A 1,153,433-nucleotide genomic window follows, 5' to 3' on the forward strand; every position below is an offset into this window, starting at 1 on the left:
TCTAGGCTCTGCTTATACTTTCATAAAAGCAGCTGCCAAGAATTCAGTTAAAAGTCTGGAACAGAGAATCACTTATCAATTTGGACCACCTGGATATATTTCCTCTGACTGCTACCTATGGACAAAAAGGGGCAAATAAAATATTACAGGGACATGACATATTCCTTATCGCCCTCAAAGTAATGACCTCATTAAAAATTGGAACGGGCAATAAACATTTGTTACTTAGAACGATGGGAGATACGGGCATCAAGTGCTGGCAGGCTCAACTGGGCCACTGTGTTCTAAAACAAAATATGAGAGGAAGGAAGAGGGCACTCCGTTGGGAAAGTTTCTAGGAACTGGAGACGGCAGTGAGGTGATGCGATTCACAATTTTATATCTTTCCCACCTCACAAAGCCTTCTCTCATCTTACCAGACCCAGCTGTGCCAAGGCCAGGATAGCAGTGCCAGTAGAGGGAGATACTGCTGCACGAGACATACTACCCATAACACACAATGTGACTGTACATATTCCTAAGGGAACTTTGGAGTAGCTCATGACTTCACCTCATGTAGCTACATCGAGATTAACTGTAAGTGCTGCTTTATTACCAAGCAAGAGACAGTTCTACCATTCTTTACCTGTCGAATCAGACAACGTTTTCCTGGGAACAAACAAAAGCAGAGGTTCTGGCAAGGCTGCTATAACTGTCTGCCGTATGGCCAAATCACAGCATTCCACTGGGGATAAAGTACAGGTTAAAATGGATAATAAATGGAAACAGAAATAAATAGAGGCCAATAGTAAGGACACAGAGAAATGGGCTATGATACAATGAAGAATACTATTATTCTTTTTTTGTGTGTGAGGAGATCAGCCCTGTGCTAACATCTGCCAATCCTCCTCATTTTTTTGCTGAGGAAGACTGGCCCTGGGCTAAGATCTGTGCCCATCTTCCTCCACTTTATATGGGACGCCACCACAGGATGGCCTGACAAGCGGTGCGTTGGTGCGCGCCCGGGATCTGAACCGGCGAACCGTGGGCCGCCACAGCGGAGCGCATGCACTTAACCACTTGTGCCACCGGGCCGGCCCCTATTATTATTTTTCTATGAGAACTTCTCCGAGCAAGAAAACAAGAATGAGTGAGGCTGGGAGAAAGTAATTGACCCATTATCTCTAGAGTATGAAAATTGAACTAATACTAACTTATGACAACTACCTGTAGTGACTGGGAGAAAAGATATCAAAGAAAATCCCCCTTAGTGACTCACCTAAATGGTAGTAAATTAGAACCCTCACTTGAGTCGAATTTCTGTTGGCATGTTTACATTGGTTCCTTTGTAGTGCTTAACAAAGATTCTGCCTTTGAATCAGGTGGGATGAACTCTAATGGGTAGCAGACAATTGGTGTGTTATATTGCTGTCAATCAAGATCACTCCCTCCGGAGAAAATAATTACTGGGGTATGAGGGCAAAAATATTGCTGTAACTTACTGTGTAAAAAGCCTGCTCCTTTGTTCCTCTGGATATAAGACGCATGAATGCAAATGGAACATCATCATGATAGCATTCATGGCATCAGGGTGGCCTCTAAAAGAGTGAATATGATACAATATGGTAGCTACATCTCACTTACAGATTCACCCCTGGATTTCAGAAAAGGGCTACTGTACTAAACCTTGTGGCTTATGCAAACTGAACTTTATCTGAAAGTGAAATACACCTAACTGACTATTTCTTGGGGCATAAAATATATTTGGGTGTGTACATTACATTTAAATCACACTCAGGCCACAAGTATCTGATGCCAACAGGACTTGTGGTGGCTAAGGCAACACTGGCTCCAACAATCAACAAGCAAGTGGGGAGCCTTAGAGATGGACTCGGATTATTGAACTAAGCCCAAATGGAGTTCTGAGAAGCACTTCATCACAATGAAATATACTTGTTACCCCAAACAGGGACACTAGAGGGTGCTCTCTTCCAGAAGACTGGTCAAGACTGGCAGTGGTTTAGAAAGACAAAGCTATACATGAGTGGACTGGATGCCTCACTAAACTAGTAAAACAGCGTACGCCTCAGCTACACTGGAGAAGGCTTACACTCGCACTCAGGAAGGACTACTGAATATTTTAATCACTGTGGAATCTGGCAGTTTTAAGCTGGCCAGGAGATTTTAATCTTTCTGCCATGGTAGTATGATGTAACAATCAGATTGTAGGTTCATTAACAGAATTAAATGAAAATCAAATTTATTTGATCTCCAGGATTAAAACATATTTTGGGAGACTGGGGCTGGCCAGGTGGCATAGTGGTTAAGTTCATGTGCTCCGCTTTGGCGGCCCGGTGTTTGCAGGTTCTACACACTGCTCATCAAGCCATGCTGTGGCAGCATCCCACATACAAAACAGAGGAGGATGGGCACGGATGTTAGCTCAGGGCCAATCTTCCTCAGCAAAAAGAGGAAGGCAACAGACGTTAGCTCAGGGCCAATCTTCGTCACCCCCCAAAAAAAAACAAAAAAAACTTCTCACCAAAAAAATATATATATATTTTGGGAGGCTGATTTAAAGTCCTCAACTGATATGATACTTATGGAAAATGGACAAAAAAGAAGGGAATTTGGCCTTAGAAAAATTACACATGCAAGTAAATGCCTTCATCAGCACATAAAAAAGTACAAGTTATCTTGATGGAGGAAGAAAAGGAACAGTTAAAACGGTAAGAGTATATTAAAAGACTTGTGAAGGGATATAGCTGCAAATACATCTTGTAGAGGAAATTCCCATTTTCCATTGGATGGCTCAAATCCTGGTGATATCAGGATATTAGTGTATTTCCCCTTTTATATAAAAGATCACATACTGTAAGACAAATTATGAAAAGATGACTGAGAAATATGCGGGAAGGAGATATTGATAAGGGACATGTACTAGACTGTGAATGAAAGAGTTAAGTTGACATATAACTTGCTCCCTCCCTCCTAAGGGATGCCTGAGGCAGTTTTGACCTTAATCAGAACTCCTTATAAACCATGATTGATGGAATTTATTAGCTGAAAGATAACTCTTTAATTGGTAACTTTTTTTTAACTGTTTTATTTATTTTCTATGCTAAGTATTATTTGCACTCATGATGTATCTTTAACTATATCATGTATTATGAAAGAGTATACATTAGGTATGCTATACAAGCAACGTATAATTATATGTCAAATTATTACACATCTACTAATGAGTTCAATAAGAATTATATAATTAGGCAATGGTATTTTAAATGTCCTAATATGACAACAACTATATAAGATTATACAGATGGGAAAGAGTATTTTAGTGATATTTGGGGAATATCTGGTTAGGGCTTGTAACACATTATTACTTTTCCCACTTAACACAACAGAACATGGGCTTTCCCACTATCAGAAAATTCACTATTTAATACATTTTCTAGATGGGATTATATTTGCATAATAAAGATTCACTTATTTATTAAACCATAACAAAAATCTCTGTATCTCCTCCATTTTCCGGTCCATTTGCACATTGTTTTATATCTATTCTATATTATAGTATATAGAGAGAGATATAGATACATATAGAGATATATTCTATACCTATTCCAAACGCCTTTTTAAATCTTTATACTGCAAAGTTTCTCTGAACTTCAGAGTTAGAAAGGACTTCAAAAATGATTTAGTAATATTCCGTCTCACAGAGGAAGAAACAACGGTTGAGGAAGATAAAGCAACATCCCCCAAAGTCAGAGAAACAAAGTCAAAGGTACATTAGACCTCTTGACTACAGGGTTAGTACTCTTACTACTATATCAACTACTGGCAAACATATAAGATTCATCTAACACAGTGGTCAGCAAGCTTTTTCTGTAAAGAGTCAGAAAGTAAATGTATTAGGCTTTGTAGGCCATATGGTCTCTGTTGCAACTACTATAAGAAAGTAGCCATAAACAACACATAAATAAATGGGCATGGCTGTGTTACAGTAAAATTTTATTTACAAAAACAGGCAGCAGGCCAGTTTTGGCCATGGGCCATAATATTAACCCAAGACACGGGGCAGATGCGTTCTCTGGCACTGCCCACTCCTCACTTGGAGTGTATCTGACCTTTCCTCTAATAAATCTTTGCTTGCTCGCTGTTGCCGTTGTGTTGGTCTTGAATTCCTCTCTTACACTGACCAGGAACCTGGGCAACCAGACTCTTCAGTCCGGTTACATATGTATTCCAATTAGCTATAAATCGAAGGGAGAGAAAAAAGGAACGACTATTGCCACCATAATGTTGACATCCTCACTGATAATTGCTTAATAACATATCCTTTTACAGAAATTAGATTATTGGGTTTCTTCCTAAATTGCCATAATATTTCTCAAGATCATTTCACAAGAATCTGATTGACAATTAAGAGAAATAAAGAACAAAAAGTTTAAGTCAAAGAACTAATGGTCAGTGGTAAAGTGGAATCCTTTGAAAGAGTTCTATCTTATTTCACAATGTATGTGTATATTAAATCATCCTGGTGTGCATCTTAAAAAATAAACCTTCACCTTGTACAACCTAAATATATACAATTTTTATTACTCAATCATATATCAAAAAAGCTGGGGAAAAAAACAAATAGAATCTACAACATAATAAAGCAAAGCTGAAAAAAAGTTCTACCTTACATAAAAAGTTAATTTGAGTTATTCCCAATAATATGACAAACAGGTTATTTGGACAAACCTTCCTGAAAACAACAATGACAAAAATATTCGATAAAATATAAATAAATAGTCTAGGACCTGAAAAGATAGTAAGTAATTATACAGCCAACAAACAGCGAAAGCAAGAACTCAGAGGAGAAGCTACAGTGGATACTGTGGTATACAACCCAGATCTTTTAGAACCAAGGATATAATTCCCCCAACTGCTGGGAGGGTGACTGCTCATGGCTCTCAGCTAAGTCCTTTACCAGGAGCAGTCCTCAGACAAACAGAGCCACTTCATGCAAGATCATGCCTCCTTTCTCTGAGTAGCCTGCATTTGATGTGGGGTCTCTATTTGGGGGTATAGAAGCCAACCCCCTACCTCAAGATGAGACATCTCTAAAGGGCCATATGGAAAGGAAGCTTCAATATCATCAAGACACCAGTTCTTCCCAACTTGATCTATAGATTCAATGCAATCTCAATTAAAACCCAAGCAACTTTTTTTGTGGATTTTGATGAGCTGATTCTAAAGTTTACATGGAGAGGGAAAAGACCCAGAACAGCCAACACAATATTGAAGGAAAAGAACAAAGTCAGAAGATTGACATTACCCAGCTTCAAGACTTACTATAAAGCTATTGTAATCAAGACAGTCTGGCATTAGTGAAAAAAGAGGCAAACAGGTCAATGGAACAGAACAAAGAGCTCAGGAATAGACCCACACAAAGAGAGTCAAGTAATCTCTGACAAAGGAGCAAAGGCCACCGAATGGTGAAAGCACAGTCTTTTCAATAGACAGTGCTGGAACAACCGGACATCCACATGCAAAAAATAAACCTAGGCATAGACTGTACACCTTTCACAAAAAATTAAAATGGATCATAGACCTAAATGTAAAAACACAAAGTGATAAAAATCCTAGACTATAACATAAGTGAAAACCTAGGTGACCTTGAGTTTGGCAATGACTTTTTAGATACATCATCAAAAGCACAATCCATAAAAGAAAAAATTGGCAAGTTGGACTTGATTAAAATTTAAAACTTCTGCTCTGGGAAGGACTTCTGCTCTGTCAAGAAAATGAAAAGACAAGCCACCAAATGGGAGAAAATATCTGCAAAACACATCTGACAACAAACAGATACCCAAAATATGCAAAGAACTCTTAAATCGAAACAATAAGCAAGCAATCCAATTTAAAAATGGTCAAAAGATATGATTACATACTTCACCAAGAAGATCCACAGATGGAAAATAAGCATATGAAAAGATGCTGAACATCATATGTCAATAGGTAACTGCAAATTAATACAAACATGAGATACCACTACGCACTATTAGAACAGCTAAAATCCAAAATCCTGACAACACGAAATGCTGACAAGGATGTGGAGCAACAGGAAGACTCATTCACTACTGGTGTGAATATAAAATAGTATAGCCACTTGGAAAGTCAGTTTGGAAGTTTCTTACAAAACTAAACATACCCTTATCGTGCTATCCAGCAATCGCACTCCTTGATATTCACCCAAACGAGTTGAAAACATATATCCACACACATACCTATACTTGATTGTTTACAGCAGCTTTATTCATAATTGCCAAAACATGGAACATCAGCATCATGTCAGAGTGAGCTGTTCCCTTAGTCTCTCCCCGCTATGTTACAACCAGACATTCATTAACTGACAGAGGATTCCCTACAAAGCACAATAGGACGTCTGAAAGATCCACACAGCCATACATCTGAAGGTGAGGGTAACTGGATACCCAGGAAGCAGTGGAAGGTTGTGAGTAGATCCCCTGCCCCTCCCCAGTGGCAGTGATCTAAGTCATGGGTCCTCACAAGCACCCAGTGCATGACTGTAAGACGGTGGGGGGGGGGGCGGGGGGGGCACAGGCAGGCCTGTGCACCAATGCTTTCTCTTTCAGAGTTGCAGCACGGCCCGAGGGAATGCTCCACACTGAAGGGGGCGGCTCAGCCACCGCATGGGCTCCCCCACCAAGCACAGCAGCCCAAGAAAACCGCCTGTGAGCGCAAAGCAGGAGGCATGTGAGAAAGTGCCCCTCCTATGCCACCTAGCACACCACCTCAGCTGGTCCCCGGTTAAGGCAGTAGTTCAACACCAGAGCACCTGCACGTGTGTGTGAGACCCGCCAAGCTGCTGCAGCCAGAGGGCAAATGCAGACAAGCCTTATCGGCACAACTTCCAGCAGACAAGGCAGGTCCAGAAAACACAGATCTTGCCCGCCCCCCAGAGGTGGCAGGTGGAATCTGAGACCTGATACTACTACAAATGCCTTGGCAAAGGATGAGTTCATCAAAAACCATGAAAAACTACAGTAACACTTCAGAGCAGAAAGAAAATGACAGGTCTCCAGAACCAATCCTGAAGTCACCAAAGTTTACAATCTAAATGGCAAAGAATTCAAAATACTTGTCATAAAGAAACTGAGTTACAAGAAAACTCAGAAAGACAGTTCAATGAACTAAGGAATAAAATTAATGAGCAGAAGGAATACTTTACCAAAGAGATTTAAACTCTGAAAAAAAAAAAAACACACAGAAATTCTGGAGATGAAGAACAAAATGAATGAGATAAAAAAAACAATCTATAAACCTTAAAAAACAGAGCTGACTTTACAGAGGACAGAATTAGTGATTTGGAGGATAGAAATATAGAAATGCTCCAGGAGGAAAGAGCTAAGACTTCAAAAAATAAAGAAATTCTTCAAGAAATATCCAACTCAATCAAGAAATGAAACATAAGCATTATAGGTATTCCAGAGGGAGAAAGGAACAGAGAGTCTGTTCAAAGAAACAATAGCTGAAAACTTCCCAAACCTAAGGAAAGAACTGGACTTACAAGTACATGAAGTCAACAGAACTCCTAACTACATCAATGCAAAGTGACCATCTCCAGGGAAAATAATATTAAAACTGGCAAAAGTCAATGACAAAGAAAACATATTATGGGCAGCAAGGTAGAAGAGAATAATGTACAAGGGAGTCCCTATCAGGCTTTCAGTGGATTTCTCAGCAGAAACCTTACAGGCTAGGAAAGATTGGAATGATATATTCAAAAAACTGAAAGACAAAAACTTTCAGCCAAGAATACTTTATCCAGTGAAACTACCTTTCAGATACAATGGAGAAATAAAAGCTTTCCCAGATAAACAAAAGCTGAGGGAGTTCATTGTGACTACACCTGCCTTACAAGAAACATGGAAAGGAGCACTCTCATCTGAGACTAAAAAGCAAAGGGTTACAAAACCTTGAGCAAGGAGATAAATAGACAGCTGCAAAGAATACTGCAGCTCTCTATCAGAGCAGGTTAGCAAACACTTAATTATAACACAAAAGATAAAGGGAAGGAAAGTATCAAAAATAACTATAAACACTTCAATTTAGTCACCAACTCACAACATAAAATAGAATAATTTGTGACAACAGTAACTTAAAAGGGGACGAGGAAAGGACGCACAACATAAAATAGAATAACTTGTGACAACAGTAACTTAAAAGGGGACGAGGAAAGGACGGGAACCTGCTTAGGCTAATGGAGATAAGAGGCTATCAGAAAATGGATTACTCATCCATGAGATCTTTTACACAAACCTCATCCATCTTTTATACAAACCACTAAACAAAAAAATCAGAGCAGAGATACAAATCATAAATAAAGAGAAAACTGAGAAAACCAGAAAACTGAAACGGCTGTCAGAAATACAAAGGAAGAGAAACAGTGGAAATACAGAACAACCAGAAACAAAAGATAAAATGGCAGTATTAAGCCCTCATATATCAATAATAACTCTAAATGCAAATGGATTGAATTTTCTAATCAAAAGATACAGAGTGGCTGGATGGATTAAAAAACAAGGCCCAACAATATGCTGCCTCCAGGAAATAGATCTCAGCTCTCAAGACAAACACAGGCTCAGAGTGAAGGGATGGAAGAGGATACTCCAATCAAATGGAAGGAAAGAAAGCAGGTGTTGCAATATCAGGCAAAGCAGACTTCAAGATAAAAAAAAAGGCAATGAGAGACAAACAGGGGCAATATATAATGATAAAAGGCACATTCCACCAAGAGGACATAACACTAATGAATATATGCACCTAACACAGGAGCACCAAAGTATATAAAGCAACTATTAATAGACCTAAATGGAGAAATTAACAGCAACACAATAACAGTAGGGGACCTCAACACCCTAGTTACATCAATGGATAGATCATCCAGACAGAAAGTCAACAAGGAAACAGTGGACTTAAATGAAAAATGAGACCAGATGGACTTAATAGATATATATTGAACATTCCATCCAAAAACAGCAGAATACACATTCTTCTCAAATGCATATGGAACATTATCAAAGACAGACCATATGTTGGGAAACAAGGCAAGCCTCAATGAATTTAAGAAGACAAATTATATTAAGCATCTTTTCCAACCACAAAATGCATATGAAACTAGAAATCAACTACAAGAAAGAAGCTGGGAAAGTGACAAATATGTGGAGACTAAACAACATGCTACTGAACAACCATTGGCTCAATGGAGAAATCAAAGGAGAAATAAAAAATACCTGGAGACAAACAAAAATGAAAATATAACACACCAACTCTTATGGGATGCAGCAAAAGCAGTTCTAAGAGAGAAATTCATAGCAATATAGGCCCGCCTCAACAAACAGGAAAAATCTCAAATAAGTAATCTTAAACTACACCTAACATAACTAAAAAAAGAAGAACAAACAAAGCCCAAAGTCAGCAAAAAGAGAGAAATAACAAAACTTGGAGCAGAAATAAATGAAATAGAGACTAAAGAAACAGTAGAAAGAATCAATGAAACAAAGAGCTGGCTCTTTTAGAAGATAAACAAAATGGACAAACCCTTAGCCAGACTCACTAAGAAAAAAAGAGAGAAGTCTCAAATAAATAAAATTAAAATGAAAGAGAAGAAATTACAATGGATACCACAGAAATACAAAGGATTACAAGAGAATACTATGAAAAACTATATGTCAACAAGTTGGATAACCTAGAAGAAATGGATAAATTCTTAGACTCAAACAACCTCTGAACACTGAATCAAGAAGCAATAGAGAATCTAAATAGACCCATCAAAAGTAAAGAGATTGAAACAGTAATCAAAAACCTCCAAAGAAAGAAAAGTCCAAGATGGCTTCTCTAGAGAATTCTACCAAACATTCAAAGAAGATTTAATTACTATCCTTCTCAAACTATTCCAAAAAATTGAAGAAGATGGAACATTGCTAATTCATTCTATGAGGGCAACATCATCCTGATACCAAAATCAGACAAGGACAACACAAGAAGGAAAATTACAGGTCAATATCGCTGATGAACATAGATGCAAAAATCCTCAACAAAATATTGGCAAACCGAATACAGCAATACATTAAAAGGATCATACACCATGCTCAAGTGGGATTTATACCAGGGAGGCAGGGATGGTTCAACATCTATAAATAAATAAATCAATGTGATAAATCACATTAACAAAATGAGGACTAAAAACCACATGATCATCTCAACAGACACAGAGAAAGCATTTGACAAGATCCAACACCCATTTATGATAAAACTCAATGAAATAGGTATAGAAGGAAAGTACCTCAACATAATAAAGCACATATATGACAAACTCACAGCCAACATCATACTCAACAGGGAAAAACTGAAAGCCATCCCTCTGAGAACAGGAACAAGACAAGGGTGCCCACTCTCGCCACTCCTATTCAACATACTACTGAAGGTTTTCGCCAGAGTAATTAGGCAAGAAAAAGAAATAAAAGGTATCCAAACTGGAAAGGAAGAAGTGAAACTCTCACTGTTTCAAGACGACATGATCCTATATATAGAAAACCCTAAAGGATCCACCAGAAAACTATTAGAAATAATCAAAAACTACAGGAAAGTTGCAGGGTACAGAATCAACTTACAAAAATTAGTTGCATTTCTATACACTAATAACAAACTAGCAGAAAGAAAACTCAAGAATACAATCCCATTTACAATCACAACAAAAAGAATAAAATATCTAGAAACAAATTTAACCAAGGAGGTGAATGACCTATACACTGAAAACTATAAGACATTATTGAAAGAAATCAAAGACGACATAAAGAAATGGAAAGATATTCCATGCACATGGACTGGAAGAATAAACACAGTTAAAATGTCCGTGTTACCTAAAGCAATCTACAGATTCAATGCAATCCCAATCAGAATCCCAATGACGTTCTTCATGGAAGTAGAACAAAGAATCCTAAAATTCATATCAAACAACAAAAGACTCCAAATAGCCAAAGCAATCCTGATAAAAAAGAACAAAGCTGGAGGTATCAGAATCCCTGACTTCAGAATATACTACAAAGCTATAGGAATCAAAATAGCATGGTACTCACACAAAAACAAATACACAGATCAACGGAACAGAATTGAAAGCCCAGAAATAAAATCACACATCTATAGACAGCTAATCTTCAACCAAGGAGTCAAGAACATACAATAGAGAAAGGAAAGTGTCTTCAATAAATGGTACTGGGATAACTGGATAGCCACATGCAAAAGAATGAAAGTAGACCACTATCTCACACCATAGACAAAAATTAACTCAAAATGGATTAAAGACTTGAATATAAGACCTGAAACCATAAAACTCCTAGAAGATAATATAGGCAGTACACTCTTTGACATCGGTCTTAGCAGCATCTTTTCAAATACCATGTCTACTCAGGCAAGGGAAACAAAAGGAAAAATAAACAAATGGGACTACATCAGACTAAAAAGCTTCTTCAAGGAAAAGGAAACCATGAACAAAACGAAAAGACAACTCACCAATTGGGAGAAAATATTTGCAAATCATATATCCAACAAGGGGTTAATTTCCATAATATATAAAGATCTCATACAACTCGATAAAAAAAAATCCGATCAAAAAATGGGCAGAGGACATGAGCAGACATTTTTCCAAAGAAGATACACAGATGGCCAATAGGCACACGAAAAGATGTTCAACATCACTAATCATCAGGAAAATGCACATCGAAACTACAATGAGATATCACTGTACACCAATCAGAATGGCTATAATTAACAAGACCAGAAACAACAAGTGTTGGAGAGGATGTGGAGAGAAGGGAACCCTCATACACTGCTGGTGGGAATGCAAACTGGTGCAACCTCTATGGAAAACAGTATGGAGACTTTTCAAAAAATTAAAAATAGAAATACCATACAACCCAGCTATCCCACTACTGCATATTTATCCAAAGAATTTTAAATCAATAATTTGAAGAGATTTATGCACCCCTATGTTCAGTGCAGCTTTATTCACAACAGCCAAGACATGGAAGCAACCCAAGTTCCCATCAACTGATGAATGGAAAAAGAAGATGTGGTATACGTATACAATGGAATACTACTCAGCCATAAAAAAAGACAAAATTGTCCCATTTGCAACAACATGGATGAACCTTGAGGGTATTATGTTAAGCAAAATAAGCCAGACAGAGAAAGACAAACACTGTATGATTTCACTCCTATGTGGAAGATAAACAAACACACGGATAAAGAAAACAGATTAGTGTTTACCAGAGGGGAAGGGGCTTGAGGGGTGGGCAAAAGGGGTAAAGGGGCACATACATATGGTGATAGATAAAAATTAGACTACTGGCAGTGAGAACGATGCAGTCTATATAGAAACTGATAAATAATAATGTACACCTGAAATTACACAACATTATAAACCATTATGACTTTAATGAAATAATTGAAAAAAATAAAACAAAACAAACAAAAAAACTTGGAAGTAACCAAGATGACCTTCAATAGGTGAATGGATAAACAAATTGTGATACACCCATACAATGGAATGTTATTCAGCAATAAAAAGAAATGATCTATCAAGCCATGAAAAGACACATGGAGGAACCTGAAATACACATCGCTAAGTGAAAGAAGACAATCTGAAAAGGCTACATACTGTAGGATTCCAACCATATGACATTCTGGAAACAGCAAAACTATGGCAAAAATTGCCAACTACAGCAAAAAAAGGCAAAAAGATCAGTGGTTGCCAGAAGTGTGCAGGGGTGGAGTGGGAGGAAAGAGATGAATAAGTAGAGTACAGGAGATTTTTAGGGCAGAAAAACTATTCTCTATGACATGGTAATAGATGTATGTCATGGATATATGTCATTATACATTTTCCAAAACCCACAGAACGTACAATGCAAACACTGAACCCTAATGTAAACTGTCGACTTTAGTTAATAATAATGTATCAATACTGTCTCATCAATTGTGACAAATATACCACACTAACGCAAGATGTTAATAATAGGGGAAGTTGGGGAGGGAGTGAAATCTACACAATAATTTAGAATGTAAAATTAAAAAGAAACTGTCAGACTAGATTTTTCTAAATCTATCTACATGTTTACAATAGACTCATCTAAAACAAAAGGGAACAGAAAAGTTGAACAGAAAAAGGTTATAAAAAGATAAACAATACAAATATTAAGCAAAAAACCTTAAGTTACATTAATATGAGGCAAAATAGACTTTAAGGTAGAAAGAGGGTCACTTCATAATGATAAAAGTTTCAATTCACAAGGAAAATACAAAAATTCTAAATGTACATGAGCCTAATATCATAGTCTCTATATATGTAAAGGAGAAACTGACAGAACTGTGAGGAGAAAGTGGATAAATCCACAATAATGGAACAAGACAAAATACTCAGTTAAGAATATAGAATACAATGTCATTAACAAACTTGACCTAACAAATCTGGACATAAATTAATGCTCTACCCAACATCTAGAATACACACTCTTGCTAAGCACATGCAATATCACAACACTGACCATACTCTGAGACACAAAGCAAGTAGAATCAAACTTCAAAGAATTAAAACTTAATAGAGCATCTTCTCTAACCACAATGTGAAGTGAGAAACCGATAAAAAAAAGAAAATCTTATATGTTCAGAAATTAAAATTCCCATATATTCAGAAATTCATAAAGCTCCCATGTTTAGAAATTAGTAAATAATTCATCAATGAAAAAATCATAATGACATTTAGAAAATATTCTGAACTCTACAATAACAAATTCCACAAAGCAAAACTTGTGACATGCAGCTGAAACACTACTGAGAGGTAAATTTATATCCTTAAATACATATATTAGGAAAGGAGACTGAAAATTACTGAGCTAAGCATCCATCATAAGAAATTAGAACTAAAGCAAAATCAGGCCAAAGAGATCAGAAGAAAAAAATTAAGAGCAGAAATTAATTAAATAGGAAATACACATACCACTGAGAGGATTAACAAAGCCAAAAGTTGGTTCTTTGAAGAGACTAAAAATCTGATAAACTCTGGAAAACTGATCAAGAAGAGAGAAAACACAGATAAACAATATCAAGAATAGTATTAAGAGAATATTATTAACATCTTTATGGCAATATATCTGAAAATTCAGATGTGACAAATTCCCAGAAAAAAATAACTTACCAAAATTGACTCAGTAGATATAGAAAGCTTTCAAAGAAATTAATCAGGAATGGAAAATATTCCCAGTTAGTAGCATATTCCAGAAATTACTATTCTATCAAATTTATGTGGAATTATTCCAATCTTACTTAAAAATTTCCAAAGAGTAGAAGATAACAGCAAAATCTTTATGAGGAGAGCAAAAATGTGAATACCAAACCCATAGAAGAATAGTATAAGAAACAAAACAGGCATATCTCATTAATGAACACAGATGTAAAAATCATAAACAAAATATTAGCAAACAGAAATCAGCAATATAGGAAAAGCAACAATGTATTGTGACTAAGTTGTGTTTATCTCATTGTAGATTTAGTCAATATTTTAAAAGAAATGAATGCATTCATGTACACTAACATTAAGAAAAATAATTAAAGGATAAGCAAAAATCTATATAGAAAGATGAAGTATCTGATAAAATTCAACATGTATGTCTTTAAAAAAAATCTTAGCATTCTAAAAATACAATAATCTGATAACAGGTGTCTTAACACAAACCACCACCAAGAAAAATCCTCTAAGAATGGTGAAACATTAAAAACTGTTCCCTTGATACTGGAACAAATCAAGAATCTTGGCTATTCACACTTCTTTCAACATTTACACTCAAGGTCCTTGCCATTACAACAATGCAAAAGCCCTGGGGAGAAAATAATACAACTTTATTAACAGATACTAAAAAAAACCTAAATAAATGGAGATATTTACCAGGGTCATAAACTGGAAAATTCCAAATTATAAAGTGTCAGTTCTGTTCAAATTGAATGCTGCCAAGTCAATCGGGATTCAGGGGCAGAGTGGGTGGGTAACGGGATCTATGAGGGTCACTGAAGCAGCAGTGGAATAAATCAGATGGACCGTGCCAGTTAACTAAGGTTTCCATACATTTCTCTCTACTTAACCGGAAATTTTTAAACATTCTTCAAAAATACCTACTACACATGTAGCTGCACTCAGTTAAAATTCAGAAAACAATCCATGGCCTTTTTCTGGTGACTTATACTATTATCTAATTTTGAAACTCATAAATATCCTTCTCAAGAAACTCATAAATACGGTTCAGAAGTGAAAAAAAGAACTACAGAAAACTGAAAAATGTTTTGCAAAATCTTTTTCAGAAATGTTTTCTTCAACTAGTGAGAGGAAATTAGTAATTTAATGTTTCTGTATAATAATTTTTGCATCATAAAATCATTTTCTCCCTACCCCCACTAAATAAATGCTTGACCAATATTTCCAGCTTTACAGGGGCTATCCACTTTCTCCGTCTGTACAAACCTCCATCAGAGCACTTGTCACAGTGCGTATTATTTACTTATCTGTCTCTCCCAATTAAGCAATCTGACCGCCAGAGGCTTATATTTCTCATTGTTGTACCTGACTCATAATATTCAAAAAATGTGTTTTGAATTAATAAAAGCTCATTTTATAGATAAAACTCTAAGAAAGGTTAACTGATCAGGTTATAATCTCACAACTAGTAAGTAGCAAAGTTACTCATTCATTTATTCAGCAAATACTTACTGTTCTAGGTCCTAGATTCTAGGACTAAAACCTAGACCTTCTGACTCCTACTACAGTGTTGTTTTCATAAAAGTAGAAAAAAAAAAATCTAACTTTTTTAAGTAATGAAATTGCTCTCACAGGATCACGGTGGGGAAGAAGAAACTCCTATGAGACAAGAACTCACAACTGAACCAAAATTGCCTGTCTTGCTAGTTAAACATGAAGAGGCCAGAGAACACAGGGATCAAATTCCAAATCTTTTGGCTGAAAACAATTCAGCAACAAATCATAAAATCTGGAATAATAAATGGGGCCAGCCCGATGGCGTAGTGGTTAAGTTCATGTGCTCCGCATCGGAAGCCCAGGGTTCGCAGCTTCAGATCCCAGGTGCAGACCTGCACACCACTTATCCAGCCATGCTGTGGCAGGTTTCTCACATATAAAGTAGAGGAAGATGGGCCGGATGTTAGCCCAGGGCCAATATTCCTCAGCAAAAAGAGGAGGATTGGCAACAGATGTTAGCTCAGGGCTAATCTTCCTCACTAAAAAAAAAAAAAAAATCTGGAATAATAAAAATTATTACATTTACTCAAAATCAACACTAAAAAAGCTCTGTGATGTGCTAAACTGTGTATCTGGAGCCTCTGATCAAGCATTAGTTTTATTTTCTCCTCTTTAATTACCTTCTTTATTGTATTAATACTTTTTATTTAGATGTTCTCTAAATAATAATCAATTACAACAACCATATAAAGCTACAGCAAGAGAGTAACATTAAGAGAGAAACAAATTTAAAAAAAAAACTAAGAACTTAAGTAAATTCTTTAACTTGAAAACGTTTCATTCAGGATATTCGGCATTTTCAAGTAAAATTTCCTGGAGACTTGTTTCTCAGTGATAAGCACCAAAATGTGAAACCTGTACATTTGTAAGCACACTGTAAAATAAAAGCACTTTTTGCACAGAACTTACAGAATTCCAAGAACTTTCTGGCCCAGAAAAAAGTGAAAAATCTAGTTATTTTCACAGCTTTCTCACTCACACCTAATTTGATAGTAACTTTTTTTAGCAATTTACCTTGACTGAGTGATCCAAAACATTCACCTTAGTTTTCATAGGAAAAACATTGCTTATAATATTTCCACTAGCTTCTTTAGATTTAATTTAATTACGATCACAGATACAACTGGTATAAACAGTTGTATTTTATATTATGGACAAACATAAGAGACGCTTGGTGAGTATATAAATCAACTGCACTGGGAGGAGCAGAAGCATCTACAAGAGGAGATCGGGCCACTAGCCTGAGCATTAAGCACACTACAGGCATCAGTCATTCTACACCGAAGGGAAGGCACAGCTTTAGTTATTCCAGCAAATCATTAAGTGGAAGCCATTTAAGATCATTTCAACTGTATACTGAAAGTTTTTTTACATTTTTGGCCATGAGGGTACTGACAAAGGAGAAGGATAGACCAACAGAAACGTAACCACCCTCTGAAAGAAATCAACTGTACACATTCCCCACAGATGACTGGGAAATATTTTTATACATACCGGATGAAATTATATTTTATGTATAGTTATACAACCAATAAACCAATTATTTAATTGAATTAACATCTGGGTTACTTAAATTTCACTTTAGTATCATCTCATCAGATACATGCTCATGTATGCCACAGAGCAATAACAGTATATAGCTCCATCTAGTGGAGAAATAGACATTTCCAGAGCTTACGTTTCAGTCCTTTTAATTAATTTCACAGTAAACCTAACAAAACTGACTTTTTAAAAAAATGCCAGTTTTTCACTCATAACAATTACACATTTTTCCTACTCAATACTCTAACCAACATTTTCCATTCGACTAGTGATATTTTTGAATATTCAGGATTTCCTCAACACCTTCTAACAAATTTTTCCATAGGAAAAAGAATAGTGGCAGTTGATTTTGCAAAGAAAAAACTTAATATTCACACTGTTCCTTTAAAGAAGAGGGTGAAAAATATAAAAGTTACTCCACAAGGATACAAGTATGGAGTAATATCCCACAAGCTAATGCCACTGGAAAAGTCTCTTCAAAGTTCCTATGGTCATAACAGCTAGGGAGATACGGACAAAAACACAGGCAAGGTTTCTAAACACTTTGTTGACCTTTCTCCAATAACAAATGACATAATGAAAAATTTTTGTATTTTTAAAAACCGTGATGAAAAAGTTAATGTTAAAGCAGACTTGACTATTAAAAATCCCCTAATAACTATTTTTAAGTACATATTCTTAAAACAACGTAAAAACATTCTAACCATTGATGTAACTAAACTTCAAATCAAACTCAGTTATTTTTGAATCATGATACAAAGTATGGAAATTTAACTTAATAAAAGTTAATTTTTAGTGGTGCCACTAAAATCAGACACTAGCATGAAGAGGTAGACGATCAGTAGTAACGTTAACAGATTCTTCCTCTCAATAATTTTCTTATTTCCACATCTCTGCATAAACTCAATATAGAATTCAAATGTATTTCACTTTAAGTTGATTTAATTAAAATTAATGTTAATTAGCCCACTACTGTGATGTTAATTCATATGAATAATAGAGTTATCATACATTAAAGATGTAATACTGCACTAATTCATATCTCTAGTACCTGTTAAGCACAGTACCTAACAGAAGAATATGTACATTTTAAATGAACAATTCAATGTAAAGACTTTTGATGAAATTGTGGGCTCATTTTGGAAACTTTAACATTTTCAGCCATGTAACTTTTCTTTCCTGGTTAGGGTGCTTATTTTATCAAATCAAATTCTCCTTAATTTTTCTTCCTTTTGGATGCCATAAGAGGCTAAAAATTTGAAGCAATGTACTTGTTTTGATAAACTAGTTTTTAAATTATTTCGGACCTTTGACCTGACCTGAGGGAGGGTGAGGACAGTATCAAGAGTTGGAAGAACGGGAATAAGTCTGCTACAGCAAGAATCATATCCCACACATAACCCAACACCGTCTGCTTGGTCACTGTCAGATTCTCAAAGTTACTGGTTTATCAAAATTACCATCTTATTTAGACTCAAGGAATAAATTGTTTATTCTCTCTATTTATAGGGACAAGAAAAGAAACTGTTTCCTTCTCAGTTAAGATGAGGTTGGAGTTTTTCCTAAGGAAGTTTCATTTAGAAATTAGGAAGCCTTCTGGTTATTCAGAAATTAGGAAGCTTAAGACGGTGAGTGAACTACGAAGATTGCTGGCTCTCTCTCCTAGAATCAACCTAGAAAAACTAGGAAAGTGAGAGGGAATCATGGACCTGTGGAACCAACCAAAAACTTCAAGAAATCCATGTAAGCGTCAGTTGTCTGGAAAGAGGACTGGAGGAGAGGACTACAGCCTCGGGTGAAGAGCAGACACTGGCGATGCGGAAAGAATGGGTGAGAGAACAACACGCGTGGCTCTCACCTCCCCCACACTGCCCAGTACAATTCTAGTCTGACGCACCAACACAGAAATCAGCAGCAATAACCCAAGCTGTAGCTGCCATGGGGTAAGGTCAAGACAGGGTAAAAATCCTACAGGGGAATGAAAAGAGAGGAGATCTGCTTAGTCCATTTGGGCTGCTGTAACAAAAATACCATAGACTGGGTGGCTTACAAACAACAGAAATTTATTTCTCACAGTTCTAGAGGCTGGAAGTCCGAGATCAGGGTAGCGGCATGGCTGAGTTCTGGTAAGAGTCCTCTTCTGGGTTGCAGACTGCCCACTTCTCACTGTATCCTCACACAGCAGAGAGCAGACCGGGGAAGCAAGCTCTCTCACGACTCTTATAAAGGCACTAATCCCACGAGGGCTCTGCCCTCAAGACCTTATCAAATCCTAATTGCCTCCCAAAGGCCCCAGATCCTAATACCATCACACTGGGGGGTAAGGTTTCAACATATGAATTTGGAGGGGGACACAGACATTCAATGCACAACAAGATGTAATCATCATTTACTCTTCTATCTTCTCCCCTTCCAGACTCCAGACTGGTTGGCTTATAACCACAGCAGTTCCTGTTCCTGAACACACAGGAAAACTGCATTTCTTGGCCTTCTTTACATTTGTGTCATGTGACTGAGTTGTACCCAAAGCAGTGTGGGCAGAAGTGAGATAAGCCCATTTCACAACTCACCGTAAAGGCATTCTATGAGATCCTTTAGCCCTCTCTTCCTTTCCTGCAACAACCTTGAACACCACATTTGAGGTGGCGGCATCACAAGACAGAAGGACCCTTGACCTCTAAGCCACACTCTGTATGGGTGAGAAATCTTCTATTAAGCCACAATTTGGGGGCTAGTAGTGCAACATAGCCTCTCCCATCCTAATACACAACTTAGTGACTGCCAGCCTCCTGCCTCCAATTCTGACCAGAGGAGTTCCTTGGTGGAGCAACAACAGATGTCAACGGTGATTCTGTGGTGCCTGAAACCCTCCAACTCCAAGTTCATCCCATCCCCTCTTCTGAAAATACACACGTACTCTCTATCTCTTCCTCTCTCTCTCTCTCTCCCTCCCTCCCTCTCTCTCTCTCTCTCCCTCTCTCTCTCTCTCACACACACACTTCATTTTTTTAGACCTTGGATATACAAGGTCTAAACCCCCTTGGGGGGGTTACAAGGTCTAAACCTACAAACCCCACATATGGGGAAAGACAGTAGACAGTGACTGTGTACTGGTTGAATAAACTAATTAATTAACTACACTGAATAAATTCAGAGAAACGAATACACGAATAAACTATAAAATGTTAACTGGTCATCTCCTTTTAAGTGCACCATCTGATTTGAATAGCAGGTAGCTTCCAGAAGCAGTAAAAGGCAAGAAAACAGCCTCCCTTAGAGACTCTACAAAGGAACACAGTCCTACTCACATCTTCATTTTAGCCCAGCAGGAACCATTTCAGATTTCTGACCTCCAGAACTGTAAGATAATGAATTTGTGTGAACTCACTATATTTGTGGTGATTTGTTACAGCTATTACAGCAGCAATAGGAAACCAACACACACACTTTGTGTGTAGCTCTCATACCACCTACTATGTTCAGAGACATTTTCAGCTTCTCTTATAGAACAAATTTAAAATAGAAGAGGGATCACAGTGATGAATCAACTGGAAACTGAAGTCTTGAATGAACAGGAGCCTGCCAAGAGGCATAACTCCACTCTCACTGGAGCGGTTATTTCTCATACCACCAGGAAGAGAGTCCTACCCCAGCACAGCCATGTGTGAGCTGAAGGTAAAACACTTTCTAAACAGTGCTCCCTCTCACTCAGGCACTCTCTATGACTGTGGAATCATTAAATGAATATCTGGATACAGGAGCTGCCATTTATTAACTCTGTAGCCTCTGGCAAATCATCTATCAAGCAGCTATCAAGGGGATAAGTGGTCACTAAAATTTTAGATTCCACAAACTAATAAAATTTCCAAAAGAAAAATCGCTGGCAGGTTATTTTATAAAGTAAGGACTTAAAAAAACAGAAGCAACTATCTTCTCTGATCATGAAATAAAGAGCATGTTAGCAGAGCATACCTTCAAAAAAGGACAACCCTTTAAATTGAATAACTTGAACTTTGTAAAAAGATAGGAGGATTCTGAGGAGACTGTGGTATAAGTAGCATAGTTTTTGAATCTCCCCAAATACCTCCATAAAAATAGACAGAGTGACCAGGATAGCAAAACCAAACCCATAAAATATCTACCACAAAACTAGGTAAACACCAAAATACAACACCAACAACCATAAGACCCCCATGACCTCCAGAGCCCGTGCAGGAAGGAGAGGGAAACAAGACCAGCCAGGAGAATCCCTACGGCGGCAGCTCCGCTCCCAGCAGGCAAAGAGCGCAGAGGTCTCAGGCAGCTCTCAAGGGCAGGGGCTGGAGCATCAAGGCCTGAGGAACCTTTACAACACTTGACCCTCAGGAGAAACCGGAAATAGGGTCAGTAGGACAGGCACACCAGGGACAGAGGGCAAGGAAAGTTGAGGTGTGAAAGCTGGGAAAGGGAGGGGAGGGGAGGTGACACTGCCAGGGGATCTTGGCAAGAAACTGACCACTTTTTAAAACTTCTGAAAAACAACAGGAAACATTCTTCCAAATACTTAGTTACTTTTCAATCTTTTGACAACTCATTTAGAAGATTTCAAAGGGCTTAAAAATCATTATATTCCTTAAAACAAACAACACTGGTTACACTCTAATTATAATCACTAGAAGTTAAAGCTGATCCAATATTAATGTCAAATGACGCTGAATTCTTGATTTTATAGAAATCACCGACGGTAGAAAAAAAATTAGATACAAATTCAAGGCACTGACCAAATGACCATATCCTATAGAAAACAGTCTGGGAATACACTAAAAAAAATACACTAAAACAAAAGTAGAAAGAAGAAAAAAAGATCACCCCTTGCATTCACCACCAAAATATAAAATACTCTTAAAATCTTAGTGCATTCCCTCTGTCATTTCTGTTTTCCATATTTATATAAGTGTAAGCAATGTCTAGACATACTTGATTTTTTAAAAAATATTATATCATAAGCATTTTTCTTCATATCACTTCAACAGTTAATATTCCATTGGATGGCAATATCATAGTTTTCTGTTTTGAATAGCACTAGAAGAAACATCTTCGTGGCAGCTTTTAAAAATCTCATTAATATTAAATGTGGCAATGTTAAGGAGGAGTCTAAATTTTTATCCACTGGGAGGCAAATAATACAATCTGCTGTTTTTCAAAGTAATTATTAAAATTAAGATTATATTTTAGAAGAAAAACTATTCCAAAAAACTTTACAGAAGAAAATAATTTCTCTTAATTTTTCAGGTGCATTTATATGTAGACCAAACAAGAGCTTCCAGGACCAACCAGTTACTAATCATGTAGCAAAATATTTTAAATGAGATTTTAATTCTAAAATGGCTAACAAACAAAAACATAGGCATTTTAAAGATGTGTATGTAGATTTTAATTTAAACTAAGCTGCAAATTAATCACCAGCATGAAATAAAGACAGTAGGAATTAAGTCGCCGAAATCCTAAGCCAAGTTTCTTACCAGTACAGAATCACAAAGAAACTCAGTGAGTTTTTGTATACGAACTTCCTAAGCTACAGTTCACTTAGCCAAATGAATTAGAATAATCTTGCCCACTGTGCCAGCTCATGCCACTGAATAAAATGTTCTACTTTGGGATATCATAAGCTATATCACACACTATCTGCAGCTCCCATGCTGGTAATAAGCTGTGTGACATAAATTAAGGAAATAGCTTCAATTTACATTAAATTTAAAAGATAATACAAGTATTAAAGTACTAATTAGTTTCCGGACAGGATGCTTAAAAAAGAGGTCTGTCACACTTCAGAAAATACTTCATTAAAAAGAATGAATTTAAATGTTTAAATTTTTTTTCGGTTATATGTATATGGCTGGGTCTTAACACAAAACAGCATTTCAACACCCAAATGCAAATAGTATCTGTAAGAAATTACCACTCAAATTCCAAAAATTTTTCTAATTATCTGATGAACACTCATATGCTTGTACCTTAACATAAAATTACATAACCTTAGGTCATATTTGATAAGATATTACTTCCCAAAATCAAAACATTATTTAAAATAAATAAATACATAAATAATAAAATGCACACTGTAGGGAAGGAAGAACTTTTCCTGGATCCTTTTGGGATTCCTGGCTGGGCCTTTCAGGCAGTATCCTTCCATCTTTGCAGATAAGGATGCTCCTTTCCTCCAGGTATAGGGAGGGCACCTCTCACATGAGGTCTTATGACCTGCTTCAGGGGAGAAGGGGGAAGTCAGAGAGTCCGGCCTGCACCTGATGTTTCTCAAATTCCTTCAGCTTAAAATCTTCAATATGCCAAGGTGCCATATTTTGGGGTAGCGTGTTCTGAACCCCCTCAACACAAAATGAAAACATCCTAGAAATTACCCTTTCCTAAGTATATATTATTTAGGATAACAGAGCACAGTGAACAAATAATGCAAATACTAATCAAAAGAAAGCAGGAGTGGCTATATTAATATCAGACAAAATAAAACAAGAAATATTACCAAGACTTAGTACATTAAAGGGCTGAATTCACTAACAAGGCATAAACAATCCTAAATATGCAAGCACTTCACAACAATGAAAAATCATCAGAAAAATCCATAATTACATATGGATTTCACACACCTTCAGACAACTTCACCACACCTCTCTCAATAATCAGGAGAATAAGCCCTCAGAAAATCAGCAAGGACACAGATCACTCAGTACTATCAACCAACCTGACCTAATTGACATTTACAGAAAACTCCACCCAACAGGGCAGAATACACAATCTTCTCAAGTGCACATGGCACATTTACCAAAAAAGACCCTCTTCTGGTCCATAAGACAAACCTCAACACATTTATAAGAATTGAAAACATAAAAATTATGTTATCTCACCACAACAGAAATAAATTAGAAATCAGTAACAGAAAGATACCTTGAAAATCACCAAACACTTCTAAATAACCCATGGTTCAAAAAGCAAGACTAAAAGGAAATTTTACAATATTTTGAACAATATAAAAACGGAAACACAACATATCAAAATTCATGAGATGTAGCTAGATCAGTGCTTGGAGGGAAATCTATAGAACTGTAACGGTGGGCCCACTTAGAGAGCCAGTTCGAACAGACCCCATCTCTTATCAACTAAGTGATTAAGGATTGTCTTTCAGAAAAACTGCAAAATCATGTAGCCAGGGCATGCACAAAATCGTGACATGAAACGACCCTGGAACCAAAGATTCTCCTTCTAAGGAACCCAAGGACCAGGACGTGAGTGGAACTTGAAAGTCAGACTCTTATCAGAAGGGAGGGGTCCCTCACTCAGGAAGATCTGGTGTTAAAATTCCTTCCCAATCTCATCATAAATGTTTAGAACCTCATCATAAATGTTTAAAACCTTACTGTAAATACCTGAAGCCCACCAATCAAAACCTATCCCACCAGCATTTCCGCAAGCCAACCTGTTCTCCCTAACCTCTTAAATTTTGTCCCAAATCCTGAATCGGGGAGAGAGATCTAAGGGCACATGCCCCCTGTCTCCCTGGAGATGGATCTTGCAGAATAAAGCTGATTTCTCCCCTCAAAGGCTGGTGCCGTAATTAACTGGCTTGGTTATGCACATTGGGCAGAGAACCCCAATTTTGTGCAGTAACAGAACTAAAAAGGAGGAAGGTCTCTCTTTAACACTTAAGCTTCCACCTTTAAAAATATACAAAATTAAGAGAAAATTAAACCCAAAGGAAGGAAATGGTAAAAAGCAAAAATCAATAGACTTGAAAATGTAAAAATATAGAAAATCAATGAAACCAAAAGCTGGTTCTTTGAAAAGATCAATGAAATAGATAAGCCTCTTGCCAGACTGATCAAGATAAAAATAAAGACATAAATTGCTAATATCAGGAAGAAGAGAAGGACATTAAAATGATCCCAAAGACATAAAAAAAGATAAAAAGGGAATATTACAAACAACTTCAAACTTGTTAATTTGACAAACTCCTTGAAACACACAATCTACCAAAGCTAACTCAACAAGAATAGATAACCAGGGGCCGGCCCGGTGGCGTAGCAGTTAAGTTCACACGCTCCGCTCTGGTGGCCCAGGGTTCGCAGGTTCAGATCCCAGGTGCGCACCGACGCACCGCTTGTCAAGCCATACTATGGTGGCGTCCCATATAAAGTAGAGGAAGCTAGGCATCGATGTTAGCCCAGGGCCAGTTTCCTCAGCAAATAAAGGGGAGGATTGGCAATGGATGTTAGCTCAGGGCTAATCTTCCTCACACACACACACAAAAAAATAGATAACCAGAAGAGTCCTTATCTACTAAGGAAACTGAATCCCCAGTTTAAAGAAACTTTCCAACAGAAAAAACCCCAGGCCCAGAAGTTATAAGATCTCTTAAGTCCCTTTTCTTCCCCGGAAACCTCCTTCCAGAGGAGGTTTCTCTCGAATCTGGACCATCTGCTCTCTAGGCCTGCTATACGGCTGTGTCTCCCACAGCATCATTTCACTGTTCTCCTAGGTTGGATTTACTAATTCCTACATTCCAGGTCTTTCTTTCCCTTCTTTATTTTGCTAAAGCATAACTTCTGAGGCTTTCCAGGTCTGAAAATATCTTTGTTCTACTCCCATATTTCATTGGTTGTTGACTAGCCATGAGTTTTTGGGTTGAAAAGTGTATCCTCCAAAACTTTGAAATCATTGTGATATTGTGTTCTAATTAGCAGCTAACACTGCTGGTTAAGAAGACTGATGCTGATGCTGGCATATTCAATTCTTTCTTCTTTTTAGGTAGTCTATTTTTGTTTTCTCTCTGGAAACCTTTCAGGATTTTTTTTTTCATTCTTAGTGTTGTGAAATTTCACAAATACGTGCCTATGGTTAGGCTTTTTGTTGTTGTTGTTCTTAATATTGAGCATTCTTAGGAACAGAAAGAATAGAATGCTGTACGTCTGGTTTTTAATGAAGGTTGTTTTGGTTGGGATGACAGAATTTGGGATAATGTTTTGCTGTCATCTTTTTATTTTTTTATGTTGCCTGAAAGAGTTTATAATGAGCACATATCATTTCTCTAAAAACTATGCCATTAAAAAAATAACAAGAGGGGGCAGCCTGGTGGCATAGTGGTTAAGTTTTCGTGCTCTGCTTTGGTGACTCAGGGTTCACAAGTTCGAATCCTGGGCATGAACTGACGCACTGCTCATCAAGCCATGTTGTGGCGACGTCCCACATACAAAATAGAGGAAGATGGACACAGATGTTAGCTCAGGGCCAATCTTCCTCAGCAAAAAGAGGAAGATTGGCAACAGATGTTAGCCCAGAGCGAGTCTTCCTTACCAGAAAAAAAAAAAAAAAAGAATGCCCCACAACGTCAATTAAAGCTTTCAATGTGCAAACTCAGATTCCACAATTCTACTTCTAGAAATCTATATTCTAGTAAAGGATGCAAACATATACATACAGGAATATAAACTGCAGTGATGTTTATAACATCAAAAAATTAGAAACAGCACAGACATCTACCAGTTAGGGTCTGGTTAAACAAACTATGGTACACACATTAAACACTATGCAGACATATACTGACATAGGAAGATGTACAAAATATTAAATCAAAAGACGTAGTTGTAAAATAATAAAGCATAACCTTTGTTATATTAAGAAAATTAAAAAGCAAACAAGCCGAAACCATATGTTTGGATACCTATACACAGATAAGGAAATGCATAAAGAAAGGTCTCAAAGGATGCACTCTAGGATGCAATAGTCTCCACGATAACCACTAAAAGAATGGTAAAGTATATGTAATTTCCAAAATAAAGAATGAAATAACACAAAATATGAATGGATGAAATGATCCAATTACCAAATGCTCCAACTGTAAGACAAAGATGTCCCACTGGATTTTTAAAAATTAACCAAAAGAAGGCTGACATAGCTGTATCAAAATCAGAAAGAGGTCATAGATGGGAGAAGACTCAGGAAACATGACAACTAAATAATACTGTGATCTGCATTGTGTCCTAGAACAGAAAAAGAACATTAATGGAAGAACTAGTGATATCTGGATTAACTGTATAATTTAGTGAAGAGTACTATAACAATATTAATTTCTTAGTTTTGATAAATGTACTATGATCATGCATTGTGTTAACATTAGAAGTAAGGTGAAGGTTTTACAGGAACTCTGTACTATTTTTGCAACTTTTTGGTAAGTCTAAAATTATTTCAAAATAAAAAGTTTAAAAAACAAACTAGACTTTAAAACAAAAAGCATTACTAGAGGTAAAACGGGATGCTTCTTAATGGAAAAAAAGGCTAAATTCATAGGAAGACAGACCAATTATAAAATTATATGCTTCTAATAACATGACCTCAAAATAAATAAATCAAAAATTGACAGAACTACTAAGGAGAAATAGAATCCACGACGACACAGAGAGATTTAACACAGAGTAAACCGTCAGTAACGGTCAAACACACATACATACACATACACACACAAATCAGTAAGGAAAGAGAAGATTTTAACAAGAACCTTAACAAACTTCACCTCATAGACACACAGAAAGCACTGTACCCATCGACTGCAGAATTCATAATACACACACACAGCATTTTTTTTTAAATAACCAAACACAAAGCAAGTACTTACATGTTTCAATGATTACTGAATTCGAAATATTTTAATGGTAGTTATAGGGGTGTTAATTTTTTATTATTCATTAAACTATCCACATATATTGTATATACTTTTCTTCACATGTATTAAATTTCACAATAAAGTTTTAAAAAAGCTAACTGATCTATACCATTTATCTACGTACTTACTTGTTTTTAGTTTTCAAAACTTGTTCCACAGCAGCAAAACCCTCAAAACGAAACTATGAAGATGGGAAGGTGGTGTTATGAGAGGTTCGGGGATTCGATCGGAGACGTAAAAGACACTTTCCACTCCAAACAAATGGACTGGAGGTATATTTTATTATATAGAGGATAGTAAAGGTGACAGTCTGCAAACAGATCCAAATAGGTCAAATATTAAGAGGGAAAAAAACATCAGCCCGACTGGAAAGGGAAAACACCCACATCGGCTGAAGAGAAATGACACAAATCAACCAGAAGGAGAAACACCAGGTTAACCGAAAAGAGAACACATCAAATCAATTACTTCATATCAAATCAATTACTTCACATCAAATCAGTTACTCACAACATCCACGCCCCACTGCCGGGAGAGCCCTGTCAATCGACGCGGCTGGGCAAGGATCACACGTCCTGGGCAAGGTGTCCCTTCCACAGGTGGAACTCTCACCAGGGCTCAGTTTCCAGCAGTTTTTATACCATCAGTAATTTTTAGAGTAAGCAATTACAGAGTTTGCAGAGCAAGCATTTAGTGTTCCCATGTACAAAATGGTTATCAGTGGCGTACGTGCACTGAGCCCCCTGGCTAACATCCCGGCCCAGTAGTTGTGTACGTGCATTGTTCTCTTTGGTTATCGTCCCAGCCCGGCACAGATGGCCAGTCCATCCCGTGCTACGACGGTCCAAGAGCCTTGAAATGTTACAACTTGCAACTCCCTCCGTGAGAGAAAGGCCGGTTCCCGGGAAAAGGCCAGTTCCCACCACACAGAAAGCAGCTTTTATATTTCTTTTTGTGCTGGTGGCTGTAGGTCAATGGAGCGGCCAAACATGGCTGTACTCATGTCAAGACAGGTGGTATGCTTCAACAGATAATAAAACAAGATTCAGAATTAAGGGTTCCAGTAAAATGATCCCTATTGTATTCTAGCAGCTTCCAAAACTCATAAAACCAGGGATACCAAAGGCAATTCTCAAAATAATATTTATACATAATCAAATCACCCTAAGGCAGAACTATGGACAAATAAGAGTAGACTACCAGGCTATATACATGCCAAACAATAAAATCTAAACTAAAAATGCCTCCAATACAGACAATATCTGATGCCATGCCAAACTCATGCCAACTGCCAAAAGCAGTTCTACGGTAAATCTGTCCGACTCATTATCCACTTTAATGAAACCCCAAACCAAACTAAACTTCACAGTAGTAGTCTCTTTATGTCGCCAGTTTTGAGATAAAACAAATATAGAATTTATAGTTAAATGGTTAATATTCTCTTTTCCAAAAAGTAAAAATAATGTATCTTCAAATATATTTAAGATGATAAAAACAGATTGAAGCTATGTTCACAAAAACTTCAGGATGAACTACTTCTTTTATTAAAAATTTTCTGAAATAAAAAGAGCAGTTTATTAGTTATCTATTGCTGCCTAACAAATTACCCCAAAACTCAGCAGCTTAAAACAACACACATTTGTTATCTCACAGTTTTCTGAGGGTCAGAAATCAGGTGATGCTTAGCTAGGTCCTCTGGCTCAGGGTCTCCTGCAAGGTTGTAATCAAGGTGTCACCCAGGGCTACAGTCTTCTCAAGGTTTAACTGGGACAAGATCTTCCAACTTCACTCAGTGGTTGTTGACAGGATTCAGTTCCCAGGGGGGTCACTGAACTGAGACCCCAGCTCTTCACAGGCTGTTGGCCAAAGGCTGCCCTCAAGTCCTTGACAGGTGGGTCTTTCTATAGGTTAGCTCACAACGTGGCAGCTGGCTTCATCAAAGGGAGCAAGCAAGAGAGCGCAGCAAAAAGGAAGCTGCCGTCTTTTGTGACCTAATCTCAGAAGTGGCATCCCACCACTTTTGCCATAGTCTATAAGAAGTGAGCCTCTAGGTCTAGTCTACCCTCAAGGGGAAAGGACTACACAAGAGTGTGAATACCAGGGTTATCTTAGAAGGTTCCTATCACAAGTAGGAATGGAAAAAGGCACTGGAATAAAAATCAGAATAGGATTCTAGTAACTAGGTGACTAAAGAAATCTCAAGTCCTCAGAGTTTTCGCTGAAAAAACTGAGAAGGCAGCCTAAATGACCACCAGAGTCATGTAAATTCTAAGCTCTAAATTCTGTGCCTCTCTTACTGGATCTTTTGGAAAAGATTACCTACCAAAGATTAGAGATACTTGATCAAAATGCCTCATTTTACAAAAGAAAGCCAAGTTCCAGGAAAGGCTAATACAAACAGGTAGTGAACCACACTTACTCTGCTCTGATGCCCAGTGCTCCTCGCACTATAGTGCATTGCTTTTGCAGTCAATGCCCTAAAACAGCCCTATCCTCTCTTTGTAATAGTCTCAAAATCCAATAAATTCAAAAGAAAGAGAGAATAATAAGACAGTACTAACAAGAGCAGCAGGAACTGATTAATGTTGTGCATTATCTCTTTTTCTTTCATCAACCCTAAAGTTATCTCTATAGGTGGCATGTTTGTATGAAAGTGAGCTATCCTAAGCCCATCCCCAGTCCCTCGTATATGAACATATTAGTGATAAGATTATTTGCTGGAAGTAAAGAATAAAAGCAACAGATAATAGACCATAGCAGAGAAACATAGTCACCTTACAACAAGCAAATAAGATTAAATGAAACCTAAGTGAAGTATCTAAAAATAGAAACTGCAACCAGAAAAGGCAATGTTTGTCCCCATTGGAATCCTGGAAAACAGAGAGTTCCAGCGGTCAACAAAAGCAATGTGATGCAGGCAATATCGAGGGGAGTAGGTCCTCTAGGAAGCTAATGACAACAACTGGACTGACAGATATATCCTTATTAATATAGAAGCATCAGTCAGGGTCTAGTACCACTAAACATCTGTACTACATAAATACCCTATTTGCTTCTATATGAGATGAGGCGCCAACAAGGGGGGTGATCACTTGTCAGAGAATCCCCGCCACCAGCACATACCATTTACCAGCTGTAATAGTTTGTAATGACTCCAATTCTGGTTCAAGAAGAGCAGAGAAAACACTGTATATAAGTACAATTGTTTTGTGTGGGAATTATAAAGCAGGAAGGTATATGTATTAGTCAAAATATGTGTGTACATATACACATGTATATAAATGCATAACTGGATCCGAAATTTCTATATAAGAAAGGCTTAGGGACAGCAGTGGGTTGGTGGTGGAAGCTGGGTCTAGTGGTTTATCTTAAACCTGCATTTGCATAACAATCAAGTAAGACTGAAAAAAACCTCAATTATCCATACCCCAAGTCTCTCATTAGTAGCATATATCTACATACATACCTAAATTCATTTCTATAAACCACCTAAAAATAAGAAAGTATTAGCTAAGAATGTTAACATAGGCTGAAAAAGTATTCAAGGAAAGTTTCTGAGGGTACTGAGTAAAAGGCACAAGGCCCAAAGCAGAGCAGATGAACTGGAGAGTCCAGTGGGGCACTTAAGGAAGAGAGGACTTCCATCCTGGACACAGCTGCCACAGTTGAGTTTCACGGCCCAAGGCATGGTCCAAACTTTATTTCCCATATTCTGAGTATACTCAATCAGATAGATATAAATTTCAATCAAGCCACCCCAAGATGGAACAGCTCAAAAGACAATATCCATTTCAAAGTATTGCAAACGGTATTTTATGCTTCTGTATAATTTTTCACTCAGTGTCCAGAGCTGACTGGATATGCATCCCTCTTTTCTTTTCTCACTTCTTACCTCTCCTTTTTCCCCCAGTTTTAAGGGATGGGAGAAAGCAGGAGCATCAGGGACAGCTCAGAGAAGACTCAAATAGGTCTCTAATTAGTCTTGAGGTAAAGGTGGTAAAAAGCAAAGAAAGTATGTTTAGAGATTTGAAATTTAAACCCAAAACACTAGAGCGCACACTACCTAATACTACTATGTATTTATACTTCTCCATATAGCCCATGTCAGTTAATGATTTCACCACCACCAAAGGGCAAAAGATTGAATAGTCATTTTTGAGCAGTCATTTTTCAACATAGCAGGGGTTAGCAAACTATGAAACAAGGAAGAATGAAAGAAAAGAAAAGGAGAGAAAGAAGGAAGGAGGGAAGAAGAAAAGGAAGGAAAGCAAAGGAAGGGAGGGAGGAAACGAAGGAAGGAAGAAAATATAGTTGGCTCTCCATATCTGCAGGTTCCGTATCCACGGATTCAACCGATACCCAGTGGAAAGGCCTCTGATGGTTGCATCTGTACTGTCATTATTCCCTAAACAACACAGTATAACAACTCTTTACATAGCATTTACACTGTATTAGGTATTATAAGTAATCTAGAAATGATCTAAAGTATATGGTAAGATGTCTGTAGGTTGTATGCAAATACTATGCCATTTTACATAAGGGACTTGAGCATCTGCAGATTTTGGTATCCACAGGAGTCCTGGACCCAATCCCCGCATACCGAGGGAGGACTGTACAAAAGAGACTGTATACAGCCTGCAAAGCCTAAAACACAGGCTTAGCTTCACACAGTACTGTGTTAACTGAAACTCTACAAAGCAAGGAATGCCTATATTTACTATCTGGCCCTTTACAGAAAATTTGGTGACCCCTGCTATAGAGGCCATCCAAATGGCTAATAAACAGATGAACAGGTGTTAAATGTTATTAGTTATTAAGGAAAATTAGGGGAAAAAAACCCAATGCAATATCACTATATACCCACCAGAATGGCTAAAATGAAAAAAACAATGGTAAGTGTTGCAAGCATTTGGAGGAGCCAGAATTCTCAAACACTGCTATTAAGAGTGTTAACTGACACAACTAATTTGAAAAACTTTTTGGTACTGTATACCAGAAATACCTATCTGCATATCCTATAATATAGCCATTTCACTAGTAGATATATATACAACAGAAATGTATACACATGTTCACCAAAATACTTATAAAAATGTTCATAGAAGCCCTATCGGTAATAGCCAAAACCTGGAAGAATACTACGCAGCATGAGAACAAATCACTACTACATAACTCATACATACTACATAACTATAAATCTCACAAACACAGTACTAAGCAAACGTGAGACACGAAAGACTATACACCATATGATTCCATTTATATAAAACCAATAATAGGTAAATTCATAGATCATGTTACAAATAGAGATAGTGGGGCCGGCCCAGTAGCGTAGTGGTTAAGTTTGGGCACTCTGCTTCAGGGGCTGGGGTTCGCAGGTTCCATCTCCGGCTCGGACCATGCTGTGGCGGTGTCCCACATACAAAATAGAGGAAGACTGGCATGGATGTTAGCTCAGGGAGAATCTTCCTCAAGCAAAAAGAGGAAGATTGGCAACAGATGTTAGCTCAGGGCAAATCTTCCTCACAAATAAAAAAAAAAGAAAAAAGAAATGGAGATAGTGGTTACCTTTGGAAAGGGGGCACAAAGTAGGACTTCTAGGATGCAAGCAATGCTTTCTTGATCCAGGGACTGGATACACGGGTACGTACACTTTGTAAAAAATTCAGTGAGCTGTACAATTACAATTCATGCACTTTTCTGTATGTCTATTATACTTTAAAAATTAACACACTAAATAGATTTCTATAAACTCTATGCCTTTTTAGGAAAATTGTGCACATCTGCCGTTCACTTTTCTAATTTGCCATCATTACCCCTCAGCAATGAGATATCTTAATTCTTGTTACCTTATATAGAAAAGTCAGCTTTGTTTTAATTAATTTTCTTGGTATACAATTGCATAGGATATCCAAATGATTATATAACCATCATTTTAGGTTCCACACTCGTTCCCAAGGAGAAACTCCGAAAGGCGAATAACTTGTGATAGTATGTTAAAGTTATCTGGGGAAGAAAAATAAACCCTCCTTGAAATGTAGTTTTGTTTAGGCTTAGCTTTGTCTACTAACACTGTGATTTAATCTGCATAAAATGTTCAAAGGAGCTTTTCAAAAAGCTTGTTCTTGTGGAAAGCTGTTTCTTTCCACCACCCTAATAATGCTGCTATCTTGTGTTTATCCAGTTCCTTCCATCCATGGAGCTTAAAGTACTTCACAAATACTGTTGGGTGGTGTCACCTTCCAGTTAGAAAATTGGCGGCCCTAGACATTGCGAACCAAAAGCATTCTAACAGTATCTTTCTAAAGCACAGCTCAGCGTGCCGCCGAAACTTACAAGGGTGAGAACTGAAATACAAAGCGGTTAAGCGACTCTCAAGGGCACAGAGCCAACCACAGGTTGAGCCTGGACCTGAATCCTCTAACTCACCGCGACTTAAGGGAAAAAGAAACAAAAACCTACAGCCTTGAATAAATGTCCAGCTGCTGAACGCTTGTAGTGGGAAACTGGGGAGTTTGCCGAAATCGTGCCCAGAAAGAGGACTGAGAACCCCACGACGCTGACCTTCGAGGGAGCCCCATCACTCCCGGCCGCACGGGGCCAGTACCCACCGGGCGCAGACTCCGCGCGGCCCTTCTCCTTCTCCAGGGAGGCTGCGGCCGGAAATTCCAGGCCTGGGGTAAGCCCACCCCGACTTTTCTCCGGTCGCCCAAGCCTCCCAGCCTCCCGGTTTACCTGAGACGCGCCGCGCACCGACCCGGCAGCCAACTCTGCGCGCCCGCCCGGAGTTTCTCAGGCCCAACGCGCAGCCCCCACGCCAGCCAATCGCCGCGCGCTCGGAGCCTCCCGGCCGGGCTCGCCAGAGCGAGGAGGTGCGCGCGCCCGCAAACGAGCAGGCGGGCGCGGCGGGGACGCGAGCCAGCCGCACGCCGCGCGCGGGGGCCCACGGGGAACGGAGGCGGAACGGGCGCGGGACGCGGCAGGCGGCGCGCACCGGGCATGCGCGTGCCGCGCCGCCAGGGCCGCGGGGCGGGGCCTCCGGGCGAGGGAGCGAGCTTGGAAGTCGTCGCAGGAGTTTGGGGAAGAAGGGAGGCGGTCTTAGTGTAACGCGGCTGCTCCGGCAGGGCGGAACGCTTGTCTGAAACGAAGGGCGCGTTCTCCGAGAGCAAATGTTGCCCGGACAAAACCCAGTCTGGTTAAAGGAGGGAAAACGCGGTTAAAATGCGTCTTGTGGCTCGACTTGGGCGTTGTCGAGTCTCCACGGAGCTGGGGGAATTGTGGTTTCCCGTCTTGTGTGTGGTTTGGAGTGAGAGGAGGAGTGGGGATGCGACGCCGGGAGAGGACAGCGGCGTGTTGCCAAGTGATGGTTGAATGAAAAGGGCCGAAGTGAACTCCAGTTGGATGAGCAGAAAGCGGTACCTAGCTCCTGGCCAAAGAGCGAGCGTTTCGTACTAAAACTTGCAGGCGGTGACCTCTTTGACTTAAGTACTCGAAAGAGATCTGGATGTTCACTGTATAGATTCTTTAAGACAAGATGTTGAACCTTCCAGAATTAAACAAAAAAAATAAGCCCTCAATTTGTGTACCTCCGTGTTGAAACAAGAACGGAATGGCATAATTGCTAGTAATTTGAATGTGATTTTCTTGTTTCAGAGATCAGTATTGCGTCTATAAATGTCACGTTAACTCCTTCAGATACAAATATTTGTTTAGCACCTACTGTGTGCCAGGTACTCTTCTGGGTGTTGAATAATAAGCAACAATGGTTTTTTACATATCTCCAGAGACTAGGCATAATATGAAGTGTTGACGGTTTCCCAAGTTAATGGTTAAAGTTAATGAAAGGAAGTTACATTTAGTAAGTGTGAAAAAGAGCAGGAAAAAAGACATGAAAAATTGGATGTAGATTAGTTGGAACAAAATAGGTTATAATAGTCACAAACTCTTAGTTATTATATTGTAATGAATGCACAGTGCTCTAAAGAGGTTTGTTATAGATTCAGCTTTGAAATGCATTTTTTTACTTCAGTCAAGGTCTGAATCAGATATTTGTGAATACAAAGTACCATAAAAATATGAGACAAAAAGAGGAGTGGAATACTTTTGTCAGAATAGATGGGAAGGGCAATCCAATCAGGAAGAATGACTTTGGAAAGGTTTAGGGCCAGCTCAACTTCTATGTAAAAGGAGGAAAAATTGCTTTTTCTGGCTAAGGAATAGCAAGAAATAAGGGGGGATGGTGAACACTATATTGAGATAATTCAAACCAAATAATTAATTAATAGGTTAAATTTAGAGAAAGTCATACTATTTTTCTTTGGGTAAAGGTACATTAACCCTAGTTTTTTAAAGCTCATCTGGATGCTGAAAGTCTCCAGGGTAAAGAGAAAATCCATGTTTTCTTTCAGTAACCTGTTTTTTTCTTCCACCTTTTTTATTCAATGAGCTCAAACATTAGGCCTTTTCTCCCTAGTCCTTCCTCCAGCTTTCCTGAGGTAACTCTTTTTTTTTTTTTTAATTTTTTGTTTATTGCAGTAACATTGGTTTATGACATTGTAAAAATTTCAGGTGTACATCATTGTACTTCTATTTCTGCATAGATTACATCATGTTCACCACCAAAATACTAATTACAACCCATCACCACACACATGTACCGAATTATCCCTTTCACCCTCCTCCCTCCCCCCTTCCCCTCTGGTAACCACCAATCCAATCTCTGTCCCTATGTGTTTGTTTATTTTAATGCTGTTTTCCTAAACTTTTCAGACCACAACAGCTAATTTTTTCCCAACCCTCTTCCACCACCACCATCACTCACATATACATTTCTTCATTCTCTGTCCTGCTAACAGTTGCTAGTCTACAAGAAATGAGAGAGACCAATTGGAGCTTTCTTTTCTCTTCTCAAGCTAATTATCAAAGATGTTGTCTGTGCACTCATCCGTCCTATAAGTTGGGCTTTTACAGAAATATGGACGTAGGATGAGAGGAAAAAGAAAATGAATCTCTTTTCATTACAGGGAGCAAAGGAATGCAAGATGTTGAATACTCTTGTGGATACATATGTTATCAGCCTCCCACAATGTGCCAGGCACTACAATGAGTTCTAGAAAATAAAGTAATGAATAAAAATTATGCACATTAGTAGCTGAGAATGCCATGTGTATTAGTTGGGGTTCTCCAGAGAAACAGAAACAACAAGATTTATATATTTATATATAAAGAGAGATTTTTATTCTAAGGGGTATCTCGTTTTAATTTGCAATTCCCTGATGTTACATAATGTTCAGCATCTTTTCATATGCTTATTTGCCATCTATATATCTTCACTGATGTGATGTCTATTCAGATCTTTGCCTATTTTTTATTTTTTGGTCCATAAGTGGGTGGTTTGTGTCCTTATTATTGAGTTTTAAGATTTCTTTGTATGTTTTGGATACATATCTTTTATCAGATATGTGTTTTGCAAATATTATCTCCAAGTCTGTGGCTAGTCCTCATTTTCTTAAGAGTGTCTTTAACAGAGCAGAAATTTTTAATATTAATGAAGACCAACTTCCCAATTTTTTCCTTCATGGATTGTGCTTTTGATGTGTACCTAAAAAGTCATCACCGGCGGCCGGCCCAGTGGCGCAAGTGGTTAAGTGTGCGCACTCCGCTGCGGTGGCCTGGGTTTCGCCGGTTCGGATCCCGGGCGTGCACCAATGCACCACTTGGCAAGCCATGCTGTGGTGGCGTCCCATATAAAGTGGAGGAAGATGGGCACGGATGTTAGCCCAGGGCCAGTCTTCCTCAGCAAAAAAAGAGGGGATTGGCAGATGTTAGCACAGGGCTGATCTCCTCACCAAAAAAAAAAAAAAGTCATCACCAAATCTAAGGTCACCTAGATTTTCACCTATGTTATCTTATAGAAGATTAATCATGTTGCATTTTACATTTAGGTCTATGACCCATTTTGAGTTAATTTTTGTGTAAGATGTACAGTCTGTGCCTAGATTTATTTTGTGCATGTGGATGTCCAGTTGTTCCAGCACCATCTGATGAAAAGACTATCCTTTCTCCATTGAATTGCCTTTACTCCTTTGTCAAAGATCACTTGACTATATTTGTGTAGGTCCATTTCTGGGCTTTTTATTCTATTTATCTCTTCTTTGACCAGTACCACACTGTCTTGATTATTGTAGCTTTATAGTAAGTCTTAAAGTTGGGTAGTGTCAATCCTCTGACTTTGTTCTTCTCCTTCAACATTTTATGGGCTATTTGGTCTTTTGCCTCTCCATATAAACTTTAGAATCAGTATTTCATTATCCACAGAAAAAAACTTGTTTCGATTTTGGTTGGGACTGCATTGAATCTATAGATCAAGTTGGCAAGAATTGATATCTTGACAATATTGAGGCTTATTTTCCATATACATGTAATATCTCTGCATTTATTTAAATCTTCTTTGATATTTTGCATCATAGTTTTGTAATTTTCTTCATATAGCTCTTGTCCACTTTTAGAGTTATACCTAAGTATTGTTTTTGGTCTAATGTAAATGGTATTGTATTTTTAATTTCAAATTTCAATGGTTCATGGCTGGTATATATGAAAGCAATTGACTTTTGTATATTAACTTTGTCTCCTGCAACTTTGCTGTAATCACTTATTAGTTCCAGGAGGAGGTTTTCTTTGCTGATTTTTTTTGGATTTTTCTGTATAGACAATCATGTCATCTGTGAACAAAGACAGTTTTATTTCTTCCTTCTCAATCTGTATACTTTCATGCTTCATTTTCAGTTATCATATATGTAATATTTTAAATATTGAACTCAATTCTCTCCTGATCTCAGTGTCCATTACCCTGTCCTCCACTATTCTCTTTCTTATGCACTTAATAACAGAACTTCAAAATACATAAAGCAAAATGTGTTACAACTGCAGAGAGAAATCCACAATTAATATAAAATTATAGTCAGAGATTTCAAACTGATCTCTCAATAATTGATAGAACAAGCAGACACAAAATCAGTAAAGGTATATAAGACTTAAAAAACACTATCAACCAACTTATCTTATTGACATTTATAGAACACTCTACCTATCAACAGCAGAATACACATTCTTTTCAGATCTGCATGGAATATTTACCAAAACACACCATCATCTAGGCCATAAAACAAATATAAATTCATTTAACAGGATTCAAATCTGGAGTGACATCAGCAATATGGCAGAATAGGCAGCCTCAGATCCTCCTTCTCCCACAGAGACACAAATTTAACAACAATACATGGACCAATTGCCTTTGTGAGAAAAGCTGAAACCAGTTAAGTGGTTCTTGCACCCAAGGCAAGTGTGAAACCAACTTCATCAAAGGCCAGTAGGAAAATTCAAGGCACTCACTTGCAAGTGACCCACTCCCCAGCATGACTTGATTGGGAAGAAACCCTCAACTCCCAGTTTCTCCCTGTGGAGAGAAAGGAGTGGAATGTGTGTCCAGTGTTCTGACTTTTCAAGGGATTGCCTGAGGGACCAGTTTCTATCTTGCCTGAATCTAAGCATTGACAGGAATGGGTGGCCACTTTGGGGGCTGCTGAGAACAAAGGTGATCAGTGTGCACCAGAGTCCACAGTACCACAGACAAAGCTAGGTGGAGGTCTAGTACACAGCTTACTGTGAAACCACAGCAGCCGCAGTGTTGCATACAGATGCCAGGCAGAGATCCTGAGTAGAAACTGGCAAACGTCTTCAATTATTTAATTGCATGCACAAGCCCAAATAGGTCACATCCCTAGATAAGGCTTCAAGAGGTCTCTAGAATCTCTAGCTGGACTGATTAAAGAAGTCCTCCCTGTACAAAACCACACAACAAAAACTGGGAGAGGTGGCTGATTTTTCAAATGCTGAAGTCCCAACAGAAGATAACAAGACATACCAAGAAGTAGGGAAACATGGCCCATTGAAAGGAACATATTAAATCTCCTGATACCTGCCCTAAAGAAATGGAGATATATGAATTACCAAAGAATTCAAAATAATTATCAGATGGATGCTCAATTAACTAAAACAGAGCACAGATATACAACTAACGAAATCAGGAAAAAAATGCATTAACAAATGAGAACGTTAACAAAGAGAAATTATGAAGAAGACCCAAACAGAAATTCTGAAACTGAAGAATACAATAACTGAATTGAAAAATTCACTAGAAGTACTAAATGTCATACTTGACCAGACCAAAGAAAGAATCAGCAAAGTTGAAGACAGGCCTGTCAAAATTACTGAGGCAGAGGACCAAAAAGAAAAAGGAATGAAGAAAACTGAAAGGGGAAACAGACTTATGGGATACCATCATGTGGAACAACATACGCATTATGAGAGTCCCAGAAGGAGAAGAGAAAGAGGGGCAGAGAGCCTACTTGAAGAAATCATGACTACAAACACCAAATCCAAGAAGAGAAATGGACATACAAATTCAAGAAGCTCAAAGAACTCCAACTAGAATAAATGTACAGAGCTACACCAAGACATATCATAATCAAACTATCAAAAGTCACAAAGAGAGGGGGCCAGCGCAGTGGCCTAGTGGTTAAGTTCACATGCTCTGCCTCAGCAGCCCGGGGTTCATGAGTTCAGATCCCAGGTGCAGACCTACACACAGCTCATCAAACAATGCTGTGGCAACATCCCACGTACACAATAGAGGAAGATTGGCACAGATGTTAGCTCAGGGCCAATCCTCCTCACCAAAAAGAAAAAAGGGTCACAAAGAGAGAATCTTGAAAGCAGCAAGAGAAAAGCAACTTGTCATGTGCAAAGGAGCTTCTATTAGATTATCAGCAGATTTCTCAGCTGAAACTGCAGGCGAGAAGGGAGTGGAATGATATTCAAAGTGGCAAAAGAAAAAACTGCCAATCAAGAACTCTATGTTCTGTAAAACTGTCCTTCAATAACAAAGGAAAAATTAAGACTTTCCCAGATAAATAAAAGCTGAAGGAGTTCATCACCACTAGACTTGCCCTACAAGAAATGCTGAAGGGAAGCATTCAAATTGAAGCAAAAGGATGATAAACAGCAACACAAAACCATATGAAAATATAAAGTTCCAGGTAAAGGTAAATATGTAGACAAATATAGAATCCTGTACTATTGTAATATAGCTGCATAAATCACTTTCAAATGTGATATAGAATTAAAAAAACAAAAGCATAAAAAGTAATTACAAATCTATGTTAATGGATATGCAATACAAGAAGAAGTAATTTGTGTCATCAGTAATGTAAAGGGTGGGACAGAGATGTAAAGGAGTAGAGTTTTTATATGTGATTGACGTTAAGTTGTTAGGTTAAAATAGATTATTATAACTTTAAGATGCTTCATATAATTGCAATGGTAACCACAAGGAAAACATATGTAGAATATACACAATAGGGAACAAGAAGGGAATCAAAACATGTCACTATAGAGCCAGCCCTGATGGTCTAGTGGTTAAGGTTCAGCGCTCTCACTGCTTCAGCGGCCTGGGTTTGTTTCCCAGTCGTGGAACCACACCACTTGTCTGTCAGTCACCATGCTGTGGTGGTGGCTCACATACAAGAACTAGAAGGACTTACAACTAGGATATACAACCATACACTGGAGCTTTGGGGAGAAGAAAAAAAATGGAAGATTGGCAACAGATGTTAGCTTATGGTGATGTTAGCCTTGCAAAAAAACCCACCAAAAACATGTCACTATAAAAAATCAATGAATCACAATAAATGGTAACAACAAAGGAAAGGATGGAGGAAAAAGCTATAAGACATATAGAAAGCAATTAACAAAATGGCAATAGTAAATCCTTCCCTATCAGTAATTACTTTAAATGTAAATGCATTAAATGCCCCAATTAAAATACATAGACTGGCTGAATGGATCAGAAAACAAGATTTGACTATATGCTGCCTACAAGAGACTCACTTTAGATCTAAGGAAACACATAGGCTAAAAATGAAAGGATGTGAAAAGATATTCTATGCAAACAGGAACCTAAAGAGAGCAGGGGTAGCCATGCTTATATCAAACAAAATAAACTTTAAGACAAAAACTGTCACAAGAGACAATGAAAGACATTATATAATGATAAAAGGGTCAATTCACCGGATATAACAATTATAAATATGCATGCTTGTAACACTGGAACTCCCAAAAATATATGAAGCAAACATTGACAGAACTAAGGGAGAAACAGAGTGCAATACAATAATAGGAGACTTTAATATCCAACTTTTAATTATGGATAAAACAACAAGACAAGATCAACAAAGAAACAAAAGACTTGAACAACACTATAGACCAATTTTACCTAACAGAACACTACACCCACCAATAGCAGAATACACATTCTTCTCAAGCACACATGGGACATTCTCCAAGATATGTTAGTCCACAAAACAAGGCTTAACAAATGTAAGAAGATTGAAATAATACAAAGTATGTTCTCTGACCACAATGAAATGGAACTAGAAATCAGTAGTAGAAGGAGAACAGGAAAATCTACAAATATGTGGAAATTAAACAACTCATTCTTAAACAACAAATAGGTCAAAGAATAAATCACAAGAGAATTTATAGCATATCTAGAGACAAATGAAAATAAAAACACAACATATCATAACTATGGGATGCAGAAAAAGGAGTATGTTTACAGTGGTAAATACTTATGTTAAAAAGAAAAAAGATCTCATGTCAACAACCTAACTTTACACCTCAAGAAACTAGGAAAAGAAGAACAAATTAAACCCAAAGTTACAAGAAAGGAGGAAATAATAAAGATTAGAGCAGAGATAAATGAAATAGAGAATAGAAAAACAACAGAAAAAAATCAATGAAATCAAAAGTTGATTTTTTAAAAGATCAATAAAATCAACAGACCCTTAGCTAGCCTAAGGAAAAAAAGAAGATCCAAATAATTAAAATTGGAAATGAAAGAGGGGACATTACCACTGATGTCACAGAATTAAAAAGGATCATAAGAGACTAATATGAATAATTATATGCCAACAAATTGGATAACCTAGAAGAAATTGATAAATTCCTAGAAACGTACAACCTACCAAGATTGAATCATGAAGAAATAAAAAATCTGAACAGAACTATAACTAGTAAGGTGATTGAAGCAGTAATCAAAAACCTCCCAACAAAGAAAAGTCCAGGACCAAGTGGCTTCATTGGAGGATTCTACTAAACATTTAAAGAAAAATTAACATCATTCCTCCTCAAACTCTTCCACAGAATTGAAGAGGAAAGACCACTTCCTAACTTATTCTATGAGGTCATCATACTGTGTTACCAAAACCAGACAAAGACACAAAATGAAAAGAAAACTACAGACCAATATCCCTGATGAATATTGATGAAAAAATCCTCAACAGAATACTAGCAAATTGAATTCAACAGCATACTAAAATGATTATACACCATGACCAAGTGGGGTTTTTACCTGGAACTCACAGATTGTTCAGCGTATGAAAATCAATCAATATAACACACCACATAAACAAACCAAAGGATAAAAACCACATGACACTCTCCACTGATACAGAGAAAGCATTTGACAAAACTCAACACTCTTTCGTGATTAAAAAAAACAAAAACAAAAACTCAACAAACTAAGAATAGAAGGAAAGTATCTTAACATAATAAAACCATATATGAAAAGCCCACAGCAAACATCATACTCAGTTATGAAAGACTGAAAGCTTTTCTTCTAAGATCAGGAACAAGGCAAGGATGCCTACTCTCACAATTTCTATTCAACATGGCACTGGAAATCCTAGCCAGACCAATCAGACATAAAAAACTAATAGAGGCATCCAAATTGGAAACAAAGAAATAAAATTATCCCTATTTGCCGATGATATTATCTTATATGTAGAAAATCCTAAAGATTCCAGAAAATCCTAACATTCTTTTTATCTTCCTAAAAGATAAAACCATTACAACTAATAAATGGTTTTAGCAAAGTTGCAGGATGTAAAATCAACACACAGAAATCAGTTCTGTCCGTTTACACTAACAATGACCAATCCAAAAAGGAAATTAAGAAAAGCATTCCATTTATTATAGCATCAAAAATGATAAAATATTTAGCAATAAACTTAATTGAGGAGGTGAAAGACTTGTACACTGAAAACTATAAAACATTGCTAAAAGAAATCAAAGAAGATATAAATAAATGGAGACATCCCATGATTGTGAATTGGAAGACAATATTGTTAAAATGTCCATACTACCCAAAGCAATCTACAGACTCAATGCAACCCCTATCAAAATCCCAATGGCATTTTTTGCAGAAATAGAAAAAAAAAATCCTAAAATTCGTATGGAACCACAAAAGACTCCAAAGAGCCAAAGCAATATTGAGAAAGAAGAACAAAGTGGAGGCCTCATACTTCCTAATTTCAAAACATATTACAAGCCAACAGTAATCAAGTGGTGTTTTCTGTCTGTCTTCACATAGTCTTCCCTCTGTGATGTCTGTCTCTGTGTCCAAATTTTCCCTTTTTATATGGATACAATCACATGGGATTAGGGTAACCCTAATGACCTCATTGTAATTTGATTACTCTGTAAAGACCCTATTTCCAAAGAAGGTCATATGCTGAAGTACTGGGGGCTAGGACTCAAACACATCTTTTTTGGGGGGGGACACAATTCAACTCATAACAATACCTCGAGAAACATGAAAATAAAAACACAACATACCAAAAGTTATGGGGTGCATCAAGATCACTGCTAAGAGTGAAATTCATACCTATAGACGACTCTATTGAAAAATCAACAACTTAACTTTACATCTTAAGGAACCAAAAAGGAAGAGCAAACTAAACCCCAAAGCAGCAGAATGAATGAAATAATAAAGATTATGTCAGAGATAAATGAAATAGAGAATAGGGAAAAAATACAATCAACTACATCAAAAGTTGGTTCGTTGAATATATTAAGAAATTCTCAAAACTTTAGCTAGATTAACCAAGAAAAAAGAGAGATGTAAATAAAATATGAAATGAAAGTGGGTACCTTACTACCAACCTGACAGAAATTAAAAGAATTATAAGAGAATATTATGAACAGTTGTGTGCCAACAAATTAAATAATTTAGATGAAATGGACAAATTCCTAGAAACAAATACATTATCAAAACTTACTCTAGAAGAAATAGAAAATCTCAACAGACCTATAACTAGTAAAGATATTGAATTGTTATTAAAAACATCCCAATAAAAACAAGTCCAGGACCAGATGGCTTCACTGATGAATTCTAACAAACATTTAAAGAAGAATTAACAACAATTCTACTCAAAATTTTTCAAAAAATAGAAGTGGAAGAAATACTTCCTAATATATTCAATGAGAGCAGCATTACCCTGATACCAAAGCCAGACAAAGATACAAGAAAACTACAGACCAATATCCCTTATGATGCAAAAATCCTAAACAGTATACTAGCAAACCAAATTCAAAAGCACATTAAAAGGATTGAACACCATGAACAAGTGAGATTTATCCCGGGAATACAAGGGTGGTTCAACATAAGAGACTCAATCCATGTAATACATCATATTAATATAACAAAGGAAAAATACCTACATGATCATCTCAGATGTAGAAAAAGCATTTGACAAAATTCAACCTCCTTTCATGATAAAAACACTAATCAAAATAGGAATAGAAGGGAACTTCCTTAATATGATAAAAAGCATTTATGAAAAATCCACAGGTAACATCATATTCAATGATGAAAGACTGAAAGCTTTCCCCCTAAGGTCAGGAGCAAGACAAGGATGCCTGATTTCATCACTGCTATTCAGTGTTGTACTGGAAGTTCTAGAGAGAGCAGTTATGCAAGAAAAAGAGATTAAAGGCATCCATATTGGAAAGGAAGAATTAAAACTATACTCATTTGCAATAATATGATTCTACATGGAGAAAATCCCAAAGAATCCACCAAAAAATTAATACATGAATTCAGCAGGGTTGCAGGTTACAATATTAATATACAAAAATCAATTGTGTTTCTATACACCAGCAATGAATACTGCAAAAAGGAAATTAAGAAAGCAATTCATTTACTACAGCATCCAAAAGAATAAAATACCTAGTAATAAATTCAACCAAGGAGGTGAAAAACTTGTACATTAAAAACTACAAAACAATGCTGATAGAAATTAAAGACCTGATTACATGGAAAGGCATTCCCTGTTCATATATGAGAAGACTTAATATTGTTAACATGGCACTACTCTCCAAGGTGATCTACAGATTCAATGCAATCCCTATAAAAATTCCAGTGGCCTTTCTTGCAGAAATCTACAAGCTGATCCTCAAGGTCATACGGAATTACAAGGGGCCCCAAATAGTCAAGACAATATTGTAAAAGAAAAACAAAGCTGGAGGATTCGTGTGTTCTGATTTCAAAACTTACTCAAAGCTACATTAATCAAAGTAGTGAGGTACAGGTGTAAGTGTAGACATAAGGACAATGGAAAGAATAGAGAACCCAGAAAGAAATCCAAATATCTGTGGCCAATTGATTTTTGACGGGGGTGCCAAAACCATTCAATGGGGAAAGAATAGTCTCTTCAACAAATGGTGCTGGGACATCTGGATAACCATATACAAAAGAATGAATTTGTATGCCTACTTCACTGCATATACAAAAATTAACTCAAAATTGATCAACAACCTAAATAAAGAGCTAAAACTATAAAACTATTACAAGAAAATATAGGAGTAAATCTTCATGACCTTGGATTTGGATTCTTAGTTTGACACCAAAAGCATGAGCAACAAAAGAACAGATAGATAAATTAAAAACTTTTGTGCATCAAAAGACATTATCAAGAAAGTAAAGACAACTCACGAAATGGGAGAAACATTTGCAAATCATCTATCTGATAAGAGTTGAACATCCACAATATATAAGGAACTCTTTTTTTTTTAATTTTTGTTTATTGCAGTAACATTGGTTTATGACATTGTAAAAATTTCAGGTGTACATCATTGTACTTCTATTTCTGCATAGATTACATCATGTTCACCACCAAAATACTAATTACAACCCATCACCACACACATGTACCGAATTATCCCTTTCACCCTCCTCCCTCCCCCCTTCCCCTCTGGTAACCACCAATCCAATCTCTGTCCCTATGTGTTTGTTTATTGTTGTTATTATCTACTACTTAATGAAGGAAATCATACGGTATTTGACCTTCTCCCTCTGACTTATTTCACTTTGCATTATACCCTCAATGTCCATCCATGTTGTCACAAATGGCTGGATTTCATCGTTTCTTATGGCTGAGTAGTATTCCATTGTGTATATATACCACAGCTTCTTTATCCATTCGTCCCTTGATGGGCACTTAGGTTGCTTCCAAGTCTTGGCTATTGTGAATAACACTGCAATGAACACAAGGGTGCATGTACCTTTACAAATTGGTGTTTTCAAGTCCTTTGGATAAATACCCAGCAGTGGAATAGCTGGATCATATGGTAGTTCTATGCTTGATTTTTTGAGGAATCTCCATACTGTTTTCCATAGTGGCTGCACCAGTTTGCACTCCCACCAGCAGTGTATGAGAGTTCCCTTCTCTCCACATCCTCTCCAACACATGTTGTTTCTTGTCTTGTTAATTATAGCCATTCTGACGGGCGTGAGGTGATATCTCATTGTAGTTTTGATTTGCATTTCCCTGATAGTGATTTTTGAACATCTTTTCATGTGTCTGTTGGCCATCTGTATATCTTCTTTGGAGAAATGTCTGTTCAGGTCTTTTGCCCATTTTTTAATTGGGTTGGTAGTTTTTTTGTTGTTGAGATGCATGAGTTCTTTATATATTTTGGAGATTAAGCCCTTATCAGATGTATGGTTTGCAAATATCTTCTCCCAATTGTTAGGTTGTCTTTTCGTTTTGTTGATGGTTTCCTTTGCTGTGCAGAAGCTTTTTAGTTTGATGTAGTCCCATTTGTTTATTTTTCCTATTGTTTCTCTTGCCCGGTCAGACGTGGTGTTTGAAAAGATGTTGCTAAGACCAATGTCGAAGAGCGTACTGCCTATGTTTTCTTCTAGAAGTTTCATAGTTTCAGGTCTTACATTCAAGTCTTTAATCCATTTGGAGTTAATTTTTGTGTATGGTGTAAGGTAAGGGTCTATTTTCATTTTTTTGCATATGGCTATCGAGTTTTCCCAACACCATTTGTTGAAGAGACTTTCTTTTCCCCATTGTATGTTCTTGGCTCCTTTGTCAAAGATTAGCTGTCCATAGATGTGTGGGTTTATTTCTGGGCTTTCGATTCTATTTCATTGATCTGTGTGTCTGTTTTTGTGCCAGTACCATGCTGTTTTGGTTACTATAGCTTTGTAGTATATTTTGAAATCAGGAAGTGTGATACCTCCAGCTTTGTTCTTTTTTCTCAGGATTCTTCTACTTATTCGGGGTCTTTTGTTGTTCCATATAAATTTTAGGATTCTTTGTTCTATTTCTGTGAAAAATGTTGTTGGAACTTTGATAGGGATTGCATTGAATCTATAGATGGCTTTAGGAAGTATGGACATCTTAACTGTGTTAATTCTTCCAATTCAAGAGCACGGAATATCTTTCCATTTCTTTGTGTCTTCTTCAATTTCTTTCAGAAATGTTTTATAGTTTTCGGTGTACAGATCTTTCACCTCTTTGGTTAAGTTTATTCCTAGGTATTTTATTCTTTTTGTTGCAATTGTAAATGGGATGGTATTCTTAATTCCTCTTTCTGCTACTTCGTTGTTAGTATACAGAAATGCAACTGATTTTTGTATGTTGATTTTGTATCCTGCAACTTTACCAAATTCGTTTATTACTTCTAAAAGTTTTCTGGTGGATTCTTTAGGGTTTTCGATATATAAAATCATGTAATCTGCAAATAGTGACAGTTTCACTTCTTCCTTTCCAATTTGGATCCCTTTTATTTCTTTCTCTTGCCTGATTGCTCTGGCTAGGACTTCCAGTACTATGTTAAATAGGAGTGGTGACAGTGGGCATCCTTGTCTGGTTCCTGTTCTTAGAGGGATGGCTTTCAGTTTTTCACCATTGAGGATGATATTAGCTGTGGGTTTCTCATATATGGTCTTTATTATGTTGAGATACTTTCCTTCTATACCCATTTTATTCGGAGTTTTTATCATAAATGGATGCTGTATCTTGTCAAATGCTTTCTCTGCATCTATTGAGATGATCATGTGATTTTTATTTTCATTTTATTAATGTGGTGTATTACGTCAATTGATTTTCGAATGTTAAACCATCCCTGCATCCCTGGAGTAAATCCCACTTGATCATGGTGTATAATCTTTTTAACATATTGTTGTATGCGATTTGCTAGTATTTTGTTGAGGATTTTTGCATCGATGTTCATCAGTGATATTGGCCTGTAATTTTGTTTTTTTTGTGTTGTCCTTGTCTGGTTTTGGTATCAGGGTAATGTCAGCTTCGTAGAATGAGTTAGGGAGCTTCCTCCCCTCCTCAATTTTTTGGAAGAGTTTGAGAAGGATAGGTATTAAGTCTTCTTTGTATGTTTGGTAGAATTCACCAGGGAAGCCGTCTGATCCTGGACTTTTATTTTTGGGGAGGTCTGTGATTACTGTTTCGATCTCCTTACTGGTGATTGGTCTATTCAAATTCTCTACTTCTTTTTGATCCAGTTTTGGAAGGTTGTATGATTCTAGGAATTTATCCATTTCTTCCAGATTGTCGAATTGGTTGGCATATAGCTTTTCATAGTATTCTCTTATTATCTTTTGTATTTCCGAGGTGTCTGTTGTAATTTCTCCTCTTTCATTTCTGATTTTACTTATTTGTGCCTTCTCTCTTTTTTTTTTTTGGTGAGTCTAGCTCAAGATTTGTCAATTTTGTTGACCTTTTCAAAGAACCAGCTCTTGGTTTTATTAATTTTTTCTATTTTTTTTTGGTCTCTATTTCATTTATTTCTGCTCTGATTTTTATGATTTCCCTTCTTCTACTGATTTGGGGCTTGGTTTGTTCTTCTTTTTCCAGTTCCTTTAGGTGCATTGTTAGATTGTTTATTTGAGATTTTTCTTGTTTGTTGAGATAGGCCCGTATCGCTATAAACTTCCCTCTTAGAACTGCTTTTGCTGCATCTCATAAATTCTGGCATGTCGTATTTTCATTTTCATTTGTCTCCAGGTATTTTTTGATTTCTTCTTTGATTTCTTCATTAACCCAGGCGTTGTTCAGTAGCATTTTGTTTAATCTCCACGTATTTGTGGCTTTTCTGATTTTCTTCCTGTAGTTGATTTCTAGTTTCATACCGTTGTGGTCAGAAAAGATGCTTGGTATTATTTCAGTCTTCTTAAATTTATGGAGACTTGTTTTGTGGCCTAATATGTGATCAATCCTGGAGAATGTTCCATGTGCATTTGAAAAGAACGTATATTCTTCGGTTTTTGGATGGAATGCTCTGTATATATCTACTAGGTCCATCTGTTCTAGTGTGTCATTTAAGGCCAATGTTTCCTTATTGATCTTCTGTTTGGATGATCTATCCGTTGGTGTAAGTGGAGTGTTAAAGTCCCCTACTATTATTGTGTTACTGTCTATTTCTGTTTTTATGTCTGTTAATAATTGCTTTATATATTTAGGTGCACCTACATTGGGTGCGTAGATATTTACAAGTGTTATATCCTCTTGTTGGATTGTTCCCTTGATCATTATGTAATGCCCTTCTTTGTCTCTTTTTACAGTTTTTGTTTTAAAGTCTATTTTGTCTGACATGAGTACTGCTACCCCAGCTTTCTTTTCATTGCCATTTGCATGGAGTATCTTTTTCCATCCCTTCACTTTCAGTTTGTGAGTGTCTTTAGGTCTGAAGTGTGTCTCTTGTATGCAGCATATATATGGGTCTTGTTTTTTTATCCAGTCAGCCACCCTATGCCTTTTAATTGGAGCATTTAGTCCATTGACGTTTAAAGTAGCTATTGATAAGTATGTACTTACTGCCATTTTTTAACTTTTTTTTTTTTCTCAGTGTTTTAGTAGTCCTTCTCTGTTCCTTTCTTCTTCTATACAGAATTGATGGTCACTTTAGTTTGACCTCTGTCTGAAAGCTGTACTCTTAACTCCCCTCCTCCCTCCTTTTATGTTTTTGATATCATATCTAACCTCTTTTTTTGTGTATTTGTATCCATTACATTCTAATCATGGAAATAGATAATTTTTCCTATTTGTGGTCTTCTCTTTTCCCCTTAAATCAGTCCCTTTAACATTTCTTGTAGCACTGGTTTCTTAGTGACAAACTCCTTTAATTTTTGCTTATCTGGGAAAATTTTGATCTCTCCTTCCATTTTGAATGATAACCTTGCTGGGTAGAGTATTCTTGGCTGTAAGTTTTTTCCTTTTAGCTCTTTAAATATATCGTGCCATTCTCTTCTGGCCTGTAAGGTTTCTGCTGAGAAGTCAGCTGATAGCCTCATGGGGTTTCCTTTGTATGTAACTTGACATTCTCTTGCGGCTTTTAGGATTCTCTCTTTATCTTTAATTCTGGACAGTTTGATTATGATGTGTCTTGGTGTGGGCCTCTTTGGGTTTATCTTGTTTGGGGCTCTCTGTGCTTCCTGTACATGGATGTCTGTTTCCTTCCTTAGGTTAGGGAAGTTTTCATCTATTATTTCTTGAAATAGATTCTCTGCCCCCTTGTCTCGCTCTTCTCCTTCCGGGACACCTATAACACGGATGTTAGTGCGCTTGATGTTGTCCCAGAGGTCCCTTAGACTGTCCTCACTCTTTTTAATTCTTTTCTCTTTTACCTATTCACCTTGGGTAATTTCTTCTAGTCTTTCTTCCAGCTCACAGATCCGTTCTTCTGTATCCTCTACTCTGCTTTTGAGTCCCTCTGATGAATTTTTCATTTCCAGTATTGTATTCTTCATTTCTGATTGGTTCTTTTTTATATCTTCCATTTCTTTGTTGACATTCTCACTGAGTTCATCTATTCTTCTCCCCAGATCAGTGAGCATCCTTAACACTCTTTGTTTGAACTCTCTGTCAGGTAGGTTGCTCATTTCTGTTTCACTTAGTTCCTTTTCTGGGGTTTTGTCCTGTTCCCTTACTTGGAATGTATTCCTTTGCCTCCTCATTTTGCCTCTTTCCCTGTGCTTGTGTCTATGTATTAGGTAGGTCAGCTACGTCTCCTGCTCTTGGATAGGTGACCTTATGTAAGTGATGCCTTAGGAGGCTTCCAGTGTGCTTCCCTCAGTTCTCAATGTTCCAGGGGTGACCCCTATGTGGGCTACGTGTGTCCTTCTGTTGTGGCCTGTTTGCTCTCCCTGTAGGTGCCCAAGGAGGCTGAGTTATGCTCCTGGCCAGCTGTTGTAATGCTCAGCTGCTTGTAGTTGTTGTGGGCCCTTCAGTCTCTTTATCAGGTGTGTGGAACCCCAGCACAGTTGGCTGCAAGTTCTAATACCACATTTGTGTTGCAGTATTTCTTTTAAGTGAGTAGGCCCCCAGCGTGGCAGGTTGTTAGGCTCAGGGCCTTACAATTGCTGTAAGCCTCTAGCCTATTAGGTCTCTTGTCAGCTCTCTGAGGATTGCAGCTGGGTGGGGCTGGCCTCAGGCACAGGAGCACCCAATTGTTTCAGGCTTGGAAGGTGGGGCAAACCTCCTATGTGGGTCTTTGAGAAGCACAAGTCTTCTGCAGCTGACAAACCCTTCTGCCCACAGATCCACACACACAGTCAACACAGTCCTGCCCCGTGTGAGTTCCCCGACCTCCCCAAGCGGACCCAGTCTCTCCACGGCGGGAGCCCCACACACTCTGCCACCGCCCCACACTCTCTACCCGCTCCTTGTGCACACCCTGCCCCGCTCAAGTTGGCTCAGTTGTCAGGCTGCAGAGAATCCAGTCACCAATCTATGCAGGCCCACAAGTTGCCTGAGGGCTTGTTGTTGGGTGGGGCCAGTCTCTAGGATGGGCTGCCTGCCCTGGCTGAGCTGGATTAAATCGGTGCTCTAGTGGGTGGGGCAGACCCTGAGCTAGCAGGCCTCAGGGAGAACTCCAATGGCGTCTGTGTCAGCAGGCCCACACCTGGCCACAACAATGGCTGCCGCCAATGTCCCAGTCCCCGGAGAGGTCTCACCCCTCACCGAGATGCACTCAGGGCCTATTAGGTGAGTCTCTTTTCACCACAGCACTGTGCACCTTTCTTTCTGGTGATTTTAGGATGCTTTCTGAAACGGGTGAGTTTGCGCGCGGGCCCTTTAAGAGCCAGTTTTAGTTTCTTTGTGTACCGGGTTTTCTGGGGGTCCTCCCCAGTGCTTTAGCAGCAGGCACAGTCAGATATTATGCTGCTGGTCTCGGTTGTGCTGGGTCCACAAAATGCCCACAGCCGGGGCACTCCCGGCTCAGGGCCCCGCGCTTCCAGGGAGGCTGCGTACCTGTGGGCTGCTCCTGGGGGCCGTGAAGCTGGCGGCTTGTGACGGTGGCGTTTTTCCTCTCCGGAAGGGGGTCTCTGCCTCTTCCACCTCAGTTAGGATTGTCCGTTGTTGCAGGAGTTCCTCTTATCCAGTTTTCAGTTCTGTCTCAGGGGTAATTTTTCCACGAGTAGTTGTAAATTGGCCGTGTCCACAGGAGGAGGTGAGTTCCGAGTCTGCTTACGCCGCCATCTTCATCAGATCCTATATAAAGAACTCTTACAACTCAATAACAAAAAGACAAACAGCCCAATTAAAAAATGAGCAATGGACTTGAATAGATATTTCTCCAAAGAAGATATACCAATGGCCAAGCAGCACATGAAAAGATGTCCAACTTCATTGGTCATTGAGGAAATGCAAATCAAAGCCACAGTGTTATACCACTTCAAATCCTCACACCAACTGGGATGGCTATAATAAAAAAATGGAAAATATATTTTGGTAGGAATGTGGAGGAGTAGGAGGGCTTGCACATTGCTGTGGAAATGTAAAATGGTACAGCCATTGTGGAAAACAGTTGGTAGTTCCTCAAAAAGTTAAACATAGAATTACTATATGACTCAATAATTCCACTCCTATGTATATACCCAAGAGAAATGAAAATATACGTTCACACAGAAACTCGTACATAAATGTTTATAGCAGCATGATTCCTAATGGCCTAAAGGTGGAAACAATCCAAGTGTCTATCAGCAAATTAATGAATAAACAAATTGTGGAACATACAATGGAATATTATTCAGTGATAAAAAGGAATGAAGTACTGATATATCCTACAACTGAAATTAAAATTAGACCATAAAAACAACATAGCTAATGATTCAGAAAGTGGTCTCCTGGGCCTGCCCAGTGGCGTAGCGTTTAAGTGCATGTGCTCTGCTTCGGCGGCCCCAGATTCACAGTCACAGGTTAAGATCCCAGGTGGGCACCGACTCACCGCTCATCAAGCCATGCTGTGGCGACGTCCCACATAAAGTAGAGGAAGATGGGGCCGGCCCTCGTGGCATAGAGGTTAAGTGCGAGTGCTCCTCTGCCAGCGGCCCAGGTTCAGATCCCAGGTGCGCACCGATGCACCACTTGTCAGGCCATGCTGTGGAGGCATCCCATATAAAGTGGAGGAAGATGGGCACAGATGTTAGCCCAGGGCCAGTCTTCCTCAGCAAAAAGAGGAGGATTGGCAACGGATGTTAGCTCAGGGCTAATCCTCCTCACACACACACAAAAAAAAAAAGAAAAAAGAAAGTGGTCTCCTAAATTATACTTACTTAGGTTGAAATAATACCTCAGTCCAATCTTCAGTGTGACTTCAGGCAAGTTACTTGACGGCTGTGCCCGAGTTTCCTCACTTGTAAGATGAGGATAAGAATATCTTTGTAACAGATATTGTGAATGAGATAATGGGCTACAAAACACTTAGCCTAGTGCCTGGCATAAGGTAAGCGTTAACTGAATGTTGTAATTATTATAATTTGCTAGGTAGGCTTAACATGGCCTGAAGGTTGCAGATTGCTTTTCACTTTTCTAGAACTTTCCTGATTTCCCCCTCCCTTATTCTCTTTTAATTTGTTCTTTCTATTCTGCTGTGAACCAAGGTATTAGCTATCCACGCTACCAAACTTTTTAGAATTGGGTCTAAAATTAGTTCTAAGTGAAGGCCTGGGAAGCTCCCAGGAGGAAAGTGCATGGATTTCTGCATGTTGACTGCTCAGCGACTTAACTCCTAGATTCCTAGCTATGTCCCAAATAACAGAACTGTCATATAAGTGACGTCTAAGTGTTGTTCCTATCATATCACAATAAAATATTGAAAAAAGTTTCCTGAGTACAGATCTTCTCAACATACAATGGGGTTACTTCCTGATAAACCCACAATAAGTTGAAAATATCGTTGTTGAAAATGAATTTAATACACATAACCTACCGAACATCATAGCTTAGCCTAGCCTACCTTAAACGTGCTCAGAACACTTACATTAGCCTACAGTTGGGTGAAATCATCTAACACAAAGCTTATTTTATAGTAAAGTGCTGAATATCTCATGTAATTTATTGAATACTATACTGAAAGTGAAAAACAGAATGGTTGTCAGGGTACAGCATGGTTGTAAGGGTATTGGTTGTTTACCCTCGAGATTGCGTGGCTGACTGGGAGCTGCAGCTCCTTTCTGCTGTCCAGCATCACAAGAGAACATTGTACTGCATATCACTAGCTCCAGAAAACATCAAAAATCAAAAATTGAAATACAGTTTCTACTGAATGCCTATCCCTTTCACACCATCATAAAGTCGAAAACTCGTAAGTTGAACCATCGTAAGTCCAGACCGTCTGTAATTATTTTGTTCACACTGCCCAGTAAAGTCCATTGGAATTTAGAAATGCTCTGTTAGGTGACAGGATATTCTAATGCACCAGAACAAAGATCTGTCCTAAATAATAACACAATGCCTTGGTATCTCTAAGCCACTGAGATCTTAGAGCAGTGATACACAGACTCAGAGATCTTAAAGCACATAAGAGTAATTCAGTTGCAAACAGCATTTCTTTAATACTTATAATACTTCTACATAAGAATATTATAGAATAATAGACCCTTTGAATACTTTGAGTTATAATCTTTTCTATTGGTCAAGATATCTTAATCTGGTGTCCCTAGACCACTCTTTTCAACTTCAACTTCCCACTCTGTTCCATGCATGGGCTCCATGTATGCCAAATTCTGCATTTGTATGTCTGTGTGTGTGTAGAGAGTGTGTTTTGACATCTAAAGAAAAGAGCCTCTGGGCCTACAATGGTTATGTATCTTTCAGTGAATGGTATTTAAAATGTGGTTCCAGTCATAGTACAGTGAGTACCATGGGATTATACCGAATTTTCTAGTTAGACACTGATGAAGATAAACTGTAGACTTGAAGAAAACAAAATCTTTAAAAATGAGCACACACTGTCATTTTAAAGCGTAGTTCTTCATTCCTCAACTTTTCCCCAAGCTGTGGCAGACGCTGCTGGTTGTTTCCCAATGTTTTCCCCTTCTTCCATAATGACTTTTTTTTTTGTTTTGCTGGACACATTTCCACCCTGCAAAATACTACTTTTCTCAACCTCCCTTGTGCCTAGTATAGCCCTTGTGGTCAAGTTCTGACCAATGAGATTTGTATAATTTCCAGGGCTTTCTTTACGCTTCTTACCTTTCTCCCTCTCTGCTGGCTAGAGCCTTATTTGTGGCTTAGAACTGGGATATTACATGAGGGGGATAACACATTTCTATCTGGTTTAAGCCACTATTATTTTGGTCTTGAATAGTAGCTGATCCAATGGCCCAATACAAAAACTGTATTCCAAAAAGACATTGAAGAAATGATCAGATATTTCAGTTCAGTGAATATTTTAAGGTTCTTGAAGGTTTAGTTTCCAGCCACTCTGCAAAGTGATAAATAAATCAACTAATTATGTAGTTCTCAACCAAGATCAGCTAAATAAATCAATAATTTAAAAATATAAGCTTGATACTTGAGCAGTTCTGCTCTAATATCAGGACATTACAGCATTACATAAAATAATAATAGAAAGAGTACTGAGATTGAGTCTAGGGAATCTGAAATAGCAGGTAAAGTGAATTTTACCATTTTTACCCCACTGCTAAACCTTCCAGCATTACAATACTGGCTACATCAAATTTGGCTCCAGATAAGACGTATATTCCATAACCAGAGCTCTTAGCATAGTGGGGGCTTGTTGACTCTGGACTGACACTGGCTGACTCCCAAGCTCCAGAATGTTTTTATACTAGGGCCTATCTCCTCAACTATTCTACAGGTGTAGGACTAGATTAAATGTGATATCCGGCCTTGCTTTTTTTACTCAAAAAAATCTGTTCTAGTCCAGAGAGGTTAAAAAGAGGTGCAATTTTCTAACAGAGTATTTGGAAGGATGTGGGGGAGAGTCTTCTGACTGAATCCATAGTGGTCTTGAGAGACTGAGGTCTTAGTGAGACTACAAACCTGCACCCTCCTCAGGATAACATATTCAGAGACTAAGGTACTCATGGAAATAATGGATGATGTCAAAAGAATGTCTTTAAATCTTGACCTGGGAGTATTATTGTATTTCCTGAAATCATCTAGGAAGGCAAAATTTTACTTACACTGCAAGATGGTAGACTCTCCTCCATTAGATTATACACTCCTCTAGGGATTTTAATAATTTTATTTATTTATTTATTTTTCCCCCAAAGCCTCAGTAGATAGTTGTATATCACAGTTGCACACCCTTCTAGTTGCTGTCTGTGGGATGCGGCCTCAGCATGGTGGGAGAAGCGGTGTGTTGGTGCACACCCGAGATCCAAACCCAGGCCGCCAGCAGCAGAGCGCGTGCACTTAACCACTAAGCCACAGGGCCGGCCCTCCTCTAGGGATTTTAACTGTTACATTGGGATCTGAGAAAGTGCTGATGCTTAGTAAGCTCTCTATGAATGTAGAATTTGGTTCAGTGTGTGCCTTGGGGTTTAACAGTTGTGACAATTCTTTTTAACTTGAAAAAATTCTCTACTTAAATATGAATAAGTGAAATTAATTTTAGGGGGCATTTAATTATTTTAGGTTTCTGTGACAGAATGTAGTTTGGCCTGTGTTTACTAGTTAAATCTACATTCCCATTGCTATTAGAAGGTAGAACGCTGGAATCGAATCCCAGCTATACTATTAACTAGTGGTTTGATCATAGGGAACTCAGTTTCCTCACAGGAAAATTAGGGAAATGTTTTCTATGAGCTCTGAAATTCTGATTTTAGTGCTTAGTATATAATAGGTCCTCAATATTTGTTGAACGACTAAGTGATTCTATATTGCACTCAAGATTTCATATTTAATTAGTAAAAGACTGAAACACTGCTCGAAAGCTCTGGGCTCCAGGAGGGACCTGGAGGAGAAAAGACTCATGGATGGGGTTGGGTTTGCCTACCACCAACTTTACTGAGAAACTTTATGTTTGCATATCTGATCACATAGGCAGCTAGTGTCACCAATTCCTCAAACACTTTACATAATTTTGCCAGTCAGATATCACTATTAACAGCTTTTCATAGCTCAGTCTAAGAAATAAAAACAAAGTATGAAACCAATTATTGTATTTTGTACATTTAATTGGAAATCATATATACTAAGCTGAACCATATTGCATTGCTGTTATTCAACGGTTTTTGACCTTCAAAAATGGCAGTTTTGTATGGTTCAAACTCAATACAGTTAGTATCAAATGCCGTGTTTAAGAAATAATATGACAATAGGGGTTCCAGAGCCTCATTCTCCTTTCACTCCTATCATCTCCTGCCTGTTAAGGGTGTGGCAGGTATTTTTTTTTTTTTTTCATTTCAGAATCTTGTCTCTCTCCTACATATCATTTGAAACTTGTGGCTTAAAAATAGTATAAATTAGTATTTTTGTTTTGCCAACTGTGCTAAAGAGCTAGTATGCATAAGTAAACGTTTTATAGAGAGAATATACTGGTCGTTCCTTAACGTTCCTTATTATTTAGGTCAGTGGTTCACCAACTTGAATGCTCATAACGATCACTGCAGAACTCATGAAAAGCCAGGTTTCTGAGCCCCATCCCGAGCCCCCGCAGTAGGTGGGCGCGGGGCGGTGGATGGGCCTTTCTTACCAACGCCCGCATTCCGCTCACGCTTTACGCCGGGTGCTAAGATCACGCTTTGAGAACTGGAGGTACAGAAGAGACATTTTGTAATAGGGCCCCTTCCTTTTTCTTTTTGGTCTTTCAGTAAATAAAACTCAAGTTGATGAGGTATGAGATACATTCCCTTCAGCAAAACCACTTCTTGGTAAGGTACTACATTAGCTCAACTGTGAGGTAACTGTGGACTGGACTTGCCGACTGCGTGGCTACGGCCCACAGTGTCAGGACGACTAGCTCCGAGGAATGCGTCCCCTGTCGCTTTAGCCCTGCACCGCGCCCGGGCCCGCCAGGAGGGGCAAGGGTCGCCGCGGCGCCGCCGCCGGAGCTCCAGGCCGGTCACCCGCGCCAGGCGTTATCAGGGGCCGCGCGGCCGGCGCACGGGCGGCAGGAGGCTCCCGATAGGGGAGCGCCTGGGCGCCAATCGAGGGCACCAGGCCGGCCCACCCAACCCGGCGGCGGGTCTCTTCTCCCCCAGGTCCCCCCGGGAGCCCGGAGAGCCGCGCGGGGACAGGGGCCGGGAAGACGCGCCGGGCAGGTCGGGCCCGCAGCGATCCCGCGGCCGGTGAGCGCACTGAGCCGCCGCCTCCGAGCAGGCGCCGGACTGCCGCCTCGGGGAGCGCCTGGCCTCTGGCTCCGGGCCCACGGCTTGCCCGCTCCGCCGTTCCCGGTCGCGAAGATGTCGGCCAAGCCCGACGTCGGCTTCGTGAGCGAGGCTTCTCGGCAGATCCTGGCCGGCGGTTCCGCGGGTAAGGCCGCCCCGCCCCTCCCCGCCCCGCCGGGGGCCAGTCGCGTTTCCCGTGGCGGGTCGCGAAGTTTCTCAGACCAGTCTCCCAGCCCAAGCTTTGCCTTCTTCCTCTTCATTCCGCGCCCCCGGGGCGCGAGCAGAGGGGGCCGCGAGCGGGCGGGCGCCGGTGCCCCGGGGAAGGGGCCGCCGCGTCCACGGCGCCGCGCGCCCGGGGTTCCGGCCTTCTCGGTTCCCAGCCTGGGAAGCAGGGCGGGCAGGCCCACGGCCGGCGACTGCGAGGAGGCCTTTCTGCCTAGCTGCCTATTTTACTGGAAAATGGTCCAGTTTCCGTCAGGCTTAGCTTTGCTATCAGTTATACACTCCTTCTCCGAGCCCCTCGGTTCTTACGTAACGGCCGCCGCGCTCACGAGGTAGGGCCTGTCCCTCCGCCCCCACGGGTCCTGCCCGGGCTGGGCGCGCCTGCGCGGGCGGGCCCTGAGCTCGGCGTCCTGAGACTAGGTGCGAGTGTGAACCCGTCTAAACGCCCTCGATGTCACGGGGTCGCGTTCCTTTACGCAGAGTTACGCTGTGGGGAAAAAGGAGGAAAAATCTCGTAACTGATCTTGGAAATAATTACTATGAAATGTGGCTGGAGAGGTGGTAACTCATGGGATTATGTTATGTGCACGTATTTCAAAATATAAATTACAAGTTGGTTTAACATTTAATTTTACAGACTGTGATGCATTTTCGTTGTAAATATATAAAGTAATTACAGTCGTCCTTCGGTATCCGCGGGGAATTTGTTCCAGGACCCCCGCGGATATCCAAATCCGCGGATACGCTGGTCCCTCACACACAATGGCGGAGGATCTGCATGTAACCCGCTCACATCCGCCTGAGTACCTTAAATCATCTAGAAATACTTATGACACCTATTACAATGTCAGTGCTGTGGAGATAGTTGTTATACTGCATTCTTTAGGGAATAAGGGCAAGAAAAAAAAGTCTGTACAAATGCAGTATAGACGCAACCGTTGGAGGCCTTTATATGGTGTGTTGGTTAATCCTCGGATACCCAGGGCTGTCTGTACTCTAGTTTACTCATCATAAAACATTTTTATAAATGTAGATATTCTCTTAATAAAGTATATTATGGTAACTCTAATAAATCGTATTAAGACAATGACTAGATGTCTAATGTTTAACTTTAGTAAAATTTATTTTCAAATTTGGACTTTTTATAAGGGACTACTGTCAATTATGACTAGTTATCATTATGTCATGAACTACTTGCATCTCAGGGGTACTGCAAGCAGCCAGATATATCACTTGCAATCTGTTAACTTTCCTAAGATGATATTTCATTACTATGGTAATCGAGGCGTTCATTTCTTACATATGATTGTGCTATGTCCATCCATTATTCTGCTGTCAGTGGCCCCACTGTCTACTTCTGTAGTTGTTTCCCAGTAGTGATGAAGAATTTGCACCAATTTATTCACCATTTTGGTCAAATTCCACAATGTCCAAGACTCTGCCGGCTGTCCCTGACTTGCTTGATTCAGAGTCTATCACCTTGATCAAAGAAAACTCAGCTGGCCCAATAGGGAAGTGAGGCTAATTGGTGAACAGCCCAGCCTAGGACTAGTGATTCATAAGCATCTGTATATCAGCTTAGATGATCATACTATATGTTGGGGCCCGACTCAAGAGATGTTTAAAGATAAATTAAACAGCATAGTTGAGTTATATATTTAGTACTATGGAATTATTGATAAATGATGAGAATAATTTATACTTTCATCATAATGAAAAAGAGTCCTGTTTCCTTCCACTTGACCAATAACGTTTTCATAAAACTTTACTGGACTTGAATAAATGCAGGCTAATCACATTCCATATACTAGGTCAAGGGCCAAAATGAAATCAATATACTAGAGAGGTAGAATTCTAATAAATACAGAAAATGCGTTTGAATTTCTAGCATTGGCGTTCTGATTACTGACTCTGTCATGAAATGTAACACCTGTGTGTGTGTATTATATGACCTTTTGATGGTAAAGGTTAAAAATACACTCTGGCTTTCTTAAGGGGGGAAAAAAAGGAACCTGGGGCAGTTTATTGGAGAAATACCCGGGTATCTCATGGAATTCAGGGTCTGGGATGCATTCCTGGAAGTGGAATCAGGAGCTGGTGCGCTGAGGGGAACCCAGGAGGTGAACTCTTGCCATCTCATTCCTGGAAGTGGAATCAGGAGCTGGTGCACTGAGGGGAACCCAGGAGGTGAACTCTTGCCATCTCTTACTTGTCTCTTTGTGAAATGGTTAAGCATTCCCAAGGCAGCAGGATGGTGGCTAACAATAGGGTCACAGGTAATGCTGCTACAGCTCTTAGGATGGCTTGCCATACTTCCATAGATTTGCCTGATAAGGAGTAAACATGCCCAGATGGATTCAGACAGCAAAAACAAGTCATTATCGTGTCAGTTTCCTGTGTCTCTTGTTTCACAAGGTCCCAGTTCCACCAAACTGAAGAGGCCAGATGGTAGATGGTGTGAGCGGTGGGTCACTCTGCTGTTGAGGAGCCACCTCAGAACCACAGCCAAGCAGTTTTGTAGACTTAGCTGAAGTCTGCAGGTTTGCCCTGAGTGGGAGTGTGGTGGAAAGTCTTGTGCTCAACTGAAAGCAGGGAGCTCAATGAGGCGTGGGCCTGTAGCATTCTTCCACAAGATAACGGAGAAACTGCTTCTCCGCAGCTCTTCACCAGGCTGCTTATCTTTCCCTGGGCTAGGAGAAATCACAGGGCATTCTGCCAAGACTCGGGCCAGACTGTGGTCAAGCCTTGCCTACATGCCTCCGTGGAGATGTGCAGGGTGGTCAGAGTGCCACGCTGTGGAGCTGGTTCCCTCTGCTCTCCTGTGTCTTCACCAGTCTTCTTTCTCCCAGTTGACTGCTGTTCTCTGCTCTTCAGTCCACACTGCTGAATGTGGTCCCCAATGGCTCCTGAATTTACATGCTCTTGACTTCTGTTCCGTAGAGAGAACAAGAGACTGACCTGCCTTTTTTTCAGTTCTAGTCTAAAATCCTGGGGAAAGACTCAAAATAACCCAGTATTGGTCAGGGGCCCAGCTCTGCATCACTCAGTTATAGCCAATACCCATGTGGATGGGTGGGGTGGGGGAGTGGTGTGGTGATCAGGGGAGACTATTTTCCAGAGAAGCCAGATACAGCATGAGATGGGCAGTAGGTATCTTTTATAGCGATATATGCCTGTCTTTTATTAAAAGATGGTTTGTAATATTTGAATTTAAAAGACCGAAGAGATTGATGCACTGACGGTTGCTTAGACAATACACATCTAAAGACTGGCCTTGAGTTTGTAGTTCTAGCTGTTATATATAGATATTGTTAACAATGGCAACTTTATCTCATATGGTGAAGTCTGTGCTCAAGACAAGTCTACGTGTGCTGGAGTTTTACAGAGCAGCCTTCTAGTCTGCATTCTCAGTTGCATGATCCACAGATGAGCAGCAGGGGCCTGGTAGCACCTGGAAGCTTGTGAAAATGTAGGCTCTCAGCCCTCACTCTAGACCTATCATACAGAATCTACATTTGAGGAAGGTCCCCAAGTCTTTGGTTTGCACTTTCAAGTTTTAGAAGCACTGTATTAGAAGACCTTTGAGAAAACAGATTCCATGAGTGGGAGCCAGATTGCAGAGGGTTGCAAGTTAAATCTTTCTTGCTTTTCATTGCTGACCAGAGGGAGAAAAATGAATTCTGTACGCCTTATTCTTTGCTCTCAATTTAGCTTTCAGGCTTATTTTCCACTCCTCTCCTACACATTCCATTCAGTTTCTGCTAAATAGATCTGCTCACCATGCTTTGAATGTTGCCTGTCCTTTTCCACCTTGATTCCCAATGCCTAGAATATCTTCCCCTTATTTTCTCTACCTATTGATATCCTACATTTTCCAAGGTCCAGCTTGAAAACTGTTTTCTCATAAATGTTTCCCAGATGGCCTCTACAGCCCCATCCATCATTCTCATTAACGTGTGAATGGTGCAAATAATAAAAATAGCTAACATTTATTGAGTAAATACTAAATGCCAGAACTAGTTCTAAGTTTTACTTGTATCGACATTTTTAAACCTCACCCCAACTCCAGGATGAAGAAACTGATGCCCAGAGGGCCTAATTAACTTGCCTGTGGTTGCACAAGCATGCAACCACTTGTACAGGACATCAGGGTAGGAGAGGGACTAGGAGAATAGTACTCTCAATGACAGACATTTTTAGAAGTTGAAGAGATCAGGTCAAGTCTACTACCTCCTATTATCTCTAGATCTCTTAGTATTTTACGTCCTTTAAAAGGACTCATCTACAAATACAATCCTTACAGTCTTTCTGATAAAGAGAATCTTATTCTCTCCAAATAATTTCATGTGTGTAGGCACAAGCTTAGCTTTTATCCAAAAGAAAATTCTCAATCTATCCAGGGCCTCTATGTGCAGTTGGGTGGATAGTGGACTGAAAAAGCATTCTGGCCACTGGAGCAAGTGGGAGCTGGAATCTAGCCCACGCTCCAATTGATGATCTGTGCATCCTAGATCAGAGATGTGTCCACCTCGGGGAGAGGAGATGCCTTTTTCTGTTTCTTACAAAGACACCTAATGGATTGGCAGCAAACCTGACAGCAGCACTGGCAGAATTCCCCCAAACTTGCTAGAGCGCCCAAGGTCCCTGGGCCTCCACACCTCCCGGGTCCCACATCACACACTGTCTGCTCACCAGCGGGGCTCTAGGAGGTTCCCCTTTATGCACAGCTCTTCCTAGGAGCCAGGAGCATGGCTCCACCTCAGACCCTCCCACTCTCCCTAATGACTAGCTCAGGCCCTTCTATGTGTTTCCAAAGCTCATGAGGTTGTTCTTGTTTCCCATGTCATGTATGAGCCTTTCAGGCCCACTTGGGTGAGTATTCTCCCCAAGATCTCCTAGGGCTTTTGCACTCAACTTCAGAATCTCCCAAGGTCTCTGACGAAGTCTCCTTGGGCCCTGAGAGTGCTGCTCTTGCCAGGGCCTGTCAGGCTCCCTTCTGAGGACATGCCTGGGCCCTGTCCACACTGAGTTCCCTTCCACAGTGGCATCTCCAGGACCTTCCTCCTCCTGCCTCCCAGAGTCTTATATTCCTCAAAATCTGCAAGTCCCACTCAGAATGCTAGGGCATTCTGCCTCCATATATCACTTACATGATCACCATACTGGCAAGACACTGATTTATTTTCTAAAATTTCCAGGCTGCTGTTTCCTCCTTTCCACCCCCACCCTAGCCCCCTGTATTTGTAGGCACACACTGCACCACATCTTCTGCAATCACTGTTTTTATTTTGTGCATCTCCCTGGAGATATTTTAGTCAAATTATTTAGTCCGAGTATTCTGGAAATAAGTTTTCCAGTTTTGCACTAGGCACAGTCCACATACTTTAGTTTATCTCATTCATCACCTTCAAGGGCTCAGATGGGAAAGTGAAATGAAAGACCTTTTCAGGAGGAGGGAAACCTGGGATTCACAGATAGTCTTCTGGGAGATTAACTATTGAGAATATATGTAAAATGTGCATTATACTGATGAGAGAGGGTCCAAGGCTTTCAACCTAAAAAGTCACTAAAAACGTACAGGATAATTTAAAATCTTATTTTTTTAAGTTCCTGATCTTATATATGATATGTATCTTCATTTTCACAAGATTTCTACCTTTTCTTACCCTGACCCATAATAGTTAAAATACAGTTAAAAGAAATGCCTTAATAGGCGTGCTGTATACTGGTAGTCCTCCGGATTTCAATTTGGACTAGGTAATAAAAGGGCTGCTGCACCAGGGGGTAATCAAGGTTAAAATTTTGATCAAGGAAAATTCTTTTTCAGAATAGGTGCAAAGGAGACACACATGTGATTTAGATAAATGGCACCTTTGGAAATTCAAGATTTGGGAAACTGCAGTTGTTTGATAATCAATAGCAGGTTGTAGTGAAACAGGTGAGCCTTTGTGACACATCAAAGGGAGGCTGGAATCCATTATCTGGGTAATTAGGGAGGAGAAATTCCCCTTATTTCAATCACATAGGAGGAAGCAACTCTACTGCTCAAATTAATTACAAAATACCTTTAAGGGATGTGTCTTAATTAAAATGTAGTCTTATCTTCCTTAAAGAAAATCTAGTTCTCAAAAATATGAATTTAAGAACAAATAAAATATGAAGTGCATATCCACATTTGAAGGAATTTCTTATTTTACTGTCCTTTGCTGAAAGACGTTTGGAAAGTGTAAGTATCGTGTGTGGGTACGTGATTCAACTGACATAAAAACATAAAACAACTTATACACAGCATTTTAGGAACACCTTGTTAAACGAGCACCCCCCCCCCATCTTGACTACAGCATCTCAGAGCACGGAGAACCTGGTGTTTCAGGTGTGGCACAGCAGGTGCTCAGAAATCTTTGTTGACTATATTAATGAATAAATATCAGCAGTCCAAGCCACAGATTATTACTCTTAGTCCTACTCTGAAGAGAAAAAGTATCCATGGGTTCTAGTCATCAGATAGCTGATGCTTGCAACAATACTTCCATCAGTATTTTCTTTCATTGTAATCATTCAGTAAACAAAATGAAAAAAATTACCTTCAGGTCTAAAATCTCTGCCACATTTTGAGAGGCCCATGGTAATCTTTTTATTTATGTGACATCTTTTGTTCCAAGACCCCACACTGAAAAGAGATGCACAAATCATTTTCAAACATGTTTATGATTTAAGTAGGTGGTATCTTAAAATGGCAATGAATGACATCAGGTTATGGGACTTCTCCAGGGTTCTTTACAATTGTTCTAGATTTTAACTGATTTTTCTTACCAATTGCCTTTTCTTTTTAAACTACTATTTTTGTGTCAATTATTTCCATATTTTGATGTGATCACGGTTTATACACATTGTAAATATTCTATTAGGTCTGTATCTTTTGACTGTTATCCATAGCCCTTGTATTAGTTTGCTAGAGCTGTCTGAACAAGGTACCACAAACTGGGTGGCTTAAAACAACAGGAATTTATTGTCTCACAGTTGTGGAGGCTAGAAGTCTGAAATCGAAGTGTGGGCACGGCTGGTTCCTTCTGGAGGCACTGAGGGGGAGTCTGTTCCTTGGCTCTCTCCTAGCTTCTGGCGGTTGCCAACAATCCTTGTGTTCTCTGGATGTCGTCACATGGCTTTCCCTCCCTATCTGTCTCTGTGTCTGTCCAAACTTCCCTCTTCTTATAAGGATGCCACTCATTGGATTTGGGCCTACTCCAATCCAGTATGACCTCCTCTTGACTTGATTACTTCTGCAAAGACCCTATTTCCAAGTAAGGTCACATTCTCAGGTAGCAGGGTTTCGGACTTGAACATATCTTTTTGGGGGACACAATTCAACCCACAACAGGCATTCAGTTGTGTTTTTCTCTCCATACTGTGTTTCTCAAATTCACATCCCATATCTCAAGCTACGGTCCTATGTTTCTCTTCCTTTCATTGTCAACCGTTGTGAAAATCTCCTCACTCAGTTTTCCACCTACTATCATTGGCATATCATGTCCTTCTTAACCTTTCTGCTGAAACTGTTGACTACTGGTTTTCATTCCCAATTTTGCCTAATCTTTGTGGAATTTCACATCTCTGACCTATTTTTCTCTTTCAAGTTGTCTCTGTTGATTTTCACCCCCTTCTTCATATCTGATCACTCTTTTACTGTCTCCTTTGCTGATTCCTCTTCTTTCTCTTTCCTCAAAAATTGATGTTCTGCAGGGTCCTGAGTTCCCTGCTCCACACACTCTGTTGTCTCCCTGAACAAGCCCATCTGCTCCCTGGCTTCAGGATTATTCATTTACAGGTAACTCCCTGACCTATATTTCCAACTTCTCTGTGCCCGGCAGATTCAAGTTTCTAGCTTATACAGTAAAAATAACACAGAATCAAGAGTCATGTGGGACTCTAATGATTTTCAATAATGTTTCAGAGGTAAATTTTGAGACTGATATTAGACCCTCAAAAACCATTTTCTTTTGTACAGTTGTACTCATCCCTATTTTGAGTTCAGTCTTTCTCATTCATTCTTGTTGTTATCTTAAGAAGTTACAAATGAACTTCTCTGGGTGTTTGTTTGGATTAGGTGGATCCTACCGAATTATCTAGTCAATAATTACGACAAGACAAATAGGAAACCCTAAGATAAATCTTCAGTGCTAACATTTATTTAAATGATTACTATGTGCAAAAGCACCTTTGCTTAACTCATCAATAATGTTAATGTGTAATTTCTTGAGGATGAGGAGAGTGAAGCTCAGAGAAATTAAGTAACTTGCTCAACGTCAGCCACAGAGCCTGGACTCAAACTCTGTTCTCTCTGCTTTGGAAGCTTGTACAATCGGCCCTCGGTATCCGCGGGGAATTGGCTCCAGGACTTCCTGCGGATACCGAAATCCGCGGATGCTCCAGTCCCGTAGTGGGCCCTCGGTATCCGCGGGCTCCGAGGGTCGTGTACCCGCCATGTTTGCAGCAGTACGATGGGAACCCGCGGATTCCGAGGGCCGACTGTACTCCTACCTGCTACCCCACTCTGCCTCGTAGTGTGCGGAACGAGAAATCAGGTTAGCAGCCCCAGACAGAATATTGCCTTCATAAGGCCTCTTTTCTTTCTGGTTGAGTTAAATATTGTAGCTGCTCTGGGAGCTTGAGTATTAATGAACAAACAGAGTTAGCCTTTGGTGCTACTGGCCATTTCTTGTTTTCGCCGGTTCTTTCAATGCCAGCCATAGCTCCAGCGTGAAATTCTCCATATTCCCCAGCAGGGGGTTCTGTCAGCATCAGCGGACCTACCTTTTTCTCCTCGCCTCTACAAGCTATTTATTAGGAATGAGCTGAGCCTCAGTCCTCAGGTAATTGTTAATTGAACGCTTATACAACTAGGTAAGACAGCGGAATGACTCACTGAAGTGCGAGTAACCCCAGAGCAGACTGGACAAGCCGGTCTGTGAAAAAGGAGGGAATTTAAGTTGCATAAAATAGGTTTGTCTTGAGCCTTTTTATTTGCATGAGTCTGGTAACTTTAGGTTAGATGCAAGAGTGAATTTAGTTGAATGTCTGTAAAAACTAGACTGGACTATTGTAGGGTGAAGATACAATTTTGGAGAAAGAATAATGAAATGTATGTTTCAACAGAATTGGATGACACCTAAAATAGAATTGTGGCCAAAAAGAGTTTTACATTATCAGAGAGAGAGAGAGAGAACATGCCAATGTGCTAATATTTCTTGAAAAGTTACCAATACTTATGGGTCATCAAGTGTACCAAAATCAGAGTAATGCAATTGTGGGAGACATTGGCTTTTGTTTTTGTTGCTGTGGCTATTGTTGTTATTATTATCATTATTATTTTGGAGAATGATTGTAGAGATAGACTAAAACACTTTGGAATAAATTGCAGGATGCTCTCCAGAGATTCGAGAATAAGCAGGGTTATTTTGGAGCTCCCTCATAGGGCAGTGTATTTGGTTGGCTACTGTATCACGATGGGCAGTCGCTTCTGAATCGGAGAACACCATTCTGTATTTGTGAGGACCTATAGATGGCGCTGTCTTCCCATAATTTTGGCGATTTGCTTGAAAAAAAGTTTTCTGCAGACAGAGTTGGATGTAGAAATGTGTTAACTTTTAATTAGATTTCACCATTGTAAAACATTTGGAACAGGTGCCTTGCCTAGATCATAGAGGGTTTTACACTCGAAAAATGTAGAGGACTATACTTTTGGAATTAATGTTTCCATTTAATTATGATTCTTAGCTATGTATGGAAAAATAGGTTTATATATATGAATAAGGGAAATGGAAGAAACCATTTCTATTGCTATAATATTTATTTTCTCTGTGGTGGTCTTGCTTTTGGATTTAAAGCAGAGTCCTGGATCAAACAAAAATTCTGTGGTGGTATTGCTTTTGGATTTAAAGCAGAGTCCTGGATCAAACAAATAGCATAAATGTCGTATTAATTGCTTGTAAGTCTTGTGGATTGATTGATAAAAATGAAACTCCTAGATTCCGTGATTTTGTTTCTCTAAATTCTTAGGGTTAGAGTGTGTGTTATGCTAATATTAAACTATAAGCTTCTGTGAGCAGGAGATAGAGTGCCAAATGCGTAGTTGTTTTTAATTATCTATCTCTGGTAGCCACTCAAAATGCCATGTCTTGTTTTCATCTAGTGGCCTTTAACATAAGGAAGTGAGGGAGATGTGTGAATAATATATTTTTGTTAAACATAAGTTCCAAACAGGGAATTTTTTTTAAGATTGGCATATACCGTGTTATGGAGTTAGTTAATGGGAAATACCAGACGTCCTTGCTACCGTAAATGAACTTTCAACCACAAGATGGCAGTATAACTTTCCTATGTGTTGTAAAACATTTTTTTCAGTTAAATGATTAAAACTGAATTATTTCTTCCTCTCTTAATGAGAAATGTATACAGCTATGAAATTTCATGAAAATTATAAAGAAGATGAATATTGAAAGTACTTAATATAAGAACTGCTAAAGACTTTAGTGATTGTTTTTTGATGGAGCAGTTTTTATGTGCACTAAGAAAACATTTATTAAAGTTGATAGTAGGAATGTAATATCAAAAATGTACAGCATATCAGCAACTTTCTTTTACAGAGAAATGTAGTCTTGTGTTTACCTGATCAAGCGTCAAGAAATGATAAGACTTTTTTCTATTTCCTTCATGTTTTCCTGAAGATCTACATTGGCCTATACCTTCTATTCTTTTGAGCACACATATGCTGGAGATTGGAAGGTCAGCAGAGAAGCAAAGAAGGGAGAGAAAAGAGAAAAAAGTAGAGACACTGGTACCTAAGTTTAAAAAAAAACAGTAGTGATGATATGTACGTGACCCTTGTTGGATTTATATATTTCATAGTTACAAAATGTATTGTCTGTCCATTCAATAGTGGGTATTTAAATAGCCATCATCCAGTATTATCTGTATTTATAATGTTTTCATTGGTACGCTTACGTACTATGTAGTATTATGTTTCACTCTACATAGATGCTTTTCACAATTACTTTAGTTTTCTTTGATTTTTTTGTGATTAATTTAAAAGAGTACACTGGATCTATTTCTTGTTTTTTTTAAGTCTGGTGAAGAATGAGCCCCTTTGAGTTAGAGACCAAGTCTTATTTATGTTGTATCTCTAGGCCTAGCACAGTGCTTAGAATATAGTAGCTACTCGATAAATCTGTTTTTATTCAAATAGCATTTGCCACAAAGCAATACAATTCCATTGAGACCTATTTTGCTTATGTGCCCTGGCCTAACCAGGCTTAAATGTGGTAGAGGTAAAGAAAATACCTTCTAATTTAGAAGTCAAATCCATTGAACTCTTTCATAGTATCTTATTTCGCTGATAGTAGAGAGGATGTTCCTTGTAAGAGTGCTAGTTTCTCAGAGCAGCACTGAAAATAAAACTTTTCTTTTTTTGACCTAAGGTGTATCTAAATGAAAATGGTCCTATGCTAAACAGTATGATTTGTTTTCTATAATTGAATATTTGACATATAGTCAATATAAGATGCATAGTTGCTGCTTGTGTGCAACTATACATAGACGTGTTTTATGTTGTACACTCAAAAAGGAAATTTATTACTTTCCATTATTTACATGAGTTAGAAATGGATGGCAAGTTTTTTGTGGGCAAGTTGAAACAGAAAATAAGACTCACAGTTATCATATGTAGGAAAAACATATACGACAAATATATAAGAAAAAAATAAGAAATGCAGTTACCATGTGTGAGAAAAGGTATAGGTTCATGTAATGCCCTAAATGTGTACGTCATGTTCCAAAAATCTGTAGTTTTAGGTTAGTTCTTTGAAATCAGGGTGTGTTTCTCCCAGAATGCCTGTAATTTGGGGCATTTAGGTGTTTTAAGCCCAAATATAGGGTCCTGTGCCCTTCCCTGGAAGTTTCAAGGGCTGTAAGCAATGGGGAATGAGGTTGAGATGCTCATATGTGGCGATAGCCTGGTGGTTTCTCCTTGGCAATGACACAGGAATATGCCAGCAGCCAAGAGGGAAAGCATGCCAGCAGGACCAGGAGGGCCATGTGAATGGGGCCTCACGTTCACAGAGGACCTCCTAAATTTAAACTTTTGAGATTTCTTTCAAACAAAGCTAGACATAAAGTCATTGCCTTTGTCATGACAATTTTATGTGTTAAAAGCATTAATATGTGGAATATAAGCATTTAAAATAAACTACATTTTAATAACTGTTAGTTAGCATTTCTTTACTTTTTAATATACTGAGAGTCTCAAAAAATAGGAGAGTCTTAGGTCTCTCTCAACCTCTGAGAGACTCTGATCCTAAGGGAGAAGGGTAAATGGGTTCCAGAGGTTCTCACTCCAGTGGTTCCTGGTACATATTTGTGCGATCAATAAATGGATGGATGGATGGATGGACGGTGAACACTCAGCAGAGGAGGATGAAAGGGGAAGTGCGAACCAAAGAATGTGATACAGGAGGCATCAAGGTTGGAGAAAATGGGGGTTGCAGTGGTCCTTAGTATTTATAGGTTGTTAGCAAATTAACTATTTCTATATTGGAAAATGTCTGCATTTTTTATGATTTGTGCAGTTTATATGAATTTGTGTATTCTTGCATTTGAATAAACATGAGGGAAGCTACACTTTTAATATATATTTTATTAACATTGCATAGCTGAGAAAATGGCCATATATTAAATTAAAAGAAAATACCCTAGTTTTTATATTTTATAGACCTGTAAGTAACATTGACATGTTTATTTAAATGTAAGAATGCATAATATTAATTGTTAAGTGAACTTGATGTAAAATAGTGGCAGATATTAAAACACACTCTTCTTATTTCTATCAGTAGACCATAAGCTCGTCTAGGGTAGGACCTTGGTCTGTTGGTTCTCTGCTGTATCCCCAGTGTCTAAAACAGAACCTGGCACAGCGTAGGTACTCAGTAAACATTTATTGAATGAATGAATGTCAAATTTGTTTTGGTTCTCAATTCTGAATATTCATTAATTAAAAAAATTCTAAACCTTTCATCAAGATAGTAGAGGACATATTGCTTCCTAAATGATCTGAAGGAGTCGGTGTGGTTCCCCCCATGCCCAATGCCTGTTGTTGGTGGTGAGGAGAATCTTTGCTGCTCCTCTGCCACCAAATTCAGACGTCACCCCAGGAGCCATGCACTGTCTAAGGTGCTCTATTTCATTTTATTCCTAATAGCTGCAAGGGAAGAAAAAGGAAATCCAGAGGGTCCTAGTTTTCCTGCCCTGAGTGCTCTGAGTGCGAGTCAGTCTGGAGGGTCTTTAACCTGAGATGCTAAAAGTCTCATTGATTCTGCAAACCTGGCTATGTGTCTGCCTGGATCTTGGCTGTGCATGGATGTAGACCTGTTTCTTCCCAATACCTGGCTTCCCAGGAATGGTTATAAGAAGTATAGACTATCTGATTGCTGAGTTGCTTACTATTGAGAGGTAGGTTTATTTTCTCCAGCCCAAAGCCGCTCTGTTAGTTGTATTTTTCTCCAATCTTTCTTGTCCCACACTCCCTCAGGAACAGCCAAATCCGTCTTACATGTGCTGCAGACACAGAAAGAAAGCATGTAGTCACATGACACAGGATTTCTTCAGTGGGGTCATAGCAACCTAATCTTAATTTTCCCTTCTAGCCTACTAAGTTCCTACTGTGGTGTCCCAAAGAGTTATTTAGCTCATTCATTTGTGTGTGTGTGTGTGAGTGTGTGTGTATTTGTGTCTTCATATGAAACATATATATATGTGTATATATATATATATGAAAACATTGATCTACCTCATTTTTGTTCTCGGATCTTTGTTTTGGAATTACATAGTTTTCTAATTACATAGTTTCCAAATAGTTACATATGTGCAAACTTTTGAGTACACTATGGGAGCTAAGCAATGAAATAGGTACAACTGAGATCAACGAAAAAAAAGAAAATAGGGCACCCCATCAAGAGGCCTCCGTGTTTTAATAGTGAACTTTTCCTTACAACGACAGTAGAGGTGATATAGGGGATGGTGTCCTGTGGGTTTAGAGGTAATATAGGGAGGTGGTGTCCTAGGAGGATTCTGATGCTTTACTGCCTGGCATTGGATCCCAAATCTGATACTCACTAGCTGTGTTACTTTGGGCAGGCGGTTTAACATTTCTGTGTTTCATCCATAAAATAGAGTACGTTGCAATCTACTTCATAAGGTTGTTGGAAGGATCAGATGGGTTGATACATGTGAAGTGCTTATGATTGTGCCTAACAGTAAGTAAGCACTCAGTAAGTGTTAGTTATTATTAATGGAGAGGGAAAACATAAAAGTATTTAGGCATATTCTAAACTCTTCATAGATAAGTAACACATTCTATGAATATATGCTAACTATAATTCTGTTCTACAATTTATAATGTAAACTGTATTTTTCTGTTTACCTTCTAGAAACCTAATCTTATTTTTGCTTAACTCTACTGATTTGGGGTACTAGAGTTTTGTTTTGTTCTCAAATCTGGATATCATTAACATAATCTTATTTTTAACCAGATGAAGTGGTCTTCTTATTCTCCAAATGGAGTCATTAGGTGGCTTCGGGAAATTTCCTTTTCCATATTCCCTTGTAGGCCTACAGGAGTGATTCACAATTCATATCCCAGTGGTCACCCTGTCAAATAACACTCCCTTCCCCCAAGCCCTACTTTTTTAAAAAAAAGGGCATTGATATTTTTGTAGGTATTCTATCATATTTATCATTTATAACTTTGGGGATGTTAAATTTGCATAGTATTATTTGGAGCAAATTTTATCAAGTGCTATTAATCAAGACAAATAATGAAGACCTATCTATAATGTAGTTATTTCCATATCCCACCCCAGGGATAAAGAGACCACCTGCTTGACAACTACTGATTTATAGATGAACTAGTGTCTGTCAGTGCTTTTCCCAGGATTTGAAGGCAAAATTATTACCCGAGTTTGTAATTAACTGTCTCTTCTTTTCTCACTAGTTTCTGTATTTTTTTCCCAAGCCCTCAACCCCAAGGTTCAGTGCTCCCACTCAGGGTCTGTTCGGGGCTTCCCACCAAGGCACCCCAGGCTTCCCTGACTCTCGTCAGTAGCTGCCTAGTCTGACTTTTTAAAATCCTATTTTTATTCTAGGAAAATTTTATTCTGGTAGCTAAATTGGTAAATTTGATTAACTGCATTTTGTTCCATGGGATAGGCTCCAAACTGTGCCTTTCTCCCAGAAAATGTTTGTTATGGTAGGCCAGTCAGGAAAAAGGTTTTGAGCCACCTACAGAAGCAACTGGCCCTGTCTGCTTCATTGCCCTAAATGTTGGAGAAAGCACAACAGGTATCTTTCCTGGAACCCCAAGTATCTGATCCATGCTGCTAATGGTTATGGAATTATCAGTCAAATGCCTTCTCCTCCTTTCATCCTGGTTTCTCCCAAACAAATAACACACACTCTGGCACACAGAGAGGCACACGCATACACACACACACACACTCACAAGCAAATAAACATACACACCAAAATACTTTCTACCTGGGCTTTAAGCAGCAGTCCTATTATTTACATGCTGACATGATTATGTTACTGTGTATACAATCTGCTTTTCAAAAGTAGTTTTTGAATCAGTTCTCCCCAGTATCCATGAATTCATTCAGAAAACATGTCTTAAGTGTCTTGTATATGCCAGGCCCTGTGATAACAGGTACATGTGGCTGCTCTGATTTTAACCATGAGGAACGTGCAGCATAGAAAGGGTGGTAACAGCTTAGCCTGTTTGCCAGAAGGCGGGTTCTTAGTTCACCAGGCTTCACTAAAATACTGCCAAATTTTGTCGCTTTTTGTCCAAACTTTTTTAGCTTGAAAAAGGAATTTTGGTGTGTAAAACTTTCCATTATAAGGCCACCTGTAAATTTAAAACAGTCAAACTGTTTTTTCAGCTGCCTGCAGCTCTGTTTCTCAAGTGAGTAATGCTGACAGATAAAGATGGCTTTTCCCTCAGAAGAATTGTTTTGTTTGTGGTTATTCTGTCACTACCAGGAGGGACAGCTCCCCTAATCCGTGGGGAATGCAGAGATGCAGTTTACAGACAGAATCATATGCTGACTAGCAACTAAAAAATAATAGTCAAATAGTGATTTCATTGTTCCTTCCTGTGTCCATGACAACCGAGAGGTATGCGGCTAGACCAGGACACTGCCTCGGAGTGTTCTATGCCTCAGATGCTACTATTGGAGAAAGTTTACAATTTATTCCGACAATCAGGCTAAGGAGAAAAATGGTCACCTCCAATATCTTGCTAATTGTAGTGTTTTTATATGCCTGAAAGTAATTCTTCTGTCACTTCTTCTATTCATTAGCATTCTGACTTGCTCCTTTTTAAAAAATCTGGCTTATGGCATAGTTTCTACCGTGATGGTCGTCAGGAATGAAGCGGTCCCCCTCTGAAGTTGGACGGAGTTGTGTTTGAATCCTCTCTCAGCCAATTAACAGAGGGGGGACCTGGGAAGCATTTCTTAATATTTCTAATCTTCATGTCCTTGTTCATAAAATAGGAATACTAACAGAATCTTTCCCCATAAGGTTGTTGTGAGTTAAATGAGATAATGCACGTAAGGTGCTTAGCCCGCTGCTTGGCACAAGCAAGCACCCCATAAATGGCTGGTTTGTTGCTGTTATTAGTAAGCACCCCTACAGGACGGTAAGCTTCCAGAGCAGTGGTTCTCAGCCTTGACTGCATGTTAGAACCACCTGGGTAACTTTAAAAGATCCTGATGCCAGGGCCACACCCCAGGCTGACTAAATCGGAATCTCTGGGGGTTGGACCCAGGACTCAGCATTTTTTAAATTGCTCTAGCCGATTCCAGTGTGCAGCCAAAGTTGAGAAATACTGTCCCTGAAGGTGGGCCTGTATCATATTAAAGCACCCAGACAAATGTGTGTGAAAAACTTGCTAAAGTGGATATTTTGAAAAGTCAAAGTCACTATGATCTAGGGAAAAAGAAAGTGACACACAGTACCTTGCATATTTTGTTGTAGATATTTTGAGTAACTAGATAGGGAAAAGCCACATCAAGTGATTTTTCAAGGGGTCACTTAACTATCAGTATCATAGTAGAGGAAATCTACTAAGAAAGAAATTGAAAAGTATAAAATAGAACCCAAAGTTTGAATGTGAGAAAGTTACACAAATGGAAACTGTACTAAAGCAAAATTATTTTTATATTTTAGTGGTTTTTAAAAAAACTGAGTTAATTAATTGACAGAAGTAATCATAAAGACAAATCTGTGCTATTTTAACACAAAGATCCGTGTACATTCAAACATTTCCCACTTAGGTCATATCTGCACTTAGGTCATATCTATGTTTGTTTAAATCATGGGGAAAAATACTGGCAACACAAGAATACATGCTTTTATATTGGTTATGCTGAATCATCACCTTTAGCCATCTATTATAGTATTAAACCTTTTGGCATGGGAAGGCTAAGATCCGGGATAAACTTAATTGTATTAATTATATAAAAAAGCTTGAATTTCTTTCTGGTAATTCAAAAGACATTAATTATTAAGTTTCTAAGATCTTATAAAGTTAAAAAAATGACACTGTAAGACAACTTTTCCGAGGGGATTTCTTAGCTCCCAGTTCTTTAACTGTGTTTTCAAAAGAGAATTTCTCTGCATTTCAACATAACACCTTATTTTGATAAGCAGATTATTTCAACTTTAAGCTTCTTCAAAAGAATGCTTTTTAAGTAAATACTTCATCTCACATTCAGTATATGTTTCTCTGCACGTGCAATTTTTAGCCTACATGTATTGCTGATAATCGTTCTCATAAGCACACTGGTTTAGTGCTGCTACTCTCCAGTTATTTTTGAGTATATGTTTGTGTTGGGTTCTCACAATACCTCAGTGAGGGGGCAAGTCAAGAATTAGCCTTATTTTATAGGTGGGAAAACTAAGGCAGTCTATAGTAGGCAGTTTCGACAGAACCAGGGCGAAAAGTCTTGGGCTTTAGTCAGATGTTTCTTTCGTTAACTCATTCATGCATTTACCAAGCTTTATCAAGCATCAGATATGTGTCAGATGCAGTTCTAGGCAATGGGCATCTGAGATGAGTAGGACGCAGTTCTTGCTTTTAAGGAGTTCCATACACAGTGCCGTATGCATTTTGAAGTTCTTAGTCTGTATCTACGAAGGCAGGATACATGACCAGAAAGTGACATGGCCAAAGCTATCAACTCTTCTGAGACATGGGCAGGAAGAAGAAAGGAATTGGGATAGTTCAGAAACCCATAACTACCACCTCTACGGTTATATTTTGTGACAACCTACTAGCTGCACGATCAGCATGGACACTAATATTTCTTGCAGCTGGATTTTCTGGTGATTTCTGTGGCATTAGGGAATCCTATGGTGTTATTCGAAGAATGTGTTATTCAGTGATGCTTTGATTTTTTTTTTTCCCTCCAGCTTTTCAACTGCTAATGTTCATTTTAGTTTTGGCAGAAACTGTTTTGAAGATTAAGCATTTTGGTTTATTTTTAGTGCTAATTCATCTCAAGTATTTAGCTGGTTTTTGAAGTAATCCTGTTGCTGAATTAAAATACTGGTACATACTAGACAAATTCTACAATAAGGTGTAGAGTTTAAGTTTAATTAGACTCTCTTTAAAATACATCTACTTTTTGCTGATTATAAATTCTTGGAGTGAAGTTATTGCCTTAACTGTCTTTTGTAATTAGCCCTGCTCATTTTCTTTTAAAGTATAAAGCAGAGTCAATTAAATGGATAGAACTATTTTAGTTCTTGTTAGGGATTCATAGTTGCCCTAAAGGAAGGAAAGTTCAGAAAGAATATTATTAGTTTTTCAGTTACCGAGTGGAAACATTTTATGTCTTGAAAATTTTCCTTGAATATTTTGCAATTGTGAGGAGATAAAGGAATAGAGTATCATGTAGAAAAGTTAAAATATAAGTATCATTAAGCAGCAAATAGATGAAATATATCTCTTACTCTTGTATGAAACTATTTTAACTTAATGTCAATAAAGTTTATTAGTTCAGACTTTTCTTATTAGAATAAATGTTTCCTTTTAAAATGCATGATAATCATAATCAAGACAAAATTTGTCCTGTTATTTATTTTCAAAATGATTGTACATGTTTAGCAGACTTTTGATTTAAATCCCCAGTGATATATTGGAGACAGATGTTTAGATGACCTCATGTTTAAAGTAATGTTATATTTGGACACAATATTAAATTTTCCTTAAAATCTTTCCTTATACGTTAAACTGTATGGTAGTATACAAAAACTAATCAATGATTTGCAGTGGAGTAATGCAATTCCTGTATTTTAAATAAAATTTTCTATCTTTTATGGAATTCCACATAGTACAAAAGAACTGATTATGAAACAGCTGTTTACAAAAGAAAATATTGTTTTTTGCTGGCCAGCTAAATGGGAAACAGATTTGAAAATTTCCATGAATTTGAATGCAAATTTACCATATCATTTATACCGAACCAAAGAACATTGGTAAAAGACTACAACATAGTTTACCAAAAAAATTCAGTTGAAGACTGTTTTCGTAGTATATAGTATAAACATTTAACATAGTTTTTCCTTTTTCAAAAACTAATTTTTTTCTTATGAAAATCAATATAACTATCACATGTAGTTAGTATATTTGGAAGGTTTTTAAGGAGCTCATAAACAATATTTAACATTTCAATGAAGAGATTTTAGCACATGGAGCTATTAGAAATGTATAGACAATTGAGTCGAGTGAAATAGATAAAAGATGAGATGCTGTTCAAAGACAATAACTTAGTGTATACGACCAATGTGTTTAAGGTAGCAGCTATATAGGCATTAGCATATTCTCATTTTCATCAGCAGGTAGAATGTTATACTGGAAATCACATTGCTGTGGAATTTATAATTTAAAAAAAATAGTCTGCAATGAAAACCTTCACATTTTCTCTCAAATTTTAAACTGTTATTAAGAATTATTTATTCTGGAAATTAGTTTATATAAAAATATATGAGAGGGGCTGGCCCGGTGGCGTGGTGGTTAAGCTCGTATGCTCCACTTCAGTGGCCAGGGGTTCACGGGTTTGGATCCCAGGAGCTGACTCATGCACCACTTATCAAGCCATGCTGTGGCAGTGTCCCATATAAAGTAGAGGAAGATGGGCATGGATGTTAGCCCAGGGCCAGTCTTCCTCAGCAAAAAGAGGAGGATTGGCAATCGATGTTAGCTCAGAGCTAATCTTCCTCAAAAAGAAAAAAAATACATAAAATTTAAAGGCCCTATCTTATAAATTTTGAATATGATTCCCTTGAATGCTGAAGTACGTAATTTACTTGAGGTAGTTCATGAGTTAAAACTTCTAGGAGAACCATTGTTTGTTTGTTCCTTTTTCTTTTTCTTTATCTCTTCTATTGTCTTTTGCCTTGTCTGAGTTTTCTGAAAGTGGGATCATGTTTCATCAGTAGCTTTTTAAGAATCATGTGGGGAAGAAATGCCTTTTTGGGATGGAGCATTACATCTGGTTCTGTTGTCACTATAACAGAGGAACTGTGAACTCTCTAAGTGGTTGATGATCACTCAAGAGAGAAGCAAGTGGAATACGGGCAAAATATTTTAAGAAACAAGTTTTAGGGCAAAAGGAAGAGAAAAAGAATCTAGGAATGCAAGCAACATAAGTCAAAGCACTTTAAAATACAATACTATTTCATTGACATTGATGTCTTTAACGGATGATCTACTTTTAGCATACTTGACTTGTTTTCTACATAGTCTATTGAGTGTCAGTGGTTAATGAATACCTGTAAAACTAATGCATTGACATATGGACATGCTAAATGGTAGTAGACTATAAATTTTAAAGAAGGGTTGATACCTCATGGCTCCTTTAATGATGTATCCTTTAGTTTTGAGAATAGCAGTCATAACTGCCACTTCCTCGATGAGGCCGGCTACGTAGTAGTGATGGCTTATACCACATCTTCCCAATCTTTTTGGCTTTCCTTGTGATCCCATAATGTCGTGATATATAAAAATCAGGCAGCTGGCACAAATGAGGATGCAATTGAGAGGCTCTAAAGGAAGTTTTCTTATTTACTTATATTTCAGCCTAATATATTCACATACTTGACATAAACAGTAAGAGAGTTTTAAAGAAAATCAGGTGATGTCTATGCTTCTAACAAGGAACTAAAATTGGGATTTTTGCATATGGGCACAATTAAATTTTGGAAAGAAATGTAATTGACACAAATGAATAAATAATAATACTTAATAATACTTAAGCATAACATTTTAATGCTAGTATTTAGAAATCAGTGCCATACTGATTTTGCCCAGTGGGTAAGGTCATGTAGCCACCATTACAGAATCATACGGAATAGTTTCACTGCCCTAAAAATCCCTGTGCTCCACCTATTCATCTCTCCCCCTCCACCCCTGACAACCACTGATGTTTTTACAGTCTCTATAGTTTTCCCTTTTCCAGAAGGTCATATAGTTGGGATCATGCAGTATGTAGCCTTTTCAGACTGGCTTCTTTCACTAAGCAATATGCATTTAAGGTTCCCCAGTGCGTTTCATAGCTTGATAGCTCCTTATTGCTGAATAACATTCCATTGTATGGGATATACCACAATTTGTTTATCGATTTACCTATTGAAGGACGTCTTGGTTGCATTCAAGTTTTGGTAATTATGAATAAGGCTGCTATAAACATTTGTGTACAGATTTTTGTGTGGCTATAAGTTTTCAATTCATTTGGGTAAATACCTGGAAGTATGCTTTCTGGATCGTTGAAATATTTTTAAATGAACTTCCTTTTAAAAATGATTCTGGTATATAGGGATATTAATAGTTGGAGAGGCAAAAATTTGTTTTCTGGATTCATACAGTTGAATTCTGGATAAACAAATATTCACTTTCTGTTTCTTCCTCTGTGTGTAGTCATACATAGGCATGAAAGGCTTTTCAAACTCATGCTTTTCCATTGTTTATTTTTGATGAGATTTCAAGGTGAGATGAATTCTTAATTTGACAAGACCATTACAATTAATAGCTGAGATGGGCTATCTTAAAGACGATGGAGAACATAGCACATGATAAGACAACTACTGGAGTGTAGTCAGGAGATTGGAGTGTCCCCCTAGGTTACTGAAGGTCTTTTTCTAGGTTAGTTATAATTTAGTTCTGTGCTAGGTATCATTCAACACCTTTGATTAGATGTACATCCTTCTACCTCCCTGAACAATCAATGAATGTACAAGCTAGGACAGATAACATTACTACAGATATTCAAGATGGACTAGTCCCTGAGCTTTCACAACTATAAAAATGATGATAATAATAATTATCATAATGCCTAACATTTATTGAGCCATTTCTATGTGCCAGGTACTGTTCTAAGATTAGAGCAGAACCAGATTTTGTGGGACCTGTCAACAACTTCATTTTAGAAATAAGGAAACTGAAGAAGAGAGAAGTAACTCTCGCTCATGTTGTAAGTGGCAGCACTGGGATTCAATCCCAAATAGACTAGCTCCAGAGCCCTCACTCAAAATCACAAAACTCTATTTCACCTATTAAACTAAATTATTAAATTATGTGCAGAAAGAGTTAGGTATACTTTTCAGATCAATGAAGAGGGTGCCATAGGATTCAAACTTAGAGAAGACTTGCAAGTGGGATGAAGGCCATCCAATAAAAATGACGCTGAGTAAATTTGCGAAGGGACAAAAAGGCAGGAATTGTGGAAAAGACATAGAATATTAACCTCGATTATGAATCTCCCTTTCAAGGAAATTCATCTGGTAACTCCCTGTCTTTAGATAGTTTTTTCTGGAATATTCAGTTTTCAAGTCTAGGACATGAAATCTAATCTAAAGATTTAGTATACTACAGTGGAAAAAGTTCAGAATGTCAGGACACTTGGCTTTTAGTAACAGTTCTGCCATTGAGGGCCTCATGAAAATTATTTTACCTAAGGGCTCTCTTAATTCTAGAATTACTTGAAATTTTTTTCATGTAAATTAAAGTTGAGTTTGGTATAAAAGGACCTGTCACAGAGAATAAATTTTATTTCATCTTCTTAATTCTCTGACACTACCCATGAACCATCAACCTTCAAATTTCCCAAGCACAAAAGCATAGAGTTATTCTGATCCTTACTCTGTTTTGTGTGCATCAAAACTGTCACTAATCTCTCTGGCCTACCTCTTTCTGTTTTGACCACCACTGTTTTGGTTTCTTATAGCTTCTTGACTAGATGACCTCAATAATTATTTAGCTTCCTGGGTCAAGTTTCTCAGTCCTTTGTTTAATAAACATTGAGTGTATTGAGTGTTTACCAGGTGCCAGGTGCTGAGCTTGGGCATGAAAATACAACGTGTAGTAAGGTGGGTCCTGCCTGGGTCTGGAGGAGCCCACCAGTACTGTAAGACCTAGAAGAGGGAGGCAAGAACAATTTTACTGAGGAAATAAATAATTGTGTTGGGTATTGAAGGGTGAGTAGGAGTTTTCTGAATGAACAAGGACATTCTAGGTAAAGGAAGTAGCACTTGAGTGACGTGGAAGCCTGAAAGCTTATGATTAGCTCATAGAAGGGAGAGAAGTTTAGTGTGATTGAAGTTCAGGGTTTGGAGGAGGGGGAAGAGAGGCAGGGAATGATGAGAGATGAAGTTGTAGAGGTGGATTGGGGCAGGCGTTGGTTTATGCTATATGAGATTTTTGCCTTTATCCTATAGGCAACAAGGGGCTGTGAAAGGTGTTTACAAAGGAGAATTCTACTTAGGGAAATAAATTGGGGGTGATGAGGAGGTTGAATTAGAATAAGGGGACTAGTTGGAAGATTGTTGCTGTTGTTCAGAGGAGGGAGGGTGAAAACTTAGGGCAGTAGCAGTGGGAAAGAGAAGGAGGACTAGATTTGGAGAAGAATCAATTGGATTTGGTCGTGGATTGGATTCGGGGAGCTGAGTGAGAAGGAGCCTGACGGTTAGAGACTGGGTGCAGCTGATATCTGATGCCGTTAAGCATCAGGGAATGCTTAACGTAGGGAATATCAGAAGAGGGACTGGGGAATAGTGAGCTACATTTTATGTATGTGAGGTCTGAATTATTCAGTAGGTGGTTGAGGAAATAGGTGGGCTGTCCATGAAGGTTGGAGAGTCATCAGCCTATTTATCAGTGATTCTCAAATTGTATGTGTGTTGGGTGAGGTGTGTGTATCAGGATCACCTGAGGCGATTTGAAAAAATACATCCCTGCCTGAGATACATACACATTCCCGCTCCACACCCCCCACAGCCCTGTAAAGAATCGTAGCCATTAGAGAAGTCAGAAGGGCGGAAGAGGACATTTAGAACCCTGAAAAACACCAGGGTAGGTTGGAGAGGAGGGAGAGGTGGGAGAGGAGGAAGAGGAGGGTCAAGAGGAGAAGAAGCGGGAAGAGGAGGGGGAGGAGGCCTCGGCCGGTGAAAAATGAATCACCAGACAGGTAGATGGGAGAACCAGAAAAGCGTGACCCGAAAGCTAAAGTACAGAGCATTCAAGGGAGTCAGTAGCGTCAAATGCTCCTCCAGTCCATTCAAAAACAGTTGCCTGAAAAAGTCTTTCTTTCACATTTCACCCCATGTACATCTGTCGCCAGCAAGTTAGAATTCCTTGGCCCGGTGGTTAAACCTTTGCGCCGTTAAATCTGTGCCTCCTGCCCATGCCGTGGGTATAGTGGGGTGAAGACAACCGGACTGCTTGTCTTTGAATCCAGCCTTTCCACTTGTTAAGAGGTGACCTTGTCAAGTTCTACTTCACCATACCTCAGTTTCTTGCATTTTGGGATTAAGAAAAGTGTCAATCTCATAGGCTTGCTGTGAAGGTTACATGATTTAATATGAATAATGTGTCTGACTCAATTATTTTTATATGTGGAAACTAACAACGTTGGTAGTACAGTGTTATCCTAAGTACCCTTACCATGTTTCAAAGTACTTCACTAGCAACATAATATCCTTAATATCTCCATTGTTCAAGGTGGGGAAGAGAAAGGGCTATTCCGGAGTAAAGAAATTGTGACTCTCCCCCCAAAAGGCACAGAAGTGAGTCAATCGTAGATACAGATAGCTACAATCAGGATGAATGATGCTGGTCTTTCTAGGCCTAAATGGAGACTCCAAAACAAACAAAAATGAGTTCTTGTTTTTTGTTACCCTGGGGTGGAAACTGCCTGAGACTTTGGGAACCTGATCTAACCCTGATCTCTCACTATGACCCTTTGCCTCTGGTCAAGCATGCTACCTCTTCCTAATCTCAGGACGTTTGTACTCATTCTCATGTTTCTCTTCTTGATGTTGTTCTCATCTGAAATAGCTTTGCAATGGGCTATCAGCCTAAGTCCCAGCCGAAGCAGTGGTTCTCATTCTTGGCTGCACATTAAAATCATCTAGAAAGTTAAAAAAAAAAAAGTCCCATGGCCAGGTCACACCCCAGACTAATTAAATCAGAATCTCTGAAGGTAGAACTCAAGCACTGGTGCTTTTAAAAGCTCCCCAGGTGATTCTGCTGACCACCCAAGGGTAAGACCATTGTTCTAAACTAGTTACCTATTCTTGGAGATCCTCTTTGATTCAAGTAATCTAGATCGTTAGTCATTCTCCCTTTAGCACTTAACAATCTTAGTGTGAATTGTATTATTTTATACTTGCTGATATGTTGCTTATGGAAAAAACCATAAGTCATTTCTGTTTCAGTGTGGGCAGAGTACTTCTCTCACCACACGGGCCAGTACAGACACTGCTGTGTGTCTACGAGGTCCTCTACATATGTCTGCTGGCTGACAACTGCACTGGTTAGGACCAAACAGTCAAACATAAACCATCTTGTTGAGTATGCACCGATGAGCTTGGACTAACACCACACCAGAATGTTCACAAAGGGACCTCGTAAGATGAAATGTCTGACTCAATGACATGCCCTAGTGTTACATTAAACAAATTCCTTTTTGTTGCTTCTTTCATAGAAACCCACAAAGATTCTGAGGTTAGTCTGTACGACTCTCTGTTGAGGAGGGGGTGTTTAACTTCTTTACATTTTTAAAAAATTTAAGTATAACACACATAAAAATACACAAATTTTGAGTGTAGAGCTTGATGAATTACTCAAAGTGTACAAATTTGTGTGCCACCACCCTAGTCAAGAAATAGAATATTACCAGCAACCCAGAAGCCTCTCTTGTTACTCCCTCCGATGATTAACCTTCTCCCTCCACCACAAAGGTAGGGCATTTAACTTTGGCTTTTTCATTTTAGTGGCCGGATCCCCTCAAACTTCTTTTTCAATGAAGTGTATTTTGCTTGCCCGTTAGGAGAACCCTTTTACAGTCTGGCCAAAGCCAGCAGCTCCTTTTCTATGGTTATTTTCCCCATCTGTTTAGAATTCACATCCACATTGTATTGTTGCCTCATCTAATCAAGCAAGGGAATGTCTCAAGAATATGTGCTCCATAAACTACTTAATTTTCTGAAATACTCACTGCCAGGGGATTAATGAGAAACCACCAAATCTTCTTTGGTTGTAAGTCTGTTTCAGGGCCCATGTTTCTGAAAAGATCCATGCCGTGCATACGAGCTGCTGTGAATTTTTAAAAATAATTTCCTTTAATTTTTGCTTAGGTCAGAGTTCCTATCGTATTTGTAGTTGTAGTAATGCACTTTATTATTTTTCTTTAGATTTATGCTTTAAGCATCATAACTTGTTACATATGCTTGTTATAAGTAGAAAAGTTAAAAATAATCAGAGGATAGATCCAGGTTACATGTTAATGCAGAACAGACACATCTTGCTGTTATCTTAAGGGTTTATGTCTTGGTCTCCCTCTGGACTCACATCAGCCATTGCTTTCTCTTCGTGGGGACAATCTATGACAAAATGGATCTAGGCTGCCTTAATAGCAGGACTCAGCTTCATTTTTATTCTTTGTCATTCTTATAAGATACTATGAATACTGAATCCTTGTTTAAAAAAAAGTCATTTAGAGGTTTTTGATAATCCCAAAGACATTGGTCTTGAGAAAATTTATTAAAATAGTTCTCAAATGTATTTGGAGACTTTAATTCAGGCAATAAATAAATATAGATTTCTTAATTATATTTATGAGAACTTTGAAACCCTACAATATAATTAGAAAAGACTCTAACCCTATTTTGAGAGCCATAGGCACACTATGGAATATGGGTTGTCTGCCTTCTGGGTGGACTGTTTTGAGCACTCTGATTTAAAATGTATTTAATACAGTGTTTCTATCTCAATGATAGAATATGGGACCTGGGGAAATGCATAGCTGTCCTCTATCCAGGATCAATCCTTTTATTATCTTGAGGGCTTATTACGGTTTTAAAAGTGCAGGATTGCTGCTGGTATACAGTGTGCTTCGTAGTCACTTAGGAACAATCCCGAAAGGAGCACTGGGTAAGTCTGCTTCCTTGCTGAAGGTGGAGCATCATGTTTTCCATTTTCTCACCCCAGCTGTGTTCTAATCTGGACAAATGGAATTGCACAATTTAACTCTTGGGAACAGAAAGGTCAGGACAATAGCTTCTCCAAACTAGATGCTGACCTGCCACTGTGCATAAGAAACTGCCAGTTGTTAGGTTTCTTTAGGTTGTAAATCCAAGAAAGTGATATTTATGGGACTGTGGCATATAGCTGTCATTATGTGAGTGTTATGAAGTCAGTGTTGGATGAGAAGCTGGGAATTTCTTTAAATAGAAGCAGTGGCTGTAGCAGTGGTTCTCTACTCTCTATCTCATGCTTCTAGACCATCATGTTCCGGTAGATCTTTCTGCATTGATGGAAATGTTCTATATCTGCACTGTCCAGTACAGTAGCTACGAGCCATATGTGGCTGTTGAGCACTTGAAATGTGGCCAGTGAGACTGAGGAAATTAATTTTTAATTTTATTTAATTATAATGAATTTAAATTTAAATAGCCACATGTGGCTAGTAGCTACCGTATTGGACAGCACCATTTAGAGTATGCATTTGTGCAAACTAAGAAATAATATTTAAAATGTAGAATAATGAACCATGTTGACTTGTATACTTACTTTGGAGTGGGGGGATTCTTTTTTATTAACATATCAAAATAATATAATTCAATCCAACTCATGCTTCACTTTAAGAGATAAAATTCTTGCTAAACAACATAATTTTGGGGGGCTTAAAACAACAGAAATTTATCCTCTCACAGTTCTGGAGACTAGAAGTCCAAAATCAATGTGTCGTCAGGGTTGGTTCCTTCTGGAGGCACTGAGGGAACATCTGGTCCATGCCTCTCTCTCCTAGTTTCTGGTGGTTGCTGGTAATGCTAGGCATTCCTTAGCTTAAACAACATAATTGTTTTAAATCATTGTAGTGTGGGTGTTTCTTAAAGATGAATGCTCATTGACCTGAAAGTAAGGAGTTGCAGAATGGGCATTTCTGTTTTTATAGGAATGGCTGTATTTAGCACACAATAGACAAGAAAACTAGCTTCTAGTTGTTAAATATAGATGGTAACATAACTTTTCTCTTAGTAAGTTTGCTTGTTGAATTCTTAGGTCTCTTATCTTACAATTGCACTCTCGTAGGTTTTTGTCTGATACCAAAATATTTGGTTTCTCCTAGTCCTTCAAAATTTCAATAGCCTTTTCTCCTTATGACAACTTGATATGGACTTTACTGAGTGTCAGTGTATCCCATCTTTACCAAAATAATCCCACCACCATTTAAAACTGGAACAAGAAATTATGTTGGTTTCAGTTTACTTCTGGCCTTCTGACCAGATTTTTAGTTCTGAGTTTTCCGTGTGCCAGTGCGTATTATTTGAGACAAGACAGTTGACTGCAGTGGTCAGCTAGAGAACTAGTCTTTGTGCTCTTGAAACTTTACTTTGCATTTGATCAATGAAGATATTGGATTTTAGGTTTATACAAGTAAAAAAGAACAATTTGAGACCCATTCTGACTCTATGCCAACAGTTAGTAATTCCCATACACTCTTTCAAACTTTCTCCGTTGAGGGGAAAAAAGGCAAAAAAGCACGAGAAGTCAAAGATAAGGATCCAGCCGTAAAGGAGGTAAAAACTGAGAGGGTGCTGGAAGTGCATTGTGCAGCATTAAGGTTCAAGTCAAAGAAACTTGTTTTGGCCAAATGGTAGGTAGCCATGTAGGTATCCACAGTGTATCTCTCAACAGAGGCAGCTGATAAGTGGAAATTCCTGGTGTTTGGAGTGAGACGTTCCTGGATAGAATCCTGGCTTTGCCACTCATAGCTGTGTGACCTCAGGCAAATTTCCTCAGCCCTTTGAGCCTCAGTTTCTTCATTTGTAAAACGAGGGTAAAAATGCCCACTTTGCAGGGTTAATAGGATAATGTTTGTAACGTGCTTGGGACTTGGTTGACACTCCATAATGGTAGTTACTATTATTAGTCTTGCCTAACCTGGGGCTGTGTTATTATAACAGATGCTGCCTCTCTCACTCTCTGGTTTTTCTGTTTTGTTTTACCTTAGTGGAACACAGTGTTCTCAGAACCGAGGTGGGTAAGCAGTAGTAGCCTTTTAATATTAGTGTTGTAGAAACTTGTGTTTCAGTAGTTTCCAGTAGACCCTGGCTATTTTCTTTCAAATCAGATCAGTTCCATGGTCCTCTTCCCAAACACAGGCCTGTAGCAAATATATAATTCATTAACTTCCATCAAAACCTCTTTCTGGGAACTCTATTAAAGGAAAAAAAAAAGAAGGAACCATTGATCTTCTAGGATTTTCTTTATAAGGGGGATTAAAATGTCCTTGTAAGCTCCTTGAGGGTAGGGAGGTGATTAACACATCCTGAATGTCCCTTTGTGCTCTGTATCTAGCAGCTGCTTTGTGAATGCTTGTTAAATTGGATCAGACTGACATGTTCATGTAAGCTTTTTGCTGTAATTGAACTATACACAGTAAGTTTGTGAAATCAATGTAGTGATAAATAGCCTCTTATTTTTATGTTGCATTGCATGTGTTGTATAATTCTGCCAAAAATATAAAATTATACACATGTACATTCTTCTTTACCATAAATTCTTTTCAATGACTCGATAACTTGTAATGTGAAATGTGCAGTTACAATGGTAATCTGGCATCACAAACAGAAAGTGAAGGATAAATACTATATGTATAATTAAATAAATTCCAAAAAATGAATTTCCTCCCTTAATTTAGGTGTATAATGATAAGGGCATTGATATCGGTCAAATTCCATCTCAGTGGCTCTGGTAAAGCAGCCGTGCTGTCAACCTTGGCTGATGGTTTTGTACTGGTGTCTTGTTGACCCAGTGTTAGTGAACTGCCACTTCTGTGACAGTCAGCACAACTAATGCTCAGTCCAGTCCTTATTAATGACAAAGCTATTCAACTCCTGATTGTAGTATATGCATAGCACGTGTGCAGGGAGGAAAGTCTTCGGCCAGACCACAGTGGAGCAATACCCTGACTTATGATTAAAATAAAAATGTAGACAGTGTTTTCAACTTATGTTGTGTGTAGGATAAAAAGAGATGTGATGAAAGACTTTAGGACCACATCTTTTTATTTTATCTATATTTTTGAAAATTTATGATATCATTCGTCAGACTATAGGTTGAAAAAAGTAATTGCTTGTAATTTATATGAGCAAAGAATATTTCTTTTGAATTGTTAAGTACCTTGAGTTCCTTTTGATACTTACACAATACAACGAGATCTTGCCACAATATTTGGACAGCCTTCAAAGTAACTGAAATACTGTATATCCCAGTTGACTCCTTCTCACTGTGCTAGACCATGAACACATAATGGATGTTTAATGGGTCCATAGACTTGGAATCTTTTGAAACAAAAAGGCAAAGGATTTCTAAACACTAGCATCCTCCATTGAAGACTGCCTGCTCCTAGTCCGTCCTCATTCAAATAGAACAATGGTAATTATAACTCATAAAGTAAATATTTATTAAGTGCTTTCTAGTTGCCAAAAAGTGCTAGATGGTTCCACCTTCTGGAGCTAATTATTATATGTGAAGTAATAGTCAGCATTTGGATAACTGATTTTCTGCCTCTTAACCTAATCGTGATTGTTCTGCTTTGTTTTTTTTTTTAAATAATTGCTGTCCTGCCATCAACTGGAATGCAGGAATTACTCTCACTTATTTCTCCACCAAATAGCACAGTTAAAGAAAAAGTAACCCAGTGTAAAAACAAGGAAGTCAGAGAATTTCACGTTGATTTCAATCCTTTTTTACTTTGTTTCCTTTTGTCCTCTCTCCACTCATATTTGAATTCTAAATCATAGAATTTAGAGGTAGGATGGAATTTAGAGATCATCTGGTCCACCCACCTTGTTTTATATGGCCTAAGGAGAGCAAATGATTTTCAGAAAATCATACAGCCAGCTAGTGGCAGATCAGGGGCTTTTAGATTAAAGATTCTGGATCCTTGGAGAATCTTTTCATAGCTATTTGCATTAACCTAAGTATCACCCCGTTCCCTATGTGACTCTCCAATAGTTATGCGTTTGCAGCCCTCTTCTCTGTAGAGTCCTTCCTTGGACAGGCAGATTGTCTAATTCTCCACTTTTACACATGTGGAAACTTGACTCTAAGAAGTTGTGCCTTGTCCAAGGTCACACAGCTTTTTAGTAGTGTAACCAGGACTAGAGCCTTGGTGGCCTGACTTTTAGCCAGTGCAGAGCTCTTTCTGTTACATGGCCATCCATCCAGATCCCATTCACAGTTTACCCTACATTTGCACCTAGGTGACATCTGTAACCGAAAGAGGACTTACTGATATTTTCAGCCTTGGAAATCAAACCCTCAAACTTAAGAAAGGAATCATCATAGCACAGCCATAGGCTCAGGAATATATTTTTATGTTTGCTACAGGTAACAATAATGTATTGGGAAAACCGGTTTAGTGTTGTGTATGCCCTGGGATATAACCCTAAGTGTTAATCTCGGCTCTGCAGTCTTTAAACTGGGTCCTCTATTTACAGGACTATTGATAGATGTCTTTGGGCAAAGGCGATATGAAATAGAAAATTCTGTTAATATTCAAGGTCCTAAGTCAGTGCCCCCTGAAGGAAAAATAGAATGAGAAGTGAGTACCTTAAAGAGGATATTATTTTTTCTTTCTTTTAAAACCAATACAACTTAATTTGAGTAATTTGGAAAATATACAAAAGCATAATGAAGAAAATTAAAAACACTAATAATTCCACCACCCAGTGATAATCATGGTTATTTTAATATATTTCCTTCTAGTTTTTAGTTTGTGTGTTTATAACTGTATTTGTAGGATTCTCATGATATATTTTATAAAATTTCTTTCTTTTTTTTTTTGGTGAGGAAGATTGGCCCTGAGCTAGCATCTGTGCCCATCTTCCTCTATTTTGTATGTAGGATGCTGCCATAGCATGGTTTGATGAGTGATGTAGGTCCACACCTGGGATCCAAACCCGCAAACCCAGGCTGCCAAAGCAGAGCGCACTGAACTTAACCACTATGCCACTGGGCCAGCCCCTAAAATTTCATATTTTTAAATTACATTATAAGGATATTTCTATTGTTTTATATTATGAGTTTAAACACCATTTTTAATGAAAATATTCCACAATCTATTTAATCAATCCCCTGTTGTTGGATATATTGTTTTTTCCAGTTTTTCACTATTTACAACAACACATCATTACGTTAAATGGGAAATTTTGAGAACCCAGTCAGAGGGAGTGTCTAGTGGGTCAAAAAGCATTAGGTGGCATGTTGGCTTGCGATGTTTTTTTTTGTTTTCATTTTTTCAGTTTTAAAAATTTCTCCATAACAAGGAAAATCACCTACGTTACTTTCTGTAGACCTGAACATTCTTATCTTGTGTTATACATGCTTGTTTTCATTTAGTTGTTGATGATTAAAGTTGAGGAATTGGAAGGACAACTAGTCCAAAACAGGCTCACCAAGACTGGCTCCATTTCAATGTTACTCTTTTTACCTCCTTCCCCCGAGCCCCCCATATTAAATATGTCTAGGAAGTCACTTAGGGTATTTTGCAATAATCTTGAAGTCTTTTCTTTTTCCAAATGCTGAAGTTTTTCAGATATTAAAATGCTTTAGAAAACAACCAATTTACATTTTTTTAAGTTAATTTTTTTATTATTATTTTTTATATTTTTCTTTTTTTGATTGTGGTAACATTAGTTTATAACATTTGCAGGTGTACATCACTGTATTTCGATTTCTGTATAGATTACATTATGTTCACCACCCAAAGACTAATTACAATCCATCACCACACATATGTGCCTAATTGTCCCTTTCACCCTCGTCCCTCCCCCCTTCCCCTCTGGTAACCACCAATCCAGTCTCTGTCTCTATGTGATTGTTTGTTGTTTTTATCTTCTACTTATGAGTGAGATCATATAGTGTTTGACTTTCTCCCTCTGACTTATTTCGCTCAGCATAATACCCTCAATGTCCATCCACGTTGTCACAAATGGCTGGATTTCATCGTTTCTTATGGCTGAGTAGTATTCCATTGTGTATATATACCACAGCTTCTTCATCCATTCGTCCCTTGGTGGGCACCTAGGTTGCTTCCAAGTCTTGGCTATTGTGAAGAATGCTGCAACGAACACAGGGGTGCATGTATCTTTGTGTGTTGGTGTTTTCATGTTCTTTGGATAAATACTCAGCAGTGGAATAGCTAGATTGTATGGTAGTTTTATTCTTAATTTTTGGGGGAATCTCCATATTATTTTCCATAGTGGCTGCACTAGTTTGCATTCCCACCAGCAGTGTATGAGAGTTCCCTTCTCTCCACACCCTCTCCAACACTTGTTGTTTCCTGTCTTGTTAATTACAGCCATTCTGACAGGAGTGAGGTGATATCTCACTGTAGTTTTGATTTGCATTTCCCTGATAGGTAATGATGTTGAAGGTCTTTTCATGTGCCTGAATGTAAGACCTGAAACCATGACACTTCTAGAAGAAAGCACAGGCAGCACGCTCCTCAACATCAGTCTTAGCAACATATTTTCAAGTACCACATCTGACCGGGGAAGGGAAACAATAGAAAAAGTAAACAAATGGGACTACATCAAACTAAAAAGCTTCTGCACAGCAAAGGAAACCATCAACAAAACGAAGACAGCCTAACAATTGGGAGAAGATATTTGCAAACCATATATCTGATAAGGGGTTAATATCCAAAATATATAAAGAACTCATACATCTCAACAACAAAAAAACCAACAACCCAATTAAAAAATGGGCAAAAGGGGCCAGCCTGGTGGCACAAGCGGTTAAGTGTGTGCGCTCTGCTGCGGCAGCCCAGGGTTCGCTGGTTCGGATCCCGGGCGCGCACCGGTGCACCGCTTGTTAAGCCATGCTGTGGCGGCGTCCCATATAAAGTGGAGGAAGATGGGCACGGATGTTAGCCCAGGGCCAGTTTTCCTAAGCAAAAAAGAGGAGGATTGGCATCAGATGTTAGTTCAGGGCTGGTCTTCCTCACACCAAAAAAAAAAAAAATGGGCAAAAGACCTGAACAGACATTTCCCTAAAGAAGATATACAGATGGCCAACAGGCACATGAAAACAATCAATTTACATTTTTAATATTATTCTCATTGATAATATTATATAAGTAAGTTCCCCATTATCTGTGAATATAGGCCCTAAGAGTTCACAGGGCACATGTTTTACCCCAAAATTATTCTCTAGAGAAGCGACCAATATCTATTTGATATTGGATGTTAAATACTGAAGACATAGTAGCAAATTGTTATCAGGTATATGGATCCATATACATAAGCATTCAAATTGTTTTGTAAAAAGAGCATTTTTGAGCAATTTTGAGGTTAATGATACTTTCACTTATGGTATTTTAGGAAATAAGTTTTCAGTCATTGAGGGACAAGAAAGTCAATAAAACGTTTGGACCGCTATTAGTGATCAGGGCAAAGAGAAGGAAGGTGCAGCCCTTCTTTGGTGAAATCTTCCCTGATGGACTCAAGCGGAATTACGTTTCCTTTTGTATGGAATCTCAACTTTGTTTAGGATTCAAATGTGGTACTTATCCTACTATTATCATACTCATTATATTATAGTTCTCCTCAGACTATCATACTATTGTATTATTTCTTTACATGTCCTCTACGTGAGGCTACTCTGACTGTGCACACAGTGTGCAGTGAGTCATGCCCTGGAGATGTGTGGTGTGTGCCTCTGTCTACATGCCCCACAAAACAATCAGCACCTTGAGGGGAGGAATTGGGTTGTGGCCATTTTTGCCTCAGTCTTAGCACAGAGCCTGCTCATGGTAGCAGTTCATTACTTTCTTTTGCATGAATAAAGAAAAGAATGAGCTACTGTCAACTCACATTCCTCTCTACTCCCCGGACTATATTTAGGTGATTGGTTTCCCCAAGTTAAGAATTTAGTCATGAAAATTCACTCGCATAAGCACCACTGGATAGATTCATAACTGATTAAACAACTGTACTGAAAAAAATTTTAAAGAGTTCTTAATCTAACGCAGCATTTTCCAAAATGTGTTCTGTGGAACACTAGTCCTGCAAGGTACACTTAGAAAAAAGTGTTTCTGGTTAAATAAATTTGGCAAACGTGGCATACTACATCCCTCTGTTGGACATTAGCAATGTGAGTTAGCGTTTTAATGGTTCTCAGAAATTGAGCAGTTACCTGTTTCTTTATACAACTTGAGTTTTCCAAATTTATGTGACTACATATACCTTTTAATTTTCTGTCTGTCTGTCTGTCTACCTACCTAATTTATTTTTAAGAGTGAGCAATATAATGTGAGATTTAAAAGCCTGGGCTTTGGAACCAGAGACACCTGGGCGGAGTCCCAGCTCTGCCATTTACTTGTGTAACTTCTAGCAAATAATTTCTTTAAGCTTCAGTTTCCTCACTTGTAAATTGATGTAATGATAACGTCTACCTTCAAGGATTGTTGTGAGGATTAAATGACCTAACACATAAAAAGTGCATGTACAGTGCCTGGTACTTGCTATATGCTCAATTCACACTAGCTGTTATTAGTTTTGTTTCCTATTTGCTATACACCTTGGAAAAACCCACAGATAGGTGTTTGAGGGGGTCAGAGGATTCTCTGACTTTGGTTTAATCTTATTCAATTCTTTCTCTGATTATTAATTGATGAGTTCTCAAGTCAGATAATTGTTCCTTCCTCTGTGCTTGTGTAGTACTTTGTTATTGTCCTCATTTTAATTTCTCATATATGTCTTTCCTATTTCTGATGGGACGATTTTAAGGATATTGATGAAATGGAAGATATATTTAAATGGATGACAAAGACGGTGAAGAGTCTAGAAGCCGTTTCTCATGGAAGGGTGGTTAGTCTGGAAAATAAAACATAATGAAGAATTGTACCATGAAAGTTAGATTAGATTTCTGGGTAAGTCTGGAATGCATAATTTGGATCTATGAGAAAGAGTTACAAAGTGGTTTAACATAACGAAGGGCTTATAAAGAATTAGAGGAATTCAACAAGAAAAAAAGAATTATTTCTCATTGCAAGAGACATTCTCAGAAATGTCAAGGAGTTTGAAGACCTATTAGGGCAAGGGATCATCCTAGTTGTTCTGGAGGTAATCAAAATGGTTAAGTTCCACACGAAAGAAAAATGTTCTCTTAACAACAAAAAAAAGTTTTCATCACAAGAAAAAAAAATTGTAACTATGTGAGGTGATGAATGTTAATTACACTTATTGTGGTAATAATCATTTCATAATGTATATGTATATCAAATCCTTATGTTGTATACCTTAAACTGATACAATGTTACATGTCAACTATATCTCAATAAAATGGGGAAAAAAGAAAGAAAATATAAGAGAGAACATGATAAGGGGGCTAGAGAGAGACTATTGTCGGTAGAGATCAGAGAGTTTACTTCTGTCTCTGGCGTTAGGGGACACTGATGAAGGAAATGACTTTTGAGCTGATTCTTGAAAGAAATAAAGATTGGAGCATGAGATGAGATGGGATCTAAGGAAGGGAGTTAGTTTCTCCAGCATGAATCCCCCATTTATATTTAATGAAGTCAGCACTTATTTAGTTAAAACAGATTATATGCTGATTATCTGTATACTGCTAAATTATGTGACGCTCTCACTCTTTTTGCATTTCCCTTCTCTCATTTGCATTTATATGCCTTTTTAGTCCCACCCAATAGGTCAGTGAGATTAGGAACATTACATTAATTGAGCTCATGTTCACACAATTTACCCCAGGGGAAAAATCATGCCCCATCATGTCATCAGTCAAAAGAAAGGACCAGATAACTGAAGACAGCTTATTCCAACAGGGTTATCAGGGCTACTCTTTTCAGTAATTTTTGTGAGCTGTTATCATGAGCAAGTGGGGTTGTTAAACTTTGCCCACCAGAAGTGGTCTGGACTTCTGAAAAAGATCGAAAGTCACTTTTAAAGGGTCCCTGGTCTCCGTCAGTATGACCTTTGGGCGTTTCCTGAAGTCACTAAGGTTAAAAGGGCCTTGGCCATGATACTTTTTGCAAAGAAATGTTTGTTTGGCCCTTTTATTAGCTTTGGACTATCCTGTTCTCATTTAACAAGTGACCTTAGTTCTGTAACACCCACAACAGCTCTTTCGGTTTTCCCCTTAGAAGAGGAAATAATAGAAGGATGAGGCTGGCAGTGCTTATACCAGTTAGAACATTTTCACTCTTCAAGATGCAGAGTATATGTTTTCTACTGATTTATATGTGGAGAAACTTCTGTGTAGTGTTCTTTCATTGCTGGGCCTGTCAATGGGAATGCTGCCACTTACTAACACCAAGAAGAGGGCACTAGAGAAAACAGCCCAGCTCTGATTGTTTTCCCTTGACAATTCTTTTCCCCCACAATTGAGCCAACATGCCTGGTAATGAAACTTGCTGAATGGCAGATGTATTGTAGTGTGCAGCGTCATGTCATTTTATTCAAGGGACCAAGGAGAAGTCGTCAGATCTGGTGCTCCTTGTGCTGCGTCAGCGGCCTCATCTATGTCCTCTGCATTGCAGAGCTGGGCAGCTGTTCTGGGTGTCTTTTGTTTCTAACTCTAGGTGAAAGACAGAGAGGGCTTAAATTGGCTTTGCTTTCTCAGAGAACTGAAGGCAGTATGGATGAACATGCAGTAAGTCCCCTTTGGTCATTTAAGAACATTTGTCATTTTTACTTTTTGTAACACATTTTATAATAACTTTTCAAGACATATTCTGTCAAATGACGTTAAATGCATATGAAATATATGCTTCTCATTAAAAGGTCTAAAGCCCAAAAGTTTAAAACACAGACTGATTAAACTTGGAGGTGGTGGGTGAGGAGATAATTTGCTCTTGTGACTTTTATATAAAAATTCCTAGTTATTAGATGAGGGGGAAACTTCTCTTAAGTCTGACTCATTGCATAGTCAGTTTGCTTAAAGAAAAGCTTTCTTAAAGTTTTGAATTATTGAGTTTAGAAAGTATAAAAACATTATATTAATATATTTTTGTGGTTAAATTTTAATATAATTCTAGTAGCTTATACGAAGTGTATTCTTCATTTGATAGATCCACAGAAATGTTTCTTATTTTCTACTTCTAAAGTTTGAACACTGAATCTCCCTCTACCACATGTGTTGTTAGAGCATTGGTCCTTTATAACTAATTCTTCGGTAAGAGTGAGCACATCCTCTTTTTCCCCCTTGGGTCAATGACCCTTCTTGAGTTTGAACCCCACCTTTAAGGATGTGGGTTTTTTGTGTTATCCGCTAGAGCAACAGAGCTGTCCTGTCAGTGAGTAACCTGTCCAAGAGCTAACACAATGGTAACTTCCCTTGTTCCTTCTAGACGCCTCTCATGGATCTCAATATACCAGAGGGAGAAAAGGTGTTTTGCTAAATAAGGTACCTGTGATGGAAGAGTGCCTCCCCCGAGCCTCTGATGCTCTCAGGCTGATTCTGAATGTATTGCTCTTTGCTTTGAACCTGAGACATGGCTGCAGTAGTAGTAATTTATTTAGTTTGGGAATGAGAGATTCCAAATTAGCATTTTTGTTTTTTTGGAAAAGATAAATTGCTCAAGAATTTAGTGATAAAACAAATCTGGTGCTTTAACATATATATTTTAGCTAAATACATTTTTTTACAACTGTCAATTAAGATTGGGTTGCATTTCATACTGCATGGGTTTTGCCCCTTAAGCCCTATAAATGTAATACTTAAATAATCCCCGAGAAGCCCTCTTCCCCTCAGCCTTCCTGTTCTACTTCTTCCTCTCCACCTGCTCTCTTGGGAAGAGGTCTCCTAGTGGCCACAATGGTCTCCTCTCTTATACAAAATCCTACCCTCAAGATGGACCTAAGACTAGGATAATCATATACTTCATCAAGATTGATAAAGCAGAATTTTTAATAATTATTCTGGGATAAGAGGCATCAACTGACACTGTCCAGAAACTTACTGTCACCCTACCAGAGAACAGTATACAATAACATTACAAATTTACCTCTCAGTGAGCTATTGCATAATAGCAAAGCTTTAAGTTATGGAAAATATGCAATATATTTTCAAAATATTGCAAAGCTTTAAGTTAAAAAAAGCATTCTAATGGTGGATGTTCAGGTATCGATTACTAGGTAAGGTAACTATTCGAGTCAGAGAATGAATAGAAGAGCACTAAAATAAAGATAGTTCAGTGAATTACTCTGCCTAAATTGAAGGCTGGCTTTATCGACTACCTTAGTAGTTGTCTCAATCCTTAAATGTGTTCAAAATAAGAAAAATAAGTTGGAGAATGGACAAAACTAGGATGAATAAGTTAGCTGTGTATTTTTCCTTTTTGGGAGGGGGGATTCTACAAAAAAATATTAGTTATTTGTAGTTAAAAATATTTGTTAATTTAATGAAGCATATATTCTATCTTTAGAGACTGGACCTTCCTTCCAAAATGACAAACATAAAAATTATGTGTTGGGTGAATTTTGTGTGTCCAGTGTCTACTGCTTTTTGCTTTGTTATCTTGTGTGTTTATCCTGAGATTGCTCCTTGTATTTCTGCATTTAATAAGGAGATGGCAGTATTGAGCCTCAGCTCTGACTTGACACTTTGAAGGAGCTTAAAATTCTTCATAAAGAAGTATCATTTTCGCTAAATTCAGTTTCATCTCTTGGGATTTCATTTTCTACCCCCACCCCGCTTTGTAATCCCATATGGAGAAGGAAAAAATGCTCTCATATATGTTATATTAGATCTGTCATACAAAGATACTATTAAATTACTTATTCTCATTTCTGCACATCTAAGAACGCCGATTTATGGGACTCTTCGAAACAACTCTCTTCTAAAATAAAATGAGGGCCAGCTCTCAAATGCAGGAGTGTGTTTACGACGTGCCTGTTTTCCTAAGGCTTTGACAGGAAGAATTAACTTTACATTTCCAGAACACAAAACACTTCACTGAGCCACATCTTATGGTAAATAAACTGCTCTCTGGGAAGAAATTTTTCACCATTTCTTTTTTTAGGGCAATAGGCTACTGCTAAGAAAATGACTTTTTCCAGGGCTGATGCCCTGAAAAAAAATTTAGATGATGAGAGGAATTATTTACTTAGTCTCCATTCACATCCACTGTTTTGCCTGCATTCCAAGTTTCAAAAGGATGATTCATGTACCTTTTAGCTATATGCTGAAAAATAAAATGAATAACAGTGCACTTTGTCGATATCAAAAGCAATTTAACGGTGCATTTTTTAGGTTATAAACTATGAGAGAGATAGAATGCTACCACATAAAGCTGTAGTAAGTTGTTTTTAAAAGTATAAGCCAAGATTAGCAAACTAAGCTGCCATGTCAAAGGATCTGAAACGGCAGTTGGAATGGCACCCAATACTACGAGTTATGTTTTGAAAAGCTGTCCTGCCATGCTTAAAATATGTAAAAGCAATATTTTAACATGTGAGATTATGTGGTTTTCTCTGAAATCTGGGCAATTAAATCACATGCAAAAAGATGTGTAATTGTTTAGTTTGATTATCATTGATAGTGGGATTTTCTTTTGTACCTGAATTTTTGTATGTTTAAAATTATTGTTGAAATGTTATGTGACAGATAATTTATGGATTTAACTAAGCCAGCAAGCCTTTTTGGTTTCCATTACAAGTGAAGGACCCAACAACAACATCTTCGTTTCATATTGTTCCGATAAATTTAATGACATTATTTTTTTTTTGAACCAAAAGGAAATTTCTTCTCAGCTGGATTCTTCCACTGTAGGTTTTAATCGCAAACTTTGAAAATGAGAACATAGCTATTATTTTTTATTAAAAGGATATGTTCTGGTTAGTTTGGAAAGGTCTGCCTAGTAAGGGCTTCCAATAGCATGTCTAAGGACTTACAGTGTAATGCTGAAGTTAGAGAGTGTAACAGATGCCTTTAGTACCAGTGTATCTAGTGTGTTGTAAGATGCACACAAGGCGAATGCATGGACATTGTAAGGCAGTTCTTACTACTCTCAAAACTCCAATTAAGAGTAGGCTCCTTAAATATTAGCTACCCTGGGTAGGACATAGGCCTACACATTCAGTACCAAGCTTATCCTGTGAGGCAGGTAGAAGTGAGAGGTTGTATGTTGTGTACTATGATACTTGAAACACAGTGTCTTAGACACAACCAGTGCTCAGTAATGTTTGCTGGCTGATTTAAGTTTTATGACTATCTTTGCTCAATAATTTCAACTTTTTTTTTTAATAGCTCATCCTTTAAAAATTTTTTTGAACTTTTTTATGCTCTGTGTTAAGAGTATGATTGTTCTTCTGGACAAGTTCTATTTTACGTAAATAAGTCTATAATGTGAATTTCTTTAAAATGTATTTTTCTTACATGTATTTTTATATTTTAATTCTTAATGTACTTTTTAAGTAGAAGAAACATTTGAAATCTTTAAATGTTTTAGTTGAAGTGCTAAATAATTACGATTTTAGTTTCTGAAGCATTCATTGGATTTTAGCTCAGTTAGAATGTGCTTTAGATTTGCTAGATATGAAATCTTATACTGGTATAGAAAGAAGCAATTCATTAAACTTGATGTTTCTGCCATGCTTTAGTTGTCTCACCCAGTATTTTAACCTTTTAAATATCTTTGAGGCTGAATGCTGTTATCAGCAGAATGTCCTTAACTCTTTTCTCAGCAGCTTGAATAGGCATGATATCAAATTCAAATACACTACCCTAAGCCTAGATGAATTTTGAGGAGGAACAACTAGTGTTGGTAAAATGCTGCGCACTTGAATTGTTAGTGTTTCTACATAAAGGAAATAAGCCCTGAGGAGAGCCTTTGAGTACTTTGGAGTTATGCAGTAATGAGACTAAAAAATTAGTGTGTTTTCTCTCTTTCCTACCAGTTCTTCCTGTGTTTTCCACACAGGGGCAGGCCTTATATACTTTTGCTAGTGATGTGTGACACTTATGGAAAAAACTTCCTCTTGGTGTTTAGTCATTCAAATGTTCATCAGACTCTTCTACAAACTAGTGATGTGGAGGAGGAGAACTGAAAAGGGCCCTGTCCTGTTTTCAATACTCTGTAGCATCAGTTCTTGGCAAACTTTAGTGGGGCCTTGGCAGTGCTGCCCTCCTGGACCTGTGCTTCATTATGGTGTGTAAAGAGCCACCTCTCTTAGCCAGGCTTGTCAGGATATGGCCCAGGGGAGAAGACGCCAGAGAGTCTAGGACACTTGGTCTTAAAGAAACTCTCCTTGATTGAGTGGTCAGGATACATATGTTTGCCAAAGACTTGATGATATGCTGGTCTCTGGCCATCCCGCATTTGGAGCAGGACATTATTCTGGATAGAAACATCATTATTTCAATCTCTTTGGAGCCAGAACAATTGTTATCTTCAGCTGAAGTGCCTATTGTGTCTAGATATGTACCCAAAAGAACTCACATGACGTAATTTTACCTACATTTTCTCAGAATACCATAGAAACTTGATTTAAATACAAAGGAGAAAGCATCAAGATTCATCTTTTCTGAAAAACAAAAATGAAAACCAATAATATGCCCCCAATAAAATGACATTCTGTCTAAGTTGTCCCACACTTCCTCACAGCTACTTCCTTCCATATGCTGCTAATTAGAATGAAACTCTCGATGATACATTGATAATGTGAAATTAAACAGATTGTTTGCTCACTCTTAAAAATAGCTTGTTTTATTAGAATAATCTCAGAGGGCCATTAAAGAAAATGATTTAAGTATTGCGCAGCAACAAATAATAGTGTCTAGTAAAGTTGAATTTTTTTTACCTTCAAAGTTTCTAATATACTTGCTCTATTTAGAAAACAAATGCATTTAATTGTTTCCATCTCTTAAATATGTCTAGTGAGTTCAGTTTTTAGTTGCTGTACAAATAAATTGGTCCTAGTTGCATTGCTTTCTTTCAAACATCAGTTCAAATTAGGGCTTAATGTGGTTTTAACATTTTGCCAGAATAGTCATCCTACTTTTGTCTGAGGGTGGTTGATTACATCTATCTTTTCCAGCTTACAAATGCCAATATATTTAGAAGAATGCAAACCCAACCCTGAGACCATTTGTCATCACACGTTGATTGTAATTCTATGTTTTATTATGGTACGTAGGAGTAAAAGCAAACAATTAAAGGTCTGAAGAAAAATGGAATGTCAGGACATGCTGAACATTTTTATTACATCACTGTGTTTAATCTATTTTTCTCTACCACTTTTATTGCTTAATTACTTGGATTATTAAAATAAATATAAATACTTTTTCATGTTGGACTCAAAAATAGCTTTCAAATATCTTAGTAGGAAATACACAAGCAAGTATGAAAAATGCTGAATGGAAGAGAGAAGTTTAGCTTTATTATTTCAAAGCATAAGTTTTAATAATTGTATATGGTATTTTCCAAATAACTAGAGAAAAGGCTCTGAGGAAAGAAGGCAATCTCAGTGATAAAAGAAAATATAATTGATTTGTGCCTACATATATACTGTGTACTGTGTCTGTATTTGCACAGTTTGTGTACTTAACCTTTGTAATCCACTCCATCACTCTCTATTTTATTGTCATGAGGAATGGAATTAAAGAGACTAGAAATATTTAATCAATTCCACCCCAAATCCATCCCTCTAAACAAAATGGCAAGGTAGAGGTGTTTGTGTGATAGGAAAAAAAGGCGTATTTTTAAGGTCCATGTAATAGGAAACTAGTAGACAGCCATAGCTAACATATGAGTATGGTGAATGATTTCAGCCTCCTGCTGAAATTTCTTTTGGCCTGTTGAAATCTGACCCACCTGAAGTGTCTATGGAAACCCTCAGAATCACTTTATGAAGCTTTCTTAGTGTGACTTGATACTCTAAGAACTGAGCTAGAGTTAAGACTCCCTGGAGATTTTAGCCCTCATAACATCAAGGCAAAGGCACAGATTGGGTGTTGTCTTTGTGCATCTAGCCATATATTTTTGTTTCCATTTTTTTTTCTTTTGGTGAGGAAGATTGGCCCTAAGCTAACATCTGTTGCCAATCTTCCTCTTTTTGCTGAGGAAGATTAGCCCTGAGCTAACATCTGTGCCCATCTTCCTCTATTTTGTATATGAGATGCCGCCATAGCATGACTTAATGAGCGGTGCATAGGTCTGTGCCTGGGATCCAAACCAGCGAACCGCGGATCGCCGAAGTGGAGCGCGCGAACCCAACCACTATGCCACCAGGCCAGCCCCTTTATTTCCATTTTTTTAATAGTTAATAAGATAGAAGGAACTTATGTTAATTAGAGTATAACCTAAGCTGCTGTAACAAAGAGACCCTAAAATACAGTGACTTAAAAAAGAAAGAAGGCATACAAGAGTGTCTCTTCCAAAGGTCAAAAAATGTTACTTCTATTTTTCCCTGATTTCCCTAGAACATGATCTTCATCTGCATAGTAAAAGCTGGGTGACCACCACTATGTCCTCATCCCAGCCTGAACTGATCGTCGGTGGTCCTAGGTAGGGAAGGGAAGCAACTTCCTTAATAAAGGTATGACCTGAAATTGCTTATATTACTTCCTTTCATATCCCATTGGCTGGAGCTTGGTCATATGGCCACACCTAGCTGCAAAGGACTCTGGCAAGTATAGTTGAGGCAAATATGTGTCCAGCTAAAAGTAAGTGGTCATGGTGGGGTGTTCTATTACCAAAAGGAAGGAAGAGGAGAATGAATATTGGAGGACAATTAGTGAGCTCTGCTAAAGTAGTCTCTGACAATTGCAATCTTCTCTAATTCAAATTTTGGATTTTCCTTATTTCTTCTCCCTTTTCTCTTCTTTGTCCCTCTTCATTCTTACTCTTCTTTGTTTATTGCTTCCTCTCCCTTATTCTATACTATAGTAATGACAATGCTAATATTCAACCTAAATAGCTGGTGTTCACCAGTGACCTATGCCCTACAAATGAGTCTGTAGTATTCCTTTGGGCTTGCAAGCTATAGGTTAACTTTTTTATTCTGTGGAATATATTGCCCTCATCACCTTTAATCTTTTCTGGAACAAGGTGAAGTATAGGAAATGGAGGGAGGGAAGGTGAGAAGGAGAAAGAAAGAGAGAGAGAGAGAAGAAGAAAGAAAGGAAGGAGATAGGGAAAGAAAGAAAGGAAATAAAAAGAGAAAAAGAAAGAAGGAAGGAAAAAGAGAGAGAAAGAGAGGAAGGGAGAAAAGGAGGAAGAAAAGACAGAAAGGAAAGAAAGGAAGGAGGGAGGGAGGAAGGAAGGAAGAAAGAAAAGAAGAAAAAAGAAGGGAGAGATAAAGGAAAAATGAAAGAAAGAAATGAAAGAAGGAAAGAAAAATGAAGGAAATGAAATGAGAATATAAGCTTTATAAAGGCAGGAGTTTTTGTCTGCTTTGTTCACAGCTGTATCTCCAACATCTAGAATATTGCCCAGCTCATTGTTGGTGCTCAAATAATATTTGTTAAATGAATGAATGAATGACTCACTATTTGTCCTCAAGTTTGTTTCAGACTTCCAGCTCCTCTAACGTACTAGCTTTCTATTAGAAAAATCTTTCCTAAATGCAAAATAGTAGGAATCTGCTATCTGAAAATTCAGCTTAGTATTGTCTCAGGCTGCCTCATAATAACACTTAATTTTGTTTTAGTTTGGATTTCATCTTTGAATAAGATTATAATTAGTTGTTTTTCTAAGGGATACTTGATATAGAATTATTGTGTACAAGAGAAAATGTACCAAGCAACCTACACCTTACACAAAATTCAGTTCTCCTTTGAAGAGAGTGAAGTGGTATGGATAAGAAATATGACATGCATGACAAAAAATTATTCTTTCTAATTGACTCTATTATTTGACTGCTTTGGCTTTTCAAACTGGGAGTGAGTGACAGCAATAGAAAAGGAGTTTTCTAAAACAAGGCCTCCAGTAGCCAGAATCTAGAACTACTGAGAGACAGCCATCAATTCCTTCCCTCTTTATCTTTCTCCTAAACTCTCTTCCAGAGCCTCAGACAGCTCACTTATCAGTTTTAAAAACTGACATCTGCTTTATTTATTCTCCTTGTTACCCACATGGAGTCACAGAGGGGACCTGAGAGATTCTAAAGCTTAGTGGTTTGCAGTTGAGTTGGGGGGAGTAGACAGGAAGGTGATTGGTGAAGCTTGGGTTTCCTGCCCTCTTTTCAACCAGAGCAGGTTCGCTCTTATCACTTTAACAAGTTGGGTTCATTAGCAAATTTTGTTGAAGAAAAAGGTTCTTATTCTAATGAAAGTTTAGAAACCTTCCATTGAACCCAACTTCCTTAATTTATAGATGAAAACACTGAGGCTTAGAGAGAAGTAATTTTTCAAAGATTTCAAAGGCAGAGCCAGGTCCAGAATTCGTGTCTCCTCACTTCTGGGCTGGATATCTTCCCACTACACTGTGTGTGCATGCTCTGGCTCCAAAGCATCCTTATATCACTGCTTTGTCATCGTTGTTCAAAAAAGTAGTAGTTTTCTTTTTTGGAATTATGTAGTGAAGTTTGGCATAAAATAGGAAACCAAGTTCTTCCAATAGTTTATAGTCTCTTAAAAGCCAAGTAACATGTATGATAAACGTTAGTTCAAACAGGCTATTGTTCCATGGTGAATATTATATTATCGATTATTGATAAACAGTTGTTTAGGAGTGAAATATTTTCATTGCCATGCATTTAACTGACAATTATTAAGCGCAATATGGTGGAGTCTTTTATGTAACTGAATCAGGGTGCTGGGGAGATTGCGTGGGTGGAGGTGACCCTGACTCAGCGAGGGGACTGGCCTGGAGAGAGATGGATTAGGAGTGACTCCATCCCCCTCTCTCCTGCACTCTTCAACTCAAGCAGGCGGTGCCTTTCTTGTATCTTTATCATAACTTGTGTCTGTACCTGCTGTGTTTTTGATCCTGAAAAATAAAAGATGAAGTTCCTTCATACTTAGAAGAGCCTGTGTATGCCATATTTCAAGTGTATGTACTTAATACTCCAGAATCAAATGATGCTCACCTGTTCTCTGTAAGCCTATTAGGTAATTTTGGTAAATGTGAAAGTTGCCTTCATCCTGCTATTTAGTATCTTATTTTGCGTTTAATAACGAAGCAAGTTCTCTAGGGACTAGTTTTCTGGCTAACTAATTCCTTTGCAAACCAATATAACCTCTTAACATAAAACATAAGTAAGAGAAGTTCGGAGGAAATGAACTCTTGGATTCCCTAGGGCATAGTTAGAAAGTCTGAAGTAGTGCTCACAAACTATTGTTTTACAGCAATTATACAATTTTTTTTCACAAGTATGAAAATGTTCTTCATGGAAAGCACAGGTCAAGTTAAAGTCAGAAGCTCTGGTTCTTGGAATACTATGATGTTATAAAGAATATTCATAAAATATTTTAATAATATTGTAGTAATTTACTTTCATTATATACGTTTAAGCTGTTTTGGTTTTAGACATGCAATATGAGTAATTTTCACATCTCTGTGAGAAATCTAACTGGCAAAATATTCATTAAATTTCTGTTTTTATTTTCTTTCATAAAGACCTCAGATTATCTATAAAAAACAATTAGTCAACTATCTGGCAGCTTTGCAATGTGAAAAAGTTGTGAAGGGCTGAAGATATGATCCCTACTGATATTTCCCATTCTGAGAGATGCTTCAGGAATAATAAGAAACCCAGGCCTATAAAAACCAAGTGACTTGCTTGCTCTTGGGTAGTTAATTAGAAGTAGAGCTAAGGCTAGCACGTGGGTCTCCTGACTGCACACCATTTACTCTCACAACCACTCTTTATGACAGGTAGAGGTAAAAAGATTTTTCAAAAAGCCAAAATTGCCTGTATATATCTTGGCTTTGTATTTCATATTCTAATGACTAGCAGATCAGATTTCACTGGAACAAGAAGTTAAGGGAATGCTATGAATCTGACGCTTATGTTTTTATATACCAAAAGATTTTTTCCCTTCCTCCTATCATCCCTTTCTTCTTTAGTTTTTCCTTCCTTGGTCCGTTCTTTTTATGTTTGACCAGAGATATATTGCTTGACTGAAGCAGAGTTAGTTGATTGGGTGATTTTTTCCCCCCCAAAGCAAGGTAGAATCATTCGCACCATCATAATCTCTATCCTCCTCTCAGTCTGAAGTGTTTATTAAGCTCCTCCCATTTACATGATATACTGTGATCTACAAAGCTTTGAATTTCGTGGGTTCAACGGATTGAAACTTCTCAATTTATAGGTGAGGAAAATGTGGCCCAAACTCTACTTTTGCAAACTCTGCTTTTGGGACAAAATTTAGTAAAAAAATAAATACCATGAATATACTTAGGTTTCTTCCCTTATTTTTAGTCAAAGATAGGAGTAAATTTAATGAGACGATAAAGAGGAGTAAAGGAAGTGATAGCCTGTGATGTGATGGCCAATATGTCAGAAATTGGAGTGTGGGGGAGTGAATGGGTGGAAATCAGGGAACAAAAGTTGAAAACTGAGGAAAGGTACGAAAAGATAAGGATGTAATACCTTTATCCATTTTAGGTGCTCTTCCTTCTTCTATTTATGTGAATTTCCACACCAAAAAACCAGAGTACAAAGGGATTCACACACACACACAACCAGCTACACCCCATGATAGAACTCACACCTGTTAATTCCCAATATGTAGATGATTTCCCTGAATTTCAACTCACTGCTATAGCAGCAAGGTCTCGGTATACTTTTTCTTTGGTAAAATGAATCTATAGCTTTTCTTTCTGATGAATTAATTAACAGTACTAGTCTTTTAGACTGTATTTTTAATAACAAAACAGTTTACTCTCTTTATTCTGCTCATTTTTCTTGCTTATGTGGAAATAATGAGTCAACCGTAAAGTGGATATTATATAATGAAATTAGCGAAGTTTCCTTTTCAAGTTTCTTGACGTGGTTTCTGGTTCAGTAATAATGTTAAGAGTGACTTAATGATTTGTTTGTTTGTACTCTATTCTGACACGAAGGTTTCTAACACAAATGTTTGTTTTGTAAGGATAAAAAAGGCATTATGTACTCATGGGCAATGAGTCCGTTGACAAATGTAAAGCATCCGCCTTCATGGGCTGCTCATGCTTCATGATGGGAGCTCAGCAGCTGTAGAAGTTCCCTATACAGTTCTCTGACATTTGTAACATTCAAAATATCTTACATTTATATTCTTCTGCATAATGCTACAATAGTATCATCTTGGGAGGCAGAAAGAGAGCAAACATTAGCAATCCCATTTTACGTATGACGAAATTATGGATGATAAAGCTTAAGAGCCTCGCTCATGGTAGTAGAATATGGCCTTTCTAACAGGTCAGCTCTATAATTTATAGCCCAAACTTGGACACTATTGAGAGTGACAAGGGATAATATTAATAATTACACTGGGACAATAGGTATAAACTTGGACTGTCCAACTGAGACCTAGAATCCTAGAATTTTGCTAGAATCCACAACTGATTCTCACATGTTTTCGTTTCTCTGTGGTTCTCAGACTTCCCCTGTGTTCTTGCTAAGTATATACAGTTACATATAATACTTGTAGGAGAGGGAATGGCTGGGTTTGAATCCTGGAATCTTCGCTTCTTAGCTGAGAGCTCTTGGGCACATGTCAAGCACCTTAACCTCTCTCTGTTTTGGTTTCTTTCTCAGTGAAATGGGGTGACAATAATAATAATACTTACGTGATAGGGATGTTATGTGGATTGAATGAGTAAAATTCTTGGAATAGTGTCTAGCACTTAGTAGGCACTATATGTACTTGATAAATTAAAATATGAATGTTGACCCTGATAACTACTTTTTTAAGGAAAAGTTAGAAGTGATTTAGCTAAGAACATTCTTGTTATTTCCAGAGTACATTTTCTGAATCAATTCTTAGAAATTGCCACTTTTTGGTGTACTTTAAATATCTATACCTGAAATGACTAATGTATGTGCTGCTGTTGAGTGACATGATCTTATTGTTTAGTAGGTAGCACTGTTAACAGGTTTGTGGTGAGACAGCATTAGCAAGCTAACTCTCATCCTGGAGCATGTTGGATTTGTGATGAAATGAGTCTTCATAATCTACCACTTTTTGAATTCTACTAGTAGAATTCTAATTCTATTCTACTAATAGACCTCTTTATCTTTCTTTATGATAAGTAATCTGCGTTACCCTTGAGATCACTTGGTTTCTTCATTTTAATAACTCAGGATATCTCTTTATTCCTTTTGGAATGGATAGCCTAGATTTATCCCCACACTGACTCTCCTCTTTCTTAAAATTAAAAACAAAAGCACCATCTACGATGGGAAACACATAGGTGGGCATTTCCCCTGCAGTTGCATTGTGGTGATATGGCCCTGAGAAGAAAGACTCACCCCACCAGCCCCACCGCGACACCTGGGCTTCCCTGTTGTGTTCAGGATGGGACACTTCATTTCCTTTAGCCCTTTGGGCTTGCACCTTTTCAGTCAGGCCCCCTCTGACTAAGGTCATCACTGGTTTGAGGTCCAGAACAGCGAGATGTTCATTATCTGTTTTATTTGGTGCCTGAGTGATTCCAAATGTAACTCTTTACTATGCTTCATAGTTTGGCTTCCCTCTCCGTTATTTGGTAAAATGGTGGCATCCAGTTCAAAGTTTTTATTTGACCCCTTTTTATCTCCTGTCTTAAACTACCACCTCCTTAATATTTCCACAGCTTCCCGGTGACAATGCCACAGCCGGGGGAGGGAAAGGAGAGGAAATCCTAGGGAACTAGGCAAAGTCCCAGAAGGAGCCACACAGGTATTATGTATTTTTTATACTTTTTAAACAAACAAAGTAAATTTTCCAGTCCTAGCTTCTGTAATTCATACATATAATAAAGTCATATTGTTTGCCAATAATTTAATATTTAAACATTACTTTTGAAATTTGTCCATTATTTTTATGTCTGTTATCTCATCTGATATGTTATAATACATGTGAAACAGATAATCTCATTGTCCTCATTTCACAGATGAGGAAACTGAAATGTGAGGGAATTCACATAAGGCATCTGACACAGTCAATAAAAGCCAAAACTGATACTGTTAACGATAAAGAAGAAAATATAAATCACTCATAGTTCATTTCATTACCCAAATATAACCACTGCTGACATTTTAGAGCATTGTCTTTTAAATAAATGGGTGTTTGTGTAAACATATTTAAATGCATAACAACATAATTAAATACATTTCTGGATTCTGCTTTTTAAAGTTATCATTATATTGTAATGTCACTTAAAAATCTCTGCAAACAATCATTTAAAATCCATTGCACGACTGTGAAGTTTATTAGACCATTCTCCTATTATTGAACATTTACTTTTTTCAAATTTTCAACAATTAAAAACAACATTGTGCTGAATGACTTTGCCATTGAATAGTTTTCATTTACCTAGCTGTTACATTTTAATAGCTATCCAAGGTTTTTAAAGCATAGGGTAATATCCTCACCCACTGGCATCTCTTGTGGTAAATGATTTTCATTAGTAACATTGGACAAGATTCGGGGTGTATTTGCAGCCATCAGACAAGGAACAATCTGATCTGCACAGGGGGTGAGTTTATGACCTTGGGCTCATCAACATTTATGTGTTCACACAGCATCAGATCAGCAGAGAAGCAATAAGAAAGGAGAACGTTAGAATAAAAATGTAGAGTTTAAGTAGTAGAAGTTTTAGAGGTGGAAAAGAAGAGGTATATCTATGTTGGGAGAAATTACAGAAGTGAGAGAGTATCTGGTCAATTAATAATTGTGCTTTGTTTAAAATTTTCATACCTGCTTGGTCTAGGCATTTTTAGATAGGATTAATACATTACTTTGCAATACACAATAAAAACCTTTCACAAAGATAGTATGTTTGTGAAATAATCATATTAGATCACTTTGATTTTTTCATTTATAATGGCTAATTAAGTTGGCTAGCAGTGAAAGAGGAACAAATGGGCTGAGCAATACAGAGAATGATAAGAATAGCTAATGTTTATTGACCTCTGTGTTTCAGGCACTATTCTAAGTTTCCATGTAATGTCTGCGATATAAATCATGTTCTGCAACCATCCAGTCAGGTAGGGACTTTATTTTCCTCATTCCATTCATGTGGAAACTGAGTTTAAGTAAATTGCCCAAAGTCAGGTGGGCTGACTCCAGAGTCCATTCACTTGACTACTATGTTGTACTGACTCCAGGGTATGGCTGTGCTCCACTGATCTGTGCTCCAAAGAGAACGTACAGGTACAGTCAACAGGGAGTGGGGAAGTAGGCTCTTGTGAGTGGTGGTGGGTGAAGGAGGTGATCTGCTTGCTTTAACTTGCCATATCTCCAGTGCCTGGAATGAATAACGAATCAATGAATGACATTTCCACCTCAATCTTAAGTAAGAGATATCCAATTTGACAGACATCTATTAAGCATCTACTCTGGGTTGGGGTCTGGGGAGATAAAGATGAATAAGACATAACTCTGAATTTAAGAAGCTCAAAGTCTAAAAGGAAAAAGGACATGAAAAATATGATTATATTATAGTGTGATGTGACAAAGAAGGATGTATAAGACAGCAAAGAGTGAAGCCTTCAGAGAGGAAGTGACATTTGAACTGGGGTGGATGAAGGTTGCCAGGCAGACAGGGTGAGAGGGCCCACTAGGACAGCCTAGAGCTGGGGAGCTGGAGCACCACCCGTTGTTTGTTTTTACTTTAATTTAGCACGAGAGCAGGCCGTATTTGGAGTTAGTCACACCTAGGTTCTAATCAGCTGTGTGATTTTAGGCAAATTACCTAATCTCTCAGAGTTTTGCGTTCTGAATCTGCAAAAGTAGGGAAAAAAATTCTGCTTATCTCAGTGTGAAAGTTAAAGAAGATACATGTAAGTTCTTAGTACAGAGCCTGTCATTGTTGATGCCCAGCAAATTGTAATTATTAACACCCTGATTATGTAACTAAAAAAATGTAAAAAGCATCTTAGAACAAAGACTTTCTTACCTAGGGAGTGGGGGAGGGAAAGCCTGTCAAAGTCTACCAAATAAGTCAGGAATAATACGGATAAAGAACTATCCTGGAGTTCAAATTCCATTTATGACTGCTAAACTGAGACGGCTAAGAATAAAAGGCCTTAAAAAGACTCAGGAGGATTCTTGGGACAGCAAATAACTGTTAAAACTGAATATTTTGATGTGTTAAGTGTAAATTACTCAGAAGCATATGGATTAAATTTCCTTTCAGCAATGCTTGGATTTAAACGTTAAGGGGAGAGACGTGAGAACAGGACCCTACTGGGTTAGAAACTCTAATGTTTGCCCCAGGAGGGCTTTAGGTAGACTCACAGAGAAAAAGCTGAGACTTGCTCCCTGGAGAAGGCAGGGAGGAGAAGGCACAGGGAAGGATATCTTACCCTCAGCCCCAACTCCGGGGAAGTCCAAATTATTACAAATCAATGTGGCCTCAACTCCCAAGTGTTGAAAAACATTGTAAGTCCTCTTAGGAGATAGGTAACAGTCATCAGCCCAGAAAATGGTAAATCATTTTTTCTCCATGTGAATGATAAAATTCAAAAGAACTCTTCCTGTTAAAGGAGATAATAGCCTGGAAAACCAAACTTCTTTTGCAGCAAAAATAGACTTGAATAGAAATCATGGTTGAGTTCTCTCATTTTATAAACAAGAGACTTGAAGCCCAGGGAGGTGAAATGACCTGCCTAACATTCCCCAGTGAGTTTGTGACCGAAACCCAGGTTGTCTAAGGAATTTCACACTCAAGGAAATTACTTGACTTGGTCAAGGTCACATCCTGAGTAAAGTGGCCACTGGCAGGATTTCAGCCAAGGTCTGTGTGACTCCAGAGGCTGCACACTTTCTAGAACTCCGCACTGCTGCTTTAGAGTTAATTAGGCATTCTTATTACAGAGGTAGCAAATATTCATGGTAAATTATGACAATATAGAAGGATTTTAAATGAAAGCTAAGAGTGCCCCTCCCTCTCAAGGACCCTATCACCCACCCTCCCCCACAAAAAGCCCTTTATTCCCATTCCCTAGGGGTAACTACTGTGAACATATTTTGTATTTACTTCCAGAAATTGTATGTGTGTGTATATCTTTTTAAAAAGTTTTTATTTGGAAAAAAGCTCAAACTTGCAAAAAAGTTGCAAGAATATAGAAAGAACCTTTTACCCAGATTCACTGCTGTTGACATTTTGCCCCATTTGCTTTATCATGTGTTCTCTATGGCTGTCTATCTGTCTTTCCATCCATCCATCCATTGATTGATGTTATTTTTGTCTGAACCAATTGAAAGTAAATTGCAAACATTGTGGTCCTTTAATTTCTGTCTTAGACCATTGGAGCTGCTATAACAGACTACTATGGACTAGGTGGCTTATAAACAACAGAAATTTATTTCTCACAATTCTGGAGGCTGGGAAGTCCAAGATCAAGGCGCCGGCAGTTTTGGTGTCTGGTGAGGGCCTGCTTGCTGGTACAGAAAGGGTCCTCTGTCTTTGCACTGTGTCCTCACATGGTGAAGGGGTAAGGGAGCTCTCTGGGATCTCTTCTTCAAAGGGCACTAATCCCATTCATGAGAGCTCCATCCTGAGGTCCTAATCATCTCCCAAAGGCCCAAGCTCCCAGTACCATCACACTGGGCCTTAGGGTTTAACAGGAGTTTTGGGGAGATGTAATCATTCAGTCTATAGAAACTCCTAAATATTTCAGTGTGTATTTCCTAAGAATAAGGATATTCATAAGCACCATACAGTTATCAGCTTCAATAAGACTTCAATAAATTTGTCAATGATACTGTACTTTTATACGATTGATCCAACAATGTACTTTACGGTATTTTTTTCTCCTTCAGTACCAGGTCTAGTTTAGGATCATGTATTTCACTTAGTTGTTACATCTCATTAGTCCCTGTTAATCTGGAACAATTTCTTGACTGTTCTTTATTATTGATAACCTTGACAGTTTTGAAGAATTTGATAGAATGTTTCTCATTTTGGGTTTGTCTGATGTTTCTTCATGATTGGCTACCGGCTGTGCATTCTTAGGTGGAACACTACATAAGTGACGTGTGTTCTAGGATATCACAACCAGAGGCAGACATGTTCACATGTGCCTCATTTTAATGCTAATTTTGAACACCTGGTCAAGGCGTTGTTCATAGATATCTTTTTTATTCATGCCCTTTCTTCAATATGTTTTTACTGAACAGCATAGTTATTTCAGTTCAACAATATTAATTGAGTACACATGTTCCAAACACTGTTCTAGACCCTGGTGATGTAGCAGGGGTCAAGACAGACAAAATTCCTGCTCTCATAGAGCATATATTCTATCTTGGATTTATATTTTATATTCCCATATGTAGAACTATTCCGTTTTTTAAAAAACTGGATACTAGTATTCTACTTTGTTACATTTATGTACCTAGTTTATTCAACAGTCACCACTGATGACGTTTAGCTTGTTTCCACTTCTCGTTTTTTACTATTACCAACCATGCTGCAATAAGCACTCTGCAATGCAGTCTATTCATCTAGATGCATGTGTGTGTGTATCTATGTATATCTGTGGATGTTTGGGTATGATTGTATGTATTTGTATGTATGTGTGAAGGTTTGTGTATGTGTGTGTGTGTGTGTGTGGGTACAAACTTGTTTATCTGTAGGATAATTCTCTAGAAGAGAAATTTATGGGTCAAACAAATTTGGTTTTTACATTCTGATAGATGCTACCATTTCCCTCTAATTTTTGTTTTCAGTACAGTGTATTTTGTTCTCAGTACAGTGCTTATATCTCCCCATTCTCACCAAACTGGACACTGTCAAATGTTTTCATCTTTTCCGTCCTAGCAGCCATAGTCTTGGCTGGATGGTAATGGAGAGTCCAGTTTTTTCCAAGTCTGGTGTGTAACATGCCTGTTTTGTTTGATGCTGCAGTGCTGCTAATTGTGTCCTCCAAGGGACCCACCTCTGGTGAGCAGAGAGACTGATCACAGGGTGGCTACTTATACCTCTAGAAAAATTGCCTAATTCTTTTTTTTTCTTCCAGCTTTATTGAGATATAATTGACAAATAAAAATTGTATGTGTTTAAGATGTCCAATGTAATGTTTGATGCTTACATGTATGCATTGTGAAATGGCTACCACAATCAAGCTAATTAACATATCTATCATCACACAGTTACCTTTTTTGGTGTGTAAGAACAATTAAGATCTACTCTCCTAGGAAATTTCAATTGTACAGTACAATATTGTTGATGATAGTCACCATGTTGTACGTTAGATCTCCAGAACTTGTTCATTCTGCGTATCTGAAGCTTTGTACCCTTTGACCAACATTTCCCCATTTCCCCTACCCCGCAGCCCCTAGTAACCACCATTCTATTCTCTGCTTCTAAGAGTTCGACTTTTTTCGATTCCACATATAAGTGAGAACATGCAGTATTTGTCTTTCTGTATCTGGCTTATTTCATTAGCATAATGTCCTCCAGGTTTGTCCATGTTGTTGCAAATGACAAGATTTCCTCTTTTTAAAGGCTGAATAATATTCTATTGTATTTATATGTACATCACATTTTCTTTATCCATTCATTCGTCAGCTAACACTTAGGTTGTTTCCATGTCTTGGCTATTGTGAATAATGCTACAGGGAACATGGGAGTGCAAATATCTCTTTGAGATCCTCATTTCATTTCCTTTGGATATATACCCAGAAATGGGATTGCTGGATTGTATGGTAGTTCTATTTTTAATTTTCTTGAGGAACTTCCATACTGTTTTCCATAGATGCTGTACAATTTTACATTCCCATCCACAGTGTACAAGGGTTCCACTTTCTCCACAGCCTCTCCAACACTTGTTATCTTTTGTTTTTTTGATGATGGCCATCCTAACAAGTGGGAGGTGATATTTCACTGTGGTCTTGATTTGCATTTCCCTGTTGATTAGTGATGTTGAGTACTTTTTCATATACCTCTATATCTTCTTTTGAGAAATGCCTGTTCAGGTCCTGTGACCATTTTTTAATTGGTTTGCTTGTTTTCTTTGCTATTGAATTATTTGAGTTCCTTATATATTTTGGATATTAACCCCTTATCAGATGGTTTGCAAATATTTTCTCCATTCTGTAGGCTGTATTCACTCTGTTGATTGTTTCCTTTGCAGTGCAGAAGGTTTTAGTTTGATGCAGTCCTATTTGTCTATTTTTGCTTTTGTTGCCTGTGTTACCTGTGTTTTTGGGTTCGTATCCAAAAAAATCATTTCCTAGACCAATGTCAAGAAGCTTTTTCCCTATGATTTTTTTTCTAATAGTTTTACATTTTCAGGTCTTACATTTAAGTCTTTAATCAATTTTGAATTGATTTTTGTATATGATGTGAGATAAGGGTTCAATTTCATTCTTCTGTGTGTGGATATTCAGTTTTCTCGACATCATTTATTGAAGAGACTATCCTTTTCCTTTTGTGCGTTCTTGGCACCTTTGTAAAAAATCAGGTGACTATAAATGTGTAGATTTATTTCTCTAGTCTCTACTCTGTTCCATTGATATATATATCTTTTTTTTGTTATGCCAGTACCATACTGTTTTGTTTACTATAGCTTTGTAGCATATTTTGAAATCGGGCAGTGTGATGCCTCCAGCTTTGTTCTTCTTGATCAAGATTGCTTTGGCTACAGAGGGTCTTTTGTGGTCCCATATGAACTTTAGGATTGATTTTTCTATTTTTGTAAAAAATGTCATTGGAATTTTGATAGGGATTGCATTGAATCTGTAGATCACTTTGGGTAGTATGGACATTTTAATGCCTAATTCTCTGTTGAAGTCTGTTATGGAAAGAAATCTTTAAAATCTCAGTTCCACACTTGACCACATTGCTATGATGTGGGAGATTTATCTAGGGCTTAGAGACATTTTAGTAGGAAGGTAATGAAATAGTACAATCACAGATAAATAACTAAAAAAATATACATTTAGACACAACTCTTTAATGCTATTTGCTATATGCTATGAAGAATGGGCTAAAATAGAGTCACCAAAAGTGCTAGAGTATCCCTCAAACAATTCTGAAACATATAATAAACTAAAGAGAAAATATTTGTTGATGGCAGATGACCTTAGAATTATTTAAAATGTTTAGCTAGATGGCCTGATTGCTCTTTAAGGTTTTTACTGAGGTTTTTTGGTGGGGGTTGGTTGGGTAGAATTCCACCACCTTGGAAGACAAATTCAGATTAAATGGTTTGTTTGTTGAAGAAACCATTAATTTTTTCATTTACCCTTATTCCTTCATCCCCTCCCCCTCTTTTTCCTGTGAGTCTTCTCCCCTCCATTCATCCTCCAAAAAGGAGGTGTGGATATTTTGAAAAGGAAGCCTCTTTCTTACACGCAATGAATTTTACCCACAATGGGCTAATTGCCAAAGCAGTTGGCCACCTGTGGGAATAATTAGTCACTTGTCAGTCGCTCTGAGGTTAGTCAGTTGCAGTTGCAATTTATTATACACACAGTTTTGCATCCACAAATATCCATGGCTGTTAAAACCACCCATAGAGAAAGAAGAGGCTGGGCAGAAACTTTAAAAAGTTGGCATATTGCTTTACATTTCTGAATGAGGCTTGGGTGACATTCAGCTCTCTTCATTTTATCCCAATCCAGAGAAACTGAAGAAAAAGTACTCCAAAGTTATCCTACTTACAGGGATGGGCAGGAGACAAGATCATGTTATCTTTATAATTTTACTTGATAAAGTAAAAAATCGTTCTTGATCACTTATATTAAGATTTTAGTCTTCTGTCGTATAGATGTGTATAATGTAAAATGGATCACTCTATATTTAACGTAATCATAACAAGAACTTGGTTCTCGTGGGTGAGCAGCAATATGATAGCAGCCATCTTGATTAACCATTCTGTGGTTAAGGTGGTATACTGTTTGTGATCACATCCATGAAAGATATTCTCCATTCTACTAATTAAATTCAATATATTTATCAGTGGCTGCTATTATCAGTCATGATGCCAGGGAGTAAAGAGTATATAAAAATACGAACGAAAGATAATTCAGGGAATTAATGTTTGTGTGTGTGTGTGTGTGTGTGTGTGTGTGTGTGTGTGTTCGGAGCAGGAGGCTAAAACTAGCATGTAAATATATCAGAATTCTCTCGGATACAAGAAAAACAGAGCCTCACCGAAGTTGCCTTAAACAATGAAGGCTATTTATTAGTTCTTGAATTGAAAAATAAAAAAATAGTGTGAGATAAATGTGAGACTTTTTCCTGTAGCTCAACCATATCACCAAGGACCCAGTTTTTTCATTTTTCTGCTCTGCTTTCCGTAGTGTCTGCTTCATCCTGAGGCTGGTTCCTACCATGGCTTTCACAGAGAGGAACCATTTTTCCCAGAAGTGCTCAGCAAATATCTCCTGGTGTGTCATTAGCCCAGATTGAGTTCTGTGCTCACCCCTAAAGGAATCACTGTGGCTAAGGGGATGGCATGCACTAATTGGCTTAAAGACTAATAGCCTACTAACCTAGAGACAGCCCTACTTAAACAGCATGGGTGGGAAATCTGAGACCAAGGTAAGTAGAGGGAGGGAGGAGATGGATGCTAGCAACAACTATCCACCGCAGCAAATAAAGGTAGTTCAAGTGCTGCAATGAGGTAGAGCTGCAGCACACAGTACTGTGTAGGGCGGGCTGGGTGTGGGTTGATGCTATTACTGCAGTAGTTATAGGCGCCATCTCACGTTTCTAGGTTGCTAAAGAACAAACGTATTTGAAGGGCTTGGTCGCTTACCATGTTACTAGGAAGTCTGTGGCCACACTGACTTTATCAGTTAGCTTGTGAGGGCTTTGCTTACCTTTCAGACTATGACCCTTGCTCCCTGAGAGAAAAACACTCAGAGACCTTCAGTGGGAAATCTAAGGTGAGAAAATATGTATGCATGTATATACAGTTGATCTTCATTATTTACAGATTTAATATTTGAATTTGCCTACTTGCTAAAATTTATTTATAACCTCAAAATCAATACTCGTGGTGCTTTCACAGTCATTTACGGACATGTGCTGAGTTGTGGAAAAATTGAGTCGTCTGAGGTGCACATTCCCAGCTGAGGTTGAACAAGATGATGCTGTGCCTTCCCGTTTCAGCTCTCAGGCTGTAAACAAGTGTCCCTTTCATGGTCTGTTTAGTGCCACGTTTTTCACATTTTCATGCTTTTCTGTTGGTGATTTCACTGTTTAAAATGGCCCCCAAGCATAGTGCTGAAGTGCTGCCCAGTGTTTCTAAAAGCAAGAAGGCTGTGATGTGTGTTCTGAGGAAATACATGGGTTAGATAAGCTTCATTCAGCATGCGTTATAATGCTGTTGGTTGTGAGTTCAATGTTAATAAATCAACAATATATATTAAATAAAGTGTGTTTAAACAGAAACACACATGAAATAAGGTTATGTATTGATTGGTTGTTGAAAAGGTTGTGACCAGAGGCTCACAGGAACTTAGCCTTGTATTTCCCTTAGGAGCAGTGGGCTCAGTATTCACTGATTCAATGTTCATGGTAACTTTATAGAACATAACTACTGCAAATAATGAGAATCAACTATATATATCTGATAGCATTTAAACAAATGAAGAAAATATTATCTTGGTCCAATATCCAGGCAGGGGTTTAACCACAGAGTTCCAGCATGTAAAGGGGTAAACAATTTTTTTATTCTTGTTAGTTAAAAGGAAAGATTTCAGAGTTTCTGAGTAGTTGTTTGAGGGCACATACCCAATCTATGTGCAAGCTACATCCTCTCCATCTGGACCCTTCCAGCTACATCCTCTCCATCTGAAATGATAGGCCCTGCCTTACAGGCTTCACCTGAATATTGAAAGGTAAGCAACATCAGCTTCATAGGAAGTAATAAAAAATAATACATGATGAAGACCGCATTTGTTACCTTCCTCTCCCTATCGCTCCCAAACCAAACACAGCAAACCTTTGAACTGAAACAGGAGATCATAAGGGTTGAGACCCACTAACAACATCGTGTTGCATAGTGTGGGGTGTCTTCTGCTTCTAGGGCTTTGTTTGCATCATTCCATTGGACTTTAGTTTCGCTCAAGCTTGGGGCTGTGTTGCCAACAGCAAGTATGCTGACTGAAAACTGTCACAACAGCGATCATTACAATCCGGGAGTTGAGTTTGACTGGAACATGTGTCTTCAATTTTAATAGCTCAGCTTCCCAGATGCCCTAAAGGAGAATATTGCCTGAGAAGGAGCTTTTCATGTAAGAATAATTTGTGTTAAGTAGCTCAGTGATCTGTTTGTTAGGTTAGAGCTGACAGTTTGTTTATATTTCTAAAGGGGTATGATGAATGGGGGAGAAGTTGATGCTAATTAGCCTAAATTGTTCCTAAGAATGTAGAGGGCTTTGCCAGTTTCATTGTTTCTGTTTCTTTGCACATTTTAAATAATTGAATGGAGCTCAGACCATTCATCATAATTTCAGGCAAGATGGAAATAAATGAATTTAGCACGGGTCTGCATGTGTGATGGAAGATGTCACTTTAAAGTGCAATTAGATAAGACATCAACTTGAGGCTAACGCAAGCTAGTCTAATCATTTGCATAAAAATATCAAACATAAATGCTTTCATTTACTCCATTAATTATCTCTGTCATCATAGGATAATACAGCCCTTCTTTTTGAAAACCCACCTATTCAATTAAAGAAGTAGTGCTGTGGTAGAAAATTTGGGCCCATGGCTTCTGGACAAAATATCTGTGGCCACGCTCTCTAAGAATGTTTCCTCACCTCCCCCTGATGTCATCAAAGGCCTCTAAGAAGCCTGTTGGGATAGCTCAGCGCCTGGCCAGGTAGATAATGAAAAACACAGCAGAGAAAATTTTTGAAGGTTGGGAATCATAGAATGGCGTGAATTCCACAGTAAGAGCTGATGTACCAGTGGGGGTATATTTTAGTTATTTCTCAAGAGTTCTCATATATTTATTTCTCATATACACTGGGTTACATAGTGATATAATGCTAAGCCTACGATATAACTTCCTATCTGAGTCAATCCAGCATTTCCACTAGGTAATAAGGTTAACGTGAATGGATTATTTTATAAGAGTGTAGGAAAATATGTATGTTTTGTTAACACACATATTTGGAGAGTTAAAACAAGAAAAGTGAAACTAAATTTAGAAAGTCTATGATTTTTTTTCAACCTTTTAATCCTCATTGGAGGCCATTCTTTTTTAATTTATGCACATAAAATACCACAGGAAGAGATGGTATAAATTTGTGGACTGTGGAGAATGAGTGAACATTTTTGAATCAGGATCTTTAAAAGGGGTGAAATTTGAGTATGATTAAGTTAGGAAAAAGCCTCGCTTACGGCGGAAGTCGGAGACTCTGTATACATTATGGGCATGTCATGGCTTTTAAAAAGTTATGTTAGACTTCTATACAAATTGTGAAGGAATTTGTATAACCCCAAACAAAATTCTGTGTGGTTCTGAACTTTTCCAAAGTTGAAAAAAGAGAGAGAGAAATAATGCTGGTTAGTATTCCAATCAGGAGCAAACCTTACTGGCGGGTGGGCTGGTTTCTTGCACTGCCTGGGTGTTTTCTTGGTCACCAGTTTTCTCGGAAGGAAAAGATCCTATGGCTTATGCTAGCCACGTTTGTGCATATATGCCCTATAATTGGCATTTATTAAGGAGGCCTTCAGTGTGATGGATGACTGTCAGAGCTGAACCTGCTGGCTTTGAAGAGAGTTGACTTTGCTGAGGTTTTGTTACGTTAACTCATTAGAACTCTGCACTGCTTCAAACTGCTCTTTGTTTACTTTCTTATAATTAAGATTTTGAACAATCGATTTTCAGAGACTTGGCAGGGGCCCATTCCCAACTTGGAGACTTTGCCTGACAGAAAAGTATGCAACAGAACAAATATTCACAATAAGAACCTGTGAGTATTAAAACTAAGGTTTCTGTACTCTCTTTAGTTAGCTGCCCAGTTAATTAATTGCTTTTAAACATAAAATGGTTTATTAATTAACTTTATATCATTAGCTGCCTTATTCATCAACTTTTTAAAAAAAGTGAGTCCTACAAAAGCAATAGCTGTAGAATATTTTTAAATCAGGATATTTAAAATTAGAGCTTGTATGTGTTATAATATATTAGCAACAACGTAAGCAAATAATTAGGAAAATGAAAGACCGTCTGAATCTAAGGATACATTTTCAAGAGAAAAACATGCATTAAATATGCATTTAAACATTTGGTTATGAATAACCAGTAAATCCCAATTGTGTTTTTAATTTTATTATATGAAAATCCTCAAAGTGGTTGTGACACATCTAAAGTTAAAACTGATATTTCACTTTCTCTTTTGAAACTCCAAAGAAAGTGCACAAGAAAATGCTGACAATGAGGATCTTTTCCAATACGCATTGGTGAGATGACCCATATTTTTGTTAGGCTTGAGGTACCTCTCACACACTACCCGGAGAGCACAAAATGTTGACGTTGTGTTTGATGTGTGTGTGTTTTTAAATATTTTTAGTTGATATCTACAAAAACTAAGCACTTAAGGAGAAAGATGTGCTTGTACAAAAAACAAACATGGTTGGAGAGTGTTTGCACTAAGATTACAGACTCACTCATGGTTGTCTCTTTTCTGACTTGTTGTAACTGGTTGACGAGTTGATGATCTGTGAGGTCTATTTACCAAAGATGCTAGCTTGATGAGTGGATGCATTCATCACTCATCACATCATCCCAATATCTAGATGAGGGAGAAAGGAAAATAAGAATGAGTGAGGAAGGAAGCATAAACAGCAACTATTTATGAAAATGAATACTGTGCTGGGTCATAATTTATAGTCAGTGCTCTAAGTAACGAGTTCTTAAAGCAATTTTGTAGGGCGTGCTACTGTAGACCAGTACTAGGTCACTTGACTAGCCTTTCTTTACAAAGGGAAAGAAAACATGAAATGCAGTTGTTTTCAGGTCACAGATAATTCAACTTGCCTTACTCTCTAAAAGGAACTTCAGTTAGCAGAACAATATTTAGACATCTTTACCGGTGAAGACAATCTTTTAAGTTTAGTGATGAAATTGATGTGTTCATATTTGATTCAGATGATGGAAAATACAACTAATTGGCTCCTTATTTGGTCCACGATGCTCAGTTAATGTATTCAAAGTTATTACTAGATTAAAAAAATGAATTCACAGGTCAAAACTTCTTTTATTGTGGAGGAAACTGGCAGTCATCAAAAGGGCCATTAAAAAGCAGTTTAATGAAGAAATATGTGACTGTTTAAGAAAAGCATCTAGTCTAAACTTGGCAGAAGGGCCGTGGGTCCTTTATTCTAGTAGGCTGCAACAGTACAAGAAAAGAATCTTGCATCTTTTAGGCTTCTGCATAAATTTTCATTTCAGAAAGTCATTACTTTAGCTGCACAAGTAAAAGATAATAATACATGGAAAGCCTGAAACTAAAATAAAATCTTCCTACTAATTTTATTTTAAAATATGTGAGATTACATCTTTTTGTTTTTAATTGATATGCATATTAGTGGTAACTAAGACTTTACTTTTAAATGTCCTTTTCCTTTCAACCTCAAAACAGTGGCTACCGAGTATTGATAAAGTGTCCTGTGTAACAAGCACTGTTCTAAGTACTCAATGTGGACTAACTTATTTAACCAACACAACCCCTTGAGGTGGGCACTATTATTATCTTCACTTTAAAGCTTATAAAACTGAGGTATAGAGAGGATGAGTAACTTGTTCAAGGTCCCACAGCTAGTAAATGGTTCATTGGGGATTTGAACATAGGCATTCTGACTCCGGGTCCAAGGCTCTTACCATTCTGCAATGCAGGCTGTAGTTGGTTAAGTAGTTGAGGATCCATACACAAACATCTAAATCTGCCGAATCTATTATTCAAAAGACTTTTGGGAGCAGTATTCCAAAGAGTATTTCATTATGTTTAGAAGCCTTTTCTAGAAGGAATATTATATTAACATACCTATACAAATGGTAATATCCTTTTTTCTTAAGTTTCACATCCCAGCACATGACTAACAAAAGGGTTATAAGCTAATGGTATGGTCAAGTTTATACCAGGTGTGGTTGTCGCATGTTGGGAGGGACAGAATTTGACCTATGGCCTGCCCAAACAGTTCTAATATGGAACCATATTATAACAGAGTTCTGCTTTGTTTAAAAAATACAACTATTATTTTGAAAAGGAGATAAAGCAACAACAGTAAAAAAATCAAGGCTCCAAGAAGTAGTTTCTATAAAAATTTGTCAAGTTTTCAGAAGTAAGTGTTTTGAAGTCTGTTTAACAAAGTCCAGCAATATTTAGATTCAATAAAGGAGGCTGGTTTTTGTCACTAGAATGGAGTAATGAATTCTGGGATAATCTAAGCTGATTAACCTTAAAAAATTATGTTTTTTTTGTAACTTTAAGAAAGAGACATTGTGAAGTTGAGTGAATTACAGCTCATAAACCTCGTTGAAGCTAATGCAAAAGTATAAAATGCCATGCGTGATTTTTTGGATTTTGAACTCCTAAATGAAGGGATTTTGGTTGTCCAAACATCTTTGAAATATATAGCAGAATACAGTGTCCATACAGAAAATACTGTGCTGAGGAGAAGGGTAAGAATCAGTGTTTTCATCTCAACATAAAAAAACAAATTATGCACAAAGACAAAACTATCTTTTTTATCTTTTATGTGAATAAATTTAAGCAGTAAATATAATTTTTAGTGTTTATTTATTCATCAAAAATTAATTGAATATGTACTATGCATTGAGGATACAGGAGTGAGCAAGACAGACACCTCTTTAATGAACTAACATTCTAGTGAAAGAGACAGGAATAAACAAATAAATAATGTAATATCAGATAATTGTAAGAGTTATAAAGAAAATAAAGCTGAGTAAGGGGGTAGAAAGTGATGTCATATTGGGGACATGGAGTGGTGTCTATTTTAAATAGAGTGGTTAGGGAAGGCTTATCTGAGATGCTGACATTTGAGCAAAAATCTAAATAATAATAAGGAGCAACAGGGGCATTTCTAGTATATTTGACACCTAGGATAAATAATTTTTTAACACTGCTCTCCTCTTAAGACAAATTATTTTTAGTAATAATCATGCAATTAAAAGGATGATAATAATGGTCAAAAAACCCCATAGACAATGAAAAACAGTTATTGAACTTCATATATTATCATTCCAGTAACAAAGTTAATTTAAAAATAAAAATAAAATAAACATTACTGTATAAAAAAAGGGAAAAAAGTAATGGATTACTGCTTTTTAATTGCATCACTGTATTTTTTTTATAAAAAGGGAAAAATAACATACCATAATAGTTTATAGTTTGCAGCGTGGTTCACAGTTTTAAATCTTTTTCTCGGGGGAACAGCTTTATTGAGATACACATACCATACAATTCGCCTATTTAAATTGTATAGTTCGATGGCTTTTAGTATACACATGGAGTTATGAAATTATCATCACAATCAATTTTAGAATATTTTCATTACCCCCAAAAGAGAAACTCTACACTCCTTATCAATCACCCATTGTTTTCCCATACCACCACCCCTCCTCCCCAGCCCTAGGAAACCACTAATCTACTTTCTGGGTCTACAGATTTGCTTATTTTGTATGTTTCATATAAATGGAATCATATAATATATTGTCATTTGTGACCCGATTCTTTCACTTAGCATCATGTTTTTAATGTTCATCTATGTTGTAGCATGTATCAATACTTCATTCTTTTTTTTGCTGAATACTATTTTATTGTGCTCGTATTTGCTGTTATGAATAATGCTGCTATGAACATTTCTGTACAAGTTTTTGTTTGGACATATGTTTTCGTTTTGGGCGGTATATACATAGGAGTGGAATTGCAGGGTCATATGACAACTCTATGTTTAATCTTTTGAGAAACTGCCAGACTGTTTTCCAAAGTGGCTGCACCATTTTACATTCCTACCAGCAGTGTATGAAGGTTCTAATTTGTCCACATCTTTGCCAACACTTGTCATTATCTGACTTTTTGATTCTATCCTTCCTAGTAGGTGTGAAGTAGTAGTTTATTGTGACTTTTATTTGTATTTCCCTGATGGTTAATGGTGTTGAGCATCTTTTCATCTTCTTATTGGCCATTTATATATCTTCTTTGCCCATTTTTAATTGTGTTGTCTTTTTATTATTGAGTTGTAAGGATTCTTTATTCTAGATAAAAGTTCCTTATCAGATGTATGATTTGCAAATATTTTCTTACATTCTATGGGTTGTCTTTTCATTTTTTTTTTTTTTTTTTTTTTTGGTGAGGAGATCAGCCCTGAGCTAACATCCGCCAATCCTCCTCCTTTTTTTTGCTGAGGAAGACGGCCCTGGGCTAACATCGGTGCCTATCTTCCTCCACTTTATATGGGACGCCGCCACAGCATGGCCCACCAAGCAGTGCGTCGGTGCGCGCCCGGGATCCGAACCAGCGAACCCCGGGCCGCCGCAGCGGAGCGCGCGCACCTAACCGCTTGCGCCACCGGGCCGGCCCCTGTCTTTTCATTTTTTTTGATGGTGTCCTTTGAAGCATAAAAGTTTTTAATTTTGATGAAGTCCACTTGTTATTTTTCTTTTGTTGTTTGTGCTGTTGGTGTCATATCTGAGAAACTGTGGCCTAATCCAAGGTCACAAATATTTACACCTGTTTTTTCCTAAAAGTTTAATAGTTTTAGCTCTTGCATTTAAGTCTCTGGTCCATTTTGAGTGGATGTGAGATGAGTCCACCTTTATTCTTTTGCATATGGATATCCAGTTGGCCCAGCACCATGTGTTGAAAAGACTTTCCCTCACTGAATAGTTTTGGCACCTTTGTTGAAAATTAATTGATTGTAAATGTGAAGATTTATTTTTAGACTCTCAACTGTATTCCATTGACCTATGTGACTGTCCTTATGCCAGTACCACACTGTCTTGATTACTGTAGCTTTGTGGTAAGTTTTCAACCTGAGAAGTGTGAATCCTCCAGCTTTGTTCTTTTTGAAGACTGTTTTGGCTATTCTGGCTCCCTTGAGTTTCCCTATGTTTTAAATCTTAAATACAAATCAAAATTCCGAGAAGTCAAATAAGATGACAGAATTGAAGTAACTCAAGTTCTACTTCTTCATCTTTTTAATCATGGTGCTACCACAATTTATTTCAAATCTATTGTTTAAACTCAGGAATATGTAGTAAAACAAGGGCTGGAGACACAAACTACCCAAGGTAAGCTATAACTATGCTGAATATATTAGGAATTTACTCTTGAGATGAATGCAAGTATCTATGCCTGTGCTTTTGGGGGCCACCTATATACCTGGGAGTTCTCCACATCAACTTCCATGTAGAAAACAATGTTTATTAAAGGACAAGTAACAAAATGTTTTTCGAGGGGAGCAGTTTTTTCTCACTAACATTGTTTAAAATTGCTGGTGCTGGTGATAAATAAAAAGTAGACTGACTTTAGTTGGTTTTACTATTGTTTTAAAGTTCTCTATTGACAGTACATTTCAAAATTGCCTATACACAGGGCAGACTGCTCCTACCAGCTCACCTTTGGGATGCCACTGAGGAGGAGCAAATCATTCTGATCTAGAGGAAGAGCCTCCCAGGAAGAGGAAGCAGAAGTGTTAAGCCCTTGCATCACTTGAGAATTTTAAGGAACCAAAAGAAGGCCATTACTGTAGCTAGAGCTAAGAAGTAGGGGTGAGTGGTAGGACATGAGGTTGGAGAGACAGGCAGCCGGGGCAAGTAATGCCTTATAGCTAGGGCAACCATATGGTCTGTGATCCAAACTGCGGCACTTCTGAGGGTGAAAGAGGCCATCAGGTTTAATGGGAATGTCCCAGGAGAATTAAGATGAACAGTCACCCTGCTTAAATGATATGGCACAAAGTTGTATTTTAACTACCCATACAATCCAACCTAAAAGTACAACTGTGATGAGGGCTAAAAATTCTTAAATGCAAATGAGCAATAATCTGACCCACACCATTAATAATTTATGAATTAGGGAGAGTGAATAGTATGTATAGTAGTGGTTTAGAGCAGTGCTTATCAGACTTTAGCATGCATAAGAATCACATGGAAGCCTTGTCAGAACACATGGCTGGGCCCCACTCCCCAAAATTATGATTCAGTAGGTTCCGTATTTCTAACAAGCTCCTGGGTGCTGATGATACTGCCGGTCCATGGAGGACTGGACTTTGAGTAGCACTGGTTTAGACTTTAGAGAATAGACTCTAGAGTCATACAGAATTGGTTTGAATTTCAGCTTTCTTGGTGATCAACTGGGTGACCTTGGGCAAGTTAAATATTCTTTCCAGGGCCGGCCCTGTGGTGTAGCGGTTAAGTGCGCACTCTCCGCTGCTGGCAGCCTGGGTTCGGATCCCGGGTGTGCACTGAGGCACTGCTTGTCAGGCCATGCTGTGGAGGCATCCCATATAAAGTAGAGGAAGATGGGCACAGATGTTAGCCCAGGGCCAGTCTTCCTCAGCAAAAAGAGGAGGATTGGCATTGGATGTTAGCTCAGGGCTGATCTTCCTCACAAAAAAAAAAAAAAATTCTTTCCATAGCTCTTTCCTTCATCTAGTAAAATGGGGATTATAATAATCCCTGCCTTATGTAAGTGTTATGAAGAGTAAATGGGATAAAGTACTTAGCATGTGTTGTTATTATTATTATAATTATTACTACTATAGGTAGGAAGAGGAATAATCATGGTGGATAATACTCATTAGATAAAAATATGAACGTGTTTCAGATACTGTGTTGTAAATCAACTCTAGAAGTCCATAGATGCAACTACATATCCCAGAACAGTGTGTCTCAGTGCCTGGCAGCCACACAGCAGGCTCTTAATACTTGTTGACTGACTAAACAAATTTGTGAATTCACTTAATAGTCCTGTGTGGACTGAAAGAATTGATTCCCATTCTATTATACCTCTTTTACTCTCAGAGTATACTTTACCTACTGATGTTCAACATAAACGAGAGCATAAGAAAATCCTGCTTCTCATCTGCGAACAATTTGATGTATTAAGCCAGTTAGGATAGATTTAAATGTGAATTGATGAGACAGTTACATAGAGAGTTTCCTGGTGTTGGGTATACAGTGAACTTTAGACTTATATATTAGCTTCAAACAGAGGTAGAATAATTGTAGAATTATCTACTTTAAAAATTAGTTTTATTCAGGTTGCTGTACTGAATTATAGCTGTGTTAAACAGAAAGTTTAAAAATGCTCCTTCTTTATTATTATAGAAGAAATACTTAAGAAAACAACAACAAACCTAATTTCTATAGGAAAAATAATAATACTGTGAAAAGAGGCCTGCAGAAGGGAACCTGCTAATACCAGATCTGAATAGATCTGAATGGTTTCTCTTTTGTCCTGTGGCTGTGTGACTCTCACATGGTAAAGCAGGTACTTGAGGGTGGTTGGGGAACGGAAGAAGGAAGGGAACTAATATTTTTTGAATACGTACTGTGGGCTAGGTACTTCGCCATGTGCCAGGAGATTTACACGTGCTAACTAATTCAGTGCTCACCGCCATCATATGAGATAGAGATCATCACTCCCTTTTCATTTCTGAGAACTAAAGCTTTCAGGAGACAGAGGGAGAAATAGGTGCAACAAAGTTTCTAATCCAGGTGTCCCTACAAAGCCCACTCTTACTACTACCTTTGGAAAGGGCATTTCTGTAGAGAGTCCCTCTCTGATTTTCCAGCAATGTGGCTGAGTTGCTACATTGTCGTAGTTTCCTATCTTTTACTGAAGACAACTTAGGTATTGAAGACAGTCTAGTGTGGTAACTGAATATGATTTTTCTTGCTGAGCCTTTACGTTTATCCAGAGCTGATCTAATTTATTCCATAATTTTCTCTTCTGTATAGCATCTTACTTGAATTTGAAGCATCAGTAATTGAAGTGCAGGATTAAAGGGAACACTTAAAATGTTTTAATTCCTAATTACTACTATATTTTAGCACCCTAAGCAATATAAAGGAAGAAAATTGTGAAGCCAGTGATGATTTTTGGCTTAATAATGTAGCCATATTTTAGTCGGCCTAAAGCATAAATAAGGCAATGAGAAATTCCTGTTTGATGTAACACTCTTGGGAGACGGTGACCATTTGGAGGTGGTCATATTCTGATGGACAGCAGCAAGAAACAGAACATTATGAGTGAACTGAGTGCTGGTCATGAGGTAAGACCTGCGTGCCTTTTGTTTGAATCATGTCTTGTGATCCAACTTTGATACACATGAGCCATTTTCCACGATGAATGACTAACATTGCGTCTTCTGTCGGTTACAGCTATCTGAAGAGGTTACGTCTAACATCAGGGGGAAACATACCCAAGGGTTAGAGAGAGTTAAAATAGGTCCTTTTTTTTTTAACTGTCTAACCAACTTAGGTGTCATTGTAATGCCATAATAAACTCATGATTTTTCTCACGTTCTCAAATCAAATTGAGAAAGTTCACAAAAGCACTTTACTAACAACATGATCAAGGTCTAAGAGTGTCATTGGTAATAACTATCCTTAGAATTAGATTCAGGGGATGGGTAAAAGATTCCTCCAGCTTAAGAGCATCTGGAATAACCCCCTACTTTTCTCCAAACTAGGTGACAGGATCAAGAAGAATAGATAAGTGTAGTAAATAACCATTTAACAACTTCATTTATTTATTCTACCCACAACTTTTGGATTAGCTAAAGGCAAGGATGTCCTTGGCCTGGCCAAGCTTAGTTGACTCTGTTACCATCCTGTTAACTAGGGAGAATTTGGGGAAAGTGATGCCTATAAATTCTATGAGATGTCTTGATTATGAAGCATCCTGAGTCTTAATTTCTATCTGGGATGGCTCACACTTCCTCTGTGGTGAAGAGCCAGTCACCAATAAGTATACAGGAGATCATGTGGCCTATTGTGCTCATGAAGGAGGAAATATATAAACAATGCATTCATTTGTTCAATCAGTATTTATTAAATACCTACCAAGTACGAGGTGCTGAGTAGTAGTTAATAAGACAAATGTGGTTCCTGCCCTCATGGAGCTTTCAGTAAAGTGAAGGAGGCACAGCACACAATTATAACAGTATGTGATGAGTGATACACTAGAAGTTGGGTGTTTTATAAGCATAGCTGGGACCTTGATCTAGCTTAAGCTAAAGAAAGATATCCCTAAGAAAGTGACATTTGGGTTGGGGACAGGCAGTGAGAACAGCATGTTTCAACTGAAAGTAGGGTGGGTTCTCGAGACTGAAAGATGCTCAGTGTGACTGGAAGGGAAAGTGAAACCTCAGCAGTGGAGAAGTAGCCATAGGCTAGATAGTAAGAGTCTTTTAAGTTAAGGTGTTTAGACTTGATTATAAGAATAATGAGAAATTACTGATGGGTTTTAAGCTGGAGTGTCATGATCAGATTTGTGTTTTATGAGGATCATTTCAGGAAAAATTACTCTGAGGGCTGCCTGGAGGATAAATGGATTGGATAGGAGTAAGATCAGTGCAAGGCGACTGTTTCAGCAAAATTTGTTAAAGATAACGATGACTTAGGGTGACAGTGCAGATGGAGATAAGTGGATATTAAAGTGATATTGAGGGGGCAGATTGCCAGGACTTGGTCATCTATTGGATGAGACAGAAAAGTCAAAGAGATCCTTGGATTAATGATTTGGGCTACGGGTAGACTCTGAAGACAAGGAACTTGGGGGAAAAGCTGGGGTAGGAGGAGAGATAGGGAAGAAGGAGATGAGTTCATTTCCGAACATGATGCATTGGAGGGCTTATGAGATACCAAGTAGGCTCTTGTCCATTAGGCAGTTAGATAAGCGGGTCCAAAGAGCAGCAGATCTCTTGCTGCTAAAATGAGATATAAATGTGAGGGTGACCAGTACATGGATGCTAATTGAAGCTCTGCAAGTCGATGCAGCTACCCCAAGTGCCTAGAATGAGAAAAACAGAAGCCCTATGACTGAGCCCTCAGAGAAACATTGACATTTAAAGGATCTTTTTCAAAGTGATGATTTAAAGATAATATTAGATGAAAACATCTTTAAAATGTTTTTAAGGAAGAGGAAGGCTTGTGAGCCTGAGAGTTTCCTTTCTTTTTCAGAACTGATTTCCCGTTTGCTTCCACCTCAAGTGAAGTCATAGAAATCCCAAATCAGTCTCTTCTGTTGTGGTTAAATTGATTCTTGAACACAAACCATTTTAAAACATGCAATTGAAAAAAATGGAGAATAAAGGAAAATCAAAGCATCAAATTATTCATGGCTAAAGCTTTTTGAATTTAGCGAATAATCGAAACAACCATAAAAGCCAATGGTGCCAGCATTCGATGATGGCCAAACAAGGACCTTGCATCCTTTCCCTCTTTTAGCCACCGACTTCCAATATCTTTCCATTTTTAAAATGCTTTAGAGATATGGATCTCTTTGTGTTCTTGCTCCCATCTTGATCTCACAAGTGTGTGGCCGAAACCAAGAATAAGGACTCCCAACTTGCTCTTTAACTGCTTGTAAAGGACATTTGACTAAATGGCAAAGCCACTCTTCTTTTTTATGTGGACAAACCCATATCCACAAAACCTTGATTTTTGGTATGATTGCAATGGAACTCTTCCTCTGTCTTAAACACATGGTGGCCCTATTCCTTATCCTGACATATCATCCAACCCTGTTTCTGTTTTCCCCTCTGGGGAAGACAATGTGGTTTACATTCTTGTAGAAGTCTTGGACACCAAGAATGTTGAAGTCAGCCCAACTGGGGAAGTGAAGGAAAGAATGTCGGCTAACCCAGCAGTGAAACCTCAGGAGTGTGCTCCATAAAGGCCATTTTTCTCCCTGTTTTTCTTTTTTCCCTTTTGTATATTAACCACAAATAACCCACAGCCTTTAAATCAGCTTCACAAGAAGCCACCAACAAATGTTTAAACCATCTCAACAAGGTTTCCAAGAAAGTCCTGCATAAAGTTATGTTTATATGATGACCAATGTATCAGCTTTCTTTTTTTACCCACTGTCTCTTGTTTATGCAAAATTTACTAAAATCTCAAGTTTTAAGAAATAAGGAAATGTAGCAGAGGGAATGATTGTATTTCTCTAAGGTAACTTATTTTAAATGAAATAAATGAAGGCTTAGTCAGACAGAGAAAGGTCAGAGAATGAGAGACCTACATGCCCTCCAAAGTAATTGGACATTAGTATGTTTTATGGACAACTGTCACTGAGTGTAGAGAAATATCTTTCTTTTAAAAATTTAGAAAACATTTCTAAAATATCTTTGGATTTAAGTCCTTTTGAGAAGAAGGAAAGCAAAAGCCTGATGGAGTAGATTAACATTGAGGATGTTGTTCCCAGCAGATTTTAGTGGCTTTTTTTTTTTAAGGAGGGGGGGAGTCAAAAACTGGGAACTTACTGAATATTATATTAGAACTCTCATTTGGATTTGGGCAAAACGCACAAACATACTCACATATACACACATATGTAAAGGTCCTTTCTTTTCCTTTAGGAAATATTTTTAATGCTTTCTAGCAAAGATTGTGAATGACATGTAAATAACCAATGTTGGATGGTCTGAGAAAGAATGATTCAGAGTTTTGAGTATTTTTATAGAGGGGTCTGCTCCTTACATACCTGGCCTTTCTTTTGAGGCATATTTCCATGTCCTGTGTCACATGTTCTAAAATTCCTTTGTTATTCATGCCATTGAGATTTCCATGGGTTCATAGATTGTGCCTGGGTGTATAACTTAGTGTGAAGATAGTCAAGTAAAGGAATAGACAAAGGGAAAGCAAAGTAATTCACTTGAAATCTGGAGACCTTTACAATGCTGGAAAGTAAGTAAAAGCAGATGTTGTAAAGTTTAGAAAATCAAGACATTATTTTCCTGTTTCCATTGAATTTTTTCTAAACACATTATAAATAACCTTTGAAGTAATACAAAGTCCTCTGTTTGTTTAGCTGATAGCATCTTTGGTAGAAAACTTTATCAATGCTTGTTTAAGTTATAGACTAAATGATATCTCAATTGGTGTATCTGCTGGCAAATACAATGCTACAATGCTGAAATTACTTACAATGTCTGAGTCACTTAGATATCTGTTTGGTTAGATCTCTGAGGTTTAATGTTAAACAGCTCAAATATTTTATGCTATAGGAAAACAAACACGGAACCCCAATATTTCATTATTCACACACTTTACATTTAATTTTATATTTTAAGGAGACTATTTTACTCTGCAATAGAGAGAACCTGCTTTATTACTCTTTGGAATTATTCTGAAGACAGTGGCCTAGGAGTTTGAAAATGAGGCGATCTATGCTGCACTCTTCCCTTCTCCCCATTGTCTAATGCAGACTCATATTAAACTTTTAAAAGTCTTACAATGTGGTCTCTAGATATGAAGGCTATTTACAATGAACTGTCATTGTTTATATTTGCTTCTAAAACTTAATATCTAAAAGAGCCCAGGGGAGAGTTCATTGCCAGAGCAAGGTGTTTGCTAGCTCAGAGAGGCTCCAGGACAGGTGCCCATCCTCACATGCTCCCTCTGGCCCTCATCATTTGGAGTTGCTGAATGTCTTCCAGCTGTTAGAGAATGTCCCAGACGCAAAACAGCATCCCTGCTGAGGATATTTTCAGGGTCTAAGCCAATTCTGGAAATGACTGGCTGCTAAAATATGGAATGAGGGAAATCAGTTCATATCAACGACATAAACCATCATCTGTCTGTTATTACATTCATTCAGCTGGGTTACATATGACTCAATAATCAAATTACCACCCTATATATCTTAAATCTGTATGTTCATTTGACCACCATGTGGTCCTAGGAAAACAAAGATAATCTAAGCTGTCTTCTCCTTATTTTGTTTCTTTTAAATGTATCTTTTTTCTGCATATATAAGTTAAATGCTTGTAGAATTTTGAAAGTTATATAATATAGAAAACTAAAGTCCCCAGTGGTGGCCTCCCTGCCTCCCCATCACTTAATATATATTGTTAACAGTTTGGTGTGTATCAATTACTTCTTAATCATTAATGGAATTTTCTGTTGTTAATACTCTACTAATACAATTATGGCCTTTAAAAAATTAACTTAAGTGAAAAATTAGCTGGATCTATCACTAAAAAATTTCAAAGATAGATAAAATTTAAGTGGGGAAAATAAAGCAGTCTATTTTTTTGTTATTTATGCTTCAACTTCTTTCAAGGAACATTTGAAACAGCTTATAATAAAAAGCAGTGCAAAGGAATATATGGCCAAGAACCCAATCATAAAGTGTAAATGAGAGGAAGAAAGGGGAAATATTCGGAGAAGAGGGGAAATGTTAAGAGGTGCTAGTGGTGGAAAGCTACACCTTTTGATATAAAATGTTGCACAGAGTTTCAAAGTGGTCTTTGCAGTTCTTATTGGGATGCAAAAAGAAACCAGTTCCTTCGAGAAGAATTTGCACAGGAAACCTTCACCTGTAGTCAAAGTACGACCTTCACAGGGTCCACATAATTAACAGTGCTGCTTTCAGGCAGGGACAGTACCTCACGCTACTTTGTATTTCCAAGACCTGGTGCTGTGCTGTCCAATAGCAGGCCCTAAACACATTTGATAGAACAATAAATGAGGGAAGCAGTGAACGAGGCAATGAGAGAGTGACCGGTGTCCGTGTTAGCAGTTTATTTATAATGCACATATTCCATTGGTGATTGTTTCTTATTATTGCCTCATCACCCATTAAATTCAAGAGCATAATGTTCAGTTTGTTCATTTTTTTTAACAAATATTATTTAATGGCACAGTTTTATAGCACAGTTTTAGGTGCTATAAATACTAAGGTCTGTCAGACAGTTTGTGCTCTCGTAGAGCTTATAATCTCGTGGGGCAGATAGATAAGTGAAAAACCAGCTAAACTGTGGAGAGACAAATAGACAAGGTCAGGGCACTGTGAGAGCCTAGAGGAGGAGTAGCTAACACAGACCAAGGAAATGAGAGTTGCAGTCCTTTACAAGCAAAGCAGCTCTGCATGGTGTGTACAGAGCGATACAGTGGAGGTGTGTAGCTTTCCTGTGGTCTGGCCTAAAGCAGAGATGACACTTGGGCTCTTGAAGAGAGAGTGGTTGGCATATATGATCCTCTTGACTGTCAGATGTTTCAGGCAGGATTTGACAGTAGCATAATGGATAAAGTTCTTTTAGTTCTTGAAAATTGAGGTTACTAGCAAGTATCTGAGGAAGAGGTATGCTTAGCTTTGGACTAAAGAAAAGATCCACACTAACCATTGGATAGTAGATATTATCGTCAAATCTGAGGTATCAATCAGATCCCAGGAGGAAACGGCACACTGAGAAGGTATAATTGAAGAGAGATTAATGAAAGAACTGTTGACAAGGTTGGGCAGATTTAAGGAGCCAAGCAGGGAGAGTGCAGCACCCAGGGACTGGCAACAGTGGGAAACAGTACCATCCCTGCCATAGATGAACAGGGGGAGAAGGCTCCTAGGACCTGTGGCCTTAATGAGAGGAAGACAATTCTGCCATGCCTGGAGAGGAGGGAGCTAGGGAAATGAATACTCAACCCCTCTCTCCTGCCTTTGAATTCTTGTAGGTACCTCCCGTTGATGGAACCCAAATGGAAGCCAGAAGTCAAAAGGGAGTACAGTTGACAAAGGCCTTAGAAATCAGCCTCCTGGGAAGAGAGCCAGGTTGAAGGAAGGGTGGATCTGGAGAGGCAAATGAAGGATATCTAGTATAATTGAGGATCCTGATTTCTAATTCCATCAGTGGAGAGCTGTCCCATTTTCATTCAATAATGGATATAAGTTGTGTGTTATGAAATATAGAAAACGTTAAGTTGCAACCCTAGGAAAGAGTACCAAGTCATTAGAAACAACCTTCTTTCTTGTAGGAAAACACAATTTTTCTTGTTACCACATTTAAGGTGTTTTGTTGTTGGCAATGCTACAGAAAGGTTTAAAGATTTATCCATTTGTATTAAGTTGTGTGTATGGAGAAATAGTTCTTTCTCCCTTCTTTATTTTCTAAAGTAAGATGCTACCTGACCAAGTTGGACAGAGATGAACATCATTCCTGGGAAGATGAGGAAACTGGTTCCCAAGAAGATTGAAGGACTGGATTTCTGGGCCTCTTTCTAGAGCTTCTAGGGATTTTGTATCTCAGATGCATGAAGGGATTTTTTTTTTTTTTTTGATGTGGAAGAAAGTCAGGAGGTGATTTGGATGCTATGGATGTGTTCCAAGACACAGAAGTCTGAAGAAATGATTAAGTTCCATGATTAACCAGGGAGCAATGGGATCCCACGAAGGCCACCCTGAGTTATGCCCAAATAAGACAGGTTAGCATTTTATCCTGAACTGATGCCCGAGTGCACAGTGGCAGAGCATTTAACTTGGAGGCTGAAAGAGCCTGCTGGCTTCAGGAATGATGCTAGGAGAGAGCCTGCGTAGGATGGCTGGGCTGTACTGGATGAACCTGGGAACCAAGCTCAAGGGTGACACCTTGTCCCAGGACTAATGTGTCACATAAGTGTATGTGATTTTTATTATTGTTATTATTTTTGGTACTTAGAGATGTTATATCTGATGGTGACTGTGTGATCTACATGTGTGTATGTGGCTGAAAGAGCTACTTTATAAGCAGTGGTTCTTTTAAGCCTGCTAGACAGTTTCCTGATTTCTTGTCTTAAGTGATACTTCCAGAAACTTCTTCTCATGACTCTTTCTCTTTGGTTTGTAGTCAACCAGAAGTCTTACCTCAAATAAAACCCTGCTCGTCCCCTACTTCTGACTAAGAGTGGGAGGCTCCTGACAGTGATGCAATTTCCCAAAATTCACTAATTTGAAGCTGCCTTTAGGACAGCCTGAGAATATGTGGAAATCAGACCATGAGTGCCTGGATGAAGAGTGCTGTCAAAATTTGGGATTGATCTGAGAAAAATATAGTGAGAATGAAAATACTGTATTTCACAGATTTCAAGATACATTTCCCAAACACTTCAGCATCTCTGAAATCAGGGTGTAGTTTACAACTGCTGTAGCCTTACAAATAATTAGCAGAATTTTTCTTCCTTAGTGGCACATAAAAGCCATGGTGCACGTACTGATTGATGGCATCTTAGAGCAGTTAAAAAACCAACGCTTGAAAGGATGTTTGTAAATATAATTTGGGTAGCTCTCTATTTCGAGTGACCAGAATGTATCTCTGGAACTAGAATATAACCCAAGAAAGCTGAAACCTACTTAATTACTAGTTAACCTAGTAATAATTTTGTAATGATTAACAAAAATACTGTGTTAAGAAACATTGTGAAGCTGCATTCTGGCTCAGGGCTTGTTCCATTTATAAGATCTTTAATGGGTAGAGGAATAGAAAAATGGTTACACATGAGCCAGGAATTTATCTTCTTTCCTATAAAGTAATTGAAAAGGAATTGTCTACATGGAGTTTATATGAAAAAGGGAATTGGAAATTGATAACTTGTCACTGTTTATCTAGCATTGCCCAGGTCTCTGAAAAATAGTATCAGATGGACACAAGTTGTCTGATAATGACACTGATGTATTCTGCAGTAGAATTAATTTAGCATGTTTTTTCATTTTCATCAATACCATGTAAACATCTTTGCTTTTATTCTATCTTGCCAAGAAACCTTTTGAATTAGCTTTCCGGGGGATTTATGACCTTGGAGATCTATTGGATGTTTTATAAATGGGTAATCACTTTGGAATGTGGCTTAATATGAGCATAAATGGTCCAGTATCCTAGTCTCTTTCTCCTTTTCCTTTTGCATGGTCACTGTACTTTAGCTTGTCTTGCAAAATTATTTGAAAATTCTCCTTTCAAAGAAACTCTGCTATTTCTAAGCCTTGTGTGAAGAGGCGTTCCCCTGGAAAAACTGATGTGACAGTTTGTCCAGTGAGGAAGGCAGCCCAGGATTAAGAGGAGGCGAACCTGACAAGGGCAGCTTGCTTCTCACCTCTCCACCCTATCTTCACTGACAAGCACCATTTCACCCAAAGCCCTTCTTGATTCCGGTGTATGTGGTGATTCCACAAGTATCTTAATCATTTCCAGGCTTGCTTATAAATTGTTTTAGAATAAACAGTCTCTCTTTGTGCCTCATTATTCACTGCACCAGGAACATGGTGTGCAGTTCTGGTCAGCAACCCTCAACGAAGACATGATTAAAGTGAGAGTGTCCAGGGAAAGTTAACTAACGTGGGTAAAAGAATAGTCTTCTATATCATTTAATTAGCTTAAATTGGTGAATTTGTTCATTAAATTTTTTTGTGAGTATAGCATAACAAGAGGAGAGCTCTATTTACAAAAGAAGAAGGCTGAGAAAGGGGTTATGGTTAAAATCTATAAAATTATGAAAACTATGCTCTCTTATTTATTGAATCCTAGTACACCAAAACTTTGCACTCTCAGAAGCTTAAAAGAGGTCTACAATAAGTAGACATTTGTGGAATGCGTTATCACAGGATGTGGTGCAGATTGAAAAGATAAATAGGTTTATTAAAATAAGTTTAGGCAAGTTCATGAACAACAGATTGGGGGAGCAATAACACTTTGGGGTGTGTCCACAACACTTGAAGGGGATCAGACACGCTCTTCCGTCAGATGTCCTTTGGTGTGCCCGTCAAAGAAGGAATACCATGGTGAATGGGACATGGGTAGGATGTATGTTAGAGTCTGATTAGACAACTGCCAAAATGTGGAAAAAACAGCATGTATTGAATTACCCAGGTTCCAAAGACATGTAAATAAAATAACGGCATGTGAATTCTAGGGCATTGGTGGTGGAAAGCCTCTGTGAAATGGCACCTAGAACACTAGGAGCATCTGATTTTTGTTATCAGAGGAGCATAAAATAACGTGCCTGTGTTGGACACAGGCAGAATTAGGGATCATGTAACCTTCTGTTTCGTAGACCACCGTGTTGTTTGTGTCAAGCCTTTTTTGTGCAGAGAACCAAAGTTTTGTCTGCAATTAATGAGTAATAAATGAGACCCAGCCATATATATAAAAAAAGAAATAAAAGTTTCCTTTAAGCTATATCCTTTAAAAATGTTCCTGGAAAAGGGCCTCTATTCTTTTATTTAAAACAAAACTGGAAATGTGGTAGAAATATTTTTGTAGTAATTTTTTTTTTTACAAATAAATTTTATTGGCATTCTTTGTTGTCTCTCCCAGTATGAATTAGTTCCTTACATGATTTACTTCTGTTTTCAACAAAGAAGGCTGAAACTAATTTAAATTAAAATAGCCTGCCGTTCTATTAGGATGCATGTGGTACTGTTTCTCACCTTCTATCTTCACGGATGACAATATTATATTTTTTCTTTCACCAATTTGCTGGCATATTTTAAAAGGACATCTCCACGTGTGCTCATAAGCACATATTTGTACACACATGAGGGACAGAGGCATATAAAATTATGAGGCCATAATCTATTGTTGTCACAGATAATCTATAATACATCACCCTGAGTTATGCTCTCAGCACTTTATCTCATGAGATGGTGGATTCGGTTGGAAAATCATATCTCTGAATCCCAAAAAGGATCAATTAATATGATCATACACTTAGGTATCATAAATAGTAATATGAGAAGTACCTAAGGTTTTTTTGTTTGTTTTTCCCAAGAAGACTTGAATTGCATTATTTAGTTCCTAATGTTTGGGAATCTCAAGGATTATAAGAAAATATAAGATTGTGCTTACAGATCTTTTTCTGCTGTATTGTTTATTTATGGTCTTCTTATGTCTTTTACATGGGATATATGCGTTAGGTGTTAATAAGTAGTCAATGCCTGTACAATACATTCTTCATCTGAGGACCACCTTTTGTAACTGAACAGGCAAATAGATTACACTGAATGTTAGCATCTGGAAGCATTTTTCCAGGCAAGTGACTAAAATGGGTTTAAATCAATTAACACAATTAAATCACATCTAAAATTTATACTAAATGATTTCAATATAGCTGTGTAATACAATTATACAAGATGTATTAATATCAAAGAATGCAACCAAAACTGAAATAGCAAAACATGTATAACTCTTTCTATTATTCATTTAATGAAAATCTACTGCAAGTAAAATCACCATACCTTAATTTGTTATAGTGCCTTTAGAGTTAAGAAATGCTTTATTACATGTTATTTCATTTGACCCACAAAAGAACTCTGGGTGAATTATCACTCCTGCTTTATAGACAAGGAAACTGGTCTCAGAGAAAGCACTTTAATCAACATCACAAGAAAAATCTAATCGGCCTCCCTTTCCTCAGGCTTCTCTCCTCTATTCTATTTACCACACAGCTGCCAGGCTTCCAGAGTGACCTTTCTCCTGCTTCATCCTTCATGGACTCCCCATTGCCTATGTGTTCATGTCCATGGTGGTGACTTATGAGTCCTTTACCCTCTTGTCCCTCCCCATGTTCAAGTCCAGGGGTTGGCAAACTTTTTCTCTAAGGGACCAGATAGCAAATATTTTAGACTTCATGGGCTATAGATCTCTGCCAGGGCTACGCAACTGTTGCTGTAGCATGACAGCAGTCATAGATAATATGTAAACAAATGAGTGTGACTGTGTTCCAATAGACTTTATTTACAGAAACAGGTGTGAGGCCAGATTTGGCCTGCAGGCCAGTTTGCCAACCCTTGGTTGTACAGTACAATCCCTTAGAATATGGGAATAAAATATCAGAAGTTCTATTTATACTTTGTTTTAAACCCAGTCTTTTGAATTTAAGTTTTTTGTGTATATTTTACAATATACATAATATATTCATTAAAAACCTGCATGTATTTAGACCACATGCTTAATTTTATTTTTTACTGATAAGATTTGTATTTGATAAAATCAAGAGACTAAATCTCTGCTCCACCAACCCACACCCAAGCTGCTGGAAATTCTCTGGACATACCAGACTATTTTCTGCCTCTATGCCTTTATTCATGCTGTCTTTTCATGTATTTAGCACTTTTTTTGCTTGTTATTCCTTCTTGCATCTCAGAATTTCCATCTGGGATCCCATTCCTTCTGCTTGAAGTACATCGTTTTGAAATTCCTTTAGTTAGGGTCTGCTAGAAGAAAAATCTGTTTTTTTCTTTTGCCTGAAAACATCTTCATAATAAAGATACTTTCACTGGGTATAGAATTCTAGGTTGGTGTTTTTCTCTCAGCACATTAAAGATGTAATTCCACTGTCATATGGCTTTCACTATTGTTTTTGTGAAATCAGCTGCTGAAATTAAACTGCTGCTCTTTTGGAGGTATAGTCATGCACCGCATAACAATGTTTTGGTCAGTGATGGACCACATATACAATGGTGGTCCCGTAAGATTAGTACCATTTAGTCTAGGTGTGTAGCAGACTATACCATCTAGATTTGTGCAACTACACTCCGTGATCTTCATACAATGACGAAATCACCTAATGATGCATTTCTCAGAACAAATCCCTGTTGTTAAGTGGTGCATGACAATAATATGCCCTTTTTTCTCTGGCTGCTTTCACTTTGTCTTTTGGTATAATGCAGTTTTACTATGATGCTTCTTCATTTTATTTGCCTGCTTAAGATTCCTTGTGATTCATGAATTTGGATTGGTGTCTTTTATCAATTCTAAAAAATTGTTAATCATTACTTATTCATATTTTGTCCCTGCTCCTCCCTCATTATTTTTTCTCTCTCCTTCTGGAACTCCAGTTAAACATATGTTAGCTCTCATTCCTTTACTCATGTATCCTAACCTCTCTTTGAATGTTTCCAAGTTTTTTCTGCTGTGCTGCATTATGAATAATTTCTTCTGCCATGTTTTCTAGTGTCTTAATTTTTCCCTTATCTATGTCTAGATGGCTGTTGAATCCATTCATTGAGGTTATTTTTTTAACTTTTTATTTTTAAGTAACTTCAAACATTTAAAACTTATAAGTTGCAAAAAAAAAAAAACAATGCAAGAAACACCTATAAACTCTTTGTCCAGATACACCTATTATCAAGATTGTATTCCATTGTTTTATCTTTTGTGCTCTGTCTCTGTCTCTCTATGTATAATTTTATATGTTATATAAAGTATATGTAATAATTTATATATAGATATTCATATTTACATATATATGTATATAATAATTTTTTCTGAAGCATTTGTGGGTAGGTTACGTACATCATGGCCCTTATCCCTGAGTACTTTAGTTTATTTCTGAAGAAGGAGATATTTTCATGTAACTACAGTAAAGTTATCCATTTTAATAAATTTTTACATGGTAAATTTAAATTTGACAATTAGGAAGTATTGGTATAATGCTTTTATCTGATCTACTGCCATATTCCATTTTTTAAGTTGATTCAATGATATCCTTTTATAGCATTTTATTTCCCCTCCAGTGCAGTGTCCAGTCTAGAGTCAGGTATTGCATTCAGTTGTCCTGTCTCTTAAGCCTTTTTAAATCTGGAACATTTCCTTAGCCTGTCTTTGTCTTTGACATTTACATTTTGGGAGACCACAGCCCCCAGGCTCACCTTTTAAAAATAGAATATTCATGATTTGGGGTTTGTCTGATGTTCCCTCATGATTAGATTCAGGTTATGCATTCTTGGCAAAAATATGGCATCAGCACAATCCTCAGGGCCTAGTATTGTGCTTGGCCTATAATCAGTGATACTGTGTCTTTCTCAATGGTGATATTAATTTTGGTCAGTCAGTCAACTTATCCAATTTCTGCACTGTATAATTACTTTTTCCCCCTCTCTCTTGCAACTAATAAGCAGTTTATGTGATAACACTTTAAGATCATAAAAATTTCCTGCTCCTGGGAGGGGAGATGGAGAGTTGCTGTTCAGTTTCAGTTATGCAAGACAAATAAGTTCCAGAGATCTGGTGTACAACATTGTGCCTATAGTTAACAATACTGTCTTGTACACTTAAAGACCTGTTAAGAGGGTAGATCTCATGTTGTGTTCTTACCATAATTAAAAACAAAATAAAGCCTATGTCCGTAGAAGATAATAAAATCAAGTAAATAAATTAGCTGTGCATGCAAAAACAAACAAACAAAGACAGCAAACCCAAATACCCTGTTCCTTATAAAACTCTTGCCCTAGATTTAGCATCCACTGATGATTCTTGCCAGGGCTGATCTTTACTACAATTGTTGCAAAAATCATCTGTTTTAAATTAATTTTATTTTTCAATCCTGAAAGATCTATTCAATTCTTTTTAAATTTGCTAGGGCACATTTTGATATGTTGCTTTTCCTTTCAAATTTTACCCTTTTTTCCCTTTATTTCTTTAAATATAGTAAGAATAAGTGTTTTATAATATATGTCCAATGATTCAAATCCTGAAGTCTTTGAAGATCTGTTTCTGCATTTTTCTGTTTCTGCTGGTTCTTGCTCATGGTACGCTTTTTAAGTGATGTGAATTTGGTCTTCAGACTTACTCAAAGATGTTCTTATGGTTACAACTTCTCAAGGACTTTCCCCCCAATCTGCTCAGTAATAGTCAAATTTCCATAGTCTCCTGGGGTTGGGGATGGGATAGGGTGAGTTTACTTCTAGTTCACCCTTTCCCTGAGGGTGCAGCCCTTTGGGGAAACAGTTTAATGTAGGAATCTCCCCACCTTGCAGGACCTGAGCTTTGATTTCGGTTTCCCCTCACCCCGAGAAGTCTACACATAAGATCTCAAAGTTACCTAACGGACGCACGTCCTGGAGCAGAAGCAGCTCCAGAGCCCTGCTCACCTCTCTGAGCTCCTGCTTCACTTAGATTTTAGCCTGGTTATTCCATTGTTTCTCATCAGCTTTTTAATGGTTTTAAGATGTTTTTATACACAATCCAGTATTGTTTTCAGCAGGAAGACTGGTTTGAATAACCTAGGCTGCTATATTCCCCTACACTATAATCTCTACCTTGAGCGTTTTTCTCCACCTGTTCTGCCTCTCAAACCTCTCCTTAGCTTTCAAATCTCAGTTCGTGTCACATCCTCCATAAAGACTTTTCTGAACGAAGGCCTCTCCCAAGGTATGATAGATTATTCTCTTACTCCAGTTTGCCCCGGCATATATATTCCTTTATTATGTGGTTTGTTTGTTTTGCCTTCCTGTCTCTCTTCCAAATAGACCATAAATTCTTTGAGAGCAGGTACTATATCTTATACATTTTTGTATCCCCAGGGCCTAGTATTGTGCCTGGCATGTAATAGGCCCTTAAAAATGTCAAATGAATGAATGAAAGCAGGTCCAACTTCCCAATGGACTGTACTCTTGGAGAACTGGTGTCTTTTTTGTCTTTGTATCCTCAGTGTTTAGGACAGTGTCTGTCACATTGTAGGTATCTAATAACTATTTGTTGACAGAACTTTTTTGTCAATGTGGAGTTGAGATAGACTAAGAGACAGAATCAATAGTGCAGAATACAGGCCAGGGGACACAAGCAGGTTAATTCATAGAATAGGGTGTTGGTGATGGTGGTAGCAATAGTGGCAGAATTACCCCGTGAGTCCTGAAGGGATACAATCTGCTTTGTCTACCCAAACAGAAGCAAATCTGGAATGTTTGGGAATTTGTAATTTACAGTTGTTCAGAGATCCAGGCTAGGGAGGAGGATCCAGATAGAAGACATGGTTGAACCAACTCCAGAACTAGAAAAGGTGCATAGTGACACTCAACGGCACAAGTGGAGGTGGTTTCAGGAAAAGTCTTTTTTGACTTGCATTCTGGTCTAAAGATTTGATTGTCATGTGGGCCCATTGTGTGTTTTGAGTAACACATGGGCTGCTCCTTAGGGCAAGGCAAACTTCTTCTGGGTTAGCTGTTACTTCGAGGGCTAAATTCCCTGGAGAGAGATTTTACTTCTACCAGGCCTGCTTTTAAGAGTTTAGAATTTGGCTCCTTCTAGGCTGATTCACCTCCTTCTGCTTTCCAATAAGTCCCAGTCAAGCTGAAGTGTCCACAAATCCATAGTAATTGTTGCTCCTGTCCCTCCCTCTACAATGTGTTCCCCAATTTGTACCTTTGCTGTAATGTTTTCCTATTCTGGTATGCCTTTCTCTGTGTGTACTCGGGGTTAGGCCCAACTAAATTCCGCCTCTGCTAAGATACTGTCTCTATTACTTCAGTCCATTGACCAAACTCCTATAGCTTATCTGAACCCTCAACATTCTGCATTTAATTATATTCAGTTTAGTTCTTCTTCTTAATTATTTCCCAAGAGTCACTCCTCTTTCCCAGTCTTGATTGTTGGCTCCTTAAAGACCGTTGTATTCACCTTGGTGGACCATTAATCTAGTTGTGGTACTGGTTATGCACTCAGGAAATACTTGTCAACCTGTTGAGTACAGACAGAGAGCATCCCCACACCTCTCAAGTCATCCTGTCCCATATATGATAAAATCTCAGAGTATCCTAGGAGTTGGATTGAATAGAGGGTCTTTTTTTGTTTTGTTTTACAAGTGTATGAGAGGAGATCACGTGGTTTGCCCAGCTTCAGGCATTTAGAGATTTACGTCTGGGAGTGACACAGCCAGAATTACAATCTAAGCACGATGACTGCAGTTTAGGACTTTTCTCCTTCTCATGACTCTTCTGTAAGAACACAGGCATAGCATCATTTACCCTATAATAGGTAATGAATGTACCATGAGGATGTGGTGTTGTTTTCCTTTCCTGACTTTCAGCGCCTATAGAATTTGGTTTAAATCAACACATTGGTGAAAGTTATACCAACTGGATTTGTTTAATCCATATGTAGTTAAAATTTAAGAATCACTAAAACAAAGTATTTCATTACTTCTGTTCTGTTTACAGGTTCTTTTCAGTGTTTTATTTAGACTGTCACAGCTACTCTGTACATGGCAAAACCTATCAGTGGATTTTTGTACATGGGTTTCTACAGGGGGGCCATGCTGTTCTGACCATTTTCCCAGGGAGAGCTCTGCCAGCCCTTACAGTGCCTTGGTGTTTTAAGTCTCCTTTTGGAGGTGGCCTCCCCTTAGGCGGTCATTCTGAAGAGCCTTTCAAGAACCTGAAATGTTGCCATTGGAGCATTTCCCAGAAGGAAATTGAACCACAATTTTTTGACGTGCAGGGAACTCTCTAGCAGGAGTATGTCATATGTCTAGACATATTCTGATGTGTTTTTCATTACAATAATGCAATAACATGGGCTGCACCAAATGATAGGGTAAATTCATTAAGACTGTTTCTTGTCCACTTGTCTTACAACACACAGTGGAAAGGACACCGTGAACTGTGAACTACCTGTGTGCAGCATCTGCCTTCTTTGTTTCCTCTCCCTTCTAATCTCTTTGTACTTAATTTTTTCTTTCCCTATTCTTTTGTACCTCACTTTCCTCTATGTAGAGTAGAAAAGTAAGAGTTTATCAATTCTGCTATATTTCTCAACTGATTAGAGAGAGAGAGAAAAAAAAATCATCCTAAGCTGACTAATAGAAAGCCAGGGAATTACAAATAAATCAGCAGTTGCATAAGGGAGGGAATGAAGTTTAACTAAGGAAATTGGGATCTCTGCTGCCATGAAGAAAATAAATGAGACAATGTAGAATCATTATAAGAAGACTGGGTGGTCTACAAAGAAAGAGGGCCGATTGTGCAAACTGACATTTGAGGAATCAGCCTGAATGTTGTTGCTTGGGACCAGTGCTGTTCGTTGGTGTCGTAGCAAAATGTGCTTTATTTGTGGAACACTTGAGGAGCCCTGGCAGACAAGGGAGACTCTGAAATATAGGAGGGCTTAACCTCCTTGTCTCTAAGGTGTGCTTCCTATTTAGAATGGAAAGTTCAGCTTTTACTTAAGAATCTCCTGGAATCCCAGCTGGACTCCCCCTCCCCCTCCAGTGAGGGATCAGAGCACACTGCACGGGGAGGGCTTTCTCTTCCAACAACCTGCATTCACTTCCTTGTGCATACTGTGGGTCCAGGGATGGCCACTACCCACTACCAGCTTCAGTTTACATGGAGAAGTAATGGCTCTATTAGGCAGAACATCCCCTGGCTCAAGCTGCTCTCTGTGGTTTGGATTTCTGGTACCATTGTCTTAAACCACTGAACTTCCTGGCTTCTGGGCTGTCTCCTGCTTTTATCTCCAGGATCCCTTTGCTTCTCTTCACCTTGTCTAACTTGCTGAATTCTGCTCTCTGTTTTTATTTCTGACCACAAGTAACCATGTTTGCCCATGTAGTTTTTTCCTGTTTTCTAAATGTTGGGGAACTTGGAGCCTCTATTCCAAGGTGGGCTGTGGGCCATATCTGACCTGCTGTTATGTTTTTGTTTGCCACGTCTAGGGTTTATTTGCATTGTGTGTGTGTGTTAATTGAATCAATCGCTAGTATTTTAAAAATTGGAAGATTTCACAATAAAATCTGAATTTCTGAAGTCCCGTGAAAAATTGAAAGATTTGGCAGCCAATGCCTGGAATGGTGTGTCAGTTTCTCCCTTTGGTTCTCCATAGTTCCCACCATACCCTATTTTTCTCATTTTTTTAAAATATAGTAGAGTTAGGAGAGAAATGAACTATTTCTTTTACCCCAGTCCTTATAAATGGTTTCCTAGAAAGATATCCTTCAATCTTGTTAGCTGCCTGATCCCCTTAAAAGCACTTGAATTTGAGACCAGTACTTAGACCTTGCTAGTATGGAGCTCGCCAGGTGTTGGCCCCAGGTTTGGGTCCAGAACTGTTGCTTGGTGCTCCTCTAGTTCTGACTATACCCACTCTGCCAGTGCCCTCCCATGGCCATCCCAGACTAGCTGATGGCCATACCTTAGGAGGGCATTATTAGAAGACGGCATTTCAGATGCTAGATTCCATGTACCCAGGACCCTATTTATACTTGTCAAGTCTATGAAGACTTCCATTAAAGAAGACGATGCTTTCAGGTGTGCCTTTGTGGTCATTTTCTCCCAGTGGTAAACACCAAAAAATCTATTCCTCATGGTTTATTTTTTTGATTGTTTGCTTGTTTTAGTTAACCTCTCCTAAGTGGAATTATAGCTATTTTTTAAAACATGCTTCTACTTTGTATAACTCCGCATATAGCTCCATAGATCAGCTGGAGGCCCAGCCTATCAACAATATGCTTTATCTCAGAGGGAGGGGAAGAACAATTTGAGTGATGGTATATCACAGTAACATATTGAGAAGTACGGTCACATAATAATTAACCACTACACAATAGTGAATGGTGTAGACTCTGGAGCCAGACTCTTTGGATTCATATTCTTATTCTGTCACTATCTAGCTAAGTGTAACTGTGGACAAGTTACTGAACATTCTGACTCAGTTTCTTCATCTTTAAAATGGTGATGATAACAACAGTGTATACTTCATAGAGTTGGTGTAAGGGTTAAAAGCTGATATTTATTAAGTGCCTGCCACTTAGTAAATACTCTGTAAATGTTGGCTATTACTTTTATTTGAATTTCTCCTATGTGGAAGGCTCCTGTGTTAGATACAAAGATAAACAAGACATGATCCTTACCCTGAAGAAGCTCATGGCTTAATATATGAGAAGATATTTAAATAATGATAATACACTATAAGCGTACCCACAGATGTGTTCAAGTTAGAATAGTGACCAGGGAGGAAGGGAGCCTTATCTGAAGAGGTCATGGAAGACTTCATGAAGACATTTAACTTTTCTTGAGAGAAGAATTCTTGAGAGAAGAATTTGAGGGAGAGGGAAGGGGTGGCCACCAGTTCAGATACCATTCACATTCGTCTGATCCAAGAGTACGAGACCGAGCAAGGCTCTCGGGAGCAGACCAACAATTGGTGCCAGTTTATACCTTCCTCTGAGTAAAAAGGATGGTCTCCCAGACCAACTGTCAGCTTCAGCAAAACTTGACCAAAGATGTGACAGGCGCTCAAAAGATCTTCCTATGACCTTCAAACCCTAATGTCTCAAAATTCAATCAGTATTTCAGATATTATTACAGTGCATATCAGAGCAGCATCTGTCTAGACCAGATAATGTTCCTTCTTACCAATGACAGAACAGAATCCACATACCCTAAAACTAGAAGAGGCCTTAGGCATCATCTGGTCCAATCTCTTCATCTTACAGCTGAGAACATTACAACTCGTGGAGGAAAAGTAACATATAAAATGATTGATTATCATATCTGACAGGCCTGGACCCAAAATAAATATTGAGATTTTTATTATTATTTATTATTTCATAGTATTTTATGGAAGTAATATAAAACAAAGATTGCCACTGAAGGTCTACTTGAACAGTTGCATACACAGGTTGGTCAAATGAGTTGTATCTTTACCAACTTACAGTCTATTAAAAGAGTGAGAATCACCCTAATGGTAGTAGAGATATAAGGGCTTTGTTAAGTAGTGTGGACTGTGGTTTTCATCATTAAATTTCTGGCATTTAATAAATATTTGCCAAATTGATTTCAGCAGATTTGATTGAATCATATGATTATTTTAGTAAGTATGGAGAGTAATTTGCCATTGATATGCTTCATTCATTTTTCAAATTATAATAAAATTTTGAAAGTTTTGGATGAACAGACTGTAGTTCTACTGTGATTTGAGTCTGGGAAAGTTCTGGGTATAGGATCTCACGAACTCATTCCAAATTCAAAATCGCAGGGATATGATCGTTGCCGCTAGGGTAGAAAGTTGTTCATATGCCAAAGATAAAAATACAAACCATTCCAGGCACTATGAGGTTTGGGCTGAAGGTTCATCTGTGCAATCTCTGTGGGTATCTGGATTTTTGAAGTTACTTTGTTAAGGTGTTAGTGTTCTAGATCGTAATATGCCTATGTCGTTAAAATGGAAAATGCACTCAAAATACTGAAGGAAGTATCCACTGACAAGATACAGCTAAAAATCCAGGAATAAAATATTTTATCAAAGGAAAGATTTTCCTTGTGTGAAAACTCAAGTTAACATAACAAAATAAAATGTGACAACAATGTAATTCATCAGTAGAGAAAAAAATGAGAATAAGATTGGGTTTACTTCTAATTGTACATAAACATCCACTGGAATCAGTCAGTGCTGTAAGCCTTTTATTTTTAAAGGGTTGTTATATTTTATCTTGTTGCTAAATGTCTATTGATTTAACTGGGAGAATTTCACAAGATTTTCAGATCCAGTAACTTTTTGGCTGAGGATATGAAAAAGGAGCTAGAAAAATCAAAGGAAATTGCACAGTTCACTATGAAAATCCTCCATTTATAGCAATTTGTCCTTTTTGTAGCTGAACTTGCTGAAATTTTCCTAACTTAAATTTTTCATAAAATTGATTGGCCAGAGGAAAAAAATACTGTATAAAGTACAAGGAACTCAGGACCCACCTGGAATACTGCTTTATAGGTTCCAACTGTCGTCGTATCACAGATGAAAGCAAAACAAAATTGTTTCAAAAAAATGATTGGGGTGAGGAATGTCAAGACTGCAAAAGCTAAAAATAATTACAGAGCCCGTGACTAAAGAGAGGTTATTGTAGCCATGTACACATATTTGAAAGTTTTAAATCCAAAGGGAAGAAAATGGTACTGCATTACTTTAGATATAATGGTAAAAATTTAGAGGAAGATTTACATTAAATCTCAAATAAAAAATAAGAAATTTGTGAAGTCTATCTAAAATGGTCTTTGGCTTTCTCTTGAGACATGGTTAAAAAAAAAAAAATCCAATTCTCAGTGTGTGGAACTTTATTTCAATGCTTCCGGGGCGAGGAATGAGAAGATTTGGAAGTGTTTCTAGTCTTTATGGATCCAGAGTTAAAATCCATACTACAGCTAGATAAAGATTTTAGGAAGTTTGTATGGGAGAAAGAAAAGCCTGAGAGTTTAGAAAGGTGTGATGGATATGGATGAACGCTTCCCCCGGTATGTAGCAATAAATTATCCTTCAGTGTGGACTTGGCTACAGACCCCAAGCCTGTGCTCAGAGGTCAGTGCACAGCAGGGGTGGCCAGAATGTAAGGAAGAAGACTGTGGTGGGCCCTTTTGTGTGGACCTGGTGGGAAGGGTGTGAGTCATTTCACAGACGTGGAGAATGTGTAAATTATGGAGATATGTGTGTGTCATTTTATGGATATACAGATTGATTATGTTATCATGTAGCATTTATAATACTTGTGAAGTTTCATAGTGTCTTAACTTAGGCTGTTACCTAATCTTTTATAGAACAGAATGAGATAGGAATCTTTATCTCCAGTCTACAACTCTGGAAGGTCATGCACGTGTCTGGTGCCTTGATGGGGATGGTTGAAAGACTAGGCTCAGCTAGGAGCCTGCCCCTTGTCTCTCCAGCAGAAAGGTCTCAGAGTAATTGGATTTCCATGTATTGCAGATCAGTTCTACCAGAAAGAATGTTTTGAAACGGCCAGGTGGAAGACTCAAGTCTTCTAAGTCATAAGAAATCCTAAGATGTCACTTCTGTGGCATTCTTTGGTCTAGCAAGCCACTAAAGCCAGCCCCGATTCAAGGAGAAGGAAATGAGGTTCTACCTTTTAATGAGAGGAATAGTGAAGAATTTCTGTCTACATATAATCTACTTCAGGCTGCCTTCTGTATAGAGTATTTACATTCCTACCAAATGCAACATATGGTTATCTCCTTCCCACTTCCCCCAAACTCTCATCTCATTACAGTATCCTCTTGAAGTCTGTTATGGACTGAATGTTTGTGTTCCCCCCCAAATTCATATGTTGAAATGCTAACTGCCAATGCGATGGTATTAGCAGGTGGGGCCTTTGGGAGGTGATTAGGTCATGAGGGTGGAGCCCTCATGAATGGGATTAGTGCCTTTATAAGAAGAGACACTAGAGAGCTTGCTTCCTCTCCCTCTGCTCTCTGCCATGTGATGACACAGCTGGAAGATGCAATCTGCACACCAGGAAGTGGGCTCTCGCCAGAACCAAATCTGCCAGCATCTTGATCTTGGACTTCAACTGTGAGAAATGCATATTTGTTGTTTAAGCCACCCAGTCTATGGTAATTTGTTGTAATAGCCTGAACTAAGACATTATCTAAATCAGATCCGCATGCTAATGAAGTTCCTTGAGGGTGATTTCTCAGGTGTAGCATTCTCCAGCATAGTTGCTTTTGATCTGAAGGTCTGTGAATGAGAGACAAGTTTATGTATACCCCCACCCCCCACCCCATACACCTAACTTACGGTGGTGACAAAGGCATAAAATATCTACAATATACATTTCCATTCACAAAAGGGTAAAACAGGAGGCACATATCCATGAAGGTCTATAGCAATTCTGAATTCCAGCTGGGTGGATATCACTAGTTCCTTGATTGGGGCCCAGTCCTTCTCCCTGGAAATGATTCTCTGTGGCTCTTGCCATTGCCCTCTGGGCTTTTGTTTTCACACTCTGAGTCATTCTTCCTTTTCTTTTCTATGTTTGCAAAGGAATAACCTTCCCAGTCTGATTCCTGCCAAGAGAAGTTTGGGAATCAATTTCCTCTTCCTTTTGGATTGTCTTTGTGCCTTTTAGCCAAAACTGATACAATTTCTTTAAAAAATTTGTGGACTTCCTGTATATCAAACTGTAATCCACTTAATTAGACAAAAGATATATCCCCATTTTATTCCAAAAACTTGCCCTTCTCAATGTTGAGCTGAATGTCTGGGTGCTGTGGGACAATGTCTTTAAAATTCTTAGAAGCTTATCATCTAGTTGAAAAGGTTTATGGAGGCACACCCTTAAGATTCTTGGAGGCTTGATTGTATAGCAGAAAGGGTCTAAGATGCACACTTGTATGATACTTAGAGACTCTACTAGACACACTCTTCAGTGTTTTGGAGGTCTCACCAAAGAGTTGTGGAGCCACACTTGACACCTTTACTCTGAAGTCATGCTTTACCTGTAAGGCTCTGGATTTGATCTTTGCCCTGAAGCCATTTCTAACTTGAGTATTTTGCTGGGAGAGGTTAAAGATGAGAAACAATTTTATTTAACATAGAAAGTCCTAGATCTTTTTTTTCCCTCTGCATTCTTCTAAAAACCGAACAATTCTTTTTTTTAGTTCATCTCTCTTCTGTTTTCTAAATTGTTGAAGGCCACAGTCTTGTCAAACTTTCACCACTGTATAAGGGTCCCCCTTTCTCCAAACTTCATTAGCATTTTTGTCACTGCCCTTCAAGTCCTCACTAACAGTCTCCCCAGGCCCTTTAGCTGTCACTACTAGTCTCTTTGAGGTTATTCCAGCTTCTGCCCACCACCTAGTCCCAAAACCAATGTCACATGTTTTAGGTCTTTATTACAGCAGAACTCTATTTCCAGGTATAAAAATCTGTTACAGTTAGCTATTGATGCATAACAAGCTATTCCAAAACTTAATGGCTTAAAGCAAAAGCCTTTTTATTATATCATGTGATTTTGTAGGTCAGGAATTTGGGCAGGGCTTGGTTGAGTGATTCTTTGGCTCCATGTGGCATCAACTGAGGTCTTTTGGTGGTATTCAGTTTGTAGATGAGCTGGTTTAACAGATCCAAGATGGTGTTACTTACAAGTCTGATGACTTGGTGAGGATGGCTGGGAAGCTAGGCTCAGCTGGGACTGTCAACTAGAACTGTCTTCTAATGACAGCTCAGGTCTCCCAGAGAGAATGTTCTAAGAGGACCAGATGGAAGTTGCAAGACTTATTATGACTTAGGCTTTGAAGTCCCAGAATATTACTTCCACTGCAGTCTATTGCTCAGGCAAGTCCCTAAACCTAGCCCCTATCAAGGGAGGGGAATTAGATTTCATGTCTCAATGAAAAGAATACCAAAGAATTTGTGGTCATCTTTAATCTACCGCACTTATTTTTCTAAGGTGACCTTTTTAAAAAAAGGATCATTATCGATTCATGGATTTAAAAATAGTTGATGTGCTTCAATCCATTGCAGCTATTATTCTTTATTGATGCTCAAATTGTCTTATCTTTGGCTAATATGAGCCTCCTCAAGTGGACTTCTGAATTCTTTTGCCCTGACCTTAATAGCATTTGATAACTTCCTTGTCATCTGGTATGACGAAATGTTTCAGGCTTTATCTTGCACATCTCTTCCCTAAACCTAGAGTCAGCCATTTGTCCAAGAAGTCCTGGTATCTTTAGTGGGAAATAGTATTTTAAGACCACAAATTGGATGTTTGTGAAAATAGTTAAGAAAATTATTTTTGTACGTGCTTGTCTGATTTTCCTCATTTTTAAAAATAATTGTACCGTGTCTACATTGTCAGAGTATATACCCATTACATGCCCTCTAACTTCCCCTTTCAATCCTTATTTGGTCTTAGTTCTAAAAATAACTTTATATTTAATGCCATAGGAGGAGGTGAGTTTAGGAGTCTCTATGTCACCGTCTTGGATGGGAGTTCTCAGAAGTCTTTTATTAAATGTTTATGTTTATTAATGATTTTACTGATTTTTTTTTAGAAATTTGTATAATAAATAGTCTCTGATGAATACTTAAAACAGCACAAAAACAAGCATGGAAAAATAAAAACATTTTTAAAAGACCCAACATATTTAACATTTGAAAGGGAAATTCTAAAACATTAGCTCCAAAATCTGGGTCATAATTCCTCTGCCCTTACCCTGAAGAGTCAGAGTCAGAGGAGTAGAGTGGGTGGATGCTAGAATCTTTAGTTTTAAAACACTCTTCAGGGGATTTTGATGCATTGCCATGTTTAGAACTACTGGCCTAAAGTTCATAGTATCAATTATTCAGTGTTCTAGAACTCCATCTCTGTACCAAGTTATATGATCAAAAACACATTTCTTTAGTTCTTCATTTAAATGCTTTAACAGAACTATACTTCAATGCCAGAAATTCAATTTTTATCATATTAAGGGAAATTTATTAAGTATATAACTTGCCTTTTTGGATGTAGTGGCAACAATTTTATGTTTAAGTAATTCACATAATGATTTGTGAAACATGAAGTGATGTAAAACATGCCTCTGTTTTGCATTTCACAGGGTGTGCTGGGTACCCTTCAGACCCACTCTTCACTGCTCTCCAGCTTGGGGGCTGGCCTCTGGACTGCTCAGTGGGCTCCCTTGTCCTCTGGCTTCCAGTTGAGTTTAGCCAATGGGAGGCCCTGATGGGAGATCAGGCAGGTGGAAGCAGAATGAGGTCAGGGTATTTATCTATCTCCCTCCCTACCTGGTCCCAGTGGTTTGGCCGTGTCCCTGGGACAAAGACCACAGCTCCTATCAGGCAGGCCTTTCCATGCAGCTGTCCTCTCAGGGTCTGGCCCTTCCTCGCCCTTCTACGTTCAGTGGTGGGAATGGTTTTGCTTATCCCAGGGTACTGAAGTATCCATTGTTCATTTCCTTAAACCCTGCCCACATGTTTGTAAATAGTCTCTTTAATAACTCTTTTCAAATTACCCAGTTTTTACTTGCCATCTGTTTCTTACCTATCCTGACTGAATCACAGGTCTTCATGGCCCTGGAGTTAAGTCTAGGCGAATAAGGGAAAGCCTTTTGTAAATGTTAGGCCATTTCTAGTATTGTCTTGTAGCTGGGAAATGAGTTCTCCCTTCTCCTTCCATGGAAGCCAGCACATTCATCAATCACATTTTCTATCCGTAGTTCCCAGAACCAGCCATGCTACTCCAAGTCCCTATGCCATCACACACAGTATTCCTGCTGCCCCATCTTCCTCAGGTGGTCTTTGAACGCAGACATTTGAGATTAAGAACCATGGAATATTTCTTCAAAAAGTTTTAGAGAATATTTATGGAACACCTAGATTTATGGAGTGGAGTAAAGTAGTGAATGATAAACCAAGTTCCTTTCCTCATGGAGCTTATATGCTACTGGAGATCCCCAATATTAAAGAGATGAACAAATATGTGAAGAAGGTAATTAAGATAGTGCTACATCCAATGAATAGAGATAGAATAGGGAAAATTGATAGTAACTGGGGTGTAGAAGGCAGTTATTTTAGATGGAGAAGCCCACAAGTAGATATTCTGTGCTCTTGTCTGAAGTAAGATCAACGTAATTTGAAAACCAGGCACTTAGGTGGCAAACCTGACTTTGTTAGGAAAACTAAAATTCTGATTTGCCTTATGTCCAGAGAGTGGGACATTCAAACTTTTTACTAGTAGAGGCTACAGGTTAATATTTTCGTAGGAAGCTACTTTGGGTCTCAGAACTATTTGGTTGCCACTTCAGTTTTGCATTATTGAGTACAGTCATGTGTCTCTTAACAATGGGGATACGCTCTGGGAAGTACGTCATTAGGCAATTTCACTGTTGTGCCAGCATCACAGAGTGTACTTACACAAAGCTAGGTGGGGTAGCCTACCAGACACCTAGGTTATATGGTACTAATCTTATGGCACCACCGTCATATACGCAGTGTGTCAACCAAAATGTCGTTATGCACCGTGTGACTATATTAGCAAGGAAGAAGTGACTTTAGCTTGGAAGATGAGGAGGATGGGCCAGATTTGTCATCCACTTCTACCCAAATGGATGAATTCTAATAAAGCTGCTTGTGCTTCCAAGACTCAAGACAACCACTATAATATATGGTCCTGTTTTGTTCTATTAGGAAAATGGTGCCCCTCTAGGCTGATGTATTAGAAGAATCCAAGGCACCTCTCCTACTTGGTAGGCAGAGAGAGAGCTGGCTTTCAGCCACTATTTGCCTGCTTTGTTGTGAATCTTTGTGCAGTGCGAAACCTACTCAACTCTATGGGCTACATCCCCAGATAATTACATCCCCTTAGTATACATGTGAATATACATGAAAGATGCCTGATGTCCTAGGAGAAGCAATATTATTAAAGGACATTATTTTTGAATAACTTCATTCAAGGTACACTTTATTTTTCTACCCTTCTTATTATGTATTTTTGCATTAATATTATAAATCATTTTGAACACACTTTACACTATAGGCACAGTAATCTTGCCCAGCAGCCCTTGGAAATACTCATTGACTTTATTATTTCATGTGACAGCCAATTCACATTGCTGTCATACAGGTATAAAAAAATATATTAGCGTAGTGTTTTTAGGCTTTATGAAAGGAATTATATCACATACTGTGTTTACAGCGGCAGGTATGTGTGTTACAGTCTAGAGTTGTGCTGTCCAATATAGTACCCACTGACCACTGGAAATGTTGCTAGTCCAAATTGATCTGTGCTGTAAGTATAAGATAAACATCAGATTTTAAAGACTTCCTACAAAAATAATTTAAAATCTCTTTAATAATTTTATGTTGATTACTTGTTGAAATGATAATATTTTGGATATATTGTGTTAAATAAGATATATTATTAAAATCAATTTCACCTGTTTTTCTTTTTTTTTCTATATGGCTCCTCGAAAATTAGAAATTACACATATGACTCACAATTGTGGCTCATGGTGTGTCTATTGCACAACAGTGGTCTAAAGTGTATACCTTTTAATTATTATTTTAATAATTCTTGGATCTTTTGTGATCTGTGATGGCTGTCAATCTTTTTCATTCATGATCTTTTTTTCTCGGCAAGACTTTACCTACTTGATTTATTCAGTTACTATTGTGTAAACATTGGAATTTCAAGGACATTTGGCAGCTTGTGTTAGTGGTTCTTAACCTTGGTTGTTTTATAGCCTGTGTGGAGATTAAAAATAAAGATTACCTTAACCATACCCCTGCAGTTTCTGATTCAGAAGGTTTTTGGGTGGGTGGGAGGAGTGGTCCAGCATATGTTTTAAAAAACAAAAATAAAAACAAACCCCCTACAAGTGAGTCAGAGTTGAAAATACCTAGTTTATGAGGCTACAACAGGACACACTATTTGAAGTTAGGGCTGCCAGTGTAAAACTAGAAGGTTTAGCTGCTCTGGTCTGAGTGGCTAAACCCAAGGTTCCCCGAGATTCAAGCCTGTAAAAGTTTGAGTGCTCGCCATGCACTAGCTTCTTTGTTCATCTCAAGAACCCTGAGGCAGACATGCCCACTCATGTTTCACAGATGAGGAAGCTGAGACTCAAGAGAGTTTAGATAAGTACTTTCTCACTTAACTGATACCAGAGTGACGTTTTGGACCTTTCTCTGGAGATTTATGATTAGGTGCCTCTCAGCTGTCAGATATCAAAGGCAAGTAGCCAATGACATCTCTGTGGTTATAGACAAGCTTTGCATTTTTGAGTCTATTGAATAATGTAGATCTATTTAGGTGCTGTCACCTTCTCGTTGGAGTGAAGAGCTACACTTTTTCTTTTTTGTTTGCTAGGGAAGTTTCGTCCCGGGCTAACATCTGTTGCCAATCTTCCTCTTTTCACTTGAGGAAGATTTACCCTGAGCTAGTATCTGTGCCAATACTCCTCTATTTTGTATGTGGGTCACCACCACGGCATGGCCACCGATGAGTGGTGTAGGTCTGTGCTCGGGAACCAAACCTGTGAACCTGGGCTGCCGAAGTGGAGCATGCCAAACTCAACCACTAGGCCATGGGGCTGGCCTCCAGAGCTACACTTTTTACTGCAAGACCAAGAAGATGAAGGAATTCAGTACGGCTTCTTTCCCTCCCCCAATCCTGAAGCTTTCCTTAGGTACTAGTTGACTGAGACACATGACTGAGTTTATGATGACAGTGGTTCCTACCTATGTGTTATTAGGTAGTGGTGGTCAGCATATGAAAAATGACATGGCCACTGGGAGAAATATGTATTTGTATGGTCTGCCTTAATCTTGCAAAATCTAAATGTGTTACTGTTCTCATGAGTTCTCAGGAGACAGCATTTTTCCTAAAGGTTTCCTTGGCTTCCTTTCAGATATTATTTTGAGGGAGGAATGGAAGTAGTGGTCATTTTTCAAAAGAGCCTATATATGTACGCAAACATTGTAAACAATGGAAGAACTCTGTGAATGGACCTGATAAGAAGTTTCAAAGGAATAATTTTCTGTCTAAGATATGAAAAGAGTTTTCATTCTTTGGGTAATTATGGTGAGTCCCACATTAATTTTAAAATTTGCTTTTTTTCCTAAAAATGTGGCCAAACCAAAAATATATACGTGTGTGTGTGTGTGTGTGTGTGTGTGTGTATTCCTTTTAGGAATCGTATGAAATCCAACACCTACAATTCTGTGCTATTACTATATTAATATATTCTTATTGTTTTCCCTGATAAGCCCGAAAAAGATAATTTAAAACCTGGCGCAGTGTGGGTGATACGTTGAAAACCACATCTACTTCACATGAAATTCAAAAAAGATTTTGTTTTCTGTCACCACATATGAACATTGATAAAACACTTTTGTTTTCTAAGAGCAAAGCAAATCAAAAGCATGAGATTGCATTTTGGTTTTTAGTCAATGTGAACTTCTTTACTGCCCCATTTCAAAACTCTGCTGGGATTGATTTAATAGTTCATGTTATGTTACGTATTTTCTGTGTTTCTGGAATGATCGTGCTGTTTGATAAATAATTACTCAGCATTCATTCATTTATTTTTGCATTACCATCTGGGTTTGGTAAGACCCAGAGCCTCCTGCTTTTGCCTCTTAGCAAAGTTCCAGCACTGGACCATGGTCTGCTCTTTGCTATGTTGCCACTTTAGGTCATGTTTTCCTTCTTGCTCTCATACTTCTGACTTTCTCCTGGTTTCACAGCAGTTAATTAGTATCAGTTATTCTTGTGTTAATGCACAAAATGTACACTTCAAAACGTGTCTCAGTTGCCTGGATAATGTGTCTTCTTTGCGTATTCCAAGGGTGTGGACTTGACACCCAGGCTTCAGTTCCTCTAGCCTGTAGTGTGCTCCCCTTAATCTCACGTGAATTGATTTCCAGATTGGTTTGGGGTTAATACAACCCCACCAGTGTGTATTTCCTTAGCCTCAATGCCTTTCCAAATCCTTTAACTCTGTGACTTTTAGAAGTTATTGAAGTCTTGGAGGGAAGACTCTAGTTAAATTATTGCATAGTTCCTATACGAGAGATTTCTTTGTGATTAGTGCAAGTCAGTAGTTGCTTAGAGGCTTTTGAACTGTAATGTCTTAAAATAAATCACAATGAGTCCAAATGTTCCGAATACCATTGTCCCAGTTTGGCTGGTATTCAAGACAGATGCAGGGAATCTTTGGGGAGTGGGAACCAGGGGCGTTGCGTGGGGCAGAAATAGTTCAACATTTGCAGCTCCCTTGAACAGCTCAATCCATTTGCAATTGTTTTCTTGTTTCTGCTGGGACCTAAGAATCCCCTCTCCTGTACGATCTGTTGATAGAACTTCTAATTAGTGGGGAGAAAAAAAAGTAAAGGCAGAGCCCAATCATGAATGTATACAGACTTGAAGAAATCAGTCCAACATCTGCTTCATAGAAACTTGATCAGAGAATGCTCTGCAACAGGTTTCACTTTACAGGCTCTCATCTTGTTGGCACTTGGATATTAATTGCAAAGTGTCTCTAACGGAAAGTTCAGGATTTGCTATTATTATTAAAATGATTGTAGGGAGTAATATTTAACAAAATTTTCAAATATTTTTCTGTTCTAAATACATGTGTATTGACAGTTAGTCCAATTCAGTTTAAAATACCATTTCGAAGCCATTTAAGCCTCCCCCTCCCCCAACTACCTGCATCCTACAAAGCGATAACATCCTTCTTGAGGGGAAAAAAATGAAGAAGGCCAGGATATGTCATAGTTTATGATTGTGTGAGAGCAAACCTCGTTAATCTGATGAGACAGGCAATTAAGAGATCCCATACGCTCTAGCCTTCCTATTCACAGCACCAGATCTGGGAAAACCTGACAGCTTCAGTGGAGCAGTGGTACATCCTGATAGAAGAGCAAGGACTCTGGAGCCAGACTGCCACGGTGGAGCTCTGGCTTTGTCGCTTACCAGCTGTGTGACTTTAGGCAAGTTACTCAACTTCTTTACAATTTTGCCGCCTCATTTGCAAGATGAGAGTTATAATATACCTAGCTAATAGAGTTGTTGTGAGGCTTAAGCAAGTTAATTTACGTAAAGCACTTGGAACAGATCCTGGCACGGAATAATCCCTCAGAAAGGTGATAACTGTTGTTGTTTTTAGGTATTGAAACAAAAAACATTGGTAATAAAGTATCATCATAACTATCTTTAGCATATTTCCAAGTACTAGGGGACAACATATCCTTGTAATTCCTCCATCATCCAGAGGGGAAGATCATTTCACAGGTACTCTAGAGTGGAGAAGCTGTGACTCTTCAAAAACCCGGGAGTGAGTCAAGCACGGAATTGGTTGGAGAACCCAGGTTTCCTAATTCCTAGTCAGGTGCTGGACCTCAGTCAGGATGAATGATGTTGAACAATGGCTTTGCTGTTCAGAGCCTGACCTTCCAGGTCCAAATGGAGACTCCAAAACAAACAAACATGAGTTCTTGTTTTTGTTACCCTGGGGTGGAAACTGCTTGGGACATTGGGGAATTAAACTCATTACTTTGAGTCTCTCAATGTCTTGGGGTTTCTTCAAACTGTGTTCCTGTCATTATTTTGTGGTTCTCAATGAAACCTACTCTTTTCACTTTCCAATTTTGAAATATTAGTGAAGTTTTTTCCAGCAGTCTGTCTTTTCATTAAACTATACATGCTCTCACAGACTCCCTTAAATGATGGAAAGTAAGATTAAAAAAAATAATTACAGAAACATTATAGAATCCATTAATTTTATGATAATGATTCCCAGAGATCTCTCCTTCATAACTGTGGTAATTTAAAACACACCTATATTATACCACACACTTTCATATTCCCTAGAAAGTCCCAGTATAGAGATTTCGTTATTTAGCCACCCTTCTCTAGGTAAGTGAATACACAGAAATGTATGTGAATTTTAGAATCATGTAACTTCAGATTTGAAAGGGGTCTTTGGAGATCTCACAGACAAGTGGTTTTAAAGCAATGCTCCATGGAATTCTTGGCAGTTTAGGAGCAGCATGCTGTGGGGCAAAGGGAATAGGGAACAAGAGTGTCTCCCTTTTTAATTTCACCCAACAGAATTTATTATTTTTATGTTTTATATATTGATCATCTCCATAATATTAATTTTAAAGAAAGACAAGTTTTTTTAAGTTGGAATAATATTTGGGAAGCATCGATCTAGACCAATTTTCCCATTTTGCCCAGGAAGAAACAAACAGCAAGTAAATACCTTAATCTTCAGGTTTAGGGATCTTGGCACAAATTTAAAAATGAAAAAAGTTGGAGATCACTCCTTAATTTAAGTCAAGACAGGGTTCGGAGAACATTCTTCATTATGTAGTTTCAAAATTTACTTTTCCTTTCTTCCCAAGCCTGAAGTCTGTCTTGGTTTTTAGTGCCTCAAAATTGTATCCTACCTTAAGAAACCCGAACACTGTACGTAGAAATTCAAGTTTCTATGACTAAAGAGAATGATTAATCATTTTACACAAAGCCAGTGTTCCTATAAATAATGAGGCAAAAGTTCCAGTGGTACATTCAAAATTGATAGTATTTCTAAAATCTGCTTACCTATAATCTTTCAGGGTCTCCTTTATGTTATATATCAGAGTATACTTGCATTGAAGTTTCTGTGAATAGATAAGTATACCTTTAGTTTAAAGTAATAGTCTACTATTAGTTTTCATAAGGAGAAACATACTTAAGTTTGTATTTAAATAAATAAGACAAAGGACATATTTTGTATTTTTGTTTATATTTTTTATATACCGGGAATCTAAGATCATAATGTTATAAAAAAGGAAAGCCAAACACATTAAGAGTTAAAAATATCATTAATAACAAAATGGGAAAAATTGCCTTTAATACTTGGCTCATGTTTCTTTATATACTTTTATTCATTCCTCTAACTGCTGAGTGCCTACTCTGTGCTAGACTATGTTTTTGGTACTGAGGATGTAATAGAAAGAAAGGCAGTCCCTGCCCTCAGGAAGCTTGTGGTCTAGAAGAGGAGACAGGCGAGTGAACAGGCAGTTACCTTAAAGGGTGATAAGTGCTACAGTCTGGGTAGGGACAGGGAGCTTCCAGAACATGTAGGAGGGCTACTGTCTTCTGTAGTCAGGGAAAGCTTCCTGCAAAGATAATATCCTGAAATGAGACATCAAAGGCAAGTAAGCAAAGGCATTGGGAAAGAGTTTAACAGGATCGCAGATTGATCTTAGGCAAAACAGATGAAGTGACAGTGAGGGGGCACACAGGGGACTGCAGGTAGCTCTGCGTGGTTGGAGCTCAGACTGGAATGTGGCGAGGAGTGGAAAGAGGGGTATCTTGAAGAGTCTTTTATGCTGTGCTAAGGAGTTAGGCCTCGTCTTGGGAAATTCTTTCAAAATTTAGGCAGGGATGATTTAAGAGATCATTGGCTGTGATATGGGGAATGGATTAGAGAAGGTACAACTGGATAGCTGGCTGTGCATTTGTGTAGGGGGAATAGAGTAGAGTTGATCTGTACCAAGGTGAAAAGTGGAGAGGGAGAGAAGTGGATGCATTTAAGTAATGTTAAGAAGGTGGAAACAACAGGACTTGAGTTGTATCTGTGATTAAAGGTAGGTAGGATTTGAGAATGTCGCCAGGGTCCTGACTTGACCTGCAGGTGGCTGGTTCAGCAGTTTCCTGAAAGAAGGCATTGGAAGGGAAGCAGGGTTTGGAAGATGGAGTGACGCTGTCAGTCCTGAATGCATTGGATTTGGATTTCCATGGGTTAAACAAGTGGAGATGTCTCATAAGGAGTTTAATATGAGTCTGGAGTGCAGGAAAAATATCTGACCTGGTGATACAGAGTTGGTAGGCTCTGGCATGTTAGGAAGAAATCAGATATGTAAAGGGAAACAGAAGAGAATGATAGCCTGAGTATCATGGACCTATTCTTGTAAAAAAATATTCACGCATGCCTTAGATTACACAATAAATGTTTCCCCAAAGGCTGCGTGAGCAAAACTTTGATAAATTGATTTTTTTAAGTTCACTGAAGAGATTAGTATATTAACAAATCTTGTAATGTGAAGGATGCTTTTTAAATACAATTAATATCCTCCTAATTTATCTTCTGAAGACAGATTTTACATATCAAATTTTCTTCAGTCAAGTTATATCTAAACAACATTTCTGTAAAGAGTTAGGAAATGTACCTAGAACTCAAAATACATTGTTGTTTTCTATTTTAAAAAGAAACTTCAGGGGCCGGCCTGGTGGTGTAGCAGTTAAGTTCGAGCATTCTGCTCTGGCGGCCCAGGGTTCGCCGGTTTGGATCCTGGGCGCGGACCTACTCACCGCTCATCAAGCCATGCTGAGGCGGCGTCCCATATAGAAGAACCATAACTCTACAACTGAGATATACAACTAGGTACTGGGGCTTTGGGGAGAAAAAAGAAAAAGGAGGAAGATTGGCAACAGATGTTAGTGCAGGGCCAATCTTCCTCAAAAAAATAAATAAATAAAATAAAAAGAAACTTCAAAAAAATGGGAGTCTAAGACATATGTCTGAAAATTGTTAGACATTTTTTGGAGATGGTAAAATTAAGTTTGTTGTTTTTATTTCATTTGTAATGTTCTCCACCTAGAAGAAATTGGAGGGTATTTTGGAAACAAGAGTTTGATGATATCAAGAATAAGAATTTTTCTCCCTCAACGTAACTTAATATTTTTGCTGTTCTTGGAAATCAGAATAGACAGTTTGCTATGTCCTGAACTTAGCTTCCAGCTAGCCATGTGGCAGTTAAAGCAAAAAATTTCACATTCTGCACTCTTATTTGCTCGCCAGCTTTAAAAACATATCAACAAACTGAGAGTATCGAATTCACATGTCTGTTTTTCTATGGCAAGTAAAGGTTACCCCTTAATGTATTGGGGGGGGAGAGATCATGGAGGAAAAAGGTGACATGGGAAGCACTTTCCTGAGCAGAAATTGCTTAAATCACAGCTTCTCCACTTGATGTGGTGAGAAAAATGAGGATTGATTCACTGAAGTTTTCCTGACCCCCTTACACTCATTTACCTCAAGTTAATCTAGTTTAAAGACAGAATAATATTTACAATCTTTAGATTTCATTTGGATTAGGAAGGCTTTCCTAGTTTTGGTGGGAGTGCTGTTGAGAGAATTGGGATTCTTAATCATTTAAGCAAAAATGTATCCAAGTGGTCACCTGCGAAATTCTGCTTGATGTGAAAAAAGAAATGGCAAGATTGACGTTCGTATGCTGTCTGAATTTTTGTTTAGCTATATATGTAAGCTTACAACTGGACTTGACTGTCATGGATTCTACTTAAGTCACATTACTGGATTTGAAACTGGAAGCACTTTTCCTTTTTACATATTTAGTTAAATATCAGAAAATTCTGTAACTAGCAATTGTTACTCCTAATCAACAGTAGATCACATCTATGTGGTGGTGATAACTCATGCCCTAGCACTCACAACCAGTTGTTTCAGCATCTTAGTATGCCACATGGATCAATTTCTCAGACACAACTCTTTATAGACTCAGATTGACCATATTTGCAATTTGCAAATATGTAAATAATGAATTCATTTTGAACTCCTTCTCTGTCAGAGGCACTGGGTTACCAAAAAGTTTAAGGCAAAGCCCCCTTCCTTCAGGAATTTATGAACTAATTAAGAAGCAAAAATAAATATAAAAGTACATGAGTTAATTTTCCCCCACAAAGGCAGTGTTTCCAAGAACTGCATTTTAAGCTGTTTGCTCTTTTTCATTCTCAATCCTCTTCCTCCTTTAAGCCTCTAAATATGAGAAAAAAGGATATCTCCATCTCCAAACTCCTGCACAGTCTAAACCCATATTTACATCCATCTAAGTTCTGGACTTCTCCTTTTGAATGTCCCACACAACCTTGAACTCAAAATGTTAAAATGAATTTATCATCTTCCCCAACCCTACTTTGACTTCTTAATCTGTTGTCTATTTACCTAGTTGCTCAAGCCTTACATATGGGAATCTGCTTGATTATTCCCCACACATTTAATCAATCAATGAGTACTTAGAATTCTATTTCCTCTGTCTCTGTCACTTCCTTTTTGATCTGTCCACTTCCCTCAGCCTCCACATCTACCACCGAGAATAAGCCTCCATCCCCTCTCGTCTGGGCTACTTTGATAGCCTCTTGATTGCTCTTCCTATCTCTGGTCTTGTCTTCTTTCAATTCTTTCTAAACAGTAAAAAGTAAATTTAATTGTGTCATTCGATTGCTGTATAAAGCCTTTGTAAGTCTCAAGACATAATTTAAGCTTCTTACCCAGCATAAAAGGTCCTTCTCACTAGCTTCATCTGCCCCCACCCTGCCAGGCATATAGAACTACTTGTAGCTCTTTGACCTCGCCACGTAAAAAATTTCTGCGTATCCACCAAAACCCACCTTAAGCACTAGTTCCTCCAAGAGGCTTTGCTGAACTTCCTTCGGTGTCTGACTTATGTGATCTTTGCTGAGGCTCCAAAAGCCCTGTGTTTACCTCGCTTATAGCGTAGATCAAACTTTACTATAATCGTCAAGTTACTTATCTGTCTCTATATTAGACACCAAATTAGGTCCTTGAGGGCTGGGACCTAGCCTTTAGTGACTGTATATTTCATTGTCTAGCATAGTACCTGCCAACATAGAAGAGCCTCTATAGATGCTTTCCAGACAGGCACATCTGTACAATGGAATACTACTCAGCAATGAAAATAAACATACTAGTGATACATACAGCAACCTGGATGAATCTCCAAATAATTATGCTGAGTGAAAGAAGCCAGACAAAAAAGAGCACATACTATATGATTCCACTTATGTAAAATTCTGGAAAATACAAATTAAGCTATTGTGACAGAAAACAGATCAGTGGTTGTGTGGGGAGGGGCAAGAATGAGAGGGAGGGATAACAAAGCAGGGTGAGGACACTTTTGGGGGTGATTAATATGTTCATTAGTATCTTAAATTGTGGTAATGGTTTCACAGGTGTATACAAATGTCAAAAATTATCAGGTTGTACATTTCAAATATATGCATTTTATTGCATGTCAATTATACCTCATTTAAAAATAACGCCAATAAGACAGAGGATTGAATGTGTCAATGAATGCCTTTAAACTTTATTGGCATATGCTGTCAGGAACTCAGGCAAAGAGGCGAGATCATATCTGCTAATACCTACGGTGCTTTGACGGTGGCATCCCCCACCTTACCGTCATTGTACCTCACCTGATGGCTACTTCGCAACTGTTCCCTGCTTCTTAGGCACGGTCAGATTCAACTGTTTGGGGTATTGGAAGTAACTAAAACTTTGGATCCTGGGATTGTGGATTATATTCTAGAAGAAGCAAAGAGGGGGCTAGTGAAGGGCATACCCCTTGTCCATTGGTGGTGGTGGGGCTGAGGGAGGTGCATGAATGGCAGTGATGCTGGGAGACCCAGGCCAGGTTGGGGGCATAGGACCCCTGGAATCTGTGAATCTTGGGACACAGGATCTTTGTGTTAAGGAAAATGGAAAGGCAGATACTCTACTGGTCTCTCACTAAGAAAAGTACCCCAGACAACTAAAGGACCTTTACTCCACAGTCTGTAAGACCAGAATTAAATGCAGCAAGATTTTAAGGCCAAGGAAAAGACTCTATTTTACACTCTTCTCCCCCTACAACATTCTTCTCACTCCCTGAATATTCTCTACACTCCTCTTTCAGGAGGTACTTTATTCCATAGTAGGAAATGAGGCTTAAAATTGAAAATTCTTAATATAGTGAATATATTTGTGATCATTAATTTCAGTCAAAGTATAAATAATATCATATCTTGCTGTTTTTATTTGAGAAAGTTAGAAATTAAGAAGCCACTGAGTTTGGGAAATAATACCTGAGTTTGGGAGAGGAGAGAGGACTCACAAATGCTGAAGGGGAGGCTAGAGGCAAAAAGACAAAGCTTTCAGATGTGATAATTTTGTCATCTCTATTATTCTTCATTTTTGTACTGACAAAAAGAATGTCACCTCAGAAATTTTGAGTGCAATGGATGTGACTAATACGCCTAGATGATAAGACAGGTCAGTGAATGGTCATTTACGATATGCTTAGTTATCACAGACCAAAGAGCATGACAGCCAGAAAAGCAATTTCAGACTTCAGTTCAGTCAGGTAGCCATAGTTCTTGATTTTCCTCCAATAATATAGTGAGCACTGAACTGAGAACTCCGGAAACACAAAAAAAGTATTTGATTATAGGATCATTTCATACTGACAAGGAGGATTATGTTTAAATAAAGACAAGAAGATATATGCAAATGTAATAACCAAAGAACAGAAGCACAAGAATCATAGGAAAAATATAAACATGTGCAGAATATAGAAACATCTTCTTAAGTGATTTCTGCTGTCATTGTGCAGACAGGGTTGTTGAAGTGATTCGGTTGAGCAGAGCCATCTGGGGTTAGTTTGGGAGATGATTCCTGGCAGCCTTTTGAAGGAGGAGGGACGTGGTTCAACATAGATGATCTGTGAAGACTTCTGGGCTGGGGGAATGTAGACGTAGGAAGAGGAGACTCTAAACTTCTCTTGCAATGTGAAACATGACGAGACTCAGATAATGCTGAAGTGTAAGCTGGAAATGTGTCAGGAGGATAGGGTCAGAATGGAAACAAGAAAAAGAGGAGGAGATAACTAAAGTCATCACTGAAGTTTGGTGAAAAAAATTTAAGTAATAGGACAAAATAAAAAGATGAATGAAGAAGCATGGAATGGGGAGGAAAAAAAAAGAGATAGAACTCTAGTCTTAGTTGATAACGTGTCAAGTAATGGCTTCTTCCATAGGGAAGCAGTGCTGGCTATCTTACGCTTTCCTTGTGTAGAGGATTCAGCTAAAACTCAGAATCAAGTTATCTGCATTTTTTTAAAAGACTGATCATTAGAAGCAAAAGTAGGATCATGGTGATGGTTCAGGGAACTCAGTACTGGACACTAAAGGGGATCTTCTGCAAAGTTAAAGTCTGTTACATTGCAGGAATAGCCAGAACTTAGAAATCCTGCCAAAGAAGGAGACCAGGAAGGGAATGTGTGGCAGGCTAAAGAGAAAAATGACTTATCTCTTGAAAATTTAAAACAATTTTGTTTCACCAAGAACTCTAAAGCAAAGTTCCTCACAGCTCCCCCGACCGCAATACCCTACTCCTCATCCACTCCATCTCTGCTCTGCCTCCCACTGCCCTCGGCTCTGCTTTGAGATTGCCTTTGGCTTCCAACCTGTCATGATGCATGTACCAGGGCACATTGTAAAATAATTTGATGCTCATTTATGGAGAGAGAAAACATTCCCTAAATCTTCTTTCCAGGCCACCTGTAAACCAGTGACAAGGATCGCTAAGTAAACAGGAAAGGCAGCATCCTCTGCTGCAGAAACCAAACACTAGCACAAGGACCGATTCTCTGGGTAGGTGGGTCGGTCAGGTCTGAACATCTGCTTTTCTCAGCCTTTCCTCTCCCTGGATGTGTAAAGTCCTTAACTTTCTTTATTCATGTGAAAAAAATTTTCCCTTTATTAATAATGGATTGTAGGCAGGTTTGGATGACTTGAGCTTTAAAATTTTGGTAAATAAGGGGAAGGAGTAGACAAAGAAACCAACCAGATCCATTGGTTGAAGAGCATGCAAAAGAATACATTATAAACAGATAGGCATTGTGGAATTTTTTTAAACTAAGAAAATCTTTCATCTTGTTGGTAAATGTTGGGTGCATATGATAAAGGAGTTAACAGAGCAGGTGTATTTTAAAACTGCCTGCAGGAACCAGAAAAGAAGGAAGAAATCCACATATCACTGTATGGGAAGAGTCAGCTTGACCCTCTGCATTTACTCCCTATTCCTGATCTGCAGTTACTTTTTGATTATAGCATAGCCTTGGCAGAAGAATCCAACTTGCTAAAAGTGTTCCAAAAAAAAAAATTCTCTGGCATTTCCTGTTGGTTGGAAGCTGTTGGGCTTTCTGCGTTACTATTTAGTGTTATCATTGGCCAAGCACCTTTGCTGGGTAGAAAAATACTGGTGCAAATTTTACTGGCAAAGTGGGAGTAGAAGCCATAAAAATTCTCAGTTTCCCTTTTAAAAACTTAACTCATTTGTCCAAGAGGAATGAATACAGAAGGACGAGAGATTTTAAACTTCCCGTACATCTGGGTACAGCAGTGTATTTTGACTCCAAGCACAATAAAACAACCTTACTTGCTGGTGGTATATGACATAATGACCCAAATATGTTTTTAAAAAATCATTTATTGCTGTACATAAACAGCGAAGTTAGCGCAAGGGATGATAAAATAACACGGGTAATTCTTCCTTTAGCTGGGAACCATTGGCGGCCCATTAGGATTCCAGATGTAGCTGTGTGTGCTTTTCCATTTGTTTTCCAATGTCTAGTGCTTATGCCCTTGGTACCTTGACGGTGCTTGTCAGGCATGTTGGCTTTTCAGCTTGAGGTCTTCCTTGGAGAAACACACTGCTCGGGCCCTGGGCTATAAAGCACACTATTGTCCTGGGCCCCGTTTGTTGAGAATATAAGACCCAGGGCAGCCTCATGCCAAAGGTCAAATACCAGCTTGACCAAAGTTCCCCAAGTCAACACGGGACCTCCCCAGACAAGAGACACTTCAACTCTTCCTGAAGAAAAAGTGTTTTTATGTTTTTAGCACTCTGTAATAACGGAGGTTGTTATAGTACAAATAAGCTGAAATGCATTTTGATAAATTATTTATTATATATAACGTTTCTTGTGAAAAACAGCTCACAGGGCCAGAAGCTTATGTAGGTAAATAAAAAATAAAATGTATTCCAATGTTTTGGGCATTTAAAAAAGAAGCAATCTCCTAGTCCAGGAGACAATCTAATAAGCAGTACTGGAGGGCATAGTTGTAAAATGGTACAGATAGAATCATTGTATTTTAGGCAGAGAAAGAAAGCAGCTAAAAATAGAACCATAGCTAACTTAGCAAGTGCCCTGACTGCCAAAAAATGCATGTCTGAAATCAGGTGGGTGTTTCTTTATGAGTCACTTAGCCAAATGTAAAATTTATAGCTCAGTCTTGTACGGATTCTAGGAAAGATTCAGAGCATCAGTTTATTACAGGGCTACTATTAAGGATGCTTAAAATTCCCCAGCTTTACACTCCTCACCCCAGGGGTCTAGCCTTAGCTAGTTATGATTGGGCCTGGCCCAAATGCTCCTATTAGACAGGGATTTAAGTCTTCAACAATACAGCTAGGCCCTTTCTGTGGAGCTGAATGCTCTTCCTCCTGGGGAGCTCAACTCACCCCTCCTGTGGCCAAGAACAGCAACTTCCCTTTGCTTCTTACCACTTTTCACCTGTGCCCTGGCTTAGCCAATCGAGGGAAATAATGCTTAAAGAAAACAAAATAAATAGCAGATGGCTGAGTGTACTCGGGGAATGAATAAATTACGGCTGTGAAGGGGAAAAGTGAGTCAGTGGATGCACACTGCTGTATTTGTCGCTGACACACAGGATGCTCAGTGCGCTGACCTCAACGTGTACCAGGCCCACCACCATTAATCACTCCACATAATCCAAGCCAGAAATTTAATGAGCCCAAGGGATCAGTGACCCCTTGGAGTGGGAGCTGAGAAAGTGAACTAGAGCAAAATACAAAATACAAAAGTGGCTCCAGATAAGATGGCAGTGGCTTCTCAGTGCCCAAGAAACTCAAGTGATTTTGGATGGACTTTATCCCATGCGGAATCAGATGGAGTACAGTCATCTGAAGAGCGACACCCTCTGCAGTAGGTTCATTCTCTCTAATAAATAATAAAATAATTATCCTCATATGATATCACAGTGCCATTCAGGAAACTTTTCTACATTGCTAAATGGAACACAGTGCTCAGCCTTTTAGAAAGCAAATTGTTTATCAAATTCATCATCAAAACAAACCATGGAATACCTGTAACACCAAGTTTGATGAATTTAGGATTTAAATGTAATTTTTATTAATGAAAAAATTTTTTAATCTGAAAAACTTGGCACTCTCCAAATCTTTATTCGTCCATCCATAGTACCATCTTCTCAGTCAAGCTACATCTCTTAGAGTTATATCCCTAGACTAAGGGAATAAAAATATATTCATATCCGTCAATATCCTCTGAATAGTTCCATCAAGAAAGGCTACCAAAATAAGAGGGGTTAGAAAACAAAAGTAGATAAATAATAAACTTAGTTTCCTATGGACTCAATGACTAATTTCCATTAGGTATGCCCAGTTTCTTGTAGGTCTTGGAGTGATAAATATCAGGTAGATAGACTTTGTTCCAGTTATTGCACATCCGTTCTTTCTCCTTGCTGCTTAGTTGAGTTTTTTTCACAGCATCTTTTATTTCAGTTTCCTCAGAAAATGTATTAAGATGAAGACTTTGAGGTGGAAATAACCCAAATGTCCATCAATGGAGGAATGAACAACAGCAAAAAAATGTAGCATATACATACAATGGAATATTATTTAGCCTTAAAAAGGAAGAAAATCCTGTTACATGCTACAACATGGATGAGCCTTGAGGACATTACATTAAGTGAAATAAACCAGTAACAAAAAGATAAATACTGTATGATTCCACTTACATGAGATATCTAAAGTAGTCAAATTCATAGAAACAGAAAGTAGTGGTTGCCAGGGGCTGAGGGAAGGTGAAATAGGGAGTTGTTGTTTAATGGGTATAGAGTTTTAGTTTTGCAAGATGAAAAAGTTCTGGAGATCCATTGCACAACAATGTGAATATACTTAACACTATTGAGCTGGTCGCTTAAAAACGGTTAAGATGGTTAACTTCATGGTATGTGTTTTTTTTTTTACACAATTAAAAGAAAAGATGAAGACATTGGTTGCATTCTCCTTTACCTTTTTACTGTTGATTAGAACAGTCCAGAGGCATACATTGGGTCTTGCTGTTTAAGTTCTCCCAAAAGGCAGTAAGTACATGGATTGATTTTTTAAATAAACATTATGAAAAATTTCAGATATTCACTGAATAGAATAGTATAATAAACCACGTATATCCATTACCATTTATAATTTTATAACAATTATAATTAAATTATAATTTTGCCAATCTTATTTCATCTATTTCTCAACTTTTTTTTTTTCTGGAGTATTTTAAAACAGTGAATGGATTAGTAGTCTAATTAAATGGATTAATTAGAATAATTAGTTTTAATTATAGACTTGGCACTTATTTCAGAAACTCAGAATGCATTGTTTAAAGATCTTGTCACATAAAAATAATATTTGTGATTTAGATATAATATTTTCTGTGGTACCTTAATTTCTTCAAATATAGAGTTCAGATAGCTATATAGGAAAGAATATGGGGAAAATCTTGATTAAAGGAATAGGAATGTTGAATGGGAACGATCAAACCCTTATGACTGAATTTGGTGTTGCTTAGGAAGTGCTAAAGAGTAGAAGACTAAAATGTCTAATTTTAAGCATTAGGAATTCTTTAAAGAGAACATCTTTCTTCTGGACACGATATGAGGTAAAATCTTTTTAAAAATGTGATTGTTTTCCTGAAGAAGAAAGAGCTAGTCTGGGCTCATCCACCAACCAGCCCTGTGACCTTGGATGATTTGCTTCATCTTTCAGGGCCTTCATATCCTCATATATAGAATGCTGGCTTTGGAAAGGATCGTTACTAAGGTCATTTCCAATTCAAGAATCCTATGATTTGAGAGTGGGGGTGAATATTTTACTACAAAGATTTCCATAGATTAAATTCCTGGCTAAATTTACTCTAGCAAAGGCCAGAGCTTTTGATGTGGTTGCCACCATTCACAGGTTATGAAAGTTGAGACATCATCTCATATCTCAGCCAACATCAAGTGAAGAGTACCTATGATGCAAAGTAACCTCTAAGTTAGTATAGAATAGTTGTGAAAACATCTTTGTAAGGTCTTCTGTTAAAGTTTTATAGAAGTTGATATAATAAACAGTATTTTATATTCTACACCTATTTTATATTCTAAATTTTTAAAACTTAAAGTGAAAATATATGATGAAATAATTTGAACTAAGGAGTTACTTGGTTACTTTGAACCAAGGGCTTTTTAAAGAGAGGAATTTCTTCATTAGAGAATTTAAGAGGAAAAGGAAAAATGTGTGGGAAATACACTTTGAAATGGTTGGCTGCAAGGGTGTAAACTGTGAGTGTAAGAAACACTGTTCACCTTTACAGTGCAAATGTTCTTCAGGGTAGTGTGTGTGTTCCATCCATCTGAGCTCCTCTTGTCTCTATATAAAGTGTCATGCCTTTCTTCAATAAACATGTGCGGAAAGGCTTGCTGCCTTGGAAGGCTCTGGGTTGTTGGAAAGTGGTTCTGTGTTAGAGTCCTAAGGAAAACAGGAAAGAAAGCAAAGGAAGAACTTAAAGAAGGCCAATCTTTGGAAAATCCATTTCCCTTCAACAGTGCCTTGCTCATCCTCAGTACGTGATCAAGGAAACAAAGGAAGTAGAAAAGTGCCATGTGGGGTGGAGTACGCTTCCTAACGGAGAGCTCCCTGGTTGAATAAATTCTTCAAAACAAAGTTGGATCAGATTCCCAATCTCTAGGTACCCATACTGACACGTTGGATGGTTGATTCTGACTACTTTGGGTCTCCTGGTGGCAAGTTTAACCCTTGGGATTTAGAGACCCTTGACCAACCCCAGAAAAATCTAGGACCCTGGCCTATATTCAACTTGACCAACTAGGAGTTTCGTGGCTATAGGAACATTTATCAATAAATATGCACCGAAGATATGAGGCCCTCAGTCTGTCACATCAGTCAACATGGGTGTCCATTTTCTCCCTTCCTGTTCTGTGTCCTTTCTGACATTGTGCACTAGGTCAGAAACATAATCTTCTAAACCAATAAATTCATCATTAATACTAAATCTACTAGATTTACCCCTGGAATTCTGCCAAGAAAAGAAAGGAAAATAGTAATATCTTAGGACACTAATCCAGAAAAAATAGATAAAAAAATATAAATATAGGGCAAGACTTTTTCAGTGTGGATTCAGAAAATATGTGTTCCCAAGATGGAACTCAAGAAGATGTGACAACTGAAGGATTATTCAAGGGGTGATATACCAGGTGGAGGAATATCAGGAGTAACAGAGAGCTAGAGAGAGATCAGGGCTCAAGAGAAGTATTTGAGAGTAAGATAAGTGATTTTCAGAGAGAGAGAGATTCTCCTTTCAGCATAGAGATTCTATCTGGAAGTACTGCTCTGACGCTACTTATTAGAACATGTCTACAGAAAACTGAATAGAATTTGACCTTATACTTCGACTCAGCAATTAAAGATGCACTGTTTAAGTGGCTCCGACAATGCCCCATTTTCTTTATAAATTTGAGTTAATGACATTTGCCTATTCACTAAGATTTATGCAGTAACAACAGCAGGCTTTGTGTTTCTTGAAAGGAAAACACTGACTGTGCAAAGTGGTGGGACCATTCCTCTATGTTACCCTCCTCGGATTGCAGACAGCTAAGAATGTAGACTGGCTTCTTGTGCCCTATCATTTCTGAAGATCTCAGTGAGTAGAATTTACATTAACTGTCTGAAAGGGAAAAATTAAACCTTCCTTTTAAATATTGCTTTTCACTGAGTTCCTCTCTAATCCTTAGGTAAATTGTACACTGTTGATCTAGCTCCACAACACAACTTCTGAATGGAAACTCCAAACGTGGCATATTCTTCTATTTAGGAATATTGACCCAAAGAAGGATCATAATGCGGAAACATTTTGGAGAAATAACACATGTAACTCTGTTGTTTCTGTTATTCTGATAACGCTGGCAAACACTAGTTAGAATAATTGGCAAGGACTAGCAAGAAATACTATTTAGACTTAGGAAAGCTACAAAACTATCCCACTGGAAAGGTAAATATGTCATGTTTTATGTCCAGCAATCATTATAACAAGAACATCTGAGACTTTTCCCTAGGCTTTAAACCACGTAAGTAATTTTCTTCAAAATATTATTTTGATGCAATCTTTTCTCTCTCTCCCTGTACCTCTTTCCTTCTCTCCCTCTTTTTTGTTGGGAACCAAGTTGAATGTACCTAAGGGAATTAAAATGCTCTAAAGGTGTTACTTTATTGAAGAAATGTTATCCTATAATTTAAATAGTTGTTAGTGTTAGAAAATATTTTAATGTTATTGTTTATGCATACATTTAAGTGATATAATGGACATTGACTTAAAAATTAACAGCGGCCAAGACTTTCAGTCTTTGTTTTCTTCAAGAACTTAACATCCTGTATCAGATAATATTTAAAAATATTTTTTTAACCATTTAAAAATTATTACTTGAGTATTATTTAAAAAAACCCACCAACAACCTACCATAATTTGTCCTTTGTTATCATAGGCAAGCTGAAGCAGAAATAAAGTGCTTAAATAAGAGAGAAATAGCACTAATGATGGTGATAGAGGAATGAAAAGCAAAAGTCCACAAACAAACGGGATTTGAAGTGCCTTGAGTAATTTTACTCTGAATAGTGTTAAACACAGAAACTTCTTCCTCAAGAATATTCTTTGCTGTAATTCTTCATTATAATTGTTTTTCTTCTCAACCACTGTTGGTATGCCAAGGTTGAATTAAAAATATATAAGATTTACAATATTAAAATAGACTTGTTTGGGGGCTCTAGAAGAGGCTATTCATTGGCTACTCTTCATAAGAAAATCTCTGTGCAAAAAATCTTTACAGTTATTTGGGAATTGGGATATAATATATCACTTCAGTAAAACTTGAAAAACTTAGCGTTTTAAAGTTAAAATATTTTCTCAGCATGGATACTAAAGGTTATTACTATAATGTAACTAGGTATTGTGTAATTATGTCTTGGAAGATTTAATCAATTGGTATTTGAAAAGGTTTATAGGTAAAGTTTTTAGAAGATTACGTTTCTGGAATTTTTTATACAGTGGAATTTCTGATGCTACAGTAAATTAAAAAGTTGGATGATTTTCATGTGATATCCTATTTCACTAATACAGAACAACCTTGAACCACACTAGAGCAATAATTACTTAACCTAAATCAGAGACCAAGCCAGGCCAAACAGCTGTTTTCATTTTGTTAGGAGATCCATTTGATTTACTCTTTTAGTCAGCTTTCATTACTGTAGAAGACAAAACTTCACTTGAGTTTTTAACCCTGAATTCTCTGCCTTGTTTGCTGCCTGCTATAAAATTGCATGGTTGAGCTGCCACAGCCGCTGAACACGCTCCGGAGCTACTGTGGTATTGTGGGAGCTCCGCTTCAGCTCGGGATGAGAGGAGCTTCATGAAAAGAGATAAAATCTAGGTCCTTCCCACTGTCTTTAACAAAACAAAACTGGTCATCATTATTCTGATTATAAGAAAAGCCTTCTGGGGTGAATATCTGATTGGAGTTCCTATAGTAGCAGAAACAATCATCTAACAGTTGTCATCAGCTGTGTCATAGCTCAGATGTCTTGAAAACTAGGGAAAGGAATGTCAGAGATACAGTGATAGGAAATTTGAATTCAAATATGAGTTACTGGTAGCTAGATACAGATGTATTAGGTATTATTGTCATTACCCCTAAAATTTATCTCTTACATGCTGTAGTCTTCTTTTAAATTGTGAAACCATTTTTCCTAGAATTTTTAGAAATGAGGGTGCACCAATATTTTGTGGTTTCTATCGTGGCTTTTGTATTTCCTTAAACATGTTGTCCCCCCTCTACCCAATGAAAATAAGGTGAAACAGTTTTGGGATCTTGTGATTTCATGGAATAGGTAGCTTAAACCATTTCTTAAGATTGCTATCACTTGGAAAAAAATCCTTGGAATTGTTGGTGCTGATTAAATCTGTTTTTCTCTTCCCTCGAAGCAATCTGTATCTACTCCTTAAATAAACAGAATGTGGCAAGACAAGAGGTTCTCTGTGGCTACACGGATTGGCATAAGAGAATCAACCACACAGAGACAACTATTAGATGGTCATGATGAACTCTCTGAGATATTTCTGCCATATTACAGACCTGTATTTCTTAACCACATCTCTCCTATATTTTTAGAGTTCCCTGAAAAAGAGTTTCATGGTCAAATAAATTTTATAAACACTTTCTTAGAATATCACGTGATAGCATATTGTAGCTCTGGGAAATCCAGCAGCAAAGAAATCTAGAAATTAAACCTACTTTAATTAGTTCAGTGTTTCCTAAACTTATTTGAATATGAAACACTTTTTTATTTTTCACATGACACCATAATTTCCCACAAAATAGTTTTACTTTGGACACTAGTTTGAGTTGGAGCAAATGCTATGTAGATATTATCTAATCTAATTATTTCATCAAATGCAAAAATTAGCAGAATTTAAAGTTGGTGGGGGCAAGGAGCTCTTTTTGGTGCCTATTTTTTTTAATAACAAAATAATTCAGAGGTCTTGCTGCTGCTAGCTAAGAAAGACACTTGGGAAATTACCAGCTAAGCCAAGGTTCTTCATAAGTACTTTTATTAAAGGGTAATCATTTTGACAAAACCCAAGGAACTACAGTGATGCCTTTACCTTTTCCCAGCCAACTCATAATAGTTAGTGTTAGGGAAGAGTCTTATTGAAAATAATTGAGAACTAATGATACGTAGAAAAACAAGGATTATTTCCTGTGGTGCAACAGAATCTTGACAAAGAGCCATGGACTGCATCTTGGATGTTAGCAATCCACAAAGAGGGAAAGCTAGTTGAAGACTGCTTCTTTATTTAGGAAGTCTAGTCTTCAGGAAGATGGCTGGTATCCTCTCAGTGCTCTCCTGTGACCTCAGACGTAGTGGATTATGTTTAGGGCAGCTCCTGACCCCCATGGTGAAGTGTAATTGACTGCACGCCTGGTCTAGGGCTGCTTTCCTTTGTTGCAGGTTCTGGTAATTACCACCCGGTTTTGTTCACACTGATTTGAATTTATGCACTAGTCTCTTTATCTCATCTCATTTTTCTTTCTTTCTCCTTTTGCTTTTCTTTCTTTCTTATTTTTTTATGAAGCTTGAGCAGGACTTGCTAAAACTGCGTCTGAAACAAGCAAATTGAGGAAGCCTAGGGCTGAAAATCTGTCTGAAGTTCACCCTTTTCACAGTCAATTGAATAAAATATGATTGACATTTGCTAGCAAATTTGTCCTACCAGAGTGAAGAGGAAGCCAGATGAGAAAAGGACTCTTTAATTAGAAGAAATATGAGCTATAGTCTTTTTCTGGCAAAGCTGTATAGTATATATGTTTATGAATCTCTATTTAAACTAATATAAGTTGTTTTTCACTAGGTGTTGAAACAAATATTTCAGCCTTGCAGATGGTTGAATTTGAACAAAAATGAACTTGCTGTTATTATAATGGCATTAACCAACAGCAGAGCATTAGCGATGCATCTGATGGCAAACATCAGGCCATTACTGCCGTCACCACCATCAATATCCACATGCCAAAATAATAATAATAATATTGTCTTTGTATTGTATAGCTTTTCGTAGTTGCAAAATTACTTTCATTTGTGTTATCTCATGTTCTTCTCACAACGACCTCAAGAATTAGATAATGGTAGAACTATTATTTCTATTTTAGAAATGAGCAAAGTGAGGTTCAGAAAGGTTCACTGACTTGCCCAATGTCACAAAGTTCACGACCGGTGAAGCTGAGGTTCAAAGTAGGAGTTTTTGATATCCAGGTTCTTTCTACTTCTCTATACGGTCTAAAGTAGTATAGTTCTGACTGTCTCATTGCAATTTTCATTACCTATTTTGTCTGCCACTAATTTTTTAAAAACGTACTCATCCTGCTTTTAAGGCTTTATGGTGTGAAAAAAAATCCTCTAAGTTTGACAGTGTTGATTTAGAATATAGTTATGTATTCAGTGTTGGTTTTTTTTCCAGTTATTTGCAAACTAAATAAGTGCTTATAAATGGAAAGATTTACATTTACAAATGCAAAATGTTTCTAAAAATTATGCTTCCTCATGAAACACAATAAAAACGTTTTTCCCCATTTCTAAAGCTAGACATAGTGTACATAAGGAAATTAATTACAGTTACAGAATGACTAAAGATTAAAAGTCAAGTATTTAAATTTCTAATCTGTTGCTTAGTTGTTTGAGTAACTTTGCTTTTCCTGCTTAGATCCAGTACAAATGAGCCGGAAAAGGAAAGATGCTGACAAATATAGATACTATAAATAACAAAGCTGTTGGTCTGTTTAAAAAGTGACATTATTTTCTTCCTCTAATGATCCTTCAAATCCAGTAAAGATTGATCTTTATCGGAAAGGGTATATGTATCGAGAGACTCACCTTGCTTTTTGTCTAGAGGATTACACAGACTTCATTTGGAGAAACCGTGTGCTAAAAGTTGAATTAGTTATGCAACTTGCTGATTTTGGTATATAATGAAGATAGCAGTGACTCACTATACTAATGGGGTGTGGTCTTGAAAATGTGGGTCCAGTCGTGGTTTTCACAGAACCATCTACACACTGCCCTCAACTGACCCTGCTTGGAACCAATGGCACTCCCATGAGACAGTTGATAGGCATTAGGATGCGATTATTTTCCTGTGCGCAAGAGGTGTAGGATCTGTTCGGCATCAGTATAAAACAGATGACTCGGTTGTAACACAAGGCACAGGAGAGACTAGGACTGCCCCACAGAGGTCAGATTTCCCTGAGCAAAACTAAGCATTGCAATGAAATGATGGATTCACCCAGTTAGGCAAAATCTTGCTTACTCAGTTTGCCCAAATTAGCACATTTTTTGTCCTCAGTGATCTGGATAATTCATTTCACTGCTGTCCTCTGTGTGGAGGCCTGGCCTTAGCAGTAGCTAACGTGGTCTGAATCTCAATTTGTCAGTCCAATTCAATTCAACAAATAAATTTATGGAGTACCTAGTATATGTTAATTACTATGCTGTGTTTTGAAATTCAAAGGTCACTAAAACGTGGTCCCTGTCTCTCAGGAGCTCAGCGACTATGCCAGCAGAGAGGAAGCAAACTCATACCACCACTGTAATACAGTGTGGTAAGTGCTGTATTGGTGATGGGGGAGGAGTGTGCATGGAGCCAGTGTTCTGTGAGAGCACACTGCGGAGAACTATTAATCAGAAATCAAGGAAGTACCGTTTGAGTAAAGAACATTTGGAAAGACGTGCTGGAGTTCAGCATTCATTATTTACGTTTGAGATTATACATGCCAAACACCCAGAGAATGAAAGCTCTTGCATACAAAGGCAAAGATAGTTTTAGAAGAAAGTTAAGCTACTGATGAATGAATAGATGGAGAAAAGAGAGTCCATTGGTTTTAAATTTCTTTGCTATTGCTAAGCTAAGTTAGTGCTCCTTCTAAAAGAGGAAGTAACTATGAACTCTTGACCAAAGGTGCAGGGAAATCGGATCTTTTTAAACATTGATTTTTTTTTTTTAAGGTCCCTCTTGAACTTTAGAGATGGAGCACCAATTTAAAACAAACACACCATTCTTAAAGCAGCACATGGGTGCCCAAGTGTGCCCTCAGGCTTTTTCTTCCATTTAAAAGTTCAGTCTGAAGTTTCCTGGCAGCACAGAAAAGTCCCTACATAATAATCCATGCTAAGGAAAAGGTTAACTTTTGGAACACTTTTGGAATAAAGATTGACAGTGAGATCCCTTCCAGAAAACCAACTGCAGCAAAGATTGTTATAGAATGTCACTCAAGTTGTCACCAGAGGAGCAAATCCATCCTGGAGGTGTGTTCAGCCTGTTGGTAATCACAGTTATCAGGGGCAATGTTTGCGAGTCAGGGTGGTGGCTTGGAGAAGTGATCTCGAAAAGGACCCTATAGGAAATTACCTTAAATTGATAACCATGCCTGCATCAAAGGTTCCATTAGGTTATCTTCTAAAACCTCGTCTAATTTAATAATAATTATATGCTATTGTTTTTATACTGAGAGGGAAATGCTGACTAACAAAATCATTTGCTTTGAGTATTTTGTCCAGAAGAACTGATTTGTCCCAATCCATTCATTTTCTCATTCCTTCACAGACAACGTTAGTTTTCAGAATATTTGGGCATAGTCAAAAGCTGTTCCCTGAGACCTCAGAACTAAGTCAAGGCAAGTATCTCAGATTCCAGATTTTATTAACTCATGATTAGAGTAATGTTTTAGGAGGATTAATTGGAAATGTGTGCATAGGCTGAAGATTTGGGAAAAACTCAAAGCAGAAAGTTTAGACAAAATGAAATAGTGGTAATCTAGGGTAAAGATGATGAGACCTGGTACTAGGACGATGGTAGTAGAAAAAAAGTAAAAAAAAAAAAAAGAAATACAAAAGGAAGGATGGACAAGATTAAGTCGCAATTGAACATAAGTGAAATAAGGTATAGAGTGGAGTTGGAGTGTTGGTCACAGAAACAGCCAAGTGGAAAAGTTACAAAGTGAAAATAATTTGAGGTGAAAATGGGAGAAAACGACGTGTTGGTTTAGGACCAATTGGGACAAGATTTACTAAGCGATTAATGAGAGAGAGAGAGAGAGGGAGAGAGGGGCAGAGAGGCAGAGATCTATCTTAGGTATTGATAATAACAATAGCAGAGTGGTCTGTTAAATCAGGTGACAGGGTCTTGTATGGAATTGACCCTCAGAAACAATTTGGTTTGCAATATTGAACTGCCTTCCCTGTCCCTATTCTTCTCACTGTTCTTCTGTTTCAATAAACACATGGTTCAACTTGAACATAGTGTTCTTTTTTGTATAAGGAACATTTAAAAACACATATGTTGGATTTTTAATGATGGAAATAAGCAAGAGTCTATTTCCTAATGTGATCAGTGTTGGTATAATATGTGTAAAATATTCTTATTACAGAATAAGTTTTTATATAATTAGCTATGCTTTGTATCCTAGTTATCATTATGAACGGTTATTTTAAGTGAGACCTGCAAAATATAGTGAGTGAGACTATACAAAAAATAATGGCAATCTCTCAAAGTCTTTCTACCTCATCAGTGGATTTCTAGAGGAATTTAAATTTTTTGAGTAACAAAGGCATATGAAGCCCTGTAGGAAGATAAATTCCCTATGAACCGTCTAATTCTCAGAGGTTTATTTGAGAAATAATCCCCACCACACCTTTCTCATACAACTTTATCTTTTTAAGGTGCTCTATTCCATTTAGAAACCTGATCTCGAAGGGGGCTTTAGTCCAGCTTACTTTATGCTTCTGATACACTCTGCTGGGCTTGTTAGAATCCCTTGGGAATGTTCTTCTGGGTAGAGAATCTCCTTTGGATGTACTTTTTCAATCCCTGCTGTTTCTGGACCTCCCCTGTTCTGTATCAAGGCACAATAGTTACTGGAGAAACTTAACAAAAACACAAATTGTGTTATAAGCTCTTTTCCTGGAACTTATTCTGGTACCAAACTCTTCTTCCTTCCCCTGCTTCTGGCCCCACCAATTTGCACGTTGTCCCAGCCTTACTGAAGCAGGGATTTAAAATCTGTTAGAGAGCTCAGCCTGTTGATTTACAGAGCTGAAGTCTGCACGGAGGAATCATCTGTAATGAGATTCTTTGCTCCCTGGAGAGACATTACATAGCAGAGCTGTAAATTATTGAAGAAATAGAGGAGGAGGAAGAGGAGAGAGGGGGAGTTTGCTCAGTAAAAATAGGATATACTATCGATAAGAGCAGTTGTTTTTTAACTTTTCATTTTCACCATAAAATTGAGTGGTTGCTTTGAGAAAAAGAGAGTGGATATTTAAGAAATTGAGTGTACTGTATTTGTTGTCTCATTTACTTAGTATAAGATGTTTTGATTTGTTTGGTTTACCAGTTGTCTCATAGTAAATTCTTTTTTTTTCCTCCTGAGATTTGTTTTTAAGGGATTAGTTTTCTTTAAGTTAATGTGGCAGTGTATCTGAATGTGATTTGCAGCCAGGAGCCATCACAATCAGCCCTTTGCCCTCTCTCCATTACCCCTGAATCAAACTACAATATTGGCTTGATCAGGGTAATGTACAAGGTGTAGTAATATAAAGTTCTAAGTGAAAATGTCCTAAATACATTGCCAGTGCAATGAGACTAGCCAACAGAGAAATAGATGACCTCAGGAAATGTCTGGCTTAACAAATGTATATCTTTAAATTGGAAATCTAATTATTTGCCTTAGATTTGCACTGCTGGGAACCTAATGCAAGACCATGTTAAATAAACTTATTATTTCCGTTTTTCATTTAAGCTGTGGGTTGTAGTATGACCAATCTGTTTTATATCCTCAATCAACAGATGATTGTATTTGGTAATAATTTATCAAGAATAAAAATCTGTTTTTGAAACTAATCACCTCATGTTAGGTCTGCCCTTTTTCAAAACCACCATCTGATATTCATTTTGTCTGCAAGACAAACATACTGATGAAAATGCATATACCACAGGATACAGCCAGTGGAATGAAGCATTTCCACTCTTTGTATATATGTAGAACATTTTCTGTTTTCCCAACAGATGGACCAAATTTTAGTATTAAAGAGAAAAATCGATTTTACATAGTATAAACAAATTGAACAAGTACATTGTGTATTTCTAATTGCTTTGTAACAGAATGTCCAGTGGAATTTGGGGTCAAATCAGGTCATATCTAAACTCTGTGATTTGCAAAAGTGACTTTTTCATATTTACTAGGATTTTTTTCCAGATTATTGGATGAATCTCTAAATGGGAAATACTGAGTTTCATGTATTTTCCAAGTCTTCAAAATTGTTTTTCAGTTTAATGACTTTTGTTTATGTATAAGTATCTTGAAATGTTTTTGTTTGTTTTTCTGTAAGTCCAGCAACCTTACTATGTAAGGTTTACCAACGTGATACGTGGATTATAATCCTCAAAATTTTTTTCTTTTATTATTTAGAACAAATAACTCTGCTCCTCTTCCTATAAACTAGTTACATTAACTGACTTTTTTCTAGCACAGTTTTAGCATTGGTTCCTTTGGAAAATTGGCTGACATTTCCAAAACTACATTGTTAAAAAAAAAAGTTAACTTTTAAAAATGTATTTGAGTTTATACTAAATATTTACATCTATTTTTTCTTATATGTTCATCTTTAATTAAAAGCTGTACTTTTTTTTCTCTCTCATGTTGTAGACTGGTATTGCATTTCTTTATTTTATTAATGAGAAGAGTTGGGGCTACAGATTTGTTTTTTAGAAGATAGTCTCTAGTCTTTTCTCCTCTTACTTCATGTAAATTATAAATCTAGTATTTCACTCTCCTTCCTTTAAGCTTTCTGTGGCTCCCTGGTGTTTACAGGACAAGAAAATTCTTCTTAGTCACCATCTGGTTGTACCTACCTTTCCAGCCTCAATGCCTCCCTCTGGCATCGATGACCCCTTCCTCACTTCCCTCCTTAGTCTTTTGGAATTTGACGTCCTCTTACATGCTTTTTTTCCAGCAATTGTCCCCTTGACCTGGAATGACCTTCCTCATTTTCTTTCCTAGCACATTCCCTTAAGTTCAGGACTTAATGTTATATTCTAAGATGTCTGCCTGACTCTGTGGGCATGACTCATAGCTCCCACTACCAATCCCTCTGTTATGGCCGTGTTGCACAGAACTTCCAGAGTATTGGTAAGACAGATGACAAACAAGTAAACAAACAATTTCAACTTGTGTCAAGTGATATAAAGGAAATGAGTACAGTGCAACGAGAAAGAAAAGTAGGAGTAGGTTACTTACTGGTCAAGGAAGGACTCTAAAAATATGACATTTAAGCTGAGACCGAAAATATAAGGAGCCAGCCATATAAAATGTGGAAGGAAAAATGTTTCAGACAGAGAGGCACATACAAAACTCCAAGGTGAAGAAGAGATTGGTATATTTGAGCAACTGAGGAGCGGCCACTTGGCTTAAGTATAGTAATCAAGGGGACAATGGCATGTGATAAGGTTGGAGAGCTAGATAGGGGACCAGATCAGGTCGGTCTACATCGTTGAAGGTTTTTAAGCAAAGGGATGTCATGAATATATTACCTCTCTTGATGCTGTGTGGAGAATAGATGGGAGGGGAGCAAGAATCTCAGGGAAATCAATAAGGAGGCTACTGCACAGGTCTGGGCAGAAAATAACTTTCAAACAGTTGATCCTGGGATAAACCCACTGCTATCTTCAGAGTAATTACTAATAGTTGTATCTTTTAAACAGTTCTTTTGAGACCTAAGTGAAGAAATATTTGACAATATTATTATTGCTGTTACAATAATAATGCCATTGGCGAGAGAAGTAGTCAGTGTTGAGATAATGCAGGTGGTGTAGGCCAAGGAAAGGAGAGTAAATTTTTCTATAAGTGCAAAGTGACACCATGGAGGTTTTTAGGCATGGAGTAGCATGATCCAAATTATGTTTTAAAAAGGAATATAAAAAATGGATTAGAAAATTGCGAGAGTAGAAGATAACAAATAAAATAGGAGACTCCCGTAAAACTCAGGTGAAATATGATGGAGACTTAGAGTAAGGACAATGGAGATAGGAGTAAACAGATTTGAAATGTGTTTAGGATTGGATTGGAGGTGGGGAATATGAAAGAGGAAGATGTCCCTGGTTACTTAAATGAGCAAGTGAGTGGACAGAGGTGTCATTTAGTATGATGGGGACAGTGTTGGGGGAAAGATCAGGGGTTCAGTTTTGGAAACATTAGGTTGAGACATTTGTGCCTAAGTAGAGATTTTTTGAGTAAACAGCTAAATATAGGGATCTGAAAATACATACACATGTATGTGTTTGTAAATTCAAGAACGGTCATGCTATAAATATTATGCTTAGTGGTTAAGTGCGCGAACTCCACTACTGGCGGCCTGGGTTCGGATCCCGGGCGCGCACCGACGCATCGCTTCTCCGGCCATGCTGAGGCCGCGTCCCACATACTAGAAGGATGTGCAACTGTGACATACAACTATCTACTGGGGCTTTGGGGGAAAAAAAAGAGGAGGATTGGCAATAGATGTTAGCTCAGAGCCGGTCTTCCTCAGCAAAGAGAGGAGGATTAGCATGGATGTTAGCTCAGGGCTGATCTTCCTCAGAAAAAAAAAAAAAACATAAGAACAAATTATGGGAATTCTTCCATTCTGTAATATAGATTTACTTCATTATTTTTTAAAGTTGCATGATAGTATAGCTATACCATAATTTAATCAACAATTTCCATTTATGTTCATTATGATGTATATCATTATGCAGTTTTACAAGTATTTCTGTAGGACAGCTTTCAAAAAGTGGAATTGCTGGATCAAAAGGTACGTGCATTTTGAATTCAGATAGAAACTGCCACCCTTGAGAGGAAATGTGCCATTAACTGCGTGTTAGAATGCCAATTTTCCTAACATTGGACTCTATAAGTTTATATTATGTTTTCCAGTCTGAAAGGGGAAAATGTTATCTCAGTGTTATTTTACTTTACTTTCTCCTCATCCATGATGTTGAGCATCTTTTCATATGTTTATTCACCATTCCATTTGTTTATTTTTTGTGAAAAAGATATGAAATGATTCTAGAAATGAAAAAGCAAAATAAAATTCAGATATTTAAGAGGAAGTAAATGAGAAATTAAAAAGTGAAGGAAGAAAAGAAGGAAGGAAGGTAATACAAAAAAATAAAGGAAAGAAATGGCCGCCTACTTACTGTGTTTTTGTTTATTATTGGATGACTTCTGAGAATTTTGGAGAGTGGTTGGTGGGAAAAGGGCTAAATATTTTACAAAAATCACCAGTTATGCTTTTGCTTGTAAAAGTTGTACATTAACAAAATATTAGAGGTAGTTTTCGGGAGGCATTTCAGAAATCAATGTTTTAATGTCCATTTTTGTTACCTGTATATTAAGAGACTTTTGAAAAACAATCTGTAAATGCTCAAGAAACTTGGATGGTTAAAATAGAGAAAGCTACGAAGGAGCCTGATGAAGTATTTGTTCCCTTGGAGCAGCCCAGTGGACTTCACAGAGCAGCTGTATCTTGCAGTCTGCTACGGCAGTCATAGCAAACCTGGGAAGAGGTCGCCCACAGCCATGTGCATCCTGTTCTATTCATAAAGGAAATGTCGACTAGCACACTGGGGATTAGACACAACTAATGTTCTAAAATGCCATTGAGTTGATCTTTATCTGTAAAGCCAGCACAGACATACAAACAGTTAAAACGAGCTCCTTGGGGCCCGCCCGGTGGCGCAAGCGGTTAAGTGCGCGCGCTCCGCTGCGGCGGCCCGGGGATCGCTGGTTCGGATCCGGGCGCGCACCGACGCACTGCTTGGCAAGCCATGCTGTGGCGGCGTCCCATATAAAGTGGAGGAAGATGGGCACGGATGTTAGCCCAGGGCCGTCTTCCTCAGCAAAAAAAAAAAAAAGAGGAGGATTGGCGGATGTTAGCACAGGGCTGATCTCCTCACAAAAAAAAAAAAAAAAAACCGAGCTCCTTGCCTCTCAGATTTCAGTGGGATAAAACCTGGTGTTTTATTTGACACCCACAGAACAGCAGCTCTGAATGGCAAGAAGTCTTTACAAATAGTATTTGTTGAAGCTGTTATTTTCAAATACTACTATAATTGTTAGGCTTCTTGGAATATATACTTTTTAATTAAAAAGCAATTTAACTTTTGTTTTAACTAGAGGCTGAGCTCCGTGTTCCACCACTGTCCCCCCGAGAAGTCTGATACTGTGCTGTTGTAGTTCCAAGTTCATGGTGGTTGGACCAAATTGGCGTGTCCCCAAAGGACACTGGCCTTCTTTGGAGACTATTTGTGATCAAATCAGCTTTGTCATTCCAACAGTGGGAATGACAAGTTAAACACAGCCCAGCACTGTGGATTCTTTGTGGTCACCCTTCTAACTTCAAGAGCTGTTGTTTTACACTGAATGTCCTAAGTGGTTGGTCTATTATAAAAATTGAGTCCTTTGAGCCAAATAACTATTATTAAAATTGGGAAATTTAGCTGTCACACTCATGCAGACACTCTTCTAAAAATGTTCTGTGTATTAAATGATTAAATCATGAAATAATGACTCAGAATTTGATTAAAATTTATCAAAACTCCAGAAAATGTTAAATTTCTTTCAATGCCTTGAAACTGAAGTTAACTTTTCCATGATTATTGAGAGTTATTTACTACTTTTTTCCTGTACAGTTTATACTATTGGTGGCATGTTATACTCAAACATATAATTTGGCTTCTAATTTCCTAATCACTTCATCTTAAGGGTGGTAGAGGCAGAAGTTGCAGTGTTAAATTTTTCTTATAATAGGTTAATTGCAAGTGTGATGAAATATGTGAATTACGTGTAAAAAGTACATGTTTGATGCATCGACATAAAAAAGAAGTTTGATAGCAGTGGCTTTTAAGCTTTATTCCTAAATATTACAGCCATGTTCTCATTATATAGACTATACATCATGCTGTCTTCTAACTTCAGTGATCATGTACAATAACAGATCTTTGGATTTAATATCCTTGATTTCGCTCTTCCTGCTTGGTCCTAAAGTCCTGACAGGTACTAATTTGTCATTTTGCTGAAGCTTGGGTTTGAATTGCTTGTACTGGATGGGAGCAAATCACTGTAGTCAGGGAGGGAGCCCAGCTGACTACTCTGCAAGAACTTCTCAGGGAAGCTTGGTTGTTCCAATCTGGTCGTTGCTATATTTAACTGTAGTGAAGAGTAAAAATTTGGTTTATTTGTGAAAAGTAGTCCAGAGAAGAAAGCTAAGAGCTAACTGGTGAGTATGATATGATGTGAGAATGTAACAGCCTGTGAAAACTGATGTTTATTTCACCATGATGTAGGTGTATGACGTGAACCTATCATATGCTCCACGGAGAAATAAGAAATGGTTTGTAAATCTGTGCTGGGGATGCTCTAGCCAGTGTAAAACTTGCTTGTCAAGTAAGAAGTTTTTAGCAAAATTGAAGAGGTCACTGACTGCTGGTATGAGAACATGTTCATCTTTATTGGGAATAAATGGGTTCCTATCTATTAAGTGCTTGCAGCAGGATTTAGCACGTAAACACTATACAAGTATTAGATGCTATGATGATGGTGATGATGATCATGATGTGATTCTGCATGAAACTGTGGTTTGAGAGAAACCCAAGGACCTCTAGGAGCATTTCCATACACCAAATATCAACGGTCTGCTGTGTCGTCTCCCAATTAATAACAAGTATGTAAAAGTAGAATATTTGATGTGGTTTTATCAATTTATTTCCATCACTGCTTATTCCTGTAGAAGTTCTCATGGATCTCAAAAGACATAACTATCTCTGTTACTTTTATTATCTCAATTAGAGTCACTGGGGAAAAACAGGTACAATTCTGAATGTTTTAATATGGACACATAACCCATATGAATTTAGAATTTAGGCACATTCAAAAAGAGCATTTGAAACATTTAAAAATGTTTTAGAGTTTGGGTATCTTTCTTCAGGTTCTGTCTGAAAATTCTCCCCTCTCTCTCACATCTGGCAGATTCCTTCTCGATCCCTACGCCTGAGTCCAAGTCCTGCTTCTTGCCGAAGCCTCAGCTCCTTCAGGCTCATGCACTCCTCTTCTCTCCCTGCTGCCAGGGTACCACCAGCCTGCCTTGTTGTGGCGGTTACATCTGAATTGTAATTTGCCTTCTCCCCACTGGTAGACTACAAGCCTGTTAAGGAAGAAAGTAGGTCCTCAATAAATACATGAATGAACCTCAAGTCATTTCACGTTATGACAATAGGAGATAAGAGATACCCAGTATTTCAAGCAAAGCAGATGTCAGACAATGGCCAGATCAGAAAGAAGATAAATTTGTTTCTCCTCCAAAAAAGACTTTAAGTTATGAGTTGATAGCACACATCTGCAGTGGAGGAAAGTTGGTTTTTGTAAAATGTTTATTGAGTATTTACTGCATTTCAGGTACTATGCTATTAGATTTCACGTTTCATCTTATTAATTCCTCATGACAATCCCATCATGTATGTACTTGTATTTTCTCAATTTTCAGATGAGAAAATTAAGGCTAAGAGAGGTTGTATGTCCAAGTCACAGGTAATAAATGGCAGAGTAAAATTTGAACCAAATGTTCTGACTCTGAGTGGAGTTTTCTTCCCACCATTCTATTCAAACCAAATTTCTAAGGCTTATTCCAGCTAGACTAGACAATTATTTGAGCTCTAGAGACACTTTTCACACTATGTCAAAGTTTCTTAAGTTGTTGAATCCTACGAAGCTATGATATATCACCTGAGCCCTGTCTCTCGCCACTGTCTGCAATGTGGATTTATAGTTTATTTTGCCTGTCCTATCCTGCCTTGTAAACATTAACGCCTGGACTAGTTGGACCACTGAGAGGATAATGTCAGGACATCAATCTATCTGTAACATTCACTGAGCATTCTGTGGCTAGGCTGTTGCTTTTATTCGGGGAAAGAAGTTGCTTAGAGGGCAACAAGTAAGTCAGAGGATTTTCATTCTATTTAGACACCACACTAACTCAGAGATGTCGCCAATGATGGTGAGATAACATTTAGGGACAAGTGGAAGCCTCCCTCTTTTCTTTCGTATCTTTTCCAGATCTCTCTGAATTAAGATTTTTCTTACAAAAAGACACTATCTAGGTTCTTTATTCCTTAGTTTCCCTTAGTTCCAAGGAAAAACATTAATCTTGTCATTGAGGTAAATGAATATATTGGCTCTGAGCAGCTGATGGAGTGAGATTGAGAAAGAAGAAAGAGGGAAACGAGCAGGGTGCGGGAGGGGAGGAAAGACCTAAGAGAAGGCTTGTGTTTGCCTGCTGTGCTCATGCATTCACCTGGGCCCTGGACTCCTCCCGTGTGTTTTATCCGCATGCACTTCCTTCTGTAAAGAATTGCTCTCCTGGACTAAGATTGTCTTCCATTTCAGTTTGTCATTGGCTGGATTTCTTTGTTCACACAGATGTTGTATTAGAAGCAGTATATTTGCAGCTTTTTGGTATAAATTTTTTTGTTGCTGTAAACAATCCTTTATCTAACTTCATAAAATAATTGGGATGTAAAACTTTGAGGGAAAAACTTTAAAGAAGGAAAAAAAAGTTAGCATTTAGTAAAAGCAACTCTCCCCTCTTCTCCAGCATCATCTCCTAAGTGATGATGTGCTGTACTTCTTTGTAGGGCCATCTCTGCATTACACCAGGTGGGTAAAAGTATGGAATGCTGCTCTAGCAGGTGGATTAGGTGTTTTGTTGTGACTCGTCGTAAGATGTAGTTTAAAAATCAATGGCAGAGGAGGTGCCTCTATGTTGATGTGGTTTCAGTTGCTGCAGGAGACTGTGTGAGCTTTGGGGCACCACACCCTCCATTGCAGTGGCTGGAACGCCCCTCCCCCACCTCCTGTGTCAGGTTCTGTAGGGTCAGAACAGCGTTATGACTATATAGCTAACCTGTAAAATTTTCACAGAAATCTGGATAAAGATAGTTGAGGCACATATCTAGAATTCTGTTCTAGTTATTCAGCAGAATAAACTCTTGTTTTGGAGCAAAGAATACATGCAGTGATATTTGGAACAATGAAAAGCCTTGCAAATTTGTTTGATAGTCTCTTCCAGCTTCTAGGCAGTCTGAAAATCTGTACAATCCTTTTAGCCTGATGGTTTACTTGAGGGTGCTGAGTGAGAAATGATGTTGCAAGTTTGAGTAGCAATCATATAGACAATTTTGTTGTTGTTGTTGTTGTGAGGAGGACTAGCCCTGAGCTAACATCCGATGCCAATCCTCCTCTTTTTTCTTGAGGAAGATTGGCCCTGGGCTAACATCTGTGCCCATCCTCCTCTACTTTATACGGGACGCCACCACAGCATGGCCTAGCAAGTGGTGCACCTGTGCGCGCCCGGGATCCGAACCTGCAAACCCTGGGCTGCCGCAGTGGAGCGCGCACACTTAACCGCTGTGCCACTGGGCCAGCCCCCATATAGACAATTTTTTAAAAATAATCAGAAGTAAATGCAGAATGCTTGAGATGGGAGAGGTTTTAAATGGAATTTCGTATATTTTAAAATATGCCTATCATACTTTTGTTGAAAAGATGAATGAATATATAAATGAATTAACAATTGATAATTTCTTCTCTTAAAGTGTGCCAGTAAAATCAAGACAGATGAAGCAGGTTTTTTTCTTACCAAGAGAAGTAGAATTCTTGGGGAGGTTATCCTAAGTGGCCTGAAGTTTCTGGCTTTTTAATGCCAAAATGAGTTCCAGGCCATCAGAGGTAACTTTTAGCCAAGACTTTTGAGTGAATAGTTTCTGGAAGTGCTGCATGTAGTCTGGCCAAGCTAGTGTAATGGCCAATTCTTGGAATAACAATGTGTCATCTCATAAGACAGTCCCTCTACGAAAGAGAATTCATACTGTCAATTTGGCAACTAGCCTCATTATTTTTTCGGTAAGTTTTTGTCTCTATTATTTATCTTTCTAATCTCTAAATCACTCCCTGGTGTCTTCACATTGGTGATAAGATGACTTGGCATTAGTTGCCATTGTAGGAAAAAAATATGTTCAGAAAAATTGATTGGTTCCAGGATTATGCCATTTTTCTGTTTTAGGACATTTTAAGGGCTCAATTTGGGTAGGGTGAATAGTAACCTTAGCAAGTATTACTGAAAGAAATGGCAAGTTAAAAAGTCCTTAATTTAGAGTTTCCCTTGATGAGTATCACTGATTCGCTATATTCTATGATCCGAAATCTCTATCACTTGTGAGATCTGACATCAATTTACTACAGCTCTTTTTTTAAAGGGGAACTGCCATAAAATGTATGTATTCTTTGTAAGATAATCCCAACTTTAGAAACATCATAATGTGGGAGAAAATAAGAATTAGGGAAATTAAGGAAATAATGTGTTTGTCCGTGGTTCTGGAGTAGCATTTTAGGAAATTAACTGTTGATAAACTTGGACAATATGGAATTTTTCTTTTTCCCAGCTGGTATAGCAGAGAGTTGAATGGCTGTGCTAGAGGTTCCCTTCTTAGCAATCCTGGTTTTGCACAGTTTTGGAAAATATTTTCACAGGGACCTTCTTTTAGCAAGTTTTTTGATAGATACATAATATTTTAATGTTAGGACGTAATTAGAGGTAAAGAGAAAACAGTAGGGCTATTATACTTCAGAATAAAATGCTGAAACTAATATATGAAATTTTTATTTAACATTTGAAAATACTATAAAAAGTTTAGAAAAGGAGGCTGGTGACTGCTCTTTGTCGTTAATGAGACAACAATGGGAAGAGCCCACACTTCACCACTGTGGTCCCATGCTCATGTATTCAGATATTTAAACATAAACATGTTTGAACAATTTACATTGTATTTTGTGTAATGGTGTTTATTTTTTGTTAAATATCTTTGGACTAGTTGTTGGGCTGAAGCCAAGAACACAGTAAATTTACTATTACCTAGCAAACTCTTTTTTAGAAAACTGCATTGTTATTTACTCAACAAGTGGATAATGGGCTTTCTTTTTTAAAAAGGAAAGAGGAAAAACGTATTCCAGGGATACAGTGAACATACACTTTGTTTTACATACGCAAGGTACATGATGTCTGTGTTTCATGCTGTAGTTCTTTTCATTTTGTGTGTAATGTGCTTTAATTCCACATGCATTGATTTTATATGTATAGCTTTGAAAAATCTTAACTTTGAATCACATCATATGTATATATATATATCTACATGAAAGGTGAACAATATATTGATTTATAAGGGAATGTAAATTGCAAAATATACACAAAACAAATCTAATCCATAAGTGCAGTATTTAAAAACTAAAATGTATGATAAACTAGGTAAGTGAACTCAATTCTTAACAAATGCTGTATCATATTTCGTAGTTTGTAACAAACTTCTTTTTTTTTTAAACTTTTGTGTGTTATTATACTATCCAATCATGGGTATTTAATAAAGTATAATGGATGGATATTGACATAGTTCTTAGAGAATAAATAAGAGAAACCAAACAAGATACCACATTGGCTACAGATGGGAACTAAGAACCACAAACAAGAGGTTAATTTTGAAGGGCTGCCTGAGCTTCCTGTGAAAGTAAGACAAATGACATTGAACCTGAAGACTTCTCTGACCTGTGCTGTCTCCAGAATTCTTTTTGTCATGGTGTGTGTCCACGTGTGTGCGTGCAGTACAGATGTGTGAAGGACAGCTACTTAGATGGAATAATTTGGAAGGTACCATTCTGGAGAGCAGTATCCTTAGGGGATTTGGTGATTCCACATAAGTGTGTGTCACCCAGAGCCCTGCCTCCCGTTGAATGGCTGATTGGGACCCATAGCAGGGACCTGAAGAGATGGGTATGGATCATAATGAATTTATTGGCCTTGCCCAGGTTCTTATTCCTCTTTTTAGAAGGAGAGCAATAAAGGTATTTTAAAATTTGGAAACAGTAGAGTGTAATAGTTACAAGATTGGGCCTTGGAATCAGCCAACTTAGTTTGAGTCCTGGCTCTGCCTCACACCAGTTTCTCCACAGCGGGTGCCTCTGACTAAGGAGCTATTTACTGGTTCTCAAGAGTGAGAGGGAGGATGTGACCTCCCAGGGGCTCTGCAGCTGGTCCTTCTTCTCGAGGAGCCCTCAGCAGGCTAATGGCTGCTCATGCCAGAGGCAAGAGCTGGTCAGAGAACGGCTGGGAACAATTCTGGATTTTGTTTTTCTCAAAGGTGTTCACCTGATCATTAGCCATTTGGTGGCACAGAAAATGTTCAATCCATCCATCTTCCTGTCTAGTGGCTTTTTCAGTTACCCCATGAATTACACATTTTCACTGACTTAACACCTAACCTTGGCCCAGGTGCCCTCACATGCAGCGCTAACACGAAATGCACGTGTGGACTCTGCAGCCATTTTTATTTCTGTCTGAAACAAGTTCCAGGTTAGTAGATAAAACACTCTTGACATCTGTAATACCCTTTATAGGGTCTTTTATAAATAATAGTTGTCAGTTGATAGTTTTTTCCCCAAGCGTTGATGACATTTCAGAATAGCATTGGGTGGGTGGCTGCAGGTTGTTTTTGGAAAGTAAAGACGAGCTATTTACTTGCTTTACCATCAAATGCCTCTTTCATTATTTTGCCATTTTAAAAACGTTGTCTTAATGTTCCATAGAACCTGTGGCACCAGTGAGCTAATCATAGTCAAAGAAAAGATTGATTCTAAGAGTGGTTTACAGCAATACTCTCTACTGGCATTTTGCTTACAGAAGGAAAGATTATTAAAGCTTAAATTGGGTGGGTTCTCAGAGTCCTTGGTCTTGGGTGGAGTGACACACAAAGCTAAGAAACAGGTGGCCTGGGTGTTGGGACAGTGAAGAGGACTATAACAGTGTGATGGGGAATGTTTTATTTAAAAATAACATGCATTAAGAAAAGTACGTATCTTAAGTGTACAGTTTGATGAATTTTTACCAACCTGACTAGTGCTCAGAGCAAGAAACAGATATTCCCAGCACCCCAGAAGCCCCCTTGTGACTCTGTGTAATTACTATAACCCCTAAGAAACCACTATCCTAACTTCTAATATCATAGATTAGTCTTGCTGATTTTGACCTTTATTTAGATGCAGTGATAGAGTAATGTACTCTTTTGTGTCTGGCTTCTTTGCTCAACATTGTATCTGTGAAATTCATCCATGTTATTGTATGTACGTTCATTAGAATTGCTGTCTAGTGTCAAGTGAATATACTCCAATTTATGTTGATGAGTATTTGGGTGGTTTCCAGTTTTTACCTATTACAAATAGTGCTGTTATGAATATTCTTATAAATGTCTTTCCGTGAACATATGAACATTTCTGTTGGGTATAATGAGGAGAGGGAATTACTGACAACTATAGAAATGTTTAGCTTTGGTAGATACTGCCAGACAGTTTTTCATATCTATTACCTTTTAAAAATGCAAATAATCACTGAAGCTCTGTTGCTACACCATGGTTTTTGAGGGCACATGGTCACATATAGTATACATTATATTCCCTATATACACTATATTCACTAGCACTGTTATGTACTGTTTGTAATAGTTTTACCTGAGTGTTATTGCATTTTATCTAATTAACTGCTTTCAGTTTTCTTCTTGCTTTTTAGTCATCTTTGTACCCGCAGCACCTATCATGATGCTGTAGATACTCCTATTAACTCCATTTTACAAATGGAGTACAGAGAAGTTAAGTAACTTGCTCAAAGTTATATAGGTAGGAAGCAGGGAAGAATGTGTGCTTGTTCTTTACCTGTAAGTCCTTTGTTGTTAGTGCCATCGAGTGGATTCCAACTTCTGGCGACCTGTGGACAGCTGAGTGGAACCGTGCCTGGTCTTTTTGCGCCGTCCTCTCACCTTCTGATGCTCTGTCAGACAATTCTCAGCTGCTATTTGTAGGGTTTTTGGAAGTGTGTGGCCAGGTCCTTCTTCCTAGTCTGTCTTAGTCTGGAAGCTCTGCTGAAACCTGTCCACCGTGGGTGACCCTGCTGGTATTTGTAATCCCGGTGGCACAGCTTTCAACGTCACAGCAACACGCAGCTCTCACAGGATGACAACAGACAGACGGGTGGTGTGGGTCCCTAACCGGGAAACAACCCGAGCTGCGGCAGTGAGAGCACCAGATCTTAACCACTAGACCACCAGGGCTGGCTGTGTAAGTCATATAAGATCTTTAAACGTCTGACCAGGGTATAATCCTGAAGACCAGACCTGTATGCAGGGAAAGCTCATAGGTTTGGGAAAGCCCTTAACAATTCCACAGAAGACAAAGCATTTGGATAGTTCACATCAAAATACCTAAGATGAGAACTTTCTACCTTATAATATTTACCAGTGCTAAATTCACACAACATCAGTGAGCATGGTAGAGGGGCATGGCTACGAGTGAAGGCCCTGGAGCGGGACTCTCTACATTTAAATCCTATCAGCCTACCCAGAGGATTGAATTCTCTGCAGAAAACACATTAGACCCTGTACTTTCTCTATGATGCCCAAAAGGGGTCTTGCCTTGCAGTTATTTCTTCTGTGTCCCTCTGCCTGACTGTGAACTCACTGAGGCACAGGTGCCATGTCACAGCCATTTTGAATCTTTCATGGGGACTTAGAACTGTGCCTTGATAATAAATATTAATAAGTATTTGTTTAAGGAACAATGAAATACTTAATATTTTATGTCATTTACTATTTATATCACATCTACTTTCCAAAGAGCCAGAAACAACTTGCAAGAAAAAAAATATGGTATTTGCATGTTTTGGGGCAATTGAGATAAGCAGAATACAACATTTAGACAATGACTTTGACTAAAATTTCTTGCAGTTTAATGCAAAGTGGAAAATATATAGAGTAAAATAATTCCTATTTTCTGGAAGAGAAAATAAATACATATCTTGGAATTATTTGTTTATACGTCCGCTTTCTCCTCTACACAGGGCTGCTCTTCGTGAATGGAGAATGTGTCTTATTTAACTTTGTATCCCCAGTGCCAGTCACAGTGCTTAGCACTGTTCGTGGGCCCACGAACAAACAAAAGAACAGAAGGAAGAAAGAGGAAGGAAAGAAGGGAGAAGATATATTTCTGGGAACTGTATGAAGACAAGAATGTTAGAATGACTGATACATGTTCTCCAGAGCAATGTAAGCAGAAGGTAGAGCCCAGAGTTCAGAGCCAGAGTTGGTCTGCTTGGGTTCAAATCCTGACTCCTTTCCTTGCTGGATGTATGCCCTTGAGCAAGTTACTTAACTTCTCTGGGCATCAATTTCTTCATCTATAAAGTGGGTTAATAATACCAACTGCCTCTTAAAGATCACATGAAATAATGCACTTAAAAGTCCTGGCATATAATAAGCACGTGACAAATGTTAGTAATTCATTCATTTAGCACATTTTTATCAGGGGCTACAATGTGCCAGGCACTGTTCTGTGTGCCGAAGCTAGAGCTTAGCAAAACAAAGTCTCTGATCTTTATGGAGCTTGCATTCTAGTGGGGTATGGAGACAGAAAAAAAAACAAATAGCCGTATAAAAATCAGAGTGGCAAGTGCTATGAGAAAGGTAAAAGGCTGGAGTGAGTCGTGGTGGTGAGGCTGCTCTTTTACACAGCATGGTCAGAGAAGGTCTCTTGGGTGAGGTGGGATCTGAGCAGAGACCTGAAGAAAGGAGGGAATGGGGTGTGGATGTCTGAGGGAAGAGAGCCCCGGGTGGCAAGGAGTCCAGTGAGTGAGAGGGAGAGGGGAGCTGAGGCTGGAGAAGAGCCGGGGCTAGAGCATGGCCTTGTAAGGACTTCTGGTTTAATTCTGAGTTGATGGAAAGACACTGGAGGGTTTTGGACATGCGAGTAATGGAACCTGATTTATAACTGAAAAGGATAATTCTGGCTGCTACCTGGAGAAGAGAGGATAGATGAAATGGAAAATAATTAGGAGCCTATTGAAATAGGCCAGATAAGAGCTGATGGTGGTTTAGACTAGGGTGGGAGCAGTGGGCATGGGAAGAAGAGATCAGAATTGGGATAGGTGTGAATGTAGGCTTGATGCCCTTTGCCATTTGATTGGATGAGAGTGTTAGAGAAAGAGGAGTGAAGGTACTCTTCCAGGTTTTTGGCCCGAGGAACTAGGTCAACTAGACTTGTCATTAACTAAGATGGAAAAGGTGGGGAAGATTTGTTGAGGGTGGGTAGGGTGGGAGGGAGGGAGGAGAGATCAAAGATTCTGACTTGAGTATAAGTTTCTTTCATTCATTAACTGTTTATTGATCTCCTACTGTGTGCCAGGCGCTGTTCTAGACTCTTGGCGTAGATCGAAAAAAGGAAAAAAAAATAACAAAAATCTCTGCCCTTTAGAAGTTTTAATTCAAATGGGAGAGGACAATGAATAATAACACATAAGTATTATAAATAATATGTAAGTGAATTTGCCATTGCTACCTACCTCCCCTTGTGAGTTCTGAAGCAATCTACTTCTACAGGCGTTAGACCACAACCTTCTCAGTTGTCTCTGATGATACTTTCTTTCCAGTTTGACTATTTCTCCTCAGGTCTGTTCAGATGTAATAAATAAGCTCTTCTTTGTCACACAATTCACACCAAATGCTCTCTCTAGACGTTAATTATACCTGAATTCTCCATAATGAAGTATACATGCACATACTTATCCAGGCTTAGCATTGCCTAGATATTTATGGAGGTGTGATGGTCTAGTTCAGGCACACCAGCTCCTTTCTGCTTAACAGCAAGTTGTTCTAGGTGGATAATTTATTCCAGAATCATCTTGTCATAATTTTTCTACCTCAAATTTCTATGTCTCTGTCCATACTCAAAACCTGTCTAGCTTTTTCTTGCCTCAGTACATACTGGTGCACCATTTTCATTGTATTCCATATTACTCTAAGTCCAAGAGACAGTCCATAAGAAAAGTGTTGTGTGATCAAATAAGTTTAATAAAAGCCATATTCTATGTCCCCCACTTGGAAATTCACATTGTACATGATCATTTTTAGGGCTCTGAGAAATCTCACAGTAACAAACTCGTTTACCTCTGTTCACCCAGCATGTCCAAGACTTACTTTACGATAAAATAGAAACTGACTAGCAGTCTACAGAACTCGTGTTCCAGAGCTCACACTGTGGGAAAATGCTGAGAGGGCTGACAGCACCATAGGCAAGAATCCAGAGAAATGGGTTCCGGTATTGAAGCTGGCTTTGTTTGTGTAACCTTAGGCAAGGCTGTTAACCTCTCTGTTCCCTAGATTTCTCATTTGTAAAATGGTGATAATAACAGGCTCTCCTAAGGTTGCTTTAGGCTTCGCTCAGTATCTTGAAGTGCCTAAAACTAATGAAAGCACTTTACACAAGTTTAAATAATGTTGTTTTAAATCTTACTTTGTGTCTCTTCAATCAGGTGTTTAATTTCCATTTCATGCATATTCTGAAGTAATATTTATTCTTAATTTACATAGTAATTTTATTGCCAAGTTCAGTTTCACTTACCAACTGTCTAATTTGTACTTGTTATCCATAGCTAAGCATAAACTGTCCCTTCCTACAGGAAGTCCTCCTCAGGTTGGCCTCCTCCCCTCCCTCTTCTCTTTACTCTTTGGCTCACCCATTGAGGAAGGCTGTCTTTCCTCTGGTATGTAGCTCTGCAAAGCTATAGACCACGTCTCAGGGCCTGGCACCTAGCAGGGGTTCAATTAATATTGAGCTGACTCCTATATTGTTCCATTTCTAAGAATTACATCATCCTGTTTTCAATTTTGGTACCCATAGTATTAGGGGAGGGGAGCTCTCCTTCATCTTGAGTGTGTTTATCGTCAGGGTTCCCACAACGTAATCCTTCACTGACTTTGCTTTGGTTCTAGTTCTGAGAACAAATTGTCCTGTGGTTCAGGGCACTGCCTGCTTTCCTACCGAGATCTTGGCGTCTCTTCCCTCTCATTCCTCCCTTTCCCTTAGTGAAGTCATACACTAATCAGTAGAAATAGGAACAACTCAAGGCTCCCTTCTTTCTCCTTTCTTTTGCATTAATTGTTCTTGTTTTGAATATACATTTCATGTACTCTGTATGTATTTGTCATCACATTGTGTGTGATGACACTTTGAGGAGCCAGAGCCCATGGTCTTGTCACTTCACCTGTGAGTCAAGCAAATGCTGACTGCCTGGCTGATGAATTTCTGAGACCACTCTCCCTCTTCGTCCCACTGTTTTCTCCTTTATTCCTTCACCTACACCTAATTGTTTTGGCTTCATTGCTTATAAGTTCTCTGTAAGGCCATCTCCTCAAACAGGCAGCAACCTTAAGGCCTTAGGGAGAGGAGAGTAAACATTCAAACAGTATAAAGAACAAATAGGATTAATCAGTAACTCACATTTGCTGCTCGCAACAATGTATTTTTATCCCTATTTCGAAGATGAGGAAACAGAGTCACAAAAAGGTTAAGTAATTTGCCTAAGCTAGAAAGTAGAGAATCTGGGCTTTGACACCTGGACATCTGGCTCCAGAGGCCCTTCTTCTAACCACTGTTTTATACCATACCAGATGCGGTAGGAAGTCCTTAGGATCTGATGCTGAGCGTCTGTGAGGACCTGATCAAGGCTGGCTAGCCTGACTTCGACATTATGATCAAGTGAATCACAGAGGACTAAGATGATGAAGATTCAGTGGACCAGGAGATGGAAGTTAGCTGAGTAAGAATGGTAGATACAAAGATTTCTGGTATTTTTTTTTTTTTTTTTTTAAGATTTCTGGTATTAATGGAGACATTAACCAAGCGAAGTCACAGGAGTGCGATAGACTGTGAGGGAAGGGAGAATTGAAGCCAGCTTTAGTAATGACAGAAACAAAGAGTAGTCGGAGAGGTAGTGTAGTAGAATGGCTAAGAACTTTGGAGACATGGGTTGGAAACCAGGCTCTGCCAGTTTTAGCTGACTTTGAGGGTGGCTTACCTACAGTAATGCTCAAGATGCAGCAGTTGGCTATTCCAAGATCTGAATAACATGTTGACTCTATATCATATACTGCTTTCTTAAAGATTTTTCCAAGTATTTAAGAGTCTCTGTACAATTTTCTGATAAACTTGGCAAGTTTGGGACAGGATAATTAGCTAATAAAGCATCTTAGTTTCTGAGGAGGAGAAATAAGGTTTGGCACAATTCATAGTGGCTGGCATGGACCCCACATAAAATTAAGTGTCCTGTGTTCCTCTTAGTATTTCTGTCCCAGCCAATGCCAAATAGTCACAAAATCTTATATTTTAAGACTTATTCTTCCTGTAGACTTCAACTCAGTAAATACAAATATTTTAATAATACTGTACATATATGGTTCTAGTTTGCCTTTGGCCTGAGGTTTGTTTTTTTTTTTTTTTTTGTGAGGAAAATTAGCCCTGAGATAACATCTGTTCCCAGTCCTCTCCTTTTTGCTGAGGAAGATTGGCCCTGGGCTAACATCTGTGCCCATCTTCCTCTACTTTGTATGTGGGATGCTTGCCTCAAGCATGACTTGATAAACGGTGCATAGGTCCACGCCCGGGATGCGAACCTGGGAACCCTGGGCCACCAAAGTGGAACGTGCAAACTTAACCACTACACGACGGGTCCTGCCCCTGGCCTGAGTTTTTTAACTCAAAGAGATGTATGAGTTCTTTCCATATCTAAACCTCTGAGATAAATTACAGATAAAGAGAAAAACCTGAAACAGATGTTTTCAAATTTCACAGTGGACTTATGATGTAGGAGCCATCATTTCACCACAACTTGTTGCCTCAAAGTATCAAAAGGAAATGGACTTAAAGGAAAACTTGTTGTATAATATCAAAGCTGGATTAAGAGCGGGGACAGTCGGATAGCTACCCAGGGCACAAACACATTACACAAAGGGTCGCCTCTATGGATGAGTTGCTTCAGGGGGGACCACGAAAGGGAAAGAACAGTAGCAACGGATGATTGCCACAGGGCTTCCAGGGACAGTGGGGCCTGTTTCCTGCAGGCCCTTTGGTGCACAGATGGGGATCTGCTGGTCCTCCTCCCCCAGTGCTTAGTGCACATCAGTGGTAGGTGAAGATTTAAATAGCATCAGTTTGAAGGGGCCAAATTATTAGCCTGCTTGGGGTGCCTGGGGAATCCAATGTTCTGGTCAGAGCTGTGCACTATCTAAGGGAATATAGTAAACTGAAAATGTTAATCTATTAACGTGATATTGCAAAAATGCAAAATCTAACAACTTGGCTCTTTATGATGACAAACTATGAGAGGCAGCATTGCACAGACAAGAAAATATGATAAACAGTCAGGCAACTCAAGTTCCAATTAAAAGCCTGTCCTTAAGCAAAGGGGATTTGGGCAAATCATTTGAACATTCTAGCAACTGCATTTTTCATTTCCATTTTTTTATCTCACTTATAATGCCTTAATTAGTCCTAATGACAGGAGTACTAAGGGACTCAGTTTCTTTGGAAAACCCTGAAAAGGCACACATTTCCAGGTAGAATATATACCGAGGAAGAATATATGATAATGTTATAAAAACTCACAGACTCGACTCAAGCAGATGTTTTTCACGAATTCAAAACATCTTATTGCTAAAAGCGATCTCAGAGTACGTAGGCTCTGATTGCTCAGTATACTCAGGCCACACAGCTTTGCCCTAATATTTAAAATTGCTGAACATTTGGAAAACACTTTCTCAAAAAAAAAATTGCGCTTGGACTTGCAAACGAGAGCAGAGGGACGGAGTTTTAGTCCTTTCCCCCAATAGCTCTTTAGTTGTTCCCAGCTCCTTTTCTTTAAATATGAAATGAAGGAATGAGTTAGTGAGTTTTACTGCCTGAATTTTGCCTTGGTGTTTATTTCAAATAAAATGTTACAATCAAGACTATAATTCTCACTACATATTTTTTTTCCCAATGAGCTTGGCTCAAAAACTGGTACTACTTCTTAAACATTATATATTATTTATTGTAGAAAAGGGAAACCTCAAAACTGAAAAAACTAACTTGAATCAATAAAGTTAATTTTAAAACTGTATCAGAGGCTTGGAAGGGCAGGGCAAAACTCACTGTGACTTCCACTCGATCACAGCCAGGTTTGATGCCCAAAGGAGCTCATTTTAGAGAAACTGCACTAGAATGTTCTCTTCTTCAAGGTCCTCCGAGTGTACGCCAAACTGGGATTAGACATGCCAGGATTTTACCAGGGCCGGCCTCATGGGTGAGCTACCTGTGCAGTTGCACAAGGACCTGTGTTTGGAACACTTGGTTTAATGCTCTGCTATCTGTATTTTGAAATTCATAACGATTTTTGAACCAAGGGCCCCACATTTTAATTTTGTACTCAAATTATGTAGCTGGTCCTGGAGGAAACTCCTGTGGAAGAAAATGGGGAGGGAAGCAAGAGAGGTGGAAGAATTCTGTCTGACCCCTGTGCAAATCTGCCCCTGAGTGAAGGTGAGAGGAAGGGAAGGTGGGGTGGAAGTGTCCTAGACTGCAGTGCAGTCTCAGGAATGTTCGGCACGGCCATCACTAAGTGGAGTCCTCCAGCTAAATCAGCAGTGCGAGGAGCTTGGTGCTCACAGGAACATGCCTGCCTCCGCATTGCTGCCAGCTCGGTCGTGAGCTGGGAGCAGCTGTAGGAGGCATGGTCTCTGCACAAACAAGGAGATGGAGTTCAGACCAGCAGCTGGGGCACTAGGTCCTTTACGCTCCCTGTGGTTTGAGGTCTGTGAGGTGCATCTCATGACTCTACTTAACATTCCCCATACCCCTGCCTCTGCCTGATGACTCGGGAGATTCAAAATTAACATCAGTATCTGTACTAGTTTCCTACTGCTGCTGTAACAAACTGCCACAAACTTGGTGGTTTAAAACACAAATTTTTATCTAATAGTTCTGTAGGTCAGAAGTTCAACATGGGTCTTGCTGGGCCAAATTCAAGGTGTCAGCAAGCCTGTGTTCCTTTCTGGTAGCTCTAGGAAATAATTTGTTTCCTTGTCTTTTTCCAGCTTCTGGAGACCTCCTGCATTCCTCCATCTTCAACGGCAGCAAAGTTACATCTCTCTGTGCCTTAATTCTGTAGTCAGGACTTCCTCTGACCACAGCTGGGAAATGTCCTCTGATTTTAAGGATCTGTGTGATTACACTGGGCCCAGCTAGATGATTCAGGCTACTATCCCCCTCTCAAGGTCCTTAATTTAATCACTTCTGCAAAATTTTTTTTACCATGTAAAGAAATATGTTTACAGGCTTCAGGGGTTAGGATAGGACATCTTTGGGGGCCATTATTTTGCCTACCACACCATTTTTCTCTCCAAACTAGCTTTTCTTCCCAAATTTCTCTCTCATCTTTTTTTTTTGCACGAGGATATTTTATTTGTTTTTGTGACCAGTTAGGTAATGAAAGAGGTGGCATTTTGGGGCCTATACAGTGGACATAAATGATATTGATGTCAGATGAATGAATGACTGGAACATTCTGTTTTACCTCAAACTAATGGTAGGACACTTGAAGGAAAATTCAAGTCCATTAATTGTGCCCATGTGTGTTTGTGCCCCTTCATGCTAAAGCAGTGGTTCTCACCTTTGGACTTACATTAGAATCACCTGCGGAGTGTTTTAAAGTCCTGATACCCAGACACACCACATACCAATTAAATCAGAATCTCTGGAGCTGGTACCCATCAGTGTTTTTAAAGCACTTCCAGATAATTCCAACATGTAGCCAGGGTTATAATGTTTTATAAGCTGTAAACTGTATGACATATTTTTAACTTGGGCAATGACAAGTGAAAAGCTTTTACCATTAGACTTTTCCATAGTAGGTGCTCTTTGTTTTGAACAACTTTGATTTGTAAGATCTTAATAGACTGATGAAAAACTAATAGTTTCATTTATCAGAGGCAAGCCATGATCTATATAGTCAGAGACTTAAAGGCAACAACAATTATTTTGCATTTTTAGAATAATAGAGGATAAGTTATGATTTTGTTCATGTTCTCTCTGCCAAAGCCTTTACTATTATAAAAACCTGAAAAGCATTCACATTATAGGCAAAATAACTAACAGACCAATCAGATATTAAAATTGCACAAAATAGAAAAATAATTCACAAATGGAAAACTTAGAATAAACATATGTAGAATCCGCAATTGTAATTAAGAAACTATGGGATATTTACTTTTTCTGGTGTTAAATTTGTATGATCCCAAGATTTTCCAGCCAGTATTACTCTAAATTGGATAAAACAGCACCACTTTAACCCACTTTGGGAAGTATAATGGGGCAGCATAAAAATAATCCCAAAAGAAGACTCTGGCCAGACGTAAGGGTATCATTTCAGACAAACTTGAGGAACCATTTGACCCAGCATCAGGGAAACTGGAAAGAGAACTTCAGTCATTTGCTTATTTAACTATTTGTAAAGACATAATTAGTTCTATTGAATTATTGCAGTGGAGGAAGGATAGAAATATGAGAACCAGTGCAAAGTAAGAGGGGAAATAAAGGCAATGGTAACTCGACTTGAAAATTTCAAGAGCTAAATAATGTTGAAAACTTAAGGACCATGTTGGCTTAATGGCTTTTTTCCTTATGTTTATTGCTGGGCACTAAGCAGGAGGTTGGTGGGCCTGTGTATGGAAGAGTGTTGGTAGGTTGAGTGGACCTGCCTCTCACGGATCCTCATGCTGCTCGGGGTCAGCTGAGGGCAAGTCTAGATGGATGGGTGATAGCGCTGGTCTCTGTGTTGTTCTCAGATGATGTTCACCCAATACCCCAGGCTCCTGCTCTGCCTGTTGTAAAATGGATTTAATTTAGTTCCTCTCTAGAGTGTCTAAAACTGTTTAGAGAGAGAACAGCGGGGATGAGTCAGCCTACAGACAGAATGTTGAGACTTACTTGTCCTCTTCAGTGAACAGTCACATGAAGAAACAAAATCCATTTTCAAGCCATTTTATTGAATACACTACACAAACTTCCAAGTTCCTGAATAAGCACCGTGAAAGGGAAATGTCTGATTGCCTTATTCTCCTCATTCTTGCAAAGAAATTGACTCCTCTCCTTTTCTCTACATTTTGTCCTTGCCCTCTGCTCCCAAAGGGAATAAACAGAATAGAATGCAGAATCTTTGGGACCACATTTAAGATTCAATGCATTTTCTTTTTCTGGACTTCTTTCCAAACTGTGAAACAGATAACATAACAGATGTGGGGCACATCTCCCCCACCCCCAATGTCTGGCCACCCAGGCTTAATTTATTAATCAGTCGTCACTCAGGGGATACCTGAGATAAGTCAGTTATTAGAAAGTGAAGTGTCTTCTTTGTAGAGGACTCTTATCTCTGAGGTTACTAATACTGTACATGGCTCATTCATCATTACGTGTAAGTGAAAAAAAAGCTCTTCTCTTTACCAACGTAATGCAAAAACTCTCATCTCCTTCCAGTAAATGGAACGTTTTCCTTGTAGACTTATTTTGTTGTTGTTGAGTATAGTCGTTTTCTGGGTTTAAGGTAAACTTAGGTGAAAGATTGTCAAGTGGCCACATTTGGAGGATTGATGAAGTGTTCCTTTCTCTCCTTATAAATTCAGCCTGAAGTACACAAGTTTTCTGGGGATCTTTTTCCATGCAGAGGGCTGTATTAGTCCCATGTTAGTTAACATTTATGATGAAAACAACGATGAAATTTATTGTCTGGGAATGAAAATATCAATCTCTCATACTCAATTTGTCCGTTGTGCTTTGGTACAACCTCAATCAAAATTGAGTTAATCAGGAGTGACCTCATAGGGTCACTAACTCTAAAATTAATTCTGGTTTTAATGATATATGTCTCTAATTTATACCTAAAAAGTGTGGACCACCTGTGTTGTTGACTGGTTGTGATCATCTTGAGACCTAAGGGATTTGTATCAAGAGAAAATCCAGACATGCAGGATACATGTTTCTTTAAAGCGATGCTATAAAAATTATTTTCTCAATTAAATCTGTTATTCACTTTTTATTTTGTAAAGCCATAAAACTCGTGGCTTTGAAATGATTGAATATATGTTTGTGATTTTTTTTCACTAGCCTCTTTCTTTATTACCCTTCTCCAATGACACCATTCATGTAGCATGACCACAAGTCTTTTCAAGCCTATTTGGTAGACAGGGTTACATTTGGCACTGGGCTGTAGCTTTTTACAGTGTTACAATTTCATAGAAAATAGTATTAATTAGATATATTCTGGTGAGCTAGAAGTAAATGTTTATGATTATTGTCTAAAGTCAAACAGGAAAATGTAAAAGCAATAATAAATATGTTCTCTCTCATTCCAATATACCAGCTTAGGCAAATTTTTGGCTGGAAAAGCATAAGTGAGTAATTAGATAATTGCTGCCTTGATTGAGCTTAATAGGAAACATTTCAATTAGGCTAAAACTACACAGAAAGGAAGTGGGTTTTTTATAAAGGGAAACATTCCTTGTCATGCAACTGTCAGCTTGTGCCCACACTAAGAGATGGGATTAAGTGGATCTCTGTAAAGGAAACAAAAAAGCAATGATTGCAGTAATTAGACCTGTACTTAAACATTGTGTCTTCTGATAGAATTTCTTGATGATTCTAGCTTCGATAACATAGCCCCTATAAATGTCTTGCCTGTAACAAATTACTGCCTTAAATCTGTGGCAATACAAGTTCCTGGGAAAAAAAAGTTATAATTTTCTCATACTACAAAAACTAACATTCTAGAATTGCAGTCCTCTTCTCCAAGCCACCTGCATGCTAGCAAATAATCAGAAAAGCCATTTGGGGGTAGTTTGCATGGTTAATAGTTTCTCTTTAGCATACCTTGAGTGTATGTATCCAGTTGCTGAGTCAGGGCTTGAGCCAGATGTAAAAAGGCTCCTTTCTCAGAATAAGTGTCCAAGGAGCAGTGTTATTCTTACTATCCTGGGGGTTGAGGTAGTGATATGACCTCTCTGACCTGACAACATAGGGGTTTTATCCATTGGGGGGGCACATGGTTCCACCTACAGGTGGTTAAGTTCGTGGGGATGATATAATTACTGATGCCATTTCATGGTCCCAGCAAGTTACAAAGTGCCTAGCCCAAGGCCTCACACATATGGACACTTAATAAATCATTACTGTTGTTTTGATATTGCTTTATATGAAAAGAAGAATAGCTTGAGCTCTTGCTAAAGGAGAAATGAAAAAGCCATTGATGGAACACCAAACTACTATATCACCTCTGTAGAAATGTGGTATGTCACAAGGATCTTGTCAAGACAAACGTGGGTGCCATTTAAGGTATGCTAAGTCCAAGGCATTGATGTTACTGAAAAAGACCCAAAACAATTGATTCCTTCTGTCTGTCTTGGGTGGGCATCCTTCTCCCTCAGTGTATCTGCCATACAGGGGAAGCAGAGTGAACAGCCCAGGTGAGGAGAAGAGACCATTGAAGAGCAGTGTTGAAGAGACCATTAACTTCCTTGTGTCATGTAGTGGTTAAGAACATGGACTTTGGAATCAGGTAGGCCTGGTTTTAAATTTGGGCTCTGTGACTAGCTCTGTATCCTCTGGCAAGTTACTTAACTTTTTCAAACCTCAGTTTCTTCATCTGTATAATGAGATTAATAATATTACCTCCCTCATAGGGTTGTTGTGAGGAATTAATGAAGTTATGCTGGTAAGGCCTTAGCACAAGTAAGCACTCAAAAGTTCTTTTTCTTGGCTCCTATTACTTGAGGGTGGGAGTTCTCATAATAGAACACAGTGCCCTAGAAATGCTTTTTGAAGTCAGTTGTGCCAAGGGTTTGCTCCCACGTGTCCTTCGCTAACCAGTAGCCAAGTTCATAAGTTTTGAGTGCCGTATGCCAGGGCCACATCTCGTCTGCTTCAGTGTGGCAGAACTTAAAGCTGGTGTGAAGCTTGAAGAGCCAATACTGAGATGAGCTGAAACCTTGCATCAAGTGGTCCCTGCTAACAGTCCTCCACTTCTGGCCAGTGTTACTCAGCAATCTGGCAGAGGGGCAGTCTCCATTGTGGTCAACAGCTTTGTACAGAAAGCAGCCCTCCTCGCTCATACCGGTGAGGCAGTGTGTGATGTTCTTTCAGTGCTAATGACTAAAAATGCTCCATTTGACTATTTGCATTATTAGGGCTTTAACATAAAACAGGCTTCAGTTGTAGTTAACTTTTTAAAATCCACTTGAAGGGAAAACTGTAAGCTGTTGAATAGAATGATTTGCACTGATTTGTTTCCCAGTGCATGGGGGTGGGAACTCCACGCCTATGACCATAAAGTTAAAGAGCTTGGGACATGGCTGATTTTAGATTCCTAAAATCAGATTCTTACAGATTAGTGCTTTGTAGTTTGTATAGTAGGCATGGTAGTGAAAGTTGTTTGGGGGATAAATTTATAAGCATTTCATGCAACCCATACAGAATTATTTCTATTTCTTTTTTTCTCTCTCCTCGAAGCCAACCATGGTAGGTTAAACAAAAAAGAATTTCAGACTCTCATTTAGTGCATAAAACCTTAGTTTGAGGTGGCCTACTAAATGAGGAAGTGGAAGAGGACCCACAAATCTGTTCCATGAAGAGAGCTGGATACTGTTCCATGGAGAGAGCTGGAGACAGTTCCATGGAGAGAGCTGGGATCGGTTCCATGGAGAGAGCTGGGGACAGTTCCATGGAGAGGGCTGGGGACAGTTCCATGAAGAGAGCTGGGGACAGTTCCATGGAGAGAGCTGGGATCAGTTTCATGGAGAGGGCTGGGATCAGTTCCACGGAGAGGGTCGGGGACAGTTCCATGGAGAGAGCTGGGGACAGTTCCATGGAGAGAGCTGGGATCAGTTCCATGGAGAGAACTTGGGACAGTTTCATGGAGAGAGCTGGGGACAGTTCCATGAAGAGAGCTGGGGACAGTTTCATGGAGAGAGCTGGGATCAGTTCCATGGAGAGGGCTGGGGCCAGTTCCATGGAGAGAGCTGGGGGCACATAGGCAGAGCTGGGGAGAGTGCTGTTGGGGGTGCTGGGAGGGCTTGTGTGGCTTGACAGGCCTTTGCTTTTCAAGAAGAGCTGATAGAGATTTTCACATCCACTGTCCACATTTGTCCTTAGACTGTTTATGAACAATTTTCCTGTGGGGAACTGCAAGCCTGGAATCTCAGGTGGCAGATCCTACTTTTATGGCAAGACTTGGGGGTTGTGTGTGCCTTAAAGGACAGAAAATGCTGGTCTTTTCTATTATCCTCTTTTTTATATGGTTCTACATTCAGTGCTGTGTCCTTTCTCCAGGAGCCCATTCTACTGATAGTTCTACTTTATAACAGCAGCTTGGTTTGCTGCCAGAGAAGCTGGAAATGAGGAATTTTAAGATAAATATCAATGGTGATTTTTTTTCGTGGTCACTCTCTTGCTGTCTCTCTTTTTTAAAAGGAAAGTCATATGCTCATATCCTAACTTGTCCCAATAGAGGGTCAGTTACAACCAGTTGGCTGTAAATCCAATCCAAGAAAAACACTGAGAGGAGGAACTGTAGCACTAGATACCGAGGGTCTCTAGAATCACTATAAATGTTAAGAACGTGTCAGCTGTGAACTAAGGGCCTTTAAGCAATATTTTAGGACCCAGCACTTCCCAACATGGCCCCAAATGAATACAAATTAGCCAGCATTTTTGTATGGTTATGTATTTTTTTCTGGAAACTTTTAAAAGTTCAAACAAAGTTGTAGTTAAGACTTCATAAATAATGTGATTAAAAGTTCATTAGCAGGCTGTCCATAGTCAAAATTAAACTGTAAAAAATTGGTTTGGTTAAGTTCTTTTCCCACTCAAGGTCTATAATACCATCATATCTCTGCCACTGCATACCCAAGCAACTTTCAACAATCACCACCCTCCCCGCAATATCTAAAGAAGAAACAATATATGTTAAGAAAGGGGGTCTTCACAAAGTTCATGGTGATAATAATAATTACATTTTAGAACTTAAAGAGAGTTTTGGAGGTGGCAGCCCTTGGAGAACCTTTTTGAAAACATCTACACCTGGATCACTGTGCATTCAAACAGGTTTGAAAACCAAAAAAGTTAAGAGGATTTAATGTACTGAGGAGAACAAACAAAGGTTCTGCATTACAGTCTCTCACTTCCCGGGGGAGAGCAAATGGCAAAGCCCGCATTTTTTGGCCCCTCATCCAGGTGAGAACTGAGATCCAATTTCTTCATCCTGCGTATACATACAATATGAAATATGATAATTTAAAAACAAGAGCAGTAGAGACCCCTTGCCAAATGGCAGTAATTGCTTTCAAAAAATTGACTTTTGCATTCTATGAGACGTTTGTCTTCTATTTAATGAGATTCTTGAAGACATTCTGGCAATGTGCTAGAATGCTAGGTTTTCATCCTGTTATTAGCAAACTATATGATGTTTAGCAAGTAATTGAACCTCTCTAGGCCTTAGTTCCTAATCTATAAATCAAAGGTGTTTAATTAGAGGTTTAGTTGACCATTTCCAGCTCTTACATTCCAGAATCTATGAACCACGTTATCCATTAAACCTCAACTTTGGCAACGAATCGGAATCAGCTAGGGAGCTTTAAAAATTGCAGATACCTGGATCCCATCTCACAGAGGTTCCAATTCAGTAGGTCTAGGTGAAACTTTTAGAAACTTTTAAAAAGTAGATGTACAACCAGGGGTGAGATTGCAATAAACAGTTAATTCCTTGTCAGGTACTTCTGTGTTCCTAGGTAGAGCGTCCTGATCTAATCAATTGAAACATGATGAAATGTCTTATGAAACCTTCCCATTTTGGCTTCTATATCCTGGATGTCCTTTCCCCTAGGCCAGTCCTTTGAAAGCACCATGCTTTTATGCTGCTACATTACAAACATGTGAGCATCCAATATATTAGGTCCCCGGTCAGTTAAATGTTAGGAGGGTGTGTATACTAACTTGACCTATGGATACTGTGACCTGTGGAAGAAGCATATCCTGTTTTATCTAGGTCATGAAATTGTTTTAAGGGTAGATATTCAAGCTGGGTAGGAAGGACTAGTTAGGGGATAAACAATATCAGACAATTTTACATTTAATCTTTGTAACCAGATAGGCATCTATATTCTACTTTACAGGTAAAAAAAAAATAACCCACAAGGAGGCTTACCTCTCTGACCCAAGATTACACAGGTAATAGGTGGACAGGTATGTCTAATTCCAAAGCCTGTGATCTCCGCACGAGGTCATGTTGCTGCAGGGAAGGGAGGAAGGGCCATTCTGCATAAACAGGGCTTTTCAGGTGCTCCTATGGTCATCCTTACACAAGTCTATCCAGTTGGAGGACTGTCCATGGTATCTCCAGCCTCCACACCGTAATTTAAGAGCCCTTTAAGATGGAATTTTAGGAAAATAATGACAAAGAATACTTGGTGGGGCCGGCCCCGTGGCTCAGCGGTTAAGTGCATGCGCTCTGCTACTGGCGGCCTGGGTTCGGATCCTGGGTGTGCAGCGACGCACTGCTTGTCCAGCCATCCTGAGATGGCGTCCCACATACAGCAACTAGAAGGATGTGCAGCTATGACATACAACTATCTACTGGGGCTTTGGGGAGAAAAAGGGAAAAAAAAGGAAGAGGATTGGCAATAGATGTTAGCTCAGGGCCGGTCTTCCTCAGCAAAAAGAGGAGGATTGGCATGGCTGTTAGCTCAGGGCTCATCTTCCTCACAAAAAAAAAAAAAAAAAAAAAAAAGAATACTTGGGAATGGGCAAATCCATATTGAAGAACCATGGTGAGGACATGATAAGACCAGCTCTCTTAAACCCACTGGAAGTAGCATAAATTGGTACTATCTTTCTGGAAATTAATCTGGCAGTATATATCAGAAATCTTAATTTCATTCACATCCTTTGACCTAGTACATCTACTTCTAGGAATCTGTTTTTAGTAAATAATCATTGGTGTGGGCTAACATTGAATAAAAATCATATTCTTTAGAGCACTTTGTATAATAGGAGAAAAGGGAACAATCTAAGTATTTAGTGAAGGTGAACAGTTCACTATACTTAAGTACATCCATATGATGAAATATTGTGTAGCATCAAAAATAATGCTGATGAAGAGATTTTAATGAGGTGAGGAAATATTAATGATATTATGTGAAAAAAAGATACAAAACTATATGGTATGATCTCAGCTATGAAAATAAAGGATGTAAGCATTAAAAACTCCAAAATGTTAACAGTAGTTATCTCCAGGTAGTAGGATCATAAATAAAGTTTATTTTCTTTATACTTTTATGCATTTAAAATTTTTTTCTAAAATGATTATGTATTATTTTAATAGGTGGGAAACATTAAAATATACTTATGAAAAAAAGAATCAGAGTTTGGTAAGAAAAAGAAGATTGGACAGAAATAAATTAGGGATAGTAGACCAGAGACCTGAGTTCTAAGTAAATTTAAGCAAGCCCACCAAAATGCCGTTTACTTTGGTGGAAATCCTTCCTCTCTGGGTTGCATTTTCCTCATGTGTCAAATTAGGGAACTGGATCAAAGGAATGTTAATGACCTTTTTATCTTCAAGATTAAAAAAAGATTTGTCACAATCCTGCTATAAAGTATTCCTATTTTCTGATAAGGACCCAATAATTTCTCCAGTCTCACTTTTTTTTTCTACCCTGAAACAGCAACCAGGCTGTAGCAGAGATTCCCATGGTGTTTCAAGGGCATTAGTAGTTTTGTGACGTGGGGAAAGATCGATCCAGATAAGCATATAGACACGTAAAGATAAAATATGGTGGATTAGATACTCTGAAGGGCTACACTGCTTAGTACAACTGAATCTGGATAAATTAGAAGCCTAACTTTCAAAGCATTTCTGAGACTGCAAGAAGCCAAAGGAAGTCTTTAAGAGCAAAAACAAAGAAATAAACAAATAACATCCAAACAAACAAAACACAAATACTACAAAAAAATAAAATAACAAAACAGAAAGCAAAGAACACCCTACCCTCCAAAAAATCCCTCCCCAAAACACCAGAGAACTGAAATCATAAAGGAGAGTGGTAAATAATGGGATCAGGAGACTTAGACTGAGGCTTGCTGTAATATGAGATTGCTAACCTAAAACTTCTGGAGTAAAAGAGGATTCCCTAAAATCCTCTGTAGGGAAGTTTACATGATCTCACACTGGTTGTGCCTTAGGCTTCTGGTAGAAGGAAACCCAAATCCTCTCTATAGGAAAACAAACTCATTGTAGGCCTTTAGGATCCCCACAGATTAAGTCCAATTAAATATGAGTTTGTAAGGATCAGCCAAGCAGCCAAGTGGGGTGGAGGCCCAGCAGGGTCAGGACGTTGGTTACTTACAGGGGGATTGAGTAAATAAGTGAATGCATTGAGGAAAATGGAATAAAATTTCTTACTTTTAGAGATGGATGTTGGTAATATGAAAAGGGAGAATATAGAATGTACTCTGCGGCATTGGAATGGAATTGCAAATATTGGTGTGAACTCATGACTTTCAATATCTGGATAGATCTTGAAATAAATATAAATGTAAAAATGTGTGTATATAGATATGTGTGTATGTATATACATGCCTGCATATATTTTGTTGCTCTGTCCACTTGAGAGTGCCTGAGAAATCTCAGTAGTAAAGAGCACACCTAATACCTAGATCTTGGTTTCTAAAGACCATTCTCCACTAACAGGAACTAGGGCTCCATGGAGAAATGGCTGATTTCAGGGTTGGGGCAGGGAGAGCATAAGAGAAGCTTGGAATGTCTTGTACCAGAAAGTAAGGACATACTCAAAGAATGATGGGAACATGTGAAAAGGATATATAAAACTGTTTGAAGGGACTCTTGCTGGCCAAGTCTGGGATAGTTTGAGCATTAAAATAATTATACTAATGGATTCTATCATTGAATAAAATTGGAATCCAGAGTCCTCACTGATATGAATAAATAAGTGAATAAATACATATAGATAAGAGAAAGTTTCTTTTTATAATAGAATGCTGACTATTAAATGTAGAAGAAGTAATGTATTAGAAAATTATAGCAACTATTATAATAATAATTAATTTAGTCAAGAAACATCAATATATGCTATATGCATGTGTCTCCTGATATGTTGCCCTGAAGTAACAACATAATACAATTTTAGAATCTGAATCTTATCACGAAGAAGCATCATAAAAATCCAAATTGAGAAGCATTCTACAATGTAATCTTTAAAAATGATAATATCATGAAGGTCAAGGAAGGACTGAAGAACTATTTGAGATTGAAGGAGACTGAAGAGGCATAAGAACTAAGTGCATTGTGTGATCCTTGATTGTAATCTTTGCTATAAAGTACATAATTGGGACACCTGGAGAAACTCTTTGGATTTCTGGGTGAAGGGTGTAAGGATATTCTTTGTATTATTATTGTAATTCTTCTTTAAGTTTGAATTTATTTCAAAATAAAACATTTAAAAAAATCATCACACAATTTTAAAAAAACACCAAATAAGGAATGAGTCAGTAAAAACAAAAAACAAAAGATTTAAACCTACAAAGGTTTTAGATATTTGAATTAGAAGATATAAAAATTAAAACACTATTATAAAATATTTAAAGAAATAAAAGATGAAATTTAAGAAGTGTACAAGGAACAAGAGACTTTAGAAAACCACTGGGCAGATTAGAAAAAGAACTAAATTTAACTTGTAAAAATGAAAAAAAAATTGATGTTAAAAATTCAATGTATAGGCTAAACAAAGTTCAGAGTTGAAAAGAATATTAGTGAACTGGAAGAAAGAGCTAAAGAAATGATCAGAATGTGGCTGAAAGAGGCAAAGAGGATTGAAACTATAATCGAGAAGTTAAGAGACATGGAGAATGCAATGCAAAATTCCACTCTACATCTCATAGAATGTCCAGATGATATAATAAGGAGAATAGAGGAGCAGCAATATTAAAAAGAAGAAAATCTGATGTTTAAAACAGATGAAATACAGAACTCCACAAATAAAGGTAGCACCAAGCAGAAGTTTTATAAAAGTCTATACATAGATATATCATAATAAAACTGCAGAACACCAAAGAGAAGAACTTAAAAACAGCCGAAGAGGAAAGATAAATCATGTAAAAAGCAATACAAGTTGGATAACAGCAACAATGGAATCCAGGAAACAGTGGAATAACATTTTTACAATGTTGTCAACCTAGAATTTTGTAACCAGCAAAACTATATTTTCATAATGAGAGAGAAATAAAGATATTTTCAGATGAAAACAGAGTTTACCTCTAGTAGTGTTATGGACTGACTTGTGCACTCCAAAAATTCATATGTTGAAGCCCTAACCCCACTATCTCAGAACGTGACTGTATTTGGAGATAGGACTTTTAAAGAAGTAATTCAGTTAAAATGAGGCCAGTAGGGTGGGCTCTAATCCAAAATGTTTGCTGTTTTTATAAGAAGAGGAGATTAAGACATACAAAGAGAAACAAGGGGTGCATATGTGCACAGATGGACAACCACGTGAGGAACAAAACAGCCAGAAAGTGGCCATCTGCAAGCCAAGGAGAGAGGCCTCAGGAGAAATCAACCCTGCTACTACCTTGATCTTGGACTTCCAGCCTCCAGAACTGTGAGAAAATAAATTTATGTTGTTTAAGTCACCCATGCTTGGGCATTTTGTTATGGCAACTCTGGCAAACTAATACAAGTAGGTCTTTCCATTTACCAAAATAACTTTAAGAAACACATTTTATACTTCAAGAAGGAAAATGACCTCATCAGGAAGGTTTGAGATAAAAGAAATGGTGAGCAAAGAATGTGAGCAAAGAAATTGGTAAACATTTAAATGAACATTGTATAAAATAATTGTAGGCATGGATTCTGAACACCTGACCTGGCAAACCATAACTTGAAAACGAGATTATCTAGTTGTTTCTGTTCTATTTCCTTGTCTCTCTGGTCTACCTTTGCTGCAATGCAGAGTATTAAGGATGTATTTCTGAGTCCAACTTTTCTCTGAGTACTAACGGGACTGCAGTAACTCTGTGGCCAGTGTAATGTTGGTAGTGCTATTTAGCAAGTCACTCAAGAGTCAAGACCCTTCAGGGGGACAAGAGTCAGGTGTCTGAGTCAGATGCTCCTCCCCAAGGGAAGAGTCTCTCTTCACTGACAACCTTGGAGGATCTGGGTTTGATTTTCTTGAGTGAATCCACTTTTGCCATTATACTTTTCAACAGTATGTCAACTTTAAATTTGGTCAGCTTTATCTAAAGTTATATTGACACAAGAGCTGATAAACAAACAAATAAAAAATAAGTGATAAAAATATTGTCCTCTTTTCATTTTTTTTTTTCAAGCAATGCCAGGTTTTACTCTTTCTCTCACCTCTGTTAAACTTGACCTATGGGTAAATGGAATCATTTCCACTGGACAACTCCCACCTGGGTACAGGCAAGTGTAGTTTCTTTGAATATATAAGGACTGTTATCCTTGTTTGAACTACATATTCATCACTTGTCTGTGTAGGTGTTAAAATGCCTTGATAACCTCAATAAGAACCCAGAGAGGAAAGGAAATTCTAAAATGCAAAAATACCCCCTTTTTGGGGCACATTATTTCATGCTCTTTCCCTTAGTCTCTGTCTTTCAAACAATATCATAAGCAGTTTCACATAATACCAGAGTCATTGCAAGTCTTTGTTTACAACATTGTCCCTTAAGTAGCCTTGATGGGGCAAATGAAAGAAGAGATGATAGATTATACAGAGTCAAATTGATTTGGCCACTATTCTGGAGTTACTTGAAATGTATTACTCTTAAATATATGGGGTAAGAAAGACAAAGGTAATATAAACCTATGAGGATGGGTTTTTTGTCTGTTTTGTTTCCTGTGTCAATGTCTGGCATGTAGTAGGCACCCAGAAAATATTTGTGAAATAAATAAATGAGAACTATACCAGCCAGACTATGTTTTTTCTTCTCATATCTAATTTTAGATTAAAAGTAAAGGAAAGAAAGACACAAAGCTATGAAAGTGAGCCCAGCAGTATAGACTGTTCACTGAAAATACATTCAATACGTGTACGCTTGCTAGAAGACCTTTATGCTACATTTCAGAGTCTTGTATTCAGGACTCTTGAATGTCACGTGAAGAGTAAAATAACTTTCTTTTTAAAAACTTTATAGATATTAAAGTCTGGGGATATTTATTATCAGATGAAAGGCCAAATGTTTCTTTTGGAGCATTATTCAGCCATACTTTAGGATGGTTATTAGCCATTCCTTTAGCCTATTTTGACAAAAATTCCAAGGGAATTAATGTCTAATGTAGACTTGGAAAAGCGAAGTAGTGTAAACAAGTGTGTTCCTTTAAATAAGGGGAATATTATTTAGTGAAGTGTGTCTGCAGTAGCCAATTAAAAATATCAGTCTACTTAAAAATGTAGTAGAATATTTGATGGTTAAAAATTCTATTATTCATACGTTCCTATGCTTATTTTATATATATATATATATATATATAGTTTGTTCTTTGTTTCATGTATGCAAGCCCAATAGGATGAAAATAAGTTTACTGTGTTGTGATTTTTGGGTAACGTTTTACTGTTTTTGTACACTGCAAGTTTATTCATTAAGAAGTGTTCACATTAAGAATGATACTATGAGTAAAACACAATGAATAATTTTAATTCTTTTTTTTTTTGGTTTTATTTTTTTTTGACTTTTTTTTTAAATTCTTTTTTTATTGTGAAATTTTTATTGTACATTATTGTTTATCAGTCACCGTATAAGTGCATCCCTCCACCCCTTGTGCCCACCCCTACCCCCAGCCCCTGGTAACCACCAAACAGTTCTATCTGTGCGTGTGTTGGTTTATCTTCCACATATGAGTGAAATCATGCCCTGTTTGTCTTTCTCTTTCGGGCTTATTTCACTTAACATAATAACCTCCAGGTCCATCCATGTTGTTGCAAATGGGACGATTTTGTCTTTCTTTATGGCTGAGTAGTATTCTATGGTATGTATATACCACATCTTTATCCATTTATCAGTCGCGGGACACTTGGGTTGCTTCCATGTCTTGACTATAGTGAATAATGCTGCAATGAACATAGGGGTGCATAAGCCTCTTTGGATTGTTGATTTCAGGTTCGTTGGGTAGATACCCAGTAGTGGGATAGCTAGATCATAAAGTATTTTTATTTTTCATTTTATGAGGAATCTCCGTACTGTTTTCCATAGAGGCTGCCCAGTTTGCATTCCCACCAGCAGTGGATTAGGGTTCCATTTCTCCACAGCCTCTCCAGCATTTGTTGCTTTTTGTCTTGGTGATTATAGCCATTCTAACAGGTGTAAGGTGATATCTTAGTGTGGTTTTGATTTGCATTTCCCTGATGACTAGTGATGTTGAACATCTTTTCATGTGCCTATTGGCCATCTGTATATCTTCTTTGGAGAAGTGTCTGTTTATTTTATCTGCTCGTTTTTTGATTGGGTTGTTTGTTTTTCTGTTATTCAGTTGTGTGAGTTCTTTATATATTATGGAGATTAATCCCTTGTCAGATATACGGTTTGCAAATATTTTTTCCCAGCTGGTGGGTTCCCTATTCATTTTGATCCTGGTTTCATTTGCCTTGTAGAAGCTTTTTAATCTGATGAAGTCCCACTTGTTTATTTCTTCTTTTGTTTCCCTTGTCTGAGTAGACATGGAATTCAAGAAGATCCCTTTATGGCTGATGGTGAGTAGTGTATTACCTGTATTTTCCTCTAGGAGTTTTATAGTTTCGGGTCTTACCTTTAGGTCTTTGATCCATTTTGAGTTAATTCTTGTGTATGGTGAAAGAAGGTGGTCTACTTTCATTCTTTTGCAAGTGGCTGTCCAGTTTCCCCAGCACCATTTATTGAAGAGACTTTCCTTTCTCCACTGTATGTCCTTAGCTCCTTTGTCAAAGATTAGCTGCCCATAGATATGAGGTTTTATTTCTGAACTTTCAGTTCTGTTCCATTGATCTGTGTGTCTGTTTTTGTACCAATACCATGCTGTTTTAATTACTATTGCTTTGTAGTATGTTTTGAAGTCAGGGATTGTAATGCCTCCAGCCTTGTTCTTCTTTTTCAGGATTGTTTTAGCTGTACAGGGTCTTTTGTTGCCCCATATGAATGTTAGTATTCTTTGTTCTATTACTGTGAAGAATGTCCTTGGGATTCTGATTGGGATTGCGTTGAATCTGTAGATTGCTTTAGGTTGTATGGACATTTTAGCTATGTTTATTCTTCCAATCCAAGTGCATGGAATATTTGTCCATTTCTTTATGTCATCATTGATTTTGCTCAATAATGTCTTATAGTTTTCATTGTATAGGTCTTTCACTTCCATGGTTAAATTTACTCCTAGATATTTTATTCTTTTTGTTGCACTTGTAAATGGGATTGCCTTCTTGAGTTCTCTTTCTGTTAGTTCATTGTTGGTATATAGAAATGCAACTGATTTCTATAAGTTGATTTTGTACCCTGCCACTTAGCTGTAGTTGTTGATTATTTCTAATAGTTTTCCAGTGGAGTCTTTAGGGTTTTCTATATATAAGATCATGTCCTCTGCAAACAGCAAGAGTTTCACTTCTTTGTTGCCTATTTGGATTCCTTTTATTCCTTTTTCTTGCCTAATTGCTCATGCCAGAACCTCCAGTACTGTGTTGAATAAGAGTGGTGAGAGTGGGCACCCTTGTCTTGTCCCTGTTTTCAGAGGGATGGCTTTCAATTTTTCCTCATTGAGTATGATGTTGGCTGTGGGTTTGTCATATATGGCCTTTGTTATGTTAAGGTACTTTCCTTCTATACCCATTTTGTTGAGAGTTTTTATCATAAATGGATGTTGGATCTTGTCAAAAAGCCTTCTCTGCATCTATTGAGATGATTATATGGTTTTTATTCCTCATTTTGTTAATGTGGTGTATCACATTGATTGATTTGCAGATGCTGAACCATCCCTGTGTCCCTGGTATAAATCCCACTTGATCATGGTGTATGATCTTTTTAATGTATTGCTGTATTCTGTTTGCCAATATTTTGTTGAGGATTTTTGCATCTGTTCATCAGGGATATTAGCGTGTAGTTTTCCTTCTTAGTATTGTCTTTGCCTGGCTTTGGTATCAGGGTGATGTTGGCCTTGTAGAATGTGTTGGGAAGTGTTCCATCTTCCTCTATTTTTTGGAATATTTTGAGAAGGATAGGTATTAAGTCTTCTTTGAATGTTTGGTAAAATTCTCCAGAGAAACCATCTGGTCCTGGACTTTTATTTTTTGGGAGGTTTTTGATTATGTTTCAATCTCTTGTGATTGGTCTATTCAGGTTCTCTATTTCTTCTTGATTCAGTTTTGGAAGGTTGTGTGAGTCTAGAAATTTATCCATTTCTTCTAGACTGTCCAATTTGTTGGCATATAGTTTTTCATAGTATTCTCTTATAATCTTTTGTATTTCTGTGGTATCAGTTGTAATTTCTCCTTTTTCATTTCTAATTTTATTTATTTCAGCCTTCTCTCTTTTTTCCTTGGTGAGTCTGGCTAAAGGTTTGTCAATTTTTTTATCTTCTCAAAGAACCAGCTCTTTGTTTCATTGATCCTTTCTACTGTTTTTTTTAATTTCAATTTCCTTTATTTCTGCTCTTATTTTTATTTCTCTATTCTTATTTATATTTCCTTCCTTCTGCTGACTTTAGGCTTTGTTTGTTCTTCTTTTTCTAATTCTGTTAGGCGTAGTTTGAGGTTGCTTATTTGGGCTTTTTCTTGTTTGTTAAGGTGAGCCTATATTGCTATGAGTTTCCCTCTCAGGACCACTTTTGCTGCATCTCATATGAGTTGCTACAGTGTATTTTCATTTTCATTTGTCTCCAGATATGCTTTGATTTCTCCTTTAATTTCATCAATGATCCATTGTTGGTTTAGTAGCATGTTGTTGAGTCTCCACAGCTTTTTCACTTTCCTGGTTTTTTCCTTGTAGTTGATTTCTAACTTCATGGCATTATGGTCTGAAAAGATGCTTGTTATGATTTCAATCTTCTTAAATTTATTTAAGCATGCCTTGTTTCCCAACATATGGTCTATTCTTGAGAATGTTCCATGCACACTTGAGAAGAATGTGTAATCTGCTGTGTTTGGATGGAGAGCTCTGTATATGTCTGTTAAGTCCATCTCATCTAGTTTTTCATTTAGGTCCATTATTTCCTTATTTATTTTCTGCTGGATGATCTGTCCATTGATGAGAATGGGGTGTTAAGATTCCTCTACTATTATTGTGTTGTTGTTAATATCACCTTTTAGGTTTGTTAATAGTTGCTTTATGTACCTTGGTGCTCCTGTATTGGGTGCATATATATTTAAAAGTGATATGTCTTTTTGGTGGAGTGTCCCTTTTATCGTTATATATAGCCCCTCTTTGTCTCTCATTACCTGTTTTATCTTGAAGTCAACTTTGATATAAGTATGGCAACACCTGCTTTCTTTTGTTTGCCATTAGCTTGGAGTATTGTCTTCCATCCTTTCACTCTGAGCCTGTATTTGTCTTTAGAGCTGAGATGTGTTTCTTGGAGGCAGAATATTGTTCGGTCTTGTTTTTTAATCCATCCCACCACTCTGTGTCTTTTGATTGGAGAGTTCAGTCCATTTACATTTAGGTTAATTATTGATATATGAGGGCTTGTTGTTGTTATTTTATTGCTCTTTTTCCAGTTCTTTTGCCTTTCTTTTGTTTCTCGTCCCATGTGTTTCAGACTACCAATGCAGTTTGGTAGTTCTGTATGGGGGTTCTCTTAGTTTTCTCTTTCTTTATCATGTGTGATTCTGTTCTGATTATTTGGTTAGTGGTTACCATGAGGTTTGTATAAAAAATCTTGTGGATGTGATAGTCCATTTGTTGATGGCCTCTTAGTCCCTTAGACTAAGTCGATTCAATCCCTTTACGCTTCCCCTTCTATGTTATTTTTGTCACATCTTATTCCTTCTTGTGTTGTGAGTTTGTGTTTAATATGATGAGGTTATATTTATGCTTGGTGCTTACCTTCCCTTGATCTTTGTTTTAAAATTAAGTATTTGCTAATCTATTTTGATAGAGGACTGCAATTTTTCTGGTTTTGTCGACCTATTTTCCTCCTCTTTCAAAACTTTGAATCCCCTTTCTCTTTTTTTCCTCAGTGATGAGGGTCTTCTTGAGCACTTCTTGTAGTGGGGGTCTTGTGACAATGAACTCCCTTAGCTTTTGTTTATCTGGGATAGTTATTATTTTTTTCTCCTCATATCTGAAGGATATTTTTGCTGGATAGAGTATTCTTGGCTGAAAATTTTTGTCCTTCAGAATTTTGAATATATAGTTCCACTCTCTTCTAGCCCGTAAAGTTTCTGTCGAGAAATCAGCTGAGAGCCTGATAGGAAATCCTTTGTATGTTATTTTTTTGTCTAGCTGCCCTTAATATTTTTTCTTTGTCATTGACTTTTGCCAGCTTTACTACTATATGCCTTGGAGAGGGTCTTTTCGTGTTGATATATTTAGGAGATCTATTGATTTCATTCACTGGTATTTCCAGCTCCTTCCCCAGGTTTGGGAAGTTCTCAGATATTATTTCTTTGAACAAGTTCTCTGCTCCTTTTTCCCTCTCTTCTCTCTCTGGAATACCTATGATCCTTATGTTGGATTTCCTAATTGAGTCAGATAGTTCTCGGAGAGTTTCTTCATTTCTTTTTAGTCTTAGTTCTCTTTCCTCCTCCATCTGGAGCACTTCTGCATTGCTGTCCTCAGTATTGCTAATTCTTTCCTCCATATTGTCAGCTCTGGTGCTTAAGGCTTCCAGATTTGTCTTTATCTCCTCTATTGTGTTTTTCATCTCTAAGATTTCTGATTGGTTTTTTTTTTATAGTTTCAATCTCTTTTGTGAAGAAACTCCTGATTTCACTGAATTGTCTGTCTGTATTTTCTTGTATTTCATTAAGCTTTTTTATGATGGCTATTTTGAATTCCCTGTCGTTAAGGTTATACATTTCTGTGCATTCCGGGCTGACTTCTGGGTGCTTGTCATTTTCCTTTTGGTCTAGAGATTTAATATATTTTTGCATGGTGCCTGTTGGTGTTGGCTTACCTTTCCTCATAGTGAAAATATATGGTCGCAGCTTCTTCTTGCTGCTGCTGGGTGGGGTCAAGGGCTGTGTATTCTGGCCTACCGCAATCCGTGGGCACTCTTGTCAGCCCCTGGCTGATTTGCAGTGTGGCTGAGTGGAGGCTGCTGGGGGGGAAGCGTGGAAACAGCTGGAGCTGGAGAGCAGCTAGGCGGAAGCAGCTGGGGCTGGGGTGCGGGTGGGTTGAAGCAGCTGCAGCTGAAGTGCCGCTGGGCCAAAGAAGCTGGACCTGGAGCACGCTGGGCCAAAGAAGGAAGAGCTGGAGCGCCGCTGGGCCAAAGAAGCTGGAACTGGAGTGCGCTGGGCCAAAGAAGGAGGAGCTGCAGTGCCGCTGGGCTGAAGAAGCTGGAACTGGAGTGCGCTGGGCCAAAGAAGGGAGAGCTGGAGCACTGCTGGGCCAAAGAAGCTGGAACTGGAGTGCGCTGAGCCAAAGAAGGAGGAGCTGGAGTGCTGCTGGGCCAAAGAAGCCAGAAGTGGAGTGCGCTGGGCCAAAGAAGCCGGAACTGGAGTGCGCTGGGCCAAAGAAGTTGGAACTGGAGCTCCACTGGGCCAAAGAAGCTGGAACTGGAGTGCAGTGGGCCGAAGTCACTGGCGCCAAGTCAGCTGGACCCTCCTTCCACTTACTCTGGAGATTCCAGCACCTCAGTCCTCGGGTATACGGCTGCCTGGGTGCCTCAGATGTCCCCTGTGTTGTGTGAATAACTTCTGTTGGAATATGAATGTCGTTTTTGTTGTGTCTTAGAGGAGGAGAGTTCAATGGGGGAAGCTCACTCCGCTGTGATGCTCAATAATTTTAATTCTTAAATGAGTCACACTTTCTGAGATGGTATATTTTAAAACAACTTCCTCATGGCATACATTCTTTAAAAATGAGTTTAAAAGGTTCTAAAATCAGTTATAAAGTTCAGTTTAGTGCTCAGCTTTTACTGTTGCCTATAAGCACTAAGATCACATAATGTTGACAGTAACAGACATTCTCTATGTTTTATAAGTGCTTTGCAGAATATTTGACTATATAGAATCACTGTAGTCATACTCTAAAGGGCATAAAATCATAGGAATGGCCAATAGAAAACTCGGAGTCTTATTTACATGACACCAAAACAATTATTCAGTTCAGTAAAAATGCAAGGAGTAAAGTCAGTTAATAAATCAGCCTGTTGGGTGTCGAGTGGAGCAAATACCCCATTCAGCGTTTTTTTTTTTTTTTTTTTTGTGAGGAGATCAGCCCTGAGCTAACATCTGCCAATCCTCCTCCTTTTTTGCTGAGGAAGACGGCCCTGGGCTAACATAGGTGCCTATCTTCCTCCACTTTATATGGGACGCCACCACAGCATGGCTTACCAAGCAGTGCGTCGGTGCGCGCCCGGGATCCGAACCAGCGAACCCCGGGCCGCCGCAGCGGAGCGCGCGCACTTAACCGCTTGCGCCACCTGGCCGGCCCCCCCGTTCAGCGTTTTTTAAATAGTTGTTTGTCATTGTATATACCCAGCCTATCTTTAGTAAGTAAATAGAAGGTAAAGAACAACCTCTTCTTCTGTGAAGGTCTCATCCTACAAGCCAGAAAAAGATGTGAGTGACCGTAGGGCTGCTCTATAGATGGCTGCTTGTGGTTAAAGCGCTGGCCTAGGTCTGGGATACACTCAGTGGATACACTGTCCCTGCTCTCCAGGGTTTTATAGGGGCTATTTTTTTTTTTAAGGAAATCTCACTGTTTAATTGAGAAAGAATTAGCTTCCAGGCGGCAGGTCAGGAATTTATGTTTTTTTAAATTTGAGTCTCTGTGGCCATAGAGCTTGCTGACTTATAGGTCTGCAGATCCTTTGCCCTGCACGGGATTCTCCTCTCTCTGTATAGAAAGTCAGAAATGAAGATGTTAGCACCATATTGAATATATACACAAACAATTTAAAATTGGGTTTTGAGGGCCTAGGTTTTTCCCCATGATCTGTTATTTATTTAACCAATTAAAATATTGTTTATTTTTAGACAGTGTAAGCAAGTTTTAAAAAATACTACCTCAGCTGGTTGTTTAGTCTTCTATATTACTTTTTACTGAAATTTTTGGCTGACTTGTTTTCCAATATAGTAATATGAGTTCTGAGGGAGAAGACCCTCTATTCTACTTTGTTTGAGTACCTTGAAGAACCAGGTACTTGGCAAATACTTGGGTTTTGCAAGTACTGGCATCAGGATGTCTACCCTGTTATAGCATGTTGTTGTCTTCTGGGAAACTGTCTTTTAAAGACTAAGTGCTGCTTGATAGCAGTGACCACAGTAAGTTAGTGAGCAATGCAGTGATCCTGGCACTGTGCCTGGTTTACAGTCAATGAATAGCTTAGGCACTGACATCATCTAACTCTCTGGGGAAACGACATTCACTTCCAATCTAGCTGAGAATAACTAAGTCTAAATAGGAAATGATGTACAATATGCAAAGCTCAATCTTCCAGGCCAAATCATTGTGGTATTCTAAAGCATACTAAAAGTATGTTTTAGGTATTATGTTTTATAATTTTATATTATATTAGATTTTATACTCTGAGGCATGAATATCATCAAAATAAAATTTATTTATATATGTGTTTATTTATTTACATGTATATACATTTATATACACATAAGTATTATCCATCAAAATTGCCATCTTAGAATTGTTGCAGAAGTTCCGACACTGCTCAGAAATTTTTGTTATACCCTTAGATCCAGTTTGAATCACAGAAAGAAACTACTAATGACTCATATAGTACTTAATAATCACATCTTGATTTTAATCAAATGGTATCCAGCTTGATCATGTGATTGCTCGTGGTTGACTCCAAATGACATTTGGAAATTTACAAAATTCAAATTAATTCCCAAAAGAAAAGCTTTATGACCGCTGAGAGGAGCATGGGGGAAAGAAAAAAGGAGAGAAACAGGAAAAGCTCTGAGGGCATATCCAAAAGAAGAATTCCTAAAGTGCCGTGTGTAGAGAGAATGCTAATGGTATGCATTTGTCTTAACAAGACCACGACTTTGAAGGAGACAAAATCTGTTTCAGTTTTGAAAATTAAGTAATATCTTTATCTTTGAAATAATATCTTCTCTCCCTCTTTGAGAATGATGTGTGGTATGAATCATAGTGTCATATACTATGCTATATAATTAATAGGATCTAAGAAAACAAACTTTATTAGAAGATCCCACTTGCATCAAAACATATAGAAAGTTATGATGTTGTAACGTTTTCCTCCAAAGGCTGTCTTGCTGTGAGAGAGGAGAGGTATCGACACCCATTCTGTTTCCCCAAGAGTTTGGGACCAGGCAGTGGCAGCTATTACAGAGCTCAAGGTCCCCACCAGTGTTTGTGTTTCATTTTTAGGGAGAATCTATATTATTTCTGGCGGTTTTATGAGGTGGGAGACATATTCAGTAAGACCTCTCCTAAAAATCTTTTTTTATTTATTAAAATGCTTGAGCATTTACTGTGCCCGTTGGTCTGCAAAGCAAAGAAAATAAGATGGCGTCCTCCCTCTCTGATCAATAAAAAATGCCTCATTCACATCAGGAAAACGAAGAAAGCATTCATTTAAAAATGAGCCAAATCTCCTTCCCTCCAAATTACAAAACCAAGACCAAAAGCGTTGAGGACAGATTAGGCAAAGGATCACTAGATCAGAAAAATAAGGTAAAGAAAGAAGATGGAACAAATAATTAAATGAAGTTATTAAGTGCCTTGAAAGCAAACTCCTAAATAGAAAAAGTGTAACATATTTAAGAAGAAATACAGGTCATGTAAACATTTTGTCCTACGTGTGCACAAAGGGAAAACTTAGGATTTTAAAACATTCTGGGTAACATTTATACCTGAAAACATGTGTTCTGGCTGAGAAAAAGACCTGAGAGGCTGGGGTGATGATTAGCTGGTGGGAACTGGTGCCTAAGGACTTGCGTCCAGCAGGGAGTCAGGAAGAGATGACTAGCGCTTTTCACACACGGCTCTCAAAGCAAGAGGATGAACTCACATAGGGTGGCAGGTGTGGCAACAAAGCGATGGGAGCAAATTTTGCCTGAGGTGCAAATCCTAAATGAAACTCGGTTCCTTCTGAGGCCTGCCTGGTGCCTGGCGAGTGAGTCAGCAATTTCCAAGAGCCCTGGCTTGAACTGGCCTCGCCCTAGGGGTGAGGTCCTCCTGGGGCTTGGGGTAGCTAGAGAGGTCAGATGCAATCCTCTCACCATGTCCTGACCGTGCCTCGCACAGGCTCTTTGCATTTGAGTTTTTTTCATCTACAGGCCATGGCTTGTTCTTAAGGAACCGCTAATCATTTAAATTCAGTGATGCCTAAAATATGGGCTAAACAAAATCAAATGATATTATAGGCAACAGAGAGAAGTCTGAGAAGTGAATGTGTAGCTATGAGCCTTGTGAAGATATTTGAAATAGGTTAGGGTTTGCCCACTGAAATTACTCAGGTCCATGGGGAACAACATTGTGACCACCCCTTGCCCAATACTGATCTCATCTTTCTCTGTTCTCATGTGACGTGCACACATGAGGGGGCCCCCACTACATGTTGGGGACCTGCCTACAGTCATTTCATGGGCTCACTGCATGTTCCCTCTCTCCTGTGCCGCGTGATTGGTGGTCTGCTGTACACTGTGCAGATGTTCTCCTGTGCTATTTCATGATTATTTTTCAAGTGGCCTCTTAGTCAAGGGATGGCAGGTCAGCACAGGGAAACATCTGCTCTTACCATTTTTCTAAGCAAACAGCAGATGGCATTGCTGCTGTCCTTTTGATCTGGAGCAAAAATTCCCATGGCTGAGGTGTTGGTTTACATTGACGCTGCCTGGCAAGGGACTGCCTGAGGGTTTGCCTCCCCCAACAGTAGCACTGCTTACAGATGGTTTCTCTGCAACTCTCGTTTTTAGTTTGTTTCTTCCTGTGACTCTACTTCTGCAGGGTGCCTTTGAACTTTGATTCTTCCTCCTGTGACTATTGCTTGATCCCCTCACTGATGTCAACCATGGTCCCCAGTTTTCCTCCCATTTGTCAGCTGTTGAGGTTCTACTAGTGTTGCCAAAGAGGAGACAGGAGCACGGTTTGTCTGGGTCACCTCAGGATTTGGACACTGGATACGTAGGTACCATGGACTAAACAATGTTGTCTGGGAAATAGCTGAACTGCCAAGCTTTTTCTAGATGCTTCCTCAGCCAAACAAGACCATCTTAAAATTACATTTTTAACAGTTGGATTTGTAAAACTTTAATGTATGTGTTCTTTTAAGTTTCTACTTATTAACCAACTGTTATCTTTACAAACAGTGCAAACATAGAAGAGAAATTTCTTTTTCAACTTTGTTTTCTCGATGGAGTATTAGCACATTGGAAGAAAAAATATCTTCCCTATATTGTCCTTGGTTTATAATGCATTTTCAATGTATATTTCATTGTAATGTAACCTTTAGTCATCTGCTGTGCTTCCTCATTCCCCAGCATCTGTTTTTGGTAGGTATTTCTTCTCTGATGTCATCAGTCAATTTCTTTATGTATGTCTTTACTTCCTCTGCCTAGTCTTGTATAGCCTGTCTAGAGTTCCAGGAAGCTTCAATTTCCTGATCAGTAAAATGGGGATAATTAAAGTATTTTTCTTATAGGATTGTTATGAAGATTATAATGTGTGCCTAGGAAGGGCTTTTAAAATGACAGTCACCATCATCATCTTCATCATCATCATCATCATTGTATCATTGGTAGGTCAAGGAGTCAGAGGACCCAACTTGATCATTTCCTTGTTGAAATGTCAGGCACTATTATAATTTCTTCTTTCTCACTGTAGGTCCAAGTTTGATTGCCTTTTATTAGATTATTTGGTTTCTTGTTTTATATAGTCAAGCTCTGTATTAGTTTTTTATATTCTTAGAAAACTATACTCAGATTCAGTTCTTAAACTTTTTTTTTTGTTTTACTTGATATAAATATTGTAGCTTTTTGGCTCAAAAATCCCTAGGTTCATACTTGTAACTTTAACATGGTATAATAATTATCACATTTAAAGATTTATTCTAATCTTTGCCTTTGGTTCTTGGCAAAAGAAAAAAAACACAGCTGTATTGTTAAACCCTCACAGAGAGACTGAAATACATTGAAGCATGCTGCAGAGAGTCCCATGCCTTTCCATATATTCCCAGTTTGCTCACTCTCTCCTCAGAGTTACACCCCCACTGATCTGTACAGCCTGTGATGATACAAAGTGGCAGGCATGCATGCTGGATTGCTTCTTGTGTATCAGATGGCCAGGGTACAGAAGCTCCATTCAATTTGTTTTATGCAACTACTGATGTCTGTTTACTAGATTCTTGTAAAATTAGACTTTAAAATGGTCCAATTTTTCAGGATATGTAATTTTTCATAGCAAAGTATTTGGATGCTCAGGAAATATAAGCTTTCAGAATATTCGGCAGCCGCCTGAAGTGATTAGAAAAAGAGAAATACTACATGTGCCTACTGTTTTTTAAGACAGGCTCTCAAATGTAAAAGCGTTGTCAAAATGAAGGTCTTGTACATGCCACTCTCAGAATTATATTAGCAAATAAAAAGGGAGGAGTGGAGGGGATATTTAAGAGAAAGTGTGACTCATGTTTCTAACAAGAAAAGGCAGTCACTGACTTTGTGTGGAAACAATGCAGGAGTGCATCTGTTAACGTCTAAGTCATTCTAGAAGTTGGGATTACCAAGAGTCAGTAAACTTTAAATACTGGTGATTAGTTTACGTAACACTGGAAAAACAAATCTCCTTCTATCTTTCAAACAAATATTTCTGGTGAGCCCATCCTAGTGTCCTTTTATTTCCCTTCCACTCAACTGTTTTGGAGTTTGTCAAATCCTCTTATTAAAATCTTGCTCTTTTTTCCCCCCTCATAAGTAGCTTTAGGAATAAGGCTGTCTCAGACAGAGTCTTACCCATTCTTAGCTGACTTCTTACTTGAGCACCACATTGTACTTTGTCCTTGCAAATTTTGATTTGAAAATCTGATTTGCCCCACTTCCTTCTCCTTCTGCCCTAGGTGGTCTCCCCATCTTCAGCCTTTAAATGAATTCTCTCAGGCAATTTCCTTTCCACTGTGAGCTTTCAGTTCATTTCTCCGTTTACTTTGTTTCCTTCGATCTTTAAAACTTATTTTACAATCCAAGTGGATCCCTTTAACTACATGTTATAATTATTGTACTTTAACTCTCCTAGTGAAAACCTTTCCTCTTATTAGTTATGTAATATCTTCTGAATCAGTAAATTGGTCAATTTTCAACTCTGGGAGATTGACTCTGAAATTGGCCCTGGCCTCTCTCCTGAACCCAAATCTGTCTTCCTCATCCCCTGCTGAACATCTCTACATCAATGTCCCTCCAGCGCTATAAACTCATCATGTCCCCATCCCATGTTTGCTAATGGAATCACTCAGTCATCCTAGCCTGCAAATTTGGCGTTTACTTCACCTTATGCCTCTTCCTCTTGTTCCACATTCAGTTGGTCACCACATCCCATTAAGTCAGCCTCCAGTGTGTTTCTCACATCGATGTGCTCAGTTCCATATTCGTGTCACTGCACTCATTCAGCCCCTCACCACTTTTCTCTTCCTCCATTGTTCGTGACTTATAACTCATCTCCCTGCCATTACCATCACCCCCACACATGTACCACCCTCAGCTTCCTTGCCTCCTGCTACTTCCAGTCTATCCTACACATGGCTGCCAGATTTTTCTTCTTAAAATGTTTATTTCTGCCTCAAATCTTTCAGTGCCTCTCTACAGTCTACAGAATGCATTTGACTCCTTCCTTGATAGTTAAGATCTTCCACATTTTAGCCCCAACTTATTCTCTCATCCTTCTCTTCCATGCCCTTACTCCAGGCATTTTTGGATTTCTCTGAACTTGCTCTGCCCTTTAGTTTCTCTCTATTGCATTTTCTCATGTTCCTTTTGCTTTGGACTCTCTAAACCTCCCTCCCCAATCACTACCTGCCAGGATACTGGTCATTCATCAAGGCCTGCTCAAATACCACTCCTCCATCAAGCTATCCTTGATTCTGCTATGTTGCCTCCCAAGCCTGCTGACCAGTCTTCACTTTACTTGTTCCTCTTTCCTAGTCTGTCAACCTTTACGTACCCTTATAGCTTGTTGTGTTTATTTCTTTCTTTTTAGCTAGAATTTAAGATCCATGAAGGTGAGGACCATTGTCTTAATTATTCTTGTATTCTCCATTGTGCCCAACAGAATGCCTTATACATGTTTGGTACTTGATAAATATGTATATATTGAAATATATATAATTAAAAATTAACCTCCAATATTCCCATTTGTTTGTTTCCTTTTTTTTTTTAACTCAATATTCCCAGCCACTGTTTCTTTACTTTTATAATACTCCAAGACGTAGGACCTCTCTTTTCCAATGAGGACTTGTACTTTGAGAAAGAAAGTGGGAAAGAGTCCCTCAAAAGTCTGTAATTGTCACTTCTGGATGAAGGGGGAAGTGCTGAAGGAACTTGGAAAGTTCATTTCAGTTGGCCTCGCCTAATGAGCTTACATGTTTACCCGAACTTTAAAAATCTTGAGGAGTTTTACTTGCTTATATATTTATCTCCTCTGCTAGGAAGTCTTTGTGTCCCTATGGGCAGGGACTGATTGAATATATTCAATGTATGAATGTTGAATGTACAAATGAATATATAAATATAGACTGTAAATGTAAAGAAGCTAGAAATTTTAACATAATTTCTTTTAAGATCTCTTCAAAGAGTGACATATTAGTAATCTATCTCACCCACAGTAATCTGTTACTTTTGCTTTTGGTTCAGCACAAGGATAGCTACGTGAAAATACTAGGTTGAGCCATATGAGCCATATGATGATGTTTGAGCATTTTAACAAAAACAGCAATTTCACAAGGCTCAACCTGTGTAGAGGTGGAGTGGGATCAACCTTGAATCTCTAGAACTTGATGTTAAGTGCTAAGGATCTGTGTGCATCTGGTTCTTTCTTCACCCTAAACTAGTTTGTTACTTTATCTTTGACTCAGCCTCTGGAGAAAGAGTGCTAATTAGTAATGCTGTTCCTTAGTCATTACTGGTAATTATTGGCTTAATTCCCTGCTAGTTATTGGTTCATATTAGTTCATAATTAGTTGGGTTTATTATACTAGTAATTAGCTATAAAATTAATTAGTTATTTCCTCTGCTTTGAAGTTGGTCTAAAGGTACATACATGCTGTGTCATGACCCTGACTCAGTAACTTGCATGCTTGTTGGTGAATTATGCTCTTAGACTCATCCATTCACTCACGATTCCATCAGCAAGTGTTTCTTGAGTGCCTGCTCTGGGCACATGGTCTCCAACAACATAGGGTTCCTGACCTCAAGGAGAGAAAGTGTGAAAAGTGCCTGGCCTGTGATCTTTGCTCAACTGATGGGCCCTGTGATAATTAACCATCATTAAGATGATGGTCACAATCCTAACTGATTGTTGGCTATATTTGAAGAATTTCTCTTCATAATAAAAAAAAATCATTGATACATCATGTTTTTTTCCTTCTGAGATTTTTCGTGACTAAGGAGAAAGAAAAGAATTCAAAGGAGATGGCTTCATTAAGTAAATGCTCAACTGTGACAACTTTATAGGAATTTATTTGGACCTTTGCTCAAGGTAAGCAGAGACAGTGGGATCTGGAGCCTGGCCCCTCTTTCTGCTCTTCACCTGTCCTGAGGCTCTAAAGCCCCTGAGGAGCATTTCACCTGTGAGACCGTGGCTCAAAACCAGACCACCAAAACCCTCCTGCTTGCATCAGCCTCTATCGCCTGCTTGGGATGGAAGAATTGAAGTCTGAACTGAGTGTCTAGGGCTTCTTTAGTGTCTAGGGCTTCTTTGGGCCCTAATACCCAGCTCACTTGGCAGTAATAAAAACCACAGTGTGATTTAAGGCCCCCGAGAGTCAAGTAGATTCACTGTGATCGGCCTCTCATTTCACAAAGGTCTGCCACAGCCCGCAGGGGAACCGGACTGTAAGATAGGATAGTAAGAGCTGTTCCCACTCCTGGAGAAGCAGCTCAGCCCACAGCTCTATCAGCAGGGCCTGGAACATCAACCTCGGGCAACTGAGGTCACATATTTATTTACTTAATTAATTTGTGCCTGTTTTGTACATAAGAACATATTTCCCCAAATTTAATTGCAATTGTTATGAAAATTATTCAAAAGAGGAAAAAGCTGGATTTTCAGATTTATTCTCTTAATTTCCATGCTACTTTTTTCTGAAACCCTCCTTTGATTTTTGTCTTTGCAACTTAATTTAAAAAAAAAAATCAAGCTTGAATGAACACTAAAGGGCTTTGTCCTTATTAGACTTATTAATTCTGCTTTATTGAGGAGACTTGACCCCTTGGCTGCATTATCTTGGGATTGAGCTGTATTTCATTGCATTTTCTTTGATATATGTACAGTAAAACAGCAGACCCTAAAATAAAATCCCTTGCTGGGCTCCTTCTCCCTGGGAAAGAATATACTTTATGGCCAGATGGAATGGCATCATGTCTCACTGTGGGGCAGCAGAGGAAAGATAACATCACTGAACGCTTTCCATTCTCCTACGGCGGAGGCTCCTTAGTTTTGTCAGGTGCTGTAACTTGGACCCAACACTGAGCTGCAGCTCAGGAGACAAAACAGTTGGAAAACTTGGGGAAAGGCTCTAAGGGTCAGTGAAATTTACCGTGGGCAGCTGCTGCTTCAAAGCCGCTCTCTGTGCAGAAGCCTATTAAGAAGTAGTAGGTTATGTTCCTGCCGTTTCCCCCAGCATGATGGATGATGCTCTGAAAAGAGAAAAGACTTCCTGTTCCATGGAGGTGGCTTTCCTCTACGCTGCCTCGCTGCCTTTCTCAGGGTCTCTCTGTCCCGTTTCTAACCACTGAATTCACTGCTCCACTACATTTCATAATAACCTGGGTTTGTCAAGAATGACTGACTGTGACTCACCAGTGACTGCTCGTCAATCAGCGGGACCTCCCACTCTCAGATGAGGGGCTTAGCTGTGCTATCGGTGCTGGGAGAAGGCCTGTGAGGGAAAAGAATCAGGTTGCATGTGGACGAACAACAGAAGAAGTGGCTTCAGAGTTTGCTTGACCTTTCTTGCCTTCAGCGACATTTTCACTTTACCTTGTGTTAAGAAATTCTTCCTCTCCGGCCTTCTCTCAGGTCCTGGTGCCTGCCAAGCTCGCTCTACTACAGACCTTTTGTACGCGCTGTTCCCTCGGCTATGCGTGCTCTTCCCTCCTTGCTTTGCCTTTTAAATTGCTGCTCATCTTTCCATTCTCAGTATATGGAGCAGCCCCCCAGCCTCCTTGCTTAGGTCAGCGCTCCCAACTCGAGGTGCTCATAGGACAGTGTCCTTTCCTTGAGAGTGCGGTAACCATTTGATGGATGCCTTTCTCACGCTCTTTGTTATTGAGGACTGTGTCACACAGACACAAACACACACACAATTGCATTATGACTGTCCTTCCTGCCCCAACTGCCAGTTCCTCAAGGGCAGGCAAAATGGCTATCAGGCCTCGTCGTTGTACCTCCAGGGCCTACTATTCAATCCATATTTGTTGCTGCTGGATACAGTTGACATTTCATTTATACATCACTAGGAAAGCAGAAACTTGTTATTATATCCTTTTCACAGGCGTAAATTGATGCACAACATTCATAGTATGAGGTACCTTTGAAGAGCAAGGCCAAGTTTCTTGCTTAGAACAAGCATAGCAACTCCTCTTGTGTATGGGGAGAGGTCGTTCATAATTAATGGACAAAAAAACCTCAATATTTTCAGATCAAATGAATATATGTACTTCAAATAAGGTTCTCTCTTATTGACCCTATCAAACAATGGTTCCCAGGTGCTGGTGTGTGTTTAGGATGTTGTGTAGAGATGACTAACATAGGCAAGATCCCTGCCCTTCTGAAGCTTATCACCTAACTAGGGATCATCAAATAAAGACCAGAGAGGAAGGTGTTCACTTGTGGGAATGTGGGAGAATCACAAATACAAAGGAGAGGAAAGTCTAATTCCTTCCCCTTCTAAGGGGTCAGATCTGTGGAATCATGAAGGATATAAATGTAACTGGCCCTCAGTCAGTGTGATTTATATAGATCTGTAAGCCATAGATCTTGTGATTTCATTCTCAAATTAACCCAATATTCAAAAGGAGTGAAAAAATCAAGATTCTTTACAGGATTTGGGGTGGCAGCAGGTGCATTTTGTAGGGTTTAGACGGAGCTAAGGCGTTAAGTATTTAGGGAAGTAGAAATTCACAAGGTTTCCTCTTGCTGTCTAATTTAGAGGTTTTAAATTCCCTGTGAAATCTCTGAAGGGGCTTCTGAAGGAGATGTCAGGAGAGGAAGAACTCAAGGAATAAAGGTCTGGTCCCCCAGTCCTCCAACCAGAAGGGCTCCGTGTTGAAACCTTTGTTTTAGAATTTTAAAATCTCATTAGAAGAAAGAGTTCTGCTTCCATGATTTGCTAACTTTTATTTAAGCTTCAGAGTTCAAGATTTCTTGCGCAGGGCAGATGACAGTAGTTATTCAATTTGAATGTTGGAGGAGCAGAACCTTAGTAAGCTGGGAGGTGTGAGTATAGTGTGTAGACAGGGAGAGAAGCAGTGACATTTCATATAAGAAAAGGAAGGAATTGATATGATATTGACACTGATCCACTGATCAACTGGAACATTAGATCCGGTTGTGCTGAATCTACTCCAGGACACATGAGGGATCTTCTTTGGGCTACCTGCGTTGAGTAGAAAAAAAGACAAACAATTCCCTTGACCAACTCAGTAATTTCCTCTAGTTTGCCTTCATGTTGCTTGGAGGTCCATTCCCTATGGTGGAAATAGTGGGGAGTTGGCCTGTGTGTGAAGTCATAGATCACTGCCTTGACGGGCAATTCCCCTCCTTTTTTGGACACTTTCTTGAAATGTTTTTTGGGGTAGCAAATGAGGCAGAAGAGCACAGGGAGGACAGAAAGCACCTTGAAAATGGAGATTCAGCTGTTCCTCATGACTTTGACACTTCCAACCCATCCACTTTCTTATGTTCTATATAGTTCTTATCCCAAATCAGAAGTATATTTACAAATTGTTGACAGATGGTTAGGGCTCTCCTATAGACTATGATTTATTTTTTATTTTAAAAATTATATGAAAATATTATATTAACTATTTTGATAAATGAAAATATGATATATTCATAAGAATATGAAAATTATTTATCATAATTTAATGAGAATCTATCAGAATGAGAGAGTAGGGAATAAACCCAGAAGGACAATATTTTTGGTCTAGTGTACTCCAAGAAATGTTGGACTTGCTCCAGAATATTCTACTTTTACTTCTGATAGGAATAAATAGGAAAGCTACAGTTCTTATTTGCAAAGTATGTCTATATATAGTTCGTGTGTATTTATATACCAAAACCAAAATGAGATTATTCAAACATTGGAATGTTAGAGATTATAAAATTCAATGTGAATATCACTATCTCATGGGATCTTTGTTCTTTGTTCAAAATTAAGAAATTTAATTATCTACTGACAATTCTTAAAATAATAAAAATCTGAATCTTAAACTATCAAAAATCATAACCACGATTCACTGATCTGGCTGAGAGGAGATTTATTAAAAACATAATATAGCCTAAGATTTTAAATTTAGTGGAGTGGAAGAGATGGACAATAGCTGTGGAAGTGTGAATTTATTATATTTACATGAGAAGTCGTGGTGATTGTGATACGAAATATGATGTCCTCTGATAAAAACATAATTCTTTCACAGGTCAGGATCAGAAGGGAGCATTGTCAGTTTACCTTCAATTTAATCAATTCTGGGGATTCCAAAAAGGAAGCAAAGCTAACAAATATTTGCAAAAAGAATCAAATTAACACATCTGCCAGCCAATTGATCCATATCCTTTGAAAGTAACCACCAACATTTAAAAATGAACATGGAATAGATAATTGGAAGACAAAGTCAGAGCCCAATTGGAACTATTCCTTTAAGTAACTTAGAAAAGCCTTTTCTCAATTTATGGAAACATCCACATGCATAGAAAAAACAAACTAAACTAATAAAACAAATCGAAACTAAATTGATGAGAGAGAGATAAGAAAATCATTACCCTCCCCATAACAAGCAAGCTTGTAATTCTGATATAGTAATACTGAATAGATATGTGCATGTTGAATAGTTTATCTTCTTGAAATGCATAACTAAATTATAGTTCTGGGTGAGCACACTGAGTGGGATTACGTGATTATACTGCAGGCACCAATTCTACTTCTATTTATGTTCACTTTTGCTTAATACCTAAGCGTATTGTTTGAGTGTTGACAAGGTACCAATAATATTACTTTGCCGTTTTACTGTACCTCTCACGAGAGGATCTTGAAGAGCTTTACTCACATTAGTGTGTTATTCCCAGGATTATGCTTCCTGCTTTATAACTGAGGAAACTGCTTCCCATAGATAAGTAACTTGTTCAAAGGCTGCAAACCCAGTCTCTAATGTGGCTACAAAGCCGCTCCTGATTCCAGGGCTGAACTGTTCCACTCTCGAGATTAACGCTTGACCGAGGCATTCTGTGATGATTGTCACCCAGAGAATGGTCATGTGGACCCCATTAAATAAGAATTTGTGAACATACATGAAGGATCCACTTTGTAGTCATACAGAAAGGGGTTTGCTGAGCAAATGAAATAATACAAATATAGGGAAAAATGGTTAACTTGCTGCATAGAAAGGTTGCCAAGCATTTGTCTGCACTAGCTTACCCTCCATGTGCTGATTATAAACAAGCTATTGATTCACAAATTAGGATGCATAGACGTCGTGACTTTTTTTTGGTATTTGCTTTGAGTCCGTGATAATTAGTATTTATGAGAAAGTAATAAAACTATATTCATTTAAAAATATACTTACCCATTTTGTTTTTTCATGGGTTTAGATTAGGAAATTGTATGTGTGCATAAGAAGTCTTGGAAAATGAAAGTACTAAATAGCCTTTGCAAATATAGCAAAAATGCAATTTCAAAAAGAAGTTTCAAGGGAGAGATGGAGAAGAGTACTGTGGAATTCTGAATACAGCAAGCCTAGTAGACAGGAAAAGCCATTCTTCACCAAGCATTTTGAGTGTCCCTCCACTTCAGTTAGCATCTTTCTTCACAAATGAAAAACAGTGACGTTCTACCTGTGATCCCTTTGGGTTGTGCCATGTAACGAGGGGTCACCAAGTGCTCCTGGCACTCTTCCAGTAGGCTTGTGAAGTTGGAGCGAGCCTGGCCTGGCTGGGAATGAGGGCACTTCTCTGCATGAACCTTTGGCAGCTCGTTTTGCAGACAGGGTTAAGGGTTGTAGCGGCCCCATTTTCCACTTGTGAAGAGTCAAAACATACCTTCTACCAAGAGGATGCAGAATGCAGGTAGAATGGCCTGCATGGCCATGCACGTTGATTCAGCTGTCTATTGTGATCACAACCCTGTGCGTGGCCTTGTATCTCTGTGCGCTGAGGGCAGACAGAGCTATCATGGCCTCTGCATGAATGATCTATTATTTTAAAATATAAATTTTCCCATTACTCTGTCAGCCGTAAATACCTTCTTTGCGAACACGCTGATCAGAATCACCATAATCTGGGGAGGGCCATTTTATGTCCTCTGTTCAAATGATCTAAGCAGCATTTTTGCATGACTTCGGGGAATAAAACAGGAAAAGGGGGTAATTTTAAAAATAGAATAAGCTTAATGGCTTTTTCACTTATCGTTTCTCAAACCACTTTAACGTACTATGGGGGGATATGTACTAACCTTTGGTGGAAAGGGGGGCCTATTTTGTAACCAAAAGAAAGTGGAAAATATTTCTGGAACATTTTGACTTTTTTTTTCAACCTCTTAAATGACTCAAAAAAATGGAATAATAAAATAAAAACTCGAGGGCTGCCAACTCAGGTCTCACAATAACTTTTCTGCCAAAAACTGAAATTACTGCTATTCATATTACCCCACTATCAAAAAGAAAATTTCTGGCTCAGTCAAAACAACTTATCTACTACCTCCACCTCAAATTCTGGAATCAAGGAAAGCAGTAAAATTATAAATTATTAGAAGTGAACTTCATTGCATTTGGTACGTCTAACCCCTAAAAGAAATTGTTATCCTTAGAGGCAAGAAAGGCTAGATGGTTACTTGGTATTCTATTATCTTTAGTCAAACTGCGAATAATTTCTAGATTCTTTTCTGGATACACTATTACTACCTTTTCTGGTTATTTTCCAGATATTTCAGGTACTGATCTAAATTTGATGCTATTTGATTTTGTTTTAAAAACATTACACTTAGGAATAGCGTGGAGCCAGGTAGACAGCAACAGGATGTTAACACTGATAAACAATTTATATGTGAGAAAAATAACTTTAGTAGCCAGCTAGCGAAAGGATGAGTGGTAGGAGAGAGTGGAGGCAGTGAACCACCTTGAAAGTTGCTGTAATTCTCCAGACAAAAGATGAGGAGATCTCAGACCAGGACTGTGGAGATGGACTGGAAATATTTCCAAGAGGTAGCATCGTTCATAGGCTGGCCTGGGGCTCTAATTTTTCTTCTATCATTATGTCTGTGGGAAATTATGTTTTAACATACACGGGAAGGAGGGAATATGTCCCGGAGATGGCTCTCACAACCACCTTGGCATCTGGTGGATTGAAGGAGTTTAGAGTAGGGGTTCAGGGAGTACTTCTTATCTCCCCAACTCCAGGGAGAGGATGTGTCTCTCCACTTCTGATGTAGGATTCCTGTGCAGAGGGCATTTGTAATGCACTGTTTCATCACTCTGGAAGGGCCTGTATTTCCCTTGCTCTTCCTCTGCATAGATCATAGCTTTGGGTGTCAACTGGAGAGCCCAGTTGCCATCTACTTGTCTACACCAGCAATGGAGCATGGATGGCAAGAAAGGGAAGGCCCCCGAGCTTGTGGGACAAGACTGAGGCTGAGGACAGTAAGGGAGTCAGCACCAGGCCTGGGGCCAAAGTGACCATCTTGGGACCATGCTCTCTTAGAAGATCTTCCAGGCCTTATATAGTAGGGGCCACTTTCTTAGCAAAGCCTTAGAGCAATGTTTTCCGAAGTGTGGCCCTTGGACATTCTTTATCAGAAACACCTAAGGAAGGCTTGCTAAAGGTATAAATTCCCAGGTCTTATCCCAAACCTTCAGAATCATACTCTCTGGAGTGGGTTTTTACAAGTTCACTTAGATAATTCTGCACATGAAAGTTGGAGAACCACTGACTTAAACCTCCTCACCTTGTACCAGATTGTGATTAGTTTAAAAACTAGTACAGTGACAACAGCGTTTTTGCTGTCAGAATTCCATATGAGCAGTTAGGCTGTTGTGTTCTATGTGTGTGAACCTTCCTTTTTCTGATGATTGGTAAAAAGCAAGAGTTACACATAATGAGAGTTGCTCCATGCTCAGGGTGGCTTGGAGAGTGGAATCATCAGTGCTGTTTAGATAGGTGTTCCCACGGACTTTCTTGCTTGTTTTGGCTGTAACTGTGTTTGGTGCTGCTGAGCAGGGCTGTGCATATAACTACAACCCATAGCTTTGCATTTCTCACTCTAGAGGGATTTTCTGTAAAGGTACAGGCCAGAAAAGAAACCAGAGAATCATAGTTAGGCCATCTTCAGGGAATGTGGGTCAGAGAAAGGAGGGAAGGAAAGGACTGAGGAGGCAGGTTGGGGCAAGGAGGATAAAGTACAAAAGAAAAGAGATGGCAGGAGGATGACATCAGCACAGAGTCTACATTATAAGATAGGAAATTTATATAAAAAAGGCACTCTTGAGAAATAGAAATAATTATTCATATTATTATGACTTGAAAACCATAAGAAGTTATCTAGTATTATCTCTACCTATCCTCCTCTTCTCTCTCCACTCATCACTAGCCCCAAACATAGAAATCTAGTTCTGTTTTCTGAAAGCAAATTTTCTCAATCCTGGCTTGTTCTCCATTGTTATCCTTGAAATTCCAGCTGGCTTTCTTAGCCACAAACACATGTCTGTGTGTGGTTAAGTGGTCAAACTATTGAAATGAAAAAGGTGTAATTAGATAAGAATAGGATTCACGAGGCTAAGAATAGGGATGACATAAATTGGCCAGTGAAAATAGGTTATGGTTCTATAAACACCTAACCATATTTTGGATTAAACAATTAGGTTCCAATTTGCCCTTCTAAATTAAAAAAACAGAAAAGGCACACCCATGTACCTCCCCACTTTAGGCTTTTGTGGGTTTCATACTCACATCTCATTTGATGCTCAGATAGTCCTGCAGAGAAGCAGGGAGTGTATTGTTGTCCTCATTGGTCAGATGGGGAACCTAATAGACAGAGAGCTTAAGTGACCTGCTGGACATTTTATGATCAGGAAGTGGCAGAAGGATTCTAGCCCATTTCTTCTGGCTCTGAGTTCAGTGATCTTTTCTCCAGCGTGCTGCCTTTTCTCTTGTCTTCATATGCTAGGAGAAGATAGACGTTCAAACTGCTTCTTGGCCACTGATTACATTAGTACTAAATAAATACTGGAACATCCATCATGTGTTGGTCTGTTTATTGGAACCTGACAAAGGAATTGTGGTCTAAATTGTGGAGTCTAGACTCAGGAAATTCAAACAAAGATCTGAAGATGAAAATGAGCAAAACATTGGGTTGCCCTTCCTCCCTTTCATTTTTTTCTATAAGGGTCTCAGGTCAGTTGGTGGCCTATGCCCTTTCTTCTCCATCTCTTTGGCTTTGTGGAGAGTTACGCTTTCTAAGGGCCCTTAGGCCCTGGGAAACGTGGGCAAAGACTGGGCATGCCCAGGTTCAGAGCCCTGATTTCTCAGGTTGTAAAAGCAGGTGAAGCATCATCCCCTCCACCTGCAGTCAGTGGAGGATTATAGGGGATTATAATAGTTAAAGACATTTCTCGGGGTTTGTTTTTAGAAACAGTGGAGAGGAGAATTTCCAGATTTGAGTGAGTAGGATCAGATACAAAGGGCGTGGGATCTAGCAGTCAAACCAGTCACCTCTGCTTGCCTTCACTCCATCACAGGATTCCTGGTGGAGAGGAGGAAGGGAGGAGAGTGGGGGGCAGTGGGAGGAGGAAGCAGTGAGTCAGCTGCCCTCAGTCGGTGTACCATGGAAGACTGGGGCACATTTATTGTAGCAGCAATACCCACTGAAAGCAAAAATGGGCCTTGAAGTCATGCCACACACTCCACACACTCTGGACTCCCTCATAAAGCATTTTCAGCTGATAGTCAAAGCAACCACAAGAAACACATGACGGTGTTTTCCTCACTCCATGTTTGTGTATGGTAGAATCATTTCTTTACTGGGCAACTTAAAGGCTAAGAGTTTGTGGAGCCAATATGCACAGTCCAGCAAGACAGTTTAAACAAACAGGCCTGAAGAAGTGTGTTAATCTCCCAAGAAGCTGGTTACAGAAGACAATTTTGGAGTGAGGTCTTGTTTCTCGAAGCCTCCTTCAGGCAGTTTGGCTCTGTCTACTCTGTTCTGATTCATCTGTATGGCAGCTTTGTGTGCGCTCTTGAAAGCCAAGTGGTCTCACTCAGTGTCCTCCTCACTCTGGCTCCTTTGCACCTGCGCTTGTGTGCAGGGGGTGGGGGGGTGGCCTGCACACGTGTGTGTGAGCCTGACAGTGTAACATAGGAGGAGACTATCAGTCTCCCTTATCTGAGTAAGGCCTCAACACCTGGCGGCACAGCTAGTCTTCACAAGGCACAGTTAATAACTCTTAATATCTCTGTGATGTCAGGGAGCTTCTCTCTGCCCTAGTGCTTGGTGTCCATTGCATAAAGGACCATAATGAAACACATACCTGCAGGAAGACTTCAAAGGAGTTTGATCTGTGAGATTCCTAAAAGGACAATTTCTTAAATGATTTCTTAATCACGAAACTTTGTTCAGATCACTTTACTCTTCTTTGTGTCAAATAAATGTGTGATCTGATTACATAAGGCAAAATATAAAGTTGAATGTTGCTGAGGCTGCAGTTGTCTGTTTCTGAGTGAGTATTGTCTGTCTTAGACAGGAGGGCCCAGGGAGCTGGGCATGTTTACTTGTTTGTGCCTTATGGCACACAGGCAGTTAGGCAATGTGGGATGATGGAGGCAGTAGTAGGCATTTTGCCAGTTTGGCTGTCTAGGCAAACATACGTGGAAATGGCCCTAGTTGAATTCTCCTGGGTAGCTGCTTATGTGTTTAATAAAGGCCTAATGGCTGAGTAACAAAGTGAACCTTAAAAAAGTACTTTCTAACTGGTCGGTTTAAGATGGTGGCATAGAAGGATCCCAAACTCACCTCCTCCCACGGACACAACAAATCTATGACTAAATATGGAATAATTTCCTCTGAAAAAGGCCTGAAAACTGGATGAACAGAGCCTCCATAACAAAGGATAAAAGGGCAGCATTGAGCCCAGTAGGAGACACAAAGACAGTCTCACCCAAGAAACCCCACCGCAGGCTCAGCAATCCACAATTAGGAAGGATCTCAAAAATACGGAACTTTTCCCCCTGAGTAACAAGGTGCTCCACTTCAGATACTCCAAAGCTTATATCCTACAAAGGAGAGATGAGCCCTCAGAATAGTTGGTTTTGAAAACCAATGGGAATTACCTCCAGAAAAACCAAAGAACTGTAGGGAAGGAGAACCCACTCTTAAAGTGCTCATGCACAGACTCACTCACCCAGGGACCCAGCGCAAAAACACCAGTTTGAAAAGCACCTAGACCATGTGTGAAGGAGACACACTTACTAATCTTAAAGCATCTACCCGAGAGTCAGGAAACTGTTGGGACTCTCTCTAGGGATGGAGACACTGGTGGCTGCCATTTTTGCAATCTCATTCTACCTTGTTAATGCCAGTGCTGGTGGGCGCCATTTTGGAACTCTCCCTCTAACCTGCTAGAGCAGTGGGTGTGCCCCAATGAGAGCACCAAGCACACCCATGCCCAATCCCGTGGCCCAACCACAGCAGGCAGACACAAGCAGCCCACACAAGGGATGTCCCATGAGCACCTAGTTCTGGTGGCAAGGGGGGATTGCGCTTCTGGGTGCATGGGATATCTCCTGCACGAGGCCACTCCTTCAAGACTGGAAGAGGTAGTTGATTTGCCTAGTACATAGAAACAAACACAGAGAGTCAGGCAAAATGGGGAGACAGAAGGGTATGTTTCAAGTAAAAGAACAAGACAAAACCTCAGAAAAAGACCTTAATGAAATGGAGATAAGCAAGCTACTTGATAAAGGGTTCAAAGTAATGGTCATAAAGATGCTCACTGAACTCAGGAGAAGAATGGATGAACACAGTGAGATCTTCAACAAAAAGATAGAAAATATAAGAAAGTTCCAAACAGAAGTTACAGAGCTGAAGAATACAATAACTGAACTGGAAAATACACTAGAGGGATTTAATAGAAGACTGGATGAAGCAGAAGAAGTATCAGTGAGCTGGAAGACAATGTAATGGAACTCACCCAGATAGAGCAGCAAAAAGAAAACAGAATTTAAAAAAATGAGGATACCTTAACGGGCCTTTGGAACAACACCAAGCAGAATAGTATTCATGTTTTAGGGGTCCCAGAAGGAGAGGAGAGAGAGAAAAGGCCAGAAAACTTACTTGAAGTAATAATGGCTGAAAACATCTCTAATCCGGGGAAGGAAACAGACATCCAGGTCCAGGAAGCTCAGAGAGTTCCAAACAAGATGAACCCAAGGAGATCCAGTCCAGTTTTCCCACCACCATTTATCGAAGAAATTATCCTTTCTCAATTATATGTTCTTGGCTTATTTATCACAAATTAATTGTCCATCTATGTGGGAGTTTATTTCTGGCCTCTCAATTCTTTCCCACTGATCTGTGTGTATGTTTTTATGTCAATACCGTATTGTTTTGATTACTATAGCTTTGTAGTATAGTTTGAAGTCAGGGAGTATGATACCTCCAGCTTTGTTCTTCTTTCTCAAGATTGCTTTGGCTATTCAGGATCTTTTGTGGTTCCATCCAAAAAATTGAAGGGGAAGGGAAGCTTTCTAACTCATTCTACAAGGCCAGCATTACCCTGATACCAAAACCAGACAAGGACACCACAAAAAAAGAAAATTACAGGCCAATGTCCTTAATGAACATAGATGCAAAAATCCTCAACAAAATATTAGTAAACCAAATTCAACAATACATTAAAAGGATTATACACCATGATCAAGTGGGATTTACTCCAGGGATTCAAGGATGGTTCAACATCCACAAATCAATCAATGTGATATATACCACATTAATAAAATGAAGGATAAAAATCATATGATCACCTCAATAGATGCAGAAAAAGCATTTGACAAAATTCAACATCCATTTATGATAAAAACTCTCAACAAAGTAGGTATAGAGGAAACATACCTCAACATAATAAAGGGCATATATGACAAGCCCATAGTTAACATCATACTCAATGGTGAACAGCTGAAAGCTTTTCCTCTAAGATCAAGAACAAGACAAGCATGCCCACTTTTGCCCCTTAATTCAACATAGTATTGGAAGTCCTAGCCACAGCAAATACGTAAGAAAAAGAAATAAAAGGCATCCAAGTAGGAAAGGAAGAAGTAAAACTGTCACTATTTGCGGATGATGTGATACTATATGTAGAAAACCCTAGAAACTCCACCAAAAACTAGAACTAATAAATGCTAAAACTAATAAATGAATTCAGTAAAATTGCAGGATACAAAATCAATATATAGAAATCTGTGGCATTTCTATACACTAATAGTGAACTACCAGAAAAGTGGACAGCCATATGGAAAAAAATGAAAGTAGACCACCATCATACACCATACACAAAAATTAACTCAAAATGGATTAGAGACTTGAATAAAAGACCTGAAACCATAAAATTCCAAGAAGAAAACATAGACAGTAAGCTCTTTAACATCAGTCTCAACGATGTTTTGTGGATCTAACTCCAAAGGCAAGGGAAACAAAAGTAAAAATATACAAATAGGACTGCATCATACTAAAAAGCTTCTGCACAGCTAAGGACACCATCATCAAAATGAAAAGACAACCTAACAATTGGGAGAAGATATTTGCAAATCATATATCCGACAAGAGGTTAATATCCAAACTTTATAAAGAACTCATGCAACTCAACATCAAAAAAAGCAACTCAATTAAAAAATGACCAGAGGACCTGAGTAGACATTTTTCCAAAGACATACAGATGGCCAACAAGGATATGAAAAGATGTTCAACATCACTAATTATTAGAGAAATGCAAATCAAAACCACAATGAGATATCACCTCACACCTGTTAGAATGCCTGTTATCAAAAAGACAAGAAATAACAAGTGTTGAAGAGGATGTGGAGAAAAGGGAACCCTTGTCCACTATTGGTGGAGATGGAAATTGGTGCAGCCACTATGGAAAACAGTACGAGATTCCTCAAAAAATTAAGAATAGAACCACCTTATGATCCAGCTCTTCCACTTCTGGGTATTTTCCCGAAGAATACAAAAATACTAATTCGAAAAAGATACATGTACCCCTATGTTTATTGCAGCATTATTTACAATAGCCAAGGTATGAAAACAACCTAAGTGTCCATCAAGGGATGAATGGATAAAGAATATGTGGTGTATATATATATAACGTTATACTACTCAGCCATAAAAAAGAATGAAATCTTGCCATTTGTGACAACATGGATGGACCTTGAAGGTATTAAGCTAAGTGAAATAAGTCAGACGGAGAAAGACAAATACTTTATGATTTCACTCATATGTGGAATCTAAAAAAGCAAAACACACAAACAAAACAATAAAACAAACTCATAGATTCAGAGAACAGACTGACGGTTATCAGAGGGAAAGGGGGTTAGGGGGTGGGTGAAATAGAGTCAATTGTATGACGATGGATGGTAACTAGACTTTTGGTGGTGATAACTTTGTAGTATATACAGATGTTGAACTATAATGTGGTACATCTGCAACTCGTATGATGTTATATACCAATTTTACTGTTACCAAACCAGGTTCATTTTTGCGCATCACCCAGAAAGCCAAACACTGAGGTGACGAGATTGCAGCGGAGAGAGGGTTTTAATCACAAGGCAGCCAAGTGAGGAAGCAAGAGAATGAGTCTCAAATCCACTTCCCAAATAATGGGGACTCAGGGATATTTATGGGGTAGGGAGCAAGGCGGTCTGAAATGTGGAGATAGATGATTGGAGGCAAGGAGAGGTGAGGTAATTGATTATTTGCACAAGCGTAGTCAAGCTTCATGCCTCTTCATAGGACACATGTTCACAAAATGGCAGTGAGGGTGGAGTTTTTAACCTCTTGACATCAAACGTTCGCTTATCAGACATCTGCTTGGGACTAGTTGATGAGTTGGAGGTCTCAACCGGCCTGAGGTGGACAAGGGGTTCTAATTCCTGAAAAACAGCTCAAACACCCATTATCATGGTGACCCATGCTCCGGGGAGATGTTATTTATAGGAACCTAGTGTGAGTCAGATAGCATATTGCCTAAACAGCACAGTTAACAATAGGTGGGTAAACAGCTAAAAGCTATACTCAGTAATTGCAAAAAGGAAAAAAAACTTTAGTTCCTAGCTAGTTAATCATCAGTGGCTAACTGTTTGCCGATTTCATTACCTCAATTAAAACAAAGTAATTTCTGTAGACATTCTTCTTTTATTCTCTGCTAACATGTAACCCATCCATGTCCGATGTTATATACATTCAACGCTATATTTTATCACTTCCAATGGAAAGATTAGACTTTTGCCTAGAGTTATCGAGGAGAGAAAGATATATATAACAATAAAACATAAGCAAAAATCTGTATAAATGAATACTATTATAAGAACAAGTTCTATATAATAAAACCATTTTCATGACCTGGCCAGAAGCCTATGCTAATACTAGTTGTTAAGGTGCACATAATGAATTACGTTGAAAAGAAATCATTTAGGAGGCATGTTTTTCTCGTTGGAAATATTGTTGTTTCAATGTGATATTTATGCCAGCAGCTGCATTTGAAATCCTAATCAAGGTTAATTTTTGTTCAGGCAGTGTGATTGGTTTCTCAAATTTGGGGGCTTTATGTCATTTTAGTTGTGGTTGATGAAAGATGTTTTCTGACTGTTGGTTCTTGTCTTGGGGTGGCTTTCAGGTCATAGAACTGTGGAACAGGAAGAACCTATAGAGATTACCTGTGGTACCCTCAGCCCCAACCCCAACCAACTTATGTTATAAATGAGGAAATTAAAATTCAGAGAGGTGGAGTCCATTATCAGGGTCACATAGCACATGAATGAGCAAGCCAGAATGGGGACTCAGGGTTCCAGCTGTGGTCAGCCCGGTTCACGTCTAGATCAGCTTTGAACATTTCCCACTGGCATCCTGGTGAATGCTGAGGAAGGCACCTCTTGCTCCCCAGAACCTCTGTAAGCTGCAGTGCCCCTTCTTTGAGTCTCTCTATCTTTGCCAGCAGCAGCACCTGGCCCAAGAATGAGGGCGGGGGGGGGGGTGCAGGAAGTAAGAGAAGAAGGGGGGATGATAAACCGTGGAAGAGTGCCCTGTGTCTCTAAAATAATGAGGTAGACTTTCTTTTGTTACCTACAAAAGTTCTCTCAAAGCCATTTCAAAGACAAGGTCCAAAAATGCTTTGAGCAGCAGACAGCATCATTTAAATGTGCATTCAGCCTTTCAGTGTGGCACCTTTGAAAAACAATACAAATTTGGATGAAAAACTCGGATTGCATTTCTGTTTATATGCATACAGAGACTTGAACTTGGGGGTGCTTAAGAATTTTGGCCTTTTTTTCATATTATTTGTATATGCTGCTTATGTCACCATGGCCAAGCCACATAATATAATATACAAATGAAGGTATATATTTTCGTCACTCTAAAAAGTAATTGTTACATGATAAGGCATTTAGCACAAAAATTTCATAAAACCAAATTCCAGGGTTTTTTTCTTTCAGCTTTGATGGACATCCCTGTGATTAGGGAGTTATTTCTGCTGAGACCCTTTAGGGAACTCATAATTATTGATAAAAATGATTTGAGTTTCTGTCTATCTAAAAACAGACATAATTTTCCCCCAGCTACATAAAGTAGATATGTGATAAATATTTTATTTATTGAAAGAATAAATGAATGAATGAGTGAATGAGGGAATGCTGGGGAGCTAGAAGTGGCTGACTAAATTGACAGAGATTGGGCTGCTTTAAAAAATAAACATTCAACAACATTAGCCTGATGTTATTTGGGAGACACAGTAAGGTACAGTATGCATTACTAACCTCATTAAGTTCCAAATAAAACTCTATACTTTGCACCATTTCTACAAGAGGTTTTATTAGATTTCCTTAACTGGTGTCATATTTTTCGGCCAGGGCATTTTTAACCAGCTTCACATAAATAAAGTTCTATTTTGTCACCATGTCATAGTAAAATAAACTGCTTGTACTATGCATCCCTGCCAAGGCCAGAGCAGACGGGGAAAGGATATAAATGTGTCAGTATTCGGGGAGAGAAAACACATAAATGCACATGGCGACTCTCTTAACTCCGAGGCTCAGCATGATACTAATTCATTTGGGTGACATTTAGAAAGCTACTCCCAACATAAATAATATGTATATGGTGGGGGGTATCTCTGACAGACACAAAGTTGAAAAAAATGGCCCCAAAGAATGCACATCAGATTTTACAGGTGCTCAGAACATTAATGTACGGTGATGGATGACCTTTTTGCTGAAGGTTGACATAATGTTGAATGGAATGTTTTGTTTATATCTGGTACCAAGTTTATTGACCAGCACCAAAGGGTAGGACCAAGCTGGGATTTGAACAGTCTCTACTTTTTCCTTTTTGTGGAAACCGTTTTCTACGTCCCACCCTTTCACAGGCAACAGTTCTTAAGTTGTTTCACAGACACCATTCCACAAGATGAATTACTCTCTTAAAAAGAAAAAATCTTAGACCTAAGTATTCATTACCAGAGTTGCAATTTTTGATGGGTAAATATGAAAAATTAAGCAGAGAAGGTTTTTACCGCATTTATCATACATCTTTAATCTTGGTCTGTCATCTCTAATGTGTCTGCAGTTAAAATTCCGATGATTAATGGTGAGTTGCTACTGAGAGTGCCTGTAGATAAAATCACAGAATCAGAAATAAAAGAGACCAGCAAGTCAACCAGGCCATCTGAATGACAGCATAGACTTGTCCCCATGGTGCCCTTTCCCATATGGATGGAAACAGAGCTATAATGAAAAATAGGAAAAACTTTTAGCATCAACTCAAGTGATAATTTCCTTTCATCACTAAGTAGGAAACTATCACTATAGAAAAGTAATCCCTTTGGGAAAATTTTCCAAGTACTTAGCATAAATTATTTCTTTCATGGTGTCAGCCATTATACTTAGTTATTATAACCTCTTGAGCAACGCTGTACATGCTTCTTTCTTACACCTTTCAAGTTAATTTTACCGTGTCCATCTTTAGTCACTTTGAGTTCGTTTGCTCACATGTTCATTCTTTCATTTATTCATTCATTCAGTAAGTATTTTTTAAATGCCTACACGGTGCCAGGTTTTGAGGAGGATACAAAAACACATCAGAGAAGGAACTTTCAAGTGCCTTTCAAGTAGTAGAATAAATAAAACAGGTGCAAAAATGCCCCCAATATAATGTAGAATGTGATACATGTCGTGAGAATGTTACAGATAGTGTTGGAAGGTGAAGAGGCAGAAACGATCATTAGTGCTTACTGGAGGGCTCTGGAAAAGCTTCCTAGAAGTGGCAGGATGAGAAGTGGGCCTTAAAGGATGCCTAGAATTTGCACCTCCAGAGAACAGGATGAAGTAGAGGAAAGCCATTGCAGGCACAAGGAGAATGAAGAAAGGCACAGAGGAAGGGAAGGAAGGGAGAAGTGAAAGAATCAGAAACTAATATAAACAGAAGTTGGGGCCAGATCAGCAAGGACCTTGAGAGGCCAAACTGAAGGTTTTGGGGCTCTTCCCTGGTCAGTAGGGAGGAATTGAAAGTCTTTAGCAGAAGCAGACTTGATCAGAACTGTGCTAAGGAAGAGCTCTCCAGGAGAGGTGGAGGATAGAGAGACCAAAGGTGAGGAGGCCAGTTGGGAGGCCTTGATGAGAGGGAGAAGATTCCTGTAAAAGAAGAAAGAGGAGCGAGAGTGGGGCAGTGGAGTGAAAACATAAGGCAGAAGTCACATCAGAGGATCAGAGACATGTTTTATTGCGGATGATGCATCAAGATCAACCTTCAGGTTTCAGCTGAGTGACTGAGAGAGTCAATAAAAATGGGAGCACGTTTAGAAGGGATAATACCAAATTGGGTTCTGGAGACCAGTATGATAATCTGGTTCTACAGAGTCATGTTGTGTACATCTTTGAATCCCCAATTTCTAACAAAGTGTGGATGCTCAATTAATTTGGAATGTTATTTAACAAGCAAATTATCCTGGAGTACCCCTACTCCAGGCAGCAGTTGGAAAATCAAGCAATTCATAATGTATCTTCTCTCTTCACAGTTTGGTACATAGTATACAATTAAGCACATATTAAATATCTAATAAGTTTTATTTCTTAACCATAAGAGTTGTTATGTGTAACATGGTAAACAAAATGCATAAATGGTAAACAGACATTTTTGAATAAATTCTTCTGTTATTGTGATAATTTCTAAAGTGATAGATTTATACCTTATCTTCCCTGTTAGTATGGAACACAATATTTCAAATATATGGTCTTAGGCTGAGAAATTTTTATGCCAAAAAACTTTGTGCCAAAATTACTTTCTGCCAGTAAGGAATACTAACATTCAACCATTTGTTTGCAGTATAAAACAAAGAAAATTATCTAAAAGTTTTTGCCTCTGTTAGTTTTGCCATCTTATTGAAGATTAATTTTACTAAGCATGGACTCACAGTTTTCAGTTTGGAGCCAAGCACTTACAAACTTTTATATACTGTTTTTTTCTGTTTTGACTTTTCCTTTGTGTTCCATATTCCTGACTTTATATATGCTTTGATATTTGTGACTTGATTTTATAAGCTGTTTATGCCATATTCATGTTATGAACAGTGTGAGTCTTAGGAGTTACAAAATAGAAATATTCATACAATCTTTGCTATTTAGCCCAGCCTGCCATTTACACAAAATAGCTGAAAAGTATTGGCTGTATTTATATGAAATTCAAAAGCTGATGATTAAGAAACATTTTAAAGTTCAAGTACATTGCTGATTCGTAATAGCTTATAGTACATCTTATCATTAACCAAATATTTTCTGACATTCAACCCCTGATAACCAAAAGCAGTATTTAGACATGGACCGTGAAACAGGCAATCGATGCGTCAAAACTAAATAGGTAATGGTAGAGATAGAATAGCAAAATGATAAAAATCAAATTCCACAACACTGCTGAAGGATTCAGAGAAAACTGGGTAGGCACAGCTTGATGATAGATGAGTAACCAGATCTAAACGTTCTGTAAATACCCAGTCATTTCGGAGAAGTCTTCTTGAATACCCTGTTCTTCATACCTGAAACATGACATTTTGGAGACCGAGCCCAAACTATGTAGTCTTTTGCCTAAGACCACACTCTTGTGGACTGAAAAAAAAAAAAGGGATTTATTTGTATTGTTACTGTGGAGATTTATTGTTATGATGTTAAGGAATCACTGTTTTTTTTGCTTTGTTTTTACTCTTAATTATTGTAGCACAGAATTTTCAAGAATTGTCAGTTTGAACTCCAAATATCTGAGAAATGGGGGGACTCTTTTATGTCTAGACTTCTTTGGTCCATGATTTGCTTCTAATCCTGATGTCACTTCTGCTTGCTGAAGATGTCAGTTCCCCCATTTATTTAGTGAACATTGGCATGTCATAATACAATAATAAAATTAAGAATTCCACCTCTTAATAAACTTATCCACGGTAATAATAGTCATAGAGACATGTAAATTTAGGAATCTTTAAGAACATCAAATAATAGATGACCCCCTCCACACCAAAATTGATACTCTGTCTCTTGCTTTAATATCTCTACTGCCAAGAAGCCATTGCAGGATTCCCCTGCTTAGGGTGTATGTAACCAGTGAATCATTTGTGGGACTCTGGAATGCAGAGATCTTAGCTGGTGAGATCTCTGGATAACCCAAAAGCCTGTAATCAGAAGCTCTGAATTGATTCTGTGGTTGTGTGTGGAACTGTGCTATATATCCACGATGGCGGATAGAGATTGATCTCTCAGCCATGTACTCTCTTTGTACGAAATATCAGCTCTCTCAGCTGTCTATTTCAACAGTAGGGAAAAACAGGCTAACCAATGGAAATGAGTGAGTGTGTTTGGTGTGCCTGGGTTTCATTCATTTATTTGTTTATTCCTTGACTGAGTTATTCTCTCATTTATTCACTTATTCATTCATAAAAACATATCCAGAATTTATTATGTTAGGCACTGAAGTCAGAAAATGATTAAGATAATCCTTATCCTTGTCTAGTGGGACACATACAAATGAACTACTGTATGATACAATGTGATTACTTCTATAATAGAACTAATATGAACAAAATCTTAAGGAGAATGGAGAGAGAAAAATACCCTGATGGGGTGGCGTTAAGGAAAGTCTTTACAGTGTAAATCGGTGATTCCCAAATGTTGTTCCCTAAACCCGTGCCTCTCTGTAATGAAGTCTCCACTGGTTTGTGTGAAATGAAAATAAAGAATACATCTTTATAAAATTAATTTTAATCCATTTAAAGAACTATCATTTTTAAGATTCTATCCTTCTACTTCTGTACTATTAACAATTCCGTTTCTTTCATGAAATAATGGTGAGAGTAGATCATGGTAATTTGAAAAATTTTCTTGCTTGGCAAAATAAAAAGTTGGCGACTCTATGTTATTCCTCAAAATTAAAAGAAAATTTACTGAAGGGTAAAATCTGTTAGTTTGAGAACCATGTGGATGATATTTAAGATGCCTTTGCTTAAGTGTACCTCTTTTCCAAATCCTGACAACAGCTGGAAACTAGTAAATCCAGGCAGCTTATTTTTTCAAAAGGGAAGACAATCTGAAATATAATTAGGTTTAAAGAGGGTAAAGGGTGTCCTCAGAGACAGTTCTTAAGAGGCAAAGTCATCATCGAATAGGCTTTCGGCAGCTATTCCGTTTCTCGTCGTCTTTATGAGTTCACAGTGGTCAACCATGCTTGATCACAAAATTGGCCCTGGTTCAATATCGGAGACAGAAAATTTTGCTGCATGGACTAACGTCTGCCTCAGTGAGATATATTTCTGTAATAAGTAGGTTTGTCTGTGCTTCCATCCTAATCATAAAAAACTCCAAACTCATCTGCCTCATTGATAAAGACTCGCTGAACTAGATGAGGTTTCCTAACACCACCACACATCTGTAAAGCAAGAGTTTTCCTCACTGTGATCGGCACTCGTGGCAGAACTCTGGAGATGGAACCAGATGGTGACAAGTCTCACATCAAGGGCCCTGGTGTCTGCAGGTAGTGAATGCCCACACAGAAGGGCTGGACCCCCCAGCCCCACTTCCTCTGGGTCCTGGGCATTTCCAGTTAGAACAGGGATTAAGAGCAATAAGTATGTCCTGAATGCAATAATTTTATTCTGTCTGCATTGATACCAAAATGCCGGTTCTTACCCAATCACAAGGTAGAGTATTTTAACACAATGTGAGCATGTACTGTGATATTTAAAAACATATTTAACTATACAAGCACAGACATAGTTAGTTTATTTGTATAAATCTCAGATTCATTCTTTTCAAGAGACTGGCCTTATCTCTATTTCTAGACAGAAAATAGTATCACACAGTTGGCATTGTTTTGCTTTTTTCTTGCTATTTAAATAAAAACCACAGCTCAACTGGATAGTTTTGCCAAGGCTAAAATTTAAGTAGAACTAGCCTATTTTCTTAGTGTATCATGATTTGCCTAAAATTTAGAATTGCAAAATATAAGAGGGAATGGAGTTTTGAAGACAGATTTACAGTTAATTTAAGTTTTAAGAAATAATTTTTTATGCAATTGTGGCATTTTGGGATATCTTAGAGACCCAAATAAACTTTTCCCTTCATTTTGAGTTTGAGGAAACTGAGGCTCAGAGAATGTAATAACTTTTTCAAGAAGACTTAGCCAACTATAGACTATACTGTCTCAATAGTAATTAAATTGTTTTGGTATTACTATATTTTAATTGTTGATGCTTCTGCAAAACAATTCTTTGCAAAAGAATCTGTTTCTTGCACAAATATTTAGACAAAATAAATGACTCTGTTTAACGGGCAAATCTGTGGATAAGGAAAGCCCTATTCTTTTATTTGACCCAGTGACATGGTTAGAGTAATCGATAGGGTCTATGCATTGGTTAGTGGGGAGTTTGGCTTTTGAGAAGCAGGGAGTGGCAATGATTCAGAGGCAGTATTGTGGAAAAAGTAGTAGAAATAATATAATTAATCAGAAGTCCCCAAATTCCCTAAGTTATATTATTTTTGAATGTTCTCACTCTATTTTAAGTTGTTATATTGCTTAAACTCTATTTCTGAACACAATTATTGATTGCTTAAAAGTAGGCTATTTGTTTTGATAATAACTAGCTTTTTTTTTTGTTTTCTAATGGCAAGAGCAAATTATTGCTCTTTCTGTGTAATTTTAAAGGAGGGGGAAATAGTTCACGGTGTGGCTTGGCCATCAAAACATTGTCTCTGAGACAGATAGAGAAGGCTGCCTCTGTAGGCTGTGGTAGATGGGGTTGACTTCAGAGTGCCTCCGTTTTCCTTCTGGAGACTGAAGGGGCAAAAAGTGCTCACAGTGTGGTTTCAGCAACCAGAACAGAGGAAATCTTGGAGTTGGGCTATGGAGGCTTGCATTTGGGCTCCTGGAAAGCTGTTGTGGAGGGGACCATGGAGTGTATGTTCCTCCCTGCCTGGTTGGAGCATCCTTCCACATTCTATGATAAGGGTAAAGAGACTGAGGCTTTGATTCCTGGGATTCCAGGTTTTTTCACAAAATGAGAGAGAAGTAAGAGGTCCAATTGGCCCATTTCTTCAAGTGAGAATTTACAAAACAAATTATTTGATTATCCCCTGCAATGGGAATGTAAATTGGAGGTCAGTCTGTGGGGTAAGTTGTTACTGACCCTAAGTCAAGTAATTGATTGGTGTAACACCAGAAAGTTACTCAGTGTTTCCCATACTGCCCTTGAACGAGAATGCAGACTCCTGGTGACCAGAGACTGTGTCTGTATATTCACCTTTTGCATTGCCTAAAACACGATAGGAGCTATATATTACTCTGCTAGGGTGCCGATAACAAAGTACCACAGACTGGGTGGCTTAAACAACAGAAATTTATTTTCTACAGTTCCAGAGGCCAGAAGTCCAAGATCAAGGTGCTAGCAGGGTTGGTTTCTGGTGGGGCCTCTCTTCCTGGCTTCTAGACAGCTGCCTTCCCGCTGTGACCTCACATGGCCTTTGGAGAGAGCGAGCAATCGCTGGTGTTTCTTCTTCTTAAAGGGATATCAGTCCTCTCAGATCAGAGCCTCACACTATGACCTTATTTAACCTTAATTACCTCTTTAAAGGCCCTCATTGGGGTTAGGGCTTCAAAATGTGAATTTTAGGGGGACACAGTTGAGTCCACAATAGGCTAATGGAGGTTTATTTAATAAAATACTGAGTAAAATAAATGGTATTATTCAGCAATCAAAGGTGAAGGGTGATATGGGATTTTGTAAAGTTATCTTGCAGCAAATTCCATGGTCCAGGGTTTCTCCAGATGTGTCCTGTGCATACTAGACTCTCAAGATGCTCTGCAAGACCAGGATTTACATGGTTAAATGTGTTTGGAGACATCTGCATACTACATCCCACTCTTGGAGAGTCAGATTATACATGTTAGCATATTAAAGTTTCTGAGAGATACTTCAGAAAAGGAAGCTGTTTAACTGTACTTAAGCCAGAGTTTCCTCCCACGTGTTGGATAGAGAAGCTTCCTTCCAGTTTTTTTTCTTTTTGAGTAAACCTATTTGCTGTCTATTTGCCCACTTGGGAAGATGCTTCGACTCCTGCTGAAGGGTAATATCCTCAGGGTTGGGGGTGGGGAGTAGTGGAGATCTCTACTTTATCCTGTTTTCCATTTATCATCTCAACTCAACTCTAGACTCTCAGAAAATAGGAATCTAGAAATGAGCAGTAATATATAAACTTAAACTTGGTATCATGGCAATAACAATAAAAATAAAAAGTAAGAGTTGTTTTTAAAGGAAAAAAATTTATTCCATAGATTTGGAAATGACTATAGAAAAGAGAAGCCCTTGGCATGGGTATGGGGCCTGGAGGTAGAGGGGGGATGGTAGAGGGGGTTGGGGAGAGGTGAAAAATTCCTGAGAAAGAACATAGGAGCTCATGGGAAAGATGACTTAACCTTTATTGTACTTTCAAGACAAACTTAAAGCTTATTTTAAATTGGTTGGTTTACAAACTTGTTCACTTTCTAATTATCTTAGTGCATGACAGGAATTAAAATCTTCATTGAAATACATACAAATAATTTTAGCAGTAGATAGAAGTCATGTCTTGGGGTAAGTTTCTACCACCACAATCGAGAAGAGAATGAAGACAATTGCATAGATGAGTGTAAGTCTAGATCACAGGTTCTTACACTACATCTCAAAAGATGAGAAAAGAGCTTTAAAACTGCCTGCAAGTAGAGTACTTTTGATTGTGGTAATTGAGACAAGTCATTGTCTCTCCTTCATGATACTGTCATGGAAAGAAAGCTGGACTGATAGACACTGACCTCTGAAAGACACTGTGTTTTGAGTGGCACATCTACTGCTAATTCTGGGCTTAACCAGACCTATCACTTTACCTATCTAAGCCTTAATTTCCTTGTTCAAAAAAAAGGGGGGTAGGCGGGGGTTGGGCAATGTGATTTGTAAGTTCTCAACCATTTTTAACCTTCTGCGACTTTATCCTTTAGATCAAATGTTGTCAAACAGATATATATTGCAAACCACATATGTAAGTTCAAATTTTTGAGTAGCCACATCAAAAAAAAAAGTAGAAAGAAACAGGTGAAATTGATTATAGTTTTTATTTAATGCAATTAACTCAAAAATTATCAACATGTAATCAATTAAAAATACTAATGAGATATTTTACATTCTGTTTTTAATACCGAGTCTTTGAAATCTGTGTGTATTTTACATCTACCGCACGTCTCAGTTCAGACTAGTCATATTTGAAGTGGTCACTTGCCACTTACAGCTAGTGGCTGTCATATTTGGCCACACACTTTAGACCTAGAACATTAGAAAGCCAAACTTTTCATCACTAAATCTATACACCAGGTAACTGTAAAAATATATTGTTTTCTGACTTGTATTATCCAGCTAATTAGGGTAGCAAATTTTAAAAATTGGAGGCTTTGACTTTATATACATATTCTGCACACCTAGGTATGTCATACATAAGGCAGTACTTATAGCTGTGTACATAGTTGAATATAGCATGATATAGATTTGAAGTCATAATTGCACATTTAGGAACTGAGATTTCTAAACTAATGTGTCCAAATTTCCATCAGAGTTAATGCTCCTTCTTATTAATACTATATATTTTTCAGTACTCTTATAAAATATTCATACTTTGGAGTAATGATGGTCCCTTCTTAGAGGAAAAATAAATATCTAGTTACTAATCCAACATTCCCTGAGAAGCTTTCACTATTTATTTCCACATACATATCATTTAAAATAAAGTAACGCTTAAAATGTGTTTTGGGTGCAATACTTCTAAGTCTTAAAAATAGTCCCTTCTAAGAAGAAAAATGAATATCAAGTTACTAACCCAATAAAACCTGAGATGCTTTTGCTATATGTGTTCAGATATATATCGTTTAAAATAAAGTACCCCCTAAAATGTGTTTTGAGTGTCATATTTGAGAGGGAAAATGTGTGCAGGTGACCAAAACTCTCTGGTTTTAGTGGCACAAAAGTAAATCAGACCTAAAATATCATCAGATGTGTATGTCGGTATATGAGAGAGACCATTTGGAACAGTCTGTGTCATGCATTTCAGAGCAGACATGGTAAATCATCATAAGCTGAGGACCACCACTGTGTTTGTGGAGCGAAAACCCAGCCTTTCTGTGCTGGATAATAAATGATTGCAGGGCTGGAAAGCAGTCATATGTTTCAGACTGGCCAAAGACAAACTATCTTTGAGCCCAGTCTTCTTAATTCACCTGTACACATCCACATTATTACTCAGGTGCTAAGCAGAAGTGCTTTTTGTCTTCAAGGCTGAAAGACCCTTTAGTTTAAATTGTGAACCTTCTCTGGTTTTCTTTGAGAAAGTAAAATAAATGCTGTAGTGGTTGCTAGTTGTAAAAAGTTGTTAAAATACACAAGTTCTGCCCCATTTCCAGTGAAATGCTGTGACTTAAGAATGCCTGTTTATTGTTACTTGCTGTGCAGCTGAGCTATGCAGGTAGATGTAATTGGATTCTCTTTCTCATTCTTTTATGCATTTCATTATCACTTATGGACTGTTTCAAAAGGCAAGAGTTGCAACAGCCTAAGAGTAAAGTACTAAATAACTTTTAGAAACTTTTGCTGAGCATGTGGGGTCAGGTAAGGAGGGTTGGAGGATATAGAATTAAGTTCTCAGCATTTAAAAAAATCATTACAAAAGAGAAATAGTTTCCAGAACGGAGTTGCTACAAGACGGACTGAAAAAAAGTTGTAATATTATGCCAAATAAATACATATAAAATATTAAAACATAGTCTGAGCACAGGTTGGTTTGTGTTAATAGCTCATTTCCATTATCTGTCAGGTTAGATTTCATGCTCAGGCCATGACGTGTTGACAGCCTAGAGGTATTATTAAGATTACAGGGGTGGCCATCTTTCATTGGACTGCTAGGCTGGACAGTTGTTGAGAAAAACCAACTGTTCCTTGGATTTTAATTAATTGGACATTTGAGAATTGTGACAACACATTTGAAGTAATGATTTATGGAAGAAAAATTTTACCTACTCAGTATTTAGCGGGTCTTTTTATTAACGCTGATTATATCAGGCAGGCAGATGCATGTATAAAGTAGAAATTTAAGGGGGCACGTGTTAATGTCACTGAAAGATTTGAAAACACAAACACTAAGCTTTTGTTGGAATTACTATGCTGTTATTATATATATTTATTGGCATTAATAACTGATAAAATATGAGCTTATTTAAGGTACACTTAATTAAACATAATTATATTTAAAGTAACCACACATACTTTCTTCCTTCTACATTGATAATGGCTAGTGGCTAGTCAATACAGAAATTATTTTTTTATTTTATTTTATTTTTTTGTGAGGAAGATCAGCCCTGAGCTAACATCCATGCTAATCCTCCTGTTTTTTTTTGCTGAGGAGGACCGGCCCTGAGCTAACATCTATTGCCAATCCTCCTCCTTTTTTTCCCTTTTTTCTCCCCAAAGCCCCAGTAGATAGTTGTATGTCATAGTTGCACATCCTTCTAGTTGCTGTATGTGGGACGCAGCCTCAGCATGGCCGGACAAGTGGTGCCTCGGTGCGCGCCCGGGATCTGAACCCCGGGCCGCCAGCAGCGGAGCGTGCGCACTTAATTGCTAAGCCACGGGGCCGGCCCGTCAATACAGAAATTATTTAGAGGCAAGAGGACTTTTTGAATGCACCTATAGTTTGTGAGATCCCAGACACCGTTTAAAGCTTTTAACACTGTATTTTAATAATAAACTTTTTATTCTATTAGTACAGTTGAAGAGAAGTAAATTTGCATTTGCAAACTTGTTTCATATATTTATAATTGGTAACATCATTCTGCTTGTCTTGTTCTACATCTAAGATTATTTTTATATTCACAACATCCGTGAGATATCACTAATTTATCCAGTGCCTTTATCTTGTACTAACAGAAGCATAAGCATCTTTCACATCATAGGTACATCATAGGGCTAGAAGTTATGTTGCTAGCTTGCTTATGTTCATATGTTCAAACTCCTATTCTACATTTTGAATGGTGAAATCTGTTTTTTTCCAACTTTCTTGAATAATATTAGATTTTTTTTGATGTGATAAAATACACTTAACATAAAATTTACCATCTTAACCATGTTTAAGTGTACAGTTCAGTGGCGTTAAGTACATGCACATTGCTTTGCAGTCATCACCACCATCCATCTCCATAACTCTTTTCATTTTGCAACACTGAAACTCTGTACCCATTAAACAATAGCTCTCCATTTCCCTCCCAGCCCCTAACAACCACCATCTGCTTTCTGTGTCTATGAATTTGACTACTCTAGGTACTTCATAGAAGTGGAATCATACAGTATTTGTCCTTTTGTGACTGGCTTCTTTCATTTAGCACAAGGTTCTTAAGGTTCATCTATGTTGTAGCATGTGTCAGAATTTCCTTCCTTTTTAAGGCTGAGTAATATTCCATTGTGTGTATATACCACATTTTTTTTTTATCCATTCACCTGTTGATGAACATTTGGGTTGCTTCCACCTTTTGGCCATTGTGAGTAGCGCTGCTATGAACACGGGTGTGCACACATGCGTCTTTTCATCCCTGCTTTCAGTTCTTTTGGGTGTATGCCCAGAAGTGGATTTGCTGGCCCATATGGTTGAAATTTGTTTTAAATAGGCTGAAAATGAGATATATCTCTTTAGTACATGGCATCGATTCGCATTTCTACCTCCTTTGTAGCAATATTCTTAATTCAATGTCTCACTTTCTTCATGAAATGAAGATAACTCTCCTCATTACTCAGTAGTTTGAAACAATTATGGGAGCATTTTAGAAGGAGAAAGAATAACCACCTCTGCTTACACTCACAGATAGTCCCAAAGAAATAAAAATAATAACCTGGATCAGAGGAAAGAAGGTTTTTTGTTTGGTTGGATTTGGGTTTGGATTGCCCTGAGAAGGTTTACTGGTGAGGACACTCACTCCTAGAGAAATAAGCCTGGAGAAACAAACATGATCTGGCATGTTCTTAGCAACTATTCCAGGGGTATTGTGAAAAGGACAAAATGATGTTAAAGCATACTATATTTCAGTTTGAAAATTAGAATTAATTTGCACAACAAAAATAAACTGCGATGGGATTCTCAGCTGCAGGCAGTGGACCTGATTTTAAGGCACTCAGTCTTGGTTCTCTGTTTTGTTGGTTTGGCTTCTGACGAAATGCTCATTGTACTTGAAAAATGACAGGAGATGGAATGGTCTGGGAAAAAGAGAGAAACATGGAATTTATTATTGCTAATGAGGCCACAGGTAAATTCTTCAGGTCTAGAAATACTTTACAAATGTGCAGTGGTTTTCTTGTGTATTAAACAGGGCAATCATAGTTACTTGTTCATGACAGTGCTGAGCTGGCCGCTTGGAGTCCCACCCTTCTGACGCTGGAGCAGATGTCTGTCTCCTCAGGCTGTCTGGCTGAGGCAGAAAGGAGATCTTGTCACCATCTGCAATGCTTCCTCGCACACAGTTTGCTCTTCTGCCGTCATGGTTTCCCAAGTTCTAACCATCTCTCAAGGCCCAGCTCCCTCCTTCGGGAAGTCTTCCCTGAGGCCATCATCCCCAAATCCCCACCCTGACCTGAAGACAGTTGCCTTCCTCTAAATTCCTGTAACAGTCTATCTGAGGCCCCTGGGGCTATCGCTTTTTTCTGCTACTTGTCCATGTGTTTTTCCCCTCCCACTAATGGCAGGCGCTGGCTCTGGTTCATCTTTGTCCTTGTCCCACAGCATGCTGGGCCAGGGTCCCACATGTGAGCAAGTTTCAGGACACGATCCTGACAACTGGCCTGCTGGGGGCAGAATCCTTTACCTCTGGTCACTCTCCAGCAACGTTACCTGGAAAAGTACAGAGATGGATACAAGACTGTGGCTCTGTGATGTGGGTGGAGTGGGATTAGGGCAGAGGTTGTACTTATGTGAATTTGGAATTTCAGAGAGAATTGGGATGTCCCTTGAAGGAAGCCTTTTCTTGCTAGTAAACTAGGACCCATCAGTTTATTTTTTCCTCTTTTATTTCTTCTCTTACAAATTTAGTAGTGATAATTTCAAACAATATAAAAAGTCTGTTACTATATATTTTCTCAATCAATTAATCAAACTTGTTACTAGGAGGTTTCCTAGCCAGCCAAAGATTCTTGCTAACTGGAAGTATCCTAGCCAAAGGACACTTGCTAACTGGAAGGCATAGTCAGGTGTCTAGGACATGAGTCCTGTCCTATTTCTAAGTTTTGAGGAACTATTCTGACCTGACACGGCAGAGCTTTCAGGTGAGGTACTTTGTAAGCTGTATGGTGCCAAAGAGGTTATGCTGCTATCAACATGAGTTATCCAGCAGTTCCCTGCAGTTTCACAAGAAACAAAGTCACAAGGGGTAGTTGACCGTGTTCTCTCATATTGCAGCAGAGCAGGGAACTAGAGGGGCAGAAACGGCCCTCCAATAGTGTGATACTTGCGATAGTTCATTCATGTGCTCTGAAATAAACTTCTAGATATCTAAAACATGATATGAAACAAACCCAATGATATTACCTAAAAAGTTAGTTTTTAAAGTTGAACGTCAGTCAAGTATATGGGATAAGCACATGATTAGGTGTGAGGTAAGTTAATACAATAGGATGAAAACAGGTTGCTCTCCGTGATTAGAGATGAGGAAAAGGTTATGAGTAGGAAAGAATGTGTATGTGAACCTCTCTCATTGTGTATTAAAAATTAAACCAGGGCCAGCCCCATGGCTTAGCGGTTAAGTGCGGGCGCTCCGCTGCTGGCGGCTCGGGTTCAGATCCCGGGTGCGCACCGACGCACCACTTCTCCGGCCATGCTGAGGCCACTTCTCACATACAGCAACTAGAAGGATGTGCACCTATGACATACAACAATCTACTGGGGCTTTGGGGGAAAGAAAAAAAAAAAGAGGAGGTTTGGCGATAGATGTTAGCTCAGAGCCAGTCTTCCTCAGCAAAAAGAGGAGGATTAGCATGGGTGTTAGCTCAGGGCTGATCTTTCTCACAATAAATAAATAAATAAATAAATAAATAAACTGTTTAAAAATTAAACCAGCTATCTAAACAATGTAGCTGCTTGATAAAGCAAAGCAGACCTAGAGTAAATAATGGGATACTTGCGTTTTAGTAACCTAAGTCAGTATGCATTTATAACTTCTAACTTACCACAAAGTACATCTTGGTTTGACCTTTGTATGATTTGACCCTTCTGTGTCTGCATCATACAATAATTACCTACCATAGATGTAGTCTTTGGAACTCTTACAGGGACAGTGAACTAAAATCCATTTCGTAATGTAGAAAAATATAATAAAACCTTTTCTTTAGGAAATCATAGAATCTCACAGTTGGAAGAGACCATAGAGGTCACTTGGGGAACTTAACTGACATTTGACTCAAGTGGTAGTAATTCCACCTTTGCTTGCTCTCATCAAACTGGGGACTCTGCCTTCTGAGGCAGAAGCTCTCCACCAGAATCACACCTTTCCTCAGTCCCCAAAGATGGGGAGGCAGGGCTCAAATTTAAATTTGTCCTTCTATTAAAAATGCTCTGAAGGAAAAATAACTATACCTCTGCATGTAATATTGACATTGGAAAATTCCAAATGTAATGTTAAGTGGCGTGTGTAAGTAGTGTTTGGTGACTTATGTCCCAAATACAGACAGAACCTCACAAACAGCCTGTCACTTGATTTCATAAAAATTCTTTGCTTTATGGAGAATAGACTAGTGTGACCAGGTTTGGCAGAACATATCACGGGAAAAGAAAATTGCACAACCCTTGTTTTTACTATGTTACATTTTTCACCACAGCTGGTCTCGTTCCTCTCCACTACCCATACCCCTCCAAATTTTCTTTTTGTCTTTGCAGAAAATTAAAATCATAACATTTGGTTGCATACTTAGGATGAATTACCCCCAACACTTTTCATTTATCTTCTTTTCAGATGTGTGTGGTGGAAAGCATAGATTAAAATAATTAAAATGTGTTCTTTTCCCAAAATGCCTCTGAGATCCCAGGGAAATGACTCTTCTACTGCCGTCTCCACTAGGTGCCAGCACAGCTCTGCTCCCTGCTTGTGTTCATTTCTGTAGTCGCTTATTTCAGCTAATCTTCAGCCTCTTTAATAACATGGACTTTGCACGTATGTGTATTTTTGTTTGTTTGGTTGGTTTGGTTTGGTAATTTTGATTAAATTTAACCAAAAATGATTCTCATTAGATTGGCTTTCTAATCGCTAAGAATTTCAGTTTCAAAAACTATTCAAGGTACGATGAATATAGGTCATTACAAATGGCAAGATCTATTTTTAGTCTAAACTCTTGCTTATAAGTTCAGTATTAATTGTGAAAGAATGAATAATAGTCAAAATAATTGGCAATTAAACAACTGTGTAATATAAGTAAATTTAAAGTGGGGCGGTCTATTTCTAAAGTAATAAGAACAAAATTTTAGATGTTTTGTGATTCAAGAATTAGCTTTTCAACTTGATACAGTTATTCCTCCTTCAGTGTTGTATATGTAACTTGATGTATCATTTGTTTTGCTTCATCTAATTATGTTTAAAATTTATTTGAAAATATTCTTATAATTTCAAAATGAAGATAATACTACCATATTTGCACTTTTACTTGTTATAGTAGTCTATGTGTGTAACAATTTTCCAAAATTATGTATTTAGGTACTTTTTTGTTCATCTACTCTTGATGTCATTTTTGTAAATTCATTTTTTAATAAAAACTTTAATTTTTCAATAACTAGCAATTAATATTTTAAATACTAAATAAGAATAGCACATAAAATTATTCTGTGAACAAAAGCATAGTTATATTTAATTTTGAATATCCTAAGCTGTATAAGAAAACACAATAAAAATATTCCATGCTATAATTAAATATATACCAGAGACCTTCTACCTAGAAAATACCATCAAAATGCAAATTAATAGTAAAATACTTTGGTAAATATACTTTTGGTAAAAGTATTTATTTAAATGGTGGGAACTATATGACTCAATATTTATATTCAAATTGTATGAGTTTTTAATTTATTTGATGCGGTTATCTTGATAATGTAAGATAAAGCTACAGTCAGTAGTGTTGTTGCCATCAGTCCTAATTTTTTAAATGTCAAATATATAGTCAAAACATTCTCTACAATTTTGTGCAGTATAATGTTTGAAAATGATGAAAGCCATAAAATGTTGACTGCCTAAACTGTATATTTAGGCTAATGGGATAGCTTGATTTCTAAAAATGTGAGACTATTTCTTTCCTGTGTTTTATGGTCTCTTATGGGATAGGATCGCTGTTGTTCCTGATCACACACATTGTAGAAAAGACCACTGTGTGCTCCCTGAGTTTGGTTTGATACTACTTAGTGTCAATATTTTGAGTAAAGCTTGGATTATTTAAGTTTCAGGAATCTTCTGGACCTTTGTAGATATAATACATATTGCATAATTCTGTTGCTTCCATTCTGATTGTTTCTTTTCATCTGTAGAAGTATTTTTGTGTTAAGAAAGAAAGAAAAAAGAAAGCAATGAAGTGCTGCTTAATCTGAAACAGAGGTTTTTAAGTTTAGTCTCAGAAGCAAGATCAAATGACCTATCCAGTCATTCTATATCTGTAATTCCTTCACAGTACTTCTCTCGAGTTTCTCAGATCAGCCCAAATCCTGGCTGGAATACTGGATTCTGTACTTGGTCCTTTTTCAGTATCAGACAATCATAGTATGGTCAGGGTTCCATCCAACTTCAGAGATGGTCATCTGTAAATCTGAAATTCTTTGTTGCTGTAACGTTCAATAAAAACGATTTCAGTGTTGAATTCAACCCAGACCGCAGAATGATTAAATTCATTGTTTCTGATATGTTGCATGGGAAGATATTATGTAATTGAGTTGCTTGCATCTTTGCAGTTTATTTTCTAGGGGAAAAAAAAAGGTCAGGCTATTAACTCTATATGGCAATTAAAGGAAAGTGCACTGAATGTCCTGGCAACACATCAATTTTTTCTGTGTTTGATTTAGGCCTCTGTAAAAGGACACCACTCATGCCTTTATAGTTAAAATGCTGTCATTTCCACCATAAATTCCTATTTTTAGGAGTTTTGGTTTATAACTCAACCATTTAGAAAAATCCCAACCTACACTCAGATTAGTAAATGTCTCTTTTTAATCTGAGAAAATTTTACTAAAAACTTAAAATCAACATAATTTCATTCCTTTAAATTTGAAAGAAACCAAATGAAAAAAATGTTCAGTGGTTTCAAATGCATTTTTGTTCTTTTTCAACTTCAAACTAGCTTAGTCGTGTGGGAAAAGAACGTTTTAACGTATTAATTCAAAGAGACTGCTGATGGTAGTTTTTAAAGTTGATTGAATGTAAGTATAATTTTGAAACTTTTGCAATAAGCATTTTCAAGTATACATTTTAAAATTTTGTGTTAGATTCCCTTTTTCTAAAGCTGTGTAGGAACGTAGGTGTGGACGCAGCTAGGTGATCTTTCGAGTCTGCCTCAGTACATTACGGAGAGCCAGTGGTGATGCAGATCTCTTTAAAAAAGTTTGAAGTAAAAAAGGACCGTGTGTGTAAAAAAGAAATGCAAAATAATCAGAAACTAAATTTCCTTCTTTTTTACATTTCATCTTCTTACTGACTAAACTTGTCCATGTTTTCTATTCATTCATGTAAGGTTTTTGCTCTTTAAGTGTTGCTAATGGTGCCGATTCTTTCAAGTTCCCCGTGTCTGTCTTCTGAATCCATCTTGTTCCCTTTTGTGAGATTAATAGAACATAAGTAGAACTGTATGTACACAACTTATTTACATATGTATGTAAATATTGAATACTTTCCCTTGAAGAACCCGTTTATCTATTGATATAAAATACATTAAAAAAAAAAAAGAAACTTCTTCACACAGGACAACAAGAGGCAGGTTGTTGTGAAAGTGCGAGAAAGGAGAGAGACTGGATTCTGGAAGATGTGACAAAGCTCCAGGTAACCTGGAGATGGTACGTCGGAAAGATTTAGGTGGACAACAAGAAGGTTATGGGTACTAGGAAGAGGAACATAAGTCATATTTACTAGACTTTAACTTGACTTTGACATTAAACAAAATGCCATCTTAAAAGCAATGCGCGTGAATATATTCTTTTCAATCATATTTCAGTCAAACTCCTCACAAAAGGAACTATGCATGATAGAGTACTCATATTTACATTTTCCCCCTCTGGTTCCAACTTAGTGGATTAGGAAAAAACAAGCTGTCCTCCTTCACTTCTTTTAAATAGAGAAACATGGCTTTCTTGTGTTTTTCCATAAATGAGTCTGACTACAAATTTAGGTTTACTAAAAATTGTTACAAATTATCTGGGAAGCACAGAATTTTGCAACAAAACCTCACTATTAAGCAAAATCTGTTGTATGAAATTCCAGCTCTACACCAGAGACATGTTTGAGGGGAATTCATAATTTAAGTAGTAAATTCTGTTAATGTATTTAAAATAGGATTAGATTTGCAAAAATTTGGTTTATATAAAACTTTTCAGAAACAGAAGCTGAAAGTAGTGAGTGACTCTGTTATCTAAGCACAGGAGAGTTAGATCTGAATATATTACAGTTTGATCTATTTCAATGATGCAATGAGAAAAATAGATTTCGGGTGTGTTTTTTATAAATTTATGTTTTATTCATCATATAAGCCAGACCTATATATATACATCCGGACTTGACTGTTTTTCATCAGGTGCCTGTTTAGAAGTTTATGAGATTAACTGATTGCTGAAGAGCCAAAATTTCTTCATGGTTGATCCTGTTTGGTCATTAAAATGAATAAAATAACCAGATGTGATCTTGGTGATCAAATTGGCCTGGCTGTGCAGTGATCCAATTGATTGTTTGGCAATCGTTTGTTATGATGTATTGAAAAATCAAAATCAATCAAGCAGAAGAAAGCCTGTTTGATCCCTTGTGTAGACAAAAGCCTTGTGGGATGTAGACTTAGAAGGGGTGACCAGAGATGCCAAGGATCCCAACGCTGCTGGGCCTCTAACACTGTCCAGAGCTTGATAGTCTCCAAGAGTACCTTGCCCTGACACACGAACAAGGTGGTCTTTCCCTTTTGAAGGGCTGTGTCATCCGGCATCAAGTAAACGTGCCTAATTAGCATCCTAGATCAGTAGACGCCTGTGGAGTCTCTCTCAGTCACAGCCCTGGGCACAGTCTACTCTGTGCCTGGGGACCTGATTAGTTATCATCCAGGGTCAGTTTAAGTCAACATCTAGGTGTTGCCGGGAGAAGGCTTCTCTAAGAAAGATAAAGTCAGAAAAGGTTCAACAGTGGACCCGTATGTAGGTTAACAACATGCTTTCGGGGGGCATGTTTGAGAAGACAATCTAAATCAAGAGTAAAAATGTGGACCTCTCAGGCCTCTGTCACAGCATTTTCCTGAGCACTCAAAGAACAAAATAAGCCAAATGTTATATTTAGTTCTTGTAAAAAAACAAAAAGAATAATAAAGTGTTCCTCTCTCTCTCCAGAAAATGTCTGAAATATTAGATTGATTTAAAAAGTAAACATATTTAGTTAACCTCTACTGTACTTGTTTATTACATACTTTTGTTTTTTTTATCTCTTAGCTATGCATAGAAATTCAATCATCAAACCAACAACGACAACAAAAACCCTTTTCCTCTGTGCCGAGTTTTTGAGCATTTTCTATTCTTTCTTCCCTCATGGCTGTGCATTTGCTGTGCTCTCCCTGACTGCTCTTCTGGCTCCTTGCATGGCTAGTTCTTTTTCCATCTGACAGAGTATCGGATCTACAATAGCCTCTCCTCTCTCTGCCCCTGTACTCTGTCCTATCATTTTTTTTGTTTCCTTCATGATCCAAAATTATGTTGACATGGTTTCCTTTATTTTTTCCTGCTCGCCACCACTGCGTTTCCTTCATCTTGAGCCATGCCAGGCACATAGTAGGTGTTGAAAGGGAGTCAGATGAGTGAGTGCTGCCCCCTAAAATTTCTATTCACCTGCTTGTTGCCAGTGGGCAGCCATGTCCAAAGGAAACCAATGTCACCTTCTACTTTGCCGCTTCAACAAGTCTGTTCCAGTCATTGGTTTTTGAACATGGTTAAGCAAAAGCATTGTTGTTTTTCCCTTTGTTTTATTTATCTGGTATCCTTTGGAAGGAAAAAGTCAGTCAGGGAACTTAGTCTGGTGTCCTTTGGAAGGAAAAGGTGGGTCAGGAAATACCTGTCCACTCCAAATTAATCCAAGTGAGAACAACACTTCTGGGGCTCTTCATTGCCCATATTCTTTCTAGGAGCCCAGGACAGTGTGGGACAATGTGGGACGATGTGCCTTCAGCATCACTCCAGTTTAGTAGACACAGCAGGGTTTTGTTCAGTGACAGGCAGTCAACCAGCAAAAGAGAACGTAGCAGTGCTCTGAAGGGAAGCAAATATTTAGCACTCTCGTGCCTTTATATTTTCTCTTTGTCTCTCGAGCTGAAATGTAATATCTATCTGTCCTTGTACCACAGAAAGAGTTAAGGCTGTGTCCTTGTCCCTCCAGTTATGTTTTTATAAATGAACATACATGCAGCAGAGTGAAGGGAAAGCATCGTGCTCTGATCTCCCCCTGTATAAGCATTTATTATGTTTCTAAAGGAAAATCCAAGTTCGTAATTCTTCTAGAATACCAAATTAAGAAATTATGTGATTTTCTTCTGGATAATCTAAAAGGAGAAAATGGAAAAAATAAAATTCATTTTAAAACTGTCATACTGAAACCAAAAAAAACCCCTAGTATGTACACCTATATTATTGTTCTTGGTATTCCTGCTGATTAAAAAACAGTGAAATAGATCTTGCCTTACAATTCACACGGCTTTGAACAGATCTGTGGGTGAAATGCTTAGGAAGAGGTTCCCAGAGAGCCTTTGGGATTTCCATTTATTCAGAGAAGTTCTGGTCTGTGATTTAGTTATCCCTTTACCTTGTCAACACTTTTATCACAAATCAGTTGCCAAACATGGAAAAATTGTCAGGGGCTTTGAAAGCTAATGCAGGGTGGTAGTAATCATTTAAGGGGCTTATCTCTCTGCCTTGAGCAACACAGAAACTGAGAAAAGGCAAACAGTGCAAACGGTGGCCAGGCTACGGGAAACAGAGAGGGGATGTGGGAGGGGGGCTCATGAAAAGCATTCCAGTCTGTTTGGGTCCTTCACAAATCCTGCTGAGATAATAGCTCATCCCGTCAAGCTCTCAAGCCCGTTCCTTACCTTCAGGAAGTGCCACACAGGTAAATGAAGAAATTATTTGAAGAGGGATCATGACGGGTGTGGACTGTTTGTGATTCAGCTTGGAAGAAACACAGATTCGAGTTTCTTTAGCCTGACTAGGATTGATTTCCCCTGATGGGGTTCTCTCAACTTGTGCGATTGTTGGCCTGAGGTTTGCAAAACTGATGGTACTGATAGATAAAAACCCAGGCCCAGTAGCTGAAGGAAATGTGGAATAACTTATCCTGGAGTAACCGTTCCGTCACTTAGAAACAGATCGTTTCTTCCTTGACATCCAAACCACGTAGAATTCTGCTCTTTAAACTTTTAGGACTCTATAACATGGCCCTTTTAAAAATAGAGGATCCAAATATATTAAAAATATGTTATTTTACAGACACTCTGAAATTTAAAATAGAGAAGATGAAAAATCTGAGACCGTATGTATTTTTTTTTTTTTGGCAGAATCTCAGAATTAGATATAAACAACGTTTACCACGATAGTACTTGAAGGGTGTCCCCCTTTTCCAGGTTTCTTTGCTAGGTTTGCAAACAGCGTTTATTTTGTTTCAAATATGCTATAGTCTGATATATTCAAGGGGACGGCAGCAAAGAAGACTTGGAGTTAAACCGTCTAGTCAATGAGATGGTTTGAAATAATGTGGATCAATTCCACTACAAAGTCATGATGAATGTAGATATTAGGTGGCTCCCATAGGAACCTGTTTGCTCCCAAAAAATAATTTAATTCTCAGGGCTCACCTAGAAAGAGAATCATAGTGTGCAGTGACGTCATCTTTCACATAGTCCAGATGAGAGAATTCCTTCAAAACAGTTACGATATTAGAGTTGGGGTTGAGGGGCAAGGGGACCTCTCAAGTCAAGCCCTGGGTTGGTCCCCTGCCTGGCCACAGCTTGCTACATGCCAGATAAATTGAAATGGAAAGATGTGAGGGATGAATAAATTTAATTATAATTCAATATTATCCTGTTAGGAGATTTCTGTGGAACATTAAGGGGGTTACCCAGAACAGCATTCTGGTTATTGTGTGGGCAATTAGAAAATCTACACCAGCCCCAGGGTTTAGGATCTTGAACAGTTGTTTGGAGGTGGCAGTGGCAAAATATGGAATTTAGACTGGATTGAGAGCCTTCTAGGATCTCTTGAATTGTCTTCCCCATTTAAAATATGCTGATAAGATTATTGAGAGTCCTGTAACAGCCCTCGGGCGAAAGATGAGGAATCATGAGGTTTTTAGCTGCTGGATATTTACTTATTTACTTATTCATTTATTTACTTATTTGGCAGGAGTCCTGGTGGGTAGGTTGTTTGAAGTATCTTGTGGAGTGAAACTCATAAAAGTGAAAAAGCAAGGCTACTAAGATGGAAATAGTACCTAGAAAACAAAGTAGGTGCTTAAAAAATGTTAATAAATATATCTTGAACCAAGTTTTGAGAATAAAAGACACTAAGTATATAAGAAGTTTCAAAATCTCAGCTTCTGTACTGTGTGTGTGTGTGTGTGTGTGTGTGTAAAATCTAATTAGAGATCAAGAGTGAGAATTTTAACAACTATATTTTATAAACTAAAAGCAGAGTTCTACCACTTTCTTTTCACCCCATAAGTCCTGGAGAATTAGAAGTTAAGTGGAAATAGCATAGGAACCAGGATCATCAATTTCAGTCAGTGGTTGGTGGCTGGTGATTTATAGCTTTAATATAAATGAAGAGCTAATTCCCAAGAGATGACATACTTTTAATTTTTTTATCTCCCAAGATAGATAGATACAGATGTGGTGTAAGGGAGAATTTTAGTCTAAGAATTTTAAGGCCCTAGAATGTGTTGCTCAGAGAGTTGTGTAACTTGACTAGAATTTGTGGGCTTGCTTTTGCTTAAGTACTTGAATTATAGAGATTCACCTTTCTCAAGAGATTTAGTCACCTTTCAAAAAAAGCGTGTGAGGTCCCCTGGATTACAATCCTTTTACTATTGTAAAAGGCACATGCTTTGTCTGAGATTCAGACAGCGGTTCTCTGCTCAAGTCCTAAAAGATTAATAATAATATAATTTCCATTTGTTATCCAAATAAGCCTCTTTTTAAAACAATTTGGGTTTAACCAAATACAGATTTTAAAAACACTCTTATGGAACTTAAAAAATCTAGTTCAAGTTTAGTATTTTTCTAACTAATCTTTTTCCTTTAACTACTCTCCCTGGATGCTAGCTTGTAGTCACAAGCTGTTCCTGAAGATTTGCTTCAGGACGGAGGCTTTATTAGTTTAGCTTCTCTGTTTGGTGTCAGTGTCTGCTTTAGCTTTGAGTATCTTAGCAGGAAAAATTTCGTGAGAAATTATATTCTTCAAGGGCCTGGATATTTTATGACAGAACGTTTGAACAAAACCTAAGGAAAGTTTTTGCACAGAGACAAATGAATTTCATTGCAATTGACCTCTCAAGATTAGCGCTTGGTTGTGCCGTTGAAGGTGACATGCATCAAACACCCTGGTGTGGAAATGTCCCTGGTTTGGCCCTGGAGAGCTGGTGGCGAGGAGGCATGATCCCTGCCAGTTAGGAGCTTCTCTCTAAAAGCTGCAACCAGATGAAGATTCATTTTTAAAAATCAAGAGTTGTCAACCCAGGTGGGGCTCCTGCTCGCTTTCCCAACTTTATAGACACAAACTAGACATCTTGTAAGTTCTGTCCTGTGTGAGGAACCATCTCTCAGTCACGCAGCTAATTCCAGTTTCAATTTTAGTTTCTAACTAGATCTGATTAGGGGTGTGTCCTGATTTTAGCTGTTCAACTCACCGTGCTTTCATTTTGGGATTTAAACTGCCATTAGAGTAACTACAGTAGGCTTTTGACTTTAATGTGATTTCATGTAATGCTACCAAACAACCATACCTAATAGTTATTTAGTGCTTTTTTTTAAAGGTCAAAGTGTTTAATATGCTTTTACTTATTTAATCCTTATAATATACTGTGAGGAATATTAGAAGTAAGCCTTATTCTCTCCCTTTTACACATAAAGAAATGGAGTCACAATGTAGTCAGGGAGTTTGTGAATGTTCTGTGAGTTCCAAGTATACTCATGATGATTTTTCAGTTTTCCTGCTTTCTCTTCTCAAGGGACCTTGTTGCCTTGCTCTATACTATAAATACATTATACAGTGTATAGTTTTACTATTCTCAGGCCCATCAAGTTTAATGGGGTAGCCTGGCATGGTTCCTAGAGGAGCATCATGTACATGATAAATATTACTTTATAAGATGATGTATTTTGGCTTGAAGATGGTTTACAGTTAAAAAATGCAACAAAAGCGAGCATGTGTCATTTAATTTTGTTTCTCCAGCGCCTAATATGGTACCTGGCCCATAGTAGGCACTCAATAAACATTTGTTAAGCAACTGAAAACACCTCTTTAAAAAGTAGCACAATAAAGAACTGAAAACTATTAAGACAAATAAAAGGAAGTACTACTTCACTCAGCAGGAAGTGCTTAAGTAGGACAACCTACCTCCACCATAAATCCCTTGGTTCTTGTTGAGGATCAACCACTGATCTGGGTAGACTGTATCTCCAACCAAGGGTTCTAACTTATGGAGTCATTGATCTTTAGAGCTGAAAGGGCCATTTGAAATCATTTAAGCCTTCTCCTTTTTAAATTTTTCTTAACAGAGAAGGAAATTGAGATTGTATTTCATCTTGCCTTTAGGAAACAGAAACTACCACACAGACAAATTGACTTTTGAATTGCTTCATTGAATTATCTGGGAGGCACGTATTTTTTGTTATTTGTACGGAAGAATTTGCAAGACTGAGGTGAGAAAGTTTAAATGGCTCTTTGGGATCACGCAGAGAATCTATGGCTTAATCTGAAAGAATCATATTTCATAGCGAATGGACACTAGTGTCAGAATCATCTCATGCCCTTTGTATTACAAAATGCCTCTGATTAGTTCAAAATACATGATTAAATTCTCAAAAATTCTTGAAAATTAATTGAACCTTATTTTAATTGCCCATCACCATCCACAAAAGGGTGCAGAGCAAAATTCTGAGAGGCATTCTTGTTGCCCCTCCCTTATATCGAGTCAGTTAACAAATCCTGTCAATTCTAATTCCACATCTTTTGAATTTAACTGAATTACTGTTCCTAACTGTTCCTCTCTGCTTTCCATGCCTCCTTTAATCAATTTTCCACACTTAAGCTTTCTAACATGTAACCCCGGTGTTTCTCTTCTGCTTAAAATCTTTTAATGGCTCCCTATTGCCTACACAATAACATATAGTGTCCTTCTCAGAGCCTCCCATCTTCTGGCTTCTGCCCATCATACCTAGCTTACATTCTGTTCTTCAGAATGTGGAGCATTTGCCACACAGATCTGTTTATGCTTCCTGAACTCTCTCCTTTTTCTCTCATCTCCACACCTTTGCAAAGGCTTCTCTTTAGGAATTGCCTGCTCTCCACTCTGTCTGGCAAGCTGTCCTCATCCTTGCTAAGGTAACCTCCTCTGAGAAGCTTCTCATTTGCCTCTAATTTGAATTGCGTGCCCCTCCTCAGAGAAACAATTTCCTACTCGCAGTTGGAAGTAGTATTTATGATTTTTCACTGCATAAATGAAAATATCATGGCTTTCAATAATCCATTTATTCTTTCAAGGAATATTTATTGAGGGCCTAATATTTGTCAGGCATGATCCCAGCCTCCCTTACTTTAAATAAGGGAGGCAGGAAATTGACTCAAGGTGCACTGAACTAACAAGTGGAAAAGCAAACGAATCCACTGGAACCCAGACGAGAGGTGTCAAAATTAGATGGACCAGTTCAGGAAAGCCTTCCTAGAAGAGGAGATTTTTAGCTTAAATTTGAAAAAGGAATAGGGGTTAAATAGATGAAAAAGCAGAGGGAGGGGTGTTGTAAGCAGAATACAGAGCATTTGGGAAAGCCAATACTGAGGTACCTGACTCGTTCAGATGCTACAAGAAGTTTGATATGGTTAGATGGACATATGGGGAGGAGTATGGTGGGGGATGAGACTTGAGAGGCAGGAGGATGCTAGATTGTGAAGGCCCTTGTGTGTTAGATTGAGAATTTAAACTTCATTATAACAGTTATTGAGAGCCGTTGAAGGATTTTAGGTAGAAAGATGAGAGGCTTGAATTTGCTGTGAAAAGATGATTATAGTAGTAGTGTGAAGAATGTATATGGGATTGGGTTATAGATAATAGAGCAGGGGTTTGAAGGGAGGTGTAGATATCTGAAGAAAGGAATACTAGTTGTGTTATTTAAACAGGAAGTTCACATTTGATATAAGGCAGTGGCAATGTGGATGAGGAGGAGTGGATAGAATCAAATGATATTAAGAATGTAGACTGTGGAGAGCTTGGTTATTGATTGGATGAGGGGACCGAATGAAAGAGGAGAGTTTAATGTGACTCTCCATTTTCTGATATTAGCAACTTGTGAAATAGTGAACATTAGTTAGGTTCCTACCTTGTATTATTCTAAAATCTCACTAGTTTTTAACACGTTCATCAATAGAAGAATGTTAAACATTATTCTGAAAACCTAATGTTGATTTTGTGTGGTGTTCTTTAGCTTGCCAAAACTTAGTTGCTGAAAACAAGAATTTATTAATATGTCTCCTCTTTCTGGTGCTTGATAGGCTCAGCAAGGCAATTCTCACTTGGGGTGCAGCTAGAGGCAGTTGAAGCTAGGGCCATCTGAAGGCTTCTTATCTCTCATGTCTGGTGCCAGACTGTAATGACTGGCTGCACGTTTCTCTCTCAAGAGGCCTCTTCATGTGGCTGTCTTGGGTTCCTCACAGCATGGCATTCTCAGAGTAGCTGGACCTCTTACATGGTGGTTGGCTTCCCCCAGAGTGAGTGTTCCAAGAGACCAGGTGGAAGCTACAAGTCTTCTTATAACCTAATCTTAGAAGTCAAAAAGTGTCATATTCTACTGATTAAAGCAGTTATAGACCAGCCCAGATTCAAAAGCGTGAAAGAATAGACTGCAGCTCTCAGAGGAGGAATGGGTGCACATACACGGAAGGAAAGAATTGATGGTGGCCATCTTGGAGAAAAGCTATATTACAACCTCTTATCACAGTTCTTTTTAAGTGAATCAAGGTGACTTTCACCTTTTCTCCTTAAATATTTTTTTCTGTATTCTAATGGTAAAAGAATTATAGAGCGACTTTTTATTCAAAAACACAGCATTTTTTTTTTTTTTTGTGAGGAAGATCAGCCCTGAGCTAATATCCCTGCCAATCCTCCTCTTTTTGTTGAGGAAGACCGGCCCTGAGCTAACGTCTATTGCCAATCCTCCTCCTTTTTTTTTCCCCCCTTTTCTCCCCAAAGCCCCAGTAGATAGTTGTACATCATAGTTGCACATCCCTCTAGTTGCTGTAACACAGGATGTTTTTTAACATCCGATATTTACATGATGTTTATTCTAACGTTATAGCCAAGCCTGCTACTTCTAAACCCATACAATTCCTATCACTTTTTCATTATCACACTAAAAAGTCTTCTTTTATCTAATATTCTCTAATTGGAAACAGACGTCTTTTAAGAAAAAAAAATAAATACAATCTTTACTTTTCCCATTCTTCCCCAAGTCAGGGATAGCCAATGAACTAAAGCAATGAAAAACACATTAAAAATGTTATTAACCCATATAGAGTATCTCTATAAAAGCCCTGTTAAAAACTACTTAAGGTGGGACACTAATTCTCTACCTTTTTTGTTAGGAACAAAAATCCCATGAACTGTGAGTGGGATATTCCAGTATTCATTTAACAAATATTTATTACAGACCACTGAGTCCCAGGCAGCATGCAACGTAGAGTAGTTTAGTCTTTTCCAGGAACCTCAGTATATGCTTTCTTGTTTAGAGCAGATTTTTTCTTTCAATTTATTTTTTAAGGAGGCCTTGCATGGTGTTAGGTACTAAATTACCATTACTTTGAATTTTCTATAAAACATGATGATATTAATGTAGCTATTCCTTATATGTCAGTAGAGTCATATGAGATTGTTTTATGGTGACTTGAAGTTTTCAAAGAATGCTCCAAAATAATAAATTCGACAGTTCTATTTTCTATGTGTAGTTATTTCTAACAAGCCTGCCATTATGCAGAAGGAGGGAATTCTTTCTTCACTTCCCTTTAAGTGCTATTGATATTTATAGTGTTAGTTTTTCCTGCAAATAAACTCCTTGAACAACTAGGCAAACTGTTCACATTTCTCCAGAATGAGTCTTAGCCAGGAAAACGGGGTGCATTTTAGGAAGAGGATTTTCTTTGCAGGGATTTTGTTCTGATTGAATAACCAGATGGAGAGTCACGGATTTGAAAATGTTTAGCTGAGCAGTTCGGCATTCTCTACTGGGTTCCACAGTAGGATGCCAAATAAAAATCACAATTTAAGCTGTTATGAATTAATGAGAGTCTGCAATACACATACCTACTTATTCTACCCCAGACCCAAGTGTGCGTGCATTGTGGATAAATAAGTCTGAGGATAAACAGAGATCCATAATGTACAACATTAACCTCCCATTAGTTAACCATGGTCAAGTTTGGAAAAGTGCTTCCATTATTTAAAAGAAAAAAAAAACACACTCTACTTAGAAGCTTAATCCTGCCATAAAAATTGATTGAAATCTGGCAAAAAACAAAATAAATAGTAATCAAATTAACCAGATTTTATTTAAAAGCAAAACTATCGCGTTTAACGTTTCTGGCATTATTCCTTAAGTAAATTAGTCCTCTTTGGAATACCTGTTTATTTTTCACATGTGACTATTATAAATTCTTATGCTGTGACTATTGCTGGGACTTATGAATTCTTCTGAGTTTTTTTAAAGATAAGGGTATCAAGTCTATGTTGTCATAATGAGCCAGACTATATCAGGAGGGAAAACCTCTCCCCGGGAAAGATTAGATGCTTTAGGAAGTCAGCATTAATGCTTCTGGGCCTCTGAAGTGTCATTAACAAATCACTGTTTTAGGGCCTAAGCTTCCCTCACCTCAAGTTGCGTGCTTGGTACCAAGAATTCCTAATGAAGGCTGGTTTATACACAATAAAGGGAAAAGGAAGATTTTTTTTCCAAGTAGTTGCTCATACTTTCCTGCAGATTAGCTGTTGGAGCTGTGATTTCAGATGCCACAGAGCAGATATGTCATTATTTGTATTTTGGGGGACCTGTACAAAGCTAGATTCCAGTCAGTGTTGGTTGCTATTTCCGTGCTTGGATTAGGTGAGGGCACCGTGGGGATAATGAATTTGTTTAAAAAGATCAGGTTTCTTGCACATAAACTATATACTGGGCTGGTTCTCCGTATTAGTAGAGCTGCCTATTTCATGATCTTCTGGATAGAGGTAGCATCGGAATCTATGTGAGTAGAATAGGGACACAGTCAAAAATTTCAGATGCATGCTGTTGCTACAGACTCCCAAGAGGAATGCCTGACCCTGCTGTAGGTCTGTCAATACCCTTTGTGTTCGCCAGGAAAACAAAATAGGAGGGAAGCCCCTCTGTCCCTTCACCTTTTCATCTTTAGAACTCCAAGCATAGAGGTGACCCTTGGAAGAGAGAAGAAGTGATAAAGAATAGGTTTCAGGCTATCTCTGGATTGAAAGAGCTAAAGATTTATTGAAAATGTTCAGATGTGTTCAAATGTCTAAAATATCATTTTATGAATTCAATAATTTGACTCATTTTTTTTTTTATCATCAGTGGCATCAGCACAACCTGGGAAATACCTCCAATGTGCCAAAATGAAGAAATGAGACATATTCTACAAGGGCTTGGTTAACTTTTCAGTGATATAGAATTACTATATAAATGCCCTCCTTAGATTTAGTTGGAAACAGAGCAGATAGTTTTCACAATTCATTCTTTAGGGTGGGGGGCAGCATACAAAGATTAAAAATGTATTCCAAAATATTTAATCTACAAGCACCAATGTACACAGTTAAATACCCAAACTAGTGTAGCAGCCAGTGTTCTAAGTAATAATCTCTTCCAAATCCACTGAGTTGGTTCTCACCCACCTGCTCTTTCGTGTACTAATTTTAGTGAGTTTCGTTACCTGTGTTGCCCTTTCCGCTTTCTCTTTTACCTGGCTTCTTAGTTTTGATATTTGGCATCCTCAGATAAATGTCCTTCCACCTGTCTCCTTAGATAGTTCTGAGAGGTTTCCACCTAGCGCTCCACCTACCTCTGCTGACTTACCCTTCTTCTTCCTCTTCCAAGTCTTCTTCCTCTGCTCTCCTGCAAATGTCTTTGTTTAAATTTATCACTTTTTTTTCTTCTATGGTTAGTGCTTTTTGTGTCCTAGCTAAGAAATTGTTGCCTATTCCAAGGTCAAACTTTGATACATTCTGTTTTCATTATCATTCAGCTAAAAATATTTTCTAATTTCTGTTATGATTTCTTCTTTGTGACATGAGTTATTTAGAATTGTGTTCTTTAATTTCCAAATAAGGAATTTTCCAAAATTTTAAATTCCAAATTAGGAATTTTCCAGATATTTATCTGTTATTGATTTTTTAATTTAATGCAGTTATGGTCAGGGAACATACTCCTTCTGATTTCAATTTCATCAAATTTATTAAAACTAGTTTTATGGCCCAACATATGGTCTATTTTGATACATGTTCCATGAACACTTGCAAGAGTGTGCATTCTGCAGTTGTTGAGTGCGGGATTTTTTAAATGTGAGTATGGTCAAGTTGGTTGATGATATTCAACTCTTCTATATTCTTACTGATTTTCTATCTTCAGTTAACTATATTTCTGAGTTTATCTATCTCTGTCTTCAGTTCTGTCTGTTATTGCTTCATGTATTTTGAAACTTTGTCATGAGGTGAACACACATTTAGGATTATTGTGTTTTTTTGATGAATTAACCCTTTTATCATTATAAAATGTCTCTATGATAATATTCTTTATTCTGAAGTCTATATTGTCTAATATTAACATAATCGTTTCTTGTTTTTTGTTAATAATGAGTGTTTGCACAATATATCTTTTTTGTTGTTTTAGACTATCAGTGTTTTTTATTTAAAATGGATTTCTACTAGACAGCATATAATTGGGGCTTACTTTTTTATTTAATCTAATTGGTCAATCTCTGCCATGTGATGGTTTAAACCTTTTAAATTTAATGTAATTATTGATATAGTTGGGTTGAAGATTACTGTTCTGCTGATTGTTTTCTTTTTGGTCCACTTTTATTTGTTCCCTTATTTCTCTATTCTTGCATTGTTTTGGATTTTTTTTTACTATTGCATTTTATCATCTTTATTACCTCATTAGCTATACATCTTTGTTTTATTTTGTATAGCTTTATTCAGTTTTAATTGATATATGAAAAACCACATATTTTATGTATACAATTTGACGAGTTTGGACATGTACATACACCCACGGTACTATTGCCACAGTCAAAGTAATAAACATATCCATCACCTCCAAAAGTTTCCTTGCATCCCTTTGCTTTTGTGTGTGTGTGTGTGTGTGTGTGTGTGTGTGTGTGTGGTAAGAACACTTAACAAGATCTCTACACTCTTAACAAATTGCTAAGTGCACAATACCACATTGTTAATTATAGGCACTATGTTGTACCACAGATCTCTAGGATTTATTCATCTAGCATAACTGAAACTTTATACCCATTGGACAACAACTTCTCATTTCCTCCTCCCCCCATTCCCTAGCAACCACCAATCTATTTTCTGCTTCTATAAGTTTGACTATTTTAGATATCTCATATAGATGGATCATGCAATATTTGTCCTTCTGTGACTGACATTTCACTTAGCATAATGTCTTCCAGGTCCATGCATGTTCTCACAAATGGTAGATTTCCTTTTTTTTGGTGAGGAAGATTGTCCTTGAGCTAACATCTGTGCCAATCTTCCTCTATTTTGTACGTGGGACACTGCCACAGCTTGGCTTGATGAGTGGTGTATAGGTCCGCACCCAGGATCTGAACCCGTGTACCAGTGTAACCACTACGCTACTGGGCTGGCCCCAGAGATTTCCTTCTTTTTTAAGACTGAATAATATTCTGTTGTATGTATATACCATGTTTTCTTTATTAATTTGTCTATTGATGAACATTTCATTTGTTTCCATATCTTGGCTATTGTGAATAATGGTGCAGTGAATATGGGAATGCAGATATTTCTTCAAGGTCTTGATTTCATTTCTTTTGGATAAATACTCAGAAGTGGGATTGCTGGATCATATGATAGTTCTATTTTTAATTTTTTGAGGAACCTCCATACTGTTTTCCATAGCTACTGCATCATTTTAGATTCCCACCAACAGTCTACAAGGGATCTGATTTCTCCACAACCTCAACAACACTTGTTATCTTTTGTGGGTTTTTTTGATAGCCATCCTAACAGATGGGAATTGGTATCTCATTGTGATTTTGATTTGCATTTCCCTGACGATTAGTGATGTCAAGCACGTTTTCAAATACCTGTTGGTTATTTCTATGTCTTCTTTGGAGAAATGTATATTCAAAGTCCTTTGCTCGTTTTTTATTTGGGTTATTTGTTTTTTTTGCTATTGAATTGTAGGAGTTCCTTATATATTTTGGAAATTAACCCCTTATCGGATATATGTTTTACAAATATTTTCTCCCATTCTGCAGGTTGCCTTTTCACTCTGTGGATGTATTCCTTAGTTGTGCAGAAGCTTTTTAGTTAGATGTAGTCCCACTTGTCTATTTTGGCTTTTGTTGCCTGTGCTTTTGGTGTCATATCTGTGAAATCACTGCCAAGACCAATGTCGTGAAGGTTTTCCACTATGGTTTCTTCTAGGAATTTTGTGGTCCCAAGTCTTACATTTAAGTCTTTAATCCATTTGAGTTTATTTTTGTGTATAGTGTAAGATAAGTGTTCTATTCTATTATTTTGCATTTGGATATCCAGTTTTCCCAACACCGTTTGTTGAAGAGACTGTCCTTTCCCCATTGTGTATTCTTGGCTCCCTTGTTGAAAATTAGTTGACCATATATGCATGGGTTTATTTCTGGGCTCTCTTTTCTTTGTTCCATTGGTCAATATATCTATCTTTATGTCAATACCTTACTGTTTTAATTATTATAACTTTGGAATATATTTTGAAACAGAATGTGTGATGCTTCCTACTTTTTTCTTTCTAAAGACCACTTTGGCAATTCTGGGTCTTTTGTTGTTCCATACGAATTTTACTTGTTTTTTCTATTTCTATAAAAAATGCCACAGGGATTTTGATGGGAATAGCATTGAATCTGTAGATCTGTAGATTGCTTTGGTTACTATGGACATTTTAACAATATTAAGTCTTCTAATTCATGAACATGGGATGTCTTTCCATTTATTTGTGTCTTCTTTAAATTCTTTCATCAATCCAAAGCCAAAGACAGTACAACAAAAGAAAATTACAAGCCAGTATTCCTGATGAACATAGATGTAAAAATCCTCAACAAAATACTAACAAAGAAAATTCAACAGCACGTTAAAAGTGTCATACACCATGATCAAGAAGGATTTATCCCTGGGATGCAATGATAGTTCAACATATGCAAATCAATAAATATGATGGGCCACATTAACAGAATAAAGGGTAAAAATCATAGGATCGTCTCAATAGATACAGAAAAAGCATTTGACAAAATTCAATATCCTTTCTTGATAAAAATTTTGAACAAACTAGGTATAGAAGTAATGTCCCATAACATAATAAAGGTCATATATGACAAGCCCACAGCTAACATCATACTCAATGGAGAAAAACTGAAAGCTTTTCCTCTAAATCAGGAACAGGACAAGGATGCCCACTCTGGCCAGTTCTATCCCAGAATAGTACTGGAAATCCTAGGCAGAGAAATTAGGCAAGAAAAGTCATCCAAATCTGAAAGGTAGAAGTAAAATTATCTCTGCTTGCGGTTGACATGATCCTATACGTAGCAAACCCTAAAGATTCCACCAAAAAACTGTTAGAACTAATAAACAAATTCAGTAAAGTTGCAGGACACAAAATCAACACACAAAAATCAGTTGCATTTCTATACATGAACAATGAACTATCTGAAAAGGAAATTAAGAAAACAATTCCACTTACAATAGCATCAAAAACAATAAAATATTTAAAAATAAAGCTTAACCAAGGAAGTGAAAGACTTGCTTGCTGAAAACTGCAATGCATTTATGAAAGAAATTAAAAAGACAAATAAATGGAAAGACATCCTGTGTTCTTGAATTTGCTTTATTTTTTAAGAGCTTGCTTAAGTGTTTACAATATATATTTTTATCTTAATTTAGTCTACCTTCAACTAATATTGTGCCACATTCCATATTATGTAAGACCCTCACCACAGAATATTTCCATTTTTCGCATCTCATCCTTTGTGCTATTGCTATCATGCACCTTGCTTCTATATATGTTATAAACACCACAATACATTATTACTATTTTTTGCTTTAAGAAGCCTATTTTTGTCTAAATAAATTTTAAAATAAGAAAAATTCTTTTATATTTACTCACATATTTATCATTTCTGATATTCTTCGTTTCCTTGTGTAGATCCAAATTTTCATCTGGTATCATTTTCCTTCTGCCTGTAGGACTTCCTTTGATATTTCTTATAGTACAGCGGGGTGCAGGCAATGAATGCTCTCAAATTTTGTGTGGAAGAAAAATCTTTATTTTACTTTTGTTTTTTAAAGATATTTTTCTCTGGATATAGAAATCTAGGTTGTCATGTTTTTTCTATCAGTACCTTAAAGATGTTTGTCTATTGCTTTTGGCTCATAAATTTCTGATAAGAATTCAACCATCATTTTTATCTTTGTTCTTCTCTACATAGTGTCTTCTTTTGGTGGCTGCATTTAAGATTTTCTCTCTATCATTGCTTTACAGCAATTTCAATATAATTTGCCTTTGAATGGTTTTCTTTTTCTTTATTCTACATAGGATATTTTGTGCTTCTTAAATACATGATTTATAGTTTTCCTTTAAACCTTTAATCGTATTTACTATAGCTGCTTTAAAGTCCTGTCTGCTAATTTCATCGTCTCTGTCATTTCTGGGTCTGTTTCTCTGGACTGATTTTTCTCTTTGGGATGAGCCGTGGTTTCCAGCATCTTTGCTATTTTTGATTGGACACTGGACATTGTAAATTACATTGTTGAGTGTCTGAATTTCACTGCTCTCCTTTAAAGTGTTTTTAGTTTGTTTTTCAGGCAGTTAGGTTACTTGTGGATCATCTTGACTCTTTTAAAGCTTGTTTTTAAGTTTTTTGGATGAATCTGGAGTATCTCTTACTCTAGAGCTAGTTTACCCCTGCTACAAAGGTGTGACCCTTCTGGAGTCTCCCCTGAATGCTCCATGTTTTCAGTGACATCTCTCTACTCTGGCTATTTAAAATATATGAACATCTCTTAGCCCTGTGTAAGCTCTGATAATACTTTAGCTCCAATTCCCTCATAGTTCTTTGCCTGGTCTTGTAGAATTTTATTATACATATCCTACACACATAATTTAGCAAAAAACCAAGAGGACCCCCAAGAAGATTTCTGGAGCTTCTTTTCTACATAGCTGATTCCTCTCTGGTATTCTGTTTTCCAAATAAGAGCTGCCTTGGCCTTCCTGAGCTCTAATCTCTGCCTCCCCAATTCAACAAGACCACTGTACTTTGGTTGAGTTTCTCCTTCCTGCCCTGCAGTCTAGAAATTGTTTCCAGGAGGAATGCAGGGATGATCATAGAGATAACTTCATTTGTTTCCTTCTTTTAGAGAAAACAGCCCTGCACTGCTGATTATCCATTTCCTAAAAACAGCTGCTCCATATTTTGTCCAGTTTTCTAGTTGTTTTTGGTGGGAGGGCAAGTTCAGTTGTCTATAGTGGGAGACCAAATCATGGCCAGAATTGGAAGGGTCTATACTGTAATTTTTTAAGTGACTTTTTATCAAAGTATAGCATACATACAGAAAAGCACACAGGTCACAAATGTTCAGCCTAACAAATTTTCACAAAGTGAACACACCTGTCTAGACCAGCATCCCAGAACATAATCAGCATCCTAGAAGTTCCCATTTGTCCCCTTCAAGTTATTACTTCCTCTCCAGGAAGGATAACCACTATCTCAATAGTTATTACCTTAGATTAGTTTTGCCTTCTTTTGAAGTTTATTGAAATGTAATCATATAGTATGTCCTTTTGGGTCTATCTTCTTTAATTCAATGTTATATTTATGAGATTTATCCATTTTGTTTTATGAAGCTGTAGTTCATTCATTTTAATTGTGGCATAGTGTTACAATGTAAACTAATTTATTCATTCTACTTCTGATGGTCTAGTCTGAGGATATTACATTTATGAGCCTTCTTATACATGTCTTTTGTTGAATATATATACCTCTTTCTACTGGGTATATTCCTAGAATGGAACTGTTATGTCAAAAGGTCTGTGTGTATTCAGCTATACCAGATCCTGCCAAACAGTTTTTCAAAGTAGTTTTACCGATTTATAGTCCAACAATATGAGTTTCAGTTGTTCCACATCCTCAGTGACACTTGGCAATTGTGTGTGTGTGTGTGTGTGTGTGTGTGTGTTTTCATTTTGGCTATTCTGATGGATGTATTGTCATATTGTGTTGTGGGTGTAATTTGAATTTTGATGATGGCTAATGAATTGGAGAACTTTTTCATAAGTTCGCTTATATGAAATGACTGTTAAGTCTTCTGCTCTTTCTTTTTCCTGACTTTTTCTTGTTGATTTGTAAGGATCATTTACATGTTTAGACTAGGAGTCAGTTGTCAAGATACATATTGCAAATATCTTCTCCCACCCCGTGGCTTTCCTTTTTAACCTCTTAATTGTTCTTTTGGTGAAAAATTAAAAAATTTTTAATTTAACCTAATTTATCATTTTTTATTTTATGTAGCACTTTCTGTGACCTGTTTAATAAATCTTTGTCTACCCCAAATTTCTGAAGATTGTTTTCTATGGTTTTTCTTTAAATTTTTATTGTTTTATTTTTGATGTTTTGATGTATGATCCATCTGGACTTCATTTTTGTAAGTCGTGTGATATGAAAGTCAAGATTTATTTTTTTCTATATGGATATCCAATTGTCCCAGTACCATTTATTGAAAAGATCTTCCTTTCCTTACTGTTCTTCAGTAGCACGTTAGTAAAAAGTTATGTGATCCTATATGCATAGACTTATTTGTGAGTTTTTCAATTCTATTCCATTGGTCTATTTGTTTATCCTTATGCCAGTATCACATTGTCTTAATTACTATAGCTTTATCATACATCTTGATAGGTGGTAGTGCCAGTCCTCTAACTTTGTTCCTTATCATGATTGCCTTAGCTATTCTTGGCTTTTGCATTTCCATGACAAAAATTAGCCTGTCAATTTCCATAAACATAATATAATTTTTTTCTATTATATTTTAATTTCATTGAGGGTAAAAGACTCTATTTTTGCTTCTCTGGGACCCAGTATGTGCCTTGCATATAGAAACTTCTCTGAATGAACAAATGAAATACTATACTCTTTAAATAATAAAATTCCTAATGGAAAATATAGACAGTACACTCTTTGACATCAGTCTTAGCAGTATTTTTTCAAATACCATGTCTCCTCAGGCAAGGGAAACAAAAGAAAAAATAAACAAATGACACTACATCAGACTAAAAAGCTTCTGCAAGGCAAAGGAAACCATGAACAAACTAAAAAAACAACCCACTAACTGGGAGAAAATATTTGTAAATCATATATCCAGCAAGGAGTTAATTTCCAAAATATATAAAGAACCAATATAACTCAACAACGAAAAAAAAAACAACCCGATCAAAAAATGGGCAGAGGATCTGAATAGACACTTTTCTAAAGAAGATATACAGATGGCACAGGCACATGAAAAAATGTTCAGCATCACTAATTATCACAGAAATACAAATGAAAACTATAGTGAGATTTCACCTTACACCAGTCAGAATGGCTATAATTAACAAGACAAGAAATAACAAATGTTGGAGAGGATGTGGAGACAACGGAACTCTCAACACTGCTGGTGGGAATGCAAACTGGTGCAGCCACTGTGGAAAACACTATGGAGATTTATCAAAAAATTAAAAATAGGAATACCGTACAACCCAGCTATCCCACTATTGGTTGATTTCAAAGAACTGTTTTTAAATCAACAATTCAAAGAGGTTTATGCATCCCTATGTTCATTGCAGCATTATTCACAATAGCCAAGATGTGGAAGCAACCCAAGTGCCCATCAACTGATGAATGGATAAAGAAGATGTGGTATATATACATAATGGAGTACTACTCAGCCATAAAAAAGACAAAATTGTGCCATTTGCAACAACATGGATGGACATTGAGGGTTTCATGCTAAGTGAAATAAGCCAGACAGAGAAAGATAAACGCTGTATGATTTCACTCATATATAGAAGATAAACAAACACATGGATGAGGAGAACAGATTGCTGGTTACCAGAGGGGAAGGGGGTAGGGGGATGGCAAAAGGGGTAAAGGAGCACATATGTATGGTGACAAATAAAAACTAGACTATTGGTGGTGAACACGATGCAGTCTATACAGAAACTGATATATAATAATGTGCACTTGAAATTTACACAATGTTATAAACCAATATGACCTCAATAAAATAATTTTTTTTAAAAAAGGAAATGTACTCTTTAATGGAAAAGTCAGTGGTACTACTGTTATCTCCTTTGAGTATGGTACAGAATATGACTAGCTGAAGTTTGTATGGAAACAACGTCAATTCACTATCACTCTCTGGCAGAATTCGTTGCGCCACAATTTCTCACTTATGTGTTAGGAGAAGAGATTGCTAAACAACTTTAAAAGAGGACTCAATTTTTAAGAATGCATTAGACCTCAAAATCTTTAAGTTATTTTGTGGAACAGTTGAAAGGAAATGGATCCACTTTCCCATATAATTTATTGTAAATCATGAATCAATAATCATCAATGTAACTTGTTTTCCTAGTACATAGGTAGTATGTGACCAATTTTTATTAAACAAAAAATGATGAGTGAATTAACTTTGATTAATTTTAGATTTTCTTTTGGATTAAGTGCCATAACATTTCCCATAAGATCTGTGGAATTGCTAGTGCTCCTCCTTTTCTATTTTTGTGGCTTTATCTACTATGATTATCTGAGAAACCCAAATTGCGAGAATGGAGGTAAAAATAATTAAAATTTTCATTCAGTGTAGCATCACTATACAAAACACATTTGTCTTCCCTGTCTTATGACATTTGCCCCAGAGACACTTAAAGAAGGTGTGATGGAAAATCTCTGCTTGGGAATGGCCCAATTTTTTTTTTTAAGATTCCTGGTAACTTCTCAACATGTAGAGTCTCTCAAATAATATTTACGTGAATTTGTTTAGAGGTTCTGTTAGGGTAACTGTCTTGAACAAAGAGTATTTAACTTGCCATGATTTTAAAATGATGTACATGTAGACATGGTTAAACTGACTTGAATTCATGTTTTAAAAAATTATCTCACTTTCCTGACACCTGTATGTGAACACAGATTTCAAAGGGAGCTTGTTTTATAATTCTAAATTTTCTATGAAAATAAAACTGTAATTGATACCAAGAATTATTTTACCTTTATCAATAGTTTTTTTCACGCATGTGTCTCTGTGATAAGATAAACATGTTTAAAGAACATTTTGCCCTACCATAAATGTAACTAGAAAAAAAGAAGTTCTTAAAATTAACACAGTATCTGGAAGAAATGTTAACTGGTTTACTTCCCCAGTGCAGCAAAACTTCAAAACTTACTTCTTTAGCTACGTTTTGTGTATTTGTGTTTATTTGGCTGATTTCCAGAGTTGAAATTAGCAATCAGAAAAGAAGAGTTTGGAGAACTGACAAAACACAATATCTTCAGGACATCTATACAGAATAAGAGCTTTTATGGTAGTGTAATTTCACTTACAGAGAATGAAATTCATTGGCAAGATCTTTCATTCATCACCATTATTTGTCTTCTTGTCTTTAAATATGTGATATAATAATGTGGTCTGTGGTCTTTAGTAAGGAAACATTTTGATTGCAAATCAAGGGAGTATACATCTCTGATTCAATCAAAATTCCTGCTATCTGTTCTTTGGCCTCCTGAATAATTACCAAAAATTCGGCCTTTGGATATTTCAAGTCTTTGGGCTGATACGTATTTATGTATATAGGTATATATTTCTCCCATTCCATGCAAGAAATATCAAGGAGAAATTTTAAAATTTCAGGAGATAGAGAAATTGCTTTGAACATAGGAAGTGTCCTCGTGCAATCCTGTCTCTGGAGGAATATGTTATCCTAATGTCAGTTTGCTATACTTCTTAGCAGGTGTTCAACAAAGGTTAAAATGCACTTAAAATTACCTCAGTGCTTCTGAAGTTGGATTAGGAGTTTTTACTCAAAAAGATGACTCCATAAACAAATCATTTTCAAACATGAATAAAGAAACCTAATGAAGATATAACCTAATAAGAAATTCCCTAATTTCTAACATGGAAATAGCTGTTTATATCTCACTGTGAAGCAGTTTAAAATAAAGTATTACATCTAATGCCAGAGTGGATTTGGTAAAGAATTTTGGTTTAAAAGGATTTAGAGAGGACTTTAGCATCTCAGGTTCTAAGAATGATAAATTTATCTTATTTATCTTTTTGAGATAAATATTTCAGGAGCAGTGGGAAGAACATGAACTATGTTTCGATCTCTCTGGTTGGACTCTACTTCTTCTCACTGTCTGTTTCCCTCTGTTTTAGTTACTTTCTAGAAGTTCTGACTGATCACATAAAACCTTTTTTCACAGAGGAGGATTGTTAAAAAAAGAGAGAGACAGAAAAATTTATGTGTCTTACACTTAAAAGGTTCTTTTGGGCTTTTCCTTTTACAGCTTCTCTCTTTTTTCCCCCCTTTGGGGCTTTTGTGTGTGTGTGAATGTTTTTCATTAGTTATTTTTAAAGGTAATAAAGATGTGTGACAAAGTTATAGCTTCTGCATTTTTTTTCTACTTTTGCAGTTGTGTTGGTTTCTGATCATTTACAATGAGAAAGTATGAAATTTATTTATATTAAATTGAAGATGATTTCTAAAAATGACTCTAGATTGACACAATTATTGTGGACAGTATTTCCCTGCCCTTGGTGAGATCCCTTTAAAGCCCTCTGTGTTGGGCTTTCTCATCCTGCAATTCTGAAAACAATTCTGATTCAAGTCCAGCCAATTCCCTAGGTCCAGATCGGGAGTCTGTAGTAAATTTTGTTCTTCAGGAAGGATTTAAATCAACTTAAGGATGATAGCCTCTCAGTAAGTTATTTAGGAAACTGGGTATGTTTCAGAAATACTTGCTCATCATGTTGAGTTTGGCATTTTGGAGGAAAACCATGGCATCCCACAATCGTCTCTTGATCTCTGTAAAGACAAGTGATTCTCAGGCCGGTGACCTATGGGTCTGACTCAGTGGAGAAGGCTGGTTGTGGACATCTGGAGCTCAAAGTATGTCTAACATCTGCTATACTGATGTTAAGATTTTTTGCAACTTTTTCAGCTCAATCTTTATAGTAAATCTTATGCAATAAGAAAGCTGGCCTGAGCTAAGGAACTTATGGGGCTTTCTGTTTTATATTCCTTTTTAGAGAGTGTACTTCTGCATTACATCACGTAAGGACTCTTTGTCTCTTTCCCGAGGTCTAATGCCTTGGACACTGTAGATATTTATACATAAAAAGTGATGCTAAACCACACGCTTCAGACCCTGAAAACACTTGAAATCATGAGATGGCAAAAAGTAATTGGCTTATGATGCCAGTTTCGGTTTTTCAGATGAGAACATTTAATTTGCCCTTACTTAGGTTTTAACTGATTGAAGAATAAAATCTACATTTCCTAGAACTTTTTTATCTGTAAATATTTTTAATATTTTCTACTAATGGTACAGTACAAATGTAAGGTACCTCTTGGCTTTTTATATAATTAGCATGATGTTTCCTAGAGACTTGAAATAATATTTCACTAATGTTTGATTAGGAACTATTCAAACCATAGATGCCATCAAGTTGCCTCTATATTTTCTATCTTATTTGTATACCTATGAATCCAAGAATTGAAGCATCTTTCAGTGCTTTATGGGTTCATTTGTTTTTTTTTTTTCTGTTCAACGTTCTAAAATTGCCTCCTATGCATCATGCATTGAGACAGCTACTGAGGACAGAAATATGGACAGCACGTGAATTCTGCTTTTGAGGAGCTCTCAGTTTGGTGGGAAAGGGAATAGATATGTACAAAATCATTATAAGAAACGAGGTATAAATAAGGAGTTGTGGAAAAAGGGCTTCACTCTGTTTGGAGGTGCCCCGGTGGCATTCAGAAGGCAGACCAGAAACACAGAGCATTTTCCCATCCCTGGTTTCCAGAGGGCCAGGGTCAAACAGAACCTGAGGCCAGAAAGCAGGAGGCCCACCCAGGAGAGAGAGAGCTGAAGATGGGAGGGGAAGCCTGGACAAAGAGATGAGCTTTGGTTGAGTCTTTGTCCTATGAGTGATGGGCAACCACCGAGGTAATGGAACAGCAGTATCAGATGGGCATGAAGAGTGAAGAGAAACTTGAAGCAGAAAGAGCCATAGTAGAGGACATTGTTAAAGCCCAGTCATGAAATAATGAAGGCCTGACATTTGATAAGGACAGTAGAAGTGGAGGGAAGAGATTTGAGAGAAATCAAGGAGTTAGAAATCAGGCTTTAGGGACTGCTTGGGTGTGAGGGCTAAGGGCATCTAGGATGAAGTCCAGGTTTCTGATTTGAATGACTGCATGGAGAATGTATGGAGAGAGCCAAAGGAGGAGCAGGTCTAAGGTGGGGCTGGGAAGAGAGAGGAGAGATTCAGGTGGCCGTGAGGCATCCAGGTGGAGCTGTCCAGGAGACAATTTAAAAGCTAGGTCTGGGCATTAGAGAGATCAAATCTAGATATATAGATCTGGAAGTCAACCGTTCAAATGGGTTAGTTGTAAGCTGATTACCTTAATGATTGCTATAATTCTTTCAGGGTCTGTGCCCATTCTTTCAAAACTAATTGAACTTTAAATTTATGTTATTTAAACAAAATCAACAACTTCTGCCATTATGGCCTACGATTAGATAGCATCTTTTTATGTGTTTCAGTAGACCCTAGCAGCATGTTCACGTTATCTACAGTTGTGAAATAGTGGATTTAAATGAAGCCTCATCTAAACTGTATTGGAAGTACATTGTGTTTTGTTTTGTGCTAGAACAGTATGAGTAGCTTTGAATGTATATACACAAGAAAGAATGAGGAATATTTATATTTATTCTCCCTGATGGTGGGGTATAGAATAAATTAATTTTTGAGAGGACAAAGGATAAATAGCCCACATGAGAAGTGATCTCCTCAAGAGACAACATCTGAGCTCTTTTTCATGTCATTTTATGATCCCCAGGATGCTATTAGCATCGTCAGAGGCCACTTGTATTGACGACAGTCCAGATCTTTAGATCTCTGTTCTTTTCTCAGGGAAATTTTCTCATATTTCTGAGAATCCAGGAAATGCTTTAATCAATTTAATCTGACAACCACTTTTTTACTCCTTTGTTTTCTCAAATCTTACCAAAAGTTTTGAACATTTCTTTTTTATTTCCATAGTCTTTCCACAGAAATCCTTATGGATCCACTTATCTGAGAAAGGCTTCAGGTATGTAGGCAGCCGTATCCCTCCAGTGTCTGACTCTCAACTTGACTCTGACAAATTATTTAGAGATGCTGCTTAGGTTACGTGGGCGCCATGACCTTAAGGGGCTTTGCTGATTTGTCCTGTGGTTACTGGTCATTTTTCAAGGTCAACAGACATGGGGCAGTGCTAAGAGAAGCCATCGTATAGTGTGTAACTTGGCTTGAGATAGAATGTTGACCTCTTGTCGTTAAAGGGGACCTGGGGCAGATCACAGCCAACGCTGATGCCTGAAAGTGTGATGACACCTTTAGGATGTCACAGCAGGAACCTCGATAGCTGTTCAATTCAAGTCAGATGTTCCACAGAGTAAGGGACACGGCATGCATCACGGTAAGCTGAAGGGCATGATCCTTGCACTTTGGAGTGATCGAGAGTCTTACGCAGATGGCCATGTGGTTCTTAATTAGAAGAGTTTGTTCTCTGGCAAGATGAATAGTATTATTTTCTAGTTCCATAGTAAAATGTTCCTGGGGGATTTTGTGGGATTCTCCTATCTTTTGGTTATAGAATTGTCTCCAGTATCTCCTCATCCACCCCTTTTGCTGTGCTTCTGCTGTAATTAAGTTTTGAGAGAGAAGAGAGAGTGTGCGAGTTTGCCCTTGTTAAAGACAGGTTAATTCTAGACATGGCTTTACATGTTGACATTTCCCAGTTAGCTCACAGCTCATAGTAGAATTCTGTTGAAATTGTGCCATGATATACTGCCAGCAAGTGGGAGTGGTGAAAAATACTAGGAAGGCTAGTGACGGCTAAAATAACACAAAATAGTACTGCTGTCATCACCTGTTTCAAGAACACAGACCTTACTAAAAGTGCAACAAGAAGACCCCTACATATTTGATAGTATTTTAAGGAGGAATAGTTAGCTTGCATTATTCTGATCATTTTTAGGGTAAAAAAATAATTTTTTTTTTTAAAGGAAACTAAATCTTCTTCTTCTATTAAACAAGCTGGCCACCGGATGATTTACCTACCCCCTTTATTTATTTTTATTTAAAATACTTTGTCTCTATTATTCTCTGCAGTTTGAAATCAACTTTCAGTTTCTTTCCTTCAGGGTAAAGACAATCATTTAGTCCTTTAAAGTACTTGCTTTGTGTAATAGCCAAATTTTAGGGAAATATAAATTAAAACCACTTGCTGCGATTAAATATAAAAGTAACAAATACTTCCATGCATGCAACATAACCACTTTTTTTTTACTGACATGATTATTTGGTGCAAGATACCCTATTTGTAAAATGTTTGCATTTGGCTCATCATGAAAGGTGTTTTCTCTTTTTTTCTCTGAAAAATACCAATTAGCCCTGATTATGTGTTGTCACTCACTTTATGTTCTTTTTCCAACGCAAAGAAAAAATAAACAAAACACAGAAGTCGGTCTTAAATATCAAAGATGAAACAAGATGAAGAAAAAAATCCATTACCCTATGGACTCTTAGAAATTAAAATATGAAAGTCTCCTGAAATAGCACTGCTTTATGTAATGTTGCTGTGAAGCACAGGCAAAAGCCTGTTTATATTAATCATCCTTTCCTGTAGCTTCCATTGGCAATCAACGGCTGCATTTCAGCTGTAAGAGCTTACCTTACCAGCGTTTTCTGTCACTGGGTAGTACTGGAAAATGTTTTCACAAACCTCGAATATGCCAGATGGAGACTATACTGTCTCCTAAAGCACTGACAAATCATTTATTAATTTTCATTGTGGTGATTAAAACCAGTCAGGTATAAGGGAATCTGGAAGCAAATGAAACATGTATTTATTCTAAGCTGGAAGATTTCCTTAAAGTCTTTCTGATTTTTAGAAAGTTTATGTTAATTTTTTCATGTTCACCTTCTGCAGATGTCAGTGTATTTAGTATTTAATTTTAAAAGTATTTTAAGTAGAAGATCTGCCTTACGAAAGTTACTTGTTAAGGGAAACCCTGATATAATTGCAGTTGTACCATATTGTTATGACTTATTATTACGCAACTTAGCAATATTCTGCACAATCACATATTGTAAAAGCCTAATATTTCTTGAAGTCTTTTGATCCTTCTTAGAATATTCCTCAAGGCGTATTTTATTGTGCTAATTCAGAATATCCTGACTTATCTGATTCTGAATTTCCAAGTCTATCAAAGATATACCCATGTGGCACTTTCCACTCATGTTTAAATATTAAAATTGGTATTTAAGATCATTAATACTTAATATTTGCTGTGATTAATTTAATCTGATGACAATTAATTGATCCATAAAAGGTTCTTTTGACAACATATGATTTACTACAGATTAAGAAATCTGTTCAGTCAGACTTCCTAACCCCTGCTTTTCTACCATGTAGAAAGGATTGTAAACATCTACTCAAACAACTCACTCTTATCCTTCAAAACTCAGTTTGGACATCACTACTTCTACCTCTGCTTTAAGGTGTTTTTTCTTTCCAAGATATGCCTTGGATTTTAACTATCTAAATAATATAGAGGCTTCCACAGTAGCCTTTGTGTTAGGAATTTCCCTTTCTTTTTATATCATTTTCTGATCCTTAAACCCATACTTTGTAAGTTAAAAGTTTCATTATTACTTAAAATTACATTATTGCTGCTCTCAGTAGAAGGAACAGATTTTCTCAGCCAGTGGCAGATGGAAGGGTAACCCAAGTGGGTGGCTGCTGAGGAGAGGAAGAAGAATTGTTGGAGGCAAGCCTCTTTCTACATCCAAAGATGCTACAACAACATAGATTTTAAAAAAATATTTCTTGTTCTCAAAGTCCTCTCAGTCCAGTGTAGGTGGGAGAGCATGAAGAGGTGTTTGGTGAATAGAGCATTAGAATTCACTGTGGTACATTATATGAGAGAGAAGATGTGCACCTACCTTGACTGGGATGGTCCAAGTTTGGTCAGTTGCCTGAGGAGGAGAGGATTGAGCTAGTAATTTAAGTATTGACTTTAGCCAGGAAGGGGCTTAAAATCTTTGCAAACTAACATGTGGGCAAACATTTCCCCCCCCCCAAAAATTTATACATTAAACTTTAATTTGTGTTTGTGTATTAATTAAAAAATAATCTGTAGCTTTATCTTAAATTGTAGACTATATGAATTCAAATTGAAACTAGGAATAGGCACTTTTGAATGCCTTTTTAATGAGACTAGATATTCAGTAATCTTTAAGTAATGCTTTCAGTAGGATTCTAGGGCCTTCATTGTAGTAGGATCTGTCCACTAGGATTTGATTAGCCCCTGTTGCTTGTATGGCAGCACCAAGTGTGGCAAAACATGGGGGAAGAGCTGGGACTCTAAAGTTAGACAGACTTAAGCCAGGACTCAAGCTCTGTCACTTACCAGCTGGGACCAGGCACAATTCCTGGTACATCCCCATTCCTTATACAAGCTTGTGGTTGTGAGGAGCAAATATACATAGACTGCTTAGCATGGTTACCGGCACGTAGTATTTGTGCAATAAATGTTAACTATTTGTGGAATGACTGAATAAGTGAGTGAACATTATTGTTATAAATTATTAGCAGGGTTAGTGAAATAGCTCTAACCCTTTGTACAAATTGGTTCTTGTGGTAAAACTGAACTTTCTTGCCAATGGATAGGTAGTTTTTTAGTTTTTAATTCCCAGGATACATTTTGGATTTAAGGTAGAAATTTATAATAATAAGTAATATAGTAGAGCACACAGAGAAGGCAAACTTTATAAATATAGATTTAAAATAGTAAGTAGTTATAATAAGCACACAGTAAACAAATACTCAATAAGTTATATATATTTTTATGGTTATTTAAGAAAGTAACTTCAGCTCAAGATAGCAAAGTGCTTAAGAACATAGACTTTGGAGCCAAATGGATTGGGTTTATTTTGTGTTCTACTGCTGTATAACAAATCACTTCAAAATTGAGTATCTTAAAACAACAACCATTTTAGGGCCAGCCCAGTGGTGTAGTGGTTAAGTTTGCATGTTCCACTTCGGGAGCCCAGGGTTTATGGGTTCAGATACCGGGTGCAGACCTACGAACTGCTCATCAAGCCATGCTGTGGCGGCGTCCCATATATAAAGTAGAGGAAGATTGGCACAGATGTTAGTTCAGTGACAATCTTTCTCAAGCAAAAAGAGGAGGATTGGCAACAGATGTTAGCTCAGGGCCAATCTTCCTCACCAAAAGCAAACAAACAAACAACAACAACAACCATTTTTATCATCTCTCAAAATTCTGTGGGTTGCTTGGACTTACATGGCAGTTCTTCTGTTGGTCTTGATTGGAGTCTTTCATGCGGTTACAATCAGATGGTGGCTAGGGCTGCAATGGCCAAGATGACTCCCTCGCATCACTGGCAGTTGGTGTAGGCAGTTGGCTGGGACTGGAGGGCCTCAGTTCTCCTCCATGTGGCCTCTGCATGTGGTTTGGGCTTTTCAACACACGGCAATTGGGTCCCCCAAAAAAGTGTACCAGCTGAGCAAACACCAATGTGCTAGTGGCTTATCGAGGCTCTGCTTGCATAACACATGCTAATGTCTCATTGTTCAAAACAAGTAATGTGATCAAGCTTGGACAAGGTGAGAGGGCATTCCACCAGGGCAGGAATACCGAGAGGTGTGGTTTATTGGTGACCACCAGAGTAACACTCTGCCACAAGATTGGATCCCAGCTCGGCCTCTTAATAGATGGTAACCTTGGGCAAGTTATTTCTCCTCCCTGTGCCTCAATCTTCTCATTAATAATATAGGGAAAATAGTGGTATTCTCTTCAGAGTGCTGTTGTGAACATTATTAAGTCAGCAATGAGTTAATGAATTAGTACACATAAAATAAGTGCAACAGTTTCTGGTACATAAAAGCACTTAATGAAGTAAGCCAGTTTTAGTAGTGATGGTGAAGTAAGTTATAGTAAGAGTAATGGTAGAATTATTAGCAGTAGCAATAATAGGAATAATAGAAGAAATATCATCTTAGGAATAGAGTAGAGCTTCCTGGCAACTGCTGATTTAGTTTCACTAGAGCTTTTAAAATCTGTGGTATGTTGATTCTTAGAAAAGTATGGGTTGAGTTCAGTTTCCCTTTGATTATATTAAAAACTAAAAAAATTTTCCTGACAGTTGAGGGAATAGAAAATGCACACTGAAAGATGGGTACAATTCATTTAGAGAAGCAAATCAGAATTTACAAAATACAATAAAAGGATCTTTGATTTAAAGAATTAATTTAAAGAGCTCTTCCTTGTTCAGTTAAGAGCTTTACAGATCATTAACTACTTGACAGGGCTGTTCAGTGAAGAAATGACTGTAATTCCAAAAGGAGCCACTAATGAATGCTTAGAACTTCCACAATGCTTCTAGGAGAGTACCATAAATAGAGGCTAAGAAATAATATCTTCAGAGATACCTCCTGGGATCAAAAACATCTACCCAATACCCCCAGGGAATAACCTCAGAATTATTACTTAGTTCCCATATTGACTTCTAAATATCCTTCTGATTAATCCCTTTCTCTCCATCCCCACCATCACTTCCCAATTTCGGGCACTAATCTTTTCTCATTCAAGTTAATGTAAAAGCCTCGTAACTGAGCTCAAGGATCCAGTCTCTCTGCACTCTAATTCTGCTGCTAGTGTTCTCTTTTCAAAAACAGATGAGATCCTGTCACTACCACACCATATCTTGTCTCCCAACACTTTGATCCTTCTTTTTTCATACTCATAAATTCCAAACTGCTCAACATAATGCTCAAAATCCTTTATACTTTGATACTTAGTAAATGCTTAATAAAAGGTTGTTAAATGAAAGAATGACCCAACACAGGATCTATGCATAATCTATTTATGGAGAAATGTCTGTTGGGTTCTTGAAATAAGAATGATCCATAATGCTCCCTAGACTTATACTTGCATTGCCTGCTAGTTTTTATGAATATTTAAGGTGCAATAAGTAAAAGCTCAGTTAATTTATTAGCTATGCTTCCCCAAATAAGAGCATTTGACAGTTTGATACACCAAAATAATTGAGAGTAGCTCCTCCATACCTTGATTGTTTGTATTTTGCTAGGAGAGTTGTATTATACTTCCACTTTTAAAAGTCAGTATATTCCCTTGTTTCGTGATGTGATTTGTTGTTGGTAGTTTATCTGTTGGCTCGCCAGATGTAGGAAGGGCACTGGACATTTGTTTGGTAATCAATTTACAGGAGAGAGAAACACTTGTGGATTGTTTTTTGATGACTGTGTTCTCATTAACTTCTTTTAAAACATGCCTCACTAATATAGTCTCTGTCACCAGTAATTTCATTTTTTTGCATCAGAGTTCACTGTTTTATCTGACATTGTGTCCTGAATGGAAAAAACTGAATTTAGAATAATACTTTTCATATGTCAATGTGTCCCAAAAATGAGGATGGGCTGGGAGAGAATCCCAAATACTTGCCAGTTGAGAGAGAGCTGTTGGGAGCTGAGACTGTGAGCCTGGGGTTTTTATTTAAAAGACAATGAGTGCACATTAACATGGCTTGCTACAACAGGCAAGAATGAATATGAAACTGACTTAAAAGCAGAAGAATCATGTCAGGGTATTGGTGTTCTTCAGGGTGTCCTAGGCCCTCTTCTCACTTTCAGACTTGCCCTGGATGGTCTCCATGGGATCTCCCATGGCTTCAGTGGCCTTCCACATGTACATGGCTCCCAAATTTGTATCATCCCATTTGGATGCCCAGCGAGCCCCTCACACTCAATGTGTCCCTAACTGGACTCGTAATCTCCTCAGACCTGTTCTTCAGTGTATGACACCACCATCTACCATTCTCAAGCCTCAAATATCCATCCCTCTAACTCCCTCATTCCTAACAGCCAATCCGTCCTTTCCTCCGCCTCCCTGGTGTCCCACAAATTCCTCTATTTCTACCCTTTTGGGTCATGACATCTCTTGCCTGGATAAATACCTTTTTCCCTGGCACCTCTGCCTCCAGGTAAACCGTCATCCCAACTCTAATCCATTCCTTTCACTACAGCTTTAGGCCAAAAAGCAAATAAATTGATCATGTTAGTTACTCTCCCTCTTAAATCTTGTCATTGGCTTCTCATGTTCCTTGGGATAAATTTAATCTCTTTACGTAGCTGGAAGATCTTCCAGTATCTAGCTATCTCCTACATAACTCTCCATCCCTATTTCACAGGACCCCCACTCCATGCTCTATCTTGCACTATCCAATATGGTATCTACTACCCATATATGGCTATTTAGATTTACGTTAATTAAAAGTAAATAAAAACAAAATGTCATTTCTTCAGTCATACTTGCCACATTTCATGTGCTCAGTAGCCACATAAGTCTAGTGGCTACCATATTGGACAGCACAGATCCGTCACTGCAGAAAGTTCTGTTGGATGGCACTGTGCATACTGAAATCCTTTCATTTCCTGGAACTTTGCCTTCTTCTCTCATTTATAGTCTTTTATCCTTTGCCTGGAATGCTTTCTAATTCTTTTTTCCTCCCATTCCACATCAATGCCTCGTGCTTTCCCATTATTATTTTTGTTTTTTTAAATAGACTTTATTTTTTAGGGTATAAATGAGGAGAAAGTACAGAGGGTTCCCATATCCCCTCTGCCCCTACGCACACACAATACCTCCCACTATCAACATCCCCCAGCAGAGCAGTACATTTGTTACAGTAAATGAACCTACATTGACACATCATTATCACCCAAAGTCCATAGTTTACATTAGGGTTCACTCTTGGTGATGTACGTTCCGTAGGTTTTGACAAATGTGTAATGACATGTATCCACATTATAGTATAATAAGGAATAGTTTTACTGCCCTAAAAGTCCTCTGTTCCACCATCATTTTTTACACATCATTCCACCTCCCTGAAATTCTCTCTTTGTCTGTTCTCCCAACCATATCTTGTCTATCCTTCAATAACAAATCAAATCTAAATTAGACTGTAAAGCTTCCCCAAGACTCCGTCCTCTGGAGTCCTGTGCAATTACAAAGTGTGAATATAAAGGAACCAGTATTTTTTTGATGAAGAAGAAATCAGAATTTATTCACTCGATTGAATATTGCCCTTTTAACTAACACTTTATTTCAGGGCGTTCCCTTCATCAAAATATTTTTTGGACACCCTCTTGGAATATTCTTCAGAAATAATTTTTCTTATATACAATGATCAATTTCATTATTCCGTGGCCACATTTCTTTTGCTATTTAAGGTGGTATGATCCAGTCTGATCAGCTCCTGTATTCAGCACTCTTGGTTCCATCTGATGCTTGGTTTTTTCCAGAAACTGAAACTATCTTCTAAATTTACATTTTAAAAAATTACTTACCACAGGCTCAAGGGAATACCATAAAGTCAAAAAATATTTTAAACAATGACAATACCTTTTGAATATGTTTGTAGATGGAGAAGATGATGACTTTGAAAAGGATAGCACTCACTTGTGTTGGCTAGTTCTGATACGTTTGCTTAGAAATTAGTAAGCAACTCCTGGGCACTGAGTCTCTAATAAGCTTCCCAGGTAGACAACATTTCACATGTGTTGTCACAGTTTGTTGCTGGAGGAATTAAGTGCATCCTGTGTGACTCCCCTTGGAAGCTCGCGGCTGGTTTCCCCATGTCTTCACCCCGCATGCCTTTTCCTTTGCTAATTTTGCTTTGTACCCTTTTCCTGTGAGGGCAACATTATGCTGAATCCTGTGAGTCCTTCTAGCAAATCGCTGAATACGGACGCCAACACCACTCCCATGGCCTCCTATTTACATCATTTCTTGCCTCTGCTCTCCAACTCATAAAGGCCTTCATAACCTGCCCTCACCATTCCTTCTCCAAGTGGGCCCACCACTTTTGTTAGACCACCATTGGTGCAGTGAAGATGGCAGTTTAGGGGGAGAAAGTTCTCGGCCTGGAGTGAAGAAACCTGGTTTCTGTTCTTAGTTCCCTCTGTTTGTTCTGCTGTTTCCTGTTTAATTCTGAGTAATTCACACAACCTCTCTAGGTCTTAATATCCTTACATATAAAATGTGAAGAAAACTATGGGTACAAAAAAAAAAACACAAAGAAATAAGCAAACCAAAAACCTGTACTGTACTGTATCGGCCCTTCTCAGATTTTTACAGTTAATTTGATCATTACCTGCCACACTGCTTGCATTGTAGAGTTGAACTTATTTTCAAATTTTAATTAACATTCTATTTGTCTATATATTGTACCTCCCGGTACATGATAAAATTCCTTGAATGTAGGTCCTTATTCATTTTGAGTGTCCTCCACAGCACCCCAATTACTGCTAATAATAGTTAATAAATAGTTAATACTTTGCAACTTCCAAAACATTCCTAGAGATATAATCCCCTATTTCCTTGCACAATCCTGGGAAGGAGGCATTTTCCCCGATGATCCTCGGTCTCCAGTCTGGAGGAAGTGGAAGTCGGGGCCTGGAGTGTGCCATTCTGGGCGTACACTGAGTAAGCTACCAGGCAGACACAGAAGCTGTCCAATCGCTTTGGGGATTAGAGACGATGCAGTGGCTTTTCTTCTACCCATGCTGAAGATGCATTCTTAAGGGACCAGTGCAGACCCTGACAGCCGTTTCCCTGGTGCTGGTAGAGCTTAATGACGTGCCAGAACCCAGACCTTTTGCTCCATCATCCATGCTTTGTAGTCATCTTGGCCATCAACAAACATAGGCATCGTGCAACTTCACTGGTATTTTTGGTAGTACATACTCAAAATTTTTCTCTTGATTTAAATATAAATCTTAACAGAGGCTGGTTTTGGGGGAATTTTATTTTCTTCCTTGTGTCTCTCTGGGATTTTTTGAGTATTTAGAATGCACATGTATTGCTTTTAAAGTTACAAAAAGTTATTAATTGTTTTTACTTAAGTGGTTTATTTTAATAACATTTAAAAAAATAGGAACAATTGTAAATTTTTTAAAAATTCAAATAGTGGATTCTTAGTTTATTTTCTTTCATATCATAGCAGAATAAGTATTGCGTTTCACCCCCCAATGTTACCTTTTATAATCTGATTATCTCCTAGCTCTTTATAACAAACCACTTTATTTTCAATGTGGGAGAAAACTCACTGCTTTTCAATGGAGACTCCCCGTGACTTCTGCACGTCCCTGGTCACTCCACTTTCATTACGTTCTTCTTCCACACCACTTCCTCTTTCTTAAGCCACACCCTGAACATTCCTCCCTTTTCCATTCGTATATAACTTGAGACATATCCATTTCTCAGGTTTGGCGACAGTTCAGGAGCAAGGGACAAGGTCACAGAGATTATAGACTGTTGAATGTGTGACAGGGCGGCTCATAAAGAATCTGGTCAGATGTCCTTCATTTGCCTTTAATTAACTACAGCTGCTTTTTATGTTGTGCGCTGATCTTTGATCTGCTTTCCCCTTTTAGACCTCTGTGCACAAGGTAGTTAAAAACAAACTAGGAGGCCAATTTTAAAGTCAAAAACAAAAAAAGAAAGAAAAGAAATCCCTCCGGGGTAATCAAGTGACAGTCGAAGCAGCCATAAGCTGTTAGCTTTATTCATTAGAGAACTTTAAACATGTCAAGGAATAGAATAATGTCCCCGCTGTTAGATCAACCTCAACAATGAAGATTACAACAGCTTTGGGACGCATGAGTGGGCAAACTTCTTGTGAAAACAGGTTTATTGAGGGGCATTTTACTACAGTGGCACAGAATCTAGCTTACACAGTTTCATAGCAGGAATATTGGTTCAATATGCATTGAGAACGTTGGCCCTCTAAGAATGGCAGATTTACAGTTCCACCTCGCTCCAACCCAAATGGCCCCTGCAATTAGGCTTAGAAAAACTTCCTATAGGCTATACTGCGCAAATGGATGGCCTCTGTTACACCACATTGCTTTTGCTGAAGCATTTACTAAAGTACATGATCCAGCATAAATTTCAGTTTGGTAATGACTGTGTAAATCTTGAAATCTTTCACAGGTCTGGGTAATTAGTATAGTCTTCTTTTGAATCAAAATTTCAATGCCAATATCACCAATTTTAAAAAAATAAAGAGTGTTCTTTAGACCAAATAATCTTGGACTAGTGTTTAAGAACCGTTTGGAAGGGAGTCAATTCTGATTATGTCTAAATGGATTTCCTTGTGTCATTTTTTTTCTTTATTATAATCCATAGCAGCCAACTCATTATTTGGAGGCCCTTAATAACATGAGAGAACATTTGATTCAAAATAGAGAAGATCAAGAACATCCCAATCCTTAATTTTTGATCACGCATTTTGAATTTTCATGGTGGCTCTTCCTCCTCGTAAGTTCCAGAGAAAAGTCAGCCATCTGAAATCTCTTGTAACCTATGAAAATTAAAGGAAAGAAACGCCATTCTATGTTTCATAATTTTCTTATCCTTAAAAGTGATATTTTTGCTCAGAACAAAACTAGGAGGCCTTTAGCAACTAGAAGGATGTGCAACTACGACATACAACTATCTACTGGGGCTTTGGGGGGAAAATAAATAAATAAATAAAATTATAAAGAAAAAAACAAAAAACTAGGAGGCCTTTGAGTTGCTGATTCATTTCAAGATCTCTCAAATGATATGTTAGCAGTCCGTTTATTTCTCCATACCTACTGACCTGTGTGCAGGGTCAAATCATGAGTCAGGTCAGGACTTCCCACTGGCTTTCCCCGAGTCACATCACTTGCCTCTTTCTGGGATCTTATCATCGTGTTGTGGGTCTTGCCCATCAATATTCCTGTTAGAGGATGTTCTTTCAAAGGACAAGAATTCTCTAATTGGAAAAGCAATGTATGTGAAAAATATAGATACTTTGTCCTCAATTGCCTGAATGTTTATTCTAACCATTCTATATTTGAAGTTTGAAAGAACTTTCTAAGAACAAAAAGAGGGGGAGGTGACACTTCATTTTACATATTTTCAAAGCAGAGTGATTATACTCAGTTAAGATTTAGAATTAACATCTATAGGCTAGGGACACATATGTGGCAAGTTAGTCAAGGGAGGGAAGCAGGAGAGGCCAGATTCAACTATGGGGGGGGGGGTGGGAGCGGGGAGGGCACAGGTCCCTGTACTCAGCTCCAGCCAGTTGTTGCCTTGCAGGAAGGTGACTCGGGGATGCCAGATATTTCAGTTTTTCAAGTAGCCTGGAAATCTGATTTTTTAAACGTGAGAACTCGTGATTTCTAAATGTTGACATCCAATTCATTTTCAAAAGAACACTATGTGAACTGAACAAAACACATCTGTGGACTATTCTCTGGAGGTAGTGCCTCAATCTTCTTTTCAAGGCTTACTGCTTAAGCAAGCTGTGACGTGGCTTTCAAAAAGTGGATAGAAGATTTTGAGTTCCTTGTGGATGACACTATGTAACCAGAAATGTTCACACAAACTGATACAAAGATGACGGCAGCACGATTAGGAATAGCAAATGCTTGCATGGTGATGGCCTACAGTGCGCTTTCGCACTGGATTTAAATGGGTCCTCAGGACAATCCGGTGAGGCCAGGAGGACTACTATTTTTATCCTCATTTTGTAGAAGAGGAAATTGAAGCTGAATGAGTGGTTCTTGGTCATTATAAGAACACAGAATCTTTGGAGAGATTTTTGAAAGTCTTCTCTTGCCATAAAAATGAACACTGAAAAAAAATAACATATAATTTCTAGGAGTTCATAGACACCTTCCTCTTTCCAGAGTCCCACCACAGGTTCAGAACATCTGGAATAAGTGATCTGTGAAACTCGATAAGAACTCCAACTGAGGTTTTCAGAGCCGTGTGTGTGTGTGTGTATGTGCGCGCACACACGCGTGTCTTTTTCTACTGCATGTTGCTTCCCTCCTTAGAGAAGGGCACAGTTGAGACAGCAGCCACCAGAGTGGCGCCTGCCCAGGCTGAAGAGTCATCTTTAATTCCACCTGTGCCACCACCACTGGGATGGCTGGACTCTGCAATGAGGCTGGAGCTGGGGAGGATGACCTCAGCAGTGCAGCTGAACCCTCATCACCACCACCGTCTCTGGAAAGCTTCTCAGAGTTGTCTGAGAAGTCTCGGAGTCACAGATACTATTAGCAACAATAAGAGTCGCCACTATTTATCCCATGCTTGTAATATGACAGGTACTGTGCTGAGTGCTGAAGTCAGGCCAGTTTTTACCTCCATCACACAGGAAAGGAAACTGCTCAACCAAGATTAGCATCCTGACTTTGGATTTGACACTGTTCTATCATCATTCTTAAGATATACGATGGTACAAAAATTCCTGAAATCAAGTCTGTTGTTTTTCCTTCTAAGACGCAATGATTTTTTTTCAGATACCATGAATTGAAAATAAAAAATACTGTGCATTTAAGAAGGTAAAGGAAAAACCTTAAGCATACCCAGTCTAGTGGGAATTTTCCTATATATAAAATTAGTCATTGCTAAAGCCTTGTTAAGCTTCCGAAATCAGTGATAATCTGTGTAATCTTCCACGTTCCTTAAAGGCCAGTCATACCAAATTCATCTACAACCCGACTGAGTATCCAGTATTTCCAAACATTTGGGAAAATAATCACATTATGGATTGAATTTTTTCACTTTTCATGCATAGTGTTATATGTGTTATATAAAATGAGATACCTGCCAAGTTAAAATGAGCAGGTTGGGGCCGGCCCAGCGGCGTAGTGGTTAAGTTCACGTGCTCTGCTTCGGCGGCTGGGGTTCGAAGGATCGGATCCTGGGCGCAGACCTAATGCACCGCTTATCAAGCCATACTGTGGCGGTGTCCCGTGTAAAGTAGAGGAAGATGGGCACGGATGTTAGCTCAGGGCCAATCTTCCTCAGCAAAAAGAGGAGGATTGGTAACGGATGTTAGCTCAGGGCTAATCTTCCTCACACACACACAAAAAAAGCAGATGGCAAATGTGAATAACTTACACAGGATACAGATTTAATCACTTTTTTATGTGGAAAACTCCAATACTCAAGAGTATATCCCCTTAAAAGAAGGGCATAAATTTGATAAGTCATGTAAACCCCTTGTTAAATGGATTATCTTGGAGTTTACAGAGCTTGAGTAATGTTTGTTACGCACACAGTTATAGAAGACTAATTTGCTATGTGGATGATAACTGAGATAGAAACTTGAGCTTCAAGCGAACATCCAAAATGGAGAATTTGAATTTTTAAAAATATTTTACTGTTATTTAAATGACAAAAAACCTGAGTAAAGAGTCAAACTTTTTATCCCTCTATATTCTTGGGAGTAATTTCCATTTAAAAAAATTTATTTAGGTTTAAAAGCAGGATTTTATATTAGGGATCCAGTGTAAGTACAGCAAACTCTCTCTTGTCATTTATTAAATACAAGCCCTTTTAACTGATACTTCTAGGACTCAAAAATAAAATAAAAATTGATATTTTATGGTTTCTTAAAATCAGGCGAGATTCTAAAAGTGTGTGGTCTAGTTGGTTTGTCTTAGTATTAAATATATTTTATAAAATTCTATTTATTTTTAAATGCACAATTCCTCTATAGTGTTTAGGTTTATGAAGTTAGCTGTCACAGTACATCTCATCCCCTAACCTTTCTAGATAATAGTTTACCATAATTCAGGTTAACTCAAAATACATCATTTTATTGCCTTTTTCCTATATTTTTTGAGATTACTAATCCTGTGTAATTATACCACTACTTTGAAAGTTTGTCAGCCTTCACGTCATACATTTTCAGTTTATTTAACTTCTGCTGCTACTCCTTTTGATCATAAAAAAGATTGTCTTACTCTCAACTTTTTCCAGGGAAAAAGTGTGTGATGTATCTTTAACTTATCACAGATTCATTTCTAAATCTTGCAAATTAACGTGTTTCCTTTCTTATCATTCTTTCCACTTCTCTCTCCTTCTTGCCCTAGTGGTCCCTGCCTCCCAAGTCCTCCTTTGGATTTTCGTCTCATGACCTAATGCCTTTGGTTGGTTTTTTTTTTTTTTTTTTTTTCCATGAGGCAATGTTTGCACACAGCTGTTCTGTAATGTATAGCATATATTGGCTTGAGCATGGAAATTTCACTTCTGTAAAGTGGTTTGGGATACACTTTTGTGCAAGATGCTATGCCAAACTGAATTGTGGATTGTAACACGCAGCCAAAGTTACCTCTGCTTGCCCCTCCAGGAAGCAGTTTACAGTTTTAATAATCATGATGCCATATTGCAATGGCTTCCAGAGTTATTATGTAAACCTTTCAAGCAGGGATTATGTCTTCTCTATTTCTGCACACCTTTCCTGATACAGTAAATACTTTATAAATGACAAGTTTAGGTGAGCCAGAGCCTTATCCACAAGTTAACATAACATCTTATGCAGTATGTGTATGTTTAAAACTTGAGCCATTTCATTTCCTTTCCAAGTTTGCTAACCTCACAGGAATATAGAATAACCAAACTATAAACTAGAGCTCCTTATAAGAAAGTGCTTTTTTGAGATGAAGTGCAATTAATTAGTCCCAGTACCACTGTCATTAGATGGTTAGCAATGTGGAAAAGGAGTCAGTTAATTAGGATTAAAACAATTATTTAGAGAAGGAAGCAGCAAGAGTATTATTTAAATATTCCAAAGCCGGTCTTATTTTCCAAATTATGAAGAAAAAGATGTTACAAAGAGATTTAAAACTCTGAAATTCCTTTCCTGTGGCCCTCTATCCAGGGGTCCTGATGTGACCGAAGCCCTATCAATCAGATGTCCACAACCTCCTGCCCACAGTGATTGGCCCAGGGATTCACATGTGACCAAAGTGAGGCCAATCAAAGCCCTTCCAGGGATTTTTCTGTTGGAGTCATCAGAGAAGAGTCTTGCCTGCCTCTTGAATCTTAAAGATGACAGGTTGGGAATTGGAGGCTCTCTAGGCAGTATACCTCTGTGTTAGGAAAGTTCTGTAGCAGGAGTGAATAAAGACAAGCAGAGACAAGCAGACAAGGGAAGGAGAGAGAAAGTTTTGGAGCCAAGCATCCCTGCCATTTCTGTCATTTCAATTATGAGCCAACAAATTCCCCTTTTGTGTTTAAGCAGATTTGTGTTGAATTTTGTCTCAAACAACCAAAAGAGCCCTGACAAATTATTTTTGTTGGAATTGACTTACCTGCGTGAATGAGAAAGCATTGTTCCTCTCACACAAATTCCTCTGGCTTTTCGCTAGTAAGGTAAACCAGAAAACAAGGAATATGTGTTCACCCTGGAAAACGCCATTTTAAAACACAAATACCTCCTTTTAAGAGTATCTTTCAAGCTATATGAAACAACTACTGAATAAATTACACTCTGCAATGGAAGAAACAGTATTGTTTCAGTTTTTAGACAACGGCATTTTAGACTCTTTGCTCATTTTAATAATTGTATTATGGTCCAACTTGAGCCATATCAAGTTTAAATCTCTTGTTCTTAAATTCAAGTCTCAATTACTAGTGCTCCAAGACCCATTCCAAGACAAGAGAAGCCTTAGGTACAGCTTGAGTGAACCCAGTGTGACCTCACAGCCTGGTCTCGGCACACTTCCTGGTGTCATTCTTCTTCTTTCTGGGAAAGAGGGGAATCCTCTTTCTTCCTTGGTGGTGAGTTGAGTTTAGTTCAGAAAGGTAACATTTGTGAATTCATAATGTAGTTAGCAACTGTGTGATGGCGCTATTTGATTTGAGCTTTGTATGGGCCGGGGTGAAGTTTAACTGCTCTGTCAAAGAGACCCCATGGTACAGTGGCTTAAAGAACAAAAAGTTCGTTTCTCTTTCCTGTAACTATCCTGATGGTAATAGTTCAGTTCAGCCTGGAATCTCAGCTCTCACTCTCACCCTGGGACACAGGTTCCTTCCACCATCCCTTGAGACACTGTCTTGTCATCTGTGAGGTATAATTGAATCCTACCACACTGAAGTTCCAGTTAGTGGGAAGGGGAAATTAAGTGTGAAAGAGGCATGCTCATAGTCTTAGGCTCTCTCTCACATCCCATGGTAAGAACTTAGTCACATGGCCATACACAAGAGATACTGGGAAACACTATCTTTCTGAGGTATCATGGACCATGTAAGAAAGAGAAAATGGATTTTGGTGGAGCTCCAGTGTTGTTCCCAGGATTATGGATACCTTTTTGGTTTCTGCCATTGTTTCACATGCCCCTATATTACTTTAGTGTGTAAGAGAAAAATGAAGAAATTGATCCTTGTAGCATCAAAGCAGCACATGAAGAACTTAGAGTTATAACAGAAATATTGCTCTTCACTTTTTCTTTATCTGAAAATTATCTGATAGCTAAATCTAGCCCTTGAGTGAATATAGAAGTCATGCCTCTCCTATGAAGTCATCCTCAGAGTATTTATAATCTGGTAAATAAATAATATGAATTTATCTTTTTAAAGACTGACAATGCCCTTTATGACATTGTTCATTCGTCTATGTTTTCAGACTTCATAGGCACCCTGTAGAATTCCAGAGTAGATTGTCATAGTTTCAATCTTCATCCATCAAGAGATTCTTCTTGTGAGGACACATTTTAAGTTGCTTGACAAAAAGTTAGGGCTGCCTTCCCTAGAAAAGATGATTAAGTCTTTTAAAATATGCGTTTCATTAATTACTTTCTAACCTTTCCTCAGAATATGAATATGAATGTGTCCATTTATTTTTGAAGACTTAATACTGTAGATTCAAAATCTTTCAAAATGGTTTTGTTATAGTTCTTAAATAACCCATCTTTGGAGGCCTGTATTTGGTTGTATAATTGTTTTATTCGATGTTTCAAATTTTCTACATTTCTGTATGATGTACGTTGGCTATTAAATATATTAATATCTTAAGGTGTACACATTCTGGTCATTATAGGATCTTAGTTAAATATTTGTCAAACCATAAACTCAAAGGAACCTTGAAAACCAAATCAAAACAAGGAGAATATCTGCTGAATCTAGGTCAGAGAGTGTTGAATGTTCTATCCATCAATTTAGCTGTTCTTCACATACTTGGTATTACTCAATTATAGGATCAAAGTTTTGCTCATTCCACACTTTTATTCAGTATATAGATGATATGCCATACCTTGTTCTAGACACTGAGGATACAGAGAAAAAAATCCAAAACCCAATAAAAATGGGACTTAGTCATTATCTCAATGCTAGCTCCATCTCTTATCTTTCCAGCTGTCTCCTCCAGTATCCTGACTCCAACAGGACCAATAAGCCACTGCTCTTACCACCATATTCTCATCCCCATCTGTCCTCACTTCCCTCCTTCCTAGCTTAAGTTCCATGGTCAACCATTATAATCACTTCCTGGCACACATTCTTTCCTTTGCCCTCTCTCACTTCCTCATATTCATCTCTCAAAACTCATCCTGGTTAAATCTTACTCTGCCTACACTCACACAGCTGAATGTGGCTATAGAAAATGACACTTTAAACTCACAACTGCTGGCCTCAAGTGGACCCTCAATGCTACCCAGTAATCTTACTGTGTTTTCCTGGGTCCATTCCTTCCCTCACTTGCACAGATGACTATTTCATACTTTCTCTCTGCTCTCTCCAACACCCTGTCCCTCATCCTCACTCTCAGTTGATTACCTTGATTCCTATTCTCCTGAGAAAATGGAAGCAAGAGAAGAGAACCAGCATTTAGAACTGTGCTTGGAAAACTATGCACACAGTAGGCACTCAAAAAATATTTGGTGAATGAAAACCCTCCTAGATGTGTACTTGTCCAGCACCTAGAAATTGAGATAAAGCACATTTAGTGTTGTACAGTAGCAAAGAAACATCCCACAATCCTCACTGGGATGGAAGCCATGGAGGCAAACATTGTTTCTAGTGCGTTAGTAACTTAAGAATATTAACTGAAATCAAACATTGACTATTATTTAGATAATGTTTCTATAAGTAGTAATATATTCAATGGTATTACAACTAAATGTTTGTGTTATGAAATCTATCTGCCTTTGTGTTTATGTAATGTCTTACATTTTAGTATCCAAATGTTGTTTTTTAGCTGGTACTTATTTTACATGAAGTGCAATCACTTTCATTCTTGCAAGTTTTTTCATGTGGAAATAAAGATTAGCTTAATCCACTCTTCATAGAAATCCTGTGTGATTAAACTGTGTGGATGCCTACATAAGTGAAAGAGGAGTCCCTGAAACAGAGTCGACTTTCTTCTTTTTTCCCCGCACAAACCAGACCTTGATAAAGAACATGGTATATGGGATTTACGTAAAATACTTTACTCAGTAAGCTGGAGTTCACGGGAGCTTGGCACAGAGGCTGGTGTGGAATAAGAGTTCAAAAATAAGAATTTGTGTAGCTATGGTTCTAGGTCATTCAGCAAGTATAAAATTAAGAACTAACACTTAGAGGCAAGTATTTAATCAGTGTGATTAATTAAATGCAGGAAACTTGGCTATATATTAATTAAGGCAGTGTTGGTAAATATTTTAAAATTCATAAGTTTTACTCTATCAAGAATAATAATATAATTGCAAGAAATAATACTAATTAGAACAGGGAGAAAAGCATTATAATTTCATTCTGCTTTTTCTTTGATGGTAATTGGTATTAGTGACTTTATAGAAAAGAAAGAACTAGCTACTTGTGACCTAAAAATCTGAATTCTTCACTTAGCAAGATACCGTATTTGCCTGAGGCCTTCTTCCTGTTTCTGGACTTCTGTCTGATGACTAAGGGTTGCTCTCATTACCAGATCTCCATGTCGTCAAGATAATAGAAGCATCTGCACGACAGCATGGCAAATCATTGGTGTGGTCGGTAGTTTGGTGGGTTCGTTGGTTTTCTTGCTATCTATTCCTAGGATCTCTTAAAAATTCTGATGTAGGATCATAATTCCTCTTTTTTTTTTTTTTTGGTGAGGAAGATTGAGCTAAATCTGGTGCCAGTCTTCCTCTTTTGCTGCAGAAAATTGTCCCTGAGCTAACATCTGTGCCAGTCTTCCTCTATTTTGTATGTGGGACACTGCCACAGCATGGCTTGATGAGCGCTATGCAGGTCCGCACCCTGGATCTGAACCTGTGAACCCCAGGGCACCAAAGCAGAGCACGCGAACTTAACTACTATGCCACCAGGCCAGCCCGGATCATAATTCTTATTATTAGATTGTGGTGAACAGAGAACATAAGCGAAAGATTAACTTTATGGCACCTTGGAAATTTGTGACAAGCAGAGTTAAAGAATGACTGGAAATTGAAAACTCTCCATATACTATACTTTTAAAGTTATTTGAACCTAACAGGCGAGACAGCAGAATTTGTGGTTAGATTTGGGCAGTGTTGTGCTGGAAAATGTTTAACAGTTGGCTCTCTGGAAAGCAAATAAACAAACAAAAACTCTGATTTTTGCCTTTGCCTTTTTCCTTGGTGTAAATACGCCCACCATGGCCAGTTTCAAGCTACCAACATGATGCCATTGAATGCAGAGTTGGGTAGAGAGCCACAGCACCTGGCCAGTGGGAGCCAGCTCCAGTACATAACTGAAGGAGTGGGCAGGGAGAGACTGAGTTCTGTTCCTGACCCTTGTGACAAATAGAGGGCTCCTTCTTTTTAGGCAACTCAATAAAAGAAGAAAGGAAGACTAATACTACAGAAGTTATCAAACTTGCAAAGAGACTAGAACTTAATTTTTCCAACCACTAAAAAGAAAAGATAACTACGTAACATCACAGTGGTGCCAATTATCGCTACAATGGCAATCATATGACAATATTACATAAATGTATGAAATTAACGTGTACACGTTAAATTTACACAACATTATATGTCAAATAGATTTCAGTTTAAAAAAAGGAAAGAAATCCGGAGGAAGAGCAAAATGTTTTTATCTTCCTGGTTGATAGAGAAGCAGAAAGAAAACAGAGCCCCCAGAATCGGGCGAGTCTTCTGCAGAGAGGAGGAGAGATCCTGGTACTCTGCAGGCTGCCCTCCCCGAGGCCGTAGAGTCCCAACCCCTCCTGCAACGGCCCTCTGCAGTTTTGTAAACTTCTGGTGTTGACATGCTGGTCAGCTTGAACATTTTTTTTCACTTTAGATAAACAAAATACAATGCAAACTTTTTCTGAATGTATATATATCATATGCACATATAATCTGCAATACAAGTGATACCTCTATTTTTTATTCACATTTCTGTCTCCTTAAAGACATTTTCTACACTTCTAAAGGTGTTTCACCATCTGCCGACCTAATCTACAGCTTATTTTTCCCCTGGTGTTTCTCCTTGCATTACTGATTGTGTTAAGGCCTATATGGAGCAGTTAACTTTCCGTAAAAGACCAACACATCTGAAAATTGGGCCACTGACCCAAGTGCACTTGGCGCTTGCATGGGGTCTAATATAGAGTTAATAACAAAAAAGAAAAATTAAAGGATAACTTCCATTGAATTAAAACACCAAACAATAATTTTAAAGATATTACATTGAGCTGAAATTGAGTAAAAAGAAATTAATATAAAAACTTTGTTTACAAGTGAGATTTTCATTAGTTTAATAATTTTCAAACTTTCCTGTCTTTGCACTCAAAGTGTGATTTTAAAAACTCACTTATTTTTAAACTCTGCGTCAACTTTTCTTCCTCCCTTGTCCGTGCTCTATCTACCATGATTTCTAGACCATAATGTATGCATACGTTTATACCTCTGAAATAGATTTTCCTAAATTCTTAAGTCAATTAAATAATAAACTCTATGAGGGCAAGGAACATGCACCAAGGAAATGACCGTACATCCTTTAGAAATCTGCTAACAGCCATTGCTTAGTGTTAATTTCTTTAGAAAAATACATGCTAATAGTAAATTTCTATGAATATATTTGCTTCAGATTTTTCAAGGAAAGCTGTGGCTTGCCCCAAAGCGTAACATTTAACAAGATTTTTCAAACCTGCCAAATTGCATTGCCTATTTAGCCAATTCAGCGTGCATAATATTAATTTACTGTGCCACGAAGGTAGTGCGTCTTAACTGTTACTAGGGGAAAGTGTACTATATTTGATTTCCCTTTATGAGTCTCACATTGCTTGTAATTCAGGAGGGCTACCACATTTTCTGGGCAGGCTATCAAATAGGATGTTGTAATGATTTGCTTGACTAGTAGAGTAGATGAAAAAATAGCAGTTCTGTCTGTAGCTGTTCTATTTTTGAATTTCAAATTTGCACAGTTTGAAACCATTTATTCCTCTGTGGTTCTCTTTAAAATATAAAAGAATCTTTTATATTTTAAAGAGTTAAACATGTCACACAAAATCATTTAAGGTAATGGTTAGAACAGCATGAATTTCAGAGAACAAAAGAGAAGGCTTAGATTTAATTTGAAAATGCCAAGGAAGGGGGCTGTCACACAATGCAAACATTTTTGGCTTGATAAAAGGAAAACATAGGTTTTACTTGTAACTGACATCTTGGGGATGCTTGAATGCCTCAATTCTCTGTCTGCACTGCTATCCCTTTGCAGTTCATGGAGATGTTGAGATATTCTCTGCTTCTTAAAATGTTACTAATCAAAATTGCCTTTGGAATAATCTGTTCTGCTTAGAGGATGAGTATGGACTCAGAACCTATCAGTAGGTTTACTTCCTATTTTTAACATTAGCATGGATTCCTTGAATGACTGAGTTTTCCTTCTGTACACTAAATTCTTAAAACTTCGTCTACATACCACTGAAAAGGAATTGCATCATTGCAGCAGGTTTATTCTTTTATATGATTTAGTTTCTTCTTTCAACAAATATTTATTGAGCAACTAGTAGGTGTCAGGCACGTTCTGGGTACTTAGTGCGTATCAAGACCTCTGCCCTGATGAAGCTTATATTCTACTGGGAGAAACAATCAGGAAACCATAAACAAGTAAATAATGTGGTGTGTTAGAAGTTGATAAGTATTATGGGAAAAGGAAAAAGCAGAGCGGCGTGAGGAGGTTTATCCGTGCTGGGGTAAGGAAGGGTAGGCTTCTGTGTTAGAGTGGTCAAAGTTACTCACTGACCATGTGAGGGAAGTTGGTCAAATAGATCTGGGGGGAGAGCATTCCAGGCGGAGGGAATGAAAGCTGAAGTAGTACTGGCAAGTTTGGGAAACAGCAAAGAGGCCGGTGTGGCCGGAGTAGAATGAGGGAGAGGGAAGTAGGAAGAGTTGCTGAGAGAAGTAACGCCGGCCTGGATTACCTGTGGCTTTTCTCAGAGTGAAATGGAGAGCCATTGCTGACCAGAGGAGTGATACGAAATGACGAATATTTTAAACGGTTCACTCAGGACACTGGGTGAGAACAGATGGAGGAGGTCGAAGGTGGATGGAGGGACACCTGTCCATGAGGTGCTGCAGTTAATCAGCTGAGAAGTGATGATCGTGACTTGGACCCGAGGGGCAGTAGAGGCAGTGAGAGGTGGTAGTCATCTGAATATGTTTTGAAGTAGAGCCAGTTGGGATTTCCTGATCGGTTAGAAGAGAGTTTTGAGAGAAAGAGGAGTCCAGGGTGATTCTAAGGTCAAACAGGTTGGTCTTTGTCTTGTTTTTTATTTTGTTTTTTGAGTAAGGAGGAGGGTCAGGAGTCTAGTTTTAGACATGTGAATTTTGAGATGGCTATTACATACCCAACCAGAGATGTCAAATAGGCAATCGGATATTTAAGTCTAGACTTTGAAAGAGAAGTCTGGACTGGGAATGTATATTGGCAAGTTCCTAGCATATAGATGGTAATTCAAACCATGGATTGGACTGAGGTCACGAGGAGAGAGAGTGTAGTAGAGAACTTCTTGAGTGAATTGCAATGTATTTTACCTTATTTACTCAGTAGGCCTATAAAGTTAAATACTCCCTCCTCTCAAAGAACCCATGGTTTGCATTTGACTACATGTTTTCACAAGTCCGAGAGATGCCATTCCCAGAGTACAATGTCTGCAGGTGAATATTTAATGGCCGGCAGGGCTGAGGGAGCCTGTGGAGAAGCAAACAGTTATATATTTCTGTTTGTTACTAACCATAGTATGGTATGATAAATGCTATTCTTGATGTATGTAATGGAATTGTCATGTAATATAATAGGTAATGTAAAACGTAATATATAATTGGTATATGTAATGGAATTATAGAGAAAGGAACCGTGAATTGACTTAGTGATAAGAAGGCAGAATAAATTTAGAATACTCTGTTCTCAAATAATGTATCTTAGAACACATTATGTATAGTAACATTATGTATAGTTAAAATCAGAATTAAGACCTTAACTGAAGGATCGCTCAACATTGTCCTTTAATAATCTATGTTCAAGTCTACTTTTGGTCACCCAGTTTGTCTTCCACATTCCCCCATCCTATTACTAAAAAGGTTTCTAAAGCCCATTGCCTCACTGTTCATGGGTGAAGGCAGAGGTGGACGGGAAGGAAGGCATGGGAATGACAATAGCATTCTAGGTTTCAATACTTAGGGTTCCATCAGGAGTTAGCAGGGGTGGAGTATGTCCCAGAGTCAGTCAGTCCACCAGCGTGGTAGTGCTCTCTCCATTGTCTCTTTTCTGTGGCCCCGGTTGTAAAGGGATGGGTCAAAAATGGGTCTTTTGCTTTATGTTGTAAGCATTTTACGTCTCCAAAATGAAAAGAACCATCCCATCCTTTCTGGGAAGTGATGTGTTTAATATGATTTTCTATTCCCAGCCCTAAGGAAAAAGGATATTGTTGAGTTATGAGATATCTACCAGTGGTCATTGGCAAAGTAGATGAAAATTGTAGAAACTGTCTCCTGGTGAGATACATACATATATGTATATATGTGTGTGTGTATATATATATATATATATATATATATATATATACACATAAATTTAAAAAGTTTTAAATGGTCTTTACCTCATAGAAATCAGCCTTGTGACCTAGGACAAGTAATTTTAAATATAAAGCACACCCAAGCCACAGATGAATTAAAATTTTACTTAAAATTTTTAAAATATTTGTCTATATTTTCTGCCATTCTTTTATGAGAACCGTGACATAGTTCCTTAAAGATGGCTGACAGTTGGGATGAAAAGAAACAGTCATGCAAGACTAGAATTGATGCGGAATATAAACGGTAACATTTCGCACTGTATATAGCAACACGAAATCACTGGGCCTGAAACCCAGTTGTATGCATATTGCTATTCTCTGCTGAGTGTTTTCCCTTTACATGTAAGGCCGTTCTCAGTGTGTCACTTCTGTGCCCACCTTTGAAATCCTTCAGCCTTCCAGGAGCCCTTGATACTGCATCAGGCTGTGTCCCCAGGACCCAGCACAAGACCCTGCACACACACAGCTCTCAGGAATCATTTATCAATCTGTTAGGTGCTGATTGCTTGGCTGCCTTCTCACATTTACATTGCAGCTGAGCATCTAGATACGTGATTAACAATATTGCAATTCTGTATTCAAGTACTTCCTGTGCTTTATTTCATATAACTTTACCAATATTTCTCTGTCCTTACTTGCTTATTTGTATAATGCTCAAACTAATGAAATAAATGTGGAATCAGTAGCTGCCAGTTCAGTTTATCTTGAGATTTAACTGACGTAATGCCATGTTCAGTAACCCTGATCAGCATTAATTTATTTATTCAACGAATTTTGTTGAGCTTACTGAGCACCAGCCATTGTGCAAAGTGTTGGGGATGCAAAGGTGAACGAGGTAGGTGGAGTCTCAGTCCTCACGGAGCTTTTAGACAAGAAAACAGACAGTTGCAGTGCCGTGTAATAATACAAGTTCAGGGTACTGTGGGAGCCCGTATCGGTTAGAATTAGGTTCAGGTACAAGTGGCAGAAAACCCAAATAGCAGTAGTTTAAAGGAAACAGAAGTTTTTCTCCCACATGAATGTCTGGAGGTAGACAGACCAGAACTCCATGATGTCAGGAACGACATCTGTCTTGTTGCTGTGCTATGTGTGGCCTCCATGCCCAGAGTCACCTCGTTGTCCCAGATGGCTGCTCCAGCCCTAGTCCACAATCCACCAGCAGGAAGGAGAAAAATGGAGGAGAGGAGCAGGCTCCCTACCTTTAAAAGACTTCCCAGAAGTTGCTCAAACCACTTTTACTTACATCCCATCGGCCAGAACTTGGTCACATGGTAATGCCTAGCAGCAAGGCATTGAGAGGCTGAGAAAGGCAATGTTTATTCTGGGAAGCCAGGAAGAAGAGGGGCTGAATATGAGGGGACAACTAACAGTCTCTGCCCCAGGATTGCTGGGGAAATGGTTGCTCAAATTCAGATGTGAAGGTAAGTAGGATTCTCAGAAGAAGTGTATGTGTGTGTGTGTGTGTCCTCACAGGAGGACAACATTCCAGAGAAAAGGAAAAGCTCAGGGAATTGAACACGGAGACGAAACTGTTCTTTCACCAATCATGATTAATCTTTGCGTGATAGTGTTTGTACTTTTCTTAGGAAAAGGGGTGTGGCTCAGGTTGTATCAGAGGATGGGGATGGGGTTGATGTTCAGTGCACTTGTATGGTTAAACGAGGCAAGAGACCTTCTCAGAAAAGAGAGAGGCTGGGAGAAGGTTTGCGACAGGGTGGTGGTAATCCTTTCGCAGCAAAGTTGGCTCCGGTGAAGGCATGTACTTGAGCCAGTTCAAAGAAGGGAGCCTTCAGGGGGTATCCCAAGGTGTAGGTTCAGAGGCTAGCCCATGCCTTTCTGTGCCATGATAGTGTCACATTAGCAGTTTCATTTGAATCTCACAGAAATAGTCATGCTCACTGAAGGGGCATGAATCTAGGAACAATGAAAACATTTACAATATGATAAATTCACAGTATCAATCTGCTTTGGGCTTTTTTAGTTTTCATAAGGTCCAGCCTTATAAAATTTGTCGTTTGTATGATTTAAACAAGTCTAATAGCAATTCTTGCTTGCTTGTTATTGTGATAAACAATAGCCTCAAATGAAAATAGCAAATGGAACATTTTGAACTTCCTAATATATAACATTTTTGGGGGGGGAAATGTACTTTTTTAATATGTTTTTCTAATTATTTTCATACTGTATTTGGTTAAGTTTTGATTCTTCTTTTGTCCACAAAATGAATGGAAGAGACAAATAGTCCAACCCATTTAAAAATAAGCATATCTTGAAGACATTTTATCTCTAAAGTGTCTATTGTTCTGGTTTTAAGATCAAAGACCAAATTTAAATTTAAAAACAGCCAGAAAGAGTTTATTAGAAAAGCACTAGTTCAATCTATAATTATTTAGGTTATCATGAATGTTTCTTTCATATTCCTTCTCAAATATAAAGTTTTAACTTTTTTTTTTGAGGAAAATGGTTCTATGGTTGATGGTTGGCAATATAATTTTTGTATAATGCATGGGTAGAGGAGATTAAACCACTTCATTTTGTGTTCATCTGTGGCTCATGAGTTTAATAAATGCCAAGATGGAGAGAGCACAACTTCTCGGTCTTATTTGTCTTGAGATTAATGTGTCTTGAGTTGGCAATTAGGATGAATTATTAAATGGGCTCTGATATTCAAAGTCATCTTCTTTCCTATCTCAGACTTTCAATTTTATGAGAAAAGAGAAATTATTAAAATCTGTGTCAGGCCTGCCCCGTGGCTTAGCAGTTAAGTGCGCGCGCTCCGCTACCAGCGGTCCGGGTTCGCATCCCAGGCGCGCACCGACGCACCACTTGTCCGGCCATGCTGAGGCGGCATCCCACATACAGCAACTAGAAGGATGTGCAACTATGACATACAAGTATCTACTGGGGCTTTGGGGAGAAAAAAGGGCAAAAAAAAAAAGGAAGAGGATTGGCAATAGATGTTAGCTCAGAGCTGATCTTCCTCACAAAAAATAAATAAATAAATGAAATCTGTGTCTTCTAACCCATTATTTAGATTGTGACTTCATTCTAGGTAATAGAATTGCCAAAAAGTACACGGTACAGTTCAGTTTCTTGAGGTCACATCTAGGCCTATGGCGACGTGATTCATCTGATTCTACTTTTATGGTTATCTCCATAAATAATAATCAGAGTCTCACAGTCCTTAATGATCCAGTAGAGGTCAACAAGCGGCTCAGGGTGTTCCCACCCTGGGTGAATCTAGATTTAACTCTGAACTCTGATCTAAAATCAAAATCTGCACATCATTTCCAGCATATCTATTATCTCTGCTTATGTGTATTTTATCGCTAACTTGAATTCTACAAAATTGCTTGTTTTGATTAAAAACAACGATGAATGAATAATCAAGATATCTGGACCAAACACATTACATTTGACTAAGTCACATTTCTTATCGGCCAAGTCACAATTTGGTAGGTAGTTTCGTAGATGGGCATTGACTCCTTCCTTCAGACTTGGGACACCATGTCGTCTATGCTGTGATGAGAAATGGTGCTTTTACTGGTAATCAAAGGGGAGGGGATTGGAGCATCAGTGCTCATGTATTTGCATGTGAATAAATGTGATTTGGAGCAGTGGGAGGATAATGGACAGATGATTAGATTGTTGGGAGAACACAATAACAAGGTTAATATCACTCTTCTGCTTAAAATTTCTCAAAATGTCTTCAATGAACATGGAATACATTAGTAATACGAAAAAACAACCAAGGAGCTATTTTTGAAGATATCGTTCACTGGTTCTTCGTGGCCTATGAGATGAAGTGCAAGTGCTTGAGCATGAACTTGACCCTGACCTATGCACTTCCAGCCTCATCTCTTGCCATGTCCTGCCTCCCACCCTCCGCTACTGCAATGCTCAACTGCTCCTTTCCTCTTTCCTTCTTTTTCTGTGCAGCGTCTGTCCTCCATGCTTTATGCTCATGTCATCTGTCTTCTTTCTGCCTCGAATCCCTTTCCCACCCTCATCCAACCCCAGGCTGGATCAGGGACCTCTGTCTGCTGTGCTCCCATAAACTCTGAGGACTGCACCTCCTCCCATGCATTGCTGTTTGTTTTTGTGTGTCTGTTCCCCTCACTAGACTCCATCCTCAAGGCCAGATGCCTAAAAGATAAGCAGTGTAAGCTTGTTGAATAAAATGAATGTTTCAGTGCATAGTAGAGGTTAGAAAGTAATTTTAAGTAACCAGAAAACTGTAATGATCTGATCTAGTATCTACTTACTACCGGAAATACCCATTAGCACAAAGGAAATTAGATCAATTTTGCAAATAGGCAAATAGGTATATATAAATGTGAACAGAGTCTCCAAGTTCTGCTATTAGTTTTAATAAGCTGTTGGGATTGTTGGTTCTTTTGGTGAACTTTTTTTTTTTTTTTTTGGTGAGGAAGATTAGCCCTAAGCTAACACCTGTTGCCAATCCTCTTTTTGCTGAGGAAGATTGGCCCTGGGCTAACATCCATGCCCATCTTCCTCTGCTTTGTATGTGGGACGCCTGCCACAGCATGGCTTGATAAGCGGTGCATAGGTCCGCGCCCAGGATCTGAACCTGTGAAACCCAGGCCACTGAAGCAGAGCGCGTGAACTTAACCACGACGCCACCATGCCAGCCCCATGGTAAACTTTTTAAGAGAGGTACCAACTAGTGCTATTTGGTGTTTAATATTTTGCTTCTTTTCTAATGCAAGTCAGTGGGAAAAACTTTGCATACTTGCTTTGGTAAACTGATTTTCAGTGTCTTATTCCTTTATGCTCATGAGATGCACAGACATGCACTTAACAGTGCTTGATAAGAATGTTATTTGATGAGTCTGAATTTCCAGGATAAATCTTATTCATAGGATTAGGGCTTTATCTTCTTCTAGCTAATATAATAAAGCTTAAGTTAGAATAAGTAAAAAAATGTATATAAGAATCAGATTCAAGGGGCTGGCCCTGTGGTGTAGTGGTTAAGTGTGCACACTCTGCTGCTGGCAGCCCGGGTTCTGATCCTGGGCGTCAGGCCATGCTGTGGCAGCGTCCCATATGAAGTAGAGGAAGATGGGCACAGATGTTAGCCCAGGGCCAGTCTTCCTCAGCAAAAAGAGGAGGATTGGCATGGATGTTAGCTCAGAGCTATCTTCCTCACACACACAAAAAAAAGAATCAGATTCAAGAACAAAGAAACAGAATATTAGACCTCAAAGGTGCTGTAGCTTTTCCCTTTACAGATAAAGAACTGGTGCCCCCAGGGGTAAATTCTCATTCCCTGAAGGCACCAGGACAAGAACTCTGGTCACCTGATTCTTACTTCAAAGTAAATGTGAATTTTCAAGCAAGAGGAAGTGTATTGAGACCTTACTGGTTGCGAGGAAGAAACCCCCGCACGCAATCTTGAGTGACAGGGCTTATTCACAAAGCTCAGCAGGGCCCAGAGGCTTTGCTGTCGTGCCCAGCAGTCCAGTTGACTCTGCTCTCTTGTGCGTTTCTCCTCCCATCCGTAGGCGGTGAGACTCTGACTGGGTCAGTGACTTGGTTACCAACCACTGAAGAGCATTCCTGCTGGGAAGCCTTTGGCACAGGCATTAAAATTGGGTCCTATTAGTTTTAGCCAAAGTGAGGCAGTTGTTTTGGGTCAATACATGGACTTTGTAAACTATAGGAGGCTTATGCAGGAAGCACTTTCTAAAGCTTCTATGGAAGCAAAGCAGACCTTCAGGTAGGTACAGGCCTTTTGAACTTCCTGGACCTGATCAGCACGGGGAGTAAAAGACGTTTGTGTCTATAAATGTGGGATGGGGCAGATGAACTAAATCACAGCCCAGCTCCCATAGAGTTAGTTTGCAAGTGGAAAGAGGGGTAAGTGCTCTGCCCTTAAGAAGCTGCCCTCAAATACTGTTGTGGGGCTTTTGGGCAATCAGTTAACACCGTCACCCTCAGTTAGCTTCTCTTCGGGTAAAGATGGTCATCCTTGCCTTGCCCAGTAGTTGTGCATACCAGTGATCCTGTATGCTAAATGACCGTCACTATGTGGGGGCTGCAGGCGAGGTAACTGTTAGGACTATTACTCCTACAATACTATAACTACTATACTTCTATAATTATTTTTATTACTACTAGTACCTAAAACTACTTTTACTACTATTGTTACATGCCAGTATTTGTAATTGAACAGTCTTCTCTGCTTAGTTAGACAACAGGAGGGAGGGCTCTACGATTGATTCTCAAGATGCTGTAGAAATTTTTATTCACTGTGCAATGGTTCAGATCATGGTCTTTGTGGCATTAAGACTACTTACTTCCTGGCTGTGAGATCTTAGACAAGTTATTTAACCTTGTCTGCCTCAATTATCTCATCTGTAAAATGGGGATCATAATACCTCCTATCACAAAGAGCTCCTGTGAGGATTAAATGAAATAATCTAAGCATTGCTTAGAACAATACCCAACATACAACAAACACCTAATACATGTTCTCTATTAAGCTAGGAATGTATTAATATGTATTGGATCCTCACAACTACCCAGTGAGATAAGAGGCATCATCATCTTTATTTCATGGATATTGAAATTGAGGCTTATGATTTACCATGTTGGTGAGTGGTGATGGGGAGAGGTGGCTTTCTCTTCCTTCTTTCCTTTCCTCCCTTCCTTCAACATGTATTTATTTATTGGACTGGATTGGAGAACAAGAATTCCTGCCTAGTTGATTGGGATTTAGGACATCTGATCCCTTTTTCATTTTCTTCCACAGCCCCGCCTCCATACTTGTGCCAGAGCACTTAACAAGAAAGCGCTCACTCACATAGCTTGCTCCCATTGAAATAAAATCATACTATCCTTTTGTCTTTTGCTGCTAGCCTCTACTATCAGCTGTCATGGACAAAGTCCCAAGTGTTTTATTTGAATCTTCAGACTTGAGAAATCAATAGGGTCAATGAAATAAGAGCCAGTGTTTACATAAGTGTTTATTGGACTTTTCTTTATCGTCTTCAGGTCTTGTGGAAATCTGCCTGATGCACCCCCTCGATGTGGTGAAAACCAGGTAAGGTTCTGCATGAACAAGTTTTATTGACTTTGGCTGATATCCAAATTAAGATCTGACAGAACACTAAATGCTAGAACTTGTCCTAGGCCGGTAGCTTCTCCCAATAATGGCATTTATATTTACTTCTTAAAGAAAATACTGTTTGACAGATAAAATGTGAACAGTGAAAAGCATTTCTGGATAGAGGTCACCTGAAGGTACATAATATTTTACTGCCTTCACATGACAACCATAAGGTATGATTTGTGGCTAAACTGGTAAGCGAGATAAATTTATCAAAATGATGTAAAAACTACACATCATCCAGTGAATTGTGACAGCAGACTTGCATTTGGCATTGCATATAACAGATTGCTGTTTAAGAGTCAGCATTTTGGTGTGAGACTCCAAAATTTCAAGTAAACTTCTTAAATGGTGCTTAAAGAATTTTTTCCTACAACTGTTTTGCCAATGCAAAATGCCCTGTTTCCAGGAAAATGCATTTGCTCTTAAAGGGAGATACAAACTGGGGCAATGTATTAAATCTATTTACCAAGAGAAAAAAAAAATCTTGTGGGATTTAATATGATCTGGAGCTTTTTAAAAAGTTAAACCTATGACTGAATTACTGAACTCTCCATTTTTTTCAAATTAGAAGCTCTTAGAATGTAGTGAAAGTTTCCACATATTTGTGTTGTGTAAAACCTGAGAACACGATACCTAGGCTGGAGCTTAATACCAAACAGTGCCCTGTAACGAAGGTGGCCGAACAAACCCTTACTGCCACAATTAGGATATACTTGGTGAGCCAGGCTGGTCTTGGGTGGATATGTTCCTTAATTTACCTAAAAAGGCTGCAGAATCTGAGGCTGGTTGCTGAAAGCAAGGGAAGGTGACCGTGATATGCAAATAGTATTACATTTCTAATAGACGTAGAGAAGATGAGAATTTGGCCTCTGTCTTAGCTCAGGCTGCTCTAACAAAATACCGTAGACTGGGTGGCTTATGAAACAGACATTTATTTCTCACGGCTCTGGAGGCTGGGAAGTCCAAGATCAAGGTGCCAGTCCGGTTCTTGGTAAGGGCCCTCTTCCTGACTTGTTGACAGTCACCTTCTTGCCATATCCTCACATGACAGAAAGAGGAAGCTCTGATGTCTCTTCCTGTTCTTATAAGGGCACTAATTCTATCAAGGGGGCTCCACCCTCATGACTTCATCTAAACCTAATTATCTCCCAAAGTTCCCACTTCCAAATACTATCACATTGGAGGTTAGGGCTTCAATATATGAATTTGGGGGGACACAAACATTCAGTCCATAACAGCCTCAAGTCACCGAACTCAAACAGAGAAAGAAGAAAACCACAAATTATGTTCAATGTAAGATGTGTCCACTCCCTGGACCATCTTTTTACAGGGTTTGGAAACAGAAAGCAAAACTCACTGACATTTCCATCTTAGACTCCGTTAACCTTCTTTGAAAAGCCAGACTATGTTGCCAGTCTCACTTAGGAATAAATTATCTTTTTCACTTAAGGATAATTTCCTAAATTAGTGAAGTGTTCAAATGAGCGTCGAGGAGAAATAAGAATGATTTAAAGACATGATATTGAAATTATGGTTACTTATTAATTCACTCCATCCTTCATTCATCCATTTAGCAAACATGTATTGAGTCCCTAGTGTGTGTAGGTTCCAAGCTAGCTCTGCCCTCAAAAGCTCACAATCTGATAAGTTAATAGAAATCTCATCACAATGAATTTCAAAAACTATATCATTTCCTGGTACTGGACTTAAATAGAATATTTCCTGAAATGGATGTGCTAAGTAACTGGGGCTTTATACCTTCTTTGTTATATAGATATTTTCATGAAAATGGCATTCACTGATTGGAATTAGTCACGTGCCCTTGCCTGACTTCAAGGGGGAGGGAAAATACAATCCTTCCAGGTGCCCTGAAGGAGAAGGGAACTGGATACTGGATGGTATTTGACCTGCATAAAAATAAAAAGTATATTGAATAAAGACCCAGAATCGTAGAGCGAACTGAAATCCCAAAACATGTGCCACTGACTTTGCGACAGGAGAATATGCAAGATTGGTACCATTTATCACTGGGCACTAACACACGGGTGATAGAGAGTGGACGGGACAGACCAAACTCTATGGTACAGGAGATGACTACATTTCTAAGTAAGATAAACTGTAAGAGATAATAATGAAACCATGTAGCATTAGTGATTTTAGCAGGTTGCTTTCCTTAAGGACATCCAAGGGCACCGGGTTCTAAGTCGTTGCAGGCTTTGTCAAAATGGGGCATGTGTTACAGCAGGCCAAACCGCACTTGCTTCACAGTGTTTTGTTTTTTGTTTTTTTGTGAGGAGGACTAGCCCTGAGCTAACATCTGATGCCAATCCTCCCCTTTTTTCTTGAGGAAGATTGGCCCTGAGCTAACATCCATGGCCATCTTCCTCTACTTTATATGGGATGCCGCCACAGCATGGCTTAATGAGTGGTGCGTAGGTGCATGCCCGGGGTCTGAAACTGCAAACCCCCGGCCCCCAAAGCGGAGCGCGCGCACTTAACCGCTTGCGCCACCGGGCCTGCCCCATCTTCGCGGCGTTTTTGTGGGCTGTTTTTGGCTCTCCTTGGATATTATTACTTGAAGGGTGGTACACTGAATTAATCTGAGTATGGAAATGGTTCATTTTCCACAATATCTCATGTGCTAAAGTATGGCAAAATAAATGTGTTTATTTCTTGAGGTCTAGTCTTTTCTTTTTTCGTTCTATTTGTGCGTAATACTTTTCTTTGTTGAATAAAAGATAACAGATTTTAAAAATGTATTTCTAAATTCTTCCTTCACAGGGATTTTTTTGTTATTTTTGTCTCTCTGTAAGTGATCGATTCTGTTATCCCAGGCTGGAGGGACATAGGGAGATGGTGGTGTTACCAGGGCCCAGGGGTGGACGCTGGAACCATAGTAGATCTATCTAGTGGTAGCTGGAGTCCCAGAGGAGCCCCAGCCACTGCCAGATGTGCTGCCTGAGGTGGACAGGTAGGGGAGAAATCCTCTGGTTTCTCCCTTCTCCCCACCCTTCAGTCTCCCTCCAGTGCTCCTGTTTGCTGAACCCACGGAAGCCTGGGAAGCCCAACCTTGCAGAGGGCAGTCCCTCTGCGTAACAGAGCAGAGCAGAACAAGGGAAGAGCGAGAAATGGGTGTGAAGAAAAAACAGAACCAGGACTGACACATTGCCATTTTAGTGGGGTTTGGAGAATGAACTGACATAAGCACGCATTTTCTTTTTTTTCATTAAGATATATTTGACATACAACATTTTATTAGTTTCAGGTGTGCAACATAATGATTTGATATTTGTATATATTGCAAAATGATCACCACAATAAGTCTAGTTAACATCCATCACTACACATAGTTACAATTTTTTTCTTGTCATGAGAACTTTTTAAAAAAATTTTTAAATTATTGAGGTCATAATGGTTTATAACATTGCGAAATTTCAGGTGTACGTTATTATTTATCAGTATTCTGTATAGACTGCATCATGCTTACCACCAATAGTCTAATTTTTATCCATCACCATATATATGTGCCCCTTTACCCCATTCGCTCACCCCCCCTCCCCTTCTGGTAACCACTAATCTGTTCTCTTTGTCCACGTGTTTATCTTCTTGTGGTGACAACTTTTAAGATCTACTGTCTTAGCATCTTTCAACTGTACAATACAGTGTTATTAACTGTAGTCACCATGCAGTGCATTACATTCCCAGGACTTATTTATTTTATAACTGGAATTTTGTGCTTTTTGACCCCCTTCACCCATTTTGCCCACCCTCCAGTCCCAGGCTCTGGCAATCACCAGTCTTTTCTCTGTATCTATGAGTTAGGTTGTTTTTGTTGTTGTTGTTGAATTTTGTTTTTTTTAGATTCCACATATAAGTGAGATCACGTGGTATTTGTCTCTCTTTGACTTGTTGCAGTTAGCATAATGCCCTCAAGGTCCATCCATGTTGTCACAAATGGCAAGATTTCCTTCTTTCTTATGGCTGAATAATATTCCATTGTATACATATATACCACATTTTGTTTATCCATTCATCCATCAATGGACATTTAGGTTTCAAGCATACATTTTCAATTCAGCATGTTTAACAGGTACTCACTTTGCTTTTTAAAAGATGATTAGAAGTTATAATAGATAAATCTTTTATGGAGAATTTATAGGCACTGTCACACTTGGCTTTATATAGGAAATAGCTTATTCTGCTCCATGTAAGTGTAGCTCCAGGGATAGACCTAATGTAAGCATAAACTAGGCACGTGACAACTGCCTTGTTCTAAGTGTCCCCACCTGATCTTAGCAGAGGAGATTTGGCTAGGATGCTGTACACATTGCAGTTAGGTAGAATCAAGGTCTCCTTTGAGATTCTCCCCAGAGACATGCATATACAGTGTTTTATAGTTCTGTTTATATACAAAGAACTTTGTGTACAATTGTGGGTGGACCCTCTGGTTAAGAACCCGTAGCTACAAATCACAAAAGACCCTATTCACTTCTATAACTAGAAAGACCAAAGGTAGTTTCTGGCTTTGTATTCCCCAGGGATTCAAATAAAATAATCAGTAATATCTCCTATCTCTCTCATATTGTCTTTCATTCTCTCATATTCTCTCTCTGTCTCTCACTCTCTTTCTTTCTCTCTCTTCTTCCCTCCCTCTTCCCCTTCAGCTTTTTTTTTTTTTTTCTTCATATATGGGCTTCATTTTAGGGTGGCTTCTCTCACTTGGCACCAGATGGCCACTGCAGCTTCAAGCTTACATGGTCCTTAGTGTTTGTACTCTCTCCGAGACAGGATAACCTAGTAGTTAAGAACTCTGGCTCTAGAGTTAGGCTGCTTGGGTTCAAATCCTGCTTTTCTAATTATTATCTGTATAACCTCAGGTAAGTTACTTAACTTCCCTGTGCCTCAGTTTCTTCATCTTTAAATGGGAACAACATTGGTGCCTGCATTATTGTGAGAAATAAATGAGTGTGTGTGTGTGTGTATAAAATATATATGATCATGGTGTTGAATACTGTGTCAGCAAAGGAGAGAGGCCTACAAAGACGAATGGAGTTTATAAGGTAGTCAGGGAAATGTGAGGGTGAATACGAAGTGTGGGAGAGGGAAATGTTTAATATGGAGTCAGGCGGTTTCAAGTTTCCAAACCGGAAGACTTGCATTGTGTCAGCACTGCATTTAAATCCTTTCTCAGAGGGTGTTTGCAGGGAGAGAGTCCTTCTGGGTCTGAGGGCGGGAGAGCATCGGTTTAGTCTCTATGTCCCTGCTGGCATCATTCCACACATCACTTGAGGGCCGTCTGCTGACATCTTAGGGAGCCCCCATGGGTAGCACAGTGCCTGGCCTCCAGGAAGTGCCCAGTGAGTGCTGTTGAATAAATGAGTATTTGGTAACAATCAGAAATAATAGCCCTACAAGTTCTATGGCTAAACTGGAATGTCTAGAAAGTGGATAATATGCAGCTGTGTTGTCTTCATTAAAAAGCATAAGATTTCGTGAAAAAGGTGGGAAGTAAGAATCTGTTGAAATAAAAAGGGAGACGTTACTTGATAGGATGGTGGGCAAAAACATCTCAAGCTTGTAGTGGAGTGTCAGATACTAGACCGAGGAAGAGTGAGGTGAGAGGGTTTCCAGTAGGCGTGCCAAGATGAGAGGTGAGTGGACTGAACCGGCACATGGGATTGGAGGTGTCAAGGGAGCACGTGTGACAGCCTTTGAGATGGAAAGCAATGCTGGGCTTCATCAAGGTCAGCGCTGGCTAATCGAAATAAAATGCATGACATGTATGTCATTTTAAGTTTTCTAAGAGCCACGTTTTAAAGTATAACAAGAAACAGGTAGAACTAATTTTAACAGTATATTGTATTTAACCTCATATATCCAAAACATTGTCATTGCAACATGTTAGTCAATATAAAAATTATTAGAGATATTTTACATTCTTTTTTTAATACCCAATCCTTGAAATCTGGTGCATATTTTGCACTTAGAGTACATCTCAGTACTGGCTCGTCAGTCCCTTTTCAAATACTCAATAGCCGCACGTGGCCAGTGGTTTCAGATTAGACAGCACATGCCTGGAGTGAAATGGAAGAGGGAGGAGAAGTGGTCCAGTGGCTCCTTAGTAAGAAGAATACTCTTGCTTGCAATGGGTTGACAGTTGCAAATAAGCAGGGTCCTAGGTGGGAGGGAACTTGACCACATCTGCATTTGAAGGTTTGTACCTGTGTAAAGAAAGTGGCTTTCAAAAGCCCCACGTACATATCGAAGTCACAGTCTGAGGGGTCTTAGCTTACATCCCTTTCACACTTTTATTCCCAGGAAGGGAAGTAGCTCACTGTGCTTCAGGAAGAGAGAATTACTGAGGTGTTCATTCTGTTTCACCCTCAGTCATTTTTCATCATTTTTGTTTTGTTTCATTTTCGAATGGGGGATAAACCAGATGCAAACTAAATAAATTACTGATCCTGTAAGGACTGGTCTTTTGTAATTGCATCCTGTCAAAGAGCTGCGAGGCACGTTTTCTGGTGGGTGCTGGGGAAGGCGAGGAGAGAGGCGTTCTCCCGTCTCCTCGGAGACGCGGAGGCTGCTGGGGAGTGGACTGGCCGATACACACCTTGGCTTTTATCCTTCCTCCCATCAGGACTTAACTTGCACTGGAAAGTCTTATCATACTTCTCTCAAAACATATTAATCATTGTGTGAATTCTAAGGGCTCACATGGGTTGAAGACTTGGCAACCACATGTTGTTATATATGTGCTCATGGGGCTTTTACTCAAGCTGTTCAGATTGATTTACAGTCCCTATCGGTAGCTCCCAAACTCAGCTCCCAGACCTGCCGGATCCGGGACTCTAGGGGTGGGGCCCACCAGTGTTTATGTTGAACACCCTCCTGGGTGAATCTTAAGCAGCGAGCCCAGACTGGTCACTGGGTCAGCCTTTGGGAACCACTGCTGAATACCCTTTAGGCAGTTTTGTAAAAAGTCTTCATGTAAAGAATTCCTTGTGTGTGTGTGTGTGTGTGTGTGTGTTAAACATCCCATTAACCTGTGATTCTCATTGGTTTCATGTATGTAAACTGCTTTGTTAGCAATGAATGAAAGTGAAGGGCAGAGGTTTCCTTGCAGTGCTCATTCTGCGGTTTGTGAGACTGATCTGGGAATCCATTACCTGCAGCCAGAAAAATCACACTGTCCCAGTGAGTGAGGTTACAGGGGCAAAAATCAGATCCAGGAGATGAGAGAGGAGTGAGCATTGGCTGTTATGGAGGGAAGGTAAATGGCTGTGTTGGGTAAAAATGATTTAGAGGTGTAAGCCCACCACAAACTTTAAAAAGAGAAATCTGAGGACTGGCTATGGTGAGAGGCTGCGTTGTGGGGAGCCCAGCGGAGAGTGAGGAGCAACGGCCGGGGAGCATCCAGAGCCTCCCTTTGCTGGGGGGAGAGTTGGAACAGCCATGAACTTGAGAAGGAACACTTAATTTAGAGGTTGGAAGGGGGACATTGAGCAGCCATTGGGGCCAACAGAGCAGCAGGGTGGAAACCAGGAACAAAGATGTTTTTCCCCAATAGATCCTTTTTTTTAAAAAAAGAAAGGAATCTTTTTTTAAATGGGGAGAAAACAGCAGGAAAAGGTTAGGAGGGAGTATAGAGTTGGAGGCCGTGGAGTCTATAGGATTGAAACAAATTACGGAGCAGCAGAGAGGGTTATTTCCATATGTTAATGATTTGTCGGTGGTATAAAACATTAAGATCACGTCAGGGTTAGACCATGGTTATGCCTGATTTCTCACCATGCATAGAAATTCAGGGCTAGACCACTGTCATGGCTTATTTCTAACCATGGAGAAAATGTGTCTGAAATAAAGCAAGCAAGGAGTAGAACCACGTTTTTATAAACTATACTTTTATTGGGAATTTGTCATGTAGCTACATCATTCAACAGCAACATCTAATGGTATGAAATGGTTACAGTATCCCCAAATACATGTGAGTGTAACTTTCACTTTGCTTTTGAAGTTGCATGATCATGTTAGGGTTTCTCTGGGACTTGTTTTATTTAACTGAAAATTTTTTTGTAGTTATTGAGCCAAAGCAAGGAAGTACTGGGTGGGGGGGCCCCTGCAACCCGGCATTGATTATGTCATTCTTTTCCATGCAGTCATCATTAAAGATTTTATTTATTAACACAAATAAAAATGGTGCACAAGATGGATAATATATTTGGAAGGGATAGAGGCGACAATTAACTATGCTCTGCTTGGCACATCGTAGGGCTGCAGTAAGTATGTGTGAAGTGAATAAATATGTGCTTTAAAGTGCCATTTGCTCCCACCTAAGTGCTTTATTCCAAATAAAATTCATCATTGCCAATGACTACATGGCAGACTTGAAAAGATCCTACATTTGTACCCTGATTTAATTAAAAAGACTGATATAACTTAAGCACGACCCTAAAACTAGGGAAAATAATCCTATTTTATGCACTGTTAAGAATGCTGCATGTCTACATTCTAGATAGGTGTTATTTTCTGGAGAAAGTCCCTTTCTGAAAGAGAGACTTTCTGGAGAAAGAAGACTTCTGGAGAAAGAAAGTAATGAAGAGATTTCATTACTATTGCTTCTGGGATTTTTACTTTGACAACGTTCTGCCTCTCTTTGGGATAACAAGGGTTGTTTCAGAACTGTGGAAAACTCAGAAGGGTCCATAGTAGAAAGTCTTGTCCCTTGCTCACGTTTGGTGGTCCTTCCCACCAAACATAAAGCCAGTCCCTAGGCTGGGTTGGTTACAGTAGTGTCCTTATCCACGGGGAGTGCTCCATGCATGCCAGCCTTTGCTGCTTTGGGCTTTTGTGGCCCAGTAATGATGAGGAGGAGACAGAATGAGAGGACACCTAAAGACCTGTTGCTCTGAGGCACTGAGGGAAAAACTGGTCCCAAAGATCTTATGCAGAATAATCTTGCTGTCCTACCATAGACTAAAATTATTTTTCAGATTTATTAATAAGGAGAAAATCCTTTCTTTTAAAAGAATCCAGTCAGTTCCCCCAACCTAAAACAACAAAGTTCTATTATGTTAAATCAACTGTAACTCACTTTATAATCTTGAACTTTTGTTTCTCATTTTTCCTTTTTTTTTTGTAAATGGGAATTCTTTTTTAAATCACTCCCTAGAGGAGCATGCTATTTTTATGACTCACATTGTAAAACCTTTGCAAAATGTTTAATCTCTCCTTAATTTGTGTTTTTGTCTAAATTTTTAAAATAAAGATTTGGTGTTTGTTTCAAGTACAGTAGCTATTTTCCTCAACTAATTAAATGGACTTAGAAGAGTCTCCCGTAGCTAATAATGTAAGGGGCGTTCTGTTTTGGTCTCTCTCTCTTCCTTCTGCTTAACTGTGAAGGCTTCTCCTCCTGTGACAGCCCCAGTCCAGAGGATGACCAGGAAGAGCGCATGTTCATTCTTCATGCCTGTAATGGGCTTCTCCAGAACATCTTTTTCTTTTAAGCTGAAAGGTAAATAATTCTTAAATGGCTTTCTTATCTTTGTCATGGGAAAGTGGATTACTTCTAAAATCACGATCAGCACAAAGACTATTTCCTCTGTTCCTCCCCTCACCCCATCCCAGGCCCATCTAGAGTTTTATCCCAATTGCTTTTCAGTTTTCAGCAACATCATTAAGATATTTATTTATCCAATGCCCATCACAGCTTCCCCTATAATGAGACATTTTTCCTTAGCCTTGGCTTAGATTCCAATTTTGGCTTTTTAGAATTTAATGTGACTATAAAATGTAAGAATAAAATAAACTGATTTGGGATCATTTTGAATTAAAAACAAATGGGATATTTTTCTAAGTGTTTTTTTAATATACACTCATAAACTTTTCTCAAATAATTTTCTATTTGAAGTAAAGGTTTTGAGGGTGTGGAGAATTTCAGTGGCCATTCAAAGGCTATTTGAGATAAGCTCTAGCTGTAAATTCAAGAAGTAAAGCACAAGTTCAAAATGTTTGCTATTTATTTGGCCTTAGTACTTATTTTATTTTAAGTGATTTCTAGTTAAGCTGTAAGCAATCTGACACCAGTGAAAAGAAAATTGTCTTATGAGGGGTGTTTGCTCCTCGGCTGCCTCTATGAGAAAGAGCAGGTGCTTGTCTCAGAAGTGCTGGAATCTTCCTTAAAAGCCCTGTGCCATGGAGGAAACACTTGAGGATACTTGGCTGGGCTCTTCCTGGAGCATGAGAAAACTTGGAAGTGTTGTGAAAGAAGCTGCTTGGGAAGCAAAAGCCCTCACTGTGAGCTGAACCTTAGAACCCCAGGTCGTGGCCCTGGGAAAGCTGCTGTGCGTTGAGTAGAGTGGGAATCCAGCCTAATGAAATCTGAATTGTTGGGAGTATAGCACAGCTGAAAACTCTGGTTATCATGGATATTCTAGAAGACTGTTTTTCCTTTTTGTGAAGCAAAAATAAAAATCATAAATTTCTTTAGACAAACATACATACAAGGCTGATAATGTAATATCATAACTGTGAACCTTGACCAAAAATTGATAAAAGTGTTTAACATTCCTGGAAAATCGATTAATTCTCAAACTATTCTTGTCGAGATGGCTAAAATAGCCTGTATTGCTTTTGTGTTGCAGTCAGAGCACAGCTGAGATTCAGTTTTGACATGATGAAGAAGTTTGCAGGATGATAAATAGAGCTCTATATTCTCTGGATGCAGCGCTGCGTACTCTGGGCCAAGTTCCTACAGAATAAAATTTTCCCATTTGGGGGTTATTGAATAATATTTTCTCCAGTGAAACTTTTGTGAGTACCTAATAGGTTACATACTTTCCTTTTATAGCAAAAACAATCCAAAATTAAACTGATTTGATCCTCAAATTTTTGGTAATCAAAATCTATCTGGGATGTGCATTTCTCTTTTTTATGAAAAAGCACAACCTATCATGGTAGACATCTCACTATCAGGTCTAATTCAGTACTGCTAAAAACTCAAAGAAAAAAGTGGCTTTAGAATTTAATTTATCCCTGTATTTGTATCCTTTTACATTCTGAAAAGTAACAAGTACACAGAAGAAAACAGTATTGATTGTTTTTAGGTATTCTAAAGTGGGAGCTGGTTAGAATTCAGACTCATTTTCATTCTGAAAGGACAGGTTAGCAGAGATGATCCCTTTGTGGACAGGCTGTCAGTGTCAAGGGAGAATGTGATTAACACACATCGACTCAGAGAGGCAACAGATCAGGCAGGAAGATGAAGCCAGGAGAGCAGCGTCCTAGTTCAACGCTGTCGGCCCCAAGTGTGGGAGCCAGTGGACCTGCTCTGGGCCTTGATTCCTCACCTGGAAATTAAGGGCATACCCCTAAATGATCTTGGAGGCTTCCTCCAATATGATATTCTATGTTTCCATGTTTTCATTGCTTAAAAATGATGTGATCTTGGTACATATCCAGCAGTGGGATTTCTCTATTCCTTGAACACGCCAAGCTCTCTTGTGTCAGGACTGGTGTGCTTGGTATCCCTTCTTCCTGGAATTACTGGCTCCTTCTCAACCTTCATACCTCGGCTCAGTTGTCATCTCCTCTGAGAATCTTTCCTGGCCTCCTCCTCTAAAGTGGCCTCCCCTGTTCCTCTCTTTCTCGTTACCCTCTTTATCTTTGCTCTAGTCTTCTGGTCTCGTCAAGTTGATTTATTTGTGTCCTCGTTAACTGTTTGTCCACTGCCACTGGAATGTAGGCTTCTAAAAAGCAAGGGCCCGCCCATGTCTTGTTCACTGAAGTATGTGTGCAGTATCTAGAAGAGGGTTGGCACAGAGTAGGTGCTCAATAAATAATTATTGACTGAATGTAGTTTCAAAATTAACTCAACATGTATATTTTCAAATTATATATTTGGAAAAATAAAACACAAGCAAAATCACTAAGCCTGTCTTTTGCCCTGATTGTGAGCCGGGCTTCACATAAGGGCAATTCACATAACTTTATGGAATTCACATATTTCTTTGGCTACAGAATCTGGGCATTTCATACAGCATAAGCTATATTTTCTTCAGTGCCTCACTTGTGGTTTATAGTTTCATACCACAGAGAATTAGAAATGATATTCATATAGTCACTCTATGTCGATGAATTTTCCAGAACGTGTGCACCAGCTGCTCCTTTACTAATCCTGACATGGAGAAATCATCTTCTCTCAGTCCTGTCAGTTCTCTTCTGCAAAGGTTCAAGCATCTTTCTTCCAGTCCAACGTATGGATGACCCATCCACTAGACTAGGAAGAGAAGGACTCACTCTCCTGGGTAATACGTGGATTGGTGGGCATGATGCTGGTGACAGTTGGGGCTTTATGAGGCCAACCTGGATGCTCCTTATGGGAATGTTTTCAGTGCATACAATATCTTATTTTTACTTACACAACTCATGAGGCTATTTTTTGCTTTTTTGTTTTTTTAACAAATAATGCCAGATAGAGTAGGCAGAGCCTGTTGCATTTCTCAAGGTACCTCTTTTTGTTAGCTCAGTAATTGGCCTACCTCTTATTGAATTAAAAGGTGTGGAAATCTCTCTTTTAAACCAGGATTTGTTAGGTATCTTAAGCATTTTCTTTTTCAAAGACACCCAGGATTGGTAGAGTAGTCATGTCAAGTAGGGCTCTAACTTTATTTCAAAACAAAAATAATGCATGACTTCCAAAAGTAGTATTTTCTAGTCTCCTCCCCTGGAATCAGAGAGAGAGGGGGAGAGGAAAAGGGAGAAGAATGAGAAAATGTTAATCACTGCTTCTGGAGCAATAACCTTGGAATAATTTTTGGATTTTTGCTGGTATTTGGTCCCAAAGAATTTCAAATTAGCATATCTGTTTCCTTATTACATACTGAAAACTTAAGTAGATTATTTATTTGATTTCTTTTAGTGCTAAAACAGGGAAGCTCTTAGGAAAATATAGAAAAAAGAAAAAGAAATGACCCTGAAATTTATCCTCAGGTTGAAGAACTGGAAAAGAATGACTGTTCTACATTTTGATTTCCCAGAGTGTGAGAAAACTGTCCCTGTGCAGACGCTCGCCAAGTTCTGAGAGAACATTTAAGAGTGTTTTTGGGTAGCACAGGGAGATAGTCAGGGTCTTGTGTGCGGGTGTTCCAGGCTTCAAACTGTAATGAGGGAATGGGAGAAAAGAGAGAAGCATTCCCAAATCAAACATAACTCTCAGGAAATGAGCCAGAACACCTGTGAGAGGTCGGGGGTCAGAAAATACAAACTCAGGTTTCCATATTTTGACGGCGTTACACAAAAGAAAATGGTCATAGATAGTGGGCAGAAGAAAATCTGGAATTTTAAGGAGAAGTTAGGAAGTAAGGATTGTGTCATTCTAAAACTCCTTTCTCCCATGGCTCTGTGATGTTTCAGAAAATATTTTCAGGATTGACACTGAAACTTTCTGGTGGTCTCTTGTTGCCTCAGCATCAGGTTCAGAAGTTATTTATCTCTTTCTCTTAACTCCCAGAGGTTCACTTCTGGGAACCTTCTGAGTCGGATTCTTTGGCCAGTGCTTACAAGACTCTGGGGTGGGGGGTTGTCCAGCAGTCAGAGATGGAGAGACATCACAGCCCTGAATCACGGGCCATTCGCTTCTACGGAGAGAAAAGTGGTTTGCAAACGTTACTTCATGGGACCTCCTAGGGAAAAGGGTGTTTTTTTCCATCTCATTTCCCAGCTCTAAATTCTCTGAAATCTGCTTGATTTTTGCCAGGTGTCAAATTATAACCCTCCTTGTCAACCACAAATGACTAATGATTAACCTAATGACTATGCAAAGTTTGAAACACATTCACATTTTAACTTACTGGCTACATTGTGTTTTCATAAATTGTGAAAAAAAATTTTTCTCAAAAAAGCCAATAAAAACAAAGTTTTAGAGCCTTGATTGCAATGTTCACTTGCAGTTGTTGACCCTGTAGGTGCTCGAGGAGAAACAAAGTGGGAGCTGCAGCCGACCCATCTTCAGGCCTGTGGCCGGCCAGCCCCGCGGATGCCGCCAGTGCCCCTCTCCCGGGGAGAGTTAAGTGATGTCAGCAGCGCTGGGCGGAGCAATAGTTGACCCTTAAACGGCTTCATATCCAAGGCAGCTGTTCGCTTTTCGCCGTTCCCTGAAGGAAGCAGGAGGGCTGCAGTAGCTGATACTCGTTTTCATGCTCCTAGAGAAAGTAAACTTAAAACTTGAATTGAATGATGACCACTTTGCTCACTGGCCGTTTACTGATAGGTCGTCATTCTCAAAAAGCCTCTGTGTAATTTTCTTTTCTTTACATCAAGGAGCAAGGTCTCGGCGAGTTTTCTCCATCTTGCGCCTGGCCCCCCATGTGTGCCTTGAGAGCTCATAAAAACAAATCTGCCTCTCAGCCGGGGAGTCGGTAATGGGAGTCGGTAATGGGATCTGGAGCCTCTCTCGGCGAGGTCACCTGTTTAAATAGAGACTCCCGTGGCGCTGCCTGAAAGGTGTTTCCATCCAAGGGCCTCTCACTCACTGGCTCAGTGTCTTTTAGGAAGTGAGCTTCCAGAGTTGGTCCTGTTCTCCGGAGGAGTCTTTATATTGCCCATCTCCATTGCAGTTGATGATGAGAAATCTGGAGACCCAAACCCAGGCAGAGCCAGACCCCAGGCATGAGACAAAGCATGCCTTAGACTTTAAATGCAAAGAATTTCCTGTAACATTAAAGTAGAACTGTATTCCATTTGGCTACTGGAGTGCATTATAGAGTCATCAAACAGTGGTAAATGCAAAAAGACCCCATGGCAGTATGAGGTAGTATGAGGCTGTAAAAATCATTGTGTAAAAAGATGACTGGAGTTGTTCACAGGAATTAAATATCCTTTTGCACCAGCAGTGAACTTCCTTGGACAACACAGTGGACAAGCCTCCCCCAGGTTACATGAAAAAGAACAAGCCAAAGATTTGTGACTCTCACTTGTTCTTTCCATCTGAGTCTACATTTTCTGTGTGGGACATGCTTCCAGTGCCCAGCTTCCAATCTCCAGAGATCTGTCTCCTTCCTGTCCCTCTAGCCCACAGTGAAGCCCAGTTCCTAGTTCCTTCAGATTCTAGCTGAATTCACTCAATGAATAGCCCTGTGTGCCTGCCTCTGCTGTACCAGCAACGTTCCAGGATCCACGGGCTTCCACATATTGGTCACTCCCCATGTCTGGCACAGCCCTAACTAGCTGCAGATCACTCCGAAGTGGTGCCAGTGGCCCCCTTTCCACTGATCTCTCCCAATTTAAGGAGGGAGGGTATCTTGGCTTCAGCATTTGTGTGAGGTTGTCCCCACAGCGCCCACTACCAGAAGTAGCAGTCTCCAAAATCCCCCCTCTCTTCTTACAAGCCATGTCTGAGCAGCCAGGACTCAAGCCTTAGCTTGAGATCCGGGTCAGGACTGGCCTGACTGCTTTGGAATCAAAGAATGAAGTCAGGGTAGAAACAATATACAGAAGGACAAGCTCAAGAGAAGAAGAGCAAACAAAGCCAGCAGTTCCTGGTTAGGGTCATAAAGCTCCTACTTCCTTCACGGACCAACAATAAACAGAGTCAGTCACCAATCAGTAAACATTCCTCACCACACGAGTGGAGATTTGTGTTCAAAGACACCAGATTGGATGCCGACTTCCCCACCTTGCTTTCCCTTCCCCCAATTATGTAGGGCTCCTAAAGAAACCTCTCTCTTTGTAAGGTTAACTCGAGTTTTTCAGCCCCAGCTCTATTGACACTTTGGGCTGGTTAGTTCTTTCTTGTGGGGGGTCTGTCCTGGGCATTGTAGAATGTTTTAGCAGCATCCGTGGTCTCTACTCATTAGATGCCAGTAGCATCTTCCTCCAAGTGTGACAACCAAAAATGTCTTCAGACATTGCCAAATACCCCCTGGGGACAAAATTACCCTCCACATCCGTTGAGAACCACTGGGTTAAATAAAGGAATGAATCTACTGGCCTCATGTATAATAGGCATGCGTATTGATATGTGATGAATGTCACAAATTACCCAGAGAGGCATCAGAATATGGTATCGTAACCCAGAAGACATAGTACTGTATTTAGGGAGTTGCTCTGCAGATGGGGAGATATGTGATTCTCAAACTTGAGTGTGTGTCAGAATCACCTGGAGAGTTGGTTAAAACACAGATCCTGGGCCCCATCCCAGAGTTATTGATAATTTGCATTTCTGACAAGGTGATGCTGACGTTGGTGTTGCTGAAAATCACTGGGCTGGACCTTTCTGGATTGGCACTTGACCTACCAGTGGTGAGGTAGCTACCCATGAGGAAGCTGTATTGTTTTGAGCCTTCTCTGTGTCTGTATCTTCCTCTTCATAGCTCACCGTCCAGTGTCATTTGGCCTCTTTTTCCCAGGATCTCCTTGACGGTGCCTCCCCCTTTGTCCTGTTCTCCTTGGGAGATGCCCCAAACTTTTCCCAACTCCTTGGGCCCGCTAGAACTTTCTGTTTGGCTGTTTGCTCCTCAGGTCCACTTTCTGCTCCTGAATTAACCCATGCCTAAGTGTCAGGAAGTAGTAATGGGCACCCAGCTTCTGGGTGCTTGTTAATCCTTTTCAGATTTCACAAAACAAACTCCCAAGCCTTGGCATACCGAGGGGGTGGCTTGCCCAGCAGGGAAGAGCAGATTTTATCACTGAGATTGTTCATAATTGCCAGGGCATAGTGATAATAAAAAATAAGCCAAGGTTTATTATTTTTAAAAAACTGTACAGACAGTATACCCCCTTAGTGTCTGCACCTCCAGCAAACTGCTACCATCGCTCCCCCTTGATAAGTTTCCAAGGATGGCAAAATGCCTCCCCTGCCTCGTGCCCTAGAAAAGTACAAAAGACACCAGTTACCATCCTACACTGCAGGTTTCTGTACACTGTAGGTTTCTTAGCAGGTGTTTGATTGAACTCTAGACCACCTGTGGTTCCCTTTAGTTGATGAGATTAAGTTCGGACTCCTTAGCATGACATACGAGGCCTTTCCCAGAGGACTCAACCTAGCTTTTTCAGAATCCACTGTATTGGGCCGGCCCCGTGGCTTAGGGGTTAAGTGCGCGCGCTCCGCTGCTGGCGGCCCCGGTTCGGATCCCGGGTGTGCACTGATGCACCGCTTCTCCAGCTGTGCTGAGGCCGCGTCCCACATACAGCAACTAGAAGGATGTGCAACTATGACATACAACTACCTACTGGGGCTTTGGGGGGGGAAAAAAAAAAAGAACCCACTGTATCTGCTGACTCTGACGCACATACGTGCTATCTGCACTAGTCTATTATTTATTATTTCCCAAACACAACCTGTAACTACACGTAATAGTGATAAAAATCATTAGCAACTCCTTATCAAGCATTTACTGTGTGCTATGTATTGTTCTTTACCAGGTTGTCTATTTTAATCCTTCCAATAAGCCCGTGAAAGTAGCACTATTATCTTCATTTTACAGATGAGGAACCTGGAACTTAGAGAAGTCAAGAAGTGAGTTAAGGAGAGAGCCAGGATTCGAACTGAGGCACCCTGACTCTATACAGTGGACCTTTCTAGATTGGTACTTGACCTACTAATGGTGAGGGAGCTACAGATGGGGAAGCTATATTGCTATATTGTTTTAAGCCTTCTTCCTCCCGTCTTTAATTTTCTGTGTTCAGCACAGTAGACACTATTATTTGCAATGATTACTTTCACCCAGCTTCTCCTTGGGGAACTTCTCTCATCTTTCAAGCCTCAACTCAAATATAACTATGTCTGTGAGTCCTTTTCTACATCTCCAGGCGGAATGAACCCTTCCTTCCTCTGACACTGAATAAAACTGTGTGTGTGTGCACATGCACCTGTGTGTCTATAATGTATATAATATGCATGTTTCACATCATATTATTAGATTTTTGTAGTCTCCTCTGTTAAAATATGAGATTATGTCACATTTATATTTGTACTCCTAGCGTCTAGCACTGTGCCTGGTCCCAGATAGATGTTACATATGTAAGTGCTAACTGAAGTCAGTAAAGGAATGATATGTCCCAACTGTAAATATTGCTCTGAATCTACACAGGCCACATCACACCATACCAGTTGCCAAACTTGAGTTGAAGTGAACACTTAAACATGTACTTCTGGTTTCTATCGTTTAAAAGATTTTCACCCTGCCTACTTTTGTATAAAAGAGGGAAAGAATAAGACAATATATGGACTGTGCTCTCTAATCCAAGTGGAACAAAAGCACTCGATGCATAATGCAGCAGTGTTTGTTGGAGGGTCTCAGAGGACACCTAAGACCTCTGAAAAATAGGGTGTTGGCTGATGAAAGTCCCAGGGATCAGACCATTAAAAAGCTGTGGCATTTGTCACTGGTCCAGCAGAACCAAGAGTAGCCAAGCTGGAGCAACTGCAGCCGTCAACGTGCGTTTCCCTGTATAGCCAATTGTTTAGGGGAGTAAGCGTGTGTTTGCGTGTCCAAATGGGTGGAGGAGGGACTTTCCCAGGAGCCAGATAGCAGCCAGGCCCTGCGCAGGAACTGGGTGCCCATGACCTGGGCTGGGAGCAGGAGTCTTGGCAGGCGAGGGAATCAAGCTGGTCCTGGGGCTGCTTAGAAAATTAGGAAATGATTTCTAGAAGTTAAAATGAATGCTCAGATATGAAAAACAGTGTATCTGTTGTTTGTTTATAAGAGGTTGATCAAATTTTGCAATTGTAGGATTGTCTTTGGGAGATTCCAATGGAGGTAGAGCCCTGCCAAAACATTTGTCTGGAATATGTGATTCATATCTTATCATTACAGTTTTCAAACAAATAATTTAATTATGCTATTTCCCCTTGAACAATTGTTGTTTTGGTTTTAGTGCCAAATTCCTTTGTAATATTCTATTTTGGCTACTGAGACAGTCTTACAGTGTAAGTACTTTGCTGCACTCCTAGTTTTCACAATAAGAATGTCACAATTTATTACCAGGGATATGTGTTCTAACGGATTTACAATTTTCCTTTTTCAGTGAGTGGAAGCAATTTGATCCTATTTCATGTTTATGATATTCATTATGTTCAAATTCAGTATATTTGGTTTCCATGTAAAATTTTAGGAGTGTTTCCTATATGGTTTTTTAATATATATATATTTATATATATATTATATTTTTTAATAATATATATATATGAACATGGTTAGCTGTGTGTTTGTCTTGGAAATATTAGAGCGACAATTTTCTTATCCAAAATTTCAAGTATTATTCTAACACATGATGGTAGACTTCCAAAGAATTCTATGACCTTGCTCTAAACACACAAACAAAAAAGCCAATAGGAATTTGTAAGTTTATGTGAAGGTACACTTCCATTTTTCTAGTTTTTATAATCTTGTGAAAATTACATTTCTCTTGTAATGTATGAATTTTTAGCACTCTAAATGAGTCAAGTTCAGTTACATAATGCTAGGAACTCTAATTGTACATTCAGCTGTTATAGCTACTTAATGCACAGGAATTGCATTGACATTTTAATATGCTGTCACTTTAAGATACACCATGAAGTGTGAACAGAGCGCAGGGCACTTTAAGCAGGTGTGTCTAATTGTTAGGTTTTTGGTTGTGTTTTTTTTTTTTCCCCTAAATAGCAATGGTATAGTTAAGAAAAGATGTAGAATCCAGGAAGTGTTTTGATGCTAAAGCAAACTAAGCAGGTCTCCTTTTGCTGGCTGGTGGGAATAGATTGGACCTTATCATCGTTTTGTTGTTCTGTGTTTAGGTGGTTTTGCTGGGTAGGTCTTTCCTGCTCCATGCAGTAAAGGAAAGGATACATAGCAAGCTCATTTGGATAACAATGAGTGTGTTTCCAGTACTTTTTGGCTTTGAGTTAAAGTCTGCAACTGCAAAAATAATCATAAGGTTGGGGGGAGGTAGGTCTATTTTATTATTAAAAAAATATGTAACTGTTTTCACTAACTCTTCCAAATGTTTAATATGCTTGGTATCCTTCCAGATTACCATGTTCATTATTTAGGAATTAGGGAAACCTCCTTAAAGTAGCTGATCTGTCCCAGGAAAAGACTTTATTTTTGGACGTGGTCATCATGCTGGCAAGCGAGCGAGCAAGCATCAGCATATATAAAGCAACCCTTCCTGGGGTCCTAGGGATTAACAACTCAGAGAAGATCTTAGCTGCTCATTTAGAGAACACGCATTAAAATGTAAGTCTCTTTTTTTTTTTTAATAGGAGACACAACATTCTGAATACCCAGGTATTATGCCATTGAGAGTCATAATTTCCATAATTTTCCTAGTCCCCTTTTTTTTCTAGTTTGTCAGCTTATTTTATAATCAGTCACATTCAACTATTCTCCAGATAAAGCATTTTGTTACCCAGCAAATTATATTTTTCAGAAACAAATAGCCTGCCTTATTCCAAGCTAACAGGTGTCTCTGCTCCTTAAAATGACATGAGAGCTATTGAATATTCCAAGGTGACTTGCCTTTCTGGGTTCTTAAATTCTTGCTGCTTGATTATAGAAATGGTTGGCTATCAACTTGTTAGTCAGGCTCCAGTTAAGGTAAAGGAATTCTGATCAATTTGCTCAGAATTGTCTCCAGCTGTGCAGATTTCCGCCCTTGGTTGAACAGAAGCTGACCAAACTCTCCCTTAATTGCTTGCCTCTTTTTCTTCAGCCCCTGAATTAGGTGTGATTGGGCCCTAACAAATCATGTGACACATATGGCTCCCAGGTTATCTTACATACTTTATTTTGTGCATGGTAAAGACTAAGTTTAATAAACTATTAATGACTCCAGCATCTATTAGCTTGTTTGTAATAAGAATATTTTCCTTTAAATAGAGATAACCAAGCAATTCCCTGCACAGAGCATACACTGCACTTTAAAATATTAAATTGCATCTCTTATTTAAAGAGGACTGTAGAATGTCATAATCTTTAATCACCATTTCCACTACTAACATTTTTAGTAGAGGGAAAGAATAGTAGAAAACAGGATTCTCTGTCACCTGCATGGTCTCTCTGTGTACTACCCGTATTATGCGTTAAGTCTGAATTTCTAGTAGTGAGTGAAGGAGTCCCATGGAGCATAATCAAGACCAAAATATTGCTTCCTAAATAGATGGTGAATCTCTGCTCTCCTTTTTGGCTGGATGGTGCTAAAATCCATTCAGAGACTTTAGGAGGCTTTTGTGCCCTGTGCTACGGCTCTATGAGATGCCTGGAGAGTCCAGGCAACATGGAGAAGTAATATATTCTAACAAAGCAATGAACTATCAGTCAGCTTTCCAAGGCGGTTACAAAGTTCCCTGGTGAACAGCATTTTTTACAGATTGGAAGAAAAGGTAGTCAAATCTGAGTGCTGATTAAGTAGGTTTTTGTGATCATAAGCCTTTTTATTAACAGAGACTGCAGGCAGGACCTTCCTGTTGTCTTCATCTACTGCTTTCTGTGGCTGGCAAGTTAAAGGATAGAAAGAATTTTAGTTTTAGAGCAAGACAGGCCTGGGTTTGAATCCTGACTCTATGACTTAGTAATGGCGTGACTTGACCAATTGCTTAACTGATCCCCAGTTTTCAAATCTGTAAAACTGAGGTCATGATATCCGACTAATGGAGTAGTTATATTAGATGCTATGATATATATAAAATGCTGTGCAATTTCTGCTAGAGTCAGTCATTGGTAGCAGTCATTACTTCTTGGCAGATATGGATTGGTGTGATTGGAAGCATGCATGAATATCTTGTTTGCTTTCTGACCCAGGGAGTCAGGATAACATCTGTTTGGATAAAGTTCAGGCTCCTCTCCTATTTTGGGGGCTCAGATCCCCCTTACGCTCAAGATAAAGCCCACACTCCTCAGCTCTGTTTACAGGGCTGTCACATCTGGCCGTTCTCCCCCCCCGAACTCTGTGCCCCAGACACCACTCTCTTGTTTTGCTCTGCCTTTGCCCATGCTGGTTCCTCTGTCTGGAACACTCTTCTCCCTCCACTTGATTCCTTCCCCCTTCCCCTGGCTAACTCTTCATCCTTTAGGTCTTTGTTTACACATCACTTCCTCTGGAAGGCCTTCTTCCCCTCATATATGAGGGTCAAGTGCCCACCTGCTGCTGTGGGCCCTCCCCTAACTTTCCCTTATCACAGCACTTCATACACAACGTATTGCCAGTTACCTGTTCACTTACCTGTATCCACACAAGACTGAGAATTCAGTGCCTATAGGAGTTATATGTCATTCACATGATGCCCAGAGACTGGCACATGGCTGGAGTACCATAAAGATTTGAACTAATGGGTAGATTAATTAATTAATTAACCAGTGAACTAACAAGTAACTGGAAGTAAGTTACTTCGTTAGACTTTTCAAAATAAGTTCAACTTTTAAAAAAAGTCTAAGCCCTTGATTCTGAAAAATTAACTGAGCATGCTAATAGATCCTAGTGAGTCCATAAGCTCTGGGTAACTGATTTTCGAGATCTACCAAGGATAGAGACAGACTGTCCCAAATATTAGCATAGCCTAGAGCGTTAGAAATGCCATTTCTATCTTATTTCACTTTGTATCACTTAGAGTTATTAGCTGAGTGGTTTGTACATGATAGGCAATCCAGAAACTTTTATTTCATTGAATTGGTATGAAAAGAACCAAGTTCTTACTTCTCCCTTTAGAATGGTATTGGTAAAATAATTTATGTCAACCAGAGTTAGATTGTTTTTAATTATTCTCAGACTAGTAGTGATAGTTTTTGCTGATTATGAAACATAAATATATAAGTCCTTTTCATCAGTGTTATTTCCTTAACATCAGATTAGTTGAATTGGGGTGTCATTTCAAAAATGTGTAATTTGTCTCTCTGCTGTCCAAAAGAGCCACGCTTTAAAAATAGAAGTACTTGAGGGGCCGGCCCGGTGGCGCAAGCGGTTAAGTGCGCGCGCTCCGCTGCGGCGGCCCGGGGTTCGCTGGTTCGGATCCCGGGCGCGCACCGACGCACTGCTTGGCAAGCCATGCTGTGGCGGCGTCCCATATAAAGTGGAGGAAGATGGGCACAGATGTTAGCCCAGGGCCGTCTTCCTCAGCAAAAAAAGAGGAGGATTGGCGGATGTTAGCACAGGGCTGATCTCCTCACAAAAAAAAAAAAAAAAAAAAAAAATAGAAGTACTTGGGGCCGGCCCAGTGGCGCAGCGGTTAAGTGCGCGCACTCTGCTTCAGCGGCCCAGGGTTCGCAGGTTCAGATCCTGGGCGTGCACCGACACACCGCTTGTCAAGCCATGCTGTGGCAGTGTCCCATATAAAGTAGAGGAAGATGGGCACAGATGTTAGCCCAGGGCCAATCTTCCTCAGCAAAAAGAGGAGGATTGACATCGGATGTTAGCTCAGGGCTGGTCTTCCTCATCCAAAATAAATAAATAAATAAATAAAATAAAAGTACTTATTATAGAAGTGTCTCATAAAATGATTCCCCAAAGTCCTCTCCATATCAAATGACAGGGGAACAAATACAGATGGGCAGATGGGGACAGGGAGGAGTAAGAGGAGAACTATCCAAGGATGTACCAGAGTAGTCCATAGCAAACTCAAATTCCCATATTTTATCTTTAGGGTTTATTTTAATGTTACATATACTACACTTCATAATATATCAATTTTGGTATTTATCCCAAGTTGTAGAATAAATTAGAAACTCCAAGAATATTCACCATGTTGATTTTACAACTTCGCAAATCCCCTGCCTTCCTTAGTTGGAAAAGCACAGAATTAAGAGAATATTCTAGGTGGGTTACTATGATCAGCTGAGCCTGATCCAACAGAGAGAGAGATGAAAAGGAAGAATTTGATCAGGTTAAAGAGATAGCCCCTTAAAAAACATGAACTTAGATGAAAAAACAGAGTGGATTTGAGCACATGAGATTCCAGATAGCCTGATTCAGTTCAATTCCACAATTGTTTACTGATCTCTTAATCTGTAAAAAAGAAATGAGGTTCTGCTTGAACCAACCATGTCCTGACCAACTAGTAAGGAAGCCATTACCAAAATAAGAAATGTAATTTGAAATATATAACTGATTTTCTCAGGCAAAGCACTGGTATTAAGTCCATCCACAGGTATCTTTTGTAAGAAAGAGAAATCTGTTGACCATTGGGGGATAAGAATGGTTTTACTACATTTCTACCGAGAGTAGATGAGACCCTGTTTTGAGCCAAGTTCCGTTTTGGGGAATTGCATTCCACAAACCTAAATGCTACAAGGAGTCCCATGGAGATTCTGCATCCTCCCTCTTGTTCTGTCCCCGCTGCAGAGTGCTGCTGACAGCTGTTGGACAGCTGAGGCAATTCACCTCCAGAGTTGCATAATTTGGAAAGTGCTTTGGGATCCATTCAGTTGAAAGGTTGTTAATTATGATGATTTATGACACTGGAAACGAATCTGGGCCTTGAAAATATGGAGAATATACTTAATGTCTAATTCTTTTGCTTGTCTCACTGGAAAGTCCCTAAGTACAAGAAAAAAATCTCTAACCTTATTGTGTATAATGAATAGAGTCCACAGTTGTGTAAAACAGATTATTGCCCTTTTGAGGTAGTGTGATAACTTGAAAAGGAGAACATCTGGGGGTTGATGGATAATATTTAGCAACACTTATGGTTTTCTCAGTTTATGGTGTTTTTCTCTACCTGGTTTTCTCCACCTATCTTCCAGGTTAGACACTCTGACTCTTCCCTCCCCCTCACTGCACACATCAAGTGGTCACTACACCCTTTGGGGTCTGCCTTGGAAACGTCTCTTAAATATTCCCTCCTGGCCCCACTGCCCTTGCCCCAGTTCAGCCTTTATCACCTCTTCCCTCCGGCCTGCCTTCTACAATTAGTCCCTGTTCAAACCTAACCTTCGTACTGCTCCCAGAGTAATCTTCCTAATACAATAAATGACACAAAGCAAAAAGCTGAGTGTTTCGCTCACCCCCATGCCTGAAAACATCCTATAAAAAACATCTAAGCTCCTTTGCAAAGCCACAGACAAGCCTTCTTATGGCTCCAGTATTTTCTACCTCATAGCTATTTACCCCCGCGCGCACCCTTTGCTACCGCCACAGTGACCTTCTCACCTTTTCTGCAAATGCACCATGCCCTTCTCAAATTCTGTGAGCCTTTGAACATAGAAATCCACCTCCTGGAGGGTCCTCTCTCACCTTCTGTGCCTGGCAAACACCCACTCATCTTTCAACGCTCCTCAAATATCACCTCTTCTGCCTAGTTCTCCCAGGCAGAATAGGGTGATTGTGGCATTTATCACAGTGTGTGATATTCTTCTGTTTTCACATCTATTTCCTCTACTAGATTGTACTTTACAAAGACGAGGACTATGCCTTATTCATTTTAGTCTCCTCAGTAGACAGAGTAGGTGCTAATAAATGAACCAGTCAACATTAGGGCTAATAACTACCAAATAACCTGGATTTAGGTTGAAGACATTGCAAATGTATAAATCTACTGATGGCTGAGTATTTCAATGGAATTATCAGATTCACCTGAAAAAAAATAATTCTAAGCGTCTATTTATTCATCCATGCATCTACTCATTCACTTCATGATGTTATGGTATACAGATCTAAATTCCTTAACCAAAACTTTTGTATGCTGTTGGTGGGAATATAAAATGGTGCTGTTTTCCACTATGAAAAACAGTATGGAGGCTCCTCAAAAAATTAAAAATAGGACTACCATAGGATCCACCAATCCCATTGCTCAGTATATATTCAAGAGAATTGAAATCAGGACCTCAAAGAGATATTGGCACTCCCATGTTCATTGCAGCGTTATTCACCGTCACCAAGATATGGAAACAACCCAAGTGTCCACCAACAGATGAATAGATAAAGAAAATGTGGTATATACATTCAAGGGAATATTATTCAGCATTAAAAAAGAAGGAAATCATGCTATTTGCAACAACATGGATGCACCTGAAGAATATTATGCTAAGTTAAATAAGCCAGTTACAGAATGACAAATACTGCATGATTGCACTTACATGAGGTACCTAAAATAGTCAGATTCATAGAAACTGAGAAGACAAGAGTGGTTTCAGGAGTTGTAGGGGAGAGGGAGGAATGGGGAGTTGTTGTTCAACGAGTATAGAGTTTCAGTTATGCTAGATGAATAAGTGCTAGAGATCTGCTGTACAATATGGTGCCTATAGTTAGCAATAACAGTATTGTACATTTCAAAATTTAAGAGGGTAGATCTCTTAAGTGTTCTTACCACAAAAAAAAAGGGACACAAGGAACTCTGGGAGGTAGGATATGTCTATTACCATGATTATTCTGATGGTATCATGGGCGTTTGCATATGTCCAAACTCATCAAATTGTATACATTAAATATGTGCAGTTCTTTGTATATCAATTATACCGCAATAAAACTGTTTAAAAAAAAACTCTTAGGGACAGATATGTTTCAGAATTCAAAAATTTTTGTATTTTATAAAAGTAATACGGTGCGCTTATTTATCATGTGTATTACACACACCCCAGGAGGGTCTGGGGCAGCACTTCGTAATCAAATGCAATAATTCTGCAGCTAAACATATACACATCCACATTAAATGTAATGAAAACTGCAGAGAGCCTCATTTTTTTTCAGGTAAGTTTTTGCCACCAAATGAATTTGCCACAAACTTAGGGGAAAAACATGGTTTTTAGATGTCTTGAGCATTTGGATTTGGGAATTGTGGAAAGAGATTAGGGCTTGTGTATGTATCCGCCTATTTGTTTATTGTTAATCTCCCTCCTGGGAATGTAAACTCCCTGGGGCCACAGACTTTCTCTTCTCACTCGTATGTCACTAGAATTAGAACTGTGCTGACATTTAGTATGTGCTCAATAAATTTTTGTTGAATGACTGGATGGATAGATGGCTACATGAGGTAAACAGAAGCCTGGCTTGAGGTAGAGATAATCCGAATAATGGAGACTATTATGTGTTTATAAGCATTTTTTTTTTTTTCCTGGGCTGTAAGTTCTTACGAGTCAGAGTACTTTGTTTTGATTATATCTTGCTCTCGGATGCTTTCTATAGAGTTAATGCTGTCTACATACAATGAATTATAAATTCCTTTCACAACTAGAAAGTAGTAGTTAGAATTTTTTGAGAAAATTTAAATTCCTTCTAGAAAGTTGCAAAGCAGAGTAATGTGGTTTGGGGATTTAAAAGTAAACACTATCAGTCTCTTTTCATTGGAACCCTGAGTATAAAGGAGCATATAAATATCCTCATCACAATGTTTTAGAAATATATTGCCTTACACTCCATTTTACTATCCACGTCCAGTGCTGAACTATAAACTTTTACTTCCCTCAAACAAACCCCCAAACATTTATCGCATTAAAAATGAATCATCCGTTATGCTCCAACCATAAACTGAATAATAGACAGAGGCAGGAATTATGATCTCTGGAAAACTGGAGAAGCGCCGGTGTGCGATCACAATATTCCACCCCATAAATCTTCAAATCCAGATTTACATTGAATTCCCAGACTTGCCTGTCAAGAGAATGTCTGAAATCCTAGCTAATTGTTTTACAAGAGTAGGTGGAAGCCAATAGCAACTCCTATTTATTGAAAGAGGAGTTTGAGGCAAATATGATAATTTAACCATCAATTGGATCATATTCTTCTACAGAAGTTTTATTTGAAATAGTTCAATTTGAAGCTCTTTTAAAGGTGGGAAAGATCTCTGCATTCCTGAAAATCCCAGTGCCTCTTACATGATTTGGCACATTTTAGACTTCTACTGTGTATAAGCGAGAATGTTTTTAGAGTATGATTTGACTTATGGCATATCTAAGTCCGTGTACTAGGTAACTGGAATATAATTTCTACTATATTTTAAAATGAATCTCACAGATATAAAGTTTGTATCCCTCTGCATGAAAGTAGCATTTGATCTTAACATTTTCCTACATGGCTTTTTCATGCAGTCTGAAAATGATACTTACTTTTTTCAGAAAGCCATCCATTTCTATGTTGCTCTTCTAAGCAATTAGGATAGTCAGATTTTAAAATTAATGTAAAATAAATCCATGCTTGATTCGCTGGGAGATGTGAATTTTTCCAGAGTCAGTTTTAGTTAAATTGTTAGTCTGCCTTACATGCATATGCCCCTAGAAAGATGGAGAAGCTACTTTGCGGGCTGGCTTTATACAATGTTACATGATTGCAATAGGTCAAATCTGACGTGGCGTTGAAAGAAAGTTCCTTTTGCAGATAATTAATGAAATGCAGCACAAAGCATGCCATCACCTAATAAAAACATCAGCTTGTGAGAAATGTTTACTGCCCTTTTCAAAAACTTCCCCTTGGATTTGAGCATATGGAATAGCACATTTCACGTACGACTCCGGCTTCCCGTGCAGCTTTCAAGCACTTGCTGTGTCCCAACTAAAGAAGAGATTCTGTAAGGAAACTATTAGCCTTTGGCCAGTCTTGCAGGCTCATGATTCAAAATGACCAGCATTCATTAAACTTTATGACCAAGCTGCGGGAAGTTTCTTTGGCTTAGGAGACAGCCTGACCCTCTGTCCAGATCTTTGAATGGTGCTGAAGCTTTTCATTAACCTGGAAGCCTTCTATTTACATGGTTCACAGCCTGGGCTCAGCTCACTTGGAGGTAACAAAGGGTGTCGGGACAGAAGGGCAGTGGGGCTCCCGCTTCTCGAAGGCTTCCATCTGACTCTGATCAGGTCAACATTTTAACTCCTGCCTCATTAGGTAAAATAAAATGGAAACGGTTGAGTACTGCAGGATCATATTTCGGATTTGGCTTTGTCTCTTCCTCACACCTTCTCTGGACAGCACAGTTTTATGTGATCGGCTTGCTGGGTTCTTCCCTTGTGTGCTGCTGGCACCTGCACCCAGCTTCTGGCAAGGGCACATGGAAGTGAACAGTGAGTGATACTGTGGCCGCATATTGTCTGGAGCAGGAGCAATTCTCCTTGACTGAAAACTTGTCAGAAATAAGAAAACTCTTATTTCTCTAACAGAAAGGGAATTGTAAATTAGAAAAGATGTGTTCTTAAGGTGTGACAAGAAAATGCATGCTGAGTAAATTGTTGCTAAGCTGATTGCTGCTGGATTGGCATGCTAGTAAGTTAGATGCCTTTGAAATAGCTGATTTCTTTAATACTGTAAAGCACTAAAATCTGGAGCTTTGCCCACCTATAATGGGACAAAGTGACATTGTGTGCCTCCTGATGTGACTTATGAAAAGGACACATCACCTATGTAGTATTTTTCTCCAAAATGTTTATGTTTAACCTAAAAAACTGTAAGGAACCAATCAGTCCACTTCAAATTGTGGGACATTCTACAAACAACTGGTCTATATTCTTCAAAAAGGTCAATGTCTTGAAGGACCAAACAAAAAGTCAGTGAAGTCTCTTAGTTTAAGGGATACTAAAGAGATATGACAATTGAATATAATATCTGGTACTGGACGCAACAAATAAACTTCAAAGGATGTTATTGGGACAATTGGGGAAATTTGCATGTGGTCTGAATATTAGATAATGGTATTGTACCAATGCGAAATTTTGGGAATGAAATGATGGGATGGCATTTGGTTATGTTGGGGAATGTCGTTGTTCTTAGGAGATATATTCTGAAGTATTTGAGGGGGGGAGTGTCATGATGTCTTCAACTTAATATCAAGTGATTCAGCAAAATTTTCATGTTATGTATCTATTTATAGACAAACATATGGAGGTGGGAGAGAAAAAATGTGTGGCAAAATGTTAAAACTGATGACTCTGGATGAGTTTTACCAATGAGATTTATAATATTTACCTTGTAGGATTGTTTTAATAATTAAATAAAAATTATGTAGGGAAAGTGCATAGCACACTGATTAGCAAAATGAGTAGTCTCTGCTGCCACGGCCAGTCGTGTTAACAGTGAAGTCCTGAGAGCCTTGCCTTCCTGAGGTCAGCCGTGGAGTTTCCGTCGTGCAGTATTCTGCCTGCCTAGGATGTGCAGACTGAATTGACAGCTATTATGAATGTCAGTACTTAACATATGATTTTTTTAACTAAGGATTGCTTTATAGTATTAGCCAGGCCCCAACCCATGTGATGCCAAACAAGTCTCCTAGCAATTTCTTTCCTCTTAATATCCTGGGTCAGCCCCTGAGAATAATGGATCCTGCTGCATCGGTCCCCTAACCCCACATCTTCCTGCCTCCCCCAGCCCAAGTTTCTACTTCTGTAGCACCGGGATGAGAGTGCCAAAGACATTGATACATCATGTCTTTCTACTTGTTTTTAAACCTTTCCTACTTTATTCTTTTCCTGCTTATACCAAGAATTGTGATTTTCTCTTCACTTTATGCCACCTTACACCCAAGCCTCTTTCTCCTTTATTGGCACCAATGTTAAGTTAGGAATTGTATTTAGCTGTAGGTAAGAGAGAACCCTCCTTCCCGAATAAATCAGGAGTGTAGTCCTACAGTATCATCTAGGGCCCAAGCTCCTCTGTCTTATGGCTTCTCTGTCCTTTGTCTATGCCTTCCATCCTTTTGCAAAGTCACTGCATGGTGCAAAACGGCTGCCAGAACTCCACCTATATGTCCAGCTTCCAGGCAAAAAGAACATGCTTCCCAGCTGAGTCAGGCACCTTTGAAGTAGTCTCCTGGGGGCCTCACCTAATAATTTCTGCCAGCACCTCGCCAAGTAGCATGGAAGGTTGAGAAATGTAGTCTTTCCCTTGGGCACACTGTTGCCCCAAATAAAATCAGAGAATTTATTCAGAGGAAAAGAGGAGAAAGAACACTGGCTAGGCACCTAACAACTGCTGGTGCTCCAGCAGCTCTTAGTATATCATTGAGTCAGATGTTTGAGTATAGATTCTGGGCTGAGGGGGGTACATAAAAAATAGGACACATCTCCCATACCACCCGATCCCCTAGGAGCCTACAATTTATTTACAGAGGCAAAATATGTGGAGAAATTAGAAGAAAATTTGGTGGACCTCAGAGAAGAGAGAGAGCTTCCACGTCTTCAGGCAAGGTTTCTGGCTTTGCATAAGATTTAGATAAGAGATGTGGTAAGAGAATTTTCCAAGGGGAAGAAGGAGCACAGGGATAGCACAGAGGGAGAAATAGCAGAGCAGTTAAGGGTCAGTACCTTGGCCTCACTTACCTGGACAGAGGGGATGGTTTGGAGAAAAGCAGAAACTAGAATGACAGGTGGGTTGGGGATGGATTATGGAGGATATTGAACCCAAGACACATGTGTTTGGTGCTGATGGACTAGGCAGGTGGGAGCCATCGTAGGTTCTTGAGCAGGGTATTAATTAGGTGAAAGTGGTATTTTAGGAAGACTGTTAGTTGCAAATAGAGGCAAGTAAAGAGGCTGAAGTTAATAAATGAGTACAGTTGTGAGTTAATATAGACCTTGTGTTAAGAAATCAATGGAAATGGAGAGGAAAAGACAAACTCGTAAGATGTTTGAAAGAAAAATTGAGGGAGAATGATGATCAGGGAATTGAAGGAAAGGAAAAACAATATAGTGTGATTCTGAGGTTTCCAGCCTGGGAGACTGGTGGAGGCTTTGGCCAAGGGGAATGGTTGTGAATTCTGGAAGACTTTGTACATTTGAGGAGGAACTGTAAAAATGGATAGAAGAGATATAACGAAAATCATTAAGTAATTCTTATAGAACTGAAAGCCCTAAAGTTATTTCTGCTGAGTTCATTGAGACCTGAACTATTCATTTGTGTTTAGCTCTGTGTATTTTCCAGTTAGAACATACCCGGTAGTTTTTTTGTTTTTTTTTTAAGAAGGGTAATGTCTTCATGAGAGAGACGTCTGATGTTTTTGAAATCCTTATGTACCACATATAGTAGACAAACTAAGGAGATGTTGATACTTTGATTATACTTCAAGAAATTCAAGGCTTACTACGTTAATTCTTCACAAAAAGAGAAAAGGAAATCTCATTGACTCAAAGTTCCTAAAGGGAAAATAATTAACATTTAATTAGTGCCATAATAATAATGAACTAAAATATAAAATAATTAACATTTAACATAGTTCCATACATAATTTCATTTCATCCTCCGACGCTCTTATTTTTAGACTCAGAGCAGGGAAGTGCTGTCCTCAGTTACATAGCTAAGTGGGGGAACTAGCATTCCAACCCCAAAATACTGAAGTCAAAATGGCCGCCCTTTTCCAAGCTATCTCACTCGTCTTCTTTGTTCTTCCTACCTTCTTTCTAACTCAACAGATATCATATCTATTGAAAAATTATTCATCTATGATTTTTGGAAGTCACAGCTTATTGAAACTTAGAAAGACTTTGAGAACCTTGTGTGTTACATAATTCTACTTTATAATATCAAGTGGGAAAACTTTTGGCTAGCAATATTTGGTTGTTCAAAGCCTCATCTAAGGATATCGATGTTATCAAGCCATCTGAAGGACAGTAGACCTCAAGAAAGTTTATACGAGTAAACTCTGTTCAAAACAAACTGCTGCTTCTGCTCTCATTAGTGAGGTTAGCAAGGAATTTGCTCAGGTTACCGATTTGGGAAACTTTTTTTTTTTTTAATGATGTTGAGAACATTGAAATATTTGATAGATAAAAGATAATTCTAAGTAGGGATAGCATAACTGTTGTTTTGCATCAGAAATTCGAAAGATAAAGACAGACAGATATATTTGTGGTTGAAATAAACTCTTCCTGGGGCTGGCCCCATGGCTTGGCAGTTAAGTGCGCGCGCTCCGCCACTGGCGGCCCGGGTTCGGGTCCCCGGCGAGCACCAACGCACTGCTTCTCCGGCCATGCTGAGGCGGCGTCCCACATACAGCAACTAGAAGGATGTGCAACTATGACATACAACTATCTACTGGGGCTTTGGGGGAGAAAAAAGGAGGAGGATTAGACAATGGATGTTAGCTCAGAGCCGGTCTTCCTCAGCAAAAAGAGGAGGATTAGCACGGATGTTAGCTCAGGGCTGATCTTCCTCACAAAAAAAAAAAAAAGAGAGAGAGAGAGAATAATAAACTCTTCCTTTTGTTATTCATTAGAAGTTTCTTGTCTCTAATCACAGAGGATTGAGTCTTGTGGGTTTTCCTCCATGACTTCTTGGATAATAATATTTCTTTAAAAACTCTTGTTTTTATTCTTGACCATGAATTCAGACATGTGACAGTGAAGTCGATCACAGAATGTTCCTGTGGAGATAGCCCTATGGACCCAGTTTCCCTCTGGAAGGTCACCTCTGTGGTGTTGCTGCGGGACAGTCAGGGCTGGAGTCATCTCTTTCCACTCAAGTGCCAGTCCACTTCTCACCCACTTTTGACCATCTTCCAGAAGTGAACTAAATCCTTTGAGTCTCTCCAGCACATTTCCTTTGTGTAGGAGCTTTTTGTCCCAGTTGTATTTGTCAGTGTTTGGCTCCATTCGAGGGCAAATGGGGAGACTTGTTTCAGATATGTCGAATGAACTCTTCAGAGCAAAAGGGTGTCATTTAGTGTTATAGTGTGGCCTTTTACTACACTGGGCTGTAGGAAAGTTAATTTAATTCCCTTTGGCAGGTTCCATTTAAGCCATGGAGATGATCTACTAGACAAAATACAGTCATTATTTAGAAGAAACCGGTTCTTTGCATTCCCAGTTCTCTGTTCCCTGGGAAAAATACCAGCCTCGTAGTAAATACTCAATGCATGCTTATTATATTCCCCCTGGTACATACACATGCTAATCCTGTCTGTTTTTGAAATTTGGTTTGAGAGATGAGTTAATGTGTTAAGACCATGGGGATTTATAATAAAATTTGTCAATATAATTTGAATGAGAGCCTCTCACGGTTGACTGTAAATGTACTTTAATTAAGGCTTATTAACCTTCGTATGGAAAATGGAAAATTATTGTAAGTGATCTTGGATAAACTCCAGTGACTCATTTAAAAGAAACATCAAATAAAAACGTAGTAAGTATATTTTATGTAGTAATTATGTAGATTAAAGAACTTTATTCAGCTGAATGCTTTTTGGCAGATGGTGGAATGCACACTCTATAGCAAGTGAGATGTTGAAAACGGTGCTGTCCTTGTAACAACTTGAAATTTTCATTAAGAGACTAATAGATGTACTGGTGTAATGTACCTAACCAACTAAAATGCTTATTAAAAGGGAAAGATGTGTTTCTTCTGGCAATTACTGACTACTAACAAATGAATAAGCCTTCCCACTCAATAACTGAATACAAGCATCACTGTTTCATGCTACCATGAACAGGAATGCTGGCTAACGTGCCAAATAGTATCTCCCCGATACTGTAGCCTAGAATATCAGTCAGAGTAATGTAAATTGCTTCGAACAATGATCTTTTCCCATCTTCCAGCCTCTCTGAAATTTACTTTTTCCTGTCTCTATAAAATTGATTTTCCACAGACCAGGCCATCTTTCCAGGGTATCAGACTTATGATATCACCTCCTGTTCTCTACGCTCCAGCCACATTACCTCAAGTAGGCTATAGCTCAGTGGGAGGAGACCATGCAGTCATGCTCTGTAGGTCTCTGTTTCAGTCCTGATGTATTTAGCAAAGGCTATGCAATCTTCGTAGAAGCTAGGTGGCCACCAAGGGGGATGCAGATGCAGCGAGCCCCAGTGTGGCTTCCCAAAGACCCCGACAGGGCTGTGCAGCTGCCAGTCCTGGAGTTTGAGAAGGCACTGTTTTGCTGTACTACGGCTCTTTTATAATTTGTGCTTATGTCACTCTTCTGAAAGAAGGTAGGAAATCTTTACGGACATCTGGGCTCCTCTGTTTTCCAGCCGAACTCATCAACAAGTCCACATCCCCACCCAGAGGAGAAAGCAGAGTGAGGGCCCTGGCAATACTGAGTGTTTTGCCCCCCTCTGGCCATCTCCATTTCTTCACAGTCCACCTCTTGACTCTGACCCAATTCCCTCCGTGATTGACCTTGGTGTGTGTGGTACTGGTTTGGTTTGAGGACATGATCATAAAACCACTTGGCTATGTCAACCTTCCTTGGGGAAAGCTGTGGCAGACCTGTATCTATAATCTTTCATTGACTCCTGGGTGGTGACTTGGTTCTCGGTGCTCATTGCTAACGTTGCCCTGGAGGCCATCTGCAGGCCCTGCTGCCCTGGGGCTGGGTGGTGGAGATAATAACGGACACTGGATCACAGGACTGAAGAGCTCCTTCACCAAAAAAATTGGAAGGACAAGACAGCAGCAAGTCATGTTTGAAATCATGATAGTGGGAAGTCTTCCAGTGTGATGAGGTCAAGCTATAGCTATATGGGTGAGTCATGGGAGTGTAGAGTGGAGACAGAGGTCCCCGCAGCTGAGAGAACCAAGGAACTGCAAGGCCACTGTGTCCACTTGCTGCCTCATGCTAGGTCTCCCTAAACTTGCTCCACCTTGCGCTACTGCTCACTAGCCCCATCCACCTTCTCGTCAGACATCTCCTCATCGCTCCCTCTAGCCCTTTGCCTGACTCTCTCTCATACTCCTCACAACCCTCCAGGGAGGCTGCTGCTTGTCCTTTCTCAGTTCACACTAGGGGCTGGCACGTTCCTCACTTGCCTTTGTCATTGTGCTTGACCCTCACTCAACATCTTTCTCTTTCGTCCCTTGGCCATTTGCCAACTGCCTAGACGTGGCCCCACAACCCTCCAGGACTCCAGAGCCTGTTCCCTGTTGGCATCATCAGGCTTTCAACCTCACTGTTATCAAGCATTTAACCTCTTGTCCTCACATTTCCCACAGCCAGCCCTGGGCTTCCTCTCCATGCAGGATGGTGACTGGAAACTCACCTCCCTGATGTCAGATCTGAAATTCCCCCTCTTCTTGCCCTTCCACTAGTCCCGTCTCTTGTGTGCTCTGCACCTCCTCTTCATCTTGTTCAGGACTATTGCCCTTTGACTCTCCCTCCTTCCCCTAGTCCTCCACTCCCTCTGGCTTCGCTGGCTCTCAATATGGATGCTCATAGCCAGCCATGTCAGTCACATGTAGTCCCAGCTCCATGTTCTCTGGTCCCACTGCAACTTGGCAATACTTGTAATTAATTTCTTTAGAGCCCCTGCTTCACTCCCCCAGCAGCCTCTCTAGGTTCCTTCCCGCTCTGCAAGCCTTCAGTCTGGCATCTTCCATCATCTTCTGCAGATCAACTTGCCTGCCTTCCTACTGAGGACTGAAGACATCTGACATGCTTTCCTGCAAAATTCCCCTACTCTGCCTTAAACCTGTGCTGCTCCTCTTGTCTTTCTTTATTCTTGTTTCTCAGGGGGAGTGTAGCTTCACTTCTCTAAGAAAAGTCCCTCCTGAGTCTCCTCCTTTAGGACTAACTCTTCTTTTGCTTCTTCAGTTTTCCCCTCTAACCCAATTTTCCTCTCTAACTACATATATGCTGGTCTCTCCCATCCTTTAAAAAAACCCACCTATTAATTCCTCTAGTTACTGTCATCTCTCTCCTTTTCTTAACCACCAAAGTTTTTGATGAAGGATACTGCATTTACTCTCTACACCCACTTTCTCTGCCACCTGCTTGTTTCCTTCCCCGGGTGCTCTGGTGCCCACCTCCACCATGCTCCTGAAACTGCTTTCTCAAACCCGGGATCACGTCATGCTTCAGTCTGGCAGAGCTCAGAGGTCAAAGCTTAGATCCCTCCATTGTCATTACATAATGCTTCCATGTTAGTATTCAGCACATCTCAAACACATCTGTGCTCTGATTAGTCTGAGAAAATACATGAAATGCAACAATATCATTATAGGCCCAATTCTAAAGCCTTCAAGTTGGCAAAAACCAGTGTGAATTTATAGGAACATTATCTACTGTTCACAGACAATATTGTGAACAGAAGTGCACCAGTACATCATAAGAAAACTATATTGTGCTTTCCCATAAGATTCATGGTTTGAACCAAGTTGGGTTGTAGCAAATACCAATGGATGTTCTTAACATACCACATTTTCTCCTCCTGCTGCTTCTTAGCAAGTTGCAGAAGTAGGGGGTCTCATTTTGGCAGTAGTTGGTCCGTTCAGTAACAGAAAAGCTTCTTAACAAGAGCACCCGTATATAAAACACTCCTAAATTATAACTTCATAGGTAACAGGAACCACATATTCTGGATATCCATTAGATTTTCTTTGCTCCAAACATTGTGCAATGGAATCAGAATATGGTTGAACGTAGAGACTGGTTAGATTCGATTTTGCCAATAGTAGCTGAGTGTCCCCTCTGGGAAGGTATTTGGTCAGACTCTGGAGGGGCTGCAAAGGTAAGTTAAGATGAACTCGGTGCCCTCAGGGAGCTTACAGCCAAGTAGTAGAAACAGAACAAGTACCTGGAGACCACACGTGAGGGAGACAATGATGAGTGCCCTTCAGAGGAGGGAGGGCCCACTCCATAGGAGAGGGCTCCACTCTAACCCCCAGCAGGAGTAGGTGATCCTCTGAGAATGAAGACTGAGAAAAAGCCAACAAATTTGATGTTCATGAATATACCTGTTATTTAAGAAAGGCTCTGTTGAGAAAGGATATTTTCATCTGAAAAATCAGAAATTTCTCTGAACACGTGTTTTAACAAATGCTAAGCCACTATATTCTTATTTAGAAGGTATCAGGTCCTTGTGAGTTTGTCAAAGATGAATTGTGTCATTTGTGTTTTCTGGAGAGTGCCTTTTCTATGGGCTAAATGTTTGTGTTAAGACATCCCTACCTCTCGGCATTGTGTCCATTTGGAGGCTTTATGACCAAAGAAAGGTTTCTGCAGCAGAGGCAGGGGCCCAAGGGAGATAAAATGCCTTGTGTTTCCCTGCAGGAGGTCTAGCTCTCTCGGCCGAGTTTAATAGCCATCCATGCACTGAGAAGATCTTATCTGGTGTCCTATTGGTTCAGGGTCACTTGCTGGCTCACATTATATTGAAATGTGGGCAGAGAGAGGCAGTAATTTGTTAACGTCATGTAGGATGAACTTGGTTAGAAAGGGAAGTGTACCCGCTTTATAATAACACAAGTGTTTCCTTGCTAATCCCTTGGCAGGTTCATTATCTGTGCAGCCCCGGGCAATGGTTAGCCTATCGTGAAGGTGAAATTTAACCCTCAGCATGAAATTAATCCTCAAAGACTTAGGTCTGCTCAGTCTAGAAATAGTACATTCTAAGTGATTTTATAATCCCTGACTCTTTCTTTATGCATAGGTGCTAAATTGTTATCGAGATGTTATAGAGCATGCTAGGAAATAGATTTTTGTTTACTTGAGAAAGCTGGACAAATCTATAAGAACAAAGAGCCTGATTTCCCAGTTCAAGGATGCTGTTGTAAACCTGACGTGGTGGGATGGCTGTTTTTCCCCATTAATAGGGTTACCATTTGTTGGTGATCATACTCACATTTGTGCTGCATTTTGTAGGAATAAAGAATTTTTTTAAAAAATCTCACGTGACAAGGAGACTCTTTCATTCAGCTTGTGGACAATTGACGTGGAAAAACTGGGAAACACCGTGAGAATGCCAAATGAGTGTGAATGGTTCCTCGTAGAGTCAGGAAACCCTCTTAACGAGGGTTTAAGAGTAAAAGGAAGTGAGGCCGTGTCCCTTTTCCTGTTTCACAAGACAGGGCTTTCTTCTTAGCCTTTCGTGTATCTTTTTTTCCAAGGTGTATGGGCAGTTACCGAAAGAGAAGGGAGGAGAAGTTAGGATTTAAAAGGGGTGGAAAGGAGCCAATATTTACTGAGAAATATATGTACCAAGCATTTTACACACATTATCTTATTTAATCCTCACTGCAAATGGCAAGGCAGGGATCATTTTTCCAGACAAAGAAACAGAAAGGTTTAAATTTCCTGTCCACATTCGTGCAGTGGGTAAGTGGCATAGTCGGGGTTTGAACCCAGGTCTGTCTGACTGCAAAGCCTTTTCTATTTCCACTAGATCACAGAACCGGATTCTAAGGAAAGGTAAAGGATTTGAAAAATCAATGAAACCTTGCCTGATTGAAATTCAATCTTTTTTTCCCCGAAAATAGAGAGATCCTGGTAGTTTACCTAGTTGCAGTTTAGACTGTTAATATTCTTCTGTGCTAATCTGTATTTTCTTTTTATGCGATATGATGACTTATTTTTACTATATTCTTAGGTTGCTTGTAGTTCCATATATTGCATTATTACAAAATTAATCCAGGCCTTCCCTCAGAGTACTTTAAAAGATGATTGTAAGATAAATGTACAAAAGACCCAAGAGTGGGCAATAAGTGGACACTAGAATTTACAGAATTCTTTACTCCTAGATATTTCAAAGAAATTGAGGGTCTCCTGAATTTAGGAAATATATCTGATTTGCCATTTTAATCCAGCGAGTGCACATTTGTTAGAAGTCTGCTACTGCTGTTATCTACCTCACACAATTTTAAATGATTTTTGCCTAGGGAGGGTAGACTTTTAAAAGAGTTACAGTTGTACCTGTGTGTATCCTTACCTTGCCAAGCTCCTTATCAAATTTACATTCCAGATTTTGGTTGTCTCATGCCCGGCCTATTTTAACATCCTTTTTTACTATTGCTTCCTGTTGGTTGACATTGCCTGTCACTCTTCTGTGGGAGGAAATTAAATTGGCCTGGCACAATTTTCCCCTAACAGAGCCAAGTTCGTAGAAGCCGATGCCCTTTCCTAAGTGGATACAAATCAACTCTGATAATTTACTCTCGTTTCTGCCTATTGTTTAGGTACTTACTTCTTTTTGACTCTCCATGTACCTTTTTCCTAAATTTCTAGAACATTCCTCCTAAGTTTTCAAAAACCATAAGTTTAGTTCTTAGGGAAAGGTTACCAGCCCTTACTGATGTACACATATCTCCTTTTAAAACTCCCTAACAAGGCTCTTTTCTGTGCTGGTTTAACTTCCCATCCACCCGTGAAAACACTCTGCTCACTGCCCCAGAACCGTCCTTCCTGGATCGCAAGTTAACTGCTTCAAATAAGTTTTCTCCATTTAACTCCATCTATCTCCAATCCATCAACTCAAGTTGTATATCCTATCTCCTCTAAGCGTTTATTTATTTTCTGTGTATGTGTATAAAATTTATTTTAATAGTCTTGTATATTTACTTTGAGTTTTCTTCTGATTGACTCTGATTTTTAAACTTCCTTGTATCTCATCTTTTTTGGTATCTTTATGCCTGGTATACTTTGCTATGCACTTTATAGATAGATTGAAAAGTTAATTTTAATGTGGAAGTTTTACATTTTAGTGAAATTAGTATTTTTTCTAATTTTAAACAAAGTAAAATTATTCAAACACTGGTAAACAATAAGCATTTATTTTAGTAAAGTAAAAACAGATTCTGGTAAAGTGCTCCTTGTTGTTTAATCACACGAAAAGGGTGGCATCCACTTTGTTTTCTGAGATTTGTGTGGTCATTGCAGAGTGCCACAAGACATTCCTTTGAAGTGATGATTTTCACGAGGGTAGAAACAGTCATTTATAGTGTTTTAAAAAAATAATCTTAAAAAGGCATAAAGCTGCAAACAGGCAGTAAAAATTTGTTGCAAAGTAGATTTTTTTGAGTACCCACGAATGCCTTCCTGTTGGCATTTGTTTATAATTTTGTTTGTTCTTCTAAAATTACTTCCAAATTGTTAGCCTGCAGAAAAGCATGAAAAGGTGTGATAATCACACTTCAGATCCGTTAAGTTAATACGGAATATTATGGAAAATTGTTTTAACTCTTGAAAATCCCTCTACTACTATAAAAGTGCAAATGAGATTGTCCCTGCTGTTTTAGCCAGGCCAGTGAGCCTCAAAGCAATAGAATATTTATAAGAAAATTCCAGACATAGCAGTGCTGCCACGATCCATATGACCCAAACTGCCCAGTTTTTGTCTCCTGTCCTGTCTAAGAAAAAACAGAGGCATAAAATTTAAATTGCAAGATCTCAAATCATTGTGATGACTCATTGTAATGAAGATGTGTATATTATTTTACAGAGTCGTTAAATTGATTTGGAAGAAAAAAGCACTTTTTAATTTTCATTACACTGTGTTTTTTTTTAAGTCACTTTCTCTCCATAAACAGCTCCACCTTCTCCCCAGCACTGTCCTGAGAAACTGGCTATTTCTGTTTTCCAGTGAGGGATTTGGTTTTCTTTAAGGCTATGCTGACAATCCATTATGTTTGGAAGATTCTATTTAATTTTTATCAAACTAGCAAAGACACAGGCATGGAAATGACTTGAGCATATCTGTGTATTGATCTTTCTCAGATTTTATACTTGGAAAAGACTACACTGATATCTTCAGTTGCAACTCAAATAGCTTGAAGGAAAAGAACAGTGTGTGTTTAAGAGTCTTTTCAATGTTCCTAATTTGGTTTGGAATTTAATCTAATAGTTTCCATTTTGGATTTCTCAGGAAACATTTTTGCCAGCCTTATAGGCACTGTGGCTTCATTCTAAGGGTTGATGCATCTCAAAAAAGATTGTTCAAGGAACACCAAGGAGGCATTTTCATCTTTGATCAGTTCAACACTGGCATAATAAAATTATCTTGTGGTGGAAACTTATTTTATTTCGAACCTATATAAACAACTGAAGTAATATGGGACTATACAGTAAGTAACTATAAGCTTAAAAGAGGAGAATTGAATTTGAAATTCCGGATATTTTCCTAACTCTTGTACCTACTCTGTGTACTAGAAATGTTTCCCCACAAACTCCGATAATGCTACATATATTAAGGTACAGCTGCACGCAAAAAATACTAGAATTTTAACTTTAAACCTTAGCTTTCAAGCCAGAGATACCCACTAGAAACATAATGTGAGCCATACATATTTTAAGTTTGCTATTAGCCACACTTCAAAAAGTAAAATGTGGGATTCTTACTATAATACATCTTATGGTATGCAATGGTTAAAGTAAAGTGTAGTCCTAGCAAAATCATGAAGTTATGTTTAATGGGAAATTATTATATACTTCTTTAGCTCTTTAATTGAAATCTAAATTAATTAAAATAAAATTAATTCATTCTCTCAGTTGCACTGGCCACATTTCAACTGCTCAATAGCCACATATGACTACTGACTATGATACTGGACTGTGCAGTTTTAAGCCTTTGTGGATTTTACTCAAAGCTCTAGTGCTATTTTAATGGTCTTTTTGTACCTAGTTATTGTTTAGAAGAAACATAATAAACAAAGGTAAATCACTTTCTATAGATCCACTAGAAATCAGCATAAATAAAATGCTTTTGTGCTGGACTGATTTCTAAGCACCCTTATTTCCCATTATTTTTAGCTATGTATGTGTGTATGCTGGGAGGCTTGTAGGGGTCATTTGATCAATCTATGACTTTTAAAACCATGTCCCACTTTGAAGCTATCAGAAGTCCTAGTAAATCTAAGCCTTTGCATATATGCCAAGTCAAGAAATTGATGATGTAGGATATCGAGGAGGGGAAGGTGTGGATTTCCCTGTGTATGGTGAAGGGCAGTGGGAATATTCCTTAAGAATATATTAATTTGTAAAAATAACTATTTTGCAATGTTAACCTTTCTTCAACTTATAAAAAGCATGCAACTTTAAAACTAAGAAGAATGAAAATACATTTTTTTTCCCAGTTTTGTCTTCTCCCAGGGGAAGAATGTGACTGCTCTCTGGTTCCCCTTTTCCTGAAATAAGGCAAAGGAGACAACTGTAGACTTGCTAAGACTTACTAGTATGCTAGGTTAAAATATTTAGAGAAAAATAAACCCTTAAAATGGAATGTTTGGATTCTGTACCTGGATATTCACACAAACAATGTTCATAATACCTTAAGTTAGGCACTTGACTGAAACTGCCTGGCCCCCAGGTGTGAGGCACTTCTCATACTGAATGGAAGTGGTGAGATGTTTGGTATAATAATAATTTCTCATTCAGTTGAGTGCTTATGTAGCATCTTTTGCTGGGAACTAATGGCAGTAAAAGGAATGTGGATGATACGAAAAAGAAAAATATGAAAGAGAAAATTGTGATTAGTTCTTTGTATGCAAATGCTATAAGACATATCCATGGCATATCCAGGTTGGTAAAAAGATATAGCTCAGACAATGCTCCACTGCTATTCATAGGGATTTTCATGGTCAATTTTTTCGGAAGTGAGTGGCCAGGTCCTTCCTCCTAGTCTGTCTTAGTCTGGAAGCTCTGCTGAAACCTGTCCACCATGGGTGACCCTGCTGGTATTTAAAATACTGGTGGCATAGCTTTCAGCATCACAACAACCATGCAGCCACCACAGTATGACAACTGACAGATGGGTGGTGTGGTTCCTTAACCAAGAGGTAAACCCGGGCCACGGTGGTGAGAGCCCTGAATCTTAACCACTAGACCACCGGGGCAGGCTCAGTGAGCACTAAGTTTGTGTCATGTTACACCAAGGCTGGGGTTGCTCTATCAAAGTCAGTGCTGTGGAGGAGCAGGAAGCATGAGTAACTGGAAGGAAGTGATCTACAGAGAGGACATGGAGAGAGACAGACACACAGTACGGTGTTGATCCTTGGATCACTTAAAGCAAATCTAGCTGCAGTAACAAATAAAACCCCTAAATTTCAGTGGTTTACTCCAATAAAGTATACTGATATAATAGTCCAATGTGAGTGTTACCAGATGGTAGGAGGTTTTCCTCAGTGTGTGATTTAGGGATCCAGGCTCCTTCCATCTTGTGGCTCTGCACCCACTGGAGTTTTGACGTCCTCTGCTTCCTTCTTGCTGGTGAGACAGATTTGATGTAAGATGTAGCTAGTCTTTTTTTTTTTTTTCCTGTCTCTATGTGTTTGTTTATTGTTGTTATTATCTACTACTTAATGAAGGAAATCATACGGTATTTGACCTTCTCTCTCTGACTTATTTCACTTTGCATTATACCCTCAATGTCAATCCATGTTGTCACAAATGGCTGGATTTCATCGTTTCTTATGGCTGAGTAGTATTCCATTGTGTATATATACCACATCTTCCTTATCCATTTGTCCCTTGATGGGCACTTAGGTTGCTTCCAAGTCTTGGCTATTGTAAATAACGCTGCAATGAACACAGGGGTGCATGTATCTTTACACATTGGTGTTTTCAAGTTCTTTGGATAAATATCCAGCAGTGGAATAGCTGGATCATATGGTAGTTCTATCCTTGATTTTTTGAGGAATCTCCGTACTGTTTTCCATAGTGGCTGCACCAGTTTGCACCCCCTCCAGCAGTGTATGAGAGTTCCCTTCTCTCCACATCCTCTCCAACACATGTTGTTTCCTGTCTTGTTAATTATAGTCATTCTGACGAGTGTGAGGTGATATCTCATCGTAGTTTTGATTTGCATTTCCCTGATAGTTAATGATTTTGAACATCTTTTCATGTGTCTGTTGGCCATCTGTATATCTTCTTTGGAGAAATGTCTGTTCAGGTCTTTTGCCCATTTTTTAATTGGGTTGTTAGTTTTTTTGTTGTTGAGATGCATGAGTTCTTTATATATTTTGGAGATTAAGCCCTTATCAGAAGTATGGTTTGCAAATATCTTCTCCCAATTGTTAGGTTGTCTTTTCGTTTTGTTGATGGTTTCCTTTGCTGTGCAGAAGCTTTTTAGTTTGATGTAGTCCCATTTGTTTATTTTTTCTATTGTTTCTCTTGCTCGTTCAGACATGGTGCTTGAAAGTATGTTGCTAAGACCGATGTCGAAGAGTGTACTGCCTATGTTTTCTTCTAGAAGTTTCATAGTTTCAGGTCTTACATTCAAGTCTTTAATCCATTTGGAGTTAATTTTTGTGTATGATGTAAGGTAAGGGTCTACTTTCATTTTTTTGCATGTGGCTATCCAGTTTTCCCAACATCATTTGTTGAAGAGACTTTCTTTTCTCCATTGTATGTTCTTGCCTCCTTTGTCGAAGATTAGCTGTCCATAGATGTGTGGATTTATTTCTGGGCTTTCGATTCTATTCCATTGATCTGTGTGTCTGTTTTTGTGCCAGTACCATGCTGTTTTGGTTACTATAGCTTTGTAGTATATTATGAAATCAGGAAGTGTGATACCTCCAGCTTTGTTCTTTTTTCTCAGGATTCCTTTACCTATTCGAGGTCTTTTGTTGTTCCATATAAATTTTAGGATTCTTTGTTCTATTTCTGTGAAAAGTGTTGTTAGAACTTTGATAGGGATTGCATTGAATCTATAGATTTCTTTAGGAAGTATGGACATCTTAACTATGTTAATTCTTCCAATCCAAGAGCACGGAATAAGATGTAGCTAGTCTTGATGTAAGATGTCTCTTGCAAAGCACATCTTGCAGGTGAAACAGGAGAGAGAACGGAGAAGCCCCACTCACATCTTAGAAGCCTCAGTCTGGAGGTGACATGCATCACTTCACTTATCCATTGAAAAGAACTAGTCACATTACCTACACCTGGATGTATAGAGGGCTGGGTATGTACTCGCTATCTGTCCGTGAAGGTACCATCCAGCATCAACTTCACACAATGAAAAAGGGAGCAGGAGGTTTCAGTGGACAGCTTATCACTTCTACTACAGTCCCTGCTGGATTCTTTTGTCCCAGTCCCAGTTCCCGGGAAACCTCATTACACCTCCTTGTCACACGTGTTCTCTGTGATAACCACCTTCCCCTTGATGTGAGTTACCTTGAGACATGTCAGTTTTAGCAACCAAAGCCCTTGGTGAAGCCATGGTCATTTAGGATAGGTATTGCAGTGTAACAAAAAAGTCATCTATTTATGCCTTCAAATTTCTGGAATGTTTACATTTGTGACCTTTAAGAAAATTTTCTTTATCTTCTTTGTGTCTAAAAGTGTGGTATCTTTAATTGTATACTTGTTTATGCATGGTGAATTTTTTCTTGTCATAAAAACTTTCAAAAATTATATAGCTTTTTAATTCTCTTGATAGCTGAAACTCAAACTAACACAAATAATATCACTAAAAGCTACATATATATATATATATATATATATATGTTTATATATTTGAACCAATCTTCTTTGCAGAAAGTTTTCTTGGCATCACATATTTAAAGTTGTGCATATACTGCTTCACCATTGAAAATACACATTTCTCAAGCCAGCCCTGATGGCCTAGCGGTTAAAGTTCAGCATGCTCCGCTTTGGTGGCCCAGGTTCAATTCCTGGGTGTGGAACCCCAACACTTGTCTGTCAGTAGCCGTGCTGTGGTGGCGGCTCACACAGAAGAACCAGAAGAACTTACAACTATACACAACTAGATACTGGAGCTTTGAGGGGGAAAAAGAAGAAAAAAGGAGGAAGATTGACAACAGATGGTAGCTTATGGCAAATCTTCCCCTGCAAAAAAAAAAAAAACCAACTCACTGAATTGTACATTTGAAGCTTGTGAGTTTTAAAAAAAAGAAAAACAATAGAAAATACACATTTCTCCCCTTGCTTTATTCCCAAAGTTGTCTACATTCAAGAGAAAGAAAAAAATAAGGAATACCTGCCAACTATTCTATAAATTATATCAAGATTTTTTAAAAGAGATGTTTCAAAGCATGGAATTGCAGCTGTCCCATGATTTCTGCCAGAATTTGACCTAACACACATGAGTAAGAGTGGGCTTAGCAGTTCCAAAAGTATTTATCCTGGGAAGTAGAATCCTTTGCAGTGGTTCTCTCTCTTTCTCTTTTCTTCCCCAGAAGGGATAGCACAATACCACCAGAGCCAAGAGAAAACCACAATGATTTGGTCAGAATTCTGAAAATATATAGGTTTTTCAAAACGCATTTTCATATTTTTCTCAAATTTTCAAACTAAACATGCATCTATGAGAATCTAAATAACAGACACTTACCACATAATCCATAATACAGGAGTGAAAAACAAACACAAAGAAACATGGAAGGATATTTTATTTGAAGAAACAAACAGAAACAGAATCCACAAAACAAATAGGGGGACAGAATGAAGAACGAGTTTTTACGGCTGATGTCGCTGAGCTTCATCATCATCCTCATCACAAGTTACACGTTAGTTCTTGTTTGGCTTCCAGGGGCGACAGGACTCTTTATTAAGCCCTCAGAGTGGAGGACTCTCGAAGGAATAGGAGCAATGGCAGCAGGACCATCCTCCCACCAGAAGGAAAGACTGCACCTGCCTGAGGTGTCCTATCTGAGCATGACCACAGAGCCTAGGGGAGAGAACACTAGAGGGAAATGGCAGCTGTCTGCCCCTTCCCTCCTCTCAGGACAGTGCATTCTCAGGGAAAGTTCCAACTCAGCCAGAGGCCACTTATCTCAGAACCTCAACTCTGGCACAGAACTCAGAAACAAAACACATGCAAAAATGTTCTCTGAAGAGCCAAAGTCGATGTTGCAAAGGCTAGGCACTGATGTTCATGGACCTGAATTGTAGTATGGCCCCTCAGGCCCTCGTTAAGAGCCATGACCAAGCTGGGTTATCTGGTCCTTAGTTCATTGCTGGTTTTTAGTGGTGAATTAAAGGTCATGGGAGAAATGCAGGAGAGAAAGAGTGGGAGGAGGGGAGGAGAGCAGGGAGAGTGGCTTAGAGGCAGACACACAGATGTGCAAGAAATGATAGCTCATTGCCTAGCAATAAGAGATAGAACAAACCATACAAGGAAAACAGAGAGCTAGAAAAGCACTGTGAGTCCATTAGTGTAGGGACTGTCCTGCCCAAGCCTTGTGGGGCCTGAGGAGATCACTGTGTAACAGCACTGGAGGGTGATTCCCATGCAGAAGGTCCCCACCAACCCCAGGCACTACAAAAATGCTATGTTGGCTTCCCTGTGTACTATTTAAGGAGGCAAGAAATAATATGACAAATCTGGGAAGACTTGCCTGTTATTAATATTTTAGTGCTACACCTTTGTCTCCTATTAGAATGCAAACTTTTGTAAGAGGGTCAATGTCTTAGTTAAGCAGAGTCTTAACACCTGAGTGCCCGGTACAGAGTAGTCACTCAATAAATGTTAGTTGGCTTGAATTCTCTGTAATTTCACTGTTTCAGAGCCCTTTTTATGTATTCACCGTAGGCTTAACTCTTATGTATTCACTGTAGGTATCTTACTTGGGTCTCGTTTTAAATGAAGGTCTTATGATTAGTCTTTAAAATATTACAGAACTTAGGTTAGCCAAGATATCCAATTATCTGGATCTTAATTTGTAGAACAGAGAGTTTTTTTTTTTAAGGTAATTTTTTTAGAATGCAAAGTTACATTTATGTAAAAGCTGCCAGTTGGAATAGATCAGCATTTTATAAAATTAAGTGACTTGAACTGGCTTGTAGTGCTTTGCTACCCGCCAAAGTACCCACCTGTAATTCTGCCAAAAATATTTGCTGTCTTTTATTAAACATTTGGTTTATTAGTGAAGCATAGTTTCCTGTACAAGTTCTGTGGACAAGTTAGGCCTGCTCCTGGGTGGGACTAATTCATGCATCACTTCTCTTGCCAGTGTTCTAAGTGATTTTTAATTATTTTCAGCACATTATTTGATGATGATAATGAAAGCACACCCTTCCACTGGGGCTCTCTAGAGCATGGGTTCATGTCATAATGGAATATTCATTATTAAAAGCATTTAGCTGAGAGAGACAGGGGAAGGGAGGGAAAGAGACAGACAGACGGACAGACAGAGAGAAGTTACAAAGCTCGTTGGTTGATATTGGCCTTGACGATATTCCCCAGTTACACAGTAGGCACTTAAACACTTGGAAATAAATAAACTCCATAGAATAGATGCTAGATAAATATAGAAAGATAAATAAAATTTTTATCCAGAATGTATCAATTCAATTATCTACAATGAGAGAGGTGAAAGGAATCACATGATGTCTTTTGCTCTTCAGATAGGACTGCCTCTAAATTCTTCTACAAAGATGTCCATCTCACCTCCTCCATGAAGAGTTCTCTCTCCATCCACAGTCTATACTCCTGACAGCGAGGAATCAAATTAAATGAACACAATCGATGCATCTCTGAAGTCTGGCTTTCCCCAGCACGGTTGATTCAGGGATGATTTCTTTAGAGTTCCAGAGATAAACCTCAAAGTCAGTTGGGTGATGTGCAAGTAACATTATTCCTTTTTTAACAAATGAAAAAGCTTGGGTTCAGAGAAGAAGTTTTGCTGGTCATTCACTGAACTAGAGACACTTCAGGGAACCCTATTCCATCTAGTCTGAGGCTTTCTAGCTCCAAGCTCATACTTTTTCTTTTTCAAGTGATTTTTTTAACCCTACAAAAGTAAGGAACCGTGAAACTAAGGGGCACCCTGAGATGAGATCATATATGTAAAAATGCTCTCAAAGTTAAAAGTGATTTACAACTAAGCAGTATGGTTACAATTTTTTTGGTCCTGTACATCTATGAAATACTTTTGAAAACTATGTCCTCATTTGGAACTGATAACTGATCCAAATCTTGGTAACATATGAGGTCAATCTTGGTATAAAAATAAAAACTTCCCTTAAAAATTTCCTCAACTGTGATAAGCATAAGCATGTTTTCTTCCTTATTAGCCAAGTTGATTATCTCCATTCCCCAAATGTCTTTCTAGCATAAGCATTTATGCTTATGAATGCAAGGAAACCACTCACTCTTTTAATCTTTCTTTCTTTGACATTACAGAAAAGCATCCTTCTTTATCAGTGTTAAATAAACCATAAAATAGGCGCACTTGATCAGTTAAAATAAAATGGAGTGGTATATTATGTCTCCAGAGACTCTATATCTTTGACATTCTCCCTCACAAGGACCCTGGCTTATGGTCTCTAGTGCATAACTAGTTTCTGTGAAGTGGCTCAGTTCCTAGGGCCAGTCAGAGAGTTCTGGTAGATTTGACTGCATTTGAATTCCCTGTTCTGGAAATCTTTTATGGAGGCCAGAAACCAAGAACTTCAGTCTCATCCTGAACAATGAGCTGAGGTTCACCAGGTAAGAATGATGTTGTGTGGTTCTCTGTTCCCAGGCAGTAGGTGCTTTTGGTGAAAGCTAGGAAAACTGGTGGACCCCAGGAGGTAGGTGGGGAAGATCAGAGAGAGAAAGAACATAGCTAACTTTTTTTGAGAGAGGGGTCAAATTTTTAAAAACTATAATTATTTTGGAAATAAGGGAAAACTATGATATTTGTCACAACTCTGGTAATTTTAATGTTTGATTGCTGAAGTCGATGTAGCCCTGTCTATCCTCATTACCTTGATAATAGGTTTTATTTCCAATCTGTGATCCATCTTTCCCTCATTTCCCAAGTATGAGTTGGTTTTATGCTGATTAAACCTGTATTGTCCAGCCTAGGTCAATGCACTCGGGAAAATGTAGGTAGGTGCATCTGGGTGTGACGTCATTTATAGGCATTAAATATGAAGTTTAATTAAATATATGTATTCATACACACATATGTATATTCAAAGAGCGGCAGCACTATAATCTGATATTAAGCGTGGTTTTATGACATGACGTATTTTATAAAGCGAAATTATTGAAAGTCATGGTAGTCAAGCTTTTGTTTAATTGAGACCAGTTTATGCTTGGAGCATTTTAATTATACAGCTATGTCAATTAGCCTATTTTATTACTTGTGGTTTAACATTATTAGATTTAGGTTGTAATCTCTAATGATCATTTGTCTCTGACTTGTTAACTAACACATTGTCATTAAAATAAATTTTAGAATTATATTGTCAGTAGACTTAGTTATTATCCCATAAGTAATATAAACAACTGGAGGAACTTGTGCCAGATGGTAGAATAAACTCTCTTATCATGATTCATTTTACAATGTCAAATTTTACACACGTTCTAAATACTAAAAATACTGTATGTCTTATAACTGTGTAAGATGTGCAGAAGTAGATCTAGTTCATCACAATAATCAGGGACACCTAGGTAAATGTTTATTGTAATGAAATTTGTGGTTGGCAAAATGATGAACCATGTATAGGATATTTAAGTGTACTGTTAAAGTGTGAATTGTAAAATGTACAGTCACAGAATATCAGACTCTACATCTCCTTGGCTTGTGAAAGGAGCCTGTAATTAGGTGTGTCTAGGATCACAGGAAATTACTTAAAGTATAATCAGGCTATCTGGGTTGATCTGATATTTCAGAGAGATAATATTTTTGAGGCTCTGTTCAAAAACGTGTTCAAAATTACACGGCACAGGAGATTTCCCTTGCTTTTGTGGCCTTGCCAAGATGTTGTTACCTTATCTGTAGTAATTATCTAGGCTGACTGAACACTCCAGGTTACATATTTCTTCAAATTATAAACTGTTTTATAATAACAGAGAGAAATTTATTGGTCTTCTTTACAATATTTTAAACGCTAAGCCAAAGCATAGCCCAGCCCACCTACACCTAGTAAAGACGTTTAGACTTGAAACAGGCAAAGGACATCTTAATTTTTACCAGGTATAGGTCTCTATTTCTGTTATAGAGAGATTCTTTTAGGGACATGACTGAGCAGCAATCAGGAAAAGTATCTTTCCTTTCCCTGAATTTTTAGAATAATTTGATAAGCAGCCAGATATGTATGAGTACAGATTTGAATTTCTGTCAGTGATGGCTGCTCAGGCAGAGCCAAACTGGTGCCCCTTGTGGATTTGTTAGCAGTATTTTAGAGTGTTAATCGATGCCAGGCCTAGACTGTGAACCCAGCAAGCAAGGGCAATGCTGAAGTCGCAGATGAACCAAGTTCCTAGAATCTCTATTTAACGCTTGTATTCTGCCTTATTTTATCATTAATTACTAACATCTCCCTGCCCCCCACCTCTTTGTTCCATTCTAGAAGGCAAGATCTGTGGTTTATTCATCTTTGGGTCCCCAGAACTCTTAACCTTGCCCCTTGTGCAGATGGGGATCTCAGGAAATCTTGAGACAGAAATCTATGTCTAGAATTGTAAACCACACGCTTCCAACGCGATCAGAAGGCTCTTGTGTTCATCATAGCTAAGGCAATGTTGTGTGGATTACTGTTATATTTAATCTCAAGTAAAAAAAAATACCCACAGCCTTTCTTTTTTCAAAAAATTACCATTCACAACCACCAGGTACTTAAAATTGGAACAATAAAGCTATGGACATAGAGAAATGTTAGGAGGAAACAGTTCTCTCCAGCACTTCCTGAAGAAAACTGACAGAATCATCTCTCAAATCAGCAGCCTCATCTCCCCATCATCTGATGTGGTCTTTTTGTGGGATGGCACATGCAGAGGCCCCGTTCCCCCCAAGTGAGGGATTAGCTTTGCATGGGAAGGGGTACTTCTTCTCTTGGGACAGCCTCAGTGGAAGGTGACTTTTCAGAGTACAGGAAACAAATGTACATGGTGGGATTTTTTCTAAAGATATGCTTTCTAGAGCTTTTCCCCAAAGTTTGTAAGGTGGGTGTGTACACCTAAATTTCGAAGTTTCAGACGTGTCTTCGCGTGTTCATTCTGACTTTACCATGCTCAATCAACCAGTCAGAAAGCAAACATACTCTGTAGGAGCAACATCTTATTTCGGTAAGATAGGCTAATTACAGTGAATTAAAATCTTTATTTAATCTTCCTACAGCTATCCTTTTAATGCGTTCTGTAATTGCAAACCTTTAGTCTGTTAATCTCTGATTCATTAGTGGATTTCTTAAGTGTTTATTAAGGAGCACGTGCAACATTCTAGTAATTACTAATAATCTTTGTTCATAGCCCATTTACAAAGATCTCTGTGGGGAGTTTCATTTGGTTCATCACCACTTATTGTCAGAGTACAATTTTTATTAGCAGTCTCCCGCATCTATAAAATGTGGAATTGGGGGCTTTACAGAACAAAAAGAAATGTCTCTTCTCTCTTATGACTGACAAATATGAAGTCTGTGTGTCGCTGTCCCTTCAAAATCAAAGTTGTGTCTAATGTCTGCTGTCCCATTTTACTGCTGGGGAGAAAGGTAAAGAGGGATACATGACAATTCTCTCCAGTTTATACTTTATATCAGTGGCCACACTGGAATCGTAACTGGTGGCACCTAGTCTGTGTCTCAGTCCCTGATGTGCCTCACTTCCTTGAACACAAAGGTGTCATTTTTATGTCACCTAGTGCATTATGGCAGCATAAATTCCACTCAGGAAAAAAGTGCCACATAGGGCTGTCTTTGGTGCTAAAGGGACTCTGTATCCCTACCCGAAACAAACCCAAACCTTCCTACCTCCTCTGGGATAGGTGAAATCCCTTTAACAGGGGACAAGATCTGAGAGACAGTGTATCAAATTAAAAGCCATAATAAGGATAAATAATTGATGTGAATGCTTTTCTGATAGCAGAGTTGAATAGGGGAAGGGAGGAGAAAGCAGAAGAATACTGTTGAACTGGAAAATGATCTGGAGATGGGGCTAGAAATAAACTTCACCTATCTCACAGCTTTGCTTAGCATTAGTGATAGAGCGAAAGGGATGGCTTGGAACTGCTTTTGTCCCCACTCCCAAGTCTCCATCAGTTCCCTACCCTAAAGCACCACGAATAATCATATGATCTAACTCAAAAACAGAGTGTGTGCTATGTAAATATAGCTTCAGGGCAGATCTTATCAGCTACCCCAATCTGACTCTTTGTCCTTCATATAAATATATAAATTTTACATACATATACGTATATATATACATGCGTGTGTGTGTGTGTGTGTCCTGAAGCTTCCACTCCCCAGAACAGATTCTATCAGCCATCAGTAATTTTTAGACGATAGATGTAAAATTGCCTTGGAAATAAAGGAATTGCATGAATTTGAGAGTTTGGAAGTTCCAAACAACCTCATCCTACAGTTTTTAAGGCAGCAAAGCCATTTTGTTTCTTATAGACATATCTCCTCGTGGCCACATCTTAAGAGGTGCTCAGACAATTTGAACACCTCAAGTGGCATTTTTAATGGTGCTGAGGATCAACAACTGACTAGTTTATAATTTGATGTCACTGACTGAGCACACAGTTAAGTCAGTGGGAAAAGCTGCAGTCATGGTTCTTGACGAGTTCAGAGAAAAATATTTTAGTGAGTGAGAACATTCTTTGGCTTTAAAAATAGGCTTGTGCATTTGTTTATGCACTCTGAGCAGCCCTTCCTTGCCCTGGTGGTTACCACAGCATCTCGCTTCATGTTTACCGCGTGGCGGATGGTAAGGGTTCTTCCCTCGCATTTGTAGGCGTGTGCAGGGATACGTTCCCTGGCACCACAGCAGGTAGGATTGCTGGCTCCTGGGCAATGGAGTGTAGGGTTTGAGCCACACTCACCCCCTTGTGTTTCATTCTGACCAGATGTTAGGCACTAGGTAGTTCTCAAGTGTTACCCCATTGTCCAACTTGCCAGTTTGGCAGTAAGTTTTCATTCTAATAAAAGAAGTTACCCAGATGGAGATTCCAGATGTGCCTAAGCTGCTTTTATTAGGACAGTGGAAAGATCCAACCTTGTCTTCTAAATACAATCAGGAGTAGTGTGGCTTTGCCTTTGTAATTTTACAAAGAGTTGTATTACGTAACTGGAAAATTGTGTCCCCGAGCATAGAGAGAATTTGTTAACACAGAATGCAACTTGGAAAATGCTGATGTAAAGCTTCAATCCAAGAGAGAAACCTTTTAAGTTGCTGAAATGTAGTGGAGAGGAGGAAGGAAATTGCTGTTTTACATGATTGACCAAAATTCACTATAATTATATCGACTTGAAACAGATTCCTTAGAAGAACTGATAACTCTGTGATCAGAATAAGTCATGTGTAGTGGAACTAAATACTGCATGTACTTTCTCTGCAAAGTGAAGACACGCTGGATGTGAGATGCACCATAGAAACTTACTTGCCTTACCCTCTCTTGGGACCTCCAGCCACTTTAGCAGAATAAGGAATGGTGGGGAGGCTTTGCCGTGCTTGCCTGTCCTTCTGCATCCCTATACGAAACAGCTTGTGGACTCTCCTCATGTAATGTTATTTTGATGTTGCCGCTCCTGTTTGTAATTAACCCAGCGTCACTCATCAGACAGTCAGCTTCTAAATGGAACGCTCCTCAAGAATTCCACTGACTGTCCTTGTTGCCTGTTCTAAAGTGTGTGGGTAAAGCTGAATCACAGATATTTAGCACAAAGGTATCCTTCCTGTTTTCCCTCTTCCCTCCAATATCTCTGGATAGCACTATTTTCTGTCAGCCACAGTCCACCCATAGATAGGAGATCATGTCGAGTAAGAGTGATACTGGTGCTAATTCAGTGCCAGTAAAACTCACTGGCTGCCATCTGATACTCCGAAGCACTATTCCTAAACATTATTACTTGCATATGGTCATCATCTATGTGCACATCTCCTTCACCTAACTATAAGCTTCTAAAGAGCAGGATTATGTCTTATTTCTTTGTAATCCTCCAAATAGTGGAGTACCCAATACACAGTAAGTGTGCAAGGCCTCTTATTAACTGAATGAATAGCCCATTAGGAGTATTATCTGTGGAATTCTGAAAAAGGAAAGAAATTGCAACTAGTGAGTAAAGTGCCTAGACTTCCAATAGCCAGGTTAGATAACTAGGTAATTATGAAATAGCTGTACTCTGTATTATGTTTGCATAAGCTGACAGGAGAGCCGCCTTGCTATTACGTGAGCATGCAAATGTTATAGACAAAGCTGATGTCTCTAACCCCAGCAGTAAACGAGGGGCTAAGGTCAGTTTTCTAGGCATTGGGATTTTCTAGGCATTCAGCTGAGGAGCAGAAAAAAGTCAAATGCTGTATAGTAAGCTTTGACTTTATCACATAAATACCGTCCTCTAACGCGCTCAGGGCTGCACCCACCCTGAGCAGCTGAAGGCTGCCGGCAGAGTGCTGGGACATCTATCTGTCCTGAGAGAAACGTGGAACAGGTTGCTGCGGTGGGGATCTTTCCCCTCGCTTCTCTTGAAACAGCAGCTTTCCCTCATGGCCTTTATTTCTCTCATTTCCCCACCTGGAATGCTTCCTTCTGGCTGATTCTTTTTGCCCCTCTGAATCCTACGAGGACCAGCTAAATCCCTTCTCTTTCCTGAAGTCCTTCCTGACCTGTGAAAGCAGTAATTGCTCCCCGCGATGAACACCTGGGCAACTTGGTGCTGACGCTACTTTACATTTTGGATATTTTTTCTTGTATAGTTAATTATTTTTTCTCATTTGTTTATTTGTTATGCTTCTTGAGAATGGAGATGATGCCCTGAGTTTTTGTAAAACCTGTAGCATCTTATTTCTTCCCGCAAATATTTTTAAAATACTTGGTAATTTGGGGGAAAACATCTAGAAAGGAATTTGATGGAGGTAAATGAACTTAATGAAAATTATTACAGCTATTATGAAAAAAATCTATGAGCATGTAATACTTTTATAATAGGTAAAACTCTTTTAAATAATTTTCTTAAAAATTTTCTTAAAAGAACCATTGAAGAGTCTTGGATTTCCTAACTAGACATAAGAAAATGTTTCATACTCAGCAATGGATATAGGTTACGAATATGCAAATACAGAGGTGGAGATTCTTTTTTGAACTAGAATCAAAGTCATATTTTGGAAATCGCTCTCTATGTTCCAGAATTATTTTTTGTATAAATCTCCGTGTAGTTCTCCCATTGTATGATTTTGTGTTTAGTGTTGATTCATTTGTATCCTGAGTACCAAGTTATTTCATCTACATGCAGTAGTCCAGAAATACCAAACATGGCCCATCTCCCTGACCATCAAATCATGTACAAAGCTGCTGTCCGAGTCTCTGGGCCAGTGGTTAGACGCGAAACAAGTGCACCTCTGGATCCAGAACAGTTTAAATCAGCTAGCTATACTGGTCCATGACCTTCTGATAGGTTCCACGCAATTTAAATTTAAGAGATATACTTCTCATGATCATGCTAATTGAGGTGTAAGTTTGACAAGCAAAACCATTATGAAGATGAATATTGATGACATTTTAAACTTGGGCATTAGTAGGTCTAGAGCTGTGGAATATTACTTACTGGGTTGAGGAGGATCAAGAGGGGATCATGTTGAATGTATCATAAAAAAAAATGATTTAAAGAGAAAACGGACTATCCAACAAGCTCACTCCTTTCATTACATTTCGGTTGCTTTCATTCATATTCTGGCGTTATTATCTTCACCCAGACTATTGATTGCCTTCATGATTGTTCTGCCCTCCATACTCCCATTCTGATCCACCAGTCAGGCAATAAATATCTTCTTAGGGTTTTGTACATGCCAGGTGCTCTGCTGGAAGACTCAGCTCCCTAATCTCAGAACGGATACTCGCCTGCACAGTCACACTCAGCAACTTTCCTCTTTACAAAACCAAATGCAATCCAGCATCTCTTGCCAGTCTTATCATATACTTATTCTGTTCATCTGCCCAACTGCTTCAGTCAAAGTAAAATATTCACCCTTTTCTGTGATATATGTGTCAGTTTTCAGTATAATTTCCTAGGGCCTAGAACTACAAAATATATCATTGTTAGAGGTAGAAAATTGTGTTCATGTCGTAAATCCAACAATCTGAGAAAAGCATCTTAATGTAAACAACATTAGAGGAGATTTGGAAAGTTGTTTTAAAAAATGTTTGATAAAATTGTGGGGGGAAGTGCAGAAGAGAGAAGGTCCTTAACTCAGAATTGGGACAAGGAAGTTAAACACAAGGAATAGGCAGACTAAAGAAACCAGAAAATGGAGAACATAGAGGAAATGAGAGTGATGGTCATAAATCTCTAGAAACAAACCCCAGGGCAAAATACAAAATAAAAATTTCAGACCTTCGTACTGGAAACTCCCACATTTTGAACGTTAGAGTTCTGAGATGCATGATCCTACCCAAAAAGAAGAAAAAAAAGGAATTTAGTTCTCCAAAATGGGACACATTTTTTTTTTTTTTTTTTTTTTTTTTTTTTTTGTGAGGAGATCAGCCCTGAGCTAACATCCGCCAATCCTCCTCTTTTTTTGCTGAGGAAGACGGCCCTGGGCTAACATCGGTGCCTATCTTCCTCCACTTTATATGGGACGCCGCCACAGCATGGCTTACCAAGCAGTGCGTCGGTGCGCGCCCGGATCCGAACCAGCGAACCCCGGGCCGCCGCAGCGGCGGAGCGCGCGCACTTAACCGCTTGCGCCACCGGGCCGGCCCCCAAAATGGGACACATTTTTATTGAGAATCAACTATGTGCAAAGCACTGTGCTTCTTTGAAGATCCAGGTAGTCTGAACTACCCCTAATGACCGACTCTGCTCCATCATGAAGCAACGATGGCAAACTGTACAGCAATACAGCCCCACCTCTTGCACTAAGCACAGGCTCCTGTCTGCCAGAATGAATTCCAAATTCACAATCAGGATAAAAGTTAGGCCATATTAGCTGTTCTGTATTTTTAACCTTTGTATCAAATTACCATCAAGGAACACTAATAAAGATAAGAAATAGAACTACATATTTGTTTCATATGCATCTTCAGATTTCTGAATTATACATTAAAACAATCTATGACATCTGTGTATGCTTTTCACAAAAGAAAAAAGCATAAATGCCTCAGGGAGCATCAGCCTGGCTAAGAAACAGATGAAAAAAACCTCTTTCTACAGTTTCTATTAAAGTACAGAGAAATATCATATAATTTTAAAGGCTACAAAAATAAGGTAAAGATTATATAAGGCAAATAAATCAATAAAATCTATAGCAAGTACAAGAATATTTTAGATTAATCTGAAAAAGCTGAATTTCCTAAGACCTTGAAAAATGAGACAAGCCATTTGGCAAAATCCTTAACTTGGATTTTTTTGTTTGTTTGATTTTGTTTCTAGGTTCCAGATTCAGAGATGTGCAACTGATCCAAACAGTTATAAAAGCTTAGGAGACAGCTTTCGAGTGATTTTCCGAACCGAGGGGTATGTATGGTTCTTTGTATATAGACTCTATGTTGATATAGACATTTTAAGGTATTTCTACACGTTTTCTCATTTTGAATGGCTTATTTTCCAATTCTTATTAGGGAAAAAATACTTAAAAGGGTGCCTTCCCACTTTTTCGTATTTCTTCCGATAATATGATTAAAAACGAAATAGGTATACAATGAAAACTACCACAAAAAGGATATTAATCATCAGTTTAATGACTAGAGGACAATTTCTAATTTGTGCCATTAAGACTTTTTAAAGTTATCATAACTGGGACTATCTAAATATAGTAGTTCTTTATTTTGATACTTTTATAATATCCAAATGTGTTCTTTGTTTGCATAGTGGTTTATAAATATTCAGTCAAAACAGATCTATGTCAAAAATTGAAGTGTCAAATTCATTATCCTATCTGTTAGATGATTGGATGAATGGAATATTTTGGTTACGTAGCTAAAATTGTCTTTGATGTATAGATTCAATTAGACTCTATCCAGCATAATTTTCCAAAGGATATTACATTTGCTTTTGGAAGTTGTTTTCCTAAGAGAATTTGTTGAAAATAATAATTATTCAAAAATTATAACAATAATAATAGTAACTAGTATATATTTAGTCTCCACTATGTACTAGGAAATCTCATAACTGTAATGTAGGTTCTATTAGGATCTATTCCAATTGGATAGATGAAGAAACCAAGACCCAGAGAAATTAGTAACTGTTACATATCTGATAAATAGTGGAGCTGGGACTCAAATCCAGTCTGCTTGACCCAAAGTCCATGCTCCTAACCTCTGTAGTTCACTACCTCTGTTGGCACATTAAACTGTGGCTACTATTCTGCTAATTGTTTATTTCACTTAAAATATATCATTGATAACTTTCCATGCCAGTATATTCTTTTTAACAACAGCATAGTAGTTTTTTTTTCCTCCATGCTGCAATTTATTACATTAATCCTTTTGATGGACCATTAGGTTGCCTCCAGATTTTTACGATTATAAACAACAGAGCAATAAATATTCTTATACTATTTTTGCACATTTGTGTGTTTATGTATATATTTCTATAAAATAAGTTGCTAGCTTTGGACTTACAGGATCAAATGATATGCACATTTTAAGTCATAGATGTTGCCAAATTATCTGCCAAAAAATGTGTACCAGTTTTATGCCCTTAGTATTTAAGAGTTCTCATTTCTCCACACCCTCTCAAACACTGGACATTACCAAGCATTATTTGGTATATCTGTCACTCACGTGCATCTCCTGTTAATAATCTCATAGGTGAAAAATAAAACTGTCTTAATAGTATTCCTTTGATTGTAACTGGGATTGAGCATGCTTTTATATCATTAGGTATCATTTCTTTTATGAATTCCTTATTTGTGTCCTTTGTCCATTTCTCTTCGGTTAGATTTTTTTATTGATTTGTAGGAGCTCAGTATATATTATAGGTATTAATTCTTTGACTATTACACAGATTGCAAATATTTTTTACCAACTTGTCATTTGTCTTACAACTTTTAGAAGTTTGTGATTTTTGAAGATTGTGATTTTGTGATTATATCTATCTTTTCCCTTGTGATAGCTGACCTCGATGTCACATTAAAAAAGTACATCCTCTACTCCAAGACTATAAACATTTTCTTCTAGTACTTTTTACATTTAAATCTTTAATCCATCTGAGAATTTTTTTAATATGCAATGTCGTATATAGAATTAAATTTTATTTTCAGATGGTTAGTCAATTGTCCAAACACCACTTGTTGAAAAATCCATCCTTTACTCACTAATTGGAAATGCTAGCTTTTGCATATATTAAACTTCCACATATACATCATCTGAATTTTCTGTTCTATTTCTCCATTTACTATTCTGTTTAATTAATGTCTCTATGCCAGTATCATAACTGTTTTAATTCTTAACTGTTTAATATCTGTTTATATAACTGTTTAATATCTTTAGAGTATTTTGGGAATATGTAAAAATATGCCCTGCAGTATAAAGTCTAAACTCTTCATCATGATATACAGAGCCCTTTCCAGCATGGCCCTCTCTTCTTCTCCAGGCTCATTCCCCATACACACACCTGCTCTAGGAATAGCAAATGTTTGCAGTCCGCCGGTCTCGCATACTCTCATGGCTTTGCATGCTAGTCCCTATTCGTGGAGAAACCAACCTCCTAATCCACCTAAGAAACTACCCCTCTTCATTCAAGAGTGCCCTCAAGTTTCCCCCTCCCTGACCATCTTTTCTCTACCACAGGCTTTCTTTACCAGTCGTTCTTTCTTTATATACATGTGCTATATAAAATATAGCATGCACCATCCTGCGTTACTGTGCTCGTTTTTCTGTCTCCTCTCTCCCACTCCAAAAATGTATTTTCCTAAGGGCCATGTCACATTTAGCTCTGTATTCCTGATGCCTGGGTTTGGCACTGAGTAGAGATACTTGGTAAATGCACACTGAGCGAATGAGTGCAAGTCATCGTACCAACATCATAATGATGCAAAATGAAATAGATGATAATTCCTGCTGTAGACCACCCCCTCTAAAGTTTTAATGATGATTATGATTCCTGATTAAATATTTTGAGGTCACCTAGTGACATAGGATCAGCAAATTCTTCCTATTACTCTGGTGATGTGGTACCTAAGTGCCATACATTGATAATATACCTGCATTTATGACACCTGGGATCAAAATCATGTTCATTTTACCCAAAATTTATATAAAGTTAAAGACATCATAGTGTATTATATAGTCAACAAAAGTGTCTTTTTCCAGTAAAACAGTAGTGTCAGCATTGCCAAGTTCTATAAGCTGTAACAGATACCTCTGAATTGGATGTGGGAGTTCCTTAGCCAGGCTCTTCATTTCATGTGTGTTTCAGGAATAATTTGATGTTTCTGCTTTGATATCAAGTAATATAACAAACATACAGTATGTGTGGTCCTTGCGTAGTAAAATTGGCCTTTTGCTAGACTTTATGTATAATTGCTTCTAGAGCAAATTGACATTCTTTCTGTAATGCCTTTAGATCTGGACATGTTGTTAGCCAAAACCCAGAGAAGTCTAGTCTTAGAGATGGAAATATTGGTAAAAATACAAAAGAAAAAGCTGCCTGTTACTTTTGATACACAGCAAGAGCGTTTCATAGCCTTAGGTTAAAAAAAAAAAGAAAAAGAAACCTTTTAACACATGCTGTGTTGAATTTTTTTTTTCCTAGTCAAAGCAGTTCCTTTTCATTCTCTTATTTAGCTTTTAGGATACACTCTGCTTTCAAAAATGTTTTTCTCATTCAGGGGCATGGAGGCCAGTTTTGTCTGTGTCCTCTGGGAAGATAGCACAAGTCAATTTGACTATTAGCATAATTAGAAGAATTCATCTCTCCTGGTTTTTCCCATCTCCTCCAAGTTAAAAGTTTTGAAAGCTGGTCCTTTTCTGTTGTTAAAACATTCAAGTCTGTTAATACACTTAGAATCTGCACAGATCTCCCATTTTCCCGCTGTAAGAAAGGGAAGTGGTACTCGTCATCATTCTTAAGAGAGACGATTCCCCACCTCTCTGCCCAGAATTCACAAGTTTCCAAGACACAATAGCTCAATTACAGGAGTCCAAATCCCTTTACTGCTTCTAAGATTCTTTTTCTTCTTAAAAGCATAGATACACTGTACTTTTATTAAAGATAGTTTTTCAACCCAGCTTTACAGAAGTGAAATTAATTTAAGTTAAAAAAAAAAAGGGCCTTCCAAATTCTGAGTAAGGATTTCTATTATATGGAGTCATCCTATTTAGTTAGCTTTTACCAGAGAAGCCATCACTGTGTTCTCTAATGGAGAAGAGAGAACTCAGAGGGAAGGAATTTGTCACTGTTGAGAGTCCCTCCATCGTTTTTCCAGTACACTATATCACCTTTCACTAAACACCAAATTTTGTTATTTATTGAATGAAAAGAAGACAATGTGGAAGTAGTGGCTGTAAACCTTTAATTTTAAAATAGCTGTTCTAAATGCCTTTGGTGTTCCCACCCTCAAATCACATAGCAATTGAAAGCTGCTTTTATCTCCTCCTTCAAGTAAAGTATGAAAGCTCTGAGAGACCAGTATATGTTCAGCCAACCAAATCTTGTCGATTCTGAGGCAGCACCACAAACCCTCTGACAACTCAAGACTCTTCATCCAGCCCTTGCCCCATCCCTTGTTGACAACTTTGTATCTCTGATAAGTTCATGGTTTTCCATCAGTCTACTCTCATCCTGCGTGTTCTTTAGTTTTCTTATGGGAAAAATTCTTGGGCTTGGTTTGCCCAAGGCAAATAACTAGGAAACAGCTAGGTCAGATTAAACTTAGTTTCAAATGAGAAACATGTTGATTGCTGGTGCCTTCAGAAATATGGTATTCTTCAGAAAGTATTACTGTAGAAAATATGTGGTTGCATTTGGGGGGCGTTTGAACTGTGTTTTGTTTCGCGATTTGTTTTCTGTAACCACTGATGCTGCCCCAAGTATCATCTTACAATCAGACCACTTGGTGATTATAATATTTTCTAGTTAAATGACATTTAAGGCCTCGTTTTATGAGCTCCAGTGTAATTGGCTAATTTGGTAAACTCCAGATGTGTGAGATAATGTGCCACTCGTTTAAGTGCCTTTCAGACGGCATAAATGGCACAGCCCCAGGGGGTATAATCACTCCCTCTTGTTTTCATTAAGAAGGGGAATGAGTGGCTTGTGACACAGACAAAGGAAGTGGGGCGTCTACAACTCAAAATCAACAACAACCTGGTAAGATTTGGACATTTTCTTTTTACAGGTGAACTTGCTCCAAGATCTTTGGCTTAATTTGGTGTCTTAGTGGGTCTACTTTTTAAAAAATAGTTTCCATAACCAAACATGAAAAGACCTCTGAAAACAGAAAGACCTGCCCCTATAGAGAACTCCCTGAGTAAAGTAGTATCTAGAAACCGTCCCTCGCTCTCTTGTGGAAGTGAGGGGAAGCATTGGGTTTGAAGAGACGATGGAGGAGTTAACTCTTCCCACAGCCAGGAATCTTAGTTATTTGAGCAATCAGTGTCCTCACCACCTGAACCAAGTTCCACCTTCACAAGGCCCAGTAGTTGCTGCTGCTTTCTCTCTCTTCTCTTGACCCCCTTCATCATCTGACAGAAACCAACTCATCCACCCAGGATTGCCAGACTGGAGTGGGGGGGGGGTGGTTCTTGTCATCACTGTTCCCTGGATCCCAGGGCTGGTCCCTCTTCTCTCACTGTCGATCCAGTGGATTTCACATACAGCTGAGTCTTGGGTCACTGTGGACTCATTGCCACTTAACCAAGGCAGAGTTTTCACTCAGATTAATTACAGACTGCACCTCAGGCTCCTAAACAGATAATCCACAGTGCAAGTCAATTGTGTATTGATCATTGGGTGTTGACTGGGTTTCCAAGCCTGGTTTGCCCACGTGAATTCATTCTTTGGCAGGTGCCAGATGTGCACCGTGACTTCTGTGATGCATTTCCTGGTGCCTTGATGCCTTCTCTCCTTTCCTTTTTGTTTTACCAAAGAGGCCCTTCCTGGTACCACTGGACCTCCCTTGAGTGCTCCCTTGTTTTGTTTTCTTTCCAGCTTTATCGAGGTATAATTGACATATAACATTGTGTAAGCTGAAGATGTACAACAAACATAGTGATTTCATACACATATGTATTGAGAAATGATTACCACAATAGGGTCAGTTAACACCTCCACCACTTCACATAATTATCATTTTTTGTGTATAGTAAGAAAATTTAAGATCTACTCCTAACAGCTTTCAGGTGTACAATACAGTATTGTTAACCCTAGTCACCATGCTGTCCGTGACATCCCTGCTCCTTTGTTTTCATGTGGTGATGAGGAGGAAAGCAGAGAGTCCCAGCTGCTCTTGCTCCCACACTGCAGAGTGCAGCCCTGGCCTGCCTGGGCTTCTTAACGATGACACAGGTGTTCTCTTTAGCTAGGAAAAAAAGGGAAATCAGAAAAGAAAGAACACATCAGGCGAGAGTTTGGAGAATCAACTATAGCAAATTTATCTGGCAGGTCTTATAAATGATGGACCCATGTCCAGAACATGGCATCCTGTAGACTGGAGCCATTTCCTTCTTCCAAATCTCCTGTTTTGAAAAGAGATGATCTCAATTCAGGCATGGGCCTACTATTATTATTCTTGAATGATCTGTGTTCTTTTTAAAAATGGTTTATGAACGCTTTAGTATACTAAACTCATAAATTTCCAGTCATAATATATATGTAATGACTTTTCACAGAAAGCTTATGGTATATTGCTAACAACTTTAAACTCTGATTATTTAGCATTTGAAGGTTGAAAATGAAAAGGTGAAGAATAAGAAGAAAGAATACTGAAGAAGAATAGATAGTAGCTTATTTCAATATTAAAAAAAAACAGACAATTGAGCCGTTGGTACATTATTTGGCATTTCTATTTTACCAGATTATTTTACACTGCTGCTAAGGCAAATAGTTGTTGATTTAAGATGTATTTGGTTGTAAAGTAGTCTTTACAATCAAGAAGTGGATAATGAATTTTCAGAGTGCTCAGATAGCAGCATCCTAAGTGCTTCAATGTCCCAGAGTTCTGTTTCCTTTTCTCAATCAGAGGTCTTTTGTTCTGCCCAAGGAGTGACCTGTAGAATGGTTTCAGCTCCTAGATTTCCCTCCTGTCATCACCACAGATTGCTAGCTGACAGTAACGCTCCGACTCCCCCAGCATCTCACGAACAATGATTTCTGGCTTACTGACTGGCCTTTGGCAAGGATTTAACTGTTGCCAAAGAGTAAGTGAAAACGTTTGCAGTGATGTCAGCCCATCAGCAAGGCCTGATTAAGAGACCAAACATGGCCTGTCTCAGCACACAGTGCTGACAAGAAGGAAAGGAGGACCAGTTGTTTGGGTGGAAGTAGTTGTCTTTTGGAAAGGTTGGTGTCTCAATCCAGAGCCTGAGCAGATATTCCCCATGTTTTATGGAGTGTTAATGCGAGGTGAGGGGATTTCACAGTCAATGGGAGATGTCCCATTGGAAATATATTTAGGCCTTTGTTTTAATTTATTCTGGATTTCTGATGGGCTAGAAGCATAGTCACCTTGGCAAAAAAAAAATATGTTTTTACCAAAAACAAAATCCTTTTTCTAGTGGTTGTTGAACTGCACATTTTCAGATGAGAATGAGAAAGAAAATCTCCTAAAAATTCTTCTATCTTTGTCTGACTATCTTATTGTAGAAAATAGTTTAGGCATGATTTGATGTAGACAAAGTTAAAGGAGTTAATATTTTTATCTTCATCACTGATTTCATCTAGTATCTCTGATTTTGTGGAATTACATCATTCAATATGCTATCTTTTTGGTAGGAAGTCTTCTGTCCCTGGTCATATGCAAATTTGACCTCATTTTATTTTCCTTGGAAAGAAAAAGATCACATAAGTTATAAGCATTGGCAAGATACATGCAGGCATACATAAACTTACACACATACATGTAAACTTAAACTCTAGTTAGATTGGTTATAGTTCAGACTGCTATATTTTCTCTGTAAATCCCATGAGTCAAATGCCATTGGAGAATCCATGCGTGTTAATTATGATCGCTTCTGCTTAGTGCCTGCTTAGGAATCCATTTAGTCACCTAGTTACATTGCTCTCATCATCAGTCTATGAATTTTTTCTCTAGTCTCATGACTTCAGCTTTCTCTTTTCTCCAGGTCTTTCAGATGGTTTGAAACTGGAGGAAAGGAGAAAATTCAGACACTATTGCTGTAACAGTGATTATATTCTAAACTATTGTAACCATTTTGGCCCTTTACCATTTGTGAATTGTGCCCCCATTGTATTACCTCACTTGCTGCTCACAAGCATGCTGGCAGGTAGAAAGGTGGGGAGTATGAGCTCTAGTTTTCTGGTCAGGAAACTGATAGAATGTTAAGGGACCTGCCCAGCATCCCACAGCTGGTATTTGTTGGGGCGGGGATTCATCCAAGGTCTTCTGCATCCTACATCATGCTCCCTTCTCTGTCAATAACAATAGTGGTATTAGTAGTAATAGAGGCAACACCTCACATTTACACTGTTCCCATTATGGATTCAGAGCATTGTCACCTATCTCATCTCAATTGGCTGAATAGCACCTGGGGGAGGTGGAGAACAGACAGTATGGTTGGTTACATTCTACAAACCGGAAAACCTCTGCAAAAAGGAGTTTAGTGAGATTCCCGGAATAGTAGATTGGATCCCAAGATCAGCACTGAAAGAATACAATTTAATTTTTTTTAAATGCCATCTTGGGCAAATGAAATTGGACTAAAAATGTATTCTAATATGTGGCAACATCATCCCATGAGACCAAGATGGAGGTCCATGATCCTTAGGACAGAGCCCTCTCCATAAGGAAGTTAAATTATGCAGTTTAAGGTTAAGGCTCAATGCATGGACTTAACTCAGCTATTTGACCTGTCGTGCCTTTGCCTAACTCAACTCGAGTATTGAGTAATAACCAGGAAAACCTCATGAAACATGAGATAAGGCATTTAACCAAAGTTCCTTGGATGAATTGTCGGAAGGGGTGAAAATCATCATATGATTGCAATATATGTTGAAATATGTGGTCACCAAAACCTAGAGCAGATGCCAGCCATATGCAGTGGCCTTGTTCTCCTGCTGATAAACACTGTGTTCATAATTCTTCTTGTCTGCCCACAGAGAACTCACAGGAAAACAAAGCCCTGGGTACCAGGAAATCTAATGTAGACAGTCTCAGTGGTAACAAAAAATGAGATAAAGTGCGAGATGAGTTTTGGAAACTCTTAAACAGAGTTCGTAAGTTTGTGTTAGATGAATGAATTCTTTGATTTCGTTATATAAAGCTCTTCCTAAATTAGAAGAATCAAGAACCAAAATGAGAGAAAAGGACATGCTCTGGTGTCATTACCATTTTGTGTTCTTTAAGCTTTCAGTGAACAAGTCAACATGCATTTCAAAATTCAAATAATAAAATTCCCAGCAGATGACACTATTTGTAAAAGAGCCAAAATTAAAAGAATATTGCAATGTAATCCATTAAGGGATAGGTATATCAGTAACTTCAGATCTGACTTCATATGTAAAATAAAATGTTAGATTACAAAAATGTTTCTTAACCTCTTATTCACTCCTCAATCCCCATAGTCTGGCTTTTGTCTACACCCAAATTTGCAAACTTCTCTCTCAGAAGCCACCACAGGCCTCCTATCCTTTCCCATAGAATCGGAGACATTGAAGATTGTAAGATGTGCCATTATTTTATGTACCATTAGAAAGAAAAAATGCCGACAATTAAACTCCTTGGAATGACTTAACAATGGATAGGGGTATTGAATGAGAAGGAGAAATTTTGAATGACTTTCTAGTTTTTGTCCTGGATGACTGGTAATGGCCAAATTACGTCACTTGCACATTCAGAAATCTTTGATGATTTCCCATTGATCCCTGTGGTAAGCTGCCACCAAGATGGCCCCAATCATCTCCACCTCCTTGTATTTATGCCCTTGTATAATTCCCTCCTTTTGAGGTGGACTAGGCTTACTGACTCTCTTCCAGTGAAGAGAATATGGCAGAAGTGATGTGATGTCACTTTTGAGATTAGTATATCAAAGACTGGCTTCCATCTTGGTGGCCTTTTCTTAATCTTCTTGCTCTTTTGGTGTCTTGCTTTTCCATTGGTTTGAAGTAAGCTGCCCTACAGAGAAGCCCATGTGGCAAGGAACTGAAGGTGGCTCTGGCCAATAGCCGATGAGGAACTCGGGCCCTCAGTCCAACAACAACTTGGAAGGCACTAAATCCTACCAACAACACATGAGTGAGCTTGGAAGTAAATCCTCCACCAGTCAAGACTTCAAATAAGACCTCAGGCCCAGCTGACAGTTTTTGACTGCAATCTCATGAGAGACCTTGAGTCAAGGGCACATGCTAAGCCATGCCCATGTTCCTGACCCATATAAATTGTGTGACAGTAAAATGTTGCCACTAAGTGTTGGGGAAAGTTGTACCAATTATAACTTCTTAAACAATTTTTCTGTGCTTTTTCTCATGCACTTTCATCAGGCCAGAATGGTATTTCCCCTTTGTCCAGCTATAGAAATTCTGTTCATCCATAAATGCCCAGCTCATGTACTACCTTCTCTTTGATGCTGTCTCTCATTATCCAAAATGGAAATAATTTTCTCCATCTGTTCTCTTATCTGCTTTCTTCTTCCATGACACATTTCTCTTTGGAATCAGAGAGACCTGGATTAGAATCCCATGTATAAATTTTGGGACCTTGGGCAAATTACTTAATCTCATTATATTCAGTGTCTTCGTTTGTAACACAGAGGTAATGGTATCTACTTTACTGTGTAGCTAGCACTCAGTATAATACATGGTATAAAATATACACGCAATAATTGTTAGCTACTCCCATTATTAGTACCTTAAACTGTAGTTTATTATTTGTAACTATTTGCAATTATTTAAATGTGTGGAACTGGTGAAATCATCTTTGAGGCTCCTAAAGTATATCACACAGTTCTTTTTATATAGTCATCACCCAATTTATGTTTGCTGAATTTAATTTAATGATTGCTGGTTTCATATACTCAGCTATTCTGGCCACATTAATATAGAAAATAAATACAGTCAAATCAAAACAAATACCAAGAAAAAATGTATTGTTCCCATGATATCATTAAGACCAAGATTCTAAAGATGATAATTTGTCTCTATTTCCAGAAAAATAGCATTTTTGTAACAGTCTCAGGAAGACAGTAGAAGATTGGTAATGGCCATGCAGCTGTCTGAAGGTAGGGGGCTGGATTTTGGCATATAGTTTTTAGATTCAGGGAACTCACCATTGGCAAGTGTTGCTGAGTGGTATTCTGGGGGGGGTTAGTTAGGGAAACTGGAAGGGCTGATGAAGATCCAAGTGAAGGGCAAACAGTCTACCCCCATTGCTTAGAATGTGTCTGTCTTCACTACTGTGCTTAGACACTGCCTGCCTAGGGTTTAATAAGCAGAGGCATCCAAAACTGTATAAATAAAAAGCAAATATTCTGGTCAATCAGAAGATGAAATAAAGTAAAAGCGAAAGAGTGTTTAAAACATAATCAGAGGCAAATCAAGAGTTAGAATTTTAAAAGACAATATTAACAGACTTTTGGTTCCGGTAGCCACAGAGTAGCTTTTATCAGAACAGCCCTCCTGCTGAAAACAATTACAACCATTGGGCAGAATATACAAAACTACTTTCTGACAGCATGAGAGCCACCAAAGCAGAGAGAACTTGGGAGGGGCTACAAAACCTGAGGAAAGGAAGCCCACTTCAGTGAGCTCCGCATTCACCCAGGCTCCTTCCCTGAAGGCTTTGCCAAGTCTCATGAGGAAGGTTGGAAGAGGGAGTTGAGACCAAGCCTTAGTTGAGGAGAGGCATTGGAGGTTGGCATTCAGGGCTACCAAATGGCTGGGACCTGAGGAGCAAAAATCTCAGAGAGGAGGGAAACTGAAGAGAAGTGAACCCAAAGATCTATATGCAATTCCCTCTTGAGGCATTTGCCAACTCCTAAGCTGCATGTGAGCAGGCAGAAACTCCAAGAAACCCAGCAAAACAACAACAAAAAACTCCAGAAGTTGAGAAGCTGTAGAGATGAGCAGAAATTCCAGCAGTCCCATGATGCTGAGGAGACAAAGGTTGGAGCTCAAGCCCAGCCAGGTGGACGAGTTCTGGGAAACACTACGGGTTTTCAGCTGAGACCCCGAATGTCCATTCCCAAGAGTAAGGGCTCTGCTTTAGAAATCAGGGCAAAACATAAACACATTGTCCCTAACAAAGCCTAAATCCAACCCTCAGCAAGATGAAGGTGATCTGCTGTACTTCATCTGTTTGCTAGGAGAAAATTTATTCCTCTTTGAAGGAAGATACCATCATCCAGAGTCTCTTTGATCTTTTTATGCACAATGTCCTGCATTCAATAAAAAATTACAGAGTCTAAGGGGAAAAAAGGCCAGGTAACCAAATGTCAAGAGAAACAGAGACAATAAGTGATTCAAATTTTGGAATTATCAGATGGGGACTTTTTAATTTAATTTAATTTTTATTGTGGTAAAATATGCACAACATAAAATTTATCATTTTAACCATGCTTAAGTGTACAGTTCAGTGGCATTAATTACATTCACTTTGTTGTGAAACCATGACCACCATCTATCTCTAGAATTTTTTCACCTCCCCAAATTTAACTCTGTACCCATTAAACAGTAACTCCCCATTCCTCTCTCTCCCCAGCCCCTGGCAACCACCATGCTACTTTCTGTGTCTATGAATTTGGCTACTCTAAGTACTTCATGTAAGTGGAATCATACAGTATTTTTCTTTTTTGTGACTGGCTTATTTCACTTAGCATAATTTCTTCAAGGTTCATCCATGTTGTAGCATGTCAGAATTTCCTTCCTTTTTTTTTCTTTTTTTTGTGAGGAAGATCAGCCCTGAGCTAACATCCATGCCAGTCCTCCTCCTTTTGCCGAGGAAGACCAGCTCTGAGCCAACATCCACTGCCAATCCTCCTCCTCTCTTTCCCCCAAAGCCCCAGTAGATAGTTGCATATCATAGTTGCACATCCTTCTAGTTGCTGCATGTGGGACTCGGCCCCAGCATGGGCGGAGAAGCAGTGCGTCAGCACGTGCCCAGGATCCCAAACCGGGCTGTCAGTAGCGGAGCGTGCACACCCAACCGCTAAGCCACGGGGCCAGCCCTCCTTCCTTTTTAAGGCCAAATAATATCCTGTTGTGTGTATATACCACATTTTGTTTATCCATTCATATGTCAGTGGCCACTTGAGTTATTTTCTGGCTATTGTGAACAATGCTGCTATAAACATAGATGTACAAATATTTCTTCTAATCCCTGCTTTCAATTCTTTGGGGTATATACACAAAAGTGGAGTTGCTGGATCATATAGTAATTCTATGTCTAACAGAGAGAGACTTTTTATAAAAGATATAATAAATATGTTCAAGAAAGTAAAAGAAAAGATGGGGAATTTCACCAGAGATCTGAAATCTGTTTAAAAAGTAAAAAAGACTTACTTAAATGGAAATCTTGAAAAATACTATAACTGAAAATAAGGATTCAATAGGTGGATTTTCAACCCACGTGTTATACTGTCAGCATGTAACTTGTTGTTTTGTAAGTTCTTAAATATTAGGGACTATGTTTTACCCTACCAGTCTAAAGTAGTAGCTACTCAGTATTGTAATTAGTTGATTGAATAAGTACAGGAATAGTAATAATAGTACATATATTTTTGATGAAAGAAATCATAAAAGTTTTAAAAACTTATCTTAAGCAACTAAAATAATAATAATTTACCAGATGCCAGACACTTTGCTAAGTGTTTTACATGCATTAACTCAGTTAGTTCTCACAACAACCTATGGAAGAGGAACCATCATTCTGCCTGTTTTATTGATGAGTCAACCAAGGACAAAAAGTTTGTGTAACTTGTCTAATGTTCCGTAGGTTGAAGGAATTTGAACCCAGGTGATCTGGCTCCTCTACGTTATTTAAAAAGAAATACTTTTTTAAGAAACGTAAATTGTTCTGCTTTGGCTGACTGGCTAGTTGCAAATTTTAGAAAATAAATGGAAAATTGAGAAACCAAATTGCTTGGTGACATCTGTTAGGGCACTAAACTCTTCTTGTAATGTGACCTTTACATTTTTTCAGATGTTCCTTCTGGACAATAGGGCACTACTTAATATACTTTGGCAAGAGCTCTATTATGCATGTTTGACATATAAGAAATGCCACCAGGATGAACAGAATGTCCTGTCTTTCTCCTTAAACTCCAGATTGCTCAGGGCCACGAGATACAAACCATGGGTTTAAAGTTGACACTCTCAATTTCCTCCTTTCGTGTTTGTGGATCTCATTTTCAGGATGCTGACATTTTCCGTTTTCTACATCCCTGTCTTCACTCCTTCCTCTACCCCATCATTTGTCTTAAATGTTTAATCTTTTTGCTACACCTTCTCAGAGCATGATGGCTTTTGATGGCAGATCTCTTCTCCAGTGATGGGACATTCCTTGGGGAAATCCATTTTCTTTAAGCCTTGGCAGGGAAGATCATACATTTATTACATAGAACAAAAGGAGTATTCATCAGGACCTTCAGATTCCCAATGTATTTGCCTTCAACTCTCTTTTCCTCGAACTCTTTGTTCACAGGTTATACTTCTAAGTGCCCCACATCCTATTTTAATCTCTTATTTTGGACCCTCCAATATAAAAGACTCTTTCTTTCTCTCTTTTTTTCTTTCTTTCCTTCTAGAAAAAAAAAGAGCTACTCATTTCAGACAGAATTAAAATGGACAAAATTAAAAGAACAGCTCCTTTTGTGATATTGGAGAATCACATTATTAAGCATTCCTTAATATCTTTCTGGTATGAGACTCAATTCCCTAAAGTTTACAAAGCTTTTCCATATAGGAGATGAAGGGCAAGCAACTGATTATCTACATCTTTTCTATATTTATGCTGTTTCTTTACCAGCCTTAGAAGAAGGCTTATAACTCAGCAAGCAGATAGTATTTAGTGGCTGCTCATGTGTACGCAGCTCTGTGTTAGGCAGCACACAGAATACATAAAAAAGACACGGCTTTGGCCTTCTAAAAAGCTTAATTCTGCAGTGAAATGACTGTATATGAGCAAAAATTATTGTTTCAGTCACATGATTCTGTTAGTCTTTGGGGAAAAATCCCTCTGAAAGCAGCTGCAAAAATGGTCGAGATCTGACCAGTTGGAAAATAGATTTGCATTTTCAGTACCTTCATATCTCTTCACATTTCTTATATAATGTTTCTCAATCACAGGAAAGAAAACCCACAAAATCTATGAAGGGACTTGCCAGACAGAAGTAAACTGTCCCCATAGGAAATAAAATCTTCAAAGTGTCCCTTTCATTGAACTTGTTTCTTTTCCTACGACAAATGGACACATCAGACATAAAATTTAATGGAGACACACTAAAATAAGAGTCTGGCTTACCTGAACAGGAGAGGTGACAGCATTCCGTTAAGGAGACAGCGAGGCGCTGAGGCGCATTGACTACTTTATATCACAGTATATTGAACTTCTAATCACCGTTGACTATTGGGACCATCATTTATTTAGGGTTTCAACAGCCTCCTGTTAAACTCTGCTGTGTGATTGTATTTTACATTTCTTTTCCTGTGTGTTTGTTTTAAGAGCCAGTATGCATATTGACAATTCTTTGACAGCAAAGGTAGAACCACCAGGAGTGTATCTGTTTATTGAGGACTGACAGCTTTATAGCTGACATAAAAATAATCTAATGTTTATTGGGGCAAATGTTTGGACTGAGGATTAAGTGAAACTACTGAATAGAGAAAACCTTTTCATCCTATTCGGACTTTTAAAATAAGGTTGGGGATCAACTACATTAAAACTTTTTGTGTGGATTTCTTTAACGCTCTTCCCTTAATTTATCCCACTCTTCGCTCGCCTGCACTTGGCTGCCTCAGATTATGTTTTACGACAGGGGTTTTGAAGTATGTAAAACCTTGAAAAGAAAGATGCTACCATGCAGATATTCCTTGCTGTAGAATTTACATGGGCCATGCAAACTTTCTAGATAACAGTAAAGCAAAATCTAAACCACATTGCTCAGAATATAAACTGTCTTTTTCTACTATTTCTTATAACTAACATATAGTAGGAGCTCTTAAATTTTTTTTTTGTTTTTGTTGTTTTCAGTCCTTGTTTGTGGGGAAAGGGAGCAGAAATTGCTTTAAACTATTTTAAAACTGGTTTTAAACTGTTAAGGAGTTGTTTGTTTTCAGTTTCGCCTTTAGACAAGTATCAACAGCAGTGGATTGTTGTCTTTATTTTAAATGAGACATTTGAAAGGTTTAAAAAAATAAGCTATTCTTCCTGTAGGTGGAAATATTACCCATTTGGAAATAATCTATTGGATTAAAAATAATTCCTCAAACTATTGTTAGGTTAACAATGCTTGACTTTAATTTTTTTACCTTGATATTAGTTTAAATTACCACTAACATCTCTTTTTCTAACATCTTTCTTCCAAAAAATAAAGAAGAATTCAGTATTCATCTAACTCATCCCGGCAATGTTCAGGTTGGCTGTTACTACTCCTCTTTACCACACTCCCCTCACCCTTACCTCTTTCTTGATGCTATTTTGCATTGAATAAAATAAATGGGAGAAAACATTAGGCAACTTGTTAAAGGTCGCTAAGGAGTGGCTGCAGAGCTAGAAATGGAAACCAGGTTTCCTAGCTGAGTCCAGCGCCCTGAGGCAGTTAAGTAAAATGCGTTGGCTCTTTCCCTTTGAAAAAACTGTGCACAGGTATCTTCTGTAAAGCTGATATGGGGACGTTGGAATAGCTCAGTTTTCCTTTTCTTCACTGGAACTAAATGTCCCCATGGATATGCCTAGGTTTCTGTGCAAATGTGCTGCGTATCGTACATGCAAATAGACCAAAGAGAGTCTGGGAACGTCAGAATCTTGCAGCAGCTGAAAGGTAGTTTTTTCAAGGAATCTTATACCAAGTATGCATCTAAAGCTAACTGGCAAATCACCACCAGGCAGTAGTGAGCTATTCAAAGGTCACGATCCTCCTGCGTCCATTGTTGAACTCCACTAAACTATGTTAAAAATTTCAACTCTATTTAAAGATAGATTTGGCTCTTTATAAAGAAAATAACATAATAGTTTTTTATTTACTAAGTGGCACACATAATTTATTCTTCAATAGATTTAATTTATTCTTAATTCCTTTCTGCATCATGTCCATGGTGGCGATGATTGCCTGCATTTTAAAGTGTTGTAATGTCTTGTGATGCAGAGATTGTTAGTAAATTGGTAGTTGTGGTGTCTATGGAATTTTCATTCTGTTCCCAGGGTATCAACTTGTTAGTTCTTCCTGAGAGCTGACTTAAAGGCTTGTGGGCCCTTCTTCTGATTTACATGGTGCAACACTTCACTCTCAATGAATGAGGGAAGGCCTCTCTTCCCTTGATCAGACACCATGGCTGCCCTTTTTCATATTTCCCATGACTCTGAGGCACTGGAACAACTCCTTGGCATTTAGGCTATACTTGTTCTGAGGGGGGTATGTACATGCTGTGTTGCATGTGCTGAATTCTGCTCCTCTTCCCCCCACTCTCCAAACCAGTCTGCTTGGACTGCCTATTAATTTTCAGACACAGCTCATGGTACTGCCATGGTTCTCTGACTCATTCTGTGAATTTGGTTCCTGGTTCCTCCCCTGAGGTGGTGACAAGAATCTCAGCATGGCAAACAGTCAGCTACTGCCTGTCATCCCGAGAAGGACTGATGGGCTTCATTAGGGCCTGTGAGTCACACGGCACAGATGCTTCACAGATCCATACTGTCAGTCTCAGGTCCACACCAGCCCCAGTCTTAGAAATAAAGTCTTCCTCAGTCTTGGGCTTCTGTGATTGGAATTCTAGAGGTAACAAGTAACATCTTGTAAATCCACCCTTCCTTTAAAACCAAAACTAAAAACCTCAAGCGACAGGCTAAGTCTAAGTGATTCACATTTTATTTTACACTTTCTTTAAGACTTCTGGACCTTTGCTAGAATCCGTTAAGCAAGCAGAATTGTGGTGCCAGGTATGCTACACTCTCATCTCACGAAGCTGGACTTCAGAAATCGACCTAAGCAATCACGCAGCACCACAGACCTCCGCCCCAAGCAAAATTGTGCTCAGAATGCATTGGTTTACTCGGAACTTAAATTAACCAAACTGACTACTTTATTTATGATCCTTAGGACTTAATAACAAAGTTAGAATCATTTTCTAAGCTATTACCACTCAGCAGCATTTTAAAATCATGTTCTAATTTTGTTTTGTAAAAAAACCACTTTCCCCAAAAGCCCCTGTAACAAAAAGAGCAATTTAAATAGATTAATTTTTTATTGTCTCTTTAAAGTTATTATAATAAGCTGTAGTCATATAGAGTGGCCTCAGAATTCCCTCATTTCCCCTTGATTCACAATGTCATAATAAATAAAGTTTTCACCAGAATGGTCTAATGGCCTCTAATAATATAAGCATGGTGTATAGTAAAAACTAAGTGCAGTAAATGCATAGATTCATGTTGCAGGTAAAATTTGGATTATTTGAAATTTATGATATTTTTATATTGTTGATTTTTGAATCAATTTTATGCACTGAGCCATTGACATAAACAAACCTTTAGTTTTTATTACTTGGATAAGAGTCTTGTTTTACTAGGATGTTTATATACATCATCAATAAACAGCAGTACAATTAAATTTTTGATTCATTACATAATCATATTTTCTAATCCTGTTTCAATCTGAAACAAGCATATTACATATTGCTGTTGTGTGTCTGTTAAAAGACTCGTTGCAATTCATTTTACTAAAACTTTGTTAACAAAGTGAGAGTTAATTTTTTTCTTCATTCTTCTTTTGAGGAAATAAAAACACTCTTGGAGAGAAATGAAAACGTGAACATCACTAACTAGGAAACAACTTCTTACTCATTCCTACGCCCCTGTTAACACTCAGTGCACCTGCCCCTGACCGTACTGTTCACTGCCTGTGTGGCATTGTGTCTACACTAGCCTTGGCCACAGACCATTTTTGTATGCGTTTGCCTTGAGGCTTGCTGATTGACACCTCCATCTCTATTAACTATTTATTTTCCTTTGAGGTTACATCATATCCACTTTCCAAGTCTGTATTTTTTTCATAGCCCAATAAAATAAATGTGTTTCATGAACTTCTTTGATTTGCTTCTTCTTGCCAAGTTTTTTCTACCTCTTCACCGATCCCCACAATGAGTTTTTTACTCTGGGTCTCTTGAAGGTGTGTGTGAGTTGATGAAGTTCCATTGTATAAATAAAACCAAGCCAAAACTTGCCATTCAAAAGATAAAGGCAGGAGAGAATAAAGGCCATATGTCAATACGGAGAAGAAGACTGACTGCAGCTCTTTTTCCCTGCTTGCTGTTTATAGTTATTTCTATGGAGACTGCACGTGGATTTCTGAGGATTGAATTTGACCCTGGGGAGGTACACAAGTAACTCTGAAAACATGTGCTCCATTAACTTTGGGTTCATCATACACTTATGCTTGTCCTTCTCATTAACTCCTAACTGCAGATAACATGACATGTATGAGACCGCGATGGTATTCATGCTGGAAGCTTTTTTCTGTCTTTGGGGGTAGGGGAGAGGGTGGAGGGTAAGCCGCATGGGAAGAGGCTTCTTCTCCTTCAGGACGATTGTGAGGTACGGAGTGGCATGTTAACCTCCTCACTGCTCAGAAGTGTCAACATGAGGTGCTTCCACTTATTCTATTTAATCAGATTTTCCTATTAGTGACTTTGGCAGGACCAAAAGCAGTTTGCCCATCTATCTGTTCCATCCCCATTCCATCCACACCCCACCTCTATTTTCTCTCAGTAAATAGCTGATTAGGAGATTTCAAATTATGAGGAAATTCTCCTTTGGCATTCCCCACCCGGTATAGAGAGGTGATCAGATCACAATATCTTTGCCTGTATGTTGCCTGTTTGCACCCAGACCTTTTAGCTTTGTTTGAGCTAAACGTGTGTACATATGTGTATGCTTAAAGACAATATTTTTATTTTGCTCAGATCTGGAAAAAATAAATAAATAAAGCCATTGTATAACTCCGTTTCAGAGGGTAACAGCACTACAGGAAGGCAAGGATTAGCAAATAAGAACCTGAAAGAGGAGTTTTATGAAGAGAGAGCTAGAGAGGACGGCCTTTAAGACGTGGGGTGTAAGATGTTGTAGGATCTGTGATATTTTTCCCTGTTGGAAGTCCTGGTGGTGTTGGGCAACTTAGTACTATTTTAGAATGCATGATACCAAAAATTAATCCTATACATGGTTGTTAATATTTAACGAGAGAAGAAATATTATATTGAGAAAATGGAAGTAATAAACGTTTTTGTGCTGATGGATTAAACTTTAAACACCAGAATTCACAGAGCAGTTGTACAAATTAAGCTTTTGCTACCTAAAGGTATCCAGTTAACGTATCCAGTTCTAGATTTTTCTGGGGGTCATTAGCTGGATGGTGTTCTCTGCTTCCCTACACTCTCCTACACTTTGGACGTTTCACAGAGTATTAGCAACTCAAACACAGACCAGTTTTTCTATTTATTTAATACTTGGGCCCCCATTTTGATGGGGGAGGGGTATTTTCCAGATCTTGACTGTCAGTTTTCAATTACCCATGTGGCCTGTCTCTCATTAACAGGAATAATTGGGAACTGGATGTACAGAATGCAGACTCACAGCTATCGAAAAATTCTGCTAGAAACATCAATTTTAGAGGCCTCTGGTAAATTCTCTTCAGAAAGATCATGTTTTTGTGGAGATTTCAGATATGAGACCTCAGATACACGACACACTCTTTCTCTCTCAAACGTATTTCTCTCTCCTAAAATGTAAAGTATTACCCTGTTCTCTGCTTCTTTAGGACTAGCATGGGACTCATCACATGAGCTACTGGTGTAATTTTTAGTCCTCTAGTAATACAGTTCTGTGGGGGAATAGTTGATGGTCCAACTATACCTCAGAGTACTTATAAGTACTTACCTATTATACTAAATTTTTTTTCATACTACCATTTTAAAAGACAGTATGTAATCTTTTTTTAAAAGTTTTCATTAAAGTGTAGTATAATATACAAAGTCCACATAAGTGTACAGTTTCGATGAATTTTCACAAGCTAGATACTGAGCATCCAGCACTCAGATAAAAAAACAGACTATTTTCAGCTCCCAGAAGCCTCTCGGTGCCTCCTTCCACTCACTGTTCTACCCCACCCCAACCAAAGGTAAGGACCATCCCGACGCTGACTCTCTTTAATTTTCAAATATCACATCGTTTTCTCACCAGGTTTATTGGCTGATTTTTGTGGGAGAGCAAATGGGGGTGCTTAATCCCCTATAGCTGACTTCTTTGCATTGTGGGATTTTCCTGGCTGTTAATTATTAACTTTTCCTTAAAATAAAACTTCCATTGTGTAAGGAGAAAAACTCCATGAGCACAGTACATGTGATATAAATCACTTTTATGTCTGTGAAACAGCTGAGTTTACATTTTTATTACATTGTTTGAAAAAGTATCTTTTCATCTGGAAAGAATCAGTTTAAAATGTGATTGTCAACACAACTAAACCAGTTTTCTGTTTAAAACGGCTGCTGGTGGAGCTAAGAACTATAATTAATCCAGGTTTTTCTCCGTAGACATTAGTTACTAAAACCTGGAGGTTTTCACTGAGATTTCTAAAAGAAATTTCTAGACTTTAAAAGGCAAGTAAAATGTTTTTATTTAGATGGAGGAAGTAAATAAGTAATGAATAAGAATATTATTGTAAAGGGAAAAATGTTTCCTTGTGAAAGGTGATTTAGTGCTGTAGTTTTAAGTTAAAATCAAAGTAATATGTGCATTTATAAACTGTTGCCTAAAAGGAATACTTTAGTTTGAAAAAGATGCTTACTTATTAATTAGCAACTTATAGCATAATTTTTCTCCAAAAATTTTTAGATTTAAATAATTCTGGGAGGGTCCTCTTAGAAATATACTACAGTCCTATTGGAGTAACCATTACAGTATAAGCATAAACAGTAGTTTTAAAGCCTGTAGCTACTTGCTTATGTTCAAAAATTTCTTGCTATTTATTTTGAAATTTCAAAAACAGGAAAGACAGATCTTTTGGTGGTATTTCTTTCTGTATTTAATTTTAAACTCTATTATTAAATGAAAATTGATATAGAGCATGTTCCTTTTATTACTGAAATACTATCTTTGGAAGATGTAATAGAGATTTTGGCTATACACATCCCCTTGTTTCCAGTACCATGATGCCATGATGTATGTAGTTTCATAATAATCCAACTTTCCTAAATTCCTGCTTTGAAAAGTTTATTTTTCAAAATGTAGGGCAATCATCACTGTGCAATTGTGTGTGCTAGCTAACCTTTCATCTTAAACCAGATTTCACAAATCTCATTATTTTGTGGCTTTTCTAACAGAGGACTTATTTTTACACCCTCGAAAGTGTTGCAGGCTTTTTAGACAACAAAAATTCTCAATAATCCATAATTGAGTGAACTTATCTGTTTAAATATGAGCGGAACAAAGACCATTTTGAATATTCAATACAGGTTCATGTGCAAAAGAATTTTGTGAATTCACAGCTAAATCCACAGTTTTTCTTTAATGAGCTAAAGCAGAATAAATTCAACATTTTACCTGGCAAGAGCAGATGTTGCAGAACTTCAAAGGTAGGAGGAGAGATATAGACGATTTAACAGATCTAAATGGAATAATGCTCTGAACCTCAAAATTAGGAATAGAAACCGCTGAAACTTTTGCACAGATCTGAAACTTTAATGATGATGATTTATTTTGGTTTGGACATTTCCTTTGGGCTAGTTAATAATTATTACTCTCCTTATAAGCTGTGACTTATCACTGTAAATATACTTGTATCCTAAGATGCCACCACACTTCAGAAAGAAAATTTAAACTTAACGGAAACGTTTCTAGATGCTGGGGCCGATGGATATGAAATGCCACACCATGAAACTGCGGATCTCACCGTGAAAACTCTTAGACAGTACTTCGTGCATACCTTTCTCTTTTGATCAACAGTTGAGTTAGCTGGGGTACTCTTCTCCACTAGAAAAAATATATAAAGTCTAACTATAGTGAGAACGTGAATTTTTATATAGGTAAGATGAATATTTTTTTCCTGCTTTTAGTTTTCTGCGTATTTTCTTAAACATTTTATTTTTATTCGACCCTGCCTACCATTGTGTTTGTGCCAAATGACAGGCAGGGGGTATAATGAATGCTGCCTGGTTTCTTGGATGAAGATTGATAGAATTAAATTTTTTTCAGGAGGAAAAGTGCTAGCAAAATCAAATTCCCAATGGTTTCCTTAAAAAGAAATTGCATGTTCTTCCTTCACCTCAATCCTCGTAATTTCTTCCCTGAAGGTACTTGCTCCCTCCGCCCAAAAGAAAAACCAAACTAGGAAATACTTTAATGAAAACAGATTATCAGTAGCAGAACTTCAAACAGCAAATGACTTCTATTCATTTCACTGAATTTAACTATCTCTGAGATAGTTATAGTTAAATTAAACTATTAAAATAAATGTTACTATCTATGAGAGATTATCATAGTAATGCAATATCAGTTTTAACTTCAAATAATTCAACTTCCTGTAAAGTCTTTTTATTTTTGTTATAAAGTTCATATTTTTTATTTCTGTCATAAAGTTAGTATTTGTATGTATCATACGTATCAGCTCATAAATGAAATAAAGTGGACATTAACAAATAAATGTTAATACATAATTGAAATAAAATTCACGTACAAAAGGAACAAGGAAACATTAGGTAAATATATTTTTCTGGGAAATCTGTAGATGTTTTATTTGGTTCCAGACACGGTAAAATGAGTAAAATCAAGTCTACAAAAATCCTGTTTTCACCTGGAATTTATAAATTTGACAAGTCCATTAAGCCATAAACCCTTATGGCTGGAAAACTGATCTTTTCTAGGTAAGTAAAATAACTAGAGAGAAAGCGATGACTTACTTTTCACAAGGGCCAAACCAGTAAGACAAGTTTAGTTCTCAGGAATATGAGGTCCTCTTTGGAAAGGAGAAGAAAGATAGATGACAGCAAAGCACGTACTTTCAATATTGATAGAATCCAAAGATTCCCATCAGAATGTTAAACATATGCACAGACACATTCCTTACTTGGATGTGACATTAAAGATGCGGTTTAGATGCTAAATATTTTATAGTATGACAAGAGAATGTTTGGAGCCTTTTGTTCAGCACATACAGATGTGGGGTGCCTCTCCTCAGTTGCTGTGGGCATCCACAATTAAAGAGTGGTGCGGTGCTTGGGCCCAGGTGATCCATAAAGGGGGTGGGCGGTGGAGAGGCGGCGTCCCCGGCGGCCTGCCTCGGTGGCTCAGCCTGCCATGACCGCCGCTCTTTGTTGAGAATTGTTGGCAGTGGCAGCAGTTTGCGGCTTCAGATAAGAGCTGCAGTTCTCAGGTAATGCCCTCGACCGGAGCCCTGATGACAAGCTGTGGAGTGCAAGTTTTTTCAGGTGCTCTGTTTGCTCAGTAATCCTTCAGTGCCAGTCTCTTCCAAAGAGCGAGCAGGACCCATCGGTAATGGACATCAGCCATTAAGCTCATAATATTTGTCATATATCAGGTTACTGCTTTGTTACTCTCAAGTGATGAATGGATGCTGTTATGCTTTAAGAAAATAAAGCAATGCTGTAAATATGGCCAAACTTATAAAAGTGGCTGCTTTATTTCTTCTATTTCTTGAGAAATAAACGCAGAGCGCCCCAGAAATGCTAGTCTGTTCCTTTCGAAGTACGCAGAGTGATGTGTTTTAAGTTAGTGTTTGTAGTCACTTAGGGTCCACATCAAACAAATTACTCTCCGAGTGACTGCACTGTGTTTTGCCTTGGTTTGATACAGCTAAGTCTATGCATTGCACAAGCATTTCGATTAAAACAGGCATGCTTGCAAAGAACTATTCAAAGAAACCATTTGTTCCTGCATGAAAAAACCCAAACAGGGAATTTAGGTGTTAAAAATAGCATGAGGCTAAAGCAATTCTCCATCTTAGTTATTCCTCTGTTAACAAGACACATTTCTTCATCACAGGAAGAAGTAATCCTTTTTAAAGACTTCTTGATATATTTTAGTAAGAAAAAGTTTCTAGAAAATGATATTATAGTTAATATTACTTTGTACACAACATTTTCATGTGTTTTGTTGACATATTTATACATTTATTTGGTATAATATTAATTCTGTTGAGTATAAAATGAGCTGTGTATTCACTCTTTTCATCTTTTCTAAATTAATGTCAATTTCAGCATGAATTTTTAAATTCTTCAAGAAAGTCTGTCCTTTTTGAAAACATCCAGAAATTAAATTCTAGAACTGGCATGCTAAGTATGTTCTAAAACCCTTTGAATTTTCATCTATTGTTTTGTAATTTTTTAAAATTAATGTCATTGGCCGCTTTGTAAAGAAAAGGAAAGTTAGTGGAGGTATTATAATAAGTGAGGACCCAAGCCAGGATTAGGATAAGTGACTGCCTCCCACCCCACCCCACCCCACCACAGTTTTCATGAATTCTCAGGGTATTCTGAGTACAGTATGTTTGAAGAGCCATTCCATTGGCTGTATCTTGTTGGCCTCTCTCCTCCATTTCTCGCCTCCTCTGCTCTTGCCAACTAATGCAATACTCCTTCAAGTCACTGAGAACAGGTGCCCCATGTTATGTGTGAATCCAGCTCATCAGGGGCCACAGAGTAAATGTTCAAGACCACCACCCCAGTCCCTGCCCCGACACCCTAGCTTTCGTTATCAAGGCTTTCAGTGTGATTCTGCAACCCTCAAGCAAGAAAACTTGTGGAGGACGGTGGCTGAGTGTGTTTATTTTATTACCACAGGCTCATAATTACCACAGGCTCATAATTGCCGGAGAGGTGAGGGGCCTCACCTCCTTCAGCTCTAATTGCTGTGAAAGTCTGTGGGCCTCTATGGAGGCCGCAGCATGGCCCAGAACCTTTCCTGTACAGAGGCTGGGGCCTGGGGTGCAGGGCGATATGCCAAACTCTTTCAAAGTTTCCCCACCTCACCCCACCCCCATTTTCATGCCTTTTTTTCCCTCCCTTTCTAGACGGTCCTTGAAAGGCATTTTAAAGTGCAGGGACATCCAATAAGATGAAGGGAGCAGTAAACTGTACAAGACCTCTGTGCTCCAAGAGAAAAGAATTAGAATGATCTCAGGACTCAGAGGAAGAACTTTGCAGAGACACTGATGGAGGGATTAAACTGTCTAAGAATTTAAGCTCTGCCTGCAGAATGATGTCCCTGGGAATTTAGACACAAATCAGGAATATTCTGGAAGGCACTTGATGGTTGTTCTCATCAGCCTGTTCTGAATAGGCCTGTCCTAATTGCAGAAGTATTGCAGAATATCTTTTTTAGTAAGTTATCTATAGAAAATAAAATCACTTCTGGGCTGCCCAACATTTAAATTTGTGTATTTAAAAAATAGGTTTTTTTTTAAACGCCAGAATATCGATTGTATTTGAAGAACAATATAGATGCTTGAAACGTGCCAAATAGCAGGGAACAGGAATAATTTTTAAAGAGGGCCTACTCTGGTGCTGGGTTCTTTATACCCATTACATTATGTGATCTTCACAACAACCTTTGAGGTAGATTTTATTGTCCCATTTTATGGGTGGAAACTAAGGTGCCCGAGGTCCCAAAGCTAATAAATAAACCCAGGCATGTCTGACTCCAGAGCCCATGTTCTTGCCTGTGCACTGGGTGCCTCCCAAGGATCAAACCCGTGGGCAGGGTCTTAAATGACTAGAAATATCATATTCGTCCCCAAGAAAGAACGTGCAGTGATACCAAATTTTTAGTTTCTACCAAAATGCTTTACTTATCAAAGCAAAATTTCAGTATCTGTTTCTAGCTGGTCTCAGGTCACACAATCTGTACATTAAGCACTTAGTAAAGACTTGTAAGAGTCCCCCAACTTCCCCGCGGTGGGACTTTGTAATATAAATACACATTACAGAACTGAGAGCTCAGACATCCATTTTCCTCCACAGGTGTTACCTGTGCATGTCTGTTCTTGCACTTGCATTATTCTTCTTACAAGGTGACTACATCTGGCCCCTTGAATGTGCTTTCATCCAAAGAATGCTTTAATATAGGACCTGAGCGTGCAAAGACAACCAGCTTCAAATTGAACTTAAATTATGCAGGATGCTGACACAGTGATCTATAGACCCTGCTTTTCATATTGTAGTTTTAAACCACATAACAATGGTAATGCTAATAATAATTTGTATTCCAGTAGCACCTTTTGGTAAGAAGCTCAAATAGCTTTATGGCTATTGTCTCAATAATCCTGTCACCATCCCTCCGGGGTAGATGAGGGGGAATATATACATCTCCACTTCTCACATCCAGAAAGTCAGGCACAGCAAGGTTACTTTCTAGATGACTGGCAGATGGATGTGTTGGACTATTAAATACATGTTGATGAATCCAACAAACAGATTTTTTGTTTGTTTATTTGGTAGTTGGTTTGGTTTAGTTTGGTTTTGTTGTCAAACCCGAGATCCAAACAGAATCAGACTTCTTTGGGAAGTAATGAAGCAGCCCAGAGCATGTGGTTCACTCTCCTCCATTCATAAGCAGAGTTTATGCCAGAGAGGAATGGTCAGGTCTTAAATGGATTTCCCTGATCGGTTCCTGTAGGAGGACTGACCTTGTGTTCTTGAGCCAATTTTGTACCCCATGAGCGTACAGTAACTCATTGAGACCCTGTGTTGGACCATCTTTCCCTGGCTGCCACCCTTCCTGAGAATCATGCAGGCCAAGGAATAGTAAGGAGAGATGACATTCACAGAGCATCCAGTAATTCATTTTAGCTATAAGTTCCAATCTCACCCCTCTTGTTTCCTACACAAAACATTTTTAAAAAGCAAACTACCAAATGTGTACAGTACACGAAGTGTACAGAACCCTGGAACTCTGTTTCCATATCTGTAAAATGGGAATCATGATAGCTGGCTCGTGGGGTAAGAGAGCAAGTGGCACATGGTAAATGCAGTCAATGTTTCCATCCCACCTCTCCTCCACTGCCGTGGAGGGAAGAGAGACAAAAAGCTGAGCCCATCCAGTTTGGCCCCTTACTTCTGCTCCTCCTATTCTTGTCTCTAGAAGTTGTCTGGTTGGCCTTAGCTTACAGGTCTGTTTCTAAAAGTAAAGAATGTGTGCTCCCATCTGGGGACACCCAAGGTCACTGCCCCTAATCCAGCCTTGCTCTCTCAAACCCTGAAAGAGATTATGGTTGACCTAAAAGCCAACTGGGGAAGTGAGGTTGGCTCTAGAAAAGACAGTGTGCTGCTTAGGAAAGATCTCAGGCCACTCACATAGAACAATTGCTGCTGATGAGCTAACTCAAGATCTTTCCAGCCCAAAGAATAAGAACAACCAGGATCAATGTTCTGATAGCACATGGGTCATCCAGACTGCGTGCTGTGTGAGTTCTTATCAGGAACTATTGAACTTCATGCATAACAAGCCTGATTTAAAACGCTATGTCTCGTGCTAATAGTCATGGAGATCAAATGTGTCTACTGAATTCTGTGCTGGAAAATGCCCCAAACCACAACTTGATTTAAACATTCCTCAAATCTGCCATTAAGAGCTCATCTGTGGTGCCTGGGATCCTCTGCTAAAGATGAATAACTTTCATCAATGAAATATTAACAAACTGAGTAATCATTTTTGGTGGTACAGGGAGACTTTCAACACAAAAGGTGAAAAGAATGTCCAAGCCTTTAAATTTTCTCTTGTATTTTGATTTTTTTTTTTTTTCAATTTTTACAAATGTACTCATCCCAGAAGAGCAATACAAGTTTGGGCAGCGTGCCTCACTGACTGGTGAAGGCTCTGGGCGTGGGAGGTGGGGAACAGAACCTGGGATGTAGTTTCTGATTTGCGTTAATTCACACTGACTCCTTCTTTTAAGAAACAAAGTGATGGTGAGTTGATCTCTCCACTCGCCCCCACCCCAAATTTAAGTTCATGCCATATTTAACTTAAAATCGTTGACCACAATGGAGAATGTTTCAGACACTGAAGTAGTTTGCATCATCCCAGAGTCAACAGTTACCTAGTCACTTAGTTTCTACTTGCAACTGTTACCAGGCACACATACACAGAGCTTGGCGCTGGAGGGCAGTTTTGATGTGTCTGGGGAACCTGGGTGAGCAATGCTGCTGCTGCTGCTGCTGCTGCTGCTGCTGCTGCTGCTGCTGCTTAAACACGCTTTTCTGCCTATGCAAAGGCTTGTGACAAGTGATTGTCTCCTGTGAGAGCATCCTTAGATGCAAGTGTGCACCCTCAGATGATGCCAAGATCGGAAACCCTGGGTGTGCCTTCATTAGAACGTGAAGTGGAGCTGCGTGAAGCCAACAGATGTGCTAGTGGGCGTTATTAACGCTGCTCTTGTGGAGAATGCCTTAGGCAGCGGAATGAAGACATGACTAATGATTAGATGCTGTTGCATTAGAAGCAGGTTCCATGCAGGGCACCATGTGCTTGCTATAAGAGACGGGTCTCTGAGATGTTTTCAATGTAGGCATTTTAATGTACATCCTGGAAACATTACTCATGTATTTATTTCACTTAATAGAATTTGGTAGAACTGACTGCAGGTTTTCTGGAAAGCGTATTGGATACATACATACACTGGTGTCTGGTTTAGACTAAGTTGGTGAAGGGAACCACTGTACTGGTTTTAGTCTGGTGCGTGGTACACCATCCTGTGAGGAAGGTACCACCCATGATTTTGCCCCCTGCTTCACTGCTCCTCCCATCTCCCAGGCTCCTGCCAAGTCTAGATCCCTTAATCCATCCCTCACCAAATCCTGGTTCTTCTTCTGGAACAATCCTCTGTTCCTTCTTTGCCTCTCCATTCCCACTGCTACCATTGAAGCCGCTTTAGCCAGCCTTTCTGCTTCCTGGCACCCCCCCCCCCCTCTTCTCTGTCTACTTGTTTGAATGTCACTATCATCACGTCTTTCCTCTGCTCAGAAACTCGCACAGACTCCTCATTGCCCTCTGTGCCAAGTCAGATCTGATACCACCTTACACTCCTACCCACTTTGTGCTCCTCTCCAGCATGCTCTCACAGCTTCACATGGGTCACCTTGACGTCCTCCACATCACACCTTTATTCATGCTTTGAATACCCTTTCCCCTCCTCTCTTTATTCAACCCTACCCATACCTGAAAATCTAGATCCAGCCCCACCTTAGCTGAGCCTTGCCAGACGACTTCTGCCCTCACCAACCTTCATACACAAAGTGGCTTTTCAGTTACGTTCACTGGGTTTGAGAGCAGGAAGTGGGGTGCTCACATGCTGACTGTCCAACCTCGTGATCAGTGTTCAGAGAGCAGGGATCATAGCTCAGAGTTCATAAACCTCTAGCGGTATGAAGCTGTCAGCCAATTTTTGTGTGTACGTGTGTTGTTCTGGAGAGAGTCCACTGTCTTCATTAGATTCTCAAGAGTCCTTGATAGGAGGAGGAAAAAGTATTAGAACCACTATTGCTCTTAGTAAGTATAAAGGAAATGTTGGGGTATAGCCTTTGCCCTCGGTGCTACTGGAGTCTTAATGAGAACTAAACTGGACCCCACATGGAACAGTTGGATAGAGTTTTAATTAAGTGCTTGACTGGTTGGGGCTCGAGGCGGAGCTAGAGGTTTGGGGGCTTTTGCAGCAACCCCAAGAGAGAGGTCCTGAGGCTGCGGTGAGTCAGGTGCCGGGGGAATGGGGGGGCCTGATGAAGGAACACCAGGAGGGAAGAAATTATGGGACTTGGGCAGTGAGGGTGGGGGAGTAACAGGGATGAAGTGATGAAAGAGAGAAGTGAATCAGCTGTGTGAGCCCACGGGCTTCCAGTGGGGTGGTGAAGAGAGAGAGAGTGGCACCTGAGAGCAAAGGTCGCTCTCCCTTTGGGACAGAGGGAGTGTTGGAATGAGTAGGAGGGGGAAAGGAAACGTCAAAGTGGATGTGTAGCCTGGGTTGTCAGAAGCACAGAACAGGACATTAAGGGAGAGAGTTAGGCATGGCCCACGCAGTCTTGTTCAGGTGTTGTAATCATGCCCCTACAGCGAATTTTATTTTTTTGTGTGAGGAGATCAGCCCTGTGCTAACATCTGCCAATCCTCCTCTTTTTTTTGCTGAGGAAGACTGGCCCTGGGCTAACATCCATGCCCATCTTCCTCCACTTTATATGGGATGCCGCCACAGCATGGCTTGCCAAGCAGTGCGTCGGTGTGCTCCCGGGACCTGAACCGGTGAACCTGGGGCTGCCGCAGGGAAGGGTGTGCACTTAACCTCTTGCACCACCCCGCCGGCCCCCCTACAGCGAATTTTCAAGGTCTTGGAGGACAGACACTTCCACTTTTCTTGTTCCCGAGCGTTAAGTTTGGGTAATCCAGGGTTAAATCGGGGCTGTGCCACAGTGAGTGACCAAAAGCATGTTATTCTCTCTAGGCCTCCCTCTCTCTCTTTGAAAATGGGGGTACCTATCTTATCAGGTGACTGTGAACGTCAAATTGGACGGTATATGTGTATTCATCTGCTTGAGCTGCCATAACAAAATATCACAGATTGTATGGCTTAAGCAACAGGAATTTATTTTCTCACAGTTCTGGAGGCTGGAATTCTGAGATCAAGGTGCCAGCATGGTTGGTTTCTGGTGAGAACTCACTTCCGGGCTTGTAGACGGCCGCCTTCTCACTATGTCCTCATGTGGCCTTTCCTCTGTGCACAAGCAGAGACTGAGTCCCCTGGGTTTCCTCCTTCTCTTGTAAGGACACCAATCTCATCAGATTAGGGCCCCGCCTTTCTGACCTCATTTAACATTAATTACCTCTCTAAAAATCCTGTCTCCACATATCATCACATTGAGAGTTAGGGCTTCAACATATGAATTTAGGGGGACACAAACATTCAGTCCATGACAGTTTGTAAAAAGCTTAGCTCAGTTCCTGGCACAAAGTAAGTGCTCAAAATATGGCAGGTCCCTCACTGCCTCATTCATTCATTCCACTGTGGTTTTTTTGTTTTTGATTATTTTACTGAGGTGATATTTGTTTATAACATTGTGTAATTTCAAGTGTACATTATTATATATCAGCTTCTGCATTGCGTTCACCACCAATAGTCTAGTTTTTATCCATCATCATACATGTGTGCCCCTTTAACCCTTTCGCCCACCCCCATCCTCTTCCCCTCTGGTAATCACTAATCTGTTCTCCTTATCTATGTGTTTATCTTCCACATTTGAGTGAAGTCATGCGGTGTTTGTCTTTCTCTGTCTGGCTTATTGCGCTTAGCATAATACCCTCAAGGTCCGTCCATGTTGTGACAAATGGGACAATTTTGTCTTTTTTTATGGCTGAGTAGTATCCCACTGTAGATATATATCACATCTTCTTTATCCATTCATTAGTTGTTGGGCACTTGGAGTGCTTCCGCATCTTGGCTATTGTGAATAATGCTGCAATGAACATAGAGGTGCATAAATCTCTTTGTATTGTTGATTTCATGTTCTTTGGATAAATACCCAGTAGTGGGATAGATGGATCATATGGTATTTCTATTTTTAATTTTTTGAGAAGTCTCCATACTGTTTTCCATAGTGGCTGCATCAGTTTGCATTCCCACCAGCAGGGTATGAGGGTTCTCTTTTCTCTACATCCTCTCCAACACTTGTTATTTCTTGTCTGGTTAATTATAACCATTCTGACAGGTGTAAGGTGACAGCTCATTGTAGTTTTGAATTGAATTTCCCTGATAATTAATGATGTTGAACATCTTTTTGTGTACCTGTTGGCCATCTGTGTATCTTCTTTGGAAAAATGTCTGTTCATATCCTCTGCCCATTTTTTTATTGGGTTGTTTATTTTGTTGTTGTTGAGTTGTATGGGTTCTTTATATATTTTGGAAATTAACCCCTTGTCAGAAATATGATTTGCAAATATTTTCTCCCGGTTGGTGGGTTGTCTTTTCATTTTGTTCATGGTATCCTTTGCCTTGTAGAAGTTTTTTAATCTGATGTAGTCTCATTTGTTTATTTTTTTTCCCATGCCTAAATAGACATGGTATTCGAAAAGATGCTGCTAAGACTGATGTCAAAGAGTGCACTGCCTATATTATCTTCTAGGAGTTTCATGGTTTCAGGTCTTACATTCAAGTCTTTAATGCATTTTGAGTTAATTTTTGTGTATGGTGTAAGATAGTGGTCTACTTTCATTCTTTTGCATGTGGCTGTCCAGTTTTCCCAACACCACTTATTGAAGAGACTTTCCTTTCTCCATTGTATGTTCTGGGCTCCTTTGTTGAAAATTAGCTGTCCATAGATGTGTGGGTTTATTTCTGGGCTTTCAATTCTGTTCCATTGATCTGTGTGTCTGTGTTTGTACCAGAACCATGTTGTTTTGGTTACTATAGCTTTGTAGTATATTTTGAAATCAGAGGTTGTGATGCCTCCAGCTTTGTTCTTTCTTCTCAGGATTGCTTTAGCTATTTGGGGTCTTTTGCTGTTCCATATGAATTTTAGGATTCTTTGTTCTATTTTTATGAAGAGTGTCATTGGGATTCTGATTGGAATTGCATTGAATCTGTAGATTGCTTTAGGTAATATGGACATTTTAACTATGTTTATTCTTCCAATCCATGAGCATGGAATATCTTTCCATTTTTTTATGTCATCTTTGGTTTTTTTCAATAATGTCTTATAGTTTTCAATGTATAGGTCTTTAACCTCCTTGGTTAAATTTATTCTTAGATATTTTATTCTTTTTGATAGGATTGTATTCCTGACTTCTCTTTCTGCTCATTCCACAGTGTTTTCATGAAAGTCTATGTATGTCTGGTACTATGTTAACTGCTGGGATAAAAATGTAAATCTGGCAGACTGTTCACCTTTAAGCCTTTCCCAGTCTAGTCAGGGGGAAGGTCCATTCATTGATGATGAGTGCTGGGGTAGACGTGTCCACAGAGTGGGACAGTGGGTGAAGTGTTAGGGAGTAGATGACACCTGAGCTGGGTCTTGACCAAATGGTAGAAACAGCCAGGCAAGAAGAGAAGAAAGAGTGTTCTAGGCAGAGGGGACTCCACATGCAAAGGCATGATACATGGGAGAACATGTCCTGTTCTGGGACAGCGATCTGATGTGTGCAAAGGACAGGGTGTATGTGGGGGATCAAAGCTGGTAGGGGAGACAGGGGAAGATGATGAAATGGCTCACACTCTAATCCTGAAAGTCCTGGGGAGCCACTGAGGAGTTTAAGGCAGGAGAGTGACACATTCAGATTTATATTCAAACATCACCCACTTCTTGGGTTCAAATCCTGTCTCTATCACTTATTGTCTTTGGGACTAATGAAAGTTACTTAATCTCTTTGTGTTTCATTTTCCCATCTGTTAAGTGGAAATAATAGATAATAACACCTACCTCAGAGGGTTGCTGTGATGTGATAAAATTGTTCCATATGTGTAAAGCACTCAATCTGATACATTTGATATCTTCCTTAAATGTTATCTATTATTATTTTAATGAGACCACTCTGGCAACAATAGGAAGGTTTCCAGAGTGGAAAGAGACCTGCAAGGACGGCTCCTTTAGGAAGCAATTACAATCATCCAGAGGAAAGACTGTGGCCTTTCCCTGCTCCCTGTGCTCCAGACACAGTAGCCTCCTTTCTATTCTCAACCCCGCTAAACTCACTCCTACCTTATTCCTTTGTACCTGCAGTTCCCTCTACCCAGAATGTTCTTTCTCCCAGCTCTTTGCAGGGTGGGCTTCTCATCATTCAGTATTCAGCTCACAGGTAGCCTTTTCAGAGAGAGATTCCCTGACCACCCTAGCAAAGGTATCCCCCTTCCTGCTTCCTGGTCATTCTTTAATACTTCTATTTGTTTTTCCTTTATAAAACTCATCACTATCTGAAATGCCCTTTTGTATTTATGTGTTCATTTTCTTTTTCTTTCACTGGAGTGTAAGCTACCTTGTCTGTCTAGTGTACCTTGAACAGGCCTGTTCATGGTAGTGCTTAGTAAATATTTCTGGAGTGAATGAATGAATGAAGACTTGAATTAAGGGGAAGGAACTAATATATGTTGAGTAGTCGTTGTACTACATACTTTTCATGTCTTGGGTGCAGCCGTATAAGTTGATGACCTCATCATAACACAGAAGCTCAAAGAGATTTGTAAGCATTAGTCTTTCTACTCACCCTTCTCTTCTGACTGCAGAAGAGGTGAGGAGGTAAGATTAGAGGTGAGATATGTGTAGAGAAGGAGTCAAAATGCCTTGGAGAGTGAGAAGAGGGCCAAGGAAGAAGTTTGGGTATGCTGAAATTTAAGACACAAAGGTGGGAAGTGAATCTACTGAAGGGACCTTGAAGGAGCAAAAAAAGAGGTAGGAATTACCCCAAGGGAGGAAGATAACGTGGAAGACAAGGGAGAAGAGAGTTGTAGAGGACGAGGGAGAGTCAACAGTGCAGGATGCAGCAGAGAGCTCCATGAGGTCAGGACTGGGAGTTCCCATTCGATGTGGCTGTGGGGATATAGTAACTTTGGGGAGCACACTTTCAGCATCACTGTCAGGGTAAGGGACAGAGTATAATGAGTATAGCTCTTCTTTTAGAAGGGAAGAAAAAGAATGAAATCATCGATAAGTAGAGAGGCTTGTGGATTGGAGGGTGTATTAGTTTCCTAGGACTGCTTTAACAAATTACCACAAACCACATGGCTTAAAATGACAGAAATTTATTCTCTCATAGTCTGGGAGCCAGAAGTCCAAAATCAGGGTGTCTGCAAAGTTGGTTCCTTTTGGAGGCTCTGAGGGAGAATCCATTCCATGCCTCTCTCTGAGCTCCTGGTGGCTGCTGGCGATCTTCAACATTCCTTGCCTTGTGGCAGCATAACCACAGTCTCTGCCTTCATCTTCACATGACCTTCTCTGTGTGTCTTCTCCTTTTCCGTCTGTTATAAGAACACCTGTCATTGGATTTAGGGTCCACTCTAATCCAGGATGATCTCATCTCGAGATCCTTAACTTAATTATATCTGCAAAGACCCTACTTCAAAATAAGGTCACATTCATTGGTACTAGAGGCTAGGACTTGGACATATCTTTTTGGCACCACTGTTCAACCCACTCCAGAGGTCAGGTTTGTCTTTTTTTTTTTAAGATGAGAGGGACTTAAACTAGATTTTTTTGTGAGAAAGGGAATAATTGACAGATCAAAACCTCTGAGGAGGCATGAGCCAACAATGGTGGTAGAGAAATACACTCTCACAGGAGGAGGTATCTCTAATTCTCTGAGACAGGATGTGTGAAGGTAAATAGATTAGAAGGTGTGGAGCTGGATGTTGACAGATATCCTCCCTGATAGCCACTATTTACTCTGTGAAATAGAAGGCAAGATTATCTGCTGAGAGTGAAGGGGGAACTTGAGAAAAGTGGTGTGAAGGTTAGAAATAGCACCTATGAGAACAGAAAAGAGAGAAGACCAGGAACTCATAGCAGGATTGTCAAGAGTCATTGAGCTCCCAGTTGACATTGGGCACCATACAATGGGGCACATACAGTGTCACCACGGTGACATTGGGGTGGCACCAATCTTCAGGTCATGTGATATTCCCCAGTGATACTAGAACCTGAGGATAGGAGCAAAGAAAGCTGTTGATGGGAATTTTTAAGAATTGATGGATTGAGTAGTATTCCATTGTGTATATATACCACATCTTCTTTATCCATTTGTCCCTTGATGGGCACTTAGGTTGCTTCCAAGTCTTGGCTATTGTGAATAACGCTGCAATGAACACAGGGGTGCATGTACCTTTGCAAATTGGTGTTTTCAAGTTCTTTGGATAAATACCCAACAGTGGAATAGCTGGATCATATGGTAGTTCTATCCTTGATTTTTTGAGGAATCTCCATACTGTTTTCCATAGTGGCTGCACCAGTTTGCACTCCCACCAGCAGTGTACGAGAGTTCCCCTCTCTCCACATCCTCTCCAACACATATTGTTTTCTGTCTTGTTAATTATAGCCATTCTGATGGGCGTGAGGTGATATTTCATCGTAGTTTCGATTTGCATTTCCCTGATAGTTAGCGATTTTGAACATCTTTTCATGTGTCTGTTGGCCATCTGTATATCTTCTTTGCAGCCATAAGAAATGATGAAATCCAGCCATTTGTGACAACATGGATAGACATTGAGGGTATAATGCAAAGTGAAATAAGTCAGAGGGAGAAGGTCAAATACCGTATGATTTCCTTCATTAAGTAGTAGATAATAACAACAATAAACAAACACATAGGGACAGAGATTGGATTGGTGGTTGCCAGAGGGGAGGGAGGGAGGGAGGAGGGTGAAAGGGATAATTCGGTACATGTGTGTGGTGATGGGTTGTAATTAGTATTTTGGTGGTGAACATGATGTAGTCCATGCAGAAATGGAAGTACAATGATGTACACCTGAAATTTTTACAATGTTATAAACCAATGTTACTGCAATAAACAAAAAATTAAAAAAAAAAAAAGGCGATGAGAAACCAAAAATAAAAAAGAATTGATGGATTGATTGTAACTGCAAAAACTAAAAGCATATACCAAGAACAAGCAAAGAATCCAAGAGAAGTTCTAGTAGACTGAGATGAGTGGGAGAGATGAAAGGAGCTGGTCTGCATGAGGTTGAAAGGCAGATATTATTGAACCAAGGCAGTGGGAGGGGGAGGGCAAGGATAGAAAAATGGGCTGGTGGCATTTAGTGTTCCCAGGCCTTGGGAACAGGTTGCTAAATTGAGGTGGTGGTAAAGAATTTTGAAATTAAGGAGTCAAAGAAATATCAGGCGAGGGTGTTTGGTTGTGTGTGTGGAGGGGGGTACTGTTAAATATGATGGCTGGTGCTGATGAGCCCAAAATAGAAGAACGTAAATCCGCACTAACTGTGAGCAACTGGCACAAAGTTCACTCACAGCCATGGACAGTGGAGAAAGCTGAGGGGGAGAAAACCCCCTCTGCTTAGGGACAGTCAAGAAATAGTTATATATTGGTTGCTTGGTTATGGAATGTAGAAGATTTTTTCCCTTTCATTGGGTTACACATCCAGTCTTCAAACTTTGTTTTCAATGTCTATTCCAGTGACTTCAGCAGTGGGGAACCCCTTGCTTAGCATATTCCCCTCTCCCAGCAGCCCAACACTGAAACCAGTACCTGTTTTCCCACAACCGGGAAAAAGACTGTTTGACTTGTGAAGCCCTTAAACATTTGTCAGTTTGTGAAATTATATAAATTAGCTGGGAAAAGATCTTTTCTAGAAGGCTACACAGACATCCTGGTTACTTTAAATCGTTCTTATGTGTAGCTCCGAGGGGTAAATCTATCTAAGTGTTTTAGGAACCAAACTTAAACAGAGGACTGAGTTTCCACTCTTCCCCTTTTCCGCTGTTGATTTCCTGAGTGGCAATCGTTTACTTTTCACTAAAGCTGACATACTTCTTTTTACAAGCCCTATGGGAATTAATTTCTACTCAAACAGTTCTTTGGAAATGAGCAATTACGAATGCTCCATATGCAACTCTTGAGTGAGGGGAGTAAAATCTCATGAATGATAAGAAGGAAGTACGTGATTACTGTTGTTGTATTTATTAATATTATGCTGCAAAGGTGATTAAAATAATATTGCACATCAGTACCTTTGGGATCAATTTTAAATTATTTTAAATTTTCATTAAAATATTTTAGATGGTGGTTATTTCTAAAATAGAAACATCAGCTTTTTACTTTAATTTGTAACAATTTGTTTAAATAAAATGACAGGATAGTTTACACGACTTATATTACTAAGGAAAGAAAGGTTTCTAGACTTAGTCAATGTCCTCAAAGGCCAACAGATAATCTGAGTCCTTATTGTATCTCTTTGTTTTTTATTTAAAACTAGTCTCTAAAATAACTCAATTTGTGTTAATAAGATGGATATAGAGCCTCTGTTCACCTTAGAATTCGAAGTCCAGAATGTATTGTTATCAAAATCTATCTAGCAAACTATCAACACTTTTCCTCTTACTGGCTGTACCTGAAGTAATCTCAGGAAAAATACTAAGAAATATATTTTATTTTTGTCTGCTTTTTAAATATTTTCTCCAGTGTCATGTGGAATGATATCTGCTAAAATGTAAACCAAAGAAATGTGTATAAACTAACAATATAATCAAAGAAATCAAAAGCATATATTAGGTGACTATTCCTCATACCTACTGAGTAATTGATTAAACTGTTAGAATTTACAAATGCCAAGTTCCTACTAATATATAAAACACTTGCTAAATGTGAAGAAAGCAACCAAATCCTTTTTGTTCAAGAGCTTATAGTCTAGTAGAGAATTATAATAACTACATAAATCAGTACAATAAATGGCAAAAGGTGACGTGCTGTTGGAGAAGTACAGAGAAACACTCCTAGAAGTGCCTTCCACAGAGGAAAGAAGGCATGTGGCATTTGAACTGCTACCTGGACATTGCCCTCATCTGCTCAGTAGAGGTAGACATATTAACCCAAGACATCTGCAAATGTCCATGAGGTGGACATTTAATAAGACTCATGTTTATTCATTGCATGAAGCGCCAATGAACTCCATTGAACCTTCACCTTGTTACAATTCTATTTTTTCCCACTGTCGTGTGTGTATGTATGCATGTGTGTACATACGTATGTATATATGATACAACAATTAAAAGCATGTGCTTTGGAGTCAGAGAGACCTGGTTGGGTAAGTTATTTAACTTCTCTAAGCCTCAGTTTTCTCATCTATTACCTGTTGACAACCTTAGAACACTCCACACAGGGTTCTCATGAGGATTAAAAGAAATTGCACAGCGGCAAGCACCTGGTAAGCAGTCACTAAATGTTACTGTTGTATTTGCTGTTAGTATGCCGCTTCTTGTCAACACAATGGGATTTTTAGCTCCTTTAGGACAGGGACCATTTATTTTTCTTCTTTTATAACTTATTCAAAACACAACTCTAGATTTTGAATAAATACTTTGTAGATGTATGTTGCTTTGACTTTTAAACTTTTGAACATATTCCCTCTGAGACTGATGAAATCTGAGTATGAACCAAGCACAGAGTCTTTTTCCATCACATATTCTATTTCTGACTGATCACTTATATGCCCATTAGGGGTCTTTCCAGATGAACGTCGATTGATTTGGCCTTTGGTGACATGGGTGCCTTAGATGGTGAGCCTTGTATCACAGCAGTGTCTGGGGGGACTAACTCATCACTCACAGCTGAGAAGACACAAACATTCCACAATGTTGTTTAGCCACCCAGTGGCTGGTGGGTGATTTTTTTCCTTCTCCAAATCTGTCATCATGCATGCAACCAGGCAAAGTATTTTAAGTTTATTTTGAAAGAACGTGAAATCCTCAAGAATGCTGGTAAATGTGAGATATTTTTTCTTTACCCTAGTACCTCAGCAATAAAGAGACCTTTAGCCAGCTTTTTCTCTTGAACGCTGTTCAGCGATCCCCCAGTTTCTTAACTCATAATAGCCATTTACCTCCATACCAGTGCTAGAGAAAACAAGAGAAATTCATGTAGGCAGTTGGTATGTTAGTTTTTTAAACTGTTCTTTGCTTTTATTTTATTGTGCTTTGAATTGCAACAAAGGAAGATGTAGTTAGTGATTATTTCCATTCCCAACAGCAGCCTGGGTTTCTCACCCCAAATTATGTAACACTGAACTGCCAGAGAACTATGCAGGAGACCCTTGGTATTCACAGATTTAACACTCTAGGTTTTGAATATTTGCAATCGACCATGAAGGTTTGTGATGTGTTAATTGGCAGTTTTGCTGAGGTTCAAATTCGAATCACATGTACTTTGAAGCCAGCACTGGGGAGTGCCTGAGGAGCTGGTGAGTTCGCCTGGTCAGCCACTCAGCATCCCTCTCCCATCAGATTTGTTTGTTCTCTACTCCTGACCTAGGCAGTAACTCTTAGGGTGATTAAAAACTTGTTTTCTGTGAAAAAGAAATAGTCATCATATGAAAAATAAAATAAGTAAATCTTTCAAAAACAATTTGCTTGGTGTGAGAAGATGACATGCTTTGGAAATACATGTGTCAAAAAAGAACTAATTCTTTAAAAAGTGAGGAGCCTGTGCAAATATCTCCATATTCACAGATTTGAAGATTTTTCATGTCTCAGGACTTATCCCTTGCAAATATCAAGGATTTCTAAACATGTAATTCTGAATGAAATTTTAAAATACTAAAAAATTTCCCTTCCTTTGCTTCTGATACAGTTGAAATATGGCTGCTGAGTGCCAGGTTACAAGAGTCCTGTCTTTTCACCTCTTATGAAGGCTCTCGGTGGCATGACTTGCTCCCGAAGGAGCCCATGTGGTCTGTGAGCAGTGCTTTGTGGCCAAGCTGTGGCCTTGAAGTGGCACATTCTGGGAATATGAGATCTTAGAGTTGGGCAAGCTCTCCCATCCCTTGGCCCTGAGGAAAATGGTACTTTACCTGATGCTGCTTGTGAGCTCAGAGCCTCAGTGCAGCAATAACCAGCATTTATCAGACAGGGGCGAGGGCAGTGGGCCCAAACACGATACTGTGTGTGACAAAGTGTTCTCCGGTATACTGCAAAGTAAAAAGACAGAGTTTTTGTAAAGCTTAAATGAATTCAATTTAAAAGGATATTCTTTATTTGTTGTTGTTGTTGTTAAAATGTCTTTTTTAATACAATGATGAGACAGTAGATGATAGGAGTTTTGTTTTTTTAATGCTTCTTACTTGGCAAGATTAAAAGTTGGCAACTTTTTGTAAGTCCCCTCAATTTTGTGAAATTTTGCTTATTTGGGAAATCCAAAAGACTATATCTAAGATTTTAAGGTTCAGCAAGGGAGAAACTTCTCTAGAGAGCACAAATTTTTGCTCTTTATCAGGAATAGACACAGCATGGCCTCTGGGCTTTTTACACAAGAGCGTCTGAGTCCTTGGGTCACACCTGAACCCAGCTCTTCTGTGGCAGAGTGTTTCGTTGCCACTCAAGCTATTGGACCAGCTGTGTTTACATATCTTGAGCCATTCGAAGTAAGTGATCTTTGTTCTGATAACAATGGAGGGAGCTGAACTTTGCATTCATAAGCTGTATCAAAAAAATCCATTCTTGGCTACCATCCAAAAATGACAATTGCAAAAATAAAATTGAATCGGTGATTTATTTTGTATCTTTTTTTTTCTTTCAGTTGTAATATTTCTGTTTTTGTAAAACATACGATACTTGAGGAATGCTGAGATTTACAAATTAAGGGAAATATTAGGCAAAAATTTTTTAAAGCATATTAAAGATTTAAATATAGCAGTCAGACTGAAGACCAGTCTGTCTGCTGTCAGATAACAAAACTTGAGCTAACAAGAGATTATTCTTGAAAACCTACATCTTCACCTGCTGCTTATCACAGTGGAATGTTGACATATCAGTTACTGCACTGTGGAGTCAGAATGCAGCACCTTAGACCTGATCCCTAGGAGGGGCCTTTAAATTTAGACTGCCTTGATAAGACCAAGAAGCGGACTAGTATTACATGTGAGCATAAGGCGTACATCAGAGTATAAGTTAAACAACATCTAAATAATACAGAGATGCAGAAAGTCACGAGGGTTACAAGAGTAATAGAATATAGCCAACAACTTTTTAAGACTGATTATACATATACTGTAATTACATATGGCAAAATGAAATACAGGCAGCCTCCAACTCTACCTACATTCCCAGTAAAGGTAATGTTAAGTAAGAAAGACGTAAGTCAAATCTGATCTCCTCGTAGAAACAGTTATAATAGGGGATTATATGCCTCACCAAGAGCTTGATGCCTAACGTTTCCTAGAAATCACCAGAAATCATAAATAATCAACAACAAATGCCATGTATACATAGTGTAATGCTTTCTGAAATAGATATAAACCAAGCAGGGCAATCCTTCGGGTCCCAGTCTTAGAGACAAGCTCTGTCTGGACTGGAGCCCCTTGACTTGGGTGGAGATGGATTGTAGACAGCTCTCTGAAGACATGTGGCCGCTGCCTTCAAAGATGCCAAAGTCTCCGACCTGACAGGAAATGGAGATTTTTCCTTCTTCAAACAAGGCACCATGCCAAGCCCTGTGAGGATGTGACACTAAGGCTGGCAACAATGGTCGCCCCAGAAGTGTGAGAGTAAAAAGTCTTCATTAAAGAAATGTAAAAATAAAAATGACACAACAGTTTAAGTATTTCAGTGCCACTGAGGTTTCATATTCAGAGAGATGTCTTCAGTTTCCTTGTCATGCATTCTATTTTTGTAGGAGAAACATGGGTCTACATATTTTGAAAAGAATTTTATGCAACTAAGGAAAGTTAAAATATCCTAATATACCCTTGAGAGAAAAAATATGTAAACATGGGCCATCCAAAGATAAATTGCCATCCTTGTTAAGCTTTTGGATAACAGGGAAATAATGTGATGAGAGTAGATTCTCCTTGGGAATTTCAGAAATTTAACTTTGTTTTGTAATCACTAGTATTTTATTTTAAAAATCCTTTTCCACTGTTGATAGATGAAAAGTTTCTCAATTATGAATGACCTTCAAAACTTATACAATTTTAAAGACAGTGATATTTGAAGAGCTATTGAAACCTCCTTCAAAAAATAATAATAATAATGATAAATAAAGAGGGCAGGAGGAAATTTTTGGAGGTGATGGATATGTTTATGGCATAGATTGTGGTGATGGTTTCATGGGTGTATACTTATCTCCAAACTTACCAAGTCGCATACGTCAAATATATACAGCTTTCTGTATGTCAGTAATACCTCAATAAAGTGGTTTTAAAAAATAATACTCCTTCAAAAACAAGCTCTTCCATTTGTGAGAATGTTCCCAGAGGGAGGAAAAATTTGTAATTGTGAGAAATATGATAGAAATGTTAAAAGGAACCAAGATAGAAATCCAAGACAAAGAAACTTGAATTGCACTATCTAGAGAAGAGCCCCACTATTACACTTCCAGATAAATCTGCGTTATCCACAGACAGCTTAGTGATGCCCTGTCGTCTATGTTCCCCTTACCTTCAGTGGCAACCCACCAGGTGACACTGCATCAAGCAACATCATATTGCTTTGTGAAGGATAGAATAGAGACAATATAGCACATGGATTTTTATCACCTCAAATAATTGTAATGTAGCTATCATTTATTGACTACTTAGGCAGGCATTGTGCTAGCCTTGTACATGCATTACTCATTTTATCTTCTAAACAATCCTAAAATATGGCTTCTATTACTGTCTCATTTTACGGGCATGGAAGCTAAGATTTAGAGCAGTTAAGTAAGCTTCCCATGGGCATAGACTCGAGAGATTTGAACCCACATCTGCCTGAAAGCAGCTTTCAGTCAGCTGTAAGCAATTTGTGTCTTCTTGCCCCAGCCAGAGGGATTACAGACGTAGTAGGGACGCTGCAGCCATAACTGGAAAGCCTGGGTAAGTCAGCAGAGGTGACAGTGGAATCAGAATAAGGGAGACATACAGTGCTACTATTAAGCGGGGGGAGGCATTAAAGTAATTTTAATAATTATTTTGTTAAAAATAAATTAATTTGTAGTTAAGCCCAAGTCATTGTCAGTTTACTGATTTGGGTTTCTCTTTGTGTTTTAAGGCTGTCAGCACTAACACAAAGTGACACAATTGCTTCTCTCCTTGGTCATTTTGACGCTGACACTGATAGTAGGTGCATCTCTCTTGCTTGCTGGTTCTCAAACTGTAGCTGGCTCCCTTCCAGCACCTTCTCGAGGTCAACAAGTCACGAGGCCACTCCTTCTCTGACACAGTGCTTACCGTACGAAGCCCGTCCCAAAGGCACTGAAGCCATAAACAAAAGCTATTGCCAGTGGGTGATTCCAGGGCCACAGAAGATTCTTAGAGCAGAGCTCTGCAGGCAGCTACATGTTTTTCCACACTGCAAAATTCAATGAAACAGGGCCACAGGAGTGGGCCCAGATGTGTCGGGATAACAATGCCTCGTCACCGCAGTGTCCACAGCACCAGATGTCCAGTAAAGAAGAGCTAAAGCTTCACCTTCGAAGCCTGTTTTGCCACCTCCTCTCCAAGTGGCCTAGAGAGACAATCCCCTGTGATTACCTCATTATTCATCACCTCCCAGCAGATACCAGCGGCTGGATTTACTGGCTAGAAATCCGTTTGGGTGTCATGTGTCAGCTAAACGGGCTTAGTTACAATAGAGGCTGATGAGTTCTCACCTTGGCCTCATAAAATGTGGCATATGTATCAGCATAATGGATTAGGAGGAAAAGAGCATTCACTACAAGGAGTGAGTAAGTGCAGTCGTGGGATTTACACATTTGATCTTTGGTGTATTTGACTCACTCCAGCTTTTCAAGATTTGATGGCTCCTTTTTCTTCTAAAATAACTAGTTTCAGATTCTTGCTTTTTACTTTAATACTGACTTTCCCAAAGTACTGCACAGAATTTATAGACTCGATCTTCATAGCCTTTCTCTAGGGCAAATTGTAATACCACAATCTATTTTCCACTCTAAGAGGATGTACTCATGGATACAGACTTTAAGTTATATACATGCAACCATACTGTGATTTCAGAACAAAATCAGAATAAAAAGTCAGGATTCACTCTCAGTTGGTTTATGCAGGGTCCACAGACGTAGAACTCTTCTCTGGCTACAATACAGTGTGGTAACATTTCTGCTTCCAATTCCATTCCATTTTTTAGCACTTCCTATATAAAAGCCATTTTATTAAGCACTAGGTGAGACACCAGATAGATGTTTTTTTTAAATCCATAATCTAAGAATTTTAAGTCTACTAAAAGATTAACAAGCACAAGAATCACTGAATATAAAATTGGAAGACCCAGATAGATTTTTTTTTAAATCCGTAATCTAAGAGTATTAAGTCCACTAAAAGATTAACAAGCACAAGAATCACTGAATATAAAATAGAGTAAAATTGGAAAGAAAGCTTGGAGTAAGACAAAGGAAAGAACTAACATTTGCATGTCTCCAGCATGCCTGATATTATGTCATAATTGTGATACTTATAACAATACAAGTAGTAGCTGTTTCCTTATGAACAGAAATATCATCACACATGTTGGAGACACTGGCTTCCATTCCTAGGTAGCTACTGGGTGCCGCACATTGCACTGAGTGCATTCTGTGTGTTATCTCATGTAATCTTCAGGCCAATCCTACAAGTTTCCTTCTCAGAGATAAGGAAATTCAGTCTCAAGATTATATAACTTGTCCAGAGAGTAAGTGAAAGAGCCTAGAGTCAATTTCTGGCTGGTGTGACTCCAAGGCCTGACCTTTTCTGCCATGCCATACTGCCTCTTGAGCACTGAAATGGACTCAGTATGTGGAGATGTTGGGAGAAACCAGGGCAAGCAAAGGGAACAGTGTAGGCGAAGACCCAGAGAACAGAAGGGTGGGATATGTTCAGGGAGCAGACAGCAGCCCACTCTGGTTGGAGGTTATGAAGACAAGTCGTAGGAGATAAGCTAGAAAGGGGATCAGGCCACGTCGAGAAGGTGGTGGAGCCACGAGTGAGACGGGCACTTCCTCTGGGTGGCAATAGTGAGCCCTCAAAGGCATTTGGGCAGGAGAGCAATATGACCATAACTGGACTTTAGGAGCAGTAGTCTGACAGGAATGTACAGGTCAGACCAGTGTTTTCCCACCTTTCTTTGATCACAACCCACAGTAAGAAATACATTTTCCATTGCAACCTGGTACATAACATTTTTAAAACATGTTTTTAATTGAAACAAAAATTGTATAAGATAAATACCTTTACTGTATGCAAAATACTGATACTTTCTATTCTGCTTTATTCTATTCTATTTCTATTTCTTTTTTTTTTTTTTAACAGTACTGGTTGTAATTGATTTTCATAGTTTAGATCGTAGTTGGGAGAGATGGGAAAAGGTGGGGAAACCAGTTATAGGCTACTGCAGGAGTCGAGGCTAGAACTAGGGAGATGAGAGGGGCATATAAAAAAGATATTTCAGAAGGGAATGACTTGGCAATTTCAAGAGGCTCCAGGGCTGATGATCATTAACAGAAGTTGGAAAGATGGGCGGAGAAACTGGCTTTGGGTGGGAAGAGAGTTTGATTTTGGACATGCTGAGTTTCAGGTTCCAAAAGACAGTTTCAGGTTCCCAGAGGTATCAAGCAGGCAGTTGAGAGTAAGAACCTGTAGGCCAGGATAGACTTTGGAGCTAGAGTGTTGTGTATTGGGTGTTGTGTATTGAGGGTTTTATATTGAGTTCTGTGTATTGGGTGTTGTGTATTGGGTGTTGTGTATTGAATGCTGTGTATTGAGGGTCATATGTTGAGGGTCTTGTGTTGAGGGTTGTGTATTGCCATCTGAGTAGAGGAGTAGTTGCAGTTGAAGAGAGTAAATACCATCCAAGTGAGAGAAGGGAGAAATCCAAGGACAGATCCTTTTGACCACATATGTTTGGGGGTAGCCCGGGAAAAGGACACACAGGAGGAGCCAGAAAAACAAAAATACAGGAGGAAAACCCAAACGGCGCAGCGTGTACCTTCTTCCTGTTTTAATTTTTCATCACTTCTATATACTCTGAGTTTTCCCAGGCCACAGCAGACTGGAAGCAAAACAGTAAACAGTGACAAACAGTGTTGGTTTCTACTCTCTCACACCCAGCAGCTAAATCATTGGTAGCTGTACCTTCCCCTCAGACCTCCGGTTCCAGTCATCTTCTGCTGTGTAACAAACTACCTCAACACTGGGGCTTGAAACAACCCCGTGTTATTTTGTTCACCCTTTGTGGGTTAAGAATTTGGGAAGGGCTTGCAGGGGACTTCCTCTCTGCTCCACATGGTCCGCTGGGCCAGCTGGAGCTAGATGATCCTTTCCAAGGTGGGTTCACTCACACGTCTCGTGCCTCAGGGCTCCTTGGCATTAGCTCTCTCCACATGGGGTCTCATCCTCCAGCGCCTTTTCTTGAGGCCTGAGGAGGCTTCTCAGAGCATGGCGGCCTCAGATAGTCAGACTTCTTATGTGGCAGCTCAGGGCACCAAGAGCAAGCATTTCAAAATACAGGAAGTGAAGCTCCTAGTTGCATAAGGCCTGGGCCCAAAAACTGGCCCAGCATCACTTCTACCATATTTGATCGGTCAGAGTATTCAGAGCCCACTCAGACTTGAAGAGAAGGGACACAGACCCTCCTACTCAACTAGTTCCGTGGGTCTGCACAAAGGATCTCAAAGGTGCTGAAGAGCAAGATGGCCAGGTATCTCATGGTCCACCATGTTCTTCCTCCCAGTTCAGGTCCCCTGTGCAGAAGGGCTCCTGCACCGTGCAAAGCCATATGGGATGCCTTGTCACAGACCCTGCTAGAGGGCCTGCCATCAACACCACACTTCTGGGGCATTGTCTCCCACTACTCTGAAAGCTGTGGGCCCTGCCTCCCCTGCTGGTAGAAGACTTCATTTTGGGCCACTGCCTGAACTGTTGGAGCTCCAAAGACATCAAACCCATACTGGGTCCTGTGCCAGAGGGTGTGTGTGTGTGTGCGTGTTGGGGCATGAGTCTGGAATCCCTTTTGTACTATCACCTTGGTCTCTAAGCACTGCAACTTGTGCTTTAACGTCTCCTGGAGATTGTACATGAACACCACTCTTCCTGGACTGACTTTTTCCCCCATTATTTCTGTGTTTAGTAGGAGTCCCCAAAACTCAGACCCAGTGTCTCCTGGGGGCTGGGCCAGAGGAGCAATCTCAGTGGCATGCAGCACTCTGACCCAGGGCTGGGGCGTTGTTATTAGACCAAGTGAAGGTTCCCAGCTGGCTTCTCCCTTGGGATGCATTTTGTCCTGGAAGGCTACATGGTGTCTATGGTAATGGACTTGACGGGGCTGCTTTTTCTGGTCCTCTCCACGTGCTCCACGATGTCTGGCTCCTACGTGAGCACCACTTTGAATCAAGCAGGGACCACACCCCAACCGTGAACATCTGTTTCAAGCCCACCACCCCCACCCAAATACCTGAGGTGGTCCAGCGAGCATTTCTTATCCAGCACAGGCAGCTCAAGGTTCTTCCCGGTCTCACTTCCAGTGGTGGAGTGACTAAGAGATACATAGTTCTCGTCTCACTTCCAGTGGTGGAGTGACTAAGAGATACATAGCTCTCGTGGAAAGCATTCATCACCTTTGTAATTAATCAGTTATTTGCTAATAGTGTAATATCCTCTTCCTCCCCAGTGGACTATAAACTCCACAAGGACAGGGAAAAAGCTAGCGTGATTCACCCCAATATCTGCAGCACCACCCGAGCACAACTTAGCAACATTCAATAAATATTTGTTACGTGAACAAAAGAGAATGATTGAATGAATGAGCAAACAAATGAATGTTCTCTCTGTCCTAAACCCAGGTCTGGGCCTCTGTGGTACTAATTCAATCCCACCCCAGAATTAGTGTCCATTTTTTATTTGGTGTTTGGAAGTCTACACTAAATATAATTTAGTTAGTGTGTTTCACTTGTTTTATAAAATTACAGTGTTACCTTTTGAAATTCCAAGATCTAATCTCTTTGCTTTGCATGGTATAATGCAAGAGGAAGATGATTACGGCGTGATGTTCACCTTCTTACAGTAGTTGTAAGCTCATGCAACCACTGAGGTCTACATAATTTAGGTAGTGGGTTTAGTTGTGCTAAATTGTCTAAGTATGTTGGATTAATTCAATGACATACTCTTAAACTCTACTTTGTGCTACAGAGATACAATAATACTCACGTTTATTGAGAGCTTACTAGGCACCAGGAACAGAAGTAAACTCTTTACAAACATTATCTCAGTCCCCATACTAACTCAAAGAGACGAGCATAATGTCCCATTTTACAGATGAAGAAACTAAAGCTTAGAGATCGATGTCCAAGGTTACACAGCTGCCAAGTGGCAGACTTAGGATTTAAACTAGATTCCAATTCCAGATTAAAATGTTTGATAACAACATTATACTAGAATTGAGTACAGTTTATATTTTCAAACTCAGATAAATTTTCAATATTCAAGGAAGTCTGAGCTTTCTGAATATCCCATGATACTGGTGGTACATGCTTAGTTTCAAATTCTTGCTGGTGATGTGAGTTTGGACAAGTCTCAGAGCTGTCTTTCCCAGAACCCAGACACAGCTTCCACTGAGGGCCAGGCCAGGAGAACAAGCTCAATGAAAGGGAGCACTCTGGCCACAGCTGCCTGTCCCCTCTGTCCCCTCTGCCTGCACGTCACTGAGCTCCTCGTGTGAAAAAATGGAATTAAGAAAATCTACCTCAGGATTATGATGAGAATGAGATGAAATAATATGTATAAAATAACTAACTCAGTACCTGATATGTAATAAGTACCCCAACATGAATTGGTATTGATATGACCACTATTACTGTCGAGATAAAGCTTTCTGAGTACATGACAGATCTATTCCGTGTGATCACTAGAGCACGGGGCACCTCAGTCCTGTAAGAGGTCTAACTACACTGGTAGTGTTGTCTTCACTAAGTTTATCATTGCATGGTACTTTCTTACCTATGCAAATATAGCTCATATTATTGAAATCTACCTATAATCTCTCGTGACTACATGTTTTTTTGAAAGGTTTTGATAGGATAAAAATGAGCAGATTTGAGCTACACATTTTCTCCTTTCTTGTCTATAGTCCACTTTTAAGCGATAATATAAGCAGAGATCTGGCAGCTGCAAGGAAAAAAGAACAAAAACTAAAATTAATCCCAGATATTATCTATACAAGATGAATAATTAGCACCTGATAACCAGAGTTAACTGTGTCCTTGAAGTCACCCAGTCTATTATACATCAATTTGCATATCCTTGCAGTTGATTTGATAACTTGATCAAACTTTTCTAAATGCCATAATAGTCCATATTTTTATGTATTACTTTTTTATCCCTACAAACCGATCCCACGTTAATTCTTAAGTTGCTGGATTCTATGCAAATATATCCGAACATCAGGAGACCAGAATAGTGGATTCACAAACTGAGCGCTGATGCTGGTGCTTTTCCAACTTGCTGTGTGGCCTCTGAGAAGTCAGTTAAGATTATTGGTTTGTTACTTTATCTACAAAATGCAGTTTATGATCCTCTGTGAAAATTTGTGCAGATTAACTGACTTTCAGTAATTGTTGCAAATCATTTAAAAATGCTCGTTGGCAGGCTCTGCAACTTGATTGGGTCAGCTTTAAAATGAGCCAGCTCTATAAGGAGAGAAGCAAATATTTTCCTGGTTTGCGTCTTTTGAGAGAGAGGAGTGTAGTTGCTGCCCCTTCCAGGAAGTTGTCTGGAGTGAACGCTATCGTGAAGACAGATCTGGCAGAGAGCAGGACGCTAATGTGATAAATGCTCAAAAGGGAACAAAAAAAGGACGAGGGAGAGTAGCGGTCACACCTCACGGCTGGCTGTGCCAACCTAAGCAAGGGAAGAGTGCTTCGAGGCTTCTGTTTGGGTGCACAAACTGAATGGAGATGTGCACGTATAACCTTTCAGGAGACAATGTCAAGGGCCGGAGCTGAGCCCCACAAAGGCCCGAGATGAAAGGGAAGAGGAATATCTCCGTGGCTGTAATTAAAGAGATGCCTTTAAGCCTGGTCTAGACATCCAGTTGGTTTTCAAGGAACAGGCTCTGCAGTCTCTGAGAATCTGTCAAACAGCTTCGGCAAGAATGAAAAGTAATAATGAGGGAAACCACTTGATATCCTTTTCTTTTTATTTTACTTTCTTTCTTTTTTCCCTTCCTCCCATTCTCTTCTCTTGGGATCCTCTTTCCTCCCTTCCTTATTCCCTCTCTCTGAGGAGGAGCCACGGCGCTCTCCTGAACGGTTTTCTCCTAACACACAAGCTGCCATTCCGCAGTATCAGTAGACGTGGAAATGGGCGAGGGGGTTAGATGGGAGGTGAAAACATCCTTAAAAATTATGTGCGACTTTGCCTCTTGCTCTCAGACATCTCTGACTAAGCCATTCCCTTTAGCACAGAAAACTCTTGGGTACTTAGACAAACTCGGGGTATGCCAGCGTGGAGCTGTAGTTCTTTCTCTGGGACACACAGGGAATAATGCTTAGTTTTGTGTTAAATTTTAATCTTTCACTCCCACTAAAGTTGAGAGGCATCGGTTGGTAGGGATCAAGCTTCTCCTCACCTACATAAAACGATGCAAGAAAAAAATTGTAGTCTCTTCTCCAGATATTTTCATCTCTGAGGTCTTTTTTTTCTTTCCTAGCTGCATAAATCAACATGTTAATAATGTCACAGTAATCATTTAGTCATGCCCGGTAAAATGTGGCTTGGCTTGGCTTTGCATGGCCTGTGACGACGCAGAACAAAATCCTGCAAAGGCCCCGTCACAGGGGAGGCAGCCCTTGCTGCTCCTGGAATTGTAGTGTCCACATCTCTTGGGCACATCCTGGGAGCACAAGTCCTCAGGAAGTTGCCAGCGGACAGCCAGATTCTCTCCTCACTTACAGAGGAAACATGCACGGGATGATGCACACATTCTTGAGGTGACATGAGAAAAAGTTGCCCAGGGCCTCAGCAGTGGACTTTTGTCACTGCTGTGGTCATTATCATCTGAGATGAGAGCTGTGTGCTGTGAGGGGGAAATGAGCCATCTTTCTCTGCCCATATTAACTGTGTTGTTCTGTGATCCTGGCCTTTCTCCTTTTGGGACATGGTTTTCTCCTCTGCAGGACGTAAATGAGGTCATCTGGGGCCGAACAGCAGTGAGAGACCATGAGGGCTCACTAGTGGCCAAGGGATTGTGTCAGCAACACGACACACTTAGAGCCTGTCTGCGGAGAGTGTGAAATGAGGCAGCTCAAAGACAAGAGTAAGCATCTCTGTGTCGGCACAACAAAATGTCCCTCCAAGCACTTTGAAATGGAGATGATGTTTACAGGGAAAGAGTCTCTTGGTTTTCTGAGAAGGAAACTAGATACGCATTTAAGAATACTTCCCCCAGATTTGGATGGCAACCTTACTCCCACACAAAATAGGCTGAGAGTAGGAAGGGTGCCCACTCAAAAGAGCATATTCAGAAGAAAAAGAAAGCATTTCTGAAGAGACGTGTGAGGCAGGCCTGCTGGGGCAGGTTTCCGCTCAAAGGGCTCTTTGCAGGATTTAAAGAAAATCCTGTAGGAGCTGCATGTCAGGGGCTGGCAGGTCAGTGAGGCAATGCCCTGAGTCCTCCCCTGGTGCAGGCGATGCTGGGAGGCAGGATGCATCTCAGAGCCCAGGCTGAGCGAGAGGTTAGTGACCAAAGTGCCCACACATCTCTGGGTTGTTTGCCCAGAGCTCTTTGGAGGTTCCTTTGATGTGAATAATGCCCACTCCAGAAGTGAGGGTAAATCAGCTCCTGATAAAACGTGGCCGCTCTCCATGTATTGTGAACTTGGTTGTTGGCCTGGATGCTTCTCCTTAGGGCTGCTCTCTTTAGGACCGCTTGGAGCTTTAGGAAGGCCAAAGAACTGGGTTCCCTCACTGCTTCTCAGTAGGCATCTAGTTCTCACTCAAGAGATTTTCAGGTCCTTGTGAGCCTTTGGAGTATCCGAGATTATTTCTCTTCTCAACTGAAAATGCAGAGGGGGGTTATTGCTGCTTTTCCCCCAACTGCCTAATCAAACCCAAGTTGATGAACTTCGTGGTACAAACCTAGGCCCTCCTTTTCCTTTTGACCTGGCTAACCCAGTAGAAAGGAAAACTCGTCTTTCTGCTTGAGCAGGTCTGCCTTCAACACAAAATCCTTTCCAGGATCTCCCTACATGCCCAGAGACCTGACATAATTGGCTACGTTGGAGACATCTGAAATATAAACATCAGAAACACCACGCCCCTCTCCTGGGTCATGCCCTGTGCCTGGAGCGAGACTGCTGGGGCCAAATGCTCAGGTTCACCTTGACTAGACCTGCATGCCTGGGAGTGTGGTTTACACCCACAAAGCTAATTGCTCCCGCAATGGGCCCCTTGAAGCCCTAGCAGTAATGTGAATAATCACTCAGGTAAGTCATCATGTAGAGCCCCAAATTCACGTCTTCAGTAAATACTGCAAGAGAGGAATTGGGTGCCAAGCTGAGGTTAGTCACCAGGCTGATCTCCCCTTCACGCAGGCTCTCTGGTAGGGTCTGAGCCCCCAAAAGAAGAACTCACCGTTCGTTGAGTGGCTGTGGTGTGTGGGACCACTGAGGCAGCCTGATTCATTGTTGCACGTTCACTTTTCTGCTACTTCATGAAAAAGGCAAAGCCTGTCCATTAGAGTATCCATCCCCAGCATCTCGCAGTGGATACCGAGCCCTCTCCTCTGGAGAAGGGCGTGCTTTATACTGTGCATGCTGACAAATGGTTATTCCAATCATGTCACCACCAGTGTGACTCTCAGAGAGGTCAACAACTGGTTTGAAGGAAAAGAACATTTGCACTGCAAAACACTTTGCTTTTGCTCACAAAGCAGAAATTCTAACAAGTGCTAGTGGTGCCTTCGGCATCAAAAGGTATATAGAATTAATACCAGTCCATTTCTGGAGATCATGCCATCAAATTTTGACCATAAGCAAAATCTAGAAACTATCCGCATACCCATAAATGTTGAGACCAGTTTAAAAACATGTAGCACGTTCATACTATGGAGTGCCAGGCGGCCACAATCAAAGAATGAGGTAGATCTTTAAGGGCTAATATGAAAGATGTCAAAGTATATTAAGGACAAAAGGCAAGTTATAGACCAATACATAGAATATGATTCCTCTCATGTTTAAAAGAAAACTTATCTGTATGTTCATATGTTTGATATGTATAGAAATTTTTGAAATCTCCAGAAGAAAGTGAATGGCTAAAGTGTGGTCCACAATAAGTGCAGAAATTGAGAGTGTTTAGAAACGTTATAGCAATTTGATGTTGCCGCTGCATCCAAGTGTGTGACCTGTTGAACTTAAAATTTTTAAATGGGTTTGTATTTTGTATGCCTTTGGGTGCTTTTTTGTAATTGTTCTAGTAATTTGTTTTTATTGTATTTTACTAAAGTATCGGAACATGAGGATTGGAAATAAGAAAAATTATTCCTTTACCACAGAATGTTTGAGAAGCAGTGTTACAGGAACGTGAGCAAAGAATCCTATTTACACTTTTACTTCACCCTTTCCATCCTTATGTGTTGTTTGAATTTTTACCTTGAATATGTACTACTTTTATGATTAAACATTTAGAAAGGTTTAAATTTGGTTCTAAGAAATTATACTGGGCTGATGGTTTTATCTAGTACATCCTTCCTTGACTCGTTTGTTCTAAAGCCTCAATCACAGCTTTCTCTCGAGCTTTCCTCATGCTGAGAAATTGCCACGCTTCAAAGAGAAGCATTTCTGTGGGAAGAAGGCCAAAGGGTGCCAAGAGAAAAGGGCAGGCAGTGACCAATCAAGAAAGACTGCCTGTATTCTGCAAAACAAGCTTCCTACATCCTTGAACATAGCTGGAGTGATATCCTCTCTCACAGATGAGAGCACTAGGCTCATGTCTCATTAAAATATCCTCACTGGATTACAGATCCAGAATCCTCTGGGGAGCCTTGTGAACCACGTAATGTTTCTCGCTTTGCCTCTTCAATTATGCATCTTTGATTTAGCTGACAGATGTGAAGCAGTGTGCAGAGCCAAGCAATCCCCTGGTGGCCACACATGTGCGGAGGGAAGCGGCCGAGCACCGTCCTCCAGCTCCATCTGGCACCAGCTTCCAATCACTCAGAACCTTTCTTCTCCATCCACCTTCCCTCACCCCCACCCTCCCTCCTCCGTCCAACCCCTGGCATGGATTAGATGGATACACCCACTTTTACCCAAGCTCCTCTTCCCTTTGGAGGGATTCCCAAGGCAAATGGGAATGGTGTGCCAATCTGAGAGACCACCTCTTTTATTATGGGATGGCACCACCCCAGCATTCCATCAAGCTTCTTGGTGTAGAAATCAGGCCAAATTCTGGCTCTATCCCGAGCCATGGCTGCCAGAACCGTATAGAGAAACATCTGGCTGAATGGTTGGAAGCGCTTGGCTGGGCTGTGCAGGAAATCCACTTTCAGCCCTGAATCCCAGCAAATTTCATTTGCTGTCCTACTAGAGACGCCAGACCTCTACACAGAATCCACTCAGCCTCCAGGGGGAGAGGGACAGCTCTGAGGCCATCACCAGGAACATTGGCTTGTGGTTCTGTAGCATGGATGTGTTGCCAAGCCCCATTGGAGTGTGGGTCTCGTAGGGATCAGTGACTACCACCACAGGGCACTGACAGAGATGGAGGGAAAAAAACCCACATGTATGTGAGTGTGCCTATGTGTGTGTGCATGTGTGGTTCATGGGATTGTTCTATGTGCAAAATGCCCACTTTCAGAATCCAGTGTAGGGTTTTCATGGTGGGTGATAACTGCAAATACTTCTCAGGTAGCACACTGCTCCTTCTTCAAAGAATAGAGAAATTCTATGCCGATGACTGGATGAAACCTGTTGGGTGTCAGATTTTTCTAAAATGTGATCAGACAGCAGATTTGTCTCCGTTCATTATTGTTTAATATAAATGAGGATATGATTTGGACCACAATTTTGACTAAATGGACTTCTTTATTTTATTTCCTTTTTTCTCTTTCTTTTAGAATTGCAGATAGGAGTTTATATTATTTTAACTTAAAATTTTTATTTTCCTAAACTATTCTCCACATTTATAATTTTCATCATAAATATCAATTTTAAAGTTAACAGTCATGATTATTGAGTGCATATTGGACTTTTTTAAAATTCCATTTCCTCACCCATTAGCTCACCTGAAACACATATAGTTATTCCTCCTTTGCCACACATTCTGTTATTGCTGGTAAGAATTTTTCTATGAAAATTCTTGAATTCTGTAAGAAGGTATAAAAAGAACAATTAGATGGATTAATAATACCTTTGCTATTAAATTTAATTTTTTCTTGTATTATAGTTTCTCCTTTTTTTCCTCCTTTGGGTACCATCTTTCTCTCATGTTTTTATGTCATCACCTTATATTGCCCTGGAAATTATTTTAAGTGCCCGCAGTGTATTTGCTGTGTGGTGTGAGGCAGTGGACAGACCACAGGCTTTGGGATCAGAGAGGCTGGGCTTCAATCTCATCCCGATTACTTCCTAACCATGTCAATATAGATAAGTTACTTAGGCTCCAAGAGTATTTATTTCCACGTTATAAATAAAGGTGAAATAAGATTATGCATGTTAAGCAACTCGCATTAAATCTTATTTCTCTCCCCTTCAATGAACTTGGAACACATTTATCCCTACCCATCCCCCTTTCCTTCTATCACAGCCTTAAGGAAGTAGAGGAGTGATTGGTTTATAGCAGCAGGTTGTATATGTGTGTGTGTGTGTGTGTGTGTGTGTGTGTGTGTCACACATATACACAACAGAATGGCATGAACGAAACAAAGCTAAATTGGTCTTTGGCTACATGACTAGAAGTATAACATTTAGAACAAGGAGGTAATGGGCTTGCTCTACTGTGCCCAGATCAGCCCACACTAAGTGTGGATTTTGATCCAGAGACTGAGGTGGAATGATAAGAGATCTGGGGCCCTGTCATGTGAAGAGCTGAGGTGTTTAACTTATGGAAGACAGGCATCAGGGTGCTGAATAACCATCTTCAAATATTTTGCAGTTCCTTCAGGGGACTGGAATTAGACTTATTCTGTATTGCCTGCAGTATCAGTCAGGGTTCTCCAGAGAAACAGAACCAATAGGATGGATGAATCGGTGGATGGATGGATGGATGGGTGGATGGATAGATTGATTTATTATAAAGAACTGGCTCATGAGATTATGGAGGCTGGCAAGTCCAAAATCTGCATAGCCACTGTCCCCCTTCAGGTCCAAAGTCTGAAACCAGGAAGAGCTGATATCCTAGTTGAAAGACTGTCAGGCTGGAAAAGCCAACGTTCCAGTTCAAAGGCCATCAGGTAGAAGAATTCTCTCTTACTTGGGGGAGGGTCAGCCTTTCGTTGGATTCAGGCCTGCAACTGATTGGATGATGCCCACCCACATTATACAGGGCAATCTGCTTTACACAGTCTTCTGCTTTACATGTTAATCTAATCCACAAAAAAACACGCTCACAGAAACACCTAGAATAATGTTTGACCAAATTCATGGCTCAGTCAAGTTGACACATAAAATTAACCATTACATCCTGAGTAGAATCAGATGAAAGTCACCTGAAAATGGAACTGAGCTCAAGGCAGGAAGGTCTCTCTCTCTAGCAGCAAAGACATCCCAGGATCAGATGGACACTCTGAAAGGATGTGGGGTCCTGGCCTCTAGAGGTGATGCCTGATGAGAAGCCTGGTGACGACTTGGCAGGGACATTGGAGAGGGAAATTAAGCTTCAGAAGAGAGAACTAAGGACCCTGAAGGGCAATTTCTAGTCCAGAGATGCTGTGGTTCTATAATTCTATATTTAATATTGGCTTTGCTTCTGGCGGGTCTTACCAAATGGTTTGGTTTTAAATCTTCAGTGTCATTGCAGTGTGCAACTACTATGTGTTAAGTTCCCTGTAGGGAGAAGAATGAATCTTAAGAGCATGAACTATTTTAAAAATTAATTTGTAGAAAATCCCAAGAGACTACCTTGGACATCATGGTTTCTCCATCCTCCTTATGTGAAGAGCAAAGCAAAATCTTATAACCTGCTGTCTTGGATTCCCCCAAGATGTAGTCATTTTTTCCTAAAGCTTTCCACTTCTGAATTTTCTCTCCCCTTCCAGTAGATTGTACCTCCTCTAAATACAAGTCCTCAGCTCAGCAGGTATCTTTTCAATGAGGCTTTCCCTGGAGACCTGATCAGAATTATAGCCTCCTTCATCCCCCAAAGCAGCTAGTTACCCTCCTGTTTTATTTTCCTTATAACTTTCATTTTCTGGCATTTTTTTTATGGCGGTAAAATATATGTAACATAAAATTTACCATTTTAACCATGTTTAAGTGTGCAGTTCAGTGATTAAGTACGTTCACATTGTTGTGCAACAGTCACCACCATCCACTCCAGAACATTTTTCATCTTGCAAAACTGAAACCCATGAAATACTAACTCCCCATTCTCCCTCCCCCCACCCTTCTACTTTCTGTCTCTGTGAATATGACTACTCTAGGCACCTCATATAAGTAGAATCATGCAATATTTGTCCTTTTGTGTCAGGCTTACTTCACTTCACACAATAATGTCTTCAAGATTTATCCATGTTGTCACGTGTATCGGAATTTCCTTTCTTTTAAGGCTAAATGATATCCCATTGTATGTATATACTACATTTTGTTTATTCATTCATCCATTAATAGATATTTGGGTTATTTACACCATTGAGCTATTGTGAATAATGCTGCTATGAACATTAGTACACAAATATCTATTTGAGTCCCTGCTTTCAATTCTTTTTTTTTTTGTGTGTGTGTGTGTGTGTGTGTGTGTATGTGAGGAAGATCAGCCCTGAGCTAACATCCGTGATAATCTTCCTCTTTTTGCTGAGGAAGACTGGCTCTGCGATAACATCTATTGCCAATCCTCCTCCTTTTTTTCCCCAAAGCCCCAGTAGATAGTTGTATGTCATAGTTGCACATCCTTCTAGTTGCTGTGTGTGGGACGCGGCCTCAGCATGGCTGGAGAAACGGTGCGTTGGTGCGCGCCCGGGATCTGAACCCGGGCCACCAGCAGCGGAGCATGCGCACTCAACTGCTAAGCCACGGGGCCGGCCCCCATGCTTTCAATTCTTTTGGGTGTATATCCAGAAGTGGAATTGCTGGGTCATATGGTAAATGTATGTTTACGTTTTTGGGGGGAACCTCCATACTGTTTTCCACAGCAGCTACACCCTTTACATTCACACCAGCAGCACACAAGTGTTCAAATCATTCCACATCCTCCCTAACTCTTATTGTTTTCTGTTTGTTTGGTTTTTTTATAATAGCCATCCTAATAGGTGTGAAGTGGTAACTTACTTTGGTTTTGGTTTGTATTTGCCTAATGATTAGTGAAATTGATCTGGCATCATATCATTCATTTATTTGTTTCCTGTTCATTGTCTGGCTCCTCCCACAGCATGTGGGCTCTGTGAGTGTGGGAAATGTGTCTGACCTGTTCACTGCTTCATCTCTACCCCAGAGAGCATGACTGGCACAGAGCAGATACTCAGTTGTTTGTTGAATGAATGAATGGCTGGATTTACTGGAGAGAAAAATTCAAACTCCAGATACGGAATCCAAATGAATCTTCAGGTGCTTGATTTTTTGCCTAAGATAATAAATAAATGTAACCTTTCCATTACTCAGTGTTCCCTGAAACATAGGAGAGAAATATACTTGTGCCTTTTCTGCCTCCTGGACAAACTACACAGATTAATAGAATATTGTGGCTGGATCGCTCTAGCCTATAGACTTGATAATTGACAAAATTATAGCATGTTTGCTATTTCAATGATCAAATTAGAGGTACTGTCGGTAATTAGTCCCAGGCATACAGTAGGTGCTCAAGAAATACTTGCTGATAAATAAGTGAATGATCTTGAAAATGGTAACTAATCACTAACTGAAAATACAGACTGTATGTGAGGGCTGTAAAACTCCTTAGGACAGAGCCCCAGAGAGTGGCTTTGGTGGGAAGTATCAACACCAAGATTAGTGGATAACTCGTGGGTCTTTTTTCTTCAAATAAATAATCAATTTAGAAGCTAAATCTGTAGCCACACCCCCCATGCAGTGTTGCTTCTCCAGAACTCAATCACCTGCCAAACCCAGAGAAGCCTGACTTCTTTGTGGGTTCACTCCACGAGGCATAAGGAGGGTGTTTTCCCACATTCTTTGGCTCATGCAGCCGGAGGTGTGGTCCTGCTTGCTGAACGGCAGGGGCTGCTTCCTGTTGTACCTGTTCTGCAAAGTGCATGACTCGGAGCAGAATGAGAGAAAAAGACCCTCATTTAAATCTTGTTCTAGTGTTTAAACAGTGAAAACATGCTTTATGCCAACCAGGATTTCTGCTACTCTTGAGAGACAGAGATGGAGTGAAATATTAATCTCTTTTGAAAAGATATGGGCAAGATGGTAACCTGCTTTTGGTGTGTCTTGGTGTTGTTCCTAAAGAAACCAGAGAGGAAACCAAGCCGCAGCCTCAGAGGAACACCCCCTCCAACCAGTGGGTCTGGGGGGATGCGACCCAGTGCTCCATTCGGCACTGACGGATGGTAAGAGTGTCTGTAGCTTCCTGGTCTCACAGGCCAGTGATGGCCATTTCAGAGGCATAGGGCACACCTGCAATTAGCAGTCTTTGGCTCAAAAAAGTGAGTACACTCTAGACTACGAAGTGGAGGGAAGTCAGGATGACTTCATGAAGTTCCTGGGGAATTACCTGATAATGGTACTGAGTATTGTGACCTGCTTCCCAACAGATAGACATCTGTGTAAGAGCAGCCCTAGGTCATTAACCTGATAGGGGAGCATTTTTTTTTTCTATTTTGTAATGTGTAGTTTTTGGACCTTCTGCATCAGAATTAGGGGTGGTGTTAAATATGCAAATTCCTGAACCTCCACTCAGACCTACCAAATCCAGATCTCTGGAGGTAAGGCACAAGAATCCTATTTTGTAGGAAGGAAAAAGCCTCTTTCACAAGCCTCCTCAAGTTTCATTGGCTAGAATTAAGTCGCATGCGCATGTGTCATACAATTACAAGCCTAGAGAATGAAAGCTGGTGATTACATCAATCAGGCCAAGGCTGGAGAGAGTTCCCCTTCCCTGAGCACACGGCCTCAAGGGTGTGAATACTAGAATTAGGCTCTGCCAGCGTGGAGAATAGATGGGGCCCATTGGGTGGGTAAAAGTGGTGTTTGCTACCACGGCTTGGTAGCTAATGAGGGATAATAACTCACATGAGGACTAGGCTTCCTCGGTTGCCATTTCCTGAAGCCTACTCATATTCACTAGATCAAATGCCCAGAACTTTCCTCATTGATAGCCATTTTGGTGAAGTCTACGTGATTCCAAGAAACCAGGAAGAATTAACACTTGGTAGGAAAGTGAGAGATTGATCTTGGAATAGTTCAAAATGCCAGATGCAATTTCTGTCCACAGTACCATCAGACTGGGTCAGTGGGGATATAACGCATTTATTCTTTCACTCAACAGATGTTTACCGAGACCTGTTATATGTAAGGTCCTGTATTTAGCCCCGGGGATACCTCGGTAAATAGAATAGACAAAGCCCTGCCCTAGCCTCATGAAGCTGACATCCTAATGGGAGCTGCAGAGAGTAAATAAAACAGCAGGTAAACTGTAAATCATGTTTGAAGAGGATAAGTCCTATAAAGAAAAATAAAGCAGCCAGAAAGGAAGGTGGCAGTCAGGTGAGAGTGTTGCAGTTTTAAATAGAAGAGAGGTGAGGTCAGGCCTCACTGAGAAGGTCACATTGGTACAGAGGGTAAAGGGGTGAGTAGTGAGTCATGGGCATATGTGGGAGAGAGGATCCCAGACAAGATGCAGCATGTGTAAAGGCCGTGGGTGGGAGTGTGCCTGGTCCAAGGAACAAGAAGAAGGTCAGTGGGGCTGGAGGGGAGTGAACCAAGGAAAGGGTAGCAAGAGATGAGGTAGAAAGTATAGTGCAGTATGGTGGAAGCAGATTGCCTGGGGCCTTTGAAGTGACTTGGGTTTTGCTCTGAGGGAGATGGGAGGACACTGGAAGGGTGAGAACAGAGAAACGGCATGATCTGCCTTTTTTGTAATAGGACTATTCTGTCACTGCTTTGAGAATAGAGTCTAGGGAAACTAAATATGAGGCTATCACAATGGTTCAGGTGAGACAGGATCACGGCTGGGACCAGGGTCCAATAGAGAAGAATAAGAGAAAGAGAGAACTCAGGTATATGCTTTCAAAGTTTCTGGCCTGAGTGACTGGAAAGGTGGAGCTGCTATAACTGATCTGGAGAATATTGTGAGTGGAGCAAGTTTGTGGAGGGAGAGTCAGGAGCTCGTTTTGGACATGCTAATTATGACATGCCAGTTAGACATCCAAGTGGAGATGCTGAGTGGGTGACTGGATGAACTGGAGATGTATGACGGTTATCAGCATATGGATGATAATTAAAGTGAGAAGACTGGACAAAATCACCAAGGAGAGATAGTCAAGGTCCAGAAACTAAGCCCTAAAGTTGACTTCTGCATTGTCTTTCAAATGTCTTGAATTCCACATAACTTATCCAACTTGTAGTTTTCTAGAACATTGACTGCAGGAGTCAGGTAGGAAAATAGTGAACCCTTAATTATTCATTGACAATAATGTGGTATGAAGGAAACAATTTTTCACAGTCATCTGGAAGACTGTGCTCATCCAGAAGTCCATAAAGTACATACAGACTTTGACTTATTAAACCCAGAAAGCTCAATGATTACTCATTTAACCTGTGTTTTAGTCAGTTAAATAAGAACTCAGGCACTTAAAAAACTGGTACAGGGGACTGTGGAGGACAAAAAGGGCTACAAACCCTGGCCCATTCAAAAAACAAGCGTTTTAGCCCCTGCCAGAAACCAAGCAGAGCCTGGGGCCTGAGCATGAGAGACACAGTCATGGAAGGAGCTCTAGGGCCAGGAGGTAGAATGACTTGACTCTGACTCTCTCCCTGAGACCATGGGAGTCCAGCACAGCGTTCAAGAGTGGAGGTTTTGGGGTCAAGTAGACTTCATTCTTATCCCAACTCCACCACTTACCAGCTATTTGAGTAGTAGGAAAGTGGCTTCGTTTCTCTGAGTGTCTGCGTCCTTGTCTATAAAATGGAAAGAGCAGAATCTATTTCACGTAAAAATTGAATGGGATAATAGTGGTAAAGCATTTAGCCCAAGGATTGCTATTTTTGTTTCTAAAGTTTCCCTCAATAGTCTCAATTCCATTAGGAGTCCAAGCTGTTATTCTGCTATTCCTTTGGAGCCTAATTTAGTGAATTGAAAGTCTGCTAAATCAGGCTGCAATTTGTAACCTACAAAATGCCCTGGTCCAAGGCTTTGTTCTTTGGTAGGGCAGGGACAATTGTTGAGTTGCATTTAACTCTGGTACCACTAGGGGGCACCTCAAAAAGGTAATTTTGGAGCCTACTGGAATAACTGGCGGCCTTAAAGAGTTAATGCATTTCCAAATGTGACTTATACTTTGTGAGTTGCCTGCTCAGTACCCTTAGTGCGCAACGTCTCTGACCTCAAACTTGTATGAATTGGTTGTAGGAGGATTCCACAACAGGGTGTGAATTCCCAAGGCACTGGGTCACACACTTAGGTAAGGTTCCATTTATGAAGGACATCTCTAAATTCTGAGGCTTTCTGCCCCAGCTGTGGTCATGTATAGCTCTACAGCTAGGTCAAGCTATTAAATCAGGCCACTTGTGACAATGTACTAACTCATTTCCATAAACACTTGTAGAGAGACCTGGCATAAAAAACATCGCTATTCTGGCAGGAATGCTTTGGAATTAATTTGCTCACCTTTTGTGCCAATGGTTTTTCATGCTGGGTAAACAGCTAACACATGGTTGAGCCAGAAATCAAACAAGAGGAATGTGGCTCCAGAGCTCACACTCCTGCCCACTACATCATATTGCCTTTTCTGACAGGTAGTGTCGAATTAATGCTAAATGCCAGAGGACGGTGATAAAGAACAGAAGTGGCCATTGTCAAGCAATTTATAACCTGGATTAACATTATAACATGGTAATCATGTGACTAGTACATACTTTATCCAATTAAAAATATACAAGTCATTCAGATTATTAATATAGGTACTTTGTCACATCTGTGTATATGGATCTATATACATACATGTGTTATATGTGTATAGAAGTATATGCATGAGTATACATTTCTTATTTGAATATAAGTATATTTAGTATAACATATGAGTGTTACTATGTACTAAGCACATAATGTAATATGAAAGGCAGCCTCTTTGTCTATTATTGCAAGCAGGTGCAAAATCAAGGTTTTTGTCTACCATCTCAGAGAAAGCTTCTTGGAGAAAATTAAAGTCTTAGTTGATCCGGAGTCAATGGGACTACTGCATCAACAGTATCAACATTCGATCCTAGAGTAACATGTTTAGGCTAGTGCTTGGAACAAAGTGTGTTGAATGAATGAGTGAGTGAATAAATAAATGATAGTTCATGAGTGGGAAGGACAGAAATTAGAAACAGAGAAGATAAGAAAAAGAGGATTGGTGAGGGTGGAGGTGGCTAGAGGAGCAAGGAATTTCTTCAGCAGGACTTGTTAAGCAGAGAGCTGGCTAGCAAAGGACTTTTTGACTCCACAATGAGGTCCTCATTCCTGACTTTCAGTCCCAGTCCAAGAAATAGAGTTGTTTTGGTTGTCTCTTTTTTTTTAGTCCTTTTCTTCATAGTTACCATTCACATGAGTGAAGACTGCCCTTAAATGATTCTTATTTCCTAATGGAAATGTGTTCATCTTTATAAGCAAAGTAATCTGCTCTCACTGAAAATTAATACACTTTTTGCATAGTCAGTTCTAAATAAGTCTCTTCACTTAAAGATTAGTGAAGCAATTAACACCACATTCTACCCATATTATTTACCACTGTAGTTGCTTCTCAGATATCTTTTTCGCTTTTTCTTTCCTTAGTGTTTTCCGTCAGGGTTCTGGTTCTTATATCACGCTAATGCCTTCCTTGGGCTGAACTGTGCAACATGTGTAGTGCATCGAGCACCCTGGCAACTTTCCGGGGAATGGAGCCATGGACCTACCTCCTAAAATGATACTGACAGCTAAACTAATTTTTCTCTATCTTAGAAAATCGAAGTTGTAGTTTATTTTAGACATGTCAACAAAGTTTGTTGCGGTAAAATCATGCTGAAAGTTCAGTTAAAACGTGTGTTCAGGAAAACTTGAAAGAATTCCTCCATGCGGCATATAATGAAAGTAGTATGGTTTGGGGTAACAAATATATCCAAGGACCATATGCAAAAACTTAATTCAATTAATTCTCTATAATGAAAAATAATAAGAATATTGTTTGTGCCTGAAGACCTGATATGCTTCGAAGCCGGGAAAATTTTTGTTAGTTTTAGGATAGAATGTTAGCGAAAGCTTTCGCTATGTGGCACTTCCTTGACATTCAGTTGCTGCTTTTAAAAGAAGAACCTGCGTCACTTACCCTTTTTGAGCTGTTTTTTCTCTCCTTTGAAGGATACGTAGTTTTCCCTCTTTCCTTTGCCTAAATGAAAATGTCCCCAAGATGCATGCAATTTTGAGAACTTCAGATTGCAGATTCTACGTAATTCAAATAACAGAGCCGTGAAACCCCACTCTTTCATTTGGGTTCTGTGAACCACTGAGACTTGTGGAGTGTAAGTGATGTCTGAATAATGCCCTAAAGGTGGAGTGTCAGGGCCAGGATTCTGCCTGGGATACACGACCGTGGAGCAGTGGAAGCCGTGCACTCAGAACCCAGAGCAGAGTGCCGCCTTCATTGTTTTAATTACAGAGCTACAGAATGTGGGTAAGAAACTTGGATTTGACAACAGCAAAGAAAGAGGATATTGTATGCCTTCAATCAGCTTTGTATTAGGAGATCCTTAAAGGGAAAATTATGTGAAAGAAAGAAGGAGGAAGAAAACAAACTAGCAAGATCCCTATTTCAATATAATTTGGAGAAAATGACTGATTTGGGTTGGTCATGTTGCCAGAACAGATGACTCAAGGCTTCCAAACAAGCGATGGAAATCAGGAGGTTGCCTGAAGCCTGAAAGAACAAATCGTGAAGATGTGATTGACGGTAAGACTTCGAAATCAACTGTACCAAAGATGAGCTTGGATCACTGCCCGGAACAGACCTGAATGGTGATGTTCATTTAGGTCCTGACTGTGGAAACAGAATCAAATGTAGTAATTGTGCTCTGTTAGGTACACAGACGTGTTAACGCTTTCCAATTTCCCCAACTGGGGCTCTGGTGTCACTTTCCCTGTGGCTCCTATTTCATGCTTCACCGGCGAATATTATTGCTGCTCTGGACGCTTGCTGAATGCCAGGTTTGTGGCCAAGAAGCGGGACCCAGGTGAAAGCATCCTTCTCATTGCTGCATGTGAGCGTGCTGCAGGTGGCTTCGAAAATGGCTTTGCAGCTTGGAAACCATTTCTTTAATTGGCCTTTTCAGGCTCAGATGATGTGCACCTCGATCCTGGCATTCAGTGTGACGGTTGCTGGACCGAGATATGAATCTGAGCAGTTTGGGCCCCAAAGCCCTTCATCTCCAACAGCCAGGGAAAGCCTTGGTTTCCACAGGCAGCGGATTTGTACGTTGATCGTTTCCTCTCTAGACGGAGAGATAATTGATTACGGTTTTCTTATACTCATTTCTCAGGAATCTCTCAGTCGAGTTTTATGATAACCTTCCTGATGGACAGCAGGGTTTGACTCCCTCTAAAGGTCAATTGTGAAGCAGCTACGCTGGTTCCCTTTCTCCTTGGAGGCTGAAAAGAAAAGATTCCATGTTGTTGCTCCTGACACCCAAATCCTGCTTACTAGCCTAGCAACTTCAGAAATTTCCCAGCCTGCCTGTAGGAGCAGTCCAGCTCCACAGTACAAATGGCTTCCAAACAAACATTTTCTACATAAGAAGTTAGAAAAATAACAGCAAAACTAAAAAGGAGGTGACTCAGGGGGAAAAAGGAGGGACAGACAGGACATGTGATTTTTCCACTTCTCTTTGGTTTCTTTACCTGAGTCAAATTTTGAGAATGGTAAGCCCTCTCCTGTCTACCCACTATTTACCACAAATTCTTCAGATTTCAGTAGCTCACTTAAAGCAAGTAACTTTTTTTCAGCCATCCAAATGGACTAAAGATGTTGTCAGGTACAAGATGTTGAATTAAGGATATGTCTGGTCTCTATGGGCGTCTAAAGTTTGGACCTTAAGCAAGGTAACCTAAAATTGGACCATACTAATGAGAGACAACAGGATAGCTTCTTCCAGGGTTTGACTCGCTGTAAATGAACCACCAAGACGGAACACAAACTGGAACTCACAGGAAATTCCACATTTCCTTGCTTCATACAATCAGCATCTTTTCATTGGTTGATCTATGACCTTGGAGCCACCCAATATGTTAAATAGGTTCACACTTAAAAAATGATGGTGGGGGGAAATAAGGGGTAAAATTATTTTGTGGGATTTGGCACAAATCTGTGTTTCCAATAAGCAATGTGTGAGCTGTGTCTTTGAGAAGAACACGTGCAGTGCAGTTTTGATCTTCACTTTATAGATGTACATAAGTAATACAAGGCCTGTTTTGATTATACAATTAAAAACAAATGTGATCCAGTGTTGTAGTACTCTGTGCCTACTTATGTTCCTGAACAAAAACTCCCATTAGTATATGAACCATCATGATCTAATGGCTTTGGAAACCTGGAGCCCCATCCTCGTATTTGTTTATGAGCTACTCCACGTTCTGTCTGCAATATGGGGTCCTCTCACAGGTAATCATCCAAATGGGATAGGATTTTAATGTGTGATGGGCTCCTGAAAGAAATAATCTAAAATGATTTTTTTAAATGGTTTTCACAGTCTCCTTCTAAATGCTTTGCTTAACATTTAACAACTATCTTCACCATGATTATGATTTAAGAATTACAATTTAAGAGTTTTTCAGAAATGGAAGTGTTAAAGGCTTTTTGTATCAGAATGCTTTTAGCTGTAGGTTAACAGAAAACATAGTTGAAAGCAGCTCAAATATTAAAATTTATTTTTAATTTCACATAACCAGGAATCTGGAGGTAGGATGCAGAACTGGTTGATTCAGCAGCCCAACAATGGCATCGAAGTCCAGGTCCTTTCCATATTTCTGCTGGCCATCCTCAGCTTGGGGGCAGTGATATCTCACTTGGCTGCACTGCACAGGCATCTCATGCTGCTGGGACAACATCTAGCAAAGAAGAGACACTTTTCTTCCCATGTGCCTCTTTTCCTTAGGCTGGAAATCCACAACTTCCAGCGTACATCCCTCCCCCTCGTTGGTCTCATGGGCTAGGTTTGGGTCATATGTCCATGCATATCATAGAATTCACTAGCAAGGGAGTGGGGCCATGATTGGCTTGAAGAATTCTGCTTCACCCTCTGGACTGGAGAAGGGCCTTCCTCCCTGAGCACAGGGGATGGGGAATACCTGCACCCCAAGAAACAAGGGCATCTGTTGGGTGAGCAACCAACAGAGCTCCCCACTGACATTCTAGATAATAACAGTTTTTATTTTAGTGTTTAGTATTAGTATTTCAGTATTTTGTCATATTACCGAAATAAGCATTGTCTTTCTCCCACCTGACAGAATTATCCTGATGTGTCTCTTAAGGGCAAAGAGTATGCTGGGGGAGCAGGAGGGGAGTTTATGCTAGGGCCTGCTTTTGTTTTCTCCTTCTGACCCAACTAGAAAATATTTAGTCAACAACCCAAAAGCTTTCACAAAAAATGATCTCATTCATCTCGGCCCAGATCTGTCAGTTACACAGGTAGTGTTTCACGTTACCTGAAAACAACTAATGGGAATGGGAATAGAAACCTGGTTTTTAATTGCTGTTTCTGCTTCCTCCTAAAATAAGAAATGACAAGACACTTTTGCAACAGAAATAACTTAACTTTCACAAGTGTTTATAAAAATAGTTTTATTTTGAGAAAAACTGCCATACAGTATAGCCCAGTGGTCAAGGATGTGAACTGTGAGGACCGGGGAGGTTGGTCTGAGTACCTTATTTGGCAGTGATGTGATAGTAAGCCTTACCTGCAAAATGAAGACAATTATCCTACCTACTTCAAAAGATTGTTGAGAGAGTTGAATGAGATTAAAATATGTTCATATGCCTACCTATATTTATTCTTATGTGGCTACTACATAGTAAGCATTCAACAAATTTTGACTATTTTTACTTATAACCATATCAACAAAAATCCATAAACATCCAAGTTAACGTTTTCCTACACGGGATAGTTAAAATCAAACTCACAACTTTTAGAAGTAACAACTTTGAGAAACGAAATATGAAGGCTGCCCTATAGTTCACATACACATTACTAATTTCATGGGAGGTCTTGCATTGGTTCTTGTGCCTCTCCAATTGGCTTGATGTGGGTCAAACTTAAAATCAGGGTGGTGGCTTTACTGTCTTTTCAGGGAAAAGAACTGCCATTAATGCTACATCAACATTAGAATCTCACTTTCCATTTATCCAGACAGTAGATGGAATGTGTTAGTCTGCTTCTTGAGAAGTACTCAAGGTAAAGCATGTTGATATAGATTTCAGAGATCTCTTAACTTCCCTGGTTATTATCCTGGGAAGCTACATGCTCTGTATTTCAAGCCAAAACTACATGAAGGCGGAAAAATTTGGCAGAATACACAGTGCATGTGGGTAAAGACATCAGTTTTTTAGCAGAAAAAAATGTATCTCCTTAAAATAGTACAATTCTTTTTTGTGTTTTAGAATCTGTATATCATACTTTACATTAGGAAAACTTGCAGTAATTATCTAATCAGTCTGAAAAATAGCTCCTAGGCTTGAGCCCTTGCCCATATTCTCTTGCTCAAATTTTGAGTGTGATTCTTCTGATTGGCCCCAGTGTCCATCTTAACTGTCGTGTGAGAGGGCGTGGCATGGAGGGACTGCAGCAGCCGCTTTGGCTGTCGGGACCATGAGGCTTACTTTCTGGATCCAGGACTTTGGGTTGGAAGTAATAAAGCCAACTCAAACTTATTCAAGTAAAAAAAGGAATTAATTATAGATGTTACTGGATATCTCAAAGAATCAAAAGCAACGGGAAATGCTAATATTCAAGAAGGATTGAGATGTAACTAGGCTTAAAGAAATCCTAGCAGCAGGATCACCTTCACAGGGGCAGAACTTCTCTATCTTGCTTCTGTGTTTCCCTGAATGGTAGCTGCCTTGTTTTTTTTTTTTTTTTGTGAGGAAGATCAGCCCTGAGCTAACATCCATGCTAATCCTCCTCTTTTTGCTGAGGAAGACTGGCTCTGAGCTAACATCTATTGCCAATCCCCCTCCTTTTTTTTCCCCAAAGCCCCAGTAGATAGTTGTATGTCATAGCTGCACGTCCTTCTAGTTGCTGTATGTGGGACGCAGCCTCAGCATGGCCAGAGAAGCGGTGCGTCAGTGCTGACCGGGATCCGAACCTGGGCTGCCAGTAGCGGAGCGCACGCACTTAACTGCTAAGCCACAGGGCCGGCCCGCTGCCTTCTTTTTTATCACTGCAGATTGACTTTCTTCAAATGACAGAAAATATGACTGCTGTTGATATTCTAGCTTTATATCTTAGAGATTCAACCACACAGAGCGAGACTGACCTTTCAGTTCCAATTCCAAAATCCTGGAGAAAAACTCTGCTAGGTTTAGCTTAGATTAAATTAACTGGGACAAAGAGACAGAATATTGTTTGGATCCATTTGGTGAGGTGCCCAATCAGCCACTGCCTACAAGCAGTATGATATTGTACTAATATGTTGGTTCCAGTGGTTTAAAAAAAATTGGGTGGGGCAGTTCTCAACAGAAGAGGTGCCAGCCTGACTATTCCATAGATGTCTACTATTGCGTGGATATACTGTGAAAACAACACAAGGAAGTAGATAGTTCCAGCTTCCCATTTGCCAGCAAAGCTGCCTATGGTCCTTGAGAATTTCCCACTAAAGCTGTTCATTCACTGTTAGAAAGTTGAGGATGGTGGGATGGTGGGATGGCTGGAGGCAGTGGTGGGAAGATGATTGCAGAGAAAAGGGAAGGAGGACTCATCCAAGAGGAATCGCCAACGTGAAGCGGGGGGCTCTGGACCTCCTAGCTCTTTTCAGATTAAATCTATGGTTCTGCCAGCTGCCTCTCTTTATAGTATTTAGTAACACCTCTTTTTAGTATTTTCTCCCATCATTTTTAAAATGAAGACCTTTTGTGTTACTTATAAGACTTCTGTCCTCCAGAGAAGCAGTCTCTACTTCAGGCTAAAGTTTGAAGTAAGGCAAAATTTGTCTCTTCAGAAAAGCACTTTCCCATATCCTCTTGTCCTTTTCCTTAGAATAACAAAATCTGAGGATTGGAGTAGACCAACCTTGAAGGTCATCAAGTCTATCCATTGCTGTGTACATCCCATCTCTGGTATCCATGACAAGTGGCATTCAGATTGCTTGACCACATACCATAAAGGGGAACCCACCACTTTTCAGGAGAGCCCATTCTATCTCCAGATAGTTCTGACTGTTAGGAGTACTTCCTTATATTAAGCTCCTACTGGGCCAAAAATGTGTCTTTCCTTGTTGTTTCTACCTGGTGGTCCTAGTTCTACCACCTGGAAACTAACAAAAAAGTCTACTCTCTTTCCTACATGCTCACCTTTCAAGAGATCCATCGTGTTATCTTTATCTTGTTTCTCCCTAGGATCTTTCTTCTCCAGGCTGAGCAACTGTTCTTCCTACAACTGTTCTCTGTTGTATGGGATTTCAAGTACCTCGATTAACCAGGACACTCTGTTCTAGAAGCTTTACTTACTTAAATGTTCTTGTTAATTTTCTGTCCATAACCAGGCATAATCTTCTAGATGTGGAAAAATCAGCACAGAAAGAACAGAATGAATATAAATTATATTAATTATATAATTATATAAATTATATAACAGAATTATATTAACAGAACCTTTCATTATAAATATAGAGCTTCTATTTCCATTAAGTCAAAAATAGTGGGCAGAGTAAGCCCATATCAGGGGATCATTTGATTCTTTTCTTCCTCTTCATGAAATCTATATGCTTCACAAATATTTGTGTCCTGCTTACATACACACACAGACACACAAAGACTCTGGGGTAAGCACTCTAATGCACACCTAGCCCTCAAGGAGCTAACAATTTAGAAGCTGTAAGACAAGCCCTTTGTGCCCCTCACTGAAGGGTGCTGTGTAAGCCAGTGAAGGGAGGAAGAACAAGAGGTCACCATGTTGGAGTGGGTGGCACAGTGGGCTAGTCTGAATAAACTCTTAACTTTCTTGTTCTGGAAGCACAGCTAGAAGCAGAACCCAATTTAAGGGAATTGGAGTGAAGCTGGAGGTGTCAATCAGAGAAGCTCCAGCCCTGTGTTAAATGAACACCCTAAAATAGGGACACGTTGTGTCCTGCCTTTATCTGAGGTCACTTACGGGTTCATCAGGAAAACTGATTATCTCAGAAAATAATGCAGTATATTCTCTTTTATTAATGTATTTTCAGGTTTAAAATGAAGGTATGACATATATATACATATTCCAGGGCAGACAAATTTAAAATTTTGAAACTTTAATATGAAATAAGTGGTATAATAAAAATAAGACTTTTTATAAATCTTATCATAAGCATATGGCACTCATTCTTGGTTTTTTTCTTGGTTTTTGTTTTTCTAAAAATGTCTGCATATGTGACAAGTCGCTCAACATTGGCAACAATAGCTGTCCCAGGCCCTGGGAGATTGCATATCAGCAAGGGAGTTTGACATTTCTTCTGTCAGCAACGTGTGTCCCTGGCCTTCTTCCATCTCCATCAAGGACGTTAAAAAATTGTGACTAATTCAGGACAGCGCTGGGCACCCTAGTTCCATAGCCAAAGAGCTTGTTAGTTTCTTTGTGTTAGTAGAGCTAAAATGGAGGATTTCGTCACCTTGTTAGCCTCAGATAGCTTGAGTCTAAGTGGGCTCAGGTAAAACCCTATGCTCATGTGGTTACCACAAGGGAGGAAATGCAAGACTGTAGAGAGCATGAGGCCACCCACCACACAACTGAGAAAATAGATTCAAGAGTTCTTGGAGTGGGGAGGAGAAACTTCATCTTTAAGATACACGGTTGTGTTTAGCAACTTTCCTAAGGGATTCCACTCTCAGTATCATTTATTCTTCTTCTGAATATCATAGTGCTAATAGACATAGAATTCATAATCTCTCCACTTTAGAGTTAAAACAAAGGAAGATGTCATGATTGGTGTGCTGCGTTGAATAATTGGGAATACTTTAAGATTAATTGCGTTATCCATAAAGAAAGGATGAATTACCTGTTTCTTAATTCTCTTTCTTACATACAATCTTTTATGTCTCCAATAGGTTGTTTGGTTTTTATAAGGGAATTCTGCCACCCATCTTGGCTGAAACACCAAAAAGAGCAGTGAAGGTAAGCATTGTATTCCTTCCCACCAAGTAAAACTAGAGTACAGTAATCGCTTCAGTGTTAAAACGTCCGACAACGAACTACGGGCCATTCATGTGCATTAAACATACGACACTGAAATTTTTAATGCAGAAATTATAGCATAATTTTTATTGTATTTAGACTTGGTCAATCTCTCAAATATTGGTTTATGGGTTTTTTTTTTCAGATAAAGTCACTCCCTTCTAATGGGGAAATTATACAAAAAGTACAGTGGTGAATGAAATTCATGTAATCAAACCACAGCAGCCACAAAATAGCTTGGACTTTTTCTCAAGACAATTTTTAAATTTTCCTTTGGAGCAATAATTATTAAAGAAAGAGAGAGAGAGAAGAAAGGAGAGAGGAGAGGTAGAAAAACCTTTTTTCCCTAAATTTTTCCCATTTTATGAACAGAGCAAACTAATACACTATATTTCTTTGTATGTGATTCTCATGTAACACATTTATTTTGCATGCTAACTTCATTCCCACCCCCACCCCCCCCCACCCCAGTCTCCTCTGTTGCAATTCTCTATTCTGGTTTTCACAAAATTATTACTTCCACTATGCTGATTTCCATTCTTTAACCACATAACTGTGGAGGTTTATGTTCTGCTTGCTGGTTCAGTATCCGGATAGGAGCACAGAGATCTGGCAGGACCTCCAGGGGAGAAACAACTGAATCTGATCACTCTTTTGTATGTTCTCTCAAAGGAAAGTTCTGATCACAGTGACTCTGACTGGCACTGTCCCCTCCCCCACACCACTGCCATCACCAAATGTGGCTTTGTCTTTCCGTAATGAGGGTAACAAAAACTTAGACCAAAAGACTTCCTTTCCAACTCATGACGTAAAGGCTTTTGCACATGCATTACTCAATTTATATTCCCAATATTCCTGAATGATAGGAAAGGGCAGCTTAGATACTTTTACTCAGTAAGTTAAGAGGGTGACTAGGTTAAAATCTATGATAAAATAACCAACATATATACGCGGACACCAAACTTTTACATTATGTCAGCATAGTAATTTAATAGGATTTAATTCAGGCCTACAATTCAGAAAACAAAGCTTTAAAACACACTTTATAAATTCACCCTCTTTGTTGCCATAGTTTTTGTGATTTTATGTTATTACTTCAATCCAAATTTCATTATAAGGATCTGAATCACAATAGAGAATCTGGAAAAAGTTCCTCAAAGTACACAAGAGGGCTGAATTGAATTATGAAATGGCTTCACTTGATAAAAGATTGCCCAAGTAAACAAACAGAGCAGAGTTCCTGTTCAAAAGGAAAGTCACTTTGTCTCCATAGAATAATATATTCATTTGTTCAGTGTTTTACATGTATAAAGAAAGTAAATTAGAATTAAAGTTTTCCCTGGATTTTTTTTCCTTAATACTATACATCGGAGACAGTTTACAATTTAAGAGCATTAAGGTTTATCAAAGTTGAACAGTCTTTTTTGGAAGAAAAAAAAGCTGAGCTTTACAAAACTGAGTTAGTCTCTACTTACAGAAAGCAAGGCTCCCTGCCAGAACCATGGTTAACAGATGAACTTTTGGGCAATTGGTTATGGTGCATGTGTCCCAGACATCTTGTTTCAAGTAGATTTTACCTTAAAATTATTGAGACATATGGTAAGTGCTTTGGCTTTTTAAGTATAACTTGAGTTAAGTGTATCTTTGCCAGATGGATAGCACTAGTTTTTCAACACAATTTGTGAAAACATTCATTTTATAGATCTTTATCTTAGGATTTGCGAGGAAAGCGATCTGATTTTAACGATTTCATACATCGTAAACTGCTTCATTGTATGTCATCAAAGTTTACTTCTGAAAAAATATTCAGAAACCATATATATGTACACACATACACGCACACACACGTATATATACACGTATATGGTCTGTGAATATTTTATATATATTATTATATATTATACGTGTGTGTATATATATATCTTCCTTGGTACTGACACTTCAGTTACTATAATCAGAAACAGACAATATTAAGTTTTTTCTGTACTTCTTTCTTTGAAATGAGATTCATTATTAAAATAATGGCTCACTGATGCTAAATAAATGAAACTTCCCCTTTCACAAATGAAGACAGAATTAGTATCGCAGTTAGCAAAAGGAAATGAAGACCTCAGAAAGAAACCAACTGGTCCATCGGGATAGGAGGTACCACGTTTTAGGTTAGGGTCTAGTCTTGAGCTTCACAGGTCCAGAAACACTGTTTTCCCATGGTCAGACTCTCAATGACTCACCAGACTCACGAGCGATTATAAATCGTTAACGGCTGTTTGTTCACCACTGTGTCTGCACCTATCAGAGTGTCTGCACACAGTAGATGGTCAATCAATATCAGATGCATAAAGGAAATATAGAGAGAGAAAAACAGAAAATTTGGGGCCAGCCCCATGGTGTAGCGGTTAAGTGCACGCGCTCTGCTGCTGGCGGCCCGGGGTTCAGATCCCGGGTGTGCACCGAGGCACCGCTTGTCAGGCCATGCTGTGGCGGCATCCCATATAAAGTGGAGGAAGATGGGCACAGATGTTAGCCCATCAGCCCTCCTCAGCAAAAAAAGAGGAGGATTGGCATGGATGTTAGCTCAGGGCAGATCTTCCCCACAAAAAAAAAACAAAAAACAAAAAAACCCAGAAAATTTATTAATTTAATTTATAGCAGAAGACATTCCTGCCCTGTTCCCCCAAACTCCCACATCTACTATTCAGAGTTTTTGGAAGGCCAAGACTTCCATTTCCAGCCAAGCTAGAGTAATAGGGACCAGATTTACTCTGCTGCCTGAAACATCAATAACAAAAAATGAGCAAAATATCTGAAACCTCAGTTTTCAAGACCCTGGACATCAGACAAGGAAGGAGTGTACTACCTGAGAGACAGGAAACAAATGAGATGGGTCGGGTGGGTTGCCCCAGTGTACTGCCTGGAGAGGCTTTCCAGACCCAGCAGCAGGCAGGGGAATTCCAGGCAGAGCCCAGTGCACTCCCTGGGCTGAGAAGGAACTGAGAGACTGGGGAGGGCAAGGCAGCTAGAGTTCACAGGACAGAGTACCAGAGAGGGGAGAGCCACAGAGAGAGCTCCTGAGATCTGCAGAGGGTCGCCTCAAGTCTTCAACTGAGAACGGACCGTTGCACACATGGGAAGAAACTAGCAAGGCCTGGGACAGAGCCTTCCAAAGGATCAGAGGGAACAGAGCTCGGCAGGCAGTCACACAGGGCTGGGAGGAGCGCCTGTTCTCCCAGCCAAACTGGAAGGCCTCAAAATTCACAGGGCCTTGAAAGGAGCACTCATAAGGGAGTGGGGAATTCCCCTCTGGAGTGGGGAATAACCAGCCCTGGTCTGAGCACTGTTCAGGTCCCACTTGTTAAAAGCAAGAGCCAAATGGATCAAACCTTTTCCATGTAATTTAACTGCATCCCAGAGCAGAGGATCCGGGAGGTCAGGCTAGTCATCAGGTTGCTTAGTGAGCGTGGATGAAAACAAAGGGAAAAGTGCAGTCTGGAGGCTGGGTACCCAGGCCCACTGTCCTGGCCACCCTGCCCAGCCTCAACTGACCCTTCTCCAGGGGCTACATGGCCTGTCCTCCAGAGACAGCCTCTCTCCCTGGGTGAGACTGCCAATTTCTAGATTCTAGTATATAGGTTCTACATTGCATAATTAATTTGGATTCTAGATTTTATATTCAAGGTTCCCAAAACTGCATGAATATGAATGTTTTCAAAACTCTTTGGTAACACATTTGCGTGACTTTGGGGAGGTAACTTTATTACAGATTGACCCTCCTAATTTCACCTCTCGAGTGTGACCTCATATCTTATATGATAGGGTACTTGTATCACCTCTATGCATTAGTTAATGTTGTGGATGAGAAATTAGTAAGAAATACCATAAAGTATTTCTCCGCCATAAAGGAGGAGTGTTGTGTTTGTTGTTAGTGCCGTCAAATCGATTCTGACTCCTAGCGACCCTGTGTACAGCAGAGCGGAGCCCTGCCTGGTCTTTTCACGCCATCCTCGCACCTTCTGGTGCTCTATCAGACAATGCTCCGCTGCTATTCACAAGGTTTTCATGGCCAATTTTTTCGGAAGTGGGTGGCCATGTCCTTCTTCCTAGTCTCTCTAGTCTGGAAGCTCCGCTGAAACCTGTCCACCATGGGTGACCCTGCTGGTATTTGAAATACTGGTGGCAGAGCTTTCAGCACCACAGCAACACACAGCTTCACAGTATGACAGCCAACAGACGGGTGGTGTGGGTCCCTGACTGGGAAACAAACACAGGCCGACGAGGTAAGAGCACTGAATCCTAAACACTAGACCACCAGGGCTGGCCAGTTTGTATCCAGGGGAATTAAAATAACACCTAATGTACTAGCTCTTAAGAATATGGTTCTGGTATAATGTCTTCTAAGCTTTGAACATGAGAGATATGCAATAAATATATGTTGAATGAATGAATTAATATTTTTAGTAAATATTGGTTTCAAACTATAATGATGACATGTCCATTATTTTACTATTGTTGCAAATTCATTTTAAAAGATTTTAGCTTTTTCTTTCTTGAGATAGTGTTTTATTTTACATTCAATAAGTTAGATTTGGGCTGCAAAGGTAGAAATTAAAACAAGATTTTTTTTTTAGTTTCAAGCACTATTTTCTTATTAGAATATGTGGTAATATATGGTTCATTACTTTGAATTTAGTAGTACATAAGCCATTCATCACTGTGACCTATAGAGCTTCTTTGTTCCCAAGAATCTGAATCATTTCATCCTAGCTGTTCACCAAAAGCTTGCAGCAAGACTGCTGCTGAGTACCAGTCAGCTAGTAGTAGTTTGTTTCCTTAACAATTTTAGAGATGGGGAAATGAAGAGCAGAGAATTTCCCCAAGGTGTAGACTTGGAATTCCCTGTCAGAATTGCTAGAATGACAGGCTGAGTCCATTTCCTCAGAGCTCTCCCTTGAGATCCCAGTTTCGTCCTTGATCCCTTGTAATGACAGAAAGTCAGAAAGAAAGAAAAAAATGCATCTTCACACCAGAAGGGAACAAGGTAGTGAGGCCTTTCATGAGGTCCATCATCTCCCAGAGCTTCCGTGAACCCAACGTGGAGCAGGGTTTCCAAAATGTAGGTCATGATCAGTGAGTCATGAAATCTGTTTAGCGGGTCACTGGATGTAATGGTCATGACCAGAATTTTTTTCATGAAATAGAATAGAAACAGTGTGCATTACACATAGTAAGGGGGTAGATTTTTTTTTATAGCAATGTTTAGTTTCAGTTATAAGTACAAGTGCGCACTGCATTCGTGCATGTGTGTGTTGGGTAAATATTTTTTACGTAGATTGTGGTCAAAAAAGTTTGAAATCTTCTGCCTTGAGGGACTCTGGGCTTCGAGGGTCAGGGAAGGCAGGAAGACATCAGGGGCAAGAAGACTCTAGGGCAGAGAGTCTCTTCCCAAACCACTAACAGTCACGGCTCAGCCGTGAGTAAGCGCAGATCACGGTTAAGAGCATACCCAGGCTGGGGCCGACCCGTGGCTTAGCCATTAAGTGCGCGTGCCCCGCTACTGGCGGCCCGGGCTCAGATCCCGGGCGCGCACCGACGCACCGCTTCTCTGGCCATGCTGAGGCCGCGTCCCACATACAGCAACTAGAAGGATGTGCAGCTATGACATACAACTATCTACTGGGGCTCTGGGGAAAAAAAAAGGAGGAGGATTGGCAATAGATGTTAGCTCAGAGCCGGTCTTCCTCAGCAAAAAGAGGAGGATTAGCACAGATGTTAGCTCAGGGCTGATCTTCCTCACAAAAAAAAAAAAAAAAAGAGCATACCCAGATTTCGGAGTTAGACTCGGGGAACTCTCAGTCCTTCCACTCACTAGCTGCGGGACGTATAGCTATAAAATGGGAATCACGGCTGTACTATAACCTGTTACCAGCTGATCTTGTAGGGATTAAATGTAGTAGCACATGCAAAGGCCTTAGCATGTTTCCTGGACCACAGCAGGCTGTCATAAGGGATACAAATAACTAAGGCATCTACGGTTCCTTTAGTAGCCAAAGTGAAGAAAAGGAATGGAAACTAAGATTTTCTAAAAGTCTCCTATGTGCCAGGCATGTCAGGAAATCTTAGTAAATTCTCTTATTTAAGGACTACTCTAGAAGGTGACTTTTGCGTTCTTGAGGGTTAGAAAGGTCAAGTGACTTGCCCATGCTTTCACAGCTAAGTAGCGTAGCCAGGATTCTGTCACAGGACTGCTTTGTCAAAACCCCAGCAAGGTGATTGTCAAAGAATAGTGATGACGATGACCATAAAAGAGAAGAAAAAATAACATCTTTGAAGCCTAAGACTATAACACTTTTCTTTCCATGGTTAATGGTTTCTAGTGCATCTCTCTTCTAAAAACAGTGGTGGCTCCAGGGAGTATTATTTTAACACGAGGATAGCTTCAGGGTTATACCACCCACTAGGATGTTAGACCAAGAAGGCAGGGGCTTCTCTTTGTTTACTGCGGCATCCTCAGTGCCTAGAACAGAGCAGGCATTCAATAAATATTTGTTGAATGAGTGAGTGAATGAAAGTCTAGAAAAGTCTACATGCATAGTTGATCTAAAGGACCATGGCACAAAAGTAGTTCCTGGGTCTTTAAAAGAATCAAAGTCTGTCTGGTGATGTAATGACTCTTGGGCTGCCCAAAGACTCATTAGACCCACGTGCACATGGAACTACCTCTTTCTAACAACAGAGTATTTTTTGGCCCCTAAATCTACATTTTTTTCTTGCCCCATTTTACTTTATAAACTAATAAAGTAGAAGACATTTGAGACCATATAATACCCATGCCATTTCTGGAGTCTTGAGAATCAGACCCTAGCAGGACCTAAGAGTGTGCCTCATCAGTGATGTTGGCAGCTACCAACAGAATACCCAGGAGCAAATCATCATGTTCAAGCAGAGTTGTTGCCCAAAATGTAGAATATAGAAAGAGAGGAGAAAAAATGTATTTTGGGCATATTATATGAAGTGATTGATTAGATTTTCCTCTATAGAAATTCATTTGCAGAAAAAATTATATTAAACATCATCTACTGAAGGAACCAACAAAATCTTCAATCATCATCAGATTTTAAAAGAAGGAACAAGCAGCTCTGCTTCGTTCAGGTTGACGACCATCTTGCTTTAAGGGAAGGATGGACTAGGTGGCCTCGTTGGGTCCTTCCCTAGTTTATCATGGCATCTTCATCATCATTAAGTGTTTAGAAATTCCATGGAACAGTGAAGATACACAGCAATATAAATGCAAGTTAAAGCTGAGAAATGGATGTCTTTTACAAGCGGGTTAGAAAATTGGGCATTCACTGGGAAAGCAGTTCATAGAGAAAACATAGGAGACCAAAGATTTCAGGTCTCTATGCCTATAATTTTGAATCACTGCCATAAAAAAGAAGTCTATTGATGTCTGGGGAAACTGAAAATGGTCATGGTAAATGGAAGCTATATGGTTCATTTATTGCTATAAAGGATCCCATCAGCTCTTCTGTCGGTTATTATAGCTGCATTGGAAAACGTGAATGTTCAAGTAAGATCCAATAGCAACTACCAAGACGGGATTGAAAACTGTGTTCGATGGTTTATCATTTTTTTAAAATGCTGGTTAATATAATGATTTACTAAAGAAATTTGAGTTAATTAAAGGGTTTGTTGCAGGAAATTGTTATAAATCTCTGGGTTTGGTTTTGTTTCACAGTTTTTCACCTTTGAGCAGTACAAGAAATTGCTAGGATATGTGTCACTGTCACCAGCGTTGGTAAGTGAGAGTATTTATTATACTTAAGTGTGTGTGTTATTTCATAAAGCAAATCTGGAAACAAAAACCCTTTTGATTCCCCAAGCCCAGCTACTAAAATATGAATTCGAGTTATTCAATGTTCGGCTACTTGTTGAAAGCCATCTTCCTAATAACTCACAATTTGGCTATTTTATAGCTCCCAGTGATGAATTTATGATAATAATGATATGTGTGGAAAGGCCCATATGAGATATGGTCAAGAATATAAAATAAAGAGTACATTTGTCAAAGGCTCTTTTAAAGCAAAAACATGCGTATGTTTACATACATACTGCACAGATCTATTTATGCAAAAGTCAATATGCCTAAAATTATTTCCTAACAGGTCACTTTTCCAGCTTTTGCTCAGGCTGTAGTAAATATAGGGGAGAATTTTATAGTCGGGGAGAATAGTGATCTTACAATGACACATCTCAACTATGACGTGAGAATTACTTGGCAATTTAAACATTTTCCGACTCCACTTACTCCTTGTTGATGACTTTGCTGCTTTTCACAAAACAAGTTAAATTATATTGATCAAATGGGTTCTACAAATACATGTGCTACGAGAGCCCCAGAGAGAGCAAATGCACTAATTTCTCCCTCCAGATCTGCAAAATGAAACAAAATCTGCCTCGGCCTCCCAATTAGCACTGTACCTTCCAGCCTCTAGGAAAATCCCCCAGTTTACTGCTGAGAAGTACCTCAAAACTCGATCAAAGAGGCAGCATTCTGAGCTTCAGCTCTTTAATTACTTTACTTGTAAGGGTTCACTTCAGAATATTCACTCGCCAAATAGAGTGTCCAAGAAGAAGTATCTGTTATTTTAAAAACCATACATGCGCCTTTTCTAGGAAGGGTCCTATTAAGAAATCTCTTGTCCAGCCTCCTGCCTATACAAGGTGCCTGGGAAGTGGCCTTGTTTGGAAAAAGTGGTAGCATGAGTCCTAAAATTAGCTAAGATTTTTATTTTTTATTTTTGGTGAGGAAGATCATGCCTGAGCTAACATCTGTGCCAATCTTCCTCTATTTTGTATGAGGGAGGCCGCCACAGCATGGCTTGAGGAGTGGTGTGTAGGTCCGAACCCAGGATCTGACCCCGGGTACCCCAGGCCGCCAAAGTGAAGTGTCTGAACTTAACCACTACACCGCTGAGCAGGCCCCTAAGTTTTTTTTTTCTTTTTAAATTCCTCACTGTCTTCCCTTCATGTCACTCTTAACTTTCAAAACATCTTGGTAAAGAGAGGATTATCTCCTAGCAGGAGATAATAAAGTATGGTCTCCAGAGGGCCAGCTGGCTGTTCCTGCGTCGAGCACTGGTACCATGTGAGAGACTGCAGCTCTTTCAACTCTCTTGAGATTTGAAACAGAAAAGCATTTGGCCACTCCAGCTACCATAACCAAATGCTTGCAGACTGTAGACAGTTTTTCTCTTTCTTTGAACTCATGTATTCCAGTTTCTTTTTGATACAGCTAGAAACTTAAACAGCCCTTAAATGTCCCCCGATGCGCACACATGGAAAGCCTGGGAGGCTGGGAGCCCGACAGTTACTGCTGGTCTCTGAAACGATCTGAGTAATGCAGTCTGCTGATAGCTGATCAATTCTTTTGACAAGGGACTGCTGAACACTAGTTCTGACAGCAAATGTAGCTGAGTTTTATAGAAGAACAAAAAGCAAATTACTTGGAAGATTGCATGTAGTAAGTGATAAAAAGCTGAACATCTGGATTTTAGCTTTCTCAGAAGAGTTTGGGACTAGTTTTTTTTTTTTTTTTTTTTTTTTTTTTTCCGCTTTTGGCTTCCACGATGGAAGTCTGAGATAAATGAATAAACTGTTTGGTCTGTTACCCTATACAAATATGTTTAAAATCGTAATGAAGGGGCATGAAAGGAAAACACCATTAGTTATTCCGTCTCTCCTTGAATCTGTATACAATCCCATTTCTCCTCTCCGTTTTTACGTGTAACAAGTACAGTGGTTTTGTATAGCACTTTACACGGGACTCTCACACATTATTTTGACCCTCATAATAATCTTATGAGGTAGGGAGATTAGATATTATTGTCTCCGTTTTACACATGAGAAAACCATGGCTTATAAAAGATACAGTGATTTAGACACAGAGCTGCAGCTAGCACATACAGTGCCTTTGTGTGAATGAAGAAAGGCACCCCTTTCTCTGACTGATGCCTCTTGAGTCTCCGGCGTGGCAAGTGGGGTGCAGGCTGGATTCCAGCCTATACCCACACCTTTACCTGTGCACGAACTACTGTGCATGGCAGCTCTGGTCACACAGCCAGTAAGTGGCAGAACCAGGACCTCCACCCAGACCTCCTGGCTCTACATCCCTTCCTATTCCTCCTTCTTGCCTCCTCTTCTAAGGTTACAGAACATTCCCTTCTCTCTTTTCTTTAATTTCCTCCTTTGAAGAAATTAGACGCCTGATAAGAGTTACCCATTCTGTACTCTGTGTTGGCTTTTTTCTTCTCTTAGTTGGATATGGTACTGGCTCTTCTGGAATTAGAACTTCAGCAAATAAAGAATTATTTTTTTTCAGTATCTGTTTTGGAGGTTTGAAGCTTCGTTTCATTTTGTTTTTCTGGTGAATGTGTGTTTTAAATGTTGTGGTTACTTTTTATACAGATTTTCTGAAAAAAACTTTAAGCATTCTACTTAGAGGAAAATTCTAGAAAGTTGTTCTTTCCTATTGCAGAAATTCTTAACAGATAGCAAATAAGAACCTGACATACAGTCATCCTTTGATAAATGTTCTAGATTTTAGTTGAGCCCTTCAGAACAACCAGCCACTTCTGATCTCAGCTTTTATTCCTCAACTTCTAGGTCTAGAAGAATGGGGCAATAAAAATAGGGAAAAGATGAATAAAAAATAATTTTATGTTTGTTAATTGTCTAATAGTGACTCTAAGAACGTGGCTATACATTTACATGTTTTCAGCTAACACTGGTTACCTGAAATTTAGCTTTTTATAAACATTTTATTCGTGGTTCTGCTCCTTGAATTTTTTTATATGCTCAATAAATGTATTTAAGTAGATGTTTAAAAATGAAGCTCTCCTTTTACAAGTCAAACTCTCTTTTAATTGTTACGTGTGCAGATGTTTTAGTATCCACCTTGAATCAGTAAAACAACCTTTCTTTTCATTAAAGGAAAAAGTCGTTGTTGATGGGGCTTTGACGTTTTATTTTGAATTGTTAGGATGTGGTTTGTGGCTCCTGTAATTTCTTCTTCATGAATTGTCAGCATCTAATCAAGAACTAAAGCTGTTTGGTAATGGTATATGGTGCATTTATGTATGTTTCTCCATTCTCATAACATTCAGCTGCACAGTGTAATGAGTAAGATGCTTAACCCAGTACACATGATAACTTGTTTTAAAGTATTGATTGATTTAATTTTTCTAGACATTTGCCATTGCTGGACTGGGATCTGGACTAACAGAAGCCATCGTGGTTAACCCTTTTGAGGTAGTAAAAGTTGGCTTGCAAGCCAATCGGAACAAATTTACAGAGGTAATCATTTAATGTTTTCCTATTGGTGAAGGAATGTAAAAAATTATTTTTAACTATATATATAAAATTTTGAACCCAGCTCTTATCCACTTGTTAAAGCCATAGTAAATTATTAAGGAAGTAGCATAAGAAAAAGTGAAATTTCTTCCACAAGGAAAGTGTTAACAAAAATATACTAAAGTCTGACAGACAAACACATTTATGCGTTTTTATTTTAGGGTTGTAACGTAATCCATAGTGACTTATTTGGAAATGGTTTCTCTACTTTTGCCAAAACTTCTATCTCACATTACACTAAAATAGACTGTAGCAAAAACCACTTAGGTGATAATATTGTGCTTTTTAAAAAAAAAATTATGAAGTCGTTTTTAAAAATTATCTCACTCCTTTCCCCACTTCACCCACCGTCCTCCCCCAAAGATTCTGAAATCTGTCAAGCTTGTCTTTTGGTTAAATCTGAATGAGCAAGTTACTAAGCCTGTGTAGATGTCACCACTTGGACAATGATGGGTCTTGACATTTAATCACTGGTACATGATGTTCCCTGAAGACAGCTTCCCTTGGTGTACGCTGCCTCCACTGCCTTCCAGTTGCCTAATAATTCCCTTTAAACCACCAAGTCCGACTGTTCTCGTTTTATTCTTTTGGGTTCCAGGCACAAGGTGGGGAAAAAACAAGGGGACTGGCATCCCAGGTCCTTTCTTAGCATTTTAATTTAATTCCACAACTGGGTAGCATGTGGTATAAATTGGTTTGGAGTATCTACTAACCTGAATTTCTCTGTAGGCTAGTTCCCCTGCCTACTACTTAAGCAGCTGCTAGTGGGTGGAGACCCCCCGCTTCCTGCCGCTGATACTGCCTGAGAGCTCCCTGGCAGCTTCTTGAGCAGGACCGTGGGAAAGGAGAGGAGGCCAGACTCACCTGTGGCTGCCAAGACCAGGGAGGCAGGGCTGGGCTGCTACAGCAGATGCTGTCTACTCAGATGAAGTCAATCCTAATTGAGGGAGGATTTTTTTCTCTCTTTTTTTCAGGTTTCAAAAGATTATCTTAATTGCAGTGATATATAGCACTTCAGGAAATGTTGAAAATCCCTGTATTACTCTAGGCTTTGTTTCTGTTTTGTTTTCTCTCTATTCTTCCTTGAATGAAGGAAAAAGGTGGTGAGGAATTAGGAGGAAGAGAAAAGAAACACTTTTCAAATGTCCTATCGATATGGAGCATTCAAAACAGCCCCCATGGAATCTGCTCAAGGAAAATTTGATTTGTTACACTGGGAGAATTACCAGCTAGAAGAAAATTGTGGCGCTCCTCATCCAGTGCCTCATTTCACTCATTGGGAAGCTTGTCTCGGGGCAGCAACAAGTGGGCAAAAGAATAAACAGGCCTGCCACGGCAGTCCACTGTCAAGGCAGCAGATAACCAGAGGGACGCAAATGGGACAGGACACTCAGGAGCATCACGGAATGAGAATGATGAGTTATCACAGCACCTCTGCTCATGCCTAATGTGCTTTGCCTCTCCTTGGCCCTCAAGGAGGTTCTACACTGAGGCCAAGTAAGAGCTGCCAATGTTTTGCATGTGCTAAGGCCTGGCTAGACCATGGTAAACACCCTTCCAGCCCAACCAAGAATGCTGCATGTGCACGTGCTCCCAGTTCATTTACACGAGGGCAGTCTGTGTAAATCGTTTATGTCTATACAGGCGTTTTTTAAGTGGGAGAGAAAGAGGCACTTGTTTGGGGTCATTTCTTTTGCAGAATCCACTGAGCTGGATTTATTGTTAGATATTTACTTAGACAAAATAAAACCTAATAGGTACATTATAAAATATTTGCAGTATTACTTCAACTAGTCAGAACTTAGCGAAGTAGGGATCACATAGGTCACACGGGTCACCGTTTGTTTCCAACGATCAGCATTCAACAGCTGAACTGAGGTGGCGCTTTATACGCAACACTGATCACACTGAAAAGTAGTTAGTAGGACATAGTCACCCAACAACAAGTAATGGGATCATGCCTGTTGCAAAAAACATCTGAGAGAAAGAGGTGACATGATAAGAATAGCAAATTTGGATCTAGTCATTTAAAAATAACTTATTCTAGTCATTTTTGGCAAATGTGGCAATTTCTGATGTCTTTTGTCTAGGACCCATTAACTCCAAAGCCTTCCTCCATTGGCTAGCACTTTCTTTTATCCAACAAGGGGATACCCTTTTGTTAATCTGTACCTGTGTTGAATTAATCCAAATATTAGGTGTACTCACTTCGGCATTTGTATGGCCAAGAATAATTATTGCTTTCTTCACTCTGAGGCTTTGCAGGTTCTCTAGAAATATGGCGGGCGGAGGAAGAGGAATAAAGGAATTAATTTAATGCCCAATGCATTTAAAGATTATACTTCTTTTTTTAAGAAAAAAAGCTTTAATCCAAGTATAAAAGTAATGCATATTTATGTTAGAGAATGCCAAAAACCATATATTTCTGTGTTTATATCAGTTGTAAATGTACTAAACATGATCCAGACTCTAGAGCAGTGCTGGCCAATAGAAATATATTATGAGCCACATTTTCTAGTAGCTATATTAGGAAAGGAAAAAAGAAACATGAAATTAATTTAATATTATATTTTATTTAACCCAATATACCCAAAATATTATCATTTCAACATGTAATCAATATAAAAATTATATGAGCCATTTTACTTTCTTTTTTCATAGTAGGTCTTTATATATCGTATGTATTTTGTGCTTCCAAGCACATTTCAGTTTGAACTAGGACACTTTAAGTGTTCCATAGCTGCATGTGGGTAGTGACTTCCTTATAGGATAGTGCAGGTCTAGAAGAATTCATACAAACTTCTAAACTATGGTTACCTCTGGGAAGGAGACTGGAATAGAGGAGTGGAAGGGAAGAGTTTAAGGGAAGGGCTTTGTGCAGTTGAATGTTTAACATGAGAATGTGTTCAGTATTATCTGTGAACATTGATTTTAAAAGGTAACATTTGCTCATTGTAGAAAATTTAGAAAATACAGAACAGTATAAAGAAAAGTATATAATCCAAAAGGAATGTTCTAGTGGCTCTGCCAGGGTCAAGCCCACCTTCAGGGAGCACCTTCTTAGCTGATTTGAGTGGGAATGACCCATGGCCCATCATGGCTCAATCTTGCATAATTCAGGTTCCATTACTTCATTTATAGTAGCAGAAATCCCCATTTTCTCCTGCTGTATAATTTCTAAAAAAGTTTAAGCCTTATATGCAAATTATTGAAGAACATATATAAACAGAGCTGTCCAGAACAGGACGGCAATTGAACTGGCAAAGCAGGCCCAGGGTTTGGGGAGAGATACGCCTGTCATACTCTCTACCATTGAGATATTGCCTCAATTAATGTTGAACAGTCACAGCTGACCCCAGCTGTCCGTGTGAAAACAGCTTCCTGAGCAATGGTTAGTCTTCCCCCTCAGTCCCCTTGAGGTCATTCTTAGCTGCCAGGATGATCCATTCAGCCTGGAATCTTTACCAAGCCTTAAGGGCTGGCAGCCTTGTTACTGTGCCTGTTTAAGGTGTTTAAACTCAGATGAAGGTCTGCATTCATAAACAGTAGCAGCTGGATATCTGTTTGCTGTAAATAACTAGCATACAGCAGCAGAAGTTAGAGATGAAACTAAAAACATTAAAAGCCACTTTGGAAAGAATTCTACCGTAATCAAGATATTCTTCCTCTGGAATAGTCATATAAAGTTAACATGGATTCTTGATCAAGCCTTTTTAGTCACTTCACAAGGATGTTGTGAACAAAGCAGCCTTTTCAGTCAATTACAGCTACCAGTGTTGGTGGAACACTAAACGGATGGGCTGCATACAGAATAGCCAAAGGGCTTGACAATACCCTTAGGAAGAACAGAACAGTTTCCCCAGAGGCTTATTCTGCCAATATATAACTCTTATTGTTCTGCCAATAGTGTTAGTTTCTCAGCAGCATGTCTACTGTTGAGGCTTCCTACCCTCGTGTCTTAGGTATGAACCGCCAAGGATTCCTACACAGTAATTGTGGATTTTCCTATTTTGTCAGCCTGAGGGGGTGAGTCACCGTGGTCCTTTAAACATGAAAATTTCCCAAGAAGTTGCTGCAGCTGAGAGAGGCTCTGAAGTAGAGGACTGCCTAGGGTAACAGTGGTCAATAATACTGTTAATATTATACTTCAAGTCTTGTTGGCAGGATAGAGTGATAAAGATGGAGCTAAAGGACCACCATGATCCCCAGTGCACAGAGCATGGTGTAGAGGAGATTGTGGGATGTTGGTAGACGTCTCCTTGGCCCTGTGGGGAGGGCCTGGCTGACAAAGGGCCAGAATGGGGCCCTCTGAAGGATGGGGTCCAGGACAGGGGCCCTCTAGCCTGGAGTCCAAGGGCAGTGCTGGCTGAGAGCAGAGGCTGCATCTGTTATGTTCTTGGAGTCCAAGTGCAATTCCCATCAAGATTTCCCAGGAATGGCAGGTACTCTGCTGGCTTCAGCTGCCTAGGTTCTCCCCTCTGTGGTCTAGGACTGATTCTCTAGCCAGTCAGAAGTATGTTACCCATAAAATTTGCCTTCCCACCCAGTTTAGCTATAAACTATTCTAGAAATTTAAAGGAAATTGTGGTTAATTTGGTTTCTGATACTTCCCTCATATCCCTCCAGTTTCTGTATGAAGTATCTCAATAGGTGTGCTTGTCTCGCCTTCACTTTTTAAAATACCACCATATCAGTCAAAGACTATAATCCCTGCCACACTTCCTCCCATTCCAATACCAGAATCTTGGCCAGCATCTTAAAATTCACAGTGAATAAAGAAAACCGGTCTCTAATTTAAATATACTTGACCTTCTGTGGGGAGCAAAGTAATCACAGCTTTGTCATGCTCTGGTTTGGTTCAATGAGTGTAAAAACATGTTTAGATAAAATCAGGATAGACCCAAATTTCCCCCCGTCCTTCAAACTAAACCCGAGCAAAGTGTTGTTCTGGTTTGTAGTTTCTTTGGCTTAGGACTAGGCTTGCCTAAAGATTTCTCTATTGGAGATGGTTTGCGCATCCAGACTTGCCAAATGTGTGACTTTGTAGCTTGTTGTCCTTTTAGGACCTTTCTCCCTTCTAACTGGGTGCATCGTTTTTTTATCTGTTTATTTGTAAGAACTAGAAGTCCCCTATCAATTGTGCTAAGCCAAGTAGTATTAGACTGGTGTGCTCTCTGCTAGCTGGAAAATGTGAATTTCTCCCCAGGAGCAAGATCTTGTATGAATTGTTTCCCAGTTTTTCTCTCCACTTTGAAATCTACTTCAAAGTTATTATTTGGCTGACGGGGTATGTTTTCCTTCCCTTGAGGTCTATAGGATTTGCCTCTGATGTGTGGATGGGGCACAGGTTTTCCTTCTACTCTGTCATTTTTATCTACGTTACATATGAACATAATCATTATCACCCCCAAATATGAAACTAAACATTTAGGAAATTGCAAAAGCCTATTTTACCCTCTATTTAGTCTTTAAAGATTTTCAGCCCAAGAAAGGAATAATTAGTCTTCTACCTATGCTCTACGATTATAATTATAAGGATCAATGAAGAGATAGCAAATGTGTCATTGATGGTAGAATCTTTAAAGATCAGGATTTTTAAAAAATTAATTCAGGTTTTGATTCTGGTTTTGGATAACACCACTAAATACAGTTCCACACACTTTATCCTGGGAACTTAATAAATCTAATCGAGACCGATTAGATAGATCATATATGTCACAAAGCTTAGTGATTATTTTCTCCATAGGCAATTAACAAATGTTTAACTTAGTTATACTGTGGAGAGTCAACATAAAGTGAATAGAAGGACTATATTTTGTGATCATCTCTTTCAAGAAAGAGAGAAGAAGTTAAGTTATATAGAGAGTGAGCGTGTGGCTCTGTTTATAGATAGTGTGAGAAGCCAGATTCAAGGGCATGTCAACCTTCATGTTGATGTATTCAGTTAAGTTCAAATTTTTCCTGCATTACTTTGTGAAACCCTGCCTGGAAACTGTTCAGTACATAAATTATTTCTTTCCAGTCTATGATTCTTGCAGGCAGAAAAGTGAATTATGTGTATGAATCCATTCCTATGGTTATCTTTCAACAACACCTAAGGCAGCAGCCAAGTTGCTTCTCTATTATCATTTACAGAAAATCAACTTCACTCTTCTGTCAGCTGAGCCAGGAACCCTAGATTTTTGCTTTCAGAACTGAGACTTTGAAGTAATGATAATAGCTACCATTTACAGCACATCTACTATATGTCAGATACTGTGCAAAATGCCTTACATGTTTTTTTCCTTTATGTGACTTTTTTTAATTTGTATAATTTTGTAAATTACAAAAGTAATACATGGCTTTTTTTTCCACAAATCAAGTAATACAGAGCAATATAAAGAAAAAATAATGGATGATTTCTGCCAACATCTCCCTCTAATCCCATCGCTCTGGCAACTGCTGTGCATCCTTCCACTGTTTCTAGTGCTCACACACTTGATATTCCACATCCTCCCATTATCCCTATAAGGTGCGTGGCTTTATCTCTCTTTTATAGATAGGGAAAATAAAGCCCAAGGGAGTTAGTAGCTTTAAGGAACTGTGTATTAACATAGAGGTCTCTTTCTAATCAACCACACTGCTTTCATTGACATTAAAGAAATATGGGTGATTAAGAAGCTTAAGGGAAAATCTAACGTGTTTCTGGAATCAGAGAATAGCAAAGGCTCCTTCCATGTTGCCAGTCTCTTCTGAGCAGAAACCTTCCCTCTTGCTCTGCCAACAGTGCAGGGGCAACGCACAGTGTCAGCCTCTCGTCACCTGGAGGGCCCCGTGTTCCTCCAGGGACGGTACTTGGGCAGCAACTTGGTGTTGACATAGCTGGGAGGGTTTATTTATAGCAAATTATTCTCCACTCACAGATTGTTTTAAAATAGATCTGTTCATCAAATATAAACTCTAGATAGAATGTAATTATATTTTGGGTCTTTCTGTCCATAATCATGCCCTATTCAAGTAAACTGTAATGATGAATTAGGGAAATACCTAAGCTAAAGGAAATGTGTAAATGTGAGATTTTGAGGCTGATTCCTCTTCTTTCATTTACATTCTGTTCTCAAATAAAAGGAAGGTTTTTCTTTTCTTTTTTTCAAATTTATGAAAATGCTTCAAGACTTCATTTGAGTAACGAAAGGCATAAGTTATCTTCTATCTCCTGAAGAGCAAGGATATTTTCCTACCTAAATGTAGCAACTGGGTCTCCTCTTTTTTAACAAAGCAGTATTTTCCTGAAGGCCCAGGTATGGACACTCACTCCATTGTATAAAGGTCTCATCCGGTTTGCTTTCCAGCCATGTGATGAAATCCAGTGCAACACCCTTATTCCATTGGCTCTAAAATGCAACAGAATTCACCTTGCCAGAGGAAGCAAGTAAAGGAACGCATGTGGAGCGTGCTGCCTTTTGACATGGTGTGCCTAGAGCTCTTCTCTGGCTTTCGAGATGGAGGAAATCCACTGACACACACCCCACCTGTACCTGTTGGCCATACTCTGATAGCTATTTACCCAGGGAACAATGCCTGCTGCCTAAAACCTCTGTGTGTGATCTTACAAGCTAATCAGAGCCAGCTATGGTCAGTAGTTGGATGGAAGTACTCCAGACAAAATAGCTCAGGCTGCCATAAGTCATCCCAGTGATTTGTTGGTAATACTGGGCTCTCAGAGAGTAAGGAATCAGTGCCCCAGAGTGGTGCCTGGGAGCATTGTGTAGGCAAAGGATCTTCTCTTTTGATTAAGCCTCTTAAGGACTTTTAAAACAGAAATTGAATTCCATATTTCATAACCATAAATGAATATTCTCATGGGTAGATATAAAAATTATCAACAAATCTCTCCATATAAAAAATCAAAGTGAAAATGTTTGTTAAGTTTCTAGAATATGAGCAAAGTACTGTGCTAGACATTCAGCACAGTGCATGGCACCTAGGAGGCACTCGATAGGTATTTGTTGAAAAAGTGAATGTGTGAAAGAACAGGGAGTTGCCAGAATTAGCAGTTGGTAATAGCTGAAATCAAAGTTGAAGAAGACTTTAAGTTCCTTCAAATGGACGTCCTTCTGGCTGGTACCCATGGACTGAAGATCTCTGTACACCAGTGTGGAGAGCAGTGTGGCACCACAACATCAGCTACGCCCCGATCCACTCGTCCTTGCCTGCTTGCAGCTCTGGTGCAGTCAATGAAGGGCACATCCAGGAAAGTTAGAATGCAATTTGGCCCACAACTGGTAACTAAATATGAAAATTGGAGTGGATCTAAATATTGGAAGGAAACCGAACTGGTGGGTGACCTGCTGGGTTGGATAGTATTGGAATCATTTGGCTGATGATGCTAATCAGTCACCATTTTGTTTGGAAATGGAAGCCCAGTAATCAAATAAGTTTAGTAAAATTCCTTGTGTTTACAGAGATCTAGTCAAAATGATTCTGTATTTTCCTATTTAAGCATCCTAGTGGAAATCACGTTTTGCCTTTCTAATTAAGTATTTGCTTACATGTGTGTGATACAATGTCACTGAATGAAGCAAAAAGCACACTTCAAATTTTTATGGGAATTAGAGTTCAGGTTTTTCTTTATCTCAAGGCCCCAAGTCAGAAAAATATATTTGTGTTATTATGTATGTTACCTATATCAGTTGGATTATCAAACTCTGAAAATCTTACTGCATATGTATAACAAGAATGAGTCTACAAGAATGAGAACGACACTGGATTAGATGCAGAATTCTGGTTAACCCATCTACCAGTGCTTTTACCTGAGGAATATTACTTAACAATCTGTGGTTTCCTCACCTGCAAAATGAGAATCTACCTTCCGCCCACCTTACAGGGTTGCTGAAAGAAGCAATCAGATAAGTTAGGATGGCAGAACCAGGCAGAGTAGAAAAGTATGAAGTTGGAGTCTGAGCAGTCTCAGTTTGAGCTCTGGCACTACCACTTACTCTGTGATCTTGGGCAAGTAACTTAACCTCAGTTTCCTCATCTGTCAAATGGGGGTAATGATAATACCTCTCTCACACGCTTGTTGAGAGGATTAAATAAGATAATATATGTAAGGTACCAGGCATCTGTGCTAGTGGCTAACATCGATGAGCACTCACGGTGTTCTGGGTACCTGGTAACATGTATACATGCTCTCCAGGCTGTAAACTGTGTGAGGTGGAGGCCAGGTTAGTGTGCTTCTCCATTCCCAGGGCTTGCTCCCATGTGGCCTTAATTCTACAGTCCATAGACTTATCTAGTGGAGAGTTCTTACCGAGGATGCTTACCGAGGGATAGGGAAGAGACTTACAGGATCTACTGCTCCCAAGAAGAGAGCCCCTGGGGTGAGTAACTACTCCTGGAAGGAGATCTCTATCCCAGCGGTTGGATATGATTGGGCCTCAGAGGAAGCAGACCTCTGATCTTGCATTCTGGATGCATTTCTCTTGAATTTTGTCACAAGGGTCCAGGGCTCTGGGAAAAGGAAAAGACAGCCAGAGGCATGAGAAGCAAGAGGCTAGTTATGTATGTCCTTCCTCTCCCTCAAATCAGCCTCCACCTTTTGATTGTCATTGCCTTCAACTAACAAAAAAATTACCTGTTATTTTATTATTATCAGCATAATTGCCGTTATTATTAATAGCTAATATATAGTGAGCACTTACATAGGATGAAGTTCATTGACTGATTTATCATCACAATAATCCTATGAGGAAGATTTTATTATTATCCTCATTTTATAGATGAGTAAAGTGAGGACAGATCAGAGCATAAAATATGTGCCCAAGCTAGCAAGTGGTATTACTCAGACTCAAACCTGGGTCTGTCTGGCTCTGAGCCCCTATTTCTATCTACATGCTTCCCTCTGATTTATGTAATTATCCACAACTAGAGTTCAAACTCAACAAAGCACTTGAGTTCAAAATCCGCGTGTTACCCTTCTTTGCACCCACCTAATACCCAAGCCAGGGAAGAGCAGGCAATAGACCCTCAGTAAAGGTCATTTGAATATTTGTTGGTCCTCACCAAGATCTAGTAGGTCTTCTCTTTTAATTCTGATGATTTAGCACACTAGGATTTTTACACAATAGAAACTCTTTAGACCTGTTTTATTAAAAGAAGGCCATGTTATTCTGTACTTTCATTCAAAGCTGCTGGTTCCTGTGTTGCTGTAGAATCTAGATGGCCTCTGAGTTCCCTGTCTCTCCTGCCCTCGGGGCCTCACAGGGAGTGAGGACAGAGAGAAAGCTTGGGCTGATGCACGGAGTACCCGTGTTGGTCAGTCTGGACCTGGCAGCCTCTCTTCTGCCCTCCTTCCATCCCCAGGAAAGCCGCCTCCTCTGCATTCCTCTGCCCTCCAGGCTGCCTTCCCCAGAGCAAGATAGCAGTGCCCAGGCGCTTTTCTCAGCACTGCTAAAGTCTTTCCAACAGAAATGAACTTCTGCCCAACTTGTCCTCGAGTCTATTTTGAAAACCAAAATAAATAATTTGGGTTGATAGTTAATGTGCCAGAACACAAACAAAAAAGTCCCATTTGTAGAACAGAGAATGAACTTTAACCTTCTGAAATTTTTGGTTTTCCTGTATGAAATGTCTTTTATTGTTTTAAGATAAGTTCTCACATGGTTTTTTCATGTTACAAAAAAGGGTTTCCTTTAAAAAAAAAGAGTTTCCTTAAGCTTAAAGTAATTTATTGTAATTAATCCTCTTCAGTGAAAAGATGAAGTTGAGTGTAGAATTGTAGCTAGTTAGAGTTTTAAAAACGTTTATCAGCAAAAACCATAGGATTCACTACATAAACAAGCTTATTTAAATGTATCATGTTAATTACATAGCTATAAATACAAGTTGGATGAAAAGCCTTGATTGGATTTGTTCTATTCTATTCTGCTGACACAGCCTTAATTGCACATGATAAGAAAGCACTTTGAGCCAGAAGGTGCATCAGACTGCCGTGACCAGCAAGCTGCTCCAGTGACATATCAAACTAATGTCATGTCAGTGCTTGCCTCGTGCAGAAAAAAAATTAAATACTGAACATTTCTCCCTATTTACTATTCAGTCAAAAATTGAGGGAGAGATATCCTTTATACTGTACCTCCAAAAAGGATATAATCACTCAACCTTTTTTAAAAACCCACATGAATTGTTGTAATTGTATTGTAATGAATTATAAACCTCAGGGCAAACCACAGTGAGCTCTTTAGCATGTTTCAAAAGTAGCAATAGACTAGATTCCACCAGTCCAGGTATTTCAACCTTGGTAATCAATCAGAGGATTGGAGAGGAATAAATTAAATGTAACCCAGTACTCCCAACACCATTGATTTATCATTTTTCACAGCAAATGATACACACACTGATTACCTACCTTCCTGAGGAAATCTACAATCAACTGTTATTTAACCTTGGCCTATTTCTAACCTAGTGCCAGTTTAAACTATGGAGGCAATGGAATCAACACTAATTGTAACATTCACTTTAGAAAAACATAATTCGGAATGTAAATATGCTGCATTCAGGAGCCAAATATAAATTCCTTTTAGATTATGCACAGTTATGGATTACCATCTTATCTATACGGCTAATCCTCTCCATTAGTGTGGCTAATCCAGAATTGGATACAACTATGTTGAAAGTGGTGATAGTTATTACATGACATTAGTTTCACTAAGTCTACCAGAGATGATTTTCTTTTGCCAACAATCTTCCCTTTAAGGTCCATTGTTATGCATGCAATTTTGTTTACTTTTTGGGTCTTCTAACTTTACAAAGCACGGATCTGGGCATGATTATTCATGTTTGGGGGTAAAAGTTGCTAATAATTCTGGCTTGAAGGAAAGCTAGAATGGTAATTTCCTCTATTTCACAGTCCTAAAGATGGTCTTTCTGGCCTTGCTTCTCTCTCCTGCAGCAACCATCTACCATGAGTTATGCAAGACACATCATTAAGAAGGAAGGCTTGGGACTCCAGGGCCTCAACAAAGGATTTACAGCAACTTTGGGACGTCATGGGGTTTTCAACATGGTTTATTTTGGCTTCTACTACAATGTCAAAAACATTGTTCCTGTCAATAAGGTAACTATTTAATAGATTAAAATCCTGAATGGAAAAATCCTATTGATGAAAGCTACATTTGTAGAGTGGTTATCATGTCCCGGTCACTGTGCTAAACACCTACATCTGTTATCTGATTTGATCCTCACATCAGCCTTATGCACTGAGTGTTGTTATTCCTGTTTCAAATTTGGAAACTGAGGCTTAGAAAGATCAAGTAAATTGTTACATGATTAACAGCAAAGTAGAGACTTGAACCCAAATCTGACACCATCCAAAATGTATGGTGTTGAAGTATGCACCATTACACCTGCGTGCTTCCCATTTATCACTAATAGGAATTTCTAGAAACTATATTATCACTTAATTTTTAGCTCAGAAGCATAACTTTCTCAAGAAAGTTATACTTTTCATATTCTAAATAAATTTTGAGCTCTTGGGGAAAAATTGTCAGCATAAAATTTAAATTTTACATAAATATTAATTTTTTAATTTACCTAAGTTACTTAGGGTAAGTAGTAAATCAACTCTTCTAGGATCATTTGCTTTTAATGCAAAATAATAATTATATATATATATATTTTTTTAATGGTAACTTACAGATATTAGCAGCCTTTCAACTTCTACAAGATAAAAGTAGCACATGATATGTTTTAAAATGAGCATCTTTTAAGCTATAACATCACAGAATTTTCCCCCACCATTGTATTGCTTGCTTGCAACAAAAATTGCAATCCTGGAAGCACCAGTCGGGGAAACATTTTTCACATACAGACAGTTTCCCATAGGGGTTCAGTTCTTCATTTTGCGTAGTACAAAAGTATTGAAGGACTTTTTATAAATCATAAAAATATGTCTAATATGGCTATCATCAGACTCTTCAGTAAAGTTGGTTATACCTACCTTTGCCCAGCTATCCCCCATGTTCTAGGCCAGGGCTTATCTCAAGTAACAGCTGAATCCAAGGCACGTTCTACATTAACCATCTGTTGGCATTTCCTCGTTCACTAGCCAAAGTTGTTAATCAGTTTTCACTGCATTTGGAAATCTCATTTATTGAGTAGAAGCTTGTGTTTTGTTGGTCTGAAATCTATGATTGGCCACAGTATATATATATATCCTCCCATTGACTGACAGTTCTGATTCTAGTGGTCCTCAGAGCTCTCCTCCCGTTGAGTTCATGAAATACAGAAATAAGTGCAATAAACACTTTGGTCTTGGATGACATGAGAGAGTTCAACTCTTAATACACTGAGATTCTTTTTCACAGGAATGGGCTAAATAATTTGTGGGCCCCAGGGCAAAATGAAAATGTGGGGCCACTTGTTCAAAAATTAAGAATTTCAAGACTGAAACAGTAGAGCAATAAAACAAGCATGGGGCTCTTCTAAGTGCAGGCCCTGGGCAACTGCACGAGTCACACACCCATGAAGCGGACCTGTTTTTTAGACTCTGAGATGAGTAATCCTTACACCATGGGAGAAGTGTCCGTGCCTCCATTCCTCCACCTCCCCAAGGGCTTGAGACATAGAAATTACACAGTGAAATGAGTTATATAAATAGTAGATATTTTATTACATATATTTGTGTGTGTATTTTAATTCACATGTTACTATGATAAAATGAATTTGGTTATGTTTAAGAAAGAAATTCAGAAAGATTTATGTATGATCATATGTTACTAATGCTTAAAAAAATCCACAATCGCAAACTTCATTCTACAATTAATCAATGCATTTAAGTTATTAAATGTTATGCATTATTTAAAAAAACCAGAAGCTGAAATATTCACTTAATTTTTAAAAGACATCATGGTATCCTGAAACTATGGAAAGAGCTCATTTATCTTGCCAGTTTACAGGGATCAGATCATACTGGCCCTTTATAGGCCACACAAAGGATACTTATCTTTATCTGAAGAGCACTGGGAAGCCAACACAAGATTTTAAGCAGAGGAATTACTTGATCACTCTGGCTGCAGAGTGGAGAATGCGTGGAGTGGGGGTGGGAACGGAAAGGCAGAGAGTAGCATGAAAACGATTTCAGTGTGAGATGCTGGGGTCTTGGACTACAGTGTTCATGGTGGAGACAAGGAGAAGTGGACGGATTTGAGAAATCTTCAGAAGGCAAAATCTACAGGATGTGGTGCTGGAGTATATGGGCATGTGGAGGAAAGAAGTGGTGAGTAGGGACGATGGCTAGGTTTTTGGCTCGAGCAACTGAAAGGATAATGGTGCCGTTCACTGAGAAAGAAAACCACTGAAAGACAAACAAGTTTATGGGAGAAGATAATGGGCTCAGCCTGGACACTGAGTTTAACCGCATTTGGAACTCTAAGGTGCAGGTGTTGAGTCAGTGATTGGATGTGGGTGCTGGAGCTTGAAAGAGAGAGCTGAGTTGGAGATAGACATTGAGAAGTCAGGAAGTATACCTGGGCGAGTACACCTTTACTGGGTGAATGATCTTGAGCCAATCACCTCACTGCTCTGAGCTTCAGTGTTTTTTATCTGTAAATTGAAAAGCTAAGATTGTTCTTTCTACCTGACAAACTTGTTTTGAAGATTAAGACAAATAATATGTGAAGTTGTTTGTGAATTTTAAGGTGCCATAGAAGTGTTAAGTGTGGTGGTGCTGGTGACAGCAACGGGGGAAGGAGTAGAGGTGGTGAGGCGGGTGGTGGAAACAGTTAGCGTGTAGAACTACATGCAGAATTTTTCCCCAGGACTGTTCCTTTTGCACTTAAATGAACACTGTTTTTTTCCTTGCCTAGAACAAAGTCATTGATTTTATGTGTTCTGTAATCCAAGCTTGATTCAAAACTGGAAAACCAGTATTCTTTAAATTTAAACCATAATAAATCAATCCTTTGTGAAGGGGAAGGTATGATAATCATTAAAACATGTTGAAAAACGTCATCACATTGTTAGGCATGAGGAGGAGGTGGTGCTCCTTGAAGGCTTCATTCCATCTTTGCTGTAGGCTGTCTCTGACCGTAAGCTGTGGACAGTTTATTTACAGGGTTATTGTTTCAATTCCGTCACCCAGCAATTGGCCATTCTGTTGTTCGAAGGGAATTTGAGATTTCACCAGCTCTGACTGGCATGGGATGATTCTAGATTTTTCTTTAATTTAATATATTTTTTAAATCCATAAATTGTCTTGCAGTGTTTTCCATTTTCAAAGTATTTGACTTTACAAGAAATTGTCCGTAATGATTATCTCTGGGGAGTGGAAATGGGGAGTCCTGTGCGTGCGTGTGTATGTGTGTGTGTGTGTGTATGTGTGTGTGTGGGGGGGGGAGTAAGGAAAAGGGAGAGGGAGAGCAGGAGATAGCAAGCAGCAATGGAGGGAAAGTACTTTTTCTTTATACCTTTCTAAGCTGTTGGAAACTTCTACATTAAGCATGTATTAATTTTATAATAGGAAATAAATCAGTGAAAAATTTAACAGAAGCTCATAAAATAGAGTACCTAGTTAACTTTTTTACATTTTACTCAACTCTAGAGCTATGTCTACAGAGGTAAAATAAGAACTTGAAACAGTAAGCCCAGATAACTCAGGTCAGATACCCACCTTTGAAGTTTTTAACTTTAACTCTTCAGATTGGTGATCTCTGATACATATACTTTTCAAGTTATCACAGCAATATCCTGACCTTCTGTGCCTTTTTGTACTATTAAAACCATTTTTGTAGACTCCATGATTTTGCCTGATCCTCATCACAATAACTGTCATTTTCATATAAGGAAACCAAATGGAAAGTTCAGGCCTGGAGCTGAAAGTTATTGGAGTAATTTATCTGAGGTCATACAGCAGGGGGAGGGAAAGGACCAGAGGCCAGAACTCTTTCCACTGTACCATGTAAAGCTTTAACTCTACATTTTACCTTGTATTTTGTCACACATTAAGTTATCTCTTAAAAATGTTTACTAAAATTTAAATAAGTGAAATGGCCAGAATATCCAGATAATATAATCAGATTCCTTTTCTGCCTCCTTCAGGCCTCCTTTTTCACATCCTTAGTCTAAAATCCATAAAAACACAGGATTATAAGACACAGCCCTGGAAAAACTAGGAATTACCCATTTGAGAATGGTGCCCTGTGTTATATTTTTTTCAGATTTATTTTTAAGATCTAGCTGTTCCTATTGCGTGGGGAATAAGTGGCTACGATAGAGAAAAGACTGCTTTGGATATTACCTGACCATGGAATTCGTTTAATGGAGGCATTCATTTACATTTTGCAGTAAATGGAATGGAATGTCAGTATAAAGAATTATCCTTTCTCCCCAGAAAGAGGCCATCACTTCTCCAAGTAAAGCCCACTGGAAACAGATATTGATTAACTTAAATGCTGACATCTTTTTCAAATATCCATGGGAGTATGTTTTCATTGCCAAAACAATTTCTTTTATTCCTCTTCCAAGTTGGGGATGTTCAAAGCATATTATTTGTGATGTTGACATACTGATGAGAATCATAAGATTAAAATGTTACATGTCTTTAATAACTTTGTCTTATAGTTCCATATTTACTGCTTTTCATATGTTTCCATAAATAAAATAATAATAGTAGAAATCACTGTCTAAAGCTCGTGGCTGTCAACAGTATTAAAGTCTGCCTTCAGTTTGCATCCTAATTAAGCATGTTTGTAGGTTGTTTTGCCAAAAACAATAGAACTTTGTGTTGAATTTTGCCATAATATAAATTACATGTGTGGATTAGAAATATTCTGGGAGAGAACAATTTTTCATATGTTCAATCTTTCTTACTTAATAAACCATTTAGACCTGTCCCTGTGGTCACTTTACTACAGACAGCATTAAGTCAAACATATTTTATTTTCTCCTAAGGTAATATTTATAAAAGATTGCCTTTTAGAAATGCAAATGTTTTTCTTTTTCTTTTGATTTTTAGTATTTTCTTTGTTTTGTAAATTCTGCCGTAAGTCAGAGGATGGTGCCAGATGCACTTCAGTTTATCAGAAGAAATGTGGAAATGTGTTAGTTCCATGATTTAGAGCTACATCTTTCCCTAAGGTGTGCATTGAGCTGAATGAAAAATGCACCTTTGGGTTCAAGTAGAGAACTTAGACAGAGCTGTTTGTATTTTGAAAAGAAGAATCTCAGTAGAATTAGATCATAGTATGATTTAATTTATGACCATTTATTTTTCTGATTCTCTCTTACTCGATCATTTGTCTTACCAATCATCCGGTAACGGGAAGGCAAGAGCATTAAAGTTTCATTAAGAACAACTCTCCTTTCTGGTAACCACTGGGGTAAAACTACAAGTATATATTATCTATAAAATTCCAGGATATGTGACAAGATTCTGTGGTAAAAAGCAGTATCTTTTATTGGCAGTTTTCACAGACTCTCTGGGGTGTGTGTGTTGGGGAGGAAGAGGGCATGGGGGAGGGCAGAGAGAAAGGGGTCAGGGGTTCAGACACTTTCTTAAATAAACTTCAGGTCAAAATTTTCCAGTCAGGCACCACCCAAGTGGATGGAAATGGGGTGCAAGTAGGTTTAGATTCTCAGTGGGTTCCTTCTGTTCATTCATTCCAAAAGTGTTCATGGCACTTCTACCATGTGCCAGGCACCATCTCGCTAAGTGTCAGCGCTGCTCCTGCCGTAATGGGGTTTACCGTCTAGGAGAGGAGACAGACAATAAACAAGTCATTACACAGGGAACTGAATCGCGCCAATTGCCTAAGTGCCGTGAAAGACAACCCTCAAGCTGTGGGAATTTATAACCAAGGATCCTAATCTAGACCCACGGTAGGGCGGGGCGAGGATATAGGAAAGGCCTTCCTTCAAAAATGATGTTTAGGCTGGAGCTCAAGGATGAGGATTAGCCAGGCCAAGATGAAGAGGATGACTGGAGACCAGACAGAGAGAACAGGATGTGTGACTGCCCTGTGGCCGAAAGAGGCGTGGAGCCTGGGAGAAGAAGAAGAAGGAGGGTAGCTGGTGTGTGGTGAACCAGGCGGGAGAGGAGGCAGTGGAGGCTGCAGAGGCTAACTGGGCCGGAATGTGTTGGGCATATAATAGTAAGGCAGCTGACTCCCCGTAAACCGTTGAACTGAGGGAGCATGTCAAACAAACATATTACATAAGTGAAACTAAACGGGCATGGGAAAGTTTCATTTGTAGAAGTCCAGAAGTAGAATCTCATGAAATACACTTGGTTCAAAGACTTCTTCTTCTTGATCATCTGCCTACCTCCATATCCAAGCATCTCAGTTTGTCCTTGCCCTGACTTCTCAACCTTTCGAATTTTGCTTTGGGAACCTGGTTCATTAGTTTTCCTTGGGGTCAGTGCCTTTATCGAGGCAAGGAATAGATTGAGCACATCAAAACAGAAAAATCCTACAGGGTTCCCAAGGAAATATATTACTACTTTCTTGCAGTTTGTATGATAATACTCAGTGATATAACTGACTCTCAGAAGGTGTTATCTACCCACATAAATATATATTTATATATAGAGAGAGAGTGAGAGAGGCGTGTGTGTATATATATGAAATAATCAAATGATAACTGTTATGCTTAAACCCTAACTCATTTTGACATTGTATGTATTTTGTAATTTGAGCTAAGTGGGCAAGACCTTTAAAATTATTTTACGTTTCACAACACTTTAAAGAACAGATAGCTTAGGGGGAAAAAAGAAATTTTCATGGCTATTTTCTGAATGGCTACATTTAGATGCTGAGCTTTTAACAAGACTTTGATTTCCTTCCAAAGCCCAGAGCCCTGCAAGGATAGGATCTTGGGAATACTCCACATTCCTTAAAGAATGCTTATCAATTAAACCATCTCTTTTTAGTCAGTGACCTTCTGTGGAGTGAGAAGCTAGCATTTCCCCAAATTATCTCACATGAAGAGAAAACAAACACTGTAATAGATTCTTCTGATAGCTGTGAAGTGGAAACAACTGTATTTTTAAATTAAGCTTCAATAGAAGGTATTTTCATTGGGGGACAAAACAGCATGATACCATGACATCAGGGGAAGAAATGCTTTTGTCAAAGTTTATGAACAAAACAACAAAAGAGAGCCAAGATGAGAGAAAATGAAAGGTGTAGACTGGGAGTTGACTCTACTCCTGGTTGACTTGAACCCGCTAAAACTCACAATATCTGAAATGCAAATTTATTCTTTAAAAAAAAAAAACGGCAATTGACTCTCACTCGAGCTGCCTCCTTATTCAGTTACCAGGAGGCACCCGTGATTTCAGCTCACCACATCATTTTCATGACACCCGTCACCAGCTGTGAGAAGGGCAGGGCTGAGCTGCTGTTATTTGCCTTGTGGTTACTACCAGGTGCTTAACCAGTGTGTGTATCTACCTCCTGTGTAATTTGCTTCTGAGACCTTGGTTCTTTGTGTATTATGTCTTTATAAAGGAGGAATAAAGCATTTGTTAAGCACCTATGATGTGTAGGCCTGGTATACACAGAAAGATGAATGTGACATGGCACCTTTAAGAGGCTTTGAAAGAGGCTTCACAAAGAGCGTCAGTTTGGTGCCCGTCTCCACTAGATCTTGTCAAAGATTTAACCCAAAGATTGAGCCAGAGCCCATGCTGCTAATCGTTCTATACTTCTTCATATGTACGAATACTTAAACCTTTGAGTCTTTCCTTCTTCAGAATGTATCCACAGTTCCTTAACCCCTCTTCAAATGACATGGTTTCAGGTCCTCTGTGTGGTCTGTCTCTCCCACTATAGAGGCATCAAATTTGTCAATGCTGGTGTCAGAACTACACACGATACTGAAGTTTTGAGTTGATCAATTCAGAGTATACTAGGATCAACCCTTCCTGTGTTCTGAACACATGCCTTTCTTTTTTTTTTTTTTTTTATTTTTTTTATTGATGTTTTAATGGTTTCTAACATTGTGAAATTTTGGGTTGTACATTTTTGTTTGTCCATCACCCCATATATGACTCCCTTCACCCCTTGTGCCCACCCCCCACCCCCACTTCCCGGGTAACCACAGTCCAGTTTTCTCTGTCCATGTGTTGGTTTATATTCCACATATGAGTGAGATCATACAGTGTTTGTCTTTCTCTTTCTGGCTTATTTCACTTAACATAATACGCTCCAGGCCCATCCATGTTGTTGCAAATGGGACGATTTTGTCTTTTTTTATGGCTGAGTAGTATTCCATTGTATATATATACCACATTTTCTTAATCCAGTCGTCAGTCGAGGGACACTTAGGTTGCTTCCACTTCTTGGCTATGGTGAACAATGCTGCAATGAACATAGGGGTGCATAAGCCTCTTTGGATTGTTGATTTCAGGTGCGTTGGATAGATTCCCAGTAGTGGGATGGCTGGATCATAGGGCATCTCTATTTTTAATTCTTTGAGGAATCTCCATACCGTTTTCCATAGAGGCTGCACCAATTTGCATTCCCACCAGCTGTGTATGAGGGTTCCTGTTTCTCCACATCCTCTCCAACATTTGTTGTTTTTTGTCTTGGTGATTATAGCCATTCTAACGGGCGTGAGGTGGTATCTTAGTGTTGTTTTGATTTGCATTTCCCTGATGATTAGTGATGTTGAGCATCTTTTCATGTGCCTATTGGCCATCTGTATATCTTCCTTGGAGAAGTGTCTGTTCATTTCCTCTGCCCATTTTTTGATCGGGTTGTTTGTTTTTTTGTTGTTCAATTGTGTGAGTTCTTTATATATTATGGAGATCAACCCCTTGTCAGATGTATGTTTTGCAAATATTCTCTCCCAGCTGGTTGGTTGTTTGTTCATCTTGATTCTGGTTTCATTTGTCTTATAAAAGCTCTTTAGTCTGATAAAGTCCCACTTGTTTATTTTTTCTTTAGTTTCCCTAGTCTGGGTAGGCATGTCATCCGAAAAGATTCCTTTAAACCCAATGTCAAATAGTGTGTTGCCTATATTTTCTTCTATGAGTTTTATAGTTTCAGGTCTCACCTTCAGGTCTTTGATCCATTTTGAGTTAATTTTTGTGAATGGCGATAGCATATGGTCCACTTTCATTCTTTTGCATGTGGCTGTCCAGTTTTCCCAACACCATTTATTGAAGAGACTTTCCTTTCTCCATTGCATGTTCTTAGCACCTTTGTCGAAAATTAGCTGTCCGTATATGTGTGGTTTTATTTCTGGGCTTTCAATTCTGTTCCATTGATCTGTGTGTCTGTTTTTGTACTAGTACCATGCTGTTTTGATTACTATTGCTTTGTAGTATGTTTTGAAGTCAGGAATTGTGATGCCTCCTGCTTTGTTCTTTTTCTTTAGGATTTCTTTAGCTATTCGGGGTCTTTTGTTGCCCCATATAAATTTTAGTATTCTTTTTTCTATTTCTGTGAAGAATGTCATTGGGATTCTGATTGGGATTGCATTGAATCTGTAGATTGCTTTAGGTAATATAGACATTTTAACTATGTTTATTCTTCCAATCCACGTGTGAACACATGCCTTTCTTAATGTAGTCAAAGAGTGTACAGAGATGAATTCTTGGGAGATTTGTCCCGAGCAGGGAGGGGAGGAGAATGGGTGTTGCTTTTACATCAAGATGTTGGTGTGTATAAATCTTTATGGTCGGTTAAAATCCCCCGATTCCGTGAACTGCAGTCAAGTCAAGTCTCTCATCTTGGACTTGTGCAGTTTGTAATCGCTATGCTTAAACTTAATCCTGTGGGTTCAGTCCAGTGCTAGAGCCTGTGATGATCATTTTTAATGTTGAGTTCCTCATCAGTCATTCTAGTTTCCCCTCGCTTCTGTGTCATCAGCACATCCAGTAAGCAGGCTTTCCACCTCTTCACCCGGTTCATCCGGCTCCCCTTCAGGCTGCCATATGGACATGTCTTTCACAGAAGAGCCATTTTGTTTAGCCAGATGAGGGATCTCCAGCTTTACTCTTGTCCATCCTCCATTCAGAGTGTTATTAATCAAGATAACATGAAAGACTTTTTCAAGTGGTTTTGTGAAATCAAGATGTGTAGGGTGATTCCAAAGGAAATGAAACTTTCAAAAATTTATTACTAGAGTGGGTTTTCTGCAATTTCTTCATGTGGGGGTACAACACAAACTTCATGTTTATATCACCTCTTGCTTGCAGCCTTGAGGAAATGAAGGACCACGTCACGACCACCCCTTCAACTATTGGTGGTGATGCGCTACAAAGGAGATGGAATGAATTTAAGTAGAGAATTGATATGTGCTTTTAGTACAAACTGACCATTTGTAAGATTATGGAAATAACTGTGATAGAGTCTATTAAAATTGGTTTTGACCACATGTTTATATATAATCTGATTACTAAGTAGTAGATTTATTAAAATGTTCAATTCTTTTTTTTTTTTTTTGGTGAGGAAGATTGGCCCTGAGCTAACATCTGTGCCAATCTTCCTCTATTTTGTGTGTGGGATACCAACACAGCATGGCTTGACAAGCGGTGTCAGGCCACCAAAGCGGAGCACGTGAACTTAAACACCACGCCACTGGGCTGGCCCCTAAAATGTTCAATTCTTTTTGAATCCCTCTGTTATGATTGTGACGTTCTTGTCATCAATTTTCTCACCCACTGGGGGAGGAGAGAGCAGAATAAAAGAGTTCTGCACAGAAATGCTTCATGATACCCTGGAAATCATGTGACTCCTCATAGGACTACCATATTGATTTTAATTTTCTTATCCAAAGCATTTTATGGCAATCTCTTTCAGTCACTTCTGAGCAATAATTTTAGTTCTTCAAATGGCAAACCTATTTTAGCAATTTTTGACGAGCAACACTAAATCCACTCTAGGATCATCCGAGGCCAATCCTGAAGAGAGAACATTCCTCTCAAGGGCTCATTTTAAGGTAGTCTGAAGAACCAGGGTATATTGACTTCATTTTAGGTCGTTAGGAACTCTGTTACAATGACTCAACGCTAAAATCAGAGAGGATCTCAGATTTGGTGTGGTGCCAGGAGGAGTTAAATGGGGGGAGGAATTGCAAGAAGCAAAGGAAATGGGATTTGGGCTGCCCTGAGGCAGGAAGATTCTGACTAGACTTGAGTGTATATATTCATGCTAAGCTCCCTCAAAGGAAAAGCCCACCACTGAGCTGGGCTCAACCTTGCCTTGTAGGGGGCAACAGGCTTCCTGGTAGTCTCCCTCACACCCTGAGTCTTCACTAGCTAACAAATCCTGCTTCCCTCATTTTCCTTAACCCCCTCCTTCTGGCATGTCTCTGTGTGGAATGTCTTCTTAAAGATGCCAGACCCTAATCACAAAGGCCTGCGAGATGGGCAAGGGTTCTCTGTTTATCAAGCTAGCAGCCAGCTGGCCAGTCATTTAGCAAGGCATCAAAGCTCATGCCAGGGAAGGTAACAGGGGAGGCATAGGCTTCTTTTGATCAAGATATTTGGCCTCTGCATATTAACTCCTCAAGCACCATTGCCTTAAATTACTGGTGCTGTCTTTAGCAGCTAGCCATATAGTTTGGATTAGATGGTTAAATTAGTTACAAATATGCAGTGTGTTGATTGTTAACTATTTTGAGTCATATGATCCCATTTCTGATTATTTGGTGACTTTTGTTTAATTTTTAGAGGTTGTGGAACATGACAGCTGCCAACGTTTTGGGACCACTTATTCGTGTCTCTTGTTAAGCTGTGGAGAGTCTATAAATAATATGTCCTCTCAGGGAAACTCGTTGATCTTCCTGAAGAGGGGCTGGTAAAACATCTCTTCAGCTCTGCACTCATGCAAAGATTGCAATGTGATGGAAACAGCCAAAGAGTTCTAGTAAGAGACCTGATGTTAATTCCCGATTCTGGAACTTACTTACTTAGCCATGTCTCTTTGGCAAGTTATAACTTCTCTCTGTCTCAGTTTTCTCATTTGTGAAATGGAATGTTAACATCAGGCTTAAAATCTTTGCAGGGGAATTAAATAGTTTTTAAAAACTATGAATATTGGATTTTGTATTGCTATCACAAAATAAGGTCACTGCATATAATATTCATTATTTCAGGCTGCTCAACTCCAGGTTAGTTATAAATCTCATATTTTATGAGAAAAATAGGAAAATATTTAAAGGAAAAGAATAAAACTCATCTGTAGATGGGGACATGATACATACTACTTATAAATAAATATTTAAAAGGAACTGTGTTTTTTAAACATGAGGAAGAAAAAGTTAGTTCAATAACAGTTTTTAAGTCATGATGAATTACATCAAGAATGGTGACAGTTGATTGCCCTTGCAATTTCAGCAAAAAATTGGAGTACAGTAGTTTAGGCACATTCATGAAGAATGTGGGTTAAGAACAAAGGAACTGATTGATGACAGTTGGAGAAAATTATGGAAGTAAGTTGGAAATTTTTAATAATATAATAGATTTTCATCAACATTAATGTCCATTAACATAATTAAGTTGTGATCCATCCTAAATATTTTACTTAAGCTAAGTGACATTCTATTTTTTTATCAACTTTTTTCTATTTTTATTTTATTAAAAACACTTAATATGAGATCTACCCTCAACAAATTTTTAAGTGTACATTATTGTTGACTTTAGGTACAATGTTGTACAGCAGATCTCTAGAACTTATTCGTCTTGGTTAGCTGAAACTTTATGCCTATTGATTAGAAACTCCCCATTTTCCCCTCCCCCTAACCCCTGGCAACTGCCGTTCCACTCTGATTCTATAAATTTGATTAATTTAGATACCTCATATGAGTGGAATCATGCAATATTTGTCTTTCTGTGACTGGCTTATTTCACTTAATATAGTATCCTCAAGATTCATCCATGTTGTCACATATTGCAGAATTTCCTTCTTTTTAAAGGTGAGTACTATTGCATTGTATGTATATACCACGTTTTCTTTATCCATTCATCTGTCAATGGACACTGAAGTTGTTTCCACACCTTAGCTATTGTGAAGGGTGCTGCGATGGACATAGGAGTGCTAATATCTCTTCGAAATCCTGATTTCAATTCTTTTGGATAAATACCCAGAAGTGGGATTGCTAGATCATATAATAATTCTGTTTTTATTTTTTGAGGAACCTCTGTACTGTTTTCCTTAGAGGCTACATCATTTTTCATTCCTACCAATAGTGTACAAGAGTTCCAATTTCTCTACATCCTCCCTAACACTTGTTGTCTTTTGTTTTTCTATAATAGCCATCCTGACAGATATGAAGTAATATTTCATTGTGGTTTTGATTTACATTTCCCAGATGATTAGTGACATTGAGCATTTTTTCATATACCTGTTGGCCATTTGTATGTCTTCTTTGGGGAAATGTCTATTCTAGTCCTTTGCCCATTTTTTAATCAGGTTATTAGTTTTCTTGGTATTGAGTTGTAGGAATTCCTTAATATTTTACATATTAACTCCTTAACAGATATATGGTTTGCAAATATTTTCTCCCATTCCATAGGTTACCTTCTTACTCTTTTGTTTCCTTTGCTGTTCAGAAGCTTTTTAGTTTGATATAGTCCCACTTGTCTATTTTTGTTTTTGTTAACCTGTGCTTTTGGTGTCATATCCATGAAATCATTGCCAAGATTAATGTCATGAAGCTTTTCCCATATCTTTTCTTCTAGGAGTTTTATGGTTTCAGATCTTACATTTAAGTCTTTAATCCCTTTTGAGTTGATTTTTGTGTATGGTGTAATATAAGGGTTCAATTTTATTCCTTTGCATGTGAATATCCAGTTTTCCCTGCACCATTTGTTGAAGACAGTCATTTCTCTATTGTATATTCTTGGCACCTTTGTTGAAGATTAATTGACCATATATGCTTGGGTTTATTTCTAGGCTCATTATTCTGTTCCATTGGTTTATATGTCTGCCAGTACCAAAATGTTTTGATTACTGTATCTTTGTAATATATTTTGAAATCAGAAAGTGTGATGCCTCCAGCTTTACTCCTCTTTCTCAAGATCGATTTGGCTATTTGTGGTCTTTTGTGATTCCTTATGAATTGTAGAATTTTTTTTCTATCTATGTGAAAAATACCATTACAATTTTTGTAGGGATTGCGTTGAATACCTAGATCGAAATTGCTTTGGGTAGAATGAAAATTTTAACAATAGTAAGTCTTCCAATCCATGAACATGGGATGTCCTTGCATTTGTTTGTCATCTTTAATTTCCTTCACCAATGTTTTATAGTTTTCATTGTACAAGTCTTTCATCTCCTTAGCTAAGTTTATTCCTAGGTATTTTATTCTTTTTGGTGCTATTGTAAATGGGATTTATTTTCCTAATTTCCTGTTCTGATAGTTCATTTTTAGTGTATAGAAACATGAGTGATTTTTGTATGTTGATTTTGTATCCTGAAACTTATTGAATGTGTTTATTTGTTCTAAACTTTTTTATGGAGTCTTTAGTTTTTTCTATATATAAGACCATGTCATCTATAACAGAGACAATTTTACTCCTTCTGATTTGGATGCCTTTTATTTCTTTTTCTTGCCTAATTGCTCTGACTAGGACTTCCAGTACTATGTTGAATAGTAGTGAGAGCAGGGATCTTTGCCTTGTTACTGATCTTAGAAGAAAAGCTTTCAGTTTTTCACCATCGAGTATGATGTTAACTATGGGCTTTTCATACAAGGACTTTATCATGTTGAGGTACTTTCATTCTGTTCCTAGTTTGTTGAGAATGTTTATCATGAAAGCATGTTGAATTTTGTCAAATGTATTTTCTACATCTATTGAGAGGATCACGTGATTTTTATCCTTCGTTCTGTTAATGATGTGGTGTATCACATTAATTGATTTTTTGAACTATTGTTGAACTATTGTTGCATTCCAGAGATAAATCCCACTTCCTCATGGTGTATGATCCTTTGAATGTGCTGTTGGGTTTGATTTGCTAGTATTTTATTAAGGATTTTTACATCTATATTCATCAAGGATATTGGCCTGTAGTTTTCTTTTCTTGTGGTGTCTTTGTCTGGCTTTGGTATCAGGGTAAGGCTGGCCTCATAAAATGAGTTGGAAGTGTTCCCTCCTCTTCAATTTTTTGGAAGAGCTTGAGAAACATTCATGTTAATTTTTCTTTAAATGTTTGGTAGAACTCACCAGTGAAACCATCTGGTCCCGGGCTTTCCTTTGCTGGGAGGTTTTTGATTACTGATTAATTCTCCATACTAGTTCTAAGTCTATTCAAACTTCCTATTTCTTCATGATTTAGTCTTGTTACATTGTATCTTTCTAGGAATGTATCCATTTCTTCTAGGTTATCCAGTTTGTTGGCGTATAGTTGCTCATAGTAGCCTCTTATGATCCTTTTTAGTTCTGTGGCATCACTTATAATGTCTCTTCTTTCATTTCTGATTTTATTTATTTGGGTCCCCTCTCTTTTTTTCTTAATTAGTCCTGCTAAGGGTTTGTCAATTTTATTTTTTCAAAAAACCAACCCAGTTTCATCAATTTTTTTCTAGTCTCTATTTTGTTTATTTCTGCTCTAATCTTTATTATTTACTTCCTTCTGCTAACTTTGGGCTTAGTTTGCTCTTATTTTTCTAACTCCTTGAGCTGTAAAATTAGGTTATTTGAGATTTTTCTCCTTTTTTAATGTAGGTGTTTGTCACTATAAACTTCCTTCTTCCTTTTTGCTGCATCCCGTAAGTTTTGGTATGTTGTGTTTTCATTTTCATTTGTCTCAAAGTATTTTCTAATTTTTTTAAAATTTCTTCTCTAATACAATGGTTGTTCAAGAGTGTATTGTTTAATTTCCACATATTTGTGAATCTTCTCATTTTCCTTCTGCTGTTAATTTCTAGTTTAATTCCATTGCAGTAAGAAAAGATAATTGGTATGATTTTAATCTTCTTAAATTTATTAAGACTTGTTTTGTCACCCACATGTGATCTATCCTGGAGAAAGATCCATGTGTGCTTGAGATGAATATGTAACCTGAGGTTTTGAGGTAGAATGTTGTGTATATGTCTTTTAGGTCCATTTGATCTAAAGTATTATTCAAGTCCTCCGTTTCTTCATTGATCCCTCTCTGGATGTTCTATCCATTATTGAAAGTGGGGTGTTAAGGTCTACTATTATTTTATTGCTGTCTATTTCTCCCTTCAGGTTTGTCAATCTTTGTTTTATATATTTAGGTGCTCTGATGTTGGATGCATATATAATTGTTATATTTTCCTGGTTGACCCTTTTGTCATTATATAATGTCCTTCTTTGTCTCTTTTGATAGTTTTTGACTTAAAGTCTATTTTGTCTGAAGTAAGTATAGCCACCTCTACTCTCTTTTGGCTATCATTTGCATAGAATATCTTTTTCCATCCCTTCACTTTCAGCCTATGTGTGTCCTTAACTCTAAAGTGAGTTTCTTGTAGACAGCATATAATTGGATCTTATTATTATTTTTTTAATCCATTCAGCCACTCTATGTCTTTTGATTGGAGAATTTAATCCATTCATATTTAAAGTAATTATTGATAGGGAAGAATTTATTATTGCCATTTTCTTAATTGTTTTTTGTTAGTGTTGCAGTTTTTTTGGTCTATCTTTTCCTCTCTTGCTGTATTCCTTTGTATTTTGTTGATTTTTTTTTTGTATTGATATGCTTTGATTCCTGTATTTTTTTTCTTTTGTATAACTTCTATAGGAATTTGTGTGTGTGTGGTGCTTACATAAAATATGTTATGGTTTTAACAATCTTTTAAGCTGATAACAAGTTAAGTTCAATTGTATACAAAAACTGTATACTTTAACTTCTCTCCCCCCTACGCACTTCATGTTATTGTTTCACAATTTACCTCTATTCATATTGTGTATCTTTTAACCTCTTTTTTATTTATAATTACTTTTAAAACTTTTGTCTTTTAACTTTTATCCTAGATTTAAAAGTGATTTACCCATCACCATTATAGTAATAAAGTATTCTGTATTTGTCTATACATTTACCTTTAATAATGAATTTCATACTTTCTTATGGTATCATGTTGCTGTTTAATGTCCTTTTGTTTTAACTTGAAGAATTACCTTTATCATTTCTTGTAAGGCAGGTCCAGTAGTGATGAACTCCCTCAGCTTTTGTTTGTCTGGGAAGTCTTTATCTCCTTTTCATTTTTGAAGGAAAGTTTTTTTGGGTATAGTATTATTGGTTAGCAGTTTTTTCTTTCAGCACTTCGAATATATCATCCCATTTCCTTCTAGCCTGAAAGATTTCTGCTGGAAATTTGGCCGATAGTTTTATTGGGGTTTCCTTGTATGTGACAAGTCAATTTTCTCTTAATGTTGTCAAAATTCTCTCTTTGTCTTTGACTTTTGACAATCTGATTATAAGGTTTCTCACTGTGGATTTCTTTGGATCCATCTTTTACAGTATCCTTTTGGCTTCTTGGATCTGGATGTCCATTTTCTTCCCCAGATCTGGGAAATTTTTAGCCATTATTTCTTTGAGTAAGCTTTCTGGTCCTTTCTCTCTCCCTTCTCCTTCTGGGACTCCCATAATGCTTATTTTGGTTTACTTGATAGTGTCTTGTAATCCCTTAAACTATCTTCACTCTTTTTCTTTTTTTTTTTTTTTTTTTTGCTCTTCTGACTGAATTATTTCCAATAATCTGTCTTTGAGTATGCTGATCCTTTCTTCTGTTTGATCTAGTCTGGTTGAATCTCTCTAGTGAATTCTTCAATTCAATTATTGTGTTCATCAGCTCCATGATTTTTGTTTAGTAATTTTTTATATTTTCTATCTCTTCATTGAAATTCTCATTGTTCATGCATTGTTCCTTTAACCTCAGTGAGCATCTTTATACAGTTATTTTAAATTCTCTATCAATTAAATCATATAACTCTGTTTCATTTTGGTCAATTTCTGGAAATTTATCTTGTTCTTTTGTTTTAAACATCTTTTCCTGATTCTTCATTTTCCTTGGATCTTTGTGTTGTTGTCTGTACAAGACAAGGAAGCATCTTTCCTAGTCTTCATGGACTGCCCTCATACAGGAGAAGACCCCACAGTTCAGTCTGACTAGATATTCTTGGGGGCCTCTACCAACTCTTTCCCTCCCAATGGAGAAGAGGCAGCTATTGTTTTTGTCTGCTTACTCTATGCTGAGCAAGGGGAGAGCTATGGCATCTACCAGTCCAAACCTCTATCTCAGTTCTCCCTCAGTTGGCTAGACTGCACTGGACCCATCAGAACTCCAAGACTGGCAAGAAAGATGCCAGTTCTTTGGGCATCTCCAGAGAAGTTGGGGTGTTGGATGCACAGATCAATTCTTTGCCTCCCCAGAGGGAAGCTGAGAGCTGGGATTTCTCATCCGCTCACTCTGTGTTGAGCAGTGGGGAGGATCTATGGCATGTGCGAGCCCATGTCACTGTCTCCATTCTCCCCCATGTAGCTAGACCATGCCAGACCCATCAGAGCTCCAAGCCTGGCAAGACAGATGCCAGTCCTCTGGGGAGTCCCCTCAGAAAAGTTGGTATGCTGGACATGCAACCCAATCCCTTCCCTCCCCTGGGTGAAACTGAGAGCTAGGGAGTCTTCCTGATTGTATGGCACTACACGGGGGCAGAAACTCTAGTGAGAGGCTGTTCTGAATCAACCTACTAGCTTCTGTGAGTCTGGTTTCATATTCACCCAGGGTGCAGGAACCTTTCAATTAATTTCTAGATTTCTAGATTTCTCACACAGAGAATCTGTCCATGAATTGTTGCTGAATCAATCTGTTTCTGGGAGAAGGGGGGGTCCAAGGCTTCCTACTCTACCATCTTGCACACTTTGAGAACCACTGAGTTCATAGATATGGTTGAGATATTAGTAACCTGACTCCAGAGCAAGAATGTGTATAGAAATCTTTCACTAAGGTGAATTGCATGATAAGCCCCATGAAAATGATGGCTTCTTGTTTTCAGCTCCAATGTTTTCAACCCTGCACTGCCCTTTTCTTACTTTTTAAATCTATTGGTAGGGGAAATGGTTTCATGAAGTTGTTTTTAAGCTTTTATGAGCCTGATATAATCTATAGACACACTCTTCAGAAAAGCCCTTATACACATACACAGAAGCATTGCTTATAATTTCAGGAGGTTATTGGGCACCTCCCCCACCAGCCCACCCCCTGACCCTTAGGAGTATCAGTAGAAAAACTGTGCCTTAAAGCAAAGTCTTGGGTTCACTTGGATGTAACAAAAATTCCCTTCTTATACTTAACCTTTCTGTTAACTCATTTGTAAAATAGGAATAATAGTAACAGTTCTTACCTCAAAGATTGTGAAGATTAACTGATGTAATACAGGGAAGAGCCTAATTTGAAAACCAGAAACGCTAAATATTATCTTTTTCTCCCTCTTTGTAGTCCAGTTACAGCAATCCTCATTCTTGAGGCAATTGGATGCTTCTCCCTGCTAGGGGAATGATCAGGATGCATAAGAAAGAAGAGCCCAAAGAGTAATATTTCAAGGCCTTACTCTGTGCCTGTTGCATTCTTTTGCTAAAACCTGGCCACAGACTGCCATATCATGGTTCTCTCTATGAGCCACTGAGCAATGGGGTCTAGCAAGCCTAGGCCTGGCTCTGTGACCTGAGAGTTCTCAATTCATTTGCCCTGAAATGCTCCACTTTGCAAATGTCCAATTCCTTGTCATATCCCCATGTTAATGCTCCTGGCAGAAAGGAAGAAATGTAAAGTTCTAATAGGAGTTCATTTCCAGACTAGAAGACACTGAGTCTTGAGAAATAGTGATTAAGGGTTAAGCCTGATTCTCATTGTTTCTACAAAAATAAATAAGTACATTGATAGGCCAATCAGCAGACATTTATTTAGCACTTACTGTGTACATTGCACAATAGATGACACAAAGAGGAGTAATACATGCTCCTATGCTGTGCTGACTCAGTCCAGCAGGGAAGATAGATACACACAATAATAAACCAACACAAAGTGAGCCATAGCTCACAAGGGCAATGATTGTGATTCAGACAGTGTTTCAGGAGTACAGGAGAGGGAGAAATCAATTTTGATGGAGATCCGTAAAAGTCTCTTGAGCAAGGTGGGATTTAAGCTGGACACTAAAGGAAGAGTGAGACTGCTATGGGTGAATATGATGACGAAGGACATTCTAGGCTGTGGGAGTAGTTTGAAGAAAAGCACGGAGTTAGAAAAGTGCTTGGGGGCCGGCCCCGTGGCTTAGCGGTTGGGTGCGCGCGCTCCACTGCTGGCGGCCCAGGTTCAGATCTCGGGCGTGCACTGATGCACCGCTTCTCCGGCCATGCTGAGGCCGCGTCCCACATACAGCAACTAAAAGGATGTGCAGCTATGACATACAACTATCTACTGGGGCTTTGGGGGAAAAATAAATAAAATAAAAATTAAAACAAAAAAAGAAAAGTGCTTGGTATAAATTTGGGCAATTATGATTTAACCCGTATGACGGTAGTATAGGTTGGAGGTAGAGGTGTAGAACTTGAGGCTAGACAGATAAGTTGGAAGCATATTGTGGGAAAGAAACCAAAGGCCAAGTGAAGAGCTTTGGCTTTATTCTCCATGCAGTGGGGAAGGATTGAAGATCTTTGAGTAGGGAGATACCAGAAGCAGATCTGTTTTTATAAAAAGAGAATCTTGGTGCCTCTGTGAAGGATAAACGATAGAGGGCAAGAAGAAAGCAAGACCTGGGGAAGGTGAGGGAACCTGAACTAAAGTCAGAGAAGGAGGAGTAGCCAGAAAGGGACAAACGGGAGAGGCATTTGAGAGGCTGCATTTGTTCGAGGATGGTTGACAATGTAAGCACAGAAAGCGGAGGAGCTGAGAAGGCCTCCTTGGCACACCCACTCCGAAGCCGGGGTGCTGCATAAAACAGACCATGGGTTCAGAGCAAGAGACTGGCTAGTGGCCCAGAGGCCAGGTGGTGAGGGATACCGCTTGGCCATCCCAAGAAGACTTTTCTCCTCCCTAGAATGCCCAGAGGGATAGCAACTGACCATCTGCTTTGCCTGCATGGAATATCAAAATCACTGATTCCTGGACATGGGTCCTCAGCCTGGCAGCTTCAGAAGTCCTGAAGATGTTTTAAAACAACTTTCAGGCACTTTCCCAGGTGATTCTGATCTGGGAACCTGAGGTGGGTCTGACATGGGGCCAGGCATCCATATTATGTAAAGCTTCCAGGTGATTCTGATGCACAGCTGCATATGGGAACTACTGTGGGACCTTACTACTGGGCTGGGAAATGTATAGAAAACATGGGTTCAAAACATACTCATGCTAGTGAACACTGTGATGGCTTGAAGACCTTAGGTTTTGGTCTCCAACCGGGTCTCAAGCGTAATGGTCTTCATCGAGTGTCTTAGCTTACCTGCCATCCCCAGCTCATCCTCCGCAAACACATCAGGAGATGGGACAAGCTGCGTGCTTGACAGGGTGCCCTGAGCTTCCCAAAAGGATAAAGTGCATGCAAGTCATCATTTTCACCCTTGTATTCAATTGAAAAAGGAGAGCTTGGCCGTGTCCCGGGGACACCATGAGACAGTCTTATTACAGGGTGCTTTGAGTCTTTAGAAAACAGGCTACATAACAATACTACCCATTTTCTGCCAGGCTTGTACAACATTTATGGCACTTTTACTGCTATTATTGTTTTTATCTCTCAGAAAACTCATACAGGGCCAGCTTCGTGGCTTAGCAGTTAAGTGCGCACGCTCTGCTACTGGCGGCCCGGGTTTGGATCCTGGGCGCGCTCTGACGCACCGCTTCTCCGGCCATGCTGAGGCCGCGTCCCACATACAGCAACTAGAAGGATGTGCAACTATGACATACAACTATCTACTGGGGCTTTGGGGAATAAAAAAAGGAGGAGGATTGGCAATAGATGTTAGCTCAGAGCCAGTCTTCCTCAGCAAAAAAAAAAAAGGGGAGGATTAGCATGGATGTTAGCTCAGGGCTGATCTTCCTCAAAAAAAACAAAAACCTCATACAGTACAAAAGTAAGGCAGGTGTTAAAAACGTCTCTTCTACACGCTGGGCTCTGTGTGATTCAGTGACTCACACAAGGTCAGACACCCAGAGCTGGTCCCGAATCTGCCGTCCTCCCGAGCCCCAGGTCTGCTTCTGTGCTGTCAGGGAGAAGGGTAACATAAAGGCATTTTTCTCTCCTTGTAAAAGAGAAAAAAGCGGGGAGAGAGAATTATTTAAACACACCTCACTCATTCTGCAATCACTGCATTGTTTTTCCTGTTGAAACACCCTGTTGGTTTTCAAATCCCTTTAAACCTACCCGGCACCTGTATGGCCCAGATCCAAGAATTATTACCGAACCCCTCACTTTTTATATTTAGCCACATAGGAGTCTCTGTGATGGCTCTTGGTTCAGTTGAAAATTTCAGAACTTCCAGAAGTTTTCTTCTTCCAGAGAAGCTATAGAAGCATGTTAATGCTCAGGCTTGATTTTTTTTTTTTAATGAAGCAGAATACGTTTCCCCCATTTTAGTTCTCCTGCTGGATAAAATAGTGCCATGGCCTGGCCCTGTGTTGTTCCTCTGTGAAGATCCTTCTGAAATAGGACCAAAAGCGAAGGCAGGGCAAGGATGGGACGGAGGACGGGGGGGATGGGGGGGGGGTCTCAGTCCTCTGAGAATGTGATATGACCTCTCTTTAGGGCAAGAACTGAGGCTGAAAACATAATGAGAACTTCCTAGCAAATTCATTATAACAAAGCATAATGTGAGCTCACTAGACACAAAAATAGGCTGAAGGAAAGTGACTCCCACGTAAGACCTAATTAAATACTTTGATGTCAGAAAACAGAGCAGGGAGGGGTAAAAAATCAAATCAGACCAACGTGAAGGACCTAGATTTAAATGGAAAGAAGAAATGATTCTCTCTCTCTCTTCTGCCCCCTCTCCCCATGTCTCTGTGTCTCTGTCTCTCTCTCCTTTTCTTCCTTTGCCATGGAGGAAGAATAAGAATCAGAAACAATGGCCTGTAAATTCTTCAGCCAATTAGTCCAGTGACTTACTACTGTTTATAATGCACAGAATGTCACAGGCTGTTTTGCAGCCTCCCCAAGTTGGTTTGTTAATAACAGGAAGCTAGCACTTCTCAGTACAGTGGATCAGCTACACGTGAAAATAAATGCAAAAAACCTGGAGGGGAATAGCAGCAGACCGAGAGTAGCCTTGATTTAATTTACCATTTGGGGGTCCAAACACAAATGAGCATTTTAGTAGGCTTCATGGTGGAAGTTGCTGTCATTTGTAAAATATTCTGGCCAATTAGCTAATAGTGTGCTTGGATTTCTCCTGTTTTGATACAGTAATACTAAGTACATTGTGAAGCCCAATTATACAAATCATCCCCATATGCCATACCAGTCTTTCTTTATGAACTGTGTTTATAAATCCTGTGTGAGGAAATGTGTACTTCAGCAATTTAGACCATGTGTAAAAACATAGCCAATGGGATTGTCAAGAAAACAAGTTCCAGCCTAGGAAGTCCTAATGTGTTCCTCTGGAATAACAGGAGGGTGCGGGGGAGTTCATTGCTCTGCTTAAATACGTATTGCTTTATAGTTTTTAACCGATTTAGGGCCTTCCGCTTCCCTTTCTGTTATTTTATTCTTTTCTTTTAGGATCCAACCTTGGAGTTTTTGAGAAAATTTGGGATTGGTCTTCTCTCGGGTACAATAGCCTCAGTCATTAACATCCCTTTTGATGTTGCCAAAAGTAGGATTCAAGGGCCTCAGCCAGTTCCTGGAGAAATCAAGTACAGAACCTGTTTTAAAACAATGGCAATAGTCTATCGGGAAGAAGGGTAATGCATTCTTATGTTAATAAATGTACAGTTCTCAAGTATTGTTAAAAACATATTGCACTTGCATTTTGATGAGAGCCATTAAGCCCTCCTAAAGTGGGTGTGTGTCTGAGAAGCTCTAGGGAATAGATGACAAGCTTTCAAGATAACACAATAGTGAGGCGGTGGCAAATGTTCTCACACCATCAAGAACCATGAACCACCATCGCACAGTACATGCATGTTTGCCTTAGAATGAGAAGATGAACTCTTTGCTTGTCAGTGTGCGTAATATGCTATTACAGTTACTATGCCCTGTTAACACGTGGGCAGGAGAACGATTGTCTTCTGACTGTAAATCTCATCAAGATGTCACCTAATTATATTCTCCTGGGAGAATTAAACATGAGAGTTCTGTGAGAGTCATTTTCTTTTAAAAACTTAAAGCATGTGCCTTTTTCTGCTGGTCTTTTTTTTTTTCTTTTTTTCTTTTTTCCTTACTTTTGTCTTTTCATCCCTCACCCTGGTCTTATTCTCAAGTAAACAAGTAACATTTTATTATTTTGATCTACACTGCACGATGTTTCCTTGCGTGAAGACTGAGTTTGTGGTCTTTTAAATTCAATTACAAAGTCGTTTTGTCCATATACACAGCTGTCTCAAAAGTCAGACCTGTCTTGAGAGCAAAAACCATCTTGCTGATGAAAGTCATATTTCTGATTGGACAAGACCAGCATAGCTTAGGTAATAAAGAATTGATTAGCTCTTTCCCCTTGTCCAATTTGCTGCAGAGAATACTTAGCCAGATACTGTCTGGGATGTGTGTAATTTTAAATAATTCTTTTTTGTAAATGGTAGGTCAGCATCACAATAAAGCTGAGGTACAACTTCATTTTATTTTCAGAATAAGAATGTCACTCTTTCCCTTCTGGTTATAGGATTTTAGCTTTGTACAAGGGCCTGCTTCCCAAGATTATGAGGCTTGGACCAGGTAATGATGTTTGTATTACTTATATCCTTCCTTCTTTATTTTCTTATTTGTGTCTATCAGCAACACTGTGATAAAAAGTTTATCAGACTGTGAGAGACAGAAACCTTGAGGATATGAAAGATACTGAAGGCATCCATTAGAAATGTTCTAATAGTGCCTTTGTTTATAAGACACTATTTATAGCCTTGCTGGAGGCTGACAGAGGCCAAAGCCCAGCTTAAGTCAATAGGAAAGGATCCACAGCCAGTTGGAGTTTGAGTGAGCACCGAGATACATCCATGGTGGCTTCTGGCTGAAGGGGAGGATTTGCATCGAGTGAGGGACCAGCCTAATAAAACTTTTCCTGGTGCTCCTAGTTCATTCTTGCTCCTGTCTCAACCTCATTTCAAAAAGAGAGGAGGACAACTTGCCTCCCCGAACAGCAAGAGCCACTGGCCTTCACAGTCACCTCTGGGGCGTGGTGAGGCTGCAGCCTGCCGCTCACCCGCCTGGCCTCTGTCAGCGTGATCACGGAGACTCCTGGCTCGGGGCCTTACCTCAGGACACCACCCACAAAAACTGCCATTCCCACAGGGAGAGTCAGCTGCCTCTATGTAAACAGATAAGAAAATAACTGCTGCAGACTCAACCGCCTGGGCAAATAGTCTTGGATTATAAGCAACCTGGTGAATAAGTACAGAAGTATGCGCCAGACCACACGTATTTTTTTTGCCAGGCCACACTCACCTACTTGGACATCCTGGTAATCTTCCCTAGAGCCTTCCCCTACTCCTCTCCTCTCTCCTTTTCCCATTCCTCCCTTTGCACAGCAATGTCCTCCTCCCCTGCCACACTCACACACGTGCACATTCACCTTTAGATCTCAACCCAATGAAGCAGCATTTCGACCAACCTGAGATATAGAACAACAGCCCGTAAAGTGAAGCTGGTGAACTGCTCACACTTTCTCGTATTTAGAAAACACTGCCACAATTCCCAATCCATCTGTCCCAACCTCTCTAGGCATTGAAGCATAGATTTTGCTTCACATTTGAGATTCACTCCTGCCTTCTGTTAGTCACTGGCGCATGTGTGAAAACGAACCCAATAATAAAGAATATTGGTGATTTTGTGCCACTCTCTCTGCAAGTATGTGGTGTTTTTCCTTCACCACACAGTAAAAACCTGCCAGTAGACCTAGTATTAGAGAAAATCATAGGACTGGCTCTAACCCAGCTTTCTCAGGAGGGGATGGGCCTAAAAAGAGTGGTGACCAGGGAGAGTTGAGCTAAAATGGTAATTGACTGGAACCTTAATCCAAAACTCTTAAATAATCTGACCCCAAGTTTTGTTAGAGGCTTGCAAATGTTTGGTTGGCTTTTTAAATGTTTTTGCATGAGGTGTCCTGAGTCACTGTGGTGTCAAATCCAATGAACAGAGTTGTTGTGGACGTACCCATCCAGGTTAAACAAAACTGTGAATAACCAGATATCTCCTTCAAGGACCTGGCCTCCACTCTCATTCCAAACTCGCAAGTCCTAAGTAACTTCAAAGGAAAGAAAGGTAGAGAGAAAGGTAAGACTTTTGAGTTAAGGCTAAGATTTTTTTTAAAAAAAGAGAGAGAGACAGTAAAAAAGAAAAGTGAACCTGGAATTTTCATCCTTCGTTCTGGACAAGCATCCCATCTTATTTTTATAACAGCCTTAGCACCTCTCTATGGCTAATGATCAGGTACCTCCCATGAAAGGAGAATCTTGAAGTCTGTGGTTTAAACTTCACATATCACTAGGCTGAAAACTAACCCAAATCTGCGTGTTATTGTCTTACATTGTGAACAGCTAATAAGAGTAAACTGAGCAATTACATACATATTAACAACCCGCTGTCATGTGTCCCTTTTTGTTTGCAGAGTGCGAAGAGGGCTATAGCAGCTGAAAGGGGTCTAATAGAGTATCTTCATGGGTTAAAAATGAAAATTACATACAGATAATTATCTTTGGCATAAGGTTACACAAACGTGGGGCCTGTAGATTAAAAAAAAAAAAAAGCATATGGCAGTGTGTACAAAATAACTAAGATCAAAATCAAGTTCTATTTCTTTCCATCAGACGTCAATCTTCTGTTCCTGCAGCCAAGTCTTCTGTAAGTTGTGCTCAGGATATTCGTCCACACTTTGATTTTGTAATATTTTTCACACAGACATGAAAGGATAAATACAGATTATCGTAAAGGGCACAGGACATGTGCTCTTTACTGCATCAGAGAGAATACAAAATCATCCACATACAAATGCTTCTCCCAATGTCTGGGTATTCAGCAGCCTCGGTGCCTGTTTTCCTGCATCACATTCCTGTTGATGTTTTACATAGCAAGCCTCTTTACGGTCAGTTATGTAAGTCTTCACTTGCAAGAAAAATGGTGGTCTGATGACACCCAACCCCCACTACCAAATTTTTAAGTGCAATCCCTATATATATCTGAGGCAGCTGGAATGACAATAAAAGGAAGTTGAAAGCTAGCTAAGTTTTGCAGTACAGATTTTTTAAATATTCAGAAGCTATTTTTCACATTGCAATCCAGTTTGAAAGCTGTAAGAGAAAACCAGACTCATCTGTCAAGCACCATCTTAGAGATTTCCTTCTTGAATGCAATCCGACCATGCTAATTATGGACTGAAAAAATCAATCCTTTGCCTACATATGAAGAATCTGAAAGCTTCTGTTTGCAGGAAAGCCACATGCCCCTACATGACTAAATGTGTCTATATTTATTTACTTTTAAAAATTAAAAGTGCCTGAAAAAGAATCTGATGAGAAATGATGAAAGTTACAGAAACTCATGGGGAAAAAAACGTATTTGGAGACTCAAGACGGTCTTGATTTTGCTCTGAGAATTACACAATAGTTTTATATCTCTGTATTGTTGCTCAAGAACTGATGATTACGAACAGCCCCTGCCCAATCGGCTGCATGGGACTTCATGGATTCAGAAACATAGCGGGAGAGATGACACTATTTCACAAGATTTGCCATTAAAACCAGCTCTTTTCTTTTTTAGGTGGTGCAGTGATGCTGCTGGTTTATGAATATGCCTACTCATGGCTTCAGGAGAACTGGTGATTGCCTAGGAAGGGTTTTCCCACTTGAAATAATGCATATTTACTAAATAGCACCATGACGAGAGACTATCAATCAGCTAAGTTGATACAATTATAAATTATAATTATACAATTATATACAATTATAAAGGGGAAAACAGTTTGTTCAAGAACAAAACTTATTTTGATATTCAAAAATTATCTGTAGGGGCCCACCCGGTGGCGTAGTGGTTAAGTTCACATGGCCCAGGGTTCATGGGTTCGGATCCCTGGCGTGGACCTACGCACCGCTCATCAAGCCATGCTGTGGCAGCATCCCACGTACAAAAAAATAGAGGAAGATTGGCATAGATGTTAGCTCAGAGCCAATCTTCTTCAGCAAAAAGAAGAGGATTGGCAACAGATGTTAGCTCAGGGCGAATATTCCTCATCAAAAAAAAAAAACTACCAAAAAAAAGAAGAAAAAATTATCATCTCTAGACAATTTGACTGTAGTTTTAGCCATATCCATAAAACTGTGAGAAGAAAAATCATATGAAGCAATGAGGTATGTAAACTGAATACAGAAAAAATAGCATAGAATCAGATATATTTCATAAAAGCAATATAAATTTTGTGACCTGTGTTCCTCTTACACTGCTTCACAATGAAAATTCATTGTATTGATCATTATTTTTTCCCGAGAAGTCAAGAAATATTTAAAGTAAAAAAATAAATAAATAAAAATAAGCCAAAATTTAGAGTTTTATGAGGAATGAAAATTCTTCTATAAATATTTAAAGGATACAAGGAAAATTTTTTTAAAGTACACGAAAATGGCCTTCTAAGAATGTTACATTTTATGTTAAAATGTAAATCTGTTGGTTTTTTTTAGTAATAATACACATCTCAGCTGTATTTCCCTAAGGCTACTTTATATTTTACACTGTTGTTTAAAGCAGGTCATATTTTAAAATCATGATAGTTGAAGTCTTTTATGACAAATAGAAAACATGAAATTATATTAAACTACTTTCCTTCGCATAGTTCCCTTTGAAAACAAGTTTTGTTGCTGAAATATTTTCATGTCAAATCACAAATTGGAACCACTCCTAGGGCCCATTTTGTGCTATCTGTATTTGCATCCCAATATCTTTGTTGAGAATTCTTACCCAGGCTATTCTTAAAAAGAATATTTAGAGTAAAACTACATTTCCAGGTTATTAAAGTGACAGCTTCAGGTGTGAAGTCTGCTATCTGCAGTGTTAAAATATGTATTATGAAGGGAAAAAATGTTTCAAAATAGAAGTACATTCTTAGCATTTCCAAAGATTCTTGTACTAACATGCACTTCAAAAAATATCTCCTTGGCCTTAATATAACCCCCTTTGATTGTATATCTGCATCCTGAAATGATCTCCTTCAGTGGCTAAAAATCAACAAAAATACCTGCACGTTCTAGATGATGCCTGTTCTTACCTACTACTATGGGATATTTCTACCATGAGGCTATGTCACTAAAGCATTTTGAAAATAAAAAAATAAAAGATAACATGGTAATTATTACTTTTTATTAATTTAGAGCATTTGAAGTATAAAAATAAAGGCTTTTTGACATTATTGTATATACATACACAGCCTTCGTTGTACATCCTTTCCAACGTGTTTTTTAATTTATATTTCAGCCCAGTATTCAATGAGAGGGTCGTTAAAAGTAGGAAAAGACAAGAGAATAAGGATGTGTCTGTTGTGCACCTGCGTTGTCTTGCAGGGGATGCTCCTGCATCCTGGGAAGGAGAGGGCTGCCTACATAGAGGCCATGAAAGTGAACCTTTAACTTCTCCATGTGCATGGGGTGGAAAAGGATCTCCAAAGAGTGCATTTGCCAGTTTAAAAACAACATTTTTACCCCCTAAGAAACAGAAGAAATATGTCAACATTAACCAATGATAATGTTTAAAAATCAAACAATCCCAACCCCATATCATATCCCATTTTCCTTCTCTTATTTTTAAAAGGAGCTTTAAATCATAATTTGCTTTGAATAGCAAATTGTTTTGGGGCTTTCTGTTGTCTTTTTAAATTTACTCCATGTGCATTCACTGTTGCTAAGAAAAGATTTGGGGGAAAAAAGAAAAATAAAAAGAAAACTTTGATACCATTAATATTAGATTTTTAAAAATACAAGAACCAGAAAAAAATCATAAATAGCATAATAACAAGAGATTTCTTAACTTAGATAAAGAAAATAACATTTAGTTGTGTTTCCAGACAAACGATTGATATTTTTTTAAAGACTCCTAATAGCCACCTAAAAACATCTGATAAGGAATAATTCGGTACCTTATGTCAGTTTTTCTGGACGGCCGGAGAGTCCCTGTATGGTATGGTTTTAAAGTCTCCACGAAGATATTGGACTGGTATCTTTGTTCCATTCGGTTTATAGTCTATTTTCTCACCAGACTGGGAACTCCAGATGTCAATAGGAGGTTTACAAGATCAAAGGAAGACTATGGCCCTGAGAGTTCATCTGCTCCTTCTGCTTATTCTTCTCCTGAAGTTATAATCCTCTGTTTGTAGCACTGAATTTCGGTTGCTTTAGAAATAAATGCAGTTCAAAGCTCTCTACAAGATATCTGCTGCTCGAAAAAAGCAGGTCCTCGAACATAACTTGTATGTCAGAAATCTGCTTACTGTTTATATCCTACCGATTTGAAAACCTAGCTGATCTAGCTATCTGAGTTGTAAATGAAGCCATGAAACCAATGAGACGGAACTGGAGTGCCATGGAGGCTGTGCACAGCACAGATAGGAAGACATCAAAATTACCCGGCGAGTGGGTCTTTAACGTCCATATCTAGTGATGCACCCTTTTAGTTATTGCACAGAATTAATACCAAAAAACTCGCAATATATTAATTTTCCAATAGATGAATTATACCAATGTTTTTTTAAAACGTATTTTCAAGCCTATATCGCCAAGCAGGAAGAACTTTCTAAACAGAAGAGATAAAAACTGTAGAATTTTGCCCAGGAAAATCAATTGTTTTAAAAGACAACACATAATCACATGCTCACACACACATATACCCCACAGCTCTATTATTAACATTAAAGTGAAAAACAAATTGGTCTAGAAAGATTTATCAGTTAAACTGTGTCCTATAACTCCAGAAATGAATAAAGGGAATTTTTAAAAATTAAATAGCATTTGTATTTCTAATACCACCACCAGTTTACTCACACATGAAACATGCTTCTGTACAACCATGTAAACTTCACAGCAAGCCATTTTTACATTCATTAGAGCAGAATTTTCCATTTTCTTTAAATTACAACATAATTTTGGGCTGAGATTGCTGAACACACAGGTAAGCCAACAATAACAGTACAATTTAGTTTCACAGTGGTTTTCTTAATGTAAAGTTCATGTTAAGTGTCTTTGCAAAGCGTTTCACATTAAACTTAAGTTTCTAAGTGACTTCCTTTAGAGCCTTCTTGGTCAGACATTTTCCACCCTCTCGTCTTTATATGCTTGGCATGTGTGTTGTTTGATTAGGATACAAAATGAGAGACTGGCTTGTTTTATCTGTTTTTTGGAGTTCTCTGCTGTAGAAAGAATATGTCCTTCATGAGATGTTGACGCCTTCACTGCACACACAAAATTGGGGGCAAGTCCAGGTCCGGGAGCCCGAGCAGCCCACCACCAAACAGAGACAAAGACGTTGCTAGAAAGTCACCTTTGCAAAAAGAAAGAAAAAAATAGAGAGAGGTGGAGGGAGGGGGCTGTCCCATGGAATGAAAACACAAATGCACCATCCAGAGTCCATATTTACAAACTAATAGAAAATATAAACATTATTGTATTTGGAACCAAGTCAAAACACCAGGAGGAGCTAAAGTCAGATACTGCTTGTGTTATACATATATTTTCCAACAAAATAGGTCATCTCTTAAAGATAAACAAAGGATCACTCAAACAAGTCAATTATTGATTGGTTTCCTAATTAATAGTGAATTAAGGCTTATTTGGTCACCTTATTTGATTAGAGGGTGTAGCATAACATTTTTCTATATGTATTTTCCTTTATTGATTTTGCAAAATCTCAACAATTGCACGTTTCAAAAGTTCAGGTTGATTTAGAATAAATATACACATGTGGTTTTACCAAAGACTAGTTTAAAAGTTCCTTAAGCCCTTTGAGGGGTGCAGGTTTCTTCACTACGTTACAACAGTGTGTGGGCAACACAAATGTCTCATTCAATCCTTAGCATTGCTTTTGTTTTTAAATCCTGAAGTCATGTCAGGTTTTCTGTGAGAGAGAGAAGTTATGGCAAGAAATACTTAAGTGTCATCAGCACAAAGGATGTGAGTCCGGAAAGCCAGCTTTCGAGGCAGGAGGGTTGGCGGGCAGAAGGAGTGGGATCCGAGACCTGGGAAGAGGGGTGGGTGTGCTGAGAGGGGGGACCTGGGGAAGCTGCTGCAGATGGAATTTCCCATCAGAGTGCGGACGCCGTGACAGAGTGACTACCTTCTCTGGCTGCCTGCATGCCCTTGAACGCCAGCGACGCGGGAATGTCACAGTTGTGGGGGGAGAGTGGGGTGCCGCTGGCATGTTGCCAGCCATGTCCAGCAACGTAACCAGAAGGAGCAGCACTGTAGGTCATGTAAGGTGACACCTGGGCCGGGGTAGGGTAGGGAGCCATGCTGGATGCTGACACAAAACTGCTCACAGCTGGGAGACCATTGGGTGCCTACGAGGAGCAGGAAAAGAGAAGAGGTGAAAATCATCACAGTATAGCAGTTGACATTTCACGGGTTCCCAGAAAGAAGCAGAATGTAGGTTCTGAGTAGGAGAAGCTAACAGTATTCTGACTCCACTTTCCGATTCTTTTTTAGAGTTGACCTCAATTATATTCTAAACGCACTCACAGTCTTTCTACTTAAACAAACATAATGCCAAAAGACAGGATATTATTCTTTCCACAAGGGTTTTGAGGAGCCTAAAACCAGAAAATTCACAGTATTTGCTTTTGCTGTTGGAATTACAGCATGGACATGCGAGGGGAGGAAGGAAGTAGAGGTGATTAAACTCTCAGGATCAGCTCAGCTCTCCACACGCCGCTGTCAGCCTTGCCCGTGCTTCGTACTTCAGTTTTGTTTGGCTCTTTTGTTGAGGCATTTGTGAAGGGCCTGGTTGGTGTAGCTTTCATTTTCAGTAAAGAAGGGCACAGAGCGTGGGCTGTCACTTTAGAAACTCAAAATGAGCACGACCTTTGTTAAATAAAGCATGGGCCACATTTGAAAACATCATGTTGAAAACGCCTGTTGGACAAAGGACATGCAACATCAGGCAGTTTGCCTCGTAAGGGTTTTTAAGTGAAGATTGGGGGCATTTTTTTCCAGAGCTATTTTATCAAAAAGGAGACTGTCTATTCAAATATAAAAGAACTGCATATACATGGTTTTGAAATTGGAAAATCTGCTTGCAAAGTTTTGGGCCCTGTGATGTGAACTTTTAAAAGTTGCATGGATAAATCTTTTGAAATGAATTTAAACGTAAAATCTTAGTTTGCAAACAAAATGCAGCCGCTCTGGCAGGCAAGTCTGCCTGGAAACCAGTGCTCTCTTGGCACCCAGTAAATTATTGTTGGTATCGTTACTATTAACAACACCAAAAACACCCTATTTTCTAATCCTGATCCTGGCATGGACACTCGGCATCCTTCTTCAAGTAGCAGTTTTTCCCCTCAACTTCTCTATTATTTAGAAATAAAGGGTAAATCCTGTTTCCTGGTAGTGATGTGAATGAATTAACATACCAACATATTTCCTAGTGAAAGTATAATGTAAATAATAGAATTATTAGTAGTAAAACCAATTTAATCCTTAGAGGTAAGAAAAGCTGACATATGTTAATTAGATACTTTTTCCAATTCAATTGCAATATAGAAATTGTTTTCTAATTTAATTCATTAGGTTATTATTTTCACTTCCACATCATTGCTCTTTGATGGGACCCCTTTATTCTGGGCTCTTCAGCTGTTCTGTTGCAATGTCTACAATCGCCTTACATGGACCCACTTCTTTTTGCCCAGAGATGTTCCCCCCTGAGAAACGAGGCTGGAATGGACTCTTATCTTAGATAATGCTTCTGGGATATAGGGGAGACAGAACATTGGATTTAGGCCTGTGTTACCTTCGGGTGCCTTAGTTATTCCATGACTACATTTGTTTGTCAAGTGTAAAAAATACTACTACCTGTTTTCCATATTTGTCCAATTTCTCATACTTAAGGCACCAAACTTGCTTTTATGTTATTATTCCTATTAGTATTAAATATTTCAACGTTCTCTAAAATCCACAATATATTTCGAGTCATTTTGTAATGCAGTCCCCTGTATCACAGAAAGGAAGGGTAGGAAGGGAAGTTGGCAGAGGTTTGACTTCATCTTGTAGAAAAAGGCAAGGAGAGTGTTTGCTTAAAAATAAAAAAAGATAGAAACCTTTAAACTTAAACAGTATAAAAATTGCTCTTAGCTTTCCCTCAGGTTAAATTATGCCCTAGATTTGGGGTGAAAAAGTTTTGTCTTAATTTTCCTTTGAAGTTCAGATTTAGAAATTTAGAAAAAATGGCATAAGAAGATGAGAGAACAAATATGCTCTAAAGGTACCTGCCGCCTTCACTATTCATTCCTTCTAGTGACTCAATAAACACATCAATTTTCTCACTATTAATTTTGAAACATGACATTAGTAAAAGATATAAATCTCTACTGGGTAAAGTAATTGTTATTTATGAAGCAATCGCTGAAAGAGTAAAATTTTCCACCGCAAAGGAAAACCAACTACAGGTAGCATTGATATTTGTTTATTCTTTCCAGTAAAACAGTACATGACTTAAACTCCCCAAATCTGTTTAATGTTTTCAGTGAAGGGCATGTAATTAATCTGAAAAGCTAGTTATGCTGAACAGAGACTACCAAATGTGCACCATAAATATAGTGGGAGCAAACATGCTAAATTACTCTATTTAATTGGATTGTAAATATGATTTATAAATCAACCAACATATGGAAACCCCAGGGAAGAGTAAACAAATTTTCCAAATGAAACCCCAGCAATGGGCATGTAATGGAAATCTCATTTTTGAAAATGACTTTACCTAAAGATTCCATAAATAAGACCTCAATCTATCAACCCCTTTTTCATGTTGATCTTCCATGAAAGCCACGAGAATCTTTTCCTCTAAAGAACTGTACCAGGGTCCTCCCTGAAGCACACTATCTACTACCTAATTCTGAGAATGAGGTTTACTAATACAAAGTAAAATAGACCAAATTGCATACCCTGGAAAAAGTAAGTTACTTGCTTTGTTGAATATTTTTAGAAAAAGATTTTATCTCACTGACATTAAAGGAAATAATCCAGGAAAAATACATAAGATGCAATGTAGTCTAGTTGAGGTTATCATGAGAATGAATGAAACTATGAGTTTTCATTTCACTTGTTCTAAAATGTTAGAACTATAGACTTGCCAGTTTTAAAAAATATGTTTTTAAATGAATATGTTGAGAAGCTGTATTGGCAGAGAGCTAGACTGTAAACAGTTTGAGGACAAGGACTCGCCTTAATCATCTCATATCCCCACAAACAGGACACATCATAGGCGTTTCATAATCATTTGTATACTTCTTGGTGCAGTCTTTTGAAAGCAAAAGATTCGATACTGTTGCTTTAAAAATAAAACAAAACAAAAATCTAGGAACCCTTTATCACAGAACAAGTATTATACTTTAAGCAAAATGAATAAAGCTGTTGAAAATCGTAAATAAAAGTCCTAATTTAGCCAGTTCTTTATTTGGTTTATGGTTGTTCCATTATTACCCTCCCCCCAAGAGAAAATGGAAATGCAATAGTATCCAAACACTTGTGACCACGAAAAAAACTGGTATGACAACTGTCTGGCAATTAGAGGTTATAGACTATTCTTCAAATTCTGGGAATTGTCTACTCAACATTTTCTCTCTTGAAGAAACTGCAAATAGCAGTACCAAGTCCTCCACCCACAATTTTTCATCCACTTCTCAGTTCTACCTGGTCCTCCTCTTATGATACAAGGAGTTTACCTTGGCTTATAGCAAAGTAGATTTAGCCACAAATAGAGATGTGTTTCCCCTAGAATTTCAACATTGACATCATAAGCAAGAAAAATGTTCGGATATGAAAATAAACAAGATTTTCTTGGTTTTTTGGTGAAATCATTTTTCTGACTTTGGTTCTACCATTCTTAATTCATTATGCAATGACCTAGTAAAACAAATCTGACAGATGAAATGACAGTTGTAAATATGGTTTCAACATCCATCCAAAAGGACCTTAATTATGCTTAGTTATCACATTGCAGATCTAAATATCTCTAGGTAATGGAAAGCGGTTACTCAAATTTTTTTAATGAATTTTATGCTTCCAAATGTTATTAAAATTGATGTAGGCTTGAAAAAATTTTAAATCACTTTTTTTGGTATTTTATATGACATATTTTACTGATACATAATCATTAATTTTAGTTAAAAGCTAACTAGGTCAAAGAACGTTTTTCATAATAGATAACATTATGAATTTCAAAGACTATTGGCATTTGCCTAAGTCTATTGGCATTCTCTACAAAACTGTAAATTATTTAACACAAAATTAATTTATTTGCTATGAAGAAAAATTCAGTGCAACATCATTTACATTTTCACGAGAACAGTATGTCTCCAAGGACAGCCAGTTTTAAAAATAATGTACTGGAAAATTATATTCAGGATTCTGAAATACTACCTTTATTTCAAACACAACGTACAAATGAATGTTTCGTAAGAATTTCAGATTAATTTATGTCTCCAAATTCAACTATTTTCACAACTTGTTTAACTCTGAATTTTTTTCTTAAGTATTTATAGACTATTCTCCATTTCTGACATCTCAAATTGTAACTGTTATATTAAACTTGCTGTCTGAGTTAATATATTACTACCCCAAAATGCAGATACTCAACTCTTATAAATCTAGCATTCAGATTACTTTAATTAGAGTACCAAATATGCAATATATTTTTTTCTGAGAAAGTATGCTCAATTGTAGAAAATTTTTCAAGAACTATGCAACTGTTTATAAACTGTTTAAACAAAATCAGGCATTGATTCACTAAGCACCATATAAAAGGGTAGCTATATTCCCACCCCATGTTTCTCTATATGCTTTTTTGCCATGCAATTGCATTCAATAGAGGTTTTATGCTTTCAGCAGAAGAGAACCAGCTATTAGGAACCAGAGAACATTGTTGCCGTTCAAAATAGAAGAGATTAAACAGTTCTAGCCCAGTGTTGAATGTGGGTGAAAAAAGACAAAATAAATACTCTTTTTCTTCTATCCTCAGCCGTAGACAATAAGGACTTCTCATGGTACTATAAAATATTAATTGCAGGGTACCATTAATGTGTGTAAGACAAGTTTGAATATTCTTAACTAATATTTTTAAAAACAAAAGATAGGTGTGTTTATAGCTGAAATGTGCATAAGGTTCTAATTACTAGCAAGAGGGCATCTTTCTTTGCAGTATCAACTGAGAATAGAAACTCTAAATTACAGTAATCAATAACACCTATAATCAGTTGTCAATTCAGCCCTTTTGGATTTTACAGGTGTCTTCTGGGAAAAGATTATGCTGTAAGTCCTATGATTCTGAATTCTCAATTTCCTCCTTTATATACTAAAGTGAAACTAGGATCATATAATATTGCACTATTTAAAAACAACTGTAAATGCCCTGAATGTATCATGTGCAAAAATTTTGAGGATTTTTTTGTGCCAAAGATTTTGAAATTTTGTTCATAATACAAATAGAGAAAAATTGTTACCTGAGTTTACATTTTGGTTGTAAAATGTACATATGCTGATAACATTTTGAAAAATAACTTTTAAAAATAAAGCTGCCCTTTGAATACCGGTAAGAGAAATGCACATATATATATATACAACACACCTTACCTTTGCATGTTTAAGAACAAGTATTAATGTATAATTTTACCCTCAAGGAAATCAATGTCTAAATTCCAAAACTGCTCACAAAATGACAGAGCCTAAGTTTATGTGGCTACTTACACACTTTCAGCATTAAGCACTATTTTGATAATAATAGACTAGCTACCGATTTAATTGTACTTAGAAACTTTCCAGGTTTTGACATTTTACATCATTTGAATTATCTTACTACATGGCAATGCAAGAACTTTTCAAATGTAAGTTTGAGTCAATTATCTTTTTCTTCTGGAAAAAAAATTTAACTTATTCGCTTAAGTATTTAGAACAATACTTATTTGGCCACTTATTTCTTTAAGTTACTTGCTCTTATAAATCTGATAATTTAGTGATTTAATATTCAGTGTATAACATGTAACAGATGTTTAATGTTCAGAATATATGGAGTAGCTTATTTGAAACAGTGTCCTATTTTTGTTTTAAATTGATCAGTTTAGTTTTGAGGTATTTGTGTATATTAGCCATTTCTAAACAAGTTTAAATGCTGGGTCTATAATTCAAGGGAGTAAAAATAAAAATCATCAAGATTTTTGGATTATGACATTGCTTTATTTTTAAACTGGGTTCATCAACTATATGTGGGAATGAGAGCCTATTTTTCAACTCTATACTTCAAGATGTTATTCCAGGAAATGATGACCTAATAAAAATTACTGAGCACCTATAAATGCTTGCTACTATGAATGCTAGGTGCTTTAAATAGAGTCTTTCTACTGTTTGTAACAAAATGCCTTGACTTTTTTTGACTATGAGCTCTCTGAACAAAGTATATTCTGACAAAAAAATTGTTTGTTTTTAAAAGTCAATCTCTAACAGCCATTTATAGCCACAGGTGCTATTTAATGAATGCTCACTACGTGCCGTCGAAGGTTGCATTATCTCGTCAAATCTTAACATCTCTTGAGGTTGGGACTATTATTTCCCCGTTTTACAGATGAAGAAATGGAGGCTCTAAAACGTTAAATAACTTTCGTAAGTGGCGGTGGTGCCAGAGATTGGAGCTCCTACGCATTGTACATACTGCCTCCTCTTTAGGAATTACAGGCCCTTTTGTAGAAGAAAATGACAAGCTTTCTTATAATTTCTCATTAGCATTCTGTATAGTAGAAACAGACTTAGGAAAGGGACTCTCCTTGCTGCTGTTTTCTGGGATATTTGTCATGGGAGAGCTACTAATATGTATATGACTCTGTTTAACAATATAAGGGAGGGGAAAGGAAGTGAAAATGGGGTTAGAGAAAATAACGACTAGGATTTTTTCCCTAGTGAATAAAAGTAACAAGTTAACTTTAAGTTAAAGTTCACTTTAAGTAACGTTTCACTTAAAAAGCTGATTTTGATAGATAAGAAAAGTTTGAGTTTTAAATCTTCAAAATAATAATTAAATCTTCAAAATAATAAAACGAAAACTGGGTATTTTGAGGCTTTAGAATTGGAGTTTGGTATTAAGAAATCTGCAAACCTATCCAGGTCTGCTCAAAGGAACCTTAGCTGCTTTAAGGTCCGGGGTTTTGGGGGGAGGGTTGAGAGCTTTGAACTCCTGACTCTGGGATGGTGATGACTTTAGACTCAAAACTCTAGAATTTTTGTTGGTGTGGTTGCTTAGTTTTTCTCAGGAAAAAACAAAACACAGGGGTGTTTTAATTTTTTTTTTTTTTTTTTTTGGAGAGTCAGGGGAGGGACAGAGGGAAAGAAAAATTAAACGGTCCACAGCCAGTCCGTATAATTTGAGGTTTTCTCACTAACCTCCCCTGGGAGAGTCTGACGTGACCTTTAATGGGGAAATGGTAACTTTATTACGTTTATCTGGTTGCCCTCTTCTCGCTATCGCAGGACAAGCCCGCTCGCTGCTTTTCGGGGAGCCGGGCCCGCGACCGGTCGCAGCGCGGGGCCCCCGCGGCCGCCGTGCGCACCGCGCGACCTCGGCGGACCTTCCCGGAGGCGGGCCCGGTGCCTCCAGCCCGGTGCGAGCGGAGCGGCAGGAAGGGTTCCGGCGCGGCCTCCCCGCCTCCACGGGCCGCCCAGGCCCGCCCGCGCCTCCAGGCCGCGCCCCGGACCCCGCGGGGTCGAGGCCTCAATGCGCCCTCGAAGGTCAACCCGGCATCGGGCTCGTGGCCGCGACCGGTCGTCGGCCCGGGCTTCCCCTCGGTCGAGGCCCAGAAAGGGCCCTGGGTCCTCCAGCGCCCACCGGCGGCCCGCGCCTCCTCACCTGCCCGTACTTGGCTTCCTGCTCCAAGGCTCCCTTCTCCAGCCCGTTCACCGCGTGCGGGGCGGCGGCGGGGAAGCCGGCGCGGCCCAGGCTGCTCCACTCCTCCACCTTGGGGCTGTGGTAGGGGGAGCTGTCGCTCACTGCTGGGAGGAGGACAAGGCGTCAGGGGAGCTCCAGCGCTGCGCCCCCCGCCCCCCAGACGCGACCCGAACCCGCCACTGGCGAGCACCCGGGCGCCGACCTCGGTCGGCCCTGGCCTCGGCCTCCCGGGGCGCTGGGCCCAGGCGCGGCCTCTGCGCTCCCAGCCCAGGCCGGTGAAGCGGGCGCGCCTCGGATTAGGCCTCTCCCAGCTCTCTCACCCGCGCCTGCGGGAAGGGCTCTTTTTCTTTTTCAACCGGCCTTTGATTTACTCCTCTTCTCCTCGCTCCCCGGGGAAACGAGTGGAAGGGACCTGAGAGTTTCCCCAAATTTTCCCAAATCGGGGAAAGAATCCGTGAAGCTGGATGCGTAGTTCTCCCCATCCTAACCCAGGGTCTACTGGGGGTTGACGTCTGGGACTGGTGGGGACTGAAAAGGGAGAGAGGAGTATCCTGGCCTCACCGCGCCTGTGCTGGTGCTCAGAGACGTCCAGAAAAGTGCTCACTGTGCTGTGGGGATCTAGTACTTATGTCATAGACGGAACAAAAGACCAGCAAAGTCCTTTGCAAACAAATAACTAAATGATGCCCGCAATACACATGCAAACTACACGTGCGTAGGTTTCTGCCTTCTGTGTGCATACCATGTGTGACTACCCTGATGCTCTATCTCTACACATTAAATATGCGAGGTTATGTGCATACGACTCGAAAAATAAATACTACAGTTACCACTGTAAATGCCACGAGTGTCAGTGGTAAGGTTAGAGAGAGAAAGTTTTTTTTTTTAAATGAAATAAAAGGTTAAGAAAATGAAAGTAGGATTAAGTGTTTTGAAACAGGAGTCAGTAAAGCCATCAGTTATCCTTTACGTTCTTAATAGCGATGCAAAGAAAATTATATGGTGTAAACTGATTACCACAATACTTAGGGGTGTGCATATTGAATCACTGGCATCCTTGAGTGACCAAGCACAATTTTAAAGAGATTTTTGAAGACTACAAGCCATGTGTTTTTGTCTTTCGGACTTACGGTGCAGGACTGAAGTTTGACAAAGCCACTACAACTTGATTTTAAACAGTTCCATCTGACACAGTGCTTCCAAGGGGCGATCATTTTATAGAAATGATAGTTTGTAGAAATAATGATTTTATATTCACAGATTTGTCAGAAAACAGGTTGTTTAAAGCTGGCATCCAGAATCAACAACATCTAGAATGAAAAGCTGCTCCTCTCCATAATCCAATACTTTCCAACTGACATTTGTCTGATTGTAGGATCCCTAGGGAAGGAAAGTTTTCTTTTTAACTCTGCCAGTCTTTTTTTCATTATACCTCCCCCTCTCCAAAGAATTAGATTGTGTTCCAATTTGCACCAGGAAACTGTGTTTTGGCCCAGAGCTGCCAGTCTCTCTTTGCCTTCCCAGACAAAAGGCAATCGGTGGGCACAAGCCTGAAGTTATCTTAAGAAATTGAGATCCCCCTGCGAGCCCCCATTTCTGCTGATCTCACACTTTCCCATGAACAGAGGCTTCCTTTAAATGTCAGTGAGGTCAGTTTATCCTATAAATCAAGGGCAAACTCTCTCCAGCTAAAGCTCCGACCAGCTCAGAATAAGACAAAACTGACCTCTTAGAAGGATCTTGTAAATTCACAGTCAGAAAACAAGAAGATGAGAAATCAAGGCTCTGCTTTAATTAGTTAAAAAGATAATTGTGCCAGTGTGGTGGCAACGGAGAAAGGCAGGAAATAATTAAAGGAACTATTTCCCGCTTTCCTATTTCATTTTTCCTCTGTGGTTTTTAAGCTTTTGGCTGAGAAATTAAGAAGGTAGACTCTTTATCTCTGCAGTATTTAAATTCTCCGTCTAGGGCGTTCTGACTTTCTTTTTTCCCTACCGAGAAAGAAGTTAACGCCGTGTTTTGTTTTAACAACGCAATAAAAGAAAACAAACTGGGGTCTCCTGCGGAAGCCCGGCTGAGCAGGAGGGCTCGGAGAAGCGTTCTTACCAAGCAGAAAAGACACGACACGGCAAGGTCAAGGACGAGAAAGGAAAGGAACAGCGCGGTGGCACCCTTGAAAACGTGCCGGGACTGGATGTCCACTTGCATTCCCGGGGACCGGGGGACCCCAGGGCGAAGCGGCAGGCGCGGGGAAAACCGGAAAGAACAGAAGAGAGGACAGCACGAGTCGCCATGCATTTTGGCTCCATCACAGCGGTGGTTGGTGCCACTTCCTAACATATATATAGTGAAGTCTGTCAAGATAAGGAGGGGAGGGAGAGAGAAATAAAGCAGAAAATTAGTACCAGAATGAGCAAGGCAGTGACATGCAAGTTACTAGTAGTAACTTCGGGACCTCGGTTTCCGAGGAAAATGAAGTGAAGCATAAGAATGAAACCAATTAGGTGACATTTGAACTTCCTGCCTGAGCAAATTTGGCCTGATTGCCAGAATCCAAGAAGAATACTGCAATTTCCACAGGGTGCCCGACTCCTCGCAGCCGCATCTGATTCCCAAACAAGCTGCCCGCAGCGGTGTCTGCAGCCGGCAGCCCCACGCCGGCTCGGGCCCCCGGGCTGCGCCCCAAGTCCGGCCCCGGCCGCGCTCTCCAAGTGAGCGAGCGGGTCTGAGGCTGCGGCAGCGCGAGAGGCGGGGGAGGGTGGAAAATGCGAACCATGTGTTGGGGATGGGGGGATGTTATGGGTCTGGTAGTTTGAGATGAGGCAGGAGACTGTGTGTGGCAAGGAAACGAAGGGCATGAATTTCAAGTTAATGAGATCAGGACACCCCCTGGGAGGACTCCTTACATTTCCAAAGGAAAAAGCCTCCGGTGGTAGGATAGACGCGCGCCCCAAGGCCGCAGATAACGGAAACCCCAGCGAGGGTGCGGAGGGAGGCTCTGCACATCCACGCATCCGCCCCTGAGCCCTTACCTTGGTCGGTGATGGAACGAATGCCCAGGATGTCGGTGACGGAGTGGGAGGAGGGCCAGGTGCGCGGCATGGCCACCGAGCCGGGGATGGCGGGCACCCCGGGCGGCGTGGGCACCTTAGCGGTGGCCGCCGTGATGGGACTGGGGTACGAGTAGATGTGATTATAGGGCAGCGCCGGCTGCGGCGCCGGCTGGTGCTGCTTGAATGAGTCGTAATGCCCCTGTTGGGCCAAGTTGCCGATCTTGTTGCGCAGGATGCGGCTGATGGAGCTCACTGAGGGCACGTTGTATTTGTCACACACGCCGTCTGCCAGCAGGCGGTCCCGGATCTCCCAGGCGAAGATGCCGGGGTCCCTCTGCTTGTAGGTCCGGATGTGCTTCACCACGGTGGGGGTGGTGACCCGGGGCTTGCTGCCTCCAATGGCTCCTGGCAAGATCGAGCCTGTCTCGTTGTAGCGCGCCAGGATCTTGCTGACGCAGCCGTGTGAGACCCGTAGCTGGCGGCTGATGTCACACGGTCGGATGCCCAGTTGGGCCAGTTCCACGATGCGAAGCCGGATGGCGTTGGGCAGCGGCCTCCCGTTCACGAATACTCCTCCCAGCTGGTTCACCTCCCCAAAGGCTGGCTCTGCAAAAGGAACACACGGCACGCGGGAACGCGCACCCGCAGTTTGGGACAGCCGCTTGCCACTCGGCCTCTGCGCCCGTCAGGGGCCAGGGCGGATGCAGCCGCCCCGGACTAAGGACTCCGGCTTTCCCCAAACCGTACGGTCCCTGAGCCTAGCCGAACGGCCCCAAACCACAGCGGTCCAGGCGGACCCCCTCCCTCATTCTGGTGACGCCTGCGGCCGCTACAAGCAAATAAAATGGTGCGAGTCAGGGCCGCTCTGAGTGTTCAAAAGTCTCCGAAGCAGGAGGGGAAATCGGTCTTCAGGCCGGCAACCGGCTCCTTCTTGCCTGCTCGGCGCTAAAAGTCATTGGGCCGCTGCCCCTTGATCCCCAGCGCCCCGCCTGGGGACCTGCGCAATTAGACAAGGGCTAGGGGGAACTACAGGTTTCTTCTGTTTTGTTTGCGCGGATGCGTGTAGTGAAACAGAACTTGGTCCACCTCTAGGCCTGGGGGCTTGCCGATGCCACCCCTCCGTTCTCTTAAAATCAGAAAATGGCATCAACAGCAACCCAGTAGCCAGCGTTCAGACTGAACTGCTGTGCGACGCTGACCCTTAGCGGGTTCCTACAACTTGTAGGAACACGAACAAAGTCAATAAGGAGAGCGCGAGCGCTCAGTAGTGCGCGCCCTCGCGCTCCCTCCCTCTCTCGCCCGCTCGCTCCCTCCCTCCCTTCCCGGCTCTGACAGCGTCCCCCGCCGCCACTCACCCATTGCTCCGAGCAGTACACCGACCGGGCCCCAGTTCCGCACTCGCAGAAAGAAACTTTTTGCACGGCCTCAGTGGCCCGGCCAGTCGGTGCCCCGGGCCGCCGGCGCCTCCGCTTCTCCCCGGGAGGAGGCGGCGAGAGTGCAAAAGGAAGGAGTAAAAGGAAGTCTGTGCCCTGATGAAAGAAGCTTGAGTTCTGCATTTCAATCTAAGCAGCAGCGTGGGCTGGGCTGAGCGGGGCCGGGCGGCTCCGTCTATCACTCATTAGGGTCACGCCCCCAAAGAGGAGGGTCCGAGGGCAAGCAGCGTGGTGATTGGTGCGGGCCAGTGAGCGACAGCGCGGTCCGGAAAGTCCTTCCGCTGTCTCGTTCAAGCCTGCTCTGCACCTGGGTGACTAAATACAATGAAAATGGGTGTTTGACACCTTCCCAGGGGCAGCGCAAACAGATAGCAAAATCGGGCTGATGGAAATGCTGAATAAGCAAATGAAAGCGTTTGGTCCGCGTACTAGAGACTCGAAGAGGGGAGGGGCTGAGGAGACTGATTTGGGGGGAAAGACGGACATCTCAGAATTGAAGTCAAAACTCGGTGGGTGGTGGGAGCCACCGTCATCGGAAGGGGGGTTCTTAGAATAGCTTGTCCTGCAGGCCTCCGGGGGATCCTACCTCACTCCAGCCTAGCCAGGTGGCGAGAGAGCAGATGTGAGAAGGTAGGCCCGTCGAGGGGACGAGGAAGTTTTGAGGAGACCCAGCCAGAGATGGAGGCCACTGTTACCGCCAGGTGGAGACCCCTCTCCCGCCCCCGCGACTAGCTCCCCATAGCAATCTCTAATGGGTTCATCTAAGAGCGCGGAGCCAAACCTCAGCCACGCAGGCTCGAGGCACTGGCCGCGCCGCGTGCAGACAGTGTAACCACACGCGGCCAAAGCGAGGGCACGGCCATGGTCGACCGATTGCCTTCGCGTGGGGCCCTCTTCGCGGAGGCCCGCGCGCCGTTGCGCTCAGCCACCGTGCCGGTCCGCTGGTCCTGCGTGCCGACGTTTGTCATTTCCCCCCACCCCTGAACCGCTGCAAAGGGGTTTTGTTTAAAAATGAAAGAGACTTGGTCTCAAGAAGGTGAACCCCGAGCCTGCACGTGTATGTAATTCCCGCGTCTTCCGTTTAGCTATCAGAGTCCTTGCGTGGTCTACTTCTGAATTTTCACTTTCGTTCGCTCTAAGTCTCTTTTTGGTGGCCAAAGTTACTCACATTCTGATTATGGATTATGGAGAATGTTAATCAAAATTAAAAACAAGATGGGGAACATTTTAAATAAACTTGGGAGTTTGTTCTGCTTCGGATCAAGGATACTGATACTGATACTTGACAGTCACAACGCTCCTTCTGTGTACACAGGATTCGCGCCGATCCTCCTACAATCCCGAGGGATGTGTGTGGTTCTGGTCTACACACAGGGAAGATGACTGGGCCCAGATCCCCGGCCAGTAAGTGACAAGAACCCAGGAAAAACTCATGCTCAGCTGTGCTTTTTGAAAGGAACAGTAACGTCCAGATCCTTTTGCTTCTATGGTGTGGGGGCGCACTCTTAAGCTCACATTTACAGGTAGGAAGGATTTGAAAGATAAATGAAACATCATTTCAAACTCCCCTAATTCTTTACAGTTGGGTTCTTGTGAAAAATCCCACAACTAGACATAGTTGAACTTGTCTGCCTTTTTTGGTCGTTGTTTCAATTGTTTAAATTCTCAAAGTTTGACTTGATAGCGAGTTCACCCTGGTCTGACCCCCAATACCTGTTGCGTGGCACCACCTGGTGCTTTACAACGCGGAGGTCCTTTGGGAATCCAAGATTTTAAAAGCAGCGGGTCCTTCTTGGGGCTGGGGTGCAAATTAGTTGAGACTGCCGTGTCTGAGGGGAGATTATGACTCTGCCTTAGGCTTATGCTTAGGAATGAACTTGCTGAGCATCTCGATCAAGAAGCCCCCCGCCCGTTCCCCCAACAGACACAGCGAGTAGCTACCTCTGCGCTGACTCTCTGCTCAGCTCCTGCGCGCCCAGTGAGCACTTCGCCCAGTGGACTCTTCAGGGCTGCGATGTCCGTAAAAGCCTGTTCCGCCTTCGGGCTGGCAAGACCCAGTGCCATCGTGTGAGCCTGTGCTCTGTGCGAGCTTTAGGCTTCTACAGCACCAGCCCGAGTGGTCCAGAGACTCGTATTGTTTAGGACCTAACACACAACTCCCTCTCCTTCGCCCCCAACTCCTTCAGCTGCCTCGCATCTCCCACCCTCTCGAGCAGGTCCGCTGCTATTTCTCCATTTCCACCTGCTGGACTTGGCCGTGGCCGTGCGTGGTCTTAGCTGCGGTGGATCCCGGCCTCCGCGCCCCTCCGAGCGCTGTAGGCCCTCATCACGCAGGCAGGTGAGGGTGCTCGGCGCTCTCGGCACAGCGCATTCCCAAGAGAGCACGAAGAATCTTGGATGTTTGGCGACATTAAGTATCCGCAGCAAGCTGAGGCCGGGGATCCGGGGGCAAGAGGAGTAGAAGCTTCAGGGGACAGACAGAGGCGCGGGATCCTAGAGGAAGAGGTGATGCTGAACCCTCCAGGGGACCTAGCTGTGGCTAGGGAGCCGGCGACCGGATAAGCCCGAGGGAGAGACAAATGGTCTGAAGGAGGGAAAGAGAGAGGGAGAAAGAGATGGAGAGAGAGAGAGAAACACTAAGGGCCAGTAAGCCTCAACGGAGGGCATAAGGATGCAGGACTTAAAGAAAGAGTAAGGGTCAGCTGGGGTCAGCGCCCCCACTGGTTACTGCCCGCTCTGGACCCGGGAGATCACACAGAGATGGGAAGAATTTCGACTAAAAGGAATTTAAGACCCAAACCAAAACACAACCGGTAAGGCCTGCAGCTGACACAAGCCGGGGAGAAGCCAAAAGCCCTTCCCAGGACGCTGTCGAGGCCTCCTCCGAGGGGCGACCCGTTCTCTGGGTAAATATTTACTCAGTGGGAGACTGGAAGCCGGCCGGGCGGGAGGGTGTGAAGGAGGGGGCTACAGGGGGTAGAGAATCCGTACGCTCCGCACTAGCGGGGCCAACCTGCACACTGGCCGGAGGGGAGCCAGGGCCCGGGCTCCAGAGGCGGCAAGGCCGGGCACGCGGCTGGGGAAGCTGTAGCCCGCAGCGCGCATCTTTGCCTGGACTCCTTCCCTGCCCCTGCGGGCCCAGGCCAGATGCTGTAAAGTCTCCATAAATCTGTCAGCGGTCCCAGGGCCGCAGGCAGTCACCTGTGGCGCCCCCCTCCAGGCACTAGCCGGGCCTGAGGAGAGAAGCCGAGAAAGAACAGAAATCCAGCTCCTTCCGAGGCCGCCCTCGCGCGGCCTGGCAGACGGCGCCCCGGGGGTTGCCAAGGTCGGACATGGGCGCTACAGGCTGTGCAGGATGCGGGGAGCCCTCCCCTCGCTCTCCAGCCCCGACCGACGCCTCGGGCTGCTCCGCCCGGCGCCTGCTTCCCGGGACCTGCAGGTCAGCGAGGACTGCGAATGGGGTACAGCGAGGGGGGCGTGTGGATGCACGGAGAGGGTCCTGCTCTTCCCAGTTGCGTTTATGAAGAGCAGAGTCGGCAGAGGAGACTATTAAGTAGCAGATTCCTCCAACGTGCCCCCCTGCCGGGAACACGGGACCCCGGGCGAGGCCCAGGCTGCGGTCCCCGCCTCTCGCCCTGCCCGGGGAGTTCCGGGGATCGCGAGCAGCCAGAGTCTGAGCTCCGGGACTGGTTTTCAGAGCACAGTGACTTCTTCCAGCCGTCCGAGGGGGAAGGCAGTAGAAGCAAGGTCTCGGATCCGGTTCCCCCCGGGAGCGCCTCTTCCAGGGTAAGTGAAGGATCGCGCACGGCGCACGGATTTCTCCAGTCCTCGCCAAACTGCGCTCCAATGCCCGGGCGGCGGGTGTCAATCCCGATCGGCCCGCTGACCTCGCGGGGTCAGCGGCCGCTCCTCCGCCCACTCGACCTCGCGGCGACCGCGGCCGCACGTGGCAGCCGGCAGCGCACCCCTCGCCCAAGGCCAGGGAGGGTCCACCCTGAGCAGCCAGCTGGCCCGACCTGCGCGTGGAGCCACGGGCGGGGGCGGGGGCGGCGGCCGGAGGAAAGAGCCCTGGGATGAGGGAGAGACGGCCCCCGCCGGGGCCCTCAGCCCCAGCAGGCGGAGCGGGGGTGGCCACACACTGACCTTCCGGCCTGGACGTCGCCGGGATGCGGACGCGGCTGAACCAACCAGCCCACGGAGAGACCGCAGGGGCCCCCAAGAAAAGACCGGAAACTTCTCCGAGAGTCGCCAAGGCGTCCCCACCTTCCTGCCGACGACACTCACGCCTCAAGACTCTTTCCCCAGAGGCCAGCAGCCGGCGGGTCAGGCCGGAGCGCAGAAACCCCGCTGCCGACTGTGAGCTCGGTTCGGGACCGCGAGCGCGCCTCGCCGGCTTTCTCCTTCCGAGGGCAAGGGAGGGGCCTGTTGCTGCTTGAAACCCGCTTTTAATTCTCCGCCTGCCTGTTTCCGATCACCCGGGGTTGGTTTTTCTGTTTGCTCACTCCTTCTGTTACAATAAAAACAATCGGCATTTCTTTTCAGTTTCCCCGTATTAGCGTCACTCAGTAATTGTTCTCCACCCCCTCCCCCCGCGACGAAGGCGAGCGGGATTGCTGGTACCCTCGCATTGGAAGCTTTCCGAGTACATAAGCAAATCTTCCCTGAAGAGTTTAAAACAAAAATAAATAACGGCCCGGGAAATTGCCGTGACCCTAACATCACTTTCTGAACGCAAATTACACCCATTTTTCAGTTTTCAACAGCAGAATTGTTTTCAGAAGGACAGCGCGGAGCCCCATGCGATATGGTTACATTTGTTTATTAAATCCGCAAATGAAAGAGCACACATTTTTGTGCAAGGGGCAACACTCGCGGCTTCGGGACGGCAAGTGCTATCGAGGATGGGATCCGGCTGGGGGCAGGGGCCGGGAAGATCCCTGCGGGGAGGCCGGGCTGAGCCTCCAGCCAGAGGGAGGGTGGACTTCGCCCTGCCTGAGTCGAAGCATCTGTAGAAGCCACCGGTTCTGTGACCAGAGGACACCGTCCGCGGTCACTCTACAGCCTTGAGCTCTGGCGGCTGAAAAGGGTTGCAACTAACTGCGCGTGGGCGAGGCAGGGTTTCGGGTTCTTGAAGACCGGGCTTCCCTCAGTGTCCGTGCGAGGGCCGTGGGGCTACCTCCTTGCGATGACCCTATTGGCCTAAAGGTTGTCTGGAAAAGATGAAGGAGAACCAGGCTGCGCCTCTAGGCCTTGGTTTCGGCTCGGCTCTCGTGCAAACGCAAAGCCTTTGGGGCCCCCGCCGTGGTGGGTTGTGTTGAATGCAGCTTCATGGCGAGGGTGGTTTGCCTGCAGGCTTCGAGGAGCCGGAATCAACCTGCGGGCCGGAGTCTCGGTGCTAAGCGCGGCGTTCCTCCCACTTTCAGAGATGCAGAGAACCCAGGCTCGCTCACTTCGCGGTTCCCTCGGACTGCGGGTGGCGCGGACCCCCGCGGACCCCCGGGTCCTGCGCCGCCCGCGAGTCCTCGCACGCGGGCCGGGGACAGAGTGGCGGCGCGGCGCGGGCGAGGCGCGGGACTTCCAACCTGCCGCCGTCTCGCGACTAATTCCACCCCAACCAGCCCCGCGCTGGCCCCGAGAGCGGAGACTCGTGCTTCACTGTCCTCGCTGTCCCTCCGAAAGCATGAAGCGGGGCCTGGGAGCGCAGAGTCAAAGGGTCCGAGTCACGGAAAGTTTCCCGCGGTCTTCGGGTCCCTGGATCACTCTCTCCCGGCCGAGTCACCTCGTCGTGGCGCCACCTACAGGCCAGAGTTGATCGCGCTCCCACAGAAATTTTTGCGAAAGCTGGGAAAGGCCTTTGAAAATCCACAGAACTTCGATGGCCCGAAATTTTTAGTTTCCGCTTCCAATTCCTCCCCCACCCTTAACTCTGCGCTGGGCTCCAAATCCTCGTACCTTTCTCCACCATGTTCCAAGGCAAACCCGAGCATCAGTCTTTTCATCATTCACTGAAAGCCCGTCTTCCACGGGATGCCTGGCTGGATCCTCTCGCGGTCCCTAGGGGCTACTTGCGGCCACTGGCTGTGAGCTCTCCCTGCGCTGGGGCGGGAGAGCCGGAAACTGCCAAGAGGCTCTGCGCCGGGAGTGCTCATCCTACCATTTGCTGGGGACGCTCACAATAACTTTACAAAGGAGGTATTATTATCTTTCCCGCTTCACTACAGTTAAAACAGACACAGAATAAAGAAGAGCACAGAAGACAGATTAAATGAGATCACACGGTTAATTAGGTGGACGGAGGTGTGAACCCCACTATGCCCCCAGCGTCATGGCTTGCCCCATTTCTCTATTTTTCAGGAACAGCTCACGCTAAAGCCCCAAGAGAAACCCCCTTACAGCAGGTGTCCGCACGGCAAGTGGACACTCCCTTTCCCACCTCCACCACTTAGAGGAGAGAAACCCGCCTAAGAGGCAGGGGAGCCTGGGGCAAAGAGGGCCTGCGCCCTACGCATCCTCACTACGCTCAGACTCCTCGACCGACGAGGTGGTCGGGACTGACCCGGCGAGGGCGGGAGACTCAGATCAGGTTCCGGCTGCGGGCACTGTCCCCTGGCCAGCCTACCCCAGGGCATGGAGGCGCGGGCCGCAGCGACTGTGGAGATCTGCAATGTCCCCAAGGAGCGCCGCGGCCGAACGGCAGGGACACGGGCACAGCGAGAACCGGGAAGAATCGGGAATGATCTGCTCTTCGCTGAGATTTGTTCCCGACTGCCGGGACATGCCCATCTGGCTCCCCGTGCGCTCTCAGCGTATCAACCAACAGGCAGAGAAATCCACCTTTGTCTTTCCTGGGAATTCATTCTGGTGTGTGCCTGTGGGTGTTTCTTTTTAAGACCACTATAGTGGGGACATACCAGGAGGAGCCGAGATGCAATAAAATTAGAACCCGTAATTAACACAGCTAGCAGGGCCCGAGTTGCTCCGAAGTACACGTGGTAGCTAGCCGTGCTCCCACCCCAGAGTCCCCGCTACAGGAGTTACGTTTTCCTTGCTCTGGGGTGCATCTTAGAGTTCGGCTCGATCTTTTCGTTATCCTGGATACAGCAGAGAAATAAATCATTTCACTGAAAAATCTATAATGATAAAGGGATTTCAGCGTATCCTGGGAGAGGTGTTAGCCAGGAGAAAAGAAAGCCGCGAAGTTGGAAGCAGAGGTCACTGCTACTGGCTTGGGAAAATGCTCTTTAGCTGTGGCCCGCGCGGAATTCGCTCCGTCGTTGTCCCTTGAGCGGGGATGGGTGGGGGGCGCCTCCCAGTCGGGACCGAGGACCTGGACTGGGAAATCGCAAGCTAATGTTTTCAGGTTTCGCACAGAAACTGCGATCCACACCAGGAGCCGGCCGCCCGCGCTTTGGCTGGGGTCACCAGAGCTCAGCAGGCCAGGAGGAGCTTGACTGTATTCTTGCAGCAAGTGTCCGCGATTCCAGCAATACGCAGCGCCCGGCGCGGGGGTCCTGCCTCGAGTCTTCTAGGCTCGGCCCTCCCGGGACTGGATAGGCTGGGGTAGGCCCCTCTGCTCGCAGGCTGTGGGCCCTAAGAGGCCCACTTGCAGCGTCCCACGCGCACTCTCTCCTCCTCCCTCTGCCAACACAGCGTCCTGTCAGTCTAAAAACTCTACCCCCACTGCGACCAGCGAAAGAGCTGACCTCCCACCTCCTCCGCGGGGACAGTAGCATTGAGACAAGCTGGGTGTCCGAGCCAGTGGGAACACAGAACATAACCATCGTGCGGACACGACTGGAGGATAGTTCTGGGAAAATTGCCGAGGAACCCAACAATGTGGTTTTCAGTGGGTACGTAGAAGCTAAGAAAGAGAAAGATAAAAAAGGAATAAACATAACCTCTCAAAAGATTCTCTTGCCTAAGCCAAGAGAGATAAAACAAGGTACATCCTTGCAGAGTAAACGAATTTCAAATTGTTTTTCTTCCAAGGAGAGAGAGAGGGAAATAAATATTACTGCCTTTATATGATTCACTTTCTTTTTCAGTCAAATGAAGTATTTTAATATTAATATTAATTAGTCCACATTTTTTTTTCAGGAAAATCCAAGTAAGTGTTATTGGTTTTGTGGAGTACATATATGTCCTTTGTGCAGATATGAGAAAATAATTTTTAAAAGGTTTGTACTGTAAAGCAATTTGCACATCTAAAAGCTACTCACACATTTAAAAATGCGTACAAAGATGTTTACGTGCATATCTTAATTATGTAGATCTACTTAGTGCATTTAATAAAAAATCACTTTTTTGGTAGAGCATTTAACAAAAATCATCATAATTAGTCAGGATGGGCATAGTGGAAACAAAAGAGAAAGAAATTTCTTGAGGGGAGAATTTAGGAAAATAAAGAAGGGTTTTCAGCCAATACCAACCATTTGGGAATTTTATCCCAATTCCTACAGTTCTGTGTTATTTCAGTTCTTACATATGAAGGCATTACGATTTTGTTTCTGTTGCTGCGTCAAATCCAGCCTGCAAGTTTAATGGCTACAGGAGGGAGAGAGGATTGCAACAACCAGAGATTAGCACCAGAAATGCTGGGCCAGGGTCTTACATATGAAGTGGAAGCTAGCACAGTGCAGCTGCCATTCTTGTCAGACTCCCAGGGTAGATAGGGCAATGGGAGAACAAGGCAGGTTCCCTTTCTGGGAGGATTAAGATGCCAGCCTATGACTGTGGCTGACCAGTGAGCCACTTCTTAGAAGGATAGAAAGCCAAGCTCACGGCCACAGGGGACCTTTAAAAAGCCCCCAGCACCTTCAGGCAGGACCAGAGGTGTGAATCTGATGTTCTGGCAAGCTGACAACACAAATTCCCTTAGCAGATTTTATTGCCTGAGTGATTCCTATACAATTCCCTTTGGGATTGCATTCTGCCTAGCTGCATGGGTCTGTTCTTGGAGACACCCCTTGCAGAGGGGGGAGAAATAATGATCCCATTACTCAAAGTAAAAAATTTTCAATAATGCCAGTTTAAGGCTAAAAATTTAAAACCCTGAAAGTCAGGAAATAGAAAAGTTAAAATTATTTTAGTTGGGTTAAATCACCCTCGATGCCCAGGCTGTATAATACAAGTTACATTTACAAGCCTCTCCAGCAAGGCTATTCCAGCCACCAGGCGCTGCTGCTGGTGAGTAGCGCCACTTCACTGGGCAGATTTTCCATTTGCAGTTTGAATGTTTCATGCCAGTAGATTTCAGTGGTTATTTGCTAGGTGAAAAGTACTGCAGTGCCTGTATCGGTAAATAGTTTTAGAGATTAAAGAAAGCAGATTCACTTGGAGGTAAAAAAAAAAAAAAAAGAAGCCAGCTCAAAACAACATAGAGACACACTGTAAATGTTTACATACCTCCCAGATCTTCCAGATGCTAAATCCAGAGAAAACTGGATCATCATCATTCAAAACTATCTCTGTACATTTCTTCAACTCTGACATAAAATGAACTCCTCAAACGATAATTGATGTGAGTAGGCGTATTTTCCTTATCATTTCCTCAATTTTTATTTTAGAACTAAATGCATGTATCCATCCATAGTTTTCCCAAGAGGAGAATATACAGTAGAAAGACCTGTTATTTAAGATCTGTGCTGGAACTTCAGACATTGCTAAGTTACGTCTGAATTATGACTTCCAGAGTCTCTTCCAAATTGTTCTCTTTCAATGGAAGGGTAGACAAAAAGTGTGCATGAGTTTTCCTTGGGAATCAGACTTATCTATATTTTAGCTGTGAAACAAAATCACCTTAAGATTTCCTATTTCTCAATGGCTCCAAGTGTCAAAGGGGACAGGAAAAAAAAAGGCAAACAGAAACTAGAGGGTTAACATTGTAGAGTTGTGTGTAAGATGAACCACAGCTTCTGGCTACACATACACATCATCTGTGTGTCTCATCATGGAACTGCTAAGTCACATGAGAGCTTTTTGGGATAAAGTTATTAGGTGCCATGGAGGCATTATTATTCCTATTAGAGCAAATTAGTCTCATTGGGGAAAATATACCCTTGGGGCAAAATATATATTAAATTATATGGAAGGAATGAATAACATACACTTGGATGATGCTACATAAAAGCTGCATTTTTTCCCTCATAAGGGAAAGTTTCTTGTGTCAATAGAAATGATGAGGGCAAAGCTATGCAGTCTGCACTTGTCATCCGCACAGAACTCAAGGCGTAATTTGGGATTTCACAGCTCTATCTCCCAGCTGTCCAAAAAATCTTCAGACAAATATATTTGTAAGCCCCCTCCCACCAGGACATACTCGAATCATGTAGCTAAGCCTTAATGAACCAGATGAGCCAGGAAAGCAAGCGTGGGTGAAATTTGAAGGAGCGCGTAGGTAGTGTCTTGGGAACATTTTCCGATGACCTGCACATCTCCAAACAGAGAATATAAGAAGTGTGTGCATGATGTGCTGTCCTCTTACAATTTTTTTTGACATGAAAACTATTTTTTAAATCCACTTAGCTAATTTCCATGTCTTTCCGAGAATATGGTATCAGGGAGAACTCGGACAGGTGAGTCCTAATGGCTGCTGCTTTGGTAACCAAGCCTTCCTGGTAAATATGCTGAAATAGAGCCAGATGGAGATCACTCACGTGAATGTGAAGATAGTGAACATCGGTACAGAGAGGTTAAATGACCTGTTTTTTCGGGGTGAAGAATAGTTATTTTGAGAAGGAAGATGGAAGAAAAGTGAAATATTTTTGTCGCTGATTAAAATAAAGATACTTTTCTCTTTTATATCACCCCCTTAAGGCATCTAGGAAAAGCAAAATAAATGAAGAGATTAATAGCAGAGGGATACAGGGGCCAGCCCAGCCCAGGGGCGTAGGGCTTAAGTTCTCGAGCTCAGCTTCGGTGGCCGGGCGGCATGGGGTCCGTAGGTTTGGATCCCAGGCACGGACCTATGCATCGCTTATCAAGCCATGCTGTGGCAGGTGTCCCACATATAAAGCAGAGGAAGATGGGCACGGATGTTAGCCCAGGGCCGATCTTTCTCAGCAAAAAGAGGAGGTTTGGCAACAGATGTTAGCTCAGGGCTAATCTTCCTCACCAGAAAAAAAAAAATAATAGCAGAGGGATACAAACATTTTAAATTAAATTCACTGCTGTTGTTGTTGCTACAACACATACTGCCAATATATTTGTGTATGTGTGTATGTCTCAATAAATAAATTTAATGAACTCAACTATAGGAACAATTTGCCTACTTCTCTCTGTATAAGTTATGTCTTATAACTGTGTGAGCTTTCCAGAAACGTTCTAAGCTCAAAGGGTTGAATTTAGATTCCTTCTTTGCTTCCTAAGTGCAATAAGGATACTGCACAATAATGATGTGGGCTGCTTCGTAGGTCCACAAGGCCTTTTCCCCCTCTCCTTCCTGAAAATCAGTGCTAAATTGGGGAAACACAGAATCTTCCTTTTGATGCATGGCCTCACTCTGCCCTCAAACCTGGGAGTATGAAATGGTAACTCAAATTACTGCAACTTGTACCCACTGACTAGGGTATACCACGGACACCAGGAAAGTTTGCCCTTTAATTAGTTCTGTATCCATACTTCTCTCTTCCTGTAGTCCCATCTCTACCCCTTTCTCTCTCTCAGACACACACACACACACACACACACACACACAGCTACACAGTCCCTAGAAGAAAGCAGCGTTTTACATAAGATTTTGATTTTTAAAATGTTCTTTTCTAGTTAAAATTCCATGAAATCCCTGAAATATTTTAAGGCACACCAGGAAACTAAGCATAACATTACTAAGATGAGTTCCAGTGAGGTCATAAAGCAGTTAGCATTCTTCATATTATATTCCTAAACCACCATAAATGCATATATGCCTGCATCTATCTTGAAGCTTATATTTTAAACAATCCATGAAAAGTATATCCAGACCTTTACATGTTTGGGAGAAATTAGCATGCAGCTAACACAAGGTCAAACTTTGCCATCTGTACTTGCTCACAAAACCCTTTGCCCTAAAAGCAGGTAGATTGGCCTTAGTTGTACAGCATTAGGGGAACATGGGCTTCAGTCGATCTAAAGTGGAATTTGAGACACCGAGAAGCTACTCAGAATTATCAGTGTTTTGTGGCTGGTTCTTTCTCTGAGTAGTGGTGTAAGTCCATACATACAGTTGTATGAGCAACAATGAGGATGTCAATGGAGCTCAGGCTAGTTATCTCCTGGAGCCTTTTTGACATACCAGTTTGGGGTCTTTTCTGCAGTGCTATTCTAACTGCTGATCTTGATTAGGACTGCTGCATTCCTTTAAACTCACGGTTGGGGGCGGAGGGGATCCATTGTTCATCTGACCTCTCAATAGCTCTAAATACCAACTGAATATTTTAAACAATTCACTCCTCAGGTCACATGCCAAATACGTGTGGCTGTTTGCTTCTTAGACTTCTTATGCATAGCTTAGGGAGCAAATACTCTCCAACAACTGGTAAAGGTAACTCACAAGATCTTCCAAAGAGGAACAACTCTCCTTCCAAATTTTAACCCAGAATGTGTGCTAAATATGGCCGGTTGGACCAAAACCATTGCTTTTATTATTATTATCTTTCCCACGATAATATTTACAGAAAAGAACAGAACGTGAATTTCACTGCTTTATTTGCAGGGATGAAGGTCAAAGTGTCAAATTGCAGATCTTGAGTCCTCAATAATGGCCACTGTGTCTAACCTCCTCAACTTCTTTTCCCAACTCACAGGAAGGAACAAAATAAAATGTTTTGTGGAAATTTATATTGAAATGAGGTCAGGTAAACTAATGACTGCTTGGTATTTTATGACAAGTTTTATAACCTTGGAGTTGCCATAACTTTCAAATGATCATCAATAAAGTTTTATTGTGAAAGGGTCGCCATGTGTCTGAATGCTTTTGCACGTAGTAAAGGCCTGCTGCCCCATTGGCTTAACTCACCAGCTCCTTTTCACCCCTGTCATAAAGTCCTCTTTTTTATTGAAGGTGGAAAAGTCCTCAAGTCTGTTCTCCTTCATCAGGTTGGCAGTTCAGGGACTACATGGACATTATTTATTCATGATTAAATAGTGTATACGACTAAATTTCCACGAATATGTAATAAGACTTCCAAAATTAGATTTTAAATGGACTCAGAAAAATAAATGACAGTCTCGGGTGGGAGTGGTGCCTGACAATAAGATTACTCCAGAAACTCGTGTTTGAATGCTAGGCTACGTGTATCTGTATACCCCAGAGGGCGGCCATTAAATAATTAGGCGCCTAGGGATGGATAATGGTCTCAAAGACAAAACAACTATTTAAGACTCCTCCAGCCGACCAAAGGACCTTAACGATTTAGGAAACCTCGCATTGCGTCCTATCCTGAATTGTTCCAAAGGAGGGAAGGAGGATTGCCCCCAAACACATTTCCAGAAACGCTCCCCAGGGCTGAAGCAAGAGCTCCAAGCGTCTAATTCACAGCGTCAGCTCTCAGGTTCAGGTTCAAGTCCGCGTACAACAGGGCTCCCTCGTCTGCTGTCAAATTTTATGTGGAAATGAAGCTGAGAATAATGTCCTGAGATTTGGATGAACAGTGCTGTTACGAAAAACGAAGCCTCCTCTGTATGCGCCCTTCAGACAGCTACTCTGCTTCAGACGAGCATTATGACGGGGGGAGGGAGGGGGAGAGCGGCAGGGGTGCCGTCAGAGTGGCGGGAGGAGAAGGAGAGACAAAATGAAACCTGGAAAATTGGCCGCGCGCACTTGTCTCACCCCCGGACCTGAGTTCAAGAGCCTGTCCCGGAGTGGCGCAGGCCGCCGGTGGGAAGGCCCTCCGCTCCTGACATTTTCGTCCCGACATGTGCAGATCCCCCACCTCTAACCGTCTCCAATTTGCACGTTTGTTCTGGGGGAAGGGATTGGTGAATATCGCCCTCTCCCGGATCTCCGGAAATTCTCCCCAGCGCGCTGAATCCGCTCCTTCCCAGGCTCGGCGTCCTGCACCCTCAGCCGTGCGGGACCCCCAGCTCAATGCGACGGTGTCCGCTGCGCGTCCCCTTCCCGCGGGCCGAGGCCTCCAGAGCTCCAGATCCGGGACTCAGGCCCTGAGCCGGATCTGAGGAGGCCCTGCAGGACCCCGCAGCTCCGCCCGGGAGAGCGCGCTGCCACACGCGCCCTGGGCTGCGCCCCGACTCTGCTCCGCTCTGCGAGCGCAGCCGCCGGGGCGCCGGCCTCTGAGGCCGCCGCAATGGGGAAACGCCGCTGACCTTATAGGAATTACAGACTGCCTGCTCCGAATCCCTAAAGAGCTCGGACCTGAGAGTCTTTTTACAGTGTTTGGTGGCCACCACGAGCTGGCTTGGCGTCCCCTAAGGCAGAGGGGATGTCGTGGGGGAACTGGCTTCCAGCTCATCCCTCATCTCCTACCAGTCACCAACCGAGGTTCTGCCCCCGGTGCTCACGTTGAGGCACCAAGATAGCCATGGCGCCACAAATGGCGCCTGGGTCATCACGGCGGGAGCGGGCCCAGGTCGAGGCGCGTAGGTGCCCGGGCCCGGGTGCGCCCTCTGTGCGCCCCGAGAGCCGTGGGGAGGGGTCAGGAGGCCGGCGCCAGGCACTGGGATCGCCATGCGCCACAGTCAGAGCGCTGGGGAAGCGCGCAGTGGGGTCCCGGGCGCGGCTCGGGCGGGGGCCACCGGCTCGCTCCACCTGGGGTCTGCGCCGCCAGAGCGCCGCTGCGGAAGCGGGCAGCGGCGGCGCCGCCGCGACGGGCTGTGGCGCCACCTCCAGAGGAACCCTCGCAGGAAGTGCGGCTCCCCAGGTGGCCCGCGCCGCCGCTCCTTCAGGGGAGCGCGAGTGCCCCCTGGCCCGCGGTTTCCCCCAATAACGCCCCGAAACACCTCCAGGAATGCCTGTGGTAAGAATTACGAAGCCGATGGTCGCTGTCCTCCCCAAGTGATGAAAGGAAGGTCCCAGCTCCCCGGGAAGATCTCACACACCCACGCACACACCCTGGCTCTTGTGTCCCCGCCTAGCGAGGGCGTAGAAGGCTGCAGCCTCCCCGGGACGGATGGCCTTGTGTCAGCTATCAAGGGATCTCGGACACTCATCAGGTACACGAGAGCCAGGTCCCCAAGAGTCCAGCAAGAGGTGGGAGGAGGTGACTCGAGGTGAGGGGTGCTCGTGGCCCCCCAAGGCAGGCTGCAGGTTGCAGTGGAGTCAAGCCGTCTGGAAGGGACCCAGCTCTGCTCACTGGACTTGAGCAGAGCCAGCCTGTCTGCGGCCACCTCCACTCCCTCCACGGGGACGCGCACGGCCGCTCTCTGCACAGAGAAAGCTTTTCCTCTCGGTTTCTGCCAACGACGTTAGAACTTTTTGAAAGTAACATTTTAAAAAAGAAATTAAGTCAGAGGGTAGGAACAAAACATTCAGAAATACAGAAAGAAAGAACAGTTTTGAGAGTTAAGCTTCTGGGGTTAATTACAGTCGATCAACACCCCTCCCTGCTTTCAGGGGCAACCGTTCCTGAGTTCCTTTCTCCTGCTTCTATCCTCGCCACCTTTTGAAAACGTGGGCTTCTCGGTTGGTGCACACTGTTCACTGAGCGGAACAATAGCAGAGTAGTAGGCAATTTCTCTTTACACCTAAACAGCTACTGTAAGCCCACCTTATGAAAATCAGCCAGGGATGGCGAATGCAGGCACTGGATCCTCCCTCCAGGTTTTCCCTGGTGAACTGCTCTGGGTCATTTTCTAGCTGTAATTATCCCGCCCTCTTGACGTTGCTGCCCTTTTAAAGTTCTGGCCCAGGGGCCACAGGTACTTGTTCTCGTTTGTCTGGAATGGCACATTTATATATTCAACACATTTATCGAGCACCTGCCATATGTCAGGCACTGTGCTAGGTGCCAGGGGTACAAAGACAAAGAAGACAGATGTGACCTCATGGACAAGATAGACCATTTGGCTGATGAAACACCGCCCTCAGCTTGGGATTCTCTAAAGGGCTGGCTGTTTCCTTCTGGCAAACGCAAATTTTCTTTTCCCTCCTCAAGTGTCCTCAAATACAATTACCCCTTTTAGAAGTTAAGGAGAGGAAGGCCACAGAACAAGTGGATTCTCCAGCCAACCTGAAACCCTCTCTGGGCCCTTCAGCGTGGAATTTGGAAAATCTCCAAGAGGGAAGGCCCTGGATGGGAGGCATCAGCTTTCCCTCAGAGGTCTCCTCCACAGGGCGTCAGAGGGTTGTGGTGGATTCGGCTCCAGGCTTCACCCCTTGAACCTGTCCCTGCCACCCTTTTCAGAGGCCTGGCTTCCTGCCCCTAAATGGAAGCCACAAACCACAAGCTCTTGCAAGGTCAACAAACATAATTTCCCTTTTTGATAAGGCTACTAGAATGAGGGAATGCTTACATCTTACAATTGCACGTTTTGCAGTTTTGTAAAGCACTTTTACACGTATTACTTTATTTATTAGTCTTGATAAACTTTGACAGTCTACATATGGGGAATCTGAGGGATGGAGAAATCGTGACTTTTATCTAAAATGGAAGGAAAATGAAAGGTAGCAGAGCCCGTACAGCTATAGATTGATATTTCAATACGGCATTTGACAAAGTTCTTTATGGCAGCCTCGGGGCTAAGACAGAGAAATGTGGCCTGGGTGATATAATTAATTGAATGGCTCATACACTCATTCATTCTTCAAAATAAACAGTTTTTCTTTTAAGCATGTTCTATGTGTCAGGAGCTGGGCTCGGTATTGGAGATATACAGATAGATAAGCCGCTGTCCTCAGGGAGCTCACAGTTGAGTGAGGAAAGAGACATGTGAAAATATGATAGTTGTAAGACAATGAGATAATGTAACGGAGTCAGACACAGAATGCTGTGAGAATGCAAGGGGGTCCCAGAGGGTGGTCTTTAGGCTGATGAGAACCTGTTGGCGTGCTCTCATGTTTGTAGGAAATATGACACTTAGAAAGGATAAGAAATTTGAAAGAGGACACCGTCAGTATGCAAAAATTGCTTAAATAGACAGGATAGTTGACCATAACTAACCCTAATCAATATATGGTAAGTGTAAAATTCTACATTAAGATAAAAAATAATTGCACGAATGTATGAAGGGACTGTCAGGGACGGCAGCACAGGCAAATGCAAGGCCTCCAGTTGACTGCAAGCTCAACAGGAGCCTAGAATGTTACTGTTCTTAGCTTGTGCTAAAGATGTGGAGCATCCAGCATAAGGGTGATTATTCTGCTCCACTAGGGCCGGAACATGTCTCAGTTCTGGTCTCCACGCATTTAAAAGGGAGGTTGACAACAAGAATGCATGTGCAAAGGGACGTCACCAGAATGGTGAAAGACCCTAAACCAAGTCTAACAATGGCTCCTGGAACCAGGGTTGTTGATAGACCAGAAGACTCAGGAAGGCCAGCACAGCTGCCCTCAAATACTTGAAAGGCTTTCATATAGAAAAGATGTTGAGCTTATTCTGTCAAAGTAGCACAGTCGAGGTTTTCTCAGCCTGTAAGCCTATGAGCTCAGCTGTCCTTTCCTGGTAGATGCTCCATGAATGTAGGGACCACGCCTGTCTTGTTCACTCAGTAACTCCAGTGCCTTGCTCATAGAAAGCAGTCAATAAAATTCTGTTGTAGGAATGAATAAATGAACTACTCCACGTGGCTCCCAAGGACAGAACTGAGACTCAAGGCCAAAAGGGTAAAGTTGAATGACAAATGAAGTCAATTAACTTGGCTATTAATTGGGATCATCGATGTGAGTAAAGATGCATGATACAGATTTTTAATTTCAACCATCATTCACCTGTTTGGCAAGGAAATTTTATTATCCTTAAATTTTTTCTTCCCTGAGGGGTGTTAATTAAAGAGAAGGTAAATGGGCCTTAATGGATTTTGGTTGGCATTCTAGCTCCTTGATGACTGGAGGACACGCTAACACATAGGTTCTCCTTATGAATGGGAGGAACGTAGGGAGGGAGTGCCCAGGTCAGATCTTGTTTGATCTTGGCTGCAATTTAGACCTGTCAGTGGTGGTCCCAAGAATATCTAGGTCATTTAGGGAAAAGATTGTTTAGGTTCGGCTTTGTTCTTTGTTAGTTTAGTGGGTTTCCAACTTTTTTCAAAGGGACCGCTTGCATGTTGTGTAAAAAAGGTAGCAATAGACTCTGGTTGTGGAACCGTAGAAGAACTGAGTAACCCTAGGGTTCCGGAGAATTCTGTCTCTAAACCACTGGCCTATTTTACCCCAGCTGAAATGGCCACATGCCCTGACCAAGCTGCAATAGGAAATTCATTTTGGATAGAATGTTTCTAGCTCTTAGCAAACTGTTATTTTTCACACGTCAGTTATACTTTCCTGCTTTCTCTCCACTGATCTTTATTCAGAGCTGTTGCAAGAAGCATCTCTCCTAAACTGGACCTGCTGCAGTTGGTCAGCAGATCTTGGAGGCTTGCTAGTTCTTCTGTCTCATGCCGACAGGTGAGAGGTGATGAGGAGTGTCATTCAGTTGACAAGGGATGCCAACTCCCGGCCTTTAGAACACTCACTCAATTTCTCCATCATAACAACGTCAAGAAAGATGTCAGACATCAGTTCCTCCACCATCTGTCCCCTAAAGCAGTAACATTTTCTTGTTACCGAGCGTCTCAAAATACTTGTGGATGCATGTTGGAATTGAGGGAGAGAAAGAAAAGATAGCATTAGCCCCACTTTGCTGAGGAGGAAGTACAGTGTTGTCCTCTCCCTCCCATCTCCTCGCATGCACGGAACCAGTTATCAGAACAATTGCTTAAATGCTGCATGTAGGGGGCCCGACCGGTGGACCGGTGGCGTAGTGGTTAATTTCGCCGTTCTGCTTTGGCTGCCTGGGGTTCGCCATTTTGGATCCTGGGTGTGCACCTATTCACCGCTTATCAAGTCCTGCTGAGGTGGTGTCCCACGTAGAAGAACTAGAAGGACCTACAGCTAGGATATACAACTATGTACTGGGGCTTTGGGGATAAAAAAGAAAAAGAGGAAGATCGGCAACAGATGTTAGCTCTCAGCTGATCTTCCTCAAAAAAAAAAAAAAGAGGGCGCTTCTTTCTGTTGACCAGGCACCACTCCAGCCTCATTGACCTGTCATTTATCGCCCTCTTTAAAAAAAAAACGAAAACAAATGCTGCATGTAACTATCTCAATGAGAAGGCACCCAACTGATAATAATAATAATAATAACTAACATTTATGAGTGTGTCTTCTGTGCCAGGCATTGTGCTAAGTGTATAACACCTTATTAATCCTCACAACACTGCCCTGAAGGAGGGGCTATTATGATCCTTGTTCTGCAGATGTGGAAACCCCAATGCAGGACAGTTAAGTAACTTGCTTGAGGTCACATAGGCGTTATGGGGTGGACTAATAATTCAGAGCATCTTCATTGCCAGGTGAAGATACCCAACTTCTGACTCTTGTCTGATGCTGGCATAGAGGAATGGAAAGCAAAGGAGGACAACTTGTTTTTGAGCCATCACTTTATTTTAACTTAAAAGTTTATTATTGTTAAAAAATATTTTGGCATAATAGAGTTCATATTTTATTTCCATTGGTTTCAATTATTCAGATTTCATGGTGCTCCAGCTGCCTTGAGAAGCCACGTTCTGTAATCTGTAATTCTGTCCAGAAAGTGTTGGGTATGATCAAGTAATATCCAGGTTAATCACTTTTTGTATCTTCTTCCTTTGAAGCTGGTCCTGTCTGGGCCATCATTATAGAGTTTGAAGGGTCTTCAGGCAGCCAAACTGCCCTTAGTCTTCTGAATTCTGAAAACAGTACCTTTGGCTTATTAAGAAGAAGAATACTAGCAATAATAGTTAGCATTTATGCAGTGCTTACCTTATGCCAAGCACAGTTTTAAGCCCTGTATGTATTTATTTATTATTTTAATTTTTTAAAAGATTTTATTTATTTATTTTTTCCCCCCAAAGCCCCAGTAGATAGTTGTATGTCATAGCTGCACATCCTTCTAGTTGCTGTACATGGGACTCGGCCTCAGCATGGCCAGAGAAGTGGTGCATCGGTGTGCACCCGAGATCCAAACCCGGGCCACCAGCAGTGGAGCGCACACGCTTAACCGCTAAGCCACGGGGCCGGCCCAGCCCTGTATGTATTTAATCCTCACAAACCGCTATGAAGTGGGTATTATTATTAGTGTCATTTTACAGGTGAGGAAACAGAGGCAAGAAAGATCAAATAAGACACATATTGGCACTTTGGGGTAGACCCAGTTGTGTGCTGTATGCTTGGGAGAGTCAGTTATTAAATTTTTAGGAATTTAGTGAGCCAGTTGTGAAACTCAGCCATTATTAACACCAAATTACTACATAAATTTGCAATTAAGGGGGGCCAGCCTGGTGGCGTAGTGGTTAAGTTCTAGTGCTCTGCTTCGGCATCCTAGGCTCGGACCTGTGCACCATTCATCAAGCCATGCTGTGGCGTCCCATATACAAATCATAGAGGAAGATTGGCACAGATATTAGCACAGATATCAATCTTCCTCACCAAAAAAAAAAAAAAATTTCAATTAAATTATTTTTAAAACAATGTAATAAATATTTAAAATTCATTACTTCGTAACTATATTACTACATTTTACTATTATCTGTGTTCTTGAGATTATTTGTGTCTCCTGTATGCATGTGGTGGAAATACCATACCATAACTGATATTAATATAATGGTGAGCTACTATGTACCTCTTTCCAACTCCATCTTGAGTGACATCACGTCGGTAGCTTTAAATTTGCTGTGGTGGAGGATTTACACAACAGAAACCAGCAATTGCTCCAAACTTGGCTTTGTTTCCCACAGAGAGCCAGTTTTGTTTTGTTTTTGGTGAAGAAGATTTGCCCTGACCCAACATCTGTCACCAGTCTTCCTCTATTTTGCATGTGGGTCACCACCACAGCATGGCCATGAGTGGTGGTCCGCACCTGGGAACCGAACCTGGGCTGCCAAAGCAGAACACACAGAACTCTCTGCCTACCCTCTCCCCCACCCCACCCAGAGAGCCGGTTTTTAAACACTGACCAGCACACCACTGCACAGACCTCTAGGCCCAACACTGTTAAGCACGGAACCTGAAGAACCTAAGGAGGGAGGAAGTGAGAAAATATTCTAAAAGTGTGGTTAGGAAGCGTGGTTTCCAGAAACAGACTGCCTGAATTGAATCATGGCTTGGTCACTTGTCGGCTATCAAAAAAGCTAATGCATTGCATCAGCATTTAAGCTCCTATTCTTTGCTAGACACCAGGCAAAGTAAAAGTTAAATTTGAGTGGTTTTCAAAACATTTTATGATCCACAGGATAGAAAAGACTCTCAGGTGACAGTTAACTGCGTCATCTATTTTTTTTTTAATGCCAGTAGTTGCAAAATCTCTACTAAATCTTACCTATTTTAAGAATATTTAGTGGCAAGAACTTATGGTTCTAAACTGGAGGTGTGTAGAACATAATTCATTGCTGACTGCAATAGATTATCTTCTTGAAAGGGAGGGAAGAACCATCCAAAAGACGTGACTGGTCAAGTTTCCTCGTTGATCTCATTCATTCACTCTTTCTCCCACGTGCAGGGTGTGAGAGGGCAAAGAGGAATCTGACAGATGCTGCTATCCTAGGTCTTACAACACATGGGAAGAAATAGCCATGCAAACAACTAATTACAGATAATGCAACGCTGAGTGCAAACCTTCAGGAGAATAAAGAATGCAATGATTATCTTGAAGAGACCAACAATATGCTAAATGCTTATGTGAGAGGGTGTAGGAAGACATAATTAACTCCAACAGGCTTCTACATTAATCTAAGGATGTTCTCAGTTTTAAACATTTGTTGGTTACAGATCATGGTAGCAGAGTCTTATGGCTGTTCTTAAGGGAAGGGTGTGCGTGGGGGGAGGTGGTTCTTGGGATTTTTGTTTTGTTTTGTGTTGCTCTACTGAGAAAAGGACTAAATCAAGCACAATGTAAAATATCCTATCTGTCGGTGAGCATGAAGTGTGTGGGATTCATTGTAAACAGCTCTGGACTTGAGGTTTAGGAGAGCTGGGTTCGGGTCTGGTATTTGTCCTCAATTACTTTGGGAAGCCATTTTCCCTCTCTGGATCATCTGTAAAATCTGGGACTTAAATGAGTAATCCATAAGGACCCTTCAAGCTCTAATGCCCTGAGACTATCTCGGGAGAAAGATGGGGGAAAAGGAAGATTTGCATTGAGAGACGTTTTTTATCTTAAGGTCTCTAGACTTGACTATTTGTTTTGAGAATGGAGGAAAAGATTGGGATGTTGGAGAGCAGGGTTACTACCCATGCTATTGATGAACTATTCTATCAGAATCTTTCCTGGATCTAGTTGCAAGAGCCTGACTCGGGATGCACCTGAATTGTGGTAAGACAAGTGATGCTATAAAAGAATCCAGGGTTAACTGTATTTCAACTAGGTCTTAATTCTTTGAAACTGTACATTACATTTGCAGAGGAGGGCTATGGTGTAGGAGTTCTCTAAATGTGAGGGTTTGGTAAACCTGTCTATTAAGTGCTTCTCTTACTACCACTCTTTCTCATACAGAACACCTATTTTCACTTAGACCTGAACTTTCTTAAAATTCTTTATTCGTTCTTACCTCTCTATCCCTTCCAGCCCCTCACCATCCGGCACACATCACCCAAGACTTATTATGTGTTGCTGTTTCCAGCTATGTGACTTTACTTCCGCAAATTCCCAGAAGACTAAACATTTGTACGGATAACATGAAAGCTTACTAATTTTGTGATTTTTTTTCTCCTGTGTTTTCTCCCCATGTGGAACTCTCGTTGGTTTCAAAGAGTTATACATACATCGTTGTTCACTGTGTCTTTTGTGAATACCTGGGAAATGGCTGTCTGAAAAAAGCATACCTTTAACATCTCTGGTGTTGGAAATGTTTAGGGGTCGGAGTCAAGTGTGGGTGCACATGTGCAGCTCACATTGTGAGGTGAGAGGGGCCTCTTGCTAAGTCTCACATGCCATTCAGAACTAGTGCTATTTTCTCCGACAGAGGAAACCTTAAGGTTTCGATCAGCTATTTTTCAGCAATAACACAAGAGATGTTAAAGTCCATCTTAACTTGGGTGCATTGTTATGATCAGAAGAATGAAGGTGCTATGTCTTGACCCTCAGATATTAATGCATCTCCCACGGTGAGGCTGAGAAATTAAAAACACAAGGTGCACACATGAATTCTGAGTCTATCTAGACCAGGGTGAGTTTGGGAAGACTCACTGGTGGGACACACCAGGCTTAATTACCCAGGTTACTTATCTATACAGACTGTATTTCCAAGAGGAAAATATTGATGGAGAGGAGGGAAAATATTGATGGAGGGGAGGACCCATTCTGTTGTTCATGGGTTAGATGTTAATAGAGGAGGAAGGGATCCAAGATCCAGGCAAAGGAAATAGAGAATAGAGTTCATAAGCCAAGTCTCGGGGGAATTTTATAGCTTTTTATTATTACAAAGCAGTATATATGGTAGCAAATTAGAAAATAAAAACAAACATGCATTCAAAAAATTAAAACATTCCTACCAACAGGAGACAACCACTGTCAATTTTTACTGTATATTCTTCCAGATCTTTTCTGTGTGTGTGTTTGCTAAATGAGATCACACTGTCCTTGCTTTTTTAGTCAACAGTTTCTACCATGTTTTCAGTTTTCATCCCATAAAATAACTAGATGAATTTCAAATTTTCCAGTGACCCTAAAATGTCCTTCACAGGATCTAACCCAGGACCACTGTGGCATCTGGTTGTGTCCGTCAGGTCTCACTTTGAGTGCAGCATAGCTGATTGACTGACTGAAGATGCTACGCCAGTTGTCTGCAGGCTGTCCTGCTTTCTGGCGTGTTTGGCTGTTTCCTCATGCTGTCCTTTAGCCCACTCCACTACCTCTTATGTCTCCTCTAAACTGGAAGTTTGACTGTTGATTGGAAGGTTTGGAAGGTTGGAAGACAATAAGTACCTGAAGATTTTGAGAAGATAAGAAATGATTGTCATTAAAAATGATGTGCAAGAATACATCACATGCCAGGAAACAGGGGAGAAAGAACACAGTGAAGGGATTGCGCTGGCTGGAGCTGAAAGAGTTTACTATGGTGATTCGGGAATTCCCAGAAATAATAGGGAGATGCTAAGGGGAAGCTAAGCTCCCAAATGGGCAAATAAAGATTCAGAACCATTCCAGTTTGAGCATAAATATAAATGTGATCTCAATTATATTCACAGGCTGGTAACATTTGGGTGACACCTGGAAAGATGTTCAAGATATATAACTATAAAGGTAATGCATGCACCTGCTTAAAAAATCACCCTGAATAGGGGTATGTGAAATAAAAAGTAAATTCTCCCTTTCCTTAATCCCCACTGTCCCCCAACCCTGCTAATACTTTCTGCTTCTGCTTCTGTTATAACAGTTATCATGGTAATTTAAAAAAATATGTAATATAGTTATGATTCTATTTCTTATTTTTATCAAATTTAGGCATTATACATTAGCTTCTAGGGACAAAATATGAGGAATCCGGAGCTTGAACGGCTTCTCATCTCTCCTTCTGCTTAACTCCTTTCTTTTCTATTGCATTAGTATTCATAGTGTTACAAGCTTCCTAAACCATAGCCTCTGTCCTTTGTCTATAGGCTGATTATGATAATTAAAAACCAACGAGAAACATTTATACAATTATTATTATATGAATACAAATCTCTGTATTCATATAATCCTGTATTCAGGTAATTCATGTAATCCTCTATCTTGAACATTTTGTCACTCAAACAAGAATCTTCCACACACTCCTGTCTAAGGATTGCCTTTAATTTTCTTTTTCACTTCTATAAATCCTCCTGGGTCATATCAGGTAGCTGCACCTTCTTATGTCTCATGTTTTCTTCTTTCTTGGCTTATTTTTTGGTTTTGCTGGGTTACTTCAGAAGTAATATTTTCTTATTGAGTGTGTGGTTACTAAACATTGAATTCTTGTGTGTCTACAAGGGCCGTTCTTTAGCCCTCCAAACTGAAATTTGGTTGGGTGTAGAAAACAAGATTCAAACTAGTTTCCCCTGAGAATTTTGGAGACACTGCTCCATTGCCTCTGGAGCTCCGCGATGCCAACGCGATTCCGCTGTGGGGCTGGGCTTCCTCGACAACTGCCAAAGTCAGGAGAGCTTTTCTCAGGGGTGAAGGTCTTCAGGGTTCTCCACCCCTGGGTGGCTCTGCCTTTTTCCTGAGCTGCTGTGGGAGTCCAGATTTATCTCAAACTTGGGGTTGCTTTTTTAGCCCCCAACATGTTCACCAGTAGTCCTCCCAGACATATTTCCTAGTCCTTGGAAGACAAAAGATGCCTCACTAGTCATTCTATTTACAGAGGGTGAGAGCGAGCCCGTCTCATCTCAGCTGTCCTAAATGTAACTCTTTAACATCTCAGACTAACTTGTACATTCTGAGCTAGAACCCGCTGGGGGCCTCCCCTGCAAAGATCAGCCTTGATCTCCGGGTAGGCTTCTGTCACCTCTACTGTAACTTCTCCACTTACCAGATACCTCTTTTCTCCATTGATTAGAATCCCTCAAATTTTCTGACTTAATGGGGACTCTCAGTCTTGTTTTTCACTGCTGTAATGGTTTGAATTTAAAAACTAATCTTTTTCTATCATTTCAATGGGACCTTTCTAGACAGAGTGGGCAGATGTGTGCAGAAACACAAGACACATTTTTAACCAAAAAGTACAGAAGAGTACGTACACGTACACGCACATACAGGGAAATATTGGAATGATAGCGCGGCTAAAACTTAGCGTTGGTTATCCGGGGTAGTAGGAAAATGCTCATTTATGTTTACTAAGTTTTTTTAATAATGGGCGTGTTTTACTTCTGTAATGATAAAGAAAACAAGGGGTGTGTGTGAGTGCGCATGTGTGTTAAAGAAGGAAATGATGGCCAGATAGAGAGCACCAGTATAAATCTACACAGGAATGGAGGTTCCCAGTTGGTCTGTAACTGTCCTTCTCCTCCCCTACAGCGCAATGCAATGTAAACCATTTACATGCACACTAACTTTACACCAACCCCTCCTCGAAATCAGATTAAGAATACAAAATGTTTAGGGGGCCTCCCCGTGGTGTAGTGCTTCACCCCAGGTTCACTGGTTCGGATCCAGGGCATGGACATACGCACCACTCATTAAGCCATGCTATGGTGGCATTCCATATACAAAATAGAGGAAGATGGGCACAGATGTTGGCTCAGGGCTAATCTTCCTCAGCAAAAACAGGAGGATTGGCAACAGATGTTAGCTCAGGGCCAATCTTCCTCACACACACACGAAAATACGAAATGTTTACTGAGCACTTACTATGTACAGTGCTAGGCAATGCAGCATAAGGGGGCTGCTCCAGATGAGGGTAGACCTAAGGAGGGGACAATAGCAAAAGGCTGGCCCTGAGTTAGATCCATCCAAAAAGTCTTTGTACTAGAGGGTCTCTCAAGAGACTGGGTAAATTCTGGGCCTCCTTCCAAGTGTTCTAATCTCTGAGACTATAAATGTCATGTTACCCATTTAATCGGATTCCAGGAGGGCTTCTTGGCAGAAAAATATGGGAACTACTGTGGCAGATCAACTACAAAGACAAACCAGTTTATTGGTCCAGGCTTCAGAAGAAACACTAGATGAAACTAAAATTTGCTGTAAGAAAAATGTGATAAATCTAGTATTACTTAAAAGCTTCTGAAGCAATGGTGAATAATGATAATAATAAGTTGCATACCTCTTCCACGTGCACAACTTCTGCCCTGTGACTTCAAAGAAAGCTCTTTGAGTCCAGGGGGAGATGCACAGCTCTGCCCAGGAGATATTTATGGGGGTCTTATGGCGCCGAGGATGTTCCTGTTACACTCACCATTCAAATCTCCAGATTTCCCGGACCACAGAAAACAAAAGACTGAGGCATTTTTAAAGGGGACAAGCTTTTTCCTATAACACAAATGATCAGGTTTGCCTTCTTATTGTTCAATTTTGAACTCTTGGCATTAATTCTACTTATATAAGCTTTACCCATTTTAATACGGAGGGACAGAACTGGAAAAGACCTTCAAGCAGCCTTAAGTGGAGTAGTGAGCTAGTAGCTATATGGTTAGTTTAATAAATGTCACCAGGCAGAGAATAACACGTCAAGTTTGCACAACGGAGCTTAGCAGAATCAGTGAAATCGGATAACCTGGTTTGGTGCAGAGAGGGCCATCCCTTTAGTACACCAGTCTGGGGGACCGCCACAGCCCTGCCACAGTCTTTGGCAAAAGGTCACGGAGGGGCTGTGCTGCTGAGGGGAGTAATCTGCAGAATGCCCAGAGGTGGTGGGTGAGGGAGGAAGCGGTGATGGTGTTGAGGTGGGGGATTGTCGCTGAGTGCCTGGCAACACCAGCCCCTTCTCCTCCTTTGCAGGCTCTCAGACTGCGACAGTGCTGGAAAAAAAGTCCATAAGACACACAATTTTGACCCCTGGAGAGTATGAGTCATTAGAAAAGGTTGAATAAATCAAGATCAGGAGATTTTAAGAACATATCTGGGGAAATTCCAAGTTTCAAAGAGATAAGGCTTTGAAAGACTGTCAGTGCCTTCAGGTTCTCAAAGGAGTCAGTGACTTCTGACATTAAAAGAAAGAAAGAAGCCTGGGGTGGCAGTGACTAACACTGGACGGTTTGATGTCCATCAGGCTGGTGGACTGCAGGCGGCAGCTAGAGGTGGAGGATTGGGGGAAATTGTGTGTATCGGGCAGACTCTTTCACTATGTGACTGTTTAAGACCAAATGCTATTTTGAATTATCCTATTGCAAGTTGCTTCATTTATCCTCACATTCACACAAATAATAATAATGATATGGTTCTTCGTGCTTATTCTTTTCGATGATTATCTAAGTCTTAGATTCTAAAACTTTAATGACCATCTAAATCAACTGGGAATCTTGTTAAAATGTAGATTCTGACTCAGTAAGTCTGGGGTGGGCTCAGACCCACTGCATTTCTAACAAGCTCCTAGGTGATGCCCATCCTGTTGGTCTGAGGACTACACTTTGAGTAGTGAGGGTTTACAACACTGCAAACTACACATTATCTCAGCAGTCAGTCTGCCCTAAGTAAGCAGAGACATATGCCTAGTTTAAATATATAAACTCAGAAAAATGCCTTATTGATGTAGATCTACTAAGTCTGACGGCATCAATCATCCGTGGGAGGATTTCACTGCCTTTACCTGTCTCCACCCACTGATCCTCCCTCCTCCAACTTTGCAACAACACACAAGCCAGGCACGGTGCCAGGTGCATCCAAGTTTCCTCAATCACCCAGTTCGAGTCTAGCATCCGTGAATTTAATGAAATGTTATCACAGAGAAATAGGTTTGGAAAGTTCTTTTCCTGTGTTCTTTCCCCAACCCAAAATGAACTCAAGTAATTTGGAAAAATGTTTTCACTTCAGAGAATTTTGTAACCTATTTTGTGTATCAGAGGAGAGAAAAAAAGAGATGAGTAATGCTGGCTTCAAGATATGACTGTAAGACGTATCGATACATGCACACGTTTCAGATCCATGTCCAGTAGTCTATTTTGCAGTAGTTTTTTACTTTATCAGATTTAGAATAAGGGCACCTACCTGCTTAAGAGAATTCCTTTGAAGCACATGTACTAGCCCATTCTTTCTGATGGAAAAACGGGGACACAAAGACTTTGAGTGATGTGCTTAGGAAGATCTGAACTTGAATTCTCATCTCCTAATTTCTTATCTAGTTATTTTTCTATTAAACTTTCTTGACTGTGTTTTTTTGTTAAAGAGTAAGTATGGTGGAATGGAGTAAATATATGTGGTTTCAAAAAGTGGGCTTACCTAATTTCTCTTTGCAAGTCATTTGTTAACAAACTTGACTATAAATTCCATGAGGACCATGTCAGGTCTATCTTGTGCACCATAGTATTCCTAGGGTATGGCAGAGCCTGGTGTAGTTTAGTGCTCAAAGAATGTTTGTTGAGTGAATGAATGAGCATGTGTTGTGTTTCACCAGTGTGACAAAGCCTTGAGTTTGAACAGTGCCTCACCCTCTGCAAATCTCCAGTGTACAGTCTCTCATTTGATCATGTCACAACCACATGAGACAAATATTGCAATCTCCATTTAACAGATAAAGGAACGGGATGGAAGACATTACTCAAGCATGTGTTAGGCATAAATAAAGATGAGATCAGGTTCAAGAGTGTTTTCATTTCATCAGCTGTCTGACTCTTCGTACAAGTTCATCCACTCTGATAAGGCAGACGTGCATGATACTTTACAACTTGCAAAACCTCTTAGCTCCCTAGGGTTCTTCAGCAACCGTCCAAGGTAGGAGTGATTGCCTCAACTTTATAGCTGAGGAAACTAAGCCCAAGCCATATGACCACTAAGAGGAGAAGCCTGGATTGACCCCAGATTTTCTGACTTCAAATACAGTTTGGTTTCTACTACACAACTGGTTAACCCCTCTCCTGTCTGTCCCTGCCTAATTACACTGTCAGACACAAGTCCTTCATCCTTCCCACCGCCCTGTAGATTACTATCCATACCTCTCTGGGTTCCATGGAGTGTTATGGATGTGTTCATATATTATATCTTCCTCCCATTTCCATCATACCAACTAGCTTCCTATCATGGCCCTCTTCCTTCCCTTGATGCAGAAGCAGAGTTTTCTCCTTCATGGACCTAATTCTATCTTCTTAAGTAGATGAGGCCCCACAGATGATGTTGACTGATGGGGCATCTAACTGGTCAGTATTTTGGATTCCCCTTATTTCTAATGAGAATCCAGAAGTGAATGAACTAGGCAAGTTTGCTGTTTGAGATAAATTATTATGCATCTAAGGGGAGCAGCCGTTTTAGAGGCCGATATAAAATAATTTATGTTTTCAAAACCAAAGAGGAGGGGAGAAGTCAAGATGGCGGTGTAAGCAGACTCTGAACTCACCTCCTCCCGCCGACACAGCCAATTTACAACTACTCGTGGAAAAATTACCCCTGAGACAGAACTGAAAACTGGATAAGAGGAACTCCTGCAACAAAGGACAATCCTAATTGAGGTAGAAGAGGCAGAAACTCCCTTCTGGAGATGAAAAACGCCGCCTTCACAAGCCGCCAGCTTCACGGCTGCCCGGGAGCAGCCCACAGGTATGCAGCCCTCCCTGGAGGAGCGGGGCCCTGAGCCGGGGAGCGCCCCCGCTGTGGGCATTTTGTGGACCCAGCACAATAGAGATGAGTGGCATAATATCTGACTTTGCCTGCTACTAAAACATTGGGGAGTACCCCCAGAAAAATTGGTTCACAAAGAAATTAAAACTGGCTCTTAGAGGGCCCACGTGCAAACTCACCCATTTCAGAAAGCAACCTAAAATCACCACAAAGAAAGGTGCACGGCTTTGGTGAAAAGAGACACACCTGATAGGCCCTGAGTGCATCTCAGTGAGAGCTGAGACCTCTCCAAGGACTGGGACATTGGCGGCGGCCATTGTTGTGGCCTGGTGTGGGCGTGCTGACACAGACACTATTGGAGTTCTCCCTGGGGCCTGCTAGCCCAGGTCTGCCCCACCCACTAGAGCACCAATTTAATCCAGCTCAGCCAGGGCAGGCAGCCCACCCTAGAGACTGGCCCCACCCAACAACAAGTTCTCAGGGAACGTGTGGGCCTGCATAGATTGGTGACTGGATTCTCTGCAGCCTGGCAACTGAGCTGACTTCAGTGGGGCAGGGCATGCACAACGAGCGGGTGGAGAGTGTGGGGCAGTGGTGGAGTGTGTGGGGCTCCCGCCGTGGAGACACTGGGTCCACTTCAGGAGGTCGGGGCGCGCACACAGGGCAGGACTGTTGACTGTGTTGTGGACCTGTGGTGGCAGGGCTTGTCAGCTGCAGAAGACTTGTGCTTCTCAAAGACCCACATAGGGGGTGTGCCCCAACTTCCAAAGCCTGAAATAATTGGGTCCTCCCGTGCCTGAGGCCAGCCCCACCCAGCTGCAATCCTCAGAGAGCTGACAAGAGACCTAAAGGCTGGAGGCTTATAACAATTGTAAGGCCCTGAGCCTAACAACCTGCCACGCTGGGGGTCTACTCACTTAAAAGAAATACTGCAACACAAATATGGTATTAGAACTTGCAGCCAACTGTGCTGGGGCTCCACACCTGATAAAGAGACTGAAGGGCCCACAACAACTACAAGCAGCTGAGCATCACAACAGCTGGCCAGGAGCATAACTCGGCCTCCCTGGGCACCTACAGGGAGAGCAAACAGGCCACAACAGAAGGACACACGTAGCCTATATAGGGGTCACCCCTGGAACATTGAGAACTGAGGGAAGCACACTGCAGGCCTCCTAAGGCATCACTTATATAAGGTCACCTATCCAAGAACAGGAGATGTAGCTGACCTACCTAATACATAGACACAAGCACAAGGAAAGAGGCAAAATGAGGCAAAAGAATACATTCCAAGTAAGGGAACAAGACAAAACCCCAGAAAAGGAACTAAGTGAAACAGAAATGAGCAACCTACCTGACAGAGAGTTCAAACAAAGAGTGTTAAGGATGCTCACTGATCTGGGGAGAAGAATAGATGAACTCAGTGAGAATGTCAACAAAGAAATGGAAGACATAAAAAAGAACCAATCAGAAATGAAGAATACAATACTGGAAATGAAAAATTCACTAGAGGGACTCAAAAGCAGAGTAGAGGATATGGAAGAACGGATCTGCGAGCTGGATGAAAGACTAGAAGAAATTACCCAAGCTGAACAGGTAAAAGAGAAAAGAATTTAAAAGAGTGAGGACAGTCTAAGGGACCTCTGGGGCAACATCACGTGCACTAACATCCGTGTTATAGGTGTCCCGGAAGGAGAAGAGCAAGGCAAAGGGGCAGAGAATCTATTTCAAGAAATAATAGATGAAAACTTCCCTAACCTACTGAAGGAAACAGACATCCAGGTACAGGAAGCATAGAGAGCCCCAAACAAGATAAACCCAAAGAGGTCCACACCAAGACACATCATAATCAAAATGTCCAGAATTAAAGATAAAGAGAGAATCCTAAAAGCTGCAAGAGAAAGCCAAGTTACATACAAAGGAAACCCCATAAGGCTATCAGCTGACTTCTCAGCAGAAACCTTACAGGCTAGAAGAGAATGGCACGATATATTTAAAGTGCTAAAAGGAAAAAATTACAGCCAAGAATACTCTACCCAGCAAGGTTATCATTCAAAATGGAAGGAGAGATCAAAAATTTCCCAGACAAGCAAAAATTAAAGGAGTTTGTCACCAAGAAACCAGTGCTACAAGAAATGTTAAAGGGACTGATTTAAGGAGAAAAGAGAAGACCACAAATAGGAAAAATTATCTATTTCCATGATAAGAGGGTAATGGATACAAATGCACAAAAAAGAGGTTAGATATGATATCAAAAACATAAAAGGAGGGAGGAGGGGAGTTAAAGAGTAGAGCTTTCAGACAGAGGTCAAACTAAAGAGACCATCAATTCTGTATAGAAGAAGAAAGGAACAGAGAAGGACTACTAAAACACTGAGAAAAAAAAAGTTAAAAAATGGCAGTAAGTACATACTTATCAATAGCTACTTTAAACGTCAATGGACTAAATGCTCCAATTAAAAGGCATAGGGTGGCTGACTGGATAACAAAACAAGACCCATATATATGCTGCATACAAGAGACACACTTCAGACCTAAAGACACTCCCAAACTGAAAGTGAAGGGATGGAAAAAGATACTCCACGCAAATGAGAAAGAAAAGAAAGCTGGGGTAGCAGTACTCATATCAGACAAAATAGACTTTAAAACAAAAACTGTAAAAAGAGACAAAGAAGGGCATTACATAATGATCAAGGGAACAATCCAACAAAAAGATATAACACTTGTAAATATCTACGCACCCAATGTAGGTGCACCCAAATATATAAAGCAATTATTAACAGACATAAAAAGAGAAATAAACAATAACACAATAATAGCAGGGGACTTTAGCACTCCACTTACACCAACGGATAGATCATCCAAACAGAAGATCAATAAGGAAACATTGGCCTTAAATGACACACTAGAACAGATGGACCTAGTAGATATATACAGAGCATTCCATCCAAAAACCGAAGAATACGCATTCTTTTCAAATGCACATGGAACATTCTCCAGGATTGATCACATATTAGGCCACAAAACAAGTCTCCATAAATGTAAGAAGATTGAAATAATACCAAGCATCTTTTCTGACCACAACGGTATGAAACTAGAAATCAACTATAGGAAGAAAATGAGAAAAGCCACAAATAAGTGGAGATTAAACAAAATGCTACTGAACAACGACTGGGTCAATGAAGAAATCAAAGAAGAAATCAAAAAATACCTGGACACAAATGAAAATGAAAATACGACATGCCAGAATTTATGGGATACGGCAAAAGTGGTTCTAAGAGGGAAGTTTATAGCAATACAGGCCTATCTCAACAAACAAGAAAAATCTCAAATAAACAATCTAACAATGCACCTAAAGGAATTGGAAAAAGAAGAACAGACAAAGCCCAAAATCAGTAGAAGAAGGGAAATAATAAAAATCAAAGCAGAAATAAATGAAATAGAGACTAAAAAAAAAAAATAGAAAAAATTAATAAAACCAAGAGCTGGTTCTTTGAAAAGATAAACAAAATTGACAAACCTTTAGCTAGACTCTCCAAGAAAAAAAGAGAGAAGGCACAAATAAGTAAAATCAGAAACAAAAGAGGAGAAATTACAACAGACACCTCAGAAATACAAAAGATTATAAGAGAATACTATGAAAAGCTATATGCCAACCAATTCGACAATCTGGAAGAAATGGATAAATTCTTAGAATCATACAACCTTCCAAAACTGGATCAAGAAGAAGTAGAGAATTTGAATAGACCAATCACCAGTAAAGAGATCGAAACAGTAGTCAAAAATCTCCCCAAAAATAAAAGTTCAGGGCCAGACGGCTTCCCTGGTAAATTCTACCAAACATTCAAAGAAGACTTAATACTTATCCTTCTCAAACTCTTCCAAAAAATTGAGGGGGGGGGAAGCTCCCTAACTCATTCTATGAAGCCGACATTACCCTGATACCAAAACCAGACAAGGACAACACAAAAAAAGAAAATTTCAGGCCAATATCACTGATGAACATCGATGCAAAAATCCTCAAAAAAATACTAGCAAATCGCATACAACAATACGTTAAAAAGATTATACACCATGACCTAGTGGGATTTATTCCAGGTATGCAGGGATGGTTCAACATTCGCAAATCAATCAACGTAATACACCACATTAATAAAAGGAAGAATAAAAATCACATGATCATCTCAATAGATGCAGAGAAAGCATTTGACAAGATAAAGCACACATTTAAGATAAAAACTGAATAAAATGGGTATAGAAGGAAAGTACCTCAGCATAATAAAGGCCATATGTGACAAACCCACAGCTAATATCATCCTCAATGGTGAAAAACTGAAAGCTATCCCTCTAAGAACAGGAACTAGGCAAGGATGCCCACTGTCACCGCTTCTATTTAACATAGTACTGGAGGTCCTAGCCAGACAACTCAGGCAAGAAAAAGAAATAAAGGGGATCCAAATTGGAAAGGAAGAAGTGAAACTGTCACTATTTGCAGATGACATGATTTTTTTTTAATAATTTTATTTATTTTTCCCCCCAAAGCCCCAGTAGATAGTTGTATGTCATAGCTGCACTTCCTTCTAGTTGCTGTATGTGGGACGGGACCTCAGCATGGCCGGAGAAGCAGTGTGTCGGTGCGCGCCCGGTATCCACACCCGGGCCGCCAGCAGCGGAGCTCGCGCACTTAACCGCTAAACCACGGGGGCGGCCCAATGATTTTATATATAGAAAACCCTAAAGAATCCACCAAAAAACTTTTCGAAGTAATAAATGAATACGGTAAAGTTGCAGGATACAAAAATCAACGTACAAAAATCAGTTGCATTTCTATACACTAACAACGAAGTAGCAGAAAGAGAAATTAAGAATACAATCCCATTTACAATTGCAACAAAAAGAATAAAATACCTAGGAATAAACTTACCAAAGAGGTGAAAGATCTGTACATGGAAAACTGTAAAACATTGCTGAAAGAAATTGAAGAAGACACAAAGAAATGTAAAGATATTTCGTGCACTTGGATTGGAAGAATTAACATAGTTAAGATGTCCATATTTCCTAAACCCATCTATAGATTCAATGCAATCCCTATCAAAGTTCCAACAACATTTTTCACAGAAATAGAACAAAGAATCCTAAAATTTATATGGAACAACAAAAGACCCCGAATAGGTAAAGGAATCCTGAGAAAAAAGAACAAAGCTAGAGGTATCACACTCCCTGATTTCAAAATATACTACAAAGCTATAGTAACCAAAACAGCATGGTACTGGCACAAAAACAGACACACAGATCAATGGAATAGAATCGAAAGCCCAGAAATAAACCCACACATCTATGGGCAGCTAATCTTTGACAAACGAGCCAAGAACATACAATGGAGAAAAGAAAGTCTCTTCAACAAATGGTGTTGGGAAAACTGGATAGCCACATGCAAAAAAATGAAAGTAGACCCTTACCTTACACCATACACAAAAATTAACTCCAAATGGATTAAAGAATTGAATGTAAGACCTGAAACTATGAAACTTCTAGAAGAAAACATAGGCAATGTGCTCCTCAACATTGGTCTTAGCAACGTGTTTTCAAGCACCATGTCTGACCCGGCAAGAGAAACAATAGAAAAAATAAACAAATGGGACTCCATCAAACTAAAAAGATTCTGCACAGCAAAGGAAACCATCAACAAAATGAAAAGACAACCTAACAATTGGGAGAAGATATTTGCAAACCATGCATCTGATAAGGGCTTAATCTCCAAAATATGTAAAGAACTCATACATCTCAACAACAGAAAAACTACCAACCCAATTAAAAAATGGGCAAAAGACCTGAACAGACATTTCTCCAAAGAAGATATACAGATGGCCAACAGACACATGAAAAGATGTTCAAAATCATTAACTATCAGGGAAATGCAAATCAAAACTACAGTGAGATATCACCTCACGCCCGTCAGAATGGCTATAATTAACAAGACAGGAAACAACATGTGTTGGAGAGGATGTGGAGAGAAGGGAACTCTCATACACTGCTGGTGGGAGTGCAAACTGGTGCAGCCACTATGGAAAACAGTATGGAGATTCCTCAAAAAATCAAAGATAGAACTACCATATGATCCAGCTATTCCACTGTTGGGTATTTATCCAAAGAACTTGAAAACACCAATGCGTAAAGATACATGCACCCCTGTGTTCATTGCAGCTTTATTCACAATAGCCAAGATTTGGAAGCAACCTAAGTGCCCATCAAAGGACGAATGGATAAAGAAGCTGTGGTATATATACACAATGGAATACTACTCAGCCATAAGAAACGATGAAATCCAGCCATTTGTGACAACATGGATGGACATTGAGGGCATTATGCAAAGTGAAATAAGTCAGAGGGAGAAGGTCAAATACCGTATGATTTCCTTCATTAAGTAGTAAATAATAACTACAATAAACAAACACATAGAGACAGAGATTGGATTGGTGGTTACCAGAGAGGAAGGGGGGAGGGAGGAGAGCAAAAGGGATAATTCGGCACATGTGTGTGGTGATGGGTTGTAATTAGTATTTGGGTGGTGAACATGATGTAATCTACGCAGAAATAGAAGTATAATGATGTACACCTGAAATTTATACAATGTTATAAACCAATGTTACTGCAATAAACAAAAAATTAATAAAAATAAAAATAAAAATAAAAACCAAAGAGGAAAAAAAATAGCATTAGCAGATGGTTGGTGAAGCAGTCATTGCATAGACGTTAAAAGGATGGTGAAAATCTGGCCATTTGCAGAATACATCCATCACTTTGGGCACACACACACACACAAACACACACACACACCCTTTTTATTTTTCCTTACAATAAAACAATCTGTTCACCAGCCATCTAAAACTTATTTTTTTCTGAGTTCATTTTTAAGAGATTCTTTTTAAAGGGGTTGTATACCTGCACTTCTTCAATTCGATCTTGAACTCAGGCCTCAGTAATGTGAGAATACAGGATTTTGGATATCTACCCCCACTACACCTTTGGAAAATTACTTTGAAACATTTGGAAGGTTTGCATTGGAGGGAGGATGGGGATGGGGGTGGGAGCAGTTTTATTGTGCACGTTCTTTTATGGGTTGTGGCCAGATATTTTCAATGTGCTATTATCCTAGTTTTATGGAGTTCTTGGACCCTGTTGGTATAAACATCTGGGAATAAATGGTTGAGTGCGAGCTATATGCTGTTCTGCCTTGGAAGAATACATTTGTGTTACATTTAAAATTTAATGAATTATTCACAAGGGAAGTAATAACTTAATATACTAACTACATGTAAGCCAAATAAAAGATATTTTTTTAAAGCCCTTTTACTGGCTGTATACAAATGTTTCGTTGACGTTTGATTTACATGCATATGATCAAATCGCACAGATTCTTATCTTCACAAGTGGCCGTGTCTACACTGGAGTGCTGGCAAAGGAGACTAATAAGTGAAGGAAGGAAAGATTCTGCCTCTTAAGTACTTTCAGAAGTTGGGCTGAGATGGGACGAGAAATTGAATTTCTTGTACTCACTTTTTGAGCAGAGAAAATCGATATGTCTAGGATGAATTCCTCTTTTGAAAGTCTTCTTGATTCTATTCTTTCTCAGACTTTAGTGCTGTAAATAACTCTAAAATGTTCTTTTAGTACTATAGGTCTTTCTCTTCCTTGAGCCTTCCTTTCTCCCTCTCCCTCTCTCCTCCTTTACCTTCTGCCTTTTCTCAGACCCTCTCTGGGAATCTCTGACATATCTCAGCATGTCAGGAATGAAAATGCAGTCTCCCCTGTCACTGCTGAGTCCCATGTGTTCTGCCAGTGAGAGTTTCAGCTCCAAAAGTCTCATTTCTGTGCCAATTCTGGGTTGAGTATGGGCACTGATTCTTTTTCTGTGGGTGAGATAATCCTCCGGTCACAACTTTACCACTGTCTGAGGAGCAGTATTCTTTGGGGCACTTTGCCTGGGACAGGCTTTCTCACAGCCTGCGAGGATGGAGCTGGAAGGAAGAGCCACTTCTCTCTCTGGTGGCTGCAGCTCTGACAGGGAGCTTTCATCCTCTAATAGATCCCAGGGTAACAGCAGCTCAGATATGGCAGAACTGAGACTGGGTTATATCCAGCTTTGATTTTGCTCTTCAAATTAAAATTGATCCAAGTTGAGGAAAGCAAGGAATGATAGAGAAGCAACAAAGCAGGAGAGAGGGGAGAGAAAGAAAAGGAGGATGAGAACACATGTGCGTGTTCAAAACCCTAATAGGATTGGGTGAGAGCCATTGAATACCTGGTCCACTGCAGTTGTAAAGTCTGCTTTCACCATCAGGAGTGGGGTTTGGCATCTGGAAGCGATTTCATTCTGTGATTACCTTTGGACTGCAATGCCTGTTGGTTCTTTACTAACAAGCAAGCACAGACCAGAGCAAGCCTTTCATGCTAACAAGCAAACAAGCCATCAGGCTGCAGATTTCAAAACCAGAGGCACAGGCGGATGTGAAGTGGGTCAAAATTCTGGGGCTTCTCAGGGGAAAAAAAAAGTTGAGAGAGAAAGAGGGAAAAGTGCCTTTGTCCTTCCCCTTTAGCCCCTTCTCAGAGCACACAGAAAAGTCGACGATTATTTTGTAGATCATGTGTCCCCCTGGTGTATTTCTAAACTTTTGGAATGCAACTAACACTGCCTTGGGCAAGCAGTAGTAGATACTCTACTCTGCTCAACTCGTGAGCAGAGTGTCCGTGGGCCATCTTCCCTCTGAAACACTTGTGGCCTCCAACCCCAGCAAGGAGATCTGAGCCCATAGTCCCCTCTCTGTGAGGATTCCCTCAGCAAAGAACCATTCAAACTGTGGGCAAAGATTAAAGAGGTGAAATGTGAAAGATCAATTTTGCTTCTCCCAATCTATGATACTTGATTTCCTGCAAACTTTTGTAAGAACCTGTTCTAATTTTGGCACCTTATTTTGATGGCAGCCAACACCAGCATCGGTTCTCTAAAGACTGTGATTGTAATTTATACACATTGGTGCCATAAAAAACTGTCCGTGGTTTTTAGCATTGACCAGTTTTTATTAGTCCTATGGGGAGGCAAGCCAGGCCTTAAGAGCAGAAGGTTTGAAAGAAAATACATTAGATTAAAGAATAGAAATGGAATAATAATAATAATGATAGGCCCCTAGATTGTTTTAGTTCCTTTAATGTTCCAGAAACAAGAGTAGGTCTTTATATATGTGATCATTTTTATTTAATCTCACCCAAAACCCAGTGGCATTAATTCTATTATTACCTCCAGCTCGTGAATGAGGAAATGGAGCTTCAGGGACGTTTCTTGCCTAGAGTCACACAGGTAGTAAAAGGCAGAACCAGAACTCGAACCCAGGGGTCACAGGAGAATGTGGAGAAAATATGCTGGATTTATGCTTTGGGCTCACTCTCTTCCACAAACTACAACATAACTCCGCTTTCCCCAGGATTTGGAAATGGTGTCTGTCCACAGTGCACGTGCATAACTACATCAGCGCTTGACTTTCATAGGAAGATGGTGGATAAGGACAATTTATGTATTCCCCGGCGTATACAAAGAGACGAGCCAGAGTTATGTCCAGAGGGATACGACCGTTACGTCGCTGCTTGTGGGCCCTGAATAACAAGGCTGGGTTAAAACTTCCAAGGATACCTACCTCCTGGTATTCAAGCCCTGTGGATTCCCTTCCCCTTTGGTGTGGATGAACCTGGTGACTTGCTTCTAATAAACAGAATAGAGCAAAATTGATGGGACGTCACTACTGAGATGAGATTCCAAAAAGACTTGCTCTCTCACTGGTTCGCTCTCTCGTTGCCATGTTGTGAGCTGCTCCATGGAGAGACCCACCAGGCCAGGAGGTGGTATTTTCGGGCCAACAGCCAGCAAGGACCTGAGGCCTGCCAGGGAAGTCAGCTTGGAAGTGAATCCTCCGAGCGTTGAGATGTCTGCAGCTTCGTGAGAGACCTGAAGTCAGGTGCTCCCAGCTAAGTTACTCCTGGATTCCTGACAATCAGAAACTAAGATAATAATTGTTTGTTGTTTTAGATCGCTAAGTTTTGGAGTAGTGATTTACAAAGCATAGGTAACTAGTACACTTCCTGAGGGCGAAGGGAGGAGAGTAAAGCCTGTGCTCTGTGAGAGCTGGGATTGCTGATCGAGAACCCTGGTTCAAGGAGTGGGGCAAATTACGTTTTCTTCAGCAGCCACTGGAAGACTGGCCAGTGTTCCAGTCACTGGAACAGCAGCCTAGCCAGAGTCACGCGGCAGTCTCAGGAGCAGTCCACTCTATCTTTGCTAATCGGTGCATTTCTCAGCTTTCTCCCACTCTGCTTATTATTTCGTGATTGATTATGTTGATTGGCCCAGGGAAAAGGGAAAGTGAATTTAAACTAAATTTGTACCTCGTGAAAAAAGAACCAGGACTAAGGCAGAGGCATTCACTCAACAAACGGTGAGAAGCATAGCAGGCCCTCATCCCGCCCTCAGGTGGCTCTTGGTGTGATGGTGGACACAGCACGTGACACATGGGTGTGAGTCATCCTTAGAGACAGAGGCCAGCCGCATGGCTCTGCGTGACATAGAGTCAGCTCAAAACAACACAGTCTGCCAACCAAAGACTCACCAAAAGAATTAAAATCTTTATTCAGTCTCTAGAGGTAACATTCAAGTGGCGAGTCCATTCTTAACTCAGAGCAAAACATCTTTAAAGTCACCTTTCCCAATTTCAGCCACTCTCAGAATCCTCCTCACTATTGGCAGCTGCTCTTCCTAATTCTCTTTCAATTCCCAACTTAGGATTCTTTTAAACCCAGCTTTTTATCCTGCTGTCCCTCCCCCTCTTCCCTGTGCCTTTCCGGTGGATGTCCTCTCCCCGGGAGCCACACCGGGCAGGTAGGGGCCATACTGGCCTGAAGGTTGTGTTGTTCGGTTTCCACAACAAACAAGGAAATTTGTACAGAAATAGAGTTTTGGGCTTGACTTGAGAACTGGTTAGATCTGGCCACAAGGGGGCTACATTCTGGCCTGGCCACGGTGGGCTGGGCTCCGCTGACTTCCAAGTTTCGCCTCCTTTTGCTTCACAGGCCCCAGCTCTGTGCTGCTTCTACACTGCTCCTTTGACCCACCTTCCCCTGCAGGCGTTTCACTCCGTGACTCCTGTTCTAGCTTCACACCCACCTCTCAACACCTATCCCAAGAAGGAAGAAGAAGGAGCCTGCCAAGTGGACAACGCCTGGGCTTTCTTTAGTGGGCAGAGTGGAGGGAAAGAAAGAGGCAGAGCATAAAAATGTTTGTCACTCTTATATGTAAAATTGCAAACTTTGATAAATGCGGTGAAGGAAAAGTATAGATTCTTGCTCTGTTCCTGCAAACACCATGACTGTGCTTGCAAAGCCTGTGTCCTTAACCACCAGGCCGCATGGCCATAGTGGGAGGTGTCCTGGTGGCCTGGGTTGAGGCCAGAGGCTGAAGGACACTTGGGGTCTGCTGTGCCCGTGTCTACACTGTTAAGGGACCCTGAGAGCTGCTCCAGTGACACGGAGAACCTGGAGAGAGCGGTCTGAGAGCATTTGCTCTGCAGAGTGTCATGGCTCTGCTCTGTTTTAAGAAGGAAACCAGGAACGAGCTGATGGGTTTGCTCTGGCAGCGAGATGCAGAGCCCGCTTAGGAAAGGAAGACCAAGGTTTATTATGATTGGGTAAAGCCCTTAATTACCACTTTGGATGGAGCTTAGTTTTTAAATTCATATTCTGCAGCCAAAGGGCCTCTCCTCATACAGAAGTACTGCAGCTAATTAGTGGCTGGGCATCTTGTAAGAAATGGCTATTTACTTTATTTTTAGTAAAAGCTTCTTGGAATTTTCCTGACTTCTGCCTCTTTTCAGTGCCCCTGGCTGCCAGAGCATGTTAACAGGAGTGAGCAGGGTTGAACTTTGCTCACATCCAGTTAGGCTTTTCCAGGGGCCTGTTTTTCCTCTTTGGGGGAAAGAGCCTGGCTTCTGGCTCCTTCCAGTCTGCCCCACCTGGTGGCCCAGCTGCTGTGGCAAGAGCTGGATCCCAGTGATGGGCCCCTTGTTTCCACTCCAGAGATGGTGAACCTCAGAGCTTTTCCTCCCGGGGAATAGATGCCAAGAAGGGCATGGAGAGATGCACTTGCCTTGTGAGGAGGGGCTGGGAGGACAGGAAGGGCTCTGGGGTACACAGCTGCTCACTGGATGTCTTCCCTTTGTCCCTCCAGATCCACTCCTTACCCTCTTCCACCCTGCTCTGGACCCCAGGAAGCTCACCTGTGTGGACCACATCAACCTGCTTCCTGGTCTTCTGGTTTCACTTTGGGTTCAGCCAATGTGGAACACCAATAGGAGACTGGGGAGAGGGCCATATCATTTCCTGGCCGCCATTCTATGGGTCGCAGCTCCTGTCAGGAGACCCTCTTTGTATAGCCAGCTCCATCCAGATTCTGGAAACCATGTCCTCTCCTCTTCCCTTCAGACTTGGGGCAGTAATGGAGCCCCACTATTACTAGCCCTAGAGTGGTGTCCATATATCCTGTCCACACCTTTGCAAATAGTTTGCTTATTAAACTCTCAAATGACCCTACTTTGAGTGTGCCGTCTGATTCCTGCAAGAACCTTAAGAGATACAGCTGTCTTTCCTTAACCAGATCTTCAAGGACAAGGCTGCCTTTCCTCAGGAGCAGGGAGGGAATCAGCCAGGATTGGGGCCTAGACTGCTGTGTACAGATAAGAGCCATACTCTCCAATGACAGAGGGAAGGGATGGACTGACCCCACTGTTCATTGGTGAAGCTGAGTGAGCCCGGATTCCCTCGCTCTGGCAGGACACACCTTCCTTGGACTCAGATGAGAGCCACTCTGGAATTGGACACCAAATCTTCTGATTTGCAGGCAAATGGCCTGAGCCCCGAAGCCCGTGCTGATCCCTGTGGGTGAAGAGGATTTAGACATACCCCAGTAAGGAGCCTTGAAGGCACATGTCCTTATTGACTTTCATCTCTGCTGTTCTGTCTTCATTAGGCAAGGGTGGAAATCGCCTTCTGTAGTATATTTTCCTCCTATAGGAATCTCAGCTGGGTTCCCATGTGCTCCCCAGTAAATGTCCAGAGGAAAAGTCATATGTCTGTGACCTTCCTCCCTGTGTTCCCTCTCTACCATGGAGAGAAAGGCTAGAGGGTGAAAGAGGGTAAACCACAGGCTTGTCCAAGGCCCTTTCCTCTGCCTTCCTCTTTGATGGCTTTCTGTCATTTGTCTAGCCTCTGGTAAGTTATGAGACAATAGCAGAAACATATGGATTCTCTAAGAACTGGCCCATGTGTTCAACCCATGTTCAGATGTGGGTTTGCTCCAGGCCTGAAGGGTTTGGGCTTACTGGAAGGATTTTGATTTCAAGAGAAAAGGCTCTTGAGGGTGATACAAGTAGATGGAACCACACTTAGAGAGCAGAGGGAAAACTTTCGCTTTGGCATTACACACCCTCATCTTGCTTAAAGGAGTGGATTTTTATATAATGTCCTTCCCCTCTAATACTAAGTAGTCATTGTTGTTGTGAGGCTGTGACACATGGTGACTTATGTTAGTTTCCTCCAAGGTTTAAACACTTTTCCCTATTTTTCTCTCATGTCATACGATAATTCTTGGAAAGACACACAAGAACACACACACACACACACACACACACACACACACATGGCCTTTTCAGGGCCTTTGATCCTTCCTGTGTGTAGAAAATCCTTGTCTTCTTAGTTCAACAAAGACAACTTTAAAGTACTTCAGAGGATCTTCAAAGGAGCTGAAGTGAGGAAGGAGCATCAGGGGCAAAATGAATAGAATAGATGAGTTTAAAAATACAGGTTTCACAAACTCTTTCAGAAAATAGAAGAGGAAAAAATACCCTCCAATTCATTTTATGAGGCCAGTATTATCCTGATAACTAAGCCAGACAAGAACATTACAAGGAAAGTACTGAACAATAATCCTCATAGACATATACATAAAATCTTCAAAAAAATGTTAGTAAATAGAATTCAGTAATAAATAAAAATGATAATATATCAGAATTATCAATAAAGTAAGATTTATCACAGGAATGCAAGGTTGGTTCAACATTTGAAAATCAATCAATGTAATTCACCATATCGACAAGCTCAAAAAGAAAAATCATACTATCATCTGAAAAGACACAGGGGAAAAAACAGTATTTCACAAAGTCCAAAATACCTTCATAATAGAAACTTTAAATAAACTAACAATAGAAGGAAACATCCAAACCTGAAAAAGGGCATCAACAAAAGCCTACAGTTAACATTATACTTAATGGTGAAAGACTGAATCCTTCACCTCTACGGTTGGGAAGAGGGCAGGGATGTCTTCTCTCACCACTTATAGGCAGGATTATACTGGCAGTCCAGCCAATGCAATAAGGCAAGAAAAGTAAATAAAGTCATGTATCTTGGAAAGGAAGAAGCAAAACTATCTTTATTAGCAGATGATGTGATTATCTACATAGAAAATCCCAAGGAATTATAACAATGGCTGAACTGCTATGTGAGTTTAGCAAGGTAAAAGGGTACAAAGTCATTATAAAAAATGAATTATATTTCTATTTACTATCAAAGCACAATTGGAAATCAAAGTAAAAAAACACAATTATGATAGCATCAAAATGAAATACTCAGAGATAAATTTAACAAACTATGTATAAGACCTGTACATTGCTGAGAAAAACCAGAGAAGGTCTAAATAAATAGAGTTATACACTGTGTTTATGGATGGAATTCTCAATATTATTAAGATATAGATTCTCCCCCAAATTGACCAATAGATTTAACAAATAAAAATCCCAGAAGGCTGCTGTTTTTTAGAAATTGAAAGGCAGATTCTAAAATTTGTATGGAAATGCAAAGGATCTAGAATATCCAAAACAATGTTGAAAACGAGGAACAAAAATGTGAGATTCGTAATATTTGATTTCAAGACTTAAAGTTACAGGCAGTATGGTATTGGTGTCTAATATAAATAAAGACGGTATGGTATTAGTGTAAGAATATATATATTGATATATATATGTATATCAATAGGGAATTCAGAAATAGATCCACACATATGAGATCAATTGATTTTAGACAAAGGTGCTAAGGTAATTGAATGAGGGAAAGGATAGACTTTTAAACAAATGGTGCTGAACAATTGAAATAATTAGACATCTACAGGCAAAAAAAAAAAAAATGAACTTCAGCGCTTACCTTTTACCGTATACAAAAATTAACTTGAAATGGATCATAGCCTTGTATTTAAGAGCAAAAATTATAAAGGACTTAATAAAAATTTAAAACTTCCCCTTTAAAAGACAATATTAAGGAAAAGAAAAGGAAAACCACAAATTGGGAGAAAATATTTTCAAAACACATAGCTGATGAAGGACTTATATTCCAAATATACAGAGCCCTTACAAGTCAATAATGAAAGACAAACCTCCAATAAAAATGCAAGAGATTTTAACACACACTTCACCAAAAGAAGAGATATAAATGGCAAATAAGTACATGAAAAGATATCATTAGTGTTTGGTAGTTTCTTGTATAGCTAAACATCCATTTACCATACAATCCACCAATCCCATTCCTGGGTATTTTCCCACAAACACCTGTAGGCAAATGTTCACAGCACCTTTATTCATAAAAGCCACAAACCAAATGTTAATCAACTGGTGAGTGGGTAAACAAGTTTTGGTGCATCCATGTATGGGAATTCCATCCACAATGGGATACTCAGCAATAAAAAAGAATGAACTATTGATACATGCAACAACATAGAAGAATTCCAAAAGCATTGTGCTAAGTAAAAAAAAAAGACAGACACAAAAGACTATATACTAGATGATTCCATTTATACAATGTTCTAGAAGAGACACTACTGTGTAGTTGCCAGGGGTCAGGGAGTTGGGAGGAAGAGAGTGACTGCAAAAGAGCAGGAGGAAAACTTTTTGGGGTGATGGAAATATTCTGCATTTTGATCATGATGGTGGCTACATGACTGTACACATTTATCAAAACTCATCCAACTCCACATGTAAAAGGGTAAATTTTATGGTATATAAACTATTCTTCAATAAACCTAACTTTAAAAAAATAATAAAATACAGTTTTCTGCTTGTTACTCAGCTAAAATATAGCCAGATTGGCTAGTCTTACAAGCTAATGAAAACACAACCCCCAGCTCCCTTCTCTTTATTCAGCCTCATGTTGAGACACCAGTAAAATATTTCTTTTTAGATCTTGTCTGCTTTCTTCCAGTTCTATCTCCACCTCTGGTCTAAGTTCTGGCTTCCACCTCCTTCAAGGGCCAGAGAGAATGATGGGGGAACTCTGTTCACTCACGTGGCTGTTAAATAGCTAAGAGATCCCAGCCACCCCCATGTTCCCATCCCTGTTGGAGAAATGAACCATTGGGTTTTTGCTGGTACCTGTCATTGTATCAACTGAAACCCATAGAATGATGACTCTTTTAAAGAGTAAAAGAGCATCACGCCACCGAGTGGGCAGACTGGCACAGAGAAACCAGTAGAGGCTTTGGAGTATTCCAGTCCTGGGTCTGTCACTTACTGATGTTACCTTTGAGAAAAGACTTTAAATCTCCCAGGCCATGGTTTTCTGTGTAATAGGGAAGTAATACTTGCCTGGAGAGGTGGCCGTAAAGATTGAATGAGGCATATATTCATATGTCAAGAATCTAGCCCATAGAACTTCTCAACCAACAGTTGTTGATGTTGTCATCATCATCATCATCATTATTAATTGTTTAGGCTTGAAATAGAGTGCTCTAGGAAGTCAAATGAAACGTACAGTTAGGTAAGGAAGAGGCGGAACTGGAGTTGGGATGGCTCTTTCATTTTACTTATAACCAAGCTTTGTCTTATGAAAGACTTAAGGCAAATTATAAAATATGTACAAACAAAAGGATAGAAATCAGTAATTGAAGGAGCCTATGACAAAGAAATGGGCAGAAAACTAGTAATATTAATACCAAGAAATGCAAATCCTAAGATCTTGATAGTTGCTATGAGTGAGTCACAAATTTGGCTTTGAAATTTTTTGATAATTTAATGTAAAGAGAAAGATAAGCTGAGCTTCAAGATTCATATTTTCCACTAGCTACAAGAAGCTAGGTCACGACGAAAATGCATATCCTAAGGTCTTAGTAGTTGCTAGAGGTGAGTCACAATTTGGCTTTGAAATTTCTGATAATTCAGTGTAAAAAGGAAGATATGCTGAGCTTCAAGATTCATACTTTCCACTAGCTACCAACCAGCTAGGTCATGAGAAGTGCACACTTTCCTTACACCCAAGAGACCTCATACAGAGGAAGCACAGCCATGAAGTGGATGGTTTCTCAGCCACAGCCCCCATAAATTCAAAAGTGAGTCTCTTTTAAAATCCTTCAGTGTAGGCCAAAGCACAGATCCACACTCTGCACGAGACTCACATGGTCTGGCCTAATCCTAAGGTAAAGTTTAAAAATATCTAGAGGAATGTCTGCCTGTCTTTTCAAGCCAGCCCCCATAAATACTTCTTAAAAACTTTTGATAAGTGTTGGAGAGCAGAGAGTTCAAAATTGTAATTTCTGGCAAGAATCTGAAGGGTGAATATTTTGAATTGTTAATTAAAGGAAAAGACAATCACTAGGCTAAGAGTAGAGTTAAGAAAGATTCTTTGAAAAAGAAAGAATCTAACCAAAACCCACCTCTGCATGGCAGTGGGATGAGGGACAAACTATGGGCAGGGTCAAAAATATTCCTAAGAAACAGTCCTGGGGCCTGCATCTGACACATGAGGAACAGGCAGTCGAGATCCAAAGTTCTAAGCTATAGCATAATGCTGTAATGATTTTAGCCTGGAAATATTTCAAAGCAGATGTTAGCAATCACCCACCACGGGCACTGAAAAAAATCTCAATAAAATACACATAGCATTTCTAATTTTAAGCAGTGTAGGTTCTGGTCAAACACTTCAAGATGAATTAGTTGCAAATCATATTCTCAGATAGTGAAAGGATTTGACGAGTGGTAGAGAATTGTTAGATATAAGCTACACAAAAGAGAGCGCATTTGCCAAGAACAATGAATTTGGTTTAGAGTAGTTGATCTTTCTTTCTGGCAAAATTTAGATAGCAAGGTCAAAAATTTTTTGAGGTCACTTCTCATATATGCTGGAAAAATTTCTGGAAGGAGCTGGACTGGGTTATCTTGAGAGGGCTTCAGCCCAAGAAGGCTACCTGGAGGGATGAGGAGAGCTCTGCAGAGAAGCAGACTTGGAAACGGGGGGGCTGAAAGGAAAGTTGTCCGGCAACTTTAGCTGTGAGAGAACATCATCCAAGATCTCCAGTGATGATCAGTCTTCAAAGGATCAAGAAGCCCCATGAAAGAGATGCAATCAGCATTTGGAATCTACCACACCCAGAGGGTCCTCATGTCCTATGGCAACTATACCAATTAAAGTGGATGCTGTTGTGTGCTGCTCAGATCCCCCTTTCTGGACAAAGGCACTCATTCACTGGCTCACAGTGGAGTCCTTCCCCAGGAATGGCTCTTGGCAGAAGATGATGGCCTCTCCCTGGAGGCAGCCTGAACTTGCTTTATAAGCACTGCCTGGACCCTGTGGTGTATCTGAAGATTGTCCCAGCTTCAGAACTCCCTGTGGGATTGGCGGAGACCTCTGCCGCCACTGCATTGCAGTTCACCGTCTCCCTCTGCACCTGACCACAAAATTTCGAAGAGAGTCTCTTGACTCCCTGGAGGTGAACTAAAGGTTAAGGACCTCTGTCTTACAGGGTAGAAGGATGACTAAGACCTCTGATACAGTGGCCCTAACTAATTCTACCAGCAAGTGGGAATTATTTGCAGAGTAGAAGTTACAGAAACCTTGGGATAAAATTACCATGCTTTTATATATATATAATTAAATTTAATTTAATATATGTTATATATTTAGATATATTAAATATTATATATTTAATTTAAGATATAGTTTAATTATTAAATATATATAATTGAGATAAAATTCACATAACATAAAATTAACCATAAGCCATTTTAAAGTGTATAATTTGGTGGAAGTTAGTACATTCATGACATTGTGCAACCATCACCTCTATCTAGTTACAAGAAATTTTCATCACCCCAAAAGTAAACCCTGTATCCATTAAGCAGTCTCTCCATACTCTCTCTTCCACAGCCCCTGGAAATTACTAGTTTGCTTTCTGTCTTTATGGGTATACCTATTCTGGATATTTCCTATGAATGAAATCATACAATATATGACCTTTTATATCTGGCTTATTTCACATAGCATGATATTTTCAAGAGTCATCTACATTCTATCATGTATCAGTATTTCATTCCTTTTTAATGTCTGAATAATATTCCATTGTATGGATATACTGCATTTGTTTATCCGTTCATCAGTTGATGGACATCGGGTTGTTTCCGCCTTTTGGCTATATGTGAATAGTACTGCTATGAACATTTGTGTACAAGTATGTGTTTTAAAGCCTGTTTTAACTTCTTTTGGGTATATTCTTGGAGTGGGATTGCTGGATCACTTGGTAATTCTATGTTTAACTTATTGAGGAACTGCTAAACTGTTTTCCACAGTGGTTTGTACCATTTTACATTTCTGCTGGCAATGAAAGAGGGTTCCAATTTCTCCATATTTTCTCCAAAACTTGTTGTTTTCTGTTTTTTATTATAGCCAAGCTGTGAGTGCGAAGTGGCATCTCACTGGGTTTTGATTTGCTAAAACCTATGCTATGTTATGAATATTCCTAATGACTAATGATACTGAGCATCATTTCATGTGCTTGTTGGCTCTTTGTATATTTGGGGGAAAATGTCTATTCCAGTCCTCCACCATTTTTAAATTGGATTGTTTGTCTTTTTGTTATTGAGTTCTAGGAATTCTTTATACATTCTGGATACTAGACCCTTATCAGTTACATGGTTTGCAAACATTTTCTCTCATTCTGTGTGTTGTCTTTTCACTCTCTTGATAGCATCCTTTGATGCATAAAATTTTGACAAAGTCCAGTTTATCTTTTTGTTTTTTTTTTTTTTTTGCTTGTGCTTTGTTGTCATATCTAACAAACCTTTGCTGAATCCAAGGTCATGAAGATTTACCCTTACATTTTCTTCTAAGTGTTTTATTTTATAATTTTAGTTCTTCTGTTTAGGTCTTTATCCATTTTGTGTTAACTTTTGTATATGGTGTGAGGTAAGGGTCCAACATTATTGTTTTTCATGTGGATATCCTGTTCTCCCAGTACCACTTGATGAAGAGTGGACCATGTCTTTTTGAGGATGTAACAGGACAAGATTTTGAGTATGGTTGGATGTGTTCCTAGACCAGAGGTTCCCACATTTTCTCAGGTCTTGATGCCCTCAGTATCTCAGTAATTTTTTCATGGTGCTCCTGGGCCAAAAGAAATACCTAACAGTTTCATGTATTATAAGTATTTAGGGCCAAACAACTTAGGAAGTCTGTATGCTCTAACAACTTAGTAGCCGCTTGAAAAAATATTACACATTAATTGAAAGAAAAGGTAATATTTTTATTTCATTCTTAAAGGACAGACAATTACTATATGTGTGTCCGTTTGGCATGGCACAGCTTTCCAAACTCTGGGTTCAGATAGGACACTGCCACCTTCATTTCCTGTTCTGTACTGATTTTTATTACAATAATAAGTGAAAATTCAACTTTGCAAAGATATGATGTCAACAAAGGGAACGTAATGTGATCTAATGTTGAAATTATAAACAACCTTGAGCTGGTAGTTCATACCCTGTCTGATAGATGTTGGGTATCCCTGTGTTTTCCTCAGAAGTTTAGAATATTCTGCAGTGAGCCTGTGAGTTGGCTGTAGTGTCCAGGGCACCCCAGTGCACAGCTGGGGAACTCTGGTCCTAGACTTGTGGAAAACTGATTTTAAAGAACAAGGCAAAAGGGACACAGTTCCATTATAGGAAGCTCTAGAAGGGAAGGCCACTTAAGAATGCTGAGAACTCTCAAAAATGCAATTTTACATGATCCTGGTGTGTGATGATGAAGAGAAGTTCACAAAGAAACCATAATGATTCCAGACAAAACCAACATGTACCAATGATGGAAGGTGTGTGTGTCTGTGTGTGAGACATAATATTAAGTACAAACTTAAGAGGTACATTACCGATATGTAATGGCAGGGCTGGAAAAGGTGATGTCCCAAGTGAGGCAAGTCTGGCAAAAGCACTCAAGACAGCTAAAAGTGAAATAATTAATTTTTAGAGTATGGAAATTATTTTTAGAGCACAAAAGATCAAGGCAGGGGTAAGCCAAATATTTAAGCTGTTGTTGTAATGTTCGTGGAGATCAGAGAGAAATATGAACTTCTGATGTTTGTGTCTCCCTCATCAAGGAGGATGATGCTCAGACTGAAAAGCTAAGATTGAATTTACAGTAGCACGAAGGAATGTACCAGTCAGGAGAGCCTGGATATGCTGCAGTAACAAACAACTCCCCCAAATCAGTGGTTTAAACAACACGGGTTTAATTCTCCCTCCTGTAAAGTGCTTTACAGTCCTGTTGACTCTACGCAGTTGTCCTCTGAACGCTGGCTCAACATTGCAGGTTACTTTGGTCTTGTGGCATCGCAATGTTGACCTATGCTTCTGCGCAGGGGATGAAGGGCATGGAGAATCTCATACAACTCTTAAACGTTTCCACACACAAGTGATAGTCTTCCCTTGCTCTCACATTTCATTGGCCAAAGCAAGTCACAGGGTCACTTACTCAGAGGGAGTGTGAAGGGGCCATCCTCCCAAGCACGTGGAAGAAGAGGGGCTTGGAAATGTCAACGAGCAGCAGTAATGCCCACCCTAAGGCATCTTTACCTCCTTTCTCAATTCTGCTACAAACCTGCACTTCCTGACACTTGGAACAAGTTTTTAGGTCATGTACAATGAAGAGATAGAATAAACGGAGGGTTCTGGTTCCACCCTTTACTTCTGAGTGGACCAAAACTATTCCGGAGCCTCTGTGGTTTGATTACTCCTCCACTTGGTCCTCCCCACTCATCATGGTCCAGGTGCGTAGAATGAAGGATGCCCCCTGGACCATGCCAGGGCAAGTGAGGCAGGACAGGGGTGGGGGAGGATTCTGGGAGCTTAAAAGCAGAACACATGGCCGGCAACAGAGAGCAGGTTCTTGGGAAGAGACCAGGTTATTTACTATTCTTGGTTCCCTGGGGATTTAAAGGCGCTGTGCTTTGGCTAAACAATGAAAACTGTTCTGTTGCTAGGTTGTCCCAGTAGCTGGTTTATGGGTAAGTAAAAAAGCCAACTTTATGGGAAGTCCCTTCAGAGTTATAACAAACACTAATAATCCCTTAAGATTAACCCCTGGAAGATCCTTTTATGACTATGAACAGTGAAGAATATTTGCAGCTCTGCGAATCTCTCTCTCTGATGTTTCCTTCACTCCCTGACACACTGGTGCAGTCGCCGCTGTGCCTGACTTCACACCCTGCAGGGGCCTGGAGCCGGGAGTGGGTGAGACTCTAAACAAGGCTGTAGATCAAGTAAGGAGGGGTCTTGGGTCTCTTCTTCAGCAGTAACCCTGAAAGAGGCATTGCATAACCTCTAGGTATCCTCATGGAGGATTTGAATTTATAATAGGTCACCATCAACACTAATTTCTGGCATAAGTTTTGCAATATATCACTGCTGTTCTGTCAACAGCAGGAGTCCCACTCAGGGCAAAAACCCCAACTGAACTGGAATGCTCTGGCCTTAAGTGGAGATTTTGCCGGTGTTAAGAGAGATGCAGTTAGCAAAAGGCATTGTCTCCTCTTTTCTCTAGACTGTCCTTTCTGTGCAGCCCGCCAACTAAGATGGGATGGATCAAAGATTGGCTATCGTTCTGAGGTCATTCACAAGTGAATTATAATTCCCAAATGAGACTGAACACGTGGCCCCTCTGCTGACTCAGCCGGTGGACCCCCCTGCAGCACTCCCATGTCTTTAGCAGTTTCGCAGCAATTATGCTCTCAGTGCAGTGGAGGTTTGGGTACACATATTTCTTGGAAGTGACACAAGAAAAGGGCCTGGGATTATTTTTATAAGCATTGGCTCCAGAAATTAGAACAGATCATTCTCCCTGGTTCCACTTACATAGAGGAGACACTTTTATGGATCGGAGAATTCTTTAGAAAAATTGGCCCCTTCTTCCAAATAAATGACGTGGGCTTAACTTCCAACAGCCGAAAGCCATAAACAGTAAGAGTTGGGAAAAAATTCTGAAATAAATGATTGAATTGAACTGAACTGTATCAGAAGATGTGTATGAAACAAGAATGGAAAGAACGAATAATATGTTGTAGAAAAAAGGTGCCTGGGGCCGCAGGGAACTGCCAGGCTGTGTCTCAAGCAAGCCTCATTTGGGGGATTTTTGTATTAAATTCATGCAGATTTCAGGCAGGGCTCTAGAGGGCAGCAAAGACACGGTTTCCTTGAAGAAGTTCACATCAAAGAAACAGAGTACCAACCTCTTTTGCATACTCTGCCAATTTTTTTTTGACTGATGTCTGGGTTAAAATAGGGTCTAGATTATTACACAAACACAGAATTTTAGGGCTTAGAAGGCTCGTAGCGTTGTCAAATTAGTTCACTCGTCTCATGTTACAGAAGAGGAACTGGCCATGAGGGGTTGAGTGACGTTCCTAAGGTCATCTAGTTAGATAGTGGCAGTTAACTTTCCACACACACACACACACACACACACACACACACACGCTCTCTCATACAAGGACACGCTCTCTGTCATAATTAATCAAGGTTTTAGAAACAGCTAATGTTCTTTCCATCCTGAAATCATTTGGTCATTATGGAGGCTTGAGTTCAAACACATATTCATGTCCTGTGAAAAAAGGACTGACTGGCGTTCTTAAGCCTGAAGCTGGTGGATATTAAGTGCTGTAATTAAACTTGGACAGAGAGATTTCTCCAAAGAGCCAAATCAATTTAAATTTCCCCAGCTAGTACTTCCAGGCTTTGGACTCCAGGTGGCGACATAGGACTTCTGTTTTGCTTTCCAGGCGTGTCGGCGATCAGGACAAATCTTTCAGGAAGAAACCTGATTATTGCGGTTCTTTTTGACCCTAGTGGACTAATAGCATTTTCTCTTAGCTAAGCTAATGATCAGGGCCTGGATGCTTACTTCTCAGATGTTACAATTATTTTCACTATAATCCCCTCACGATGATTATTATTTAATAGGTCTTACTCTGTTATGATATGTCTGGCAGGGTCACAGCTAGAGAGAAGGGTATTTTTATTTATTTTTAAACTTCACAGCATTCATGTGGCTGCCGCCCCGCCTCCTCAATGGACCACCCCTGCCTCCTCCCCTCTGTCCCCAGCCCAGTCACCCTGCACAGCTCTACCTCCCCCTCCTCCTACCCCCATGCCCTCACCCAATATTTTAATTCAGTGGAATCAGCTTCAAATGAGCATAAAGGCCACCCTGAAAGAAAAAAGGATTCAGAGGATGGTCTGGTGAGTTGGGAAGGGAGAGGGTGGCACTTCATGCATTTATTTTCTGGATCCATAATATCACTAGAGCAGCATTTCTCAAAAATGCTCTGAGAACCATGTAGGGTGTTTGTGAATATGCAGAATTCCTGGGCCACACTCGGAACCTACTGGGTCACAAGCTCTGAGGGGGGGTCCTGGAATCTGTTAGCTCCTAAATAGACTGCGCTGTGAACCACAGCTGCAAAGAATCTGCTGCTCTTTTTTTTTATCAGCTGGTGGCACTATTTCCATCTCCCTCACCGCCTCTGATTTACGGGCCTGGTGCCTGATTTCATTGCTGAACTTGGAGCCTTAAAGTTTGTAAATAAAGACAGCCACCCATCTCCCAGCGCCTGTTCTTCCCTCCTCTTCCCCTAACAGTAACCTGACCCCATAGCACCTAAGGACAGGTAACTGGAAAGGTGATATGCAATGGGAAGAATATGAACTTTGGAGTCATAGAGACCTGGGACTGAATCTTGTGTTGATTGTCAAGTGATTTACCCCACAAGGGCTGCAGGTTCATTAATTAACCACAATCACACCATTCCGAGAGAGCCAACTACTAATATTTGGGGAGTATTTTCTTCCAATATTTTCTCTCCCTTTCTTCCTCCATTTTAAATTTTAAAAGTATGATTTTAAATTTCATAATATACAAATATATTCTCGTTATGGAAATTCAGATGATATAGGTGAGATTAAAGTCTCCCCTAATCTTCCGGACCCAAAGTCCCTCCCAAAGGGGATTGTTCTGTACGTTGTTTTGTAACAGGCTTTCATGATATAATGTCAGATTTTAGGAATCTTTCCATATTAGTACATTTAGATCCGTTTCATTCTTTTGAACTGCTGCAGAGCACAGTCTTTTCTCTAGGACTACAAATTCTTGAAAAACTGTGCTCACAATTTTGCACACTACTTTTTTCATTTCACAGTATATAGTGACTATTTCCCCATCTCACTATACATTCTTCACAAAACATGATTTTAATGATTTAATAGTGTTCCAGTATATAAATATACTAAAATAAATTTAATAATTGATGTAGGGAGGGTGAAAGGGTAAAGGGGCACATGTGTATGGTGACAGATGGCAAGTCACTAGACTTTTGGTGGTGAACACAATGCAGCCTCTACAGAAGTTGAAATACAGTGATGTACACCTGAAAATTATATAATGTTATAAACCAATGTGACTTAATAAAAAAATTATTTAATAATTCTCCAATTATTGGATATTTAGGTTGTTTCCAATTTTTGATAATCATTTCTTTTTTTATTGTCTTAGTTTATAACACTGTGAAATTTTGGTTGTACATTTTTGTTTGTAGATCACCATATGCATGTCTCCCTTCACCCCTTGTGCCCACCCCCTACCCCCATTGCCCCTGGTAACCACAATACAGTTTTCTCTGTCCGTGTGTTGGTTTATATTCCACATATGAGTGAGATCATATGGTGTTTGTCTTTCTCTTTCTGGCTTATTTCACTTAACATGATACCCTCCAGGGCCATCTATGTTGTTGCAAAGGGGACAATTTTATCTTTTCTTATGGCTGAGTAGTATTCCATTGTGTATATATACCACATCTTCTTTTTTGTGTGCTCCTCTTTTTTTTTTGCTGAGGAAGACTGGCCCTGGGCTAACATCTGTGCCTATCTTCCTCCACTTTATATGGGACGCCGCCACAGCATGGCTTGCCAAGCGGTGCATTGGTGCGCACCCGGGATCCAAACCAGCAAACCCCAGAGTGCGCACACTTAACTGCCACCGGACCGGCCCCTATACCACATCTTCTTGATCAAATCATCAGTCGAGGGACACTTGGGTTGCTTCCACTTCTTGGCTATAGTGAATAATGCTGCAATGAACATAGGGGTGCATAAGCCTCTTTGGATTGTTGATTTTTGGTTCGTTGGATATATTCCCAGTAGGGGAATAGCTGGATCATAGGGTATTTCTATTTTTAATTTTTTGAGGAATCTCCATACCGTTTTCCATAGAGGCTGCACCAGTTTGCATTCCCACCAGCTGTGTATGAGGATTCCCGTTTCTCCACATCCTCTCCAACATTTGTTGTTTTTTGTCTTGGTGATTATAGCCATTCTAACAGGCGTGAGGTGATATCTTAGTGTTGTTTTGATTTGCATTTCCCTGATTGATAATCATTCCTTTTTAATAATCATCTCAATGCCTCTTTACATTTACCATTCCCATGGCTTACTTAGGGAATATATATATATATTTTTGTCATAACCAATTAATAGAAGCCCGTGAAAAGTGGCTGATGAGGTCAAGGTCATTTTGTAGTTTTTGCACTCGCCTCAGGCACAAATTGCTCTATGAGTGAGGATGGATGTTGAATTTTAACTTCTTAAACTTCTGTTGAAACTCCACTCTCCTCAGCCAAATAACTGAAGCAAAATGAAGGTGTCTTTCCAGAAATGTTTACTCTGAGCAGGTGAGCATTTTCACAATTAGAAGGGAAGTTTGCAATCAGTTTCTTCAATGCAAAAGGCACTCTTATGGAATTAATCCATGCATGGCTCAGAGGAAGTAAGACTCTTGGCAATTGATTGGATTAAAGGGGCTTCTTAAAATCAGAACTACTTGGGCACTCGTCGCCTCTGCTGGGTGATTGACAGAGGTCTTCAAACCATCATCCTTCATGGGAGGTACTTGGCACAGAATTGTTGCAATTTCAGAGCCTTCTGGATTGGATCAATTAAATCCATAAATAGAAATGAGCTGCCATTATTATCCCTAAAATGATACCCAACACCTTCACCTGGCCCACCCCTGTGTCATGCAGGAGTTAAACAGTCTTGCTGCACTTGAAGGGGCAGAGCTAAATGCAAATGCCGGGAGTAACAGTCATGGAAAGGGATGCACTGGGTTTTAAGTGAGACATGAACTTGAGTATGTGTTTTGCCCCTCTAAAAATACAAGAAGAGCCACAGACATAGGCTCTACTCTTGAGGACATGTTAATCAAATATTACTGCACTACAACAGCATTTAAAGGACTAAACTGGAAGGCTTTACAGGAAAGATAAAACACAACCGTGACTAATGGCAGTTGTGGATTAGAATAACATTGAGAAGGAATGAAGAGCTTACTGTTTGCCGCATGAAAAAGTATTGTGGATGTTCCCAGTATTCAATGTTTCTCCTAAAATTTCAATGCTCTTTGACTCAGAAGAATTTAGATAATTGGAGTTTCCATTTAGGTTGTAGGATTTCCGTTATTTAACATCTGTTATCATTGGGAGTGTGATGAGAGGGATGGTCCCTTGGCTGAGAGTAAACTGATCTCTTTTTCTGTTTCTTTGTCTCTCTGTCTCTCTCTCTCTCCCTTCACCCTTTACCAGATTCACTTGGTCCAAGGAGAAAGAGAAATAGGACTTTGGACACTGGATTTATACAGCATCATCACTCGCGGCATCTGTGGTTCTCCTAACAGCCTCCGTGATGCTGGGAACAGGGAGTGCTGTCTCCATTTTACACAGAGCAAGTGAGGCAGGAAGGGGCGAATGGCTTGTTGGCCACCCAGCAAGACCCAGCAAAGCCAGGATTAGGACACAGGGCTGTTTGAATTCCCCAGCGCTCCTTCTTTCTCTTTACCCCTCTTTTACATTTGGGGCCAAATGCTTTCTATAGTTCTGGTTAAAAACATTTCTTTCACTTGTTTTAAACCACAAGTCAAAAACCTACCCTTTGGCCACGTCCTGGGTGGATTTGTTTTCAGTCATTCATTTCTAACTCCACAGGGTGATAAGACCCTGGGTCTCCAGGGAATTTGTGCTGGGAGCCTGAGGGTGAAAGGTCATCCCCCTCTCCAGCCCCTGTCCTTCCTTTGGCGAGTTGTCAGGCAGCCTCTCAACCATGGATCAATCAACCCCGGCCACAGGCTGCCCACCGTGCAGCTACCGTGGATCTGTCAGAACAGGCATCTTCCTCCCCAACCCCTCCGCCTCTCCGCTCTCCACCACGCCTCTCCCACTATTCTTTCTCTATCTGATTTTCCTCCTTTCTGCTCCCTGATCCTCACAGCTGCACTGACTCTAACCTCAGGAATTAGTCACTAGCTTTCTGCTGACATAGGAGGTTTCCATGAATTCACACTCAGCACCTTCTAGTGCAGTCAAATCATCCATAAACATGGACTTCTGCACATATGAGATAAATAGTGGATGAACCAATGGATAAAGGCCACAGGCTTTTTAGAGCCAGTAGGAAGCTTGGAGACCATCTGATTCAACCAATTCATTTTTACAAATGAAGAAATGTAAACCAAAAGAGGTTAAATGATTCTCCTGGGTTATACAATTACTGACACAAATATTGTTAACCAGATCGCCCGACATCTAAAGGGCCTTTTCCCCCGCATGAAACCATCCAGCTTCTACTTATTATAACTCTTTTTTTAGTGATATTTGCATAATTCCATTCATTTTTTATTTTAAAGATAATGGTATATTTTTCATTTAATTAAGAAATAATATATTATCTCTCAACTTTATTCATTTATAATAATATGTTGTGTCTCATACAGTATTTTAAAAACCTAAATTTTTTCCCTAACTATTAAAGTAATACATGCTCACTGTATGAAACTTGGGAAGTAAAGGAACCTATAAAGAAAAAAATAATAATTACCCAATTTCGCCAATCAGAGAAAATCATTGTTAATGTTTTAGTATATTTCCTTCTAGTTTTCATACGCATCACATTGTTGAAATCACGTTGCTTATAGAATTTTATATTCTAGGATTTTTTTGTTTGCTTGGTTAACATGATATTGTAAGTCTTTACTGTGTCATTACAAGTTCTTCGCACACATGATAGAAATAGCTACATATAGTCCATCATTTGAGAGTAACACAGTGATCTTAACCATGCCCCTAACCCGGGGCATCTAGGTTACTTCCAGCTTGCCATTTTTTAAGTCAATGCTGCAATCATACCTATGCATACCTATTTCTATGTATTTCTTATCTTTTCTCAGAAAAAATTCCTAGAAGTGAATGGGTCAAAAGCTATTTACATTTTGAAGGCATTGATACATTTTACCCAATTGCTTTCCAGGGAGGTGATGCCAAGTGACACACCTACCAACAGGCTTCACAGTACTTTCCAGGTATTTTTCCAAAACTAGTGTCTCATTCGTATCATCAACTCAGTTTTGACTGGTCCATGGTTTAGAACAGTTGCTGCCAAACACCAGTTCTAAATTAAAACTGCAAACCAGTTTCACAGCCCCCTTTGAAACTGTGTTTCTTTATGTTGTTGGTGCTCCAGATGGCTTAGCCACGTCCCCACCATGGCACTGCAAAGGGAAGTCAGCAGCTTTTTAAATTTGCTTTCTGACTGTACATTTCACTGTTTTAAATGTATTTGAAAGCTTACTAAGTGATCAACAGTGGGCCATGTGCTAGAAATCAGAGGAAAAAGAGTTTCCAGCATCAAGTTGTTCTCAGTGTAGATGGAGAGAGTCACAAAAGCCAGCAGGGAGGACAGAGTGATTGATGCTGCTGTAATGGATGTCTGCACAGGGTGTGTGCATGTGGGCATGTGTGTGGATGTGGACCAGGCACTTGGAACTCAGCCTCTGGAGGCATGGGCGGCTTTTAAGAAGACACAGCGCTCAAGCTGTATCTTCAAGGTGAGGAATGTGCCCAACAGAAGACCTGAGATGACCACGGTCTACACAGAGGGAACATCCTGGAGGGAACTGCAAACAGCAGAGGTCAGCCTCAGGCTCTGGCACCTTCAGAGACTTGGGACCTTGGGACAGTTACTTAACTTCTCTGTACCTCAGTTTCCTTATCCATAAAAATACTACTAAAATAAACTAGTTCATAGGGTTATGCAGAATAACTGAGATAACACAGGTCAAGTGCTTAGAAACTGCTTGGTACATCATAAGAGCTCCAAAGATGTCAGATACCATCACCATCACCATCACCATCACCATCACCATCACCATCATCATAGCTGAAGCATTGAGTTCCTGGGAGGAAGGGGTGGGAGGTGTAGGGTTGGCAGAGGGTTAGTGTGTGCAGGCCCCTACAACATTCCAAGAAGGATACACTCTCCTCTGACATCCATAATTCTCTTCAAGGTGTTTGGAGTTTTGGAGTTAATGTCTAGAGGCGGGAGGCTGAACCGATAATCTCCTCAGATTCCTTCCAGCTCTGAGACATGATTCCCACCTGAGAGCAAACAGACCCAGTGTCAGTCCCGGAATCTTACCTGACACAACTCCTGCCGTGTAGCTTTGTGTCAATTAACCCAAGACAGCTGTCGTCCCTGCCCTCTGGAATTGTTAATGCTTAACTCCCACCCAGTGGGAATAATTCTGTTAATAATATCAAACTATTTAGTTAGAGAATAAGTTCCTGGGAAGGAGGAGGATATAAAAGACTTCCAGCCAAAAGGAAAAGATCTTGGGAGTTTTCACCCACGGTGGGGCTTGGTTTTACGGGAAGGGAATGTAAAACAAGATGGACTGATTTTGTCCAGAGAATACAGACTCTCTGCCCACTCTCCCTCTTTTCTCTTGCAGCTTAAGATAAAGCAGCAGGGAGACTGCTGTGGTCCAGCTGCCCGCACCGTCGGCAGCCCCTGCCTCCCAAGTTGGGTTCATCTCGGACTACCTGATTGGTACATGAAGTCAGCCCAGGTACTGTTCCCTGCCCCTCTCACTCCTGTCCCTCTGCCTCAATCTGTCTGTACCCCTTCACATTTCTCAGCTCTGCCCAGCTTCTGTGAAGGCAAATATGTGTCCAGAGATGCACTGTTTTCTCCTTGGACAGACAGGCTGGGAGAAAGGGAATAACCGTCCCTCCCAGTTTGCACCAGTTGCCCTGGCAAAATTAGTATAGCGCCTCTTTTCCCTCGCAAAAGTGTTCTGTTTGGATAATAAATTATATGCAAACTCCATAGTCACATATATATTAAACATTTAGCCCCTCAAGGCCAGGGACTGGATCGTTTTTTATTATTAAATCTACAGCACAAAAAGGCATCTGACAGTCTCCTGTCCTCTCCATAGTTCAACCCTGGGTGACAGTCCCGCCCGCATAAAGCCTCTGGGATCTGAACTGCAGTTTTGCATCTATAAAGTAGAAATTAAAATACTTACCTTCCAGAACTGCAAACAAAACAATGATTTTATGTTCTAGAAATTGTAAAACGTTATGCAAATGTCATATTCCAGAACTTAACACAGCAATTGTCTCATTGTAAGCATTCTGTAAGTGCTTGTCGATTGAATGAGTAGCTGGAGGAACTAGTAATAATAAATTAACAACCCTCAGCGGGGAAATGATTGATTTTCCTAAAATTAGAATGCTATATTTAGCAATCAAAACTGACTTAGAATCCTACCCTAAAGCTAATCTATAGATAAGACAGCAAAATGAACTCTCCCATAGGCTTGCTATGAGGACTAGAAAGGAAATAAACAATGGAAAATTCTTAGAGCAAGTGGTAGACGAAGCTGAAGAATGGCTGAAGGTGACACAAGGAGGCAGGTGCCCATAAGGTGGCCCTTTCTCTAACTGCAGGACTGACGGGTGAGAGAGAGGGGCAGAACCTACCCTACCTGCTTTCCTGGTAAAGGTCATACAATACTGAGCGAGGATGGTGACTCAACTTGGATTTCTTGATTCTTGTTTAACTTGGGAGAGGTTTAGGACCCAAGGAAAGTTCATGGCTTGTGCCAGCGTGGAAACTCCTCTGCCTGTTGCACTTTTATGACCTGAATGATCCCTCACGAACAGGCACCATAAAATGCTAATTCATCTCTTTTTTTCTGATTGGAAAGGGAAAGTACAATTAGAAAACAAAGCATTGAAGTGAAGTAGTTTATAGCCTGGGTTTTAAAACGTATGATTTTGGAATCACAGAAGTCTGACTTCCACATCATATTTGATTGTCAATAACTAGAACTAACAAAAAGGAGATCCTGACAAAAAGGCAGAATCTCAACTAAATGACAATAAATACTGATTCTGCATATTTCTTCTAACACTGGTGCTGGCTCTGAACCAGTCGTTTGGCATTTTATGGCATCTGAGCCCCACATAAATTATAAAGGCTGTAGGATCTTTTATTGAGTGACAGGATGTTGGGTGTGAACAAAGCATTCCTTTTCTTTTAGAAGCAAAATTTTTAACTTGGAAAAATTAAAACTCAGCTTGTCAGTGACTGAATTTCCCATTTATTTGTGCTTCTCAGATGTGGTCCTCTCTGAATGTCACAGACTGGAGATTGGATGAGGTCTTAGAGCCCTGTGGGCACTGCTGGTAACACAGGGATAGCAAGAGAGGAAGGCCCTTTCCTCACTAAGCTTGTTGTCCAGTTGTGCTGACGGGACACCTACATGAGGAGACAGGTGGTGACAAAAGGTGGAAATGACAATGTTCCACTGCTCTTGGAATCTAGTGAGAAGTAGAGAAATGACTGATAAAGGTAGAAAAGCAAAACCTCACCCAAACAAGCTGGGAGAAGATACAGTACTTTGGGGCTATGATAGTGGCAAATTTAGGCACGAGATTTTTAGTAGTTCTTTCCTGCTTGACAAGTGTCATTAGACACCCCCTGGTGTGGGACAGGCCCCTAACCTACCACTTCATCTCAGTTCTGATTCTCTCATTCAAAGTTTTGGTTCTGCTCGTGGAAGTCTATAACCACCCCCGTGCCTGTGCTCCGACTCCAAGGCTTGTTTTCTCACATCTGAATTGTTGTGGTGTCCTGATTTCACCTGCTTGGGTTTTTCTCAGGGGACCCATTGATAAGGGTCTTTAAGAGATGATCTATTCTTCCCCTCCTGATCAATGCAGCTTTCCAAGTTCTTAACCCAATCACTTGGCAATGCATCCTCCTAGGATCCAGAAGTCACTGAGCAGAAGTGCAGCAACGTGGCAAAACCAGCAGAGCTGAAGCAGCACGGGAAGCATTCCTGGACAGGTCTGCAAGTGTGGGACAGCCCAGGATGAGACAGCGTGCAGCCAAGCACACTGGGGTCCTCTCCAAAGATGCAGGGCAAAGCTGCGAGCTTTAGAGACAGGAACATCAGGATTCCCATCCTGGTTCTGCCACTTAGTGTCTGTTTGATTCTGAAGCCGATACATCTATAAAATGGGAATATCACAAAATGTAACTCCCTGGGGTTATGAGTCTGCCTGAGCTACCTTTTATAAATGTTTAGCACTGTGCTTGGCATTTTGTAGCTTCTTTTCTAGACGTGTCGAAAGAACTGCATAAAGGAGGCAGCGATTGACCCCTCAACTCAATGGAGAGCTGCAGAGATTTAACCCACCTGGGGAGACTCCCCCACAATTAGCAGCCCTAAGATACCAATGAGGTCCTTAAAGAGAAGCGCTAATATCAAGGAAAGATCATGAACTTTTGCTTGTCAAAAACAGTGGAAGAATGAGTTGTCCTGGTGAACTGGATAGTTTGGTTAAGAGAGAGTTCTCATCACATTGTTTTTCACATAATGGAAACTGAATAAATAGTTCTTCAATATAGTAGAGAATGATACATTATATATCACATATGAGTTCTCAATTTTTCAAATAATATCATATTCTGTCTATAATGTCAAAACCATGCAAAATACAGATTACTCTTATGGGAAGCATAATTCAGATAGTATTTCAGGATCCTTGAGTGCTCAGAGACATTACTTTGCATAGTAGTTCTCTCTGAGTGTAGTGGCTTGAACTGTGTCCTCCCAAAACATATATTATAACCTTGAGTACCTGTGAATGTGACCTTATTTGGAAATAGGGTCTTTCCCTGTGTAATTAATTAAGATGAAGTCATATTGGAGTAAGATGGGCCCTAAATCTAATGACTGGTGTCTTTCTGAGAAGAGAGGACACACAGAAACACAGACACACAGGGACGAAGACTGTGTGATGACAGAGGCAGAGACTGGAATGATGTAGCTACAAGCCAAGAAACACCAAGGATTGCCAGCAGCCACCAGGAGCTAGGAAGAGGAAAGTAAAGAGTCTTCCCCAGAGCCTTCAGAGGGAGCACGGCCGTGCTGACACCTTGATTTCAGACTTCTAGCCTCCAGATCTTTGAGAGAATAAATTTCTGTTATTTTAAAGCACCAAGTTTGTGGTAATTGGTTATGGCAGCCCTAGAAAATGAATACATCTGGACATACTTGAGTGGAAGTTTTTTTTGTTTTGTTTTGTTTTGTGTGTGTGTGAGGAGATCAGCCCTGTGCTAACAACTGCCAATCCTTCTCTTTTTTTGCTAAGGAAGACTGGTCCCGGGCTAACATCTGTGCCCATCCTTCTCCACTTTATATGGGACGCTGCCACAGCATGGCTTGCCAAGCAGTGCGTCGGTGCGCGCCCAGGATCCAAACCGGCAAACCCCAGGCCGCCACAGTGGAGCCCGCGCACTTAACCGCTTGCACCACCGGGCCAGCCCTTGAGTGGAAGTTTTGATGTCCACATTACCTGTTTTCATAAAAGTAGCAGTTATACTTTAAGGGGAAATGCTCCTTAGTATACTTGGAAGCAGACTCATTTAATAATCTTACATTTAAAAAAATAATGATATAGTATTGAAAAATTATGTGTTTATCAAACTGTAGTACATAAAATCATATGTTAAATACCCTGAAAGAATTCTCCATTAAACACTCATGTTCAGTGAAAATAGCTGTAAGAAAAATCATCATCCCTATGTAGTAAATTTCAGAGCAGTGTGGCCTGTTTACTTCTCAGCCAGCCACCTTTACTTTAAAACTTTTGCTCTTTTTTGATTAAATTAGCTATTATCTGGACCTGCCAGAATTAACAAAATTAAGTACCATTTTGAACAAAATGGGTTTTTTTCCTCTAAGGTAAAAACTTAGCATGAAACTCTAAGCATGAGAAAGTTCGAGTTGCCTTTTATTTACAGTCTTTATCAAGCAAATAATATTCATATTTTGAATTATGCAAATAAGCATTTACATGATAAATCATAATTGCTCTCACACAGCTGTTTATAATTGGGTAAATGAGACACACTTTTAAATTGTCTAAACACATACTTACCCATGTTTACATATTTATACACTAGACTGCAACTGTTCTCAATCAGCTCTTATCATCTATTGTGTCTCATACAGACCAAGAGAAGAGAACTTTTCATACAAACAGCAAAATCCCTTTTAACTTGCTCTGAGATCAGAAGGATTACCAGTTCTCTCAGATAAGGGGTGACCTCTCTCAACTACCCCTTGCCATGGCATTCCACACTGCCTCTAGCAGAAAATGATTTTATGTCACTTTGGGGATTTAATCCTGACTCATGTTCTTATCTGATTAGATCACCTGTGGCAAAGAAGAACATGTTGCTTTGAATGGGATGTTTTAATACCTTAAAAGTCCAATTGTCTTATATTTGGCAATATTATGTCAATCCAAGAAAAAAATCAGCAAGTATTTCTTTTGAAAATACAGAAGAAATATAGGAGCCTGTCCTGGAGAGGCAACTGGCATCAGCACAAATGTTCAGAAAGCAGTTAAGGGGAAGAGCAGATGGTGTCGACTGTAAGAGCCAAAGGAGCTTAGAAAGCAAAAGATGAGGGTAGGATGGAGGGCCTTGGGCACCGTGGCCCGGGTTTGCGGACTCTGGGAGCGAGCTCACTTCTCCCCGTAGAGTGAGGACCATCTGGCCACTGCAAGGCGGCCATGGATAGGAACACAGCACAGCAGAATCAAACACACAACCTCTTCCCCTCACATTCACATGCAGAGCCCCCAGGGAAATCCAAGGGCCTGGTCTCAGCGACACAGCCTTGCCGTGAAGCACCCTTCTCTCCTCTCCATTTTTCCCAGTAGGCAAAGAATTCTACCTGCTCCTTCCCACCCCACCCCCTTTTTTTTGTTCAATCTTAATGCATTTCCCTTTGCTTTCTTCAGCAGTCAACATTTGCCTTGTTTCTGGTCCTTTCCAGGCACATGCATTTGTTTCCAATTCATCTGGCTCTGTTCTCACATGGTGTTTCGTATGTGCTGAAGAGAGAGAACTTTGCCTACAAGATGCTCTGGCTGAACTGAGAGGACTCAAATGCTGCTTCAGGGATTCAGGCCCTGGGAGGAATGAGTCTTGAAGCATAGAGACTGGGGAAAACCCACCTGGAGCAGCTGCAGAGGCTGCAGACCCAGAAATGAAAACTTCAGGGCTGGAGGCTGAGCCTCCACCCTTCCATTAAGTGCAATGAGAGCCTTTGCATTTTGAGCAAAGAGCCACAGCCACAGCAGCAAGTAGGCCTGAGGCCAAAAATCTAAAACTGGAGGGTCTGAGTAATGCCGCTGAGTTGAAGGAAATCTCTATAGGCAGCTTTTTCCTCCTCACTCTTTTAGGAGAAGAAAGCTCCTTCAGGGAGTAGTAATGCAGGTGTGCTGAAGGAGAAAGAAACTTAGATTAGGAAGATCTGGGCTCCAAGTCAGACTCTGTGAGATGCTGGGCAAGTCACCCAACCTCTCCCTGTGCCTCAATTTCTTCTTCTGTGAACTAGACAAAGTACACTTCGGCTCTGTGACTGACGATCCTACAATTATCATAGCACAGCTCCCGGTTGGCTCCATGGGTATCAAACTCAACCTCCCCACTTATACCCCTCCTCCCTAAGATAGGTTATTATCACAGCAACACTTGCCACGATGAATTGAGCACCTAACTGTGCATGAGCACTGCGCCAGCACTTCACATCAACTATCTCACTAATCGTCATCCCAATTTCCATTTCATAGATGAGGAAACTGTGGCTCAAAGAAATTACAAAAGTTCACCCTGGTCACTCAAGTGTTGTTGGGAGAGCCAGATGTCAAACCCAGATCTGCTTCAGTTTGTCTGATCCCCAAATCTGGTGCATATTGGAAAGAAAAATCAGGTATCTCTTCTGGACTATGCCTTATGCTTGACTAGACCAGCCTAAGTACCAGTGCAGTGCCGAGTGTTCATGAGCTCCTCACATGTTTGTGGATTACAATTTTCTCAAAAACTCTGCCTCTTGAGGGACTTGCATGCTACTGATAATAAGGCGGGGTGGGTGGGCAGCCTTGTGGTGGGGGTGGAGGGGGTAATACCTTTGTGTAATTCAATTGACTCTAGATAGTGCTCAGTCACTCCCCAGCCTTCTGGATCTACTAGGAGTGTGACTGCCGGCCGCAGCAGCCAGAGTGCAGACCTCTGCCATTTGGGTTATATTTGGAGGAAGAAATCTGGCTGTGGATACAAGCATGGCATGCAACAGGAATAAGACAATTCCCCACCACCTTGGCTCCCTCCTGAGCGGGAGTCTGCGTGGCTGGCCTGGCCCCGGCTCCAGGTCTCTGTCTGTCTCCAGAATTGACTGGGATCACCTTGGGTGGTCGCTCCCACGGCCATTGTGCACGTGGGGCTTTCTGCCTATTGACATTAGGGGATGTGCTCCACCTTCCCTTTGTTTCATCCTCCATTTAAGACACATTTGTTCTCACTGGCTTTTAACTGGTTTTCAATCTATGTTCATTGCTAGGGCGAGTTGTCTTTTTAAAAAAATGCAACTTGCAAGGGGTTTCGATGCCGCCCAATTAGCATTGTTAAGCTGTTTGGAAACAAATACAATTTAGACCAGATGAAATCACAGTCTGCTAGTCACTGAGATGCTGCTAAAAAGCACATCACAACAGGATTCCTAGAAATTAGCCTCTGTTCTCTGCAAGGACTTTTAAAATGCTGCAGGCCTTTGGTCCCTTAATTCGTGTCTGCACAAACCACCCTTTCTCCTCTACACTGCCCTGTGTGCTGCTTCAGAGGTGATCAAATCACCACCCTGCATGCACCTTCCCTTTACCAACCTCCAGCTGGGAAAAGCCTTGGCTGCATGGAGATGGGTGACACCAAGCTGAAACAGACACTCACTCTCCCACTTTCTCTCCCCGCCTCCCTCCACTCACCCAGTCATTCCCACCTTCATTCAGTGCCAACATCCCAGGGAGTCACTTAGAAACGACAGCAGGTTTTCCCCCCCTGCTGCCTGCCCTTTGGGGTTGCGTATGTGACCAATCAACTGACGGGAGAATCGGGATCCTACTAGGATTTGAATAATAGGAAATCTCTAGGATTTGGCTTCTTTAAGATTTGAATAACAGAAAATCTCAATCATGGAAAAAAACATGTGAGTCATGAAAAGAGATATTCATGTACTTTTCCTAATGGTTCTATAAAAGACATGATTAAGATGATAATTCATGAAACCTGGGCAGTTTTTATTTTATTTTTGTTATAGAAGAAACCAGAAGGCTAAATTCACCAGAGATGACCTGCTAATTATATTGTGTAACCCCCTGCATTCTGGCATCTGTGCTTCCACAAAGTTCATCACTTCTAATAATCATTTTAATAATATGTAAGAAATAGACTGTCTAACTTTAGGCACACATATTATTTCTTTGATTTCCCCCTCTAAATTTGTTTTACAGCCCAATCATTTTGCTTAAGGAAAACGTTGTTTTTTTTTTCCTTTTTTTTTGTAAGTAGCCAAAGCCAAAGAAGCAACTAAGATCCAACGTGTGACCATCAATTCCTTTCTCATGCCACAAACCACCCAAACATACACATACTTCCAGCACCTAGGAAAAGAACTGAGTCTCAATTGTATATCTAAAAAATAAATGTGCACGTTCTGATGCCATACCCATTCAGGGATATATCAACCTAGTTTTTATAAACTGCCTGGATTTGAGGAGCCGGTAATGAAAATAAGCAATGGAAATACACTATCAGACCCGGACGGTCTTCATGGTTGGTTCACCTGGACCATGGACAGAGGAACCTGGCCACAGACTTAGTGGAAACCATAGGGAAGTGACCTGGGGCTGGTTATAAATTAAAAGAGAACTTGATAAGCAGGTGGAATCCAAATATATATATAAATTTTGTGATGCACTCTTTAAATTTCCTCAGGTTCATGCTACAAAGAAAAATCTTATATTTTAAGGATAAGCCAACCATAGTTTAGGATAGATCTTATTAAACAAAAGAAACTTGTTCACAAGAATTTTTTTTCTTTCACTTAATTAAAGGTCATAACCAATTAAGAAATACAAACATATACTAAAGATGAATTTATATCTTGGGGCTACTCAAGCTATCATTAAAAAATCGTCTAAACAAATACAGCTTTATCATACACAGTTGTATTAAATACATAGCACACATATTTTAGTATCAGAATTTCCTTCAAGTAATTTCTTAGTTGTTTCCTAACTTGAATAAATCCAATTTATGGCTTTAAGATTCAGAGTAAGACATATAGAACAATAAATTTCTCAAGAAATTCTGAACACCCTTCTTCATACCCTGTTGTTGAGATAAAGCTACTCCTAAAATGCCCAGTGTTGAGCTCTCTCATTTGTATATCTGTCTGATGGCTCCAGAGGGGGTTTCCATGGCAAGCTCCCTGTGCACAGAAGCAGGGCGAGTGGAATGTCTCCTTCCAATGAAGAACTTTTCACTGACAGTGATAAAGGCCAAGAACCTCCTTCACACACATGATTGAAAAACAGAACACGAAGGACATTTTTATTTTGTTTTGTTTCCTTTGTGTGGTATGTGACTTCAGTGCAAATACCCATTTAATCAAGAATACAAAGACAGCCACCTTTGCTGGCTCAGGGATTTCCAGAGACTGCAGTAAACACATATAGCTCTTTTACTGTTTTTACGAGGAAATTCCTGCAGGTTGTTATTTCGTGCTCCTGTTGTTCACTTCTGCCTTCTCTTAGAAGAGGGGAAAAGATTTTTCCAAAGGAATATTTAAGAGTTAACTAAATAGGATCGAGAAAAACTTGAAGTGCTTTAAAAGCTGAAGTTTCTCCATTGTCATTTATTTTTTTATTGAGATATGATTGACATATAACACTGTATTAGTTTTAGGTGTACAACATAATGATTTACGTGTATATTGCAAAATGATTACCAGAATAAGCTTAGTTAACATACATCACCACATATAGGCACAGATTTTTTTTTTTTCTCGTGATGAGAACTTTTAAGATCTACTCTGTTAGCAACTTTCAAATATACAATACAGTACTGTTAACTATAGTCACCATGCTGTACATTACATCCCCAGGACTTATTTTTCTTATAACTGGAAGCTATCGTAATTAATTTTTAGAAATATAAAGACCTTGGGAAAGCATATAGAAGCCACTATTGATTGGAACTTTCTGGTTCATGCATTTTTTCTCTTTGAGTTGATGAGATCAAATTGAACCTGTAGCTCAAGTCAGCGCAGGCTCTTTCTCTTTCGCCTTTTAATCATTCTTTTCTAATACCTTCTATTACAATAGACTCTCTGCCTCCTCTTTAGGTCCTCTTCACCCTCTTCTCTAATTTCTTCAGTTCTAGGGATATCACAGTCGATCTGCCTTCAAGTCTCTCCTTAAGCTTTGCTTCTTCTAGGTAATCTATCCTGACTCGGGATGCGATAACAAGAATGAGTGCACATGGCAAACACTCTCGAATGCATAAAACATAAAGTTATCTTCTTCTACTGCTATCATCATCACTAATGAAAAGTGGAATCTTTGATTCCCTAGCCTTGTGAGGGACTGTGGTTCTTGTCTTCAACAAATAGTAACAAATACTTCTCCAGCATAGTAACTGTTTTAGTGTTTAAATTGCTGTCAAATAAAACAGAAATATTTCACTTTCATAATGCTATTATTTTAAAATACCAAAGTTAATCTCAGACAAAGAAAAGGTATATTAAAAAAAGAGGCCTCATTATAATGCTTGGGTGATTTAAGAAAAAATAATAACTGGCTTGGACAGAAGTGCTGGTGGTTACAAGCAAGTGCTGCAGCCTGGCCTGGGTGAGGCGCTGGGGCAGCTATAAAGTATGTTCCTGGGGTCAGTCTAGTCTGTCAGTGACAGAGTCTACTCTTAGGTGACATTAGGGCCTGGACATTTATCGTGTAAACATCAATAAGGATCCTGTGTTATATAAACTATATTATCAGTCAAGCAAAGTAGTATAAATTGGTACCTTAAAAAAAAAGATTAAACAAATATGAGAAGTTCAGCATCGGACAAATGAGGCTTAGCACCCTCCCCAAGATGTGCTATTATTCTTATTCTCACAACTTACATCCATGCTATCACAGCTTCCCTTATGATACCATTGTAAGGCATGGGAAGGACCAGAAGGATTCAATAAACTGATAAACGAGTTAAAAAATAAAAAAGTTATTTTCTGGCTCTTTAGGAAATGGAGACCGTAGATATTTAACTAAATACATTCACTTTTTCATTCATTGAACGATTTTACCTCCTATATATTTTTTCATGTATTTAAACAACTAGATACACATATTTGAAGAGAAAAGCTTTTCTCCTAGGGATCAAGAACAACAACAAAAAAGTCCATGTAAAGTAAATATTTTAAGGGACCTAAGATGGGATGTTTCAAATCTTGTCATTTGACATTAAACAATAAAATCTAAAACCCATTTCGAAGATGTACTAAATTCCTAGTCTGAAAGTAATTGCTGTTCCTCGTCCCATGTGTATATATCATCAATACAACTAAGAAAGACTCACAGCTAGGCCTGGACCACCACCAAGCAATTGATTATTAGCCATTAAAAGGGAAATGTTTACTTATTCATGGCAACTAGTTTTCAGAAGGAAGGGGAAAGAGGCTTGATTTTAAATGCTGTCTTTTCTTTCCATCCTAAGGCCAATCAAGATCATTCGCTTCTTCTTGGAAGCGTCAAAAGCCCATTTTTATTTTCCTTTTGCTATTTTAACCAGCATACTGATAAAAAGGGGAGAGCAGTTGCTATGAGGCAAAGAAAAATGTCCTGGCAGTTGAGGGCCCTCAATCTATCAAGGGGAATTTGCAATGTTGCCTCTCTTCAATACTGTATAGATTTGCAGGATTTTGTGAAACACTTAACCAAAATGGAGGGATTTAAAAACGGAATGCAAGATATAGATGCAATAATTTTTTTTTTAAATCAAGATACTTTAGTTTCATTTCAGAATTTTCTAGTCTTAAATTATTAAGCACGCAGCAGTGATGATCATCTTGGATAATACTTTTGAAGGGGTGATTAGTGCAGACTGCTTAAATATGTTCACGATATCGCAGATGCCTAAAGATTAACAACTCCTATTAGGATTGAGATGCACTACATCCAATTCCAGGGAAACAAATACTTTCCTAATTAAATAATAATATTCACAAGCTATGTTGAGTTGCAAAATAAGTTCAAGTGTCCAGAACACCGAGCACAATTTTAAAATCTGGAAAGAATATCCAGTTATATGTTTACTTATGATTCTAAAAATCTCTCATGAATTGGAGGCAATTCATACAGATATTTCCAATATGTATAAAACTTAATATCTTGAATACTTTTTCCTATTGACTCAATGTCAAAATAATTTTCTCCTCCCATGTCTGAGTTTTTCCAATGTGAAGAGGCAGTAAAGAAATCTCCTTTCTCTGATAATTCTGGCTCTCCACTTCCTTTCCTCCATTTCTTCAGAAGGCACAATTTAAGTGGAACAGCCTCCTGGAGTCCCCAGGCTCTGGCTCTTCGAGATAATTTAGATAAAGCCCCAGAGCAGAGTTGAGAGGAAGATTGGACTAGCGCAGAGGCGTCTGCAGAGGAGGGGGGAATCCACAATGAAGCAGGGAAGTTGCAGCACTTTCTAGAATCAGCAGGTACAGAGTTCCCCTGGGATATTCAAAACACAGACTGTGGCCCAGGAACACTGTTCCCAGGTCAGGGAAGGTGAGGCTGTAAGTCATATTTGGAGCTAATCCCAGAGTGAGGTCCTCCCCAGAGCACAACTGCTAGATGGAGGATATATCTCTTCTTTGGGAGCCAAATACTAAGAGTAAAAGCAAATATTTGATGCTGAAGAGCTCTTAAGAACTGAAGAGTGCCATTTACTCATTTCTGCACGTCAGTGTGGGCTTAGGATGTTAAATAGATTAAAAGGCTAAGAGAGGTCAGTCACTCCAGGAAAGACTCCGCTTTCGCTTCTCCTGAATTGGTTCTGTTTCCAAAATTATCTACCCCATCCCACTCTTGTGGAGGCTCCTTTGGAAACTCAAAAGACGGCCCGTCGTCTCCCAGAACATTCTGGAGAATGTAGAGTCAGAGCCCTGGGGATGAGATTTCTGGAACCGGAGGGAGGAGGGAGACCAAAGTCTTCTGGTTAGTACAATGGAGACGGTTTTAGAAAAATCCCAGAGGTATGGAATCATAAAACTGGTAGGGTCCTTAGAAGTTACCAAATCTACTCCCTTCTGTTTCAGAAGAGAAAAAAAGAGGCTCAGAGTGACGAGGTGATTAGAGCTAGTCAGGGGCAGAGCTGGGATGCCAACCCTACCGACTCCCAGGCCAGAGCTCCTTCTACCTGACAGATCCTGGAAGTTCAGACCGAATTTGGGAGTCTGTCCTGATGCTTCCCTAGGACAGCACGTCAGTGCCCTCCTTCTACCTCTCAGGGGATGGGCTGGCAGAGGTGGCCAGGCACCGGGCTCTAGCCGGAGAGAAGTGCACCAAGCCCTGGGCCAGTCTGTGACCTGCCCAACCTCTAGGACGCTGAGCTTAGGTGCCGGTTTCCGGCTTCTGCCGCCCTCTGCCTACCCCTGGCTCCGTCCTCCGCCCCATCGCGGAGAAGACAGCCAAGTCATTGCAATTTAATCTTATTTAAAAAGACATAACTAATAAATCTATTGCCGGGGCCACGGAGAGACGGCCAGCAGAGTCGATCGTGCTCCCAATCCCATTGAACCCCATTGAAAACCATGACAACACCGGACAAGCTCCGATTTATCCCGGCGCGCTAACGCGCATTGTGAGCAGGCGTCAATCACGCATTATTTCGGACTGAACAAATGCAAAATCTTGACTGGAACAAATGCTTCCAACAGGTCCGGGTCGTCGAGCTCCATTTCCCCTTTGTCCGCGGCCTAGCAGTTGGCCTGTATTGGGGTTGCCTCCGCCCGACCACCCAGCGCGCCGCGCAGCCCCGGAGCATGGGGCACGCTTGACAGGGACCTGCTGGGGAGGGTGGCCGCCCGGCGGGGCCGCGGCCACCGCACCGGAGCCAGGTCCGAGTGCAGCTCAGGTGGGGCCAGGATTCCGGTGCGGCCACCCAAGCGCCGCGCCCCTCACCCAAATTTAGCAACCAAATACCCAAACCCCCGGCTGCGGGAGGAGAGGCCTCTGAACGCGCCTCTGAAGCAGGCACAGAGAAGCCATGGGCCGAAGAAATGTCTCCACACCGGCCGCCTCCCTGTGCCTTCTCCATCGATCATTTTCTCCAGTGGGGCCGTGGGGACTAGAAGATGTCGAGAAACCCCGGGCAGGCCGCCTCTTCTGCGCGGCCGGCCCAGCCTTAATTCTCCCGCCGGGACCAGGCCGCGTACCCGCGGCCGGACAGGGAACCCAGGCCCGAGGCCTGCTCTTGGGCAAACGCGGCATCCCTGGCGCTGGGCTTGACGGTGAGGCCGCGAAGCCGAAGCGCACAATTGGCGCCAGAGGGTCTGGCGACACCAAGGAGGCCGCAAAGGCCTCGTAGGCCGCCCTCCGCAACGCCGCTGCTCGTGGGCCCTGGAGCGGGCCTGGGCGCAGCTATGAGGAGCGCGGCCACTGGGCCCGGGCCCGCGACGGGCAGCGGCCGGGCCCAGGAGGCTGGTACTTCGGCCCTGAATAGCTTGGCCCGATCCGCCTCCGTTTAGCGAGTGTGGGGAACCCAGGGCAGAGCTGGGGCTCCCCGGATGCTGCCAGCCCTCCCCTGTACTCCTGAAGTTGTGGGGGACGTATAGGGTGTGGGGAGGCTCCTAGCGACCTTCGAAACCCTCGGCCCAGATGCCGGCGGGGCCAGGCCACCCCTCTGTGCCCGCCTGAAACTTCTCGCCTCTAACTCCTGAGAGGAGCCCAACCAGAGAGAAAGAGCGCGCGCCAGAGTTTAACGCCGCCTTGTAAATCACTTTCCGGATAATTGCGGGAAACGAACGCTCCAGCAAACAAGCTCGAGGAATAAAGCAAACAGGGAATAAATTCCTGGGTGCTCATAAACCCACCCATGCCGCCCCCACCCTTCCCGGCGCTCCCGCGGGGCCGGGCCCTGTGTCAGCCCAGGAGGAGGAGGAAGCTGGGGCTGGACGGGCGGGTGGTGGTCACCCCTCGCCACCCAAGATGTTATTCATTGGTAACAATTCCCATTATCTGTCCCCACTTTGGGCTAATCAGACAGCATCGCTAATGCCGAGGGCTGCTTCCTGCCGCCTCTGGGAGGTAACAGGGCGCCGAGGGGCGGGGGACGGGGCGGGGCGGGGGCGGAGGTGGCACCTTCCGGGCTCGCCGGGGCTTTGGACCAGCACTCATTCAGGTACTTAACACCCCGGAGACCCGGACCTCGGCTTTCAAAGCCTCCCGGGTGGGGAGAGCTGTTTATATAAACAAGCATGCCGCTGTAAGCGCGCTATCTCGGCAGCCAGCGCAGGGCGGGCGCCTCCCACGCCCACCCGTAGGAGCGGCGTCCCCGGCCGCCCCTCGGTTCCCAGCCCGCCCTGCCCCCGCCTCCTTCCCTTCCTCGGCCATGGCCACCGCCGGGCGCCTCGGCTTCACCGTGCGCAGGCTCCTGGATTTACCCGAGCAAGACGCGCAGCACCTGCGGAGGCGGGAGCCGGAGCTACGCGCCCCCGGCCCCGGCGCCACCTGGCTGGAAGCGGAGCGCGGCCACTACCCCTGTGAGTGAGCGGAAGACGGCGGCCGGGGTGGAGGGTGGGGCGCAGGACGAAGCGCCCGGCCCCTGCGGGGCTGGGAAGCAGAAACTGCAGCCCAGGGTCTGGGTTTCCTCAGGGCTGGAACCGGAGGCTCTGTCCTCCTCAAACCCCATGCCGTGCGTCCCCGGTCGGCACATCCTGAGAGCAGATCCCCGGGCCTGGCACTAACGCTCAGGATTTGAGTTTTGTTTCTAGGGCTCAGAATATTTAAATATTTAAGACATTGCCCTTAAATGCCTGAAAACACGGCCACGTTCTCCAGGCCTCGGTCTGGGATGGGCAGCATTGGCGAGCTTAGTTCCCCTGGATTCAGGGCTTGGCAAACCCCGGCAAACCATAGTGCAGTCGACCTGGAGGTGGCCCGTGTCGGTGAGCCAGCTTGCGGTAAACTCGTCTGCCGGCGCAGCGACCAGTGCGACTTGCTGTAAGAGGGCCCCGTGGTGGGTTTCTTTGGGGGCGCGGTCAGGTTGTGGTATAAAAGGTCACTGAATTCGGAGAGGTGGGCATCCAGATGTGGGCCCAGGGAGGGAAATGGCTTCACACCAAAAGCCGCAGGCGAGTTGGGGCGCCCTCCGGCCGGAGGCTCGGCGCCTCGCGGCGCGCGGAGGGGCCGGCGTCTCACCAGGCCGTGTCTGCTTTGCCGCCCCCAGCATCGGACGAGAGCAGCCCCGAGACCAGCCCGCCCGGCTCGTCGCAGCGGCCGTCCGCTCGGCGCGCGTCTCCGGGCTCGGAGGCCGAGAAGAGGAAGAAGCGGCGGGTGCTGTTCTCCAAAGCGCAGACGCTGGAGTTGGAGAGACGCTTCCGGCAGCAGCGCTACCTGTCGGCGCCCGAGCGCGAGCAGCTGGCGCGCCTGCTGCGCCTCACGCCCACGCAGGTCAAAATCTGGTTCCAGAACCATCGCTACAAGCTGAAGCGCGCGCGTGCGCCGGGGGCCCCCGAGTCGCCCGATCTGGCAGCGGCTGCCGACTTGCGCGCCGCGCCGGGCCTGCTGCGCCGCGTGGTGGTGCCCGTGCTGGTGCGTGACGGGCAGCCGTGCGGCGGCAGCGGTGAGGTGGGCACGGGCGCCGCCCAGGACAAGAGCGGCCCGTCCCCGGCCTCCGCCTGCCCTCTGCCGGGCTACGCCGCCTTCGGGCCCGGCGCGGCGCTCGGTCTCTTCCCCGCCTACCAGCACTTAGCGCCCCCCGCCCTGGTCTCCTGGAACTGGTGAAGCAGCTGCGGGGCGCGGGCACCTGGGGCTATCCCAGACTGTGGAGCCGGCTCTGCGGGCGGAGTGGGTCTGGAGCTGGAGACCTGGAGCGCTCCCCGGGCCCCACCTCCCTTCGGGCTTCACTGCCTTCAGCGCCGGGGTCCCTGCCCCGCCCTCACCAGCCATCGCGCGGGGAACTTTCGCCAAGATCCTCTCTCTCCTCTTTCCTCGACCGCCAGCCTCAGAGCTAGATTTTATTGCTTGAACTTTATTTGTATATTTTAAAATAGCTATTTGTATGGGAAGCAAGTTATTTTAAAAGAATAGAATATTTTTCCTCTTTGTGGTGCGAGAATAAAATGCATAGGCTTGGGTCCCCTTGCGCGCCTGTTGGGAACGTAGATGGGAACTGTGCTTTCCCGACCTGCGTTCGAGGCGCCAGTCCACTCCTTGAGCGGCGCAGTTAAGGCCACCCCGAGCAGGGTCGAAGGGCAGATCGCAGACCCCACACGGCTTTAGGAAGATACTGGGGCGGGGTGGGGGGGCAGAGGCAACATTGGGGTCCCTGTTAGCGGGAGGTCGCTCTGGCCCCGCCCGAAGTGATGCGAAGGCCTCTCTGGACTCCCGGAGCTGCCGGAGCTGCCGGCGTTTCAAACACCAAAAGGCAGCCCAGTTGGCCACGACAGGGCACAATGAGCTTCTCTGTAAGGGTTCTCCGGAGACGTGCCTACGGGGCCGGCCCTACAGCAGCACGGCCCAGGCCTGGCTGCAAGCCGAGGGCTCAGGGACCCGAAGAGCGCCCGGAGAACTTGTAACCTCCAGTGAAGCCTGCAAGTGGCTCGTTTGGCACCTGTGATTTCCTGCCTTTTCTTGGCGCCACACCTGGTCCTGGAGTGGGGCGGGGAGGGGCTCGCGTGGTGAAGAAATCAGAGGGTGGTGGGGAGTGACCCACCTCAGGGCTGCCAGCTGAGGGAGGACCACTTTGGAGAGCTCGGGTGGCCTGACGTGGGTGTGGGATGCAGTGGTCCGTCTCATTTGACCCGCGGTCCCAATGTGCACTGGTCCGGGGTCTCGTGTTCCACCCCTGCGCTTTGTCTTGGTGTGCGAAGCCACAGGGCCTCCTATACAGTGGTCACGGTGGAGAAGTGACGATCTCTCTGCAGGGAGATGCTTGTGCCGAGAGCAGTTTCAGGCAGCAGATTCAGGGGAGGGAGCAAGGGCTCAAAGAGTAGGCATCGGGCCTGTTTGAAGCCCTAGCTTTCTTGTCCCAAGAGGAGAAAGGGTGGCTGAGGCAGTGTATCACCTGGGATTTTGGAGGGTGGGGAGAGAGAGAGGAGGGCAGGGGGAAGGGAGTGGGGTGTTTGGGTCTCAGCTGCTGGCCACCTTGCCTTCCATATGGATGCGGTTATCTTAGAAGAATCTCGATCCTTAAACCTTCTTTTGTCTTGGGAACTGAAAAGGGCATTGTTAGGCCTGAAAAGGACCTAGACAAAATCTGCACTGTTTCCATTCAGGACTCTGTTTAATCAGTCCCTGGTGACAATGTAGTGGGTGTTAGGGAGGACAATAGTATCTTTTTAAACCTTGTGGCCTTCAGGAAGACAAAGGGCTTGAATTTTATGGGCTTACAACTTCAATTAGAACAGTGCCAGCGTGCATGGGAGATTATCAAATTTGTATCATAAAACCTCTTTCTAATAAATGATTGCTGGGGAGGGAGCCTGGACATTGTAAGACATATATTGGAAACTGCCCTGGGGGCTTCCCAGTTAGCCCTGGCAGAGCAGATGGGAAAGAAAAGGAGCGAAAGATTTCTGAAGACAGCCCTGGTTGGGCCTTGTCCCTGTGGTCAGCTGGCTGGGTACTTGGCAGTCATGCTCTTCCTCCTGAAGAGGTGTTTTCTCCAAGAATGGAGGTAAAGATTTGTACCTTGTTTTCTGCCATTGATGGTGACAAAGACCAGAATATTCTTGGGGAGGAAGTGCAAAATCAGCACCTGTTCAGTTTCTTGTCTTTTCTTTTCCTGAAGCTCCAGAGAAAGTAGGTCTTAGGGTGTGCAAAGCAGAGAGAGCCTCTGAGCCCTAAGGCCCGTAGGACTAAGGGGTCTGGACCATGGAGAGAACATGTCCTCAGCCAGATTCCTCTAGAGGTCCCACCCATAAGAAAGACCATTGACCTGCTCCCCAGCGAGGTGGGCAGAGCCATAGTAGGATGCCCACCAGCAAGCCAGCCTGTGTCCCAGGCAGGAGGAGGGCAGAGATTTCCTATGATGTTGGCATCAGGAACCATTGCGTATAACTGTTACCACTTCCTTTTGCTCCTTAGGAAAAGCCATAGGAGAGAGTTAAAAATGCACTCCCCTCCCCACTGACCCTTCTAGAGACTCAGGCTGTCATTTTTCTTCTGTTCACACCTGTGATAAACTGGAAAAGATAAATGCCAATTTCCTTCCTGACCTAAAAGATCAATTCTTCCAGCCTCTGAGCAGAGAAGCAAACCCTAGGCCTCCCTGCCAGCAGCTGTGAGACCAGCTAGGATCTCTCTCCCGAGAGGAGAGGGTTTCAGACATGTCACTCATCACCAACATCACATGGCAGAGTCACACTCAGCAAACTTTTATTGACGCTTACTGTGTTCCAGGCACTTTCACAGTTGACCTCACAGAAACATTATGCAATGTCTGTATAATACCCCATTTTACAGATAAGAAACTGAGGCTCAATGTGGGAGAGGAAATGACTTGTCCAAAGCTATTGTAAACCTTGTAGAATGTTACCATTGTCCTCAGCTTAACCCACATTTAAGCCAGCCTACAAACTGCCCTGAAGGAGGACAGGTGTGATCTTGATGTGGTGACAATATATGGACTACCCAGCCATCATGAACATGCCTTATGGATAGTCTGGAAGGGTGAGACAGCACACAAAAAGCACTCTGTGCAGCTCAGGGCCACTCGCAGAAGCTGCTCACATGATGTCACAGTACTTGCTAGCATTTATTGATGTTTCCTGTGTCCCAGGCAGTAGTCTAAGTTCTTTTACTCATATTAATTCATTCAGTCCTCACAACAGCCCATGAGATGGTACAATTATTCCCACTTTACAGATGAGAAAACTGAAGGCCAGAGAGGTTATTAGGAACTTGTCCAGGGTCACACAGCTAGTAAGTGACAGAGAGGATCTGAACCCAAGCAGTCAAGCTCCAGCTCGCATACCTGTAACCACATGGGGGGAATGATGTCCTGTTCTTGGTTTATGTTTTATTTCTCCCAGTTGGCAGGCCTGGTTACCTTACAGATGCTTCTCTGCGAGACATGTTTTTAGCATCTTTCTGTCTCTCTCTCACTGTCTCCCTCCCACCCTCCCTCTTTCCCTCCCTCACCATCTACCAAACCTCCGGCTTTTGGACACAGCCTCTGTGTTTCCCCATGTCTGTTTGTGTGCATTCTTGTCCAGCTGTCAATGAAACACAGCTCTTGTCTGCAGGTCACAATATTTTCCTGTGACTATCATTCCACCATTCTTCTTCCAGAAAAACATCTGCTGCTGCTGCCTTTACACCAATTGTCCACTCAGCCTTCCGTTGGCTGCTGACTCTGATAAGCTCCTCTGAGCTTTCCCAACCCCCAGGCCCAGATCCCTGGGGAGCTTTATGTCTTTGGCTTCCAGAGCCCTTTCCCCGGGCATCCTTTTCCTTCCCAGGTCTCCAGTGTTGTCTTACTATTAAATATCATCCTCTTCCCATTTTCTCTCTCTTCTTCCACTGTAAGCATTTTCACTTCATCTCACAACTCTTGTGGGTGGAGATTGCAATTTTCAGTTCACTTTTCTTTCCTCATTGTTCAGAGGATCTTACATCTTAGCACATCTCTTATCTGACCAATTTAGCACTTGAGAATCTTAGGTAATATGCTGCTGATGGGTTAGAAAGAAGTTACTTGAGCCCAGGTTAACCTATGCCTTCCCTTCTAACAGTGGTGTTTAGATATATATTATTCTCTTTCCTGTTGACAAAATTAATTTACCTGTTCAAAACACGCACATGGACACATGCGCGTGCACACACACACACATACTTCACCATCTTTGAAGCATTTTAGACTTAGGAATAAAATGCCTAGGTGGGATAACTATGGGCTTAGCATGGTTAGATGGTTTGTTAACCATGCTTATCTGTTCTGAGTGTTTGAGTTAACCAGTCTAGGCAGGTTATCTGCAAACATGAACAATAGTCAGAGGAGCTTTTGAATGCTGAGAAAGTGCTGTCCCTACCTCAGGGCGTGGTCATTTCTGTGGCTATGATTGTATCACTTAGTATTCAAAATCTGCATGAGAAACTGTATCCTTCCGGATACTCATCATTTTTCCAAACCATTACGTGGGAGGGGATTTACTAAGTGGTCCCTTAATTATTTTCAGAATTCCAATTCTGCACCTGTTAACTCCCCTCCAAGCTCCTGCCCAGACTAATAACTAAAGGTATGTGACATTCACTTTTCACCTGAGTACCCACCCTTCATGTGACTCAGTCTATAAAGCTCATCAAAGAAGTGAAAGTGTTCCCTTCAATGCTGATCTGTGGAGCGGTGGTCTAACCAAAAGACTCGAGCAGGCTATTAAACAGTCACACATCTATCCCAGATTTTGAAGCACAGGGGTTCTCATTTTTTCCAACCATATCCAGTGGAGAGTTTTATTGTTTATCCAGAAAAGTAACATCACATTTTAGACATAGAAGATCATTTTCTTTTCGGTACCCTGCCCTATGGGCCAATAAAAATCTTTAGATCTCTACTGAGGTCATGTAATTTCAAAAGCTGCTGAAGTTTCACTATAGCTTCTGTGAGTAGGGTGTTACGGAAAGAAAATCTGAGGGGACCTTGGTCATGCTTAATTTCTTCCTGCACTCTGACTGAGTGGGCCTTTATGAGTCAACAGGTTTTCAAATGCATTTCCCCAGCTAAAAGTTCTGAATTGGACTTTCCATTTTCTCTCCTTCCAATACCACCTACAGCCCCAGCCCTCCCCCCTGCCTTCTCCTTTCCTAGGGGCTGGATAGGATACTTGGCAGAATTCACTAGGAGAGAGTGAGGCTGTTTGCAAATTAAACTGGAAACAAAGGTGCCAAATAGTCCATTAAAAGAGCCCTTGAATCTCTCACCTGAGATGTCTGCTATACCTTCCTCCTCCAGCTTTGCTGAAGGATAGTGTTTTAAGCAGCTCTTCCTCTTAAAGAAGTTATCAGCTTAGGTTTAAATTACCTCTTGGGAGGTAAATTCTCAACTAGAGACAACCGCAGATCATCATAACGTGTCGGGGTCTGACGCAGTCAGATAAGCATCAGCGCGGTAACAAGGAAGCTTTCTGACAACAAAATTGACATTCAGAGCAAGAGGCACAAAACATCAGGCAAAGACAAACCTGGTACGGGGAGTAAGGAAGTGACCAGTTTTCAGGGAAACTGTTCTTACTGCCTAATCTCACTGATGGAGTCAGTCCTCTGTCTGACCAGGTGTTCAGCGGTGCTCCTAATTCACTGTGGGGAACGTTTTGTATTTAACTCAAGTCAAAATGTAGTGATAGGGTAGGATTTTCTTACTTTATGTTTTTGTAGATGAAACGTTATCTGAAACAAGGCTAATCATTTTATCAGTTTGGGGGTGCGTGAGAACAGAGAGGCCTAACAGAATAAAAGAGAGCTCTCAGAATTTTGTTGTCCAGGAGTCATTACAAGAATCTTCTCTTTCTTCACCTAACTTGTCACTGAGAGGAAAGTGGACATGTACTCAAATACCTCAGATGTGCCTAACAGCTGGTCAACCTAATTCCGCAGCTTTCTTATTCACTTTTAACTTTTACGTATGTAAATATTCTATACTGCATATAATACACATGTAAGTGGGTATGGAGCAGATTTTGGAAATGTTCAGTTCTTTTTTCTTTTGTGAGGAAGATTAGCCCTGAGCTAACATCCGATGCCAATCCTTCTCTTTTTGCTGAGGAAGATTGGCCCTGGGCTAACATCCATGCCCATCTTCCTCTACTTTATATAGGATGCCGCCACAGCATGGCTTGACAAGCTGTGCATCAGTCCGCCACGAGATCCGAACCCGTGAACCCTGGGCCGCCAAGGCAGAGCACTCGAAACCAACCACTATGCCACCGGGCCAGACCATAACGTTCAGTTCTTTTAGTGAGAAAGAAAAACTCTAATTTATAATCTCACTTGTCAGAATGAGTGTAGGATGGATATTTTGTTTTTCTCATTCTAAAAGGAACATATTTTCTTTGTAAGATAATATGGAAAATACAGAAATATATAAAGAAGCTATGCTTTTAAATGTATTATTTTCATACGACACTGGGTTTCTTTTTAATAGAATAGTGGTATAATGAATAGGAGACTCAGGTAAGCTATTAAAAGTGCAAGGGGAAAATCTCATTTATATCATTTTAAATTATAACCATAAGGAGAAGTGATGGAGAGCACATTGGTTTGGAAAGAATAAATCTCCTCTATCCTTCAGTTTCCTCTTCTCTGAAGCCTCAGAGTGTTCCCTCTACCAAGAGTCAGGCGCGGGGACCCACAACGATTTCTGCCTTTAACAAGGTGAAAACCAGACTGTGAAGCAGGACCAAAGGGTGTAGACAGAAGGAGCTGGCTGTCAGTTTCTTACCGGGATGGGTTCAAACAGGGCAATAAGGTTTTTTCACCAAGAATTCCTCGCTTCCCACATCTCTACACACTAAAGCTTCGAACCCTTATATCATCTCAGGGAAGTCTCTGCACCTTCATCATCCTGCCTTGGAACTTTTTTCAGACTATATATTTTGCTAGGAAATGCCCTACTCTGCAAGTCACTCTTTTTCGTTCTGCATATGGTTTCAGTTGCAGAATTCCTACCTCGTCTATCAAGATTTCCCTAACTGATGGAATACAAGTAAAGAATTCCCCTTGGTCCCTCCTATCTAAAGCTGCAACTAAACTCAAACTCCTTATTTCAGAAGGCAGTGTGACGAGTGGAAAGAACATGAGCTTGGGAATTGAGCAATCCTTGATTTGGAAAGAAAAAATTGAATGTTAGTTGTCACATTAATCGTGTGAAATTACTTTTAGCCTCAGTCCCTTAGACCTTCATCTCGGGGTAATACCATCTACCACATATTATTAATATGAGTAGTAAATGCATGAATAATGTCTGATAGTTGGCACTGAATAAATGGAGTCCCCTCTTCATTCTACAGAATGCACTGAAGTCTTTTACGTATACTCAATGTAATGTTCAATTTGTTTAGTTTATTATCGCAGTCAGCTTGGACTGTTTTACAAAACACGCACCACCAACATCTCAGTGGCTTAACTACAGAGGTTTATTTCTTATTTATGTTACATATCCCTGCAGCCCTGCACCATTTTGTTTTCATTCTGAGACCTAGGCGGAAGTAATAATCCTCTATATAGGACATTTCAGAGGAGAAAGAGAACATATGATGGCTGTTAAAGCTTCAGATTGAAAAGGGCATATATCACTTCTCACATTTAATTGGCTAAAGCAAAGTCACATGATCAAGCTTCATATCAACCTGACAGGAGTGGCAGTGCATATATTGAAGAATAATAAAATCCACTACATTTGTGTTCTTAAATATTTAACTTATGACCAAATATTATGCATGCTTGCAATGATAATTATTCCTTTAAGCTTCCAGAAGAAGAAATATCACAATGTGAGATTTCATACTATAAAGTATATACCACATACATTGTATATTTTATACTGTAGACTCCAGAAGAGCAAGAACTAGGTCTATTCCCATTACTTTGAACAGTACTCATGCCACAGGCTCTTGGTGATATTTGGGAGAGTGGTCAACACCCAACTTTACAAGCAGGTTGGAGGGTGTCAGAGCCCACCATGAGTAGTGACCATCAGGGCACTGTATTTAGCTGCTTAATTTGAGAGCTATTCCCGTGGAGACTCTTCTGCCAGGACTCATCTGTGGGTGATAAAACCCACTGCAAGGACTGATTGCATTCTCATTTGCTTTATTACTTATTATTCTAGGAAGTCCATTTGTATCGTAATATGGGTATCAGAACAATGAAAGCACAAACAACAGTAATTTGAAATGCCAGAAAATAAGCTTCTCAGTCCAGCTTCCACAAGAATCTACAGCATAGCCTAGTATATTACCTGACAAATAAACACACAACCATGCAAAACCTGTTCTTAATTTAGGGCTATAATTTATTTAACCAATTCTCAATTCATAAATATTTATATAATTGTATTATATATAATATAATTTTTACTGTTATATAAAATACTGAAATGAACATTTATTTATTATTATTATTTCTTTAGTGAGGAAAACTAGCCCTGAGCTAACATCCATTACCAATCTTCCTTTTTTTTTTGCTGAGGAAGATTGCCCCTGAGCTAACATCTGTGCCCATCTTCCCCTATTTTGCATGTGGGACACTGCCATAGCATGGCTTGATGAGCAGTGCACAGGTCTGCACCTGGGATCTGAACCTGCAAACCCGAGGCTGCCGGAGTGTAGCTCGTGAACCAAACCACCACACCACCAGGCCGGACCCTGAAATGAACATGTTTATAGGTGTTGTGCATCTGCATCAGTATTTCTCAAGGATAAATGCCTAAATATGGATTGTTGACTGAAGTGGTATGCACTTCTTTAAGGTTTTTTATTTTGATCCATTGGTCCTCCCGTCCTTCAATATCCTCCAATCCCTTGATGCCCTCACTTGCCTTCTTACCCAACTGAAATTCCACAACCAATCGTTATAATCACGCCCTTGAACATACCCTCAACCCCCTGACCCCCTCTCATTTCATTGTACACGAGGCAAAACTATAACTCTTGTTAAATCCAACTCTCTGTCTACTCTGCACCTGCACCCGGGTGGCACAATACGGCTGGAGAAAAACACACAACCTCACTGACTGGTCTCACTTTAAACATATGACCACCAACTTCAAGTGAGTCCTTAATGTTGCCAGGCCATCACGCTGGATGTCTCTAGATAATTCATTCTCCCCTTATCCTCCTTGACTATTTCATGCCATTTTATTTCTCCCAACTTCCCACCTCCTCCCCCATCCTTATGCTCAGGTTCCTACTTGACTGTGAAAACTGCAGTAACCAGGAGAGAGATCATCCATGGATTTCTATCACAGCATCATTGCCTTATCAGCAAGTGCTCCCTTGTGTTCTGTCTTCCCAACTGTTACCATACATGAGCAACCCTTGTTGCTATCTACTCAAAAGAATATCACTCCAACAATTTTGCCCTCTTGCTTATACATTATCAATTTTTTTTCTCTCTACTGCATCATTCCCAGCAGCATGCAAACATGCTGCAGTCTCCCCCATCTTAAAAATAAAAGTTTTTTCTCTTCTCCCTCCTTCCCTTGCCAACTGTCATTCCCTTTTAGCAAAACTTTTTAAGACTTTTCTATACTCACAGTCTTCAGTTTCTCCCCTTCCATTCTCTCGTGTTATAATCTTCATTGAGATAGAATTTGCGTACAATAACATTTAATGAGTTTTGACGAATGTAAACAGTCATGTAGCAATCACTACAATTAAGACAGAGAACATTTCCATTATCCCAAAAATGTTCCCACATGCCTCTTTGTAGTCAGTTCCCTGCCTTCACCTCCAGCCTCCGGGAACCACTGATCTGCTTTCTGTAACTATAGTTTTGCCTTTTCCATAATTTTATATAAATGGAATCATAAAGTATGTAGACTTTTTGTAAGATTTCTTTCCCTTAGCATAATACTTTGTGATTCATCCATGTAGTTTTTGTTTCTTTTAACTGCTGAATATTATTCTACTATATTGATATGCCACAATTTGCTTACCAATTCATTGGTTGATAGCTATTTGATTGCCTACCAATTTTTGGCTATTATGAATAAAACTACTATGAATATTCATGAGCAAGTCTTTGTGTGTACATATGTCTTCATTTCCCTGGGATAAATACTTACAAATGCAATTGTTGGGTCATTTAAAGTATATATTTAACTGTAAAAGAAGCTGCCAAGCAGTTTTCCAAATTGGCTGTAGCATTTTGCATTCTCAGTAACAACTAGAACGAACAGCTAGTTGGTCCACATCTTCAACAACACTGAGTTCATCAGTCTCTTTAAATTTTAGTCATTCTGGTGAGTTGCAGAGGTACCTCATAATGCTTTTAGTTTGCATTCACTTAATGACTCATGAAGTTGAGCATCTTTTCATCTGCTAATTTTCCATCATATACCTTTGGTGAAGTGCCTCTTCAAATCCTTTGCTCATTTAAAAAAATAAACCGGGTTGTTTGTCTTGTTACTGCATTATACTGAGTTCTTTATGTGTTCTGGACAGAAGTCCCACGTCCATCAGATGTGGGTTTTGCAAATATTTTCTCTGAGTCAGTGACTTGCACTTTTATCTTCAGTGACTTGCACTTTTATCTTTTAATGATGTTTTTTGAAGAGCAAAATTTTAAATTTTGATGAGATCCAATTTGTTGATTCTTTCTTTTTTTTTCCTAGAAACTTTTCTTCTAGAAGCTTTATACTTTTAGCTCTTAATTTTAAGTCTGTGATTCATTTAAAGTTAATTTTTTGGGGGAGGTAGGGGTTGAGTTTCATTTTTTTTCCATTTAGATGTCCAGTTGCTTTGTCAGTGTGTTTCCTCATACTTTGCATTCCCAACAGTTGCCATGGATGAACAGTCCCAGCACCATTATTAAAGACTATCTTTTCTCTTTGAATTACCTTGGTACCTTTGTTAAACATCAATTGATTTATGTCTATACTTGTACCAATACGGCACTCTTGATTACTGTAGTTTTATAGTAAGTCATGAAGTCAGGTGGTGTGAATCCTAAAACTTTGTTTTTGTTTTTTTTTCTCAAAACTGTTTTGGCCATTGTAGGTAATTTGCATTTTTAAATACATTTTAGAATCAGCTTATCAATTTGTATTTTTTAAAAAGCCTGCTAGGATTTTTATTGGGATTACTTTGAATTTATAGATCATCTTAATGTTTGAAAGACATTTTTACTGAGTATAGGATTCTGGGTTGACAGATTTTTTTTTCTTTCAGCACTTTAAAGATGTTGTTCTGTTGTCTTCTTGCCTGTGTGCTTTCTAATATTAAGTCTGCTGTCATTCTTTATCTTATTTCTCTTTAGGTGATGTGTCTCTTTTCCCTGGCTGCTTTAAAGATTTTTCTTATTACCACCAGATTTCAACAATTTGATTATGATGTGCCTTAAAGTGGTTTAATTTATGGTTATTCTGCTTGGGATTTCTTGATCTTTTTGGATCTATGGGTTTATAATTTTCAATGAATTTGGATTTTTTTCCCCTTCTTTCTTTTTTTTTTTTTTTTTTTGAGGAAGACTAGCCCTGAGCTAACATCTGATGCCAATCCTCCTCTTTTTGCTGAGGAAGATTGGCCCTGGGCTAACATCTGTGCCCATCTTCCTCTACTTTATATGGGACGCTGCCACAGCATGGCTTGACAAGTGGTGCATCGGTGCGCACCTGGGATCCGAACCTGCGAACCCTGGGCCACTGAAGTGGAGCTCGTGCACTTAACTGCTGCACCACTGGGCTGGCCCCTCCCCTTATTTCTTTAATTATATTTCATGTCCTTTTCTCTTCCCCAAGTCTCCTCTCCTGTTACAGGTTTATTAGAGACTTTGATTAGCCCCACAACTCATTAAGGCCATGTTGATTGATTTTTTTAGTGTTTTGTTCTTTCTGTGCTTCATGTTGGTTTTGTTTCTTCTGCAGTGACTTCAAGTTCACTCGTCTTTTCTGGCATTGTATTTTTCATTTCTAGAAGTTTTATTTAGGTCTTTTTTAATATATATCTTCCATTTTTCTCCTCATCAAGTTTATATTTCTCTTGACACCCTTGACCATATTTATAAGACTTATAGTACTTGTTTTAAGGTCCTTATTTAGGAATTCCATGATCTCCGGCATTTTTGGTTCTGTATCTATTGATTGCTCTTTATTCTGGTTATGGGTCATATTTCTCTGCCTCTTTGAAGGCCTGGTAATTTTCAACTGGATGCAAAACTGTTTTTGCTTTATTTGCTACTAGATTTTGTTGTATTCCTTTAAAAATTGTTGAATTTTTTTTTCTGGCATCCAGTTAAGTTCCTTGTGGATCATTCTGATCCTTTAAGGTTAAGCTTTCTTAGATTGAGTCCAGAACAGCCTTTATTTGGGGGAACTAATTTAGTTCCATCACTAAGGCATGACCCTTCTAAGGACTCTAACCAGTGCGTTGTAAGATCTCTTTATTTTGGTTGGTGGGAACAAGAACTCCTTCCAGCAACTTCCAGGAATTGTTCTGGCTACTCTTTCCCTAGCCTTGGGGAGTTTTCTCTCATTTATATGCAGATCAGTACTCAGCCAAAGACTCAAGAGGACTCCTTTGCTGATCTTCAGAGCTTTTTCCTCGGTGAAGCACTCTCCTTTGCAGTACTTTGCCTTATAAATTCTAGCCATCTTGCTTTCTCAAACCTTGATCTTATTCTCTTCAATTCAATAGGAGTGTTAGATTCTTTGGGTTTCCCTTCCCTGCAGTATGGCTCTAAACAGTAAGCTAGGAAATCCTAAAGCTCATCTGATTTGTTTCCTTTCTCTCAATGATGACAGTCCTACCTATTGTCAAATGTCTGAAAACCATTGTGTCATCTATTTTATCAAGCTTATAGTTGTTTATAGTTGAAGGGTAATTCCTGTTGCTGCTAATTCTTCTTGGTCAAAGGAGAAGTCCCCCAGTATCCTGTAGACTTACTCTAATAAGCTTTCATTCCACCATTCTTCTGAAACTCTTTGCATTAAGGCCACCAATGATCTCCAGATTGCTAAATCTAATATACCTTTATTTAAGATTCCCCAAAGACTGTTAACTCTCCCCCAGAACTCATAAAACTACTATAGATGACATAAGTAGGGCAACACGTAAGAGCACTAAGTGAACTGTATAGTATTTTAGGTCTAAAGAAAATTAGTCATGGATTCTCAAGACTCTCTCAGCATGTGGCTGACCTGGAAGAGATGCAGCTTGTTTTAAAATGTACCTGGGATCTTGTTTTTATTCAGGTGTGGTGAGAACAACAGATCAGGAGACAATTGCCGTTGAAAAGATAGCTTGTTAATCACTGTTTTCAGGAGGAAGGGGGCATGCCACACCACACAGGGCTGAGTGAGGAAGCAGCAGGGTCCATCAGAAGGAGTGAGGGGAAAGCATGGGCAAAGCCTTTATTATGGTTTCTGTGAGAAGGAATGAGCAAGGCAGGGTAAGCAGCTGATAGGCACAGGGCTGGATAGTTTGAATAACTTCAGTAGGCACTGGGCTATAGGGGTGGTCCCTAGGTGTCCAGTACCTGGCCCTAGAAGGAACAGGGCAGAGGAGTATTGCCTCCTGGAGTGTAAAAGTCTGATGAGGAGGTGGTTTGGAGTATGGGCTCTGGATTGGTTAGTTTGCATATGGAAGGTGTGCTTGCAGGCAAGTTGTTTGCTATCTCTAGGAATTAGCTAACCCTGGGAGGGGCAGTCCCTCCTCTGTCCACAAGACCCCAAGATGTCAAAGCATCATAAAATACAGGTAATAAAAAACATTATTAATAGACAACAATAACAAAATGACCCACCTCACAGAGATTTATCTTCATCAGGGAATGAGAATGGGGAGATATAATGATTTCTGGAGACTCTAGTCCAGTCGGGCGTCCAGAGGCCAGGACGAGAGCCATTGCAGTGCATGGACCACTGTCTTCTCTCAGCTGGGTTACTGCAGCCTCTTCCTTGCTTCTAGTTTTACTTTCTTTCTCTGCACTGTATTCACAGTGATGTTTATATGACACATGTCTGATCACATCGCTCATCTGTTTAACACTCTGCAGTGGCTACCTATTACCGGCACAACTTGGAGATATTACGGGTTCAGTTCCAGACGCAACAAAGTGCGTCACACGAATTTTTTGCTTTCTCGGTGCATATTAAAGTTATGTTTATACTATACTGTAGTCCATTAAGTGTCCAATAGCATGTCTAAAAAAACAACGCACAGACCTTAATCAAAAAATGCTTTATTGCTGAAAAATGCTAGCCATCATCTGAGCCTTCAGCGAGTCATAATTTTTTCTGATGGAGAGTCTTGTAAAAAACGCAATATTTGCAAAGCACAATAAAACGAGGTATGCCTGTACTTGTAGAATAAGCCCAAACTTCCTAATATGGGATATGGCTATTATTTAGTCTCATTTCTTGCCGTGAGCCACTCCCCACTGCCAATGCCCTACATTCGCCATATCCCGCCCCCCCAGTGTAGGCTGTTGTACTGAATTTCCCCCGGTTCTTTAAAGACATCAAGCTCTTCTTTCTAGTTCTTCACACTTATTCCCTCTTGTTCAAAGGATCCTTCAGACTTTGATTCAAACATAGCCTCCTCACAGAGGTTTCTCCTGATGGTCCCCCAGTCCAGGTCAGCTTCAAGGACCCGCTCAGTCTTCACACGGCACTCTCTGCTTCCCCATCACAGGTCTAACCACACGTCTGTAATTGCCCGTTTACTTCTCTCACTTGCCACCAGGACAGGGACCATATGAATTGCGTTCACCTCTGCATTACCAGCACCAGGTACGGTGCCTGGCACATGACAGCCTTTCAGGAAATATGTGAAAATGTATATAAATGAATGAAGCAGCAGAGCTCCAGGACCAGGCCTGGGTGGGGCAGGGATGAGATCTAGGTATTCCCAGAGGGGTCTGAGCTGAGACATTGCTTTGAGAAGTACCTCAGGCTTCTAACACTTTTTCTGCTGAGACGACTAGGGTTGGGCCTGGGATGGGGAGATCATAAACCTTCATTCCTGACCTTAAATTAGAACCAAACTAGTCTCCAGGGGAAGAGGAAAGAGGAAATATAGCATCTTCTTGGGATATTTCTTCTCAGTAGGTTCACTCTGGCTCATTTATTTCTTTATGCCCAAACAAGTTAGTACAGCCATCAGTAATAGTTCGAGCACTGGTCTTAAAGTGCTTTGAAATGAGGACAGGGATGACGACACTTGACAGAAGAGGATGAGTCAGAAGAAATCCAGTGTTGTTGAACAATAATAAAATTCTAACACTTTATAAACTTTGTGATATTCCTCTTTAATTTCAGCATTGGATAGAGGTGATGGATATTACATTTCCGTTTTTCTGAACCTATAACTTAAGCCACATTTTCCAGAGAAAGATAATTCAATTTATAAAAGATTTGAGAGAGAAATCCCCAAAGGCTAAAGAAAACTTTCTGCAGGAAAAGAAGTTACTAAAACACCTACAAAGGGTGAAGAGATGAGGAGGAGGGTGTGGAGGTGTTGAGTAGCTGTGGGCCATTTGATTGAGTTCTGGACTAGAAGACCTGGCCTGAAAATGTAGCAGGAGGCGTAGGTTAGACAGCAGGAGAGTGAGCGATTGAAAGACTCAGCTCTTTCTCTCTACACACACACACACACACACACACACACACGCACACACTAGCAGACCGATTTATACCTCATTTGTTTAAAAACAGCTCCGTTCAAAAGAGAAGAGGGTATGACAGACCACTTTCGAAAGCAACTTCAAGCATTAAATAATGGATTTTTTCCTTCCTCTAGCAGTTCCTTTTGCAAAAGAAGAGGACCCTGCACGGTTTGATTTCACTTGTTTAGGGCTTTATCAGCATTGTTTTTTCCACTTCAAGGAGACATTTTCAGAAATTGTGAAAATCACTGATAACATCAACAGCATCATCAGAAAAACAACCATCTGGTACATGTGCGCTCTGTACAATATATTAAGGAGAGATGGTGGGAACGGGGGGAGGGTGGTCATGAAGAGGGGGGCGGGGGTGGGGTTCTTCCTTGTTATTATGTGTAACCAGCCAGAATTTAGGAAACATATATCTGACTGTAAATATTTGCTGTCAAATCCACCAGTACCAGCCAGCACTAGGACCAGTGGATGTCAAGATAAAGGCAGATTTAAGTGAATGTAGTTTAGGCAAGGACTGGCTGAACGAAGATTACTCGGGAAGCTCAGACAAAGATTTGTGCATTTTAGATAGTTGGGTTAGAAAACCAATTGGTAAGGTCCTTTTCAAATCTAAGATTCTATGATGCTGTTATTTATTCGTGTATGTGTGTGTGTGTGTGAGCGTGCAGGGCACACTGTGTGTAAAGTGCCAGCTACTGGTGTTTATTACTCGAGAATTGCTCTTCTCTGTGCTGTGGCTCTCCACTCCACAAACCTCCTCTCCACTAACACGGCATCTGTAGCAGCAAGAATGGTTTACATTCAGCCTGCCCTGACCTTTCCGTTGCTGATGTTGTTTAGTGTGGGACGCAGGTGGGAGGCAGGGCACAGGGGGAGAAGGGTCCCATCTGGGAACAGCCCCCAGGGAGGGAGCACATATCCCACCTAGAAAGGCCCACGGTTCTCTGATCCATCCTCTCAAGATGTAAGAAGCACCCCAGCTGCAGGAGGTCAAAATTGTACTGTTTAACCGTTTTATGCCATTTTTCTTATAGTTTACCCTGTGCCTCCAGTTTTGTTTTCTATCATTCTTATAAGTGTTTCTGGCCCATCCCTGAGTCTTTAGGACCTGATTTCTCTCCAGCCCTTAGCCTATACCACAATACTAACTTTCATATTTGGTTTTCTTTCTAGGATATGTGAGCAAAATTGAGGTTTTGGATAAATGTGTTGTCCAATGATAAAATGAATGGTTGTCATATATTTATCTATCAGTAAATCATTTCATTTATTAAAAAAACTAAAGCCATGATTACTGTACAAAATCAGAGAAGCATAAAAAGTGTCAAATAACAAGTTGTTTAAAAGCTAAGTGACAGCCGGTTGTATTTTTCTGGTGGCAAAATGGGAAGTGTGCTGATTTTGCAATAAGGACACTTGGGTTCAGATAGAGGTCCTGCTGTTTCTTGACTTCAGGCCCTTAGCAGCTCAGTGAATTGAGGTGAGAGTTCAAGGCGGCCACAGGTGGAAGGGCATGCTGGCATTAGCCACCAATAAAGGGTAAGAGCCTTCTGCACTGAATAACCGGGAACTGGAGTATTCTTGTTTTAAAAATGCCTGTCCGTTTTCTCTCTGTCCCCACCCACCCCGCCTCACGGCAAATACTAAATCTTGAAAAAAGAAAAATAAAGGGAAAAAAGGACTGTATTGAATCGGATATTGCTTTATTTAGAATGGCCTTTAGAGTAGGTGATAATTCCTATGAAATACAATTTTTCTAGAGCTGAAATACAATTGGATGAAAAGACTGAATCATTTTTATGAAAAATCAAACTCTTCTAGGAAAGCACTTCGTTCCCTCAAACAAACAAGGCTCTTACACCTCTGAAGTCCTCCTCTCTGCTGTGTGCTTCGACCCCTAGAGGGCAGCAGGCCTCAAGGAAACTCACCCAAGGCCCAATTAGAAGCCATTAAAATGGCCAATTACCTTCTTGAATTGTTTCTTATCGACCTTAGAAAAGGACCCTTGAAAATCTCATTAGCAACACTATCAAGAATTTAAGAGAGTGTTATCAATTTCTAGTGACTACCACAGAAGTATGTTTTCTTGACACCATCAAATAAATAGCATTACAGTGCCCAGGAAATTAAGAAACCTGGTGAATGCATGTTGCTTTTCCTGAAGGAACTCTGCTCAGGAGGCAGCACTGCTGGTTTCTCAGATGGGGTTGCTTCTTCAAAAGTGATTTCCTGTCATAACCTCTCCTCTGCAGCCTCTCTTCAAACCTCAGAGTGACAAGGCGAGAGTTAGAGGTCCCTGCTGTTCTTGGTCCCACCCACCTACCCCCTTCACTTTCCTTCATTCTTGATCCGTTAAGCCTATGGGTGCTTCAAGCACTTGAGGCTGGCTTCTTAGCCGCCCTTCCTTGGTTCCTAGGATTAACTTTCGCTTTCCCTCACTAACACTTTCGTCACCGCCTCGTACACAGTGGGCCCCACCCACACCCAGACCACAACCCCCAATGATACAACATTGCACACACCCTTCAGAGGCTCCAGGCCAGCCTCGCCCCTGCTCCTCCCGCTCATCGCTCTGAGGTTCTACACCCGGGGCTTCATTCTGCCTCCTCCACATCTGCTCTCTCTTCAGAAGCCCTGGGTTGTAATCCAGACTCAACCACTAATCAGGGCCTCATGCTACTATGCAAAATAAAGGATGATGCCGCGCACCTTCACTCCCGTCTGGAGAGACAGATAGGGATTACCAGTCACTTTGATGCTGCAATCATCTTGGAGAACAGGTAACACGATGCCTCCCCTTTACAGAGACACATCAGTGAGGTTTCCATACTAATGCTGGCATGACTTTTGGATTTTTGGTGACTGCTTTTCCTCAAAAGATATCTGAGTTTGGGCTGATAAAACAGTTTTCATATATGTATGGGATGTTGTCAAAACAGGACACTAGAGCTGTTTTTTTTTTTAAGGAAAAATAACCCTTCCAATATTGAAAGCAGTATCCATTAATTCAATAGAACATTATTTTCATAAGCAAATATGTTTGAAAAAATTAGCAAGTAAATGCATAAATAAATTACCTGCATTGAAAGCTGTTCCTGGCAGATATGATAACATGTTTCCTGTTAACTAGTTTACATTTCTTTTGAAGTAAATTCCTGGCTGACAGTGTTTATGTCACAGATGGTATCCTCACTTGCTTCATTAAGGCCTGTTGAGAATACAGTTCTAATGCAGGTTTTATTCCATGTAAAGCCACCCAGAGATAATTTTAAATGATCATATCGACTAACAAACACGTAATCAAGAAGCTCTTAAAATTTTATTAAAATTCAGATCTTTCACCATTAGCAAACCTGCTTCATTAACATTTTAATAGATAATGTTCCTGCTCATAATTAGCGTGTATTTTCTTTGCATCATTGTAGTTGAAAGAATTCAGGTGGAGTTGGGTAGAAAAGTTTTTTTTTTTTTTTTTTAATTTCTGCAAACAAAGCCCCTGGGGAAACAACTAAGACTCCTGACCACCATTTCCATTTTAATCACTGCTTCCTCCTGCTCACAACTCTCTCTCCGTAAACTCCGGCTCATCCTTGATTTCCCCTATGTTCAGCCCGCTGTGAATTATAGATGTGAGCAACAGACTACATGCAAATGGGCGAGGATTTGGCCCACTCCCTGAAGGATGAAAACCCACGTACAAAAATATTTTCATCTGGAATCTGAAAGAAGCGGGAACATTAAACCTGAAAAGAAGCTCATCTTTTTCTTTAAAAAAAAAGAAAATTTAAATCACTTCTTCAGAATGTGAGTGTATAGAACAGAGAATTTAGCCATGTCTCTGTTTCTGTAAAAAGAGTGATATCTGTTTCATGGAATGGCATCTTACACAGAGGAATAATTCAGGGAGCCCCTACGGAGGTTTCCTTTTGTAATGACCACAACATTCGATTACGTCTATAATTGAGATCCTTGCAATAAAGCCACATTGTTGTTTTGAAATATTCTCACCGAAGTGATGAACTACTTGGGATACAATAGCAATACAGAATGGAATTGGTAACATCCCCTAAGGTCACAATCTCGTCTGAAATAAAAAGGAAAAGGATACTTATACTAAAAATAGCAATTATCTTCTAATATGGTCTAAACAATTAGCTAATGCTATTTACCCAAACTGTTCTGAAGCCACCCCATTCTGTGACTTGAGAGCTCATCTGTGACCTGAGGCAGAAGCTGCTCACATGTTCTAGGCATATTGGAACCTCTTGTACGGGTCAGAGGTTAGTTTTTCTTGTAAGGAGAACACAGTACAGTCCTGCTCTCTGGGTACAGGTTCCTGTGTCCTCGGTCTTGGAGAACATCTGGTCGCCCCACTCATTTCATCCAGGAGCAAATGCAGGCCCAGGGAAGTTCATCGACTCTCTTCAGTCTCTCAGCTTGTTAGGGGCAGAGTTGAGAATAAAATTAAGCCCTTCTGTTTTTTTTAAAACCACATCTCTTTCTTACAACTTGCCAGCCCTTCTTTTCTCAATAAGAGAAAAATGAAATGATATCTGTGAGTCATTAAAGCCATATACCACGCTGGTTGTGAGGAGAAAGTACTTTGAATGTGATCACCAATAACGTTTTCATCGTCCACCCAGGACGCCACCTGCATAGAGGGAGGATTCAAATCCAGTACTGGAGACTTAGCCAGGGCAGTCAGGAGAGGTGCTGCCTTTTTGCCCCTTGTAGCAGTGTGATCCTGAGCTAGTATTTTGACATTGATACATTAAATTTACAGGATTTACTATAGCAGTGTCTACTAGAACTTTCTGGAATGTTATTACTGTCCAATATAGGACTCAATAGCCACATGTGGCTAGTGAGCACTTAAAATGTGTTTAGTGCAACTGAAGAACTGAATTTTAAATTTTATTTGATCTTATCTAATTTAAATTTAGATAGCCACATGTGACTGTTGGCTGTCGTATTAGACAGCGCAGATCGAGTACAGCCCATGGAATAGTGGGATCCAGAGAATGTCAGTGAGCTAGAGACCCCTGGTGGAGGGGACTGTTATCTGCAGGACACCGAGCACAACTTAGTAAGGTGGGTGATTTTTTTCCCTAAGATGCAGCTATTTCAGGATTGTTCACGTAGTTTGACGCTAACATGACCACTTGATGTAACATGCAAATTCTCTAGATGTTACAGGATGGAATGAGGAGGAATCCAGGGACTGTTTATTATATTGCTCAATGTTCACTGTGGAGATGTCAAGTTTCTGTTACTAGCTTGTTAACAGGACACTGGCAGGACAGTGAAAACTGATTTTAAACACTGCATTTTGGCTGCCTGGCACGAGTAATGGAAAGGCTTAGGTCCGTAGGCAGGCCAAGAAGCATTCTTCAGGGTGGCTGATGGTCTCGAGTTGTATTAGATCAATTCAGAGGGGATATAGCTTGGCCGAAGCCTGCACTGAATTCAAGACAACAGCCATTTGGTCACTTGACTAGAAAAGCAATGCCAGTGCTCTTTCCACCTGTTTGCTGACCCACAACCACTCACGGTGGCCCCCACAAAGTTAAGGTAACCTGCTGTCCTTATATTGGGTTAAATAGGGGAGATTTGGGCCTTTTTACCTCTTTTAAATTGTGCTCCCTAAAATGGAGTTCGCTGATATATTTGCTTCCTTCTGCTCTCACGGCCTTCTACAATGCTTGTTTTCCTCGTTAGCCATCAGAAGCCATAATTACCCAAGCACTGTGGTCACTCTCCAGGGGAGTGAGGGCTCCCTTTCCTTTCTCTGGCCGTTCCACCACTCCTTGGCTTCCATCTTTGCTTGGCTTCAATCCTAAGACTCCTGCTTTCTTGACTGAAACTCCCAAAGCACATATGACCAAGACTGCTGGCTGGCCCTAACAGTTGTCAAAAGTAATACTACCAATTTTTAGCTGGCATATCCTGAGCATTTTCTAAATGTAAACTTCTTAAAACAATGCTATTATTATGTAGAAATGTAGAAATCGTATGTAGCCAAGCCCATCCTTTACGGCTTTGAGCTTTCTAACTTATGTAAGCAGTTCTTCTCAACCTCAGTGTTATCCAGACATCTTCCTAAATACCTGCAAATGGTTTGATTACATACCTAGAAAATTGGTGAGACTCCACTATAAATGATAAGAATTAATAAGAATAATTAAATTGGGAAAGTAGCTAGATATAAATTTTTAAAGAAAATGTAGCAATAACTAGTTAAAACTGGAACTGAATTTTAAATTGTATTTAATCTTTGCTAATTTAAATTTAGATAGCCACATGTGACTGGTGGCTATTGTGTTGGACAGCGAGGATGTAGTACAGTCGGTGGAAGAGTGAGATCCAAACAGTGTCAGTGAGCTAGACAACGAGCTCAAACGTACCATAAACTGAACAAGAAAGATAGACAAAAATCATAACGTTTCATTCAAGGATATAAACAAGACATTCTGTGTCCTGAGTGGGAAGATGACATGATAAAAAATACTACTTTTTTCGAAATTAATATATACATTTAATTCAATTCCGATCAAAATCCCAATTAGTTTCTAAGAATTAATATATATATATTTTTTTTCTTGGAACTGGAATGTGTGTGGGGGGGTGGGGGGGTATATATATGCACATTTATATCACATTTATATGCATCTATACATCTGAAATATATATGTATATACACACACATATTCATGTGAAATAATAGATACATCAGAATCTCCACAAAAGATTTTTGAAAGGTAAAATGTGTCCCAAATATAAAACCTATTACAAAGCTACTGTTGATCAAAACAATATGACAATGACACACAGCTAGAACAGTCAAAGAACTAATTAGAAAGTTCAACTGTAGATCCAAGTTCATATGATAAATGTGTCATTTCAATTCAGTGAGGAAAGAGTAGTTTAATAAACGGTCCTGACAAAAATCATCTCCCATGTAGAAGAAAATGAAGTTAGATCTCTATCACACACCCTGCAAAAGTTTTTAAATTTATCTAGGGTTATTTTATTAACTCTCTGTAAATCACTGGGAATCCCCAATTTCAGTGTTTCACTGTTGAATGTATAGATTGTATCAATTAAGAGAGGCCAGGGCTAGGGGAATCCTCTGTGTGAGGCTGCTGGCTGAAACATCTCTTTCCCTTAAAAAATATAAGATATATTTTTATATCTAAAAAGAAAGATATAAGATGGACACTAATATTCTCACATTTTAGAAGAAATGTTAAAATATATTATTCTAAATAACGTGGATAATTTGAGACAAAAATGAGATTAAAGCCTTAGAGTTTTAAAATTCCAGTACTCAGGGGACTGGCCCCATGGCTTAGCAGTTAAGTGCGAAAGCTCCGCTACTGCAGCCTGGGTTCGGATCCCGGTCGTGCACCAACGCACCGCTTGTCCTGCCATGCTGAGGTGGCGTCCCATATACTAGAAGGGTGTGCAACGATGACATACAACTATCTACTGGGGCTTTGGGGAGAAAAAGGGGAAAAAAAGGAGGATTGGCAATAGATGTTAGCTTAGGTCCGGTCTTCCTCAGCAAAAAGAGGAGGATTGGCATGGATGTTAGCTCAGGGCTGATCTTCCACACACACACACACACACAAAATTCCAGTACTCAATTACGCAACACGTTGTTGTTTGAAATTCTCCCCTGTTCCGGTTTTAGCACTGCAAGCCCTACACGCTGAGGAACCTCCGGCCTGGGCAAGTGATGGCTGAGCATCCTACAAAAGACCTCCTCTCTTATGACCTAAGGTAAACCATAACAATAACAGAAAAAAAGAGTGGAATTACTGAGCCGTAACTTCATTGAGGCTTCTAATGTGAAAAATCTGTGTTAGTTTGAGGAATTTCTAATACTGTTAATTTTCAGCAGCACTATGTGAAATGTTGAGGAGGGGTCCCTGTAGAGAAGATGAGTAAAGTGTATACATGAAATTACCGTCTTAACTGACAGGGAGATGTGACAAGTGGAGATATGAAACAAACAAATGATAATTACTTATAAATAACGAAGTTTAGTGAATTTGTTCATTATTTGTCCTGTCTCTATGCACATTGGCTGCCACATTGCTAGAAGCTAGCTAGCTAACTAGCTAGACCAGTGATAGATCACACTATGCCAATCATAAACCTGGAATTTAAAAAATATTCCATTTTCTTTCTCTATTGTTTTTATCTACTTAATTTTTGATCATCTATATCTAATTAGTATTCATGTAAGTGAAAAATTATAATGAGAAAATTTGATTCTAAAAAAATCTGGAAAATTTATACACATTATCATAAGCTTTAAATAGATTTCTTCTCCCTTGAATGCTCAAATTTTAAGCTAGCTTTGTACTGATGCCCAGCTGTGGTGAAGAAGAAAGAGTTTGCACTTTGGGGTCAGACAGAATTCCGGGTTGTGTGACCTTGGGCAAGTTACTTAGCCTGTCTGATTCCAGTTTCTTCCTCTATAAAATGTGTATAATACCAACAATCTCAAAAAATTGTGTGAGAATCAAATGACATTGCATGTAAACTGCCCAGCAAATGGAAGATTCTTGAAAACCAATAACTGTAAACACCATGATTAACAGCAAAATGAAATGGATGATGCGAAGAGGCAGCTGGAAATACCACTGAATCAGGCATCAATATATGGATTAGGACCAAATTTGTTACTTACTAATCTTGACTTTGAAATTTACACTAGAGGGGCGGGCCTGGTGGCATAGCGGTTAAGTTCGCACACTTGGCTTCGGGGGCCCTGAGTTCACAGGTTCAGATCCTGGGCGCTGACTTATGCACCGCTTATCAAGCCATGCTGTGGCAGGCATCCCACATACAAAGTAGAGGGAGATGGGTGTGGATGTTAGCCCAGCGCCAATCTTCCTCAGCAAAAACAGGAGGATTGGTAGCAGTTGTTAGCTCAGGGCTGATCTTCCTCACCAAAACAAGAAAAATATAGACACTTGACACCTCTGACTTTGTTTCCTCATCTGTAAAACGGTGATAATTTATCACCATTTCCTGTGTACCTCAAAGGATTTTGAAGCTCATTTTGTACCTCGTTTTGAAGCTCAAATGAGATAATATTCCTCAGAGTGCACTGAAGTTTGAAGTCCCAAACCTTTAGTTTGCAATTTTAAAGAAATATAAAGAAAACTCTGATTTACAGCAAGGGGCTTTTTTCCTGGTTTGCTTCAAAATTTAAGGTTGAAAATGGCTTTATACTGTGAGAGAACCCTGTAGCTTAAAAAGTGCTATTTTGGGTTGAATCACCTCGTGCAATGTTTTACTCTTTCCACTCTCCTGGAGAACAGACGATGAGAAGAGTGTACTTACTTCAGTGAGCGAAGGACAACAGTAAATGGACAGAACTGCAATGTGGTGCTGACTTCATGGTATTGTCCTTCTGAAACTGGACATATGTTGGTCTCTCTTTTTAAACAGCAAATAAGACAGAGCACGCAGTAGCAGGGGTCGGCAAACTTTTCCCATGAAGGGCCAGATAGTAAATATTTTCAGGTCTGTAAGCCATACGAGCTCTCTCTCTCTCTCTCTCTCTCTCTCTCTCTCTGCTATTGTAACATAAAAGCAGACACAGACAACAAATAGACCAATGGCTATAACTGCATTCCAACAAAAGTTTGTTTACAAAATCAGGCAGCAGAGGTTGGCGCGTGGCCCGTGGTTTTTGACCCTCACCTAGAGATCATTGGTTGCTCTTTGGCCCCCAAGACTGTTGGGCAAGAATAGTGGAGGAAAGATCACTAAGCAAAGCTGTTAAAGCAAGAGAGACCAGGAAGGAGTTGAAAATCCTAGTAGCAGGGCATCTTTCCCTTTTAGATCCAACGAAGCCTTGAATATTTAGAAATATTGAAATGTGGTAAGATATTTGTACTTTTCTCAATTCTCCTGAAAGTTTAATGAGCTTCAGTTAATATAATATGTTCATCATGTTTTAGCTGACAAATTAAAAAATGGCGGTAATAGGAATTTTTGGCTGTTTTCATGTTATTTATGCCATGGTAACTAAGATGAGAATTCGAACTCAAATGCTCGACACAAAGTAAAGGATGATCTCTTCATAGCCAAAAAAGTCAGGGATAAGATTTTCATCACAATGTTCTAAGATTTATAGTGTAAACCCCTCTGTATCAAGGGAAGAATACGTTAAGAGGCATCTTGAACTGTTAAGAAAATGAAGAGTTCAAGCTGAAGAATTCCATCCTTCACCTGCTGGGGTGAACTGGAGTTTTGCCAGCATGCTACCACAGAGGAAAACAAAATTATTTTGCTATCATCCTAAAATACTAAAAATCAATAATGGAATTCAATAAGTTGGACCATAGATGGATTTTTAAGACTTTATTCTGAATTAACATCCTTTGAAAATAAATACTTTAAATATTAAATGTTATTTAATACCTATGTTATATCTTACATGAGGGCTTCTCACTTTTGTAGTTATTTGTGTACTGAATTAAGGATCACTCAAACTTACAATTACAGTTTGATTATATTACTTGTACCACGAATAAAGTAAGTTGATTTATCACCAGATAATATTGAGTCTACTTCCTGTGCTGTTATTCCGTGATGTTTGCTGAATATGAGAACAAATACATGTAGGAAAGATCTAGGGAGGTTAGGAGAACATGTACACACTCTGGACCTCTTGCAAAAAATTTCAAAAGGCCTTTTGTTAATTTTTTTCCCTTATCTTTTAATTGCAAAAAGTAAAATGAAATAAAATGCACCCTCAAAGTAAGGGAAGACTCCCCATCCATGTGATGCTGGGTTTCTGGGCAATGGTTACCCTCCTGTGTGTTCATGTCCACATGTTAGCTTACCTCCCTCGAGTTTTGCCTCCCACATCCATCATTTAGGCACCCACGACCTCCAAGCTTGGCCCTCATTTGGCCATTTTGTTCCTTCCCACCCAGTCATGGCTCCTAGCCACCAGCCCAGTTCCTTCCCCCTTAAGTGGATCCCTGGCAAGGCCAGCTACATAATTTTCAGGGCCTAGTGCAAAACAAAAATGCTGGACACTTCATTCAGAAAGCAGGAAAACAGTGCCATAAAGGCACAAATATATAACATTACAAAACTAAACAGTCTTACCATATGATCCAGCAATCGAGCTCCTTGGAATTTACCCAAAGGAGTTGGAAACTTATGCCACACAAAAACCTGCACATGGATGTTTAAAGCAGATTTATTCATAATTGTCAAAACTTGGAAGCAACCAAGATGTCCTTCAGTAGGCGAATGGATAAATAAGCTGTGGTACATCCAGACAGTGGAATATTATTCAGCATTAAAAAGAAATGAGCTGGGGCTGGCCTGGTGGTGTAGTGGTTAACTTCGCATGCTCTGCTTCAGTGGCCCGGGGTTCTCAGGTTCGGATCCCAGGTGCAGACCTACACACTGCTCATCAAACCATGCTGTGACGGCATCCCACATACAAAATAGAGGAAGATGGGTGCAGACGTTAGCTCAAAGACAGTCTTCCTCACAAAAAAAAAAAAAAAAGAAAGAAAGAAAGAAATGAGCTATCAAGACGTGGAGGAATGTATGGAGTAAATGCATATTACTAAGTGATAAAAACCTATCTGTAAAGGCTACATACTGTATGATTCCAACTATATGACATTCTGGAAAAGGCAAAACCATGGAGACAGTTAAAAGATCAGTGGTTGCCAGAGGTTGGGAGGAGGGAGGGATGAATATGCAAAGCATAGAGGTTTTTTAGGGCAGTGAAACTACTTTGTATGATGCTAAAATGGCAGGTGCATGTCATTATAAATGGTCCAAACCCATAGAATGTACAACACCGAGAGTGAATCCTAATATAAACTATGAACTCTTGGTGATGACGATGTGTCAATGTAGGTTCATCATTTGTAACACACGTACCACTCTGGTGGGAGATGTTGGTAACAGAGTAGGCTATGCATGTGTGGGGGCAGGGGGTATATGGGAAATCTCTGTACCTTCTGCTCAACTTAGCTGTGAACCTAAAACTGCTCTAAAAAGTAAAGTCTAGTAAAGAAAATTGGACATGGGCTCGTCCCCTTGACAAGTTTTGCCCACCGTTCTTCCTTGGCTAGATTGTGATTACATCTTATGTTAGTTATTGATTCATCACTGCTTCCAAAAGTCCATGGAAACTTTTAGCACTAAGATTTCACTATCTAGTGTCCACTAGGAGGCCTTCATCACCCTAAGCTCTGTTTTAATTGTCCAAGGAAAGATTCTCTCTCCTCTGCCTTTTCTAATGGTTCTATTCAGGGTGTTTTTCCTCAACCAAGTAACCCTACTTAGCGTTAATGGTCAATTCTACCATCTGTTTGTTTGAAACTGTTTCCTCTTTATATTCAGGTCACTAAGGCTTGACTGAATGCACTAGTTTATGCAGATTTTATGTTATTCTTTTATAAGTAACTGTATCTCATGTCTTACGTTTCTTAACAGACTCAAAATCAGACATTTTCACCTGAAAATGAAAATAAAATTATAGATTTTCTTTAAAAATATCAATGGAAAGAATTAACAACTGATACGTAATCCAACATGGACAAATCTCAAAAACATTGTGCTAAGTGAAAGAAGCCAGACACAAAAGACCACACACTGTATGATTCCATTCATATGGAATGTCTAGAATAGGCAAATCTATAGAAACAGAAAGTAGATTAGTGGTTGATTCAGGCTGGGGGTGAAGAATGGTGAGTGACTACTAACGGACATGAGGTTTCTTTTTGAGCTGATGGAAATGTTTTAAAATTGAATTGCTGTTATAGATGCACAATTCTCTAAATATGCTAAAACCATTGAATTATACATTTACAATGGGAAATTTTTATGGTGCAGAAATTATATCTCAATAAAGTGATTTAAAATATATATAAAATTTCACCTCCCTCGCTTCTTCGCTTCTTTTTTTCTCTTCCTTTTTGTAACTTTCTATTTTTATTCCTTCTACAGTAGCCTTCTAAAACTCATCTTGTCACTTTGGAACCAAGAACATCCCACATTGTTTTTAAAAAGTGCATTAAATACATGAAAAATCTGAGCACAGATAATTACTAAAGTGTTAAATTATGATTTATTTTATGAAATCTTCCCTAGTTCCTTTAAATCGGCCTAATAAGTTTTAAATATGCCTATACATGTGAAAGGTTTATTTAAGCTCATGAAACTTTCCATGCTTTATGAAAAACATACAGACAGGGGGAGAGCAGGGAGCTGGCCCAAAATAGGGCTGCTGCTGTGGACTGAATGTTTGTTTCCTCCTAAAATTCATATGTTGAAGCCTAATCCCTAAGGCAGCGGTATTTGGAGGTGGATGGAGCGCTCATGAACCAGATTAGTGCCATTATAAGAAGACTCTAGAGAGCGTGCTTCCTCTCTCTCTGCTCTCTGCCGGGTGAGGATACAATGAGAAGACGCCATCTGCAAACCAGGAAGCAAGACACTGGATCTGTCAGCACTTTGATCTTGGACTTCCCGACGGCCTCCAGAACTATGAGAAATAAATGTTTGTTGTTTAAGCCACCCAGTCTATGATATGTTTGTTACAATATATATATTGTTCCAGAACTGAGACAACTGCTGAGTGGGAGTACTAGGTCAGCAGACCCAGAGTCCCCCAGGGTTTGGAGCCGCTGGGACAACGTTGCTGCTAATATAAAAACTTGGGCTACTTAAGCAGCCCCTAAACATATGGTATTTATCTGGCTGCAGGAACTCAAGTGAAAAAAGCAGTAGAGGAAAGCTAAATGTAAGTTGAAAATAACAACAGTCATTATTGGCCATCACTCTGCACCAGGCACTGTGCTAAAAGCTTTGCACACATTCAGTTAATCCACACAACACTCCTATGGGGAATTACTATCTCTAAAATACAACTAGAGAGACTGAGGCTCAGAGAAGCGAAATAACCTGCCCAAGGCCTCACAGCTACTAAAGTAACCTTCATATATGTAATGTAGGAAGATATCAGACCTCTCATCCAGTGAAGAACCCCAGGAAATTCCTCGTGTAGCCCCAATCCCAGAAAGTAGGTGGGAACTAAAGGGCCATTTTGGAATCTGCTAGTTGTATCAAATTAAAACTGGTGTTATCATCCATGAGGTAGTTGTTTTCTTCATATTTGCTTGTTCTATTCCAGAGAGCTGAGTCTCTTCCCAAGTATAAAAATGTACTTTAGAGCTTTAACTCATAACAAAGAGAAATATGTCACATTACTACTTATTTTAAACCAACCCCTGAAGTGCTGTGATTTGTCCATCTTTGATCAAAGGTTCTTCCCAAGCAGGCTGAGTTTGTGAATTGTGTTATTTTCCTGAGTTGTGTTAAACGGCAGCCCATTAGCATCAACATGAATGAGGAGCAAGGGGTGGGCTTGGCACAGGAGCATGACCTCTTATTAGTTGCTATTCTGATACTTTATGTGTCAGCACTGATTCAATGGCAGGGAGAGAAGGCTCATAGGAGATTATGTAGAAAGACTATGCTACACTTTACAGCCTTTCTCAAGCCATCAGTGTAAAGAATTGACTGCTACTTACATCCATAATTACATGTGACATTTTGGCTCTGTAATTAAATTCAAAATAAATCACATGAAGCAATTTGTTAAATTTAAATAATGTTATAAAAAAATTAAAAGATCAGTGAACGAAATGAGCTTCTGAACTTAGGGACATGATTTGAGGACAGACTGTCATTCATTCAAACTAGCAGGGTTTGCCGCTGCAAAAATAAACTCAATAACACTTAACTCTGCTGAATGTAGGGTGTGATGAGGCCGTTAGAATCTGTGCCATTTGATTGGATTATATAGGGAAAAACTGTAATAAACCCTCATACAGAAAATTCAAAACTTTAAGTTCAAAATAATTAATGTTTATTGTCTAGTTTCAATTTATTTTCCAAATAATTTAAGGTTCCTTGAGAATTACACATAATATTCAAAATCTAGTGGGATTTTTCCAGTCCTTCAAAAGAAGCTGAGGTACAAAAATGAGATTTATCCAAATCACTAGTTCTGATGCTAGGAGAAATCAAAATAACTATGTATTGTAACAGCAACAACACTTCATGCTTGCTGAATATTTTTTGGCTAAAAAGCACTCTCATATATGTTAAATAGGTACATGTATCCCTAAAGAGTCCAGAAAAAGACTTGATTTGTGGTCACTTTAAGTTGCTCATTGCCAGCTGGGGGAGACAGAGCGGGACAGGATGAATGGAGTAGCTCAAGGCCAGACTTGCCCAATGGACGTGACGGACGGTAGGACAGGCATTGATAAGGGGATTTTTCCCAGTGTTGTCACAGAAAGAACTTCAAGGTGCAGAAACTGGACAGTAGTGTGTTACAGTGGCTGGAGGTATAAAGGTCTTCGCTTCTCCTGCTGGGTGGAATACCTCACTCTGGGAAGGCTAACAAGAGGCGTTAGGCCTCCCTGAGACATGAGGGAGACAATGGGAAGCCATATCTACCTGCGTCTCTATCACGTGTGTAAACTTTGCTCTGCATATTGGTTGCTTTAGGAGTAAATCAAAGGTAAAACACCATCGAATCAAGTCTGAGTTATTGTTCTTGCCCATCCTTGAACCTGAACCAGACTTGGTGGTCTTCTGAATGCAGTGTAGTCAGGCTTTCATGCCCAAAGCTAGGTCCCCAATAATCTGAATTATGGGTTATCCAGTCCATTCTAAATTTGTACTTAGGAAACAAGCAAATAACTCTCCGACTTGTCAAGGCAACAATCCACTAAAAGTAGACAGCTTCTGCAATCAGACTTTTAAAAAATTCACAGTTTTAGCTAAGAATATTTGGTGGATACTTAGTTTATATATTTCATTTCAAAGGGCTGATTCTGATTTTCCTGAAATGAGAGAAGTCTGTTCTGTGGGTTAGTATCTGCCATAACATATCTGTCATATTCTCAGTGTTAGAGGTGAGTCAGTAGTCCAGCCAACACTCATGAGGAGAGGATTATACCAGGGAATGATATCAGAATGTAGAGATCATTAGGGACCATCTTACAGGCTGCCTACCACAATATCCCACCTCACTAATCAGCAAAGAAACCTAAATTAAAACAACAAAGTACTATTTTAATTGCTTACATTATAAGAGTTTTAAAATGATAGTACCTAGCAATTGCCATGGTATGATGAAAGATACTTTGTTAGAAGCAAGCATAAATTGATACAGTGTTTTGAAAGCAACAGGCATTCAAATCCATTAAAATATTCCAATCCTTTTAGCCCAGTAATCCCACTTCTAAGAATATATCCTAAGGAAATAATTAAAAAGCCAAAAACAAAACAAAAAATCTATAGGCATGGATGTGATTATTACAATATTATTTTTAATAGTAAAAACTTGAGGGGAATGGTAAAATAATATCCAGAAAGGAACGGTTAAATAAACAGAGGTTCATCTACTTTATGAAATATTTTATAGTAGTCATTGTTTTTAAGATCATGGAATAACATTGTGAAATACTTGTGATTTAACGTAAAGTGAAAAGACGAAGATATAAAGTTCTTTGTAAATTATAGTTGCTATCAAGTAGAGATATTTATAAGAATAAAGGACTAAAAGAATTACTCCCAAATGCTATCAATAATTGAATTTGAGTGATGGAATTATAGATGACTTTTGTCTTTTGTTGACTACTTTAACTTTTTTTTGGATTGTAATTAAAATAAGAAAAAAAATTAGTAGGAATTGATTCATCAATATACATACACATATAGTGTGATTATAGGAAATCAAACCCCTCTGAAAAATTGTAGGCTTTGTTTGGCCCAGTTACATTTTCTGTGAAATTAAATCCCTCTTAAGTCTGTTTCACCCAATTGTTTATCTTAAAAATATCGCCATACATCTATACACATTTATATAGTGGTTTTATAATTTTTAAGGCATTTTACTGATACTCTTCATTTGTATCGTCACTACGTTCTTTTATTTAGTCTTCCCATTGCAGAGATTAGAAACTGAGGTTTGAAGAGTTGCTGGCAAGCTTGCAGAGCCAATGGAACTCTCATATGCTGCTGGTGGGAGTCCAAGATGGTACAGCAACTTGGAAAACAACATGGCAGTTTCGTATAGAGTTAAACATAAACATATCTTATGACCCAGCAGGCAGTCCCAACCCTAGAGATTTAACTAAGAGAAATGAACACTTACATTCACACAGACAAAATCTGTGCTTGCGTGCTCCTAGGACTTTATTCCTAAGGGCCAAAAAACAACTGGAAACAACCCACATGTTCTCCAGTTGGTGAAGGAATCAACAAACTATGGTACATCCCTACAATGGATACTCCTCAGCAATAAAAAGGAGTGAACTGCTGATACATGCAACAAAATTGATGAATGTCAAGCACGTTATGCTAAGTAAATGAAGCGACACCCCAAAGACTATTATTGTTTGATTCCATTTATGTGAAATTCTAGAAAAGGTAAAAATATAGGGACAGAAAATAGATCTGTGGTTGCCAGGGGCCGAGGGTGAGAAGGATTGACTGCAAAAGAACAGCCCAGGGGAATTTTGGCAGTGATAAAACTGTCCTGTGTCTCAGTTCTGGTGGTGGTTAGATGACTGTACGTTGTCAACACTTACAGAATTGTGTCCCAGAAAGAGTGGGTTTTACTGTATGTAAAAAGAAAAGATTGAGTGACTTGCCTAGGGTCGTTAGGCTAGTCTGGCACTGTTTCTAATACAGACTGTTTCTATCTCTACCTCTTTCTGACTTCACTGCTGCTTTTCAGAAAACAGAAATATGTCTTATTAAAAATATTTCAGACACCAGCAGACAGATTGGAGAAATTTTGTTGAGTCAAGGTTCCCACAAGAATGACCCTGAAAAATAACCAATTTAGTGAGTGTAGAGTGCCTGGGGAATTGGTTTGGAAGTCGTTTCGGTGGTGATCCTCCTCTGAAGGATCTCCTGCACTCCTGAAGAGGCGGCCCCACTGCTGCAGCTGCAGCGCTTTTCCTCTGAAAAGGGAAGAAAAGGAAAACCAAATTCTATTAAATTCCCACCATGGTGCCTGAAGGAGCTAAGGATAAGAGGTTTTACACATGTTTATCGCATTTTATCATCACAGCAGGTTTCCAAACCAGGATATTATTGTTCCCATTTTACACATAAGGAAACTGAGGCTCGAAGTGATCAAGGAAGCCACTGCGAGTGACCACAGGCCCCTCTCCGCTTGACTGGGTCCCACCTTATTTGTGGACAGATAATCGACTCATAGACTTGTTATTAACCCTTTCTTTCCCACTGCAGAGTCACAAGAATTTTCTACACCTGGAATAAGGAGATACATCTAATCTAATAAGAGGAAGGCTTTTTTAATTTGCACACAAGTGCTGTACGGGCGAATAGTGGACCTGGCTGCGCTCCTTGCCACTGGTGAGGGACCATGGTGCCTATCTCTACAGACAACTGTCATCCCCTGTAGCCCACTTTCCTTCTGGCTTCGTGAGTGAGAGTTTTGGCTGGTCTATCTGGGGGAGGAAAACATTCTCTGGAGATTGGGGAAGCAGGATGGATAGGCTGAGAGGGCAGAGGCAGAGGATAGAAAGTGAGAAGGATGAGGGCAATGAAATATAACAGCGAGCTACCAGGTAACGCGTTGCTTTGTCTTACGCATTCATTGTGCTAAGCTTTCAGTTTGCTTACCATAGAGAGAAGCTCAGTCTCTGCTTAATCAAGGTGGTGGATTAACATCCAGAGTCTTTAGAGCTAGTCTCCTATAGACTTAAATTTTATCCCAGGAAAAATCAGAGCCAAATTGATGACAAGGTTTGACTGAGGGTTTTGTCTGCCATTTACAGATCTCAGTTGCTTTTCACCACAGTCTTCCAGGCAACTCTATTGGGGTTCCTCCCGTGTCTACCACCATAGACTCTTCACCTGTGCCCGATGGACTAGAACTGGTCCTGAATGAAATGACAAGAGCTATGTTTAAATTGAAGTTCTAACCCAAATCCTACAGGAAAGAGTGTCTGTTGTAGTCATAAATGCTGTTCACTAAATATTTCCACACTTCCGGGAACACGTTAGGAATGCCCACCCGGCCCCTTTGTGGTTCGATGAGACCATGCGTCTAGTTCTGGCCTGTGAAATGTGAGCAGAGATGAAATGTGATGCTTCTAGGCCTAGTACTTGATTGTCCACCGGCATGGAGATGGGCCATGTGAGACCCGACGCCCACTCAAAATAGTAATTGATGGCCTATATTTCTGGTTAAACAAGGAAGGTTCTCACTGAGCTGTATAGCAATATGATATAAATTTTCTCAAAACAAAAATATAGCACTGTGTTTGAGGCTGTCTGAAAATAAACTGTCCAGAACTACCTTAATAAAATTCTGTTAAACTAAGAAGATAATCAAATTAATTGTTTATCTCAAAACCATCAGGCTAATTAAGCTCTTATATGTCTCTAATACAATATTCCTTTATGAAAAACTCAATGGGTTTACAAATAAACATTTTATATTGACTGAAACGAGTTTTTAAACTTTATTAATTTTTATATTAACCATTACTTTATCACTTATGTTACCATTTGTTTGATGTGTTAAAGGCATTTAAAAAAACTAAAAGACAAAGGTTCTTAAATGTCCATAAAAGAAGAGCAAAATGTTAAAACCATTAGAACCGTAACATAAAATCACTAGGTAAGATTTTATTACCCTCTTTAAAAAATATCACTAGCTTTTAGAATATTATGTACTGTATAGAGCATATAGGAAAAATATTTTCACATTGAAACTTTCTTTTTCTTTAACTTTCAATCTTGCCAGCATGCACAATACTACTTGAAAGTTGTTCATCATCCTTAAAGAATACATTTTTATTTTTTATATTAAATGTCCCTAAGTTAAGAGGGGCATGTATGTTCCTTTTAGACAGTGAGAATATCCTGATATTCAAATAACAAGACTCCAGAGAGAAGGTCCTAAAATGTTTACTGATGAGAGTCCCAGAGCTATCTGGATCCTGCTTTTCCCAGACTTGCTGTATTTCATTGATTCTAAGATACAGTCTTAAAAACTTTTAGATTTTAACAATTACTATTTCCCTCTAAATTGTGTAGATATCACCCTATTATCATCTGATATTTAATATCATATACCTGCGAATAACATGATTTTTATTCCTTTAAAGACAACTTAATACTCCTATTTAGATGCTTCTAGAATTTTTTTTTATGTTTTATATTTAGCAAAATACCCCAAAATATAGTGGCTTAAAGATGCAATCATTTATTATTTATCATTATTCTGGACTGATTCAGTGGGTGAGCTAGACAGTTTCTCTGCTGGTTTCATGTGGCACCCTTGAGCAACTGCATCCAGCTGCATGGTCAGCTGGGCGGAAAGACACGCAATGACCTCACTCATGTGTCTGGCAGTTGGTCCTGGCTGTCAGCTGTGGAGTCCCAGTTTTCCTCTACTCGGCCTCTCATCCTCCGTTAGATTAGACGGATTGTTTTCATGGCAGTGTTCCCAGAGAATGAGTTGGAGACTACAAGGTCCCTTAAGGCCTAAGCTCCAAAAACTCACAGAGCATCACTTCTATCACATTCTATTGGTCATTGCAAGACACACCCAGATTGAAGGGGTGGGGAAACAGATTACACTTCTCTATGGGAGATACCTCCAAGAATTTATGGCTATATTTATTCCCATCCACTCACTGGCCATAATTATGTACATTCCTCCCACATGCATCAGACACTTATCCCCTCCCAAGACCTCCAAAATTTGATAGAACTATAGCAGCGGATCCAATATTTTCATTATCTGTATGGGAGAGTAAGTCTCCCCCCAGGTGACAACTCATGATCTAAAGATTGATGAACTAAAACAGGGGTCCAAAAACTCTCTGTAAAGATACTCATAGTAAATATTTTTGGCTTTGTGGGCCATATAATCTCTGTGGTAACTATTCAGTTCTGCCATTGTAGTGTGAAAGCAGCATAGATAACATGTACACAAATGAATGTGGCTGTGTTCCAATAAATCAGGTATTTACAAAAACAGGCAAAGGGCTGGTTTTAGCCCATGGGCCATAGTTTGACTAGCCATGAATTAGAGGATGAGAAGCCCCACAGAGGAAAACTGAGGTGCCCCAGCTAACGGTCCCAACCGACTGACATAAGAGTGAGATGATTTGAGACCTTTTAGTCCACCCACTCTGTTACTAATTTAGCCCATGTGAAACCAGCAGAGGAACCCTCCTGCCAACCCACAAAATCATGAGAGATAATTGCCGTTGTTTTAACCCACTAAGTTTTGGGCATTCATTACCCAGCAACAGTTAACTAAAAGGAAAATTGGTACCTGGAAGTGGGGTGCTGTTGTAACAAAACCACATGGCATTTGGTAAATAGTAAATACATGTGCATTTTCCTGGGGAGAAGATCAATAATTTTAATTAAATCTTTACCAGAATATAAGACCTACAAAGACCTACAAAATATTAAGAGCCTCTGATCTTGCTATATCTCAAGAAAAAATTTTAATGTCAAGATGTGGTAGATGAAATATGGTCACACAATTTTTTGCTCTAATTTTAAAATTTAATTAATATTCTGAAACTCATCCATGGAGGACCTCAAATTAAGAATCCCCGGCTCAAGTATTGTTGTGTTTTCGTTAATTTTCAGTTAACCCTTTCCATCTGCAGACATAGTTCTTTATTTAGTGTATTAAAATTATTTTTCATTGTTGTATCTTTGATTATTGCTTCTGTTTCAAGTTCAAATGATTTATCTTTATAAGCACCAGCCATCCATATATAGTTTCTCTATGTTCTGTCTTCCATTATCACTCGCTTCTTGCTTGTCGTTTTCATCTCCATATCCTTTCCTTTGTAATTTTAGCAAGCCTCTCAAGCATTTTCTCCATATTACTAATTTGGTTTCCTTTAGTGTCGATTCAACTCTTTACAGACATGTCACTTAAAGACAATGTGCGGATCTGGTTTAGAGTCTGGTTAGACAAGCCAAGTACTTGAAGAAATAATCGTTGAGACAATTAAGGAAATATGAACATGGTTCAGGTATTAGATGTACTAAGGAAGTATTATCGGTCTTATTAGATGTGGTGATGGAACTGTAGTTACATTTTTAAAAAAAGAAGAAAAAAGAAAGACTTTATGTGTCAGAGACATTTACTGAAGTACTTACAGGTAAAATTATATTATGTTTTGGATTTGATTTAAAATACTTTAGTCTGAAAAAAGAGTTGGGGAAAGGCAGATTTAAAAAATGATTCACAACATACTGGTAACTATCTAAGTTGGATGATGAGTAAATGGTGATTATTATATTAATCTCTCTGCTTGTGTATATCTTTTAAACATCCCACAATATAAAGTATCAAAATTATTTTTAAAAAAGTCTGAACTTTACTGCTTTTAATACAAGTTTAATATATGCTATTTCATTGTTTATGTCTTTCCTTAAACCATCCCCCTCCCTTTATATTTCTGCCTGCCTCTCAGTCAGCTTCCTTTCCATCTCAGTCTGCTATTTTATATGCTTTTTTTAATTGATGTTTTAATGGTTTTTAATATTGTGAAATTTTGGGTTGTACATTTTTGTTTGTCCATCACCGTATATATGACTCCCTTCACCCCTTGTGCCCACCCCCCACCCCCACTGCCCCTGGTAACCACAGTCCAGTTTTCTCTGTCCATGTGTTGCTTTATACTCCACATATGAGTGAGATCATACAGTGTTTGTCTTTCTCTTTCTGGCTTATTTCACTTAACATAATACGCTCCAGGCCCATCCATGTTGTTGCAAATGGGACGATTTTGTCTTTTTTTATGGCTGAGTAGTATTCCATTGTATATACATACCACATTTTCTTAATCCAATCGTCAGTCGAGGGACACTTAGGTTGCTTCCACTTCTTGGCTATGGTGAATAATGCTGCAATGAACATAGGGGTGCATAAGCCTCTGTGGATTGTTGATTTCAGGTTCGTTAGATAGATTCCCAGTAGTGGGATGGCTGTGTCATAGGGCATCTCTATTTTTAATTCTTTGAGGAATCCCCATACCGTTTTCCATAGAGTATGCCTTATTTCATAGAATAGATTTAAAGTTTTTTTGACAACACTAAGCAGATGTCCTGTTCTCACAGAAAATCTTTTTTAAAAACATGTTCTTCTTTCCCATCTTGAAACTATTTTCTTCATTTTTCATTTTTCAGAATCTTTTCAGATTACCTGTGTTAGTTCACATTCTTTCTACTTATTATCCTTGAAGGAGAAAGGTCTTTCCAGGCCTGGTTTTCTCCATAAACAGGAAAGGTATATTCTGCTTGGTTCCCTCATTGTCCCCCAGGCTATTATGCTTTTCCTTTCAGTCAGAAGTCTAGGTGATATAAATTTCAGTAAACCAAAGTCCTGGGGCTTGTGAGAAGGATATGGAAACACTGAAAATCCAAGCAGAGGACCTTCATCTCTGTAGTATCTCTCCACTGTGTCTGGTGAAGCTGCTCTACTGGAAGCTGAACTTCTGTATCTAGAAAGCTCATATTCTGTTTCTATTTGGCCAGTTATTCATGTTAAAGACAAGTGGTTTGCAAGGTCTCTCAGCTGCTGCCAGCTTCATGGGACTTCATAGCTCTTGTAAAAGTGGTTCTGCCACTTGACCAGCTCTGTTCTTGGTGGCTTCCCATCGCCACTCCTTTTGATAACTGCTGATTTGCACTGGTGAAATGGAGCCCAATAGGTTCAATGGAACCAAGTGCTCCTGTGTGGTTTTGTAATGTGTCAACTAGCTAGGCTGAACTACATTTCTCAGAATTCTCTTTCCTGTATGTTTCCAGTTAGGGTAGGCCACAAGAGATATTCTTGTGTGAGATTTAAAGGGCAAAAATGATCAGCAGCCATTTTTTATAGCTCACATGCATTGTCACTTACTTGCTGGCTCACCTTGTTGGTCTGCGACAGCTCCATCTGTCCCTGCATCTTCTTTCAGCTTCTCCAGCTCCTAGGCTAAGTGTGTGTTTAGCTCCATGACTGAGAGCACCAGTTTCTCCTGCAGGATACCCAAGCCTTCAAGATCAGAGGCAGTGAGAACTGACAGTTTTCAGTTCATTCTTGTGGGTTTCAGCTTGTTCTTTCTCTCCTGCACTTTATATCCATCTTCCCTTCCCAACTGCCTGTCATGTGAATGTCAAGCTCCAGCATCAGATGTGAAAGAAACAGCTTTACAGGGACTTCTAGACCAGCTCCCGCAACTAAGGTCAATCCTGTCACAAAGCACACTGTGTGTGTGTGTGTGTGTGTGTGTGTGTGTGTGTATGAGATATATCTCAATATAGTTATCTACATCTATCTGTCCTATCTATTTATCTAATTTCCTAGTGATTCTGCTTCTCTAATTGAATCTTGACTGAAAAAGCTCCCCATCTAATCCTTGACCCACTTTATTTCCTGTTATTTCATTTCAAAGTTTGGGATATTGGTTGATTTCTCCCAAAGTCTCTTCAATTTAACTTTTTGGTTATTTTGTTGTTTCTCTAGATGGGGCTTTTACTTCAACGCTCAGTGACTTCCTTCAGTCCAGTTGAATGTGCACTTTATTTAACAGAAATGCCTTTACTTTTCTGGCACATGATTTGTCTTTGCCTGGAAAATTAGAAGTAATGATCAAGCCATGAGGGATTTGGGTGCTGGGGCTTGTTTAACCATTTTCTTCAGCTGCTTCCTGGGATGAAAAAGATTCTCAGTCCAAATATAACTCTATATGTTCTATGTCCCTACAGTTGTCACTCTATTAACTCCAGCTCTTGCTTTGACGAAGATTGCAGGGAATAAAAAAAAAATAGGTCACTGGTTCCACTTTCAGCTGTGACTAACTTGTGCCAAGCATGCCCTCCCAGTGTCTACAAGTAGAAAACAAGACAAAATATCCGAAACCACTTTTCAGACATTGAACTACAACTAATTCAGAACTCTGATACCTGAGAAAAGAGAAATAAACGAGGAGAGCCCTACGATCACCTCAGCTTTCTGCCTGCAAGGATGATCTGGACAATGACATAGGGAAGGGATCCCAAGCAGCATATGGTGGTCTTGGTAAGTTCAGGAGACAGAGATCAAGGTGTGAGGAGGGTGATGTGGCTGGAATGTGTGGGACAGAGCACTAGAGAGGAAGGAGCTATGTCAAGAAAGTGTCCCAGAAATATATATAGCATCTCCTTGAGTTTTTGACTGAATGTAAGCAGCACATAAATAGGATGAGATTCCAGAAGGCCAGGCAAGAAATGGAGCTGTAAATTCAAAAGTTCCCATAGCTCATACTGGGCTGTGAAGTGTTTGAGTTGTAATAAGCTAGAGTGATGACACATTGTTGACACTAGAGCATTCAGTAGGGATCACAGAAATGTCACACCTTAGTAATAGAGCTATGTTAGCCATAGAGTAAGGCTACATTAGCCCTCATCTACAAGCTTAAAAGCAAGATCTCAAAATAAGCAAGCTGATCAGCAAGTAACTTGTCTGTCTGATGAAATGAAATCCAACACTCATTGAAGAAAGTAATAAAATCCCGACACTCAACAATGTAACTTTCATAGTATCTAGCATCCATTTAAAAGATACCTAGGCATATAAGGAAACAGGAAAATGTAACCCAGAACCAGAAGAAATATCAGCTAGAAAGAAAGAAATTCATAAATTATGGAGATGATGGATTAGCAGATAGGACTTTAAAACAGCTATTATAAATATGTTCAAGGATTTAAAGGAAAATATAAACATAACAAATAGGGAAATAGAAGACATAAAGACCAATAAATGCAACTTCTGGAGATAAAAAATACAATATCTGCAATTATAAATTCACTGGCTAGGCTTAAAAGAAGATTAGACAGGACAGAAGAAAATATTACTGAACTTGAAGACATAGCAATAAAATCTATCCAAACTAGAACACAAAGAAGAAAAAATGAACAAATATTCAACGATCTATGGGAAAATTTCAAGCAGTCTAGCATCCTTGTAATTGGAGTCCAAAAGGGGAGAGGATAGAAAAATTATTTGAAGAAATAGGGCCAAAAATTTTCCAATTTGATGAAAACTATAAGCCCACATATCCAATAAATTCAGCAAATTTCAAGCATGATAATTACAAAGAAAATCATACCAAGACATATAATAAACAAATTGCTGAAATCAGTGACAAGGAGAAAAATATTAAAAGCAGCCAGAAAGCCAAAGATAAGAATGATAGAAGAATTCTCATTAAAAGTAATACAAGGCAGAAGACAATGGAATAACATCTTCAAAATGCTGAAGGAAAACAAATTGTCTCACTAAAGTGTATACATTAAATATGTACAGCTTTTGTAATGTAAATTATAACTCAATAAAGTAGTTAAAAAGAGATTGTCAACCTATACTTTCACATCCAAAAAAAAATTCTTCAAAAATGAAGGCAAAATAAAACATTTTCAGACCAATAAAAAGTGCTTCATTGCCAGCAGACTTGAACTACAAAAAATATTAAAAGAAGGAAGTTCTTCACACTGAAGGAAAATAATACCAGATGGAAAATAGGATCTACACAAAAGAATGGGGAATGCCAGAAATGGTAAATATATGAGTATATATAAAGGACAATTTCCCCGATTTTTAAATTCATTTTTTAAGTATTAGACTGTTTATAACATATATAGAAGTAAAATGTATGACAATAGCAGAAACAATGTGAAGAAAAAATTGAATTATACTGTTGTAAGGTCTTTATATTACATATGAAGTATTATAATATTTGAAAGTAAACTGTAGTAAGTCAGAGATGCATATTATAAACTCTAGAGAAACCACTTTTAAAGAGTTAACGTAAATAAACCCATGATGATGTTAAAATGGAATGCTAAAAAATACTTAACTACCAAAAGAAGGCTGAAAAAGAGCATAAAAAAGAACAAAGAACAGAGAGAACAAATATTAGACAAATAGCAGTATGGTAGAATTAAACCAATTATATTAAAAATTACTTTAGATATATGTAGTCTAAGCATTCCAATTAAAAGGCAGAAATCATCAGTCTGGATAAAAAAGCAAGACCCAACTATATGCTGTCTACAACAAAAAGATTAATAAAAAGTCACAAATAGATCAAAAGTAAATAATTGGGGCTCTGCTTCACAGATAACTATAAATTCTAGACAAAATATAAATATAAATACAACTACATAAAAATACAAAAACAAGTACCTAAAAGCCCCAGAGAGTAACCAAAAGCAGGCAGAAACTAGAAGGGAGTCAACATTTGGATGAAGGGAACAGCATTGTAGGAGTTTCTGACTTCTACGGCTTTTTTCATGAAGAGAGGCTACAATGGCAACTAAAACTCGGAAACCCACAGAGCCTTTGTGAATCATTCACAATAGATGCAATTCAACACTACTATGAAGAAAAAAGAAAATGATACCCATACTCAAAAGATAATCAATGGATGCCAACTCTAGGATGATCCAAATGTTGAAGTTAGCAAAGATTTTAAAGTAGCTGTTATGACTGTGCTCAAGGATATAAAGGAAAATATGCTTGTAATAAATGAACAAATAGAAACCATAAATAAGATCCAAATGGCAAGGCAGCAGCCTGAGCACATAATAAAGTTGTGGGGCTTATGGCCAAAATGAGCTAGCAGGCCCTGGAGCAGAGAGAGTCCAGGCCAAGTGTTAAGTTTGGCTTGTGATGCTTATAATGAGAATCAATAATTTGAAATTGCAAGTTCACCTGATGCAGTCATGTTTTCTTCATCCAACTTCTTAAAGCCTCTCAGTTTGTGAACCTCTTAAAAGCATTAATCTTCCAAGATCTGATAATTAAACCCTGTGGGATAAACCAGATCATTATTACAGAATTGTCAAGTTAACATTGCTGCTGTTTCAAAGCCCAACCACAGCTCTCTTTTCCAAGAGCTCTGTGATGATGACCATAATCCCAAGATCCAACACAGCTTATACTGTGCTTCTGGGGCTTGGGCTTTAATCTTTGTATATAGTCACATTGATTATGGTAAGAGAAGGACCCATGAGCTTGCCTATAAAATGTATGCGAGGTATTCTCTACTGCTACATGCATCAGGATGATAAGGTCCAGCAGTTTAAACAAGACCCAGCCCAATGCCTAATGAAGTTAACTTCTGTTGGATATTTTGCAGCCTCAACAGCATGGAAGATGTTGACTAAACAGGCACCAAATCAATGAGTCTTAGAATAGAACTTCCACTGGGTTCTCTTACCAAGCATGGCAGATCCTGCAAAAAAACACTCAATGGTATCATTGTACCTGGAAAGCATTTGCCATAGCAACCAACAGAATTCAACAAATATGTTGAATATGTCAGATATGATCATGTATGAGAGGAATTTCTTTCTTCTTTTTGAAGACATGTTGGAAAATACCAACTAGCCAAAATTCAGACAGATCATGGTGGATGGTGGCATTATTAATGGCTATACCCATTGTACTGGAAAGAAATATTCAGTCAGACTTTCAAGACAAGAAGCAGATCTAGACAACTAGTGAAAGAAGCATTTAATTAATTTCCAAAAAAAAAAAATGAGATTCAGCTAAAGGAAGTTGAAAAAAAGATGATGTGACTTCCTTTTATAACACTTTCTCCAATCCCCTCGAAAAAAAATAGGAACATATAGTTATTAAACAAAGGTTCTGCTGAATTTTCTGCTGGAAGGAGAAGTCAAGCCAAGCAATAATGACCCATGTTTGGTTAGCTAGTGAGGCAGGTAGAAGAAACTCTGTTGAGACACATTGTCCAGAAGTGTGTGAAGTTTTGTTGTTGAAGCTTAATCAAGGCATCCATAAATTAATGGACAGATCATGTTGGTGAGGGGTTTGCCACAGTGTTCGTGGAGTGATTCAAGCTCTTGAATGCTATAACCAATCTAACGGTAAAAATACCTTTATTCAAGGGTAAAAATTCTGATGGTCATGCCAACAGCAGTAGTCATCTTTACTGAATGACAGAAATAATTTTACAATGGAAAATTCCCCTCTGCTTGTTTAATCATCTAATAGAGCATGAAAATGAATCTTTGCTTTATGTTTTTTGATCACTTGATATGGTCTCACAGTTCACTGAGGTTCTGCTTTTGTTTTTGATCTTGTTTCTCTCTACTTTTCAGATTGGATAATTTTTTTTTATAATTTTTATTTATTTATTTTTCCCCCAAAGCTCCAGTAGATAGTTGTATGTCATAGCTGCACATTCTTCTAGTTGCCGTATGTGGGACGCGGCCTTAGCATGGCCAGAGAAGCGGTGCCTCGGTGCACGCCCGGGATCTGAACCCAGGCCGCCAGCAGTGGAGCGCGCGCACCCAACCGCTAAGCGACGGGGCCGGCCCCCAGATTGGATAATTTCTATTGATCTGTTTTTAAGTTCTTTGTCCATTTCTTCTGCTGTATCCAATCTTCTCTCTAGCTCATCCAGTGATTGTTTTTCCCATTTCGTATTTTGTAGCTCTTTAGTTTCAGATTTCCATTTGATTCTTAAAATAGTTTCCAATTCTGTGATAAGAATCTCCCATTTGTTCAGTTAATGTTACAATATTTTAATTTGTCTTTGAATGTATACATATATTATTATATACATTTGCCTCTTTAAATGTACTTTTCTGCTAATTCCAACATCTTGGTCATCTAGAAGTCTATTTCTATTAACTGCTTTCTCTTTTGACCTTGAGAACTATCCCCTATGTCTTCATATGCCTAGTAATTTTTTTATTATAATTTAGCCATTATGAATAATACATTTTAGAATCTTTGGATTCTGGATTCCGTTATCTTCTGTTATTCTTCTTAGAAAAGTATGAATTTTTGTTCTACCAGGTGGTTTAAATTACTAGCTGATGTCCCTTGAACTTGGGGAGCATTTGTTTTGCACATTGCTAGATATATTTCTTTGCCCCTTACATTGGAGGTCAATCTTTTATTCCTGTGACGTTGTCTTTTCTTCCAAGGCAAACTTTCTTTTGATGGAAAGCCAGAGATGTCCACTGAATCCATTTAACTTGGTGAGGATCAAACTCTCAACTTTCCTGCTCAGCTTTTACATTCTTTCACGTAGTTTTCTAATGAGCTCCTTGGAATCTCTCCTGTGCATATGCATTTCAGGAGTTATCCTATGATTTGAGTGGCATTTAAATCCAAATTTGGGGGTCTCCCTCTCCTCACCTACATGGCTTCTTGTGTTCTGGGATTTCCTTACCTTAATATTCCAGATATTCTTGTAGCCTCTAAATCCCTCCTTTGACATCTCAAGCCAAAAACACGGTTTTTCTGCTTGTCTTCTATCTGCCCTGTGCTGTGTGATCTGAGTAGTGCCCTCAGTGGAATAGCCTTATAAACTTGATTCTCACCCTGTGAGTGGTTCCATTGAAGATTAGAACCTCCTTCAGTTTCTGCCTGCTTTTGATCATGTTCTGGTGCCTTCAAATAACTGCGTGTGTGTGTGTGTTGTCCAGATTTTATTATTGTTATCTGAGAAAGGCTTAGTCTGATATAAGCTGCTTTCCATTACCGGAATCAGAACTCCCGTTAGAGAATGTACACTTAGAACAAGCTTTTTAGTTGATTCTTATGCACTCTAGAATTTGAGAGCTGCTGTCTTAGATAAACTTCTGTGCTTAACTTTATCTTTTAAGTAATCACCTTCTTCACTGCAAAGAAGAATTTAAACTCTTTAGTTACATTAGTCACACTCCTTTAACGATGAAAGTAAAGCCCTACAAACATGATAACTATACTCTTCCCCACAGTGTGTTCTTGTTACTACATTTTACCAAAAGGACTGGAACCTGTTTGTTGGAAATCAGAGAAACATTGTAATAGAGTCAAAAGAATACAGTGTGGTCCCATAGTACTTGGTTGTTAGGTTTTAAATGTGATATTGCCTAAGGTAAAAATCTAATAACATCAAAATTACCCTGGAAAATCCTGTAAAATCGTGACAAAATTTTGTGTATGTAACTTGATAGTAATTTTTACGCACATTAAAATTTGAGAACTACTGAACTAGACAAAAGGGGGTAATACAAGGAAATTCTCTAACATTCAAACAATCCTTCCGTCAAAACAACTACGAAATTAGAAGATGTGAATGGGGGATAGGTAGAGAATTCTTAAAATTTCCTGTTTGTCTAGGCTGTGACTCCTCATGTGTTTTGGAATATGGCATGCTGACAGTCAAAACTCAGCTCTACTACTTACTAGCTATGTGATCTCCAGAAATTTACTTAACCTTTCTGAGCCTTGGTTTCCTTGTCTATAAAAATTGGGAAAATACTACCTCTCTCTTGCATTATGAATGCCAAGATGCCTGGAACATTTCCTGGGACATGTCAGAAGGGAGGGTCCAGGACTTTCCCTTTACCGAAGAATGTTCCCCAAGCTTTGTTCTCAAAAGGCCCAGGAAAATGCATTGCTTATGATTGGTTTGGAATTCAATCTATGTTCTTCTAATATTTTGTTTTTAAAGGAGGCACAGTTTCAATGAACAACTTCAACTTAAACACAAAGTAACCTTATATTGTAGTTTCTGCCTCACTTTCCCAAAAGAATGCATCTTGATGGATAATTTATGAGAGATTTAGGCAAGAATAGAACAACCATGATAATGGCAATTACATCCTGGAAGGGACTTAAAATAATGATTATAGAATGTCTAACTCAGATATTTCCACACTGAAATATACCAACTGATATTCTGGAAGGAGTCAGCGGCAGTTCATAATTTCCATATAGGATACAGTGAGAGGTGACAATCTTGTGTGCCTCTTGGGCAGATGGGAGATAGGGCCATAAAACTGTACTTACACAAGGTATTAAAAATAAAATTTCCATATCAGAGGCTGGAGGAAGTTTATAGAGATTGTTGGGGGAGAGGTGAATCCCTCCCACTGCTCCCCACTTCTGTGCTGTCCCTGGAAACACTGTAAGCCAGAATATAATGGAGCAATGTCTTTAAAATATTGCAAGGAAGAAAAATACTGTTCACCTATAATTCTATACCTAATAAAAATATCTTTGAAAAATGAAGATAAAATAAAGACATTTTCCAATATGCAAGAGATGAAAGAATTCATCACCATCAGACCTGTACTACAAGAAATATTTAAAGAAAATTTTTCAGGCAGAAAGAAAATAATACCAGATGGAAATACAGACTTACCGAAGAGCACCAGAAATAGTAAACATGAGTGAAATATAAGAGACTTTTTCCTTAGTATGTAAATCACATTAAAAGATAACTAAATGTGTAAAACAAAGGTAATAAACACTTATTGTGGGGTTTATAATATATTTAGAAGTAAAACATATGACAACAGTAGCACAAAGGCCAGAAAGCAAAGAGTTGGATGTATGTGTTTGTAAGGTTCTTAAAAAATGCACAAAGTGGTGTGATATCATCTGAAGGTAAACTGTGATAAATTAAATTAAATCTTAAAGCAACTACTGAAATAACACAACAAAAATTATAGCTAATAAGCCAAAAGAAAGAGATAAAATGGAATCAAAGAGAATACTCAATCCAAAAGAAGGCAAAAAAAGAGGGAAAGGGAAACAAAAGAGAAGTCTCAAATAGAATACAAACAGCAAAATGGTCCATTTAGCCCCAACAATAGCAATAATAACATTAAATGCAATTGGTTTAACTATCCCAATTAAAGTTGTTGAATTGTACTGAAAGTAAGACCCAACTATATGCTGCTTGCAGGAACCCACATTAACTATAAAAACACTATAAAATAGGCTAAAAGTAAAAGAAGAAAAATAATTGTAGAATGCTAATGCTAATCAAAGTAAAGCTATATTAATATCAGAAAAAGAAGACTTCAGAACATGGAATATTACCAAAGATGAAAAGAATCATTTCATAATGATAAAGTGTTAAATTCAAGAGGAAATAACAATCCTAAATGTTTATGAACCTAATAACGGAGCTTCAAAATACATGAAGCAAAAGCTGATAGAACCGTAAGGAGAAATAAAGAAACTCATAATTATAGTTGAATATTTGAATATCTCTCTCTTAAGAATGGATAGAACAAGTAGACTGAATAACAATAAGAGCACAGAAGACTTGAATAACACTACGAAACAAGTTGACCTAATTGACATTTATAGAACACTCCACTCAGCATTAGCAGAGTAAACATTCTTTTCAAATCTGCGCATAGATTTACCAACATATACCATATTCTGGGCCATTAAACAAGTCTCAATAAATTTAAAAAGATTTGAATCATACAAAGTAAGTGCTCTGATCACAATAGAATAGAGATTACAACAGAATCACAATAGATCACAATAGAAATCAATAATAGCAAGATCTCTGTGAAATCCTCAAACATTTGGAAATTAAAGAACTAAGTCTATATAACTCAAGAGTCAAAGAAGAAATAAAAACAGAAATTAGAAAATACTTTAATTGATTTGAAAATGAATGTGAAAACACAACCTATCAAAATGTATGGGATGCTGCTACAGCAGTGCTTATAGGGAAATTCGTAGCACTAGATGCCTCTCTAGAAAAGGACATCTCTGTAGCGGGCTGAATTGTGGCCTCCAAAAAGATATGTCCATGTCCTAATCCCCAGAACCTGTGAATGTCATCTTATTTGGAAAAAGTGTCTTTGCAAATATAATTAAGTATTTTGACACGAAGCAATCACCCTGGATTATCCAGGTGGGCTCTCATGCCATCACAAGCACCTTTATAAGAGAGAGGCAAAGAGAAACACACAGAGGAGAAGACCATGTGAAAACAGGGACAGAGATTGGAGTAATGTAGTCACAAGCCAAGGAATGCTAACAGTCACCAGAAGCTGGAAGAGGCAAGGAACAGAATCCCCGCCAGGGCCTTGGAAAGAGTGCGACTTTGCTGGCGTCTTTTTTTTTTTTTTTAGATGAGGAAGATTGGCCCTAAGCTAATATCTGTTGCCAATCCTCCTCTTTTTTTCTTTTTTTTTTTGTGAGGAACATCGGCCCTGAGCTAACATCTGCCAATCCTCCTCTTTTTGCTGAGGAAGATTGGCCCTGGGCCAATCTTCCATCTCCCTCTACTTTATATGGGACACTACCACAGCATGGCTTGACAAGTGGTGCGTAGGTGCGCGCCCCGGATCCGAACCGGCGAACCCCGGGCTGCCACAGTGGAGCGCACACACTCAACCGCTTGTGCCGCCGGGCCAGCCCCCTAATCCTCCTCTTTTTGCTTGAGGAAGAGAGATTGTTGCTGAGCTAACATCTGTGCCAATCTTCCTCTATTTTGTATGTGGGACGCCGCCACAGCATGGCCTGATGAGTGGTGTGCAGGTCTGTGTCCGGGATCCTAACCCGTGAACCCCAGGCCACTGAAGCAGAGCGTGTGAACCTAACTGCTACACCACCAGGCTGACCCCCTTGCTGACATCTTGAATTCAGACTCTGGCCTCCAGAACTGTGAGAGAATAAATTTCTGTTCTTTTAAGCCTACAAGTTTGTGGTAATTTTTTACAGCCGCCACAGGAAATTAATATAGACTCAAATCAATGACCTCAGCTTCTATGTTAAGAAACTAGAAAATGAAGAGCAAATTCAGCACAATGTTAGCAATATAAAAGAAATAATAAAGATAAGAACAAAAATCAATTAAAATTGAAAACATAAAAGCAATACAGAAAATCAATGAAACCAAAAGCAAGTTCTTTGAGAAGATCAATAAAATTGATTGCTAAATCTCTGGCTAGACTTATCAAAAAAAGAAAGACAGAGAGAAGACACAAGTTACCATTCTCAGCAATAAAAGACATGATGACATAATTACAGACCCTACAGGTGTTAAAAGAATAATAAGGAAATGGCTTATATGAATAATTTTATTTCCACAGCTTAAATGAAATGAACAAATTCCTTGAAAGACACAAACTACCAAAGGTCACTCAGGAAGAAACAGATAATTTGAATATATATTTTCATATCTTATTTATTATATATATGTAGTCTATACTATATATACTATATATATAGTCTTTCCACAAATGAAACTCTAGGCCAGATGGCTTCACTGGTGAAGTCTACCAAACATTCAAACATTTGGAGAAGACATACAAATTCATCACAAACTTTTCCATAAAATCAAAGAGGTAGGAATACTTTTCAACTCATTCTAGAAAGCCAGCATTACACTGACACCAAAAACAAAGCCATTATAAGAAAAGAAAATTACAGATTAACATGCTCATGAACGCCAATACAAAAGTTCTTAAGAAACCTTTAGCAAATTGAATACAACAATATATAAAATGGATAATAAATGATGATTAAGTGGAGTTTATCCCAGAAAGGCAAGATTGGTTTAACATTCAAAAATCAATCAATGTAATTCACCATATTAGCATACTAAAAATGAAAACTCATATGGTAATGTAAAGAGATGAAGAAAAAGCACTGAATGAAATCTAACATTCACTCCTGACATAAACTCTCAGGAAACAGGAATAGAAGGGAACTCCCTCAAACCGATACAGGGCATTTACATAAAGCCTATGGCTAACATCATGCTTAATGACAAAAGATTGAATGCTTTCACAGCCACACATGTAACATATCACCCAGCTATTCCATTTCTAGCTATTTACCCAAGACAAATGAAAGCATATATCTACATAAAGACTTGACATAAATGTTTATAGCATCTTTATTTGTAATAGCCCCAAATTTGAAATAACCCACATGTCCATATGGATGGATAAGCACATTCTGGTATATCCATACAGTTGAACACTACTCAGCAATAAAAAAAACAACCTATGGATACACGTAATGACATTGATGAATCTCAAAACAATTATGCTAAGTAAAAAAAGCCAGACAAAATAGAGCGCATACTGTTTGACTCTAATTATAGAAAATTCTAGAAAATGGGAACTAATCGATAGTGACCAAAAGCAGATCAGTAATTGCCTAGTGATTGGGATGGTACAGGGAGGGCAGGAGAGAGGGCTTACTAAGGGTAAAGAGAAACATTTGGGGTGTTAAATATGTTTATTATCTTGATCGTGGTCATGGTTTCATGGGTGATATATACATCAAAACATCAAATTTTACACAGTAAATATGTACAGCTTATTGCATGTCAGTTATACCTCAATGAAGCTGTATAAAATGAAAAAAAAAATTGTGAGAAGTTTTGGGTAGCTGGAGAGTAAGGTATGAAGGAGTAAGTAGGGAGGCAGGAGAAATTAGTGTGGAGAGAGAGGGTGGACTCTGTCCTGAGCACAGGATCAGGAGTGAGACCAGAGAGCCCAATGGTAGAAAGCAGAGCTAGATGATTAGGGAATAGATGATGAACAGCCTTGACAAAGGCAGTGAAAAGAGAGAAGAACTGGTTATGAAGACGTGAGGCTGGGTTTGGGAGACATCTAAGACACGGAATTAATATGACTTTATGACCAGTTGGATGAGGAGGAGGAAAATATGGATGCTATTCAGGCATCTGGCTTGGAAGCTACTTTAGACTGAATTTTGTCCCCCCACATCCATATGTTGAAGCCCTAACCCTCAATGTGACTGTATCTAGAGACACAGTACTGAGGAGGTGATTAATGTTAAATGTGTTAAATGAGGTCATAAGGGTGGGGTCCTCGTCTGACAGGACTGTAGCCTTATTAGAAGAGGAAGAGAGAGTGATCTCTCTCCATCATGTGAGGACACAATGAGAAGGTGCTGTATGCAGGCCAGGGAGAGTCTTTACCTGAAGCTGAACACTTTGGGACCTTGATCTTGGACTTTCCAGCTTCCAGAATCATGAGAAAATAAATTTCTGTTGTTTAAGCCACCCAGTCTATGGTATCTTGTTATGGCAGCCCAAGCAGACTAATATAAGAGCTTTTGAGGGTAGTGGGGTTGTGGGGGGTGGGGAGTGAGGAGATGTTCACTCCCTTCACCTAAATCAAGAACACAGAACAAGAAGCAAGTCGGGGCAGTGTTATGAGCTCAGACCAGATATGTTAAGTTTGGTGGACATTCACACGAGGAGGTAAACAACTAGAAGGATAGGTCTGAAGCTCTGGAAAGAGGTTGGCTGGAGGTACACATTTGGGAACCATCAGCAATGGGTGGCCCTTGAAGCTGCAGAGGTGGGTATATGGTGGAGGAGGACTGTCCAGCCACGGAGAAGAAATGGCCAGAGACGGAGGAGGAGAACCATGACCGAGTGGTGACTCGGAAGCCAGTGAGAGAATTTTGAAAAGAGATGACTAACAGTATCAAATGTTACAGTGCACTAGGCGATTTCTGGGGACATGTCTACGTGTTTGGCATGACCCTTAAAATCAAGGACACTACAGTCTAGGGGAAAAGTGAACACAAACACATGTGAAACAAGTAAGGAATCATTCAATTAGGGTGAATTGCCTTATTAATGTAACAGAGAAATGCAATGAAGATTCATCCATTTATTCTGCAAACATATTGACTTCCTGTGTGTCAGACACTTAGTTGTTGGAAGAGGCAACTGGGCTTTTTAAAAAGAAGGATATGAATTAGTTACAGGGGTGGGAATAATGACATTCAGCCTAAGTGGTAAAGAACAAAAGCAGAGTAATTTAGGCATATGGGGAGGGCAGTGGAGAGGATCCAGTCTTGACAAGAGTCCAAGCAGGGGGGAATAATTGGGGAGAAAGCCTGGCTTGGCGAGTTGGTGCCAGAGATTGGAGTGCTGGAGGGCACTGGCCCTAGTGTACCTAGTCCCAGAAGTATTCCTGCTCCAGTGTTTTCTAGGCGCTGTGCACCACTGCCGCAACAGCAAGCAGAGCCCCCTCGTGTCAAGCAAGTAGGGCCACCACAGGCTTTGACACGCAGAAGTGCAAGCTACTCCACTGGCCACCAAACACGTGTCCAATTGCGGTCAGATATGGAAATTCTCATAATGAGATTTCAAGGCAAAGCATAGTTAGAGGAGGGCTTTAGGTGTTCCAGCAGATTCCATGGCTCTCATCTACACATGGGCTCTTTCAAATATCAGGCGCGGTAGGCTGGGTGATCCCAAGAGTCGATGATAAGCTGTATTGCAGTGGGTTTGGGTGGGCTGATTGGCCCCTGGACATATGGTCTGGTGGATAATATAGTGAATAGTTAGGTGGGCAAATTCGTGGCGGGTGAACCACTACCAGCCTCTGAACACAGTCTTGCCTTGCGGCCCTAGTACTGTAACCAAGTTTCCTCAGGACCGCCCTGTGGATGCAGTTCTGCCGATGGCCGGAAGAGGGCGATGCGGATTGCCTCAGTCTGCAATTGTAGGAGACAAACCTTGAGTCCTGGGCTGCAAGTGGAAGCCAGCCTTGGTCACGTCCCAGAAAACCCAGAGCCTCGGAGATCTCCTGGAGATCTCCTGGAGTTGGTACTGCGGCTACCTGAAACTTTGCCAAATGTTGGGGGCCGGGGAAGGATGGGAGGTTGGAGAGGAGAAAGGAGCGGAGGAAGAAACCCCAGCGCTGCTGGCGACCCCGCTAGAAACGCGAACCCTCAAGGCTCGCGGGCGCACGCTGCTGGGGCTGCGGTTTGACGGGAGATGGAAGGTAGAAAGAGCTGCAGATTTTAGTCACCTAAAGCTGAATGCTGCTGCACAGGTCCTGGGGAAAACAGCCGGGCCGCCGCGAGGATCCTTCCCGAATCTGTCATTTCAGTCTCAGCAGCGCCTGCAAAATTTTCCTTGGAGCTGCACGCGCCCCAGAGCGCCTCCGCAGGTGTCACCGCTCCTTAGGACGAGGGCTTCCAGTCTGTCCAGAGTATGGTGCAATTACCACTATCCACCCTCTCGCCCGCTTAGAGGCTCTTAATTTAAACAGTAACGAAGAACTGGGAGGAAACAAGGGGATTCACCATAGGGCTCGGGCTCGGCCGGTGCATCAGTCCCCTGCGGTGCCCCCATCGGCCTCGCCGGGTCTCCGAGCAGCGGCCGGCCCGCATCCCCCACTTCCCACGCCTCTTTGATTTCTCTGTATTTCAAAGGGTGCTGCCAGCGTTGAGTTCCCCCTTCCCTCTGCTTTGTAACCCAGTCCCCAAATTCGCTCCTACCCCAGACCTCTTCCCGCCAGGAGGCGCCTCTGGAGTTAATGGAGAGGGTAGGGGCTCTGACTGTAACTTGGGACGAGTTGAATCTAGGCTTGAACTGTGCGACATGAAAATACGCAGGTTTGGAGACCACAGGTGTCAACCTCCTGGAAGGTTTGACCTGAGAATGGCTTCTTCGACCCCAAAGGCGAGAGGGCGGGACTCTCCTCTTCTCCTGGCGGACTCTGGCCTTCACACGCACGACCTCGCCTCCCGTTCCAACCCCAGAGCGCGCCGGTGCAGGGAAAGAGAGGCACCGGAACTGCACTCGGAAGTCCTACTGTCGCCCCCCGCCGCCCCCAGGGTCTGCCCGGAGGCGACTGCTTGGGGAAACCGTCCCCAAAAGGAAGGTCGCTCTCAAAGACCGTAGACGGTCAAGCCGAGACCCGGAGCGGTAGAGGGAGCGCGCCTTCGCGCCGATCTCCGAATATTCCTGGCACCGCGTCTGCAAAAGCCTCCTCCTGGGGAAAGCCGCCCGACTTCACGCCCCCCGGGCGTAGCGCAGCGGTCGAGAGGTTCTCGATTCTGGTGCCTGGGAAAAGGGCGCACAGGGGTTCCGTGAGATCCTTCGGGGAGAGGAAGACGCCCTCCAGAGGGGGCTCCGGATCCTCTCTCCGTTCCCTGGATCTCGGGATTGGAGAGCAGCGACCCCCAGAGCCCGGCTTCCTGCTTGCTTTGCGCTCCCTGGGCAGGGTTGCCTGGACGGCACCCGGGAGCCAAAGCTCAGCCTGGGCCCCGGAACCTGCACCTGGCTGAGGAAGACTCGCCAGCCACGGGCCTGAGCACGAGAGCAGCCGGGGGCCCGAGAGCTTCACGCAGAGTTAGAGACCCGTATTCGCAATTTCTATAAACCCAAGATACAGAGCCAAAAGTAATAACCCCTTCCGTTTGCTAGCGATTTTTATGATTTACAAACTCACGCACAAGGTCTCATCCTTAAATACTTGGATCCCTAGCACAACCTGGGCGATACACAGGGCAGGTTATGGCCATTTTTGCAGCTCAGGAAACAGGTGCTAAGACTCTTTGTTTCCTTAATTCAACATTTCTTGAGACACTGGAGGATTCAAGGATAAATAAAACAGGGTTCGCCCTCAAGGAGGGGGCCAGAAAACGACACCCTAGTTTACTCTGTCTCTGGTAGGAGTCCACAAGAGCTATAGCACACATCTGGAAGGTGGGAAAGCCCGGGCTCAAACCCCAGGGCTTCTGACTTTTATTCAAATGCTCTGCCCACAACCCCTGAGCGCCTGAAGATCCGGAAGTGGTGCAGAAACCCACACACAATCCTTCATTACAACCCTCCCGATCTCCACTGGATCACGGAGTAACATTGTTCACAAAGTACCGACATATTATTTGGGTAATGTATTAATTTGTAAGCTCCGTGTGGGTAGGAGGCACATCTAGCTTAAGGCTGAATTTTCGGGACTAGCCCAGAGCCTGGCACAGAGCTGGCACTCAATAAATATTTGTTGAATGAATCACAAACAACGATAACTCGGAGCAAAATAACACCACGAGGAAATGTGGTCGCTCACTGCCCTAGTGAAGGACCATAAAGGGAATTCGAAGCATGTGTGTGTGGAGGGCGGGACAGGTGTTCCCTTCTCATCCCCCACCGGGTCCAAGCTACAGACCCTGAATTAGCCTTCTGTACGGGCTTTCTTTCCTAAGTTCTCAAAGAAGTGACCCTGGAGGGAGAGAAGGACGTTTCCCTTCGGCCACGAGGGTGGTGAGCAAAGGCTGATGGCAGTTCCGCGGGTCCCCGGCCGGCCTGGGCCTGTGCCTCCGGCCTCCAGGATTCCGGGCCGAGCCGCAGGCGGCAGTGTGGCCGGGACTGAGGCGGATGCGTGCAGCCACGCCAGGGAAAGCTCCTCGAGAAGCCGGAGCTGGGCCCTGTCCTGCCCTGCCGTTGCCCACTGCGCCCACCCCGCCCGGGAGTGAGTTGGTTGAGGGATGAAGACGTGCAGGCCCTACAGGGTGGTCTCGGGGTTCCCAGGTACCCCCTGCAGCCATGGAGAAATTACTGGTTTAACCGCGGTCCGCCTTGTTTAAAGTGAGCTGAAAGGACACTCTTTGGTCAGGTAGAGGTGTTGGGGCCAGGGGAGGGACTGCCAGGGCCTTCGCTTGGACAAGCTCGGAGATACAGATATTCGCCTCTTCCCCACAAGACGCCTTAGTCTTCAGGCTTATTCTTCGCAGTGCAGCTCATCTGGGCAAGAGTGCGGAGCGGCGTGTGTGGGTGTGTGTGTGTGTGTGTGTGTGTGTGTGTGTGCGCGCGCGCGCGCGCGTGTGTGCGTGTGAAGGGGCAGGGGTAGGGGAAGCGCGGGGGCCGGCACCGCAGGGCGCTGCAAAGGCCAGGCGAGGTCTAGGCGAGAGCGGGCGCTGGTGCGCGCGCCTGCCGGGGGAGTTTGCAGCCCCAGGTTGGTCGCGGGGGAGAGAGTGGGGCAGGAGCGGCTGCCTGCCCGCCTCCCTCACATTCCCGCTCCTGCTCAGCGCCCCAACCTGCTTCGTTGCTCTGGGTCCTGGTCCGGTCTGTCTCGGGTGGGGGCGGGGAGCTGCCAGCCACGTGCGCCGGGGCCTGCTGCGGAGCTGGAAAGCGGCGGAGGGACGAAGGCCGAGGAGGCATGCCTCAGGACTGTGGAAGATTCACCCAACTCTTCCTTCACTAAGACTCAGGGCCTTAAGTGGTGGTGGTGCGGGGGGGTACTAATGATAACGATACAGAAATCTCGAGCGCTGGCACTGAACTTGAAAAATTCCCAAAGCTTTCAAAGCACTTTTATGTGTCCGATCTTATTTGAATCTCACAAAAACCTTGTGAAGAGTTAACCTCCATTTCTAAATGGCATTGAAACTGGGAGAGACGTACCACGTTCTACAGTTGGTGTTTCTTACGCTTACCAATAATATAAAATGAATAATATGAATGGAGAAGGGAGAGAAAGAAGATGGTGACTGGGAACCACGCCCCCCCCCACCCCGGCCTTGGCAGTAAGACCCCAGTGGAGACGCAGGCCCTGGCCCGGGGCGCCTGCAGACAAGATCTGTATTCAGTTTTGTCCGCTCTCCGTTCCCTTGAGCCCAGCGTCGCCTTCCCTCCTTGCTCCCTGGGCTTAGACGTCACGTTGACCAAAGCGCAGTTGATGGGCCTGAGTCCTTCTTGAAAGCGCCCCCCAGAGCAGCCTCTTGGAAGGAAGGGCAAGGAGCCGGCTTGGCGCCTATCTTACGCAGCACAACCTACAAGCGCGTCTCGGCCCCAAACTCAGGGTTGCCTGCCCCAAAGCCGCCCAGGGGGCCGCGCCGAAATGTTGGGCTCACGCGGACGGGGGATGGGGGGGTGGGGGGGTGCCCTGAGCTTTCTCTCCTCTGGTAAGGGACAGGGATGTAGGTGGTGAGGAAAGCCAATGCTGGTATAGAAGCTGGCTTTGTATTGAGGGAGTGCAGAGCACTCCTTAAGGAGAGAGGATTGAAATCCTAAAATAAAAAGCCAATAAAGAAAACAACTTTCCCTAGCACAACTGCTGTTAACGGAAAAGGCGCCTAAACCTGCTGAATTAAATCGTTCAAAAGTGCCTGTTCTTCATCAGGAGCTCCTTCTCTGCAAAGAGGGGAAGGAAAATGTGAAAACAATAACCAAATTCGAGAAGCCTCCTTCACCGCCCCCGAAGTGTCTTGGAGGCCCCTGCCCGGCCAGAGAGCGCTCCGCCCTCCCAGCCTTTAGCGCGGAAAGGAGGCTAAAACAGCCAAAGAGAGAAAAGAAAACAACAAAACGTTTAAAATCCAAGGGGAAAAGTTGGAAAGGGTCTCAGGATCCGCGCGGCGCGGGGCTCGGCTCCACAGTGCACTGGGCGGGAGGCCCGAGCCCGGCCGGAGCAGCGCAGAGGATGCCTCCGGCCCGGCTGGGGAGCACAGCCCACAGCTCCCCCTCTCCAGGCGCCCAAGGACCCTCAAGGCACGGGGCTCACACTTGAAGCCTGGGAACGCGCAGACAGGAAACCCACTTCCTCCTAAGCAGTTTCTTGCTCGCCGGATGAGAGGCGCCCAATTGAAGCAGAATGATCCTCATCTACTAATATCCAGCGTGACCACAAAGCGACTGGCCATTTACGCCTCCACTTTAAACAAAGATATTTGGTTATTCCCGGGGAAGCAAGTGCACTTTTGCATGGCTGAGCTCCGGGCGGAGGGGAGCCTCAGCCCAGCCTCCCGCTCGCCGGGCCACTCGTGCCTCGGGATTGGCCCCCTCCTGGCCAGCTGGTCCCGCCGGGGTTCAGGCTCAGTTCGGCCCGGCAACAGGCGGGCGAGCACTCACGATGCTCTCTGCCCGCGCCCTCCCTTGAAGCATCAGAGGGGAAAACAGCGTGGCCCTGGGCTCGGGTGCTGGGGCTGCGATGTCCTCGGAAAGTCAGCTCCAGCCCCAGGACCCCGCGTGTCCGGGCGATGGGCAAGGGTCGGGGACACCAGGTTTGTTCGAGGTGGGGCGACTTCAGTGATAGCCCCTTGCGTTAGTCCCCCCCTCAGCCTCCCAGCTCCCGCGGCCAGTGATGTGCTTGCCTTGGCCGGGGTGGGGGTGGGGAAAGGGAGCCGCGTGTGGGTTGGGGGGTGGGCTTGATGCAGGGGCCCCTGGCCCTCTGAGAAGACCCTGAGCTGGGGGGAGGAGGACGCGTGCATCTGGGACAGCCTCTCGGCGGCAGCCATCCCCTGCTCAGCGCCCCCTCCGCCCGCTGGGATTCTCTCTCGGGTAGGGGGAAAAGGGGGCGGGGAGCAGAGGTGTCCCTCTGACGGCGGCAGAAGAGGCAGACAGACTGACAGACACGTAGACCAACAGTGCGGCCCCAGGGTTCGTCCCCAGACTGGCGAGCTCATTTGGTGGCGACTGGGGCTCGGCGCCGCGAAGCCCGATGTGGTCCGGAGGCGGTGGGAAGGCGCGGGGCTGGGAGGCCGCAGCGGGAGGGAGGAGCAGCCCCAGCAGGCTCAGGTGAAACCCGCACCCTGTCCCTCGGCCCCCTCCCCTCCCGGGAACCCCGACCGAATTGGAAAGTGGTTCACTTTGTGACTCCGCAAGTTGGTTGCAAAGCAGCATTCACCTTCCTTCCTCCCCACCATCCCTCCTCCTCGGCTACTCCCCACCCCACCTCTTGCCCTCCCTTCTCTCGGTTGCCTCCTCCTTTCCCTCCCCCGCCTTCCCCCCGCGCACCACCCGCACCCCACAAAAAATGGGGGTGGGGGTGTCCGGGGGAGGGAGAAAGAAATGCTTTGGGTCGCGTCTCTGCCTCTCTCTCTCTCTCCCCCTCTTTGAGACCTAAAAATCCTGACAAGTGAAACTTAAAGGTGTTTACCTTGTCATCAGCATGTAAGCTAATTATCTCGGGCAAGATGTAGGCTTCTATTGTCTTGTTGCTTTAGCGCTTACGCCCCGCCTCTGGTGGCTGCCTAAAACCTGGCGCCGGGCTAAAACAAACGCGAGGCAGCCCCCGAGCCTCCACTCAAGCCAATTAAGGCGGACTCGGTCCACTCGGTTACGTGTACATCCAACAAGATCGGCGTTAAGGTAACATCAGAATATTTGGCAAAGGGAGAAAAAAAAAGCAGCGAGGCTTCGCCTTCCCCCTCTCCCTTTTTTTTCCTCCTCTTCCTTCCTCCTCCAGCCGCCGCCGAATCATGTCGATGAGTCCAAAGCACACGACTCCGTTCTCAGTGTCTGACATCTTGAGTCCCCTGGAGGAAAGCTACAAGAAAGTGGGCATGGAGGGCGGCGGCCTCGGGGCTCCGCTGGCGGCTTACAGGCAGGGCCAGGCGGCACCACCGGCCGCGGCCATGCAGCAGCACGCCGTGGGGCACCACGGCGCCGTCACCGCCGCCTACCACATGACGGCGGCGGGGGTGCCCCAGCTCTCGCACTCCGCCGTGGGGGGCTACTGCAACGGCAACCTGGGCAACATGAGCGAGCTGCCGCCGTACCAGGACACCATGCGGAACAGCGCCTCGGGCCCGGGATGGTACGGCGCCAACCCAGACCCGCGCTTCCCCGCGAGTAAGTGAGGCCGCCCCGCTGCGGGGCCGCGGGCTGAGCGCGGGAGGCGCGGGGAGAGCTGCCCGGGAGGTGCTGCGCCCGCCGGCTGCGCGCTGGGCATTCGGTGGGCGGCCCGGCAGCGGCGCCAGGGAGTCGGGCGCGGGAGCTGGGGATTCTTCCCCCTGCTGGGCTGAGGCGTCCAAGATGAGACACTCAGGAGCGCTGGCGTCCTGCGGGCAGGTGCTGGGATTCGGCGTCTCCCAGATGCGGCCGCACGGCAGCTCTGCTCCGTGCAGACCTCGGAGTACCGAGGGAGGCGCCCCCCTAATCAAGGGAGCCGGGGCGAGCTGGGCGCCTAGAGGCGCGGCCTGGCCTGGCGGACGCTGCCCTGGTGGGCACGCTCGGGAGCCTGGCTCGGCCTTCTCTCCAGTCTAGGCAAGTGCGAGGGCGCGCGGCTCCAGAGAGGGCTGTAAACCGGCCGAGCCAGTGCCCTCACTGAGGCTGGCAGGAGAGAGCGGCCAAGAGGCAAAGCGTCTGGGGTCTCTAGCTTCCGAAAGTGAACATCTCCCTTTCCTAAGCTCCCGAAGTTGGGGTCTACCGTCGGAACCCCGCTCCTGGCCTGGGCCCAGTTCGCTGCATGTGGCCCGCTAACCCCGCGACTCCGGCCGGGGTTGAGCACGAAAGAAACAGGAGCGGCCTTTCTCCACTGTGCTTTTTGGGTGGAGCGCTGAGACTGAGGGAGGGAGCCGGGTTGAGGCGGGGTGCTCTCCAGTAAACCCCTCGAAAGCACGGCCTGGGGCAGGCGCTGGCGATCCCCCGCGCCTGGGCCTCTCAGGGCGGAGACGGCCTAGGTGAGGAAGGCGCCGTCGGGGCGGGCTGGCCGGCCAAGGGCGCGGAAGGCAGAGGTGGCCTGGCCCGGCCCCGGCCCCGGCCGACGCTGTGCGTTTGTCGCTTACAGTCTCCCGCTTCATGGGCCCGGCGAGCGGCATGAACATGAGCGGCATGGGCGGCCTGGGCTCGCTGGGGGACGTGAGCAAGAACATGGCCCCGCTGCCAAGCGCACCGCGCCGGAAGCGCCGGGTGCTCTTCTCCCAGGCGCAGGTGTACGAGCTGGAGCGACGCTTCAAGCAACAGAAGTACCTGTCGGCGCCCGAGCGCGAGCACCTGGCCAGCATGATCCACCTTACACCCACGCAGGTCAAGATCTGGTTCCAGAACCACCGCTACAAGATGAAGCGCCAAGCCAAGGACAAGGCGGCACAGCAGCAACTGCAGCAGGACAGCGGCGGCGGCGGCGGCGGCGGCGGAGGGGGCTCCGGGTGCCCGCAGCAGCAGTCGCCGCGCCGCGTGGCCGTGCCGGTCCTGGTGAAAGACGGCAAGCCCTGCCAGGCGGGCGCTCCCGCGCCGGGCGGCGCCAGCCTCCAAGGCCACGCGCAGCAGCAGGCGCAGCAGCAGGCGCAGGCCGCGCAGGCGGCGGCGGCGGCGATCTCAGTGGGCAGCGGGGGCCCGGGTCTGGGTGCACACCCGGGCCACCAGCCGGGCAGCGCGGGCCAGTCTCCGGACCTGGCGCATCACGCCGCCAGCCCCGCGGCGCTGCAGGGCCAGGTCTCTAGCCTGTCCCACCTGAACTCCGCGGGCTCGGACTACGGCACCATGTCCTGTTCCACTTTGCTATACGGTCGGACCTGGTGAGAGGACGCCGGGCCGGGCCGAGCCCAGCGCGCTGCCTCATCGCTTCCCCTCCTGCCCGCCACACGCCGCCAACCAGCCGCCGCTCCGTGCGCTTCGACTTTTCTTAAGAACCTTTCCCGTTTAGAACAAGGGAAAAAACCAAGGCCAAACTGCTGGACGTCTTTTTTTTTTTTTTTCCTAAAATTTGTGGGATTTTTTAAAAAAAGAATAAAAACAACCAAGCGAATCCAATTCTTTAAAGAGTCTTTAAACCGAGAAGGACATAACAAGATCAGCTTCGGGGGTGTCTTTTAGGTGATTCACATGGGTTTCCCACGCTCGGGCGGGGCACGGTTTGGAGAGCGCCCTACGCTGACATGGCTCTGGACTCTAGAGACCACAAACTTCACTCTGGGTACACTGTGCCAGCAAAATGGACTCTCTTGTAAATACCAGGATTTCTTTCGAAGGGGCGATGGGGGCTGGGAAGAGGAAAGACTCTTCGACAGAACCCACTTGTCACTGACACAAAGGAAATGCCCCCTCCCAGCGCCCCCTGGCCTCCCAGGCTCAGCCGGGACCGGCCCTGGCTAAAATTGTTTTCTGTTTGATGTGAACTTGTAGCTGTAAAATGCTGTCAAAAGTTGGACTAAAACGCCTAGTTTTTAGTAATCTGTACATTTTGTTGTAAAAAAAAAAAAAAAAAAAAACAATAGTCCCCAGCCCCAGCCCATCATATTTTTTAATGGGCATTGACAAATCTGTGTATATTATTTGGCAGTTTGGTATTTGCAGCGTCAGTCTTTTTCTGTTGTAACTTATGTAGATATCTGGCTTAAATATAGTTCCTAAGAAGCTTCTAATAAATTATACAAATTAAAAAGATTCTTTTTCTGATTAAAAACCCACCTTTTGTTTGGTTTTGATTTGGCTTTAAATGGCATTTTTTTGGTTGAGGGAGGCAGCTCAGAATTAGCCTGATGGGATTCGAATTGTTTAGGGGCTCAAAGGATCCTGAACCAGCTAAGGAGGCTGGGCCCAGAGTTCTCACCCTACGGGAAGAGGGAGTTTTGTTCTGCCTCCGAATTGAGTAGAAGCAAACCTTGAGCAGTCCTGGGACTTGGCAATAGACAGGAGAAAGCTAAACTTCTTCCACTAGAACGGAAAGGGAGAAAGAGACCAAAGGACTAGTTTTCTGAGCCAGGCTTCTGTTTTTTGAAACCTCAGAAGTATCTACCGTGGTCTTATACAGCTGAGCTAATGTTCTGAAACAGTCAGCCAGGACATCCGTTTTAAATAACCCTGCATGAGCGATCATTTTTACTGAAAAGATTGCCCCTGTAGATTTCAACATCCATCCTTTATTTCTAATCCATGGCCGAGTCTCGTCAGAATCAGAATTCCCTGGGAGGCTGTTTTCCAAAGTGGGGAAGTCGTCACCGGTTTCATTTCTGCTCTAAAACAGCTATCCTTGTGCAGGGCTGGCCACAGATCCCCAACTTCTCCAGCCTCTCTGGCCTTGGGAGGTGTCTGACTGGGCTGCTGGCCTGGGGACACCCTGGCAGGACTTTGGGAGCCAAGCTTTAGCTTTTTGTTCCACCGGTTTCCATCTCTGGGCTCCTAAATCTTTTTAGCAATGAATCTTTCTCTAGTCCCAACTCTCCACCTCTCCCCACGCCCCCCCCCCCCAGCAAAAAATTCACCTTTGACTTTTCTTCCTACCTCTAATTTCCTGGTCTCTGATGCCCAGATGTGGCTGGGAACACTTAGGGTTGCCCTGGGGGTTGGGGGGAGGAGGAAGGGGTGGCTGTGGACAGAGAGAAATCGTAGTCCCTAGATGGCTGTTGCCCCTTCGGTGTCACCTCTGAGGAACCTCCAGAGGTGGCGGGTGGGCTGTGGATGGACGCCCCTCCCAGCACTTTTCTCCAGGCCTGAAAGTGTTTGATTGTGGGGATTGATTCATATTTGGTATGTACACACTCCTCGCCCAGAGTTTCAACTTTTTTTTCCTTTCTTGCCTCTTTCTATCTTTTCTTCCTCTCTTCTTTATCTCTTTCTGTCTCCATCTCTCTCTTCCCCCACCTCCACCCTCACCTTCCAGAAACTTGTAGGGGAAATCACCTGGCCCCAGGGCCTGCTCCACACCAGCGGTCCTCTTTGTTGTCTTCCTGGGGGTTCCTCTCCCCTGGTGCCTTAGGACAGGGGTCAATGAGGGCTTCCTCCCCCTGTCTGCCTGCTAGGATACGATTCCCAATATCCAGAAGAGACACGGAGATTTCGAGAGGATGGTTGGTTGTGTCTAGAGAGTGTGCTGGTTGGGGGTAATGTCAGCAGGCCTCACATTTTAGAAAACAAGCAAAAACCCGGAAAGTTTGAACACTTGCGTTGGAACGGGCGGCGGTGATCCCAGGACAGCGTGTGTAGGTGGTGAAGTCACCCAATTCAGGCCGGGGCTGGGCAGTGGAGATATCTGGCTCTACGGTTCCAATTCCGTGGAGTGGGAGCCTCCGCTCACCAGCCCCATGCCCAGCACAAGTCTGGGCGGGGTGGGAGGGTGCCGCGGGCGCTGCCCACAGTGGCCAGGGCGGCTGCCCCCCACTCATCCTAGCCGGGAGCCGGGTCCTGAGAGTCACAATTTTAGTGGGCTCTGGTACTCTCGGCCTTGTCACCCTTGCACTAGATGGGGTTTCTGTCAAATACATTCTTCCCCTCACCGTTCAGAGCCGGCTTAATTTGAAGTCTGTTTACTTGTCCCGGGGAAAGGTGAATTCAGCCGTGTCTGCGGACCGGACGGAGACAAACAGGGCCTTGGCCGCTTCTCTCCATCCACCACGCGGGGTTCACCAGCTCTCGCTCCTGGCCGGGAGAATGTTGTAGCTGCAGGAAGCGGCCTTGGAACGCGATTGGAAGCGTCTTGATAGCGAAATAGACGCGCTCTGGGCGCAGTGAAAGACCGCAGCCTGGGGATACCCCCCACCCCCACATCCCGGTCAGCCTCTGCGAAGCAGATCGTCGTTCTCTCCCGGTCGGACCTCCCCTAGGTCTCCAGCCTCTCTGGCCCGGGTCGGTTCTGGCCTCCCCTAAGGAGAAATCAGCCTTCTGGAGATGCACCTGGCGCTGAAATGCCTGGAAGAGCCAGAAGTTTCCCCACGAGTGGGGGCAGCACAGTTCGCCCCGAGACCCGGCAGAAGCTGAGCGCCCCCGCCTAAGCACCCCACCCATCCCTAGGCCCCGACGGCTGCGGGGAGTGGGGCAGATTTTGCAGACAGCATCTCCCCTTCCTCCTCTCCCCCACCCCCACTCCTGCCATGTAAACATGAGGACTTTCTCGAGAGCCCTGGAGAGCGGCTCTAGTGGCTTCGGGGCCTGAAACCCCAGGCTTGGCTTGTTTGATGTTTAGCATCCCAAAGCGGCTCCCCACCCCCGCCCCAGCCTGGGAACCCCGAGCTGTGGGTCGGAGAGGCAGGAAGCAGCCCTCTCAGCTGGCAAGGCCAGGAACTGGGCCGGCTTCAGGGGTGGCGAGAAGAGCAGGACAGAGATGCTCTGAGCAGGGGAGACGGGAGCCCGGGCTGCCGCCGCCCCCAACAGCGGCACAAGCGGGCACAGCTGTAGTCCCCACGGCCAGGAGGCGGGTGGGGTTAGAGAATGCCTCAGCAGCCGGGGCGGCAGCTCTGAGATAGGGGCTGGCCCGGTGGGAAGTAGCTTGGGGCCCGCGAGTGAAATCAGAGCCAGGCCGAGCCGACTGCGCGAGAAACGCTCAGGGCACTTACTCCTAGAGGCGAGGGAGGCCCCGCGCTCCGCTCCGAGGGCCCCGCAGAAGGCAGCCCTTCTCGCTGCTCAGGGCTTGGCCATTCAAAGGGCAAGACTTGCTCGGGACCCTTCCAAGAGATTTTTAATCTTCCTAGGGCAGGGCTAGGCCTAAGTCTGGCATCGAGGTCTCGGATGTTGAGACCCCGGGGGAGAATTCTCAGACTTGAGAGGCCGCACACTCTTCGGCGCGCTCACCGCGTCGGGGCGGCGGTGAGGGGCTATCTCCAGGCGCGAGCACAAAAGGTAGCGCGAGTCTCTTCTCAGGCGACCCGAGATAAGAGGAAATGAGAGCGGGGTTTTCTGACTTCCAACTCATTAGGGACCAGGTAAGGTCAATGCTTTCTCTATTATGTCTTTATCTTAAAAGCGGGTCAATTTAAGATAACGGTGGAAAAAATCCAGGATCTGTGTGAACTGTGCTGATAAAGGCTGACCCCTTTCCTGAACTAAAAGCAAGCCAGGCAGACATTCATTTTCTATAAACAAGAGAGTTGTGAGAAGCTGCCTTGAATTCTGATCGAATGTCTCCAGTCTCTCTAGACATCGCCCACCCACCCCACCCTCTTTACTAGAGCTCGGGAGCAGAGTGAGCACCGATATTATTTGTGGAGAACTAGAAGCCTGTTGGGAAATGCGAATCTGAGATGATATGGCTCTTAGGCATGGTTTGCTGGCTTGTTTGTTTCAAATGTGGCTTCTTTTAGAATGGAAGGAAAGTGACAGACTTGAGTATTGGGAGGCATGAGGCTGAATGTTTTCCTTGCTCAGCCAGGTCCCTATTAGGAGATGCTGGACACCCACTTCCTCTGGCCCTCTCTGCCCTCCTGGCTGGTGTGTTTGTGGTTGTGCAATGGTATTCTTGCAGCTTCAGGCCACCCTCTGGGGGGCCCAGTTTGGGCTCCTGGCTCAACTTGGATCATAAAAAGTTTTCTGGTGCCCCTTCCGCCAGTGGTTTCTGGAAGGAGTGTCCTATCGCCAATCACCCTCTGTGGTGAGCTCGTCCCTCTGAGTTTGTCCACCAAGCGGCTGGAGGAATGGGGTATGGATGGGAGTAAAGGAAAGAATGCTAGATTGAAGGGGAGGGCTAGGGTCTGCGTGTCCCCCTCCCCATGTAGTTGTGTTTCTGAACTTTCCTTGATGATTCTCAAAGGAAAGGAGGAAGAGAAGGCTCAGCAACTTGACAGCACAGCTTCTGCTTCATCTGAAGCCACTGCTGAAGTGGCTGGCTGCATTTCCCTCTGATAGTGACCTAATGCTCTACTTGGAGGGCATCTAAACATGGCCCAGGCTTCTTGTTTGATGTTTCCCATTTGGTCTCTGCTTTCTAAACATTTATTGTCTTAGTTATTATGAGTTGTAACAAAGTTTTGGAAAGGGTGAGATTTAAATCCATCTTCCTATTTTATTTCTTTTTTAGTTATTTGCAGGACACTGCAATATAAATTGATCACTGTTAGTGCTCTGCTTGAAATAGAAAAAAACGTTAAAAAAATTGCAGGCAATAGGCCTTGTTAAAGAGGACTGTTTCCTCCAACACAATGTTCACATCTGATTCTGCCCACTTTGTATGTAGGTATATGTGGTTGCATACAGACACCTGTCTGTGTATGTATTATAGAAGTATAGCACATATGTATCTATCTTATGTATCTATTTTATAAGATATTTAAAAAGAAAGAATTTTAATATAGAATTCTCTTAGTAAGGGATCTTATAGAACCTGTTAGATGCGAGAGAGTTGACTGCTTTCATTATCTCAATTCAGATGTCACAGGAAACTGAGCTTCCCTTTAAAAAATCAAGTAAAAGAAACTTTCTTTGGTTTTGCCCACTTTAAATTAGAATATTAATTTATTTTCATGTGAAACGCTGGAGAACTAATTATGTTTTGGGGAAATATTAAAATTTATTCTTAAAGAAAATGAACTTATTGCCTTAGATACACAGCTGTAGATGACACTTCTTGAAGCAATGTATAACAAAAATTGTTGTCATTTGCTGTACCTATGTTATCCGCTAACAGAAATCGTTAGTATGAACACTACTGCCAGCTAACAAAAGCAAGTGGAAATGTTTCTGGCCTTCACAGAGTAGTGGAAATAAGAGGGCAGGTCTGAGTGTAGTCCCACAATAAGAAAAGACAAATTTTTCCTCCTCCCTCCCCCTATTTTGTACATTTCCCAGAATTCTGTCTTCGATTGCTGGATGGAATTGTCAGTAACACTAGGCTGTTAGTGGAGTGTTAAACATTGCATTTCTAGGGGTTTTGGTGATTGCTGATAATGTCGTTTCTACAAAATCAAAGATGTCAGGCCATGAAAAGTGTCCTCGGGTACCCTTCCCCAGTTGCTATGCCCTGGAGCCAGTCTGTGAAAAATCACCCAGAACGGCAGGGCCTCCACCCTGCCTAGCATTCTTCCTCCCAATGCTGCTGCTCCAAGGTGTCCAAAGCTCTAGGAGAACAAGGGTTTATTTGGTCCGCGTGCTACTGATATACCTGATCTCCCGGCACACACACGGCTGAGTGTGCGCGCGCAGATGTAAACCTGCGAATTACCGTAATGACACGAAAAGGACTGAGAGCTGGTTCCTCTGAGCTGGCTGCTCGCTCTGTTCTAACCTAGGAGACCAGGTCAATGGTTTAACACATCTGGCTATACCTGTGTATACAGCGAATCTTGCACAGTTAGGGTTTCCGTAGGCACCCCCAGAGCACCAAGTTTCTAAACAGACTTGCAGTGACAGGCTTTTTCAGAGGAGACTCTGAAGCCACAGAGGATTAAACCTCTCTCCCCACCTGGCTACTCGACGGTGCCTTGAGGTCTGCAAGACAGTTTTCTGGGTGGGGACTATGGGAGGGGGGCGAGCTGGGCAGTGATGTCTTCTTCCTTCCCTTCTGAGCGTGCTTCAGAGAAAATCACAACCCATGCATGCCAGGCATGCACAGACCATACATCTCACCTCTAGCCAGGGCAGACAGAAGTTGTAACTAGTTCATTACTACTCTCTAACCCACAACATTAACTGGAATGTTGATTGCTGCTCCCTAGTAGGAGGGAGGCCTGGGTGTAGTAAACTTTGGAAATGCTGCAATGTATCACACCTACAACTCACACAGCAGGAAAGCTCAGGTATCTGTCTGCATGTCACACTGGCTCCTACTGAAATCAAATGGGAGAAACTTTGGAAATATTTAACAAGCCGACACACCCACAACCATAATCTAGCACCGGATGGCGGTAGAGAGAAAATCTTTGAGATCTAGGGTAGCATCCGAAGACCTTTATACATCCCTAACAGTTGACATTAACCTTCTTGTGTGAACTGTTTTCTAACAACTACAATGCCACACCAACCCAAAATTAGTTGTTGAAAATTCACTACGTGGCTAAATACTGGGATTCTGTTGGTTGGGTTTGTGGAAGGTGGGGGTCTGTGTGTCTGTGGTTCTGCTTGTTGGTAAGTCGAGAGGGAAGGAGAGGGGACTGGAAAGGAGGAGAGGAGAGAGAGAGGAACAACTGTGTCTGGAGAAAGTGTGTGGGGTTCTGCTGGTGTTTGTGACAGCTGAGTTGTGCTGGTTATTGCTGGTCTTTGGGTCAAAGTGTTGGGGCAGGGCGGACGAGTGTGGGGTGTATAGGGGGTGATGTTGGTGGGGAGGGCAGGGGAGCTGGCTGGGAGGCAGTGTGTGTACCGTCTCTGCGTTGTGCCGGTAACACAATGACAGTGTAATTATCTGGCTGAAACACACTCAAATGGCAAAAAGTTGCAAAATAGATCGACCTCCCTGAGATGAGAGGGAGCTGGTTACAGAGGTCTGCAGCCATCATTCTTTTTTCAATACATTTTAAACAAGAGGATCTAGGGAGTGATTCCGATTCAATACACATAATCAGTTTGCAAGTCTTATTTCCATTTGAAAACAGAGCCATTTGCAATCATAAGAGCCGGACACGCTGAAGATACAGAGCTCTTTCGAGCAGATGGTGGGTGACAGAATTTGCAGGCAAGCACTAAATATTTTCTTCTAGCCTCAGATCTTATGCATCAGTCTTTAGTCCTGATGTATTTCAAATCGAATATTCCTGTTGCATATATAACTTAATTGCTTAGAAAATCGAGACTCCATGGTTGAAGCGAAAAAAGAAAATGCGAGAGGTGAGAGAGAAACCGTATTTGTGCTTTTCCTCGGTGCTGGTTAATAGTCATTTAGTGAAGAGCACACGGGTAAAAATCTGATGGAAAATTCAAACTTGGTTTTAAAGGAAGGGTCGCCAGAAGAGGTTGTCCGGGGCTAAAATGGGAGAGTTGGAGCCGCGAAGCCCTGCCCGGTGTAGCGGGGGCCAGCAGGGCGTGTGCGGGGCCGGGCGCAGAGCCACGACCACAGCCCCGGGGCGGCTCCGCGGCCTCCCAGTGGCGCCGACGAAGACCCGAGGGCCCCTCGCGGCCCGGCGGTTTCAGAGGGGTTGTCAGGAGTCTCAGCTAGAAGTGCGGACATTTAAAATCTCGAGCTACTTTAGTGTCTCTAGTCGTAGAAAGTTTTGGTTTCTAGGACCAAGAGCTGTCTACGACCTCCCCCTTCCTGCCCGCGGCCTCCGCACTCCTCACCCCCTCGCCTCCCCTCCAGCCCCAGTCCAAGGCGTCCCCTGCCCACCCGCGGCCTCCCCTCAGATGCTCAGCTCACGGCCTCACTCTCTCTTCACCCCCCCAACCTCCCCCTCCGCCCCCAAGCCTCACGCCCCCAGCCTCTCCTCCCTCCCGCCCCCCAGCCGGCCGGCGACTCTCCATCCGGTTCCCCGCCCGCGCCCGGAACAACCTCGGCTCCACGCCGCCTGCTGACCGGGCCCCCACCCCCTTCTGGAAACCACAGCAAGAAGTCTGGTGTGCGGATGAGTGGAAACCTCCCGTGAATTTTGACCCTAAAATACACAGATATTAGTTCACTGGGTTATGACGATAATCCAAACCCTAATCTAAAGGAATTTTTTAAATGATCTTAAAATGCAATCTTCCTTTGAACAAATAAACAAAATCAAACAAAGCCAGCGAACTGCGGCTGTTTTCCTGATGAGTTTTCCTGGGGAAAAAGATTCCATCTCTGCGCAGATACCACCATCTAACGAACTTTCTAGTAGCTGAAACTCAGTCTAATAATAGTATGTGCTTAATGCCGATTTCATTTTTATTTCGAAAGGGAGTAATTTATTAACCTCCTCAAGTTGGTGCCTCTTAGGCGGGGATTGTGTTTGTAGACGTCCTTGCAAAGCATTCTCGCCTCTGGGAAGATCTCAGGAGAACCAATAGATGGAGGGGGGATGGGGGGGGTTCTGCACAGCTCCCATGGGCTTTCTCAACTTTCTGCAAAGCTAGTCCTAAAAGCCCCAGTGTTCTCTTTAACAGATGTCAAATTACAGGGACCACAAAGATCTAAAGACGTCTTTCTCACACACACACACACACACACACACACACACACACATCTGTAAACTCTAGATTTTTTTCCTCTCTAGAACCCATTCTGTGGATGAACAAGACTGGCCCTGAGGCACTACACCACCCTGAGGGGGAGAGGGCAGGCCTCCCACAGCAGGGAGCCCACAGGCTCCCTATTTCTGCAAACCAGGAGGACAGAACTCCTACAACTGACAGGAGGTGAGGGCGAGGCTGGAACCAGCAGGACCCAATCTGCCAGAGTGAAGAGGAACTAGCTCGCCCACCTGAGGACAGGGCCCCAGCCTAGGCTTGGCTGGGTAGACAGCAGGGTGCACAGGAATGTGCCCCAGAGCAGCAGAGAGCCAGAGCAGGCTCTCAGGGTGGGAAGTTTCAGCCAACTGACAGCTTGGTAGAGATATGGTGACTATATGACCATTTCTAGGAGTGGTGGTGGTTCTGTGCTGATTCCTTCCCACCATCCTGGAGCTCTCTGGCGACCCAGGATACACAGGCTCAGGATCGCTGGCCCAAGTCTTCAGCAGCAATCCCAGTCAGGGAGAAGAAATCTCAGCCTGCCTTCTTCAGGGAGCCCCCTCACTGTCTCCCAAGGCAGATATGGGAGGCCCTCATTAGGACCCAAAGATCATCCGCAGGAGCATCCTATTCTTGTATTTATAGCCTGTTGTGACTTAATTATCCACGTTTCATTTGTTTCCTCATCCTCCTGATTTTCTGTTTCTTCATTTCAATGCCTATGTTTTACTTGGGTTTTTTTCCGGCCTCGTTGCTGCAGTCTTACTTCGCAGGCAATTCGGTATCATTTTCCTAATGTCAGTACTAAAAGGAAAAGCAGATAAAGTGGATGTGCTAAGCCATAAAGAATGAGAGCTAGTAAGGCCCATGTGGGAGGCCAGTTGCGGGGGTAAGAAGACCAGAGAACTGCCAAGGTCAGCCTATCAGAGGACTAGGAAGAAAAACGACAGATGAAAAGAGAGGCAGCACTGCAGAGAAATTCAATTAATGTCAGTAGATGGGAAGGAAGGGATACAGCCCCCACCTAGGGCATACGCTGGGCCTGGACAGGCAGAGAACCGAATGAGGAGGAAGCAGATGTGTGTGCGGTGGTCTGTTTCTAAGCTGAGAAGCAAATCTATCAATCCCTTCCTTCCCTCCTGCCAGACCTTAAGAATAGGGACTTTCTGCCAGGACAAATTAAAGGGCAACGGAGCCGAGGGGCCGGGGACTGGAGTTCGCTTCCCAACTGCTCCTCCCTCCTGGCCAGCTCCGGGCTCTGCACCCTGGGGAGAAACAAATTCAGGGGAACCTGGGGGCAGGGCGAAGCCACTGGGAGAAGAAATAGTGGCTTTTGGAAACTTCCGTGAAAACAGACAAAAATCCTTTCTTTTGTAAAGTGCCCCACCCCTCCTTCCAGCAATTGGAGAAGGAACTTTAGAAAAAAGGGAGCTTTTTAGTCTTTCCCGACCCTGGTTGTTGGACAGCGCCCCCTTTCGTCTCTGCCAGCGCGGCCTCGAAGGAGGTGCCAGGTGGAAGGAGCCCCAGCTGCCTGGGAAAATGGCAGGGCGATTCCGCTGGGACTCGGAGCCGAGCCCGCCCCGCAGCCCTCACCTTCGGGTCCTGAGCCGCTTCCCATGACGGAAGGCGGGTCCCGAGAGGGCGGCAGGTTCCTGGCGACCCACCGGGCTTCTTCTCCTCCCGCGGGCGCGCGGCGGGCGGGGCCGCGTCTCCCCGGCGATCCCTCCCCGCCCGGCGCGCTCCCGCCTCCGCGGTCCCGGCCCCGCCCGCGTCCGCAGCCCCTGAGCCCCGGACTTCGGCGGGAGGAGGCGGGGCTGGACCGGCGGTACCACTTCCCACGACCACAGCTTGCCTCTCACCCCCGCCCAGCCGGCGTGCGGGTTTCTCCGCGGGGCCTGGACCCCCGGGGCCCTTCATTTTTTTAAGGGTATCATCCACGCTGTGAAGTATTTTAGCTGCAACACATTAACCCTTTTAATACCCCAGCATGACACAGTGTTAGTGAGGACCTCCTTGGGTTGGTGCCTGCAGACGGGCACATTTGAGACGCTTCCCGGCCTGTGAGGCCCAGGCCCTCGTCCCCACCGGCCGGGGGCCTGCGGGTGAGGTCGGGGACAGGGACCCGGGCCGGGCGCCGGCTCGTGGAGGCGGGAGGGCGGCCGCCCAGACTTCCCGCCGGCGGCGCCCAGCGCTCGGCCCCAGCGGCCAGAGGCGGCCGGCTCCCGAGTCCCCGCCCGGCGGCGGCTCTGCCGTCGGGGCTTTTCCCGGGAAGGACGGGACGCGGAGCGCGCAGTCAGCTGGCCGGTCCAGACGCCGCGTCCCGCGGCTTCGCTCCGCGCGCTCGCCCTGCCTCCCCCGTGAATACTCCTGGGTAATTTCGGAGGCAAAGATTTCCAACTTTGGGGGGAACTTGTTTCATCTCTCCTAGATTCAGAAACGGAGTCTTCTAAAGCCTTAATGTGTGTTTATATTTTTTCCGGCATTCAAACGAATGCGAAGCCACGGATCGAATCCCATCGCTCATTTGGGGTTAGCTTCTCCCGATATTTCACACGGAAAACACAACTGGGTCCCTCCCATTTGTACTTGTCCTCAACCTTTGCAGCAACTGCCGTAGATGCGGCTCTGTCCTTTCTCTAATGGATTTTACCAGGGGCTGGTGACAGAGAACTGATTTCTTTTCTATTAGGGTTTAGCACATCTTTGTTGAAGGCCTGTAGAATGACCAGAGATTAGATTTGCATCTCTTAGACGCCCTGTGTGGTCTTTGTGCGAAGCTTGTAACTGTTAAAAATGACTTGTTAGGAAGCGTGTGGGCTCTCATCGCTCTCCTTTTGACAGAATGATTGTGAAATTTAGATTGGCCCTGTAGGATTTAGCCCGCAGATTCCACCTGAACCCTAAGCAATTAGACCGTAATCTCACTGCAATCATATTTGAGTTAGGATTTGTTGCACTTTGTTTACTTCAATTAAAAGCAGTGGAATAATTTTTTTCTCCAGCTTTTAAAGTAAAATCTCTAGGCGTAAAACCTCAGGACTGCTTAGAAACGGTTTCGGTGGCGATGGGGATTTCTCTTCTGCACGGTCTCCTCCTCGTCCTCCCGCCCGCCCCTCCCCCATTTAAATGACTCTTCTTTCTTCCGCCGGTGCTCGCTCCTGCCCGGAGCGTCTTCTCAGGGGTGGAATTCCGGGCGCCTGGGAAGAAGCGCGTCCAGACGACTCCCAGCTTCGAGGGGCGCCCAAGCTCCGGGCGTCCCCAAGGCCCCGTCAGGGTGCCTGCGTCCCGCTCGAGCGCGGATCCTTCCCACGCTCGCCGGCCGGCCGGTCCCCAGCGAGCTCCCGGCAGTGGGCCCGCGTGGGCGTCTCGTTCCTGCGGCGGCGGAGACGCTTCCGAGGGGCCGCACGGCCGCTGCAGAGGCGGCGTGGTCAGCCCCACCGCGGCGTCGGGCCCGGGGCCCCCGCAGGGACCGCTGCGGCCCGGACGTGGGCCTGGCCAGGGCCGAGCTGCCTGCTGCGCGCACAGCGGCCCCGGGGGTGGGGGTCTCCTGTCCGCCCCGTCTTCCTCTGCGCCGGGACCCGCCCGGCGGGCGGCGGGCCTCGGGCGGCCTGGCCCCGGCCATCCTGCAGGCCGGAGCGCTCTCCCCGCCAGGGCCCAGCGCCCAGAGCCACGCCGCGGAGGGCCAGCCGCCCAGGGCCGCAGCATCTCAGCAATTGCTCGGGCATTTAACCCCTACGCGCTTCCCTAGGGTCGCCTGGGTTACTAACTGTCAAGTCAGTCACCTTAGTAGTATGTCTTGATCTGTGGTGAGTTTCTCGCCTTCATTTATTTATCTGGGGCCACTTTGTCACTTTTAGTCCTCAGCACATCTCATTTGGGAGACGCATGACAATGACTGCGGGTTATCGTTTTCACCATTTCGACTCATGACCACTTCTTTGCTCCCAGGGAGTTCGATCCTGTTCCCTAAAGCGCTGCTTCACCTTTCTCGGTTAATTTATCGTGCAAGCCAGCAGAGGAGGTGAACAAGGGGCATTTTCTGGCACGGAGGACCTCAACGCCGTTTATTTGAGGAGGAAAGAGAGAGACACCACCTCTTAAACTTGCCAATAAACTTTATAATAGCAAGAGCTCTCATTGTCACTTGCCTCGGACAAAATTTTTTTTAATGTTCTTTATATTTGATTCCGTAAGAAAGAAGGAAAGCCAGCCTACAACCCGACTCTGCCTTTGTAACTAAAACATTTTAAAGGAGGAGAAAGTACTTTGCTGGCACTGAGTACTATATAACTGTGAGCAGTGCTAACTGGTTTAAGCAAGTGGTGCTCCCTTCCAATATTTTCTGAGGTAGAGTCTATTTTAAACAGGCTCATCTCTTTGGATAATTCTTATAGCTAATCATCCTTAACTTTATTAAGAATTCTTAAGGGTTCAAGGGAATAAAGGAGAAATGTCTTGCCATTGGATGGGGGGAGGTGGAATGTGGTCTTGAGGTTGGGGAGGAAGCGGGAGCAAGACTGTGGTAATCTCTTTGAGATCCACCAGGCAAAATCTTGATCTATTGATTGAAGATCCCTGCTTTAACTCAATCCTGCCTGCAGTTTAGTGCAGATTTTCATGTGTGAATAGGAACTGTATCAAAAGCCTAGTGTGACCATGACAATTGGGTAATCACACACGAGGCATCTTTGCTAATGGAGAGATTCTGTAAATATGTTTCTAGTGAATACACAGATAACAGTCACAGTGGAGGGGTCGGGTGCCACAAATCATAGATTACTCTGCCAAGGGTTGCCAGCCATCTCAGGCTTGGAAGGACATTAACTGCCTTTGCATTCTCAGAATACTCTCCTTGGTTCGTGATTTCACTTACTTGACCCTACTTCTGTTATTAAAAAGCTGGCAGGCACAATCAAGGGCAAGCAGGTTGGCTACCTACCCTTCTGGCAGCTCTCCAATATTCCCATTTAGCTGCCAGGAGACACGGAGAGCAGTGATTCAGTCATGTATTCCTGCAGTAGCATCTAGAAGGTACCAGGAAAACTTTAGTGGCAGCAGGCAGGTCCACCAATCAGCCCCGTTTCTAGATTCTGCACTTCATCTATGTAATAAATTCCTCGGGGGGAGTTCACTGGCTGGAAGGGCAGGGAGGGGAATGGTAAGAGGTGACTTAGAGGCAGGAGCTCTCAAGCGGTTTCCTTGGAAAGTAAGTTGTAAGTGCACTACCTGATAGTCCTAGTGTTGAAAACTGAAGCAAATGGAAACAGGATTCTCATCACTAATAGGGAGGAAAATCAGGAAGAGCGTCCCTATCAGATAGTAGTAGGGGAAAAGATCAAGAGCTTTTGATGAAATTCGTCAATAGAACAAACTTCTTGCTTTCCACATTTGCTTTAGAAGAAAAATTATTGCTCACTTGATAAGATTTAGGCACTCAACTTTCAGAGAAATGTGAAATTGAAGTTACATAAAAGTAGTTTTTTCCTACCTCAAATTGAAACAAGGAGGTGTTTGGCATACAAGGACCTTGTCAAAGCCAAATGCATCTCTCTCTAATGTAGGTGTTCTTTCCTTGAGGATGTAAAGTCTAGGAGTATAACATAAAAGAATCTGAAGGGTGAAACAAGATTTCCTGAGTTTCCTTTGTTGGCAGGATAGGCCCTTTTCTCTTACTCTTACATTGGAAGTGGCTTTGGGATCTAGAACAAACCATCATGGTTGATGGTACAGCCATAACTTTTGCTAGTAGGCACCATGAAAGGTAGACAGACTTCATCGATGAAGTCTTCTCCAGCGACATCCTTGTGTGAGAGGTCTGGTAGCATTTTTTGAACAAAAAAGAAAAGTACAGTGCACTGAAGTATGAGTGTTCAGGAAGGCTAGTAAAGTATATTTTAGAAAGATATTATATTTTCTAATATGTCAGGAGGTGTCTAGATGTGAGACATAAAAACACTAATATAATTTTTTTTTCAAAATTAGACTATCATTACATTAGCATATTCTTAAAGAATGGAGATAGATATTACTCATCTACATTACCAAAGGGTAAAAATATTTAAAAACCAGATGACAGATTTGTGCCTTATAATTTAAACCATACTGAATGATGATAATCTTCCAAGTTCATTTAAGCAGGAATGGGAGAGAATCTTTATAAAAGTGAATTAAAAAAATCTTATTGTACAAATATGCCTAACTCCCCATTTTATTAGCTTATAATGCAAATCATTACTTGCTCTTACTGCTAAGAGCCATTTTAATGTAATGGATTCATTTTAAATCCACAAGAAAACTAAAACCTATGTCTTTTCATGTTTATGAAGAGCTTTCAAATGGCCTCACCCAAGTTGGAGACATAGACATTTTTTTCTTGCTTATTAAACAATGAAGTTGGAATTTATGCTGATGAACATTTTCCATCTTGAGTAACACTTCCTGCCAGAGAAGTTTTCTTTCAAGAGAACAGATAGCGAGTGGACAGAAGGAAATGCCAAGCCTATGTGATTTGGTAGTGGTCAGACTTCACATTCTTAAATTTAGACCTGTAAATTTGTTAGTCAGCACCTTGTATAGTTCCTGGCACATAATAATTGTTCAGTAAGTTTGCTGAATGAATGAATTTATGAAACACTCTCACTATGTCTCTTGTAATCTTTTCTGATATGCAAAAATGTAAAGATAAAGAAGTATTATTAACGTTTTTCTTTTTTTTAATGTGAACAAAAATTTGTTAAAATTCTTGGTGGATTTGACACAAAATGAGAGAAAAGAGGCCCCATTCTATTCTAGTTAGCAAGAGAGGAATCTCTCACTCACATTTCCCTGCCTAGTCAAATGAAAACTGTTTGAGATAATGCTGTAGTGTTTAAAACAAACAAAACTCCCAAAGCTTAGCTGTACCACAAAATGGACCCTAAAAATTAATAAATTGGAAAATTTTTAGTTAGTCCTTTTTTACATCCAGACTTAAACTTTCTATGGCACCCCACCATTCAAGACCTTTAAAATTCTAAGTGGTAGCCATCTTCTGAAGTGGTGAGGGGACCAGAGGGTCACAAATCCTATCATTCTTTAGGGGATCAGGGTGGCAACTGGCCAGTGTGGTCCCATATAACAGAATTTAAAAACTAGTTTTGATTGTTAATGATAATGCCGCATAGGCCTTCTCCATGGAAGGTGGTCCATTGGCCAAGAGGAATCCGTTACACAGGAGCGGTGGCTACTATTTCTGTGTTCCCAACTTCTATCACTTAGTGAGCACTCCTCACATTTGAGTAGGGTCCATAGCTTTGGGGCACAGTGGAACCAACCGAGTGGAGTCAGGAGGGAGTCAAAAGATTGGAAGTAGCTTCAGAGTTGGGATACTTTGTGCCTTATACTGGCCCAAAAAGCTACTAGAGCCTCTCTTTGTTGATTTGGGGCCTGGCTCAACATTATGTACACGTTAAGGGAAGAATATACTGGCAAATTCTTTTCTATTTTGAAAATGAAGCCTTTTATCAATAAGTATGAGGATATTATTTCAAGGGGAAAATGTGTGCGTATATACCAAGGACGTCCCTGGCTTCAGCTAAGCAGCTCCCTAGAGGACGTTTATATCTAGGCAGCATTTGCTCAGCAAGATAGGGAAGACTGGAAGGGGTCAAACAGCAATAGAACCCCCAAAAAGCTAAATCTTAAATCTAAGTTCATTTGTTTAAGACTAAAATTCCTCTTTTAAAGCACTCACTTGACATGAAGATACTGATATCACTTCCTGCTTATTTCCAAATATGCATTTACAGTCTTAGTGGGTTACGGGTTATCCTTAACTTGTGTTCCTAAGAAGAAATGGAGCTCTAAAAGGAAATGTTCTTTACCAATGTCTGCAACAATGGTGACCCACTGTTTACCCAAGAATTCTCCTCTTCACTCACATGTAGATGCGAGTTGGTATTTCATCGCCAACTTTCTGCCAAAGTCAACTTACTATAGTGAAAGAGTGATTATAAAATTGTCCTTAGAGAAAATAGTTGATAGAAACCAAAAATAGAGATTGATACAAATATCCTGCTGTCAATGTACATCCAGTTTGGACATTGTACGGAAGAATGACGGGACATCACCTTAAGATGTAAAGATTTTGTGATAAGAATAAAATATGGTAGTCTATTGATTGATTTACATATTCAGTCAGTAAAGATTCACTGAGTGCTTGCTCCAGGCAAAGTACTAGGCATGGAGAAAAAGACGTGTCTCCGACCTCAAAGACACTGCCTTTGGGGAGAGAGGCATGTAAATAGACAATCATCAGAGTTCCATGCAGTGAGTGGAGAAATGTGAGGTCTGTACAAAAGTCACTGGAATCCCGGGGAAGAAGCATCTATGTTTGGTGGGAGGGGAAATGGTAATGTTGGATCTCACTCTTGAAGGAGGAGCAGAGTTTTATCAGGCATCCCAGGTGGAGGAAAGAGCACGTGCAAAGGCCCGGAGGGAATGAAAAGCATATTATGTTCAGGGAGTCATACCTAGTTTGTACTGCGGGAGATGAAAGTGTGAGCAGAGTGCTGGGAGTAGGACTGAAGCAGGGGCACAGTCTAAATATTTTGAAGACCCTTGAGCATCAGAGTAAAAGTGTAGACTTTTCTTGTAGCAGATGGAAAGCCACTGAAAAAATTCAAACGTAATCAGATGTGCATTTTAGAGAGACCAGGCAGTCAGCAGACTGGAGGGTGGACTGCAAGTGGGGACAAATTAGTGAGACTATATGGTGGTTGTGTTTACCTGCCTGCTTGGTGTAAGAGCCCTAAAGAGAACTGTCTTTCATTAAGTAGATACAAATTCTCAAACCCTGGCAAGAATGAAGGCATAAAGATATCTTCCAAGGAGGCATCTTTTTAAGGAAAACAACTGTTCACACTGGGCAAGATTGCTGGTTAATTTTGTATGCCCTGAACATACCTTTTAGAGTCAAGGGCATATTGCTTATTGTTTTACTTAATTGTATGATTGACATCCGCCTGAGCTGACATTTCTGTTACTGTATCGCAAGACTGTATAGTGTTGTAGAAAGAGTGCTACCAGCAGCCAAGAGACTTGCCTCTAGTTGAGCTTAAAGTCTCAGTCTTTGTAAGACCTTGGAGAAGTCACTTTACCTCTTTCGGCTTCAGTTTCTTCAGGTGTAAGGTGAGGGGCACAGTGCAAATTATTTGTAATGCCACTTTATTTATATCGTTCTATGATTTGTGACTTTGCGCTTATATATCTCTCCCAATGTTTATTTCTTACCTAATCTTAATGATTTTTTTCACAATTTTAAGAGGCATAGAAATATTTGGAAGATAATCTCAGGATGTGTAATTTAGGGCAAAATTCTGTTTTTATTGCACTACACTTACCACACTTAGCTTTCCTCCTGGAAATAGCAAGATGTTGGCAGCTGTTTTGAAACTGTGGCCTTTCTGCTCATGGGTCACATTTTATCCTCATATAAACAAAAAGATGGCTATTTCATCACTTTCAATGTCTACTAGGCTAAATTAATAACTTAGCTCTAATTTTTAGGTTATGGATTTTCCTGTCCAAAATGATTGTTTCTCAGGTTGGATAATTCTATGTTCTCAGAAAGCTCGTGTGTGGATAAAATTGTGGCCCCTAAAATTATAGAAAGTGTACTGCTGCTAATAATACTCTCCTGATTTTAAATTCTGAATTTCCTTGGAAACTTCCTGTTATTTAGTGCTCTTTTTTTTTTTCACTTAAGGGCCTATTTACATTAGTACTATATCTTCTAGAGCTCTGGGAGTCCACAGGGTTTGTACCTACAAAACAGCACAGCACCGTTACTGTGCTTCAGAAACATGCAGGGGTCCCAGGGCAAATCAAAATGTTTTTAAATGTATGACATGTGTGAAGTTGATGAAAATTCATGACTTCTCTCTGTCAGGGCTGCTTGGGCTTAAATCAACAGAGAAAGGTGAGTGCAAAGAATTTTATTTAATACCTTTAATTCTGGAATGCTTCCCATCCCTCGCTCGTGGTCCTATGTTTTTGCTCTGTTCTATTTAGCAGTCTGATTACAAAAATAAAAAAATAAAAAATTAGCAGCACGCTCTAAATTGCTTTTCAGAATTTCTTGCTTCACCCATCGCTCAGATGTATAACTTTTAAAGAGGAATTGAAATGTGGTTTGAGAATGTAATCACGTACTATAGAACATGCAAAATACATGTGAAAGACCACGTGAGTGCTGCTAATTTAACTGATTATACTTTATGCTTTAGAAATATTATCAAATTTATCTTTCAAAATTGGAAAGAAAATATTGCATGGAAATTTTAAGAGAGAAAAAAAGCCAAAATGCTGTGGATATTGAGATCAGCTGTTTTTAAGTAAAAATCCATTCAAAGCAAAATAAAAGGCATTGTGTAGTGTGTGCCGGCTAAAACTGAGAACACAAGAGCATTGCAGTTAATTAGAACCAATCAACAGGATGCTTTGCAACATTTCTCACATCAGTACACCATCTGATCTTCATAATACAAATTTCCCACAGTCTTGATGCAAAAAGGACGAGAAATAAATATATGAGTCATTAAAATATATGATGTATTTCAACTGCTCTTTTCAATAATTATTTTTAGGTCATTGTTATGAAAATAAGATCTTGAAAATCTCCAAATGTTGTTCTAGTTGTGTTTTAGGGGGATAATCTTAGTTACTTTTTTTTGTTTTACTTTTATATGTTTGAACATTAGAAAAAATATCAATTTTTGAAAATAAAATTCAGACCATGAATTTGAGTTATTATAGGATTTATGTACGATTATTGTACTTGTGAAAGATAACTGGGCTTTTCCTGGACTGTTGAGCTGTTATATGATGAATGATTAATTAGTATATTACAAATAATGAAGTACTACGTTATAGCTATTTTCATATTAACAGAATACTGAACTAAGTTAACTAATTAACATCTATATCATACATGCCTTAAAAAATATGCAATACTTAACACTATTGTGTTTCTCTGATTCATTCAATGCTTGGTTCTACTCAGAAGTTTTACTTTAGCTTCATTTATTCTACATCAGGAATTGTTCTACTAGGGCAAAAATAATGCTTTTGCCATATTTTCAGGAATTTCATAGTCCGTTCATTATAAACATTTGTTTTCCTCTTCTTTACCCGCTGCGTCCTATTTTTTTATTTTTTATTTTATTTTTTTTTGTGTGTGGTATGTGTGTGACGGATTCTTTGTTACGTTGTCTTCTCACATTAAAGGTAGAGCTCCCTCTGGGCCACTGAAGTGCTTCAAAGCAGACTCTAAGATGGCTTCTTAAAAATGTGTAACTTGAGTCAGAAATATACACATCTTGACAATAGTTGATAAGTTTTTCTCCCTCGTAAAATCTAATTTGTGAATGTCTAGCAGGTGCCCTTTTTAGAGGCAAAAATAGCTGTGAAACTGGTGCTATTAATAGGAGAATTGTCTTCCAAACGAGTCGATGGTCCGTTCTCCTCTATTTGTGAAGTACAACTTGCTGTCGGCAGTAATTTACTCCTCAGACCGCAGTCATCTCTTGCTGAAGGGAAGCAAGCTTCAGAAGAAAACAAATACAGTCCGCTTCTGACTGTTTTTGTTTGTTGTTTGTTTGTTTTGTTTTGGTCTGTATGTTTTCTCCTCTCACATCACACAGGATGTTTTTTTCTCTCCCCAGTCTCCAAAAAGCTTTTTGCTAAGTATTTTCTTTCTTGAGCGGGAACTCATTATATATTCCTGTAGAAAGAAAAAAATAATCGTTTCAACGACCTATCTTCTCTCTAGCACTAAACTTTTTTCTTTGTGCTCTTCTTTGCATAGATTTGACCTACTTCATTGCAGGAGGGATCTCCTAGCTAGGTCCTCTTTAGGAAATTTACTCTTTCCATCACTTTTCAGGAAGAAATAGTAGCTTTGATGACAAATACTTTAGAACACTCGTCTTGCAAATAGAGAAAAAGGCTGTGTTAGGAGGTAAATATTTTTTTCTGATTAAAGAGCCTATGAAGTGCATAGTAATATTTGTGTTTAAATTTTAAAATCTGGTATATTTGCATGTCAGGATTGGAGCATTAGCTACAAATGTTCACTGCTCCAATAAAAAGCAGTTTCAATAAATAACAGCCTGAAATTGGCTCTGCTACATTTAGTTTAATTTATAGGAATTGGAATAATAGTGCTCCAAAATGTGTATTAAAACAACTCTATGTATCTCTAACATCATTATTTCTTAAAGCAAACAATTTAGATAGAAAAGTCATTTGATAAAAATAATTGGTTCAGGCGAAATAGGACCCACATTATTCTGCATAATGATTCAACAGCTACCCTAACTTCAGTGGCACTTCATTAGATGCAATGCTCACTCAGCTGAAAGTCTTAAGAAAAAAGCCACGTTCTTTATTTTCAAAAATTACTTTATTTTTAGAGAAGTAAACAAATACAGGAGATTGGAATAAAATTTCTAACAGAATTTACCTGCTGTTATTCAGTTCTTTAAGAATTTTCTTAGGGGACAAGAATGTCATATATTTAGTTTCAGGACAAAGGCACCTTTTTAAATGAAGAGCTTAAAGAAAATCTATACAGAAGTTTGTTTAATAGAAAGTAGGCTAACTAAGCTTTTGGTTATAAAAATTATCTAGATTACAAAATTAGAAAATAACTAATGTTTAATGGACTTTAGAACTAATATAAAGCTGGTTTTTAATAAAGAGCATCTTCAAAAAAAATAAAAGCAATTAGGAGCAACTTCTGGAATTCACTTTGGGCAACTTGTCCAGGGGGTACATTGTTTTACTGTTTTTCTATGGTTTCCTATGGATCGAGCTGATTTAACTTGGGAGTTAAAAAAACTTACGTAGCTTCAGAATGTTTCCAGGTAGTGGTTTTATGCAGGACTAATATTATGCAGTTAAAAACTAAAACCTTAGAATCATACAACATTAATTAACTCATTTAGCAGTTATGGATTATTATTATTACTATTGTTATTTTGCTTGAAAAATTACCAAGCTACACAGGTCAGGAATTAAAACAATTTAGGTTCTTAGCAGTGTTATAAAGTATTTTTTTAATAGTTTAACAATTAATTAAAGTCTCCTTGCATGTGACTCATAAATATTCATTTTTATATTTTGAGACATATGTATTTTAAATTTTCAGATCATTAAATGCGTTTAGCTGCATATTGTGTTAAGGCAAAAAAAATGTATTGTAAACTGGTTGAGTTCGTTTAAAAGAGTGTTTACATTTATATTGCTTTTTAATAGGTAGAAATAAAGTTGCTAAATTTGATACAAGGTCATTGTTATTTTGCTAAAGTTGCAAACATTTGTTAAAATGTTTTCTTAGGTAATCAAAACAATTTCATGGATAATTTAAAAATCTTCACTTTCTTGACTACTTTCTATCAATTTTTAATTTCTTTAAAAATATATTAATTAGTTCTAAAGGAATGAGTAAATACGTTTAGAATTCAAATTCATTCTAATGAAAGAGAGTTTAAAGTCTTCAACCGGATAGTGAACTATTTACTTGGCTTCAGTTTGTCTGTCTTGTACATGATTTGACAGCACTAACTAGTGAAAACTAACCAAAACCAGAAATCAACTGAGAAGATAGTCAAGAAGGAAAAAGGAAGAGTTGCAGGAAATGATATTTTCCCATCAGTGGATAGGCATGCATACATTAACGGCATAAAGGCAGCAGGGCGAGAAACAAAAGCTTTATACTGAGGATTTTGCAAGCCTGAATTAAACAAATGGAAAAAAAATGAAATCATTCTGCTTAAACTTGTTCACTAACAAAAAGAGAATCTCTTTTGTTAAATATGCTTGGTGTGATTATCGAGCAAAATTTTTTTCTCCCAGACATCTATGAATAAAACATGCATTTGAGCATTAGGTAAACAAACAATAAATGGATGAGTTCAGTTGCAACATAATAACATTTTATTTAGAAAACATATATAATCATATTTGTATTGGCAATCCGAATTTAATGACTTCTTTCAGTAAAATTAAAGTGCCTCACAAATAGCATTCTCTGCATTAAGGATTGCTTATTCTTTGCCCATTTTTTCTATTTTTTCAAAGCAACAGATTTTTTAAGGTCTCTGCTGAGCTATATATAAACCACGTGAAGCATGATTTCTCAGAAAACAAATTTCCTTTTGAATCATCTTAATTTTAGGTTACAGATGTTGTAAAATTAAATTTTAAAATACATTTCTGGGATGGAGGGAGAAAATATGCTCAAGTGTAGTGTAGCTTGGGCTGATGTGAACAGGCGCTGAGTGTGGCAGAACCACGGTCTTTGACTTGTTAGCCATTTCATTAACATAACATCTGTAAACTGTGAATGAGAAGAAACCAGTTACAATAAGGAAAGCTAACAACAGAATGAATTTCCTCTGTTGGTGTTTTATAAGACTGTTAAACAGAAAATGGAGGGAAGAACTCTCTTTAGACGATATCACTTAATTAAGTAAAGCATCCTAATCAGAGTCCCCTCCAATTGTAATGACTGTAGGGAGTCAAGTACATTTCTGTCTATGTTAGAGTATCTAACTGCAATGATTTATTGATATTTATTTTAGAAGTAGAACACAAAAGCAATAAAACAGAAGGAGTAGGCAGAGAGGGAACATGCCATTGCTCACTGCAGGTACAACCAGCGCCCTTCAACACAATTCCTGATTTTCTCGTGGGAGGTTTTCCTTTCTAAAATCAGAGCACACTTTCAGATGAGAAGCCTTCCCTGCACTCCTTTCCCGCATTTGACTTTTCCAAATATGCGCTGTGACGTTTCTTTGTCCATTGGGTGAATCATTGATTCACTTTCTTCACTACAAGAATCACCGCAAATGAGTGGATGGGCACCTGCTGTTTTCTGCAGTGACATTACTGGATTGCATTCTACACTGATTTTATTCTCAAAATACTGCTTCTCTGTATGGGAGAGAGATTTGAGGAAGTAGAGTAAATATACTGTATAGGCAGACAGACGTTGGCTGCCCTCCAAGCAGCACACAGCATAAAACTGTTTTTCTGCCACATTTCACGAATCTCGAAAACACATGAATAATCAGGCAAGCAACTGGATAAATGATTCACACTAGGGAATCTAACCAATATTCTGATGAGAGGGTACTAGGATGCTAAGACATTGGGGCAAATAGACTTGTATTGTAGGAACTGCACATAATAAAGCTGATTAGTGGTTCAAAGAAGAAAATATTCTATACCAAAATGAATTTGAAGAGGTATCCCAACCCTGTGGACTTTGGTTGGGTATTTACGTGTAAGTTATCTGGAGGACTGAGTTCAAAAATATACTTTCAGCCATACCATTCCATTAATTGGGTCAGATGTGCATTTGGAACTCCCGCTAGTTGACAAGATAATTTATTTCTGGATACCTGGATCTAAATATTGGAGGCTAGTGCATTAAATCCCCAAAATGCACCGACACATGTATTTGAAATTAAATTACCAAACACGGTTAGAACCTATTCACTTTGTGGAAGCAAACTTTTCTTGGAAAGTTACATTCGTGTTTATAATTGAAGACGAATTGCTTGGTAATAAGTGAATTAAGTAAGCAAAGGTATAATTATTGCTGTTACTGCTTTCTTTATTTTTCTCTTAATTTCTGTTATTTCCTCCTTGTTTGCTGATCTTTTAACCCCTTTTTTCCTGATTTCAATGGTTATTGTGCTTTAGCATTTAGTCGCAAAATGGAAGTTCTCAAAGGTTTTGGGGCTAACCTCAAATGTATGTTTTGGTTCTGAAGATCTCTTAAGACTGTTTATGAATTTCGGGCTTGGATTACTTCCATAAACTAGACCTGGTTATAATTACAGCAAGATCAATTTATCTATTTGCTTGGTCTTTCTGTCCGTTAGCTTCTAGTATAGACCTACCATCTCACTACCAAGAAAATGTAGGTTTCTATACATTTGTAAAGACGAAATACTATTCCAGAGAGAAGAGGAATCCTACAAGGCATTCAAATTAACGTTGTGCACCCCACAACTTTTTTTTTTCTGTGTTGCAGAGAGAAAGGCAAATTGCTAAAATTTTTGACACCGGAAAACTTTTTAGATTAGTAACCAAAGACATCATCATCTTAGCAACAGGAAGTCTTGGAAAAGGTAGGTGACCTGGAAATTGATGTCCCACATGAAATTTTGCTACATTCCAGCTTCTTTATTAAAGCCTTGCCTCAAGAGAACCTGTGTGAGTCTATTGCCCATTGCATCTACCACGTTTTTTTTCTTGCCTTGACATTTTCTCATCTTCTTGCTTCTTGTCTCAGGTTCTCTTTCTTCAGGATCAGGCACAGAGACTGACTGAATGGCTCCAATGATCAGGATTTGAAAACCTAATATCAGAATCTACCGTTTTGTGTAAGTCTGCCCTGAGCAGTCTCTTCGTCAGCAACAGGACACTTCTGTAATATGGGAACATCTTTTCTTCTTCACTTCTCCCTGACCTTATAAGATGTGGCAAAAAATTTTTTGTAATTTTTAAGTCTAGTTCATGGGAAATATTGTGACAAACACAATATAGAAACTAACATGCATTTCTTAAACGATGTGTGCAGGTAAGTTTCAGGTAAGTGGTGGTTTGTGGGTAGTCAAGAGTGATATTAAAATTATTGACAACCTCAGCAACAGTCTGAAGGCTCAACACATTGACTTGTGTAATCACAGGAAATTTTACTAAGTTTTCAGTATGAGCTGGATTTTGAGCATCTGTCCACAAAGTTGCAGTTGGTTCTGTGAAGCTCCATTAAGGTCAACCGTAGCTCTTCACTCAGCCATAAAGAACTCTTTTGCAGAATTTTTTAAGTGATGGTTATTCTGAGCCAAAAATGATCACTAAACCCTATATAATCTATACACCTTAGGAACCTAAGAAATAATAGACTGGCTGTGCGTGAACTTCTTAATTACAAAGCAATACAAACAAGATATAAGGTAAAAAAAAAGTTCCTTTCTTTTCCCCTTGCCCCCTTAATCCTATTCCCCAGTGGTAATCATTAATAATAGTTTCTCATATATTTTAACAGACATTTTTTATTCATGTGCAAGCATATCTTCTTTTAAAAACTCAAAATAATACAATATATTTACTATTCTGAACTTGCTTTTATTCACTTGGCAATATATTTTGGCTATCATTCCATGGCCAACACATGGGTCTACCTCATTCCTATAGCAGCTGTGCAGGATGTCAAATAATATGCTATTATGAATGTAATCATTCCCATACTGATGGGTATTTGGGTTTTTTTTAGACTTTTTGCCTTTTCAAATAATACTTCAGCAAACATATGAATATTTTTGTGTACTTGTATAAGTGTATTTGTAGAATTAATTGCTTATATATTAATTGCTGACATATTATTGCTTATATAGCTTATATTTATACAAGCTTATATTTATACAAGCTTATATAGCAATATAGAAATTTCTATATAAAAACACATTTACAATTTTTGGATCATATTGCCACATTATTGATACAACCAAAGAGGTTGTACCAACTTACCTCTTTCACTGATAGTGTTTGAGAAGCAGGGATTTTGACAAGGGCTGAGATGAGTTGTGTGTGTGACACATCCTGCCATTCCATCTCTTCACACTTGGCTAAACATAGTTCCGTGGCAGCTGGGATGGTTAGTGATGACCTAGTGGAGACAGAGAATCCTCCTATGGCTTGTGTGCTGGGGTAGCAGCAATGGCTGGGGAGGGGACAGCAGTGGGATGGTGAGGGAAAGAGCTGGGAAGTACGGCTGCCATCAGTTTAGGACTGGGTCTGAGTTTTCGTCAAAGCTTGCCAGCTTCCTGACAAATGTGGGGGCTGCAGAGCAGAATCAGGAGCCATTCACACAGCCTATCATGAGAATGAAGGTGAAGGCGAATTAGAACCATGTTAGACACACACACACACACACACACACACGCATTTGCACAATCTCCCTCTCTGCTTAGATTCTAATCCAGGTGTGCACTTACTTTTACTCCCTGTCTTGAGCTGGGCTTCTAAGGAAGTGCTGTGCTCAGTCACTCAGTGGCTGATCTTCATCAGGGGGGAGTCCTCTAGGATTCCTCTCCATTTTACCATTCAGCTTCTCTGTGTGCGATTAACCAAGAAAATTTACATGACCTTGTCCTAGTCACTGGATTTGAAGAATTGTCCTCATCTTTGAACTTCCACTCTTGATTCAATATTTACATCTGGCCTGGCATTTTATGAGTCTCTTCTTCATCCTTACTCAGCCCTGGTGGTCTAGTGACTAAGAGTCAGTGTTCTCACCACCACAGCCCAGGTTCGTTTCCCGGTCAGGGAACCACACCATCCAGCTGTCAGTTGTCATACTGTGGTGGCTGCATGTTGCTGTGATGCTGAAAGCTCTGCCACCAGTATTTCAAATACCAGCAGGGTCACTCATGGTGGACAGGTTTCAGCAGAGCTTTCAGACTAAGACAGACTAGGAGGAAGGACCTGGCCACCCACTTCCGAAAAAAATTGGCCATGAAAACCCTCTGAATAGCAGTGGAGCATTGTCTGATAGAGCACTGGAAGGTGAGAGGATGGCACAAAAAGACTGGGCAGGGTTCTGCTCTGCTGTACACAGGGTCGCTAGGAGTTGGAATCAGCTGGACTTAACAACTATCTTCATCCTTAAATGGAAACTTGGAAGTGCCTCTTAATCTACACCCTAGTGTAGCCTTTTAAGTTGAGAGGTTACTTTAATATTCTCAAGGTTATAGTTACACTAAGAATGTTGGTTTGTATTCAGCATTAACATCCTAGGTACTATGGTTAGGGCTGCGAATGCAAAGATGAATGAAATACAGTTCCTGTCTTCCAGAAGCCCATACAATAGTGAGGAGGCAGTCAGACAACACTAACTAAAATACAGGCCACTCTTTGCTAAGTGCTAAAACAGAGATATTTAATCAAAATTCTATGAAGTTCCACTTCTGGAAATGTATCCTACCTGTGCACACAGATGTATGTCACTGCAGTATTGTTTGCAATGGTGAGAGTTTAGGAACATCCTGAGTGTCTGTCAACAAGGACACTCTCTATGGTTTAATAAATGCTGTCTATGTAGTGATATGAAGTGATCTCCAGGATATATTTTTATATGAGAAAAGTAAGCTACAGAACACGTATAGCATATGTTGCCTTTTGTATATGAAATGTAGGAAAATAAGAATGTGTATGAATGTTTGCTTGTATATGCATAAAAACATTGGACGACCCCATGAGAAACCAATGCAAGTGCTAACCTATAGGAGGCATCAGGGATAAGTGGGGTGGATGGGAAAAGGGGGTGAAACAGCTTCTCAATGTATACTTTTTTATGTCATTTTAATTCTTGAACCATGTGAATGTATTATCTATTCAAAAAATTATATTAAATAACTTTACACTATAAAATAACATTCCCCCTCTCAAAGCTCTGCATTCTCTGAGGTATTTGAAGGTGCTTAGCTACATTTACTTGGGATGAAGAACATTACATGGGACTAGACCAGGAGGCTCAGAACAGGAGGAAGAAGCCTTCTTAGAGACCACTGGATTTTTCTGAGCATTTTCTTAGAGCCACTATCTCATGGAAATGATTTTGAGCAGAGCTGGGAGGACTACTGTTCTCTACAAAGTTCTCAGAGATGGAATTTCTTATACATAGGACATATGTAAGACACGGGATAATTTTAGGAGTAGATTTCATTCTTTAAACTTCCTACAGGCAAGGCTGTTCCGAGTGGCCAGCCCGAGTTTCTCGTGATGGCTTTGTAGGAAAGGCATGATTTGCCCGTATCTTGGGTTGACCCGATTAAGTCATGAAATTGAGCAATGGGAAAATTTTGTTCTTTAACCTTTAAATGAAGAGCTTATGCTGAGTTACAAATAAGAGAAATTAGCTGCCTTGCCACAGAAATGCTACTTATCTTTGACAAGGATGTGCTCCATAAATTTCCCAGAACAACACATTAAGGTGATTTGGAGAGAAGGAATGGGGTAGAATTAGATCTCGAGAATTCTCTGGTCACTTCCATGAACTGAGATTAAGAGGTTATGAAAGAAGGAGGTAGAGAATAAATGGCTCGTGAGAAAAAACGTTGATGATGATTTCATGATTATAAAAGACCATGTTAGAAGATTGTTCAACGAGACATAATCATCACAGAACCTCAGAGGGACAGAAAAGGCCGCTGGTGGCGGGGCGGGGATTGCACTTGCCTGTACATTTCTGCACTGCATCTCCTCACTGCTGTTACTGCTACTGGCCCTAACTTTCAGCTCACTTCAGCCGTGTTTGTCCATAAGACCACACCCAAGTGATACACCCTGGATACCGGGGAGCTAGTGGCAAGTGACTGGAAACATGGCGGTGGGAGAGCATGAAGTCAGGTGCTCACTACCTTCCCTTTACCAGTTTCTTTAATGCCCCCCCCCCAATGTCATTTAGTCTCTCAACTGGTCTCAAATCAGTCCTGTGGAGAAAGAGCTGAAAAATCCTGGTGATTTAGGAACCAGACTTCCAGATGTGACAAAGTGACCATATAACTTATCTAGCCAAACCTAGTATCACTTTCTTTTTCCAAGGACTAGTGAGTCATGATTTTTACTCGATTACCATAATGTGAATGTGTTAAGTGAGCTATTGCCAGCAATCAAGGCCACTTGTTACATAACATCAGTAAGAGGGACTCAGGTGAGAAACAACTCTGATTATAGGTATTTAGCCCAAAAGTACATCAGTTGTAACTCCTTAAGAGTGTTTCTTTTAGCAGCTAATTGAAATACTTTATCAGTGAAGGTCTTGACACAACAGTTATACAAACGTCCATATAAGAACATGGGGAAATTAAATAAGACTTATAATATACACCTTAACAAAACGATGGCTTAATTTGCACTCCCTTTGTAATTTTAACTAAATATTGTGGTGAGTAGTTCTTACTTTAAATCCTAAGTCTATGGGCATTTATTACACACAATATGAAAATACTTCAGGAGGCCTATGATTAACGCCATGGTGCTCAGGCTCAGTTTATAGAGACTTTCAATCAAAGACAAAAGGCCCAAGCGGATGATGAAACACAGGAGAAAGATGTATGTGCACAGCCAAGGACTTAATTCAGACGTGCTTATACCAGCCCAGCTCTAGCTCTTGGCTTGTCAGGAACGTCCGCAAATAAGCGTTCTCTGCAATTGGCCCAAGGCTGCCCTGTGGGTTAGCCCCTAGGGTAGGGTGGCCGGATAAATACAGGATGCCCAGTTGAATTTAATTTCACATAAACAATGAATGATTTTTAGTATAAATACGTCCCAAATATTGCATGCAACATACTTATACAGACGTGTGCCCCAGCTCTTGTGTGCTTACTCTCTGAGGCAAGATGCCTCACTGGTTTGAAACCCCAAATCCAGAATTTCAATCTAGCTCCATAGTCCAGATCTCTTATTGGATGCTGCCTCACCTTCTATTGCTTAGGCTTGCTTCCCCCTAATAGAGCATTTTGTTCACACTGCATATTTTCAAAGAACTTTTTAAACATTAATGATTGGAGAGAGACATTAGCTGCCTTGCCACCAATTGTAATATAGAGAAAATTCTAAAACCAACTTTCTTCCCCCCACACTCCTAATTTTTGATTTTTCAAAGGCATGTCCATAAGGTCTGGTGCTTAGATTTCAAAGGGCATACAGACATGGAATGAGATAGGAGGGCTCCTTTCAGACTAAGTTTGTACCCCTGGGTTGGTCTCTTGGGGTTGTGGTAAAAGTAGCTACTCAAAGGCTTAATTTAAAATTTTCCAAGTCAAGCCAAATGCCACCACTACTAAAATCCAGCAACGAAGAAAGTGGAACAGCAGTGTGGTAGAATAAAGAATAAAAAATGTGGAGCTGGCAGATTTGGGATTGAGGCCTGGCAAGGTACCTGAACTAGCTATGAGATCCTAGGCAAGTCATTCAGCTTCCATGAACCTCAGCGTCCTCCTCAATAAAATGGGAATAGTAGGGTAACTATGAGGAGAGATACTGAGTGTAGAAATGATTTGTAAACTTCAGGCTTGATCTAGATGTTTGCAGTGGTGATGATGATGAGGACAAAGATAATGGCCAAGACATAAAGAGACATTACAGGAAGTCAGTCATTGAAGAGATATTTTAATTCAGACCCTAAAATTTTTACTACCTATTCAGTTCACAAGAATAATATACACAAGACTATTGTTCTTAAATGGGTTGGGAAAAGAAAAAAACATCAAAAACTAACCCAATTCTGTATACTTTTAGAAAAAAGCTTACTAAAAGATTTCGTGACTAAAAATGAAATGTTTAGAGTATTTTGTTTATTTAGGATCACATTGAAAAATGGATACCAGAGAGGCACACTGAGAAACATTTTGTTTAAAGCCTTTTACTTTTATTTTGGGTCAATATTCATTCAACATCCAGCCTACTTATTTTGTAAAAACCTCAGATGTTATTATTGTTATTACCATTGTTATTATTATTATTATTATTTAACGTATCAGCTTAGAGCTTTCAATGCACAGAGAAGGCTTCCATGAGGTGTCTCGTGTATCTGTTTGCTCAGTGATAAAGCACAGGGAGAAAAAGAAGAGACTGGACCAGAGGTCCTCGGGTCCCCTGTTAGCACTTCTGCCCTGTGCTCAAGGAGAAGGGTGAAGGCTGTGGGAGGGCTGAGCCTCAGGACACTGGGTGCCAATTCTGATTGAAGAGATTTACCACTGTTTAATTTTACTTCACTTTTTACTACACAACCAATATATGTGTGTTATAGAAAACTAGAAGGTATGGATAAGCAAAAAGGAGAACATAACAGTCACCCCTAACTCTACCTTCAGAACTTTGGAATGCTCATGGGGTATCAATTCCTGTTGCTCTGTGTCCCCACGTGTGCCATGAGTGCTCTGAGGGATCAGAGTTCACCCCACTCTGTCCTAACCCCCCGAGGGGGCCCATTACGGCGTTCTGCATGGATGTGTTCCTCAACACCTAACCTGGACTTGGGGAAGTGATTATAAGCTGAGATCAAAAGGTTTGGAAGGACCTAACCAGAAAAAAGCCAAGAGGTGGTGTTTCAGGCACTGGAAACAGCCAGAGAGAGAAGCGAGCACCTACAATGGGGGAACAGCTAGATTATGGGGTACAGAAGGGGAAGTGTTGAAGAGGAAACTTGCAGAGGATCTTGCAAGCCACATTAAGAAGCTTAGACTTTATTTTAGGGACAGTAGATATCCATGGAAAAATTTGAGGGAGGGGACTAACATAATCAGACTTGCATCTTAGAAAGATCCCTTGATCTGCATTCCAGGGGACAGATTAGAGACGGTGGTGGAACAGCAGAGGGATGGGGATGCCGGGTGAGTGTTGGTGGTGACCTGAACTGAGTGTAGTGCCATGGTGGGTGAGGGAGAGGGCTTTGGGGGTGAAGGAGAGAGGAAAGATCTGGTTAAAGCCCAAATGTTTCTGGTGCCATTTACTGACATAGAGAACACGGAACAAGATTAGGTTTGGGGGGAGGATGAACACAGCTTGGAACATATTGAATTTGATGTTTAAAGAAGCTGTGGGATATCCGACAAGTAGCTAGACATGTGACTCCAAAGCCAAATCTCAGAGGTTAAATGTGGTCAAAAAGTCAGCAAGGTGAGGAATGGAAAGTATGCAGTTACTTGAGCAATGAGGAGTCTCCTGGTGACACTGGGGAAGGCAGTTTTAGAAAGAAGGCGGGCGCAGGTGCCAGATGGTAGTGGGTTGAGGTGTGAATGGGGACGAGGAAATGACCATGTGTGGTTGATCATTTAGAGAATTTGGGCTTTGACGGGGAGGACGGAGTAGGGGAGTGCAGTAGCTGCAAAGTGAGGAGGGAATAAAGAACACATTCAAAAGTTGCTGAGAGAAGTCAGTAGAAAGGCAAAGCTTGCCAATGCAGACGAGAGAGGGAACAGGAGGGGGTTACATGGGGAAACCCACACCTGTTAGGGAACGCTGCGGGGGGATAAGTGAGGAAGCCCATGTAAAGCACCGAGCACAAACCGTGCACATGGCTTGTCAGTTCCTTCCGTTCTCTGTGCACTCCCCATCCCCTATTTTATCTCGTTCTGTTCTTACCTACAACCTGCTTAGGCTACTTTGTCCTGTGCCTTCTTGGCTGCACACCTGTAGTTTTAAAAAGCTGCCCATGTAATTCTGGATGAGGTTTAGGAACTAGCATAGACTGGGCTAATGTCTTGCCTGTCCCCTCTTCCCATATACGTCCGCAGCCTACAGTGAATCCCAGTTTGGCAGATTCTCATCTCCACTGTCGTGTTCAGCTGCTCAGCAGAGGCGATGGGCTCCTAACCACGTCCAAGTCATCTCATGTCCTCGTCATCTCATGTCCTCACCGAGCCCTCACTCAAAGTATCTTTCTTCCTGTTTCTTTCATTAAGCCAAGATGGGAGGCTTCTGTTCCTCGTGCAAAGAGGCTCTCCTCCCAGTGGCCTTGTTCTAATGCTTAGCTTTAATTATGAAAAACAATTATTAATAGGGTTAAATGCTTAGCCCATTGCCTGCACACAGTAGGTGTTCAAACAATGTTAGTTTCCCTTTACTTAGTTCCTGTTTCCTCATTGCTCACCTCTAAGCCATTTCTCTGCCATCATCCCCCCCACCTTTTTTTTTTTTTTTTAGCATTTTGGTGTATTTCTTTCCAATATTTCTATGCTTTAGAAAAACATAATTGAAACACACTGTACATATTTTTTTCACTTGCTATTTTAGTGTAAGCATTTTTCTGTTAATATCATTAACTATAATTTTTGATGCCTGCTACATATTCCATCTCACAGATGTACCAAGCTTGACCCGGCCATTTTCCCATAGTTAGGCATCTAGGTGCTCATGTGTCTGTCTACACATAAGTCTTTGTTCGTATTGCTGATTATTTTCCTACAGTAGGCTTCTAGAAGTGGGATTACAATGGTAAACGTTTTAAGAAGAATAAGAAAGCTAGTTTCTCATTAAGGACTGGAAGTGATACTGCTGTTTTCTCACCAACATAGTACTAACTTTTCAAGTCCCACAGATATTATTACCTAAAAAATGGCTTTATGAACCTCATTCATCTTTTACATTTTATAAGTAGCATCATCCTCATCTTAAAAATATTAATCATCTAATTGTTTATAGTGTTACAAACTGTTCAAAGAGAACTACATAGATTTGATCCCTACACTCTAGAAGTTTACAGTCCAAGAAAGACATACCAATGCAGGCATACATGCTTAAGATTCACCAAATGCAGGCAAAAACTCTTAAAACTATCCCATGGGTGGACCTCCAAATGAGGCTAGGGCAATCACATTTAAAGGATCAGGACAAAAGTACACTTATTACCTAGACTGAGGAGGGAAGAGACCAGTGCGGACCAGCTGGGACATCCAGCCTTTGGGCCAAATGTAAAGAACAATGTGTGGTCTGCTCATTTCCTCTGAAAGTCTCTGATGTAACCTACTTTCTCCTCTCTTCCAGTGCATAACAAGTGGCTGCTCTCAGGAAGGTACTGTAACCACCCCTGCTTGGTTCTTTCCCTTCCTCCCTGCTTTCCCTCTTGACCCACCCTTCCCATGTCACCTTCCTGCCCCCTAGCCCTGCCTCGGTTCCCAGGCTAACCCTGCCCTTAATCAGCAGGGGCGATGGGTGGCACTGGTTTGAAGAGCTTACTGGATCACCTGTAGCTAGTCAGGCTGGGAGCTGTGTTGGAAACCGCAGGTCCCGACCATGGCTGCCAGACCTCCCCGGCACCATCTGCTGCCGTCTGTCATCATCATCTTCAGGTACCGCGCTCGTCTGGCTGGGCCTCCTCCTACCACCTCCGCTGCAGCTGTCCCATGAGTGCCTGCCTCCCTGACACCCCAAGAGAGCCCATCCAGATTCCAGGAACAAATCCATCCTTGTCTGCCTCATTCCCACCAAAGATGAAAATAACCTTAACACCAACAACAAATATGTAGTGAGTGCTTACTATTATTCATTTAATTGTTGGCCCTTCCATTCCTTGCCATGACAAGAGACATGCTGTAACTTAATCCTGAAGAGATGTGAGTGACACATGTGGAAAAACATGTTAGCACATTATCACTGGCATCAACACTAATGTCCCCTGTCTACCCAGAACAGGCCTAAGGGAGAGGGAAACCAGAAGCCTACCTGTCTCGCCGTTTCTGCACCAAGTCCAGGAATGGTGCTTGCCCTGCGACACCCACGAGCGGCTGCTGGAAGGAAGTTATGGAAGTCAAGGTGTTGTCCTAAGAATATTCACCAGAGTAAAGGGACTGACTTCATTCTTCCTGTGGAGTGTCTAGTCCCTTTGCCTAGTTTTCTTGTTCTTACTGAGTCTGATCTGTATCTGTTTTACTGTGTTTCAGCTACAAGGATAGTAGAAGTAAATGAGAAAGAACTTTAAAATAGCTTTTATTTTTTTTCCTGTATTGGCTTCGTGCTAATGTGAACTTAGGTCTGAAAAGAAGTTTTTCGATGATCTGGGTACACAGTCATCCATACCAGCTCTCTTACCTCTGACTGACTGACAGTTAATTATCGTCAAATACCCATCCAGGATAAGGTACAAGTTATGGCAGGTGTTTGGTGAAGAATACCAATGCAATTGATTTTACTGTTTACTCTCTCATCTTAGAGTAATCAGCTAGTAAAACAAAAATTATCGATTGGTACTTTATAATTTTTGTTTGTATGGCTTCTGTCCCATCCATATTAGATTTAAACTTTTTTCAAATTTATTTTACTAATTACATTTCCTGTGCATAAATTACATAATCATGTCCTTTCTCATTTATCTGTCCATTGGTAGTGTTCATAAACGTTTGAATAAATTTTCATATGCTTGGAGATAATTTTCTTCCATTTGTGGTGAATATTCTTCTTTTGTTTTTATTGTTAGTTATTTCTATTGCTTAGTTTAAATTTTTTGTAACTATATTTGACCATTTGATTTCATTTCTAGTTTTTCTTTTTGCTCCAAGTATAAGAAAATTATCACCTTAAAGTGGGACCAAAAATCTCTATTCTTCCCTTAGGTTTCCACTCCCCACTATCCTAGAGATCTTATACTGACGTTCTCTGGGCCCCAGAGCCCAAGCCCCAAAGCTCTTCAATATGTTATTTTCACAAAGTTGAACACCGTGTTATGACTTCAACTGAGCAATTACCTGCAGAGTCCATTGTCCACCTGTTTATCCTGGATTTAGAACTATTTCCTATGTTTTCTGATATCTAAGAGGTATATGGCCTACTCCGTTCATACCTAAGGTGGCACCTGCACTCATTCACTCACTCCTTCATTTACACATTCATTTATTCATTTATTACTTGTGGCACACAGACTCCAGGGTGTCCCCTAATGAGCTCTGCTTCCTGGTGTTTACCCTTGAGTCTGGGCAGGATCTGTGACTTGCTTCTAACCAATAGAATATGATAAAAGTGATGCAATGTCCCTCCCGTGATTGTGTTATATAATAAAAGACTCTGTCTTGCTAGAAGACTCATCCTAGAGACTGTCCTTGCTGGCCTGATGAAGTGAGCGACCATGCTGGGGAAGCCCACATGGCGAGGAACTGTGGGCAGCCTCCAGCCAACAGCTGGGAAGAAGTGGGGATCCTTGGTCTTAGAGCCACAAGGAATCTGGCTGGTACGAGCCCAAAATTCCTGGGAATTGATCTGGAATTAGAGCACTCAAGTAAACATCAATTAGAATGTGCTGGATCTTGGATTCTGTCTTTAACTTTGCTGTAAGACTAAAACATTTCATCTTGTGTTCTAACTTTCCCATTTCTGATCAGGTATAAGGAAAAATTAGGACATTAGGAAGTGGAGAGATTTAGAAATTTTTTTTTTTTTTTTTTTTTACACAACTAAAGTCCTATTTGGTTCACTGCTCTGAGGAGCTGAGATGGAATTATGACCCCACTACTGTGTCTTCTAATGAGAGTTCTTTCTATTCTGCATTTATCAGATGTTAATTATTCACACTGCATGATTGAGGATTTTGGAGTCAGAGATTCACCTGCAATGTTTGGAATACCAGTGGAGGTCTACATCAACACAGAATTTATACAGCAGCTGGTGCTAGTCAAAGCTAATGATGGAATTTCAGTTTAATAAAAAGACCCCCAACTGAGCACACCATCTTGAAAAAAGTATACTTCTCAAACAGCTTTCAATCAGTTCAAGAGAGACACCTTAATTGGGAAGAGGAAAATTTGCAGAGCAGTTTGTCATGGTGCCAATTCCAGATCAATAGCTGCATGTCTGTTCTTTGGGAGACACAGCTTTGCTTTATATTAAGTAACCACATCTATATCCTCTCTATTTGAATAAGGAGATCTTTGTTTCATTTGACAATTAAATATCTTCTTTTAATCTACCTATGTGTCTTCATAATAAACATGAGCAAAATTTAGACTTGTGATTATAAAGGTCATATTGTTTTTTTAATTTTTTAATAAATTTTATATTTTTTGCAACAGGAAAGCAGTGCTTATGAAATTTTTATATTTTCCAAAACTGTTTTGTTGAAAGAAAATTATATGAATATGATTAAATTATGGTGGTTTAACTATAAGAATGTGCTGAGCAATGATGATCTGGATTTATATAAAATTATTTTGGAGAAGACCGTACATAGTAATCTACTAACACACAAAAAGGAAGGAAGGATTTGGAATGCTAAAGAAGAATGTGACTCAGTCAAAAATTCTTAGTTTCCTTATTTGTTAAAAGGAGATATTCATTCAAACTGGAGGCTTTTAAACCACTTGTAGATGACTGGTCTCAGTGGCAGATTAGAGGGCATTATGGACCAGGCAGGGCAGGCAGAGGGGACAGGGGGTGGTGGGGCAGGAGCCCAGTGTGAAGGTCAAGGCAAAGCTTGAGGAAGAGGGGTCTGCAGCTCCCTTTCTCACTTCAACCGGGGTAGATCTTTTCTTTTCTTTCTTTTTCTCTCCCTTTCTTTCTCTCTCTCTCTCCTTCCCCGACCCCCATTCTCTTCCTTCTTTTCTTCATTCTTTCCTCCCTTCCTTCCTTCCCCTCCCTTCCCTCCCTCCCTTTGAAAATCTATATCTATTTATATGGATATAAATTAACATATAGAAATTTGAAGTTTCTGTATAAGATTTCTTTTTGAAAAACAGGGTTCTACTGCAAAAATATAGTTTGAAAATCACTGGACTAGGCAATTCTAAGTCCTCTTCCTTCTATGAATTCTTTCCTTCTAGTAATTCTTCAATTACTCTTAGGATATCAAGATCCACGAACAAAATAGCAAGGGAAATTGGAAATCTTTCAGAACACACAACAAATGTCTATCTTGCATAGATTGTAGTTCTGCTAACAGAGATACGGAACTATGATTAATAGGTCTAGTTTTTCAGAGTAATGTACAGAACAGAGCCGTGCTCACATAGGCACGTAATCTACTAGATGATGTTTGTGCAGAGTGACAGAATTATGGCCTAATTTTAAAAATCAAAGCCTCTTGCATTTAGAGAATCATATACTGTAAGAGTCAGAGGGATACTTGGAGGTCATTTTCCTCTTTTTATATATTCACTCATCCATTAAATCAATGAATTGTTTTTGAATTTGACTGTGTGTCAGTCACTATGCTAGGTGTTGGGGTAATGGTATCTCGTCCCTATCCATATAGAGATTATGTTTTAGCGGAGGAGACAGCAATTAAACAATCATACACGAGCATATAATTACAAATGTTTATAAGTGCTATTAAGTAAAAGATCAGGGTTCTCTGAGATCATATGTTAGAGAATGCATGAGAACGCTGGGCTGTGGAGAGTGGAAGGGACTTGCCTCCAGCCGGTGAGCCGTGCACTGCAGAGCTGGCATTGACTCAGTCACCTGGCCTCTCTCTCTCACCAGCTTGGCGGTGGAAGTTTAAGCCAATGGTACCCGAGGCTAAGTGATGGATATCAGAAATCTATAAGCTCCTTTCCTGTCTTCTCCACTACTTTGAAATGTTGAGCAGCTTTGAGAGACACCTAAACGGCTGCATTAAGAATGGAAGCTTCCAATATTTGAAAATTGTTTTCTTCTTTGGTTAAAGTCTCTCTATTTGCAGTGTGGTTGACTAGAGGCTGAAAATGGTTTGCAGAGGTAACAAAGTCCACGGTTAATGAAAAGCAATCACTTAGTAGCTACTGCAAGACTGCTAATTATGAAAACTTCCAGGCTGCAACCAGATTCCATAGCTTCCTTGAGTCTACTTTGCTGTGAAACAAGTGGTTTTGTTCCTATAGGAGGTCCAGTCCAAAATGTACCTCAATTTCTATTACAAACCTTTGCCCAGATAGCTTTGCGAGACCTATCAATTAGAAGAAAACCCATGTTAAACCATCATTATTAAAATTATTAGCTAACAGCAACTATAACGAACCCATTCTCCTTTTTGGAGACTGAGCCGGTTGGGATAATCTTCAGCCCATATGGAGAGCAATGAGTTTGAGGATATTTTCTCTGGAAAGAACCTGAAGAGTAGGGATAGGGTGGGTGTGGTTGACGTCACATCATATGCTTTGGAGATCCAACAAACACACAACCCATGGCATCCTTTCACGAACATTGAGAACTTTGCCTGCCTCCACCTCTGGAAAGCACCTGCTATAGGGTGCTACCAGCTTCAGTCCTTGCTAGTGTTTGATAAGTGATTGACTTCCTCAATCTAAAGTCTAAATCACAGTCAAGAACCATTAGTTTGGAATGTTTTCTTTGTTTTCGTACAATCAGATTTGCATTTTTATTATCTTTAAAAATTATTTTCACATATACAATATCTATAAATATTTGCATTAATGAATAAATAGGACTATAACATACACTTTGGGGTTTTCATACTGACTATTTTTTTCTTTTTTCTTTTGCAAACCTCCTCCCTCCTCATCTCCTTTCCTGCTGCCCCCACCCCCACCACAACCCACATTATCAAACTAGCTCATATCTTTGCATATTTTTTATCCATGCTCATATAATCCTATGTAAGCATATATATGAACATACAAGTATATATGCATTCCCATGCATGAGTTTTTTTGGACCATTTTTTAGAAAAATAGGATCATATTATATACTATTTTCCTACATTTGTCTTTTTCACTAGGAAATACCTCAGGAGAGTGTCTCCAATTCAACTGGTGTTATTTTACTTCATTTTCTACTACTACTTGGTGTAGATGTACCATGGTTTACTTTGTGTTCAGTTTTCTGCTATACTGAACACGCTGTGATTAACTCCCTTGTATGTGTGTCCTTGTGTACTGGGGCTTTCATTCTTATAGGATAGCTTTCCAGAAGTGAGAATTCTGAGTCCAAGGATGTGGCTATTTAATTTTAATAAATGTTGCCAGATTGTTTTCCCAAAAATATTGTAACAATTCTCATTTCCACCAGCAAGAATGAGAGCACCATTTCTTCCCGCCTCCATACCAAAATGGATGTTATTGCTCTTTTCCACTTTTGCAGACTCATGGGTTTAAACATCACTGTTACTTCATTTTCCATTTCCCTAACTACTAGTGAGTTTAAATGTCTTCCCATAAATTTATAGGCTATCTTGTTTTGCTCCTTTGCAAGTCGACTATTTATTTTCTTTTTATTTTGGCTTATGTTGGAAGAGCTCGTTGTATAATAATCTTGTATTTTTCATCTATGTTAAATTTTTTTGCCAAATTTCTCATTTGTCTATTTTTGTCATTATATGAAATATGTATTTTTTAATATAGCTAAAAGTGTACATCTTTTCTTTTACAGCTTCTAGGTTTACTATCTTAGTTATGGAAATTTCCCCATATATGTACATTCTTTGTTTTTTATGTGTACATTCTTGAAAAATTTTTATTCTTTTGTTTTTATGTTTAAGTTTTTAACCCATCTGAAACTACTTTCGTAGAGGAGTTCAACTTAATTTTTCTGTATCATTTACCCACCCTTTCCCACTGATTTGGACTATCATCTTCATCATGTATTAAATTCTCATATATATTGGGAACTATTTCTCGATTCTATGTCCTGTTCTACTGATTTGTCTACTCCTGTGTAAATACCTGATTTGGTTTAGTGCCTTTACGAGATCTTCTGATAGTCAATAAAGCATGTCACTCCTAAGCATTCTTCTTTTCCTTCTATTTAAAATACTATTGGGTTATATTTTCAGGCATTTGTCCCTTGAAGTAAACTTTAAGGTCAATGAGTGTAAGCAGAAGTTATATGCCTTTCTCCTGGACAGAAGCTTTAGGGGTCAGAACGTGATTTGCCTCGTCCTCTTTTTCTGTCTTGGCAATGGCAGAAGCATTGGTTGAGTAGAAACTTCTTTCAGCCTGGGTTCCTAAGTGACAATGATGAGCAGAGCCACCCTGCTGATCCACGATGGACATGTAGAATGAGCCAGAAATAAACTTTCGTTATGTTAAATCACAGAGATTGTGGGGATATTGTCACTGCAATATTACCTAGCTCTTTCTGACTGAGGATTGTTGTGAGGCTAAAGTCAGACAAGACATATAAAACATGTATTCCAAAGTAACTTGGAACCAAGTGACAGATCAATAAATATTAGGCAATACAATTAAAATTACTAGCAAATAGCAACTATAATGAAGCTACTCATGTCTGGAGACAGGGCTTTCTGGCCACGTGGTTTATTTCAGGTGACTAAGAAGATATGTGCACTAGAAGAATTATCGGCCCTGCCTACTCAACATCATAGTTAAAAGTTTAACACCTATAAAAATGCAAACCATTTCACATTGATAAGATGATAGTCCATTAATATAAGGAAGGAAACTTAGAACACGTTTGAAGAAGATGATGTATATCAAGGATTGCAAACTGGTGGCCCACTACACCAAACCTGGGCCATAGATGTGTTTTAAAATCAGGGAATCTCCCTCACACGTGCGCGTGAGCGTGCGCACACATGCACACACTCTGGCTTCTCTTGAAAAACTGGAAGACCTTGCAACTGTGAGATCACATTTCTGCATGGCCCAAATCCCCTGCACTGAGTAACTGCGCGGTCTAGTTCACCAGTGGCCCACCCCCACTCCTTGTTTTATTATACCCAGTCCGCTTCTCCCATTTACATTTCGTGCTGGTCCGGAGTTATGTATGAACATGACCCCTGGGTATTTATGGTGAATGAACATTTGATTATTTCTTGAGCAGTAGGGTACAGTGAGATCTATGTACAAAGAAGATAAAACACTACAATGGAAGGAAAAGTGAGGTACTGATGCCTAAGCCATTTGGTATCTTTTTGATAGAACTGGTTAGTGGAGGAAGAGACATTTCTCTTCCTGTAGAAAAGAATAAAAATAGATCTTTGATACCTCAGCAGGAATTTTCATCACCAAATCAGTTCCAGACCACATGGGATAATTAATTCTCTTAGTCTTCTCATAGGGTGAGAATTTCAGAAACACCATTAGTCAAAAAACAAACTTAGGAAAATATTTGCAAAATCTTTTGTTACCTCAAAAGAATCTTAATACAACAAGCTTCTGAATTGTCATTAAAACCTGCAAACTGAACCTCCTCCATATTGTTCATCTGGGAAAGGGGATCTAACACAGAAAAGGGATTGGAGAGAAAGGTCAGCATCTAGATTGTCCACTTTCTAATTCCTATGCAATTTCTTGAGCATTATCTAACCCCCTTCACATTCATATCCCTTAAAATCTCTCTTACATTAATCACATTCATTATTTTGGCTCCGTTTTCATTAAAAGAGAAAACATTCTCACATCACTACCACCTTAGTGTCTGCTAACTGCTGGTTTTCAAAGGCAGAATCTCCCAGTAAAAATACGCCTCTTGTTACATGTACAACCAATAACACAAAACCAGCTTGTACAATTTAACGTAACTTTACTGCACACTTCCATGGCACCCGTCATTATTTTATTAATGTCCTAATTTAATTCAAGGTATTGGAAACCAAGGTGAGTATCAGATACTGCTCCACAGTAATGACAGTGTCTTCTTAATTATCTGAACTGACAGTGGGTTTGAGAGTGGGGCATCCTCCGCTCTTTAAGGAGATATCCCTTTCTGTTTGCTGATTTTTTAAGGGCCATGAAGAATTGGTTGAGAAAGAAGGGAACATGGACGATGTAGCTTTAGATAATCTAAAACTCAAATTTATCTCATCAGTAAAATGTCACTTCAGTTCTGCTTATTTGTTGGACAGGAAAGAGGTGGGAATAAAAAAGGCTTGGAGTAACCTCGTGGATTGAAGAGAAACCTTCTCAAATCAGAGGTGAGGACTTTCCCACTTGCATTTTTCTAACACAGACTAATTTCAATACCTTGAATATCTCAGAAAATTGCATTATCACTGATGAATTATTAACTTTTTCTTCTTCAAACATAACAAAGATCATTTTCATAGACCTGTTACATAGCTTCAAATAGATTAAATACAATTAATAAATGAGCTGCTTTCTATTTTTATTCTAGTTATAGAGAAGGAATTTTTTTGGATTCTGGATGTTAACAGTTTCCTTTAAAAAGTACTCTGGAAACCCTCTATGCATGAAAGGAATGTGTATAGTCTGCGAATTCAGAGTGTGCTTTCCTCATTTACCCAGTAGAATTCAAAATAAGCCTCAACTTGTGAACATATTAAAGCAGATTGAAATGGATATTAGCGGGATTTGTAAGGAGAAGCACTCCAGTCCGGCAAACATGCTATGCACGAGAACTGTGATAATGTTGTTTTACTGATAATTACCTGCCGTCTGTCACCTCAAAGTGGGATTTCATGCAGGTTGCAGTATTTAAATATTACATTCAGAGCCAAGCTTGCAGACACTTATACCAATCTGGCCACGTCCATTTTATTTTACAATTGTCTGTGTCTTTCTTCATGAAAAGCAATGCAGTTAACTCCCTTTTAATCGTGTGTAATCTGTGTGGGCAAGAGAACATCCACACCACGCTCCCACCTCCCTGGTCCAGAGCAGGTTCTGCCTTCTCTCCCTCCCAGACATCAGCAGACGCCGGAATTACTGGAAAGCAGCACTTCCTGACTAGCATGAATATTCATCCAACCTCAGCAACTGGTCGCTGGGGCAAAGCAAGCACCACACACTTACATTAACTAAAGGTGGTTTAAACGGAAAGGACCAACTTATGTGGTCCTTCTGGGCAGCCAGTGCCTGCGGGTCTTCCAGCTCTGCAGATAACTTCCTTCTCTCTGCCAACCCCCACTTCTTTTTTCTCATACTGAACTCCTAATTAAATTTAACAGTTTCAAGAGTTTAAACTGTATACCTTTTTAATTGTGTCCTACTTTGTATTGGCTGATGCACAAGTCTGAAAACGGATATTACTGCTTTTTATCATATAATATCACCCTAATTGGTGCTTCATAGGCCGTGGCTGAATTCTTTTCAATTAAGCTCTAACATACAGTAACTGTTTCTCTCTGCAAATGCTGGAAAGCCATTCACAAGAGAGGACTGGTACTGCACAATTCAGAAGTACCTTAATGTGTCAAAAATGTTTTGTGAAGAAAGCTACACTGTAAATGCAATCACCTACATTGGTGTTCCCATTGTTAACTGGGAGTGAAAGTATTGCTAATTGTCCTGCGTTTTAGCTGGGTTTTTAAAGCATTATGTAGTAAGTACACCGGAGGGTCAATTTGTGAAGTGAAATACTTAGCATGCAAAGCGTAATACAAGATGCTGTGTAATACTTGACCTCTCAGCATAATAAATGTAGCAGTGAAACGCTGTGCATTCAGTATTCACTGAATAGAGCCTTCGCAGTGGAACAAAACCAGAAAATGTTCTCTTCATTCCTTTTTTTTTTTCACTAAGAGAAAATTATTCTTTATAATGGCCATTGCAGCAATTAGCTGGCATTTGGTAGAATAAATGTGCAGAAATAGCAATTTCTTATTTTAAATGAGATTTTGTATGGAGCCTGCAAATTACTTGAGGTATATGAATAATTGTGCCTTAGCTTTATGCTACAGAATAGGGTGTGGGTGGGTATAAAGATTTCCTATTTGCAGTTAAATGTTTAGACATTTTATTATTTTAATTTCCCTCACAGTCTGCCTGGACTGACCCTGCTTTCCCATTGATCATTTCACGTGCGCCTGGAAGCCAGCGTGCAGATGGCAGGAGACTGCCAATTAGTGTACTATGTTTTTATGAATGTGACATGTAAGTGCAATCAGGTCTCCTCCGGAGGCAATGGCGGTGTTGAGACTTTGGGCTCCTAAATCAAGACAATTTAATAATGTGTGTGTGGAATGAACGTTTATCAATATTCTCTGTGGTCAAATGCAGTTGGAAACTTCATTAAATTTTTATCGAAAGTTTTTCACCTTATTGAAATGCATTCTTCCAGGCATTCATGGTTCATCTAATTATCCTTAAGTAGGGTATTTTTTTCTCTCTCAAAGTGATTCAGTTAATTATGTCCATACATTCGTAATTATAAGGTGGATGAGTTGAGTTAAACTGAAATTATGAAATCTGCAGAGAGAGTCTATGAGGCTTAGAACGTAGAATGTAAAAAAGAGAAGAACAAAAGTCAGAGCAATGAAATAGTTTGTTTTAATTCCCCTCAGCCTACTGCACCCCAACTGCTTTCTCACAGGGTTTTGTGAATTTATTTATTAACTTATCATTTGTATCCAACAATTTCCAAAAAATTGATTTCAGGCAAGCACATAGTGAATATTTTGGAAAAAGAGGAAACACTATAAATACTGAGAACACTTGACTAATGTGTTGAAAGTTATTTTTAACTGAAAAAATTAAAGATAATATATAGTCATTTAAAGGTTAACTATTCAAACGGTTAAAAAAAAAAAGCTCCTTTCACCCACTGACCACCATCTGAAGTTCTCTTACCAGATGTAACTACTTTAGCCCATTTCTCACATGTTCTCTTTCCACGTTTTGAAGTCCTTTCTTCTTATCCCAGTCTGTCCCACATTTTACTTGCTTTACCTTTTACTATAATGAATTATTCTAATTATACATCTTCTAGATAATATCTTAAGTTTCAAGAATTTTATTTTTCCCTAGGCAACTTTTTGAGCTCAAGAACTTTTTTTTTGTTTTTAAAATTACGTTTTTGGATTATTTTTCAGCTAAGTGAAAGGACAGTCTACCCTAATTTTTATTCTACCTAAGACCTAAGCACATACAACTTTTTATTCAAATTAATTTTCTTTCTTCCATTAAGTGATGCCAAAAATTCCTCTGCCAAATGCTATAACGAAGGCAACCCATTATCAGATGACATGGCTCATCTGTGAAATCCAACCTGTGATACTACAAAATTGGAAATAGCCCCAATTAGTCCTTGTTAATCTGGGTAAAATGATGTTCTCACATAGCAAGCAGATACCAATCCCTCATCCCTCTACAAACAAGGCTTGTCCGCTATATATCTGCCTTCACCACCAGCCCCAGGGAGGGCGCTTGGTCATGCTCAAGATCTTCAACAAATTGCAAAGCCACTGGCCAGAAAGAATTGCACATGATTTCTGTCCTATTTTAACTCCTCATGATTTTTTCCCATGGGGCAAATAAGTCATAATCAAAGTTTTAACATTTGAAATGATTTATAGCAAACGCAGGTAGTTAACTGCAAAAATAAATTTAATTTTTAAAATTGCATATATGAAATGAAAGAATGTGAGTTGTAACACTCTTCTTTCTAATTATTCCTTTCTGAAATGTTCGCCTTGAAACTTTCCAGAGGAGAAGAATGTAGTGGACTAAGGGTAAAACTTCATCCATGTCTTTGTGGGGAGGATGCAAATGCCGTTTAATAACCGTGCGAGTAAAGATACTGGTGTGTTAGAACAGAGAGAGGAGTGGTCACTGTGTTTTCATATTGCTGTTATCGAAGAACAATTCCCTGGTCATGGTGATCACCTGGATAATTCTTTTCCTAAGATATTTCGTGTCATTGTGATCATCTAACAAATCTTCATCACATCCTGAGAGGTAAACAAGGGGCTTTACAGTTCATTAAAAAAAAAAAAAAAAAAAAAGGATGGCACAAATAGTGAAAATCTGTTGCATATTGAACTATTAGTCTCAGCATCATTGGAAATTTTGTGGTATTATTGCCATAAAATCTAAAGACAATATTTTCACCTAGAACATTTACCAAGGTATAATTTTCTCTTTCAAAAATTGAGTAGAACACCTATGTTGGGGATGCTACCTATGTAGGGGATGCTACCTATGCAGAGGATGCTACCTATGTAGAGGATGCTACCTATGTAGGGGATGCTACCTACGTAGATGTTTTGAGTGCCTACATCAAGAAAGAAACTTTCTTTTCCTGTTTCGCAAGAAAACTCCTCAAACACGGCTTCATTGTATTTCATTCAGACTGGATTACTCTCCATTTTCCACATCTGTTCTTGCTCTCTCATTCCGCCGTCACTTGGGATGGGCCCCCTCTTTGAGGATCTTCCCCTCACTGCCACTTCTGGCTGTCCAGTTCCTTCTCCTCTTTCAAGTTCTAGGTCAAATGTTCTCTCCTCCATGAAGCCTTCTCTGCTGTCCTACCTAGAAGGAATCTTTCCCTCTTCTGAACCTTGAGAGCAATCTACCTCTCTACCTCTGTTATTTCTGTACATTTCATCACCCTCTTTTTACTGTAAGTTTCCTGAGAGTAGGATCTATGTCCGAATTAATTCCAGTGCCTTACACATTGTAAGCATAAAATAAATATGTCTTGAGTGAATAAATTTTACCAGTAAGAGTCCAGGCAGTGATCCACTATTATATATGGCAAAGAGTTCCAAATGACCAAGGACATGTCAACATTCCAGGAATGACTTAGTCTACACTCTAGAACACAGCATTGAACTTTTCCGATGTTCTCATAAGTTTCCAAATAGCAGGCAATCTCTGGTGCTTTGGATTTGTCTGGATCAAAGACAAACTGGTTCACAACTGAGCTGGGATATTTTGGGACTCCCAGGGCTGCTGTGCAAAGCAATTCAGCAAAGTAATTCATTTCAACCAGCCCTCAATCATGAACATCATATGTGTGAACCTTTGTGACCTTGAACAAGCTGTGTAACCTTTCTAAACCTCAGTCTCCTCATCTGTAAATTGGGGCCAATAATGCCCGCCTCACATAGTTATTTTTAAGGATCAAATGATTAAATGCCTAACGGATAAAGAAATGGTGCCATTGTGGGAGGGCTGTCAAGAGCCACATGATGCCCTTTGTCTTATTAGAAAAAGGTGCCCCTTTCCCAGCTATCAGAAAATTATCCTAATAAATGTATAAGTCAACGATGTCTATGAAGTGTCTGGTGTCCCCTTAGAATGTGGTACCCTTTTGTGCCCCACAACTGTGCACGATGACCCAGTATCTTGATGATAGAAATTATGATGATAATGGAGGATCCTTCTTATTTTTAACTGTCTAAGAAAGTTCTGGCACTATTCCTATAACTTGAGAAAGTTCTGAGGAATCAGGCTACTTTTGTTAACACATATCTCATTGTATGACAATTATCTGAGAACACTTCTGCCTCCATTACTAAACTGTATACAACATGAGGGCAGGGGCCAAGATCCTACTCATCTTTGCATCCCCAGTGCCTAATCAGAGGCTGGCACATGGTGAGTGTTCAATAAAAGCTGGTTAAACGAATGAATAGTTGAGAATGTATCTCCATCACACTTCAGCTGCTTGATTCTTCTCAACACATCCAAGAGGTGACAGGTTGAGATGTGGTATCAGAAAAAATATCACATCCTCACGTGTACACACCAAAGTGAGAGCTCATGCACATACATTGAGGAAACACAACTTTCTCTGTTTTAACTTTGGATTATTGAGAGACGGTGCCATTGATGGAAATCAGTCTTCTCTTGTTTTGGGTACACATCTGTGTAACTAAAGTATTTTTAAAAATGTTCCTCAAACATCCACTGGTTGCTAATAAGGTTTGTGAATCTTTGAGATGCAAAAAAGAAAGTTTGCATAGTGCCCTGCATGGTTAGAGCTTGCTGCCTCCTCGCCCTGAGAGGACAATGATGATTCTTTTATTTGAGGCTTTCTGGCCACTTTCCTGGGGTAGGATTCCTGGAAAGATAACAGAACGAGCTATTGTTACATATTAAGAAGGAAGTTTGTGGATGTACGCAGAGAAGACTTGTCAAATGGTCTCCCCACTGAGATCAGTGTCTCAGACTTTGAACTTGTTTCCAAACAATTTCCTATACTTGATTTTTCCTTCCCTCAACATTAAAACAATTTTTAAACAATTCCTTTACATTGAATAACCACAGTATCAATTTGAACATTTTTTTCAATTCTTTCCTCAGCTTATGCTCTATTAAACCTGATTTTTCGACGTTGTTTAAAGCTCAAAACTTCAAGGTCCACATAAAGTCCATCATGCTTCTGTTGTGTCCCATTCTGTGAGAAATGGCCAGGTTCTAACAGTGCCCCTCCTCCTACGGCAAAAAAGTTGGTGTGCAATATGGGGTGACATCACAAGATTTCTCACTTTGTCCCCAGGTCTGATATGAGAGACTATTATTTACCCCCATATCACCAGGAGGGAACTGAGCTGAGGGGATGGATGGAGTTCCCAAGTTATATTACGATTCTGGGAAAGAGCAAAATCAGGACCCAGGTCTGCTTAAATCCGTAATCTGAACTCTTAATCCCTATTCTCCCTTCTTCCTAGCTTCACAGTTCCCTTCACCTCCCTGTCCTCAGTGACCTCTCCATGGACTAGTTCAACTGAGGGGGTGTTTGTATACTTTTATGGGAACTGCTTACCCAGAGCAAACCAAACTCCAAGGGCTATGGGCAATGAGGCTCGGGGTGTCCAGCAAAACTCCACTTTCAACCAAAAATGACTGGCCAAAAATGCCATTTCTATCTAATTCTATAGTGTGGGTTGTGTGTGGGGCAGTTAGGGAATGAAAGGAGGCTGAGTGGAGGCACAAACATTTCTCCTCACTTCTGAGGGAGGGCGCTCTCACACAGCTAAGCAAGGAAATGGGTTTACACCAGGGAGGTGGGCCCAGGGGTGAAAGAGGATCCCCAGGCCACCGGGAGCTGTGGCTCTGGACCTGGGCTACCCCAAGGTCCAGATACTGCAAACGCCAGTGTGTGCAAGGCGAGTCCACGCTGATACCGGGAGCCCAGCACACAGCTCCGGAGAAGCCTTCTGCCTGGTGATGGGGGAAAGCACAGCCATGCCCCTCACCCACACAAATTTTCCCACATGGGGGAGAGGTAAAACGAAACATTTACTTAAAGAAACAGGTCAAACCCCATCTGATAAACCCTGCCACAACATTCTCTTCAAGTTTTATTTATTCAGTACTTCTACTAGCAGCTCTCAATTTTTAGGGTGTAAAATAACCTGGGTAGGGGGTTGTTAAAATGCATATACCCAGATCCTCTCCCCTAAAATTCTGATTCTGTGGGTTTGGCGTGAGTTCCTGCAGCCTGAGTTTTAGAGCACACCCGCAGAGGTTCTCATGTCCCTCACAAGAGCAGCAGATTCAGAGAAAACAAGCCTGGAGTGCGCCAAGTGCTCAGAGAGCTGACTTTCCGGGGATGCAGCTTATTAATCACATTCTCCAGGAACGCTCGTCTTCAGAGAGCTGGCGGTGGCTGGCATCTACAGCTACTGACGACGGTTTCCTCAACTCTTTCAATGCCTGCTTCTAGGAAAATGTTGAGACAGGACTGAGGGTGGGGTGATGGCCGGAGAAGCTGTCCCTACATGTGGGTGAGAGGGTGCAGCAGTGTGCTCCCTCGGGTCTCGGCGGGGCAGGCCTTCCAGGCACACTCTGCAGGAGGCACGGGGGAGGACCCTTTAGCTTCCAGGAGGGCCGTCTCCTGAGGGAGGGCTCGGAGTATCTGAAGTCTCTTACAACAGATCATTCATTCATTCCATAGTTGTGGAGGCCTCATGTCTCTGCTTTAGGCCCTGGGCCTCACACATGCTGTTCTCTCCTCCAGAAAGGCCGCCATCCCCCGGCTGCGCCTGGTTAAGTTTACTCTCCACACTTGCCTCCCTATGTGGTCAGCTCCCGCAGCTATACCCTCACGGCCTCATCAACCTGTGAAACGGGACTCCTGGACTCACGCCTGTCTCCCACACTGGAGAGCTCCGTGAGGTCAGGGACCGTATTGTTTTGTTTTGTTTTGCTTTTTTAGCTCTGAGTTGCTTATAAAAATAATTTCCTGATATCCAGTTTTCTGAATGACACTTTGCTGCATTTAGCAATGTACCAGTTTAACTGAGTAGATTATTTTTCTGTTTATAAAATATACAGCAAATTATATTGGATAGAATGTTTTAATACATTTTGATGATTTCTGTGAAGGTTTAGTTGATAGGTTTTAATTTTGTTTTCATACTAACATTTTAAGGAATGTTTGATTGTTAACAGCTAAGGGTCACAGGATGGTTTAGCCTTTTAGGGTATATATTTAATATTCGGGAAAGGGTATTTAATAATCAGTAACTGAAACTTGACTAAAGATTAGCACCTCAATTCTGACATTCATTCCCTTGAGTATCAAATTTCTAAAGAGGGATTCAGAGCAACTGAATCAACATGAAAATCAGAGATTTTAGACACTAATTGCTAGTCGTATAAAATCAAGGCTGATACGCCATTTGCGGCATCGGTGAAAGATGTAAAAATGCCTAAAGAGAAATTCTAAATGACATTCAGAAAGGTGGCGAAACACTCTGAGTCAACTGAAACAGTCTGATCCCATAGGGAATGCTGAAATTTAAAAAGTTAATTGCTAGAAACAAAAGTTAAGTCCACCACGCCACCAAGCAGTTGTAAAAAGAATGTTAACCATGTCTATAGTTTGAAAAAAATAGAAAATTAAACAGAAATTAGAAGTAGCTGAAGATGAAATGATCAATTTTTGTTTTCTAGCAAGGAGAAATTGACATATTTTACCTGGTCATGTGTACTAAAAGATTTGAAATGAAAAGGCAAACGCGTCCAAAGATCCATAAAGGAAGTGAGGAGGCCCAGAGGAGGTTGGCATAATTACATGAATGATAAAACTTCAAATTTGATTTATATACTGCCAGAAAACTAAAATTTCCAAAAAAGGACGTAAAAAATTGGTTAAAAATTATAAAAATGCTAAAAGGTAGCTAAAATAAGAAATGAACTAGGAAATAATGAAGCAACAACATCATACACTACGGCCAATATTCCTCTCAGAACATTGACAAAAACAATCCTATAAATGCTAAATAGTTGATGTAAATGATTTAGAAAAAGGGAATCTGTGTAAGACTGAATATTCCTAAGGAAAGTAACAAATTTGGGGTAAAACATGAAATATTTTACGGATATGAAATGTATCCATAAGAAAAGTGAACTACTTGTAGCTTTTGACAAATTAAAATTCCTCAAAATGCTGCTGTATAAAGCAAATGAAAACTGATCAGCTAAAACCATCCTACACAAATTGTTGTAAATTGTATAAACAGTTAAAAGAAACATGTTTTTGGTCAATAATTACATTTAGTAATTTGACAAATTAGTGATTCAGTAAATTGATCATTTGATTAATTATTTTTGCAGGGTAGATTTTTGGCCAGTTGGCAGGTTTCTTTTATTCAGGGTTTCTTTTATTTACCATTGTATCTCCAAAACCTGTTGCAGGGCCTGGTATGCAGAAGGTACTCAAGAAATAGTTGATAAATAAACGAATGAATGAACTGTGCTGGGTAAGGGGAATACAAAGGGAAACAAGACCATCCGGGCTCCTGGCCTCATGGAGCTGACATTCTAGAGTGAGCTGTAGTTCAACTAGTTTGTGTTACTGGTTATATAACTGTAGTGGGACTTCGTCTGTGTGCTGTACTTGTTCTTGAGTTCACAGGAACAGGTTTACTTTATTGTTACACGATATTTGGGGACCGTTTAAACGGAATTATAACTTCATCCCTAGAGAGGTGAAAAACTTTTCCAATAGGCCAGAGTGAGGCCATATTACACAGGGTTGTTTGGCAGTAATATTTCTAATAAAATGATTAAAACTCCACAGGTGAGTTCTTGTACACGTGACATTCACACAACACTTCATCCTGAAGTGATTGTCAAACGGACGTGGGTGAGAGGAGCAAGCAGAGGGGCAGGAAGAGCCAGGCCTGCCCACTCCACCCTGTGAATCACGGAGGAAGTTCTCACGTAAATCTTCTCCCAGGAAGTCACAGGCAGGCTGAAGTCTTTTTCCTTTTCTCTTCCTTTTTTCTGCTACCCCTTCAACCCGTCTCCTTGTCCATGATCCGAAATGACAGGAAATGAGGTAGAGGTGAAGCCATCTCAAGCTTCGCAGAGTTGACAGATGACAGGAAGGACGCGTGGAGAGAGAGCCGGGCGCCTCGCGCACGGCCGTGTTACCGTGAGCTCGTGAGGAGCTGGTACAGTAAGAGCGGGAGCCTTTTCCCGTGCAGTGAGTTGGAATTAAGCATGTTAATTTGAGGTCTCTTTCAAGTATTTTGTTTAACTCCACTGGCCTTTAATTCCTTTATATTGCATCATTTAATGTAACGTTATTGATATATGAAGCATGTTATGCTTATTAACCAATGTGCAAAAATCCAAAGTACAGATTTTCTGTAATGGGCTAATTACAGGACTTTAAAGCCACCTACTGAGTTTTGCTGAGCCTCACAACAGGTTCACTGAACTGGATAAATTTATTCAAACGTGTGGAAATGAACCCCATTCTATGTGCAACGGTACTGGGAAAACACACAAATTATACCTCAATACCAGTTTAATGGGTCAAACAGTGAACCTGAATACCGAACTTATCTACATCTTAAAATAGTGGGAAGCCTGTGGTAAGAAAGGGAAGGGCCCATTCATGGGAGTTTCTCCCTGTTTGTAAACAGTGGCAATAAAACAATACGCCTGGCGATTAGGAGCAAGTTCTCTACACTCGGAACACAGAGGTGGGTTGCCTTCCAATGACCTTTGAAAATACACAACTTTCATAACCGAACCTAAGAGTGGAATGGAGTGACGAAAGCTCAACAAACACACATCTCAAGCGCAGCCCTTTCATCTTTCCTGTCGAGAACAAGAGGTGCATTTTCTTGTGTCATGCTTTAAGAAGAATTCAGCACAGAATGTTCCGAGTTAGAAACACAAATAAGGTATAAATATGTGGTGGAATTAAACACTCTCTTCAAACAAGCTTTTCTCCCCCTGAGCTTGATCAAAACACACAGGAATATGTTGATCACGTTAATATTAATTCTTCGTTAATCCACTCTCAAATGGTTTATCTGAGAGTTCCAGAAGACTTTAGACTCAAGCTCTATAACACCATATTTAGAACTATTATCCCATTATAAAAATACAAAGATTGGGGGCAGAGGGAGAAAATGGAGGCAGAGAGAGGTTTGAGAACCTCGTCAGGGGCAAAGTTGAAAGCAAAGACCCTATTTCTTATGTTGCATCATTGCCAATGGAATTATTGTTTTCTAGTAGATAAATACACACAAGTACACATGCACACGCACTCGCACACACATACATATACTCACATATGATTACTTGTATGCCTTAGATGAAGATAGACATTGCTTTTATTCTTGGATAGGTTCCTGTAGTAGATCTATTAATTTTGTCATGAAAGGGAAAAGAATGTCATTGCCAAGCCTGAAAGAGTTCCAGTGTTGTCCTCAGGGTACCTTATTTACAATGTACAATCCACTCAGTGGCTGACAGTTGGGTGTTGATAACCTAATTCATGCTCTTCTCTTCGGGGAGGCGCTGGCGTGCCCAGCTCTGACAGCAGCCGAGCCTGGATTTCCGCCTCCCTCTCTGCAAGTGCCACGTATACCAATAAAAAGAGAGTTCTGCAGGAAATGAGGTGTGACGCAGGCCAGCTTCACCAAGACTCTCGGACCAAGAAATAAGAATTTAAATATGAAATACTAAAATTTAACACATGACTGAAACAAAATAAATGGTGTACCACTGAAAGCATTTGAGGTAATTAATCAATGCTGTGTTTGTACATATCATTAAATATATTATACTCAGTTTAGATTTGATTTCTATGCTCCTTTTATAAAGAGTTAAAAGAAAATACATTTGAATTCACGCTGATACTGAAAACATGCTCCTAGCTTCTAGTTTTTTTGATTTCAAATCATTTCCATTAACAAACAGCTATTTGCCCTCTAATAAAATATGTCATTATGCTTTATTCACATAGCACAAAAGAATCACTGAAAAATCGCCCCAATGATGGCCAATAATTACACATTTTGCTCCTGTGCTAGCGATGAAGAAATCTGTTCATTGGAGAAAGCAGGTGCTAGAGCATCGCGCTAATAGTCAATGTGTGCCGCGGTAATTAGCCGCGGCGATGGCTAAAATTAACAATTAGCTAACATGCAATTCTCTTTTTTGCAGGCTGCAGTTTACTTTGTATAATCCTTGCATGTTCTTAGTAATTATTCTGACAGCTTATTATTTTTATTTTTTCTGGTTTGAACACAGCTTTAACATTTGCATCGGGCAACCCAAATGTTCAACAGGCAGGGGTGCAACAACTGCTTGACTAGGCATTTTTCTGAGGCATCCATTTGGTTGTTTTCTTAACTTTCCTTGTTGGAGGGGACGAGGGGTGGGGGTGGAGATCTATGATTCTTTCATAGCTATTGTCTCTCCCCTAGGGCCTTCCCCCAGGGCGGCACACTCGGTCATCCTGAAGCTTTTAGAAGGAAAACTGCACAGTCAGCAGCAATTGAGACTCAGGGAATAACTCCAGGGATGAAGTGCCACAGTCAAGCTGGTCAAAACATCTTCTTTTCATTCTTCTTCCCTGGAGCGTGTCTCTGGTTAATGCGTTTGCTGCCCCCACACAATGCCTTCCACCCGCCTTACCAAGGCATCCTGTGCGGACTGTTCCTGTCTGGGGCTATATGCTGAGATAATATTGCTAGAGCCTTTCAGTGGAGTAAGCCTGAATAAGCCTCAGCCTACATGTGAAAAAAAAAAAATTAAAAGGCAAGAGAGTAATTTGTTTCTAGAAAACCTTTGGGAGAGAGAGAGGTGATGAAAGCTCTTAAAGCATTCAAGTAAGATAAATTGTGGCAACAAATTTAGCAAACTGTTATATAGACTGTCTCAGTTTCCTATGGTGGCCAACCAATTACCACAAACACAGTGGCCTAAACAATACAAATTTATGGTCTTACAGTTGTGTAGGTCAGAAGTCCAAAATGGGTCTCCCTGGGCTAAAATCCAGGCGTCGTCAGGGCTGCATTCCTTCCCATGGGCTCTATCTCTTTGCCTGTTCCAGCGTCTAGAAGCTGACCACACTCCTTGTCTTGTGGCCCCTTCAAAGACAGCCATACTGCATCTCCCTCTGCATTCCTCTGTAGTCGCGTCTCCCTCTGGCCACAGCTGGGGAAGAGTCTCCAATTTTAAGGACCTACGTGATGACATTGGGCCCACCTGGATAATCCAGGCTACTCTCCCATCTCAAGGTCCTTAATAATCACATCTGCAACATCTCTTTTGCCACGTAAGGTAACATATTCACAGGTTCCAGGGACTAGGATGTGGACATCTTTGGGGGGGCCATTATTCTGCCTACCACACGAACAAACAAGAAACATACATATGGTAAGTTTGTGCTTCTCTACAGTTGTGAGTGAGTCATTGCACATTAAATTTCAGGGAATTGGATTCTTCAGGGGTAGTGGGGGCCGAGACTGGGGGACAGTGGGTTTCCACGGCTTCTGCAGACAATAACTCCTCTTGGCCTTCCCATGCCAAGTTTCTTAACTCACGCGCGGAGCCAGTGTAGGCCATGCTTTGCCCTGTGGCTCTCGGGCTTCTGAATTTGGAGGGCCTTTTCACCCTCTTGATAAGAGTGCCGCCTTTTAGAGTGCGGGCTTGGCCTGGCTAAGAGCTATCATCATGTGTACTGTGCTTTATTACAGTGTTGGGCTGCAGCAGCTGGCTTACTGTGAGAAGGAGTGACACAGATTGCTGTCCACAGAAACTCCGGACCACAGGAAGAAACACCGCCCACTGCAGCCCTGACTTCTAAAATGCAGTGGTGGGGGAGGGAGGCACTGGAGTCCTGAGAAGTGCTGAGACCTTGTCCATGTATCTGTGTGAGCCGAATGTCAGGGCTCCGAAGGGCTTCAGCAGACATTAGGATAAGTCCAGGGACCTGGGCCTTGGGACCGGCTGCAGGCTGCAGTGGCTGAGGAGGGCCTGGCTTAGCAGGAGAGGTCAGAGAGGCGAGCTATGGCAGAGGTTGGGGCCAGGCTTGTGGTGGTAAAACATAGCAACATATTTCTGTTTGTTTAAGTGGGAGGAAACTGGAATGCGCAGAGTCTGCCCAGAAGAGTTAGGCAGGCAGGCGTCAAACATCCAGAGAAGGAATCGCTATTGGGTTTAACTAAGGTGAGAGCTCATAGTCTCAGAGGTTCCTTCTAAGCAAAGAGATGGAGTGTTGAGGTGTGACTTGTCCTAAGAAAATCTACTCTTTGAAATAGAAATATGTTGGATTCTTTGCTTTACAAAAGAACTCATTAAATAGGTTATTGATACAGTGAGCTCCTCTTATGGATTTAAAACAGAATCTATCCACAAAAAATGAATTGTCCACCCCCAATAATACATCTGTTGTGTAAAGCCATCCACGCAAGCTGAGGGTCTTGAAAAACAGGGGACTGAGGGAACTTTTGGGAAACATGGAGCTGAAACTCAAAAATGTTTTGCTAAAATCTCAAGGTGTTTGCTTCAACTCAAGAAGCTGTCCGAGATGTTGGGATGAAGTTTTCAGTGGGGAGGCAAGGTCATCAGAATGATGACAGTAAAGCTGGAAATGTGTTTCAGGAAAAATGTGTTCTAATGAGGAGACATGTCACCAGAGGATTTTCCTTATCTCACATATGTGGCTTACACAGAAGAACTACATTGCTTAGCACATGCATACAGCCTTCATTCTCCATGAACCGGCTGGCTTCCCTGCTGGCTTCTCTCCAGTATTCAGTATTCAGGTCATGATTTTTCGATTTACAGATGCCAAAAGGCATTGTGTTAGAAAATAGTTTGGGTTCTCAGAGGCAGGCCTGGTAGAGATGGGAATAGAACCTAGAATTCCCGAATTATACTCTGATGTTGGTCTCTTTGGGCTGCATGTTCACAACAGGGGGGTGAGGGTGAGGTGAGGGAGGTGGCAGGGTGTGAACATGGAAGGTGGTGGAGTGGGCAGTGGGGAGAGACAGGGGAGAGGGAGAGGCTGGTATTTAGAAAGCAGTGAACCATATATGCTTCTTACAGGGCAAGGGGCCATGCAACCCCAGGTCTTGGGCATCATGGAAGATTCTCAAAGACAGGCTTCCATGAATAAAAATTATTAAATCAAATGCTACCTTGCAGTCAGAGATGGCTAAGGAAAGGGAAACTGTCAAAAGTCGCTATAAAGGAAATGGAAAGACAGGAGGTAAACAGCCAGGGAAGGGACCACTCTCCTCATTCTAGATAGATTTGTAAGCGGGGCAGTAAAGAGTCAAGTTTATTCATGCTAAAATTACTTAACTTGCCTACCTGTCAAGTGCAGCACAGGACAGAAAGCATGATTCCTAAAGTGCTCCAGCATAAGAAACATTATACCAGCCTGGAGCGCTTTGTTGGGGAATGCTGGACCTCACAGGTACGCAACCAGAACCATTCACACCTTTGCCACCCACACCCCCCCATCCTCATTAACTCACCCTTCTACACCTGGAGATAGTTCACTATTAGAAGTGGCCTTGGAAGTTGGGTAGGTCACTTTAGGGAAAGATGGCAGTGTGAATGTATTATGGGTCCATTCAGATCGATAGTATGCAGTCCAGGGCAAAATATCAAGCAGAAAGAACAAGAACATAGTGGAGGAGGGGCGTGTGTGTGTGCGCGTGCATGCGTGCATGCGTGTGTGTGTGTGTTTGTGTTCTAGGGACCCTCAGAAATGCTTGCTCTCTTGATTCTTTTTCCTTCTGTGTAAATCCCAATTTTATGGGAGCTTAGTTTCCTCTGCTTCCCTTTAGAACATAGATTGGTAAGGCTGCATTTGCTCCTGGGTTTAAGCTAGGATGACAGGACAATGTCTTGTCTATGGATTCTACTTTTCCAACACACTCTTCGCCATTTTCTTCTCTTCCTGCCAATTACTACCGCCAGAACAAGATATCCAGCACTGTGCCATATCCTTAGGAAGGTTCTCGGCATCTTGAGGTTACCTGGGTGTGGACTCAAAGTCAATGAGGTCATTGGGTTCCTATCTGACCCATGGCTTGTCAGCCTGTGACTCATGGGCTTCTTCTAGAATATAGATTGTCCAAAGAGTGATCAAGAACCCTGGGTTCAAATAAATACACATTAGCTTCACAATAAAGCCATATTAGAAGGGACATCATTGCAAAATTTGACCACTGTGGAAACAGGAATACTACATACATTAGATCAGAAAAACTTGGCATCAAAAATTTAGGCTTGGGTCTATATGTGCTCATTCAGGCACTAGATGGGCAGTGGTGATCACAGGCTATCTAACCTAACCTTTGCAACAGCTCGGTGAGAAGCAGAGTCCTGCCACACAATAAAATCCTATTGATTTTATGTCTCCCTTTAAAAACTTTAGGCAGTCAGGGTATTTTATTGAGACTTCTAAATGTAGAAATCTAATTTTAAATCTTACCATTAAATGTCTCCACACTAGTGTTTTGATGATTTAATGAGTGGCACCATTTATAGGACACAAGGTTATAATCTGAATTTATGAACTGTAAAGAAAGTACCAGTATGCTGACTAACTAATGAGCTTTTTAATGATGAGAAACAGATAAAGCTTAAAATGCAGAATGCTTATCAAGGACCTCAGACAATAGCAAAGTGGAGCAATTTAGAAGTACTTACCAGTGCCACTGCTGTGACAGCGAGAAGTGAACTATTTTCTTTCATTTTAAAGCACTGCTTTTCATACATGGGAGTAATTTCTATATTTTCTTAACTAAAATTAAATGTCCTAGTATAATCCTCTCTTCAATAGAGTTCAAAATATAAATAACCTATTGATACCACTTGTGATAAAGCAAGAGAAAACGCCTCTACAAAGGGGGGAAATATCTGACTATCAACATGGGATGATGGGATCCTGGGTTTAGAGGGGGTCTGATGGTTGAGACTTCGCTCAGGGAAGCTTTTCCTTGGAGCAGCTTTACACACAGGCGTGCTCCCTGGAAAGGATGGTGGGGTCCTAGTCAGGCTGACACAGTACCACCATCTCAAGAGATTTCTAGCAAGTCTGTACTTCCAAAGAGACTGTCTGAAGTTTTCTTGTGGTTTTCTTTGCCCTTGTGCTCTGGGGCATAAAAAGAATTAATAAAATTACACCTTCCTTTGCTGTAAGGCCTCTAGAATGTGGTATCCCAGACATTTCTGGGGTGTAGCTCCAGCGTGGGAGAAGTGAGCTATTTCAGAGCACTCAGGTCCACAAGCAGCTATTGGGATCGGAACCGGCACCCCTCAGTTGTAAAACTTCAAGTCTGAATTTCCGTGACCCGGAGTACAGGAAAGCCTGGGGTATGCTCTCATGATAGTTTGGTTTGTTGTTGTTGCCATTGTTGTTGTTGTTGTCGTTGTTGTTGTTCCTAATAAGGAACTGGGTGGAGCTTGTCTTTTCCTTCTGAGGAAGTGAGCTTTCCAGCTGATTAATTTAATTGCTCTCCCTTGGACACTGGAAAGACCCCCGGAGAGTGGGGCTTTTAGAGTTTTTGACATACAACACAAACCTACCGGCCCTGACAGCTTCAACCCTCTGTAGTAAGAGGAGAGAGGGCAATGGAAGGAGCAGGGAGAATAAAATCCTAGGGTATTAACTGCTAGAGAGGAGTGAGGTAGGGGGGCAAGCATGAAGTCTTTGGTGTGTCAGCCCTGGAGTTGAATCCCAGCTCTGCAACTTCCAGCAAATTGCTTAACCCCCCTGAGCCTTGGTTCCTTTATGTCTGGTGAGGATTGAGCAGAAGCCCAAGCAACACTGGCTTCATCCATTTCAGAAGAGTCAGGGCAGAGTCCTGGTCCCAAGAGAGGAAGGGGTCACTGGGTAAGGTCCTGCCAGAAGGACTTGCCCTGGATTCTCAGCCGGGATAAGTTTCTGTGCTTGTCTCCAGCCATCCTCTCTCTGCCATCTCTTAACTCCTCCTCACCTCCTAACTCCTCCTCATCTCTTTACTATCCTTTCAACCCTGAAAATTCCCTTTGATTTTAAAACAAATCACCAAAAACTTGCTGCTTCTGAGTTTAGTTCAAATTATTTGACCAGTAAAACCAAAGTTCTCTCACATCACTTAATTATAATCTACACTTGGATTTACTTGCCTTATATAATATTTTAATTTAGGATTTCCAGATAAAATACAGAACAACCAGTTAAATATGAATTGCAGATAAACGAGAAATAATTTTTTAGTGTATGTTCCATGCAATATTTTCATTTGTATTTGCTAAATCTGGCAACCCTAGTTAACTAAATGTGAGCTAAGTTCTTCCTGATAATATCTTTACTTGGTTACTTTCACATCTTGCCGATCCCCAGAAAGATTTTATTTGTTGCACTGTATGTCTTATGAATTTGTATGTCTTGTAATTAGACGCGTATAATGCAAAGAGGCACAATTTATGTCCTTCTTCTATTTTGCTTTTGCCAAGCTCTCCTCTCTCCATGTGTCGATGGTGTGTGGCCTCGACCTATATAGAAATGAGTTTTGTAGCTGGGGGGCACTGGGAGGAGCAAAATTCTAGGATGGCATGGAGGACATCTATGCTGAAGTACAGTCATATGTGTGGGGGGTTCAGAGCCGGGCACCTCTGGTGCTCATTTCTCCTCTCTTTCCCCCTCCTAGAGCTACAGTGACAGCTCTGAGCACCTGATGGAGCACTGGAAGAGGCCATTGCTGCAGGAGGTAGGGGTCCTGTGGGTTGGTGGATAGAATTTGGGGGTCCATAAATTTGGATGGGTAAAAATACATCTTTGTTTTTATAATATCTTTCAATTATAGGTGCAGGCAACAAAACTATCAGGGCCTGTGACTACGTCACCAAAAGAAATGACAATTTTTTTTTATAACACATGAAAATTATTACAGATATTCAAAATTTAATTATTCATTATTATTTCAAAATTACAGGAGTTGCTAGGCCTACCCATAGATCTTATTATTTAAAGCAATAAATTCATTAACAATAAATAATAATAGAGAAATTGCTACATATCAATTTGTTTTTAAAAATATTTTGATAACTTTATTTCAATATAATTGGTTTTCTTTGTAATCCTGGGTATTTTATTTTATGCATTTAAAAACATTACTCTGAGAAGAGGTCCGCAGGCTTCATCAGATTGCCAAAGGATTCTGTGCCACACACACACAAGAAAAAGTTAAGAAGTCAGACTAAACAGAGACCTGAGCTCATGTACATATAATTTATTTTCCTAAATCAACCATCTCCAAAGCAAAATGGGCAGAACTATCCTCATTTTCTCTTCTAAATGCCTACTTCAAGCTTCAGAATGCCCTGTCATGACTCCCAATTGCCTTTAATGTTCCTCTCAACCTGAATTTTACTTGCTTAGAATTTTTGGAGGGAGTGGAATGTCTGGAGGAGAAGTACACAGGCTTTAGGAAGACCTATGGAAGTAAAGATGGTAAAAGAAAAAGAATTAAGACCAGAGCCCATGTTTACCTTCCCTGCTTGGCTCCATTGTCAAACTCTTCACAATCAGGATCACTATAAAAGCCAATACGCACAAAAACTATATTAAATAAAAATATTAAGTATATAAATATGTTGGGTAGTATAGCAAAATTGTGTTTATTTGGTGAGTTTCGATGCAGTCCCTGGGCATTTGCTACTCTGACTGTAGCTCATCTCTACAACCTTGCTGGTGAGGTTTGGAGCTCAGGAAAAGACGGCTCCAGCTTAGGAGGAGGAAACGGATGCAAGAGAAAAGGGAACCTTTTACTGCTCACACCCCTTTGTTATTTGTGAGCTTCCAAGGGCTCTGGGAAGGTTGTGGGGAGGCAAGCAGCCTGGAGATGGGGGACTGCGTGCTGGAAAATGGGTTGCTTGCTGGGTGGGAAGAGGGGGTGCCTGATCCTGGCTTGGGGTGGGGGGACTTGAATGAATGCCTGGGGGTTGGACTGGGACAATAAAGCCACGAAGGGACCAGTCTCATTAAAGAATCCATTTCCCATTTTCAGCAGTTTGCTACATTAACAAGCTGAGCCGTGAAAGGATTAGATCCGCTAAGTGAGTGCCTGTTCTGTGCACCACTGCAAAACACATTTCAGAGAGCAGCGGATTCGCCTTAAATGAGTATCTGCTGGAGGAGCAGAGTCCTGGGAAAACAAAGGGGCACGCCGGGGTAAGCTAATAATTCCCGCTGTGCTTTGAGGGCAATGAAATGACTGTAACCCTGAGAACTTTTTCTCCCTCCCCTGCAGTTGGTATAAACATCGGAACCATTTTGATGATCATATCGACACCTCAGCAACAAGTGCTTCCCAGGTGCCAACAAAATGTCACTTTCTAAAGGGTTAAATGAACCAAAAGGCCTCAACCTCAAATATTCTTTTTCTGCGCCCATTTAGTATGCATACTTATTAAACAAAACAATGGGCATAGATTCATATCCTGTCTACAAATCATCAAATGATACAAGAACAAATCTACCCCCAGCTGCTTCGTCCCATGCTCTGCTTTGACTGGGAGGGAAAGCCAAGTTTCTAGCCGGGTCTAGCCTGACTCAGGCCTTAACTTGTGAGTCCTGCTATTCTAACCCTTTCTCTTGATCTGCTTTTCAGCCTGTCTCGGAGCACACAGCTCGGAGCAGCAGGGAAGTTGCTTAGCAAAGGGCCACCCACTTGCCTATTATTCCTTCGTCGCCTGTGACATGACACAAGAACAAAGTAGACATTAACCGCTACATTAAACCCAGAAAGAAAGTAATCAGTAACTTGTTATTCCCTTAATAAAGGGAAACACATGCAGTGTGAAATCCAGAAGACTAATCAATAGCAGCAGACAATGCAACGTGCCAAACAAATTGCAAATCAATTAGAATCCTTGTTTTCTTTGAAATGGTTCACTATATCTACAGCAATTACTCCTTCATTAGACCTAATTTAACAGCATGACTGCCCTGGCTACAACTGGCAGCGTCTGGCTATCAAATGGAAGAATGGCAGCTTATTTCTGTCTGTCTGTGAGTCTAGCACCAATCAAAAAAAATTGAATTCCTTTATATGAGAGAAACTTTTAATGAATGGATGGATATTTGTCTTAATCAAAATATCGATACCAGAGTGAGCATATACCCCAAGGGAAATTAAAGAGAAAAGAACTACATGAGTTATTGAATAAAAATCTATAATTTAAAAAAGGTATTTCTTTTCTTCTTTTTATGCTAGCTTCAAATAGATAAAAATGGAATTTAAGTACGTAAAGTCCTTTTAGCTTTCCAGTCTAACACATCTCTTCATACTAGTTTTAGGACTTTTGAAAAGAGAATCCTCCTGATTCTTACAAAATTTGGAATATTCTTGTAAATGTTCACCCAAAAAAGTACTGGATCACTTTATTTTTAAAGCTACTGAAAAAAATAGCTTTATTGAGGTACGATTTATGTGCAATAAAATTCACCCATTTTAAGTGTGCATTTGATGAATTTTGTCAAACATATACAGTCATGGAACAACCACCTCAATCAAGATACAGAACATTTCCATCACCCCAATAAGTTCCCATGTACCCCCTTTGCAGTCGGTTCCTCTCCCCCATCCCTGGCCCCAGACAACACGGAGCTGCTTTCTGTCAGCTCATTTCACTTTTAAGAAAAGTTTCCCATCTGCGGAGGTATGGGACTGGAAAAATAATTGAAATAAGGCTTTTCTACCAGTTTGGGGAAAATGGTTTTGTCTTTGTTTGAGGCAGCAAGCAACAATCTCCCAGAACTGAAGGAGAAGATTCAAACTTTTTTGAAAGTAGATATGCTTAAAGAGATCAAACTATTTCTAGAAGCTGAAGTAAATATTCCTCAATGAACTGAAAAAATTTTAATAGTCAAAACTTGTTATTAAATTGCTAAACCTCGTAGGCTGATATTTCTATTTTCTTCTCTTTGAGAATAGTCGCAGCTCCAAGAGTTGTTTTTTAATGTAACATCCCTGAATTGTTTTTTCTGACTATAAAATCAACCCATTTTGATTATATGAAATTCCAACATTACAGAATGACAAACAGTAGGAAGGAAGGTCCTTATATTTCCATTCCTCCGAATAATTTTCAAAAGTACACAAAGCTATATTTACGAAGATGTTCTTTATCACGTTGCGGTAACAGCAAAAATTGGAAGCTCTGGAAGTTTCAGCCTTAAATTAAGCCACACATGTTCTTGCTTCCCTGCTTCCTTCCTTTGCTTCTCTTCTCACAGCTTTCCCCTCCCCTCCCCCTAATCCTCCCTCTTCACCTCACATCAAATGGCTTTTCATTCTCTGCATCCTTTGCCTTTCTTCTTTTCTTCTTTACAGCTCAGTGCAGGAAAATTGTTGCACTGAGGGTACCCATATCTTTTGCAGGCCAACCAACCCATTTCCCATGCCCTACTCCTCAAAAGAAAATATTCTGCCAAAGCTTGCACATTCTTCACATAAATTTGTGCTACCCCACAGTGCACCTCGTCTTGCCCCCTTTAACTTTTCACTATTAACACTGTCAGTCAGCAAATTATTTTTTGTTTCTATTGGTTAGAGGAACACTCATAATTTACCCTAGTCAATCAATCAATTAATCAACGAGCATTCATTGAAGTCCTGCTTCCCAGTAAAATCTGATTGGCTGGTTTTGGGCATCGATTTGTAAAGCATTGGTGACGGTGGGGGATGGGATGAGGAAGTTATGAAGTTTAATCACCTTCTAAAGGTGATTTAGTTTGATGCTTAGGCTAAGCAGAAGCTGAGGTGAAAGTAAGTGAGAAAGAGTACATTCCTCCTTTTCAACTCTCTCTGTGCTAACCTTAGAGTGGAAAAGGCTGGACGGACACTGCGGCTGCGCCAATCCCAGAGCTTGGCTATAAATGGAGTGGCTTTGGGAAGGAAGATGCTATAACACTCTGAAAATACTTTTCAGATCGTTATATGAATATAAATAATATATTTTTTATTTATATTATAATGTAAATAATATATCTATTATTTAGATAAAATCTTCCTTAACCCACGGCTATTGATGCTCTCCAAATTTGCATGTGCAGAGAATATTTGTGTCAAGACACCTCGGTCTCAGCTATTCATGTGCACCTCCTCCAGTGCTTTGCGATGGCTCCGAGACAATTGTCATCCGACCAGTAGGTGAACACTTAGGCCAGGCCCACGGGTGGTGGGAGGGTCACCTCGTGGTGGTTAAGGAAGAGATAAGGGTTGGTCTCCGCCCCCAACAATGTGGTGACCACCACATAATTAAATACTGAATAAATCAGTGTGAGCTCTTCTAAGGAGAAGAATGGCAAATTTGATCCTTTGTGAGGCAAAAGATAAGGATCTTTTGGGTTTTCAGGCAGTTTCCTAAGAAAGATTAAATTGGATCTTAAAAGTTACCACTAGAGAGTTTTGACAGAAAACCCTGCACTCATAATTTTATATCTTGCCGTATTCACTGGTTAAGTCACTGCTGGCAATTTTTGAACTGTTAGCAGTCATTTAAATGTTTTTTGCAAAGCAATGTCTAACCAAAATGAACTCTGATGGCTGCATGGTTCACATGCTTTACATCATTGCTGCACGGCACAGAGACCTGGTCTTTGCTACTGCATAGATAAAAGCCATAACGGAATGGTGACAGAACAAATGAAGCCTGTCCTTCAAAGTAAGCACAGCCCTTTTGTTTGTTCTGCTATAGAAAAAGTGAATAGATGGGTCTTTTGCAAACTTCCAGGGTACCAACTTTTTATCCCCTACCTCCCTCCTGGGAACAATCATTTTGCTTATTGAATTTTTTTCTTTGACTCTCTTATTGACTATTAATATGAGAATTTTATCCACCATGGATGAATGTTAACTAATACAGTTCTTCATACAAATGCAAACTTCCTCTTTACCAGCCTCTGGTGACTCGGCATCTTGCACCAGCGTGGTATCATTCAGTTCCAGTTGCTATAGCATTTTCAAGAACCTCTCTGTTCTTGTCATAAATTATCTTTAAGTGAAAAAAGCTCAAAGGAGGTCTGCAGCAAACTGTATCAAATAATGAATTTGTAAGCAGTAGGAGAAAACACTTATCTTCCTTATGCTCTTCTCCCATCGATTGTTTAGTGACCCTTCTTTGGGATACAGATGAGCATAACCCTGAAAAATGTTTGTGTTGTCTTTCTTTAACTGGCAGCCTGCAGGCTGCACGATCTAATAAATATTGGCAGGGCCAAATGAAATAATATAGAAGAGCTTCTCTTCTTTAAAGTCCACAGACCAAGAGACTCTTGTCACTTGTTAATATCTCCATCAAACACTGAAGTGTTAACATATGTGATACGACCACGCAATCAAGTAAGGACCGATTTGTTGACTAATTAAACCAACACAACAAGCTCTTTAGCACCTACAAGTGACAAGTTTAGAGCAGGCAAGTGGAAACTCTCAATTGAGCCCCCTTTTATGAGACTATCATGCCAAATTCAATTCTGACTGAGTAGTATTTGAATGTACTTGACTTCCACCATGTGCTGACATGCTTACAATAATTCATCATGGGTGACAATAGCCCAATATTAGAGATTTATGATATATACAAAACAGTTACAAATGAAATGTAGCCCTAACATGGGTCTGCTTTCCTTACCCACTGCCTATTGATATTATAATTAATGGTCAATTACTTAGGGAAAAGAAAATAGAAAATAGTCATTACTGGTTTCAGTCATCATTGGATTTCTTTTGGCAAATTCTAGAGGTAAATGAAACCATTTCCACAGTGTTTGGCGGTTGCTTCAAAATAATAAATGGACATAGAGGCTTGATGTTTATGACTCATTTTAGCAATGAGAATGAGCTAATAAGAATATATTGAAGGGAACTGAATGGAAATTACGTTGCCTGAGAAGTGGGAAAGAATACCAAGGTGTGTCTTTGTGTGGGTAGATGACACATAACGTGTTATGTCTGGGTGCATGTATGCACCTTCCCCACCTACCACACGGATGTTTTATATTGTTTCCTTGTTTGTAAATTGAAGCAGCTCCACTAATTTATTTATAATGTCCTTCCTATTGCTAAAATTTCATGCCCTCTGATTTGACCTCACCATATCTAGGTTAGTGAAAAGAGAGGCAGAATCCTTTCTATTGTTTTTCGGATGCAGCCAATCCCTCTCCCTCTTTCTTCTTCCTCTATACACTCACCTTTTTATCCTTTACAGGCACGTATTCAAATTTTCTGTACCCAGCCCCAACCCTCTTCTGACTGACCCCAACCTTGCCAGCTGGGCAATTCCACTGTGGATAACCAAGAATTGAGCGTATCCATATAAACATAACACATAAACCTACTGATAGCGGGTCGCATTTTCCAGTCCCTTCATGCCTATAAACACACTAGCACATAGGGCACATTAGCATAGTAAGTCTCTCAGGGGCTGCTGAATTAGCAGGGGAAGCTACAGGTCATGGCCACTTAATCTAGAACAGGCCTGTATCATGGGCCCAGCTATAGGTGCTCTGCTTTAGACAAGCCCCAGGTTCTAAGCATCCCAGAGCCTCAGATCAGTAGCCTGTATCCCACGTACTAAATGCCATCTTGTGTCCCACTAACAAAGGAGTAGCTCTGGGCCCAAGTATCTGGCTAGGAACAAGGATCAGAATTTGGTAAGATACCAAATAGGTTCTCACCAAACTTTGAGCTTGACCTCCAGACCCTAAACGTCCACATCCTACCTGTCAAAAGAGCTGTCTGGTAATTCCCCCACCTCGTGATGAAAATGACTGACAGTGTGCTATCTGCAAGTCCTCCTGCCTTCCCCATTCCTCTCGAAAAGACAGTCTTCTTCTTTTTCCCTTAATCTTTGGCTGGATTTTATTTATTTTGAGTAGACAATATAGTCACATAGTTCAAGAATCAAAATGATATAAAAATATATTGAGAAGACTTGCTCGCCCTGTTTCCCATCTCCCTTTCGGTAAATTCTTTTATTAGTTTCTTGTATATCCTTCCAATGTTTCTTTAGGGAAATGTAGGTAAATATATATGTATTTTTATTTTTTCCTCCCTTTCTTAATCAAAATGTAGCATCCTGGTATGTTGTTCTGACCCTTGCTTTCCTTCCTTAATTACAAACACTGGAGATATTTCCAAGTCAGTACAGAGACTTCTGCATCAAAGATAAAAGCTTTCTTCCTGAACAAGGATTCTTCCAGGAAGCCTGGTCTTCTTTCCATCTCGGGGGAACTGGCTGGAGTATAGGAGAGGGAAACTAGAATCTCTCCCTCAGGCCCAGGATGAGCCCTTAGGCAGCCCTCTCTTGATTCTGGGCTCCCAGCTCTCCATCTGCCCTTGCTGCCCAAGACAACCTCTTTTAAGAGACCATGGAACCCTCTGAAAGGTCACTGCAGGAGAGGACAGTGTAGGTTAAGGTGCTGCGAAAGGCATGAGGTGAGTCGAAGTGGAGTCCAGGTCATTAAAGTAGTCTGACATTCTGAGGAATTCCTCTAGGAATGATAACCTGTTCTTCTGAAGAAGTTTTTTCCTCAAAACATTTCACTACATTCAGGGGCAGGACTCGCCTAGTCCTGTGTTTTCTCTACTTGGTTTCTGTAGCCTGGACTAGTTCTGAGTTACTCAGGACTTTAGTTTTTCCAAACCTTCCTCCACTCCAATTATTTTTTTAAACAATATATAGCGCTTGTTTGATTTTCTTCTTTTGAATTAAAAATTACTATATGTTTGTCATTTGGAAATTTGAAGAACACAGAAATGTATAAAGAAGAAAATTAGCATCACCCATAATACTGGAAGAGAAAAACACTACAGTCATGAGTTGCTTACTGATGGGGATATGTTCTAAGAAGTGTGTCTTAGACTTTGTCATTGTGTGAACATCATAGAGTGTACTTACACAAACCTGGATGGTACAGCCTACTACACACCTAGGCTATACGGTACTAATCTAATGGGACCACCATCATGTATGTGGTCCATCATTGACTGAAATGTTGTCATATGGCACATGACTGTGTTAATATTTTGGTATATAATTTTTTGGTTTTATAAATAGGAATCATACAAACCATACTGCTTTATAACATGTATTTATTTATTTGTTTATTTAATTAATTTTTAGTTCACATAGGTTTTTACAAATTTAATAGATTATATTTTTTAAAGTGGCTTTAGGTTTACAGCAAAATAAGTGGAAACTATAGAGTGTTCCCATATATCCCCATAGCCTTTATTTTTTACTTAACTACGTCATGAACATTTTTGTAAGTCCTGTAACTTGATTTCTTAAATATCTTCATAATATTCCATCACATGTATGTATAATACTTTAATCAATCTCCTGTAGTTTAGATTGCTTCTCATATTCCTTATGTTCATTATTATAAGCAACACTACAATCAACATCCTTGTAAATTAATCTTTGTCCAAATTTCTGATTATTTCCTAGAATAGAGTCTTAGAAGTAGAATTGCTAGGTCAAAAGATATACGCATTTTTAAGTCTTTTGCCACATATCGCCAGGTTAGTTTAGATCTATTTTAAAAGAAATACAAGGTGGTTACCGAGACCTGGAAAATCAGGCCACTTGCATTTTCTATCTTAGAGGCCTCAGATACCCAAAGTCCCATAAGAAAGTGAGATACTTATTCAAGTGAGTGGGCATCCCTATCCTGGGCTGTGAGACACTGCAAGTGGGGAGAGCTGCTGGCGGTATGTAGAGCCACTCTGGGAATGCTGGGAAATATGGTCCTTTATACCAAGAACTCCATGTGGGGCTTCAGCCTAGGAGACTGTGGTCTGAATTGCAGCTCTTAGTGTAATAATGGAAGGTGGAGGACAAGGCTTACCCACAGCTGCCGCCTGCAAACAAGACTTACGTGACACTTAAAAAAAAGGCAATTGATTATATTAGTCAGGGTTCTCCAGAGAAACAGAACCAATAGGAGATATATACATACATATATACACAAATTTATATTTTAGATTTATAAGTAAATATATATCTTAATATATATTATATATGTTATTTAGTTATATTATATGTATTTATATGATATATTATTTATATATGTATTTATATATAATATATATTTATTATAGGATTTGGCTCATGCAGTTATGGACGCTGAGAAGTCCCACGACCTGTTGTCTGCGAGCTGGAAAACTAGGAGAGCTGGTGGTATAACTCAGTCAGAGGCCAAAGACCTGAGAACCAGGGGTCACTGGGGTAAGTCCCAGAGTCCAAAAGCCCAAGAACCAGGAGCTCAGATGTTGGAGTGTCTGAGAGCAGAAGATGGTTGTCTCAGCTCAAGAAAAGAGTGAGAGAATTCACCTGTCCTCCACCTTTTTATTCTATTAGGGTCCTCAATGAATTGGATGATGCCTCACCAACGCAGGTGGATCTTCTTTACTCAGCCTACTGATTCGAATGCTAATCTCTTCCAGACACATCCTCACAGACACACCCAGAAATAATATTTTACCAGTTATCTGGGCATCCCTTATATTGACACATAAAATTAACCATCACAGAGATACAGTAATGCCTTCTTGACACCAGTATTCCCAAACTGGGATATGTTTACCACTGGTTTTTGAGGGTAATAGCATAAAGATATTTATTTTAATGGTTATAACTTTTTTTATTTTGTATCAGAAAAATTAGTGATCAACATATCAAACCCATAATATCATGAATATTATTTCTTAGGATGAGTCTTAAGATAAAAAGCAATAATAAAAGTGAGTTGGTTTAAAGTCCTTTTAAAGAAAACCATAAAGTACATAATGAAATATTGATGTGCACATATGGCAAAAATGTGGTATACAAAAGACTGAAGTTTGGGAAATGTTGCTCTATATAATATATATATTTCTAAAAAGTATAAAATATTTTCAAATTAAATTGCTTTAAAACATTTAGAGAAGCTCATTAATTAAAAAAAGCCCTGTGATGAATCTTTTCATAACTTGAATCCCCATCATAATATAATCACTCTTTATTGTAAATGTCTCAAAATTTCATGTTTTGGCTTCAAGTTGCTTCAAGAGAAGAACATACCTACTCCAGTTTAGAACACCAACATAGGGTTGGAGGAATACCTAATGCATCTCCATACATGGTAAGTGTCGGAGGCTCACTGTAATTCCTTTTTAAAAGACTAGGTACGTTTTTAAACAGGGTATGCAGTTTGGAGAATTTTGGGTTTATGGATTGATGAGATTTCAAAGAAAATTTTAGCATGTTCAAAAATATGGTAGTTCTCTTTAGTAAATACAGAAATTAAAAAGTTCAGCACTAGTGAAGTATTAGGTTTTTTTACATATACAGACATGCACACTTTCACTTTTGTTTCTGGATGCAAATTACTGGGGGAAGGGATCTTTTCATGCTCAAAAAACTGAGAGCTTAGATTTTTATAAAATCCATTAATTTTAGTTTCTTTCAAGGTCCAGAGGAATTTTTTACAGACTGCTGTTGAGATCAGAGGGTCTCTAAAGAAATCAATCCAATTTCAACAGAAGAGCTACGCTGTGTTGGGATTTTTCATATAATCCAATTGCCAAATGATATCACGGCTACTTTGATTTAAAAGAAGAAACACAGACAACTCACTGTTTTCAAACTTCTCCATTCTCACCAGGTCAGCTGACCAAAAATCCTTCCCTAAAGAGAAAGAATGCATTTTCCATGATCAAGGAAAATCAACATTAATGAAATAATATCTGCCCCGATATAGAATGTTATTTATTTGATAATATCCAACATCGTGCTAATGCTGTAAGTGAAAGCCGCGAGAGTAAGAATGAAGCACAGGAAACTTATTTCAGCATTGTTCCTGAAATGTGACTCAACTCCTGAGACCTGCAAGTGCTTCTTCAGCCTCTCGACTCAGAGGAGCCCATAACTACACTCTCTAGATTTGGCGGATAGCAAGAGAACGAGGTCATGAATAAAGAGGGCCTTCAGTAACTCTCAATCTGAGAAAGTGCTTCTATTGCAAAGGGATAGGGAAGTGGATTCTTATTATTACAAATCCTCCTAAATAAAAGTTTTGAAGAGTTGACTCTAGCAGACGCAACCAAATCTCTTTATTGACATGTTGTTACACTGGTTTACAAGATATACGATAAGAACAAAAAAAGAAAAGATTTCTGTTTCCCAAGATGCTCAATGATAATTTCCATTAACAGTTCTTCACCTCCTTCACCTCTGTCAGTCCTTCCCTGCCCGCTCCCATGTATTTAATCAGTCATTATGAAAAGGCACTTTCTAGCAGGCTCTTAATGATGGTTGTGATTTGTAATTTTGGAAATGTCTAGATCAGGTTTCACAAATTGGATTTCTTGGAACCCAGTCTTTGATGGCATTAACTAATGTTCCACAAAAAAAGGTTCAATTTGAGACCCAGGATGGCCAAAAGGCATCCCTCAAGCCCCTAACAAACACAGCAGTTAAAGGAACCACTTGAAAGGGACCCAGGCTGCCTTCCCCTAAAACCCACCTTGCCTGATGAGCCAAAGTTAGGATGCCTGGTGTAAAAAGCAACTTTGCCATATTTATATCTTCTTTAAATCTTATGTTAAGCAGTAAGAATTATACAAACAACACATTCTAATTATACACAAATATAATATATTGATACGTTTTTAGAATAAAGCTCCTATATTTCACCACCTAGAAATAACTACTTTTAAAATTTTTGTCTATGTTCTTCCTGTTTTTTCCTAAGCACATATGTGTATACACACACACACACACATTTTTTAAAAATGTAGTAACATCATGTCCATGGGTTTACAATGTAAATTTTTTCACTCAAAAAATGTTTTATAATATCATCTTTCATGGCTATATAGTATTCCATTCACAGATGTTCTACAATATTTCAACTAATCTCTGATTGTTGGATATTTATGACCTTTGAAAGTTTCAGTAGTTTGAAAAAAAATTCCATCAGGTTAATGACTCTAAGAAACAGATTATAGAAAAGTTCAAAATTAAAAGCAGGAAAACTGTTGTCTCCCTCTTTTCTGCCCTCCAATACCAAAACTATATAACAACTAAAAAGTCAGAAATATAGGACATTATTATTTATAACTTATGCCCCATCCAGGTCAAAAAAGAATTACAATAAAAGACCTATCTCTTCCATTATTGCTTTAAACTCAAACCAATCAGCAGGCACCTGCATGTGGACACCATGTTTTGAAAGCTATGTACCAAGTAAACAGTATTTAGTAAGTGTTGGCACAATTTCCACTACAATACTGAGTCAAGTTTTCATCAATAACCAATGGCTATCAGAGTTGCACAACAAGATTATACAATCAGTAATCTACTATGTGAAAAAGCAACGAAGTTAAGCAAGTACACTTTCTTTCTAACTACAGTTAGGCACTGTTTGTTACTAGGTGTCCCATAATTGTGGCTGCCACACAATCACAGGTCCTTGTGAAATGCTCTCTCTGCAGGGACTGCCTGGCCTGTAGGTCTGACACAGAGCCAAGTGTCCCAATCACAGCCCAGAAATGCCTATGATGCCAGCGACAGTCAAGCCAAGTTTCTTACCAATATGATCTAACCAAGGTTTCACTAAGGAAAAAGGAAAAAATAACATTCTAACCAAAAGCGAAGAACCTTAACGTTTCAGTTAAACTTTCTGAAATAGTGAATACAGCTCACAGACAAAAGCTGGTCCCCACTTCCTGTCTTCCTTTACTTCCTTTGTAGATGGTAAGAAATCATGCGTCCCAATTTGGAGGAACCCACTCCTACACCAACCCACTGTTTGGCATTCCAGATCTTCCACAAACTGGCTACAGACTATCTTCTGAGCTTATTTCTTACTCTCCTCCCTCTACTCTTGAGCCTTTTGGTCTATTCAAAACACAGCAGTTCGAGTGATCTTTATCTAGCATGCAAGTTAAATTACATCACTCCTCTGCTCAAAACTCCCCAGAGGCCCCTCTTTTGACTCAGAGTAAAATCCAGAAGCCTGAAAACTCTCTACAAGCCCAGCTGCCCATCATCACTTTTGTCACATCGTCACAAGCCCAGCTCCTCCACTCCTAGTCTCCACCTTGCTCGTTCCACTGTAGCCACACGGGCCTCCTTCCTCCTGCTTCCTGAATTCCCTCCTTCTTCCACCTCAGGGTCTTTACACTTATTTCCTCTGTTTGGAATGTTCTTCCCCCAGATACACACATGGCTGGATCCCTCAGCCCCTCATGTCTTTACATAAATAGCATCTTTCCAATGAGGCCTTCTCTAGTCACTCTATCTATAGTAGATTGAAAAGTGTAGTCACAATATTTTGCAACTCCTGTCATCAAGAGCTAGAATCTATTTCCCTACCCTTGAATCTGAGTTGGCCTTATCACCAGTCTGGACCAACAGAATGTGGTAGAACCGACATTTGTGAGTTTCAGAGCCTGGGCCTCAAGATACTGGGCATCTCCTGCATTTGCTCTCTTGGGATGCTCCCACTGCCGTGGATAGAAGCCTAGGCTAGACACTGAAGGATGGGAGCCCACGTCAAAGGGGAGGCCTGGCAGGCAGCCTGCATCAAGGCTCATGACATGAGACCGTCATAGAATCTCCAGCCCCAGTTAAGCTGCCAGATGACAGCTGTCACGTGTGTGACCCAGGCAAAGTCAGCAAAAGAAACTCCCAGCTGAGCTCAGACTTAATTATTGACCAGAGAATTGTGAAAAGTCATAAATGCTTCTTGTTTTAAGCCACTAAGTTTGGGGAGGTTTGTTATATAGTAATAAATAAGTGAAGCACCACTTAAGATTTCAATACCTTCCTGATGCTTCTTTAATTATTTGTATGTCTGCCTCTACTAACTAGAATGTAGGCTCTATGAGGGAAGGATTTTTTTTTTCTATTTTGTTCACTTCTGTATCTCCAGTGCCTAGAACACTGGCAGTCAATAGGCTCTTACTAAATATTTGTTAAATGAATGAATGAATAATTGGATAAATGAATGAGTTAAATGTAGATTTGGAAAGGACCTTACACATCCTCCAGTATAGCTCCTTGTTTTTTTTTTAAATGAGAAAACTGAAACCTAGAGAGATTGAGTGATGATGTCAGGACTGGAACCTGGATCTTCTCACTCCTAGTACAAAAAAAAGCTCTATGTTTTTAACCACATTTTTGTGTATTAAGCTCCTCTGTGTATTAAGTGGAACTACTAGTATTGCAAGTGATGGAAACCCAGCTCAATCGAGCCTAATAAAAAAAGGAAAGATTTATGAACTCATGAAACTGGCAAGCTCAGAGGTGCATCTAACTTCAGACATGGCTGGACACAGGGGCTCCAATGACATCTCTGAAGCTCTGTCAGTCTCTCTCCATTTCTTGGACAGACTCTATCCACTAGAAGATTGGTAACTACAGAGAACAGAGATAGTCTTCCCCGACAGCAATTCCAGACAACTCCCAGGGTTGTGACCAGTGCCCATTCCTGAACCAATCACTGGACCAGGAGCATAGCTATCCTCTTACTGGCGAGGCCCGGGTTATGGGCCTATCGCTTTGGATGGAGTTGGGGAGCAGGGTCAACCCCATCTTCATCTTATGGAATGGGTTCCCTTGGGAAAGGAGGGCTCTGTCACCAGGAGAGTGGAGGGAATGTGTTCCAGGTATGCTTCAACTCTACATGTCCACTTACATTTGGTTCGGAGCACTATGTAACTATCTGTGGATAAACCCTTCCAGATAACAGAAAAGAGACAGACGCCATTGATTTTCCCTTATGAAGAAGGACCAGTAACAAAGCAGGAGACATTTCACGTTGGATGGAAAGGCAGACAGAAGGGATTGCCCAGCTTTCTTCCATTCTCTTGCCTGGCTCCACCAGTGTTCTACATGGTAGGTTTAGAATTTAAAGATGAGGGTGGGAGGAGTCCACAGTGTTTGTAATCCACATCAGTAAGCCTCCACAGCAACATCCACAACCTGGAATCAGAGTGAAGTGTTTCAGAAAACCCTGCCTTGAAGAGAGAGACAGGCAGGGGGGAGCAGGGGGGAGGTACTACATTTTATTAGAAAAAATCACCATGTTTAACAAAGATTTTGAGAACAAGCTAAAATGAGACTATACAATGTCCATTACAGGACAGAACTGAGATGAGAGAAGGGAATCAACCCTGCCTCAGCGATACTTAAGAGATGTTTTTCATCTGGAAAATGATCTTAGGACCACGTTTGCTATTTTGAAATCCAGCCCAAGCACTTGTGAGAAGATGACCTGTTATATATTGCATTTTGCAGAGAACTATATATAGTTGGATACAATATCTTGACCTAAAGGGGAAAAATGAAATAGAGAGAAAAATGGTGTTTCCGGGTTTTCAACCCAAAAGCGGTACATGGCAGAAGAGAGAGCGGAGGCTGCAAACTTGGCCCAGTAGAGCATGCTGGCTACAGTCTCATTATCTGAAGGATTCTAGACATCTGCATTATTTTGCATGAGCCTCCATCAGCAAATGACTTAGGGCAGGGGATGGAAAGCATTGTTTTTTCATTTGTTAAAACCCTGTTGTCTCTGATTCTGGGATTTGCATCCTTTTTTTGGGGGGGAGGGTGCTGCTGAGGAGAAAAGGTCACTGATTTCCAAAAGGTTAGAGATTCTTTTCTCCTTTTAAAGAATAACATTTCAGCTTGATATTATTTTAGTATTTACCACTCTGTATTGTCTTAGACCTCATCTTGGCAAAGGGTTCCTACACAACTGCCACTTTTAGCATTGCTGCCAAAAGGCGCCCTTTCACAATACAGCATGCTGTGCTTTGGCAGGAAATCAATAAAGTGAAAATCTGTTCTCATCATCCATACATTTACCATCACAATCAACAATCAAAGGCAAGACCTGGGTTCTTTATCCACAAGCTCCAGCCTCCCAATTTTCTGCTATGAAAGGCAGCATAAATTAGAACCCTTGGTTCCTGTTAGCTGGGCTTAATGGGTATGATTTATGAACCATTAAATGAGGTTATGTAAATTGATCCTTAGCAGAATGCTAGAGCCCAGGTGACAGGTGCAGTGCGCTCGTCCACAAGGGTTCTGCACAAATCAGATTTCAGTGACATTCAGTTTGAGGAAAGAGAAATATGTTGTCAACAAGGAAGCGATTTAAATAGTGCCCTGAGTTTGTCAGCAATTATGCCTTTCTTCTTAATTGCTGCAAACTATATAAATTCTAATAGGAAATAAATTAGTAATTTACCAGTTAATGACAAGGGGTATAAAGGAGAAGGGCTTATATTTTAAAAGCCATATTACCAATGAGGCCATACACTTGGGTGATTTCACTTATGCTGTTAAAGTTGAAGAGATGCTTTAAAGCAGGAGTATAAACTTTGACACATGACAACTAAAATTACATTCATTGCAACAGAAAGAAAACTGGATTCACATAGAAAATGCCCTTGCAGAATCGCTTCATGCCTTCCATAGAAATGGAGATGGCACTAGGGTTTCAATTTTTCCTCATCGTTTACAACCTAAGCTTAAAACAAATGGTCTTTTTAACCCAGGTGCCAAAAACTCACTTTATCTTTAAAAACTTTTTGGAAACTGGCATCTGATCAATCAAGTCAAAAACATGCAATAGCAAATATAGTATGAGAGTGAAGGGGGTAACGTGGCTCAGGCTGCAGGCTTTTTGCCCGCCTGCCTTGTTCAGACAGTAGACAGCAATGACGCTTTCTGCTACACTCTCTGTGGTGAAAGGAACAGGCTTTGTGTGCAGTGAAGATCCCCTCACTTTGAGTCTCCAAACTAAAGGCCCAGCTTTAAAAAAAAAAAAAAAAAAAGGAGCCCTTTTTTTTAAAAATTAATATACAAATTAATTTCACCAGCTTTGAAAATGAAAAAAAAATCTCAAATCTATTCCTCCCTTTGGGCTTGCTACCCCGAATAGAGAATGTGGCGGCCTTCTGAGAAAGGTTTCTTCTGGGAAAGCGAGTTCAATATCATCCCCGGCTTTTGTCTGAAGCTATTATTGTGCCTTTTTCCACGAGGCTGACCCCGTAAGAGGACACATATGGATGTGATAGTAATGTTCCCTGGTCCCTGGCCGAGCCTATTAGAACTCCCAACAGGAGGTCTCCACCACTCTTTTAATAGTCATTTCTGCTTCACAAGTGTGGTTGTTTATGGACAGGGGAGATGATTTGAACCACTGTGGTGCCATACGAAAGAGTGATGATAGCGCAAAGGTCATAGTTTAAAGAGGGTTGTAGCTGTGGCCCACTGGGAGAGACTTTCTCTAGCAAAGGAAAATATTCAGATGTCATTTGTGAACTTAGAAAAGAGGCCTGAGAGGCCTCAATTGAAGAATTATATAACCATTGACACCTACAGATGACTTTAGTGCTGGTGGGTAAAAACAGCTTGGAGGTAGGGAAGGGTTACGAAAGTGGTTTTATAACTAGTATAGGAGAAAACATTCGGGGAGCCATGCAGCAGTAAAGGCCCACCAGCTGTTCCACATACTAGCACGTGTTTATTAAGCACGTGGCTGTGAGCAAGCTATTTTACATTCTGAAGTTCTGGATAACAGCCCTATCTCATAGGATTCTGTTGTGAAAATTAAATAAGATAATGCATGAAAGTACCAACATACAGTAAGTGCTCAATATATGATAGTTTTGGGCATTAAGAAAATATATATTATATATACAAAGAAAGAAAGAGATAGAGATATCAGATCTCTCTGCTCTAGAACCCTGTGCTACCTGCTCTCTGGATGTCTGTCCATGGAAACACGTCCTTTAATGCCAGGTCTCATGTTCTTCTCACCCAAACCAACCAAATCCCCCTGTTCATATCCCCCCACTTTTGTCCTCCCTTGCCTCCTATCTTGCACCTTTGCAGAAATGGTATGTTGAATAAGAGCATGATTCTGAATCATATCATCGGGATTTATATCCCAACTTCCCTACTTGTTAGCTCTGTGACGTTGGACAAGTTATTTAACCAATCTATGCCTCCAATTCCTTCCCTCTAAAATGGGGATAAAAAATAGTACCTACTGCATGGGATTAAATGAGTTAACATGGATGATATGCCAAGCACAGAACGTGGCACATAGTAAGTGCTAGGTACCATTATTATTATACTACTATGATGACAGTGCCTTCTGCCTCTCTTGTCTCTATGTACAAATATTCAATTGCCTGTTTGGAAGAGGGCACTAAACACACTGAGCCCAAACCACACACCAGGCACTTTCCGTACATTGCTAAAATCTAAAATGTGTACTTTATCCCCACTCAATAAATGAAGTCCAGGCTCAGTGAGATTAAATAATTTGCCAAGAATATAAGGCACATAAGTGCAGAGCCAGCATTCAGACCCAGGTTTGTCTGATCCCCAAACCCATGCTCTGTTCACCGTACCTCACAGGTCAAGACAAAACATCCACAGGCGTGGGGAAAAAACGGACAGGAATACCTGTAGCAGGACTTCACCTTGTCACGGTGGAAAGAGCACTGGGCTCTGACTCCCGGACTCCTTGAGTTTTAGTTTCCTCACCTGTAAAAACAGAGGCACTAGACTGGAGACTTCCAAACCACGTTCCCCCAAGCCCTTGGGTTTCTTCAAGATTGCTCTGGGGCCACGGCAGAGGGAAGGCCTAGCAAGCAGAACCTGGACCCTCCATGAGCTGCTCATCTCATGTAAATAGAGTAAGCACCGGGACTCTGGATAAGCTGTTTGACGATATCAAGATCCTTTTCCGCTCTAATATTCCGAGTATATTTTTCAAATTATAGAAAGCGAAAATATGACCCCAATCTACACCAAAATAATGTTCACTTCAATAAACATTTCTCTGGTTCTATTATATACAAGATACCATGCTGGATGTTGAATAAGCAACCTCCCTCTTCCCCCCCAAAACTGTTTTATAAGAACTCCCTGCTCTACGCTGAGTGCACTCTCAAGATGCATTTCTTTCAGAAACTGTGTTTTCAATTCACTTAAAAGCCAGAACATGAAATGTTCCCCTAAAGCTCTTAACCTTTGTACTTTAGACCTCCATTTCCCCCAAAAAATATTTTTATCCCTTCCCTTTCTCCATGTTTTATGGGTGTACTTTATCTTGTGAACACATCTCTGTGTGCTAAAGAGCCTAACACGTTGCTAATTTTTTAGTAACTAATGCTAAAGTGAACAGCCACTGCCTCTTGGGCGGCAGCCTCCAAGCATTGCCAATATTTTCTCTGTTTGCAGTCTGGGCACCAGTCCTCGGAGGTCCCCTGCCCTTACTAGTCCAAGACGTTTATTTTAGGAGAAGGCATCACTTGCTAATTGAATTAGCCTCCCTCTTTGTGTTTTAATTCAATGGAGATTACCTCATGGAAATCAACGGCTCCTCTGTGACTTTGTTCCTGGGAGGCTTAATTCTTCCCCACAGGCTCCAGAAACTATTCCCTTCCCCCCTTCTTATTTCTTGGAAGAGGGATCAACAAGGAATGTGGATCTCAGCGAATACTGCTGGGTGGAGGACAGAATGCAAATGAAGGGCTGGCTTTCAGATGAGGACTGCAAGAAAAAGAGTGCCCCCTTGCCCCACAGGGCAGTGAGGGGGGCTCATCTTCACTTAGGAAACCTGCTTTTTAAGAATGCCATGGTGTTTGGGAAAGGTACTGTATTGCTATAGTACACAGCTTTAAGAAAACCTTGGAGACTGATCTTCTTATGGATTGAAGAATTCAGAGATTCTGAGAGCCTGATAATCCTAGAATATCTATTTGTGAACACTTCTATCTGTAAGCTTGACTGGCTATCACAGAAACGTGTGTGTGTGTGTGTGTGTGTGTGTGTGTGTGTGTGTAGACCATTTCAGCTTCACCATCTAAGCCAGTGGCTCACAACTCCAGCTGTGTGCCAGAGCATCTGGGAAACCTAAATAAAGGTGACATAGGTATAGGTAAATTTAGGCTCCATCTTTTGAGATTCAGATTCCAGTGAGAGCTCTGCATCCCCTATCTTTGAAAAGCTCCCCAGGAGATCAGGATGCCCCAGCAGCCTGAGAATCACTAGTCTAAGCAAAAGCACCCACTAGAGGCCCTCATCATGATATCTTTGGCTCCACTGGTGGTTTTATGCCCTGTGGAGTGTCAATCAGCACGTACCACACGGTAGTGATCAGGTGTCAGGCAGGTTGACTGCATATACAGAATATAGTCATCACTTTCTTGGGTCTGTAAATTCACCGCTCAGGGTTTACTCCTAAAATAATGCTACTTTCCACCAAAACACTGCTAATTCCAGCAAAGATAGAACTCTGTCTTAATTAATACAATTGATCTCTCTGTGAGGTCATTTATCCCCTTTGGATAAGCGCCCTGCTTTAGTAGGGTTACAGAGTACCTGTAGCCATCTTTAGCAAACTTCAGGCCCTATAAAAACATTTCATTTGACATAACGGGTGACAGTGAGAGGCCATAATTTCAGTGTTTCTTTCTTTCTCTTTTTTTTTTTTTTTACCATGAACTATATTTTGAGGCAAGAGATCTATAGATTTCATCAATCTTTTTTTTTAAGTTGAAAAGTTGATGTCTACTATCATAGACCAGGAAGCTTAATCCTGTGATTTAGTCTCAAATCAGCAAACTTGTTTTAGAGTCAGACAACAGTGCTCCTGGGCTACAGATACATCCCCTGGACTGGTGCCCTCGCACCTACTTCCATACACACATAGTCTCTCCTCTCCAACTCATCGGACACAGTCATCAGAACAGGCTTCTGTAAACCTCTTTGCGTAACGTCACCTCTCTCTCAAGAACTTCCAGGGTCTTCTTGGTGTCAATCATTTCAAATCTAAACTCATCTGGCCAGGCCAGCCTTCTAACCCCACAGTGACCACCGTTTTTCATTGCTCCTCAACATAGACCTCTTCCCCTCCTCATTAGGCCAAGAAGAGCTATAGAACTCTTATTCATGCTTCATGCTGGACAATACCCATCCTGCCTAGACCCTGATACCCTTCCCTACCTCTGCCTTGAACTTGAGTGGCTGTGGCAAGCAGGGCTGGAGCTATATTTCCAGAGCCCATTTTGACTTCACCCCAGAAACAGCTGCTTTGTGCCACGGCAGGATGAATCTTCACCCCTGTTGCTTTCCTGTTTGACCTTGGCAATGTCCATTTTTGCCCCAAGAAGTCCCCTGCCCCTATCTGAGTCCTCCTCCAAAGCATGGCTGAAAACTCACACCTTCAAGAAAACCTTCCTAAGATCGACTTCATTTCACATTTACACGTATGGCCTAGCCTGCCGGCACTGTTTGCATTAACTTTACATGGCCCTAGAGTGTGGTCTGTGCCATATTCCACACCACTAGCTGGATTGTAATTCTTACAGAGCAAGCATTTTGTCTTATGCTACTTCCATATCCCTCTAAGTCCCTCTCAAGTTTGGTGAAAATAGGCGAGAACAGTTGATGCTCTTGTGAGGGAAGTGGCCTGCGAGTCCTGACTAGGCTGTGCTCTTGGAGGCTTTTGATCAGCTTTTGGATGCTCCTGGGGGCTGTGAGGATGTAGGAGCCCTGTACCTCTCTGAGGTGAAGCAGAAAAGACAGGCACACCAGCCAGATGCAAGTAGTGGGGAGAAAGCCTTCAAAAGGTTGTTCCCCTATAAGGGCCTCACTTCAGAGGAGGTTCCCATCTACTCTCTCCTCTCCCAACTTCCTAGCAGCCTCTTCCTCTTACTTAGCCAAATCTACTTCCCATACTTGGAAGGAGAAAGAAAGGAGATTGTTTTTGTTATACATAGGCGCATACATACAAAGTGAGCCTCATTAGACTGTGTGTCTAAGCTCATTTGACTGGTCACACCCCTGAATCTGACAGTATTCAGGCTTCTCCGATTCAGCAAGTGTTTTGCAGCAGCTTTTTGCTGTATCAGACTTCTTGATAAGCCCCAGCCCAAAACCTATCTGAGTTGGCTTGGGTACCCTGTTCATACCAGCCACAGTTTTTAATCTTTTCTATTGCCTTCCCTGAAGAGAGAAGTATGCTGCTTCCCACCCCAACCCTTCATGTTGATCCTGCAGGACTTTAGGGTCTTAGTAATGAAAACACCACTTTTCTCCAAGGAACGAGCTCAGGCTGCTATTTACTTGCAATCTGAACACAGTAAACCTTCATGGTACTGTGTAAAGTGGACATATGATTCCCTTATTTTACAGAAGGGGAAGGGAGGCAGTGAGTAGCCGTCAAGACACTTGTTGGGGCCAGAGGGGAGAATAAGAATATGCCTTTTGTCTTTCATACCTTGTACACCTTTGCCTTAATCTTAAAACCAAATTGTTCTATGAAATCATCTCAAACCAGTCTTCAAATACCCCACTAGATGGACTCAACTCATCAAATGTTAAAAATAAGAGGAATATGTTCTATTTTTATGACATGACAAAAAAATTTTAACAAAAAAGATCTACTACTCACTCATTTCTGATTCAATCAGGTAAACTGGGAGGCTGTGGATTTTTAAGGAATGTGTCCAGCCTTCAACAGGTGGCAAAAATCTTTGATCCGAGCATTTCTCAACCTTGCCATCCTTTCTCCACTAACTCTCTACCACCTTCCCCTCCTCATCCCCCTTTTTAAACGTGTAGGCTGACCACTGTTAGTATAAAAAGTAAGGATGTAGAGCAGGACTTGGGGAAAATGACTGTATTTTGAGCCAATTAGATAAGACTTCCCTAGGCTGGGTGTTAAACATCCCCAAATGAAGTCCATGGAGCCCCCAAGGCCCCCTTAGCTCACTGAACCAAATCGTGCAGTCCAAGTCAGTTACCCTAAGACCTAGCTGCTGCCTCATGGTTCTTAAGGTTGGTGGGGAAGGGGGCATAAGAGAAGGGAACATCTTTCTTTTCTCCTTTCTTGTACTGAAGAATAACTTCTTTCAACACTTTCCCCTGTCTTGTCCTCATATTGCTATTTAATACTATTTACATCAATCAGTGTTCTCAAACACACTGGTAATACCCTCAAGCAATTTTCCATTTTTCTAGAACATGGCTTTCTGGTTCCATAACCAAGAGGACTCCGCCTTTCTGGGTCACGCTCTACCTGCTTGCTGGCCTTTAACCCAACAGACCATCCTGACCACAGCTCCAGCACATGAGAAACAGATCTGAGTAATGATCCCTCTTATTTCAAATACAATGTTTGCTCTTTCAGGGTAACTGGTGAGAATATGCAGATGTGCCCTTTAAAATGAGTCTCTTTGTAAGAGAAAACAACAACAACAAACTCATCCGGAAGATGCAGTGACAAAAAATCAGAATAAATACTTAAATTAAAGCTCTTGTACACTGGAGGCGATGGCTTCCGTTGAGAGAACAAAGGTCTTGTGAAATAAGAAAAAATCCCTTCCACCTAGTGGCTTCCTAGGATATTGCCATTATGGTGCCTTTAAACCTGGCCACAATTTTGAGCCTTGGCTGGTTGGGAAATGTACCCCGTGAAGCTACTCTGTAGGTGGCACAGAGGTGTTGCTTCTGCAGAGGGCTGACGCCCACTGTCAGGAATTGTGAGCTGTGGGGCTTTGTCAAGAGAATCAAACTATTTCGCTGGCAGTGTCACATTTCTTTTACCCTTACCAGGGAATGTCATTCAGGCGATTGAGAATATTATCAATGTTAAATTCATTGACCATATTTACTAAATGCAGAAGAATTTAAAAGAATATTTACTCCCAATGACCCAAATGCTGACAGTAGAATCAGCTAGGATCCACTTTTAGGAGCTTACAAACAAAATTAGGGAAAAATATGGATAAATTCTAGAAAGAAGTTTTTTTGTGTGTGTGTTTTTTTTCAGTGAGGGTATGCATGGTGTGGAAATTATAATGAATCTCTCTAATACACATATAAAAATCACATTTTGCCAAACAGCATCAGAAGACACTGGAAACAACGGAACCACTCACTCTCACCTTCATCTCACCTTCCTACATTTTGCTATCTCTTTACCTCTACTTCCTTATTTATTTTACTTTTGATCTTGTTGCATACATATACATATATCACCTCAAACTCTTTCTTTTAACAAGTAAGGTATACATAAAACATACCGGGCTGATACCATTGATGATGTGGGACTAGTGTGAGGAGCTTGGCATTGTGGCAGGAACCTCTCTGACAAGCCACTCTGGAATCTAACACTGAAGTGGTTTCCTACCAGAGTGAAGGGGAGCAGCTTCTCAGGTCATGGGGGTAACCCAGGGCAGCTACTATCTCATACTAGCCTTTGGTCTTTTCTACATATGCTATATAGCAGAGTGTCAGGCATGAGGTACTTGTTAACCAATAAATCATTCATTTGCCTTTGCATTGCTTCACTTCGCAACATTTCTGCTCAGAACCATAAACATTCGTTATTATTTTAAGGTTTGGTCTCAAGCAATCTACAGTCATGTGGGTTAAGAAAAGATGTGGGTACATAAATATGCTGTCATGTTTCTGAAAATCAGCTGCTTTAAGAGGGGACTGGTTGCATAAAAATTTTAGTGAAAGGAAGTTGATATGAAGTCTTTTTACACTGCAGCAGGATTTTAAGCCTCTTAAGTCAATTTCCGCACCTTTGGATTCTATCTATAGAAGGCGCCATTAAAGGTGACTGTCAGAATTCTTTTTCTCCGTACTTAGCTTTGGAACGTGATCTTAGGAATCTGGGTTCACTTCTCTTCCTTCCACTGCTTACAACCTCCAAGTAGACTTTTCTAATGTTAAGATATTCCAACCACATTATTACAACGTTTTGGGGTCTACTTAAGGAGGGTGGGTTTCTGATACATCTGTAACCACTTTGGATAAGAGCTTAGAAAGAGCTGCCATTCTGAATATTGCAATGGCAAGGTACGGAGTACTCCATCCACGCACTCAAAGAGTTTTAAAGATAATGAGTCTATCATAGAACAGTTTGATCCTCAACCAAAGAACAGTTGATGGATATGTGTCGACCACACCAGGAGTAGTCGTAGACGGCACCATGAACTGCCTTCCTAGAGGTCTGAAGTGAGGGCAGTGACTGGAATTGGGCCACAGGAGCTAAGGGTCAGTGTGAACGATAAAGAAGTTCCCAGACACATGCTTTGAGAGGCTTTGTCAGAGGAAGTGATCTTTAAGCTGAGGCTTCAAAAGTGAGGAAGGATTGATCCAGTGAAGGGGAGGGAAAGGATGTTCCAGTCAGCAGGATAGATGAGGTTAAGTCTTGGACACAAAAAAACGTGGTGCAGTCAAGGAACCATAAGAAGGTCAGTGCAGAGTGAGAAGGAGAGTGGGAACAGGCGAGGCTGGGGAAGTGGGTAGAGACCTGAGTGTGAAGATTCTTATAAATTTTGTACAAATTAAGATGTTTGAACATTTAAGGACAATGGGAAATCAGGAAGCTCTTTAAGTGACTTAATCACATTTATATTATAGAAAGGGCATTCATCCACCTAGATGGGGTGCCTTATTCTCATTTCCACACATTTGTTGTATGTACTTGAGGGTAGGGGGGCACTGACCCTGCCCGTAGACGTGGAGAATCACCTCGCTACAGTGGCCTCCTCCTAGGTTCTCAGATATTCCTTTCTTCCTAGGTGCTTTGCCTGGAATGCTCTTTCTCCTCTCTTAGTTGACTTATTCTTTTATTTTGTTTTATTTTTTTGCAAGGAAGGATTTGCCCTAAGCTAACATCTGTTGCCAATCTTCCTCTTTTTCTTTTTTCTCCCAAAGCCCCAGTGCGTGGTTGTATATCCTAGTTCTAAGTCCTTCTAGTTCTTCTATGTGAGTTGCCACCACAGATGGCAACTGACAGATGGGTGATGTGGTTCCACAACCAGGAAACAAACCTGGGCCGCTGAAGTGGTGAGTGTGCCAAACTTGAATTACTAGGCCATCAAGGCTGGCTCGGTTGGCTCATTCTTATACTTGTGGTCTTGGCTTGAAAGTCACCTCCTCAGAGAGGTCCTCCCACACCACCTCTTATAATTACACCTCCTCATCCCAATATTCTCTATTTCAGCTCTTTGCTTATTTCCCTATACGCACTCATCACAATTTGTGAACTGGGGTTTTCTTGAGGACCTATTTTTTGTCTTTCTCTTACTAGTATAAAAAAGCTCCATGGATTGGAACCTTCTACCTTGCCTGTGTTACCCACTGATGTACCCACAGCAGCTGCACGGGAGCCTGAGCACAGGGAGACCAGTCAGGGAGCCACTGCAGGCGTTCAGGTGCGAGTCATGGCGGTCTGCACTAGGATAACAGCAGTGGGCTAATTCCAGCCATATTGTGAAATAGACAAAACAGTCAATAACTGATTGGATGGTGGAAAAGAAAAAAGTCAAATGATTCCCAGGTTCAAGGGGATCTCAGAGTTTGAGGTGCCCAAAAGGATTTGAATAAAATATCAACGGTTACTAATGGAAGTCATATAATCATCTTGGAAAAGCTGCTCCGCAGCTATATAAGGTTCTAAAACTATTATTAATAAAGTGAAAAAGTGGGTAGTAAGCAGAAAAAAAGCATTTCTTTATAGGCTGCAGAAGGATTTCAAAGTGTCGTGATAAAAAGCAAGCGATAAAAGGTTTTCAGAAGTCTAACAATCCCTTATTTGACTGAGACTGCTGAACTTAAACAACAATCTTCAGTTACAAAATAGTGTAAAAGTAGCTTTAAAATTTAAGTAACACCAAACCAGTGGAATTGAGGAAGATTTTAGAATAATGCTAAAGAATATGTTATATGTATAAGTACAAATACCAATAAAAATCTCTTCAGCAAGGTTTGTAAGGCTTGGAAAAAGGAAATAATAATAATAACCTTATAGATATATATTTTTTCACATTTAATTTTCAGTTTATAATGCACTTTCTACATACATTATCTATTTTGATTATTGCATCCTCTGTGTAAAATGGGTTTTATTGACCCTATTTTAAAATTGCAGAAACTGGGCTCACAGAGGTCAGACAATTTGCCCAAGGTCATACAGTTAATTAATCACTGAGCAGGACCTCAGACAGGGCAGATTCTAACATTTACATTTTACGGATGAGAAAAAGTCCTCCAGAAACACTTGCTGAGGCCCTGGGGATTGTGATGGGTAGAGGCAGAACTAGGAAACAGCTTTCCCCTTTAGCCTGCTCCTTCCTCTGTGGGCCAGTGCAGTGCAAAAAAGGAAGACCTGTCACGTTTGGGTTTGGGAGGCTCTTTGGAGGCAGATCAAGATGAGCATCGCCTCCGCCCATAGGGGTCACTCTCTGTTGCTCAGGTCTCCCAGTGCCCTGCTTTCTCTCTGTGCTTCTTCTCAGGAGGCCCCCAATACTATTGCCAGTGCTGCCAGGGACTGGGGGGACAATGGTGGAGAAGGGTCCAGGCCACGTGCTACCTGTGTGGCTCTGCTGGTCTCCCCATCTCTCTCACGGTCCATATAGACTTTGACTCATGACCTTTTCCTCCTGGCATCTCTACCCTAAGACCTTTCAGCTCCTGACAAATGACTCATTCTATTTGTATTTCGTACTATATATTCTTGAGAGAGCGAGAGAAAGAATCAGAGACAGAGACAGAGAGAGACAGTATCTAGCGAGCCTAGTTCATCTTTTAAAACTAGAACACATCATGGATTACCGGCCTATGAGGGGGCTGCCCTTGCACCAGGGGCCACTCCTGGTCTATCACTTGTGAGGCGATCATGGGATCTACAAAGGGCTGATCTACAAAGGGCAGGCTATGGGGAGGGCAGCTTCCATCAAAGTGGGATGTGGGCCTGGCAGGTATTTTGAGGCTTGGTCTGTCTAGAACTGTCCAAAGAGGAGATACTTATAGTAATTACCACCCGAGTTTTACAGTGATGAGGGGTTACTGTTGTTGAAGGTGGGCTAGGAGACTTCACAGGGACAAAGGAGTTTGAATCTGAATCGGATATTGAGGTATAGACTTTTGGCTGGCCTAGAAAGGAGAGGCCTGAAAGGAGGATGTTATAAACAGAGGAAACAGCATGTGCAACGGCATGGAGGCTTGGCTCGAGAGAGCACAGCATACACGGGAAGAGCAAATCCTTCTGTATAGCTGGAATGCCCAGTCTGTGGAGAGCGTAGTGGGAGATGAGGCTGGAAATGTAGGCAAGGCAGGACTTGTGATTCTCAGCTAGAGGCAATATGACCCCATAAGGAGCATTAGGAAATGTGTAGGACCTTTTTTATTTTTATTTTTGGTTGTCATAGTGACTATGGATTGTTACTGGCATTTAGTAGGTGGAACTAGGAACAAGAAGGACATTCTTCACAGCAAAGAAAATTGTTGTACCCCAATTACCAATGGGGCTGTCACTGGGAAACACTAGGCTAGGCTGTGAAGGCCTATCAAAGTCATGCCAAGGAATTTGGATTTTAGTCCCAAGAAAGATGGCGGTGAGAATAGCGTCTAGAGTGGCTTCCAGATTTTGGGTTGGACAGTTGGGTGGGAAGTAGTTCCAATCATTGAGGTTGGGATTATGGGGAAGAGGGAGCAAAGGTGAAAGATGGTAGGAAAGATGATGAACTCACATTGCACTTGTCACATACACAGTTGCCCAAGAGTCAGTTGGACTCACCACATAGCTCAGGAGAGAGGTTGGAGGAGAGATGTTGATGTGGAAGTCCTCAGAGCACCAGGGATAGGTGAAGCCATGGGCATGGATGAGGTCATCCCAAGTGAGTGTGAATTTCAGATTATTCAAGGTCAATTTTTAATCTCAGGCAGATTTTCCTGCTTCCTATTCAGTGTGTTCACAGAAAATATCAATTAAAATTAATTTCAACCTAAGTAAAACATAATTAGGAAGATAAATTTGCTGCCAAAAATATAATGAACTCCAGAATGCGATATAAAATTGATTTTAGTTCACTTATCTGATATGTTTATATGATGCTTTATCTTTCCTGATTCTACAAAACCTAGTAAGTGAGGGCAGGAAATATTTTAGAGGTTTCAAGGAGATTAGTAACAGAAAAAGAAACAAAAGTTAGGTCTTCCTCTTCCCTCCTGGGGCTCTCTCCCATTTTGCCCAAATGGTTGGGACTTGGAGTGTCTCTGGTCCCTCATTTAGCTAATGATTTTCTCACATACTACAGCAGAAAGTCTTCACTTGGTTAGAAAGAATATGCCAGGACACAAACTTCATTTCTGCTCCCTCTTTCCAAGGAAATTATATCTATGTACCATTGTTAGTCAGGAGCACGCCTGCCCAGATAGAAGGGGCAGTGCATTGTATGATTTTTTATGATCTAGCGATTTAAATCTCAAGTTTCAGTGCATAAAATCAAGCAGCCTGAATTATTGGCACATTAATATACAGAGAATAGAGTCATTAGTTAAGATAATTGATAGATTTACTTTCAGTAAGAACAGCAGTGTGTTCCTCACCACTTCTAGAAGCACCCAGAAATTCTTGGGAAGAATCCCATTAATGCAGTTCAGACTAACTTAGATTTTCAGATTGTTTTCCACTGAGTTGATTCAGATTGTATCACTGGGTTTAAATAGACTGGAGTCATGACTGTTTCCTAAGACAATATTTGGCCTGCTTTTGGGTCCTCCCTAGGGAGGGTGTGGGCACAAAGATTGATTAGGAGCTTTCACTTTCCTTAGATAACCTGCCATTCAGTTGACTGTCCAAGTAAAAGGTCCATTTGTAATTGACAGAACAGAATATCTGTACTTTAAGTTCTTGCCAGAGAGAATAACTTGGGACACTCTGTGGACAGATTCTTACCAAGAATTTAGTTCTGAGAAACAATAGTCACATAGGGTCGCCTGAAGATATGCAATCCATAATTTCCCTGGATGATTGTTTGCCAAAGTGTCATCTTTAAATTTCCCTGAAATGTAAACAGGTATTATATGATAAAAAGATCAAATTATTTTGGTAAAACTCTGGATTAGACAAAGTTTCTCTACAGAAAGATTCTTAGAGCATTTAATATATGTTAATATACGTGTAAATATCCAAAAAGATAGATCTGAGTACGCAATATTTCCCAAGTATACTTGACCACAGAAATTTTTGTTTCAGGTCATTTCACAGAGAATAGTCATGTTCCTCAGAACACACTTTATTCTAGATATTCTAAATTTTATCTTTGGATCAAGCCAGGTCATCAGAGTTCTGGGTACTTGTTACATTACTCTGGTCTCCCTGTCATAGAATTATTTCAAATTTAAGGTATGTGTACAGTGATGGACGGAATTAGTCTTTGGGTAGTAAACAGGATGTAGTCTACACAGAAATCAAAATATAATGACGTATATCTGAAATTTATATAATGTTATAAACCAATGTTACCTCAATAAAAAAATAATAATAAAAGATAAATTTAAGGTATGTGATTAGCCTATATTGAAGGACTTCGGAAATACCTACATTTAGGAGGAAGAAGGAAGAATAACTAAAGAAGGACGCAGAGGCCTTGCTGTCAGAGACACAGGAAGCCTAGAGGGGCTCAGGGCCATGGAAGCCTTGGGAGGAAAGGATTTTTAAATGTATCCAATGCTACAGAGGAGTCAGGCAGGTTAAAAACTGTTATGCAGCCATTGGATTTGGTGACGGACCCGTAATGACAACCTCCAAAAAGCAATTTTAACTGGGTGGTGAGGATGCAAAGAGTTAAGAATTATACAATCCAATATGACTGTGGGTGGGGAGGCAGTGGAAACAAGTATAGACTAGCTTCTTGACAATTCAGGGAGTAAAGGAAAAGCGAGAGATAGGGAATAGCAGGGTCAGGAAAAGGTTGATGTTTTTTTTGAATGACCAAATGCTTCACCAGTATACATCTCTCATCACAAAAGACTGACGAAACATAGCTATGCCACGGTTGCTGGGCACTGGGATAATGTATACAGTCAACACTCTGAAATGCTTCTTCAAAGAGCACTTGAATCATAACCTAAATTTTTAGGAGGGGCAGTGATTTCTTATCCACTGTATCTTGATCAAACTTCAGATAGCCTTAACCTAATATTTGAAAAGTGAATAGTTTAAACTTATTTGTTGAGTTGCTCCTTTGCAGTGGGGTAATAGCCAAACAGTGACAACCAGAGAATTTTGTAAGCAGAGCACCTCTGCTGGCAGCAGCAGCCCAGGGTGGCAGCTGTTCTGGACGAAAGGCATGGGCTTGACATTGAGAGAACTGAGGGGAGGCTTGAAGGGTGAGGGTGAGGATGGTCTCTAAAGTCTTCTCATACTGTAAGTATAGAATAGGACAGTACTTTAGGTAATGAGGCAATAGAGCCAAGAACTTCCTGGTAACTTCTAAACACACACACACACACACACACACACGCGCACTGGTGGTCTACACTACTAGTGGTCTACCTCCATGTGTGCCTGCTGAGGCTCAAGCTTGCCCACACACTGAGATCATTCTGCTTTCAGGGAGCGAGCAGACAAGAAGCCCTGAACTGTTTCCCCAGATTCTTTGCTTGTCTCAGTCTCAGGGTCTGCTGCCCAGAGGGTTCCTGACCCCTTGCTGCCCTCTCACTTACTCCTTCATTTCTGAGCCCTGGCTTCCTCTCATTCTCCACTCTAGATTGCTTGCCCTAGAGGGGCTTATCGTCCTTGGGGCCCTCTCCCCACCTTGCCACTTCACCCATCACCCTTGCCCTGCCTCCCTCTCCAAGAAGCAGTGCTAGCTCATTGGGATAAGCTAATAATAATGTTAGAAAACTTTAGTGTGTTAACTCTGTGCCAGGCACTGTTCTGACTGCTTCATATGAATTATTTCATTTCTAATGTTAACAACTCTTTGAGGTGATGGATTTACAGATGAGGAAACAGGAACAGACAGTTTAAGTGACTTGTCTAGGTCACACATCTAGGAAGTTTCAGAGCCGAGAGTCTGGCTTCAGTGCCCATATTCTTAACCCTTATATTATATTGCCTCATCTATAAGTTTAGATGAAAAGGACCAGGAATACAGACAATTTGTCTATACCACGAGGGATCAGAAGCCCTGGCAGATGCTGGGTATCAGAAGTATAGAATCCAGGCCTAGAATCTGGGCAACAGTCCCAACGCCTCCATAGACAGAAAGAAGCTCCACTCCATCCTAAGCCAATAGGGGGCTTCCTTCGGGAAAGCCCATCCAGGGACAGTGGGGCAGGGCTGGAGAATTAGAAAACATCTGGTGGGATAGGAAAGCGGGGAGATTAGGGTTGTATCTGCCCAATCCAATGGTTCCCATTGTCTTCCTTGGACCCACATTAGCAGCCCTGTTATGGGTTGAATAGTGTCCCTCCCAAAAGATGTTAAAGTCTTAGCCCCCAGTACCTGTAAATGTGACCTTATTTGGAAACAGGGCCTTTGCATATGATCAAGTTAAGATGAAGTCATTAGAGTAGGTCCTAATCCAATATGACTGAGTCCTTATAAAAGAGGGAAATCTGGACCCAGACACAGACACATACACAGTGAGAACTGCATGTGAAGATGAAGGCAGAGATCAGGTGATGTATCTACAAGCAAAAGAAAGCCAAAGATGGCCAGCAACAGCAGAAGCTAGGAGAGACGCATGGAACTGCTTCTCCCTCATAGCCCTCTGAAGGAACCAATCCTGCTGACGCCTTAATATTGGACTTCTAGCTTCAAGGACTGTGAGACAATGACTTTCTGTTGTTTAAGGCACCTAGCATGTGGTTTTTGTTATGGCAGCCTTAGGTAACTAATACAAACACTAGAGCCGAGATCCCGATTCTATGCCCAGCTCAGGTATGGCTGAAAGGTTGTGGGCTGTGGTTCACACTCACAGGTCATAAGGCTCTCTTAGGGACCCCTCTTTCCCATGATGGAGACTCTGGAATAAACAAGAAGGGAAGGGAAAAGAAGAGATTTTTTGTGAGGAACTGCAGCCTTCCAGAAGATAGATGCACATTAAAGCAGTATTTTCAGACTTAACAGGAACTTAACTGGTATTGTGCCAGCCGTCAGCTGGTAGATCCTGTCATCTGTCTCCAGCAACACAAATCTGCAACAGCTTCATTTGAAGAAATAAACGCATTGCTTACAAATCAGAACACATCAACATCCTGCATTGCAGAGCAAGTGGACTATTAGGATGGGCTGTGCGTCATTCTAGAGGAGATGCCTGATCTTCACTCACACCTCCACCTCCCAAACTGGACTTTTCAAAAGATACAGAGAATTAGGAACACACTGACATCCTTAGGAAGTAGCAGTCATGGAAAAGCCCTGTGAAATAAAAGTGAGAAAGGTTGGTGCTTTATTTTGAAGATCTCTATACAACTTACAAAGCAACACTTGTAAAGATGGGAGCTTCTTTACACAAGTGACTTGCCTTCTGACCTCTCCAGTTGTCTTTTCTACTCTTCTAAGACATTGGAGTACATGGGCCAGATCTGTAGGGTTAGTCTTAGCAGAACACAACGCTTCAACTCTTCTTAGTAGAAGAATGCATCCAAGCCGTCAGTTTGTGAACGTGTGCCCTTTTGTGGGAATTTGAACAAAATGGGACATTGGAATTCGCCAGCATATTGGTATCCATGAGGAATTTTCAAAGTCTCACTGGGTGCTGCTTTCAGAACCACCCTCTAAGGTCCGCAAGGATTCTGGGCACAGAGATGTGAAAGCCAGCAATGCTGAAACTCCCAGCCTGTGTGGTCACACACTGACAAGCTTCATCAGAATCAAGGTTTGGTGATCAGCTGTGCCTGAGGCTCAAATCAAGTTGGAGTTCAAAGTCTCAGATTTAGTTTTCTCTGGGACATGTAAACAATTCTGAACCTGGTCTAGTCAAAAAGGCATCTAGGTCTTTCTTTTCTTTTAGTCAATAAAAATTTGCCACTAACATATCTGTATACTATTAATAACCAGAGCATACATTTCTTCTAGTGGAAAGAAGACTGTCAGGGAATCAGGAGGCTGGATCCTTGTCCTGAACATAGGACCCTGGGCAATTCCACCTCTCTGGGCCTCTTTCCGCATTTGTAAAAGTTGGACTTGTACCCAATAACCTCAAAGGTAAATTCTACTTTTAAAATTTCACAATTTTGTATCTAATCCCAAAGTATTCACATGATTGAACAAATAATATGTGATTTTTTTAGCATATTTTCAAGTAAACATTATAGAAATCAGAAATAACAATAGGAAATTATTCCTATTATCACCTTGTGATCTAATTTAGATTATGAGCATCTTATTATAAATTATCTAAGTGACTATTAATATTGAATAAAAATGCTAATAATAGTAATATAATGATGCAATATTCTTCAATACCCGTAATAATCAAATAAACATCTGTTTGGCAGCTATCAGCGGATGTGAATTTGGAGTGGAGTGAGAGGGGAGGGAGTAATTACCCAGGTTGGGGCCAATTCTTTGTTTCAATTGTTCTTATAACTTCAATAGAGCTTTTGCAATATTCCTTCCCAGGACTGCTGTGTCATTTTCTTAGATATTGTCAAAATGGTTGCCTTGCTCCATCCCAGAAGAGAAAATGTTTCACCCAAGTTCAAAGCATCCATTTTTATCTACAAAGTTTTTGGCAACATTTTCTATTATTATTATTATCATTGAAAATTAAAGGTGCAATATTCAATATTTTCAGTGGTGGAAGCTATAGAACTTTTACCTTTTCACACAGGGGGGAACACAATATGGCTCTGATTACCCGTCGATTGCGTGGGACAGCCAAGGCTTTCAGTGAATGGACTTTCTGCTGACAAGCTCTTAAAAGGTTGTATGCTTGGCCCTTAGCCCTTGAGCACGGTGAACATTTGCCATGGATAGCAGCCTTGAAAACCCTCTGGCCCATAACAAAAGGATATTTTCCCCTTTTACAGGTGTCAGCCCCGGCACCACAGACAAGTTCCTTTTAGAGCACAGCATACATAAAGCCTGTAATTATCAGCTGCAGGTAGTGGCCACCTGCTCATGGAATACACAGAAACGGAAAAAACGCAGAAGAATCTGTAGCAAGAATTCTCCTTTTGAATCGGCTGTGAGAGGCCCTGCCTCTGAGGGTTTTAGAGTAGATATGACTCTTAATCAGCCTCCTTTTGCTTACTGAACTGGCAATTTCAGAGTCAGAAGGTAATGATACACAGACAATTACGGCTTCGAGAACTTTCCTAATACATTCAGCCAGGGCACGGCTCCATCTAATTTCACACTACCATAATCTCTGGGCTAACTGCATGCCACTTTCAGAGCTACGATGCATTTATTTGGTTTTCATGTTGGCGTTTGATTATGTAGTAGCTGCTGCTGCGCGCTGCCCAGATCCCCTCTGAGGACCAAGGTAGTTATTCTCGCAGCTCCAGGAGTGTTGCCTGCTGGAGATCCATAGCTGAGCCCCTCCCCAGGAATTGCCTTCAGCCTAAGGGAGCTGCCTCACACAGGGTACACCCCTCCCTGTGGTAGCCCATATCAATGATTGGTCTGTGCAGGTATAGAAGGCCCATGCCCTTATCTCAATTCTGGAAAGCTCTGAAGAGCCACCCCAGGTTCAGAGCTCCCCAGGGGATCAGCTGAAGTCTCCGTTGTGACTGAATTAAAGTCAACTTCTCCTTTTGCCCCATCCTGCCTCCCTCACTCTCTTACAGATTTTGTTACATCATTCTCCAAATAAACTACTTGCATGCAACCTAAAATAAATTTAGAAGAAATTTTAGATTTAAAATCTTTTTTAAGAGAAAAACATACAAATTCAGATTACTGGTCAGACATTTCAATGACTATCTCAGATTTAGGCTCCTAGAAAGAAAAGACCCAGCTGTCCATTGCCAGCTCCCATGTGATCCTAGTCTGGAATAACATGGGACTCACTGAATCCACTGGACTTTGTCTACAACTCTTAGCATTGGGGAAAACTGAAAGTCAGCTTTCTACTCACATCGCTCCTATTGTCTTTAGTCACTTAAAGATTTCTAAAATAACGCTTAAAATACTATCTGGATGAAATCCCATCTGCTACAAGAGGATATGACAGAAACTAAGCTGCCATTTATCCTGCTCCCAGGATGCCAGGGAGATGGATCTGCACATAGAGAAGGCCTGAAGTCACGTCCAATCCATTCTGATCTTAGGGTGGGAGGCGGGGAGTGTCAACTCTTGGTTATCTGCAAGCCAAAGAGACTGAGAAGGCCAGTCACTTCTAGGGATGGCCCTGGGGATTTATCCTACCCTAGGATGTACTCAAGACTATTTGGAAGGTAATAAATTAAAGCTAGAAAAGTTCTCAGATTCCCTGAGAACTGATCCTAGTTTCCTCAAGTCACTTGTACTGGGACTATATGGTACCGGGCTATGGCAGGTTATCCATTCTCCAAGCCTAGGCTTAGGAATGTGAATGAGGGCACAGTTGCTTACTTGACTGCCCTCTATTTTATGATATTAAGTATAAATTGAGTTATGTCAACTCAACTGTGCCCCAAAATGTTCTGTTGTCTTTTTAGGAGTCAACAGATCACACTGAAATAGTTTCTTGCTCCTCTTAGAGTTAAAGGGATTCTGAGTGGCAATCTTTCCTACTACTACCAAACATTTATTGAGTTCTAGCTGTATGAGAGAGTAAGCCTCTGACCCCTAGACACGTGTAGTGCAAGAAACAGGACACATGTAGCTGTATCAGTACTTTCTGCTGCCAACTGATGGCTTTCAGACCATTGCTGAAATTGCCCATAATGCTGCGTGTTTGGGATTACCAGATTTACATGAAATACTCATTGACCTGAACATTCTTCTGGAACAGGTACTTTGTCTCTGTGTTCTTCCTCAAAACTATCTTATTCATTTATTATTGTTTACCAAATATTGTAGCAAAACACTCTCTCCTGCCCATCAGGAAAGCCACTCACATTGCCTTTTTTAAAAAATCACTCATCTATTTTTAAAATTGGTAATATATTCACATGACCCAAACATCAAAAATTATAAAAGATGTATAGTGAAATCTCCTCCTGCCCCTATTCCCGATCTGCCCAGTAAAAATCTTCAATTCACCCCCAAACTACCAAAACCAGATAGTTTTTCCATCCTTTTTACAAGGTAACATTTCATATACACTTCTCTGCACTTTGCCTTTTTCATCTAGTAATATGACTTGGAGATCTTTTCTTGGAGATTTTATTGAATGTCTAGTTACTTGATGTTCAATAAAAATTATTGTTCTTTAAGAATAAGAATATGTACTGGGGGACCTTCAGGAATTGCTGGGAACTTTCAAAGATGGTATAATAAGAAAAATTGGGAAGTTTCTTGGGGTTGGGCTGGATGTAGATGGAGTTAGGCATCTTATCTTTCTCAGTAGAGATTTAATAACGGGCAGAAATACTGAAGAGGAAGAAAAAAAAAAGATAAGAGCAAATCAGCCAAGGCCACAGCATGGAAAAAGAAGGGTCCAGAGCCACCTGTTCCAATGGCTAGGGTGGAAGCCACACAGCCTAGGTAAGAGAAGATAGTTGACCCGGGCATAGGTGGCCTGTAGGGCAAGGGTAAGGTTATGGCCTCTGGGCAGCCCTAGATCAACACAAGATAGAAAGGGAGAAGGGAATGTCCAGATGGCCCCAGTCACAAGAGGGAATGCTGGATCTATATTCAGAAAGAGCGGGGTCAAAGCACACGCACAGCCTTTGAGATCAGAGTTGTGTTCAGACCCCATGTGAGTCAAGCACGTGTAGGCAAGTGACTTCATTTGCCTAAGTTTTCTTATCTGTGACATAGGAATAATAATAATAACCATTTACAGGGTGGTCCTAGAGATTAAATGAGGTAACCTATAAAAAGTGCTCAGCACAGGGGCCGGCCCGGTGGCACAAGCGGTTAAGTGAGCACGCTCCGCTGCGGCAGCCAGGGGTTCGCCGGTTCGGATCCCGGGCATGCACCGACGCACCGCTTGTCGAGCCATGCTGTGGCGGTGTCCCATGTAGAGTGGAAGAAGATGGGCATGGATCTTCCTCAGCAAAAAAAGAGGAGGATTGGCAGATGTTAGCTCAGGGCCGATCTTCCTCACAAAAAAAAAAAAAAGTGCTCAGCACAGTGCCTGGCACATAGTAGTGGATCAATAAATTTGTAGCTGCATTATAATTATTAAGGTTAATATGGGAGAAGAAGATTCCCTAGAGGCCAGAGAGAGGGAGACACCAGCCGCTAGGTGAGAAAAGTTTCTGCCTCAGCTGGAGTGGTGACCTCAGGGCCTCAGGTGAGGAGGCCTTCTTCTCCAAGGACTAGAAACCATGAAGCACCAAGAGGTGATGGAGTGAGCACAGCCTGTGGGCCAAGCAGGAAGGACCTTACTTGCCACATGAGATGGAGGTCACTCTCAAGAAATGACTAGTTCTTCCTTGGACTGGAGAGGTAGAAGATAACTTTAAAAATGGTATGCCTGGAAGAGGCATGATTTTTGCTTACATTAGATTACCTAAAGTTGTTTGGAAAATCGAATTTAATTACAATAACTGCGACTGCTGATGCCATAGAAAAAAATGTTATTTTTAACACACACACTCACCCGCCATCTTTGAAAGGCATGTGTCGATGCTCCCTGATGGTCTAGTGGTTAGGATTCGGCACCCTCTCACGAAAGGCATGTGTCTACTGTGGGCTCTGATAAGTGTGGGCATGGATGTCTGGAGAAAGAAGCTGGGGACGGCTTGAACTCTTCCATATAATAGAGGAGGAAGCTTGTGAGGTTGAAGCACAGTGGAGAAGAAAGGACCTCAGGGAGCAAACGTGTCTGATCAGGATTGTGAAGTGGTTTACCCTTCCTGATATCCCTACAAATCTCCAGTGAAATCCACATTGCTCACTAATGCTTGTGGTGTGAATGAATCTTTTCTGAGGGAATGTAGAGCGGTGCCAAGCTCTGCGTTAATATTGGTGAAAGGTGAAAACAGAGACTGCATCCGAAGAAAGCTGCCATTGAATTCCCTGACATTCTTTCTGTTGTGACCGTATGTTGATCTCTTAAATTAGGCCACCTCAGGGGTTTGCTTCTTTCACTGAAGGTGCATCAGGTAGAAGGTTTAGGAGAAGTAATGCTCCTGAGGCTATTCATTCAAGCAACAAACATTAATTTAACACTTATCATGTGCTGGGTGCTGTGCCATGAACCAAGGGCACAATGATAACAGAGATATGGTCTCTGTTATCAGGACACTCTCAGTCTAATGAGAAAGAAGGATGAGAAACAGTGTGACAACTGATGTGGTGGGGGTATGCAGAAGGTGCTACGGCAGCACATAAGAATAGCGGCAGGCAAGACCCTAGAATAAAGGGAAACCCCAGTGCTTATGAGCAAATCATATATTAGTAAAACATTACATTGGAAAACATTAGCATTGCTTTGTGAGTTGATGATCCAAAATGAAGAAATTGAGACAGAACCATTCAGAGTAGAGATGGAAGTATCTGAATACTATTCTTTTGGCTTCCCGGCTTCCCTGTGTTTTTTTTCACTCATCTTATCTCATGGTTTTTATATTTTGTTTCCAGAGGAAACTGCCCCAGAAAGAAACCCCCCAAAATACTAGAGAACTGGTGGATTTTCAAAAGCAAGTTGAAAGGTTGAAAGCAAAGAATAGACTCTTTAGAAGACCGGTTGGTTCTATGCAAGCACAAGGAAGCATGTAGCCAAACTTACTTCATAATGAGCTTGCTTCTTTACTACTATTTTAAATAATAGAATTTGCATAAACCCAGAGCAGAAGGATTTCAGAACATAAAAAAGTATGTATTTTGGATGCATTATTTTTATATATAGCACTATTATCAGTAAGAAAAGGGAGATGAGGTGACTAAATTAATGAGACATTTATAATTAACGTAGCAAAATTTATGTATTTCAGATGAGCAGTGATATATAGGTTTATAGGTTGATATGTAGGTTTGAGAAGATATATATTTATTTCAGCATTCCTGAAACTGATCAAAAGATTTTTGAGATTTTCTTTAGAGTCAATTGAATTTTAAACCAAGAAACCAGCAACATGATTATACACTGCTTAGAGGCAGTGGTATAATAGTAAGAATCAGAAAGAACTAAGTTCCAGTCCTGGTTCTGCTATTTGCTAACTGTGTAACCTTGGAAAAGTTTAGCCTGTCTGTGTTGCAATTTCCTCGTCTCTAAAATGGGAATAATAATGTCAAAATATTCAGAATTTCTAGGAGTAATGAGATAATGCAAGTGTCTAGCACTGTGATTGACACATAGTAGCTGCTCAATAAATCTTCCCTCTCCTCCCCACTTACTGTCAAGTCTTATTTTGACCAAAAATATTTTCAGACAACTTATTTGTTATTCTTAAATGTTAAAGCTTTGCCCTCATTGAGGATCTGTAAAGAATATGCTGTCAATTCAACTTCTAGGAATTTATTTTCTAGAAATACTCAAACCAATGTACAAATGAATATTTGTAAGGATATTCATTTTGGCATTGTTCATAAGACTGAAAAATTATAAAAACAGCCCAGTGTTCATCAGTAGATTGCTTAAATAAATTATGGTGCATCTATATAATGCATGGCTATGCAGTCATTTACACAAATGCTATGTCTATACCAACATGGAAGATATCCAAGAGAGCTATTCCTCAAGCAAATTATTGAATACTATGTATAATATGGTCCCATTCTTTTTAAAAAAATATGTGTAAACACATACATTTAAAAAACCCTGGAAGGATATGCCCCAAACTGTTAACAGTATTTGGTGAGGGGGATGATTGTGGGAAACTTTCATTTTTTAAATTGTATATTTGTGTAATATTGAATTGTCTGCCATGAGTATGCACGTATATTACTTTTGTAATTAGAAAACAAGGGAAAAAGAGAGGTGGGAAATATTATCTCCAGATTCTGAAGAAAATGCCAATAAAAGGGAATTATAAAATGTTTTAAGCAATGGCTGTATTCGGAAGTAGCTACTTCACATTGGGAGTCTAATGCTCATTTGGAGAGTATATGGCTCCTGGTATATTGCAAAAGAATCAAGCCCATCAGATTAGAGCCATACCTAATGTTATGATTACTACACATACTCTAGTTTCATACCAAAACTATATATACACTAGGTACATATTATATACACAGTAGAGTTATACCTTCCCGGTCAGTGCTGTGTGATTTAGAGGTCCTTGGGAAGGCCTCCCTGCCAATACCTCCCTTACTAGCTTGTTAGGATACCAGAAAGTCCATCATTAAGGAGTTTAATTTCTTCAGATTAAGGGATTATCTGATATTAAAATTCTGCACTGAGGCCCCCTCTTATGTGTCCCTACAGCATGCTGTGTATCTCTGTCAGAGGGTTTATATGGATTTTAATTGTCCGTTTTCTATTTTCCCCACAAGACTCAGCTCCTTCTAGAGGGAACTATGTCTTGACAGCTCTGTTTGCCTAGTGCTTTCCACAAAGCCAGGGACACAGAAGGCTCTCAGGATGTTCGTCAATGGAATGAACGCTCCTAGGAAAGACATCACATAAAGACTGAACCTGTTGTTTCTACTCCAACTATTGTGAAGTTGAATTGAGGAAGCATGTGCGAAGGCTTTTTGTAAACTATGAAGCACTGTACAAACGCACGTTATCATCATTATTATTGGAATGCAAATTTTTTCTCAGATAATTTCCAAGGTGTTTATTTTGATGAGTGGAGGTAGGATTTTAAGTCCTCTCTATCTGATAATGGCAAAAATTTCTGATCCAACCTTTACCTGCTTGCATTCTAAAGAGTTCAGCTTCTTGCAGGAAGAAGGACCACTGTGTAAAGAAATTAACAAGGAAATGCTTCACTTCTGTACAAACAGGCATGAGTGAATGGGCAAGGATTATATGGGAGCAAGGTATAGGAAAATACATAAAGCATGTCCTGAAAGCCTCAAATAGTACTTTTCGTCTGTTCCAGGCTTTGGTCAATGACACTTCTTTATATGAGATGGAGTCTTTGGCTCAGGGCTTTTGTCCTTGTGAAAGGCATGGCTTTGCTCTCTAGGTTGCAAAGAAAATGTTTTAAAACTGGGATTTTTGTCATTAGTTTCCCAGGAAACCATTTTGGTTCTGATGCTAATTTGTGTACCTGACTATTTTAATTGAAAATGGGGTCTAGGGGAGGGGAAGCAGAGGGAAAGACTGCTTTGGGATACTGCCCGCGAAGAGGGTGCCAGGCTGGCAGTGCCAAGTTGACTCTGGCTCTACCCTATGCTCGGTGCCAGTTGGCACCAGACTTCCCAATTGAGGTCGCCAGAGTGTGGGGCCAGGAGAGGGAGACTCATTTTCTTTTCTTAGTTCTGACCCCAAGAGCATAGAGGTTGGGCCCAGCAAACACTCACTGTGGTCTGTGTTAGAGGGAGCCAGCAGACAGGCCTGAGCAAGACAAACAGCTCCAGGCTTGGAAGTGTTCTAAGTCTCCCGCTTAAGACATTTTTTTATCTCCTCCCTCAGATGGAATGATGTCCCTAGAGGGCGTGGCGCTTACCTCTACCAAGGCATCTACAAATGAACTGTGTTTACATTTCTGTGGCTTTTTCTTTTACTGACTAGAGCCTCTGTGGTGATGGCATTGCAGGGTGTGGCTTGGCATGCCCAAGAATGCAGCATTCTCACTAATGGCTTCAACGTTCCCTCGAGAGGTAGCAGTGTCTCTGTGCATTTCAGCTCCAAACACCTGGTCGAGAAGGAGGTTTGTTAGCTGCTGACAGTCCTGAAGCCTCCTTGCTGGCCACGCACAGCTTGCACACAGGACCCTCACAGTCAGACCTGGCCTCACAACTCCGTGCAGTGCACAAGGAGATCAAGAATAACAAGGTCTTGGGAAAAACCATTCCAGTGCCATGTGGCCACCAAGGATGAACCCTGGACTAGACTGCAGCTTTCTTCAGATGCAAAGGTTCTCCCATAGACCTGGAGAGCATCCTCTCTATTCTAGAACCATACTGCCCAGTGTGGTAACCTGGTGCCACATGTGCTATGGAGCACTGGAAATGTGGCTAGTCTGGTTTGAGATGTGCTGTTAAGTGTAAAATATACACTGGAATTTTGAAGATTGAGTGTGAGAAAAGAATGTAAAATATCTCAATAGATTTTATATGGATTACATGTTGATGTGACAATATTTTGGATAGATTGAGTTAAATAAAAATGTATTATTAGAATTAATTTCACTTGTGTCTTTTCACTCTTTTTACTATGGCTACTAGAAAATTAAAAATTACGTACATGCTCACATTACATTTCGATTGGACAGCGCTGGTCTAGAGTGAGTACCGTAACACTCACTCGTTCCCTCAGCCGATGTTTATTGAGCACCTACCATGCTGAAATAAATAAGAGCCAGGCTCTGCTCTCAGACACTCCCAGTCTAGCGGAGAGGCAGGTATTTATAGAGCAATAGCCTGGGGTGAGAGCTGGAACAGAACAGCATACACAGTGCTGTGGGAGCCCCAAGGAAAGAAAGACACTCTGGTGGAGAGCATCATCATGAAAGTCTTAAAGGAGGAGGTGAATTTCAGGATACACAGGGGCTTTAGCAGTCAGAGGAAAAGAAGGCAATGATGTGTAAGGAGGCACAGATGTAGGACATACCTGGCATGTTTCAACAAAATACAAGTAGTTCAGCTTGATGCAGCTTTAAGTACAAATGGGGAGTAGGTAGCGGAGATGAGGCTGAAAAGATAGGCCAATGTTCCAGGTTCTGAGGGGTCTCTGGTGCCATGAGGAGTTGCACTTACACTGTGGATCAGGGGATGTCTAACTGTAATGTGCTGAAGAATCACATGGAAGCTTTTGAAAATGCCACTTACCTGGAGACTTTGATCCTGATGAGACTTTGATCCTGATGCTTGGAATCAGCATTTTTTAAATCAGCATCCCAGATGACTCTAATGCAGACCCCACTTTGGAAAATGCTACTGCAGGTAAGGGGGGGTTAGTTAAGCAGTGACACGATCATGCCTGCATTTAAGGAAGACAGTCTGAGAACATAAGGCAGGTGGATAGGGAAAGGTCTCCTGAGGCTGTAGAGCATTGGCTATTTCAGTTATCAAGGTGAAAAATGATGAGGTCTGAAGTAGGGCAATGGAAATTCAAATGGGAAGTGGAGATGACTGCCAGAGATATTTAGACAGTCAAATTGTCAGGCCTTGTTGACTGACTGGTCCTTGCTAGTACCCTTGTCCTTGCTTCTTGACCTAGTATCACACCTGAGCACTGGTTTTGTTGTTTATTTTCCCCACTTTGGAACACAGAAGTCTTCTTAGTGAGACCTTCCAAAGCAAAGTTGATAAAGGGTTCAGTTTCCAAGAGAGCCTTCCTATTATCAAGGCATTTTTAGGAGATCTAAGCAAACCTTCTTCTGACACCTTTTCTAGTTCCCTCTTGCATTCTTGACCACAGCTGCATAAAATGGACAGAACCAGAGTGGAGGTGACCCCACCTTCTCACAGCTTCTTGCCTGCCTTGACTCCTCACCAAGTGAAGACATGGCTGGCTTACGTTTTTAATAGAAGAGGGAATAAAGATATTTACCCACCCTACAAACATAACAGCTGTTAATTTTTCTTTTTTGGCATGGGGGTAGAAACTCTGACTGCACAACCTAGTCGTAGAAAAAGACAAGTTCAGTAAGTACCGGCACACAGTACAAACAATAAACGGAAATGTTAGCAAGATAAGACCTGAGCTTCAAATAGGCTTCAACCAAGGACAGTTTATTGATGCCCACATATGTTTTATTTACTTTGTTTACTTGAAAGTCCACTTTTTATTTGCTGTTTTCTTGAGAGGGCTGTCTTTAATCTCAATCTCTAAGTTCATTTTCTCCAAGCAATGGGCTCAGATTAAGGTGGGGAACTGGAGTTAACAGTCATTTGTGGAGTTACACTGTACGTGGCTGCTGTAAGTGATGGGTCATCTAATGCCATGATCAATGCACACAGGTCTCTCTCCTACCAGGCCCAGAGCCCCTTCTCCAGCCTAGGCACCCAGTGTGCTCACAAAAGAGTATTCTTGCAACTTGGCCCTTTTTCTTTATCTTTGGCTGCTGCCATTTCTGTATCTCTTGGAGGTCCTTTGCCCTCAAACAGGGCTGTGCTTGCACAGCGGATTTTCTCCATCCCTCCCCAGGGTGTTCCTGCTTGTGTTTAGGTTGCAGTACATGTACTTTCATATTTGGGGGTCTATATCTGGTAGGTATTTGAGAAAGAAAGGTAATTACTTTCCCAAGGTAATGCTCAGTACATTTCTTGGATCAGTGACACTCAACCAGCCACCTTCTAGGTCAATAATTAATTTATTAATATCCCAATAGCAATTGATAGAATTCAATATTCATTCTTATTAAAAACCCCTAATAAACTAGAAATACAAGAAAATGCTTATAAAATGATGTCAAAGGAACCACAAACATCAAACTTAATGGTAAAAAACATTAGAGGCCTTCCTTTTGAAGTCAGAAAGCAAACAAAAGCAGCATTCTTCTGGAGGGTCTAGGCAATGCACAAGAAAAAAAAGATGTAGAAATTTTGGAAAGGGAAGGATGTTATTTTTATTTAGTCTAAAAGAATCATCTAAAAGCAACTGGACCAATAAAATGCAATAAGATAAACAGATAAACCATAAAAATATAAAAATCAATCATTTTCTGGTAAAGGATCAAAAAATATAATAGAGAAAAACTCATGCATGATAGCACCCCAAAAGGACAAATGTACATCACAATCTATGTTGAAGAAAACTATAAAACTTTACTGAAGTACACAAAATAAAAATTGAATAATTGGGCAGAAATATCAGGTTCCTAGAGGGAAAAACTTCATATTGTAAAGATATCAGCACTCTGAACTAGCTTACGAATTTAATGCAATTCTAATAAACATTCAAATCATCTTTTCTGGAGATTAGGGGATTTATAAGTTCATTTTAAGTTTTACCTGGAAGAATAAATGGCTTCCTTAGAATTTCTTGACTATTATCACTTGATAATAGTCAAGAAATTCTAAGGAAGAACAATATTTACATGGAAAAGCAAAAATAACGTCATAATTTCGAAATAGCAGGGTACTGATACCAAAAGAGATACATGGATCTTCAGAACTGAATGAGAAGTCTGAAAACAGACCCTGTGTATATTGGAAATTACAGTACGATAAGAGACATTTCAAATTAGCAAGTAAACAACCGCCTATTCAATTAAAAATATGAGACAATTAAGTGTAATTTTTTAAAAAATGAAATTAGAGTCCTACTTCATGTCACACCCAAAATCAATTCCAAATGGATTAAAGATTTAAGTGTTACGGTATTGAAACCTCACATTAGTTCCTCCTCTATTTATTTATTACTTGATTTAGCATAGTACATGTAGTGGATACTACAGTACACAGCTCAGATTCCTCTTTCAGGACCCAGGTACTGTTCCACCAGCTTCCAGGGGTGTTGACTGCTAATGGCTCACAGCTGCATTCCTTTGTGACATGCCCTCAGCTCAGTGGCTCTCAACTGGGGTCAGTTATGCCCCTAGGAGATATTTGGCAATATCAGGAGGCATTTTGACTGGGGGTGGGGTGGGGAGGAGAGTGCTACTGGAATTTAGTGGGTGGAGGTCAGGGATGTTGCTGAACATCCTGTAATGCGCAGGACAGCTCTCTCCCCCAACAAGAAATTATCTAGTCCAAAATGTCAATAGTGCCACTGTGGAGAAATCCTGACTTAGCCAAAGGAAGCTATCTTGCCCAATGTCACACCCCCTCCCCAGGGCCAGTCCACATCCAGTGCAGTGGTGCAAGAATCTGGCCCCTTTGCCTCAATTCAGGATAACTCAGAAGGGCCATCCCAGGATAGGACTTCTTATGGGACTGGCTGAGGTCTCTATTGCAACTACATTGCAGTTCAATTTCTCCTTCTGCCCAATCTTGCTTCCCTCACTTTCTTACAGGGTATTGTTTCAATAAATCCCCAATAAATATCCTGCAAGCAAATCTCTGTCCCAGAGTTTATTTCTCAGGAACCTGACCTAAGACAGTTATCACCAGAAATGGTCCTAGGAAACTGATAGTAAAATGGGACTTGGAGGCTGGCTTATGCACTGTCCAGCTGATAATCAGAACCTCATAACTGGTGGTAAGTGAAGTACTGTAGGCGCTGGCATGCTATATCATCGCAATTGTTAGAACTTTTACAGGTAGTGAACTGAATGAGATGCCAGTAGAAGGGAATGTACTGACTAGCACAATATCTCAGATGTTTGAGAGGAACAGGAAAAGTACTCCCTATAAGAACTGTGGAATCAATTGACTATCGCTGGGTATTATCAATATATTTGAGAAAGACAGTGAAAGGCAGAGGGATAATTAATCACCAATTAAAGGCAAAGTGTGAAAGTCAGAGGGCCTCCTTCGCTGTATATAGTTCCTCATTTCCTATTGCTGGAGGCAGAAAATGCTGAGGATCAGAACCTGGACTTAATTTTTAAGGGTAGAAAAAGAAGGCTGACTTCTTAACCCCAGCAAGTCTCCTATATCAAGATCAGGGCCCTAATTGACAAAGAGTGGGATCTGGGGACTTGACATGGGGACACCTCGGTCATTGCACTCAAGAACTTTAAAGACACAGATGAGGCTGAACACTCTAGACCTGTAGAAGGGAAGCACTCCTCCCTGCTATAGGCTAGTGCCTCTCACCCCTCACCTGAAGAGGATGCAGAGGATGCTTGCTAGATCACTCAGGTCCTACTCAGGATGAATGTCCACCTTCCCTCCTGGCCGCCAGACCAATAACTAGGGTCAAGTCACAATATAGTTCAGCTGGGGAAGTGCTGAGCCTACAGGGCAGGAAAGGGATTATCTGCTGAAGAATCTTTGAGGCCTAGCCAAAATGTATTGACAGAAGCCAGGACGGTATTATGGGATTGGATCCTAAAGATTCTGGATTAAAGGGAGTGGAATGTAAAGTTGGATAAAGGAGAGTTGATTGGTATAAGAACACTCGCCTGGGACACAGGATTTAATTGCTGGCAAGGACCCCAGGAGATAGTGCTAATATGCTGTAGGAAGTTTTGAAAAAGCAATAGCTCACATTAAATGAGAAGTCTACAACTGATGGAATCAAAAGGCACAGAGAAATGGGCATGTCAGAACAGATATACTAGGTAAGACTGCAAATAAGCACTGATGGAGAGGGCCTGGAGGATGCTCTGTCACCAAAGTGATAAGGAATGTGCTGATGAGGAGGCTACCAGCATTGTCGAGAAGCTCACTGACGGCTGTCCTTTGTAGGCCACAGCTCACGGTAGGAAATTACAAAACTGGTATAATAGAATGGGGCTGATAATATGCCGAAAACATAGAGGCTGGATGGTGGCACTTGACTGTCCAAAGCAAGACCAACACAGTTCTTGTAATGAGCAGCCATGTCTGAGTGGTAGCCAGCATGGTCTGACATTCAGAGAGCTATGGAGATGGTTGACAGAACATGATGCTCCCAGGGGCAGGATAGATGGGCAGCTGACAAGGGTACTGCTTAACTTATACACTCAAAAGCAATCAAGGATGAATAATCAAGAAGCTAAAAGCAGCCACACCCATTAAAAAAACATGATCCTCTACCTAGTTTCTGGACCTGAGCCAGTTCTCAGTCCCTGAATCCACTCACTGAATGAGAGGCTATGACCCTGCAGCAATATGGCTGGTATATAATGATTCCCCTAGTGCTTCCCCATAATGAGACTTATGACCATTTACTAAGGTAATTGTAGAGTGGATAATGGGGAATACCCAGACATTTTGATGACAGTTGGACACAGGGTTTGGGTTTGAGTTGAGTTTTTCTTGGAGACCTGAAGTGTTTGAATAACTCTCTTGCTAGTGGGGAATGTGTTAAGACCAGGCAAAGAATGGAGTCCTGACCAGCTCACTCTAGAACCACTGGAACTGAGATCCAACCAGTGGTCATTTGCTAGTCGTTGAATGTTTATTTGTTTTTTTTTTAATTAATTAATTAATTAATTAATTTTTTTCCCCCAAAGCCCCAGTAGATAGTTGTATGTCATGGTTGCACAGCCTTCTAGTTGCTGTACGTGGGATGCGGCCTCAGCATGGCCGGAGAAGCAGTGCGTCGGTGCACGCCCAGGATCCGAACCCAGGCTGCCAGCCGTGGAGCGCACGCACTAACCACTAAGCCATGGGGCCAGCCCTGAATGTTTATTTGTAATGAACACATATTTGGGAGTTGGAAGAACTTTCACCCTGGTTCGTCTTTTGTGAAGTAAGATCTATCATAGTTGGAAAGGCTAAGTGGAAGCCTCTGAACCTGCTTCCCCACCTGCCAAGTTATTAACCAACAGCATTAGCACATCCTGGGGAGAATGGCAGAGATCAGTGTCACCCTTAAAGACATAAAAGACACAGAGGCAGTGGTCTCCATCACATCCCCATTTAATTCCCAAGTCTGGTTCAATATAAAAAGTAGGTGAATTCTAGAAGATGACAATGGACTACAGCAAACTCAACCAAATAGTCGTTATCAACTGCAACTGCTACATCAGATGTAACACAGCCTTGAGTACACGGGATGAAGCCAACCATGTGGCTACTGGGATCAAAGTGTGTGTATTCATGGGGGACAGATAATGTGTACATTTACATTCTTGGCCCAGAGTTATGTTAACTCTCCGACCTTCTATCATAATATAATCTGAAGGCACCTAGAAAATAAGAATATTCCACAGAACACCATATCTGTTCACCATACTGATGGCATCATATTAACCAGATTATTTGAGTAAAAAGTGGCAAATGGTTGGAGGATTAGTTAAGATGAATGCAAATTTAACAGACACATCCCTCCAAAATTTATTTTGATCCATAATCAAGACTGATTTTAAATTTCCTCACGGGCACGGCATTGTGCTGAGGGCTGTACTGAGTTAAGCAAGTGTGAAAATAGTTACAGTAACAATGCCCGCCCTTTCCTATCTGCTCACAACAGACCTCCCTCTAGGCTAGAGTCTAGACTAGCATCTCGGATTAGCCCTGCCAAACACCAGCGACTGGCCCCTCTGTGCCCTCATCAAGTCTGCCAATAAGCGACAGGTGATCTCCACAGGCTTTTAACAGCCTATCAGGGCACACACAGTACTTTGCTTGGAAAAACTCACGTACAGATCTCATCACTGATCAAATTCAAGTACTTCATATTTACAGTTTAAAAGCCTAAAATGGGTTAGTTGATCATAGCCCAGCTTCATGACACTGATGCATGTTCTTGTACAGAGTGGCTATGAGCTCGGTGCTCTTTGATTTAAGTGCAGGAAGCTTTTATTTTTGAATTTCTACCTACTCATGGCAATACATCAAACAATCAGTTTTAATATCTTTAGGGTTAAGTGCACTCATGTAATTTAGAATTAAATGATTTTTATTAAGCACTTTTACAGACTATCTACATGCTATACAACTCCACTGATTAAGGATCATGGTGACTGGTAAAACAGCAGCCCCCATGAATTAGGGAAGCATTAGTGAAATGCATTTTCTGAATACATCACAGAATGCATTCAGTACTAAGTAACTCAAATGTCACAAGGGAGTCCGAATGAAAATTTCCCTCTGCAAAGCAAGTACACAGATAACCCTGTGGGCTATATTGGATTCTAGTGTCATATTCCTGGTTTGTGGTCTTTCTGCTTTTCCTGGCCTGTGTTCTGCCCCCCTCCACTCTCACCTCAGCCTCACCCCCCTCAATTCTAAGTTTAATGGTTATTTCTTTTTGAGGATGCTGGGAAATAGGGCTGGAGTGGAGTAGTAGCCAACCTACCCAGGCCTTGTTCCCCTTGTAAAAAATTTGCAGTAGAGCTGCTCACCAGCAGAGGGCAGCATAAATCTGTTGCCTTGCACATGCTCAGAGATGCTTTGGGTGTCACCCTTCTCTAAAGGCAGACGGGGGCCTAGGGGTGTGCCCAGTAGATGCCACTGGGGCGCCACATGATTCTGTGTGCTGTTGAACCTGATCACATCTCCAGTTCATGGCTACTTGTTCAAAACTAATGAAAGCCCCGCTTGCCTACTGTTTCAGGTGGGCATGATTGCAGAGGCCATATGGAGACATCTGGGCTTCCTCTAGGATTCTTTGGAGAATCACCAAGTTTCATTTTTGGCTCAGAGGTATTTTGTTGTTGTTGTTTTCTTTTTGTTTTTATTTTTGGTGTGTGTATGTGTGTGTGTTGGGTTTTCCCCCAAAAAAGGCAAATCAAACTTAACTTCTTGAAAGAGAAATTATTCAACTTGTGGCTCTGTGAACTAGCAAACCTTTCTTTTTACCTCCATCAGAAGGATGTCTAGAGTCAAAAGGATCTTATTAGAACCAGCACCCATTCTTCCAACTCGCTCAAGTGGTTGCTTTTGAAAAGCTGTCAGGCCTCAGCTGTAAGAAGAAAATGTTTCTCAGCATAATGACAGCAGGGGCTGATGGCAGTGGTGCTCCCTAAAGGTCAAAGCCAAAATCAGGCTACTGGGACAAATATTCTTTCCTTTATGGAGAATTAGTCTAATAAAGTGAATGATTGTTACTATGAGTTACACTTACTTGACTGGTGACACATCTCTCACCAGTGGGGAGACTATACTCGCATTAAATTTCATTCAGGGAACAAAATATTTCTCTGGACTCTACGGACTGAGTAGAGAACTTAAACTCACATCTGGGTCCCACCTGAGGCCTTGCTTGAGTTTTCAAGTGCTGTAAGGAGCCAGAGGAAGAAGGTCTTTCCTGAGAGGTGAGGGAGGATTGGTCCTAGAGAGAGCAGTGGGCATCGCCTAACTGGGAGACTCGAAGAAAGGTGTGAGATGGGGGCTGGGGTGGGGTGACCACAGGGAGGAGAGGGAACTCAGGTGGAGAGGACACCTCTCGCAGAAGCAGGCAGGTTGGAGGGTTGGGGAGGAACTATCCCTTGGTACTCCTAAATCTGGAAGGCTCTGTCCCTTGGCGGGTACAAGGGAACATCTAAATTCAACTTTTATTTCCCCTTGCAACACCATTTAGAGAACTGCTTGATTCTTTAGTAAAGAACTTTGTTTTTCTGTATTATTGTCTGGAGGGTTTGCTTTCATGGAGGCTGGTTGGTTTGGGGAAGCAGGAGGACTACTTCCTTGAGAGTTGTCAGGGCTAAGGGCAGGAGGAACATTGTCTCCTTCCTGTGGACTGCCTCTGGTTATCAGAAGCACAGAGGACCAATGACTCAAGAGGGTCACAAGCACGAGAGGTGCCTAGACTAATCTTTCTAAATTCCCTGCTGCTCACCGCTTTTAACTTCTTTGGGGTCACTTAAAGTTAACATCAGATTTTGCTTCCAACTTTCCTTCCAAGTCAACTATTTCTGCCCCGAGGGATAGCCTTTTTTGGGTAGGTGCCCCTCCTCTGTACTTCCACACCCTGTGCCCACACTTGCCATAGCATCTATCAACAGTATGGAAATTTCCTTTCTAGACCGTGAGCTTCAAGAAGGCAGAGATATTGTCAGTTTTTTCATGGTTCTAGCCCTAGAGCATATCACAGTGCCTGCACAAAACAGGTGATCAAGAACCATATGTTGGGTAGATGCATGAGTAGATTTTCTTGATTTACCACATTGGATCCTTACAGTTTCTATTATTACTTCCCATTTAACAATGTGAAAACCAAGGCGTAAGCAGATACATAAATTTCTCAAGATTACACAGCTAGTATATAATTCAGGAGGAGGTGGTATCTGAATTGGGCCTTGAAGGATAAGTAGAGTTTCAACAGGTAAAGACGGAAAAGGGAACTTCTAAGAGGAGGTAAGCACATGAATATAAATATGGAAATAGCAAAGCACAGAGCATGTTTGGGGACTGGTTATTGATCACCTTGGTATTGTAAAAAGGTATGTGCACTGGCGCAGTGGAAGAGAAGGCCTGAAATGGAGTAATAGTGGAGTAATAATAATAAGAGTAGATAACATTTACTGAGCATTTAATACATGTCAGCACAATTCTAAACACTTAAATGTAAAAAATACATTTATAAATAGCTAACACATGCCCACGGTGAAAAAGTTTAAAGAAACAGTAGGGTATTCAGTGAAGAGTAAGACTCCCTCCCATGCCTGTATCTTCCTCTACCTCATTTCCCCTCTCCTGAGGCAACCACTGCTACCGGTTTTCATATATCTTTCTAGAGATTCCTATTCTGTGTATATGGAAGCATACCTGTATATATTTTTTACACAAATGGTCATGTACTAATATACTGTTCTGTTCCTTGTTTATTTAATTTTCAATGTATTAGAGATCAACTCATATTATGGAGCTGCCTCATTCTTCTTAACTGCCTCTTAGTATCCATTATATGGATGTGCTATAATCTGTTTAACCAGTTCCTTCCTGTAGACATTTAGGGTATTGCAAACCTTTGCTATTACTATCAGCTATATTGAATATCCTTATATGTTTTGCTTTCAGTTCATGTGTGAGTATATCTGTGAGCTAATTCCTAGAAGTGGAATTGATGGTTTAAAAGGAATGTGCATTTTAACCTTTCACAAATATTGTAAAATTGCTCTCCAAAGAAGACATACTACTGTATACTCTTACCCACAATGTATTACCAAACTTTCTGATCTTTGCCAATGTGATAGTTAAAAATGGATTTTCACTGTTGTTTAAATTCGTATTTCTCCTATGACGAATAAAATGAGCATTACTTGATATATTTTAAATATAATGAAATTTTATTCCATAAAAATATAAATAAAAATTATAATAAATATTATTTAAATTAAAATTTAATTTAAAGTTTAAATATAATTTAAAATAAATAATATTTTATAAAAATAAAATAAGCGTTACTTGATATATTTTTCCTTTTTTCTGTAATTGCCTGTGTTCATTTTCTATTTTTAAAATATAACTGTTTTGGTCTTTTTTTACTGATTTGTATGGCCTTTTTTTATATTAGGGGAGTTAGCCCCCTAGGATTATATGTTTTACAAAAATTTTCTCCCTTAATTTGTCATTATTCTTCTGATATTGTCTATGGTATGTTTATGTTTTTATTTTTAAAAAATGTTTTATTTTAGAAAATTTCAGACATATACAAAAATAGAGACTAGATTAGCAAATTTTTATGGACTAATGCCCAGCATTATCAACATATAGACAAACAATTCATTTATTACCACCTCTCCCTACATTACTTCTCTCCCTCTGCCCTGCTGGATTATTTTAAAATAAATATATCATCTTGTGTTATTTTTGTCTATGATAACTATAGTCCTGCAGTGATTTTAATTTTTGTGTAGTCAAATTTATTAGTTGTTCATTTTATGATTTCTGGTATTTAGATCACCAGCAACTCCCTGAGAATATATATAGTCACAACAAACTTTTGTGGTGAGTTTTATTTTAAAGATAAGCAAAATTGAGCCACAAAGAAATTAGGGTACCTTGCCTAAGGGGATACAGCTTGTAAAGGATAGGAGTTCAGACGAGACCCTGGCAACCTAATCCCGGGCTCCTTCTCCTGACTGTCACACCATACCCCTGCGCAGTGAGGCTGTGACGGCCATGCTGAGCAAGCCTGAGACCTCACGTTGGCACTCTGGTTCATTCACGGCTGCTGAACAGTGCGATCACGCACAAGTGGTCTGCTCCACAGCGGCTGCTTGCACACGAGCCCTCTAAGGTGGTATACTTTGGGGGGCGAGCGAGTCCGTCACAGATCCCCTTGAGAATCTCATGCAAGTTCCTGGACTCTGGTCATAGGAAGCATGCATATTTACACACATAGACACAAACACACACGTGTGTGCATGCGCACACACAAACCACACACCAGCTGTAAGGATAGCCTCCAGACACTTGCTTGTCTTCATTCTGTCAGGCTCTCAGTTACCATGAATCTGGATTGATACTTATCAGGGTTTTTGCCATTCAGTTCCCTGGAGAACAGTGCAGTTTGATTATATTTGTATTTGTAGGCAGGTGAGGATGACCTATTTAATCAATATATCTAAAGGCTAAGAGGTAAGCTATATTATTCATGCTCAGTAACAAAGCTTATGCTAATTTAACCTGACATGTAGCATGTTAGGTTAATATGATTTGGATTACATGTATCATTTTCAGAAATTGATGTTTTTGTTGCTGGTTTCTCCTGACATTTTTGAACTATAATATGGAATGCAATACTTCTCTAACAAAGAAGGTAATTCTCACTAGTGAAGGTAATTAATGGTTATTTGATCATATTACAGCATAGAAATGATGTTTTTGCTACACAATAGGTTTCCTAATTGGTGATCCAAGGATGACCATGTTCATTTTCTGCCGATAGAGATTTCCTACTGTGCATGGCATTATCTCCTAATACTGTGATAGCAGCAAATGATGGTCATAGCCAGTAAGAAAATTAATTTACAGTGCTTCAACAATCATTATAAAAGATCTAATAATGCTAATTTAGGTGTAGGATGAGTTATCTAATTAGTTAATTAAATAGGACCTTGCTGCCAATCTCCTACAGTGGAGCATACTGTGGTGTAGGTGTTTGACAGAGCCGAACAATGCCAAGGGAAGGTACGTGAGTACACACTGACCCCCGCTAATGCATGTGATGTTTATAGTTATGAAAGCACGAGCAAAAGCAATTGCTTTACTCAAAATCAGAGCCAAACAACCAATCGTAAATAATTGTTATTTTGCTCCTATTTTATGAGGAAAAATATTTGCCAGTTTATCTGCTAGCTTTACAACTCCCCAAAATGTCTTTAAATCTTGATTTGATTTCTGAAGTTCAAAATGCTCTTACAAGTTTATTACCTTTTGGGTTTCTTAAAGAACAACATAAAATCACTGCCATCTGGTTGGAAACTACCAATGACTCCATCTATTTAGCTAGTCTTAGTTGCAATACTTATATCTAATTTATAAAACCTGTATGCACATGTAGGCCATAAACAAAAATGGGGCTGCTCATTTTAATTAGCTTGTCTAGCTGGTGGTCCCACATAGCTGGGGATTCAGAGGTCCCAGTTTCTTCTCCCCTTTCAGCTTTTGTTATTTCACACTAATAGGTTTTTGTATTTTCAGTCTGTCTTCATGTGAGAAGTACCCCGTCCCTTCAGTGAGTTTAGCTGCTTTTCCCTGGGCCTTTCCAGATGTCCTGATCCTTTTTTTTTTTTTTTTTTTGGACCAGTGGGGGCGGGGGGCTAGGGGAGGGAGGGTGAGCATTGAGACAACCAGAACATCACATATTTCTCATTTGAATGCAACATAATTGCTCAGAAAGAACATCTATCTTTACCAATAAGGTGAAATATTCCTTTTCTAACTGCTAGCCTGGAATAACTAATTTTAAATGTTTTTGTATTATAAAGTAGGAAATGGTTTCTTTTCTAAAAAAACGTATTGAACGTGATTACAATAAAAGCTATCTAATGATTGAATGGAAGTTCAACATTTTCTTAAAGAGTTTACAAAACCACAATAGATTTTCTTTCTGTCAATTCAGATATTCATAGGTCATCCAGCCTGGCCTTCTGCCACAGTGCACCTATAATTCCTTATTTTAAAATATTAATTAACTTTTACATGTAAGTCCTTTAGCTCTGGATACAGTACTGCCTGTATGAAGGAAATAACATGACTGAGGGGAAGAATGCTGTTTCTTGTAATAGGTATTGTTTGCCACGCTGTATCCAAGGGCTCTACAGAAAGTAGAAAAAGACATTATAGAAGAGTGAGCAGACATTTTTACAAGGTCACTTCATTCAGACTGGAAAGTGGCCAGCACAATGTCATTATTTACAACAGGATCTGGGAACACTTGAGGAAATTACAGACCATTTAGTTTTGATTCCATTGTGGGGGGCAAAGTCTTAGGAAGTATTTTAGGAGATTAAATGGGGAACACTGAGAAAAGCACAGCTTGATTAAGGATAGCCAATGCAGTCCCAGGAATGAAAAGTCATGCTTCGATAATTTTTTGACTTCTTTAAGGAAGCAAATGCCAAGAAAAGCAAATGAATGCCTCAAAATTCTGTATTCTAAATTTCCAGGAGATGTTTGTTAAAGTTTTGCTGGACAAATTAGCACACACAAAGAAGTGGTTCTTAAAATTGGAGAAATGCAGAGACAAAGATGGTGCATTAAATTGTTTTTAAAGTGAAAAGGAATCAGGCAAATATACCTTAGAACCAAAAGAATTTTACTGAAACAAAGACAATATAACAGTCCAAGTCAACTCCATTGTATTTACTGCCAATGTCAGCTTTATATTTTTTGTGAATTTATTATGTACTTGTGCACAATTTTTCCATAAGACAATGGGAAAAAATGAAAATCCCTGACTTTCAGGAATACACAGTCTAATAGAGACAACATTGATTCAGACAAGTAGACAGAAAATTAAACAAACATATAACAAAAATGTAATAAGGTTGACTTGTACATTGCTAGTAGTGAGGAAAACATGTTGGTTTTTAAAATTCAGGACAAGCATTCATAGAGTTCCTCTTTGGGCAGGGGAGGCAAAGCTGCCATGAAAAGATGTTTGGTAGAGAGGTAAATCCTATAACCATCAAAGGAACATGCAGAACAGGGCATTGTCTGAGCGTGAAAGGGATCCTGGAACCATCTGGGAGGTCATCCAGGTGGGCCAGTCTAAGTGGAAGATAGGGAGGAGATGGCCCTAAAAGGGTAATCTACAACTACAAGTGAAATAGGAAGTTAACTGAAAATGAATAAGGAATAGACCAAAAATAAGCAAATGACATTAGGGTATTGGATCATATATCTCTAATTCCTTTCCAAGTCTAAAATCCTATGCTCTCCAAGGAGAGACACTGCAGGTTTAGTAAGGATGGGACCCCAGAGAATCTACTCTAATTAGACAGGGAAGATTTCCTGGATAAAGCGACCTAGAGATGTAAACCTCCTCTAGAAGGCAGGACTGCCAACATAATGCAAGGGGAGAAGAGTTTACTCTATAGCTGACATTTATCCAGTAATTACTATCCCAGACACTATGCTAAGCATTTAACATACATTATCATTTACTTTCATCCTCTCTAAAATCCTAATAATAGGCAGATACTATAATTATCCCCATTTTACAGTTGTATCCCCATTTACAGTATCTCTACCAAGGTAGAGAGGGAAAGTAACTTGCTTAAGATTCACCTAGCCAGTAAGTGAAAGCTGCTGGAGCTAGTTATTTTAAGCCAGTATATGAAAGTGTCCCAATTTGTCTGATCATAAAATTTAATCGGAGGTGCTTGGTAAAAAACAGATATTCCAGGCCCCTCCCCTGAAGCTTTTAGGAAGTAGATTCTAGGATGGGGCCTGAGAATAAAATTTTTTACAAGCACCTTAAGTCAGTCTTACTTTCAGCCTTGTTTGAGAAACAGTGCCCTAATACCACAATGTCTCTCAGGAAACCAGGTTTACCGTATCCCAAAGCCTAGAAAACACTGGCAGCTGGAAGGCTGTGTGATGGAAGGTACAGAATATCCACCCTTAAAGAGGGCCAGGAGCTTAGAGCCCCCACAGCAGCATCAATCCATGAGGTTGCACCCACACAGCTGCCTGCAAGACACATTCGCCCTGCCGGCGCCATCCCATGCAACCAAACCCTTCTTGGCTTACAACAGGCCCTCTTGATAAACCACAGTTCAAAGAACCAGACTCCAGCATTCTTTTTAAAACTCTTACACAAAGTAAAAACAATAGGAAAAATAGAAGCATGCGGAATTATCTAGGAAGGGATCCTTTCTGACCAAAAGCAGGGGAAAAAAGGAACATGAAATAGAAGAGAAAAGATCTTAAAATATCTAATTTTAGGGAGACTGGAATTGGTTAATACTTTGAACCCCAGTTATTTCTCATCTTTGGTGTCTTTGTTAACGGAACACTTAAATAGATGCAGAGGTCTTTTTCGGAATGAACAATGAATACGTTATAATATGCAATCTATCTTCTTGGTATAAGAACTCTAAAAAGATTACACTTTTAATTAAATGCACCAGAACTTTAAAGAGCTGCTAAGGTATCAACACACTCTTCAGGGGATCCACGGGGAAACTACCAATTACACATTCGAATAAACATACGCAGAGCAGACTAGAGCTTATTAGTGTTCACACTTCAGTCAATTCGACAGACACTGACTGAGCCCCTACTATGTGTCAGGCAGTAGGACTACACTCTACGGGGAAAACAAAGATGAATACAACAGCCTCTATCTTAAAGAAACCTAGGATCGGATAAATGAGATACGACGTGGACACAAATGGCTCTAATACAAGCTCTAAAAACATGAAAGACTGTAGACAAGTGTTTGGAGAGCTCAGATTGCTTCCAGGCTCTGAGAAGTCCTCAGGCAGGAGAGGACATTCAAGCTAAGACTGGAAGGCTGAGCAGGACTTGTAAAGCGAGCTTATAAAATTCTCATTTTGTACCTTTATCTTATCATCTGTAAAATGGGGATAATAATGGTGCTCACAGGCTGTTCCACAGTGATGATTCAAGGGTCAACCCAACTTCATGGATAGTTCAGAACTGATAGTTAAGGAATGTGTACACTGGCCACTACCTATTATTAACTCATTTTTTAACTTTCCAGGGTCACCTCTCAAAGCACTTTGGAGTCTTAAAGCATAAGCCTTATAGTGGAAAGGTTGCCTTTTGCAAATCCCACAAAAATGTACCATAAGGATGAATGTACTGCATAGATGTGTACAAATTTCTGGTTTTTTGTATATCGCTTGCTATGTGTTGAGGTGAACCAGGTAGGTAAGCTCTTTTCTATGAGTAAAGGGTAAACGCCACATCACCCTCTGGACTTGTTCAACACAACGCCTCTCACATCTGCCTGGACTTTTCTGGTCCTACTGCTCTGCTTCGGTTCAGGCCCGTATCATGTCACCACTGGAGTACACATTGCACGTTTCTTCCAAACGATCTCTTGGTGTCTAAGCCTTCCCTCTGCTATTTTCTTTTTTACACAAACCACCATCATGTTAATTTTCCTAATGTGGTGCTCTGTTCGCATCACTTTGCTCAAAAGTCCTTCAGTGACTCTCTCCTGCTCTTTAGAGAGAATCCAGACTCCAGGGCCTGCCATTCTGGACTCTTCACAACCGGGACCCAACACACTTGTCTGGCCTTAAATCCCACGACACTCCCATGTCTGTGCCTTTGCTTATGCACCTCTCACTGACTAAAACACTCAACCCCCATCTTCACATATCAAAATAGTAACCATCCTTCAATACCTGCCTGGCTGAACTCCAACCCTCCACCAACATTCTGTATATACTGCTTGGTACAGTACATATTTGAATACATAGCTATAGTCATCAGGATACGTAACATTGGCTGCTACAATATAATACAGTAATAAGATATTGTTTCCTGAACAGAGCTTTGCTTACTTTAGGCACTCAATAACTTGTTTAATTATACAAATATTTATATCTTTATGTTATATTATATAAATAATATTTAACATTTATTAACCACTTCAGGTGCTGTTTAAATTCTTTGTACGCATTACTTCATTTTATCTTTTCAAGACCCCTCTGAAGTAGGCATTGCTTTTATCCCCATGAAGGGATGAGGAAACTGAGGCACAAAGAGCAACTCGCCCAGAGGTACACGACTAGTAAGGTGGACACAGGTAGCTTTACTCCTCATGCTCTTAATGTATATCCTATGCCAGCTCCACTGTTTTTAAAGTCTTTTACAATCTATAAAGCACCTTTACTTACATGATTTTCCTTTTGTCTTCACGACAAATTAATGAGGTTGTAATTGTTATCCTCTCTTTCCAGATGTGGAAACTGAGGCTTAGTGGCAGGTCCAAAGTTACCTAGTGAGTCACAGAGTGAGGATTTGGGCACCCGAGGTCATTCCTCCTCAGTGCTGTAAGGATTCACCGCAGTATGTCCCCACAATGAAAGCAAAGGTAAGCAGGTGCCAATAACTGGAAATGTCGTCAGGGAGCTTTGCAAGCTCAGTGTGTGAAACCAGTGCATTCCTGGTGCCAACTGGTCATCTGGAACGTGACTCAAGTAACGAAACAGGGGAGTTGCACCCGCTGAGCTCTCATCTTGCCTTTCTAATCTCCCTGCCACATTCAACTCATATTGGTTTGGGGGAGCAGTATATGCTCCTCGGTTTCTGGGAAATGCCTCTGTCTTAGTTTGGTTCCCCCCAAATAAGACAAGAATTTCAGTACAAGTAGTTTACTTGGGAGATGATTCTAGGAAGCAGGAGTAAAGGAGAGGTGAGAAGAGGACAGGGAAGGAGGAGATAGCAAGAAAAGGTGTGTTCTCAACAGGCTTGCTGGGCAAACGTGGCTCCATTACACCTAGATCTTTGAGAAATACACAGAATGCCTTCCAGAATTGCCCACCTCAAGGGCAGAAGGCTAGGGCAATTATCCACTGCCCTTGCCCTCAATGGTTGAGAGTGCCCTAGAGGCATTAACTCCCCCAACTTCTGGACTGCCTTTGCAAGTAAGTCCAGCAAGCTCCTGTATCTTTGGAGAAGACATTGGGGCAGAAAGATGAAACATACAAAGCACAGGATTCAAGTGGGACAATATTAGCCTGAGTCTGAACTTGCATCTATTGTCTACCACAGCTGTGGTATTGTCTATTACAGCTGTGGCTGTAATCAGAGGTAGGCTGAGAGGATGCAACGCAGGGGACCAAAGGCTTCTCTTATACCAATTGAATTTCACCCGAAGAATTTTTATATCCCCACAGGCCAGCTGGGGATTTAATTCTTTAGATCATAATTCTTTGGCAATACATATCCTAAAAAATCCTAAATAATCAAAATATACATCCTAATCATAATAATATACCTTCAATAACATAGATCCTAACTATTTGACAACTGTGACCAATATAGCCTATGCCAAGATAGCTTAGTCCTAAAGTCACCAGTTTGGATATATCAAGTTTATTAGATTTTATGATAAATGCCTGAGGACACTATTAAAACATGATAGTTAAAAAATATAAATTTGTAATGTAGGAAGCAAAAATAAGTTTATCAAGACACTTCGAAGAGATTTCAATTAACACCAGTAGGGTTTTCTTTTTTGTCCCGTGAATACAGTCTTAGTTGAGCTGTAGTAGTATAGTTAGCAATAAAGAGGATAGGTCTTTAGAATCAGACAAACCCACTAACTGAGAGTATGAATTTGAGTCAGTATATCAGTGAGCTATTGCTGCAATAAAGTTATGCAGCAATACATACAATCCAATCCCAAAATTTCAATGGCTTATTCAATGGCTTATGTTAATAAGCATATATTTCTTGTTCACCAAGTCTTCGGGCAGATTATGATTCTGCTGGGCTCAGCCAGGATTAGCTTGGCTCCAGGCTTTGAATTAGGTTCAAGTCTACTTTATGTTTCTCCTTATTCTCCTCAGAATAGTAGATATGCAGGCAGGTTCTTTTCATGGTCAATAGCAGAAGCTCAAGAAAGAAACCAATTCACACAAGCACATTTAATCCTTGGTTCACATCACTTCTGCCCACATGCCCTTGGTCAAAGTAAGTTGCATGACTAATCTCAACATCACTGGGGTGAGGAAATATACTCTGCCTACTCTTGTGGGAGGTGTTGAAAGTCACGTGGCTGGGGGAGGCAGTGAAGAATTGGGAATGATAATCCAACATACCTGATCTATAATGTACGGATAATGATATTTACTTCAGCATGTGATTAAGGACTAAATTAAATAATTCATGTGAAGTGGATATTATAGTTGTGGCACATAGTAATTGGTCACCAAATATTAATTCCCTCTATTTTCTTCCCTTCTCCAACCTTTAGGAGAAAGGTAGAAAGAAACAAGGCTTCCTTTCTTTAATTAAGTGGGGAAAATGGTCAATCTTGTGGGGCAAAGTGAAGAAAAAACACCTTCATTAACTAATTGTTTTTCATCCTTTAATACATTAATGTTTATTTCCTACCACATTTCCTCCTACTTAACTGGAAAATAACCATCAAAATCAGGAAAATAACATTGATAAACTGTTACTGTCTAATTCTTAGAGCCCAGAAAGTTTTCCCAATTGTCCGAAGAATCCAGTTCAGAACCGTACAACGCATTTAGTTGTCTAGCACTTTAGTCTCCTTTAATCTGGAACAGTTTCTAAGTCTTTCATTGACTTTCAGAACTATATTAGTTTTCTACACTGTATAACAATTTCCACAAACTTGGCAGCTTAAAACAACACATATTTATAATTTCGAAGTTTCTGTGGACCAGGAGTCCAGGCCTGGCTTAACTGGGTTCTGTGCTTCGGAGTCTCACCAGGCTGAATTCTATGTGTCAGCCATTGCGATGGTCTCCTCAGAGGCTGTACTGGGGAAACAGCTGCCTCCAATATCTTCTTTCTTTTAGCTCCTAGAGGCTGTCCACAGTTCCTTGTCATGTGAGCTTCTCCAACATGGCCACTTCCTTCATGGTGGCCTACTTCAAGGATAGAAAGGGGGAGTGCCTCTAGCATGTCTGCTAATAAGATGGAGTGTTACATACATCCTATGTAATTGTGGAGTGACATCCCATTACCTTTGCCATTTCCTACTGGTTAAAAGCAAGTCACGAGTCCTGCTCACACTGAAGTGGAGGAGATTACACAAAGGTGTGAACACCAAGAAACAGGGATCATTGGGGGGGCAGTCACCTTAGGTTCTGTCCACTACAGTGACCTTGACACTTTTGAAAATTACTTTGTAGAATATTCCTCAATTTGGGTTTTTATAAAATATTCCTCAATTTGGATTTGTCTGATGTTTCCTTATGATTCATTCCATCATGATCAGGTAAAGAATCTTTTCCCAGAATATCACAAAGAGTTGTTGAACTCTTCACACTGTTTGGTGTCTCATGATTTCAATTTTCCCTACTATTGATATTCACATTGATCATTTGAATTAAGTGATACCTACCAGGGCTTCTACACTGTAAAGTTACTCTTTTCCCTTATGTAATTAATAAGTGTTTTATGGAGACATGCTTAAAACTATATAACTATCCCATTCCTCATCTCCCTTTCAATCCATCAATTTAGTTATTAATTTAATAACTAAATTTAATAATTTAATTGTTTAGTTATTTAATCAGTATAGACTCATGGTTTATTTAATTCAATATGCTATGAATAATTACTAAAATTATTTATTTTGGTGCTCAAATTGTCCCAGATTTATACAATGGAAATGCCTTCAAGTTGGCTTATGAGTTCTTTTAACACGTCTCCATCATTCTTTGAGCACTTCCCTACTTTCTGACACCGTAAGATATCCAGGCACATGCACTTTCCTTGCCCCTGTGCTGAAATCAGCCATTACTTCAAGGAGCCCTTTCCCAGTGTTCTTTGTGCAGATTCAAATTACTGTCTGGCGTCACTTGCTCTCAGCCTGAAGAACTTCCTTCTGTATTTCTTATAAGGTGGGTCTGCTGGCAACAAATTCAGTTTTTGTTTATCTGGGAAAATCTTTATTTTGCCTTCATTTTTGAAAGACAGCATTGCTGGATATAGGGTTCTTGCTTGGCCTTTTAAAAAAAAAATCTTTGAGTAATTTAAATATTTTATCCCACTGCCTTCTGGCCTCCATTGTTTCTGCTGAGAAGTCAGCTCAAAATTTTATTGAGGTTCCCTTATAACTGACTCATCTTTTATCTTGCTGCTTTCAAGATTTTCTCCTTGTCTTTGACTTTCAGCGTTTTTACTACGCTGTGTTTGTGGGTCTCTGAGTTTATCCTATTTGGAGTTTGTTGAGCTTCCTGGATGTGTAGATTATTGTTATTCAACAAATTTGGGAAATTTTTAGCCATTACTTCTTTGAGTATTTTTTCCTCTTTTTTCTCTCCTCTCCTTCTGATACTCCCATTACTTGTATATTGGTGCACCAAATGGTATCCCACGTCTCTGAGGCTCTGTTCATTGTTCTTCACTCTTTTTTCTCTCTATTCTCTCCCAGCTTGCACAATCTCTATCAATCTATCTTTAAGTTCATTAATTTTTTCTTCTGCCAATTCAAATCTGTTGAGCTCCTCTAGTGAATATTTTATTTCAGTTATTGTACTTTTCAACTTCAGAATTTCTACTTGGTTCTTTTTTATAATTTCTCTTTATTGATATTTCCTATTTGATTTAACATTGTCATCATACCTTCCTTTACTTCTTTAATCATTCTTTCCTTTAGTTCTGCGAACATATATACAATAGCTACTTTGAAATATTTTTCTATTAAATCTAACAACTGGTCACTGTCACAGATAATTTATGGTGCCTGCCTTTTTTCCTGGTGTATGAGTCATATTTTCCTGTTTCTCTGCATGCACTAGACATTTTAGATAATATATAGTAGCAACTCCGGGTGCTGGTACCCCCCACACACACACAAACACAGTGGGCTTGTTATTTGCTTATTTGTTTGCTTATTGATAGGCTGGATTATTTTAGTAAAGTCTATTTTTCTCCCACACTGTTAAGCGAATGATGTTGCTACTCAAGGAAGCACAACTTTGGGGATGCTCACAGTCACTCTTTCTCCGACCATACCCAGCTGTTAAACTCTACTAATTGCTGACTGATTCCTCTATTGTTTTCAACAATGCTCTGGGGAATGAATTCCTGTACAAACAAATCCAATCAAATTGTGGCTCCTTTGAAGCAATAGTTTCTGATGTCAGTTTTGATATTTGTTCTAACCCTAGGAGAGTCCTCTCAGCTGTCTTATTCTCTTTTCTCTTTTCCTATTCTCTTTTCTCTCCTGCAACTAGCCAGCATCAGTCTTGGCTATATCTTCATTAGATTCATAAATCAAATCTCCTCCTAACTGCCTTTCACTACACCTCTACTACTCTTGAGAGTACCCTTAGGCCTAAATTTTTCCACTCTCTGTTGCAAATGAAGTCAGTTCGTTTGGGAAGAGATTAGGAGCTATCTGGTTCATGGTCTGCCTCTCTCCCCAGGCAAACTCTCTAAGCCAGGGCTCTGGAGCTGAGAGTAAGGACAATCAGGTCCTCTTAACTTGTTTCTTCTGGTATGGAACCAACACCTCAGGAGATGAAGGAAGGATTATCGGGGCACCAGTATTTCCACCATGCTATACCCAGAGTAGAGCATCTATTCCACAAGTTGGGGGTGGGCAGAAGGGATTACCCACCTCTTGACTGCACTCACTCAGGATGGACATAGCTTCAGCAACAGGCAGCTGAGGGCAGGGTGAGAAATGATGAAGTCCTGCTAGGCCCAGGAAGGAAGCTCTCCATCTGGGAGCTGGGTGGGGAGGAAGCCCTGTCTTCTTGGCTGGAGTGGAATCTCTGGTTCACTGATTTTGGGAGGGGAGATGGAAGGAGTAGTCTGGTTCAAACACCACAGACTTGCATTTCTTATCTAGTTTTTATTTTTTTAACTAGATTTTCTTGAATAGATGTTTCTTCATTTGCCATTTGCCCTTAGGACAATTTCCAGAGGTTTTGAGTGGTCTATTTTTGTTTATTTGTTTATAATTTTGTTTATTGGTTTACAATTTTGACCAGTTTTTAAAAATAGTTTTGACCAGTTTCACTGGGGAGCAAGTCAGCAGAGCACCTCATACTATCATGCCAAAAATTAATCTCACAAAACTTTTAATTTTTTTTTTTTTTGGTGAGGAAGATCAGCCCTAACCTAACATCTATTGCCAATCCTCCTCTTTTTGCTGAGGTAGATCGGCCCTGAGCTAACATCTGTGCCCATCTTCCTCTACTTTATATGTGGGATGCCGCCACACCATGGCTTACTAAGCAGTGCGTAGGTGCGTGCTCGAGATCCAAACCTGTGAACCCCGGACCGCTGAAGCAGAGCACGCAAACTTAACCACTATGTCACTGGGCTGGCCCAAAACTTTTAAATTTTTAAACTAAATTTTTAACTTCTTAACTAGCTGCATTGTTTTTGTGTAGGCATGACCCATAGCCCATATACATTTCAGAGTTTCTAAATATCAGAATCCTTTTAGGTTATCCGTAACTGCAACTTTTCCCAGGGCCTTTGGCCATCTGTTTTCTCTGCCTAGAACTCCCTTTCCTCAGATATTTGCATGGCTTAGTCCCTCTCCTCCTTCAGATGATTGCTCAAGAATCATCTTTTTAGCAAGGCTTTCTTTCACCACCCTATTTAACACTGAATTCTCCACCCCCAAACTGGGACACTTAACCTCCTTTTGCTTCTTTTTTTTTGGTCAGGGACTTTTTTTTTTTTAAATCTCTTTTGTTCACTGCTGAATCCTCACACCTTAAAGCGTCCTGCACATAGTAGGCACTAAAAAAAAATTGTTAAAATAATATTCTTGGCATCTTACATGTATTAACTCGTCTAATGCAGATCAATGATCATAAATTGTAATAATAATTAATAACTAATAATAATGCTTCCTACTCTCCAGACATGGAAACTGAGGTACAGAGAAGTTGAATACTATCAGGCCATAGTAGAGGCAGGATTTAAACACAGGTCACTTGACTATCAGATTAAAGTTCCATTCATTCTCATTCTCCTCACTCCCAGATACTGCTTTCCTTTCCAGAGCACTAACTCAACTAATTCCAGTTAACATATTAACAAGACATCGGTTGATAACTAGCTCGGATTATTAAGATTTCATAAAATTTACATTTTAATAATAAAATCTTAAGAATCAAATGCCTTCAGTTTTTTTTTAAGTAATATTTCCAAAAGGAGGTAAAAAAAATTATTTCTTGAAGAAAAGGAATTTGATTGGTGCTTCTCAAATAAGGAGTGGCCTGTTTGCCCTGCTTATGGGTATCCAGCAACATGCACTGAATTAAATGAGGCATAATAGCTGTGAAATGTACAATTAGTGCACACTCTTAGATTCTAGGAATTATGTTAATGCATCTGGGTGTTACATCAACCAATCTCAATGTAAATTACCAAAAAACCCAATACTGAAAAGCATCCATTTAAAGCTAAATTGGATTAGAAACTTTATACGATGTATTAGAATCAACATTATCATACTTGGTGAAATAGAGAAATAGGACTTACTGATATTACTGTCCTACCTAACAAATAAAAATTGAAAGATTATATCATGAACTAAATAATAAATATTATTAATGGGCATATATTGATGGAGAAATTACGGATGATTTTTAAGATTCTTCTACACATTCAAAATAAATGCATCCTTTTTGGAATCAGAAAAAAAGTGGTTAAATGTTAGAAAACACTAAAGAAGCTTGTGTTCATAAGGAAAGCTTTAATTGCTAAACATGTAAATAAAGCTATTTGTCTTCATATGGATGTTTCTGTATATGTGAATACTTTAACAACTTATAGATTCATTTTATACAGGTACAATTAAAATCTGCGACTTCTGAAACTTACTATATAAAGAATTTAATGTGAGTGAATGACTATACTTTACTTTCTCACGTAACGACTTCTTGTTACCAAGTTTCAGTCTCTAGTACCAAAAGAGGCAGCAGATTAGAGATTACGAGCTAGGGCTCTGGGGTCACACAGCTCAGGTTCAAACCCCAGCTCCATCACTTAGTAGCTGTGGGACAGTGGACAAGCTACTCATAGCCTCTATGGTTCAGTCTCCTCATCCATAACATGGAGGCAATAATAACTTGTTTCATAGGGTCATGGTAAGAATTAAATGTGTTAAGAACTTAGAACGATGCCCAGATATGTATTTGCTATCCTGATCATTACCAAGTTGGAAGCCTCTTCAAGGTAGGAAAGCTATTTTGTTTACTTCTGTACATTATTTATTACTTTCCTGTGCACATAGGAAAACACCAATAAATGATTATAGAAGGAATGACAGGATTAATTAATCTGAGAACTGAAATTAAAATGAGAACTACATAGTGAGTAAGACAAAAATTAGCAAGTTTCGTGGACTGTCATGTGTGAACTCTCAAGTGTGAACTCTGTCAAAATTTCTCTTTGGTTCCCTACTAAGAGGTCTGGAAAGAGGAACCCACCTCTCATTATTCACTGTAAACTCTAGAGATATTACTGAGGGTACATAAATAAGAAACAAATTTAGAACATTTATTAATCAAGACTGTATGAAAGTAAGAGAACTCCAATTCTAATTAGTTCACGTAAAAGAACAAAAGGAGATTAAGTGGCTCACATAGCCATAACAAGGGAAGAGAGGCGCTGAAGCTGGCCTTTGGGATCCCTACAATCTGACGGCTCAGTCCGTCTGCCCAGCTGTTTCTTGCATGCATTCTCTCTCTTGGTCTCACTCCTCACTCTTTGCCTCTTGTTCTATTTCTCTCCTCCATGTTGGCTCTGTTCTCTCCCGTTGAAGGCAGTTTCTGTGTAGGGTTGGGGACATGGCTGCCAGCAGCCCTAAGCTCACATCCTTAGATCTTCTCAAACAGGAAGAAGAGAAATCATACTCAACATCACCCATTATAAAACATGCCAAGGAAGGTGTTCTTGGGCCCTGCTTGGGTATTTTGCCCATCCCTGGATCAATCATCATGAGGAGGGAGGAGGATTACATAAAACAAGTACCGGTCTACCCCCCAAGGGTTTGTTATTGTTATTTGCTTGTATAATTGGACTGGCTGGATTACTTTAGTGAATTCTATACTCCCCCCAGTGTTAAGCCTCTGATGGTGCTCTTCAGGGAGCATATCTCAGAGTATGCCTACAGTTACTCTTTCCATGATCATACCCAGCTGTTAAAACCCACTAATATCTAGAGCTGGAAGAGAAATTGTTCTCCCAAAAGCAGGTAGACAGGTAGCCCAGACAAGGCGCTGCAGGAATGCCACATATCAGGCAACTATCTCAATTTGTGTCTACTATATGAAATAACTTAAGGGATTAAGAGACTATATTAAATTATGGAACGTATTACCAAGGTAGGACATAGACAATTAACTGGAAGTATTCCAAATTAGGAACGTCTCAGCTCTCTGTGAGGGTGAGATGCGGGGTTAAAATGATCAGCTAACCTCTCCCACTTTTTTAAGCTCAATGATTACAGTTATAGTATTCTACTTGGAAAGCAGTTAAAGCCCAACAATATTTCCAAGATCATTTACTATCTCTAATTTTCTATTAAATCACGATATATATTATTTTGCTATCAACGCAAAACAGAAATTAGTGCCTTTAATCTCTCTCTGGTTCTTATGAGTCTTCTTGGATTAGCCTGGGGGAGAATGAAGAAGGCTTGGAATAATTATTAGGTGAAGCCTGGTAAGAAATGATGTACCAAAAGATTTCTAAGCCACTGTGAAGGCCAATTGAAATTGGATGGCTTAAATTGGAGGCAGTCCAAGACTAATGGCCTTTTCACTCTTTATTTAAATTCATGATATTAAAGGCACGGTACTAATTAATGCATCTATAAATAACATTTCAATGTACACCAGAACTGTTTACATATGTAATGTTTAAATATATGCCAGAACCCTTTTCACATAAAGGTCTAAATAATGGCCCCAGTACCTTGGATATTCACACTGTGCTGCCAGGCACTGCATACTTATAGTTCTTGTTTATACTGAAAATCTAACGGCTACAGAAGCCACCTGTTTATAATCGGGTACTAGCTGATCAATTTCCTAGTTAGATGGAAAGATCTTGCTTTATTCACAATTTAGTATTGTAAACTTTTAAAGTCTCTCAACAAATAAAATCTCACACCTAGATAGACTGCAATAAAGAATTTTATATAAAGATATTTTTATTCTTTATGAAAAGTGTTTTAAAATCTACAGCTTTAATTAAAATTGCACATGTCCTTTGATCCAGCATTTCCACTAACAGAAATAAGCAAAGTATCATGGATGTAGAAAAAAATCTAGCTACAAAAGCATTCATTACAGTGTGGTTTACAGCAGCAAAAAAATGGAAATAAGCTAAATGTACAATAATAGTAAATTTAAAAATAAAGTATGGCATATCCAGGCACTAGAATATTATGTAATCAGTAGAAATTATGTTGTGGAAGAATACACAATAACATAAAAAGATATTCTATGTATATCATAAGGTTTGTTTTAAAAGATAGTTATAAAATAGTATAAGTCCGTTTTTTAAAATGTACCTATACATATTATATGTACACAAATGAAGAAAGAAGGAAGAATAAACATGATACACATCAAATTTTAATAATGTCTGAGTCTAGGTCTGAGTGTAGAATTACGGATTATTTTCTCTTTTGTATCTTACATGTGTTTCCTAAATTTTCTATAATACAGAAATATTACATTTGTGTAAGGAAAAATAAGACATAGAGGCCGGCCCGGTGGCGCAAGCGGTTAAGTGCACGCGCTCCGCTGCGGCAGCCCTGGGTTCTCCGGTTCGGATCCCGGGCGCGCACCGAGGCATTGCTTGTCAAGCCATGCTGTGGCAGCATCTCGTATAAAGTGGAAGAAGATGGGCATGGATGTTAGCCCAGGGCCAGTCTTCTTCAGCAAAAAGAGGAGGATTGGCAGATGTTAGCTCAGGGCTGATCTTCCTCATAAAAAATAAATAAATAAGACATAAAAATTACTACCACAATTGAGGCTTTACATGTTAAAAACTCTAGAACATTATTGAGTACTATAAGGAACCAATTGCCATTAGCAGATTACCTATGCTCCTTTGTAGGGATCTCTCTGTGACTTTTCACACTATTGCACAATTTTGTCCTGGACTTTATCAAAATTCATGAACATATCTGATCTAAATGAAAATTAACAAATCTTCAGAAGAGCTATGAGGGACATGGCTTTTTTGAATAGATAGTCAGCACTCTGGGGACAGACCCTGTGTCCTCTTTCTCATCCTAGATTTCACTGCTGGGCTTAACAGGGCTTTGCCCCAACCAGTGCTCAATCATTGACTGAATCAATGTTGAATGAGTGTTAAACTCCTTGAAGTCCTGCCTAACTGCTGACAGCACCTACAGGGTTTGCTATGAGCTGTACATAAACTGTAACCTGCCAAAATGAGAACCCAAAGCTGATTTGGGGGATTATAATTAAGGACAGCTGCCTTTGCTTTGCTAGCTTTGAACTCAATTTAAAACAAACAGTGTTGGTCCCAGAGTCGAATGTGTGTAAAGCATTCACATTTGTCATATCTTAGCTGGTATTTTGTAATAAGATTTTAATAGGTCCTCCATTTTTATCTCATTTGCTATGATCCAATGTGACTACAATAGGTTGGATAAACTGTAAATCTCCTAGAAGAACGGAGCAGTGCAGAACAACTGTCATGATTTTAAAGTGAAATCCCTTTTGCCTAGCCCATTGTCCAACTGTATTTCAACTGCAGACATATTTTCTAGATTAAATGTGTTTTGTGTCTGTTGGCTATGCACAGGAGTCCTTCTCTTCAGGCATGCTTTTGCCTCGCTATCACTTCAGTAATTTAAATCACCCACACAGGTCAAGGAAAGTACCGTGAACATAACAAGTCCTCATCCAAGTCCAGCGTATTTTGTTCACCTAGTTTACTGCCTTACCATCTGCCCTTCAGTTCTGGAGGACTTGCAATAAAGCAGAGCCAAAGTAAATGCAGATACCCCACTACTATCTATTTAACTTTCATTAAGTGAGTTAGTACAGTGCTCAGGCGCCTCCTCAAAACCAGCCCATCATCTAAGAGTATTTACATAAGACTCTCTGCATTATATTCCAAACCCTGCAACATTAGTATTAACTACTGACATCTGCCAAGTCTGACTGGTAAGTGCTTTACAGTATCAATTCATCCCAAGCAAAAAGCATTTCTGAGAGCTGCAGTGCTCTTGTTAATGCCAATAAGAAGTATCAAGGCTCATATGACACCTAGTAGAAATTAGTACCCACATTCAAAGAAAAGTCTTTGTTATTTCCCAGAGTATTATGTGGACTTTATTGAGATGACTGCATCTGACACCTGCTGTAATATAAAATGCAGCTATAATTAGCCAACTGATGCTCACTGCAGTTTAGGTCGAATCCTTTCTGTGGGAATTATGCTTTAAAATATTCAGAACTCCAAGTGGCTCTCATTACATTTAATTTTAACTTAGAATTAGGTGGTCTAGAAAAAAAAATTTAGGATTGTAATAGCCCCCTGCTGAATGCCACACAGCAACGTGAAAACCCATAGGGTTTTTTCCCCTCTAAAAAAAAAAAAAAACGAGAACAGCAGACTACACTAGAGCCTTCAATTGAAGTCTGGCTTTGCTTAATTGTACTTTTTGCACTCATCAGTCTCTCCTCTTCAGAGCAAGCTACAAAAATTGCCTGAATAGCCAAAGAAAAGTTTCCCACAGTCACTGGCCACAGAAAAACACTATTGTCCTTCCTCACAGTTTGATGGACAACATTTCTATAAATGGGTAGCCAGGCTGTCAATGGTACCCTTGCTGAAAAGGCAAAAGAAGAGAACAGATTCTGCCAATATCTGACAAAGCACGTTAACACATAATCAGGCATTCACTAGTCAGGCAGCTGCCCCTTGGACCTTCATCACACAGGTGCCTTTAAGCTATTTCCTATTCACAGATAAAGGAAACAAGCAGGAGATACCTGGGAAAGGAGCAGTCTATTATGGCTTGCCAAATGTCCATCTTCTGGGCTGTGTGTAGAAAAGTAGAAAGAAGAAAAAGGAAACTGTAGATTCAACTGAAAAATTATAAAACAGCAGAACATTTACAAAACCCATCATTTAAGCTGTGGTGTTTTTTCCTTTTCCTTTTCTCTTTATTTTTTTCAGGGGGGTGGATTTTTTGTTTGTTTATTTGTATGACATAGCAGCACTCGTCTCTAATAACAAAGGTCTTTTTTTCCTCAGTGACCTGTCAAATGCCTTTGCCCAAAAGCCCCTTCACACACTAAGGCTGAAATTCTTACTTGGTCCAACTGAGTCACAGAGAATTTACTTTTTCACCTTAAGTCATTTTTTTCACACACACACACACACACACACACACACACACACACACATTCCATTTCAAGATCTGTGATCAATAATGCCAAAGCAGTGATGAAGTGGATGATTCTCCAGGAAAGCAGAAACTCTGGACCATCTTTTGAGGAACCACCAAAATAAATACTTCAGGAGAATGATTATCACTGTTCATTTCTTCATAATTGCTTAGATTAAGAACACTAGTTTCACACTGTGCTGAGCTACCCAGTCAGAGGAAATACCAGACCTCGACATTCCATTAAGCCAATGGCCCCATTAGCATATATACATACATATGTCATATATATATGACATTTTCAAATTACAATTTCATGATTACTACCTTAAGGTGGTTGAATACAAATGTCTATTTTATTTTTTTCATTTCCATTTTACTTATTAGCATACTCTCAGGTCACCTATACTCAAAGTATGGAGCAGAAATGAAGAAAGAATCAGGAATACAATTTGGGAAGTGATTAAATCCTCAAGGACCTTAGATTGGCTAAATATGGTCCTTGGGATACAATGTGAAGATTGACACATTCATAACCATAACTTTTCCTCTAAAAGGCAAGGTACCATAAAATTGAGGAAGAACAAAATCAACACAGTAATATGAACCAAATGCCATGAGTTAAAGCATTACTTTTTCAAGTAACTTCTTGAGTGCCATTTATTTTTTATAGCTTTCTCATCTGTACAACAGGAGTGTGTTGCTCACCCCAGACAGTTTTGGGGAATAGTCACTGCTGAAGGTTTCTGCGTTTGGGGTGAGAGGAGAGAGCATCTGCTAAGCGGAACAAAACCAATCAAGAGTCATGAACACTTTAGAAATATAACACTGCATTCTCTGACTTAAAATTTACTTTCTTCTTCATTTCTTCTTTGTATTTATTTCTACAATAAAAATAAAATTATGAGGTTGACTTTAGTTAAAAATTGTTAATAAATTGGGATTTATTAATTTTATAATCCTTACAAATATAAAGACAGGAAACTTTCCTTAAACTTAATTCAATTCAATAATATTTTGTAATTGCGTATATATAATCATTGCCATTATTACTACCATAGCTATTATACGCTAGGTGCTTTACATGTTTTATGGTTTAATCTTCGTAACAATTCTCTGAGTAGGTACAATATCATCTCCATTTTACAGATGAGGAAACTGAGGCTCTGGGACAGAGAGCAGTTTAACCTTCTCTAAGTTGCAGAGCTTGGATCTGAACCCGGATCTGTCTCCTTCTAGAGACCCATGCTTTCTCTATAAAACCATGGTTCACGTTTTAATTAATAGAACGAAATAAATTTTTATTTATTCATGATTTGAAAACACAATATGCTCTTTTATTAGATAGCATACGTACATATTTATATTTTATGATATATGTGTGTTTTTTTAAATCATTGTAACACAAGTTAAATCAACCTCTTGTCTCCAGGTGGAAAAACCAAAAGTGTTTTGGATAGTTAAATTAGAGTTTTATTTTTGTAACTATTTCTAGGGAAAGAGTTTCCATCAGTGACCAAATTTATACTTTAAAATTTTAACCAAAATCTACTTTTACCTCAAAGGCATGGTCTGTCTTCCCTAACAGATTGAAACTCCTCAAGGTCTAAGAGGAACCCTGTCTTCAGCTTTCTCAAGATTTTTTTGTGACAAAACACAACCTCTTAGGAATTTCTTCTTTAGGTGTATCCTAAAAACTCCTACAACTTAAAACACTCTTTTATGCTGGCTTTGGTTGAATCCACAGTTTCTCACTGTTGCCCATCAGGTCAAATATAGACATTTTATCCCGGGGTGTTCAAGTTCATAGAAAGCTAACCCTAAGGCGCGACTTCAACCTCTAATCTCATCCTTTAGCAATCAAATCTTATCTCTGCTTCTTCCTTGCTCATTCCCATTTCTGGCCTCTTAGTTGCTGTCTTTCTTATTAGAAGTACCCTCCTTCCTTCTTTCTATCAATCTAACCCAAGATTTCATGTCCATCTAATAGTATACCTTCTCCAAGGAAATTTTCTTAACTCACTCCACTCAACACTGATCTTTCACTTAATTTCATCTGCCTTTATTACTTTATTGTGTGGCCTCTTACCATTCACTTGAATGATAAGATAGACTGCCTCATCCTCCAGTTGACCTACGTTTTCCACCAAATTATAGCCTCCTTGGGGGCAAAAGACCTTGAATCCATAAACAAATGAGTGAAGAGTAAAACAGTTTATCCTAAAGCTCCATATAATATTCTTCCACATTTAATCCTTGAAGAAAGTTATCATCCACTGATATCCTTCCAGTTCTACAACTAGAAAAGGAATCCACACCCAAATCTGGCTTGAACAGAGAACGAGTTAGACGAGTTGCCACCTCCAATCTTGTCTAGGTGGCTGTGGACTCATTAGTGCACTAAATATTTCTGGTTTTTCTCCTTTTGAGCACATGAGACGATCACCATTCTTGACTCCATTTTAAGTGAGCACGGCCATATATTTGCTTTAGCCAATTAATGTGATCAGAAGTGACAAATATTACTTTTAGGGAGAAGCTTTGATAGTTTGTGCTATTTGCCATTTTACTTTTTCCTTTCTGCAGTAATTGTGGAAGAATGGAGGTCAAGCCCCTTGCTCAACCAGGGTCCCTAAATGAGGATAATGTACAGCAGAATCCCCAGCCAACTCATGATGGACATGTAACAGGAGCAAGAAACAAACTTGTCCTGTTTTAAGCCACTAAGGGTTATTACTGCAACACAGCCTTTCCTATGCTGCCTGACATAATAGCTTACTAAGGTCCAGATGGGACTCAGACTGTCAAGAAATGGGAAGAAGACCAAAAAACAGAATGACTGGCTAAATTAAAGCATCTTCAAATATGATCCAGAAGACTAGGCATTTTATTTCTTAAACTAGCAGATGAAGAATCAAGCTCAACAGATCCTTCAAACATCTTCATGTTGAGTTGTTTACAATTTCTTCTCTTTCTCCCCTTTGGTATCCATTGTACCTTCAAACTCTGCACATTGTTGCCAAATTTTGCAATTTTATACTGATCACAGACTCCATTAAAATCTTAACAACCACAACGTTTAGTGGTAGATTTCTATAACTTTTATATACATAATATTTCTGATTGAATATTAAAATATCATTTGTGTCCTTGTAGGTGCAGCTGCAAAATGATATGCATATTTTTGGCATTATTTTACTGTTGGTATTGTCCAGGGAGTCAAAATAAGAAATCACAGATCTGACTTTACTAATCAACTTAATAGTTGCTTTTACCTAGTTATGGCATAAATACACATTATTCTTAATTTTATTTATTGTTTTACCTAGTTTGGCATAAATACACATTTTAAAATTTTATTTGTTTTCTTACATTTGTTTCAAAAAAGGAATATATATGTAAAGTTTCAAATATGAAATATGAGAACCTACTGAGTATGCTTAGTTTTTACTTTTATTCTTTTTTATATACCAATATAATGACAGATACATTCCCCTATGACTACATTCTTCACCACACATAAGTATTATATAGTTATGAATAATGAAATGATTAAAAAGCATAATGAAAGAACGGCACAACTGTTTTTTATTTCTCACTCTTGAGGGTTCATTGCGATATTTCCTGCTCCATATTAAGTTTAAGAGCTTCTGAGAAGTATTCTTAGAATTTCTATCTTTTGGAAAGAATAATGATTCAATTAGAGTTTTTTTAATCATGATGATTACTTTATGATAATGATCTTATATGGCTAAGATGTTGCACTTATATTGCACTTAGATGCAGCATTTCATTTTAGCAAATTCCAAGAACCATCCATGACTTTATTATTGTACCTGATTTTTACAAGTTCTTTATCCAAGAACCTCTTCATTCTCAGTTGAAATGGGGATGTTATTTGATAAAGTACAGTGATAACCACTACCAGCTGAAAAACATGACAAAATGAAGAATATCAGAACATGTGAAAGCAAACCAGAAATTCCCATTTGTAGTCTTAAGTAAGCTACCTTGGAATTGGTTCAGAAACCAGTCTTTCGGAGGTGCCTTGCAATTCCCTTGAAGTTTCATTGGAGAAATCGGGATTTTAGTAACGCATATGATATTAAGGCATTAGTTTCCTCCTACAGTAGAGGGAGGGAATTAAGGCTATATCACCATTACCATTTCTCATAATATCCTGGTAGCTAAAGACTGAAGCAAGCCAAATTGCTGACAACTTCATTCATTCGAGTAGCAAGACATGAATAGAAATAGTATTTAAAATGACTTGTGTATTAGAGTGATTATAGAAAAAAAATATATTGTAAAAAGATAAATTTAACCATTTTTTTTTCTTTTGCCATCTCCATTTAAGGTATTCAATTTATCAATGCTCATTCAACCAATATTTATTGAATCCTGTCTATGTCAGGGAAAAGAAACCCATGGCATTGCATAGAAGTAGAAGGCAGGTTAGGATATATGTCATAGGAGCAGCATAGACAATGCTGGCTCTCTCAAGGAAGCTTCCAGTTACAGGGGCCAGAGAAAGCTTGGTGGGAGAGGTGAGTCTTTAGCTGAGTCTCAAAAAATAAGCGAGATTTCAGTTTGTATAGATGAGAGTAATAAAACAGACGAAATGAATGCAAGGGGGCAATATGGGTGGCAAGGAAATGAGTATACTGTGGTAATTGCAGACCACTTATGCAAAAGGGAAGTATGAAAACAGGATGTATACAGTCAGCAGAGTCAGAATGTAAGTTGTAGCTGATGACGGTGATGGTTTGGTGGGGAGGTGTTTAGGTATAGTGAAGTTGTCCTCCTTTGAGAGAGTCCAATCAGATTCACAGAGGAAGCAGAAAGGAATGGTATGAGGAGTTTAGCCTTGAAAATAAAAAAAAAACACCTCTTCCTTTGAGATAGGAACCATCCTCCTTTACTAAGAAAGAACATCTAAGGTCACGATATCTATTGTCCACTTCCTCACTTTCCCCTTCCTCTACCTAAAGTATCTCAGCCTCTAGACCTATCTTTTCATCAACAACACATTCATTTCAACATTTATTGAGCAGCTACTATGTGCCAGGAACTGTGCTGGGTGTGGTGCATATAAAGATCAGTCAGCTCCATCACTTTGGGCATACTATTGCCCAAGCATGGTGCCTGGCACACGGTTGATAACTCAATAAAAGTTAGCTGCTTTAAGGTAGAGATAAGGAAAAAGGAGAAAGCACAACTAGTTATCTGCGAATTTCTCAGTAAAGTCGGATGGTTATTATCTGGTGAGAATGGAAAGGGTAAGTAGTGAATTAGATGTGTAAGCAGAGATCTGAAGCACCTGCTAAGAGAAGTGTGCTGGGGAATAAATGGAAGATCAATAGCAAGATGGTCAGGCAGCAGTGAGAACCCAGTTGGAGCAGGACAGATTGATTCTGCAGTAGGCCAGGGCTACACACAGAGGTATGACTTTCTCCAAGAATACTATTTTAACCAAATTCTCTACTGTACAGGAAAAGGATCAGGGAAACACACAGCGGTAGGGTAGTGACTGAAGGTGAGGACTGGCATGGCAGAAAGGGATTTAATAAATGCAAAGTGGAGTTTCTCATTTCACTAAAGGCAAGCCCTTTCTCCTCCAAATAACTTGGTGTTATGTGATATTTCCCTTATATTCTTAACCTATAAAAAAGTGAATTACTATATTCTAAACTGTCCTATTCTAAAATCACATTCCAACATGACTTCTGAAATAGTTGTATCATTAATAAACCTGTTTGAGAATTGTTTTATTTCTAACAGAATGTCCACAGAAGTGTCCTCTTATGATAAAATCCTATCCTAAACTTTCATAAACCTATACAAAGGTTAAATTTGAGGTGTTATAAAGTTAATATTAAATAAATAAATAATATTTACTTTTCCACTGTGAAATTTTGGAAATCCCATACTACAAACCCTATAAATTCTTTTTTTGAACAAATGGGAGACCCTTTCAGAGGACATTAAATCTACACAAATTAAAGAACAGCCTCTACTTATTTAGCTACTATCATGTTCATTTATGCTGCTCGTCATCTAGTCAGAATTTACATATCCCATGTGTCTGCATATTTGAAATGACTATAAGAAAATACTGCAAAAAGGCATTATCTTATTCAAAAATGGTATGATTGAATACATTACGATTCTAAAACTCTATGACAGAATTAGTATTTTTTATTTTAAATCAATTTTCTGACACTGGGATTTTCCTCAGCTTAGATGGGTTCCTAGTCTTAGATGGAAAGAAGCTAACTGACTCTGGTTGTTCTCAATTCCTCTCTTTAGGAAGCCAGATAGATGATCAACATAAGCTGTTACGTAGTGGTCAGGAATACACCATACAAGAGGATAAGAATTCAAAAGTTCCTCAAGCATATGGAGTATCTTTTCCTTTGAGAACCCTAAAATTCTCAGGATAGGGCTGGGTTCACACCAGACACTCAAATACCGTGTGACTAGACTCCATACAACCCAAGGATAGGTTTGTATCTGGCTTGCTCACAGCAGGATCTCCACTGCCTACCAAAGCGTCAGACACACAACTGGTGTGGAGGAGGAAGGAAGCCAGGAGGCCCAGAAATAGTGACCTTCAACTGTAAGTAATAACATCCTCTTAGGCAGTATTTTGAAAGGGTCAGGCACTGAACAAAACATCTCCACTTTAACAACTGTCTTAATAATAGCACATGTTATTAAACACCAAAGAACTTTTGGAACTACTCACATTAAAAAAATTTAGAAAATTGCATTCAAATTATAGGTAATCTACATATGAAATCACTTGCAGTTAATGTGTTGCTTAATAGGCATACATTTCTTCGTGTTGATTTTGGTATTTTTCTTTGCCCATGATTTAACTAACTCACCTTTTAGAGAAAGTTGTTGTAAAACTATATGTTAAATCTCAATAGTTTTATCCTTCTTATTTTTTTGAGGCAGATGATGCTGCTGCCCGGGTGGAAGGACAGGAGGTAAAACCAGCTTAAAGGGTTTTGTTTATTATCATCACTGTAATAGTTCAAAGCAATGACAAAACAGATAATGCAGTTTGTTATTTTCAGGAAGATTTTCCAAGTGTTTTGGAACCCCATTTGTATTGACAAAAATAAATTAGATGAAATTGACTGAAAAGAGAGCTATCCATAATGAGAGATCAAAAGATGAATTATATTACCCTTCAGTGATTGATAATAACAATAATTTACCTTACGACTTTATAGTTTACAACATGCTTTCACATACTCTAGCTCAATTGATTTGAACAACTTGTAAGTTAAGTCATGCAGCTAATACTAGCCCATTGATCTTTTTCTATTTCCTTGATTATTCAAGCAATTCACAGTCATTGTAGTAAAAATTAAAATACAGGAAAATATACAGAAAACAAACACTCTAAACCAATAACAGTAAATATTTTGGTGAATTTCCTTTCAGTCACTTTTCTATGTACAATTCCAGTATTGAGTTAACACTCTACAGTTTATTATCCCACCTTTTTCTTTTGACATTATGACAAGCATTTTCCCATTTTGTTTGAGTCTTTAAATATCTTGAATAACTGCATAAGATATTTCTAGTTTTTAGGGGCCAGCCCAGTGGGACAAGCAGTTAAGTGCGTGCTCTCCGTTTCGGTGGCCTGGGGTTCACAGGTTTGGATCCCGGGCACGCACCGACGCATTGCTTGTTAAGCTGTGCTGTGGCAGCATCTCATACAAAGTAGAGGAAGGTGGGCATGGATGTTAGCTCAGGGCCCATCTTCCTCAAGAAAAAAAGGGGAGGATTGGCATCGGATGTTAGCTCAGGGCTAGTCCTCCTCACACACAAAAAAAAGATATTTCTAGTTTTTAAACATGTAAAAGTAGAAAGATATTTTGGATATCTTTATGCTCAAAATTTTTGTGTATTTCAGAATACTTTCTTAGGACAGATTACAAGATTACATTTACCAAGTACTAGAAACAGCCACAGGATCAGAAGGAAATTGATTTTACGTAGTCAAGCTTATTGCCTTTGAGAACAATCTCATATTTACAATCCTTAAAAATCTATAGAAAGTCTTCCTTGCTTCTCTCTTACACATTAAAAACAGAAGTCCTAAAATCAGTTTGCATTCGTTCTTCTCATTATGATCTCTGGTGAAGAAAGGAAACATCTAGTTGGGATCTTAATATAATAAGATATTTCAAGAATATCAATTTTAATTATCATTCTCTTTCCAAAAAGATGATGTTAATAATAATGATAGCAGCCAACTCTACTGAGAACTCACTATGTGCATGGCACAGTGTAGTGGCATTTTACATGCATTAACTCAATAAAGATAATTGCAGGATTGAGAAAAGAGATGAAGAGTAATCACCTAAACAATTAGGTGTGGTGAGCCAATTTATCAACACAAGAAGTAGGTTTTGGCTTCCCTTAAATAAATGTAGAATATAAGAAAAACTGCTACTAGTCAACCAGGAGATCAGACACTTTCTGATCTTGAGGGATGTTGTAAAATCTCTAGTTAGAGACCATTAAAAATGGGAGAGGAAAACAATTGGGAGAAGAAAATAATGACTGATGTGCACTTTTCATTTTTTTCTTTTTAAAGTAATAGATGGGTGAAAATGGGAGTTAGAATGAGAATATCAATGAGAATCAAAGAAAGGAATACAGTCAGATGACTTGAGAAAAGTGGTAAAAAAATAGTAAGCTTATTGTATGTTCTAACCAATGTTCTGAGAAATTTTTTATATTATCTAATTTTATACTCACAACTCCATGAAATAGGTGGAATTATCCCAACACAATCCAAGGCAGAAATTGACCAGCAAATGCTTAACAGGATATAGGAGTCTGAGTTAGAAATAATAAATGTGTGGGTTAAAAATGTATTCATTTAATATTTCAAAGAGATAAAGGAGGAAATCAACAAGCAGACAAAAATAGGTAATGAAACACACACATTAACCTAGCAGTTAAGAAAAATAACCAATTAGACATCTTAAATATAAAAACTAGATTTGAAATAAAAAAACTCAGAATGTGGGCTAAATAGCAGACAAAATACAGATGAAAAGGAAATTAATGATCAGGGAGATGGAACTGAGGAAAGCTCTCAGCACCAAGATATAAAAAGACATAAAATATAAAAGAAATGTTAAGAGACACTAGGATACATATTTTCAGGAGGAAAGAATAGAGAGAACAGTGGGTAGACAATATCTTAAGAGAAAATGACTAACAATTTAGCAGAAATTTTTTTTAAAAGATCCATGTCTTAAGATTTTAAAAGTTAATCAAATGCTGATCAAAATTAATTCTAAAAAACTTATGATGAAACTTGTGAAACGTAAAGTAAATCATCAAGCTTCCACAGAGAAAACAAAGAATACTATAAGGAAAGAGAAAATGTCATTAGATTCCTCATCAGTAACGTTAGTTCTAGGAAAAAAACAAAAAAAATACTTTCAAAGTACTGAGAAAAAAATAACAACAAAAACACTTTGAACCTAGAAATCTTTGACAAGTCAAACTATCACTTGAGTGATGTCAAAATAAAGACATTTTCAGACATATAAGAATATAGAAAGTTTAACACCCACAAATCTTTGCTTTAAGACGTCTGGAGAAGCAGACTTGTAACTGTAGCACTTGAAGAAAATCTGGTTCAGAACCACTCTTTTAAATGGTGTTAAACCAGAGTCAGGGAATGAACTTTTCAGAACAATAGAAAATTAGAGGTAGAGCCATTATGAGGGACATCTGGGACCTGTCTGTGCTTTGCCCAACACCCCCTCCCTACTCTTATGAAAATGTAGCCCTGCTGGTGCCGATGACTTAGCATGAATTTGGCTTTCTCAATTCTGGAGGACGTTACCTGCAGAGAGTGTCACAACCACTGTATGACCCATAAGGGAAACAAAAGGCCTAATAAAAGCAGTGACAGACCTCTACTTCTGGTCAAGACAGAGTAACAGGGTCCAGATTTATCCCCCCACTTAAACAACTAGGGGAAAAAAAGCAGAAACAGAAAAAAGAAGCAACTGTTTTTAGACATTGGAGAAGAGGAAGGATAGGACTGTGATCTCTGAAAGAAAAGAAACAAACAAGTTGAGCCCTACGATTGCACCAGTTTACTGCCTATAGACAGTTTCCAGTCTGCAGCTCAGGGAGGTGGAATGCAAATGAATTCTGGTCATCTCACTGGGTTGAGAAGACAGTGATCAGAGTTTGGGGAGGCAAGGCAGCTAGAGTTTGTGGAACACAGCACCAGAGAAAAGGGAGCTCTGCAAAGAAAGAGTTCAGGAGATCTGCCTGCAGAGGGGTCCCCTTGAATCTTTGGCTGAATATTGATCCAGGTACACGTGAGAGGAAGCCACTCAAGGTTGGAAAGTAATAGGCAGAACAATTCCCAGTGCTCACATCAACAAGAGTGGAAAGCTCTTGCGATGCAAGGGGCATTGACTGGAATACTCAAAATGGGTATCACCTTAGTTGTGGGGCTAAATTAGCCCTGGCCTAAGGCTGCGCTGGACATGTCAAGACAAAGCTACAAACAAGCCTCAAAAGCATCCAATTGATTATACGTAACTTAATCGTATATCAAAATAAAACTCTATTTAAATAAATGCTTCAAAATCCAGAAACCAACAATGTAAAATTTATAATGTCTGGCAATCAAAAAACCAGGAAAATATGACCCGTAACTATAAGAAAAATCATTCAGTAGAAAGAAACCCAGAAATAAGAGATGATGTAACTAACAGACAAAAATATTAAAATAGTTAATATAAATATGCTCTATATATTCAAGGAAATATGGGGAAACATGACCATGACGAGGAGAGATATGGAAGATATAATGAAGATTCAAATGGAATTCCTAGAGAAGTACAAAATAAGAAATGAAAAATGCAATGGGATGGGATATAGAACAGATTAAGCACTTCAGAAGATAATATCAGTGAACTTGAAGACAGCAATAGAAACTATCCAAAATGAAGCACCAGGAGAAAAAGACTAGAAAAAAATGAATAGCCATCTGGGATAAAATATCAAGTGGCCTACCATATGTATAATTAGAGTCCCAAAAGCAAAAGAGAGGAGGTGGTAGAAAAAATATTTGAAGAAATAAAAGTTAAAATTTTCCAAAATTGGTGAAAACTACAAACCCTCAGATCCAGGGAGCTTAATGAACCCCAAGTGGAATAAAAATAAAAGAAACCATGCCAAGGCACAGCATAATCAAAATTGGTGAAAACCAGTGATAAAAAGAAAAACGTTCAAAGCAGCTAGAGGAAAAAAGACACATATAAACAGAGGACCAAAAATAGGAATTACAGCAGACTTCTCAAGAAACTATGCAAGCCAAAAGATAACGGAGACATCTTTATAGTACTGAAAGAAAAAGGCCCAGCAGATATCTTTGCCCAGCAAATATATTAAAAATGGAAAGCAAAACAATTTTTCAGAAAAACAAAAACTAAGAGAAGTCATTACCAACAGATCTTCACTACAAAATGAGTTAAAGAGGAAACACCACCAGATGGAAATTTGGATCTACACAAAGGAACAAAGAGCACCAGAAATGAAGAATATGTGGGTTAATATAAAAATACATTTTTTGGTTTCTTTAAAAGATAGTTGACTGTGCAAGGCTAAATACTCATTTTTTTGTGGGAGAATATATCATGTAGAATTTTCTAATTATTCTTGTTTGTTAATTTTCCATATTAACTTTAAAATAAACTTTCCAGCTCCAGAGAAAAAACATTTGTTGATATTTTTATTGGAATTGCATTAACTTTATACATTAATATGGGGAGAACTGTCAACTTCATAATATTTAATTCTTAGCCAAGAATGTGGGACGTCTTCCAATTTGTTCAAGTCTACTTTGTGTTTCTCAAAAGTGTTTTATAGTTTTCTTCATATAGATTTTGTACATTCATTGGGAAACTTAAATCTTAAATATTAGGAACTACTGGCTTGTGAAAATGAATTAGAAATGAACCCTAACTACCTCTGAAATTAAAACACAAGTCAAAGGGGAAAAGTGGGATTGAATTTTTAAAGCTTGATTTACACGACTTTTTAAGGAAAAAATTTAATATAAGGTAAGCATTTACAAAAATAAATAAGGTGGTTAATAACTATAATAAAATGAAAGATGACATGTGAAATGTGCCTTTTCTCCCTCCCACAAATGAGCCATCTTCCTTTAGTTGGTCTATCTTCTACCAAAATTAGCAAGTCACATACTGTTTTTCTACTTTTTCTACCAATTACTGAGAGACGGGTGATAAAGTCTCCAAATATAACCATGGATTTATATCTTTTTCCTTTCAGTTCTATCAGTTTTTGCTTCAAATACTTTGAAGATCTGTTGTTGGTGCAAAAACAGTACTGTTAAGTATTTTTGGTGAATTGGCCCTTTTAACGGCACCTACTGCTCTTATGATACCTACATTGTCTGATATTCAAAGTCATTTGGACTTTACTTTTATTGGTGCTTGCATAGTATATTTTTTTCCATCTTTTAACTTTTAACCTATCTTTGTCTTTATATTTTAAGGGTTTCCTTTATCAGTATATAGTTAGATCTTAATTTTTAATCAAGCTGTCAATCTTTTAAATCATTCAAATTTAATGTAATTATTGAGGCAATTACATTAAAATCTATTACCTTGTTAATTATTTTCTATTTGCCCCATCTCTTTTTTGATTCTTTCTTCTTTTGACTTTTTTGAATCAATTATTTTTATGATTCCTTCATATCTCTATTATTAGCTTATTATTTTATACTTATTAATAGCTTATTATTTATACTGATCTTTAAAATATTTTACTAGTTGCCCTAGGGCTTATAATTTACATCTTCAATTTATCACAGTCTTCCTTCAAATGATATTATATTGCTTCATGTGCAGGGTAAAAACCTTACAACCTACACTTATATTCCTCCCTCCTAATTTTTGCATCATTATTGTCACACATTACTTTTATGTATGCTTTAAACCCACAATAATTTGCTACTATTTTTGCTTTAGATAGTTAATTATCTTTAGAACAAATAAAAATAAGAAAAAATGTCTTTTATATATCACTTTATTTTAACCATTTCTTAAGACTTCATTTCGTTGTGTAGATACAAATTTCTTTCTGGTATCATAGTCCTCTTGCCTGAAAGACTTCCTTTAATATTTCTTATAGTGCAGGTCTCCTAGTAATGAATTATCTTCACTTTGTTTACCTAAAAAAAAAAGCTTTATTTCTCCTTCATATTTGTAATGGAGAGGTGGAGCCTAATTTCTCTCCTTCTGAGTATGGGCAAGTACATAGTAACTTGCTACTGACAAATAGAATCAGATGGAAGTGACAACGGGTGACCTGCGAGACTAGGTCCTAAAAGGCACCATCTTGTTGTCTGTCTTGCTGGCTTTCTCCACAATGGGTGACAGAATTTCTGACCAAGCCACTCCTGAATTTCTGACCCACGGAAACTGGAAGATAAGAAACGTTTGTTCTTTTAAGCCACTAAACTTGGGGGTAATTTGTTACACAGCAGTATATAACTAATATTGGAGTTCTCTGGGTTTCTTGGATCTGTGGTTTGATGTTTTCATTTATTTTTGGAAATTTCTCAGTCCTCATCTGTTGAAATGTTTCGTCTACCCCAATCTCTCTATTCTCCTTTAGGGACTCCAATCACATGTATGTTAGACTGCATGGTGTTGTCCTACAGTGCTTGGATGCTCTACGTGCAGTTTCAAACACCTGCCAAATCAGACTCATCTTAAGACACCAATCCCAGCTGAGCAGCACTCTCTTCTCTGGGGGACTCCACAGAGATGTTCCTCTAAGCTCCTGAATTTTAATAATTCCAAACTCTTCCCTTTGTTCCTCCAGCCCTAGAGGGGGTAGCTGCTTCCTGAATTTGCTAACTCTGTGATATATTGTTATCTTTTCAGTTAATTACCAACTTATCCTAATTAACAATTTTTATTAAAATTTTCTCTGTTCAAACAACAGGTATAGTTTCTGTTTCCTGACTAAAAACCTGGACTGATTAGAAATTGGTATGGGGAGTCCCAGTAGACAAATCCTCAAAGATGGGATTTCTAGATTGGTTTAGTTGTGTCCTCAGAACTTGATTGTAGTGCTGAGCTCCTTGATAACAGAAAGTGGAACTCTGTGATCCATTGCATGACAACACAATTAGTCAATATTACTCCAACTTATTTGATCATGGAAACTTCTGTTGAAAGAAGCATCTTATAGGACTAGAATTCAGCAGAACAAACTTTGGGAAATGCTGGCTTAGCCATACTTCTCTATTCAGTCTATCCTCCTTGCACACATCAAGCACGTTCAAATTGCTGCTCACGTTTTATCTAAATTGAGAATCTGTACTCATCATTTAAGCCTCAATTCATGTTTTATATCAAGTATTTAGAGCTTTTCCTGACACTGAACCCAACACCTTCCCAAAGGAACTGATTGTTTGCTTTATACATACGTCTAATATGATCATTGTCACAATATAATCCTAGTTGTCTGTTTACATATATGCCTAGCCCACTAGAATTGGAGCTCTTTGAGAGAGAGTCCTTGTCTGATTCGTCTTTGTATCTCCAATGCTGATCAGAGTGTCTGGCATGTAGTAAGTACAATTAATTTGTATGGGTGTCATTCATGAGAATGGTCACAGAGGCTAGCTATATTTATTCATTAAGAAAACTTTGAGCATTTTGAATTTGCTATTCCAGAAGAGGATAAACAGACATGCTTCATTATTTGAAATGAACTGTTTATAGCATTCTTACTGTGGGTTACAGTTTCCCCTCAAGAGTAGAAACTTGTTTCTTTTTTTTTCCATTTCACAAATCTGTTCACCTTAGGCAAATAAATTCAGCTCAGCAAGCATGTACCGAGCAATTACTCTGTGCCAGGAACTTTGCTAAGCCTTAAGTACATGAACATGATACACATAAATGCTCATAGTTCAATGGGGAGGCAGATTCATAGTCAAATAAATTTCATTATCAATGTGATAAGTATTACAATGGAAGTATATACAAGTCGTAGGAGTAGTTTACCAGAGAAGATAAGCTCTTTATGAGAAGGACTGTGAGGAGACTTCCCAGGGATTTCTGAGTTGGAGTTGAGGAGGAATAGGAGTTTTCCAAGCAGACAAGAGGCAGGGGTGTAAATAAAAACATGTAGGCAAAAAACAGAAAAGCTTTGAAGAAGTAAAAGAAGTTTCAAGAGCATTAAGCACCAGAAACGAGGCAGAAAACGAGGCTGGAAATGTAGGCAAAGGCCAGATCATGAGAAGAGCCTTAGATGCCATTCTAAGGAACTTGGATTTATCCATCAGGTGATGGGGAGCCAGAGAAGGCAAATAACATTTATTTTTCCTTTTCTGCATTAGGAAAAATTTGTACTACCATACACTGAACAAGCATCTGTTGAGCACATATTATATCTCAGGCATTTTGCTGTGCACTGGATTATTTATAGGGTGTGCCTTTAAAGTTCTTCAAAACGGACATTTTTGTTGATAAGATAGATAGCCTAGATTTCATTTACAGTTTCTATCCTCCCAATTGATTCTTAGCATAAGCTTGCAGGACAGTATTTCTAACTCCGTTGCTAATGCCAAGACCAACACTTTGAATCATTTCTGCCAGGGAGCAGATTTTTCAGCAACCCACTTCATAAACTGTAATTAGTCTTCTATAAATGGCAACTTATTTCCTTTATTCCCTTTCTAAATTTCATAGCTTTCATCATATTTTTGTTATACATTACTATCTATATATTTCTATTTAAAGTTAGCCCAAGGAAATCCACATCTTTTCAGCCTACAAACTCGTCTATTTAAAATAAATAGGAGGGGCCGGCCCCGTGGCTTAGCGGTTGGGTGCGCGCGCTCCACTGCTGGTGGCCAGGGTTAGGATCCCGGGCGCGCACCGACACACCGCTTCTCTGGCCATGCTGGGGCTGCGTCCCACATACAGCAACTAGAAGGCTGTGCAACTGTGACATACAACTGTCTACTGGGGCTTTGGGAGAAATAAAAAAAAATAAAATAAATAGGAGAAAATAAGAAAAATTTCCAAAACGAAGGTAGTAGGTGTCAGAAAGGAGAAAGAAAGGTCCCTGGAAAGAAGAAATAATGCAGAAAGGAGTTAAATTCCAAGAATTATCTAATAACCAATACTAAGATATAAGTACAAGTCTGGATATTTAAACAGAATTACACAATTTATATACAAACCAAATGGCCATCAATTAGTTCTATATTAGGGGTTCAAGTCTATATTACGGGTTCAAGTAAAACTTGAAATTCCAAAATCAGTGATGGCAAAGAAAGGAAGGAGCAGTGCCTTATCAAAGATGGTAATAGACAAAGCATGTTCCCATGTTTCATACCAGAGTCATGAATATTTGAAAAATTCACACCCTAGTGGCCCGCAGATGGTATAGTGGTTACATTCATGCGTTCTGCTTCAGTGGGCTGGGGTTCAACGGTTCAGACCCTGGGCATGGACCTACTCACCACTCATCAAGCCATGCTGAGGTGGCATCCCACATAGATGAACTAGAAGGGCCTACAACTAGGATATACAAGTATGTACTGGGGCTTTGGGGAGAAAAAAGTAAAAGAGGCAGATGGGCAACAGATGTTAGCTCAAGGGCAATTTTCCTCAAAAAAGAAAAAAAAGGTTTTAAAACAAATCTTCACATCTGGGTGAAAATAAATGATCTGAAGCTGGTTGCTAATTTGTTACAAAACAAAAATTTCTAGTTACCCCATTACAATATTCTCCTCTAACAAGAGAACCAAAGGCAAAGAAAATATGCTAACATTGCTAAGAATTATGAATTTAGGTTAGCTATGGGGATGAGTGCGGTGAATAAGAAGGTTGCTCAATTTGGGGTTAGATATTGTGAAACCTTTTTCTGGATGCCTCTAGATGTAGGCTGGGTTATAAACTGTATATCTTGCTGTGGAACATGGGAACAGACAAGATTTCTCAAGATCCTGTCAAGCTTGGAGATCTTTGGAAATGAAAGCCTAATTAAGAGGCTCCCTAGGGACAGGTCAAAGACGTTCTTTTCTCCCTGCAGCCCTTATCCCAGTTCCTTGATGCCTTATTCCTCCCCTTTCACTCCGCCTACTCAAAAACTGGAGAATACCTTATGCAAATTTCCACCTTTGCTTCCTCTACTGCAACTGCATTAGACTATTAGAATTAAGAATTGTAAATCCCTCGTCCCTTATCTTTGAACTGATGATTTTTATTTATAAGTGTTTTTGAATAGAGCTTAACACTAAAAATTCTTCTACAACTTGTTTTTTCAATGGGACAAAATTTTTTTTTAATGTTAAGATTCTACAAGATTACAAAGTCCTTCAAATATCTTTTAATAAGGCTATCTGATAAATAATACTTCGTCAAATTTCAATTTGGATTTGTCTTCCTTACAATTTCAAAGATTGTATTGCATGCAATTACCTACTTGGGTTAAATTCCTGTTGGAATCATATTGACTGTTTCACTCCTTTGAAGCAGTTTTAGGGTGAGCGTCTCTACGCTATCACCCAGAGAATAGCAACTGATGCACGTTTTAAAACTGGACATAATTATTTTGCAGATTTAAAGTAATTAATGTCATTTCCTTGATAGTAAATGTGGCATAACAGAGCACTTGATTGTTCTTTTATATAGCCCCGTCCCTCGCATGAAAAATTAGTGACGTTAATTTGTGTAAGTTTTAAACAACCTTGTAGCAATGAAAACGTCCTATCCAATTATGACAATTCTGTATGAAAGAGTTCTTCAACGTTTAGAAATACGTCTGGGGACCGCCGCATCCCTGACCAGCGATTTTTCTCCATGCCACGCCAGAGCGCCATGTTAAAATTTCAACTTTTAATTTGGGGCTAAAACTGTAACATTTAGCTATAAGTTTCCTCTTACCAACACTTCTGAGCAACATCTAAGAGTCAAGGTAGGCTTCATGAAGCTAAACCTCAGCCGACCACGACTCCAACCACCATCCCAAATACTGCACCCAGCCTTGCACAGGTCCGCAATTCCTGCTCTCAGTCCTCCGCGTAACGCTATCGCTGCATCTGATTGGTGCACGTGCTGTCAATCACATAGAGAGGGTGGGTCCTCAAAGCTCCGCTCTCAGCGAGACGCTGTGTTTTTACGTCATCGCCGAGCGACGACAGCCGGAAAGGGAGGGGTTGGGGCTGTGAGCGCGTCTCTGTGGTGGCGGGGGTGGCCTGCGAAGGTGTCATGGCTGCGGCCACCGAGCTTAGTCGCCCTAGCATCGGTAACAGGAGCCTGGAGCGGAGCTGCAGCCCCAGCCTCTCCCAGGAGGTGCTCTGCGAAATCTTTCGCTCCCTGCATACCCTGGCCGGACAAGTGAGTGGTGGCCTGTGGGAGTAGGGGTATGGGAACCGTGCGGCCCCTCCCCGCTTTTTCCTCTGGCGGAGGACGGGGGCAGCGGAGGCCTGCCGGGTGTGGGACCCGCCGGAGAGGCTGCGGCCGGGGGAGGAAGGAGTCCAGGCCCGGACGCTTGCGGTCGGAGTGAGGAGGGCCGCACCGGCTTAGTTCAGGACCGGGGGCAGACTAGATTTCATTGCAACTCTTCTCCCCCAGAGTGAGTGAGGATAGTATAAGAGCAACCCGGCTCCAAGAGGAACAGGCTTGGAGAGAATCAGTGCGGAAAAGCTTCTCTGAGGGTTTGCGAGGCGTCTGGCGCTCAGGATCCCTTTTCCTCCAGTTCATTCGTTAGAAATGGATACGTTAGTGCCGCCTGAGATTGCTAGAAAAACCCTCTCTCCGCCTTGCTTGGGTGATTTGCTCTTATGAGTCACTTGGTTTATTTCTTTTTTCCTTCTGGCCATTGTGTGCAACTCTTACCCTTTCAAATGGGGAAAAAAATAAAAGGAATGAATCTAAAATACTTATAGCATGAAGTTGGATGAGTTATCCGTGGTTGATACTGTTCGCATCAGAACTGTTGTTTAGCTAGTTGTTTATCTATTAACTAGTTTAACTGGCTGATAAATAGCTTTTGCAGAAGTATCATAATAAAGTTGGGTTTAAATAAAAGTGCTCCTTACACTCTATTACAATCAAGTCACTATATATATATTATATATGTTTCATGATGTAAAATGCAAAACAAATTTTAAATGAGAAACAACCTGAAAATAAGTTTGTCAGCCTTTAAAGGAATTTTTTTCTCTTATATCTTAGACGGAAAATTTTTTAGCTGTAAAAGTTTGTATGGGTCTGGTACTAGTGCATGTAACAGACACAGCAGGCATTTGTGTCGAAGATATGGTAACTTTATGAAAATAGAGCATTTGTCTTATTTGAGAAAATTATTTTTAAAAGCCTTGGGTGGATGGAGAATCGATTTTTTAAAAGATTATTTCAGTAATTTTCAAAATCCTAATATGTTTGTCGTGACTTACAAAGAGCATTACTCTAAGTTAAACATTGGTGTAATGGAACGATTATTCATAGAATCTGATAAAAATTGTAACTTAAACTCAGTTGTTTGCCAAAGACTTACTACAAAAAAATTTTTTAAGGACTTGGGGACATTAATATTTCAGGCTTAAGACCCAAGACCTGTAAATGGTTTAAAAGTTTGAGAACTTTTTATGGCATGAAGATTGGAACTTGAAGGTTTATTTATATTCTAATGTCAGGATAAAAGAATTTCGTGCTCACCTATAATTTACAGAGGTTTTTTTCAGTGATGAGATATTTTTTAAAATAATGTTAAGAAATAATTTAAACATTTTGTTTAAAATATTTTGCATACTTAATTTTTAAAGCTCATTTAAAAATTTTAAACATTCAGATATTCTGTAGGTAGAAGTAGAAATGTGATTAAAGTTTATGTCACCTGCCAAAAATGTTTAGAGTAAATATTTGGCGAGTGTACGTGACATAGTGAACAGACCATCTATACGAGTGTCAAAAAAATAAGATTGTCTCATCGATTAAATGTTAACCATTTTGGTAATATTTTTTATGTATTGAGATTCATTGTTTAAAGATAAGAATGAAAGCCAGAGTACTAATAAAATTTCCTCTGGAGGAGATCCCTATTTCCTTTTGCAATGAGTTTAAAGGATTTTTTTAAAATGTATGTTGTAATATGCCTAAGTTCGTTTTGTATAGTATCATTGTATTATTAGCTCTCCTCAATAGGAAACATAAAGTTGAATGTTAAAAAGTATTTTCTATTCCAGGTTTCAAATTTACTGGTTTTGACCTTATGGCTTGCCTCTGGATGGCCATTTTACCAAGCTGAAGAATTACTTACTGTTAGCTTGGATTTTCGTATTAATTTAATAATGTTTTTACTGAAAATGCATATTTAAATAGTCCATATTGATGGCAGACTAATACATTTTTGAGTGAGTGGTTTACAGTTACAAGTTCTATAGGGTAAAAATGCATAGAATTCATATTACTAATAGAGAATTGTTGAATAAATAGTTGGATGCGTTGGGATTATTTTAATTTGTGACATTATTATGTGGCTTTCTTAAAAGACAAAGGATCTTTAATTGCACTTGAAGGCTTACATAATTCTGCTGAATTGAAATGAGAATATGATCCTAACGTTAAGATTTATTTTCTATGAGTTATTATTTTCTCTAGAAAATTTGATGCTTTGTTTTGGTTGAGGATTTGCCTGCATTATCCCCAAACTGTATTTATAAATTTGTTATAATCGACTATAGATCTCTTTGAAGACTGTAAAAGTATAATAATACTTTGCTTCCACACATAAGTTGTTGTCTAACAAAATCTTTATAGGTGTTAAATAATATAAATTAAGATTAATGTGGTAATCTTCATGTAAAACCTTAGTTAAATTAATATTAACTAATATTTGCCAGTGCAGCCTACACAAAACTTCCTGTTTCTTTATGCTTGTCTAGTATGGACTTCAGATGTTTCTGGTCTCACATTTGAAGGGTAGTAAATTTCTGTCAATTAGTATTCATTCAATATAGTGCATTTTTTTGGTAACTTTGGATCTCTTTTGTTCTTTGTATAGTGATTCATCCTTTTATTATAATCACAACTCACAAGATCTGTATTTGAACTAATGTAACACTTGTCTTTATTTTGTAGAAAACATGACTAATTTTTAATAAATGATTTCTGAAAAAATAACATAGTTGATTGTAATATGCAATATATCCTTATAGTATGCATAAACACATGTCCTAGAAAAGTTTATGGTGGTTCACTTTTATTTACTCAAAAGACTAGAGATGGAGGTTTCCCTCTATAATTTTCACTGATTTTGATAATAATTGTATATTCAGGTTCTCAGTAGTTTTTTGTATATAATTTTATTCTAATAGGTCACACATGGCATAGCCAACTTACAAGAAATTTTCATATAGTGAGCCCTCACACTTTATTAGAAAATACTATTTAGCAAAAGATGTGACCATTCCATTCAGTCTCTGGCCATTTATTTCACTATTGTGGAAAAGTATATGTTTTTCAATTTCAGATTTCCACAGCTAAATAATAGTTTAACTTTTATTTGGAGTAGATAAATATATTGCCCTTTATCCCTAGACTTTATAATATGTATGAATAATCTTGATTTTTAAATTATTTTTAAAATTGGTTAAAGTTGAAAACTAAAAATGTGATTCAGAAGGCATCAAAGTAATGATATATTTCAGTTATGTATTTATGAACATATTTAACAAAAAGAAATGTGTATAGCAGAACTTTCATAAATGTGCCTGCTCACTCTGTTGAATGCTCTGAGCTAGAAGTAGTAGGATTCTAAATAAGGCAAGCCTATCTTGGCCCCCATCCAAAGGTTTTTAGATATCAAAGTATCAAAAAAGCCTCATCTTTTCATCTTTTGTGGATAGTTTCACCTCTAAGATGGTCCCATTACACAGACCCAAGAACAGAATTAGAATGAGATGTATTCTGGTTTTTTTTTGTGAAAATTATATCTTTCTTGGCCTTTTAAAATCGTAGCTAGGTAGAGCATTTTAATGTAGCATTAAAAACTTGGTAACTTTGAGCTAAATGGGCATGTTACTCTGTAGAAATCTTATTTTTGTGACAATCCCATATGTACAGCTTAATCATGTAATTTTTGTGATGTCGCTGGTTTGCCCCTTTGAAGCTTAACCTCAGAGATGATGTGGTGAAAATTACAATCGATTGGAACAAGCTCCAGAGCCTCTCGGCACTCCAGCCCGCTTTGCTCTTTAGTGCACTTGAACAACACGTTTTATATTTACAGGTAAATTTCTTGTTAAAAATGTTAACTCAATATTGAGAATAGAAATTAATTGTAGTTAAATTATAAGCTGAAGTATTTGTCAGTTCTGTCTTAACACTGTATTAATAGTGTTATTAATAAAAGGTTACTTCAGCCGGATTGGGTCCAAATCTGTTAATTTACATAGTGATCAGGACACTTACGGGAATATAGCCCAATAGGCCCATGTGGGTGTGAAGATTGAATGGATGCAATTCTATTCAATTCTAGACTCACACTGAAAATTCAATACAGTTGCATCTATGGTGGGTTATAATTAAGCAATAAGACACGGCAGGTGTGTGTCATGCTATGATAATGATTCCATGCCTTGGGTGAGTTTGGAGGCTCATGCAGTGCTTTCAGTGGTTCAAGAAGTGGCATTATCCCAGCATGACACATCCTGGAGTGTCTATTGCAATTAAACAGTTTCAGCATAGTTTTTAAAAAGAAAGTAATTTCTGTGACATTAATGTCTCATCTTAGTAAGTAGCCAGTCACTATTTTATCTTTTCTTTAACAGTTTGAAATAATTCATCCTTTATATTAGAAGTCAACATTGAATTGTTATTTATAAAAGTACTGCTACATTTTTTAACATTTCAGTTCAATAACTAAACAGTGTTATAACCTTGCTGGTTTCCAGTTGAACATCTCTACAGTTACAATTGATGTGATCTTGCAGTTTATCTCTAGTCAAAGTATACAATATGAAGTGTGAAAAAGGTCAGTGGAAGAACTGTTGGGATTGGTCACTTTACTGCTGTTAAGATTGTAAGGTTTTGGAAGAGTATTTGGTATAGCAAACAATGCAAGCAAAACCGTAGGTATGAAAAAATAACTGGAACATTGACAGGTGTTGGTGTGTTTTGGTTAATGGAATAGACATTAATTTTCAGCCCTGTGTTCAATGACTTTATGGGAAGTTTTAACTCTCTGTTTCACGTTAAAAGTAATAGTTAACCCTAATTTTAAAGAGCAGGAGCAGTGAGCTATAGACCTCAATTGAGGCCTAACTGTAGGGGTGGAGTAGGTAGTATAATTCATGTTAGACAACAGAATTTCTTTCCCCCTCTAGTATAGTGATGGGCATCTCTCTCTTTTCAGCTATGGATTTTAGTAGGTTTTTTTTTTCTTCTTCTTCATTTTCTTTCTAAAAATTTAATTTCATGACACAACAAGTTATCTTGCCATGTCAGGAAAAGCCTGAGTGTTCACTCAGCATAACACCTATATATTTCACGTCTGTGCTCTCTCATTCACTTTGGCCAACTGCAGTTTCAAGTGGAGAATCTCCAGTGATACAGTGATAATGCAGGGCTTTGCGGAGTGAGAGCACTGGCTCTTGTGTTAAGGAGGAAAAATACTAAGCCTTAGTGTTCTGAGGAGGCATTTGAATGACATGTTAATTAAGTGGCATTGGTGCCAGAGGCTGAGGCTTTGATTTGGCACAAAATAAAAGATGAGTGACAGAATGATTCTCTCAAAGAAAATTTTAAATTTCCTCAGGTTTTCTCTCTTTCTTTTTTTTTTTTAAACAGATTTATAGCAAATGATAATGGTCACAATAGCAGAGAATAGCAAACACTTACATGTGGTCAGGGCTATGTATCCTGATAGCTAACTTTTTATATTTAGTTAATTGATATTAAATATTGCATTTACTTAGCAGAAATTTATATAAATATGTTAAATGTGTCATTAATTTTGATCAGTTTGAACCCCAGCAGATGGAATTGTGTTCTTCTCAGCCTTTTTTAGCAAAACTTCAGCCTCTGATTAAAGAGGAGAATACAGCTGTTGTTGAAGAGATAGAAAAAACAGAAACAGGGAACAAGAATGAAGTAAATGCCAAATTTCCCACTGGCGAGCTACAAGAGGAAGAAAAGCACAAAGATGGTGATTTAGGAGATGTGAAAAAGACACAGATCCATTTTGATCCAGAAGTAGTTCAAATAAAGGCTGGAAAAGCAGAAGTAAGAGGGTTTTTAGGGGGAGGGGAGTATTACTTTTTAAAATCTTATTGTGTTTGAATTGTTAAAACATGCATACTTATTGTTTGTAGATTGACAGACGAATATCTGCATTTATTGAAAGAAAGCAAGCTGAAATCAATGAAAACAACGTCAGGGAATTTTGCAATGTTATTGATTGTAATCAAGGTAACTACCTAGAAGAAGTTAATTTTCATAACAGTTTTAAGCACAGTTTTTACAGTTGCTCTGATCTTTCATTTGTTTTTATAAATGAATAACGTTAAGAACACAAATTCATTTTACAGGTTTACTTAGAAACTAAGGCAGCAGAATTTCCTTCTGTTTAATAATTAGACTGTATTGCAAAAATGGTTTTCATTTTGCTTATGCAAAAATTAAATAAATGCTAACATAAAAAGGCTAATGTTTGCCACAGGTGAAAAGATTGTTTTAAAGTTCCTTTAGGAAATGAAGATGATGGGTGGGTGGCAGGGTTGCTCGGTCTCACCTGCAAGAAGGAACTGAGCTATATAAATTTCAGGCTTGTAAATAGGCTTATGAACTTACGATGTTCATAAATAAAGTGAACTTAGTAAAGTTAATACTCCTCAAGAGGGAGCAGTTTTCTCACTACTCCTGAGCTGCTTAAAATGTTTTCTGTCACGATAACACCAATTTGTCCCGAAGACTATGGTGTCTTATGCTGTTTTCCTTTCTCTCATAGTGCAAATATATGCTGTTTTTCATCAGATTCTCCTTTTCCTCTCCACTTGATGCCATAGTATATTTACAGATCTGCAGGTATGCTGCAGAATACAAAATATTGCAAAGCACTGGCATAGATCATACTCAGGCATCATAGTAATAATCAGAACAAGTAGTTCTTAGAAAAAATTATGGAGAAGAGTTCCTAATTGGAATGAACATTTTTCTTGTTGCCTCAAATATCTCTTGGCTAATTATTATGAACACAGAATTGTCAGATGAATCTAGAATTAACTCGTATCACATTGGTACACTGATTCTCTTCATAATGAAATAATACAGGCTTAAGTTGGGTCCTAAATTCAGCCTTTTCTTCTATTAACGTTATACATGCCTATCTCTAGATTTGGTATATTTTCCTGTTGGCTCTTCAGAACAGGTGCAACAGTGGCAAAATCTCAGGTACTACAGTCCAAGTACAAGCAACCCATGAGAAAGGGTTTGTTGAGGGAGCAAGCACATGTGTCACTAATGTTATTCCTCTGTTCTCCCTGCTAACTCTATTATTATAAACCACCAGGGGATAGAAATTGACAAGAATTGAAATGCTCAGCAGGATTCCTTGGCCCATTCAATCCCTTGCTGGCTCAAAACAGTGCTAGCAAGAATTGCTGTGGAGATGACTAGCACTCCTACATTCACTGTCTTCACACCATGCTGAATTTCTCACTGATGGGCCAGTTAATCTATATATTTGGAATATAGCTCTGGAATGGATGATAGCTTCTTTTTTTAACCTTTAGCCCTATGAAATGGTAGAAAAAGAATGGAGAAGTGATGGCCCTTTAAACATATTTTGAAGTGTCTCAAAAAAAAAAAAGAAAAAGAAAATGACTCTGTTTAGTAGTGACTTATCAGCAGAACTATTAAGGAAACTTAGACTGAAAAAATATAAATGTAATGTGTTAGTGTGTTCCTTTTAATACCTCTCAATTTGACCTAAATATAAATAATGGATTTTTTTAAAAATCAAACTCCATAGGGAAAAATATAATTTTCTTTCAGTACCTCTTTTACCATACATTTTCTATTATAAAGTAGTCAAGGGGAATTGTTCCGGAAATTCACTGCAATGCATGGTTTTACTTAATGTCATTTTAAGTTTTATTTTATAATATTTGAAATGTTTATATATTATGTTAACATTGTTCCAGTTTCCCTCCTTGATTTGTAATCTATTTGTTGATATCTGATTTGAAACAAACTATACTTTTCAGCTTAGAAAAAAATTTGAACAAATTTTCACAATGTGTCTTTCCTAAAATTGCATTTTTTGAAAGGGGCAGTCTGGAAAGAGATAAATGGCTTTTGTGATTAGAGATTTTTAAATAAGCATTGGAAATCTAGGTAAAGTGGAAAAGTATGTGTTATACTTGAGATTTCAAGGTCTTTTTTCTGTGGAGTTCTGAAATAAAAATGTGCTAAATGTATAATTAATCCTTTTTATTAGCTGTTTACTAATTTGATCAGTAATATCAAAAATGCTGTATTTTTTAAAAAAGATATTTCAGTGAAAGTAATGAGTTCTATTTATTTCTATGATGAAATAAAATGAATAGTGTCTCTGGCTTAGAATTAAAATACTGTCTATTAATATATAAATTATTTTCTCCAAAGGCCCACATGGTTTTCAGGGATACTAGTATTCGTTAAAATTTATGTTAAATTATGCCACTGAGTGCTGAGGGCTTTTCTATATATAAATCTGAAAATTAGATAAGATTAGATATTTTAAATTTTAGAGGGTAAAGATCACTAAATTTTATCCTGTATGTGCTGGTAATTTACTATTATTTAAAAATGATATTCTCTTATTATGAGTAATATGTTAATATGAATTATTGAAAGTTTATCAAAATCTCATACATTTGAAGTTAAGAATATATTTAAACTTGTACTCATCTAAATTCTCCTTAGAAAATAGTTGTGCAAGAACTGATGCCGTTTTTACCCCTTACCCTGGATTTAAAAGTCATGTAAAAGGTAAGTATCCACTCCATAATATCTTCCACTGACAGAAGCTTATTCTAGATCATAAGCAAAATGGGTAAAAATCACTTTCCTATCTACATTTTGTTTATTTTAAAACAAAACAAAAAATCTTGCCTTTCTTATGCTTGGGTTTGTGGTTAGATGGTCTTTATGAAAAGAATATAAAGTACTGTTAGGGAGAGAGATTTGCTGATTTTTGAAATGTAGATTTAGTAGGCTCAGAAGTTTCTTATCTTAGTTTCTAGAGTTGTCAATACATATGGACCACAGACTAGACCTGAAGGAATTCAAGGGTCAGGTCATAAACCCAACAGCATGCTTCGAGATTGTGGTAACCAGGCAGTAGAAGAAAGACTACAAAATATTGAGGCTCACTTGCGATTGCAGACAGGTAAGCAGAGTGCCAGACAATGCCCGGTCATGTACCTTTGCAGGTGGTTAAAGAAATTCCAATTCATTTAGTCACCAAATTTTCATTGAGCACCTGTCACATACAAAACATTGTTCCAGTCTGTACAAAAATGAATAAAGTTTAACCATGACCATCTCTCGTTCTAATCACCCACTGTGCTAGGTAAAAAGTATTTGTAAATCTGATCCTAGTCCCCAAGGGTCTCTCAGTGAGGATAAACATATAAATAAATAAATGCCATCAGTGAAGTGAACTAACATTTAATGAATAATACTAAGGGCCAGTCACTCTGAAAGTATTATGCATATGTCAGCTCACTTAATATTTAACAGTACCCTTGTGAGGTGTTCGTGCTGTTATCATTGTCAGATAAAGAAACTGAAGTTCAGAGAGCTCAAGCAACATGTCCAAGGTAGTAAGTGATAACTAGAAATCAAACCTAGATCTTAACTGGCTCCAAAGCCTGAGTCTCCCTCCCCATTTAGTCACCAGATCCTGTTGATTGTGTCTTCTCAGTATCTCTTAAATTTACCTCCACAGCTACTACTCTAGTTGAAGTCACTGTGTTCTCGGCCTTGGACTGATGGAAGGATATTAAATGGGTGCTTTGCCTCTAGACTTCCTCCTTGAGACCAGTTCTCTACCTTGTGGACAAATTGCTTTTCTACAGCTCAAATCCGATCTTGCCACTCCCCAGATAAAAATTCTTTAATGGTTTGCTGTTGCCCTTATATGCATACCAAACTTAATACTTATTCCTTCATTTCATAAATAGGTAATAAGTTCCTGCTATAAGCCAGGTACTGTTCTAGGTACTGAGAATACATGTGAACAGAAGTTCTAGTATATATATTATATGCTACACTAGAAGAGAAGGGCTACAAGTAAAGGGCCTTGACCAAAAGAAGGGAAAGGAGATTGGGATGGGAGGGGGTTGTAATTTTAAATAGCATGATCTATATCTATAGTTCCAGTCACATCTCTGTGCTTCCCAACTCCCACTCATTTTGCTGTAGGGCCTTTACCCAGGATTTTTCTTCTGCCCATGCTTTTCCCTCCTGATCCCAAAGGTATGGATTCCGCTTTTACATGGTCTCAATAGCACCTGGTACTCCCTGCCCTCCTTTATGGCATGTCACAGTTGCGTTTGTTTAATATCTCTCTCCCCAGGTAGATAATAAGGTCTGTGAGAGCAAACAGTCATGTTCATCGCTTTGTCCCTAGTGCAGTGCCTGGCACAAAACAGGTGTTCAGGTGTTTACTGAATGAACGATTGCTCGTTTCACTTTTTCAGATATGTGCAAAGTACAGTAGGGACACAGAGTTAGTGTTCAGCTCTCTCAGGAGGTCAAGGGGTGGTATCCCTGCTGAAGTGACATTTGGGCCCTGGAAGGGTTAGTAGGAATTTTTCAGCAGGCAGGAGCAAAGCATTCCAAAAAGGGAACAGCATCTGCAAAAAGCATAGAGGCACAAAATATAGTTCAGGGTGTTTCTGAGTCCAGTCTAGCTGGAGTATTTGCTGGATGGCGGTAGAAGAAGATAAGAGAATGAGTAAATTTTTGAGAGTAATAAGAGATTAAGATTAAAAATTAATCCTCTCCCCCAGAACTAGATGAATTAAAATACAACTTTATGAAAGGATTAACTTGTTTATTAAGTCTAATAGTATCAAGTAGTTATTTTTGAAAAATATCTTTGAATGCATGCTATGTGCCAAGTGCTATTTTGGACTTGAGGGATACTGAGATGATGTGGTCACAGTCCCTAGCTTCTAGGACTCTATAATCTGTTTGGGAGAAAGATTAATAGTGAAGAGAAATGTAAAGGGGCTCTGAAGGAAGGGTATGGTGGGGGTACAGAGTGCCGCCATGTGAAGAGATTCAGGCAGTGCTTCACTGACCAGTGAAGCTTGAGCTGGCTCTTAAAAGGTTACAGAGGTGAGGCAGGGACAGTCTAGGTAAAGGGAACAGCATGAGCAGAGTCAAATGAATAAGTTACTCATTTTACCTTATTCGAGAGCAAGAACAACCAAGATTCTAAGATAAAAAATATTCTCAAAAGAAAAAGAAACATATGTCTGAGTGTTTATATTTAACAAGTTGATACTTTTGATATGAAAATTTGCCCATATTCTTTAATTGCATAATGATTGTCTAATCATGTGTTCCTTCAGTCAGTAAATATTGAGCACCTGTGTAGTCTATGAACTGATGCTTCCTAGGTTTGTGCAGTGCACAAGCTCCACAGCCGTACCCAATGAACAAAACATAGAATTCTGCCCTCTTAGAGCTTACATGAGAGTGGAGACATAGGCAATAAATAAACAACATGCAGAATGTCAGGTGTTAGTAATGGTTTGGAGAAAAATAAAGGAAAGAGGATAGTGAGTGGCCAGGAGGGGAAGGTGGTAGCACGGGTATTTTTCAAACAGTGGTCAGAGAAGGCCTTACTGATAAAGTAACTTTTGAGCCAAGACCTGAAGTTGGCAAGAGCAAGCCTTGTGAATATGGAGGTAGAGGGAGCCGCAAGAGCAAAAGCTGGGAGGTACATGGCCTAGTAAAGTAACAGAAAAGAGGAATCAAGGGACTGGAATGAGATGAGTGTGGGGAGAGTGTCCAAACTGTACCACCTTGTAGACTGTTGTAAAGGCTTTGGTTTTTAATCTGAGTGAGATATGAAGGTGTTGGAAGTTTCTGAACAGAGAAGTGACACTATCTGACTTACATTGTAAAAGGATCACTAGCTGCCGTGTTGAGAATAGACTCTATGGGAGCAAGGAGAAATAAGGAGACCGTTTTGAAGGTTGTGATAATCCAGGGAGACGTGCTGGTGGTCTGGACCAGAATGGTCACATTGGAGTTGCTGAGAAATGAAAGAATTTGGGATATAATCATAACCTTGAAATTTGAGTACCTTAATTTACTCTCCCCCTCCCTAGAAAGTTTGTTAGGTAAGAATTATGGTAACGCTCCCCTTTAATGTTCTTCTAGGTTAAAGGAGAAAATATGGCATGTAGGGAGAAGTATAAATGGAAGAAAATGTTATGACAGATTGCAGCCACTGGATTGAATTGTCATTTGTCACTGTGCATTTTTCTCCTCCCAAGTAACAATCAAAGTCTATCAGAAATACAAATTGTTATATTTATAGGAACTATTCAATATCTTGTGAAATGAGTTTAACATAAAACAAGATTCCTAGCAATATAGGAAGCATATGGGGCCTTGAGGGGAGGTGTAGTGTAATAATATATCCCTTAGTGTGTAATATGAAAATGTGAGCTCAAGATTTCATTCTCTTTTACTTCTGTTCATTTTTTTAAGTATAAATATTTCCCATTCCTTTGCATTAGTGTCTTCGTATGGTATTTTAAGAATAAAAATTGTAAGAAGGAAGAATTATTCAATAGTATCTCAGAATTTTTTTTAATGTATTTAGGTGGTCCAGTGCCAAGAGACATTTATCAGAGAATTAAAAAACTTGAGGATAAAATCCTTGAATTGGAAGGCATCTCTCCTGAATATTTTCAGTCTGTGGTAAGTATAAGTGTCTTTAAAAACTAAATAAATGTTATTTTATTTTGGGTTTTTCTTCATATAAAAATTCACTCATTGATCTGTTGTAAGTGCAACACTGTTTCAATAATTCAGAGATGAAAGAGCATATATATGTAGGGGGTTACCTGGTTCTTTAAAAATTGTGATTCTGGGGGCCGGCCCGGTGGCGCAAGCAGTTAAGTGCGCACGCTCCGCTGCGGCGGCCCGAAGTTCACCGGTTCGGATCCCAGGCGCGCACTGACGCACCAGTTGGCAAGCCATGCTGTGGCGGTGTCCCATATAAAGTGGAGGAAGATGGGCACGGATGTTAGCCCAGGGCCAGTCTTCCTCAGCAAAAAAAGAGGAGGATTGGCAGATGTTAGCACAGGGCTGATCTTCCTCACAAAAAAAAAAAAATTGTGATTCTGAATACTGTATTATAGACTCATAATTTTTTAAAAAGGGGTACTTTTATTGTACATTACCTAAATTCTCAAGCCATTTTCATGGCATAATAAATCAGCCTGGATAGGAGTCAGCCCTATCACTCTGAACTTGCTATCTTGTAGAACGGAGGCTTCCTCTGGGACCTTGCTATATTAGTTATCCCCTGTGTCTCTAATCCCTCCCTGTCCACAGACGCCTTCCCTCAGATCATACGCGCTTACATCTCTCCCTCATCTAAACAAACACCTAAGTCTGCCACCCTACCTTTTTCTTGATCTTAACCACCAGACTTTGAAAGACTAGTCTATGTTTGTCTAATTCCTCAACTCTAGCATTTATTGATTCATTCGTTCATTCTTACCTTTTTCCCGAGGGCATTAAGAAATAGTGTTGTACTGATAAGTATCTTCTTTATCACATCAGCATGTTTCAGACAAGTGATCCTGAGCTCAGTGTGTTCTTTTCCTGTCTTTGGGGTGATTATACATAACTCCTTTTCTGAGGTTTGCTGGTTTTTTTTAAGCAGTGCCATATTAGAAGAACTAAAATAATGTAAAAGTGAACAGAATTCTTAAATTTTTCATGAAAATCTTTCTGAAGCTCCTGTTTCTGAAAAATTATGTAAAATAGCTTACATTAGCATGGATCATTTTAAGTCACTGGTGAAAAATAAACAGATCAGAGATCAAAAATTTAGAGAAAGAGTGTTAGTGATTTACTTCCCTCAAATGTAAAATGAGGTTTATTAAAGAACTAAAGGCTGAGGCAAAGATGAAATGAGATAATGCCAGTCAGGCACTTAGCACACTGCCTGGCACATGGTGAAACCTCAGTCAATATTAACATTTATTTAGTTCCGGAAACCGTCTCTCAGGTAGCTGTATGAACGTGGATAAGTCACACAATTCCTCTGGCCTCAGTTGTCTCATTTTAGGAGATTTGTTGGTTGTACTACATAATTACAAAGGTGTTTCTGCTTTTAGGATTATTTGAATGTATCTTCCTAGAAAACTTCATAAAGATTTTATGCCTTTTTCTACAACAATCTACCAAGTTTTTCCCGTTCCAGCTGCCTTCATAATCAAGCGTGCCTAATCCCTAGGCAGGTTATTTTTCTAGTTGAATTTCATACCTTGTTAATATAATTCTTGTTAACAACAGAACTGATCTTACAAGGGAGTCTGGTAGTATTAGATGCCTCCAGTGAGACCTTGCACCATCATTTATCTCTTCTCTCGGATTCTGATTTATAAAAGCTTAACGTATACCTGTTACTAAACTTGGTTAACAAAAGAGCAAGCCCTTCGAATCATAATCTTGTTTTGGGGGATCTGTTATATACAGGATGGGCTGTCTAGAGTGTTTGGTTAAAGAGGTAGAAGTAGTCAGATTGTAGAGCACCTGAAATGCTATACTCAGAAGTTTTAAGTATTTAAAGTTTAAATGCTGTTGAAAGCATTTGCGCAGGGAAGTGACTTGTGCAAATTATACTTCGAAGATTTATCTAATACTGTTCTGGGAGAGAAACGAAAACGGAGAGACTAAGAATAAGGAGACAGTATTTTGCTAGCTTAGATGTGAGGTAAGATCCTGAACTAAGGACATAAGAGTGAGAATAGAAAAGATGAATGCAAGAGACAGTAGGAAATAGAGTTGACAAATATTGATAATTGATTAGATGCGGAAAAAGAGACATAGAGCACGGGGGGGTCCAGTTTCTGGTTGGAAAAATGATAACATCATTGATAGAAATAAGAAAATCTGGAGGGGGAGATATTTTGGGGGGAAATGTGAATTTGAAGTCATAGCAGGATATGCAGATAGAAATATCAAGTAAGCTTTTCAAGATGTAGGACTTACACTTGGGACAACTGGGAGAGTCTGTGTAGAGGTGGTAGTTAAAACACAGAATGGGTCAGAACACTGGGACTGTCAGAGGCCTGCGGGCTGACGCTTGGTGACTGCCTGACTGCAGGGGCAGGAAGCATTATAAACATAAACAAAGGATTGGCCAGGATGTGTTGGGTTGCCAGACCTGTGAAAACTAGTGCTTTTAAAAAATATTTCCAAATCTGTTAATATGTATTGATTAGAAGGATCACTTTTGGATTACTATTGGAAATGACATATCCAAATTAGTAGTGAGCTACAGGGAAGCACAAAACACTGAAAAGGTTTAAACATTCAGATTGACTATCCTAAAAGCCCATGAATATATCTACAGCACAGGCCCAAAGGGAAAGAAGATTTCATACTCACCCTTCCATGGTAGAATGATTGTGCCACCTCTGGGAGCTGCAGTCCTTGCTTGGAATAGAGCTAGCTCTCAACTGTCCTTGCACATAAGAAGAGTTGAACACACACCCTGCAGAGGACATAGCACGTTATTCATGACTCCCACCATCCTCATGCTGGTCGTGCACACATGGCAATTGCATAATTTTACATACCCCTCAAAAGGGTACAGAAAAGACTACACAGATAGCACAGTCTTCTAGCTTCAAAAGTTAGAGAGAAAGGGAAAGTTGAGCCCATTAAATTTCTTAGGATTGAACTTTTGTTAGAAATTGAACTTCTGAACTCTTGAAAAGATTTTAATTGAAATGTGTTTAATCCAGATTCACAAACAGATGAATTCTAAACACAGGGAAGCCTCTTACAGCTGGATAGAAATTGATTATCATGGGTAACATTGAAGTAAAGCATAGGAAAAGGGAAACATTAACGGAGAAAAGATATAAATTGTTTTCAGTTCTTAAAACAAAACTAGATTATGTAAAGTTCTTTTCATTTATGAACCAGTTATAAAAGTCCAAAAAAAGTTATGTGTCTATATATACATATATACAGGAATGTATATAAAGCAGGAATCACAACAAAGATTAGTATTTGTTACACCTTTTAATGTAGTAGTTCTAAAGATCTGTACCCTTCACATTCAACATGGAAAGAATTGAATGTGGTAACAATTTAAAATTTTAAGGGCGGCATCACTTAACAGACCATTTAAGAGATACAATCCATGTGAGTATTATGAGATACAATCCTTGTGAGTATTACCAAAGAATTACTTACTGATTTTAAATTATGACCCTTGAAAACAGTAAGTATAACATGCTTCACAAGTATATTTCCACGCACTTGTTCATTTTATAGCTCTTATCACTTACAATTATCTGTTTACACATCTGTTTTTCACATTATATATTGAACCTCTCTGAAGGGCAAGAACTGTGTCTCGTTCATCTTTGAACATGCATAATCTAGTAGGCATTGAATAAATGTGCGAATGAATGGATAGGACTTGGCTGATAGTTAATCACTGGACTTTTGAGGGCATGTTAACTTTGTTCCAAAGCACTAACTAGGTGGAGTCCTAACTCTAGTCTGTAATGGTAACTCGGGGTTCTAAAGGGTAGTTATCGGGAGAGGGGAGTGCTGAAAGCCAAGTCAGCTTCATGTGCACGGGCCACGTATGTGTGAAAGTGCATGGTGGGCCTGAAGCATGAGGTGACCAACTGGATCCGGCTGGAAAATTAAATGGCAAACATGTTTTGGAGGGCGCTGAAGGACACACTAACCAGTTTGCAATTCCAGTGTCATTGGAGCACAATTAAGTTTTTGAGAAAGAAAAACCTATAATTTAGGTTCCTATCTGGTGGCACTATGAAGTCTGAGTTAGAGAGAGATTGGAGGCAAGGAAAGTAGTTTAGGAAGCATATCACCGTCCACACCAGGGAGAAATGAAGCTCTGAATCAGCACAGTGGGACTGGAAGGGAAGAAACATTAAGACGCTGCATCTGTAGAATCAGTAGCCCCTTAACAGCTGATCAGTAAGAAAGGGGGTTGTCGCGGAAGAGGCCTTCTTACCACTGGGTTTCCTTAGAGCACAGGTCCCCTGGACCTGTGTGTGTATGTGTGTGTGTGTCTGTGATTACCTTTTCATCAGGACACAGGCATTATAAATGTAGCTATAAATTACTTGCTAAGGTAAAATAATAGGAAAGAAGAGACAGTTTTGAATGATCTCTGTCCAGCTGTATATTTAGTGATTTGTGCTCTCAAATATTTTCTCTCAGGTACCAAAACTTGTTAAAATTTCCACCTTTTACACTGAGATTTTGGACCTAAAAAAAGTAAATTTTAAAGCTAGTCCAGTGTATTGACAACAGATGTGTTTCTAAATGTTCTAACTGTCAAAATATCGCTCAAACCTAAAGTAAGACCACATTTTACTGTTTTTAAGTCATTGAACCACTGGTGTCATTCTTCTTCTCTTTCTGATACGTCTTACTTTGAGTTCATGATACAGTAATAATCTGATTGCTCAATGACATGGCAACTGTCAGTATTTTATAGATTAAACTATTAGGAAAACAAGGGGAAGTATATTTTCATCAGGTATGTAAAAAGCTACTTCTTAGGAAGGTGGGAGACTGAGCAGTGACCAAATTAAACATTAAGCCCTTACCTGCCCAGAGGCCTCAGCACAGGTATTCAGCTCAGTTTGGCAAAGGAAGGATCATGTTTAAATAAGCACTTTTTCCCCATATTTAATAATTCCAACACTTAATGATTTCCCACTTATTATAACTGCTGATAAGAGGCATACCTCAATATTCTTTGAAAAGCTTTTGACACAAAGGAATATGTGAATTTTACCTTCTCTTCGAAATCTCAGTGATCAGAAATGTTCACGAGAAAATTTTGCCACCTACATTGACAGTTTCTTTGTCAAATGTGCTGATATACTGATTTGCCATTCAAAAGTTTGTGGTTCTGTGAAACTAAGAACAAAATCTAGAAAGAATTCATTAGGTCAGGGTTTAAAAGGTTCAGCAGTTTGTCGGTGAGAATGTAGTCAGCTTCAAGTGATAGAAATTTAAACTCAAACTGGCTCAAACAGTATGGAAATTATCTTATAAAATAGGAAGTTCAACAGTAGTGCAGTCTTCAGGGTTAATTGATTACTAGCTAAATCATGATTGTCAAAGAATTGGGCTCTAGCCCCTCTCGGGTCTGCTTGGTGTTGGCTTTTTCCCCAGGCAAATGGCAAGATAGCCACAGTGCTTTGAGATGTCCTATCTAGATACAGCAGTGTCCAGAGGAACTGCCTCCTTTGAGGGCTCTCTCAGAAATGAGGAAGGTTTTTCCAGAGGCTCTCACCCTGTTCCCAGGAGACCTCTCCTTACTCATTGGCCAGAATTGGGCCCATGCCCATTCCAGTGACCTACAAGACCAGTGGGGTGGGATCAGCATTCCCCAGAGTCACACAGACAAGTAGTGTCCATTGTAGTCAGTCAACAGTATGTGTGTGTGTGTGTGTGTGTGTTTTCATCCCTTGGCCTGGTTTTCTAAATTCTCTTTTCCTGTCTATTGCTGCTTCACTTGTTCAGTATCCTGAGGTGGAAAGGTTATAAACAAGGAAACTAAGTAGAAAAGCCCCAGAGCGCCTCTTTTCCACAATCACTCAGCCTCTTTAGAGGCTGGGAATTAGTGGGAAAGTGTGCATAGCCAGGGACGAGCATGTTGCTGCGATGTCACTACCGTATACTTTTAATGTCACCTTTGGAGGGTAACTTCCAAAGTACAGAAGGCAGATGAGTGCAGAGAGTGCTTGTTGAGTGTATGGGTTTTGTTTGTGCCAAGATTTTCCATATTTTATTCAGTATTCTATAAAGGAAAATTGTTGTTTAGATTTTCTAAGCATTTGATTACTTACTATTTTTTTTCTTTTAATCTAGAATTTTTCTGGAAAAAGAAGAAAAGTTCAACCACCTCAAGTAAGTTATTGCATTTTCATTTTGGCTTCTGAAATAGTTTGATTAGTTTTTTTCCTTTCTTATTAGTAAAAGTTTCTGCTATGGTTGCTTTTAGGTCATACTCTGGAATTTAGGACTGAAAAGGCAGCATAAATTAATGTACGTGAATTAGAGAAATAATTTTATTTCAAGGGCATGGAATGACTCACATGGGCCAAATAAATATAAAAGTCTTTGTCCAGCTGTTAACTGTAGAGGCATGTATCAGTTACAAAATGCTGAAAAATAATAAATCCTCAAGGAATTTAAATCTCACCCCCTCCCTCTTTTGCAGACACCACTACTTAGCAGCGTCCAAATCAAAAAGCGGTGTTTGGCAGAGGCTGACTTCAGCCCACCCTTGTCCACATACTACTATATTAATTGGTTGAATCTTAATTAGTAAGGTTTTGCTAGCCTTTTAGGGCAGCAGTGTCAAGTTGGAGAAAGCTTTAAAAATTTTTTTATTTGTTTATTTTTTAAGGGTAGCATATTACTTATTTTTTTTATTGTAAAATTTTAAGTAAATTTTTGAGAGCATCCATTTTTTCCAGGAGAGGTAGTTGACTGCAGTTGATCCATCCAAAACGAATTTCTAGGTATTTTAAGCAGTTAGACTAATCCTAAAGTTTAATTTTTTTTACTATTGATTATGAGAATAGTCAGTTGAAAAAACAATTTTTATAGTCCTTTCAAAGTATATAAGGTCCAAGGCAGCTAAGTCATTAGGAAAGAGAAAGAAAATAAGAAATATTTAAGCCTTGTTATTTTATGCCTGTAAATTTATGATGTAGTTAACATATGTAGTTAAATTTAAAAATTTTTATTATGAGAAAAAAAGACATTTACCATGCTTTTGGATATTTTAAATTTTTATAGTTCATTTAGCACTTTATCTGCATTAAGAAACTTCAGAGTCTTATTCAGCAATTTGTGTTCTTATTGTTTACAGCAGAACTACTCACTGGCTGAACTTGATGAGAAAATTAGTGCCCTCAAACAAGCCCTGCTCAGAAAATCAAGAGAAGCAGAATCCATGGCAACTCACCACCTTCCATGAATAAATCCTCTCATCCTTGTCATTTTACTTTTTTATATACGTGTGTAACTTACACTACAGTTAATTAAATGGATATGTATTTATCTGTGTAGACTTCCTTCTGAAGTCAAGGTTTATTTTCATGTGAGTCTAGCTTGCAGCAAATACTCTTCAGATATTCCAGTGAATTTTGAAATAGTTAATGCATTGATAATAGCATTGTAGAAATTTATTCCCTTCTGTTTTAAAGGAGGTATTTCGGAAATTGAAAAACTTAATTTGAAAGTACATCTTTGTGTGTGTGTGTGTGTGTGTGTGTGTGTATCACAGAAAGGAAGGTTTATTTTGAATAGTCATATTTTGAAGGACTTTATATTTGTAATATCAGTGTTAACTAGTTTATTTAAATTAGTGCTTTGTACATACTAGGCATTCAACAAAAATGTATTGACTGAAATGAATTTTAAATGAATGCATACACTTTTTATTTTTCAAATGTCAATTTTCATGTAAATAAACAGTAGATTTCACCTTTATCCCCTTATTGGCTGTGTGACCTTGAGCAAGTTACTTAATCTCTGTTTCTGCTTCAGTTTCCTCCTCCATAAAATAGGAATGATGATAATAGAACCTACAACCTACAAAAAATTTTTAAAGCTTTCCCCAACAACCTACAGTTGTCATGAAGAATAGGGGAGATCATGCGTGGACAGCTTTTGGAACTGGCCCCACAGGAAGTGCTCAGGAAACGTTAGCTGTGATTACTGCATAAGACTAAACCTGTCTTTGGAAAGAAGTTAAGATGTTACAAACAAATTATAGTTCCTCTCCCTTGAGAGCCTCAGCTCTTTACAGTGCCCCAGTTATGTTAGACAGTACATGTATTTCCATAGTTGCAAATTAAATGTTTGTTTAAAAGATGCAGCTACAGTCAAGGAGCAAATGTTTAGGTCAAGAATTGTTTTTTTGCAAGAATCAGAAATCTACCTAAAATGGCTTGTAATAGGGGAGTTGTTAAAAAGAATCAAGTCTAGAATTTAATTGCAGGAAGTAGAGCTGGACACTGGTATCTAGAAAGTCACCAGCAGTTCATCTCTTTCTCTCTGTCTCCAGCTGCCTCTGGCTCTGTTTCTACATCTAGTTCTGTCTGTGTCCCCCGCTGTCCTTGCTTTCTGCTTTCCCTCTCCCTCTCTGTCTCTTTCCCTCCGTCTCCCTCTTCCTCATTCTTTTAACACATAATCATCTATGCATCTGCTTTATTCTCCTCTGTGAACTGGTTTCTCTGAAGGCCTTTTCATTTCTGCTTCCCCACACAGGGTGACATGTTAGCCCTGTGTCCATAGCCTTGGCTTGTTCATCCCTTTGAGCTGCCATGATGCAAACTCTGAACCCAACTCTGTAGAACCTCCCAGCTCCACTGACCACTGCTTACCTGTCTCTGTATCTCTTACTTCAGGTCCTTCAGAGACAGAATCTCACTCTGTGTGATCAGAGATTTCAATCAGTTGTGGCCAGGAAGATAGGGCAGGACTTCTTCATAGGAATACGCAGTGTACACACAATCTTGCACAGCCATCTGTGCAAGCCTTGAAAGTGCGGTCACCTGGTCAAAAATGGGGGCTTTGGAATCATTCCCAAGAAGTGAATGTGGACTACGTCGATTCCACTATTGTCTTACCACTATATTTCTTCTCTGCAGGGCGAACACGTCCTTCAAGATAGTTTTGCCTAACGTGACCCAGTATTATAAGTACAGCTACAAGTGCCTGCTCCTCAGTCTGTGTCTGGTCCTTGTAATCCCCATCCTGCCCGAATGACCTCCTCTGGGTTTATTGGCATATTTTACTACCATCACACCAGCAATCCAACAGGAAAAACGTCAATAAAAATGATCATCTAGAAAAAAAGGTTGACTTAGAGGTGGGGAAGAAACCTAGAAAACAGGATCATATACTGGTGACTAGTCTGCCCCTAAATAACTGCCGTGAGTCTGTTTCTCGACGCCCTTGGCAGTAGAATATGTTCCTAAATTGTGTCTGACAAGCCTAGGATCTGGCCTTTAGAAGGATTTCCTTTTCCATTGCCCCTCAGGCCTGCTCTTCTGGAGGACGGTCCTCCTCTCTCCAGTTCAGTAAGTATTGTCTGGTGCCAGCAGCCCTTTCTACTTGAGTCAGAGCCTCCAGAAGAGGCCAGGACTCAACACCATGTTGGTGTGTGTTGGTATAAGTACTTGTTCAAAACCATTTCTTCTGGTGATAACTACCCCAGAATGTTAGTGGGGTTTTTTTTGTTTGTTCATTTGGTTTTTTTTTTTTTGTGAGGAAGATCGGCCCTGAGCTAACAGCTGCCAATCCTCCTCTTTTTGCTGAGGAAGACTGGCCCTGGGCTAACATCCGTGCCCATCTTTCTCCACTTTATATGGGACGCTGCCACAGCATGGCTTGACAAGCAGTGCATTGGTGCGCGCCCAGGATCCGAACTGGCGAACCCTGGGCCGCGGCAGCAGAGCACACGCACTTAACCACTTGCGACACCGGGCCGGCCCCAGTTACTGGGTTTTTAATCATTGTCTTTCTTGAGTACATTACTGAATAAGGTGATGCCAGGAATTTCTGTGGGGGTAAGCTTGTTCCCTCAGTCACCAGGCTACCTAATAACCATTCCTTCAGGAAATTGTTATTCAGCTCTTCTTAGACCCATTGTTCTTAGTGGCCCTGTCTCCAAAAGAATTAAAGAAGGAAAAGTGACTGGAAAGAAGTTTGCAAGACAGAAAACAGGTCTTCCCTAGTCTGCCCCTGAAAAATCTCTCCCCTCCACAGGTTGCATTCCAATCCAGAGAAGTATTTTACTAGGGGTTGGGAATTTGGGTGGTGGGGTGATAGGCATCAACGTGTTTATCCTGTGGAAAAGGGCTGGGCTTCCCAAACTCTTCTAGCTACTGCTAGATATCCTCCTTTCACTTGCTAGGCTCCTGAGCCCTGAGCTTTTCCAAATTCCTGAATAATCTGATCTTCAACAATCTTAGCAGAAAAGATTTCCCTTTATGAAACATAGATTTGTAATTTTCTTCTTTTCTGTGCTTTTAGCCAGACAACCTGGTATAGAAAACTCTTTGCTACTTATTTTAATTATGTCCACAGGGAATTAACACATTCCTACATTTCAACATTTGATAACTTTTAAATCTGAAGCTTTGCCTTTGGTGACATGAGTTTGGGTCCCAAGAGATTTTAGGCAATTGTTTCATTAGCTATTTTGCCATCTCTTTCCTCCATACTGGCCAGTCCTGGTGGTCTAGTGGTTAAGATTCAGCGCTCTCACTCAATCTCATGGCCTGGATTCGTTTCCTGTCAGGGAACCACACCCCCGCATCGGTTGTGTACTGTGACAGCTACGTGTTGCTGTGATGCTGAAAGCTATGCCACCGGGATTTCAAATACCAGCAGGGTCACCCATGGTGGACAGATTTCAATGGAGCTTCCAGATTACGACAGACTAGGAAGAAGGACATGGCCACCCACTTCCGAAAAAATTGGCCAGGAAACCTATGAATAGCAGTGGAGCATTGTCTGATAGAACACTGGAAGGTGAGAAGATGGCGCACAAAGACCAGGCGGGTCTCCGCTCTGCTGTCCACAGGCTCACTAGGAGTTAGAATCAACCGGACTACACTAACAGCAAAAACCTCCATGCTACCAGTTTTCCATGGAATAGGGAAATTTGTCACTCCTAGGTCTGACCTGGCTCTTTGGCTCCAAAGTCTCGTGTTTGTTCCTTATGATTCAAAATCTGGAAAAAGAGGAATTCGTATTCTCAACTTGGGTCAACTGTCCACCCCCAGACCATCTGTGGCTTGAGTGGTAGGATCTCCAACACACCCACCCAGCCCCTTGGGGAATGAGGGCCACTTCCAACAAAGGAAGCAGGGGTGGGAACTGTGCCCCTGTGATCTAGACTGAGGAACAGTCGCCCTTTAGAAAGTTTTTAGTTCTCTAAGAAATACTTCTTTTCCATGAATTTGACTGAAAACATTTATGATTGTTTAACCTAGAGATACTATCCGGTCCACTGGACAAAATTTTAGTTTTGGGGTTTCTTTTTTTGAGCAGTGTTAACTATTTATAAGGATTGATATTACATGACTTTTAGTCTTTCTTAATATTCTCCAAGGGATAAAGAGAAATTTTATTTTTTAAAAATAGAATAAAACATTAAATCTTTCAATTCGCATATAGGTCCATGGGACCCCTTTATAACTCTAAGATACATTATGAGACCTCAGTGATTTAATTTTCCTACATCTTTTGAAATATTTTGCAATTATCCCAAGGATTATTTAATCATTACTAATCAATTATTCCCAACTACGCTTTAAAAGACCAAAATAGTAACGAAATGGAGCAATGATGGAATGACCTAGGAGAATGTAATAGTAAAATAAATGATCACTATTATATCATCTTTCAGTTTTCATATAGCATTGCCTAAAGTATTGCATCATCTTTCAAGAAGGTATAAAAGTTGGAGAGATGCCATCTTTAGAGTCTTTGTTTTTTTGTAGGCTTTCAATGAATACAGTCGAGAGTTTAGAATTTTTCATTTTGACCATAATGGCAAGTAGAAGAAAATTAACAGAAGATTTTTCACAATTATTAAGGGAAGCAGAAAGTGAATACAAAGAAACCGAGGGCAGTACTCTAGATCCTAATGATGTTGTTGAAATTGACCATGTAAGCAAAATCTCAGACCATGAGTCTTCGGATACGTATTCTAAATGAGTTTTCTCAAACTCAAGAATGGATGAGTGAACCATATATTTCTAAGGACAACAAGGAAATATGGTATTCTCATCTACTTATTCAACAGGAAGGGCTTCATCATGCAATATTTTACAAGGACCTTGGCCATCTCATTTTGCTAAATGGGTGGTACAGCAGTATTCTTTCACCTTTTATGATGTTTCTCACCAAACTTTTTAGTTCCTAAGTTGAAAAATGCTAAAGACAGCTATATATACAAAAGTGATTGAAAGGAAATAAATGATGTGAAAATGGACTGGTCGTTCTAGTTGGTGCTTATAAATCTAAAAATTAAAATGTTTTCCAATAACCACCAGTCTTCTTCAACAAAATCACGTCATCCAAGTTTTTTAAAGTATTGCATTTTGGCGATACAAGCACAAGAAGAACCAGAAGTAATGATAAGCTAGAACCTAATAAAAATGTGTTTGAAATCTGAAGTCACTATTTACAAGATGGATGTGTTCCAGGTTCACACATGTGAGGTGATGAGCAGTTAGTTACATTCAACCAACAATGCCCATTTCAAAGCCAAAAAGATGAAATAAAAATTGTGCTATGTTTAAATTCTTATTAAAGTTTCTAATTAAACTATCCCTTTATTCTTCTGTAAATTATTCATAAAATGACATAAAATATGTATATTTTTTAAGTTTAAGATTTATTGGACCTAGATGGTAAATGGTGATGACTATTTTTCTTGATACATTGAGAGTTAAGATATATTTTTCAAATCTGAAGATCTTTGTAAAATTCATATGCATAACATTAATTTTTCTATCATAGTACCAAAGTAAAGAAACTTATCACATATTTAAACAAGATAAAATCATTTCAAAGATTATTTTTTTAAAATGTTTCCAAGAAATTTAAAGACATGTGAAGTCACTTGTCCACACACTTCCTCTAGGAAACTTAGTCAAGAAGAATGAATAAAACTGTGAGAAAATCCTTGGATTGCAAAATGTTCACATGCTTCTGCTTTTTTAAAAAAGTAAACATTTAAATAGCTGGCAAACTGCTTTCTCTGTGTAAAAAGTTGGGATACTTTCAAAAACAACCCATCCTTATAGGACAAAATGCTTCAAATGTTCTCACTTATTTCTTACAACTTGCAGCTCTTGGTAAGCGCAGAACTGTCTGAGAAATTTAATTTATTATGTCTTATTTTCTTGTCTTTAAATGGCTTTTTTAGGATGACCTTTATCTACTGCTATAAATCACTAGGAAATAAAAATTTTTTCCAAGTTACCTTAAAATTGAAAGTTTGAATAGTGATATAAGCTTAGACTATTAAACAGAAGGTTAAGAATAGGTTTTTGCCATTCTAGAACTGTGAAATTAGCCCTTTTTTAAAAGTATGAACTATTTCAAACATACAGAAAAGTACAGATAATAATATATCAGACAACCGTGTCCCACCACCCAGCTTTAACAGATCTTCCCATTTGCCATATTTACTTCAAGTTTTTGTTTTTAAAGAAATAGGCCAAGTACTGATATAGCAAAAATCAATTGTTTCTTTCTCTCTCTCTTCAGAGGGAACCACAATCCTGAAGTTGGTATGCATCATTCTCATGCATTTTTTCTAGTATTGTTTTGTTTTTAACGTTATATTAATTGTATCATACTTCAAATTTGCTACTTGTCACTGAACATTGTTTTTGAGTTTTAACCAGATTGATTTATGTAGATCTACTTTACCTATTTTAACTGCTTTTTAATATTTCAAATGTAGGAATAAACTAGAGTTTACTTGTTTATTTCCCAAATGACAGACACCTAAGTCGTTTCTACTCTTTTTATTTCCTGGATGGTACACTAAGCTATGTGTGGTAGCCTCTGGAATGGGTAGTTTTCCAAGCTCATAGCTTCCAACGTTGGAAAACAAGGTACTCTAGAGATTTACTGGAATGTAATTTTTTTAAGGGATGCAAATTAACGAGTTATTTATTTATTTATTACACATAGAACCAGATATATCAAGTGATATAGAAAAGTATAACCAAGCATAAAACGTATGTTCATTTTTTAACTGTGACAATTCTTTCCTGTATCATCTCAGTTAATTTAAACATTTAGGTCTTAATAGCATGGGAAGTATGCTTTGAAATTCACTGTTGCTCAAGAACTTCAGCCTTCATGTGGCAGCCTATTAAATAGCTGCTCTTTACCACATTTTCTTGCTCCTGGAATCCTGATCTCATTTTTCTGTCTCAACAGAAAGACCAGCATAGATGAACTCTCATGCCAAGTAACAAATCTGGAGGAAAAAAATATGACTTATGTTGAAAAGTCATGGCCTCTGACCTTTATTTGCCTTTACAAGGTAAAATCGGAAAAAGGGAATTGAAAGGGCATTCTGTTAACCTTAGTCTGTTGCCTGAGGCTATCAGCCCGATGTACCAATATGACAAAAAAAAAAGAAAGAAACTATGGAAAATGCACTGATTCATTCAACACATATTGAATAATAAGCACTGTGCAAGGCCTAGGTATACACTGATACATAAAATGATGGAATCTCAGCCCTCAGAAGCCTTAACCTGTGTATGTCCTTATCCACAGCATTGACAACAGCCCCAGTTGCTTGTTTTCAAAATAACTGGGGGGATCTGGACATGCCCAAGAATCATAACTAACATGATCAAGAGACTATATGAATGAAAATAACCAGAAAAGCTAAATACTGTTAGGGTTTGCTGCATTTGTATACAAATTACAGAAAACTCCTACTCAACTGGCTTAATGAGAGGGTTTATTATTACACATAAAGAGAAGCCCAAGGTTGGTTAATGCACTAGTTCTGTAACATGGTCACTGAAGACCCAGGTTCTTCCCATCTTTCTGCTCTGTCAACTCTAAGCCTTCCTTGTGGCAAAATGACTGCCGCACTTCCAGGTGTCACATCCAGACAAAACAATGTAGGACAGCAGAAGAGGCAATATTTCTTCCCAGGTATCTCTTTTTTGATGAAACATCCTCTTACATCTCATTGGCCAGAAGTGCATCACATGTGCCTTCCTAAACCAATAACTGGCAAGGGGAATTACATTTCCATGATTGGCTTAGACTACTTTAGCTCACTTAAAAATATGGAACACCCACATGCCAAATATTCTCTACTTTTAACTGAAAAAACAAGTACAGACAACACAAATAGAGGACAAGTATTGAGTAGAGCTCAGGGATATACAGACAGTGATACAGAAGGGAAATGACAATCTCTGTGATAAATAAATTGATCAACTAATTTGTTTTTAATATTTCCATCTGCAGTAGGCAGACAAGATCAATGTTGGGAGGTGCCGATTCCCCCATAAAGTCTTCCTGATAATCTCTGGCTCTCAGCAAAATAATTACAAATATGAAACTTCAAATGGGAAATATAATAGAAATTAGGCATCACCCAATATTTAAACTCTTGTTCATTGCATCAATAAACACCATTACTGAAAGAATACTCTCTTCTTCCAAGAAATAAAAGTATGTCCCTGACTCTGTTTTATATTTTGCCAAGAAACTAAATTTTATGTTTTATGTCAATGATTAGATTAGAAGGATTTATTCTTGGATTAAATAATACCGATGACAATAGGGAAATAATCCCTTGAATTTGTAAAGTACTTTATGTTGTCAAAGTGCTTTCTCATACATTATTCTGAGTTGTATCTCATTCTCACTACAGGAAGGGGTAAACAGCTGCACTGATTCCTTGTTTTTAGACATGAGAACTGGGATGGGTCACAAGTTAAAAGATTTGCCCAAAGACTTCATGGCTAGTAGTCAAGGAATCAGGATTAAAACCAAATTACTTCAGGGGCTGGCCCAGTGGCGTAGCGGTTAAGGTCACGCACTCCGTTTTGGCGGCCGGGGGTTCACAGGTTCGGATCCCAGGCTCGGACTAACACACGGCTTGCCAAGCCATGCTGTGGCGGCATCCCATATAAAGTAGAGGAAGATGGGCACGGATGTTAGCGCAGGGCCAATCTTCCTCAGCAAAAAGAGGAGGATTGGCATCAGATGTTAGCTCAGGGCTAGTCTTCCTCACACACCAAAAAAAAACCCAAAATACTTCATTCCTAGTCCAATGCTTTGGGAACGATTTAACAAGTTTCATGTAATTTAAAATAATTTGACACTGTAAAATCCTGTAAAAAAAAAAACACTATAAAAAAATCAGAATCTCTCTTGCAAATAAATTAAAATATAATGTCTTCTTTTAGATCTTACCTTCTCCAACCTGGACCCAGCTTTTAGGGCCCTGAAATCCAGGGACTTTGGATACATTAGGTTCAAAATATTCCTTTTCCAAATGTTCCTATCACCTTCCTCTCAGGAATTGCTACATATTCCTACAAATTCAGAATCCAGCAAGCCTTGGCCTGGACACTTGTGTGACTTTAAATCCTACTTACGTCACGATTCTCAAAGAACCTAAAGTCAAGTTTAAAAAGAACAAAATTACCTAGAATGACATTCAATTTGTCAAAAAATTCTGTTGTCTCTTCAAAATATATTCAAAATCCAACCATTTCCCTTCACTTTGCTCCTACCACCCCAGTTTGAGCCACCATCGCACTAGCCCCCTGGGTTACTAGGGGCTCCCTGTCTCTGCCCTTGCCCCTCCGTTCTCTATTTTCAACACAGCAGCCAGAGTGATCCCTTAAATTTGGAAGCCAGTTCACAACATTTCTTTGCTGAAAAGCCTACAATGGATTCTTAGTTTATTCAATAGAGAAAACAAGATCCTTCCAAATGTCCACAGGGCCGGCATGATCTACCCTCCTCTGTCCTTCTCTGATGGTCTCCTCTTTACTCCTCAGCCCCAGCCATACTAACCTCCTTGCTGCCTGGAAGGTATCCTCCCACCTCTCGGCCTGGAACACTCTTCTCCTAGACTACTGTCCAACATCCCTTTCATAACTTTGCTCAAATCTCACTCTCAACATGATAGGGGTGCTGGAAAAAATACAAGGCCCTAGTTAAATTTGAATTTCAGATGAGCAATGAATAGCATCTTAGTGTAAGTATGTCCCAAACACTGTCTGGGACACACACATACTAAAAAAACTGTTCATTGTGTATCTGAAATTCACATTTAGCTGGGCATCCTGTTTTTTTTTTTAATCTGGCAAGCCTACAATGGGTTCTACCCCAACCAACGTACGTTCTGCCCTCCTTCTACCCCCAGACTACACATTCTTCTCACCTGTCCTATTTTTTTCCTTTTCCCATAACACTCAGTTTCTTCCAACAAACTACATATTTTACTTAAATATCACATTTATTGTCTGTCTCCTTCCTCTGGAAAATCATCTTCATGTGAACAGTTCTAGTATAAAAGCAAGATTTAACTTGTGGTTAAAGAATTTTATTTTTCAGCATATTTCTTTTCCACTGTTTTTAAGAGTTGAAAGTTTTTCATGAAAACACTTGGGGAAACATCAGCACTTCTATCTCCCCACCCTTACTATTCTTATACATCTAATACGTATGCACAGATGTTAATATCATTGATTTCCATTTAAAGCTAACTGTTCGCTGTAAACTGTAGAAAAGAAGTTTGTCTTCCAAAAAATTACCTTAAAAAAAACAAACACTGTGATGGAATTTACCAATTATGTCCTTTCTTTGATGGCAGCCAAATACAGACATATATTTAAAATTAATAAATGAGGGCCGGCCCCGTGGCTTAGCAGATAAGTGTGCGCGCTCCGCTACTGGCGGCCCGGGTTCGGATCCCGGGCACGCACCGATGCACCGCTTCTCCGGCCATGCTGAGGCCACGTCCCACATACAGTAACTAGAAGGATGCGCAACTATGACATACAGCTATCTACCGGGGCTTTGGTGAAAAAAAAAGGAGGAGGATTGGCAATAGATGTTAGCTCAAGGCCGGTCTTCCTCAGCAAAAAGAGGAAGATTAGCACGGATGTTAGCTCAGGGCTGATCTCCCTCACAAAAAAAAAAATTAATAAATGAATTTTTTCTGCAGCAGCAAGAAGGCCATCTGTTGAATTCTGTAGTTCACTGAAAGCTATAGAATATTTAACTACCCCCTTGTTGATTCACTCATTTACTTGTTCATTCAACACATTGTCATTGTTTGGCTGTTGTGCATAGAACCCTGTGTGGGACATCTGAGAGGGGAGAGTGGGAGAGCCACCCCTGACAGGGAAGACAGAGCCAAGTCCGCAGGGCCTGGTACACCAGCTTAAGGAGCCGGTGGGAGGAGCACAGGCATGGCCCCATCAGATGGGCACGCTAGAGAAATTACTCCGGCTTCTGTCTACAGTGTGGAGACTAGATTACTACGCCTAGGTACATTATACTTGATTAAGAAGTTATTACTATAAACAAGGTCTTAACCTTAACCTCTGGGCTTCAATGTAAAAATTCCAAAAAAGGGCCCCCTTGAAGAAACCACGGCAGATCTATTTTAAATATCTTGTTATGGTCTGTTTAAATGTAGTTTTTAAAGTTATTCTATGTATAGCAAACACCTGCAATTTTACTCAATTCTGTGAATTTCTACTAATGGATACAAGTTTAAAATGGAGAAAAAGGAAGAAAGAGTGACAAGAACTAGCAGTTGTGAGTACTTTCTCAAAACAAACAAAGGCTGATGACCTTTTCATGCATTATCTCATTTAACCCTTACAATAAGCTGAGAGGTTATTGTGTTAGTATTCCTATTTGCAGATTAAGGATTTGAGACTCAGAAAGGTGAGTCCTGCCCTCACTCTCCCTGAAGCCCATGTTCTCGCCTCTACAGAAAGCTGCAATTACACTTACAGTACAGCTATGTCAGGCAGCAGATGGCAGGGGAAAGGCTGAAGTAACCCTGAAAAAAAGCAGAATGAAGGGGGAAAATAGTCAGCTAAAGTGAGGGGGAAAAACTAATTGGAAAAATAAAGTTATGAGGAATTACCCTTTTGATAAGAGTGAAAAAGGCAATTTGCTTCTCAAATGAAGAGGTACGGAGCTACAGAGAGTATCAACTTTGAATTTTTTAGAATACCGGAAGTACAGCTGTACAAACTGTTTCTATTGAACTACAGAATTCAAGAGATAACCTTCCTGCTGAGGTATTAATATCAAAGATGAAATGCTACAGAAAAGAAGTCCACTTGTTAGCTTATTTAACACAACCCCTGTCACATATCCTGGGATTCGTCATTGGACAAGAAGGCTTGATCAGCATCCAAATCCTCGGAAAGCCAGCTGCTTTTAGGAGATTTGGCTGCCTGGCAGGGTAACATTCCTTGTTACAGGGAGTGGGTCTCCCCTCCCCAAAAGAAACTTTCATCCAGGTTTGTGCCCAAAATTCTGGAATATAGACTCTCTCTGGAGGAAGATCCAGTCACTCTGACTTCACGCCCTTCCTAAAACACAGGCTAATCCAGGGCCAGTTGGGCAGTCAACGGTCACCTACATATCGAGATTTGAGGAGCACAGGAAATGGATCCATCCAGAAACCAGCATCCCTACTACCTGGTAGGGATCTTGGATTGATATGGGTGGCTCTGTCATTACCTGACACAACTCATTAAGTGTCTAGCTACCAAAAACTCCAGGGAATGGAAGACAGAATTGGCGAGTTTTGACGGGAGGTGAGAGGGGAGAATGCTGGCCCAGGGTGACCTGCCTTAGAGGGAAGGCCAGCCAGCCAGGAGGCAGGTGAATCTCTTTAGGTGGAGAGGACAGGAGCTGTATATCCAACATGCCTCAGAGTGTCGTGTCCACAGTCACTGCTCAAGGTTTCTTGAATAATTGTTGAGGTGTTACGAGAAGTAGGGATTAGGGGTCAGCCCCCAAACTAATGCTTATATAACAAGTTTCTCCCTGGCCATACCTAAACAGGCAAAAAACTGCTTCGTTGAGCAAAGTGATGGTGAGCCAGAGTTACCTATATACCTCTCCATGGGACATGGCGTGAGCCATGTGTGAGCTTTCCTCTTCTAAATATGGGTGAATGTTTTTGTACTTAATATTAACAAAATAGCAAAGAAAAAGACGGAAGAGAAGGAGGGGGAGAGAGGCAAGACAAAAATTAGTGATTCTCTTAGCCCGTCTGGCCTCTTTGGGCTCGTGGAGAGCATCACTTAGGCAGGCAGGTCAACTGTAAATCACTACACTTTGTCCCCGAGGTGGCCTTCATTGAGGAATATATTTTTGCTGAGAGACTTAAAGTCTAACTGGCATTAGCTACCTGGAAATGGAAGGGGGGAGTCTGAAAATTCCAACGCAATAAACCAGCAGCCAAGACACTGGATGAGAACAGAAGGAGGGAAGAGAAGCATTCCCACTGCCAGAGCATTTTGCAGATAATTAAAGCCAAGACTTTGACTCGCAGGGAGGCGATTTTAACATACCTGACGCAGGGCTTGACTTGAGCTCTCTCAATGTCTCTTCCGGGGCAGTTATGCTATTAGCTTTCAGAATATTCTACATGAAGGAAAACACTTTTCTTCGAGCTATTCCATTTTTCAATTACTAAAGAGCTTTGAGTTTAAAAGTTCACCAAAAAACCCATCATGCTCCCATCTTGGACATACCCCTTGTCTAATGGGTAGTAACGAGATCCCGCTTTCAGACATTACAGCCCACATTACTTAAACATCCAGCTGCCCTATTTCACACTTAGAATAGCCTGTGCAATAAACCTTTTTGATCTTTTCTTTATTGTCTGCCTAAGGAACGTACGAGGGATTGTCTTCTTTGCTATAGGAACAGATTTTTTCTTTGCAGTGTAGGAAGTGATTCACCTCTAGGAGGCTAATTTCTTATAGTTGAGTGCAGGATCTTAATAAATAAACCAAAAAGTGAAGTGCTATTTTGAACAGCCCTCACACCAGCAGGAAGAATCAGTGAATGAGGAACCGTGGACGACTGTTCACTCCATACCCATTTACTCCCAAATATTATTTGGATCAGCATTGGATATTTTTTAATAAATTATAAGTGATTCTTCTTTCTGTATTAATTAACAACGTACACTACTCAAGTGTTTTAACTCCCCCAGTGCCAAGCTTAAGTTGTCTGGATTAATCCTGATGCGTGAAGAGCTTTGAAAATATAACAATGGTAAGCAACATCCCAGAGTCATTAAGAAATCAAGATGTGTGCAGGTGCTGGTAAGAAAAATATGCAGAAAGATGGCAAATGGAAATTAGAAAGATTGCCCAGACATACTGTCAGAAGAAGCTAAAAATTTAAGGCTTCGAATATGCTAGATTCATATCACTTCTCACTTTAGAAAAAGCTGTGGAGGGAAAAGGGTATGAAGAACACGAAAGATGCAGTTTTTAGCAGAGGGCCTAGCACAGAGTAAGTACTCAAAAAAAGTTAGCATGAAACAAATGAAAAACAGTAACAAAAGATAGGGATGGGAAGAAAATCTTTCTGTGGTCATTTTAAGTAGATTTACAGCACAGGAAGGAGACTTAAGGCAACCTTTTGTCCAAGCTGGTAACATCTGATGAGGTATCCTAGGTGTGTGTATTAGTCAGGGTTCTCCAGAGAAACAGAACCAATAGGATCTGTATCTATGTCTATATACCTATAGATATATAGGAAGAGATTTATTATGAGAGATTGGCTCACATGATTGTAGAGACTGAAGTCCCACAATCTGCCATCTGCAAGCTAGAGGACCAGGAAGGCTGGTGGTGTAGTTCCAGTCCAAACCCAATGGCCTGAGAACAAGAAAAGCCTACCTCCACGGGCGGGAGGAGGTGGAGGTCTCTGCTCAATGGGAGAGAGCAAATTCGCTTTTCCTCCACATTTTTGTTCTATTCAGACCCTCAACAGATGGGCTGATGCTCACCTGCGATAGGGAGGGCCATCTTCTTTGCTCAAACAATTCAAATGCTAATCTCTTCCAGAAACCTTAACCCCCACCACAGACACATACAGAATTAATGTTTTACCAGCTATCTGGGCATCCCTCAGCTGAGTCAAGTTAACATATAAAATTAACCATTACACTATGACTCTCAACTTACATAGCCTATTTCAGTTTAATCAATCAAGCAATCAAATCGTTTTTCCTATGCCAACATAATACTCTCTTTTCTGAAATATAACCCTGTTTCTTCTTGCATAGGCTTTTCTCAGTTTGGAGAACTTGTGGCCAATGGCTTCCTACAAAGTCATTCTGAGAGGATGGCCACTGGAATTTTCAGCCCAGATCCTGTAAATTGGAGGCTTCCTCGACCTCCCTGGAGGGGAGGGGGCTACCAACACATAGTGATATTGAAGTGTCTCATCTTAACAGAAACAGAGAACCAGGATCCAAAACCCATCCCTCAGGACATCCCCATAATGATCTCCCCAACAGTCTCATGGCTAGAAAAGTAATCTCAGTAAGTCTTACTTGTATGGGAGAAGATGAGCCTCTGAAAAGCTAAGTGTTTCAGATTTTGCCTAACTTTATCCCAAGAAGCAAGTTTTCTTTGCTGATGGGTTTTTCATGGCAGTGATAAATACTTGAAGACTTGACAAATGTCCAACGAAAGCTTATGCAGTGTTTCCTTTGGCCTCTCTCAAGTCCCTGCCCACAGGTTCAATACTGATTTCTTTAAACTAAACATATATTTACTTTACTCCCAGGATAGGCAATGTTCACTTTTACCTAAACATAACTGAGCAACTGGATTCTTTGGTTTGAGTTATAGAGTGAAAAACAAATACAAGCTAATTTCATGGAATAATCTCTCTAGGAAGGAACAGACCATATCAATACAGTCTCCTTTGTAGACCTTCAATTAAACTATGCTGTGTCATGAACAAAATACTCATCATAACCGGGAATGGAAAGGTATTGTTTCAAACCTATTATCTAATTTTTCAAGGTTAATGAGTGTAATTTACCCATCTTTGGTTACTAAAGGGGTTATATATGATGAGCAAAACTTAAGAGTTCATCAATTTCATCTCTGCTGTTGATTCACTCACATTTGTTTGGCTTTTACGTCCATGTAATTGATTTGTATAATTCTGTCCAAAGCAGATGGGCAACTGCTCATGACCACTTGCAAACCATTTAGATTATTATTGTACTGATGTTTATTCAGGGCCAAATGGAGAGAACATAAAAGGTGTGATGTTCAACTTAGCATAACAATATGAAAAATCTATTTGGTCTCAGCAGTAAAATAGATTCTATCAATCACTTTCATAAGTGCAAGTGAATTGCTTCTGTCCATGTGGCTGGACTAGCTACCCAAATAAATTATCCTAGTTTTCCAGTTCCGCAATATACTGTAAACTCTCCAAGAGCATAATAAAAGGACATAATGAAAGTCATCTCCAATGCTACTTGATGTGAAATTTCACATTGAAGACTTATACTCCTCCTCACACTTTTGAACCAGAGGATAAAAAATTATAATCATCTATTAAAAATAAGTAAATACATATACGTTTGATAATCCAGAGAGCCATAGTCTACTCCAATAGTTCATGGGTAGCACTGACTCTAATTTTTTTCAAGGAATAGATTTTTTTCTACTTTAGTCATATACTATGTTGTACCTCACACCCTTATAGTCTTGCTTTGAATTATAATTAGTACCATTGAAATATCACAATGTCTATACAGAACCCTTCAGTTTTCTTTTATGGTAATTTACTGTACAAATTTATATACTGTTTTCTGTGTTTAGATTTGACATTTGGATAAAACTAAACAAGTTTAAGAGCCAGTGTTTATTAGGTAAATAGCAGGACACTTTTTTCCTTATGCCACCAGAAGCTAATTAAAGCTGTTTCCCTAAAATCCAGATCAGTTAAAAATGCTTTGGAAGGACTGGAAGAGTGTTTTAACTTTCCTCCTCAAGTGCTAACGATCAACTTAGTCTACAGTGCAGACCAGAGATGTCAAGACACTTAAGATGTGTGCACAAGAAGGCCAAGCTTGAAAATGTGTACACTTAAATGAACGAGAAAAAAAGTAAATGATCTCTAATCTTGTGCTAAAGATCATTGTGGCAGAGATCTGTCAGAGATTCATCAATACCATTTTCTTTCTCTAGGAATAAGGGAAGATTACACTTAGACTGCTTTGCAGTTAGAGAGGGACCATGCAACTGAGTTCCTGTCAATGGAATTCAGGTGGAAGTGATTTAAGCCATGGACATGATGTAAGCCATTTTCTGGCCTGGCCATAACCCACCCTGGTCTCTTCTTACTAGATTTTCTTTGAGGTCAGCCCAAATTTACATGGGGAAACTTAGATCTACTTTAAAAATCAGGTAGAATTTTAGGTTAAAATTCTCTAAACCAGAAAGCTTTGGAATTCTGAAAGAATGAATGTTGTTGACGTCAGTCTAATAAAAGCTATGAGCATCACAATAAACTCCATTTTCTAAAGACTGTGTCTTGGAAACTGAAAGTTCCATGCACAATGCACACATTACTGAACGTCCAGGATTAAGATTCAAAAATATAAAGAGATTTTAGGGCCGGCCCTGTGGTTTAGCGGTTAAGTGCGCGCACTCCGCTGCTGTCGGCCCCGGGGTTCGGACCCCGGGCGTGCACCGACGCACCGCTTCTCTGGCCATGCTGAGGCCGCATCCCACATACAGCAACTAGAAGGATGTGCAACTATGACGTACAACTATCTACTGGGGCTTTGGGGGAAAAAAACCAAACAAACAAAAATATAAAGAGGTTTTAAAAACCTCTACCAGATGTAATGCAATGTTTTTTTGATGACTGTGCAGACAAGTCAGAATTCTAAAATCTTCAGATTCACCATTCTGAACATCAGTGTTCTTTGAACAGTACAGTTGACACAGAAGGTAAGGGCAACTTGGCTGAATTTGGAGTATCCCATGATGTTCCCTCGGTTCTATTTTTATATAAAACCCTGAAATGCAAGATTTTTTATTGCTTCTTTCTATGACACTATCCAGACAAAAACACTTCAGTTAATTTAACTTTCCTATTTATTTATTGCAGATGGATGGAAATATATTATATAACATTAACTCAATTTATTCATATCAAAAGATCTATATTTATGCCCTTCTCACAAACACCTATCACTAGTCTCTTTCTCTAAATGAAGGATTATTTAGCTTTACAGAAATATAAACCATGTCATGCTTTGAATATATTAATATTTAAAACCTCAATTTAAAAGGCTACAGATTTTACTGTGAAGGATATGATGTTCAACAACTTATGATAAGGTGTACTTTAAGTCTCGCATTTAAGTATAAAAGTTATTTTCTTCTTTTATTCACTTGAGTATTTATAAATTCAAATCCTTTGAAATGTTTTGCTTCTTGTATTTAATGTAGCCTGATCTTTTGCTTAGAAAAATATATTGCCATATCTATCAATTTTCTGAGAAGTTCCTTAAACAACTTCACCTTACAAAATGTTATTTCACAGTGTAATAGTAACTCTACAATGAAATTATATATTTTTGTAACCCTTCTCCCTTAAGTGAATAATTATTGGTTAAAGAATAGTTTCATCCTAAGAAGGCTTTTGAATGGTATGGTCCATAATGCCACACGATAACCTCAGAGAGTGAATGACCCTGTCGCCAGGGTATATAATCCTGCAGGCAGAGAAGAAGAAAATGTGTTAGGACATAATTAAATACTTACGTTGGGGGAAAATATAGCAAAAGAAACTTCATCTTTTGTCAAACACACTTTTGTTAACCCAGACTTTGCCAGATTTGCAGCATGTCAAAACTGGTCCTTTCCTTATCCATTTAAGTACCAAGAATGCACACCCATTGTCCACGACTAGTTTCCGCTTGCCTGTGACAAAACAGCTAGTTGGAGAGTCAGCCTCGGTCAGTGTCTATTTAGGGCAAAATGTCAAAAAAGAATGTCCTGCATTTGGGGCTCAACAATAATGAACATGGGTAAATCTGAAAATTAACAAAAGAAAGTGAACAGCTTTTTAAATTCTGAAGAACATTAGATTCTGGTGTCCTTTTTGTTCTGATTGTTGTGGCTTAACACTCTGAAAAGACCACCTGTTGGGCAGCCATTTTGTGAGTGTATTAAATGCAGTGGTTGCATAAAAGAACACTTTCCAAAATAACCTGGCATTATTATTCACTTATTTTATAGTAAATCTGCATTCAAAACTTGCATTAAAATATGAGGCTTTTCTCCTAAGTGAAATTTAAAGCTATAAGTTTGATGTAAATGTATAATCAACTGCAAATGCATGATTTTAAGGTCAAATGCATTATACTTAAAAAAAGAGTTCAAGTAAACCTTTGATATGGCAATTAGAGAGAATGTTGAATGAAGTAAAACAGTCAAAAGTGGCACATGGTAGACAGGGAATCCTCGAGGAAATGACACAAAACTGATAGCATCTAATTATTAGACTGACACAGAGACACAATGTAGTTGGTGAAAATTACTGTTGCCTATTAAAAGAATATGATATCCTCAGCAATCCTGAAAGCAGATTTTACTGGAACAATACCTCTGAATTCATGAATAAAAGAAAAGTCATGTCCCAAACTCACAGGCTTTGCAAATCATTTATGCAAATATTTCTCCCAGAACACAGTGGAAATAAAAATATTAAGTCCAATTGATGAAAATGAAAGTTTATGCTGTGACAACAGAAAATACAGGAAGAGAATACTAAAATGAAAAGAGAAATTGCTCCTAAGACAAAAACATAATTTGCTGTAACTATCTTTCTAATGTTTTCAGAAATATGTATTTTGACATTAAATATGACATGTTGAAAATCATCAGTGGTGTGTTAACAAATATTGTGTGTGCATGACTCTATTTTCAGTTTTGTGACTACTTTAGAATAACATGGTAAAGACGAGTTTTGTATTCCACGATTTTTAGGGGTACATGAGCCTGTGGAGTTATGTATTTTCTGAATTTGGAAAACATAACTTTCAAAATATTTTTTAAAATATTACATTAAATATTTTCTAAGATTTCCTAAATATTTCACATTTCCATTAATTCTGATTATAGTCTTGTCTTCAAGATGATTTATTTAATTTATTTTAAATTTGCTCTACTTAATGACCTAAAGTAAGTTGAGTGGAATGAATGATTATATTGTCAGAAAAATAACACTCCTTTGTCACTGAGATACATCCAAAAAGTTTTTCCCTAAGTTTTTCAAAGTTTCCATTCACTCAAGGCCTTGCTTCTATCCATGTTTTAAAAAGTAAAGATTTATTTCTATGTTGTATTAAAAGCAAACTTTTCGTTGGAAGAGAAAAAAATAAAAGTACTTTCCTTAAGCCTTATTTCCAAAGTAGAAAAGACCCCAAAAAAGAAATTTCCATGTTGATTTATAAAAGTTTGTAAAAAATTTTTAAAAAATTGTTGATTTATGCAAAATACATTGCCAATTCATCAATTTTCCAATAAGTTCCTTAACTAACAGAGACTCTTGTACAGTATAAACTACTTTATGTTCAAAGTATGAGTTTAAAAAAAAAAATCTCTGGGTAGATTTAAAGAAAGACTTTTTTTTAATAAATAAGCACATTTGGATTTTATATCTTCTCCAACTTTATTTTATATTATACTACTTAAAGGAAAGCTTACGTCTTCCATATCCACAAGTAAACATAATCCCTGGTTTTCAAGAACATTATTTTTTCCGTATGTTATGTCAAAATACAACCTAGTGGAAGAATACAGCAAAGAGCAAATATTCAAACAGGGAGGGAACTGTAAATGAGATAACTCTCCTTCATAAACTTGGGATTTTCATGGTGAAAAATTATGAAAGCACCCAAATGTCATGACCATGTATGTGTCTAGAAGAAGAGCTTGAGATACTGAAATTATCTGGCAGTTTTAAATTTTAGTTCATGTCTCATAAGTTTAGCTTCCTAAAGATCTGTTTCCTGACATAAATGCCACCCAGTGGAATACTCATCACCCTTCCATAAGAAAAACCAAATGAAAAAATGACAAAGGACATCACGTTAGGTTCAAATCATGTCATATTTTAGTGTTAGAGACCCTCGGAAGTCAGTGACTTAGCAAGTTAATACAATATAAAGCTATGTGTGGAGCTGCTCCACGCCCAGACCCGAATATACTTTATTCCCCTAAGGAAAATAGTATCTTACAAACACCTCAAAACAAAGGCAAAATTATATAATATAGAATAAATTAATATGAGTTCCCTGTTTGCTAAAAAGACTGACTCCATGAATCTAGTTTGATAGAATCATGGATAGAAACTTGAGTTTATGTAGGAAAAAACAGGTTAGGCTTGAAAAAAAAAGAGAAGTGTGTCTGTATGAGAGTCACAATATACCTGGAACTGTAAGGGTAATAAGAGGTAAGGAGGAGGCGAAGGGAAAGGAGAGACGAAGGAGATAAGGGAAACTGAGCAGATGAAAGAAAGGATTCAATGCAAGGTATTGTTGGTTGCAGCCAGGTGTCAGAAACAAAACTAGAAAAATGGGAACTGCTTCAACATTGGAAGGAAGATAAAAAAAAATAAATGTATACCACATAGTAAAAAGAAAAAGAAAATAAGAAATAATAAAAAAGGCTTTCAGGCGTTCCACAGAGCATACCTGTGAAAAAAATAAAGCAAGCAGGAAAGAAAAGAAACAGTGAAATTGAAATTTTCTCCAAAGGTATCTCATCTAGAAGGCTTCATTGTGCCTTCCCTTTCGCATCAAGAATTTAATTTTGCATTCTCTTTGTCTGTCTTGAGGCACATTTCTAGTTTATTCCATGGATTTCTTTTTCTTTAAAATTCTCCTTATTGGCTAAAAGAAAGGAATAAAAATCAGACCCTTGTCTAGTCTTTTTTGTCCCAAGTTTAGGAAAGATAGGAATCTTATTCATCAACATTTGGGTATTTCTCATTTTTCTCTGCTGTACTCGAAACAGCCACCATTTTCATTTTCTTTAAGTCACTCTCGCTATGATGCCAATACTAACAGACTCTATACTATGAATTTACCATTAATCAATAAAGCTCCTTCTATATGTTCATGGAATGGGATATAATAAGTTGAATTGCTCTTTTCAACCCCAGGGTTGAAAATTTTATTTCTGGCCCCTTGGGGTCTGTCCAGGTCTGTGGGAGGTCCCAACCATCAGGAGGGGCAATTTATTTGGGCTACCGTAAGTCTCTGCTTGAATAAATTCAATTTCCAGGCTTGACTCTGGAAGGAACTAAGTCCTTCCCTAACTATTTTGACGATTTAGCCCAGGCCGACATGAGCTTACCAGATTCTGCCCATATTTGCAGCTTTAGGTCAATTCAGGCCTGCGCTAACCTGCAATCAGGAGGGACATCTGGCCAGCCACTTGCTGAAGCTACAGCACACGGGAGCAGGCTAGGACCTGGGCAACTGCGTCAGGCCACCAACTGATTCTCCAGGCAAGGAACTTCAGTTTTTCTATCAACTCAAGGGTATGTTATTTCTCACTTCACAAGCATATCACAAATGTATAGACCCGTTCTCTTCCACCGACCGACAGTACTCGGCATTTGTTGAGGCCCGTGGAATGAGGGCACTACCACGCAGCTGATGAGGCCAGGCCCCCCATAATGTGGCTCCTGCTTTATGCCCATCCCCCACAATAACCTCAGGCAGCAGTCCTTATCCTGAGCTTCTCTCTGGTGCCCATGGCAACCCCACCTATTAATGCTGAAATGTTACTGCAGGGTGTTTTTTTTTTTCTGGAATCTTTTTGAAATGAATTGTTGATGCTGCAGTTTTTGCACATCCTTCAACTTGTGCAGAATTCACAGCCGGAACTTACCGGCCTGAATCCAATCAGGTTTGCTAAGACACACCATGTAAAAGCTGACTTCTGCATTCCTACTGATTAACCTTGCCATTTAATAAAAGCTTTTTGCATTTCAGAATTTATTTTCCTCCTTTCACTGTTTTCTCTTAAATGCTATAGTACAAAACTACTTTGGGGAGCAAACCTCTTGCAAACCCTTACTTTAAATTTACGTGAACACACACAAATAGTGTGTGTGTGTACATGTAATACTTGAAGGAATATGCATTTAAAAGCTCGTACATACTCTATATCTAAAAAGTTCTGTGTAGTTTCTTTTCAATTTACTACTTCTCTGGGCTATCATATTAACCAAATTGATATTAGTTAAGGACAGAACCTTAAAAACCTCCTTTGCACCAAAATATTTTATAAATAGCTTATTATTTATTTTCAAATTCTTTATAATCACTTTCTGAAGAAAAATGACACAAACATCAGTTTCTGTGAAGAAATTTTCTAGTGCCCAGGTAACGTGATACATTTGAATATTTGATAACGTTTGCTGGTTTAACTTCTTCCCTGTCGGTAACACCCTGATTTATGGTACCCTTACTTTCACTGGAAATTGTATATTTACTCAGTCTATCCATTCTTGCTTCTCTAATACAATTATTATTCTTTTAGCTCTTTAAAAACTGTTTTAAAATTTTATTCATTTAATGTGTGTCTTTAAGATATTAAAAATCCTAATACTGCTTCATTTGTATGCCACCTGTTATGTGTTATTGTTAAACTGCAATAGAATGCCAAGTTAATTAGAAGAGCCAGGACTCTATTCTGGAATCGCCGATCTCTGAAATTCAGCCACTTCTTAGATAGAAAGCAACAGCTATGAGAAAGCACAATAGCGCTAACATTGCACACCTGGGTAAGGCAGGAAGTAAATGGAAAGGCTTGCTCTACCTGAATTTGCAAGGGCTTGGGATGGTGGCAGTTTAAAGCTGGAATGTAATGACCCCATGTGAGAATCTGAACCAAAAACTCAGAGTTAAATCTTGCCTTATAGTACAAGATGGGTAAGGCTATTATCAAAGAGAGGGTCAGCTGAGCACCTGGCTAGGGTATGTCTTTGGGGAGGAGAGAAAGGCTGCCGCTATAGCATGACTGGGGGTACCAGCTGCAGGGTAACTCCAATCTCTTCTGTGCAGACCCAAGCTGAACCTACCAGAATGTAGGCAAGACACGGTGGGCACAGCAATTGTGGAGAAGTGGTGAGTCAGTCACTCCACATGAAGAGGAGCCTTCTAGCTGCTTTTAGGAAGGACTCACACAGGCTGGACAGAGTGGAACCTGACAGGTTTGCTAAGCAAGAGCCAGGTAGTTGCAGCGAGAAATGGTCTTTTCCTGTGAAGTGCTCTATTAATTATCCATGTGGGCAGGAACTGTTTCTCTTGAGCAGTTACTGACACAGATATTCAAACAGTTAATGAAACTCCATCTGTAGAGGGGCTTCCAAGCAGGAGTGCAGGCTGAACTCATTAGTTTCAGATGTGAGGCTTGTGTGTGTGTGTGTGTGTGTGTGTGTGTGTGTGTGTGTGAGGAAGACCAGCCCTGAGCTAACATCTGACACCAATCCTCGTGTTTGTGGTTTTTTTTTTTTTTTTTTTTGCTGAGGAAGACTGGCCCTGGGCTAACATCTGTGCCCATCTTCCACTACTTTATACTGGATGCCGCCACAGCATGGCTTGGCAAGCTGTGCATAGGTGCACGCCTGGCGTCCTAAGCAACGAACCTCGGGCTGCTGCAGCGGAGCGCATGCACTTAACCAACCGCTTGTGCCACCCGGCCGGTCCCCAGATGTGAGGCTTTTTTTTTTAAGGAGAAAACCCACAGTCCAAACAAACAGCATTTGTAAAGTTCTGAAAAGACGTTGCTACTGGAAATGGGGAGGAAAAAAAAGAATAAATGCTTTCCAGCAAACTCTACCTTCTTTAAGATGAAAAACAATAGTAAAGGTTTCCATATGGAATTAAAATCTCATTCTGAAGTTCTCATTGCCACTGGCTCCCAAAGGACTCAATTAACAGGAAACTGCAAAGAATATGGTATTTTCTTTGAGATGCATTAAGAAATGCTCCTAAGTAGACACCAGGTTGGATAGCAGCTTTTACCTCCAAATGATAAGCAATTATGGTTCATTCCAGGGTAGAAGAAAGGGGGGCAGGGCTAAGAAAAGTAAGTTTATAATATGGAAATTAGATTTTCAAGTGTGCATATTTATTATTGGACACATAGTGAAATTCAGACTGAAAATGATGTTTGTACAAAGTCTAACTTAACTAAGAAAATTACCTATTTAAAAATAAACTACAATCCTTCCCCTCTCCCTTCGTCTAGACTATTTCACCTGAGAAAGGAAAGGCGCTCACTCCACGCACACCTGACGGAGGTCTCCTTTCCCAGACGGAGGCTCTCTTACTATTGAAGACTCAGTGCAGTCCTGGGCGTTCTCTCCCGCCCCACCCCCACTCTGAGGTGGTTTCCCAGTGCCCCTGACACTATCAGGGTTCATTTCAAAGTGCCGAATGAGGCTTCCATAGGTGTATGGAGATGGCAGAAAGAACAGAAGAGACAACTTATGTCACTCTGCATGTTAGTGAAGTTGACAACCAAGCCAGTCAGCTGTGGCTGAGTTGATTATGCGCTGCTTCAGGTGTCTGCCTTTCTGAGTTGCTGAAAATTGGATCTTGGAAAGTCAGTCTCTGAAACAACCCACCGCATACCCAGGGCACTGGCAGACTGGAGGGGCTTTCCTCCCCTGAAGGAAGCGGACCACCACCCACACCTGGGCAAAGGCAACAGCAGTGCACGCTATTAGAGCGAATGAGCAAAAGCAGAGGCACCTGCGATGTAAAAAAATTATAAATAAACAAATGCCAACGAGCTACCTGTTAGTCTCTACCTGTGAGGACCTAGGAAGGCTAAACAGCGCCTTAATTTCTGGACTCTCCCTTTGATCACAGAAGCAGACCCTGGGAATTTTTCGATTCCTTCTTTTCTTACAGGCTTTTTTTTTTTTTTTTTTTTTTTTTGGTTCTTAATGGAGATCTTGAACTGCAGAGCCGCCGTGTCAGAACTCAGATGGTTAACATTCACTTCTTGCTGTTTTATTGCATATTACTGTGCGCGCCTGAGCAGCGGGAGCAGATTCGGGCAATTACAATCAAGTCAGGGCACACGCCGCGGCGGAGCAACACGGGCATGATGAGGATACTGATGAGGCACTTATCGAAAACCCCGCATCATCCACACTCATCAGCCACAACATGTCACCCCAAATGAGGCATCAGCTGCCTTCAAAAGGCTCATTGCACAGTGTTTACCGCTTCCCTCGGACCCACTTTCGATTTTACGGTCAGAGCTGGGTTCAAACAGCAGCTGTCTGGTAAAGACAGGTCTGCGGCTTCTAGCAGCTTCCCCCAGAGTCCTGGGGCTTTGTCTGGGAGCTTTGGGGAGTAGGGCCCGGCAGGGCGAGAGGACGCGGGAAGGCAGTAAAGTGTCCAGTGCCGTTTCTCGCAAAGAGGAATCCGTCTCCCAGAAGGGGCCCTTGATTAATTTCAAGCGCTAGCACACAGTGATGGCATAATAGGGATGGGGGAGGGAAGCGAAAAAGGAGCCTTTCACAGATGTCCTTAAAATAGTAACAGGGTGGGTGGGACCTCTCACGAAGACAGAAGTTCCAGGAGGGTCAATCCCTTTGGAAAAGACAGATCCAACCAGGAGAGCCGTTCAAGTGGTAATTTTTAATTCTTTCATTATCAACTCATTCTTGGGTGGTTGAGGGATGGGAGGGCATTTATCAGCAATTTATAGCAGGCCTTTATTTCAAAACCCTGTTTTTCTGCCATAAGAGGAAGTAGATATATTCCTAGCAATACTCCTTAAAACTATTCTTTGTTGCTTTGGGTTAATGCAACTTGCAGCTAAACACTTGGGGGAATCTATTTGTTTACACTGAAAAAAAGATATACATGAAAAACCATTGCCATCTATTTTTCAATCTGTGTTATTCCTGGGAGGGAGAGGGAATCAGGCTGATACATTTTTGCCCATTTTTTTAATGGTTGGATTAGTCAATGCCGTTTATTGTAAAGCTAAATGCTCTTAATTTTGTAAAAACTCATTCTACAGTAAAAACATTTTCCAGTTAATCTAGACCAATTAATCCAATACCAATAAAAGGCAAACAGACTTTAAATTTTTTACTCTTTTGGAGCCCTTTCAGCCCCCTTGCCCCCAACCAAGCCCTAGTGAGTGCCAGCTCAACCATCCAAAGTAGCGAGAACGAATAGTAGCACATGCATCAAGCCTGTCATAAGATAGGCATGGAATAAAGGTGGGCTTCCTCTCCCCAAACCAATTATCTGACCTGGAGACTGTACCACATGCAGAACATTGTTCAGCAAGGGGCTGGGGGAGATTAGGTAGGTTCAGAGAGACAGTGTGGGCAGGGGGCAGGCCACCAGGCAGAGCCACAGACTCTGACAAAGGTCTGGGCCACTGCAACCTAGAAACAATGCCAATGCACCTGTCACAGGTCTGAAGTGCTCCTTTCCATAAGGTATTAGGTGTCATGAACTCTCTTCCTTTTCAGTTTAATCACAACCATTTCTAGTTTATTTTCATTATTTTTTTAAATTGAGGTAACATTGGTATATAACATATAAACTTCAAGTGTACATCATTATATTTTGACTTCTGTATAGACTACATCATGTTCACCACCAAAAGTCTAGTTTCCATCTGTCACCATACACATGTGCCCCTTTACCCATTTCACCCACCCCCCCCACCCCCTTCCCCCCTGGTAAACACCAATCTGTTCTCTGTATCTATGTATTTATTTTCTTTATCTTCCACATATGAGTGAAATCATATGGTATTTATCTTTCTCCATCTGACTTACTTCACTTAGCATAATACTCTCAAGGTCCATCCATGTTGTTGCAAATGGCAAGATTTCATCTTTTTTTATGGCTGAGTAGTATTCCATTGTATATGTATGACACATCTTTATCCATTCATCCATTGATAGGCACTTAGGTTGTTTCCAAATCTTCGCTATTGTGAATAATGCTATGATGAACACAAGGGTGCATATATCTTTTCAAATTAGTGTTTTTGTGTTCTTTGGATAACTATCCATAAGTGGAATTACTAGATCAAATGTAGCTCTATTTTTAATTTTTGAGGAGTCCCCATAGTGGTTGCACCAATTTACATTCCCACCAGCAGTGTATGAGAGTTCCCTTTTCTTAACATCCTCTCCAACACTTGTTATTTCTTGTCTTTTTAATAATAGCCATTCTGACAGGTGTATTTTCCCTATTTTTATATGTGACTCTAAAACAGTTGGCATTAGGCTTTTAATGGGATTTTAACATTTTTGCAAAAAAGTGGGGAATCAAACTAAATACTTTGGTAGACCTCTGGTTGTAAGAACTTTGATAATTATGAGAAATTAATTTACTTTTTCTGGCAAGTCATTTTACCCACTCTTCAAAGTTAACTTAAACCAGAGTTTCCATAAATTTCAGGAAAGGGGCTCCTTGACCTCCATTCTGTCTGAGGTTGTGCTGGTTTCTTTCCTTCTGAGTCCCTTTCTCTTCTAAACCTTCTAGAACTCCTTTCATGTCCCTTACCTTATGATATTCGAGATTGGCTCTTTCTACCCAAACTCTACTATAGTTTCTGGAGGTCTTTCCTAAATTTAAGCCCACAGGTTTGTATTACATGCTTGAATTCAAAGGAAAGCCCCACGACATGGTCTAGGATGGTGACCACAAACCTCAGAGCAGCACTCAGCTTTGTTGGTTCCTCTGTGCCTACATTTCCCTTTGTCATCTTACACACCTCCAGTGGGAAAGAGGAGGCTTGATGCCCCAAGAACCTGTGTTTATTAGATTATGGTAGGTGAATACTAAAGGGAATATGAAATATGAATGCAGAAAAGAAAATGGGTGGTACCATGGGATAGTGGAGAATTTTAGAAAGTTAGATTAAAAATTAACTAAGAATCTCAGATTCATCTTGGTCCTTCCAAATTTTGCCTATGACTGATTTTCACTAAGTCATGACTTATCAACCTTTCACTTAGTATTTCTTTTTAGAGCTCTTTGAGTAGGTGACATCTATGGATGATATAAAGCAAGAGAAAATGAGTATTTAATTAGAGTTCAGCAGTAGATTATGGAAAGGATTCATTAAGCGATCAGATGTATTTGTATGGACTTGAGCGATCTTCTGACCATCAACAGGGCCTGCCTTGGTTGTTGGTTCTAGGAGTTGCAAACATTACTTATATTTCTTTAGGAAATTTTAATCTCATTGGTTGTGTGTGTGTGTGTGTTTAAAAATTTTATATATTGGATGGCTTTCTATGTCTTGCTACTGATAGAAGGGGTGGGGGAGGCAGGAGAAGGACTGTAAATTAAAATGCAGCATGATAAATTCTAGGCAAGTATCTAAACCAAAGGAAAAGAAATTATACATGTAGAATATTCAGAGGAACTCCCTGGTCAGATGGCTATTGAGTATCCTAGTTTTAACTTCTGGCTTAGGAATCTGCAGAAAAACAATCCTGCAGGATCCTTGCTGGGAGCTTCAGAGAAGATCCAGGCAAAAAAGAGGCGCTTTGCATGTGTGTATACGGATGCAGCATGCACATCTGGAGTGTGTGTATGTGTATCTCTTTGTGGGGTCATCATAGAACGCTCTTTGTGATGCACATTCTAAATTAGGCAAAAGGGATGCATCTTTCAAATGCAGATCATGTTTGCATTAGAAGAGCAATGAGAACACTCGTCAGTTTCAGAACATTTATGTGCTAGAAGTACTGTTAGCAGAAGAGCAGTTTAGATAAATTCAAGACTTTTTTTGCTGATCACAAACATTAAGCTTCACACCTGAAGCCCTCAACCCCCCGCTGTGCTCTAATCCTAGCACCATTCACCCTTAGAGACTCCGAGTGCTCTGCCTCGGCTCTCAAACCTTTGATTGCCCTTACTTTGAATGCCACCACCTGCAAAAATGCCTTTTTATTCCCTTTGAGCCTCTTGAGAAGGAAGTAAAAATGATAATTCATGACAAACATTAATTAATTGTTTACAAGATGATCTTTTCTTTTTCCAACTTCTCTTCAGCAGACATGTTGAACTGCAAGATTCCACTCGCGACGCCAGAATTCATCAAGAGGTCTGCATTGTTGTTTCTCGCTGAGCCATGGGACCGACTGCAGGCCATTGTTTCTGTAGCTCAAGTGGGCCTGTCTGGTTCGTGCGGGAAGAATGGGGGTGACATGCGTGAGTTCCCAAGGATAAAAGAACTACCGGTTCTAGGAAGGAACGGGAGTCGAGCCACTAATGCAGAGTAAATAAACATTTTTCACCACCTCTTGCTCCATGTGATTTTTTGAAAGGTCAAGAGCTGCCATTACAGTATTTTAAAAGCTTCAAATTATGTTTAAAGAACGTATCACTGAACTCACAGAAACCTTATCAGAATTTGGGAACCTACTGTGATGGTTTGGTCCTTGAGATTATCATCATCACTGGAAGGTGGCTTGTGAAAGAAATGCAGATGCCACCTTGTTTCTGATATCCTGCAATTCAGCTCGAAGTGAATGTTGCTGAGGTTCTTCCAAATTTTCTTCAAAATATGAAAAGTGTTGAGACACTTGAATCTCAAAATTTCATACAGCGCATATTGCAGGTCACACATTTTGGACAGACAAGAATAAGACTGGGGGCCTTTCACCACAAACGTGTTCAAAATGCAAAGAATGGGCCATGTTCCTGTGAAGCCTCCAAATGTGTGTGTGAAACAAAGAGAAGTAAAAGGCAGAAGGAGATTTCTTTTTTAAATTAAAGAATAAAAAGCTTACTTCAAGGAAGTGTAGAGTAACAGCAGAAAGACTTCCTCAGCAACTGAGGTTTTCAGATTTCAAATTAGGAGCCCTTAGATCACGGCTGCCGGGCTAAAAATCAATTCTATATTTTCTGAGTTAATACTAAGGATTGCACTTAACAGACATGGAGACGAATAAGATATGCAGGAGTAAAAGCAGCACACACGCACAAATGCAGGCCTTAGTTTTGGCCATGATCCAGCACAATGATGTTTCAACCAGATTTGAAAAAAAATCAATAACATCTGTGGTATAATGGTTAATTAAAGCAGCTCTTCAACAGAGCTCAGGAGCAGAGGCTCGGCCTGAAATTCAGACAGCTGAAGCTTGATTATCAGGAAAGAATGCTTTTTTAGCTATGAGTGGATAGGCCAAAAGCTGCAATGTGCCGAAATGGGGAGAAAAATTGCTTTTATTTTAACTTTCTTTACATAATCAATACATGCTTTTCACCTGCATTAGGACACTGCTCAGCTCCAAAGCCTGTTACTCCACTGCAGCATAAATTCTAGCTACCGTCTTTTGAAACTTAGGTTTAAGAAGGAGCCCCCGGCCCCTGTAAAGCAAAAGAGAAAGAAGCGAAAGAAAAGAACATGCAGGTGTGGGTGCAGGCCCTGGAGAGCAGTTGAAGCTCAGGCTCTAGGATGCTCCGAAGGGTGGAATCCATACGCTCTGAGCAAAGCTGACTGACCTTGGGGGCTGCAGAGGTCATAGCCAAAGTACTGAGGCTGCACAATAAAACTACTAAAAATTCTCAGGGAAACTGTGGAGAGCAGGGTCAAATTTCCACCTTCTTTTTGTCTTCCTGTTGTTTTGAGTACCTTGCTAGGGATGTTTTCTTTACCATTTTAAGGACAAAGATCTAAGAATCAACAATGATGTCTCCTGGCCACAGACAGCAAGGTCAGCAGGCGACTTCTCGAAAGAAAAAACAATCGGTAACATCCCATCTGACTATTTTCTTGGCATCTTGCTTTGGCTTCTGTTTCTGATATTGTTCCTGGACAGTGGAATCGGCCTCTTCACGACATTGTCAAATTTCAAGAAGCATTTGCAAAACCGTGTCGGGGGAGAGGGAGGATCTCCCTCTGCCCTTTCCCTTAAGGTTCTTCTGGCTGGCCAAATAATCAACAAGACAGGTTAGCAGGAGAAAATAATACCAAGTTTAATAACATGTATACATGGGAGAAAGCAGGGACACCGCGTTTCTCAACACAATAGCAGAAATTCTCATCTTAAATACCATCTTCTTCTAAAGACAAAGGAGGATGTTGGGGGTGGGGGGTCAGTTACAGGAGATTACCATTAAAGCACAGTAAACAAGAGTAAGGTTATTATGCAGATTTAAGACCTCACCTTCCACATTGATAAGTTTCTAGAAATGAGGTCATCCCTCCTCTTCCCAAGACAGAGAGGGAGATACCTTTACAAATGGAGATTTCCCTTATAAATGTAAATGTTTGTCTGGCAACTCCTCGCAGGGCCATCCAGAGAATGTGGCCAGAGAGACAGAATTTCTGATAAGATGGGCTTGTTGGTGCCTTTCCTATTGTAACATCTATTTTACATTATATTACAGCCATCAGATGGAAGATCTGTTCCAGGAAGGAGCCACCATGTCAAATTCTTTAGGCACTTAGTGGGGGAGGTCAAACGTCCTTCAGAGAAAACAATCAAGGTAAAGAGATATATTTCAGGGTGGCCAAATTTTGATCTCCCACAGTCCCGCCTTTGAAACTAAAAGTTTCACAGTCCTTTTGAAACTTAAAGAAGTTTCATAGTCCAGAAGCTGAGTTGGTAGATTGTTTCATCTCACTGAACACATTTCTTAGTCCTGATAATAGATCAGTTCAATTAAGTTCCTTTTGGAAGGTAGGTGGTGATGCAGGTGGGCTCTCAAGGTCACGCCTATATTGTGGAAGCAAGCAATCAAGTATTTAATAGAAGCATTTCTATAAAAGAAAAACAAGGTTAATGGTTGGAGCAAGTTGTAAAGCAGTTTTTGAGTTCAGAGGACAGCCAGTGAAGAAGAATTTTAGATGTCAGCGTCAAAGCATCTTTTGCAGTTTAAAATGTCTCAGATGGTGTCGTCAGGTCATCTCAAGTTTATATCAAGTCCATCAGCTTCAGTTTGTAAGGCTTCAGGAAAAAGGGCAGGTTCAGTTTTCAGTGATTTCAAATGAAAATGATGGAAAAAATCAAAAACGTTAGTTTGGATATCTGTAGCCAGATATTTCAGGAGACTAGAAGAAATCAGGATCCAGTCTAGTCAACAGATATAAAACAAAAACCTCAAAAGACAACAAAACTAGGATCTAATATCCACAAATGTATACTATAGTTTTTACTGAAATATAATTTTTTTCTCTAAAATCACCCTCGTTTTTATTAAGATAGCCAAATTAAAACTAACTAGTTTGTAAAATAAGTCTAGATCTAATAGAGTTGGCCCAATTATTTACATAAGTACAGCAAGAATAGCAATTGATCACATAGGCTCTTTTAAACCTGCTTTGCTGGAACTTTTTATAAGGAATCTCAGATTGAACTTTAAAGGTCTCTCGAGGCCAGGAAAGCCAAGCCAAGGATTTTATCATCAGACGTTGCCTGCAATACCTACAGATTTGGGTGAATTCCTCTCTTCCGAGGTTCCCCCAAAATATTTTGAGGTTCCTTGTACCTGCCAGATAAGTGACATTCTTTACTTATCCTGGTAAGTGCTGCTTGGAACATAAAGGTACCAGGCCAATATTTCCACGTGGCTTTATTCCATAAAGTCCAATCTTCATTCCTCAAAAGCTGTATGGTTATATTGCAAATATGATGTTCTAGTCACAACCTTGGTAATAGACCTAGTGTTTCCAATTGTGTCCTGTTATAAGGAGAATAGATTCTTATTGAACTTATGCAAATAACTATATTGCCATGAAAACAACAATATTCATTCACTAAGAGTTTCTAAATCCTGGAGGGATCAGATAGAGAGAAAAAGATAAATATTTTAATTTTACTTACAAAAAAATATCATTTACTAAATTGCTGTAAGTCATAGCTATCTCGGGAGAAAAGAGAAAAAGTTTTCCTTAAATCTGAAAAAACAAAACATTAAAATTCAGCAATACTTCAAATGAAAAATCATAAAAAGTATAATCATCTTTATCAGTTTATTCAGTCCTGTGTAATCCATTCTTGATCTCACTCTTTTTGTTAGTGGCTTTATGAAGTCATCAGTTTCTCCATCGGATTTCTGTAATATTTTACCAAGTTCAGTTTTATGATCAGAAAGTTTGTCAGAAACCTGTACTCCAGTGTAAATGTCAGAGTCCTTTCCATGAATTTTTCTGAAGTCGAAACATTTTGCAAAAGCATTAGAGCAAAGAAATAAGTCTGTAAACAACAAGACCTCAAAATGGCAATTGACAAGGAAATTTGGTTAATTTTGTGACATACAACACTTTAAAATAATAATAACCAGAATTATGACTGATAACCAGGACAGATCAGAATTTCAGTAATGTTATACAATTTTAAAACACCTATATCAATAACATTTGCCCACATAATAGCACCTAAGCAGGCTTATCATCACTTGTCTGACAATGCTTTCTATGTAATTGAACATATTGAATAAGCCTAATAAGTCTAGTATCTTTCCCCTTATAGGAAGAGAGCAAATTTCTTTGAGAAGTTCCAGGACCCTTTGAAAATTCTCAAAGAAATAAAAGTTAAAAAAAGACTTTAAGATATGAATTTTGTGGGAGCTTGTCAAAAATATAAACAGTCAAAGCAAACATAGCATTAACAGTCCAAAAAGCCTTAATAGAGAGACCTCAGTCTTTTGAACATAGGAAATTATTTTAACAGTTTTTTTTTTTTCTGTCTTTTAGGTAGACTTACTCAAAGGTAAAGAAAAATCTTTTGTAACCTCTTTATCAAGTTTAAGCAAATTATCCTTTTACGAGAAATTTCAATTTTGCACCAGCTTACTTCTGCTATTAAAACTCATTTACTTAATTAAATTCATTTCAATCTTAGCCAACTTGACCATGCAAAAACTCCTTTTCCAGAATTCCTCTTCCACAAACCTTCTATAACTTTCTTTTTACATTCAGAATTTGTCCCGTGTCTTTCTTTTCCCTTCTAGTACTTGAGGACAAATTTATCTTTCTTAATCAACCAAACAAAATATTTCCATTCTTTGTACCTTTATACATCTTACTTTCCTTGTACACAGACATATTTTTCTTAATTTTCAATCACATATACTAATTAGAAATTTTAACCTTTAGAAACCTTAATTTGTGAGTAAAAACTAAGTAAACCATTATAAACTTTCTTTTACATTAGTATCTTGTGGCTTGGAAAATTTATAAACACTTCATAACTTCTAGAAACATGTTACTTTATAGTATAATCTTTTAATAAAACACGTTTACTAATAGACCCAAAATATCTTTTCGTTTTCCTGTAATGAAAAGCCAAAAGTAGACAAATGTACATTTAGCAATCAGTGTCTAATATCTTATCTTATTTGGAAATGATGATACTCAGAGAATTTTTATCATAAAACTTTAGCAAAACTCTCAAGTTTTAAGTCACCAAAAAGAGTTTGGAAGCTGTAACCAACATAACACATAATTATTGTTTAAAGTTCATCTAACATTTATCTTTTTCACAACTATTTACTTGTTCCCAATAATTATTTAGATTGCCTACAAGACTTCATAAGACTTTGGATAAAATTAGCCATCATTTAAATTACTATTTTTGTTAACCAGTTCTGTAATAGAAATAACATCAGTTTTTTTTCTTACAAAATTTCATGTAAATTTCATCACCTCTTATACCTTTAAACATAGTTATCATTAAGATTTTTATCAATAGGTCTTGGTCTTCTAACTTTGGACAAGAGAAGCATTTCCAGTCAGACATTTTAAAACATACTCAGGCAAAGTTGATGTAACCTCTTTGTATAAAATTAGCTCAAACATTCCAACCTTTATAATCTTATCAACACTTACACTTTTACATGTTCTCAATTTAATTGTAACCTGAGTCAAAGTCTTAAGACTAGTCAAATTTTTTCCTTCCTTTTTCTGGCCTAATTCTTAGGTACCAATTAAGCCATTATGTGAGAGCTCTCAAAAAAATTTTTTTCCCCAATTTAGAAGTTTTTCCAATTCAAAGGATCCGTCGTCTGGCCATTGACGAGTAGGATCTTCATTTGTATATTTATTCCAATAGTGACTCGAACCAATAAGCCTTTTTAAGGAAAGACCCGGAGGTAACTTTCCACACTTAGAATAAATTTTTACCATGGACGCAAGAGGCGTCCCTGGTGAGGGCGCAGATGATGTAGCCCCCGTGATCCACAGAATTCACTCCCAAAGATATTCAGAGACAGTAAAGACCTTCGTTGCACAGGCGGTAAGGATAAAAGGGTGTCTCCGGTCTCCCACAATAGTGTGGGACGCCTCCGTCACAGACCCGCTAATCTGTGACACCGGGCGGGCGATACTGGAATGGGATTTTTCCAGCACTAACAAGCAACGAAGGTTAAGACGACAAAAGCCCTTATGGACTGGGCCCTTTATGACAAACTCCCCTGAGAACTTGGCACAGCCGGACAAAGAGACAGTTCGGAACCCCAGTCTACTCGACTGGCCACCAAGGTGCACCCCGGTAAATGCACCTTCCGTATGGTGGAGACGAAGGAGAATATTCTCACTGGTCACAAAGCCAAGCTTTCTCAGGACACAGAACAAGACAGAAGGAAAAACCTCATCCGTTTTTTTTTTTTTTTTTTTTCTGTGCACAATGACAGCTTTAGTCACGCCTTAGGTCTCTTGGAGCCAGAATAATACCTAGAGGGGGAGGTGCCGCGGGGTTGGGGACTGTGTGCTTTTACAGAGTACCTCGTCGTTGCACGGACATTTTCTTGCAGTTGGCGGGGGACCTGTGTCATCTACCCCGTTCCGTGATCCAACTTATCCTGTCACGGGAGTCTTCTGAAAGTGGCGAGCGCCCTAATGGCTCTTAACTGCTCGACCCGCGCCCACTTAAATTTGCGGCCTTTTTGGCTTCCAAGATGCCCTTGGCAATGACCTTCACTTCATGTGCATAATAACCCACAGCAAAGTTTGTAGACGCTGGTCTGGTGAGACCCGCAAACTCACCAGTCTGTGGGGCTGGCCCGGACAGCAGGCTTATAGGGCCTATGCCTGCGTCCTACCCTATGGTATTTCCTTCTTATGACAAAAGACACAGACAAAAGAGAAAAACAGACTATCTCTGGGAGGAAAAGGGATCAAGATCAAAACCAAGAGTACTCTACCAAATTTAAACCAAGAGTCACTAAAAGCCCAAGAAACTAGTTTCCCAAATATTTTCTCCTGCCAATCTAAATTTAGAAAGAGAAAAAATTCTCACCATTTCCTTCCGCCGGGCTCCGCAGATAGAGATTCCGGGAGGCTGACGCGGTAAGAAGTCTTACCTTTTGCCGGCTTTCGTCAGGCGTTCCCGTATCTCATCATCTGCAGTAGTCCAGGGAGAAGGCAGGTCTTCCAACCAGAGAAGGCAACTTACCAGCCAGTGCTTCTCCTGGCTGGCTCGCCAAAACTGTCGGGGGAGAGGGAGGATCTCCCTCTGCCCTTTCCCTTAAGGTTCTTCTGGCTGGCCAAATAATCAACAAGACAGGTTAGCAGGAGAAAATAATACCAAGTTTAATAACATGTATACATGGGAGAAAGCAGGGACACCGCGTTTCTCAACACAATAGCAGAAATTCTCATCTTAAATACCATCTTCTTCTAAAGACAAAGGAGGATGTTGGGGGTGGGGGGTCAGTTACAGGAGATTACCATTAAAGCACAGTAAACAAGAGTAAGGTTATTATGCAGATTTAAGACCTCACCTTCCACATTGATAAGTTTCTAGAAATGAGGTCATCCCTCCTCTTCCCAAGACAGAGAGGGAGATACCTTTACAAATGGAGATTTCCCTTATAAATGTAAATGTTTGTCTGGCAACTCCTCGCAGGGCCATCCAGAGAATGTGGCCAGAGAGACAGAATTTCTGATAAGATGGGCTTGTTGGTGCCTTTCCTATTGTAACATCTATTTTACATTATATTACAGCCATCAGATGGAAGATCTGTTCCAGGAAGGAGCCACCATGTCAAATTCTTTAGGCACTTAGTGGGGGAGGTCAAACGTCCTTCAGAGAAAACAATCAAGGTAAAGAGATATATTTCAGGGTGGCCAAATTTTGATCTCCCACAACCGCATTGCCCTCTCTGAGTTACACAATTCCTCACAAATATACCGAAGAATAATACGGTTAATCAATCAGTCATTTACTTTTTCATTCAACACATTTTTCTTCACATTGCCAAGCATGTGCCCATCACCATGCTGGGTGCCAAGGTTCCAAAGACAAATAGTCCCAGTCCAGTCTGAGCTTTAGGAAGCTCAGAGCCTGTTTGAGGGATGTGTGCTTGTGAAAAAATAATTGCAAACACGGTGAAAAAGAGCATGAATAGAAGGGTCTACAAGGGCTATGAATTTTGAAACTCCCTCCTGTCAACTGCGCTCAGAAAGGGGCAGAGTAGGGGTTGGGAGCTTCAAGGAGGGGTCACACTGCAGCAGAATCTTGGAGGATGAGGAAGAGTTTCCAGGGGAGAGAAAGGCAGATAAGGCATTCAGAATTTATGTATCCTTATGTGAACTCCAAGGATTAGTTCAGAAGAACATATATGGAAGAAGTGATACAAATGTCTTATAAAATCCTGATAATTAATCTTTATATTTGACATCAGCTCTCCTCATTTTAAGAACTATCAGGATGAGAGAGTCCAATGCCTTCCTTTGTAGCTATCACAATCTACTAGTCTTTTTCTCTTTCATCTGACCATACTCTCTCACTAGAGGTTGGCAAATTCATTGGTATCTTCTCTTCTCTGAATTAAATGCATTCAACATCTTTGGCTTTTCCTCAGGGGTCCAGTTTTTCATCCTATGACCTTTCTTTTTAACCTTTCTCTGAGCCCTTTTCAGATTCTCTTTGTTTCTCCATAATTTCAAAATGTGAACTAGATTTAAAGGTGCCAAGAAGCAGTTCTGCCCGTCAGCACACTGTGTACTAAAGCACGCTTTAGAAGAACTAAGAATAATGCCTAACACTTTTCATCTTAAAAATATTGGTCTCTGGGTGAAATCTTTGCCCAAGAAACATGAACTCGCTGGGTTTCAGTTTCCCCATCTGAAAAATGGACATATAACAATAACTATCTCATAAGGTTGTTATGTGGATTTAATGAATTCATCATTGTAAAGTGTTATAAACAGTGCCTGGCACAGAAGAATTGCTAAATCAGTGAGTGATAAATAAATCAGTTACCAGCACTTATTTAGCACACAGTTCTCTTACCAAGCTTACTTTTGTCCTAATTTTGCTTGTTCATTTTTTTGCCTCAAATGCTACTCATCACTTGTGCAACTCCACCTTTCCCTGCTTTAATATGGATCAATTCTCCATTATCATTTTGAATTTGATTTTTGTCCTTTAATGTATTAGCAACTCATACTTAGAGCCAATTATTTAACCCTAATTTTTTATTTCATTATCCATGTTTAAAAATAATTTTTAAATTGTGTTGGCAGATTTTCTTCCCAGCAAAGGACTGACGTTTGCCTTTACGTTTCTCGGGATAACTTCTATGATTTTCTGCTTTGAAGACGGACTCTCCATTCTTGCCTTTGTTTTCCTGGTTTGGCCTTGATGCTCTTCCTTGGTAAACTGGTATAATTTCAATTTTTACAGCCATTTATTTAGTACTGCATCTTTAATTCTTTTTGGAATAAGGAAGCTATAAGTAATTAAATAACATTTAAAGTGCATATATCTTGAGCACCTACCAATTTAGGCACCATGCTCTCTGTTGTGAATACAGAAATATGATGGGTATTGGTTAGGATTTGTTTCAGCGGCTATTAAAGGAGACTTAATTACGTGGCTTAAACACACTCAGATGTATTCTCTTGTGTAAGACAAGATGAGAGGTAGGCAGCCCAGAGGGTGGGAGCTCTAAAAAACTCCTCAGGGACCCAGAGTCTTTCTTTCTCTCCTATTTTGGTTTTCAGTCTCAAGGTCATCTCATGGCTCCAAGATAGTTGCTGAAACATCAGCTAACACATTTGTATCCCAGGCAGCAGGAGGAAAGATGGAAGCAAAGGCAGAGAAGGTATACATGTCTTCCCCTTAAGGAGTCTCCCCAGAACTCCTACTTAACAATCCTGCTCAAATCTTATTTGCCAGAATTTAGTCACATACCTAGCTGTATGGAAGGCTGGGAGATGGAGACTTTACTCTGGTGTCACTCGTTCAGCCAAAAAGTTATGTTAAAGTAATAACATACTTTATTATGGGGATTAATCCCAAGATGAGTAGCTCATGCTAAGCCCCGTGTCAACAAGCCAAAACTTGACTCAGTTTCTGTGCTCAGCTCTCCCAGAAAAGGAAGGCCTAGGTCAACCAATCAGGGCTTGACTCGCAGCACAAGTTACCTGACCCGGCTCCAGGACTTCCGCTTGTTCCGTAAAAGGAAAGTAACCTTGCAATAACCAATCCGCTTTTGCCTCCTATGACTTCCCAGTTCCTGTTCCCTTCTGCCTATAAAAGCCTTTCATTTGTGCTGTTCCTTGGAATTCCTTTCTATCTGCTAGATTAGATGCTGCCCAATTCATGAACTGCTGAATAAAGCCAAAAAAGCCAATCTTTAAAATTTACTCAGTTGAATTTTATTCTTTAGCAGTCAGGATTTTGATGCTAAGGCCGACGGGGAGAATACATTTTAGTGTTCAACTCGCAGCCTCTGTCACAAAACAGTTTATGGCAATAAGGAGTCCAGAGTTCGGTGGCAATGATAAACACAAATAAATAATTAGGATATAGTGAAATGAGTGCTAATCATTTTTATGTAAAGTTATTGGTATCTTTTTATTTCCCTTCACTGATATGATTACTCTTCTGTAAAGTGTTCCTTCCTCCTTCCCACTGTCTGCCTTCCCCCAGCCCCTGCCATCCTCCATGCTGAGCCAGGCACAGTGAAATGTGGCTTTATCTGATTTCCCACAGGACAGTCTCCATCGATTTGCAGGGGCTTATGTAAATGTCTCACCTACAAGTCACAAAGCAGCTTGAGGGTAGGGGGTAGGCCTTGGTTATCGTTACAGAGAGTGCTTGGCTTGGGAGGTGCTCAGTAGTTGCTGGTAAGATGATTTCCTATGCTTAAAAAGTGTGTTTTAAAGACCATCCAGCTCCCTCCTCCAGGCTTCTTTGCCACTGAAGAAGAATGTCCAGCTCAGACCATTTCTGCCAATGTAGAATGGCTTTCCCAAAATTCTGGTCTCACACTGTTGACCAAAAGGCATATAACACTGGGCACATCCTTTAACCTCTCTGGCCTGCATTCTCCTAATATTCCTATCTTGAAGTTTTGAGCATGAACAAAAATGAAAGTGATATTACAAAAATATTAATTTTATGTTTTTGTAAAGACTTCATAAATCATGAATTGATTGTAGGATTTCTTTTTCATTTGGCAAGGAAAAAATGGCGTAAATATATAGGATGCAGATATTTTTTATAGGAAAAATAACATACATACACCTCAATGAAGATCAAATGAACTAGTAGACATGAAAAATGCTTTGAAAATAATATCATGTATTATATAAACATAAACGTAAAAGGTTGTACTATGTTTGTTATATTAATAATATTTGCAGTAGGATTTCCAAAGTAAGGGAAGTAGCTTCTGTTCTTGTATTTAGGGAGGAAACATACACACATATGAAACCACTGGGGAAAATTTCAATGCAGAATATAAAGACAGGCATGAAAAGGGGGTTTATGTTGTGCAGAAAGGTTGCTCATAAATGCTGAGGAGGCATTTTAGTTGAAAAATCAAGCAAATACATATGATGGAGTATAATTCATTCATTTGACCATGGTTATCCGTAGAAAACAATGGGAAAACAGTAAGAAGGAGTATTAAGCTAGAATGAATTGAATAATACAGCAAAAGTGATAGTGACATGACACAAAATCTTGCTGTTTAAATATTCAAAGCCTGTGGGTCAATTAAAGTCTATCACTAAATTCAGTTCACTTCTAAGTGAAATTCATTTAATTTTTATTTTCTGGATTCATTTCACTTGGGAGAATACTAGAATAGACTCATAACCATTTACAACATCATCAGCTAAGTGCTACTTATTACAGAGAATTTCAACCTTTTATCAGGGTTTTTTATTCGGTTGGTTTTTTGGGGTTTTTTGTTTGTTTTGAGATTTAACCATTCTGCACTAAATACACCATTAGAAGAACTAATATTAATGCCTAGCACTTTTCGTCTTAAAAAGCCTTTTATGCACATTAACAAATTAATTCAAGTAACATTTAGCAAGGCAGGTACAATATAAAGTAATTCCCATTTTACAGGTAGGAGAATAAGGCAAAATTGCTTAACTCAAGGCAATATTCACACCAGAGACAGGTGGGGGTTGAGGTGGTTATAGCTACAATGAAATGAAAGAAATTCTTGGATTCCCAAAATGTGTTCTGGATGGTGTGTCTTTTATTTCTGAAATGCTCTTTGCCATTAGACTAAATAGTGGAGTCAGACTCAGTAGAAATGAATTGTGTCTGCCCTGGACTAGGAACCTGCTGTGCTGTGTCTAGCTCATTGTTAGTTATCCTTGAGCATCAGGAATATCTCCTGACTTATGACCATCTGTCTTCTTTATCATTTAGTCTTTCTAGCTCTCAATGTCATCATATGTAAAATTTGCAGAATAGTTTCATACTTACTTATTAACCATATATACATACTTCACATGCTTATATGAGACAAAAGATGCAAATGTTTGAAAACTCAAGTCACTCCATTGCAATTGTCTTCTTCATAGCACACTCTCATGTATTCACTCCCAACTCCCTGAAAGACAGAGAAAGAAAAACTCACATTGACTGAAAAACTAACAACTCACTGCCAGCATCTTGGAGGAATTTTTTGCTAACTGCAAGATTGAGGAAGCTATAATGAGAAAAATAATCAGCCTATGACATGTCTCTTCTCACTTATGGCCAACATTTCTGATTGGTTTATGCAACAGCTCTATTCCCAAGTCCCTTCTCCCTCACCCCAGAAGGACTTGCTTTCCAGACAGGACAATGCAGCCCCCTCTTCCTTCCTTGTGCCTTGAATGTGAAAGTGAGAGAGCCGCCATCTCAAGACGGCATGAGGATAAAAAGCCAACAATCTAAGGATGGAAGAGCAGAAATATAGACAGTTGGTAACAGCTGAACCACCAGGACAATCCTGAAATTGCCTACCTCTGGACATAATGGGTAAATAAATGTTGTGATGGTCTATTCAACTGTTAGTTAGATTTTCTGTTACTTGTAGCTGAAAGCATTCCTAACCAAAATACCACACAGATAATAGTGGGAGGACATGATGGTCTCATCGTGGCCGTCTCCTCTCTGGCTCAGGACAAAGGCATAACTGGGCAGCTTTCCACACTGTGCAGATGCTGCATTTGAAAATAAATCATTTTATTTCTCTGATTACAAAAGTAATTATTGTGTATTGTAGAAAATATATGAAGTCCAGAAATACACAAAGGAAAGATGAAATCACCCATAATCTCACCACATAGAGATAACAACTATTAATATTTTACTATATTACTTTATTTATTGTTAAAAATCAGAAGCATATATTTCTAGCTTGCTTGTATGAAACTACAGGTATATAAACCAAGCACAAACATGTGCACGTTATTTCACAGAATGGAATCGTTACAGTAAAATCCAGGCAACTGTATTTTTTCTTTTAATATATGTTGGATATATTTCCATGCTAATAAACATCTATTTGCATGGATATACATTTGGCTGTATAGAGTTTCATTGTAAAATGTTACCAAAATTTCTTTCTTATTTTAAAATTTTACATATTAAAAAATGGCATTTGGGGCCAGCCCCATGGCGTAGTGGCTGGGTGCACACACTCTGCTGCTGGCGGCACGCCTTCGGATCCCTGGCGCGCACTGACGGGCCGCTTGTCAGGCCATGCTGTGGTGGCGTCCCACATAAAGTGGAGGAAGATCAGGACAGATGTTAGCTCAGGGTTTGTCTTCCTCGGCAAAAAGAGGAGGATTGGCATGGATGTTAGCTCAGGGCTGATCTTCCTTACAAAAAAAAAAAAAAAGGCATTTGGCATTTGAATATATGTATATATATCTCCTTTGGGACAAAAATATAAATATATACTTCTTTCTATGTATATATACACATATATTTTTAAATTTTAGACAAATTTGGGATAATGCTCTACATACAGGTTTGATGTATTTTTCTACTTTTCTATATATAATTAATATTTCCAATATATTTAAATATTTTATTACATTATTTTAATGGCTCTATGGTATTTCACTATCTAGGAATATTAGCATTTATTTAATCAGTATCCTACTGTTAGTCATGTAGACTTTTTCCAAATTTTGTTGAAAATAGTTACCAACCCAAAACAAAATTATTTGCATATATCAAAGATTATTTTCTTAAGGTATATTCCTAAAAGTAGCATTACTGGGCTCAAAAAGAGCATTTATATTTTTAAGACTTTTAATGAGCATTTTGAAATGGTCTTCCAAAACCATTGCAATAATTTGTACTCCTGCTACAGCGTAGGAGAGCATCCATTTCCCTGAAACTGGAACTCATTTGGAGGAAGCCAAAGTGTTGTCCCGCATTGACCCCGTACTTCCTCAACTATTCACAATTTGAAAGTGCCTTTGCAAGAAACCAAAAAGAAACAAAGCAAGGATGTCAGAAAGCATGAACGGTGGTACACAGGCTCCTGGTAAGGGCATCTCCTACCAAGAAGCAGTCTGGGCTGGGGTCGAGCGGGCAAAGAGGAGCTAATAGAACTTGCTGCAGAGTGTGGATGTCTGTGGGTTTCATAGGTTTGGAGTGTCAGCAGATCAGGCTGCAGGGCAGTGGAAGATCCCATCTAGGCATATCATGGCCAAAATATCATGGCCACTAGTTTGAGTGAAGGATGATATCCAAACACCCTCCCTAACCTCCACCCCTTCAAATAAGAAAGATTGGATTTTCTACAAAGAAGAAAAATGAAGATTGGCCTCAGATTTCTGCTTTTCAAAGTAAATACCAAAATTATACAGAATGAGAGGGGACAAAGTTATAGTCCAAGTAGGCTACACTAAGTGTAGAATCAAGTTGTCTTTTACAATGTGAAGCTGTTAGAAAGAGAGTCTTAGATCGAAGGTCTAATGTGGGGTATAATGCTCTAGTAGGGACACCTATATATCCCAATATATAAGCATGCATTACACATTATATGCCTAGAATCTTCTCTATCAACGAGAAATTTGAATAGGAAGTCCATCAATGATTTCTGTTACCAAACAGATTTTAAAAATAACAATAAAATTCTTATTTAAAAAAGTCTATTGAGAAACCTAGCTAGACACGCTACCTAGGCTAAAAGCAGGAGACATTAATGTCGTTCACCAGTGCTGGGGGCCCTGGAGGAGCTGGAGCTGGAAGCACGGTCTGTAACCCTCCTTATAAATCAGAACTTCTTGGGGGGGGGTTAGCCCCCAGGGACTGGATCCATGCTTCTGAGTTCCCCCCAGCTGGTGGGGGTCCCTCTCCACCAGAAGATTTTATAGCTCCTAGTCAAGGCTGATTTATCCAGTAAGCACAGTAGGCCCAGTGCCTTGGGCTCACAATACTTTTAGGGGACAAAAAAATGTTAATTTTAATTTCTTTAAAATCAGAAAAAAATGAATGTAGTAATAATAATGAACACAGATTGCTTTATATTTGTATTTATACCAATGCAGTCATAACATTTTTATCATTTTTTTTTAACGGAGGAAGCTGCCTATAAAGGTAAAGTATGTAGGCCCACGACAGTCATACTACGGCCCTGCCTCTAGCTGGAGAAATGAGCTCTGGTCCGCCGGACAGAAGCTGCTGCTCCTTGGGTTCAGTCTGGTTCCCAGCTTCAGCAATCCTCCTCTTCCTTTTACGTGGAGCCCCTGGGTTAATGCTGCAGCATCAATCCTATTCCTATTTCAAAGACCAATCCCTCTTCCAGCCACAGAGAGGGCTGGGGAAGAGTGCTCTCAGGAGGAGGAAACTAAGAATACTGAAAACTCAGCCCTCAACTACCTTAGGAAGTACCGTAATGCTCCAATTGAACGCCAAATTTTTTCAGGAGGAGGTGGCACTGCTATATAACACTGGTCTAAGGGTACGTATTAGGTCTTGGGACTCTTTAGAACTTTATATGGTATCCACTTGATAAACATTAGATGGCTCGGTGGCTGGCTGACTGGCTGTATATATGGATAGATGGATGAATGGACAGACAGTTGGATGGGTGGATGGATGGGTGGACAGACAGATGGATGGATAGATGGATGGATGGACAGATGGGAATTCTAAAGATCAGAAGCCATCTTCAGGTGCCTGAACTCTTAAAGACCTAAGAGAGGGGTCAGCAAAATTTTTCTCACATAGTAAATATTTAAGGCTTTGTGGGCCATACGGTCTCTGTTGCAACTACTCAAATCTGCTGTTACAACACAAATGCAACCATAGACAATATATAAATGAATGGACGTAGCTGTGTTCCAGTGAAACTTGATGGACACGGAAATTTCAATTTCATATGATTTTCACATGTCATGGAATGTTATTATTCTTTTGATTTTTTTCAACCCTTTAAAAATGGAAGAAACGTTCTTTGCTAATAGGCTATACAAAAACACGCAGAGGGCCGGAATTGGGGCTAACCATGAAAGACTTGCTCCAAATGAAAAGGCCATAGTTGCTACTGAGGAAACAGTCATTGGAACTGCCCAGTCTGTCACTCCACCAGGGCTCTAGAATGTCATCCAAGCCTCCACACTGCCTAGGCCACTAAGTCAAGCTTTAAACTCTCTTCATAACCAAGGTTAAAACTTGTTTTGTCCATCATTCTACAGAGACTCCTGCCCCTTTCACAAAGTTTCTAGCCTTCATCATTCTAAGAATTCTGACCCAACTAGGCCAAATAGATTTGATGTTCTGCCATCATTTCAAACTCAACATGTTTACAATGAAGCCCATTACCTTTTCTTCAACATGAGCTCCCCTTATTTTCTAAGCCACCCAGGTTCAAACCTTTAGACATCTTTGAATCTTCCTTTTTCATCCCCAAGATCTGGTTTTCCCTCCAAGCTACAAATCTGACCACTCCAACCCAGGACAAAGGCAGGGTCTGGAGGAAAGAGAACAGTTCTGGGTTCTAGGCCCAACTCTTCCAATGAACTGGTCAGATGATCCCTGAGGTTTCTCTGAGTTCAGGTTCACTTGAAAGATGCTTTAGGAGTTCAGAGAAAGGCTGTATCCTTATGAACTAAGAGTGTTCAGGAAACACAATCTGCACTTGCACGAACCTTGAAACAATGGGAGAATCTAAATTGGTAGCTGCTGAATGGCATACATCTACAAAATGGTCAGGCTTCTAACGACCTGATTTATTACCCTTATTCTTCTTCAGTGCCTTTTGTCAATATCTAGTCTCCCTACATTAGATCTTGACATGATCTATGGATTCTAAGCAGGAAGGCACTTTAAAAATGAAGCCATGCCTTTTAGCACCAGTTATTCACCAAATACTGGAATTTAAGAACTTCTTCTTTTCATTGAAAAGGAACATACAGTTCTCTTGATACTGTAGCCTGTCTGAAATGAAGGAGAACGGGCTGGCAGCAAAAAGAGGTAATTTAGCCGGAATTCCTGTGCTCTGTGCTTGAGCTATAGACAGGGTCTTCATAAGGGCCTTGCGCACTTTTAAACTTTAATAACTCAGTTGTGCGTGCTAGAGAAACAATCTGTAAACGGTACTCAAAAGTAAATGTATTAAAGCTTAGGACAGCTACATTACACAATTGCACACAGTATGTGCTCATTTCAGATCCTGTGACAAATGAAATATGGCCAGCAGAATTGAAGTTCATGACAGCTCTAAGAAGAAAATTGAATTTGCCTTTAAATTCCATTTACAGTTTACTATCATATCTACCTCGTATGCTTTTGAAGTTAAAAGTTTAATAATGGCACAGAGACTTTAAAAAGATCCTGTGCTTGAATTCAGTGACAAGTATAGTTAGAGAGAACATCACACGATCTCTTAGCAAAGATAATATACCTGCTTACTTTGGTTGCTTTTAAAACGGCTTCAGAAATAGAAAGTATAGTGAGTCTCCACGGTTAGTACAACTCAGTAAACACAAATAAAAGAGAATATCTGAAACCAGAGTCCAATTCCAAGCTTTGCCAATAGCTTGGCTACATGATTTAGGAAAATCAGGTCTCTCTCCTGTCCTTCAGGTTTTTTCATCCTATGCTAAAAATAGGGTTACATGGGCCACCAATTCATGGTCACATGGTTTTTATAAGCCTCTGACTGTGTGTGTGCACAAGAAAAGGAGGTACCCTCTATAATTTCCTAGTTAAAAGACTATTCCAGTGTATCTCAATATGAGGACAAAACACTGGGAAAAGCACAAAACAAATGGAGTGTTACTATTTTCTGCTTGCTCCCCAAACTGGAGGTTGCAAAATCAAAGCCCACAAGCTACCAAAAAATCTGGGTGTGTGCATTTGAGAGGGAGAACAAGAATGAGATTTCTCTTGAAGTCCTTGCTGAATACATAGGGCCAAGGGCTGGGACAGAGTTACACAATTTGCAGATTGCTTTGGCAGGTCTCCGTGTGCTTGGCAAAGTGATTCATTTCCTCTATTTGGTCAAGATAGAGAAAAATTGGGCACACACAAATTTGCTGTGGCTTTTGATTAGAACAGTTTCTCAGATAAAGAGGTAAGTTTTCATGATAGGAATGGAGAGCATTTTAACACGTAAGACCAAGGCCAGCCGGAGAAAATGGTGTAATCCAAAGGAGTTCATATTCCCTGCCTCCCCTTTGGGAAACATTTTCTCCTCCTCCTCCTGCTTTCCTACAGGGGCACCAAGTGTTGTTCTGCTCAATCACAACCTTCTTCACAAGGGAATCTGATAAACATCTTCACACTGAGTTGAAAGCTGCTGTTAACTCCCCCAGGGGTGTTGCATTTTAACAGAAGCCAAGTTCAAGAAATAAACCTCTAATTGAACGATTTCAGGCAAACCTAGAGTTGGAGAAGTATTCAGGGGAAGTGAATGCAAAGAGGCAGTGAGGCTTCCAAGGGCCCTGAAATTCTGGAGTGGGCAGTCCTCTTCCCAGTCAACTGCCCCCTCAGCAGTCAAGCCTTACCTGACTAGCCAAGGGCTGCAGGCAGAGTTTTGGAGACAGTCTGGAAATGCAGATTTTTGGGTGACTTGATGGGCTTCAATATTTGGAAAAATGGGATGACATTGCTCCCCTGGAGTTTTTTCTTGGCGGTGTTCAGATACAGCTGAGGCAACCTGAAAAGTTGGAGAAGCAGTTAATCCTCGAATTGCTGTTGACTGAAGAACAAGCAGTGGGTTTGGCTTCTTAGTTCCAGGGCTGCAACATGAGGGACCCTCGACTCAGGAAAGACAGGTTTTACTCCACATCATAGAACTTAGCCAAACACAGAAGTATTCTTTATTGCATTGTGTTTTTGCAACATTGAAGGGTATGAATTGGAAAAAGTCCTGTACGCTAGTCCTGGCTTTAAAAATTTTTGTCGAAGATTCTCCAAGCTTTGGTATAGAATCTCTTCTTCAAAGTAAAGATTGTGGACTACTGAAATATGTTGTTGCCTCCATCCCATTCTGGTGTTTCATTGGGGGCTTTCCAAAAATGTTATGTTATTTATTGTATTGTTATTGGATTTGTGGTAATGGCTTTGCACAATGTCTCTAAACTCTCTTGCTTGGCATATCTTAGATGCAATTGCCTGTCTTTATTTTTTATTTATTTATTTTTTTAGTTTTTAAATTTTTTTGCTGGGAAAGATTTACCCTGAGCTAATATCTGTTGCCAATCTTCCTCTTTTTTTTTCTTCCTTCCCAAAGCCCCAGTACATAGTTGTGTATTCTAGTTGTAGGTCCTTCTAGTTCTTCTATGTGAGCCACCACCACAGCATGGCTACTGACAGACAAGTGGTGTGGTTCCACACCCGGGAACCAAACCCAGGCCACCGAAGCAGAACACACCAAACTTTAACTGCTAGGCCATCAGAGTTGGCTTCAACTGACCGTCTTTATGAACAGGACAGGCAGCCAGAGTGCCTCAGACAAAAAAACTACCAGTTTAAATCAGCAGCACCAATCAAAAATAGAAAAGCCAAAGCTCTTTTGTCAAGTTCTCCACCGCCATTGGGAGAAAGAGAACAACTCATGTATCATCCTGGATGCAGGTAGGTCTTGCCCTCCCAGGAAAAAGCTTTCAGAAGGCTCAGAGCAACATTTACAGCATTCAGAAATTTGTAGAACTTTAAATAAATTCAAGGTGCTAATTAGTACTCTTTTGGTGTGCTGCTTCTATCTGCTGGCAAACCTCAAGGACTTTGTAGGTTTGACTGGGAACTCATCTGAGTAATGCTCAGCCGATTTTGCTCATCTATGCTCTACCAACAGCACTGGCATCACACATTCTAGTCCTGGTTTTCTACCTCATCTCTTTGAACTTCAGTTTCCTTGTCTACAAAAAAAATTAATTAAACAGAATAAAGACAATAGTATCACCGTGTATCATTGAAGATAAATTCCTAATCGACAGGAAAAGTCCCTACACACAAACACACATACCTGCTGTCATGTGGCCATGGAGGAGAGATTCTTGGAGCAGGAGGGAAGGCAGCCATGTCTGCTCAGCTCTTCCTTCATTGCTGGGCTCCTGGTGGGGTGTTCAGCTACGCTGGCACTCCTTCCAGAGAGGGCGCTGGAGGGATTAAGGAAGAAACCACATTTTTATTTTACTACTAAGCTGGAAAAATGTACTTGAACTAACTTTGTGCATCTCTTTAAGGAAATGTTTACAAATACCAGGCTCTCTGAGTTCTTGAACCAAATGCAGCACCAACAAGGACTGTCCATATATGAGGGAAGAAAGCAGAGTTAGTGCCCAGGTGTCCGTGAACAATCTAGCTGCCTTCAGCTTTGGAAAGCCCATCTCCCCCAACATGTATCAGGGTTGTCACAAGATGAGATACTGTGTGTTGAAGCACTCTGCTCACTCTCCAACACTTTGCAAAGATGAAGTATTGTTATTACTATGCTACCTATAGCTTGGCTAAGATGTTAAAACAACTTTGATTTGGTACCTGGGATGACTTTCCTGTTGTGTATTGAACCAGGTTGTGTGTTACCCTGGTACAGGAAGTCTTGCATTAGCATTTTGATTTTCATGGAGTAATACTGAGTTTGGAATTGATTAGGAAAACTCAAGAGGTTTTTTCCTTTCTATAGAACTTTGTTTCACATATAGGTCTCAGAATTTGAGGATACCCTAAAATCCCCCATACCTTGTTAAACCCTCTCTAAAATAGTCCTACCTGTGGTCTTCCAGACTGAACAGTGGTGCTTGGGAGATGGGAAATCTTCTCACCATCTCAGAGGTCCATTCCATCCATTGTAGTTCTGACTGTTAGAAAGTCTTCCTCTGTGCTCTAAGTTAAAATCTGCCTCCTTGAAACTTTTTTTGAGAATGTTAGATGATAAAATATATTTTTTTCTGATAATAGTAGTCACTGATACTTACGGCAGAAAGTTCAGAAACAGTAAAGAAAACTTCTAAATGAAAACTAAAGAGCCAACCCTGATGGCCTAGTGGTTAAAGTTTGGTGTGCTCCACTTGGGCGGCCCAGGTTTGGTTCCCTGGTGCAGAACCACACCACTGGTCTGTCAGGAGCCATGCTGTGGCGGCAGCTCACACAGAGGAACTAGAAGGACGTACAACTAGAATATACAACTACGTACTGGGGCTTTGGGTAGAAGAAAAGAGAGAGGAAGACTGGCAACAGATGTTAGCTCAGAGCGAATCTTTCCCAGTTAAAAAAAAAAATTTTTTTTTGTTTTTGTTTGTTTTTGTTTTTCACTCCTCCTTAGCCTCCACCTTTTATTTATTTATTTATTTATTTTTTATTGATGTTTTAATGGTTTCTAACATTGTGAAATTTTGGGTTGTACATTTTTGCTTGTCCATCACCATATATATGACTCCCTTCACCCCTTGTGCCCACCCCTCACCCCCCACCCCCACCCCCACTGCCCCTGGTAACCACAGTCCAGTTTTCTCTGTCCATGTGTTGGTTTATATTCCACATATGAGTGAGATCATACAGTGTTTGTCTTTCTCTTTCTGGCTTATTTCACTTAACATAATACGCTCCAGGCCCATCCATGTTGTTGCAAATGGGACGATTTTGTCTTTTTTTATGGCTGAGTAGTATTCCATTGTATATATATACCACATTTTCTTAATCCAATCATCTGTCGAGGGACACTTAGGTTGCTTCCACTTCTTGGCTATGGTGAATAATGCTGCAATGAACATAGGGGTGCATAAGCCTCTTTGGATTGTTGATTTCAGGTGCGTTGGATAGATTCCCAGTAGTGGGATGGCTGGATCATAGGGCATCTCTATTTTTAATTCTTTGAGGAATCTCCATACCGTTTTCCACAGAGGCTGCACCAATTTGCATTCCCACCAGCTGTGTATGAGGGTTCCTGTTTCTCCACATCCTCTCCAACATTTGTTGTTTTTTGTCTTGGTGATTATAGCCATTCTAACAGGCGTGAGGTGGTATCTTAGTGTTGTTTTGATTTGCATTTCCCTGATGATTAGTGATGTTGAGCATCTTTTCATGTGCCTATTGGCCATCTGTATATCTTCCTTGGAGAAGTGTCTGTTCATTTCCTCTGCCCATTTTTTGATCGGGTTGTTTGTTTTTTTGTTGTTCAATTTTGTGAGTTCTTTATATATTATGGAGATCAACCCCTTGTCTGATGTATGTTTTGCAAATATTCTCTCCCAGCTGGTTGGTTGTCTCTTCATCTTGATTCTGGTTTCATTTGTCTTATAAAAGCTCTTTAATCTGATAAAGTCCCACTTGTTTATTTTTTCTTTAGTTTCCCTAGTCTGGGTAGGCATGTCATCGGAAAAGATTCCTTTAAAACCAATGTCAAATAGTGTGTTGCCTATATTTTCTTCTATGAGTTTTATAGTTTCAGGTCTCACCTTCAGGTCTTTGATCCATTTTGAGTTAATTTTTGTGAATGGCGATAGCACATGGTCCACTTTCATTCTTTTGCATGTGGCTGTCCAGTTTTCCCAACACCATTTATTGAAGAGACTTTCCTTTCTCCATTGCATGTTCTTAGCACCTTTGTGGAAAATTAGCTGTCCGTATATGTGTGGTTTTATTTCTGGGCTTTCAATTCTGTTCCATTGATCTGTGTGTCTGTTTTTGTACCAGTACCATGCTGTTTTGATTACTATTGCTTTGTAGCATGTTTTGAAGTCAGGGATTAAAAAGAAAAGAAAACTAAAATTACCCATTATCACGATGCCCCAAGATAACTACTTTGCTTTTCTCTATTTTGGTGTTCTCTTTCACCTCCTTTGTAAACTATATCCTATTATATGCAACATTTGAGCCTGCTTTTTTAAAAAATTTGACAAAGTACCTAAAGTAATTTCTTTGAAAACATGATTTTTTCCAACATATTATTATAAAATTTTCAAACGTACTGCAAAGACAAAAGAATTTTATGGTGAACATCCATATGACCACCCCTATGACTCGACCATCCAGACTTCACTGTGTTTGCTTTATCACATATTTAGTCATCTATTCAGCCCTCTATCCATCCATTCATCCCACTTATCTGTTTGATGCATTTCAAACATTGCAGATATCATTACATTTCCTTCTAAATACTTCAGCATTTATATTTTTAGCTAGAGTTCAATGTTAGTTAACACTTTTCTTTCAAGGTAAAATTTACATACAATGAAATCCACAAATCTTAAGTGTACACGCACTGAGTTTTGACAGATGCAACTCCCGTGTAACACGAGCCCTTAACAAGATATAGAACATTATTCGACCCTCAGAAAGGTCCTTTATGTTCCTTTTAATCAATCTTTTACTGCACCACCACCTCCCCTTGTCTCTCCTTCTCTTGAATCTCATATCGTTGGAATCATACAGTGTGTGCTCTTCTGTGTAAGCCTTATTTCTTTCAGCATAACGTTTTTGAGATTTCTCCACTTTGCTGCATGTATACACACACAGACAAACAAGCAGTTGTTGGTACCATTTTACTGCTAGTTACTATTCCATTGTACAAATATACCAATTTATCCATTTTCCTATTGATGAACACCTGGACTGAGTCCCGTTTTTGACCTAATGAATAAAGCTTCTGTAAACATTCTTATACAAGTCATTTTTTGAATATAAGTTTTTATTTCTCATAAGTAAACACCTAGAAGTGGAATTTCTGGGTCTAGGGTGGGTATGTATTTAGTCTTTAGGAAACTGTCAAACTTTGTCCACACTGGTTGGACCATTTTACATTTCCAGTAGCAATGTATGAGTTCCAATTGTTCTACATCCTTGTCAACATTTAATGTTGTAGTCTTTTTAATTATAGATACACTGGTGAGTGTATAATGGTATTTTCTTGTGATTTTCATTTTAATTTGCATTGCTCCCATCACTAATGATGATGAGCATTTTTCACGTACTTATTGGCTTTTCATATATTTCTTTTTGTGAAGTGTCTTCTAAAATCTTTTGCCCATTTTTAATTGGGTTGTTTGTCTTTTTATTGTTGAATTTAGGAGTTCTTTGAATATCCTAGTTACCAGTCCTTTGTAAGACATAGTGTTTTGTGAATATTTTCTACCGGTCTGTGACTTTGTTTTCTTAATGGAATTGAAAATATAATTGTTTAATAGTTGCAAAAAATTCAGTTCTATGAATTTGTATAGCTCATTTCACTATTTCTATACTGTTGGGTAGTTAGCTTTTTCCATTTTATTTGTAAATAACAATGTAAGGAACATTTTTGTGCATCCTTATACATTTTAAACATAATCCTTTGTCATATTTGTTGAAACTCTTTTCCTGTAGTTTGTCAACAGTACGTCAAATTTTCTAGAGTTCTGAACTCTAAAAATACTTATGAGCAGAGGCTGTGCATTTAGACAGGTCTAAACCCAATAGATTAGCTACAGACTTGAGCAAAATAATCTCTCTGAACTTCAATATCCTCCTCTTCATGGGTTTGTTGTGAAGATAAAATGAGTTATAGAATTACAGTGCTTGACATGCTATCTAGTATATAGTATGTGCTTAATAAATGTTAGACATATATATGATGATTTCTTCTATTGCTTTCGTATTTTTTAATGTTTTTGTTTTCTTTGTTTTACCAATTCCAAGATCAATGAAATATTCACTTACATCTTCTCCTAGTTTTTGGCTTCTTAAAAAATTTTAATGCATTAATCCACTTTACATAATCTTCAAAAAATTATTTTTGTCTCCTCCATTTCCATAGTCATAGTTCATCTTCTGAATCATTTAATTGATTTGATATCGATTGCCTAGAAATTTCTGAACAAAGTCATATTAGTTAAATATTGCTATGTAACAAATTACCTCAAAACTTAGCAACTTAAAACAACAAACATTCATTATCTCACAGTTTTCAAGAGCCAGGAACCCAAGAGCGTGTAGTTGGTAGTTGGTGGTTGGGTAGTTCTGACCCAGGTCTCTCATGAGGTTGTGGTCAAGATGTCAGCTGGAGCTGCCAATTATCTGAAGGCTTGACTGGGGCTGGAGAATCTGCTTCCAAGGTGAGTCTCAAAGAATTCGTAGACATACTTAAAACCATCAAAAATGGTGAACAGTCTTAATAGCAGGTATTCTTTCTGACCCCTATCTTTAATAAAAATACCTCGAGAATTTTTGTCATGACTCTTAGTTTGACAGAAACATTCTTTATCATGTTAAGAACAAAATCTTTTAATTCCTATATTTCTAATAATTTCCTTTTTTGAATGTTTAGTTAATTTTGTCAAATTCCTTTTGATATAATCATATTATTTTCCTCCTTTATTCCTTTTGATATAATCATATTATTTTCCTCCTTTAACCCATTAATGTGACAAATAGCATTGATCAGTTTCCTAATGCTAGACCATTCTTGTATTCTCAAAATAAGCAGCACCTGATTAAATAATTCTTAAATGTGCTGCTGGCTTTGATTTGCTGAGATTTTAGTCAGAATTTTGTTTTGACATTTATGTGTGAATCCATCCTCTTATGGATCACCTATTTTCTTTTATATTCATGTCTTTTAAACATCATAAAATTAGAATTCGATATCTGACACACAGCACAATATTTGCTTTAGCTATTAATATTTTCTGTGGTTTTAGGCCCAGATTTATGCTAAACATTATTTTTGAAATATTTTTCTTTCCAAAAAATGTCATATATTTTATTCACTTCAAGGATCACATTTTCATTGCTGATTTAGATTTAACTCTTTAAATGGTTTGGATGTTTGTTAGTCCTTTCATGGCACAATTTCTCCTGTTTTTGAGATATTTTTGATTCTCATGTTGTTAGCTGAGGTACATTTTCAAGTAAACTTTTCAAAAAGGATGGTACATGTCTAGAAGATGTTACTCAGAAGCACAGCTCAGCAGCACTGGGTCAGGGAGCTCCAAAGGGCCATAGTAGCTTGGGGTCTTATAACACAAGGCTCTATGTTATCAATGGGTAACAACTGTCAAGTGAGGTTTTGCAGGGTATGTAAAGCAGGTAGGTTCTAAATGGTTAATATTTTGCTCATCTGGGCTATTTTTAAAATAATTAGATACGTAAAAATTTGAGTTTCGTGCCAGTGGGCTTTTGAACTAACAGATCTCAGCCTGCAGTTAAGAAATAAACAACCTAGAGGCCAATATACGAAGGCCATCTTTGGCTCATTTTTATAACATTTTTTACCAATTTTCCTGAACTAATTTTGTAAAGTCTGTATTCTTTGTCATATGTGGCCACTAAAGTCTTGCTCAGTTACTTAGTGGTCAGTTAATGACTGGACAGAGATTTCCTTAAATGTCTGGAATGAATAAGTCTCCAGCTTTTGCTTTATTCAAATTCTCTTGCTTTTTTGTTCATTATTGTGTTTTGTTTTTCTTCTACTTTACTGTCCACTCTTCTGTCTCTTTTGGTTATTATTTTTCGTCTCTTCAACCTCTAAATACCCTGGGGCTCATTCCTTGGACTTCTTCTCTATCCACACTCACTTCATTAGTGACATCCAGTTTTATGGCTTCAAACACCATCTACATGCTGACAACTTCCCAATTTATATCTACAGCCTACGCTTCTCGCCTCAATTTGACACTTGTACGTCCAAGTGCCTACTTAACATGTCTATCTGGATATCTAACAAGCAACTCACACTTAACATATGTGTTCAAAACCAAGCTCTTGATCTCTCCTCTCACTCTCATGCATGCTTGTTCCTCACAGTCTTCCCCATTGCAGTGAATGTTAACTCTATTCTTTCAGTTACTCAGACCAAAAGTTTGAAGTTGTCCTTGACTTTTCTCTTTCTCTTGTATCATATTCAGTCTGTTATCAAATCTTGTTGGCTCTGCCTTCAAGATTTATTCAGAATCCTGTCACTCTTCACCACCTCCATTGCTACTTGTCTGGCTCAAGCCACCATCATCTTTTGTCTTGACTATCTTAGTAGCCCCCTAACTAATCTCCCTGCCTCTGCCCTTGCTTTCTCCCTCCAAAGTCTATTCTCAAAACAGCCAGAGTGATCTTCTAAAACTCATATCAAGTCACTCCTCTCTCCCAAACCTTTCAATGGCTGCCCATCCGAACTTCCCAACGCCAAATTTCTTTGAATGGTCTCCAAGGTCTACATGGTCTAGTACTCCATTATGTCGCTCATTTACCAAACCCCCCCCCCCACACACACACACACTCTGTTCAGCCACACCTGCCTTCTGGCTAATTCTGGGACACACCAGGAATGCCGAACTTTCAGTTTCCTGTGCCTGGAACTCTTGTCCCAGATATTGTCATGGCTATTTCAGGTCTTAGCTTACATCATCTTATCAGTGAGGCTTTCCCTGGCCGTATTTTCAGAAAGTGACCTCCCTCTTCCCTTTCTAGGCTCTCTCTATTCTTCTCTTTATTTTTCTTTGTTGTTCTTGTCACCATCTAAAACACTACAGTTTTGTTTATGTGTTTATTCTCAGTCTCTCCAATCTAAAATGGAAGCACGAAGAGAGCAAGGATGTCCATTTGTTTTAACTTCACTGTCTAGAACAGTGCTTGGCACATCATAGGTAATTATCTGTTTTATAGCTGGCTTTAGAATCTCGTCTGTGGGCCAGCCCGGTGGTGGCATAGTGGTTAAGTTCGAGCTCTGTTTTGGTGGCCTGAGTTTCACAGATTTGGATTCCGGGCACAGACCTACACCACTCATCAAAACCATGCTGTGGCAGCAACCCACATACAAAAAAATGGAGGCAGATCAGCACAGATGTTAGCTCAGGGCCAATCTTCCTCACCAAAAAACCCCAAAAACAAACAAAAAGTCTGCAATAAACTTGAATTTTAGGAAAAAAATCCTCCAACCCCACTCTGATGTGTGTCAGTCAGCCTCCTTTTCTCTTCAGCTTGGGAGGCAACATAACTTTATCAACACATGCAGGTTAGTCCTTGATTTCAGCTAAGAGCAGGTGCCAGCCTCTGTGCTTCCTGGGCTCTGTGATAAGGATGTAATTAGATAGTTTTAAGATAGTACTATTTTGTCCATATTTATAAACCTCTACACATCATTCCTTTAAGTTCACTGGCACTAATTTCCTGTTTTTTGAAGAATACCTTAAAACAGTTTTGTGTTTTTCTAAAGTAAACAAACATTTATTTTAGAAAAACTGGAAAATCAAAGAAAATATAAGAAAAAATTAAGAATCACTCAGAGTCTCACTATGCAAGTACAACCATTGTTAGCATTTTATCTTTCCATGCAGTCTTTTGTCTATCCAAAGGATTTATTTATTTTCACATAATCCACATTCTCATCTGAATATATCACAGGGGAAGACTATGTCTTCTAAGTACCGTAAATAGCTACAACAATTTTGGGAGACTTAAACATTGGATTGGCAAACATTCAGCTAACCATTCTTTTAGAAGAAATCTGGATTGAGCAAATTGCTTTCCCAGAAGCTGTCTCTCTAGGGCAGCTACTTAAGCCAAAGAGGCTAATAATTACATTGAAACCTGTACTGGATGGTCTTGTAAAAGGATATCTGATTTGCCATTAAAAATTGTAATTGCATTAACCTCATGCTTCCGGGAGTTGGAGCTCTAAGGCTGACCTTTTCCCATTCCTTAGTCATACCTACCTGTAACTATGACTGCAGGAATGGGGCCTACCTCTTGGAGGTGAGTTAAGAGGGGACTCTCCAGTTGTAATGAGTGGAATTACCACTTTAATTTGATTACAGGTCATCTTCAATGGGCCAAATGTTGTTAAAGTGATTTTGTCTGTCATTTCTCCTGAAAGTTTGTGATCAGCTTGGTTAGTCCTTAGAATATGAATAATCTCTTTCTTGATTCTAATTAAGTTACTAGTACCTAAGCAAAATAGCCATTAAGAGCTATGGAAATATAATTGCTCCACCAACTGGTCAGCTATAATATTTTATTACAGCAATAGAAATGAAAATACTGTTTACCTATGGCAGAATTTATAAAAAAGTAATTACACATAAAAATAGGAGGAGGATTTAAAAATAAGTTATTCTTTGAAACCCATAGTTGTGAAATCAATTGCTTTCTTTCCTTCACACTGATAAATATACTTTTAAAAACACTTTCCTTTCCAACTTATATTTCAAAATCCAATATGTTGAATTTTGTGTTCTTTGTGTGAGCAAGTGATGGAAGTGAACTTAAGATGGGATGTTTCCCAAGAGTATTTAACATTAAAAGGGAACCCTTAATTAACCCCAAAACATACCTAGTTAATGAATCTAAAAAGCAAAACAAAACACTGCCTAACTGTTTACATATGTGTAGTCTTCACAGATATTGCTCATGGCAAATGTCTTTGATTTACAATTTAAAAGAATATTTCTGATAATTGTCTTTTTATCTTTTTATTTATTTATTTATTTATTTTAACCAACCCTTTAAGTCACTAAACCATCTATGTGAAAAGAAAATAGTCCATAATGTTTTTGCTTCCTGGAGCTCTTCCCAAGATGGACTGCTCTCAGCACTGTGACAGTCCTCCATAATGGATGAGCTGTTCAAAGTTGACCGGACTGGGAGGCGGGAACCTGGGATTCAGGTTTCTCCTTTGCCATCGGCCTCTTGTGTGAGTTGGGGAACTCATGGAAATTTTCTGGGCCTGAATTTCCTTATCCATAACTTGAGGCCCTACTACAGATCACCCTACTTCCAGCACAAACAATCCATGACTTCGTCTCATCCACAAGTTGCAGTTACACTTATGAAGGAAAAAGCATTCAATTCTTCATAAAATGTGGATGCTTTAGAGCTATGTATCAAGTATTGATTTTAAAAGAATTTATGTCAAATATCATCGTAATGTGAGGAATGGTTAGATTTATGTGTGTGAAATCAATTGCTTTCTTTCTTTCTATACACACAGCCACACACACACACATTTACACACACCATCCTTCTTCCCCGAATCACTTCATACGATGCTGACAGTGGATTATGGTATCACTTTTTTGAAAGTTCTCTGAATGCATATCTTTAAATGTTCAAGGCCTAGTAACTAAAGGGACTTCAGAAAGTCATCTATCTCCATGCCTCCAGAAAGCATGGTGGTTAAACCACCTTGGAAAGATTTGTGTTATCAAGTGACAATTCATTTATTTATTCATTGATGACACATTTATCAAGCAAGTACTGTCTGCCAGCCTCTGTGCCAGGAACAATACCCTTAAAGAAAGAGGGAAAGAATGAGGAAGAAGAGAATTCCCTAGGAAAGGGTGACAAGAATAGGGCAAATTATTTTGGAGTTTATCCACTAAAATTCTGATGTTTTAAATGCAATGACTTTAAATGGTGACCCTGCAAAGAAAAACAAAAATTGAGCATGAGAATGCCTGTGGCAAATTTTTGGTTATGAGAGAGTGTGGTGGTACACAGGAGGTGGTGGTGATGTTTCAAGGGATCCAGGACGCCATGATATTTGTCTGGAAAATAGAAGGTGGTAAGCTGTCACTTAAACATGAGGCTATGTCTCATGAGTCAAATGGGAAACAGTTACTAAAGGAGAAGAATAAACCTAGATAAACCAAAAGTCAGAATAAATCTAAGTGCCCAAACACACAGCAATTAGACCCTGAAAAATGTTATTTCATAACAATGGAGTGTCTTAGATAGCAGGGGAGAATTCATGACGGCTCAAGGCCCCTGATTTCCTCCTACTCTTTTGTTACCCAACTTATTAGCCACAGAACACGAGTTTCGCCTCTCCCCACCCACACGATCCCTCAACCCTCTTCAGTGTGCTGGCCGTGACTCATCCTACACCTCAGTTTGCTCTCAAGCCTCCCTGCACAATGCGCTCTCGCCACGACTTCAGGGTGCGGTTTAGCAGATGATTCAGGCTGCTTCCATTTCCACGCTTCTCTGTCACCACCCGAGGACCTTCGCCTGCCTACTCTTCTGCAGCAGCTGGGTCTGGGTGAATACAGGTCACCGGGGGAAAGATTGCTGTCTCTTTCTTGCTAACTTCTGCTGCATTTCTCATGTTCCCACAGGGTCAGCTTGCCTCCGCTCAGTGCTTTTCCACGAGGTCAATGTTAAGCAGCCATATTTCAGGAACTGCTTTTGTAGAAACAGGCACTGAGGAAGGAGTGGAACCCACTGCAAACTGCCTCAGAAGCCCGCGCTCTTCAGGGGACTCTGGGGTTGTAGGTGGAGTTACCGCGACTCCTCTCTGAGCCCACGTTGGCCGGGGAGAGGGGTGCTGATGCGTCTTATGCTGCTAGGTGTGACTGTGTGTTTTTATCTAAGCTTCGCCCTTCACAGTAGTCACCTCAGGAGGTTATATATGTATTCTGATGATGCTAAACATATTTTTGAAATTCTTTTTTGGTAATTTGGAGAACAAATTTGTATCAAGAGAGTCAGAATCAGTTTGCAGCTGCCTCCCTTTCCAAAACTAGTCCTTCTCAACTTGGCTGGCCTCTGCATGAATTTCTTTTTCTTTTTATCTTTGTTTTTATTCATTTCAGGATGTTTTAGGCACAGAAAAACAGAGGCTAGAAAAACAGATTTACTCTGCCGTCTTTCATGGAACTTTCTGCATTGAATTTTTTTTTTAATTTTTTAACTTTATTGAGGTAATAATAGTTTACAACATTGTGAAATTTCAGGTGTACATTATTATTTATCAGTCACCATATATACATGCCCCTTTACTCCTTATGCCCACCCCCTAACCCCCTTCCCCTCTGGTAACCACTAATCTGTTTTTTGTCCATGTGTTTATCTTCCACATATGAGTGAGATCACGCAGTGTTTGTCTTTCTCTGTCAGGCTTATTTCACTTAACATAATACCCTCAAGTTCCATCCATGTTGTTACAAATGGGATGATTTTGTCTTTTTTTATGGCTGAGTAGTATTCCATTGTGTGTGTGTGTGTGTGTGTGTGTGTGTGTGTGTGTGTATACACCACATCTTCTTTATCCATGAATTTCTTTTTTCAGAAATCAAATCTATTTTCTTTGAAGATATTCAAAAGAAAGTGCTTTAGGCTTTGAACACCATTCCAAGAAGGGGATTCCAAAAGTTTGCTGAGAATTACAGCACCTAAGTCTCTCAGGGTTACCACTTTGACTTATTTGGATGGGTTAAGTCTGGAATATTTATTTTAAGAAAATCAAGCACACATCTATAGACAGCTAATTTTCAACAAAGGAGCCAAGAACATACAATGGAGAAAGGAAAGTCTCTTCAACAAATGGTATTGGGAAAACTGGACAGCCACATGCAAAAGAATGAAAGTAGACCATTATCTTACACCATACACAAAAATTAACTCAAAATGGATTAAAGACTTAAATGTAAGACCTGAAACCATGAAACTTCTAGAAGAAAACATAGGCAGTGCGCTCTTCGGCATCGGTCTTAGCAACATATTTTCAAGCACCATGTCTGACCAGGCAAGAGAAACAATAGAAAAAATAAACAAATGGGACTACATCAAACTAAAAAGCTTCTGCACAGCAAAGGAAACCAACAACAAAACGAAAAGACAACCTAACAACTGGGAGAAGATATTTGCAAACCATATATCTGATAAGGGGTTAATCTCCAAAATATATAAAGAACTCATACATCTCAACAGTAGAAAAAACTAACAACCCAATTAAAAAATGGGCAAAAGACCTGAACAGACATTTCTCCAAAGAAGGTATACAGATGGCCAACAGACACATGAAAAGATGTTCAACATCATTAACCATCAGGGAAATGCAAATCTAAACTACAGTGAGATATCACCTCACGCCCGTCAGAATGGCTATAATTAACAAGACAGGAAACAACATGTGTTGGAGAGGATGTGGAGAGAAGGGAACTCTCATACACTGGTGGTGGGAGTGCAAACTGGTGCAGCCACTATTGAAAACAATATGGAGATTCCTCAAAAAATTAAGGATAGAACTACGATACAATCCAGCTATTCCACTGACGGGTATTTATCCAAAGAACATGAAAACACCAATGCGTAAAGATACATGCACCCCTGTGTTCATTGCAGCATTATTCACAATAGCCAAGACTTAGAAGCAACCTAAGTGTCCATCAAGGGACGAATGGATAAAGAAGATGTGGTATATACACACAGTGGAATACTACGCGGCCATAAGAAACTATGAAATCCAGCCATTTGTGACAACATGGATGGACATTGAGGGTATTATGCTAAGTGAAATAAGTCAGAGGGAGAAGGTCAAATACCGTGTGATATCATTCATAAATAGTAGATAAAAACAACAACAAACAAAAACATAGAGACAGAGATTGGATTGGTGGTTACCGGGGGAAGAGGGGAGGGAGGAGGGAGAAAGGAATGGTTAGGCACATGTGTGTGGTGATGGATTGTAATTAGTATTTTGGTGGTGAACATGATGTAATCTATGCAGAAATCGAAGTATAATGATGTACACCTGAAATGTATACAATGTTGTAAACCAATGTTGCCGCAATAAAAAAAAAAAAGAAAGAAAATCAAGCAAACCGCAATATTTGGTTTCCTGGTAGAGGGTCTCATTTCTCCAAGGAGGGTCACACATCTTGGAAAAACCTCCAAGTTTTCTCACTGTCTTGGAATTCCCTACACTGACATTTGATTACCAAGTAAAATGACAATTTATTTCTAATCAGATTGGTTCATTTCCAATTTGTTTAGGAACCTGACCTTTGAACTTTTGCAACTTGGTCTAAACAATTACCTAGCGTATACTCTGCTAGGTACTATGGGAGATATGTAAATGAAACTGCCCATTCTCCTCTCTTTTTGATGCTTGGTTAACTCCTACTCATCCTTCAAGACCCAGTTCAAATGTTGCCTCCTTTAAATTTTTTCATATTATATAGGAGAAAAATCACAGAAATATCTTAAACTGATAAAATTAATATATGATTAACGTAGCAGTGATTATAGAAAAACATACGTCAGTACTGGATAATTAAATGTTGCTTCTCCCAACCTCAAAACTAGTGTTTTCTATCAATGTGTTTACAATGGAATAAAGGCATCATTTCCATAAAGAATTATTTTATCCAGAGGCTACACAAGGCTAGGTGATGTTTCTTAAATAAAACATTAATGAGCTGTATAATAATGTTGGTTTTGCTCATTAGCTAGAATAACTGGGATATTCCAAAACAATAGCAGTTGGCTGATGGATGATGTAAAATTTTCTCAACAGTAATTTTCCCAAAATTGTATTACTAAAATTTTCAACCATAAAGCAAAATTTAAAAAAATTTATAATGAACACACATTCACCCACCATCCAGATTTTACCATTAACATATTTCTATACTTTCCTTATCACATATCAAGTTATTATCCATTCCTCAACCCATTTTATCCTTTCGAAGCATTTCAAACTAAATTGCAGGCATCAGCACACTTCCCTCTAAATACTTCAGCATGCATATCATTAACTGGAGTTCAATATTTGTTTTTTTCTTTTGAAGTAAAATTTATACAGGATGAAATGCACAAATCTTCAATGTACATGCACTGAGTTTTGACAAATGCAGACACCTGTGTAACCCAAACCCCTATCAAGATATAAAACATTATCCTTACCCCAGAAAGTTCCCTCATGTTTCTTCCTAGTTAATCCCTGCCCCAGTCTCCATAGATTAGTTTTCAGCAATGAAGTTTTTTAAAAATTCAGTGTGATTTTAATAACTATATATTCCTCTCCTCTTAATAATAATGTACTTAAAATAGTTACATCAAATATGATAGGGCACGCTTGGAATTTATTGAAGTAAGAGACCTAAGTTTTGCTTTGTATTCTTGGTGGTGCATGTCAAGGAAGAGCAAGGTTAGCTCAGCGGTCAATGTCATTCTCTTTGCAAGATTACCAAGTAAAATATGTTGTTCCCATACTGCACCAGGCCTATAGATTTTAATTTTAAAAACAATTGACCCTGGATCTTTGTGGTATAGGTTGTTTGGGGGCCTCACATAATTGCCTTCCTCATTGCTTGGGGGCCACACGGGGAAAGTGAAGCTGTCACATTAGCCCGTTCTTCCCTGGGGTGGCCCATCTTGCCTCTACCAGCCCCAGGCTCTTTGCCTTCTTCCCTCAGTCTTGGAAGGGAAGGAGAGCACAACTCAAGGAGAAACTGCCTGTCAGTTGGATTACGTGAAGGGTTCCAGGCAAGGGAAGCATTAATGTCGAGAAAGCTCCTCTAGCTGAAATGGAATGAGGGAGGAGATGTGAGTGAGCGTGAGTGTGTGCTTTGGCATGGTTTGGGGCCAGCGAAACAACAGTGAGGAAGGTGAAGTTGGTAGTGGACAAAGGAGCAGAAAAGAAAAAAGAAAGGAAAAAAGACGACACTGAGAAAACATTCAGGAGAGATTTCCTAGTTCTCTCTCTATAAAGTTATCTTCCAGTAGCTGATGCTCAGCCCTGACAGCTGCCGCCTGGCTCTGACTCCTATGGCATCTCCCAATGATCTCTGTGTTTGTCCCCTTCATGCAGGACACACCCACCAAAGCCCAGGAACTCTGGCCCCTCCGGCCACTCACAGGGGGATGGGGTGATGTGACCATTCTAGCCACGGAGCAGTTCCCAAAGGAATGAGAACTGTCTAGCAGTGCTTGGCACTCCATACTGGGAGGGTTTGCTTCTAGGGTTGCAGGAAAAATTGCTTAGAATGAGCAGAAACATAGGATTCTGTTATACCCCCATTTTCTATATCTTAGCTCTAACACCTATACAGTTCTAATGTATATAACCAATTTCTAACTGAGCTTTGAATTGTCTTGGTAACCATTCTGTATAGACAATGTCATGTATACAGACGTGCTTAGACAATGTCAATGTCTGTATATACAATGTTATAATTGTTCAAGGAACTTACTTTTAATTTCTTAATATGCCAATTCTGATATATACTTTTTAAAAGATGAGAGAGACTCAGGAACAGAGATGCTACTCAAAGTCATCAAACTCCCAAGTTGGATGAATTCAGAAAGCCACTCTCTTTGGATTTCCATTACTTATTTAGCCTTTGTCTATTGAAAATACAATGGATCTGCCTCTGCTTTAGGCAAAACTATTGGAAATGAACTCTTTCTTTCATTTAATATTTGCCACAAGGATCCCTGATAGGAAATGTTATGTACAGCTCAACTTCCTCAACAAGACTCCCCTACCTCACCCTCTCCAACGTAGCCCCCCGCCACAAAAACACCCTGCTTTCCCAGCAGGCCTCCTCCTATCCCTTTTCCTGCCCTGTATTTCAGACTTCCCCAACAAGTAAATGCAAGGAACTCACAACTACCCACATCCAAGTCCAAAGCTCTAGATGAGAAGGCTCCTGGGCACTGCAGGGCTTATGAAAGCAACCAAGCTTCTCCTGAAAGCAACAGCATGGGCCAACTGCCTGGAATATATGAAGCGCTTGATGAAAATATGAGGAATGAATGAAGGAATGAATAAATGAGGTCCAGTGGATACTTAACAAAAGAAATAAAGACAATTTCTGCTCTCAAAGGGCTTATAGTCAGTTTGAAAGATAGAAAACACTAATTGAATGGCTGAAGAATACTTATACAGAATAACTTTTCAACACTTACAAACTAATTTAGTACTAATTTGGCCCAGTAAGGCCAATGAGCAATACCAGAGTTAGATGAAGTCAATCAGGAAAGGTTGCCCAGGGGAGGGGATTTTGAGTTGGGTTTGAAGGTAGAGAATTTAATTGGTGAGCAGAAAGGGGATAAAGAAAAAACGAAGCAGGAGTGAAATGTTTAAAGTCTTAGGAAGAGCAGATTTGCTCACTGGAGCAAAAATGTCACTAAGGAATAGTGAAAAGTGAGGCTGGCAAGATGCGGGATAGAAAGAAAGAGGGATATGTTTTGATACATCTTGGATATGCCTCTGTAAGCTCACAAGTTGGGGAGAATCATGTGCAAACACTGTTTGAAGAAAGATAAAGTTGTTACTCTGTTGGTTATCATTAGGAAGGCAAGCCTAGGGCTGGAAAACCAACTAGAAGACTTTGGGATAAGGTTAGCACCAGGGATGAGGTCCAGAGGGAAGAAATGAAGATGGAAATGGAAAGGAGGTTCCACTTCTAGTCATTGAATATAGACAGCACAGGCCAGGTCGTATTTAAGCCAGATCTGAAAATTACCTCTGACGTCCAGTTTCTATCACTTCAAAGCTTCAAGCTTCCAGGTATGAGTTTTCATGGAGAACGAACATAATGACGTTGAGTTTTCCTCTCTGCTTGCCAGACCTTTCTCATACCCACCAAGGAAAGGACTTCCTTAGACTTATGTCTGATCTTAACCAATGTACTTTCATCTTCCATGAGAACTGAATGGGAGATTTTCTTCCGGAGCCAATATGTTCAAATTCTTTTTTGATTCCTCTGTTTCTTGATCAAAATTTTCAAACTGTCATTTTAATGAACTCATAAATAATTTCAGATTTTATTATACTGAAACTTAATGAAATAACCACTTAAAATGTGACTATATGAGTAGTTACTTACACCAAACCAATGCGATCAAGAATGTTTGAAGTTATCTGAAGATTGGTTTATCCCAACATCTCTGGGCCTTTGATTATGGGCTTAGAAGAATGTTTGATTCTGGCAGTGTTACCTAGTGGTTTTGGGCCAACCAACTTGGATTTTAATCCTGGCTACACAACTTACTGGCCACGTGACCTTACTTACCCCTCTAAGCCTCAGTTTCTTTATCAGTAAAACGGGGAATAGTAATACTTACCTCATGGAGCAGTAGTTCTTAAAATGTGGTCCCCAGAGCAGCAGCATCATATCTACACCTGGGAACTTGTTAACAATGCAAATTCTCAGGCCCCACATCAAATTTACTGAATCAGAAACTCCATGAGCAGGGTCTAGCAATCTGTTTTAACAGCCCTCCAGGTGATGCTGATGCTAGTTAAAATCTGAGAACCACTATTATAGAGTTGGCATTACATACTTACAGGGATTGTAATAAGTAAATAAGACAAGACACCTAAAGTGTTTGGTGCAGACTTGGAACAAATTAAGTGCTCCATAATTGCCAGAGGTGATTATGAAGGTGGTAGTAGTAACCACCTTCACAAAGCAGGTTAGGAAGATCCTATGATACTGAGCCACCAATGGGAACACTAGTCTCAGAAAAGGGAAAACTCATCAGGGTACCTCACAGGTAACCAAGCAAATGTTTGATTGCTTTCTAAAATTGCTCAAACATGAATCTGGTTATAATTCCTGTAGGAGACACAGTCATGTCAATTTAGGTCTGTTGATGGTTTAGCATAGATCCCCTGAACACAAGCTAATCTGAAATCCCAGAAAACAAGACAAAAATAAATCAGTTACAATGACTTTTATTGGTGATTCCAGGTTATCACTCTATCCCGGACTTCCTCTAACATTGATTGTCAATTTGAGATGCTTATTGTGGTTAGGACTTGGAGAAACCATGATTTGCCCATTTCCATGGTGGTAGACAAAAGCTTAGCTTCTCTTTTTCTCTTTTTTTTTCAATAAAACTTTCATTGGTCCATTGTGGACAGCATTCCTGCAGCAAGGGTGGGAGGCAACCCGTTAAGTAAGCAGCCCAGGAGTGACAGTTTCTCTGATTTCTCCATGAAAGACCAAGACAACAAAGTACAGACAGCTTCCATGGCTCTTCTGTCCATTTATTCAACAAATAGTTTTGAGCTTCTACAATGTTCCAGGCCTGGTACTATGGTAAACAAAACAGCCTCTCATGAGACTGACAAGTGAGGGAGACAGACGTTAATCTAATAGTCATATAACTAAGTTAAAATTACAATTGTGATAAATGCTATGCAGAAGAGGTATATAGTGCCATGAGAGCCTGTAAGAACGGGATTAGACCCAATTCTTGGGTTGGGGGAGGTTTTCCTGAGGAAGTCAGTTAGAGTTGAGAACTGTGATAGGCAGAATTCTAAAATGGCCCCATGACCTTGGCTCCCTGGTGGTGTGCCTTTATAATCTCCTCCTCTTCAGTGTGGACAGGACCTGTGACTTGCTTCTAACCAATAGAATATGGCAAAGATGTTGGGAAGTCACTCCTGTGATTAGGTGCTAACATATATTAGAGAGGTGACAGTGGAAATGAAGAGAAACACATGAATTTGAGAAAAATTCAGAAGGCAAAATTGATGGGACTCCATGATGGTTTAGCAATCAGTGTACAGAAGAGGGAAGTATCAAACACAACTCCTTGGTTTCTGTCTTGGTCATTCTTGGGCATGGGGAACATCAAAAGATGGTCAGATCTGAGGCAAGGGTCAAAGATCATGAGTTTTGTTTGGATGTGTTGAGTATGAGGTACCTTTGAGACATACAAGACATACATACCAGTAGTTGTATATAGCAGTCCAGAGCTCAGAGAAAAGCTCTGGGCAGAAGATACGTATTTGGGGATCTCGTTAGTAACTGAAGCGTTAGTATGAGCTTTCTTGCCCAGGGAGAGAGAGAAAGGGAAAAGAGAAAAGGTCTCTACTGAAACCTTGTGGGACTCCTCCAGTTAATAGCTGGCAGAGGAGGTAGATGCCTGGTGAATAAACAAAGAAGGAGCTGCCAGAGAAAAGGGGAAAATCAGCAGTGCATAGTGACACGCGCTTAGGTGTCTCTCCAGGTGTCTCTCTTGGGTAATGCAGGCGTCTTTGACACAAGGATTACTTACACTTTCTACCTCCTTGGTGAACCTGGAGGCACGTGCAGTCTTTGCCTGTCCCTTTTGTTGTACCCCACCCAGCTCTACTCGTGTCCAGGACACATAGTAGGCACTGGCCAAATATTTCTTGAATTGAATCATTTCCTTGTTGTTCAAGAAAGGGTGGAATGAACAGATGTAGAAGCCCAGTTCCTTCAAGCACATAAACAAATGAGCAGAGTACAGGATATTGTTTCATTGCGTAGAAGGTAAATATACAGCTACGTGACTAAAATAGTTCAAAAGCCATTTCAGTAGTTTCTGTTGCTGAAATATGTTTAATCAAATGTTTAATCTCTTAGAGTTTCAGAGGACTGATAACAAAACAGGACTTTTTGGCTGTACATTGCAATCAGGAGTTAAATATTGTTCATGCCTTTGGTGTTCCTTGTTTCAGGTTCTTCAAGAAGGTGAACTCCCAGTGGAAAAGGGGTTAGGGACTATTTGTTTACTTATTCAAAAAATGCATAAAGAACTTACTGCATTCGTAATCAGTCCTTTACCAAACATGCCGGCTATGTACTGGATTTTGGGTCTTTTCCAGGGTGAGTTAAAATATACTGATGCCCCCTCAGGTGCCAATGGAATATGATATAACCCTATATAATCCAGACCTCTCGGAAAACAATGCACACTCCCAAATCATTCTGCCACTTTTTAGAGCATTTGTGGTCAGGAACCTTAAAGAATGTATTTGTATTCGTTACCTAGGGCTGCCGTTACAAATTACCACAAACAGTGTGGCTTAAAACAACAGAAACTTATTTACTCAAGGATTCTGGAGGCTAGAAGTCTGAAACCAAGGTGTGCCCAGGGCCAAGCTTCCTCTGAAGGCACTAGGGGAGGATCCTTCCTTGCCTCTTCCAGCCTGTAGTGGCTCCAGGTGTTCCTTGGCTTGTGGTAGCAAAATTCTGTCATCACATGGTGTTCTCTCTGTGTTGCTATGTCTTCTTCTTTTCTGTCTTTTATAAGGACATGTGTCACTGGATTTAGAGCCTGCCTGGGTAATCCAGGATGATCTCATCTTGAGATCCCTACCTTAATTATATCTGCAAAGACCTTTATTCCAAGTAAGGTCACATTCTGAGGATCTGGGTGAACTTAACTTTTGGGGAGTTACCATTCAACTCACTACACCACTAAAACTTCCTAAGAGCCCATGGAGTGAGCAAGCTTACTTGGTCCCACGTTAAAAAAAAAAAAAATTTCCAAAGTGTATTAAAAATTATCCAAAGTAACCAGGGGGCTTGACTCTGAACTTTCTGAAATGTCTGCCCAAGAAGATGATTTCCTGATGTCAGGCAAGGAGCCATATTAGGAAGTCTTTGCTAGGATGAGATTTGGTGCCTCCTAAAATGTCTTCTGACCAAATGTATCTTCAAGGACTTGGAAGCCCAGCATTAGCGTCACTCCTTGAGGGTTTCTTAGAAACAGGCTCAAGCTAACTCTTCAAAAACATGTGCCTGAGAAAGATGACACGTTAGTTAGCTAACACATTAGCAGAGATTAATTTATTTGATTTATTGATTTCCCCAAACTGCCTAACTCACTACCAAATAGTAAACTATAGGTTTGGGAGAATCTAGTTCATGCTATCACTCATAATTTTTTAAAAGAGATATAAAATCTAGTCAAGACCAACTCAGTTTATAAATTCCTCACACCTGTGAGACCCCCTCATTTCTTTCTGATCTAGGGTGCTGTCTTCCTAAGAATTAGTTCTGGCCAGAGAAAGAGCCCTGTGGTGGCCCGAGGGGGTGAGCCTGTGCTGCCTGTGATCCCCAAGAAGCCAAATAACCTACTGGCCTGCCACTGAACCCACACTAGGAGGCATGGCTGTCATCCTGTGTGGACCCAAATGACTGCATGATGATATACTGTGTATTTTTCAAAATAACCTGTAGGGTCAAAGGGGGAAGGATTGGCCTGAACTTGTTCTTCAGTGACTCATAACCTTTACAGCAACATCACAGCCCAGTTTGGAAACAACAGACCTCAGAATCTACAAAACACACCTTCATGTCCCATCTAACTGTGAAGAAGAGAGAAGAGTAAGTAGACCATTGCTGAAGATGACCAGTTATGAGAGAGTCAGCTGCAGCAGAGGAAAGGAGAAAGAATGAAACTTTCTCAAGCCAATAAGAATGACTTTGCTTGTAAACTAAACCTAATTAGGCGTCCTGGCTCCTGCTGATTGCTTATATCAGTAAGGGAGTAAGTCACCACTCTGAGCAAAGCTATAGAAGGTTACATTATAGGAGAGCAGAGTGTGGGACCTTAAAACTTGGGCCAAAGGCATAATCTTTCTGACCCCCGTCCAACAGATTGGTCATATTGGTCCCCTAATTGGAAGGCTGAATGCAGTAAAGGCTTTAAAGAGCTGAGAGCTCCATGCAAGAGTGACATAATTTGAACTACAAAGGCATGTTAACAGCGGTCTGCTCAGTGCCCGGTGAGAGAGGGCAAGGACGATGCTGCACTCCACCATCACGCTGGATGGATTTCCAGAGGCTCCAGCTCTCATCATGTCACGTTTGGTCTAGAAATTCCAAGCTCTTTCACCCAACAAGTCAGGTCCAAAGATCTTTTCCTGATAACATCAATTGCTCTGAATGTTATTAATGCACAAAATTCTAAAAGCACAGAGAAAAAATATCACCTCCAAATCCCAGCACCTAGAGAAAAACTTCGTTTCACCTTACATTTTAGCATATGTTTTTCTGTCCTTTCGAAATGCAGAAATGTATCTACTATAAAGCAAGAAACAAATGGAACTTTGGGGGTCACTTTTCACCCTTTCATTCATTCCACAATATTTAATCAGCACTTACTGTATGCTGAGTACCATGGCAGACACTAAGATGACAAAGATGAGTAAGACTGTGTCATTTTCTTGATGTTTTCCCCAGTCTAAAGAGAAAGACAGATGAATGGACGGAGGATGGTATTCACTCCTGTGTGAGTCTCAGGAATCAGAGACGCTAAAACTTTAGAGTCCTTCTCTCGGGGCTTCTCTTCCTGATAATGTTATATAATGTCACACACGTGCTCCTTAGCACAAAGACATTTCTCCATCTTTGTTCCCATAGACCCATAGTGTGAACAGCAAAATCATGAGTGACCTACGTGTTACCTTAGGTCAGAACAAAAACTCTGACAGGCCATGGGGCAAAGCCAGCCAGGGAAGAGACTTTAATTCTGGGTAAAGCAAACAGCCCTGAGGTCCCTCAGTGTAAGAGAAAGCCAGACGGAAGAAGAAAACAACCATATGTTACATCTCGGGAGCATTTACAATGGGCTGGCAGGGTGCTGAAGGCTTCATACACACAATCTCATTTAGGCCTCAGAATATCATTATGGGGTCGGTATTAGAATTCTCATTTTACAGATAAAATCATTGAGGCTAGAGAGGTTAAATGATTTTCCCAAGATCATCCAGTTAAAATGTGGCAAACTTTGCCTTGAGCCCCAAATCATTGCTCTTAACCTCAGGAAACTCGCAGATCAGAAGACGGGAGCGAGTCAAGAGAAGTGGCATGGTGTGTAGGAAACGGCCTGAGCTTCAGAAGTATACAAATGGCATCACATTCTGGTTCTACTCCCTGCTTGGTGAGGTCCCTTAACCTTTTTGCTGGTTAGTTTTCCCACTTCTGTGCGGGGAGCCATATCTTATTTATCACTGGGTCCTCAACATCTACATACAACTAGGTCTGCCAGCCTATAGCATAGGTCCTCTGGAACTGTGTTGAATGAATGCCAGATGAAGACATGGATTCAGGCAGGACAAGAATACTTCTTTTTATAGGGCTGCAGCAAGGGATGGCAGTGATGTGAGTGCAGCGACTCACCCGGTGCTTGCACAGTATAGACACTGCATGAGTGTTGGCCTCATTATCCTACAATGAAGGTGCCGTGTGGGGGAAGGTGAACTGAACCAGTGGGCTGCTTCTTCCCTCAGTCTGAAACCTCAGTGAATTCCTAAAAGAGAGAGAACTAGACAGGAATGAACTCCATTTGGGAGCCCCGCACAAATTGTCACACTGTGATGAATTTCCTAGAATATAAAGATGCGTGCCTTGATGCACGTGCAGGGCACCACCGGTTCCCTGCAGCATTTTCAGAGCTTAACGCAACGCCAGGCTCAGTGTTTGTATGCCCGTGCTGTTCTCCCGAGGCAGAGCAAAAGTGCTTTTTGATTCCTGCTTCATCCATAGGAAAAAAAATACATACTAAGGGCCGGCCCAGTAGCGTAGCGGTTAAGTGCGCGTGCTCCACTAGAGCAGCTTGGGGTTTGGATCCCGGGTGTGGACGGACGCACTGCTTGTCAAGCCCTGCTGTGCTGGCGTCCCACACAAAGTAGAGGAAGATGGGCATGGATGTTAGCCCAGGGCCAGTCTTCCTCAGCAAAAAGAGGAGGATTGGGGACAGATGTTAGCTCAGGGCTAATCTTTCTCACACACACACACACACACACACACACACACACCCCAAAATACATACTAGAGAAGTCCTCAGTGGAAACGGCTTTGTAACCAAGCATAATAGAAACATTTTAAAGATAAATTTCTTCCAATTGCTGTGGCCTTTTATCTGGCACCTCAGAGAAGGGTGTTAAAACCGATAAGCAAATTTTCTTTGCAGTGCAGTAAAATATCAGAGGCTGTATAGAAAGAATGATTACGCCTATGTTGTCTAAAATATGATGCGGCTTTCCTAAAGTGTGGTTGACTCAAGGTATTGCTGTTTATCTCCTGCAAAGCTGATCGAGTTTTTTCCCACCTTTTCACAACAATCTCATAGAAAACCCTCATTTTTCGTTTGAATTTGGCACAGAATCTGGAAACAGCTCAAACAGACTTCTTCAGAGAGTTCCCCTCTACGTGGTGGTTTCCAAGGAAGCTGTGTAACTCGCTTTCAGGGGCTGTGGATCTCTTTCTTCATGCCCCGAGAATTGGTTCTTTTTCCTCTCCTCCTTCCTTATCCCTCCCTGAGCACAGAGAGGAAAAGAATGACTCCTTTGCTCCTCGCTCAGAATGTGCATCAGCCAAAGTCAGAAGGACAAATCCTCCTCCAGGGGAACTGTCCCCAACTCTACTGAAAGCCAACTTCTTGAGGCAATTCATTGGCTGCCTGCCACACACCACTTCCCAGGAGAAACTCCACCTGGAGGAGTGCAGGGACAGAAAAAGGTTGCTTTTCTTAAAGAACCCACATGGTTTTTATGATTAGCTGAAGAGGGCTCTGTAATTCACAGGCTTCCTCTCTTTGCCTGGTTGCTGGAAAACAAGAGCTGGAAATTATATTCTTTTTTGCCAGGATTTCTTGATATAAATTTTTCTTCAACTATTACTTCATGTTTGTTTGTTGTCTTTTAGCTTCTATTGATGAGTCTCTGCTCTATTAGAACTCCATTTCTTGTGTAACTTACCTCAATTTCTTTTTGTGAAGTAGATGAACTATGAATAAATGAACATTTTAAAAGTGGCTACCATCATCCTAACCATGCTGTTGTTCTCACCTGAGCAAAAAGAAAATTAACCCAAGAAAAACAATTTAGAATCATCTTCCCAATGAGTGATTTCTAGCTAGAAGCTTTAGGCCTCGCCAAGACCAAAATAAAGAGAATAACTCATTCATTCATATAAAAAAGTACTCATAATTAATAAACATTTACTTACAGGCCCAAAGTAAACTAATTATGCTGCCTCCTCTCCTTCCCTGCCCTCACTTTAAAATAAAAATAGCATAGAGTAAAAAAGCAGCCGATTTTAGATAGGTAAACTGAGTCACAGAAGTCAAGATAATCAGACTAAGAAAATATGCAAAGTTACGGAACAGGTAAGAACTGGAGACGTGTGGTCCATGAAGTCTATGGAGATAGAACTAGCTCAAAGTCTGCAGGTAGGAGCCCTACAACCCACCCCAACACAAATAACTTAAACTGGGCAACTTAACAAATTAGGTCTCATTCGTCCTCGATGAGGAATTTCTCTGTGAAAATGGCATTTTTCTCTACGAAAATGACAATATTTCATTGTCATAAACCTTTTATTTATTTATTTATTTTTTAATTTTTATTTATTTTTTTTGTGAGGAAGATCAGCCCTGAGCTAACACCCGTGTTAATCCTCCTCTTTTTGCTGAGGAAGACCAGCTCTGAGCTAACATCTATTGTCAATCCTCCTCCTTTTTCTCCCCAAAGCCCCAGTAGATAGTTGTATGTCATAGTTGCACATCCTTCTAGTTGCTGTATGTGGGACGCAGCCTCAGCATGGCTGGAGAAGCGGTGCGTCCGTGCGCACCGGGATCCGAACCCCGGCCACCAGTAGCAGAGCGCCGCACTTAACCGCTAAGCCACGGGGCTGGCACTATTTTTTTTTTGAGAGGAGGTTATCAATTCCTTTTTATGATTTAATACAATAATCCTAATTGGAATTTTTCTGTTTAGGGGAGGGGAAGAAAAATTTGCCTTCGATAAGTCAAAACCAGATAATGTGATTCACTACAAACCTCCACCAAATTAGTTAAGCACAGCACATAAAGAAGGAGAAAAATTGTGAGCAAAATTTAATCGAGAAATTGAGGTGAAGGTCAGTGTATGCAAAACCTATTTACAAACCAACAACTATATCTGCCATCAAGAAGTAATGCCAACGTAAATGCCATTTAAAGGAAATATACATATACATGATGTTGACCTCCTCAGGGCGGGAGAGAATTCTGGAGGTAAACTGAGGCAGCTGTGGAGGCAGGTGTTGGCTAGGATATGCACTAGACTGCTATACACCTGTTATGTGACCCACAGAACCATCATGCCCCTTTCAGCTTAACTTCCTTCAGACATTAGAACCGACAGTGCTAAAATTGTGCCGCTTGATTTTGTCAATAGGAATCAATATACCCCAGAAACATGTTAAGTGAGGTGAACCACGTACGTTCCTGATGTGAAACTGCATTTAAGATAGTGTCAGCCACTAACCCAGCAGCATCCTCCCTTTATTTGTGCCTATATATTTGAAAAAAGAGGAGGTGGGCATACCCAAGTTTACTTTTTTAAAACTAAATAACGTTGCCTTGTGGCACTCATATTGTATCTATTACACATTTCACTTCAAAACCTCATCTCCCCTAAACCCTCTTCAATGCGCTTGAAGTAGCACAGCCAAAGGAAAGGAATTTTCTATTTAACTAGAGCACTGACATTCTGTTACACAATTCGATCTTGTCTATTTACCTGCTCTCAAAAACACAAGGCACTAAACACGAAATGCTGAATGCATTGAGTCTGCGGTGCCATAGGTGTCTGAATGCATCTGTAGCTCCCTCTCACTCATCAGTGTAATTGTTGCCATGTTATTCCATTTTTTGATTAGTCTAGTCCCTCAAGCTCAATGCTTTTTTCTGGCCCAACGTTCTTCTGCTGGTTGTCATGGTGACTGAATTGTTAGAGAGGAGAAAGGCTCTGTTGTCTGTCATTGTTCTGTTGTGGTTTAGGTAACGCAGGAGGCAACACAAGTGAAGTGGATGGACCTTTTTTGCTCTGCATCATTTCATAGTATTGAAAAATCTCACATAAAAAAGGAGCAAATAGGCCCAACCAAAGAAATAACCAAGCTCTTTCTAAAGAAAAGTGCACATTATTATCAAGAGGCAAAATGGCACTAATGATGAACTGAGTAATCTATGAAAAATGCTGCCGAATATTACATTTATTACTAGAACAATCACTGCAACTTAAACATCACATACAATACCTACCATTTTGCAATTTAGAGTAAACATAGTTTTTAACTATACAATTGTGGCATCCACTCTTGGATTCTCGCGGCTCTGCCACCTTAACCTTATGTTCTGTTGAACGCAAAGAGAGCACGTTGGAAGTGAGGACTGAAGCAGAATTAGGAGTCCGGCAGATTTTCCTTTGGCGGTGAGATAGTGTTAGGGTCCATTTCTACTTTGGGAGTGTGGAAATGATTTTTTAAAGATTAGAGCTGACTACAAAGGAGAACTTTTTATTCAAATGGTAAAAAATGTTGTTGAAGCTAACCAAAATAAATCTAATCGTTTCTCAATTTAATTTTCAATTTTCCAACGTTTTTTAACCAGAAAATGGAGAGGTATAGCATAGATATATGATAAATGAAGGGATATTTCATAGACAAGGACCAAATTCATAATAGTTCTTATAAAAAACTGCTCTTAATCTTCCCTCATCATTGTGTTGGTAGACATACACCTGCTCTAATCAGCAATTACTTTTATTAGTATTGGTATAATTTTTTTCACTATGAACTTTTTCATTTGTTTGTTTCATTTGATTTTGGAATGATTTAATTTTTTTAACTATTTCTTTTAATTATTTTTATGATACAAAGTTTTAAGTAGGTGACATTTGGTAAAATATAATTAAAAAATAAACAAAGACTAAAAGATTTACTACAAAAAGTTTCCCTCCCACCCCTGAAGTGTATCTATCTAGTTCTCTCTTAAACCTCCACATAGAACCATTGTTGTTAGAGTCTTTTGTAGTTTCCTACAAAAGACTTTCTTTATGCAAATTTCTTTATGCAAATATTAGAGAATACTAATAGAGAGTCTTATTTTACCTCTTCATACACAAATGGCAGCATGCTGTTCACACTCTTCTGCACTTTTCCCTTCACTCTATATTAGGTTGTCTTTCCATTCCAGAACATAGAGACCTTCCCTCGTCTTCTATTTCTTCCTTTTACAAGAGCACAGTATTCCATTGTATGCATGTACTGTTATTTATTTATTTATTTAGTTAGTTAGTTAGTTAGTGAGTGAGTGTGTGTATGAGGAAGACTGGCTCTGAGCTAACATCCATTGCCAAGCCTCCTCTTTTTGCTGAGGAAAATTAGCCCTGAGCTAACATCTGTGTCCATCTTCCTCTATTTTGTATGTGGGATGCCACCACAGCATGGCTTGGTGAGCGGTGCGTAGGTCTCCGCCCAGGATCCGAACCTGCGAACCGCAGGCCGCTGAAGCGGAGTGTGTGAACTTAACCACTACGCCACTGGGCCAGCCCCTGTACGGTAAATTATTTAATCAGTTTCTACTGATGGACATTTAGGTTGTTCTCAATATTTTGCTTTTATAATGAATAACCTTGTGTATTTGTCATTTTTTATATATGCAAACATATGTGAAAGATAGAATCCCAGAAATGAAATTTCTAGATTATAGAGTATATTTGCATTTGTAAATTTGATAAAATTGTCAAATTGCCCTCTGTAGGAGTTGTTCCCATTTACACTCCCATCGACAGTGTACAAAAGTACCTGTTTCCCCATACCTTGCCAACAAAGAGTAATATTAAACTTTTGAAATTCTGGCCAATCTGATAGGTAAAAAAATAGTACCACTCTATAGTTTTAATTTAAATTTCATTATTAGTGAAGTCAAGTATCTTTTCATGTTTTAGAGCCAATTGTATTTCTTTTCTTGTTATTCCTTTTTTAGATACTTTGCCCAGATTTCTTTTAGGGTGTTGATATTTTTCTTATTGATTTCTAGGAGCTCTTTATGTATTTGAGAAATTTACCCTCTGTTGCTCTATGAGTTGCAAATATTTTTCCCAACTTGTTACTTGTCTTTTGACTTTGCATGTGGAGTTTTTCCCATGTGGAAGTTCTGATTTTTATGTAGTTATACAAATATTTTATGGCTTCTGTGTCTTTTTTCTCCCATACCCACGTCAAGGCTATAAAGAAACCCTCCCACAGATTTTTTTTTTTTTAGCACTTGTATCATTTCCTTTTTTTTTCTTTTCTTCCTTTTTTTTTCATATTTAATGTTAATATTTAAATGTTATTCTTGAGCAGGGTATGAGATACAGATCCAACTTTATTTTTCCTTATGGCTATCAAGTTATCCCATCACCAATGACAGAATAACCCATCTTTTCCCCCACTGATCTGAGATGCTCCCTATCTCACATGCTATAGTCTATTATGTTTCTGGTCTATTTCTGGATTTCCTATTCTGTTACTTTGGCCTGCGTGTCTGTTCATACATGGAGTACTAGTACATTTAACATAACAGGTACAAACACAATCAACAGCATACTACAAGAACTGTACTCAGTCTGCAAATGCTCTTAATTATATCTGTATTTTCACACCGTATTTTTTCATATTTAGCCACTGCTCACTCTGACTCTCCATCCAAACACATATTCCTTCCTTGATTGCCCCAGGAAGTATATCCAGTATTATGTTGCACCAGACATTATCACTCAAGTTCTGGGAAAATGCAGCTGAGACATCACCAATTTTTCAACTAAAACTACGAATTCAAAAATATATGTGGCAGAGGGCTGTTTCTCCTTTCTGAACATGCCTTTAAGGGGACAGAGTGCGGGGCGTTCATAAAGCTCAGCGGGCTTTCATCCAGCGTCTGAGGTGGTTTTCAGCCACAGAAATCTGCGAAGCACGCTGTTCCCGCTTTCTGAGGGTGCTCCACGACGACTTTCAAGCCTAGCCGTTAAAGAGCATTTGAAAGGCCACTTACTATTTAGTACCCCATAAACATATATTTTGATTTTCTTTCACACTGTTTAATGGCATAATATTCAGCAAGGATCCGCGGAAACAGCTAGCAATCACCACAGACCCACTGCAAGGAGGAGGACCCGCACCTCCCGGAGTGTGCCGCTCGCCCTCCCCGCGCGGAGGGGCCGCGGCCGGTTTCCTCTTCGCGCCAAATGTTCACAGGCTCGTTGTCTGTTATTGGTTTAACGCAGTACATTCACACAGACTGAAGTTGATTTTCAGGAAAGGTCTATAAATAATGCTGTGATCTTGAGGCTTTTGAGATCAGTTTTCCCGCTCCCCCCCCCCCCACCACCTTCTTACCAAGCATTTCAACACTGGCGAGAAGATTAATGTCCTCACAACAAAAGATGACTTTCGGAGCAGCACCTACCCGATAATCAGAAGTGGCAAGTAAAAGAGGGAAGGTGCTGACCTCTCTCAGTGACATGAACGGAAGAAGCTGGAGGAGCCTTTCCTTTTGCTTAGAAAGAGCCCAGACCACTCAGGGCAGGAAGCGTTCGGCCACCCATCACTTCTCTGAGACCCATTATAGAAGGTGAGCAACTCGGAACGCTCTCCCCCTCCTTCCCCAATTAGTTCAGACTGCAGTCGACCTTCAAAGAGATCCATTGCCGGGGTGTTTTTCTGGCGATGATGCTTTGAAAATAATTTTCTTTTTCAAGAGCTTTCTTTCTATTCTCTCCCCATGGCAACTTTAGAAAATTTGTTACAACGCGCGCCCGCACGCAGACCTCTCAGGCTATCCACAGCTCTCTAGGTGAGTGGCAACAAACCGCAGCCTATCAAAGAGGTGCACCCAGGACAACTGCACAGTTCTGACCATTTGAGGATCTCACACAGACTCCCCTGCAGCCCCCACTGCACCGTTAGGGATATTTTTTAAGTCCAGCACAAGACAAGGTACCAAGAGACCAAGTTGAGACCAAGTTGTTTGTTTGTTTGTTTGTTTAAGCAAAAAGTAGTTTGGCCAAATTGCTTTTCCAAATTGACAAGAGAGATTTCTTACTGTACCAATATCTGCATAGCAATGGAAGAAAGAATGCTATATACCTATATCTTCAGGGCATCTGTGCATTTGTTATACAGCTGAATTGAATAGCTGATACTAGAAACCACTAGGAGAGGGAATTTGTGCAAAAGATAGCCCCAAGGGTTGAAGGGAAGCGTGGATGATTCAGGACTGTTGGGATATGCTGTTATTAGTCATAGCACTCAAGTCATGGTAAGACTCATTTTATCAACAGAAACCTCCCTCAAATAGATGCATATCTAATTGAGTCCACATGGTGAAAGAAATCATGCATATCTCACAGCTTTTGGTATTTCCTCATTTCAAGCATCCTAACTTCCCATTGATGTCCCTTTTCTGGGAACTCTTATTTTAAAAAGCTCTTTAAATTAGGAATCAGTAGAGAAGAAAGCAAATGCTACAGTGCACTTCAGCGTAGTATAATTTCTGGGAGAGAAAAAAAATGGCTGTTTCTATTTTATCCTTTCTGCCTCGACACAAGAGTGTCATGCCGAGAATTATGCTGGGGCGAGGATTTAATGGCCATGCCAGGAATTGGAAGCAGCACCTGTGGACCAGGATTTAAATCCCATGGACGGTTTTTCCTGATGCTTTTATAGAGCATGAATGAGGATGTAATTTAAAAATGAGCCCTGCATCCTATTTAAAAAGATAAGAAGGAGCTGGATGTGTGTAAATGTTTGGATTAAATATGACCAAAGACTGTGCCGTATTTAAATGGCTTGGCACTTTGAAAATGATGGAATCAGGCTTTATAATGGTGCAAGCATCTACCTAATGGAACTAAATTTGCAATAGAGGTGCATAGTGGAAAAGAAGGGCAGACAAGTGGCACTGAGATCTAAGTGAGACGGCACCAAAGAATGAGACATATTGAGTCTAATGACTGACCTTACCGAAGGCTTTCTGCTCTGACAAAGAAGATGTGAATTATCCTATTGTTATAAGCAGATGGATCATCTTATTAATGCACCCTAGCCTTTCACATTTTTATTTGACTTTAAATTAAATTGAACAATTTCAGTTCCATCCTCCCATCCCTTAAAGGAAACAGAAGCTGATGCCCAGAAATATTTTCTGCGTAGCTTTATATATTTTTTTCTTTCCAGAGACACACTTTCAGCTCTGCCACACTATAATGCTTTGGCTTTCCTTTGGATATAGCTGAGGTGTCTTGGAAGTTTCTCTGTAAATGCCTTCAAATCCAGAGGGGCTGAATGAGATTCTAGGAGGCTGTGCTCCTCTTAATGACTCCACGTGGACCAGCATCTTTGGAATTCTGATTTTGACACTGTCAGCCACTTGATAGCCTCTGCTACAAGGAGCAGCAGATGAGCCGTAATCAAATGTTTTCTGAATTCATCCCTAGTACAACTCTCCCCTTAAACCAAAATTAGGCAGTGAAGTAATATTTGTTAGAAACACTTACCAGGCACCTGCTTAATACCATAAATGCTATCCCGGCAAAGCCTTTGCACACAAAGGAAATATTTCACTGGAAGGGCAGTATCTACAACGACTGAAAGGAATGGAGCTGTTTCAAATGCCCCGACAAAGGCCTCTGTCTCAGCCCCCATTCCACTTTTTTTTTTTTTTCTTTTTGGTTTTGTTTCCTTTCAGCATATTTTAGGAACTAATCAGCTTTATAAAAGGTACCACTGTTAATCTACTGTTTGTCTTGGTCTTCATTGCAGCTCCTTAAAAGATAGAGAGCAAACAAAGCAAGAATTAAGGTCATTCCATTTAAATCCTTTAGAGAGGAAGACAAGGGCTAAGTTATTGCTGAGGACTACAGAGAGGAGGGCTGGAGGAATCCAGGATGAAAAAAACCCCTCATTGTTTATTATTTGCCAGCCTCAGAGCAGCCCCCAGTCCCATATTTGTGAAGGGATTACCCTCCCATCTTCAGAGATTAATGGGAAGCCCAGACAAGTCCCCGGCCCACGGTACACTCTGCTCCAAAGCGCATTCTCCTAGAAGGTGGACCTCGGAGGGCACTCACTCAGGGGACACAGACTGTGACAGGCTCACACCCCACAGCCCGATGTGATTCTTCCTCCAGCTGCTAGAAGTACACAAGCAAACAGAACTGTCAAGGGGATGCCACACTCCTACAGAAACAAAACCGCATCTTAGGACGTGGTAGCTATGCACGTGAAAATCTTAGCATGTGTCAGATATAAAAGGGGGAGAGGAGCAAAAATAAAAATAATAATCCATGTGAAAGCATCACAGTAGCATGTAACACTGGCCTCTTTCTTTCGTCTGCAATCCTGATCGCAACCCTACTACCCATATTTTATTTGAGACAAAAGTCAGCTGAAGTGTACTTGAATTTCTTTATCTGTCGCTGCTGTAGTTGTTCAGTAAGCATCACTAAAATATATTAGTCTTAAAATTTTTAATATGGCAATGGGTTGATCTGTTTAAGCCAATGATGCACCGTAAAGTTTTGTCTTTCAAGGAGTAAGGTCAGGAAACAGAATGGCCATCTGCAGCCAACAGAGATGCAGATTCTTCACTCCCAGGATTTAGTGAGGTTTGACACACAGTAAATGCATAGAAGGTATGTGTTGCATGAAGCAAAGTTTTGGTATTTTTGACTGCTTTAATAATAATAGCAATAATATTAATAATAAGTGTTAATGTTTATTGAGCATTTACTGTGTAAACATGTGCTAAGCACTTTACTTATGTTATCTCTCTTAATCCTAACATCAGCATCATGTGGTTGTTGTTTCCATTTTACAGATGAGAAAAACCAAAGCTCATTGCAGTTAAGGCACACACCCAAGGCCGCATAAGTAATTAGTAGCAAAGCCAGCCTACAGGGCCACGCTGTCTTACTCTGGACCCTCTCTTCTGGATGCGATTCTGCTGCCCCTTCAAAGCAGCATTTCTTAGCTTGAGTTTAGAAAATTCTCAGTGATTGTTGCAGACTCAGTGACATTTTATTAGATGAACGAATTATCCTCAGAGAGAATAAGGGTGCCACCTTTAGCCAAGGAATGGAAGGAGAAGAGGCTGCCTTCATAGTGGCTTCAGATTCTGTCCTCAGCTCCCAGAAGTTAACTACTTACGAAATACAGTGGCATCTTTGGTGGTGCTTTGTTGCAAGTCATATGAAATGTCCTGAAAGGGATCTTCTTTAAGGGATGTTTTACCTCCCCCAGTTACACCACACACACACATACACACACGCGCGCGCGCACACACACACAGTGTCAAGTTTTCCCAGGCAGGATGAGATCTGTTTGCAAAACCCTTGGCATATGGTGGGTCTGCCTGGCTTTCTGCAGTGTTTGATTATGATTGGCCTAGTTAATTCATTTCATTGTATGTTCACCCCTCTTTGGAAACTGAACAGGATTAAATTGCAATTTTAAAGCCTTAGCAAATCACCGTGTGATTTAAATTAGAATAAAGACAAACATTGAGATCACTCTTTTGAGGAAATTCTGACAGCCTCTCTGGCCCAGCAGGATGTTTGTTCTCTCTTGGCCTTTGGGATGCCTGTTCTAAGTATACAGACTACTCGGCAGTAAAGTATATAGAACCAGAATCAAAGACTAACCAGAGTGAAGAGCCATAACGTGAAATTATTGTTTCCTCTTGAATAATCCTAAAACCCTGTTTTAGCAACTCGTCCGATTTATTCTCCCTCCAAACTCTATTAGCTTACAAACTAAGCCAAAGTGGACTGAGTTATATCCATCCATGTATTGAATAACTTCCCTTCTTCTGAGGAAAGTGCTAGAACTATATTTCTAAGTTGGTAATAGTAAACTAATAGTTCCTGGAACTAAAATCTAAGAGATACTTGCTGTTATTTTTCAGTATCTTCTACTGAGCTATGCAATAATTTCTAGCATGATTATTTACTCAGTCTCATCTGCTCCATAGGTTGTTATACTACTGTCCCTTCCAAATAAAAGAAGTAGATAAGTAAAATAAGTAGAAAGAATCAAGAAGGTGTTTTTGTTTGTGGAATCTCTGGCAGTCCTATATAATGCTGTTAGAAAAACTTTGAATTATAGCTGCCACTTAACCTTACTATTCAGGGCATGGTGTTGTGTTTAGAACATTTGGATGTTGGTTTCATGTGGCACATTTTGGTAGCGTTTTAAAATGATGAGCTTCAAGTTTTTGAGGATGAGAAACCAGAGCCCACCATTGAAAGAAGGCTGTTCTATCATTCCTTTTCATTTTCAAATGTAACTACAGATTTTGCCATGAGCTCCTGGTCATGATGACTTGGTTCCACAGTCCACAGTCAGCATGGAAGTTAGTCTTAATTTTGCAGTGAAATTTGTCAATCTAGCCATTAGATGAGCTTCCAGGGCTTTCCCGCTGGACAGGCAGTCACCCCTAGAGGTGAGTTAAATATAAAATAAAATATATTGCTATGGTAATATAATAGCTCCCTTTAATGGACAATATCATTTCTGAAGAAAACAGAAAAGATTCTTCTAGGCTCTTTCCCCATCCAAAAGAAAGAAAAAGAAAAGAACAACAACAAACTACTGTAAATTGAACTTCTGTTTACAATTTGTGGGCATCAGTGTTATTTAAACATCACATTTAGGAAATCTTGCATTGTCAGAAAATGCCTAGTTAAAAAAAAATTTTTTTTAAGAAATTGTCCCCAAGGTAAGACAAGCACAGAGTGCAAGACAAACACTAATTTGGGGAGAAAACACTCTAATAGTTATTGAACCAGTCTTCAGGGTAGCAACATTCATGACTTCAGAATAAGGCCTACAAAATGCATTATTATACATCAAACTGACATTGTTTTTATTTTTGAAGGATTTCCAGAGTACAGAATGATTACTAACAATTAATCACCATGCATAGGTATTTTGTTGGCATTGGAAGGACAACCAATTGGCCACATGTAAATGACTTCATAGGTACCCCTCCAGGGAAGCGTGGAGCAAGATGGCGGCCCAAACACGTGCATCTACTCCTGGCCTCAGCCCCTGAGATACCCAAAATACCTGAAAAGACAGATATTTTAACAGAATAGATTCATGAGCATACTAAATGATAAAGGAAATTTTCAACAGCAGACAAGAGATTCTAAAGAATCCTAGCAAGGAGAAAAGCAAAACTGAAAATAAGAGCAGAGGGAGAGAAACAGCCCAACCCAGGAGTAGGAGAGAAGAACTTATTCAGAGAAGTCTCCCTCTTAGGAGTAGGCCCAGGAGGGGACTTGAGGGTTCACTGAAGAACTGCCCTTGGCACAGCAAAGGCTGGCAGGTGTCCCCTTTCCCCTTGTTTATACGGAGCTACTGGCAGGAGCTGCTTTTAACCCCTGACTAAACTCCCAGAACATCTTTCTCAAGAAATATCCTGCCTGCAGGCTCTCTGTGTGGGTGCAAGGCCCTGAAAGAGGAGGAAAGTAGAGCGTTAAGTAGCTCCAGACCTTGAGAACACACAGAGGAGGCACCTCTAGCCAGGAGGCAAATGTACTACTTGCCTCAGCATCAAAATGAAGCCCCCCTGATTTGGGCAGTGGGGAGTGGTTGAAGGGCCCAGGCCATAGTCCCCTTCTCCAAGCCCGCACACCTGAAATGAAGCCTGCGGTCTCAGCCAGCCCTCCCAGCCAGGAGAAGTGGGTGAATACCGCTTCAGAGGAGACCTGTATCAGCTGCCTGATTAATGAACCTATTCTTTCCATCATTATTTATGTTAAATGAACAACTGAGGTTTTCCAGATGTTGAAGGAAAACTAACAACATTTAACATTTAACAACATTTCCCCGAGGATTAAAGATAATTGAAGGAATAAAAGAAAACTGAAAAAATAAAGTCTGATTAATATCTTCAAAAAGAACTGAGACTATTGCATCCATAAGACAAAAATAGGAAACTATCTAGTGCAATAAGACCAAAAAATAAAAATATTTTTAAAAATGAGGTACATCTACCTGAAACGAAGAGACAGGCGGTCATTATACGTAGACATACCATCTTCTACCTAGACAATGCAAGGGAGTCAACTGAAACATCACTAAAATTAATAAAAGTGCTTGGTAAGGCAGCTGATATAAGATCAATAAACACAAATCAATAGCTTTACTACAAGCCAGGTGGGGAGACACTGTTGTTTGGCTGACCTAAACCTCGTTCTTACCCGCTTCGCCCTGGCTGCCTCCCTTGCCACTCGGAGGTGGCGGTGTGACACAGTTCTGGCTGGTGAGAAGTGGGCTATGTCTCCGAGGAGATTTTTGCATTCCTGATACGGGCATCACAACGTTCCCTTCTTTCTCCTGCTCGTCAGAATGCTGACATGAGGCTAGAGCTGCATTGGGCATCTTTTGAAGATAAGGCCACAAGAGGCAAAAGAGACACATCCCCTGCCATCATCAAGCTGCTAAACCAACATTGGCAGCTTCTTACCTTTGGACTTTTTGTTATGTGAGTAAAATAAAATCCTGTTTCTTTAAGCAAAAAGATGTTTAACCCCATTAGCAAACAGGAAATTGCAAATTAAAGGAGTTTTTGCCATCAGATTAGCAAAAGTTAGAAACATGTTAATATACAGTTGGGAACTGGTATAAAACTGTATATTCTCATACCCAATTGTAGAAGTGAATGGCTATAATCTTTTGGGGGAGGCAGTCAGCCATATCTCTCTAGAGCATATTGAAAATGCACATGCATTTTGACTAGCAATACCATAAATTCTCTTTTAGCTCTGTCATTCATTTTACCATCACAGTCAATGTCCTTGAAGGAATATTCTATAGGCACTTTCACAGCTCCCATTCACTCGGACTTTCAGTAGTGTGGCTTATTACCTTGCCCCACCCTCAATTCCGTGGGAACTCTTCTGGTGGGAGTCATAAATAACGACCTAATTGTCATGTACAATGACATCTTTTAAGTACTTGTCCTATTTGTCCTTGAAATATTTGATGCTGTGGACCATTCTGTCCTTGATATTATTTCTTCCTTTGGCATCTAAGACTCTTCACTCTTGCTTTTCCTTCTAACTTGCAATCTCCTTTGCTCACTCCTCATTCTTTGATTGATCCTTCAAGGTTGCTGTTCCCCGTGGATTGTTGCCTGGCCTTCTCTTTCTTACTCTACATGATCTCCTTGGGTGACCACAACCTATGGGTTTAATTTCTGTTTACAGGTTTGAGATTCTAAAATAACCAATATCTTTAGTCTAAACCCCCTTGCTGAACTCTAGATCCTTATTTAGACTTACCTTCTAACATCTCCACGGGAATATGCCACAGGCATTCCAACAGTCTCAGAAGCATGTTCCTCTCTTGACATTCTTTGCCTTGATAAAAGCTCTACTGTCCATCCAGTCACCATAGCTGGTGACTGTCATCCTGGGAGTCATCTGAGACTCTTTGCTATCCCTCACTCTCATACTCAATTTGTCAGATGTCCTATCGATTCTTACTTATACCTCTCATATATACCTGTTTCTATCTTCATTGCTACTGCATTGGGTTATGCCCTCATAGTCTATTCAAGAAGTCCTTAACCTGGAATTCATGGATTCGCATGAATCCACAGATGGACTTCAAGAGATCTGTGAGCCACCTGATATTATACGTAAAGTGTGTGTATATGTATATATGATTCTAAAAAGGAATCTGAGGCCCCAAAAAGGTTAACGTTAATTAGCTTAGTCTAATTGTGGTTATAGTCTCCTAGTTATTCTTTCTACTTCTACTCTCACTCTTCTAACCTATCCTCCATCCAGCTGCCATAACGTCTTTCCAAAATATAAATCCAATCATAGCCCTGCTATAAAAATGCTGTACTATCTTATCATTTTAAGATAAAACCCAACCCAAACCCATTGGTAAGGCCTTGCATGATCTGGCTTCTGCTGACTTCTGCAGCCTTTTGTATATCAATGTCCTTTCCTCCTTACATCTCGACTCAACCCATGATAAATTTTTAATATTTAAATTGTCCCTAATGTCCCGGTTGTTCTACTTCTTTGCTTCTGCTCATATTGCTTTCTTTGCCCGGATGCTCCTCTTCACAAAGCCTGCCTTGTGCTCCCTTTGCCTCCAAGCCCATCAGACCACCCAGCCCAGACAGACTTGACCACTTCTTCCTCTATGCCCAGAGTACACATTATACGGAGGTTTAGCATAACCCCTATATTCCTTCATGCTACTATCTTGAGGTTACAGGTCAACCCGTGTACTGAACTGTACACTCTCTGAGGGCAGGGACAGTGTCTTGTTTTTGTCCCCTGCAGCAAATAACACGGTGCTTGGCCCATCAGGCTACTCCATAAATGTTGATTGGATGACTTAAAGGGGTTACCACTCTGGTTGTTTGATCATCACTGACTCCCTTTTACACATTAAAAAGAAAAGAAGTGGAAAGCGGGATGGCAAGAGAAAGGGCATCTCACTCATAAGAGAATGTGATTAGAAAAGTTTGCTAGGTATAGACAGAATCTTATAAATATCAAACCTTCATTGCAAAGGCCAAGAATTATAAAATAATGTGAAACAAGGAGATAGAGAAATTTTCCGCTTTTACTGGGATCTCAATATAGCTTTCTATTGCCTTCATTCAAATATTAATTTTGTAAGATTCATTTCTGATAAACTTTGAGTAATGTTAAAAGATGTACTAGCTCAAGGTCTACACTAGAAAGTAGAATCAAGACATCAGTATTTTGAGTTTACAAATTAACTAAATAAAGATAGAATAGAAAATAGGAAAAAAACAAGCAGTTTTTATATTTAAGGTATAAAAATAAAACAGTCAATTCTGATTCCAAGATTTTGACATATTGCAGGCAAGATGATAACTTGATCAAAATGCCTTTACATATAAATATTGAAAAATAATGTGGATTCCTCAATATTTTGCATCGTGTTGCATTTGTGTGTGGTCGAATGTGTAAGGTGGGAAGGAAAATGGAGAGAGATGAAAGAAAAGACGCCATATATGTACCGGAGGGAGGGGGGAGAATTTCTGAAAAATACACCAAGTTCTTGAAAAGGAAGTTTCCTACTTGCTTCAGTGAAATAACAATCTAACATAAAGAAGGCATTATCATTGCATCATGCAAATATTGACTGACTTAGCTAATCGGGGCTGTATATCCACAGCCTCTTTTTCTCCTGGAGTCTGCAGCGACAGCTTTGTGTACTCTGCAGTCTCGTGCCTGAGCCAACAAGTGATCGAGTATTAGATCAAAGCCTTGATACCCAGATGCCAGGCTATTTGGGATTAAACAAGTGATAAGAGTACAAAAGAAGTCTCAATGTACTTTCACCACAATTTGAACAGCAAATAGTTAATTAGGTTGATAACAGATGTCAACATTTCATACGATGTCACAGTTTTAGAAGGTGTAAACTTCCCTCACCCTGAGATGGAAAACTAAATTATTTTACTTTTAAAAGAAGCAAAGATGAATACCATTTCATTATTTATGATTTTCCTCACCTGAAGCATTTGGTTAAACAAGTTTTAATTATTTCTTCAAGATTTTTTTTAATAAAGGGACAGAATATAATTTTTATCTGCATAAATTAAGTGATGAGTTTAAAAGGTGATATGATGAGCCAGTAAAGTTTGCATTCAATGCAAATAATCAAGGCCTGAATTCATTAAGGATTATGGAGATGCTGCTATTTCCAGATTTTTTTGAGGTTTCTTATGTGTGTGATTTATAAAATATCTTACCCACTCATTCCAAAAAAAACAAAAAATGATGTCATGAAATATGAGACATTTATATCTTCATGATACTTTTTATCTAAATGAAAATAATCAACTATCTGGTTATTTTAAACAACTAAATCAAACATCAGGAAAATTAAATACATTAAAAATTTTTTTCTATGTAAGCATCATAATAAATAGATCAAAGGTATGAAATGCTCTAAAGTATATTTCTTTAGCTAAGAAATACATAAAGGTTATTAGAGAGACGGTATATCTTCCCACGTCTCCAGCATCAAGTGTGAGGTAAATAATAAAGGCCTTCCCAATGCCAAACGAATTACCAAACTCTTGGAGCAAAATTTACAAGTATGTGTTATACTTATATAATAAGTATGTGCTTATTATATATTATATAATATACTTATACTTATTACAATATATAATATATATTATAATATATACTTATATAAAACGTATGTGCTTATTATATAATATATAATATACTTATTATTATAAGTATGTGCCAACAAAACAAAACAAACAAAAAACAACCCCAAACCTCCACAGCCAGATCGTGTTAGGGGAGACAAAAAATAAACATCATCGAGATCATAGAGTTGATAGGACTTTTCCAAATAAATGAAGTGTCACTAACTTTGGTTGGAACAACCACATAGTAAATCTCTGGAATACTACTTCCCTTTTCCAGATTTTATAATAAAATCAATGTATATTAACAGTGCCATCTACTGCTTAGCAGTAACACTACAGTGCCCCAAAGTGGCCAAGGAATCCAATTTTTATTTTATTTTTATTTATTTTATTTTATTTTATTTTTATTTTCATTAGGGGTATCATCACTGGAACTGGTCCATGGTGCTATTCTGAGGGCACTATGAAATATTAGTATTTCATAAATGTAAGTATTCATTTACTAGTTACTTTATTTATTATTACTATTTTTTAAAAGCCAGATTTGCTTCCAAATAGTGATTCGTGGGAACAACAATGTCATGAAAAAGTATTGGAGTGAAGGTCAAGAGAGCTGAGTTTTGTTCTACCACTGTATGAGCTTGTATTCTGGCTAGCCCTCACAATCCTGCCTGGCAGTGTTAGCGAGGGTATATTTCTTTCGGGAAAAAAATGTACATCATGTGGGCTCCAGGATGAAGGCATCTGAATCCTCTTCAAAACCCTTTCCAAATGGTTTTCAAACTTACTGTTAGTTTGGAATACAAATAGTTATTTTAAGGCTTTCTAACATGCAAATAAAATTATTTTAATGAAAACTAAAATATATAGGCAATCAGCTTATTTCATCTAGAGAATTCCAGTATCTGGGTAAGTTAGTCAATATTTCCATTTGTTATAGTCCTGTAGATAGAGTCCAAATCCAAAGAGAATGGAAAAACATCCCCCCAGTGAAATTCACGTCTTAAAAGTTTTTTTTAACTTCATGGCATCGTGTACCTCCTGTTGTGATGTACTGAGAAGAACACAATATTACTTAATGTGGTATTCCTGCCAAAAATATATAACCTGAATCGAATCAAGAGGAAACATGAGACAAACCCAAATTAAGAGACTTTCTACAAAAAAAAATTGACCTGTAATTTTTGAAAATGTCAGAGTCATACAAGACAAAGAAAGAACTGTTCCAGATTCAAGGAGACTGAAGAGATATGACAAATAAACACAATGTATGATCCTGGACTGGATCCTGGAGCAGGGGAAAACATGGACATGTTATTGAACAACTGGCAAAATTTAAATATGGGCTGTTATTAAATAATAGTGTTGAATCAATGTTAAGTTTCTTGAATTTGATAAATCTCTTATGGTTATGTAAGAAAACTTGTACTTAGGAAATGTATTTCTGAAGGAAATACATTCTGAACTAACTCAAAAGTTTCAAAACAATTATTTTATATAAATATATATGCATATATGAATGGTAAAGCAAATGAGGCAAAATGTTAACAACTGGTGCATCTGAGTGGAGGGTGAACAGAAGTAGTACTCCTGTACTGCTCTTGCAACTTTTCTGTAAGTTTAAAATTATTTCAAAAAAAAAGTAAAAGAAGAAATAATGGTAGATACATTTTCTTCCACTTTAAAACATAAATTTTAAAGCCGGGAGAGACTGAAGAAAACCATTTAGCCCAAGCATTTTACTTAATCTATGAGGAAATTTTAGCCTAAAGTGCTGAGAACTTCTTCAGGTCACAGAAGCAACAGAAGAACTCAGATCTCCTGACTCCTCATCTGGTATCCTTTCCAGGAAAATACACTGACTCTATGAAAAGATGACACATCACAATTGCCAAAGTGCCATTTCAACTAGATAAGTCATTGCTGCCAAACCTCCCTAGTTCCTCCTAGTGCAAACAATTCATCCACAACTACTCTGTGCCAGCAGTTTGCTGGGCATGAAGAGATGACAGTGATGCTTGGTGCTTTCCCTTGGCACTTTCCTTAGGGAACTCAGACGGTGGAGAGGTCACAGTGCACACATAACCCAAACTGCAGCCTTTGATCTTATTTTAAACCTGAAATTACATGTAATGGGGTCAACTCCTGGGTTAAAAAAACAGTTATAGGTATTTTCTATAGACAGTACATTTTGTGGGTTTTTATGTCTTTTGTTACATGATAAAAGATGATCGAGTCAAAAGTACAAATGCTGGGCCTCTTAGACTCCAACACGAACATACCTCTCCAGACTCCGGGTTTTCTTACGCTGTACAATCAAAGCTCATTAGGAGATAAGATGAATGAGCCTATTTTCCACATTAAAGTGCCAGTAGTTACAAAGAAAGAAAAGAGAGAGGGGAGAAAGAAAGAGGGAAAAAAATGTATAACAAGAAATAAGGGAGAAGTAAGAGAGTCCCTTTAAGTAATCCACATAGTAATTTTTTTTAAAAACTTACTGATTAAACAGTGAATTATAAATAAATTAATAAAATACTTTTTAATGTATAAATTAGTGGGTTGTTTTTTTTGTGTGTGTGAGGAAGATCAGCCCTGGGCTAACATCCATGCCCATCTTCCTCTATTTTATATGGAACGCTGCCACAGCATGGCTTGACAAGTGGTGCAGTGGTGCGTGCCTGGGATCCAGGCCTGCGAACCCTCGGTCTGCTGAAGTGGAGCGCAGGCACTAACCACTGCGCCACCAAGCTGGTCCATAAATTAGTCATTTTTGTCTGTACCATAATAGCATATGTATTTATGTTACCTTTCACAGCCTCTAGTGGGGTCTCATTTGTTATTTTCGTATTAGTTTATCCATTTAAAAGGCAATAATTAAGTGTTAAAGGAAAATGACTTTTTCATAATGTTCAAATGTCTGATTAATTTAGTCAAAATTCTGTCAATCAACCAAAGTTTCATCTATATTTGCTACAGCAGCACTAACTTTCGAAGCCACCTAATACCAAACAAGTTGAATGATAACCCCCTAACCCCAAGTGATTTTTTCCCCCCTGAATTGGCTAAAACTTTAATCAACATATAAATCAAAGAAGGTAAAAGTATTAGACTGGATCGGACCATGTTTCAGCCTGCTGGGGCTCAGCCTACAACCAAGAAGCATGGATGTGTTGTGGATGTGACTGTTGGTACCCCTCAGGGCCCTCACATCCCAACTTCATTTCACATTCTTTGAGGACTTTCCATCTATGACTGTATTTAGACCTGAATAATAACAAAGATGACAATGCCAGGTAGAATTCCCAGAAGCATGGAGTTATCACTTCTAAAGTATCCACTGAAAGCCAAGTAGTCATGGAAGAGGCAGGATAACATGTGGTCAAGAGAGTGGATAGTGGGTCAGCCCACCTTGTGTTGAGTCCCGGCTCTGCTATCTACTAATCTCTCATTGTTTCAGTTTCCTCATCTGAAAAATGGGACCACAAGGTGACCTAGATCATGAGTCTGGGACACAGAAGCTGGTGAATACGTCAGCTATTATTATGTCAAGTTTACTACCAATTTAAAATTTCCTTTTGCACATGTTGTACAAGACCTTTTCATGCACATCAGTGCTTATTAAAGTAAGATCCAGGGACTTTCTGCATCAGGTGCTTGGATTTGCTAAAATGCAGATTCCTGGGCCTTAACCTCAGACTGAATAAGAATCTCGGTGGGGGCGGGGAGGGATAGGTCTCCGGGCAGTGCGTTTAACATTTTACTCAGGAGTTTGAAAACCAGAATATTTTTCATTTATAACACACGCTCCACTTATTTTGCTCATTTCTAATTTAAATTTATTGCCTCACAAACCACAAGGAGTAATGATAAGAAGACAAAATGTAAATAAATCATCCTTGCCAAGGAACGTGTGTAACACACTCAAACCCAAAAATGGCGCCCTGGCTGGCAAACATTTAGATGGTAGACTGAGTAAAAGAACATCAGTTCAACCGGTTCCCTCAGTTTCCGAGGAGCTCTGGGGTGGGCTGTTAACAGTTGGTGTTTACTGCCCAAAATGGCGTTCTTCCTCAAATAAACTGCTGCCCACAAAGTTGCAAAGCGAGTGTAAGAAATGTGAGGTTACCGGTCCCCACCGGGAAGTGACAGAGTCATGTGAGTTACAGAAACCCAGAAGCCTAGTCTCTGGCTCCTCTGGGGCACTTTTCATGTATCTTACAAGTAGGGTTCATTCATTCATTCAGTGAGTTTCTTGAGCACCTCCTATATGCGAGGCACTAGTCTTTTGGACGGTGGATGCTCTCAATTTGTTGGTCCAATCCTTCCGACACCATGTTTGTAAATTCAACTTCAGTTCTTTACGAGAAGCTTATGGGAGTAGGAAGGTGGTGAGTAAAAAAGTAGACAGAATATTTAGAAAGACAGCATTGGCAGAACTGAAATAAACTGACATTAAGATCTGTTGTAATAATATGTACTTTCTACTGGGTTCTCATCCTTCCCCCTAATCATAAGAGAAAGAGAACGGAGGTGCCTGGTGCTGCTTGGAGGGGCCCACACCTGCAACTTCAGAGGCAATGGTGGAATTCTGCTGACAGCATCCTTGGGCGGGAATGCAGAGGAGAGAACTCCATCGGGGATGTGCCATTAGGTCTGACCTTTCCACATTCTAAATGTATTCTCCTGCTGGATTTCCCTCATTCAGAAAAACAGAACTCCTGAGACTGTTCTTGTTAGTCTGAAACACTAGTCTACTCAGCCCCAAATTCTGACTCTGACAGTGGCACCGAGGGATGTTTGGAGGGACATCTGATGTTGACCTCAAAGGGGAGGAATAGACCCCGAGTGCCCTAACTAAGTTCTTCTTAAGGGCAAGTTTAACTTGTTTATAGAGAACAGTTTGCTCGGTCTATAAGAAATAAACAATATCAGGCTTTGGCTGTTTGCTTGTGATTTTCCTGAGGTAAACTCATTTGTCTGAGCTTAGAGTGCACTGTGTTTGTTCCTTCAAAAACATGAAATTGTGGTGGTTTCATTGAAAGGATGATTTAGATTCCATTTACCACAAACATTAAGTACTTTTCCTATTTACTTTTTTCAGCTGTATTTTTAGCTGTCACGGCAAATCACCAGTGTTACCAAATAGATTGACTATGCCTTGCAATAAAAAACAGAAACCACAGTCCAGATAACTTAAGGTTCTATGAATTTCAGAAAACACATTGGAGAGGCCCCATTTCCCTCCTATATCAATTTCTGAACTCTTCTGACAAATCTGTTCTGGAATTAATAGCAAAATTCCGGAAGGGCATGCTGCACTAACTCTGGTTGGAAATAAGAGGGCTAAAGATTATGTAAGAATAGCCAGCCTCAATATTTAGTTACCAAATAATTCTGTCAGGTGGTATTTACAATCCAGACCACACTTGTGCTCTGAATTAAGCCCCTAGATTTTTACCCCTTCCAAATTCATAGATCAATCTTTATCTGACATCAATTTCAGGCTTTCCTCTGAAAAATTCGCAGCCGGTGCTTCCTTTCATCACCTCATAGTGTGTCACAGAATCATTTCTCAACATATGGCAGCTTCAGTCATTTGTTTCCCTTGTTTTATTATTTTTCTTTAGGGGATTATTTCACCTTCATATCATCTCAGTTTGCTCATTTCTTTATTAATGACTAAGGTATTTAGTGGGATTTTCATTTGTACACAGTCAGCAGACTCTCTGGTTTTGTGAGAAGAGTATAGGAGAAAAATAAGATTTTACTAGACAAGCCAATAAAATTGTAGAATTGCATTTCCACATTGAAAAAGTGTTGTTCTCTTCATATTAACAAAATGAAATTTTCTAAAATTTGTACTTGAAAAATAAAAAAAGTTGGCAATTTAATTAGCTTATTAAAGATATGATCGACACCCTTCCTCAACAAACTCTGGTGGGATCTTCACATACATAAGTGGGAAGACATGACCTAGAGTCTGTCTCTATTATTATTAACTGATTATTAGCTGATCACTGCCAGTGTGGAGAACATAATTGACTTGCTTACACAAGTCACATCTTCCCCAGTATTCACCAGTCAAACTGTGCCCAGTTGCTTGGAGCCCAACTCACATCCCCGTTTTCCACAGAACCTTCCTCAATTATCCCAGGCAACAAGTTCTCCCTCCTTTGCATTCAGTTATATTGGTACCTATTTGTAAAGTGTTCACATACTTAGGTGAGGCCTAGAGGACACCAACATAGAAGAGTTTGTGAGGAATCATGCCAGAAAGAAAGATGGCTATGTAGAGGTCCCCATTCTCAGGAAAACTGCCTCAAAATATGCCATCATTTTCATTCCTCGGAGTCAAGCCTTCACGATGGAGAACAGAGAACTATGGTAAAGAACATGTTTACAAGGCACAAATTTCTGAACCCAGGATAACCATGGTTTAGCAATGGATCTGCATAGCTTACTTGGTTTCTTTTCCTCTCCTTTATCCTGTTGAAGATAGCTCTTTTTCTCGTCTATTTGGAAATCTTACTTTCTTCCTTCTCATGTCCTTCCCACATTTAATCCCCAAGGAAGAAGACAAAGAAGGGGCCACCAGCACCTACTCTTCTTCTCCTGATCCACAGAGAGCTCAGAGTTATTTTGTTATGTCCTTGTGAAGCACTGAATGACAGAAGGGATCTGGTCCTTCGTACCTTCATGCATTTCTCTGTTGGGGACTGGATACAACAGAGGCATGCCCCATGGACTGTGAAAGCAATGGGGAAAAAATGTGAAAAGACTGATAATAGAAACTGAGATTTCCTAGCCTGGGGTATGGAAGATCAAAAGAGTAATTTAATAATAAATTTTAAATATTAAAAAAATACATTTAGATCATTATTCTCCATCAATATTAAAGCTAGACCAAAGAGAAATAAGCTGAACAAAGGAATAAGAAATTAAAGTTAGATGAAGTAATTCTCATATCTGAAATAGAAATAAATTATCCAAGGAGGTAGAATATTATTCATTGTTGATGTTCAACGGAGTGGGTTTTCATCTACTGGAAATAGTTTCAAAAGAACAATGTGCAAGACAAAATTTTAAAATTAAAATCTATGATTTTCTGATGACAGAATAATCAGAACTTTAATACCTAGTTCAACAAATCATGATCACAACTTTAATTCTAAAACTGATATTAGGAATAAAAGCATAATTACTTCCCTCCCAAATGGAGTTAGTCTGTATATCAAGGCTTTGGCTTTCATGTAACTGGGAATTTCAACTCATTCTATCTTTATCAAGTTGAACACAAGTACCTTCTGTTATCTATTACCTAGTACTTCTATTTTTCATTCTTATACAAGATAGAAAGCAAAGGAGAATGCTTTTGAATATATTGATGTGAAATTCTTTTGGACATCAACCAAATACCCTTCTTCATATCACAATGAAATATATTGCGGCATGGTCTTAGTAAGCACATTTTGTGAAATGTAAGGAGTAAGTCATTATAGAAAAGAAATGATGGTTGCTATAAGACTAGTGTATAAAAAGTTCCAGTTAATGGTTTTTGAATAAGCTTGGCCAACAATTGTAGCCAACATTTTAAAAATTTACACCATTATGAGTTACTAAATAGTTTGTCTAAAAGTCTTGGCATTTATTATTTTTATTTTCTTCTGTTACACAAGTAATAAGGTTTATTGTTAAACTTGGAGAATGGAAGAAAGCATAACAAATAAAATAAAAAGCATTCATAGTCCTACCACCCAGAGGTAACTACTGTTAACATTGCAGAGCCAATTTTCTCCCAGTCTTTGAAATCATGTTTTATCAGCAGGTTTTTTTTTTTTTCTTTTCCTTTTTAAACCCTCTCCTCTCTTTTTTTCCCCATGAGATAAACATCCACATCATTAAATTTCCTTCCAAAATGTTATTTTTCATGTCTGAAAGATGTCATCAAAGGAATGTACTACAAGATATTTAATTCTTCATTATTACATTATTAGGATCTTAGTCAATCCTAATCAAGTGTCAGGAGACAGAAGCCTCTCTCCCTATGGCGGCAGAAAAACATTTAATACAGGGAATTTGGATCTTATAAAATTGTAGAAGGTGGCCTCTAGGCCGGGTCCCAGGAATGATTCCTAGAACACCGCCACAGAACTGATGCATGTGGGGACTAAAGAGACCCCTGCTGGCCTTGCTGACTTCAAGAACACACTGCCATAGTTGTGGTCCAAGGAGCAGGACCATTGCCACCACTGCCACAGCCTCTCTTGATACTCTCCAAATGAGTGATGGACACTGGAATGCTTCTTCAGGAGAACCCAGTGTCTCCACCACCATGTTTGCCAACAGAAAACAAACCCCTGCGTCAACAGAAGAAGCACTCTGCTTCCCTTTCACTCTCTATATATCATGTGAGTGTAGCTAGTTAGGAGAATCTAATTTGCATACGGATCCTATATGTAAGGGATATTGGGCTACGTTGTCTTAGCTTTCCAGTCTCTGCAGAGCAGAGGGGCCACAAGAATGAGGCTGGAAGGATACTGAGCCTTCACCTACATGTCTACCACAACTATTGTCAATAAGGCTATGAGGAATGTCTGTGACATGGATCTTTGTCTGCACTGCTGATTACTTCTTTACAGTAGATTCCTGGAAGTGAAATTTCCAAGCCAAAGAACAGAAACTTTTTAGACTCTTGATATATATATTGCCAAACTGCTTTTCAGAAAAGTCATATCACCATACAAACAAGATGTGAAAGTGCTCATCTCACCACACCTTTACCAGCATTGACTATTAAATCTCTTTTTAAAATCTTCAAGATCACCAGCAATGATGGAAATCTGATCATTTCAATCTGGTTATCCTTGTGTTAGTAAGAAAAACCAAGAATCTCTCTAGGATATCCAAGGGACTTATTAGATTATGTATGTCCCTAAAGATCCATTACAAATGAAGTCCTCAACAACATAGCTAGTCACGCTGTTTGCATGCTGTTTGCCTTCAGAAGAGGCACTTCACAGAGAGCCTGTGCAAGGCCTTGAAGTAAAAGGCCCCTGGTATGGGACGGAAGCAGAGGCTCTGCAGGATGGTAATTGCTGAGGTGAAACGCAAGGGATAGGACACAGACATTTGAGGCTGTTTTCCCTACTAGAAACAAATGGCAGTGTCAAGGTGTCAACTGAGGCTTCTTATCCATCCACCTGTAATTTCCACCTCTAAGTCACACCTGTTAGACAAACAATCTCAATAAAAGCAGTCTCTTGCTAGGCAAATACAACTTCACAGGTGTAGCTGTCCCAGGTCTATTCAGACTGTAGCCCGAAGCCCTTCCAGTAGACAAATCCTGTAGCTGCACTCCTGGAACCTATAGTACCACTTCTACTCCTTTCACAGTAAGAGCAGAAATGAAAGATTCCTTAAAGAACCCTCATCTCCAGCCCTGGGTGGGTTCCAATAGCTACAACCATATGCGCACATAGAACTAACACCACTGTGTCTGAAAAATGACATTTCTGTTAAAAATTAAAAATTATCATTTCTATGTAGGATGGGTTCATTTCACTCCATGAAAGCCCCTCAGGTGCGCTTGCTCGTGAAGTCTCTCTCAACCTTTCTCTAGTTTTCTATACTCTATTCTCCTCCTGCTAATCGCTGGCCAATTCCCTCAATCAGATGTCTACCTCTGATCAATCAGAGGCCACTCCTCCTCAAAGAAAAGTCTACCATTGCTTCTGAGCTGATGGCTTGTGGGAGGCTGTTTAGGTAGAACAGTGGTTCTCCAAGTGTGGCCCTGGACCAGCAGCAGCAGCATCTGGGAACTTGTTAGAAAAGCAACTTCTCAGACCTCACAACAGGCCTATTGAATCAGAAACTAGTTGTGGCCCAGCTATCTGCATTTTAACAAGCCATTCAGGTGATTCTCAAGCACGCTAAGGTTTGAAAACTACTAAGCTAGAAGATATTGGGGTGTGTGGCACTATGACAGGGGCGCATGGTATAGTATCCCAGGGGAAAATAATTTGGTTTGGATTATATGATCAAGGGAGTGGGCCCAGACAAAGTCATTTTATAAAAGAACAGCATGCAGCACATTATATGACTTTGTGTACTTCTGGTCAACACGTTCTTCTCACCAAAAAGGAAAAAAGGATTTGACATTCAAGAGCCAATGCTGGTAGCAATGCAAAAAGGGGAACAGGGTTTAGAATAAAATGTTAATGTGGAGTTCCATTTTTGAAATTTGTAAAAGGAGATGGTACTGGGATTTTTCAAGGGAAGATAGCAGCTGTCTTTAATGCTTCACTACCTGATGTGGTAGAAAGAACCCCAGACTGGGAGTCCAAGGACCTGGGTTCTAGTCTCAGCTCTTCTCTTCAGTTATTTTATGATCTTGGGCAAATTAGGACCTCAGTTTCTTCATGTGTAAAATGAATGTTAACTACATCTTCTCTAAGGTCACATTCAGTTCTAGAATTGTTCTATCATCCTACGAGCAGTCCTATTATCTTTGAGATGGACCTACCACTACCTGATGGTTTCCTCTACACTTGAGATTTTGTGGTTTTAAATAGGGGACGGAGCCCTCCAAGTGGACATCAGGGCATGGATTGTAAAGAGTTCCTTTGGTGTGAAGCCATGACTATCAGAAAGGAGCCTTTTTAGGAAGCAGGACACGGTGGTCCAGGAAACGAAAGACTGGAGGTAGTCTGAGTTGTTAGGAGAGTCTGGGCAGGGCCCAGAGAAGAGAGAAAAAGGAAATTGCAGACACAAGGAATCCCAGTAGAGGCTTTACAGCTAGAGCTTCAACTCACTAGGCAAAGCCTGGAGGCACCAACAGAAGATGGAGGGAGCAGAAGAAGAGCAGCATAATTTAGTGAAAAACAAAAGAACTCAAGCATCGACTATTTCAGTCCTAGCAAAGCAAATGGCTTTCTGCTAAGGATCTCTGAACAGTTCACACGTTCTCTGAGCCAATGTTTCTTCCTTTCAAGAGACAGGACGTCAAGGTCAAAAGGAGATAACATAAGTGAAGTTTCTAGCACAGTTCTTGGCACAATGCGTCCCCTTTCTCTGCCTCCCATCTAAGTCCACAAAAAAAGTCACTTGTCCAAGGCCACAAGGCAGACCCAGGACCCAGTGCTGGCCTCAGGACTCACAGAACTCCTTTCAAACAGCACTAGCCTACACCCATTTTACATTCCTTCCTTTTATCCACTTGACTCAAAACTTTAACCTTATTATGATCCCTGTTTTGGTTTAGAAACAAAACGCACACACACAAATTCAACCTTATTGGTGCCATATAAAGCAGTAATGCATACACAGGCTTCTCCCAGCACCAACCTGGCTTCCCAAGGAAAAAATCATATGTCTGTCTCATTTCATCATTGTCCATTGTAGGAAGAAGTAAATTTTATTAGTGTATATTGTTTATGTCAAGGTTGAGATGACTTTTTCAAAGGCTGAATTTTCTCAGAGAAGTTTGCCTGGATTAGCAATTCTAAAAAGTTGTTATGCATTTATTTTAATCTCTTGCCAGAGAGAATAATTTCTGCACAGATAAAAGCATAAGTGAAAGGCAGCTATTGTGTATGCACAGTAGCATATTTTTAAACCCTGTCCTATTAAGAAAGAGAGGATAACAACAAAACGTGCCCTAAGAATCAAGGTCCATACTTCACATTACTAGGAGTTATGCCATGAAATTAATGCATGCTGGGTGGAAACTTTTCTCCTAATGTGTGTACAATTTTATAGGTTCCTCGACTACAGAGCACAATGCACAGGTAGTGTGAGGCTTCTTAAGTCTATAATTCTTTAATAGCTTTTGCTTTTAATGTTTCCCTCCCCATTTGTTCAGTAAATGGTTCATTTTATATTGAAAGTCAAAGATAATTGAGCACAAGAGTGCTGACTTGGTATTCTTTCTTAAAGGGTTAATGACCAATAGGCAGTGAGTTGAAATTAAAGTAGGTAAGATGGAGGAGGAGGAAGTGCTGGGCTGTACTTTAAAAATGTTTTCCATTTTTGGGGAGATTGGTTGACTTGTGACTGGGGATCTCTGAACCAAAATCAATGCTAATATATAATATTGGAAACTAGACCTTGACAAAAGAGGTGTAATCTCTTTCTAGTCTCTGTCTTAAGGGAGCCATGGGGAAGTGGGAGAGGTTCAATACTGAGTAACAAAGATGATTAAAGGATAGAAAAAAGGAAGGCTTTATAGTGAAGTGGAGATCCAATATTCCTATCTCTACTTAGGAAAGGAAATAGCCGGGCCCAGCACTAACATGATATTTCCTGAACTTGGTTGGAAAAACTGGCTAAATTAAAAGAATAGAGAGGTATAAATTTGATACAAGAAAAGGAAAGAGTAGTCAAGGTAGCAAAAATTATGGAGGTGAGGTAAGAAAAAAGAGAGTCAGAGATTCCCCCTGAAGAGGGGCTGTCAAGGTTTCCCAACGGGAGAGAACACGTTTATCTTTCAACTCCACACACTTCCCCACCTACCAAATGGAATCTGTAGAATCATGGCAAGCATTTCCGCAGATGCCTGCAAATGCAGTGGATCTGGAAAACGGTGTCTTGTCCAAACTAAACACCTAAAGGGGTTTCTCTTTTCAGGGATCTAGAGATAATTCTTCTTGGTGGAATGTCTAGTTATTACCAGTCCCAAGCTGCAGAGTCTGAATGCTGAAGAAGCTCCAAGAAGCAGGCTGAGTGCCCCAGCAAAGGCAGCTGTGATGACAATCAGCCTTGGGCGGCCGGGTTACTCACCAGGCCAGATAAACCCTTAAAGAGACACACACCTGTAGATTGCAGGAGGAAGGAGCAGAAACCACTCAAGGCAGAAATGGGGAGTTTCAGCTTTGTGTTTAATTAAGATAATTATCTCGAACGCCCCGAGAACTGAAATGAGATTGCTTTTGCTTTACTCTCCTTAAAAGTACTCTTTACTCTTTACTAAGAGCTTATTTAAGGAAAAAGAAATATGAACTAGGTAATTCAAGAGAAGAATTCTGCCTGTCAATATTCTTCAAACGCAGACCAGTGCTATTGTTCACCTATGCTCAGTTGAATCTAAGAATCCCATCTGAGTGTTCAACGTGGCACATATTTTGCAACTCAAGGTGGTTCTGGGAATGAAAGAGTTTACCAAGCAGGCTTGGAACTGGAACATACAAAAGGAAGTTATGAGCCCTGGGGCCATCTTTGGTTCTATTCTGTCCTTTATACCTATTCTTGTATTAAATGTTCTATCCCTTAATTTCTCCACTGGAAAAAAACATGGTATAATTTCCTCCCCTGACTAACTGACAGAGATGCTGCGAAATTTAATGAGCCATTACTCATGAAAGCCTTTGAGCTCTAGATAAAAAGGCACTAGATAAATTCAACATTACTGTTATTATTTTCATCATTCACACCTTTCCTTTGTCCGAGGCCTCTGTATGACATGTTGTTATTGTCACTGTAGGTTAACAGAAGCATTGTCCTTTTTTCCCTCACTTTTAGCACCCAAAGCAATAATAACAAATTGCTTGTATATTTCCAACATTTTTCCTACCAATTGCCCATTAGGCCATTTCAGGACTATATTTCATTCACTAGATCACATACAACAGGATTAGAGTAACATAGAACCAGAAAATACATTAATCCACTAATGAAAATAAAATTATAGTTCTTATTTTCTCCCATCTCTGATCCATAAGGTAATTTTTAAGAATAATATGCCAATTATAGATACCTGAAAATATGGATTTTTTTTTTCTTTTTTGAGCACAGTTTCTCAAAGCATCTTTCTTTTGGAACTTGATTCAAATTATCTAGATTTTTTTATTCTACGTGAGACAATGTGTTCATCACTAAGCCGTCAATTTTTTCAGATTAAAACTTCAGTAACCAGAATAAATGTTTTATTAAGCATGAAAAGTGCTTAAACACTTCTGTTGGAAGAAAGTAAACCAAGTTGCCAGGGAGGAGTGAATGCACATTGATATCATATATCAGACATCAGTTTTGCAACCACCAGAGGGCCAGTTTCTCAGAGCTGGTCTATGAACCACGTTCACCAGAATCTCCAGGGAGCTTGTTAAGAGGCAGATACCTAGGCCCTAACTCAGACCTACTGAATCTGTGTTGGGGCTTGGGTTGCCAGATTTAACAAATAAAAATACAAATACAAAAACAGAAATATACAAATAAAAATGCCCTAGTTGGGGCTCAGGAGTCTATAGTTTAATAAGCACTCCAGATGTGTCTTAAGCACACCAGAGTTTGAAAGCTACTGGCCTAGGAAATGCATATTAGAAATTGCAATGAACTATCCCTACGCACACTCCAGAAGGGCTAAAATTAAAAAGGACTGACAACACCAAACGTTGCTGAGGATGTATAGCAACTGGGATTCTCATATGCTGCTTGTGAGAGTACAAAACGGTACAAGCACTTTGTAAAAAGTCTGATAATTTCTTACAAAACTAAACATATACCTACCCGACCACTCAGCAATTCCACTCCTAAGTATTCACCCAAGAGAAATGAAAACGTTATGTTCACAAATGACTTGTACGAGAATGTTCACAGTAACTTTATTTATAATAGCCAAAACTGAAAACAGCCCAGGTGTTTGTGCATAGCAGAATGGACCAACAAACTGTCATATATTTATTCAAGGGCAATAAGACTTGGCAAAAAAGGGAATGAAGTATTGATATATGGAACAACAGGGGTGAATCTCAAAAACATGCTAAGAGAAAGAAGCCTTTTGCAAGAGTATATACTGTATGATTTCATTTATTTGAAGTTCTACAACAAGCCAAATTGTTCTATGTGAAAAAAAATTAAAACAATGGTTTCCTCTGGTGGAGAGGAAGTGGGGGTTAACTGGGAAAGGGTAGGAGAGAACTTTCTGGGGTGATGGTAATGTTCTGTATCCTGCGAAGCATTTGAGTTACAAAGATGTCTGTAGTTGTCAAAATTCATTGAATAGTACACTTAAGAGTTGTGTATTTCATTCTTTGTAAATTTTACCTGAAAAGAAAAAATATAAACCAATATTCAATTTTGGTTTAGGGCGTATATGCTGAGGTATTTAAGAAGTATACTGATGTCTGAAACTTACTTTGAAATGCATCCAAAAAAGTAAGATGGATAGAAGGTTGAATATGTGCACGCAGGTACACACACAACACACACACGTGATGAAACAAACATAGTACAATATGAATGGTAAGACCTAGATGGTGGGTATATGAGTGTTTACTACAAAATTCTTTTACCTTCTCTATGTTTGATATTTTTCAAAATTAAATATTGGAGAAAAGAAATCCCTGACCTAGAGGAACCCCAGATTTCTGACTGGGGACACCAATTTTGAAGAGGCTGCTTCTGTCTCCATCTTTAGGCACCTCTCACCAAGACCGCTCAGGAGAAAGGAGTCATTCTGATCCCCCTCAGCACCTCAAGGTGCCTACTCAGATCAGGGAAGCTCAGACTCACCCTCTGTGGGAAGAACTTGTCCTCACTGTCCCAGCCCTCCCCTCACTCTCTTCTGAATACTAAGTTCGTTTGATTCTCCTTTTTCTTGCTGCCTTGAACTTTCTGCACTTCCTTGTGTTTTCCACTGAGGAACTCTTTTTTTCACTTGTCTAAGTCACGACATAGAAAGGTGTTCAACGCTTGAAGGTTTGCCTTTATAATGGTGACCACCTTGTGCTTAGCATACATATGAATGGTGCTTGCTTCAGGAGACAACAAACAGCTCACCCTGCAGCTTTTGGCTCCCATGGCTCTTAACTCTTTGTTCTCAAGTAGAATCACAGTCTTGGAGGTGGCTCCACAGCTCTCTCAGGGAATTACTTTGGTGAACCATCCTTTGTACTTGCCACACTCCAGTGAACACAAGGGGATGAGAGTTTGATTTTTAAGTTCTGTTTGTGATTTGTCTTACCTGCTTTCTCTCAGATCAGGCATAATTAGCTAGCAATTGCCAGCAAGACACTAGCAAATATCAGACGGTCTGCTATCTTCTCACTCTGTAATAGCCACACTATGGTGATCCACTAAGCAAAGAGGGTTCTTGAATCTTACAAGAATCACTTCTTCCTGAATTGAGACTCAGTGAGGTCTGTTTGTTTACTTGAGGTTCTGATCTATCATTGTGGGCTAAAAGATTATTTTAGTGGGTAGGAGCTAGAAAAAGCATAACTGTACCACCAGGACTGCTGAAGGTCAAGTTAATGCTTTTATATCTTTGGAGGATGCAGCCCTGGTTTAAGAGAGGTCAGCACAGAGAGGAGGGTGGTCTTATTTGAAAGCTTTCTCGTTTTCTGCTTATAATGGCAACATGTATACTTGCGCTTTCCACCTAATTGCAAAGTATTATATGCTCAATGCAGAACATTTGGAAAACGCGGTAAAGCACAAAGCAAAAATAACAAAATTTACCTATCATACTGCCACTCAAGATAAGCATTATTGTCCTTTTGATCTATGTCATTTTTTTTGTTTTTGTTTCAATTATTGCTATCTAATACCCACTTCTACACATAAGAATTATTAACTATTTGCTTTTATTGTTTCTTGTTCCAAGAAGTGTTCAAGGCGACTTAAGTCCCCAAAGTACATGCATGATTTTTTTATTGAATATTATTTTTATTGAGTATAACAGTAATAAGAAATTCTGTAAAATATTCAAATAATTGAAAAATATACTTAGCAGGAAAAGCGTATCTCCTACGGTCCGACTACAGCAATGTCATCATTAGCAGAATGACATATATCTTTTCAACTATCTCTTTCTGCTTATGAAAATATACATATATAATTTTTATAAAAAATAAAATTCTGCTATACATATTGTTCTATAATTAACTTATTAGTGGACATTTAGATTATTTTTAATTCATGGCTATTACAAATAATGCTGCAATGGCTGTCTTTCAACAGAATTAAATTGCATGTATATCAGCCTGAGTAGGATATCTGCTATAACAATCAGCCTCTATATCTCAGCTTCTTAAGACAAAATAATGTATTGCTTGTTCACATCACAGTCTAATACAGGTTGGTGAGCAACGGTGGTGATGGGCTCTGCTCCACACAGTCATTCAGGGACTCATGCTCCTTCATCCATGACTCCACTCTTCTTTTGGTCCTTGCCCTCCTCTGCATTCAGCCCATTGTTGGGGAAATCAAGAGAGTGTAGAGAAGGCCCACACATCCACACACAATCACCTCAACGTGGAGGTGACCTACATCACTTCCATTCACATTCCATTGGAATAACTAGCCACCTGCCTCTATCTACATGCAAGTCCAGGAAGGAAAGAAGACCACAGGTATTGAACAGCACTCACAGCTCTCATGACATGTTTACTAAACTTTCCCCATGGGATACATTCATAAACATGGAATTGCTGAGTCAAAGGTTATGAATCCTTTAATTGTGATAATGTCAAACTATTCTCCACGAAAATCAAACCAACTTATATTCTATCAACAATGTATTAAGAGTGTCTCTTACCCCACCTTTTGTCAATACAAGGCATTTTCATTGTTTTAAGCATCTGTCAATTTGAAAGGTAAAAAGTACTCATTTGGAGTTTTTATTTCGCATTTCTTTATTTATCAGTGATGGTGTGTATCTTTTCATGTCTTAAGTCATTTACATTTCTTTTGTTAAATGCCTGTTCCCGTCCTTTGGCATTTTTCTTTTGCATTGTTTTTCTTATCTGTTGATTTACAACATCTGTTTATGAATTATATTAACTTTTATCATGTATCTTGCAAATATTTCCATAGCAGTTATTATTTTATGTTCACTTTATGGGATCATTTACTATACTGAATTTTAATATTATAGATGTCATTTAATGTGTGATGTTCCATTTATGGTTTCTGATTTTTACTGTCATATTTAGAAAGACTTTCCTAAACAAAAGATTATAAAAATACTAATATTTTCTTGTAGTACTTTTATGACTTTTTTTTCTACACTTGAACCTTAGTCAACAGTCAATGTACAAAACTTGCAAAACAATAGAAAGGACAACAGAAAAAAGAAAAATCACTGGCAACCACCACCCAAAGATAATCACTGTAAACATCTGGTGTATGTCTCTTGGCCTATTTTATACCACTATGCAAGACCACCCACATGAAAAGACAATATCCATACACCATTTTATGTTCCAGAAAAGTCTTAAGGCAACTAAACTAAGTATATGCTATGAATAGGCCTTTTAAAAATTTTAAGAGCTTTTCTTGGCTTTTTTAAAACCTGAAAAATATTTATCACACTGTAGAAAAATAATTCAGCTGACAATGTGTATGAAAGCAAAATTGTAAGTAGAAAGTTTTGTTATCAGCGACGTTGTAAGAAGAGGGAGAAAGGAAATTCAAAACAAGACCCATGCATCTGACTTTGTTATTGAACATTTTGTTCTCACCAGGACAAAAGTTTTTCCATTCCAATTCCAAATACCTTTTTACAAACCTTTTATTGTTAAGCACTATTTCATATCTATTTAAAAGTGAGGCAATGAACACAAATATTTAGATAGTTACAGGCAATGTTGGAATTTGTTAGGAGATTATACCTAAAAGTAGTTATATTTTCTTTATATATTTGTAATAATTATATTTTTATAATTTGTCCAGGTAATTTATTTAATGAAATACTGCCACAGGCTATATTTCCTTTTCCCAACCTTCCGAGGGTTCCCTGAAATACAGAAGTGCTCTTAACAAAGTTATTTTAACTGATGTACTAAACAGAACCCAGTACACTATACAATGACACTGAAGACACAGATAACATGCAGCCAAACCTCAGTCTGCAGAAGCCACTCCCCTGCCCTCCAGGGCCATCATTGTCCTGAGTGGAATCCTAAGGTGACCCTGGGTGGGTGCTTGTCTCTGGGAGCAGCCTTTTGTCTCCCTAGGCCCCAAATGCATTCGTGGGATATGAGAAGTCCCCAGGAATTCCTCACCCTCCCAAGCCTCAGTTGAACCTTCATCTCTTCTTCGTGGATGCTAGTTTCACAGTGACTTAACTTTGAGATTGCTTTCTTTTCCAGCTTGTGAGAAGCTGCACACAGGTTAGACAACTGTCGCTGTCTGTCTAACCTCTCCACTTCCACACATGGCTGAGGAAAGGGAGAGATCACTAACTCGCTTCTTCTACCTGTGACTTTTCCTGCCTCAGCTAGAATCACCTTCCTTAGCAACTGTGCCCTCCATCCTGTCTATTACTTTATTAAATCTTCTGTCAAATCACTTTATTCAAAATATTATGTAAACATTTTTAGAGAAATTAGCTATAACTAAAAAAAAAAATTTTAACCTGACAGATGTTTTTGTTGGTTGCTCTAGGAGAGCAGCTGAATTCCTGTTGAAGAGAAAACTGCTCTTTTGTTTGGGAAACGATCCAATGTGTTTTTTTAACTGAGTGAGAGTAAATCCCAGGAGAGTCTGGACGGGAGAGGGTAGCCTGAGAGAGAGCCAAATTTCTCTGCATCGTAAAGTTATAGGAATTTTGGAGTGGGTTCCTTCCACCACTGCAGGGCTGAGGAGGAGCAGACCATGAAACGGGGACTGAAAACAAAGTCTAGAGAGCAGAGAGCAGGCCCCAGAAATGCACAGGGAGAGGGTGCCAATAAGCACTCCTTGAGGTAGAGACTGGTGACGGTGACAGGGAGAAATTTAGCAGTGGTGCTGCCCAGCATTCAATTTTAAGTGGTTCCCTATTTTGTGCTATAATTCATCTGTATTATGCATATAAAACAATAAAATGTAATAAAACACTGATATCCACAACAGCATTGTCATGGAGAGTGATGGGTCCATACTTGGAAGCAAAGCGGACTAAAATGGCCTGGGGCAGCCTGTAGGAGCTATGATCAGATGGAGAGAAGAAATCAGAAAAAGTCAGAAGCAAGAGTCTGGAGCAAGAAAAAATGGGAAGAACTAAGTGTCAGCTCCAGAATCTGCAGAGGAATTGGAGAACTCATTGGACTTCCCACAATATATAGGATGGTTATTAAAGAAAAGGGTGACCTCAGAAGGACAGGGGAGTTAAGGACTTTGGGTTATACAGATAATCCTTCTATGGATTATTATGTTTTCTCACTGCTTAGAAAACAACAGGCTTGAGTATTTAATGGATGACTTATGCAGAGAAATGGGCACAGAAAGTGAGTAAAGATTGTGTCCCTGCAGTTTGTCCCATTAAACTATAGCAGTGAAGGCAGGAAGCCTCGCACATAACCACACATAATAATGATGAGAAAAAATTCAATAGAAAGTAATTGTGCAACATCCAGAATTTATGTAATAACCAAAGACTTTATTAAGTTGGTTCATTTCAATATTGTCCTTTGTTACTTTATTTCTTTGCAGGATTGTAGGCATAGCACCCCATACCCCATTTCTGCATTTGTTTAGAACAGCCTTAAGGCAATAACTGGCTCAGTTCCAGAGGTTTCTCTGACAGAACCTGTAATGTACATTCACTTTCAAGCATGAAGGAATGGTTTATTTAGCAGAAATATCAAGGCCAGGGCTCCAATACAAACTCCCTCTTCAGGCTTCTCAGTACCTAAGATGTCTCAAATTTTTGAGCACTGAAGTGTAAAATACTGGGGGCAGAATGAATTGGTGGTGGCCCAGGAAAAAAACAAGGGGATTATATTTTTTTCTCCAGAGCAAAACAGAATTCATAACTGAAAGAGGAATGGGGGAGAAAGAAAAAAGAGATCTGGGACCTGATGTGTATTTCTTTCATCCTACTTCTACTCTGCCTGTGAGAGAAGATTGTTCCGGCAAAGTCAACCGGAGGTCCCAGGTCAAAAGCTGAGCAGAACAGGTGTCAGGCTTAAGACTTTGCACGGAGAGGGAACCCTCCACCATGTTGGTAAGCATTCCTTCTTAATCTGCTGGGTTTCTTTAGATAACGACATTTCAGCTTGTGTTACGGCCTCCTTAGCTCATGGTTATTGCATCTTGGATGTTTCACCCAAAGGTATAATTACACTGCATCAGTATACCATTTTGGTCCATTGAGACCTTAATATTGTTCTATGGAAAAAAGGACAATCTAATCACTCATGTGACATTATGTATATATGTAAGTATTTATATCATTTTCTTAATTGAAAGGCCTCCTCTTACCTCCTTGATACTACCAAACTGCTATTTGCTACTTAGGTTTTTCTTACGTCATTGGTTATTTTCTTTCTAGATGAATTAAATATAATTATGAGAGTAAAGCTCTCAGGAAATCAGGAAATCCCTCCAAAGTTATCATCCCAGTTGCCAAACTTGAAACCTGTTTAATTCTGTAACAAAACCACAATAATGATGCTTGATCTCAGAGAGTATCTTTCAGAGGATATAATCAAGACAAATTACAAATATAAACTTACTACTGGGTTTCCTTAGTTTTCAATGAGTTTTCTCCAGTGATCTCAAAGACATCTTAAATATAGTTGTAGGTCCAACATCATAGAATCAATTGGTAAATAAGTTATAACTCTAAGGAGTGGATTCTTCCTCCCACTTTCTTTCTGGTCTATCTGGAAAATACTTTAATAATTCATAAAAGCACATATTTGCGACGGCACTTTGTTAGGCATGGCCTATGTGATTTGGGGTTTCAAATGATTTAACAGGAACCTTTACTTGAGTTTTTGCAACTGGGGCAGGGATTATTTATGACATCTCATAGAAAGTGCCATGGTGCCTGTGTTTCTGCCCCATGTGGGAATACGATATCAGGTAGGACTGAAATCAAGAGATGACTCTTGAACTTCTACTTCCAGCCATAGCAGGATGACTGATACTGGACTAGTATCAGTCAAAACAATTATAAAACTGAACAAAATATGTGAGGCAGCTGAATTCAGGCACTAGCTAACAAGCAATGTAAGACTGTGATTCTTGAGAGAAGGGAAATGCATGAGGTGAGCTGCACGACTGTCCAACTCTCCACCTGGAGACAGTTTCCTGACCATGGTCCAGTGACCTGGAGTCTGAGCAGAGCATGGTGGTCTTGTTGAGCTGAGGAGGCTGAGATCAGAGTTCAGGGAAGCTGAAGCAGTCAGAACCTGTGGAGGAGGAAGCAGTGCAGAGAAGGGACCCCAGAAACCTATAAGGATCTCCTGAAAATCCATGGCTGAGAGCTGGATTGAACATATGCAGGGTGAAGCAACCTGAGCCTTTACATACCAGCTGCTATGGGGTTGAAAGTGGAATCAAAATACCAGAGATTGAGGAGTGCTTGGGAAAGAGCAGTGGCAGGGGATGTCAGAGTCAGTGGAGAGATTTATTAACACCTCATTAAAATTCCTAACTTCCAGCTGAGATACCACAAAGTCTACGTTTTAGGAATAAGGCACACACCCCAGAGAGAGACCTACTCTAGACCCACACAAACAAAGCCTAAAACCAAACCCCAAAAAGGTTTGTAGGGAAGATACAGTTTGGAGGGTGAGTACCGCCAAGTTAGAGGAGCTTGGTAAAAACCTGGGGCTTTCCACAGATCTACGCTCACAACACAAAGCACCAAGATCACACAGGTTAAAGTGATCATCCCGTGAATGAAGTGCCTGCTTAAATAAGATTCAACCCTCTTCAGAGGAAGATTACAAATCTAGAATTTCTATAATGTACTATCCACAATGTCTGATATTTAATCAAAAAATCACTAGACATGTAAATAATTAAAGGAAAATTATGTTAAAAGAATCAAAGAAAAATTTGATCTTAATTGAGTGATTAAATAGGAAATCTCAGCAGATAAATGGAGACTATAAAAACAATCAAATGAAAATTCTAGAACTGAAAAGTACAGTAACTGAAATAAAAATTGATGGGCTTAACAGCATGTCAGAGTTAGCAGAACCAAGAGTCAGTGAACCTAGATACAAATCAATAGAAATTATCTAATTTGAAGAATAGAAAGAAAAATTATTGAAGAAAAAAAAAGATTAAAAAAAATGAGATACCACTACACACCATTAGAATGGCCAAAATCCAGAACATTGACAACACCAAATGTTGGCAAGGATATGGAACAACAGGAACTCTCACTCGTTGCTAATAGGAATCCAAAATAGTACAGCCCCCTTGGAAGATAGTTTGGCAGTTTCTTACAAAATGAAACCTATTCTTACTATAAGATCCAGCAATTGCACTCCTTGGTATTTACCTAAAACTGTTGAAAACTAATGTTCACATAAAAACCTGCACATAGATGTTTATAGCAGCTTTATTCATAATTGTCAAAACTTGGAAGCAACCAAGAAGTCTTTCAGTAGGTGAACGGATAAATAAACTATGATACATCCAGACAATGTAATATTACTAAGTGTTAAAAAGAAATGAGCTATCAAGCCATGAAAAAACATGGAGGAATCTTAAATGCATATTACTAAGTGAAAGAAACCAATCTGAAAAGGCTACATACTGTATGATTCCAACTATATGACATTCTAGAAAAGGCAAAAGTATGAGACAGTAAAAAGATCAGTGGTTGTCAGGGATTAGGATGGAGGGAGGGATAAATAGGCAGAGCACAGAATATTTTTAGGGCAGTGAAACTACTCTGTATGATACTATAATGATGGTTACATATCATTATAAATTTGTCCAAACTCATAGAATGTATAGTACCAAGAGTGAACCATAATATAAACTGTGGACTTTGAGTGATTATGATGTGTCAGGATAAGTTCATCAGTGATAACAAATGTACCCTTCTGGTGAGAGATGTTGATAACTGGGACGCTGTGCAGAGAGCATATGGGAAATCTTTGTACCTTCTGCTCAATTTTCGGCTGTGAACCTAAAACTGCTCTAAAAAATAAAGTCTATTAAAAAAATATAAATAAATAAAAAGAGCCTCAGAGACCGTGAGACAATATCAAGCAGCCTTGCAAGAGTGTAACTGAGTCCCAGAAGAAGAGAATAATATAGGGACAAAACAATTTGGAGAAATAATGGCCCAAAACTCCCCACATTTGAAGAAAAATACTGACTTACGGATACAAGCACGTCAATGAATCCACACAGGATAAACATAAAGAAAACAAGACCAAGGCACATCATAGCCACACTGCTGAAAACCAAAGATAAAGAGAAAATCTTGAAAGCAGTCAGATAAAAAAGGCACTTTCTATACAGGGGAACAAAAACAAGAATTATCATTGACTTCTCATCAGAAACAATGGAGGCCAGAAGACAATGAAATGACTTCCTTCAAGTACTGAAAGAAAAAAAAAAAACCTGTCAACCGAGAGTTCCATATCCAGCAAAAATAGCCTTCACAAACAAGAGTTAAATAAAGGCACTTGTTGAAGAATGAAAGCTGAGAGGATTTGTTTCCAGCCTACCTGCACTACCTGAAGGATGTCCTTCAGGTCAAAGAGAAACTGGAATCTACAACAGAGAAGAAGACCAACAGAACTGGTAACTAAGAGAATACGGGCAGCTGAAATACGAAGAATTGAACAAATTTCCTCAGGACCATGTTATAGATAGAGATCATCACGGAACTGCAGTTCCCATGACTTTTAATTTCAAGTTACCTCTGCCTAAGAGTTAACTGTCCTAACATCTGGCCCTTGTAATCAAGACGATGCTAAAAGTTTAGTTGGAAAGTTTTTAAACTTAAAGCATTCTTTTCTCATGTTGTCTGGGAATTTACCGTTTAATATAGTTTAACTTAACATTGATGATGTAGAGTCCAGCGTCTAGTTTCACAGTCTCTATCTGCTTTCCTTTGGCCAATAGAACAGGGCTATAATTCAGAGTTACATTGTTGATTGCTTCCACAAATACTTAGTGAAAGAGTCTGACTCATCTAATGTGTGTAGAGTTTTATACTGCCCAACTCAGTATATGTTTGATAGTTCCTCTATAAGCTTGAAATAGTCATGAGATATTTTACCTTATAAAAGGAAATGTAGGAACTAGTACAGAAACAGATTTTCCTCTAACACGTGCTTGAGTTATCTTCTTTAAATACCTAATTTTGTTTTAAATAGAAAGCACAATATTAATCAAAGTTCATATGTAAAATCTAATAAAAGTGCTCATTGGAAGAGTTTAATATTTTTATTTCATTTTTAAAAGCACCCACTATTTGTTTTGTCTCCCTTTTTCATCCTGATAATTCCAGAACAATCTTTCTGTTCTGGCAAAAAGGTAAGTGGAAGCCTAAGAACTATTTATTAAGGATATAACCCTACCCAAACAAAAAAAACTCAGCAAATCTTAAACTTTTTGAATATTCATGAGAGCCAATTATTTTATGATGACCATGGAGGTGTTTTGCTGCTAAGACAAATCAAAATCAAATGTCATCGATTCAGATAGCTAGGAGGCTATTTGAGATGGGAGAATGTACAAATTGTCAGGAATCCTAAGTTATTGGGTTAATGCAGTTTTGTAAGGTAGGGAGGAGGCAGTATTAGCCCAATCAGATACCGAGGCATGAAAAACCGAGCACTCGAAACGCATGGGGTACAGATGTCGTAAGAAAATAAAAATGCATATTTTATGAGCCACTATAAATGCAGTACTTAAAATGTACTTAAATTGTAGTTGGAAGGCTATGGGGAGATCATTTGAAAACAAGGAACATTAAGCAAGTGTTCAGAATTGGAGGGGGGAGTGAGAAACCTCTTCAGATATTACCATAATTTTCTATAAATTTCTAGTGGCTCTGGTAGTTACAGAGTTATTTACATATTTTTATGCCCTGGAAATTAAATGATACCATTTTTTATTTTCCTGTTAATTTAAGAAAAGAACTAATCAAAGATCATTAGAAATTTTTTGAACTAGACACTGATACAAATTTTGAAATTCTAATTACTAAAGATCAAAATCAAAATCCTCTATATTTTTAGTTGGCAGAGTAGATTAGCACAATAAATAGCTTATACATTTTCATGGGTTTGTACATTAACTAAAAATACTAAAAAAAAGTCTAACTATCTATAGTTTTAAATATATTTACATGTCCAATCCAACCCTGGAAACCTGCTAAAACACAAATTCAGATTGCAATCCAGTTACAATGCAAGCCAGGCACAAAAGCCTTCTAATGATCTTTGATTAGTTCTTTATTAAATTCATCAAGGGAGCAAAGAAAATTTAATAATCTTCACCAGTTGTCATCTTTCTGATTAGAGTTTTGATTAGAACTTTCAGCTTTTATTTTTCTCCTTGGTAGCCTTTGCCAGAGCTTTGCTACTGCTTCTGGTTGAAGAGGAAGAACGAGGCAGATGGAACATGTTAAATACCCCACATTTGTTAACCTCCCCTGAGAACACATGTCAGGGGTTACCGTGGAGAAAGTCACGCATTCCCTGTGTATCCTCTCCCCAGCACCTAGTCAGTCTCTGCGTGTGACACAACATTTCTTAACAGTGAACTGCCTGCATCCATCAGCTTCTTGGCCAGGAGTGCGTTTTGCTTGCCTTTGACAGTTCTTTTCCCCATGGACTGAAACTGATTTTTCCATCCTGTTAAATTTACAAATAAAAATCCTATTTGGGGGTTGGTTAGTGAGACTATACACATTTCATGTGTGAAAGCAATGGGATTACAGGAGCTGCCATCCATAGGTATTTGAGAAATGCCCATTAGATTGTTCAGAATAAAGGACTGAAAGGTCACTCAGTCCTGGATAAAACGAATGAGATGAACAATAACAATGTTTATGTTTTTCTTCCTCATACAGCATGAGGGAGAATAATGGCATTCAGAGTTCTATATAGCACATTTCTTTCTAGTATTCACAGATATCGCCTCAATTATTTTTCTATCATTGCTGAAAAGTAGGAAATGTGTAGCTATTATCATCTCCATTTCCTATTATATATTACATCATGCTATTTTAGTACCTGCCACCTGAAAAGAAGGGCAGCTAGGTAGTGTGTTTACAATCACACTCAATCACCATTAGACCTCAGCACCAGAGAGAGATAACAGGAAAGAAGGTAAAGAGAAATAATAAAAATGGAAACAGGAAATTCTTAACCTACAAAAAAGTTGTGTTGCAAAATTTCATTTGTTAGGCTATTGTGTGGAACTCAAAAATCTATATTTCCATAGAAAGAATATTATAATTGGTGGTTAGGTTCCTAGGCTAGCCCATCACAGCCTATTTATTTATCTAGTTGAAAATACAAGTACGACCAAAATTATAGTAGCAGAAAACTATTCACTTGGAACTATATAGTATTTTAACTACATAGAAGGTTAAATAAACTTTTATAGAATAACCTAGTGGTAAATGTCTCTTCATAGCCCCAAGTCAGTACATCGGACACTGGTAACACTCAATGATGCTGTGGCAAGCACCCAAGATCTGGGAAGCTCACTATCACAAACTCACAACCCCAGGACCCTCAGAAGGAACTGATTGACAACCCATCAAACAGGCGAATTTGCCCTTTCTTTCCCAAAGCCAATAGACACTGGGAAAAGGAAATTTGGTGTCAAAAATTCTTTGAGGGCCTAGCCCTGTGGCCAAGTGGTTCAAGTTCCATGCACTCCACTTCAGCAGCCTGGGTTCACAGGTTCGAATCCTGGGCACGGACCTACTCCACTCACCAGCCAGGCTGTGGCGGTGTCCCACGTACAAAATAGAGGAAGATTGGCACAAATGTTAGCTCAGGGCTAATCACCCTCAAGCAAAAAAAGAGGAGGATTGGCAATGGATGTTAGCTTAGGGCGAATCTTCCTCAGAAAAAAAAAAAAAATTCTTTGATCCAGGATCCCAGGGGAAGCTCTCCACTTCAAACACAGTACAGTTTTCTGATTCCAAGGGTCTCTTTCCAGTTGATTAAACTCTAGGTTTTTACCAAAATATACCAGGTTCATACAGAGCTGGACAGAATACTAAAAATACTAACTTTGAGACCTAACAACTTATAATTTAAATGCACAACATGTGAAAAAATCTAGTGCATATAATATTAGGATTAGGGTGTATTTAAAAGGCGTCAAAACTAATGTCTAGTTTCATCAACTCCAATGAGCAAATGAAAATCTAACTGAAAGGAATTGGTTGAATCAACTGTTAGAATAATTGGAGTTCTTGTTCAAAATACTGAACTGAGGCTATTCTTTCCTTGTTGCTACTGAGAAATTGGCTTGAACTCAAACTATCAGTCATTCAATATGTATTAAGCACCTTCTATTTGCAAACAAAAAAAATACACATTTCTAAATTGAACTGAGATTAAGTAATACCCTCCCCAACATCAGAAAATCTCTAGCTTTTTGAAGACACAAACATAAAGCTGAACATCTCAAAAGACAGTTCCCATTCCCCAGCGCACGCATCATCATTTCCAGGCACAGTTCAACATTCTAGACCTTATGGTCCTAGATTTTTTGCGTATCTCCATGACAGCAGTGAATGCATAATGCCATAAATATTTATTATGAATCTAATTCATCCACTTGCCTATGAGCTCTTAAAGGGTAACGACTGTGTTTTATTTATTGCTGCATTTTCAGTGCCTTGCATAGGGCCTGGACCATACTATCAGGTCAAGAAGTGGCAATGCTTTTCCTAACTCTTTATGTTTCCTTGCACGGGTACGGAGCTCTGCCAGCTGTAATGCTCCTGGCCGCTTTCCTCTCCCATCTGGCTCTTTTACTTTATTTTGAGCAGAAACTGGGAGAGCAAAGAGGTGCTATTTATTGCTCCCCCAAACCCAACGAGATCTACAGGTGGAAAGAAAGATAGAACAGATAAACAGATTAACCTGCCCTGCATTCCTACTTCACTTTAAGTAGTCATTGAATATATAATCACCAACTAGAGAAAGAGAGCAAACACTTCTAAACTTCAAAAAGCTATTCTGGTCAATGCAGGTGCCAGAAATAGACGAAAGAGTTTGGGAGATTCTGATTGTATCTGAATCCATTTGCTCCTCTCTCTCACAAAGGAATTTGTGTACTTAGACACACACACACACACAACAATACTCATTAGAACTCTAAGACACCATTAATAATGGTAATACATATTCATAAATGTTTTTTTAAAGTGTATCATTTATGCAATCGACATAAATAGACCTTTGAGTACTATTCTAATCTTAAATCACAATTATATATTTAGGACACATTACCCACAGATTTAAAAATTCAAAAAAAATCTTCAAATGCACTACGTTTGCCTCACAGCTGAGTTTTAAAATGTTGCCTCCCAGATTCAACATGTAAAATTGTAAGATCTCCGACTGAATCAAACAACAGGTTCAGTCCCCACTACTAATTCAGTTATGTGATTTGGGACAGACTTCTTATTTCTCTGTGCCTCTGTTTCTTACAGTGTAAGATGAAGGTCAACTAGTTAGTCTCTTAGGTCCCTGTTTTAGCTCCAAAGTTTTATAATTCTAATATAATTATGGTAATTGTGATTTTTTTACTTCCATCCTAAGCTATTATTAAAATCTTCTATCTTTCTTTTTTTTTTTTAATCTCTGAGTTTCTGCTAACATTATTTCACTCCAGGAGACGGTGCTATAGTTATGCTATCTATAAAATTTTGGAAGGATTCTAACTCCACCATATGATTAAGGTAATAACAAAGAATTTCTTCAGCAATGTAAAAAGTAGAGAAAAATTAATATAATGAAATATCAGAATCAATAGCTTAATTAAACTACCAATAATAGGTTTTAATGGAAGGAATGTAAGAGCACAATAATTTATTAAAGAACGGGGGGGTCTTTTGTGTAGATAAAAATAATAGAAATGGAACCAACAGGTGGTTAATTCCACTTTCCAGAACATAGACAACGTACATGATACTGGCTGGACGAAAAAGTGGTCTATTTAGCCAAAGTCTTACAGAGAAAATGTCATGATAGAAAAAAAGCCATTCAGTAGTAACAGCTCTGAGCATCAGGTGCAACAATATTGTTAGCAGGAGCTTTACCTTCAAGCTACCAGCCTCATTGGAACTTCAAAATTGTACAATTCACATGCCTGGGAATGTGTGGGCCATCAGCAGGGGAGGGAGGGGGTGTCGTTTTTGTGAGAAAGCATGAAATTTTTTTAAGGTACGTTATGAAATGGCTTGGCGGAAGCTTGGCGTGTAAATAACTAAGGTTAGCGTATTTTTTGTTGTAGCTCTACAGAACGTTAAGCACTGTATTTTAAAAATCTTAACATTTTAGAGTGCTTAAAATGAGTACTCTTCCCATTTAATTGGAGGCTTTTTTCCCCTCTGATGGGCAGACTATGAGGTTTCTTAAGTGCTTTCCCTAAGTCTCAGAATCAAAGAGGTTTGATTGGTTCTTTCCTTCTCCAGCTTATTTTATTGTGTTGGATGATGACTTGGCTTTTCATGTAACCCTGAGAGAAAGGGATTTGTTTACTCTCTCCTGGGCTTTGGGAGGGGACTTGGGTCTCTGAGGAGGAAGGCAGATTTGGCTAACATTGAGAAGCTGGGATTTGGTAGCAAAGTTGCATAATGAGACCACATTCTACCCAGGACTGAACACAACTGGCAAAGTCAACCAACTTGGAGCATTCGATGCGGAAATTAAAATTGGTTCAATCTTCTTTGTGAATGAAATTGTATTCTTTTCCCCGTGGTTCTGGAGGCCCAGTTAGAATAAGCCATTTATAATGACATAATTAATCATGGCCTCTATAGAAGTTATGCATCAACATCTTTTCACTAAAGTGCAAAGAAGGCAAGAGACCTAACAAAACAGAAGGAAATGGGCCAGCTAGCTTCTTCCATTCTCTGTAATTTATCAGAAAATGATTAAGCTTTAAATATAAAATATATTGGTGAAATAGTAATAGGATTAATCACCCTGCAAAGAGGAGAGGCAGTATTGAAATAACTCTGCACTCAGCATTGCTGGGTTTCAAACGGTCTCCCTTTTACTGAGGGTCTATGTTCCAGCAGGCAGAAGGTTAACCCTCTCAGCCACGGAACTCATCAGCAGTGTAAGTCATTCTACCCCACAGAGAGAAAGAATATGGTGTATCCATTATCATCCACCTTAGAATTCTAGAGGATCTGAACTGCCTGTCCTAACCCGATTTGTCAGTCACTATCAAGTTCCAATGGTGTTTTTCCCAATGACAACTCTATCAGGAGAACTGCAGTGTTAGCCTTCCAGTGCAGACAGCGATGTTTACATTCTTCTCTACGTTAATTCTTCAACTCTTCAGTAGAAGGGCAGAAATTTAGAAAACCACCAGAAAATTGGCAGTCCCTCCACAGTTGTCTCACAATATTCACTAGTAGACAAGATGAATATTATCATAGTTTCTCCTCCTGCCTGACACATGCAGATGACGATTAAACCAAGGATAAAAGTACGTTCCCTAGTAACCACAGAGAGATTTTTGGGACGATTGCAATGATGAAGGAAATATCTCTTAGATGTATTAAGTGCAAAAAGCTGGATACAGAACAACATATGTCCATTGACATTTTATGTCCATTGACATAAAAACTATGGAAATGTATATATTTCCAGCTGGAAAGGATACACATCAAATACTCGGGCTTGAAAAGGGTACTTTTGTTTTGTCAGGAATATTTGATTTTTTGACAAACAAAATGGATGAATATGTTACTTGCATTAAAACGAAAACAATTTATAACATGTAGCACTAAAAATTCAGACAGAGCCAAGACTTAGTAACTCATGTATATTTTGCTTTGCTTTGGCAAGATCACATTTAGCCATTACATTCTCTGTAGCCTATTTTATTGAAAAGGCATCAAAGACTTAGGCTGTCTGAAGTCAAAGGAAATTTGTGAGCATGCTGTTGCTTTACAGTGCCTGGAATACCTAGCATTAAATCACGCACACAATAGATATTGGATGGATGAATGGATAGACAGATGGATGGATGAACAGATGGATGGACAAAGCAATAATACTAAGACCTTGTGAACTTACCATTCATCTTGGCTGACTGATAGGATAAACATATAAGCATTTTGGGATAGTAGGCCTTTTGAGCAATTTTGATTTTGCAGTCAGTTTAGAATTGCTAGTTTTTACAATGCCTCTGGCTGTATTTGAAAGAGAATTTCTCATCCTGTTCACTGACAGCTTTTCAATATTTTATGTGTTCCACAAGTCACAAAACCACTAAACAAATTTTCAAGAATTTTCAAAAGCAGTAAGCCTCACCAAATGTGAAACTTTCACCCATGCTTCTTCCACTGCCCCAAATCACGAGTTTCATTATCTTCCTGCAGCAGATATTCAAAGACTCCATCACTTCCCACAAAAACTGAAAAGGGAAAATAAATAGATCAGGGAACACTTGTCTCATAGAAGTGTTCATTAACCTCCTCAGCTGAAACTACGGTTGAATTAAAGGAAAGATAATCATTAAAATACCTAAAACCTTTCCAGTTTTCCCTAAATAATTGTGACAACTGTCTTCCTTTCTGACCCATCCTTAAATTTGAATGCTTTCTTCTTGAGATTAGAAATAAGGGATTTATTTATTTATTTATTTTTCATTGCATTATGGTAAGAACACTTAACATGAGACTTACACTCTTAACAGATTTTTAAGTGTACACACAGTACTGTAAACTATAAGAACAATGTTGTACACAGCTCTAGAATTTATTCATCTTGCATGACTAAAACTTTATACCTGTTGATTAGCAGTTCCCCATTTTCCCCTCCCCCCAGTTCCTGGAAGCCACGATTCTACCCTCTACTTTTACGAGTTTGACTATTTTAGATACCTCATATAAGTGGAATCATGCAATATTTGTCCTGTGACTGGCTTATTTCACTTAGCATAATGTTCTCAAGGTTCATCTAAGTTGTTGATTTCCTTCTTTTTCTGTCTTTTTTTAATTTAAACTCTTAATCTGTTGTCATTATGCTGAGGGTAAATAAATGAACGCAACGGTCAAAATGTAAATGATCACACACACACACACAGCCTTTAAGTCACCAGAAAGGTCATGGAGATAGAAAGACCATAGGACTTGGGACAAACACGTAGCCAGGTTCTAACACTGGGGAGGGATAGCTGTGCATGGTGTGAGGGGGCATGTATATAAAGAAGAATCTACCCTTTGACTACCTCTCTAAGTCACACATTCTTGCTTTTTCACTGCTTCCTCTAATGTCCTTTCATCATAGTTTTAACATAGTCTCATGACTTGCTCCACCTGCTTTTCACTCCCTCCACTTCTAGCCATGCTGCTTCTCACTTGGGATCTTAGAGAATATTCCCTCACTAGCTATGTGATCTTGGAGTAGTCAGTGAACCACTGTGGCTCCTTACCTGTAAAATAAGAGTATTAGCCTGGATAGACCAAAGTTACTTCCAGATCTCACATTCGACATTTTCATGCCTTTTGTAGAAGAATTCTTCAGATGTAAACAGCAAGACTTTTCACCTTTTAGTGTCCTATCTCTTATCTTGCTGATGATCTTCCTAATAACTGCTGGCAGGCCTCAGACTGTCCTCACAAACCCTGTCTCAAAAATTCAGATGCTCTGGAGTGTCCAATGATGATCAAACCAATCAGGAAAATATGCCACCGGCTCATGGTCACAGGATTAAAAGATAACATATGTGAGCATGTTATAACACAGATTGATGTTAATGATAAATGTTTACATTAGTTACAACACCAATAAAATGATAATAGCAGCAAAGGTTGATAGACATTATGTAGGCTCAGAATTGTGTGAATTCATCTTTAAGATAGCTTTAATTAATCAGTCTTTAAGGGTTGTGATTCTATGACTACCAACACATTGCTCCAGGAATAGAGTGAGATACCTGAGACTGGCTTCCACATTCTGCTCAAAGGAAGATATGATGTTACCTGAAGAAATCATTTGTCCTATGATATTAACTTCATCAACATTAAATACTAATACTATGGGAATATCATCCTTCCAGTTCTTTTTTATTGTGAAAATATTGTCTGATGTCCACTGGCAGCAATGCAGAACTACTGAGCAATTTAGTTAAAGGGGTAGGGACATGGGGTACAGTGTGGAAATGTGCAGATGGTGGTAATCAGTGTTTTTTAATTATCTGTCAACATCTGAAAACTGAGAATCAATAAATATACAAATGTCTAAGCATGGATAGTTGTTTTATAAAAATACTTCTAATTTTAATCCATTTAAAATGTTTTACTGGAAAATTTTCTGATTTAGCATGATGAAAAGGACGACTGGTTTTTAAAGTGCACTTGAACAGGCAAATTCCCTTTATGAGAAAATAACACATGAATGCAAGCCCAGGTCAGGATTGCAACTTTTAAATTGTTTGAAATACTTTCTACCAATGAACGCTGAAATTCATGTCTAACTATTTATATTCCTCTTTTCAAACAAATGCTTTAACCTTAGTATTCTTATAGCCCCTACCTTTACATCCTTGCAAATAAAATCTCTACTTCCATGACAGACATTGGTAAAAAATATAATTCACCTTGCCTATCTCATTCTATCTATATGGCCTCTAAGTCTTAAGAGTACAGGTGGAAATTGTCCATAGCAAATTGTTCCTGCCTATAGTTTCCCGAATATTTCAGTGTTCAATTAACCATAGTTTAAATTAATCAGAACATCCAGGAAATGAACACTGGTGAGACTGAATGAGGCAGAAAATTTGATTGTGTTATACATGAAATTCAGCTATTCAGTGAAATTCTCCAATTGTGGTAATTCTGCTGTCCTGATTACAATTATTTCATCTATGTGGTGCATATATATTTTCATCTTCTCCTGACATTGTCTGTTGTTATAAATGAGTTTGTCTTCCCAGCTATCCACAAATACATTTGCATTATTGAGGTCATGTCTGACTACAGGGTTTGGTTCCATTATTTAAACAATACTTAATCTTAGCTCCTGGGATTATTTTTGCATTAGATGGTAATTGATTGAAAATCCACTGACAAATAATAAAGATATCATTTTCTGTTAATGAGCTTGACAAAGGAGGATTCATATCCTTATATTTTTTTAAAAAAACATTTCTTGACCTTGAATACATTGCTAAAACTCCCCCATATCATTGAACAGTCACAATAGAATGTTAAGATTTACAGTTTTAGTCAAAAGTTCCTCTAGGTATGGGCAGAATTCCTCTAAAATCAGGTCTCAAATATGTTTTCATCCCATGTGGCCTTGACCTCTGGAAGTTAGTCTGCTTCTGTTATATTCTGCCACTAGATTTTCTTTCTTTCTTCCCTTTCTTCCTTCCTTCCTTCTTCCTTCCTTCCTCCTTCCTTCCCTCCCTTCTTTCCTTCTTTCCTCCTTTCTTTCTTAATTCCTTAATTTCTTTCTTTGTTCTTCCTTCCTTTCTTTCTCTACTGGGTGTCAAAATTGCTTTTTCCACTTTCCTTTGTTGAGGTTGGATTCCATAGGGATAAGGTAAAACAAAGTTGAAAATTGCAACCTGAGCAGAAGAGCAGGAAAGATGGGGGGAAAGAGACATATTCTTTAGTGTCCCCTTTTAATTTCACCCCACTTACGCTTATTTTTATTTTATATTTCACTCAAATTTATACAACAAAACCTGAGACAAGCACTCTTGCTTTAGGTTTTAACCTTGCTTCATTTTTCAATTCTTAAGCCGCTGCAGCTATTTATGTAAAGGTTGTTAAATTTTTGTTCAAAAAGAAAAAAAATTCCCATCATTCCTGTTTTATTAAAATTTTGGAAAGTTTGAAAACATTTCTGTTGGAGAACTGACATGGTCTTGAATCAGTATCTAGATGTTCCCAGTACCCATCCAAACTCCATTACTGATTGACTTAACATGGTTTAGAAATCATTTAACTTCTTTATTAGCAATTTTGCCTAAAGCAGGGACAGTGATAACATCCTAACAAAAAAAAGTACATGTAAGGTGATCTGTTATGGATTGACTATCTAGGAACACAAATTGCCTTCACCAACAATTTGGTCATACAATTAAACTTAACAACCCAGCCCTAAATGATACTGCCATCACCCTGGGCATCCAAGTCTAAGGATTATTTTGTGAAATTGTGTAGGACACAGAAAAAGAGAGGAAGAAATTTTCAATCAAGCAAATCTAGCAACAAGATTTGGCAGACTCAACTGTACAGATGGGTTGAAATTTAGACTTCTTCCATTATTAATATAGTCTTTACTCCTGTGTCATCTAAGGATGATGATCTATTTAGACTCTCTCTTAGGGTGCAAATGATTGTAATTTAAAGACTAATGATGTATAGAAAAATAACGTATGCATTAAAGAGCCACTCATGAACTCCTGGGGAGTTGGGGTAGCAACCAGCTACTTATATACCTAAAGTACCCTGTATATCATCATCTAACTAGGTTTTCTGGATAAAGGCAAATTTTTGTTGTGCAATCTCAAAATTGTTATTAAGGCCTCTTTCTTCTATCTCAATATCTTTTCCCTTAATTCACACTGAGTATATAGATACATAAGGGGAAAAAATATTTCTTAGTCATATAATTACCTTGGAGCTTCAGTAGTATAATTCTTTTGTTTTTGAACTCCAGAATCTTTAAAGATGATACAATTATAGCTCTTGGCCATTAAATCTTCATCTTCTATAGTTCTATAGTTCTTGCAAGAATTCATTCCTTTTTTCTGAGGGGTAATTTGTGCCATAAAAATTCACTGTATGGAGATAAAGCACCAGTGGAGAGCATGACACTCATTGAGGCACTTTTTTCTCATTTATGTGATATTAAAAAACTCATTTGTGAATGCATAGGGCCAGGAAGTGAAGGAAGGTGTTACGGGCAAAATTATTTCATTTGCCGACTTTATTCGGTTAGATTAAGTAAACTGTCAAATGATAACCATTGGAAAATGTTGAAATTAGACATTTTAAGTAATGATTTGAACTGTTTAGGAGACATGTCTACCTGGATGTTCCAAAGGGAACCCAATCCCAACAGATTTCAAAGTGAATCTCCATACATGCATGTGCACACACGCACGCACACACACCATACACAATCAACCAGACGTGCCACTCCTCTTGCTCTCCTGATTTCAGCTTACTGTACCAGCTCCTTCTCTAATCACACTACCTCAGTTCAGGCCCTCTTCATCTCTCACGTGGCTATTGCTAATGCCTCCTGATCCTCCATTCTTATCCCCCACAACCTATCTTGCACACAGTTCCTACAGCAAGCTTTATTTTTAATAATATTTAATAATATTTTCTGATCACAAAAGTTATTTGGTTCATTGAAGTAAATTTGTAAAATGCATCAACAACAACAAAAAAGCCCACAAAAATGAAAATCCCACCAATCATCAGTACTCATTGTTAACATTTTGGTGTGTATCTTTCCAGTGTGTCTGTGTTTGTATGTGTATAGTTTTAGAGAATACTTTACATATTATTATATTACTTGTTTTTTTAAAGTAAATTTCATATTGAAGTGTAACATACACACAAATCATAAGTTAGCTTGATTAATTTTTACAAAAAAAAAATTTTTACCACTCAGATCAAGAAATAGATCATTCACTCAATAGAAGCCCTACTTTTGTCGCCTCCCACTCATTACTGCTGGTGACCACTATTCTAAAATTATTGATTATTTGTGCACACATTTCAATTTTATATACAAGGAATCACACAGTATGTTTTCTTTTTTCTGTCTTCTTTTAGTTAATACGATAGCAGCAGTTTGTTCATTTTCATTATGTAGGATTCCATGTACAAATATAACAAAATGTATTTATCCATTCTACATTTATTGGAATCTGGGTATTTCTGTTATCAGTTAATACAAATACCACTACTATGAATATTCTTTTTTGTGTCTTTCGTGCACATATAGATGCATTTATGTTGGAGATAAAACTAAGGATGAATTTACTAGGTCAAAGAATGCATATGTTAGCTTTATTACACACAGCCAAACAATGATCCAAAGTGGTTGTACAAACTAACTCCTACTAGTGAGAGTTTCCATTGTTCAACGTCACTGTCAACACTGTAGGTTTTTGTTGTTTGTATTTCTAAATTTGCCATTCTGATGGGTGTGGACAGTTAGCTTATTGTGGTTTAATTTGTGATTCCCTAGTGGCCAGTGTTGTTTTCATAAGCTCAATGGCTATTTGGATGTCCTCTTTGGGAAGTACCTGGTCAAGACTTTAGGCCATTCTAAAAATTGGGCTGTCTTTTTCTTTTTGATTTGTAGGATTTCTTATCACATTTTGAATCCAAGTCTTTGATGTATGAGTTCTTTATACATACTGGATATTAATCCTTATTTGTACTGCAAATATCTTTTCCACTCTGTGATTGTATTTTCACTATCCTGATGATGTCTACTGATGAACAGAAGTTTTTAATTTTAATGAAGTTCAATTTCTCCATCTTTCCATTTATTGTTAGTGCTTTTTTTGACCTGTTAAAGAATATTAGTCTACCTCAAGTCATGAAGATATATTTCCATGTGATTATTATAGAAGTTCTATTATTTTACTTTCATATATAGGTTTAAAATTCACATAGAAGACTATGGTTTCCACTCCAACACGTAAAGAGCTTGGAAGTCATCACTCCTGTCCTCGCAACAAGAAGAAATCTGAACAAACTAAAAATCAATAACTCTTCTTAGATTCATTATAAAATTATGGTCACAGAGCAAACCACTGCCTCAAAAACTGGAGATAGGCAAATATAGAGAATCACCACTTACCAGGAGCAGAACTACTATGGGAAGCCAGCACCAACAGGAACACTTAAATTGTAATTGATGAATTACTGGAGACTCAGTGTGAACTAGCTTGAAAGTTAATGCCAGTGGCCCAGCCTTAGGGAGGCCCCCACACTTGCATGAGTTTTACCTCCAAGAAACCCATCAGGCTGTCAGGTAAGAATCTAAGAAAAATCCCCTCTTGCTTCCAGCAGGGAGAGGAGGAAAAGTAATCATTTTGAAATATACTCGGGAGAAAATTACCCATTTTGAAATATGCCTAGAACATTCTATTCTTCTTTCTGTTCTCTGCAACAAAGGCCAGCTCTCAAGAGAAACTACTTTACAAAAGCCTTATCTGACCCGGAGGAAGGACAATTAGCCAATGCCAGCATCTACTAGTCTTTCAGTCTCATATAAGGGGAGAGGAAAAAATGCCTAAGAACTCATCTGAAAGTCACAGCCCAGGGACTGTTGCCCATTCAAAAAAAAAAAAACATATTTAATCATAAGATAATAGAACACTTTCACTTCCCAATATCTTACCACCATATCAACACAGCTCCAGGATAATAACAGAGGATTACAACTGAAAGAGCTGCAAGACACAGACTATTTAAGAAGAAGTTTCTAGGAAAACCCAAATATAACAGATGGGACGAAAACAAAGGTACTAGAAGAACTGGAAGCCTCTGATACCTCAGGTACAGCAAACAGTAAACACAGCCTAACTTTTAGCCAGACAAACAAAATCTCACACTAAAGGCCTCTGTTTCTATTACCTGATACATTTTGTCTGTCTTTCAACAGAAAATTACAAGGCATGCTAAAAGGCAAGAAAACAGTCTGAAGAGACAAAGCAAGCTTCACAACCAAACTCAGATATGACATGATTTCAGAATTATCAGGCCAGGAACTTAAAATAATTATGATTAGTATGCTAAAATCTCTCAAAGGAAAAGTGTACAACATGCAAGACTTATAGGTAATGTAAGCAGAGAGATGGAAACTCTAAGAAAAAAAATCAACAGGAAATTCTAGAAACCAAAGACACTGTGAAATACTTCATCCAACAGCAGAATAATGTTCTTCTCAAGCTCACTTGGAATATTCACCAAGATAGACCACATTCTGGGCCATAAAACACATCTGTACAAATTTTTAAAAAATAGAAATCATAGAAAGTATGCTCTCAGCTACAATTGAATTAAAATAGAAATCAGTAATAGAAAGATACTTGAAAAAAACCACATATCTGGAGATTAGACAACACACTTCTAAATCATATATGGGTCAAAGAAGAAGTCTTAAGAAAATCAAAAAATATTTTTAACTAAATGAAAATGAAAATATATTTATTAAAATGTATGTGATGCAGTGAGAGTAGTACTTAAAGGGAAATTTATAACATTGAATGCGTGTAGTAGAAAAGAAGAAAGTTCTAAAATCAGTCATCTACACTTCCACCTTAGAAACCAGAGAAAGAAGAGCCATATAACTCTAAAGCAAGCAGAAGAAAATAAAACTAATAAAAATTAGAGCAGAAATCAATGAAATTGAAAGTACAGAAATAATAGAGAAAATCAACAAAACCCAAAGTAGCTTCTTTGAAAAGGTCAATAAAGTTGATAAACTTTTAGCCAGACTAACCAAGAGAAAAAGAGAGGACACCAATTACTAACATCAGAAATGAAAGAGGGGACATCACTACTGATTCCATGGCCATTAAAAGGATAATAAGTGACTATTATGAACAACTCTATACCCACAAGTTTGATAACTTAGACAAAATGCACTAATTCTTTGAAAGATACAATCTACCAAAACTCACACGAGGAGAAATAGATAATCTGAATAGGCCTATATCTATTAAAGAAATTGAATCAACAATTAATAACCTTCCAAAACAGAAAGCCCTTGGCCCAGATGGTTTCACTGGTGAATTCTTCCAAACATTTAAGGAAGAAACGATAGCAATTCTCTACTATCTCTTCTAGAAAACGGAAGCAGAGGGAATACTTCCTAACTCATTCTACTAGGCCAGCATTACCCTAATACCAAAGCCAGACAAAGACATTATAAGAAAACAAAATGACAGGAGCAAAAGCAACCCAGTGGAGAAAGGATAGTCTTTTCAACAAATGATGCTGGTACAACCAGACATCCAGATGAAAAAAAAAAATTAATCGAGACACAGACCCTACACCTTTCACAAAAATTGACTCAGCGTGGGTCATGGATCTAACTGTAAAATGCAAAACTATAAAACTTCTAGAAAATAACATAGGAGAAAATCTAGGTGGCCTTGGATTTGAAAATGAGTTTTTAGATACAACTCCAAAGACACAATTCACGAAAGAAAAATTTGATAAGTTGGACTTCATTAAAATTAGGATTTTCTGCTCTGTGATAATGTTAAGAGAATGAAAAGACAAGCCACAAACTGGGAGAAAATCTTTACAAACACATATCTGATAAAGGACTTGTGTCCAAAATATAGTAAGAACTCTTAAAATTCCACAATGAAAAAAACAAACAACCCAATTAAAGAATGGACAAAAGATATGAACAGATAACTCACCAAAAAATATATACAGATGGCAAGTAAGCATATGAGAAGATTTTCATCTCAATGTCATATGTCATTAGGGAATTACAAATTAAAACAACAATGAGATATCATTACACACCAATTATAATGGCCAAAATCTAAAACACTGACACACACCAAATACTGGAGAGGATGTGGAAAAACTAGAGCCCTCATTCATCACTGGTGGGAATACAAAATGGTACAGCCACTTTGGAAGACAGTTTGGCAGTTTTTTACAAAGCTAAAGATAAACTTACCATACAAATATCAATGTGCTTCTAGGTATTTACCCCAAGGAGTTGAAAACCTATGTCCACACAAATGCTTATAGCAGTTTTATTCATAATTGCCCCAAACTGGAAACAACCAAGATGTCCCTCAATAGGTAAATGGATAAACCAAACTATGGTACCTTCATACAATAGGATGTTATTCAGCACTACAAAGAAATGAGTTATCAAGCCATAAAGAAACATGGAGGAACCTTAAATGCATATTGCTAAGCGAAAGAAGCCAGTCTTAAAAGGTTACATACTCTATCATTCCAACTATATGACATTCTGGAAAAGGCAAAACTATAGAGACCGTAAAAAGATCAGTGGTTGCCATGGATTTGTGGAGGGGGATGGAAGGGATGAATAGGTGAAGCACAGGGGACTTTAGGGCAGTAAAACTATTCTGTTTGATATTGTAATGGTGGATACATGACATTATGCATTTGTCAATAACCATAGAACTGTACAGCACAAAGAGAACCCCAATGTAAACTATGGACTTTAGTTAATAATAATGTATCAATACTGGTTTATCAATTGTAACAAATGTACCACATTAACGCAAGATGCTGAAACTAGGGGAAACCATGAGTGGGGAAGTATAACAGAACTCTTTATACTATCAGTTCAAGTTTTCTATAAACTGAAAACTGCTCTAAAATATAAAATCTATTAATTTTTTTAAAAAAATCCACATAGAATTGATTTGTGTGTACGTTCTGACTAGGAACCATGATACCATATATACACATGGAATATATATTTATATATATTGATTCTATACGCACACAGCATATATATGTATATATAGTCACACGCCACATAACGACGTTTCAGTTAACGATGGACCGCATATATGGTGGTGGTCCCATAAGACTAGTGCTATATAGCCTAGGTGTGTAGTAGGCTATACCATCTAGGTTTGTGTAAGTGCACTCTATGATGTTCACACAACGACAAAATCGCCTAAGACGCATTTCTCAGAACGTATCCCTGTCGTTAAGCAATGCATGACTGTATAGGTATAGATTCCATGTATATTGATATTAAACTTACTCAGCACTGCAGCCAGGGACATTTATCATGAAACAAGTGACAAGTATCATATATACATGTATCTCTTTCTGTACTCTTTATTTTGTTCCATCTGTCTATTTTGTTTACTCTTTCCTTTTCTGTAATGTTTTTGTAGGTATTGGTATCAAAATAATGTTGAATACATAAAATGATTAGGAAGTATTCTCTCTCATTCTATTCTCTGGAAGATTTGTATAAGATTTATCTTATTTTTTCCTTAACTGTTTGGAACAACTAACCATCTGGGCCTGTAGGTTCTTTGTGAGAAAACCTTTTCTTTATGAATTCAATTTCCTTGAAAGTCTTTCTTAAAAGACTCTCTTAAAAGTCTTTCTTAAAATACTTTCAGGTTTGTTTCTTCTTGTGTCAGTTTCAGTGTTTTTTACAGACATTTATCCATTCAATTCTACTTTTCATAATTTTTGGCACAAAATTTGATAATTAGATTTTCCTATTATATGTCATTTTAATAGCTTTATTGAGGTATAATTTCCATATGACAACATGCACACCATTTAAGACTACATTTCAATGAGTTTTGACATGTGTAGATTCATATAACCACCACTACAATCAAGACATGGAACATTTTTATTACCCCAAATAGTTTATTCATTTCCTTTTGCAGTCAGTCACTCCCAACCCACACCCTCACCTCCAGGTCACAAAGAACCACTGATCTGTTTTCTGTTACTACAGATTATTTTTGTCTGTATTAGAATTTTCTGGAAATAGAATCATGCAGTATATACTATTTTAGTCTGGCTTTGTTCAACACTTTTTTGGAGCTCATCCATGTTCTTTCATGTATCAATAGTTTCGTTTTTTAAATTGCTCAGTAGTATTACATTACTTGAACATTCCACATTTAATTTGTTTTGGGTTGTTTCCAGGTTTTGGCTCTTGTGTTATTATAATACAGCTGCTATGATCATTCATGTAACAAGTCTGTGTGTGAACATATATTCATTACTTTTGGGTAAATAGCTATAGGTGGATTTTCTGGGTTGTACAATAAGTGAACGTTTAACTTTAAACTGTCAAACTATTTTTCAAAGTGGTTGTACCATTTTACATTCCCAAGAGCAATGTATGAGAGTTTCATATTCTCATTGAGACTTGGTCAAGCCAATCTTTTAAATTTTAGCCATTCTGGTGGGTGTGTAGCGTTAGGTCATTCTGATTTTAATTTACATATCCTTAATGGCTAATGATTTTGATCAACTTTTCATACGTTTATTGGTTATTCACATATCTTCTTTTATGAAATTTCTAAAATTTTGCCTAAGTTTTACTGGTTTGTTTGTCTCTTATTGAGTTATACAGTTCTTATATATTTTGGATGTAAGACCTTTGTCAGTTCTGTGTACAGCAGATAATTTGACAATCTGGGGCTTGCCTTTTCATTTTCTTAAGTGTCTTTGAAGAACAAAAGTTTTGACATTTTTATGAAGTACAATTTATCAACTGCTTTCTTTTATGCATTTTGTATGCTATCTAAGAAATCTTTGGCTACCGCAAGGACATGAAGACATTCTTCTGTTTTCTTCTAGAAGCTTTATAGTTTCAGATCTGATGCTTAGGTCTATTTTGAGTTAATTTTGTATATACAGTGAGTTAAGGGTCAAGATTTGTTTTTTTCTCCACATGGATATTCAGTTGGTCCACAACCAATTGTTGGAAAAACTGTCCTTTCCCAAACTGAATTACCTTACCACCTTTGTCAGTAAGGGACCATATATGTGTGTGTCTATTTCCAAACTGTCTACTCTGTCCCATTAATCTATATTCTATCTTCACACAAATTCCACAGTCTTGATTACAGTAGCTTTATCGAAAGTCTTGAAATCAGATATCGTTAAGTCCTCCAATTTTCTTCTTGATTTTCAAAATCATTTGGCCCTTCTAGATCCTTTGCATTTTCTTTTTTTTTTTAATTTTATTTATTTTTTTATGGCTTATTATTATTATTTTTTAATTTTTTGTTTATTGCAGTAACATTGGTTTATAACATTAAAAATTTCAGGTGTACATCATTATACTTCTATTTCTGCGTAGATTACATCATGTTCACCACCAAAATACTAATTACAACCCATCACCACACACATGTGCCGAATTATCCCTTTCACCCTCCTCCCTCCCCCCTTCCCCTCTGGTAACCACCAATCCAATCTCTGTCTCTATGTGTTTGTTTATTGTTGTTATTATCTACTACTTAATGAAGGAAATCATATGGTATTTGACCTTCTCCTTCTGACTTATTTCACTTTGCATTATACCCTCAATGTCCATCCACATTGTCACAAATGCCTGGATTTCATCGTTTCTTATGGCTGAGTAGTATTCCATTGTGTATATATACCACAGCTTCTTTATCCATTCATCTCTTGATGGGCACTTAGGTTGCTTCCAAGTCTTGGCTATTGTGAATAACGCTGCAATGAACACAGGGGTGCATGTACCTTTACAAATTGGTGTTTTCAAGTTCTTTGGATAAATACCCAACAGTGGAATAGCTGGATCATATGGTAGTTCTATCCTTGATTTTTTGAGGAGTCTCCATACTGTTTTCCATAGTGGCTGCACCAGTTTGCACTCCCACCAGCAGTGTATGAGAGTTCTCTTCTCTCCACATCCTCTCCAACACATGTTGTTTCCTGTCTTGTTAATTATAGCCATTCTGACGGGCGTGAGGTGATATCTCATTGTAGTTTTGATTTGCATTTCCCTGATAGTTAGTGATTTTGAACAACTTTTCATGTGTCTGTTGGCCATCTGTATACCTTCTTTGGAGAAATGTCTGTTCAGGTCTTTTGCCCATTTTTTAATTGGGTTGGTAGTTTTTTTGTTGTTGAGATGCATCAGTTCTTTATATATTTTGGAGATTAAGCCCTTATCAGATGTATGGTTTGCAAATATCTTCTCCCAATTGTTAGGTTGTCTTTTCATTTTGTTGATGGTTTCCTTTGCTGTGCAGAAGCTTTTTAGTTTGATGTAGTCCCATTTGTTTATTTTTTCTATTGTTTCTCTTGCCCGGTCAGACATGGTGTTTGAAAAGATGTTGCTAAGACCGATGTCGAAGAGCGTACTGCCTACGTTTTCTTCTAGAAGTTTCACAGTTTCAGGTCTTACATTCAAGTCTTTAATCCATTTGGAGTTAATTTTTGTGTATGGTGTAAGGTAAGGGTCTACTTTCATTTTTTTGCACATGGCTATCCAGTTTTCCCAACACCATTTGTTGAAGAGACTTTCTTTTCCCCATTGTATGTTCTTGGCTCCTTTGTCAAAGATTAGCTGTCCATAGATGTGTGGGTTTATTTCTGGGCTTTCGATTCTATTCCATTGATCTGTGTGTCTGTTTTTGTGCCAGTACCATGCTGTTTTGGTTACTATAGCTTTGTAGTATATTTTGAAATCAGGGAGTGTGATACCTCCAGCTTTGTTCTTTTTTCTCAGGATTCCTTTAGCCATTCGGGGTCTTTTGTTGTTCCATATAAATTTTAGGATTCTTTGTTCTATTTCTGTGAAAAATGTTGTTGGAACTTTGATAGGGATTGCATTGAATCTATAGATGGCTTTAGGAAGTACGGACATCTTAACTATGTTAATTCTTCCAATCCAAGAGTACGGAATATCTTTCCATTTCTTTGTGTCTTCTTCAATTTCTTTCAGAAATGTTTTATAGCTTTCGGTGTACAGATCTTTCACCTCTTTGGTTAAGTTTATTCCTAGGTATTTTATTCTTTTTGTTGTAATTGTAAATGGAATGGTATTCTTAATTTCTCTTTCTGCTACTTCGTTGTTAGTGTACAGAAATGCAACTGATTTTTGTATGTTGATTTTGTATCCTGCAACTTTACCATATTCGTTTATTACTTCTAAAAGTTTTCTGGTGGATTCTTTAGGGTTTTCTATATATAAAATCATGTCATCTGCAAATAGTGACAGTTTCACTTCTTCCTTTCCAATTTGGATCCCTTTTATTTCTTTCTCTTGCCTGATTGCTCTGGCTAGGACTTCCAGTACTGTTAAATAGGAGTGGTGACAGTGGGCATCCTTGTCTGGTTCCTGTTCTTAGAGGGATAGCTTTCAGTTTTTCACCATTGAGGATGATGTTAGCTGTGGGTTTCTCATATATGGTCTTTATTATGTTGAGGTGCTTTCCTTCTATACCCATTTTATTCAGAGTTTTTATCATAAATGGATGCTGTATCTTGTCAAATGCTTTCTCTGCATCTATTGAGATGATCATGTGATTTTTATTCTTCATTTTATTAATGTGGTGTATTATGTTGATTGATTTGCGAATGTTAAACCATCCCTGCATCCCTGGAATAAATCCCACTTGATCATGGTGTATAATCTTTTTAACGTATTGTTGTATGCAATTTGCTAGTATTTTGTTGAGGATTTTTGCATCGATGTTCATCAGTGATATTGGCCTGTAATTTTCTTTTTTGTGTTGTCCTTGTCTGGTTTTGGTATGAGGGTAATGTCAGCTTCGTAGAATGAGTTAGGGAGCTTCCCCCCCTCCTCAATTTTTTGGAAGAGTTTGAGAAGGATAGGTATTAAGCCTTCTTTGAATGTTTGGTAGAATTCACCAGGGAAGCCGTCTGGTCCTAGACTTTTATTTTTGGGGAGGTTTTTGATTACTGTTTCTATCTCCTTACTGGTGATTGGTCTATTCAAATTCTCTACTTCTTCTTGATCCAGTTTTGGAAGGTTGTATGATTCTAAGAATTTATCCATTTCTTCCAGATTGTCGAATTGGTTGGCATATAGCTTTTCATAGTATTCTCTTATAATCTTTTGTATTTCTGAGGTGTCTGTTGTAACCTCTCCTCTTTCATTTCTGATTTTACTTATTTGTGCCTTCTCTCTTTTTTTCTTGGTGAGTCTAGCTAAAGGTTTGTCAATTTTGTTGATCTTTTCAAAGAACCAGCTCTTGGTTTTATTAATTTTTTTCTATTGTTTTTTGGTCTCTATTTCATTTATTTCTGCTCTAATTTTTATTATTTCCCTTCTTCTACTGATTTTGGGCTTTGTTTGTTCTTCTTTTTCCAGTTCCTTTAGGTGCATTGTTAGATTGTTTATTTGAGATTTTTCTTGTTTGTTGAGATAGGCCTGTATCGCTATAAACTTCCCTCTTAGAACCGCTTTTGCTGTATCCCATAAATTCTGGCATGTCATATTTTCATTTTCATTTGTCTCCAGGTATTTTTTGATTTCTTCTTTGATTTCTTCGTTAACCCAGTCGTTGTTCAGTAGCATTTTGTTTAATCTCCACGTATTTGTGGCTTTTCTGATTTTCTTCCTATAGTTGATTTCTAGTTTCATACCGTTGTAGTCAGAAAAGATGCTTGGTATTATTTCAGTCTTCTTAAATTTATGGAGACTTGTTTTGTGGCCTAATATGTGATCAATCCTGGAGAATGTTCCATGTGCATTTGAAAAGAATGTGTATTCTTCGGTTTTTGGATGGAATGCTCTGTATATATCTACTAGGTCCATCTGTTCTAGTGTGTCGTTTAAGGCCAATCCTTTGCATTTTCATACACATTGTAGAATCAGTCTGTCAATTTCCACAGAAAAGAGCTGGAATTTTCATTGGAATTGCATTGGAAATATAAATCAATTTGAGAAGAATTGACATCTTAAAAATATTGATTTTTCCAACCCAAGAGAATGGTGTGTCTATTTATTTAGGTCATCTTTAATTTCTCTTAGCAGTGTCTTTTCTGTGTACAGGTCTTTCACGTTTTGTTAAATTTATTCGCAACTTTTTCATATTGCTTGACACTCTTGAAAATGATATTTTTTTAATTTCATTTTCCACTTTGGGGTGTGTGTGTGCGCACGTGTGCGTGTATTATATATGTATGTATTATGTACATGTTTTTATCTATTTACACATACACATGAAATTTTTGTATATTGACTTTGTATTCTGTACCCTGCTAAAGACAATCATTAGTTCTAGTAGCTTTTTTGTAATTCCTTAGAATTTGATATGTACATAATGTCTGTTGAGAATTCCTGTCTCTATGTTCATGAGGGTTATTGGTCTGTAGTTTTCTTTCTTTATAAGGTTTTTGTCTGGTTTTGGTACTAGGATAATGCTGGCCTCATAAAATGAGGTGGGAAGTGTTCCCTCCTCTTCTATTTTCTAGAAGAGATTGTGTAGAATTGGTATTATTTCCTCCATAAATGTTTTGTGGAATTCTCCAAAGAGCTATCTGAGCTGGTCAGAACTTGAACATTTCTCAACTCTGTGTAAGCAATGGGAATTGATCAGCTTACAGCATCCTGGTAGTTCTTTGCCCTGCCCTGTGGAGTTTCCCCTTCTCACACACAGTTCAGCATTGAGCAACACACTCAAGAACCAGACATCTGGAACCATTTCTTTACATAGTTCCCTTCTCCCTCGTATACTCTGCCCCACAGATTCCAGCTGCCTTAGACTCCCCAAACTTTCTTCTCAGTCTCCTTGGTGGGATCTCTGTGCTCTGTTCAGGTTGCCCCTCCCTATGCTGCAGTCCGGAAAGCTCCTCCAATCAGAAGGTAGGGGTGATCTTGGGGTTCACCTTGTTTGTTTTTCTTCACTTAGGGATCACAGTCCTGTGCTCCCTGTAGTTCAGTGTCTAAACACAGCAGCTTCATAAGTTATGTCTTGTTGCCTACTTGCTTACGGCAGGAGGACAAGTCCAGTGTCAGTTACTCCCTATGGCTAAATTCCTGTTATGTTTTTAACATCTTTATGATTTGTAGAGATATCTTTTTTTCATTCCTCATATTGGTAATTCATGCCTTCTCTATTTTGTTCATGATAATTTTTGCTAAGGGTTTATCAATTTTATTAGTCTTTTCAAAGATCTAGCTTCTGGTTTTATCAATTTTCTCTAAACTGTTCCATGAATTTCTGCTCTTGTTTTATCCTTTCCTTCCTTCTCTCTTCTAGGTCTAATTTGTTGTTTCTTTTCTACATTCTTGAGATGGGTCTGTAGATCATGGATTATCAGCTTTTCTTCTTTTCTAATATATGCATGTAAGACTATAAATTTCCCTTGAAATGTTATTTAACCTGTATTGGACAGGTTTTAAAATGTAATATTTTCAATATCACTCAGTTAAAATATTTTGTAACTCCTACTGTGGTTTATTCTTTGACCCATGGGATTTTTCACTTGTCTTTATGTTTCTGATTTCTGACTTAATTCCACTATGGTCAGAGAACATATTTTGTATGATTTTAATCCTTGAAATGTGTTGAGATATGTTTTATGGCCAAGCACATGGTCAATTTTGCTAAGTGTTCTACGTCATTTGGGAAGATCTATTCTATAGTTGCTGAGAGCAGTGTTCTATAGATGCCAATTAAGTCAAGTTTGTAATCATTGTGTTCAAATTTTCTTTCTTTCGGTCACTTTTCCTATCAGTGTGTTAAAAATCTTTTTTCATTATTGTGGATTTTCCTGTTGTTCTTTTTACTTCTGTCAATTTGCGTATTATATATTTTGAGGTTGTGCTATTAATTGCATAGAGGTTTAGAAATAGTATACATTTCTGATTGACTAACACTTTCATCAATATGTAATGTCTCTCCTTTGTCTTTCATCTACCAGCAGGTGAGCTGGTGGCTGGACGTTCAAGGGTGGCCTCAGCTACATGACTGGTGGTTGTCAGCTCTTGGCCAGATCCTGGCTGATTGTTGGCTGGGGCATCTTGGGTCTCCTCAACATAGCCTCTCACCCTTCAGCACATGGTGATCTAAGAGCCTCAAGTGCAGCAAGAGGGTCAACCCCAAAGCTCAAGCACTTTTCAAGCCACTGCTTACTCACATTTGCCACTGTCCAATTGGCCAAATGAAGCCATGTGGACAACCCAGTTTCCAGATAGAGTAGATGCCACCTTTTGCTGGAGGACCTGCAAGGCCACATTGCAAGAGGCATATATACAGAAATGGAAAGAATTTGTGGCCATTTTTGTAATCTACCACAACTCCTAACCCAAACAACATGATGAACCTGTCTATACTCTCTGACTCCACTTCCTCTCATATTCTCCTTTCTCTCTGTCAAACAGCAAATGTACTGGCCTTCTATTTTAGAAAGAGGTAGAATAGAGAAGTTATTGAATTCATATATCTTGTTTTATAAATACTACTGGATACAAACCAGGAAATTGTCCTTTTAATAGAAAGATGCTTTAGGTTCAGAAATAATCTAAATATTTCAAGAAGTCATATTTGTCAAAAGTCAGAACTTTTCACTTCATATTTTGCTCTTATTTTTTTAAAGAAGAAAATAAACTAGCAGATGTTTTTAAGAGTAGGAAAAGTGAGTAGCTATTTTTGATCATATCTGTCTTTATAACATAATGAAATTTGTATTTAATACATGTTAATGCTGAAAAAATATCCCCAGCATTATAATATAAAATTATCATTTTAAGGGAGATAAAAAGCATCCACTTACTAATTGAAACAATACTATGGCATTCTTACTTTATATCATAAGGCTCCCTATGGACTGGGTCGGGGCAGAATGAGCCCTGGAAGTAAGATGCTCCTGCATGGACTTAAAACAAAACACACTCTTAGGGGCTAAAAAAGATCAAAAAGGAATTTTTCTTTTCTTTTTGGTGAGGAAGATTGGCCCTGAGCTAACATCTATTGCCAATCCTCCTCTTCTTGCTTGAGGAAGATTGTCCCTGAGCTAACATCTGTGTTCATCTTCCTCAATTTTGTATGTGGGATGCCACCAGCATGGCTTGATGAGCAGTGTGTAGGTCCATGCCCAGGATCCGAACCCATGAACCCCGGGCCGCTGAAGCAGAGCACGCAAACTTAACCACTACGCCACCAGGCCAGCCCCTAAAAGGAATAATTTTTTTAAATAATTCTGGGAAGTTTAAAAGATAAGACCTTTCCCTAACTATCTTGTCAAATACTTAAAAGGCATTTGGAAAGAAAGCACCAGTTTTAGGTAATATTTCATAATAGAGCAGATCTGGACATTGAGCTCTTCTTGGCTAAGCAGACATTGTAATGCAATTGTACTGTCACATACAATCCCTTAGCCAGAGCCCAACTGTCTTCTTTCCATTAAAAAAATTGTTTCTAATTTTTCATCTATTAGATCTCTAAATCTTAGTTTTCTAATGGCTCTTCTGCTATTAACTACTTCTCTATTCTTCATGCCAAATATCTTTTTGATACATTTCTGCACAAAGCGTTTCAAAATTCTGCTTAAGGAAGCATTTCATAAATTTTTCTTTAAGAGCTTTACATTCTCCAAAGTAATTCAACAGGAAACTACTCTAGTCGAAGGGCTGAGGCTGGAATTTCTTGATCTCAAATCCATGGCCATTGGCATGATGACTGCAGAGACCTACTGTTCTCTCTTGAACCTAATCCAGTTTGGTTTTTGTCCCCATAACTCCACTAAAACTATTCTAGTCAAGGTCAACAATCCAATGGACAATCCTAAATACTCACATTGCTAGACCGATCTGCAGCATTTGACCAAGAGAATTCCTCTCTTCCTGAAATAGTTTTTTCACTTGGCCTCTGGGATGTCATTCACTCCGGATAGTTCTAATTCGGTAGCTGCTCCTTATTGATCTCACTTTTACTGTGCCTTCCTCACCATCCCAGGCACTAAATGTCAGAGTGATCCAGGGTTCATATTAAAGCCTCTTCTTTATCTTTACTGACTCCCTAGGAGATCTCATCCACTCCCAGGACTTTAATGCCATCTCTACACAGATGACTCCCTAATTTATTTTTTCAGCTCCAATTCCTCCCCTGAACTCCAGGCTCATATGGCCAATAAACCACTCAATATCTACTTGAATGTCTAATAAACAGACATCTAAAATTTAACATATCTTAATAAGTTACACAAATATGTAACACAAATATTAATTCCCATACCTCCCCACCACACCTGTTTTTTTGCAGCCTTCACCATATCACTTGCTCCACATCATATAAGATTACATGCTAACCTTACAGTTGCTCCACTTCAGAAACCCTGGCATCATCCTTGACTCTTCTGTTTTTCTCACATCATACACCCAATCCAATAGCAAATCCCCTGGGCTCCAATTTAAAAATACATCCAAAATCCAACCATTTCTCATTATGTTTGCTGCTACCACTGACATTCGAGCCACCATCACCCTTCACCTGGATTATTGTGATAGCCTCCTAACAAGTCTCCCTGCTTCCATTATTACTTGCACCCCCCCCTTCAATGCACACATAATCTGTTCTTTACCCACCAGCATAACCATCATATTGCTCTACTCAAAGCCTTCCAGTGATTTCTCACCTTGTTTAGAGTAAAATCCAAAGTTCTTACATAGGCTACAAGACCCTTCCTAATATGGCCCCCTCGATATCTCTATGATCGCATGTTCTGTTGCTCTCCCACATGCTTGTTTTGCTCCAGCCACACTGGCCTCCTTGGTGTACCTAAAACATGTCAAGATGCTTCCATTTCTGGGTGTTTGTGTTTGTTGTCTCCTCTGCCTGCAATGCTCACACCCCAGATATCCACATGGTTTATACCCTTCTCCCGTTGTGTTTCTGCTCAATGTCATCTTCTTTATGAAGCCATCCCTTTCTATGCCTGATATAAAATAGCACCATCTATTATTTTCAACTCTTGTCATTCTGTTTTATTTTTCTCTATAACACTTAGGAAGAAAAAAGAAACACTGTATGCTAATTTTCCGTCTTCTGCTTCCAGAATGAAGACTCCTCAAGGGCAAGGACTTTCTGTTGTTTAATGCTGTATTCCCAGTGGCAAGAAGAAAGTCTGCTACATGATAAAAGTTTATTAAATATTTGTTGTCAAAAGAAAAAACTTCTACCCATCCTTCAAGACTTCTTTCCCAGACACTTCCCTGACCTACTCAAGAATAACAAAGAACTTTCTTCTTTCTCTAGACTCCCAAAGAATTTTGTTTTACATCTCTTCTGTAAACCTATGATCTCTTTTCATAAAGACTTGATAATAGTCTATTTGTATTTGATTTCCTGGCACCTAGCATAACATCATTTAACAAATATTTGATGAATAAATGAATGAAAGACTTGACAAAAGGGCTGTATTGTAAACATATTTATTTGGTGACTAGAATAAATCCTCCCCTCTCTCCCACCCTCATACTTCCACTCTTTTTCCAACCACCCTTACCTGAACACTGAAACTTATTGTTACCCTCTCCCTTACCCACACCTTCCTATAATCACATCTTCTTAGTTTTGCCTCTTATTAATCCTAGATAAGCAATCTCGGAAACTTATTTCTAAAGTGCAAATAGAAAATTTAAAGCATCACTGAAGTTAAATATCTAATAGTTAATTCTCACTCTGTCCTTTCTTCAGGGAGATAATGTTCTGCAGAGAATACATCACCAATAAAAACCGGAGACAAAAAAACACTGGGTGTCCTGGGTAGGTTGTGTTCCCAGTAGCAGTATTTCTTAAGACATTAAGTCTTACAAGGCTTCCTAATAAAAGAGACTTAAAATACAAAAAATGTTCATGCACTTTCAACTTCATTATCAGCACTACCTTCACCACCAAAAATTATTAGTAAAGCCTATGACACTCATGAGCAGCAGGAAGAAAATGTTGAGGTCAATGCCTCTGGGGATCACAGTTGCAGAGGCAAACATCACAGCTGTCAAGCAGTTATCCACAAGTGAGATACTCCATCAGTGCGAACTGAGCACCCTCTCTCTTTAAGGGAAGAAAGATTTCAGAACTGTGGAATATTAGAGCATGAAGCCTAAGGGAAAACTGACTTGCCTAAGGTCACTCAACAAATGGCCAAATAAGAACTTGAACTCAACTTCTGATTCCTCATAACACATGCTTTCTACTACCCAAGGGCTGTCTAGGGAAAATTACCCATGCGCGCGCACGCACGCACGCGCGCGCACACACACACACACACACACACAGGTAATTTCTATTCATATTAAGGTGTGTTCCTTTTTCCCCCATCCATGATGGTAATAACAAGAAGTAAAAGTCCTTTCATTAGAAAGTAAACTTACATTTTTCCTTCTTGATAGGTTTTCAGATTTTCCTCTAAAAGTATTTAAAAGTACTACTCAAGTTGTTCTTAGTTGTCTAGAATGGTTTACGCTGCCATTAGCTTCTATAGCGCCATCATTAGAAAAATGGGCTGTACTTCTTAACCCTCCACATGCAGCCAAAATTGGGTTACTTTAAAGGGCAAGATGTCAAAAGCAGATAAGTCCTTTGTACTCTAATGAGCATAATGATGAATAATGGTACTTATGTGCAATAAACGATGCCCTGCCCATAAACAGCCTTTCCACCCAGATACTCTATTTAATTCAATAATATATTCCAGGTAATTTGTGGAACTAGACGAGAAATTACCTTAACCAAGAAGACTAACTGTGGAATTTACTAAAATATGCCACGTTGAAAATAATTAATGGAAGCAGAGTTTAGAGAAGTAAAATTACAGCATTAAACAACCCCATTACGTGAATTCATCTTCCAAGTGGCCTGCCTTGTAGCAGCTGTAGAGATGAGGGCATTGTCGCATGGATGATGCTGGTAATAAGAGATGCTAGTAATATCCACGTGCCATAGTAGTCAGTGCTTTGTGTTTGTTTAAGGAACAGAGATGATAATCCATATAGTCTTCATCATCTCCCACCTGGACTACTCGAAAACGCAAGTGATCTCCCTTCTGGCTATATTCCACAAAACAAACAGAAGAATCTTTGAGAAATGTAATTATATCACATCATTCTCAAATCAAACTGCTCTGATGGTTTCCCACCAAAATTGTAATAAAATCCAAAATCCTTACCATGCCCTGTGCGACTCTAACATTACCTACCTCGGGTCTAGCTCTCTGATACTGTCTCCTACTATTTTCCCCACTTGCTGCTTCTTTCTAGTTACGCTTGCCACACTGCTAGTTCTTGAACACTCTAAGGTATTCCTGCCCCAGGGCCTTTGTTCTTTCCCTGGAACTCATTTTTGCATGGTTGCTTCCTTACCACATTCAAGTATCTGCTTATATATGAACTCCAACTCCTATTTCTAGCAATGTAGCCAACTAGACACCTTGGAAAAAACCCTTCCCAGTATAAAACAGCTAAAAATGATAGATAATACAGTTTTAAAATGTTTTTAATGCATAGTTTAATGGAGAAGTTTTTTAAGTACCAGAAACCAAAAAATTAAAGCAAAAATATTAATCTCAAAAGGTAAGAGAACAATAAAAACAATGTCTAACTTGGGGGCGACTGCTGATCCCTGATGGTGTAGATCCATGCTGTCTATGACAGTAACCACTTGCCAATGTGGCTATTTACATTTAAATTTTTAAAAATTAAATAAAATTAAAAGTTCAATCCTTCAGTTGCACAAGCCATATTCCAAGTGTTCAATAACCTCAGTGGCTGGTGGATGCCATCCATGCTGGGCAGCACAGATACAGAACATTTCTGTCACCACAGCAAGTTTTATTGGATAGCTCTGAACTCAATTTTTTAACAAAACCAAGAGCCCGTTCAAAATGGAAGTCAGATTGGAGACTCCCTTCTAATTCTGGTACACAGATCCCCTAAAAAATAAAAAAAGAAAGAAAAGCAATACCTTCAGGGAAGGATTGAACCAGAAAAAAAAAATCTTCCCCTACCAAAGGGCAATGGAAAAAAATTTGCATGTCTAGGTCTTAACTCCAAATTGAAGATGAAATGTTCTTCTGAGATTTTATAACCACAGTCTGTCCTTTACACAGGTTTGGAGCTAGAATTTCCTCTACATCTACAACACCCAAAATTTGAAGCTGAGACATTTACTTGAAAGGCGTCCTGGGTTGGGAGTGGCACCATGTTCCCAACAGAAGCAAATGCAAATCATCTATTAAGAAATCCAACCTAATCCCAGGCCTCGATAAAAATCCCTAGAAAATGTGCAAAAATGCATGCCCTCACAAGAAAAAAATCATAAAATATAATAGGAAATACGACACTATGAGTAGGGGTCAGCAGAAACCACTGTCAGAAGAGTAAGATTCTTGAACACTGTAGATATTAGAATTTTTATATACAGAATATAACAGGTATATGATAAATACTCTTAAGAGATAAAAGAGAGTATCAATTTTATGATTAACAAACAAGACACTACAAAAATGACAAGGTAGATTGTTTTGAAAACACGTAGAACTTGTAGAAATTTAAAGTATAATAATTAACATTCTTAAACAGCAGGTTTGAAACCATTGAAAATTAATAACTGGAAAATAAATCTGAAGATATTACACAGATTATAGCACAGAGAGAAAAAAGAGAAATACAATATAAAAGCGAGGTTAATAACAAGGAGACTAGAGTGATAAATCTAATTGGAGTTCTGAAATGAAGTAAGAGAAACAGACACATTTGAAGAATTAATGGCTGAGAATTTCCCCAAATGGTGAAAATCATAAATCCTCAGATTCAGGTAGCCCAAAAAATTCTAAGAAAGGTAAATTAAAAGAAATACACACCTAGGCGTATTGTAATAAAACTGCAGAATACCAAAGATAAAGAGATTTTTCAAAGCAGCCAGAGAGAAAAGGCAAACCAGCAACAAAGGAACATCAATTAGACTTATGGCTGATTCTCAACAACAACAATCCAGCTAGAAGTAAATGGAATAATAAAATTACATAGTTGTGACCTTGAATTGTGTACCTAGTGAAAATATTTTTCAAGAACCAAGGCTGTATCAGTCACACTCTGTCTTGTGTGAGGTTCTCTAGAAGCAGAGCCTGGAACAGGGATTTCTGTACAAGTGACCGACTGAGACACTTCTCTCAGGAATAACTTAAAAGAAAGTGAGGGAATCAGGACAAGGCAGGGGAAGAAACTAAAGAAAGGTGATTTCAGCTGTCCGGTAGCCTCAGCCTGATCCTTTGGGGCGTTCTATAGTAGGAAAGCACCAGATGGTTGCCTCACGTTAAGGCAAAAGTTTCAGACATTTTTTTAAAGAAAAAAAAGTATTTAGAGTTTTTTATTTTAAAAGATCATATTTATTAATTCTTTACATTAAGTAACTTCTCCATCAACAAATTTTTAATTGGTATTTTAGAGCCATGTTAACACAAATAGTTTAGGCACTATTTATAACCTTTATTATTTTCATTGTTCATTTTAATTTTTTCTATCTCATGGCTTAAATGTGCTCTTTTTTAATGTTTTATTATATTTATGCCCAATATAAAATGTACCAGATATCAATATACTCACTATTGAGATTAAATCTCTATTAATATTTTGCTACATTCTCTTTAGATTGTCTTTATTTTCAAAGAAATAAAACATTATCAATACAGCTACAGTCTCACCTTCCATCCCTTCCTCTTCTATTTACCCAGAAGTAAACACTTTCCTGAAATAAGTGTTATCATACTCGTACGTGTTTTGTTCTTCCTTTGGGTAAATTTCCTAAATATTTGATTCTAAGTCTATACTTAACATGTTTTTTAATACACCATATTGTGTTTTTGAGACTTATCCATGTTGGTACATTTAAATTTAGTTCATTCATTTTCATTCTTATGCTTTTCATTAGACAAACAAACCACAACATATTTTTCCCTTCACCTATTGTCTGACAATTAGGTTTTCTTAGCCTTGTAATAATTAACCAACAATTCAGAAATGAACATCCTTGAACACGTGTTCCTGAATAAGAGCTTCTCCATGAGAAGCAATGCCCGGAAGTAGAACAGTTAAGACATTACCAATGTTACTTGGCAGTTCCAAATAGCTTTCCCAAGTGTTTATTCCCATTTTCTCTCCCTCCAGCCGTGCACTGGAGTTCTTACTCCTCTACAATATCACTAACAATTGCTATTATTAAACTTAATAAATTTATAAGTATAAAATGTTATGTCTATTTTAGTAATAGATTTATAAGTATAAAATGTTATGTCTATTTTAGTTTACATTTCTTAATTACTAAAGAAGTTGGATATCTTTACATATATCTATTGGACATCCATCTTTCTTCCTCTGTGAACTTATTATTATCTTCTGACAATATTTCTCTTTCTGATAATATTGGTTTCTAAAAACATTTTATATATTCTGGACATTAATATTTTATTAGTAATATGAGTTGCAGCTATCGTTTTCTCAGTCTATGTCTTGTGTTTTCATTTTTGTCACCTTCTGTCATACAGAAGTTTTACATTTTAATGTAGCAAAATGTTTCAATATTTTCCTTTTTGTTTTGTGATTTCTGTGTTTAAGAATTATCTTCTACTAATGACATAAAGATATTCTCCCATTTTTTAGTTAAAAGTTTTAGAGCTTCGCTTTTCATATCTAGGTCTTTAACCTATTCAGAATGTGTTTTTGTGAATTGTGTGGTATAGAGATTTAATTTATTTTATCTTGTACTATATAGTAGCCAATATTCACAGCATTATTTGTTAAATAGTCCATCCTTTTCCTACTGATTTTATTATCACCTCGCTCATATATAAAACTCTCAAACATACATTGGTCTGATTTCAGTCTCTCTACTCCTTACTAGTCTATTTGTCTGAGCAAGTACCTCATGGTTTTAAATAGTGCAGCTTCATATCACTCCCTAGTGCCTGGTAAAATGATTCATCATCTTTTGTTGTTTTTTCTAGCCACCTTGGCTAAGGGCTTAGGCTTTTATATTGTGCCCCTTCCACGGGTCAGTCATTGGCTGCAGGCTGCCCCAGAATGGGAGGGCCTAACTTCCCAGGTATTTCTGGGCAAGGTGACTCCCCAAGACCAAAAGTAATCCTCTGGAGATGTGTGCAGTTGTAAGCCATTAGCAGCAAACACTCACAGCAGTGGGAAGACGGGTGCACTGGCCAACAGGAGTCTGGGTGGGGCACTAATAGCACAATAATACACTTCTAGTACAGGGTCCCAAAAAGAAATAGATGGCACACTCAAACTAGAATAATTTAAAGATAGTGTATTTGTAAAGGGACTATTTATAAAGGTGCACTTGGAGTTGGGTAAACTACTGGGGATGGGGCTGTTCCTCTTTCTAGAGGTGGGAGGATGAAGGGATAGAGCAGTTACTGGAACCAAGAAAGAGAGGGCAGTGGAGAAGGGGCTCCTTGAGAGAAGCAATGACCTTCATCAGCCTGAGGTGACTACTGGGGGCGGGGGACTCAGAAAAATAAATACTCCAATTTCACTCTCCTTCCTCCCTCTGATCTCCTGCTGGGCTCCCCACTTGCTAAGCCCAATGGGAATGAAGAGGAAGTTTTTAATATTGTGCATACAGGACAGCCGCCTGCCAAGAGCTCACTGGGAAGGGAAGAGAATGAATTTGGAGGGGCAAATGGGCAATATTCTGCACAAAGGCAAATGAAAGCTGCTTCAGACAGCTGTCACCTCCTCTGAGCAGTCTTCCCAACAAGGCTTTCTAAAATAACGTGCCTCCAACCTCTGTCCTTGGCCCTGCTCTAAGCACTTACTCTGCTTTTTGTCTTCAAAGCACTTACATTTACATGAGATTATATTAAAATTTCCACAAAATAATGAAGAAAAGTAAACATATGAATAGAAAGATGGGCAAAGTACAAAAACAAGTGATTCACCAAAGAAAAGTATAAACGTTTAACTACGTTAAAACCAAATAAATGAAATGTATTATAAAATATGTATATAATTTTCACCTATCAAAGTGACTAATATTTAATATGGTAATGTCCAATGTTAGGGTTCCAGGGAAACACGCTAAGAGGGGAATAGAAAATTGGAGTAATATTTCTGAAGAGTAATTTGAGAATATATATCAAAAATTTTAAACATGCTATTTTACCCAGCCTTAGGGATACACTCTAGGAAATAATTTAAGGTATTCTCAAAGATGAGAGTTATTTACAATAGCTAAAAACTGCCAACAATCTATTTGTCCAATAACAGGAAATAGCTCTTCAAATAATGTCCCAAAGTGTGTTCCTTAGAGCACTAGTCTCATGAGATTCCGCTTGAAAAAGAGTTCCACAGTCAACTAAATGTGGGAATTCCCTTGGAAGGAAAGGCAAAATTTACAAACCACACTAACATGGCGGATCTGTGGTCAGGACAAAAGCTAAGCTACTACTTAGGTTCATAAGTGGGTCAAAAATTACAAATTTAGCCTCATTAGCCCTGTGTTCTAACCACCAGAACTCACAGAAGCAGGTCATCTAGAATGGTTTAGCATCAAGTTCCCCAAAAAAGTGTGTCGCATGACCAGTAAGGGGGTGACCCCCTTTCCCGCCACTCTCCTTTTCAGGAGGAGGGGCTCTCCCCATCCGACCTGTCCCAGGGTGCGCTGGCCGAGCTGGGCAGAGCATGCGCCTCAGCACTCGCTGTCCTGTTGGCAGGGTGAACGGCCATCCAAGGCCAAGAGAGACTGCCCCGCCCTGCCTTATCCTTCTGCCTGGGCAGGATTCTGACTTAGAGGTGTTCAGTCATAATCCCACAGATGGTAGCTTCGCCCCTTCAGCACCTCAGCCAAGCACATTCACCAAATGTCTGACTGGTAAGTTCTGATAGTTGGAATACAGGGCTAATTTAACTAATTGGTTAACTAATTTAACGAACTTAACTGATTATCATTTTAACTGAAATTGACATTTTTATGTCATAAATGAGATAATTCATTGTTAGTATTCATTGCATAACAGAATACCCAACACTTAGAGCCTTAAAACAATGAACATTTGTCATCTCACAGTTTCTGTGGGTCAGGAACGTGGTCACAGCTCAGTTGGATGCCTCTGGCTCAAGGTCTCTCATGAAGTCAGCTAGGTCTGCGTTTGCATCTGCAGGCTTGACAGAGGAAGGATCTGCCTCCAAGCTTACTCATTTCACTGGCAGGATTCAGCTCTCAATGCCTATTGCCCAAAGGCTTCCTTCTGTTCCCATCCATGGGGCAGCTCCAACATGGCAGCCAGCTTCTCTCAGAGTAAACCAGAGAGCGTACAAGAGAGAGCCTAAGAAAGAAGCCACAGTCTTTTTGTAACCTAATCTCAGAAGTGACATCTCATCATTTTTGCCATATTCTATTTGTGAGAAATGAGGCACTGGGTCCAGCTCACACTCAAGGGGAGGAGTTACACACAGGCCAGAACACCAAGAGGTGGGGATCATTGGGAGCCATTTAGTAGCTACCTACCACAGTCACTAGTATGAAAGCCCTTGAAATTCTTGAGTGACTAAGACTTGCTAAGTAGCTCCTCTCTAATCACCACGGAGGTCTGTCTGACTGAAGGGCTGGAGGAAAAGGCCAAAAAGAGAAAGTGAATTTGCAAAATGGATGGGTAAATGTCTAACAGGTTTTTTTCCAATTTAGTTTGCTAAAGATTTTCACTGACCTGGGGAGGTTCTTGGGCCCCTAAGGAAGGAAAAGGCAAGTAGGTGGGTACTGACAGGACAGGAAAGGGTGAAGGAGAGCAGAAATGTCTCAGAAATCAAGAGAAGGGACAACCAGGCCTGCTTCATAGTTTTGCCAACGGCTAATTCATCTTTTTCACTGCACTGTCCCTTCAAACCTTGATGGCTGAGGGCTAATTTCTAGTATGAATTTTCTAGGCCTCTTCTGTCTCTTCTGCTTCCTCATGCTTTTATATACATTTTTGCTATTTCTTGGTCCTTTGTACTTCTGGAAAATTCAGAAGAGAAAGAAGAGGTAGTAAAATTCAAACCAATCCAGTATTTTATTATACTTTATCTCCAGAGTGAAAGAATGACATTCTCTACCCTGTTTCCAATGCTTATGTACTTAGCTAATTGGATAAGTTAACAGGGAAACTAAATGATTGCACAATTCACGATTAATTTGAGGAATTTAAAAAATTTCTTTTGACCGTAAAACCCTTAAATGTGGGATCTCAGTCAATAAATTTGTCAACAAATTGGTACTCCTCTTTCTCAACCTCTGTAGGAATACTGTTTTTCCTCCTGAATTGACACAAATGATCTCATCCTGCCACCTACAATTTACTCAGTGAGACATTGAAGAGCGTGGTCTATTTTGGGCTCCTCTGGCAAAGCTGCCTTAGGGTATAATTTTTTTCTCTGCCCTGCCTGGGATGGGCGAGGTGACATCAGAGGTCTTTTCTATTTCTAATTTTTACAACGTCTTTCAGCAAACAGCAGGTAAACAATTTTAATACAAGGCCATTTCATTATGTGTCTACTAGAGAACACACCCCTGAGTTAAAATAAACAGTAATAATACAAAAAAAATGTTTGCTCATACAATAATAGCAACCTTCCTAAATTACAGTGATTGTGCTGCCCAGCAGTATAATGCAAAATGTAGTTTTTATCTCAGAAGACACAGAATTTATTATTTTCCACCTACCTGGCGTTTTAGAGCAATTGGAACCAAGTTTCTGAAAGAACAATTCAGTACATTAGCTCTCAAATACAAAAAATATATTTTCAGCATTGAAATGACTCATTTAAAGCAGCACTTCAACAAAAGGCTGTCCACCCTGCCCTAGTAATTATGTCACGTCTGGTGTGTACTAATTTACACAGTATATTGTTTTCCTGCATAATTAAGGCTATTAAGCTAAATTCAGAGGCTGTGGTACACCTACAGCCCTTAATTAATTAAACAAGCACGCAGAGAAGTTACTGACATAGTCGGAGGCTTGTCCTCACTCTCCTGGTGGGCAAGATGCTAAAGAAATGGGCGAGGAGGGCTATCACCTGGAACTCGCCTCCGTCACCATTTTCTTTTCATGGGAGGAAACAGTACAAAGTCATTTCCCAGAAAGTAGATGCGTTAATTCAGTGTCCCACAATCTCTCACCATTGAATCACCAAGCATGCCATAGTATTTAAAAATAAAAACATATAATGAGATTGATTACCACCTCTTCATAGTTTCAACAAAGTAAGGATTTTCCAATGTACATGCTTTGGGCTACCTTTGGATACTATCTGTTCATGGGTCATAAGCTAGATTAAGTCAAGGGAAGGTGCTTTCTCCAGACTTTTCATTCTCTTCAAAGCCACCAAAACTCCATATTCATCCAGCATAGTAGACTTAAGCAGTTTCTGTGTCAGCCACCAGCATTCACTAACACGTATGAGAAAATCCCAATTGGCTGGGGTTTCAAAGTCCTTAAAGAATGATAACATTTCCACTTCTTTCATATAACACCAATGCTGTGCTTTGCACCCAGGGCACCAGCCCAGGGCACTGACCCAAAAGCACTGAACGAAAGTGGGATACCCCGAAACACTTATCTTAAATATCTCTTCTTCATTGTTATAGGGTAGTCTTTTCAAACGTGTCCTCAAAAACTGAAACATATTTAAACATATCTTTTGAATGTTCTTTGTGTTTTTTTAATAACTTTATATAAATGCAAATTTGTATTACAAAATAAAGATGTATGGAGTATTTCACAGTAACAATTTTTGGCAAATTTTACTTCTCTAACTACTCTTAGTGATTATTCAAATACTACTGGTGAAACCTATATTTCAGAACCCAGGTGCTATGTCAAGAGAAGGAGGGAACCCACTGTATGGAGAAATGCTACAAACCAGACAAATGCCAGTATATGGTACTATTCTGTGTATGTTCCTGCAACGTAATTAGGACATCAAGTATAAGAAAATTGAGAACCCTTTAATGCACTTAAAATCACTGTCATGAAGCAATAGATGGCAAATTTGCATGTGAAAGGACTGTGAACAGCATGTAGGAAGAATTGTGAAATTACTATAGTATTTATTATTATAACTTGGTGGCATGCTAGTCTCATTTTAGAATGAACTATAAGAATAGATTAAATTAGTGCCATTTTCTTTCCTTGTTAACATCTTTGTCACAAGAGCAAGCTGTCAGAATTTTAGTATCTAAAATAGACCATGGATTATTGTTCAGGATAGTTGGCCATTTCTAAATTCTGGGCTTTGATTGGTTGTTCTCACCCCTGTCCTTGCAGACATGTGGGTTGAACCCAGGGAAATCATAATCTTTTAAGCAACTAATCAGGTTGCAGACACCCTGATAAAGGTAGAAAAGACAGTATAATGTTACAATTTTAAAACAGCATTTGATCATAAAACATTATCTCCTAAGAAAATGCCTTTGACCACTGCTGAAAAATACTGTTTGACACATGGTTTTAGAATAGGGACTACTAAGAGATGTGTAATCTTGTTAGCATCTCTCTGAGTTTTTCCACTATCCTAAGACAGTGTACAATGAACATTTCTCTGAGGGATCAGGAGCATCATGGTCTAGTCAACCTTGAGACAAATGGGGATCAAAAGTCGATGATTTGTTACTTTCTTCGCATGTCTTTATTTCATTCACTGGTCCCCTGGGCCTCAGTTTCTACATCTAACATGGATGCTCTGTTAGTTAGGGTTCTCCAGAGAAACAGAACCAATAGGATACAAAAGATTTGTTATGAAGAATTGGCTCACACAATTCTAGAGGCTGAGAAGTGCCATGATCTGCCTTTTGTAAGCCGGAGACTCAGGAAAGCATGTGGTGTAGTTCAGTCCTGAGTCCAAAGGCCTGAGAAACAGGGGAGCTGATGTAAATCTCAGTCAAAGGGCAAGAGAAGATGAGATGAGACCACCTCCATCGGAGGGGGTGATCTACTTTATTGAGTCCACTGATTCAAATGCTAATATTATCCAGAAACATCCTCACAGACATGCCCAGAAATAATGTTTAACCAGATATGTAGGCAAGTTGACATATAAAATTAACTATCACATATGCCCCATTCCACTGTGATTTTCCTCTCCCACAATTCCTCATAATGAGGGTAACCATAAGTTTTGGTTTGCCTAGGGGTGTCCCACTTTGTGCCTGCTATCTCAGCTTACTTATTAGCAGCATCTTCTTTCACTCTCAAAAGCATCTCAGTTTGAACAATGCATTAAATGATCACTCTACCTGTAATGCTTCCTCAGTGTTGTGAGTGTAATACCACAGTCATTAACACTTTCAAAAAACTCGTACTAGAACCATAGTGCCTAGAAGGAAAAGACAGTCTTACTTTATACTGGGAAGATGGAACGCCACTTGAAATATCTTGTATAGCAGGTAATAGGGCTGCTGTGCAGAATTTTCAATATGTACCTTGTATGACAGCACCCCGCCAAGCGAGCAAGTGCAGCTGAAATTCAGGCTTACTCCGTTGTCATTAGATGTGTTATTTGGGCTAGTGGAGGCCCCCTACCTGGTTTCTGAGGCCAATCCTGGTTTTATGAGGTCTGAAGCTTATACAATTGAGGTGGGGGGGGGGCTTTCAGAAAAAAGATACATAAAATTATGAATACAAAATTAGCTATGAAAGTGAATATTTATTTAGAATAAGAAATTGCATCAAATTTAGAAATTACCAAGATATCACAAAATCCATAAGAATAACATAATATTCGTATTACTTAACTTCTTGACATGCCTCTATAATACTTTTCCTCCTACTTTTTGACTGCAGAATACTTAAATAGCATGTGGATGTCCAATCTCCCCAGCACCATTTGTTGAAGAGACTGTTCTTTCCCCATTGAATGGCCTTGGTGCCCTTCTTGAAAATCAATTGACCATATACATAAGGGTTTATTTCTGGGCTCTCAGTTCTATTCCATTGGTCTATATGTCTATCCTTATGCCAGTACCACACTGTTTAGATTACTGTAGCTTTATAGTAAGTTTTAAAATCAGGAAATATGTGTCTTCCAAATTTCTTCTTCTTTTTCACAATTGTTTTGGCTATTCAGGGTCCTTTGAAATTCCATGTGTTTCATTTCAAATTTCAAATCAGGACTATGGCAGCTAGAATAATTTAACTATATACAGAAGTGATTGCAGACTACATAAATGAATCCCACTGAATCTAAATCATATGCATTCCAAATCAATTTTTCCTTAGTTGTATCCAAGAACTGCTCAAGACCACTCTGATGCCACCCTACCTGAGGGGAAGGGTGATGGATACGAAGTTGAAGTGGAAAGGGACAGACAGCGGCAGTTAAAATATCTTCTTTTAGCAAGTTTTACAAAGATATATGCCCATATGAACACATTTCTAGGGCCCCATGTGAGTGAGGTACCCTGAAATTTAGCTTACTGTAAATTTGCCTCTTATTGTCTTCATGCTTTTACAGAAACAGGAAATATGATTTAAAGCAGAAAGAACTAGAATAGAGAAGACTTTATGGGAACATAAGAACAACCCTCAAATACCAAAATGATGTAATATAGAAGTTGGATTAGCCCCTAATCAGATACATGATTTGCAAATATTTTCTCCCAGTTGGTGGGTTGTCTTTTCATTTTGTTGATGGTTTCCTCTAACCTCAATAAAAAAACAAGAAGTTGGATTAGAACTTAACTGAGTGAGGCTAGTCTGAAGATTCTGAATGTGTTTGTTTCAATCTCTGAGTGTGATTGATTTAATGACCTACGTCTTGGGGTCTACACCACACCAGAGCAGCTTTGTGGAAGGTAAGAAATAAATCCAGTTAATCATCTGAATATATCAAGCATACCATCTTGGATAACTAGATGTGTAGACAAAGCTTTTGGCTCTTCAGTGTAGAACATTATCAGTGATAAACCTCCCTTTTTACACCTATTTGTGTGTCTGTCTCCCCCCATTGTTCTTAAGCTTCATAAGATCAGGAATTTTTCATCTTTGTATCCCCAGCACCTAGTTCAGCACCTAGCTTATACTGGCTGCGTGCAGTAGGTACAAAGATATGCTTTTTGAATTATTCAAGGCATCAATAGATGTTTAGAATATTAATCTACAATTTTTGTTTCGTGCTTACTGAACACGAAGCATTATGTGGGGAAATTAATCTTGTCCCTAAGGAACAATATTCCATTTTAAGAAAATAAGAATTATAAGGGGAATATGAGAGTTACTTCAAAGAATTGAATGGCTCTAAGTGAAATTATAGACAATTAGAAGTTGCTTGATCACCAATTTCTGACCAAGGTCACATTTGCTCAAGTTTGTCTAAATCCTGCAGAGTGCAGGTGCTCCAGGGCTCTTTTAATTAAAGAAGAATCATTCCTTCAATAACAGCTTGTGTGCCTACTGTGTGACAGCACCATGCTGGCCCCTTAGGAATACACTGACACATCCCTTCCATGTGGAGTTATAGTCTAGCAGAACTGGATGCACACCATTACAATCACAAGGTGACCCTGGGATTCAGCTGCATCATCAAGTAGCTCATGTTCTTTCACTGTTACACTGCTTGCATCTATGTCCCGTGCAGTGTGCAGGTGGCAGCAGGTAATCAGGTAACAGGAAATATGGTTTAAAGCAGATTACCCAGGTGAGGTAATCTGAGAGGCACCCAGGAATGAGCTACAGAGAGCAGGCAGCACCACAAGCCTGTTCTGCAGCACTTAGGTGCTGACCTGGGACTCCAAAGCAGAGAGAAATCAAGAATTGTAACAAAAAGGTTTTTAGTTGAATTGTTGTTATGAACTGAATGTTTGTGTCTCCCCAAAATTCATATGTTGAAACCCTAATCCCAATGGCACGGTATTGGGAGGTGGGGCCTTTGGGAAGTAATTTGGTCATAAGAGCAGAGCCTTCATGAATGGGATTAGTGTCCTTATAAGAAGAAGCCAGAGAACTAGCTAGGACTCTTCCTGCCATGTAAGGACACAGCAAGTAGATGGCCCTCTGCAACAATGAGGAGGGCCCTCACCAGATCCTGACCATGCTGGCACCCTGATCTCAGACTTCCAGCCTCCAGAACTGTGAGAAATAAATTCATGTTGTTGATAAACCTAGTTTATGATATTTTTATTATAGCCACCTAAACTACCTAAGACAACTGTTCTTAAATTTTCTTTAACATTACCTCTTTTTGTGTCCCAAATTTTGACCTTCAAATATTAACCATGCTTAGTCAGTAGGCATGCTGTTTATGAATGAGGACAAATAAAATACTAAAAACCAAAGCTCAATTGGCTAAAGCCACAGCAATCTAAATTTCAGATATACTAAGAGTGGGACTAAGAAAGGTAAATGATAGAAGAATAAAGCAATATAAATATAAATGTTTATAGAGAATAAAGCAAGATAAACAAGTTTAATTGAAACAAGAAGAGGAAGTTGTTACTGGAGTTTAGAGCGAAAGGTGCTCTCAGGGAGAGGCCGTGTGGCTGAGGGGATACATGCAGACCTTGGTAAAATATGGCCGGGGTTGGAATTCCAGCTCTGCCCCTTTCTGATTCTTCAAGTTTGAACACATAATTTAACTCCTGTGTGCCTCCATTTTCTCATCTGCATCGTGGGTTGGAAAGAAGATAATAATATTTATACTCTATATTACTATATATAATCTCCTATTCCTACCTTAATTACACTAATTTGGTGTTGTGAAGACTAACTTAGTTAATTCATTTGATCCACCCGGCACAGTATGTGGCACTTCGTAAACTCTCAAAAGAAAATCTTTCAGATTTTATTGACCTTTCACCTGGTTCTATAAACTCAGAATTCCACTTTTTCTAAAACGAGTTTTAAAAGACTACTATTATTACCATAAATATTGAGTGTCTATTTCTACATCATAAAACGGATAAGAGCGTACAAGTACTCTGTATGGTAACATTCAGCATTTAACCTAAATGAGGAAAAAATGCCATTTTTTCCATACATAATTTGTTATTAGGTTCATCTGGAGGTGCCATTGTGAGACCCCCCCACACACACACACAGAACCAAACCGTTAATCAGAATTAATATCTGAAGTAAGATAAAAGCCCGCGGCCAGCCTCGGGCGGGAGCAGCCTGTTACATAATCAGAACGCGTTAAAACCACGGGCACTGCAATGTCTTGTCAAGGCTGCGGGGGAGAGGAGAGGAAATAAGCAAACATGTTTTAAAGATCATAGACAATATGCTCTTCAAATGAACCTAACTTAATGCCTCTTGCAAGGTCAGACCAAGGGTGAAGAAATGAGAATTGGCCCAACACTAGAGCAATTTCCAGCTACATAAAAAGCTGGCTATTCTTTTCTTCACTGACAACAGAAAATATGCTGAGAGACAAGAAGGGTTGATCATTGATGCCAAAAATGTACTTTCCATTCTTTGAGGATTCTAAAGTCTCTTCTTTTATCCATTTTCTATTTTTCCTCATATTGCCACTCCGTTTTTGTCAATGACCTTTCTTCAATCCAACTCAGCCTCCATCTAATGGCCTGAAGAGGACTTCTTCACATGATGGAAAGCTTTAGATTTAAGATCCCCCTCCTTCATTAGAGGGAAAAGTGAACAGCCTCTATGTGCTGGGTGTTAATGAATGTGAAGAAAGATTTTTTTGTATGTGTTTTACACATTATGTTCTTGACTCCTAGAGGTGCTACAATAAATTGCTGTGCTTCATTTACAAGGAGCCATAACAGAAGCAAAATGAGAATCTGGCGACAAATTGCTTCTCAGTCACCCTGGGTCAGGCCGTTGCAGCTAATGAGAAGAGGGGTTCTAATTTTAAACTCCTCCTCAACCAAGCCATTCCTGCATTAATGTTCACTGTTGTAAATTGTAAAGTCAAATGAAGGAGCACTGTTGAAAATTAACCAGTGTTTTTATCCTTTGAGTACCCAATAGAGCATATTTTGGCTTCTGTAGCTGGTGGTTATCGAAGGCGGCTCAGCTTACTCCAGGAGTGCCAGCCTCCTCCATGGATTCCCCCCTCCTCAACAGGACACCAGTCTCCTAATTCCTTCTCCTTTTACACCCAAGCCTTCCTTCCACTTCACAAAGAAAACCACTGGCAGAAGTAAGTACCATAGGTTTTCAATAAGATTAGAATGCGGCCTGTAGGAGAAGCGTTTGAAACCTGCCTCTTTGTGGGTCCATTGAGCAAGATACTGTATACAGGCATTAAAAATTAGAGAATTATACTATCCATTTAGTCCTGCTGCATGCTTAATGATCTGTAATTGTGTATATGGAGGAAGAGCCAGGAAATCACTGACCCTGTGAGGGCTGGAAGCCCTTTGTCGCTGGAAGCCTAACGCAGCATTTGAACAAATAATGAGAAACCAATGCAGCACCTGCCTCTCACAAAATACTTTCCTAATCCAACATTTTGCCAGTTTATAGAAGCAAACAGCAGGCAAAAAGAGATAGAGGAGAAAGGAAGATGTTTTATTAAAGTATGCAGGATTTTGATCCCACATGGATGTCCAGGCAACGACACAAAATTCAAGGTTTGCTTTTGGGGGGGGTTTTGGTCATGTGTTTTAAGTGAGTATTAATGAAACGAAGTTCCTCTTGTGTGTAATGTGTCTGTCCGGGTGCATTCTTCCACCGAATCACTACATAAAATACAAATTAACCACACTACCCTAGTCTAATCATTGTAATCAGTTATGTTTTCATGTGTACATTGCTGATATATAAGGCTGTTGTAGTTCTTGTGTGTGGTTTAATTGCTTGTTTTTGCATATCTTGTGTGATTGATGATGTTCTAGAAATCTTTTCCCCTAAAGGAGACTTTGTAAATTACTTTGTTTAGATGCTAATGATTGTATTTCATTAGTGGCCCTCTCATCCAGAATCATCTTTAAATGAATGAATATGCCATAATTAAAAATCTGAATTATGAATTACTTTGAAAGGAGACAACATTGTCCCGATTTCCCACTGCGACACAGTGTTATTTCAATTATGTAAATATGTTTAATCATTCCCCTTTTGTTTTTCTAATTATTTAATATTAATGTTGCTTTACCCCTTTATTGCTACAAGAAGGGATATGGCATCTTAAATGAGAGTACTTAGACAAGTGATACACAGATGACTAGATTAAAGCAGACATTTATCAGAATGCATAACCCATTTCAAAAACAAACATGCTATTAACATTCATACTAATATAGCAACACGGGCTATAATTGCACTTCATGAATGTTTTGTCTGTACAAATCTAATGTATTCACAATGAACAATTTCCAATTATTGTGTTTTTTTTCTTATAGAAAGTCCAAAACCTCTAGTAAAAGTTTTAATTATCTTGAGGTATACATTTGAACCAACCGTAAGACCACCATTTTTTTCTACAGTAGGAAATTTGCAGCTGCTCAAGTACTACTAGACTTGACATAGTCAACTTTCACCTATTTACCTTTGAACCTTCAAAAAAATGTTTGCAAAAAAGAATGTGTTTGTAAGCACCTCCACCACCACCCAGCTCCCTTTTTTTACCCACTCCCTGAAGTAGGAAAAATATTAGGAAACATATTGTTCCACTCAACAGCTCTCACACAAGCCTTCAAGAAGCTACACTTACCAGAGACGCGTAAACCCAGCAGAGGAGAGCTCCAGAGGGGTCACCATGTATGACAGTCAGCTTTATACATTCATACTTCAGGCATCTTATTCAAACCAACTGCAGAAGCCTGATTTTTTCTTTAGAAAACATTGCACTGACTTCAATTTAGACATTTCTATTTTAGTGCAGCTAGACTACACAGGAGTATGTTCCTCTACCATTTAGTAATTTAGATACTTTCAATATTATTGCTAACTGACTCTTGAGGTATAAGAGCCTTAATTATGTTGGTTTAATATTTTATGCTTAAATATTGTTATTTGTAAACTAACAGTAGGAAATGTTACAACTTCCCCACGTTTTCTTCTTATTTCAATGTTACAATAAAAATATGCTGGGGTTGATTAAGTTTTATTAATTATATTTGTAATATTAAGATTATGATTAAAATATTGAGTCTTTCTCTACATATTAAAAGAGTGAGCAATCTTACAGACCTCTTTTCCAAACCCCCATTTTTTTCTAATTTTAACTTTTTTTTTTTTTTGGCAGGGAAAGATTCGCCCTGAGCTAACATCTGTTGCTAATCTTCCTCTTTTTTTTTTTCTCCCCAAAGCCCCAGTGTATGGTTGTATATCGTAGTTGTAAGTCCTTCTAGTTCTTTTATGTGAGCCACCGCCACAGCATGGCAACTGACAGACAGGTGGTATGGTTCCACGACCAGGAAATGAACCCTGGTTGCCGAAGTGGGAGCACCAAACTTTAACCACTAGACCATCAGGGCTGGCTCTGAACTCTTAACTTTAGCAACCACAGAAAGGAAGGTAAGGATTACTGTATCTGGGTATAACTTGCCCACAAATGTACAAATTACTTTGCTTCTTCACAGGCGACACCGACAAAACACTCCATGACATCACAGTGGTTAGTGTTATACATAGACCAAAATCAAGTGATATTTATTTGCAAATTTTAAAGAAAATTGTATAAATTGTTTTCCACTTAACCCATTTCTCTTATTTTTTTCTCACATTGAGAAAAAATTATCATACTCAGGGAACTACTGATTTTCCCCTAATTGAAGGAAATCTTTCTATTAAGAAAAAGGTTCATGATTAACAGGATAAAGCCACAAGTTGTCAAGATCAAAGGAAGAAATTCTCAAAGTTTTGTGTAGATGACAAGAAATGAAAAGTCTTTTTATCAGCAACACATCGATTCTAATGACTTTTTGAATAATAATCTCTGCTGAATTTTTCAGATAGAAATGATTTTTAAATTATTTTTAATTAGAAACTAATTTTTAATTTTTTTTCTACATGTCTAATTGGAAATCCTGAAATCTCATAACACCAGTACATAGAAAATTCAAAGACTCCCTTGAAACTAATGTTTGACATCTAAAGCTACATTTTGCTTTTAATCAGCTCAATATTCCGTCAATGACCTTGAAATCCACAGGAGGGAAATTAATGGGAAGAAAGTGAGAGATGGGAATTCACAGAAATCTGAAGTTCAGTTTTTTAATCATGATCCTACTGGATTTTTAAAAAGTAGATGATTAGGATTTGATCTGAATATGCATTATCTGGAAGAAAGATGAGGAAAGTATTGGGAAATCCATACCTACACCACCACCTAAATTATTTGGATATTTCATTTCAGGCAAAATGAAGAGTAAAAAAGGACCTGAAAAACATACTCTCTGGGCAGCCAGGGCTGCTGCCCAAGACAGGAGACGGAATTGGACAGGACATGGAATTGTGACTGTGGCATGTCCGGGAAATCAGTCAAGGAAGGCAAATGACGTTGCACCTAAAAGTGTCTCTGTTTCCGACACAAGAGGAAACCACACTGCTTTCCACCGTTTGAAGAAGCCTTAGCTATGCAAATGGTCTTTCTACTCAAATCCTCGGACCAAAGTGCCCTAACGGCTTGATTTCGGTAGCTGGATGGAGACAGGCAGTTAAAAATGGAAGTATAGTTGCGCTTAGCCAAACCTGGCATTTCAGGAAGATGAGACTCACTTTTATACACTCACTAGACATGTCCTGAATATAAAACAGAGCCATAGAAAGGGTCCTAACCTCATCGCTAGAAAATTCCTCCCTTAGGAGTGCCAAACCCATGGGAAATGATTTAAGAAGATCCAACTTCAGACACCCACTCTATCCATCCCACTCCTACTCAAAAAGGTCAGCATGGGGCAGTTACACCACGATTAATCATTACAGTTATGGGAAAGCAATGTGGAAGGGAGTCATTTTTCTCCTCTGAGTTCATTCATTCAACAAATATTATCAAATGCCCACAATGAGCACTCAATAATATCTGTTGAATGAATGAAGGAAAACTCAAAGGAGAAAACGACTCCCCTCCACTTTGCACTCCCTGCAATCATATCTGAAAGTTCTAGTTGCTCTGCATCCTGGCTAGCACTTGGTATTGTCGGTGCTTTTTTACTTTAGCCATTCTAACGGACATACAGCAGTAACTCATCATGGTTTTAATTTGTATCCCCCTAAATGGCTAATGATGTCGAACATTTTTTCATGTATTTATTTGTAATCATTATATCCTCTTGGTGAAGTGTCTGTTCACGTCTTTTGTGCATTTTTAATTGAATTTTTTTTCTTATTATTGTGTTTTAAAAGTTCTTTATATATTCGGGATACAAGGCCTTTGTCAGATATGTAATTTGAAAATATTCTCTCTCAATTTGTACCATTTTTCACTCTTGTAACAATATCATAATAGAAGAAAGTTTTTAAAAATTAAATCCAATTTATCTATTTTTTCTTTTGTGGTTTCTGCATTTGGTGTCATGTCCACAAACTTGCTACCAAACCCAAGGTCAGCATAGATATTTTTTGTCTTCTAAAATTTTCACAGTTTTATGTATTACATTTAGATCTACTATCCATTTTGAGTTCATGCTTGTATAAAGTGTGAAGTTTACATCAAGAAGTTTTGTGGGGTTTTTTAAAACCCAGATGTCCAATAGTTCTAACACCATTTGTTGAAAAGACTATCCTTTCTCCATTCAGTCACTTTTGCACATTCGTCAAAAATCTATTGGCCATATTTGTGTGAGTATATTTGTGAACTCCCTATTCTGTTCCATTGATCTATATGTCTTTTCCTTTGCCAATACCACATTATCTTGTATACTATAGATTTATAATAAGTTTTAAAATTGGGTAGTGTGATTCCTCAAACTTTGTTCTTCATTTTCAAAATTTTTAACTATTCCTGTTCCTTTACCTTTCCATATACATTTTAGAATCAGCCTGTCTATATCCACAAAAAAATTTTGCTGGGATTTTAATTAGCACTGCATTAAATCTACAGACTCATTTGGGGACCACTGATAGCTTTACTACGGAGTCTTCCAATCCACAAACATTTATGTCTTTCTATTTATTTAGGCCTTCTTTTACTTCTTTCATCAGTTTTTCATAATTTTTCAGTATGTAAGTTCTGGACACATTTTGTTAGATTTATACCCAAATATTTCATGTTTTTAAAGATTTTAAATGGTATTGATTTTTAAATTTTGGTTTTCAGTTGTACATGGCTATAGTTCAGAAATGTGATTGATTTTAGTGTGTTGACCTTATATCCTGTAACCTTGGTAAACTCACTCATTAATTCTAAAAGTTTTTCATGGATTTTTCTACACAGGCAATCATGTCTGGGAATAGGGACAGTTCTGTTTCTCCCTTACCAATCCATATGTCTGTTATTCCTTCTTCTTGTCTTATTGCACTGGCTGAGACTCCCAGTATAATGCTGAATAGGAGTAAGGAGAGAAGAAGTCTTTGCCTTTCTATTAATCTTAAGTATAAAGCATTCAGTTTTTCACTATTAAGTATGATATTATTGGTAGGTTTTTTTGTAGATGCCTTTTACCAGGCTGAGGAAGTTCCCTTCTATTTCTAGTTTTCTGAGAGTTATTATCATAAATGAATGTTGTATTTTTTTCAAATGCTTTTACTTCCTCAATTTATACGATTATGTGGATTTTCTTCTTGAGATTATCAATATGGTGAATTACATTGATTGATTTCCAAATATTGAGCCAAACTTGCATTCCCAGGATTAGCACCACTTAGCTGTGGTGTATTATTTTTTTTGTATATTGCTGAATTCGATTTACTAATTTTTTGTTAAGGATTTTTTGCAGGTATGTTTATGAGAGATACTGGTCTGTAGTTTTGTTGTTTTTTTGTTTTTTTGTTTTTTTTCCTTTGGTTTTGTAATATCCTGGTCTGACTTTGCCATTAGGGTAATGTTGGCCTAATGAAATAAGTTTGGAAGTGTTCCATCTTCTATTTTCCTGAAAGAGATTGTGTAGAATTCATGCAAATTCTTTTTTAAATGGTTCAGAGACTTCACCAGTGAAACCAACTGGGCTTAGAGATTTCTTTTTTAGGAAGTTTTAAACTACAAATTCAATTCCTTTAACAGTTAAGGAACTATTGAGGTTATCTATTTATCTGGGGTAAGTTTTGGGAATCTGTTGTTTTCGAGGATTGCTCCATTTCATCTAATTTGTTGAATTTATGTGAGTAGAATTGTTTATTGTATTCCTTTATTTTCCTTTTAATGTTTGCAGGGTCTGTTGTGATGTCCTTTCTCATATTTCTGATATTAGTAATTTGTGCCTTCTCTCTTTTTCTTTGGAAGTCTTGCTAGAGTTTTGTGGATTCCACTGATCTTTTCAAAGAATCAGCTTTTCGTTTCCTTGATTTTCTCTATTTTTTTAGTTGTTTTCCACTTTATTCACTTCTGCTCATCTTTATAATTTCCTTCCTTTTGATTGATTTGGGTTTAATTTGCTTTTTCTCTAGGGTCTTAAGGTAGAAGCTTCAGTTCTTCATTTGAGACCTCTTTCTTTTTTAAGGTACACATTTAGTGTGATAAATTTCCTCTGAGCACTTTTTTAGTTTCGTCCCACCGTTTGTATTTTCATTTTTATTTGCCTCAAAATATTTTCTATAATTTTATTTATTTATTTATTTTTCCCCCAAAGCCCCAGTAGATAGTTGTATGTCATAGCTGCACATCCTTCTAGTTGCTGTATGTGGGACACGGCCTCAGCATGGCCAGAGAAGCGGTGCATCAGTGCACGCCTGGGATCTGAACCTGGGCCGCCAGCAGTGGAGCATGCGCACTTAACCGCTAAGCCATGGGGCCGGCCCCGCCTCAAAATATTTTCTAATTTCCTTTGAGAATTCTTCTTTGACCCATTAATTATTTAGAAATTTGATGATTAATTTCCAAGTATTTAAAGATTTTCCTATTATCTTTCCATTATTGATTTTTAGTTTGATTCTATCATAGTCTCAGGACATAGTTTGTATCATTTCCATTTGTTTAAATTTCTTAAAGTTTGTTTTATGATCTAGGATAGTGTCTATCTTGTTGACTGTTCCACACGCACTTGAAAAGAATCTGTATCCTGCTGCTGTTGGGTAGAGTGTTCTATAAATGTCAGTTAGATCCAACTGGTTGATGGCGTTCTTCATTTCTTCTGCATCTTAACTCATTTTCCATCTATTCATTTTCTATGACTGAAAGAGGAGTCACAAACTATAATTGTGAATTTGTCTATTTCTCCTTTCGTTCTTCTGTTTTTGCTTCATGTATCTTAAAATTTTGTTATTAGTTACATATACATTTAGTATTTGTGTGTATTTTTGGTGAATTTATCCTTTTAATAGTATGTAATATCCTTCTTTGCCCCTGGCAATTTTCTTTGCTCTGAAGTCTTCTGTTTGATATTAATATAGCCACTCCACTTTTTTTTATTAGTGCTTTCCTGGTACATCTTTTTCCATCCTTTTGCTCTTAACCTACCTATATCATTATTAAGTTAGAATTTTCTGGGGGTGTTAGGGAATAAGAAAATGAAGAAAAGAGGAAAAGATCAGAAAACAGGAATTAGGGCATATCTGTTCTGTCCCCGACCATTAAGACTTTCCTTTCCCAAGCCTCAAGCCTGGGATAGAAGACTTCTTCTGGAACTCCCTCTGTCTGAGCTGTAGTGTTCACTTCCAGGTTTCCAGGCAGGAACATTGAGTTTAGGTCAAGGTATACCAGAGGGGAAAAAAATGATCAATTCACCACCAATTGGATTTACTTCAAATTCTATGTTGTTCCAATCCACCTGTTGCTATTTGCTTCTCAGAATCTTTCAATAATTTCCCCATGCATTCGGTCCAGGTTTTATAATTATATTCAGTGGGAGAGAAAGAGTGAAATATGTTTACTCCATCACACTCATAACCATAACTCCAGCTTTGATCTGGTTTTTAAATGTCAGACCTGAAAGTAGTCCGTATAACTTCCGCTCACATATCACTGGCCAGGATTCAGTCTATATCCCTCAACCACTTACAGAATCCCTCCCTTCTGCTGAGAAAATGGAGACTGAGAAATGTAGTTTTGTGTATGTCCAGAAAGAAAAAACAATGTGGTGAATGGGTAGGATTTTTCTCTATACTTTGGGACTGAAATATTTTATTCTTCTTTCCACACTTAAAACACCTCGCTCCAAGGAAGAAAACCCAAAGTTCCATTCAATTGCTGAATCTAGCTCAAAATCCAGGATCTCCAGGTAGTATTCATTCTTCCCCTTGAGGCTCCCCTTGAGCCGGTAACCTAGGACTAAAAAGACAAGTTCCCTGCTTCCACCACACCCAATATACAATAGGGGAGCAAGGACATGATACCCACAATAAATGCTGCCATTATAAATGGGAAATAAGAGGATAAATATAGCATTCTCTGGTCTATAGCAATTCTTAAAACTCTAAAGGTAAAAATTGTGAAGCCATTCCCTACCTCCCTTTGCCCTGCATCCTGCAGGAAGGGGAGATTCCTTGATTAGGGCCTGATTCTTCACTCTGGGAGGAGCTCCCTTGTCTATTTCTCTCCATCTCTAGCCTAACTGCAACTTTGGCCAAGTATATTCTATAACATCAGCAGATGGCTTTGAACCCACCAGCATATCAATGCTAGAAAGTGAATAGTAAGTACGTGCATTCTTAATTGGTACCAACTAATCTGAAATAAGATTTCCAAAGGGGAAGGAACCCTTTATTTCAACAACTCGGAGGAAGAGGAATAGTAGAGTTGGAAGAAAGGATTCTGCATAGAATGAAATCTTAAAATGAGCCCAGGTCTGTGTATGTGTGTGTGTATGTGTGTGTGTGTCTTCAAAAGAAGAAATACATTTGGTTTTAACAGCCTTTCCACAATTTTGAGCCTATCGTTTTACATCAGCATTGAAACAATTTAATTTGTTGAAGCAAACATTTAAGTGTTCATCTTGAATCCAGAACATAAACATTTCTGCTTGAAAATGATTTTACAGTAAAGAGTTCTCCAATGCTTTGGCTCAGCTTTATGGAGAGTATTCATATTTTTTTTTATTTTCTAAATATAGGAAACTATTCCAAGTATGAGCATAAAATGAAATATATGAATTATCTATTTATTTTCATTTATTAGTCTTCAGTTACCTTAATGAGTATTTGGAATAAATGCTTTGTCTTCTGTGAATTATTTTTCTTGTGTTTCTTTAGTACTTATCTTTATACTTTAGTACTGTTTTATTATGGGCCAGATCATATTAGTGCTAAATACTAGTCAATGACTGACTTGGTTTCACAACATCTGTCCCAAATATAAAAGCAAAGCAATATGTAGTAGTTATGGAAATGCTGCTTTTTATATTGTCTTCTTTTACTGTCTCTGTACAAAAACCAGAGATTTAAGCTCTTCATTCTTTCCCTTGTGAGTAGTTTTGACTTTACATGCTGCAATCAGACAAGGTCACATATACTCAAGATAAAAAGAGAAACCAGAAGCAGCAGATTCTGTGAACTTTGAACTCTCCTATACACTGACCAATTGCTTTGCTGTACAGGAGGGAATGTTGATTTGTCTGCTCACACTCCCTTAGCTCAGGAGCTTGGGAACACTGAGGAAGGACATTGATAAAGAGGGGAAAGGAAAAAGCCAATGGCATTTTTGCAATTGGCTCAAGTTTTCCTGGGTATATTTTATTTTATTTTATTTTATTTTTTAATTTTTTGTTTATTGCAGTAACATTGGTTTATAACATTGTAAAAATTTCAGGTGTACATCATTGTACTTCTATTTCTGCATAGATTACATCATGTTCACCACCAAAATACTAATTACAACCCATCACCACACACATGTACCGAATTATCCCTTTCACCCTCTTCCCTCCCCCCTTCCCCTCTGGTAAGCACCAATCCAATCTCTGTCCATATGTGTTTGTTTATTGTTGTTATTATCTACTACTTAATGAAGGAAATCATACGGTATTTGACCTTCTCCCTCTGACTTATTTCACTTTGCATTATACATGGGTATATTTTAAAAACTCATGAACAAGTTGCTTATTAATATTCATCAGCTGACCAAGCTTTTAATAATTTTCTGAATCAACTTATTAATCTACCCAGCAGTCAAAATGGAGTTGTTTCTGCTAATGGAAAATAAAACTAAATTCAATTATCTATACAATTGCGTAGGGAAAAATAGAAAAGTATTCCTATATCCAACTAAAATGTTAAAATAAGAAATCTAGGAAAATTATTTTGGAGACATGCATGGTTTAAAACTATTATAGTTAAGGTACTTTTAGTATCTGATGATTGACGAAAATACATAATTAGAAAAAGTTACAATGAATTTGTTAATGCTTTTAAATAAATTGTACTATTTACAATAGTATACACATATTTTTAATACTAGTGTACATATGTGAAGGCATGTCATTTAATCAATCTACATACAGTGCCCAATATTTTTATAAATTCAAGGATCCTTTCTAATAAATTCAGGGTCACTCAGGAGATTGAAAACCCCCAAGTTTTCTTGTAGAATAATACTATCTTCAAAAAATATCAAGTCCCTCTCATTGCAGAACTGTGAAAAGAATAAAAAAGAAAACAAAATTCTCTTTTTAACATGATGAAACTTAAGAATAGTAGTAAGTGATATGGCTCTTATAGTTCTTTTCAAATAGCAATATTCTTCGCCTACTCTCCTGCTCTCATCCCATCTTCCAACGATATTTGTTCTAGGGACCAATTTAAAATCTGAGTCATTCATTTTATTCATTTTCTTAACAAACATTTACTATGAGCTTAATATGTGCCAGAGAGAGATAATGAGCTAACCCTAGTCCTTGCCTCACAGTGATTACATTCTAGAAAAGACAGACAGTACTCCAATTATAATACAAATAAATGTTTGTCATAGCACCATGAGGGAGAAGGAGAAGGTGCTGGGAGTGTGGAGGGCAGGGGCACTTGACAGAATTTCAGATCGGGAGCTGGTCAGGGAAAGGGAAGAATTCCCCGAGTAAGTGACTTTTGAGCTGAGATTTGAAGGATGAGTAGAAATATTAGTTAAAAAAAAAAAAAAGGAAAAAGAGCATTGGTGTGGGAAAAGCATTATATCATTGAGAAATTAAAAGAAGGTCAGCATGCCTGGCTTCAGTAGCAGGATGGGTTTGTAGATAAGAACCAGATCATACAGGATTTTGTGAGGCACATCAAGGCATTTGGTCTTCATTTTAAAAGGGAAATGGGAAACTGTGTGGGTCTTTCATTCACTAGCTGTGAGATCAGGACAATTTATTTAACTTGTGTGTGCCTCAGTTTGCTCTTTTATTACATAAAAATAACAATAGTAACTATCTCATATAGATGTGGTGATGCTTAAATGAGATGGTACAGGTCTAGGCTTTGGCACAGTGCCCGACACATCGTAAACACCATTTAATGTTAGCAATTTTTATAACAATATTATGGTTTTTTCCTACTCTCCTGCATTTGAGCTATTTTATATAGCTTTTTCCAAGTACACCAATTATCTCTTCCTTCCATTCCGCTGTCACCCTGTTGGATATTTAAGGACCCATCTTCATGCTACTTGGTTCACAAAACTCCAGGAACCTTAGGTATATGGAGAGGGAGGGAGGAAGAGAGGAGTCAACTTGTTTGAGCTACAGTAACCAATCAAAGTCTTGAAACACAGCTGAGTGTCAAGCCCAGTCAATAGAGGACTTACTAGCTACTGTGGAAAGAATGCTCTCACCATATGCCAAAAGGACCAACGGTAAATGTAGCTCTCAACGACAGTAAGGTGAAGTTCTCCTACAGGTAGAGGCTGGGCTGACTCTGAACACAGACTCTCCTGCTCTTCACTTGGTATCCCCATGCCCAATCCCATTCTCTTAAGCCCACCAACCCGTATTTCTCATTTTATCCTCTCTCTCATCCCTCATCCCTCCCCTAGAATAGAAAATCTCTAAGTACCAGGAGGTATATTAATCAGAATGGTTAATTCTGGCTACTGCCACAACAACTGCAAAAATCTCAGTGGCTTACCACAATCAAGGTTAGACAACTACATGTAAGAAATTTTGATCATTTTATCATTATTTAACTTAGATATTTATTTATGTGTTAATTCAGCCAAAAGTACGTAGAGGGGCACGCACGTTCTAGGCCCCAAGTTATTGAATATTCTTCAGGGAATTTGGTAAAAGCTCAATGATAAGGAAATATTTTGAAACAGGGGTATATTTTTTGAAAAACCATCTATCTCTAATTGATATCTAGGTTGGAAAGTTTAATTCTATATGACAAGGAGACACAGGAGAAGCCCTAGAGACTCATTAGATAACCACAGAAGGGATCTGAGGGCCCGGGATGAACATCAGCTGAGAATTACTCTGTGAATCTCAGCTTTTCTTCCTTTAAGAAAAGGGAACTTGATCACTGCCTACTCGTTGCCAAAATTATAAATTTTATCATAACTTAAATCCTGCTAAATAAAGTTAACTTTGAATTCCACCAACCAATGGAACCATACAACGGAACCAAAGAAACTAAAATGTAAATGTATGTAGGTGCTTGCTCTGCAAAGTGTGGTCTGTGTTCCAGAAGCATCAGCAGCACCCGGGAGTTCATCAGAAATGCATAATCTTGAGCCCTGCCCAAGACTTACTGAATTAGAATTGCATTTTAGCAAGGTCCCCAGGTGATTTGCATGCACATTAAACTTGGAGAAGCACAAGTATAAAAAAAATTCATGTCTCTGTAAATTTGGGATAATACTTCCAAAAACCTACAGAGATTTATAATCCCTAAATGTGTATAGTTTGCTTCAGTATAACACTTTGCTTTTGGTATTTACCCTCTATTATGAAACAGATGAGAATTTCCTATATCAATAAGCAATATGATTCAATTAAAGTTGTCTAAATTTTAGCATTTTTAAAAACAGATGGCAAAATATTTTAATTCACACAAGTGGGATCAAACAAAAGCAAGAATATAAACATTAATGAAAATGGAAGGTAGTGTTTCTAGGTAAGCACAGAGATTTATGGTCTCAAAGATTGTGTGTATTTCAATAAATGTTTATTTTTCCTTTTGGTAGTCCTCTTTCATTATTAAGGGCACAGAATTTCTTACAAATGCACAAATTAATAAATCTTAAGTGTTCAAAATTCCATGGGAATTTGTGGGTGATGCTGAAACAGACATAAGCTGATAAACTACTAACGTCTGGAAGCATCTCTCCCTACTGCAGCCACGTGCTCAGACAGGAGGATAAAAGGGAGAATGAAAGAGAAATTGCTCCCAGGTCTCTACTCCTGGGAGAGGAGAGCGCAAGGGGAAGGCAACGGCCAGAAGCGTTGGAGGCATTGGCCATCAAGTTCCAGTCGTTTCACCACAACTCAAAACAGCAAATTATCAATCAGTAGAGTAGATATTTCTATGGAGGCTTTTTACAACTTGCTCCCACCATCACATTACCAATTGAGCTACTCTTGCTAACCTAACACATTTTTTTTAATTAGAGCAATTTGTTTCATAGGATGAGCGATACCTTTCTGAAGATCCCGTTCCTGCTGTCTCTGAGCCTCTTCGCCTTGAGGACCCTTCTGCACCAGCGAGCCTACAGCAAGTCTTGCTTCAAAAAGAAGCCGAGTGCTGCATTTCAATACTACAGACTACTTCAAAATCATGTTTTCATTTCCCAGAAAGAGTTTTTTAAAATGCACTACACTTCAGTGGCTGTATCCCGCCTCCGGCGCCCAGCACCAAGGAGCATCTCAACATGCTCCGGAAGGAACTCACTTTCGTCCTTTTGTTGAAAGATAAAGGCAGGTCAGGGTGCCCCGAGGGCTCTCTCTCAGAGAATGGAGAACGGAGAACGCCCCTGGGAAGCCACATCCGGTGGGCTGTGTCTGGTTCTCTCTGAGGTCCATGCCCTGGTTCAGCAGTAACTGCAGGAAAAAGCTAACCCTATCCCGATTTTCACAGCCAAAGAGAGCAGAGCTGGGGAATAGTTGCTTGAGAACCTCCATGCACAACGTCTGAAAGAAAACCCCAAATTTTATCCCCTTCACCTTTACCCCAAGGGGAAAACCTTAAAATGTTTACCTCAGAGAATAGACTTCACACGGAATTAAGCATTACACCTTCAAATAATGATAGACTAGTGAAATACAACATTTCCATTCTGAAGAGTCTGCAGTGTTTTCATATCTGCTTTTTCAGTTGCCCATACAGACGTTTTAATTCCACATTTGGTGGCAGGCATCTCGTGAAAGGAGAAAGTGGCAAGTAGACAGATTGACATTTTAAATGGAAGAAGTGGTGACTTCGGATTTCCCAGGCTGTTATGCTTGTTCTTTGGCATTTTATTTCAGATTCGTGCTTCTTTATTACTTTAGGGAGAGAGAAATTTACAAAGTATACAGTAGGCAAGGATTAATCAATTTTCACAAAAAGCATTTTTCACAAGTTTCTTTAACTAGAAAATTTCTTTAGTCAATATAAACCTTGTTTTGGTTTACAAAATTATTTCATATAAAGTAGACAAAGAGAGTATAATCTCCCAGCGCTAGCAACATCTAAATCAAATCAATTCTCACACAAAATTATAGAGAGGTATTTTTCACTTTCAGGCAATTGACTAGTAAACAACTATTAAGCATCTACTACATGCCAGCGTTAGATGCAAGAGAAACCAAATCTAGTAAGCTATGCTTCCTGCCTCTGAAGCCATCACAGGGCCATGCAGATTTCCAGCATGGCAGGCCACCAGGTATGGGTTCTAAGAGTGATGCTTCTGAGTTCGCCACGTTGCCTGTATTGTGTCTGCTACAGGCGTTGTTGAGGGAGCAACAGACACAACTCCTCCCTCTCCTGAACCCTCTTCGGCCCATAGGCCTCCCCATCAAAACCACCAGTAACCAGGTGGGACACTAGGAAAATGCCCAAATGTCCTTTGGGAGAGGACATTAACCATTGCAGAGCCAGTTCACCTATGACCCCAGTTGTCCACCATTACTTCATTAGGAAGTGGAAAGGAGAAAAGAGAAGATAAAACACCCAGATTTATTCACTGGCATCTACTGTGGGTGGGTGTTAAAACGAAGGACTTAACAGACAGTTAGAAGGTTAGATTACCAGTTTGGGGTTCTTTTCTTTTTTTATTGATGATAGTGCACCCTGTACTAGCATGGACAATTGAGAACACACTTTGAAGACCACAGGCCCTGAAAGAATTCTTAAAGTGGGGAAATCAACAGTGTTCAAAATAGTGAAACTGGACATCCCAAATACCTATTCATTTTACTAAAAACAAACCCAAGAACCATTTTAAGCTTCAAAATGAATAATGTGCAATATTTGTTGACCGTTGATTATATGTCCAACATTGGGCTAAGGACTTGATACACATCTTAGTCTTCACAAGAACCCTATAGGTAGGTACTACAATTATCTCCATTTTACAATTGAGAAAATCCAGGCACAGAAAGGTTAACTAACTCACCCAAGGGTGCACAGCTAGAAATGAGTGGAGCCAGGAATTTTTAGCTCAACTACTAAGCTATACTGACATATCATGGAAGAATATTTCCATGAAACCCCAGTGAATTTGAGATTTGAAATCGCCAGCATGAAAGATTGTGCACGCTGCTCTTCACAGAATATCTGAGCGAACAGGAAAAGCCCCAAACCATCCCTAACACTAGCTGAGCATTCACCACACTCTAGGCACTACGTGCATTATCTCATTTAATCCTCCCAACCCTAGTAGGTAGGTACCATTATTATTCTAATACCCATTAACCAGTGAAGAAACTGAGGTATGGGAAAGATCTCATGGTGGCCCAAGATCACAGGATAGATTTGAACTCAACTGTGACTGAGTCCAGAGCCAGAGGTTTCACCACTTTGCTAAATAATACTTTAGAATTAATATTTTGAACCAAAGCAAGTATGGGTTCTGATGGTGCTGAGCTCGAGGAAGTCTCAAACACTTAGAGGTTACGATTCAAAGTACTTTTCTCTTATTTTAAAACTACTGATACTTACAAGCACTATAATCCATTCATTTCTCTTTCACTTAACATTCAAATCACTAGATTACCGCCTTTGGTGAGGCCTCCTGTATCTAATAAATATTTAAAGATACACCTTTAAAACAAAAAAGCTGCCTAATCGAAAGCTCTAACTCTAACAAGAGTTGACTACTGATTTGCAGTCCTAACTCTTGTGTGTCTGGTCAACACACAGATGCAGGGGCATTGGATCTTATCAGAGGTGGAGACTCTAGGAACTTAAGATACAAAGCAAGGCAGTCCAAGAAGAATGTCACATTTTTGTTAAGCAGTATCCTTCTTTATGTGAATTTCATCAAGACAAGACAATCCTTACATTTAAAATAATATTTAAAGATGATATAATTCTCACGGAAGCATCAAAACATTGAGTGGGTAGAACAGACTCTTATTTCCCGTGAGTGGCTAAAACAGTCTCTCATGTGAGTATCTAAACACCTATTTAGATCATTCAAATGCCGTACATGTCAAAACACTCCAACTTAACACTTCCTTTGAAGTCACGACAATCAGTTTTTTATTAGTGTCATTATTTAGCATTTCTATAGCACTTCACTTTTGACAGGTGCCTTATAATTATTTCTACTCTTAGTTAACTCCTACTCATTCATTAGCATGCAGTGGCTTTCCCAGTAAAATACATATAGATTCCTTGACAACGTTGAATCTACCCAAAACCAAGAAGTTCAAACTTATAGCAGAATTACAGACAAATGTGTATCCACAGGATGAATAAGGCAGACAGATAGTAGATGATACATAGATAGATAGATAGATAGATAGATAGATAGATAGATAGATAGATAGAGATAGAGTGAGTGACATGTAAGAAACTAATTCCAGGGACCAGTAACATTCTTGTGTTCTTGTCTTGGTTCAACTGCAGCTTGCAGGGATTATCAGCCACATCCCTATGTTGCCAATGAGTGCGTGAATAAAAGAAACCAGTGGTCACATATGAATTAAAGTTGATGGAGGAATAAGAGAATACGGCAGAGACTGCTAGTTATTGGCCAGTGTGCATTCTCTCTTTCTTCCTTTAAGTAATAGAATCTCCTGCCACCCATGTAGACAGTATATTTTCCAGCCTCACTTACCGATAGAAGTAGCAACATAACAAAGTTCAAGCCAATGGGATGTGAGAAGAAGTGATACGTGCAGCTTCTGAGTCACCCCCTTAATGATAAGGCTGCTTGCCATGGACCTCCTCTGTCTCCTTCCCCCAACCCAGAAACAGCTATTTGAAGCGGCTACCCTGGAGGCCACGTGTTCAAGCCACATGGCAGAGCTGACTCACCAGCCCAGATCTTCGAATGACTTCATGAGACAGAGCTACTGCATTTCCAGGTCTCTTTGTTACAGAAACTTAGACTGCATCATAATTAATAAAGTAACCAAATAAAGAGAAAAAAATATATATGTACATATTGAGTCTGAGATTGACTTGACTGGCTCATGATAAGAAGAGTATAGGTAATGATTAAGGGGAAATTGAAAGGGAGGTACCTGGAAGCATGACAGAAATGACTACAGATTGAAATAAGAATAAACTACTAACTCGCAATCCAAGTATAAAGTTCTGTAAAACTATATTTTTAAACTATTATGAATTTCAAATAAATTCACAACTCTCTACTGAAGTTGAAAAGCTCATATAGCATAAAACTGATGCATCAGTAACAAAGATTTCTCATTATGTTGATGGTGGACCCGAGTCTGTAAGCTCTCCTAAGGCAGGAATATGCTTTACTTATTTTTGTATCCTCGCCTTTCTTCCTACCTTAACCCTAATATGTAGGTAAGTACCAATATCTTGGAACTATCTAAGGATTAAAAACAAATGCCTACTACAGAATTTATTGCTATTTTCTTTATCCCAGTGATCCTAGGCTTCTGCCATTTGCTGATTCTGAGAAATGCAAGCATAGTCTTAATCCTTGGAGCTAGTGTAGAGCCTGTGAAGTCTCAGAGCTACAGACGTTAATTTTTTTTAGATGTAGAATTAAAAATGATTTATTCAGCATCTAATCTATGCCTGGCTCTCTGTTAATTAATTCCACACAATAATACCCATTTAAAGTAGACGTCATCACCTCCGTTTAAAAGATGAGGAAACTAAGGCATAGAGTAAGTGATCTGCCCAAGATTATACAACTAGTGAATAACAGAGCTTCTGCCAGAATCCAGGCTTCCTGACTCCGTCTAGTCCTTTTTCTGAGAGCTCTACTCTGTTGATTCTTCAATTTCTAATATATTTTTACATTTCAAACTTCAGTCAAAAATAAAAGAAAAAAAAACCTACCAGCACAGTAACAACTGCCAGGTATTGAAGGACAGGAAAATGAAAGTGTAGTCCTCACTAGAATATAAGGATCAGGAAGGACCATAGGTAAACATATCAGAAAAGTTCTTCTCTGAATAAAAACTGAAAAGCTTTCCAAGATGAAAGTGAGCAATTGAACACCATTATTAATATAAATATTTTTATTCACTTTTGAAAGCTATCACCTAATTCAACATAATTCTTCACCATAGGTCTAATTAGAATCTGTTTGGATTCAAAGTTACCAATGAGAATGGATATATCAAGGTCAGAAATTGTCCAGCTATATAGGACTCTAGGTGGTTGAATTAATTGTGCATCTTCTGCCCATAAAACTTTATACCTACGTAAGAAGGTATTCCATATGCTCGGTTTTAGACACCTTGATCAGAAATGGTTCTGGAGTAGGAAAAAGTAGTACATTTTGAATCTCTAGTCTCATGTTGTTTTGTTTGTTCATTATGATTTATTACTTGAACTGGCTCTAATTAAAGTGAAAGAGAGAAAGTTGAGAAGGAATAAGACTGAAACAATTGATGAAATGAGTTATCTATACAATTCTTGGCCTTGATAACAGGAACATAACAGTATTTAAGAATCTCAGGTGCCAAGTAAATACCAACTTGGTCTCACATCTCTGAGATTAAACTTCCTATTTTCCGGACAGGGAAATTTGGTGTGAGACCACAGGCAAGGCTTTCTAAGAGGGAATTAGAGTTGGAGATGGAAATGTTAAAATTCATGATTCGAAGAAGTGTCGTGACATGGTTTATGACAATGACTCTCAACCTTTCCCAATGAAAAGCACGACGCTAATTAAGAAGTAACCCCATCCTCTTTGCCCACTGATACACTACAGCCAATTTCGCCTTTCACAAAAGACGGTTGTTTGAGTTTTAAATAAACACATGAGTTCCAAGTAGTGAGTTAAGAAATGCTAGATTACAGGCCTCCTTCCAACTGAGTACTAAATAAGGGTGGGGCTAGGCGAAACGTGCAGGGAACCAGCTGGATCACATGGAAAGACCCATGTGAGGGGCGCTTCGTTTGATAGACCCAGTGAGCACAGATAGTCCCCTCCCATTCGGGGTGTCTAGAGCACACCCTTGATTCTCGGTACTTCTGATGAAGTTTCTGCTTCAATGGGACAACGGCTTTCTATCAAAGAGTGTCACAACATCCTATCAAAGAGTGTCATAATACAGAACACTTCTAATTGGTGTGGAGAGCTCTGTAAGAGCATATTAGTTGTAAGCCATAGCATCACCTCTTTTTAGGGAGAGGGAACAAAATTTAAATACACAGGGAGACAGAGAGATAATTAATCGCCTTCTTGGCAACCCACCACTCTACTGCCAATGGGATCACTGTGACAAGTTATGAAATTCAAGTCAAAATATTTAACTCAGTCACTTACTCAAGTGGTAGACCCAATTTTAGGCACCCCACAGTTAGGGTGCTGAGAGAGGAAAGTCTTTTCTTCATTTGCTGCAGTAGCACACTGAACTGTTGGCATCTATGGGTGTTCTATTTCCTCTGTGAAAGATATATCTGTCTGTAAAGTATACACGTGTATTTCTATCAATGTAAAATTTAAATGGTGAATACAGGGGATTATGATAATCTGGATAGTTCCAGAAAACCATAGGAACTAGACTAAGAACAAGCATAGAATAATACTGGAAGTCTTTTAAAATAACCTGGTAGAAAGTGGGTCTAATCAATAGGGTATAGGAGGGTGAATTAGACAATATTCCCGAAAGAAATGCTGATTATACCAACTTGATCCATAGCTCCTGGAAGACGAGATCTCTGGGTCACCTTAATGGAGCCTAACGATGTAAATTGTAAAACCAAGACAGGAAATTCCGTGACCCAAGAATCAAGGGTCAGGAGGAGGACCGAGCAAGCTCTAGGGAATGAAGTAGGAAAGGGGAGGAAAGAAGTAAGAAAGTGTGTCTCTGCATTGACTATGCAGGGTCCCCACCTGCTCCCTGAGTCAGGGCCTCACAGAACCTGGTTACAGGCTTTTACAAAAAGTTAGGGCTCCTCAGTGAGTATATACTGAAGTATTTCCCACTGTTTTTTATATTCACATAAATGAAATGCACCAATTTAAATACATGGTTTAATGAGTTTAAACAAGCACATACACCCATGTAATCATCACCAAAGTCAAGATAAGAACATTTCCATCATCCCAAAGCGTTTCCTCAGGCCCTTTATGGTCTCATTCCAAGCCCCAGGCAACCACTGATCTCCTTTCTGCCACTGCGGATTATTGTCTGTTCGTGAATTTCATGTAAGTGGAATCCTACATTATATACTCTCTTTTTGTCTGGCTTCTTTTGTTAAGCAAATGTTTTTTATATTCACCCATGCTATTTGTAGCAGTAGTTCATTGCACTGTACTGCTGAGTAGAATTTCACTGTATGAATACAGTGCAAGTTGTTTATCTGGTCATCTGTTAATGGATATTTGAATTGTTTCCAGGTTTCAGCTATTATGAATAAAGCTGCCATGAACATTTGTGTACAAGTCTTTGTGTGGACATATACTTGCATTTCTCTTGGATAAATACCTAGGTGTGGATTTCTGAATCATACGATAAAGTGAATGTTTTGCTTGTTTTTTGTGAGGAAGATCGGCCCTGAGCTAACATCTGCCAATCCTCCTCTTTTTTTTTTTTTTTTTTTGCTGAGGAAGACTGGCCCTGGGCTAACATCCATGCCCATCCTCCTCTACTTTATATGAGATGCCACCACAGCATGGCTTTGCCAAGCGGTGCGTCGGTGCGCGCCCGGGATCTGAACCGGCGAACCCGGGGCCGCCACAGCAGAGCGTGCACACTTAACTGCTTGCACCACCGGGCTGGCCCCGCCTGATAAAAGTGAATGTTTAACTTCAAAAGAAACTGCCAAACTGTTTACCAAAGTGGCTGTACTGTTTCACAGTCCCACCAGCAATGTATGAGAGTTCCAGTTACTTCACATTCTCACCAGCACTTGTTATTTTCTTTAATCTTCGCCATACTAGTGTGTGTAGTGATGCCTCATTGTAGTTTTAATTTGCATTTTCCTAATGATGTTGAACATCTTTTCATGTGTTTATTGGCCATTTATATATATATATATGTGTATATATATATATATCTTATTTTATGAAATGTCTGTTCAAATCTCTTGCTCATTTTTAAGTTGGGTTGATTCCTACTATGTTGACTTCAACTTTCTACCAAGGATGATAGAACTTTTGGTCAATTTGATTTACAGCTAGTAATTTGAGGCTCTCTAATGGCACTGCTAGGCTCAAAATTATTAGCCAGGGTTCAAGTGAATGGGTCAACAGTACATGGAATGTATAAATCAGATCATATCACTGTCCTGCTTCAAATCTGCCAATGACATCCCTTGCCATTAAATAAAATCCAAACTCTTTAGCTTCGCCCCCAAAGCCCCATGTGATAGGACCTCTGTGTCCCTCCCATTCAGACTCTCCCTCCATATGCACAGTGCTTCGTTCTGGGCTTGGCACAAAAGCTGGTTCTCTTCCCCTCAGCTGTTTGTCCTAGAGAAGTCCCCAGCCTCTAGAATCCCAGCAGCCTTTGCCAGAGCCATCATTGGAGAACACACTAAATGTACTCAATCTGAAGGTATCACCACCTCCCCAGGCTCCCCAGTCACAAGCAAGGGTGATTTGATTTGTGAGATGAGGTGGGTAAGAGAAGGGGGTAGCTTTGGGGCATAGCTTTTGGCCAGGAGAGGAAAAAGGACATTTCAGATATTCTTTTATAGACAATCAGTCTCTTTTTGGATGGCCTCAAGTTTCTTGAGCATTATCTTTTCCTCATCACAGCTGAAAGCTTTCAGTTTTCGTGATGTTTCGGTCCTTTTCTGTGAGCCTCTTAGTGGTACAAAGCTTCAGCTTGCTTTCCCCTCCAGATTCCTGTCTGCCACTTCTACACCTCGTTTTTATTCCTTCTAGTTTGTAATCTGATCACTTTGATTTTTTGTAACAGACTTTAATCTCAGTTTTTTATTCAAATTGGAAATTCAGTGCAGGAAATGTTTTTCCTTGTCTCTTGTCCCTCTGGTTTTCCCATCTTTTGCTTCTGGTTCACTTAAAAAATGATAGGATAAATAGAGAGCTAGAGAAATAGAGAGAGAGATAGATGATAGACAGATGGATAGCTTAGATTATCCATATTTTATTTGTGTTGTAGTTTTGGAGCACCTTTCAAGGGGCCCGTGGCTGGTGACCACACAGAACTACATCCGTATTTGCTACGTGTTCTATTTCCAGTGCAAGTCTGCAAAACACCTGTTCTCTACCCACATTCTCACTAGTAAAGTATCCCCCTCTTCTAATTATTATACTCTCTATAGAGCCATAGACTTTGTCTTTATGTGTTTAGTAACAAATCAAAAGAAAAATTAAATGAAAACTACTCCCAAGGTTTGAGTCAACTTTATACGTATAACACTTCCTAAATTAAATGAGAGCCTTTCCTTTCAGATTTCCTCTACAGCATTCATCTGTGCATTCAATCATTCATTTCATAAAGAGTTAGTAAAAACCTATCATGTGCTAGACCCTGGATATAGGGAGGAGTAGGTGTCTGACACATACAAGAAATACTTCAAGTATACAGTTCCCACCTTTAAAGGCTAGTGTTGTTAATGAAGTACTAAATAATTACACATTGTATGTTGTATTAGTCAGAGTTCTCCACAGAAACAGAAACAATAGAATATGTATATATATTTATTTTAATGAATTGGCTAATGTGATTGTGGAGACCGGCAAGTCCAAATTCTGCAGGGTGAACAGGCAGGATGTAGAGCCAGGGAAGAGTTGCAATTTGAGTTCCAAGGCCATCTGCTGGCAGAATGCCCTTTGCTTCCAGGGAGGTCAATCTTTTTTTAGTTAAGACCTTCAACCGATTAGATGAGGCCCACCCACATTACGAAGGGCAATCTGCTTTTATCAAAGATTAAAAGTTAATCTCATCTAAAAAATATCTTGAATAAACATCTAGAGTAATGTTTGACCAAATACCTAGGTACTGTGGCCTAGCCAAGTAGACAACACAGGAAATTAACCATCACATATGTAAAACACTCAGAGAAGAATATAAGACAATATATATCAAATATAATAAATTGAGGGGTCAAACCCTTCAAGAAGAAAGGGTGCTAATATTTACTGAGCACTGGCTATTAGGTGCCAGATCCTTTGCAGACTTTAGTTAATACTCACATTAAACCTTTGGTAGATTATGTATAATACCTGCTTTTATAGAAGAAGAGGAAGCCTGGAGAGGTTGAATAACTTGTCCAGGATCGCTCAGCAAGTGTTCTAACCCAGATCAGTGTGGCAACAAAGCCCTTGGAAAGTCGGGCAGGACAGTGTTCCAGGTGTGCAAGGAAAGTAGTGGGGGAAAGCTTGACTGGGTAACTTTAAAAGTTCTGCTCTCTGGAGTTCTTCTCTTTTTATTCTTTTTCTAAGTTATGATGTCATAATCTAATTTTTTACTGCCTGAAGCTTTACGTATGTGTATCTTCCTTAAGAATAGAAGTCTACATATTCATGAAGAAGCATGTAACCATATGCGCATGATGAATAAAAACAAGATTTAATTGCTATTCTAGGATGTTCCATTATATATTTTAATCAATAGTCATTATGAGCAGAGGCATTTAACTTCCCTTTTCTTGGAGGGAGGGGACTAAGCAAAAGCATATCCTTATTTTTTTTTTTTAATTATTTTATTGAGGTCATATTGGCTTCTAACATTGTGTAAATTTCAGGTGTACATTATTATATTTCAGTTTCTGTGTAGACTGCACCGTGTGCACCACCAATAGTCTAGTTTTTATCCGTCACCATACATATGTGCCCCTCTACCCGTTTTGTCCTCCCCCCAACCCCTTTCCCCTCTGGTAACCACAAATCTATTCTCCCCATCTCTGTGTTCTATTGTTTATCTTCCACATATAAGTGAAATCATACTATATTCGTCTTTCTCTGTCTGACTTATTTTGCTCAGTATAATACCCTCCAGGTCCATATATGTCGCAAATGGCACCATTTTGTCTTTTTTATGGCTGAGTAGTATTCCATTGTATATATATACATATATACCACATCTTCTTTATCCATTCATCTGTAAATGGACATTTAGGTTGCTTCCATGTCTTGGCTATTGTGAAGAATGCTGCAATGAATATGGGAGTGCAGATAGCTCTTTGAGATCCTGATATCCATTCCCTTGATATATATGCAGAAGTGGGATTGCTGGATCATATGGTAGTTCTAATTCTTTCTGAGTCCTGTCACCTAATTTCTAATTCTGATTTGTGGGGAGTCTTTTTTCAGTCTTGTATTTTCTTCCCATCTTTTAGCTTACATTGAAATAGTTGACAGTTTTCATCTGTTCTGTTGGCATGTCTTTCTGGTTTCATGGGGTTTTTTTCTTACAACTTTGCATGGGATTTTACCTCACTCATTTCTACAGCTTATTTTTCCTGTGAAATTAATTTTCCTAAACTTTGAAATGGAGGCATAATTCAGGCCAGCTTTTCTCACTTCACAGAGCTCCGTCTTCTGTTGCTTTCTTGTAGTGTTGAAAAACACAGCCACTGCTTTTCTGAGATCTCCCAGGTCTGACTCGTCTTCCCCTTTTATCTAGATCTGCTCTTTCCCTCATCTGTTATCCCTGTCCTGCTCAGTGTGGGTCACTGTCCAGGAAGGGAATCCTGGATGACCAGTTTTGAGAATTCACAAGGGCTAGACTTCTCCATCCTCTTCAGACATGACCATCTCCCCTTCCCTAACCCTTTATTCCAGTGGGCAAACCCCTCCCAGAGGGGATATATTATTTTCATGGATTGCAACTTGGCCTATCAGGCTTTTCAGGAAATACTTACAGGCAATTTTGGAGATGTCTCCCCAGGTCAGTCAAACGCTGCAGTGTTTCCCTCTGCTTCCTCCCCCCGCTTCCCACAGGAAGATGCAGATACTATGAGAGCTATGACAGTTGGGTGTTTTCCTACTTGCTTGCATTTTGAAGCTCATAGGGATACCTTGTGTCTCAGGTTGAGATGGCCAGGAGTATCCACTGAGATGGAGTTTAGAGGTCAAAGTGTTTATTGGGAAACAACACAGATGAAAGGAATGAGAGGAAGCAGGACCAGGCAGGAGGAGAGGTAGAACTGCAATGCAAGTCTGACAACGCCTCCACCAACCCAGCAGGGAGGTCTGGAGCAAGTATTGCCTGTCGGAATTGTCCCACGTTGGACCCAGATGGCCATGAGTTTACACCTCATCTCATTCCATCGTTGGATGTGGACTGCGCCGGGAAAGGTGTGATCCCAGGCGAGGCAGCTCTCTGTAGCTGAGGCATGTCTGAAGTAGCTGATAGCTCCCTGGAGCTGGGCGGCGAGTCTTTCCTTGGTAGCACATCTCCATGTCTGCCACAACTTGTCACCTAGTTTTGTTGTAAATATTGTCTGCTGCGATTTTATTTGGAATTGCATGGAATCTATAGATGAATTCAGGAGAACTTACATCTTTACAATATTGAGTTTTCCAATCCATAATGATAATATCTCTTCACTTGTTTAGTTTTATAGTTTTTGTAGTTTTATGATTTCCTGTATAAAAGCCTTCCATATCTTTTGTTAGATTTTTCTCCTAGTTTAATGTTTTTGGTGATATTGTTATCTTATTTTTAAAATTTAATTTTCTAATTGTTTACTGCTGGTATATGTATATATGTATATACACATATATAATTTTGTATATTGATCTTATACCTAATGACCTTCCTAAATTCACTCATTAATTCTAACTGCATTTTTGCAGATTCGTTTGGATTTTCTAGACACATAATCATGTCACTTTCAAATAATGAAAGATTTATTTGTTTGTTTGTTTTCAATCCTTATACCTTTTATTTCTCTTATTTGCCTTTTTCTCTCTGACTTCCAGGAAATACTGAATAGAAGTGATGACAGCAAACATCTGTCTCATTTCTGGTATCAAAAGAAAAGCTTTCACTATTTTCACAATGATTTTACTGTAGGTTTTTTGAAGATAAATATTTACAGATTAAAGAAGTTTCCTCTATTCCTAGGATTTTAAAATAATAAATATATGTATTGAATTATAGCAAATGTGTGTTCTTCATCTTCTGAGATAATCATATTATTTTTCTTCTTTATTCTGTTAATGTAGTGAGTTACACTGATGGATATTTTTAATATTAAAGCAAATTTATATTCCTGGAATAAAAGTAACTTGATTGTGATATATCATTTTTTTTAGTAAATTGCTAGATTCTATTTGCAAATATTTTGTTTAGAAGTTTTGCATCTATGGTCATTGAAAGATTGGATTTTCTTTCTTACAATGTCTTTATCACCTTTGGGGATCAAGGTTATGTTGACCTTATGACACATGTTGAGAAGAGTTACTTTATGTTTTTCCTATTCTCTGGAATAATTTAAGAATAATGTTATTTTGTCTATGAAGATTGAAGGAAGTTGAGCACTCGAGGCTTGAAGATTTCTATATGGGAAGGTATTTCTTTTAATAATATAAACTACTCAGATTTTCTATTTCTTGTATCATTTTTGGTAAATTGTTATTTTGCAGGACTTTGTCCATTTTATCTACATTTTCAAAATTATTCACATAAAGTTCTTTATAATATTCTCCTATTTTCTTATTAATTTTGTAGGATCCATAGTGATGTCTCCTTTTCATTCTTGATATTAATAATTTTGTGCCTTCACTCTTTTATTTCCTGATCAATCTTGCTAGAAGTTTATTACTTTGACTAATCTATTCAAAGAACCATATCTGGCATTTTTAGTCTTTCTATTGTATGTTTTTTACTTCTTTAATTTATGTTATTATCTTTGTCGTTTTCTTCTTTTTATTTCCTTTGGGCTCAATTTTCTGTAGCATTTCTAATTTCTTAAAATAGATTTTTTTTTTTTTGTGAGGAAGATCAGCCATGAGCTAACATCCATGCCAATCCTCCTCTTTTTGCTGAGGAAGACCAGCCCTGAGCTAACATCTATTGCCAATCCTCCTCCTTTTTTTTTCCCTTTTTCTCCCCAAGGCCCCAGTAGATAGTTGTATGTCATAGTTGCACATCCTCCTAGTTGCTGTATATGGGATGCCACCTCAGCATGGCCAGACAAGCTGTGCGTCGGTGTGCACCTGGGATCCCAACCCGGGCTGCCAGTAGCGGAGCACACGCACTTGACTGCTAAGCCACAGGGCCGGCCCCCTTAAAATAGATATTTTGACCATTGCTTTTTTAGTAATACAATATAAGTATTTTAAGGCTATTAATTTTCCTCTTTGCATGGCTTTAGCTATATCCCACAACAAGTTGTGCTAATTCATATTTTCATTATCATTCAGTTCAAAATATTTTCTAGTTTCCATTGTACTGTCTTCTTTGACCCTTGGGTAATTAAGTAGTTTATTTCCAAACATTTGGGCATTTTTCTGTTGTCTTTTTGTTGTTGTTTAGCTTAATTGCACTGAGGCCTGAGAATAGAATCTGTACAATTTTTGTGTTTTAAAATTTGTTGAGAAATGTTTTATGGCTCATCATATGTTAAAATTTTGGTAATGTTTCACGTTACTTGAAAAGAAGGTATACTCTGCAGTTGTTGGTTGCAGTATTCTATATCTGTTGATGACACCAATTTTGTTAGTCTCATTAATAATATAATTAAGATCTTCCGTATACTTTACAGGGGGTTTTTTTGTCTTATGGTTCTATCAATTACTGATGGATGTTTTGGAGTCCCCCACTATGATCGTGGATTTCTTCATTTCTCATTTCAGTTCTGCCAAATTTTCCTTTGTATACTCTGAATCCACATTATTAGAAGCACACAAATTTATAATGGCTTTATCTTCTGTGTTTTTTGCCCCATTTATCATTTTGAAATGTCCTTTTTCATTTCTAGTAATATTTCTTGTCTTCTAATTTACTTTGGTTAACATCAGTATAGCTTTCTTTTGCTTAGGGTTTGTATAGTACATCTTTGTCCATTCTTTTAACTTTCACCTTTTCTTTGTCTTCATATTCAAGGTGTGTCTCTTCTAAGCATTATACAGTTGGGTACAGTTATTTTTAATATGGTTTGGAAACCTTTGTCATTTGATTGGAGAATTTAGTCCATTAATATTGAATATAATAATTACAGTTGTAATATGTAATATAATAATTACAGTTAAATTGGGGTTCATATTTACCAACTTATGATCTGTTTTGCTGTTTTACTTACATTTCTTCAATCTGTTCTATGTAACTTTTTCTCACCTTCTTGTCTTTAATGAATAAAGTATATTTTTGTTCCATTTTCCCCTCTATTAACTTGTTAGTTATATATTATTTTACTATCTTTTATTTGTTACCCTAGTTCACAGCATGCGTTCTTAGTGTCTTAGAGTGTAAATTAATTCTCTTATCACTCCTCAGACGATGTTAGGTCCTTAGAACACTTTAACTCCATTTACCTCACCATTGCCTTTTTATTATTATTTTCATGCCTCTTAATTGTACTTATATTGTAAGCTCCATGAGTCATTATTATTACTTATACACATAATTACCTATTTATTTATATATATTATTTACATATATATTATTTAAATTATTATTATTATTTTGTATAGCATACATTCCTTTAAATTTGTCCACATATTTACCTTTTCTGTGGCTCTTCATTTATGTCTGTATTTCTGTGTTTCTGTCAGGATCATTTTGCTTTTGCCTAAAGACCTCCCTTTAGTACTTTGTTTAAAAGTGCAAGTCTGTCTGTGAACAATCCTTTCAGTTTTTATCTGGAAAGATCTTCATTTCACCTTCACTTGGAAGGATATTTTTGCTGGGTGTAGAATTCTATGTTGACAGTTATTTTCTGTCAGTTCTGGAAATTCTAAAAGCTACCTAATAATGTTAGCTAATTTAAGCACAGAGGAGCTTATTAAAGTGAGTTTTGTTGTCTGCACCTAGGAACCTTGATGACTGCAAGGTTGCAAGTCACTAGTGAGGTGTCCTACTGAATAATTATGATGAATTATAATTATACCTTTGTCATATACTAATTTATTATTCATTCTTAACACTGCTTCTGGATTATGTATTATATTTTACTGATTGTCTATTCTTGGTACAAAAACAAGCTGCTTATTTATTTTTATTTATAATACATTAAATATCTCATAATGTAGCTCCCTCTCACTTCACTGCTTTTCTTTCTCAAAATTTTCCTGATATATTCTCATCCATTTATTCTTCCAGGTAATCTTAAGAATTGTTTTATAAAGTTCCTATATAAATGTCATTAGGATTTTGATTTGAAAGCAACACATTTATAAATTAATTTACACTATATTTACGATATTGTCTTTACTCCAGTAACATGATGGTTTCACAGTTATGGAAGTCATATCTCTGAGAAGATGTGTGTGCGTGTGTGCATATCCTGTACATTCTATCTTACTTTTGTTCATAAGTATAGAAGCTTTTGTTGATATTATAAATGGAATATTTTTCCACAATATCTGCTAATTGGCTGTTATACAAGAAAGTCACCAGGCAGAACTCTCTAGCTAAGTGTAATCATTTTTCCTTAATCCTTTTGGCTTTCAGGTAAACAATCATATAATCAGAAAATGAAGATAACTTTGTTTTTTATTTCCCAATATGCATGTCTATTTTTACACTAAATTAGTTAAAACTTAAAGGAAAATATTAAATAAGAGTTGTGAAATATGGCATATCCATACAACATAATATTCTTTGGCCATAAAAAGTAATGAAGTACTGATCTATACTACGACATGGATGAACCTTGAAAACATGTCTAGTGAAAGAAGCCAGGCACAAAACACGAAATATTATCTGATTACATTTATATCAAAGTCCAGAATAGGTAAATCTATAAAGACAGAAAACAGATTAATAGTTGCTTAGGGCTGGGGGTGGGGGAGGGATGTGATAATAGGGGGTGATAGCTAAAGGGTACAGGATTTCTTTTTGAGGTGATGAAAACTGTCTAAAATTGACTGTGGTGTTGGTTGCACATATCTGTGAATATACTAAAAACCATTGAATTGTATACTTTAAATGGATGAATTTTATGGTATGTGATTTAGATCTCAATAAAACTGGCTTTTTAAAAAAAAATGTTGTGATAACTTGCATTTTTGTCTTGTCCCTGGCTTTAAAAGAAAAATAATCCAAGCTAGTATCTCAGTTTTGTATGCTTTTGGTTACAGGTTTTATATAGCCAATCATTTTGCTCTAAGGCCTCATTCCCAATATTTTGTGCTTATATATATATATATATATATATATATATATATATATATATAATAAGGGGGCTGGAATACCAAAAGCTGCATTTCCTAGACACTCTTGCCAGCTGACTTCTGGAAATTTCTGTCAATGGAAGGCACTGTGGAAGACTAGAAGACTGGAGGATAGAAGAAGCAACCCTCTTCCGACTTCTGGTATCTGATGACATATTTGGTGGCAGCAGCAGCAGCAAGGGCAGTGTCAACTTACAGCAGTAGCAACAATAATACCCAAAGTGGTGGTAGCAATGGCCAACAGCAACAAAAACAGCAACTGAGGAGTGCAGGCTCCTGGTTCCTGCATAGCAGCTGCCTCACAAAGCAGAAGCTTCTGTGGCACGGTGCCCTCCACTGCTGAGAAACACTGTCTCTGAAGTTCGAGCACTGTCTTTTACCGCAGTTACCACAGGTACTGTTTTTAGTAACCTTACTTCCTCCAGTCCTTCCATTCTACTTGTAATCAATTCCCGTATTAAACTTCTGTTTTACATACGTGGAGTGGTTTCTATTTTCTTGAGTGAACCCTAACTCATAGACATAGAAAGGAATTTTTTCTATTCAAATGTTAACAGTAGTTCTCATCAAAATGGATGTTGAATTATAGCAAATGCTTTTTTTGAATCTGTTAAGGGAATCATATGGCTTTTCTCTATTGACATACTGATTAATCACCTTAAGAGATTTCCTAATATGGAATCATTTTCACATCTTAGTTGTAAGTCTCCCCCAAAAGCAGAGCCTGATACAGGGACCTTGGTACAGGTAGTCTACTTGAGGGGGGATCCCAGGACACTGGAGTGAGGGAATAGAGAGAGTGAGACAGAGAAGGAGGAAAAGAAAATAAAGGACGCATCGATGAGCTGATGACTACTGATTTCCTTTGGGGACCCTCAGAGGAATTGTGTACCATGCACCTTGGAGTGCTTCCTCATTGAGCTTTAATCCCGGTGGTTGGGGGTTGTCTCTGGGATATAAACTCCTCTGCACCCCTGGGATGCACCTGCTTGTAGATGGAGCAAGCTCCCAAGGCTTGGAGAAGCCCTAAGGCAGAAGAGCTGAGAGACAAGCTGTGGCGGGAGGCGGGCTGATGGGATGTGGGTGAGCACCAGGGCATCTGCAACAACTGTATCACAGAATAAACCATCTTAGTCCAGCTTGTTTGCTTTTTTTAATTGGAGATTTTTGTATTCAAGTAAGTTTTATACGTGGTTTTCTTTGAGCATCAGAGTTGTTATAAAATGAATTGTGAAGCTCTAAAGTATTTCAGATGGTGTCTCTTTGCTTGTAAGTTTTCAAGAACTGCTTGTAAAACTATTTGAATCCAGTGTTTTTCCGGAGGTGAGTCTCTGATGATCTTTTACATTTCAAGATGTGCTTTCCTTTGCTTCATTTAAACCGGCTATGGAAACAGGATGTGATCAGTTTTATTTACGGGAACCAGCATAATCGGCCAAATGACCAGAGCTCTGCTTTTACAATTCAGGTAACAAGAAATCACGAAGCAAAATTTTCCTTCAGGTTTTGATATAGATAGACACAGATGTAGATCACAGACATAGGTATGGATTTTAAAATGTGTTTATCTCTGTAGAGGAAAAGAATATTGAAAGAGCACCCAGAGATCTTGCCCCCCAAAAAGGCCACAGAGTATTGCCGAATTTCTCAGTTTATAATATTCACTAAAAACAATTGAATTCTTTGCACTCGGTATTTCTGTTACAGTGCATCAGGGCACATAGAATATTCTCTATATAATAAACAGAGAAATATACCTGAAGAAAGAGGCAGCAAACGCAAAGGTGGAGGGGTCCCTGGGGCACCAGCAAAGATGTTTACATTTGGAGAAAGTTAATTTTTTTCTTATCATAAAAAACAAATTATTTTAAGATTTTGCATGAGATGTATTGACTTTCCCTTCAGTGCAAAACCATTTTTCCTCAAACAATTTACCTAATAGACATGAAGAACTGCTATCAAGCCTTTTCTCATCCAGTTATAGCAGCAAGAAAATTATTTTACATCAGCTGCTGACAACTAGTCTCCCTCTCAGGGGCACATAATGAGAGAACTGTCAGGCAGGATGAGGGTCCAGTATGGAAATATGTAATTAATGAGCTCTTGTCTTGTCTCTAGGTAATTCTTCACTGGCCTAAGGAAATACAGGGAGCACCCTCTGATCGGTCCGGGGAATTAGAAAAAAAAAAAAACACGGTTGCCGCTGAAGGAATTTCAGTTTTCATTTTTTTAAATCAAAGCTACCTATAAAATCCTATGCACCTATTTTTTAACATGCTTAATATTTTAAAGGAGTAGACTGCCATAGGATCTAGACTTAGTATTTTATATTTTAGGTCTCGTATTTATATTCAGAAAAAACATAACACAAAGGTACTGTGAATTCATTTCAACATAACATTGTGGAAGTAACTTTGTAATTTGGTAATTAAAACAGCACTTACATATGTTAGAAAACAGTAGTACAATATGTATGAGGTATTTATTCAGTGTATTCACAAAGCTGGCTGTGTGTTCAGGATTCACAGAACCCTGGTAATATTCCCACAGTCCCCGATTTAGGAACCGATCACACTCTGGTCTAGAACACGCAGGCTGCTCTGGAACGTTGCTTTCTTACATCAGGGCCATTTTACTCTTTCCTGGAGAGTCTTGGTCTCTGCTCCTGATCTTGCTTAAGGCTTATTTTAAGAACAATGTTTAGCACCTCATTCCTAGGAAGAGCTGCTTCTCTCTGATATGCTCTACAAAATGCCATCTACAGAAGGACTGGGGCTCAGGGGGTGGGGGCTGAGAAAGGTGAGGGGGAGGTACAGAGTGGAATGCTTAACAGTGTTGGACTAAAACTCACATCTCTGGACTTCTAATGCAATGCTCTTGCCTTTAAACTAAGCAGGCACAGAAAGCATTAAAAGAGAATTTCCGTATCCCCATCGTCTCCTTGTCCACCAATCCACAAGAATTTCTTCTATTCCTGGTGAAGGTAACAGCACGTTTAAAGATAGAGACCACCATGGTTGTAACTCCTGAAAATGGACTCTTGTTGGGCTTCTTTTTGTACATGTTTATCTTGTTTAATAAAACCAAATTGTAATATCACCGTTCACTTCATCCAACATTTTAAAAATCCTAAAAATTAAGGGCTTCCATTTGTGTAATATTAATCCATTATCCACTTAATACATTTAGAATAATGTAAGATAGTTTTATATAAATTAAGGCTAGGTATATTGAAATTAACTTGATAGGAGAAAGTTCTGAAGATTATTCTAGAAAACATAAAGGTGATCACCTTGCATGACAATGAATGCACCCCGAGCAAAAATATTGGGGGAGAAGTTTTAAATTTATAAACAGTAAAAGAACACTGTATATTTATAAACATTATTGAAAACCTCTTTTGAAAAACTATATGCCTAGAGAATTCAGTACCAATATAAAAATGCTGCAGATCCTGTACCTACTACAAATGGCAGGAGACCGTGGCTGGTGTTCAATGAGCGCTCCCTAGAATGTCACTGTGGCTGGTGTTTGTTTCCACTGTCCAGTGTCCATGCCACACTAATTATTAAATATTTTAATATTACTCTTGCAAGTCCTCTCAAAATAACCTCAATATCTTTTCTATTTCTAAGGATCTTCACTAATAGTTGCAACCACCCTCCTGCCACAGTAAAGAATTATCCTTTATATCAAATATAAATCACTCCTTTATTAGGCAGAACCCTTTTAATTGCAAGTGGCAGAAACTACTCAAATTAGCTTAATTAAAAAGGGAAAATGGGCCGGCCCATGGCTTAGCCGTTAAGTGCGCATGCTCCGCTGCTGCTGGCGGCCCAGAGTTCGGATCCCGGGCGCGCACCCACGCACCACTTCTCCGGCCATGCTGAGGCCTCGTCCCACATACAGCAACTAGAAGCATGTGCAGCTATGACATACAACTATCTACTGGGGCTTGGGGGGAATGAATGAATGAATGAATAAATAAATAAATAAATAAATAAATAAATAAATAAATAAATAAATAAAGGGAATTGACTGGCTTGTGTGACTGAGATGTTCCAGGATAGAGCTGGCATCCAGGACTCAAGGTATGTATGTCTTCAGGGCTCTCTCCCCTCTTCTCTTCCTCTCTGCATCTCTCAACAAATTGGCCTCATTGCCTCCTCCTAAAGCCGGATTTCTCCTAGGTATGTGAGTTGGGGACAGGAGAACAAATCTCCAGGTAAGAACTTTATTTGGCCAAATATGGACCACACGACTACTCCTGGGCCAAATGGAGGAAGTGTGATGTGCAAGATGCATGATTGGCAGCCCCCGACCCAAACAACATGGCGCAGGGGAGGAGTCTTGCCACCTGCAGCGATGCCCGGACCAGCAGCATCCATGGCTGGTTAGAAATGTAGAATCTCAAGCCCCGCCTCAGACCTACGCAATCACTACCCAGATTTTTATCAAGATCCCCAGGTGATTCGCATTCACATTAACGTTGGAGAAGCTTTTTCTCCTTAGAAAGGTGCAGTAGGGGATGACGTCATGACAGAAGGGGGGAGGGTCAAGACAACAGATGGTCACTCAAACACAATTGTGATTTAATGCAACTTCCTTTTGTTTAGTCTTCAATCATTGCTCTAAATATCACAAACTTTAATACTCATTTTGAAAAACATTTGCAGGTCTCCCTGCAGTTTCCTGTTCTTTATAGTTCCTATTCTCCTTTATCAAGTCTAATAGCTAATTTAGCTGTTTTTACTCTCATCTTTTATTTTAGAAATTATTTGCTATACCAGGATTTTTGTTAGGTAGGAGGAAATCAACATTATAAGCGTTTGCTTCTGTCTTTGACTTTGGTTCAATTGCCCTGCATCCCGCCAACATATCTGCTTCCTACCGCTACAGGTGGCTCAGCCTAGTGGTTGTCAGCAGGGATCTGAAGCCAGCGGCTGGTTTGAATCCTGACTCTGTTGCTTACTAGCTGTGACACTTAACTTCTCTTAACCTTGGTTTCCTCACCTGTAAAATGGGGCTCATCGTAGTCGAGACAAGGATTACACGAACTAATGTTTGTACCTGGCACGCAGTAGGAGTCTGTGCTTTTGTAACGAATAAATGTTGTTTATTACACATCCCTAATGCTGCTTGGTGACTAATGGATAAAGTGAGCACTTGGAAAATACTTATTACTTGAGTGATTAAATTGCCAGACAAACTTCCTCATTTCGTTCACATCTTCTTTTCATTTCTGGTGAACCATTCCTTTTAAGCATGAGGTTGTGGAAGGAACTCTTCTAAACTAACAACAGCCTCACAAGCTAATATAACCAAAGCTGACATGCTATAGCCAAAGCTCCCATAAATTTCCCATAATTTAAAAATTAAAATAAAAATCAGTCCATGATCTATTCGTTGCAAAATATTTGGGATCAAAAATGGCTACCACTAAAAAATAGTTTTTTGTCCTTATTGCTCTAATCCAGAGCCTGGAAAGCACAGAGATCTGTTACCCCAGGCAAGTTATTTACCCGCTCTGCCTCCCTTATGGGTTTGTTGGGAAGATTAAATGATTATATGAGAACTGCTTACACAATGCCTGGCTTAAAGCAAGTCATCAATAAATGCCAGTTATAATTGTCACAGAGCCTTCCACCTATAGGTTGGGGAGATCAGGAGTTACAGTGACTGTAGCAGGGGACAATGCCCCAAGGTCTCAATTCCTCCTGCCACATCCCCAGCCAACACACTCAACACCACAATTCCCCTCCACAACCAAGAGAAGTGGGCATTAAAGAAAGGAAGGGTAAGAAGAATGGCAATTTTATGGGGCCAGCCCCGTGGCTTAGCGGTTAAGTGCGCGCGCTCCGCCACCGGCGGCCCAGGTTCGGTCGGAATCCCAGGCGCGCACCGACGCACCGCTTCTCTGGCCATGTTGAGGCCGCGTCCCACATACAGCAACTAGAAGGATGTGCAACTATGACAAACAACTATCTACTGGGGCTTTGGGGAAAAAAAGGAGGAGGACTGGCAATAGATGTTAGCTCAGAGCCAGTCTTCCTCAGCAAAAAAAGGAGGATTAGCGTGGATGTTAGCTCAGGGCTGATCTTCCTCACAAAAAAAAAAGAATGACAATTTTAAAAGATCACCAAGGTGTATGGTCTGAATTATTTGGACTGGTTCTGCTGTGATCTTAGCCAACTTATCCTCTGCCCTAATTTCTCCACCTGAAAAAAATAAGCCAATTTATTAAGGGCTTTTTGATGCCCAGGTGAAAGGTGTTGTTAGCACCAGAAAGTATTATAAATTAACAACCTTCGTGACTATTTTTAAATAGTAGCAAATGTTCCAGCTCAAAAAGTGCCATGGTTTTAATAGCCTGGAAAATATTGCAATTTGTTCAAACATCAGTAGCTGTTATTTCTGGACGCTAATCAGTACCATTTACCTTGGGAGACTGAAAAATGTGTGGACTGTGCAAGTGCGCCATCTGCTGGCCATGGAGACTCCTACAGGGCTGCTGAGCAAGGACGCCTGTCCAGTGCAGCAGGTGCGAGCTGACCAGAACAGCAAAGTAGCCAAAGCTGTTTCCACCACCTTACGTCTTGGTGCTAAATTATCACAGTGAACACATTGCTTTTTCAAAGGAAACTGATTAGTTTGTGTGTGTGTGTGTGTGTGTGTGTATGAGCGAGAAGGAGATATTTAGTTAAACTATTCTTTGTGCTTACTTTATCAACTAGGGAGAAAAGACAATTTATTGCATCTCAGAAATGAAATGACCCTAAGAAATCATCTTTTCCAAATGCCTCATTTTACATATGAGAAAAATGAGGTTTCAGGAGCTACACAGCTTTCCCAAGTGACTCAGCCAGTAGTGGCAGGACAGGACCCCAAGGCTCCAGCCTGGACACTTAGTCCTGCTACCCAGGAGAAGGTGACACAGGGCAGAGATATGCGCCGAAACAAAGCAAACTTCCTACCCAGCTCCCAGGGCCTCCCACATCCATCTTACTGAAATGGGCACTTTAAGCATCGTTTGTAAAGATCCATAACTTCATCCGATATCCATATAAAAACTTTCACCTCTGGTCATAGCCAAAAGCAAAAGCCCTTTTATGGTTTTATTGCACTTATCAAAGGAAAAATAACAGGTAGGGACACTTTCTCTTGTAATTATTTTCACTTCTTTACAGGACAAAGATCTAGCACTTTAGTCACAAAATCTGTCATGCCATTCAACAGCAGGTGCCAGCCTCTTACCACACAGATGCCAGAATGGAAGCAAGACACTTTCAGGCCAGAAACCCCAGACTCTCACTGCTCTGGCCAGAGAAATGTCTCTTTTAGCTTATATAAGCCAACTATAAAACACACACACTCACACAATTGGCCTTAGTCTAGTATTAATACTAACTTATTTGCCTGGGTCACCTGCCAATCCGACCAGGAGCACTCATTCCATTGGGCATGGGTACAGAGAAACGCTAGTGCCATCCGATAGAGGGCAGTGGTGCACAGACACTCATAACCACCCTGCTCTGCTCGCCCCTATCAGGAGAAAAGGGGTGTGCGTGTAGTCATATATTCTTGCAGCTTTGAGACTGCTCTTCTGAGAGGGGAGCCAATCATTTTTCAGATGCAGAAATTAATCTTAAAAGCCAATGATCTGACAAGGACAAATATCAATCATTAATTCTTCTTATTTCCCCCAACTCATGACTCCCAGCTCCACATTCTGCCCCTAAGCTTCCCAAATCAAAGGTCTTTTACAATATGACAGAGACAAGCCTCAAATCCATCTGGAAACAAGGCTGACAATTTTCTCACCACCTAGCAAAACAAAAAAACACTAAACACAATCCAAAAAGTCCCCAAGGGAAATAGCTTCAAGAATCTTGAAAATCATACCTATTTTTGTTTGTAACGTGTGAAATTATTACAAGTATGTTCACCAAGAGGACTATTGATGGATGACTCACAATTTAGCTAAATTCAATGAACCACACACTGTGCCTATCCCAGTGGGTGACTCATGCATTTTTTATTTCAAGTATCAAGTGTTTGCCAAAAACAGTATTTAAAAAAAGTAATGAAAATTGTTCTGAAAGAGCTCATGAATAGGGTAGGACTACCCACCGACAGCCTCATTTGTGCTCTGACCACTTACGTGGGATTTGGTGGGTCTGCTCGAGCCATGCCCAGCAGAGAGAGCGCTCACTACAGCAACGCTGGCAGGCTGAGGGCAGGGTTCTGGTTGTCTCCCTCAACACCCACGTCTCAAGAAAGACTTGGGATATCTGGGGGTGCCCCGATAACGTGTGTGTTTGGGGATACACATAGGTCTTGCTAAAACATATCGAAAATACATTCAATTCCTATTTGTCTTCTATTGAGACTACCTTTTTAATTTAAAAAACCTAATTATCAGAACAAAATGGGAGGGATAAAAGGTCATCCCAGGAAACAATGAAAATGACGGCTGGTGAAGACCAGCGAAGGGGCATACACTTCATTCTGGCCTTGAGTGTTTTCCTATGCACCTGCTGCTAGGCTAGTCTCAAGCCCTCAGGAAGACTCCCCCTTTCTCAGCCTCTTTCTCACCAGCCCAGGGAAGGGCGGATAGGCTCCGCTGGCCTATTGATCTTTCTCTTCCCAAAAACCATTGAATTCACTAGTCACCTAATAATATGGTTGTAAAGCTCAGAAAGACATTATTGCGTATTAATTTTGGAGTCTTAATAAATGTTCCAAGCTTTGAGGATTTCAAGCGAAAGGATTTTAACCCTTACTAATGCTTTTTTCAAACAATGTGAGGATGAGAGGAGACAAAATTCCTAGTGCTGCTAGTATTTATTCCTAAAGATGATTCTTCTTTTGAATCACAATGACCATTTTTAGGTTATAAAGTTGTCTTTTTAGTTCGCTCATCATTTCAGGCAAATAACAATAAAGTGTGCACGATCCTTTTAAGGTCCTTGGAGACTTTTCTCCCGCACACACGTGGACGTCACTTCTTCCTATAAGCAGGTTTTTAAAAAGAAGAAATGCAGAAGGAACTTAGTAGGCTGACCCAATGCTTTGCATTCTGTGGTCACTCCTTATAGGTCTTCGATCTCAGCTATATAGATATTCCATCTAGGGGGGAAATCAAGTATTTTTGGCCTCTGTTAAGATCAAGATAAGCTGATCTCTAGACACCTTACACAGCAAGGGATACTTGAGTGCTATATAACCCTTAAAGAGAGAAAAATAAAGAGATGGGAGAGGGTTTGTCCTGCTTACATGTTTCTCCTCTGTTCTGTTTATCAACTGCTGTATAACAAACCCACTCCAAGCTTAGTAGCCTAAGACCATTATTACTATAGTCTCCTAGAATTCTGTGGTTTGACCGGACTCAGCTGGATGGTTCTGGCTTTTGATCTGTCATGCAGTTGCAGTCAGATGGCAGCAGGGGCTGGAGTCTTCTGAAAGTCAGCCTGGGCTGGACATGCACGATGGCCTCTTCTCTCATGTGCCTAGCGCCTGGGCTCAGATGCCTGGAGCAGCTGGGCTGGCCAGACATCTCTCTTTCCCCATAGTTAGCTTGGGCTTCACAGCACTGGCTCACAGCAGGTAGGGTGGGTGGGAGAGGCAGCGGGAGTGGGCCACACATGGGAAGAAATATTTTATCACTGACAGTTGAGAATTGCTTGTGCACGAAAATAATAAAAAGCAGACCAACTTTTAGTTGGTTTTAATATTGCTTTTCAGTTCTCTCCAGACAATGTCTCCCCTTATTCTCTACACCCTAAGCGGGCCTCTCCCGCTGTCTTGAGAGACCACTGCTTCACAGCATGGCTGTCTCTGGACAGTGAACTTCTTGCCTAGTGACTGGCTTTCGCCAGAGCTAGCAGTCCAGGAGCACAGGTGAAAACTGTGTGCCTTCTAATCGCCTGGCCTCAGAAGTCACGCAGTGTCACATGCTCTGCGTTCTATGGGTCAAAAACAAGTCACACAGCCATCCTAGAATCATGGGGAGAAGACCAAACAGGTGTGAGCACCGGAAAGCAGCCTCCACTGGGGAACATCTTTGGAGACAAGCAACCACATTCTCCATTACCATCTGTAGGTCAGAACCGTATGATGATTTAAGCAAAGCTGGAGTTGACGGGATTTCAACTGAGGAACCTACTACAACTTTAAAGGACTTTGCTGAAAGAGATTTTGAATTCAGGATTTTATTGAGCCTTGGGATCCTCTGATGAGTTTTCTTTAATTATTTCTTGCTGAGGTAACAGAACGTCAAGTACATAGCGCCAACCTGTTGCCATGACTTCTGGGTCAATCCATTCACTTCATCTTAAACTTGGGCCAAAATTCTCCCAAATGGCTGTATCCATAGCTCAAATCTATTTCTCACATGTACTCATCTGAACAACTGGGAACTTTCCAGAGCCATATCACTCCATTATAATTCAAAATTGCTCACAGAGGTCTAGGCCAGCTGTAAATAGAATCTTCAGGTTTCTTGAACCCATAAATTAAGACCAACCTGAATGTCAAGACCCTAGAGGCTTAAATGTTTCTTAAAAGAGCAACAGCAAACCCTTGTCATGTGCCAGGCACTGCTCTCTGTGCTTCACATATATTAACTCATCTGGAGCACATACAATGCTATGAGGTAGTAGCCATTGTTATTCTCATTTACAGACGAGGAAACTGAGGCCCCAAGAGGTTAAGGAATTTGTCTCAGATCCCAAAGCTAGCAATTAGAAGAACCAATGCAGTCTGATTCCAGAACCCAAGCTCTTAATAACCAGGCTCTGATGCTCCATAAATCACAGAGTAGGTATTGCTGGGCAAGGAAGAATAACATGTGATTAGGTACTAAATCTTTGAGAAAAGTATCTGCAGTCAATAGTTAAATCAGCCATATGTCTTAGACACGTTGAGGGATACTAACAGTATGACTTCTCTCCACATTCAAACAGGTCAATCTCTACTTAGGGAGACAAGACAAATACCCAAATAGTAAGTGAAGAGTATCAGATGGCCCTATACATAAACGAGTCCTGAAATGTGTGCTGATTTAGACCGTAAGTGCTGTAGGAATTCGGGGGGCAGGGGTCAGAGAAGACATTGTGACATTGGACAGAGCCCTTTCTCATTCAGCCAAATTACAAAACGCACCTTTTCTTTTTACACATGCGTTGCCATCTGTGACTTTCAGTCCCTCTATAACTACATGATTAATACAGAGTGGTCCATTAAAAATCATCTGGCTCTATACAGCAGCCTGAAGCCCTCACCCTGCATGGTTAGGATTCATGAAGCAATAACAAGGATGAACAAATTTTTTTAATGTTTAACAAGAGGTGTGACTTACTGTCTCAGAAAGAGGTTATCTTGGAGAGGGAAAGCTGAGCCCTCAACTGATTCCCTTACTAAAGAAGAAACATGGCTTGGCTCAAGGAATATAGCATCCTCACGACTGTCAGATTCTAAGCACCAAATCGGGCTCTGACCTTGGGCTGGTCACTTAACTTGCAGAGAGAACAGAAAACAAAGGTAAAGAATTTATAGGTGAATAAAAATGTTGAAAATGCATTACATCTATTCTTCTATGGCACAAAAATGCCAACCAGACACTGCATTTGGGTCAAAGCAGTCCTTTGAGAGCACTGACCTACTCAAATGTATCTACTTTAAAGAATATTCTGGGTTCAGAATTGAGTGTGCTTTAAATTAGGATCCACACATATTTTTACCAATGAGGCACAGACTAAAACAACAGCATCGGGGGAAAAAGCTAGAGATAGAACATGGAACAATGCTACTCTGCTGCTTCTGTGGGGAAAACAAAGTACAAGCATCACAATGAAATTAAGTTGATTTATTCCTATCACATCTAATAGGACTACTTGAAGAAAAATCATAAAGTGTCAGCAAATAATGATTGCCACTTCAATGGTAAATAAATATCTGTCACAATAATATTAAATTGCTCAAGACTAGACTCTGAGAGCACAATAAATTATTGCAGATCTTAAACTTTGAGCCCAGAGCATATTTCAAAGAAATACCTTCTTTTAGGAGGAGATTTAAAAGAATCAGTTATATTAATTGACACTTCCTTAAAAATAGATTCAGCAAATGCTTCTTATTGTTTTCTAAGCACCTCATTACTGTGGACATTTAACAGTCAAATTCAAAATTCATCAACACCTTTGATTGAACAACAGCTATCATAAGAGCAAATCTCTTAATATTATACCTTTTGATGACTTATGAAAATCTCCAGTTATCAAAAAATATAAACTATTTTTCATTAGCAAATTAATTTAACAAAAGTTTATCTCAAAATTTTTAAAACACTAAAGTTTCTCAAAAAGAAGAAATAAGGATAAAACTGCTACAAAAACAGATAAAAGATTAAGCAGATCACTTAACCTATTAAAACAATTATGTAATTGCATCATTATAAGAAACATAATTATATGTTCTTGATGCCATTAATTGTGTCAGCCCCATTAGTTAACATTAGATGTTAAAAGGAAAACAATCTATTTATCTTTAAAGTTTATAGAAGAACAAAATCTTTTTATTTCAAATTCCCAATAAACACCAAACATTCTAAGTCACAGAGTGCCAATGATCTTAATGATCTAGTTTTTAGTTAAAAGTAAAAACTCCATCTAAATCCAACCACAGAAAAAAGAAAAGGCCATTTTTGGCTCTAGGTTTATTATTACAATTCAATTCTCTGGTAGCTGTTAGTTCACCTCTCACAATTCCATGTCATAGAAAACTTAAATTATGTTCTGGTCCAGGCTTAGAACTGTCTTATTGTTCATTCCATACTTTTTTTTTTTTTTTTTTTGCTGAGGAAGATTGGCCCTGAGCTAACATCTATTGCCAATCTTCCACTTTTTGCTCGAGGAAGATTCACACTGAGCTAACATCTGTGCCACTCTTCCTCCACTTTGTATGTGTGTCGCTGCCACAGCATGGCCATCAATGAGTGGGTGTAGGTCTGTGCCCAAGAACTGAACCTGGGCTGCCAAAGTGGAGCATGCCAAACTTAACCACTAGGCCACAAGGCCGGCCCTGTACCTTCCATACTTTTAAAACTGAATTCAAGACTCGTGTTTGTGGTCTTTTGCCAGGGATCCAGCATTCTACGCTTTCCCAAAGGACCGTGAGTCTGGACAGGCACATCGTGGTCTTTAGCTAGCACTCTGGAGTCACTATGCCTGGCTTCTGCTCCTGGAGTCACCAAGTGACTCCCTCTGCCACTCTGGAAGTCCTTTAAAAACTTGGCATGATCCTTTCATTCATAAAGTAAGAATAAATTCATCTACCTTCTTGCCCAGAATTATGTTAAGGCTCTGGAAAAAAATAGAAATCATAACTTCTTACCTAATTTCTGATTCTCTATAGAAGGAAGTAAAGTTCTCTGGGAAAATTAAGTTAAAGATTTGCACAATCTTTAAAATACTAATAATGGCCTGAGAAATCTCTTTCCAGTTACATTCAAAATGCTATAGGAATTTATAATAGCCCAAAACTGGGAACAACCCAAATGTCCAACAACAGGAAAGTGGACAAACAGATTGTGGCATATCCATACAATGGAATATTATTCAACCATAAAACAAATGAACTACTGATACATAAAACAACACGGACAAATCTCAAAAAACATTATGCTTAATGAAAGAGCCAGACTCAAAAGGGTACATACTATTTAGTAATTTCATTTACATGAAAGTCAAACATGTACAAGTAAAACTAATAGAAATAGAAATGAGATAGTGGTTGCAGAAGGGGGCAGGATAACTGACCAAGGAAAGAGCACAAGAGAAATTGGGGGAGGGGTGTAAATGTTCTATATCTTGTTTGGAGTGATAGTTACACAGATTTACAATTATCAAAATTCATCAATGCGAGCACTTAAAATCTGTGCAATTTATTTTATGTTACTTATATGTCAATAAAATAATCTTACCAAAACAACAACTATAGGAGTTACAATTTGCTGAGGCCTCTTCCCCAGACCATAAGAATTGATTTAGAATTAATAACAGCATTTACCTCTAGGGAAAAGAAATGAGGACCAGGATTAGAGTTACTGGTCAAAGGGCACTCTACCTTTATCTGTAATATTTTTCATCAGTTTAACACCTTGCTCTTTTCACTGAATATATCTGGAAGATCTATTCAGATCGGTATATGGAGCTGCCTCATTGCTTTTAAAGGTTACACAGTTGTGTCAGTCAGGGTTCCATCAGGGAAGCAAAAACATTTCGAGTTTGATATGAGAGACATGTTCTAGAAATTAGACCTCATACAAGTATGAGAGGGGCTGAGGAAGTAAAGATCTGAAAGAAGGAGTTGACATTTCAGCCAGTCAATCGAAGAAGCCAAGCACGTCCTGCTGCCAAAGCAGGACCACAAAGGGAACTGGGGAGAAAGTCTATGGGAAGCTCTTCCCTCTGCGGGTCTGCAGTGAAGCACCAGTCAGGAGGGAAAGTTGGAGCAGAGGAGTGAGGGCTTGCTGGAAACCACAGCACCTCTGAATCTGTCACCATGTCTCACCCCCATGACCTTAAGAGAGTAGTGGTGGTGTTCACTTTCACCTGCCAAGGCTCCCACCAATTCCTCTTTTGGCCAATTCTAACTCAGAATCCCACAAGGAAGGGGATTCTGGGAAATGTAGTTCTAGCTTTACCTAGTTAACCCAGTACAAACTACCATGATAGTATTTCTTTGTTTGACTTTACCATAAATTAGCCAGTCACCTTGATGAACATTTGGATGGTAACTGATCTTTGCTATTACAAACAATACTGCCTGAATATCCTGGTTAATCCCTGTGCACATATACAGGAGGGCATCCATAGGATACATCCCCAGGCAAGGATTGGTCCAGATTGATCCCAAACATCCATTCCTGGTCATGTGGCCATGGAGGTGGGGCTCCAAAATTGGATCCAGCCTGGTGAGGTGTTCGCCATTTGAGTCAAAGAGTAGGCACTACAGCTTGTGGCTCCACCAAAACCGCATTGTCCAAGTGAAGAAAACTATCCCTAAAAGGAAGATGGACTCGTGTATCAGCGTTTCTCAGCCTCGACACTGTGGACATTTTGGACTGGATAATTCTTTGTTGTCACACAAAAATGTCTTCTCGGGGATGAAATCGCCCCCCATTGAGAACCACTGGGAAAATGAGAGATTTCCAGCATAAAATTTTTTTGTTGTGAAAGATAAAGCTTACTGGGCATGAAATGGAAAGATAAATTTACAAGTAGAGCTAAATTGCTCTGCATAATAAGGGAAGAACGATCTGGCCATTTGGGGTGATAGCCTGAGTAAAATGGGGGCTAGGACATCGGACAGAGAAAAAAGTACTGAAGGAAAGAGTCTGAGAGAAAGTAGTTCACAAGACAAGAAAGTACCATCAGGAGCTGGTGTGTGCCCAAGGAAGAACTTCTTTGAAAATGCTTACATTTTAATTTTTCCTCAGGCTCTGAGAACAATCATTGTAAACATTGTGTTAAATTTTTTTTCTAATTTGTAATTTCCCCAAAATCTTCAGGAAAATTCTCTACATATAACTGCCTTATTTATGTTAGTGGCCCTTTGGGGAAAAGAAGAAAGAGGGTGGTGTCTAGAGATCAAGAGCACAGCAAATGTATAGACAAGATGCTGCAAGGGAGTGGGATTCAGAAGAAGAATGTTCCAGAACACAAACACCTCTGGGAAATCACAGAAATATTGGAGAGGAGGCACACCGGACTCCCCACTTCACATGGAGTGGCGTCTTCAGCCATTTTAAGTGGATATTAAAGGAAAGGTTGACCACAGAAGGTGGGTGAACTTGGAAACATGTTACATGTATTTTTATTATATGCATAAACAGAGGTCTGAAAGGGTGTATAGAGGCCTGATATACAAAACGTATGGACTCTGGGGTCAGATTGTGTTTGAATTCCAACTCTGCCACTTATAACTATGTATCTTTGTGCAGGTTATTGAAGTTTCTGAGACTCCATTTCCTCCTCTGTCAATAGGGAAATAATACCTACCTTGTAGGATTGTCATGAGGATTAAATGAGGTACAATTGTAAAGTGCTTAGACAAGTGCTTGGTATATATTAATTGCTGTACAAGGGCTTGTTAAGCAAAATAAATAAATATACATCAAATTGTTAGCAGTGATTATTACTTGGGAATAGGATTATAGAGGATTTGAATTATTTACATTTAATGCTCATTTCTGAATTGTTTAAATTTTCTACACTAAGACTGTATTACTTATCAAAGCAGGAAAAAATAAAGATTTCCATTTAGGAAAAATGCAAAGTATCTGTTAAGAATCTTCATGGTAAGCATCAGTAACACATTCTTTTCTACAACAAATGGTAACATAATCTACTTATTGTAAAGTTTTCTGTTAAAATATAATCCCTACCTTTTAAAGAAGTTTATCTGGACATGTGTCCAGCTCATTTTCAACTTACCTATCATCAAAAGACAAGTAAGACTAATGAACACATTTCTTCAGATTCTGCTTCTATTTCTAGAATCTATTACCTTCATAGGACTCATTAGTGTCTGCTTGTAAGAGATAATATGCTTGAATCAGACAAATCTTGCCTTTCTTAAACAGGGACTCAGATTCATTTATTATTGGTGAATAATTAAAATTGTTATAGATGTATGATATTCTTCTTAAAAGTACATTATGTGGTTGACAAATAGAATTACAAGTAGGACTCTGCCCCGTTCTTCCCATTTGAGACAATAGCAACATGCATGTTAGATGCAAAATGCTCACGTTTGAGGATATTTACAAATCACCATGGAGCTCCAACTACATCTCTGACTTTTTACACAGGTTAAACTTGGTTTAAACTTCAAACCCACAGGTATTTGTTACACTTTTGCCCTGTGTAAGGACTGTATCCTGGGCTTCCCAGGATTTAAGACATACCATTTTTCCCGCTTCCTGGGTGGCTTGCAGTCTACTTGCGAGGACCACACAGGTTACTGGGCTGGTGGGAACAAAGCGGAGGGAGGAGTAGGAAGGGGACTTGTGTCAGAAGGCTCTAGGATCTTCTTCTGCACCAACTGCAAACCCCGTCTGGCAGCCTATCCTTCCGCTCCCTTTCCTGCTGTAACTCAAGCTAATCAATTACAGAAGCAAAATAGCCCCACCGTCTAGGCAAGTGTGAGTCCCAGGAAACACGCTGGCAGTTTTATTCTCTAAGGTGTAGAGACTGCAAGGTCCCTGTAGCCTTTATCATGGGGACTATGGAACATCTGGCACAGAATACCCAACCTCGGATTTATAATCAGTAGGGGGCACAAGGAGTATTAAACCAAGCAAGGAAAAGATGATACTCCAAACTAGATTAGTGACCAACACATCAGGAGCCCTTGCCTAGCCACTTCCCTCCATCTTCTGACAAACACATCCCTCCTTGATTTTGGAAATTACTGCTCTTCTTCCAGCTCCAACCACGTGGTTACAATGGAAGCTGGCATGTTCTTATATGACCTGGGTCTCCTCCTCACAGCTGATTGGTCCAAGGGTGAGCAACCATCTGAAACAGCCAATCACAGTTCTTCCCCAGTATTTTTGAAATGGATCTGGATCTGAGTCTGTCTGTCTCCCTGGCGCAAGAAGTTTTAGGATGGGAAATTCCTCAGCAAGGTGTCAACAACCCCATTAACTGCCAAGTGGTCTGCAGTGCTGGTCAGCAGTGGGAGAAAGTAAAGCCAGCACCAAGAGAAGTAGAAACCAAACAAGAGAGGAAGTCCTGGCAAGCTGGAGTTCTGTTCAAGGATTCCTGAGTCCTGGCTACATTCCTCCCCACCCTCCCTGTGATTTGTTGCCCCACTCTTCTTTCAATGATGTCAGCTACCCTGAGATCTTTCCACTAAATACTCCTTTTTCCTAAGCTAGTTAAATGTGGATTTCAGATGCTTCTGTTAAAGTCTAGTGACTCAAGTTTTTCCCAACCTGAATAAGTTATGGAGCAATCCTTAAGTATGGCTTGAGTACAGCGAGCCTATTTCTTTACAGAACAAATTCAGCATTATATTGATATTCTATTAGGTCGATTGTTGTAATAGATTTCTCTAATTAGCAGTGGTTTCATACCAAATTTGTGTGATAAATTTTTATCACTGGGCTATTGGATTACTTTGATGGAAAGACTCTTCTATCTGCTATTTCCTCTTCTTTCTGCTCTTTCTGCAACATTGCCTTATATTAGGTGTCAAGCAGCAAACCCCAGGAATCCTTTGGTCAACCTCACTTTCCCAATGTAAGTTGTCGTGTATGGAAATTGCACTTGGTCAGATTTCATGGGGTCATGGGACTGCAAGGAATCTTATTACTTTTCTAGACCTTTTGTTGGAAACCATCTTAAGTCTGGTAAAAATCTCAAGTAATCAAATGTGTGTACATGCAATCAATAAAACCTCTTTAGAACACTTCTAAATTACTACTGTCAACCCAAAAAAGCAATAATACTATTTTCAACACCAAGACTCTCACATTCAGTTGGGAACTCGAAAGACTCCTCTTTCTCAGTCCTTTAGGACAGAGGCCAATATGCCTTATTATAAAAGGAACAATAGCAATATGAAAACAAAATGGTACCGTAAATAATAAACCATGCAACCTCGTTTTCTTTTTGAAAAAAGTGATTACAGTATTGCTGATTACCTACCGAGGCAAAATGCTACCAGTGCAGTTGCAGTAAATTAACTGGGGTTCATTGGCATACTTTCAAGAACGTAGAATGACTCATGGAATGATGTTAATGGAATGAAAACCTCCATTGCCATCTACTCAGCACACAGCAAGCCAATCTAATTGGCATTTAACAATCAGGTATTTAAGCAGCCCATTATTTCCTTTCATCCTGGAAGAAGCAGGAGTCTTGAGAAAAGAGATCCGGAAAAGTCCTGAGATTTTTCTTTGACTTTTATTAGACTTCCTGAACCTGCACTACATGTTTCAAATGCAGGTTAAACAATCAAAATGACTGCATTTCTAGGTAAGCACAGTGTCCAGGGGAGAAACTTTATGTTAACAAACAAGTATTTATAGGGTACCCACTATGGACTAAGCTCTATGCTGGACACTCTTCTTAACCTTATAACCTAGTTAGAGAGAACACAGCTATGAGGAAAGGTATGAGAACATAATTAAAACTAATGTGGATAGTGTGTATCCTACCCCTTACTACTCACGGTGTGGTCTGCTGACCAGCGGCAAAGGCAGCACCTGGGAGCCTGTTAGAAATGCAGAATCGCAGGCCCCACCCCAGACCATTGAAATCAGAGCTGCATTTGGATAACATCCCCATTTGCACATTAAAGTCTGAGAAGCAGTGATTTACTCAACTACCTTGCCTTATAATCGTGGAGAATAAGAGAGGTTAAGTGATGTGTCTTCACCAAACAGCTAGTTAGAGGCCCAGCTGGGACTCCCAGGTCTGCTAGCTTGCAGGCCAATGGAACTCAGGGTACTGTAGGATTTCAGACAAGAGGAAGTTAAGTGTGTTTCATTCCCTCAAATGACCGTTGATTGTTCCCATCATCTCTGTGCAAAGTGCACACAGAGGGCCTGAGTGAGCCCAATCACTCAGCCTCCTCCCGGCACCCCCCACGGGCCAGGCTCACGACAGCCTCGCGGGCTGATACTCAAGCCTCAGCCCTCCCTGGAGGCACTTCCCCCTTCACAGGTCCTCATCCTAGCCTTTTCCTCAGGCCCAGTTAAACAACTATCCGATTCATGAAGCCTTTCCCAACGACCCCAATCCTCTTCAGTCTCTACTCTCTTAATTCTGATTTGCTCCCACATTCTGCATAGTGCATCTTAAAGAGTTCCTCATTACAGCCAGACACATTTTCTAATTTTCTGCACTACACATATTGGCAGGTGATCGTATAACGATAATACAGGTGCAATTTTTTTCTCTATTGCCCTTTTCAGAAATTGTATCCATTGTCTCCTTTCCTAAATAGATTGCTTTTATTTTATCATATTAGACTATCATACAATACCAGGCACAAAAATAATTCTAAACTCTTAATGGTGGAAGGGAACAAAGTCTTTCCCAATGCAGACCCTCTCTAAAACATCTCTGAGACAGTCATTCAGTTTTTACTTGCATACTTTCCATGTTAGGAAGCTCTCTCCATTTTTAAGGCAGCATTTTTTTTATTCTGAATAATTTTAGTTGTTAGGAAATTCTAGGCTGAAATCTACTTCCCTCTAACTTCTACGTGTCCTCAGTTCTGCCCTTTGAGCTCATTTAGAACAGGTGAAATCCATCTTCCACAGGGAAAGTGCTGCAAATATTTGAACTAATTTGCCAAAAGTAATTTGGCAACACAAGGCAGGCCTAGCAGTTAGAAGCAATGACGATGTTTTCAAGTCTGTATCCTGCATTGCCTGCCCCTATACTTCTTAATGAACTCACGTATCAAAAATTTTGTGTTGAACACCTACTATGTGCTAGGCTTTATGCAGGACATGCATTTCTGGGAGTTTATAGGACAGAAGGACAACGACAAGACCACGTACATCCCTGACACAGTGCAGAATGGGAACAATTTCACAATGGCAGCTTGAGGCCATTCGATCCCACTTTGCATTTCACCCAGGTCTTCCTAAGCTGCCAAACTGTAAACCCCTCTTGTTATTGCCCATCTCCCATACTCCTATCCTGATTTGGTTGTATGTTTCTTCCTGGGCAAATCATCTTCTCATGGCTGCCCTCCTAGATAATCCTTTCCACAATGCCTTCTAAATTCCACCTCCAAAGTAAATAAACTCCCCTGAATCCTGACCTTTTTCCAGAATGCTCTCTCCACCTGCATGCTAGAATTTCCATTGAGGATGCTGCCTCCCCCCCATTGAAGTTTGGCTTGGCATCTTGACGATTCCCAATAGCCCTCCAGATTTCTCACTTATGCATTCGTTCACTCATTTATTCAATAAATATTAAGTCCCTCCTGTTTTTCAGGCACACACTAGGGCCCAGTATACAAACACCTCTTTTAAAGTTAATACAATCTAGTTATAGGAACAACTAGACAGTCATGCGACAGTCCCTTTTTCCTGTAAAGACAATTTGTTCTTTTTGGACAACCGTAACACTGAGGCAAAAACTGCTGAGATAAGGACAGATTTTCAGTTGCATTTCTGAATTTCCTTTGCCTTCCTAGAGGAGTAAGTGAAACCTTTTTTACTACTTCATCATCTTATTACAGTTTGGAGGGAAAACATTCTACTTTCACAAATTCAAGAGAATGCAAGATCAACAAAGGAAATCAGTAATGCTAAAGGCTTGTAGAGTTCTAGCATGATTTAGAAGGATACTTGAGAGCAAATACTATTTTGAAGATGTATAATTTTCTGCTTTCTCCTTAATGATATAATTCCCAGGAAAGCTGGTGTTTGCATATTTTCCCTCATTACTTTGGACTATATAAACCTGAGGCCTAAGGGATAGGATGGAAATATGGGCAATTATTATGGTGGCCTTTCATGGATTTCACAAAGCTGCAGGGGCCAACTGGCTATGGAGAACCCCACTGGTTGACACCCAGGCCACATCAACCACTCTTTCTCATCAAGGATTCTTCTAGCCTAACCTCACTGACCATCCTGCCCTGAAAACTCTTCAGTACAGCTATGCAATTTGTTTATCACATTCTATTCCTTGTTTGTCTTTTCATCCCCAAGTAAAGCTGTCTGAGAACAGGGACTATTCTTCCTCTTTCTTTTACTATAAAAAATGCATAAAATCAATACATGTTGACTTGAGACATCTCCTACTCTTCTCATCAGGATATACAGGGTTTCAGGAACAGAGTGCAAAATCTATTAGTGAAGGGCTCTGTGTCGAGGAAGCCCCCTTTCAACTCATCTAAGACAGGGCTACATATAAACAAGAGCTTGATAACTCCTTATAATGACTGTATACTAAAAAGTATTATAGCATTTAATAGCTGTTTGGTGTATACAAATACACAGTTTTAAAACAAGAAGGACAAAATAGAAGGGCTCTGATATTTTACCTAGGTTGAGAGCTGGCTTTCAAATAGCTGCAGCGTGCTTGTTGGCACCATATAGGTGAATCTGAATTTCCAAGTAGGAAACGTTTCACATTTCTGAATATATGAATAAATGAGTTGTTCTAAGGTATTCGCTACACACGCACACACACACATTTTGATCATTGGCAACTGTTCCCTGGATTACTCAGGCTTGAGTCAAGTATGTTCACCCACTCTGCCTTTCACCAGCACCATTGCTTCATGTACCCGTAACTCTCTGGCACAGGGTGAAATCATGATTTAGCAAAGGGGCAAGTACGAGGCAAAATGGAGTGCTATCTCCCCTAATTGCTATTTAAGTGAGACAATAAAAAGGATGAAACAAATTAAATTAGCTAAGAAGCAAGAGCATCCCAATGAACTGGCCAAGATAATCAACTTGGAAAATTAGCTATTAAACCTCCACACATGCTCATTTTTATAATTTTTCATGTGTGCTTGTGAAACGCAACCGCCCACTGAAACTGCTGGGAGGAAGGTGCTCTTCATTTCTCTGAGATAAGTCATTTGCTACTGGCCTTGATGAAGTTGGAAGTGAGATTTTTTTTTTAATGCCCTGGTTCATCATTTCCCATTTTAGTGCTAGAGTGTTTTGACCGGGTTGGGGAAGTACGGGAAAGAGGAGAGAAGTTGACTCAAACTAGTCACCTGTCTGAATTCTTTCTCTCAATTTTATTCTCATTTCCAAATGTGTGTGCTCGAGTATGGGTTTTGGTTTTTACTATTATTACCTTTATGTATAATCGTCATCATCATCATTTTAAATACCTGATCTCTACTGATTTTCAGACTACCTTCCGTAAATTTTTTGTGCGATTTAATAATTCCTATTTTTCTCTTTCTCTATCTCTTCATCCCATGTCTCTCAGTGTTAGCCCCTCCTACATATTGGTCTTCATACTTATAAACAGCTCCCGCTTTGTTACTCATAGTAGTCATTGAAAAGACCACAAGCACTAATATAATCTGCAGATAATAAATATTCATGCTTAGTTTTACCCAATAATTCTAATTTTATAGTCTATGGAGCTGTTACTAAAATACAAAATAAGTAGCCAAATGAGTTTATTTGAGATTCTCCTTTTGCACTCCCTTTCTACTCGTTGCTTTGCTAAATCATAATTGCTACCCAGGGCAAGACAGGTATTGGAGCACATAATTCAGATGGAAAATTTTTTAATAGGAAGTAATGAATTTGAATGATTCACAATCAAGAAATGTGAGAGCTGCTGTCCTGAAGATTAACTATTCATATAAGAATGTCTTAATTGTAGATTACGATGGTTAATTTTATGTGTCAACTTGACTTGGCAAAGGGATGTGCAGATAGCTAGTAAAACGTTATTTCTGGGTGTGTCTGTGAGGACGTTTCTGGAAGAGATTAGCATTTGAAGCATTCAACTGAGTAAAGAAAATTGCCCTTACCATTGCGTGTGGGCATCATTCCATCCGTTGAGGGCCTGAATAGAACAAAAAGGGAGAGGAAGGGTGAATTTGCTCTCTACTTGAGGTGGGACATCCATCTTTTCCTGCCCTCCAACATCGGTACCCCTGGTTCTCAGGCCTTCAAACTTGGACCAGGCCTTACACCATCAGGCCCTCAGTTCTCAGGCCTTCAGACTCAGACTGGGACTTAGGCTGTTGGCTCCTGTGGTTCTCAGGCCTTTGGGTTTGGACTGGAACTACATCACCAGCTTTCCTGGGCCTCCAGCTTGCAGATGGCAGATCGTGCAACTTCTCAGCCTCCATAATCATGTGAGCCAATCCCTAATAATAACTCTCTTTCTTTGTATTTATATATGTCCTATCGGTTCTGTTTCTCTGGAGAACCCTGGCTAATACAAAGATTGAGAATACATCTTTTCTTAGTGGATTATTAGTGTGGCCTACCCATCTTTTCTTGAATTATCTTCACGGTACTATTATTTTTTCTTCAAATATTTGAATCTACCCCCAAAAATAGTTTCTATAAACCTTTTCCTCTATATGTAAATAAGCTGCATCCTGAACTTAGAGCAAAACTGAATCTGAGAACCCTCAGACCAGAATTCCAGAGACCCCAGGTGTGTTATGAGGTGCCTTAACAGTACGGGTTCCACAGGCCCTGGTTTGCAGAAGCTCAGACTTATGCCCGGTACCGAGAAAGCCAGTGTTCAAACTAAGTGGTGCTCTGTGTGTTCAGTCTTATTTATTCTTTATTATTTCCGAGAAGGAAAAAAAAAAGAAGACCAAATGAAGAGGGAAACTCTGAATCAAAATGAGTAGATGATACTACAGGCCAAGGGTCTGGTATTAGTACTAATTTTAGCTAAATAGAAAATGCCTAATGGCATGCAATTAGATTAAAATACATTTTCACTAGAAAGACAAAGATGTCTTACCTATTGAGGTAGAGATAAATAGGGACCCTTGGTAGATACACAATTGTGCATTAATAATAACTTCTTTATACATTTTGAATTTCTTTATCAGAAATAGAGTGATATGTGTCCCTGGTTTACAAAGGTATTAAAATATTTAAAATGACAAACACGGGGCCTGCCTGGTGGCACAAACAGTTAGGCACGTGGGCTCCACTGCGGCAGCCCGGGGTTCGCTGGTTCGGATCCCAGGCACACACTGACGCACCACTTGGCAAGCCATGCTGTGGCGGCGTCCCATATAAAGTGGAGGAATATGGGCACGGATGTTAGCCCAGGGCCAGTCTTCCTCAGCAAAAAAAGAGGAGGATTGGCAGATGTTAGCTCAAGGCTGATCTCCTCACACAAACACACACACACACACAAAAAGACAAACACACTCGCAAGCTGTCACACCACCAGATGCATTTCTGCTTCATTAGGAGTCAATACATTAGATTCTCAAAAAAGGCAAACATCTATTAGGAAATTAGAGTTACTGGTATATTATTTTAGATACACTCAAATTGTTTTGTTGCCTGTTAAGTTTCATTCCCCAAATATTTACTGAGTACCTCCTATTTCGCAGGGTACTGTATTTATCCTGGGGATACAGTATAAGGGATGAATTAGACATAGACATGCCCCAAAAGAGCTCATAGGCATGGAGTTTGATGACAGATGAGGGAATATTACTCTGCAACTTGGGAAACGAAGTGCTTATGCTGTGAAAGATAAAAGTAGAATATTTGTACTTTCAAACAACTTAATCCATTTTGTTCCTCTGAGTTGTAGTTAATTCTTTATTGTTTGTTAAATTTTATAGTTGTGGGGGGCCAGCCCAGTAGCATAGTGGTTGAGTTAGCACGCTCCACTTCAGCAGCCCAGGGTTCAGATCCCAGGCGTGGACCTACGCACCACTTATCAAGCCATGCTGTGGCAGGCTTACCACACAAAATAGAGGAAGATAGGCACAGATGTTAGCTCAGGGCTGATCTTCCTCACAAAAAAAAAGAAAAGAAAAGAAAATTGATAAATGATAAACACATGTAGAATCCCAACAATGTTCCAGGTATTTTACATTTAAAAACAATGCATCCTTGGGGCCAGCCCGGTGGTGTAGTGGTTGGGGTCACATGCTCCACTTCGGCAGCCCAGGGTTCACAGGTTCGGATCCTGGGCGTGGACGTACACACTGCTCATCAAGCCATGCTGTGGCAACATCCCACATACAAAATAGAGGAAGATGGGCACAGATGTTAGCTCAGGCCCAATCTTCCTTAGCAAAAGGAGGAGGTTTGGTGGCTGACGTTAGCTCAGGGCTAATCTTCCTCACAAAAAAAAAAAAAAAACAATGCCTCCTTCTTTCAAGAACCATAGACCTCAAGAGTTGAAAGAAAACTTACCTTTTTAAAAGTAAGACTTAAATTAAAACTACCTTGGTAGAGGAAGAGAGGTTAAAGATAAGTTTGAGAAACACTAATCTAGGTCACATGTTAAATAAGAAGCTTCTAGGGTCTATTCTGGGTCCCTGTGGTAGATTAAAGATGGCTGCAAATTCTTTGCCACTCTTTCCATCAAGAGGTAGACTCCTTCTTGAAACTGCGTGGCCTCTGTCACAATTTTGACCAACAGAAAGAATACAGCAGAAATCACGCTGTGCTAGTTTTCCAGGCCCAGACAGGAAGAAACTGGCAGCTTCCACTTCCTGTCTCTTAGAACACTCACTCTTGCAATACAGCCACCGTCCTATGAGGAAGCCTAAGCAACCCCAATACCAAATTTGCCAGCCACAGAAGTGAGCCACACTGGAAGTAAATCACCCGGGCCCAGACTGGCTAACTCAGCTGATACCACGTGGGGCAAATGTGAGCTGCCCAGAGAAGCCCTGCCTGAACTCCTGACCCCCAAAATTGTGCGTCAAATAAAACTGGGTATTAATACCATCACCTCTCTGTGTGAAGTGGTGGAGAGTACGGGTTCTGGATCAAACTGCCCAGGATCCAGCTCTGTGACCTCAGACAATTTAATTTCTCTGTGCCTCAGTTTCCTCTTCTATAAAATTAGGTTAATTATAACCTAAGTCATAGGATTTTTGAAAGAATTAAATGAGACAATTCACATAAAGCACTTAGAAAGAGCCTAGTGCATAACTAACATCATTGAGAATTCACTATTATTATTGTGGGAAAATGTGCTGAATTAGAAACTACTGGCTTTTAAATGGACTTTGAGAACACGTCTGTTCCTAGCTTGGGAGCTTGTCTGTCTATATATTAAATTCTTCAGCTTTACTCTGCTCAGCTTCCCATGAGCATTTCAACGACCGTCTCCCTCGGGGTTAATTTGGTGTTATCACAAGCTCTTATATTTCATGGACTGTGAAAATATTGTTTCAAGAAATAATCTGCTCATCAAAACTGCCTATCTCAATTGTGTTAAGTATATAATGACTTGCCATGTTAGCAAGATAAATCCAAGGTTAATTTAATGTGAGTGTTTGAGATTTATTTTATTTTTTCTGGCTCTGTGAATTTAAACATTTCTTCCACTTAATTTTTTTCCTGTGTTTAGTTAGAGGCATTATTTCAACAAGATCCACAAGACAAATTTGCAAATGCCAGTTTCCAAACTTTTCAGTTGTTTAAATTGAACAAGAGTTCCTTCCATCCCCACGCCTATTTTAAAAATTGTTTATCCTGCTCTTAAATGTTACCAAATTCTGCTACTACAAATCAGTCAGATAACCTATGGTTTATCTTAGAGTCTAAAATTAATTTGAGCAATTCTGCTAGCTATACCTTGTGAGAAAGCCTGTGGGGGGAAAAAGTCAAAGAGAAGCTAAAATAAAATTTTTTTAAAAACCGACAAGTTTGCAAATTGAGGTCTGAATAATAAACTAGTCTCATTAAATTTATGTCGTTAATTCAAAACCAATTAATCTTCCTGTGAGACATGTGTATGTAGGAGCATATTCTCAGTAGATTGTTGTGAGAAACTCAGAATAGTATCACATATCAATCCATAATAATCTCCTGACAGATCATGAATGGCATTACTTAAAATATCTTAATTTGTGCATCAGGTTCTTCTAAATGGGAAAATTCCCTGAATATTTGTGCAAAATGAAGGCAAACACTATAAATTGAAATGCAATAAAAGGAGTTTATTTCCAAGCCACAGCTTGGAATCATGTCTGTTTAGAATGTGGCTGACAAAGAATGCATTCTTGATTAGGCTTTGTTGACGGGCAAAATGTGGAGCGCATTTCCAGTTCTCTAAGTCTCTGCGACTCTAGAAATTCAATTCTGAGCTACATAAAATAGCTCAGCACAATTCCCCCCCTTTCCCGCTAAAAAAGCAATACTCAGCAAGGCTAGAACGGATGGCATACGAGAAAATTTAGTTTCTAGAATGGTCTCTGAATACATATACAAAAACTATGTTTTTAAATAGATGTTTGAAAAAACATCAGGGAGGAGAGCCAAGTTATAAGGTCTTTATATGGGGTCAGCCAACGCCAGTGACAAAGGAGAAAGAAAAAAAGACCATCATGTTTGGGGAGGGGGGCTGAGAGATATTCATGATGGAATTATATCATGTGTTATCAGAATTGCTTCTAGAGCAGCTGGGCAGAAGTTGCTGCCCCTAAAATCTGCAGCTATCTTATAGAAGAATGAGAATGACTGGAATCAGTTCTTCCACCACTGGCCAACTCTACGATCGCAGAAGTATCATTAACTACTCTGCATTTGTTTCCCCAGTTATATAATAACAGCAGTGACCACACGCCCTCTGCTTATCCTGTTAAGATCCATGAACTGAAATTCCTTGAAAGTCATATGCAATTAGTAACGTAAATGATACGTCTTCACGGTTATAATTTTTGTCATCCCCCTTCCAAGAGCCCATCCAAGGTGGGCTGTGGAGGCTATGCCCTTTTTTAAACTGCCGATTCCTCAGCATCTTGTTAGTTCTGCTTCTTATATCTAGGCAGACTCAATACCCCCACAGAACCACAGACACTGTCACTAGTTCCCTTATTTTCATTGTTATCACTGACCTTTCCCTACAGGTCTCCCTCTTGGCAGCCCCTCCTCTATGGCTCTACATCACACGGAGCTACAGCATTTCTGTCATAAGATTACCTCCAAATACTCAGTCCCCCGGCAAATATTAAGTCTAATGAAAACATTACCAAAAGGTATTAAAAGGTGAGCCTGCGTGTTTGCATTTCCTCTAGAGTCTTATTCTTGGTAATTTACATAACTGCTTCACAATATTCAAAATGCGTTTTTAAATGTCACCATTTGCGGGGATTATTTGTATATTGCTCTTAATTAACTTCAACTTCAAAATCTGGTTGGTCAGAATCAGGTTTTTTGTGCATCATATCTCCCGGTCTCACTTGGCTCTGGTTTAATTAGGTTCCCAGCTTGCTTTCACCCAGATCAAAAGCGGGATGAGGGGGCTTGAGGAGGATTATCATAGTCAATAAAATACACTTGCTCCGTCTTTGGTTCCTCCTCCTGCATGTGTTTTCAGTTTGTACAGTAGAAATAATGAATGCACAACACGCCTATTCTACATATGATAATGCATTCAGGGTACGGCAGACACTTAAATATTAAAACATCAACTGTTATTTAAAAACTGAACCTAGTTTCAAACTCAACATTTTGTCTCAAGAGAATGCAGAATAACTCATACTATGTTTTTAATGGTCTACAGTCTTTCAGAAACCATGATATCAAGAGAGAAATGTTATCCAAACCACTCACTCATAAAATTATAGTCATTCTAATTTTAAAATTGGCAGAAAAAGTCATGAGATAGAATCATCTGTTACAATAAGCAAAGAGAAATGGGAGAAATCTCAGATTCACGGAAAAATGAAATATTGGTAAAACACTAGCTAAAGGAAACTTCATGCATACCATTCAATCTTTTGATGCTCATTTGAAAATTGTTCAAACAATACAGAAGTATATAGTATAAAAAGTAAAAGTTTAAATTCTGCCAGTTTTTCCACTAATGCCCTTTGTTAGGCCTAGGATCCAATCCAGGATCACATATTACATTTGATTGTCCTGTCTCCTTAGTCTCCTTTCATCTGGAACAATTCTTCAGTTTTAATTTGTCTCTCATGACCTTCTCAGTTTTGAAAAGTACTGGCCAGTTATCTTCTAGAATGTTCTTAAGTTGGGTTTATAGGATGTTTCCTTGTGATTTTTTTTTTAATTGCAGTAACATTGATTTATAACATGGTATAAATTTCAGGTGTACATCATTATACTTCTATTTCTGCATAGATTACATCATGTTCACCACCCAAATACTAATTACTATCCGTCACCACACACATGTGCCTAATCATCCCTTTCACCCTCCTCCCTCCCACTTTCCCCTCTGGTAACCACCAATCCAATCTCTGTTTCTATGTGATTATTTGTTGTTGTTTTTATCTTCTACTTACGAGTGAGATCATACGGTATTTGACCTTCTCCCTCTGACTTATTTCACTTAGCATAATACCCTCAATGTCCATCCGTGTTGTCACAAATGGCTGGATTTCATCGTTTCTTATGGCTGAGTAGTATTCCATTGTGTATATATACCACATCCTCTTTATCCATTCGTCCCTTGATAGGCACCTAGGTTGCTTCTACAGATTACAGTATTGTATTGATGTTAATTTCCTAATTTTGCTTATTGTACTCTAGGTTATATAAAATGTCAACATTTGGGGGAATCTGGATGAGGGGTGTATGGGAATTCTTTGTACTAATTTTGGAACTTTTTTCTTAAGTCCGAAATTAATTCAAAATGAAAAATTAAAAATAAATTAAAGTGTAAGTGAAAAAAAAAAAGTAAAAGTTTATCTTACTCCCTCACAACCCTTCAACTAAGTCCACTTCCTTCTCATGGGAGCCACTGCTCAAAACTTAGAGTGTCAATGTTTTTAAAACATTCTATTGCCATACACACACTGATATGTGCAGACAATGTTCATAAATATAATCATACAATATCTATATGGATGTACACATTCATGCATTCATTTAATAATTTTCCTTTTGATGAACATTCAGGTTGTTGAATATCCTAACACATACATATTTGGGCACATGTTTAAATATTTTTGGAGTACACATTCCTAGGAGTCTACCTGCTAGTTCAAAGGATATGTACATTTCTATTTGGGTATCTACAGCCAAATTTGCTTTCCAAAAAATAACTAAGACAATTAAACTCTCACTAACTGTATATGAAAGTGAACATTTCCCTACATTCATCCACACTGGACATTGTGTCACCTTTCCTGTTTTCCAGTACAATTAGGAATTTATTCTTTCTTCTACAATTTCAGTGGAATCTTGGAACATAGAGGTAAAGTATATGCTCAGTCCTCTACCTTTTACTAAAGAGACCACTAAGTGAAATATCTAAAACCAGGAACATAATATATAACCTTTTATCTGAGCAAAATTTGGTTAAACACACATACATGGTTATCTCCAAAATATCCATATGGGAGTGAAGGGACAATCCGGAATTCTTAAAAAATACAAAAGGGCCATTAGATTTCAAATACCAGAAAGCCACAGTTGCTTCTGAAATTTCAAGTAGTTCAAACCATAAGCTCTAGAGAAACAGAGAAGTTTTTGAGATTGGAGATAGTTTGGTATTTAAGAGCACCCCAAAAAACTGCCATGAGAGATTTGGGAAATAAAATATATCATAATAATTACGTTTATTGTGAGGTCTGGTTACAAATAAAAATCCAAACAACTTTATTGTTGTACAATTCAACACAGTCGTGCATTACGGCACTAACCATGTCAACCTGTCTTGCCTTTGTTTGAATGAAGACAACAGGACAAGAAAGTCACATACCCAACCTCTATAGGAGCTATTTATAAAGCAAAAAACATTAAAACAAATGTAAATTTGCACATTTTGATCAATATAACAGAATGGAGAGATCAAAAATATACCAACTGCACAGTTTAAATATGAATACACTATAAAATAACATATTATTAAATAGAAAGTGGGAGGGATTATCAAACAAATAGTTTAGGGATGATTAACTCAAAATTCCAGAAAAATATAGATTTGCACTTTACACCATTTAAGAAAATAAACTCCAGATAGATTAGAGAGATAAATACAGAAAATCAATTTTTTGAAAAATTAGCAGATGGAGGATAGAACGATTGTCAGATAGGTGGAGAAACGCGAACTTTCTTCTCTTGAAGTATAGAAGGAAGCCACAAAGGCAAACTGACATTCAAATGTGAAAAGCTAGTTTGTCTAATGAAAACTCAGACTAATGTAAGTGACAGCGACATTGCTATTTTTAAGAAAAATATCAAGGCCAAGGATATAAACAGACAATTCATAGAAAGAGAGTAAATACATCCAAAGGAGCAGAGCTCATTCTTGCTGGTATTCCTAGCAAACTTGAGGTATTGAAGCTGCTTAGATTGTCAATATCTTTTTTTTTTTTTATAATTTTATTTATTTATTTTTTCCCCCAAAGCCCCAGTAGATAGTTGTATGTCATAGTTGCACATCCTTCCAGTTGCTTATGTGGGACGCGGCCTCAGCATGGCCAGAGAAGCAGCGCGTCGTGCTCGCCCGGGATCCAAACCCCGGGCCGCCAGCAGCAGAGCGCGCACACTTAACTGCCAAGCCACGGGGCCGGCCCTCAATATCTTTTAAAATGCGGCTAAAACTGTCGTATAACCCATTTGGAAAGCAATACGACCCTATAAGTAAAGAGCCAGTACATTGTACATACATTTTAATAGTAAATACCCTAGAAATTTATCCTAGAAAATAAAGTAAAATTATTATTTACTGTGCTTGGTACCTTATATATATTACCTTATTTAACTCAACAAAAGAAAAAACCCGTAAGCACAAATATATTCATGGTAGTGCTTTCTACAGAAGTAAAAGCATTCTAAATGCCAACTACAGGAAAAAACATCAAGAAAATTATGGTCCCCTGGCATAGTACGCATCCGTTTCAAAACAACAACAAAAAACCATTTTGAAGCCTAAGTAGATGTGATTAGAGATAAGATAAAAATTATTCAGTGGAGGCAGTTCTAGCTTTCTCCTCTCTCTCTCTGCCTCATACCTTGCACACATTCTCGTATCTTTGTCCCTTGTACAAATGTCTCCTTGGACAAATACCCCTAGCATCGCAATCAAGGTTGGGGGTGGGGTGCAGGAAAAGAAGTACCTCCCAGGAGTCTACACACTTTGTTGTGGGAGAGAGGGGCTGCTGTTGGGGGATTCCAGCTGCAAGGAGGAGCGAGAATGTTGAGGGACCCTGAAGCAGTGACAAGACTAGAGAAAGCAAGTTCTACTGAGGGTGCAAGAGTAAGACGCTCCCCGGGTTTCTAGGTGTTGGAAATGGTAGCAAACCTCAGACTTGAGCAAGATTGGCTGGTGTCTAAGGACATGAACCCTTTTTAATGTTTGAGAGAGATGTAAATCAAGTTTGAGATTCCTTTCTGGGCCGCCCTTTTAAAAAAGAGACCTAGCTTAGGCTACACGACTTAATCCTCATCATTCAATGATACGGAAACCGTGTATGATGTAACTGGCCATCACTTACCAAAAGGAATAGGATACGGGCAGGAGGAACTGCTCGTGAGGAGAGTCACACGGGTGTGGGAGCCGCTGGCGCGTGCCAGACAAGTGTGATGCCAAATTCAGAGTTCATAGGCCAGACCCCCATGGCAACAACCAAAACTTGGGATCCAAGAAAGCAGCCAACTGCTTTTCAAGCTGGAGCGCCTAGTGACAAGGAGAGGCAAGCACGTGTGGTCAACAATGGGGACACAGAAACAAGCAAGAAGGTCCACTGTTCTGGAGACCATTTCCAAACCTCGGGCACCCACTGAGGCCTTCCGTTTGCAAGGCCCAATCCACTGCTCTCATCTGGAAGCAGACTATTAACGATGGAGCATGAAAATGTTAAGCTTTAATTATAAAAAAGCCAACAAGAGGAGTTGAGAAGATGCATACGGCCAAAGACTAAAAGACAATACTCGAAAATGAATAGTTTGATTCAAGTGTGTGTTTGGCACTTCTTAAATTTTTCATAACTATGAAGATTATCTTTTAAATCCTTTACACAGTAAAAAACAATAAAAGTGCTGGGAGTGAGCACACATTTCAACCAGTGAACACTCCATGACTTTTATTACGTTTTCATGAAATACAGTAGAAAAAAGGCATGGGGAGAGAAATTTCCTTCAGGGAAGATAATATTTTAAAGTTAACTTTTCTCCGTAATAGTTTTCCCACAGAGATATGAAGACACTGAGACATACATTTTTTGTCTCCTATGAAACTAGTTCTTGTCATTTAATACTGTATTTCAAACTACCTGGTCCATTTGACATTGAATAGATGAAATGCAAAGATCTGTCTAATCAATCAACAAATTTTCATTGCCCACCTCAGACATATACCTTTTGAGCTAACCTCTGCAAACATTTTTTCATTAATCAAAATCACTGTAGATAGAAGGTTTTTTAAATTTTAAGATACTATACTATTAGAGCTGATTGCAATTCAGTTACAAATAATGCTTGCCTAGCTGGGGTGTGACTACAACACTCTACAGGGAGGCCACTAGTCCCTCGGTCACCTGAAATGAGTCTGTGCTAGTGGAGTTGTGATCACAGTTGTAATTTAAAACAATTTTTATGACCTTAAACCTCCTTACCATCAACTTCTAAAATACAAATGGTACTTTTTTCTTATTATATAATTAGAAAACATCGGCTCATTAACTATTTGTGAATTACCTTGCCATTTTAAGTGGTGAAATAATCAGTGCATGTCACTAAATGATGTCATAACTGTGCTGGGGCCTTTATCATACTGCAGAGTTACAACGTATACATCAAGTCTTATCTGAACAACAGCCCAGTGTACAATTACCTATTAATGCTCTCAACAACAAGTGATTTCTGGGATATTATTCTCAACTAAACTTGTCCAAAATAAACTGCAAAACACCACAAATCAAGGAAGTTTAAAAGCATTTATCTCAATAAGCAAACAAAGGCACATATATATGTAATTTTTTACATAGTTTTCCATTTAGCATCTTGGATCAAACAAAATAATGTATGTTATTTTATATATTATTGCAAAGCATAGTGTAAAAATTTTTTTCACTGTAGGCTATAGTTAAGGTGATAATTAAGATTCTTGAGAATTAACTAAAAATCAGTACCTAAGAATCAGATATACCTAATAGATATTATCGAGACAAAACATTTCCTGGGCCAGAAATAGAATTAGAATCTGATTTTAAGATAATCAATGGTATAACGTGTTTAAAGAAAGAACTTGTCAGTCAGAGAAAGATTGGTTAGGATGGAACATAGAAAAATGAATGCTTATCCACACTTTGTCCAAGGAAAAGGATGGCCTCACTGAGGGACTTGACCAGTCCTGGAAGATGAATTTCTTTATCATGGTCAGAGCTTCATCAGACTCGCATAGGCTAACACTTGATGCCTTAAACATTCAGAGTTTATAATTCACTCCCCATGACCTGATTCCCAGCTCATCAGGTCACCTTCTAACTCTAAACCTTTTGAGATAGGTCTGCAAAGAGAATGCCCCCTTCCCTTATATTTCTTATGGCAGATTAATAAGATATTTTATCTAGACAACCATAAAGAGTTTGGTTAATATGACTCTGTCTCTGAGAAACTGAGCTACTCTTAGTGTACTGACTAAATCCTATAAATAAATCAAACCCTTACACATATGCACACATGCACAATATTTAGTTTTTTGTAAGAGACTGATTTAAATTTTTTTAAAAGATCTGCCATGCTAGATAGGTCTTCAGCAACTTTTTAGGAACCCAGTTTGCCCCCTGTAGAGACAGGTCCAAGGCAAATCTCATTTTCTTTACCTATGTTTTATACCTAATTATTTGTCTGTTGAAGTTTTAGACACTATTTGTCTTCTATGACCTTTAATGGAAATTTTAAAAACAGAAAAATTATCCTTGCTTCAAAGAAGGTTTGAAAGAACACAGAGCCACTTCTTCAAGACAGAGACAGCAAAATGTTAGAAAGAAGCAAGCAGTGTGAAGAAATGCAAAAGAGAGAATTTTCAGTCTCCTGAGGCGGGTTTCTATAGAACCACTTGAAGAGAATGTTAGATTTAACCATATAAGCCCAAACACTTATTTCAAAATGCAATAATAATAATTTCAAAAACTCACTTCCATACTTCTATTATTACAATTAATAACTGATTATAGTCAGAATAGCAATAATATTCAAAAACGGGTTTCACAAAAGCCAGTATCAGGCCAGATATTCTAGTCCAAGACACAGCCGACCACTACCACACACTGACGCACACGGCCAAAGCTGGTGTGGCAGGACTGCGTATTTCAGAAAACACGAAGAGACCAGTTGTTATATGACATAAGAAATAATAACATTTAAGAAATCAAATGTTCAATCTGTACAATAAGATTGGCAGTTTTTAGAAGTACTTTTAGCCTAAATAATTTTTGAAAAACTCTTAAAGGAGAATGGTGGAGGTAGGGCGCTGCTGAGAGAGAGATCGAGGCGGGGGGAGAGAGCATTTTGAGTCTGGGGACAGGGGTGAAAGGGCACCCAGCATCCAATTCTGTTTATACTCATTCCTGATAAAAATTTGCAACAAAAAAACTTGGATAATATTTTTTTTTCCTTTTTTTTTTTTTAATTTTATTTATTTATGTTTCCCCCAAAGCCCCAGTAGATAGTTGTATGTCATAGTTGCACATCCTTCTAGTTGCTGTATGTGGGACGCGGCCTCAGCATAGCCGGAGAAGCGGTGCATAGGTGCGCGCCCCGGATCCGAACCCCGGGCCGCCAGCAGCAGAGCGCACGCACTCAACCGCCAAGCCACGGGGCCGGCCCAAAACTTGGATAATATTAAGAATGATAAAACAGAGATAGAAATAAATAACAAAAACCACTAAGAAAGAAAGACAAAAAGAGACAGTTAATGCTAGAAACAATAAAAAGAACAAAGGTTTAAAAATAATTTAAAATTAGAAACTATTTCAAAATATCAAGAATAGAAAACAAGAAACTCAAACGTAAAAAGGTAAGGGTAGGACTCTGCTAATATATTAAAAAGTAACAGATTTTTCAATGTAAAAGCACAGAGAATTAAAGGTGAAAGTAAAAGTGAAGATAGCAAAGAAGAATGTTAAAAGAAAATCATGATGCTTTAAAAATGAGAAATAAAAAATAAACAGGAAAAAATAAAAAGGAATCGAATATATCCTAACATACTCTAAAAAACAATGTTTTTTAAAGAAGTAATTTAAGGCCAATATTTTTAAACTTTTTCTTATAGAGCTCTTCAAACACACACAAGAGTCCAGAGAACAGCAAGGTTAATGCTCACACCCCTCGCCTGGTCCTACAACCAGCATCCTACTTGCAGTCTTATTTCTGTTCTTCCCACCTCCCCTTCCCTTCACTTCCTCTTCCTCCTCCCTCCAGAGTCTTCCCCCACCCCAGATTCCTTTGTGAAATGCTCTGACACACACCCTTTTTTCCTGGGTGGTATGTTCATCTGATGGTATTTGTGCCCAATTCCTCGAGCTTTCACTCACTTTTCATGATTAAAACATTCTCATTCTGCTTCTCAAGACTCCTGTTCATCACAAACCCCATTCTCATTTTCATGTTAAGACCTTCCTCCTACCCCACACCTTTTTCCACCCCATCTCTGTCCTTCCTCTCTAGTGCTGGGTGGACTTGGCTCCCAAAGCCTGGTGTGGGGAGGAATTGTGCTGCACCTTCTCATCTCAGTATTTCCAGATGTTTACCCAGCTGTGTTGGGCAAGGAGGAAGAAGAGGAAAACGACCAAGTCTCCTCCTTGTGTTGGTTGTCACTGTTTCTTTGTCCATCCCTCCCTGGATCAGGGTTCTATCTCTGTGGCTGGATTCAAATGCTGGCTCTCTTGTGGGGGGCGCTAGTGGTTCTTTGGAGGCCTCTATGCAGAGCCCTGATGGAGGAGCTCTGTCTCAAGTCTGACTGTCATCCTCTGCAGTCCACCCACGGCCTTTTGCCCTGGCATTCCCTTGCTCAGCTAACAGCCCTCTTGAGTGGTAGGAAACCAGCAAGACGGCGTAAGCCCAGCCACCCTCTGCGATGTCCAGGTTATCCCCGGGACACTCTCAAATCCTGGTTGCACCACATGGTAAAAATGCAGGTCGCTCCCCAGCCCAACCCCTGGCACTGCTTCTCTCATCTGTACCACTCTTTCTCGTCAGTTATCCCTGGTGCCTTGGCAACATTCAAACAAACAGATCACCACTCCCCAAAGTGAGGCAAGGAACCACTCCAGAACTGCCAGTTCTATTGGGGTGGAGGACAAGTGGACCACGACCCAGGACCATCACCACTGGTGACACGGGAGAAAAGGAGGAAATGAGTGTTGTTACTCCTCAAGCTGTGCGTTCCCTCAGAAGGCATGGCCTCCTTCCCTCTTCGTCCTCCTGGGAGGGGTTGGCTGTGCTGTTTCTGTTTGTTTTCTTCTTTATAACTTAATATATGTTCAAAGTTTTTAAAAATGAGCTGTTACAATTGGATTTTTAAAATTAAATCCACCCATCCTTCAAGACTAATTGAAAGATAACCCCTTTCATAAGACCTCTTTGATCATTCATGCAATCAAATGGAACCCCTCTTTCCTCTATCTCCTATTGTTCTTTTTTTCATTCTTGAGACACTTATCACAGACTATCTCATACTATGGGTATTTTTTACCTGTTTTATCTCACTTATCATATATGAAGCATTTTGCAGATATATTATGCATCCCCTAGCACAGTGACATGCACAAATAAATCCCCCAATAAATATTTATTGACAATTAAGAGTATTTTTAGTTCACAGAAAGGAGTATTAAATAATAGTCAAGGTTTATATATCACTATTATAGATATCTATTTACTTCTGACAGCATAAAAGTGCAGACTCAGTCTCTAGTTGAATTTTATCAAAAGCCAAATTTGGATGTATAAATCCTACTTGAATAGAACAGGATTTCTTTTTATTTTTTTATTTATTTTTTGTTTGTTTGTTTATTGCAGTAACATTGGTTTATAACATTGTATAAATTTCAGGTGTACATCATTATACTTCTATTTCTGCATAGATTACATCATGTTCACCACCCAAATACTAATTACAACCCATCACCACACACATGTGCCAAATTATCCCTTTCGCCCTCCTCCCTCCCCCCTTCCCCTCTGGTAACCACCAATCCAATCTCTGTCTCTGTGTGTTTGTTTATTGTGGTTATTATCTACTACTTAATGAAGGAAATCATATGGTATTTGACCTTCTCCCTCTGACTTATTTCACTTTGCATAATACCCTCAATGTCCATCCATGTTGTCACAAATGGCTGGATTTCATCGCTTCTTATGGCTGAGTAGTATTCCATTGTGTATGTATACCACAGCTTCTTTATCCATTCGTCCCTTGATGGGCACTTAGGTTGCTTCCAAGTCTTGGCTATTGTGAATAACGCTGCAATGAACACAGGGGTGCATGTATCTTTACGCACTGGTGTTTTCAAGTTCTTTGGATAAATACACAGCAGTGAATAGCTGGATCATATGGTACTTCTATCCTTAATTTTTTGAGGAATCTCCATACTGTTTTCCATAGTGGCTGCACCAGTTTGCACTCCCACCAGCAGTGTATGAGAGTTCCCTTCTCTCCACATCCTCTCCAACACATGTTGTTTCCTGTCTTGTTAATTATAGCCGTTCTGACGGGCATGAGGTGATATCTCATTGTAGTTTTGATTTGCATTTCCCTGATAGTTAATGATTTTGAACATCTTTTCACGTGTCTGTTGGCCATCTGTATATCTTCTTTGGAGAAATGTCTGTTCAGGTCTTTTGCCCATTTTTTAATTGGGTTGGTAGTTTTTTTGTTGTTGAGATGCATCAGTTCTTTATATATTTTGGAGATTAACCCCTTATCAGATACATGGTTTGCAAATATCTTCTCCCAATTGTTAGGTTGTCTTTTCGTTTTGTTGACAGTTTCCTTTGCTGTGCAGAAGCTTTTTAGTTTGATGTAGTCCCATTTGTTTATTTTTTCTATTGTTTCTCTTGCCCGGTCAGACGTGGTGCTTGAAAATATGTTGCTAAGACCGATGTCGAAGAGCGTACTGCCTATGTTTTCTTCTAGAAGTTTCATAGTTTCAGGTCTTACATTCAAGTCTTTAATCCATTTGGAGTTAATTTTTGTGTATGGTGTAAGGTAAGGGTCTACTTTCATTTTTTTGCACGTGGCTATCCAGTTTTCCCAACACCATTTGTTGAAGAGACTTTCTTTTCTCCATTGTATGGTCTTGGTTCCTTTGTCAAAGATTAGCTATTCATAGATATGTGAGTTTATTTCTGGGCTTTCGATTCTATTCCATTGATCTGTGTGTCTGTTTTTGTGCCAGTACCATGCTGTTTCAGTTACTATAGCTTTTGAAATCAGGGAGTGTGATACCTCCAGCTTTGTTCTTTTTTCTCAGGATTCCTTTAGCTATTCGGGGTCTTTTGTTGTTCCACATAAATTTTAGGATTCTTTGTTCTATTTCTGTGAAAAATGTTGTTGGAACTTTGATAGGGATTGCATTGAATCTATAGATGGCTTTAGGAAGTATGGACATCTTAACTATGTTAATTCTTCCAATCCAAGAGCACGGAATCTCTTTCCATTTCTTTGTGTCTTCTTCAATTTCTTTCAGCAATGTTTTATAGTTTTCCGTGTACAGCTCTTTCACCTCTGTGGTTAAGTTTATTCCTAGGTATTTTATTCCTTTTGTTGCAATTGTAAATGGGATTGTATTCTTAATTTCTCTTTCTGCTCCTTCGTTGTTAGTGTATAGAAATGCAACTGATTTTTGTATGTTGATTTTGTATCCAAACAGGATTTCTTTTTATAATTCAAAAGAAAATTTGTCTCTTAGTAGATAATTGAAAAAACTAGAGAGAAAAACTTTTTTTTTTTTTTGTGAGGAAGCTAAGCCCTGAGCTAACATCCATTTTTTTGTGTGTGAGGAAGATCAGCCCTGAGCTAACATCCATGCCAATCCTCCTCCTTTTGCTGAGGAAAACTGGCCCTGAGCTAACATCTGTGCCCATCTTCCTCCACTTTATCTGCGATGCTGCCGCAGCATGGCCTGACAAGCGATGCGTCAGTGCGCATCTGGGATCCAAACCCGGGCCGCCAGCAGCGGAGCGGAGCGCGCGCACTTAACCGCTATGCCACGGGGCCGGCCCCAAGAAAAACATTTTTTAAAAAAAGTAAAGTGTAAACCAACACCTGAAGAAGGACTTCTTATAATGGGAATCACATAATGATTTGTATAATTGTTTGTTGTATATTTTCCCACTAGATTGAAGCTTCATGAGTGCAGGAATCATTGGCAGCTGTATAACCAGCAACTAGCCCAGTGGCAGGTACATAGAGGCTGTTCAGTAAAAATTTGTGCACGAATGAAAGGAAACAACATTCAAACTAGAATTCCTATTGGTGACAAAGATATAGATATATATTTTAAAGGGAAAAACTTTGTAGATCAACAACTTTATAGAAAAATAGTGGTAAGTCTATGTTCTGTCAATGAGAAGTCAAACCTCTTCCTTATGATCCAACCAGACCTCTTAACATTACCCCAAATCTCATTTCCAATTTCTAGAGTTCAGAAGTTGAATCCAAGAGTTTTTAAACACTAATTTTTAGAGCTAAAAGAGGCTACTCCATCAGTTCTCTTACTAGTTAGCTCTTTCTTTCAAAACAGTTTGTGAGGGCCAGCCCCCATGGCCTAGTGGTTAAGTTCAGTGTGCTCCACTCCAGCAGCCCTGGTTCACTTCCCAGATGTGGACTTACACTACTCGTCTGTCAGTGGCCATGCTGTGGCCGTGGCCCACATACAAAAAGACAAAGATTGGCAATGGATGTTAGCTCAGGGCGAATCTTCCTCAGCCAAAGTAAAAGACAGTTTTCTGATTCTAGTTATCTGGATTGAACTGGCAATCAAGTAGCACAGGAAATGACCGTGGAGCTTGGGAGAGCACTATCAGGGGAGAGTACCAGGAGCCCCTGTATCAAGTTCAATTTACAACTATTCGTCAACAAAGGGGAAGGCAGCCCATTCTAACAGGCCTCTGCATAGGCTTACAGACCAGTGCTCACCACTTTCATAACAATAACAGAGGTGTCCTATGTCAGCTCTGTAATTTTGCTAGGCCTTTTCAAGCAAGAAGACCAAGGGGAATTCCTCCTAATATTCAAAGAAAAACTATGAGTCAATTGTCACAGATAACATAATAGAAGCACAAAAACCTAGACTTAGTCTAATATGTATTTGCCTAGGCACCAAGGCCAGAAGAGGTAGAAAAATGCACAAACATCACTAAATCACCCAGAAAAGCACCATATTGTTCCGGGATATGTCTACGTTCAGAATTACCCTCAGCACATGCCTAGGGCTAGTCTGAACAACTATAGACTATATTTGTATTCCCTGCTAGAATATTTTTTCCCTTTTCACAGAATATCAGGCATAACACATACTAGTTGAGGCCAGACATGGTCTCACCAGGTCAAATTTGGGGAAAAGTATACGGAAAGCTTGCTCGTTAATGGCTCGCCTAGGTTGAGAAAACAGAAAACGTCATTTTCCACTGGTGTGTATTTAGCCACCCTCACCACCAATAAAATCATATCTTTTCTTTTTTCCAAGACCTAAAGTAGGAAGGAGTCAAGCAATATTCAAATAATTAGCACCACGTAAAGGTGCTGGAAGCTTTGGAACGGCAGCAGCCAGCTCATGAGTTAGACAGAAATGCCAGGACGCTCTTACAAGCCAGTTCAAGAGCTGCCAGCTCTGCCTTTCCCTCTACAACTTCTGTCACACTTTGCTCCCACATCACTAAAATTCATCCCCAAGGTCGCAAGAGCTTAAAGAATAACCAGGTCAGCGCTTTTTGTGCTTGAGGAAATCCAGTTTACAGCCTGTAAAGAAAAAGAGCTTCTCTCTGGAACACAACCTGGGCAAACCAAAAGACCTTACTCTCCTGTCAAACAGCTGAAGTATAAGCAGGAATTCAGAAAAATATCACTGGATTTTCTCTGAAGCTATTCTGTTTAGTGTCAGAAAAATTGTAGTCTTTGCCTCCCCCGGGAGTTTTAATATACTGTACACCAACCAAGGAACTCACTTATTAGGCTATGTTGGGCATATTCCTGAGAGGAGTCAAAAGTATCTCAGTTACCTGCCCAGATGATCAAGGCACCACGCATGGCTGGGGTGGTTAATTGACTTGCCCCTTCATGCCCCAAAAGAACTATTTTTTTATCCATAGGATGGATGTCCAATTATATGGGACTCTTAAAACAAACTGGAATCAAATACCAGAAAGTATGCTGCAGAAAGCAGCCTTAAATGACAACCCAGGAAATAACCTGATAAGTTTTCATTTTCAATGGCCTTAGTTCCGATGTTCCTACCCCATCTCTTAGATGTGAAAGGCCCTCAGAAGGTAAGAGAAATGGAAGACCATGATCACCCAGACTCACTCTTAGTAACCTGGATAGAAAAAGCAAGTGTATGATGGGACATGATGCAAATTTGTCTTAACCAAAATACTGAGGACTCAAAAAGACCTAAGGGAACAATAAAAGCTTGTAAAACCATTGGCATGAAAGTATGACAAGTATATTAATCTACTTTTTAAGTTGACACCACTAAACCAAAAGTTGATACAAATATCTGCCTGTTCCCATTCTAATCTTGGCACCGTGTTGAAAACAACGAGAGGGAAGAGAAGTGGGCATGATTTTTTACTAGCTTGATCATCATCACCACATCACTAGACCACTTAAGAGAAATGGGTGACCCGAGGAAAGGAGAGTGAGAAACTGTTTATCAGCAAAACACTCGTTCTTTGTCAATTCTGGATTATATTCCAACACAGAAAATCATAGTAGATGGGCTAAAAAAGTCGCAAAACAAACTTGACAAAACTCTGCTTGACAAAAGAATGTCTATATTTTGCTAAGAGGATCAAAATCTTTATTCCTCAAGTTCTAAGAGAGATTGAAAGAATTACAGGATTTGCCATGATCAGATTTAGATTTTTAAAGGAGAACTAGGGCTCCTAGGTAGAGAATAGGTTTGGAGAAGGGACTGGTAGCAAGAATAGAAGCAGGGAGCCCAGTGGAGACTATTGCGATGGTACAGGAGAAAGATAGTGGTGGGTTGGACCAGGGTACCAGAAGTGAAAATGGTCACAAGGGGTCCGATTTGGGATTTATTTTGAAGATAGAACTGTCAATGGGATTTGTCAATGGATTAGATACAGGGTATAAAAGAAGAGGAGTGTCAGGAATGATCCCAAGTTCTTTTGTCATGTGAAACCAAGGAAAGGGTTTTGCCGTTAACTGAGATGGTGAACAACGAGTGGAAAAAAGAATTAGGAAGAAAACAATCAAGCTTTGTTTAGATGTTAAATTTGAAATTCCTCTAATGGAGATGTCATTTTAAAAATATCTACTTGAGTCTGGATGTCAGGGGAAAGGCAGGGGCAGAACATATAAATTTAGGTCATCTGCATATAGATGATATTTAAAGTTATGAGACTGGATGAGATCACCTAAGCAGCAAGTTTGGATATACAGAGAAGAGGCCCACTCAAACATGTGGTGTCAGTAAGACAAGAGGGATGCAACTAAGAGGGTGGGGAAGGAGTAGCCAGTGAGACAGAAAAAAAGAAACAACAAACCAAGACACTGTGATTCACTGGAAACCTAATGAAGAATGTATTTCAAGAAATGGAGAAGATTATCTTTGTCAAGTGATGCTGAGGGGCCCAGAATGGTGAAAACTAAGAACTGGTCATTGCCTTTAGCAACATGGAGGTTACTGGCCACCTTGACAATGAAAAAAAACTTTTGTGAGAAAATATACGTAATATAAAATTCATCACTTTAACCAATTTTAAGTGGACAGTTCAGTGCCATCAAGTACATTCACATTGCTGTGCAACCATCATCATCTTCCATCTCTAGAACTTCATCTTCCCAAACTGAAACTCTATACCCATTAAATAATAATTCCCGGGCTGGCCCGGTGGCATAGTGGTTAAGTTGGCACATTCCGCTTCGGCAGCCCGGGGTTTGCCGATTTGGACCCTGGGCGCGAACCTACTCACCACTCATCAAGCCATCCTGAGGCGGCATCCCACATAGAAGAACTAGAAGGACCTACAACTAGGATATACAACTATGTACTGAAGCTTTGGGGAGAAAAAAGAAAAAGAGGAAGATTGGCAATAGATTAGCTCAGGGCCAGTCTTCCTGAAAAATAAAATAATAATTCCCTATTACTGCCACCCCCAGCACCTGGCAATCACCATTCTACTGTCTCTATGAATTTGACTACTCTATGTACCTCATCTAAGAGAATCATACCATATTTGTCCTTTTTTGACTGGCTTATTTCACTTAGCATAATATCTTCTGGGTTCATCCACGTTGTACCATGTATCAGAATTTCCTTCCATTTTAAGGCTGAATAGTCTTCTATTGTATATATAGATACCACATTTGTTTATCCGTTTATCCATCAGTGGACACTTGGCTTGCTTCCATCTTTTGGCTATTGTGAATAATGCTGCTATGAAGATGTGTGCACAAATATCTGAGTCCCTGCTTTAAATTCTTTAGGGAATATACCCAGAAGTGGAATTGATGGATCCTATGGTAATCCTCTATTTAATTTTTTAAGGAACTGCCATACCATTTTCCACAGCAGCACACCATTTTACGTTCTCACCAACAATGCACAAGGGTTTCAATTTCTCCACATTCTTGCCAACATTTGTCATTTTCTGTTTTGTTTTGTTTTTTATAATAGTCATCCTAATGGGTGTGGACAATGAAAAATTTTAAAAACCTGTTTATCACTACACAAACTTATACTTGAAACCTGTGGTATGATCTATTTTTCCATTTTAACGTCTTTCCAGGCAACAGTGTGTTCACAGAGTACAATGATTCCTGGAGGGTGCTGACACTGGGCATTGATTTGATGAAAGCATCACTCTAAAACAAAAATCTCTTAGTTTCCAGATGAATGAAGTTAGGAAAGTTTCTAGCTTCAACCTTTGGATATTCACCCATTCAATAAATTCTTATTGAATGTCTGCTAGGTACCAGGTACTGTTATACGTACTGGGGATGCAGCACTGAAGAAAAGTGCAGACAAAGTTCTCAAGGAATTTACATTCTAGTGGGAGAAGAAAGACAATTTTTTTTAAATTTTAAAGAAGGATAGCTATACGTACAAATCAATGGTTACCAAACTTCTTCCATCTGAGACCACTTTTGTGGAGTACAATATTGTTTGGACCATCCACACCTACCCATGATTAATGCCAATCTAAACAACTTCTCTAGAGGGAGACTAAAGGAAAAAATGGGACAGCTACTGATAAGACCCCAAAGAACTTTATTTTACCTATCACAAACACCTGTTTTATTCAGAACAAAATCAAGGTTTTCAGCATAATAATAATGTTACAAACATTAATACTAAATAAAATCAACCTTTGTGCCACTTCATGACTACACTTTGAAAAGTAAAGCTTTAAACTGGATATATTAAAACAATACGATTCTTCATAGATTGTTCTTTCATTCATAGGCTCCTCCTCCAAAGTCCTGGCTTTGCACACCCTATGTAAATCAAGCCTTGAAATGCCCTTCTACCATTCCAAAGGAAAAGAACTTAAATATAAGTTTCTTATATTAAAAATAATATAATTTAACTGAAATATAATATAATTTAACTGAAATTTTAGAAAAACAGGCCCACCTGGGATTCCTTTTAAAAACATCTGGGCCTATCTTAACACACACACACACAAAAATATTGGTAACTGCTGTGGAATCTTCTGTAAAATAGTTCAAGATAGTCCACATGTAGGTTATCATCTTGTACATTTAACCCCAACTTCTCTTTTATATGAATTTCATAACTCAAAATTATAGCTACTATATTATAATCATAGACAAGTTAGAAACCCATTGCAACATAAGATTTAAAACAAACTTGCATTATGAGACTCACAGCATTTACAGAGTCATTGGTAAATTTGTCCAACCAATATAAGCAGAAAAAATCTCTACAGCTCTATAAAGATTATGTACATTGGTAACGCATTTAAGTAAATTTGAACAAATAAACAGTTTGATTTGTTAGAGTAACGGGATTGTGAGTGATTTTTTTTTTAATTTAGTGATTTTTCAGTGCATTACTATATTATGTAAAAACATTTATAAGTAAATAAATGTGAGATAGTGGGGAAGGAGAATGTATAGTTAATAGTTAATTTAGTTAATATAGTTAATAGTTTTAAGGCTATGAACAATTAGCAATGTCTTTCCCCCTTCAGTTCAGTGGTAGAATTCTGCTCCTCTGCTGTTTGAAGCTAAGTTGGCCTGCTTTGGCCAATAGAGTTAGTGGAGGATTTCAGAGCTAGGGTGTGCTTCCTCGTGTTTTCTTTTCCCTCTGCCTTGTCAATGGGCAATGTTCCAGATGGAGGCTACTCCATCAACACGGGTTCTAGCATTAGGACAATGACAACAATGATGTAGCAGCCCCCAAATGACCTTTGATGAATACAAAGGTCATTGAATGAGAATGAGAACTAAACCTTTGTTATTTTAAGATTTAGGTTTAGACACTGCAGCATCACTTAGCCTATTCTGATTGATACAGGGGGAACACAAATAATCCAATATAAAGGAATTTTGAATAAAAAGAGTGTATGGGATTTTCAAAGGTACATAAATCATCAAGCTCAAGGTTAAAATTGGAGCCCAATTCCTGACCCACAATCCTTCAAATTGAAAACTGAGTGATTTGCTTTACCTCAAAAAACTGTACATTTTTCCAAATAAGAAACATGATTTTAAGTTGAAAAAAGCCCACTTCACTATTGTGAGATAAAAGAATGTTATATGTATGAATACACCTTTTAAATTGTTGCAATAATGAAATTGTCACTTTTGAGTAGAAAAAAGAAAAATGCCACTAATAGCAACTTTCTTTCCACCAATTTCCTAACTTTATGCTTAAAAATATAGTTGTTCTTAATGCTCAAACTTCGGGCATCTGTTCTGCCTAAGCATATTATTATTAGATGTAATTTTACTAAGACTATGTTAAAATAAAAATAGAAAATTCTCCATATTATTAAGGGAAAACCTTTTCTGGCCAGATTACTTTGCTCTTTTTTTAAAATGTAAAATAAATTCTGTATTAAAGGAACAATATACCATTAGATAAAGTGAGAATAAGAAGGCATAGGTTTGTGTTTCCCAAATACTTACACTCTGCCAAAGAATGTCACTAAATTCATACAGGACAGAGTTGCGCCATGAATTACTAGTATTTAAAATAATTTTAGACTAAGCATGGGTCTTTAGAGCACATTTTAGTTCAGGAATGAGTAAATGCATTTGTAAAAGTCTAAAATTTCTCATCCACTCTATATGTACAGTCCAGATGAAGGAATATGTTTTCTTTTGAGATTTCCCTACTGATCTCAATAGAGGATTTTCTCAAATTCCCTATGAAATCAGTGAAGAGCACAGCACAACTTGTCAGAAGGTATGCCAGATCAGGTGGTAGCAGGGAGAGAAATTAAGAGAGAAAGAAACAGACTAACATATGCTGCAAGGTTATTCATATTTAGGTCGAGAACAACCAAGCCGAAGTCACCATAAGGAAACAAAGACAGTAAATCTTAACGGAAACTTAAAGCTCGAATGAATTATTGCTGGTCAGATGTGTCAACTCCTGTACCACAGTTTAATCTCTAGACACTCTACAGTTCATATAAACAGGCTGTCTAAGTTAATTTTACTTTTCTCTAGTCTGGTGAGGTTATGGGACCTAGGATGCGAATATGTTTGTTTACCAATCACAAAAGGTTTTAAAGACAGATCACATGTAAGATATTAGATCTCATCTTAAATATCCCTTCACCACACATCCACTTAAACACACAGGTGTCCTTATAGGTAGTATATCTGAAAATTCTTTCCAACTCAATGCTGGGGAACGCTGAGAATGGATAATTGGCTACCTTATACCTGCACAGCTGTATATATGCCCTTTACACTGAGCGTAATTTGGAGGAAAAACCATCCTAGACAGATGTCTGCTCCATGGTTTATAAGAGTATGTGATACCATCCGCACTTTTCACAGCTAAACCCTTGAAAACTGGGAGATAGACAAAGAAACCCAAACGTGAGAAGCATTCATTAAAAGATGTAAATAGCTAAGATGCGTGCTGTTTTGTTTCAATCTTCTTTATACTGTTGAAAACAGGAAAGCCTCCTGTCACGCAGCCTCCAGGATTCTCAGGGCCCAATAAAAGGTTAGTGACATTTTCAATTCATGTTTGTTTTCATTCTTCTAATCATGAACACTGTGTCAGCCTGAGAAACCAGCTGAAGTGTAATCCATAACTTTTTACAAGTGAAACATTAACTCACAGTTCATTCTGATGTCTTTTTAATGTAATACAAAAGCAAAAGCAAAAACACCCATAATATACATGATAAAAACACAGTCGCCAAATGAGAAAGTTAGTTGAAACTTTCATAGCACAAAGTTCCATCTACTTTAATGGTCAAATGTCATTCACTAACACTAACTAACCCTGGCCTAAACTGAGGACAAAGACAAGTACACCAACCAGAGTAACATCCAAGTAGATAATCAAGAGGAAATTACTAAAATTTTCCAATTTTTTTTATTAATTACCAATGCAATGTTCATAATATAATAAGCAAGCACCACAGAAAATACTTTTTTCTTCATCTGTAATTTTTGTATAAATGGATCACTCCGTGGGAGAGTCTTTTTAGCAAAATAGATGAGTTTCTAAGCTGATCAGAAATATACTGCTGCATCATCTTCCCTAATACCCACACCCACTGCCCTACAACGTGCTCAGCAACATAGACTATTAGCTCAAGTCCAAATTGCAATACAGAATATGGATCCTAATCATTTCATTGATGTCGATAACCTACCAGGCTGAATTTGGGTCTCCAAAACCATCTCCTGAGAGATAATGGGTATAATTTCCCCTGGCGAGGGCATTCCTAACCAGATATCTAAGAAACCAGCTGTGCGATCCCAGTAGTGACTCTTTTTATTAGGGTATTAAGTGGAATGAACATCAAAGACTTAAGGACACCAAGGAAGTGACTAATAAGCAGAATCCAATTGAATAACACAATGGAGCAGCACTAGACCTGAGCAGCCAACTCTCCAATATGTGGAGAAGAAAAAGATCAATGTTCACACTGAGAAGTGCCAGTTTGCTATCCCAGATCAAGAAAAGACAGTATATGAAAGTAAAATTGCTGTGGAATAAGACATGATTATTCATCAGAGAGAAAGGTGTACGTTGGCAAGAGCCAGACCGTGAGGAGCCTTCTGAGGTATGAGATCAAGAAACGTGCAGATGGTGAAGATTTGTATTCCTCACCCCTGCATCTCCAACACCCGCAGACACAGCATCCATGGCTGAAGATATTCAAGTGCATGTAACACAACCCGAAGTTTGAAAGAATCAGAAGGGGAATGGCAGAAACGGGCTAGGGCTCCTGGTCTTTATTAACATTTATTTCATTAGCTCTAATTGCCTCATTATTATAAACATTATTATATTCATATTTGTTTCATCTCAAACTAATCTAATTGATAGACTTCTGTGTTCTTGCTATTATACCATACAATTAGCTCTCATTAGTTCACATTTCACTCATTTATCCTGACTGATTGCACTCCATACTGATGCTCACTAATATCAATATGTAATGTAATCAGTCAGGAGTAAAATGTTGGTACAGTGTCTCTACAACTATCATACTTATCATTCTGATTGTCTTCAAAGTACCGATATTCTTTCTATAATTTCTGTCTCAATAATGAAAAATTTGGTGTTAAGAATAAAATTTTGCTATACTATTGACACATGGATTAATCATCATTTAAGTAATTAAAGAGAGCAAATTATTAATAAATTTTACAAGACAAAAATGTCATTTGCTCGTGTAGCCTTTAAATCACAAAAAATGAAATGTTGATGATTTCTTTGGTCTTCTTCTGGATCATAAGATTTTTCCTTTCCTCTCTTTAATCTTTTTGGTGGTGGTGGTTGTTATGATCCTTCTGTAACCACGTGGAGAGCTTCGGGAAAGCAAGAACCTGAGCTGAGCCTTTCCATGGGAGGTGAAGAGGTCCCTCGAATTGCACTACTGGTAATTTGCCCTTTGAGCATCGACAGCAGGGAGTCTGTAATGACAGAAGCAAAGCACAGCGATTTGTCTGTCTGATTATTACGTCAGAAATGCTAAAGACTATAAGGGAAGAATTCAAGGGCAAAAGGCTTTTTGTAATGAATTTTATAAAATCCACTGGGCTTTCAGGAGGCCAGATTGGAAATGCTCTGCTAGTTTACTCAGATAAAATACACAGAGAACCTACGTTCTCCTCCCGGACTGTTTTAGTGTTATTACTTAGAATGTGAATTTGTATGTACACTTACAAAGAAAACACTTGCTGTCCTTTTTTCCTCCACCAAGAATTATACCCTGTATTTCCCCCACTAAACTATGGATCATTCCAAGAGAAATAATGGCACAACAAACTCCACTGTATTATTCCTCTGAGCAGAGCTCCTCAACAATGCATGTATTTAACAGTCCTTTCAACTGGTCTTGAGCAAGATCATAGGTTTAAAAAAAAGAAAACACTGAATGCCAGAAAATTTAAAGCAGCAAATAGCGTAATGGTTTTGATTTTTGAAAACTTCAAAACAAAAATCACTTTATGTACATAAAAAAAGAGGACGAATCTACACTACTTTTGCCAAGCTAAATCCTACCTCAAATAATGGTAGAAGACATTTAAATACCAGAGTTGCTATAATAATCCCTGTTTGAATCATGGTTTCCCTGAACTGGGTTAAGCCTTTAGACAGAGACTAATTGCTACAAACACTAATTTTTAAGTCCCTTTTGTTTCCCTTTGCAGGCACCTCTGGACGCAGAAGGTACCCAATTAGCAGAATTCATGGTCCTGATTGTGTATTGTGGGGCTAGTGTGTGAGCTGTATAAACACTGTTGATTACCATTCCTCTGTAATGGCTGATTTTTTGATTGCTTAATAAGGCCATCTATTCTGCATCAGGGCCTGGCAAAGCAGTTGGTGAAATCAGTTAGGTCACTTCTTTTCTGGTCCGAGTAGCAGGAAGAGTCTGTGATGGTAGCAGTTGACTAAAAACATAATTACAGGCTATTTAATCGCATCTGTTTCCCCACTTAACATTGTTTGTTCAAGTTAGACATAGTTAAGTAAATCAAAAGGACAATAACGGCAAAAACATGAAAAAATGACTATTACATGGTTAAAACTCTAGGGTTTGGTATAATTACAGAAAACATAGCTTGCAGTGATTTTTTTTTAAGGTACTAATTTTTATTAGCTTCTATACACACATTTTGCTTATTTGGTTGTTGCTAGTTTTTTACGATCTATTTTTTTATGATTCCATGTTATGTAAATAACTATTTGTCTGGCAGGACTGATTTCCTGTGAAGGGTCCTACAGGGATGGTATTGTTTATGATGATGATTTTTATGTGCTCATCTAGCGTTATAATTAGCAGTCAAGTAACTCCTATCCTGTTTTGTGATTAATAACTAGTCCCATAAACACACTTTCCACTACATGGGATTGTCTAATGGATGAATCCAAGTTAGCGTCATCCCCAAGGGCAGCGCCATTCACTCTGAGCTGCCCCTTTCCTCCCTCTGAATAACATACCTGTAATTTATCAATAAGGCAAAACTGCTCTACAATCAAAAGGATGAAACTGAAAGACACCCAGACAGCCGGAGCTGCCAACAGGCGTCGAGCCCATGATCCGATGCCACTAAGCAGGCCATCGAATCCAGCGAGGATGATGAATGGATATCGGGTCAGATGAAAAGAGAGGCAGCTGCTCTTTCAGAAACATACACCGCGCTCGGTACCACATATAGCATATTTGTGAAATGACAACCACATAAGGCAGGTACTTTATTAAGCAGTCCACGGTACACGTTTTAGAATAACTGTGTTTTGTTAGTTGATGCAACAACGAAAGCTGTCTTTTGTAACCACCCAACAAGACTGCTACAATCCAATGCTTAACAGAGAAGGATTTAGAACAGAGCCATCCTCAACTGCCAGGTCGTCTGAAAGGGATCTGACAGAGTGGCTCTGTGCAGGGCCCTTAGGAAAGGACCGTCATCTCCCTCAAAGTCCAAGTATCTTTTTTAAAGATGTTTCTCAGGAGAGGAGACTACAATTTCAATACTGATTTTAAATGAAGCAAGCATGATACATATTGTGAATATGAGTTCTTGATATAACCACCTACCTGACAAATCCAAATATATCCAACATGGCAGAACAGAAAACTTACACTGATTTTAGGATTTTGCATAATTTTAAAGTATGTAATAGTTTTTAAATGTTTTTAATTGTGTAACAGTATCCTAAAGACAACCAGCACAGAGGGCAGTTAACCATAAATACAACTAATAAAATCTTTCACTGCTTCGCAGGCTTCCATAGAGATACAGCACCATCATATGGAGCGTCATGCTCAACTGCTAGCCATTATTTGTTTACTATTTAAGTGTTTGTTGAAGGCTTACTATATATCAGGTACTGGGCTAGACAGGTATTGAAGTTACAAGGATAGAACGTTAAGGAAGGCACGGTCCCTGACTTCAGGAAACTTACGGTCCAGTGATGGAGAAAGATGAGTAAATAAATAGATAAATCATTGCAATCCGTGATAAGGGCTATGAAAGAAACATATAATGCCCTCACATGTAATGACCATGGAATTTGACTCAGAGAAGGATTCTAAGGAGATCCCTTTTCAGCTGAGACCTCATAGATGAAAAAGAGCCGGCCATATAAAGACCAGGGCTTGGTGGATGGTGGGGAAGCAGAGAATTCCAGGCAGACCAATGGCATGTGCACAGGCCCTTAAGTGGGAATAGTATCACAGGCTTGAGGGATCAGAAGTTCTTTGTGATTGCATTATAGTTGGTAAGGAGAGAAGATCACAAGATGAGAAAGGAGAGGTGGGCAGGAGAGGACCAGGCAGGTCCGAATAGATCAAGGTGAGGTGTCCGGTTGAATTCAAAGTCCAACAAGAAGCTCTAAGTAGGAGAGCACCATGATCTGATTCAGATTTTTAAAAGGTAACTCTTCTGTGAGAGAATAGATCAGAAGGGGTACGACTGGAAATGGCAGGACCAGGTAGGAAGCTGTGGTAGTCCAGACAAGAGGGAATGATACCTAGAACTTGGGTGCAGAGAGTGGATATGGAGAGAACTAAGATGTGGATTGTGGAGATGGACAGAAGTGAGTACACTTTAGAAATATTTTGGAGATAAAATGAAAGGTTTCATGTGTGACTTGTCTTTCCAACTAGATTGGAAACTCTTACGGAGCAGAGATCATCTTCAGGCTTCTTTGTATACCCCATCTGCACATTTTAGGCTCTTAAAAAATATTTTTGAAGTAACTGATTTGTCTGAAGTCAAATGCCAGACATGCAGTTGGAACAAGGACCCTTGCCTCCTGGTGTCTACCTCCCTGGCCTTTCCATCACTGGGCCAGCTAGTCTTCCCTGAAGAGAACTTTATTTCATGTTGCTATGATGGGAGTGTGCTGGGGCCTGAGGCAGCTCAGCAACAAGCCAGATGGGAAGAAACAGAGACAGTGTCCTGGTGGGACAGAGACCCAACAAGGTGGCAGTCCAACACTTACCATCCGGAGGGCACACACAGACCAACTTCTCCCAGAACCAGGAGACAATCCGGAGGCAGGAGAGATGCTGAGCCAGTAATCAGGAGTTACTTAGGGAGACAAGGCACCCTGCGTAAGTACCTTGTTTTCAACAACTAAATCCTTCTTCTAAGACGGTCTATGGCAATAATGCCAAGTTAATTTTCTTACATCACAAGATAACATCTCCAAAGAATGCATAAGGTTATAGATATTATGAATAGTATTTAATTTTATTAGACTCGATTTTCAAACAAAAAAAAAAAGCTAAAATCTTTAACTGCATAATGATCATAAAATCTTACATTTTATTCTGCAGGAGAGGCTTCCAGATACCTTCAGCTAAACGGAGCACCAGCAGCCAAGCATTGTTGACAAGCTGAGGGAGAAGTGTCTACCAGATGGTGGAATGGTGAGGAGACACCCATGTAAAGGACAGCAGAAGCAACTGAATCACCACCGCAGAGCCCCAGGCCTTTCGCCTCAATTACTCCAGAGGGCGACTGCGGACTCCATTCAATCATAGTAAAATAATTCATGCTCATAATGATGACACTTCTTCAAGGAAAATCTAAATTATGCTCAGCATGCTCTTAAGATGACCAGTTCCACTAAAAACTTTTAAGTTTTAAGATGATGCTTAAAGGATAAACTTTACTTATCTAGAAAGCTAACATATAAAACATGTTTCTCAACAATGCCAGATCAATGAAGTCTTTTGTAATTTTTTTTTTAATCCTAGAGAAAGAAGTGATGATGGGAAGAAAGGAATTTGAAGCCTGACAACTAGTTGTGACACCAACAGATTGTGACAAGGGGCAAGTTACTGGGCAGTGGGACTGTACTTTATCTGGATATTGTTTCTTCAAGAAATGGATATCCTTCATTTCTTGAAGAAAGGGGAACATGTAAGCTCCAACATCCCATATGGCTTTAAAAATCCTAATCTATTGTATGAGTTTACACTTTAGACTTACCCCACACCAGAAATTTCTCCCCTTAAAACTATCTCACCTAAGAATCTACGAACACCCTCAGGAACCTGTCCCTCCCATACTCTGTGTCCTCAGCAGTTAGAGGATTTAACAATTCACCTTAAGTGGTTACAACTCTGAACTTCAGTGTCCTCGGAAAAGGACTGTCATCGTATATTGTATTTTTTCCAAGAAATTGTTTAATCTGTGTAAGTTATTTGACTCGGTCATTAGCAATCTTTGTGCCAAGATAGCTCCTAATCAAATTCTGGCAGAATATAAGTGCCATTGAGAAGAAAGCATACAGATCTTTCTTCTGAGAAGTACGTATTTTTCTTTCTGGTTGAGCAATGTTACGCAACAAATGCTTCCAACTGGCTTTCTATCAAGGAAAATCATTAAAGATGAAATGCTCTAAGAGACATGATCATCGGAGCCTGAGATGCTTGTAAGTAATTACATTCATGCTGATAATTAAAAGAAATCATCTGTGTAGTGGATTTAGGACAATCACCTTTCACCACTGGTCTTGGATTTGATTTCTCCAAGGAGTGCCAAGAAAAGCCTTTATTTAGCAGCAGTTTATGCTTCACTCAATCCATTTATTTTGTAATGTAAAAAGGAGAGTCTGAAAAAGAGAATAGGCACCTTGACATTTTAACTGCTTTGTTTTTAATGAAAATTTTCTTCTTTGACGTGAATATAAAGCAGTTACGGGCAACAAGCCAGTAAGTGATTATTTATCACCTAACAGCCTTCCATGTCCTAAAATGCCTTAACCTGGCCATTAAATCGTCCTGCTTAGATTCTCTGCTAGCTTAGATACCATGTTTATACAAATTAAAGTGTTTCTTATCAGCCAAGCAGCAGCACTTACACATATGCAGGAAAAGTGTACACCCCAACCTTGGTGCCAGGTCTCCATGCTCAGAATTTAAGAATAAAATTTGCCTCCAAAGCCATCACTAGGTAAGTGTATATGCATGGATAGAGCAATTTATCAGAATTGGTGTTTCTTCCCCAACAGCACATTGACTGTGGTGAGCTTGGAATAAAATTGACAGTAATTCTCTTTTTTATTTTACAGTGAATCTGTTGCCTGTAATCACTGTGGACAAAAATTTGTTATAATTTCACTTCTTAATCAAATGGATGTTCAAAGAGCAGAGAGGGCACTAAACCAAAGAGACACTTCTAGGTCCTTAGCCTGTCTAAAATAGTTAATACTGTGGCTCTCCCCCCTGCTCCTTGAAACTCGATTCTGGATTTCCCGTGGCTTTCTTTACTATTCTCCATTTTCTCTTCCCTTCCACTGGTTCCCACTGCCGCCCTTTAACCGTTCCTCTAAGTCCCTCTACGGTTTTCTCCCCAGCCCTTTTCTTGTCCTATACTCTCTTTCCAGAAGGAGGTAGCATCTTTTAGTGAAGTTAAATAAACCTGAGTGCAAATCCCAGCTTGTTTATTTGTTTTGGTGAGGAACATTGGCCCTGAGCTAACAGCCAATCTTCCTCTTTTTGCTTGAGGAAGACTGTCCTTGAGCTAACATCTATGCCAATCTTCCTCCACTTTGTATGTGGGACACCACCACAGCATGGCTTGATGAGCAGTGTGTAGGTCGGTGCTGGGCATCCAAAACCCAGAACCTGGAACCCACGAACCCCACACCACCAAAGCGGAGGATGTGAACTTAACCACTACACCACCGGGCCAGCCCTACAAATCCCAGTTTTAGCATCCTCCTGTTGTGTGACCGTAAGCTTCAGTTTCCACTCAAAACTTCCCTCATTGGGTCCACGTGAGGATTAAGTGAGATCAGATATCTCGGCACTGGGCGGAAAGCCTCACTCATAAGGAAAGACTCAGTGCATTTGTCTTCCTCTTCTTCCTCTTCTTCCCCAGGTACATTCTTCCACTCCCACAGCTATAAACTACTCCATGAAAGTTCTTCAGTACAGGAGTGTTCCCTGTATGTAGATGATGACCAAATCTGCCTTTGGCTTATATCCCCGTTTCCACCTGTCATTGGGCCCACAGGAACCTGAAATTTAGCATGTCCAAAGCCAAACATTGTCACCTCACCTACCCCGCTGTTGTGAGTGGAATTGAGTCCTCTGAAAATTCACATGCTGAAGTCCTAACCCCCAGTACCTCAGAATGTGATATTATTTGGAAATAGGGTCATTGCATATATAATTAGTTAAGATGGGATCATACTGGAGTAGAGTGGGTCCCTAATCCAATATCATTGATGTCTTTATAAAAAGGGGAAATTTCGACACAGACACGCACACAGGGACAACACCATGTGAAGACCGGAGTCATGCCGCCCCAAGTCAAGGAACTTCCAAAAGCTAGGAGAGAGGCTTGAAATAGGCCTAGATCCTTCAGAAGGAACCAACACTGTGACAACTTGATCGTGGACTTCTAGCCTCCAGAACTCTGAGATATAAGTTTCTGTTGGTTAGGCCACCTAGTTTGTCGTGTTAAATCAGCCCTAGGAAACTAACACACCTACCCTGAGCCCCCCAGCACAGCCTTATTCCCAAGTTCCTCATTTCAGTGATGAACCACAAGGTCATCTTCCCAGCCACCTGAGGTTGTGTCACCTTTGACATGTCCTTTTCCCTTCACCATCTCACCCATCTTGCACCAAATCCTTTCAACTCTATCCAGGAAATAACATTCTCATCCGTTTCACCCTTCCTACTGACATGGGCAGAGTTTGCCTCCTCCTCTTTCATCAGGCAACAACATAATTGGTTTTCTGACCTTACTGTACTTCATCCTCCTTAATGTGGCTTCCACACTGCCACCACACTCACTTTTCAAAATCACAGATCACAGATCATAGACCTTTAACGGCCCTTACAATTTGACCTCGATCTGTCTCTTGATGCCATCTTACAAGGTTCTCTTTCCAACCTTGCCTCCCACTCCCTAACCCCCACTAAAACATCAATCACATCTCCAGACACTCTGGGAAACTCTGCCATCTCCCAGATTTCATGCCTTTGCTGGTGCTTTTTATCCGCTTGGAATGCCTGGCGTCTTTCTCCTTCAAAAATCAAAATATTACCCAAGCTATCAAGGATAGGGACAAGGTAAGAAGAAAAGCCTGGGTATTAGTGAGAATCAATTAGTGAGCAATAGTTAGAAGGAAAAGATGGTTGAAAGGTTTTCAATTTGATTATAATTGTCATCGGGTGTCTTTCAAATACCTAAATCTCTACGTCTGGGAGATTGTCCTTGTATGTAACACTCTATAAATTAACCAACTATGATAGTATGTCTTAGTTGATACTTGGATGACACCACCAAATTTGAAACATTGAATATAAGACATTTCTGTTCATCCAATGGCAAAACTAGGTAGGAAAAATTCTAGTATGGCTAGAATTTAACAAATGCCGGGAGTGAATATGCATCCAAGTTAGCAAGGCAGCAGCCTACTTGCCTAATTACATTACAGCAAAAGTTACATTCATCCAAGAATATTTCACTAATGCAAAAAATATGAAGTCCCTCTTGAAAATGTTCCATGTCCCATACCACAGGAGGCGTTCCATTCTTAAGTTTCAACCTCAAGTTTATGATTTTCCCAAAATCCTGCCAGTTATAAGCTTTTTAGCACATTCTTCTGTAGGAACATCATAAAGAAGTTGTCTTTTTACGGCCACTCACTCCTACCATCAGCCCCTTCATCCTCTCTTGAACTGAATAAAAAATACAAAGTCGCTAAACCTAAAATCTAGATTATTCTACCAGTGTAAGTCCTCACATATGCTGTAGAACCCAGCTGGACTTCCTCCTAACACTTTGACGAACTCCACAGCATCAATTCAAGTTATCTCTGGGGCCCCTGAAAAACCTAACACATATATACCTTACATGAACACACAAAAAGGATTTGTCACTCACGTTCCACGAGCAGCTCAACTGAATCCCAGATTCAAGCCTAAACCCTCCAAATTGAAATCCAATCACTTCCCCACTGCAGGAGATGAAACCATTGACACTGTCTTACCCTTCACTGACCCCTTCCCCAATACATGCCCTGTGTGTGGCCTGTGCCCCATCCACTGCCGTATCCACCTGATTCCCTTCATGATTCAACACCAGTAATTCCCTTTTGCCACTCTGGCAAGAGGGGTTGGGAGGCGGGCAAGGACTGAAGAAAAACTATTTTCAAAAGTAATTTTTCAAAGTGGCACAGTCGAAGTGGCAAAAGGTAACTATTTATAATAATTATGGTAATAAAGAGCAGTATTACACCGTTGACCTTTGAGGTTGTAAGAGAAGATTTCAGCCTTCAAATATGAACTAACGAACAATGAATTTTAAAACCGCGTGCTCTTCACCCACTCCCATCCCTGGACCCCATGCCAACCACTCATTTTCCTCTTATTTGTTAAAGTTCAAGTGGGCGTAGCGTTGTAAGCTTAAATTTGGTGCAAGATAAAGCAGATGTTCTATTAATTGCACAATTAAAAGCTCTTCATTGAAGAAGGGTCCACCATTGCATGCCCACTACCCCCGAAACTCCCCTTCACACAGAGTCTGCTCATGTGGCCACACATATTCTTCCCTCTCTTCCTTCATTTCCAATTGTATAGTCATGAAGTTAGAAGGAATACTTTTTAATTTAATGAATTTGAGGAATTTCGTTTATTAACTCACCTCAGCTGTTTTTACTTTTTTACAAACCATGCTTCCACTAGTATTTTTTTATTAGTTTTTTTAAGTTTTTTTCTAAATTTTGAATACAGCTTCTCTCTGAATTTAAACACACCCTGTTTGCCAAATTGTAAAATCCTGGTCTATTTGCATATAGGCCTTCACAGAGGCACCAAGAGAAGCAGACTTGAAATGTACTCTCGTCATGAAGTGGTCTCAAACACTTCCTTCCTTCATACTACACGTGCGCGCAGGCACACACACTTCTTACTAGCATGTTTAGATGCCTCAGAGCTTTTAAAGACATTTGGCTGAGATTCCAAATGGTACTAGATTTTACACCCAACACTTAATTTTCTAGTGTTGAAGACAGAAATCCAAATATAAAAATGTTTAAATTGCTAGGATTTGAACATACGCTTACGTCAGACCTCTTATTACCTCCATAGACCTCTGTTGATTTGTAAAGCTATTTTCACTTTTCTCCATTTCTCTTCCTACCTGCTCACGGGTGAAAATTAAATACAAGTACTCTATTTAAAAAGACAACTATGCTATTGTGCGCAAAGCACTCACAAATGGTTTATTCCTTTTCAATCTTTCATTCAAATTTACTTTCTCCAGCATAGTGGGACAGGGTTCTTTATTTCTCTCTGCCCTAGATTGCAGAGACCTAAATTGCAAGAATTAGTCCTAAGAGGGCATTTAACAGAACTGAAATTTGCTTTCATACCCCGCTCTACATCAAAGCACCAATCCTCAAGGGCCAGCCGTATTCCTATTGCGTAAGTTTATGAATTGTTCTACATTTTGTTATATCACAGTTTTAAATGCAACAATTTTCTCATATTAAAATACTAAGTAGTCTGTGACAGATGTTGAAACATTCAGTGTATGATTCTTCATTGCAAAGCATGAGACTGCATGCTTTGAACTTACTAAAATTTCAACTTGCTATGGGAAACGGAGTTTGCTTTCTTTCTATAAAATAAATGAAATGGACCCATATAAGCACAGCGTGATAATATTATGTCTGAAAAGTAGATGAATGGAAAAAGATAAAAACTTTTAAACCAAGAGTTAAAAATGAGACAGTTGAAAAATAATGTGGCATACATTATTATCTCCATTTTACATGAGGACACTGAAGCTCAGAGACAGGACCACCCAGATAATGTGCAGGTCTCAGTGCAAAATGAAAAGGCAGGGCCCATTGTTGGAAAATTATTAAGAATTTCAAGGAGTGGCAGCAGAGCACTAAACCAAGTGCAGGGCCCTGTGCGACTGCAAAGGTTGCATGTCCATGAAGACCTTCCCACTCAGAGAAGTTAAATAACGTGCATAAGATCAAAAGCTAACAAGTAGCTGGAATTTGAATCCTGGCAGTTTGAGTTCAGAATTTAGAACTCTCAATCTTAGCCACAGCAATAAACACTGTTTATTGAATGTTTTCTGTGTGCTGAGCATAAAGATTATCTCGCATTATCCATACAATAGTCTAGTTAGTCATTATTATCGCCATTTTACAGATGAGAAAACTGAGTCTTAGAAAGGTTGAGTAACTTGAACACTGAAGTGGAGAGTTGCTATTTTTTTGGCTACCAAGCATCCATTACTCCTTCCTAATAGCACATTAGTACCCTTTTGAAAATTACCTTTTGCAGAATGTAAGCACCCTGAGGGCAAGGACATTTTCTTATTCTTGAACTAGAACAGTGGTAGATAACAGATAATAAACGTTTGCTGACTGAGATGTGTGCACTGTTTTCCCACAACAGCAGTCAAAGGCCTAAAGCCTTACATGCTCAGGTCCCTCCTCCCTCCATCAGCACAGCAAGCTGGGGTGGTCAGCACGGGCCCCAAGCCAGCACTCTCCTGGAACGTTGACTCTTAAGAAGAGTGCCACAAACACAGACAAGTGAGAGCCTGATCACTTCAAAGGTCTTGGCCTGACAAGAAATACAGTGGACCAAGGTTTTTGTGCAGGTTCTGTCTTGATTTTAAGCCTCCCTCTCTAGCCTTCTCATGACAACCCAGCTACTCACTCTGCATATGAGTCAGGGGTCCCCAAGACCACCCTCAGTTTTGAAGATTCTAGAAGAACTCACAGAACTCAGAAAAGCTGTTGTACTCATGGTTATGGTTTCTTACAGCAAAGGGATACAGATTAAAATCAGCGAGGGAAAGAGACACGTAGTGTGACGTCCAGAAGGAAGCAGGAGCACGCTCCCAGCTGTCCTCTCCCAGTGGAGTTGCAGGGACAGGGCTCAATTCCCCCAGCAGTGACGTGTGACGAAACGAGTGAAGTGCTGCCAAGCAGAGAAGCTAAAGAAGGGAAGCCTTAACATCCAGGGTTTTATGAGGGTCAGTCACATAGGCAAGCAGCCCCTTCATGACTGACCTTAGCTACTCAGACTCCAGTCCCCCAGAGGTCAAACTGAAACAGCATGGCCCAAGGCCTTAGGAATACAGAAACACTCTTATCAGGCAAGATATTCCAAGGACTCAGAGGTTATCTCCCAGGAGCCCGTCAAGGGCCAGTCCTCCTGAAGACAGGCCTTTCTTTGGAACGTGCAGGGCATAAGCAGCCTGGGTCTCCTGAGCTAACCTTTTACTGCACAATATCCAATAAATCTCTTTGCTTAAACTAAGTAGAATTCATTTCTGTTGCTTGCACTCAGAGAACCTCTGCAATTACACAGCTAGTAACTGTAAAACCAAAATGTAAGTTCGGGTCTGCCTGATTCCAAAATCTACGCCACTAAGAATTGGTTGCTAGAGGGCATCATTGAGGGTAGGAATTTGTTAACTAGAACCCTAATGGTCTGTGAAAATTAGGGCACCACTCAGCAGTCCTACTTCTTAGAATTCATCCTAAGGAAATAGTGAGTGAATATATAAAGATGGGTTTACAAATATATCTATTATAGCACGATTTTTATGGTACAAAATTGGAAACAATCTACACATCCAACTAATAGATGATTGGTTAAATCAAAAGTCGATAAACTTTTTCTGTCAAGGGCCATATAGTAAATATTTTCAGCTTTGCAGGCTATACAGTCTCTGTCACAGCTCCTCAACTCTGCACTTGTAGGGCTAACACAGCCACAGACAAGACAGAAACAAATGAAGATGGCTGTGTTCCAGTAAAACAGGAACAGGAGGGAGAATATTACAGGATATTATTCCATAACAACAGAATATTCTTCAGTCATTTAAAAAAACTAAGTAGATCTATATGTGCAGATACGGAAAGATGTCTACGACATCCAACTAAGTAAATAAAACATGTGGAAGCATACCCTACATACAACTTTGGGGGGAAAAAAGATATGTGTATACACAGGAAAAGTGTTGAAATGATATACAGACAGGCCTGACTTACAATGATTTGACTTACAATTTTTCAACTTTGTGATGCTGCGAAAGCAATACACATTCAATAGAAACCATACTTCAAATTTTGATATTTTCCTGGGCTAGGAATATGTGGTACAATTCTCTCTTGTGCTGCTGGGCAGCAGCAGTGAGCCACAGCTCCCAGGCAGCCACACACTCACAAGGGGAAACAACTGATACACTTACAACCATCCTGTACCCATCCAACTATTCTGTTTTTCACTTTCAGTACAGTATTCAATCAATTACATGAGATATTCAACACTTTATTATAAAATAGCCTTGTTGTTAGATGATTTTGCCCAACTGTAGGCTACTGTAAGTGTTCTGAGCACGTTCATGGTAGGCTAGGCTAAGCTACGATGTTCGGTAGGTTAGGTATATTAAATGCAATTTCAATTTATGATGTTTCCAACTTACAATAGGTTTATCAGGAGGTAACCCCATTGCAGGTCGAGGAAGATCTGTACATGAGACTGTCAATAGTTATTACCCCTGGCAGACTGGAATTATGTGGGACTTTCTCTTACTACTTCATACACTTCTGTATTGTTTGAAATTTTTTACTATAAACATGTATGATATTTACAATCAAATAGAAAAATTCATTTCAGAAAATAAGCTTAAGGCTCTGGCTGGAATGCCTACTTAGTACCATACTAAATTATTCAGGCTTCTAATAAGTAAGAAATCCTGAATACAAGACGACTTCCGTATTCAGTCATCTAGGAGCAGCTCCCCAGCATAGGCATTAAGATTTCATGACTCCTTAAGGTTCAGTCCAAGCCAAGGTTCTAGAGAATTCTTTGAGAACCTTAAGGCCAATGTTCTTTTCCTCTTCCCATCACAATAAATATCCCATCAACACTCTTCTCTTAAAAGGAGTAGATTTTTAACCATCCCCCCACAATACATGAGCCTTAATAGGAAAGGTATTGAATTGTGAGTTTGGAGGAATAATCTTTATTTACAGCTATGTCACCCTACAAATGCTTGGAATTCCAGTTAAGTATTCATATTCCATTTCCAAAATATTACACAAATGCCCGCAACCAATCTGTTAGAGAGAATTAACAGACCAGCAGCACTAAGGCACTCAGAGTCCTTAAAAGCTAAAACTGTAATACCTTCTTGACTTGAATTTATATGCTGCATAAATGTAACTCATATACCACAATACACAAAATATCCAATGCTCTGTTTCTTAGGACATACAGAAACAGATACAAATATACAATCTTTTCAATTTCTCTTTTACTATCTTTTTTTCTTTCTTTTTTTTTTTCTTTGATGACCACTAACTTCGCTGATAGTTTACAGAGAACAGTAAATACCAAGAACCCAACTCTTTTTTCACAGACCTTACGTCTCCCCAGGAGTCGTTTTGCACCAGTAGCTGTCTTTCGTAAGGAAGGACCAGCCAGTCTTGCAGCCACTGCTCACTGGAGGCTGGGTTTTCTCTCTCAACCACAGTATCATGTAATTTCAGACTAATAACCCATGTTCTAGAATTACCTGCATTAGATATTCTATCTGGAAATGGTCTTAAAAGTGCTTTCTTAAAGATTGTTTCTAACTTTCTTATGTGTCAAAAGGATGACAGCCTAGTATCTCCACGTTATTAACTAAGAAAACTAATTTGTAGATAGGTTGCTCAGATCCAGTCAAAGGAAGATCCCTTTCTGTTAATTGGATAATTAATGGCATTTTTAAAACTAGGACTATCCAAGTACCTTTTATGCTCATTGGCAGATTATCCATGAAGAAGTTCTCGGTTATCTTTATTCTCCATTTGGATGAGAAAGAAAGCCTTGGGGAAGGGACAAAAGGATTAGCTTTATTTACTCATCACTCTACCCTTTCACATTCAGCCTCCTTTGTGAGTTGGCTGTGATTTGAGTCTTAGGAGTAGAGGTGAATCTTGATAAAAATCTGTAATAGAATTAAAATCTATTTCAGGCATCAAAAATAGAATTTTGATTATGTCCTTGCATCCATGGTTTCCTAGGGTGAAGGGGGAAATAAAATTCTTTGTCCACATGACTTTTTTTTTTTTTTTAATCTGCCAAGCTTCTTTTCTGTCTCCCTATCTCCCCACCCCTGCCTCCATCGCTCTCATATTTCTATGACTGAAAAACAAAACCATGGGCTGGTTACTGCAACAGTATCATTTATTTGTGTTCTTCAAGCAGCCTGCAACACAGCCAGAAGATAATGGACACCTCATTTATTCAAGCTCTGAATGATCATATTTAATTCCCTGTGACAGCTGTCTTACCCACATTAGCATTGCAAATAAGTTCGGTTTTGTAATGGCCTTCTATTGAACCTGATTCAATTATGTGTGGTCTGTATCGAGGCAGGATACGGTCTTAGTATCTATAGCAATATTTCTGCAAGCTGCTGCTCTTTACACTGCTCACATTTAAGCTGGCTGTTTACCACAATGCTTTCCTTGAACTACATTGAACTCCCTACACTTTCAAATAAAATAAAGAGGAATGAATGTAATTTGAAAAAGCAGTTACTGGGTGTATAGATATTACATACCTCCTCCCCTTTACATGTGTAATCAACCTGGAAGCACTTTGAAAAAATTACCGATTGTCCCATTTTAAAACCCAGATAATAAAATCATTATGGCCAATTAAACGATTAGATGATGCGAGACACACTGAGGTTCAATGCTTGGTTTTGCGTATCACTAACACACTATTAGGCAGAAGGCAATCGGTCTGAATTTAGAGTCATTTTGATGTGATGGAGGTGAGAAACCTATGCATGGAAGAAAAGCAGCTTCTTCACGGACTGAAGGAAGATTCTAAGGAGACGTGATCTTAGAAAAGGGTGAAATGCAGCCCTCTGTACTCAGAAATGGAAAACTCAGTGACTGGCTCCAGAAGTTCATCTGCAGATGCAGCCACCACCTGGGTTTCCACAGGGTTCCCCAGCCTTGGCAGCTGTGGAACCAGCACGTTATGGGAAGACAGAAGAAAGGGGCAGCTGGGTAGGAGAGAGAGGCTGCCTATCCAGACGCCACAAGATGTCATCACAGACCCTATGTCACAGTAACTCCGCGACCACATGGGCAGACTCACCAACATGATTCATGGTCTCCCAAGAGACAAAAGCTCTCTGGACAGCTTTTTACATCCTGATACTAGAAGGAGCACTGGGGGGAGTGACTTACCTATGTAAGACTCCTGGCTTTCCTCAGAGCGAGGAGGAGGAGTAACCGCCGGTGGGGTGGGAAGTGGAAACTTGGCAGCCTTGGCTCAGCTCTTCTCTGCTTTGTCTCTGTCTGCCTGCAGGGAGGGTGTGTTCTGGTCTGGTGCCCTAGCCATGTGGGAGCTTAGCAGGGCAGAGCCACCAGGGAGCCTGACATTTGGGAGGTTACATTCCATTCAGGAAAGAGTTAATAAGTATACTTCACTCCACCTAGGGCACGTCCTCCAACACTGCTTTCCTCATAAAAAAGCTGGCATTCTGATCCCATCTATCTGATTCCTGGGTCTGACTCGCAGTTGGTTGAGAGCCTGGGGAAGAGGAGAGGGTTAGCTATGGGACCCAACCCCCCACACCTGACAGATAAATCCTCTCCCTGCCGTTTGCCATTAGCTTAATGTGGAGCAGTGCTTCACAGACTTTAACATGCATGCAAGCCAGCTGGAGCTCTTGTGAAACTGCAGACTCTGATTCAGGAGGTGCAGGACGGGGCCTCCGAGTCTACAGTTCTAACAAGGGCCTGGTGATGTCAATGCTGTTGGTCCATAGTCCACACTTTGAGCAGCCAGAATGTAAAATATGGTTTCAGGAACCGAGAACTTAGGGCAGACTCAGCTGCAGTAAGAAGAGGAAGGAGGGTATTCTCTACCCTCTTCCTTCTCCTCTTAAGGTGGGGATTTTCAAATTTTAGTGTGGATTAGAGTCATCCGAAAACTTTTTAAAACTTGGATTGTTGGGATTCACTCCCAGGAATTTTTGCTCAATAGGTCTGGAGTGGAGTCCAGGGAATCTGCTTTTTTTTTTTTTTTTTTTGGTGAGGAAGATTGGCCTGAGCTAACATCTGTTGCCAATCTTCCTCTTTTTGCTTGAGGAAGATTGTCCCTGAGCTAACATCTGTGCTCCTCTTCCTCTAATTTGTATGTGGGATGCCACCACAGCATGGCTTGATGAGCGCTGTTTAGGTCTGCACCCAGGATCTGAATGCACAAACTTCACTACGCCACCAGGCCAGCCCCCAGGATCTGCACTTTTAAGAAGGATTTTAACATTTAGTATGTATTTTAACAAGTTATTGGTCCTGGAACCACACTCTGACACTGGCTGAGGTGTCACACCAAGGACTCTTGTCTAGAACTACTCAACAACACTGCCACCTTCCTTTTGTATGGCCCCTTCCATGTTGCAAAGTGCTTTCATATCAACTGATTGGATCTTCATAATAACAGGTGCACCTCTATTTTACAGATGAAGAAACAGATATAGTAGGTTTGAAACTTGTCTAAGGCCATATGGCTACTTGGTAGGGTCGACCTGTTCAATACAGGGTCTTGCCCACAAGTCACGTGTCCCAGGAACCACCCCCCCCCCCACCCGCCCAGTCCTGGACAAACCAGGACTGTTGGTCGCCCTATTATCTGGTCACAGGACTGAAAGAAAAACCTGAGTTCCTCCTGATTCAGTGTGGTAAACCAATCAAACATAAAATGCAATAGTAAGTAACAAACAGTGACTAGCCAATTTAGGCAAAAATGAGATTTATTGGAAGGACTTTGAGTAGCTCCCAAAATCACAGAGAAGACTAGAAGACCAAGATCAGAAAATGAGCAGAAACAAGAAAGACCAGGAAGCCAGAACCATTGCTAAACAGACGATATCACAGAACTCACCAGTGACCTACTGCCAAGTGTCAACGCCCCAGCTCACACCAGCCCTGGCACTGCTGTCCCTGTGGTCACTGTGAAGTGGCCGTTGCTGTCACTGTTCCTGTTGACAAAGAGGACACCCGCTTTCCCTGCTTCTCGGTTATTCTCTCCCAATTCGAAGTCCAGGGTATACGCCTATGATTGGCCAAGGCTCGGTCTCATGTCTATATCATAGCTGCATGGAAAGCTGGGAAATTAAGTATCAATCATTTTCAACTTGTAGAAACCTCCCATAACCTACGAAAGGGATTCAGATACTGGAAGCCAAAAAAAAAAAAAGAAACAGATACTCTGGTATGCTTTTTCTCCTGTACTGGAAAGTCAATCTGATAACGAAAAGAGTACTACAATTTTCGAATTTTACCTTTTGTTTGTTTGTTTTAGGAAGATCAGCCCTGAGCTAACATCCGTGCTAATCCTCCTCTTTTTTTGCTGAGGAAGACCGGCTCTGAGCTAACATCTATTGCCAATCCTCCTCCTTTTTTTTCTCCCCCCAAAGCCCCAGTAGATAGTTGTATGTCATAGCTGCACACCCTTCTAGTTGCTGTATGTGGGACGCGGCCTCAGCATGGCCGGAGAAGCGGTGCGTTGGTGCGCGCCTGGGATCCGAACCCGGGCCGCCAGTGGCGGAGCGCGCGCACTTAACCGCTAAGCCACGGGGCCGGCCTTCGAATGTTACCTTTAAAACTACACCCTAACAATAATGTCAGCATTGCCCAATAGCTATATAAACTGGAATGTGAGAGATATTAACAACTTTAACCTTACAGTATGGTAGTTTTCGTAGTAATATAAAGAAATACACATAGAAGAATATAAACAATTATATACACGAGTATATAACTGAACTCCTCTTAGAAAATACTCTATTACTTTTAAGTCTGTGAATTAGACACTACTGAAAGAGTTCTCATAACACTTTGCCCAAACTGTTATTTACGCCCCAAAGGCATTTAGACTAAACTATAACCACAGGTTGCCTTTTCTTTCCTACGTGCTAGGGAAGCTCATTAGGAGGGCAAGGATGCTGGTATCTTAAAAAAACAGATTTCATTTTAACACACTAAGAAGTACAGAGATGAAAACATCATAAAGCCGAGGGTGAGTGAGAATCTGAGCCCCTTCTCTTTAATGCTAGAACATAGGCGAGGAGGTAAACAGTACACACTCACTGAAATTCCACAAACCTGCTGTTCGTAGTTCATGATACCCTGTATTCACCAAGGGTGGAATTTCTCATCCTAAAACACTGGCTCTGTCATAACAGATGTACTAGCTTTCTTTGATGCCTCATGGGCTTGCAGGATCCTTTGAAAAATGCCTCCCTATTCTACCCTGATTCCTCACTAGTCCCTCTATTGATTTTCTGCAGCTGTTTTTCTTAAGCGTATGAAGTAAATTATTCTAGTTGGTTCCTCCAGACATCTTCTGCTAAGTCCACTCAGACTTGTTCAATTTCGTTGAGCTGTATTACAGTCCTTAGGAGAATCTCTGACTGTTCCTTTCTTTCTCCTTTTTATGCTTGTGACTCCCTGCTGTGCTCCCAGGATTCTAATTACACTCTCTTTTGTTGGCTCCAGTGACACCCCTGGTCTCAATCCACCCTGTACTTTCATCTCCGAGTTCCCCACATCCCAGGAGGACATCACCCTGTTGTCTGAAGTGATCCACAAGCTAGTCTCCCCTTCCTTGCAAGGAAAATGTGAACTGCTCCAGAATAAATCCACGATATTTCTGCCCTGTTCTTTACCACAGGTGCGATACCCACATCTCTGTGACAGCCACCTTCTCCAAGCCAGCTGAAGTCCAGTCTTGTTTCACCCCTGCTCTCCACCCTGTCCCTTTGCATTATGCTGTTAGCAATTAAAGACCAAAGATAAACATCATCATTCCTTTACTTGAGTGTCACTTATGAAAGCATCCTTCTTTGTCCATTACATTGGCAAACAAAAAACACAATAGCATAATGGGACTCTATTGAGTAAAAATGCAGAAGTCACCACAGAGAAAGTTCTAAAAGCTTGTGTTATATGGGTAACCACTCACCCTGTAGATGCAAAGGCACTCTGATTTTACCCCACCCATTCCATTCCAGTTTACTCTTCCCCCAGTGCACTGCAGCAAACCTTGGCATCTTTACCTTAGCTCCCATTCCTCTCACTTCTTTACACTCTCCCAAGACGCCTGAACTCAGTAAATTGCATGCTGTCTGGCGTGCAATTATCCTTGACTGCGGCTTCCTCTGCCCTGGAAGCGACCGCACCTGGAGCCTTTTCCAGACTCATCTCCAGCCTTTGCACTTCCATTACTTCACTTCCCTCCTCCAGGTCCTCTGCTCCCCCTCTCACATCCTTCTCCCTGCAATGCGCGATGGCGGGTACGCTGCGGAGCTGAACCTCCTCTTCCTACACAATAACGCACAGAAGCCGTCTTAGCAACCGGGCCTGGCATTGGCACAGTCTCACTTCAGAACCTTCCACTGAGGCCAGTGACTCCTGACAGGAGTCACTAGACCATGCCTCTGAGTCTCTGGGGACCCCCAAACCACTTCAGAATACTCCAAACCAATCTTCCAGGCACTTCGCAGGAGGCTGGCTGCACTTCAGCAAAACGCCCTGCACTGAAAGACACATTTCCATCGGTAACTAGTGCAGTTAACGAGAGCGTGCACCGGACACACCGGCACTGAGGAAATTAGCCAGAATTTCATTCTGCCAATAAATTGCCTTGGGCTGGATGCTCACTGCGAGCTTCCCTCGGGGCCTACTTTAAATGGTAAGTGTGTTTTAAGTCTTCAGAAATCAGACAATATTGGCTTGTAGGCTGCAATAAAATGTCTTTGTTGTAAGAATCTGTTATTATATTTATGAATCTGTTCAGCGCTTGGCATCTCTTCTGTAACAATTTAACACACCCCAAAACATGCACATTTGTGGTGGGTGTCAGACGACCAGAGACACACAGTGGCAATGTGTGCTGTGTTCATCTCTTCCTTGGGCATCCTCCATATTTACTTCCTAAAACACCATCTCATCGGAATACCTGTTAATACAGTGAATGTGATTTGTTTGACTTAAATCAAGTATATTTTCCACAAGTTAGCAAATTGGTGTTTGTATTCATCGCTTGGAAATTCCCTTTACTATTAATAATTTTTTCTGGTTAAGTAAATTTTACCGAAACCTCGAATATATAGTGCTGACGGCATAACGATTGAGAATAAATGAATGTACAGTATTTACATTTCTTTTAGGTAAGATATAGGGTTCAGTTATTTCAAGCTTCCAATCTTGCATCATTATATCCCCCCTGGAAAATAATGTGATGTCTCTCCGCACTTCAACTTCATCAGGAGGCCTCAATCCACATTACATCTGAGAAGCATCATGTTCTTTCTTTCTCAGAACCTACTCCCATCTGCCCGCACAGAAGGATCTCCATCCAGGAAAACAGTAAATGCAAGAAAGAGTCGATAAAAAATGACATTAAATCTCAGCATACCTTCCAATTATTTTTTTACACATCTACATACATCCAAATGCATCCCTGTGTGTTTGTATATGCATATATTACTTTTTTGTTTTATAAGTTTGGGAATCATACCTATTCTAACTTGCTTTTTCCATTTAACAACACCTATGAACACTTTTTCCATGCATGCTTATTTTTGGATATGTTTGCTTAGAACTAGAAAATAAACTTAAGTTTTCATAAACAAAATAAATGCACTATTTAGCCAGAAATACATAGAAAACCTAAAGCAATCAATTATTCCATTAACTAAGTTTTAATTTGCTTCTTTCTGTTTAGTAAACAATTAGATAATCAAGTTTATCTTTTCTGTTAAAAAGAAACAGCATTCAGAACAAGGTAATTCTCCCAAGAGGACCTGGTTATTTAGTTCTTGGAGTTAAGAAAAAGGCCAAGAATTGATACTTAATTATTTAATGTATTCATGTCAAAAAACATTATGTGACTAGATGTCTAGGGATTCACACATTGTATTATTTTATGCTGGTATAAATCTTCCCTTATATGACACCTCTGAAAGCCTTAACTAACACTTCTAAAATCATCCCCTGCCTATAAACAACATGATATTCCAACATAAAAAATTATTGAGAAATAATTACATCCAGCAAGTGAAAAGCGGAGCCCTTTACCCTGCAGACTTGGAGTCAGAAGTTACAGAGAGATTGAGAATTGTGTCCTTGTTCACTTTTTTTTAACTGGACCAACAATTCAGCACTGGAAGAGAGACCCCCAAATCCATTTAAATGTGGATGAAAAAATCCATTGTCTCTATAAAAGAAATCCTTTTCTTAAAACAGCTGCCAAAGAGAAGCCACCAGCTGGCCTGACGGTTTGGCCAGCAAATCCGGCCAACGTGGCGATGATTGTAAAACGGCAATATCCCAGGGGCTGAGCATCCCCACCCAGAGTCTGCAGAGTAGGCTGCTAGCAACGTGAATCCCCTGGGGCACGTCCCCTTCTTTCCAGGCCATCTGGCACATAATACACAGAATTATTGGCAGTCAACTCTGGTTATGGCACCTTCCAAACAAATTTCCCACATGTAATTCTGAACAGGAGCTCAGATGAGGGAGGCTGAAGCAGGCTGCTCTATTGCACCTGGATTCATTCTCTCAAAACAACCAGGTGAGCACATAGCACATGGTCTCAAGCCCTGGGTCCAGGATGCAGCTTCTGCCAATGGACAAAGAAACAATCATGAAATTTTAGTGCCTCAAATGTTCTATGGTAGTTCAGGATATCATGTCATTGTCCAGATTTTACTCTGAGGAAATTCTCTACCAAATTGTGTCTAACATAGGAGATTCCTCATCAGAACCATGACTTCCTACCAGACCAGAGTGGTTCTCCAATGTGACCGCCTTGTGCCCAGGAACAAAGCAGAAGACTTACAGTAGGAGAGATTTTCAGACTGGACACAGCCCTCCCCAACATCGATTCATCGTCTTCGCCACCTGATTCATACAAGATCTCCTCAACTAGTGCAGTAAATGGCCCCTTGTCTCTCAGCACAAGACCTCATCTCCTACTTCACAGAGAAGGCGTGAGCTCCCTCAAGCCTGGCCACAGACACACATCATAGACGGACCACATCCACACACGCCTGTCCCTCCTTCTCTCCTATCTCAGAGAAGTAAACACCCCTCTCCCCACAAGCCGTGCTTTCATTCTGCCCCTTACCCCCTTCAAGATCCCATCAGTCATCTCCTTTAAACTCAATCGCTTACATTTCACTGGCTCCTTCCCCACAGCCCACAAATACCTTCAGGTTCTTGACTCACAGACTATAACTTCTAGCTACCAGTGATTTCCTTCCCTTTACTGCCAAGCTTCTTGAGAGAACTCTATACTAGGCCTCTATCCTTAACCCTGCCCACACCTCCCTTAATTAAAATCTCTTTACTCCAGCCATCCAAGTTGAATCCTATTTCCTGTGAGGGCCCTGATGATATACTTTCTAAATCTCAGTTTTCTGGTCCTTAAAATCAGGATGACATTTGTGGATTCCTTAGGATGAAGGCTAAGCCATTGCAACAAAGAGACTTCAAATTATGGTGGCTTACCGTACATGCTTATTCCTCTCCCACATAACAGTCCCGAGATGAGAGGACCAGTTATCAGGAAAGCCGTGCTCCATGTGATCACTCAGAGAACCGGGATTTTTCTGTCATTGGTTCAGTAGATTTTAATGTGTAGGTGAATCAGCTGGGGCTCTTACTAAAAATGCAGTTTCTGGTTTAGGGGTCTGGGATAGGGCCTGAGATTCTGCATTTTTAACAAGCACCCAGATGATGCCAGGCAACCAGGCTGTGGACCATACTCTGAATGGAAGGCTGTAGGACATTGTCCATGCCTGTCTGATGAAAGCTGGGTCACAGGCACCTCTGTATTCCAGCTCTCAGGAAGGGAAAAAGGACGTGTGGAAGAGCCCCTGCCAAGTGTCTTAAGACCCAGACTCAGAAGTGGCCCCATCTGTTCACATTCCACCGGCAAGCACCAGTCACATGGCCATACCTGGATGCAAACACCAGTGGCCATACCTGGATGCAAAACAATAGGCATTATTTTTATTGATTTTGATATTTTCTAAGGGGAACTAAGAGCAGAAAGCAGACATATTTGAGTATGGAGTTCTCTCCAAAACCAAGACATTTACTGGAATGTAGGTGGGCATTCCACCTACACTGGAGTTAAATGGCATCAGACGATGATGTTTCCTTTCAACTGGAGCTAAAAGCAGTTGGTTGAGAAGTAGAATAGTGAGGGTTCAGGCTTGAATCACTGTAGTATGACCCTAGGAAGGCAAATATATCCCTAACAGAAATATAGGGTGACAGTCTAGGGCATTCCAAATTCAGAGGTAGCTGTAAGAGTGCCTTGCCCTTGCTGGGTCTATTTTGGCTCTGGTGGAGGTCCAAATAGTCCTGCATAATTCAGGGCATTGCTCAGGATGCAGGACCCCCAAAAGACTTGATCCCATGTTGCCTGAGCTGAGGGCAGCCAGACGGTGGCATATCTGTAAGTTTTATCTGGACTAAAGCACAGGCTCTGGGCAAGACCTTCTGAGTTTAAATCCCAGTTTTGCTACTTGCTGTATGACCTCGGGCAAATTACTTAATCTCTCTGTGTCTCTGTTCATCTATAAGATGAGGATAAATACAGCACTTACCTCATGTGGTATTTTGAAGATTAAATGAGGTGACGCACTTAAAGTGCTTATACAGTGCTTGATATATAGTAAGTCTTTCTTTAAATATTATACTATATGTACATATATCCACAACTTTAGTTCCTTAAAATTTCCTTAAAATGATGACCTTACCAGATCCAGCCCAAAGTTGGATTCTCACCATTTGGGTTCCTTTTTAACTCTCTCATGCCCTGCTTTATTAATTGAATCAACCTTGTTGAACCTCCCCAGACTGGAAAAACAGGCAACTCAGGTTCTATAGATGATCCTGGCAACCTCACACACCCTAGTAGAATGGATGTGGAACAAACACATCTCAAATTACCCTTGGGCATAAGGGCAACTTCTGATGAATGGCTCTTATGCCCAAGCCCAAAAGGGTAGAAAGAAAACAGTCTGAGCATCCCTGAAGACAGTAAGGACTCAGAACATGTCTAAGAGTTCATTATGAGGTTAAATCATGTTCCTGTCCCCCTCCCTCAGCACTTGCCCTCAGTGAAAATGGGTTAAAATGTCAAGGGAAATCTTGAAGAGAAAAAGAAAAGAATTACTAGAGGATTCAAAAAAACATATAAGGTAGACTTGATAGTGCTAGCCCTAGCTAAAGAGAAAAACAAGAAAATATAACAGGCCCAGGCTTTGGGGGCAGTGGAAAGAGTAGGGCTGATTGTCTCTCGAAGTACCCTAGTTCTTTTTTTAGCATCTTCTGACAAAAGCATCTCTTTATCCCTCTGCAGCTGCTCTGTTAAACAACTGCCATCCCCGTAAGCACACCACCACCCAAAACTGGTGCCTGCATCAGTCAAATCAGTCGGAAGTGCCCCAGAAAACTCCACACGGCAGAGTGAGAGCAAATGTCCAGTCACTGAGGAACTTTCTCCATTAGGAATGGGGGACCCGGGGCCAGCCCCGTGGCTTTGCGGTTAAGTGCACGCATTCAGCTATTGGCGGCCCAGGTTCGGATCCTGAGCGCGCACCGTGGCACCGTTTCTCCGGCAGTGCTGAGGCCACGTCCCACATACAGCAACTAGAAGGATGTGCAACTATGACATCCAAATATCTACTGGGGCTTTGGGGGAAAAAAAGGAGGAGGACTGGCAAAAGATGTTAGCACAGAGCCGGTCTTCCTCAGCAAAAAGAGGAGGATTAGCACGGATGTTAGCTCAGGGCTGATCTTCCTCACTAAAAAAATGAATGGGGGACCCAAAAGAGATTTGGATTGGATTCTTCCATTCAATCACTTCGTTTCACAAATTAATTCCTAAATCTAGACAACAAATATTTCTAAGTTCCTAAGTACCAGGCACAGGAGAGGTGAGGAACTAAGTTTAGAGAATCTGAAGTCACATAGTGAATTTCAAACTCTGGACCAGAGCTCACGTCTTCTGACCCCTGGCCAAGCCATTCTCCATCACATCCTGCTGCTCCTAGGGTCCCCCTGGCTCTGAGAACATGACTTAATACCTGCCACAGCTTTTATCTTCAGGCAGACACATTCCTAATTTAAAGAACACCACAAGCAAGTTGACAAAGGAGGTCCTCTTTCCTCAAGGCCCAGTTAGGCGCATAAGAGGCTGACAGGAGCAAAACCTCGTTCGTTGAGCACTGCCCATGTGCCAGGACCCGTTCTAGTGCTTTGCCTACACAGTCCCATTTAATCCTCACAAATGCCCTCTCAGATGGATACTCTTGTCATCCCCATGTTACAGATGAGGAAACAGAAGTGTAGAGAGGTCAAAGAAAAGAAAACAAAACTTGTCCAGGATCTCGTAGCTAGTACGTGGGGGGAGGTCCAGGCCTTAAACTCAGCTCTCTCCAACAGCAAAGCCACAACCGCAGACCTGTTTTTTCCACAGCTCTGCTGCCCAGTAATGTAATAAAACAAATAACTGTTTGTGCTCCTGTTTCTGAGATCATAACTTCTAAGATTATACAAGAGCTGTGGCATACGTGAGTCACATAAGATTGTTAAATGCTCTGTAACTATGACACTGTCAGATGCAGGTGATTTATCCTTATATCTTGTGGACCCCCTAAAGCTCTGCCTACTAAATCATTTTTGGGGGTTTTGCAAAATAGGAAACATAAGTGACGATATTTTAAATCAAACAGGATCCATTAATTATACTGTGTCTGTATCTCTATGTAAATGTTAAGAGGTTTCCACTAGTTCCCAGAGCCACCTTAGACACCAGTTTCTCTCTCAAGGGCGGAAAACATGCTGGAAGCATATCAGGCTCAGCGGCAGGATAGAGAACCCTACCGCAAGGGGCTTTCCCGTAACATCACATCTGTAAAGTTCCACTAATTAAGTCTTAGAAGCATTTAAGACTGTCTTCATTGTGTATACTCACAGTGCAGCCTTAAAAGAAAAAAATCCATTTCCATGAGTCATGCACCAACAGTAGTGAGTAAATGGATTTGAATTGTTAGAGTCCATAATCATGTGAAATATAGTTTTCTCTCCTTGAAAGAGATTAGTTGTTCAGGCATACAGCTTATAGAAGCCAACTTTAGTCAAATATTTTTTTTCCTTGTAGTGTATCAAATAACACACATACTATTTGGCTGGCTATGACTTTTTTAATCAGAGAGCCCCAGAACCTGTGTGTGCGAACTTCTTGGCAGTGTGCTAGAGGAAGTTAGGACAGAGACTATTTTGTTTCTGGTAATAAAAAAGGAACATAATGGAAACAGTCAGGAAAAACACTGCATTGCTCCGTTTTTGCCTTCCCACATCTAGATCTGCCCTCAAACAAATTGCATTGCCAAATAAACTCAAAGAAATTAAAACAAGTCACCTCTATGATATTTCACCACCTATTATTATTCGATTCCCATCAAAGATGCATAAAGTGCTTTTAAGATACAGGTCCGCCCATGCCTTAGTGTAGTAAACCCAGCATAGGCCCAGCTTCATACCCACTTATTTAATTTAAGAGCCTACTCTGCAATCAAAACAATCCCCTGACTTAGCATGGGCAAATAAGACATGATTTTAGGAAAATATAAGAACCACAGAGCCTGTCATGCAGTTTAATCTCCATGGATCCAAGTTTACTCATCAGTTAAACAAGGATATGGACTTCAACCTACAGAAGTTTTGTGAGACAAAAATGATAATAACAATTGAAAAGCACTTTCAATTAGGGAACAAAACTACTGTTTAACACAGTCTGGGGCTTGACCTCCACCAGGAGTCAGAGCGTCCAGGCCATGTCCAGGCTTCAGGATTCTCTAAAAGGAGTCCATTTAAACTCCACCTTCCAGCCTCTTCCTTGATCCTACAGGGATCAGATGACTTTTGAATCAGCCCTCTCCCAATAGAGAGGTTCTGCAGCAAAACTCCTAGTTTGCAGGGGAAGAAAATATTCCAAAACTGGAATTGATACGAGAAGCCAGATGAGAAAAGGATAAAGTGCTAATGACTGAATAAGGGCTAGAAGCTCATGGAACATAAAAATACACTGGAAAACTTCCAGGGATTATCCAGAGACTGGAGAGCAGTACCCAAACCACCCTCCTCTGCCTTGCACTCAAGCACATTAACCCCAGGCATCAGGAATTCTTGCATTGACTATGAGAACAGTCTACCATCCCCGCCGCACTCCACATACTAGTTGGTCAATGTGTCTCTTCCTCACAGACTGACCATAGGCTCTGGGAGCAGGGGCTGATTCTGCCCCGTTCGCTCAGACTTCTGGCACTGTGCTTGGCACATGGTTTGCACTCATAAATGATTGCTGAGTCCATGAATTAACTACTTCATACAACAGTTCACCCATAGCTGTGTAGAAAAACTTGACATCAAAATACAGATACTTCTAGCACTCATTTCCATTCCTCAAAGGCATTGAGTTTTCTACTTAAGTCATAAAAACACAACCCCATCTCACATGATGGCTAAGTATTACAGGATTCTGCTGTTCTTTCTATTTCCATTTTAGTTGGTTTTCATGGAACCTGTGTTTGTGAGAACATTATGAATATGCTTGGTGCATGGGGATTTTTTCTCAATTTAGTGAAATGAGAGAAGCTTCTGTCTCCCTACCCCCAGGGGAAGTAGTACCTGTGGTTTTAAATTCTAAATGATATATTCATATATGAATATGAGTCTTGAAAAGACATATTAACAATAAAATAGAATGAAAACTATCCAAAACACAGATCTAGAAAGGGCCAAATAAATCACAATATGTCTACTAACATGCATATATTTAACAAATTTTCATTATAATATTTTGTAATAATCTGCTTTCAAATCTAATTTTTTTTCTCATTGGACAGTATTAAGTTTTTTCTAAAGTGAAATTAAGCAGGTGAGCCTCCTTGCTGAAACTGCTTTAATGACTCCTCATTGACCTTCTTTGCCAGCCCTCACTCTGGCACTTGCTTACCTCCCCAGCCACCTGCCCCACCACTCCTGCATTCATTCTGTACCCAGCCAGACGGAACACTCAGTCTACAAAAATGCCAAGCTCATTCTCTCGCTCCTTTCAGCTGTCATGCGTGCTGGCCTCTGCCCCTGACCTTCCTCCACCTCCTTATTCCCTCTGCCTCGTTAACTCTTATTCATCTTTCAGATCTTAGCTGAGGCATCACTTCCTCCAGAAAGGCTTTTCTGAGCACCACCACCTCCAACATGAAGTTAGGAGCCTTGTCTGTGACCTCTCATAATACTAGATCATACTTCTGTGCTGTCATATTCTCATCAAAGTAATTGCTTATTATCTAATGTATTCCTCAATAGCAGCTGTTCAGTAAGTATTATTGAATGAATGCATGCTGAAAATGGATGCATGCCTGCTAAAAGGTGTGAGATAGAAGACAGAGTGGTCCTTTCCCTCTAAGAGTTTATATTTTTTATCTTGATCTTATGAACGAATAAGAAAATCATCTCACATCATGGACTCTTCCAGATGATAGCAAGTGGTTTCTATGAAACTAAGGTCCAAACTATTGCCTCCATTTGAAGAGACTTCGTAGTCCCTTAAGCAAACTTTATCTAATAAAGATAAGACGATTCTAGAAGGATTTGCTTTAACTTCACACTAATCGTCATCATCCACTAACTGTCGTAGCATACTGCTTCTAAAAGCTAATTTTTAAAAAGTTTCCACTGCTTACGTGAGGATTACAGGTATTTCATCACATACAGATCTGTCACGTGATTAAATGAAACTATATAAAAGGAGTCTTTAATTTTCATGTTGTTTTAAATGTACAGTTTCTGTGGGGTTTTTTATCCCTGCACATGACAATCAATAAATGTCTAATGGTGACAGTGATGAGCATGATGATAATAGTGACAGAAATAAATAACATAAAAGAATGACACATCCCCAAGAGCCCCAAGTTGTCCTCTAAAGGCTCTAAATATGTTTTATGCGAGGCTCGTTTTCATAGCTGGACAACGTCGTGAAAGAAATTCCCAGTTTTAAAAAGAAAACCAATTGTGAAAGATGTTGTTGACATTTGTGACCCCATGGAAATTATTTCAATCTGTGGGCAATTTGTTTTCAGTCTTTGTGTACAGCACGGAAAATTCAGTCGGCTCTCCATCACACACCAGCTATCTCGGCATTCTCTCTTTTCTTAGCTCATCAAGATACAAAATAATCTAAACAAAATGACTACACTGACATTTTCTTCAAATACCATAATAATTGCTAAATTGGACTCACCAGAGACAAAAGGGAATTTTATTTTCTGTTGATCACATACATCTTTTTATACGTGAAAAACTGAGACACTATCCTTCTCCACCAGGCGGCTTCTGCCAACGACTGTGACTGATTGGGACACACATAAGGCCCCCAGACTCATAGGAGCATGGCAAGAGTCAAATTAGGTGGGCTGGGAACAAGACAAAGAGCTCCAGAAAAGGAATCATCTCAAACTCAGCATTTTGACAGAGCCCTCTTCATGCCAGTATGCATGCTGCCTCATTAAACCATGTGTAAAGGTCAGAGGTCAATCAACTTCAATTTGGCACGCATATTGAGTAGTTTTTAGTCATCATTTTATATTTCCAAAAGAGAAGAGACAAGAAACACTTGAGGTTAGTGGAGCATTTCCTAACAACTACTTTTAACTCTTCAGAGACAGAATTTATCACTTAACTTTGGGGGGTTTTTCCATAAATCACTAAAAGACATTCAAGACCTAACTGTCTAGGTCACCCTTTTCTGACAGTTTTCTTGAGGTATAATTGACATTAAAAGCACTGCACCGGGCCAGCCGGGTGGCGTAGTGGTTAAGTTTGTGCACTCCGCTTTGGCGGCCCAAGTTTTGCAGGTTCAGATCCAGGGCACAGACTTATGCACCTCTCATCAAGCCATGCTGTGGAGGCATCCCATATACAAAAAATAGAGGAAGATTGGCACACATGTTAGCTCAGGGACAATTTTCTTCAAGCAAAAAAAGAGGAAGATCGGCAATGAATGTTAGCTCAGGGCCAATCTTCCTCACCAAAAAAAAAAAAACCTAACTAACTCCTATCTGGAATAGGATGACATCATCCAGAGTCTTTACAATTTTTCTTATACAATGTCTACATTCAAATTTTTTTAAATAGTTACGAAGCATGCCAGGAAACAGAAACAAATGAGCAAAACCCAAGAGCAAAAAAAAAAACGGAAAATAAGCAATAGACCTAAAGGTGATCCAGATATTGGAGCTATCACACATAGACTTTAAAATAATTTTGATTATATTTTCAGTAATATATATGACAAGATGGAGACGTTCATCAAACAAATGGAATCTGTAAACACAATACCTGAAAATAAGAACTCAATAAACAGAGTTAAAGGTGTATTAGACTCAGAAGAAGAAGAAATTAGGAAACTGAAAGATAGATCAATAGAAAATATCAAAACTACAACATGGACAAAAAAAATGAAAAACACAAAAAGAACACAAGAGATATGTAGACCATGGTAAAATGGCCAATATCTGTACAACTGCAGTTTCAGAGAAGAGGTAAGAAAAAACAATGCAGAAGCTGGATGAGAATTTTCAAAAACTGACAAAAGCTCTCAAGCCATAGATTAAAGAAACTCTCTAAACCTAGGCAGATAACTATCAAGGAAACCACACTTAAATGCATCACACAAAACTGCTTAAAGCTAAAGTCAAAGAGAACATCTTAAAAGCAGCCAGAGAAGAAAGACACGTCATCTTTAAAGAAGAAACAATAAGACAGTTGACTTGTCAACAGAAAAAAGAAACCAAAGAAAATGGAATGATATCATTATAGTGCAGAAATAAAATAGCTTCCCATTTGGCATTACACATCTTGCAGAAATTTCCTTCAAATATGAAAGAAAAATAAAGATACGTTCAGGCAAATAAAAACTCTAAGAACTTATTGCAAAAAGACTCACACTAAAATAAATATTCAAGTAAGTTCTTCAGGCAAAAGTACAATGATTCCAGATGTAAGCACAGAAATACAGGACAGGATAAAGAGCAAGAAAAGATAAATACGTGGTCAAATTCAAATGATTATTGACTTTATAAAACAATAATAATAATGTAGGTTTAAAACATATGTAGGGGCCAGCCCCATGTCTTGGCGGTTAAGTGTGCACGCTCCACTGCTGGTGGCCCGGGTTCAGATCCCGGGCGCGCACCAAGGCACCGCTTCTCCGGCCATGCTGAGGCCAAGTTCCACATACAGCAACTAGAAGGATGTGCAGCTATGACATACAACTATCTACTATGGCTTTGGGGGGAAAAAAATAAATAAATAAAATCTTTAAAAATAAAATAAAATATATGTAGAAGTAAAACAAACGACAACACTAACACAAAAAGCAAGGGAGTTAAATAAAATAAAGTGTTCTCAACCTTGTATTGATTGGGAAGCAATAAAAGAACGGATTTATGGTAGATCTATTTAATAAAGGATACATGTTATAAGCTCAAGGGTCACTATTAAAAGAATAGCATAAGAGGGCAAAACTAACGAGCAACGGAGGGAGGAAATGAAATAATTTAAAACATGTAATTCATAAAAGCTTAAAAAAGGAGAAAAAAGGAACAGAGAACATGGGATAAATACAAAATAAAGGATAAAACAGTGTATATAGAAATATATCGGTAATTACATTAAATATGTGAATATACACTAATGCATTGTTATGGTCTTTATGTTTGTGTTCCTTCAAAATTCATCTTTTGAAATCCTGATGCCCAAGATATTAAAAGGTGTGGCCTTTGGGAAGCGCTTAGGTCGTGAGGGCGGAGCCGTCATGAATGGGATTAGTGCCTTATAAAAGAAGCTCCAGAGAGATCCCTAGCACCTTCCACCATGTGAGGACACAGCGAGAAGGTGCCAGCTAAGAACCAGGAAGAGGGCCTTCACCAGAAGGCGACCATGCTGACATCTTGATTTTGGACTTCCAGCCTCCAGAGCTGTAAGAAATAAATTTCTGTTGTTTATAAGCAACCCAGCCTGTGGTATTTTGTTATAGCAGCCTGAACAGACTAAGACATGCATTTATCCAGCCCAGTTCTCAAGGAAGTCTCGGATGTTACTAATTTTTGCTATTACAACAATAAAAATTCTTACACATGCGTGGGAGTTTCTCTAAGGTGTTACATACAAGCAGAAACGCTAAAGGCTGTTCATCTTCCACTTTATCAGGTTTTAGCAAATTGCTTCCATCATATGACAGCTCCTCTTTCACCACATTCTTTCCATGCTCAGTATGACGAGACTTGTAAAAATTTGCCAGTCCAATCTGGTGGGCATGAAGTAGTGTCTTATTGTTTTAATTTGCATTTGTCTTATCACTGGTGAAGTTGAATATCTTTCATATATTAACGATTAGGGTTTCTTCTCCTGTGATTTGGCTTTTTATATCATTTGCCCTTTTTTTAGTTGTTTTAATTTTTCTCATTGACTTGCCCCTTAATTTATTCCATATATTAGTTATTGGGTTGGTTTACTGGGTACATGATGATGTTCTTCATCTGGACAGGAAATAAAGAAATTCAAGCACATCTTTCGGTAACAGTTAATGAGGTCAGTGTCAGATAATGTATTGCAAATATCTACTCAAAATGGCTAATTTTTAACTTTATGATGCCTTTTGCATACAAATTTTAATGTGGTTAAGATATTCATTTTCCTATTTGACTTGTGCTTTTAATGTAAGAAATTCTTTCTTAACCTGAGGACTAAAGATATCCTCAAGTTTCAAAATTTTGTTTTCTCTTTAGGTCTTTAATCCCTTTAGAATTTAATTTTGTGCATGGTGTGAAATAAATATCCAGTTCTTTTTCTATGTACATAGCCAATTGTCCTAGTATCATTTATAAAAAGATCTATACTTTCCTTATTGATTTATGCTGCTACCTCTGTTATATACCAATATCCCACATGTATATATGGTCTAGTTACCTGTCCTTGTGCATATCACACTGTTTTAATTGCTATCACTTCACATTAAATCTTGTTATCCAATAGGGTACCTCTCCCCCAATTTATTCTTTGAACTATTTTGGCTCTTCTGGGCACTTGATTATTCTATATAAATTTTGTTTTCAACTTGTCAAGTTTCAAGATAAAAAAAACTTGTTGGAATTTTTATTAGAATAAATTGACTTTATGGATTAATTTGGGGAGACACGACATCGATACTGAGTATCCTGATGCATAAACTTATTACATATCTCCATTTACTTAATTCTATTTTATATCCTTTAGTGAAGTTTTATAATTAACTCCTTTAAGATCTTACACATCTTTTGTCAAAAATATTCTCAGTACCTTGAAGTTTTTGTTGCTATTTCAAGTGACATTGCTTCTTATATTTTCTAATTTTTTTTGTATATTGATCTTGTATCCAATAACATTGAAGAAATCTCTTGTGAGTCCTCATAATTTATCTGCAAATCCACTTTTATTTTTAAGAAAGTACTTAACAAAGGGCCAAGAAACTTCCAAATCAAGTACTTGAATCCATTATTTTCTGAGCCACGGAACTGAATATAAAGTTTTAAAATGGAGAGAGGAAGACATATATTCTCTTTCCATACCTTTTTAATAAATAAAGACTACCTCATGATTTTACGCCACTATGAGGTCTTGTATAAACAGTGAGATGAATATTCAGCAGTGGCTTCGGAGGATGGGTCACTCCTTAGGCACTCTTTGTGCTACTATAGTGAAAAAATGAGACTGAAGATGGAGGCAAGAGCCAGGCCATAAATATCTTGTGTGCCAGGCAACGGAGTTTGTATTTTATCCTGAAAGCAATTAAGTTAAATCAGATTTGCATTTTGGATTCGTGTTTTAGAAAGAGCTCCAACTCATGGACTGAACATGCGTTCTAGATGCAGGGACACCAGTTGAGATGTACTGCAGTAACTCCCTGGACCACAAACTTCATGAGGGCAGGGACTGTTGGTTTTGCCCACCACTGAACCCTGAGAGCCTAGCACAGCGCTTGACATATAACAGATGCTCCATAAATACTTGTGGTATTATTTAACTAATTAACTAATCTTATGAGAAATAATTAGGGCAGAACCAAAAACAGAGGTTGTCGAGATGGAAAGAAGACTAAATCTATAAATATTTAAGAGAAGGGCAATTGTATATTGGTAGCGAGGGAAGGGGAGAAATCTAAAATGACTCCCAGGTTACTGGCTTGGGTGACTGGATAGATAGAGGTATCCTAAAACTCGAGAGGGAATAAAGAAATAGAGACATGTTTTCAGCAATAAATAGTGAGTCCAGCTTCAGACATATTGACTTTGAAGTACTTCTGAACAGATTAATCCAGAAAGCAGCTGGATCCCTGGATCTATAGCTGCTCAAAGGGAACCCAGCATTGGGAGGCTGCTAAGGTTATACGTGTCAGTGAGTCACACTGGAAAAGTGTAGAGTTAAGTTTCTTTCCCCTAGGATGTGCTGTATCCATCTTAAGCTATCCTAAGTTCTCAATAAAATACTTACAAAGACTTGAGCAGATCCAAAGTTGCCTCTTGAAGAAAATTTGGCCCCACCTGCGGGGACCTCAGTGACCCACCTCCATTTGCAAGCGAGATGACCTTTCATTCAGGTGAGAACACAATCGAGCACATCTTGTTTCATAAAATAATATCACCCCTACCGTCTGCTCATCTGCAATCCAAAGCATATCGCTGTGCCTTCAGCAGTATATGCGCACTTACTTCTCTCAGGCAAGTTCACCGGGAACTGTCAAAGGCCCTTAGATCCACAGGCTCATACCCTGAGACTCGTTCTCTGTCGCCTCCTCTAAGTATTCTGCAGTCTAGTCTAGTATAAACGTGGAGCGCCGCAGTAGCTTGGTTCCTTCGCTGAGCACCACCTCAGCGTTCTTCTCGATTTGAGCGAAGCCCAATATAAGAAACAGACACATGAATAAAGCCCTGGTGCATATGCTTTTCTGGAGATACTGTCCTCTACATTGTCCGATGTCCCTCATACAAATTTTTTCATGATAAATCCCTCTTGTTTTTATTTCTATTAGTATTTTTATTATAAATGTAATATATGCTTCTTGTAAAAAAAAAAATATTTCTCAAGATGTAAAAGCTCCCATTTCCCTCTCTTCCTGTCCACAATTCCAACCCCCAGAGGTAGTCAAGCAGTCAAGATTCTTCCTATTCCAAGTGATCGACCTGTGGTTTGAAGGAAGTCAAACACAAGAGAGGAATTTGGAGGCCACTAGGGTAGGCGAGGAAGCAAAGCAATCACTGCTGAAACCACGGCAGTACTAAGGGCCCCGGGAACAGACCTGGCTGTGAACGTCTTATCTCGGCTTCCGCCTGCATGTTAGAGTTACTCTCTTGGTTTTCTCAGATGGTGGAGAGCAGGGCTTCGGGTGACTGAGGGGCCATATCCTTGCACCACTGTCATCCAACAGGGAAAGGGATTTTGTTTCTTCCTTAGAAAAATCCCAGAGACCTGCTGTGATTGGCTTGGTTTAGGTCAAAGGAGTACCGTGGTTGGCAGTGCCCAGAAACTCACGACTGAAATAGAAGAGCAGTTCCCTTGAGGAAGAGGGACTTTGTCATCAAAAGAAGGGGAAAGTGTGCTAGGCAGCAAAAGTTTATATTACCATCAGTAGTTTCCTGGGTATCTTCCAGGCATTTTCTCTGTATTCACAAGCACATAAAAATATTCTTTTTATGTTTGATACAAATAAGGACATACTATGACAAATTCCTTTTTGGAGTTTATCAAGGAAAAAAATGTTCTTTCACGAAGTGCTAGTATACTTTCTTTTGATCAGATAATGAGAATTTTCTAATCCACTATTCCTTTTTCTTGACTATCAAGAAGTTCAGAGCTAAATTTCATGTTCAGTTACCAAAACTATGTTAAATCTCGTGGTTAGAGTATTTACTTCCTTCTTCCTTTCATGCTTTTAGATTTCTAATTCCTACTTTGTCTAGCTTTATTGTAGAAATGTCTTTTATTGTAAACCACCTAAAATTCTTCTTGAAAGAAGACAGGATTTTTACGAGTTCTTCTAATACCTAATATTTTTTAACTTAATTATTTTCCAATATGAAAGTAATGAGTGCTTATTATACAAAATTTAGAAAGTAAGTGGAAAAGTAAGGAAAAAAAGTCAGCGACATTCCTATCCATGTTCTCACCACCCATTATTAGCATTTGAGTGCACTCTTAGTTTTTAGAGTAGGAGAAACAACCAAGTCACATAACCAGCTCGACTGAATAGATTCCTCACTAATCAAAAAATCCTTGGAGCCTTTGAATTATGGGGAGATCCAAGGAGAAGGAAACATTTCACAAGAAAAAAGGAGGTCTCTGAAATTTTGACAATGGTTATCCAGAATTTATTCTCATAAGATAAGTACTAATATGCAGTCTATTACTCCATCCTCCCCAAATGCTATCTATCCTACTTAAATTAAGAGAGAGCTGAACAACAAAATGCTACCTTTTTGTTAAGCTTCTGCAATTGTACTTACCATAAATTCAGTGGGAAAATTATACCAACTAAAACAAATAGTCTTATTTTCTAGGTATCATTGCCAAAATAGTGTTCTTTTAAACACATATTTAATGGCTGTGTTAGCAACCTTTAGATTCCCAATTGTGTAAAGTTGCCAAGATGACAGTAGCAAAAGAAAAGTCCTAGAAAAACTTTAAAAACCTTGAGAATAGCATACCTGTTCCCCTACAAGCAGAGGCGAAACTTTGACTATGAAAGACAATTAAGGAAGTAATCATACCAGATGTTTTCATCCCTGTCTTAGTCTGCTGAGCTGCCATAACAAAATGCCGTAGGCTGGATGGCTCAGACAACAGAACATCATTTTGCCACAGTTTTGGAAGCGGAGAGTGCAAGAATAGTGTGCCAGCATGGTTGGTTTCTGGTGAGACCTCTCTTCCTGGCTTACAGATGGCTGCCTTCTCTCTGTGGGATCACATGGCCCTTCCTCAGTGTGTGCAGAGAGAGAGAGAAAAGCTCTGGTCTCTCTTTCTCCTCTTACAAGTACACTAATCCTGTCAGACCAAAGTCCTACCGTTATGACCTCATCTACCTTAATTACTTCCACAAAGACCATACGTCCAACTGCAGTCACATTCAGGGCTTCAACACATGGACACAATTCAGTCCATAGCGATCTCTTTGCTCTGATAGTCATATCTCTGGCAATAATTTCATTTAGCTCCTAATACATTGAAAAGAAACACTTACAGAGGGGTGAGTTCTTTACCTCTTCTCTGAATAACAGCTCACCAATAACTTCACACAACAAAAAATATGTTTCTTAAAAACTAAACATGATATAAAGATAGATATGGGAAGACACAATATGTGTGTGGGGTATGTGTATGTAGAGAAAGAGAGAGATTCAAAGTTCATTCATTTCTTTGTCATCTGAAACCTTTAGCCATCACCTTAAGATTTGGGTCCTGAAATATGTAGTATCATAAAACATAACTAGGTTGGAGGTAGCTAGGTAGCTATGGCGAAGCCACCAGGACCTGGAACTCAGTGACCACAGAGGGTATACGTGAAATAACTGGATTCAGAACAGACAACTCAAACTGAAAGTAGAATACTTTGTTTTGCCCTATCTTTTATGTAAAGTGTGCTTATGTTTAAATATGGAACTAGAAGACTACTTTAGGTAAGAATTTTAAATTGTCCCATTTTTTGTATGTCAGAGTAACATATTTGTCTTTGAGCTCTTTCATGTGAAGTAAAAAAACAAACAAAAAACACATAAATCAACTATTTTGGCCCTTCCCTACTCTCCCTTCCATGGGCTGACTCTATTCAAAAAGCTTGTATTTTTCCCCATGACATCTGAGGTACAATATAGAAATTCATCCTTTTAGTGAACTGGGCCTTTTCCCAAGATTTTTATTTTGCATTTAACAAAATAACAGCAAATTTCAGGTATTAGAAGGATCGAAACAACCTCTTCTATTCTGTTGTCCTTAGAACACCATCTTTTATTCATAGCTTCTCTTGTGGTGCCGGGAGGCAGATTCTGTTGCTATAGCAACGCCCTGCATATCCTTGGGGATAGCTTACAGTTTTACTTTTTTTTTGAACAACAAAGAGCCATTGATACTCCATGTTGCCAAAGGTTACAAAAGTTGAATTCTAAAATGAAAATATTTCTTCTATAGAAGTGGTACACCATATGCGTCCCACAAATTCAAAGAGATATGTAAGGATATGACCTTTGTGTGAACACTGATGAAGCCAGTATAATACTGTTTGGCTTCAATGGATTATTCACAGCAGAAGGAGTTGAAGTGTATGCCTTGTTTTCTAAGACCACTGTGGGGGATAAGGGGTTTATTCCCAGTATCTGTAAAGATCTAGGAGCAGGAAAAGAAAAAAATCAGAGGTACCATCACTTACATTTTATTTGTTACTTTGTAATCACTTTCCCAACCCCACCCCCACCAAAATGAACTGCTATATCAAAATCCAATTACACTTTGACAGTAAATATATCCTCCAAGAGTGGCTGTGACTGAATCCTTGTTCCTCCGAATAGATATTAAATATATGAGAATCTCAAGAGCTCTGAAATCTGTATTCCTAGCTTCATTTTAACTGGATTCTCTTCATCTGTGAAAAAAAATATTCCTTAACTAGCTGTTTTGTAAAACCAGGAAAAATATTTCTTTTCAAGTATTCTTTTCGAGATAAGTTATCTCATCCCCCTAGAAATCTGAAGAGACGCACTGAGAACCACAGGTGAGAAGTTAGAGGCTCCAAAGAATCGCTTACCAGGAAAAGAGCCATAAGAGCTCATAGAGGATCAGGAGACGGGAATCTGGATTTTTCTTAGTAAAAGGAGAGAGAGCTACGGGCTGAAAATGTAGATTAAATATGAGGACTGATCCCCACCTCCTCCGCCACTACAGCCTGGGCAATTCGCTTGGGTTAGAAGACCCTCCCAGCAGACCAAGCAAACCCCATAATTCAAGGCCATTCATTCATTCATTCATCAATATTTACTAGGTACACGTTATGTTCCAAACCACTCAAAATCTTTTCAAATGCTGACTAAATACCTGATTGTACTTTTGAAGAATTGGTCTCTAATTCAATAAAGTCTTTATTGGTACAGTTTCCATAGCATAATGTGGAGGACTCTATTAAAAATAACAGATTCACAAGGTAATCATAGCTGGTAATAACAAGCCCACGAATTGTGTTTCCCACTAAAAGGAACCAGGTTTCTTTGGAGAAATGACTGATTCCAGAAATGCTTGGGATAGGAAAGATATAAGGTAGCCTAGAACAACTTGTTCAAGAAAGCTAGGAAGTGCTTAAATACTAATAGAGTAATATCAAAAAAATATCGGAGCTGGTTTCAAGGAGTTCCCACTGGCCACATCTTGGACAATTTGAGCATAAACATGAATAATGAGAGAAATAGGTTATACCACATTAAATGAAAAATAAATGCATAATAAGACTCAGAAGAAGGAGAAGAGGGTGGGAGGGGAGAAGAAAGAAGTAAGAAAGGGAGAGAAAGGGAAAAATAAAAGAGGAAAGCTCTACTTTATAGAAGAACACCAACTGTGATGGATTGAATTGTGTCCCACCTAAAATTCATATGCTGAAGCCTTAACTCCCAATGTGCCTATATTTGGAGACAGGGTTTTTAGGGAGGTAATTAAGGTTAAATGAGGTCATAAGGGTAGGGCTTTAATCCTAAGAGACGAATGTCTTTATAAGAAGAGGAAGAGACACCAAAGGGTTCTCTCTCTCCACATGCCACAGAGAAGAGGACACTGTGAGAAGGCAGCTCTTTACAGGCCAGGAAGACAGGCCTCACCAAAAACTAACCCTGATAATCAAATCTTGGACTTCTAGCCTCCAGAAATGTATTTCTGTTATTTAAGCTACCAAGCCTATGGTATTTTGTTATGGCAGCTCAAGCCAACTAATACACCAACTCATGAATATTAAGAAAATGATAGAATTAGAAAATCACCGTTTTTCAACCCCCAATATAAGAATCATCAATGGGTGCTAAAACCACTGGGTAAAAGACTATTGGTTTTAAAATATCATCACATAGGTCAACTTTACAATGGGGAAATTAGGCATGACAGCACCACCTTAACCACGTGATCAAATTAGCATCACCAACAGTGGGACAACCTGATACGTGCCTCTTGATGGATCCAATAAGAAATATACATCACCTATCCACTGTTCTTGCCAAGAAGGTTTAACCCAAATCTAATCATGAGAAAACAATCAGACAAATCCCAGCAAGGGAGACGTTTGCAAGGCAATTAACCTAGATCTTCAAAATAGAGTCAATGTCATAAACAAATGTAAGAGACCACTTCCAGATTGAAGGCTCTAAACATTATAACCAAATGAAATTAATAAAACTTGATTGGATCTTGGGTCAACAAAAGCAACTAAATAGACATATTGGGTATAATTGGGAAAATTTAAAAATGGGACTGTATATTAGATGACAAATTGAATGTGTTAATTTTCTTAGGTGTGAATAGTATAGTGTTTATATAGGAGATTGTCCTTATCCTTAGGTGATGCACCTTGAAGTATTCATGGGTGAACTATCACGATGTCTGCAACTTCCTTTCAAATGGTTCTACAACAACAATAAAAGATGCATATATACATACGTAAATAGAAAGCAAAATAAAGCAGATGTAGTAACATGTTAATAATTGATTAATGTAGATAAAGGGTACACAGTGTTCAGTGTATTATTCTTTCAACTTTGCTGTGATTTGGAATTTATCAAAATACACAGTTTAAAAAATAAGGATTGTAAATATATTAAAATGTGAAACATTTTATGGCATGTGGCTCACCCTAACTACCACTGATCACGCACCTACCAAGACCAAATGGTGGAACTTATTGGTCAGAGCGTATGGACGTTGGTTCCCAACAGATCTACATTCAAAGCCTAGCTCTCAGACCTGAGACAAATACTATCTCCAAGCTTTAGCTTTCTGCAGTAAAATGAGAACAATAATATCTAACTGATAAGCAGTTGAGAAGATTAAAAGAGGTATGTAAATGGTCTGGTACACAGGAGGCAGATATTATTATTACTTGGTGGTCTGGGGGTAGGGATTGGAGGCTCTTTAGTCACCATTCCATGCTGCACACTCTCTGGAGTAAACACTCTCCACTGAAGCTATGACATCACCTACTAACCATGAGTGACTGCATTATGTTGTTAGTGGCCATTTTTGTGGCAAGAGTGCTTTCAACCAAATTAAAAGTTCCTTGAAGGCAAGGACAATGTTTTAACCCTAATTTCTGCATCTCCCAAAGAACCTTGTACAATGTTACACATGATAATATCTCATCTGCACGCTATGCTAGATCAGTGCTTCTCAACTCTGGCCACACATTGGAAGCACCTGGCGAGTTTTTTAAAAATCTGATGCCTGGACCCCCAGATATTTTTATTTAGTTGGTCTGGGGTGGCACCTGGGCCTCAAGATTTTTTAAAATTCCCAGGGTGCTTGTAAAAAGTTTGTGTTGTGTTTCTCCTTAGTGAAATGGCACTAGCTGCCACCCGCCCCCCTCCCCTGACTTTGGAGTAACATGGAGGACCAGATGTGGGCAGCTCTGTATTTTAACACGTCAGCCTTCTCCTATGAGCAGTGCTTGCCTTCCCAGCTCTTGAGAGAGGGTAGAAGCAAATTTCAGACAATTCATAAGACCTTCATGTATGTTGTATACAAGAGGAAAAACATCTTTTTCCTCTACCCTTCTAAGTTCTTCAGGGGGCCCCCTGTAACAAAAGACAGGTTAACAAGAGAAAAGCATTCAAATTTATGTAATATACATTTTACGCACAATGGGAACCTTCATAAGGAAATGAAGAACGAAAGAAATGGTTAAACTTGAGTATTTTTATCTTAGGTTTGATGAAGAGCAGAAAGTTGTGGAAGAATATGATAGGGCAAAGGGTATGAGCCAAGGGTAGTAAACCGGGGGACACTTAGCAAGCCCTGTTCATTCAGATTCTCTGTGTCCCTTTGTCTTCAGAGACAAGGATGCCCCTTTCCTCCGGGTATAGGGAAGCTACCTCTCACATCAGGGTTTTCTGATCTGCTTCAGGGGGAAGTCAGAAAGTCCTTCCAGCACCTGCCGTTTCTCAAATTTCTTCAGCTTAAAATATTCAATATGCCATATTTTGGGGTAGCATGTCCTGAATCCCATCAGTTGTTAACATAAAATGTGACAGATCTGCGCTTCACTTGATTGAAATTTATAATTACAACTAATACTACTCTTTGGTCAGTTGGTGAACACCGTAAAGGTGGCTTTTCCTAAACCAGAAGTTTGGGTGAGGTTTCACCACAGAATAATCATCCAAACAGTAGAAACATAACTGTAATTGTTACCGAACCAGGTTCCTTTTGCCCGCCGCGCAGAAAGCCAATCACCGAGACAACGAGATTGCAGAGAGAGAGGGTTTAATCACAAGGCAGCCACATGAGGAAACGGGAGAACAAGTGTCAAATCCACTTCCAAGAAAATAGGGACTCAGGGATATTTATCTGGAAGGGGATGAGGTGGTCTTAATTGTGTAGATAGATGATGGGAGGTGAGGAGAGGTGAGGTAACTGATGATCTGCGCAAGTGTAGTCAGACTTCATGCCTCTTCATAGGACGCGAGTTCACAAAATGGTGGCATTGGCATGACCCCCAGGGTGGAGTTTTTAGCCTCTTGACATCAAAAGGTCGCTTATCGGACATCTGCGCAGGCCCAGTTGATGAGTGGGTGGTCTCAACTGGCCTGAAGTGGACAAGGGGTTCTAATTCCTGAAAAACAACTCAAACATCCATTACCATGGTGACCCAGGCTTCAAGGAGATGTTATCTATAGGAACCTAGTGGGAGTCTGATAGCATATTGCCTAAAGAGCCCAGGTAACAATGGGCTGGGGCACAACTGAAAGCTACAATCAGTAATTGCAAAAACAAAAAAAAGAACCTTAGTTCCTAGCTATTTAATCATCAATGGCTAATTGTTTGCCAGTTTCATAATATCACATTATTTGATAATTTGGACTTTCACAATTCAGAAAATATTTTTTTATGTCCCAGAGCAACCAAATCAGAAAGATTCAGACCACTTGAAGGATAAAAGAAATGGAGACATGTGGGAGCAGAAATCAGAATCAGCAAGCATAATAAAAATATGAGAACAAGAGCATTTTAGCACATCCATCTAGCCAGCTGCCAACGTTGAAGAACGAGTTCCTGATAAAAATGTACCCAGGTATTGGTCAGAATGCTGAGTGTGCCCCTCGCCACAATCCTCCAACCACGATGGCCCCTGTCACTGTGAGTCTTAGCTACAACCCTGGTGCTGGTAGCTTACCCATGTACCCTTTCCCTGCCCTTGGCTGTGCGCTTACAGACCTTAAACTGCTGGGAAAGCACAGTGTGTCATTAATAAAGAGAAAGGACACTCACAGTGCGTAGTATAATATAATTACTAATGAGGATCTTGTTTCTTCAAAGGAACCAGGCCTCGACCACTTCCAAAAACTATCTATCCAATTCCCCACTTAATAGCCAGGTAACCATGGGCAAGTCACTTAACCACTCTAAGTTCAAGTTTCCCCATCTGTCAAACAGGGATAATAAAGTGCTTACTTCATAGGGTTGTTACAAGGATTCACTAAGAGAATGCACATCAAATGCTTAACACAATACCTCATACATAGTATCATTGGCTAAATGGAAACTATTATTATATTATTAATATAGTAACAAATCTAAACCCAGTAGTTTCATGAGTGGAAAAAATAAAGGTATAGAAACCCAAATTAACCCCATTCCCGTTAGTTTGTATATGAGAAAGCTTTGAAATTTCAGCAGATAGTAATCAATTGATTTATCCCAACTTGGCTTTGACAGTATCTTTGAACAAAATTTGGATATTTAAAGTCATTGTCTCTTAAAAGAGAACCCAAAGATTTAATTACTTGTAGGAAAGACGGCTTCAATTTTTATACACAAATTTCCATTTCCTCTAACCCTAAGACATCCCTTCCAAAAATAATAACACAGGAGATGTTATAGTGTCTCCTAGCAGGACCATTTCCTCTCATTGCCAAGACATTTCTAACTAACAGTAAGGCATTGGAGACTTCAATTTTTTAACTGAAAAGAATGATGCAAATGAGATAAAAACTACGGTGGGTAAGACAAGCTGGAAGAACAATGCACTAAATATTTGGAAACCAGAGAAGAAAAAGCAATACAATAGGCTTGATTGGAGCAAAATGTGGGAGAATTTAGTGTTTATCTAGTGTAGAGAAGCAAACAACTTTTCCTCTACCCTCTCAGATTCTTACCCTGAGGGCCTGCAAATAAAACAGACAAGAGACAGATTAGCAGGAAAAAAGGCACACAAACTTTATCAGTGTTAATATCTAACATTCATGGGAGCTTCACAGAAAAGAAGTGAAAACTGAAGGAAGCAGTTAGACTGGGGTGTGGGGAAGGGGTGTTACATATCATTTTAACAAAGAGTAATAATTGTGAAGAAGTGACTAGACAAAGAAAAGGGGGTCTGAGCTCCTAGGAGCGGCAAATTGTGGGAAGGTGGCTGTTTAGTAAGGTTTGATATGCAGACTCATCTTGTGTGTCTCCGGTCTTCCTGGTACAGGAAGGGGAACATCTTTACAAATAGAAATTTATGTCACCTTTACAAAGTGAAATTTGTGGCCTGCTTTTAGGCAGAAGGGGGGAGGGCAGAGAACTTCTCCCCTGTCTTTCTGAATTGCCTTCAGCTCCATATAATCCTTTTGCCAAAGTGGCATATTTTGGGGCGGCATACTCTGGACCCCTTCACTAGAAAGCAACTGACGTCCCAAGTTGAAGAGATTCCAGAGGCAAGTTGTTCTGAATAACAGAGATAGATGAAATTGTTTTACCACACATTTCGAAGTAGCCTAAAGGAGAAATATTAGAAGTAGACTAGACAAGATATACCCAAAGAAAGTTAAAGATTTCTTATGATGAAAGTGGAAAGAAAGAGAATTGATTTTAGAAATGCTAAAAAAAGGCAAAGTTAGACTATTTCGAAGGTTTGTTTTTGAGAGAGTCAAGTTTTGATGTTGTTCTTGTTATCTTTTACTAGAGCTTTAAAAAGTTGGAGAAACATTTAATGAAAGTATCATAACAAAGATATGTATACGGCACGTAAATCAACTTTACATCTAGCAAACTCAACATGAGGTAGAACATCTCCTAAATTTAAAGATTCCAGCCCTTAACAAAGAAAGACTTATTCCTACTCTAATGAAACAATTCCCATAATGAGAAAAAGTGTTACTTTTAAGTCCAGGTACCAGCGGGCCCGTGGCAATCTGCTAGACCTCTGCTAAGATACAATAGAGAAAATAGACCCTGAAGCCCTCCCGCTCATCAGTTTCTGTTTCAGTATAAATGGATATGAGTCTTGTTAGGATGTGACTCTTCCTTTTCTTTCTGTCATACTTTTTTAAATTGAATACGTTCCTCATAAAAATAATTGCATTATTTATGATAGGATAAAAAAACATATTTTGTTCTCTACTCCTTTCATAGAAGAACGGGATTACAGGTATTTTTAGGTCCCCAAAATGTTATAATACAAATTCTGAACATTTTTAAATGTATTGTTATCTCAAGAAGTAAAATTTTTAATCATTTTAATAAATAAACTTGGTTTGGAATGAATTGTTCATATAGCTATTAAAATGCCATTTTCAAAAAATAAAGAATGCTTTCCAAATTTCACGTGCATCTGAGTATTAGATTTCCAGACATTTGCACAGATCACGTATTTAAGTATAAGGGACCAGTATCTCCCACAGAAAGTTATACAGCAAGGAGCAACAGAGTGAAGTTAATCAGAATTAAGCATGCTGTTATTAACCAGGTTGGTAGATCCAAAACGATTCTTTTTTTTCTCCCCCCACCCCCTTTTTTTTTCCTGAGGAAGATTCAGTCTGAGCTAACATCTGCTGCCAATCTTCCTCTTTTCGTATGTGAGCCACCACCACAGCACCGCCTCTGATAGATGAGTGGTGTAGGTCCCCGCCCGGGAACCAAACCCAGCCCACCAAAGTGAAGCGCACCAAACTTAACCACCAGGCCACCAGAGCTCGCGCCAAAATGATTCTTAACCTTTTTCAGTTGTTTTTGCTTTACTTTATCTTTTTGCAAAATTTCAAAGACCTATCTTTTTTATCCTATATCTTACAGTAAAAGGTTTTGAAATTATACTAATGTATTAAAGTTATAATCCTAAACATGAAAAGTTCTGGTTCCCAAAGCTCATTTTCTGGTCCCTTAAGAGCTTGAAAATAACTCGGAGCACCAGCAGTACAAACGGAGGTGGTGCCCATGATCACCTTGCACTTTTAAGCATGCTTTTTCCAGTTCAATTTTGCAACCCTTTCTTTTCATCTCAGTTATTGGGGGCCTTGTCTAAGTACTGCCAAATAGGAAATTACCACAGACAAGTGGAAGGAAAAAACATTTCGAAAATAACTTCACACACCACCTGCAATTCTGGTAAATGCCTCACTCTCAGAGTGTGCGGGCACTCTGGAGACCTCCGTCAAATCAGTCGCGCTGCCCCCCCGCAGGCATCCGTGTTCCCTTTTCAGCTCGGTAATCAAACAGCTTTGACTGGTCCACGTCTGCTTTTGTCCACTTCTGACCTGCATATCCCTGTGAGGGACATCTTTGTCTCACTTTTCTTTGGTCACTGAGTTCATGTACCTCAATAGGCTAAGTCTCGCAGTCCATTAACGAGAATTCTCAGCTCAGCCCTAGGCCACCCAGAAAACCCAGTTGCATGTTCTCGCTGAATGGCTTCACTGGTGGCCCATTCAAATGTACTAATGTCAGAAAAAAGGGTTGAATGGGGCGCCAATGTACACCATTGCCGAGGCAAAGGGACCGGGCTGCCAATAAAGCCTCCCCCAGGGTGATGTTAAGCAGAGTTACCAATGGTGCAGAGGCTGAGCCAGGACTAATGCTCCAATCATGCCATCAACAGGTGGCACAGACGCAGACACTTCAATATGAAATCACAGCGCAAAGTTCACTGGAATTCAATCCTCTGCCCAGTGTCCAACATCCAGATAAATATGCAGAAATGCCTCCTTCCCTTTCTGGCTCTGGGGCGGGCTCGCAGAAGACACTTTGGGTGGGAGAGGAAATGGGCGTTGCTTGTTTCCAATTGTTCTGAGGTTTACACCTCCAGCTGAAAGCTTTCTTAAAGTCCTTTTATTTTCTCATAAACGTACAGAAGCAGATAAAGTATTGTCTCAGGAATCACCCCCAAAGCACTGAAAGGGCATTTTAGCTCAGCAAAGGAACATTTTGATTATGCAAAACAGATGTCACATTATGGCCCCATGTTGTCAAGCCTCATAAGAGAAGGTCTTGAACTGCCACTGAATTATGAAGGTATGACGACCAAACCAATTCTGCAGCCTCTCCCCTTTTAATCAGGGAAATGAAAGGGAAAAGAAAAAGATGGAGCAGCCCCCAATTTTTCTCTCTAAATAAATATGTCTGAGAAGAAACATAAAAGGAACCAACAAGTCAGGATTTTCATAATTATTTTTAAATTCACTTTATGACCCCTGGATTCCTGAATTATTTACAAACATGCAGTACTCCCACACATTAACTGGAAGAACAGTCCAAAATTATAGTCCCACTATCACTCAGACCTGACACCAAGATGAACCAGTACCACTGCCTCCCAGGTTCCTAACCCTTAAATCCTGGTGACGGTCTACAGAGCCAGGTCATGCTCATGACAGCCTCCGCCTTCCAGGAAGGCCCAACATTCTGCTTGGCCCCTCACTGCAAGGCAACGTACATGAGAGCTCTTGCAGTCCTTCAGCTCCCTCAAAACCATTTTTAACTCTCACATCAAAAATAACACCACCAAAAAGAAGTGTAGGGTATCTCACCATCTCAGCTAATATTTGAAAACTGTAATTTTGTTGGGAGATAGAGCCCAAAGCACCTAGTGCAAACACACACACACAATGGACTCAACCCGCATGGAAACGATTTTTAAATATTCCAGTGTGCTCAACCTGGGGAGCTCCCAACTACAGAGCAGGCCCCAAGAACTTGTTTGATCTAGTTTAAAGGGGGATGGTTTTTGTGGGGAGGGACTCTCAGGGGGCCCACACTGTCTAGCTGGTCCCTGCCCAGGGGCCTTCCTGGGGCTTTATATCCGGTCGCCAAGCGGCAGCTGGTGCTGGACGGCTGTCCTAGAGGAGCCTTCTCTTGGGACTTCAGCCCCAGGTGATGCCCTCACAGTTCTGTTGCTCACATAGGTTAAGGGCTTACGGTGAATAAGACCCAAGGTCAGCAGTTCTCAGGCCCAAGAGGGAAGGTGACAGGTCTCCCAGACTCTCTGACTACCCCTAAAAATTTTTTTTTCTTTTTCCTTTGCAGCCACGTAAAAGAAGGTTTCTCCCTCACTCTGCCTTATTTTCTGACTCCAGTAAGTTCTTCCTACTTATTTCTGAGCTCAGATTAATTATAAAGAAAATAAAGGATGTTTTGCAAATTATTTGTGATTTTTACGTAATGTGGAATTCATTTCTTTTCCCTAATTTTTTGTAATGGACATGGACTATTTTTATACTCAGAAAAAGAGTTATTTTTTAAAATAGTAAAGTTAATTAATCCTCAATGTTGTGTTCCTCAGAAGTGGAACTTTGCCCTCAGTTCTTGAAGAAAACAAAATATTTGTATGACATGTGATTAAGAGAAAAGACTGGCTAATTTTAAAAAACAAAATCTAAATTAGTCAATCAAGAAAAATAATTTCCTGTCTTCTCTCTCCATAATTTCCCTCCTTCTTAATCATACTTCACCCAAAGCTATTTAAAGTGTAAACCAAAAAGAAAAATCTATGGCTTCTTGTCAGACTAATGTCTGTAGAGCCCGCGCTCCTCTAACTAGGGAGCATTTGAGGGTGTTTAGATCTGGGTCCAGGAAACTACAACCATGTGATGCCATAGCTTACTGATTTTGGTTCCTCTGACATATCGCCAAATAGAGAATGGTATGGTCCTTTTAAAAAACAAATGTTAAGTGAAAATTGGATTGGGTTCATACTGGCCACCTGGCTTGCATTATATCTCTCGTCTTTATTCCTTGTATAGATCAGCTTTAGAAGTCAGAACCTTAAGTGGCATTTTTAAAAAGATGCCCCTGGGTTTTCCTTTCTTCACTGCCTCTAGAGAGGCTCCACAGAATGCCCAGAAGGAAAGGGCCAAGCCCCAGCTGTCCCTTTGTTTACAGTTCCTTCCCTCCTCCCTGACGTCCCTTCTCTGCTCCCCCTCCCAGTCGCCCATCTTTGTTTTTGAAGGCATCCTTGACTTCAGAGAAGTTAGACCATGTCACGGATGTCTTTTCTTTCTCCAAGGCAGGCTAATAGAGATAATGGGCCTGTGGGAGACAGGAAGCCAAAGAAAGAGAGGGATTCCTCTGAATACTTAAGGGAATTATTGACCAGGCTCGCCAGACTCCAGCTAACAAATGAAAACTTGGAAAGCAGCTGAGGTCGCTCCACTAGATCCTTTATGCAATGAAGAAAGGCTGCTGTGGCATTTGTTGTTATTGTTGTTGTTGTTGTTGTTGTTGTTGTTGTTGTTGTTGTTGTTGGGAGAAGGAGTTTTTTAAGTTATCCGTAGGCCACTTATTGAAGACTCTAAATAAATGTTTCAGATAATTGAGACTATTAATTAAGACTACACCCAGGGAAAGTTGTTAGCATTTTGCTCACTAGACAGAAATGAAACAATGAATGAATTCTGGTTAAGTGAGGAAAAGTCAATATCAATCATTTCATAAGTTAGAAAGCCTAGTATTTAAATGTCACTCTGGAACAAATCAGAAAGAATTTAGCAGAAATCCTTTTTTTTACCAGCCTATATTTTTCACTGGAGATGGACAAAGAACAAAGTTACTCTCCCAATCTCCCTAACTTCAGTATAGAAGTCTTTACAAGATTCTTTTGATGTTATAAAGCCTGGCCTTTCTGTGCATGCACTAGGTATCATATGCAGGGACTTTACCATGGGAATATATCTACCAACCCTTCTCCTCGGAGTAAAATCTGCCTCCATTAACCTTTAGGCTGAAACTCCATGATGTTTGTTCTTATTGGATCCTAAATCCAAAACTTAGCTCAAACCTACCACCTTCTTTCCACAGAATGACTGAATTGGAGGTTGCAATACAGAAACATTACAAATAGGAATTAGCCATCACATTGGCTCTAAATTCTTCCTCTATGGCTACAACGGTAGCAAGATGCTGACGATTCTGGTGATGGCTGCATTACCACCCTTCATATAAACAGCCCAATTCAGAAGGCAGAGGGATTAGATAATCATCCCAAAGTACAAAAATAGCATAGATCACATTTAAGGCATTAATAGAGACATACGTAATGAACATTCTCCTGTGTATTTTGTTATTGTTGTTGCTGTTGCTACAAACAAGTGTTCTTTTTATGGAAAAAAATTGTATATTTTTTTACCTTTTTGCCTTGTGACTCTGGAGCAGAATGAGCTTGGCATTGGATTGATTCTCCTCCTAAGAGGCAAATCCCTTCATTGAAGGAAAATCTTGCTCCAAGAATCCCACACTCAGCTGCTAGATTAAGAGAAATAGCCTAGAAAGATGCAAAGAAGGTATTTTAGTTCAATACAGCTAATTTCAGAAATGCATGTGGGTACATCTATATCACAGAGCAGCAACATTCCAGGAAGATCTATTATTTTCTAGAATAATCTTTTTCTCTCCTGTCTACTAAGCTTCCAAACAAGTGTCTAGCTCTGTTTTCTACTTCTACAAATGACATTTATGTTGTAGAATCATTTTTTGGCAAGATATACATAGAGTGTGATTTTTGAAAGCAAATATCACATGAAGCCATTTATTCTAAAAGCAGGCTTTGATTGTCTTCTTTAAAAAAGAAGAATCCATTATGCCAAGATCCCTAGCAAACCCACCACCCAGTGACACACTGTGTATTTGTCTACACCTCCAGAGCTTGCCATAAGCTGCAGATGCCATCTTCCTGGACTGCCTTTGAAGTTCTGATGTTTTTGCACTTCAAAGAGGTACCAAGACAATAGTAGGGATGAAGAGAGTGGATCCTATTCCCCAATTCAGAAAATGTTAGACATGTTTTATAAGCCTAAATGACTTTCTATTTCATCATCAAAATCTTCCTTCACCAAAGGATTAAAACTAGCTTGAACGAGTAGATTGTATTCATTATATAGACTATTAATTAAAGACTTTGTACATAAAATAATTAGCAATGAAGTCTCTATACCAACTGGTTAGTGTACATCTTCATTATTGATGTGGCAAAAATAAATAATAAGGACTTTAACAAAATTATTTCAAATCTGCTATCACCTCCCTTTCTTGTAGCATTCTTAAAAGACTCTACCATCATCAAATGACCCTTCTGTTCTCTTGAATTCCGTTGGCAAGAGCTGCAATCTCCTCGGTTAATACTATGGATATAAATCAACATTTATAAATAAGATTTATATATTTAAAAAATTAATAGATATGACTTCACTGCTCAGTATAATTTTCTGTATAAAAAGGCCTGATAAAGTTCTCAAGCTTTTAACAGCTTAAAAAATAAGCAGTGACTGGCACCCAAATCTAAAAGAAAGCTGGCAACAGGTCTAATGAAAATCGTGCGGAGAGCCCATCAGACATTAAGTAAATACTTTGCTTCTGTTTTCTAGGCCCTTTTTGTTTGGTTACCATGACAACCTATTTGTGTGGAGGTCATTTGGAATGTATAAGAATTTGCTGCAATTAGATGCTTGTATCCTATTGGCCAGCATGATAGAGAGTAGTAAAACTAAAAAGAAATGCAAGAGAAGGAAAGGCACTGGAGAATGTGGACAAAGCCAACGTGCACTTGGGGAGCCAAAGAAACATTTTGTAAGTCTAATTATCCTTCAGAGCTATTTTCAAAGTTGCTCTTAATAAAGATTTCCATCTCCTGTAGTCTGTGATTTCTCACCTTGCTGACCTTCCAAACTACTCCTTAGCTGTCACACACGTACTGCACCTGAGTTTAGTTTTGTTCTCTGTTTTGTGGATATGTCTTACCCTTTATGAGACTGTGCAAGCCCTTCAAAGCAGGGACCACATCTTACACCTCTGAGGTAGCGTGCTAAAATGGAGAAGCTCACAGAAGTGGAATTAAATGTGATGGATTGTGATCTGGGGTCTGAAACTAATTAGTTGTACAGTATTTAGCCAAGTCCCTTTAACCTCACTGAGCCTCAGTTTCCATAAGATTCAAGCCCTTTGAAAGTGTTATAATGAGATTATTTTACACTTCTGCAGTCTTATACCTATGATATATGCTTACTATTTATTCCCTGAATTAAATTTAATTGATTCAATATTTTTTTCTAAAGTACATTTTTTTCAAAGATTTTATTTATTTATTTTTCCCCCCCAAAGCCCCAGCAGATAGCTGCATGTCACAGCTGCACATCATTCCAGCCGCTGTATGTGGGACGCGGCCCCAGCATGGCGGGAGAAGTGGTGCGCACCCAGGATCCGAACCCGGACTGCCAGCAGCGGAGTGCGCGCACCCAACCGCCAAGCCAGGGGGCCGGCCCTAATTGATTCAATATTTTATTTTAAAATTCTGCCTCAGGCAGGCCTAAATATATAGGAGATTAAGATAACTGCTCTTCTCCAATACCCAAGAGACACCATCACTGTGTTACAGACTCTTGGACTATAAATTTTAATCCATGGTTGGGCAGAGTAAAGGTGTCCTACTTCTAAGATGAAAAGAGGAGGCAAGTTAGATGACTGGAGTTGCACTCACAAAGAAAAATAACAGCATCGGTACATGCTCAAAGACTTGCTTAGCCTGACTCATGACAAGGCAAAGCAGCATTACTGTTGTGTCTCTTCTAGATCCAGAGACTCTGAACTACAGAAAAATTGTTTACTTAAAATAGCCTCACTGCTTTTTTTTTGAAACAATATCTATTAAAGTTTAGACTTGTCACTAGACATATCAAATGATTTCAAATCTCAGCTGGATTGTTTACAATCCAAAGATTATCTAAATTCTCCTCCACTCACCATGATCACTCCAGATGCTTTAAGCCCTTGTTCAGCCTGCTCAAGGAGGTTATCCATTCAGGCTTTATTTCAACACCTCCAGTGGCAAGAAACTCACCATATCCCAAAGGCATTCATCCCATGTTCAGCAGCTCTAATTGTTAGATAATTCTTTCTTATTTTAAAACCAAATCCCTCTTCCTTCTTATTCTATACCTTGGTCCCAGGCTAGAATTGCTCTCATGACATTGTTTGGAATTCTTTTCCTCTTAGTACACATCAGTTTTCCAAGTCCTTCTTCAGGAGGCACCCAGAGCTAAATACAGTCCTCTCTGCTGGCTGACCAATACAGTGCACAATGGGACTATCACCTCCAGAGTTAATTCAGCAAGCATGATTATGTGCCTGTTTGGGGCTACATGCTGGAGATACAAAGATAAATTAGACAACTAAAAAGATAAAGTTAGACAATTAAAATCTTTGATTTTAGGGAGTTGATGATCTACGGGAGGAGCCAAGAATGTTAGCAAATATGTTCAACAAAAGGGCTGAGAGCTAAGGTTGAGAATACAGTAGTGTTCCAAAGAGTCTGTTCTCAATGCTCCCTGGGGAGTAGGAAAGTGCCAGGAATAGTTTCACAGAGGAGGTGTTACCAGGTAGTCCATAGAGAAAGAGCATTCTGGGAAGAAACAATAGCATAAGCAAAAGCTCTGACGTATGATTCAACATGATAAATTCAGGGAACTCCAAAAACGTCATTATAACTGAAATGCAGGGTACGAGGCATGACAAGGCAAGACCTTAGGTTGAAGAAGCAGGCAAGGGCCATCTGGTGGAAGACTGTGTGCGCCATGCTAAGGCATCTGAATTTTGTCCTGTAGTCCAGTGGTCTCCAAACTGGGATGCACCTACCATAGGGGATGCACAAGATGATCCATCGGGATCAAATACGAGAACTTCTACTTTATTTGATTTTTTACCCCAAGAATTAGGAAAATATTAAGCTTTACTAATATTTTATTTGAATTGACACTGGCATCCTCAATAGGTTTGAATGGCAAACTGTCACATGTCATATACAGTAAGCAAAGCATCCTGAAGGAAAAATGGGAATTTCACAATGTGGAGGGCTGGCCAGTTGGCCTTCACCCTGTCATTCATTTTATTTGTATTAAAAATGTTGCATTTTATGGTGCTTAGTTAAGTAGATGCATGGATTATATTATCTACTTTTAAGTAAATAACCCTCATAAAATAGATAAGTGACTTAAAAAAGATCTCTTCAAAGAAACCCCAAACTGAAGATAACACTCATAGGGTAAGCAAAAGAAGAGCTAAGAAAAAAGCAGAGCCAATTCTGCTTCCTCTCCTTGTATAATCTCTTTGTCACGTAAAAATACTAGCAATACATTCAGATCTGTTAAATCATTGACATATATATATGATTATTAAAGATATAGATTTACATCTAGAATATGAAGACCTTACAAAATTTTACTAAATTTGATAGAGATTAATAAGCCTCTTTTGCAGGGTTTTTACTTAATAGTCATAACTTTGGTTAAAAATATTTGTTCTTGCTGCCTCAGTAAATAATCAAAAGCATTCTGAAGGCCTACGGTGACCTCAGCAGATGGTGCACTGACCCCGCCATCATACCTTCTATATACGCTGTCCCTGCGCCTGCATCTTACTGCAACACCTGTGTCCCTCCACCTGAGGGCTCTTTCTAGATCCGCAAATAGTCCAGGAGTACTCGGTGATTGATGTGTAGCCCATGACAGAAGAGAGGTGGAGAATACTTACTGCGTCTCAAGTGGAGCAACTCAGAAAAATTCTGCACCTGCTCCCGAGCTCTCCAGTGGGAGGGGGCGCCAATTGCCCACAGCAGGAACCCGCTTAATACTATCCCCTTGATTGGATCATTCCCTCCTTCCTTTTCTCACTTCTTCCATCTCTTAGCCATGCTTCCCGGGATCTCCTCCCAAATAAACCACTTATGCTCAAATCCTTGTCTCAAGATCTGCTTCTTTGGAAACCCAACCTAAGACAGTAACTAATTAAAATGCATTAATATAAAAATAAGTGAATAAATGGAAAACAAAGCTAAATATTTGAAGAAATAAGTATTAGAAAATTACTAAACAGTTGGGTAAAACGGCAGATGTTCCTAACATGTTTCTCTTATTGATTATTTGTTAGACTCTGTGTCAACAATGAAATACATGAAGAACAACTGTTTGCGAGCCAATAAAGTAAGACATAATGGAGAGTATATGTTCTCATTAGTACTGGTATCTTTTAAAAACAGTTAGAGCCGGCCCCGTGGCTTAGCGGTTAAGTGCGCGAGCTCCACTACTGGCGGCCCACGGTCGGATCCCAGGCGCACCCCGACCCACGGGTTCTCGGGCCATGCTGAGGCCGCATCCCACATACAGCAACTAGAAGGATGTGCAACTATGACAAACAACTATCTACTGGGGCTTTGGGGGAAAAATAAATAAATAAATAAAATTTAAAAAAAAACACTATGTTAAGGAAATACTTAGTAGAAATACAAACTTGACTAAAAGAGAGAAAAAAAAGACGTCCTAGGGTAAAGTCACAAAGTTAGCACCATAGTAAAATTTATTACCTACATCATTATGGGCAAATTTGGGTGCAAAAATGGTGAAGCCAGATGAACATTGCATTGATGGCATTAATTTTATAAAAACGAAGCCTTTGAAATGTAGTCCATATCTCTATCACTTTTTTTTTTTGTGTGAAGAAGATCAGCCCTGAGCTAACATCCATGCTAATCCTACTCTTTTTGCTGGGGAAGACCGGCTCTGAGCTAACATCTATTGCCAATCCTCCTCCTTTTTTTTTCCCCCAAAGCCCCAGTAGATAGCGGTATGTCATAGTTGCATATCCTTCTAGTTGCTGTATGTGGGACGCGGCCTCAGCATGGCCGGAGAAGCGGTGCGTTGGTGCGCACTCGGATCTGAACCCCGGCCGCCAGTAGCGGAGCATGCGCACCCAACCTCTAAGCCACCGGCCGGCCCTATCACATTTTTAAATCACCTTTTAATGAGGTAAAAAATTATCATGAAAATCTGAGATATGACAAAGAGATTTGTTGATTATCTCATGGCAAAGAACTTAAAAGAACTTTTATATATAAAGACGTGTTGCGTATTTTTCTCTTACAAAATAGACAATTGTCTAAAATTTGCTTACCTTTTCTATGATGAGAATAGATTGTCATTAGCACCCTACCTAGCAGAGGTTTCTTTAAAAAATAACACTAATTAAAATATCAGCAAATTATTGTATGGACATCAATAAACTGATTCCAAAGTTTTTTAAATGGAGAGGCAAAAGACCCAGAATAGCCAAAACAATATTGAAGGAGAAGAACAAAGTTGGAGGACTGACAATACTCAACTTCAAGACTTACTGTAAAGCTACAGTAATCAAGAGAGTGTGTTATTGGCAAAAGAATAAACACATAGATGAATAGACATAATAGAGAACCCAGAAATAGATCCTCATAAATATAATCAACCGATCTTTGGCAAAGGAGCAAAGGCAACACAATGGAGTAAAAACAGTCTTTTCAACAAATAGTGCTGGAATAACTGGATATCTACATGCAAAAAAATTAATCTAGACACAGACCTTATACTTTTCACAAAAATTAACTCAAAATGGATCACAGACCTAAATGTAAAATGCAAAAACTATAAAATTCCTAGAAGATAACATAGGATAAAATCTAAATGACCTTGTGTATGATGATACTTTTTTAGATACAACAGTAAAGACACGATCCATGAAAGAAATAATCGATAAGCTGGACTTCATTAAAATTTAAAACTTCTGCTCTGCAAAAGACAATATCAAGAGAATTAGAAGACAAGCCACAGACTGGGGGAAAATATTTGCAAAAGACACCAACTGATAAAGGACTATTATCCAAAATATACAAAGAACTCTTAAAACTCAACAAGAAGAAAATAAACAACTTGATTTAAAAATGGGTAAAAGATCTGAACACATACCTCACCAAAGAAGATATACAGATGACAAATAAGCATATGAAAAAGTCCTCCCTGTTATATATCATCAGAGAAATGCAAATTAAAACAACGAGATATCACTACACACCTACTAGACTGGCCCAAATCTAGAACACTGATAACACAAAATGCTGGTGAGAATGTGGAGTAACAGGGACTCTTATTCATTGATAGTGGGAACGCAAAACAGTACAGCCTTAGGAAGACAGTTTGGTGGTTTCTCACAAAACTAAACACACTTTTACCATACGATCCAGCAATCATGCTCCATAGTATTTATCAAAGGAGTTGAAAACTTATGTCCACACAAAAATCTGCACAGGGATATTTATGTCAGCTTTATCCATAATTGTCAAAACTTGGAAGCAACCAAGATGTCTTCTAGTAGGTGAATGGATAAGTAAACTATGGTACATCCAGACAATGGAATATTATTCAGCAATAAGAAGAAATGAGCTGTCAAGCCATGAAAAGACATAGAGGAAACTTAGATGCATATTACTAAGTGAAAGAAGCCAATCTGAAAAGGCTCCTGCTGTATGATTCCAACTATATGACATTCGGGAAAAGGAAAACTATGGAGACAATAAAAAGATCAGCAGTTGCCAGGGATGGGGGTTGGGGGAGAGATTAATAAGCAGAACAAATAGGATTTTTGGGGCAGTGAAAATACTTGGTATGGTATTATAATGATGGATATACATTATTATACATTTGTCCAAACCCACAGAATGTACAACATCAAGAGTAAACCATAAGGTAAACTACAGACTTTGTGTGATTATGATGTGTCAATGTAGGTTCATCTTTGGTAAAAAGTGTACCGTTCTGGTGAGTGAAGTTAATAATGGAAGAGGCATGTGGCAGGGCAGGGAGTATGTGAGGAATCTTGGTACCTTCCTCTCAATTTTGTTTTAAATCTAAAACTGCTTTAAAAAATTTGTCTTTAATATATAAACAAGCAAGCAGACTTAATCTGTCCTTTCAGAATAAAGGTGAGAGTTTAACAATGAGTGAGAAAACAACTGTTTTTCAAAAGAAACATGTATGGACAGAGCACATTTGAAATGGTAATATTTCCATTATTATATGATTTCATTACCAAAAACAATGTGAAAGTGTCATTTTCACATCTGCACACTTAAAAAATAACGAAGCATATTTAAACACATTGCAAAAAGAGGTTAGCTATTTTTATTTTGTTATATTAATAAATGATATTTTGAATGAATTAAATTCATATTGTATCTCATCCTTTTTAAATTTCTTTGTTGTATATGTTTTATCATGCACAAAATAAATATTCTTTTTTATATTATATATTTATTTATATATATTTATATTGGATATGCATGCTCCAAATATTCTTATGGATAGGGTACATAGACAATGGGAAGACTGAATGAAAACCTATTGAAGGGTTTAGAGCTGGGAAATAAGATGATCAGATTTGTGTATTCAAATGCATACTCTAGAAATAGTGTAGATAATTGTGCAAGTTTGGAGACAGATATAGAAAAATAGTTGACAGTTCAGTAGAGATAATTAGGCCTAAATCAACACAACAGCAACGGAGAAGGAAATGAACAGTAGCTCAAATGAGTAGAACTTGGAAAACCAACTGTATGTGAGGGTCCGGGAAAGACCTGAAATAAGGATGACTTGACTCCCTAGTTTGGGGCATAAGTAACTTCACTGGTAGAGGTGTACTCACCACAACAGGACCTCCCAGACAGAAAATACCAAGAAAACAGCAGATTTAGGAGAAAAAGCTAATATACTTGCTGAATCTGAGATGCTGTGAGAGAGAAGTTTTGATGTCAGAAGGCTGGGCTTACAAATTAAGAGTTGAGAGTTGTCAGCTTATGTGATTATACTTCATTACTTTATTAATGCAGCCTAAAAATAGGTTGTTTTTCTTTATTTTGGGGAGGATATGAGTAAGGTATATCATCCTGTTGATTATACTGAACTTAAAATTAGCTAAACTCTTAAATCTTTCTCACATGTGATATTGTTAAGGCATTTCTCTTTATGTTGTGTATTTTCCATTGAGTTTTTGGACCTAAGAACAAGACTTTCCCCTTGTGCTTATCTCATTTCATCTTGCTCAAGTCAACCCATCAATTGGTTTTTTCGAGCGGTCCTTGGATGGTGATCATTACAAGCACATCAGCCATCGCTTCCAGCCTTTAGTTCATCACCTGCTAGTTTCTGTTAATTGAAAATTTCACATCATTTCTTTTTGCCCCTCCTGGCTCTCGGGCACCCGTTGTTGAATTGATTGGTTCATGGCACCCTATTGTCATCAGTACCTGCATAGCCACTATTTTATTTCATTCTTACGTTTTTGGTGTTGTTCTTCCCCCTTATGCCACATTTCCAGTCCCATTTCTTCTCCTTACAGCTTCCCCTGCCACACTGGAACTGCACTGAAAAAAAGAAAATAGAATTGAGGGCTCTACAATCTTACTTTCCCATCCATGAGAATGGCATGTCTCTTCATTCATTCAGATTTGTTCATTCATTCCATGAATATTTCTTCAGCACCTACCATGTTTCAAACTCTTCTCTAAAAGCTGTGATCATATCAGAGAAAAGTTTCTTTGTGTCTCTAATAGAATTTTAACACTTTTCTCTAAGTATTTTCTACATTTTGT

General features: G+C 39.6%; 6 protein-coding genes and 1 long non-coding RNA gene across 19 annotated transcripts in view; 4 read left to right on the top strand and 3 right to left on the bottom strand.

Moving 5' to 3' along the window:
* The window catches only part of MIPOL1 (mirror-image polydactyly 1), a 310,457-nt gene extending 275,419 nt beyond the window's left edge, over positions 1-35,038 (bottom strand). For 5 of the 11 annotated variants that reach the window (XM_058540696.1, XM_058540694.1, XM_058540698.1 and 2 more), the window contains exon 1: positions 34,845-35,036. The gene's annotated coding sequence lies outside the window, so the exon portion shown is untranslated. Of the gene's footprint in view, positions 1-33,958; positions 34,535-34,571; positions 34,811-34,844 lie in introns of those variants that run through there. The other 6 variants (XM_058540695.1, XM_058540697.1, XM_058540702.1 and 3 more) reach the window with 6 other exon arrangements.
* A 24,569-nt stretch (positions 35,039-59,607) lies between these two features.
* On the top strand, positions 59,608-517,936 carry SLC25A21 (solute carrier family 25 member 21). Its single transcript, XM_058540705.1, has 10 exons — positions 59,608-60,043; positions 331,790-331,838; positions 390,748-390,831; positions 464,929-464,995; positions 472,788-472,847; positions 476,297-476,404; positions 488,394-488,558; positions 512,124-512,305; positions 513,223-513,275; positions 516,312-517,936. The coding sequence occupies exons 1-10, from the start codon at positions 59,974-59,976 to the stop codon at positions 516,371-516,373; spliced, it is 900 nt and encodes a 299-aa protein (XP_058396688.1). The 5' UTR covers positions 59,608-59,973; the 3' UTR covers positions 516,374-517,936.
* A 2,894-nt stretch (positions 517,937-520,830) lies between these two features.
* Positions 520,831-533,077, bottom strand: PAX9 (paired box 9). The gene is made up of 4 exons (XM_058540351.1): positions 533,074-533,077; positions 531,698-532,324; positions 528,627-528,766; positions 520,831-521,085 (listed from the first exon to the last, which is right to left on the bottom strand). The coding sequence occupies exons 1-4, from the start codon at positions 533,075-533,077 to the stop codon at positions 520,831-520,833; spliced, it is 1,026 nt and encodes a 341-aa protein (XP_058396334.1).
* Positions 533,078-609,776: 76,699 nt separating this feature from the next.
* On the top strand, positions 609,777-611,677 carry NKX2-8 (NK2 homeobox 8). Its single transcript, XM_058540362.1, has 2 exons — positions 609,777-609,929; positions 610,616-611,677. The coding sequence occupies exons 1-2, from the start codon at positions 609,779-609,781 to the stop codon at positions 611,170-611,172; spliced, it is 708 nt and encodes a 235-aa protein (XP_058396345.1). The 5' UTR covers positions 609,777-609,778; the 3' UTR covers positions 611,173-611,677.
* A 59,168-nt stretch (positions 611,678-670,845) lies between these two features.
* On the top strand, positions 670,846-673,649 carry NKX2-1 (NK2 homeobox 1). Its single transcript, XM_058540363.1, has 3 exons — positions 670,846-670,922; positions 671,593-671,978; positions 672,916-673,649. The coding sequence occupies exons 1-3, from the start codon at positions 670,846-670,848 to the stop codon at positions 673,647-673,649; spliced, it is 1,197 nt and encodes a 398-aa protein (XP_058396346.1).
* A 100,700-nt stretch (positions 673,650-774,349) lies between these two features.
* On the bottom strand, positions 774,350-814,289 carry LOC131405292 (uncharacterized). Its single transcript, XR_009219954.1, has 3 exons — positions 814,209-814,289; positions 809,975-810,023; positions 774,350-774,381 (listed from the first exon to the last, which is right to left on the bottom strand). It is a non-coding gene; the product is annotated as an uncharacterized LOC131405292 (long non-coding RNA).
* Positions 814,290-828,664: 14,375 nt separating this feature from the next.
* MBIP (MAP3K12 binding inhibitory protein 1) lies at positions 828,665-849,269 on the top strand. 3 transcript variants are annotated; one of them, XM_058540707.1, is made up of 9 exons: positions 828,665-828,827; positions 832,603-832,722; positions 834,492-834,716; positions 834,806-834,902; positions 837,399-837,464; positions 837,712-837,864; positions 841,324-841,421; positions 847,614-847,652; positions 848,626-849,269. In XM_058540707.1, the coding sequence occupies exons 1-9, from the start codon at positions 828,699-828,701 to the stop codon at positions 848,728-848,730; spliced, it is 1,032 nt and encodes a 343-aa protein (XP_058396690.1). In that variant the 5' UTR covers positions 828,665-828,698; the 3' UTR covers positions 848,731-849,269. The 3 variants fall into 3 exon arrangements, with proteins under 3 accessions (XP_058396690.1, XP_058396691.1, XP_058396689.1); XM_058540706.1 differs by having other exon boundaries at positions 828,666-828,827; positions 848,623-849,269; XM_058540708.1 differs by lacking the exon at positions 837,712-837,864 and having other exon boundaries at positions 848,623-849,269.
* The last annotated feature ends 304,164 nt before the right edge of the window (positions 849,270-1,153,433 follow it).

Source organism: Diceros bicornis, chromosome 5 (genome assembly GCF_020826845.1).
Source record: "Diceros bicornis minor isolate mBicDic1 chromosome 5, mDicBic1.mat.cur, whole genome shotgun sequence".
NCBI lineage: Eukaryota > Metazoa > Chordata > Mammalia > Perissodactyla > Rhinocerotidae > Diceros > Diceros bicornis.

Bases quoted from the DNA above. Each gene is read 5' to 3' on its own strand.
- SLC25A21 (XM_058540705.1), top strand. From the start codon at position 59,974: ATGTCGGCCAAGCCCGACGTCGGCTTCGTGAGCGAGGCTTCTCGGCAG. The intron at 472,848-476,296 runs GTAAGTGAGAGT...TAATTTTTCTAG, and splicing joins TGTCACTGTCACCAGCGTTG to ACATTTGCCATTGCTGGACT. The intron at 513,276-516,311 runs GTAATGATGTTT...TTTCTTTTTTAG, and splicing joins GATTATGAGGCTTGGACCAG to GTGGTGCAGTGATGCTGCTG.
- PAX9 (XM_058540351.1), bottom strand. The intron at 528,767-531,697 runs GTAAGGGCTCAG...TCCTCCCAGCAG, and splicing joins TCGTTCCATCACCGACCAAG to TGAGCGACAGCTCCCCCTAC. The intron at 521,086-528,626 runs GTGAGGAGGCGC...TGCTCCTCGTAG, and splicing joins AGGAAGCCAAGTACGGGCAG to GCACCCAATGGTCTCCCAGC.
- NKX2-8 (XM_058540362.1), top strand. From the start codon at position 609,779: ATGGCCACCGCCGGGCGCCTCGGCTTCACCGTGCGCAGGCTCCTGGAT. The intron at 609,930-610,615 runs GTGAGTGAGCGG...TGCCGCCCCCAG, and splicing joins GGAGCGCGGCCACTACCCCT to CATCGGACGAGAGCAGCCCC.
- NKX2-1 (XM_058540363.1), top strand. From the start codon at position 670,846: ATGTGGTCCGGAGGCGGTGGGAAGGCGCGGGGCTGGGAGGCCGCAGCG. The intron at 670,923-671,592 runs GTGAAACCCGCA...TTCCTCCTCCAG, and splicing joins AGCAGCCCCAGCAGGCTCAG to CCGCCGCCGAATCATGTCGA. The intron at 671,979-672,915 runs GTAAGTGAGGCC...TGTCGCTTACAG, and splicing joins AGACCCGCGCTTCCCCGCGA to TCTCCCGCTTCATGGGCCCG.
- MBIP (XM_058540706.1), top strand. From the start codon at position 828,699: ATGGCTGCGGCCACCGAGCTTAGTCGCCCTAGCATCGGTAACAGGAGC. The intron at 832,723-834,491 runs GTAAATTTCTTG...TGTTCTTCTCAG, and splicing joins AACACGTTTTATATTTACAG to CCTTTTTTAGCAAAACTTCA. The intron at 834,903-837,398 runs GTAACTACCTAG...AATTCTCCTTAG, and splicing joins TGTTATTGATTGTAATCAAG to AAAATAGTTGTGCAAGAACT.